Genomic DNA, 1132400 nt, shown 5'->3' with positions numbered 1-1132400 from the left:
AGCAGTGGCATTATGACAGAAGTCGCAGCTCGCGACACATCGCGGAAATGTCACATGCAGTGACGTCACAACAAAAGTCACACACAACAATTTTACAGGAAAAATCACAGGCAGTGACACCTCCAAGGAAAAGTCACAAACAGTGAGGATGTACGACAACAGGAGCCGATCGCGATAATCCTACAGAAAAGTTACAGACAGTAACATATTTGGAAAACAAAGTGCACGTATGTACAGCATCCATTTTAGGACATCCTCATTCCTCACTCCTCATCCCTACTTTTCATCCCTGCTTCTCATCCATCATCCCTACTTCTCTTCCATCATCCCTACTTCTCATCCATCATATATTATCCCTACTTCTCGTCCATCATCCTTACTTCTCTTCCGTCATCCCTACTTCTCATCCCTGTGTCCCATCCCTGCTTCTTTTCCATCATCCCTACTTCTCATCCATCATCCCTGCTTCTCTTCCATCATCCCTATTTCTCTTCCATCATCTATACTTCTCATCCATCATCCCTACTCCTCATCCCTGCTTTTCATCCCTACTTCTCTTCCATCATCCCTACTTCTCATCCATCATTCCTACAGTTCATGCCTCAGCCATCATCCCTACTCCTCATCCATCATCCCTACTCCTCATTCCTCATCCCTCAGTCATACCAACACATTTTCAGTTTTGTGAAACACACCTTCACACTGATTGGTTAGGAACAGCCAATCAGAGTTATGGGAGAGATCTGCATTCTTACAGCTCTGCTGGTTTTGGAAATACAAGGAGCCCACAGCTAGGGCCATAAGTCAGCTCTTGGAGAAAGGGTTATACAGTTCATCTACAGTTCATCGAAAATCTTTCTGGTTTCAGAAAGAGAAAAAAAAAAAAAAAACAGCTCTCAGAGATAAAAGCAGCCTCAGATGTAAACATGTTATGTTTTCCAAATAAAAAGCAGACTCCGATTTAAACATTTTGGGCCATATGTACGAAAGCTTTTTCCCATAGACACAGAATGGGTAAAATCCTTTGGTACATCTGGCCCTTTATTCCTTATAAATAAAAATGAAACCAGAAAAGGTTTGGATGAATTGGATTGCACTGTCACCAGAGTTGATTTTAAACATTTTGTTTCTGCATATGAAACTGAAACCAGAAAGGTTTTCAGTTGAACTGTAGATGACCTGTATAACTGTTTCTCCAAGAGCTGATTTATGGCCCAGGCTGTCCACTCCTTGTATTTCCCAAACCAGCAGAGCTTTATGCAGAGGCCTGTGCAAACAGAACAACACTGAGTTAAATAAAATGAAATATTGTGCAGCCTTGAATTTACTGGAAACAAACACACAGTTGCATTTCTTCTCCTCCCTCTTCACCCAGCACGTGCAATGAAAAGTCTGTTTTTCATTGAAATAGAATGCAGCTCTCTCTCATAACTCAAAATATGGGGAACACCAAGAGAGACAAGCATTCTTCTTTTCCAGGTATTTTAATGTTAGTCCAAAAACAGTAAGCAAGTTACACCGTAATAGGAGGCACAGAGAAAACCATCAGCACCGACATCCGTTGGCGTAGTGTGGAATCCCCAGCCCGTTGCCGGTCAGTGGATTCCACTCTACGCACTAGCATTCTTTCTTACATCACCACACTTCTCCCCCTTTACAAAAATGCAACATTAAAACACAAATTAAATGACTAAAGAGAAACTAATCTAAGAAAAACAAGTAATTAAAATACAAGTACTAAAATGATCACACAGAAGCTTAAACACTATAAAATTAAAATTCTTCCTCAACACTATAATATATTTCCTCTAGGCAAAACATAGTCTTGGAATTTAGTAGGCCTGTGACATTTCCTCACACTCCTTCTAATTCCCATATCTGATTGTTCAGAAATAATTTTTTTCCCTGCTTGTTTAGCTTGACCCAAAGATTTGTGCCCATACTTCTTACCCTCCGCAACTCCATCTCGGACACTGGGATCCAACGCCAGTCTAGTGATGCTCCACCAACTACCATCAGTAAGTTTTGCTGCATTTTTACGTACCTCAAGAATTTGTTGAGACTCTCTGAACTTTGACAAGCCTTTCCTAACCACTAAGGGATCTTTGACTCTCACCCAGTCACCCACTTGCAGAGTATTGTTACCCCTAAACCCAACCAGCCTTTTCCTGCCACTAAAATCTGAATTATGTTTTGCAGTGTTCCAAATTTCCTTCAAGTTGCTACCATCATGAAAAAGCTCAATCATCCAGAAAGGGCACAATTCCGTTGTAGCAACTCTGCCTCTCATTAATTCAAAAGGACTTCTACCAGTGGCGACATGAGGTGTTGTACGATGGGACCAAATCAATTCCTTAATTGCCTGAACCACTGATAAGTTGCTCCTGAGAGCAGCCTGAATGCACTCCACTAGCACACGATTAAAACGTTCCACAATGCCATTACTCTGAGGATGATACAATGGGGTCCTTATGTGTTTGATTCCACATTTGCCTAAAAATTCACACATTTCACCAGAAACAAATTGAACACCATTGTCCGTCAATATCTGTTCTGGGAAACCCTCCCGACCAAAAACATCTCTCAAGCAATTGATAACACTTTGTGTAGTTGGATATCTAACTGGTAGAACTTCCACCCATCTTGAAAGATGGTCTACAATTACAACGAAGTACCTCATATCCGGTGGTAATATGTAATAAGGCCCTAGAAAATCTAACCCAATTTTCTGCCAAGCTCTAGCTGGGGATGGAACAAAAGAATCTCCCGCCTCCTGAGTGTTGAGTACCTTGTCGCTAGAGCAGCACCTAGTACAATTTCTCACAAATTCTTCAATTTCCTTGTCCATCCTAGGCCACCAAAAGTTTGATCTTAGTTTCCTTTTGGTGATTGTGGAACCTAAATGACCAGAATGTGCTTTGATTATCAAATCATTTCTAAAACGTTCAGGAGGAACAAGTTTATCACCTCTAATAAGTTTGTCCCCTTCAATAGACAATTCGTCTGACACTTTCCAAAAGGGCTGCAAATCTAAAGACAACCTTTTCTCCTTCGGCCAGCCAACCTTAACCATGCGCATAACATCACATAGTAAATTATCCTTTTTCAATGATTCAATCCAGCACCCTTCATCTGAAATACCATCAAAGTCAGAGATGGATGCTATGAAACACTCTTCAATCTCAGTTTCCCATTCTAACTCGTCATCCTCTCTGATGGGCAAACGAGAAAGACAGTCTGCCCTACTGTTCTTCCCTCCTGGAATATATTCAACCGAGAAATTGAACTCCAATAACTTAGCTGAAAGTCGGGTTATGCGAGCAGTGGAGTGTCTAACTTTTTTACCCGATAAAATATCCACCAGGGGCCGATGATCTGTTCTTAAAATAAAATGTCTACCCCAAAGATACTGTCTAAACTTCTCCACACTCCATACACAAGCTAACAGTTCTTTTTCAATTACGGAGTATTTCCGTTCTACCTCTCGTAAAGTTCTTGAAGCAAAGCCGACAGAATTTTCTTTGCTGAAGTCACTATCAGAAATTTGCGTTAAAACTGCTCCTAAACCATACTCACATGCATCTACTGTAACTATGGTTTTACGATCTTCTGAAAAAGGTTGCAATGCTGGAGATTTAATAATACTTTGTTTAATCTGCTCAAATGCTTCATTACATTCTTTAGACCAAACAAAAGTCTGTTTATTCCTAAGTAGTGACCTGAGACAATCTGTGGTCTTGGCAAAATCCTTCAAAAATTTTGCGTAAAATTCGCACAACCCCAAAAATGATAGTAATTGCTCTTTGGTCTCCGGTGCTGGAGCCTCAAGAATACTCTTTACTAAGCCTGGCTTGGGTTTAACCCCCTTGTCAGAGAGAACATGACCTAAATACTCAATTTCCCTAGTCTTAAAAATGCACTTGTCCTTCCTTAGGGTCACCCCCCTTTCCTCCAAGGTCTTCAGGACCTCTTCTAAAACTCTATCATGAGCACTGTCTGTGTCAGCAAAAACCAGTATGTCATCTTGAAATACCACCACATTAGAATTGTTAGAAAATATATCAGTCATCAGTCTTTGGAATACGGCAGCAGCAGAAGCTAGACCAAATGGCAACCTGCAAAATTGGAAGGTTCCATCCGGAGTAACAAAGGCTGTCAGGTGTCTCAAATTAACATCTAATTCTACTTGATGATAAGCCGATCTTAGGTCTAATTTTGTGAACCAACACGCAGGGCCAACTTTTGTAATAAGATCATCAATGCGTGGTAATGGAAAACTGTCAACCCAGATCACCTCATTCAAACTCCTCAAATCCACACACATCCTCAACTCTCCAGAACTTTTCTTCGCCAGAACTATGGGAGACAGCCAAAGTGTAGCTTCCACTTTCTCTATAATACCCTGTTCACACATGTCTTTGAGCAACTTGGACAAATCCGATCTTACACTAAGTGGAACATTTCTCAATTTATGTTTTATGGGTACTGCGGCTTGTTTTATCTGTATTGTGTGTGCAAAATTTGTAATTTTCCCTAATTTGTCTTGAAACAATTTGTGGAATTTCTGTTGCCAAAAATCAGCAGTGTAAGAAACAGTTTGAATACAGTTAGTAACATTACTTTCAATAGTGACTGGTTTCATTCTTCCTGGCTTGATGACTAATTTAAATTCAGCTTGGTGTATAAGCCCTAAAACATTGATACCCTTCCTGGCTACATAAACTTTACCTTGAATGGTTTCCTTAAAGACAGATAATGAGGTCCAAAAATATCCAATTAAATCAATTTTACTGCCTTCAAAGGCCAATGTGGCAACATCAGGAGGAGAAAGAGTTTTCTCCCCCCAAAACTCATTGAATCTCTCTAGTGAAATAATTGTGATGCGAGCTCCTGTATCAACCAATAAATTAATCTTAACTCCTCCAATCAGCACATCAATGTCGGGGTCCACCACTAACTTATTGACTGTAGAGGTGTCTCTGACCACTAAAACAAATTCATTGTTGTTATCTTCACGATAGATCTCCTTGTCTTCCTCTAATACACAATTAACATTTCCCTTTTTAATGCTTCTGCAAACTCGTGAGAAGTGTCCAAGTTTATTACAGCTCCTACACTGTTGATTGACCGCAGGACAGTTTTTAAAGGAGGAAATATGATTTGCAGAACCACATCTAAAACACATGGTTCTGTGGTTGCCCTTGGAAGAAAAAACATTCCTGGAGGATGAGAAGATTTCTTGTTTCCTTTCCACACGAGCTGATTTCTTATTGTCATTGTTTTGTGAATTTACAACTGCACCAGAAATAGAAATGTTTGACAATGACATCTCCAATTGTTTTGCATCCTCCTGCGAACATTCAATACTCTTTGCTATGTCAATAGCCTTATCCAGAGATGGGTCTTTGCATGTTAACAGTTTTTACTGGATTCTCTTAGAATGACACCTTGCAACTAATTGGTCACGTATGAGTTGAGAAGTAAAATTTTCACATTCGCATTTAGCAGCCAGAACTTTTAACGCTGTTATAAATGAATCTATACTCTCATTGGGATTCTGTGATCTCGTGAAAAACTTATACCTATGTACCACTATGTTTTTTGATTTAATAAAATGCTTATCTAATTGTGCTACAGCCATTTCGAATTCATCTAATTCTTCATCATCACGTAACTCATAAACTGGTAGATGATCAAAAATGTTTTGACCTTCCACCCCCAGATAATAATACATTAAACTCTTTTTCCTTTCTGGCCTAAACTTATGACCGTCAATGGCACCTAAAAAGGCTTTAAAAGAACAAAACCACAATTTCCATTCCAAAGAGGGTTCGCCAGGGTCTTGTAAAAAAGGAGCAGGTGGCATAACATTCTGCATCTTTACAAGTGTAATACAAGATTAAGTCAATCAAATGTCCCAAAGAAAGATGGCCGAACCAATGAGTTACAGAAAAACAAAAATTAGTCCTTCCTTTACTTCAATAGGAAGAAAAAAAATTGCGTCCTTCTTTTATTTCTGAAGAGTTCAAAGCTTCCGGTACAACCAAGTCCAGCGATGATATGCGCGAGTCAAGAGCAGCCTGTGCACGCGCGCAGGAAGACAACAATATGGCACGAGCGTTGACGGTTAAAAACGCTCGTGACCATTGGCAAAAGAAAATTGAAAGAAGATCAAAAAAATTGAGTAAGAGAGATAAAAAAAACTCACTCTGTGCCCCCAAAGCGCTATAAACACAACGAAGCCCCAGGGCTTCCGAACCGCTTCCTTACAGCCTCCACTTCAAGGATTCAGCCACCGATGGCGCAGCTACCAACAGGAACGGAAACAATGAAGTTCCAGTGGACATGGAGCGGTAAAACCTTCAGCCGATTCTACAACTGAAACAGCTGAGACGAAGATGAAACGGCTCCTTTACTGATTCGTTCCCCCTCGTCGCCAAAAATGTGGGGAACACGAAGAGAGACAAGCATTCTTCTTTTCCAGGTATTTTAATGTTAGTCCAAAAACAGTAAGCAAGTTACACCGTAATAGGAGGCACAGAGAAAACTATTGGCACCGACATCCGTTGGCGTAGTGTGGAATCCCCAGCCCGTTGCCGGTCAGTGGATTCCACTCTACGCACTAGCATTCTTTCTTACATCACCACACTCTGATTGGCTGTTCCCAACCAATCCGTGTGAAGGTGTGTTTCACAAAACCGAAAATGTGTTGGTATGACTGAGGGATGACGAATGAGGAGTAGGTATGATGGATGAGGAGTAGGGATGATGGCTGAGGCATGAGAAGTAGGAATGATGGATGAGAAGTAGGGATGAGAAATAGGGATGATGGCAGAGAAGTAGGGATGAGAAGCAGGGATGAGGAGTAGGGGTGAAGGAAGAGAAGCATAGATGATGGATGAGAAGTAGGGATGATGGATATTGGATGAGAATCAGGGATGAGGAGTAGGGATGATGGATGAGGAGTAGGGATGATGGATGAGAAGTAGGGATGATGGAAGAGAAGTAGGGATGATGGAAGAGAAGTAGGGATGATATATGATGGATGAGAAGTAGGGATGATATATGATGGATGAGAAGTAGGGATGATATATGATGGATGAGAAGTAGGGATGATGTAAGAGAAATAGGGATGATGGAAGAGAAATAGGGATGATGGAAGAGAAATAGGGATGATGGAAGAGAAGCAGGGATGATGGAAGAGAAGCAGGGATGATGGAAGAGAAGCAGGGATGATGGAAGAGAAGCAGGGTTGATGGATGAGAAGTAGGGATGATGGATGAGATGCAGGGATGAGAAGTAGGGATGATGGAAGAGAAGTAGGGATGATGGATGAGAAGTAGGGATAATATGTGATGGATGAGAAGTAGGGATGATGGATGAGAAGTAGGGATGATGGATGAGAAGTAGGGATGATGGATGAGAAGTAGGCATGATGGATGAGAAGTAGGCATGATGGATGAGAAGTAGGCATGATGGAAGAGAAGTAGGTATGATGAATGAGAAGTAGGGATGAGGAGTGAGGAATGAGGATGTCCTAAAATGGATGCTGTACGTATGATTTACACGCTGGCATGGACCCCGCTACATACAATTACATATAAAACAAACACATCTCCGGTATGAACTGTCATGTAATAAGGGGCCTGTCGGTTTGTATCGTGATAATAGTCGCAAATAAATACACAATTCCAGAAGTGGGAAGGTCAATGACATCACAACAAAAGCCCAAGGCAATAACTACTCTACGGAATGTTATGACATCACAAAAGTCACAGGCTGCGACAATTCGAGAGAACACTGGCAGTCAATGACATCACAATAAAAACGAAAAACGACGACAATTCTGCGGAAAAGTCCCAGCCAGTGCAATCGGAGACCATTCTAGGCCTCAGTTACAGGGTGTGACATGGCGACATACGCCACACTCCGTGACAGCACCTCAGAATAGTCAGTAGTGATATCATGGCGACAGTCGGGCGCAGTGACAATTCTGAAAAGTTGAAAGGACTGGTATCACGACAAAAGCTGCCAGCATCAGCCATCCTACACACCACAGTCAGTGACATTGCAACAAACGTCACAGACAGTAGGAGTTCTAAACAAAAGTCACAAACAGCTGCATAGCGATAAAACTCCCAGGCAGACACAATTTTATGGAAAGGTTTACAGGAAGTGACCTAGTTATAAAAGTCAAGGCCGGAGATAATTCTACATTAAATCCACTGGATGTAACAAAACCAAAAAAAATCCAAGAAAGTGACGTCACTGAACAATATGACATCATAACAGCAGTTCAGGACTCTTAATAGGACTCGTATTGTGTGACTTAACCACAAAAGTCAGAGGCAGCAACAATGCTACAGGCAATCAACAGCATCAACACAAACCGCAACCTCACAAAAAATGAATGCAGCTTTTAGCACGTTAGAGCGAAACACACCAGAGGGAACCAGCAGGCGCAGACAGGGAGGGATATCGAAGTAAAGTAGTCCCTCAAGAACTTCACTGCGGGTAGAGGTGCAGGGATACATTATACCCTAAACAGCCAATAGCGTTAGGTGACAGATGGGTACTCCGCGTGACCGAGCCAAGGCCTGATCGACAAAGTCCCAGGCCAATGTCTCTAAGAGGCTGGTCAAAGAAAGCCAATGGCTGATGGGGCGGACCCAAAGCCCATTCTATATTCATTCTTACTTATATGTCTATTTTACAGATGCACTGTCAAGACATACAACATGTCTTGACAGTGCTTGTGTGAAAGGGACGGTGAGGGCAGACACCTGGGGACAGATTTTTCAACACTTTGTGTCACTTTTTTGCGATTTTGCATCGGTGCAAACGGACCCAAAATCGTGATAAATTATTTACTTCCTAGCGCAAAGCTTATATTTTTTAAACACGAGATTATGGCTGCACATAAAAACAGTGAGACAATAAGGAACAAGATCGTGTGGGCCGCAGCCCTCCCCAACCCCAGAGTGGGCAGATTTGAACAACTCCTGTGTCTCCCCACAGACTCACATTATAAATTATTTAAGCAGCATGGTTAGTCCTGGATCTGTCCTTGGTGCTGAAGGCCCATAGGATAACATTGTGTCGTCCTTTTCAAAGTACTGGCGGCACCCTTAAGTTGTAAAGTCCGTCGACTGCAATGTTACAATTTTTTTTAATTCAAGAGCTATGGGAGGTTTGAATGAAGAAGAGTGGAACAGGTTCAACAGTTCATTAGGGCAGCTGAAAACTGTTCCTGCAAAAGTCTGCATCAGAACTGGTGCCACTTTGCAGTTACTGCCTGTCAGTGCCACACTGCCGGCATGTCCCATCCCCACCTGCCCCTTTGATGATCCACAAAGTCAGAACATTTTGCACAGCTTCACCAAAGTGAAGTTTCCAAGTTTGCCTGAATTTACAGAAAGTTTCCTGATTGTTAGAAATTGTGTCTTTGGTTGGCAGTCAGGTTACCCACTGTCTAAGCAAGGACCCTCACTCTAGTCAGGGTAAAGGAGAATCACCCTCAGTTAACCTCCGCTCACCTCCCTGATAGCTTGGCACGAGCAGGCAGGCTTAACTTCAGAAGCAAGGTGTAAAGTATTTGTACCAACACACACAGTAACTCAGTAAAAACACTACGAAATGACACAACACAGGTTTAGAAAAATAGATATTTATTTAAACAAAACCAGACCAAAATGACAAAAATCCAACATACAAAAGTCAAGTTATGAATTTCAAAAGCAAGAGTCCTAAATCCTTTAGAAAACAGTGAGAACGTTGTTAGCATACAAACTAACGTCAGAGTAGCGTCAAAATAAAGCCGCACTGGGGAGTGTGTGTCGGAAAAGGCCAGCGATGCGTCGATTTCTCACTCGCAAGCGAGAGCGTGCATCGTTCCTCATCCGGTCGGGTCGGCGTACGTCATTTCTTTTCTCCCGCAAGAGAGCGATGAGTCGATCCTTACCGGGACATCGGTTCCGGGCAGGCTTTGTGTTTTTCTGCGGCCAGCGATGTTGCGTCGAAATCCCGTCGCACAGTGTCAAGAAACCGCGCTGCGTGGGGGGCTTATGTCGTTAACAGCAGCCGCTGTGGGTGTTGCGTCGATTCCCCCAGCTGCGAAACAGGTGGAGCTTCAATTTTAGCAGCAAGGCTGGTGGCGCATCGTTTTTCAGCCGCAAAGTGGGTGGGATGTTCCAAGTTTCCCCGCATGGCGGTCTTTGCGTGGATTTCCGTCCTTTTCCACCAGCTGCACCTTTCAAGGGCCCAGAGACAGGTTAGGGCAACATTTGGCAGGCAGGACTCTCAGCAGAAAGCCCAAGTGCTTGCAGAGAGAAGTCTTTGTTGTCCTTGATACCTCAACAGGAGGCAAGCTCAGTTCAAGCCCTTGTACATTCTTCACCCGTGGGAAGTCACACAAAAGTCAGTCTTTGTCCTCTCTCAGGCAGAAGCAGCTACTGCAGGCCAACACAGCAAAGCACAGTCACAGGCAAAGGGGCAGTACTCCTCCTCCAGCTTCTACAGCTCTTCTCCTTGGCAGAGGTTCCTCTTTGTTCCAGAAGTAATCTGATTTTCAGGGGTTTTGGGTGCTCTTCTTATACCTCTTTCTGACTATGAAGTAGGCCTACTTCAAAGAGAAGTCTCTGTTGTTTCAAGATCCTGCCTTGCCCAGGCCAGGCCCCAGACACACACCAGGGGTTGGAGACTGCATTGTGTGAGGGCAGGCACAGCCCTTTCAGGTGTGAGTGACCACTCCTCCCCTCCCTCCTAGCACAGATGGCTCATCAGGATATGCAGGCTACACCCCAGCTCCCTTTGTGTCACTGTCTAGAGGAGACGTGCAAACAACCCAACTGTCAAACTGAACAAGAAAGGGAATCCACAAACGAGCAGCGTCACAGAATGGTTTAAGCAAGAAAATGTATACTTTCTAAAAGTGGCATTTTCAAACACACAATCTAAAAACCAACTTCACTAAAAGATGTATTTTTAAATTGTGAGTTCAGAGACACCAAACTCCATATGTCCATCTGCTCCCAAAGGGAATTTGCGTTTTAATAATATTTAAATGCAGCCCTCATGTTAGCCTGTGAGAGAGATAGGTCTTGCAACAGTGAAAACCAAAGTTGGCAGTATTTCACTGTCAGGACATGTAAAACACATAAGTACATGTCCCACCTTTAACACACACTTCACGCTGCCCATGGGGCTACCTAGGGCCTACCTTAGGGGTGCCTTACATGTATAAAAAGGGAAGGTTTAGGCCTGGCAAGTGGGTACATTTGCCAAGTCGAATTGGCAGTTTAAAACTGCACTCACACACTGCAAAGGCAGGTCTGAGCCATGTTTACAGGGCTACTAATGTGGATGGCACAACCAGTGCTGCTGGCCCACTAGCAGCATTTGATTTACAGGCCCTGGGCACCACTAGTGCACTTTACTAGGGACTTACTAGTAAATCAAATATGCCAATCATGGATAAGCCAATGTACACATATAATTTATAAAGGGAACACTTACACTTTAGCACTGGTCAGCAGTGGTAAAGTGTCCAGAGCAAACAAAACAGCAAAAACAGAGTCCAGCACACAGAAACAACTTGAGAGGTAGAGTCAAAAAGTTAGGGGAGACCATGCCAATGATGCCAAGTCTAACACGTGCCCTCCCAGCTGAAAATGGGGAGCAACTACCCAACCTCATGGGAGTTCTCATCACTGAGGCGGAAGAATCTGGACAGACCATCAGCATTGGCATGGTCGGTGCAAGGGCAGTGTTCCACCGTAAAGTCCCTGTAGGGAGATGATCACCTCAACAATTTGGGATTCTCACCCCTCATCTGCATTAACCATCTGAGGGGCCTGTGGTCTGTCTGAATCCAGAAGTGAGTCTCAACCAAGTAGGGTCTTAGCTTCTTCAGTGCCCAGACCACAGCAAAAGCTTCACGCGCAATTGCACTCCACCTATATTCCCTGGGAAGTAACCTCCTGATAATGAAGGCTGTTGATCTAGGCCCTCTTTATTAAGCTGTGAGAGTACTGCTCCAATACCATGCACTGAGGCGTATTTTTGCGCAACAAATGCCTTGGAATCGTCAGGTGCCTTCAGCACAGGTGCTGTGCACACGGCAGCCTTCAGGGCATCAAAAGCTGTCTGGCAAGAATCAGTCCAGATCACATTTCTGGGCTGCTTTTTGGAAGTTAACTCAGTCAAGGGAGCAACAATTATGCCATATCCCTTGACAATCCTCCTATAGTATCCTGTGAGACCTAAAAAAGCTCTCACCTCAGTCTGGGTCTTGGAGGGCTCCCAAGCCAGAATGGTTTAAATCTTAGGCTGTAGAGGTGCCACCTGGCCACTCCCCAACTGGTGTCCCAGGTACACCACAGAACCCTGCCCTATTTGGCACTTGCTTGCCTTAATAGTGAAGCCTGCCTTTTGCAGGGCCTCCAACACTTTACAGAGGTGTTGCAAGTGTTCCTCCCATGTGGAACTAAAGACAGCAACGTCATCCATGTAGGCGGTGCTGAAATCATCCAGTACAGCCAACACCTGGTTGACCAACCTCTGAAAGGTGGCAGGGGCATTCTTCATTCCAAAGGGCGTCACCCTTAACTGGTAGTGCCCATCTGGTGTGGAGAATGCAGACCTCTCCTTAGCTCCCTCAGTCAAGGTGATCTGCAGTACCCAGAGGTAAGATCAAACGTACTTAGGTACTTGGCAGCTCCCAACCGGTCAATAAGCTCATCAGCTTGGGGATGGGGTGCGCGTCAGTCTTCATGACAGCATTGAGTTCCCGGTAATCCACACAGAACTGGAGTTCTGGGGTGGCACCAGGAGCAGCAGGCTTTGGGCCCAAACCACTGGGCTGGCCCAAGGGCTGCTGAAAAACTCAAAAACCCCCAACGCTAACATTTTAGAGACTTCCTCTTCAATGTTAGCCCTTACCCTGTCAGTCACTCTGTACACTTTGTGTTTAACAGGAGGACTGTCCCCAGTGTCCACATCATGTGCACACAAGTGTGTGACCCCTGGGATCAGGGAGAACAGTGAGGCGAACTGACCCAACACCTGGCAACAGTCCCTCTGCTGCTCTGGAATCAGGGAGGGGGAGAGGATCAATCCCTCCACAGACCCATCTTTTTCTCCAGCAGACAGGAGGTCAGGAAGAGGCTCACTCTCGTCCTCCACCCCATCGTCTGTTGCTAGGAGCATGGACAATTCAGTCCGCTCAAAGAGTTGCTTGAGCCGGTTCACATGCAGGACCCTTAAAGGGTTCCTGGAAGTCTGCAAGTCCACCAGGTAGGTGACTTCACTCTTGTGCTCCACCACCTCAAATAGCCCAGTCCACTTGTCCTGGAGCGCTCTAGGCTCCACTGGTGCCATTACCCACACTTTCTGACCAGGTTGAAACTCGACCAGAGTGGCATTCTAGTCATACCAGCGTTTCATGTCTTCCTGGCTTTCTCCCATGTTCTCCTGTGCGAGTCTCCTAAAGTGGGCAGTCTGGTTTCTCAGAGCCAGCATGTAACTGAATACATCCTGGCAGGGTTTATTAGGGGCTTTCTCCAAAGCCTCCTTTACCAGACTCAAAGGTCCTCTTCACAGGGTGGCCATATAACAGCTCAAAAGAACTAAAGCCAAGCCCTTTTTGAGGCACCTCCCTGCAAGCAAACAGAAGGCATGGCAAGAGGACGTCTCACTTCCCCCCTAAAGGGCTCTGACAGGCCCATTATCATGCCCTTCAAGGTGCGGTTGAATCTCTCAACCAGACCATTGCTATAGGGGTGATAAGGTGTGGTGAACTTGTACATTACCCCACACACCTTCCACAGAGATTTCATATATGTTGATATAAAGTAGGTTCCCCTATCGGACACCATATCCTTGGGGAACCCCATTCTGGTAAAAACCTCTATCAATGCACAGCCCACCACAGGGGCAGTGATCGTTCTCAAAGGAATGGCGTCCGGGTGGCATGGACCACCAAGACCAGGTTAAACCTGTTGCCCATGGCTGTCTTGGGATCCAGAGGCCCCACAATGTTAATACCAACCCTCTCAAAGGGGGTACTAACCACAGGGAAAGGTTGGAGGGGAGCTTTACATTTCCCCCCCACTCTTGACACTTGCCTGACAATTTGGGCAAGACCTACAATGAGCATCGGAGTGCCTGTGCATTTGGGGCCAATAGAAGTGGGTGACAAGCCGCTCAAAGGTCTTGTCCTGCCCCAAATGACCAGCTAAAGGCATGTCATGAGCCAGACCCAGTAGGAAGGCTTTGAAGCACTGGGGTACCACTAGCACACAGGCTCGCCCAGGCTCAGGAACTTTAGGCTCACTATACAAGAGGCCACCCTCCCAGTAAATTAAACGTGATCCAGGCTCCTTGCCAGACGCCTGGTCTGCAGCCTGCTGCCGCAAACCCTCCAGAGTAGGGCATGACTTCTGTGCCTCACAAAATGCTTCCCTGGTGGGCCCCCCTTCTTGCTGCCAGTGTGCCAACTCAGGGACCTCATCCAGTTTAGCCACCTGTTCCTCTATAGGCTCAAGGCCACCCCCTCAGGTTCAGCTAACCTCCTGGACTGTGGGAGCTTCTGGGGCTAGTTTCCCCCATCCCTTGCCCTTCCTCTTTCTGGCAGACACCTGGGCCACTCTTTCAGGCTCCAGGGTCTCCTGATCACCTTGCCGGGCTGCCATAGACTATGTAGACACACAGGCCCACCCAGGCAGACCCAACATTTCCAAGTGTGACCTGCGTTCCACCTCCTGCCAAGGGGAATCCTCCAGGTCATTGCCAAGCAAACAATCTACAGGCATGGTTGGGCTCACAGCTACCTTCAAGGAACCTGAGACCCCCCGCCCCATCAAAGGGAACCTGCACCACTCTGCACAGGTGCTCTGAGTTGCCCTCTGCAACTACTTGTTGAAGTACACAGCGATCGATCTGCTCTTCAGACACCAGGTGACTCCTCACTGTAGTCACACTGGTTCTTGTGTCTCTCAGAGCCTCCACACTCTGTCCATTGATGGTCACACACCGCCTGTACTTCTTAGTGTTATCAGGCACGAGGATCCTCTGGACCATCTCATTGTCCCCTAGTGAGACAAGGTCATCTCAGCTGGCTCCCACTCACCTGGAACCAACTCCTTCCCAAGCGTTACACTGGCCAAACCTTGTGACTGAGCACCAGTGGGTGCTGGTGTCCACTTGGGGTCCCCCCCTTCATGTGACCATCCTGATCACATGCAAAGCACTTGCGAGGACCCTTCTCTGCAGGTTTCCCTGTAGAGACCCATGGTTTCGTTTCTACTGGGGGCTGGGATTCTTTACCCTGGGAACTAGAGAACTTCCCCCTGTTTACCTTTATCCCCCCCCCAATTCTTCTGATGGGGATCCTGCCCACCCTTGGCATGCTCTTCCCTCATACCTCTTTTGGACTGTGTTGCTCTCCCAATGGTCCACTTCCTGCGCAAGCTTCCTGGGGTCAGTCAGCTTGCTGTCAATTAGGTGCTGGCGCAGCTCTGGAAAACATAAACTGTGCAAGTGCTCCCAAGCAATCAAATTGTACAGCCCCTCATATGTTACCTTACTGCCCTTCACCCAACCATCCAGTGACCTGCAAAAAGAATCAACACATTCCAACCATGTTTGGGATTCCTTCGTCTTATAGGACCTAAACTTGTCCTTATACTGATGAGGGGTGAGACCATACCTAGTGATCAGGGCATCCTTCATGATAGGGTAAGAAAGTCCCCGGGGAATCCCCTAAGGATGTCAGAGTATCCCTTCCCTCTACCTCGAAGTGCTTCCACAGACCTGCCCCCCCAATGAGCTTTAGGGACTAGATTCATATGGAGAGCAGGCTCATACCCTTTAAACCACAACAGTATGTCATCCTCCCTCTTGTAATCCTTCACAAGGTCCTTAGGAATGTGCACCCTCCTCTCAGGCTGCACTGTTATTGCTGCCACCATCCTTACTAGACTAACTCCTCTGATCCAGCTCCCTCAAGTTGAGCTCATGAGCCAACAATAACTTTTTCTCTTCTATGGCCATCCTCATTTTCTCCAAGTCCAACTGGTGAGCCTTCTCTGCCTGTCTGTCCTGCAACTCTTCAGTAGTCAGACCCTTGGATGACACACTGCTACCTGCCCTGGAGACCCTCTCCCTGGACATAACAGGAGCACCCACTACACCACTGTGGATGGATTGCTCTTCCTCCTCCTCTGTGTGACCCTCAGCCTCCTTGGCTGTTATCCAGGCCCTCTGTGCCTTTTGCAGCTCCTCCTCCCTGGTGTAGCCCTTAATGGGACAAGGAAGGTTTTTGCAGAACTGCCTCAACTAGGCAACTGTATAGCTCTCTAGATTCCCTAAATCAAAGGGAGCCCCAGCTGATACATCTCCAAATTGAGACATGATGAAGAGTTAAAAGTGCAAAGTTCCAAAGGCAGAAAACAAGTTCCCAAACGGACTTCAAAAGTCAATCAAGTAGTACCACAAAATCGAAGTAGGGAAAAATCCAAAAAAATAGAAAAAAGCAAAAATCACAAAGACAAGTAGTATGTGGTCAGGTAATGGTCTGCACTGAAAACAGTAGTGTACACTTAATCACTGTATGTCAAGCACAAATACAAGCCCAGTCCCACCGCTGCCACCAATGTTATAAATGGGGTCTTTGGTTGGCAGTCAGGTTACCCCCTGTCCAAGCAAGGACCCTCACTCTAGTCAGGGTAAAGGAACATCACCCTCATTTAACCCGCATTCACCCACGTGGTAGCTTGGCACAAGCAGGCAGGCTTAACTCCAAAAGCAAGGTGTAAAGTATTTGTACCAACACACACAGTAGCTCAGTGAAAACACTACAAAATGACACATCACAGGTTTAGAAAAATAGATATGTATCTAAACAAAACAAGATCAAAATGACAAAACTCCAACATACATAAGTCAAGTTATGAATTTCAAAAGCAAATGAGTCTTAAATCGTTTAGAAAACAGTGAGAACGTTGTTAGCGTGCAAAAGTACCTGGGTAGCATCAAAATAAAGCCGCACGGGTGAGTGTGCGTCCGAAAAGGCCAGCGATGCGTAGATTTCTCAATCGCAGGCAAGAGCATGCGTTGTTCCTCCTCCGATTGGGTCGGCATGCTTTGTTTCTTTTCTCCTGCAAGAGAGCGATGCGTCAATTCGGACAGCACCTCGGGTCCGGGCAGGCTTTGCATTGATTTGCCACGCCCATCGATGTTGTGTTGAAAGCCGGTCACACGGTGTCAAGAAACCGCACTGTGTGGGGGCCTGCGTCGTTACTAGCAGCTGCTCTGGGTGTTGGGTTTAATTTTTCCAGCCTTGTTGCTTCGATTCCCAGCCATGATGCAGGTGGAGCGTCGATTTTAGTCACGAGGCCGGCAGCGTGTCGTTTTTCAGCTGCAAAGCGGGTGGTGCGTTGGAACTTTCTCTGCATGGCGGTCTCTGCGTGGCTTTCTGTCCTTTTCCACCAGCTGCACCTTTGAAGAGCCCAGAGACCGGTTAGGGCACCACTTGGCAGGCAGAACTCTCAGTAGAAAACCCAAGTGCTGGCAGAGAGAAGTCTTTGTTGTCCCTGAGACTTCAACAACAGGAGGCAAGCTCAGTTCAAGCCCTTGTAGATTATTCACCAGTGGGAAGTCACACAAATGTCAGTCTTTGTCCTCTCTCAGGCAGAAACAGCTACTGCAGGCCAACCCAGCAAAGCACAGCCACAGGCAAAGGGGCAGTACTCCTCCTCCAGCTTCTCCAGCTCTTCTCCTTGGCAGAGGTTCCTCTTTGTTCCAGAAGTAATCTGATTTTCAGGGGTTTGGGGTGCTCTTCTTATACCTCTTTCTGCCTTTGAACTAGACCTACTTCAAATAGAAGTCTCTGTTGTTTTCAAGATCCTGCCTTGCCCAGGCCAGGCCCCAGACACACACCAGGGGACTGGAGACTGCATTGTGTGAGGGCAGACACAGCCCTTTCAAGTGTAAGTGACCACTCCTTCCCTCCCCTCAGCCCAGATGGCCCATCAGGATATGCAGGCTACACCCCAGCTCCATTTGTGTCACTGTCTAGAGGAGAGTTGCAAACAACCCAACTGTCAAACTGACCCAGGCAGGGAATCCACAAACGAGCAGCGTCACAGAATGGTTTAAGCAAGAAAATGCATACTTTCTAAAAGTGGCATTTTCAAACACGCAATCTAAAAAACAACTTTACTAAAAAAAGGATTTTTAAATTGCGAGTTCAGAGGCCCCAAACTCTATATGTCTATCTGCTCCAAAGGGAATCTGCATTTTAATAATATTTAAAGGCAGCCCCCATGCAGTGGCAGGTCTGAGCAATGTTTACAGGGCTACTTATGTGGGTAGCACTACTAGTTCTGCAGGCCCACTTGTAGCATTTGATTTACAGGCCCTGGGCACCTCTAGTGCACTTTACTAGGGACTTACTAGTAAATCAAATATGCCAATCATGGATAAGCCAATGTACACATATAATTTATTACAAGGAACACTTAGACTTTAGCACTAGTCAGAAGTGGTAAAGTGTCCAGAACAAACAAAACAGCAAAAACAGAGTCCAGCACACAGAAACAACTTGGAAGGTAGAGGCAAAACGTTAGGGAAGACAATGCCAATGATGCCAAGTCTAAAACTGATCAATACTGACCAGACTATAGGAGTCCCAAACTGCATCTTATGACCATAGCAATTAAGTATAGAACATAGGTTAACAATGGAACATGAAATTCTCTTGTAGGGTTGTTCCTCAGTTTTATTTCAAACCCATTTAGTGTGTATTTTATAGAAAAATAATGTATCTGAGAGGACATTGAACTTTAGTCATTGTATGGACCAGGGGTCTCCAACCTTTTCTGTTATACGAGCTACTGATGTTCAATGAAAGTTATGACAAGCTACAAATATTATTAGTGTTGGAACAGTGACCACGTCAGACAAGATTACACTTGTGGTCACCCCATGCAAGATTACCAGCAGTGATCACTTCAGTGCATCAGGCAAAGTTGCCAGCAGTAATGTAAAAAAAACCTTGTCAATTGTGAATCGCTTTACCTGAGCACTACATTACATCCATCACTGAAATGCTCCTGACACCTCGGTAACTATAGTAATACGTCTCCCCCAGCACTTCATGATTTATCGCTTACATAGCTTTAAAAGCATTTTGGAAATTCAGCCATTTTTCTCCAAACATCAGATTATGACTTAAACACATTTTCAGCTCCAATAAACACTTAATTTTGGTATACATGTTATTTAATTCAGCCTAACAAAAGCTTCTAGTTTAGTAGGCTGCACTGCACACAGGAGTGTTACTTACAGGTATCTGGACAGCTATCATTAGCTCACGAGCTCCTCATTGGAGAAGTCCACTATGTACACAATACACTTTTTAAAGCACACCCAAGGATATCTTGGACTGAACAACACACTTTTATTTAAGCCAAACCAATGGCACTCATTTTAATAACCTTGAGGTCTAGATTAGAACCTGTGGTGATGGGCTCAAACCCATATCCCTGCAGTGGATGTATTAATTTACAGAGACATCATCCATAGCTTTACTTTGCACAGGTCTTTAATCTGTTCAACCATGTTTACCACTGGAGTAAGTCATTTACCTTTGAAACATTCAGGAGGAAAGGCCTGTCAGCATCACAGGAAGGGACCCTCACCGCAGAGTGGGACATCAGGGTTCATGATCATGTGTGGCTTACTACATCTAAGGTATCTTGACATGATGCAACCCTTGACCATAGTCCACCAATACTGAGGGATCCTATCCCAGAAAGAAACCCTAAAACCAGTGCTTAATTTCTATTCCTGCCAGATCCTAAACTTTGATCAGAAGCCTGCGGCCGGCGCTATGGAATATTGGGGTGCCACATACGAAGGCCTTGTAGACTCCCTCATGCCTCTTTCATTCACCCCTGGACACTTCCCACCCCTTCTTCTCCATGTTGTAGATTCCTTGTCATTCGTTCTTAAATTCGTTGTCACTGTGTTTCCTTTCCGCTTCCTTTTTCTTCCCCCCTTTTGTGTTTTTCTCTCTTTTTCTCTTGGTTAAAGTCTGATGAGGGAAAAGTGAGTGCTGATGGGCCCCACCTACAACCACCGGCTCAAATTAAGCACGACCCATGACAATATATGCCATCACAAAAATCATATTGCCTAGAGGCCTATATATTATTTCAGATTCATCACAAAAGAAAGATTAAATACTAACAAAGTTTTTATAAAAACGAAATGTGACTGTCTTTAAAGTAATATTTAATACACTTGGGCCCTCATTTCGCGTATGGCAGGTCATTTGCGGTATTCCACAATTCCGGTGGCTTCCAGCAATTGAAAACTAAACTTGAATGCAGAAATAATAGAGAATAATGTGCATTTTTCACATTTTGTTAGGATAAAAGTAAAATCGTTTTTGTGCTGGTCTACTGGTCACGGGTTTAATAGTCACAGCAGCTATTACCAGGTTACTATACCTTATTTTGTTTTCAGTATGATGTGTATTTTTTGATGCAGCACTACCATTTTTCTCTAAATACAAACATTTTGATAAATGCACAAGAAAAAGCTTTCTGAACATTCCTTATGTTTTTTACACTTTACAGCAAACTCTAGAAAATGAGATTCGAGTGGGTTTGTCGAGTCTCCTCCCCTTTCCTTGATGGTAGTAGTTTTTGGTCTGAGGTCAGAAAAGTACATTTGAATTTCCCCTATATACTATACTCTTACATATGGTGTCTTTCATCCAGACTTCTTCATCCATTGGTCTGCCTTACTATCACTCACATTTTGATTCCGCCCACTACATCTTAGCGAATAGGGCAAGGGGTCAATCACTTAAGCCATTGGTTCCTTTCTCATTGAGTGATGGTATTGTTCCCAAGCACAGTGTCGTTACCCACAGAGAAAGTATGCCATTGAGTGTGTTGACTTTTTTTTTATTTTTTTATGGCTTTAACTGTTTTAAAAAAAATTGATTGCCCAGCAGCACCCCAGGCACTGCTAGAGAGCCCTCGCCACGTCCGACAGCCGGTGTCACATCCCACATGAACGCTGCATGCGGCCACTGTTTTAAGAGTGGGCTTCTAACCCCTTCAATGATGGTCGTCCTGCCAAATGCATGCACCAGCAACAGTGGCCGTTTTTAAATTAGCTTCCATCTGTCTACCTATATGTGTGCACATACATACGCACATGTACACAGACATCTTTGAATGTTATTGTAAATGATTTTACAAAAACATTCGAAAATGGCTGCCTATGCCTGGGTTCATGTGTGATCTGTAAGCCAGCCCTTTTTTTAGGTCGAGCCAGCTCGTGCTTTGACCTGTTGTAAGTATTGTGGACTTTTAACCACGCCCATCGCACGCCCATCACCATCACTCGTTCATGGGCTTGCCTTTCAAAAATCGTTTATCATCATTTGTAAATGGTTACGTTTGTCCCTCCTTGGGGCTGTTTTGTTACCGCCTCCACCATCGACCCTGTTACATGGATAATTGCACAATGGCCGATACGTTTGACTGCAAGCAAAATTATTTTTCTTGTGTCTCTCCTTCGTGCTCATGCTTATGGCGGCCGTTGCTCTTTTAATTGGCTCCCTTATGTCAACTGTTTTACTTTTCATTTTCAATTTAAGCGGTAAGAAAAGTCCATTTAGGAATTTACAACGCTAATAGCGCTAACTCTTTTCGCACTGTGCCTAGTATACAATGAAGATAACGAATTTGATAACGGAGTGGAAAAAAGTTGTGCACTTTCTGACAGTGAGTGTTCCTAGAGTGGCAGGACAAAAGCTGTAATTTTTCCCTTTTGCAGAGCAGAAATTAGTCAGAAAATACTCGATACATACGCTTTAAACAACTTTTTGGCATTCTGCTCAATATGGGCTACGGTCCGGAACAAAACGAGCTGGTAGATTGTGATGGATTATCAGTTGGTGGAAACGGGCCTTATCATTGAAATCATTTTTATGTCAGCGGTAACTGAAGTTGTCGGCGGTATTCGATGAGACGACCTAAGATTTGTGTCATTTTCAACAGTAAAAGCTGTTGGTTGTTCTTGATTTTGCTGTTAAAAGTAATTCCTGAAATGTAAATAATGAAACACATTAACCGGTGCAACGCCTCATAAGTGGTAGTAAGCGCTATATAAATACAATTACAATATGGAGCTAAGTGCTAACGCGAGGCACTGTGCAATTTACTTCCCTCATTATTATACCAGCTGCCACAGCACATGCAAGAAGACCGAAACAGATCTATCAGAATTGAGACTTCACTTTATTTTCATTACGCATTAATTACAAACCACCGACAGCCACTGAGGCAGACCTGCACACACAGCTTCCGGGTGATCCCTTCCAGTTCCGAGTGTTCCCACCAGCACTGAGGGCTGCGGTGTGATGCCAATCCATCTATTGTCGAAACAAAGGAACCTTGAGATACACCTGTGCGTATCTTGGCTGGAGTGGCCATAACCCAAGTTTCATTAAACATTATGGGGGTCATTATGAGTCTGGCAGATGGAAAAGGCCATCCGCAAATCTCCTGCGGTCAGGTTGTCGCCAGTGCGGCTGCCTTCCTGTGGGCCCCATTAAGAGTTTCCTGCTGGGTGAGCGGGCGGAAATGGTGTTTTCGCCCGCTGGCCCAATGGGAAACTGCCTACAACATTGACGCCAGCTCATAATTGAGCCGGCGGTAATGCTGCTGTGCGAAGGGTGCACCAGCACCTGTCGCGCTGTTCACTGTCTGTAAAGCAGACAGTGAACAACGCGGCGGGGCTGGCTATGGTGCCCCCTGCACTGCCCATGCCAAGTTCATGGTGTGAGAAAGTTGCCTCTTTCTAGCCTTGTTACCCCCACGTTTGGCCTGTTTGTGAGTGTATGTCAGGGTGTTTTCACTGTCTCACTGGGATCCTGCTAGCCAGGGCCCAGTGCTCATAGTGAAAACCCTATGTTTTCAGTATGTTTGTTATGTGTCACTGGGACCCTGCTAGCCAGCACCCCAGTGCTCATAAGTTTGTGGTCTATATGTATGTGTTCCCTGTGTGATGCCTAACTGTCTCACTGAGGCTCTGCTAACCAGAACCTCAGTGGTTATGCTCTCTCTGCTTTCCAAATTGTCACTAACAAGCTAGTGACCAATTTCACCAATTCACATTGGCATACTGGAACACCCTTATAATTCCCTAGTATATGGTACTGAGGTACCCAGGGTATTGGGGTTCCAGGAGATCCCTATGGGCTGCAGCATTTCTTTTGCCACCCATAGGGAGCTCTGACAATTCTTACACAGGCCTGCCACTGCAGCCTGAGTGAAATAACGTCCACGTTATTTCACAGCCATTTACCACTGCACTTAAGTAACTTATAAGTCACCTATATGTCTAACCTTTACCTGGTGAAGGTTGGGTGCTAAGTTACTTAGTGTGTGGACACCCTGGCACTAGCCAAGGTGCCCCCACATTGTTCAGGGCAAATTCCCCGGACTTTGTGAGTGCGGGGACACCATTACACGCGTGCACTATACATAGGTCACTACCTATGTATAGCGTCACAATGGTAACTCCGAACATGGCCATGTAACATGTCTAAGATCATGGAATTGCCACCCCAATGCCATCCTGGCATTGGGGAGACAATTCCATGATCCCCCGAGTCTCTAGCACAGACCCGGGTACTGCCAAAACTACCTTTCCCGGGGTTTCACTGCAGCTGCTGCTGCTGCCAACCCCTCAGACAGGTTTCTGCCCTCCTGGGGTCCAGCCAGGCTTGGCCCAGGAAGGCAGAACAAAGGACTTCCTCAGAGAGAGGGTGTTACACCCTCTCCCTTTGGAAAAAGGTGTCCGGGCTGGGGAGGAGTAGCCTCCCCCAGCCTCTGGAAATGCTTTGATGGGCACAGATGGTGCCCATCTCTGCATAAGCCAGTCTACACCGGTTCAGGGATCCCCCAGCCCTGCTCTGGCACGAAACTGGACAAAGGAAAGGGGAGTGACCACTCCCCTGACCTGCACCTCCCAGGGGAGGTGCCCAGAGCTCCTCCAGTGTGCTCCAGACCTCTGCCATCTTGGAAACAGAGGTGCTGCTGGCACACTGGATTGCTCTGAGTGGCCAGTGCCAGTAGGTGACGTCAGAGACTCCTCCTGATAGGCTCTTACCTGTGTTACTAGCCTATCCTCCTTCCTAGGTAGCCAAACCTCCTTTTCTGGCTATTTAGGGTCTCTGCTTTGGGGAATTCTTTAGATAACGAATGCAAGAGCTCATCAGAGTTCCTCTGCATCTCTCTCTTCACCTTCTGCCAAGGAATCGACCGCTGACTGCTCAGGACTCCTGCAAAACCGCAACAAAGTAGCAAAGACGACTACTGCAACCTTGTATCGCTGATCCTGCCGCCTTCTCAACTGTTTTCCTGGTGGTGCATGCTGTGGGGGTAGTCTGCCTTCTCTCTGCACTAGAAGCTCCGAAGAAATCTCCTGTGGGTCGACGGAATCTTCCCCCTGCAACCGCAGGCAACAAAAGACTGCATCACCGGTCCTCTGGGTCCCCTCTCAGCACGACGAGCATGGTCCCTGGAACTCAGCAACTCTGTCCAAGTGACTCCCACAGTCCAGTGACTAATCAGTCCAAGTTTGGTGGAGGTAAGTACATGCCACCGCACGCTAGACTGCATTGCTGGGCACCGCGTGATATGCAGCTGCTCCGGCTCCTGTGCACTCTTCCAGGATTTCCTTTGTGCACAGCCAAGTCTGGGTCCCCGACACTCTAACCTGCAGTGCACAACCTCCTGAGTTGTCCTCCGGCGTCGTGGGATCTTCTTTTGTGACTTCAGGTGAGCTCTGGTTCACTCCTCTTCGTGGTGCCTGTTCCGGCACTTCTGCGGGTGCTGCCTGCTTCTGTGAGGGCTCCCTATCTTGCTGGGCGCCCCCTCTGTCTCCTCACGCAATTAGCGACATCCTGGTCCCTCCTGGGCCACAGCAGCATCCAAAAACCCTAACCGTGACCCTTGCAGCTAGCAAGGCTTGTTTGCGGTCTTTCTGCGTGGGAACACCTCTGCAAGCTTCTACACGACGTGGGACATCCATCCTCCAAAGGGGAAGTTTCTAGCCCTCTTCGTTCTTGCAGAATCCACAGCTTCTACCATCCGGTGGCAGCTTCTTTGCACCCTCAGCTGGCATTTCCTGGGCATCTGCCCAGTCTCGACTTTGTCGCGACTCTTGGACTTGGTCCCCTTGTTCCACAGGTACTCTCGTCCGGAAATCCACTTTGGTTGCATTGCTGGTGTTTTTCTTTCTTGCAGAATTCCCCTATCACGACTTCTGTGCTCTCTGGGGAATATAGGTGCACTTTACACCTACTTTTCAGGGTCTTGGGGTGGGCTATTTTTCTAACCCTCACTGTTTTCTTACAGTCCCAGCGACCCTCTACAAGCTCACATAGGTTTGGGGTCCATACGTTATTCGCATTCCACTTTTGGAGTATATGGTTTGTGTTGCCCCTGTACCTATGTGCTCCTATTGCAATCTATTGTAACTTTACACTGCTTGCATTACTTCCTTTTGCTATTACTGCATATTTTTGGTATTGTGTACATATATCTTGTGTATATTTGGCATCCTCATACTGAGGGTACTCACTGAGATACTTTTGGCATATTGTCATAAAAAGAAAGTACCTTTATTTTTAGTATATCTGTGTATTGTGTTTTCTTATGATATTGTGCATATGACACCAGTGGTATAGTAGGAGCTTTACACGCCTCCTAGTTCAGCCTAAGCTGCTCTGCTAAGATACCTTTTATATCAGCCTAAGCTGCTAGACACCTCTTCTACACTAATAAGGGATAACTGGACCTGGTACAGAGTGTAAGTACCCCTTGGTACCCACTACATGCCAGGCCAGCCTCCTACACATGGGCAGTGCAGGGGCCCCCTATGGGCACCCCATCTTTGCCAGCCTTTACATGTCTCTGCTACCGCCATAAAAAAGCTGGTGGAGAGGGGGGTTGTAATCCCCAGGGCGGCACTCCATGCAGTGCCTTCCTGGTGGATTAGCACTGCCAGTCCCTCTGTGGAGGAAAACTGGCAGTGCTGGTGGTCGTAATGAGGCGGCCAGACCACCGCTTTGGCGACGGTCAGACTGCCACCGCCAGAGTCGTGATGACACCCTTTGTTTTCTCACTAAGTCTTCGGGGATGACGAACAACTGGTAGACTGCATTTGTTTTTGTTTTATTTTTTCAGTTTTATATAGCATGAACGTGGCCCAAGGGCATTAGAAGCTTTATATGAGCACCAGATTAAATTACACAAGACTACAGATTCCTTTTTTTGAGCATAGGAAGATTGAGTGATCTGCCCAGAATCATAGCCAACTCCAGATTCAAACCCGGTTCACCAGTCATAGCGTCAGCAGCTCTGCCAATGTGGCCACATCTCCTGAAGTTGTATTGGGGTTGGTTAATGCATCTTCAATTTCTCTTGCCAATGAAGATGTATTAAATTGAGCTTTTTAATGCTCATGAAGCGAGAAGCATATCTGTTACAGGTGTATTCTCTAATTGGATGTGGTCATGGTCCCTAGGTCTTTAATGCTTGGAGAGGTTTGTTGTGGAAAAGTGAGTGTGACTTTATCTGCCTTTGGTGAACCAATGCTAAATCACCTGGGGTGACGTTTGAATCGGGATCACAGGATCTCCTGTCTGTGAATTACTTCATCCAGTCATTTGCATTGTTACCAATTGTACCTTGGTGATGATTTGTTAGTGGAGAGTGCTTCATTTGAGGCAGTAGAGTTTGGTGCGACCGGCCAAACATCAGATCCTATTTACTTTTGCCTGGGGAATATTGTGGGGTGCCACAATAGTACATCCACACAAGGCACAACACTTGGGTTACAGAGTTTTTCCATCAATTTGCCTGGTTAAAATGTCAACTTGATGGTGACAGTGAAGTGCTCAACCATGCCGTTAACTTGGGGACACAGTGAAGTGAATTTACGGTGACCCACAACTAGGCATTGCATCAATCTTAAGGCCCGTTAATTTCAAAATGAATGTAATACCCGAGTCTAAAAACACAACCTCAAGAGTTGCTAGCACTGCAGCTGCTGAAGTGAATACAATCTGTCCTATAATTGTAAATCTTGAAGATGGATCTTTATGAGAGAGAAGATACTGCCAAAGTCGAACGGAGCAATAAACTCAATAGCTACTGTTGATCATACAGTTTCAGGTAGTTCTGACACGAACTGTTTCTGACATGAGGCACTCTTTCCAGTGCTTTGACAAAGGTGACATGATGGATGAGGGTTGGCTGCTACATCATCCAATTCAGGGAGCCACTCTGCCTCTCATAGACGTTTCTTGGTTACCAAAATGCATCTGTCGCATTCATCCGTGAGTGCAACAACCTTTTTGCTCTGGCACTGAGGTATAAGTGTATAAGAGTTGCTTACCTTACCTTGCCTGACCAGGCACAACGGCGTGAACTCAATTGTTCAGTTACCTAATCAGAGTCATTTCTTGTGGCTCTCCTCTTAAAACACTTGAAATTGGTAAATGCTTTACATAAAACAGAAATCCTCAAAGCAAAAGCGGCTGTTCCGGCACAGCAGGAGAGTCAATACTACAATACTCGCTGCACTCAGGAAAACTCGACCCATAATGCTTTGAAGGCATTCTTTTTCACAACATTTTTGCCCATAACTCAGCCTGTGGTGTCCTAGGACAATGGGACCACCACCAAAACATTCAGCGTGACTCTCTCTTTCAATCTATGCCATCTTTTGGTCCCCACACTGTTAGTGGGGATGCCAAAATAATAACCCCTCCCACCACTGAGTGTCTTTTTAAGCATTTTCATGTCTGGAACTTTTGTTTTCAAGTTGGGAATAGCTTGTGTTTTAAGGGCCTTGTTTGTAATACCATTGTTATAGGCCTTATGCCCTTGGAAATATGTAAAGCACTATGTCCTCTAGGGGTGACATATATGGTTATTCTGCAATATTTATTGCCATTTTCTCTTTGTGATATTTATAGTCATTTTTTCGTGTGGTTATGCTCTCCAGGGATTAACTATATAGTTATATGACCATATTTCTTACAAATGCTATTTTCATTGTGAGTCCTCTAGGGGCTGTTCAAAGCATTACATTCATATCAACATATTAAAATATTTGTGGCACAGAAACTTGCCCTATAATGCTTTGCAGGGCATTACTTTTACAAAACATTTTTGATCATTACTCAGCCTGCGGTCCTAGGACAATGGGACCACCTGCAAAACAATGAGTACAATGTGCTCTGTCTACATCATCTCTGGGTCCCCACACTGTTAGTGGATACTACAAAATGATAACCCCTCCCACCATTCAATGCCTTTTAGGCTTTCATACGGCTAGAACATTTGTTCTATCGCTAGGAGAAGTTTTAAAGGCCTTGTTTGTAATATCATTACGCAAGGCCTGTTAGCCATAAAAACACCCTCTAGGGGCTAAATATATGGTTGGACTGCATTAATGTCTCCTGTTTATTTTTTATGGGGTTTTGCCCTCTAGGGGCTAGCAATATGGTTACACGACCATGTTTCTTACAAATTATATTTTTGTGATGGTGCCCTCTAGGGGCTGTTTTGAGCATTACAGTCTAATGGCAAAAAGTTAATTCTTATAAAGGTTTAAATGATAATTGTATATATTTTAATAATCTCTCTTTATTACAATTATGACCATAATTCAGGCCAATTTAACATTCGTATCAGAGTATGACTGTTTGAACACTCTTGATATATTTAAATTAGGATGCTAAATGTCAACATTTTCATGTTTTGCTGCAGATAGAGGAAGAAGGTAAATGGAAGTGCTTTAGTTATATGCAGGGCCACTGGAATTAAATGGCAGGAAAAGACGAAATTATGAGGCAGGGTTGACCAATTTATATGGAAAGAAAAGTCCAGTTATGAATTTACAATGCCAATAGCTCTAACTCAAGCAAATATGAGACCTATTGCATTGCAAATGCTTGTTTTCTAATATTTACAAAAAACTTGGATAAAGCATTGGCATAGGCAATAGGCTGGCAGCCAACACTAGACCTATTGACTTTGCCAATACGTGTTGGATATTATTCCTCCGGGCAGTGTGTCCAATCAGACACAACACATTGCCAAAATCCACTACAGAAATGGGCACATGTTGTGCCCTAAGACGACAAACGACCTTTGTTCATGCTGCTTGCCTGTCATTAAACAAAAAGCATGGCCCAGGAAGGCACAAGCTGTCGATGAGAATGGTCTTAACACAAGGACCTAAACTGATTGGTTGAATGGTTGGTCAATCAAATTACTGTTCTTTCAGCAATCTGACTTGTCTCCCTCTAGAATTCATCACAATATAGCCATTTCTGATGGTAACCAATCAGAACAGCCGTTGCTAAAATTTAGAAACAGCCCATGACTCATGTACAGGGCAGTTATTTTGAAGTGGTCCTTGGATTGCTACAAAATAAATGACCACCTGATCTTTTTTTTTTTTTTTAGCTCGTGAACAGAAGCAGATCCTCTGAAATGGCAGATTACACCAGAATTATATACCACATTCCATTGTAATGCAGTTAATATAAGGTAAGAACATATATCTCAGTTATGAAGGTACAATATCTATTTTATTTAGGAAACAAACATGTATTGTACGGCATAAAACTCGTTTGCTACATTTCTCAGCTGCACAAGTAAAATCAACGTTATCAATTACACATAACGCAGTCAAATTACACATATAAAAATGTAGGTCACCCTGCCCTGTGAGTGTAAACATTTACAACTGTCATTGCCTAGTTTCCAGCGTAATCAAACAAACTCGGAAACTGAGCTCATTTATCTCAGAGTGAAAATCAGAAAGCCAGTAACGCCTCTTTTGCAAGTTTTCTCCGCGCACCTTCAAACTGCAATAAAAGAATACGGTGAAAGAGCAAACAATGGTGTTTGACAGTGGGCTTCAAAGCACTATCCAGAAGTCCATGTCAAATCAGTACTTCATACATCCATGTAATTGACTGCTGGTGTATACTTGGGTGATTGCTGTGAACTGCAAACTATAACCCCAGTGCTGGAACGCGACCTCTGTCATTAGTTGCAATTGAGTACCTTAGTGCCTTGAAAGGAGATCTCAGGCGCTCGGGATTTAAGCAGCAGAGGTGGGGATTAAACATACAAATCAGGGGACTTCTTCGGCTACACTGCTGGGAAGGAGTACAGCCCTCCAATCCCTAAATAACCCCAGTGCTTTCAGAGTGAGTCTTACAGGCAGACCGACTCTGATGAGGAGTCAAATGTTCCACTGGGCAACAAGTCTTCGGCACATGATCTCAGTGGCAGGTGATCAACCACAACCACATTTGTCTGTGCTCCTCTCTTTCTGCATAGACAGGGCCACTGGAATTATACTATTTTTCGGACACAATGTTTTCCGCATAACCATGAATTTGCCACATAATCCTCCACCTGCTGTATAGTATGCAGATTTTGACAAAAACGTCAGATTTGTTGGATCAAAAGTTATTAAAAACATAGCAGTGCATGTTGTCGCGCATGAAAGGTCTTTTGCTGAGGTTGAATGGTCTCCTTTCTGTTTCTTATTGCTGTATCTGGGTGTTTAACTGTACTTATGAAGTGAAACCTTTTCCTAGAATGTGTAAAATTGGTAAAATAACAAAGTAATACTGTGTGTCACACTACGTAGCATAGTATGCTTTTCTTTTGCCACATAATTTGGTCATCCCCTGCCATATAATTCCAGTGGCCTGGCTTAAAGCTGGGTGGCCACCAGTGACATGGACAGCAGTGGTTTACAAGGGCTATGCCTCTGCAGTGCTTGGGTATTCATTGAGACATTGACATGACTTTGGTTTTGAGAGACTCATTAGCTTGTCATGTCTTGCCAGGAGAGTCCAACATACCACCCTTCCCGTTTCCTGGCATCCCCATCACTGTCTCACTCAACCAGTGTGCTAACTGAATTTTTTTTTTTTTTTTTTTTTGCTTTCTGCCCATGATCTGTTTATTTTTTTTGTTCTCAATATTTTTCTTGTTTACTTAATGTTTTTTGTTTCCTACCAAGCCCTGCAAGGAGAAATTTATTTAGAACTTCAATTCAACACGGACAACGCTGTTTCAGTTGTGGTATAAAAATCTATTTCTATTGGTTTGTCCGCATTTTTTTCCTTTTGGCCTTCTTTGCCACTGTCTCAATGAATGGGCATCTCATTGGCTTTCATCCGTGTTCGGCTGAGCACAAAGAGTTTGTGGTGCGATGTTTCTGGACTCGAGGGAACAGATACTGTACTGAGTTTACGGGTTAAAATCTTCAAAAGCTTCTCTTCGATTTGTTACATTTTTTGTAACAAAATTACAGGGACCAGATTGAAGTTTTTATACCTTTTTAAAATCTTTCATAGCTGGTATTGCCCACCCTCTTAAGGTACATAAGGCAGTCCCAAGCCCCTACGCCTCCTGCCGGGGGCGTGAACCACAGAGATGTGATGTACAGCATATCCTTTGTTGAAAAGAAATGGTTCTTCTTTGTTTAACCTGTTGAAGGACAGCAACAAGTTGCCATCTGATGGAAACGGGTACAAACCAATACCATTAATGTCCAAAGTGATGAAAGAAAGAGTCTAAGGAACGTACTAAACTGCAGTAAACCATACTAAATCATGAACAGCAAATGAATATATTTACATTTGTTTGACTAATCTTTCCTCTAGCTCATGGTCTTATAAAGATATGAAAAAGACACATAATTAGATGCAGTTAGATAGGGAATTAAGTTTAATTTATTCTAAATTATATAAGTGTTTTACAAAAAGTGATAATGTTTTTTTTTTATTATTATTTTGCCTGTGCACAGAAAGGGTCATCTATGCAGCCAATAGAAATGTCCAGGTTTGTTTTGTTACTGACTCTGCAGGTTTAGGCTTCGGACAGATAATTGGGATGCTCAAGAAAGGAGACGGGCAGGAGGGTTACCCGCTGGTACTGGCGTCAGACAGCGTACAGCCAACGAGGTGTGTGCCACATGTGACGCAAGAAGAGTTGCATGTGTGAGAAATACATACATTTGATTGGGAGGAGTGCATGTGTGAGAAATACATGCATTTGATTGCCAGGAGTGCATGTGTGAGAAATACATACATTTGATTGGCAGGAGTGCATGTGTGAGAAATACATACATTTGATTGGCAGGAGTGCATGTGTGAGAAATACATACATTTGATTGCCAGGAGTGCATGTGTGAGAAATACACGCATTTGATTGCCAGGAGTGCATGTGTGAGAAATACATGCATTTGATTGCCAGGAGTGCATGTGTGAGAAATACATACATTTGATTGCCAGGAGTGCATGTGTGAGAAATACATACATTTGATTGGCAGGAGTGCATGTGTGGTAATGGCAACAGTGTAACAGAAGGAGGGTGTGATACTCACAGGTTGGAGACTGAGTGACCTGCGGGGAGTTCTGAGAGGCTGATGGGGCTGGTGGTGTCAGTCTCAAGCCCCACCCCAGTGCTGTTGGCATCCTGAGCCCTTGGGCTGTGATGGCCTCTGTCAGTTTCTCTACTGGTCCGCTTCAATGAGCTTTGTGGGTGAGACAACACTTTAAACTGAGAGGTTGAGCTACCATGAAGCAAGTGTGGTTCAGAGCTAGGCGCTGCTCGACTAAAGAGAGGATCCTGATCTGCGGTACAGCCAGAGACGGCGCGACAAACGGTTGATATCCGTATGGGTAGTGGGGTTACCCCTGATGAGGTGCTGACGTGGTTTGCAAATGCACAGCATGCTACTCTGTAAATAACCTCGATGGGCTCTAGTTACCAAAAAGGAATCAGACTCCTACGTACGAGTGCAAATTTACTACTTTTTTTCTGTTCGGTGCTTTAGGGGTACGAAAGCTGCACCGGCCAGTCTCTAGGCATACCACTGAGAATATGATGTGATCTCCTGCAGGGTCCCACCCCTTCTGTGCAGATGTTGGCACTGGGTAGAATTTCACAAAGGAGGAATGAAGCCTCCCAGCAAATGCACATTTTCATTTTTTTCCTCCTTAGGGAAAGCATTTTCCCTCTTGGAGAAAGCCTTTCCCTTGCAAATTCTGCAAATCCCTGTGTGATCTGTTTGTCATCTTATTCTGAAGGGGAGTGGGCTACTCCAATCCTTAGGGGGAGAATTTCCAACCATTTCCTCAGTGGGAATGGCCTAGACACTGAAGGAGGGGTGCTGAGGGACCCTAAAAATCACCATGCGGACCTTCAGTTTGTGAATGTGCAATAAAGATGTGTTTTCATCTTGTCTCATTCCCTGTGCATTCAGAGATAGAGGTCAAATGTCAGGCTATGTGTTCTGACAAATTGCTGCTTATTCTTTCATTATGGAGTTTGGTGTTTACTTTTCTTTCTCTGACTGCAAATTGAGAGGTTTTTGTGACTTGAACTATCTGACAATCTTACTGGAGTACGGGAAGAGTGAAATGAAGGGGTGTAAGTTGTCATTTTTTTAACACACACCAAAATGAATCTGCAAATGAACTGCACAAACATGTCAAAATATATCAGCAGTTAAAGCACATTTTTGTAGTTCTGAAGTGTGACAGAAACAAGGATTTGAATAGGATCAAAACAAATCGAGACACTTTACTTGGTGATGCATAAATGATAAATATTTGCTGAACCCCAATTTTCTTACATTAACCTTTGTTCTCTATATAGTTTAATGAGCAAAACTCTGCGTCCGTACAAATTTAGTTCTCATTTAAATGGAAACTGAGCTGTCTGTAAATGAGTGTGTTACCACTACCACACCATGCTTTAGTAGTGTATATCCCACAGTGTGCACCAAAGTGCACTACTAGCTGAATCCTAAACCATTACCACCCTCCTGCTGAATGCACGTGGCTCTTTTGTTACACTTGTCCTTTGCGTGATGCTTGGATTTTTCACAGTCCCTATGACTTCAGTGATGTTCCATTCATGGCAGCACCCCCATTCTTAAAAATGCTCTGAGCACCATTGGGTAAGGGGTCACATCGGCGTTCGTAATCCCTACAAAAATACCGGTTTGTTTTAATTACAAAATGTCCAAGGCAAACCATGCCTTATAACACCCAATTGCCACCCCTTGACCGGGATTTACAACTGAGGATTTCTCCGCACTGATAATAACTCCATTTACGCCTGCCAAGAATCCTCTCATGAATTTCTGGAAGGATAAATAGAAATATTTTTGGCAGAGACGTTTTAAGGCATGGGCCAATTGCCCAGGGCCGCCGCCTTCCAACGAGCCCCTAAGAAAGTAAATGTTCTCTATCTCACTTCTGTATGTTTCTCTGTGTTAACCTTTAACATAGAATACAATGTTAATTGGCATCGTGGGACTTGAATCACCAGAAAACTGGTAATAAAGTCAAAGTTATTCCGAACAGGGGCCCTCAAAATATTTCTTGCCCAGGGCCCTAAAATCCTTAAGGTGATAGTGATTTTTGGCTGTAAACCTAATTTTGCAAACAAAAATGCATTAATGAAAATGCATCCATATTTCTTTTTAGTGTCGTGCAAACTCTCCCCGAGCAAACGTTGGGGCAGTTGTGTGCCAGTTGCACATACGGACGTTGTTGTAAATCAGTTAGGGGTTGTGGTGTCAGCTGCACCCCCCTTTCTGCACCCAGTGCTCTTGGGCACCAGCAGAAAGAGACACCAACCAGTTCCCTGGAGCCTCGGTTACTTGGGAGGCCCGGTTACTCTCTAGGGTTGCAAGTCCTCGCCCTTCCGTCCTTCCCCGGGCCCCACCGGACGCAGCTAGGAGCCCAGCGAGGTGAGAATGGGGACTCGGGGTCAGCCCCCTGTGCTTATTGGAGAGTGAAAGGTCTGGGATGTCTGGGGTGTAGCTGCAGGCCCTCAGATAGGGGAGCTGGGGGAGGGGCAAGCCTTCAGGTGACCCCCCATTCAGCCCAAGACCACTGAATCTCCATGAGCTATGGGAGACTCCGGACCCCCATCACATTCTGCCGGGAGCCCAATGATTTGGCGGATGCCGCTGCAACAGGACGCCTTACAGTATGCACACGCTTTATAAACATGGATTCATTCATTCATTTCTCTTCTGCTGTCCTTGGCATTTTAGTAAAACATGTCTGTTTTGTAATAGTCTTAATTTCATGAGGCAGGCATCATGTTGGTGAATTCTTTTTTTAAGTACCAAGGAGTTGAGACAGATGCCTGTAGGGGTCAGAAAGGCTGCCCCGGAGACAGCAAGTGTCAATGAATGTAAGGTTAACAGGACTGGGGAGCTGTGATCTTTAGGGAGAGGGGCTCGGGTCACTGTTCTGTGCGGCTTTAAAATATGAAACACAAGTGTTGGTTTTCTTTTTTTTTTTCCAGATTTTTTTTTGTTGTTGCAGTTTTGTGTAGCTGAGCTGAGCCCAATGACACTGAGGCACTTTACCTTCCCACCAGTACCACTACACCCATTCAGAATTTTTTTTTTTTGTCATAGGGAGATGCAGTAAATTGCCCAGGATCACAAGATGCTGAGCCGACACCGAGACTCCCAGTTCCCAAGTCAGCATTTCTGGCCACAACGCCAAATCCTCTCATTCTCTCTGTGTAGGAATCCCATGAGTAGGGAATTTCAACAAAATATTCTGAGTATTAGCTCCTGCAATGAGAGCAAGGGAGGCTAGAAACCCAATCGCGGCTTCCCTGGTTTCTTGGCCAAACTAGGATCCTCAGCAGATCAATAATTAATAAACCACTCCCTTTATCCTCTCACAGCAGTTTCCTTCGCACCCAAATACTTCTTATAAAGAGGACAGAGGGATATTTTGTAAACGGGCTGGTTCTTTGAGGCCTCGTGTGGCGGTCTGGGAGGAGGAGGGCCACAGCGCTGCTGAGTTATTGGCCACTGATGCCTCACTATGGGATACTCCCACAACCACCCGCGCGCCGCCTCCGCGCGCACCTGGGCGACGCCACCTTCGCCTCCCCGAGGTGTCGGCGGGCAGCGACCTGACGGAGACTGCCCCATAGCTGCCTCCCAGGCGCGGCTGGCAAATTGATTTCCGGCCTAGGCCGTAGCCCGTAATCACTTCATCACTTTAAAATATTAATGCAATACTCCTTTGCTAGTTTCCCAATTACCCTAATTGAAGCCAAATTGGTTAAGAAGGTCCAATGCAGAGTATCAGGGGCTTAGTTCTATCAGATGACAGATTTAAACCCCAATAATCCTATCAGGCGTCAAAGCCGCTAACGCTTAGAGTCGCTGTGTCAGCTTTACCGGGAAGGGAGGGGCGGCACAGGTGGGCAGGGGGTGCTCAAAGCAGGCGAGGCCGCTCCGGGGGAGGGGATGAGGGGCGCTTGATGCTCGGTGTTAGTTTGTGCAAGATGCCTTGTGTAGGACGGACACTGCCAACATCACTGGGGTGAAGGACCTTCCCGGGGTTGCTGAGGTCATGGGGAGTTGACCTTTGTGGGAAGGCCAGCCGGGGAGGGTTCCTTAGCATCCCAAGAGAGATGCTCGCTGTGGGCGTGTGTGTTTGTGTGTTTTTCTAGATCAAACAGCTCTAAAGGTACTAAAACGCAGCGGCACGCGTTGCGGCGCAGTGGAAGGCACTTCACAAAGGATTACTTGGCCCACCTTTGTGTTATTGCTGTGGGCGTGTGTGAAACTGGTGCTAATGAGATGAAACCTGTGCGCAGATATTGTTAACATGTAAAAATGACAACATAACGAGGCAACACTTTTACAAAATGTGCCGCATTATGCCATGTAATTTGCCTTTTTTTGTCACATAAAATAGTCAACCTTGCCATATAATTCGTCATACAATGCGTTCTTCCCCTTCTTCATAGTTCCAGTGGCCCTGATTACTGTCATGAAGGGAGTCCAGGTGATTTATCCAGGATCACAAAATGAGTCATCACAGAGGCTCGAACTGAACTCACAACTGCTAACTGCAGTTTGTTTCTCTATGTTGCAAGCAGAGGGAGGCTGGCCTCTAAGTATAGCAGAATTGGACCTGCCCTTGCGATGCCTCTAAAAGATTGTAGGCCTGGAGCTTGTCAACCATCGCTCGACATGTAACTGTCCCTGCCCCAGCTCTTCCAGACCTCCAAATCTTGTGAGGCAAGCTCCCGGATTTGAAAACGTGCCACCTTCATCTGCGAGTGACACCAAGCCATGGGGTATGAAATCATGCATTCATACAGAGGCAAAAATTTTGATCTCGCCTCAGGTGTGCGCAGACGAGCATAGACACACAAGCAGCCAAAGGGCTGTACATGGGAAGCGCCCCGAGAGATCATGTCAGGCTCAACCATATGTAGGGGGCTGCATCCGCAGGCAGTCACTGACATGTACCAAGACACACATGTTCACATGGCAGAATTACCTTTCTCTCTCTCGCTGTCCTCTGTTTCTCTCTCACACACATACTCAGGCTCTCTCTCAACAGAGCGAGATTGACTTTCATCTGAAGGAATTGTCTCTATATGTTGCATCTCTGAAGGAACCACCCTAACCCTGTCCCTTCTGACACAACAACCCCATCCTTTCTCGCACATGAAGGAGCGGTAACAATTCTTCTTAGGACTCTAGCGACCATCATTCCACAAATCAAGTCAGTAAGACGTATGCCAGCCAACCTATCTCTGAGGAAGCCATCCGCAACCTATTTGTCTCTACATAGGTTGCCCGTCACCTACTCTCCTTTAAAGAAACCATCATAGCCTCCCATCTCTGAAGTCACTGGCCCAACCCTACTAAGATCAGAAGGAACCGTCCCTGCCCAATTCAACTCCGAAGGAGCATCACAGTCGGTTCACTCAGAAAAGAATGCCCAAGCGTATCCCTCTCTGAAACAGAGGTTCAAATTCTGTTCAGAGCTAAATGACCAAAGTCTACTCTGCCCAACTTTGCCTTATTCATCCCTTTCCAACTCGCTTCTTCCTCCTGTTTGGAGGAGTTTCTAACCGCATTCGGAAGTGAAGGAACCCTGCCAGCCGTGGTCACCTCTGAAGGCGCCATCTCAGCCCAATCAGTATTGAAATAAATCTTCTCTACTCCTCTCTGATGAAGAAATCACAACCCTACTTAAGCGAGCATCCAACCCTATTCAACACTCAAGGCTGCCCCAACGCTACTCAGTAATGAAGCCACAATCTTGATCCTGCTCAATGCCAACAGGACCCTCCTGAAACCACGCAGCTTTGAAGGGACTGTCCCTATATAGCCCGGGTGAAACAGACCCAACCCCACAAAGTGCTAAAAAGAATATTCTCCAGCCTCATCCATACCAAACACTGATAAAGCTTTCACAAACTTACTCAGTGCCAAAACCCCTCCATGCACTTCTCTGAAGGGACCTTCTTTCCTTAGCTCTCAGGAAAGCGCACCTACACAATTCCGCATTAATCAACCTTCTGGCCACCAGTGAAAACTTCTCTGCTCACACTGTACGCCACATCATTCTACATCGTCTACTTGTCGAATCACGGGGCGCCTCACACATGGCTTGCTCCGTTCCTGACCAACCACATCCAGGCTCTCAAACTTCACATCCTCCTCTCTTACACCACATAAACGAGCTGCTGACTTCACCTCTTTAGTGGTTGTACTCCCGACAACTCTTTAACAGTTGTTCGCAAGCACCCCTTTACTGGTTGTCCCCCGGGCACCTCTTTAATGGTTATGTTTGACTGATGACTCATTAGTGAAATAAACAAGCCACATTGCCACTCCTAGGGGGGCATGAGAGAGAGAATATTTAGCTCAAAACCCCTCTTGTGGTGTAATCCAAAACTTGATGTATCTAAACTTTGTGAAAATCATTGAGTACAAGGTGAAAGTAATGCACCCCAGGAGAAACTGTCTACCGAAGCCAGTTCCACCTCCTCATCTTTACCCAACCTACACAAGCCGTGAACCCAAGGCCTGGCTTTTAACCTCGGCTGTGGCACGCGGTTAGATGCCACCTCTGGCAGCCATGAGCTTCCTCTTTAGTCCTGTCCCTCTTGTATCTGCTCTCTTCCCATCTGCAGTCTCTTACCTTTCCATCTCTTGCCTGCCTGCCCATCTTATTGTCTTTATTCTCATCTAGTTCCAACTCCATCAACCTATGAATCCACCTGCCCTATTTCTTCTGTCCTTTTTACTGCTGCTTCCTCCATCCTTAGGTCTTTCTCCTTCTCTATTTCCTTTTTATCTCCCTGTTGCCTTCCCTTTGTATGTTCTCTCTTTGGTCTGTTTTCTATGTCTTTTCCTTTGTTCAGACATTTCCACCCGAACACCTCAACAAGCCTTGCTTTCCGTGTGGGTGAACCGTGAGACTGAACTTTCTCTTAACACCTGCCGCAGATCCCTGCCCTTCCGTAACAGAACAGAGGCAGCCTTTGTGCTTTGACACCCCCTACTTTGAGTCACCACTCTGATGATGGTACAAGATCTCCTGCCCAACCAGTGCTAACTGAGACCCACCTGTCCAACCCCCCTTCCTGGTAGAGCAGTGGCCAGAAAATGCCTGGACAGGACTGGAGAGTTATGTGCTACCTGGGAGTCCATGCACTCACCTCTTGAAAGGGTGTACTGATGCAGAATGCGGCTCAATCTCCGTAGCGAGGTGTACTGATGCACAATGCGTACTGAGGCAGAGTGCGACTGATGCTGCATAGCGGAGTGTACTGATTCAGTGCCCCCCATTCTCCATAGATGTACTGAATCACAATGCATACTGACACAGAGTGCGGTCCGTGCTCCATAGCGAGGAGTACTGATGCAGAATGCGTACTGATGCAGAGTGCCCCCCGAGCTCCATAGAAAGGTGTACTGATGCACAATGCGTACTGACGCAGAGTGCGGCCCGTGCTCCATAGTGATTCGTACTGATGCAGAGTGCGGCCAAGCACATTTCTTGACTGTATTGATTACTGCATGTTGGCAGGGTCTATAAAAGTTGAGTGCAGCCCTTAGGAGGTACATGGCAGGATGTACAGGTAGAATGTTGGCAGCATGCATCCTCTGCTAGCTTGACTGGTCGCAAAACACTTCTTGGTGTGAAGACCTGAAGAAGATGAAGTGACCTCCATGCGTCCTTTGACAGGGTTTAATTATGTAGAGAAAACAGTCCCACACATTCCTTGGCATGATGTCATGCAAAAGATAAATTGGTCTAGATGCACTCCTTGTTGAGGTGTACTGTACTGCATGACATGATGCAGTGATGGAGAGTACAGCACATGTGTTCCATGGCACGATGCACTGATGGAGCATACAGCTTATGTGGTCCATGGTTTGACATACTGTTGTAGCTAGAGTGGTCCCCATGTGCACCATGGCATGATATACTGATGTAGCTAGAGTGGTCCCCATGTGCACCATGGCATGATATACTGATATAGCTAGAGTGGTCCCCACGTGCAACATGGCATGATGCACTGAGGTAGATAAAGTGGTCCTGTATTGTCCTTTTTAAGGATGCATTGATGTAGAGTACTGCTAAATGTCATGATGCACCAATGCAGAAAGAATTGTCTCATTGTGGTCCATGGCATGATATACTCATGTAGACAGAATGATCCCCAAGCGGTCCATGGCACAACGGACTGAATGTAGATAGAATGGTCTGTACGCAGTCCACTGCAAGACGTATTGATGTAGGTAGAGTGATCCCCATGCAGTCCATGGCATGAAGTACCGATGTATAGCAGGTATACGTGGGATGGTGTACTAAAGAAGGTGGAGTGGTCCCCATCAGCTCTGTCTTGGGATGCACCAATGAAAAAATGCAGTCCCAAGGTGCTCTATGGCATGACCCAGCATGATGTACTGGTCAAGATAGAATAATTCCTAGGTGGTCAACGGCATGATATACTGATGTAGATAGCATGATCCCCAGCCTGTCCACGGTATGATGCACTGATGTAGATAGCATGATCCCCAGCCGGTCCACGGTATGATGCACTGATGTAGATAGCATGATCCCCAGCCAGTCCACAGTATGATGCACTGACGTAGATAGAGAAGTCCTAAGTGGTCCATGGCACGATGCACCGATGCAGAGCATGTCTTTATGGCATGATGTACTAAGGAAGATAGAGTGGTCCCCATGAGCTGCATCTTGATGTGCACCGATGCAGAGGCGCAGCCGAAAAGCGTTCTACGGAATGACGTACTGATGGACAGTGCTTCCCCAAACACGGTTTGCAGTGTGTGCAGCTTTAGCACAACGGTAACCATTCCGTGACAGTATGTGCTGATGCAGCTTCGCGGTCCTGAGAAATCTTATTATCAATTTGCACTTTTAACAAGCATTATTAGAGCCCTAATGTGGTGATCCCATTATCAATTTTTCAATTTGTGGGAGAGGCCTGGCCTCTGATTCTTGCATCTCAGTACTTGGAGCAACGCAGGGAGGTAGTCGCGGGGGATGCTGCTGGGACAGGGAGAGTGCGGTACTAGGGCTCACAGAGGCTCGCCACCATCCTCAAGTGATAGAACAAGCGCGGAGTGTCCTTCTCCCAGCACCTTGTTTCACTTGTTGACAGAGGTGGACAGGTCAGTGCCTGGGACATCCTTCTTCCCTGCTGCCTTAAGATAACACGAAATGTGTGCCAGGTGCACATGCAATAATGAGGGGACAGAAAGGACTGGTGACAGTCAATAAACACACTACACATTGAGACAACATTAAGACCCTTATTACGACCTTGACGGAGGAGTTTCCTCCATCACAAATGTGATGAATATCCCGTCCGCCGTATTACGTTCTCCATTTAATACAATGGGATAATTATATGGCAGACGGGATATCCGCCACATTTGTGATGGAGGAAACCCCTCCGTCAAGGTCGTAATAAGGCCCTAAGTATGTAAAAGTGCAAGTGGAAGAGAACAGTGCACGATGTTACTCAGATTTCAGGGTGCACATATCACTCGTGGGTATCCTAGCGCCTGAGAAGGAGATGAGCTGGCCCGAATGAGGAGTGCGTATTTAAAGAGCAAGGTTTTCAGTTTATTGCAGAATTCGTGGCTGGATTAAGCCGCTTTTATGTGGAAGTGGAGCTTGTTCCAAGCCTAGGGCAATGTGAGAGAAAGTGGGACCCCAGCGTTGGCTTGCCATTTGCAGGGGGATGTGGCAAGAAGTATGCTATCCGAGTGGAGATGTCTAGCCAGGGTGTGGGAGTGGATTTGGCTGTTGAGTTAGGCTGGCCCATGAGTGTGTAGAGCTTTGTAGGGGGTGAGTGAGAAGTTTGAAAAGGATCACTTGCGGACAGGGAGTCAGTGGAGGTCTTTGAGTTTGGTTGTTAGAATGCAGCGAGGTAGGTTGTGTTAGGAAAAGGCTACTGTCAAACCACTATTCGTGTACTCCACATACATCACATTTCAATATTCAGCAGCAAATTGAGCCTGGGCTCTGACCCCTAGTATAATCGGACCACAAGAACTCTAGGAAAGCTCTACAGCTTCTTTGGCAATACTTTGACTACAACAAGGATGGGTTAGCTGCTAAAAAGAAATTTCATCCCTGTGCTTTGACTGTTAACCTTGCAAACTAAGACCCTCTACTTCTAGCGCCTTGTTCCTAGTTGTAACAAATTTGTACTGGCGAGCCACAGCTCAGTGTAGGGTTGGTATTGATTCCCCATGCTCACGCTCCCTTGCTACCAGGGTGTGAAAAGTAATGTGACAGGGCATCATAGGGACAGGTCTGCTGGTGTTGCCCCATGATGATGTCATCACTTTTGTTGCTAGTGCAATATAGCGGAGAGAGAGGTAAACTGGTCGCCGAGGGAACTCTGCTACAGCCCCCCCCCCCCACAGCTCATCTTGTATTGTTGTCTCATGTCTCACCCAGGGTGTTACCGCGCTTGTGTGCATCTATATCTATATACAGGGAGTGCAGAATTATTAGGCAAGTTGTATTTTTGAGGATTAATTTTATTATTGAACAACAACCATGTTCTCAATGAACCCAAAAAACTCATTAATATCAAAGCTGAATATTTTTGGAAGTAGTTTTTAGTTTGTTTTTAGTTTTAGCTATGTTAGGGTGATATCTGTGTGTGCAGGTGACTATTACTGTGCATAATTATTAGGCAACTTAACAAAAAAAAATATATACCCATTCCAATTATTTATTATTACCAGTGAAACCAATATAACATCTCAACATTCACAAATATACATTTCTGACATTCAAAAACAAAACAAAAACAAATCAGTGACCAATATAGCCACCTTTCTTTGCAAGGACACTCAAAAGCCTGCCATCCATGGATTCTGTCAGTGTTTTGATCTGTTCACCATCAACATTGCGTGCAGCAGCAACCACAGCCTCCCAGACACTGTTCAGAGAGGTGTACTGTTTTCCCTCCTTGTAAATCTCACATTTGATGATGGACCACAGGTTCTCAATGGGGTTCAGATCAGGTGAACAAGGAGGCCATGTCATTAGATTTCCTTCTTTTATACCCTTTCTTGCCAGCCACGCTGTGGAGTACTTGGACGCGTGTGATGGAGCATTGTCCTGCATGAAAATCATGTTTTTCTTGAAGGATGCAGACTTCTTCCTGTACCACTGCTTGAAGAAGGTGTCTTCCAGGAACTGGCAGTAGGACTGGGAGTTGAGCTTGACTCCATCCTCAACCCGAAAAGGCCCCACAAGCTCATCTTTGATGATACCAGCCCAAACCAGTACTCCACCTCCACCTTGCTGGCGTCTGAGTCAGACTGGAGCTCTCTGCCCTTTACCAATCCAGCCACGGGCCCATCCATCTGGCCCATCAAGACTCACTCTCATTTCATCAGTCCATAAAACCTTAGAAAAATCAGTCTTGAGATATTTCTTGGCCCAGTCTTGACGTTTCAGCTTGTGTCTTGTTCAGTGGTGGTCGTCTTTCAGCCTTTCTTACCTTGGCCATGGTCTCTGAGTATTGCACACCTTGTGCTTTTGGGCACTCCAGTGATGTTGCAGCTCTGAAATATGGCCAAACTGGTGGCAAGTGGCATCGTGGCAGCTGCACGCTTGACTTTTCTCAGTTCATGGGCAGTTATTTTGCGCCTTGGTTTTTCCACACGCTTCTTGCGACCCGGTTGACTATTTTGAATGAAACGCTTGATTGTTCGATGATCACGCTTCAGAAGCTTTGCAATTTTAAGAGTGCTGCATCCCTCTGCAAGATATCTCACTATTTTTGACTTTTCTGAGCCTGTCAAGTCCTTCTTTTGACCCATTTTGCCAAAGGAAAGGAAGTTGCCTAATAATTATGCACACCTGATATAGGGTGTTGATGTCATTAGACCACACCCCTTCTCATTACAGAGATGCACATCACCTAATATGCTTAATTGGTAGTAGGCTTTCGAGCCTATACAGCTTGGAGTAAGACAACATGCATAAAGAGGATGATGTGGTCAAAATACTCATTTGCCTAATAATTCTGCACTCCCTGTATATATTCAGTGAAAAAAAACAAAGGTTACATAGACGTTACAGTTAGGTTCTGAATTTACTCGTACAAAACCATCAAAAACTAATACTCGCGCCCTAAGGAAACTATAACTCGCGCCCTCTTCATGCACAGTTCTCTCATCAATAATTTTATTGCAAATGTTGCAGTGAGAATATGAAAGATGGCATAGGATACGTCATCAATGATATAACGTGGAATAATTAGCTGTGCATGGCAAAGGCACGAGATATAGTCACCTTAGGGCTTGAGTTTTAGTTACTTGAAAGAACTTTAACTATAACTGCTAAATTTCTATGGTTTTGTACGAGTAAATTCAGAACCTAACTATAATGTCCCTGTAACCTTTGTTTTTTCTTCAGTGAATTTCTACAGTTTTTTTTAATGGATAGTAATTTTCATTGCTATATATGAATCCAACGACCACGGCACATGGCCTTTGGCCGTGCGCGGCGGCTGTTGGCCAGATCAGGCCCTGAGGCCAACCCCCTATAAGCACCCAGACTTGCACTGTGCGCAGCCTTCTCCTGTGTGCAGTAGGAGTTACCTGCAAGGGCTGGCGTGCAGCCAATCCCCCCTACCACCCAACCCGATGCTGTGCATGGCCCTTTACGCATGTACAGCAGAAGTTGTCTGCGGCCTCTCTGGGTGTGAGAATAGGTGTAAGAGAGGCTCTATTGGGGTTAAGAGTGGCTGCCAGAGTGTCTGTTTGGGTGTGAGAGTGCATAAATCAGTGTTTTAGTGGGACAGTCAGTAGGTGTAGGGGTCTGTGAGTGAGTGGGTGCATCAGCATGTCAGTGGGTTTGTGAGTAGGTGTGTGAAGTTCTGAGTGGATGAGTGTGGATGCATAACTGTGTGGGTGGGTCTGAGTGGGTGCTTGAGGGTCTGACTAGGGTTGTTACTGAGTGTATGGAGGTCTGAGTGGGTCTGTGAGTGAGTGCATGAGTGTCTGAGTGGGTCTGTAACTGGGTGTGTAAGTGTGAGTGGGTGTGTGAGTGGGAGATTTGATTGAAAGAGAGACAGAGCGAGAAACATTGAGAGGGAGGGAGAGTTTTTTAGTCTTTGATGTCTGATATACTTAGAATGAGTTACTTGTTTCCAATTTAAAATAAAAAATGTATTTTAAAAAAAAATAATAACTAAAAAAAATAAAGAAATGTAATGAGTCCAGCTGGACTCGAGCCCCCAAAGCTCAGTGTGAAGCTCTGCAGTTTTTATTTATTTATTTCTTTTGTTAGCCCTTTATAGGCTATCAGGGACTGCGAGGGAGCCCTCAAGGGCTCCACTGCGGTCCCTATATATATATTTTCATTTATTTATTTAAAAAAAACATAAATAAACAAAACACCATTTATGGGCTACTTGGCACAGTGGGGGAAGCCATAAGGCCCCCCACGGTGCCACTGCATCAGCAAGCAGGGAGCTGCTTTGACAGCAGCTCCTTCCTTGCTGAAGCATTTAATCTCCGTCCCCTGCATGAGTGCAGGGGACAGAGATGAAAGCGCTGTTGTTTGATAGGAGGACCTGCTTCAAAGGTCCCGCTGTCAAACAGCAGAGTGTTTGCTGTGGCTTGGCTGCAGAGCTACAGCCAAGCCACAGCAAATAGCTATGTCCTGGGGGAGGCACCCTGGGACATAGCAGGAGCTGGCCCTGGGGGGGGCGGGCATGCTATAAAAAAAAAATGAAAGGTCCGGGGAGGTGGTGGTCCCTGGAGCTCTGGGGGGCACAGAAGGCCCCCTCACTCAAAATTTTCACTGCCCCCGGCACCTGGCCCACCCGGGTACCTATTATAAAAAAAAAAAGTGCAGTAGCCTGCGCTTGTTTTTTTTCAACAGTTTTTTGCCACAAATTCACGAATATCGCAAACTTGCAGCATTTTTTTAATTTTTTTATGTTTTTTCAATCTGGGGCTGCCCCTCTGGGACCCCCACCAGTGCTAAGGGGTCAGGATGTCCCTACCCTGGCCCCTTTTATTTTATTTTTACTTTTTTTTCCGGAACTCGCCTTAAGCCAAGTGCCAATATTGCTGCCAACATTTCCTGGTTTCAAGTGTTGGCAGCCAATCAGAGCTGTGCATTTCCCTGCACACGCGTTCTTTGTTTGCAAATACTTCATGGCCAGAGATATACAAATTTGAATTTCCCTATATTTCTCAAAAACTGAACGGATTTACTCCAAATAGGCGAAAGTGTAATCTGTATACTGACAGCTAGCTTTCTGCCAAATTTGATGTCATTCCGTATAGTGGTTTGGGCTGTAGACGTGTCTAAAGAATCCAATGAGAATTAACATGGGAAACACATTTCAACGTTTTTTGTGCCCCACTTTTTCTTGGCCCCAGCTGGATGGATCACCCTGAAACTTTCCGCACTCAACAAGAATCACGCAACACTTTGTTTGGAAAATTTTGTGAAGATTCATCAAACAGTGCCAAAGATATCTGCAAGTCAAAAAACGCTTTTTCTATTGAACCATGGTCCTACCTATAACTAACTAGTGGCCTGTTTGTATGTCTGTCCATCTCTGCTCTCCTCCCAGGATACTTCTTTCTCAGCTGCTGGAAACCTATGGAAAGTTAATTTTGAGCTCAGTACAGTCTAAATAATGTATACTTCTAAGAATACTTGTTCTTTTTCCATATAGTCCTTATTTACTAAACATCTTTATCACAGCACGTGCTGTGCAAGAAACAAGGGTCCTAGGGATGCTCCGTCCATTCCCAAAGTGTGATGTAGTTTCCATTTTATTCTCTCTGACTCTTTCTGAAAATTTTGCAGACACCTTGTCGTATATGTCGTTACTGGGTATTTGTATAGCACCCTGTTTGCAAATAGCGGCTTCTTGGCACTGTATGCAGCAATTGATCTGAAGTAATGGTCCATCCGCATGGGATTTTGTTCCCAAACCTCATGGGTGTGGCTTGGTGATTCCAAGAATGTGGTTCTCCTCAGAGGTGATCCTTGAAAACGGGACGGGAGATCTTGTACCTTTCTCGTCTCAGATTTCTGAATATTGAGTGTGTGTGGGAGGTTGTTTTGAGTAAGGTACCCCCTGGACTCCGGATCATTACAGACTCGAACTTCCCAGCACCAAATCCTTGCTTTCAGGTGTGCTAGGCTAATTAGTAGCAGCTAAACAAAACTACAACACCCAGAATGCATTGTTACCGTGGAAACTCTTTCTGTAATGGCTTGTGCGAGGGTCATCTCAGGTTATTTGAGACTTCCAACCTAGCTCATGTCAGCGAGTGCAATGTCTTCCCGTAGGGGCAATGAGTCGTGGGTTTTTTCCCCAATTGACCACCTCCAATATTTGCGGCTCTTCGGTTTCTCATCTGGGCGCACGGGTTCAGATCTGGTTTCTGACAGAAACATGCCAGGTTGTATTTTCTTTCCCCGTTTCATGACTGTAGTATACAAAATTATACAACGGAAACATCGAGATGTGATTTTTCATCAGCAAGAGTGATAACATTTCGTTTGAAAATCTGTATTATTCCTTAATATATATATATATATATATATATATATATATATATATATATATATATATATATATATATATATATATATATTTTGTGTTTTTTTTTTTCCTCCGTCGCCAGTCGTCTATACCGTCTAAGGATGAAACAGAATGTACTTTATGGATGTCTTACGCCATCTAGTGGTCACAAGGAAAATTGTATTTGTTCCTTTTCCCCGACTTTTTCCTTTAGCCAACGCCCACCCCAGGGAAGATCTTTCAAAACAACGTTTAAATTTCCGCTAGAATTTCCACGCCCTCTTTCTTTACAACTACTATTTGTCCTTTGCCATTTCTAAGGGTGAGTTAGTGGTTTTAAAACAAAATCGTAATTTTTTAATAAAAAAAACTCACGGTGCTTCCAAAATCCAGAAATGTCCAATCCAGATTTCTGGGGACACCCAGTGAATGACAACAGCTGGAAAAAGGGGACCTCCGCCTAAGCAATTTCTATAATTTGAACTCAAGACATTACACGAAACTACACAACAGGTATACATTAAACAGATATGTAAATAATGAAATAGTTTGATAAAAGACAAAAGATCTACATAAACCAAAATTTGAATAGGAAGATTGGAGCACTTCAAAATTTGAATTTATTTCTGAAAGACAAAATGTGTACAAATAGGGTTTATTCAACATTTAAGTCATAAAAGCACATCAAATTAATAAAATAGATAAACACAGAGATGCTGAAACATTCTTAAGTTAGAACCTGGGCATCACAACATAGACATAAACAGATAAATTAAATTATACATTCAAAATATGAAAACCAAGGCATCACAACAGTAAAAAAAAAAGCATAACCCATCACGATTAAGAATTGAGATAACCCATAATGATTTGATCATACATACAATGCCAGGTAACATTATTTATAAAAACCTGAATTAAAACATTAGGGTGCGCCGAGGGCCCGGGCTTTAATAACCCAGATCCACCCAAGAATTTCGCAACAGCACAAACATGTATGATTGGGGTCAGATCCAAGGATCCTCAGTGCCTAGCAGCTACTGCGGGTGCCCAGTAGCCTACAAAGTGGCTTCATCCATTTTGACCGCACTGAGGTGTAGCCTGGACAATCAAAACATACATGGCCAACTCCTTCTATGGAGATGTTACAAGCTGGACATAAACGGTGATCATTTGAAACTCATTTGGTGGAATATGTCCTCAGAGGAAGGGTACCAACCCTGAACTGAAAGAATAGTTTACTGTCTAAGGGAACCGTGATGGCGTCCCAATAGGGTTCAAAGCAGCTGTTGTCTTTAAAGTCTAAAAACGTCCCGGTTAGGGAGAGACTGACAGCTAATTGGGCCTCAGTTTGCTTGACCCAAAGCCAGTAGCATTTTTTGATCATCAAAGAGGAATTGTCTGCTGCTAAAAGAGGATTTTCCCACAGGGGCTGAAGGCCAATAGTTATTAATAACTTTTTGATTTGCTGGAGCCAATAGATTTTTTATAAATGTACTAACTTCTAGGACATCCTGCAGGGCTAATCTGTAATGAACCAGTTCAGGTTGGGACCACAACCTTTGCCAAAGCAGCATTGGCTCCTCCGTTATGGTGGAGGAGCGTCCCACCCCCTCCCAGCAGAGACAAAAAATTAATAAAATTATAATAATAGGTTTATTATTTTTTTCTTTTTCTTTTGAAGCCAAGTCTTGAAGGCGGGGCCACAGTAAGAATGTGGGAGAAGTGGTGGGCACTGCTGTCACTGCGCATGTCGGTTTGGCCGGCCATCTTAGGACGGCCAAACTAACGAGTGCATTGACATCTCTCCAACCAAGCTGCCTTGCTGGGTGGAGAACAACAGCAGGCACAGGCTACCAGTCCCCCTGGGAGCGCAAAACCAGTCCACTCCATCCAGTCCAGACACTGCTCTCATCTGGGAGCCTCAGTCTGTTCACACACAGCAGAACAGTGGCGGACAACAAGTGGCAGGTAAGTTCTTTGTTATTGCTCCCCCCGCTCTGCCCCACTATCTATCCCTGACACCAGCCTCTACTGCAGTAAAGGCCGAAGTCTGGCTTTGTCATTAACTGTTCTCCTTCCCAGATTGAGCATTAAAGACACCAATTGTGTACTAGCAGGGAGACGGTTCGAGCTCCTCAAAAACGCGTTCTCTCCCTGTTTGTAAGAGGGGAAAGATTAGCGACCCCCACAGGTCCGAGCTATACAACACAGCATTAACTGCTTTTGCTTAATAAATTTGTAGGGCTGGAGCAAGAGGTTTAGTAAAAGAGGAACTGTGGTCTTTGATTATGGCACCAGCAATCTGCTTGCATTTTAGAGTCATTAAATCAGTTTGCGGCTTCCAAGCCAGACTTGATGATAGAGTAACGCCCAGATAAGTAAAGGCGTTTATCCTTTCCAAGCCGGTACGCCCTAGCTCGAGTCTTTTCTCCACTTATTTTTGTTTGTTGAAAACCATGAGCTTTGTTTTTGTGGAATTAATCTCAAGGCCTCGGGCCGTACAAAGTTCCTCGAAACAGGATAGCAAATGTTGGAGGCCGCTATGCAATTCAGAAATAAGGAGAGTATCATCCACAAATGAAAGAATGGGCATCTAAAAGTATCTGCCAAAACTTATTCCGAGGAACCAGGTCGAAAGCTGATTTGAGATCAACGAAGGAAAGAAACAAGCTACCTCCACCAATCACCGCCATCCTCAAAAACAGGAGCAAAAAGTGAAAGACCTGATCTGTGGTGCTTATTTTGCTACAAAACCTGGTTTAGTAGGGTGACAAGACACCATTGGCTTATATCCGTTCATGGATCCTTCCCAGTAGAAGACATGTAAAAACTTTTTGTGCATAATCAATTAAATGGATTGGTCGATAATTACAGGGCAGGGGTTTGTTCCCTTTCTTATATATGGGGATGACTTCTGCTCACTTCCAGGAATCCAGTATGGGATCTTCTCCAAAAGTGGCATTTACTAGAATAAGAAAGTACTGGGACCAATTTCCCTATTGTGTTGGAAAGGATCTGCTGGTATACCATCTGGGCTAGCGGCCCTACCTCTAGGCGTAGCATTATTGGACCTAGTGCTTTTTGCAGGGTCAACCTCAAAGGTTTAGCCTTCCTCCTCCTATTGTTCTGACCTTTTTTTGTTAGCTTTAGGGCTCTGAGCACTTTATCACTGCTGATCAGTGCTAAAGTGCATGGGCTCTCCCTTCTAAACTTGGTATAATTGGTTTACACCTGTTTGACTTAATTTAATTTACCTGAAAGTCCCTTGTAAAGTGGTATACCATATACCTTGGGTCTGTAAATTAAATGCTTCTAGTGGGCCTGCAGCTCAGATTGACCCACCCACAGATGTAGCCTTTCGAATGCTTAATCTATGACTCAAAGGAGGAACATGGCAGCCGAGTGAGCAGGGTGGTCGTGGGCTCTCGGGAACCTAACGGCAACATACCTTGACTATGGGCTCTGCCTGCTGCAGCTAGATGCGTCTTTCTCCTTTTTTTTTGTTCTCTTCTTTCGCCACTTACTAGTGCTGGTGTATGCAGGGGATGGTGCCTGGCCTGAATTCAGCCCGCAAAACACCATGGCGGAGGACGTGCAGCCACGGAACTCGCTTGTGGGGGGAGGCAGCTCAAAGCGTGACCCGGGGAAGACGCTTCTCGGGCACAGTTCATTTCCGGGGGAAAGGAGGCGGCGTCATCGGCTTCTTTCCCTTTGCCTTTCCTTGGAAGCCTGAAGCTTTGGGTGAAGCAGGGGCTGTGAGCCCCGGCTATACTATGCATATGACTCCGAACTGCGCTCGAGGGGGAAGTGCCTGAGGGGGCCCTCCTTAATGCGACATAGCAGTCCCAGAAACATAGCAAAGGTAAGGAGGTTGGCAACAACAGAAGGCAGACAATCGTAGGGGGGGGCCCTTAAGGAGGATTACGGGGCCAGTAAACCTCTAAGTAGTCAGAGGCAGGAGGGCCCCATAAAGAAGGCCCACATGGGTGAAAGGGATGTGGCAAGCATAAAAGACAAACAACAATATTTGATTTACGGGGGCAGCCAGGATACTTTGGAGGGGAAAACACCTGTAAAGAATCCAGAACAGAATCTCCCCGGCTTTCGTTTTTTAAAGCAGGGCCCAGAGGAATTGAGGCTATGCAAAGTAGTACTGATTGCCTCCTTTGCCCCAAAGGAGCAATCACTGGAATGTGTGCCCGGGGAGGTTCAGATGAAAGGCCTGGTGCATCTGAAGGTAATTGCAAAGATATGTCTGCCACATTAGAGGAAAGTAGGGGTCCTTTCCATACCCCGTTATCAAGCCAGGTATTGAGCCCTACACCTCAGCCCACAAACTCGCAGTCCATAAATTCTGGCGCTCAAGATGTTTCAAATCTCCTGATTTCTCTCACTGAGGAAATTAGAGGAAAGTTCTTGATCCCTGAGCCAGAATAAAGCAAAGATTAAAGCATCGTGTGAGATCATGGAGACCAAAATAAATATATCAACGGAAAATATGGCTCACTTAGAAAACTTATTGAAAGAGCTGGATGTGTAGGTACTCTGGAATAAGCAAGAGATTCAACCATTAAAATTAGGGAAGAAGTTTCTACAAGATAGGCTGGAGACCTTAAAAAATAACATGAGATGAAATAACATCAGATTATTGAATGTTCCGGAGGAGGTCGAAGGGAAGCATATCAAAGTTTATGTGATCTTGCTAATCAGAGATTTTTTCCCCGCTTTAGAGCATATTAATCTGGAGGATGACATTCAGAGAGTGCATCGGGACCCCTGTAAGAAAAACCCTGCTAGGAAAACCCCCAGGCAAAATCTTGGTCAACTTTAGATCTTATTCCGTTAAAGAAAATATTTGGATGGAAGCTCTGAAAGTTAATACATTTTCTAAAGGAGATTGGTTCTTCCGTATCAGATCGGATATGTCCAGGGCAACACAGGATAGGCAATGGGAGCTGTGGAAATACAATGGGAGCTGGGGAAATACATGCAAGATCTTAGGGCATTGGGGGCAACCATCCAGATGCAGTTTCCAGCAGCTCTCAGAATTATGTGGAACAACAAGATGTACAACATAAGAGAACCTAATGAAGTACATACTTTTCTGGAACAGATGAAGGCAGCAAAGTGAGTCTACGTAAATGAACAGCAGAGGTGCTGGAGAGCCCGAATAGGAGTTCTTTACTCCAATGGAAGTAGGGAGGTTCCTCAGGGTGGGGGGAGGAGGGTATGGGGGTTTCACAATCAAAGTCTAGATTAACGAGCATATCACAGGGTGGGGGAGCATGTGGGGAAAAAAATAAAAAAATGAGTCCTCAGGAAATTCAAGCCACAAAAGCAGGTTATATTCGGAATAGACCTTAATTGTATAAATCTCCCTCTCCATTACAATGCATAGTATTATTGTAGCCCACTTGAGGGTCTTCTTGTGGAACGGTAATGGCCTTAGGGTAATAGGATGGAAAATTCTTGAGCTGCTGGGAGGGGTAGATGAAGAGGTGATTATCTTACAAGAAACCCACCTATTACAGGATGAGTGGAGAGAAATACTCAAACAGTTTAGATGGATAGATCATTGAGTATGAAACAAGTTGAACTGGTTAAAGGCATAGCAATCCTAATAAAAAAAATCCATAAAGGCAACTTTGGGTACGGTGGTTATGGATCCCAAGGGGTGTTGGCTGACAACGGAGATTAAAGTTGGAGGAACCTGGTTTTTGATCGCAGGTTATTATGGTCCTAACACGGACAACCCAGTACCCTTCGAAGTTTTGTATAATTAATTACTACTCTCTAAATACCCATCGGTTTTAGGGGGCGACTTTAATATTTTGTTGGACCCAGTTCTGGATAAATCTACTGCTAGAGGCAATGTAAATTCCCTGAATACTAGAACATGGGTGAAACAGGCCATGGAAGATCTGGGTTTGGTAGATATTTGGCGAAGGAAGGCTAGTGGGGGTCCAAGATTTACTTTTTATAACACAAAACATGGTCACAATTCTAGGATTGATTTTGTCTTGATTCATAGAAGTCTCTGTGGGAAAGTTCAATATGTTGGCCACGCCCCAGGACGTGGCTGCACTATTTTGGAGTTACAGCTACAGCGGGATACGTCTTTGAATGATTCTCAGGGGTATAGGTTGGAAAGTCATCTGAAGAGAGCAAGGGCAGAATTAGAGGAATTCTTAGAAGCGAAGATTAGGAAAAAGATGGGAAACTAGCAGATTGGCACACTATGAGTATGGGGAGGGGTGCGGTAAGTTTTTAGCTTGGAAAACCAGAGTAGATCAAACTAGAAGCAGTATTACAGCACTCCAAACTGAAGGTAAGGTGGGCTCTGCCACTGAGGAATCAGAGATAGAATGGGCCTTTGTCTCTTTTTTTCAGAAATTTTATACGGAGGAATCCGTGGCCACGGATGATCAGATTAGGTGGTACTTGGATAGAATTTGTCTCCCAGGCCTAGACGACACAGCAAGAGAGGACTTGGAAGCAAGAACAAGTATGGAGGAACTTCAGGAAGCAATAAAGTCCTTAAAGAGGGGGAAATCATTTGACCCTGATGGAAGATTTAGGGTCAGGTGATGAACTAATGAACTATATAAGTTAGCCATGAATGAGTTGGCCCCAATCTTGCTAGAATTAATTAACAAAGTTGTCCTTGGAGGTTCGCCAATGAGGCCACAATCACTTTGATCCTGAAACAGAATAAAGATCCAACATAATGCGAGTCCTACAGACCCATTTCACTGCTCAATTCAGACTATAAGATCTATACTCCTATTTTAATGAAAAGACTTGGTGGGATAACCGACACGTTGGTACATGGTGACCAGAAGGGTTTTATTAGAGGTAGACAACTTTTCTAATTGTCACACGAATTGTTTGGTGCAATAGATCTCGCTCAATTGAATGAACACCCCCTTGCGATCCTCACCATAGATGCCGCTAAAGCTTTTGATCGGGTCAGCTGGTCTTTTTTATCAGGAGTTATGGAGGAAAATGGGTTTGGAGGCACCTTCATTAAAGCAATTGAGGCATTATATAAGGACCCAGTAGCTAGGATATTGATTAATGGTAACCTATTGACACACTTTAAAATTGAGCGACGTACTCCAAAGGGCTGTCCACTTTCTTCTCTCCTCTTTGGTTTATATATAGAACCTTTGGCGATTATGATCAGGTCTAATCCAAACATAATACCATTGTATTTGAGAGGTTGGGAGAGAAAAGTGGCATTGTATGCCGATGATCTTCTGACATATACTAGTGACTTGGCAGGTTTGCTCCCAAATATCTGGTGTGCTTTGGAAGAGTTTGATAGGGTGTCAGAGTACCTTGTTAACAACAGAAGACAGAGATAACGCAGTGGAATATTCTATATGATTCTCCTTTGTTTAAACAAGAAATCAGATATTTGGGGGTTCAGATTACAGCAAACCTGGAGGAGGTGGCTTGGGTTAATTTTAATAAAGCGTGGTTACCAGCAAAACAGTTGCAAAGAGTTTGGGCTGCTCTCCCATTGTCTCTGATTAGTAGATCTAATGTTTTGAAAATGGTTATTCTACCGAAATGTACCTTTTTATTTAATACTATCCTGTTAGAATTTAAAACAGTATAGTTCAAAAGGTTACAGGGGATTTGACTTCGTTTGTTTGGGCATCAAAGGGAGTTTGAATCGCCTGGAGGAAGTTGTGTAGGAAGAAGGATCAATGGGGAATAGTAGCTCCATATCTGTGTAAATGTCATATGGCCTTTCAGTTAAAAAAATATAAGGAGGCTCCTGAATGATCGACTTAGTTACACTCTGCATCATAAAGTTATGATTGAATATACCCTGGCGGCAGGTGATTACTTTTTATATAAATACAGTTACTCAAAGTACTTTAAGAAAGTCAGATTAAAGTGCCTTAGTGCAGCATGTAAGATATGGTTCCAGATACAATGAGAGCTGGGGATACTCTATTATAGTGCCTTGGCACCGATATGGAACTCACCGGGCACTCTAAAATGCCTTCAGGACAGGCTAACTCTTCCAATACGAGGAAACGGGGTGGTTAAGTGGGGCCAAATTTGATTAGAGCACAAATTGATATCTTGGAATACGTTTACAGAATTAGTGGAAAATATTATCAATTGGCGAGTTGGACAACTACGCTCCCTAAAGTAGAGCAAAAGGATGATATCTGGGAGGAGAAGATATGTCACAATCACGCTTATCGTAAGGTGTGGCACTATGGTACTGGATGCTAATGGAGGCGGAAGAAAATCCCTCCCTCTTGCCAGCGGAAAAATGGAACAAGGAGTTAACTTCGATGGACATCGGCAATCTCTGGCAAGTATCTACGGCTACACTTTGGGCTCCCTTTTTACTGCTCGTAAGTCAGCCCAAAGGTAGGCTCTAGAGAGCCCTCTGGGCAGGGTGCTGTGCATGTAAAAGGTAGGGCAGATGTCTTTGTATGCTAGTAGTGACATACAGCCTATTTAGCTTCTCACTACTGTGAGTGCTGCTCCTCTCATATGATTGCATTGGAAATGCCCTGACATGTCTAAGTAGAATCTTCTGATCTATGAGGAATAGCGTGGGCATGTTTACTAGGTTTGAAATGGTAGTGAGAAATCCTGCTTATTGGTGTAGGTGGATTTTTTACTACCATTGTAGAAATGCCACTTTTAGAAAGTGGGCATTTCTCTGTGCTTATAACTCTAGTGCTTTGCAGCCTGACTCCAATCCACGTGTGGGTCAGAGTGACAGCACCACTTGGTGCATACTTTCCAGACAGCCATAACACAGGAGGGGCTGGGTGTGACAGAAGAGGCATCTGCATACTGATGGGGCTGGGGAGAGGGAGGAACGTTCACACCTTACATGTGAATAGCCTGTGTCCTGCCCTCACAGAATGGACTGATTACCCACTACAGATGCCTGGAGACAAGGCTGGGTTGTGCTTGACTTGCAAGGACTCCTTTGAAGTTATCCTCCCCCCCTACCCCCCCCAAAAAGGCATTTTTGAGTAGAAGTAGAGGACTCTAGCTCCTAATAGAGCACTTTTGGACGTCGGACCGTACCTTTGCCAGAAGGACTGCTGCACTGCACAAAGGACACATCTGAACTGCTCTTCTTTTGTTGCCCTGCTGTCTGGTATTTGCTGGGTGGCCCAAAGGACTCATCTGGATTGCTTTTCTGTATGTTGCCCTGCTACCAGCCTTTCCACTGACTCTGGACTGCCAAGATTCTGCAGGACTGCTAGGATGATCCGCCACTTCTTGGCCTGTCTGCCCCCGTGTCCCCCCCAGTGCCTCCAGAGGAGTCCAGTGCGTGGAGAACACTGCATCCCACTCCTTGGCCCTTTTCCTAAAACTAGCACAAGAGGAGTGCTTCATTTTCCACTATTTTTTAGCCACGGTGCAGGGGGAGTGCCTCATTCTTCCTTTCTGGATGATAGCGCATGGTGAGTGCTTTATCTCTGTATTTTATTGATTGGGCCCGCTCACATTGAATGCTTCCCTTTCTCATTAACTGCATGAGGGGAACACTTCAGGGTTTCACTCTCTAATAGACCCAGTTAGCGCATGGTGTGCCTGTGAGGAGCACTTGCCCCGAAGGAATCCCCGTGCGAGTGGTTGCTCCAACACCACCGTCCCAAGGGAATCCCCTCTGCAAGGCAACACCACCAGTACTGAGGACTTCCCTGGCAAAGGAGAAGGAGAACGTGGTCGGGTCAGCCTCCTCACTGTGGCTGCACTGCCAGAATCCCCTTTCAAAGCGCCCCCGTCCAGCAGCGAAGCCGGCACCGAGCCGATATCGCTGACCAAAGGAGGCAGAGCTCTGCTGTGCTACCAGGTACCAGTGCCTTCACTCCGGCACCCTAGAGTCTGGCAACAGGGGCCCTGAAGTTGCACCTAGAGCCTGGTGCCACGTCCCTGAGACAGGAACTGAAGCAGGCTTCCCGACTCCTGAAGGTACCTTTGCCCACCTGGCGAGCCCTGCCCTGGGGACGCCTTGTCTCTGTTCCGTAAGTGGGGCCACAGTGCATTGTGGTTGTTACTGGCTCTCCTGCCCGGTCTGGGAACCAGCAACTTCAGTGGGATCAGGTGAGCCAGCGCCTGCATGGTACCAGGATCATAGTTGCAGTACTCTCCCATAGATCCCACCTTGGTTGTAACCTGAGACGCGGGCGTACTCCCCCACACTCTTCCCGAGATCACATCAATTACCATTGGTTTGTGGCCAACTCTTCCTACGTTGTCTGGATGACGAGCAGTGCATTTGGGCCTGCATATTGTGCGCGATTACCATGATTTATGCATGATGGCAACACTTGTGTATAATATTCCATGACCTGGTAGTATGTTGTATGCCACTTTTCTTTTGATTCTCTCCCATATTTAGGGTAACCAGCATTAGTTCCGCATTTGCACCTTCGGCATCCTACTCCTCATCCAATGCATTTCCTGACTTAAGTATGTAGTGGTCTATGTTGTGTGATCCTTGGATTTTTATGATACTGAGTTTGACTGCCGTGACTGCTCCATATGTGCCATACTTATGCAGATGTTGTTTTGATCTCATGATAGCTCTTGTGCTGATTCATGCACAATAGTTATGATATTGAATGACACATGGGGTTCACGAGGTTGCGGGGATACCCTACCTGCTGTGCCTCATGCCCTGATGTTGTGATGTATGCCAGTTTTATTTTTGCCTAGCCCCCAGGAGTACTGACTCTGGCTTTGCATTGTGCACACAGTACTTATAAGTATTGCCGTTTTGGTCTATGTTTAATATACTTTATATTTTTATATAATCCTGTGTGGAGTCCCTTTTGTGGTGTATTTATGTCTTACTGGTGTGCGTGGGGGGAAACGCTTTACACGTTGCCTCTGGGATAAGCCCGACTGCTCGTGCCAGGTTACCAAGGAGCTTAGCGCGGGTTATCCAGGGTGTGTTACTCCCTTGCCCTGACTAGAGTGGTCCCTGCCTTGCTGAGGTGCCTGCCTTAGCCAACCAGGAGCACCGCTTCCAACAAGCAATCAGAGCCAACAAGACATCTGCAGGTTCAGAAGGTGATTCTAACGGGCCAGTGATGTTGTCAGTAGGAGTAGCGCCCACTGAACCGTCGCTGGAGGCGGTACAATGGTTGGAGGAATACAAAGCAGAAAAATATTGCACCCTAATGTTAGGAGCAATGTGGCCATGAGGGTTAGGGCAAGAACGCTGCCTCCCCATCTAACCAGAGACCACAGTTTGAACGAGTCTTTCCATGGACATGCTGACTTCAAGTCCTGCCACCTTTGCTGATCCTGTTCTCTTTTGGCTTGTAATTATGCCAGTTGGTACAACTTCCTAGCCATGTGGATCCGGAAAGTATCTTTAGATCTTAGCGCGGCTCCCAACCACCGGCAAAAAAGCCTACACTCCTTGTTGTACCAAGTCTTGGCTCTGTTAAGAAACTTGCATGGATTGGTGTATGGAACTGAACGTGAAGAAGAATTTTCTTGCAAAGATCATTGTGAAAATCAATAACAACTGTATCACCACTTAATATAGAAGATGCTGCATCATATCGAAGATCTGTGCCTATCGCAGTTAGCAGATCAGGAGACTCAATAATTTGGACCACTTGAAGCGGCGTGTCTCGTTAGTAAGATATAAGTCTCTGGTACTAGCGGTAATTTGATGACTAAGTTGTATTTAGGGCAAAGTGCGTTCATTGTAAGACAGAGGGGCTTATGGTCGCTTTCGACCCTAGACTCAATGATCATTTTGTTGAGTAACAGCCACATCTGAAGATCGATTAAAACATAGTCGATACAACTAGAATGTGTTGAAGTATCAAAAGTGCAAGCCCCTCCCCTGTCAGATTTAGATCTTCCATTCACAGATCTCACCCCATATTCTAGGGGCAAAGATTTTAACTGGAGAGCAGCCTCAGGCCACTTAGGTATCGGGGTGGGGGGTAAATCGAGGTGTGGAATTCTCCAGATCTCATCCTCTTCTGCCTCCTGGATGCCATAATTCCTGTCTAAGGGTTCATATGTGGTATTAAAATCTCCTGTGAGTATTATAAGTGATTTGACATGGTATTTCCCCAGAAATTCTTCAACAATTGCCACGGTAGATGATCTAAGCCAGTGCTTAATTTGTACTTGTTGTTTCCGGTGCTGAGCACGGCACTTATTTTTGAGGGCCGGGGCTTATTCTTCTGCCTCAAGCCTTTGCTGCGAGCAAAAGACACTTATGGGACAGACGGAGGAAGAGAAAAACGAAAAAGTGTCACAAAGGGAGAAAGTAGAAAGCTGCAAGAGTGAGCTGAAGGGGCAGGGAGGGGCTGTAAATGTATTGAAGAGGCCCGCGATGGCTTCAGGAGTATGCCGCCTCAGTATTTCAGCAACCGCGTGTTTAAGAGGAGGCCTTTGTGCACCGGCACTTTTTTATTTACAAATTAAGCACTGATCTAAGCCCTACATTGTATATGTCAATAGGACTTGAGTGATCTATCGTAATTCAGACAGCAAGAATGTTAGGGGAATTTAGCCGAGTCCAAATCGTTAGGCCACCAGCTGGTCTACCTACAGGACCGACCTGGCCGGCTTGACGGATCAGGGGACCAGGTTTCCTGAAAGAGACAGATGTCATAGGCCTGTATAAAGGTGTTCCACTCTCCTGAGAAGCAGTTTTAGTTTTCAGACATGTGATGTTCCAAGAGATGATTGAACCCGTCAGTGCCCTGCACAGGGGCGGGAGAAAAAGGTACAGGCGTGATGACAAAACCTCACAGTTCAAAATGACATTGGCATGAGGAGTAAGGCCTTGATGTAAAGAACTGGAAGGATGGCCACAACTTCCAGGTGAAGAATTATGAAAAGGATGGACAGTAGAAGCTGGAGAGCAGTCAACTGTGCGCTGGTCACATCAGCTCAGCAACAATAAGTTGTCTGGAGAAACTGAATGTGTAACAGACTGTTTGCCAATCAGTTACACTCATCGGGGAATCCACCGCGGGAATTATAGAGGAAATGCTTCGTCCTTAGGTTGGTGGGGCTCATGGGGCCTGAATTTGAAGCGAATGTTTGTGTTGAACAGGGTGGGGGTCCGGAAATCTTACGCCGCCAAGTTCTCCACTAGGTCCCTTCGAGGAAAGGGTCAGTTCAATCGTAAACGGAGTCTATTTGTGGACGCCGGACCGCACCGAGAATATCCTCTCCTATGATGGAACGACAACCTCTCCTTCCGAATCCAGTGAATGGGCTTGTTTATTAGAGGATCTTCGCCCTGTTCATGTTGGGTTTGGGTACATTTAGTGACATAAACCAAACAACATGGAGGGCCCTGCTTGGGATTGACATGTTTTGGGGGTACTTCGACGTTCTTTATTTGGCCAAAGTCTTCCTTGTTCAGGACTGTTCGTGGCAACAAAGTCTCGCTCCAGGTCTCACCCCAAAGCACGGATCACAAAATCAGGCGCAGTCCCCAGTGTGTGGGACTGCAGAACACCAAATATTGCACTGGTAAAACTGGTGGTGCAGAGGATTGTGGGACCTGTAGTCCCAACAGCAGCTGGGTCCAACACGTGCTGTGTAGGTGCAGTCCCCAGTGTGCGGGCCATGCAGACCCGTGCAGCAGGTGCCTGGCCAGGGTCAGACAGGATGGGCAGCTCTGGCAGGACTCTTCCAGGCAACAGAAAGTCTTGCCCCGGGTCTCACCCCAAGGCAAGGATCACAAAATCAGGAGCAGACAAAACGATATGGTCGGCTGTAGCATATTGCTTTGTATTTTTTCTCCAAAATTTGCTTTTTGTTGGTGCTTATTAGTGCTTTAATTGAGGTCACCAACTGTCTGTATTACTGTCCTTGAGCTGCTGCTATAACGAAGCTAAGGATACCCAATTATTTAGCTTGCAAATTCTTTCATATTTACTGACCAATATAAAATGTTCAATTTTACATTTATCTTTTTTATGCAGATCTACTTTATTAATCTGCTAATGTTATTTAATTTTGTGAACAGTCGTGGGACCCCTGAATAGATGTTAGGAAGCACTAGTCTGAATGAAATGTGCAGGGGTTTCACGTGCACATGCTTAAATTACACCATGAATGTTTACATCCCAATCCCAGGTTCCGCATACACTGGCCAAGGGGCTCACGTCGCAGAGACACTCCTTTCCATTCCTGGCCTGCTTTCACACATCCAAGAATTCTGGGACTTGTAGACTTGGCTGAAACGATTGGAGCCACACACCTGACAACCATGTCAAAGCGAAGTCCTCGAACCCGGAAGTGGTGTCCCGGTGACATGGAGCCATCTGGTCGCCCCATAAAGAGATGTGTGATAGGGGAAATGTGTCAGAGGCCTGAAGAAGGAAATGTATTGCAAGTAAGGTGTCCAGCCACACAGGGTAGCTGACGTTTAAGAGCATTCACCAACATTTGAAGCAGATTTTGCTCACAAATCTACGTTTCCTACCTCGTGCCGGTACAACCCACACCTGGGATAAGTTCACCAAGGTGTGCGCTCCTCAGTTTGTGCTACCCCTGTGGCCTTTTTGATGGTAAGTAAATTGACACAGTGCTTGGAGCCACACACCCAAGTGCTTGCATAAAGTTTCAGAGGGTGTGGCTGGGTACAGAACACATCATGTGAAACCAAGTCCTTTGACGCAATACAAGCAATTCAATACATTTTGTTAGAATTATACCAGCTTCATGAAGTCTGCATGCTGAATATGAAGCAATAATGGTATATTGTTTTTAGATAGTGCGTTCCACTACATCCCTGCCTATGGAAATGCAGTAAATAACCACTGTCACTATCACCCAATCAAATGGTTCTCAAACTGCTACCTCTGAATAGGTGGCCTGACATCAGCGCATCCCTCAGTAGCCCGCGCTAACTGAGCCAAGTAACGTAAGCTAACGCCACACGTAGGTGTAAGAAAAATGGCTCTACGACGGGCGTGTATGTATATAAGAGGCATTTACGTATAATGTCCTCCTTTTATAAATGTCCTTTTAATCGAGCCCTAGTCGTCCATCCTGGTAACAGAGACTGCTCTGTACACTAATTTATCCAGTGTGTTTTTCCACAGTCTAGCAAACATTTGGGAGCCTGGCTCCGGCACTCGACTGTAAATCATGAGATTCTGGACAAATCATTTAATCTCCCTATGCCTACAATTCTAAATATGTGTAAAACGCGATGAAGTTAAAAATGTGTGAAATGCAAGCGCATTGTACAATTCAAAACATGTAAATCCCCGTTATATGTGCCTAATGCCTAACTAATTGTACATACATAGGTCCATGCATGTACCACCTCACCCCTGGAGTGCTAAAAGCAGAGAGTTTTTAGCTGTCTCTTGTCGAACATCTCTGTACAATACCAATACTTAGAGCAAGCTTCTGGTCAGCACATTGCTTACCATTGGCTGGCTTTCTTGTCAATCTTATTTGCTTGCTTCTTATTCGATGGCTTTCCTTCCTCCTCTTCCGTTTGTCTCTCCCTTGGAGCATAGTTTCTTTACCAATCTTTCACAGCTCCACACCAGGAACTACTTTTTTCTTTTTCTTTCAGCTTGTATTTTCCGGTGCTCTCTCCTATGTGCTGCTTCCCCCTCACATCTCCGCACTCTGTGATGCCCTCTACCTACTAATCCAGCTCTGCTTTTTTTTAAATTTAAACTCCTCCACCGCTCTTCTCCATGGCTCCACTGCCAGTCATTTCACCCCTTTGCTCCCATCACTCAGAGGTATGGTTCAACTTGTGCATACATCATCAACCTTGGGCTACTGTGCTGTGATAACACATACGTGCACATCTGTAGTGATGCATGTGCGCATAAAATTAATCACATTACAGCCTTTTTCCTACTGATGCTTTTCGCAATGGCAATAATCATTTTTTAGGCTCGAGTCTGTGAGCACATAGGCCAGCGCATGCGTCTCGTGTGCAAGACTGTTGTGACCAGTAAAGGGCGTGGAGTCCACCATTTGATGGTTTGCGTGGTACTCTTCATTACAGCCTCGTAATTTGTCAAGGCATGTCTGACATCACTTTCGTTTCTCTATGTGGAGCAGGGATCAAGCACTAATTGATTTCAATTTAATTAGTGCCCGTCCGCTGCTCCTGACGTAATCGACGTACTATTTTGTTCTAACTTCTAATGCTCAGCAAACAGAAGGCTTGTGACTAGCTAAAACATGACAGCAGGATAAAAACAATTACAAGGTTGTACTTTTTTAAAGCTAACTTTCTTTTATTTTGCCAAGTCGTTTTTTTCTCTCTTTCCACTCATGTTTTTTTTTTTTGCTCGTGGGCACTGTTGACAAAAGATAACAATTAACTTGTTCGAAATATGCTAGACCCATTGCATTGCAAATGCTTGTTTTCTTCTCGCAAATCCAGCATAAAGTAGTTCTAAAAGGTGAGATCTAGTGGCTGGCTGGTGCGTATGACTTTTTCAGTTTGGTTGGCCTCAAGATATCTGATGTCTTTTTAGGCAATTTATGTGTGTGTTTTTTTGTTGTTGTTTTTTTTTGTGTAAAGACGAGCTCAGACGAGTTCAGTCTTTTGTTAAACCTCTAAATTATTTTGGCTGTTTTACTTTTATTTTTTGTTGTAGGAACATAATGCATATTAAAATAAGTATTGGTAACTCGTACAGTTATATCTTCGTAAGAAAAAAATAAAAAATTAAGTGATATTAATACACCAAGAACACTTAATATGTGTTAATAATTTTCCTTTACATGAAAATTAATCACATTTGTACTTCAATTTAGTAAATGCCTCCGGACTCAACTTTATTGTTATATTGACCCCAAACCTCTTGAAGTCTTTTTAATATGTTGATTCTTTTGTGGGAAGCAGATTCTTGAGGGCGAACTCTAGTTTGATCAACCAATTGGGCCCTAGGTGTCTACGCGTTTTCATCTTGCTACAGTTGAGGCACATGCTACTATCATGGCCATGCAAACAAATTCCTGCATGTCATGTGGAAGCATGGAAGGCCAACCAAGTAATATTAATAAGGCATGTTTTAATTGAAATCTTGGGATAGTTTGATTTCATACCTTACAGTGAGGAAAACCATCTGTCGATACATTCCTGAATAGGGGCCTCCTCTGGACATGGGATTCATACCCCTTCAATTGAGATATTTCATATCGTGAACAGTTAAGTGACCTACTGGAACTGTATTTATTTAAACTAGCTTGAGTATAATACTGTAGGGAAATACAAAAAAACCTTCAATTCTCAAATTGCGTGCTCGACTTGGGTGCCGGGCTGGACTTTGTTCCATATTATGAGCCCTATAAGATTGAATATCAGCCTCCCATAGGTGCCTTCTCGCACTTGTTGCAACTACTGTTGGCAGGAAGATAAGAGGTTCAGGTGCTTGATGGTTGTAAGAGGTAATTCTGTTGCTCGAAAAAACAGAATGTTTAATTTTAGTTTTTATTTCCTATTTATGTATTTACAGGGTCTGTAGGACCTTGGACAGTACAAACCAAATAAATACCCATGCAAAAGATAAAAGCACATCATAAGCACCACAATCTAAGAACAGATAGTAAGTTTTACAACTCCTTACTGTTTTTATTTTTTTTGTAGATTTTGCAACTTCAGATTTGATTCTATAATTGACTTCCATTGAGTAAAGGCTCTTGGTCATCAGTTTGTAGGTTTGTTATGAGAATTTGTCCCCTATTACTGTTTGGCGCAGCATGGCCAGACTTCTTCATGTGTGAAATACACTTACCGTTTAGTCCAATATCCAGGGCTTTTCATCCTCAATTTTTACACCTGATTGCTCTTGTTAGCATGGCTCATTCTTGTTTAGGAAGTTTAGAGATTTGGAGCTTCATGGAGGAGAAGCCACTTTGAGAGACCCAAATAATTAGAGGTATAAGTTCACGTCAGGGATGAGGTGAGGGTTCTCAAGAAGGGGTGACTTAGAAGATCACATCCTGGGGTGAGATGGCGGGTCTCAAGTGTAAAGAAGATTTGAGGTACAAGATCATGACCGGAAATGAGGTGGAAGTTCTCCGGCCTGAAGAAGAGTTGAGGTCAAAGGTAAAGTCCAGGACTGAGATGAAAAGTCTGAAGATGATTTGACGCAGGAGATCACATCCTGGGGTGACTTGAACGTTTTCACTCTGACAAAGAGCAGATGGAGGGTATCTGACCAAGCATGACACATATGGATATGCATCCCCTGGATTTTGCGAACAAAAACCTTTTTTATGAATGTATGTCAGAACAACGCCTTCCGGAACAACGAATGCCTGAACAACGAGGTCGGAACAACGACCTCGTTGTTACCACTTATGCCTTTACCACGAATGCCTTAACAACGATTTTTCGTTGAAAAAGGCATTCCTGTTAAAGGCATTAGTGATAGGCATGCATTGTTCCTGCATGGTCCCCCCTTTCCCCCCACCCCTAAAAATTACCCCGCCCCTAAAATGGAAAATACCCCGACCCCCCACCCCTGCCCCTAAAACTAAAACCCGACCCCTGCCCCTAAAACTGAAAATACCCCGACCCCCCCCACCCCACCCCAAAAACTAAAACACCGAGCCCCACCCCTAAAACTGAATATACCCCAACCCCCCACCCCGCTCCTAAAACTAAAACCCCGACCCCCCTACCCCCGCCCCTGCCCCTAAAACTGAAAATACCCCAACCCCCCCACCCCGCCCCTAAAATTACCCGACCCGACCCCCCACCCCGCCCCTTGCCCCTAAAACCCCAACCCCCACCCCTAAAACTGAAAATACCCCGACCCCACCCCTGCCCCGCCCCTAAAACTAAAACCCGCCCCCCCACCCCCAAAACTGAAAATAGCCGACCCCCCCCACCCCGCCCCTAAAACTAAAACCCCAACCCCTCACCCCACTTACCTGAGTCGTTGCATCATCCTCCTCAGCCGACTCCCTTGTTTGTGCCTTAGCCACGCATGTGCGTTGCTCAGCACATGCGTGGTTAAGGCACAAAACAACGAAGTCGTGGTTAAGGAAAGCGTAGTTCTGCTTTCGTTGCCCATGACTTTGTTGTCCCGGAGTCGGTCTTAAGGGTGTTCCCCCTTTTTTATTAATTCACCTAAAGATGACACATGTATAGTAAAAAATAAAAAAAATAAGACCATCTACAAAGAGAACGTCATCATTACTAATAACAAGCATAGTTCTGTGATTATTATTATTCATAAAAAATGAGTCATAATACAAATGTTGATGACTGTATCATCATTATTATTATTATTTTTATTATTATTAATATTATAGTCGTTATCTGAACCTTTAATAAAACACTTAGTGAAAAGGTCCTTGTACATGAGTGCCTTGAAGTGGCTGAAAGATGATACAATAACACTATATTAAAATAATAAAAATAAATAAAATACAGTCTGATAATTGTAGTCGCTAAGATGATAAAATGTCACTGAGTTATTGGAACTGATGCATTTAGGCTTGCTCTCAGTGCCTTGAAAGTCATATTTTCATTTAAGTGGATAATACTGAAAAACGTTTGTGGTTTCCATACTTATCCACCTCCTCGTTATTCGTCTTTCCTTTCGCTGTACGATCTCAGAGTTCTAGAGTCCTTGTGTTGTATGGTGATGGCTCTGATTCAGGGAAGTAGCCTAGGATCCAAGTTATGGTCTCTTTCTAAAACACATGCCAAAAAGTGGGAGAAACCAGCCCAGCGCCCAAATTGCTTAAGATTCTTGATCATGATTGTGACACTGAATGTGCGATATGGGCAAGGGTAGAGTGTTGACTCCATTACCATCCCCTTGGGTGAGATGTCACTCTACTTCTGAGACCTTTACGTGGTGGGGAGAAGGCCCCTGGCTCACCCTTGCATGTACGTGGACCTTCTGCCTTCCAATGTCAACAGGGTCAGTAAGATCCTCCAGCCTGGTATTATGGGGTCCTCTTCACCTGTTGCACCGGAGGTTCCAAAGACTAGCTTCTCACATCACGGTACACTTGTCCTCAGCGGCACGCTTCACCTCAGTTAATGTCCCTTGCGCCTTCGTCTTTAGTGCATCAAAGTCGACATCCTGCAGCATTCCGAAGAGTGACCCGTTGGCTTCCTCCTCGTCTTCATCATCCTGCACCATCTTCGCCAGGTCCTGAGGAAGCTCCACCTCTCCTCCCACCATCTGTATCTGAGATTCGTCCTTTTCGCTCTAGGGGAAGGAAAAGCAAATAGAAATTTGATTTGATTCAAGAAGTTTCCCTTTCTCAAATCTACTTCCTGCTATCCCCTTGACTTCTCCAGGCCAATTTGCGAGTATCCCCTGAGGCTAGAATAGACCACTGAATCGCTGCTCACCCATCTATTATAGTGAGCTATGCCTGTGGGTGTGTCATACAATGACATTACATTCTGGGATGCTGAAGGATTTGGAATTGATGGAGGTGGTGCACGTGGTCGACGGTCAGACTGGAGTTGGTTATGAAAATCAATTCACTATGAAGCAAGAGATAGTTAATGTGACATTGTGCACCTTTTGACCTCCCCACCCCATAACACCACAATGTTGTCCCCTTGCCCAAACCCTTTTCCCTCAACAGGCTCCTGTTTGCTGTTTAGAATCTGTAGGTACAGAAAGTAGCGGGAACTACAGAAAGTAAATAAGGCTTTCAGTCCCAGGCTCTCTCCTTGTTTCTGCTACCGCCGTGACCCCTGAGATCTGGGTAGCATGGGCTGGGGAACCCAAAGAACAATCCAAGGGTAGAAGCTATTACCCCTGGTGACTCATTGATGTCTATGGAGGTGGCTTATTTTCCTCTGCTTTGTGTGGAGTGACTTTTTTATGGGCTAGATGTATGTGCATCCATACTCATGTACATACCATGTGGCGATGAGGATGGAATTGTACTAAATTTTGTGTACACCCCAGAATGCCAAAAGAAGCCTCTGCCATCCACAAACTGATGTTCATTGGCAGCTAGGGTGGACCTGTGATTGCAGTACAACCAGTCTCCAGGCTTTGGCTGGACTCCCACATCCAGCAGTGGTGTGCAAGATCTCTTGAGCTCCCTATGAGTCTCTGCATCTGGCAAAACATCTGCAGATGGGTATCTCCAGCGCTTAATTTGTGGGGTGGTTGCAGGTGAAGGGTGCAGTGAATATTGTTTGGGTACCAGGACTTTTTTTTCAATCATCAGACTTTGACCCAGAGAGAAGCAGGAAAGGAAGAAAGGAGGATAACAAGAATAACCAGATGCAGTGGGCAGCTGCCACATGGCTCTATCTCCAACTTTGAGACTTCTTTTTCAAGACCTTGTCATCATGTGTACTAGTTCAATTGTAATAATTAAACAAAGACTTCAAGAGCCAGAATGCACCAATTTGGAAAGACTGGCTGGTTATAAAGAAACCAGAACCACGAGAAGTCTTTGTGGAACCCTTCTACAAGTTTCCCCCATGCATTTTTATGTTACATGTGAAAATGTTTGTATGTGGGCGTGTCTGTGTTCCGAGTGTTGTCCTTCCTGACTTTTTGGCCATAGTTTACAAAGATAGGGCCTGATTTAGATGTTAGCGGACAAGTTACTCCATCACAACGGTGACTGATATCCTGTCCGCTGAAATTTAAATCCCATTATAACCTATGGGGCTTAACATTTCAGCGGACGGGATATCCGTCACCATTGTCACCAAGTAACTTGTCTAACAACATCTAAATCAGGCCCATAGTTGAACACACAAATGTAATTGACGAGCTCAAAAAATTTACTGTGGGTGGAAATTGATTGATCCTTATTGATAAAAATATTAATTGCAGATAATTCCTTCTGCATGTCAGTTTACTACTGGATGCTATTTTGTTAAGATTTTCTGTTGATGTAACCTTAATCCAGTCATAGGTGCAGATGAATTCCTCAGCAGTTGGTCAACAAACATTTGGTGAACATACATACAATTTGGGAGTTCTGTGGTATTTTCAATCTTTTTGCAAGTCATTTCCACCTCAAAGGACATGTGAAACTAATACTATTTTTTTTCAAGCAACTTTCAAAACGCCAATAGGTGTTTTTTTCAATTAAATGATCTGTTTTGGTCATTCCCTGAAGAGGGACCTGAGACTAACACGTTATTTCTCCAGCCTCTTTCTAAGATAAATGAGCAGCCGTGCATGTTTCAAGTAATTTCCTAGTCCAAATGTCAATTTACCATTATCACAGGGCAATCGATTTTAAACCTTTTGAACAATCAATTTGCTTCTATCGTCCTGTTAAGGCACCTGAATCAAATGCAGATGACTTCGCCAGTTTGTAATTTATGAGGAATTTCTAAAATGTCAGTTTAAATGATTCTATTGAGGAAATGTATGTTTACCCTGATCACTGTGGAATGATGCAATCTGTTTTTTTTTTCTTGTGGAATTTGTACTGATTATAATTCATCAAATGCAATAAAATTACTTAACTAATCATGTAAAAGGCAGCAGCACTTGCCTTTCTAGGGCAGGAAAGGATAAGAAGCATTCTCTTATTTCAAGCAGCGTAGGGGAATTACTTTCCTCTTGTGATAAAATCAGGGGTGGGCGGAACATGCAGTCACCAAAAAACTATTGAAATTGAGAGAAATTACGAAACCCACAGTATGTTACGTGTTTCGACCTCATGTAACGTGGGATTCAGCCCATAGAACTATCTGTCGATATACATTTCCAGACTGATTGATTATACTATCCGACTAATATGCTACAATGGATCTCTCCTGATGTTTACATTCTAGCCTTGAAAAAGCCCCAGGCAGACCTGCCATAGGGGGCAAAATGCGTGTTGGCTCTCAGTTCCAACATCTACAACCTATTGTTCTAGAGCATCAATAAATTACTCTGAACTTTACATTGTGGATTTACGTGCTAAATCTTTATCTCATACTACTATAAGTCATAAGCCTGGAATTTTACAATTGGCTATACTGTGGGTTTTGTAATTTTCGCTCAATTTCAAGACTTTGAATTGGGGCGAACTGTTACAACAACCCACTGTTTGGCTCCATACTGTTAGAATGCTGCTCTCGTGGTGACTTCACGCAGTGGCTCATCATTCCTAAAACCTCACCTCATGCGAACCTTACCGCAGAGCAGCAGTGGGGAGGTGGAGAAGCCCCAGGCTGCACGGAGGCGGTGGAGAGGCTTTCGGGCAGCTGCGAGGCGAGGATGGGAAAGGTGGCGCTATTCCTGTCCCTTTCCCACTGTGGCAGCAGAGAGTACCAAGAGTAGCTCTCTCGGTCATCACCGCTTGTGCCGCCATCTTTGTTGTGCACGCGCTTCACAGTCAGACTCTGAGCATGCTCAGGGAGCGAGCATCCGTCTGCGCGTGCACGAACAGGGCTGCACAAACATCTTTGACAATCGAGGTAGTGTCCCAGCAGAACAATTCATCAAGGTAGTTACAAAGACATAGTCAGAATATGTTGACTCTTCTCACCTTCTGTGTCCCTTGCCCCTTGTGCACAAAATCCAGAGAACTCGCCACAACGCCCTAGTCATGAGAAACTCAGGGGACTCCCTCCTGGGCCACCAATGTAGTGTTCAAACTAATCCACAAGCCATTGCAGCCGAGTGCCATCGAGGGAAACGGGTAGACGACTTCTGATTCTGCTGCTGGGCCACCTAAAGTCCCTGCACATCCATCCCTCAGGCTTTTCTTCGACTCCCCACCGTCTACTTCCCTCTCAAAGACTTTCAAACGCTTCTCTTTGCAGCCCATTCCTGAATCCAAGAATGCACCAAACCCCACTGGGAGGGATGGTATATGGGGGACCAGTGGCAGTGCAAAGTTACTGCGAAATCATGTACCTGTGGCACTCCAGGATCTTCCAAGATCCCCTGGCCCAATAGCATCTGGGTCACATACATTCCCATCACCAGCGGCACCAAGGACTCAAGGACTCGGTGCACTCTGTGAGCAGGCGGAGGAGGGCCCCCTGCAGGCCTCTCCTGTTCCAGCACCCCTCAATATCATTTGGACTGCCCAAACACTCTTTTGCGTTACAGCTAAATGCAATATGCTAACACCAAGCATATACAAACATTTTTAAAGGATTATCATGCACATTTTTTGGTAAACAACATGCCTTCTTTTATTTATATGGTTAAGTAAAAGGTTTGAATTTTTTTTTTCACATCCTGATTAACTTTGTAGGTGTGGACGCTGGTAAACTCTGCCACGCGGCTGTTGGCGGAGGTTTTTCTGAACTCCATGCTCCAAGCGGAGTGTGGAGTGGGCAAAACTCTGTAAACTCCACTGGTGGAGCGGAGTTTACCGCTCACCGGATTTGTGATGATTTTGGTGGAAGAAGTAGGATTAGTCATTGTTTTGGGAATGGAGTGCAACGTTAACACCTCCCTTTGTCTACCCCAGTCTTCTCTAATTTTTTTTTCATGTTATTCAATAGCATCCCAGGTTCATGTGGTTTTGGAATGTACAGGTATTTCCTTACCTGAGGCAGTTGGTACTTTTCACGCATGTGCAGTCGGACTGTAGCACGCTCCGCCTTCTTCTGCGCAAAGTTGTGGTCTCTTTCAATTCTAAAAGTGATGTGAAACGTGAAAGAGTAAGGTGATATGGTCAGTTGTGCATTTCTGTAAATAGATTCGCAGCTGTACATTCCTGCAATGAGTCTCAATTGTCACACAGATACATTTCTCTACATCACTATACAATCCTCCATTGTGTCCCAGCGTCCGAAAACACCCAGCAGTGCACTCCTACTGTGAGTTCTGCCTCCTAAAGATGCATTCACAGCACTGCTTTCCAGCAGATAGATTCACAGCTGTGCATTTCTGCAGTGAGTCCCAAATCCCACAGATACTTTCACAGCTGTGCATTCCTGCCGTTAGACCTAGCTCCTAGTAGCATTCACAGAAGTACATTCCTCAAGTGAGTCGCAACTCACACAGAACCAAAGTGGTTCATTTATTGAGTGAGTTTCGACTCCCAATGGTAGATTCACTATTGTGCATTTCTGCAGCAATTCCCAATTCCCACAGATAGATTCACAGCTGTGCATTCCTGCTGTTAGACCTAGCTCCTAGTATCATTCACAGAAGTACATTCCTCCAGTGAGTCACAACTCGCACAAAACCAAAGTGGTTCATTTATTGTGAGTCCCGACTCCCACTGGTTGAGTAACAGTTGTGCATTTCTGCAGCAAGTCCCAAATCTCACAGATAGATTCACAGCTGTGCTTTCCTGCAGTGAGCCTCAACTCTTAGTGACATTCACAGAAGTATATTCCTCCAGTGAGTCCCAACTCGCTCACATTGAGAGTGGTCCAGCCCTTTAGTGAGTGATGACTCCCAAAGGTAGATTCACCGTAGTGCATTCTATCAGTCAGTCGCAAAATATTATAGCTATGCACATAAACTCACATATTTCTTACTACAGTACAGAAAAATTCACATGACAAGAATGGTTTGCTCCCTCACACATTGCATATCACATTGACTTTACAGAGAAATAACTCTCCTAATATTCACCAGGCCTCTTCATTACGATTTTATTTTACTGTACAAAGTCAACTGATCGCCTCCTGGTTTTGGTTAAATACCTTTTAATAATACAAATACACATGGAAAACTGCCCTGGCATCAGACATGGAAGCAGATGTGGAGGGTGTAATGTGCTCTTAATAACCACTGATGATGGAGGGAGAGACCATCTTGGCTAATTCGAGGCCTTTCATCACTGCTCCCCCCCAGACACATCTGCACACATGTTTATTGCACAGTGGCAGCCCCAGCAATGTAGTTATCCTTCGACCAGGCTTTCCACTGAAAAGGCATTTTTAGTTTGCTCATAACTTTTGACCCAGTGGGTGGATTTAAACTAAACTTGACTAACCATCAACTCGGGTAGTTAAGTTTCGGCATGGCAAGGTTTGTGAGCATCTATCCATTGGGGGCGGGGGATGTATAATTTTCCATTTTAGCTCCCATAGGCCATTTTGCGGAACTAGAGCAAAAAGCACTGACCAGGTTACACCAAAGTTGGCATGAACGTGGAATTTAAGTGTTTACTCTGTTGTTTTTTAATTGGTATAAATCAGTCCAGTAGTTTTTGAGATATTTGCTCGTAACAAAGGTGCCAGGCAGGATGTTTATATTCATTAAAACATATTCATGTTTATATTCATTAAAAATGACAAATGACAGATTGTTCTGTTGGTATCACTGAGTAGTTTGGGTACATATTGATTCCTATAAGCTGCTGGCTATATTATGTGTACTGTTCGGCAATTGCTAGAAATAACATATTTTGCAAAAAAAAACCTTGCAAGTGAATCGTGTCAAAAACATTTTTTTTTTACATAATGTGATTGGATTTTTTTTTTTTAATATATTTTATTTTGTTGTATCGCCTATTTTGAAATTGCGATCAGCAGTATCTCGCGAGTTTCACACTGCAAAAACAAAAAAATCTGCAGCCATTGGTGGCCAACCCCAAAAGCAACTGAGCCACAGGTCAGTGGTGAGGTGTGCCCAGACGTGTAGAACAGTGGTTCCCAACCTGTGGTCCGCGGACCCCCAGGGGTCCGTGACACATTCCCAGGGGGTCCGAAGCCCTGAGCTGGCAGGAAGACACTTCTCCAGCTGGGGTCTCTCAGAAACACGTGCGTGTTTTTCTATTCATTACTTTATTTATGCAGCAGTTTAAAAAGCACTGCAAATTCATCCACCAGCTTTCATGCAAAAAATAAAAGCGTCAAGATAACTCATGTGATTAATGTTCTTGCAGGAGAGAAATGGGAGTTTTGACTAGTGGCAGTTTTGACTCATCTAAGGTAGCGCAGAGGTTTAACATGCCTGCTGCAAAAAATCTATATCATGCTAAGAACAGTATTTTATATGCATAACACAGTGGGTTACTGCTTTTGTGACAGAGATTATTTTGTCACTGTGCATTTCATAAATTACAATCGTAATGTAGCACAGTGAGCTATGAACTGCGGTCAAAGAGCTGCATGCAACCTGCATGTCAGAAATTAGAAATGTATGTTTTTACCCAGTCTTTCATTATCCTAATGCTTGTAAAAAAATGTTTGCTTGCATAGACATACATTCTTATTATTAAAGACAACGCTAACCACTGTGTTATGTTCTGAATCCTGAGTTTGCATGTCTCCAAACCAAACACTCTTAGAAAATGCCTACCAGTATAGATGACATGTGAATCCTACACTTTGTAAGTCCACTGTAAAGCGCTCCAACACCCTTCACTGGTATGAGAGGTGCTATAAAACAAATTAATTACATGTGACAGAGAGGTTATCGAGAGAAGAGAGGCTTTTATGGTTTTACTTCCTTTCCCCACCACATTTATATGTGAAAAAGCTTCTCAGATCTTATGTACCTAAAAATAGAAACAAATGGCTTAGGAAATGTAGAATCTGACCTGAGGATTCTGCTTCCCTAAATAAAACCAAACATTGAAAAGTTAGTGATCGAGATGCGCAGTGTCGACCTTCCCATTGAATGTTTTCAATTTTTTGCATATTTTCAAAATAAAATAATCATATCTTTAGTAATTTGAGTATTTCTTGCAAATTACTGTTTTAATTCTTGAAATTTAAATTGTACAAATTGCTTGGGGGTCCCCGGCTTCCAATAGTGATTCAGTGGGGGTCCTCGCGAGTCAAAAGGTTGGGAACCACTGGTGTAGAAAATCCAAGTCAGCCCTTGTGAAAAAAGCAGTGTTTTTGGTGCTCGACTCGCGAGTCAAAGGTGACTTGTGTTCTCACTAGTGGCCATTTTAAATGCTGGATTCGATCACCATTTTGTCCCTGACACTTAAGCAGGAGCCAACTCACAACTTTCATGTACGGTAAAGAACAAAAAAACACAAGCAAAGCCAAATACGAAAATAGGTCTTGGCTTTTCAGAGAAGGCAGGAGCTGGGGGAGGGTTAGTGCCTGACAGCCCCCCCCCCCTCGAGACCCTCACGGGTGAGTAGCGCGCTCTACAAATTTCTTTGATTGATTGATTGATTGATTGACAGCGGTCCAGGCCCTGCGCCCAACCTGAGCTGCAGAGCGCCCCCAATGGTTAGGATTTGCGCCCAAACCTCGTGCTGCAAGGTTTTAGGGTTACGGTTGTGCAGCCAAGGTGGAACCTTAGCTGCTCATGGCCAAAGGCAGTAGGCAGAAGGTGGTGAGAAGCCATTGTGGGCTTGGCACAGGCCTGACCGCAGGCCATGTCTTTACCCAAACCCTGCTGAGCATGGCCAAAGTCTGAGCACACAAGGACTTCAAAGTTTAATGCATCATAATAAAGCCTATGACATTCACTGAAAAAACAGTTAAACACTGAATTGAGTTCTAACTCAAATGCTTAAAACCACTAAAAGTCGCCAGTTATGACTACGAATGGACACAACACCCAATATAATTTTCTGCATCCACCACGCACAAAATACGTACGTGCCAACGGCACAGACACAAAAACAAGGGGTGAACTTCATGGCATACACTGTGGGTCATGCCCCGTGTGTGCACTTATAGCGTAACTGGCAAACGTCAGTGGTTGTATGCTTTTGAGACAGAACCATCATTAAGTTTTTAAGTGTTTTTGTCAGTGATGCATATTGGGAGGAGATTCAGGTGAGCTGTCACTAAAAAAGCTGGAGTTTCACCAATGAGGTTGCAAAATACTCCGCTGAGGTCTCACTAATGAGGGGGCTCGAGTCATCAGGTGAGATCATGCTCATTATTGGTAAATCTTCCAGGTGATGTCACATTAATGAATATGCCACTGGTGAGCTCCGACTGCGAGGACGCTACACTGCAGGTGAAGTCTTCCTAGGGCGCGTGCACACTACCGCAGGTGATGGCTCACTATTTAGTGCTTACAATAGGCTATGGGGGCCTTAGTGAGCACAACACTGCAGGTGAAGCCTCACAATCACATGGGCACAATACTCCAAGTCAAGGCTTGTCAAAGAGTCACCCTACTCTGGAAGGGTAACAATCTAAAAGATCAGCCAGTTCAATTAGAGCCTACAAGTACCAGCATGCAAAGCGAGGCACACTATAAGACACACACTGTGAAGTCGATTCTAATCTTCACAAAGGTGTGTTAGGTGGCGAACATGGATAGAAGATGGGTGATTACGGTGGGTTCTGTAGAAGCCAGTGGAGACCCCCGAGTGCCTGACCTACTACTGCCATGGCTGCAGCCTAAACATCAGCGGCAGATAAGGCATTATCCGTCTGCCACTGGGCATTCTGGGACATGTAGTTAGGCTTCCAATTCTGGTTAATAGCCTACAAAGCGCACCTGGCTAAAAAGCCAAGGTTTGCCAGGAAGTGTCACAAGTCACTAGGAAGCTATGTAGGACCGGAAGCCACGCCCCCTGAGTACCACTTACTTCTCCTCCACGAGCTGCCTCTGGTACTCCTCAAACTCCTCCCGAGTGAGGCCCTTGGACTGAGGTGTCTCCTTCCCATCAGGCGAGTCCTTCCTCTCCGCGTCCCCTCCCAGGCTCCTCATGGACGACCCCATCACCTTCTTCAGCATGAAAGCCATGTCGTCGCTCTAGACCCGGTGAGGCTCGCCCTGGTCCCCGCTCCCAGGGAGGCCTTGTGAGGTGCACTCCTGAGACACCAGGCGCTGGATTCTGCCAGTGACCCCGTCTGGGCTGCAAGGTCAAGGGAAGTAAGGCGCCCAGGAGCTCGTGCAGCAAGCCATAAACAGCTTATGGCATTACAAGAGGTGGGGTGGTCCCCCAGGGAGAGAGATGTGTGCGCAGTACACCTGTGGATGGGCACCTGCAGTCACCGGCAGGGCTTCGGCAGTCTGACAGTGGCCCCCATTCTAAGTCCTAAACTCAGGAGTTGTGCATCCAGTGAATACTGCGCCCTGCACAGCAGTATCCAGGTTTAATGGGGGCACAATAAGGATGAGACCCTTAGTTAACGGGTCACAATCTCGAACCTATTAATGACCGCATTTCAGGAGCGTGACACTTTTATGGACTAGTGCAAAACTTAGCAAATTTAAAGAAACGTGCATTTTAAAATACAAAATCTCAACTACAATTTTGCAAAAACTGTGCTTGTGGATGAGAATAGCTGCAGATTCATGCACCAATATTTAACTAAGAAATTCACACTATGCAGATTTTTTTGTTTGCATTTTCACAAGATAATTTCTCCCCCAAAAAAAAAATTGTGATTGGTAAATTTTGCCAAAGGTGCAATGTAACATAAAAGTAATTTTGTAATTTGCAAGATAATGCATTTTACAAATTCTACTGTCAAAATAAAAACGTCACAAAACCCTTTTTTCCTGAGTCAGGTTTAATTTTCCATCACAATGCATTAGACGCAAATTCAAGTTTTAGCATGGTCACCAAAGAAGTGTAGTAGATTAAACATAAAACTGTGGTTTAATGAGGGTTGAAGCCTCAATTAATGGTTTGGTATTTTAAACTCAGTTGGGGAATATCGTGTAAAGATCTCCACCAAGCATAAAAGTGTGCAAATGATTTTGCACATTTTTTTGCAACTTGTACAACCAGAAACAGAGAAAACCTGGTTTGCACAAACACTTTTATTGGTTTATGGTTAAGTGGTTGTTTTAGAGGCCTCTGCAACTGTGCAAATGGCAACACCTTGATATTCACCATTAAATTCAGCCTTCTGCCTTGGTAATTGAAAGATTCTAAAGTACATTGTTTTGCCTAGCATCATGGCTCCCAAAAGGTGCCCTCATTGAGGGAGGTTAGCGCTCTAGTTCTCTCCAGTTCTTCATTACAGCAGTAAGCATTAAGTGCCCAATCACAATACACCTGTGGGGCGCACCATAAATAATCCCCTATTCAGTGTCTCTCACACATTATTTATATATATATTAGGTCCTATGGATTCATTTTAAGCAGGGTCACACCCTCACAATTATATTATATAGTGACCCATTATAATACACATTATTTTTAGAGGATGTTTATAACATAGTCATCTTTTGCATCACCCACAACCGTTCCTCCACTGTGGTGCTCTAAACGTAGGGTCTCATTGCGAGTTTGGCAGAGGGGATTACTCTGTCACATATGTATATATTATGGAACTTGTAATACGGCAGGCGGGATATCCGTCGCCTTCATGACAAAGTAATCCTCTCTGCCAAACTCGGAATGAGGCCCATAGTCTCTGTGGGACTTGACATACCCACATTCTTTATTTACAGTGGGCCCGTCAATATTACTCTGAAGTAGTGCCCTACACATGCTCCTCCTATTCAGTAGCCCTCAGGCATTAGTCACATGTAATTGTATGCACACACATTCTATGCCATGGCCCATGACCAATCACATTCTTTCTGGGTGATGCCATAAATGCATTCTGCCTTTAATTTGGCCTGCACATATTCCTACTATGCAGTCATCAATGCACATCCCTCATATGCAATGTCCAACATGCAATCTTCTAATGCGGTGATCCATGCATATGCCTCCTGGATTCCCCTAGGTGTCTAGTTTTCAAAAATGCCCTGGTTTGCTAGGTTTCCCCAGGTGCTGGTTGAGCTAGAGGCCAAAATCCACAGGTAGGCACTGTTTTCTGTGAAAAAATGTGATGTGTCCACGTTGTGTTTTGGGCCATTTCCTTTCATGGGCGCTAGGCCTACCCACACAAGTGAGGTACCATTTTTATCGGGAGACTTGGGGGAACGCTGGGTGGAAGGAAATTTGTGGCTCCTCTCAGATTCCAGAACTTTCTGTCACCGAAATGTGAGGAAAATTTGTTTTTTAGCCAAATTCTGAGGTTTGCAAAGGATTCTGGGTAACAGAACCTGGTCAGAGCCCCACAAGTCACCCCTTCTTGGATTCCCCTAGGTCTCTAGTTTTAAAAAATGCACAGGTTTGGTAGGTTTCCCTAGGTGCCGGCTGAGCTAGAGGCCAAAATCTACAGGTAGGCACTTTTCTGTCAAAAAATGGGATGTGTCCACGTTGTGTTTTGGGGCATTTCCTGTCGCAGGCACTAGGCCTACCCACACAAGTGAGGTATAATTTTTATAGGGAGACTTAGGGGAACATAGAATAGCAAAACAAGTGTTATTGCCCCTTGTCTTTCTCTACATTTTTTCCTTCCAAATATAAGAGAGTGTGTAAAAAAGACATCTATTTGAGAAATGCCCTGTAATTCACATGGTAGTATGGGCACCCCGAAATTCAGAGATGTGCAAATAACCACTGCTCCTCAACACCTTATCTTGTGCCCATTTTGGAAATACAAAGGTTTTCTTGATAGCTATTTTTTTACTCTTTATATTTCAGCAAATTAATTGCTGTATACCCGGTATAGAATGAAAACCCACTGCAGGGTGCAGCTCATTTATTGGCTCTGGGTACCTAGAGTTCTTGATGAACCTAGAAGCCCTATATATCCCCGCAACCAGAAGAGTCCAGCAGATGGAACGGCATATTTCTTTAAAAAATCTGACATTGCAGGAAAAAGTTACAGAGTAAATGTAGAGAAAAATTGCAGTTTTTTTCACCTCAATTTCAATAGTTTTTTTTAAGTTGTTATTTTCTGTAGGAAACCCTTGTAGGATCTACACAAATTACCCCTTGCTGAATTCAGAATTTTGTCTACTTTTCAGAAATGTTTTGGTTTCTGGGATCCAGTATTGGTTTCACACCCATTTCTGTCACTGACTGGAAGAAGGCTGAAAGCAAAAAAAATCATAAAAAGGGGTATGTCCCAGTAAAATGCCAAAATTGTGTTGAAAAATTGGGTTTTCGGATTCAAGTCTGCCTGTTCCTGGAAGCTGGTGATTTTAGTACAGCAAACCCTTTGTTGATGCCATTCTCAGGGAAAAAACCACAAGCATTCTTCTGCAGCCCCTTTTTCCATTTTTTTTTTAAAAAACACAAGATTTTCACTGTATTTTAGCTAATTTCTTGGCCTCCTTCTGGGGTACCCACAAAGTCTGGGTACCTCTAGAATCCCTAGGATGTTGGAAAATAAAGGACGCAAATTTGGCGTGGATAGCTTATGTGAACAAAAAGTTACGAGGGCCTAAGCGCAAACTGCCCCAAATAGCCAAAAAAAGGCTCAGCACAGGAGGGGGAAAAGGCCTGGCAGCGAAGGGGATATACACACATACATACATACACACACACACATATGCACACATATATGTACATACAATACATATTTAGAACCATGGGTAATTATACTTAGTTAAACAGGTTTAAAGAGTGTGTGGGTAGTTTATTGTTATGACATAGTAGTGATATATATTTTCTAAAGAACTATACATTACTAGAAATATACACAATCAGAAAAAATATTTATCAACATAGGCATATACAGTCCATAGTTGTTTGAATATGGTGGTTATGAAGGAAAGAGCCAACTCTTAAGTAGTTTTCTGAAGACAAGAAAGTTATCTGTGGCTCTTATAGTTGGGGGTAATGAATAAAAACAATTCTAGCTTCCGCGTCAATAATTTTCAATTCTATTTAGGACACGGAGGCACAGATTATGCTATCTCCTTCTTTACTGATCCAAACACAGCAGCCAATTAAAACAAAAAAAACAACAAACTACATTTCAAATGAAGCTCATGGTATAGATCACATGTACCAATAATCACTCGTGCCCTATGTCCGTAAAATCCTTGACCATCAATGTCACTTCCTATTTCTTTGTCCAGATCCGACAATTTTAACTTCAGAAACAAAACTTCTTACAATAGTCGAAGAGACAAACGAGTCCTCAACTCTTAACTGCAACACCACTCCATCTCCGCTGGAACCAAGTCTTTCGATTGAACCGGACAACAGGTCCGAATAACGATCTCCTCAGAAAAGAGTACACCAAACACTTCAAGAATTCTTCTGGTCAGAGCCTAACAAAAAATTACAATCATAGGTAATATCATAGTATCTAGTATAGTAAACAGAACATTAAGTCCATACATAACTCTTATGGTGGGATAAAGTAAAATCTTGACATAAACATCAATATAGTATTATAATATTTTACTGTATACACTATTAAATGCATGGGAGAGATAATCCTCGCCTCCATGTCCTTAATAGAATTGAAAATTCTTGACGCGTAAGCTAGAATTTTTTGATTCTATTTCAGGACCGGAGGCTCCGATTATGATCGTTTAAAGCTGATTAATAACAACCGAAGCCACATCTACAACCTGTTTATGGTAAAACTTTCGAAACGTAGACTCTGAGGACCAATCAGATGCCTTCATAATATCCTCTAGGCGAAAACCTAGTGCATAGGATTTGGAAGCCATAGCTCCTCTAACGGAATGAGCTCCAAATTGATTGGTATCTATCCCAGCCTCTTTCATTATCCATTTAATCCATCTAGATAAGGTGGCTGATGAGACTGGTTTAAAAGGTTTTTATAAAGCTATTAGTAACTGTCCACTAGGGTCTTGACGGAATTCGTCAGTAATTATTTCATATTCTTTTAAGCATTGAACTACACAGAGTTTTAAATTGTCCAAAAACATTGGGTATGTTACCGACCTGCTATTAGTTTTTGTCTGCTTGGTAATATTGAACGTAACTCTGTCCGGAGTGTAAATTCTACCAGCTAAGTCCAGTGCTTTGACATCTGATACACGCTTACAGGATATTAGGCATAACAACATTGTCAATTTGGCCGAAATCTGTTTCCGAGACAGGTATCTATTGGATGGCCAGGAATCAAAAAATCTCGAAATAATGCTCACATCTCACAATACCGAATACTTGGTTTGGGGGGGGGTTAGATAGACGAATACCTCTAAGCAATTTACAGATAAGAGGGTGTTCACCAACAGGCTTAGCTTCTATATGAATGTGCCCAGCTGAAATGGCCAATCTAAAATTATTGATGTTCTGTAAGCTAAGCCTGAGCCTACCAATTCTGCTAGAAAGTTGACTATCATTTCAACACTTGATTCCACGGGATTAATATCCCGTCTAACACACCAACCATTCCATTTTCGCCATGCGGATGCATACCTTTTATGCATGCCTGATGCCCAAGCTTGCTTGATGAATTCAGCAGCCTGTTGCGAAATTCCTGGCGAATTCCATCTTGCCCTGAAACCCTCCAAGCCATCAGTGTCAATTTCTCTGACATGATCATTGGATGTTGATGGTTCTCCGGATTCAATAGAAGATCCGGACAAGGAGGAATGAGAAGAGGGGGGTCGCAAGCTAATTGTAGTGCAATCGGGAACCAGGGTTGGGCTCTCCATAATGGAGTCACCAGTATGATCTCCGCTTTTTGACGCCTTATCTGAGCTATAACTCTGGAGATCATGAGAAAGGGAGGGAAAGCATATCCCCGAAACCTTGACCAATCCTGTAGGAAGGCATCTGTCGCCAGAGCTAGAGGGTCCGGGCGCCAGCTGAAGAACCTCGGAATCTGGGTATTGAGTCGCGAGGCAAACAGGTCCACTTCGCATGGGCCCCACTTGATCTTGATAATCTGCATAAAGATTACCGGATCCAGTCTCCAATCGCTTGAGTCCGTTAGATATCTGGAGTTCCAGTCTGCTATAGTGTTCTGATCTCCTGGGAGATATTCTGTCATGACTGTCAGACGATGACTGAGACAATGGTGCCAGAATTCTTTGGCTATCTCTGCCAAGATTCTGGATTTCGTCCCCCCTAACTTGTTGACGTACTTCACTGCAGAGATGTTGTCTATCCTCAAAAGGATGCAACAATCCATCTTCTGAGGAGAAAGACTCCTTATGGCAAATGACCCGCTAGAAGCTCTAAGCAATTGATGTGTAGGGTCTGTTCCCAATTCGACCAAGGGCCTCCAGTTATCAGTGAGCCACAGCGGGCTCCCCATCCCCATCGGCTGGTGTCGGATTCAATCACTACATGCGGATGAGATCCGAATATCGCCCTGCCGTTCCAGGCTTCCATATGTTGAAGCCACCAATGAATTTCTGTCTTTACTTCGTTGGACAGGGGAATCATTTCCGAGTAACTCAGTCCCTGTTGTAAGTGCCTGATCTTGAGTCTCTGTAAAGCTCGATAGTGCAGGGGGGCTGGGAAGATTGCCTGAATCGACGAGGCAAGAAGACCCACTATTCTGGCAATGTTCCTCAAAGAAACCATCTGATTGGAGAGAGCAGATCTCAATTCTCTCTTGATATTTCGAATTTTCTAAGATGGAAGAATCAAAAGGGATCCCAGGGAATCTATCACTTGAGAGGGAGTCAATAATGACTTCTGTACATTGATCAGGAAGCCTAGATCCTGTTGAATACTGATGGTCCAGTCCAGGTGAGATATGAAAGTTAGAGGGTTTTGTGCCATCAACAAGATGTCGTCGAGGTAAATTATCAATCTGACTCCCTTGGTTCTCAGCCATTCCATCACTGGTCTCAACAGTTTTGTGAAGCACCGGGGGCTGACGAGAGACCAAAAGGAAGCGCATTGAATTCTAGACAGTGTCCGTTCCACAGGAACTGAAGGAACCTCCTGTGACGGGGGTAAATTGGGACCGAAAGGTAAGCATCCTTCAGGTCTATTCGTACCATCCAATCTCCCTCTACTAAGATATCTCGTAACAAGTGGATCCCTTCCATCTTGAAGTGTCTGTATAATATCCAGTAGTTGAAATCCTTTAGATTCAATACCAGACGATGGCCCCCACTTTTTTCTGTCTACGACAAAAATGGGGCTGAGGAAACCCGAAGGATGAGGGGATGAAAAGCTCACTGCTGCTTTGTGAATTAAGGTCTGAACCTCTACATCTATGAAAGTCTGCTCTGCGAGGGAAAAAGACATTTGTTTTGGGGGAGTGAGTTGAATCGGGGTCCCTATGAATTCCAGGTGAAAACCTAATATAGTCTGAAGAACCCAGGGGTCCCCTGTAATCTTTTTCCAGTTGTCCATGAACAAACCCACTCTGCCTCCAAGCCTTACTTGAGAATAAGGAATAATTCTCACCTGTATAATTGGATTCTTGGATTGCTCCTTGTTGACCTCTGCTGGTTCCTCTTCGGTATTTGGAGCGGCCTCCTCTATAATGGGAGGGGTAGAAGGTGGTGTCTGCTTGGTCGGTATGCCAGTTACCTCTCCCTCTTGGGTATTGGTATTGAGGACTTTGAAAAGATCCTCGGCCAGGCATACGTCCTCCGAAACGTCCGCCCCTGGCAAAAAGGTTTCTCTTAAACACTTTTTTAAGCGACAATTGCGCCTTGCCTAGAGAGGAGAAAGTAGAGCAAAATTTGGCTAACTCTTTAATAAATGATGAACCGAATAGGAGGCCGTCTGCAGAGGGGCCTGCTTCAGAAGTGGCCAGGTCGGTTAGCTTAGGATCAATCCTCATGAGAACTGATTTGCGTCTTTCTGACGAAATTGCACAATTTGCGTTGCCCAAAAGGCACAAAGATCTCTGAGCCCAGCCAATCAGAACATCTGTGTCAACAGGTTCACTTGACTCTTTGGCAAGAAATGCCATATCTAGGATTTTTGTCAGCATACCCGTGACATCAAGTAATTTGTCTTGGCTTATACGCCAAGATCTGTCTAAGCCCTTCTTGGTGTCTTTGCCAAACTTTTTCTTAAATGTGACCATCGTAGGGTCAATGTCAGGAGTGTCCGTAACCTTCGCATCTATATCTGGTCTGGGACATTTTGCCCTAAGACGTGAACGTACTTCTTTATCGAAACTCCTTCTGATATTGTCATGGACATATAGTGCCACTTCTGGTGACGGAACCCAATTGGGGTTGGAGTCCGAATCCGAAGAGGACTGGGAGAATATTGTATCTTTAGTGGAACTATAGTTGTGTTCAGCCGAGCGTTTTTTACGCAATTTATTAAATGCGTCTGCATGTAAATTAGCAGTAGTCCCTTCATTTTCCTCCAAGTTTGGGGATTTTGATTTGCACTTCGCTCCTCTTTCATTTAGAGGAGGGTGTTGTTCGTTAAGCCAACCCTGGGTTTTAGCGTAATCGAAGAGTTGCCCTGAAAAGGGACCTATAGCTCTTACCAGGGCGTCATTTACAGATTGTTGGACCCTATTGTCAAGGGCTTCTACCAAATTCACCTCTAGCTGATTGCCCAGCTCTTCAGGATAATACCCTGCATCCTCTTCGCTCCACTGAGCCATTATATCTTTTTATTAAGCAATCTTCAGTTCAGCAATAGGGGGAGTGCAAAAACCCCTGACAGGCAAAGTCAGCCCAAATAAGATGTGGAGGGAGCAAACCTGTCACAGGCACTCTAGGCAGAGCCTTTTTATTGTTACAACCCACGTTCTACTGTGAACTGGGCGTCAGGGAGCCAGAAGGTTAATGGGGGCTAAAATGTGGGTTAGCTGCAGCCTCGCGCGTCCGCTATCGAGCCGATCCGACACTTAAAAGTGAAAGGATCGGTTCAAAGCGAGCGCACAAAGTGCGCGCAATGAAAATAAAGGTAGGGCTACACAGGGCGTGTAAAGAGGCTCCCGCTCCCGCTCCACAGGGGCTTAATTAAAGGTTCAGCACGAAGCCGAAGGGAGGGCGCGTAACGCGCTACAACAACAGACATAGGCGCGTGAAGTCGCGGCGCCAAAATAAACGAAAATTACACAATCAGTTACAAACAGATATCAATACATGAGAGAAATAACAAAATGTCACTTATCTGTTGCGGAGCAGCAAAGAAAGAGGAAGTGACACTGAGGGTCAAGGCTTTTATGGACAGAGGGCACGGGTGGTGATTGGTACATGTGATCTATACCATGAGCTTCATGGGAAATGTAGTTTGTTGTTTTCTTCGTTTTAATTGGCTGCTGTGTTTGGATCAGTAAAGAAGGAGATAGCATAATCGGAGCCTCCGGTCCTGAAATAGAATTCCATAGTTTGGCTGCTTGAACGGAGAAGGATGTACCACCTATAGTCTTTTTCTTGTATGGTGGTGTTCTAAGGTGGGGTGCAAATCTTGAGCGGAGGTTTCTTTGTTGGATGTATTTGGTTATTTTCTTTCTAATAAAAAGCGGTCCTGTTCCATGTATAGCTTTGTGGGTGATACAAAGCAGCTTGAAAGGGCATCTTCTGGCAACGGGTAACCAGTGTAGTGCTCTCAAGGCAGGGGAGATGTGGGCTTGCGGCTTTACATGTAATAGTAGATGGTATGATGTTTTTCTTCCGGACGCATAGTGATTGTGAGACACGCAACCTTTGTTACCTTGTTACCCAGATTCAGTCTGGATGGGTAAGGTTTTTTTGAACATCCTTGAAAACATTTGGTGAGTCGATTTGCCCCGCGGAGACTGATTTGAGTTTCATTTTGGTTTTATAGGTGTTTTACCATTTTCATTGGTCCTGATGAAGACCCCGGCACAGTCAATCTAAGTGGGGTCAAAACATCGACTTTTCCTGGTCAAAAAATCTTATTGTTATCTAAGACACTAGGAGCTCATTAGTATTGCTTCAATTGCTTCTATGAAATTATCTATGGGAAATTGACCTCATGCCTTCTACCAACATTATATATGTGATTATCTCTTATATTTTTTTGTTTGTCTCGTCACAATTTTGTACACTTTTTCACTTTCTATGTGTTTTGGTTTGGGTTGTTTGGACAGATCAGTCAGGCCATAGCCTTCATGTTGGAGGGTATACAAATTGTATATACACATCAATAAATAATGTATGTTTTGCGTAAACAGAACGGATTACACGTGTCATTTTGAAAATTATTATAAAAGAGTTTGGTTCCTAAAGTCATTTTACCTACCATTATCATATTATTCATATTGAGGTTCTTGGTCATGGCAGAACAATTGCTTATGCTCTGACTGGATTTAAGCTAGCCTGACTGAAGAGGGTTGATACCCCAACAACTGTCCCAGGATGCTTGCTTCCAGTTCAGGGAAGACCGGGTGTGGCAGTAAGGGCTGGACTGTTCCAATGAGGAGCAGGGTCACGACTGCTTTGCATTTGACTGAGTCCAAACTGGGGTGGCATGGTGGGCAAAAAAACAATGGTTTGGGATGTAGCCCGAGTGATTGCCAGTGGCCGAGATGAACTCAAGCATTCTATCCATCACATTGTTCTTTTTGCTTCCGGAACGACAGTAAGCGATGGACAAGCTGCAAAACCTGGATAGTAAACGACACATATTGCAGGGACAAAAAATGCACTGTCAGCAAGTGAGACCTAAATATCGGGAGGAGGGCGGCCCATTAAGACATCAGATCGCAGCCACCCTCCTAAAGCCTGTACATCCTTACAGATCCCTGGGGCACACAGCATCCATGTGGCAAGCAGGGCTAAAGTACACATTTTCCAACTATTTGTGTGAGGGAAAGTTATGGGATTTGCAGAAATCCCCAACATGCCTACCACTCAGTGGTACCATGTGTGAATATGCACCAGCGTGCTGCTTTGTACTTATGTTTTCTTAATATTTACACTCATTAATTTTGTAGTTTTACATTGTACTAAATTGACACTATGACGCTGTTGTTATATATCTTGTGCATAAATATCACCCGTACTCGCAATCAGGCCCTTACTTGTCCCTTTGCATTCCTTCTTAAACTTTTCTAAACTTATATTTAGAATTTGTGACTTCTAATAAATGCCACTCAATGATGCCATGTAATCGAATGCATAGAACTAAAAAATGGCAAACGACAAAATATAATGAGCTATCTTGAAAATAAAAATATTATATAAATCTTGCCATACTTGCAAATAATTTCCCTCCTCTCATTATTTGTCTTTTGGGTCCAAGCTGGATCCCTGGCTCAGCTCAGCCTCACTCCAGGCATCAATAGTGCAGTCCGTGCAGTGGCACCCATGCCTTGAGGGGCCCGTTTTGTCTCATTTAGTATGTATTTTTCATCATGAAACCAAGGGATATGGTGCTCCAGTTCCCATGCTTGCATTAGGGCTCATTGTGCCCTCGCTGCGCCGCTGCATGGGGGTGAATTCCCAGAGTTGGCACCATGCCAGACCTGCTCATATTTCCCGCAGAGACCCTCAATGCTTCCGCAACCCCACCCCCCTCCACCCCCCGGATTACACGTGTAATCAGCCTAAGCATTAGAAAGTGCTTGGCTCGCAGATGACCCACTCCGCGGAGGGATATCCTGGGGTATGCAGGGTACTGAAAGCCATCTGCTGAGTGTCGTAATCGTGCCCTTCCCAGAGGGTAACAAAGGCCCCTGCAGCCCCTACCGTGCTCCATGTTCTTTGCAGGGGGCCCCCTCACGTTTTGTTACACCAGTGGTGCTTCCAGTACAAAATGTCTCCTTTTGGTGCAAATCCCGGTCTACGGATGTTTGTAGATGGGGATTTGCAACAAACCCAGGGAATTTGCATGGGGGTGCCCCTGTACCACCCATGGAACGCACCTGTGACGCGAAATATTGAGGACCAGAGCATACCACAGCTTTGCATTATCCTGATGCCCGTTGGATAGTAGGCCAAGCATGAAACATTTTGCATGGGGTTTGCATTAGGATAGTGGTGGAAGCCGGGCTCAAAGTATTAATAATCTGTGCCCGCACCCTTCAACCCCATGGGACCCTCCACCCTGTAAGAGGAGGGGGCCTGCAGGAGCTCTGCCTCGACCGGTGGAGACCACGGGCCGGGTGGTCCCTTCATTAGCTACAGGAGTGTGCACTCGCTCTGCTACATTGGGGAAAACACAGAATAAAAGGAAAAAATATGATTTTTTGAGTGGCCCTGCTAATCGCTGGCCCTCCTGGCCAGTAGCCCTGTTTAGACTCTTCTCGCGCGATCTACTTGTAAGTACTTGCTATTACGGGCAGCAAAACATCCGAATATACTTTAGAAGAATTGCAGCCTAGGACCAGTTTTATTTTAAGAAGTGAGGTGGAAATTAATGCACTGCCTGAATACTAAAATTAGGAGAGTATTTGAGTATATCATTGTCTAGTAATAGCTGAGGTCTCGTTAATATTTAAATTAGGACAAATTGTATTTTATGAATAGTTTAAAATGGCACCCTTGTTGACGTTTTTATTTTCCTGTGTGTTTTTCTTTAAAAATGTTGTTTATCATTTATCACATTTTGGCGTATGATCAGGGCTCGAGCCACACACGCAGTGCTTGCTGGGAAATCGTCGAGACACCCCGAAGAGGCATCTATGTAGGCTATGCTGGACCGCCACTGGGCTTCTCTTCGCCGGCCACATTATGCGAGGAATGTCGCCCCCGGGCAGGGTAAACCATCAAAGGCCCTGGTGTGCAGGGAGGACATTTGGCAACATTGATTATTTTTGAATTTCTCAAACAAACTTTTACTTTGGAAGTTTTTTTATGAAAGACAAAAAAACAAATGCTCAGCAGACCAAGAAAAAAAACATGGTGTTAACATTGTGCGGATCTGCTAAAGGGAGAGAGATCAATCCATTGTAACGTTGGGTGGACGGGTCCAGGGGGTCCATGCCTTAGTTTAAATGGCTGCCTCAGTCTTGAGTCGACTGGAGGTAGGGGGCAGGTGTAGTGGCCTTACTTGCATAGGACAGTGCCTGGGTCCCAGTCACATTAGGGCCTGAGGCAGGTTAATGGGGCTCTTGAGCAGGGACAGGTGCATGGGACGGGGCAGGGGTTGTGTCAGAAGATAAAGGAAGGCTTACATGGACAGGAGAAAGCCCTGTAGATATGGGACATGTGGGTGCAGATATGGGGCGGGTGGACATGGCGCTACATTTCGGGCTGATGTTTAGGACACAGGTGTGTGGAGCAGCGGATATTTGCGGGTGTGCGTTTCCTCTCAAATATACCCGTGTCTAGAATGGACGGCGTGGGACGGGTGCAGGTGCCCACGAGCTGTGCTGCGGTCTGGGCTTAGAGGCAGCCAGTTTCAGTGTTTATCTCATTTCTGATGAAACCATTGAAGTGAAGATGTACACAATCTTCTTTGTAATCTGGGATAAACCCTTGTAGGACAGGAGGCTGTGGGAGATTCACACCCCCGGGGCAGCGAGGTAATCTCCCCTGGGCAGGCCGTGCCAGCCAGAGCCTTGTGGGGGGGGCGGGGGCGTGCAGCCTCACTCGTCCAGAGAACATAGAGGGATTTTCTACCTCTATGTGTCAATTACTAATGATTGACTCTTGAATTTCCAGGAGTACGTCACCCCACTCAAGGTAAAAATCTTTGTCAGTCTACCCCTTACATACCCAAGCAATATATTCCCTGCAAAATGTACATGTGTAGCTCAAAGAAATATGTGTCAATTAGCTAAAGTTATTCAGTTACACAGTGTCCATCATTCAGGAGTAAGCTACTCAAATGTCCCTGAAACTTTCTGAATGGTGGGTCCGTCTCTTTCCTACAAATCAGATTTGTAGGAGCAATGAAAGATTTTATTTCAAATGCAGGAGTAAAATAGAAGAGGGACATTTTCACCCGCAGGCACAGTGCGGCCAAAGCAGTGATTACTTCTGTTTTCTGATGTTTTTGAGGAAGTTGAACAGTTTTTAAATTAAAAGAGGCGGAGCATTCACAAGGAGCTCAGGCTATCGAAACTACAGAGAGCCGCGAGAAGCATTTACACCCCCCTCGTCCCTATCCCTTTAATCCAGGTGGATTCCAGTGGAAGGTAAGTGCATTGTAATCTGTTCACATTTCCTCTTTGTCCTATTTTCTCCTGCTCGAGGCTTCGTTTGGTCTGTCTACTTGGCACAGCTGTTTGCTAAGCCCATCGTTAACACAGAGAGGCTTTGGCTTTGCCCAGATGAGTAACACTCTCTCAGCTCATACTATTGGACGTTTCTTGTATCAATCCACCATCCAATGAATGAGGGGCTATTTTACACCTGAAAAGTGTACTCGACCATCGCGCTGTGTGCCACGTTCAGTTGTTTATCTCAAACATACATTCCATGCAGAAAGAAATCCTTTTTTGCAATTTCTTTCCCATCATCTGCAAAGGGACATGATTTAATATTCTTACAAGCATTTGTGCATGCAACAGCATTTGTCAATGAACGTGTTTACGTGCATTAGTACATGAAAGCCAGACCTTTTGGTTTTGTCAATGGTTGTTGTGTATGGAGCCTGTTGTGTACCCTTTTGAGGACGGAAAAGGACAAGGGAAAGCCCATAGTGAGTCAGTTTGGCACATGATGTCTGAATTATCTAGGATGGAGCAGCCTACTGGAAGTATCATGGGTGGCTCCTCTCCATTGGGAGACCCCCCCCCCCCTCGCTACCAGCAGTGGCAGTTGCTAAACCTTTACAAGAAAACGATAATGAACTGTGTTTATTATCATTTTCTTGTAAAGGGGCGGGGCCACGGGGGTGCCGAGCAGTGATGGGGAGAGCACAGCACTCCCCATCATTGCGCATGTATGTTATGGCGTGATTTATTTTTACCTCTTATTACTTATTACATTTATGATCTGTAAAATTACCTTAATTTGCACCAACATTTACACCAACTCTTCAATGCAACAATTCCTATAAGAAGGGAGAGGGCCTTTAACAACAAGTATAGCCCACAGTAGCGGCCATAAGTAAAGAACTTGCATTACTTAACTCTGTGTTTTAACCCTTAACCTCTGCCATTGTGAATTAGTTTCAGTACATTCTCCAATCTTGCCAGCTGCTTTCCTTTGAAGACTGGCACAGAGTTGTTATGCCAGTGTTCTGCATTTTGTCATCACAAGACAATTTTGTCTCGCATTTTGATCAGGTCTGTTCCTAGGGCAAATCAATACTAGGCTTCCTCTAGCGCTATCAGCCACAAGGGGGCACTAAAGAGCAGCATATGCCATTGTCACGTAAGCAAGGAGGGGACACTGAGATGACCATGGGGTAGACTTACTAACATCTTCACTGACATGTGCTTGGCGCAATATAATTTTGCGGTGCGCTTGCAGAGTTCTATAATGTATGGTAAATTGCTGCTACCTTGTGCGTTGCGTAGCGCCAAGGGAGATCCTGAGCAAAACGTTAGTAAATACCCCCACAGTGTGTCAACATTTTATATTGCAAATGGTGGCACACCATATATTGATCACATCATGCAATTTACATGCTATTTAAGTCATGTTTTTGATCCTGCTGTAACTGAGGTTTCTAGCCCAGCACATGTACAGCCATTGCATTGTGTTGTTTCTCTCAAGCAGAAGCCAAGAGGCATGAATACCAATCAAAAATAAAGACATAAATAATACATTAATATTCCAATAAATTTTTAGAAGTGTTAGGGAAGTTTCTTGATGGTAGTTCTAGGTATTTCACGTTATGTATTCAGCAGAGCAGTGAGGCTTATCAGTGCACTTAGTACAAAGTCAGAAAATAAAGAAAAGGGTAGGAGAATTATGCGGTAAGGGGTGATTACACACACTTAGCAGGGTTAGCTATTCTCATCATTTTTACATTCTTTATTATTTATTAAAAGAGCCAAATGCTTTAAAAATATATATGCTTTATTTGAGCAACAACACATAATTACTTGATACCATACAAAATATTATTTACAACAATAAATGAGATTATAATGCACTCATAGACCATCTTTTAGCACTGTGCTCTGGAAATCCCCTTCACCTCTGAGTGAATGAATTTGCATAAAAAATATACAATATTACCATTCCAGCCACATCTGCACACTTGTCACAATAAAACGGGGCCTCTTTAATTCTGAACACAGTGAGTTTAATTGTAACCACTTCCTTAGGTGAGGGTGGGGTTATTTTACATTTTCAAAGATTCTCTCGCAGAGTTAAGTAGTTATTATGGCCCTCATTCTGACCTTGGCGGGCGGCGGAGGCCGCCCGCCAAAGTCCCGCCGTCAGGTTACCGTTCCGCGGTCGAAAGACCGCGGCGGTAATTCTGACTTTCCCGCTGGGCTGGCGGGCGGTCGCCTTCAGACCGCCAGCCAGCCCAGCGGGAAAGAGGCTTCCACGATGAAGCCGGCTCGGAATCGAGCCGGCGGAGTGGAAGCTGTGCGACGGGTGCAGTTGCACCCGTCGCGTATTTCACTGTCTGCACAGCAGACAGTGAAATACATGTAGGGGCCCTCTTACGGGGGCCCCTGCAATGTCCATGCCAGTGGCATGGGCACTGCAGGGGCCCCCAGGGGCCCCGCGACCCCCCCTACCGCCATCCGGATCTCGGCGGTCCGACCGCCGGGATCTGGATGGCGGTAGGGGGGGTCGGAATCCCCGCGGCGGTGCAGCAAGCTGCGCCGCCGCGGAGGATTCAATGGGGCCGCGGTACACTGGCGGGACCCCGCCAGTGGTGCCGGTCCGACCGCGGCTTTACCGCCGCGGTCGGAATCCCCATTGGAGCACCGCCGGCCTGTCGGCGGTGCTCCCGCGGTCCTCCGCCCTGGCGGTCAAAGACCGCCAGGGTCAGAATGACCACCTGTGTCTCTAAAAGGATGCAGCTAAATTGCAGTTTTATTTAGGGCGTACTGCACCTGACGAGGTGTTGAAACATACATATATCGATTTTAAATGCCCGTAGGACCAAATATAACATTTTCAAGGTTCTTCAAAACCGTGGCTTCAATCTTAAGAAATTTGCAGCTTTGAGAATGGTATAACCCAGGGCGAGCTGAGTGTCCCACTGAAACAAAACATAAATGTGGTAAGGAAAAAACTATTTAACTATGGAGGGATAAGCCATCAGTCCAATAGTTTACTTACTTGCTTGGGCACAGCTAAGACAATACATCTCACATTTCTCTTAGTATTTCTAATGATATAGATGTTATGGGAGAACCGTCTTTACATTTTTTGATCCCTAATAGTTTTTTTTACTTCAGGTAGAGCAAAAACTAAATTTGCCGACCGATCAATGTAGGGATATTAACACAACAATTAGTCACAGAGAAACGGGCACATGTCGCTGGTGCGGGTGGATCAGAGCAGCAGGCACCTGGTCATACCTCACTGAGGTATTAATTACAGGTGTAAAGGAGAAAGGCAACATCTCCCCATTGAACAGCACTGCATTTATATTTACTATGCATCCTTTTGATCTATGATGCAGGAGAATTGATTATGTGGCAACCTTTGCAAGTCCCTAATTATGTGGGAATGCCACATTTGCTTTATTTCAGTAGACCTGACATTGTAATGTGTAATAATGGTGAAAACTGTACCCATATTAAAGCTTAGGAACTAGTGTATTATTTGAGGTACCTAGGCGAGGTTCTACACCCAGCAGTATATCCAGTATGAGAAGTGAGGCTTGGAACTCTACGGCTTTGGTTGAAACACAGTAGAAGTCCAGTGGAAGCAGCTGCGTAGTAACGCTATTCCAGTACCTCGCTGCTCCTTACTGAACCTCCAGCACCTCCAATGAATGCCATAACCACAGCTAACCTCCTTGCCCCATTGTCCCGTCTCATATTCTGCAGCCAAACACTGCAAGAGATTACCCCAGTACCATAAACCTTCCTTCACACGCCTCGAAGGCCTTCTCCGAAGCCCTGTCCGAACACACTGTCCGGTTCCGCAATGGGTCAATTTCTCTGGATCTAGCGTTTGATCGCTAGCAATAATCAACCACAGGCATTCTAGAATGTTGCTTTGTTTGATGTCACAGTGGGCTTTGAGACGTATCATGACTTCATTCACCGAGCGGTCCTTTGATTAAGCTAGCTTAGATCCTATTGGTGGGATCCATGATGTTGCTCCATCAATCAAACCATTATTTCTGAAGCAAATGAATGTGAGAGGAACTCCTGAGTATTCCTTGAACATGAAGGAGAAAGAGTTCCCCCAGTCTCTTTAAGCATCCTGGCAGACTTTCAGCTCTTTCTGTAGTTTGTCCTTCAGTTTTTTAAACGATGGTCGCTTCCCAGGGTCCGCCTCCCAGCAGCTGCTCATCAGGCTGTAGATGGCTGGCGGACACTCTTCGGGGGCTGCCATGCGGTATCCCTTCTCCACTCCCTCCGACACCTCCTTCAGGCTCTGTGGAGAGGTAAGGCAGAGAGTTTAGGCTAGCACAGTGGTTCTTAACCTGTGGTCCAGGGCCTCCTCAGGGGGTCCGCGACTGTTTACAAAATTAAATAATATTAAAATCAATCAAATAAAATTAAACTATATACAAATAAGAAAGCAACATTGAGAATGTGAAAACGTTTTCTAAACTTGATTGTGAATTACACAAAATACTTCAATATTTGAGTATTTGTTTGGTGTGTACTTCTTTTTGTATTATTGTGTATTGGTTTGAGGACCAGACCATAGAAAGTGCTAGGCTGGGGGTGCTCGACTTCCAAAAATGGCTTTGTGGGGGTCCCCGAATTCTAATAATGATTCAGTGGGGGTCCTCAGAAGTCAAAAGGTTAAACACTGGACCAGCACACCCATAAGTCTCCAGAAATCACCCGAAGAGGAGGATGCAAACTAAAATAGAAGAGGGAGCAGCTGCCAATCAATGCCAGTCCACCCGCTGCCCTGAGTGGCCCTCCTTAGCAATGGGAAGGGTTTATTGCACTTTGCAAAGTTTTTAAAAGCCCACACGAAGTAGTGAGTTTGCTGTTACTGTATAATACCCCTTTATTAGATTATCATTACTCAGTTCAACCACAGAAGTCTGAGGTATCCCATCTCTCAAAGGGAGACCAACGGTGTCAAGAACCAGCCCCTCCTCCAATCTCACTACTGAAGGAACCCAAGAGATGCCAAGATGTTCTGACAGGAAGAGAGGTGGTGGTCCTCTCCCTCCCCCCCCCAACCAGGATCCACAGAAACACCACTAAAGAGACCATCACAGAAATAATCCTTTCCAACATGCTTACTTGAGAGAGAAGGAGGGATCTAGAGAAGCAGATGGGGAGATGGAGAGACAGAGAAGGCGAGAGACCTGAAAAGACAGAGCGTGAGACCCACAGAAAGAGAGTGGGGAGAGAGAGAGGCAGACAGAGTGAGAGACCCGAAAAGAAAGCCAACAACCCACAAGAGAAAGCGAGAGACCTACAGAGTAAGTGACAGAGAAATAGAGAGTTGGAGAGAGACCGTATTGAAGAGAAAGCTTGAGACCAACAATGACCGAGAGAGAAATACAAATATACAGAGGAGAAGAGGAAAGAAAGAGAGAGAAAGAAAAAGGGAGGTAGAGAGACAAGGCAAGAGAGAGAGAGATGAGAAGAGAGTGAGAGAGACCAAGGGAGACCAATCGACGGAGAGAAACAAAGTGGTAGAGTGACAGAAAGCGAAAAAGACACAAAGAGGTAGAGAGACCAGAGAGAGAGAAACCGAAATGGAGAGAGATTGAGAGAGGGTAGAATGGAGACAGAGTTAAAAGAGAGAGAGCTCAGATGGAGAGCGAGAGAGAGTCTGGCTACGCACCACCTCTCCGCAGAGAGTAACTCACCATCTTGGGATACGGGGCCCGGCCATATGAAAACACCTCCCACAGTAGGATCCCAAAACTCCAGACATCCGACTTGGTGGAGAACTTCTAAGCAATGAGAATGAGAAACCATTTCAGATCATTACATGCACAGCTGGTGACCACTCTTGCACCCCAAGAACTTTCTCCCTTACTTCCTTTTAGACCATCATTGTGTAACACCTGCTGCTCCCTTGTGGTATTTGTCAGCCCTGGCATCGTAATGGCAGTCTGCCAAGTTCTGCATCCTAGCCCTAGCCCTGTACTTACTACTCTGAAAGCAGTCTGCCACCATTCTCTTACATCGCACCCTGGACATGGTACAACCTCCCTCTACACCCCAAAGCCTCCTCTTCACTTCTTGAGTTCCGCAAAAAGCTGAAAACTTCATCGGCGGCTGCTGCAATAACGCTCCGTGGGGCAGAGGGGTTTGCCCAGGTGGGTGGGGGAGGTTGGGAATAAAAAAATAACACTTACCTGCTGCATGCCGCCTCAGTGTTACTCGTCGCCTCGGTGCTTCTCTGCTTCTTCTCTCCCCACCTAATCCTGACCCTTCTCTCATTCTGTTACCCAGCATGAGAGAGATGCTCGGATTGGTTTGTTCGGGCTGAAATGCCACTCAGTTGGGGACTGGGAGCCTACATTGGTTCTTCACCCGGGCTGCACAGCACAGCCCAGGTGGAGAGTTCTAAGTGCGCATGTCGGTTTGGATGCACAAGAAAGGCTAGCCAAACTAACTTGCACTAAGAGTGCACACTACTCCTCCTTCCCCTGGTGACGATGAGGATGGCCCTGCCCCACCCTATACTCGGCAGACTGGCCGAGGAAGAAGCAGAAGATAAAATGATAATAAAATAGTTTTATTATTATTTTATTCTACTGCTGCCTTTCAGCAGGGGGGCGACACTTCTCTGCTATAATGGAGGGGCCACCCCTGGAAGACTTGGCTCCTCGTAAAAGCACCTTGTGGACCACAAAACTGTACACATGCCCAAGCACCTGCATACCCTCTTTGGTGATTAGTGCGCTATGCAAATCAATGTAACATAACACCAGTTGCAATCCAACTGCAGATGGCTCTTGTATCCTAATAGCGCTCTGTCACATCCTCCATGCCACCCACACTCTGCCGCCTGCTGCACCCTAAGAGCGCTCTGTCACACCCTGCATGCCACTCACGCTCTGTCACTTGCTGCACCCTAAGAGCGCTCCGTCACACCCTGCATGCCACCCACGCTCTGCGTGCTCTGTCACACCCTGCATGCCACCCACGCTCTGCCACCTGCTGCACCCCAAGAGCGCTATGTCACACCCTGCATGTCACTCATGCTCTGCCACCTGCTGCATCCTAGGAGCGCTCTGTCACCCCCTGCATGCCACCCACGCTCTGCTACCTGCTGCACCCCAAGAGCGCTCTGTCACACCCTGCATGCCAACCACGGTCTCCCACCTGCTGCACCCTAAGAGCGCTCTGTCACACCCTGCATGCCACCCCCGCTCTTCCACCTGCTGCATCCTAAGCATGCTCTCTCACCCTGCATGCCACCCACACTCTGCCGCCTGCTGCACCCTAACAGCGCTCTGTCACACCCTGCATGCCACCCACACTCTGCCACCTGCTACACCCTAAGAGCGCTAGGTCACATCCTGCATGCCACACACGCTCTGCCACCTGCTGCACCCTAAAAGCACCCTGTGTCACCCTGCTGCCACCCAGGGTCTCCCTCCTGCTGCACCCTAAGAGGGCTCTGCCACCTGCTGCATCATAAGAGTGCTCTGTCACACCCTGCATGTCACCCACGCTCTGCCACCTGCTGCATCCTAAGAACGCTCGGTCACATTCTGCTGCCACCCACGCTCTGCCACCTGCTGCACCCTAAGAGTGCTCTCACACCCTGCATACCACCCACACTCTGCCACCTGCTGCATCCTAAGAGCGCTCTCACACCCTGCATGTCATCCACACTCTGCCACCTGCTGCACCCTAAGAGCGCTCTGTCACACCCTGCATGCCACCCACGCTCTGCCACCTGCTGCACCCTAAGAGTGCTCTGTCACACCCTGCATACCACCCACACTCTGCCACCTGCTGCATCCTAAGAGCGCTCTCACACCCTGCATGTCATCCACACTCTGCCACCTGCTGCACCCTAAGAGCGCTCTGTCACATCCTGCATACCACCCACACTCTGCCACCTGCTGCATCCTAAGAGCGCTCTCACACCCTGCATGTCATCCACACTCTGCCACCTGCTGCACCCTAAGAGCGCTCTGTCACATCCTGCATGCCACCCACGCTCTGCCACCTGCTGCATCCTAAGAGCGCTCTGTCACATCCTGCTGCCACCTAAGGTCTCCCTCCTGCTGCACACCCTGCATACCACCCACACTCTGCCACCTGCTGCATCCTAAGAGCGCTCTCACACCCTGCATGTCACCCACACTCTGCCACCTGCTGCACCCTAAGAGCGCTCTGTCACACCCTGCATGTCACCCACAATCTGTCACCTGCTGCAACCTAAGAGCGCTCCGTCACATTCTGCTGCCACCCATGCTTTGCCACCTGCTGCACGCTAAGAGCGCTATGTCACACCCTGCATGCCACCCACGCTCTGCCACCTGCTGCACCCTAAGAGCGCCCTCGCACACCCTGCTGCCACCCAGGGTCTCCCTCCTGCTGCACCCTAAGAGAGCTCTGCCACCTGCTGCACCCTAAGAGCGCTCTCTCACACCCTGCATGCCACCCACGCTCTGCCACCTGCTGCACCCTAAGAGCGCCCTGTCACACCCTGCTGCCACCCAGGGTCTCCCTCCTGCTGCACCCTAAGAGCGCTCTGCCACCTGCTGCACCCTAAGAGCGCTCTCTCACACCTTGCATGTCACCCGCGCTCTGCCACCTGCTGCATCCTAAGAGTGCTCTGTCACACCCTGCATACCACCCACACTATGCCACCTGCTGCATCCTAAGAGCGCTCTGTCACACCCTGCATGTCATCCACACTCTACCACCTGCTGCACCCTAAGAGCGCTCTGTCACACCCTGCATGTCACCCACAATCTGTCACCTGCTGAACCCTAAGAGCGCTCTGTCACATCCTGCTGCCACCCAAGGTCTTCCTCCTGCTGCACCCTAAGAGCGCTCTGCCACCTGCTGCATCCTAAGAGCGCTCCATCACACCCTGCATGTCACCCACACTCTGCCACCTGCTGCATCCTAAGCACGCTCTCACACCCTGCATGCCACCCACACTCTGCCGCCTGCTGCACCCTAAGAGCGCTCTGTCACACGCTGCATGTCATCCACGCTCTGCCACCTGCTGCACCCTAAGAGCGCTCTGTCACACCCTGCATGTCACCCAGGCTCTGCCACCTGCTGCACCCTAAGAGCGCTCTGTCACACCCTGCATGCCACCCACGCTCTGCCACCTGCTGAACCCTAAGAGCGCTCTGTCACATCCTGCTGCCACCCAAGGTCTTCCTCCTGCTGCACCCTAAGAGCGCTCTGCCACCTGCTGCATCCTAAGAGCGCTCCATCACACCCTGCATGTCATCCACACTCTGCCACCTGCTGCACCCTAAGAGCGCTCTGTCACACCCTGCATGTAACTCACAATCTGTCACCTGCTGCAACCTAAGAGCACTCTGTCACATTCTGCTGCCACCCACGCTTTGCCACCTGCTGCACGCTAAGAGCGCTATGTCACACCCTGCATGCCACCCACGCTCTGCCACCTGCTGAACCCTAAGAGCGCTCCGTCACATCCTGCTGCCACCCAAGGTCTTCCTCCTGCTGCACCCTCAGGGCGCTCTGCCACCTGCTGCATCCTAAGAGCGCTCCATCACACCCTGCATGTCACCCACACTCTGCCACCTGCTGCATCCTAAGCACGCTCTCACACCCTGCATGCCACCCACGCTCTGCCGCCTGCTGCACCCTAAGAGCGCTCTGTCACATCTTGCATGTCACCCACGCTCTGCCACCTGCTGCATTCTAAGAGCACTCTGTCACACGCTGCATGCCAGCCACAGTCTGCCACCTGTTGCACCCTAAGAGCGCTCTGTCACACCCTGCATGCCACTCACGCACTGTCACTTGCTGCACCCTAAGAGCGCTCTGTCACACCCTGAATGCCACCCACGCTCTGCGTGCTCTGTCACACCCTGCATGCCACCCACGCTCTGCCACCTGCTGCACCCTAAGAGCGCTATGTCACACCCTGCATGTCACTCATGCTCTGCCACCTGCTGCATCCTAGGAGCGCTCTGTCACCCCCTGCATGCCACCCATGCTCTGCTACCTGCTGCACCCCAAGAGCGCTCTGTCACACCCTGCATGCCAACCACGGTCTCCCACCTGCTGCACCCTAAGAGCGCTCTGTCACACCCTGCATGCCACCCCCGCTCTTCCACCTGCTGCATCCTAAGCACGCTCTCTCACCCTGCATGCCACCCACACTCTGCCACCTGCTGCACCCTAACAGCGCTCTGTCACACCCTGCATGCCACCCACACTCTGCCACCTGCTACACCCTAAGAGCGCTATGTCACATCCTGCATGCCACACACGCTCTGCCATCTGCTGCACCCTAAGAGCGCCCTGTGTCACCCTGCTGCCACCCAGGGTCTCCCTCCTGCTGCACCCTAAGAGGGCTCTGCCACCTGCTGCATCATAAGAGTGCTCTGTCACACCCTGCATGTCACCCACGCTCTGCCACCTGCTGCATCCTAAGAACGCTCTGTCACATTCTGCTGCCACCCACGCTCTGCCACCTGCTGCACCCTAAGAGTGCTCTCACACCCTGCATACCACCCACACTCTGCCACCTGCTGCACCCTAAGAGCGCTCTGTCACACCCTGCATGTCACCCACAATCTGTCACCTGCTGAACCCTAAGAGCGCTCTGTCACATCCTGCTGCCACCCAAGGTCTTCCTCCTGCTGCACCCTAAGAGCGCTCTGTCACACCCTGCATGCCACCCCCACTCTTCCACCTGCTGCATCCTAAGCACGCTCTCTCACCCTGCATGCCACCCACACTCTGCCACCTGCTGCACCCTAACAGCGCTCTGTCACACCCTGCATGCCACCCACACTCTGCCACCTGCTACACCCTAAGAGCGCTATGTCACATCCTGCATGCCACACACGCTCTGCCATCTGCTGCACCCTAAGAGCGCCCTGTGTCACCCTGCTGCCACCCAGGGTCTCCCTCCTGCTGCACCCTAAGAGGGCTCTGCCACCTGCTGCATCATAAGAGTGCTCTGTCACACCCTGCATGTCACCCACGCTCTGCCACCTGCTGCATCCTAAGAACGCTCTGTCACATTCTGCTGCCACCCACGCTCTGCCACCTGCTGCACCCTAAGAGCGCTCTGTCACACCCTGCATGTCATCCACACTCTGCCACCTGCTGCACCCTAAGAGCGCTCTGTCACACCCTGCATGCCACCCACGCTCTGCCACCTGCTGCACCCTAAGAGTGCTCTGTCACACCCTGCATACCACCCACACTCTGCCACCTGCTGCATCCTAAGAGCGCTCTCACACCCTGCATGTCATCCACACTCTGCCACCTGCTGCACCCTAAGAGCGCTCTGTCACATCCTGCATACCACCCACACTCTGCCACCTGCTGCATCCTAAGAGCGCTCTCACACCCTGCATGTCATCCACACTCTGCCACCTGCTGCACCCTAAGAGCGCTCTGTCACATCCTGCATGCCACCCACGCTCTGCCACCTGCTGCATCCTAAGAGCGCTCTGTCACATCCTGCTGCCACCTAAGGTCTCCCTCCTGCTGCACACCCTGCATACCACCCACACTCTGCCACCTGCTGCATCCTAAGAGCGCTCTCACACCCTGCATGTCACCCACACTCTGCCACCTGCTGCACCCTAAGAGTGCTCTGTCACACCCTGCATGTCACCCACAATCTGTCACCTGCTGCAACCTAAGAGCGCTCCGTCACATTCTGCTGCCACCAATGCTTTGCCACCTGCTGCACGCTAAGAGCGCTATGTCACACCCTGCATGCCACCCACGCTCTGCCACCTGCTGCACCCTAAGAGCGCCCTGTCACACCCTGCTGCCACCCATGGTCTCCCTCCTGCTGCACCCTAAGAGAGCTCTGCCACCTGCTGCACCCTAAGAGCGCTCTCTCACACCCTGCATGCCACCCACGCTCTGCCACCTGCTGCACCCTAAGAGCGCCCTGTCACACCCTGCTGCCACCCAGGGTCTCCCTCCTGCTGCACCCTAAGAGCGCTCTGCCACCTGCTGCACCCTAAGAGCGCTCTCTCACACCTTGCATGTCACCCGCGCTCTGCCACCTGCTGCATCCTAAGAGTGCTCTGTCACACCCTGCATACCACCCACACTATGCCACCTGCTGCATCCTAAGAGCGCTCTGTCACACCCTGCATGTCATCCACACTCTGCCACCTGCTGCACCCTAAGAGCGCTCTGTCACACCCTGCATGTCACCCACAATCTGTCACCTGCTGAACCCTAAGAGCGCTCTGTCACATCCTGCTGCCACCCAAGGTCTTCCTCCTGCTGCACCCTAAGAGTGCTCTGCCACCTGCTGCATCCTAAGAGCGCTCCATCACACCCTGCATGTCACCCACACTCTGCCACCTGTTGCATCCTAAGCACGCTCTCACACCCTGCATGCCACCCACACTCTGCCGCCTGCTGCACCCTAAGAGCGCTCTGTCACACGCTGCATGTCATCCACGCTCTGCCACCTGCTGCACCCTAAGAGCGCTCTGTCACACCCTGCATGTCACCCAGGCTCTGCCACCTGCTGCACCCTAAGAGCGCTTTGTCACACCCTGCATGCCACCCACGCTCTGCCACCTGCTGAACCCTAAGAGCGCTCTGTCACATCCTGCTGCCACCCAAGGTCTTCCTCCTGCTGCACCCTAAGAGCGCTCTGCCACCTGCTGCATCCTAAGAGCGCTCCATCACACCCTGCATGTCATCCACACTCTGCCACCTGCTGCACCCTAAGAGCGCTCTGTCACACCCTGCATGTCACCCACAATCTGTCACCTGCTGCAACCTAAGAGCACTCTGTCACATTCTGCTGCCACCCATGCTTTGCCACCTGCTGCACGCTAAGAGCGCTATGTCACACCCTGCATGCCACCCACACTCTGCCACCTGCTGAACCCTAAGAGCGCTCTGTCACATCCTGCTGCCACCCAAGGTCTTCCTCCTGCTGCACCCTAAGGGCGCTCTGCCACCTGCTGCATCCTAAGAGCGCTCCATCACACCCTGCATGTCACCCACACTCTGCCACCTGCTGCATCCTAAGCACGCTCTCACACCCTGGATGCCACCCACGCTCTGCCGCCTGCTGCACCCTAAGAGCGCTCTGTCACATCTTGCATGTCACCCACGCTCTGCCACCTGCTGCATTCTAAGAGCACTCTGTCACACGCTGCATGCCAGCCACAGTCTGCCACCTGTTGCACCCTAAGAGCGCTCTGTCACACCCTGCATGCCACCCACGCTCTGCGTGCTCTGTCACACCCTGCATGCCACCCACGCTCTGCGTGCTCTGTCACACCCTGCATGCCACCCACGCTCTGCCACCTGCTGCACCCGAAGAGCGCTATGTCACACCCTGCATGTCACTCATGCTCTGCCACCTGCTGCATCCTAGGAGCGCTCTGTCACCCCCTGCATGCCACCCATGCTCTGCTACCTGCTGCACCCCAAGAGCGCTCTGTCACACCCTGCATGCCAACCACGGTCTCCCACCTGCTGCACCCTAAGAGCGCTCTGTCACACCCTGCATGCCACCCCCGCTCTTCCACCTGCTGCATCCTAAGCACGCTCTCTCACCCTGCATGCCACCCACACTCTGCCACCTGCTGCACCCTAACAGCGCTCTGTCACACCCTGCATGTCACCCACACTCTGCCACCTGCTACACCCTAAGAGCGCTATGTCACATCCTGCATGCCACACACGCTCTGCCATCTGCTGCACCCTAAGAGCGCCCTGTGTCACCCTGCTGCCACCCAGGGTCTCCCTCCTGCTGCACCCTAAGAGGGCTCTGCCACCTGCTGCATCATAAGAGTGCTCTGTCACACCCTGCATGTCACCCACGCTCTGCCACCTGCTGCATCCTAAGAACGCTCTGTCACATTCTGCTGCCACCCACGCTCTGCCACCTGCTGCACCCTAAGAGTGCTCTCACACCCTGCATACCACCCACACTCTGCCACCTGCTGCATCCTAACAGCGCTCTCACACCCTGCATGTCATCCACACTCTGCCACCTGCTGCACCCTAAGAGCGCTCTGTCACACCCTGCATGTCACCCACAATCTGTCACCTGCTGAACCCTAAGAGCGCTCTGTCACATCCTGCTGCCACCCAAGGTCTTCCTCCTGCTGCACCCTAAGAGCGCTCTGTCACACCCTGCATGCCACCCCCACTCTTCCACCTGCTGCATCCTAAGCACGCTCTCTCACCCTGCATGCCACCCACACTCTGCCACCTGCTACACCCTAAGAGCGCTATGTCACATCATGCATGCCACACACGCTCTGCCATCTGCTGCACCCTAAGAGCGCCCTGTGTCACCCTGCTGCCACCCAGGGTCTCCCTCCTGCTGCACCCTAAGAGGGCTCTGCCACCTGCTGCATCATAAGAGTGCTCTGTCACACCCTGCATGTCACCCACGCTCTGCCACCTGCTGCATCCTAAGAACGCTCTGTCACATTCTGCTGCCACCCACGCTCTGCCACCTGCTGCACCCTAAGAGTGCTCTCACACCCTGCATACCACCCACACTCTGCCACCTGCTGCATCCTAAGAGCGCTCTCACACCCTGCATGTCATCCACACTCTGCCACCTGCTGCACCCTAAGAGCGCTCTGTCACACCCTGCATGCCACCCACGCTCTGCCACCTGCTGCACCCTAAGAGTGCTCTGTCACACCCTGCATACCACCCACACTCTGCCACCTGCTGCATCCTAAGAGCGCTCTGTCACATCCTGCTGCCACCTAAGGTCTCCCTCCTGCTGCACACCCTGCATACCACCCACACTCTGCCACCTGCTGCATCCTAAGTGCGCTCTCACACCCTGCATGTCACCCACACTCTGCCACCTGCTGCCCCCTAAGAGTGCTCTGTCACACCCTGCATGTCACCCACAATCTGTCACCTGCTGCAACCTAAGAGCGCTCCGTCACATTCTGCTGCCACCAATGCTTTGCCACCTGCTGCACGCTAAGAGCGCTATGTCACACCCTGCATGCCACCCACGCTCTGCCACCTGCTGCACCCTAAGAGCGCCCTGTCACACCCTGCTGCCACCCAGGGTCTCCCTCCTGCTGCACCCTAAGAGAGCTCTGCCACCTGCTGCACCCTAAGAGCGCTCTCTCACACCCTGCATGCCACCCACGCTCTGCCACCTGCTGCACCCTAAGAGCGCCCTGTCACACCCTGCTGCCACCCAGGGTCTCCCTCCTGCTGCACCCTAAGAGCGCTCTGCCACCTGCTGCACCCTAAGAGCGCTCTCTCACACCTTGCATGACACCCGCGCTCTGCCACCTGCTGCATCCTAAGAGTGCTCTGTCACACCCTGCATACCACCCACACTATGCCACCTGCTGCATCCTAAGAGCGCTCTGTCACACCCTGCATGTCATCCACACTCTGCCACCTGCTGCACCCTAAGAGCGCTCTGTCACACCCTGCATGTCACCCACAATCTGTCACCTGCTGAACCCTAAGAGCGCTCTGTCACATCCTGCTGCCACCCAAGGTCTTCCTCCTGCTGCACCCTAAGAGCGCTCTGCCACCTGCTGCATCCTAAGAGCGCTCCATCACACCCTGCATGTCACCCACACTCTGCCACCTGCTGCATCCTAAGCACGCTCTCACACCCTGCATGCCACCCACACTCTGCCGCCTGCTGCACCCTAAGAGCGCTCTGTCACACGCTGCATGTCATCCACGCTCTGCCACCTGCTGCACCCTAAGAGCGCTCTGTCACACCCTGCATGTCACCCAGGCTCTGCCACCTGCTGCACCCTAAGAGCGCTCTGTCACACCCTGCATGCCACCCACGCTCTGCCACCTGCTGAACCCTAAGAGCGCTCTGTCACATCCTGCTGCCACCCAAGGTCTTCCTCCTGCTGCACCCTAAGAGCGCTCTGCCACCTGCTGCATCCTAAGAGCGCTCCATCACACCCTGCATGTCATCCACACTCTGCCACCTGCTGCACCCTAAGAGCGCTCTGTCACACCCTGCATGTAACCCACAATCTGTCACCTGCTGCAACCTAAGAGCGCTCTGTCACACCCTGCATGTCACCCACAATCTGTCACCTGCTGCAACCTAAGAGCACTCTGTCACATTCTGCTGCCACCCACGCTTTGCCACCTGCTGCACGCTAAGAGCGCTCTGTCACACCCTGCATGTCACCCACAATCTGTCACCTGCTGAACCCTAAGAGCGCTCTGTCACATCCTGCTGCCACCCAAGGTCTTCCTCCTGCTGCACCCTAAGAGCGCTCTGCCACCTGCTGCATCCTAAGCACGCTCTCACACCCTGCATGCCACCCACACTCTGCCACCTGCTGCACCCAAAGAGCGCTCTGTCACACGCTGCATGTCATCCACGCTCTGCCACCTGCTGCACCCTAAGAGCGCTCTGTCACACCCTGCATGTCACCCAGGCTCTGCCACCTGCTGCACCCTAAGAGCGCTCTGTCACACCCTGCATGCCACCCACGCTCTGCCACCTGCTGAACCCTAAGAGCGCTCTGTCACATCCTGCTGCCACCCAAGGTCTTCCTCCTGCTGCACCCTAAGAGCGCTCTGCCACCTGCTGCATCCTAAGAGCGCTCCATCACACCCTGCATGTCATCCACACTCTGCCACCTGCTGCACCCTAAGAGCGCTCTGTCACACCCTGCATGTAACCCACAATCTGTCACCTGCTGCAACCTAAGAGCGCTCTGTCACACCCTGCATGTCACCCACAATCTGTCACCTGCTGCAACCTAAGAGCACTCTGTCACATTCTGCTGCCACCCACGCTTTGCCACCTGCTGCACGCTAAGAGCGCTATGTCACACCCTGCATGCCACCCACGCTCTGCCACCTGCTGAACCCTAAGAGCGCTCTGTCACATCCTGCTGCCACCCAAGGTCTTCCTCCTGCTGCACCCTAAGAGCGCTCTGCCACCTGCTGCATCCTAAAAGCGCCCCATCACACCCTGCATGTCACCCACACTCTGCCACCTGCTGCATCCTAAGCACGCTCTCACACCCTGCATGCCACCCACGCTCTGCCGCCTGCTGCACCCTAAGAGCGCTCTATCACACGCTGCATGTCATCCACGCTCTGCCACCTGCTGCACCCTAAGAGCGCTCTGTCACACCCTGCATGTCACCCAGGCTCTGCCACCTGCTGCACCCTAAGAGCACTCTGTCACACCCTGCATGTCACCCACACTCTGCCACCTGCTGCATCCTAAGCGCGCTCTCACACCCTGCATGTCATCCACGCTCTGCCACCTTCTGCACCCTAAGAGCGCTCTTTCACACCCTGCATGTCACCCACAATCTGTCACCTGCTGCATCCTAAGAGCGCTCCGTCACATTCTGCTGCTACCCGCGCTCTGCCACCTGCTGCATCCAAAGAGCGCTCTGTCACATCCTGCTGCCACCCAAGGTCTCCCACCTGCTGCACACCCTGCATGCCACCCACGCTCTGCCACCTGCTGCATCCTAAGAGCACTCTGTCACATCCTGCTGCCACCCAAGGTCTCCCTCCTGCTGCATTCTAAGAGCGCTCTGTCACATTCTGCTGCCACCCGCACTCTGCCACCTGCTGCATCCTAAGGGCGCTCTGTCACATCCTGCTGCCACCCAAGGTCTCCCTCCTGCTGCACCCTAAGAGCGTTCTGTCACATTCTGCTGCCGCACACATCCTGCGGCATTCTTAGAAAATCCTGCCACATGCTTCATTCCAGCCACAGACTTCCGCATGCGGCATTTTAAGAACACTCAGTCATATATTTCAATCTAACTGCGGATTGCTACCTACGGCAGTCCAGCGGTAGCCTGCCCACTTGTCCCCGCCCACTACACAACATCTGGCTTCCTACAGCATTTCATCCAGTCAGCCTGTGATTTATCCATTCACATGATCTGTCCCCCGAGCCTGTCTACTGCCCGCTGCATCCTAAGAACCCTCTGTCACATCCTGCATCCTAGCCAGTCTACTGCATGCTGCATCCCAAAATCCCTCTGTCACATCCTGCATCCTAGCCAGTCTACTGCCTGCTGCATCCTAAAAACCCTCTGTCACATTGTGCATCCTAGCCAGTCTACAGCCTGCTGCATCCTAAGAACTGTCATATCCTGCATCCTAGCCAGACTACTACCTGCTGCATCCTAAGAACTGTCACATCCTGCATCCTAGCACAGTCTACTACCTGCTGCATCCTAAGAACCCTCTGTCACATCCTGCATCCTAGCCAGTCTACTGCCCGCTGCAGCCTAAGAACTGTCACATCCTGCATTCTAGCCAGTCTACTGCCTGCTGCATCCTAAGAACCCTCTGTCACATCCTGCATCGTAGCCAGTCTACTGCCTGCTGCATCCTAAGAACCCTCTGTCACATCCTGCATCCTAGCCAGACTACTACCTGCTGCATCCTAAGAACTGTCACATCCTGCATCCTAGCCAGACTACTGCCTGCTGCATCCTAAAAACCCTCTGTCACATTGTGCATCCTAGCCAGTCCACTGCCTGCTGCATCCTAAAAACCCTCTGTCACATTGTGCATCCTAGCCAGTCTACAGCCTGCTGCATCCTAAGAACTGTCACATCCTGCATTCTAGCCAGACTACTACCTGCTGCATCCTAAGAACTGTCACATCCTGCATCCTAGCACAGTCTACTACCTGCTGCATCCTAAGAACCCTCTGTCACATCCTGCATCATAGCCAGTCTACTGCATGATGCATCCTAAAAACCCTCTATCACATCCTGCATCCTAGCCAGTCTACTGCACGCTGCAGCCTAAGAACTGTCACATCCTGCATTCTAGCCAGTCTACTGCCTGCTGCATCCTAAGATTCCTCTGTCACATCCTGCATCCTAGCCAGACTACTACCTGCTGCATCCTAAGAACTGTCACATCCTGCATCCTAGCCAGACTACTACCTGCTGCATCATAAGAACTGTCACATCCTGCATCCTAGCACAGTCTACTACCTGCTGCATCCTAAGAACCCTCTGTCACATCCTGCATCCTAGCCAGTCTACTACCTGCTGCATCCTAAGAACCCTCTGTTACATCCTGCATCATAGCCAGTCTACTGCATGATGCATCTTAAAAACCCTCTATCACATCCTGCATCCTAGCCAGTCTACTGCCCGCTGCAGCCTAAGAACTGTCACATCCTGCATTCTAGCCAGTCTACTGCCTGCTGCATCCTAAGAACCCTCTGTCACATCCTGCATCCTAGCCAGTCTACTGCATGCTGCATCCCAAAATTCCTCTGTCACATCCTGCATCCTAGCCAGTCTACTGCCTGCTGCTTCCTAAAAACCCTCTGTCACGTCCTGCATCCTAGCCGGTCTACTGCCTGCTGCATCCTAAAATCCCACTGTCACATCCTGCATCCTAGCCAGTCTAATGCCTGCTGCATCCTAAAAACCCTCTGTTACATTGTGCATCCTAGCCAGTCTACAGCCTACTGCATCCTAAGAACTGTCACATCCTGCATCCTAGCCAGACTACTACCTGCTGCATCCTAAGAACTGTCACATCCTGCATCCTAGCCGGTCTACTGCATGCTGCATCCCAAAATTCTTCTGTCACATCCTGCATCCTAGCCAGTCTACTGCCTGCTGCATCCTAAGAACCCTCTGTCACATCCTGCATCATAGCCAGTCTACTGCATGATGCATCCTAAAAACCCTCTATCACATCCTGCATCCTAGCCAGTCTACTGCCCGCTGCATCTTAAGAACTGTCACATCCTGCATTCTAGCCAGTCTACGGCCTGCTGCATCCTAAAATCCCTGTCACATGCTGCAACCTAGCAGTCTACTACCTGCTGCATCCTAATATCCCTCTGTCACATCCTGCATCCTAGCACAGTCTATTACCTGCTGCATCCTAAAAACCCTCTGCCACATACTGCATCCTAGCACAGTCTGCTGCATCCTAAAAACCCTGTCACATTCTGCATCCAAGCACAGTACTACCCGCTGCATACTAAAAACCCTCTATCACATCCTGCATCCTAGCACAGTCTGCTGCCCGCTGCATCCTATGACCTGTCACATGCTGCATTCCAGCACAGTCTACTGCCTGCTGCATACTAAGAACTGTCACATACTGCATTCTAGCCAGTCTACTGCCTGCTGCATCCTAAAAACCCTCTGTCACAGCCTACATACTGACAGTCTACTGCATCCTAAGAACTCTGTCACTTCCTGCATCCTAGCCAGTCTACTGCCCAATGCATCCTAAAAACTCTCACATCGTGCATCCTAGCCAGTCTACTGCCTGCTGCATCCTAAAATCCCTCTGTCACGTCCTGCACCCTAGCCAGTTTACTGCCTGCTGCATCCTAAAATCCCTCTGTCACATCCTGCATCGTAGCTCAGTCTACTGCCCACTGTATACTAAAAGCCCTCTATCACATCCTGCATCCTAGCCATTCTACTGCCCGCTGCATCCAAAAAACCCTCTGTCACATCCTGTAACCTGGCACAGTCTACTGCCCGCTACATCCTGAGAAATGTCACTTCCTGCATCCTAGCCAGTCTACTGCCCACTGCATCCTAAAAACCCTCTGTCACATCCTGCATCCTAGCATAGTACTTTCCTCTACATCCTAGGAACTGTCACATCCTGCATCCAAGCCAGTCTACTACCCGCGGTATCCTAAAAACCCTCTGTCACATCCTGCATCCCAGCACAGACTTCTACCGCTGCATCTTAAAACCCTCAGTCACATCCTGCATCCTAGGACAGTGTACTGCCCGCTGCATCCTAAAAACCCTGTCACATCGGGCATCCTAGCAAGTCTACTGCCTGCTGCATCCTAAAAACCAACTGTCACATCCTGCACCCTAGCCAGTCTACTGCCCGCGGTATCCTAAACACCCTCTGTCACATCCTGCATCCCAGCAGTCTACTGCCTCCTAAAAAACCCTCTGTCACATCCTGCATCCTAGCCAGTCTACTGCCTGCTGCATGCTAAAAACCCTGTCACATCTTGCACCCTAGCCAGTCTACTGCCTGCTGCATCCTAAAAACCCTCTGTCACATCCTACATCCTGCCAGCTGCATCCTAAGAACTCTGTCACATCCTGCATCCTAGCCAATCTACTGCCTGCTGCATCCTAAAAACCCTGTCACATTATGCATTCTAACCAGTCTACTGCCTGCTGCATACTCAGAACTGTCACATCCTGAATCTTAGCCAGTTTACTGCTCACTGCATCCTAAAAACCTTCCATCACATGCTGCATCCTAGCCAGTCTACTGCTCGCTGCATCCTAAAAGCCCTCTGTCACATCATGCATCCTAGCCAGTCTGCTGCCTGCTGCATTCTAAAAACCCTCTGTCACATCCTGCATCCTAGCACAGTACTGCCAGCTGCATCCTAAGAACTCTGTCACATCCTGCATCCTAGCCAGTCTACTGCCTGCTGCATGCTAAAAACCCTGTCACATCCTGCATCCTAGCCAGTCTACTGCCTGCTGCGTCCTAAAAACCCTCTGTCACATCCTACATCCTGACAGTCTACTGCATCCTAAGAACTCTGTCACATCCTGCATCCTAGCCAGTCTACTGCTCAATGCATCCTAAAAACCCTGTCACATCCTGCATCCTAGCCAGTCTACTGCCTGCTGCGTCCTAAAAACCCTCTGTCACATCCTACATCCTGACAGTCTACTGCATCCTAAGAACTCTGTCACATCCTGCATCCTAGCCAGTCTACTGCCCGATGCATCCTAAAAACCCTCTGTCACATTATGCATTCTAACCAGTCTACTGCCTGCTGCATACTCAGAACTGTCACATCCTGAATCTTAGCCGGTTTACTTCTCAATGCATCCTAAAAACCTTTCCTTCACATCCTGCATCCTAGCCAGTCTACTGCCTTCTCCATCCTAAAATCCCTCTGGCACATCCTGCATCCTAGCCAGTCTGCTGCCTGCTGCATCCTAAAAACCCTGTTGCATCCTGCATCCTAGCCAGTCTACTGCCTGCTGCATCCTAAAAACCCTCTGTCACATCCTGCATCCTAGCACAGTACTGCCAGCTGCATCCTAAGAACTCTGTCACATCCTGCATCCTAGCCAGTCTACTGCCTGCTGCATCCTAAAAACCATCTGCCACATCCTGCATCCTAGCACAGTACTGCCAGGTGCACCCTAAGAACTGTCACATCCTGCATCCTAGCCAGTCTACTGCCCGCGGTATCCTAAAAACCCTGTCTAATCATGCATCCTAGCAAGTCTACTGCCTGCTGCATCCTAAAAACCATCTGCCACATCCTGCATCCTAGCACAGTACTGCCAGGTGCATCCTAAGAACTGTCACATCCTGCATCCTAGCCAGTCTACTGCCCGCGGTATCCTAAACACCCTGTGTCATATCCTGCATCCCAGCAGAGTCTACTGCCTCCTGAAAACCCTCTCACATCCTGCATCCTAGCACAGTACTGCCAGCTGCATCCTAAGAACTCTGTCACATCCTGCATCCTTGCCAGTCTACTGCCTACTGCATGCTAAAAACCCTGTCACATCCTGCATCCTAGCCAGTCTACTGCCAGCTGCATCTTAAATCCCTCTGTCACATCCTGCATCCTAGACAGTCTACTGCCTGCTGCATCCTAAAATCCCTCTGTCACATCCTGCATCCTAGCCAGTCTACTGCCCGCTGCATCCTAAAACCCTCAGTCATATCCTACATCCTAGGACAGTGTACTGCCCGCTGCATCCTGAGAACTGTCACATCCTGCATCCTAGCCAGTCTACTGCCCGCTGCATCTTGAGACATGTCACATCCTGCATCCTAGCCAGTCTGCTGCCCGCTGCATCCTAAGAACCGTCTGTCAAATGCTGCATCCTAGCCAGTCTACTGCCTGCTGCATCCTAAAATCCCTCTGTCACATCCTGCATCCTAGACAGTCTACTGCCTGCTGCATCCTAAAACCCTCAGTCATATCCTACATCCTAGGACAGTGTACTGCCCGCTGCATCCTGAGAACTGTCACATCCTGCATCCTAGCCAGTCTACTGCCCGCTGCATCTTGAGACATGTCACATCCTGCATCCTAGCCAGTCTGCTGCCCGCTGCATCCTAAGAACCGTCTGTCAAATGCTGCATCCTAGCCAGTCTACTGCCTGCTGCATGCTAAAAACCCTGTCACATCCTGCATCCTAGCCGGTCTACTGCCTGCTGCATCCTAAAATCCCACTGTCACATCCTGCATCCTAGCCAGTCTACTGCCCGCTGCATCCTAAAACCCTCAGTCATATCCTACATCCTAGGACAGTGTACTGCCCGCTGCATCCTGAGAACTGTCACATCCTGCATCCTAGCCAGTCTACTGCCCGCTGCATCTTGAGACATGTCACATCCTGCATCCTAGCCAGTCTGCTGCCCGCTGCATCCTAAGAACCGTCTGTCAAATGCTGCATCCTAGCCAGTCTACTGCCTGCTGCATGCTAAAAACCCTGTCACATCCTGCATCCTAGCCGGTCTACTGCCTGCTGCATCCTAAAATCCCACTGTCACATCCTGCATCCTAGCCAGTCTACTGCCTGCTGCATCCTAAAACCCCTCTTTCACATCCTAGCCAGTCTACTGCCTGCTGCATCCTAAAATCCCTCTGTCACATCCTGCATCCTAGCACACTCTACTGCCTGCTGCATAGTAAAAACCCTCTATCACATCCTGCTTCCTAGCCAGTTTACTGCCAGCTGCATCCTAAAATCCCTCTGTCACATCCTGCATCCTAGCACAGTCTACTGCCTGCTGCATACTAAAAACCCTATATCACATCCTGCTTCCTAGCCATTCTGCCTGCTGCATCCTAAAGACCCTCTGTCACATCCAGTTTCCTAGCACAGTCTACTGCACGCTGCATCCTAAAACCCTCAGTCACATCCTACATCCTAGGACAGTGCACTGCCCGCTGCATCCTGAGAACTGTCACATACTGCATCCTAGCCAGTCTACTGCCTGCTGCGTCCTGAGAAATGTCACATCCTGCATCCTAGCCAGTTCACTGCCCGCTGCATCCTAAGAACCCTCTGTCAAATGCTGCATCCTAGCCGGTCTACTGCCCGCTGCATCCTAAAATCCTCTGTCACATCCTGTAACCTGGCACAGTCTACTGCCCACTACATCCTGAGAAAAGTCACTTCCTGCATCCTAGCCAGTCTACTGCCCACTGCATCCTAAAAACTCTCACATCATGCATCCTAGCCAGTCTACTGCCTGCTGCATCCTAAAATTCCTCTGTCATGTCCTGCACCCTAGCCAGTTGACTGCCTGCTGCATCCTAAAAACCCTCTGTCACATCCTGCATCGTAGCTCAGTCTACTGCCCACTGTATACTAAAAGCCCTCTATCACATCCTGCATCCTAGCCATTCTACTGCCCACTGCATCCTAAAAACCCTCTGTCACATCCTGTAACCTGGCACAGTCTACTGCCTGCTACATCCTGAGAAATGTCACTTCCTGCATCCTAGCCAGTCTACTGCCCACTGCATCCTAAAAACCCTCTGTCACATCCTGCATCCTAGCATAGTACTTTCCTCTACATCCTAGGAACTGTCACATCCTGCATTCAAGCCAGTCTACTGCCCGCGGTATCCTAAAAACCCTCTGTCACATCCTGCATCCCAGCACAGTCTACTCCCGCTGCATCCTAAAACCCTCAGTCACATCCTGCATCCTAGGACAGTGTACTGCCCGCTGCATCCTGAGAACTGTCACATGCTGCATCCTAGCTAGTCTAATGCCCACTGCATCCTAAAAACCCTCTGTCACATCCTGCATCCTAGCCAGTCTACCGCCTGCTGCATTCTAAAAACCCTCAGTCACATCCTGCATCCTAGGACAGTGTACTGCCCGCTGCATCCTAAGAACTGTCACATGCTGCATCCTAGCTAGTCTACCGCCTGCTGCATCCTAAAAACCCTCTGTCACATCCTGCATCCTAGCACAGTCTACTGACCGCTGCATCCTAGGACAGTGTACTACCCGGTGCATCCTGAGAACGGTCAGTGACATCCTCTGTGCTACCCACACTCTGTCACCTGTTGCATCCTGAGAACACATTCTCACTGCCTGCACCCTATCCACATCTTAAGAGCACTTTGCATTCAGTACCATTATCTACCACCTCTGGCATTCTGAGAATACCCTCACGTTATGCATCCCAGCTGCAGCATTCCCCTCTGCCTCCTAATAACACTGTCACCTTGTGCGCTCCCAACCATGGTTCTCTGCAACCTTCAACTTAGTGCAGTCAGCAGCCTGATTCCTTGCATGACAACCTGCTTCCTGTGGCATTTCATCCAGCCAAACCCCCTGCATCCTATCACATTCTGCCATCTTTGTCATCCATGTGGTGCACCCTGCGTGCACTCTGCCAGATGCTGCACCACCACCACAGCCTGACACCTGCTGCATCCTAAGATCACCCGTCAACTCCTGCATACTAACCACACTCCGCTCTTTCCAGAAATCAGACTGTCATATACTGCTATATGTCAAGAACACTCTGTCACATGCTCCCTGGTAACCACAGTGTGCCTTATCATTCTAAGATCACTACCACATCCTGTGTGCCTCCCACACTCTGCCACTTGTTGCATGGTAAGATCGACCTGTCACGTGCATCTTCTCAACCGCAATCTGCTACCTTGTGCATCCCAAGAACACTGTCACTTGCCACATCTTCACGATAGTTAGGTTTCTGCAAATGTCCGCGCTGCCCATAGAGTGCCACCATGTACATTCTGAGAATTCTGTGATATTTTCTGTGGTCTAACCATGGTATGTCACCTGTTGCATCCCAGGAGCACAGTCACCTGCTGCCTATGCCCTATCCTGACCAGAGGTGACTACTTGCTACACAACTATTACAGTGCTCCAGCTGCATGCTAATCCATGATTCAGTTTGTTGTATCCTCGCCTCCTGCATACTAGCCCTGATCAGCCACCTACTATGTCCTAACCACAGTGTGATGCATTCTGCATTCCAAACACGGGTCCGTATTCAGAGTTTGGTAAACTGGGAACTCTGTTGCAGATGTGACAGAGTACCATGCCCACCCAACTCTCAGCTCACCCGTCGGATTTAGAGACGGGTGAACCTTAATGATTCAGGAGCCCTCATTGGTTCCGTCTATGGAATACTTCATTCGGCTGACTGATGGAGCAGGGGCCATAGGGGAAAGGACATTACACTGTCTCCCTACACAGGGTTGATGGAGTAATAGCTTTTTTTCCCCTTTCTGTCACTGCCAGGAAAAACCTGAAGATGACGGACAGGTGGAAAACAACAATGATCCTCCCCCACACACACTCTGGGGGGAAAAAACTCTTAAGATGTGGGGGTCATTAGGTTTTTGTTTTTCATAAACAAACTCCCGCTTCTGGGGGGAAAAAAGTCAATAGGGTGATGTGCGGCCGTCAGTAATGATGGCAGCCTTAGACCATGTTTTTACTATATTGAACCAACCACCTTGATGGCGATTCCTTTCATTTTACAGAGTTGTCCCCAGGGCCAGTAGTCCTCTCTTAATTTGGTGGATGTAGTACCCTCAGCAGTGCTTAATTTGTACCAGTGTTTTCCGTTGCTCAGCACCAGCACTTATTTGTAAACACCGGCACATATTTATGAGAAACCACCACATGGGGGCGCTGTGTGTATTTTTAAGCACCGTTCATTAGTAGAGCATTAAACATTTAATTTATCTTTAAAAAATTATATAATTTTAACTTAAACACAAGTGTTTCAACTCAGGTTTGTGAAAAGCAAAACAAACCTGCAGTTAAAAAGATACTTGGGTTGTGCCAGCTGCAGTGGACCAGTGAGTAATACCATGGGCTCAATTTTAAACAAATTAAGCACTGTACTTCAGGAAAGTGGCAGTAAAATCCTGCACAATCCAGAAGGACCCTAAGTCTGGCAACTGCTTCCCAATACCCACTGTCTACCAGTTCCTGCACCCTACCATAGTTGGCCATCTGCTGCATCACAACCACAACTTTTTATATGCTGCACCTCGTCGCAGTCCCCGTCTGCAGGATCACACCCTCCTATATGCTGCACCTCATCACATTTTGTCATCTGCGGTACGGCAACCGCAATCATCTACCTACTGCATCTCATCATAGACTCCTGCAGGCTGCATACCAGCCACAACTTCCTGCCTGCTGTATAGCACCACATTCTGCCACCTGTTACCTTGCAACTACAACCTTCTAGCCCCTGCAGCTCATCGTGGACTCCTGCCTGCCACATCACGACCACAACTTCTACCCGTGGCACTTCCTCATAGTCTGCAGCCTGCTGCATCCTATCTTCAATCTGCCAACTCTGCTCACATGGTCCCATCATTGCTCGCCCTCCTTACCCTTACTCACATTATGTTTCAAAGCTTCAGGAGCCGTCCACTTCACTGGCAGCAAAGTGATATCCTGCTGCTTCGTGTCCACCCTGGCCATTCCAAAATCACTGACTTTTGCCACGTGGTCCTCCGAGACGAGAATGTTGCGCGCAGCCAGGTCGCGGTGCACCAGCTTCTTGGACTCCAGATAGTCCATCCCTTCGGCAATGTTACTTCAAGATAGAGTCCACACACAGTAGAGATAGGACAAAGAAGAATGTGGAGAAGAGCAAGATAGGAGAATATTATGAACAACACTGTCCAGCTATTGCAGACATTAGAGGAAGGCATAATGCACAGGATGGCAAACGCCAGGCAGCGGGAAACCATAAAACAGACATGGATGGAGAGTAGGCTCTGGGAATGCCCAAAGGATAAGATGAGGGAGCATGAAAGAGGTGATGAGGAGTACGACACACATCAGAAAAGGATTGGAAGGATGTTCTATAAAGGGGTAAAGAGTGGCACATTGTAAGATGGCTGTCAAAAATATTTCCATTGTGTTAGATGAACACATTACTTACCTTCAGTAATGCATTATCTGGTAGAGACATCTTTTAGTTGCAGATTCCTTACCTTTGAATTCTCCCCAGGCATCAGATTGGATCCGGATGATTTTCATGAGCAGTACCTCTGCGTGCTGTTAGGTGGTGTCGACTGGTTCCAGTTCAGTCGTCGGCATCTTCTGTGATGGATATGATGTTGCAGATCCTATATAGGCACTGCTCTGGCATGCTGATGTCTGTTTCTTTTTACAACTTTCCATGCCAGAAGCCCAGAGCCATAAAGAACCTGACTACTGGTGCATCAAAACTAAGGCTCTTAAAGGGGAGTCTCTGCCCCTAGAAATCAGTTCGCAGAGCAGGACGGATGGGTGGGTCAGTAAGGAATCTACAACTAGAATGTCTTTACCAGATAAGGTGTTACCAACGGTAACGTGCTCATCCGATAGACTTCTAGTTGAAGATTCCTTACCTTTGAATTGATACCCAAGCAATACCATCCCCAGAGGAGGGTCTGCAAACCAAATTCACAGTAGAAAGTCCTGCAGGACCGAACGGGCAAAGTGCCCATCCCTCCAGACCTGACTGTCCAGGCAGTAGTGTTTGGTAAATGTGTGCTGGGATGCCCATAAGCACCTGTAAGATCTTTAAGGAACCTACGTACAATAGGGTACTTAAACAAAGGAGGTTGTTCAGGCAACCTCAAATAAGAAGAAATTGCACACAAATAACCTTTGTGAGTGCCCATAGCAGAGCCCTGCTGGGCCAAAGAAAGTATAAACAGAACCTCGGAAAGAGGTACAGAAAGGGGGTCAATAGACTTGTCTGTGCACTATGCCACAAATTTATTCCAACAGGCATATACCATTTTGGTGTAGGGATGCCTGGCTGCCAAGATAATGTTACAAACTTCAGGTGGAAGGTCAAAATCTGTCAATTGCCATCACTCAATCGCCATACAAGAAGGTGGAAAGTGGACATGTTCGGATGCAGATCCCTCTCCTGCAGCTGCGACAGACGATTCTCCCAAAGGGGCAATCTGATCGGAAGATCGATGGACATGCTCAACAGCTCAAGATACCAGATCCTTCGTGCCCAGTCCGAAGCCACAAGGATTACTTTGGCCTGGTCATTCTTGATCTTCTTGAGAACTCTGGGCAGAAGTGGCATGGGTGGCCACCCCGAGGCCACTGGTTTGCTTTGAAGGGCACATTTGGTGCCCCCTTGCATAAACCGATTTGCATTAGCTCAGGGACCCCCAGTCCCTACTCTGGCGTGAAACTGGGCAAAGGAAGGGGAGTGACCACTTCCCTGTCAGTCACCACCCCTGGGGCCATACCCAGAGCTAATCCAGGTGTCCACTTGACCCTGCCATCTTGAAAACAAGATGTGCAGAGGCCCCTGGGAGCAGCTGAGTGGCCAGGTCAGGCAGGTGGCATCAGTGACCCCCTCTGGTGCAAAGTGACCATACCCCATTTTAGGGCTATTTAGGGACTCACTTGCCAATGGGTCCCCAGAGTCGGAGTGCAAGACTCCACTAGGACTCCTCTGCATTGACCTCTTCTGCTCCTGGCCACCGGAACCGCAACTGGACACATCAGGAACCAACAAGACTGCAACTCCCGAGATGACCTTGCCTTGTAACATTGTTTACCAGGCTCCTTCCAACAACTGCAACATTTCCACAAGAGAATGCAGGCAAGACTTCCGCTGCACCAAGAAGCAAGAAAGAATCTCCTTTGGAGTGAAGGAATCACTCCCCTGCATCTGCAGGCACCTAAGGCAATGACGTCCAGCTGCGTGGATCTGCTCTCCTCTGGAACTGCGTGGATCCTGCAACACAGACCATGATCTGGAGTGGTCCCCTTGGTCCTCTCTGCCTTCTGTCCATTTTGGGAGATGATGAGCCCTTGCCCCTCCTTGAAGGACGGTACCCCTGTACACCGGGAGTCTTGCAGCAACCAAGGCTTGTTGACGCGTGCTCCAAGGGATCTCCAGGCTCCAAGAAACCCCAGCCTCCAGCACTTCATCCTTGCAAAAACAGACTCCCCTCTGCTTCTTCAGCAATGTGGGAATCCTCTCCAGGTGTGCTGATCGGGCCTCACTGCAACTTACTGTGCCTGCTCCCTGTGGGGGCTGTACCTGCTACTGTTACCTCTTCTGACTGCTGAGGGTCAGATGGGACTTCCCTCCAAGGGTCAGGTCCCCTGGACCTTGCTGGTCGTCTTCAACCTTGCAACTCTTCTTTTGCTCCCACTTGCATTTGCCAAGGCTTGTTGGTGGTCCTGCTGAATACTGACCAACTGCAACCCAGCGACCGATGTGGGACATCACCTGCATGACTACAAGGACTTCTCTGCAGCTCCTGGACTCCACAGCTGATCTTCATCTGCTCCTCAATCACAAAAGGGTGGGTAGTGGGTAGTGGCTTCTGCCCCGTCTGGACACTCCATCGTGGACTGGACTCAGACCCTTTCTTTTGCAGGTCTTCTTCCAGAATCTACCTTTGGGTTCCTCTGATCTGGTCTTGTTCTTGCAAAGTTCCTTTTCTAAGTCCCCTTGTTAGTCCTTGGGAAGACTAGGTACTTACTTCTGCTCTCCTGGTTGCTGGTGGGGGGGGGGGGGGAGGTCACTTAGGTACTCACCTCTTGGGGTGGCCGAGCTCTCCCAGCTCCCTTCTAACTACTCCATATCCTTGGGAGGAGGCTGTTTTCACATTCCTCTATTTTAGTATGTGGTTTGGTCCTCCCCTAAGGCCCTAGCTATTTTCTGCAATCTCTTGCCAATGCTGTTTTTTTCTTATGCTAATTCCTAGCTATTGCTGTGTATGTCTGTGTGTGTGTGTGTGTATATTTCCAGTTGGGGGGGGACTGCCTATAAGTAATCTAGTTCAGTGTTACGATAATAAAGTACCTTTATTTTTGCAACACTGTGTGGTTCCTTTCAGGTGTGATAAGTTGCTGGTCGACTGCTGTGGTATTGCAAGTGCTTTACGCTCCTCCTAGATAAGTATTGGCTGCCCATCCACAGCTACCGCTAGAGAGCCCTGGCTTCCTAGACACTGTTTTCATTCACTAATGGGGGTTGCCTGGACCTGGTATAAGGTGCCAACACCATAGGTGTCCACCACACATCAGGCCAGCTTCCTACACGCCCCATCCCATGAGTGACACATCTGTCACTACTGGCAGGTCTGGTTGGGGAAGGGATAGGAGTCTGCCTCTGAATCAATAGCATTCCATGAGCCACCACTGCAGATTTTGCACAGTTCCCTCCAAGATCTGGACCGTGTATGAGAGATTCCCTTGATGCTGAGCCCACTGGAACTTCAGGTCCCACTGCGGAGCCCACATATGCCATCTGGCATGTGTCACCTGCAGGAGGCCATGAGGCCCAGCAGCCTCTCACTGAAATCCAGTATAGAGGCTGAAACATCGGTATCATAGTATGAATATCCTGTACTTACCACACAGAAGAATAGTCCCGAAACCGCACTGTATCCAGAACAGCTCAGATTAAAGGAAGCATCTGAGAGGGAGTCAGGTGTGACTTTGGCACGTATATAGTGAATCCCAGAAAATGCAGGTCTGCCGTAGTATGGAGGTGGGAGACGACTGCCTGGGGTGAGGCCGCCTTCAGCAGTCAGTCGTTGAGAAAGGGGAAGACTGAAACCCCTGATCTGCACAGATGAGCTGTGACTACCACCATCACCTTGGTGAACACCTAAGGGGTGCTGGTAAGGCCAAAGGGGAGCACAGTGAGCTTAAAGTGATCATGGCCTACCATAAACCACGGGTAACGTCTGTAGGCAGGCAGGACGGGGATATGGAAATAACTGTCTGCAAGTCCAACATGTCTATCCAGTCTCCTGGGTCCAGGGAAGATGGAACCTGAGCCAGAGTGAGCATCTTGAACTCCTCCTTCATGAGGAAGAGATTGAGGGATAGAAGGTCTAGGATAGGGCGGGGGCCCTTGGCCTTTTTGGGAACCAGGAAGTAGCAGGAATAACAACCCCGACGACTTCTGGCACCGGAACCCTCTCTGACTCTTTTGGCCAAGAGAGCAGTAACGTCCTCGCAGAGAAGGGACAAGTGATCCTCCATCATCGGATTGTAGGTTGGTGGTATGGGTGGAGGGGTAGCCTCAAAAGGGGGAGGAGTAGCACCTTCAGACTATCAGCAAACCTCATCTGTCTGACTTATGGATTGCCAGCAGAGGAGGTGATGGCGAATTCTGCCTCCACCTAGTCCCTGATAAGGGAGACTAGGAAGGTGTAGAGACTGCTTCAGAGGGGGGCAGCAGACTGGCCAGACTGCTGGCTCCCGGATTCATGCAGTCGGTGAATCCCATGTCTCCGGCCACACAGAGGCTGGGCAGAATGCGCTGCACTGTGGCTGGACAGCACCCGATGCAATTGAGTGCCCCTTCCATAGCAATAAAAGGGGCGAAAAGCACACTGAGGTGGAAGTGGGGCTGCTGGGAGGCCCAGGACCTGGCCATAGCATGGGAATCCATGAAGCGCTTGAGCATCGAGTCTGCTTTCTTTTTCCAAAGAAAAGCTCTGCCCAGTGAGTTGGTCATGCCTAGTCCACATCGGATCATGAACTTTGCTGCGTCTCTTCCATCAGCAACTGCTTGGAAAAGTACAGCCTTTCCCTGTTCACAGGAGTCCCTCTGCAAGGTTCGGACCAAGTACCCAGCAGAACATCTGTAAGGTCTTCATTGAATGGGAGCAGGGGTTCAGAGGATGAAGCTCCAGGTTGAAGCACCTCTGTTGGGAGGTTAGTCCTGACTGTCACCGAATGCAACTCAAGGTCCAGGACTTCAGCTGCTCTTCTCACCACCATTAAATATGAACCTCTTTCCTCCATAGCCACGGTTGGGGGAGAAAGCATGCCGGTATCTGGAGATTTGACCAGTCCGCTGGCTTCACCCAAGTCTGAACGCCAGACCACATATATTCCTGCGGGTGCTAGTATTCTAAAGGGTCCGGCAACCCCTTCCATTCATCCTGAGGCCTAAGCCATAACCAAAAGGCTCACGATCTGACCTGGGAGACACAGCTCCCACTGGCTTTGGAATCAGCATCATACGACGCACATCCACTTCCAATTTGGAGTCAGAGATTACAATGGGGTCTGCGCCACCACCGGGGGTGCAAATGGCACTGGGAGCATTGGGGTCGGGACCAGTAACAGGGAAGGACGAGGTGTCTCAGCCGGCATCGGTCTGGATCCAGAAATCGATCCTTAGGTGCCCCTCAGCATCTTGTCTGTAGCAGAACCCGAAGGGGCCCTTCTGACCAAACTGGGCATGAAGGCTCTCCAGGGGGGCTGTGCTGCCCAAAAATGAGGCGCATGGCCTCATAAAATTCTCTAAGTTGGACAGGGGTTGCTCCAGCTCCTGGAAATTCAGGGAGGTACTGAGTCGGCCCAGGCTCAGGTTCCTCAGAATGAGACCTAGAGCGCCAATGCTCCCGTATCTCAACGGCCGATAAACGAGGAGAAGGCGAAGCATGCTTCGACTTCTTCTTTTTCTTGTGCTTACCCAAACCTCCAGTGGATTTGGAGTGGGACAAAGATGGCTTTGGGCTCTGCAACCGATCTCCGGACCTTCTATGTGACTAAGATTGCGACTTGCGCGGAGCCGAGTGTTGGGCCGCCATCAGCTTTAGGGAGTGATCACTCAAAGCGTTCGGATTTATGCCTTGACACTCGAAGCACAACTTCAGGTCATAGTCACGCTTCAAACATCATAGGCACATGAGGTGGAGATCCGTCACCGACATCGCCAGATTACAAGAACCGAAGGGCTTGTATCTGATCTTCCTAGATGAGATCCTCAATGCACCAGAAGTAAACTTGAAAAAACTCTCAACAAAAAAATCGAAGAAAGCTAGTCAAAAATTGAGGGGTAGCACTCCTCATTTCAGCGCTTGCTGACGCAGAAAGAAAAGAACTGACGTCAGCGCACCGGAGTGGTGCCTATATAGGACCCGCGATGTCCTATCCGGCGCAGACGACGGAAGTGGAGCCGATCGATGCCAACTAATGGCACGCAGGGGTACTGCTCAACAAAAATCTTCTGGATCCAGTCTGAAGCCTGATTAGAATTCAGAGGTCAGGAATCTGCAACTAGAAGTCTCTATCAGATATTCTATTTTTAGCCACCCAGGTACTGGCACGCTTTTTAGGGCCCCGTGCTGCCCCTGTAAACAGCATTTGTATAACAAAAAAGAACACTTCGGACCCCATTTAGAGTTCGGCACACAGGTGCTCCATTACAAATGTGATAGAGTACCCTGGGTAGGGCTGGGAGAGAAAATAGGCCCGGGCATCAAAATAAATTGTGTCTCCCCATTAATGAATTGTGTACCTTATTAAAAAAAAGTTAAAGGTGGCCTGCATTTGCAAATCAGGGCAGTTTTGAAAAGGCATGCTATTTAAGGGTTTTGCAAGGTATGGGAGTCTATAAGTATGTGTGGTTGATGCTGACAATATTTGTGGTAATATCAGGGAAATCAACAGGGAAAAAACAGCCCCCAGACCATAAAAAAAAGACCCACAAACAACCAAACAACAACTTACACACTGAAATGTTAAACCAGCCCTTCAGACATTGCCAAACTGGCGGTCCACCCACCCTATTTAGAGTCAGCTGGACAGCAAGCGTTCCGTCATCGGTGCCCCTTTGGCTCCATCGACAAACCGCTTAAAGCTACAACCTGAGCGAGTGTTGGCCATCTGGGAAAGGGCGTCAGACAGCCTAGCCTACTTAGGGCTAACGTTCTTATGTCCTTCTTTTCTGTTTGTCACTGCCAAGGAAACCCCAGGAGTGACGTGCGGAAAAATAAAAACAATGAGCACTGCACCTAGTGAAAAACTCTGCGGTTTTGGAGGGATGGGGTCATCATTTGTTTGATTTTCAAAGAAAAACTTCCACTTTGGGAGTTTGTTTTGAAAAACAGAAAGTGGGTAGGTGTGGTCAAAACAGAGGGTGCCTGCCCACCAAACTTTTTGTACCTAGGAGGAACCGCCTCCTCTGAAAGTACAGAGATCACTGCTGGGCTGGCAGTGATCTCTCAATTCATCAGGCTTTAGTTTGTCAGGATGGTGGATGTAATGTCTTCCATCACCATATGTGGCCACCCACTTGACTTTTCACTGGGCTTTTAGCATCCTTTTGTGATGCAGGCTTTATAAGACAGGTAATCACAACCACCACTATGCATCACAATATGATCAGAAAAGGGCCCAGAATAATGTGTGTCTTGAGCCCAACAAAAGCTTCAGTCAAGACTGCATAGTAGAAGTTCTCTGTGTCCACCAACGACACTTGCTTCTAGCCCGCCTAGGTTTGTGGACCCGAGACACTAATACAGTCAGTTCTGGCTCCACCATGTTGAATCCGTGGACATGAACTGGGGTACCCGGAGATAGCAGCTGCTAACACTTGCTAGCCATTAGGTACCAGTAGCAATACCCTTGCCACCTATGGTCCCAGAGTTTCTAAAGGCAGAGACAGGAATCTAGAGTAAAGTGAGTAGTAAGAGCCATGTTTACGTTTTTGCAGTTTTCAGCTCACCAGAAAACAGGAAGTTCTTGACTGTCTGAGAGTGGGGCGAGGGGTCAACCATATGGGCCAATAAAGGGTTTGTGATTTCACTTTTAGTACTCCTGGCACTTTGGAGAACCAACATCTATGCTTGAAACCATACTAGCTTCTGCTCTATCTATACATTCCCAGAGGTTTTAGACCCTCATTTTTGCACTCTCATTTGGTACCACATGGAGCCATTGAACAGAAATGTAAAGATTAATTAAACCAATCAGTTGTGATGTCTACAGCACATCAGCAGCATGTCAGCAGGATTATGAAGGCATTTCCCAAGAACATCTTCACACAATAATCTTGCAATTGGGGCTTCAAATGGAGGTCTTTCAATGAGAGGATTAAACTAATCATCCTCTCATAAGTACTGCACATAGGTGGTCACTGCCACCATACTTGTCAGTCAAGGAGTTTTGCCTCTTCTCTCAGCCCCTCCTCGCGTCTCTCACCGTACCTTGGCTTCCAGGGGTTTCATGTCTCACCCAGGACTTTCCAGCACCTTAGTCTGTTTAGGTCAGACACAAATGTGTGGCTCGCAAGTGGTGCCAAAAGTCTGGTTACATCTCATCTACTGATCTCTCGTTATGGTAACCGCGCTAAGCAACGTACATGCAAAAAAGTTGTGATTCTAAAATGCAATCATAAAAAAGCCTTTCTATGATCCCATAGTCCAAGAAGGTCTGTGGGCATGCCCTAAACCCCAGTAATCCTGTTTGCTGTTGCATCTGATTCCACTGAACACTCCAGAAGCAGGGTATCACAGACATTAGCAGTACTACAAAATGGCAGAAAGGGTGATGCATTAGAATTGTTGATTATTTCAGTAGAAGTGAGACTGAAGACAACAGGAGTGGAGCCTTCTTAAGAGAAGTGAAGAAAAATACTCACAGTGAAAACTCCAGAAGCTGCCTCGTGCGTAACACTGAGCGCCCGCGGGTCCGCAGGAAGTTCACCAGGTTCCCCTGTGAGAGATGCAAGAATCAAAAATTTCAGGAGTTGGGAATAGTGAAGAGAAAGGCAATATCTTAGGGTGACATTCTCTGAGTACTCCACAAGAGACAACATGACGGTGAGTAAATGTGTGGTGGTGCGTGCTGGTGGGCGTGTTGTAGACTAGACTATCTATTCTTGTATTTTCACTATGTTAAAATTTACAAAATATACTTCTGTACCCTTGTGGGACAAATAACCTGCATCGCTCCCAACATCTGGACCCGTTCCAAGGAGTTCTGAGTCCCTCCTTTCACTTCGGGCACTTCGAAAGCATTAACATCCATCCTAAGGTGATCTTAAGTAAATACCTGGGTGGCAGCATCTGATTAATTCCAAGATTTCTTCATCCCTGCCACTCTGCTCCCCATGCATTTCCCTCACACTCTCATATGTGCTATGATCTCTGACCTCTGAGCATCAAGCTCAGATGCTCAGTTCCACCAGGGTCACCTTTTAAACCTGCAAGTCCAGGTATGCTGAGCTCTTGTTAATTCTTCTCAAATATCTGTTACCCCCTAGACCTCAAACATGTTCCCATACCCACTGCAATCAAAGGGTCACAGTCCATCAATGATCTGGCTGGGGGTAGAACCCTCCCATACCCTAAGAGGAAACATCTGCCCAGATCTGTCCAACACCCTCAGGCACCAACCTCTTCTAATCCCTCCTGTGCCCTCAGACACAGAGTTCTGCAGCGAATCCCTGTCATGCACTGAGGAATCCAGTCTGCTAGGATTCCTCTTATACTCACAAGCACCCATTTATGCTAAGAGCCCTCGTATACCCTGCAACATCCAGTTCTGGTAAGACCCCTCTTATACCTCAAACACCCAGTTCTGGTAAGATCCCTCTTATACCTCAAACACCCAGTTCTGGTAAGGTGCCTCTTACGCTCTGAAATACTGAATTATGCTAGGATCCCCCTTATAGGAGTTAGGTCAAGATCCATCTGATATACTGCAAACCTCAGTTCTGCTAAGTTATCTCTCATACCCTGAAACACAGACATATGCTTAGATACCTCTTATATCCTTAATACACATATCTGCTATCATCCCTCCTATAAAGAGAGTTCTGCTAATATTCCTCTTATACTCAGAGGCATCCAGTTATGCTAAGAATGATCCCTCCTATACCCTTGAATAACCAATTATGCCATGATCCCTCTTACACCCTTAAACAACCAGTTCTGCTAAGATCATTCTTATAAGATGCATCACCTAGTTCTGCTAAGATACCGCTTATATTCTGAAATGCCAACTAATGCTCAGATCCCTCTTATATAGTGCAATAATCTGTTCTGCAACGTTTCCTCTAATATACTGCAACACCTAGTGCTGTTCACGTCACTTTTACACACTGCAAAACCCGATTCTATTAATATCTCTCTTATATCCTCAGATACAGATTTCTGTGAGGATCCCCTATTACACCCTCAGATACTCGGTTCTGAGACGATCCCGCTTGTACCCTCAAACAAGCAGTTCTGCTAAGATCCCTCTCATATACTGCAGCACCAAGTTCTGCTAAAGATAACTCTCATCCTCTGAAACACCAATGTATGCTTAGATACTTCTTATACTCAGAGGCAGCCAATTATGCTAAGATCCCTCTTAATCCCCGAACACCCACTTATGCTAAGATTCTTCTTGTATAGTGCAAAGCTCAGCTCTGCTAAGATGCCTCTTACACTCTGAAATGCCAACTAATGTTAAGATCCCTCTTACATACTGCAACACTCAGTTCTGCTAAGATCCCTCTAACATCTTCAGAAACAGAGTTCTGGTAGGATCCCCTGTTAAAGCTTCAATTACTTAGTTATACAAAGAACACTCTTATACCCTCAAACAACCAGTTCTTCTACAATCACGCTTAGACTCCCAGGCACCCAGATATGCTCCGATCCCTTTTAGACCCCAACTTATCTAGTTCAGCCGAGATGCCCATGATACCATCAAATCTATTTCTGCTAAGATCTCTCTTATACTCTAACACAAAGAGCTTTCTTATTCACTCAGCAACCCGACTCTGTGAAGATGTTGTAAAGGAACGACATCCAGTTCTTACTTCCTCGGTCAGCATTTCTTTTGCAAACTCCTATAAGGAATGTAGCTAGGGCTCTTTTTTTGATGCTCAGAGAGGGTCTGTACACCCACAACCTCTCTTGCTCCAACTCACACTTACACTTACTCCTGCCTTGGTGTTCCATGCCCACCTCCCCTCGCGCGCGCCGCTCTCACCTTGCTCATGTACTCCATCACAATGTACAGCCCATTGTGCAGGATCACGCCCAGTAGTCGGACCAGGTTTTTGTGTTGCACTTTCCTGTAGATGAAGAAACAATGTAAAACAACATTCAAGGGGAAAATTGAGCTAATTCTCAAAAGAAGGCTAGGAGGGAGGAGGATGTGGCTTCTCCAAGGTCCATCCCTATGAGTCCTAACGCAGAGCTGTGTGTTCAGTAGCATGGACTTCTTTCATCAGTTGACGTTTCAATCTAAAAGAGCCCTTCTATGAGCACACTTTTATTCCATCAATAAATAAGGCGCTTCTTTCCTTTTGCATGCTCACAAGATTTAAACCCTTCTGCTCGGATTCTGTCGGATTCAACATGAGGAGTATGTGTTGTTGGGCAGCTATTAGTTCAGCTAATGTTAGTAATTAACTCATAAAACAATGGTTAGTGACCCGACTTATTTCTTTGCATTCACTTATTTTTATTCAGAAATAAATATTTCAAGAACAGTTAAACTTTTGCCCCAGTGCATTTCGGGGTGAACCCCTTCATCATGTGGTTCTTGACAGCACAGTGACCACAAGGTGTGGACAGAAAGGCTGCAATGTAATGCAGACGGATAGTTGTGCCCAGTGCTTAATTTGTAAATAAAATTGTGCCGGTGCTCAGAGCTCTCCTCTGAAAACACGCAGCTGCTGCAACTAAATGTGCGAACACGGAATACTGAGGCAGCATAATCCTGAAGCCATCTCGGGCCTCTTTAATTCACTTACAGCCACTCCCTGACCCTTCAGCTCACTCTTGCAGCTTTCTGCTTTCTCCCATTGTGACACTTTTTTGTTTTTCTCTTCCTCTGTCATTACCAAATGTGTCTTTTGCTCGCAGCAAATGCTTGAGGCAGAAGAATAAGCGCCGGCCCTCAAAAATAAGTGCTGGTGCTCAGCACTGGAAACAACAAGCACAAGTTAAGCACTGCTTGTGCCACTTGAAGATAACTCATTTCCTGATTTGTGAAATTCGTTTTATCAGCAAAAGTCTCTTTCCTATTTGTTAATTTAGACGACCCTATGTAGTTGTCCTGATCTTAAGTAAGATGTTAAAAGTCCATAAACAATAAATGTTTCGAACAGAAGGGGGTGGGAGCACACCGGCTCACATTCCAGCACTCAATTTGCCCCAGTGCATCATGGTAAATGCAGTGCATGATAATTCTTGATAACGCTTGAGTAGCAGTCTTTAATTTCTCACCATTGTTCGTACAGTCTGTGCTGTGTAACTCTAGACATGTGTTTCTGGATTAATTCCTTCATCAGTAGAGAGCAACAAGTTGTTTTGTGGGTGCTGGAAATGGTGTATGTACCATGATGCATTGGGGCAAATTGAGTGCTGGGATTAGAGGTCGTGCTACAGGGACCTGGGAAAACTTTGGGCAGCATTCCCAGCACCCCCAGAATGAGTGTTTAGAAGCAGATTTGAAATCAGAGATGGAGTCATTTGAAGAAGCTAAAGCTGTGTGCATGAAGCTTGGAAAAAAAGCAAAAGCCTGAATTTTTGCACCTCCCAGCATCCCTCTCTTTTCTTTCTTAGCAGTAGGGAGGCTCCACAGACATTGACTGAAGAAAAGTTTGCATAACCTTCAAATTCCAGACTCTCCCAGGGTGTCAATGCGTGGCCAGGCAATCTTTTGATACATCACGAAGACCACTACTCTTAGAAGCCACGAGAGAGGCAGGGGAACTATTCCAAAGACCTGAATTCTGCTCATCGATTTTAAACTTTGAGATACATCTTATTCTCACAACTTGTCCACCCACTGGATGTAGATGGCATGTGTTTAACATGACTATTCCATACATGCCAACGTTTTAGCAGAGAAAAGAGGGAGATTTAAAAAAAAAAAATAATCCGGAGATTGTATTTCTCCCATTGACTTTTATTGAAGCCTAAATTGGGTCTGTTGTCATGTATGGGACTTGTAATATGCTGCTAGAGGTTAGATATCAGAAATGCAAATATATATTTTTTTCTGGTCTGTCATAAGCAGAGAGATGGTGCTATGGCAGAGGAAGAGAGTGGGACAAAAATGTTATGCTCTGCCTGTTCTAGTAGTGCATACTCCGAGTCACATAAAACCAGTCGGCAGAAGCCCACTGAGGAATCGGGCTTTTGTATGCAGGAATTGGTAGGTGGGAGACTAGCCTTGAAATCTGTGGTCTCCCGCCTGAATCAGGAGGCTTGGCATGTATGCTACCTCACTGACTGGTCCGGTGTTTGTAGGATGCCTATAGAGTAAAGGTCTTAGGGCCTTATTTATAATTTGATGGATGGGATATTGCATCACAAATGTGGCAGAAGCCACATTCACGTTAGTACATGTGCAGTACAACCCAAGGCATTTATAATACAGCAGACAGGATGTCCGCCATGTTTTAACAGAGCATCTCCTCTGCCAAAGTTAAAATAAGTCCCTAAATAATTTGGCCCTTAAGAGAATGTTTAAACACACCTGCAGCCGCTTCAACAATTTGGTTCATTGACGGTTTGTGTGTACGTGGAGAAAGAGGGCTAGTGGCAATACAAAGGCACAAGTCGAGGGTACACGCGGGCAGACGGCATCTACCCACTCATTTCACACGGTGGGCACAGTCTTCTCTGCCAAGAAGTTGGGCCCAGCACAAATATGATGAACTCGCCCCTATGTAACTTTTAGACACAAGGACACACTCAGCAGCGCCTGCGTGTTGTTTGCTTTCAATTCAAGCAGCAATGTGCAGGCGAGGGAGCTCGCTTATTTTATATTCCAGATGGCCCAAAACAAAGGCCGAAGTTAAGGGCCCTTCGGGCCTCTTTCTGTTGGAGTACCCTGGGTGAGAGGGATCTGGAGCCTCCCACCTAACTGCAAATGCAGTGGAGGGAAACAAAGGCACACAGCTCATCACTTCACAGGTTTAAGAGAGGCATGCTTTTGAATTATTTTCAATCCCTGTAAATAAGACATACACATGCACTGTAAGAATGTCAGATGTGTTGATTTGTCACAGTATTCACACAAATAACAATTTAAACACCTCTATTTTATTTTCTTATAGCGCTACTTATCCCAATCAAGAGTGTCAGAGCACTTTATATCACATTGTTACATTGACAACAAATCGTATGTGTGTAACATAAGACAGTGCGAGTTACAAGGTGTAGGAGTTGCATGTCCTTCATAGCTCACTGTGCTATATTAGAAGGATTACAATTTATGAACAGCAAGTAACAAAATAATCTCGGTCTTAAAACCAGTAACCCACTTACCCATCTACATAAAATAAAAATCTGTCCTTACCATGTCATGTGATCTGCTTTGCAGGAGACCTATTAACCCTCTCTGCTACTTTGATTCAAAACTGGGACTAGACAAAACACGGATCTCTTCAGCAAGTGCATTAACCTACAGAGTTATCTTACTGGTATTACTATGCCCTGAGTTTACTGGGCACACAAAGATCTATGTAGCAAGAGCCTTACCTTCATAAAATAGTTTAACTTTGCAACCACTTAAGCAGAACATATTTACTGCTACTTTTCTCCTTGTTGCCAATTGCTTTGCAGCAGAGTTTTAAAAAATAAATATATAAGTTGAGGCCCAGATTCTGTGTCAGGGTTGTGTCACTTTTTTGGCACATCTCTGACGCAAAATCTAATTTGTTAAATATTGTCATGTGCTCAAATGCACTCATGATATACCTGCTAAACATATGTTTGAGGTCTTAAGATGTGATGTCACTTCTTGTGATGTCACTTCCTATGAGGTCATGGATTGTGATGCCACTTCCTGTGATGTCCACGAGCAATGACACACTCTGGTATGTTACACACAATGATGTTACTTGCTTACTCCCTAACTTGGTTAGTCCCCACCACACTTCTTTTTTTTTTTAGGACTTATGCTCTGATACCGCCCAAGCTTTGAAGAATCTACAGCTTTCAACTAGATTATTATATAACTCTCTCTCCCAGTTGTTTGAATGAGAGGCAGGTCCTTGCATCCTAGGGGTTTCTAGCGAGGAAGGGAGGCTCTGACCACAAGACAGAGGATAAAGTAATCCTGGATAGCAGTGCTCTCCCTCTAGTTAGAACAGATTTAGAGGCCAGCTGAGAATTCCTAAGCACACATATCTATCCCTCATCTCACACCAGTCTCGTATGCTGAGTCTTGGATGAGAGAGCGCTCGCTTGAATTGCACAGTTAATGCAAGAAGATGTATTATGAAGCAGAAGGATCTCTCTAGTTAAGCTGCAGTTTTCCTAGGTTAAAAAAGCGAGAAATGTGCCTCTGTTTACAGACTTCCAAATATGATGATGTCTGGGAATGCAGCACGGTTCCCACAGTCTTCGGCGGACCTCAGTGCCACCTCCTGGGCACACATACTAAATATCACCGCAGCAAAGACACTTGAAGATGGAACAGAAAGGGAAGAATATACAGCTGGGAGTTTAGAATAAAAAGGGATTTACTTTTTATTGCAAAACATCGGTTTACTTGGGACAAACATTCAGCACAGCGACCACCACAATGCCGCACACAGTCCTTTGCACAGACCAAAACTCCCACGGCAAGGTCACATCCATACATAGGAGCGCTGGAGGACACTGGTGGGGCGCACACATCTGGCACATACGAGGGAGACATAAATGGTACCACGCAGGCGCGCGTCGAGGCTCACTTACGTCATGACGGCAGTCTCTGCGAGGAAAGCCTGCGCGGTGACATCACACTTTATGTTCTTCACAGCTACTTTCTGTCCCATGTACTCGCCCTGAAACACGGCTGTGGGAGGGGACACGAGAGAGGCCCATTACAAAGTCCACCTTGTATCAGCACAGTCGCATCATGCCAGTGCAGCCTCTCCCTGTTTGTAGTAGTAAGAGGACAATGTACACATAAAAAGAAGAGAGTGTGTGTGTGTGTGTGTTCGTGTTAGTGTCACTTTGCATATGGATTGAACCAATTATTCAAAAAGTAAGATCTTTGATGTTCTAGGCCCTGGGTAATATATGTAGTCCTGGAGATCAGAGATGAAAAGATCCCAAGAACAGGTGTCGCTGCTTTAAATTAAAGGGATCCTGCTAAATTGTGATGGAAAGTTTACAGACATGCTTTTTGCCTCAGTGTCTTAATACAAATAAGAAAACACTTCCAGAAGCTCCAAAGCTGACTGAAGAAGCCGGGCTTTTGAAAGTGACCGTCATTAACTCAGGGCATTAAATGTGTATCAGAGTCGGTATATGTTGGGGTGTCCTTTAGAGCCCTCAGGGCCTTTCTTGCAGCCCTCCTCTACTTCCACAACCACCTACAGGTACAGTAAGTGGATGTTTCCATGTCACCAAGGCAGCATATGTGTAGTTGGGGTGTTTCCCTCTACAGACCATTGCAATCCAGGGCTGGAAAGGGGGTTTCCGGGTCATTCCTTGACAGCAGGAAAACATGCTTCATTTAGCAATCATTGTTTTAAGTTGGGTTAGGCCTTTTGTTACAAGTGACATGCACAGAAGGTCACAACCCCCAGAAGGAGACGCTCTTTCACTACTCATCACGCCTCCACGGCCTGAATTGCTAAGGACCTGTCTACGGCTTATCAAGGCCCTGTTTCTACGGCTTATCAAGGCCTTCCATATCATCTTTTACCCACGTACTCAATTACCTAATCACCCTTTTGCTGCTTAGGCAGCCTTACCACTCTTAATTCCTCAATTTTTAAAGATCTTTATCACCTATTCCAGCCCACAGATCCAATTAATATTGTTTACTCAGGCCGGACGGCCCAGCCTTGATGAAGTCACCTGTGTGACGAAACACGTGTTGGCTGTTTATCCATGACGATTATCATGCTCTACAACAACTACGAATAAAGGCACTTTTTTCTAACAAGACTCTGGACGTTTTCTTCAACCTCGAACTCTCGCTCATCTTCAACATACCATCAGGGTTTCTCATCCCTGCAACACTATTGGACACTACTTTCTGTGTGCTCTGGCCAATTTATTTTTTCTAAACCCCCAGAAGGCATTAGGTTCTCAAATGAAATCCCAGGGCTGGACACATGGTGTCCTGCAGGCTTGGAGTGAACCGACAATAATTCCTGAGAATTTTCCATCTGTGTTAGTCGTTTGTTGCAAGTGTGCACTCTCTCGATCAGGACAGTTTTTCAAAATACAAATACAGGATATCCATCAAAATCCACCAACCGGAGAAATATATCACCATGAGGACATTGCTGGCACACATTGGATTATAACTAGTTCCCAGCCTGTGACCTCTCTCTCTCTCTCACTCACTCTCTCACTCACACTCTCTCTCACACTCTCACTCTCGCCCCTCTCTCTATATATCTCTCCCACTCTTTCTCTCTCTTTCGGCCCTCTCTCACTCTCGCCCCCCTCTCTCTCTCTCTCTCTCTCTCTCTCTCTCACACACACTCTCACTCTCGCCCCTCTCTGTCTCTCTCTCGCCCCCCTCTCTCTCTCTCTCTCTCTCTCTCACACACACTCTCACTCTCGCCCCTCTCTGTCTCTCTCTCTCTCTCGGCACTCTCTCTCTCTCTCGGCCCTCTCACCCACCAGGACAGAGAAATGAGCAAACCAGGAGTGTGGACTTTACATACACACAATGCATCAATATTTACGTACCCCCAAACTCTCCTTCTCCAATGCGGTCCTGCATGGTAACCTGCTCGATGGTCAACAACCAGCCGGCTTAGGAAAAAATGGAAAAGAGAAGATTAAGATGGTATTGAAGAGTAGCTGTAGGTGATGAGAGGCAACAAATGGTGGAAGATGTTGCGGTTCTTGGTCCACGGTGGGAGATAGTTGGAAAGGAGGCTAGTAGATAGCCAGAGATGGCAATGAGTGCTGGTCTTGAAAGGTCGGTGAGGGTTTTAAATGGTGGTGGGTGGTTGGAAAAGATGCTGAATGATGGTTGGACACAATAGTATCAGACAGTGGTATCTGGCAAGGAATTCTGGTTTTGAGAGGTGTATGAGGATGGTAAATGGTGGTGGAGTGTTGTAAATGGCGTAGAAGGATGATTCTGGATGGTTCTGGAGATAGTGCGAGGAGGCAGGGGATGCTGTTGGACAAAAGGGGGTTTGGCTGGTAAATTATGGTGGATGTCTGGAGAAGACGCTAGAGGATTGTCTGAGATTTTAGCAGGGTATGGTGGTACATGACAGGGGATGCTGATGATTGGCAGTTGGCTCCTATACACGCACCACTCATGGCCCATTGGCCTAATGCTCACACAACTCTAGGGTCATGGTGCAGAAAGGTCTCACTCGACACCCCATTTTGTGGCAGGGTCTCCCGTCTCACCTTTTGCCAGCTCTTGCTCTGCAGACCTTGTTCCTGGTTTTGTTTTCGGCTTCCTCAGTTTTGTGCAGATCGCCCCCTGATGAAGTGAGTAATGCTGCATAAAACGAAGGGGCAGGAGGAGGGAACACAACAAAACACAGTAGTAAGAAAGACCTTCAATTCTTGGAATAAAATCAAGGTTAGCCCATTTTTATGACCAGATCACCACTAATCTCCAGCAACCTCTGACCCTGTTCAATGCATGTGGTATTTTTTAATGCTGCAAACAGATTACATAACTGGGATGTAAAATACAGAGGCATGTTTGGTTAGGAAAAAGAATACACATGTTAACAAAGTTTATGTTTCTGCAATAAATGGATGTATCTAAAGGTAGCACTTGATCATGCTTATTTTCTTTGCTTTTGTTTTTTTCTTTTTCTTTACTTTGTTATATATATTTTTTATTATTATTTTCGCCTTTTATACCGTTAGGAAAACACTGACATGTACATCAACACCACAGAGGCTGCCTTCACAAAAAAAATAACTTGATCCACTGACCAGTAGATCTGATTGGGCACGAGATGGGAGGTAAAGAAAGCATGTTGATTGCATTGTAAACATTGTGTAGGGCAGGGTTCCGTGATTAGTGCCAAGAGGCCGGAGACAGTGATCCAGTGCTTTTCAGAACTCAATAGGTGGTCCATCTAAATGCTGCTTATCTTGTAAGAAGAAATTAGGTCTTGATACATCCAACTGTACATTGATTTAATCCTTACTTACAGCACATCAGCAATCCATACGTTTCGTATCATGTAGAATCTTTTATTTGAATATTCATCCAACAAACCCAGCCAACAAGTGTTTTAAGGAAACCCCACTTTCTCAAGCTTTTCTAAGCGATTTATGTTAATTTTTGGCCACAGGACCAGAAGGCCAACTATGAACTTCCCTTCTCTCCTCTTGAAGTGATGCTGAATGAATCACCTTTTTCTCCTGTGCTCCGGTCACTGCCAAACTTGCGACCCCTTAGATAGACCCCTTAGTCTATCCGATGCATCAAATGAGCAGCCAGCAAATATGTATTCATTTGACAACCTTTCTCGACATTCATTCTCCATTGCTCTCTTCAATCATGTCTCATCTCCACCCCTTCATATGCTTGAGAAGTATTTCTCAGGTTGGATGGGGCAGAAGAGGTGCTGAGTTATGGCCTACATTCATGGGAAACCTACAGTACTTAATGGGAGCTTGGGCTCAGTTTACGCCCATAACATAGCAATAGGGAAAAAGAGTGGTCCGGCATAGAGTTTATGGTCGAAGGGCTTTAGACAACTTGGTGAAAACATCCCCAAAAGATCTGTAGGTGTGGTAGAGGGGGGAGCAGTCAGACTGCCACCTCTCAAGATAGGCGCGTACGCCTGGGCAGTGGGCGGTGCTTGTGAGGTTCAGGGCGTGCCATCTCCCCAGAGTGAAACAAGCAGGTGCCCACCTCTAGGATGGGAGGTGGTTCACCACAAAGATTGTTGTTTCCCGCCACCCCTATTCTGCTGAACAGGAGTGAACGGTTGCTGTAATGTTGGGCCTGCTTCAGGTTACTGTATATCACCTGTGGAAGGCCGCAAACCCCTCCAGCACCACCACGCCTTGGTTTGAGCACAAGGCACTTCCTGAACTCGCAGGCTGCACTGGGGGTGTTCTAAACTTGGAACCATATGTAGGTCAGCCTTTTCCTCACTCTCGCTAACAGTCTCTATGTTCTTCCGGCTTCTAGGTCAGGTCTGTCCTGGATACCTCTGTGGCAGGCCTGTTTCGGCCGCTTTTAGGTCAGCACTGCCTGTTGCAGTCTCCAGGTCATGTGTGTTTCTTGCTTTTTCTGACCCTTCTCTCATCAGCTTATAGCATTTGTATACTCCCACTTTCTCTGCTGTGGCCGGCTCGCTTCACCCAAATAGCAGGTGAAAAAAACATATAGTCCGCAAAAACAATGTTTTGCAAAAAAACTTAGGCTGCAAAACATATATACAATTTTTGCCTACATGAACATCTCCCTGTAGTGTTCGAGGATAGGAATACAAGACGCTGCCTGCATTTCCCATCTGCCCAGGTAGGGAGGGGCTGGAAATATTCCATCACTAGCTTCTGACCTGAGTTTCTTGGCCATGCCCGGCTCCCCAAACTCTGCAGATCTCCCAGAATGCTTCCCATAGACAAATGTCAGAGGCAGACACTTCGTGCCCTGTGATCTCGCTGAAGGGCTTCCCAGAGACCCCTGCAGAGCGCTGGGGTCCAAGTGCACATGTTTGGTGTGTGCAGTAGGGCTTAGTGTGCCTTTATATCGTGTGTGTGTGTGTCTAGTTGTGTGCAAGTTGGCACGTGAGGGTGTTGGGGCAAAATTGGGCCTATTAGTGTGTACCCTGTGTATGTAGTGTGTGTGTGCGCGCTCACACACGTCCGCAAAGTAACTGGTGTGTGTCTCATGTGCTCCAGGGCCACTTGGACATGGGCAGGGGCATGGGTGGGCTGCAGAAAGACAGGGCAGTAGAAGGTGTGAGTAGGAGAAGCAACAAAGGGACACTTGCTTGGGGTGTCAGCACATTCCTTGGATCGGTCCCCAGTGCACAGATGCAGAGCCGGAGACCCCTGCGCAGAGTTTCAGGTTGTGCAGACTCTGTTTATGAGGCACAGCACTGCCAGGGGTTGTCCTGCTGTAGAAAACGTGACGATTCAGTTTAGGAGCAGATCTCCCAGTATCTACTGTGTAAACAGCAAGTGATCTCATACATTCCCTAAAATCAAATGAGTATTTCAGTGCGTTGAAGCCTCGAGTCTGTCAGCTGTAATCCCAAAACTGATCTTTCTGAAAACTTACATTTTCAGTGTTTCACCTGAATGTGATCTAAGATGGTGCCTGTAAAATGTACGAGTCAAGAATGCAATAACAGATCGGTAGACTGCTCCATGGCCGAGACCGAGAGATGTGTGCTGGATCTCTCTATTCTGTGTGGGTGTGTAGACTGACAGATGTGATCAGTGTGGAGTGAACGGGCTTGAGGGGGTGCGAAGGCTGGCCAAGGGCGCACCGAGCTCGCCGGATGGAGCGCTGACTTTGGCGCTGACTTTGGCCACGAGTGCACATGTCCTGTACAGAGGACCAGCATGGCAGTGAGTGCCAAGGGTCTGTAGGAGGCACTGTGCTTCGGGAACTGCGGAGCATTTGATCAAATGAGTGTGGCAGGCTCAGGCCACACATCTAAGTACAACCAGACTACAGCCTACTTAGCGTTCAGAACACGAAATAGAGCAGAATGTGCAGTTATAAAGCAATGCTGACCCGGGAGCATATCTTGGTTAACAAAGGTTTGTTGTGATCCATCTCAGTGGTACTTATTTTTAGACCTCAGAAGGATGGAAAGCAGAGTGCACCTGCTGGGATTTGAACCTGTGACACTGAGGTCAAACAAAGATCCCTACAATGGGTGCATTAGCCCCCTGAGCCATCAGACCCGGCATAAAACTGGCTTCTGGTTAATACCCAGGCAAAGCAGCCAGACTGTCACCATCCAACGTCTTATGTCCTAACGTAGCAGTGACGTAGAAACCCCTCAAGAGACTGCCTTTGAATCAAGGCGCCAAGTCACCGCTTTCATCTGTTCCAGCAGCATCCGCAGTGGCCGCAAGGATTGCTTTGATATTGGACAGGTTGATCTCCAAACACTGAGGCAAAGGAGTGTACCTGCACAAGAACACAAGTTTCTGGTGAATTTCACACGTCCTATATTTAGCATAAAACAGTGCCTCGTTATTCGACATAGCACTTCCTAGATACGGGGAAAAGTGCAGAATCCGTGCCAGGCAGGCGAAGTAAATCGCCCGCATACACATAACAAAATTATTATAAATTGTAATAAGTAAAGACTGTCTCCTGTCTGCAGCTGAAGCGCCAGGGAAGGACGCCATCACAGGAAGTGACATCACATTCCGCGGTGGCCTGGTGATGCTAGAGAAGGTTCATGTACAAAAACAAGGTATACACAGTTCCACAACGTAAGTATAATCAGGAAAACCACATTGGGTCCTGATCTAAGGAAAAGATCGTAAAAAAGAGAGAAGAAAGAAGAAAGAAAGCCAGGTCCCTGGAAAATTAATTATTTTGGAACAAGAGCCCTCACTCACCAAAGGTGACATGCTTCATCCTCGGGCTTTGCGCCACGTCAGGCCGGCGCTGCAATGCCTGACGGGCCCCTCAAGGGGGGCTCTTTGCCGGAGATCTTTTGAGATATATGCCCGGTTTAGAAAGAATAGGGTATAGGATTGGAAAAATTCTATTTAAAAATAACTAGAGGTTAGGCAAATTTTATTAAATAATCCAACCACTGTCATGATTAAAACCAAAGAGCGGGGAGAGAAAAGAACAAGGTCTATGCTCCCCAAAATATTATTCACTTCCTCACTCAATTTGAGGTTAGGAATTGTACGCACAGGATCCCCTGTACGATTCACCAGAAGGTCAACATGTTTCTCGCTATTGATGTCCTATGGATCTAACGCGATTCTTCAGGACCTAAACTACCTAATCCTATGTGTAAATATAACCTATAATAAGGAATATTAGTACAATGCAGGGACCCTCCTCATACTAGTGGATGGGCCGCATCAGGTAAAGCACCAAGTAACGGAGGTCCTACTGAGTTGGGACCTGTCCGAAGTTTGCGGCATCACCTGCCCCGTCTCGGTGTTCCTGGAATAGAGAAGGTTCGCCAACACCTTCGAGATAATGGCATTTAAGTAGTGACACTGCCGAAGCAACAATAAATGGAAAATTAAATGCCAGATTAATAAAATAATGCAACATGTTTGTAAAGCAGATGCAAATCTATTTTTGTACCACACACACACACACACACACACAGAGAGACATGTATGTATGTGTGTGTGTGTGTGTATATGTATATATATATGTGCAAACTAGATTTGTATCTTGTACCTGCTTTAGAAACCGGTTGCATTATTTTATTAAACTAGAAATTAACATAAATGACACACATGCATGAAATAATCATGATTGCACGTTGTAGGAGGTCCCACAGTTGTATCTGTCCCACACTCAGGTGTCCCTTAAAAAGACACTTGGGACACAAGCAAATTAATTAAAATGTCCCAGTTTTGAATGAACAGCAAAATATTAGTCCTGGGTGGAGTTCGCGGAGTCCCGCTACACGGAACTCTGCAAAGTGCCGAAAAAAATCAGCTGTGCTACGCAAAGTTCCACGAGTGGCAGAGTTTGGGTAAGGCGTGTTGTATGCACTGATTTTCAGCACATTAGTTTCTCCCGCGCTATAACATCAGCGCAAACTGCATCACGTGGAGCGCCAGAGGGAGCTAACTTAGTTTTGCAGCATGTGTAGATTTTCTACTTGAGCGGCAATTTCCTCAACGCGAGCGCCGCTTTCTGATCACGGGCGGTCTTGGCCTACCATGACTGCTCACGTTCAGAAATCTCACTCGTGCTCGCCGACTTAGCAATTTCTCCCGCTCACACTCACCAACTTAACGTTGGCAAGCAAGAGAAAAACTCCACTCCACGTCACTTCGCAGAGTTTTTGAGAACTCTCCACGCGGAGTGGGGAAAACTCTGCAAACTCCGCCGGCGGAATGGAATTCTTCACCCACCCCCTACAAAATATAAATAGGTCTCATGTTAGCCATGTTTTCCTTCTGTTCCTGCCTCTGTGATCTGTTAGGCCAGGGGTTGCAAAGGCAGTGTCAGGGGTCGCAAGGAGCAAATCTGGGGTTGGAGCTGCGACCCCTAAATGACATCCATGTGCCACACAAGCAGTGCAAACTGTACCAAAGGACAAGTCACGGGTACCACACAATACCTCAGCTACTCCTGATTTATGTCCACAAGAACTTTCCAGAAAGCTGTGTGGATGTCAAATATGTGGAACTCCACACAGGACAAGTTAGGTTTTCCCAAGGAGTTAACTAAATGGGGTGAGTTGCGCAAAGACTTCAACTCTCACTCATATTGTACAAGTGGCACAAATTGTAGAAAAGATCCCCTCTGAGAAATCTGAATGCCCTGTTTAACTTTAAATGGCTCTCACATTTTTAAATCACCTTTATCCTTTATAACAATTTTCAGTGCAAGGCTACCTGATTCGGCCCTTGTGGACACCTGCCTTAGAAAAGCTCCACTGTGGAGATGTGGAAGGATGCATCCTAACACTTTGGTGGCCACCAAACTCCTTGTTTTCCTACCACTGTGGAGCGACTGCTGGCCCCGCCGGACCTCTTACCTCAATCATGTCCATCAGGTTGTGGAAGTAGGTATCTTCCTCAATGCTGAGCATATTGTCCTGATAGATGACGTGGTAGTGGATGACGTCGTTTTGGAAGCTCACGCACAAGACGTAGTCCCCAGGGTGGCGTATGGACTGGCGCACCAGGAAGAGCCCGTCCTCTGGTGGCTTAAGCAGCTGCACCGCCTCCTTTCCGGAAATCTTACCATGGAACCAACTGCTGGGCAGAGAAGAAAGAAGCGAGTCGACCAGAAGACGATGAGGCGAGTTAAAAGTAGGGTTTAAAGGTCTTTAAAAACTGAAAATACATCTGTTTCCTAATGGTTAGACTGGATCACGAATCTACCATGGCTTAAGTCCCATGATTTTAGTTTGTATATTGATTGAATGGATTTGATTTGGGTCCACCCATCAGTGTTATGAAAACAGTATGCTCTGCTGTTACCTTCAAGCCTCACCTGAGCCCTCCTCAATAAGGGAATACCGTAGTCCTCCTCCGTGGAGGCACCTCTGCTGTTAAAAGTATACATTCCTTACTCCTTACCCAGGGACCGCCCCTCAAATTTCCCAGTTCTGACTTCCAAATTAGAGACCTAGTTGGACAACATGTATGTCATGGCGTGCTTTGAGCGCACTATTTATAAGCTAAATGAAAAATTCCAGATATTTGAAGAGGTTTGGGGCGCTTTCCTTAATGACTGAAGAGACGAGCACACTCCTACACCTATGGTGCCTGTTATGTAGCTTGGCGTTCCATGTAGACCAAAATGTTAAGTTCCCAGGCCACCTCCTCCTGAGGCCCCCCCAGACTTTGATCCCTATTGTTAGTGGCCCTCATGATTGGGGGGGATCCTTGTTTTTTTTCCCAGCAGGAATGGGTCAATGTGACTTGGCTTGGAATGCGCTGGGAACAGAAGGTCATCTTTTTTTTTTTTCCAGTAGGGGCGCTCACCTTTTTTTCCCCCAACAGTGGGACCAGGTTTCCTTTTCTCTTTCTCCCTTGCTGGTTGTATTCTTCTTTTCCCCCGTTTACGTTGTTAGTTAGAATTTGCTCTAGAGGGGACCTGCTTTACATATGGATTATGGGTTTGCATTCCACTATGTTGATTTTCTTGCCCTGCGCGGCCATTTGTCTGTGTATTTCTAATGTGCCACTCTTGTTACAGTAATGGGGAAAACTCAGTAAGGAATTGAAACAATGAGAAGTGATGCACGTACAAGGGCTTACATGACTTAAGAGGGTTGTTCTGGTTTAAGGAATATCATTCACTCTTGGAGTGACATTCAGGAATAAGAACGTGCCTGATGGGGGAATGTTACCCAGCTAAAAGAACCAGCATGACTGGAGAGTGATAGCCAAGTAGAAAGAGCCACCTGACTGGAGAGAGATGATAAGGCTTGGGGAGTGATTTCCAGATATAAGGATCTGCCTGACTGGAGAGAGAGATCCAGGTCTAGAGAGTGACATCCAGGTACAGGCATCTACCTGCCTGACATCTGCCAGACATCAGAGATATATCCAGGCATACATGCCTGACTTCGGAGATCAATCCAGGTATACATGCCTGACTTCAGAGATATTTGCAGGTATAAGTATATGCCTGGCTGGAGGAAGATATCCAAGTCTAAGGGGTGATATCTAGGTATTGGGATCTGCCTGACAGCAGAGTGACATCCAGAGGTATATGGATCTGCATGACATCAGAGATATCCATGTAGGTAGATCTGCCTGTCATCAGAGATATCCATGTAGGTAGATCTGCCTGTCATCAGAGATATCCAGGTATATGGATCTGCCTGACATCAGAGATATCCAGGTATATGGATCAACCCGACTTAAGAGAGCTATCCAGATATATGGATCTACCTGACTAGAGAGAGATATCAAGGACTAGGGAGTGATATTCAGGTATAGGGATCTGCCTGACTGCAGGGTGATACCCTGAGGTATATGAATCTGCCTGACATCAAAGCTGTATCCAGGTAGATCTGCCTGACTGCAGAGATATACCCGGGTATAAGGATATGCCTGACTTCAGAGATAAATCCAGGTATAAGGATATGCCTGACTTCAGAGATAAATCCAGATATGAGAATCTTCCTGACTTCAGAGATATATCCAGATATAAGAATGTGCTTGATTGGAGAGAGATATCAAGGTCTAAGGAATGATATCCTGGTATAAGTATCTGCTTGATTGGAGAGAAATATCCAGGTCTGGGGATTGGTTTCCAAGTATAAGTATGTCTCTGGGTGGTGAGAGGATCGTGGGCTAGAAGGCAATATCCTGGTGTAAGTATCTGCCGCCTGGAGAGAGGTTTCAAGGCTTAGGGAGTGATATCTAGAGGTATGCGGAACTGCCTGACTTCAGAGGTGTAGCCAGGCGTATGGATCCGCCAGACTGGAAAGCAGTGCTTAATTTGCTTTAAAGAAGTAAGTGCCAGAGCCCCTGTCAGGAGGCTGCTTGCACCACCCATTGCCCCTACCCGCACTGCCAAGGAAGTACCAACACAGCTACTAACCATCACACTCGTACAAGTGTGACAATTCAGACTATTCCAGGCAGCAAAAGCTATAAGAGTGATGGCTTGGGCCGCAGTTATTATTTATTTCTAATCTATATCTCAAGATTAGCCAGAGAGCGCCACCCTGTGGTGCACGGTCAGTAGTACTGGAGTTGAATATTAGGTGCAGGGGCTGTGCACCGGAAGGCACCGGCTCAAATTAAGCACTGCTGGAAAGTGATATCCAGTTTTATGGATCTGCCTGACTTCAGAGATAAATCCAGTCTGTCTGACTGGAGAGTGATATCCAGGTCTAGGGATCTGCTTGACTGGAGAATGCTTAACAGGTCTGGGGATCGGCCAAGCTGGAGACAATTATCACATACAGGGCCCTTCTGATTGGGGACGTGGCCCCCAGGTCTAAAGACCTACCTTTCGCAGGTGATACAAGGCCAAATGATTTGTGTACCAGAGATGGTATCAAATTATGACCTGCCTGATAGGGAGTGATATCCGGGTATAAAGATCTGCACAACTGAGTAATCACAGTGGGTATTGCATGACTGTGGGATAATCGCCCCTTATGGCACGGCTATTGCTTCACCAGTGTGTATAAGCAACATCTGCCGTCAGCCCTAGACCTAGCTCCATAATCGAACTATTCAAACTATACTCAACACACCCACAGGGAAAAGAGGGGGCTGCTCGAAATTCTAATTTGACTTAAAAAACTAGTTTCTATACTTTAGACTATTTTATGTTCCAGTTTTACCGACTGGTGCTGCTAGCTGGGAGTCTGAGAAGGAAGACGGTTTGTGAGCTTACGTCATGTTTCCTTACACACCCTCGCTGAGGTTTACGTGATTCAAGAAAAGATCGGATCTCAGGACAACAAAGGGCGCAACTTTACTCTGCGTCAGGATAAACATTAATAGTTATTAACATGAATTGATGGACCCGTAGGGGAGTATTAGGTACTTTCTTGGATAAGTCTGTTCTGACTTGGAGGTTTCTTAGCTTGAATCACCCAGTGCTGTCTGACCTAGGTATCTGTTGTGTTTAAACATGTTCTGTGGCTTTTATCACTTGCTGTTCCCAGCTGCTGGCGCTGTTTAAAACCCGCACCGCACAAATGTAATCCTGTTTTTATTACTTTATGCTACTAGGTAATACTTGATATTAGGTACATTAGCAATACAAAATTATATTTTATGGATATTGTGCATGATCTTTCATCAATATAATAAACCTATTATCTCCCTACTGGGCACCCAAAAAACTAAAGCGGTGAGAGGCGCTGCGGGCACACCCAAGGGTGCGCAGCGCTTTGCCGCTGTGTGTATAAGATGGCGGCGCAGGAGCGGTGCTTACGGCATGAGGCTGAGCTTGCGGTGCACATGGATGGCTTCCCGCTCCCGCACTGCACAGGCCGCGAGAAGGCCTTCCTCGCCGGTGGAATTGTGCTTCGCTTGGTACCAGCCTTTGTTCTGCAGAGGAAACAGCAGGTTTACAGGTTTAGTTGTTATGCAGCGCTGCATGTCCCCATAGGGTCACTTCAAGGCGCATTACACATATTTAAGAGCTATGTCAGGCTTCCATCTCGGTGAATGAAGTCCACAAACAACCAGGCGAATAAGGTACCTTCCCTAGGACATCAGGCAGACAGACTGGTCATGGGCAGAAGGGTGTGCCTGTGTCCCACTCAGAAGTAAAGAGGGAGAGACCAGGTAATCAGTTATTTCAGGTCCCAGTTTAGGTACAAAACTTTAAGCATAGGTAGGGTCCTCCCCATTCTGCCTGAGAGCAGGATGTCAATCATAGCCCACTGAGGCAGGAAGGGAGTCAGACACACTCACTGAGAGAGGAAGTCTGTAGGTGGGTCAGCTGAGGACAGGAAGTGTGTTAGGTCGACGCTGCATGCACCACAGCAAGGTGGAAAGGTTTGTTGGTGCATGCTTCAGGGCTTGCTGGACAGAAAGTTTGTTAGGTTGACGTTCCATGCACCAGAACAAGGTGAAAATGAGGTCTGTCAATGTACCCTTCAGAGCGCGGTGGACAGGAAGTGTGTTAGGCTGACGCTCCGTGCACCACAGGAAGGCGGGTTGGAGATTTTGGTGCGCACTTCAGAGCAAGGTGGAAAGGAAATGTGTTAAATACATGCTTCATAGAAGGACGGCAGTAGGTGTGACAGCTTAAAATTACAGAAACAAGGTGGACATGAAGTTTGTTATTTCCACAATTTATGTGTAAGTTGGACAGGATGCGAGTCTGATCCGCCTTCAATGCCCAAGTGTTGTGCAGCACCAAGGTGAACAGGAAGAGGGTTGGGTTCATGCGTCAAACCTAAGGACAACAGGGATCCTGTTAGGTTGATGCTCCATGAACCAGGGCAAGGTGAACGGGTAATGTCTCAAGTGCACTCTTGAGACAGACGCAAGATGTGTGTTGGGTCCACGTTTGAAACGTAATGTGTACAGAAAGCATGTCAGGTTCACACTCTGGTGACAAGGTGAACTGTAAGCCATCAGGTCAAATTCCAGAAGTACAATGACGAATACAGTGCATCATGTACACCCTTGAGAGGCACATGAGGTGCATCACATCTGGATTCCTGATGGGAGTGATGACATGAAGTTTCAGGCTACACAGCCAAGGAACAGCAAAAGACAAGGTCTATGTCTTGTCACAATAGAACAGGTCAATAGAGTACCAACTGCGCAACAACTTACTTCACAGGCGGCCACGATTGTTAGAAGATCCCCTTTCTGGAAGGCAAGCTCTTTAGCTTTAGGCTTCTTGTGGTCACTCTTGGCGATACATTGCGTACCCGGGGCCCAGCTCTTCTGCGAGAGGAGGAAGAACCAAAGAACAAAAACATGGGTGGTGAGGATGGACGCGTGAGCTACAGAACATCTATGCAATTTAAAATTAGATCGGTATATTTAGTGGTGTAATACTGAAGGGTCATGGTCAAAATATCTTCCTAAATGAATTGTATGAATGTTGAGTAGGCACTCAGTAGTACAGGACTGGCACTTCTGTGATGCCCTGCTACTGTCACATCAGTCGTGAGGCAGCCTTGCTGGTACATGTCTTCCAATACATGCCAACGTACGACGTTATGGGATTGGGAGAGATGTCTGTATTTACAAGTACTAATTATTGTGAAAAATACAAAGGGCTGAACCTGGAGAAGTGAGGAATGTAGTTTTAGAACATTATATTAATGTTTAACACATTACGTAATAAGTCCATTAATAATGCTTTAAGTAGGGTAAGGATTCTATAGGATTTCTATATGACCACTTCATTTGACAAACAATAGGTCTTGAAAACATGTCTATAACATCAATATGGCTATAAATTAAATCACTTCCCATTTACTTTCATTAGCAAAGGTTAAAATATGGTTGATGTCCACTGTCATGTACTCTTCCCTAATATTCAAAGATATTTTTACACTGCATATTCATTTTCATCAAATCTATGACTGTAAGAGTCAGTAGTCTCATTCTAATATGGCATTTTAGCACATTATTAAATGCTGATGACTCGTATGAAACACACACAGGTACTCACACAGGACATTCTGTTGTCTTCTGACTTGTAATCAATGCTGGTGCCACCTCCCACCTGTTCTCACTGAAAATACAAAATTGTATATTTCAGATGGATACTGCAGCATTCAACCTATACTTTATACTTCAGACATCCTTGTATTTACAGAATCCTAAATAGGGTACACTTAATTAATTGGCAGCTGTAAACTCTTTTGTTGACTGACTATCCTTAAACACCCTTTAGTGTACTTAATTCCTGTATTCACTGCATTTTAATTTTCTACTATTTTCTGTCACCCTGCATCAATTTATTTACTGTATCTTAAACACCCTAATGTTCTTTAGCATCCTCTAATGAATAATTTACTGAATATGAATATTTCAGCAGCATCTTGTATTTATTTCCAAAGCTTAAAACACTTATTCCATGACATACTATAGCAGTTTATTGTCTGGGTCTTAAATATAACCCTGTTCGTCAGAATCTGGTAATCTTTATATCCTTAACCTTTAATACCTCCAATGTTAATTGGCATTCAATATACATTTATTTAATAGATCTAAAAACTCTTCAGGTCATTTGCTGCCTATGCTAATATAATTACACAACCTTGAATCCCTACTGTTCATCTGCACTCCACATTAATGTATTTACTGAATCTTTTTATATCCTTCTGCTAACCTGCATTCTATATTCATTTATTTGCTCTATCTTAAATATCGCTAGTCTTTATTGACATCATGACCTAATGTATTTACTGAATCTTAAATATTCCGCTGCACATCAGCATTCTGTATTCTTTAATTCACTGGATCACAGATATATTAAAGTCTTACATTTACTTTGTTTATTCTTAAAACTGTACTATTATTTTAAATGTTCACTGAATCATAAACTCCCATCTCATTACTAAGTTCTTTTCTTGATCCTTAAAAGCCTAACTTTCCCAAACATTATAATTCCCGTTGTTTATTCTGAAAATTCAAACTGCATATTCAGTTCTTTCGTATGTACTAAAATCAACAATGCCTATCCAGTTACTTCTTAGCTGATTGTATTTCAGAACGTTGTGAGTAAAAAAATATTATCTGCCAAAAATATTGTGTTCTAAATATCATATACAAAAAAAGTTCAACATTAGACTTAGATTTTCTATTATTTACTCCAATAGGGTGATATTTTTGTAAATTATATTCAACTTGATATCTGTTTCCGATATTTTTTCATAATGATCTTCTGGCAACATATCTTGCTAGCTTTTAAAATTGATATTGTTTAATTACTTCTGTCTTGGCCCCTTTAAACCTCAACTTACTTTGAGCTCCATTCCAGCTCTTAAGAGCTTTGGTTTAAGTTTTGTTTTTTCCCGAGCTGATAGAAGACGGTAATAATTTAAAAAATCAATTGCTTAAATTTGTAATTTTTTTTTTTCTGGCTTTTAAAGAAGCAGGAGCAGATATGTACTTTATCCAAGATAATTTGAACCAAAGAAATGAAAGAACATAAATACAAAAGTGGCATATTGAGCATTAACTGGCACAAAAACAAGGTATACATGTTATACTCTGGTACATCATTTAATGCTAGTGTTATTTCTCCTAACTTGCGATTTTCAAGGGGCTTTTTTAGAAGAACACACTATTTCAATAGGCTTTGCGTCTTCTCCTGCCCAAATACTTGCCTGCTGTCTGTCTTGTTTCTCTAAAGACACCGTTTTGCCCTAAATATATACGGCAACCATGTATTTGAAATTATGTGTGATTTTTGGACCTTTTAGTTTCAACCTGCATTTGGTTCCAATTGTTTTCCACTCCTTCTACTCCAACCCTTTACTGTATTAACCTTGGACAACATTTGTGCACCTCTGGCTATCCAAGACACTCTGCCTCACAGCTCAGATGATTCTGTGTCAATATTTGCAAGCAGGAGGTTTATTTAGCATTTGGTATTCATCAAACGTTTTGAAAGCAAATGTTTCAAAAATGTCAGTTTGTAATCATTATGGCTATTCGGCATCTTTGACACATGGGTAGTTTTAATGTTCCTCATGTCACAGTAGGCGCTGTATTGGTACATATATTGAGGGTATGTGCACTGTCCATCCATGAGCCTGTACCTCAGGATTATTCCAGGGTACTCGCTAATAGGAGACGGCAGACCCATGCCTCCGATGTGGCCAATTCTGCGTACAAATGCTAACAAACTCATAAAGGGAAGTAAATATGTAGAACGGTCTCCCCGCGGGCATGATGAAGCAAAACAAGAAAAGTTCTTGTTCATCGTTGCAAGGCGCGTACATCGATAAAGAGCAAATCACACCTACTTCTGGAAATCCTTAAATCAGCCACTACTGAAGCATCTTTCCAAGCCTTCTCTGGCCAAACGTACTAACCAGAATTTGGGTCTGATATAGAATTTGGTGGAGGAGTTAATCTGTCGCAAACGTGACTGATATCCCATCTGCTGTATTACAATTCCAATATTGCCTATGGAACTTGTAATATGGCGGACAGGATATCCATCACTTTTGTGACAGAGTAACCCCCCCGCCGAAATCTAATTCAGGCCCTTTGCATTTGCAAAGCCAGATTTGGCTTTGAGAATGCAAAATCCAAAACCGCGAAGTACTGCTGTGACATTGCAGTTTTCGAATGTGTTCTCCAACTGCAACATGTACATTATGACTTACACAAGACAACGGTGTGGTGAAGGAGGCTTTTCCCCTCCTTCTGACTGACAGGGAAGTGATGGCAACTGTTCCTGCAGTTCCAAAGCATTCAAGAGCTCCTGGCAGCCAAGAGCAAACGGCCAGCATTCGCAAAGTGGAAGCCTTCCATGGCACCCGCCTTCCGCTAGGTGAGCGGAAACTGCCAGTATTCGGGGCGTACCCAACAGCTCCACGAACCGTTTCATGCTACGTTGTCCAGGTTTTTCTGGCCTTTTGACCTCTGTCGCAGGGGTCTCAATGCATTGCATTCCAAAAGTGAATGCAGGGATAGACAACAAATCAGTGTAACAAAATTAAAATAAACATTAGCAGAGCCAAAAGGTAGGATGGGTGCACTCGAATGCTGACAAAACGAAATGCAAAATGCCTGCTGCAGTACAAAACAATTAAAAAATATATTGGTTTGTATGTACAAAGCATGGGTGATAATTGTGTGATGAGCGTGCTTTTCAGATGTAAGATGGTCCCTCATGCATTCAAATGGAGGTGGGACGACACATCCAAAAAGCCATAAGAAAAAAAGGTGAGTCTAAGGGTCTGAGTTAGATCCTGGTGGAGGGGATACTCCGTCACTAACATGACGGATATCCCGTTTGCTGTATTACGATCCACTTAGGTTATAATGGAATCGTAATATGGCAGACGGTTTATTCGTCAGGTTTGTGACAGAGTATTCCCCTCCGCCAGGATCTGAAACGGGCCCTAAAATACTCCTGTGGGATGTGACTGTTCATTTCCCAAGCTTATGGCTGAAGGTTCCCGAGACAAAGAACACAATGGCTGACAGAGTCTGAACCATGTTCACTGCTAGCAATGCAAGCACCATTACATGGCAAATCTAAAAAAAAAAAAAAAAAATGACTGCAAGGACTGCCGGGAAATAATGAGGGCATACGAGCAGACTAGGAAATGCGTGACATACACGGGCCTTCAACCTTTTTCTGATGTCAGTTTCTCTTGATGTATGAAACCACAAACCTATTTTGGGATTTCTCACCCACTTCTTCTGTCAGTGACTCATGCTTGTTAATATAGGCACGTATAAATAGACTGTCAGCACAGGAAGACGTGTCGACCACACAGACCATCTTTGAGATCTTAAAAAGTTACTAATAAATAATCAAAAATACACCAAAAAAGGCAGAGAAAGACAACCTCTGAATCTACAATGTATACAAAATGGAAGGAGATCCTTGACGCTTGTTGGAAAGGCAGCAATTTGCAAGATTGCTGTCTATGTGAATTGTTTGTCACTCTAGTTGTCAATTCCAACACCACAACATTGAGTAACACTCTGCCATATCTCCGAAGGCAATCAAGGCCAAACTAGTCTTATCTGCCACAAACCTGCATTTCATGACTTTGTTTTGGAGCTGAAATTGAATACGTTTGAATTATTACGAGTTGTTATGGAGTGCGATTCTGATATTAATGTCCTTTGCAAAATTTAGGGTAATAATTTGCAGCAAAGACAGTTTACTCAAAACAGAATGTCTTCTTTAGCTAAACTTCGCAGGTTTTGACAAAGAAAGGCTTTTTGGCTAAAACATGTGCTCGAAGTAGTGTGCATTAGGTCGCAGAAAAATCTCACGTTTGTAGCCAGACATGATTAACCAGATCTTCAATTTTTTTTTAATAAACATTGAATATATCAGCCTTGTACTTTGCAGAAGAACTTGTTTGAATAACTTAAATAAGGTTTAAACGATTCTGGAAACTTATATTTCAAAGTAAGTTCTACAACTATGTATCACAACTACAAACCTTACTCAACAGGTCTTGTGACATTACCAGGAATCTACATGGAAATACCCTTTTTACGGTTTGTATAATTCCAGTATCTCAAAGATCTTTTTATCCTATTTTTCTCATGAATTACTAGTATGTGATTAATCAGAAAACTGTCGCAATGGACGAATGAAATTCAATACCAAGCTTCCATTTCAAAGGAGAGATCTGAAATATACTTCACGACTACATGGGACAACTTTGAAGCCTATTTCATAGAGTTAAGGCCAGTGGCCAAGGGCTAATGGTTGTTAAAGACCTTCTCCCCAGACCGGTGTCCTGAGTAGTAGACGAGGGCTTACAACCAACGAGACGGCCTTGCTAAGAGCCAGCAATGGCTGATACAAATCCGGTTCAACATTCCAATGTTTGTATTGTCTTTCTGTCCTTTTAGTTTGGAGCAGCCTACCCTAAGCGAGTGCAATGCACTAAAAACATTATAGTCCTTCTGCCTCTGGCTAAACCAGTTGTTAAAGGTCCTCTCTACCTCATTATAGGCATTTAGTTGCAGCTGGGGCCTGTAACTCCACTTTCGGGACTTTAAGATCTAGACAAGCCCTCAGCTACTGAATATAATGCTATAGTAGAGCCTAAGGCAGGAAGGCTGTACGCCTACTCAAACATACCACTGTCTGACCGTAAAATGGTCTAAACTAAATGGGGAGAAACACAAAACATCAGAATGTTGGCACAGATCATCAATTTGCCCTTAGCTACTCAATTGTCGTCAATGAAGTTCTCAACATTCCTGGGTTTTATTATAGTATTATAGCCCGCTTCCAAGGACTATAACAGTTGTTAAAGGCCCTGCACCTGAGTTACAGGTCCAAACCAAAGGTGGGCACTTATAACAACTGGGGGGAAGGGGGAGGTAGACTGGCTCTAAAGTGATTACAATATTTCACTGTGGGTAGAGTGTCTCAACTAAACATGGAGAACTACAAAAAGCAAACGCTGAAATGTGGCAGCAGAAGGACTATATCGGCCATGATTGGCTCCGAACCACTCCATTGTCTTCAGTGGTCCTCCCAACATTCTTCATTGTTTGCCGACACAAAGCACCAACATTAAAAGGGGTTAAATCTTTTTTTGAGTCTTAGAGCCTACACCCAAGTTAAATTGGTACATGTTATGACTATTGAGGTCTAACTTTTAACAAAATTATAGCTCTTTGCAAAATACATGTTGGGAAAGAAATAGACTACTCTCTTTATTGCTGGAAGGGTTTTTACACTTTAACCAGTCAATCAAGTATATTTGCATAGCGCAGTGTTCAGCAAAACAGGTTTCTTGGTGCTGGAAGGAAACGTATTGAACAGATGAGATATTGACTGATCAAAAAGGTTTTTAATGCCTTTCTAAATTGAATAATAGAAGGTTGGATATCAAACGATGGGCAAGGTGTTCCATACTTCTGCTGCAGCTAGAGCTAAAGCTCTGTCACTATCCTTAATAGTACAATATTTAGGAACCAGTAGGAGAAATTACTGATTGCATGGGAGGCTCCCCAAAGGCTTATGCCAGAGGAATCCTTCGCAAGAAATCAGTTGGTTGTGAATAGATTGGTTTCTGCACTATGGTCTTTTCCGTAAAGGTGACTCTGGTGTGTACTGGAAGCCAGTGCAGAGCTCTTCCGGTTCCATAATATAATTTTGATATGGATAATAGCATTAATTACTCGAATTCCAAGGTCAGGCTCTAGAAATGGAAGCATCCGCCCTGACAAATTCGAGGCATTGGGCACTTGGGCCTGGAGACTGAGACAGGACTCGCTGTGTAACCCCAAGTTCTGGATAAAACTTGAAGCGTGGGGCGCATGTATAGAGGCCAGCAGAGATAGAACACTTTTATTGTAGGGGGACTGAGCAGATGCTCTGTCTTTAGTGGGTTCAATTTTAAATCATTTCAAACATGAATTTGAATTCACCAGCAGGTAGCTTTTGTTGTCTGCTGTAATGGAGGTGTCAGATGGGCCAGCGCCTTTGTTGAGGATACTCCCAAGATAAGTTGGGTATCATCTGTGTGCATAAGAAATTATGGGGGTCATTCTGACCCCGGCGGTCATGGACCGCCGGGGCCAGGGTTGGCGGGAGCACCGCCAACAGGCTGGCGGTGCCCCGCAGGGCATTCTGACTGCGGCGGTTTGGCCGCGGTCAGTAGTGGAAAACCGGCGGTCTCCCGCCGGTTTTCCGCTGCCCAAAAGAATCCGCCATGGCGGCGCGACACCCCATACCGCCATCCTGTTCCAGGATGGCGGTATGGGGTGTCGTGGGGCCCCCGTAAGAGGGCCCCACAAAGAATTTCACTGTCTGCATTGCAGACAGTGAAATTTGCGACGGGTGCCACTGCACCCGTCGCACCTTCCCACTCCGCCGGCTCAATTCTGAGCCGGCGTCCTCGTGGGAAGGGTGTTTTGCACTGGGCTGGCGGGCGGCCTTTTGGCGGTCGCCCGCCAGCCCAGTGCAAAACCCAAAATACCCTCAGCGGTCTTTCGACCGCGGAGCGGTATTTTGGAGGGGGGAACTCTGGCGGGCGGCCTCCGCCGCCCGTCAGTCAGAATCACCCCCTATGTGTTCAAGGTGGTGAAGCAGGTGCACCAAAGGCTGCATGCAGATGCAGCATCAAGGGAACAGAGTCTTGAGGGGTCACGCAGATGTGCAGATTAACGGGTGTAGGAAGCAGAGATGAGCTTTAATCCAAAGGTGTCTTCTTACACTACCGGGTACTTTTTCTAAAGGCAGAAAGGACCCCCATTCCTATAACAGTGAAAAAAGAGAGGAAAAGCCAGAATCTGGAGGGCTGTACCCTCAAAAGAAAAGGTTGTATGCCATTAATATCCATGGTAAGCTACGGGTGTTCCATGTGGGACTGGATTTTCATGTCCAGAGTGTCCGGTGAGATCAGAGCCACGCTTCCACCGCGCTTGTCTTCATGGTCTGCCTGTTTTGGTTTAAACCCCGGTGGGTCCAGTTCCTACATGATAGGGTGCATGACGTGGTCCATGGTTTGGGAACTCAGGTCTTTGCATTTCCAGTATTGTGGTGGGTGCGACATTGCTTGGGGAGAAGGCCTTGCATAGCCTGCGACGTAGTTCCATATATGGCTTCTTGAACTAGTTTCAGGGGGACCGCTGTATCACTTGGTTTGTTTTGTTGGAATCAGGTGGGTGCTTGTTGCCAGATGTCCGCGGCTTTTTTGTTAAATGTCGGTGGGATTTTGCAATTGTTCCAGTGAAGATGGTTGGTATGTAATTCCGGGGTTGTTGGCAGTTAGAAGCTGTGCAGTCCTAGCAGGTGAAGCTAAAAAAAATCACAGATGATTGACGAATTTGGAGCTCCCAGAGAGGCCTTGGCGAGCTCGGGTGATCAGCGGTTTCTCTTTGAAGAAGAAGAAACTTTTTAGGTCTGGCATCTTCATGTTTCCCAAAATCATAATAACAAGACATGCATGTGTACACACAGGGCCTTCCAGTCAGTCGTCTTCATCGGTTGGTCTGTTCACGTATGATTCACATTTTGTTCCCTCCCACCGCCGCACGTATCACGGGAGTGGGTCAGTCCGCTTTAGCCATTGGCTGTCTAGAACGGTGAGTGGCGGCATTTTTGAATGTGTCAGCCGCCTTGAGTGTACCACTGTGCCAGCCGCCTTAAAGTGTACCACTATGCCAGGGCAAGTGTAGCTGGGCTGCCGGGCACTCCGATATTTTCATGTTTATTTGTTTGTCACTTTTTTGCTTATTGTACATGCTTGCCGAAAGGGAAATAGGAAGCTTGCAGAGCGGACCTGCTGTTTTTGCCAATGCTTGTTTACTTTAAGTGGGGACAGGCCTGGATTGTTTGTTTGGATTTCGTGCCTTTTGTCTTCCCGGGTTCTGTGGGCACAGTTGCTTTTCTCACTGCTAAGCTCCCCGTGGGGAAGGGCGGAGTATCTGCCTGTTGCTCGAGGAAGCCGAGGGTGTTCGTAGGAAGGATGCTGAGGGGTGCTTCGGAGAGCTGTTGGTGGAGTCGCATCCCACGTGGTCCAGCATCTGAACGCTGCTTCCTTTTGGGCCACATTTGTTTCGCCCGTCAAGGTTTCTGTCCTCGATGCTCAACTAAACCCTTTTCTCTGTGTACGATTTCTGCCTCGCTTCCTCCTAACCGCTCTCGCGTTCTTTCTCAATATCTTTCGTATTTCTCCGTTTCTCCCGTTTGTTATATTTTGGGTACTTTTCCTCTTGTTCACTTTCACTTTGTTCTCCCCTACTCTCATTCTAGTCCCTCTTGTGTGTTCGCTCGGTCTCCTCCTTTATTTTGCTCCCTACCACTTTCTCTCCTCCTTTCTCATAACCTCTCTTTGTCCTTCTCTCTCACATCCCCTTGTCTTTCTCTCTCACATCCCCTTGTCTTTCTCTCTCACATCTCCTTGTCTTTCTATCACATCTCCTTGTCCTTCTCTCTCACATCTCCCTCTCATTGTCTTTCTCTCACACATTTCCTTGTCTTTCTCTCACATCTACTTGTCCTTCTCTTTCACATCTCTTTCTCTCTCACATCTCCTTGTCCTTCTCGCTCACATCTTTGTCTTTCTCGCTCACATCTTTGTCTTTCTCTCTCACATCTCCTTGTCTTTTTCTCACATCTCCTTGTCCTTCTCTCTCACATCTCCATCTCCTTGTCTTTCTCTCTCACATCTCCTTGTCTTTATCTCTCACATCTGTCTTTCTCTCTCACATCTTTGTCCTTCTCTCTCACATCTCCATGTCCTTCTCTCTCACATCTCCATGTCCTTCTCTCTCACATCTCCTTGTCCTTCTCTCTCCTGCTTTCATTTCATATCCTCTCTCACACACCTCTGCCATTCTCTCCCTCTGCTCTTCTCTTACTCTGTCTGCTTCCTGCTCGCTTCAGAGGCCCTTGTGGTCCTCTCCAAAGGGACCCTTCCACCCAATGCAGCACTCCTCTCCTTCCCCTGCAGGCAGTGGTTTCTCCCCAGCAGCCCCTCGGGTCCCTTGACTTCTGAAGAGGTGTGGTCTCCTCCCACACAAGCTGCTGCTCATGCCCTGCTTGCTGAATCACTGCCTGCTGTGCGTTAGTAACTCTCATATGATGCACCAACTTCTAGTTTTAAGGAACTATCTGGCATGAGTGTGCTCTGGGAGTGGGAATGGAAACTGTGAGGTGGGCAGGGAATCGAACTTCAGATTCACATGCTATGCATATATTGCCAAGTGTTGGGCTTGGAGTGTTACAAGTTGTTTTTCTTCGAATAAGTGTTTTTCGAGTCACAGGATTGAGTGACTCCTCCTCTCTGTGATAGTGCGCATGGACATTGAGTCATTTGTTAGATTGTTTTCCCACAAGAGGGTGAAGTAAGAAGTGAAGAATTGTATATGTACAAAGTAAGTAAAGAAGATGTCCATGCAATGTATATACATATTTACATAATAAAGTACTACAATGGCTACAGGTTTCTGGGGAGGAGGGAGGACGCAGTTGAATCTGCAGCACCACATGCCACGAACAGATGTACACTGGGTAAGTGACATTTTCCGTTCAATGACGTGTAGCTGCAGAAACACATGCTGTGCATAGACTGAAAGGCAGTCCCCTCCTAAGTAAGATTGGCTAGCCCGTAGGATTTGGAGTAGTTTGAAACAGTGTTTTAAGCACTGCTTGACCAACATTTGCTTGTTGTCGAGATAGCACATCCACACAGTAGTGTTTAGTAAATGTGCGTGGTGTGGACCATGTGGATGCTTTGCATATGTCTGCCATTGGTATATTTCCCAAGAATGCCATTGAAGCTCCTTTCTTTCTAGTAGAATGTGCTTTAGAAGTTACTAATAGTTGCCTTTTAGCTTTAAGATAGCACGTTTGAATACACTTTACTCTCCATCTGGTCAATCCTTGTTTGGAAATGGGATTACTCTTATGAGGCTGTTGGAAAGCCACAAAAAGTTGTTTAGAAAATCTAAAATCTTTCGTTCTGTCTGTATAATACATGAGAGCTCTTTTGAGATCAAGAGTGTGGAGAGCTCTTTCAGCAACTGAATCTGGCTGTGGAAATAATACTGGCAATTCCACTGACTGATTAATGTGAAATGGTGAAACCACTTTGGGTAAAAAATGTTGGATTTGTCCTAAGTACTATTTTGTGTTTGTGTACTTGGAAGAAGGGTTCTTCTAAAATGAATACTTGAATTTCACTAACTCTCCTTAAGGAAGTAATTGCTACCAGGAAAGCAAACCTTCCATGAGAGAAACTGAAGAGCGCAAGAATGCATAGGTTCAAATGGTGGACCCACAAGTCTCATGAGCACAATGTTAAGATTCCATGCAGGAGCTGGTGGAGCTGTAGGTGGAATAACTCTTTTAAGACCTTCCATAAAAACTTTTATGACAGGAAATTCTAAACAGAGAGGTATGTTGTCTGTTTTGGAGGTAGGCTGATATTGCTGTTAAATTAATTTTAATAGATGAATATGCAAGATTTGCTTTCTTTAAATGAAGCAAATAACACAATATCCTATACTGATGCTTTAAGTGGATCAATGTATTTAGGTTGGTATTAGTATACAAAACGTTTCCATTTATTTGCGTAGCACTGCCTGGTTGTAGGTTTGTGCTTGTTTTAGAATGTCCACACATTCTGGTAGAAGCTGTGGATATCCAAATTCTAGAACCTCAGGAGCCGAATCAACAGGTTGAGGATACTGGGGTTGGGATGCCTGATCTGACCCTTGTTTTGAGTCAATAGGTCTGGTCTGTTTGGGAGCTTGTGATGTGGTACTACCAACAGATCCAATAGTGTTGTGTACCAGTGTTGACGTGCCCATGTAGGTGCTATGAATATCATAGTGAGGGAAGTGTGACGGATCTTGTTGACCAGAATGGAGAGGGCGAAAAGCGTAAGCAAATATCCCTGACCAATTGATCCATAGAGCATTGCCCTTGGATTGAGGGTGTGGGTATCTGGGTGCGAAGTTTTGCCATTTTGCGTTTTCGCTTGTTGCGAAGAGGTCTATGTTTGGTGTTCCCCACATCTGAAAGTAATATTGAATTACTTGTGGCTGAATCTCCCATTCATGTATTTGTTGCTGCGTCCTGCTTAAAAGGGCCGCTAGCAGGTTGCGTATCCCTGGGATGTATTCTGCTAGCAGGTGAATGTGATTGTGAATTGCCCATTTCCAAATTGTTTGTGCTAAAAGGGACAATTGGGATGAGTGTGTCCTCCCCCTTTTTTTTTGCAGATAATAGATTGTTGTCATGTTGTCTGTCTTTATAAAGACTGTTTTGTGTATGCTCTGTGGTTGGAATGCTTTGATGGCTAAGAACACTGCCAGCAACTCCAAGCTGGATTGAGTCGCATTCCCCCTGTATTGTAAGACTGTTGAGATGGGCTCCCCAGCCTGTCATTGATGCATCTGCGGTGATTATGGTCTGCGGCACAGGGACCTGAAATGGCCGCCCTTTGATAAGTTGGTGTGATTCCGCCATTGCAGGGATTTGTAAGTTTGGCGGTCTAACAACACTAGATCCTGTAGCTGACCCTGTGCCTGAGACCATTGCTGCGGGAGCCACTGTTGCAGCGGTCTCATGTTTAGACATGCATTGGGCACTATAGCTATGCGTGATGCCATCATTCCCAATAGCCTCATGACAAATCTTACTGTGTAAGTCTGATTGACCTGCACTTGGGATATGAGAGTGTGAAACGCTTGGATTGGTTGTGGATTTGGGTAGGCTAATGCTGACTGAGTGTTCAGAATTGCTCCTAGATAAGGTTGAATTTGTGCTGTCTGAAGGTGAGATTGCTGGTAATTGATTGTGAACCCTAATTTGTGTAGGGTATCTATTGTGTGTGCTGTTGACAGTTTTGAATGGTGCTGGCTTTTAGCCCCTTCTGTGCCCAGGACGTAATGGTTATGTCCTGAGGCACAGTGCTCGTGTGCCCAGGACATAACCATTACGTCCTGGGCACAGAGCCCAGAGGGAGCGCTAGCGCTCCCTCTGTGGGGTTTCCCCTCACCCCCCCAAGGCAGGGATGGAAGGGGAAATGGGACCCCTCCCACCCCCCACCTGTGACGTCAGCGCGCGATCGCGCGCTGATTGTCACATGGCCTCCCGGAAGAGAAATGCAAAGCATTTCTCTTCCGATCACGTGGGGGAGGCCCAGAAAGGCTTCAAAGGGAAGGAAAGGAATTTATTTCCCTTTGAAGTCTCTCTGAGCGTTTCAAAAGCCGTATTGCAAAGCAATACGGCTTTTGAAACGCCCACAAGACACCAGGGATTTATTTTAAAAAATGAAACTGGCATGAGGGAGCGACCCCTTGGGCAAGGGTCGCTCCCAGGGTGGGGCATTTTTTTGAAGGCCTTTTCTGCCCCCCCCCCGGGGGCAGAAACCTCTAGGCACCAGGGATAATTGTTTTTTTTTTTGTTTTGTTTTGTTTTTTATTTTAGAGGTGAGGAGCGACCCCTTAGGCAAGGGTCGCTCCCATAGGGGGCAAATTATATTTAGGCCATTCTGCCCCCCTTGGGGGCAGATTGGCCTATTTTTATGAGGCCAATCTGCCCCCAAGGGGGACAGAAACCACTAGACACCAGGGAGTTTTTTTTTTTCCCAGTGAATTTCAAGTAAGGGGAGCGACCCCTTAGGCAAGGGTCGTTCCCCTGGGGGGCAAATTCATTTTAGGCCTTTTCTGCCCCCTTGGGGGCAGAAACCACTAGGCACTGGGGATTTTTTGTTGTTGTTTTACAGATGGGGAGCGACCCCTTAGGCAAGGGTCGCTCCCCTGGAGGGGCAAATTGTATTTAGGCCATTTCTGCCCGTTTGGGGGGCAGATCGGCCGATTTTAAGTCAATCTGCCCCCAAGGGGGGCAGAAACCACTAGGCACCAGGGAGCTTTTTTTTTGCGCCGTCACTCAAGGGGTGCGACCCCGTAGGCAAGGGTCGCTCCCAAGGGGGGTGGGGAGGTATTTATTTTAGGCCATTTCTGCCCCCCTCCCAGGGGCAGATCGGCCTATTGTTATTAGGCCGATCTGCCCCCAGGGGGGGGGGGGCAGAAACCTCTAGGCGCCAGGGCAATTTTTTTGGTTTTGTGTTTATTTTTATTTTTTTATTTTTTATTTTTTCTTAGAGATGGGGAGCGACCCATTAGGCAAGGGTCGCTCCCCTGGGGGGCAAATTGTATTTAGACCATTTCTGCCCCCTTTGGGGGCAAATCGGCCGATTTTAGGTCAATCTGGCCCCAAGGGGGGCAGAAACAACTAGGCACCGGGGATCTTTTTTTTTGCGCCAATGTCACGCAGGGGCGACCCCGTAGGCAAGGGTCGCTCCCTGGTGGGGTTGGGGGGTAAATTTATTTTAGGCCATTTCTGCCCCCCCCCCCGGGGCTGGCGGAGCTACAGGCCAAAATCCACAGGTAGGCACTTTGCAAAAAACACCTCTGTTTTCTGTGAAAAAATGTGATGTGTCCACGTTGTGTTTTGGGTCATTTCCTTTCGTGGGCGCTAGGCCTACCCACACAAGTGAGGTACCATTTTAATCGGGAGGCTTGGGGGAACGCTGGGTGGAAGGAAATTTGTGGCTCCTCTCAGATTCCAGAACTTTTTGTCACCGAAATGAGAGGAAAAGGTGTTTTTTAGGCCAAATGTTTAGGTTTGCAAAGGATTCTGGGTAACAGAACCTGGTCAGAGCCCCACAAGTCTCCCCATCTTGGTTTCCCTAGGTGTCTAGTTTTCAAAAATGCGCTGGTTTGCTAGGTTTCCCCAGGTGCCGGCTGAGCTAGCGGCCAAAAGGCACTTTGTGAAAAACACCTCTGTTTTCTGTGAAAAAATGTGATGTGTCCACGTTGTGTTTTGAGCCATTTCCTTTTGTGGGCGCTAGGCCTACCCACACAAGTGAGGTACAATTTTTATCAGGAGACTTGGGGGAACACAGAATAGCAAAACAAGTGTTGTTGCCCCTAGTCTTTCTCTACATTTTTTCCTTCCAAATGTAAGGCAGTGTGTAAAAAAGACGTCTATTTGAGAAATGCCCTGTAATTCACATGCTAGTATGGGCACCCCAGAATTCAGAGATGTGCAAATAACCACTGCTTCTCAACACCTTATCTTGTGGCCATTTTGGAAATACAAAGGTTTTCTTGATACCTATTTTTCACTTTTTATATTTCAGCAAATGAATTACTTTATACCCGGTATAGAATAAAAACCCATTACAAGGTGCAGCTCATTTATTGGCTCTGGGTACCTAGAGTTCTTGATGAACCTACAAGCCCTATATATCCCCGCAACCAGAAGAGTCCAGCTTACGTAATAGTATATTGCTTTCAACAATCTGACATTGCAGGAAAAAGTTACAGAGTAAAACGTGGAGAAAAATGACTGTTTTGTTTACCTCAATTTCAATATTTTGTTATTTCAGCTGTTATTTTCTGTAGGAAGCACTTGTAGGATCTACACAAATGACCCCTTGCTGAATTCAGAATTTTGTCTACATCTCAGAAATGTTTAGCTGTCTGGGATCCAACCTTAGTTTCTCACCCATTTTGGTCACTAACTGGAAGGAGGCTGAAAGCACAAAAAATAGTAAAAATGGGGTATGTCCCAGTAAAATGTCAAAATTGTATTGAAAAATGGGGGTTTCCAATTCAAATCTGCCGGTTCCTGAAAGCTGGGAAGATGGTGATCTTGCCACCAAAAACCCTTTGTTGGTGCCATTTTCAGGGAAAAAAAACCCCGAGCTGCCTTCTGCAGCCCTTTTTCCAATTTTTTAAAAAAAAACAAAATTTTCACTGTATTTTGGCTAATTTCTTGGTCTCCTTCAGGGGAACCCACAAAGTCTGGGTACCTCTAGAATCCCTAGGATGTTGGAAACAAAGGACGCAAATTTGGCATGGGTAGCTTATGTGAACAAAAAGGTATGAGGGCCTAAGTGCGAACTGCCCCAAATAGCCAAAAAAAGGCCCGGCACAGGAGGGGGAAAAGGCCTGGCAGCGAAGGGGTTATTAACCAGTCGTCCAGATAAGGGAAGACATGTATGTATTGTCTTCTGAGGTATCCCACAACTACTGCTAGGCATTTTGTGAATACCCTTGGTGCTGTTGTTTCTTTACTTTGGATTGATAGTGCTTGCCTGCTATCACAAACCTTAAATACTTGTGGTGTGCTGTATGTATAAGAATGTGGAAGTAAGCGTCCTTTGAATCTAATGCTGTCATGTAGTCTTGTTTTTGTAACAAGGGAACGACATCCTGTAGAGTGACCATTTGAAAATGCTCTGACAGGATATATTGATTTAGAGGTCTGAGATTGAGAATTGGTCTGAGAGTGCCATCCTTTTTAGGTATGATAAATTATAGAGAATATACCCCTGTCCCTTGCTGACTGATGGGAACCATGTCTATTGCACCCTTGAGTAGAAGAGATTCTACCTCTTCTTTTAACAGAGCAATATGTTAGAGAGAGCCTGTGTGAATGGGGTGGAATGTTTGGTGGAGTGGAGATAAGTTCTAGGCAATAACCATTGTGGATAATTGACAGTACCCATTGATCTGTTGTAATTTGTTGATCAATATATTGCAGTCTTCCTCCCACAGGAGATGTATGCTGTGTGGGGATGCAGGGAAAGTCACTGATTTGATGAGGTTGAGGCATCTCTTGCGGCAGGGCATTTACCTCTGGATCTGAAAGTGTGTCCTCTATAAGAGCCCCTGAAAGATCCCCTGGGATAATATTGTCCCTGTTTTTGCTGGTACGTAGAGGCCTCTGAAGTTTGTGGCTTAAACCCTCCTCTAAATTGAGGTTTACAAAATGAGCCCCGAAAAAGTGTTGTATAAAGGGCTCCCATGGCCTTTGCTGTCTCAGAGTCCTTTTTAAATGTGTAAACGGTTGTATCCACCTCTGATCCAAAGAGTTGCTGCTTATTAAAAGGCATGTTAAGGACCGCTTGTTTTAATTCAGGCTTAAAGCCCGAGGACCTCAACCAAGCATGTCTCCTAATTGTGACACTAGTGTTTATTCCCCTAGCTGCTGTATCAGCCGCGTCTAGTGCTTATCAGATCTGATTATTAACAATAGCTTGTCCTTCTTCCTACTTGTTGTGCTCTTTTCTGGGGTTCCTTTGGGAGGTATTGCAGGAACTCCTGTATCTCGTCCCAATGTGCTCTTTTAGTCAGACCTGACTAAAATAGCTTGGGAGTTTCTCCACTGATTTGCAGCCTTAGTTGCTACTCTTTTTCCTGCTGCATCAAATTTGCAGCTTTCTTTATCAGGGGGAGGAGCATCCCCTCTGGATTGTCTAGTTGCCTGTTTTCTGGCTGTACTGACAACAATGGAGTCTGGTGGTAACTGCTGTGAAATAAAGACTGGATCACTTGGTGCCGCTTTATATGTTTGATCTATTCTAGGTGTTAACACCCTGGCCTTCACTGGTTCTTTGTAAATGTCATCAGCATTTTTTTAATATACCCGGGAACATTGGCAAATATTGATATTGTTTGTGAATTGAGGAAAGTGTGTTAAAAAGAAAATCCTCTTCTATTGGCTCAGAGTGCGTGTGTACACTGTCATAGGCGGCAGCCCTGGAAATTACCTGATTATGGGCTGTGGTATCCTCAGCTGGAGACAGTCTTGTGGGATACCAATCAGGATCATTTGGTGGGACTGGGTCAGAGTCATACACGTGCCATGGATCCATGTTATAAATACTATCACCCATACAGTCCCCAGGTGAAGAGGCATGAGATTGTGTGGGTGAAGTTGTTGGTGGTGGAGTATGAGGTGGTGGAGAAGAGGGAAGATAAGGCAAATGCGGTGGAAAAAGCTATACAGTCTTTGGCTTCTCTTTACGTTTAAAGATTTTCGCCGGTGAAGGGCCAGTATCCAAACTCTCTTGGAATGCTAGTTTCCTCTTTGTAATTGGAGGAGGAGAGGCAATAATCTTCCCAGCCTCTTTCTGGATTTGAATCATCCTTTGTTTTCGATCCATGACCTCAAGAGTGGGTCTAATGTCTGTTTCATCTGCCTCCTGTTCTGAAGATGAAACCTGTTTTCTGCCCCCTAATAAATGCTCCGAAAGCTTGGTGGCAGCATGCTTCATATGGGCTGAAAAAGTGGTCTGATCGGTAGGGGAAAGCGTTTTCGGCTCTGAAGAGGGGCTTTGATGTTTTGACTCCGAATAGGAGCGTGGATGTTTCGACTCCGATGTGCCATGAAGCCGTCTCGGTTCCGAAGTGGAAGTCGAAATAGGTGTGACAGTCTGTTCATGGGAGTGAGTCTTGGCCTTTTTAGGCGCCAAACCCAAAGGTCGATCGATGATCTGTTGTTTTAAGGTCGAACAATGTCCAGCAAGCAGTGGTAGACCCAAGGCCTTCTGTGATTTCTTAGTTTGTTATTGATGGGAAGGGGCTGGTGTACTGAAGTACTGCGCCCCAGGTAGTACCTGGCTGTCCTCATCTGAATCTCGGTCGGAATCAGAGTCTTGAATGGAGATTGCAGTCTGTGCCTGTTCCACACCAAAGATGTCAGGTGTTTGTTCGGTGGACTTCAACGCCGTCTCGAACTGCCTTGCTCTTCGATCTCATAAGGTCTTCTTTGATCAAAAGGATCGACACGCCTCGCAGGTCTCTTCTTTGTGGTTGTGAGAAAGGCAGAGGTTGCACACCGAATGCTCGTTGGTGTACGGGAACTTGGCGTGGCACCGAAGACAGAATCGAAATGGAGTCCGATCCATGAGCCTATGACGCAGTAGGCCCGAGAAGGGCATCGGCACCCGAAAGGGCGTTTAATCGATCCAGACGCTACAATCGGATCGAGTGTAGTCAGAAACGCGTTTGAAAACGATACCGACGTTAATGAAAAGGAAAGAGAAGTTCAGATAGTACTGAACCGAAAGTACCAGAGTGAGAGGGAACACGTCCAAACCCGACAGCGGAAAGATCACAATCTAACAAAGGATTCGATGCCCATGCGCACTATCATCGAGAGGAGGAGTCACTCAATCCTGTGACTCACGAAAAGCTTCTTCAAAGAAAAACAACTTGTAACACTATGAGCCCAACACTAGATGGCGATATATGCACCTCATGTGTATCTGCAGCTACACATACCATTGACTATATATATATATATATATATATATATATATATATATATATATATATATATATATATAAATATATATATAAATATATATAAATATATATATAAATATATATATATATATATATATATATATTCCACACTTAGTCCTCTTGGTACAGAGAAGGACAGCACTCCGCGGGTATCATAATTCATCAGGGTTTAGTGGCACAAAAGGAAAGAACGCGTTTCGGCGTTGTATATATATATATATATGTGTGTGTGTGTTTGTATAGAGAGAGATAGAGACCAAGATGAAAATAAAGAGTGAGAGAGAGGAAGAGCTAGAGCAGGAGAGAGTGAGGGAAACAAAGTGAGAGAGAGAAAACACCCAGGAAACTGAGAGAAAGAAATAGAAAGAGACCAAAGCAGAGAGGCACAAAACAACAGTGAGTGAAAGAGAGGGAGAGACAGGAGAAAAGAAGTAAGGTGACTGAGCAGGACGGTGAAAGAGACATGAGAATCGAAAAAATAAAGTAAGAGAGCACATAAGCAAAAGACGGAGTGCGAGAAAGAACAGAAAGGCAAAGAGTTGGAGTGATGGAGAAAAGGGAGCAAAAGAGAGCAAGAAAAAATGAAATAATTTGCCATTGAAGACACAGAGAGAAGAGAATAAAAAGGGGGTGAGGGAGGTAGAAAGACGGAACAGTGAACGCAGGAACCTATAAAGTGAATGACTCCAAGGCGAGACAATAGAACTAGAGGGCCGTCTTGCAACTTGGGATGTGCACAATTTGAGTAAATTGCCTTTACATAATTATGTGAAATTTCAGGAAAATAATGTGCACCCCTGTGAAATGCAATTCGCCATTTAGCACTACATTTTAGCACAAAATGCATTCTTGTGTCAATTTCTGATGTGAAAATACATTTTGTAGTCAAAAAATAGCATGACAAACGCAAGTGGCACGAGCACTAGCTGCTTACCTTCTGGCTGTTTGCGTTGTTCCTGTACACTCGAAGTAAAAATTTGCCATGAATATTATGCAACGTGATATAACGACCTAGGTTAGAGAATTTTGCATGACAAGCTTAACATGAAATTCCCTAAATTACATTAAATATCACCTGAGCCTACTTGAGACTGCTGATCTATTGAACAACTTACAATATGGATCACTGTCAAATTGAAGAAAGCAGTGTTTAAGGAATGAAACATGGAACGCATCAAGAAGGACCCTTTTGTGGTGAACATTTAATTAAATATTATGATAACAATAACAAAGGAACAATTATAACTAATACCAAAATGACCCTATCCTACCCATATACAATCTTAACATTAACCCTAATTTGAAAGAAAGTCTAATTAAAACCCTTAGCATTCTAATACAACGTAATATATGTACTTGTCAAGTACACTTCTACCCTTGGCACTGAAAAAATAGATGTTTATTGCTACTCATGTTATCGGCCTCAGAAGGATGAAAGGCAAGGATTTGAACATGTGGGCATCGGGTCAAACACTGACTCCTGGAGAGGACTCCAGCAGCCCACTAAGCCACCAGACCCGCCTAATATCCTTTACCCTTGGAAAAAAAGATCTTGGAAGTACTTACTTTTTTGATTTGTAATTATTGTCTTTGTCAATTTTCTTCATTTTTATCCCCTGTTAGAAATGGGGTCTCTGGTTGGCAGTCGGTTTGCACCCTGTCCAAGTAGGAACCCTTACGCTAGTCAGAATAAGGGAGATACCCACTCAGATAACCCCTGCTCACCTCCTTGGTAGCTTGGCACAAGCAGTCAGGCTTATCTCAGAAGCAATGTGTAAAGCATTTGCACATAACACACAGTAATAAGTGAAAACACTACAAAAGGACACCACACCAGTTTTAGAAAAATAGCGAATATTTATCTGTGCAAAACAAGACCAAATACGATAAAAATCCAACATACAGTAATAAACATATGAATTCTGCAAGATTTACTCAAAAATACAGTTTCATGAAAGTCAGTAGCTCCACCTGGGCTATCACAGCGTTGTGATCAACAAAACTAACAGTTCAGGCTGGCTGCGGCGTCGCGGGCCAGCTACGGTGTCGGGAAGACCTGCAAACAGTACCTTAGATTTGCAGGGCGTTGTGATCCTCGCGGTGAGCTCCGGAGAGTGGCGTCGCTGATGTCGCAGAGTCAGTTCCATAGTCGTTGCAGGAGTCGTCGGGCCCTTGAAGTTACACGCGTTGCAGATCGAACTCTGGGCTGATGAAGTCAGGAGCGCTGGCGTTGATGGCATCTGGGCTGCGGTGCAAAGTGGGACGATGTGACGTGCGGTGCCCACAGGTCAAGGTGCAGGCAGCCGCTCGGTGACAACGTCCAGCGGCGTCGGTCAGACCAGGGCTGCGGTGTGAAGAGGGGCAGTGCAACGTGCGGTGTCCACAGGTCACGAGGCGCTGTTGTCGGTAGGCCCAAGCCAGTGGGACGGGATGGTGCTTCGTGACCTTCACAAGCAGTGTCCACAAGCCACGGTGCAAGCGGGGATGCCTGGTGATGACATTGGAGTCGATGGTGCTGGTGTCGGTGGACCGGGGCTGCGGTGCGGGACGGGACAGTGCTTCGTGCTCCTCACAAGCAATGTCCATAGGCCACGGTGCAGGCAGCAGCGCCAGTGTCTGCAGGAGCGTCGTCGTCTGGGAGGCCTGGGCTGTGGTGTGAGCAGGTGGTGCCAGAGTGCGGGGCCCACAGGTCGCAGTGCAAGCAGCGACTCAGTGAAGTCGTCTGATGGCGTCTGTGAGACCAGGGTCGTGATGCAAAGCGGGCAATGCGACTTTGTGCGGCATTGGCAGGTCACGGTGCAAGCCAGCAGCATTGTTGGTGGCTTCACAGTAGTTTCTCCTCTTGAACAGCACAAAATACACATTTCCCAGTGCTGTAGGTCGAGGAAACTGAAGTCTTTGGTGTCCCTGAGACTTCAAACAGGAGGCAAGCTCTACTCCAAGCCCTTGGAGAACTTTCTCAAGCAAGACGCACACCAAAGTTCACCCTTTGCACTCTTTTCAGGCAGAAGCAGCAACTGCAGGCCAGTCCAGCAAAGCAGCACAGCAAAGGGACAGTACTCCTCCTCCAGCTCTTCAGCTCGTTTCCTTGGCAGAGGTTCCTCTTGATTCCAGAAAGATTCTAAAAGTCTGGAGTTTTGGGTCTTCTTCTTATCCCTGTTCTGCCTTTGAAGTTGGCAAACTTCAAAGCAAAGCCTCAAGTGTTTGCAAGATCCTTCCTTGTCCAGGCCAGGCCCCAGACACTCACCAGGGGGTTGCAGACTGCATTGTGTGAGGGCAGGCACAGTCCTTTCAGGTGTGAACGACCACTCCTCCCATCCCTCTAGCTCAGATGGCTCATCAGGATATGCAGGCTACACCCTGCCCTCTTTTGTGTCACTGTCTAGAGAGGTGTGAACAGCCCAACTGTCAAACTGACCCAGACAGACAATCCACACACAGGCAGAGTCACAGAATGGTTTAAGCAAGAAAATGCCTACTTTCTAAAAGTGGCATTTTCAAATAGACAATTTAAAAACCAACTTAACTAAAAGATGTATTTTTAAACTGTGAGTTCAGAGACCCTAAACTCCAAATTGTTATCCCAGCTCAAAGGGAATCTGCGCTTTAAGGATATTTAAAGACAGCCCCCATGTTAACCTATGAGAGAGATAGGCCTTGCACAGTGAAAACCGAATTTGGCAGTATTTCATTGTTAGGACATATAAAACACACTAGTATATATCCTACCTTCAACATACACTGCACCCTGCCCCAGGGGCTACCTAGGGCCTAACTTAGGGGTGCCTTACATGTAGTAAAAGGGAAGGTTGAGGCCTGGCAAGTGGGTACACTTGCCAAGTTGAAATGGCAGTTTAAAACTGCACAGACATACACTGCAGTGGCAGGTCTGAGACATGTTTACAGGGCTACTAATGTGGGTGGCACAACCAGTGCTGCAGGCCCACTAGTAGTATTTGATTTACAGGCCCTAGGTACCTCTAGTGCACTTTACTAGGGACTTACTAGTAAATCAAATATGCCATTCATGGATAAACCAATCAACAATACAATTTATTCAGAGAGCATATGCACTTTAGCACTGACTAGCAGTGTGGTAAAGTGCCCAGGGTGCTAAAATAAAAATAAATCTGGTCCGAAAAATTCAAAAGAAGGTGGCAAAAAGATTGGGGATGACCCTGCAAAAAGGTTCAGGTGCAACATTCACATAATATTTTTTTTATTTTGGTGTCTTTATCTTTAAATGATGCCTCGTATTTCGCATTCTCTGTTTTGCTGCATTATGTCACCAGCAGATGCTACTTCTGAGTGTACATAGGAAAGCACTATGAAAAGGCCCTCTCAACTAAACATGCCTAGCTGGAGGCCTGTAGGAATACTTAGGACTTACCTGCTTTCTGGAACCAATTCTGGGTGACTGGTACTAAAATGTTTCCCATAGACACTCCACCTTATCTTTCCTATTTAATACCCATGCAATATCTTCTTTTCCTCTCCTGAGATCTTGGTGTTCTACCCCCACCACGTGCTTCCTCAAATGTAGACTATTTCCTTTATATTATTCTACTTTTGCATCTTTCTAGCACCTCTTATCCCTGATGAGGACTCGAAGCGCTTAGATATGAATCAAAACCTAGTAGCTCTATTGGAGTATATGGATGGAAAGGTGTTGGTGTGTTGTGTGAGGTGTGGGAAGTTCAGAGACAGGCTCCACAAACATGGTGCTGTGCCTTTGAGGGCCCTTGAGCATGTAGAGTTGTGAAGAATGTGAGGACACACACAGACCTAATTACTAATTTATGTGCATAGATCATACTCTGAATCCTGTGGCTATCATGTTGGCAAGAACTATGTTTTTAATGCTTTCCAGAATTAGAGAGGATTGTCCATTCGCCTACTCGAGTAGGTATTGAGTTCCCTTTGGATTTCAAAATCTCCAATCACTTACATACATTGTAATTGTAAACAGTATTTATATAGCACTTACAACCCCTGACGAGGCGCTGAACTTCTTTGTGGTGAGTAGCATGTTACTTCAGAAGCCAAGGTTAGCGTGAAAAGGTAGGTTAGTAATCTGCACTTCCTTTTCCTTGTAGGTTCGGTTGTGTTAAATTTGTGTTTTCGAGATCTCACGTATTTACGCCAAAATTTGGAATAGCGATAGACGGAGATCTTGTCGCTATAATTTTCTTTGCTTCATTAATAGACTCTGCATCTCAAATGAATTAAAGTTAGTCAAGTGTCTGCACACTTGTGCATTTTAAATTTTTTATGCAGGTACATATTTGGAAGACGTCTGTGCTCAGAGTTATTAGCAGGCCGTACAGCTTTCAGGTCATCACCAGACCTGCCGCCCACATCCTGCTCTGTTGTAGCTGGCGTGTCCGGTACCTCCCACCACGAAACATTCTTCTGAAGTTTCTATGTGGCTTTTGGTAGCTATTGGGACTATACCATGTGACTGACTCTCCTAGCCCTACCGACATTCCGCAGGCTTTGGCCTAATGAGTTCTCAATAGCTCCCAATCGCCTAGTTCATCTTTACACAAGTTCTGACAGAGTACCAGCCTGCACTCTTCACTGAAAATTACACCAGAATGATCCTCTTGTAGCACTCATGAAACCATATAGCAAAGCGTTCCAAAACAAGATGGCGGCGCCCAGGGGTAACGCGGAGTGCTCCTGTATGGCAAGCGTCTTCTCGACTGGGAAACAACATGGTCACGTGGTGATCTAGTGCATGCTGTCTTCAACTGAGTTGCTTTCAAACCACTTTCCAGTAACATACAAAGCATTTCTTTGGGGAGAAGAAAGTTATTTGAGTTGATTTTTTTTCTTTTTTTAAAAAATATTTTTGCAATACCAGTCATTGACCAAATAGTTGTTTTTATGAATTCCACTGCATATGCTCATGGTTTATTGCAGACCAGCTGTCTTTTAAGATGTTTCTTTATTGTGTTTGGGCTTTATTTGCTGGTTTGGATTCTTTGAGGTGACAATTAATCATTGGCAAAACCAATAGGTTTGTCATTTATACCGTGTGCTATTGATAATATTGGTTTGTGTACGGGTGAGTGAATGCAGCTAAAGCATTTGAGAAATGGAAGCAAGCATTGACAAAGGCAATGCGATGGGCTTGCATTTGAAACCTAACTAAAAATGTATTAAATCAATAAAGCAAGCTGATGCAGTGAAAAAATAAACGTTTTCACCATACATTGTACCTGTGAGATAAAAAATTGAATTTGTGATGATTCAGTGTACTTCTGAGATATTAAATAGTACCTCATATGCAGTAAATCAGATGCTTCGTAGGCAGTGTCGGCCTGCAGGAGAAATATATGGTGTTGCGCGATGGGCCCAAACTCACCATATTTACGACATCCGCAACCACCCCCCCCCCCACAACTCTTTGTGCAGCCCTTTTCCCTTGGCGTCCACAAGCAGAAATGGAAGGTCTGCCTTCCTGCTCAGTGGTAAAGGAAATCCAACCAATCATGGAGCTGCTCTCATGCTGTTTTCAGCATGAAAGCAGCTCCAGGGTTGGTGGGAGCAGGTTAACCCAGCGCTCATTTTGAGACTGGGGGCCTGTGCCAGCAATCCCCCAGCTGTTTCACAGCCCTGGGATTGCTGAGTCTACAGTGTGCATGTCTGGCTGTCCGTAGATGGACAGTCTGCCAATCTGACATGCGCACTGAAAGGGGCGGCAGTCATCCTGCAGTTGCAGGACTCAGCCCCGTCCCATTACCTCACGCTTGTGGTGTACACACTGCAAGTGTGAGGGCAAAATAAAATGGCATTATTATGCCATTTTATTTGTTTGCCTGCTGTGCACGCAGCAAGCGGAGTGACGCTCTTCCGCAATTAAGGAGGAAACCACCCTGTTCATAGAAGGTGGATTAACACATCAAACACCCAATAATTTAGGTGATTCACAAATACTCCTCAGGGTGGGGCCAAAGTCTTCTCTGTGTATATTTCAAATAAGTTGAAACAATAGGTATGCAGACTGTCACGCCGTCCACCTAGACTTAAAATAGGCTGCTTTTATGGTCTGGCTTGAGAGCGCAGCTGTTGCCAGACAAATATGTGAGAACACCTGGAGAGGGGCCTAGGCGCCGCCCACATGTTGGGAGCCAACAGTACAGGTTTTGATTGGGCAGAAGTTGAGTGCTTCCAGAAAAAGTGCTTGTTCTCCACACAGCTGTGATCATTTTGTCTATTTATTACGCTGCCTGAGGTTGAACTTTCAAGTGACCACACATGCTGTTAAGTGTTCTTAGACAACTAGATAATTGATGGTATTTTTCTCTGGTAGTAGCACAGATGGGAGGAGGGCAGTCATTAACCTACATGTATTTTTAAGTCTGGCTTGACAGTGCAACTGTCACATGACTTTTTAGCCTACAGCAATATCATTCTACATTTCTTTGCTCCTACACAAATACAATACATATCCATCCCCACTCTACCTACTTGTAATACTTCACATTATTGTATTATGCTCTTTTAAAGCCAGACCTATGGGCAATGCCAAGGCTTGTTTTCTATAGTAACTTGTTTTCAGATCTTTCGGTCAGCTCTCGCTTCTTAGGTGTAGCAGGTCACTTGCTTGCTGTGAAATAGTTTACTGCATTACAATGGAGGTGGAAGGAGACAAACACACACCAAAGACAAAAAAGGTGAGACTAATACTCATGCGGCTGAGCCAAAATGTGATTCACAGGGTCTCAAACAGTGGCGGCTCGCAGGAGGGAAAAGGGGCGGTGGGGTAAGGGCGGGATGAAAAAATAAAATATATAATAATCATTTTTTTTAAACGTACCTTTTGCGCTGAGCCTCGCTGCTCTGATCTGCTACTCGACTGGACTGAAGGCACAGGCTCCCAGTCTGCCCTGCCTTCAATCCTAGCACTGCTTTTATGCTGCCGGTAGCATGAAACCAGCGTTAGGATTGGACGGAGTGCCCAGCAAGGGCGCTCCGCGGCAGAGAAAGTCTGTGCCTGCTGTCTCCAACCCATAACGCAGAGAGATCAGTGCGCATGTGTGTTTGGCTGGCCCAAGACGACTGGCCAAACATACATGCGCACTGGGGGGGGAGTGCTGTGCACTCCCCCTCGTCACAGCCCTTTACCATAAAACAATAATAAACATAGTTTATTCTTGTTTTATAGTAAAGGATTTGCAGCTGCTGGCGGGGGGCGATTCTCCTCCGCCATGGCGGAGGAGCCGCCCCTGGTCTCAAGCAAATAGCTAAAGGTTCAAAAGAAACAGATGCCAACGGGTGAAGGAGGCTAACCCTTAGCCCAATAAATCACAGATTATAAATTACATCATGGCCCAGATTTAAGAGGGCCTAACGCCACTTTAGCGCTGCCTTACCATCATTTTTTTGACATAAGGTGGCCTTTTCCCGACTACATATTTCAAAGTGGCCCAATGCATGCATTGCGCCACTTTGTAACCCTGTTACGCTACATTATGCCGATGCCAGGCATAATGTATGCAAAGAGGGTGTTTCCCCGTTGGGGGGCTGAAAAAAATGGCGCAAAGAAATTTAAGAGGCGCAAGAAAAGTGGCGCTACATTCGGTGTCGTGCCACTTTCCTCAAATCTGCTCCTATGCTTGCTGTGAATGGTGCCAGCACCATGCTTGTCAACCCTAAAACAATGTTTTGTGGCTGTGCTTCAGCAAACCTGCTTAAGAAATCAGGTGTGTGCCCTGGCTGCAATAGCGCCTCTGCTGTGCTGGCCTCCCTTGAACCTGTGGGCTGTGCAGACCCATACTCCTCATTTTAACAGCACAGAGGCGCTTTAGAAAAGCAGCACTGCTCTTGCTGCAGTGCATTCCGGTCACTGTATTCATTAATGTGCTGATCATTCCTCCCAGCTTGATTTGTTGGAACTGCTTAGATGTGTTTCCTTCTATATGGGGCGCATCACAAGAATATGGCAAGCGATGCCAGTTTGCAAGCAGTGATATATTCAACAGTCGGTGGTACACGGAAATACCCCAGCCAGCTAGGGTGTACCCACCAGCTCCCCGAAAGTACTGAATTGAATCCAGAACAACTTGAGGTGTAGGCAGGCGCAGTCCTGCAAAAACACATGTAGGTCAGGCCGAGCATGCGTCGTTGCATGAATCAGATTCTAGTCCTGACCTCCTGTCTGACCTGTGTGATCCTGGGCAAATGACTTCGTTTCCCCATAACTCACTTCCCTTAACTGCCAACACTGGAAGAACCTCGAAACAAGATACTTGGAAACCTTGTTTGTTTAATCATTGTGAATGTTCCCCTTTTCAGCCGAACAACCTAGTTTTTGCAACCACCATGTGATCGCCCTTTATCCACCCATGAAGGATGGAAGACTGAGTTGGCCCCTTGTTTTCAAACACCTGACCAGCAGGTTGCCAAACATTCTTGGCAGCAGGCGCATTAACCACCTGGACTATCTTACCTAAACCTGTCCTGGGCAGCTCTCGCCCTGGAAGGCGAATCTGGAACAACAAGATATTGGGTGATTTGGTTAACAGGAATACCATATGCACCTTTCACCATCTAAGCACTGCGCGGTCACAGTGGCCGCCACCTCCCGCGTGCACAGCTGAGCTCACCTCCCCCACCCTCCCAGGTGCTTTCTGATCCTTACATACCCCAAGGCACCTGCGGGTTCTGGGTCCCCTCAGGCTTGCGCGGTGCCCTGTTTCTTCACTCAGGCTGTGGAGCAGCTCGACCGTCGTCTCCAGAGCGCATCACCACTTCCTCGCAGCGCTACTCAGGCAGCTACTTTTACCACCAGCTACCTTATCACCCGCTCTGAGAGCAGCGCCTGCCGGGTCCTAGCGCCTGCCATTTTATGTAGTCAGGGTCGAGGCAATCTAGCGCGACGTTTGCTGAATAGTAATAGTGAATTAAATCTACATCAAAATACGTCACTGCTGACATCTGATTTCTAATCATCCCAGAGGCCAATCGGCCCAGCATTCTCTTAAAGCAGGCCCATGCGTTTGGCAAGGTAGAAAAAAATACATGTGGCACAATAAATCATGTTAATAAAATCAGATCAACCATTGAGCAGATACATCTATGAGCACAGGTAAAATTCCATGTTCTAACATACCTAAGAGGAAAGCAGAGGCCCATAGTCACAAGGCCTTTCAAGGTAGATTTGTCATCCTGCACGTGTTTAAAACCTTGCGCTCTGACACTAGTTATAAACCGATTTTTATTACTGCACGATAAAGGCCTTCTATATATGCGTATGCGCAGACAGTAAAACGGTGTTTGTTACCTGTTTTTTGAAGGAACGGGGCATCATGGCTCTCTCAATCTCCACTTCTGGTAAAACTTGCCCTTTCCCCATATTGGCAGAGGGCGGTGCTTAATTTGAGCTGGTGGTTTCCGGTGCGCGGCACCGGCTCTTATTTTTGAGGGCCGGCACTTATTTTTCTGCCTCAAGCATTTACTGCAAGAAAAAGACACATATGGGAAAGCCAGAGGAAGAGAAAATTGAAAAAAGGTCAGAAAGGGAGAAAGCTGCAAGAGTTAGCTGAAGGGGCAGGAGGGCTGTAAATGGATTAAAGAGGCCCGAGATGGTTTCAGGATTACGCTGCCTCAGTATTCCATGTTCGCACATTTAATTGCAGCAGCCACGTGTTTATGAGGAGTTTGGGCACAGGCACGTGTTTATTTACAAAGTAAGCACTGGCCAAGGGTAATAAATGGCATATTATATACTCTGCATAGATGCGTTTATGCTGTACTGGCCAAACATGAGCTACATACATAGAACGTACCAAGAGCAACGTATGTGGGTTGTGTGTGTGTAGGGTCAGGTGTGTGTGTTACATGATGTCTGAAGAGGGAGCTGGGTGATGCCGTGTGGAGAAATATGTGAGGGTCTGACCTCGGCTTTGCTGGTGGGTGCTAAATGCGTGTCGATCTGTTGTGATCTGTGAGAGGGGCCGCTGGTGTGATTTTATGTCAGACTTGATAGAACAACTGTCTACAGACCTTGTTTGATGGACAAAGTAGATCTTTTAGAAGTGGTACTGAGAAAGGGGCTCACCCACATATTCCTACTCTCTAATACAGTATTCGATTGGACAGGAGATGTCTGCTTCCGCAAAAAACAAGTGCTTGTTGCACTTTATGCCTTGTGATGTAGTTGATGTTCAGTGCAGGAGGTCTGAGGTGGGTGTGGTGATTAAAGAATGACACCAAATCCTAGATATCATAGGTTTGTTTATCATGAAAAGTTACAACAAAGGCAGTAGGCCTATCACGAAAAGTATATGTCAAAACCAAGAGGTTTATGGGGTGAATTGTAATTGATGACTGTATGCCTGATGGCTGCCTTAAGGAGAAGCCTTTGATCAATACAACAGGCCTGCGGTGCTTAGACATGTGTTTTGCCATTAGTTTCCCCATGAGACAAACCTCAGGGGCAGAGGGTTTGCAGTGTGATGAACATCAGTAGACTATTTGAAGAGGGATGCATTTTATTTTGCTAATTGTAATTTTGCACATATTTGTAACTGTACGATTGTTTGTGTGAAGGCTGCCTTGTGAGAAAGCGCATGGTCAGTACAACAGACCAAAGTTTGTTATAGTGACAAGCCAGATATAAAGGCTTTAGGCCTGACTGGATCACTGGGAAATGTAATGTCACCTGCCATGAGTATCATCTCTTGATTAAGGAAAAGTATGACAACAGCAGTAGGCTTCACTTATTTATAGTGGAAACACCTGTCAAAGTTAATAGGCCATCCAGGGTGACATTTTATTGTGCTGCGTTAAAGCCTGCACACGGGCATTTATAACAGAGTGTAGGAAAGTAGCCTCTTCCTAACTTGGTTACCCCCACTTTTGGCCTGTTTGTCAGTGTGTTTGACTGTGTTCACTGGGATCCTGCTAACCAGGACCTGAGTGACTGTGCTCTCTCCTCTAAATTTGTTGCTGGTAACTTTTTATCCCCACAATTGGTATACTGGTGCCCCAATTACATCCCTAGAATATGGCACCTAGGTACTCAGGGCATTGGGGTTCCAGGTGATTCCTATGGGCTGCAGCCGTTATTCTGCCACCCATAGGGGCCCATGCAAAGGGCCCTGCAGGCCTGCCATTGCAGTCTGCGTGAATCAGGTGCATGCACTCGGTTTCACTACTGGTCACTGCACCAGGTTACTGAAAGTCACCCCTATGGTAGGCCCTCTCACCTCAGAGGGCAGGGTGCAGGTACCTCAGTGTGGGGGCAACCCTGCACTAGCAGAGGTGCCCCCACAAACTCCAGTCCCATTTTACTAGACTTTTTGAGTGCGGGGATGCCATTTTATATGTGTACTGGACATAGGTCACTCACTACCTATGTCCAGTTACAAAATGGTAACTTCGAACCTGGGCATATTTGGTATCAAACATGTCAAAATCATACCCAATACTGTTGAAAGTATTGGAAGTATAATTCCATGAACTCTGGGGTCTCCTTAGAGGACCACCAGCATTGCTACCACCAGTCTTACAGGGTTTTCCGGGCAGCCCAACAGCTGCCACCCTTCAGACTGGTTTCTGCCCTCCTACTGCTTGATCTGATCAAGCCCAGGAAGGCAGAACAAAGGATTTCCTTTGGGAGGGGAGGTAACACCCTCTCCCTTTGGAAAGAGGTGTGACTGGCTTGGGAGGGGTAACCTCCCCAAGCCACTGGTTTGCTTTGAAGGGCACATTTGGTGCCCTCCGTGCATAAACCAGTCCACACATCGGTTCAGGGACCCCCATTCCCTGCTCTAGCGCAAAACTGGACAGTGGAAAGGGAAGTGACCACTCCCCTGTCCATCACCACCCCAGGGGTGGTGCCCAGACCTCCTCCAGATGGTCCCTGGATTCTGCCATCTTGATTCCGAGGTTGGCGGAGAACTCTGGGAGCATCTGAGTGGTCAAGCCAATCACCCTCTGATAGGTAGGTACCTGGTTAGAGGACCAAGCCCCCTCCTTGGGCTACATAGGGTCTTCCTCTGGGGTGGGTCCTCACATTCGGCTTGCAAGATTCCAGCAGGACTCCTCTGCTTCAACTTCTGGCCTCCAGAACCGCGACTGGAACCTCCAGGAACCTACAAACTGCAGATCCACGAGGAAGACTCTTCTGTAACATTGCATCCAGAATTCCTGCCAGCTTTGAAACATTTCCCCGGCTGTGCATCCTCAGAAGACTGCAACTCTTCAGCCTGCACAACAAGAAGGAATCTCCCTTGGGGTGAAGGCATCACTCTTCTGTAACCACAGGCACCTGGCTGCGTGGATCTCCCCTCCTCCTGAGTGGCGTGGGTCCTGCATCACGAGTGGTGGTCTGTAGAGTCTCCCTTGGTCCTTTCTACCAGCTGTCGCACTTTGATGGTGGTAAGTCCTTTCCACTCCACGCAAGACAGTACCCCCGTGCACCGCGTCCTTTGCACCTTTCAAGGCTTGTTTGCTTCATCTCCAAGGGGAACGTCAGGCTACGTGTAGCTCCGCCCCCAGAACTCCGTTCTGCAACCTCTGGGCCTCTGCGTGGTCCTCTGGCAACGTGGGAGCAACTTCTGTGGTGCTGTATGGGCTGCTTCAGCGACTTCTGTATCCCTGTCCTGTGGGACACCTGTGGGTGCTGCCTCTGCTCCTGTGGGCCTTCTGTGACGTGGAGGGTCCCCTGTGACTCCCCCTCCTGGTTTGCATCCTCCTGGTCCTTGCTGGTTCCCGGCAGCACCTCTTTTCCTCGAACCACAAATTTTGCCTTTGCCAAGGCTTGTTGGTGGAAATCCTTCACCGACACCCATCTGCAATCCAGCATGGGACACCTTTTGCACACAACAGGAACTCTTCCCCAGATTTTGTGTATTTAGGGGCGACCCTGAACCCAGGAAATCAGATTCCTGCAACCTACAACAAGAAGGATTGCTGACCTGAAAGCCCCGTAGAGACGATGGAGACAACAACTGACTTGGCCCCAGCCCTACCGGCCTGTCTCCAGACTCAAAGAACCTGCCCAGCAACGCATCCAGCGGGACCAGCGACCTCTGAGGACTCAGAGGACTGACCTGCACCTACAGGACCAAGAAGCTCCTGAGGACAGCGGCTCTGTCCAGAAACAGCAACAGAATTGCAACAAAAAAGCAACTTTAAAGACTCACTTTCTGCCGGAAGCGTGAGTCTTCACACTCTGCACCTGAACCCTCCGGCTCGAGTCCCGGACAAAAAACACCACAGAGAGGACTCCCAGGTGACTCCAACAACTTGGACACCCTGAGTCGACCTCCCTGCTCCCCCACGGTGACGCCTGCATGGAGGATCCAGAGGCTCCCCCAGACAGCAACTGACTGGTAACAAAGGAACCTGACGCCTGGACCCACCTCCCTGCTCCCCCACGGTGACGCCTGCATGGAGGATCCAGAGGCTCCCCCTGACAGCAACTGACTGGTAACAAAGGAACCTGACGCCTGGACCAAGCACTGCACCCGCAGCCCCCAGGACCGAGAGGAACCACCTACCAGTGCAGGAGTGACCAGCAGGCGGCCCTCATCCTAGCCCAGTGGGTGGCTGGCCCGAGAAGCCCCCCTGTGCCCTGTCTGCATCCCCAGAGTGACCCTGGGACCCCTCCATTTATTTCTACAGCAAACCAGACACCTACTTTGCACACTGCACCCGGCCGCCCCTTTGCCGCTGAGGGTGTGTTTTGTGTGCTTGTGTGTGTCCCTCCCAGTGCTCTACAAAACCCCTCTGGTCTGCTCCTCAAGGATGCAGGTACTTACCTGCTAGCAGACTGGAATCAGACCACCCCTGTTCTCCCAAGGCGCCTATGTCTTTTGGGCCCTCCTTTGACCTCTGCACCTGACCGGCCCTGTGTTGCTGGTGCTGTGGCTTTGGGGTTGCTTTGAACCCCCAACGGTGGGCTGCCTATGCCCAGGAGACTGACTGTGTAAGTGCTTTACTTACCTGAAAAACTAACCAATACTTACCTCCCCCAGGAACTGTTGATTTTTGCCGTGTCCACTTTTAAAATAGCTATTTGCCAATTTAACCAAAACTGTGTGTACTACTGTTTTAAATCAAAGTTCTGTACTTACCTGTATGAAGTACCGTGCATTTTATGTACTTACCTCAAATTTGAATCATGTGGTTCTAAAAATAAATTAAGAGAATATATTTTTCTGTATAAAAACCTATTGGCCTGGACTACGTCTTTGAGTGTGTGTTCCTCATTTATTGCCTGTGTGTGTACAACAAATGCTTAACACTACCCTCTGATAAGCCTAACTGCTCGACCACACTACCACAAAATAGAGCATTAGAACTATCTAATTTTGCCACTATCAAGCTCTAAGGGGAACCGTTGGACTCTGTGCACACTATCTCTCACTTTGAGATAGTATATACAGAACCAACTTCCTACTATATATATATATATATATATATATATATATATATATATATATATATTTATCTACCTCCTATTTGAGGGTTGCCTCGGTATTTTCTGATACTGTGTTCCAAAAATAAAGTACATTATTTTTGTACAACCAAGTGTTTTCTTTCATGTATGTAAGTGCTGTGTGACTACAGTGGTATTGCATGAGCTTTGCATATGTCTGAGATAAGCCTTGGCTGCTCATCCACGGCTACCTCTAGAGAGCCTGGCTTCTAGACACTGCCTACACTTCACTGAGAGGGGATACCTGGACCTGGTATAAGGTGCCTTGGGTACCCACCACACTCCAGGCCAGCCTCCTACACAGAGCATCTGAACTCCCAGTGTCTAGTCTTTAAAACCATCTTTAAAACTCGCTGAATCTGGCAACATCTATGATTCCTTTTTGAAAATTCAGATTGTTCTTCTCCAAGATTTGGCGGTGCAAATGCCGACACAAAAATTGTAACCAGAGTATAATGCACCCCAGTAATTCAGACCCACTCTCGGCTTTACCCCGGCACTACTTTCGGGTAACAAATAGATGCTTAAAGCCTAAATCGATCAAAGACGAAAGTTAAGTCTCCTATGCAAAGTGCTGTAAAATTACCCATAAGTGCAGATGGATTCGCTGCTGGTCTGTCCATCTGGAGAGTTTGCAGGCGTAGGAATCCCTTGGGAATGAATGTCATCAATATTTGACATTAGTCTCTGCACTTTACGTTTAGTTTTGCTTTAAGGCTGAACTTTTAATAAGTACATGTTTTCCTCCATATTGTGTTTTGAATGTGTTATACCTTTCTCCCAGTATGCGGTTGACCAAGAGACTTGAACCATGAAACCGATTTGAGGTCCTGTCTTTGGGCCCTTCTTTCTTTATAATAATTCTGGTTCCTAGATCACTAGAAGTCATATTTTGCATATATCGTAACGAGATTGGTCAACTTCTCTTTAATTAGTTTTTAGTATTTGGCTCAGGCACATGACAAAAATCGACTTTGCTCACTTCCTCTTCCAGTCGCACCGGGTCCTCATTTCGAAAACCCAGGCAGTGTCAGTCTCAGGGCGAAGATTTACTTCACACCTAGTTCTGCAAATGATATTAAGTTGCACGATTGCAAAGTTTTTTTTTTTTTAAAGTCCCAGTTATATCTTTGAACTGTCTGGACGCCAGCTTATTTCAGGGGAACACATTCCAACGGACTATTCGATCACATAATACGGTTTTATAGCTGCCGAGGGCCAATACCGGTCGTTAAAGGCCCTCTGCATAATGATAGGACCCAGCTTTAGGCGAGGGGTTGCAACATGGAATAGGGGCTTTAACAACAGGTAAGGCCCGAAGCGGAAGGGCCACGGTGCTATTGGGACATCCCAGCCAGTGATGGCTGATTGTTCTAAATTTAAAGGGGAGAAACAGAGAAACAATTGAGTTCGGAAGCAGGTGGTCTGTGCCGGTCACTTTTGAGCCTCTGGCGCTCTATAATCTTCCCAAAAATCCCGTGTTCTAGTCCCTGGTACATTGTAATTAGTGCAGAAGCAGGCACTCTCACACTTTACACAGCTTAATTTTACTCTCTCATAGAAGTCAATCAAATGAGGGTGCAGCCTGTCCATACAAATGACTCCCTGCTGCCAGGGGAGGAGGGGGGGGGGGGGGGGATGGAGGTAGGCACCTCTCAGTTGTGGTGTAATCTCTGCGGCCCTGTTGCTACTCTGCTTGGAACACAAGTGTGGTTGTGTTGGCAGAGGGCAGTGGGTTGTACGTGGCAAGCTGCTGATCTGTACTGTAGCCTTATTTGTTTCACATTGTGTTCCTTGTAGGAGGCGCGCGCGTGCAGAAGTGTTCTCCAAATGTTTCCGTATTCAGAAGCAAGGCCGCGGGCCCCAGGTTACCGAGGCAACGGATGTAAATTCTCTGAGCCCGGTACACACAGTGAATTGTAAATCTGAACTTGTAGAATTAGCCATGTGGATGGATGCAGGTTTCAGTTTAGTGAGTTGTAAAAAATCCTAAAAGTTGTACCAGTCTCTACTTTCCCTGCATAATACTGGGGAGGGCACGTGCCATCTTCACATGCTGCAATCTCCTCAGTGGGCGATTGCGAGCAGGGTACGGTTCTCCACTGGGGGAGGCATGTCTTCCTTCCCTATGGGGTACAACATTTGTCTCAATGGAGAAGCCCATTCCCCTACACACCCATGAAGTGTGGGGTTTACTCCTGCACTTTACTGGCTGTAGGAAGCTGGCTCTGTGTATACTACATCCGAGATATGGTGTGCACAGAGTCCAGGGGGTCCCCAGAGGCTTAACAGAGGCTAAAGTAGATAACACTAATGCTCTCTTTTGTGGTGTAGTGTGGTCGAGCAGTTAGGCTTTTCAGAGGGTAGTGCAAAGCATTTGTTGTACACACACAGACAATAAGGGAAGCACACACTCGATTACTAACTCCAGACCAATGGTATTTATATAGCAAAAATATATTTTCTTAATTTATTTCTAGAACCCCAAGATTCAAGTTGTAGGTAGTACTTCAATAGATTCGTATTTCACATATATATCAACATTACTTTGTTTGAAATCGATAAGTTATACAGTCTTTGAAATGTAGGTAATTATATGTTTTAACATTTGACTGTGCAATTTTCAGAAACAGTTCCTGGGAAGAAGAAAAGTTAGATTGATTTGTGGGTAAGTACAACACTTACAGTTCCAGTCTCCGGGTGTTAGGAAGTACACAGGTTGGGGTTCAAGTTAACCACAAACACCCACCACCAGAAACACGGGGCCAGCCGGGTGCAGAGGTCAAAGTGTAGGCAAAATTAACATGGGCTCCTATGGAGACTGGGGGCACTCGGTTTCAGATCTGCAGGCAGGTAAGTACCTGCATCTTCGGAGGGCAGACTGGGGGGGGTTTAGAGGAGCACTGGGGGGCCACAAGTAGGTACCAAACTCACACCCTCAGCGGCACTGGGGCGGCAGGTGCAGGGTGCAAACAACGCATCAGGTTTCCAATGATTCTCTAAGAGGGGACCCCGGGAGTCACTCAGAGGCTTCAGGAGAGGTCCCGGGGGTCGACTCGAGTAAACCACAGGCTGGACAGGGAGGAGGGCCACCTGCTGAACATTGCTGCACTGGAATTCGGGATCTCCAAGGCCTGGGGGCTGCGGGTGCAGTGTGTCTTTAGGCATCGGATATCTTCGTCCGGAGCTTTCGCGGTAAGGGGGGGTCCTCTAGATTCCCTCTGCAGGCATCATCGAGGAGGGATGGAGAGGTCAACCCAGGGTGGGCACTTGCTCAGAATCACCTGGGGATCCTCTCTAGCTGGTTGGGCCACCTAGACACAGGCCGTGGGTGTTGGGTGCAGAGTGGTCAGGACTCATGCATTCGGAGTGAGGCTGGAGTCCTTGGTTGTTGTTTCTTCTTGGACAGGGCCGCTGTCCATGGGAGTTCTTGGTCCTTTTGGGTGCAGGGCAGTCCTCTCGAGCTTGGCAGAGGTCGCTGGTCCCACTGGATGCATCGCTGTTCTGGTGCAGGTACTTTGAAGCAGGAGACAGGCCGGTTGGACTGGGGCCAAGTCAGTTGTCGTCTTCCTTCTTCTCTGCAGACCTTCTTCTTTCTTGTAAGGTCACCAGGAATCTGGTGAGCTGGGTTCAGGGAGGCCCTAAATTCTGGATTTAGGTGAGTTTCAGGGGTCAGAGGGCGTAGCCATGGCGACTGTCCCTGAGGGTGGCTACACCCTCCTTGTGCCCACTTCTTTGGGGAGGGGAGCACAAACCTAATCCTATTGGTCCCTGTCCTCCAAACCAAGATGGAGGATTCTGCAGGGAGGGGGGTCACCACAGCTCTGGACACCTTAGGGGTTGTCCAGCTGGGGTGGTCACTCCTCTCTGTTTTCCCTAATTTTCCAACCGGACTTGCCACCAAAAGTGAGGCTTTGTTCAGGGGGGTGGGGAAATCTACCAGCTGGAGGGCCATGGGGAACTGTAACGAGAGGCTTGAGCCTTTGAGGCTCACCGCCAGGTGTTACAGTTCCTGTAGGGGGAGGTGTGAAGCACCTCCACCCAGGACAGGCTTTGTTTCTGACCACAGAGTGCACAAAGGCTCTCACCCCATGTGGTCAGAAACTTGTCTGAAAGTGGCAGGCTGGCACAGACCGGTCAGTCCCACACTAGCAGTTTGGCTAACATAGAGGGAGCATCTCTAAGATGCCCTCTGGGTGCATTTTGCAATAAATCCCACACTGGCATCAGTGTGGGTTTATTGTGCTGAGAAGTTTGATACCAAACTTCCCAGTATTCAGTGAAGCCATTATGGAACTGTGGAGTTCGTAATGACAAACTCCCATACCATATTCTCAATATGGCTACACTGCATTTACAATGTCTCAGAATGGACTTAGACACTGCAGGGGCATATTGCTCATGCACCTATGCCCGTGGTTGTGGTATAGGGCACCCTGCCTTAGGGCTAGAGGGGTGTCTTACCTATGCCACAGGCAGTGGTTTGTGAGGGGTGCCATGTCGACTTTGTCTTTTTCTCCCCACCAGCACACACAAGCTGCTAAGGCAGTGTACATGTGCTTGGAGAGGGGTCCCCCAGGGTGGCATAATACATGCTGCAGCCCTTGGGGACCTTCCCTGGCCACAGGGCCCTTGGTACCATGGGTACCTTTTACAAGGGACTTAATTGTGTGCCAGGGGTATGCCAATTGTGGAAACAAAGGTACAGATTCTGGGAAAGCACACTGGTGCTGGGGCCTGGTTAGCAGGATCCCAGCACATTTTCAATCAAAGTTGGTATCAACACTAGACAAAAAGTGTGTTTGTGTGTGTGTGTGTGGGGGGGGGGGGGTAACCATGCCAACAGTGGCACTTTCCTACATCCCCCCCCCCCCCCCAAACGAAAGAGAATGAGACTAACCTTTCCCAAGAGAGTCTTCATTATCTAAGTGGAAGAACCTTGAATTGGCATGGGCAGTCCCTGGTCTATGTTCCACTGAAAAGTCCTTTCCCTGTAGGGCTATGGACCACCTCAAAAGTTTAGGGTTCTCACCTTTCATTTGTATAAGCCATTTTAGAGGTCTGTGGTCAGTTTGAACTAAAAAGTGAGTACCAAATAAGTATGGTCTCAGCTTCTTCAGGGACCAAACCACAGCAAAGGCCTCCCTCTCAATGCACTCCAACGCTGCTCCCTGGGGAGTAACCTCCTGTCAATTAAAGATACACGCTGGTCAAGGCCATCATCATTGGTTTGGGACAGGCCTGCTTCTATCCCATGTTCAGAGGCATCTGTCTGTACAATGAACTGCCTAGAATAATCTGGATCTTTGAGAACTGGTGCTGAGCACATTGCTTCCTTCAGGGTGTCAAAGGCCTTTTGACAGTCAAGAGTCCAATTTACTTTTTTCTGCATTTTCTTTGAGGTCAGTTATGTGAGGGGAGTTGCAATGGATCCATACTCTTTCACAAACCTCCTGTAGTAACCAGTCAAGCCAATGAATGCTGTGACTTGAGTCTGGGTTTTTGGAGCTTCCCAGTCCAGAATGCTCTGGATCTTGGGTTGTAAGGGTTGCACGTAACCTCCAGCTACAAGGTGGCCCAAGTATTCAACTGTGCCCTGCCCTATTTGGCACTTTGATGCCTTAATAGAGAGGCCTGCTGATTGCAGGGCCCGCAAAACCTTCCTCAGGTGGACCAGGTGATCCTGCCAGCTGGAGCTAAAGACAGCAATATCATCTGCACTAAAGGACTCCAAGCCAGCAAGGACTTGATTCACCAACCTTTGGAAGGTGGCAGGGTCATATTTTAAGCCAAAGGGCACAACAGTAAACTAATAATGCCCATCAGGTGTAAAGAATGCTGTCTTTTCTTTTGCTCCAGATGCCATCCTAATTTGCCAGTACCCTGCAGTTAAGTCAAAGGTACTTAACATGTCGGAATCAGTGCTTAATTTGTGCTTGTTGTTTCTAGTGCAGAGCACCGGCACTTATTTTTTAGGGCTGACGCTTATTTTTCTAACTCAAGAATTTACTGCAAGCAAAAGACAAATATGAGAAAGACGGAGAAAGAGAAAAATGAAATAGCGTCACAATGGGAGAAAGCAGAACGCTGGAAGAGTGATTTGAAGGGGCAGGAAGTGGCTTTAAATGGATTAAAGAGGCCCAAGATGGCTTCAGGATTATGCTGCCTTGGTATTCTCTGTTCCCTCATTTAATTTCAGTAGCTGCACGTTTAAAAGGAGGGCTTTGGGCACCTGCTCGTTTTTAGTTACAAATTAAGCATTGGTCAGAATCATACCCCAATACTGTTGCAAGTATTGGAAGTATGATTCCATGCACTCTGGGTCTCCTTAGGGGACCCCCATCATTACTACCACCAGTCTTACAGGGTTTTCCGGGCAGCCCAGATGCTGCCACCCCTCATACAGGTTTCTGCCTTCCTGCTGCTTGATCTGATCAAGCCCAGGAAGGCAGAACAAAGGATTTCCTTTGGGAGAGAGAGGTAACACCCTCTCCCTTTGGAAATAGGTGTGACTGGCTTGGGAGGGGTAGCCTCACTGAGCCACTGGTTTGCTTTGAAGGGCACATTTGGTGCCCTTCGTGCATAAACCTGTCCACACCAGTTCAGGGGCCCGAGTCCCTGCCCTGGCGTGAAACTGGACAAGGGAAAGGGGGTGACCACTCCCCTGTCCATCTCCACCCCAGGGGTAGTGATGGACTTTCCTCCAGAGAGTCTCTGGGTTTGGCCATCTTGTTTCCAAGGCTGGCAGGGAACTCTGGGAGCATCTGAGTGGCCAGGCCAAGAAGGTGACGTTAGAGCCCCCTCCTGATGGGTGCTTACCTGGTTAGGTGACCAATCCCCTTTTCAGGGCTATTTAGGGTCTCTCTCTTGGGTGGGTCCTCAGATTCGGCTTGCAAGATTCCAGCAGGACTCCTCTGCAACCTCTGCTTCGACTTCTGTTCACTGGAACCGCGACTGGACCCTCCAGGGACCGACAAACACTGCTACAACGAAGAAGGCTCTTCTGCAACTTTGTTTCTAAGTCTCTTGCCAGCTTTGCAACTTTTCCCCGGCTGTGCATCCTCCGAAGACTACAACTCTTCAGCCTGCACAAGAAGAAGAAGGAATCTCTCTTGGAGTGAAGGAGTCACTTCCCTATAGCCACAGGCACCTACAGCAAGTGACGACCAGCTGTGTGGATCCTGCATCACGGGTGGTGTTCCGAAGTAGCCCTCTTGATCCTCTCTGCCAGCTGTCCAACTTTGCTGGAGGTAAGCAGTTGCCCCCCCCCCCCATGCAGGACAGTACCCCGTGCACTGCGTCCCTTGCAGCTGCCAAGACTTGTTTGCATCTCCTCCAAGGGATCTTCAGGTGATGTGCAGCTCCAGCCCCAGGGCTCCATCCTGCAAAGCACAGCCTCCTGCTTGGTTCTCCTGCAGCGTGGGATCCTCTTTTGTAGTGCTGCTTGGGCTGCTTCTGGAACTCCTGTGTCCCCGTCCTGTGGGACTCTTGTGGGTACTGCCTCTGCTCATGTGGACTCTCTGCGATGCTGAGGGTCCCCTGTGACTTCCCCTTCTGGTTTGAGTCCTTCTGGGTATTGCTGGTCTCTAGCAGCCCCACTTTTCCACTAATCGGAAGTTTGCCTTTGCCAAGGCTTGTTGGTGGAATTCCTACACTGACAGCAGTCTGCAATCCTCCTTCCAGCGTGGGACACCATATGCATCCCTCAGGCACTCTTCTCTGGCTCCTAGGCTGCAGGGCTGACCTCTTCTTCAGACGACCAACTCCTGCAACTACAGCTGGGTGCTTAGTAGCTCCTACTCCTCCTGGACTCTCCTGTGACTTAGACTTGGTCCCCTCTCTCCAAAGGTTTCTTACTTCAGGAATCCACCGCTGGTTCTCTTGCAGTGTTGTCTGGGTGTCTTATTTTTCTTATTTTCCTCCTTTTGGGTGGTTTGGGGAAAATTCAGTGTTTTACTCCTGCATCCCTGGTTGCTAGGGGGTACTGTGCTACTTACCTCTATGGTTTTCTAGTACTCCCAGCTCCCCTCTACACATCTTACTTACCTAGGTAGGGTACCTCATTCGCATTCCATTTTTTAGTATATGGTTTGTGCTCCCCCTAGGGATATTATTTGGTTATTACTGTTTGCACTGTTTTCTAACCTGTTCTATGCCTGTTTCTGATTACTAGTGTATATATTTAGTGTATTACTTACCTCCTAAGAGTGGGTTGCCCTTCAAGTATTTTGTGGTGATTTGTCCCAAAAATAAAGTACCTTTATTTTTATACAACAGAGTGTTTTCTTTCATGTGTGTAAGTGCTGTGTGACTACAGTGGTATTGCATGAGCTTTACGTGTCTCCTAGATGACCCTTGGCTGCTCATCCACCGCTACCTTTAGAGAGCCGGGCTTCTAGACACTGCCTACACTTAACTAAGAGGGGGATACCTGGACCTGGAATATGGTGTAACTAACTTGGATACCTACCACACACTGTCGCATAGGTTCTCATTATCCTAATGAGACTACTGGATTCGCGCAGCAGAATCACCTGTATTGCGGGGGACTGAGTCTGATTCCGCACCCTATGATGCATGTCGGCCTAGTCCGGGTTTGTTCCAGCTAACTAGCAGTGCCCCATCTCCACCCAAGAGCATGGATGATTGGGGCAACCGGTTCGCATGACATAAATAACTCCTCAAGGGAATCTTGGTCACTCAGATCTCATCCGTTTCTCTCAGTTGCATTAGTCTCACATATGCAAGGACAATCAGAGGCAGAGTAAAGTTCAATAAGGTTTTACTGAAGTAACTGCATCTTAGATAATAAAGAATGTATTGCAATAACTAGGACTATGAAGCACAACAAGATTAAAATTGTGATAAGGAGAGTAAAACAAAAATAACGCTGCCATATTGTCACTAGAGTTTATAAGGATGGTTCCTACCTAAGGTATGTTAGAGCACAGCATGTTAAGCTTCTAATTCTGCCTTTCAGGTTTCCCCTGGGAAGACATCATCCCTCATACCTGAGCAAGAGGCATGTAGTCTACATAAGCAGCTGCAGCGGAGCAATCAGCATACAGTCGTGGTCATCTGGCTAGAATTTCCCTCTAACGTACATGGGTAAAAGTAGTGTTTTTATAATAAAACAGCTGATGTTCCAAGAAAAGATCCCCACATAAGAATGTGTATGTTTCTGTGAAACATTGGAGACAAAGTGTACAACTTTTGCCGGCAACTTATCTTACTGCAGCCTTGAGAAAAGCACCGAATGAAAAAAAAAATGTTTAAGAACGTAGTGCTGACCTAGGCGAAGAACAACCGGAGAGAGAAAATAAAACAAGACTGCAAATGTGGCTATTGTTAAAATAATATAATAAAGTTAAAATAAAACTTATGTAGGTTAAAGTGCACAGTGGCAGGCCTAGTATGCTAACATAGTGTGTATAAAACTATAGCCAAAATGGCTACACAACAACACCAGGCCAGCTTCCTACACAGTGTCTGAATGGACAACTCCATCTACTGACCCATCCTTAGGGTCAGTTGAGAGGAGGTCAGGGAGAGGTTCACTCTCTGCTTCCTGATTCTCATCAGTAACAATCAGCATGGTTATGTCTGCCCTATCATTGTAGAGTTTCAGGTGATTAACATGGATCACTCTCTTGGGTGTCCTGCTAGTGCCCAGGTCCACCAAGTAGGTGACCTGACTCTTCTTTTCTATTATTGGGAAAGGGCCACTCCCTCTGTCCTGAAGTGGCCTGGGAACCACAGGCTCCAGAACCCAAACTTTCTGCCCTGGCTGGAATTCTACCAGCGCAGCCTTTTGGTCATACCACAACTTCTGGAGTTGTTTGGTGGCTTACAGGTTTTTGGATGCCTTTTCCATGCACTCAGCCATCCTAGGGCGGAGGCCATGCACATAGTCCACCACATCTTGTTTAGGCTCATGGAGAGGTCTCTCCCAGCCTTCTTTAACAAGTGCCAGTGGTCCCCTTACAGGATGGCCAAACAGAAGTTTAAAGGGGGGAAACCCTACTTCCTTCTGTGGCACCTCTCTGTAGGTGAAAATCAAGCATGGCGGAGGACATCCCATCTCCTTTTGAGTTTTTCAGGGAGACCCATGATCATGCCCTTCAATGTCTTGTTGAATCTCTCAAAGAGCCCACTGGGTTGTGGATGGTATAGTGTGGTGAATTTATAAGTCACCCCACACTCATTCCACATGTGTTTCAGGTAAGCTGACATAAAGTTTGTACCTCTGTCAGAAACCACCTCCTTAGGGAAACTCACTCTGGTAAAAATACCAATAAGGGCTTTGGCTCCTGCAGGTGCTGTAGTAGATCTAAAGGGAATTGCTTCAGGGTATCTGGTAGCATGCTCCATTACTACAGGTGGACCTACAATGTCCACACCAACCCTGTCAAAGGGAACCCCCACCACAGGTAGCAGAATGAGGGGGGCCTTTGGGTGGCCACCTGTCTTGCCGCTGACTTGACAGGTGACACAGCATCTACAAAACTCCTTCACTTTCTTGGACCAATTGGACCAATAAAAACGTTTGACTAGTCTGCTCCATGTTTTGGTTTGTCCTAAATGCCCAGCCAGAGGGATGTCATGGGCCAAAGTTAGGATACACTCTCTAAACTCTTGAGGCACTACCACTCCCCTGGTTGCATCAGGTTTGGGGTCTATGGCCTCAGTGTAAAGGAGGCATCTTCCAAATAGACCCTGTGGGAGCCACTGACATCTCCCTTCTCCTGTGAAGCAGCTTGCTGCCTCAGGCCTTCAAAAGTGGGACACGTCTTTTGTCGCTGGCACAGCTGTTCCCTTGAGGGTCTCCTGTGCCCAGGAGCTCTACCTGATAAGGCTCCAGCTCAATGGATTCAGTTCCCTCAGGGGATAAGACATCTTCCGAAGAAGGGAGGTCTTGTTTCATGTGCTGTTCAGAGCTAGTCCCCCAGTCCTCTTACCTTTTCTCTTGACAGGTTAGGCCATTATTCCAGGCTCCAACACTTCTTTTTCACCCTGTGCTCTAGTTTTCAAAACACACCAGTTCAGGGATTCCCAGCATGGATGCATGGGTTTTGAGCTCTACCTCAGCCCAAGCTGAGGACTCCAGATCATTCTGTAGCAAACATTCCACTGGGATTGCAGAAGAGACCACTACCTGTTTCAAGCTAGTAACCCCTTCCCATTCTAAAGTAACCATAGCCATGGGATGGACTTTAGTTACATTGTCAGCATTGGTAACTGAATATGTTTGTCCAGCCAAATACTGTACTGAAGAAACCAGTTTCTCTGTCACCATGGTGACCCTGGCACCTGTATCCCTCAGGGCTTCTACCTTTGTCCCATAAATTAGGAGCTGCTGCCTGTATTTTTTGCTTGTTAGCCAGCCAGTGTGGCTATATCCACCCCTCAGATACTAGAGTAGCTTCAGTGTGAACCCTGATTTGCTCTGGGCAGACTATTGATCCCACCTGGAGACTGGCTATTCCAGTACTAACTGGAGGAGTGCTGGGGGGATTCTTTTTGGGAAAGGCCATGTCTCCAGTTTGGTGTCCATGCAGTTTACAGGTGTGACACCAGGCCTTCTTGGGATCAAAGTTTTTACCCTTGTTCCCACTTGTGGGCTGTGAAGAGGCTCAGGCCCAACCTCATGTGCAGGTTTTTGGGACCCTTGTGAAGACTTTTTTTTTGACTTAGGTGTCTCACCACCCTTCCGCTGTGGAGGCTTTGTGACCCCCTGTGGAAGTCTTGGTCACCCTAGTCTTGACCCAATGGTCTGCCTTCTTTCCTAATTCTGGAGGAGAAATTGGACCTTGGTCTACCAGATTTTGATGCAACTTGTCATTGAAGCAGTTACTTAACAGGTGTTCCTTCATAAACAAATTACAAAGCCCATCATAGTCATGCACTCCACTGCCTGTTACCCAACCATCTATTGTTTTCACTGAGTAGTCTACAAAATTAACCCAGGACTGGTGTGAGGTTTTGTGAGCCCCTCTGAACCTAATTCTATACTCCTCAGTGGTGAATCCAAAGCCTTCAATCAAGGTAGCCTTCATGTGGTCACAGGATTTACCATCTGCACATGTGAGTATGAGGAGTCTATCCCTACACTTACCAGTAAACAGTTCCCAAAGGAGAGCTCCCAAGTGAGATCTTTTAACTTTCTGGTTGCATAAGCTTTCTCAAAAGCTGTGAACCACTTGGTGATATCGTCAACTTCTTCATATTTTGAGACCATTCCTTTGTGGATTTTTAGGACAGCAGTGTTCTCTCTGATCCTATTTATATTGCTGCCACCATTAATGGGTGCTAAGCCCATTTCTGATCTCTTCCTTTCTATAGCTAGGAGCTGTTGCTCGAAAGCTAACCTTTTGGGTATCCTTGCTAAAAAGATGTCCTCTTCATTGAGGCTGCCCTTAATGTTCCCAGAGGAGCTTGACTACCCTGTGGAAGATCCAGATCCTGTGAGTACTATGCTTGGAGACAGGGATCTTGGGACCCTGATCTCCCTAGTTAGGTGAGAAGGGGGAGGTCATCCTCCTCATTTCTAACATCTTCCCTGTCTGAGTGGAGGTCTTCCTCCTCAGCAGGGTGGTCCCTTCTAAACGCTGCCAAGAGCTCCTTGAGCTTGACCTTGGTAGGGTTGGAACCTGATCTAATATTTTTCAACGTACAGAGGGACCTTAACTCTGCCATCCCTAGACAAGCGGTAAGGGGTGAGGTTGAGTTCCACGACCATTTCCTCTGGGCTGCTAATTATGTTTACTAAAGTTGGGATTACTTTTTAGAAACTAAAATCTACTTCTAGTAAATAACTCCTAACTTACAATAACTTTTTAAATCTAAAAATAAATGCTAAGGGGAATCAACCAGGACCCTAGCAGGACTTTAAAAATTTAGAAAAGTTTGCCAAATTCAACAATCAGTTTTCTAAGGGCAGGATCAGGAAATGAAAGAACCATACAACTCTGGCAAATAATATGAGCATTTATGAATAACGGCCGGGAGGCCAGCACAGTTCTGTGACTGATACCACACTCAACTCTGTCAGTACAAACACCTTCTTTTATACCTTTTTGATGCCTTGAATGTGTCATCACTCGTCATGCATTTTGATTTAAGCGCTTGCTTGGTACATTGTTATCTCTATGAAAGTTAGCACAAAGCCACATTTCGCCTTGGGAAAGCATCTAATTACGCATTTACAGAAAAGCGAAGGTTACACATCTGTCATGAACACATTTGTTAATAAACCGCATTAGCTTTTGATCTCACGTTCTGAAGCCTATCAGTACGTTCTTCCTCAGCTAACTCCACGCTTGGAAACATTTCTGTCTGTCCTCTCTTGCACAGCTGCTGGCCTTCAAGCATCAAAGTTTATCGTGTTCGCTTTCCAAAACCATGGTGTACCCTTTACCTTGTGAATGTGGATCGGAATGCGCGCCCTTCCTGTGCATGTGTTATCAAGTTATGACTCAAGATTTCTATGACCTTCTACTTCCAGCTGCATTATGAATAAATGTTTCTGCTTGTCCCCATCCTTGCTTCCATGCATCCTATCCTGGGCTCTCTATTTGGACATCATGAGCATTCTAGGCTGTATTCTTTTCTGATCGTGTACGATTCTGCACACAGTTTCCTTCTAATTCATGCATTAGCAAAAGTGGGCCTTTTCCTTTTTCCATATTTTCAGTAACAGAGTACTATGTTTGGAGACTGGGATATTGGGACCCTAATCTCCTTAGTTAGGTGAGAAGGGGGGACGTCATCCTCCTCATTTCTAACATCGTCCCTGTCTGAGTGGAGGACTTCCTCCTCAGCAGGGTGGTCCCTTCTAAACGCTGCCAAGAGCTCCTTGAGCTTGACCTTGGCAGGGTTGGAACCTGTTCTAATATTTTTCAACGTACAGAGGGACCTTAACTCTGCCATCCCTAGACAGAGGTAGGGGATGAGGTTGAGTTCTACAACCATTTCCTCTGGGCTGCTCATAATGTTTACTAAAGTTGGGATTACTTTTTAGAAACTAAAAACTACTTCTAGTAACTAACTCCTAACTTACAATAACTTTTTAAATCTAAAAAGAAATGCTAAGGGGACTTAACCAGAACCCTAGCAGGACTTTCAAAATGTAGAAAAGTTTGCCAAATTCAAAAATAATTTTTCTAAGGGCAATTTTGGAATTTAGTTGTGTGATCAGGTATTGGCTGAGTAGTCCAGCAAATGCAAAACTGTAGATCCCACCGCTGAACCACCAATGTAGGAAGCTGGCTCTGTATCAAAATAAGATATAGGGCCTGATTGCAACCTTGGCGGAGGGTGTTAATCCGTCCCCAATGTGACGGATATCCCGCCCACCGTATTACGAGTTCCATAGGATATAATGGACTCGTAATACGGCGGGTGGGATATCCGTCACATTTGGGACGGATTATCCCCCTCCGCCAAAGTTGTAATCAGGCCCATAGTGTGCACAGAGTCCATGGGTTCTCCAGAGGCTTAATAAAGGCTAAAGTAGATAATACTAATGTTCTCTTTTATGGTAGTGTGGTCAAGCAGTTAGGCTTATCAGAGGGTAGTGCAAGGCATTTGTTGTACACACACAGAAAATAGAAGAAACACACACTCAATAACAACTCCAGACCAATAGTTTTTCTATATCAAAAATATATTTTTTGCATTTATTTTTAGAACTACAAGATTCAAGTTGCAGGTAAGTACCTTAAAAGTTTTGTATTTCACACAGGTATCAACAGTACTTTGTTTGAAATAGGTGAGTAATACAGTTTCTGAATTATTGGCAATAATCTGTTTTAAAAATGAACACCGTACAATTTTCAGAAACAGCTCATGGGGGAAGAAATGCTAGGTTGTTTTACAGGCAAGTACAACACCTACAGTTGCAGTCTCTGGTTTTTAGGAAGTCCACAGGTCGGGTTCAAGATAACACCCACCACCAGCAACACAGGGTTGGTCAGGTGCAGAGGTCAAAGTTGAGCAAATTTAACATGTGCTCCTATGGATCAGGCCTGCCTGCAGGTAAGTACCCGTGGCTCGGAGGGCAGACCAGGGGGGATTAGAAGAGCACTGGATGGTCCACAAGTAGGCACCAAACACACACCCTCAGCAGCACAGGGGCGGCCAGGTGCAGGGTGCAAACAGGACGTCGGGTTTCCAATGCTGGTCTATGAGGAGACCCCAGGATCACTCAGAGGCTGCAGACGAGGTCCAGGGGGGTGTCTCGGGCACACCACCGGTCGGACAGAGGAGGGCTGCCTGCTGAACATAGAGGCACCGGGGATCGGGTTCTCCAAGGCCTGGGGGCTGCGGGTGCAGTGTGTCTTTAGGCGTTAGATATCTTTGTCTGGAACTTTGCGATCAGGGGGGTCCTCGGGATTCCCTCTGCAGGCGTCGTCGTGGAGGGGTCAACTCATGGTGGGCACTTGCTCGCAATCGCCTGGGGACTGTCTCTTGCTGGGTGGACCACCTGGACATGGGCCGTGGGTGTTGGGTGCACAGGGGTCAAGACTCACCCATCCGAAGTGAGGTGGGAGTCCTTGGTTGTAGGTTTTCTTTAGACAGAGCTGCTGTCCTCAGGAGTTCTTGGTCCTTTTGGGTGCAGGGCACTCCTCTGGAGTTGGCAGAGGTCACTGGTCCCGCTAGACACGTCACTGGTCTTTTGCATGTTCTTTGAAGCAGGTGACAGGCCGGTAGGGCTGGGGCCAAAGCAGTTGTTGTCTTCCTTCTTCTCTGTTGGGGGCTTCAGCTTACCAGTCCTCCTTCTTGTAGGTTGCCAGGAATCCAGTGAGCTGGGTTCAGGGAGGCCCTTAAATCCTATATTTAGGGTCTTTAGAGGTCAGAGGGCAGTAACCAATGGCTACTGTCCATGGGGGTGGCTACATCCTCCTTGTGCCCACTCCCTTTGAGGAGGAGGGCACATTCCTATCCCTATTGGTCCCTGTCCTCCAAACCAAGATGGAGGATTCTGCGGGGAGGGGGTCTCCTCCACTCTGGACACCTTAGGAGTGGTTCTGGCTGGGGTGGTCACTCCTCCTTGTTTTCCCTACTTTTTCTGATGGACTTGCTGAGAAAAGTGGGGCTTTGTCCAGGGGGCTGGCATCTCCACTAGCTGGAGTACCTTAGGGGCACTGTAACCTGAGGCTTGAGCTTGTCAGGCTCACCGCCAGGTGTTACAGTTCCTGTAGGGGGAGGTGTGAGGCACCTCCACCCAGGACAGGCTTTGTTTCTGGCCACAGAGTGCACAAAGGCACTCACCCCATGTGGTCAGAAACTTGTCTGAAAGTGGCAGGCTGGCACAGACCAGTCAGTCCTACACTAGCAGTTTGGCTAACATACAGGGGGCATCTATAAGATGCCCTGTGTATGCATTTTTCAATAAATCCCACACTGGCAGTGTGATACCAAACTTCCCAGTATTCATTGAAGCCATTATGTTGCTGTGGAGTTCGTAATGACTAACTCCCAGACCATATACTCAATATGGCTACACTGCACTTACAACGTCTAAGAATGGACTTAGACACTGTAGGGACATATTGCTCATGCAGCTATGCCCTCACCTGTGGTATAGCGCACCCTGCCTTAGGGCTGTAAGGCCTGCTAGAGGGGTGACTTACCTATGCCACATGCAGCGGTTTGTGGGCACAGAACCCTGAGAGGGGTTCCACTTTGTCTTTTTTTCCCCACCAGCACACACAAGCTGCAAGGCAGTGTGCATGTGCTGAGTGAGGGGTCCCCTAGGGTGGCATAATACATGCTGCAGCCATTAGAGACCGTCCCTCGCTACAGGGCCCTTGATACCATGGGTACATTTTACAAGGGACTTAACTGTGTGCCAGGGCTGTGCCAATAGTGGAAATAAAGGTACAGTTTCGGGGAAAGAACACTGGTGCTGGGGCCTGGTTAGCAGGGTTCCAGCACACTTTCAAAGTTGGCATCAACTCTAGGCAAAATGTGGCGGGGTAACCATGCCAACAGTGGCACTTTCCTACAGGAACACATTGGTGGGGGGGTGGGAACAGTCCGTGCCTGCTCCCTCCGAAGTCAACTAACACATTTCCCAAAGACAAAGCTGTCCATTGGGGACAAGTTTCGGTTTACAAATGATTAATATCTTCTTTGAGGAGTCTAAATTATGAATGGTTTGTGATGCTAACTGCAGTCAAAAAACATCGATACATCTTGTTGCAATTTACAATTAAGCAGGAGCACACCCTTTACCTCCCTTCCAAATTGTAATTCGGAATGAGCCCATTTAAAAAAACCAAAAAAAGCACATTTTTTATTCATTTTTTCCAACAGTGCTCTATATGCAGTCCTAGAATAATCGCCACTATATATTTGCACACGTATGTAATCGTACATTGCTTATTGCGAGTAATTTCCTTGTTGGTTTCTACAGGCTGAAATAGGCTTCAGGTGCATCCTGTTCCACATGGTTGTGTCTAGGGTGTATGAGCAAGTTGTGTTACCAATGGGCTGTCTAGTTTGCCCTATCCGTGTTACTTTAGTGATGGTGCTTACAAGGAGGAGTGCCATCATTGTCTCTGTGTTCTGTGAAATAATTGGTCAGTTTGCAATGAGGGTTTGTGCAGCCCTCTCCTTTCCTCCCATCTATGAGCCTGATTACGAGTTAAGGAGCTATTTATCACCCCTGATAACTAACGACATCATGGGGTACACGATTTATCAGGAGTGATAAGTAACACCTATTCTGAGTTTATGGGGAATAACATGCAGATTATGGTGTTTAATGCCCCAAAAGCCACATGATACGGTAAATACCACGTTTTCCCTTGTTACTTTTCGGCAGGGTTGCCCTGACGAAATGTAACAAATGGTGGGTTATTTACTGCATCCATGATTATTGGATGTGTTAAATAAAACTAAACTTGTAATTGCGTCCCATGCATAAACACGTTTACGAATGGGGTCGAATTTAACAAGCCAATCCTAATTGGGCCCTAATTCTCTGTCTAGTGCAACCCTTTTTTTGGTCCAAATTTCTAGTGCACGAGACCCGGGTGCTTTTCATCGTTTTGGAGTAGCTTTCTTGGCCAACTAAATGACCAGGGCTGCAAATTTCGTGGCAACTGTTTTTTTTTCTTTGGGCTCCTATATGTTCCAAGCATACAGCTCTCCATAGTCCCTATGTCTGTTTTACTAGTGGCCCAACCTATTTCAACTATCACTGAGGCCCAATAAGTACGCTGGGCAGTACAGTCCCACATCATGTGCTGGAAATTTGCTTTTTCCTGTTTATATCTAAGACAGGTTGTCTGGGCTCTGGAAATATATACCCCCTGTTGTGTCAGCAGTAAGGTATGCCTTATGGAGGATATTAAACGGAATGTAATGGAATCTTGCATTTCTAGACACCTTAGGGAGTGCAATTGCTTGTTGCCACGCCTTATCATTAAATGCAGGACCCATATTTTCTCATTTCTTGCGGAGTGGTGGTAATGGAAACCTTGGTGTTCCCTAACAGATTTTTACAGCCAGATGATCATTCTGTAGCCACATCCTATGGTGTGCAAGGGTTGTAATGATCAAGCTACTTACTTTCGGTATCTGGTAGCGACTATATCTAGCTGCATATTCCTTACCTGTGTATTCACCCCAGGCATCTGGATCCGGAAGATTTTTTGTGAGCAGTACCCTTGCGCACCGATAGGTGGTATCGATCGACTGAGCATCTATCGCGCGCCGGAAATGATGTAGTGGTTCCTATATAGGCTCCACCCAGGTGTGCCGACGTCAGTTTCTTTTCACGATTTTCCACAACAGAAGCATGGAGCCATGAAAAACACTGACCACTGGTGTGTTAGAACTAGGGCCCTGAACAGGAAGTCCCTGCTCCTAGAAATCCTTTCAGAGTGGGGAGGATGGGTGGGTCGGTAAGGAGCCTGCTGGGCATCTGATCCACGAGGTCTGTGGATACCATGCCCTCATCCATGCAAAGACTGAGTAGCATGTACAGCACAGTTCCTGGGCAAGAACTGACATGGCTGGAGGCCCCATAACAATAAAAGGTGCGAAAAGCAGACTGCGGAGGAATGGGAGAGGGATGGGGGGTGCTTCAAAGTCCAAGGACCTGACTGTTGTCTGAGAGAGCGCTTTAAGCGCTTGACCGCTGAATCTGCCTGGTCTCCGAAGAGGTGGGTGCCATCAAAGAGCAAGTCCATATGGGAAGCTTGGACATCTCCTGAGAAGCCAGACTTTCTCAGCCAGGCATGGCGCCTAAGGGTCACTGTCATGGAAACCGCTCTGCCTAGCGAGTCATTTGTGTCAAGTCCGCAACAAATTGTGAACTTTGCTGGGTCTATCCCTTTTGGCAACAGCCCAAGAGAATTCAGCCTGGGCCTCCTCCGGGACCTGTGGCAGGACTTGCGCAACCATGCCCCACAGAGTGTGGGAATAACAGGTCAAAAGTCATGCAGTATTCACGGACCGCAATGCCAGGCTGGCAGAAGAAAACACCTTCCCAAATTAATCCAGTCTCTAAGATTCCCTAGCTCAGGGTTGGGTAGGGAAAGCGCCTTGGGAAGTGGTGGCTTGGACCATCAAGCTCTCAGGGGTAGGGTGTTGGGTGAGGAAACTTGGGCCTCTGAGAGTGGGGCGATGGTGGTGGGCAATCGCCCTATTCACAGGGGCCCCTCTGCTGGGTTTGGACCAGGTACCCAAAAGGACGTCTGTAAGTGCATTATTAAACATGAGTAGGGGGTTTGGATGTGGAGACTCCCGGGTGTAGCACTTCTGTCAAGATGTTAGTCTTGACTACCACCAAGAGTAGTTGAAGATCTAGGACCTCAGCCACCCTCCGCACCACCATAGCGAAAGAAGCTCCCTCCTCTGTAGTCATGGTATGGGGAGAAAGCATACCAGTATCTGGAGATGTGTCCAGTACACTGGCTTCACCCAGATCCTCACACCAGTCCATTTCATCCTCATGAGACTGGTATTCTAAAGTGTCCAGCAACCCCTCTTCATCCTCCCAGAGGTCTAACCCAAGGGAATAGGGCTCAGAATCCCACCTAGGAGGCAAAGCTCCTGTCTGCGCAGGAGTCGAGCAATGCCCATCTGGCTCTGTGTTGGGAGTCATGGATGACAATGGGGAATCGCGGTGCTGGGAGCACCTGGAATGTTGACATCAGGACCAGCACCTGGGAAGGTCAAGGTGGTACGACCGGCATGGATCCAGGACTGGACCCTTGGGGTGCCATTGGCGCCAAAGCCAGTGACCCAGAACCTGATGGTGCCCCCTCTGACCGCACTGGCCCAAAGGCATTCCAGCAGGGTCAAACTCCCCAAAAGTGAGGCACCTGGTCTCAAAAAATTCTTTTAATTGGGAATGGGTAGCTCTGGCTCCTGGAAAGTCGGGAAGGCGTGGAGTCGGCCCAGCTGCAGGTTCCAAAGAACAAGGCCTAGAATGATAACCCTTTTTCATTGCACTGCCTGACGGACTTTGACTTCTTACTTTTTTTTTATGCCTCAACTTACCCGATCACCCAGGGACTTGGAGTGGGATGATGACAACTTCAGACTCTTCGACCGGCCCCAGGAACTTCCAAGTGACCTCGATCTACACAGAGTTGCATGCTGGGCTGCCATCAGCTTTAGGGACCACTCCTTCAATGCCTTCGAATTCATGGCCCAGCACTCCGAGCATAACTTCGGGTCATGGTCACATTCCAAACACTGCAAACAGACGAGGTGCAGATCCATCACCGACATTGTTCGATGCCAGGCTACACAGAGCTTAAACCCTGTTTTGCGTGACATCTTCAATACACCTGGAGGTAAACCTCAAAAATATTAGATAAAAAGTAAAAAAATGACTGAGGGATAGCTCTTCTCTAGATCAGTGTGAGATCTGGTGCAGAAAGAAAAGAACTGACCTTGGCGCACCTGGGTGGTGCCTAAATAGGAACTGCAACATCATTTCCAGCGCGCACAATGCCGACGATGGACGCAGAGCTGATCGACGCCACCTACCGGATGGCATGGACAGTGCTCACGAAAAACCTGCTGGATCCAGTCTGACACCTGGGGAGAATTCACAGGTAAGGAATCTGCAGCTAGAAGTTTCTATCAGATAATGCATGCAATGTGGGTTCAGATGTAGTTATGTTCCACAGTCGTCTAAAAAGGGGTTATCCTGCTGTATAATAGAAATTGGCCCGTAGTCGGTCCCAATCCCCAACCAACACTTGGAACTCTATAAGCATACCTTTTTGCAATGCCCTTCTCTTTGTAACTCCAATGTGTCCCAGCCTTGAAGGTCCCAGAGTATTAAATATCCCCGTGATAGGGAGTCCCCTCTGAGGGATCGCTGGTGCATAGGGCAGTGTTGGTTGGTGTAAGGAATACCCCTTCTCAGGCATCCCACCGCACTTCCATCCAGTAGTGGTAGAGCTCTCTGCTGTTTCCTGGGTGTAAGCAGCTGTGCTTGGATTGCCCAATACCGGATTTGTCTGCGGACAGTTTAGACTGTGCGCCTTCCAACCAGCCGGCACGCGACCCATTGCCGTTGGACATCGAGTAGTATCCTCTGAAGTCATTGCAGTTGGACATCGAGTAGTATCCTCTGAAGTCATTGCAGTTGGACATCGAGTAGTATCCTCTGAAGATTGGTAGCCTTAGTTTGATCAGAGCCACTCTGCGCCTACGAGTACCCCAGATCAAGGTTCCCCGCAGGCAGTCTAGGTCGCGGAACAAGCCTGGTGGCATGCCAAACGGGGTATTGGGAAAGTAGTACAGGAGTCGTGGCAGTATAAGCATTTTGGTGATTGCTGTGCGCCCTGCTACCTATAGTGGCCCAAAATGCTATTTGTGGTCGTAGGGAACGGACTGCCCTGGTAGCGTTGCCCTGAAGTACATCTTGCACCATATGGTAGCTATGAATGCCTAAGTAACGGAAGGTACAGGGCTCCCACTTGAGCATCTGGTCTCCCAGGGTAACCGTGTGTAGTGGTTGTGAGTGTGTCGAGTAAACAGGCAGGATTTGTTAACAGATAGTGCCGAAGTCTGCTAGGATATTGGCTACAGGTGTTAAATCCATTGTAATGTCTCTCACTTCTAATCGCATTTCATCTGTTTAGAGAGAGATTGCATGCTTCGCATCAGGCAGTGGAATCCCTATAATAACCTTTAGGACAATACGAAAGGCTTTACTGAATCTCAAATTAGTAAACAGCAAAAGGGTTTTGTTGGTACTTAATTTGGTACTTAATTTGAGCCGGTGATAGCAGGTATGGCCCACTGACACTTATTTTTGGGACCGTACATATTTTTCCTCATAAGACTTTAACCCAGAGCAAGAGAGAAAAACACTAAAAGTGGGAAAAGAGGAGGACAAAAAGCGCAGAAAAATAGTTATAAAGAGAGAAAGCAATTTAGATAAAGAACCTCCAAGAGTGAGATTATAGGGCCAGCTGTGCATGGTGGTAGATGAGTGTATGGTGGTAGACGATAGTAGATTAGTGCATGGTGGCGGATGAGTGCATGCTGGCGGATGAGTGCATGCTGGCGGATGAGTGCATGCTGGCGGATGAGTGTATGCTGGTGGATGAGTGCATGGCGGTAGATGATAGTAGATGCGTGTATGGCGGTAACGGCATTAAATATATTTACAGACATTTTCGTTTAAAATACATACTTTTCCATTTTGGTGTATGTATATAAATTCAACCAAGTAAAAGCTTCTAATTTACTGCACTGAGTGGCACATAGGACACCTACTTACAGGTAGCCAGTGAGCTACCAGTAGCTCACGGGTTTCTCAGTGGCGAAGCCTGTTTTATGTTCTTTGAAGAGGCCTAGGTCACGTGTATAAATCAGTTCACCATACTCTTTTCAAGATGAAATAAACAAACCCCCTGAGCTTAGATATATTTAAAAAAAAAGGTGTCAAATTAATCTGATTGCCATTACTTGCCTCAAGTAGACCAAATACACATCACAAACAGCTTTGCTGCTTCACTGCGAAGTTTAACTAGAAAAGCCAAGAGTCGGTGCTTTCATGTGGTACCCTATGGGCAGGTCTCTGGGATGCTTTCTCAGTGCGGATGCCAGAAGGGGCAGGAGTACTTGGATGCGACCTGTCCCTTGTGGTGCCTAAGCCCATCACTTCTGCTCTTTCACTTATTTCTTGGATTGGCAAAGTCCATCGACCAAAGTTGCATTATCACCCAACTACAGATTCCAACGAGTACTTTCCTATTGCACTGGCCTCGTTTCTTGAATGATTCCGCTGGGAGCCTGTTACCAATTTGACCACTGAAACAAATGAATTCTTCTACAGTCCACATCAGCATAAAACATACCTGAAGACTGATTGGCCAAACCTGGAAAGAGCATCATCATCATAGACTCGTCCCAGACATCCATGCGTCGAAAGTATCCACAGAGGACCAGGAGGCTTCCCTCCAGGTGTCCTGAAATACTGCCCACTGTAAGAACAGCAGGAGCATCCATTCAGCCTTTGATGTATGTGCATTCAGCCTTTTGTGTAGTGGTCTTTCGGCTAATTTTTAGGACCAGGCAATAGAGGATGCCTTTCCTCATGGTATGGCTTTCATAAAGCCTCTCTTAGGGTCCTCATTTGTCAATGAAGAGCTGCAACTGATTCTGACCTTTTTCACTTTTGAAAACCTATCAATGATTAATTTCTTCTGCTTGGCAAGTGGTAAAAATGCACCGAGCTAAACAGATTGACTCATATGAAACACCAACATAATCTGGGTTAAAGCAAGTTTGTTTATAGCATAAAACGTTCTTTAAAAATCCAAAAAGATTCAAAGGAAGTTGGTTCTATAATCCTCAACAATACCAACATTACTTGACAATTTGCATGCCAAACTCAAAATCACTCTATTAGCCTCTTCTCGCGAGACTGTTCCTTTAACCCTAAATTATAGAGTAAATGAAGGGCAAGTTATTTCATGTGGGACTATGGGTGGGCGGGGGAAGAAAAGGCATATTACCATATTCTCTTTGTGGTACCCCTAGATCATTCCTCAACAAGGCTGCCCACTGCCCACTCTGCACAGTAAGGCGTCTTCACTGACCGCAAGTGCAGCTCCTGCCCCCTGGAGCAAGCGTCAGCTTCACTGGACAGCATCCCTGGCGTCCACTGACAGAAGAGGACTGTGTGGGCACAGCACAATTCCAAAAATGATGCCAAGCGGAAATATCAGTCGCCAGGCGCCAAAGCACTTCCTGCTGTGTTTGCTGATACCATGAGGAAAGAAGTTATTTTTGCTCAAAAATGATAAACGTCAAAGTCACTTTTGCTCGCCTCGCTCATCGCTTGGTCTCCACGCATGCTCCTAAAACCACCCGGCAGCTGTAAGCTGAACAATACTTTAAACACGTTGTTTTTTTCTTTGAAAGGTAATGGCCTCCAGCCTGGACGGCATAACTTCTACGAAGACTGTCATGATGGAACGCATGAAAGAAACCGGTCCCTTAATCGTGTAGTGGTGCACTGACCGTGTGCGCGCCACAGCGCACCTCAAAACAAGGGCGCTGTGGCACAGCTGGGCATGCTGAACCCTATTACAACCAGTGTACTGCCCACAGGGCAGCTGCAAACTCTCGCTGCCCCAGGGCAGCGCATGAGAGAGACAAGCAAGCGCCCCATCTTTTACTGGGCAGGCTGCCTGCACTGCGGCTGTGGAGTGAGTGAGTGCCTGCAGGTGAGGGTCTCAGGGGTCCATGGAACCCCCTTTGAGCCGCCTCGAGGGGCAGCCTCTGTGGATGCACCAACAGTTCGCTACATCTGTGTAGCACACTCAGTGCGCCTCCTGAAGACCTTGTGTCTCTGCACCCATGTCTGTATTACAGACTTAGTGCAGAGGCAAAGTGTTTCCCTCTCTTGCATGGGGCCACCCACCCCACCGCCATGTAAATAATAGATGCCCCCAAGTTAGCACCGCTGCTATCTGTATTACTGGAGAGGCAACGCAAGCGTCTGCTGCCCCTTTTGTAATACTAGTCTCCTGGGGGCACAGAAAAAGGGTGCACGTGCCGGTTCCACCTCCCACCACCCCCCCAGCCACAATAACGCCTGTAATCCCAGAAAGGCTGGCTGCAGTACTGAATTACAAATGTTAGTCTTCAGTGCTTAATCTCAATCTTTATCCAGAATATTTCTGTGAAATCCACAAGTTCCTGCTAACTCCTGATGAAAATGTTATGAGTTCCGAAAACATGGTTACGGCCGCAGCAACTAAGTGGCATATTTATACTCTGGTTGTGCCGAATTTGCATCAAAATGTTTGACGCAAATTCGGCCCAAACCCAACACCATATTTATACTTTGACGCCCGACCCCGCAAACGTCAACATTCCTCTGTGTGTGTCATTTTCTGGATGCGGGAAACCGCCTTGCATTAATGACATGCAAGGTAGACGTTCCCATCTCAAAAAAATGACTTTAAGGCCTGTGCGCCTTATTTATACTCCCGCGTAATTTTGACACACAGGAGGGGGTGGCCCTTAAAAAATGCCGCACAGCCTGATGTGCGCTGTTTTTTAACACCTGGGTGAGGGCAGGCGTTAAGGGACCTGTGGGCTCATTTCCATGGTCTCGGACCATGGAAGGAGTCCACAGGTGCCCTTCCCTGCCCACAGAGACACCCCCTGCCACCCTCGCCCACCCCGGAGGACACCCATGGATGGGGGGACCCATCCCAGGTAAGTTGAGGTAAGAATAATTTTTAATTTTTTTTTAAAGTGGCATGGGGGGGGGGGGGTAACTTGGGCTGCCTACATGCCACTGTGCCCAATGGCCATGCCCAGAAGTCCCCTGGGCATGGCCTTTGGGCAAGGGGGCATGACTCTTGTCTTTGCTAAGACAGGTGTCATTTTAATGGGGGTTGTGCATCAAAAAATGGCACAGGTCCAGTTAGAGCCATGATTTTTTACTCTAACCTGACCTGCACCATTTTTTGATGCACAACCCCCATTCTTCCCTACACCGGCGCTGCCTGGTTAGTCATTTTCTTTTTACTCTGTCCAGCCCGCCACACCGGCTAACGTCAATCCATAAATAAGGCGCCCACCTGGTGTGTTGGAATGACGTCAGCCGGCGGTAAATTTTTTGACACAAACCAGTTGCAGCGTTGGTTTGCGTCAAAAAGTATAAATATGGGCCTAAATATTGTGATTGCCTAGCAAAAACACTCTGAAACGTGAAGAATGTGTGTTCTGGATCTAAGATGGCCAGCACCAGGGCAAGTCACGTGGGAGCCCCTTGGTGCTCTGGGACATGTGGTTTGTCTTCACTCCATTTGCGTGATGGACATTGTGCAACCGTCAAAGCTACAAAGTCTAACGCCAAGTGGCACAAAAACTCTTAATATACCTCTTATTTCCTCTGCTAATCTCCAAAATTCAGAAAGGCATGTCTCTGTGCCTTCCCAGCATACACAGGCAGGCATAGCTGTAGATCATGACATGAGGCACTCAAACCCATCCTCACATGCTAGCAAAACACAGGATTTTAGTCAAGGTTTTTCAATCTAAAAAAAACATCTTGTGAGTCATGGGCAATACTAGAGCTGCAACTTTTGAACAAATACCTAAAAAAGCAGTCATTCAGGATAGTCACTGCAGTGCATTCTATCTATGCAGAAGGGAAAACATACTACTTTGTTCAATTTGCAGGACGCACACTTCCGTCATACTTGAGGCTGAAAGTAACTCAGATTCTTTACTGACCATCCCATTCCCTGGTTTTAGTATAAAGGACAACCTTCTCAGGGCATAGCTTTTCCACACCACTGGTCATTTATCACCGTGCTCTGTGCTCCTGGTGTGGAATGTCGTGAGAGTAACTGACAACAGTGCGGCGAGGCAGTGCTGCTTTAGGTAAAACTATACTTGTATAGCGCACTTTTACCCTGTGAGTCGGGCATCTTGGTGCTGTACGCATACTGCTGTGGAACCCTTCCTGGCTTTCCCTGTGAGGTGCCCACTCCTGGGCACCCCCAAGGTGAAGCCAGGCATCCCAGCGCTGTTGGGGCCGTTGTGGAGATTAAGCAAGCTATTCCCCAGAGTTACAGAGTGGGACCCATGATTAGATTGGCACCGTGGCGAGAGTTATCAGGTCTGAGGAAATTGAGCCCAAGACCCGCTGAGGCAGGAATTGAACCCTGGTCCCGGGCCAGACCTCTGCATCAGGGTCTGCCGCTTTAACCATTGAGCCACACTTCTCCACCAGTAGCGCGTGTCACTCCTGGCACAGACGACACCGTCACGGAGCCGGATGATGCCACTTACCAGTGCACAGGAGTACTGCTCAAAAATCTTATGGATCCAGTCTGATGCCGGTGGATATTCTAAACACAGGAATCAGCAGCTAGAAGTATCTATCAGATAGTTCCTGTTCTGTACAGGCTTGCCTTCTTTCACTCCAGAGAACCCCACAAAGGGTTTATCGTCCCACTTGATGTTCTTTGGTATGATCAATATAAAAGCTTGGGGTTCAAATGGTTGGGTCTCTCCTCCTAGTTAGGGGGATGAGAAGGGGCAAAGAATGCTGACAAGGTGATGTTATGCCCAACATGGAAAGGCATCACAACTTTAGACAAGAAAGATGCTTGTGTATGCAAAACAAGCTTGTCTGGGAAGAAGGAGGTGGAGATGGTGGGATGAAAAGAGCTTGACGCTCACACATTGCACCAAAGTAATGGAAATGAGAAACAGTGTCTTGAAAGTGAGAAGCCACCAGGAACAGCTGAGAAGTGGCTCAAAGTGAGTGCTCTTCAGAAATGTGAGGACCAAGTTAAGGTCACACTGGGGCATGAAAGAGGGAGGGAACAAATGAAAACTTTACAAAAAGCCCATAAAACCAGCTGAAAGAGCCAAAAGGCAGCCTTTAACTGTGCCCAGAGCAAAGCCTTGCCACAAATTTGACATGGGTATACAGTTTTATCAGGGGACACCTGGCTGCCAGAGGGAGGTTGAAGGTGTTAAGCTGTCACTGTTAAGTCTCTAAGCATGAAGGTGGAGATTGCCAAGTCCCGGGTGCAGCACCCTGTCCTGCAGCTGCGATACCTGATAACCCGGGGGGGGGGCAGCCTGATCAGAGGACAGATGCTCATGCCCAGGAGGTATGGATTCTATATTCCTTGTACTCAATCTGGGGCTATAGGGATGACTTTGGCTCGTTTGATACTGACCTTATTGACTACTCTGGACGGGAGATGCATCGGCAGAAAGTCATACAGGTATCCCGCATTCCACTCGAGGCAGACTGTGTTGTAGAGTGAGACGCCTTGGAAACTCTGACACGCAGAAGAACTGACCTTGTGCGTTCTTGGGTTTGGCAACCAGATTAAGCCAAGGTTCTCCCTATTGGTGGAAAAGACTTTGTGACACTGCCACTCGTGATCCTCTAGGCGTTGATGGCTGAGCTTGTCTGTCCTGGCATTCAACGATCCTACCTCGTGATTCACTACCAGGAAAATTCCCTAGTGGTCCAGCCATTCCCAGAGGTGCAGGGCCTCCAAGCCAAGGGTCCGTGTCCCCATCCCGGCCTTGTTTGAGGTAGTACCACTAGCCAGTGGTGTTGTCCATGGGCGCCTGTAGCAGTTTGGACTCCCCAGAGACAAGAGGACTCGGATCTCCACCTATCCCAAAATGCCAACCCAGAAGGGATGTATCAGTTACCACTGTCAGCTCTAGGTAGGGACGGGAGAGGGGTCTGCCACTGACAACTCAGTCCAGCAACCACCACTTTGCACTCTCCTTCGAAATCGAACATGGTCAGAGAACTCCTCTTAATATTGGGCCCATTGAGACCTTATATGCCACTGTGGAGCACCTGGCGTGTTTGACCTGCAGGATGAAGAGGCCATGAATTTGACCACAGGCGCGGTGGGCATCACAAAACAGCTGGGCACCGTGATGAGATTGACTGGGAGTATAGAGTACCTCTACTGAGGCTGCCAAAGAAGAGATAGGGCTGACTGGGGGCGTGGTGGGGCAGATAATCCCAGGGAATGTGCCGTAGAGAAGATGTTGCCAGGCGAGTCCTGTCAAAATGCTTGTCCATGAGGACGACTGTACATCGCCTGAATAACTGTCTGCCTGCAGCCAAGCGTGCTGGCAAATGTTGACACTGGTGCTAATGGCCTGCTCATGGAATAAGTGGATTCCATGCCACAATGAATTGTGAACTTGGCCGTATCCTCACCATTCTGTATAGACTGGGCGAGGGCAGGTCTAAGACATTGAGGTACACCTGGGAGGACTGAATCCCAAAGGGCATGGGAATAGCGTTCCGGGAGGCAGCTGGCATTTTACAGATCTAAGTGCTAAGCTGGTGCAAGAGAAGCCTCTCTATCGAAACATCTCCACCGGTTTTGACGTTGTATTTTCGGGAGTAGTTGGGAGTGTTTGAGCTTGTCCTTCTTATAGATACCTGCACCCCCAAGCTTCCAGGAGAGTGGTGCAGAAATAAAAACACAGGGTTGCACTAGGCAAAGTAGTGACATCCTGCAATGTGGGGGGGGGGGGGGCGGCAGATCAAGGTTCGGCCCATGTCCCTAAAAAGCTATCCGTAAGTTCATTGTTAAAAGTCTAGACGGGCTTGGTGGATCTTTGCGCCAGCTGGAGGACTTCTGAAACAGCCTTGGTCTTGACCTACAAGGTGGGGAGCTGGAATTTAAGGACTTTGGCCGTCCTACGAATTACCATTGTGTAAGAAGCACTCTTCTCAGTGGCAGGACCACTCGGTAAGAGAAGCCCCTCAGGGGAAGTATGAAGGCTACTAGCCTCCTGCAGGTCATCATATCAATTCTCCTCGTGATATGGCTGGCCAATCTCATCAGCTGCACCGTAGTCATTGTTTGAATCCATGCCGAACACGGAATGCAGGGTGTGCGTCTGGGTTGTGAAAGCAGCAGATCTGTTTGAGGGAGTGGAGCCACCTCAGTGGCCAAGCGCTTCCTCGGTTGAGAAAGTACCGACGCCAACTCAGTGTCAAAGAAGACAAATGGGACCTCATCTTCTGGCATTGATGGAGTTGTCATCGTGTAAGTATCCAGAACCGGTGTGGACCGTGGCGTCGGAGTCAGAACTGGAGCCAGAGATGGCCCTATACTGATCTGAAGGATTCAGCTAGTATTGAGAGTGAACCAGCAGTGGTATTCCAGGAGGAGAACCTCTTGGGGCTTGCAGGCGCGCGAGGAAGTTTGCAAGGATCCAAATAGTAAATGCATGGCCTGTTTCAAAGTGGCAGACAGCACCTGAAACTCTGGTTCTGCCGGGACAAGTGTCTCCAAGTTAAGCAACTTTTGCAATGAGATCGCATCTTAGGAGACGGTTGATAGAAGGTTAACTAAGTCCCAGGTGAACCCGTCACAGACATTTGCTTCCAATAGTCCCTACAGGGCTTAAAGCCTGTCATTTGGGAGGTGACATTTCCCTTGCTCACTGAAAATAGTTTTTAAAGGCAGTAGGGGTCCCAAGGAGCTGGCCCTTAGCTCCAGATCTCTGCCTGGTGGCGAGGAAAGAAAGGAACTGACACCAGCATTTGGAAATGGTGCATATATTAGCTTGCACGTCATTTCTGGGGCGGAAACGCATCATTGCGGAGCTGCACAGTACCACCTACCAGTGCACACAAGTACTGCAGAAAAGTTTCTGTATCTAGTTTGACGTGAGGAGAATATTCAAAAGGTGAGGAATCTGTGGCTAGAAGTCTCTGTCAGAACATTAGGTTTTCCCACATATGGCCACTAGGCTAGTAAGGGGGAGAATAAGACCCAAAGGGGTAGTGTCTACTTCCACTTGCCTGCAACCTTTTCACAAATTAGCCATTCATTCATTTCACTCCCACAAAATCTATTCGCTCCACAACTTCCAAAATTCTTTTTCTAGGATCCGTGATCAACACCATAGAAAGGAAAGAGTATCCTCCAGGCGACGGCATACACCATCTGCAGAAAACTTCAAAAAATGTCCAGTGAGCAATACAATCAGCAGACCGTAATTGCAAGTCCCAAATGGGGCTTCTAATGGCCTTGCACAACAGTGCGCTCACTCCACTCTAAAATCCAAAGTAAGGCTTCAGATGCCACTTGAAATGAATGTTGGCAAAGAAGCATACGTTTTATCCAGCTTTCTAGGAGTTTTTCAACAGCTGTTTAACACGCATGAAACAAGCCCTATCTTTTCAGGCAAACTGAAGTGCTGCAGCAAAGTGCCTAGAGTTCAGCCACACAGTGCATTGTGCACCAGGAGCTTCACACACGTGTGTCACCAGTGCTTGATTTGTAAATAAAAATGTGCGGGTGTCCAAAGCCCTGCTGCATTTAAATGTGCGAGTACAGAATACAGAGGCAGCGTAATCCTGAAGCCATCTCGGGCCTCTTCAATCCATTTAAAGCCCCTTCAGCTCACTCTTGCAGCTTTCTCCCATTGTGACGCTTTTCCGTTTTTCCCTTCCTCCGTCCTTCCCATATGTGGCTTTTGCTCGCAGCAAATGCTTGAGGCAGAAGATTAAGCCCCGGCTCTCAAAAATAAGTGCCGGTGCTCAGCACCGGAAACAACAAGCACAAATTAAGCACCGTATCTGCCTTGATTTTCACTTCAGAGATGATCCTAAATGATGCTCACGCTGTTATAGACGAGTGACTCTTACCCAACTATTTCCAGCGATGTATTGTGGTTCCTCATTGAAAATAGAACGGATGTCCTGGACCAACTTTGAGAAACCTACAAAACCCACTCTTCAGTTTTCAGTTGTCTGAGATGCTGAATTACGTCAGCTCTGAGTAACTTCGTTTCTGAAGCTGCAGTTGACCAGCAGTGTTTACGATTTCATAAGACTTGAACAAGAATAAGAGCGCACCCATATACACCGCTTTGAAACCTGATTAAGTTTACTATGTAAAAGTTACAGCGGTTTCACTGGACTCCCTCATGAATAAATCGCCCACAGCATGAGTTTGCCCTGCCGGGGCTGCGACTGCTGGGAATGTGTGAGGCAAAGCCCGGCCTATTTAGATCTGGGTCGAATGTCTTACCTGTACTACACCGTCTAGTACATCTTTGTATCTGAAAAGCAGGCCCAGGTCAACATTATAAACATGTGATGGAGCTCAAGGGGAGAGAGAGGACAATATACATAAATATATATTTTTTTTACATCCATTCATCCAGAGCAGGGAATACGTTCGTAGTAGATGCCAGTTCTCTTTCACAACGAATAGCTTTAGTCTTTTCCATCGCTTCTTCTCACTGTGTCTAGATACGGAGAAATGTCATTGTACATCTGATGATTTTTTTTTTTGTACTTTATTTAAAGATTTTCTACTTAACGTGCAACAGCAGCAAAAAAAGACCTGTCCATGTTGGCTGAGTACATTAACATTGTACACAATGATAGACGCTAACAAGGATGGCTTCTAACCTGAGAAGTATCCCAAACATAACAATGACCTTACATGCAGAATTTCCTTAGTGGCCCAGTCGCTGTCCTTTGTGAGACTCTGCCATGACATACACTGCAATAAGTATTTTGAAGTCTATATTTTACATTTAGCGGCATTAACAGAGAAGTGTCTTATGTTGTGCAACAACAGTTAGCATCCTGTACCTATCAACTGGTGCAACCTCAGCTGGAGGTGAGGCAGGTCTAGGTCCCAACTTCTTCCTCTCTTATTTCCTCTGCCCCTTCCCCCACCACACCAATAATGCCTTGCAAGTAGGTTTGGTACGCTCCCCAAATATCTCTGGGTCGGGAGATGATTGGTTGTAGTTCTGTAGGAAAGTATCCTCTTTCTTGGCATGGTTAGCCCGATTTTCTGCCTGTTGTCAGTATGTTTGACTGTGTCTACTGGTTTCCTGCTATCCAGGACCCCAGTAGTTTTGCTCTCTCCTCTAAATTGTACCCCTTTCTTTCCACAATTGGCATACTGGACCCCCCTTGTAAGTCCCTAGTATATGGTAGTTAGGGCCCCGGGCATATAGGTCCCAGGGGATCACTATGGGCTGCAGCAGTTATTCTGCCACCCATAGGGAGCCCATGTACAGGGTTCTGCAGGCCTGCCATTTCAGTCTATGTGAACCGTGTGCACTCCCCTATTTTCACTACAGGTCACTGCACAAGGTCACTGTAAGTTCTACCCCTATAGTAGGCCCTCTCAGCACAGAGGGCAGGGTGCAGGTACCTACTGGGTGAGGGCACCCCTGCACTAGCAGAGGTGCCCCCATGAACTCCAGCCCCATTTTACTGGACTTGGTCAGTGCGGGGACACCATTTTACATGTGTACTGGGCATAGGTCACTACCCATGTCCAGCTACATAATGGTAACTCCGAACCTGGGCATGTTTGATATCAAACATGTCAGAATCATACCCCAATACTGCTGCAAGTATTGGAAGTATGATTCCATTCACTCTGGGGGTTCCTTCGAGGACTCCCAACATTGCTACCACCAGTCTTACAGGGTTTTCCGGGCAGCCCAGCTGCTGCCACCCCTCAGACAGGTTTCTGCCCTCCTGCTGCTTGAGCTGATCAAGCTCAGGTAGACAGAACAAAGGATTTCCTTTGGAAGAGGGAGGTAACACCCTCTGCCTTTGGAAATAGGTGCGACTGGCTTGGGAGGAGTAGCCTCCCCCAGCCACTGGTTTTGCTTTGAAGGGCACATTTGGTGCCCTCAATGCATAAACCGGTCCACACCGGTTCAGGGATCCCCAGTCCCTGCTCTGATGTGAAATTGGACAATGGAAAGGGGAGTGACCACTCCTCTGTCCATCACCACCACAGAGTTGGTGCTCAGAGCTCCTCCAGAGGATTCCGGGGTTCTGCCATCTTGATTCCAAGGTTGGCAGGGAACTTCGGGAGCATCTGAATGGCCTGGTCAGGCAGGTGACATCAGAGGAACCCTCTGATAGGTAGTTACCTGGTTAGGTGACCAAGCCCCCTCTTTGGGCTATATAGGGTCTTCCTCTGGGGTGGGTCCTCAGATTTGGCTTGCAAGACTGCAGCAGGACTCCTCTGCAACCTCCACTTCAACTACTGGAACTGCATCTGGACCCTCCATGAACAGATATTGCTGCTAACTTGGAAGAAGACTCTTCTGCAAAAAAGTTTCTCCGACTACTGCCAGCTTTGCAACATTTTCTTGGCCTTGCATCCTCAGAAGACTGCAACTCTTCTACCTGCCCAAGAAGACGAAGGAATCTCCTCTGCATCCGCAGCTACCAGGCTGCAACGACGACTGGCTGTGTGGGTCTCCCCTCATCCTGAGTGGCATGGATCCTGCACCAGGTGTGGTGGTCCGGAGTGGTCCACTTGGTCCTCTCTATTAGCGGTCGCACTTTGGTGGTGATAAGTCCTTTCCATTCCATGCAAGACAGTAACCCCGTGCACAACATCCTTTGGAGCTGCCAAGGCTTGTTTGCTTCACCTCCAAGGGGAACTTCAGGCAACGTGTAGCTCGAGCCCCCAGCACTCCCTCCTGCAACTCCTGGGCCTCTGCGTGGTCCTCCTGCGACGTGGGATCATCTTCTGTGGTGCTGCGTGGGCTGCTTCAGCGACTTCTGTGCCCCTGTCCTGTGGGATAGCTGTGAGTTTTGCCTCTGCTCTTGAGGGCCTTCTGCAACGCAGAGGGTCCCCTTTGACTCCCCCTCCTGGGTAGAGTCCTCCTGGACCTTGCTGGTCCCCGGCAGCACCTCTTTTCCTCCAACCGCAAGTGTGCCTTTGTCAAGGCTTGTTGGTGGAAATGCTTTACCGACGCCTGTCTGCAATCCAGCTTCCAGCGTGGGGCACCTTTTGCACTCACCAGGAACTCTTCACCGGCTTCTGGGCTGCAGTGCTGACCTATCTTCCTTCTTCGTTGACCAACTCCAATAGGTACCTCTGGGTGAGTAGAAGCTCCTTCTCCTCCTGAACATCACAGGCACTTCTGGACTTGGTTCTCTCTCTCCACAGGTGGCCCTCTTCAGTAATCCACTGCTGGTTTCTTGCAGTCTGTTCTGGGTGTCTTCTTTTCATCCTTGGGGTGGTTTTGGGGCACTCCAGTGTTTTACTCCTGCATTCCTGGTCACTGGGGTGTACTGTTTTACTTACCTGTATGGTTTCCTAGCACTCTCAGCTCCCCTCTACAGATTTACTTACCTAGGTGGGGGCCCTGTGTTTGCATTCAAATTTCTTAGTATATGATTTGGGCTCCCCCTGGGGTCACTATTGCTTATTGCTATTTTACGCTGTTTTCTAACCCTTTTATGCCTACTGCTGTTTTAGTGTGTTTGTGTGTATATATATATATATATCGATGCCATGTGTAGCTGCAGATACACATGCTGTGCATTATCCTGCCATCTAGTGTTGGGCTCGGAGTGTTACAAGTTGTTTTTCTTTGAAGAAGTCTTTTCGAGTCAAGAGACCGAGGGACTCCTCCCTTTCGGCTCCATTGCGCATGGGTGTTGACTCCATCTTAGATTGTTTTCTTTCCGCCATCAGGTTCGGACGTGTTCCTCTTTGCTCCGTATTTCGAATCGGGAAAGTTAGCTAGTTATCGGAAACTTCGATGGTATTGTTCGCGCTCGGTACCGGTTTAGTGTTAGCACATCGACACCGAAAAAAAGAAGCGCTCCGGCGGCCCTTCGGAGCTTCCACTCTTCAGCGGGACCTGGTCAGCCCGACCGCGTCCATCTCCAAACCTCATGGACCGGACCCCCTTCAGTTTCTGCCCGAATTGCCACGCAAAGTATCCTTATACAGACCAACACTTGGTCTGTAATCTGTGTCTATCACTGGAACACAGGGAGGATACTTGCGAGGCCTGTCGGGCATTTCGATCGAAGAAGACCCTACGCGATCAAAGAGCTAGAAGACTTCAGATGGCGTCGACACCGGCCGAACAGATCGATGTTGAGGAAGAGGAGAGATTCTCCATTCAAGATTCGGACTTGGACGAGTCCGAAAGTGAGCAGCCAAAGGCGCAGCAACAAAGTGTGAGTAAATCAGCCCCGGCGAAGACTCACTCGAAAATTATAAAGGCCAAGGGGATGCCACGGCCAACAGGCCATGGCTTAACCCGAAAACACGGTGACCAAACATCGGCACTGAAAAAGGCCTCCCAGCAGCCAAAAATATCCGACTCCGGTCGAGATACCGGCTCTGAACCATCTCAGCACTGAGAGTTCGACATCCCTAAAGTCAAAAAGGTTTCCTCGGATCCAAAAAAGAGCGTACCGAAACCTTCGGTGTCGAAACATGCAGCCTCAGAGCCGAAAACAGGTTCCTATACAGAAGAGCACGGCCTTTCCAGACAAATGCAAGGGCACAGATTTGAGCAGGAACTAGGCATGGGATAGCCAGACCATACCCAAAGGAGGCTGCACATACATTAAGAGACAGGGAAAATTCAAACTCTTCCTCACATTAAAATGAAGCGAAAGCTAGCATTCCAGGAAGCGGAAATGCAGCCAAGGGCAAAGGTGGCAAGAGACAAGATACCACCAAGGGTTTCGCCACAGCCTTCACCATTGCATTCACCACACCTGTCCCCGGTAGCAACACCCCCAATGCAGTCGCCAACACACACGGGGATGACACAAGATGACCCGGATGCATGGGACTTACATGATGCACCGGTCTCAGACAATAGTCCCGATTGCTACCCGGCAAGGCCGTCGCCACCTGAGGACAGCACTGCATATATGCAGGTGGTATCAAGGGCAGCTACTTTCCATAATGTAGCAATGCATGCGGAGCCCATAGAAGACGACTTTTTATTTAACACCTTGGCATCCACTCACAGCTCTTACCAAAGTTTGCCAATGCTCCCAGGCATGTTAAAACACCCGAAACAGGTGTTCCAGGACCCAGTAAAAGGCAGAGCCATCATGCCTAGGGTGGAGAAGAAATATAAACCTCCCCCAACGGACCCTGTGTTTATAACACAGCAACTAACACCTGATTCGGTGGTAGTGGGAGCAGCCAGAAAGAGGGCAAACTCCCAATCCTCAGGAGACGCACCACCGCCGACAAGGAAAGTCGGAAATTCGATGCAGCAGGCAAAAGGGTGGCAGCACAGGCAGCCAATCAATGGCGGATTGCCAATTCTCAGGCTCTACTGGCCCGCTATGACAGGGCACACTGCGACGAGATGCAACATATCATTCAGCACTTGCCCAAGGAATACCAAAAACGTGCCCAACAGGTTGTTGAGGAAGGACAAACGATTTCAAACAACCAAATAAGGTCTGCGATGGACTCGGCAGACACAGCAGCAAGGACAGTGAACATTGTGGTAACCATTCGTAGGCACGCATGGTTACGGAGCTCGGGTTTTAAACCAGAAATCCAGCAAGCTGTGCTAAATATGCAGTTCATCCAAGAACAATTGTTTGGGCCGGAGGTGGATACGGCAATCGAAAAGCTCAAAAAGGACACGGACACGGCCAAAGCCATGGGCGCGCTCTACTCCCCACAGAACAGAGGCACTTTTAGAAAGCCGCAATTTAAAGGGGGGTTTTATTCCCAAACCACAGAGACTTCCACCTCACAAGTCAGACCCACATACCAGGGCCAGTACCAAAGAGGAGGTTTTCGAGGAACATACAGGGGTGGACAATTCCCAAAGGCAAGAGGGAAATTCCAGAGCCCAAAAACCCCTCAAACCAAACAGTGACTTCAATGTCACAAACCCCCACCACTCAACACCAGTGGGGGGTAGACTTACCGCATACTACCACAACTGGGAAAACATAACTACGGACGCATGGGTCCTAGCCATTATCCAACATGGTTATTGCATAGAATTCCTACAATTGCCACCAGATGTGCCCCCAAGAGCACACAATATGTCCAAACAACACTTAGACCTGTTACAACTAGAAGTCCAAGCATTGTTACAAAAACAAGCAATAGAACTAGTGCCCAAACATCAAAAAGGAACAGGTGTCTACTCCCTGTATTTCCTAATTCCAAAGAAGGACAAAACGCTGAGACCCATATTAGACCTCAGAACACTGAATCTTTACATCAAATCAGCTCACTTTCACATGGTAACACTTCAAGATGTGATTCCCTTGCTCAAAAAACAAGACTACATGTCAACATTAGATCTCAAGGATGCATATTTCCACATACCCATACATCCTTCCCACAGGAAATACTTAAGGTTTGTAATCCAAGGCGTGCATTACCAATTCAAGGTGTTACCATTCGGGATAACAACAGCCCCAAGAGTATTCACAAAATGCCTTGCAGTAGTAGCCGCTCACATCAGGAGACAGCACATGCACATATTCCCTTACTTGGACGATTGGTTAATAAAAACCAGCACTCAGCAACAGTGTCTTCTACACACACAATACGTGATAGAAACTCTACACAAACTAGGGTTCTCTATAAATTACCAAAAATCCCATCTACAACCATCCCAAATACAACAATACTTGGGAGCAACACTCAATATACAAAAGGCGATTGCCACTCCAAGTCCACAAAGGGTACTGGCGTTCCGCAATACAATATTAAACATACAGCCAAACCAACACTACCAAGTGAGGTTTGTAATGAAACTTCTAGGTATGATGTCTTCATGCATAGCCATCGTCCCAAACGCAAGACTACACATGCAGCCCTTACAACAGTGTCTAGCAACACAATGGTCACAAGCACAGGGTCAAGATCTAGTGTTGATAGACCGCCAAACACACCTCTCGCTTCAATGGTGGAACCCTATAAATTTAAACCAAGGGCGGCCATTCCAAGACCCAGTGCCTCAATACGTGATCACAACGGATGCTTCCATGATAGGGTGGGGAGCACACCTCAACCAACACAGCATCCAGGGACAATGGAACATTCAACAAAAACAGCTGCACATAAATCACTTAGAACTGTTGGCAGTGTTTCTAGCATTGAAGGCATTTCAACCACTGATAGCCCACAAACACATTCTTGTCAAAACAGACAACATGACGACAATGTATTATCTCAACAAACAGGGAGGGACACACTCCTCACAACTGTGTCTCTTAGCACAAAAAATTTGGCATTGGGCAATTCACAATCACATTTGCCTAATAGCACAATACACCCCAGGTATACAAAACCAGTTGGCCGACAATCTCAGTCGAGCTCACCAACAAACACACGAATGGGAAATTCATCCCCAGGTCCTACAAACGTACTTTCTACGCTGGGGAACACCACAAATAGACCTATTCGCAACAAAAGACAACGCAAAATGGCAAAACTTTGCATCCAGGTATCCACACCCTCTGTCCAAGGCCAATGCGTTATGGATGAGTTGGTCAGAGATATTTGCTTACGCTTTTCCCCCTCTCCCACTCCTTCCTTATCAGGTAAACAAACTGAGTCAAAACAAACTCAAACTAATACTCATAGCACCAACCTGGGCTCGCCAACCGTGGTACACAACACTGCTGGACCTGTCAGTAGTACCTCATATCAAACTACCAAACAGACCAGATCTGTTAACTCAACACAAACAACAGATCAGACACCCGAATCCAGCATCGCTCAATCTAGCTCCTGAAGTCTTAGAATTTGGACATTTAGACCTTACACAAGAATGTATGGAGGTCATTAAACAAGCTAGAAAACCTACTACAAGACATTGTTATGCAAACAAATGGAAAAGATTTGTTTATTACTGCCATAATAATCAAATTCAACCACTACATGCTTCCGCAAAGAACATTGTAATCTACTTATTACACTTACAAAAATCTAAACTAGCATTCTCTTCTATTAAAATACATCTCACAGCAATATCTGCCTATCTGCAGATTGCACATTCAACATCACTTTTTAGAATCCCAGTCATCAAAGCATTTATGGAGGGATTAAAAAGAATCATACCCCCGAGAACACCACCAGTCCCCTCATGGAATCTCAATATTGTGTTAACACGGCTCATGGGACCACCATTTGAACCCATGCACTCTTGTGAGATGCTATACTTAACTTGGAAAGTAGCCTTCCTGATAGCTATCACATCTCTTAGAAGAGTAAGTGAAATACAAGCATTTACTATACAAGAACCCTTTATACAGATACATAAACATAAAGTAGTTCTCCGTACAAATCCCAAATTCTTACCAAAAGTTATATCCCCATTCCACCTAAACCAAAAAGTGGAACTCCCAGTCTTTTTTCCACAACCAGACTCAGTAGCCTAAACAGCCTTACATACGTTAGACATTAAAAGAGCACTAATGTATTACATTGATAGAACAAAACAGTTTTGCAAAACAAAACAATTGTTTGTAGCCTTCCAAAAACCTCATGCAGGAAATCCAATATCTAAACAAGGCATTGCCAAATGGATAGTGAAATGTATTCAGACCTGCTATATTAAAGCAAAAAGAGATCTACCTATTACACCAAAGGCGCACTCCACTAGGAAAAAAGGCGCCACAATGGCTTTTCTAGGGAATATACCCATGATAGAAATCTGTAAGGCAGCCACATGGTCTATGCCTCATACATTCACAAAACATTACTGTGTAGATGTGTTAACAACACAACAAGCCACAGTTGGACAGGCTGTATTACGAACATTATTTCAAACAACTTCAACTCCTACAGGCTAAACCACTGCTTTTTGGGGAGATTACTGTTTACTAGTCTATGCACAGCATGTGTATCTGCAGCTACACATGCCATCGAACGGAAAATGTCACTTACCCAGTGTACATCTGTTCGTGGCATGAGGCGCTGCAGATTCACATGCGCCCTCCCACCTCCCCGGGAGCCTGTAGCCATTATAAGTTGGATGAAAACTGTAAAACTTGTAAATTTGTAAATAAATACTTTTTAAAACACATTATGTACATACATACTTACTCCATTGCATGGGCACAATTACTATATTCACAACTCCTACCTCACCCTCTGCAGGGAAAACAATCTAAGACGGAGTCGACGCCCATGAGCAATGGAGCCGAAAGGGAGGAGTCCCTCAGTCTTGTGACTCAAAAAGACTTCTTCGAAGAAAACCAACTTGTAACACTCCAAGCCCAACACTAGATGGCAGGATAATGCACAGCATGTGAATCTGCAGCGCCTAATGCCACGAACAGATGTACACTGGGTAAGTGACATTTTCCAGATGTGTGTGTGTGTGTGTGTGTATGTATATATATATGTATGTATATATATATATATATATATATATATATATATGTGTGTGGGAGTATATATGTGTGTATGTGTGTGTGTGTGTATATATATATATATATATATATATATATATATATATATATATATATATGGACAATGTCACTTACCCAGTGTACATCTGTTCGTGGCATGTTCCGCTGCAGATTCACATGCTGTACATTATCCTGCCATCTAGTGTTGGGCTTGGAGTGTTACAAGTTATTTTTCTTCGAAGAAGTGTTTTCGAGTCACAGGATCGAGTGACTCCTCCTCTTCGGTTTCACCGCGCATGGGCATTGTCTCCATTGTTAGATTTTTTTCCCGCAGAGGGTAAAGGAAGGAGTGATAGAGTATATACGTACAAAGTAAGAGATGTCCATGCTAATGTAAATGTATATACATATGTACAAATGTTTGTAACTTAAACGACTACAGTCTTCCGGGGAGAAGGGAGGGTGCATGTGAATCTGCAGCAGAACATGCCACAAACAGATGTTTTCCATTCAGTGGCATGTGTAGCTGCAGATACACATGCTGTGCATAGATTACAAAGCAGTTTGTTCTCCCATAAAAAAAGCGGTGGTTAGCCTGTAGGAGCTCAAGTTGTTTGAAGTAATGTTCTTAGTACAGCTTGGCCTACTGTGGCTTGTTGTCGTGATAATACGCCTACACAGTAGTGTTTAGTGAAAGTATGTGATGTTGAACAAGTGGCAGCTTTATATATTTCAGCCATTGGTATATTCCCTAAAAAAAGCCTTTGTCGCACCTTTTTTTCTTGTAGAATGTGCTTTAGAAGTAACTAGAAGCTGTTTTTTTCCTTTAATATAACATGTTTGGATGCATCGTACAATCCATCGTGCTAAACCTTGTTTTGATATTGGATTGCCTGTATGAGGTTTTTGGAAAGTGACAAATAGTTGTTTAGTCTTTCTAAATGGTTTAGTTTTATCTATATAGTACATTAAAGCTCTTTTGATGTCTAATGTATGTAGAGCTCTTTCTGCCACAGAATCTGGCTGTGGAAAGAATACTGGCAGTTCCACTGTTTGACTTATATGAAATGGTAATACCACGTTTGGTAGGAATTTTGGGTTTGTTCTTAGTACAACGTTATGCTTGTTTATTTGGAAGAACGCTTCTTCAAGAGTAAAGGCTTGGATTTCACTTACTCTTATTAAAGAAGTAATTGCCAATAGGTAGGCAACCTTCCATGTTAGAAATTGAATTTGGCACGAGTGCATAGGCTCAAATGGTGGTCGCATAAGTCGTGTAAGCACTATATTTAAATTCCAAGAAGGAACTAGTGGTGTTCTGGGTGGAATGATACGTTTTAAACGTTCCATGAAAGCTTTAATGACAGGAACTTTAACTAAAGAGCTATGTTGTCTATTTTGTAAGTATGCTGAAATTGTAGTAAGATGAATTTTTATTGAAGAGAATGCTAAATTTGTTTTTTGTAAATGAAGTAAATAACATATAATCTCTTGTGTTGATGCTGTAAGAGGGTCAATATTTTTGGATTGACAGTAATATACAAATCTTTTCCATTTATTTGTATAGCACTGTCTAGTAGTGGGTTTTCTTGCTTGCTTAATAACTTCCATACATTCTGATGGGAGTTGTAAATATCCAAACTCTATGACCTCAGGAGCCAAATTGCTAGATTGAGTGTTTTGGGATTTGGATGTCTGATTTGTGCTCTGTTTTGTGTCAACAGATCTGGTCTGGTTGGGAGTTTGGAGTGTGGTACTACTGACAGATCTAATAATGTTGTGTACCACGGTTGACGTGCACATGTTGGTGCTATGAGTATCATGTTGAGTGAAGTTTGACACAACTTGTTGACTAGAAACGGAAGGAGTGGGAGAGGGGGAAAAGTGTTTGCAAATATCCCTGACTAATTGATTCATAGAGCATTGGCCTTGGATAGGGGATGTTGGTGTCTGGATGCAAAGTTTTGGCATTTTGTGTTTTCGCTTGTTGCAAACAGGTCAATGCTTGGTGTTCCCCACTTTTGAAAGTATTGTTGAAGTACTTAAGGATGAATCTCCCATTCGTGAGTTTGTTGGTGACTTCTGCTGAGGATATCTGCCAATTGATTGTCTATCCCTGGAATGTGTTGTGCTAATAGATGAATTTGATTGTGGATTGCCCATTTTCAAATTTTTTGTGCTAGAAGGGAGAGTTGGGATGAATGTGTCCCTCCTTGTTTGTTGAGATAATACATTATTGTCATGTTGTCTGTTTCGATAAGAACATTCTTCTGTGTGAGAAGAGGTTGAAAAGCTTTGAGTGCTAGAAAAACAGCTAATAAGTCCAAGTGGTTTATGTGTAGCTGTTTGTGTTGAACATCCCATTACCCTTGAATGTTGTGATTGTTTAGGTGAGCTCCACAACCAATCATTGATGCATCTGTTGTGATTATGGTCTGAGGCACAGGGTCATGAAATGTCCGTCCTTTGCTTAGATTTGTGGAATTCCACCACTGAAGGGACATGTATGATTGGCGGTCTATCAACACTAGATCTTGAAGTTGACCGTGTGCTTGTGACCATTGTTGTGCAAGGCACTGTTGTAAGGGCCGCATGTTTAATCTTGCGTGTGGCAGAATTGCAATGCATGATGCAATAATTCCTAAAATTTTCATGAAAAATCTGACAGTGTGTTGTTGATTTGTTTGTATTTGTGTGATTATATTTTGGAAAGCTTGTATCCTTTGTGTATTTGGATATGCTAGAGCTTGCTGAGTGTCTAATATTGCGCCCAAATATTGTTGTATTTGTGCTGGTTGAAGGTGTGATTTTTGGTAGTTTATTGAGAACCCTTGTGTGTGCAAGGTTTGTATTACATAATGCGTATGATTTTGGCATTGCGTATGACTGTTTGATTTTATTAGGCAATCGTCTAGATATGGAAAGACATGTATATGTTGTCTTCCTAGGTAGGCTGCCACTACTGCTAAGCACTTTGGGAATACCCTTGGAGCTGTTGTTATTCCAAAGGGCAACACCTTGAACGGGTAGTGATTTCCCTGACTGACAAACCTGAGATATTTGCTGAGTGCAGGCTGGATAGGTATATGAAAATACGCATCTTTGAGGTCTAAGGCTGTCATGAAATCTTGTTTTTTGTAGTTGTGGGATGACATCCTGTAAAGTTACCATGTGAAAATGTTCTGACAGGATGTAAAGATTGAGGGCCCTGAGGTCTAATATTGGCCTGAGGGTGCCATCTTTTTTGGGAATTAGAAAATATAGTGAGTAAACTCCTTTCCCTATTTGAGACTGTGGCACCAATTCTATTCCTTGTTTGAGTAGTAGAGATTGGACCTCTTTTTGCAACAGAATGGTGTGTTTTGTTGATGGTTTGTGTGACCTTGGTGGGATATTTGGAGGAGTGTGTATTAATTCTAGGCAATAGCCATTGCGGATAATTGATAGCACCCAATTATCTGTGGTAATATTTTGCCAATTTGTGTGGAACTGCTGTAGTCTTCCCCCCCACAGGAAAGGTGTGGAGTGGAAGTGAGTGAGAGAAGTCACTGTTTTGGGTGCTGTGGAGGCTGCTTAAAGGCCTGAAATGTCCCTTTATTTCTGGGGTACTGTCCTCTATATGTGCCCCTAAAACCACCCCATTGGTATTGCGGTTGGTAGGTTGGCTTTGCCTGTGAGATGGATGCCTCAGTGGGCTGTGGTCTGAATCCACCTCGAAACTGAGATTTTCAAAAGGACCCCCTGTATGGTGCAGAGTAGAGTGCACCCATTGCTTTTGCTGTGTCAGAGTCCTTTCTCAATTTTTCTATGGCTGTGTCTACTTCTGTCCCAAAAAGATGTTTTTTATTGAACAGCATATTTAATACAGTCTGCTGAATTTCTGCCTTGAATCCAGAAGATCTGAGCCATGCATGCCTGCGTATAGTGACTGCAATATTGACACTTCTAGCAGCGGTATCTGCTGCACCTAGGGCAGATCGTATTTGATTGTTAGTAATGGCTTCCCTCCACTACTTGTTGTGCCCTTTTCTGGTGTTCTTTGGGGAGATGCTGGATTATGTCTTGCATCTCGTCCCAAACGGCTCTGTCATTGCGAGATAATAGTGCTTTCGATTTGGCTATTCGCCACTGATTTGCTGCCTAGGACGCAACTCTTTTCCCTGCAGCATTGAATTTCCTGCTCTCTATCAGAAGGGGGTGAATCTCCTGATTACTGGCTATTTGCTCTCTTCCTGGCAGCGCTAACTACCACAGAATCAGGAGGTACCTGTTGGATGAATTAATATCAGGCTTTCTTTAAGTCTCTTTGGAAGTCCATGTTCCTCTGTATAAGTTGGCCCTTTTCGGCTCCGAAGCATGCTTTTTTGGGATCAAAAAAGATGATGAGAAGGAAGGTTTCGACTTTGAAACTGGTTTTCTAATTTTCGACTCCGAAAAATGGTGTCTAGTGGAGTCATAAACAGAGCTTTTTGTTGTCGTTGATGTTTTTGGAGGAGTGGCCTTTTTCGATGCCGAACTGGTAAGTTGGCTACCGCCAGTCTTTTTTCGGGCTGAGCCAAGGCCTTCCGGCAGTGGCGTACCCAAGGCCTTGTGCTTTTTCTTTTGTGAGGGAACAGGGGCAGATGTACTCACATGTTGACCTGCTGTGACTGGTCTGTCTTCCTCTGATTCTTGCCCGGACTTGGAATCTCGAACTGAGACTGCGGTTTGCATCAGTTCTTCTTCTTCTACGTCGAGATGTTCACCGCTTCTCGACGCCATTTCAAGTCTTCTTGCCCTTCTCTCCCGAAGAGTCTTTTTCGATCGGAAGGATCGACAGGCCTCAAAGTTTTTTTCCCGATAATCTGGGGAAAGGCAGAGGTTGCAAACCAAATGCTGATCTGTGTACGGCCGATCCATGAGGCTTCCACACGGTCGGCCCGAATAGACCTGAGTTGGGTGTGCGCGCCCCGAAGGGCGAACAAAGTTGTTTTCCCGACAGTACTGCTGTGTCGATAGAAGGATATTAACCCAATCGATACAATACCAACGAAAAGAGAGTTTTACAGAATTTTCCGAATCGAAATCTCGGAGTGAGAAGAAACACGTCCGAACCCGACGGCAGAAAGAAAACAATCTAACAATGGAGTCGATGCCCATGCACAATGGAACCGAAGAGGAGGAGTCACTCGATCCCGTGACTCGAAAACACTTCTTCGAAGAAAAACAACTTGTAAGACTCCAAGCCCAACATTAGATGGCAGGATAATGCACAGCATGTGAATCTGTTGTCCTAAGTACTACTTTGTGTTTGTGTACCTGGAAGAGGGGTTCTTCTAGAGTAAATGCCTGAATTTCGCTTACTCTCAATGAAGTAATTGCTACTAAGAAAGCAACTTTCCATGTGAGAAATTGAATAGCACAAGAGTGCATGGGTTAGGATGGGGGACCCATAAGTTTTGTGAGCACAATAGTAAGATTCCATGCAGGGACCGGTGGAGTTCTCGGTGGAATAATGTGTCTAAGTCCTTCAATAAATGCTTTTATGACAGGAAATCTAAAGAGAGAAGTATGTTTTATGCTTTGTAGGTAGGCTGATATGGCCGTTTGATGAATCTTAATAGAGGAAAAAGCAAGATTTGCTTTTTGTAAATAAAGCAAATAGCACACAATATCTTGTACTGATGCTTTAAGTGGATCTATATTTTTAGGTTGACAATAGTATACAAACCATTTCCATTTATTTGCATAGCATTGTCTGGTTGTTGGTTTACATGCTTGTTTTAGAATGTTCATACATTCTAATGAAAGAAGCTCTAAATATCCAAACTCTATGACTTCAGGAGCCATACTGCTAAGATGAGCACACTGGGATTTGGATGCCTGATTTGACCTTTTTTTTCCTGAGTTAACAGGTCTGGTTTGTTTGGGAGCTTGTGATGGGGCACTACTGACAGATCTAGGAGTGTTATGTATCATTGTTAGCTTGCCCATGTGGGAGCTATGAGTATCATGGTGAGAGAAGTGTGATGTATTTTGTTGACCAGAAATGGAATTAACGGGAGAGGGGGAAAAGCGTAAGCAAATATCCCTGACCAGTTGATCCATAGCTGGACTGGGGGTGTGGGATTCTGGATGCAAAGTTTTGGCATTTTGCATTTTCGCTTGTTGCGAAAAGGTCTATGTTTGGTGTTCCCCACATCTGAAACTAATACTGAAGTACCTATAGGTGAATCTCCCACTCGTGTAATTGTTGCTGCGTCCTGCTTAGACGGTCTGCTAGCTGGTTGTGTATTCCTGGGCTATATTCCGCTAGTAGGTGAATGTGATTGTGAATTGCTTATTTCTATATTGTTTGAGCTAGAAGGGGCAATTGGGATGAGTGTGTCCTCCCCCTTGTTTTTTCAGATAATACATTGTTGTCATGTTGTCTGTTCTTATTAAGACTGTTTTGTGTATGATCTGAGGTTGAAATGCTTTGATGGCTAAGAACACAGCTAATAGTTCCAAGTGGTTTATGTGGTTTGGTTGATTGTTCCGAGTCCCATTCCCCTTGTATCGTTAGATTGTTGAGATGGGCTCCCCAACCTGTCATTGACGCATCCGTTGTGATTATGGTCTGTGGCACTGGGTCTTGAAAGGACCGCCCTTTTGTTAAGTTGTTGTGATTTCACCATTACAGAGATTTGTAAGTTTGGCGGTCTAACAACACTAGATCCTCTAATAGACCTTGTGCCTGAGACCATTGTCGTGAGAGACACTGTTGCAGTGGTCTTATGTTTAGTCTCGCATTTGGTACTATTGCTATCCATGATGCCATCATTCCCAATAGTTTCATGGCAAATCTTACTGTGCAAGTTTGGTTGACCTGCATTTGTGCTATGAGGTATTGAAAAGCTTGTATCCGTTGTGGATTTGGGTATGCTAATGCTGTTTGGGTATTGCGAATTGCACCTAGATAAGGTTGAATTTGTGCTGGTTGAAGATGAGCTTTCTGGTAATTGACTGTGAACCCTAGTGTGTTTAGGGTATCTATTGTGTATTTTGTGTGTTGTTGGCATTGTAGAACGGTGCTGGATTTTATTAACCAAACGTCTAGATAAGGGAAGACATGTATGTGGTATCTTCTGAGGTATGCCGCTACCACAGCTAGACATTTTGTGAACACTCTTGGTGCTGTTGTTATTCCAAAGGGAAGTACTTTGAATTGGTAGTGACTGCCTTATATTACGAACTTTAGGTACTTGCGGTGAGCTGGATGTATGGGAATGTGGAAGGAAGTGTCTTTTAGATCTAACGCTGTCATGTAATCTTGTTTTTGTAGCAGGGGAATGACGTCCTGTAGAGTGACCATGTGAAAATGTTATGACAGGATATATAGATTTAGAGGTCTGAGATCTAGAATGGATCTGAGAGTACCATGCTTTTTTGGTAAAAGGAAGTATAGCGAGTATACTACTGTCCCTTGCTGTGAAATGGCAACCATTTCTATTTCCCCCTTGAGTAATAGAGATTGTACCTCTTTTTTTTAGTAGAACAGTGTGTTCTGGACAGAGTCTGTGAGAACGAGGGGGAATATTTGGTGGAGTGGAGATGAGTTCTAGGCAATAACCACTGCAGGTAATTGAGAGTACCCACTGATCTGTGGTGATGTTCTGCCAGTGAGAATGGAATTGTTGCAGTCTTCCTCCCACAGAAGACGTATGGGATTGTGCGATGTTTGGGAAGTCATTGTTTAGTGGGTGTGGAAGTATCCGTTGAGGCTGTAAATTTTCCTCTGGCCCTGAGATTCTATCCTCTGTAAGAACCTCTAAATGACCCTCTTGAATAGTACTGCTGTGCTTATTTTGGATGGGAGGTAGAAGCCTCTGCAGTTTGAGTTTTAAAACCTCCCATAAACTGTGGTTTCCGAAAGGAACCCCAAAAAGGTGTGGTATAAAGAGCTCCCATGGCTTTTGCAGTATCAGTCTTTCCTGAGTTTTTCAATGGTTGTGTCTACCTCTGGTCCGAAGAGATACTGTTTATCAAATGGCATATTAAGCACCGTCTGTTGTATTTCAGGTTTAAAACCTGAGGACCTCAACCATGCATGTCGTCTGATTGTGATGCTGGTATTAATTCCTCTAGCTGCAGTGCCAGCTGCATCTAGAGCAGACCTAATCTGGTTATTTGTTATGGCCTGGCCCTCTTCTACAATTTGCTGTGCCCTCTTTTGGTGTTCTTTGCATAGGTAATGCAAGAATTCTTGCATTTCATCCCAATGTGCCCTGTCGTATCTCGCTAACAGGGCCTTGGAATTGGCAATACGCCATTGGTTGGCTGCCTGTGTTGCCACCTTTTTTTCTGCAGCATCAAATTTTCTGCTTTCTTTGTCAGGGGGTGGGGTATCCCCTGAAGACCGACTATTAGCATGCTACCTGGTTGCACTGACCACAATAGAATCTGGTGGTAAATGTTGTGTGATGTAGATTGGATCTGTTGATGCAGGCTTGTATTTCTTGTCAATCCTTGGAGTTAGAACCCTAGTTTTAACTGGTTCTTTAAATATTTCCTCTACGTGCCTAAGCATACGAGGAAGCACTGGAAAGCAAAGGTATTGCCTATGTGTTGAGGATACTGTATTAAAAAGAAAATCCTCTTCCAGATGTTCCGCATGCATTTGTACCCCATGGTATGCAGCTGCCCTAGATATAACTTGGTTATAAACCGTACTATCCTCTGGTGGGGATGGTTTAGTAGGGTAGAGATCTGGATCATTAGATGGTATAGGATCCGAATCGTACATGTCCCATGGGTCTACAGTGTCTCCCTGTGAATAAATATGGGACTGTGATGGTAGTGGTGGTGGAGTGACAGGTTGTGGTCAGAAAGAAAGCTGCGGTGAATGTGGTGGAGAAAGCTAAAGAGGTTTCAGCTTTCCCTTCCACTTGAAAATGTTTGCCGGTGGTGGGGCAGTATTGAGTCTCTTGAATTGCTAGCTTTCTTTTAGTCTGTGGAGGTGTAGAAGTAATAATTTTTCCAGTCTCTTTCTGGATTTGTATTCTTCTCTGCTTGCTGTCCATAACCTCCAAAATAGGTTGAATGTCAGATTCCTCTATTTGATGTTGAGAGGTTAGTTTTGTGCCCTTAGAGGAATGTTCAGTGGATGTTTTGGGCACATGTTTCATTCGGGCCGAAAATCCTGTTTCTTCTGTATAGGATGATGTTTACGGCTCCGAAGTGGATCCGAGGTGTTTCAGTTCCGAAGCTATTAGCAGAGCTTTCGGCTCCAAAGACAATTGCATTATTTTCGGATCCAAAGATTGTGGGCGTTGGCTCGGTTCAGAGGTTGAGGTTCGTATTTTCTTGCTCGACTCCGACACTGAAACAGGCGTGGCCTGTTGGAGTGTTTTGGCCTTTTTCGGCGCCGAACCCAGGGGTCGGTCGTCGATTAGTTTTTTTTCAAGTGGAACCATGGCTTGACAGCAGTGATGCACCCAAAGCCTTGCTTAATTTTTTAAAAGTGGGTGTTTGGGCAGGTGAACTCACATACTGTGCCGCTGCTATTGTCTGGCTGTCGTCGTCTGATCCTTGTTCGGAGTCAGAATCTGGGATCGAAACTGCCGTCTGTGCCTTCTCCTCTTCAAGGGTGTCGGTGGTGGACTCTATGTGCTTCAACCCCATCTCTAGTCTTCGTGCCCTTCGATTGCGTAGTGTTTTCTTCGACCGAAACGAGCGGCACGCTTCACAGCTTTCCTCACAATGTTCTGGGGAAAGGCAGAGATTACAGACCAAGTGCTGGTCGGTATAAGGAAATTTAGCATGGCACCAAGGACCGAATCCGAATGGAGTCCGATCCATCAGGCTATGGCGCAATAGGGCCGAACAGGTCTGAGAAGGGCGCAAGCGCCCGAGATGGCATTTTCTAGATCCTGACAGTACTTTTGGAACGACTGCAGACTAAACCACATTCAAAACAATACCAACTGTATGAAAAAAGTTATTGTTAATATAGAGTTTCCGAATAGAAAGTCTCTGAGCGAGAGGGAACAAGTCCGAACCCGACGGCGGAAAGAAAACAATCTAACAAAGGAGTCGATGCCCATGCACACTGTCACCGAGAGGAGGAGTCACTCTATCCTGTGACTCGAAAAAAGACTTCTTCGAAGACAAACAACTCATAACACTCCGAGTCCAACACTAGATGGCGAGATATGCACAGCATGTGTATCTGCAGCTACACATGCCGTTGAACATATGTATTATTTATATATAAATATATATATATATATGTGTGTGTGTGTGTATATATGTGTGTGTGTGTGTGTGTGTATATATATATGTATATGTGTATATGTGTGTGTGTATATATGTGTGTGTGTATATATGTGTGTGTATATATATGTTTGTGTATATATATGTTTGTGTATATATGTGTGTATGTATATATATGTGTGTGTATATGTATATATATGTGTGTGTATGTATATATATGTGTGTGTGTATATATATATATATATATATGTGTGTGTATATATGTGTGTGTGTGTGTATATATATGTGTGTATATATATATATATATGTGTGTGTGTGTGTGTGTGTGTGTTTGTATGTATAGTGTAATTACCTCCTATTGGAGGGTTGCCTCTCTAGTATTTGCTGATACTTTGTGCCAAAAATAAAGTACCTTTTATTTTTGTACAACCAAGTGTTTTCTTTGTTGTGTGCAAGTACTGTGTGACTGTAGTAGTACTTCATGAGCTTTGCATGTCTCCTAGATAAGCCTTGGCTGCTCAACCTGGACCTAGGACCTAGTATACCTGGGCCTAGTATAAGGTGCAAGTATCTTAGGTACCCACCACACACCAGGGCAGCTTCCTACATTGGTGGTGCAGCGGTTGGATAAGCACTTGTAATTGCCTTACCACTCTGTCACTTGGTGCTTTCTGCCAGAGAGACCACTTACTAGTTAGGTGTTAGGTTTACACTCATACCTAGTAGCAGGGATAGTCTCTTAAGGTTTGGGTAAGAGAGGGGTTTGGCATAGTTCCTGCTCCAAACTCCTCTACAAAAGAGACCAGAAGTTAGGGAGGTTAGGCGCACCGTACACCACTCTAACACAAACATGTCTTCAGTACCTAGCACATTTCGGAACATGGACTCTCCCTATGAGGACCTTACCTTTCAGGAACTGAGGGAAGTGTGCAAGAGTAGAAAACTCGAGACAGGGAGGAATCCTAACAAGACTCTGCTTCTTGGCCTGCTCCTCAAGGATGACCAGGAACAAGCTGGTAGCCAGGAGGAGGAGGAAGTAGAGTCTCGCCCCCCAGTGTTAGAGAGGATCTGGACAATGAGGAGGGTCAGGAGGGCCCCTCAGAGGATCACAGGGTCTCTAGTAAACCCCCTAGTGTAGCTTGGAGCACTACAAGTAGTGCCAAAGGTGGCCATGTTAGTAGGCCCTCCTTTGTTCCCAGGGGAATAGTTCAGAGGGTTACCAAACCTAGGGACATATCCTCATCTTGCCACTGTCATGTCACCTCTGTATCAGAGGGGAAAACTGCTCACTCCAGAAGATCACTCCTTAGACAGGGAGCTTAGGAAACTGAGGCTGGAGGAGGCCAAGCTGAGGCTGTAGCACCAACAGCTAGCCCTGGACAGGGAGGCCTTGGCAGAGGAGAGAGGCAGGGGTTGGGGTTAGCACCCCATGGTGGCAACAGCTTTGGTTTCAGGGAACCTAAGGTCAGGGAGGACTCTTGATTCTAGATACCTTAGCAAGGTTGTTCCCCCCTACAAGTGGTTCTCTGCTCTGGAAATGGCTTGCAAGGTTCAGAGGGTCCCCCAGAGACAGTGGGCTGCCATCCTTTGGCTCTCCTTCTCTGACAAAAGTAAGGATAGTATTCTTACGGTCAGAGAGGAGAATGCTGACAATTACACATCCTAAAGTCTGCTCTGTTAGATGGGTTTGGTATTATCACTGAACAGTACATAATTAAGTTCTGGGAGACCAGGAAAGAGTTCCTAAGATTGGGTTGATTTTGTGGACTGCTCTGTGAAGGCCCTGGAGGGCTGGTTACATGGTAGCAAAGTCAGTGATTATGATGGCTTGCACAATCTGATTTTGAAAGAGCATATACTGAACAATTGCATGTCTGATTTTTTGCACCAGTACTTGGTAGACTCAGATCTGACCTCTCCCCAAGAATTGGGAAAGAAGGCAGATAAGTGGGTCAGAACAAGGGTGAGCAGAAAAGCTCACACTTTTGACAAGGACAAGAAAAAGGAAGCAGGTAAGTCTCAGGACAATGGTAGGGACAAAACGAAACCTAAAGAGTCTTCATCACAGCCACAAAATTCCTCTGGGGGTAGGTCCAAATTCTCTTCCTCTTCCCGTAACAAAAAGCCTTGGTGCTATGTCTATAGGAACATATAAGGCCAGGCCAGGAGACAGCTCCTGTCCTAAGAAAAGCACCAAACCACCCGCCACTACAACCCCTACCTCTACCACTACTGCTCCTAGTAACAACAATAGTGGTGGGTCAGTCATAGCCATTCCAAGGGTGTAGCTGGGTTCACTTTAGGAAGTGGTGTTGGGGCTGGCTTAATTATGGAAACTACTGAGGCTGTTTTAGCCTCAGATGGGGGCATTGATTTCCCCACCCTTCCTGCCTGTCCCCTTAATATGGGCAAGCACAGGCAGCTGCCCTTGATATATGGTGTTCAGGCAGATGCCTACAGGAACACCGGTGCCAGTGTCACTATGAGGACTGAAAAACTGGTGTCACCTGAGCAACACCTACTTGGTCATCAGTACCAAGTGACAGACACTCAAACAACTGCCATGGGGTGGCACACAGTGTTGTTGTATTTCGGTGGGGTGGGGTTACTGACCCAAAGAAGGTTGACCTGTTTACAGACTTACCTGTAAAGTGTCCCTAGGGGAATGACCTGGAGACTTCGGCATGGGCTGAAGTGGAGTTGGAGGCCCATGCAGCAATGCTGGGGATCCCAGGGGATATTTTTGCTTTGACCAGGGCTCAGGCCAGGAAGCTAAAAGAAAAAGGAGTCTTGGAGCCTGGACCAATGGCCCTAGAGCCTCCCAAAGCCAAGGGTAGAAAAGGCAAAAAGTTGCCTCCTACCCCACCCTCCATTGAGGATTCCCTGTTTGAGGAGGAGGAATACACTCCCTTGGTAGAACCGGCACCTGAAGAGTTGAAAGCTGACACAGCTGAACTTGAAGGCGCAGGAGGGCCTGTCAGGAGAAGTTCAGTAGGGCACAGCAAACCTGTCCCACACTGGAAGGGTTAAGACAGCAAGCTGTACTTCAGGAAGCAGGGGATGTCTGTGGCACTCACAAGCTGTATTGGAAGGACAACCTCTCATCCTCATAAGCAAGGGAACCCAAACCTGGTGCCACCAGGAGGTTGGTAGTAGCTCTACAGTATAGAGAATATTTGTTGTCCTTTGCACATGACACACCCTGGCAGGTCACATGGGGCAAAGTAAGTCTTGGGACAGACTTGTCCTACACGTTTACTGGCCCCACATGTCTGAAGATACAAAGGAGTTGTCGTCCTGTGTCACCTGCCAAGCCAGTGGCAAGACAGGTGGCACCCCAAAGGCACCTCTAATTCCGCTATCAGTGGTTAGGGTTCCCTTTGAGAGGGTTGGGGTGGATATTGTTGGCCCCCTAGACCCGCCCCCTGCCTCTGGAAACAGATTCATACTGGTGTTGGTGGACCATTCCAACAGGTATCCAGAGGCTATACGACTATGAACCACTACAGCTCCTGCAGTGGCAAAGGCCCTCCTGGGAATCTTCTCCAGGGTGCGTTTTCCAAAAGAGGCAATATCAGACAGAGATACTAACTTTGTCTGCATACCTTAAGGCCATGTGGAATGAATGTGGTGTCACTTATAAGTTCACCACCCCCAAACCAATGGTTTGCTTCAGAGGTTCAATAAGACTCTCTAATGCATGATTATGGAATCTCTGAAAAACTCAGCAGGAGATGGGATGTCCTACTGCCATGCCTACTGTTTACCTGCAGGGAGGTTCCTCAGAAGGTAGTGGGCTACAGCCCCTCTGAACTTGTTTGAACATCCTGTTAGGGATTCACTTGCACTTGTAAGAGAAGGGTGGGAGCAACCTCTCAAGCCCCCTAAACAAGACATTGTAAATTATGTACTTGGCCTCAGATCCTGCATGGCTGAGTACATGAAAAAGGCCACTGAAAACCTTCAGGCCAGCCAAGAACTGCAAAAGCAGTGGTATGACCAGAAGGCTGTCCTAACTGTGCACCAGCTGGGACAAAAAGTATGGGTTCTGGAGCCTATGGCTCCGAGGGCACTCCAAGACAGGTGGAGTGGTCCCCACACTATAGTGGAGAAAAAGTGTGATGTCACCTATTTGGTGGACCTTGGCACTCCCAGAAGCCCCCTCAGGGTGCTTTATGTGAACTGCCTTAAGCTCTACTATGACAGGGCTGATATGACCCTGCTCATGGCAACTGATGAGGGACTGGAAGAAGAGAGTGACCCTCTCCCTGATCTCTTCTCCACTACTGCAGCTGATGGCTCCGTGGGTGGAGTTGTCCTAGCAGACTGCCTTTCTGACTCTTAGAGGACTGCAGGAATCTCCTGGGTCAGTTCTCTGAACTGTTTTCTCTGACACCTAGTCAGACAACATGGTGTGAACACACCATTGACACAGGGGATAGCTAACCTGTTAAGAGTAAAATATTCAGGCAACCTGACCATGTTACAGATTGCATCAAAGCTGGAGTGCAAAATATGCTAGACCTAGGAGCGATTGAGCACTCTGATAGCCCCTGGGCTAGCCCAGTGGTGCTGGTACAAAAACCTCACTTGTAGAATGGAAAAAGAGAGATGAGGTTCTCTGTTGATTACAGAGGGCTCAACACAGTGTCACAAAGACTGATGGAGAGATGAGCTAATAGATACCCTGGCATCCGCCAAGTATCTAAGCACATCTGACTTGACTGCAGGATATTGGCAAATCAAATTGTCAGAGGATGCAAAACTGAAAACTACATTCTCAACCATTGGAGGGCATTATCAATTTACTGTTATGCCCTTTGGTTTGAAGAAGGTACCTGCCACTTTCCAGAGGCTGGTGAATACAGTCCTCCAAGGTTTGGAAGCCTATAGTGCAGCATATCATGATGACATAGCTGTCTTTAGCTCCACCTGGGATGACTACCTGGTCCACCTATGGAATGTTCTGGATGCCCTGCAAAAGGCAGGCCTCACTATCAAGGCCTCTAAGTGCCATAGGGCAGGGGAAGGTTATATATATGATCCACCTGGTAGGTAGGAGACCGATTCAACCATTGCAGGGGAAGATCCAGACTGTTTTAGAGTGGACTTCCCCTAACACACAGACCCAGGTGACAGCCTTCCTAGGCCTCACTGGGTACTAAAGGAGGTTCATCAAGAATTATGGTTCCATTGTAGCCCCTCTTAATGACCTCACATCTAAAAAGACGCCAACGTTTTATGGACAGCTAGCTGACAAAAAGCGTTTGAGAACCTTAAACAGGCCATGTGCTCTGCACCAGTGTTAAAAAGCCCTGACTACTCCAAGACATTCATTCTCCAAACTGATGCTTCAGAGGTAGGTGTGGGGGCAGTTCTTTCTCAGCTCAACACTGAGGGCCTGGACCAACCGATTGATTTTATCAGCAGAAGGATGACCCCTAGAGAGAAGCGTTGGTCAGCTACAGAAAGGGAGGCCTTGGCTGTGGTCTGTGGAGCTTAGACCTGGGAGTAACCACTCCAATGCAGATGGACTCTCCAGATATTTCCACTTAGACAATGAAGACTCATATGGGCAAGGTTAGCAGTCTTGTCCTTTGTTTGGGGGGATTGTGTAGGAAAGTACCCTCTTTCTTGGCATGGTTACCCCCATTTTCTGCCTGTTGTCAGTATGTTTGACTGTGTCTACTGGGATCCTGCTAACCAGGACCCCAGTAGTTTTGCTCCCTCCTCTAAATTGTACCCTTTTCTTCCCACAACTGGCATACTGCCCTCCAATGTAAGTCCCTAGTATATGGTACTTAGGTACCCAGGGCATTGGGGTTCCAGGGGATCCCTGTGGGTGCAGCAGTTATTCTACCACCCATAGGGAGCCCATGTAAAGGGTTCTGCTGGCCTGCCATTGCAGTCTGTGTGAACTGGGTTCACGCACTCGTTTTCACTACAGGTCACTACAGGTCACTGCACCAGGTCAATGTAAGTCACCCCTATAGTAGGCCCTCTCAGTCCAGAGGGCAGGGTGCAGGTACCTGTGTGTGAGGGCATCCCTGCACTGAATGAAGTGCCCCCACGAACTCCAGCCCCATTTTACTGGACTTCGTGAGTGTGGGGACGCCATTTTACGCGTGTACTGGTCATAGGTCACTACCTATGTCCAGCTACATAATGGTAACTCCAAACCTAGATGTGTTTGGTATAAAACATGTTGGAATCATACCCAACACTGTTGCAAGTATTGGACGTATGATTCCATGCACTCTGGGGCTCCTTAGAGGACCCCCAGCATTGCTACCACCAGTCTTACAGGGCTTTCCGGGCAGCTCCGCTGCTGCCACACTTCAGACAGGTTTCTGCCCTCCTGCTGCTTGATCTGGTCAAACTCAGGAAGGCAAAACAAAGGATTTCCTCTAGAAGAGGGAGGTAATACACTCTGCCTTTGGAAATAGGTGTGACTGGCTTGGGAGGGGTAGCCTCCCCCAGCCACTGGTTTTGTTTGAAGGGCACATTTGGTGCCCTCTGTGCATAAACTAGTCCACACCAGTTCAGGAACCGCCAGTCCCTGCTCTGACGTGAAATTGTACAATGGAAAGGGGAGTGACCACTCCTCTGTCCATCACCACCCCAGGGCTGGTACTCAGAGCTCCTCCAGAGGATCCCGGGGTTCTGCCATCTTGATTCCAAGGTTGGCAGGGAACTCCGGGAGCATCTGAGTGGCCTGGTCAGGCAGGTGACATCAGAGGCACCATCTGATACGTAGTTACCTGGTTAGGTGACAAAGCCCCCTCTTTGGACTACATAGGGTCTTTCTCTGGAGTGGGTCCTCAGATTCGGCTTGCAAGACTCCAGCAGGACTCCTCTGCAACCTCCACTTCAAGTTCTGGCTACTGGAACTGCATCTGGACCCGCCAGGAACCGACATTGCTGCTAACTTGGAAGAAAACTCTTCTGCAACTTTGTTGTCTCCTGCCAGCTTTGCAACATTTCCACAGCTGTGTATCCTCAAAAGACTGTAACTCTTCCGCCTGCATAAGAAGGACGCTCCTTTGGGGTGAAGGCATCACTCCCCTGCATCCGCAGCTACCTGGCTGCAACAATGACTGCCTGTGTGGATCTCCCTTCATACTGTGTGGCGTGGATCCTACATCATGGATGGTGGTCCGGAGTGGTCCACTTGGTCCTCTCTATCAGCTGTTGCAGTTTGGTGGTGGTAAGTCCTTTCCACTCCACGCAACACAGTAGCCCGGTACACCGCGTCCTTTGGAGATGCCAAGGCTTGTTTGCTTCACCTCCAAGGGGGAACTTCAGGCAACGTGTAACTCGAGCCCCCAGCACTCCCTCCTGAAACTCCTGGGCCTCTGCGTGGTCCTCCTGCGACGTGGGAGCATCTTCTGTGGTGCTGCTTGGGCTGCTTCAGCAACTTCTGTGTCCCTGTCCAGTGGGATACCTGTGGGTGCTGCCTCTGCTCCTGTGGGCCTTCTGAGATGTGGAGGGTCCCCTGTGACTCCCCTTCCTGGGTACATTCCTCCTGGACCTTGCTGGTCCCCAGCAGCACCCCTTTTCGTCCAACTGTGAGTTTGCCTTTGCCAAGGCTTGTTGGTGGAAATCCTTCACCGACACCCATCTGCAACCCCAGCTTCCAGCGTGGAGCACCTTTTGCACTCACCAGGAACTCTTCACCGGCTTCTGGGCTGCAGTGATGACCTGTCTTCCTTCTTCATCGACCAACTCCAATAGGTACCTCAGGGTGGGTGGTAGCTCCTACCCCTCCTGGACCCCAAAGACACTTCTGTACTTGGTCCCCTCTCTACACAGGTCTCCCTCTTCGGTAATCCACTGCTGCTTTCTTGCAGTCTGTTCTGGGTGTCTTCTTTTGGGGTGGTTTTGGAGAAATCCAGTGTTTTAGTCCTGCATTCCTTGTCACTGGAAGGGGGGGGGGGAGGGGTGTACTGTATTACTGACCTGTGAGGTTTCCTAGTACTCCCAGCTCCCCTCTACATGATTTACTTACCTAGGTGGGGGCCCTTTGTTCACATTCCACTTTCTTAGTATATGGTTTGGGCTCCCCCCTAGTGCCAATACGGCTTATTGCTATTTTACACTGTTTTCTAATCTTTTTATGCCTCTTACTGTGTGTGTGTGTGTATATATATATATATATATATATATATATTCATATATATATATTCATATATTTATATATATATGGAAAATGTCCCTTACCCAGTGTACATCTGTTCGTGGCATGTAGTGCTGCAGATTCACATGTTACGCATTGCTTCTTCCATCTAGTGTTGGGCTCGGAGTGTTACAAGTTGTTTTTGTTCGAAGAAGTCTTTTTGGGGTCACAGGATTGAGTGACGACGACTCCTCTCGATCATATTGCCCATGGGCATTGACTCCATTGTTAGATTGTTTTCCCGCAAAAAGGGTTTAGGAAGGAGTGATAGTGTAAGATTTTAAATGTTCTATAAAAGTAGATGTCCATGTAAATGTATATACATATGTACAAATAAGAAAGCTGCAACCACTACAGGCTTCCGGGGAGGAGGGAGGGTGCATGTGAATCTGCAGCACTACATGCCACGAACAGATGTACACTGGGTAAGTGACGTTTTCCATTCGCTGGCATGTGTGGCTGCAGATACACATGCTATGCATAGACTACAAAGCAGTTATTCTCCTCACAAAATGCAGTGGGTAGCCTGTAGGAGTTGTTTGAAATATGTTTTTAAGACAGCTTAACCAACATTGGCCTGTTGTTTTGAAAATACATCTACACAGTAATGCTTTGTAAATGTATGTGGTGTAGACCATGTGGCAGCTTTACATATGTCTGCCATTGGTATGTTTCCTAAAAATGCCATACATGCACCTTTTTTAGGAATGTGCTTTAGGTGTGATTATAAGTTGTCTTTTTGCCTTAATGTAACATGTTGGAATACATTTAACAATCCATCTAGCTAACCCTTGTTTAGAGATAGGATTACCTTTTTGTGGTTGTTAAAAAGCAACGAAAAGCTGTTTGGTTTTTCTAAATTCTTTTGTTCTATCCACATAATACATTAGAGCTCTTTTAAGGCCAAGACTGTGAAGGGCTCTTTCCGCAGTTGAATCTGGCTGTGGGAAGAAGACTGGAAATTCCACTGTTTGGTTTATGTGAAAGGGTGATACAACCTTTGGCAGAAATTTTGGACTAGTTCTAAGTATGACTTTGTTTGGGTACTTGGAAAAACGGTTCCTCAAGAGTGAATGCTTGTATTTCACTAACTCTTCTTAATGAAGTAATCGCTACGAGGAAAGCAACTTTCTAGGTTAAAAATGTAATCTCACAGGAAGGCATGGGTTCAAAGGTGTGCCCATTAGTCTTGTGAGTACAATATTCAGATTCCAAGCAGGAACAGGTGGTGTTCTAGGTGGAATAGTATGTTTTAGTCCTTCCATGAAATCTTTGATAACTGGGACTCTAAAGAGTGAGGAATGTTGTATAGTCTGCAAATATGCTGATATTGCAGTAAGATGTATGAGTATCATGGTGAGAGAGGTCTGACGCAGTTTGTTGACCAGAAATTGAAGTAGTGGGAGAGGGGGAAAAGTGTAAGCAAATATCCCTGACCAGTTGATCCATAGAGCATTGCCCTTGGACAGTGGGTATGTGGGTATCTGGATGCAAAGTTTTGGCATTTTGCATATTCGCTTGTTGCGAATAGGTCTATTTGTGGTGTCCCCCACTTTTGAAAGTACTGATGAAGTACCTGAGAGTAAATCTCCCATTTGTGATGTGTTCTGTTTAGGAGATTCGTTAGCTGATTGTGTATTCCTTGGATGTATTCTGCTAGTAGATAAATGTGATTGTGAACTGCCCATTTCCACATTGTTTGGACTAGAAGGGACAGTTGAGATGAATGGGTCCCACCTGGTTTGTTTAGGTAATACATGGTCGTCATATTGTCTGTTTTTATCAAGACAGTTTTGTGTTTGAGAAGTGGTTGAAGCGCTTTTAGGGCGAGGAACACAGCTAATAATTCTAAATGGTTTATGTGATAATTTATTTGCTTTGAATCCCATTCCCCTTGAATGGTAATGTTGTTGAGATGAGCTCCCCAACCTATCATGGATGCATCTGTTGTTATTGTGGTCTGAGGCACAGGGTGTTGAAATGACTGCCCCTTCATTAAATTGCTGAGATTCGACCATTGAAGGGACCTGTGTGCTTGGCGGTCTAACAACACTAGATCTTGCAATTGACCCTGTGCTTGAAACCATTGCTGTGAGAGGCACTGTTGTAGTGTTCTCATGTTTAGTCTTGCATGCGGTACTATTGCTATGCAGGATGCCATCATTACCAATAGCTTCATGATAAATCTCAGTGTATTGATGATTTGGCTGCATTTGTAGTATGATATTTTGGAAAGCCTGTATCCTTTGTGTATTTGGATAGGCTAAGGCTTTAAGCTTATTGAGAATAGCACCTAGGTAAGGTTGTACCTGTGCTGGCTGAAGATGGGATTTTTGGTAGTTGAGAGTGAACCCTAATGTATGTAGGGTTTCTATTATATATTGAGTGTGTGGTTGACATTGTATAAAATTGCTTGATTTTATTAGCCAATCGTCTAGATAAGGAAAGACATGTATGTGTTGTCTTCTTAGGTAAGCTGCTACTACCGCTAGTCATTTTGTGAATAGTCTTGGAGCTGTTGTTATGCCGAATGGCAGAACTTTGAACTGGTAATGCTTTCCCGCTATCACAAACCTTAGGTATTTTCTGTGAGCTAGATGGATGGGTATGTGGAAATATGCATCTTTGAGATCTAGTGCAGTCATGTAATCTTGTTTTTGTAGTAGTGGAATGACGTCCTGCAGAGTTACCATGTGAAAGTGTTTTGACAGGATATATAAATTTAGTGGTCAGAGATCTAGAATGGGTCTGAGTATGCCATCTTTTTTGGGAATGAGGAAGTATAGTGAGTATACACCTGTTCCTTGTTGAGAATTTGGGACCAATTCTATTGCCTGTTTTAGTAGTAACGATTGTACTTCTTGTTGTAATAGAACATTGTGTTCTGGGGACAACCTGCGATAACGTGGGGGAATGTTTGGAGGGGTGGAAATCAATTCTAGGCAATAACCATTGCGGATAATTGAAAGTACCCATTGGTCTGTGGTGATATTTTGCCATTGGGAGTAGAATTGCTGCAGTCTGCCCCCCACAGGAGATGTGTGGGGTTGTGGCATGCTTAGTAAGTCACTATTTTGGTGGGGTAGTGACTTGTTTTAGGGCCTGGATTTTGCCTCTTGCTCTAAAGTGTTGGCCTCTATAAGAGCCTCTAAATACCCCCTCCCTCTCTGGTACTGTTGTTGTTGCCCTTGTTTAGACTGGGAAGTAGAAGCCTCTGTGGATTCTTCTCTAAATTGCTGACATTTTCCGTTCGGTGGCATGTGTAGCTGCAGATACAGAAGCTCTGCATAGACTACAAAGCAGTTTGCCCTCCCATAAAAATAGCAGTGGTTAGCCTGTAGGAGTTGAAGTTGTTTGAAATAATGTTTTGAGTACAGCTTGGCCTACTGTGGCTTGTTGTCGTGATAAAACATCTACACAATAGTGTTTAGTGAATGTATGTGGTGTTGACCAGGTAGCTGCTTTACATATTTCAGCCATTGGTATATTGCCTAAAAAAGCCATTGTAGCACCTTTTTTCCTTGTAGAATGTGCTTTAGGAGTAACTAAGAGTTGTCTTTTGCCTTTAACGTAGCATGTTTGGATGCATCTTACAATCCATCTTCCTATACCTTGTTTTGATATGGGGTTGCCTGTATGAGGTTTTTGGAAGGCTACAAACAGTTATTTGATCTTTCTGAACGGTTTTGTTCTGTCTATATAGTACATTAAAGCTCTTTTGATGTCTAATTTATGTAGAGCTCCTTCTGCCACAGAATCTGGCTGTGGGAAGAAGACTGATAGTTCCACTGTTTGATTTATATGAAATGGTGATACGACCTTTGGAAGAAATTTTGGGTTTGTTCTCAGTACAACTTTATGCTTCTGTACCTGGAAGAACGTTCTTCAATAGTAAAGGCTTGAATTCCACTTACTGTTCTTAAAGACGTAATTGTTACTAGGAAGGCAACCTTCCATGTTAGAAATTGCATTTGGCAAGAGTGCAAGGGTTCAAATGGTGGGCCCATAAGTCGTGTAAGTACTATATTTATATTCCAAGAGGGGACTGGAGGTGTCCTGGGTGGAATGATGCGTTTTAAACCTTCTATGAAAGCTTTAATGACAGGAACTCTAAATAAGGAGCTGTGTTGTATACTTTGTAAAAATGCTGAAATCGCAGTAAGATGAATTTTTATGGAAGAGTATGCTAAATCTGATTTTTGTAAATGAAGTAAATAGCATACAATGTCTTGTATTGATGCTGTAAGAGAGTCAATATGTTTAGATTGGCAGTTAAATACATATTTTTTCCATTTGTTTGCATAGCACTGTCTAGTAGTGGGTTTTCTTGCTTGTTTAATAACTTCCATACAGTCTGATGGGAGTTGTAAATATCCAAACTTTAAGACCTCAGGAGCCAAATTGCTAGATTGAGTGCCTTGGGATTTGGATGCCTGATTTGGCCTTTGTTTTGTGTCAACAGATCTGGTTGGTCTGGGAGTTTGGAGTGTGGTACTACTGACAGGTCTAACAATGTTGTGTACCACGGTTGACATGCCCATGTTGGTGCTATGAGTATCATGTTGAGTGAAGTTTGACGCAACTTGTTGGCAAGAAACAAAATGAGTGGGAGAGGGGGAAAAGCGTAAGCAAATATCCCTGACCAATTGATCCATAGAGCAAAGCCCTTGGATGGGAGATGTGGGTGTCTGGATGCAAAGTTTTGGCATTTTGTGTTTTCGCTTGTGGCGCACAAATCTATGTTTGGTGTTCCCCTTTGTTGAAAGTATTTTTTAAGTACTTGAGGATGAATCTCCCATTCGTGTGTTTGTTGGTGGTTTCTGCTGAGGATATCCGCCAATTGATTGTCTATCCCTGGAATGTATTGTGCTAACAGGTGAATTCGGTTGTGGATTGCCCATTTCCAAATTTTTTGGGCTAGAAGGGAGAGTTGGGACGAATGTGTTCCTCCTTGTTTGTTTAGGTAATACATGGTTGTCATGTTGTCTTTTTTTGATAAGAACATTCTTCTGTGTGAGAAGAGATTGAAAAGCTTTGAGTGCTAGGAAGACAGCTAATAACTCCAAGTGATTTATTTGTAGCTGTTTGTGTTTGGCATCCCATTGTCCTTGAATGTTGTGATTGTTTAGGTGAGCTCCTCACCCAATCATTGATGCATCTGTTGTAATTATGGTCTGAGGCACAGGGTCTTGAAATGGCCGCCCTTTGCTTAGATTTGTGGAATTCCACCACTGAAGGGAGATGCATGTTTGGCGGTCTATCAACACTAGATCTTGAAGTTGATCATGTGCCTGTGACCATTGTTGTGCAAGGCACTGTTGTAAGGGCCGCATGTTTAATCTTGCGTGTGGCACAATTGCAGTACATGATGCCATCATCCCTAAAATCTTCATGACAAATCTGACAGTGTACCGTTGATTTGTTTGCATCTGTGTGATTACATTTTAGAATGCTTGTATTCTTTGTGTATTTCGACATGCTATCGCTTTCTGAGTATTTAGTATTGCACCCAAATAGTGTTGTATTTGTGCCGGTAGTAGATGTGACTTTTGGTAGTTTGAGAACCCTAGTGTGTGCAAGGTTCGCATTACGTAATTCGTATGGTTTTGGCATTGCGTATGACTGTTTGATTTTATTAGCCAATCTTCTAGATATGGAAAGACATGTATATGTTGTCTTCTTAGGTAGGCTGCGACTACCGCTAGGCACTTTGTGAATAACCTTGGAGCTGTTGTTATTCCAAAGGGTAACACTTTGAACTGATAGTGCCATCCTTGAATGACAAACCTGAGATATTTTCTGTGCGCAGGATGGATGGGTATATGAAAATACGCATCTTTGAGTTCTAATGCTGTCATGAAATCGTGTTTTTGGAGTAGTGGGATAACATCCTGTAGAGTTACCATGTGAAAATGTTCTGAAAGGATGTAAAGATTGAGGGTCCTGAGATCTATTATTGGTCTGAGGGTGCCATCTTTTTTGGGAATTAGGAAATATATTGAGTAAACTCCTGTCCCTATTTGAGATTGTGGTACCAATTCTATTGCTTGTGTGAGTAATAGAGATTGGACCTCTTCCTGTAACAGACTGATGTGTTCTGTGGATAGTTAGTGTGACCTTGGTGGTATATTTGGAGGAGTATCAATTCTAGGCAATAGCCATTGCGGATAATTGATAGTACCGAATTGTCTGTGGTAATGTTTTGCCAATTTGTGTGGAACTGTTGTAGTCTTCCCCCCCACAGAAGAGGTGTGGCGTAGAAGGGAATGAGACAAAACACTGTTTAGGGTGCTGTGGAGGTTGCTTAGAGGTCTGAAATTTCCCTCTATTTCTGGGGTAAAGTCCTCTATATGTGTCCCTAAAACCACCTCATTGGTATTGTGGTTGGTAGGTTGGTTTTGCCTGTGATGTGGATGCCTCTGTTGTCTGTGGTCTGAACCCACCTCGAAACTGAGGTTTCTGAAAGCATCCCCTGTATGGTGTCAAGTATAGTGCCCCCATTGCCTTTGCTGTGTCTGAATCTTTCCTTAATTTTTCTATGGCTGTGTCAACCTCTGGCCCATTTTATTGAATGGCATATTTAACACAGCCTGCTGTATTTCAGGTTTAAAACCTGAAGATCTGAGCCATGCATGCCTACGTATTGTCACTGCAGTATTGAGCACTTCTAGCAGTGGTGTCTGCTGCATCTAGGGCAGATCGAATTTGATTATTAGTAATGGCTTGCCCTTCTTCCACTACTTGTTGTGCCCTCTTCTGGTGTTCTTTTGGGTGAGATGCTGAATTATGTCTTGCATCTCGTCCCAATGGGCCCTGTCATATCGAGTTAACAGTGCTTGTGAGTTAGCTATCCTCCACTGATTTGCTGCCTGGGATGAAACTCGCTTCCCTGCAGCATCACATTTTCTGCTCTCTTTGTCAGGTGGGGGAGCATCTCCTGATGACTGATTGTTTGCTCTTTTTCTGGCAGCACTAACTACCACAGAATCTGGAGGAACTTGATGGGTTATGTAATCAGGATCAGAGGGTGGATGTTTATACTTTTTCTCTATCCTGGGTGTTATTATAGGTGCCTTAACAGGCTCACTAAATATTTGATTGGCATGTTTTAACATGCCTGGGAGCATGGGAAGGCATTGGTATTTTGAGTGTGTTAAGGATAGGGTGTTAAACAAGAAATCCTCTTCCAGTGGTTCCGTATGCATGGGGAGCTAAAACTTGATTGTACACAGTGCTATCCTCAGGTGGTAAAGGTTTAGAGGGATAGCTGTCTGGGTAATTGCTAGGAATGGAATCTGGATCATAAAGGTCCCATGGATCCACAATGTCCTGTTGTGAGTCGCAAGAGTGAGTGGGTGACTGCACTGGTGTAGGACTAGCAGGAGGAGAGGTAGGCAGGTGTGGAGAGTGAGGGGGAGAATGAGGAGGAGAAGACTGAGGAGGTGGTGGTTTCTCCTTCTGCTTTGGCACTTTTGCTGGGCTGCCTAGTGTCCAATTCCTCCTGAAAGGCTAGCTTTCTCTTTGGTTTTAGAGGAGGCGCTGTCTGAATTCTGCCTGTTTCCTTATGGATGTGAATCCTGGATTGCCTTTCATCCATAACTTCAAGTATTGGTTGTACTTGATACTCCTCTTCAGAGGTTTTGTGGCTTTCTTTAAGTCTTTTTGAAAGTCTATGTTCCTTTGTGTATGCTGTCCTTTTCGGCTCCGAAGCAGGCTTTTTCGGGATCAATTTTTGAATTTTCAACTCATAAAAATGATGTTTGCTGGAGTCGGACACGGAGCCTTTTGTTGCCGACAATATTTTGGGAGGAGTGGTCTTTTTCGGTGGCGAACTGGTAAGTTGGTCACCGGTAGTCTTTTTTCTGGCTGAGCCATGGCCTTCCGGCAGTGGTGTACCCAAGGCCTTATGTTTTTGTTTTTGTGAGGGTATGGGGCAGGCGTACTCACATGTTGTCCCGCTGTGACCGGTCTGTCTTCTTCTGATTGCTGTTTGGAGTCGGAACCTCAAACCGAAACTGCTGTTTGCATGATTTCTTCCTCCTCCGCGTCGAGATGTTTGCTGCTTCTCAACGCCATTTCGAGTCTTCGTGCCCGCCTGTCTCGAAGAGTCTGTTTGGAACAGAAGGATCGACAGGACTCACAATTTTCTTCCTGATGATCCGGGGAAAGGCAAAGATTGCAAATGAGATGCTGGTCCGTATACGGATATTTCACGTGGCACCGAGGACAGAACCAGAATGGAGTCCGATCCATGAGGTTTTCACATGGTCGGCGCGAATAGGCCAGAGTTGGGCATGCACGCCCCGAAGGGCGAGTAAAGTTCCGACGGCACAGATGTGTCGATGGAAGATGTAAACCCTACTGATACAATACCCACAAAAAGAAAGTGTTTTCAAAGTTTTCCGAATCGAATCTGGGAGCGAGAGGAAACACGTCCGAAGCCAACAGTGGAAAGAGAACAATCTAACAATGGAGTCAATGCCCATGCGCATTGGAACCGAAGAGGAGTCACTCAATCTCGTGACTCGAAAACACTTCTTCGAAGAAAAACAACTTGTAACACTCCGAGCCCAACACTAGATGGCAGAAGTAATGCACAGCAAGTGTATCTGCAGCTACACATGCCACTGAACATATATATATATATATATATATATATATATATATATATATATATATATATATATATGTGTATATATATATATATAAGGAAAATGTCACTTACCCAGTGTACATCTGTTCGTGGCATGTTCCGCTGCAGATTCACATGCTGTGCACTGTTCCTGCCATCTAGTGTTGGGCTCAGAGTGTTACAAGTTGTTTTTCTTCGAAGAAGTCTTTTCGAGTCACGGGACCGAGTGACTCCTCCCTTTCGGCTCCATTGCGCATGGGCATCGACTCCATCTTAGATTGTTTTCCCGCAGAGGGTGAGGTAGGAGTGGTAGAGTGAGAATAGTAGAGATATCCATGCAATTGAATAGATATGTATGTACATAGTTTGAGGAAAAGGAATGTTTATTTACATATATACAATTTCTAATTGCAACTTAAACGGCTACAGGCTCCTGGGGAGGTGGGAGGGCGCATGTGAATCTGCAGTGGAACATGCCATAAACAGATGTACACTGGGTAAGTGACATTTTCCGTTCGGTGGCATGTGTAGCTGCAGATACACATGCTGTGCATAGACTATAAAGCAGTAATCCTCCCGAAAGCGGTGGTCAGCCCGTAGGAGTTGAAGTTGTTTGGAATAATGTTCTTAGTACAGCCTGTCCTACTGTGGCTTGTTGTGTTACTAACACATCTACAAAGTAGTGTTTGGTAAAAGTATGAGGTGTGGACCAAGTGGCTGCCTTACAAATCTCTTTCATTGGTATGTTACCTAGAAAGGCCATTGTTGCTCTTTTTTTCCTAGTGGAGTGTGCCTTTGGTGTAATGAGTAGTTCTCTTTTAGCTTTTAGGTAACAAGTTTGTATGCATTTAACTATCCATCTGGCTATGCCTTGTTTAGATACAGGGTTACCAGCATGGGGTGTCTGGAATGCGACAAACAATTGTTTAGTTTAACGAAATGGTTTTGTTCTGTCTATATAGTACATTAGTGCTCTTTTTATGTCTAATGCATGCAGTGCCCTTTCTGCTACTGAGTCTGGCTGTGTGAAGAAGACTGGGAGCTCCACAGTTTGGTGTAAATTAAACGGTGAGATGACTTTTGGCAGAAATTTTGGATTTGTGCGGAGAACTATTTTATGTGTGTGTACTTGTATAAAGGGTTCTTCGATAGTGAACGCTTGTATTTCACTAACTCTTCGTAGCGAAGTGATTGCTACTAGAAATGCTACCTTCCAAGTTAAGAAGTGGATTTGGCAAGAATGCATGGGTTCAAAAGGTGGACCCATGAGTTGTGTAAGTACAATATTAAGGTTCCACGAGGGTACTGGTGGGGTTCTTGGAGGTATGATCCTTTTTAGTCCTTCCATAAAGGCTTTAATAACTGGAATTCTAAATAGTGATTCTGTGTGTTTAATCTGCAAGTAAGTAGAGATTGCAGTTGGATGAATTTTGATAGAAGAAAAAGCGAGATTTGCTTTTTGTAGGTGTAGTAAATAACCCACAATGTCTTGTATGGAGGCATCTAACGGTGTGATTTTGTTTGCTTGGCAGTAGAAAACAAACCTTTTCCATTTATTAGCATAGCAATGCCTGGTGGTAGGTATGCTTGCCTGTTTAGTGACTTCCATACACTCATTTGGAAGATTTAGATATCCAAACTCTAAGACTTCAGGAGCCAGATTGCTAGGTTGAGCGTTGCTGCATTGGGGGTGCCTGATCTGTTGTTTGTGTTGTGTTAACAGATCTGGTCTGTTTGGGAGTTTGATGTGAGGTACTACCGAGAGGTCCAACAGTGTGGTGTACCCCAGTTGGCGTGCCTACGTTGGTGCTATGAGTATTAGTTTGAGTTTGTTTTGACTCAGTTTTGACTCAGTTTGTTGACTAGAAAGGGAATGAGGGGGAAATGCGTAAGCAAATATCCCTGACCAATTGATCCATAGAGCATTGCCCTTGGACTGAGGGTGTGGGTACCTGGACGTGAAGTTTTGGCATTTTGCGTTTTGTTTTGTGGCGAACAGATCTATGGTGGTCATTCCGACCTAGGCGGGCGGCGGTTGCCGCCCGCCCGTCGGAAGCCGCCTGAATACCGCCCCGCGGTCAATAGACCGCAAGGGGTATTCTGACTTTCCCGCTGGGCCAGCGGGCGATCTGATTCAGATCGCCCGCCGGCCCAGCGGGAAAGCGCCTTCCACAAGGAAGCCGGCTCGGAATCGAGCCGGCGGAGTGGAAGGCGTGCGACGGGTGCAGCAGCACCCGTCGCGCTTTTCAGTGTCTGCATCGCAGACACTGAAAAGCCTAGTTGGGCCCTGTTAGGGGGCCCCTGTAGTGCCCATGCCATGGGCATGGGCACTGCAGGGGCCCCCAGGGGCCCCAAGACGCCCGTTCCCGCCGGCCAGGTTCTGGCGGTAAGAACCGCCAGAGCCAGGCCGGCGGGAAGGGGGTCGGAATCCCCATGGCGGCGCAGCATGCTGCGCCGCCATGGAGGATTCCCCAGGGCAGCGGGAAACTGGCGGGAGACCGCCAGTTTTCCCTGTCTGACCGCGGCGTTAGCACCGCAGTCAGAATGCCCTTAGGGGCACCGCCGGCCTGTCGGCGGTGCTCCCGCGCCCGTTGGCCCTGGCGGATTGTATCCGCCAGGGTCAGAATGAGGGCCTATGTCTGGTGTCCCCCACTGGTGAAAGTATTTTTGTAGTATCTGGGGATGTATTTCCCACTCGTGAGTTTGCTGGTGATCTCGACAGAGATTATCTTATAGCCAGGGGTTATAATCTAAAATCACTCCAAACTATCGAGGACAAACTGAGAGGCATGGGTCGCAACAAGTTGTTAAATCAATTTCAACAGGCCAGCAAGAATTCTACTATTCGGTTCATTACGGAGTTTCATAATGGTCACCATCTCATTCGGAAACATCTACGAAAACATTGGTACTTACTTCAAAACAACCCTTCCATAAACAAACATATTTCTAATTTCCCACAAATAGGTTTTAGATGGGCTCCCAACCTTAGGGATAAATTGTGTTCATCCTTTTTCCAGGCACCACCATCCACTAAATTTCTCCCTCCGAAACCAATAGGTTTCTATACCTGCAGCAAATGTTCTATTTGTAAGTTGGGCCTTTCTAAATCTAAAACTATCACCATAAATGAGCAAATTTGTCACTTTAATGACTTTATAAATTGTGAAAGCCAAAGTGTGATCTATGCTATATGGTGCCCTTGTCAACAAACTTATATTGGCAGTACTTCTCACCCACTCAAAATTAGGATTCAAGAACACTATCGTAACATACAGAAATTGGATATGAAGGCACCATTAGTACAACATTTTACAGAATTTCATCCTCATGAACGTACGTTCACTTTCAGTGGTCTTCGCAGAATCACAGCATCCCCAAGAGGAGGTAACTTATTGGTACGACTACGCCAGGAGGAGAGCAGAATGATAATCCACTACGACACAGTGCATAATGGACTCAATAAAGACCATGAGTGGCACTTTTGGCTGATGTAAAGTGCCACTCATGTACACTTTTCTTTTTTGTGACCACCGGTGCTAGCTAAGATCACCTATTGTCTAGTTTTAGAAAAATAAATTGGTGCTCTTAGTTAGTAGCCTAATGTTCTTACCTTTATCCTTATTTTGTCTCTTAATCATATTGGAATATGGTGTCTATGGAAAAAAAAAAAAAAAATCCAGAAAATGTATTTTCTTATTTTTTTCGGTTAATTTTTTCCTGTTTCTTTATTGAATTTCTCTTGGTTTTTACGTAGTTCTCATTTTTTGCCTCTCGCATTGTTAAGGGGGGGTTTTCTCACATGGTCGTCTGTGTACATCAGGTGTTGATCCTACTTCTTTTTACATGGCCCACCTAGGCATATCAGCCTTTTATATGTTTTTCTCTAGGTTTCTAGTTAATGTAAATCAGGCAGTATTATCATCATTATTACATCTTTCTGATGTAGGCGACACCGCTCTAATATGGTGCTGCCTCCTTTTGTTTGTTTTTTGGAATTCAAGATGGCGCTGTCCTTGTTAGATTATCTTAGTCCCTTTTCTGTGACTACACCTCTGTAACGACACTGAGGTAGGACATTTACCCTCTTCAACATACGGATATAAGACGCTCGGTCGGGCTGGTGCGTTTGCCCATGTTCAAAACAATGGCGACGGACGTGATTATTTGAACTTTTGACCGGCTGCGACCTATCTTTTGCGGTAAGCTTTGGGTCCGCTTTCAGCACATTTCAGCGTGGCCAAATGTATTTTACAATAGCGTTTGGCTTTGAGTCCTTTTTTATTCCTCAATAATATTTCCAACATGCATTAGCTATTTATCTTCGCCTTGGAGCATTTTTTAGATTTCCTTCTATGGCTAAATATATGTTTTCTTAATACCTTAAATTTCGCTAATTTGCTTAGTAATTTCTCGTGCGAGGCTATTTATATTAGGGACATTTCTTATTTTCTTGTTCATTTTATAATATTTGCTTTGCAATTAGACTTTGCCTCTTAGCATTTTATTTTGGATAACTTATGGTACTTCCATTAGCATCAACATGCTAAATGTCGATTATTAATTATCCTTTTTTGTAGATCTTCTTATTTAAATAGTGTTTACACAACTGTAAAAAATCTCTTGCAAAACGAATTTTGTCGACATAGTATGGTACGTTGCATTTATTTGCTTTTTTGTCACCAGCCTAATTTATGTTTCTCTTCTCTTTTATTGATCTGCGTACAAACTAACGAGCACCAATTTAAAATCGTTTCACCTTCTCTTTATTCTTAGGCATTAGCATTATGACTGTGGCTGTAAGATCACCCTATGCTGTTTATTCCTTCTCTTTCCAGCCACACTTCCAATAATATTCTTTTAGGTGTTTGTTGCAATTTCTTGATTCTTTTTTCATTCACTTTTAATATAACCCTTCTATCTTGCAGTGGCTACATTATTGTTTCCCCTTTCTCTATTAGTTCTTTACTCTTCAATCTTTCGCCTTTTTTTGGAACACCAATCACCAGAATAAAGTTCTTTCTGGAATAAAATTCTCTGTTTTGCATGGGCACAACTATTTTTACGGACTTTGGGTTTTCCCACTTCAGTGTGTTTTTTCTTTCTCAACTATCTTTCACAATCTCAAATTTGAATTATCTCTCTAGTCGCATGTCTTTTCTTTTTCAGCCTTGAAAAAGCCCTGGCGTACTTGCCTGTGGGGCGAAACACGTGTTGGCTGAGCTTCTGTTTCTTTGTGGAACCTACTTTGTTTGCAATCCAACTGGGAGTCACCTGTTTTTCAAAATAAATACATCTTTTGACTTAGAGCAATTATGGCTCTCTTTGCAGTTCCTTCTATGAATTTCATTGATTGCAAGACAACCAGATATCATCTCATTCATTTAGTGGCACCTTACCTCTTTCTCACCAGTGTATCTCTTTTTGGGGGACTAGGGTCCACGTCCCCTGTTTAAGCTCCCACACTTACAGACAAGGCATTTTACACAGGAAGTCTGTGGCTTGGATCCCCTCCTTTTTGGAGCACCTTGTTTTACTAAGTGATTTATGTGTAGTTGTTTCTGTTGACTGTCCCATTGTCCTTGTATATTGTGATTGTTGAGGTGTGCTCCCCACTCAATCATTGATGCATTTGTTGTGAGAATGGCGTGAGGCACAGGGTCTTGAAAAGGCCGCCCTTTCGTTTAAATTTACAGGGTTCCCCCATTGAAGCGAATAGTGTGTTTAGCGGTCTATCAACACTAGATCTTGGAGTTGACCCTGTGCTCGCGTCCATTGTTTTGCAAGGCACTGCCATAAGGGCCGCATGTGTAGCCGCACGTTTGGGACAATTGCGATGCATGATGCCATCATGCCTAGGAGTTTCATGACAAATCTGACTGTGTAGTGCTGATTTGGTTGTATCTTTGGTACCATGGTTTGGAATGACTGTACCCTTTGTGGGCTTGGAGTGGCAATCGCTCTGAGTGTTGAGTGTTGCTCCCAAGTATTGTTGTAGTTGGGATGGTTGGAAGTGTGATTTTTGGTCATTTAAGGAGAGAACCCTAGTGTGGGTAGGGTATCTATTACGTACTAGGTGTGTTTTTGACACTGCTGGTGAGTGTTGACTTTTATTAGCCAATCGTCGAGATGTGGGAATACGTGCATGTGTTGTCTCCTTATATGGGCCGCTACTACTGCAAGGCATTTTGTAAATACTCTGGGGGCTGTTGTTATCCCGAAGGGTAATACTTTGAATTGGTAATGTTTTCCCTGTATGACAAACCTGAGGTATTTTCTGTGGGATGGATGGATGGATGGGTATATGAAAATAAGCATCTTTTAGATCCAGTGTTGACATGTATTCTCCCTGTTTTAGTAAGGGGACTACATCTTGTAGTGTGACCATGTGAAAGTGTTCTGATTTGATGAATAGGTTGAGAGTCCTGAGATCTAAAATTGGTCTTAGTGTTTTGTCCTTTTTGGGAATAAGGAATTATAGAGAATAAACCCCTGTTCCTTTTTGTTGGTGAGGTACTAGTTCTATGGCTTGTTTTGTTAATAGTGCCTGCACCTCTGTTTGTAACATTTCTAAATGTTGCGCTGACAGTTTGTGCGCTCTTGGGGGAATATCTGGAGGAAAATGTGTGAATTCTATACAGTAACTGTAAGGAAATGCCTCCTTAGCATGGTTACCCCTTGACTTTTTGCCTTTGCTGATGCCAAATTATGATTTGAAAGTGTGCTGGGACCCTGCTAACCAGGCCCCAGCACCAGTTTACTTTACCTAAAATGTACCTTTGTCTCCACAATTGGCACAACCCTGGCACCCAGGTAAGTCTCTTGTAACTGGTAATCCTGGTACCAAGGGCCCTGATGCCAGGGAAGGTCTCTAAGGGCTGCAGCATGTCTTATGCCACCCTAGGGACCCCTCACTCAGCACATACACACTGCTTCACAGCTTGTGTGTGCTGGTGGGGAGAAAAATGACTAAGTCGACATGGTACTCCCATCAGAGTGCAATGCCAACCTCACCCTGCCTGTGGCATAGGTAAGTCACCCCTCTAGCAGGCCTTACAGCCCTAAGGCAGGGTGCACTATACCACAGGTGAGGGTATATGTGCATGAGCACTATGCCCCTACAGTGTCTAAGCATTGTAAGTGCAGGGTAGCCATAAGAGTATATATATGGTCTGGGAGTCTGTCAAACACAAACTCCACAGCACCATAATGGCTACACTGAAAACTAGAAAGTTTGGTATCAAACTTCTCAGCACAATAAATGCACACTGATGCCAGTGTGCACTTTATTGTAAAATACACCCAGAGGGCATCTTAGAGATGCCCCCTGAAAACATACCCGACTTCCAGTGTGGGCTGACTAGTTTCTGCCAGCCTGCCACACACCAGACATGTTGCTGGCCACATGGGGAAGAGTGCCTTTGTCACTCTGTGGCCAGGAACAAAGCCTGTACTGGGTGGAGGTGCTTCTCACCTCCCCCTGCAGGAACTGTAAAACCTGGGGGTGAGCCTCAAAGGCTCACCCCCTTTGTTACAGCACCACAGGGCATCCCAGCTAGTGGAGATGCCCGCCCCTCCGGCCACTGCCCCCACTTTTGGTTGCAAGGCTGGAGGAGATAATGAGGAAAACAAGGAGGAGTCACCCACCAGTCAGGACAGCTCCTAAGGTGTCCTGGGCTGAGGTGACTCTTACTTTTAGAAATCCTCCATCTTGTAGAAGGAGGATTCCCCCAATAGGATTAGGGATGTGTCCCCCTCCACACAGGGAGGAGGCACAAAGAGGGTGTAGCCACCCTCAAGGACAGTAGCCATTGGCTACTGCCCTCCCAGACCTAAACACACCCCTAAATTCAGTATTTAGGGGCTCCCAGAACCGAGGTAGATAGATTCCTGCAACCTAAAGAAGAAGATAGATTCCTGCCCTGCAGTGAAGACGGAGACGACAACTGATATGGCCCCAGCCCCACCGGCCTGTCTCCCTACTTCGAAGAAAACTGCAATAGCGACGCATCCAACAGGGTCCAGCGACCTCTGAAGCCTCAGAGGACTACCCTGCATCTAAAGGACCAAGAAGCTCCCGAGAACAGCGGCCCTGTTCAAGAAATTGCAACTTTCTGCAACAAAGAAGCAACATTTAAAGACCACACGTTTCCCGCCGGAAGCATGAGACTTTCCACTCTGCACCCAACGCCCCTGGCTCGACCTGCAGAAAACGTACACTACAGGGAGGACTCCCCGGGGACTGCAAGCCAGTGAGTAGCCAGAGTTGACCCCCCTGAGCCCCCACAGCGACGCCTGCAGCGGAAATCCAGAGGCTCCCCCTAACCACGACTGACTGTAACAAGGAACCCGACGCCTGGAACCAGCACTGCACCCGCAGCACCCAGGACCTGAAGGAACCAAACTCCAGTGCAGGAGCGACCCCCAGGCAACCCTCTGCCTAGCCCAGGTGGTGGCTACCCCGAGGAGCCCCCCCTGCGCCTGCCTGCATCGTTGAAGAGACCCCCAGGTCTCCCCATTGATTCCTATCTGAAACCCGACGCCTGTTTGCACTCTGCACCCGGCCGCCACTGTGCCGCTGAGGGTGCACTTTCTGTGCCTGCTTGTGTCCCCCCTGGTGCCCTACAAAACCCCCCTGGTCTGCCCTCCGAGGACGCGGGTACTTACCTGCTGGCAGACTGGAACCGGGGCACCCCTATTTCCATTGAAGCCTATGTGTTTTGGGCACCACTTTGACCTCTGCACCTGACCGGCCCTGAGCTGCTGGTGTTGTAACTTTGGGGTTGCCTTGAATCCCCAACGGTAGGCTACCTTGGACCCAACTTTGAACCCTGTAAGTGTTTTACTTACCTGTGAACTTAACAAATACTTACCTGTCCCAGGAACTGTTGATTTCTGCAGTGTCCACTTTTAAAATAGCTTATTGCCATTTTTGTCAAAACTGTACATGCTATTGTGATTATTCAAAGTTCCTAGAATACATGAGTGAAAAACCTTTCATTTGAAGTATTACTTGTAAATCTTGAACCTGTGGTTCTTAAAACAAACTAAGAAAATATATTTTTCTATATAAAAACCTATTGGCCTGAAATCAGTCTTTGAGTGTGTGTTCCTCATTTATTGCCTGTGTGTGTACAACAAATGCTTAACACTACCCTCTGATAAGTCTACTGCTTGACCACACTATCACAAAATAGAGCATTAAAATTATCTCTTTTTGCTACTATCTTACCTCTAAGGGGAACCCTTGGACTCTGTGCACACTATTTCTTACTTTGAAACAGTATATACAGAGCCAACTTCCTACACCCAGCAAGTGGAATGTCATGGGCTAAGGTCAGAATGAACTCCCTAAACTCCTGAGGCACTACCACTCTCCTAGTGGAACCAGGTTTGGGATCTCTTGCCTCAGTGTAAAGGAATCCATTTTCCAATAGACCCTGTGTGTTCCACTGACTTTTCCTTTTGTTTCCTCAGCGGCTTGCTGCGTAAGGCCTTCAAGAGAGGGACAGGTTTCTTGTCCCTTACACAGCTGTTCCCTTGTGGGTCCCCCTGGGCCTAAGATTCAACCTGTTAAGGTTCCAACTCCATGGGCTCAGTTTCATCAGAGGGCAGAACTTCTTCCTGGGAAGAGAGGTTCTTTTTCTTTTGCTGTGTTGAAGCTGGTTTCCCTGTCTTCTTTCCTTTTCTCTTGGAGGGTTGGGCCATTCTTCTAGGCTCCAACACCTCTTTTTCACCCTGAGCCTTGCACTGTGCGCCCTTGTCTTGACACACACCAGTTCAGGGATACCCAGAATGGCTGCATGGGTTTTGAGTTCTACCTCAGCCCATGCCCAATTGGCATAACCCTGGCACCCAGGTAAGCCCCTTGTAACTGGTACCCCTGGTACCAAGGGCCCTGATGCCAGGGAAGGTCTCTAAGGGCTGCAGCATGTCTTATGCCACCCTAGGGACCCCTCACTCAGCGCATACACACTGCTTGCCAGCTTGTGTGTGCTGGTGGGGAGAAAATGACTAAGTCGACATGGCACTCCCCTCAGAGTGCCATGCCAACCTCACGCTGCCTGTGGCATACGCAAGTCACCCCACTAGCAGGCTTTACAGTCCTAGGGCAGGGTGCACTATACCACAGGTGAAGGCATATGTGTATGAGCACTATGCCCCTACAGTGTCTAAGCCAAACCTTAGACATTGTAAATGCAGGGTAGCCATAAGAGTATATGGTCTGGGAGCCTGTCAAACACGAACTCCACAGCACCATAATGGCTACACTGAAAACTGGAAAGTTTGGTATCAAACTTCTCAGCACAATAAATGAACACTGATGCCAGTGTGCACTTTATTGTAAAAATACACCCAGAGGGCATCTTAGAGATGTCCCCTGAAAACATACCCGACTTTCAGTGGGGGTTGATTAGTGTTTGCCACCCTGACACACACCAGGCATGTTGTTGGCCACATGGGGAGAGTACCTTTGTCACTCTGTGGCCAGGAACAAAGCCTGTACTGGGTGGAGGTGCTTCTCACCTCCCCCTGCAGGAACTGTAACACCTGGCGGTGAGCCTCAAAGGCTCACCCCCTTTGTTACAGTGCCACAGGGCATCCCAGCTAGTGGAGATGCCCGCCCCTCCGGCCACTGCCCCCACTTTTGGCGGCAAGGCTGGAGGAGATAATGAGGAAAACAAGGAGGAGTCACCCACCAGTCAGGACAGCCCCTAAGGTGTCCTGAGCTGAGGTGACTCTTACTTTTAGAAATCCTCCATCTTGTAGAAAGAGGATTCCCCCCAATAGGATTAGAGATGTGCCCCCTCCAAACAGGGAGGAGGCACAAAGAGGGTGTAGCCACCCTCTGGGCCAGTAGCCATTGGCTACTGCCCTGGAGGGTGTAGCCACCCTCCGGGCCAGTAGCCATTGGCTACTGCCCTCCCAGACCTAAACAAACCCCTAAATTGAGTATTTAGGGGCTCCCAGTACCGAGGAAGAGAGATTCCTGCAACCTAAAGAAGAAGAAGGACTGCTGACCTGAAGCCCTGCAGTGAAGACGGAGACGACAACTGATTTGGCCCCAGCCCCACCCACCTGTCTCCCTACTTAGAAGAAAACTGCAACAGCGATGCATCCAACAGGGTCCAGTGACCTCTGCAGCCTCAGAGGACTATCCTGCATCTAAAGGACCAAGAAGCTCCCGAGAATAGCGGCCCTGTTCAAGAAACTGCAACTTTTTGCAACAAAGAAGCAACTTTTAAAGACCACACGTTTCCCACCGGAAGTGTGAGACTTTCCACTTTGCACCCGACGCCCCCGGCTCGACCTGCGGGAAAGAACTCTACAGGGAGGGCTCCCCGGCGACTGCGAGCCCGTGAGTAGCCAGAGTTGACCCCCTCTGGGCCCCCACAGCGACGCCTGCAGAGGAAATCCAGAGGCTGCCCCTGACCGCGACTGCCTGCTTCAAGGAACCCGATGCCTGGAAACCGAACTGCACCCGCAGCCCCCAGGACCTGAAGGAACCGAACTCCAGTGCAGGAGCGACCCTCTGCCTAGCCCAGGTGGTGGATACCCCGAGGAGCCCCCCCTGTGCCTGCCTGCATCGTTGAAGAGACCTCCAGGTCTCCCCATTGATTCCTATTAGAAACCTGACACCTGTTTGCACTCTGCACCCGGCCGCCCCTGTGCCGCTGAGGGTGTACTTTTTGTGCCTGCTTGTGTCCCCCCTGGGGCCCTACAAAACCCCCCTGGTCTGCCCTCTGAAGACGGGGGTACTTACCTGCTGGCAGACTGGAACCGGAGCACCCCTATTTCAATTGAAGCCTATGTGTTTTGGGCACCACTTTGACCTCTGCACCTGACCAGCCCTGAGCTGCTGGTGTGGTAACTTTGGGGTTGCCTTGAACCCCCAACGGTGGGCTACTTTGGACCCAACTTTAAACCCTGTAAGTGTTTTACTTACCTGTGAACTTAACATTTACTTACCTCCCCCAGGAACTGTTGATTTTTGCACTGTGTCCACTTTTAAAATAGCTTATTGCCATTTTTGTCACAACTGTACATGCTATTGTGATTACTCAAAGTTCCTAGAATACCTGATTGAAATACCTTTCATTTAAAGTATTGTTTGTAAATCTTGAACCTGTGGTTCTTAAAATAAACTAAGAAAATATATTTTTCTATATAAAAACCTATTGGCCTGGAATTTGTCTTTGAGTGTGTGTTCCTTGTTTATTGCCTGTGTGTGTACAACAAATGCTTAACACTACCCTCTGATAAGCATAGTGTTCGACCACACTACCACAAAATAGAGCATGAGAATTATCTCTTTTTGCCACTATCTTACCTCTAAGGGGAACCTTTGAACTCTGTGCACACTATTTCTTACTTTGAAATAGTATATACAGAGCCAACTTCCTACAGTAACCATGTTGGATAACTGACCATGTGTCCGTGGTTATGTCTGATCAATGTTTGTGGTAAAATCTTAGTCTTCCTCCCACAGGTGATATGTGTTGGGGGAGGTTGACGGGCAAGTCACTGCTTGTTATTAGTGGCCTGCTTAGTGGGCTGAACTTTTCCGCTTGACCTTGGGAATTGTCCCCTGAAGGACCCGCAAGACCCCCCTCTCTGATATTGGGATTGGATGCTTCTGAAGGCTGTTGTCTGAAACCACCCCTATATTGCTGTTTCCTGAATGTCCCTCTATATTGGGAAGAGCAGAGTGCACCCATGGCTTTGGCCGTATCCGTGTCCTCCTTCATTTTCTTGATGTCTGTGTCCACTTGTGGTCCAAACAGTTGTTGTTGATTGAATGGCATGTTAAGTACTGCCTGTTGTATCTCTGGTTTGAACCCTGAGGATCTTTGCCAAGCGTGTCGTCTAATTGTGACTGCCGTGTTTACTGTTCTTGCGGCAGTGTAAGCGGAATCTAATGGTGAAGGTATCTGATTGTTTGATATGGCCTGTCCCTCCTCTACCACTTGCTGAGCCCGTTTTTGATATTCCTTGGGGAGATGTTGGATGATATCTCTCATCTCGTCCCAATGAGCTCGGTCATATCATGCGAGGAGGACTTGAGAATTTGCTATGCACCACTGATTGGCAGCTTGTGACGCTACTCTTTTTCCTGCCGCGTCGAACTTTCTACTCTCCTTATCTGGAGGTGGTTCTCTTTCTCGCAGCTCCAACCACTACAGAGTCTGGGGGCAGCTGCTGTGTAATGAAAACTGGGTCTGACAGTGGTGGCTTGTATTTCTTTTCGACCAGTGGTGTAATAGCTCTTCCTTTCACGGGCTCCTGGAAGACTTGTTGGGTGTGTTTAAGCATGCCTGGAAGCATAGTCAGACTTTGGTAGGAAGCATGCGTGGAGGCCATGGTATTAAAGAGAAAATCGTCCTCCAATGGCTCTGAGTGCGTGCTTACATTATGGAATGCAGCAGCCCTTGATAAGACTTGGGTGTATGAGGTGCTATCCTCGGGTGGAGAGGGTTTCGAAGGGTAGCACTCAGGGCTATTGTCCGACACAGGGGGATTGTAGATTTCCCAGGGGTCTGCATCCTCTTGCGACTGCACAGTGTGTGTGGGAGACTGTGCAGTGGGCGTGGCAAGAGGTGACGCTCTTTCTTTGTGGTGAATGTGGAGGAGAAAGTTCTGGTGAAAAATGGCGAGTGGGCGATTTTTCCCTGGGCACTTTAGCCTTTGACTGTTCAGTCTCTGATCGTCCCTGGAAAGTAAGTTTTCTTTTGAATTTGAGAGGAGGGGCAGTTTAGATCTTCCCAGTGTCCTTATGGATCTGTATCCTTACCTGTGTTTCGTCAAACTCTTCCATTTGAAGTTCCTACTCATATCTGTGTCTCTCCTTTAGTTGTTTAGAGAGTCCCTGTTCCTCGGTGTACGGGGCTTTTTTCGGTTCCGAAGCCAGTTTTTTTTAGCACCGAAATGCCCATGCTGATGGAAGGCCTCGGCTCTAAAAGACTTTTTTGAGGCTTCTTTGACTCAAGAAGTCGATGTCAAGTTTTTTCGGGTTCTCGGCTCGAGTCTGAAGACTTTGGCACGATTCTGGCCTTTCTCAGTGCCGAAGGTGTTGCTTGGTCACCGCTTGTTTTTTATGGGTTGAGCCATGGCCTTCAGGCAGTGGCTCCCCTGAGGCCTTATGCTTTTTGGGCTGACTGTGGGCTTGGGTCGGGGCAGACGTGGTCATGTGTTGGCCTGCTGTAGGTGGTCGGTCTGCGTCTGAGTCGTCTGAGTCCGAACCTTGGATGGAGATAGCCATCTCCTCTTCTTCGACGTCAAGGTGCTCTGAACTTTTCGTCGCCATTTGCATCCGCCTCGCCCTCCGATCCCTCAAGGTCTTTTTTGATTGAAAGGACTTGCAGTCCTCGCAAGTATCTTCCATGTGCTCCGGTGACAAACACAGATTACAGACCCGATGTTGGTCTGTATAGGGATACTTAGCGTGGCACTGTGGGCAGAAACGGAAAGGGGTCCGGTCCATTAGGCTTCGACGTTGTCTGTGGTCGGGCCGACCATGCCCCAGCTGGGCGCAGAAGCCCCGAAGGGCCACCGTAGCTGTGTCTTGTCAGTGTCGATGCAAGATGTTTCCCGATCGCAAACAATACCAACGCTTTTCAGTGAGTTTTAGTCTTTTTCCCGATTCGGATAACGGAGCGAAGAGGAACACGTCCGAACCCGATGGCGGAAAGAAAACAATCTAAGATGGAGTCGATGCCCATGCACAATAGAGCCGAAAGGAAGGAGTCACTCGGTCCCGTGACTCGAAAAGACTTCTTCGAAGAAAAACAACTTGTAACACTCCGAGCCCATCACTAGATGGCAGGAACAGTGTACAGCATGTGTATCTGCAGCTACACATGCCAACGAACACACACACATATATATATATATTATAATTACTTACCTTCTATTGAAGGGTTGCCACTCTAGTATATGTATATATATATATATATATATATATATATATAAAAAATGTCACTTACCCAGTGTACATCTGTTCATGGCATGAGACGCTGCAGAGTCACATGGGCGTCGACTCCATCTTAGATTGTTTTCCCCGCAAAGGGTGAGGTAGGAGTTGGTAAAGTGAGGATACTAGAGGTGCCCATGCAATGGAGTAGAAATGTATGTACATAATGTGTAGTAAAAGAATATTTATTTACATATTTACAATTTTTATGCAACTAAAAACGGCTACAGGCTCCCGGGGAGGTGGGAGGGTGCATGTGAATCTGCAGCGTCTCATGCCACGAACAGATGTACACCGGGTAAGTGACATTTTCCGTTCGATGGCATGTGTAGCTACAGATACACATGCTGTGCATAGACTACAAAGCAGTAATCTCCCCAAAAGCGGTGGTCAGCCTGTAGGCATTGAAGTTGTCTGAAATAATGTTCTTAATACAGCCTGTCCTACTGTGGCTTGTTGTGTTGCTAACACATTTACACAGTAATGCTTAGTAAATGTATGAGGCGTAGACCAGATGGCTGCCTTACAAATTTCTGTCATTGGTATATTACCAAGAAAAGCCATTGTGGTGCCTTTCTTTCTAGTGGAATGTGCCCTTGGTGTAATGGGTAATTCTCTTTTAGCTTTAAGGTAACAGGTTTGAATGCATTTAACTATCCATCTGGCAATGCCTTGTTTGGATATAGGGTTACCTGCATGAGGTTTTTGGAAAGCTACAAACAATTGTTTTGTTTTACGAAATTGTTTCGTTCTGTCAATGTAGTACATTAGTGCCCTTTTTATGTCTAATGTATTCAATGCCCTTTCAGCTACTGAGTCTGGTTGTGGAAAGAAGACTGGGCGTTCCACAGTTTGGTTTAGATGGAATGGTGATATGACTTTTGGTAAGAATTTTGGATTTGTACGGAGAACCACTTTATGTTTATGTATCTGTATAAAGGGTTCTTGGATAGTAAATGCTTGTATTTCACTCATTCTTGAAGTGATGTGATGGCTATTAGAAAGGCTACTTTCCAAGTTAGAAATTGGATTTGACAAGAATTCATGGGTTCGAATGGTGGGCCCATGAGTCGTGAGTCGTGTTAATACAATATTAAGGTTCCACAAAGGTACTGGTGGTGTCCTTGGGGGTATTATTCTTTTTAGTCCTTCCATAAAGGCTTTAATATCTGGGATTCTAATAAGCAATGTTGTATGTTTAATCTGCAGATAAGCAGATATTGCAGTGAGATGGATTTTAATGGAAGAGAAAGCTAGATTAGACTTTTGTAAGTGTAGTAAATAACTTACAATGTTTTGTGTGGAGGCTTCTAGTGGCATAATTTGATTAGCCTGACAGTAGCAAACAAATCTTTTCCATTTGTTTGCATAACAATGTCTTGTTGTGGGTTTTCTTGCTTGTTTAATGACCTCCATACACTCTTGTGAAAGGTTTAAATATCCGAATTCTAAGACTTCAGGAGCCAGATTGCTAGATTGAGCAATGCTGGATTTGGGTGTCTGATCTGTTGTTTGTGTTGTGTCAACAGATCTGGTCTGTTTGGTAGTTTGATGTGGGGTACTACTGATAAGTCCAACAGTGTTGTGTACCACGGTTGGCGAGCCCACATTGGTGCTATAAGTATTAGTTTGAGTTTGTTTTGACTCAGTTTGTTGACCAGATAAGAAATGAGAGGGGAAAAAGCGTAAGCAAATATCCACGACCAGCTGATCCATAGAGCATTGCCCTTGGACTGAGGGTGTGGACACCTGGACGTGAAGTTTTTTCATTTTGCGTTTTCTTTTGTTGCAAATAGATCTATGTTTGGTGTCCCCCAGCCAGCGGTAGAAGTGATCCTGTAGGATCTGGGGATGTATTTCCCATTTGTGTGTTTGCTGTTGATCTCGACTGAGATTGTCGGCTAACTGATTTTGAATGCCTGGTATGTATTGTGCTATCAGGTGAATGTTGTTGTGAATTGCCCAATGCCAAATTCTTTGTGCTAAGAGACACAGCTGTGACAAGTGTGTCACCCTGGTTGTTTAGATAATACATTGTTGTCATATTGTCTGTCTTGACAAGAATGTGTTTGTGGGCTATCAGTGGTTGAAACGCTTTTAATACTAGAAACACTGCTAGCAGTTCCAAGTGATTTATGTGAAGTATTCTTTGTTGATTGTCCCATTGACCTTGTATGCTGTGATAGTTGAGGTGTGCTCCCCACCCAACCATGGAAGCATCTGTTGTGATAATGGCGTGAGGCACTGGGTTTTGAAAATGCCACCCTTTGTTTAAATTTATAAAGTTCCACCACTGAAGCGAAGAGTGTGTTTGGCGGTCTATCAACACTAGATCTTGTAGTTGACCCTGTGTTTGCGTCCATTGTTTTGCTAGGCACTGTTGTAAGGGCCGCATGTGTAGTCTTGCGTTTGAGACAATAGCTATGCATGAGGACATCATGCCTAGTAGTTTCATTACAAACCTTACCATGTAGTGTTGGTTTGGTTGTATGCTTGATCTTACATTTTGGAACGATTTAACTCTTTGTGGGCTTGGAGTGGCAATTGCTCTTTGTGTTTTGAGTGTTGTTGTAGTTGGTATGGTTGCAGATGTGATTTTTGGCAATTTATAGAAAACCCTAGTTTGTGTAGAGTTTCTATGACGTATTGCGTGTAGAATTGACATTGTTGTTGAGTGTTGGCTTTTATTAGCCAATCGTCCAAATATGGGAATACGTGCATGTGCTGTCTCCGAACTGTAGCACTTTGAATTGCTAATGTTTGCCTTGAATTACAAACCTTAGGTATTTCCTGTGAGATGGATGGATGGGTATGTGGAAATACGCATCCTTGAGATCCAGTGTTGTCATGTATTCCCCCTTTTTTAGTAAGGGAACTACGTCTTGAAGTATTACCATGTGGAAATGATCTGATTTGATAAAGAGATTCAGTGTTCTAAGATAGGCCTTACCGTTTTGTCCTTTTCTGGAATAAGGAAATACAGTGAGTAAACGCCTGTTCCTTTTTGGTGACTGGGTACTAGCTCTATTGCTTGTTTTTGTAGCAGTGCTTGGACCTCTATATGTAATAGGTCTAAGTGTTGTGAAGACAGTCTGTGCGGTTTTGGTGGCACATCTGGAGGGAATGTTGTGAATTCTATGCAATAACCATGTTGGATAATTGATAGGACCAATGTGTCTGTGGTAATATGTGTCGGATTGTGGTAGTATTTGGTTATCCTCCCCCCCACTGGTGACAAGTGTTGGGGTGTTGTGACATTGAAGTCACTGCTTGCTAGGGCTTGGTTTGGCAGGCTGGAATTTCCCTCTTCCTCTTGGGAACTGTCCTCTATAGGAACCACAACCCCCCAACCCCTTTGGTATTGTGATTGATAGGTGGGTTTTGTTTGGGAGGTGGAAGGTTCAGATGTTTGTTGCAGAAACCCCCCTCTAAATTGTGGTTTCCTAAAAGTGCCTCTGAATTGTGGGGAGTAGAGCGCGCCCATGGCTTTGGCCGTGTCCGTGTCTTTTTTTCATTGTTTCGATGGCTGTATTGACTTCCGGCCCAAACAACTGATGTTGGTTAAACGGCATATTTAATACCGCTTGTTGAATTTCTGGTTTGAATCCAGAACTCCGCAGCCATGCATGTCTGTGAATCGTTACAGCCGTGTTGACAGTTCGTGCTGCTATATCTGCAGAGTCCAATGCAGACCTTATCTGATTGTTAGATATGGCCTGTCCCTCTTCAACTACTTGCTGGGCACGTTTTTGGTGTTCCTTGGGCAAGTGCTGGATGATGTCTAGCGTGCAAGTAGGGCTTGCTGTAGGAAGTTGACTCTGTAGGTACTATTTCAAATTAAGAAATAGCATGCACAGAGTCTAAGGGTTCCCCTTAGAGGTAAGATAGTGGCAAAAAGAAATAATTCTAATGCTCTATTTTGTGGTAGTGTGGTTGAGAAGTAGGCTTATCAGAGGGTAGTGTTAAGCAATAAATGAGGAACACACACTCAAAAGACAATTCCAGGCCAATAGGTTTTTATATAGAAAAATCTCTTTTCTTAGTTTATTTTAGGAACCACAGGCTCAAGATTTACAAACAATACTTTAAATGAACAGTATTTCACTCAGGTATCTTAGGAACTTTGAATCAACACAATAGCATGTACAGTTTTGGCAAAAATGGCAATATGCTATTTTAAAATTGGACACTGCAAAATTCAACAGTTCCTGGGGGAGGTAAGTATTGGTTAGTTTTGCAGGTAAGTAAAGCACTTACAGGGTTCAAAGTTGGGTCCAAGGTAGCCCACCGTTGGGGGTTCAGGGCATCCCCAAAGTTACCACACCAGCAGCTCAGGGCCGGTCAGGTACAGAGGTCAAAGTGGTGCCCAAAATGCATAGGCTTCAATGGAAACAGGAGTGCCCCGGTTCCAGTCTGACAGCAGGTAAGTACCCGCGACTTTGGAGGGCAGACCAGGGGGGTTTTGTAGGGCACCGGGGGGGACACAAGTCAGCACAAAAAGTACACCCTCAGCGGCATGGGGCGGCCGGGTGCAGAGTGCAAACAGGCGTCAGGTTCGCAATAGGTTTCAATGGGAGACCCAGGGGTCTCTTCAGCGATGCAGGCAAGGGGGGGGGGGGGCTCCTCGGGGTAGCCACCACCTGGGCTAGGAAGAGGGCCGCCTGGGGGTCGCTCCTGCACTGGAGGTCGGATCCTTCAGGTCCTGGGGGCTGCGGGTGCAGTGGGTTTACCAGGCGTTGGGTTCTTTGAAGCAGGCAGTCGCGGTCAGGGGGACCCTCTGGATTCCCTCTGCAGGCGTCGCTGTGGGGACTCAGGGGGGGTCAACTCTGGCTACTCTCGCGCTTGCAGTTGCCGGGGAGTCCTCCCTGTAGTGTTGGTTTTCCGCAGGTCGAGCTGGGGGCGTCGGGTGCAGAGTGGAAAGTCTCACGCTTCCGGCGGGAAACGTGTGGTATTTAAAAGTTGCTTCTTTGTTGCAAAGTTGCAGTTTCTTTGGAACAGGGCCGCTGTCCTCAGGAGTTCTTTGTCCTTTTAGATGCAGGGTAGTCCTCTGAGGCTTCTGAGGTCGCTGGACCCTGGGAGACGCGTCACTGTTGCAGTTTTTCTCGAAGTGGGGAGACAGGCCGGTTGGGCTGGGGCCAAAGCAGTTGCTGTCTCCGTCTTCTCTGCAGGGCTTCAGGTCAGCAGTCCTTCTTTGTCTTCAGGTTGCAGAAATCTATCTTCCTAGGTTCTGGGGGCCCCTAAATACTCAATTTAGGGGTGTGTTTAGGTCTGGGAAGATAGTAGCCAATGGCTACTAGCCCTGAGGGTGGCTACACCCTCTTTGTGCCTCCTCCCGGTGGGGAGGGGGTCACATCCTTAATCCTATTGGGGGAATCCGCCATCTGCAAGATGGAGGATTTCTAAAAGTGAGTCACCTCAGCTCAGGACACCTTAGGGGTTGTCCTGACTGGCCAGTGACCCCTCCTTGTTTTTCTCATTATCTCCTCCAGCCTTGCTGCCAAAAGTGGGGGCTGTGGCCGGAGGGGTGGGCATCTCCACTAGCACGGATGCCCTGTGGCACTGTAACAAAGTGGGTGAGCCTTTGAGGCTCACCGCCAGGTGTTACAGGTCCTGCAGGGGGAGGTGAGAAGTACCTCCACCCAGTACAGGCTTTGTTCCTGGCCACAGAGCGACAACGGCACTCTCCCCATGTGGCCAGCAACATGTCTGGTGTGTGGCAGGCTGGTAAAACTAGTCAGCCCACACTATAATTCGGGTATGTTTTCAGGGGGCATCTCTAAGATGCCCTCTGGGTGTATTTCACAATAAAATGTACACTGGCATCAGTGTGCATTTATTGTGCTGAGAAGTTTGATACCAAACTTCCCAGTTTTCAGTGTAGCCATTATGGTGCTGTGGAGTTCGTGTATGACAGACTCCCAGACCATATACTCTTATGGCTACCCTGCACTTACAATGTCTAAGGTTTGGCTTAGACACTGTTGGGGCATAGTGCTCGTGCACCTATGCCCTCACCTGTGGTATAGTTCACCCTGCCTTAGAGCTGTAAGGCCTGCTAGAGGGGTGACTTATCTATGCCATAGGCAGTGTGAGGTTGGCATGGCACCCTGAGGGGAGTGCCATGTCGACTTAGTCGTTTTCTCCCCACCAGCACACACAAGCTGGCAAGCAGTGTGTCTGTGCTGAGTTAGGGGTCCCCAGGGTGGCATAAGACATGCTGCAGCCCTTAGAGACCGTCCCTGGCATCAGGGCCCTTGGTACCAGGGATACCAGTTACAAGGGACTTACCTGGATGCCAGGGTGTGCCAATTGTGGAGACAAAGGTACAGGTTAGGGAAAGAACACTGGTGCTGGGGCCTGGTTAGCAGGCCACAGCACACTTTCAAATCATAACCTGGCATCAGCAAAGGCAAAAAGTCAGGGGGTAACCATGCCAAGGAGGCATTTCCTTACACTTGCGAATTTGCAATTCGCCATTGATTGGCTGCTTGTGATGCCACTCTTGCCCGCCGCGTCGAATTGTCTACTCTCTTTGTCAGGTGGTGGGGCATCCCCTGACGATTGTGAGTTTGCCCTTTTTCTTGCCGCCCCTACAACCACTGAGTCCGGTGTGAGCTGTTGCATTATAAACACTGGGTCTGTTGGGGGTGGTTTATATTTCTTTTCGACCCTAGGCGTTATAGCTCTTCCCTTTATAGGCTCTTGGAAGACTTGTTGTGCGTGCTTGAGCATGCCCGGTAGCATTGGCAGGCTTTGATATGATGCATGGGTGGATGCCAGAGTGTTGAAAAGGAAGTCATCTTCCACTGGTTCAGAATGCATCGTTACGTTGTGGAACATAGCTGCCCTGGCTAGTACTTGCGTATATGCTGTACTGTCCTCTGGTGGTGACGGCTTGGTTGGATAACACTCTGGGCTGTTATCCGATATCGGTGGATCATATAAATCCCATGCATCAGCATCATCTTGGGTCATCCCAGTATGTGTGGGTGACTGCATTAACGGCTTTCCCACTGGTGATAAATGTGGTGAGTGCAGTGGGGATGGTTGTGGTGAGACCTGTGGTGGTGGTGACTTGTCTCTAACCACTTTGGCCTTTGGTTGCATCTCTGTTTCTTGAAATGCAAGTTTTCTTTTAGATTTGAGTGGAGGTAAAGTCTGAATCTTGCCAGTATCCTTTTGGATATGTAACCTTTGTTGTCTTTGATCAGGTTCCTCTATATCCAACTCTTACTCAAATCTATGTCTTTCCTTGAGTTGCATGGGAAGCCCTTGCTCCTCAGTGTATGAGAGTCGTTTCAGCTCCGAGGCCGGTTTTTTCGGTACCGAAATTCTGAGTGTGGTAGTCTTTTTCGGTTCCAAGGAGCTTTTTCAGGGCTTGGTTGATTCGACCACTCGGTGTCGAAATTTTTCAGTGCCGGAATCTTGATCGGAGTCGGAAGTCTTTGGCAACTCTGTGGCCTTTTTCGGTGCCAATGTTATCTGGTCACCTTCCCTTCTGTGGGTTGAGCCAGGCCTGCTGGCGGTAGCGTCCCCAAGGCCTTGAGTTTCTTGGTGTGACCCTGAGTCTGGGACAGGGCAGGTTTACTCACGGTTTGTTGCACCGTCGAGGGTCGTTCACTGTCGGATTCATCCGAGTCCGTATCTTGGATGGAGATTCTTTCTTCCTCCTCGAAGTCGAGCTGTTCTTTCGGTTTCAACGCCATTTGCAGTCTTCTTGCGCGTCGATCTCTCAAGGTTTTCTTCGATCGAAACGCTAGGCAAGCTTCACAATTATTTTCTCTGTGTTCGGGCGACAAACACAGGTTACAGACCCGGTGCTGGTCTATATAAGGATACTTTGCGTGACACATAGGACAGAAACGGAAGGGGGTCCGGTCCATTAGTCTGGGACGACGGGTGTGGTTGGGCCGACCAGGCCTTGATGGAGAGTGGAAGCCCCAAAGGGCCCCCGAAATGGTCTTGATGTCGGTGCCGATACACTAACACTAACCCGGTACCGAACGAGAACAATACCGTCAAATTTTCAATACTTAGCTAACTTTCCCGATTCTAAATACGGAGCGAAGAGGAACACGTCCGAACCCAATGGCGGAAAGAAAACAATCTAAGATGGAGTCGACGCCCATGCGCAATGGAGCCGAAAGGGAGGAGTCACTCGGTCACGTGACTCGAAAAGACTTCTTCGAAGAAAAACAACTTGTAATACTCCGAGCCCAACACTAGATGGCAGGAACAGTGTACAGCATGTGTATCTGCAGCTACACATGCCATCAAACATATATAGATATATCTATCTATCTATCTATCTATCTATCTATCTATATATATATATATATATATATATATATATATGGAAAATGTCACTTACCCAGTGTACATCTGTTCGTGGCATGAGACGCTGCAGATTCACATGCTGTGCATTATCCTGCCATCTAGTGTTGGGCTCGGAGTGTTACAAGTTGTTTTTCTTCGAAGAAGTCTTTTCGAGTCATGAGACCGAGGGACTCCTCCCTTTCGGCTCCATTGCGCATGGGCGTCGACTCCATCTTAGATTGTTTTCCCCGCAGAGGGTGAGGTAGGAGTTGTGTATATAGTAAAAGTGCCCATGCAATGGAGTGAGTATGCATGTACATGTGTATTAAAATAGTATATATTTACAAATTTACAAGTTTCATCAACTTATAACGGCTACAGGCTCCTGGGGAGGCGGGAGGGCGCATGTGAATCTGCAGCGTCTCATGCCACAAACAGATGTACACTGGGTAAATGACATTTTCCGTTCGATGGCATGTGTAGCTGCAGATACACATGCTTTGCATAGATTAGTAAGCAGTTATCTCCCGAAAAGCGGTGGCTTAGCCTGTAGGAGTTGAAGTTGTCTGAAATAATGTTCGTAATACAGCCTGTCCTACTGTGGTTTGTTGTGTCGTTAACACATCTACACAGTAATGTTTTGTGACTGTATGAGGCGTAGACCATGTGGCTGCCTTACATATTTCAGTCATTGGAATGTTTCCTAGAAAGGCCATAGTAGCACCTTTTTTCCTAGTTGAATGTGCCTTTGGTGTTATAGGCAGTTCTCTTTTTGCTTTGAGATAACAGGTTTGAATACATTTAACTATCCATCTGGCAATGCCTTGTTTGGATATTGGATTCCCTGTATGAGGTTTTTGAAAAGCAACGAACAGTTGTTTTGTTTTCCGTATTTGTTTTGTTCTATCAATGTAGTACATTAAAGCTCTTTTGATGTCTAATGTATGTAGTGCTCTTTCAGCTACAGAATCTGGTACTGGAAAGAACACTGGTAGTTCTACTGTTTGATTTAAGTGAAACAGTGATATGACTTTTGGTAAGAACTTTGGGTTAGTTCATAAAACTACTTTATGCTTGTGTATCTGAATAAAGGGTTCTTGTATGGTAAATGCCTGTATTTCACTTACTCTTCTTAGAGATGTGATGGCAATGAGAAACGCTACTTTCCATGTTAAATATTGCATCTCACATGAGTGCATGGGTTCAAAAGGTGGACCCATGAGTCGTGTTAAGACAATGTTAAGGTTCCACGAAGGAACTGGTGGCGTTCTTGGTGGAATAATTCTCTTTAGGCCCTCCATAAATGCTTTTATGACTGGGAACCTAAATAATGAAGTTGAGTGCGTAATTTGCAGATAAGCAGAAATTGCGGTAAGATGTATTTTAATGGATAAAAAAGCTAGCTTTGAATTTTGTAAATGCAGTAAGTAGCTTACAATGTCTTTAGCAGATGCGTGTAATGGCTGAATTTGATTATTATGGCAATAATAAACAAACCTTTTCCACTTATTTGCATAGCAATGTCTTGTGGTTGGTTTCCTTGCTTGTTTTATGACCTCCATACATTCCTGTGTAAGGTCTAGATGTCCTAATTCTAAGACTTCAGGAGCCAAATTGCTAGATTCAGTGATGCTGGATTTGGATGCCTGATCTGTTTGTGTTGAGTTAACAGATCTGGTCTGTTTGGAAGCTTGATATGAGGCACTACTGAGAGGTCTAGTAGTGTTGTGTACCAAGGTTGTCTTGCCCAGGTTGGTGCTATTAGTATGAGTTTGAGTTTGTTTTGACTCAATTTGTTTACTAGATACGGAAGGAGTGGGAGAGGGGGAAAAGCGTATGCAAATATCCCTGACCAGCTCATCCATAACGCATTGCCCTGAGATTGATCTTGTGGGTACCTGGATGCGAAATTTTGGCATTTTGCGTTTTCTTTTGTTGCAAATAGGTCTATTTGTGGTGTTCTCCATTTTAGGAAGTAAGTGTTCAGTATTTGGGGTTGAATCTCCCATTCGTGGATCTGTTGGTGATCCCGAGAGAGATTGTCTGCTAACTGATTCTGAATCCCTGGAATAAACTGTGCTATTAAGCGAATGTGGTTGTGAATCACCCAATGCCATATTCTCTGTGCCAGGAGACACAACTGTGTCGAGTGTGTTCCTCCCTGTTTGTTCAGATAATACATCGTTGTCATGTTGTCTGTTTTGACAAGAATGTGTTTGTGGCTTATTATGGGTTGAAATGCCTTCAACGCTAGAAATACTGCCAGTAGTTCTAAGTGATTTATGTAAAACTGTTTCTGCTGAGTGTCCCATTGTCCTTGGATGCTGTGTTGATTGAGGTGTGCTCCCCAACCTATCATGGAGGCATCTGTCGATATTACGTATTGAGGCACTGGGTCTTGGAAAGGCCGCCCTTGGTTTAAATTTATATTGTTCCACCATAGAAGCGAGGTGTATGTTTGGCGGTCTATCAACACTAGATCTAGAAGTTGACCCTGTGCCTGTGACCATCGTGATGCTAGGCACTGTTGTAAGGGCCGCATGTGCAACCTTGCGTTTGGGACAATGGCTATGCATGAGGACATCATGCCTAGTAGTTTCATCACCATCTTGACTTGTATCCTTTGTTTTGGATACATGGCCTGTATTACATTGTGAAATGCCTGTACCCTTTGTGGACTTGGAGTGGCAATCCCTTTTGTTGTGTTGATTGTCGCCCCTAAGTATTGCTGTGTTTGACACGGCTGAAGGTATGACTTTGTGTAGTTGAGTGAGAAACCTAGTTTGTGGAGGGTTCGTATGACATACTTTGTGTGTTGTGAACACCGTTCTTGCGTGTTGGTTTTGATTAACCAATCGTCTAGGTACGGGAACACATGTATTTGCTGCCTCCTGATATGTGCAGCTACTACTGCCAGGTATTTTGTAAAAACTCTTGGCGCAGTTGTTATCCCGAACGGCAACACTTTGAATTGGTAATGTACCCCTTGGAATACAAACCTTAAGTACTTTCTGTGTGAAGGATGTATCGGTATATGGAAGTATGCATCCTTTAGGTCTAGTGTTGTCATGTAGTCTTGTTGTTTGAGCAATGGGATTACGTCCTGTAATGTCACCATGTGAAAGTGATCTGATTTGATGTAGGTATTTAATGTTCTGAGATCTAATATAGGTCTTAGAGTTTTGTCCTTTTTGGGTATGAGAAAGTACAGCGAGTAAACTCCTGTTCCTCTGTGATGAATTGGTACCAGTTCTATTGCATCATTTTGTAACAACGCTTGGACCTCTAGTTGTAGAAGATCCATGTGTTGTTTTGACATATTGGGGGTCATTCCGACCCTGGCGGTAAATACCGCCAGGGCCGGGGACCGCGGGAGCACCGCCAACAGGCTGGCGGTGCTCCCTTGGGCATTCTGACCGCGGCGGTTCGGCCGCGGTCAGAAGAGGAAAACCAGCGGTCTCCCGCTGGTTTTCCGCTGCCCTGGGAATCCCCCATGGCGGCGCAGCTTGCTGCGTCGCCATGGGGGATTCCGACCCCCTCACCGCCATTCTGTTCCTGGCGGTTCCGCCCGCCAGGAACAGGATGGCGGTGAGGGGTGTCGGGGGGCCCCTGCAGTGCCCATGCCAATGGCATGGGCACTGCAGGGGCCCCCGTAAGAGGGCCCCACTTTGTATTTCAGTGTCTGCATTGCAGACACTGAAATACGCGACGGGTGCCACTGCACCCGTCGCACACCCTCCACTCCGCCGGCTCCATTCGGAGCCGGCATCCTCATGGAGGGCTGTTTCCCACTGGGCTGGCGGGCGGCCTTTTGGTGGTCGCCCGCCAGCCCAGTGGGAAACCCAGAATGACCGCTGCGGTCTTTTGACCGCAGTACGGTCTTCTGGCGGTTCCCTCCAGGCGGGCGGCTCCCGCCGCCCGCCGGGGTCAGAATGACCCCCATTGTGTGTTTTCAGTGGGACATTTGGAGGGAATTTGAGAAATTCTATGCAATAACCATGCTGGATAATTGCTAGGACCCAAGTGTCTGTTGTTATTTCCTCCCACTGTTTGTAGAACTTGGTTAGTCTCCCCCCCACAGGTGTTATGTGTTGGGGATTTGTGACGTCGAAGTCACTGCTTGTTTTGAGGAGTTTTGGGACTTTAGAACTTCCCTCTACTCTTTTGGAATTGGCCCCCTCTATATTGTCCCCGAAAATTTCCCCGCTGATATTGGCTCTGATAAGTGGGCCTTGTTTGTGAGGTTGTGGGTTTTGTGCTTTGTCCTTGAAACCCCCCTCGAAACTGTGTTTTACGAAATGTGCCTCTGCTCTGTGGGGAGTAGAGTGCGCCCATGGCTTTGGCCGTATCAGTGTAAGTATACGTATAAGTCCTCCGGCCCAAACAACTGCTGTCCGTTAAATGGCATATTTAGCACAGCTTGTTGTATTTCCGGCTTGAATCCTGATGTACGCAGCCATGCGTGTCTCCTTATGGTCACTGCTGTATTTACTGTCCTAGCAGCTGTATCTGCTGCATCCATTGACGAGCGTATCTGATTGTTCGAGATACTCTGTCCTTCCTCCACCACCTGTTGTGCCCTTTTTTGGAACTCTTTGGGCAAGTGTTCAATGAAATGTTGCATTGTGTCCCAGTGAGCCCTATCCATATCTCGCCAGCAATGCCTGTGAGTTGGCAATGCGCCATTGGTTGGCCGCTTGTGCTGCAACCCTTTTCCCCGCAGCGTCGAACTTGCGACTCTCCTTGTCTGGAGGTGGTGCGTCTCCCGAGGTGTGCGAGTTCGCTCTCTTGCAAGCTGCCCCTACTACCACAGATTCTGGTGTTAATTGTTGCGTGATGTATACAGGGTCTGTTGGCAGTGGGTTGTATTTCTTCTCCACCCTTGGAGTTATGGCCCTGCCCTTCACAGGCTCCTGAAACACCTGTTTGGAGTGTTTTAGCATTCCAGATAGCATAGGGAGACTTTGGTATTGGCTATGTGTGGAGGATAGTGTGTTAAATAAAAAATCATCCTCAATAGGCTCTGCATGCAGGGTGACATTATGAAACGCCGCTGCTCTTGACACCACCTGTGTGTAGGCTGTACTGTCCTCAGGTGGCAACGGTCTCGCTGGATAACAGTCTGGGCTGTTATCTGATACTGGCGCATCATAAAGATCCCATGCGTCGGGATCATCCTGACTCATTCCAGTATGAGTTGGGGACTGCATCAGTGGTGGATTGGCTACCGGTGATGTGTGCGTTTTGGAGATGGTGGCGGGGTTACTTGTCTTGCCACCTTTGCCTGTGGCTGCTTGTCTTTTTCTTGAAAGGCAAGTCTTCTTTTCATCCTAATTGGGGGAAGAGTACTTATCTTCCCTTTGTCCTTTTGGATGTGGAGCCTTCTGAGTGTAGTCTGGCTCCATTGACTCTAGTTCTTGTCTGAACCTATATCCTTGCATTTGTGAGGAATGTCCCTGTTCCTCTGTGTAGGAACTTGTTTTCGGTTCCGAGGCTGGAGGTTTCGGAATGGAAACTTTTTCGGCAGTCTTTTTTGGCTCCGACGACACTTTTTAAATTTTCGGCGTTCCCATTCTCTTGGTGCCGACTTGTTTCGGTGCCGAACTTGCTCTGACCCGCTTTCTCAGGGTCGAGTCTGCTCTGTGCCGGTATCTCGACCGGAGTCGGATGTCTTCAACACATGCGTGCCCTTTTTCGGTGCCGATGATCGGTCACCTATTTTTCGGGTTAAGCCATGGCCTGCTGGCGGTGGCGTCCCCTGGGCTTTAGTGGTCTTTCCGTGAGCTTTGTGTGTCGACGTCTTACTCACGGTTTTCGGCGTCTGTTCGGGATCGACCTCGTCCGAGTCCGAATCCTCGATGGAGAAGGTTTCTTCTTCCTCCTCCAAGTGTTTTTGTCCTGTCGGCGCCGACGCCATCTGTAGTCTTCTCGCTCTTTGGTCTCTTAATGTCTTCCTCGACCGAAACGCTCGACAGGCTTCACAAGTATCTTCTTTGTGTTCTGGAGACAAACACAAGTTACAGACCAGATACTGATCTGTATAAGGATACTTGTTGTGACATTTGGGGCAGAAGCGGAATGGGGTCTGTTCCATTAGCCTTGAAGAGACACGTGGTCGGGCCGACCAGGCCCCAATGGGGGATCGAAAACCCCAAAGGGCCACCGGAGCTCTTCAAAATTCGGTGTCGATCTGTTGTAACTAACCCGATACTGAACGCAAACAATACCGTCGAATTTTCCGAGATTCTAACTATCTTTCCGAACCGAAAAGGGAGCGAAAAGGAACACGTCCGCCCATGCGCAATGGAGCCAAAAGGGGAGGAGTCCCTCGATCTCGTGGTTCGAAAAGACTTCTTCGAAGAAAAACAACTTGTAACACTCCGAGCCCAACACTAGATGGCGGGATATGCAAAGCATGTGTATCTGCAGCTACACATGCCATCGAACACATATATACAAGACAAAGGATGTTCACCCACGGATTTCATGGCATGACAAGTCAGGCAACGGGGAGGCGGGTGGGGCCCTGAGGAATCCACAGGTAGTTACTGTATCCACCAGAAAAAGCGTTACCGAAGGTAAGTAACTTATTCTTCTGATGGATACACCTACCTGTGGATTCCTCACCTAAAGAATAGAGTCCCAAAGCAGTACTACCTCCGGAGGTGGGTGCCCGAATGGTCAAACCAAGAAATCCTGCAGCACCGAGCGAGCAAAATGGCCATCCCTCCTAACCTCAGAATCCAAGCAGAAATGTTTTACAAAAGTATGGAGGGACGCCCAAGTCGCTGCCCTGCTGATGTCAACCACAGGAACACCCCTAACCAAAGCCGAAGAAGCAGCCTTAGCTCTGGTGGAGTGGGCACGAAGCCCCACAGGTGGTACTTTCTTCGCCAAAGAATAACAAATCTTAATACATAGAATGACCCACCTGGATAGCGTTCTCTTGTGGACAGCTCTACCTCTCCTCTTCCCCACGTATCCAACGAAGAGCTGATCATCATGCCTGAACTCTTTCGTCCTGTCGACATAGAAGCTCAGCGCTCTTCGTGGATCCAGCCGGTGGAGACTCTCTTCCTCCTTGGATGGATAAGGTGGAGGATAAAAGGAAGAGAGAATAATAGACTGCCCCAGGTGAAAGGGTGTAACAACCTTCAGGAGGAAAGCCGCCTTGGTCCTTAACACCACTTTGTCCCCATAGAAAGAAAGGTATGGGGGCTCTACACTAAGAGCCTGAAGCTCACTAACCCTTCTGGCCGATGTTATGGCTACCAGGAACACAGTCTTGAGAACTAGCAACCGCAAAGAGCAAGAATGCATCGGTTCAAATGGGGACCCCATTAAAAATGTTAATACCAAATTAAGGTCCCACTGAGGCATAACAAATGGTGATGGTGGAAATTTGTTAGTAAGTCCCTTTAGAAATCTTAAAACAATAGGAGATTTAAAGAGGGAAGGCTGATCAGGAAGGCACAGAAAAGCCGACAGTGCAGATAAATAACCCTTGACTGTGGCAACCGCACAACCCTTCTGTGCCAGGCAAAGAGCAAATGACAATATGTCAGACAAACGAGCCTTTAAGGGATCAATTCTATTCTCTCCACACCAGCATATAAATTTAGCCCAACGACTTGCATAGATCGATTTGGTGGAGTGTCGCCTGGCCCATAAAATAACATCCACCACTTCTGGTGGGAGAGAAAAAGCACTCAGATTGCCCCGTTCTATCTCCAGGCATGAAGGTGCAGGCTCTGGAGGTGGGGGTGTAGAATCTGCCCCTGTGACTGTGAGAGGAGGTCCACCCTGTAAGGGAGACGGAGCGGAGGGCACAGAGAGAGTTGGAGAAGGTCTGAATACCACACCCTTCTTGGCCAATCCGGAGCTATTAAGATGACCTGGGCTTGGTCTTGGCGGATCTTCCTCAGAACTCGAGGAATCAAGGGTATGGGGGGAAACACGTAAAGCAACTGACCCTTCCAGGATATCTGAAACGCGTCCCCCAAAGCTCCTTGCACCGGATACTGGAGGCTGCAAAATAGCGGGCATTGCGCATTCTCTTGAGTTGCAAGCAGATCTATCTGTGGATATCCCCACATCTGGAATATGTACAGAACCAGATCTGGATGAAGATGCCACTCGTGGTCGACCGAGTTGCGTCGACTGAGAACATCCGCACGCACGTTCAGAGCCCCGGCCAAATGATGTGCTACCAAGCAGATCTTGTGATCCTGAAGCCAGGACCAGAGTCGAAGAGCTTCTCTGCAGAGAAGGTACGATCCCACTCCTCCCTGCTTGTTTATGTACCACATCGCGGTAGTATTGTCCGTTAGGATCTGGACCGACTGACCACGAATGGAAGGGAGGAAGGCCTTGAGAGCCAGACTTACTGCCCGCAATTCCAACAGATTGATGTGAAATCTCTGTTCCACCGGAGACCAAAGGCTTTTGACCTCCAGGTCCCACAGATGAGCTCCCCACCCTAGAGTGGAAGCATCTGTTACCACTGTAGCCACTGGTGGCGGCAGCGAGAACGGCCTTCCTTGTGACAGGTTGTCGACCGCTGCCCACCACTGAAGATCCACTGCAGTGTCTCTGGAGATCCTTATCGATTCCTCGAGATCTCCCTTGTGCTAAAACCACTGCCTGCGGACGCACCACTGAAGAGCCCTCATGTGCCAGCGTGCATGAGTAACCAGCAGTATGCAAGAAGCAAACAGACCGAGCAGACGAAGGACCTTGAGGACTGGAACTACTGCTCCATTTCGAAACATTGGAATCAACGCCTGGATGTCCTGAACCCGCTGGGGCGGAGGAAAGGCCCGATTCAATGTCGTGTCCAATACTGCCCCTATGAACAGGAGGCGTTGAGAGGGCTCCAGGTGAGATTTGGGCACACTGATTGAAAAACCCAGGTCGTACAACAACTGTTTTGTCGACTGGAGATGACGCTTGCACGAGCTCCGGAGTCTTGGCTTTGATCAACCAATCGTCCAGATAGGGAAATACCGCTGTCCCCCTTCTTCTGAGCTCTGCCGCTACCACCGCCATCACCTTTGTGAAGACTTGAGGTGCTGAAGTAAGACCAAACGGGAGGACCGCAAACTGATAATGCTGTGATCCCACCACAAACCGGAGATACTTCCTGTGCGATTTGAGGATCGGAAGATGAAAATATGCGTCCTGCAAATCAACAGACACCATCCAATCTCCTTCGTTCAACGCCAAAAGAACCTGTGAAAGGGTCAGAATTTTGAAGTTTTCCTGCCTGAGGAACCAATTCAAAGCCCTCAAGTCCAGAATCGGTCTCAACCGACCATCCTTTTTGAGGATCAGGAAGTATCTTGAATAACAGCCCTGACCCCTCTTCTGCTCGGGAACCAACTCTATCGCGCCTTTTGCCAATAGGGACAACACTTCCTGTTGTAATAGGAGAAGATGGTCTTCTGAACAGAAGGATGGGCGGGGAGGGAAGGGAGGAAGGAATTCCCGAAAGGGAAAAGCGTACCCCTTCTTCACAATGTCGATGACCCAGGAGTCCGTTGTTATAACCTCCCACAACGGAAGAAAATGGGCAAGTCTCCCCCCTACCGGAGACAAGTGGACAGCGAGTGGAGGAGGACTACGTCTGCTTTCCTTGCTGCACCCCTCCCGAGGAAGAGGAAGAAGCAGAGTGCTGCTGGGTGGCTCCTCTTCTTTGGACTCTGCCCCTGCCTCTGAAAGATCTGTATGGCAGGGTGCTTGCAGTTTGTTGTGGTCCTAGAAATCTGCCGCGAAAGGAGGAGCGACGTCCAAAACGCCTAAACCTCCTATAAGCTCTAACGGAGGATGAGGCAGCTGACTGAAGCCCTAGCGACCTCGCTGTGGCTCTGCTCTCCTTAAATCGTTCTAGAGCAGAATCCGCCTTTGTTCCAAAAAGCTTCTCGCCATCAAAAGGCAGATCCAGGAGAGTCACCTGTACATCTGATGAAAAACCAGACGAACGCAGCCAAGATTGTCGCCTAGAAACTATGGTCGTGCCCATAGCCCTTGCCACTGAGTCTGAAGGGTCTAACCCAGACCTGGGTCGCTGCCGCCTGAGCGTCCATCAGTAACTGCAACATTTCCTGGGACAAGTTCGGATGGCCTTTCGCTTCCTCCATAAGGGCATGGATATAACGTCCCAAAATGCAGGTCGCGTTGGTTGACTTTAAGGCCACACTACATGAAGAAAAGGCCTTTTTGGCAATATGGTCCATTTTCTTTGATTCCCTGTCTGCAGGTGTTCCGGGAAATGAGCCAGGAGAGAACCTGGATGAACAGGAGGCCTGAACTACTAAGCTCTCCAGGTGTCGGGTGCTTGGAGAGGAAAACAGGATCATTTGGTGCCGCCCGATAGCGTCGCGCCACCGCCCTGTTGACAGCAGCTGTAGACACAGGTTTTCTCCAGATGTCTTTGATAGGATCTAGAAGTGCCTCATTAAAATGCAAGAGAGGCTCTGCCGTCACAGAAGTTGGCTGCAATACCTCCGTCAACAGGTTCCTCTTAACCTCCGCAGCTGGAAGAGGGAGATCTAAGAAGTCCGCAGCCTTCCAAATTACTGCGTGGAAAGATGCAGCTTCCTCAGTGTACTCCACAGGGGAAGCTAGATCCCACTACGGGGAGGTATCTATGCCACTCGCCGTATCAAGACCTTGAAAGTCACCGGAAGGGTCCAAAATCTCACCCTCTTCCAGGTGCTGTCTGATGTATTCTTCCTCCTCCAGAAGGCGCAAAGCCAGACGTCTAGAACGAAGCCTTGATTCGAGACCCGGCGTCGGCCAACACCAAAGATCTCCGTCGGCGCCGAACCTTGGATCCGTCCGACGCCGGACCCTCTGGCTCCACAGGAACCTTGACTGTGGATTGGATCCGAGGCAAATCCAACGGCGCCGTAGCAGGTGTAGTAGGTCTCCTAGGCAACATCAAGGGCATCAGTGCCGCTTCAGGCGCAGCAGACAAAAATGGCGTGAAAGGTGTCGATTTGAAAGACGCCGGAACGCCCAAATTAAAGGCCAAAGGGCCAGACGGACCTGCTTGACCTCCACCTGGCGCCATGGCAGAAAAAATGTTAAACATGGCGTTCAAAAACGTCGTAGGATCCGTTCCCGGAGTCGGGAAAGCCGGGTATTGCTGTTGCACCGGCATAGACGCCATAGAAGGGCCAGGTAACTCCAAGCTAGGAGAACCCTCTGGCCTCTGAAGAGGCTCGACCTCGAAAACCGACCCGGGTCGGGCTAATCTCCCACGTCAGACAGCGCCGAGCTGACGGAGATGCCGATCTGGACCTGGACTGTCCCTTACTCGATCGGCGCCGAGAGTCACCATGGCGATGATGGGTCCTCGAGGATCTTGAAGAGGACTCCCTCCGATGACGCCTCTCCTTCTTTTTCTTGGAATGGGCCAAGAACAATTTTGCCTCCCTCTCCTTGAGTGCCTTCGGGTTCAAGCGCTGGCAGGAGCCGCATGACTCGACCTCATGGTCGGAGCTAAGGCACCAGAGGCAATTCTCATGGGGATCGGTAACCGACATCCGACCCCCGCACTGGTTACATGGCTTAAAGCCGGATTTCCTTGGCTGCGACATTGTAACCGTCGATTCGAAACTGTAGCACCCTGTGAGTCTCGAAGAAAAAACGTTACTCAGAGGCACTGAAAAAAGGGAACTGATGTCTGCACGTCGACGAGGGCTTCTTATTGCCTAGATGACGTCATACGGCGTCGCGTGGAGTCCGGCGATTGTGACGTCATCGTAGACGTGCAGAGCTAGAAGAAATTTCCGTCGAGGCTGGCGCGAGGGGAGAATTCTTTAGGTGAGGAATCCACAGGTAGGTGTATCCATCAGAAAGTGATATATATATTTACAAATTTACAAATGAACAAGTTTATTTTTATCAACTTATAACGGCTACAGGCTCCTGGGGAGGTGGGACAGCGCATGTGAATCTGCAGTGTCTAATGCCACGAACAGATGTACACTGGGTAAGTGACATTTTCTGTTCGATGGCATGTGTAGCTGCAGATACACATGCTGTGCATAGACTAGTAAGCAGTTATCTCCCCAAAAGCGGTGGTTTAGCCTGTAGGAGTTGAAGTTGTTTGAAATAATGTTCGTAATACTGCCTGTCCTACTGTGGCTTGTTGTGTTGTTAACACATCCACACAGTAATATTTTGTGAATGTATGAGGCGTAGACCATGTGGCTGCCTTACAGATTTCTGTCATTGGTATATTTCCTAGAAAGGCCATGGTGGCGCCTTTCTTTCTAGTGGAGCATGCCTTTAGTGTAATAGGCAGTTCTCTCTTTGCTTTAACATAGCAGGTTTGAATACACTTAACTATCCATCTGGCAATGCCTTGTTTGGATATTGGATTTCCTGCATGAGGTTTTTGAAAAGCTACAAACAATTGTTTTGTTTTGCGAAATTGTTTGGTTCTATCAATGTAATACATTAGTGCCCTTTTGATGTCTAATGTATGTAATACTCTTTCAGCTACAGAGTCTGGCTGTGGAAAAAATACTGGTAGTTCCACAGTTTGATTTAAGTGGAACAGTGATATAACTTGTAGTAAAAATTTGGCATTTGTGCGTAGAACCACTTTATGCTTGTGTATTTGTAAAAAGGGTTCCTGTATGGTAAATGCTTGTATTTCACTGAGATGTTATAGCTATTAGGAAGGCTACTTTCCATGTTAAGTACTGCACTTCACAAGAGTGCATGGGTTCAAATGGTGGACCCATGAGTCGTTTTAATACAATATTGAGATTCCATGAAGGCACTGGTGGTGTCCTTGGGGGAATGATTCTTTTTAGACCCTCCATAAATGCTTTTATGACTGGGATTCTAAAGAGTGATGTTAAATGTGTAATTTGCAGGTAGGCAGAAATTGCTGTGAGATGTATCTTGATGGATGAAAAAGCTAGCTTTGATTTTTGTAAGTGTAATAAGTAGCTTACAATGTTTTTTGTTGACGCATGTAGTGGTTGAATTTGATTATTATGACAGTAATAAACAAATCTTTTCCATTTATTTGCGTAGCAATGTCTTGTAGTAGGTTTCCTGGCTTGTTTAATGACCTCCATACATTCTTGTGTAAGGTCTAGATGTCCAAATTCTAAGACTTCAGGAGCTAGATCGCTAGATTGAGTGATGCTGGATTCGGGTGTCTGATCTGTTGTTTGTGTTGAGTTAACAGGTCTGGTCTGGTTGGTAGTTTGACATGAGGTACTACTGACAGGTCTAGTAGTGTTGTGTACCATGGTTGGCGAGCCCAAGTTGGTGCTACTAGTATTAGTTTGAGTTTGTTTTGACTCAATTTGTTTACTAGATACGGAAGGAGTGGGAGAGGGGGAAAAGCGTAAGCAAATATCCCTGACCAACTCATCCATAACGCATTGCCCTTGGATTGAGGGTGTGGGTACCTGCATGCGAAGTTTTGGCATTTTGAGTTTGCTTTTGTTGCAAATAGGTCTATTTGTGGTGTTCCCCAGTTTTGGAAGTAAGTTTGCAGTATCTGGGTATGAATTTCCCATTTGTGGGTCTGTTGGTGATCTCGACTGAGATTGTCGGCCAACTGGTTTTGAATTCCTGGGATGTATTGTGCTATTAGGCGAATGTGATTGTGAATCGCCCAATGCCAAATCTTTTGTGCTAAGAGACACAGCTGTGATGAGTGTGTCCCTCCCTGTTTGGTTATGTAATACATTGTTGTCATGTCTGTTTTGACAAGAATGTGTTTGTGGGCTATTATCGGTTGAAATGCTTTCAATGCTAGAAACACTGCTAGTAGTTCTAGTTGATTTATATGAAGTTGCTTTTGTTGAGTGTCCCATTGTCCCTGGATGCTGTGTTGGTTGAGGTGTGCTCCCCACCCTACCATGGAAACATCTGTTGTGATCACGTATTGAGGCAATGGGTCCTGGAAAGGCCGCCCTTGGTTTAAATTTATAGGATTCCACCATTGAAGCGAGGTGTGTGTTTGGCGGTCTAGCAACACTAGATCTTGAAGTTGACCCTGTGCTTGTGTCCATTGTGTCGCTAGGCACTGCTGTAAGGGCCACATGTGTAATCTTGCGTTTGGGACAATGGCTATGCATTAAGACATCATGCCTAGAAGTTTCATCACCAACTTTACTTGATACTGTTGATTTGGGTGCATGCTTTGTATTACTTTTTGGAATGCTTGTATCCTTTGTGGACTTGGAGTGGCAATCCCTTTTTCTGTGTTGATTGTTGCTCCTAAGTATTGTTGTATTTGACACAGTTGTAAGTGTGATTTTAAGTGGTTTATTGAGAACCCTAGCTTGTGAAGGGTTTCTATGACGTATTTTGTGTGTTGAAGACACTGTTTCTGAGTGCTTGTTTTTATTAGCCAATAGTCTAGATACGGGAATATGTGTACGTGCTGTCTTCTGATATGTGCGGCTACTACTGCAAGGCATTTTGTAAATACCCTTGGTGCTGTTGTTATCCTGAATGGTAACACTTTGAATTGGTAATGTACTCCTTGGATTACAAACCTTAAGTATTTTCTGTGTGAAGGATGTATATATGGAAGTAAGCATCCTTGGGGTCTAATGTTGACATGCAGTCTTGTTGTTTGAGCAAGGGAATCACGTCTTGAAGTGTTACCATGTCAAAGTGATCTGATTTGATGTAAAGATTTAGTGTTCTGAGATCTAAGATGGGTCTGAGTGTTTTGTCCTTTTTTGGTATTAGAAAATACAGGGAATAAACACCTGTTCCTTTCTGATGGTTGGGTACCAGTTCTATTGCCTCTTTTTGTAACAATACTTGGACTTCTAGTTGTAATAGATCCAAGTGCTGTTTGGACGTTGTGTGCTTTTGGAGGCACATTTGGTGGTAATTGTAGGAATTCTATGCAATAACCATGTTGGATAATGGCAAGGACCCACGAGTCCGTAGTTATTACTTCCCAATTTTTGTAAAAATCTGTGAGTCTCCCCCCCCCACTGGTGTTATGTGTTGGGGATTTGTGACATTGAAGTCACTGTTTAGTTTGTGGGATTTTTGGGCTTTGGAATTTCCCTCTTGTTTTAGGGAACTGTCCACCTCTATATTGTCCCCGAAAGCCTCCTCTTTGGTACTGGCCCTGGTATGTGGGTCTGGCCTGTGAGGTTGAAGGTTCTGTGCTTTGGGCTCAAAACCCCCCTCTGAAGTGTGGCTTCCTAAAGGTGCCTCTGCTCTGTGGGGAGTAGAGCGCACCCATGGCTTTGGCCGTGTCTGTGTCTTTCTTTAGCTTCTCTATAGCTGAATCCACCTCCGGCCCAAACAACTGTTGTCCATTAAAAGGCATATTAAGCACAGCCTGCTGGATCTCGGGCTTAAATCCGGAGGTGCGTAGCCATGCGTGTCTCCGAATAGTGACCGCTGTGTTTACTGTTCTGGCGGCTGTGTCCGCTGCGTCCATAGCCGATCGTATCTGGTTGTTGGAGATACTTTGGCCCTCCTCCACCACTTGTGCACGCTTTTGAAACTCTTTGGGAAGATGTTCAATTAAATGCTGCATTTTGTCCCAATGAGCCCTGTCATATCTTGCCAATAAAGCCTGTGAATTGGCAATGCGCCATTCATTGGCTGCCTGTGCTGCAACCCTTTTCCCTGCTGCATCAAACTTTCGACTTTCTTTGTCGGGTGGTGGTGCATCCCCAGAAGTCTGTGAGTTTGCCCTTTTCCGGGCTGCGCCTACTACCACCGAGTCAGGTGTCAGTTGTTGCGTAATGTACACAGGGTCTGTAGGGGGAGGTTTGCACTTCTTCTCCACTCTAGGTGTAATGGCTCTGCCTTTGACGGGGTCTTGAAACACTTGTTTTGCGTGTTTTAACATGCCTGGTAACATCGGCAGACTCTGGTATTGGCTATGTGTTGATGACAGGGTATTGAATAAAAAGTCATCCTCAATAGGTTCTGCATGCAGTGCTACATTGTGAAAAGTAGCTGCTCTGGACACCACCTGCATGTAAGCAGTACTGTCTTCTGGTGGTGATGGTCTTGCCCGGTAGCAATCAGGACTATTGTCAGATACTGGTGCATCGTATAGATCCCATGCATCTGGGTCATCCTGGCTCATCCCTGTGTGCGTTGGTGATTGCATCATTGTGGGTGTTGCAATTGGTGACAGTTGCGGTGAGTGCTGTGGCGATGGCGAAAAACGTGGTGGAGTTTTTTCTTTAGCCACTTTAGCTTTTGGCTGTTTTTCTGTTTCTTGGAAAGCGAGTTTCCGTTTCATTTTAATAGGGGGAAGAGTTCTTATTTTCCCTTTGTCCTTCTGAATATGGGGCCAGATGTAGCAAAGGATTTGCGCCTCGCAAACGGCGAAAAATCGCCGTTTGCGAGGCGCAAATGCCTCTTTGCTATGCAGAAATGCATATTGCGAGTCGGGACCGACTCGCAATATGCATTTCAGAATCGCAAATAGGAAGGGGTGTTCCCTTCCTATTTGCGATTCTGAGTGGTACGCAATACCATTTGCGACCGCCTACGCGGTTGCAAATGGTGTCGCAGTTACCATCCACTTCAAGTGGATGGTAACCCACTCACAAATTGGAAGGGGTCCCCATGGGACCCCTTCCACTTTGTGAATGGACCCAAAACATTTTTTTCAGGGTAGGTAGTGGTCCAAGGGACCACTACCTGCCCTGAAAAAAAAACGAAACTAAAGGTTTCGGTTGTTTTTTTTAAGTGCAGCTCGTTTTCCTTTAAGGAAAACGGGCTACACTTAAAAAAAAAAAAAACTGCTTTATTGAAAGCAGTCACGAACATGGAGGTCTGCTGACGACAGCAGGCCTCCATGTTTGCGAGTGCCTATACTCGCCATGGGGCCGCAATTTGCGACCCACCTCATGAATATTGATGAGGTGGGTCATTGCGACCCCATAGCGAGTCGCAGTCGGTGTCTGAGACACCGTACTGCACACCAATTTGCGAGTTGCAAATTGCGAGTCGCATGGACTCGCATTTTGCAACTCGCAAATTTTTTATTTGCTACATCTGGCCCATGGAGCCTTCTTTGTGTATAGTCTGGCTCTCCCATCTCTAATTCTTGTCCAAATTTATGGCCTTGTAGTTGTGATGAAAGGCCTTGTTCTTCGGAATAGGAGCTCTGTTTCAGCGCCGAGGCTGGGTGTTTCGGCACCAAAACTTTTTCCGCAGTCTTTTTAGGCTCCGAAGCCACCTTTTTCGGTTTCGGGGTGCTGATGTCTCAGTGCTGAGTTTGGTCGGGCCAGTTTCTCGGTGCCGAGTAGACTCTGTGCCGGTATCTCGACCGGAGTCTGATGTGTTCGACACGTGTGTGCCCTTTTTCGGTGCCGATGGTTGGTCACCGTGCTTACGGGTTAACCCAGGGCCTGCCGGTGGTGGCATCCCCTGGACTTTCATTATCTTTGTGTGAGTTTTGGCTGGGGCAGGTTTACTCACAGTTTGTTGCCTCGCCGGCTGCTCACTTTCGGCCTCGTCCGAGTCACGAATGGAGAAAGTCTCCTCTTCTTCGACGTCGTGGTGTCCTGCCGGCGTCGACGCCATTTGAAGCCTTCGAGCTCTCCGGTCCCGTAGCGTCTTCTTCGACCGAAATGCCTGACAGGCCTCGCAGGTATCCTCCTTGTGTTTGGGGGAACAAACACAAATTACAGACCAAATGCTGGTCTGTATAAGGATACTTATTGTGGCATTCGGGGCAGAAGCGGAATGGGGTCCGTTCCATGAGCCTTGAAGACGCATGCGGTCTGGCCGACCAGGCCCCGCCGGAGAAGGGAAGCCCCGAAGGGCTACCGGAGCTCTTCTTTTCTTCGGTGTCGATCTGCTATTACTAACCCGATACCCAATGCAAACAATACCGTCGAATTTTCCGAGATTTAACTAACTTTCCGAACCGAAACACGGAGCGAAGAGGAACACGTCCGAACCCGATGGCGGAAAGAAAACAATCTAAGATGGAGTCGACGCCCATGCGCAATAGAGCCGAAAGGGGAGAAGTCCCTAGATCTCGTGACTCGAAAAAACTTCTTCGAAGAAAAACAACTTGTAACACTCCGAGCCCAACACTAGATGGCAGGATAATGCACAGCATGTGTATCTGCAGCTACACATGCCATCGAACATATATATATATATATATATATATATATATATATATATAGTGTAATTACTTAGGGTTGCCACTCTAGTATTTTCTGATACTGTGTGCCAAAAATAAAGTACCTTTATTTTTGTACAACCAAGTGTTTTCTTTCTTGTGTGCAAGTACTGTGTGACTGTAGTGGTATTGCATGAGCTTTGCATGTCTCCTAGGTAAGCCTTGGCTGCTCATCCACAGCTCCCTCTAGAGAGCCTGGCTTCTAGACACTACCTTCACTTCACTAAGAGGGGATACCTGGACCTGGTAAAAGGTGTAAGTACCTTATGCACCCACCACACACCAGGCCAGCTTCCTACATGTTTCCTACAAACATCTGACTGTGTATTGCAATATGTGATGTCTGTGTGCCATTACTTAATTGGGAATTGGTCTGTGAGCCCAAAGCATCACTATCCTGCGCCGCACCAGCAGCAAACCTATTGCTACCAATTTTCTGACCGTGCCTTTCACATCCCTATCATATCATATCCTAACAGAGCTGGCAATGGGCCCTCCAGGCAGGGATTCCAATGCGATAGCCTCCAGCCCCTGGAGAACCTCAGTCCCATCGGGAACCATAGGCACCAGGACAACCATGTGTGTGGGGAGTATAGGCGTGCGCCTGCCTGATGCTTCAGCAGCTGCTGCCAACAACCCGTCGTAACATTGAGTTAATCAAAGACATGGTGGCGCCGCAACGGTTTGCGAAAGAGCACTTGAGGTAGTGTCAAGGGGGTCGCACTGCACGTTCCAACCACAAGTAAGGGAGTTCTTGTTGTTTGTGCACCCAGTAGTGCGTAAAGCTGCATTGGGCTGCTCTGTAGTAGGCTTCAAGGTCCGGGGCCCTCGGGCCTCCCATGTCATAAGGTAATGTCAGGGTCTCCCAGTGCACTCTGGGCTGTTTCCTGGCTCAGGCCAATCGAATCGTGTGTTCTGAGGGTGCTCCAAAACTGAAATAGGAGGTGTAAGTGGAATATTCAAAAAGACTAATATGAAGCGGGGGAGCACTACTATCTTCATAGTGGCTATGCTGCCAGCTAGTGACAATGGCAGTTTGATCCAACGTTCTACCTCCTCTGACAACTTTTGCACTGCCTTACCATAATTCTCCAACGGTGCTATCTCTGGATCCATTTGTACCTGGATCCCCAGATAGCACACAGGATTGGTTGTCCACTGTAGAGGATACTCTGTGTGCACTGGGGTTGTGGGCAGTTATTGGGATGAGGATGGTTTTATTCCAATTTATACAGAGCCCCGAATGCCACCCATAGAGGACCACCTCTCATATCACTGGCTCCAAGTTATTTTCTGGGTCTCTTATGTATAGTAATGTGTTGTCTACTTATGTTGAAAGTATTAAACTGTAGTTAGAGAACAGAAGACCCCTGTACGCATGATACTCCCAAAGCATGCAGGCAAATGGTTCTGCTACTATCACATACAAGGGTGGGGATAGGGGTATCCCTGTCAAGTTCCTCAGCCAATTTCTATTGGGTCAGAAATTGTGCCATTGATCTGAATTCTGGTAGATGGCCGTGTGTACAGGACACTGACTAGTTGTAGAAATACATCTCCCACTTCAATTCGTCTTAACATTGCCCTCATAAAACCCCAGTCGACCGATTTGAAAGCCTTCTCAGTGTCCATGAAAAGCACCACTGCACGAACCTCTGGGTTGAAACACTGGACCGTCCTGAAAAAGTTGTTAAGTTATATTGTGGCCAGGTGCGAACCCTGATTGCTCTGGTCCTATCACCTCTGGGCACTTCAGTGCCAGGCAGCTCGCTAATATCTTAGCGTATAGTTTTGTGTCTACATTTAGCACAGACAGTGGGCGATGTGATGAGCAATTACTGGCAGGCTTGCCTGGCTTTAAGAGAGTGACGAATAGCGCCTCTCTCATTGACGAAGGCATTTGCCCATCAGCTGCCATTTCTTCAAATAGGGCTGCTATGGGGTATCAATAGAGCCTGGTAAGTTTCATAAAAGGCTACCGTAAGTCAGTCAATTTATTTTGTGGTGTTGCTATTGTACTTCTGCTGGCCACATTTCCTCTGTCTGGCAATTAGGACTGATGTAGCTGCAAGGGAAGAAACTTTTCCTGACAGTATCAGTGTGATGACATGCCCTATTCTTAGGGGTTACAAGTTGCAGATGAGTTGCAGGAATGCTTTTGAGCAACTTCAGCAATAACTGATTTAAACAAAACAGGGTGTTATCAAGTACCTTGTATTTTTCTCCAGTCTAGGTACTGTGCTGGATCTAAAGCTTCGTTTTGCACCGATTTTCTCTCCTTGAGATAGATATGGTCTACAGTAGGAAAGACCTTGGATGCTTCCATGGGGCATTGCAACAATCACAGAAAAAGCAATTTCTTGCTGAACTTGTAATGGAAGAACAAACCTACAAGCTTTCTCAATTAAGACGTGAAACTTGGTTATGTAATTTGTCAGGGATTCTGCTGACCGTGGTTTGGCATCTTCGGGGGTCTGCAATGTAATCATCCCACTTCTGGTCTTGTATAGAAAGGGTTCTACCAAATAGTTCTCCTTTTACCTCATCATCCCTGTGGAATCTGGATCCTCATTATGAGGTGGCTGATCCAAGGAGAGAGTTGTTAGGAAGCGAAGGTTCCAATGGATCATGTGTTTGATGTTGTGTTTCTGGTGGTGCCTGTGGAGATGCAGGCTGTGACACTGAAAAAAACCTGGCATCGCAATCCACCATTGTGGTTTGAAGTTCTCAAAGTAGGTCTTTTGTCACTTACATAGTGGTTGGTGCTTATAACACCAAGACAGTCCTCGTAATATAGATCACAATGTCTGTCATAATGCGGGCAGTGGTACCCTCATTTACAGACTTCATCTCCACCATGACAGCATGACTTTAGTGAGCCTGATGATGAATATTCACTAGTCTTACTTATCTTCCTGACATTAAGGTCAGTGCAAGTGTTGCTCTGCTCCAAATCGACCTTGTCTCTATATTCTTCATGACCCCCTTCAAAGTCTGTTTCATAAAATCTACTCAGGTAGTGCCAGGGATAATTTGCTTGGTTATGTAAGCTGGTAAAAGTGGGGATGGTATGCCCGGGGAGAACCAATGCAATATGTTTGATTTTAACTGTTTTATTTAGCATGTGGATCAATGAGGAGACAACTGATGTGATTACAGTTGTTGACATTGGTAAGTAAAGCCTTGCTAATGGTGAAGATGCTGCTGAAGGTGCCATCATCGAAGGGATGGTCATCAAAGGTGTACAGGTCGCCAGATGTTAGATGACTGTGATGGCATACATAACAACTTTGTTTACAATGGTTTAATCAGTAGTAACTTAGATGGCCTTCTTCCCAACGAAGACGTAGCTTAGGAGATTTAGGTATTTTGTGCAGAGTCCTACATAACAAAAGTTGTGATAGGAATTTCCCCATTTTTTGTGCCGGCTAAGCCCGCTTTTGCGTCATTACAGAGGCAGATGATGTTGCTCCCTGAAAAGGTTATTCCTCACACAAAAGTGCTTCCTCTTTTTGTAGTCTGTACTGAACCCTGCTTTCTCTTCCAAGACATTTTCCTGTAGTACATTTTCAACAGTCCTACATTCTGTAGCCTTATGATGAATGCACCATATGTACTTGCCATGCATATCATTTGAGTGCAGGCACATCTTATCACAAGCCCCACCGTGCCTGAAAACAGCTTTTTAAGTGTCGCAGCCAAAGAGGAAAATTTTACTTTCTGGCTCAAATCCCCAGGAAGCACAGAAGTACCTAAAGGTTTGAGGGCATCCAGAGCATTGAAGAAAACATCAGGCTTCTAATCAGCAGCTGAAAGAAGACCAGAGCTCTGTGGAAACTTCTTGCATACACATGTGGCACAATTCTGAACCAATGCAGACTTTGTGGAAAGATGAGTGCAGAGTATCTCAACCTCACTGGCTGGAGCTCGGGTCATTGCCAGTGAGGTGGATAGGCTACTTAGTTTCTGTGGTTTATTGGTGTTGTATCCTGCTATTGCATGTAATCAGAGTCTCCTACCCCAACATACTGGAGTGACCTATGCATATGGATCCAAGAAAGATCCAGCACTGAATAGAACCGAATTCTCATATGCATTGCATAGTTAGTTTATAGGGAGATTTTTTTTCTCTCCCTTGTGAAACTGTTCTTGGATCCCACGTGGTTGCAGATGTTCATTATTTATCTATGTTATGCATATCTTCCATAGGAAGCCTCTACTGTTTATACCGGGTTCTTAATCTGGTAACTCACTAAAATGATGTACCAATAGTTGATACCAAAACTCGTTACCTGCTGTTTATTTGTTAATAAGTTCTCCCAAGCCAGGCTCTCAGGGCTGTCCGAGCTTCTGTGTGGGGTTGGTTAAAGATGGCAGGTATTTTTTCACACTTGGGTCAGGGAGGTGAGGCCACGTAATGTATGGCTCCCCCATTACTCTTCTGTCCCTGCTCAGTGGTTGAAAGAAGGGGCACTGGCAGATAACTTTGGGGGCCATGCACAAGATCACATTAAAGAAGGGTAAAAGAGTGAATTATGAGCATTTTTTTTACCTCTGGGTTCTGAGCAACACCACTGGTGCTTTGCTCTCGCCTATTTTGATGTCACTCAGAACCCCTTAGGTGAAAAAAACAACCCGGTAATTCACTGTTATCCATCTAAAATTCTATATATTAATGGAGATTTCATGATGGAGATCACCAAGAGCAGCTTATTCTTTAAAGAAACAGAGACAAATGCGGCATAGAAGGTAAATAAAGCAAACTATCTGATTTGCAGTTTTATGCTGTATCTGATTGGATGGCACAGATATTTCTCCCTTTTGCCTTAAATAGTCGTTTATCTCTTTTAGCTTCTAAAATACAAAGGGGAGAAAGTTAAATATGCACGGATGTTGCAAGCCACGTAGCTTTGTTGCTGTGGTACCCTAAATGGTGAGAGAGTTGTGAACATGTTTAGCTACAGAGGCAAGTGATTACAACACAACAACAAATGCAACAAAGTTGCAAGAATACCCAGATACAACACAGACCAGGGGAATAATTTTTTCCTTTCTTTTTTAATCTTTTATTTGTTTAAGGTTTTTTTCCCTTTTTTGTCAGGAAGCACTACAAAGACATTCAAACTTTTAAAGCCACGTCACAGGCTGTTTTTTTAACACAGAGAAAACATCAACAAACAAAATTCAATAACTGCAGAAACTGATTATTCGACGTAACACTGTAAAGTGAACAAAAACATATTACACTGGCCCAAACTGAAAGACCGTCAGAAAAACAAAAGTATGAACAGTTCTAAGTAGTCTGGAAGGCTCTGGAAAATAGAGTCCACCAAACAGGGCTAGCTATAATGTACACAAACAATTCTCTTCTTACTTAACCAATTGTTCAGAGCATTAACTTGAAACTAGGCACCCACTCTATTGTAGCCACTGAAATGTGCCACCCCACTCACACCCCACCCCCGCCGTGTTTGTATTGTGAACAGGAATCTTGAAATTAAATCATGAAAAAGACGAGCCTGTCATTAGCTCTGCAGATCCAACCCACACCCGCACAGAAGGCACTCATTGGAATCCAGAAGTCTTGACAGGTAGCAGGTTAAAGGTCTGCAGTAGACACTATTCTGAGAGGTGACGCACCCCATCTGGTTGCACTCTGACAACAACATGGCGTGATGCGGGGGGGACGGGGACGTGAGGTCGGGGTGAGGCATGGGACGTTGCAGATCTTTGGCAAACCTGCCTAACACATACTTTCAGGCAAACTAGAAGAAGAGAATCAGAAATAGCCATTACTCTGAGCATTTTCGCCGAGATAAGAAGCTGTTCAATTAATGTTGCGGACAGAGCTGAATAACTTGGAGTTTGTAGAGTTTAGAAAGAGTTACCTCCATATAAATCTAAGCCTGCTTTAAACTAAGTGATTATCTTGTTACCCTATTATCTCTTTCTGACTCCCAGCTCTAGGTCCCCAGACAAGTCCAACTCAGATAGAAATTCTATGAAGCCCCCTATTGAAAAGACTGCCAAGCTGTGGCCTTACAGCATGAATTGTGCAGCATGGTGGGGCTACCGCAGGGTGTTATGGGAAATGGCGTTAGAAAAAAGGGCAGAATACTAGGGTATAATTCATCCCAGACAAACGATTTCATTCTAGAGACTGCCTTCAAGATGGAAGCACCTTCGATGTAAGGGAATGAGACCATTACGTTTTCAAAGCGTTTTGTTTTAGGTTTTAATTTTAAGGGTGTGAGCACGTTTTAAAACAAACCTACAGTACGTTATTCAAGGAAAAACACTAAAATTGCAAAATTCTCAGACTAAACACCAACTCATATATATATAATATGTATATATATATTTATACATATAAAAAATGAAATCTTGTCTCTTTGCCAATGCTAACAATGGTTACATTTGTTCCGCATTGTCCTTTTTGTCTTTCTTTCCATCGCTCAAGCCATCTACTTCGGTCGCGTCTCGCCGTCGTTTCCGGTTGTAAAAGTTTGGCTTGTATTTTGAGGGTGGAAATGGGTCGATACCCAGCACTTTATGGATCTGCCTGAAAGCCACCATCCTTAAGGCGTGCTAAGAGTGAGAGAGAAATAAGAAAAGTGAAACAAAACCACTGCTGTTGAGGTCACACTTCTTCATAGGCATTTAGCTTCTTGTGCGCGACGCTTAGAGGAAGATAAAGCAAAAATGTCTTCTACAGCTAAACATTTTTATAGTTCTGTGCCAAACCTAAGACCCCGTGGGCATTTGAAAGGAGAACTCGAAAGTACTGGACTGCAAAGCCAACCTCCTTTACCGTCAATGTGTGAACTTGGAAATGCACACCCGCATACATCCCGCTCGCTTGATCTACCAAGAATCAAGCAGAGGCGTCCCCTACCCCCCCCCCCCTCAATTAAGGCAGATGAGCGTCGCCCCCAGATGCCATTGCAGCAAACGTGAAAAAATAAAATGGTAATAAAATTAATTACCATTTTATTTTTCAATGCTCCCAGCCTGAAGTGTGTGGGGGCGGGACATTGCTGCTGACTGGCAGCCTCACATGTGCAGTGTAAACCTCTCCACTCAGCTGTCTGAGGCAGCTGAGTGGAGAGCAGGCACAGGCCCTCTGTCCCTTCTGGAGCCTCGAGGCAGCCCGCTCCGGCCAATCCTGGCTCTGCTCTCATGCTGCTCATCTGCAGCGTCGGGATTTGGAGAGGGGAGTTGCCCGAGGCTCTAGGAAGTGCCATCGTGCTGAATGGACGACAACCAGGAGCAGAAGCTGAGGATGAGGGTAGGCAAGTATATTTTTCTTTTTCTTTTTGCCCACTGACGAGCATTGTGAGAAACTCACATTGCCTTCAGCTTTAATTGCAGAGCTCTCAGTCACGGTCTGTCATAATAAGGAGCCATGATGAACAAGTTACTTACATTTGTTAACGCATTATCTGGTAAGGACTCTATCTAGCTGCAGATTCCTTACCTTTGAATTCCCTGGCTTCCGTTTTGAATCCAGAATCTTTATGCTGAGCAATACCCTGAGCGCGCCGTCAGGTGGCGTCGTTCGGACCTGGGTGCGTCGTCTAGCTCTGCGTGGCTTCGTCAACATCATTGGAGAAGCCTGTGATGTCACGGTCGCTTATAAAGGCACCACCCTGGCATATGTACATCAGTTCTTTTATCCACAAAACCTCCACGCCATAAGTGCAGAGTCCTGGATAGAACCAACAATTTGTCTGTGCAAAACTAGGGCCCTGAAAGGGATAAACCCTAATCCTACTAGATAAATCCGCAGAGGTGGGAGGTATGGGTGGGTGTAAGGATTCTGCAGCTAGAGTCTCTACAAGATAATGCGTTACCGAAGGTTAAGTAACTTGTTCGTCTGATAGACTTCTAGCTGCAGACTACTTACCTTTGAATAGATACCGAAGCCATAACCTCCTGGTTGTGGGCTGAGGATACTACTCCTTACACTAAGAAGACCCGTAGGACTGATCGGGCAAAGTGCCCGCTCTTCGTACCCGACTGTCCAGGCAGTAATGCTTTGCAAACATGTGTAAAGTTGCCCACATTGCCGCCTGACAGATCTCCAGGACTGGTACACCTAGACCTAATGCAGTGGTAACGGCTTTGCCATGGGCAGAATGAGCTTGCAAGCCCTCGGGATAGTATTTCTCTGATGCTGTGCCCACTGGAACGTCAGGTCCCACTGCAGAGCCCTCGTATGCCATCTGGCATTTTTGACTAGCAGGATTCAGGAAGCCATGAGCCCCAACAGCCTCAGAGTCTGTCTCACTGAAATCCAGGATAAAGGCCGAAACTTCCGAATCATAACCTGAATATCCTGGACTCGCTGCTCGGGAGGATAAACCCGAAACTGCACTGTATCGAGAACAGCTCAGATGAAAGAGAGCTTCTGAGAGGGAGTCAGGTGTGACTTAGGCATGTTTATAGTGAACCCCAGCAAATGCAGGTCTGAAGGTGGGCGATGAGAGCCTGGGGTGTAGCAGCCTGTCAACGAGGTAGGGGAAGACTGAAATCCCCAACCTGCGCAGATGACCTGCTACCATTGCCATCACCTTGGTGAACACCCGAGGAGTACTGGTGAGACCGAAAAGGGGCACGGTAAACTGAAAGAGCTCATGGCCCACCTTGAACCGCAAGTAACGCCTGTGGGCGGGCAGGATGAGGATGAGAGAGCTGTAACTTCCTTGCGGAGCAAGCTTTAAATGATCCTCCATCAGCTGTTCTTTCAATGGAGGGATAGAGGGGGGGAAAGACTGGAAAGGGAGGGAATAGCCTTTCTGTATGATCTACAAGACCCATTTGTCTGATGTTATGCACTGTCAGTGAGGGAGATGAAATTGAATCCTCCCTCCAACTGGACAAACATGATCTTGCAGAACCATACTAGGAGGGCTTGGGCATTGTGGAAGAGGGGGGCTGGGAGGTGGCCGACCTCTGGGTCTGAAAGTACCACGTCCTCGCACTGGATGCTGTGAAGTTGGAAGACTGTGGCTGAGCTGTGGTTGGCGTGGTACCCCGCACCTCCCGAAGCCTCGAAAGGGGCGATAGGCATACTGCTGGCGAGTGGGTGCCAAGAGGCCTGAGGATCTGGCCGTGGCTCGGGAGTCCTTGAACCGATCGACTGCCGAGTCTGCCTTATCACTAAAAAAGATTGAGCCATCGAACAGCATGTCCATCAGATTTGCCTGGACATCCCCGAAAACACAGCGGTACGCCGGCAGGTGTGGCGACAAAGGGCCACTGTTGAGGAAATCGCCCTGTCCTGCAAGTCGATCGTATCCAAGCCACATCGAATGGTAAACTTGGCTGCATCTCTCCCATCTTTGACAGATTTGGTGAGAGTGTCCCGTACGCCCCCCGGGACCTGGGGCAGCACCTGTGCCACCGTATCCCATCAAGCATGGGGAAAAACGGCCCAGTAGGCGGGAGGTGTTTACGGACGTCAATGCCAGGCTGGAGGAAGAAAACATCTTCTTCCCAAGTTAGTCCAGCCTCTTGGATTCCCTATCTGGGGAAGCGGAAGGGAAGGCACCCCGGAATGTGGAGGCTTGGACCACCAAGCTCTACGGGGTGGGGTGTTAGGTGAGGAAACTAGGGTCGGTAGGAGCTGGTCGATGGCGGTGGCCAATTGTCCTATTCACAAGAGTCCCTGTGCTGAGTTTGGAACATGTCCCCAGCAGGACATCAGTAAGGACCTCATTAAAGGGTAACATCAGCTCCGATGTAGCAACCCCCGGCTGAAGCACCTCTGTCAGAATGTTAGGCCTGACTGGCACCGTAGGCAACTCCAGGTCCCAGACCTCAGCCGCTCTACCATGGCGTATGATGCTCCCTCCCACGTAGCCACAGAAGGAAGTGAGAGCATACCAGCATCTGGAGAATTATCCAGTCTGCTGGCTTCCCCTAGATCCTCATACCAGTCCTGCTTCTCTAATCCATATTCCAAAGGGTCCTCAGACCCCTCCCACTCTGCACCTGTGCTTGGCTGATCAAAATAAGCCTCAGGCACTGATCTTGGCTGAGTCAGTGCTGTCAGAATCGGCGTTGTGTGACGTTGCACAGGATCATCAGGAATGAGGATGGGGCTTCCACCACCAGTGGGTGCTGGTGGTGGGGGGAGCGCTGACGTCAGGCCTGGCGCCGGTCCGGATCCGATATTGGATCCTGAGGTCCCAACGGCACTGAGGCCGAAGCCGCTGGTGTCGAACCCGATGGGGCCTCTGCTGACCCCGCGGGGTCCGAAGACCCACCCACTGGAGCAGCCCGCTCAAAAACAAGGCGCATCTTCCGGATTCAGAGCTGACGCCAGGGAATTCATAGGCAAGGAATCTACAGCTAGAAGTTTCTATCGGATTAAGAGCTTTGGAACTGAAGCCTAAAGGCACTGTGTTTTTTTTGTTTTTGTTTTTTACAGTGCCTGCTTCTGGACTGCGGCTTGACGATCCTCCAGTATTAAGGGTCATTGGCTGCGACTGGAATCAAGTATTCAGACACAACCAATCACAACATTGACATAGAGGCGACAGTCCTTAATTAAACAAGTTTCTCACTTTGGAGAGAGGGGAGAGCTGTTGATTTGCAGTTACATTTCACAATCTTGTATGAACAAACTAAAGTAGCAGGCATTAAAGTGCATGTTTGTAAGGATGCTACACAGAGATAATACAAACATTTACTGAAATTCCAATCATTGAATGTCAGCCTCATTCTGAACGGCCCAAACATTCACAAAAAGTACAGAAAGGTACCATCTTCTGGGACATCTATGGAGTAAAATGTACTTACCTTAGGTAACAATATTTCTGGAGGATGCATAATCATCATGCATACTCCTCGCCTTAAATATATTCAATAGGAGTCAGACAAGTCTGGAACAAGTTACTTACCATTGGTAACACTCTTTCTTGTGAGTACTCTATCTAACCAAAGGTTCCTGCCCCTTAGACTATTTTCATTAGACAGACTGGATCAAATATTGTTTCTGCAATGGTCCCTGTGCGTTGGTACGTTGGGCTTTATGGCTCTGCAGTGACTTTATACTGCCCTGAGGTGATGGAGAGGAGCGGCATCTATGTGCCACACTTGCATGCTGATGTCAGTTTCTTTGTTCTCCTGACACAACAGACGTAGAGTGCATCCAACAAATTCCGGAAGACAACACAACCAAAATCTAACTTGGAATATCAGTTCACTATATGGAACTGGATATGGGAGGGCAGTGAGGAATCAGAGGTTACATAAGGTGTTCACCAAAAGGCATTTACCAAAACTAAGAAACATTGTTCTTCTGATGGATACTTGAAGCCACAAATGTCTCTCTTCTGGAAGGGATACACAACAGTACTTCCAAAAGGTGGGAGTCTGAAAAAGGCACTAAGATTAGGAAGTCTTACAGGACGGAACGGGCTATATAGCCCTTCAGCAGACCTGGCTGTCAAGGTAGTACTATTTCCCCAAATGTGTGCACTGACACCCACATAGCAGCCTAGTCAATGTCCAGAACTGGTACTGATTGCGAATGGAAACACAGCGGCCTTGGCTCCAATGCAATGAGCACACAGGTTTCTTTCCCAGCGCATACCAGATTAATGCAGAGGACTACCCAACTGCATTGTTATCTTTTGCAACCCCTTGCATTTCTTGATCCAAGTGAATCCCACAAAAAATTAGTCTCTCATAGGATCGAAGTAAAAACGCAAAGCTTTCTTAGGATCAAGCCGATGGATCCTCCCCAAATCTTTCAAGGAGTGTGACTGAGCTGAAAATGTCTTCACGGTAATCATCTGACCAACATAGAAGGGTGATTCCACTTTTGGCATGTCTGCAGCACCAATTTATCTGAGAAGAAAGTGCTACAGGGAGGCTGGACAGAGAGCTACTATAGTTCAATCCTGTAGCACACAAAAGTGATGTGATCTTTTACCTTCTTGCATCTCTTTCCTTTTTTCCTTTACTTTACACACTTTTTCCTTTTTTCCTTCATATTTTTTCATTCTGGGTTTCTTTTACTCCCCCTCTTTTTTCTTCACTTTTACATTCTTGCTGCTCTTCCACTTTCTGTCCTTGCCTTTATTCTGTATTTCTACTTTCTTTCTATTTATTTCCTTCTTCCATCTTTTGTCGTTCCCTTTCCCAATTTTTTCTTACTTCTTTCTCCTTCCCTCGTCATTCTTGCCTTTTCATTCTTTCCCTCACCCTCTACTAGTCTTTTTGCTCTTTTTCTCTTTTCCTTCATCTGTTTTTCGTTTTTTCTTTCTTCCCTCTTTTACATTCTTGCCTTCTTTTTTCATTGTGCCTTTATCCTTCTTGCCTTCTTCTTTCTTTTTCCTTTCCTCTTTTTTTTATTGCCTTCTTTCCTTCTGTAACTTTTTTCTACTTTTCTTTTTCATTTTCCTTTGTCATTCTTGCTCCTTTTTCTTTTTCCTTCTTGCTCCTTTTTTTGTTCTTTGCTTTTTCGTTTTTTTGTGTTTGTGATGCTTTTTCTTCTTTCTTTTAATTCTTGCCTTTTTCTTCTCTTATTCTTTCCATCTTTTTCATTCGTAACTTCTTTCCTTTCCTGCTTTTGTCTCCCTTTTTCTTTATTGCATTCTTTCCCTTTTTCCGCCCCTTTGTGTCATTCCTGCCTACCTTTTATTTTTCTTTCATTGTTCTTACTTATCATCTTTTCCCTTCTTTCTCTCCTTTCTTTTTCCAATATTCATTTCTTTTTTTGTGCTTTCCAATTTACTTTCTTGCTTTTTTCCTTCTTTCTTTTCCATTTTTCCTTGCCTTCTTTACTTATTTCCGCCTTGTTCTTTTTTGTTTTTTCCTTTTTTATTCTATCCCTCCTTTGCTTTCGCTTTTCCTTCTTGACTTTTTTCCTTATTCTTCCTAGCCCTTTCTTTATTGTTCACTCCCTTTTTTTGTCCTTTTACTGTCTTCCTTCTTGCCGCATTTTTCGTGATTTCATTTCCTTCCTGTCTTCTTTTTCCTTTTTCTATCCTTCTTGCCTTCTTTTTCATACTTTTACTCTTTCCTTCTTCCCTCTCTTCTCCTTGTTTTCTTCTTCCTACTTTTACTTTCTCTTCTTTCCTCCCTTTCCTTTTTAATTTGTGCCTTTTTCCATCTTTCTTGTTCCTTCTTTTTTCCTTTTCCTTCTTGTCATCTTTTCCCTTGTTTTCGTTTCTTTTTCCTTTCCATGTATTTGTCTTCCTTTTTGCATTCTTGCCTTGTTTCTTGCTAATTTTTCCTAATTTATTTTCCTTCTTTTTCATTTGTCTACTTTTTTACTTTCTATTTTCCTCTTTCCTCGCCATCTTTTTTCTTTTTTTCCTTTTCTTCTTTCCTACTTTTTACTTCTTGACTTATTTTCCTTTGTTCCTTTTCTTGCCCACTGTTTTCTTATTTCTTTTTCACTTAACCCTTCCTTTCTAAATATCTTTTTCTTTTTCCTTCTTGCATTCACTTTGTTTTTATTCTTATCCTTCTTTGTTGTTCTTTCTTGCCCTTCGTTCCCTTTTTCTTTTGTCTCTCATTTTTCCTACATTCTTTTCCCTTCTTTCTGCTTTTTCTGCCGCTACTTGTTTTTCTTTTCCCTTTTAACTTTCTCCTTTTACTTCACTCCTTTCTTTTTCCTTCTTCCTTTTGATTTTCCCTCTTCCATTCTTCATTTTTCAGTCTTTTTCCTTCTTTCCCCTTCTATCCTTTTTTCATTCTCCTTTCTTTATCCCTTTGTCCTTCTGTCTTTCCTTCTTGCCTTTGCCTATTTCTTTCATTTTTCATGCCTTTCCTTCTTTCTGCTTTTTTTCCCTTCTTTCTTTACCCCTTTTCATTCTTGAATTCACTTTTTTTTTGTTCCTTCGCCTTGCCTTCTTTTTGTCTTTTCCTTCTTGTCTTTTTCCCTTTGCCTTCTTTTGACTTTTTCCTCTCTGCTTGTTTCTTCATTTTTTTTTTTTACACGTGCCTCTTTTCCCTTCTTGTTCCTTTCTTTTTTCTGTTTGCTTTCTTTTTCATTTTTCTTTTCCTGTTTAAATCTTTCCTTCTATCCTTTTTCCTGCTTTCTCACCTTTGATTTTTCTTTCCTTCTTGCCTTTTTCTCCTTTCTCTAAGTTTCCTTTATTTTTCCTTCCTTTTGCATTGCTGCCTTTTACTTCGTTCCCCTTTTACTACTTTTCTTTCCTTCTTTTTCTTGCCTTAAGTAACTTTATTTGTTGGGGGCGTGGCTAACAGCCCAAGATGGCGAACGTATTGCAGAGGAGCTCCCGGACCGGCCCTGGTTAATCTATAATAATCCTCCAGTACCAGTAAAGTGACACCTCATATATTTGAGAAAGGAAATGCCAAAATGATAATGCAATATAAATAGCCGCTGAGTGCGAAATAGTGAAGGAGGGACTCTGGGCGGCACGTCGCACTGCGCTGCCCTTCGTTGCTGAGTTGGGCTGCACTGCCACCTACGTGAACTGGAGCTGACCCTGCCATGAGTGAATGACGCTGGGGGGAGACTGGAGCTTTGAAATCGTGCAGAGGTGAGTGGGAGCGGGTGAGCCGTTAGCTTCGCGGTGGCCACGGGCCCGCTCCTCAGCTCTGCGTAGGGAGGCTGCTGAGTGACCGGCGGTGCCTCCTGGCTATGTGAGAATAGAGGCGCCGCCTGGAGAGTAGCGGAGCATTCCACCTGTCGTGGGTGAGTGGGAGCGGGTGGGTACCTGTGCTCGTCGGGGCACCGGAGCACGTTCCCCACCCCTGCCGCCTGGGCTGAGCCGCTTGGGTGCGGTCACAGTATCCAATACCCCCTCCGTCACTAATGGGGCAGATGCGACCACTGGCACGCTGGAACGTGTAATATTACAGTGCCCGCCACTGCAGGACCCCGCTGAAGACTGTATCAGGGTCTAGTGCCCCCCTAGCATGATCGGAGGTGAGTGGGAGCGGACGGGCTATCAAGGGAGCCCAGTGCCCGCTCGTCGCCTCTGAAGGGACACATGGTGCCCCATTCTGAGGGCCACAATGCTGATCCGATTGTATTGCAGGAAGGCCTGGCTGGGCTCCCTGGGGATGATTGTGTGGATTGAGTGGGGAGGAGGCCAGCGACTGTTTCGGTGGGATTGCACAGGTGCAAATGAATTAAAATTTACAAGGCACGTAGGCCATTTTAGCACCAAAGGCCCATACAGACCAGAGCATGATCTGATTGTGGGCAGGGTGACGCTCATGATCTGGACCGTATCCCTCTGGGCTGGAAACGGAGTGGTGAGATGGTGGAGGAAACTGAACTGAGGGCCAGTATGGTGGTCCCTGACGGTAAATACACCTGAGCATATACAGCACAGGTAGTGAATATCGATATCGATTAAAGCGCCTACTTCCTCTGGAATCGCGAAACCTAGTAGTTTACAGCTGTGACGAGTGGGGTTTTACGCGTCTCCTCCCTCCCCCCCAAATCTTCTACAGGCAGGGACCAATGGCCACTGTTGGTGGTGACACTTATAACCAATAATTAGCATATACCATCTGTGGATTTCGCAGTAACGAAGATGGGGATTTCTAAAGCTAAACATGGTGCCGGGAACTCCCGAGCACCTTCCTGTTCGTCGCCTTCTGGAGATTCCATAACTCAAGTTTCCCTGTCCTGTATTCCTCCCACAGCACAAGAGCCGCCTCAAGACAAATTAGACCTGGATCTTCATGAATCCCGACTGGCCATCGAACAGGAGCTCTTCCCACAGAAGTATCCTTCATTAAAGATGAACATCGTAAGTTAGTGGACAGTGTCAAAAACAATGAGGCTAAACTTGCCATCTTGGAGCCTGCCAGCATGTCCCAGGATGTAGAGATCAAAAAGCTAACACAGCAGATGGAGCTCCTGCAAGAACGGGCCAAGGACGCTCAAGGGCGTGCCCGTCAGAACAATGTTCGCATCCTGGGGCTCCCAGAGGGAATGGAAGGACAACCGTCAACACAGTACATTGAGAACTGTCTCAGAACGGTGGTAGCCGCACAGGGGGCTCTCAGATTTATTTGTAGTGGAAAGAGCCAACAGAGTACCGAAGAAAAAACCTACTCCGGGCCCCCTACCTCGACCTCTTGTTGGAAAAATGTTAAACTATCGAGACCGAGATGTGCTGCTTGGAGAAGCCCAGGTAAAGGGGCCAATGCAGGTCAACAATGTGAAAATCTCATTGTTTCCGGATTATACAGCTGCAGTACAAAAGAGACGAGCTACTTTCCAAGCTATCAAAAGAGGTTTACGAACTGCTGGAGTTACTTATGCATTGCTGTTCCCGGTGAGATTACGCATTTAGCATGACAAGAAATTACTCTTTTTTTGACTCGCCAGACAGGACGCGTGCATGGCTAGATAACACCTTTCTTGATTTCACCAAACCCAGTGGAGAAGCCTGGGAGCTTACGCGTCTCCAGAAAAGGTGATGCCGACTGCGCCCTCAACCAGCTGGAGCTCCAGAGGGGTCTGTCTGTCTTCTGCCCTCCTCGCAGCAGGCTCTACTGGGCCGCCTAGAGGTGCTTCGTAGCTGCACGTTGGTGCTGATCAGGTCAGCGTGGATACATCACCGAAGGGTGGCCCTGACTCTGATTCAGTTGGGAGCATAGCCATGTTTCCCTCTGACTCCACAGTTGGCACGCAAACTTTAGTTGCATACACCTACTGCACCGGACTGCTTTGTTTTACTTAAAATGGGTGTGGCCCTCATACTCCTTGTAGAGAGTGTGATGTATAGTGGGTAGATCACTGTCCATATATTGTATTTGTATATATACATACCAGGACACACTTCAGCACAGCATATATTAAAGGTAGACCGGGGTCGGGTCTAAGTTGCCCTCCGCAGCAAATGATCAGTAACTTTCTACAATGGCTTCTGTCCCCCACATAAGCGTAGGCACACGTTGTTTGAAAATACATATGTTTTTTGTTCGCTATAATGTTTAGTTGAACGACTGCATGGCGCTGGACAGAGAATGTAGTTTTTCAAAGTTTACAGCAAGTAGCAGATTTCCTTGTCACAACATATCAGCATATACTACTGTACTGTATTGTTTATCAACATTGCATTGCCACACGTAAAACGGCACAGGCGGAAATGGCTTCCTATACAATCCTGACCTGGAATGTCAGGGGCCTAGGCATACTACATAAGAGGCATAGAATATTAGCCCAATTACATAGAAGACAGGCGCAGATAGTATATCTCCAAGAAACACATTTGCTCGCTTTGCTTTCAGAAGAGATGGAGGGGACAGCTTTTTAGGGTTGATTCTTAGTAGATGCCTGGCGCGCCATAAATATAGGACTACGTGAATACTCTTTTTACTCATATCCACACAAGTTACATACGCGCATAGACAGATTTCTGTGCTCCTCACAGCTGCTGTCTATTATAACTCACTCCACCTATCTCGCTAAGACCCGGTTGCGGTTCGAGATATGTCATGTAACAAGATGCCAGGGTCCGATGGATTGCCAGTTGAATTTTACAATATCTATATACATACGCTAGCTCCACAGCTGTTGAAGAAAATAATTTACTTACCTGTAACTGTAGTTCTCCAGTATTGGAATCTTTCATAGATTCACATGCTTGAATCATTCCCCGTCGTCGAGATGGGAGTCCCGGTACAATTTTCACAAGTAATGTTAAGACATATTAACAGAGAAAAAGGCCCCAGGCCTCTTCAATTTCATAGTCTATCAGAGTCATTTTGTGAAAAGGACGAAACCTGAGCCTCCACCAATCAGGCGACAGCACCCTTCAGAACCTCCTGAGAGAAGCTTTAGCACCTCAGATTTTCCAAGCACAAGTGCGTATATTATGTTAAATATATAAAGAAAGAAAGAGGTGAAGTGAGCTTCTCCAGGTAGGCGGGTGGGTCGCATGTGAATCTATGAAAGATTCCAATACTGGAGAACTACAGTTACAGGTAAGTAACTTAGTTCCAATACTGGAGTAAGAAAATTTCATAGATTCACATGCTTGAATCAGAGTAGAGAGCAATAATTATGCACATTGTAATATGACAATACCTCTAATAGAAAAAATATTTTGACCCACAAAACCTTATTATCATCCTGCATATAATAATGAACTATATAAGTGTACGCCCATATGTCTATATATATATATATATATATATCTCCATTACACACAGATATACCTGTACAGATACATGATGAAATACCAAGAAAAACAGTAAAAAGAAATTATTATAAGACACTACTGTAACATGACCATTGTTTTCAAACCTGCTTAATTATGTGATTGTCATAACGTTCTTTTATCCTTATATACATTTCTGTTTTTCTCTCTTTTTTTTTTAAATGTAAACAATGTGCATACCTGTTCTAGGATAGAGGGATGTAGGAGAAATGGCTCACCTTCACCTGAAGAGATTCCTGAGAACCGCTTGGCCCACTGCTACCTCTCCCTGAGAAAGAGATTCCAAGCAGTAGTGCTTAGTGAAAGTATGACAGCTCTTCCATGTTGCTGCCCTACAAATGTCTTGTAGTGGGACTACAGCAAACAGAGCCGCTGACAATGAGACTTTTCTCGTAGAATGAGCATGCACAGATGATTGCAAAGGTTTGCCCGCTGCTTGATGGCAAAAGCGAATGGCTGAGGCGATCCATCTGGAAATACTCTGCTTGGATAGTGGGTACCCCTTCCTAGGAGCACTGTACGCCACGAATAACTGATTAGAGCGTCGAAAAGATTTAGTCCTGTCCAAACAAAATTGAACACATCTTTTAACATCTAAGGAGTGTAATGCCCTCTCCGCCGGAGTAGATGGATGAGGAAAAAAAAGACTTGAAGACTGAAGGTTAGTTTATGTGAAAGTCTGACGGAACCTTTGGAATAAAATGCGGGTTAGTGCGCATTAACAGTCTATCATGTTTAAGCTGCAGGAATGGCTCTTGGATGGACAGCGCTTGCACCTCGCTGACCCGCCTAGCTGATGTAAGGGCTACCAATAAGGCAACCTTCCATGACAAGAACTTGAGGGAAGCTCAATGGATCGGTTCAAACGGAGGCTTCATCAGTTGTGCCAAGACAATATTCAGATTCCACGAAGGAGGTGGTGGTCTGAAAGGAGGGTAAACCCTGAAAAGCCCCTTCAGAAATATCGTAATCAGCCGAGAAGTGAAGAGTGAGGGTGTGTTATCTGATCGTCTGTATGCAGCTATAGCTGCTAAGTGAACTTTAATGGACGAGTGTGCTAGGCCAGATTGAGCTAGTAGTAAGAGATACAGCAATATTTCCTCTGGTGGTGAGACTAGAGGGTCAATCCGACGCTGATGACACCAGGCACAGAATCTCTTCCATTTACACTGAGACGTCTTGTTCGTGCTATCCGCTCTGGCTTTTGACAAAATATCCCTGCAGTCCTGCGGGATATTCAAATGCGCGAACTCTCTGTGGTGAGGAGCCATGCTGATAACCTCATTGACTGCGGATCGGGGTGCCGAACCTGGCCGTTGTTCATCGTTAGTAATTGAGGTAATGGCTCCAGTGGAATGAGGTTTGACTGACAGAATGAGAAGTTCTGCGAACCAATGTTGGCGCAGCCAGTACGGGGCTATCAGTATCAGAGTGCACAGTTCTGTTTTCATCTTCGTGAGGACCCTTGGGATCAACGGAATAGGAGGAAAGGCGTAAGCAAAGATGTCTGACCAGACTATCGAAAACACATTCCCCCAAGATCCCTTTTGGTGATGCCAACTTGCAAAGAACCGGCATTTGGCGTTGTCTTTGTTTGCAAACAGGTCCACCGTTGGTGTCCCCCACAGGGAAAAAATATGGTTCAGTACTGTCTGGTCTAGCTCCCACTCATGGCAGTCCGATTTCTGCCTGCTGAGTGCATCTGCTGTCTTGTTTATTCCAGGCAAGGGTACCGCTGATAGTGTGATGCCTTGCTGCGAGGCCCAGTTCCAGATCGCTTGGGCTTCCCTGGAGAGGGTGAGAGATCTTGTGCCTCCTTGTTTGTTGAGATAGTGCATCCTAGTGGTGTTGTCCGTTCTTATCACCACTTGCGATCCTGAGATCCTTGGGAGAAACGCTTGTAAGGCCAGGTGCACTGCCCTGAGTTCTAGCCAATTGATATGCATTGATGCCAGATGCAGTGGCCATTTGCCACTTATCTTCAGATCCTGTAACACCGCTCCCCAGCCTTCCATTGAGGCATCCGTTGTTATGGTCCACGGGGCTGGCTGTTGTAGAAACGAAAGGCTGATTGATAGATGATGCCTTTGAGACCACCATCTCAGAGTTCTGATCATTATCGGAGTTATTTGTATTTGGTCTTCGAAAGTGCCTGATACTTGGAGCCATTGACGATTTAGCTGCTCCTGTAAGGGGCGCATCTTTAGCAGACACAGAGGGATCAGAGGTATGCATGAAGAAATCATGCCCAACAGTGATTTGAACAGACGGACAGTAATCTTTGCTCTTCTCTGTATGGAACTCACTAGTCAGTAATCTTTGTTGCCTCTCTAACGTGGGACATGCCATTGCGGATTCTGTGTTCAGTTTTGCTCCTAGAAAAGTAATATTGTGTACTGGTAGAGGGTTGGACTTCTCCCAGTTGATTGTGAATCCGAGATTGGTCAGTAAGGAAACGCACTTTTTTGTTGACTTGTGCGCTCCTGCGTTAGTCTTTGCCTTTATCAACCAATCGTCCAAGTGTGGAAAAAACTGGTGCTTTCTCCTTCTGAGAAAGGCTGCGACTGGTGCTAGACATTTGGTAAATATTCTTGGGGCTGATTTCAGTCCGAAAGGAAGGACACGGTATTGATAATGGCTCCCGGCTACGGTGAATCCTAAGTATTTTCTGTGGGCAGGGTGGATGGGTATGTGGAAGTATGCGTCTTTCAGGTCTAGTGATGACATAAAGTCTCCCTGATTGAGACACAGAAGGACGTCTTGCAGGCTGATCATTCAGAACGATTGCTTCTTTAGGTATACATTTAGTTCCCTTAAATCGAGGATCGGCCTCCAATCCTTCCACTTTTTCCGGATGATGAAGAACCTGGAATAGAATCCTGTTTCTTGTTGGGCCCAAGGCACCTTCTCTATAGCTCCCTTTAGAAGCATCTTGTCCATCTCTTTTTTGAGTTGTTGAGGGTACCTTGAAGAAGTCCTGTGGGGAGGGTTGGAGGGAGGTATCTGGATAAGTTCTAAAGTATGGCCCCGTTTCACTAATTGTAGGACCCACTTGTCTGACGTAATGGTTTGCCATTGACTGAGGAATAAAGAGATCCTCCTGCCCAGATTGACAGGAGGAGGACTGGGCGTAGCTGGAGCCCTGAAAACATCAGGTTCTACGAGCCGAATCTTTGGCCGGACGGGTTGAACGTCCACGGCCTGCAGGTCTACTATAGGCTGGTTGTGGTGGCTGCCTTTGCGAGTAGTATGGACGATACTGCTGTGAAGATGATGGATAGGAAGAATATCTGTGTTGTTGATATCCCCCTCTGTATGAGGGTTCGCCACGCCCTCTAGGACGAAAGGACGATCTTCGATATTGCAGGGTCCCTAATGACCTTGCCGTGTCCGTGTCCGTTTTGACTGATTGTAGGGCTTCATCGACATGTTTTCCAAATAGCGCTTGACCATCAAAGGGTAAGTCTAGGATTTTATTTTGGACTTCTGGGCGAAACAAGGTGGCTTTAAGCCAGCCATGTCTTAGTACAGCTGCACCTGCAAGTTGTCTAAAAGCAGTGGTCGCTATATCCACTGCACCGTCTATAAGCTCTGCAGACGTGTTTTGACCTTTTTGTACCGTTTTATTTGCCTCCGATCTCGCATCCTCCGGCAGTTGGTTAATAAAAGGTGCAATGTCCGCCCAAAGCTGTCTGTCGAATCTAGACAGAATAGCCAAGGAGTTGGCAGATCTAACTACTAGGCTAGCCATAGAAGAAAACCTTTTCCCTATGTTATCTAGCCGCCTACCCTCCTTGTCTGGGTGTGCGGAAATCGGGGCAGAAGGATTCTTCGATCTTCTTTGAGCTGCCTGAGCTACTACTGAATCCGGAGGAGGATGTCCTGTTAAGCATGTTGGTGCATCATCAGGAGCTTTGTATTTTTTATCCAGATGTGGCAAAACTGCTGTGACTGTTGCCGGATTACTCATGACTTTAAGGCCCTCTTCCCACAGGTAGTTCACCATCGGGATAGAGCGCACAGACTTCTGAAAGTGCTCTTTAAAATCGTACAGGAAACAGTCTGTTTGCTTAGTAGGTAACGGTAAGGCAAAACGCCTGGCTGCCCTCTCTAGAAGATTGTGAAATCCTCCAATGTCTTCTGGTGGGGATTCCACCTTCGCATGAGAAGGAGAAGGAGGAGCAGGGATAATGTACTCGTCCCACTCTGAGTGAGTGTCCATTAGCTCTCCATCTTCCTGATCCCCTTCTGAGATGTCGGTGTCCTGAGGAATTGTCATGTCCGGAGTGGCCACATTTGTGAGATGTAAGGACGTTGGTCTCTGATGTGGAGTAGAAACACCAGAAATAGGCGATGGAAGAGGTTGTTCTCCTTGAGGAGGAAACCTTCTGTTGTAATCCACTAACATCGCTCTAAGGTCAGTAAGCAGGGAGGACGGAATAAACGCCCCCTGTTGATATTGCTGTTGCTCTGAGTAAAGCTGGGGATCATAAGCTTCTTCATATTCCTCTTCTTCCTGGTACTTTACTTTCAATTCAGAAGGACTGTGGGCTGTTCAAAAAGGCCCGTCTTCATCTGAATCTTCGTCTCCCTCCAAAAGATGTACTGGCACAAGGGAGGACACCTTACTAGGTGATGTGTGGGTTGGTGTTCGCTTTTCTACTCTTTTTAGATGTTTTTCCCTCGTCAACGGTGTCATCGTTGACGTGTAAATAGACTTCGTCATGGACGGTGCCGTCGACGCTGGACGCACAGTTATTTTAATAGCAGACAGTCTTGCTGACGAGTCTACCGTCGACGACGGTAGGGCTGACACTGAAGTCGTCGCTGCAGTTCTCGTCGACGGTGGGGTAGTTGTTCTCGTCGACGATGTCGACGTCAGAGCCGTCGACGATGGAAATCCAGAAGTAGATGTTGTCTTCGGCAATGCACCCACCGACGGTGCCGTCGACTCCAGTCACAGAGGATGGCTTCTTGAAAGGCACAGATGGTGGAACAGATGAAGACTTTCTGTGCCTCTCAGAACTGGAAGAATGCCTTTTCCCCTCTTTACTTGAAACTTTCGTTGGGGAAGAAGATGGGCTGCAACCCTTATAAGACCCTGAAGTAGTCTTTTTGAGGGCCTTTCTTGAGATTTGTGAGGGAGATCTAGAGCGTGATCTCGCCCTTTTAGATGACCTCTTAGATGTTGATGATTCCTCACTCTCAGAATCAGAAACTGGATCCTTCCTATGTTTTAGTTTCTGCAGCCATATTAATAATCTGCCTTCCCTGTCTTTTAAGGTTTTAGAAGAAAAAGTACGGCAAATCTTACAGTCTTTGGCTGAATGATCTGAGTATAGGCAGTAAATGCAGTCTTGGTGAGGGTCTTCAGAATGAAGCCTTTTCTTCCCACAAGTCTTGCAGTCTCTGAAGAGACTCTTCTTTTCCTTGTCAGACATAGTTGAAAAATAGCTGACAAATCCAAATAAATGAGTTTCTCTGAGAGAAAATAGTTGAATAAAGGTGTGAAGACAGAGCAGAGCTCTGAGGAGACTCCCTAGCACGACGTGCGGTAGAAAATCTGAGGTGCTAGAGCTTCTCTCAGGAGGTTCTGAAGGGTGCTGTCGCCTGATTGGTGAAGGCTCAGGTTTGGTCTTTTTCACAAAATGACTCTGATAGACTATTAAATTGAAGAGGCCTAGGGCCTTTTTCTCTGTTAATATGTCTTAACATTACTTGTGAAAATTGTACCGGGACTCCCATCTCGACGACGGGGAATGATTCAAGCATGTGAATCTATGAAAGTTCCAAAACTGGAGTAAATTATATAATCACTCACTACAGGTGGGACACTTGCCCCCCACAACGCTGCAGGCTGTGGTTACATCTTTACTGAAACCAAATAAGCCACCACTTGAGCTAACCTCGTACAGACCCGTCTCTCCTGAATACAGAATATAAAATTTTAAGCAAAATCCTAGCAAAACGTCTTCTACCACAGATATTGCACACAGACCAAATGGCTTCGCGCCAAACCGTAACACTTCATTCAATATACGTCACTTATTCCACGTTATGTTCAGTTTGCATGAAAAATATCTAGATGCAGGCTGCCTATCCTTAGATATATGCCATGCCTTTGATACATTGAGCTGGGAATTCCTGTTGTCCACACTTACCCACTACAGAATACCAGTCTCCAACACCAAATGGATGCGACTATTATACTCGCTATCTACGGCAAGGGCAAAAACAGGGAAATGCATCTCAGAACCGTATAACATCTCCTGTGCTACGCGTTAGGGCTGTCCCTTATCGCCATTATTATTTGTAATGGCAATCGAACCTCTAGCACAATTACTGTGACGGAGCGAACCGGACTGGGGCATTCCGCTTAGAGGTGAAGTACAGGCTACCTCTTTATATGCAGATGACATGATAGTATATGTCCGGGATATACGACAAGATATGTCCGCAATAGCGGACGAGCTGATTGCATTCAGCAGACTCTCGGGTCTGAAAATAAATGCTGCAAAATCATGTATTTTTGCATTTCAGCATACTTTAGAACGGCGGACAATGGTGCTAGGTGATGACCAAATCCCAGTGGCAACTCAGACATTTCACTAGTTAGAGGGTCAATATATATAGAGACCTACAGGATATCTTAGACGGTAACTTGCAACAGGCCATTAACTCCATTAAGACACAAATAGCCTTCTGGACTACACTAACCCTCTCTGTGTCGGGTAAACTGGCACTGTCAAAAATGGTCCTCCTCCCGAGGCTACTGTATTATTTCGCTAATCTACCTCTGGTGGTTCCAGCCACAGTGTTTACCGCCTTGAATACTTTAATGATTGGGTTGGTATGGGGGTCGGGCATAGCAGAACAGGTTTGAAAAAATTGCAGCTGCTGGTGTGAGTGTGGTGTGAAGGGGAATGAGTGCCCCAGACTTCAAAGTGTATTGTATAGCAGCGCAATTGCAGTGGTTAGCGTATTGGCTATCAGGATACAATTTACACAAAACAGGCTATACACCTGCACAGATACAAAATGGGCACTTACATAAGCTGTTATGCCCTAACACAGCCACACTGAGCCGGGTCCCCATTCTGGTGAGGGGGGCCATGGCATACTGGCAGATGTCCATACACTACACACATACTTCAATTCCTTACGTTCCTCATATACCATTGAGAGGGATTCCACTGGCAATTGGGACTTTATCATCACAGAGGTTACAGCCTTGGGAACAGTCTGAAACTATGACTGTGTCCAAGTTATTTGTGGATGGAGTATTGATGCCCCACCTAGTCTTTATACAGGCTCATCGCTTGTCACACTGTTCCTAGTCCATGCAGGCTTAATTTATTTTGTCCATCAACACTGGGTGCCTGATGGTACTGAACCTGCAGCATTTGAGTTCCTCAATGTGTTACATATGGTAGGTCAAGACATACACTTAATTTGATGGCTGTATACAGGCCTAACATCACACTTAGGAATATCGTTACAAACACTCTGTCAAAGATGGGACACAGATCTCAACTGTATATTACAGGACGCAGAATGGAACAGACTGATAACGACCCCAAAAAATATAACCAGAAACTCCAGATTTTAATTTATACAATTCTCTATACTTCATAGGGCATCCCTTACCCCGCATAGTATTGATAAAATATACTCAGGTGCAGGAGCGAGCTGCCCCTGTTGCCAATAAGTGGACACAGACTTCTTACACATGCTTTGGAGTTGCACACGGTTACACACTTATTGGGTGGAAATAGCACAGATACTCAAAGGTGTAACAAAACATGATTATTGGATGACAGCGGAGGCTTGTCTACTAAGTTTATACTCTAGATCACTAAAGGCTGGAGTGGCCATGCGTTTTGCTGACTTGGCGCTAATACTGGCGCAACGGGCTATCGCGCAGCACTGGAAATCACCCGTTTCCCCCTAGATAGCACAGTGGAGATTGGAAGTGATGGAATGGGGCCAGGCTGAAAGCGAAGCACTGCGTAGAGAGGAATATAAGGGGGTTACACAAAACACATATCTCCTTGGAGTGGGATATGTACTTAGAGGAATTTCGATCATATGTGCAGGGAGACACGCAGATATACTCTTAAAATTATACACGTTCGCAATATGGATCAGAAACCCGGCATAGCTGTGATGCAGTAGAGCTCGCTCTCTTATCACACCCCCTAAGGCATATATGTACACGACAACATGAAATAACCTAGTAACAACTATAAAGTACAGTCTAGCCGTGACTGACCTATACCTCCTAAAGGGCCCCGCCAAAGGGGGTGCTGGTATTAATTAGAGTGTTTTCAAGGAGAATTATAGGAGATGATGAACTGCTCTTGCTTGTTGTGGAAGCTGGTGGGGGGTGGGCTTCAGACAGTTTGTCACCAGGATAAAATGAGCTCAAAGAGTGTGATTTAAATAACTTTGTATTTGATGTGAGCATTGCATATAACATTAGATCACTATGGACTAATGTACCGTTATTACTGATAACAAAAAATACATACAATACCATTTGTGTGAAAAAAAGTAACTATTTGTTTCGATTAGTTAACCCTATAAGTGCGGGCGTCGGCCACTGGCCGACGCCCACACTCCCTCCCTGGTGCAGGTCACGACCAGTGGCGACACCAGGGAGGGGGTTAAAAATCCTCCGATTTTTATTTATTCCCCCCCCCCCCCCCCGTTGGAGACGCGGAACAACTTCTGCGTCTCCATCCCGCCCCCCTCCCGCCCCTTTGTGCGCGCTGACGTCACTTTTTTCCACAACCGGAGCAGAAGCAGATCAGGTAAGAGTCCTCTTTTGCTACGGTGGGGAAAAAAGGCAAAAACGGCCTCCCCAGATGCCAGGGAGGCATCGATGGAAAGGGGAGGCTCTCCCCTTTCCATCAATGCCTCCCTGGCACCGTTTCCTGGCCATGGATCGCAGCGCGGCTGCGATCCATGGCCAGGAAACGTCCCTAGACACCAGGGATCTTCTTTAGGGGGGTCGGCCCCCATGTAAAAGGGCCACCACCCAACACTCCCCCCCCCCGGGGATTATTTTTATATCGGTACTGTTTTGGGGGGCGATCGCGCCCCCCCCCATATTAAAATTTATGTATTTAAAAGTTTTAAAAAATGAAAAATTAAAAACAAAATAGTGGGGTCGGCCCTCAGAACACGGGCCGACCCCTGGGGGTCAAAAAAATATATCTAGTTTTCCTTGGGGGGAGGGCAATTGCCCCCCAGGGAAAACTAAATTGTAATAAAAAAAAAAAGAAATTGTTGGTGGTCAGCCCTTAGGGTGGCCATCTATGGGGCAATTTCTTTTTTTTTATACATGAGTGCTTTGCCAAGGGAAAGCACACATGTATGAAAAAAAAAAGTTATGTAAAATTAGTGTCTTGCTTTCTCTCTCTCTCTATATATATATATTTTTTTTCAGGTCGAGCATTGCAGCGCACATGCGCTGCTTTTCTGACGTGTTGGTGTGTATCTGGGCTTTTAACAACGCCCACCTCACACCCATCACTACCACTCGTTCGTGGGCTTGCCCTTCAAAAATCCTTTGATTACATTGGTAAATGGTTTACCTTTGTCCCTCCTTGGGAAGGTTTTGTTACCGCCTTGGCCATCGCCCCTGGTACATGTCTAATTGCACTTTTGCCGTTACGTTTAACTGCAAGCGAACTTCTTTTCCTTTTGTGTATCTCTTCACCTGATGCTCATAGTGGCCGTGGCGCTGTGAATCAGCTCCCTTATGTGAAAGTGTTTAACTTTCAATTTATGTGGCAAGAAAAGTCGGGTTAGGAGTTTATAACACTAATAGCTCTAACTCGAGCAGATGCGAGACCCATTGCATTGTAAATGCTTGTTTTTCTTTTGTGTGTTGTTTTCTGGGAGCCACAATTGCCCCCCCCAGGAAAACCACACATATACATATAAGTTATATATAATATATATATATATACACATATATATAAAGACAAACAATTTCACCGCACTCCACGAGGACCGTGATCAAGACTCCTTGGTGAGTTGAAACACGTTGGTGGTTATTGACTGCAATAAAATACACGTTTATTTGTACCTCGTGGAGTGTGGTGAAATTTTTCGGCATTACATAATTTCGAGATTGGTCTTCTCTGTCACTGGGCACCGGCAGTGGAGTGCACTGCCCAGCAACCCTTCGACCACTTTGTTTCTAAACATATATATGGAAAATGTCACTTACCCAGTGTACATCTGTTTGTGGCATGAGACGCTGCAGATTCACATGCTGTGCACATCCCGCCATCTAGTGTTGGGCTCGGAGTGTTACAAGTTGTTTTTCTTCGAAGAAGTCTTTTTCGATTCACGAGATCGAGGGACTCCTCCCCTTTCGGCTCCATTGCGCATGGGCGTCGATTCCATCTTAGATTGTTTTCCCCGCAGAGGGTGAGGTAGGAGTTGTGTATATAGTAATAGTGCCCATGCAATGGAGTAAATATGTATGTATGTACATAATGTGTTTAAAAATAATATTTTACAAATTTACAAGTCTATAATTTTTTCTCAACTTAAAACGGCTACAGGCTCCCGGGGAGGTGGGAGGGCGCATGTGAATCTGCAGCGTCTCATGCCACGAACAGATGTACACTGGGTAAGTGACATTTTCCTTTCTATGGCATGTGTAGCTGCAGATACACATTCTGTGCATAGACTAGTAAGCAGTTATCTCCCCATAAGCGGTGGTTCAGCCTGTAGGAGTTGAAGTTGTTTGAAATAAAGTCTGTAATACTGCTTGTCCTACTGTGGCTTGCTGTGTTGTTAACACATCCACGCAGTAATGCTTGGTAAATGTATGAGGCGTAGACCATGTGGCTGCCTTACATATTTCAGTCATTGGTACGTTTCCTAGAAAGGCCATGGTAGCACCTTTTTCTTGTTGAGTGTGCCTATGGTGTAATAGGCAGTTCTCCTTTTGCTTTTATATAACAGGTTTGAATACATTTAACTATCCATCTGGCAATGCCTTGTTTGGATATTGGATTCCCTGTATGAGGTTTTTGAAATGCAACAAACAATTGTTTCGTTTTGCGAATTTGTTTTGTTCTATCTATGTAGTACATTAGTGCCCTTTTAATGTCTAATGTATGTAATGCTCTCCCAGCTACCGAATCTGGTTCTGGAAAGAATACTGGGAGTTCCACTGTTTGATTTAAGTGGAACGGTGATATGACCTTGGGTAAGAATTTAGGATTTGTTCGTAGAACTACTTTATGTTTATGTATCTGAATAAAGGGTTCTTGTATAGTAAATGCTTGTATCTCACTTACTCTTCTGAGAGATGTGATAGCTATTAGAAAAGCTACTTTCCATGTTAAGTACTGTATCTCACATGAGTGCATGGGTTCAAAAGGTGGACCCATAAGTCGTGTTAAGACAATGTTGAGATTCCACGAAGGAACTGGTGGTGTTCTTGGTGGGATAATTCTTTTCAGACCCTCCATAAATGCTTTTATGACTGCGACCCTGAATAATGAAGTTGAGTGCGTAATTTGCAGATAAGCTGAAATTGCGGTGAGATGTATTTTAATGGATGAAAAAGCTAACTTAGACTTTTGTAAGTGCAGTAGGTAGCTGACGATGTTTTTAGCAGATGCATGTAATGGTTGAATTTGATTATTATGGCAGTAATAAACAAATCTTTTCCACTTATTTGCATAGCAATGTCTTGTGGTTGGTTTCCTAGCTTGTTTTATGACCTCCATACATTCCTGTGTAAGGTCTAGGTGCCCGTATTCTAAGACTTCAGGAGCCAAATTGCTAGATTTAGCGATGCTGGATTTGGGTGTCTGATCTGTTGTTTGTGTTGAGTTAACAGATCTCGTCTGTTTGGTAGCTTGATATGGGGCACTACTGAGAGGTCTAGTAGTGTTGTGTACCAAGGTTGTCTTGCCCAAGTTGGTGTACCAAGGTTGTCTTGCCCAAGTTGGTGCTATTAGTAGGAGTTTGAGTTTGTTTTGACTCAATTTGTTTACTAGATATGGAAGGAGTGGGAGAGGGGGAAAAGCGTATGCAAATATCCCTGACCAACTCATCCATAACGCATTGCCCTGAGAGTGAGCCTGTGGGTACCTGGATGCAAAGTTTTGGCATTTTGCGTTTTCTTTTGTTGCAAATAGGTCTATTTGCGGTGTTCCCCACCTTTGGAAGTAAGTTTGTAGTATTTGGGGATGAATTTCCCATTCGTGGATCTGTTGGTGATCCCGAGAGAGATTGTCTGCTAACTGGTTTTGAATTCCAGGTATGAACTGCGCTATTAGGCGAATGTGGTTGTAAATCGTCCAATGCATATTTTCTGTGCCAGGAGACACAACTGTGTCAAGTGTGTTCCTCCCTGTTTGTTCAGATAATACATTGTTGTCATGTTGCCTGTTTTGACAAGAATGTGTTTGTGGGTTATTATAGGTTGAAATGCTTTCAGCGCTAGAAATACTGCTAGTAGTTCTAAGTGATTTATGTGAAACTGTCTCTGCTGAGTGTCCCATTGTCCTTGGATGCTGTGTTGGTTGAGGTGTGCTCCCCACCCTATCTTGGAGGCATCCGTTGTTATTACGTATTGAGGCACTGGGTCTTGAAAAGGCCGCCCTTTGTTTAAATTTATAGTGTTCCACCATTGAAGCGAGGTGTATGTTTGGCGGTCTATCAACACTAGATCTTGAAGCTGACCCTGTGCCTGTGACCATTGTCATGCTAGTCACTGTTGTAAGGTCCGCATGTGCAATCTTGCGTTTGGGACAATGGCTATGCATGAGGACATCATGCCTAGTAGTTTCATCACTAATTTTACCTGTAACTTTTGGTTTGGGTGCATGGCTTGTATTACGTTTAGAAATGCCTGTACCCTTTGTGGACTTGGAGTGGCAATTCCTTCTGTTGTGTTGATTGTTGCTCCTAAGTATTGTTGTATTTGACACTGCTGTAGGTGTGATTTGTTGCAGTTGAGTGAGAAACCTAGCTTGTGAAGGGTTTCTATGACATACTTCGTGTGATGTGAACATCGTTCTTGCGTATTGGTCTTGATTAACCAATCGTCTAGGTACGGGAACACATGTATTTGCTGCCTTCTGATATGAGCTGCTACTACTGCCAGGCATTTTGTAAAAACTCTTGGCGCTGTTGTTATCCCGAATGGCAACACTTTGAACTGGTAATGTACCCCTTGGATTACAAACCTTAAGTACTTTCTGTGGGAAGGATGTATGGGTATATGGAAATACGCATCCCTGAGGTCTAGAATTGTCATGTAGTCTTGTTGTTTGAGCAATGGGATCACGTCTTGCAGTGTCACCATGTGAAAGTGATCTGATTTGATGTATGTTTTTAATGTTCTAAGATCTAGTATAGGTCTTAGAGTTTTGTCTTTTTTGGGTATGAGAAAGTACAGGGAGTAAACTCCTGTTCCCTTCTGATGAATTGGTACTAGCTCTATTGCATCTTTTTGCAACAACGCTTGAACCTCTAGTTGTAAGAGATCCATGTGTTGTTTGGACATGTTGTGTGTTTTCGGTGGGACATTTGGAGGGAATTGAAGAAACTCTATGTAATAACCATGATGGATAATGGCTAGGACCCACGTGTCTGTTGTTATTTGTTCCCAGTTGTTGTAGAAATTGGTTAGTCTCCCCCCCACTGGTGTCATGTGTTGGGGATTTGTGACGTTGAAGTCACTGTTTATTTTGTGGAGTTTTGGGGCTCCTCCTCTGTATTGTCCCCGAAAACTTCCCCGCTGATATTGGCTTTGATAAGTGGGTCTTATTTGTGAGGGTGAGGGCTCTGTGCTCTGTCCCCGAAACCCCCCTCTAAACTGTGATTTTCGAAATGTGCCTCTGCTCTGTGGGGAGTAGAGTACGCCCATGGCTTTGGCCGTATCTGTGTCTTTTTTAAGTTTTTCTATGGCAGTGTCCACCTCCGGCCCAAACAACTGCTGTCCGTTAAATGGCATATTCAGGACTGCTTGTTGTATTTCCGGCTTGAATCCTGAGATTCTTAGCCATGCGTGCCACCGTATGGTCACTGCTGTACTTACAGTCCTAGCAGCTGTGCCGGCTGCATCCATTGCTGAGCGTATCCGATTGTTCGAGATACTCTGGCCTTCCTCCACCACTTGTTGTGCTCTTTTTTGGAACTCTTTGGGCAGATGTTCAATGAAATGTTGCATTTCGTCCCAATGAGCCCTATCATATCTCGCCAGCAATGCCTGTGAGTTGGTAATGCGCCATTGGTTGGCTGCCTGTGCCGCAACCCTTTTCCCCGCTGCGTCGAACTTGCGACTGTCTTTGTCTGGAGGTGGGGCGTCTCCTGAGGTGTGTGAGTTCGCCCTTCTACGAGCTGCCCCTATTACCACTGAGTCTGGTGTTAGTTGCTGCGTGATGTACACAGGGTCTGTTGGTGGCTTTTTGTACTTCTTCTCCACCCTTGGAGGTATGGCCTTGCCCTTCACAGGTTCTTGAAACACTTGTTTGGAGTGTTTGAGCATTCCTGGTAACATAGGGAGACTCTGGTACTGGCTATGTGTGGCCGACAGTGTATTAAAGAGAAAGTCATCCTCTATAGGTTCTGTGTGCAGGGTGACATTATGAAACGCTGCTGCTCTTGCCATCACCTGTGTGTAGGCAGTGCTGTCCTCAGGTGGTGACTGTCTCGCTGGATAACAGTCGGGACTGTTATCTGATACAGGCGCATCATAAAGATCCCAAGCGTCTGGATCATCCTGACTCATCCCTGTGTGAGTTGGGGACTGCATCATTGGTGGAGTGGCTACTGGTGATAGTTGTGGTGAGCGTTGTGGAGATGGTGGCGGAGTCACTTGTCTTGCCACCTTTGCCTGGGGCTGCTTGTCTTTCTCTTGGAAGGCAAGTTTTATTTTCATTCTTATTGGAGGGAGAGTACTGATCTTCCCTGTGTCCTTTTGAATGTGGAGCCTTCTTTGAGTGTAATCTGGCTCCCCTGCTTCCAGTTCTTGTCCGAATTTGTGTCCTTGCATTTATGAGGACAGGCCCTGTTCCTCGGTGTAGGAACTCGATTTCGGTTCTGAGACCGGATGTTTCGGTATGGAAACTTTTTCAGCAGTCTTTGTTGGCTCCGAAGATACTTTTTAAATTTTCGGCGTACCGATCTCTTGATGCCGACTCATTTCGGTGCCGCCCTCTCGGTGTCGAGATTGCTCCGACCCGGTGTCTCGGGTTGAGTCTGCTCTGTGCCGGTATCTCGACCGGAGTCGGATGACTTCGACACATGCATGCCCTTTTTCGGTGCCTATGCTCGGTCACCTATTTTCGGGTTAAGCCATGGCTTGCTGGCGGTGGCGTCCCCTGGGCTTTAACGGTTTTTCCGTGAGTTTTGTGTTGTGAAGTCTTACTCACGGTTTTCGGCGTCTGTTCGGGATCGACCTCGTCCGAGTCCGAATCCGCGATGGAGAAGGTTTCTTCCTCTTCCTCCAAGTGTTGTTGTCCTGTCTGCGCCGATGCCATTTGTAGTCTTCTTGCTCCTCGGTCTCTTAAAGTCTTCCTCGACCGAAATGCTCGACAGGCCTCACAGGTATCCTCTTTGTGTTCTGGAGACAAACACAAATTACAGACCAGATGCTGATCTGTATAAGGATACTTGTTGTGACATTCGGGGAAGAAGCGGAATGGGGTCCGTTCCATTAGCCTTGAAGACGCACGTGGTCGGGCCGACCAGGCCCCGCCGGGGAATCGCAAAGCCCCGAAGGGCCACCGGAGCTCTTCAAAATTCGGTGTCGATCTGTTGTAACTAACCCGATACCGAACGCAAACAATCCCGTCGAATTTTCCGAGATTTTCGCTAACTTTCCGAACCGAAACGCAGAGCGAAAAGGAACACGTCTGAACCCGATGGCGGAAAGAAAACAATCTAAGATGGAGTCGACGCCCATGCGCAATGGAGCCGAAAGGGGAGGAGTCCCTTGATCTCGTGACTCGAAAAAGACTTCTTCGAAGAAAAACAACTTGTAACACTCCGAGCCCAACACTAGATGGCGGGATGTGCACAGCATGTGTATCTGCAGCTACACATGCCATCTAACATATATATATATATATATACATATATACATACATATATATATATATATACATATATACATACATACATATATATATATACATATATACATACATATATATATATATATATATATATATATATATATATATATATATATATATATGGAAAATGTCACTTACCCAGTGTACATCTGTTCATGGCATTAGTCGCTGCAGATTCACATGCTGTGCATAATCCGCCGTCTGGTGTTGGGCTTGGAGTGTTACAAGTTGTTTTTCTTCGAAGAAGTCTTTTCGAGTCACGAGACCGAGGGACTCCTCCCACTTCTGTTCCATTGCGCATGGGCGTCGACTCCATCTTAGATTGTTTTCCCCGCAGAGGGTGAGGTAGGAGTTGTGTATGCTAATAATAGTTCCCATGCAATGGAATAAATACGTATGTACAAAATGAAGGTTTAATGTAATATATTTACAAATGTACAAATGTTCAAGATCTACTTCTAAACGGCTACAGGCTCCCGGGGAGGAGGGTGGGCGCATGTGAATCTGCAGCGACTAATGCCACGAACAGATGTACACTGGGTAAGTGACATTTTCCGTTCGGTGGCATGTGTAGCTGCAGATACACATGCTGTGCATAGACTAGTAAGCAGTTATCTCCCCAAAAGCGGTGGTTCAGCCTGTAGGAGTGGAAGTAGTTTGAAATAAAGTTCTTATTACGGCTTGACCTACTGTGGCCTGTTGTGCAGATAACACATCTACACAGTAGTGTTTAGTAAATGTATGAGGCGTAGACCATGTTGCTGCCTTACATATTTCGTTCATTGGAATATTTCCTAGAAAGGCCATAGTAGCACCTTTCTTTCTGGTTGAGTGTGCCTTTGGTGTAATAGGCAGTTCTCTCTTTGCTTTAAGATAGCAGGTTTGGATGCACTTTACTATCCATCTGGCAATACCCTGTTTTGAAATTGGATTTCCTGTATGAGGTTTTTGGAAGGCAATAAATAGTTGTTTTGTCTTCCTAATTTCTTTTGTCCTGTCAATGTAGTACATTAGCGCTCTCTTGATGTCTAATGTATGTAGTGCTCTTTCAGCTATTGAATCTGGCTGTGGGAAGAACACTGGTAATTCCACTGTTTGGTTTAAGTGGAACAGTGAGATAACCTTTGGTAAGAATTTTGGATTTGTTCTTAGAACTACCTTATTTTTGTGTATTTGAATAAATGGTTCTTGTATGGTAAACGCCTGTATTTCACTTACTCTTCTTAGAGATGTAATGGCAATGAGAAATGCAACTTTCCACGTTAAGTATTGCATTTCACAAGAATGCATGGGTTCGAAAGGTGGACCCATGAGCCTTGTTAAGACCATGTTGAGGTTCCATGAAGGAACAGGTGGTGTCCTTGGTGGTATAATTCTCTTTAGGCCCTCCATAAACGCTTTAATGACAGGTATTCTAAATAGGGAAGTTGAATGAGTAATCTGCAGGTAAGCAGATATTGCTGCGAGATGTATTTTTATGGAAGAGAAAGCTAGATTTGATTTTTGTAAATGTAGTAAATATCCTACTACATCTTTCGGAGATGCATGCAATGGTTGAATTTGATTATTATGACAGTAACAAACAAATCTTTTCCATTTACTTGCATAGCAGTGTCTAGTGGAAGGTTTTCTAGCTTGTTTTATGACCTCCATACACTCTTGAGTGAGGCCTAAGTGTCCAAATTCTAGGATTTCAGGAGCCAAATTGCTAGATTCAGGGATGCAGGGTTTGGATGTCTGATCTGTTGTTTGTGTTGTGTTAACAGATCTGGCCTGTTGGGTAGTTTGACATGAGGTTCTACTGACAGGTCTAGTAGTGTCGTATACCAAGGTTGTCTTGCCCATGTTGGTGCTATTAGTATGAGTTTGAGTTTGTTTTGACTCAATCTGTTTACTAGATATGGAAGGAGAGGGAGAGGGGGAAAAGCGTACGCAAATATCCCTGACCAATTCATCCATAGAGCATTGCCTTGGGATTGCCGGTGTGGGTACCTGGATGCGAAGTTTTGGCATTTTGCGTTTTCTTTTGTTGCAAATAGATCTATTTGAGGTGTTTCCCAAATTTGGAAGTAAGTGTTCAGGATTTGGGGGTGAATTTCCCATTCGTGGACCTGTTGGTGATCCCGAGAGAGACTGTCTGCTTGCTGGTTTTGGATCCCTGGAATAAACTGTGCTATTAGGCGAATGTGGTTGTGAATTGCCCAATGCCATATTTTTTGTGTTAGGAGACACAACTGTGTCGAATGTGTACCCCCCTGTTTGTTTAAATAATACATTGTCGTCATGTTGTCTGTTTTGACAAGAATGTATTTGTGGGTTATCATGGGTTGGAATGCTTTCAACGCTAGAAATACTGCTAACAGTTCTAGGTGATTTATATGAAACTTTCTTTCTTTTCCCATTGTCCTTGGATGCTGTGTTGATTGAGGTGTGCTCCCCACCCTGTCATGGAAGCATCTGTAGTTATTACGTATTGTGGCACTGGGTCTTGGAAAGGCCGCCCTTTGTTTAAATTTGTACTGTTCCACCATAGAAGCGAGATATATGTTTGGCGGTCTATCAACACCAGATCTAGAAGTTGACCCTGTGCATGTGACCATTGTGATGCTAGGCACTGTTGTAAGGGCCGCATGTGCAATCTTGCGTTTGGGACAATGGTTATGCATGAGGACATCATGCCTAGGAGTTTTAATACCATCTTTGCATGTATCTTTTGTGTTGGATACATGGCTTGTATCACCTTGTGAAAAGTTTGAACTCTTTGTGGACTTGGAGTGGCTATCCCTTTTGTTGTGTTGATTGTCGCTCCTAAGTATTGCTGTGTTTGACACGGCAAAAGGTGTGACTTTGCATAGTTGATGGAGAAACCCAGCTTGTAAAGGGTTTGTATAACATAATCTGTGTGGTGTGAACACTTTGTTAGCGAGTTGGTCTTGATTAACCAATCGTCTAGGTACGGGAACACGTGTATTTGCTGCCTCCTGATATGTGCAGCTACTACTGCTAGACATTTTGTAAAGACTCTTGGCGCTGTTGTTATTCCGAATGGCAACACTTTGAATTGGTAATGTATTCCTTTGAATACGAACCTTAGGTATTTCCTGTGCGAGGGATGTATCGGTATATGGAAATACGCGTCTTTTAGATCTAACGTTGTCATGTAGTCTTGCTGTTTCAGCAGTGGTATTACGTCTTGTAACGTGACCATGTGAAAGTGGTCTGATTTGATGTAGGTGTTTAGTGTTCTGAGATCTAATATTGGTCTCAGACTTTTGTCCTTTTTTGGTATTAGAAGGTACAGTGAGTAAACTCCTGTGTTCTTTTGTGGACTTGGTACTAATTCTATTGCGTCTTTTTGCAGTAATGCTTGAACTTCTAGTCCTAGAAGGTCTATATGCTGTTTTGACATATTGTGTGTTTTCGGTGGGACGTTTGGAGGGAGTTGGAGAAATTCTATGCAATAACCATGTTGGATAATTGCTAAGACCCAAGTGTCTGTTGTTATTTCCTCCCAAGATTTGTAGAACTGGCTTAGTCTTCCCCCCACTGGTGTTGTGTGAAGGGGTTGTGTGACCTGTGAGTCACTGTTTATTTTGAGGGGTTTTGGGACCTTGAAATTTTCCCCGGTTTCTTGGGAATTGGCCCCCTCTGTATTGGCCCCGAAAGCCTCCCCTTTGATATTGTCCCTGGTAGGTAGGTGGTCTTGTTTGTGAGGTGCTGGCTTCTGTGGCTTGACCTCGAAACCCTCCTCTGAAAGTTGTTTTGCGAAATGTGCCAAATGTGCCTCTGCCCTGCGGGGAATAGAGTGCGCCCATGGCTTTGGCTGTGTCGGTGTCCTTTTTTAATTTTTCAATTGCAGTGTCCACTTCCGGCCCAAACAATTGCTGTTCGTTAAACGGCATATTGAGCACTGCCTGTTGTATCTCAGGTTTGAAGCCAGATGTGCGCAGCCATGCGTGCCTTCTTATCGTCACAGCAGTATTTATTGTTCTTGCAGCTGTATCTGCTGCATCCATAGAAGAACGTATCTGGTTGTTGGAGATATTTTGTCCTTCTTCAACCACTTGTTGCGCTTGTTTCTGGAATTCTTTGGGGAGGTGCTCGATGAAATGCTGCATCTCGTCCCAATGGGCCCTGTCGTATCGCGCTAGGAGTGCTTGCGAGTTGGCGATGCGCCACTGATTTGCAGCTTGTGCTGCAACCCTTTTCCCAGCTGCATCAAACTTGCGTCTCTCCTTGTCCGGAGGTGGTGCGTCGCCTGATGTATGCGAGTTGGCTCTTTTACGAGCTGCTCCTACGACTACTGAATCTGGTGTCAGTTGTGATGTAATAAAAGCAGGGTCTGTGGGCGGTGCCTTGTATTTTTTCTCCACCCTTGGAGTTATTGCTCTGCTTTTAACTGGCTCCTTAAAAATCTGTTTAGCGTGCCTTAGCATTCCCGGGAGCATAGGAAGGCTTTGATAATGGCTATGGGTGGAGGACAGGGTGTTAAAGAGGAAGTCATCCTCAATAGGCTCCGAATGTAGCAATACATGATGAAATTGGGCTGCCCTAGCTACCACCTGTGCATATGCTGTACTGTCCTCAGGTGGTGAGGGTTTAGTTGGGTACGACTCTGGGCTATTGTCCGATACTGGAGCGTCATAGAGGTCCCATGCATCCTGATCATCTTGGCTCATGGTGGTATGAGCTGGTGATTGTGGTGGAGTTTGTGCCGGTGATACATGAGTTGACGGTGGTGGAGAGGGTGGTGGAGTTACCTTCTTTACCACCTTTGCTTGTGGTGGCTTGTCTTGTTGCTGGAAGTCAAGTTTCCTTTTCCTTCTGATTGGGGGAAGAGTGCTGATCTTCCCTGTGTCTCTTTGGATAAAGATCCGCTTTTGCGTGTGATCTACTTCTGTTGTTTGCAATTCCTCCTCAAACCTGTGTCTTTTTAGTTGGGAGGACAGTGATTGTTCCTCTGAGTAGGAACTGGTTTTCGGTTCGGTTGCCGGGTGTTTTGGCACCGAAACCGTGTCTTTAGTTTTTTTTCGGCTCCGACGAGATCTTTCTTTTTTTCTGTGTCATGCCCTCTCGGTGCCGACCATCTTCGGTGCCGCTGTCTCTGTGACGAGCAGCTTCGGTGCCGCTATCTCGGTGTCGACCCTTTTCTGCACTACTCTCTCGGTCCCGAGAGTGTTGCGTGCCTGTGTCTCGACCTGAGTCGGATGACTTCAGCACCTGCTCGCCCTTTTTCGGTGCCGATGGACGGTCACCTACTTTATGGGTTATGCCATGGCCTGTTGGCAGTGGCGTCCCCTGGGCTTTGTCTGTTTTTTCGTGTCATCTTTGTTTCGACGTCTTACTCACGGTTGGTTGCTCTTCGACGTCGAATTCTTCGGAATCCGACTCGTGGATGGAGAAAGTTTCTTCTTCTTCCTCCTCCTCGAACCTTTGTTGTCCTGTCGGCGTGGACGCCATCTGCAACCTCCTGGCTCTTCGGTCTCTGAGCGTTTTTCTCGACCGAAACGCGCGACAGGCCTCACACGTCTCCTCCTTGGGCTCGGGGGACAGGCACAAGTTACAGACCAAATGTTGGTCTGTATAAGGATATTTACTGTGGCATTTAGGACAGAATCGGAACGGGGTCCGTTCCATCAGTCTCGATGTTGCACGCGGTCGGGCCGACCAGGCCCGACGGGGGATCGAAAATACCCCGAAGGGCTACCGGAGCTCTTTAAGGTTCGGTGTCGATTTGCCCTAACTATCCCGATACCGAACGAAACAATACCGACTAATTTTCCGGAGATTCTGACTAACTTTCCGACCTGAAACACGGAGCGAAAAGGAACACGTCCGAACCCGATGGCGGAAAAAAACCAATCTAAGATGGAATCGACGCCCATGCGCAATGGAACCGAAGTGGGAGGAGTCCCTTGGTCTCGTGACTCGAAAAGACTTCTTCGAAGAAAAACAACTTGTAACACTCCGAGCCCAACACCAGACGGCGGACTATGCACAGCATGTGTATCTGCAGCTACACATGCCACCAAACATATATATATATAATAATAATATATATATAATATATATGCAACACAAATTGGTTAAAAGATTGTTGCGCAGCGCACTCCACTGCCGGTGCTCGGTGATGGAGGAGAGCAACCTCGAAAATATTTTGTGAACAAGAATCTCACCGCATTCCACAAGGTTCAAATTGACATGTTTTATTGGAAGTATAAAAAATGAAAGAAAAGAGGGACTCATTTACCGTGATCAAGACTCCTTGAGAGTCGAAACGCGTAGGTGGCTGTTGCTTGCAATAAAACATGACAATTTGAACCTCGTGGAGTGCGGTGAGATTCTTGTTCACAAAATATATATATATGCATGCATGTATGTCTTTTCTGTAGTGGCAGTTGCCATAAAGTAGCGCAGATGGTTTATTGTCCTGCTGCAAAGGATATACATTTATAGGTATTTAGCTGAGTGGATTAGTAAAGGCAAGCATTACCTGCGCTTTAAAACAAATGTTATGCCAGGGGGACTATGGAGATATGAGTGGCACTTTTGCTGGGTAGTACTGAGGGAATTAGAAGGGGAGGTAATGGGAGGCAGAGCACCAAAAATGACTGTTGCAGTAGGTGCCACCAGCGCTGAAGGCTGTAATGATGGGTATGTGGTAAGGTGAAGTAATACATTCTTTTTTTGTTTTTTTCAGTGTTTTCAGAGCATCTGCAGAATTGGAGAAGAAGCGAAGGTAAGGTGACAACATTTCCTATTGTACACAACAAACATACCCACGAGCAATTTTGTGACTATCTGCCTTCTACGTAGGCTAGTAATTTAGAGGGACAGTTTAGCCAGTAGCAGAGATGGTGTCTCGTTGGATGACTGCTGATCAAGCCCTAACTTGGGTTATGGAGGACAGTTCTGATGTAGGCTCAGAGACTGAGACAGCATCTGAGGGAGAGGCCAGTGGGGCAGAATCTGGGAGTGATTTTTCAGTTGCCAGAATCCCATCCGACAACACCTCTTCCAGTGAGTCTGAAGGAGACAATGACAACAGCCGTGCTGTCCCTTCGCAAGCACATTCTGGGCAGCGAGACCACATTGGGTTAGTCGAACCCAGAGAGCAAGTGCTTGCGGCCGCAAGCACACAGACAGTGCTCTCTTGGCAGCCCCCCTGTTTAGTTCAGCCCCAAATTCCACCTTTTACTGGTGACGCTGAATATAAAGTCGATACAGCTAACTTTTTGCCAGTCGACTACATCTATCTATTTTTGGATGCTGACTTCCTTCAGAAAATTGTGCAGCAAACAAATTTGCGTGCAGACCAATTTCTGAGGGAGCGCGGAGGCACTCTAGGGCCCTGTTCTAGGGCACACCAGTGGACTCCCACTTCGCTGGCGGAGTTGAAGATATTTTTGGGCCTTACGCTCAAAATGGGGTTAGTGCAGAAACGCATCTTGCAGTCCTACTGGACGACTCGCACTGTTTGGGTAACTCCCATCCTCGCACCATACATGAGCAGAGATCGTTTTTTGCTACTGCAGTGCATGCTGCATTTCAATGACAATTCTGCTGCATTGCCCCGGGACCATCCAGATCATGACAGGTTGTTCAAAATTCGGCCTGTCGTGGAACATTTGTCTGCCAGGTTTCCAGAGATCTACACTCCTGGAAAGAATATAGCAGTCGATGAGTCCTTGATCCTGTACAAAGGACGTCTGCTTTTCAGACAGTACATTGTGAGCAAAAGAGCTTGCTATGGCATAAAGCTGTACATGCTGTGTGAGAGCTCTTCTGGCTATGTGTACAGTTTGAGAGTGTATACAGGGAAGGATTCTACCCTAAACCCTGTGGGTTGTCCTCCCGCGTTAGGGGTCACAGGTAAGATTGTATGGGAACTTGTCCAGCCACTTACAGGCCTACTGGACGACTCGCACGGTTTGGGTAACTCCCATCCTCGCACCATACATGAGCAGAGATCGTTTTTTGCTACTGCAGCGCATGCTGCATTTCAATGACAATTCTGCTGCATTGCCCCGGGACCATCCAGATCATGACAGGTTGTTCAAAATTCGGCCTGTCGTGGAACATTTGTCTGCCAGGTTTCCAGAGATCTATACTCCTGGAAAGAATATAGCAGTCGATGAGTCCTTGATCCTGTACAAAGGACGGCTGCTTTTCAGACAGTACATTGCGAGCAAAAGAGCTTGCTATGGCATAAAGCTGTACATGCTGTGTGAGAGCTCTTCTGGCTATGTGTACAGCTTGAGAGTGTATACAGGGAAGGATTCTACCCTAAACCCTGTAGGTTGCCCTCCCTCGTTAGGGGTCACAGGTAAGATTGTATGGGAACTTGTCCAGCCACTTCTTTACAAAGGTTATAACCTTTATGTGGACAATTTCTATACAGGAGTAGAGCTGTTCAGTGAGCTCTACAAAGCTGGCACTGTGGCCTGCGGTACAGTTCGTTGTAACCGCGAAGGATTCCCGCAGGAGCTTGTTTGCAAGAAGCTCTAGAAATCAGAGAGTACTGCATTGCGTTCTAACGAACTGCTCGCAGTCAAGTTCTTAGATAGGCGTGATGTATACGTGCTCACTACAATTCATGATGAGAGCACTTCTCCCATCACGGTTTGGGGTCAGATGGCCGAAGTCCACAAGCCCATCTGTATACTTGATTACAATAAGTACATGGGCGGAGTGGACAAGAACGACCAGGTTCTTCAACCATACAATGCATGTCGTAAAACTCGCACTTGGTACAAGAAACTGTTTACCCACCTGATTCAGATGGCAACATATAAATGCGTATGTTGTTTACCGTCAGACAACCACAGGAAGACTCATGACTTTCCTTGACTTCCAGTTGTCTGTAATTGAAAGCCTGACTGCTGTTACAGAAGCAGCATTAGCCTCCACCTCATATGTTCTGGAGGATGTGGCAAGGCTGCAGGAGCGACACTTTGCTGATCGCATTCCTAAAACACCCAAAAAGGATCGTCCATGTCGTCGCTGTAAAGTGTGCTCGAAGCATGGAAAGTGGCAGGAGAGTCGGTATTACTGTCCCCAGTGTCCATCACAACCATGCCTCTGTATCTCTACTTGCTTTACGTTGTATCATACTAAAGCAAAGTTCTGGGAAATCGACTGAGGTTGAGCTGCTGTTGGGTAATCCTTTCAGTGGCAGTGCATGATAACTGAACGTCCATGGGCCACTGCTTCGTTAGGCAAGGAGCCACAGAATTTTACTTCATCATGGACTTCCTTTGGACTGCTTGAGAGCTAAATCCACCGTCAGAACGTGGTCAGTGTTCTGTTCAATTAACATGCATTATAATCCCCCTACTGCATATACTAGTGGACAGAACATATGCCACATTGTCACGGAGTACCCTTTCTTCACCAGCATGTCTACCTTACTTTCAACGGTAGATATGCTCTCTCAGTTCGAGGAATCACTTTGTACGCCATACTTGGAAACCCCCAACTTGCATCCACAAACTAGTATAGGTTCACTTGGCAATTATACAGGATTAGCCAGGACTCTGATGAGAACAGAGGCATGAATGGGTAAGGAAAGCTTATGATAGGAGTGCCTTCACAGGGTTATTGCACAGGTAGAAGGCAGATAGTAAAGGTAAAACAGATGTACATCATCTACACCTATGGATTCAAACCCATTGGTGCCATCCCGCACGGAAGGAGAATGACTTGTATAGGTCAGTGTTTGACCTGCTTTTCATGTTCATCCTCCATCAGAATTTAGTAGATGTTCAGTTTGCTGTATAAGTGCATTACAGTCACATCACTGCACATAATGTTGGCTGTGACATATGCTACGTTCTCATGGACTCCCCTATGTACCAAACACTACCCTTTTTCATAGCCTATGGCCTTCTCTTTAGGGAACATCATGAGAAATCCCCAGCATGTCTCCCTTAGTTTCAAAGGTAGATATGCTCACTCAGTTCGAGGAATCGCTTTGTACGGCATACTCGGACCCCCCCAACTTGCATCCACAAACTGGATGGAGTTGGATTTAGCACAGAGAGTGTGTTAAAGGCGCATGAAAAACATGTCTTCCTGAGCCTCAGGTGGCTGTCCCAGGAGTCATTAGTAAAGGTTTGTTACGCCTGCATTTGGTAATGTTAAGGAAGAAGGAGGCAGTTACTTGACAGGTGGTAAAATGTAGTCAAACTTATTCCGTTCTGTAGCGTGTAAATGTGATGGGCCCTTGTCTGGCAGCGGTAAGTTAATGTGAGTGCAGTGATTGGTTGGATTAGGCCTGTGGCTGGCGATATGAAAGGGTTGTTTGTTGTGCGTGAATGGCGTGTGAATGGACCATAAAGAGGTTGGTGCCTGGACGCTGCTTTATGGCCCACCTTCAGAAGGCTTGGTTTCAATATTCAGATACTTTGGTAAGTATTCATGCTTTGAAACCATAATTTCTGGAGGTTTTAAAACCAACCAGTATGAGTGGTGGGTTAACTTTAACAAACTAGTACCAGGGGAGTCCAAGGGTGCAAGACTTCCGTGGCTCTCACCAGTTTTCCTTCACCCAGAATCCCCTTGAAATCACAAAATGTGCTTAAAAAACACATTTGCCTTGCATTCCAATGAGCAGAAGTCCAGGGATCTGCAGGGAGCCATTAAAATTACCTACCACAAAACAGACTCGTTTTTTAAGACAGTCACCTAAGTATTTAGTCCTGGGCTCGGCAGCCATGTAGGGAAACCTACCAAACGCAGACATTTCTGAAAACTAGACACCCAAGGTAGCCCACGTAACTGTGGTGTGTTTGGATTTAACAAAGTTTTCTTACCCAGAATACCCTGCAAAAGTGAAACGTTGATTAAAACCACTATTTTTCCTTTCTTTATCACGGAAACTACAGGAATGTGCAGGGATCCTCAAAATTCCTACCACCCAGTGTTTCCCCACTTGTCCTGATAAAACACAACCCCGCTTGTGTGCCTGCGCCTAGTGCCTGCTTCAGGAATGAATCACTCCAGGGTTAACAGTACCCTTGTGTGATCCATTCCTGTCGCGGGCACTAAGCCTACCCACACAAGTGAGGTATCATTTTTATCGGGAGACTTGGGGGAATGCTGGGTGGAAGGAAATTTGTGGCTCCTCTCAGATTCCAGAACTTTCTATCACCAAAATGATAGGAAAACTTGTTTTTTTAGCCACATTTTGAGGTTTGCAAAGGATTCTGGGTAACAGAACCTGGTCAGAGCCCCACAAGTCACCCCATCTTGGATTCCCCTAGGTCTCTAGTTTTAAAAAATGCACAGGTTTGGTAGGTTTCCCTAGGTGCCGGCTGAGCTAGAGGCCAAAATGTACAGGTAGGCACTTTGCAAAAAACAGCTCTGTTTTCTGTCAAAAAATGGGATGTGTCCACGTTGTGTTTTGGGGCATTTCCTGTTGCGGGCGCTAGGCCTACCCACACAAGTGAGGTATCATTTTTATCGGGAGACTTGGGGGAACGCTGGGTGGAAGGAAATTTGTGGCTCCTCTCAGATTGCAGAACTTTCTTTCACCGAAATGTGAGGAAAAATTGTTTTTTTAGCCACATTTTGAGGTTTGCAAAGGATTCTGGGTAACAGAACCTGGTCAGAGCCCCACAAGTCACCCCATCTTGGATTCCCCTAGGTCTCTAGTTTTCACAAATGCACAGGTTTGGTAGGTTTCCCTAGGTGCCGGCTGAGCTAGAGGCCAAAATCCACAGGTAGGCACTTTGCAAAAAACACCTCTGTTTTCTTTGGGAAAATGTGATGTGTCCACGTTGTGTTTTGGGGCATTTCCTGTTGCAGGCGCTAGGCCTACCCACACAAGTGAGGTACCAGATTTATTGGGAGACTTGGGGGAACATAGAATAGCAAAACGAGTGTTATTGCCCCTTGTCTTTCTCTACATTTTGTCCTTCAAAATATAAGAGAGTGTGTAAAAAAGACGTCTATTTGAGAAATGCCCTGCAATTCACATGCTAGTATGGGCACCCCGGAATTCAGAGATGTGCAAATAACCACTGCTCCTCAACACCTTATCTTGAGCCCATTTTGGAAATGCAAAGGTTTTCTTGATACCTATTTTTCACTCTTCATATTTCAGCAAATGAATTGCTGTATACCCAGTATAGAATGAAAACCAGCTGCAGGGTGCAGCTCATTTATCGGCTCTGGGTACCTAGGGTTCTTGATGAACCTACAAGCCCTATATATCCCCGCAACCAGAAGAGTCCAGCAGACATAACGGTATATTGCTTTAAAAAATCTGACATCGAAGGAAAAAGTTATCGAGTAAAACATAAAGAAAAATGGCTGTTGTTTTCAGCTCAATTTCAATATTTTTTTTATTTCAGCTGTTATTTTCTGTAGGATCTACACAAATGAACCTTTGCTGAATTCAGAATTTTGTTTATTTTTCATAAATAGTTAGCTTTCCAGGATCCAGCATTGGTTTCACACCCATTTCTGTCACTAACTGGAAGGAGGCTGAAAGCACAAAAAATTGTAAAAATGGGGTATGTCTCAGAAAAATGCCAAAATTGTGTTGAAAAATGTGGTTCTCTGATTCAAGTCTGCCTTTTCCTGAAAACTGGGAGGCTGGTGATTTTAGCACCGCAAACCCTTTGTTGATGCCATTTTCATGGGAAAAACCACAAGCCTTCTTCGGCTCCCTTTTTTCCAATTTTTTTGAAAAAAGAACAAGTTTTGCTCTATTTTGGCTAATTTCTTGGTCTCCTCCAGCGGAAACCACAAACTCTCGGTACCTTTAGAATCCCTAGGATTTTTGAAAAAAAGGACGCAAATTTGGCATGGATAGCTTACGTGGACAAAAAGTTATGAAGGCCTAAGCGCGAACTACCCCAAATAGCCAAAAAAGGGCTCAGCACTGGGGGTGGGGGGCGATAGGGGGGGAGGGGGGGAACGGCCCAGCAGCTAAGAGGTTAAAATTGTACAAAAGAAAAACAGTAATTTGAATCATAAAAAAGCTTAAAAGGTTAAAAAATAAAACAATTCATAAAGCAGAAATCAAACTTGCCTAGTAACAACTTTAAAGTGCATTATGCACTTTTTAAAGTTTGTTAAAGAACCACGGAGTGCTGGGATCGCGTATACATTTTGAGCTTGTTGTTTCCACTTATTCTAATTACCTAGCCCAAAGTTCTGATTGATCCACAGTGAAAGATGTGTTAAAAGCAGATTAAAATGCCAGTTAGCGACCTTTGATTGTGTGCAGTCTAAATGAAGTCGAAAAATCCCCAGTGGGCCCTGATATCCTCTAGTTTGTGAATATGATGGTTCCACTATGGCTAGCAGCCTGACCCAAGTTCCTGTCTGGACCACAGGAAGAATATGTTAGACACAGGACACCAGCTACGCCTTGGTGCACTCAGTTGCTAGTTAAAGACATGTTTTTTTTGTTCTTATTTGTTTAAAAACTTTGTCATCGTTGAGCTCTAGACAATTTTTGCCTTCCTTCTTTTTCCTTTCTTTATTTCCTTGTTTTTTCTGCTTACCTTATTTTTCTGCTTTCCTTTTCCACCTTTCAGTTTTGCATTAATTTTCATTATTTATTTTTTCATTATTTTTTCTTTTTGCCTTTTTTCTTGTCCTTTTTCCTTCTTGCCTTTTTAGGGTCGAGCCTGCGTTGCATGCGTATCGCAGCGAGACGCTTTTGTATTTAGAAAAGGGCTCGGAGCCCTGTCAACTTCACGTCAGTGTTTTTTATTGGTTCGTGGGCTTGCCTAATAAAATCTGCTTGCTTTCATTAGTCGAAGGCACGCATACGTCATGCCTTTTCCGGTGGCTAGCCCTCCTCGAGCGCAGCGACCAAGTACAGAAAACATGCGAGGCTCGCTGTTTTCCATCGGGCTCGTGGACTTTTTTTTCTCTAATTTACGAGCGCGATCTCGCTTGGTAGAAGTCGAGCGCTTTACGTAGGTAATTTCACTTTTTCGGGTTATGTGCATAAATGCACTTTTGCCCGATAGGTGAAAAGTCGGGTTAGGAGTTTACAACGCGATCAGCTCTAACATGAGCAAACGCGAGACCCGTTGCATTGTAAATGCTTGTTTCTTTTTTCTTATCTCTTTTCATTCTTGCCTTCTTTTTCAAAGTTGCTTTTTCTTTATTTTCATTTTTTAACTTCTTTCCTTTTTTCCTTCTCTCCTTACTTTTCCTTACCTCTTTATAATTCTTCTCATTTTCTTCTTCTTTTTGCTATTTTCCTTCTTGCTCCTTCCTTCTAATGTCTTTTTCCTTTTGTCCTTGTTTACTTTATTTGTCTTTTTCCTTCTTGCCTTTATTTCCTTGTTTATTTTCCTCTTCTCTTATTTCTTCTTTTTAATTCTCGTTTCTTCTTTTTTCCTCATTTTTCCTTTGTTTTCTTCCTTGCTTTTTTTACATTTATTTGTTCTCCTTTACTTCACTCCTTTCTTTTTCCCTTCTTTCCTAATTTCCTAATTTCCTTCTTCCTTTCATTCTTTCCATCTTGTTTCCTTTTCTGTCTTGCCTTCATTCTTTCTTCTCCCTTTTTTGGCATTTTTGTTCTTTCTTTAGGTTCCTTCTTTTTCCCTTGGCTTTTCCCCTATTGCCTTTTCCCTTCCATCTTTTTGTTCTTGGCTTGTTTTTTCTTCCTTCTTTCATTTTCCTTCTTGCCTTTTTCATTCCTTTCCCTTCTTTCTGCCTTCTCCTTATTTCCTTCACTACTTTTTTCCTTTGACCTTCTTTAAATCTTGCCTTCTTTTCCTTTCTTCTTTTTCATGTTTACTTATTGCCTTCTTGTTCTTTCTTTTTTCTCCACTCTTTTTCCTTCCCTCTTTCCTGCATTCCTTTCCTTAGTTTCTTTTCTTGCTGTTCTCATTTTGTCTGTCTACTTTCCTATCTTCCCTTATTTTTCCTTCCCTCTTTTTCATTCTTGCTGTCTTTCCTTTTCGCTTTTCCTTTTTTTCCCTTTGCCTTTTTCCTTATTTTTTTTCTTCTATCATTACTTCCCTCCCCTCTTCTTTCTCCTTTTGTTGTCCTTTGTACTACTTTCCTTCCCCTCTTGTAATTCTTTCATACTTTCCTTCTTTCCCTCTTGCCATCTTTTTTTAATTGCCCTTCTATCCTTCTTAATTCTTTCTTTTCATCTTTTCCCTTTCTTTTTCTTTATTTCCTTCCTACTTGTCATTTCTTTTCCTTCCTGCTTTTCTTTTTCCTTATTTTATCTTTTTTTCTTTTATTCTCTGCCTGACTGACATTTTGGGCGTCATTATGAGCTTGGCGGGCGGCTACCAAGTTTACGCCCGCCGGCCCAGCGGGGATGAGGCCGCAACATAGGAGCCGGCTCCTAATAGAGCCGGCGGTGTTGCGGCCGTGCGACGGGTGCAGTTGCACCCGTCGCGCTTTTCACTGTCTGCTATGCAGACAGTGAAAAGCTGCACGGGGCCCTGTTAGGGGGCCCTGGACACCCCATACCGCCAGCCTCTTCCTGGCAGTGCAAACAGCCAGAAACAGGCTGGCGGTAGGGGGGGTCATAATCCCCAGGGCAGAGCTGCTTTCAGCGCTGCCCTGGCGGATTATCACCGGCGGGGCTAAAACGGTGGGAAACCTCCGGCCCCGGCGGTGCGACCGCGGCACTACCGCTGCGGTCGTAATGAGGGTCTCCGTACCGCCAGCCTGTTGGCGGTACGGACGCAACATTACCCCTGGGTCGTAATGACCCCCTTTATGTCTGTGTTGACCAAAAACTTTGATTTTACTACTACTATGTCTATAACATTGTTGCATACAGGCATTTCAGCCAGGCTTAATCCAGTAGTCTGTGGGTTGGCGTCATTCACATTTTTCTTCCACCCACTCCATCGTGTATTGCAGGGCAATGCATGAGCCCTCTTCTGCCATTGGTTGGCTTCTAGCCTTGAGTTACAGGATGCCACCCTTTCACAAAGAGCAAATCTAACCACAAAGTAGTCCCCTCGGTGTTAAGTAGTACAATGATGTGTGTGTGTGTTTTTTTTTTTTAGACCAAAAGGACAAGTTACTTACCTTCAGTAGCACCTTATCTGGTAGAGACAACATCTAGTTGCAGTTTCCTTACCTTAGAATTTCCCAAGGCGTCAATCTGGGTCCAGAGTTTGTTTTTCGAACAGTACCGCTGCATGATGTTAGGTGGTGTCGATGAGCTCCGCGTCGGAAATTACATTGTGGGTCCTATATAGGTGCCACCCCGACGTGCTGACGTCAGTTTCTTTTTCACAACTTTCCACATCAGAAGCGGAGAACCATGAAGAACACTGACCACTGCTTCTTCAAAACTAGGGCCCTGAAAGGGGAAACTCTAACCCTAGAAATCAGTTCGCAGAGCCGGGCGGATAGGTGGGTTGGCAAGGAATATGCAACCAGATATTGGCGGTCATTCTGACCGCGGCGGTCGCCGCCCGCCAAGCGGTTCCCGCCGAAAGACCGCACTGCGGTCAAAAGACCGCGGCGGTCATTCCGGCTTTCCCGCTGGGCCGGCGGAGTTGAAGGGGTGCAACGGGTGCAGTGGCACCCGTCGTGATTTTCACTGTCTGCTAAGCAGACAGTGAAAATCTTTGTGGGGCCCTGTTAGGGGGCCCCTGCACTGCCCATGCCAGTGGCATGGGCAGTGCAGGGGCCCCCAGGGGCCCCACGGCACCCGTTCCCGCCATCCTGGTTCCGGCGGTGGACACCGCCAGAAACAGGCTGGCGGTAAGGGGGTCGGAATCCCCATGGCGTTGCTGCAAGCAGCGGCGCCAAGGCGGGTTCCCTGGGCCAGCGGGAAACCGGCGGGAAACCGCTGGCTCCCCTTTTCCGACCGCGGCTTTACCGCCGCGGTCAGAATCGCCCAGGAAGCACCGCCAGCCTGTTGGCGGTGCTTCCGCCGCACTCCGCCATGGCGGTCATGGACCGCCAAGGTCAGAATGACCCCCATTGTCTCTACAAGATAAGGCATTACCGAAGGTAAGTAACTTGTACATCTGATAGAGCCATCTAGTTGCAGATTGCTTACCGGTGAAAATATACCCAAGCAATACCATCCACAGAGGAGGGACTACAAACTAAAATCAGACAAGAAAGTCCTGCATGACTGAACAAGCAAAGCAGCCAGACCTGACTGTCCAGGCAGTGGTGTTTGGTAAACATGTGCAGAGATGCCCATGTTGCTGCCTCTCAGTTATCTAGGACTGAAACTCCACATGCTAACATAGTGGTGGCAGCTTTAGCTTTGGTACAATGAGCAAGTAGGTAAACCCTCAGGGGTTGCATATTCGCCAATGCATTGCACACTTTTTAATGTAGAGTGTAGGAGGCTTGCTCAATTTATGGTGTACACCTATGGTGTTGCACTCTATACTGAGTCCAGGCAACCCTTAATAATAGTGAACAGGCATCCAGACAGCAAAAGCTCTCTAGGGGTAGCGGAGGCGAGCAACTAAAGCTTATCCAGGAAGAGTGTAAAGCACTTGCAATACCACAATAGTCAGTCAGTAACTGTTACACAAGAAAGAGCCACACCAGGTTTTTGCACAAATAAAATATTCTTTATTATAACACTAGGGTTATAATAAAATTGGTATAGCTCCACTTGGAGATATCAATTCACAAAATATACACTTAGCAACAAGCAAGAAAAGCACAGAAATACATGGGACCCTATTGGGGGAGGCAAACCATATACTAAGAAAGTGGTATTGGAATGCAAGTGCCCAACCAAGGTAAGTGTGTTGGAATCCCACGAGCAATGCCCACCCCCTCTTGAGGTTAAGTTCCAGCAGTGGATATAGGGGATTCTTGGAGTGGCCTAAGAGCTATCCCATGTCAGTCGCCAGATTGCAGGAAGGTCAGTGGCCCGCGGGACCACCAACAAGCCTTGGTAATTGCAACTAGTTGTTGCAAGGAGGATTGCAGGTTTTTGAGGACCAGCAATGTCCAGGAGACTACACGGGGGGGGAGTTAGGGCTGGCCTTCAGCACACAGGAAGGCCAGCAGAAGTCGCTGGAGCCCTCACGAGTGACCAACAGGTGATGGACACAAGGAGGCCTCACCAGCACAACAATACAGAAGTCCTATGTTGTGGGAGTTGCAGGACAAGGGCTGATCTTCACTTTGCTGAGTGTAGGTAGCCCTGGGCTTCTTGGTGCCTGAAGATCTCCCGGAGGAAGAGTTAACAAGCCTTGGAAAGTGCAACAGTTGCGGTGCACAGGGGTTCCAGTCCGTTGGCAGGACCAGGGGCCCACATTCTCCCATGTTGGGTAGAAGACAAGCAGGACCCAGAGTAGACCACAGATTCACCACCTGTGCTGCAGAGGCACTGGATGTCCGTGGACCAGCAGACTACACCAGCCGGTCAACGTTGTCTTGGGGTGCCTGCAGTTAAAGGGGAGTGACACAGTCACTCCAAAGGAGATTCCTTCGTGCTTCCTGGTGGATGCACACAGCCTTAAATATTGCAGAATTCTTATAGGATCTGGAGAAACAATGTTGCAATGGCAGCCTTCCCACCAGAAGCAGACTTGCTTCAGTTCCAAACCAGTTCCTTTTTTCAGTTTCAGACCAGCAGCAGTTCCTGAGGCCGGGAGCAGAAGATGTCTTGCAGAGGGATCCTTGGTGAGTCTTGCTCAATAAATCTGAGGACCCACCAACGGGGGAGCCCCTGAGTAACCATAAAAGGGGGCTTGTCACTCTCTGAAGTGACCCACCTATCAGAGGGGGTCAGGGATGTCATTTTCCTGGCCTAACCAGTCAGATGCTCGCAGGGGCCTCTGCCCATGTGGCCAAGATGGCAGAATCAAGTGGCCACCTGGCAGAGCTCTGTGCACCTTCCACTCCCCTGTCCTTTGTGTAGTTTTGCGCCAGAGCAGGAACATGGGGGTTCCTGAACTGATGCAAACCGGATTATGCAAGAAGAGCACCAAATGTGCTCTTAAAAGTAGTCTGATGGCACTCAGAGGCCACCCCAGCCCTTAGACACCTAATACATGGGGTGGTGGTGGTCACCTCTCCCTTGCAGGAATTCCTTTGTTCTGCTCTTCCAGACTGAGCCTGGCTCACCAGCAGGAGGGCAGAACAGTGGCTGGGGTCAGCAGAAGCGTGGGCTGGCAGCTAGACCCCGTAAGACTGCATAGGCAGAAACGGGAGATCCTCAAAGGAAGCCCCAGAGTACATGGAATCATGCAACTAACACTGGAGTAGGTGTAGTTGCACGATTCCAACATGTTTGATACCAAACATGCCTAGGTTCGGAGAAGCCATTATGTAGTTGGACCACTCATGTTTACCAGTGCCCACTACATGCCTTAAGATGGATTCCCCACACTTAGAATCCAAGAATTGGTCTTGGGGTCTGTAGGGGCACCCTGCTCATGCAGGGGTACCTTCACACTTAGGGTCATGCACCCTGCCCTTGTGCTGATGGGCCTACCAGAGGGGTGAATTATAATGTCTAAGTGCATTGACCAGGTTAGATGGTAAAAGGGTGCATGCACCATTTCACGCAGCTGCAATGGCATGCCTACAGGCTCCCATGGGTGGCACACTACATGCTGCAGCCCATGGGGTACCCCTGGTGTACCAAAGCGCTGGGTACCAAGGTACCGTATTTTAGGGACTCACATAGGTGCACCAGTATGCCAACTGAGGGTGTAAAATGTTTTATCAGTAACCAAATTTAGGGGAGAGACCACAGTCACTGGGGTCCTGATTAGCAGGATCCTATTGAACAATAGTCTATAAACACACTGACACCAGGCAAAAAGTGGGAACGACCCACCTGGAGCTGGTTCTCTTCTGCAATACCTGACCTTTCTTCGCATCCACATAACCAACAAAGAGTTGATCATCCACCTGGAACTGTTTGGTACGATCAAGGTATAACGTTAATGCTCTTTTTGGGTCCATTTAGTGGAGTCTCTCCTCTTCCTTAGAAGGATGCGGGGGTGCATAAAAAGTAGGCAAGGTGATGGATTGGCCTACGTGGAAGGGCATGACCACTTCTGACACAAAGGAGGCCGGCCTGCGAAGCACCAATTTGTCAGGATAGATGGAAAGGTAGAGAGGCTTAGATGACTGCCTGTAGCTCACTCGCCCTGCGGGTAGATGTAATGGCCACAAGGAAGGCTGTTTTTAAAGTGAGAAGCCTAATAGGACAGTTGTGGAGAGGCTAAAATGGAGCACACATCAGGAAGGTCAAAACCAAATTCAATTCCTATTGGGGCATAATGAATGGGGGAGGAGGAAACAGATAAGACCTTTAAGAAACCTGTTTACAATAGGGGATTTGAACAAAGAAAGTTGATCAGCAAACTGTAAGAAAGCAGAAATGGCAGACAAATAACCATTGAGAGTGCCCAGAGCAGACCCCTGCTGAGCCAACCAAAGTGTAAACAGGACAACCTCAGAGAGGGGGTCAACCGACTTGTCTGTGCACCATGCCACAAATTTCTTCCAATGTCAGATGTATATCATTTTGGTAGAGGGACACCTGGCTGCCAAGATTACATTACAGACTTTGGGCGGAAGGTCGAAAGCTGTCAACTGTTGCTGCTCAATCTCCACGCAAGAAGGCGGAGACTGGACAAGCTTGAGTGGAGAACCCTCCCTTGCTGCTGCAATAGAAGACCTCTTGCAGGGGCAGTCAGATCAGAGGATCGATGGCCATGCTCAATAGTTTGGGATACCAGATCCTTTGTGCCCAGTCCAGGGCCACAAGGATTACTTAGGCCCGGTCATTCTCGATCTTCTTGAGAACTCTGGGCAGAAGTGGTATGGGCGGAAAGGCGTACAGCAGGCCAAAGTTCTACTCGAGGCGAAAAGCGTTGCCGAGTGATGGCCGCCTTGGAAACTCCAACATGCAATACTGCTGACACTGCGCGTTCTCTGCTGAGGCAAACAGATCTAACCAAGGCTCTTCCCACTGCTGAAAAAAATCTTGCGTCACCTACGGATAGAGATGACATTCGAGATCTACTAGACATTGAAGGCTGAGTTTGTCCGCTCTGATGTACAGAAATGCCCTGTTGTTCCAGCCATGTCCAGAGAAGCAGACCCTCTTGCCAAAGGTTCCATGACCCCGACTCCGCCCTGCTTATTGCAGTACCACACAACAGTGGTGTTGTCTGTGAACACCTGCACTACCTTCCCCTTGAAAGAGGGAAGGAATGCCTTCACTGCTAGCCTGATTGCCCGGAGTTCTGACAAGTTGATGTGGAGTCTGGACACCGCCGGAGACCAGATACCTCTTTCAGGTGGCTGCCCCATTCCAGGAGTGAAACATCTGTCACTATTGTGAGATCTGATTGGGGAAGGTACAGGGATCTGCCTCTGGGCCAATCCTGGTTCGTATGCCGTCACTGCAGATCTCATGCAGTTCCCTCCGAGATCTGGACCATGTCGGAGAGATTCCCTTGATGCTGCACCTACTGCAACTTCAGGTCCCACTGCACAGCCTGCACATGCCTGGCATGATTCACCTCCGGGATGCAGGAGGCCATGAGGCACAGCAGCCTCAGAGTCATTCTCAATTAAATCCAGGACAGAGGCTGAAACATCAGTATCATAGCCTGAATACCCTGGACTCTCTGCTCGGGAAGATAAGCCAGAAACTGCAGTGTGTCCAGAACAGCTCCGATGAAAGTGTGCGTCTGACGGGGAGTCAGGTGTGACTTCGGCACATTGATAGTGAACACCAGTGAATGCAGGAGTTCAGCTGTAGTCTGGAGATGAGACAACAGTCTGGGGCAAGCCCGCCTTCAACAGCCAGTCGTCGAGATAGGGGAGGACTGAAACCCCCTGATCTGCGCAGATGAGCTGCAACCACCTCCATAACCTTGATGAACACCCAAGGGGCGCTGGTAAGGTCAAAGGGAGCACAGTGTACTGAAAGTGCTTGTGGCCTACCATGAACCGCAAGTAATGTTTGTAGGCAAGCAGGACAGGAATGAGGAAATATGCGTCCTGCAAGTCCAGGGCTACCATGCAGTCTCTGGAGTCCAGGGCAGATAAAACCTGAGCTACAGTGAGCATTTTGAACTTCTCATTTTTGAGGAAGACTCTGAGGGACTGGTGGCCTAGGAAAGGGCAGAGGCCCCTGTCTTTTTTGGGCACTGAAAGTAGTGGGAATAACAATCAAAACCGAATTCTGGCACAGGGACCCTCTCTATGGCTCCCTTGGCTAAGAGAGCCATAACCCCCTCGCGGAGAAGTGCCAAGTGATCTTCTGTTATCCGATCCTAGGAAGGTAGAATGGATGGAGGGGTAGTATTGAAGGGGAGGGAGTAGCCCTATCGGACTAGCTACAAAACTCACCTGTCTAACGTGATGGATTGCCAGTGGAGCAGGTGATGGCGAATCCTGCCTCTGACTGGCCTTTGGTGGGAAAGAGTCAGACTAGTAAGGTTTGGAGGCAGCTGCGAGGGGTGGGAAGTAAGTGCAGTGGACTGGCCAGCTCTCTGGAGCCTTGTTTCTCAAGGGCATTGCATCCCACATCCCCAGTCATGCAGGGCAGCATGCGCAGCATGGTGGCTGGAGGGAAAAGGATGTGGCTGGCGTCCCTTCTGTAGAAACAAAAGGGGCTAATAGCAGACTGAGGGGAGACAAGGGACAGTCGTGAGGCCCAAGGACCTGGCAGTAGCATGAGAATTCTTAAAGCACTCGAGTGCCAAGTCTGCTTTCTCTCCAAAGAGACGGGTGCCATCAAAGGCATGTCTGTAAAGTTGGATTGGGCATCCCCCGAAAAGCTAGACGTCCTTAACCAGGCATGGTCCTGCTGGGCCACTGTTGATGCAACCGATCTGCCCAGTGAGTCAGTCGTGTCCAGTCCAAATAAGATGATGAACTTTGCTACGTGTCTCCCATCAGCAACTGCTTGGGAGAGTACAGCTTGGGCCTCCTATGGAACCTGTGGCAGCACTTGTGAAACCGTATCTCACAGCGTGTGGGAATAATGGACCAAAAGGCATGCGCTGCTCACAGACTACAATGCAGGGCTGGTGGAAGAAAACATCTTCTTCCCAAGTTGGTCCAGCCTCTTGGATTCCCTGTCTGGAAGTGCGGAAGGGAATGCACCCTGGGATGCAGAGGCTTGGATAGCCAAGCTCCTGGGGGTGGGGTGTTGTGTCGAGAATGCTGGGTCTGTTGGAGCAGGGCAATGGTGGCGGGCAGGGGTCCTGTTCAGGAGCCCCTGCTGGGTTTGGACCAAGTACCTTGCAGAACATCAGTGACCATTCTCGGGACCTTCCTCTTGACCAAGAGCGACACAGAGCTGAGTGCCGGGAAGCAAGGAGCTTTAGGGATCGCTCCCTCAAAACTTTCAGATTCATGGCTCTGCATTCGGAGCATGACTTCATGTCGTGGTTGTGCTCCAGACACCTGTTACGGACATCGCCCAATGGCAGGATCCCCAGGGCTTGAACATGCTTGTACGCAAATACATCCTCGAGGTACCAAGAGTGTCGACACTCAAAAGGATTCAACAAAAAGTCAAAAAAGTTCAGTCAGAAAACGAATGAGAGGGTAGCTCTTTCCTCGGATCAGCGCTGGCGGGAGTGAAAAAAAAAAGAACTGACGTCAGCTGGCCGGGGTAGCGCCTATGTAGGACGTGTGACATCTCCTGCACGGACGATGCTGGACGCAGAGCTGATCGACACCACCTAATGGCATGCAGGGGTACTGCTCGAGAAAAATCTCTGGATCCAAACTGATGCCTGGGGATATTGTAAGGTAAGGAATCTGCAAGTAGATATTGTCTCTACAAGATATCATTTTTGCAAGTAACAAATGTTTTTCTTTTTTAGATTGATATTCCCAAAGGTTTACAAGAACCATGACAAAACAAGGATTGCCAGAAGACTGGCAGCCAACGACAGACCGATCACCTTTGCCAATGCTTGCCTTTACTTTACATCTTATAACTTTTATGTAACTGGAATGTGGAAATACACATTTTCCAGGTCTATGGCACACTCCCAAACCAGTCTTAGATCTGTTGGAACAATCAGAACAGTCAAGATGAACAAGCATTCTTTCCTCATCCATCTACATTGGCATGTACTCTTTTCAGGTTCTTCTGTGCACAAATAAGTACCTTATGTACATTTTTTTGTCTTGTGAGGACTGGGTACTCAAAGTCTGCTCGTGTTAAAGCATTTGTTAATTTTCCTCCTCTTCATTCAATGTCCCCCAATTTTCTGTTCTGGACTTTTCTCTTCTCTTTCAAGCACTAACACTCTTATCATACCTTTCCCTCACTCTCTATGAGCATTTCCCTTCCTACCTCTTCAGTTGCACATTCCTCAACTCTATTACTCACTGCTCCACATGCACTGTTTGTCATTTCCTTCAGCCCTTATCTGTCTTTTTCTCTCCTCCCAATCTCTCACTCTCTGTTCTGTTTTTCTCCTTTCTCACATGTTCCTACAAGTCACTCATGCCATCAGCATCATCCAAGATTTCTGCTAGGCTTTCCCTCTTCATCTCTGTCAGTCAAATTCCACTCATTCTTCCTGTAACTTAAACCTTCTACAGTGATTTCGTTTTCTGTTCTTTCTCATTCTTCTCTGTTGACTCATTTGTGCAGAAGGAGCTATTTTGTCATGTTTTAATTGGCTCTTGCTCATGGACTTTGAGTACAATGAAGGGAATTTCTAAATTGTCGTCTCATAGCCGACTTCTCTCAGCAGGCAGTAGTAGGGAACCATTGCCCACTCAGGGAGGACAGGGCGCTTCTGGAATCATCTCTATTATTTTCAACACTACATTTGCAGCAAACCGCTGTTACATTAAATAGACATCTGTCAAATTCTTTGGCAAACGCTGCACACAATATGGCAGCAAAGACAAGAAGCACATTTTGAGATGATGAATATATAACAATAGGATTTAAACTGGCAAAGACCTGTAAAATATGGAGGCTTGCATGTGTTCCATTTACACAGAAAAAAAACCTTGCAATGCCCACAAGTGCTGTGACCATAATAATCTTTCACATTCATTAGGTAATGGGTAGGTCTACCTTCGCCAAGCTATAAGGTCTGACAAATGAAACAGCTCAAATTGACTTTGCCTATGCAATTCAACTATGTGGATACAAGAAATATCATTATGGAAAAAACAAACCAACAACAGAAAAAGTATTCAAGTAATTCTAATGAATGCTTTGATATAAAATTAAAGCAAACTTATACCAAAAACTGCAAAAACAAAATGGCATGACGTAAAGTACCAGAGTGTTAACAATGATTTGATCACAGAAAAAACATTAAGATAAAATAAAAAGACAGTGGTAATGGATGTATAGGGACATATGGGAAGCAAATTCATCCAGATTATTTTTGGTGAGAAAAATGAGTCCTTTTCATACCGGTCTACTGGATGAGAGGCTGATTAAGGGAGGAAATGTGCTTAAGAAGCAAGAAGTATATATAAAATACCAAAAGTAGCAAAGAAAGAGTGCACCAAAAATGCACAAAAAAGAACTACAGAAAGGTGAGATGGTTAAGGAGTGTTTACTTATTTGCTACAAAATGAAATTACGTAAGAGCCCTGTAGCTTAGTCAGTGACACACTGCAGATTTGGAAAACTTAGTAGGGACTGTTAACTATAGGTTCAAATTCCACTTCAGCTGCATTTGGGATGGAGCTTCTAGCCATTAATGCAGAAGAGGAAGAAGTACTGAAACAGAGAAATGAACCTTAGCAAAGCAGACAGTCAAGGAAATATTCAGTGACAAGGGGCAGAATGAAATATTTCGCATAAAAAGGAAAAAGTTTGAAGAACAGGTACCTGGGCACTGGCAGTAACATCCTCCCTCTGCTGATTGGTCATTGTTTCAAGAGCATCCATTACTTCTTTTTCACATGGGTCCTGCAAGCCTGGCCCACCTGTAGTGGAAAAAAAGGAATAAAGACAAAATTAATTTTTAGGGAACAAAAAGACCAACAAGAGAAACCACACATTTTATTATTTTTTATTTGCCTTAGAAATGTGGGGACTGGAACTGAGAAGTAAAGGTGGTTACAGTCCTAATTAAGTCAAGATGGAAAAGTTATTTCCCTGTAGTCCTACGTCTCCTTTCCAGAAATTTCCCAAGAAAATATAATTTGCAGCCACACCCAGGATCTCAGAGCACCTTTCTACAAAATATATAAAAAACTTTTTTCTTTAGGAAAGTCAAATCTAAAAACAAAATTATATTTTTTGCATTCTATCTGATGGGCAAATTGTTGTATTATTATTATTATTTTTTTTTTTTACAAAAAGAAGCCAATTTTATTATACAATATACCCCTGGATTAAGCAAAGTGTCATGAAAACCTGTCTCACAAAACTTTTTAATGGAAAAGTGAAAAGAAAAAAAGGAAGATAAATAGACTTTGGAGACATGAAAACCAGAAGGATTTCACCAGTATCCCATCATGCTCTGCCAGTGGTAGTTGCTCTAGCTACAGAAAGTTAAGCTCTTGGTCAGTATGCACTCAACCCATCTTTCCTTTTCCCAGGGAAGAGAGAGCGAGAGACTTTATTTTTTATAACGGTGATGCCCTCAAAGGAGAACTATGAATACAGTTCAAGTGACAAATGCTAAGCAGCGAGCTTAAATGAGGAGCACCTCCCCTTTGTTCCAACAATAGATGCAAAAGATGATGTGCATGCACTATAAGCAACCGCTGCTCAAAGGTGTGCTTTACAGCCAGCAGACAAAACATAAATAGCGATGCAACATCAAACAGTAAAAGTTCAATCAAAGTATCCACTGTTCCATACCTTCTTTTATTTCTTTAAAAAAGAACATCACATGGTTCAAAATTTCAAACGTTACAGCCAAAGACACAGCCAACGTGTTTCGTTTACCACTGTAAACTTCTTTAGGGAATTCGACTTTTAGCCAACATGTCAATAAACGATTTTCATCAACTTTTGTGTCCCCATGCGTAGGTTATCATTTCTGTGCAGGGGCCCCAATTTTATTTCAAACATTGATCCTTTATATTTCAGACCATGCCACCCCAGTGGAAAGCAGCTTAAATGCGTGCTGTAATCACCGCACGATCTGCAACCAGCACCACACCAATGCAGTGCTGGTTAAGGGTGCAGCTTTAGAGGAGCTGTGTATGCTTTGAAGCATTTAAAGACTGTAGTCTGTCTATTCAACTTGCACCTCCTTTCTTAATTTTTTATTTAAATATGTTTTAGGAAAATCTTTTTCTTGTCAGGTTTATTAATTTAATGGCCGTTTCAAATGATAACTTGAAGAAAAAAACAGACTTTGGACAAACAGCAAATAAATGGAGTATCCTATTTTTTTATTTAAAAAAATAAGCTTTTCTGAAAAACACTGTGTAAAAAAAGAGTATATTTGTAAAAACCGCTATGAGGTCCAGAGCGGAGGCTGGACTATTCTGTGCCTACAATAATTTAGCACTTATGCTTTCAATGGTGCACACCTGAAGGAGATCTAGCTGACATACATTCAATGTACTCTCACTCATGCAATCAGAGAACCAGATGAACATTTTATTTACAACACTTATTTTGGAAAAGACTATTCAGAGGAGGAGCCTTACCAGAGATTGGTGGAGGGAATAGATCTACTCTACTCTAGCGACTTGTACCCTAACCCACTCTCACATCTCCAGTCACCAAATTTGCAGTGTTCCGTCATATCTCTGACTAAGCCCATTTAATTATCATTTCAAATGCTCCTGCTTTAGAAATTGTTTCCCAAGTGTGGGCTTCTATTTCCATCCATGACTTTTTCTTCCTAGCTGTTGCGCAATCTCTTACTGGACCAATGTGTGCACATTCCCTGTCCACTTTCTGTTACCTAGCATCAATAGATGAGGCTAATCATGATCCCTAGTAACTCTTTAATTCCTTAGCTATCTTAAATTTTTACCTTAGTGATCAAGTATTGTTATTTCTGACTGCTAAGCATACAGTCTTGTTATACCGTTCCTAAAGTGAGATCTCTTGCCCCAATCTCTAAACTGTTGTTTCTTCGTTAAGTCAAATCAGCTCATTTAAAGAGTGGTGGATGCCCTCATTGCTATACATACGGCAGTGGTCTCCAAACTTTTTAATACCACGCCCCATCAGTTGAAAAATAAAAATCATTGGGCCCCACCTCAGAATTTTCACAATGATTTTTATAAAGATGGCAATGTTTAAATATGTCCAGACGTGGGGGGGGGGGGGAGGGGGGAGGAGTTGGCGTGGGCGCTCCCTAGTTTGAAGACCTCTGACATACGGTATATACACCACATTTAGAGGTGGGGAAACACCAATGCATTTCTAACGCTGATCCTCAGTTGGCAGTGCCATGGGAAACACTTCGTTGGCAGCTCTTTTGGCACAGTGTGCTGGCAAATGAACATCAAAAACCCTGCCTTTTTTCTATCTCCCATGCTCCAGCAGGAAAAAGCATGAATACAATCAGATGAGAAAACTCCCAGCACATGCGTGTATATGTATGTGGGATTTGTACAGCACAAAACTGCCACTAAAAAGGGTCAATGGCAAAGATATTGTGATCATATAACTGGAGGAGTAGCCGTTTTAAAGAATGAAAATGGACTATTGCTACAGTGTTTTGTACAGTTATTAACAGAGGTGTGACTTAAAAAAATCTCCTAATCTGGAGCACGATTAGGAGCGTCTAGAATGATACAGCCTGTCAACTCCAGATTCCAGGTGCACCAATGGAGAAGGGCTGCTGCTTTATTTTCTCCTTTTTTGCGCTTGTCTCCAGTCTGATGGCCTGCTGGTTGTGAATGTGCCAAGGGCCACCGAAGATGATGGACATGCAAGCCAAATAGGCAAGGGGGAGGTCCTTCTAGTGGCTCTCTAATGATGCAGCAGCTTTTAGAGATGGCACAGGATGGCAAGAGGAACCAGAGGAGTTCCATCATGGTGATTGTGATGTAGTCATATCTCACCTGGCACTAACAAGTAGCATATCTGCTAGGGGGAGGGCAGTGTGGAAGTGGGAGGCTGTATAGCTGGACTCTGCCACCATTGAGCAAACAAGGGCCATTTTTTTCTTATACAGATACAAAAACAAGTTAATTGTTCTTGCTATGAAATGGTGACCTGATGGCACCCTAATTTTGCCAGCAAGAGATACGTCATATCATAAGGAGCCTGGTACAAATGTCTGCATTGTGTTCTCTGAGAACTTTAGAAATGGTGAAGCAAACACTTTATAACCCCCATAATCCCTAGAAGTCATGGTCTTTTAACGCCATGGACAGCCTGATGTCAAGGTCCTCTATGTAGTGAGCGCCTCTTGTCTATGTCATGGGCCTCTTCCTAGCATCTGGGGTCTCCAATGCTGTCAACGGCAGAGGACAAAGAGCAGGAAATATCACAGGATATCAGTGAGGTCCCTCCAAAACACAGTTGCTGTAAAAGTAGCGTGAAAAAACAGCCATGAAGGATTTTTGGCTCATCAGCCCAACAAGATTACTGTGATGAAATGCCTCTTTGCATGTTTACCCCCACATTTCTTTGAAGTGATACTGATGGTGTTTCAACTTAGAGTGCACTGCGGCCTGCTAACTAGACCTCAGTGCCAGTGTTCTAACCCCTTACAAAGTATATGTCAAATTGTCTATGCCCAATTAGCAACTACTGACATACTTATAAATCTCTAGTATGTAGTACCAAAGGCATTTAAGGCAGAGTGTCGACCCAGGGAAGCAGCACTGGTTGTGCTACCCTGTGTGTGACACAGTACAAAATGGCTCACAGCTTGCCACTGCAGAATGAAGAGCAGTGGTCACACTGCTAGTTCGACTTTATCACCAACTCCCATTCAGTCCTGTCTTCACTCACAAAAAGGGTTTTCTAGAGGCAGAGAATAAAATGGGCAGGAAACAAACTATTGTAACACACCTCTTGAAAAACAAACTTTAAATAAAGTAGGCTGTAAAAAATACTGAGTGCAGCAGCACAGTGTCAAAACTTAATTTCTGTGGAAACTAACAATATGGAAAACCCTTGTGTGTAAAAATCCTACACAACGTAGAATGAGAACTGAGAAACCAGGTATCAATGTGCTGTGAATTCCTTGGCAGCTCAAGATCGCAGTAAAATTATATCTCTGGATCTTCCACCAGATAAGAAGAAAGTATGAGTATGTCATCTATAGTACACACAGATTGCCATCTCAAAAGACCTGGATCACACAAAGGTGAAACCACTTCCTCGGGAATGTGTAGACAAATTAAAAATATTTTCAATGAGAGTTTTGGGTTGCAACGTCTAAAATGAGTTGAGCTGCATAATTTTCTAGCACAAAGCCTTGTCAGTGCTCAATCTCTATGCCTCAAGCAGTCTGCGCTCTTAGGGGGTTGACAGATACTCAAGCCACATCTTTTGGGAGGTTTTCTTATGTGCTATCTGTAGGAAAATGCCTCTTTTGACATGGCCAGCCCCCACTTTCTGCCTGGTTTTTGGTGCAATTTTGACTGAATGTGCACTGGGTCCCTTCTAAACAGGTCCCAAGTGCCAGATCTCTTTCCCTAAAACTGCACAGTATTTTCCCCAATTGGCAAACCTTTAGCTACCACTAAGTCCCTAGTAAATGGTACCACTGGTACCTAGGGCATGGGGTACTAAAAGGCTCCTGAGGGCTGTAGCACGAATTGTGCCATCCCCAGGGACCCCTCACTAAGTGCACACAGTGCTTCCCAGGCTGCATGTCTTGGTGCAGAACTAAAATGAAAACACTACGTCACACAGCCTGTGTGCCCTGTCCCCTTTACACTGCATGCAATATATGTATGCCACCCCTCTAGTAGGCCTTCCAGTACCAAAGGCAGGGAGCGTTAGTTATATTACATGTGAGGGCATACCTGCATGAGCAGATATGCCCCTGCTATGTCTTTGTCGATTCTCAGACATAGTAGGTGAACAGTGAAGCCATTTTAAATACATGTGGTCGACATTGATCATTACGAGTTCCCCAGCTACATGATGGCTTTACTGACAACAGGGATGTTTGGTATCAAACAAGTGGTATTAATAAGCCCTCACTGAATCCAGGGATGCATCTATTAATACATGCACTCAGAGGGCACCTTAGAGGTGCCCACTGAAAACCTACCAACTCCTAGTGTGGGCACTGACTGGTCAAAACAAGTACAGCTGCCTTAGAAAAGAGTTCTGGCCTCCTGAGGTGAAAGCCAAAGCTCTCCAGGTCTCAGAACAAAAGCCTGCTTTTGGCAGAGGTGTGACCGCCTCTCCCCGGCAGGGTGGACATACTAGGGCGGGGAGCTTTAAAGGCCCTGCTGCCTTTGAAAAGCGACCCAGGCCTCTCCTAATGGTAAAGCAGGCCAACCCCCAGTTCCTGACCCCACTTTTAGCAGCAGGACTGGCAGGAAAATTAAGTAAATTAGGAGGTGTGCCCCTTTCATGCCAGTCCCACCCTTAGGGTGGGTAAGCTGAAGTATGCACTAATTTTTAAATTCCTTCTACTTGCATGGAATGAATCAGGCCAATAAGATTAGGGCTATGCAACTTCCCAAAGTAAGTGGTCATAGGAAGGGTGTAGTCACCCTAAAGGTGAGTAGCCCGTTGGCTACCACCTGGCACTCCCTGTAATGGCTCTAAATTCAGTATTTCGGTGGCACCACTGAAATCTAGAATCAGATTCCTGTCGACCTTAGTAGAGTCGGTCAACACCAAAGTTGCCCCAGCGGAGAAAACTGAAGACACCAACTGACTTGGCCCTAGCCCTAACGGCCTGTCTGCAGCCTTCAAATAACCTGCAGCCCAGTGACCTCTAAAGCCTTTGATAAAGACCAAGAACTCCCGTGGACAGTGGACCTGTCCATAAGAAACCATCTATAAAGACAAAGCAGTCTGCCTGAGGAACTGCGAAACCGCCGCCTGGAACCACCTCTGCACCCGATGCCCCTGGCATAAATCCAAGTGGCCCATAACTCCATGGAAGGTTCCCCAGCGGTTCTGACGAAGAGTCCACCGTAGGCTGACCCCAGCCGGATTCCACAGCAACGTCTGCAGCCTAAATCTGAGGGCTCCCCCCTGAATGCAACCTGCCCGGTAAGCTGTTTCCAACACCAAAAGACTCCCTTGCACCTAGAGCCCCTGGGCCTTGGGAAGCTGGACTGTTTGTGGCCCTACAACCCCTGCATCTCTACTTACCTGTACAACTGTGGGTTGACCTCTCTCGGCCTCGTGGACAGAGCCTGCAGCCCTTTTTTTAAAGTAATCTCCTCTGTTGAATAACACTGGGCGCCCAACGCTGTGTTAGCACTCTGCACCTGGCCGCCCCCTGTGCTGCTGAGGGTGTAAGTTTGGTGCAGCCTTGTGGTCCCCCCTTGTACTTCCCTCAGCTCCAGGAGATTGACCCCTGAGCCTGCTTTACTCACCTGTAAGTAGCACTTCAGCGAATCCCCCGTCTCCACTGGATAGCATAGGGCGCCTGACACTGTATTGGCACTCTGTACTCAGCCGCCATTGTGTCGCTGAGGGTGTAAGTTTGGTGCTGCCTAATGGCCCACTCCCCAGGTGCTTGCCTCAACCCCCAGAGACCACCGCTTGTACTTACTTAGGAGCAGCGCGTCCTTACTACAAACCCCCCCTCTTCCCCAGATTAACATTGGGCACCGACACTGACCTCTGTAGCCAGCAGCCCGTGCCGCTGTAGGTGCACTCTTGGTACCAACCTGAACCTTGCCCAGTGCTAGTCTAACACTCTGAAGACTGGGATTGTAAGTTGTGCACATACCTATGAAACTTCATCCTTGTTTTCCTCCCATAGGTTACCATTGAAGACTCTGAAATTTGCACTGTTGATTTTTGAAATGGGCAAGTATTTGTAATGTAAAAACTGCTTACCCTATAACGAAGTTCTTTGGTTCAAAGCATATATAAAAGCAACTGTGATTTTTCTACATTGGTCTTGGTTTTATTCTTTGAGTGTGTCTCATTTATTGCCTCTGTGAGTACAACAAATGCTTAACACTACTCCTTGATAAGCCTACCTGCTCGCCCACACCACCACAAAAAGAGCACTAGACCGATCTATTCTGCCTCTGCACACCTTTGGGGACCCACAAGATTCTCTGCACAGTGTACTTCATTTTAGTACACTATATAGAGAGCTAGCTTCCTATGCTAACATATTAAGCAAGTTGATTATCTTAGCAAGAGACACTTCCATTCTGTGAATGGAGTCATCAAGCTCCCTGCCTGTAAATAAGGAATTATTTTAGAGAGCTTGCTGGTCACCATGACTCCAGATGCCAATAAAGTTCTTTGGGTTGAATGGTTAAAGGTCTCTAATTTGAATCTCCCAGACTGCACAACAAGAAAGAAAGTTTGTTGTTATACATATTGTGCCTGTTAAACCACACTGGCTGAGAGGACGATCTTTCTAGCCTTGTCTTTTTTCAACTCTTATAACCTCATAAACTCCAACATGACCTCTCTGTCTATGAATGTAGTTTTTGACATCTTCTTACAGATGTCAGATTCAATCTCAAAATATGAGGCAAGAAAACAAGCTATTTCTACCATGTGGGTGTCAATAACTGCTTTCTTCCATATGAGGGGCACATAGAAAAAAGAGATGGCATTCTGACTGCTGAATGAAAAGACGTCAATAGAATCAAATACAAATCTTTTCCTTACAGGAAAAAAGGAAGATTTCGGAGTTAAAAATCATCACATCTGACATCATTCTTTCAAGAGCCAGAAAAAAGAACCAACTCAAGGAGGCACATGTTGGTACAATGCTAAGAGGGGGTGCCTTCCAGGTTCTTAAAGGGACAGCCTTCTTTGCTCTCTTGGGTTACAATGTAAGTCTATAACGCTGCATTTGTATCGTCCTGTTCTCAGCTGCAAAGGATGCTGCAATTCACTTCTACGACATTCATCTGATGGATTATTTTGAACATTCTGAGAAAAATGAGGCCTTTGTTAAGCTTCCATTTCATAAATCTGAATATGAACAACTAGATAAAGACATTCTGTGATCCAGTTTTCATGAATGAAAGCTTAGCAAAAAGGGTATGCGCATGCAGCGGAAAGTTATTCAAGATTTCATAACTACAAATGAAGACCCAACGATGCAAAAGGAAGGTGTTGCACATGCTGTACCTGTAGGAAGCTGGCTCTGTACAGACTATACCAAAGTAAGGTATATTGTGCACAGAGTACAGTGGATCCCCAGAGGCTTTACAGAAGCTAAAGTAGCTAATACTAATGTCCTCTTTTGTGGTAGTGTGGTCAAGCAATTAGGCTTATCAGAGGGTATTGCTAAACATTTGTTGTACACACTCAATGACTAACTCCAGGCCAAATTTTTTATGTATCAAAAATATTGAAAATGTCACTTACCCAGTGTACATCTGTTCGTGGCATCAGTCGCTGAGATTCACATGGTCTGCATAGCTCGCCATCTGGTGTTGGGTCGGAGTGTTACAAGTTGTTTTTCTTCGAAGAAGTGTTTTCGAGTCACTGGACCGAGTGACTCCTCCTTCTGTGCTCATTGCGCATGGGCGTCGACTCCATCTTCGATTGTTTTCCCCGCAGAGGGTGAGGTAGGAGTTGTACTATAGTAATAGTGCCCGCGCAATGAAATGTGTAAGTATGTACCTATTAAAGGTTTAAATAATATATATACAAATGTACAAAATTGAAGGTAACTTCTGAACTGCTACAGGCTTCCGGGGAGGTGGGTGGGCCCATGTGAATCTCAGCGACTGATGCCACGAACAGATGTACACTGGGTAAGTGACATTTTCAGTTCGATGGCATCTGTCGCTGTAGATACACATGGTCTGCATAGACTAGTAAGCAGTTATTTCCCCATAAGCGGTGGTTTAGCCTGTAGGAGTAGAAGTTGTCTGAAATAGAGTTCTTAATACAGCTTGACCTACTGCAGCTTGTTGTGCGGATAGCACATCTATACAGTAGTGTTTGGTGAATGTGTGAGGCGTAGACCATGTGGCTGCCTTACATATTTCATGCATTGGGATGTTTCCTAAAACGGCCATTGAAGCACCTTTTTTCCTTGTTGAATGTGCCCTGGGAGTAATGGGCAGTTGTCTTTTTGCTTTAAGGTAGCAGATTTGGATGCATTTAACAATCCATCTGGCTATACCTTGTTTTGATATTGGGTTACCTGCATGATGTTTTTGGAATGCAATAAATAGCTGTTTAGTTTTTCTGATGTTCTTTGTTCTGTCAATGTAGTACATTAATGCTCTTTTGACATCTAATGTATGTAGTGCTCTTTCAGCCACAGAATCTGGCTGTGGGAAAAAAACTGGTAGTTCTACCGTTTGATTTAGATGGAACGGTGAAATAACTTTTGGTAAAATTTTTGGATTAGGTCGTAGGACGACCTTATTTTTATGTATTTGTATAAAAGGTTCCTGTGTTGTGAACGCTTGAATTTCACTTACTCTTCTCAGAGATGTAATGGCGATGAGAAAGGCAACTTTCCAGGTTAGGAATTGTATTCCGCAAGAGTGCATGGGTTCGAAAGGTGGGCCCATGAGTCTTGTTAGGACCACGTTTAGGTTCCATGAAGGAACAGGTGGTGTTCTTGGTGGTATAATTCTTTTAAGACCTTCTATGAATGCTTTGATGACTGGTATCCTATACAAGGAAGTTGAATAGGTAGTCTGCAGGTATGCAGATATTGCTGCAAGGTGTATTTTAATAGAAGAGAAGGCTAGCTTTGCTTTTTGTAAATGGAGCAAGTAATTTACTATATGTTTTGGAGTTGCGTCTAGTGGTTATATCTGATTATGATGGCAGTAACAAACAAATCTTTTCCACTTACTTGCGTAGCAGTGTCTAGTGGATGGCCTTCTGGCCTGCTTTATGACCTCCATACACTCTTGGCTAAGTTGTAAGTGTCCGAATTCTAGGATTTCAGGAGCCAGATTGCTAGATTCAGCGATGCTGGATCTGGGTGTCTGATCTGTTGGTTGTGTTGCGTTAACAGATCTGGTTTGTTCGGCAGTTTGATGTGGGGTACTACAGAAAGATCTAGCAGTGTTGTGTACCAGGGTTGTCTTGCCCACGTTGGTGCTATTAAAATGAGTTTGAGTTTGTTTTGACTCAATTTGTTTACTAGATAAGGGAGGAGAGGGAGAGGAGGAAAAGCGTAAGCAAATATTCCTGACCAGTTCATCCATAGGGCATTGCCTTGGGATTGCTTGTGTGGGTATCTGGACGCGAAGTTTTGGCATTTTGCGTTCTCTTTTGTTGCAAATAAGTCTATTTGAGGTGTTCCCCAGAGTGTGAAGTAGGTGTTCAGAATTTGTGGGTGGATTTCCCATTCGTGGACTTGCTGGTGATCTCGAGAGAGATTGTCTGCCAGTTGATTCTGGATCCCTGGAATAAACTGTGCTATGAGGCGAATTTGATGGTGGATTGCCCACTTCCATATGTTTTGAGCTAATAAGCTTAACTGCGTTGAATGTGTTCCTCCTTGTTTGTTTAGATAATACATCGTTGTCATGTTGTCTGTTTTGACAAGGATGTATTTGTGGGTTATGATTGGTTGGAAAGCTTTTAGTGCTTGAAAAACTGCTAATAATTCTAGATGATTTATATGCAGTTTTGTTTGATGTATGTTCCATTGTCCTCTTATGTTGTGTTGATTGAGATGTGCTCCCCACCCTGTCATGGAAGCATCTGTTGTTATTACGTACTGTGGCACTGGGTCTTGGAAAGGCCGCCCTTTGTTTAAATTTATACTGTTCCACCATAGAAGCGAGAGGTAAGTTTGGCGGTCTATTAACACCAGATCTAGAAGGTGACCCTGTGCTTGAGACCACTGTGAGGCTAGGCACTGTTGTAAGGGCCTCATGTGCAGTCTTGCGTTTGGGACAATGGCTATGCATGAGGACATCATGCCTAGGAGCTGTAGTATTGTTCTTGCTTGTATTGTTTGATTTGGAGACATGTGTTGAATGACTCTGTTGAAATTGTGAATTCTCTGTGGAGTTGGCGTTGCTACTCCTTTTGTCGTGTCTATTATGGCTCCTAGATATTGCTGTACTTTGCTTGGCTGAATGTTGGATTTTGCAAAGTTGACGGTGAACCCTAGTTTGTAGAGGGTTTGTATGACTTGATTTGTGTGGTTTGAGCATTGTGTGAGCGAACTGGTTTTGATTAGCCAGTCGTCTAGATACGGGAATACATGTATTTGCTGCCTTCTGATGTGTGCAGCGACTACTGCTAGGCATTTTGTGAATACCCTTGGAGCGGTTGTTAAACCGAAAGGCAATACTTTGAATTGGTAATGTATTCCTTTGAATACAAACCTTAGATATTTTCTGTGTGATTGATGTATTGGTATATGGAAATATGCGTCTTTGAGGTCTAGGGTTGTCATGTAGTTGTGTTTTTTGAGCAATGGTAACACTTCTTGTAGTGTGACCATGTGAAAGTGGTCTGATTTGATGAATGTGTTTACTACTCTGAGGTCTAGAATTGGTCTCAGTGTTTTGTCCTTTTTTGGTATCAAGAAGTACAGTGAATAAACTCCTGTGTTTATTTGTGTGCTTGGTACTAATTCTATTGCATTTTTTTGCAGTAGTGCTTGAACTTCTATCTCTAGAAGCTGTGAATGGTGTTTTGATAAATTTTGTGATTTTGGTGGTATGTCTGGAGGGAATTGCAGGAATTCTATGCAATAACCATGTTGGATAATTGCTAGGACCCATGTGTCTGTAGTTATTTCCTCCCATGCTTCGTAATATTGACCTATCCTTCCCCCCACTGGTGTTGTGTGGGGGGGGGGTGAGTGACGTGTGAGTCACTGCTTGTTGGTAGTGGTTTTGGGGCTTTGAAATCTTCCTCTATTCCTAGGGAATTGCCCTCCTCTATACTGGCCCCGAAAGCCTCCCCTGTACTGTCCCTGGTAGGTGGACGGTGCGGACTGTGAGGTACTGGCTTGTGTGGCCTGACCCCGAAACCCTCCTCTAAAAGGTGTTTTGCGGAAGGTGGTATAAGATCCTCTGCTCTGCGGGGAGTAGAGTGCGCCCATGGCCTTGGCAGTGTCAGTGTCCTTTTTGAGCTTTTCTATGGCTGTGTCGACCTCCGGACCGAACAGAAGTTTTTCGTTTACTGGCATGTTAAGTACTGCCTGCTGAATTTCTGGCTTGAATCCAGACGTTCTGAGCCATGCGTGCCTACAGATGGTAACCAACGTATTAATGGTCCTTGCGGCTGTGTCTGCTGCATCCATAGAGGAGCGTATTTGATTGTTGGAAATGTTTTGACCCTCTTCAACAACCTGTTTTGCTCTTTTTTGTAGATCTTTTGGGAGATGTTCAATGAGATGCTGCATCTCATCCCAGTGGGCTCTGTCGTATCGCGCTAGCAGCGCTTGTGAGTTTGCGATGCGCCACTGGTTTGCTGCCTGGACAGCGACCCTCTTCCCGGCTGCATCGAACTTTCTGCTTTCTTTATCTGGGGGAGGTGCATCCCCAGAAGTGTGTGAATTTGCCCATTTTCTGGCAGCCCCTACCACCACAGAATCTGGTGGCAGCTGAGAGGTGATGAATACAGGGTCCGTAGGAGGCGCCTTATACTTTTTGTCCACTCTAGGCGTTACTGCCCTACTTTTAACTGGCTCCTTGAAGATCTCCTTTGCATGGCGTAACATGCCTGGGAGCATAGGCAGGCTTTGGTAGGAGCTGTGGGTGGAGGAGATGGTGTTAAATAAAAAGTCATCCTCTACTTGTTCAGAGTGTAGTTCCACATTATGGAACTGAGCTGCTCTAGCCACCACTTGTGAATAGGCTGTGCTGTCCTCAGGTGGTGATGGCCTAGTTGGGTATGTGTCTGGGCTGTTATCAGACACTGGTGCATCGTACAAGTCCCACGCGTCTTGATCTTGGTCGTCGTGGCTCATGGCGGTGTGAGCTGGCGAATGTGACGGGGTGTAAGTTGGCGAAGCCGGAGTTACAGGTGGAGGCGAGGGAGGAGGTGTTACCGTCTTTGCTGTTTGTTGCTGAGGAGCCTCTCGTGCTACAAACTGAAGTGTTCTCTTTCTTTTGACAGGTGGAAGGGTACTGATCTTTCCTGTCCCCTGCTGAATAAAGATACGCTTTTGCGTGTGATCCACTTCAGTGGATTGCAGTTCCTGTTCGAATCTGTGTCTTTTCATTTGTGAAGACATAGAAAGTTCTTCAGTATAGGAGCCTGAAACTGGGTCTGTTGGTGCTTTTTTCGGCTCCGAAAACCCTGTTGTTTGTTTTTTCGGCTCCGAGGTAACCTTCCTCTTCTTTTGTGCCGAAAAATCTTGGCCTCTATGGTCTTCGGCGCCACTGTCTCGGCGTCGATCCATGTCGACACCGAACTCTCGGTGTCGATGCTTCTCTTTAGCACTCTCTCGGTCCCGAGGAGGCTGCGTGCCGGTGTCTCGACCGGAGTCGGACGATGTCGACACTGAATGGGCCTTTTTCGGTGCCGATTGTTGGTCACCGTGAATTTGGGTTGAGCCATGGCCGGTTGGCAGTGGCGTCCCCTGGGCCTTTTTGCCTTTTTTAATTTCTGATCTCGACGTCTCACTCACAGTTTTTGTATTGTCGAGTTCGTCGGAGTCTGAATCCTGGATGGAAAAGGATTCCTCCTGTTCCTCTTCTGTCTCGAACTGTCGATGCTCCTTTGGCGTGGACGCCATCTGCAGTCTTCTCGCTCGACGGTCGCGCAGAGTTTTTCGGGACCGGAACGCCCGACAGGCCTCACAGGATTCTTCGCTGTGCTCGGGTGACAGGCACAGGTTACAGACCGAGTGTTGGTCCGTATAGGGATATTTGTTGTGGCATTCAGGGCAGAATCGAAACGGGGTCCGTTCCATCGGCGTTGTTCTCCACGCGGTCGGGCCGACTAGGCCCCGACGGTGTGCCGAAATCTACCCCGAAGGGCACCGAAGCGCTTCGATGTTCAATGCGTTGTCGTATGTGTTTATCTCGAACCGGATCGCAACGATACGTCGAAAATCTTCTGTTTTCAGCTATCTTTCCGTTCCGAAACTCGGAGCGACAGGAACACGTCCGAACCCGATGGCGGAAAGAAAACAATCGAAGATGGAGTCGACGCCCATGCGCAATGAGCACAGAAGGAGGAGTCACTCGGTCCAGTGACTCGAAAACACTTCTTCGAAGAAAAACAACTTGTAACACTCCGACCCAACACCAGATGGCGAGCTATGCAGACCATGTGTATCTACAGCGACAGATGCCATCGAACACTTTGTTCCTTTATTTTTTAGAACCAAAAGGATCTTTGTTGCAGGTAAGTACAGTTTCAAGAATGTATCACTTTCAGGTATTAAATGCCATTTGTTTAGAATTCACAGATAAAACAGTTTACAGATAAGTAATACTTTTCGGTTTCAAAAGTGGACACCGTGCAATTTCTCATAGAAAGCAATGCAGTCCCTACGGGGGAAAACTAACAGTACAATTTGCAGATAAGTACTCTAATTACTATCCCAGTCTTCGAGGGTTAAGGTGTCCACAGGGCAAAGTTTAGGTAGACACCAAGAGTGCACCACCAACAACAGGGGGCCGGCCTTGGGGGGGTGTGGGGGGGTGGCCGGCAGCCAATGAGGCTGCAAGCTTAGCGCAGAGCTCTGGGGCTGCGATCGGGGCCCGGCCTTCGTTACCACCGCGCAAAGTTCACCGAACAGTCGGTTAACCGCCGGAATCAACCCCGGTGGACGGCTGGCATCAGAGGAAACCGTGTCCAGGAAGATTCCACCCCCGCAACCGCAGCTGGACGCGAACTCCCCGACGTCCAAGAAAAGACAAAATGGCGACCGCACCCATCGAGGCGGTCGACTGAGGAAAGAGGACAGAAACAGAGGTCCGGAGCTCCCGCGTCGGCCGGAGGCCACCACCGCGGCCTGGGGAGTCCGCCGGAGGAGTTTTGACCCCCAGGCTGATCGAGGAAGTCCGGTGAGTGCGGAAGTGAGCGGGCGGGGGAACCTGTTAATCCCACCCGCACACAGAGAGAGGAGCGGAGTGCGGCTACTGGGGGACGGGGTGAGCGCAACGGCTGGCCCGGCAGACATCCGGGAGCTGTAAAAAGTGCCGGCTGGAACGTGAGGGGCTCTCACCAATTCCCCAACCGAATGTGCTCCCGGATGTAAGAATAAGCACGGCCAAGAGATGCCGCCCGCTACAGGGGGTCCGTCTGCCGGGGCGGGGCGAGCCAGCAAACAGAAAATATTTACTGAAAAACCTTGGATACCCAGGGAAGGCCTAGTGCTCAATGACACTGCCTAAAGTACCTAGATTGGTCCATTTACGTGCCGTAAAACATACACGATCCCAGGCCTAAAAGCGTGCAGAATGTGTGAAATCGCATCCAGAAGACGACACCCCATCCCCCATACAGTGCTGGCCCAGAGGGGAACGGGTCATTGAACACACTTCGCATCCCGACTACCTCTCTCTCTCCTGGGTTTGAGAGGATCCTATAGACGGTGCACGCAAACGGGAAACTCAGAGTGGAAAGGTCTCTCCTCCCCCCTGATTGGAACCTGGGAGAAGAGAGGGAAGCCCAGGGAGTACAAAAAGGATCAGCTGAGCGGAGTCCGGTGACTCGGACCCATCCAGTAGTTTGGGCATACAACTCATCCCTCCCACTCACAGTAATGTTTTAAACATGGGGAAAACTAAAAAACATGAAAACCAAAGTCAAACGGAGTCCGCAAATGTGAAACACCCTACTCAACCCACCAACCTAGCCAGCACAGACAATTTGACTCCTCAAGAAACAACGCTGGACACGATCCTCCTAGCCATTAAAGAATCCCATGAAGCACTTGAACTAAAAATTGACAATCTGTCGTTGGACCTCTCACTGTTACGAGATGACCACCGTAAACTGAAAGAGAGAGTGGGGACGAACGAAAAATCTCTTCTGCAGTATCCGTAGCACAACAAACAGCATCTAAGGAAATAACACATATCACTGCCCGAATTAAAACTTTAGAAACCAGAGCTGAAGATGCAGGAAACCGAGTAAGGAGGAACAATCTCAGACTTATTGGGGTACCGGAAGGTTCGGAATCCTCAGCAGACAGCACAGAATCCTTTTTGGAAAATTGGATTAGGAACACAGTGGCCCCTGAGGGCCTTTTGGCCTACTTTGCAATAGAAAGAGCAAATGGGATACCCAGCAGGGCACCTCCGCCGCGAGCTAGACCACGCCCTATCATAACAAAACTGCAGCATTACAAAGACAGAGACTATATACTCTTACAATCACGGCATCTAGGCGAAACTTTATGTAACAACCAACGGGTCATGATCTTCCCGGATTCCACGAAAGAAACCCAGGCACAAAGAGCCTCCTTCCACGAAAATAAACGTACTCTACGAGAAAATGGGATAAAATATGCTCAGAATAGAACATGAAGGGAAAACGCATTTCTTCTTGTCGCCGCATCTGGTGGGGGAGTGGCTGGAATCTCTGAACTTGACCGCCTCGCCCCCCCTCTCCCCCCCCCCCCCCCCGGATTCCCCCGCAAGCCGGGGAAGAAACACACAGATTCTCTAGGCGGGTTACGGAGGCGGCCCCCCCCAAAACATCAATCACTCCTGGAGATGCGAGACGCCGTGGATGCAGCTGTTGCCCTGAGCGGGGGACCTGCCATAGACCTCGGACTTCTGGCAGCCTCTCGGACCTTGATTCTAGCTGCGGGGGCTCTTCGATATCCTCGCGGGACACTACTACCAGCTTGCCCAAAATAACACCAGGAAACTCAGAAGAAATTATATGATCTTACTATGTGCAGACCGATCTGTCCGTGAGTACTTAAGCAAAATCAATTAACTTTGACTGTGGTCCCAGTACAACTCTCGCCCCGGAGAATTGTTAAAAATTTGCGACAAAAGCGGATATTATAAAGAAATGATCATGATGCGGCCGGGCCCCGGGAACGGTTCGGGCCACGTGCTCTCGGCCCCTGACACGCCACCCACCTATAGGATATTATAATAGGAATGTTAACAGTTTGGACGGGAAGAGTTTTAGTTGCCGGTCCTGGGGAATGGGAGTTGGGGTATAGGTTAGTTCAATTAGTTTCAGGGGGACATCGTGCACTGAGTCCAAGAGCGTTACATAATTCTCGATCTAGACATTCGACAGGTAGTTGTAACAACAAATTGCCCTTGGGACCTTCCCCTAATAGCAGCCAACAACCATCAAATCAAGGCTATGACCTCAAAATACAAATTAATAACCTGGAACATCAGGGGGTTAAATAATATATCCAAGCGATATAAGGTGTATAACTACCTTAAACGCAGGTGAGCACACATAGCCATATTGCAAGAATGAAAATGTCACTTACCCAGTGTACATCTGTTCGTGGCATTAGTCGCTGCAGATTCACATGTTGTGCATAGCCCGCCATCTGGTGTTGGGTCGGAGTGTTACAAGTTGTTTTTCTTCGAAGAAGTCTTTCGAGTCACAAGACCGAGGGACTCCTCCTCCTTTGCTTCCATTGCGCATGGGCGTCGACTCCATCTTCGATTGTTTTCCCCGCAGAGGGTGAGGTAGGAGTTGTGTGTGTTAGTAATAGTGCCCATGCAATGGAGTGAATAAGTATGTACCAGTTAAGGTTTAAGTAATATATTTACAAAGTGTACAAAGTTGAAGATAACTTCCAAACGGCTACAGGCTCCCGGGGAGGCGGGTGGGCACATGTGAATCTGCAGCGACTAATGCCACGAACAGATGTACACTGGGTAAGTGACATTTTCAGTTCGATGGCATGTGTAGCTGCAGATACACATGTTGTGCATAGACTAGTAAGCAGTTATCTCCCCAAAAGCGGTGGCTAAGCCTGTAGGAGTGGAAGTAGTCTGAAATAGAGTTCTTAGTACGGCTTGACCTACTGTGGCTTGTTGTGCGGATAGCACGTCTACACAGTAGTGCTTAGTAAATGTGTGAGGCGTAGACCATGTGGCTGCCTTACATATCTCGTGCATTGGAATATTCCCTAGGAAGGCCATGCTAGCGCCTTTCTTTCGGGTTGAGTGTGCCCTTGGTGTAATGGGCAGCTCCCTTTTGGCTTTAAGGTAGCAGATTTGGATGCATTTAACTATCCATCTGGCTATACCCTGTTTTGATATTGGGTTTCCTGTATGAGGTTTTTGGAATGCAATAAACAGTTGTTTTGTTTTTCTGATTTGTTTTGTTCTGTCAATGTAGTACATTAGTGCTCTTCTGATGTCTAATGTATGTAGTGCCCTTTCAGCTACCGAGTCTGGCTGCGGGAAGAACACTGGTAGTTCTACCGTTTGATTTAAGTGGAACGGTGAAATAACCTTTGGTAGAAATTTTGGATTGGTTCTTAGGACTACCTTATTTTTGTGTATTTGGATATAAGGTTCTTGTATTGTAAATGCCTGAATTTCACTTACTCTTCTTAGAGATGTGATGGCGATGAGAAATGCAACTTTCCAGGTTAGGAATTGTATTTCGCAAGAATGCATGGGTTCAAAAGGTGGACCCATGAGTCTCGTTAAGACGATGTTGAGGTCCCATGAAGGAACGGGTGGTGTACTTGGTGGTATAATTCTTTTGAGGCCTTCCATAAACGCTTTAATGACAGGTATCCTAAATAGTGAAGTTGAATGGGTAATCTGCAGGTATGCAGATATTGCTGCGAGGTGTATTTTAATGGAAGAGAAGGCCAGGTTTGATTTTTGTAAGTGTAGTAAGTAACCCACTACATCCTTTGGAGATGCGTGTAATGGTTGAATTTGATTATTATGGCAGTAGCAAACAAACCTTTTCCATTTGCTTGCATAGCAGTGTCTAGTGGATGGTCTTCTAGCTTGCTTTATGACTTCCATACATTCTTGGGTGAGGTTTAAGTGTCCGAATTCTAGGATTTCAGGAGCCAGATTGCTAGATTCAGCGATGCTGGGTTTGGATGCCTGATCTGTTGTTTGTGTTGTGTTAACAGATCTGGCCTGTTGGGTAACTTGACGTGGGGTACTACTGATAGGTCTAGCAGTGTTGTGTACCATGGTTGCCTCGCCCATGTTGGTGCTATCAGTATGAGTTTGAGTTTGTTTTGACTCAATTTGTTTACTAGATATGGAAGGAGAGGGAGAGGGGGAAAAGCGTACACAAATATCCCTGACCAGTTCATCCATAGGGCATTGCCTTGGGACTGCCTGTGTGGGTATCTGGATGCGAAGTTTTGGCATTTTGCGTTCTCCTTTGTTGCAAATAAGTCTATTTGAGGTGTTCCCCAAATTTTGAAGTAAGTGTTTAGAATTTGGGGTGAATTTCCCATTCGTGGACCTGTTGGTGATCTCGAGAGAGATTGTCTGCAAGTTGATTCTGGATTCCCGGAATAAACTGTGCTATTAGGCGAATGTGGTTGTGAATTGCCCATTGCCATATTTTTTGTGCCAGGAGGCACAGCTGTGTCGAGTGTGTCCCCCCCCTGTTTGTTTAGATAATACATTGTTGTCATGTTGTCTGTTTTGACAAGAATGTACTTGTGGGTTATGATGGGTTGGAATGCTTTTAACGCTAGGAAAACTGCTAGCAGTTCGAGGTGATTTATATGCAGCTTTGTTTGATGTCCGTCCCATTGTCCTTGGATGCTGTGTTGATTGAGGTGTGCTCCCCACCCTGTCATGGAAGCATCTGTTGTTATCACGTATTGTGGCACTGGGTCTTGGAAAGGCCGCCCTTTGTTTAAATTTATACTGTTCCACCATAGAAGCGAGATGTATGTTTGGCGGTCTATCAACACCAGATCTAGAAGGTGACCCTGTGCTTGTGACCATTGTGATGCTAGGCACTGTTGTAAGGGCCTCATGTGCAGTCTTGCATTCGGGACAATGGCTATGCATGAGGACATCATGCCTAGGAGTTGTAATACCGTCTTTGCCTCTATTTTTTGTGTTGGATACATGGTTTGTATAACTTTTTGGAAATTTTGAACCCTTTGTGGACTTGGAGTGGCTATTCCCCTTGTTGTGTCTATTGTTGCTTCTAGGTATTGCTGTACTTTGCACGGCAGAACGCGTGATTTCGCATAGTTGACGGAGAAACCGAGTTTGTAGAGGGTTTGTATGACCTGATCTGTGTGGTGTGAACACTTTGTCAGTGAGTTGGTCTTGATTAGCCAATCGTCTAGATACGGGAATACGTGTATTTGCTGCCTTCTGATGTGTTCAGCTACTACTGCTAGGCATTTTGTAAAGACTCTTGGTACGGTTGTTATACCGAACGGCAATACTTTGAATTGGTAATGTATTCCTTTGAATACGAACCTTAGGTATTTCCTGTGCGAGGGATGTACTGGTATGTGGAAATATGCGTCTTTGAGATCTAAGGTTGTCATGTAGTCTTGTTGCTTTAGCAATGGTAACACTTCTTGTAGCGTGACCATGTGAAAGTGTTCTGATTTGATGTAGGTGTTTAGTGTTCTGAGATCTAGGATTGGTCTCAGTGTTTTGTCCTTTTTTGGTATTAGAAAGTACAGTGAGTAAACTCCAGTGTTTATTTGTGTACCTGGTACTATTTCTATTGCGTTCTTTTGCAGTAATGCTTGAACTTCTATTTCCAGAAGGTCTGAATGCTGTTTTGATATATTCTGTGTTTTTGGTGGTATATTTGGAGGGATTTGGAGAAAATCTATGCAATAACCATGTTGGATAATTGCTAAGACCCAAGTGTCTGTTGTTATTTCCTCCCAAGATTGGTAATACTGACTTATTCTTCCCCCCACTGGTGTTGTGTGGAGGGGATGAGTGACCTGTGAGTCACTGTTTGGTTGCAGGTGTTTTTGGGCTTTGAAATCTTCCCCTGTTTCTAGGGAATTGTCCTCCTCTGTACTGGCCCCGAAAGCCTCCCCTTTGGTACTGTCCCTGGTAGGTAGATGGTGTTGAGTGTGAGGTACTGGCTTGTGTGGCCTGACCCCGAAACCCCCCTCTGAAGGTTGTTTTGCGGAAGGTGCCGAAAGTGCCTCTGCCCTGCGGGGAATAGAGTGCGCCCATGGCCTTGGCAGTGTCAGTGTCCTTTTTTAGCTTCTCAATTGCCGTGTCCACTTCAGGTCCGAACAATTGTTGCTCATTGAATGGCATATTGAGCACCGCTTGCTGTATCTCCGGTTTAAAGCCAGATGTTCGTAACCACGCGTGCCTTCTTATGGTTACTGCTGTGTTAATTGTTCTTGCAGCTGTGTTAGCTGCATCCATAGAGGAGCGTATTTGGTTATTGGAGATATTTTGTCCCTCCTCAACCACCTGTTTCGCCCTTTTTTGTAAATCCTTGAGTAGATGCTCGATGAGGTGCTGCATCTCGTCCCAATGGGCTCTATCATATCGCGCTAGGAGCGCTTGAGAGTTAGCGATGCGCCACTGGTTTGCAGCTTGTACTGCGACCCTTTTTCCGGCTGCGTCAAACTTGCGGCTTTCTTTATCCGGAGGTGGTGCATCGCCTGACGTGTGAGAGTTGGCTCTCTTGCGAGCTGCCCCTACTACAACCGAATCTGGTGGGAGTTGAGAGGTGATGAAAGCAGGGTCTGTGGGCGGTGCTTTGTATTTCTTTTCCACCCTTGGTGTTATTGCTCTACTCTTGACAGGCTCTTTGAAGATTTGCTTTGCGTGCCTTAGCATTCCTGGGAGCATAGGCAGGCTCTGGTAGGTGCTATGGGTGGAGGAGAGGGTGTTGAAAAGGAAGTCATCCTCGACAGGTTCCGAGTGTAGCGACACGTTATGGAACTCTGCTGCCCTAGCTACCACCTGTGAATACGCTGTGCTGTCCTCTGGTGGTGAGGGCTTGGTAGGATACGCCTCCGGACTGTTGTCTGACACTGGGGCGTCGTATAGGTCCCAAGCGTCCTGGTCATCTTGGCTCATGGTGGTGTGAGCCGGTGAGTGTGACGGAGTCTGTGCAGGTGATTATGTAAGTTACAGGTGGAGGAGAGGGTGGCGGAGTTACCTTCTTCACCACTTTTGTTTGTGGTGCTTGTTCCTGTATTTGGAACTCAAGTCTCCTTTTTCTCCTAATAGGGGGAAGGGTGCTGATCTTCCCTGTTCCACTCTGTATAAAGATCCACTTTTGAGTGTGGTCTACTTCAGTGGACTGTAACTCTTCCTCGAATCTATGTTTGCGCAATTGAGAGGACAGTGATTGCTCCTCTGAATATGAGCTGGTTGTTGGCTCGGTTGCCGGTCGTTTCGGCACCGAAACTATGTCCTTACTCGTTTTCGGCTCCGAGGCGTCTTTTCTCTTTTTTGGAGTCGAAACTTCTCGGCGTCGAACCTCCTCGGTGCCGCTGTCTCTGCGTCGAGCAGCTTCGGCTCCGATGTCTCGGCGTCGATCTTTGTCGGCAGCACTTTCTCGGTCCCGAGATTGCTGCGTGCCTGTGTCTCGACCCGAGTCGGACGATCTCGGCACTAGTTCGGCCTTTTTCGGTGCCGATGGGCGGTCACCGACTTTATGGGTTGAGCCATGGCCTGTTGGCAGTGGCGTCCCCTGGGCCTTGTCTGTTTTCTTGTGTGCTAGCTTCGACGTCTTACTCACTGTTTCGTGGACGTCGAATTCCTCCGAGTCCGATTCATGGATAGAGAAGGCTTCCTCTTCTTCTCCTTGTGCCTCGAACTCACGGTGTCCTGTCGGCGTGGACGCCATCTGTAATCTTCTGGCTCGCCGGTCACGGAGCGTTTTTCGGGATCGAAACGCGCGACAGGCCTCACAAGTTTCTTCCTTGTGCTCGGGCGACAGGCACAGGTTACAGACCAAATGTTGGTCTGTATATGGGTATTTGTTGTGGCATTTAGGGCAGAATCGGAACGGGGTCCGTTCCATGAGCCTCGATGTTACACGCGGTCGGGCCGACCAGGCCCCGACGGGGGATCGAAATTACCCCGAAGGGCTACCGGAGCTCTTCACGATTCGATTCGGTGTCGATTCTATCTAATCCGATCCCGAACGCAACAATACTGACGTAATTTTCCGAATTTCTAACTATCTTTCCGATGGCGGAAAGAAAACAATCGAAGATGGAGTCGACGCCCATGCGCAATGGAAGCAAAGGAGGAGGAGTCCCTCGGTCTCGTGACTCGAAAGACTTCTTCGAAGAAAAACAACTTGTAACACTCCGACCCAACACCAGATGGCGGGCTATGCACAACATGTGTATCTGCAGCTACACATGCCATCGAACACTCACTTACTTGAGCAGGAGGTTATGGCACTTAGGAAAAGGTGGAGAGGCCAAATATTCGCAACTTACTATTCAGCATTTGCAAGAGGAGTGCTGGTTTGGGTGCGCCCTGGCGTTCCATTCCAGGCTCTACACACAATCTTAGATAAAGGTGGAAGGTATGTTGTGATCATGGGAAGACTGGATGGGGGGAAATAACCATAGGGGGCCATACGCCCCGAATCAGGATCAAAATAAATTATTTGACAAACTGTCTCGGGAACTAGGTCTGACTCTGGCGAGCCCGAAAGTGATAGGCGGGGACTTTAATTGCATAGCTGATATTAATATGGATAGATCGCACCCTCCCCTTTCACAAACACAAACTCTAAAAACTGCTAAAGCCTTTTCAGAATGGCAACAACACTGGCAAATAAGAGACTGCTGGAGACACCTTAACCCACATAATAGAGAATATTCCTTCTACTCGACAGTACATGACCTACACGTGAGGCTAGACACAGTACTAGTATCCCCGGAGCTACAAACTACTGTGGTGTCAGCCGAGTATTTGGGCCGTACCATCTCAGATCATAATCCTCTACTGGTTTCACTGGTGTGGAATAGAGAAAGTCCGGTGATCCCTACTTGGCGACTTGGGAGAGAGGCACTAGAGGACGAGGCTTTCAAACACTTCCTTCACAATAGTATCAAAGACTATTTCAAACTAAACACAGAAACAGCATCCTCTAGATCAATAGAATGGGAATCCTTTAAAATAGGAACCAGAGGCAACTGTATTGGGGAAAGTGTAGGAGTATGTAGATCTATTGAATCTGAGCTTAAAAAACTTGAAGATTCCCTAAGAGACACCGAACGTAAGCATCCCACTCACCCTGAACTGGCCCCCCTTTTGCAGGAAACTAAAACAAAAATAGTCGAAGAGAACATTAGGCTCTCTCGCTTCGACTATAAACAGTACTTAAGTAGACAACACGCCGAAGGGGACAAAGCAAGCGCCCTTCTGGCATGGCTAGCCAAACCCTCTAAACAACAAACTATCATACTCGAAATTGAGAAAGGGCCAGGTGACAGAGTACTAGGCCAAAAAGAAATCAACACTTGCTTCTTCGAATACTACTACTCCCTATATGCATCCCCTACCAACTCAATCAATATCTCCCAGATTATGGAGTTAGAAGCACTTGCTCTCCCAAAACTAGGAGTCGAAGAAAGCGCGACCCTAGCTGCCCCTATAACAATAGCTAAAATCAAAACGGCAATACAGGGCATGGCAAAGGGTAAAGTACCGGGAGCAGACGGACTCCCTTCAGAGTTTTACCAACTATATCAGGATACACTAGCTCCAAAACTCTGCACACTATATACAGAAGCGTGGCATAATAACAGATTACCCCAATCTACTAACGAGGCCATAATGATCTCCTTACTAATACCGGAAAAACCACCTACGGATGTTCGGTCATACCGACCTCTATCTATGTTGAACCTAGATTACAAAATATTAAGCCGGATATTAGCCAATAGACTTTTACCCCTCATGACCTCATTGATTCACCAGGACCAGTCAGGTTTCATACCAATACGCAGTACAGCACAAAACATTAGACGCTTAATCTCAGTACTTCACTCCGTGCCTTCTACCATACCTCATGCAGCAATAATCTCAATAGACACAGAAAAAGCCTTTGATAGCTTAAGATGGGACTACCTAGAGCAAGTTATGTTAAAACTGGGACTAGGAGAAGGTTTCACTCGCTGGACGAAACTATTATACACAAACCCCACAGCAAGAGTACGCACAGGCAGCATTTTCTCTGAGCCTTTCACAGTGGGAAGAGGGACCAGACAAGGCTGCCCACTCTCCCCTCTTTTATTCACTATAGCGGTAGAACCCCTTGCGCAAACAGCAAGATCCAAAAAGTATTTTGAGGGCATCCCTATTAATAACTGGACACACCGTCGCCCTCTACGCAGATGACATGCTACTTTTTCTTAAGAACCTATATATGGATCTACCAGGGGCGATAGATATGCTAAAAAACTTCGGGACAGCCTCGGGACTCCGGATTAACTGGAGAAAATCCTCCATTTTCCCGGTGTTCAAAGGCACCCCGAGACCCTCTGACACTAGGGGTTTAGACTTGCTGGAGGGGAACATACATGGAGCAATTAGGGGAATTAAAGCTAGTATGCTCTTTTGGAGCACTCTACCACTAACGATCTCGGGGAGAGTTGCTCTGCTTGAAATGATAGTATTACCCAGACTATTATATTATTTCTCCACACTCCCACTCATAATTCCGAAGTCAGTATTCAAGAACTTAGATTCTATAATTGCAAGCTTCGTATGGGGACCTAACAGACACAGAATAGCACTCCACACTCTTCAAAGACCTACCATAGAGGGAGGCTTAGCCGCCCCTAACATAGAAATCGACTATTGGGCGGGACAAGTACAATGGTTGGCAAAATTGATTAATAAACCTCCAGTCGCAACAGATTAACAGATACCATTAAATTGTCCACTAGAAAAAATCTTTCATATTGTATTGAACCCCAGAAAACCAAAAGAGCCACTCCCGTTGGAGTGGGAAGCGACAAGACACTGCTGGGATCACTACTTAAAACGCTCTCATACAAAGACTCCCTATGCAACTGAAATCCCTGTGGAGTCATTCAATTGCCTCCCAGGAATTCAAATCACCAAACACGACAACAAATTAGTCCCATATAATATATTGAAACTGGGTGACTTATTTCTTAATGGAAAACTTTGCTCTTATGTAGAGCTGCAAGATCGATTCGCACTCCCACCCGGACTGTTCCTCACTCACAGCGCCCTCACTAGAACCATTCAAAAACTGTGGGGCGCAGGACCCTGTGAGCCCCCGATCCACAGGGGTTGCAGCCTCCTCTGCTCTATAGGAGACCAAAGGGGGATAATTTCAGGGGTATATAAATTCATACAGAACAGCACTTGCACCCACTAAATAAACTCAAGGATAAATGGCAGAAAGATCTTGACACCACATTACAAGATACCCAATGGGCTAGAATCACATCCCATGTCTATGCAGTATCTAGGAACGCAAGATTTAAACTGATAAATTTGTATATTTATCATAGAGCCTATTTAACCCCCCAAATGATAACCAAAATATATAACACAAATAACTCCTGTTGCCCGCGATGCGCTGAACTAGCAGCAGACCTAATGCACATGCTATGGAACTGCCCTCAAGTTAACCCGTTCTGGATAGAAGTATTCAAGAAAATAGCTATCTGCACTGAAAGACCACTATCGCCAACCCCAATAGCAGCAATTTTGGGGGATTTCCCTCGCCCATCGACACATAAAATCTCAAACAAATTCACAGACCTAGCACTGATTTTAGCGAAGAGAGAGAGATAACCTCACATTGGAAAGACCCAGGTGGTCCGCTAGTAAATAGATGGCATGATGCATTGGTAAAATGGGCTGAAACAGAGGGCTCAGTGTTACTGAAAGAAGCATTACGGGGCCAAAGACCCAGAGAAAATGCCACTCAATGGGACTCATTGCTGGAAAACTTAAAGACTATAGATGCCCCATCCACGGAGGAAGACAATTCAACATCGGACTCGGACCCCGAACAGATAGCTACAACTACTTCATAAAATATCTCGGAACAACGCTCTACCTCTTGACTTTAGAGATATGTCGTAATAAGATCCTTATTTGATGTAATTAGTGCACGAAGGGGGGCGGGAGGGGTTCTGTAGCTGGGGAATATCTTAAAATGTTTATGATTCATGTTATTACCTTTATAAAAGCAATAAAAGATATATATAAAAAAAAAACAGGGGGCCGGCCGGGTGCAGAAGTCAAAGTTGGCATTGGGAGTCCCATGGAAACCATTAGAGGAAGGTGGTGCTCAGAAAGAAACTGGGGAGAGGGGGGAGAAGAAATCCGAAGAGCAAGGTGTCGGAAAGTGCTGTCTTTCTGACATAGTTGCCCCCACTTTTTGCCTGATGTCAGTGTGTTTTGCCTGTAGTTCACTGAGTCCTGCTAAGCAGGACCCCAGTGATTGTGCTCTCTCTCCCCTAAATGTAGTAATGGGTTACTTTTCACACCCACAATTGGCATACTAGTGCACACATGTAAGTCCCTTGCATATAGTACCTAGGTACCCAGGGCATTGGAACACCAGGGGTGCCCTATGGGCTTCAGCATGAATTATGCTACCCATCGGAGCCCATGCAAACTGACTGCAGGCCTGCCATTGCTGCCTGTGTGAAAGGGTGCATGTACCCTTTTCACTGCCAAACCTAACCACTACATTTAGACATTATAAGTCACACCTTTGGTAGGCCCTTCAGCCCAACGGCAGGGTGCATGCCTCTAAGTATGAGGGTTCTCCTGCATGAACAGGGTACCCCTGCAGACCCCAGGCCAATACCTAAACTCTGCAGGTGCGTGGAAGCCATCTTAAGGTATGTAGTGGACACTGGCCAGCACAATGGACTACCACTCGTGTTGGCCAGTGTCCACTACATAATGGCTACTCCAAAAACATTTTGGAATCATGCAATTACACTGATTCCAGTGCTAGATGCATGATACCATGTGTTCTGGGGGTTCCCTAGATCAGTGGTTGCCAACCTGAGGTCCGGGGACCCCTGGGGGTCCACGAAGCCTCCTCAGGGGGTCCGCAACTGCTTAGAAAATGAAACAATATTAACAGATTAGGTCCCCAGCTTTCAGTAATGACTCAGTAGAGGGGTCTCTGGATTCCAATAATGATTCAATGGGGGGCCCCGGTTTCCAGTAATAATAAACTAGAGGTCCACAGAAGTCAAAAGGTTGGGAACCACTGCCCTAGGAGGTCCCCCAGTTCTTCATGTGATGCCTTACTGGGGTCTAGCTGCCAGCCCACACTGCTGCTAACCCCAGACACTCTTCTGCCCTCCTGCTGGCGAGCCAGACTCAGGCCAGAGGAGCAGAACAAAGGATTTCCTGCAAGGGAGAGGTGTGACTACCTCGCCCTGTGCATTAGGTGTATAAGGGCTGGGATGGTTTGGCCTCTGAGCGCCACCAGACTGTACTGAAGGGCACATTTGGTGCCCTTCCTGCATAATCCGGATTACACCAGTTCAGGAACCACCAGTTCCCACTCTGGCGCAAAACTACACAAAGGACATGGAAGTGACCACCCCCGTCCAGCTGCTCACTTAGATAGGTGCCCAGAGCTCCTCCAGGTGGCCACTTGATTCTCTGCCATTTTGAAAACAAGATGTGTAGAGGCCCCTGTGAGCATCTGGTTGTTTAGGTCAGGTAGATGACGTCCCTGACCACCTCTGATAGGTTGGTCATTGCAGAGAGTGACCAACCCCTATTAGAGTTATTCAAGAGCTCCCTTGTGGGTGGGTCCTCGGATTCGTCAAGCAAGACTCTTCAAGGATCTCTCTGCAAGACATCTTCTTCCCCGGGCCTCTGGAACCGCTGCTGGTCTTCGCTGGAACCGAACAAGTCTGCTACTGATGGGAAGTCTCCCATTGCAACATTGTTTCTCTGGATCCTGCAAGAATTCTCCAACATCCAAGGCTGTGCATCCTCAGGGTCACAAGGACTCTGCACCAGAAAGCACAAAGGAATCTCCCTTGGAGTGAAGGAGTCACTCCACTGCATCCGCAGGCACCTCAAGACGCGGACCGGCTGGTGGGCTCTGCTGTCCATGGACGTCTAAGGATCCTGATTCACGGGTGGTGAGTCCGTGGCCTCCTCTGGGTCCTGCTTGTCTTCTATCCAACTTGGGAGACTGGGGGTCCTTGCTCCTGCCACTGGACTGCCATCCCCTGTGCACCGCAGCTGTTGCACTTGCCAAGGCTTGTTGATTATTCCTTAAGGAGAACTTCAGGCACCCTGAAGCCCCAGCTTCCAGCACTCTGCAATCTGAAAGTTAGCACCTGTCCTGCAACTCGTGAGATGTGGGACTTCTGTTTTGTCGTTCTAGTCAGGCCTCCTTGTGACTCCCTGTGTCTGTCACCTGTGGGTCACTCGTGGGAGCTCCATCGACTTCTGTTGGCCTTCCTGTGTGCTGAGGGCCAGCTCTGACTCCCCCTACTGGGTAGAGTCTCCCAGACCTTGCTGGGCCCCAAAACTTTGCAAATTCCTTTTCGACTCCTGTTCTCCCATTTGCCTTTGCCAGTGCTTGTTGGTGACCTGGCTGGTCACTAACTCTCCTGCAAAACAGCGACCAACGGGACAGCTCGTAGGCGACTCCTGGGATCTTCTGCAGCTCCTGGATGCAGTAGCTGGACTTCTTCTTCCACATACTTGCAGGAACTTTATTTTCAGGAGGGTGGGCATTGCGACCTGCACCACCTCCAAGGGTGCTGGACTCTGTGCCCTTCCTCTGCAGGTCACCCACGTCCGGAATCTGTCCCTGGGTACCACTAGCCTTGTCCACGGGTTGCGACAGCAGCTGGACAATCTGAGGCATCCACGGTCTTCAGAGAGTCCCTTCTCTCCTCTGCATCCAGGTCCCTGGTGTAGGTACTTCTGTCTTCTGGGTATCTTAGGGTATGGGCACTCTCCCTCCATCCTCTTACCTGCTAGTTCCCTCTGGGTCCACTGGAAAGGGTCCTGAATTCCACAAACTCCAACCACTACTCTGTGTTAGTCTAACTAATTTACTCCTGGTTGCTGGGGTCACTTACTATACTTACCTCTTCCTAACTGTCCCAGCTCCTAGCTAACCACCACACTTACCTTGGGTGGAGTCACTCTTTCACATTCCACATTTTTTTAATATGGTTTGGCCCTCCCCTAGGGCACTGTATATTTCTATGCTATTTCTGATGTTTAATTATGTGTATATTGGATGCAATATCTCCAAAGAGAGATACACCAATGTCAGTTTAGTAGTAGTGCTGTAATGAAATATCCTTTATTTTTGCAACACCTGTGTGGTTCTTTGTTGTGACTAAGTTATTGTCTGACTACTGTGGTATTGCAAGTGCTTTACATTCCTCCTGGATAAGCTTAAGCTGCTCGCCCTAGTTACCCCTAGAGAGCTTCTGTTATCTGAACAACTATTCACTATAACTAAGAGCTACCTGGCCTCAGTATAGGGTGCCACAACATAGGTGTACACCATAAACGTAGCCAGCAGAGCTGTGCCTAAATACTAGATTTAGGGGTGTTACAGGGAGCAGAGGACAGTAGTCAATTGGGGTGGGAGCACATTCCTAACCCTATTGGCCAACACCCACCGATGCAAGATGAAGGATTCTTCCAGGAGGGGTTCACCTCAGCTCTGGACACCCTAGGGGTGGTCCCAGCTGGGGTGGACACTCCTCCTGGTTGTTTCCTAATTTTCTCACTGGACCAAAAGTGGGGCCTGGTCCGGGGGCAGGCACCTCCACTAGCTGGAGTGCCCTGGGGCAGTATAACAGGAGGCAGGAGCCTTTGAGGCACACCGCCAAGTGTTGCAGTTCCTACAGGTCAGAGGCGTGAAACACCTACACCCAGAACAGGCTTTGTTCCTAACCCCAGAGAGCACAAAGGCTCTCACCCCATGGGGGTCAGAGACTTGTCTGTTAGTGGCAGGCTGGCAAAGACCGGTCAGCCTTGCACTAAAGGGGTGGCTGAAATACAGGGGGCATTCCAAGGATGTCCTCTGTGTGCATTTTTCAATAAATCCAACACTGGCATCAGTGTGGGTTTATTGAGCTGAGAAGTTTGATACCAAACGTCCCAGTCTTCAATGAAGCAATCATGGAGCTGAGGAGTTTGTAATTACAAACTCCCAGCCCATGTACTCAATAAGGCCATACTGCACTTACAGTGTCTAACAATGGACTTAGACACTGTAGGAGCATACTGCTCATGCAGCTATGCCCTCACCTGTAGTATAGTGTACCCTGCCTTAGGGCTGTAAGGCCTGCTAGTGGGGTGACTTACCTATGACACAGGCAGTGGTTTGTGGACATGGCACCCAGAGAGGGACGCCATGTTGACTTTACCTTTTTCTCCCCACCAGCACACACAAGCTGCAATGGCAGTGTGCGTGTGTCTGGTGAGGGGTCACTTAAGAGTGGCATAATACATGCTACAGCCCTTAGGGACCCTTTCTGGCCACAGGGCCCTTGGTACTACTGTTACCTGTCACAAGGGACAGCTTTGTGCCAGCGATGTGCCAATTTTGGAAGCAATGGTACAGTTCAGGCAAAGAACGCTGGTGCTGGGCGTGGTTAGCAGGATCCCAGCACACACCCAGTCAAGTTAGCATCAGATATTAGGAAAAACGTGTGTGGGGGGTGTAACCATGCCAAAGGGGGCACTTTCCTACATAATCTGTCATTCAACATTGGTGCCATTTGGAAAAAAAACGTAAAAGTAATACCCTCCATAGGAAATCAGGTCTACTTTGCTTTAAAAATCAAAACAATCAGATTCTATGTAAAATCCCCCAAATGGTTTGATAAAGCTAAGAGATCACAGACTCGACAGTCTGAATGTTTTCCTTCTGTTGAACAAATCATAGCGGGTTACTCAAACCTCAAAGCAATCTGAATCCCTTTGGCAAGATCACTATCCAAGAACTCAGTAGAAAAAGAAATATGAAGAGGTGCCAAACAGGAATAGTTTCATTGTGCTTCTCAGCACTATAACAAGGGTTTTGAAATTAGTCAAACTTTAAGTCGAAGCTACGGGGCTGCTTTTGATGTTCAACAAACTCTAAAATAGTTTTTATTTGAACTACTACCAGAAGGCAGGATAATAATTAGCAATAGAATATAGGACAAATTTGTCGTGTGGCTTCGTTCAAGATTTAAATCCTGGAAATTTTACCATTCACCCACTTAAATCTTATAGGTTAAGAACTAACCTGTTAATAGAGTCCCACTGGCTATACATTCCAAAACTCTACGCAAGGCATCCCCAGGGCTGAGAGGCCCAGACACGCTGCTTAATGCCTTCTCTACCAGCAACTCCATAGCCTACAAGAAATGGGCAAATGAAAAAATAAAGGTTGGTTGAGAAAGCACAAAAGAGCACCACCCTCCCCCAATCAACATGCACAGATTTGCAGTTCATCCTTCAAGATAATGATACTGGAACAATTAATCTCATCTGCACAATGTAGTTCTTGATGGAAACATAAATGAAACCACAAAATAATTTCCCAGAGAAACAAAATGATCAACCAAACATCACTGAAAACAATTTTTCTGATATTTCTGTTACTGCATCACCAAGCATTTTATTCATATGGGCACTGTTGTCGAAAGTATTAAAGGAACGCAAACAAAATAAATTCCAAGGCAGTTCTGAAGTGATCCTAGCACATGGAATAAAGAGCAATTCAATAGTTATCTTCTACCTCAAATTAGCTTAATGGCACACAAATAAGGCTTCCTTTTTAGTGCAGTCACACCTGGTGCTTCAAGGCCCAATGCCAGAGTTTTGGATCGTCTAATGATAACTGATGAGACCTTGTTCCTCCCCTCTTTGCGGATATAGTACACTGTTGTTGTGTTTTCCATTCAAATCAAAATTTGCGAGCCAATGTCATTCCACTGAGCTTCAAGTCATTTATTTATATCTAGATTGAATTCCAATTTTCTGCCTACATGATGGTTGTCTAAAACAGCATCCAATCTCAAACAGGAGGCTTCTCTCAACAAAACTTATCTGTAGATCTAAACGAACGAGAGTTTCACCTGCCAACAAGTTGTCTTCTATCTTTCGCCAATTGGGAGAGTCCTTCATTATTTTTAGCCGTTTGGTGAATTGTGCCACCTTCATTCCTCCTGACAAACTACTAATTTAATTGTTCCTGATATTCTGAGATGACATTGAGGAACCAGCAGTGTGCACAATGAAGCCAATTATAGACGCTTGAGGCTTCCTTCTTTTGAGGGAAATACTTTCAATGCACTTGTAAGGAGTTTTGCTCCCAAGATACGCCTCGGATGGAACCTTGAACAACTTCTTTATATTTAGAGCCTAACCCCGTGCCGAAAGAACCACCCTGCATGCCTAGATATACAAGGGTGCTTGTCTTTTTTTTGGGCTAATTGTCCAGCTAAGGATAAACTGACAGCGTGTTCATAGAGCTGCACATCTAGTGAATATTCTTGCTGACTTTAAGCCAACTTGAAGCGCCTTAAACTGGTAATGATGCCTAGCTACGACAAAATCTGTGAGAAAGATGAATTGGTATATTGAAACAGCAGCCATGAAGTGTTCTCAAAATCTACTGAGACCAGAACATCTTTTTCCGAAAAATTGCAGAAAGAATGGTTACTTACGTGTAACTCCAGGTCTCTCGTAGGGGAATTTGCATTATAGTCTTAAGCACTGAACCTGCGGGACCCCGGAGAACTTTTCCGCAATATCAATTATTGTAAGATATATTGTTATAATATATCTTAAGTGCAGATGTTCGCCAGGAGATTTCACTCTTATAATGGCAGCCTATGAAGCTAACCTGCCCTTGGAAACTTCATCTCTCTGCTATACCAAAAAGGGTTTGTTAAAGAGATGTATGCTGTTTCTACCAAAACACTATCACATTATGTACATATATAATCTCATGGACCCTTTTTTAAATTCAAGATGAAGAATTGGGCCATTGTAGCCTGTTCCTATAGGCTGAATAATATTTGTGTCTTTTAAGTGAGTGAAGGCCTTTCGGAAGAAAGGCGAACATCTGCACTTAAGAAGATATACTATGAAAAAGTGCTCTGGGGCCCCCGCATGTGGGCAGGACTATTCAGTCCTTATGACTGTAAAAGGAACTCCCCTACGAGAGAAACTTTTGTTATGTGAACATCTGAAATACTTATTTTTCAGGTATTTTTTTAATGCATGCAAATCCAGAATCGGACACCATTGTAAAACTTTTTTTAGCATAACAAAAAATTCTGGAGTGGAATCCTTTTGTCTTCTGAATTAGAGGTGCAGGTTCAATCACTTAGGTTTAAAGCACTTTTAATATTTCCCCCCTTAACTCGGTTAGATGTTTGTGATCTTTTGCCTTCAATTGATATCTTCTGGGATCTGACTAAATTTCAAAGTTGTTCACTATATCTCAAACCCACTTGTCAGATGTAATCCACTGCAATGCTTGTTGGAATAACTGACTTCTCCCTCTTGCCGGTAGAGTTAACCAGAGGGAGTTTTGACTGAACACATCAGGATGTTTAATTTTGGCCAGAGACTCATGATGATCTGCTTTCCTTATATCACTGGATTAATCTGTTAGGCAGTCCTTTTTGTAGACATTGTTCAGATTAGAATAATCACTGAAGGTGTGGGGTAGTGGGACTAAGAAAGGGATTCAATTAAGTCATTAATCCAAAGTCCAGTATAAGTAGGGTTACTATAGATCCTGAGACAGGCAAGTCATGATTGGAAAATGTCCAAGGCAGGGGGTGCTGTGTTGTCATACAGGAATAATGGGGAATTTCCTTTACGGACTAGGTGGTCTCACACACATAATAGTGTCTTGCTTCACCATATGACCACCTAGCCCCACCCAAGTAAGATGATACTACTTGGGCGGACTCGACCTCCTGGTTAAAAGAACCAGAGGGAGTGCTGAAATTAGACTAACTGGATAGTTGCAGTGATCCAGAAAAAAGGTGAATAATAAAATTACCGAGCGTGTCACCAGTAGCTGATGCTAATTTTAATGGTGGTGCATGCTGGTAAGACTAAGACTAAGGGGGAAGAGAAAGGACTCGTTAGAGAATAATGTCTCCTGGAGTCTAAAAAGGGGTGCATAAGACCAACATGTTTCTGCCCTCACTGCGTGCTGGTAGGTCAGGGGCATTCGTCAGGGTCAGAGCACACGTAGAAAGTGGGGTGCTCAAAGTGAATCATGGCCTACCTGAACAGGTAGTTCACGGTGGGGTAGGCCTATGGTGGATGATAAATAAACCACAATTATTCAAAGTGAGAAAAGTGGCAAACCACTGCACACGACACAGCAAAAGGTGAAAAATGTCAAAGCACTCACATACGCATGCAATAGTGACTTAACCCGGAGCGGGGGACGATTTGCTTCTGGTCTGGCTAGTGCCGGGGGGGGGGGGTTTCCCTTGTAGTCACACTCTGAGGAGATCCAAAGTTAGCCAGTGGGAGGTAAAGAAATATAGAGACAAGTGAGGGCGCACAGCGCGCTAGTGGAAGAAGGGGACCAAAAAGTGCAAGAGAGGGAAGCGGGAAATAGCGGGAATAAGAAAAAAACAGAGAAGAAAATGGATACAGCAAGGAAGGATCAGAGAAAGTACAAAACTCTCTCTCTTGCACTTTTTGGTCCCCTTCTTCCACTAGCGCGCTGTGCGCCCTCACTTGTCTCTATATTTCTTTACCTCCCACTGGCTAACTTTGGATCTCCTCAGAGTGTGACTACAAGGGAAAACCCCCCCCCCGGCACTAGCCAGACCAGAAGCAAATCGCCCCCCGCTCCGGGGTAAGTCACTATTGCATGCGTATGTGAGTGCTTTGACATTTTTCACCTTTTGCTGTGTCGTGTGCAGTGGTTTGCCACTTTTCTCACTTTGAATAATTGTGGTTTATTTATCATCCACCATAGGCCTACCCCACCGTGAACTACCTGTTCAGGTAGGCCATGATTCACTTTGAGCACCCCACTTTCTACGTGTGCTCTGACCCTGACGAATGCCCCTGACCTACCAGCACGCAGTGAGGGCAGAAACATGTTGGTCTTATGCACCCCTTTTTAGACTCCAGGAGACATTATTCTCTAACGATTCCTTTCTCTTCCCCCTTAGTCTTAGTCTTACCAGCATGCACCACCATTAAAATTAGCATCAGCTACTGGTGACACGCTCGGTAATTTTATTATTCACCTTTTTTCTGGATCACTGCAACTATCCAGTTAGTCTAATTTCAGCACTCCCTCTGGTTCTTTTAACCAAGAGGTCGAGTCCGCCCAAGTAGTATCATCTTACTTGGGTGGGGCTAGGTGGTCATATGATGAAGCAAGACACTATTATGTGTGTGAGACCACCTAGTCCGTAAAGGAAATTCCCCATTATTCCTGTATGACAACACAGCACCCCCTGGCTTGGACATTTTCCAATCATGACTTGCCTGTCTCAGGATCTATAGTAACCCTAATTATACTGGACTTTGGATTAATGACTTAATTGAATCCCTTTCTTAGTCCCACTACCCCACACCTTCAGTGATTATTCAGATTTCTCCTGGGAGACGGTGTGGGCTAGCTACACTCCCAGCGCTCTCCTTTTGTGTACTTATTGTTCAGATTAGAACTTCTTTAGAAGCCTAAATTTGAGACTGATAAAAATCAAAATGACAGCAAGTCAGAAACTGCATTTTGCAGCCAGAATGAAAGGCAAAAGGTCAAAGAACCTCGCTGTGTCCCGTTTGCTCCAATCTAACACTGGATGAATCCAATGAAGTATCCATCAAGGTAAAGGATGTTATGTCTGCTTCCTTCAAGACAGCCACATTTGGACATTGACCTTTTGTTTGTTAAGTTCTCAATGAAAGGTGCAATGTTGAATCCTAGGGTTCTGGATCTTCAGAACTTGGGAAAGGAAAGGTAGTGGCTGAAACATACAGGCGTCCTGAGCTCCACCGTCACTGGTACATGTATCATAGAGAGTGAGAGAGAGAAAGAATCATCTTGGAAACCCCAGTGCACAACAATGCTGGCGTTGCTTATTCTTGGTGGTAGCTAAAAGATCAAGTCAGGGATGTCCCCATTTTTGGAAGACGCCATGTGCCACTTCCGCATGTAACCGCCATTTGTGAGTTGCTAAGTGAGACTGACAGAGTTCGCCTGCCCAGGTGTTTAAACACCCCACCGGGTGGTGCACAATCAGGAAAATGCCCTTGTGCTCCAGCCACTTCCAGAGGCATAGCATATCTTGGCACAGGGCCCAAGAACCCATCCACTCTGCTTGTTGCACTACTCCATAATGGTGGTGTTACCTTTGAGCATCGGTACCAGCCTGGCAGGAAGGCATCCAATGCCTAGGGAATTTCCCACAGCTCCAAGAGACTGTGGAGCCGGGTCTGCACTGAAGACCAAAGTTGTCTGATCTCCACCTCTCCCAAATTGCCTCCTCAACCCAGGAGTGATGTATCTGATACCACTGTGAAGTCTGTGTGAGGGTAAGGAGAGAAGTCGACCAGTGACCCAAAGTTGGTCCACCAGCAACCACTGCAGATATTTTGCAGTCTCCTGTAAGATCTACAAAGCATCAGATAGATCCCCTGGTGCTGTGACCATTGGGACTACAGATCCTAATATAGAGCCTGCACATGCCACCAAGCATACTTGAGCACGAGGATGCAGGAGATCAGCAAAGCCATGAGCCCCAAAGTCACCCTCACTGAGATCCGGGGCAGGTAATGAAACATGGGGATTCCTGCCCATGTGTCCTAGACTCTTCGCTCCATGGGGAAGGCATGAAACTACACCCTGTTCACAATAACTCTGAATAACAGAAGCAACTGTAAAGGAGTCAGGTGTGACTTCAGCACGTTGATAGTGAACCCAGAGAAGTAATTGTGGGTGACGACTACCTGGATAGAGTCTGCCTTCTACAGACAGTCATCAAATTGGTGGAAGGCTGGAACCCCTGACCTTAGAAGACGTGCTGTGATATCTGGCACCACATCTGTGAATACCCAAGTGTCCTTGTGAACTGAATGCTCCAGCCTGACTGTAAACTATAGATAACGCCTGTGTGGCGGCCGGGCATGGATATGAAAGGAAAACGTTACAAACTCTGTAAGCATCTGTTTGTGGCATGTAGTGCTGTAGATTCACATGCTGTGCATACTCTTATCATCTAGCGTTGGGCCCAGATGTGTACAAGTTGTTTTTCTTCAAGTAAGTCTTCTGAGTCACGAGGTAGTGGCTCCTCCTCCTGGTAATAATGTGAATGGGCATCGACTCAACTGTTAGATTGTTTTCCCACGCGGTGGGTGGGGATGGAGTGTGAAACAAAGTGTTAAGTAAAGAGATGTTCATGCATACGCGGAAAAAGAGAGATTAGAAGATAATGCAATGGCCACAGGCCTCCAGGTAGGATAGTGGGTGCATGTGAATCTACAGCACTACATACTACGAAAAGATGCTTCCAGGGTAACATTTTCTGTTCAAGCCACGTGTGCTGTACATACACTGTAAAGCAGTCCTCCCCAAAAAGCGGTGGCTAGACTGTGGGTGTGGCAGTGGTTTAGAAAAGTGTACAGAGAACTGCCTGACCAACATTAGCTTGTTGGCAGGCTAGAGCATCCACAAAATAGTGCTTTGTGGAAGTGTGTCGTGAAGCTGCTTTGCATATATCAGCTATTGGGATGTTCTTTAGGAAAGCCATAGAGGCTCCTTTCTTTTGAGTAGTTTGTGCTCTAGGAGGAGCAGGTAGAATCCTTTTGACTTTAGCATACCATGTCTGAATGCATTCAACTATTCATCTGGCAATGTCTGACTTAGAACCTTTATGAGGTTGGGAGAAAGCAACAAAAAGATGTGGAGTCTTTCTATAAGTTGTAGTCCTATCAATGTAATACATAAGGGCTTGCTGTACACCCAAAGTATGAAGAGCCCTTTCCGCAACAGATTATGGTTGGTGGAAAAAAACAGGTAGGTTGAAAGATTTAGATGGAACTGAGACACTACATTAGGGAGAAATTTGGGGTTGTGCGGAGGACAACCCTTCCTTTAAATATTTGGAAAAAAGATTCTTCCAAGGCTAATGCTTAAATCTCACTGACGCCTGAGTGAGGTAATAGCAACTATAAAGGCAAAGTTACTTCTAGTTCTGCATCACAGGTATCTTCATTGAAGTCATAAACATTGAATAATGTTTGCACAGCCTGCTGGGAAATTATTCAACGTTTATGTCTATCAATGAACATCCTACGATTCTGAATGCCACTTTCCAAGAGAGGAATTGAAGGAGGCAATTGTGAAAGGGCTCAAATGAAGGGTCCCTGAGCCCTATGAGCACAATGTTAAGATTCCATGAGGGTGCTGGTGGAACTCTTGAAAGAATCACCCTTTTGAGACCTTCTATGAAGGCTTTAACAACTAATATCTGGAAGAGAGATGTGATGTCTGTTTTTGAAGATAGGAAGCCATTGCAGCTAGATGTAATCATAAGGAGGTGAAGGCTAGGCCAGAATATTGTAAGTGAAGTAAGTAACAAATGAGGTTTGTACGGTAGCTTTGAGAGGGTCAGTTTTTTTTTGAGTGGCAAAAGTAGACAAACCTCTTCCATCTGGCCGCATAGTAAGCATGGGTGGCAGTGCTGTGGAGTTCCTTGAGAATGCTCATGCACTCAGGTGGAAGATTAAGGTATTCAAATTCTATGACCTCAGGAGCCAGATTGACAGGTTGAGGGACCTGGGTACCTGATTTCTCCATGGTCCTGTGTGAGAAGGTCCAGCCTGTTGGCCAGAGAAAGGTCGAGTAGAGTTGTGAATGACTGGTGAGCCCATGTGGGAGCTACCAGGATTGGCGTGAGGGACATCTGCTGAAGCTTCCAAACTACACATGGAAGAAGAGGGAGAGGAGGAAAAGTGAAGGCAAATGTACCTGACCAAATCGTCCATAGAACACTGTTGCTGGACTATGGGTGTGGGAACATGGAGGCGAAGTTTGGGCACTTGGTGTTGGCTGTGGTTGCAAAGAGATCTATTTGAGGGAGTCCCCATTTGTGAAAGTATTAGAGGATGACTTGTGGGAGGAGTTCCCATTTGAGACCTTGTTGCATCCCTAGAAGGTATTCCATTGACAAAAGAATGTTTTGGCGGAGAACCCAACAACAAAGCTTGCCCCCCCCCCACTCTGTTTCTGAAGGTAGTACGTAGTTGTTATTTTTTCCATCTGGACAAGTACAACCTTACCTATCAGATGAGGCAGGAAGGCTTTCAACGCTAGGTGCAGCGCTAGAAGTTCCAGATAATTAATATGGAGACCCTGGTATTTGGTATGCGACAGGCCCTGCACAGTAAGATCTTGTTTGTGTTCCACCCCATGAGCGAAGCAGCCATTGTAACAATAATCTGTGGAACAGGATTGGGGAAAGGACCCCCCGCAAAGGTTGCTGGTATTCCACCACTGCAGGGATTGATGAGTGTGGCGGCCGATCAACACTAGATTGTCTCAATTACCCTGTGAGACCACTGTTGTGCTAAACATTTCTGCAACGGACGCATGTGAAGTCTTGCATGAGGTACTACGGCTATGCAGGAGGCCATCATGCCTAAAAGATGCATGACAGTCTTGACTGGGAGATGTTGATGCAGTTGGAACAAAGGAATCACAGCTTGAAAAGACTGGATCCTTGCAGAATTGGGATAGGCGAATCGTACTTTTGTGTTGAGAATAGCCCCTAGGTAAGACTGGATCTGTAGGGGTTAGAGGTCAGATTTGGTGGCATTGTTGGTAAACCCTAATCGATGAAGCAGACCTATTGTGACTTGAGAGTGTTTTGGCCAATGCTTAATTTGTAAATAAAAAGGTGCCGGTGCCCAAAGCCCTCCTCTTAAACATGCAGCTGCTTCAATTAAATGTGTGAACACAGAATACTGATGCGCCCTAATCCTGAAGCCATCTCGGGCCTCTTCAATCCATATAAAACCACTCCCTGCCCCTTCAGCTCACTCCTGCAGCTTTCTACTTTCTTTCTTTGTGACGCTGTTTCATTTTTCCCTTCCTCCGTCTTCCCCATATGTGTCTTTTGCACGCAGCAATTGCTTGAGGCAGAAGAGTAAGCCCCGGCCCTCAAAAATAAGTGCCGGTGCTCAGCACCGGAAAAAACAAGCACAAATTAAGCACTGGTTTTGGCACTGCTGATGGGTGGCAGCATGGATGACCCAGGGTGGACTTGAGCTCTTAGGAGCCGGGGATGACGTTGGCATTGGTGACCCACCTCAGCTGGGGTCAGGGGTGCAGTGGTTGGTCTAGCTGTCGGAATCTCTCTTTCCCCAAGCCTGTGGAAGAAGAGGGGGGCCTGCATGCAGAGGCTGCAGGTGTCTCGGTGAGTCCAAGATGGGTGAGACCACACTGGACTATGTCTCTGGGCAGCCGGTGACCCCCGTTGGCACCGTTGGTTGGCTTCACTTTCTGTGCCCTGGTCACTTCTGGTGTTGTGTTTCCGGGGTTCCAGCAGCTGCAGAGTCCTTTCCTTGGAGTTTCTTCTTGCCGGTACGTCCAGTGCCCACAGGAGACTTGAGTCTTTAACGAAGGCCGGGCAAGCTGGCTTCTTGTGCAGGATGCTTCAAGGTCAGCAGGCAGGCCGGAGGGGCTGGTTCCAGGTGAGCTTCCTCTTCTCTTCTTCTGCATCTGCAACTCTTTTTTTGTCTATGTCCTCTCAGTTTGTCGAAATCTGTGTTACAGGGAATGGCAGGCAGAAGTCAATCGACTAACCACCTTTAGGGCAACTACACCCTTCTTATGACCAATTCCGCTGGGCATAACCCTAGTGGCCTAATTCCCTCCAAACAAGATGGAGGAATTTGAAAAGTAGTGTCCACTTCAGCTCGTCCACCATAGGGACATGAAGTGGGCACTTCTCCTAATTTAACTCATTTTCTCACCTGTGCTGCTGCCAAAAGTGGGGACAGGGGGGTTGGTCATCTCTGCCATTTGGAGACACCTGGGTTACATTACAAAGGCAGCAAGGCCTTTGAACACCCCCCCCCCCCCCCCCAGAATGTCCATCCTGCCAGGGAGAGGAGGTCACACCTCTGCCCAGTGCAGGCTTTTGTCTCAGGCCCTTGAAAGCGTCTTTGGTGGCTTAACAGGTCAGGACCAGTCAGTCAACACAGTAGTAGTTAGTATGTTTTCAGCGAGCACCTCTCCGGTGCCCTCTGTGTGCAATTATTATTAAATCCATCACTGGGGTCAGTAAGCGTTTTTATTTTGAGATGGTTGATACCAAACGTCCCAGGATTCAGAGAAGCCATCGTGTAGCTTGGGAACTCGTATTGACCAATGTCCAGCACCTGCATTTGAAAAGGCTTCCCTGTGTATTTTCTATGTCTCAGAATCGACAGAGACATAGCAGGGGGCATGTCTGCTCATGCATATATGTCCTCACATGTGCCTGGATACACCCAGCTTTAGGAGTGACTTACACCTGGCACATGCAGTGAAAGGGGATCTAGCACACAGGGATGTGAGTGTGTGTGTGTGTGTCTGTGTGTGTGACAGTTCGTGTTTTCAATTTACTGCACCAAAACACACAGCCTGTAACGGTAGCCCTTGTGTGAGTTTGGGGAGGGGTCTCTGGGGGTGGCACAACTGGTGCTGCAGCTGTCAGAGACCTTCGTTAGTACCCTATGACCTAGGTACTAGAAGATGTACCATTTACTAGGGACTTACAGTGGCAACTAAAGAATTTGCCAACTGTGCAGGCTTGGGGAAAGAGATCTGGCACTGGGGGCCTGGTTAGCAGGGACCCAGCGCACTAACAGTCAAAGCCACATTAGAAACCAGGCAAAAAGTGGCGGGTAACCATTTCAAAAAGGGTGCTTGCCTACATGACCCTTTATCCCAAACAAAAGAGGATGACATTGACATTCCCCTGGGGAGTCTTCAGCTTCTAAATGAAAGAACCCAGAAAGGTCATCTGCATTGGCATGGTCAGTCCCAGACCTATGTTCCTCTGTGAAGTCAATTACCACCTTAACAGTTTGGGTTTATCACCTTTCATCCGCAAAAGCCACCTGAGAGGCCTGTCATCAGTTTGAACAAGGAAGTGAGATCCAAACAAGTATGGTCTCAACGTCTTTAGGGACCAAACCACAACAAAGGCTCCCCTCTCAATGGCACTCCAACGCTACTCTCTGGGAAGTAACCTCCTGCTAATGAAAGCAACAGGTTGTTCATGGCCTTCATCGTTGATTTGGGATAGGGCTGCTCCTAACCCAAGTTTAGAGACATTTGTCTGCACTATGAACCGCTTGGTATAATCTGGAGCTTTAAGAACAGGTGCTGAACTCATTGCTTCTTTCAGGGTGTCAAAAGGCTTTTGACATCTCACTGTCTAGTGTAACTTTTTGGAATTTTCTTGGAGTTCAGTGCTTTGAGAGGGGACACAATGAAGCCATATCCCTATACAAACCTCCTGTACAATCCAGTCAAGCCAAGAAATGCCCTGACGAGTTTGGGTTGCTGGAGCTACCCAGCCAAGAATTGTCTGGATCTTGGCTTACAGTGGTTAAACTTGGCTTCCACCTACAAGCTGGTCCAGGTATACAACCTGGCCCTGCCCTATCTGGCACTTGTTTGCCCTGATAATGAAGCCTGCCTTTTCCAGAGCCTCAAGGACCTTCCCCAGGTGGATCAGGTGATCCTGCCAGGTAAAGTAAGCAATATAATCCAGATATGCTGCATTAAAGTCTTCCAACCCAACTAAGACTTGGTTCACCATCCTTTAGAAAGTGGCAGAGGCATTCTTTAGTGAACTGATAATGCCCATCAGGAGTGGAGAGTTCCGACTTTAATCTAGCTCCAGAGCCTGACCTACCTGCCAGTACCCTGATGTGAGAACTGAGATATATGTCTGCCCCTAACCTGTCAATTAGCTCATCATCCCTAGGAATGGGTTGAACGTCGTTTTTTGTCAACATTGAGACCCCTATAGTCCACACAAATCCTCATTTCTTTATCTCCATCCTGGGAATGAGACCTGGGGACCAAAACTACTGGGCTGGCCTAGGGATTTTCAGAGTGCTCAATGACTCCCAATTCCAGCATCTTGCTGACCTCAGCTTTGGTGATCTCCTTGACATGGTCAGACTGTCTGTAAATTTTGTTTTTGACAGATAAGCTGTCCCCAGTGTCCACATCATGTGTGCACTGGGACGTCTGACCAGGTCTCAAGGAGAAGAGCTCAGCATACCTCTGTAAGACTTGCTTACAGTCAGCCTGCTGTTGGCCAGTGAGGGTGTATGAAAAGACCACTCCCTCTACTAAGCCATATTTTGGATTGCTGGAGAAGAGATCAGGAAGATGTTCACTCTCTGCTTCAGTGACCATAAGCATGGTCATCTCAGCCCGGTCATGATAGTGTTTCAGGCAGTTTACAAGGATAACCCTTTTGGAGCTCCTGCAAGAGCCAAAGTCCACCAGATAGGTGACTATACATTTTCTTTCTAGGATGGGTTAGGGTCACTCCATTTGTCCTAGAGGGCCCTAGGAGCCACATGCTTCAACACCCATACCTTCTGCCCTGTTTGGAACTCCACCAGTGCAGCTTTGTGGTCATACCAGAGATTCTGGAGCTCTTGTCTAGCCTCAAGATATTTGGAAGCTTTTTCCATGTACTCAGCCATCCTGGAACAAAAGCCAAGCACATAATCCACAATATCTTGCTTAGGCTCTCTGAGAGGTCTCTCCCATACCTCCTTCACAAGAAAAAGGGGTCCTCTTACAGGATGCCCAAAGAGAAGCTCAAAGGGGGAAAAACCTACTCTCGTCTGTGACACTTCTCTGTAAGCAAAAAGCAGACATGGAAGTAAGACATCCCATCTGAACTTTTCAGGGAGTCCACATGATTATGCCTTTCAATGTCTTGTTGAATCTTCCAACAAGGCCATTGGTTTGTGGGTGAGGAGGGACAGTGAACTTATAGAGCACACCACACTCAGCCCACATGTGTTTTAGGCAGCCAGACATGAAGTTAGTACCTCTGTCTGACACCAACCCTTTTGGAAAGCGCATATTGGTGAAAACACCAATAAGAGCCCTAGCTACTGCAGGGGCAGTAGCAGTACTCAGAGGAATTGTTTCTGGGTACCTGTTGCATGATCCACTACAACCAGTATAAACTTGTTCCCTGATGCTGTTGGAGGGTCAACGGGACCACCAATGCCAATCCCTACCCTTTCAAAGGGAACCCCAACCACCGGAAGTGGAATTAAGGGTGCCTTTGGGTGGCCACCTTTCTTGTCACATGCTTGACATGTGGCACAGGGGCTACATAACTCATTCACATTCTGGTGCATGCCTGGCCAGTAGAAGTGGTTTACCAACCAACACCACGTTTTTGCCTGGCCAGGGTGCCCAGCGAAGGGGATATCATGGGGCAAAGTGAGGAGAAACTCTATAAACTGCTGAGGCCCTACTACTATCCTAGTGGCACCAGGTTTGGGGCCTCTGGCATCAGTGAATAGTGATGAGTGTGGGAGCCACTGATATCTCCCTTTTCCTGATCAGCAGCTTGCTGTCTCAGGCCTTCAAGAGTGGGACATGTCCTTTGTCCCTGGCAAAGATCCTCCCTAGAGGGTGCTCCTGGTCGTAGCAGCTCTGCTGTGTAAGTCCCAAGCTCCTGAGGCTCAGCTACCTCTGGGGCTGTCAGATCTTCTGTCTGAGGAGTGGGGTATGTTGTATTATAGTTGCTGGGTAGTCTTGTTGGCTGCCTAGCAACTAGGTATGGAATGAGAATGCAGTAGGATAGATTGTAAGACGGACTCAGTCGCTCCCGAGATCTGCCAGGGTTTGGATGTGTTCATCTTGGTTCGTGAATAAAAGAAGAAGAAACACATGTGTGGTACCACGCTCTAAGTGGCGACGAGGATGGGATTGTGAAGATGAGGACCAACCCTGGCAGTGTGTTATAAGTGAGCAGTTTGTTCCTCCTGCAGTGGAAGTACGGACGTGGAGGTTTTTATTTTTCCTCAGTGAAGATCTGCAGTGAAGTGCGAGCATGGAAGGATTTTGCCCTGCATTAGTCAGGAAGCTCTGTTTTTTTTTTTGGGACAGTTGTGAAATCAGATTGTTGGGTTGCGAGTGAGTTTTTTTGGTGCTGCATTTCATTGCGGTATGAACTATGCATTTCATTGCAGTATGAGCTTTTGGTTGCTGTGGAGCGACGGAAGCTACAGGTATCGGAACGTTTCGCCTATTACAATTCCTACAATTTGTGTTTCATGTACGCGTTTTAACAAGTATAACGGCTGCCCTCACGCTATCTTGGGTGACCGTTGTTGACGCGAGACTTACCTCGTGCAGTGTGGAATCCTGCCTATGCCTGCAGATTGTTTGTTGGTGTTGCGGCGCTGCGGAATAGTGGTGCTGACGTCTGCCTTGCCGGAAGGGACGAAGGAAACGTCGTCAGCTGTGGCAAAACAAGGGAGACCACCCGCAGAAAGGAGACGAAGCGGGTTTTGTATATTTCAACGATGTAGATGGGTGTGGTGCCGATGCACTGATAGCGTGCCAGATACTGAAATAGCAACAAACTGAGGACTGTGGCTGCTGTCGGTTTTGCTTATTGTCAATTTCACCCGTTGGCAAGAGGGACTACAATAACTATATATATATTTTTTTTTTTAAAGAAAATGTGAACTTAGTGTCTTTGCTCACAAAGTAGGGAAGGTTTCAACTGCCTACAGGACATATCTATGACGGCAGTGTCTACAAAATGGCAGAAGTTTCAATTTCCAGCAGAATGTATCAGTGACGGTGGTGTCTAAGGTGACTACTTTCTTTGTTTTAATTTGTTGTTTTGAGGTTTATTTTTTGGGGGGTTTGTTGTTTTTGTGTGTCGGCACAGTAATAATTTGGGAAAGGGGGAATGCAGTTGATAGCACCACCACCCACGTTTTTAAGCGTGCCTGGTGAACCAAGCATGTCCTGGGAGGATTGGAGGGAAACATTCAAGACATATTTGGAAGCTTTGGGGGGAAGCCATTTTCACAGCTAAGAGGAATTTAGTTCTATTAAAACACAATTTAGGTGTGGAGGGTAGGAAGATTTTGAAAACGTTGCCCTCTTCTGATGAAGAAGAGAATGGTGATGAGGACTATGTGTATACCAAGGCTTTAGGAGTGTTGGAGGAGCATTTTAGCCGGATATTGAGCATTGTCGTGGAATGTCGTAAGTTCTTTTCTAGAGCCCAGGCTGCTCATGAATCTGTTGATCAATTTGTGAGTGCATTACGTACGTTGGCAAACAGGTGCAAGTTTAGAGACTTAAATGAAGAGATAATTAGAGATCAATTAATAAATCGAACGAAGAATCGGAATATCCAAGAAAAATTGTTGAACTTAAAAGATCCGTCTTTGGAGGAAGCTATAGCGGTTGCGAAACGTGCAGAGAATACCTTGAGATATGTTAAAGAATTAAGTAGGAGTGATACTGAAGATGCGCTGGTGCAAGCTGTTAGCACTGTTAAAATTAATAAGAATACTGCCAGGGTGGATGAAAAGAAAAGGTGCTACAAGTGTGGGAGTATAAAACATTTGGCATCTTCTACAAATTGTCCTGCAAGAGATGCTAAGTGTTTCAAATGTGACAGAAAGGGGCATTTTTTGAAGGTGTGTAACCAAAGGAAAGGGGTGTATTAAAGGAGAAGTGTGAATTGTCTGCGTGATGGCACCCAGAAGAGTGTGGAACAGTTTGGTTCCAGTGATGAGGGGGAAGAGGATGGCCATATTGAGATATGAATGCTTAACGATATCTCCATGAATGAGCGAATGAGTGTTTCTGCGTTGGAACAGAATAAGTACAAACCTCCGAAGTGCGAGGTTAGCATCAACGGTGTGTCGATAGATATGAGGGCTAACTCATGTTCTCCTTACACTCTCATTGACAAGGCAACGTGGATGGCAGTGGGGTGAGGTGAGTTGGTTAATGCAGAAGTAGAAGTGGAGGGTTATGGAGGCAACAAAATTCCTGTTGTGGGTTGTTTCCAGGGGAAGGTGGTATTCAATCAAAGACAGACGGATTGTGATGTGTGTGTGGTGGAAAGTGGTCGGTGCCTACTGGGTTGGAATGAGCAAAAAGCGTTAAAGGTAGTGTTGGATCCCAATAGTTAAGAACAGGTTTTAACTGTTTTACAAGAGGGTGCGGAGAAGTGGAGGATGAAGTTTCCAGATCTTTTCAGTAATAAGTTAGGTTGCTTAAAAAAATTCCAACATCGAATTGTGTTGAGGGATGGGGCAATTCCAAGTGTACATAAGGTGAGGAATGTGCCAGTTGTATTGAGAGATGCGCTGAGGAATGAGTTGATAAGATTATTGGATTTGGGTGTGATTGAAAAGATTTAGGCCTGGGAAAGCTTGAGCCCAGTAGTTTTGGCCCATAAATCTAATGGAAAAATTAGGATGTGTGTAGACTTGAGGGACCTAAATGATATTTTAAGGGTAGACAGACATCCGATTCCAAATATAAATGATTTATTGAGTGGAATTTAAGGGGGAGAGGTGTATTCAACCTTGGACTTATCTAATGTGTACCATCAAATAATGCTGCATCCAGAGTCCAGGCATCTCACATCGTTCATTATGCCTGAGGGAGCCTTTAGATTTGTACGCATGGTGTTCGGTCTTGAGTCCGCCTCAGCAGTTTTTCAAAGAATTATGCAGAATTTGCTGGGTGATGTTGGATGTGTGAGATTTCTTCAAGATGACGTGCTGGTGTGGGCAGATAATATGCATGAGCACGATCGTGATCTGGAGAAAGTGTGTTGAATCCTGGAAAATGCGGGATTGACGGGTGAGGCTAGCAAATGCAAATTTGCATGTCAGAGTGTTGAGTACCTGGGTCACACCATTTCGGGGAAGGGTATAAGACCTAAAGTTATTTTGATGGAACCAATTGAAAAATCCTTTTGTGGCACATTACCACCCGATAGTATCAACTGATGCAAGTATGTATGGATTAGGTGCAGTGTTAATGCAGGTACACAATGGGAAGGAACGCGTGGTAGCTTTTGCTTCATGGGCTTTAAATGGAGCTGAAACAACTTACTCAGCCATAGAAAAAGAAGCTCTTGCCTGTTGGTGGGGTGTTCATTATTTTAAAAATTATGTGTGGGGAAGGAAGTTTGAACTGCGAACAGATCACAAACCTAGTAGTATACATTTTTACTACTTCTGGTGTGAGTCGTGCATCTTCAAGGATCGCGAAGTGGTTGTATAGGTTACAGAAGTACACTTTTACAGTGAAATATGTACCTGGTGTGGCGAATGTAAATGCTGATTGTCTGTCTAGGTTGCCACTAGAGGGCATGTGTGTGGAAGAAGAGGAAGATAGGGTTGTGGCTGACTTACAGGACATGAAGACATAGGCTATCAGTGAGGAAGTTTGGAAAACAGCTGTGCAGGAGGATGCAGAAATGCAGGTGTTAAAAAGAAATTTACATAAGCATTGGTCAGATTTGGGTGATGAAGCCAGTTTGGTGGTGAATTTAAAAAATGTGTGGTCTGAGTTGTCTGTGAAAAATAATTTGATCAGAAGAGGTGACAAGTTGATCGTGCCACACAAGTTGAGGCAGGGTGTGTTAGAAATTTTACATGATGGACATGGGGGTGCGTAAGGAATGAAGAGGAAAGCCAGGGGGGATTTTTGGTGGCCAGGCATGGACAAGGATGTGGAGAGGTTTGACAGGAATTGTGTGAGTTTGCTTGCAGTGATAAAACGCACGTGTGTGAGAAAACGCCTGTTGTTCCTGTACCATTTCTAGTCAAACCATGGCAAAAAGTGGGAATGGATGTGTGTGGTCCGTTTGAGTTTGGGGATGGTGGAAAAAATTATGCAGTGGTTATGATGGATTACCTTTCTAAATGGCAAGAGGTTATTATCGGGAAGGACACCAGAGCTGGTTTGGTCATTGGGTTTTGTGAGGAAATATGGAAAAGAGGGGGTTATCCTGAGGAAGTTGTGACTGACAATGGTCCGCAAGTTACATTTTCTACCAGTTTCTGGGAGAGGGTAAGTGTTGGGTTTGTCTGATAGCTGGCCGTGGCTCTAGAGCACCATCCTATCATGGCTTTGTTTTTAGTGACTCCAACACAATCTGGTGAGGGCCAATGCGTTGCCCGAGCTACCATTTGGAGGATACAACTCCATAAGTAGACTTCTGGTGTAGGTTTCCGGGGTTCCAGCAGCTGCAGAGTTCTTTCCTTGGAGTTTGTTGTTGCTGGGCAAATCCTGTGCCAACTGGAGACTTGAGTCTTTATTGAAGGCTGGACAAGTTGGGTTCTTGTGCAGGATCCTTTGAGGTCAGCGGGCATGCTGAAGAGGCTGGTTCCAGGTCAGCTGCTTCTTCTCCTGTTCTGCGGGTGCAATTCTTATTTGTCTGGGTCTTCTTGGGTTGTCAGAATTTGAGCTCTGGGTTTCAGGGGTGCTATCTAAATACTCAATTTAGGGGCATTACAGGAAGTGCCAGGCGACAGCCAATGGGCTCACCACCTTTAGGGTGACTACACCCTTCTAAAGACCACTTTCACTAAGAAGTGGGCATAACCCAACCTCTAGTGCCTAATTCCTTCCAAACAAGATGGAGGAATTTTAAAAGTAGAGCCCGCTTCAGCTTGTCCACCTTAGGGGTGAGACTGGTAAGAAGTCGGCACTCCTCCTAATTTAACTAATTTTCCCACCTGTGCTGCTGCCAAAAGTGGGGTCAGGAACTGGGGGGTTGGTCATCTCTGCCATTTTGAGAGACCTGGGTTGCATTACAAAGGCAGCAAGGCATTTGAAGCTCTCCACCCTGGAATGTCCATCCTGCCGGGGAAAGGAGGTCACAAGCTTTTGTCTTAGGCCCTTGAGCGCAATGGTCTCACCTTGGAGGGTGGTGGGTAATGGGGGTGCAGAAGTTAGTCTGTGGTGGCTGAACTGGTCAGGACCAGTCTGACAACACACTAGTAGTTGGCAGGTTTTTACAGGGCACCTCTAAGGTGCCCTCTATGTGCATTTATTAATAAATTCATCACTGGGGTCAGTGAGGGTTTATTATTCTGAGATGTTTGATACCAACTCGTAATGACCAGTGTCCAGCATATGCATTTAAAGTGGCTTGCCTGTGCATTTACTATGTCTCAGAATCGACAAAGACATAGCAGGGGCATATCTGCTTATGCAGATATGCCCCCACATATGGCTGGATGCAACCTGCCTTAGGGGTGACTTACACCTGGGCACATGCAGTGATAGGGGACCTGGCACACAGGGTGTGTGACAGGTTGTGTTTTCAATCAAAACATCAAAACACGCAGCCTGCAATGGTAGCACTTGTGTGAATTTGGTGAGAGGTCTCTGGCGATGGCATAACTGGTGCTTCAGTCCTCAGAGACCTTTCTTAGTACCTTAGGCCCTAGGTACCAAGGGTATTGTATTGTATTGTAATCGTATTTATATAGCGCTTACTACCCCTGACGAGGCGTCTAAGCGCTTTTCGATGAGTAGCACGCTACTCTGGTACCCAACAAGAATTAGTGATGGATTAGTATAATTTAATAATGAGTACAGTTTTTGTATTATTAGGAGTTAATTTGAGTTGCGGATATGAGAGTTTGTTAGTTAGATTGACTGGAGTAATGGAGGGGTGGAGGAGGAAAGATATCCAGAAGTGTTAATTGGGAGTTTATCCTTCATTTACTCAATCCAAAGGCTTGGGATGAATAAAAGGGGGGCGGAGGGGAAGAGGATGTGGAAGGGTTAGGGAGAGCATAGTAGCAGGGTGAGATGAATGCAGGAGATATATATACATATATGTAGAGATTTATTTTGGGGAAGTCACACACTGTCTCTATATATGTGTTTGAAAGTCATTGTCATCCGAATATGTACACACACCGTGTGACAGTGACTTGCCAACATTTTTAAGTACAGGATTTAAATAAGGTTTATCAAGTATAATGGTGTCCAACACAGGTTCGGTCTGAAGGTTTAACTCTCTTGTTCTTGAACGCTTCAGAAGGCTTGATTTAGAAAACATTAGCTATGGCAGAATGGTGCGACCTGTTACTAACCTACATCATCACTGTGAACCACTACCTATAACATCACGCCAGGCCCCAGAACCCTAGCAGCCACATCGCCCACGAGTCCCCCTACTTACCACATTACAACAAGACACAGAACCCCATCCACGACATTTCTCGCGCCACAGGTCCCTCACCCGCAAGACAATTCCCCAACCAATAGTAATCAATGAATCACTTCCTGTCTCAGCACATAAGCAACACTGCTTTCTTCCCAAACTTCACGGATATCATTCCCTGCACCTGCGACTACGAGAAAATCGTTTTAGGTACCAGTAACCTTTACAAATCCATCCCTTCTTGCCCTAAACTCCCCACATCAATACTTATCACACACGCCACCCGTAACACCCCGACCAAGCCACATATATACTTCCTGCAACCTACGTGAACGTCTTAATTACATTGTGTCTTCCTAATCCTATGACATCCTTTCCTGACCCAGACCATAGGATCATATCTCTTTCCTCCCACGTCTTTGCTCCGGACGACTCACACTACGACAACCTGGAGAGAGACCATGCGTAATTTCTTTACTTTGGGAACTTACGACAATACTTACTGCACTTTGAAATCAGTCTAAATCACCCATGCCATTACTTTCTAGCACAGAGACGGTAGATCAATTACTTAAGCGCACAGAAAGACATGTCTTCCTGGTGCAGACCATTTTTCGTGGCTATTCTTCCCAGACCCCCACTGCATTCCTTGAAACGCTCAACCTCACTGCACTATTTTCTTTACAGAAATATCACACCTACTGCCCTGAATCCAATAACATCCCTAACTGCCACAAACCCCCGTGGTGACAAAGCTTGCAAAACAGACCCCACAGCTTAAAGTTTTGCCCGACCTTAGTGCAATCACTTCCTGTCCCCAGACAACCACACAACACCACTTTCTTACAGCAGACTCTACCCTTCCCCGCATACAATCCTTTCCACTCCCGATCCACATACCATGAATGGGTGTCCAACCCACGATAGGCTAGTTCCTTTACAGACCCTCGTGATAATATCAATTCAAAAGCTCACTTTCTTTAGGCAGTAATCACATTTTCCCATGACCAAAATTGTATCTTTCCTGTTCCAGAACCCAATAACACTGGCTTTCTGAAACCCACCCAGGACAAATTCTAGATTTAAGAGTCGGTCCCACTTTTAATCTGCCCAAAAATCTCGTAGTACCAAGTCAAGGCGAGCTGGGTATGACGTCAATTCCGGCCCACTCACCTGCGTTGCTGCCCCGTCTTCTCGCGGAACCATCGCCCCCTGGTCCTCCACCCTCTGCTCCAGTTTCCTCCGGGGGCCGTTGTGGCCAGTCTTCCCCAGCGCCCTGTTGAGCCATCGTGGTGCCGGGAGAAACACTGCAACTTCTTCCGCTTCCTGCTTTTGCCAAAGGTACCATTTACCAAAGGTACTATTTACTAGAGGCCTATAGTGGCAACTGAAGAGACTGCCAATTGTGCAAAACAACTATGAAGTTTTGGGGAAGAGATCTGACACTAGGGACCTGGTTAGTAGGGACCCAGTGAACTGACAGTCAAAGCCACATCAGAAACTAGGCAATAAGTGGGGACAACCCATGTCAAAAAGGGTGCTTTCCTACAGCATGGTCATATCTTGCAAGAAGGCCCATAGAAGTTGCAATACACCAGTAACTGGCCGAATGCACTGCCACCCTTTTCCCTGCTGCATCTATGCATTTGCTCTCTTTATCTCGCTGCGGGGCATCTCCGCTGGCCTGGGAATTAGCTTGTTTACGGGAAGTGGTGATGACTAGTGAGTTGGTGGGAGTTGACCACAAATGGAAAATGTCACTTAGCCAGTGTACATTTGTTTGTGGCATGTTCCGCTGCAGATTCACATGCTATGCACAGGTCCTGCCATCTAGTGTTGGGCTCGGAGTGTTACAAGTTGTTTTTCTTCGAAGAAGTCTTTTCGAGTCACGCGACCGAGTGACTCCTCCTTTTCGGGTCCATTACGCATGGGCATCGACTCCATCTTAGATTGTTTTCTCACAGAGGGTAAGGTAGGAGTGATAGAGTGTAAAGAAAGAGATGTCCATGCAATGGAATAGAGATGTATATACATAGATTAAAAAAAAAGAAGTGTCCATGCAATGGAATAAAGATGTATATACGTATGTACAAATTTTAAATGTAACTTTAACGGCTACAGGCTCCCAGGGAGGAGGGAGAGCGCATGTGAATCTGCAGCGGAACATGCCAAGAACAGATGTACACTGCGTAAGTGACATTTTCCGTTCAATGGCATGTGTAGCTGCAGATATAAATGCTATGCATAGACTACAAAGCAGTAATCCTCCCCTAAGCAGTGGTCAGCCTGTAGGAGTTGAAGTTGTCTGAAATAATGTTCTTAGTACAGCCTGTCCTACTGTGGCTTGTTGTGTTGCTAACACATCTACACTGTAATGCTTGGTAAATGTATGAGGTGTCGACCAAGTGGCTGCTTTACAAATTTCGGTCATTGGTATGTTTCCTAGAAATGCCATTGTTGCTCCTTTTTTCCTAGTGGAGTGCGCCTTTGGCGTACTTAGCAGTTGTCTTTTAGCCTTTAGGTAACAATTTTGTATACATTTCACTATCCATCTGGCTATGCCTTGTTTTGATATAGGATTACCAGCATGGGTTTTTTGGAATGCGACGAACAATTGTTTAGTTTTACGAAAAGATTTTGTTCTGTCGATGTAATACATCGGAGCTCTTTTAATACCTAATGTATGTAGTGCTCTTTCTGCCATTGATTCTGGCTGTGGGAAGAAGACTGGAAGTTCCACTGTTTGGTTTAAATGAAACGGTGAGATAACTTTAGGTAGAAATTTAGGGTTTGTGCGGAGTACAACCTTATGTTTGTGTATTTGTATAAAGGGTTCTTCAATAGTGAATGCTTGTATTTTACTAACTCTTCGTAATGAAGTAATTGCCACTAGAAATGCTACTTTCCAAGTTAGGAATTGAATCTGACAAGAGTGCATGGGTTCAAATGGTGGGCCCATGAGTCGTGTAAGTACAATGTTAAGGTTCCATAAGGGTACTGGTGGCGTTCTTGGAGGTATGATTGGTTTTAGACCCTCCATGAAAGCTTTAATGACTGGTACCCTAAATAGAGATTTGGTTTGTTTATTCTGCAAGTAAGCAGAAATTGCTGTTAGATGTATTTTGATGGATGAAAAAGCTAAATTTGCTTTTTGTAGGTGGAGTAAATAACTCACGATGTCCTGTATGGACGCATCTAACGGTGTTATGTGTTTTGCTTGACAGTAGAAAACAAGTCTTTTCCATTTGTTTGCATAACACTCCCTGGTAGTGGGTTTTCTTGCCTGTTTAATGACTTCCATACACTCTGGTGGAAGATTTGGATACCCAAACTCTAAAATTTCAGGAGCCAGATTGCCAGATTGAGCATCGCTGGATTGGGGTGTCTGATCTGCTGTTTGTTCTGTGCAGCAGGTCTGGTCTGTCTGGGAGTTTGACGTGTGGTACTATTGACAGGTCTAGCAGTGTGGTGTACCATGGCTGGCGTGCCCATGTTGGTGCTATAAGTATGAGTTTGAGTTTGTTTTGACCCAGTTTGTTGACCAAAAATGGAATGAGCGGGAGAGGGGGAAAAGCGTAAGCAAATATCCCTGACCAGTTGATCCATAGAGCATTGCCCTTGGACTGAGGGTGTGGGTACCTGGACGCGAAGTGTTTGAATTTTGCGTTTTGGTTGGTGTCGAACAGATTTATGTTTGGTGTCCCCCACTGAAAAAAGTATTTGTAAAGTACCTGGGGGAGAATTTCCCACTCGTGAGTTTGTTGGTGATCTCCACTGAGCTCGTCTGCTAACTGATTGTGAATGCCTGGAATGTATTGAGCTACCAGGTGAATGTTGTTGTGAATTGCCCAATGCCAAATTTTTTGTGCTAGAAGGCAAAGTTGTGATGAGTGGGTTCCTCCTTGTTTGTTTAAGTAGTACATTGTTGTCATATTGTCTGTTCTGACAAGAATGTGTTTGTGAGCAAGAAGAGGTTGAAAGGCTCGTAGTGCTAGGGAGACTGCTAGCAGTTCTAAGTGATTTATGTGAAGCTGCTTCTGTTTGTTGTCCCATTGTCCCTGAATATTGTGATTGTTGAGGTGTGCTCCCCATCCAATCATTGATGCATCTGTTGTGAGAATGGCGTGAGGCACAGGGTCTTGAAATGGCCGCCCTTTGTTTAAATTGAAGCGAAATGTGTGTTTGGCGGTCTATCAACACTAGATCTTGGAGATGACCCTGTGCCTGCGACCATTGTTTTGCGAGGCACTGTTGTAAGGGTCTCATGTGTAATCTTGCGTTTGGGACAATGGCGATGCACGATGCCATCATACCTAGCAGTTTCATAACAACGGACAGTGTAGTGCTGATTTGGCTGAATTTTTGGCACCATGGTGTGGAACGATTGCACTCTTTGTGGGCTGGGACTTGCAAGCGCCTTTTGAGTGTTCAGTGTAGCTCCCAAGTACTGCTGAATTTGCGATGGTTGCAGGCGTGGTTTTTGGTAATTTATTGAGAACCCTAGTGTGTGTAGGGTATCTATTACATAACGTGTGTGATGTTGACACTGTTTTTGAGTGTTGGCTTTTATTAGCCAACCGTCGAGATATGGGAATACATGCATATGTTGTCTCCTTATGTATGCCGCTTCTATGGCAAGGCATTTTGTAAAGACTCTGGGGGCTATTGTTATCCCGAAAGGTAATACCATGAATTGGTAATGTTTCCCTTGTATAACAAACCTGAGGTATTTTCTGTGAGCTGGGTGGATGGGTATGTGAAAATACACATCTTTTAGATCCAGTGTTGACATAAATTCTCCCTGTTGTAGCAATGGGACTACATCTTGTAGTGTCACCGTGTGAAAGTGTTCTGATCGGATGTAGAGGTTAAGAGTCCTGAGATCTAATATTGGCCTTGATGTTTTGTCTTTCTTGGGAATAAGGAAGTACAGGGAGTACACCCCTGTTCCTTTTTGATGATGTGGCACTAGTTATTTGGGTTGTTTGAGTAATAGTGCCTGCACTTCTGTTTGTAACATTGCAAGATGTTGCAATGAAAGTATGTGCGCTTTTGGGGGAATGTCCGGAGGAAATTGTGTGAACTCTATGCAGTAACCATGTTGGATAATGGGTAGTACCCATGTTTCTGTTGTGATGTCTAACCATTGGTCGTGGAACATTTTCAGTCTTCCTCCCACAGGGGAAGTGTGTTGAGGGAAGGTGATGACAAAGTCACTGTTTGTTGTTAGTGGCTTGTTTTGAGGATTGACATTTTCCCCTAGACTTGGGAAATTGTCCTCTGTAGGATCGCCGAAATCCCCCACTTTGGTATTGTGTCTGTTATGAGGGCTTGGATTGTGAGGTGGATGGCTCAGAGGGCTGTGGCCTGAAGCCTCCCCTATATTGAGGCTTCTGAAATGTGCCTCTGTATTGGGATGAGTAAAGCGCTCCCATCGCTTTAGCAGTATCGGCATCTTTTTTCATTTTATCTATGGCTTTGTCCACCTGTGTGTCAAATAATTGCTGTTGATTAAAAGGCATGTTGAGGACAGCCTGTTGGATTTCAGGTTTAAAACCTGATGACCTGAGCCATGCATGCTGCCTAATGGTGACAGCCGTATTTATAGTCCTTGCGGCTGTATCAGCTGAGTCTAGCGCCAATCTTATTTGGTTGTTTGTAATCGCCTGTCCCGCCTTTTCTACCTGCTGAGCTTTCCTTTGGTGTTCCTTGGGGAGATGCTGAATAATGTCCTTCATCTTATCCCAATGAGCCCTATCGTATCTAGCAAGGAGGGCCTGCGAATTAGCTATGCGCCACTGATTGGCTGCTTGTGACGCCAGCCTTTTCCCTGCAGCATCACATTTTTTGCTTTCCTTATCTGGAGGGGGTGCATCTCCAGAGGACTGTGAGTTAGCTCCTTTCCTCGCTGCGCTGACCACTACCGAATCGGGGGCAGCTGTTGTGTGATATACACCAGGTCTGAGGGTGGTGGTTTGTATTTTTTTCTACCCTTCCTTTAACAGGCTCCTGGAATATCTGCTGGGCATGTTTGCGCATACTGGGGAGCATGGGAAGGCTTTGGTATGTGGCGTGGGTTGAGGACAATGTATTGAATAAAAAGTCGTCCTCTAGAGGTTCTGTGTGCATGCTTATGTTGTGGAAAGCTGCTGCCCTAGCTAAAACCTGTGTATACGAGGTGCTATCCTCAGGTGGAGAGGGCTTAGATGGGTAGCACTCTGGGCTGTTGTCTGATACTGGGTCATCGTATAGATCCCATGGATCTGTGTCCTGATGTGACTGCATAGTGTGTTTTGGAGACTGTGCAGTGGGTGTAGCAGGTGGGGAGACAAACCGTTGAGGAGAGTGAGGAGGAGACTGCTGAGGAGAAAATTGGCGAGGCAGAGATTTCTCTCTTGGCACTTTTGCCGTTGGCTGATCAGTGTCCAAACGTCCATGGAAGGCCAGTTTTCTTTTTATCTTGAGAGGAGGTGCTGTGAGGATCTTGCCAGTGTCCTTGTGGATCTGTATCCTGGCTTGTTTGTCATTGAAATCCTTCATTTGTTGTAGATCTTCCTCAAATCTATGGCTTTCTTTTAGCTGTTTCGAAAGTCCATGCTCCTCTGTATAGGAATGCTTTTGCGGCTCCGAAGCCGGTTTTTTCGGCACTGAAGGGCCTAGGGTAGTGGATGGCCTTGGTTCCGAAAGGGACTTTCGGGGTCTCGACTCAATGGGTCGGTGCCGTGTGCTTTCAGAGCCTGTGTCTCGGCTCGAGTCCGAAAACTTCGTAACGGCCGTGGCCTTTTTCGGTGCCAAAGGTGTTACTTGGTCCCCGAGGCCTTATGTTTAGCCTTGGTCTGGTTTGGGGCAAGCATACTCACATGCTGGCCCGCTGTCAGTGGTCGGTCGGTGTTGTGAATCATCTCCTCCTCTTCCGCGTCGAGGCGTTCAGTGCTTCAGGACGCCATCTGCAATCTTCTCGCTCTTCGGTCTCATAAGGTCTTTTTGGAACAGAAGGATCTACAGGCTTCACAAGTATCCTCTCGATGATCTGGAGACAAACACAGATTACAAACCAGGTGTTGATCTGTGTAGGAATACTTGGTGTGGCACCGAGGGCAGAATCTGAACGGGGTCTGGTCCATGAGGCTTCGACGATACTTGCGGTCGGGCTGACCAGGCCCAAGTTGAGCGCGGGTGCCCCGAAGGGCAACCAAAGAAGTGTGTCCGCCTGTACCGAGGTGTCGATGCTAAATTGGGTGAGATCGAGAACAATACCGGCGATTTTCAATGGATTGTTGTTTTTTTCCGACTCGAACAACTGGCGTGAAGAGGAACACGTCCGAACCCGATGGCGGAAAGAAAACAATATAAGATGGAGTCGATGCCCATGTGCAATGGAGCAGAAAAGGAGGAGTCACTCAGTCCTGTGACTCTAAAGCAGTGGTTCCCAACCTGGGGGTCCGCGAAGCCTCCTCAGGGGGTCCGCGGCTGCTTAAAACATTTAATAATATTAGGTCCCAGCTATCAGTAATGACTCCTCGGGGGTCCCCGTGTTCCAATAATGATTCAGTGGGGGTCCCCGGGCTCCAGTATTGATAAAATGGGGGTCCACAGAAGTCAAAAGGTTGGGAACCACTGCTCTAAAGGACTTCTTCAAAGAAAAACAACTTGTAACACTCCGAGCCAAACACTAGATGGCAGGACCTGTGCATAGCATGTGTATCTGCAGCTACACATGCCATCGAACATATATATATAGGGCTGGATGAGGAAGCCTTATATTTTTATCTACCCTAGGTGTTATAACACTAACTCTTTTGGGATTTTTAAAAGTGTCAGGTGTGTGACGAAGCATGCCCTTGAGCATTTGGAGATACTGGGTGGAACCGTGAGTGGTTAAGAGTTTTCAAAAGAAAATCCTCTTCTAATGGTTCCCTGTGAAGTTCTACCTTATGGAAGAAGACAGCTCTACTAATCAGTTCTTTGGAGGATATGCTGGGGCTATATCGTAGGTGTCCCATGGGTCACCTTGTGGAGGAATATCAAATATGTCAGAATGTGGAGATCCCTTAGGTGTAATATCAAGGGGTCCCCTAGAGAAGGAGATGGGGAGTGCAAAGATAAAGGATGGGGAATGGGTGAATGTGATGGTGGTGCAGGTGGCTGGTGGCCTTATCCACCTTCTTGCGCAGTTTTGCGGGATCTGGTGCACCCAGAGCTTCCCGTGCCATACTCACAGACTGCTGAGCACCTGGGAGGGCTTCAAACTCCGGGTCGACCTCCAGGTTGGAAAGCCGCAGCTGTCCTCAACAGAGAAAAGAGTTATGTCCGCAACCAGTGGATTTCGGTGTTGTTTCCCCTCGACATCCCCAGGCCAAAAAAGGTCTGGTGTATCTTCTAAGCTCCTCCATGACATCTTGAGGTGACAGGCGTGACGGTTGCAAAGAGCCTTTTCAGAACAGAAGGAACGTCAGTCTTCACAGTCAGCCTTGTTGTGTTCCTGTGACAAACACAAATTACAGACCAGATGCTGATTGGTCCAAGGGTTTTCTGCATGGAAACATGGACAAGAGCGAAAAAGGCGTCTGTTGCCACTGCTGAGGCAGAGAGATGCGGCGTAGAAGGGAGTAGGCCCGACGGCCAAGGCCTAAGAGGGGCCAGGGTCGATATGGACCCGGCTTGATCGAAGTATTCTGCCGTCGACCCCGTATGGCAAGTAGAGGAACGCTACTGAAGTACAATACATACAGAGGGAAGGTACTGTGTGAACTGAAAGAGTACCGTGATGGTGTTGAACCGGAGTACACATCCAAACCCGATGGTAGAAAGAAAACAATGTAACAATTAAATTGATGTCCACGTGCATTATCACCAGGAAGAGGAGTCACGCTACCTTGAAACTCAAAAGAAATCTTCAGGAAAGAAAAAAAGACTTGCTCACATCTGGGACCAACACTAGATGGTAGGAGTATGTACAGCATGTGTATCTATGCCACACATGCCTTGAACATAAGGGTTCTGCAGGTCTAATGCAACCATTCAGTCTCAAAGACTCAGGGCCGACAGGACCTGGATCAGGATGAGCATGTTCAATTTGTCCTTTTGCAGAAAGGCATTGAGAGGCTCAGATATAAAATAAGGCAAAAGCCTCTGTCGTTCTTTGGCAACAGGAAGAAGTGGGAGTAACAACTATCTTCTACTTCTGAAGCTGGGTCATTCTCTAAGGCACCTTGGGTCAAAAGGGCCTGCACTTCTTGATGCAAAGGGGACAGATGGTCCACCGTGAGACACCCTGAGGAAGGTGAAAGATGCAGCGGATTGAAAAGGAAGAAAATAAGTTACTTACTTGTAACTGTAGTTCTCCAATATTGGAATCTTTCATAGATTCACATGCTTACGTCATTCCCTGTCGTCGAGATGGGAGTCCCTGGTACCATGTAATAGTAATACCATGTTAAAGAAAGAGCAAGAAGGCCCTAGACCCCTCAATGTTGCAGGGTATCACAGTCAATTTAAAAAAGAGACCAAACCTATCCCTCAGCTAATCAGGCTGCAGTGCCCTTTAGAACACTCCTGAGAGACGCTCCAGTCCCTCAGATTTTCCATAGCACAAGTGCTAGAGAACTATACGAGAAGCGAAAGGAGAGAATCTTGGGAAGGGGGGCAGGTCACATGTGAGAGCCTAATACTGGAGAATGAAAATGTCACTTACCCAGTGTACATCTGTTCGTGGCATTAGTCGCTGCAGATTCACATGTTTAGCACAGTCCGCTGCCTGGTGTTGGGCTCGGAGTATTACAAGTTGTTTTTCTTCGAAGAAGTCTTTTTTGGTCACGGGACCGAAGGACTCCTCCCTCTTCGGCTCCATTGCGCATGGGCGTCGACTCCATCTTAGATTGTTTTCCCCGCAGAGGGTGAGGATGGAGTTGTTTGCTATAAATAGTGCCCATGCAATGGAGTGAATACGTATGTACATAAAAAGTTTATAATAATTATTTACAAATGTACAAATGTTTAAGATTTAAGATCTACTTCTAAACGGCTACAGGCTTCCCGGGGAGGCGGGAGGGCACATGTGAATCTGCAGCGACTAATGCCACGAACAGATGTACACTGGGTAAGTGACATTTTCAGTTCGATGGCATATGTTGCTGCAGATACACATGTTTAGCATAGACTATAAAGCAGTTACCTCCCCTAAAAGCGGTGGTTTAGCCTGTAGGAGTTGAAGTAGTTTGGAATAATGTTCTTAGTACAGCTTGGCCCACTGTAGCTTGTTGTGCATTTAGTACGTCTACACAGTAGTGTTTAGTAAATGTATGAGGCGTAGACCAGGTTGCAGCCTTACATATTTCGCTCATAGGAATGTTTCCTAGAAAGGCCATTGTAGCACCTTTCTTTCTGGTTGAGTGTGCCTTTGGTGTAATAGGCAATTCTCTCTTGGCTTTAAGATAGCATGTTTGAATACATCTGACTATCCATCTAGCAATGCCTTGTTTAGAGATTGGATTTCCTATGTGTGGTTTTTGAAAAGCTATGAACAGTTGTTTTGTTTTCCTGATTAGCTTTGTTCTGTCAATGTAGTACATTAGTGCTCTTTTGATGTCTAATGTATGTAGTGCCCTTTCAGCCACGGAATCTGGTTGTGGGAAGAACACTGGCAATTCTACTGTTTGATTTAAATGGAATGGTGCGATTACTTTTGGTAGAAATTTTGGATTTGTTCTTAGAACTATTTTATTTTTGTGTATTTGAATAAATGGTTCTTGTATGGTAAATGCCTGTATTTCACTTACTCTTCTGAGGGATGTGATTGCAATGAGAAATGCGACTTTCCACGTTAGATATTGCATTGCACAGGAATGCATGGGTTCGAAAGGTGGACCCATGAGTCTTGTTAAGACGATGTTAAGGTTCCATGAAGGAACTGGTGGTGTTCTTGGTGGTATAATTCTTTTTAGCCCTTCCATGAATGCTTTAATAACTGGTATTCTAAATAGAGATGATGAATGAGTAGTTTGTAGGTAAGCAGATATTGCTGCGAGGTGTATTTTTATAGATGAAAAAGCGAGATTCGCTTTTTGCAAATGTAGTAAGTATCCCACTATGTCCTTCGTAGAGGCATGCAATGGTTGGATTTGATTGGTATGGCAGTAGCAAACACATCTTTTCCACTTAGATGCATAGCAGTGTCTAGTGGAAGCTTTTCTAGCTTGTTTTATGACCTCCATACATTCTTGTGTGAGGTCTAAGTGTCCGAATTCTAGGATTTCAGGAGCCAAATTGCTAGATTCAATGATGCTGGGTTTGGATGCCTGATCTGTTGTTTGTGTTGTGTTAACAGATCTGGTCTGTTGGGTAGTTTGACATGCGGTACTAGTGAAAGGTCTAGTAGAGTTGTATACCAAGGTTGTCTTGCCCATGTGGGTGCTATCAGTATGAGTTTGAGTTGGTTTTGACTCAATTTGTTTACTAGATATGGAAGGAGAGGGAGAGGGGGAAAAGCGTATGCAAATATCCCTGACCAACTCATCCATAGAGCATTGCCTTGTGATTCGCGGTGTGGGTACCTGGATGCGAAGTTTTGGCATTTTGCGTTTTCTTTTGTTGCGAACAAATCTATCTGGGGTGTTCCCCAAATTTGAAAGTACTTGTTAAGAACTTGGGGGTGAATTTCCCATTCGTGGACTTGTTCGTGGTCTCGCGAAAGGTTGTCTGCTAGTTGGTTTTGGATCCCTGGAATAAATTGTGCTATTAGGCGAATGTGGTTGTGAATCGCCCACTGCCATATTTTTTGTGTTAGGAGACACAATTGTGTTGAGTGTGTTCCTCCTTGTTTGTTTAAATAATACATTGTTGTCATGTTGTCTGTTTTGACAAGAATGTATTTGTGTGTTATTATGGGTTGAAAGGCTTTTAACGCTAGAAATACTGCTAACAGTTCTAGGTAATTGATATGAAATTTTGTTTGGTGTACATCCCATTGTCCTTGAATGCTGTGGTGATTGAGGTGTGCTCCCCACCCTGTCATGGAAGCATCTGTTGTTATAACGTATTGAGGCACTGGGTCCTGAAATGTCCGCCCTTTGTTTAAATTGTTGCTGTTCCACCATAGAAGCGAGAGGTATGTTTGGCGGTCTACCAACACCAGATCTTGAAGTTGACCCTGTGCCTGTGACCATTGTGATGCTAGGCACTGTTGTAAGGGTCGCATGTGTAGTCTTGCGTTTGGGACAATGGCTATGCATGATGACATCATGCCTAGAAGTTTTAGCACAAATTTTGCTTGTATCTTTTGGTTTGGAAACATAGCACTTATTACCTTGTGGAATGCTTGCACTCTTTGTGGACTTGGAGTGGCAATTCCTTTTGATGTGTTGATGGTTGCCCCTAGATATTGTTGTGTCTGACACGGTTCGAGGTGTGACTTTGTATAGTTGATGGAGAAACCCAGTGTGTGAAGGGTTTGTATGACATATGTGGTGTCGTTTGTGCACTTTTTTACTGTGTTGGTCTTGATTAGCCAATCGTCTAGGTAAGGAAACACATGTATCTGTTGTCTCCTGATATGTGCTGCTACTACTGCTAGACATTTTGTGAATACTCTTGGTGCAGTTGTTATTCCGAATGGCAACACCTTGAATTGGTAATGTATTCCTTTGAATACGAACCTTAGGTACTTTCTGTGAGAAGGGTGTATCGGTATATGAAAGTACGCATCTTTTAGGTCTAATGTGGTCATGTAATCTTGCTGTTTGAGCAGTGGAATGATGTCTTGTAGTGTGACCATGTGAAAGTGGTCCGATATGATGTAGGTATTTAGTGTCCTGAGATCTAATATTGGTCTTAATGTTTTGTCTTTTTTTGGAATTAGAAAGTACAGGGAGTAAACTCCTGTGTCTTTTTGTTGTACTGGTACTAACTCTATTGCATCCTTTTGCAGTAGTGCTTGAACTTCTAGTCCTAAAAGTTCTAAATGTTGTGGTGACATTTTGCGTGTTTTTGGAGGGATGTTTGGTGGGAATTTGTGGAATTCTATGCAATAGCCATGTTGGATTATTGCTAATACCCAATTGTCTGTTGTAATTTGTTGCCAAGATTGGTAGAATTGGCTTAGTCTTCCCCCCACTGGTGTTGAGTGAAGGGGTTGTGTGACTTGAAAGTCACTGTTTAGGTGGAGGTGTTTTTGGAGTCTGGAATCTTCCCCTACTCCTAGGGAATTGACCCCCTCTATATCCCCTGAAACCTCCCCTTTGGAATGAACCCTGATATGGTGTGGTTCTTGTTTGTTGGCTGGTGGAGTCTGTGGGTTGGCCACGAAACCCCCCTCTAAATGGAGTTTTTCTAAAAGAGCCTCTGCTCTGCGGGGAGTAGAGTGCGCCCATGGCTTTGGCCGTGTCTGTGTCCTTTTTAAGTTTTTCAATGGCTGTGTCCACTTCAGGGCCAAAATGTTGTTTCTCGTTGAAGGGCATATTAAGGACAGCCTGCTGGATTTCAGGTTTGAAGCCTGAAGTGCGGAGCCAAGCGTGTCTCCTTATGGTGACAGCAGTGTTGACTGTTCTCGCTGCAGTATCGGCTGCGTCCAGTGAAGAGCGGATTTGATTGTTTGAGATCGTTTGTCCCTCTTCAACTATTTGCTGCGCCCTTTTTTGGTATTCTTGGGGAAGATGGTCTACGAGAAGTTGCATCTCATCCCAGTGTGCGCGGTCATATCTGGCCAGCAGCGCTTGAGAATTTGCGATGCGCCACTGGTTGGCTGCCTGTGATGCTACTCTTTTCCCTGCTGCATCAAATTTTCTGCTTTCTTTGTCCGGAGGTGGGGCGTCGCCAGATGTATGGGAATTTGCTCTCTTGCGAGCTGCCCCTACTACTACGGAGTCAGGTGGTAACTGCGAAGTAATAAACACTGGGTCTGTGGGTGGTGGTTTGTATTTTTTATCCACCCTTGGGGTGATGGCTCTTGATTTTACAGGCTCTTCAAAAATTTGTTTTGCGTGCCGTAACATCCCTGGTAGCATTGGGAGACATTGATATTGGCTATGTGTAGCCGAGAGGGTGTTAAATAAAAAATCATCCTCTATAGGATCGGAATGCAGTTGGACATTGTGGAATTCTGCAGCCCTAGCCACCAGTTGCGAGTATGAGGTACTGTCCTCTGGCGGTGACGGCTTTGTGGGGTATGAATCGGGATCATTGTCCGGCACTGGGGTGTCGTACAGGTCCCAAGCGTCTTGATCCTGATTATCTTGACTTATGGTAGTTTGCGCTGGTGAGTGCATTTGTGGCGGTGTTTGTGCCGGCGATGCCTGTTGTGGTGGAGAGGGCGAAGGCGTGACTTTTTTAACCACTTTGGCTTGTGGTTGTGCGTCATCCTTTAGAAGTCCGATCCTTCTTTTCCTCATTATTGGGGGAAGGGTTGATATCTTCCCTGTGTCTTGCTGGATGTACAGTCTCTTTTGTGTGTAGTCTGATTCTACACTTTGGAGCTCTTGTCCAAATCTGTGCATCTGGCCACTTATTCCTTGTTCCTCTGTGTAGGATGAAGGTGTGGAAATTTTCGGCGCCGAGAGAGAATCTTTTTTCGGCTTCGGCACCGACAGAATTTTTGTGGCTTTCGGCAGGGAGTCTCGGTGCCGATGTTTTTCGGTGCCGGTATCTTGTTTTTGCCTCTCGGAGCCGCTATCTCGGCTCCGAGGTTGCTCCATGGCGGTCCCTCGACCGGAGTCGGGTGTCTTCGCTATGGGCGTGCCCTTTTTCGGCGCCTTCGACGGGTCGCCTGTTTTATGGGTCGAGCCATGGCCTGTTGGCAGTGGCGTCCCCTGGGCTTTTGTTTTCTCGATGGTTTTACTTTTCGACGTCTTACTCACTGTTTGTTGCTGTTGTTCGACGTCGGAGTCTCCGGATTCTGAGTCCGGAACCGAGAATGTTTCCTCTTCGTCGTCGAAACGTTGTTTTGTCGGCGTGGACGCCATTTGTAGACGCCTGGCTCTTCGGTCCCGGAGTGTTTTTCTGGACCGGAAGGCTCGACAGGCCTCACAGGTATCCTCCTTGTGCTCGGGGGACAAGCACAAGTTACAGACCAAGTGCTGATCTGTATAAGGATACTTACTGTGACATTTTGGGCAGAAACGAAACGGGGTCCGTTCCATCGGCTTCGATGTCGCACGCGGTCGGGCCGACCAGGCCCCGATGGGGGAATCGAAGCTACCCCAAAGTCTTCCGATGATCGGTGTCGATGTACCTAACTATCCCGATACCGAACGGAACAATACCGACGCTTTCTTCCGAGATTCTGACTAACTTTCCGAACCGAAACACGGAGCGAAAAGGAATACGTCCGAACCCGACAGCGGAAAAAAAACAATCTAAGATGGAGTCGACGCCCATGCGCAATGGAGCCGAAGAGGGAGGAGTCCTTCGGTCCCGTGACCAAAAAAGACTTCTTCGAAGAAAAACAACTTGTAATACTCCGAGCCCAACACCAGGCAGCGGACTGTGCTAAACATGTGTATCTGCAGCAACATATGCCATCGAACCTACAGTTACAGGTAAGTAACTTATTTCTTATGCCAATATTAGAACTTTCATAGATTCACATGCTTGAATCAGAGTACAAAGCAGTAGTGAGGCACATTGTAATACCAGATGTGAGTACCTTAGAAGAGTACCAACAATATCTGTAAGCAAATATCCAGACATATTATCAAGCAAAACACAACTGCGTATGTGTTACCAGAAACTATGCAGCATATTGAAAATGTCACTTACCCAGTGTACATCTGTTCGTGGCATTAGTCGCTGCAGATTCACATGCTGTGCATAGTCCGCCGTCTGGTGTTGGGTCGGAGTGTTACAAGTTGTTTTTCTTCGAAGAAGTCTTTTCGAGTCACGAGACCGAGGGACTCCTCCTCCTTTGTTTCCATTGCGCATGGGCGTCGACTCCATCTTAGATTGTTTTCCCCGCAGAGGGTGAGGTAGGAGTTGTGTATGTTAGTAATAGTGCCCATGCAATGGAATGAATAAGTATGTACAAAATAAAGTTTAAGTAATATATTTACAAATGTACAAATGTTGAAGATTACTTCCAAACGGCTACAGGCTCCCGGGGAGGCGGGTGGGCACATGTGAATCTGCAGCGACTAATGCCACGAACAGATGTACACTGGGTAAGTGACATTTTCAGTTCGGTGGCATGTGTAGCTGCAGATACACATGCTGTGCATAGACTAGTAAGCAGTTATCTCCCCAAAAGCGGTGGCTCAGCCTGTAGGAGTGGAAGTAGTTTGAAATAAAGTTCTTAGTACGGCTTGACCTACTGTGGCTTGTTGTGCGGATAGCACGTCTACACAGTAGTGCTTAGTAAATGTGTGAGGCGTAGACCATGTGGCTGCCTTACATATTTCGTTCATTGGAATATTTCCTAGGAAGGCCATGGTAGCGCCTTTCTTTCTGGTTGAGTGTGCCTTTGGTGTAATGGGCAGCTCTCTCTTTGCTTTAAGGTAGCAGGTTTGGATACACTTAACTATCCATCTGGCTATACCCTGTTTTGATATTGGGTATCCTGTATGAGGTTTTTGAAATGCAATAAACAGTTGTTTTGTTTTCCTAATTAGTTTTGTTCTGTCAATGTAGTACATTAGTGCTCTTCTGATGTCTAATGTATGTAGTGCCCTTTCAGCTACTGAGTCTGGCTGTGGAAAGAACACTGGTAGTTCTACTGTTTGATTTAAGTGGAACGGTGAAATAACTTTTGGTAAAAATTTAGGATTAGTTCTTAGAACTACCTTATTTTTGTGTATTTGAATAAAAGGTTCCTGTATAGTAAACACTTGAATTTCGCTTACTCTTCTTAGAGATGTAATGGCAACGAGAAATGCAACCTTCCACGTTAAGAATTGCATTTCGCAAGAATGCATGGGTTCGAAAGGTGGACCCATGAGTCTTGTTAAGACGATGTTGAGGTTCCATGAGGGAACAGGTGGTGTTCTTGGTGGTATAATTCTCTTTAGGCCTTCCATAAACGCTTTAATGACTGGTATTCTAAATAGTGAAGTTGAATGGGTAATCTGCAGGTATGCAGAAATTGCCGCGAGGTGTATCTTTATGGAAGAGAAGGCCAGATTTGATTTCTGCAAATGTAGTAAGTATCCTACTACATCCTTTGGAGATGCATGTAATGGTTGAACTTGATTACTATGGCAGTAGCAAACAAATCATTTCCATTTACTTGCATAGCAGTGTCTAGTGGATGGCCTTCTAGCCTGTTTTATGACCTCCATACATTCTTGGGTGAGGTTTAAATGTCCGAATTCTAGGATTTCAGGAGCCAGATTGCTAGATTCAGCGATGCTGGGTTTGGATGCCTGATCTGTTGTTTGTGTTGTGTTAGCAGATCTGGCCTGTTGGGTAGCTTGACATGGGGTACTACTGACATGTCTAGTAGTGTTGTGTACCAGGGTTGTCTTGCCCATGTTGGTGCTATTAGTATGAGTTTGAGTTTGTTTTGACTCAGTTTGTTTACTAGATATGGAAGGAGAGGGAGAGGGGGAAAAGCGTATGCAAATATCCCTGACCAATTCATCCATAGAGCATTGCCTTGAGACTGCCTGTGTGGGTACCTGGATGCGAAGTTTTGGCATTTTGCGTTCTCCTTTGTTGCAAATAGGTCTATTTGAGGTGTTCCCCAAATGTGGAAGTAAGTGTTTAGAATTTGGGGGTGAATCTCCCATTTGTGGACTTGTTGGTGATCTCGAGAGAGGTTGTCTGCTAGTTGATTCTGGATCCCTGGAATAAACTGTGCTATTAGGCGAATGTGGTTGTGAATTGCCCATTGCCAAATCTTTTGTGCCAGGAGGCACAGCTGTGTCGAGTGTGTTCCCCCCTGTTTGTTTAGATAATACATTGTTGTCATGTTGTCTGTTTTGACAAGAATGTATTTGTGGGTTATGATGGGTTGAAATGCTTTTAACGCTAGGAATACTGCTAACAATTCGAGGTGATTTATATGCAGCTTCGTTTGATGTACGTCCCATTGTCCTTGGATGTTGTGTTGATTGAGGTGTGCTCCCCACCCTGTCATGGAAGCATCTGTTGTTATCACGTATTGTGGCACTGGGTCTTGGAAAGGCCGCCCTTTGTTTAAATTTATACTGTTCCACCATAGAAGCGAGATGTATGTTTGGCGGTTTATCAACACCAGATCTAGAAGGTGACCCTGTGCCTGTGACCATTGCGATGCTAGGCACTGTTGTAAGGGCCTCATGTGCAGTCTTGCGTTTGGGACAATGGCTATGCATGAAGACATCATGCCTAGGAGTTTTAATACCATCTTTGCATGTATTTTTTGTGTCGGATACATGGCTTGTATAACCTTGTAAAAATTTTGAACCCTTTGTGGACTTGGAGTGGCTATCCCCTTTGTTGTGTTGATTGTCGCTCCTAAGTATTGCTGTGTTTTGCACGGCAGAATGTGTGATTTTGCATAGTTGATGGAGAAACCGAGTTTGTAGAGGGTTTGTATGACATACTCTGTGTGGTGTGAACACTTTGTTAGGGAGTTGGTCTTGATTAGCCAATCGTCTAGGTAGGGGAACACGTGTATTTGCTGCCTTCTGATATGTGCAGCTACTACTGCTAGGCATGTTGTAAATACTCTTGGTGCGGTCGTTATACCGAATGGCAACACTTTGAATTGGTAATGTATTCCCTTGAATACGAACCTTAGGTATTTCCTGTGCGAGGGATGTATCGGTATGTGGAAATACGCGTCCTTTAGATCTAAGGTTGTCATATAGTCTTGTTGTTTTAGCAGTGGTAATACGTCTTGTAGCGTGACCATGTGAAAGTGTTCCGATTTGATGTAGATGTTTAGTGTTCTGAGATCTAAGATTGGTCTCAGTGTTTTGTCTTTTTTTGGTATTAGAAAGTACAGTGAGTAAACTCCTGTGTTCCTTTGTGTACGTGGTACAAATTCTATTGCGTCCTTTTGCAGTAATGCCTGAACTTCTAATTCCAGAAGGTCTAAATGCTGTTTTGACATGTTTTGTGTTTTTGGTGGGACATTTGGAGGGATTTGGAGAAATTCTATGCAATAACCATGTTGGATAATTGCTAAGACCCAAGTGTCTGTTGTTATCTCCTCCCAAGCTTTGTAAAATTGGCTTAGTCTTCCCCCCACTGGTGTTGTGTGAAGGGGTTGAGTGACATGTGAGTCACTGTTTGGTTGTAGGGGTTTTGGGACCTTGAAATTTCCCCCGGTTTCTAGGGAATTGTCCCCCTCTGTACTGGCCCCGAAAGCCTCCCCTTTGGTACTGTCCCTGGTAGGTAGACGGTGTTGATTGTGAGGTGCTGGCTTGTGTGGCTTGACCCCGAAACCCCCCTCTGAAGGGTGTTCTGCGAAATGTGCCAAAAGTGCCTCTGCCCTGCGGGGAATAGAGTGCGCCCATGGCCTTGGCTGTGTCAGTGTCCTTTTTCAATTTCTCAATTGCCGTGTCCACATCGGGTCCAAACAATTGTTGTTCGTTGAACGGCATATTGAGCACTGCCTGTTGTATCTCGGGTTTAAACCCGGATGTGCGCAACCATGCGTGCCTTCTTATGGTTACCGCGGTATTTATTGTTCTTGCAGCTTTATCAGCTGCATCCACAGAGGAACGTATTTGGTTATTAGAGATATTTTGTCCCTCCTCAACTACTTGTTTTGCCCGTTTCTGTAATTCTTTGGGTAGATGCTCGATGAGATGCTGCATCTCATCCCAATGGGCTCTGTCATATCGCGCTAGGAGCGCCTGAGAGTTCGCGATGCGCCACTGGTTTGCAGCTTGTACAGCAACCCTTTTTCCAGCTGCGTCGAACTTGCGGCTCTCTTTGTCCGGAGGTAGGGCGTCGCCTGATGTGTGCGAGTTGGCTCTCTTGCGAGCTGCCCCTACTACAACTGAATCTGGTGGCAGTTGTGATGTGATAAAAGCAGGGTCGGTGGGCGGTGCTTTATATTTTTTCTCCACCCGTGGAGTTATCGCTCTGCTTTTGACAGGTTTTTAAAGATCTGTTTTGCGTGCCTTAGCATTCCCGGGAGTATAGGCAGGCTTTGATAGGTGCTATGGGTGGAGGAGAGGGTGTTGAAAAGGAAGTCATCCTCGACAGGTTCTGAGTGTAACGACACGTTATGGAACTCTGCTGCCCTAGCTACCACCTGTGCATACGCTGTGCTGTCCTCAGGTGGTGAGGGCTTGGTAGGGTACGACTCAGGACTATTGTCTGATACTGGGGCGTCATATAGGTCCCAAGCGTCCTGGTCATCTTGGCTCATGGTGGTATGAGCTGGTGAATGTGACGGAGTTTGTGCCGGTGATGTATGAGTTACAGGTGGAGGAGAGGGTGGTGGAGTTACTTTCTTCACCACTTTTGCTTGTGGTGTTTGTTCTTGTGTTTGGAACTCGTCTCCTTTTCCTCCTGATTGGGGGTAGAGTGCTGATCTTCCCTGTCCCACTCTGTATGAAGATCCGCTTCTGGGTGTGGTCTACGTCAGTGGTTTGTAACTCTTCTTCAAATCTGTGTTTGCGCATTTGAGAGGACAGTGATTGTTCCTCTGAATACGAGCTGGCAGTCGGTTCGGTTGCTGGGCGTTTTGGCACCGAAACTGTGTCTTTGCTTGTTTTCGGCTCCGAGGAGAATTTTCTCTTTTTTGTAGTCGAGCTTTCTCGGCGTCGATCATCCTCGGTGCCGCTGCCTCTGCATCGAGCAGCTTCGGTTCCGCTGTCTCGGCGTCGACCCTTTTCAGCAGCACTTTCTCGGTCCCGAGATTGCTGCGTGCCTGTGTCTCGACCCGAGTCGGACGATCTCGGCACCAGTTCGCCCTTTTTCGGTGCCAATGGACGGTCACCTATTTTATGGGTTGAGCCATGGCCTGTTGGCAGTGGCGTCCCCTGGGCCTTGTCTGTTTTCCCGTGTGGTGCTTGTTTCGACGTCTTACTCACGGTTACTTCGACGTCGAAATCCTCCGAGTCCGATTCATGGATGGAGAAGGTTTCCTCTTCTTCTCCTTGTTCCTTGAACCCTCGTTGTCCTGTCGGCGTGGACGCCATTTGCAACCTTCTGGCTCTTCGGTCACGGAGCGTCTTTCAGGACCGAAACGCACGACAGGCCTCACACGTTTCTTCCTTTTGCTCGGGCGACAGGCACAAGTTACAGACCAAATGTTGGTCTGTATATGGATATTTAGTGTGGGATTTAGGACAGAATCGGAATGGGGTCCGTTCCATCGGTGTCGATGTTACACGCGGTCGGGCCGACCAGGCCCCGACGGGGGGTCGAAGTTACCCCGAAGGGCTACCGGAGCTCTTCACGATTCGGTGTCGATTCTATCTAACCCGATACCGAACGAAACAATACCGACGTAGTTTTCCGAAGTTCTGACTATCTTTCCGTCCCGAAACCCGGAGCGAAAAGGAACACGTCCGAACCCGATGGCGGAAAAAAAACAATCTAAGATGGAGTCGACGCCCATGCGCAATGGAAACAAAGGAGGAGGAGTCCCTCGGTCTCGTGACTCGAAAAGACTTCTTCGAAGAAAAACAACTTGTAACACTCCGACCCAACACCAGGCGGCGGACTATGCACAGCATGTGTATCTGCAGCTACACATGCCACCGAACAAACAATTTCTGTTTGATACATTTAAATGCAAACAATGTGCAGAACAGGACAGAGGATGGTGGTAAGACAGAGATTCCTCACCTTTAACGGAAAAGATGTCTTAGGAATGCCTGGCCCACCGCTAACTCCCTTTGAGGAGTGGAATTGAGACAGTAATGTTGCGTAAAGGTATGTCGATTCTTCCAGGTAGCTGCTCTGCAAATGTTCTGGAGTGGTATCCATGCAAACAGTGTAGTTGAGACTGATACAGCCCTTGTAAGGTGAGTACGGACCGAAGTCTGCAATGGCTTGCCTGGTGGCAAAATTGAATTGTAGCATGTAGGAAAGTGTCACTTTTGACATGGACACCCTGCCCCTTTTTGCCTGGGTTTGGGTACAGATTGTGCCACCCTCGGGGACCCTCTCACAAAAGTGCACACAGTGCTGCCTTTGCAGTCTGCGTGTCTTGGTGCAGATCCAAAATTAAAACACGACATAGCACACAGCCTGTGTGCCATGTCCTCTTACACTGCATGCAATATATGTAAGTCACCCCTCTAGCAGGCCTTCCAGCCCCAAAGGCAGGGTGGATTATATTACATTTGAGGGCATACCTACATGAGCAGATATGCCCCTGCTATGTCTTTGTCGATTCTCGGACATAGTAAGTGAACAGTGCAGGCATTTTAAGTACATGTGCTGGGCAGTACGAGTTCCCTAGCTACATGATGGCTTCACTGGCCAATGGGATGTGTGATATCAAACATTTTGAATTAATAAACCAGTGATGGATTTATTAATACATGCATTCAGAGGGCACCTTAGAGGTGCCCCCTACAAAACCTACCAACTCCTAACGTGGTCACTTACTGGTCAAAACCAGAACAGTCACCTTGGACAAAGTTCTGGCCACCTGAGGAGGAAGCCAATGCTCTTGTGGGCTCAGAACAAAGACCTGCTCTGGGCAGAGGTGAGACTTCCTTTCCCAGGCAGGATGGACATCCCAGTGTGGGGAGCTTCAAAGGCCTTGCTGTCTTTGAAATGCGATCCTGGCCTGTCGGAATGGTAGAGGAGGTCCACCCCCAGTTCCAGACCCTACTTTTAGCGGCAGGAATGGCAAGATAATTTACTAAATTAGTAGGAGTGCCCAACTTCATGCCAGTCCTACCCTAAGGGGGACGAGCTGAAGTAGACACTACTTTTTAAATTCCTCCATCTTTTTGTACTGAAGGAATTAGGCCAATAGGCTTAGGGCTATGCCACTTCCCAAAGGAAGTGGTCATAGAAAGGGAGTAGTCACCCTAAAGATGAGTAGTCCATTGGCTATCACCTGGCACTCCCTGTAACACCCCTAAATTCAGTATTTAGGGGGCACCCGCTGAACCCTAGAATCAAATTCCTGCAACCTAAAAAGAGCCGGACCTGTCGCCAGCAGAAAAAACTGAAGACTTGTCCCCAGCCCTACCGGCCTGTCTGCAGCCTTCCAAGAAACCTGCACCCAGAAGTCGACCGTCCTGCAGCCCAGCAACCTCCAAAGCCCTGGGAGGACAGCCTGCCTTAGAAAAAGACAAAGAACTCCAGTCAACAGTGGACCTGTCCAGAAGAAATCAAGAAATCAAGAGGAAGCCTGCCTGAAAAACCTCAAAACCAGCCACCAGAAGTGACCACTGCACCTGATGCCCCTGGCCCGAGTCCAAGTGGCCCACCCGTCCGGTGAGGGTTCCCGGCGCTTTCGACCTAGAGTCCACCATGGGCTAACTCCTGCTGGACTCCCCAGCAATGCCTGCAGCCTAAATCCGAGGGCTCCCCCGACCATGACCTGCCTGGTGAGCTTATTCCGACACCTAAAGACACCCCCTTCACCCACAGCCTCTGGGCCTTGGGGTGCTGAATCGTCAGTGTCCCTACGACCCCTGCCATCTCAACTTACCTGGGTAGCTGTGGGTTGACTTCTCCTGGCCTCCTGGCCAGAGCCTGCAGCCTGTTTCTGGAAGCCATCTCCTCCACTGAAATACACTGGGCGCCTGATGCTGCGTTGGTATTTTGAAACCGGCTGCCCCTGTGCCGCTGAGGGTGTAAGTTTGGCCCTGCCTTGTGACCCCCCCTTGTACTTCCCTCAACTCCTGGAGATCGACCCCTGACCCCGCTTCATTCATCTGTGAGCAGCGCTACAATGGATACCCCCCGTCTCCATTGGGCGCCCGACACCATGTTGGCACTCTGCACCCTGCCGCCCCTGAGGATGTAAGTTTGGTGCTGACTTAAGCCCCCCTCCCTCCCAGTGCTCGCCTCAACCTCCTGAAACCAACCTCTGACACCGCTGGTACTTACCTGTAAGCAGCGCGTCAACCACCCCCCTCGTCTCTATTGACTATAATTGGGAACCGACTCCAACTTTGACCTCTGCACCTAGCCACCCCCTGCTGCTGTGGGTGCACACTTGGTACCAACCTAAACCTTGCCCGGTGCCAGCCTAAAGCCCTGAAGGCTGGGACTGTAAGTTGTGTACTTACCTGTGAAACTGCATCACTGTTGTCTCCCTATAGGTTAACAATGAAGAAATCCGAAAACTGCACTGTCGATTTCTGAAACAGCAAAGTAGTTTTAATTTAAAAACTGCTTACCTTCTAACGAAGTTCTTTGGTTCAAAGCATATATAAAAGCAACTGTTATTTTTCTAAACTTGGATTTATTCTTTGAAAGTGTGACTCTCATTTATTGCCTCTGTGAGTACAACAAATGCTTAACACGACTCCTTGGTAAGCCTAGCTGCTTGCCCACGCTACCACAAATAGTGCTCTAGATCTATCTATTTCTGCCTCTGCACATCTTTGGGGATCCACTGGACTCTCTGCAAGGTGTATTTCATTTAAGTACACTATATAGAGTGCAAGCTTCCTACACAGCGGATATCCATCTAGAGATACTTTGTTTAGAAAGGGGTTGGCCCTTTCTTGGTGTACTGTAAGAGACAAACAACTGGTTAGTCTTACAGAAATATTTAGTCCTGTCAATGTAGAATCTGATGCACATTTTAACATCCAAAGAATGAAGAGCCCTTTCGGCCATTGTTGAAAGATTTGGAAAGAAGGTCTTAAAAATAAGAGGGTCACTGATATCGAAGTCTGAAGGGACTTTAGGTATGTATTGTGGGTTTGTATGTAGGATTATCTTGTCTTCTCCTAACTGTAAGAAAGGTTCCTGAATCGTCAAGGCTTGGATCTCACTGACCAGTCTAGCTGACGTGAGGGCCACCAGGATAGAAGCTTCAAAGTGGAACTGTGAATCTGTTCAAATGGCTGTTTCACGAGCTGTGCGTGGATTGTGTTCAGAATCCACAAAGGAGCGGGAGGTCTGAATGGAGGGAAGACCCTGAAGAGCCCTTTCAGGAATTGTTTGAGTCTGGAGGGCCATAATGAGGTTGTCCTATGTGAACGTCTAAAAGAAGGAATGGCAGCTAGAAGGTCCCTGATGGATGCATGAGCTAGGCCTGAACGTGCCAAATGCACATTTGCTCTGGTGAGGAAGCCATGGATGTATCTGTTGTTGTTGACACCATGAGCAGACACTCTTCCAAGAGTAAGTGCTATTAGTGCTGGCAGCTCTGACCCTGGAGAGTATGTCCCTGTACTGTGGAGTGATGTTCGGATGGGCAAACACATTGTGCTTAGGAGCCATGGTGATAACTGAAGAGATTCTGGATTTGGTGGAAGTCTTGACCTTTGTTCATGGTCAGGAGATAAGGGGAGACCTTTAACGAGATGTGAGGTCTCACTGACAGCAGGAAAAGCTCTGTAAATGAGTGTTGGCGAGGCCAGCTTGGGGCTATTATGATAAGTGTGCAGGGCTCGATCTTCATTTTGGTGAGTACTTTTGGAATCCTGGAATTTCTGAATCACTTTAAAAAAAACATTTGGAATGAGTGGAAAGGTGTAAGCAAAGATTCCGTACCATGCCACCGAAAATGCATTCCCCCATGATCCTGGATGGGGAAGCCAGCTTGCTAAGAATCAGCACCTGTCATTTATTGAGTTGGTGAAAAGGTCAAGATTGGGTGTTCCCCACTGGGAGAATATGTGGTTGATGGTCTCCTGGTCTAGCTCCCACTCTTGACAAGCTGATTTTATTCTGCTGAGAGTGTCCGCTAGCTAATTCCCTTTCCCTGGGACGTGCTCAGCACGTAGATGCCCCCCATGCGTGATGGCCCAATTTCAAATCTTTTGTGATTCGAGAGAGAGGAGAATAGACCTCGTACCTCCCTGCTTGTTCTGGTAGTACGTCCTTTGAGTTGGTAATCCTGGGGAGGAAAGCTAGCAAGGCCAGATGAACTGCCTTCAGGTCGAGGCAATTGATGAGCGAACTCCAATAAGGTATCTGCCACTTGCCGCTGACCTGCAGGTCTTAAAGGTATGCTCCCCATTCTTTCAGCGAGGCGTCAGTGGTGATGACTAACAGATGTGGTTGAGGGAGGAAGGCGAGACCAATTGAGAGGTGTTTTTGCTGAGTCCACCACTTAGGGCTTTGACCATGACTGGAGTGATTGTGATGGGATCGTCGAAACCGCCTGTGGCTTGAATCCATTGGAGGCTTAGCTCCTCTTGGAGGGGACCATCCGTAGCCTGCAGAACTGTACTAGTGGGATGAACGAGGACATAATCCCTAATAACGACGCGTAAAGGCGTACTGAAAGATACCTTTTTTTCTGAATGTCTTTTGCCATGGCAATCAGTCTTTGTTGTCTTTCTGTAGTGGGACAGGCTATGTTGGATCTGGTGTCCAGGTTTGCCACCAAAAAGGTTGTAGTCTGCGACGGCTGAGGACTGGACTTTCTCCAAATGAGATTAGGAGAAGCTTGTTAAACAGGGCAACACACACCCTTGTAGAGGGACTTTGCCTTGACGAGCCAGTCATCCAAGTATTGGAACCTTTTGTGAATATCCTGGAGGCTGATTTCAGACCAAAGGGTAGAACCTGAAACTGATAGTGACTGCCAGCTACTGTGAATCTTAGGAATTTCCTGTGAGAAAGTTGGTTAGGGATATGAAAGTTAGCGTCCTGCATATCGAGGGTGGACATATAATCCCCGTGCTTTAAGCGAAGGAGGATATCTGGTAGCGTTATCATGCAGAAAGATGCTTAAATCTCTTAGGTCGAGGATAGGCAACCATTCCTTCCACTATTTGAGAATTAGGAAGAAACAGGAGTATAATCCTTTTCATTATTAGGCAAGGGGGACCCTCTCTATCCCTCCTTTCTGAAGCATGATCTTGCTCTCCCATTTGAGCTGATGAAGATGTTTGGGATTGGATTGTGAGGAAGGCGAGAGGTGGAATCTGGACAAACTATACAGTGTGTCTGAACTGAACCAGGTCAAGGACCCATAGGTCCAATGTTGTCTCCTGCCACAGATGGAGGAACGAGGATCTTCTGCCCCCTAGTCTTAAATCTGATGGGATGGGGGTGTCCAAAGCCTTGGATAGATCATTGGCGGTGAGTTGAGTCTTTTCCCTGATGAGCTGGTCATCCCCTGGGTGGGCACGGATCTGTTGTATGCTGCTTGGGGAAGTTTTCTTTGGATGTATTGCAGACGAAACTGCTGGGAGGTAGACGTGTAAGAGGGATATCTGTATTGTTGATAGCCTCTCCTATATTAAGGCATTCCACCTCCTCTGGCTCAGCGAATGTGAGTCTTCCTGAATTGCAGTGTACCAAGTGACTTTGCTGTTTCAGTGTCAGTTTTAATCACCTGTACAGACTCATCAACATGAATGCCAAGCAAGGCTTGTCCGTCAAAGGGGAGACCTAGGATCTTATTCTGTACTTCCGGGGCAAAAGGAAGTAGCCGTTAACCAGACATGTCTTCTGAGCACAGCAGAACCTGCAAGCAGACGAAATGCGGTGGTGGCAATATCCATGGCACAGTCGACAATTTCCGCTGAAGTCCTCTCTCCCCCTTCCAAGATCTTTTTTGCTTCCAGCTTGGCCTCTTCTGGAAGCTGATCTATGTATGGGGTGATATCAGCCCATAATTATCTATGGTATCTGCCCAACACCACCAGAGAGTTGGCCGCCTTCACTGTGAGACTTGACAAAGATAAAAATTGTTTACCAATATACGTCTGCCCTTCTTGTCAGGAGGCACAGAAATCAGGGTGGAGGGATTTTCAGACTGTCTTTGAACTGCTTGAGCAATAACTGAATCTGGGTGTGCATGACCAGTTAGGCAGGCCGGAGCATCCTCCAGAGATTTATACTTCTTGTCAAGGCGTGGAAGAACTGCTGTGACTGTAGCAGGATTTCTCATTACTTTAAAACCCTCCTCCCACATGGAGTTGACAATAGGCATGGAGCTTACACTTTTCTGGAACAGCTCTTTAAAGTCAAATAAGAAGCAGTCCATCTGTTTGGATGGCATTGGTAGTGCAAATCTTTGAGCAGCTCTCTTGTAAATTATGGAAACCTCCAATATCTTCAGGAGGTGAGTCGACCTTCACGGGCGAAGGAGGCTAAGGGGTAGGGATTATGTAGTAATCCCATTTCGTAGGAACCTCACAACTCTCCTTCCTCTTGGTCTTCATCTGAGGTGTAGGATGCTGGCTCAGATTAAGGTGTACACCTATGGTGTGGCACCTTATACTGAGTTCAGGCACCACTTAGTGATAGTGTTTAGGTGTCCAGATAGCAAAAGCTCTCTAGGGGTAGCTGTGGTGATCAGCCAAAGCGTATCCAGGAGGAGTATAAAGCACTTGCAATACCACAATAGTCAGTAACTGTTCACAAGAAAGAATCACACCAGGTGTTGCAAAAATAAAGTATTCTTTATTACAACACTAGGACTATACTAACATTGGTATAGCTCCACTTGGAGATATCAGCACACAAAATATACAGTTAGCAACAAGCTGGAAAAGCATAGAAATACATGGGACCCTATGGGGATGAGGGGGAGCAAACCATATAATAAGAAAGTGGTATAAGAATGGATGTGCCCAACCAAGGTAAGTGTGTTAGAATTCCAGGGGCTGGTGGGAGTAAGGCATTACCCAAGATAAGTACCACAAATCCGAAGGGCACCCGGGTGCAGAGTTACCATCGAGCTGGGTGTCCCATCGGCTAAAACAGCACTGTCGCAGTTGGATTTGTATGGATCCAGGACCCTTCCCAGTGGACCCAGAGGAAACAAGATGGCACAAAGGAGGTTGGAGTGCCCCCCGTGGATACCCAGAAGACTGGAGTACCTTCACCAGGGAGCCCAAGTGCATGGGGGCAAAGTGGTGTCAGAGACCCTTGTTGAAGTTAATGGAAGCCTTGATTATCCAGCTGCTGTCACGACCTGTAGACCAGGTCGGTGGAACTCAAGTGTGGTTTCCAAATGAGAAGAAACTGAAAAAGAAGGGGACAGTGTCCAGACCACTCAGAGGTGTCCAGGCGGTGCAGGTAGGCAATGCCCACACTCAAGATGATTAAGTTCCTACAGGACGGTGAATCAATAAGTCCAGCTGCGGAGTCCAGGGGCTGCAGAAGATCCTTGGAGTTGCCCACAAGCTGTCCCACCTTGGTCGCCGGATTGTAAAAGGGTCAGTGGCATGCAGGGCCACCAAAAAGCCTTGGCAAATGCAAATAGCTGGTGCCAAGGTAGTTTGTAGATTTTTCAGGACCGGCAAGGTCCTAATGACTCGACCCATGGAAGGGAGTCAGGACAAGCCTTTAGCAGCGAAGAAAGCCAGCCACAGTCAAAACAGCCCCCATGGGTGACCACTGGAAGTAGGCATAACAAAACAGGCGTCCCACAAGCAGAAGATGATCCTTGAGGCACAGAGTGCTGGAGGATGGGGCTACTTGGAGCCTGAAGATCACCTGGAGGAAGAGCAGTAGTCACAGTGCAAAGGGGTTCCATTCCAGTGGCTGCAGCAAGGGGCCACTGTCTCCCAAGTTGGTCAGAAGACAAGTAGGACCCGGAGAGGACCACAGAATCACCAACTGTAGGCAGATCCATTTCGTTGTCCGTGGGACAGTGCGATACACCAGCCGTTTTTTGTTGTCTTGAGGTGCCTGCCTATGAAGGGGAGTGACTCCTTCACTCCAAGGGAGATTCCTTCTTGCTTCATGGATGCAGGCACAGTCCTTGTGACCCTGACGCATGCAACGTCACAGATTTTGCAGAAGTCATGCAGGAGCTGGAGAAACCATGTTGCAGTGGGAACCCTGCCAACCGGATATAGTCTTGTTTCAGTTCCAAAAGCAGACCAGCAGAGGTTCTAGAGGCCAGGAGCAAAAGATGTCTTGCTGAGAGTTCCTGGCAGAGTCTTGCTCAATTGATCTGAGGACCCACCCTCGGGGGAGCCCTTAAGTAACCCTAAAAGGGGGTTGGTCACTCTCAGCAGTGATACACCTATATGTGGGGGCCAGGGACGTCATCTACCTGGCCTAACCAGTCAGATGCTCACAGGGTCCTCTGCACATCTTATTTTCAAGATGGAAATATCAAGTGGCCACCTGGCAGAGCTCTGTGCACCCCCCTAGGGGAGGAGCTGGACATGGGGGTGGTCACTCCCCTGTCCTTTGTGTGGTTTCGTGCCAGAGTGGCAACCGGGGGTTCCTGAACTGGTGCTGACTGGATTGTTCAAGGAGGTCACCAAATGTGCCCTTCAAAGCAGTCTGGTGGCGCTGAGAGGCCACCCCAGCCCAGAGACACCTATTTCAAAGGGAGAGGTGGTCACACCTCTTCTTTGCAGGAAATCCTTTGTTCTGCCTTCCTTTGCCTGAGTTAGGCTCAACAGCAGGAGGGCCACGTAAACCACTTTGTTATGCCCTTTCTGTGGTCAGCAGTAGTGTGGGCTGGCAGCCAGCACCCATAAGGCTGCACAGGCAGAACAGGGGGATCCTCTAAGGAACTGCAAGAGTACATGGGATCATGCAACTAGCATTGGAATTCGTGTAGCTGCATGATTCCAACATGTTTGATACCAAACATGCCTAGGTTAGGAGAAGCCATTACGTGGTTGGAGCACTTGTGTTGGCCAGTGTCCACTACATACCTTAAGATGGATTCCCAGAACTTACAAATCCCAGGGAATGGAGTCTAGGGTTGTACTAATGCAGGAGTACCCTTACACTTAGGGACATGCATCCTGCCCTTGGGCTGATGGGTCTACCAGAGGGGTGACTTACAGTGTCCAAGTGCAGTGACCACGATGTAAGGCAAACCTTATATCTGAAGTGAAAGGTTCATGCACCATTTCACGAAGGCTGCAATGGCAGGCCTGCAGACACAGTTTGCATGGGCTCTCATGGGTGGCATGATACATGCTGCACCCCATCGGAGACCCCTGATGTACCAATGCCCTAAGTACCATATAGTAGGGACTTACATGGGTGCACCAGTATGCCAATTGTGGGGTGTAAACATTTACCAGCAATCAAAATTAGAGGAGAGAGCCCAGACACTGGGGTCCTGGTTAGCGGGATCCCATTGTTCTACAGTCTAAACACACTGACACCAGCCTAAAAATTGGGGTAACTATGTCAGAAAGATGCTACTTTCCTACATAACTCCCTCCCAAACAAAAGACTAGCCTTACCCTGGTGAGTCTTTATTTTCTAAGTGGAAATATCTGGAAATACCATTTGCATTGGCATGGTTAACCCCAGGTCTATGTTCCACTGAAAAGTCCACCCCCTGTAGGGAAATGAACCACCTCAATAGTTTTGGATTTTCACCTTTTATCTGTTTAAGCCACAAAAGGGGCTTGTGATCTGTTTGAACAATGAAGAGAGTACCAAACAGGTATGGCCTCAGCTAATTCAAGGCCCAGACCACAGCAAAGGCCTTCCTCTCAATAGCTGACCAAAGCTTTTCTCTAAGGGTCAAACTTCTGGCCCTCTTCATTAAGTTGACAAAGTACTGATCCTATTTCTATTTCTGAAGCATCAGTATGGACACTGAATTGTTTTGAATAGTATGGGCTTTTGAGAATTGGAGCTGACCGCATGGACTTTTTCAAGACATCAAAGGCTTCTTGACAGCTAACTGTCCATTGTACATTTTTAGGCATCTTTTTAGAAGTGATATCATTCAAGGAGGTCACAATGAAGCCATACCCTTTTACAAATCTCCTGTAATACCAAGTAAGGCCTAGAAAGGCTCTGATCTCAGACTGGGTAGTTGGAGAAACCCAATCCATAATGGTTTGGATTTTGCTCTGTAGGGACTGAGTTTGGCCTCCACCTAACAGGTGGGCCAAGTAAACCACTTTGCTCTGCCCTGTCTGGAATTCTGTAGCCTTGATAGCGAGGCCTGCTTTTTTCAAGTCTTCAAGTACCCTCCGGAGATGGACGAGGTGATCCTGCCAGGTGGGTCTAAAGACAGCATTATCATCTAGACATGCTGCACTAAAGTCTTCAAGAACTTGATTCACCAACCTCTGGAATGTGGCAGGGGCATTTGTCGAATTAATCAAAAGGTATCACTGTGAAGTGATGATGCCCACCAGGAATGGAAAACGCTGATTTAGGCTCAGCAGTGTCATTCAATTTGATCTGCTAATAGCCTACAGTTAGATCAAAAGTGCTGAGGTACTTGGCTGCAGCCAAAGTATCAATCAGCTCATCTGCCCTGGGGATAGGATGGACATCAGTCTTAGTGACTGCATCGAGACAATCTGGAAAAAAAGGCTTTGACACAAGTACTACTGGACTACCCCAAGGACTATCTGAGGGCTCAATAACCCCTAACTCCAGCATCTTTTGGACTTCTGCCCTGGTGCAATTTCTGACATGGTCAGACTGCCTGTAGATTTTACTCTAAACAGGCAAACAGTCACCTGTGTCCACATGATGTTCACACCAGGTTGTCTGACTGGGTTTCAAAGAGTTCAGAAACATATCTGCAGTCAGCTTGCTGCTGTTTAGAGGCAATCAGTAAAGACTACCCCTTCCACTGAACCATCAAAAGGGCTGTGGGAGAGAAGATCAGGGAGAGGGTCACTCTCTGCTTCCTGTCCTTCATCAGTGGCCACGTGCAACCTCATGTCAGCCCTTTTATAGTAAGGTTTAAGGCGATTCACATGAAGCACCCTGTGGGGGCTTCTGGAGTTGCCCAGGTCAACCAAATAGATGACATCACCTTTTTTTCTCCACAATGTGTTGGGGCCACTCCACTTGTTCTGGAGTGCTCTTGGGGCCAAGGCTCTTTCTGTTCTGGCTGGTAAACAGCACAGCCTTTTGGTCATGCCATTGCTTCTAAAGCTCCTGGCTGACCTCAAGGTTTTTGAAAGCCTTCTTCAAGTACTCTGCCATGTGAGAACGCAGGCCTAGCACAAAGTCAACTATGGCGGTCATTACAACATTGGCGGTAAAAGCTGCTTTCCGCAGTGCAGAAGACCACCAACACACCACTGCGGCATTCCGCCACAGCTATTATGACCCACATTTCGGAATCTGCCAAAATTCAGACACCCACACAAGTCCGCCACACCAAAGGTCAGTGATAAACTGGCGAAAACAAAACCTCCACCGTCACGCCAACAGAAATACGCCTACACTATCACGACACACGAATCCACGCGGCGGTCTTTCAACCGCGGTATTCCATTGGCGGTACACACCGCCGCGCTCAAAATACACACACATCTACAAAACACAGCCACATTGGACAGTTCAAAATACACACACCTGATACACATACACACACCACTCCTACACACCCATTACAATATAAAACACACACCCACAACCACAAACAAATTACGGAGAGAAGGCCAGAGAGAGAGAGAGCACCAGCAAGAACAACAGCATCCACAGGCACACAACACCATCACCCACAGAACTTCCACGCACCTCACACAACACACCACTACATATCCGCACACATATCACCACACACTCCCCCACACATCACCTACACCACCCCATGGCACGGCAAAGACACCCCAGGTTCTCGGAGGAGGAGCTCAGGGTCATGGTGGAGGAAATTGTCCGGGCAGAGCCACAGCTATTCGGATCACAGGTGCAGCGCACCTCCATTGCAAGGAAGATGGAGCTATGGCGAAGAATAGTGGACAGGGTCAACGCAGTGGGACAGCACCCAAGAAATCGGGAGGACATCAGGAAGAGGTGGAACGACCTACGGGGAAGGTTGTGTTCCGTGGTCTCAAGACACCACCTGGCGGTTCAGCGGACTGGCGGCGGACCCCCACCTCCTCCCCCACAACTAACAACATGGGAGGAGCAGGTCTTGGAGATTCTGCATCCTAAGGGCCTCGCAGGAGTAGGTGGAGGAATGGACTCCGGTAAGTCAAATCTTAACTATTGCAACCCCCACCCTACCTGCATGCTATCACATACCCCCACCCTCATCCCCAGCACCCCAACTCCTCACATATGTCCCAATATCACAAACCACCCATCCCAACATTAAGCCCTGCATGCAACAACAAAGCATGGACAACCATCACTAAAGTATGCCCACTGCACGTACCCATACAACGCCCTAAACCATCCTCACACAAGGTCTCACACAGGAATACAAGCACTGGGGTACACAGTCACCCACCCATTGCACACCATGACACACACGGATGTAATAACCATCCTTTTATACACCTGCAGGACCCCTACCCAACGTCACCGGACAGGAGGGTCCACACATGTCCACATCACCAACAGAAGAGGCCCACAGTGATGACAGCACCTCTGTCCAACTGGATCTAGATGAAGAGCCCAGACTATCGGGGACCTCGGGACAGTCGGTTCCCATCACACAGTCACAGGCCACTACAGACATTCCACCCTCTGGAAACACCAGCACAGCACCCACCCAGCGGGCCCATACCTCTGTCCCCAGGACACGTCAATCAGCTGTGTGTCCACCACTACAGGGAACCCAGGATAACCCACCACCCCAACAACAACAGGGACCTGGGGGCAGTGGCAGTGGGCACACGGTCCAGGGGACGGAGGCCCAGGAACACAGGGGAACTGGGAGGGGTGCTGTGCGACAGGGGGCGGACAGGCCAAGGAGAACCCACACTCCACAAGGCCCTCTCCTCCATCATGGGAGCCTACCACCACTCCCAGGAGACGATGGCAACGGTACTGGCCAAGTTTCAGGAGACCCAGCGCCTGCAGGAGGAACAGTATATGGGCTTCAGGGAGGAACTCAGAACCATCAGCTCCACCCTGGGCACCATCGTAGGGGTGCTAAAGGAACTTGTGAACACCAGGAGGGACACTGTGGCACTACAAGGGGTCTCTGACACTAGCATGGACGATGAACTGCCCACCACCTCCGCCGGTGCTAGTGGACATGACGCCCCGCCACAGGACCACCACACCAGCACCCCACCCCCTGCAGAGGGAGAACCACCCCGCAAACGGTCCCTGAGATCCAGGACAAAGACAGAGCACGATGCCAAGACCCCCGCCAAGAAATGAGACCACCCTGATTGTCATCCTACTGTCCCACTTTGTCACCCTGTCCATACTGAAACTGCCCCAGCTCCACTTCCTATGCCCATATGGGCAATGCACCTGTGAGACTAATAGACTGGACTCTGCCATGGACATTCCTCCGCCATCACCCTTCACCATTTCACTACCCCCTCCAATATTGAGCACTTAAATAAACACACTTAAAGCACAAAACAATCTGGAGTCTGTCTGTGATTTCGAAATAGTGTATTAGCAATTACAGTGACAAAATGCTCTTTCAATTGTAATGTCAACATACCTATGTGACACAGCTCTAGTCCATGAGGAATCTAAGCAGATGTCACACAGTGGGACCCACATCTGTGAAATCGTAAGGGAAAGTGACAACTCAGTGACCATACACTCGGTGAAAACGACACACAGTAGAGAGGTAGTAGTGTCAAAGTACATGTAGTAGGCAGCTCTGTATTCTTACCTGTGTCTCACTGGAAATATTGCTGGATCACTGAGTCCCTGTTGTGGCATGTCTTCTTCCCCTGCTTCCTCGTCTTCACTGTCTCCAGAGCTGCAACACTGCCGCCATCTGGACCATCCTCCTTCAGAAAAAGGTACCTGTCGTCGCAAAGGTAAGTTATGAAGCATACAGCAGGCCATGATGATCTGGCACACCTTCTTTGGTGAGTAGAATAGGGATCCACCTGTCATATGGAGGCACCTGAACCTGGCCTTCAGGAGGCCGAAGGTCCGCTCGATCACCCTCCTAGTTCGCCCATGGGCCTCATTGTAGCGTTCCTCTGCCCTTGTCCTGGGATTCCTCACTGGGGTCAGTAGCCATGACAGGATGGGGGAACCAGAGTCACCTGCAAATGGTGAGGGACAACTGTTAGACACGCACTAACCTGGAGGGATATCCCAAACCCAGACAACCATTCCCACTGACTTGCTTCCAGGTGCTCACCTAATAGCCACACACGGTGCCTCTGGAGTTGACCCATCACATAAGGGATGCTGCTATTCCGCAGGATGTAGGCGTCATGCACTGAGCCAGGGAACTTGGCATTCACATGGGAGATGTACTGGTCTGCCAAACATACCATCTGTACATTCATTGAATGATAACTCTTCCGGTTTCTGTACACCTGTTCACTCCTGTGGGGGGGGGGGACCAAAGCCACATAGGTCCCATCAATGGCACCTATGATGTTAGGGATGTGTCCCAGGGCATAAAAATCACCTTTCACTGTAGGCAAATCCTCCAACTGAGGGAAAACAATGTAGCTCCGCATGTGTTTCAGCAGGGCAGACAACACTCTGGACAACACATTGGAAAACATTGGCTGGGACATCCCTGATGCCATGGCCACTTTTGTCTGAAAGGAACCACTTGCAAGGAAATGGAGCACTGACAGCACCTGCACTTGAGGGGGGATTCCTGTGGGATGGCGGATTGCTGACATCAGGTCTGGCTCCAACTGGGTACAAAGTTCCTGGATTGTGGCACGGTCAAGCCTGTAGGTGATAATCAAATGTCGCTCCTCCATTGTCGACCGGTCCACCAACGGTCGGTACACCAGAGGATGCTGTCATCTCCTCACATGTCCCAGCGGACGGTGCCTATGAAGGACAACAGTGAGCACAGAGTCAAACAACTCAGAGGTACGTACCCACAGTTTACACAGAATACCTATCATACACAAAAGGTGGCCTGTATGTGTGTTGAGTCTAGGCCTAGGTATGAGTGACACAGTTGGAAATGAGGCCACGTGGGCCCCTGAAATGGCGGCTGCCTGACCTGTAAAGTGGGACAATAGGATGTGAGGTAACTGCGCTGGTGTTGTACACCGTCGCGGTAGGCGGTCGAAGACCGCGGTACAATGCTGCATTGGTTAACATTGGACCCTATGGGTCCCAGGAGCCAATGGCGATGTACGCCGGCGGTGAACATACGCACCGCCGCGGACGTGACCGCCATTTTCTATCACTTAAATCACTCGATAACTGATCTTCGACAGGAGAGGACCTACACTGCAAGTGCTGCTGTGACCTCAGTCTGGAAGAGACAATGGCTCGAGTGTCTGGGGAAAGGGCCCCTGCCTTCACATCGGATGAGTTGGAGAAACTCGTGGATGGGGTCCTCCCCCAGTACACGCTACTCTAAGGTCCTCCAGACAAACAGGTAAGTACACTGGGAGCATGCTGTATGGGCTATGCCTGTGTGGAGAGGGCTGGATGTAAGAAGGAAGGGGGGAGAGTGCTGCGTGCATGAAAGACAGTGAATGCATGTGCCACATGGCAAGGGTAGGGATGGGGGCAATCACTTCGACGGTGCAGTTGGTAATAACTTCTCTTTTTCCCCTGTACATTTCATGTAGGTCAGCGCCCACCAGAAGAAAGATATTTGGCGTGCCATCGTCAAGGACCTCCGGACCCTGGGGGTCTACCACAGACGGAGCACCCACTGCTGGAAAAGATGGGAGGACATTCGCCGCTGGAGCAAGAAGACGGCGGAGGCCTCCCAACGTGGGAGGGGTGCCTGTCGCACCATGACACCCCTGATGTTCAGGATCCTGGCGATGGCCTACTTGGAGTTGGATGGGCGCTTGAGGGCAGGGCTGTGGGTTTGCCTAGGCCAGGGCGAGTTCCGTAGGCAACGAACCTCCGTATGTCAGGCCATGTGGCACCCCAGCCCACCTCTGTAGAGTGCCAAGTACAGGTAGTCATGCCCCTGTGTCATCTATGTGTGCAGAGGTCGTCCATAGCCTTGTAGGGCATTTCCCAGAAATTGAACAGTGGAGCCCAAGAGCGCGGCGTAGTGCAGGGGGCTTCTGTGTCTGTCGTGTCTGCCAACAGTAGCGGTAATGCATGCACTCAACATGTCTTTCTTCTGTCCCCTCACCCCCCCCCCTTTTTGTGGTCTCCCTGTTCTTGTGTGCATTATCATCATCAGGCAGAGTAGCAGTGGCAACGGAGCACGAGGGAGCTGCATCCCACATGGCCCTGGAGGGCGACACTACTGAGTCTGAATTCACCAGTGGGACGGAGGGCGAGGGGAGCTCCACGGCGGGGACAGGAGCTGACACCAGCGGCACGGACTCTTCCTCTGATGGGAGCTCCCTTGTGGTGGTGACAACATCTGTGCCCCCCCGCATCTACAGGTACAGCCGCCACCCCCCTACCAGCACCGCCCTCCCAGCAGCCCCTCAGCCTTCGCCCCGTGCCCGCTCACCCAGGAGGGTGGGCATCACCTTCGCCCCAGGCACCTCAGGCCCTGCCCCAGGCACCCCTGCTGCCCTCAGTGAGGAGGCAATTGACCTCCTCAGGTCCCTCACTGTTGGGCAGTCTACCATTTTGAATACCATCCAGGGTGTAGAGAGGCAGTTGCAACAAACCAATGCATTCCTGGAGGGCATTCATTCGGGTCAGGCGGCCCTGAGTCTTTTCAGACTCTGGCCTCAGCACTGATGGCAGCCATTGTCCCCGTCTCTAGCCTCCTCCCTCCAACTTCCTCAACCCCGACCCAATCCCCTGTACCTCAGCCTCTCCCAAGCACACCTACAGACCAACATGCACACACGTCAACACACAAAGGAAGCTCAGGCAAACATAAGCACCACACATCACACATGCACTCACGCAAGCATCACACACATGCAGACACACCAACATCCACTGCCTCCACTGTGTCCCCCTCCTCCTCCCTCCCAGTCTCGCCTACACTCACACCTGCATGCAGTACCTCTACAGCCACTACGTCCCTCTCCAGCACACCCACCACCACACCCTGCTTACGTGCAGTCACCACCCCCACTACCATTCGCACGTCCCCTCTGTCCTCTCCCAGTGTGTCTGTGACGCTCCCTCCCAGGATACACAAACGCAGGCACACACCCACCCAACAGCCATCCACCTCACGTCAGCCTCCAGGGCATGCACCTTCACCCAAAGTCACCAAATGTACACCTCCTACTACCACCTCTTCCTCCACTCCCAAACCCCCACCAGCTACCCGTCCTAGTGTGTCCCAAAAACTTTTCCTGTCCAGCCTTGACCTTTTTCCCACACCTCCCCCACCCCATCCATCTCATAGGTCCCGAAGTAGCACCTCCGCCACAACATCTCCGGGACCAGTGGTGCCTGTAGTCACCGGTATGTGGAGTGCACCGGCCACCAGGACAGCCAGTTTGGCACGGAGCCACAGCACAGACAGTCCCCCACCTGCGAAGCATCAAAAGTTGGCCAGTGCCCAGAGGGAGAGGGGGAAGACTCCAGCCACCCAAGCCTCTCCCAGGGGTCCCGTTGGGAGTGTGGAGTCAGCTGTGACACCTTCCAAGGTTGGGAAGGGCCACAAGAAACCCGTCAAGTCTAGGAAGAGCTGCACGGCGGAGAAGACCGCCATCATCCCCGCTGCCCAGGAGGCCACCGCAAGCACCAGCCCAGCTGCCCAGGAGGCCACCTCCAGCACCAGCCCAGCTGCCCAGGAGGCCACCGCCAGCAACAGCCCAGCTGCCCAGGACGCCACCGCCAGCACCAGCCCAGGAGGCCAGCGCCAGCAACAGCCCAGCTGCCCAGGAGGCCACCGCCAGCACCAGCCCAGGAGGCCACCACCAGCACAAACCCAGCTGGGCCATGAAGGACCGCCAGCAAAAGGCCCGTTGGGCCATGAAGGACCGCCAGCAGCTGAGACCCTGCAATGGAGATCGCCATCTGAGGCACCGCTGAACAGGGCACCGCCATCTGAGGCACCGCTGAACAGGGCACCGCCATCTCAAGCACCGCTGAACAGGGCACCGCCATCTCAAGCACCGCTGAACAGGGCACCGCCATCTCAAGCACCGCTGAACAGGGCACCGCCATCTCAAGCACCGCTGAACAGGGCACCGCCATCTCAAGCACCGCTAGCCCATGAGCAGCAGGGGCACTGACGCAACTGAGTCCGTCACGGGGTGTATGATGCACTCTGGGCACCATGCCCCCTCCAGAACCAGTGGAGACTGACATCCACTACCTTTGTCCTTAACAGGATGAAGCACTCTGGGCACCATGCCCCCTCCAGAACCAGTGGAGACTGACATCCACTACCTCTGTCCTTAACAGGATGAAGCACTCTGGGCACAATGCCCCCTCCAGAACCAGTGGAGAAAGGCATCCACTACCTCAGTCCTTGGCAGGATGAAGCACTCTGGGCACCATGCCCCCTCCAGAACCAGTGGAGACTGACATCCACTACCTCTGTCCTTAACAGGATGAAGCACTCTGGGCACAAAGCCCCCTCCAGTACCAGTGGAGACTGTCATCCACTTGTGAGACTGTGGCTTTGCACTCCCCAGGATTGAACAGTGGGCAACCCACCCACTGTAGAGATTTGAGAGACTGTGGCTTTGCACTCCCCAGGATGGAACAGTGGGCAACCCACCCACTGTATAGACTTGAGAGACTGTGGCTTTGCACTCCCCAGGATTGAACAGTGGGCAACCCACCCACTGTAGAGACTTGAGAGACTGTGGCTTTGCAGTCCCCAGGATGGAACAGTGGGCAACCCATCCACTGTATAGACTTGAGAGACTGTGGCTTTGCACTCCCCAGGATTGAACTGTGGGCAACCCACCCATTGTAGAGACTTGAGAGACTGTGGCTTTGCACTCCCCAGGATGGAACAGTGGGCAACCCACCCACTGTATAGACTTGAGAGACTGTGGCTTTGCACTCCCCAGGATGGAACAGTGGGCATGTGGCCCCCTCGTGGATTTGGCGTTGTGCACTCAGCCGGCTGAGGTGCCTCCCACCTTCCCTCCCCCTGAGGTGCCTGTTTTCTTGCTCTCTGATGCCCCTGCAGTGTTCTCTCCGTCATGGTCGAGGATCTTGTTTGGGCCTCGCCCATACCGTGTGTTCCCAGTGTTCCACGGACTATCTTAGTGCACTACCTGGACTACTATGCTTGGTATATATTTTGAACATGGTATATATATATATTTCTGGCTACTTATTTTTAATATATTACAATGGTTACACAGATTTTTTATTGTCTTTTCATTCTTCCGGGGAGTTTGGTGGATGTTACTGTGATCTATAGATTTGCATTTGTGTGTGTTGTAGTGGGTGAGGGTGGGGGTGTTGCGTGTGTGTGTCCCTGTTTTTTCCCTTCCCCCTCCCCTGTGTTGTAGGTGCAGTACTCACCGTGGGCTTCGCCGCCGGCATTCGTGCTCCTGGTAGAGGAGCAGGAAGGCTATCGCAGGGAGAATTTGGAGTTTCGGGTCCATGGTGTCCTCGTTCCTCGTGGGGTGTGTAGAGGTGAGCGTTTTCCCTTCGAAATTCCTGTTTCCGACGTGTTTTTATCCGCCGTGAATCCGCCCCGGAAAAGGTGGCGGATTGGCCTGTCATAATAGTGTGGGTGGTATATTGTCCTCCACCTGTCTGTTGGCGGTGACGCCGCGCTGTTTGTTTGTAACTGGATGTCCAAACAAAAATTCAAATGAACTGTAAACAACTACCTTTTGTGGAACCTCTCTGTAGGCAAAAATAAATCAAGGTAAAAGGATATCCCATCTCCTTCTGAGGTTTTCTGAGAGCCCCAAGATCATACCCTTTAAGGGTTTTGTTGAATCTTTCAACCAACCCATTTCCTTGTGAAAGATAAGGAGTGGTGAAGAACAAGTTACTTATCTTCAGTAATAAATTATCTGGTAGAGGCATATTCTAGTTACAAATTCCTTACCTTAGAATTTCCCCCAGGCGTCAGATTGGATCTCGAGTTTTTTCTTCAAGCAGTACCCTTGCGGGCCATCAGGCAACTCCGCATGTGTAGTTGGCGTCATGGTTGCGTGATGATGTTGCGATCATATATAGGCACCACCCCAGTGCACCGACGTCTGTTTCTTTTCACAACTTTCCATGCCAGTATCGCAGAGCCATGAGGAACACTGATATTGGTGCACTTGAAACTTGGACCTTGAAAAGGGAGTTTCTGTCCCTAGAAATCAGTTCGTAAAGAGGGGAGGATGGGTGGGTCGGTAAGGAATCTGCAACTAGAATGTCTCTACCAGATAATTTGTTACCGAAGGTAAGTAACATGTTCATCTGATAGAGACTTCTAGTTGCAGATTCCGTACCTTAGAATAGATACTAAAGCAATACCATCCTCGGTGTTGGGCTGCGAACCAAGATCAGACTAAAAAGTCCTGCAGGACCGAACGGCCAAAGTAGCTGTCTCTGCGCACCTGACTGTCCAGGCAGTAATGCTTTGTTAATGTGTGCAGAGGCGCTCACGTTGATGCCTGGCAGATGTCCAGGACTGGAACTCTGCATGCCGATGCTGTGGTTGCAGCAGTAGCTCTGGTGGAATGAGCATGCAAACCCTCAGGGGGGGTTACTTTTCTGCAAGGCATATAGCACGTCTTGATGCTGAGGACAACCAATCGAGATATGCTCCACTTCTGCACCACCCCCATCCTTTCTGAGCACCCACATAACCTATAGAGTTGATCGCCCACCCAGAAATCTTTTGTAAAATTTTGGATCCAGACAGTGGAGTCTCTCCTCTTCATGAGAAGGATGTGGGGGTGCATAAAAAGTAGGCAAAGTGATGGATTGACCTACATGAAAGGGCGTGACCACTTTAGGGAGGAAGGAGGCCCTGGTACGAAGCACCACTTTTTCAGGATGGACAGAGAGAAATGGTGGCTTCGAAAATAAAGCTTGAAGCTCACTCACTCTGCAAGCAGAGGTGATAGCACTAAGGAAAGCAGTTTTCAGTGTGAGGAGTTGCAAGGTACAATTATGCAGTGCCTCAAAAGGAGCACATGTACGATATGTAAATACCATCTTCAAATCCCAGTGCGGCATTATGAATGGGGTAGGTAGGAACATGTGAGTGAGTCCCTTAAGAAACCTCCCAACGATGGGAGATTTGAACAAGTATGGTTGATCTGGCTAGTCTGAGAAAGGCTGAGATGGCAGACAGGTAGTCTTTGAGGGGTGCCCAAAGCAGAGCCCTGCTATGCAAGAGAGAGGATGAACTGTAGAACCTCAGACAGAGGTGCAGAAAGGGGATCAACAGATTTGTTGGTACACCATGCCACATATGTGGTCTAAAGTCAGACGTATACTGTTTTGGTGGAGGGACACTTGGCTGCCACGATAACATTACAGACTTCAGGCAGAAGGTTTAAAGCTGTCAACTGCCGCCACTCAATCTCCATGCAAGAAGGCAGAGACTGGACAGGTCTGGGTGGAGAACCATCCCCTGCTGCTGCAACAGTAAATACTCCCATAGGGCAGTCTGATTGGAGGATTGATGTCCATGCTCAGAAGCTCAGGATACCATATTCTTTGTGCTCAGTCTGTAGAAACAAGGATTACTTGGGCCTGGTCATTCTTGATGATCTTCAGAACTCTGGGCAGAAATGGTATGGGTGTGAAGGTGTAAAGGAAGCCTGAGTTCCACTTGAGACAAAAAGCGTCTCCGAGCAAGTGCCGACTTGGGAACTCCAACTAGCAAAATGCCTGACATTGCGTATTCTCTGTGGTGGCTCTCCCCACTGCTGAGACCTTGCGCCACCTCCGGTTAGAGATGCCATTCATGATCAACCATGCACCAACATCAGAGTTTGTCTGCTCTGGTCTTCAGAGAGCCCGCCAGATGTTCAAGCACCAGGGATATGCCCTGATGTTCCAGCCATGTCCAGAGGTGCAGAGTCCCTTGACAAAGAGTCCACAACCCCACTCCACCCTGCTTATTGCAGTACAACATTGCGGTGGTGTTGTCCATGAACACCTGCACTACTTTCCCTTCAAGAGAGGGAAGGAATGCTTTAAAAGCAAGACTGATCACCCTGAGCTCCAGAGGGTTGATGTGGAGCCCAGATGCTGGCAGAGACCTGACGCCGCTGGTCTTCTTCGCCCCCATGTGGCCTCTCAATCCCCAGAGTGACACATCTGTCACTACTGTGAGATCTGGTTGGGGATGGGAGAAGGATCTGCCTCTGAATCAATCTCAATTCGAAAGCCACCCACTGCAGATCTTGCGCAGCTCCTGCAGAGACCTGGACTATGTCGGAGAGATTCGCTTGATGCAGCACCCACTGGAACTTCAGGTCCCACATATGCCATCTAGCATGTGTCACCAGCAGGATGCAGGGGAAGCCATCAGGCCAAGCAGCCTCAGATTAATTCTCACCGAAACCCAGGATAGAGGCCGAAACATCGGTATCATAGCCTGAATATTCTAGACTCGCTTTTCGGGAGGATAGGCCCAAAACTGCACTTTGTCCAGAACAGCTTAGATGAAAGGGAGTGCCTGAGAGGGAGTCAGGTGTGACTTCAGCATGATTTAGTGAACCCCAGCAAATGCAGGAGGTTCGCTGTAGTCTGTAGGTGGGAGATGACAGCCAGAGCAAGCTCCCCTTCAACAGCCATTTGTCGAGGTAGGGGAGGACTTAAACCCCTAGCCTGTGCAGTTAAGCTGCGACCACCACCATCACTTTCGTGAACACCCAAAGGCCACTGGTAAGGCCGAAGGGGACCACGGTAAACTGAAAGTGCTCGTGACCTACCACGAACTGGAAGTAACGTCTGTGGGCAAGCAGGACGGGAATAAGAAAATAAGCATCCTGTGAGGCCAATGCTACCATCCAGTCTCCAGGGCAGAAGAACGAGTTACTTACCTTCGGTAACGACTTTTCTGGTGGATACATTAGCTACCTGTGGATTCCTCACCTGATGAATACTCCCATGGTGCCAGCATTCAACGGAAATCTTCTTACTAGTCTCTGCACGTCGACGAGGACGTCACTCCAGCCCACGAGACGCCGTCTGACGTCATACAGGCAATAATAGGTCCTCGCCGACGTGCCGATGACAGTACCAACATTTTTTTACGTGCATGAGAATAATAATAACCAAATGTAATGAAAGAGCAAAGCAACATCTCTTAACATTGTAAATCACACAACATTGCAATAAAATAGCTGTAGATTTAATATAACCTTCTTTTTTTTTTTTTTTAAACAAATAAATATATTTATACATACGAATCATGTATATACACAATATATATAGATTTATATATAAATATATACATATATACAAATATCATATATGCAAAATGTATTGCCACTTTGAAGACCAAAAGGAGCACACTCAAGGATTGCTTGGAGAGACCAAAAAGGCAACGGGGAGGCGGGTGGGACCGTGAGGAATCCACAGGTAGCTAATGTATCCACCAGAAAAGTCGTTACCGAAGGTAAGTAACTCGTTCTTCTGATGGATACAACTACCTGTGGATTCCTCACCTGATGAATAGAGTCCCAAAGCAGTACCACGCCCGGCGGTGGGTGCCTAAATGGTCAAACCAAGAAATCCTGCAGCACTGACCGTGCAAAATGACCGCCCCTTCTGACCTCAGAGTCCAAACAGTAATGTTTCACAAAAGTGTGAAGGGACGACCAAGTTGCGGCCTTGCAGATGTCGACCACAGGAACACCCCTGGCCAAGGCCGAAGAGGCCGACTTAGCTCTGGTGGAGTGAGCTCTAATGCCCTCAGGCGGATCCTTCTTTGCCAAAGAGTAACAGATTTTAATGCAAAGAACAACCCACCTGGAGAGTGTTCTCTTGTGGACTGCCTTTCCTCTCCTCTTGCCCACGTATCCGACAAACAGCTGATCCTCCAGCCTGATATCCTTCACTCTGTCGATATAGAAGCTCAACGCCCTTTTTGGGTCCAGGCGATGTAGTCTTTCTTCCTCCTTTGAAGGATGAGGCGGAGGATAAAACGTGGACAAAGTGATTGTCTGAGCCAAATGGAAGGGTGAAACAACCTTCGGAAGGAAAGCAGCCTTGGTCCTCAACACCACCTTATCCCCATAAAACGTTATATAAGGGGGTTTAACCGATAAGGCCTGCAACTCACTCACTCTCCTTGCAGATGTTATAGCTACCAGGAATACTGTTTTAATAACCAAATACCTTAAGGGGCAAGAATGCATAGGCTCAAAAGGGGACCCCATAAGGAAAGTCAGGACCAAGGACAAATCCCATTGAGGCATAACGAATGGTTTTGGAGGATATTGATTCAGAAGACCTTTCAAGAATCTGAGAACAATAGGGGATTTAAATAACGATGGTTGGTCTGGAAGACAAATGAAGGCTGACAAGGCCGACAAATAACCCTTAATGGTAGCCACTGCACAACCTTTCTGCGCTAGAGACAGTGCAAAAGACAAAACATGTGACAGATGAGCATGTAAGGGATCAATCTGTCTCTCTCCACACCACATAACAAATTTAGACCACCTATTAGCGTAGATAGATTTAGTGGAGCGTCGCCTGGCCGCTAAGATAACATCCACTACATCAGGCGGGAGAGAGAAGGAACTCAGGTTGCCCCGTTCAATCTCCAAGCATGTAGGTGCAGACTCTGGAGGTTGGGGTGTAAAACCTGCCCCTGCGACTGCGAGAGGAGGTCTGCCCTGAGAGGGAGACGGAGCGGAGGGCACAGAGAGAGTTGGAGAAGGTCGGAGTACCATACCCTCCTTGGCCAATCCGGAGCTATTAAGATGACTTGGGCCCGGTCTTGGCGAATTTTCCTCAACACTCGAGGAATCAAGGGTATGGGGGGAAACGCGTAAAGCAACTGGTCGCACCAGGTTATCTGAAACGCGTCCCCCAACGCTCCCTGCATCGGATACTGGAGGCTGCAGAATAACGGGCAATGCGCGTTCTCCCGAGTGGCAAACAGATCTATCCGAGGAAACCCCCACATCTGGAAGATTAAACAGACTTGATCTGGATGGAGACGCCACTCGTGGTCTGCCGAGAATTGGCGACTGAGACTGTCCGCACGTAAATTCAAGACCCCGGCCAGATGATTTGCCACCAAGCAAATCTGATGGTCCTTTGCCCAGGACCATAGCCGAAGAGCTTCTCTGCAGAGAAGGTACGACCCTACTCCTCCCTGTTTGTTTATGTACCACATCGTGGTAGTATTGTCTGTCAGGACCTGTACCGACTGACCACGAAGGGATGGGAGGAAGGCCTTGAGAGCCAGACGTGCAGCCCGTAACTCCAACAGATTGATATGAAACACCTGTTCCTCTGGAGACCAAAGCCCTTTGATCTCCAGATCCCCCAGATGAGCTCCCCATCCTAGGGTGGAAGCATCCGTTATGACCGTGGCCACTGGTGGCGACTGCGCGAACGGCTTTCCCTGTGAAAGATTGTTGCCCGCAATCCACCACTTCAATTCCCCAGCAGCATCTCTGGAGATCTTGACAGTACCTTCTAAATCTCCTTTGTGTTGAGACCACTGCCTTCGGAGGCACCACTGAAGAGCCCTCATGTGCCAGCGAGCATGCGTGACCAACAGAATGCAGGAGGCGAACAGACCGAGCAGACGAAGGACCTTGAGGACTGGAACTACCGCTCCATTTCGAAACATTGGAACCAATTCCTGAATATCTTGAATCCGCTGAGGCGGAGGAAAGGCTCGACTCAATGTTGTATCCAGTACTGCCCCTATGAACAGGAGGCGCTGAGAGGGCTCCAGGTGAGATTTGGGCACGTTCACCGAAAAGCCCAGGTCGAACAACAACTGGGTTGTTGACTGCAGATGATGCGACACAAGCTCCGGGGACTTGGCTTTGATCAACCAGTCGTCCAAGTAAGGGAATACTGCTATCCCCTTTCTTCTGAGCTCCGCCGCAACCACTGACATCACCTTTGTGAAGACTCGAGGTGCTGAAGTAAGACCAAACGGGAGGACCGCAAACTGATAGTGCTGCGACCCTACCACAAACCGGAGATACTTCCTGTGCGACTTGAGTATCGGGATATGAAAGTAAGCATCCTGCAAGTCGACCGACACCATCCAATCTTCCTTGTTCAACGCCAAAAGCACCTGTGCTAGGGTCAGCATCTTGAACTTTTCCTGTTTGAGGAACCAATTCAAGATCCTCAGATCCAAGATTGGTCTCAACTGACCATCCTTTTTGGGAATCAGGAAGTATCTTGAGTAACAACCTCGACCCTTTTCCTGCTCTGGGACCAACTCTACCGCGCCCTTTGAAAGGAGGACTTGAACCTCCTGTTCTAGCAACAGGAGGTGTTCTTCTGAACAATAAGATGGGCGGGGCGGGATGAGGGGCGGGAACTCCCGAAAGGGAAGGGCGTAGCCTTTCCCCACAATGCCGAGAACCCAAGTGTCCGTGGTGATAGACTTCCACTTGTGGAGAAAATGCTGTAATCTTCCCCCTACAGGAGAGGAGTGAGTGGGAAACGGTGGAAGCCTAAGGCTGCTTCCCCTGCTGCACCCCTCCAGAGGACGAGGAAGAGGCAGAGTGCTGTTGAGAGGCTCCTCTGGTACGGGCCCCACCCCTCCCCCTCCCTCTAAATGACCTATAGGGGAGGGAAGAGGCGGGTTGCTGGAACCTCCCCCGAAAGGAAGAGGAAGAAGAACCACGCCCAAATCCCCGAAACCTCCTGAAAAATCTAGAAGAGGCAGAGGAAGAAGGAGCTTGCAGTCCTAACGATTTGGCTGTGGCTCTGCTCTCCTTAAATCGTTCCAAGGCCGAATCTGCCTTGGCTCCAAACAGTCTGTCCCCATCAAACGGGAGGTCCAGCAGGGTCGACTGCACATCCGCCGAAAACCCTGAGTTTCGGAGCCAGGCCTGTCTTCTTGCCACCACAGCCGTGCCCATCGCCCTGGCCACCGAGTCGGTCGTGTCCAGCCCAGACTGGATAATCTGGGTCGCGGCAGCCTGGGCGTCCGAGACCACATCCAAGAGACCCTGGGGGAGCTCCGTAAATGAAGACGAAATATCATCCATCAGAGCATGGATGTACCTCCCCAGAATGCACGTTGCGTTGGTGGCCTTCAACGCCAAACTGCATGACGAAAATATTTTCTTGGACTGCGCATCCAGTTTCTTGGAGTCTCTGTCTCCAGGCACCGTCGGGAAGGAACCAGGCGCTGACTTTGAGGAACAGGAGGCTTGCACCACCAAGCTCTCCGGCGTAGGGTGTCTAGAGAGAAAGCCAGGGTCAGATGGTGCAGCTCGATACCTCCTGGCCACAGCCCTATGAACGGCCGAGGAAGACACCGGCTTCTTCCACACCTCCAACACCGGATCCAGCAAAGCCTCATTAAATGGCAAGAGAGGCTCAGCTGCAGCAGAGGCCGGATGCAATACCTCTGTCAGCAAATTCTGCTTCGCCTCTGCCACCGGCAAAGGCAGGTCCAAAAAGCTCGCTGCCTTCCTCACCACAGCATGAAAGGAAGCAGCCTCCTCCGTATATTCCCCTGGAGATGAAAGGTCCCACTCAGGGGAAGTGTCCAGCCCACTGGCTGTATCCAGACCATGCCGTCCTTCTCCAGAGTCCTCAATCTCTCCCTCCTCTAGGACTCGCTGGTACTCCTGCTCTTCTAAAAGACGGAGAGCACGCCTCCTCGAATGAAGTCTCTCCTCGATACGCGGAGTCGACATGGCCTCCGCCGACGTCGAAGAACGGCGCCGATCGCCAGAAGCATCTGACGCCGCGTCCGGCGCCACAGGCAGCTTCGGCGCCGAGGCAGGAGCCGGAGGACGAGGACTTGGAGCCGATGGACCAACCGGAGTCACAGGGCAAAATCCTGACTTCGACGGAAGGGCAACCTCCGGGGCCGAAACATCCGAAGCCACCGGAGCGGCCACCGACACCGAGCCCACATTCCCAAAAGGGAGAAAGGGCATAAAGGGTGCCGGCCGAAGAGGCGCAGGATCACCCAACGAAAAGGCCAAGGGCCCCGAAGACCAGCCGGAGCAGCTCCTGGAGCCATCTGCTGAAAGATGGTATACATCGCATTAAGAAACGCGGTACTATCGGCTCCAGGAGTGGGAAAAGCCGGATACTGGGGTGCCTGGATCGAGGGCGACCCCGACGCCGGCCTCGACGCCGGAGAAAACACAAGAGGCTGCACCACCTCAATCACTGACGCCTGACCAGGCGAAGTCGGTGACGCCGGAGAGGGCAACGGCGTCGATGGATGCGGCGTGACTGTGGGGCTGACCTCCCAAGTCCTCCGACGCCGAGCCAAAGGTGACCTCGAATGAGACTCCTTGCTGGAATGACGTCGTGAGTCTCTACGGCGCCGGGAGTCTCGATGACGCCGGTGAGACCTTGGCGAAGAAGACTTCTTATGATGTTTCTCCTTCTTCTTTGACTTTGCCATAAATAACTTGGCTTCACGCTCTTTGAGGGCCTTCGGATTCATGTGTTGACATGAATCGCAAGTCGAGACGTCGTGGTCGGAGCTCAAACACCATAGACAGTCGGAGTGAGGATCTGTAACTGACATCTTGCCCCCACACTCTCGACAGGGCTTGAAACCCGACTTCCTCTGAGACATTATTACCCCAGAGAAGACTACGCAGCAGACAATACACTGTAACCACGAAGGTAACAGTAGCTCCCTCGAAGATAACCGTTTCGAATGCACGGAAAAAAGGGAACTGTCATCGGCACGTCGGCGAGGACCTATTATTGCCTGTATGACGTCAGACGGCGTCGCGTGGGCTGGAGTGACGTCCTCGTCGACGTGCAGAGACTAGTAAGAAGATTTCCGTCGAATGCTGGCGCCATGGGAGTATTCATCAGGTGAGGAATCCACAGGTAGTTGTATCCATCAGAAAGGACCTGAGCCAGAGTGAGCATTCTGAACTCCTTCCTGAGGAAGAGATTTAGGGCTCGGAGGTCTAGGATAGGACAAAAACCCTTGTCCTTTTTGGGCACCAGAAAATAGTGGAAATACCAACCACAACCTACTTCTGGCACAGGGACCCTCTCTATGGCTCCCATGGCCAAGAGAGCTGTAATCTCCTCACGGAGATGTGCCAAATGATCCTCCGTCATCAGATCGTAGGATGGTGGCATGGCAGGAGGGGTAGTCTCGAAGGGGAGGGAGTAGCCCCTTTGGACTATTTGCAAAACCCACATGTCCGTCGTGATGGATTCCCAGTGGGGCAGGTGATGACGGATCCTGCCTCCAACTGGTCCGGGATGGAGTGACTGACTAGGAAGGTTTGGAGGCTGCACCGGGGGATGGTGGTGTAGTGGGTGAACCGCTGGCTCCCTGATCCACGATCACATAGGATCCTGCATCCGTGGCCATGCAGAGGCTGTGCGGCATGCACACCTCTGTGGCTAGAGGGCAATGGACGCAGTTGGGTGCCCCTTGAGTAACCACGAAAGTGACGAAAAGCAGACTGTGGAGGGGCGAGGTGTCATCTAGTAATTCCAATGATTTAATAGATCTCTTGGAGGCGGTATGATTAAAAAGGGGCTGCGGAAGTGTGGGATGTAATGTACCTGACTTCCTAGTCTACATGTTTCGGAGTCTTACCCCCTAGGCTCCTCTTCAGGACCAAGGTGGACTCCCTGGTGCCACTCCTTGTTTAACTACCTCTAATGAAAGCATAAATACATGCTCTGTGATACAGTACAATTCACCTTACTAATGTGGTGTCATAAGATGATACCTATCATTTACGGTGTCCGCCATTGATACCTGTTAGTATTTGGATTCTCATATCATAGCTCCTGTGGGGAGGAGTGGGGGCTGCTTGTAGTAACACTTTCCTCAAAGCGACACTCCCGCTCTGTACTTAATGCCCTGTAGTCCCTTTTTAATCATACCGCCTCCAAGAGATCGATTAAATCATTGGAATTACTAGGAGACAAGTATTTTTAACTCACCCAAAAACCCCACCACTCCTATCCCTCCTGTGATTCACATTGACAAGACTACATCAGTGCTCCCACATATCCCATAGGTCGTAGCACGCCCCGCTCCGTAGCTGAACAGGAAGAAACCCAATGATGAAGCATGCCACCAAGGAGTAACCCTGGTGGGTGAAGGTTTTCTAACAGGAAAATCCTTTTTCCTGTCCATCCTGTGGTAGTTCTTTCAGCTGGGCCGCTTTTGCAATGTTATATATTCTATAAGGAGGACAGACCCAGCCCCACAACCTCCTTCTCCCTCTTCGTTTTTGTATGGCTGGCTTTTATTAGCCAATTGTCCGGATATGGGAAGACAAGTATGTACTGTCTTCTGAGGTATGCCGCAACTACTGCTAGGCATTTTGTGAATACCCTTGGTGCTGTTATTACTCCATAGAGTAGTACTTTGAATTGATAGTGCTTGCCCGCTATCACAAACCTGAAGTACTTGCCGCTGGATGTATAGGAATGTGGAAATAAGCATCTTTTAGATCTAATGCTGTCATGTAGTCTTGCTTTTGTAACAAGGGAATGAGATCCTATAGAGTGACCATGTGGAAATGCTCTGACAGAATATATTGATCCAGTGGTCTGAGATCGAGAATTGGTCTGAGAGTGCCATCCTTTTTTAGTATGAGGAAGTATAGAGAATATACCCCTGTCCCTTGTTGATTGATGGGAACTATTTCTATTGCACCTCTGAGTAGAAGAGATTCTACCTTTTGTTTTAACAGAACAATGTGTTTGAGAGAAAGCCTGTGTGAACGGGGAGGAATGTTTGGTGGAGTGGAGATAAGTTCTAGGCAATAACCATTGTGGATAATTGACAGTACCCATTGATCTGTTGTAATTTGTTGCCAGTGAGGACGGAAATATTGCAGTCTTTCTCCCACAGGAGATGCATGCTGTGTGGGGATGCAGAGAATCTCACTGATTTGATGAGGTGGAGGCACCTCTTGTGGCAGCGGATTTGCTTCTAGATCAGAAAGTGTGTCCTCTATAAGAGCCCCTGAAAGATCCCCCTGGGACACTATTGTTGTCCCTGGTTTTGTTGGGACCTAGAGGCCTCTGAAGTTTGAGGCTTAAACCCTCCTCTAAATTGAGGTTTATGAGGTGAGCCCCAAAAAAGGTGTTGTATAAAGGGCTCCCATGGACTTTGCTGTTTCAGAGTCCTTTTTTAATTTGTCAACGGTTGTATCCCCCTCAAGACCAAAAAGTTGCTGTTGATTAAAAGGCATATTAAGGACCACTTGTTGTATTTCTGGTTTAAAACCTGTGGATCTCAACCAAGCATGCCTTCTAATCATAACACTAGTGTTAATTCCCCTAGCTGCTGTGTTTAAAGCTGATCTAATCTGATTATTGGCAATGGCTTGTCTTTCTGCCACTACTTGCTGTGCTCTTTTGTGCTGTTCCTTTGGGAGGTATTGAAGGAAACACCTGCATCTCGTCCAAATGTGACCTATTGTACATGGCTAAAAGAGCTTAAGAGTTGGCAATTCTCCACTGATTTGCAGCTTGAGTTGCCACTTGTTTCCCGCTGCATCAAATTTGCAGCTCTCTATCAGGGGGAGAAGCATCCGCTGTGGACTGGCTATTTGCACTTTTCCTGGCTGCACTGACAACAATGGAATCAGATGGCAATTGCTGTGATATAAAGACTGGATCAGATGGTGCAGCTTCATATTTTTTTATCTACTCTAGATGTTAATACCCTACCCTTCACTGGTTCTTTAAAAATGTCACTGGCATGTTTTAACATACCTGGTAACATTGGCAAACATTAATATTGTTTGTGAGTTGAGGAAAGAGTGTTAAATCATCTTCTATAGGCCAACAGTGCATTTGTACTCTATGATAAGTGACTGCTCTGGAAATGACTATATATATATATATGGAAAATGTCACTTACCCAGTGTACATCTGTTCGTGGCATGAGTCGCTGCAGATTCACATGCTGTGCACAGTCCGCCGTCTGGTGTTGGGCTTGGAGTGTTACAAGTTGTTTTTCTTCGAAGAAGTGTTTTCGAGTCACGAGACCGAAGGACTCCTCCTACTTCGGTTCCATTGCGCATGGGCGTCGACTCCATCTTAGATTGTTTTCCCCACAGAGGGTGAGGTAGGAGTTGTGTATATTAGTAATAGTGCGCCCATGCAATGGAATGAATACGTATGTACATAATAAAGGTTAAAGTAATATATTTACAAATGTACAAATGTTCAAGATCTACTTCTAAACGGCTACAGGCTCCCGGGGTGGCGGGTGGGCGCATGTGAATCTGCAGCGACTCATGCCACGAACAGATGTACACTGGGTAAGTGACATTTTCCGTTCGATAGCATGTGTAGCTGCAGATACACATGCTGTGCACTGACTAGTAAGCAGTTACCTCCCCAAAAGCGGTGGTTCAGCCTGTAGGAGTTGAAGTAGTTTGAAATAATGTTCTTAGTACAGCCTGACCTACTGTGGCTTGTTGTGCAGTTAACACATCTACACAGTAGTGCTTGGTAAATGTATGAGGCGTAGACCAGGTTGCTGCCTTACATATTTCGTTCATTGGAATATTCCCTAGAAAGTCCATGGTAGCTCCTTTCTTTCTGGTTGAGTGTGCCTTTGGTGTAATAGGCAGCTCTCTTTTTGCTTTAAGATAGCAGGTTTGAATACACTTAACTATCCACCTAGCAATGCCTTGTTTTGAAATTGGATTTTCTGTATGAGGTTTTTGAATAAAAGGCAATAAATAGTTGTTTTGTTTTTCTAATTAGTTTCGTTCTGTCAATGTAGTACATTAGTGCTCTTTCGATGTCTAATGTATGTAGTGCTCTTTCAGCTACAGAATCTGGTTGTGGGAAGAACACTGGTAATTCTACTGTTTGATTTAAGTGGAACGGTGAGATAACCTTTGGTAAAAAGTTTGGATTTGTTCTTAGAACTACTTTATTTTTATGTATCTGAATAAATGGTTCTTGTATGGTAAATGCTTGAATCTCGCTCACTCTTCTTAGAGATGTGATGGCAATCAAAAATGCAACTTTCCACGTTAAGTATTGCATTTCACAAGAATGCATGGGCTCGAAAGGAGGACCCATGAGTCTTGTTAAGACAATGTTGAGGTTCCATGAAGGAACAGGTGGTGTCCTTGGTGGTATGATTCTTTTTAAGCCTTCCATAAACGCTTTAATGACTGGTATTCTAAATAGTGAAGTTGAATGAGTAATTTGTAGGTAAGCTGATATTGCGGTGAGATGTATTTTTATGGAAGAGAAAGCTAGATTTGATTTTTGCAAATGTAGTAAATATCCAACTATATCTTTTGGAGATGCGGTTAATGGCTGAATTTGATTGTTGTGGCAGTAATACACGAATCTTTTCCACTTGTTTGCGTAGCAGTGTCTAGTGGTAGGTTTCCTAGCTTGTTTTATGACCTCCATACATTCCTGTGTGAGGTGCAAGTGTCCGAATTCTAGGATTTCAGGAGCCAAATCGCTAGATTCAAAGATGCTGGATTTGGATGTCTGATCTGTTGTTTGTGTTGCGTTAACAGATCTGGTTTGTTGGGTAGTTTGACATGAGGTACTACTGACAGGTCTAGTAGTGTCGTGTACCAAGGTTGTCTTGCCCATGTTGGTGCTATTAGTATGAGTTTGTTTTGACTCAACCTGTTTATTACATATGGAAGGAGAGGGAGAGGGAGAGGGGGAAAAGCGTATGCAAAGATCCTTGACCAGTTCATCCATAGAGCATTGCCTTGGGATTGCTCTTGTGGGTATCTGGATGCAAAGTTTTGGCATTTTGAGTTTTCCTTTGTTGCAAATAGATCTATTTGAGGTGTTCCCCAAATTTGAAAGAAATTGTTTAGTATTTGGGGGTGAATTTCCCATTCGTGGGTTTGTTGGTGATCTCGAGAGAGATTGTCTGCCAACTGGTTCTGAATCCCTGGAATAAATTGTGCTATTAGGCGAATGTGGTTGTGAATCGCCCAATGCCATATTTTCTGTGTTAGGAGGCACAACTGTGTCGAGTGTGTCCCTCCTTGTTTGTTTAGATAATACATTGATGTCATGTTGTCTGTTTTGACAAGAATGTATTTTTGGGATATTATGGGTTGAAATGCTTTCAGCGCTAGAAATTCTGCCAACATTTCCAAGTGATTTATGTGAAACTGTCTCTGATGTATGTCCCATTGTCCTTGGATGCTGTGCTGATTGAGGTGTGCTCCCCACCCTGTCATGGAAGCATCTGTTGTTATGACGTATTGTGGCACTGGGTCCTGGAAAGGCCACCCTCGGTTTAAATTTGTACTGTTCCACCATAGAAGCGAGAGGTATGTTTGGCGGTCTATCAACACCAGATCCAGAAGTTGACCCTGTGCTTGTGACCATTGTGATGCTAGGCACTGTTGTAAGGGCCGCATGTGCAATCTTGCGTTTGGGACAATGGCTATGCATGAAGACATCATGCCTAGTAGTTTCATTACCATTCTGACTTGTATCTTTTGTGTTGGATACATGGCCTGTATTACTTTGTGAAATGTTTGAACCCGTTGTGGACTTGGAGTGGCAATCCCTTTTGCTGTGTTGATTGTCGCTCCTAAGTATTGCTGCGTTTGACACGCCAGAAGGTGTGACTTCGCGTAGTTGATGGAGAAACCTAGCTTGTGAAGGGTTTGTATGACATATTTTGTGTGCTGTGAACACTGTTCCAGCGTATTGGTTTTGATTAGCCAGTCGTCTAAGTACGGGAACACATGTATTTGCTGCCTTCTGATATGTGCAGCTACTACTGCCAGGCATTTTGTAAAGACTCTTGGCGCAGTTGTTATTCCGAACGGCAACACTTTGAATTGGTAATGTATTCCTTGGAATACGAACCTTAGGTATTTCCTGTGTGAAGGATGTATTGGTATATGGAAATACGCATCTTTTAGATCTAATGTTGTCATGTAGTCTTGCTGTTTGAGCAGTGGTATTACGTCTTGTAACGTGACCATGTGAAAGTGGTCTGATTTTATGTAGGTATTCAGTGTTCTGAGATCTAGTATTGGTCTCAGAGTTTTGTCTTTTTTGGGTATTAGAAAGTACAGTGAGTAAACTCCTGTGTTTTCCTGTTGAATTGGTACTAATTCTATTGCGTCCTTTTATAGCAACGCTTGAACTTCTAGTCCTAGAAGATCTATATGTTGTTTTGACATCTTGTGTGTTTTCGGTGGGACGTTTGGAGGGAATTGTCGAAATTCTGTGCAATAACCATGCTGGATAATTGCTAAGACCCAAGCGTCTGTTGTTATTTCCTCCCAAAGTTTGTAAAATTGGCTTAGTCTTCCCCCCACAGGTGATATGTGATGGGGGTGTGTGACTTGTAAGTCACTGCTTATTTTGAGGGGTTTTGGGGCCCTGGAATTTTCCTCAAGTTTTGGGGAATTGGCCCCCTCTAAATTGTCCCCGAAAACCTCCCCTCTGATATTGGCCCTGGTAGGTAGGTCTTGTTTGTGAGGTTGTGGTTTCTGTGGGTTGACCTCGAAACCCTCCCCTAAAAGGTGTTTCCCGAAATGTGCCTCTGCTCTGCGGGGAGTAGAGTGCGCCCATGGCTTTGGCTGTATCGGTGTCCTTCTTGAGTTTTTCGATGGCAGTGTCTACTTCCGGCCCAAACAATTGCTGTTCATTAAACGGCATATTGAGCACAGCCTGCTGGATCTCCGGTTTGAACCCAGAAGTGCGCAGCCATGCGTGCCTCCGTATTGTGACTGCAGTGTTTATTGTTCTTGCAGCTGTATCTGCTGCATCCATGGAAAACCGTATCTAATTATTTGAGATACTTTGTCCCTCTTCCACCACCTGTTGCGCTCTTTTTTGGAACTCTTTGGGTAAGTGTTCGATGAAATGTTGCATTGCATCCCATGCATGTCGTATCTTGCCAAAAGTGCTTGTGAATTGGCGATACGCCACTGATTTGCTGCTTGTGCTGCAACCCTTTTTCCCGCTGCATCAAATTTGCGGCTTTCCTTGTCTGGAGGTGGTGCGTCGCCTGAGGTATGAGAGTTGGCTCTCTTACGAGCTGCCCCCACAACTACTGAGTCTGGCGTTAGTTGTGTTGTAATAAATATTGGATCAGTGGGCGGTGGCTTATATTTTTTCTCCACCCTTGGAGTTACGGCTCTGCCTTTAACTGGATCCTGAAATATTTGTTTAGAATGTCTTAGCATTCCTGGGAGCATGGGAAGGCTTTGATATTGGCAATGGGTGGAGGATAGGGTGTTAAAGAGAAAGTCATCCTCAATTGGTTCTGAATGTAAGGACACATTGTGGAACTTGGCTGCCCTTGCGACCACCTGTGTATAGGATGTACTGTCCTCAGGTGGTGACGGTTTTGTAGGATAAGAGTCTGGGCTATTGTCAGACACTGGAGCATCGTAGAGGTCCCAGGCATCGGGATCATCCTGACTCATTGTGGTATGAGCTGGTGAGTGCATCAGTGGTGGAGTTGGTGCCGGTGATGCATGTATTGATGGTGGTGGAGACGGTGGTGGGGTTGTTTTCCTTGCCACCTTTGCCTGTGGTTGCTTGTCCTTTTGTTGAAAGGCAAGTTTCCTTTTAATTTTGATTGGGGGAAGAGTAGTTATCTTCCCTGTGTCCTCATGAATATGAAGCCTTCTTTGTGTGTAGTCAGGCTCTGCAGATTGAGGCTCCTCTCCAAATCGATGTAATTGGGAGGTTAATCCTTGTTCCTCTGTATAGGAACTAGTTTTCGGCTCCTAGGCTGGCTGTTTCGGAACCGAAACCTTTTCGGAAGTCTTTTTAGGCTCCAAAGAAACCTTCTTTGTTCTCGGCGTGTCTCGGTGCCGAAATTCTTCGGTGCCGCTGTCTCTGTGCCGAATTTTCTCAGAGCCGCCGTCTCGGCTCCGAGGTTGCTGTGTGGCGGTATCTCGACCGGAGTCGGATGACTTCGACACCAGCATGCCCTTTTTCGGTGCCTTGGATGGGTCAACTATTTTTCGGGTTAAGCCATGGCCTATTGGCGGTGGCGTCCCCTGGGCTTTTGTAGACTTCTCGTGAGTCTTGATTTTCGACGTCTTACTCACGGTTTTGGTTGTTTCTTTGGCGTCGAGTTCTTCCGAATCCGACTCGCGGATGGAGAAAGTTTCTTCTTCCTCCTCGAAACGATCTTGACCTGTCGGCGTGGACGCCATTTGTAGTCTCCTGGCTCTTCGGTCTCTCAGTGTCTTCCTCGACCGAAACGCTCGACAGGCTTCACAAGTATCCTCCTTGTGCTCGGGGGACAAGCACAAGTTACAGACCAGATGGTGATCCGTATACGGATACTTGTGATGGCATTTTGGGCAGAAACGGAATGGGGTCCGTTCCATGAGCCTTGAAGTCGCACGTGGCCGGGCCGACCAGGCCCCGATGGGGGATCGAAAAAACCCCGAAGGGCCACCGGAGCTCTTCAAAATTCGGTGTCGATTTGTTCTAACTAACCCGATACCGAACGCAAACAATACCGACGTTTTTTTCCGAGATTCTAACTAACTTTCCGACCCGAAACACGGAGCGAAAAGGAACACGTCCGAACCCAATGGCGGAAAAAAAACAATCTAAGATGGAGTCGACGCCCATGCGCAATGGAACCGAAGTAGGAGGAGTCCTTCGGTCTCGTGACTCGAAAACACTTCTTCGAAGAAAAACAACTTGTAACACTCCGAGCCCAACACCAGACGGCGGACTGTGCACAGCATGTGTATCTGCAGCTACACATGCCATCGAACATATATATATATATATATATATATATATATATATGGAAAATGTCACTTATCCAGTGTACATCTGTTCGTGGCATGAGACGCTGCAGATTCACATGTTATGCATTATCCTGCCATCTAGTGTTGGGCTCGGAGTGTTACAAGTTGTGTTGTTTTTCTTTGAAGAAGTCTTTTCGAGTCACAAGACCGAGGGACTCCCTTTCGGCTCCATTGCGCATGGGCGTCGACTCCATCTTAGATTGTTTTCCCCGCAGAGGGTGAGGTAGGAGTTGTGAGTATACTAGATGTGCCCATGCAATGGAGTAGGCATGTATGTACATAATGTGTATTAAAATAATATTTATTTACAAATTTACAATTTTCATTCAACTAATAACGGCTATTGGCTCCCGGGGAGGTGGGAGGGCACATGTGAATCTGCCGCGTCTCATGCCACGAACAGATGTACACTGGGTAAGTGACATTTTCCGTTCGGTGGCATGTGTAGCTGCAGATACACATGCTGTGCATAGACTAATATGCAGTAATCTCCCCAAAATGCGGTGGCTAAGCCTGTAGGAGTTGAAGTTGTCTGAAATAATGTTCTTAATACAGCCTGTCCTACTATGGTTTGTTGTGTTGTTAACACATCTACACAGTAATGCTTAGTGAATGTATGAGGCGTAGACCAGGTGGCTGCCTTACAAATTTCCGTCATAGGTATATTCCCAAGAAAAGCCATTGTGGCGCCTTTCTTCCTAGTGGAATGTGCTCTTGGTGTAATAGGTAGATCTCTTTTTGCTTTAATATAGCAAGTTTTAATACATTTAACTATCCATGCAAGTTTGAATACATTTAACTATCCATGCCTTGTTTGGATATAGGATTACCTGCTTGAGGTTTTTGTAAGGCTACAAACAATTGTTTTGTTTTACGAAATTGTTTTGTTCTGTCAATGTAATACATTAGAGCTCTCTTTATGTCTAATGTATGTAAAGCTCTTTCGCCTACTGATTCTGGTTGCGGAAAGAATACTGGGAGTTCCACTGTTTGGTTTAGGTGGAATGGTGATATGACCTTTGGTAGGAATTTGGGATTTGTACGGAGAACCACTTTATGTTTATGTATTTGTATAAAGGGCTCTTGTAAGGAAATGCCTCCTTGGCATGGTTACCCCCTGCCTTTTTGCCTTTGCTGATGCCAAGTTATGATTTGAAAGTGTGCTGAGGCCTGATAACCGGGCCCCAGCACCAGTGTTCTTTCCCTAACCTGTACTTTTGTTTCCACAATTGGCACACCCTGGCATCCTGGTAAGTCCCTTGTAACTGGTACCAAGGGCCCTGATGCCAGGGAAGGTCTCTAAGGGCTGCAGCATGTCTTATGCCACCCTGGGGACCCCTCACTCAGCACAGACACACTGCTTGCCAGCTTGTGTGTGCTGGTGAGAACAAAATGAGTAAGTCGACATGGCACTCCCCTCAGGGTGCCATGCCAACCTCACACTGCCTACAGGTATAGATAAGTCACCCCTCTAGCAGGCCTTACAGCCCTAAGGCAGGGTGCACTATACCATAGGTGAGGGCATAAGTGCATGAGCACTATGCCCATACAGTGTCTAAGCAAAACCTTAGACATTGTAAGTGCAGCGTAGCCATAAGAGTATATGGTCTGGGAGTCTGTCATGCACGAACTCCACAGCACCATAATGGCTACACTGAAAACTGGGAAGTTTGGTATCAAACTTCTCAGCACAATAAATGCACACTGATGCCAGTGTACATTTTATTGTAACATACACCCCAGAGGGCACCTTAGAGGTGCCCCCTAAAACCTTAACCGACTACCCGTGTATGCTGACTGGTTTTAGCAGCCTGCCACATACCAGACATGTTGCTGGCCACATGGGGAGAGTGCCTTTGTCACTCTGTGGCTAGTAACAAAGCCTGTACTGGGTGGAGATGCTTCTCACCTCCCCCTGCAGGAACTGTAACACCTGGCGGTGAGCCTCAAAGGCTCACCCCCTTTGTTACAGCACCCCAGGGCACTCCAGCTAGTGGAGTTGCCCGTCCTCTCTGGCCACGACCCACTTTTGGCGGCAAGGCCGGAGGAGATAATGAGAAAAACAAGGAGTCGTCACTGGCCAGTCAGGACAGCCCCTAGGGTGTCCTGAGCTGAGGTGACTCTGACTTTTAGAAATCCTCCATCTTGCAGATGGAGGATTCCCCCAATAGGATTAGGGATGTGCCCCCTTCCCCTCAGGGAGGAGGCACAAAGAGGGTGTAGCCACCTTCAGGGCTAGTAGCCATTGGCTACTAACCCCCAGACCTAAACACACCCCTAAATTCAGTATTTAGGGGCTCCCAGAACACAGCCAGATAGATTCCTGCAACCTAAGACGAAGAAGGACTGCTGAGCTGAAAAACCCTGCAGAGAAGACGGAGACACCAACTGCTTTGGCCCCAGCTCTACCGGCCTGTCTCCCCACTTCTAAAGACACTGCTCCAGCGACGCGTTCCACAGGGACCAGCAACCTCCTGAAGCCTCAGAGGACTGCCCTGCATCTAGATGGAGCAAGAACTCCCGAGGACAGCGGCTCTGTTCCACATAGACTACAACTTTGCAACAAAGAAGCAACTTTGAACCAACACACGTTTCCCGCCGGAAGCGTGAGACTTTGTACTCTGCACCCGACGCCCCCGGCTCGACTTGTGGAGAACAAACACCATAGGGAGGACTCCCTGGCGACTACGAGACCATGAGTAGCTACAGTTGACCCCCCTGAGCCCCCACAAAGACGCCTGCAGAGGGAATCCCGAGGCTCCCCCTGACTGCGACTGCCTGCTTCAAAGACCCAACACCAGGTAAAGACTCTGCATCTGCAGCCCCCAGGACCTGAAGGATCCGACCTCCAGTGCAGGAGCGACCCCCAGGTGGCCCTCTCCCTTGCCCAGGTGGTGGCTACCCCGAGGAGCCCCCCCCTTGCCTGCCTGCATCGCTGACGAGACCCCTTTGGTCTCCCACTGAAACCTATTGCGAACCCAATGCCTGTTTGCACAATGCACCCGGCCGCCCCCGTGCCACTGAGAATGTACTTTTTGTGCTGACTTGTGTGTCCCCCAGTGCCCTACAAAACCCCCCTGGTCTGCCCTCCGAAGACGCGGGTACTTACCTGCTAGCAGACTTGAACCAGGGCACCCCCTTCTCCATTGAAGTCTATGCGTTTTGGGCACCACTTTGACCTCTGCACCTGACCGGCCCTGAGCTGCTGGTGTGGTAACTTTGGGGTTGCCCTGAACCCCCAACTGTGGGCTACCTTGGACCCAATTTTGAACCCCGTAGGTGGTTTACTTACCTGCAAAAACTAACAAACACTTACCTCCCCCAGGAACTGTTGAAAATTGCACTGTCTAGTTTTAAAATAGCTATATGTCATTTGTGTGAAAACTATATATGCTATTTTGCTAATTCAAAGTTCCTAAGTGAAGTACCTTTCATTTAAAGTATTACTTGTAAATCTTGAACCTGTGGTTCTTAAAATAAACTAAGAAAGGAAAATGTCACTTACCCAGTGTACATCTGTTCGTGGCATTAGTCGCTGCAGATTCACATGCTGTGCATAGTCCGCCGTCTGGTGTTGGGTCGGAGTGTTACAAGTTGTTTTTCTTCGAAGAAGTCTTTTCGAGTCACGAGACCGAGGGACTCCTCCCACTTCGGTTCCATTGCGCATGGGCGTCGACTCCATCTTAGATTGTTTTCCCCGCAGAGGGTGAGGTAGGAGTTGTGTATGCTAATAATAGTGCCCATGCAATGGAATAAATACGTATGTACAAAATGAAGGTTTAATGTAATATATTTACGAATGTACAAATGTTCAAGATCTACTTCTAAACGGCTACAGGCTCCCGGGGAGGAGGGTGGGCGCATGTGAATCTGCAGCGACTAATGCCACGAACAGATGTACACTGGGTAAGTGACATTTTCCGTTCGGTGGCATGTGTAGCTGCAGATACACATGCTGTGCATAGACTAGTAAGCAGTTATCTCCCCAAAAGCGGTGGTTCAGCCTGTAGGAGTGGAAGTAGTTGGAAATAAAGTTCTTAGTACGGCTTGACCTACTGTGGCCTGTTTTGCAGATAACACATCTACACAGTAGTGTCTAGTAAATGTATGAGGCGTAGACCATGTTGCTGCCTTACATATTTCGGTCATTGGAATATTTCCTAGAAAGGCCATAGTAGCACCTTTCTTCCTGGTTGAGTGTGCCTTTGGTGTAATAGGCAGTTCTCTCTTTGCTTTAAGATAGCAGGTTTGGATGCACTTTACTATCCATCTGGCAATACCTTGTTTTGAAATTGGATTTCCTGTATGAGGTTTTTGGAAGGCAATAAATAGTTGTTTTGTCTTCCTAATGTCTTTTGTCCTGTCAATGTAGTACATTAGTGCTCTCTTGATGTCTAATGTATGTAGTGCTCTTTCAGCTATTGAATCTGGCTGTGGGAAGAACACTGGTAATTCCACTGTTTGGTTTAAGTGGAACGGTGAGATAACCTTTGGTAAGAATTTTGGATTTGTTCTTAGAACGACCTTATTTTTGTGTATTTGAATAAATGGTTCTTGTATGGTAAACGCCTGTATTTCACTTACTCTTCTTAGAGATGTGATGGCAATGAGAAATGCAACTTTCCACGTTAAGTATTGCATTTCACAAGAATGCATGGGTTCGAAAGGTGGACCCATGAGCCTTGTCAAGACAATGTTGAGGTTCCATGAAGGAACAGGTGGTATAATTCTCTTTAGGCCCTCCATAAACGCTTTAATGACAGGTATTCTAAATAGGGAAGTTGAATGAGTAATCTGCAGGTAAGCAGATATTGCTGCGAGATGTATTTTTATGGAAGAGAAAGCTAGATTTGATTTTTGTAAATGTAGTAAATATCCTACTACATCTTTTGGAGATGCATGCAATGGTTGGACTTGATTATTATGGCAGTAACAAACAAATCTTTTCCATTTACTTGCATAGCAGTGTCTAGTGGATGGTCTTCTAGCTTGTTTTATGACCTCCATACACTCTTGTGTGAGGTTTAGGTGTCCAAATTCTAGGATTTCAGGAGCCAAATTGCTAGATTCAGTGATGCTGGGTTTGGATGCCTGATCTGTTGTTTGTGTTGTGTTAACAGATCTGGCCTGTTGGGTAGTTTGACATGAGATACTACTGACAGGTCTAGTAGTGTGGTATACCAAGGTTGTCTTGCCCATGTTGGTGCTATTAGTATGAGTTTGAGTTTGTTTTGACTCAATCTGTTTACTAGATATGGAAGGAGAGGGAGAGGGGGAAAAGCGTACGCAAATATCCCTGACCAATTCATCCTTAGAGCATTGCCTTGAGATTGCCGGTGTGGGTACCTGGATGCGAAGTTTTGGCATTTTGCGTTTTCTTTTGTTGCAAATAGATCTATTTGAGGTGTTCCCCAAATTTGGAAGTAAGTGTTCAGGATTTGGGGGTGAATTTCCCATTCGTGGACCTGTTGGTGATCCCGAGAGAGATTGTCTGCTAGCTGGTTCTGGATCCCTGGAATAAACTGTGCTATTAGGCGAATGTGGTTGTGAATTGCCCAATGCCATATTTTTTGTGTTAGGAGACACAACTGTGTCGAGTGTGTTCCCCCCTGTTTGTTTAAATAATACATTGTCGTCATGTTGTCTGTTTTGACAAGAATGTATTTGTGGGTTATCATTGGTTGGAATGCTTTCAACGCTAGAAATACTGCTAACAATTCTAGGTGATTTATATGAAACTTTCTTTGATGTACGTCCCATTGTCCTTGGGATGCTGTGTTGATTGAGGTGTGCTCCCCACCCTGTCATGGAAGCATCTGTTGTTATCACGTATTGTGGCACTGGGTCTTGGAAAGGCCGCCCTTTGTTTAAATTTGTACTGTTCCACCATAGAAGCGAGATGTATGTTTGGCGGTCTATCAACACCAGATCTAGAAGTTGACCCTGTGCATGTGACCATTGTGATGCTAGGCACTGTTGTAAGGGCCGCATGTGCAATCTTGCGTTTGGGACAATGGCTATGCATGAGGACATCATGCCTAGGAGTTTTAATACCATCTTTGCATGTATCTTTTGTGTTGGATACTTAGCTTGTATCACCTTGTGAAAATTTTGAACCCTTTGTGGACTTGGAGTGGCTATCCCTTTTGTTGTGTTGATTGTCGCTCCTAAGTATTGCTGTGTTTGACACGGCAAAAGGTGTGACTTTGCATAGTTGATAGAGAAACCCAGTTTGTAAAGGGTTTGTATAACATAATCTGTGTGGTGTGAACACTTTGTTAGCGAGTTGGTTTTGATTAACCAATCGTCTAGGTACGGGAACACGTGTATTTGCTGCCTCCTGATATGTGCAGCTACTACTGCTAGACATTTTGTAAAGACTCTTGGTGCTGTTGTTATTCCGAATGGCAACACTCTGAATTGGTAATGTATTCCTTTGACTACGAACCTTAGGTATTTCCTGTGCGAGGGATGTATCGGTATATGGAAATACGCGTCTTTTAGATCTAACGTTGTCATGTAGTCTTGCTGTTTCAGTAGTGGTATTACGTCTTGTAACGTGACCATGTGAAAGTGGTCTGATTTGATGTAGGTGTTTAGTGTTCTGAGATCTAATATTGGTCTCAGACTTTTGTCCTTTTTCGGTATTAGAAAGTACAGTGAGTAAACTCCTGTGTTCTTTTGTGTTTTTGGTACTAATTCTATTGCGTCTTTTTGCAGTAATGCTTGAACTTCTAGTCCTAGAAGGTCTATATGCTGTTTTGACATATTGTGTGTTTTCGGTGGGACGTTTGGAGGGAGTTGGAGAAATTCTATGCAATAACCATGTTGGATAATTGCTAAGACCCAAGTGTCTGCTGTTATTTCCTCCCATGATCTGTGGAACTGGCTTAGTCTTCCCCCCACTGGTATTGTGTGAAGGGGTTGTGTGACCTGTGAGTCACTGTTTATTTTGAGGGGTTTTGGGACCTTGAAACTTTCCCCGGTTTCTTGGGAATTGGCCCCCTGTGTATTGGCCTCGAAAGCCACCCCTTTGATATTGTCCTTGGTAGGTAGGTGGTCTTGTTTGTGAGGTGCTGGCTTCTGTGGCTTGACCTCAAAACCCTCCTCTGAAAGTAGTTTTGCGAAATGTGCCAAATGTGCCTCTGCCCTGCGGGGAATAGAGTGCGCCCATGGCTTTGGCTGTGTCAGTGTCCTTCTTTAATTTTTCAATTGTAGTGTCCACTTCTGGGCCAAACAATTACTGTTCATTGAACGACATATTGAGCACTGCCTGTTGTATCTCAGGTTTGAAGCCAGATGTGCGCAGCCATGCGTGCCTCCTTATTGTCACAGCAGTATTTATTGTTCTTGCAGCTGTATCTGCTGCATCCATAGAAGAACGTATTTGGTTGTTGGAGATATTTTGCCCCTCTTCAACCACTTGTTTCGCTCGTTTCTGGAATTCTTTGGGGAGGTGCTCGATGAGATGCTGCATCTCGTCCCAATGGGCCCTGTCGTATCGCGCTAGGAGTGCTTGCGAGTTGGCGATGCGCCACTGATTTGCAGATTGTGCTGCAACCCTTTTCCCAGCTGCATCAAACTTGCGGCTCTCCTTGTCTGGAGGTGGTGCGTTGCCTGATGTATGCGAGTTGGCTCTTTTACGAGCTGCTCCTACGACTACTGAATCTGGTGTCAGTTGTGATGTAATAAAAGCAGGGTCTGTGGGCGGTGCCTTGTATTTTTTCTCCACCCTTGGAGTTATTGCTCTGCTTTTAACAGGCTCCTTGAAAATCTGTTTAGCGTGCCTTAGCATTCCCGGGAGCATGGGAAGGCTTTGATAATGGCTGTGGGTGGAGGACAGGGTGTTAAAGAGGAAGTCATCCTCAATAGGCTCCGAATGTAGAGATACATTATGAAATTCGGCTGCCCTAGCTACCACCTGTGCATATGCTGTACTGTCCTCAGGTGGTGAGGGTTTAGTTGGGTACGACTCTGGACTATTGTCCGATACTGGAGCATCATAGAGGTCCCATGCTTCCTGATCATCCTGGCTCATGGTGGTATGAGCTGGTGATTGTGGTGGAGTCTGTGCCGGTGATACATGAGTTGACTGTGGTGGAGAGGGTGGTGGAGTTACCCTCTTTACCACCTTTGCTTGTGGTGGCTTGTCTTGTTGTTGGAAGTCAAGTTTCCTTTTCCTTCTGATTGGGGGAAGAGTGCTGATTTTCCCTGTACCCCTTTGGATAAAGATCCGCTTTTGCGGGTGATCTACCTCTGTAGTTTGTAATTCCTCCTCAAATCGGTGTCTTTTTAGTTGGGAGGACAGTGATTGTTCCTCTGAGTAGGAACTGGTTTTTGGTTCGGTTGCCGGGTGTTTTGGCACCGAAACCGTGTCTTTAGTTGTTTTCGGCTCCGACGAGATCTTTCACTTTTTCAGTGTCTTGGCCTCTCGGTGCCGACCAGCTTTGGTGCCGCTATCTCTGTGCCGAGCAGCTTCGGTGCCGCTGTCTCTGTGTCGAGTAGCTTCGGTGCCGCTATCTCGGTGTCGAGCCTTTTCTGCACCACTCTCTCGGTCCCGAGAGTGTTGCGTGCCTGTGTCTCGACCTGAGTCGGACGACTTCGGCCCCAGCTCGCCCTTTTTCGGTGCCGATGGACGGTCACCTACTTTATGGGTTATGCCATGGCCTGTTGGCAGTGGCGTCCCCTGGGCTTTGTCTGTTTTTTCGTGTGATCTTTCTTTCGACGTCTTACTCACGGTTGGTTGCTCGTCGACGTCAAATTCTTCGGAATCCGATTCGCGGATGGAGAAAGTTTCTTCTTCTTCCTCCTCCTCGAACCCTTGTTGTCCTGTCGGCGTGGAAGCCATCTGCAACCTCCTGGCTCTTCGGTCCCTGAGCGTTTTCTCGACCGAAACGCGCGACAGGCCTCACACGACTCTTCCTTGTGCTCGGGGGACAGGCACAAGTTACAGACCAAATGTTGGTCTGTATAAGGATATTTACTGTGGCATTTAGGACAGAATCGGAATGGGGTCCGTTCCATCAGTCTCGATGTTGCATGCGGTCGGGCCGACCAGGCCCCGACGGGGGATCGAAAATACCCCGAAGGGTTACCGGAGCTCTTTAAGGCTCGGTGTCGATTTGCCCTAACTATCCCGATACCGAACGAAACAATACCGACAAATTTTCCATTGATTCTGACTAACTTTCCGAACCGAAACACGGAGTGAAAAGGAACACGTCCGAACCCGATGGCGGAAAAAAACCAATCTAAGATGGAGTCGACGCCCATGCGCAATGGAGCCGTAATGGGAGAAGTCCCTCGATCTCGTGACTCGAAAAGACTTCTTCGAAGAAAAACAAGTTGTAACACTCCGAACCCAACACCAGATGGCGGGATGTGCACAGCATGTGTATCTGCAGCTACACATGCCATCGAACATATATGTATATCCCATAGATCCATGTTGTAAATATTGTCACCAATATAATCCCCATGTGAAGAACCTAGGGAATGTGTGGAAAATTGTGTGGGTGAAGGTGGTGGTGGTGGAGAGGGAAGATAAGGCGAATGTGGCTGAGAAGCCTGTTGTACAGTCTTTGTCTTCTCCTTGTGTTTAAAAAATCTTTGCTGGTGAAGGGCCAGTTTCCAAGTCTTGTTGAAATGGTCATTTCCTCTGTTATAGGAGGAGGAGAGGCAATAATCTTCCCTGTCCCTTTCTGTATTTGAATTCTCCTTTGCCCCAGGACCTCAAGAAGTTGTAACACTCCGAGCCCAACACCAGATGGCGGGATGTGCACAGCATGTGAATCTGCAGCGACTAATGCCACGAACAGATGTACACTGGGTAAGTGACATTTTCCATATATATATATATATATATATATATATATATATATATATATATATATATATATATATATATATATATATATATATATATATATATATGTGTGTGTGTTCGGTGGCATGTGTAGCTGCAGATACAAATGCTGTGCATTATCCTGCCATCTAGTGTTGGGCTCGGAGTGTTACAAGTTGTTTTTCTTCGAAGAAGTCTTTTCGAGTCACGAGACCGAGGGACTCCTCCCTTTCGGCTCCATTGCGCATGGGCGTCGACTCCATCTTAGATTTTTTCTTTCCGCGAGCGGGTTCGGACGTGTTCCTCTTCGCTCTGTATTTCGAATCGGGAAAGTTAGCTAAATATCGAAAAATCGACGGTATTGTTCTCATTCGGTACCGGGTTAGTGTTATTGTATTGGCACCGACAGCAGGAGCGGGGCCTGGTCGGCCCGACCACATCCATCGTCGAAGACTAATGGACCGGACCCTCTTCCGCTTCTGTCCGAAGTGCCTCTCGAAGTATCCCTATACAGACCAACGCCTGGTCTATAATCTGTGTTTGTCACCAGAACACAGGGAGGATACTTGTGAGGCTTGTCGAGCGTTTTGATCTAAAAAGACCCTACGTGATCGACGAGCGAGAAGACTGCAAATGGCTTCGACACCGAGAGAACAACTCGACGTCGGAGACGAGGAAAGAATTTCCATCCAGGGGACGGACTCTGACTAATCCGAAAGTGAGTGGCCCTCGACAGTGCAGCGAACAGTGAGTAAAATTGCCCCGTCCAAAACTCACACCAAGATCGTTAAGGCCAAGGGGACGCCACCGCCAGCAGGCCATGGCTTAACCCATCGAAAAGAAGGTGACCAAACATCGGCACCGAAAAAGGCCAGAGATTTACCAAAGACTTCTGACTCCGGTCGAGATTCCGGCACCGAACGATATCGACACCGAGAGTTCGACTCACCCAAGGTGAGAAAAATTTAGTCGGAACCGAAAAAGACAGTTACGGAAACAGAGGTACCGAAGAAAGCGGCATCGGAGCCGAAAAGAGGCTCTTACACAGAAGAGCAAGGACTTTCAAGCCAAATGCATGAAAAACACAGGTTTGAGCAGGAAATAAGTATGGATGAACCAGACCATACGCAAAGGAGGTTGCATATCCAGAAAGAGACTGGGAAAATACAAAATCTTCCTCCAATTAGGACCAAAATAAAACTGGCATTTCAGGAGACAGAAATGCAGCCGAAGGCGAAGGTGGCCCCACTACCAAGGTTTTTACAACAACCTTCCCCACTACACTCACCACAACTGTCTCCAGTGGGAACACCTCCAATGCAGTCACCTACACATACAGGGATGACACAGGATGATCCTGATGCATGGGACTTATATGATGCACCAGTATCAGATAACAGTCCGGATTGTTACCCAACAAAGCCGTCACCTCCAGAGGACAGTACTGCATATACGCAGGTAGTATCCAGGGCAACTACGTTCCACAACGTAGCAATGCATTCTGAGCCAATAGAGGATGATTTCCTGTTCAACACCTTGGCATCCACCCACGCTTCCTACCAGAGTCTGCCAATGCTCCCGGGTATGCTTAAACATGCAAAACAAGTATTCCAGGAGCCAGTTAAAGGAAGGGCTATCACGCCTAGGGTGGAGAAGAAGTACAAGCCTCCCCCAACGGACCCTGTGTTTATAACACAACAACTTACACCAGACTCGGTGGTTGTAGGAGCAGCAAGAAAGAGGGCAAACTCTCAATCGTCAGGAGATGCTCCACCGCCTGGCAAAGAGAGTAGAAAGTTTGACGCAGCAGGCAAACGAGTGGCAGCACAGGCAGCCAATCAATGGTGGATCGCTAATTCGCAAGCCCCACTTGCTCGCTACGATAGGGCACACTGGGACGAGATGCAACACATTATACAACACTTGCCCAAAGAATACCAGAAACGTGCCCAGCAGGTTGTGGAAGAAGGACAGGCAATATCCAACAACCAAATAAGGTCCGCACTAGACTCGGCAGACATCTTACATATTTCGGTCATTGGAATATTTCCTAGAAAGGCCGTGGTAGCACCTTTCTTTCTAGTTGAGTGTGCCTTTGGTGTAATAGGCAGTTCTCTTTTTGCTTTAAGATAACAGGTTTGAATGCACTTAACTATCCATCTAGCAATGCCTTGTTTAGAAATTGGATTTCCTGTATGAGGTTTTTGGAAAGCAATAAATAATTGTTTTGTTTTTCAAATTAGTTTTGTTCTGTCAATGTAGTACATTAACGCTCTTTTGATGTCTAATGTATGTAGTGCTCTTTCAGCTACAGAATCTGGCTGTGGGAAGAACACTGGTAATTCTACTGTTTGATTCAAGTGGAACGGTGATATGACTTTTGGTAAAAATTTAGGATTTGTCCGTAGAACTACTGTATGCTTGTGTATTTGAATAAATGGTTCTTGTATGGTAAATGCTTGAATCTCACTTACTCTTCTTAAAGATAAGATGGCAATTAAAAACGCAACTTTCCATGTTAAGTATTGCATTTCACAAGAGTGCATGGGCTCAAAAGGTGGACCCATGAGTCATGTTAAGACAATGTTGAGGTTCCATGAAGGAACTGGTGGTGTTCTTGGTGGTATAATTCTCTTTAGGCCTTCCATAAATGCTTTTATGACTGGTATCCTAAATAGAGAAGTTGAGTGCGTAATTTGCAGGTAAGCTGAAATTGCGGTAAGATGTATCTTAATGGAAGAAAAAGCTAGCTTTGACTTTTGCAAATGTAGTAAGTATGTTACGATGTCTTTGGCAGATGCGTGTAAGGGTTGAATTTGATTATTATGGCAGTAATAAACAAATCTTTTCCACTTATTTGCATAGCAATGTCTAGTGGTAGGTTTCCTAGCTTGTTTTATGACCTCCATACATTCTTGTGTAAGGTCTAAGTGTCCGAACTCTAGGACTTCAGGAGCCAAATTGCTAGATTCAGCAGTGCTGGATTTGGGTGTCTGATCTGTTGTTTGTGTTGAGTTAACAGATCTGGTCTGTTTGCTAGTTTGACATGAGGCACTACTGAGAGGTCTAGTAGTGTTGTGTACCAAGGTTGTCTTGCTCATGTTGGCGCTATTAGTATGAGTTTGAGTTTGTTTTGACTCAACTTGTTTACCAGATATGGAAGGAGTGGGAGAGGGGGAAAAGCGTAAGCAAATATCCCTGACCAACTCATCCATAACGCATTGCCCTGAGACTGATCTTGTAGGTACCTGGATGCGAAGTTTCAGCATTTTGCGTTTTCCTTTGTTGCAAATAGATCTATTTGTGGTGTTCCCCAACTCTGGAATTAAGTATTCAGTATTTGGGGGTGAAACTCCCATTCGTGGATCTGTTGGTGATCCCGCGAGAGATTGTCTGCTAACTGATTCTGAATTCCTGGAAGAAATTGTGCTATTAGGCGAATGTGGTTGTGAATAGCCCAATGCCATATTCTCTGTGCCAGGAGACACAACTGTGTTGAGTGTGTCCCTCCCTGTTTGTTTAGGTAATACATCGTTGTCATGTTGTCTGTTTTGACAAGAATGTGTTTGTGGCTTATTATGGATTGAAATGCTTTCAGCGCTAGAAATACTGGCAATAGTTCTAAGTGATTTATGTGAAACTGTTTTTGGTGAGTGTCCCATTGTCCTTGGATGCTGTGTTGATTGAGGTGTGCTCCCCATCCTATCATGGAGGCATCTGTTGTTATTACATATTGTGGCACTGGGTCTTGGAAAGGCCGCCCTTGGTTTAAATTTATACTGTTCCACCATTGAAGCGAGGTGTATGTTTGGCGGTCTACCATCACCAGATCTTGAAGTTGACCCTGTGCTTGTGACCACTGTGATGCTAGGCACTGTTGTAAGGGCCGCATGTGCAACCTTGCGTTTGGGACAATGGCTATGCATGAGGACATCATGCCTAGGAGTTTCATCACTATTTTGACTTGTATTTTTTGTTTTGGATACATGGCCTGTATTACATTGTGAAATGCCTGAACCCTTTGTGGACTTGGAGTGGCAATCCCTTTTGCTGTGTTGATTGTCGCCCCTAAGTATTGCTGTGTTTGACACGGCAGAAGGTGTGACTTTGTGTAGTTGATTGAGAAACCTAGTTTGTGGAGGGTTTCTATGACATACTTTGTGTGTTGTGAACACCTGTCTAGCGTGTTGGTTTTGATTAACCAATCGTCTAGGTACGGGAACACATGTATTTGCTGCCTTCTGATTTGTGCAGCTACGACTGCCAGGCACTTTGTAAAAACTCTTGGCGCAGTTGTTATTCCGAATGGCAACACCTTGAATTGGTAATGTATCCCTTGGAATACAAACCTTAAGTATTTTCTGTGTGAAGGATGTATCGGTATATGGAAATATGCATCCTTTAGGTCTAGTGTTGTCATGTAGCCTTGTTGTTTGAGCAGTGGGATTACGTCTTGTAATGTCACCATGTGAAAGTGATCTGATTTGATGTATGTATTTAATGTTCTGAGATCTAATATAGGTCTCAGACTCTTGTCTTTTTGGGGTCTGAGAAAGTACAGAGTAAACTCCTGTTCCTTTCTGTTGTTTTGGTACTAATTCTATTGCTTCTTTTAGTAGCAATGGCTGAACTTCTAGTCCTAGAAGATCTATATGTTGTTTTGACATATTGTGTGTTTTCGGTGGGACGTTTGGAGGGAATTTGAGAAATTTTATGCAATAACCATGCTGGATAATTGCCAGTACCCAAGTGTCTGTTGTTATCTCCTCCCAATGTTTGTAAAATTGGCTTAGTCCCCCCCCCCCACAGGTGTTATGTGTTGGGGATGTGTGACTTGGAAGTCACTGCTTGTTTTGAGGTTTTTTGGGGCTTTGGAACTTCCCTCTATGCTTTTGGAATTGTCCCCCTCTATATTGCCCCCGAAAACTTCCCTGCTGATATTGGCTTTGATAAGTGGGCCTTGCTTGTGAGGTTGTGGCCTCTGTAGGTTGACCTCGAAACCCTCCCCTAAATTGTGTTTTGCGAAATGTGCCTCTGCTCTGTGGGGAGTAGAGTGCGCCCATGGCTTTTGACGTATCAGTATCTTTTTTGAGTTTTTCAATAGCAGTGTCGACTTCCGGCCCAAACAACTGCTGTTCATTAAAGGGCATATTCAGCACGGCTTGTTGTATTTCCGGCTTGAATTCTGACATACGCAACCATGCGTGTCTCCTTATCGTTATCGCAGTATTTACTGTCCTTGCAGCCGTATCTGCTGCATCCATTGCTGACCGTATCTGATTATTGGAGATACTTTGTCCTTCTTCTACCACTTGTAGTGCCCTTTTCTGGAACTCTTTGGGTAAGTGTTCTATGAAATGCTGCATTTCGTCCCAATGAGCTCTATCGTATCTTGCCAAAAGTGCTTGTGAGTTGGCAATACGCCATTGGTTTGCTGCTTGTGCTGCAACCCTTTTACCCGCAGCATCGAATTTGCGACTCTCCTTGTCTGGAGGTGGTGCGTTTCCCGAGGTATGAGAGTTTGCTCTCTTGCGAGCTGCCCCGACAACCACAGAGTCTGGTTTTAATTGCTGCGTAATATAAACAGGGTCTGTTGGCGGTGGCTTGTACTTCTTCTCCACCCTTGGAGTTATGGCTCTGCCTTTTACAGGATCCTGAAATATTTGTTTGGAATGTTTTAGCATTCCCGGGAGCATAGGTAAGCTTTGGTATTGGCTATGAGTGGAGGATAGTGTATAAACAAAAAAGTCATCCTCAATTGGTTCTGAATGCAAGGTGACGTTATGAAAAGCAGCTGCCCTTGAGACCACCTGCGTGTAGGATGTACTGTCCTCAGGTGGCGACGGCCTCGCAGGGTAACAGTCTGGGCTGTTATCTGATACAGGAGCGTCATAAAGGTCCCATGCGTCGGGATCATCTTGACTGATTGCAGTATGAGTCGGGGATTGCATCAGTGGTGGAGTGGCTACCGGTGATGTGTGCATTGATGATGGTGGGAGTTGTTTGTCTTGCCACCTTTGCCTGTGGCTGCTTGTCCTTTTCTTGAAAGGCAAGTCTTCTTTTCATCTTAATTGGGGGAAGAGTGCTTATCTTCCCTGTGTCTTTTTGAATGTGGAGCCTTCTTTGAGTGTAGTCTGGCTCAACTGATTCAAGTTCCTCTCCGAACTTATGTCCTTGCATCTGGGAGGACAATCCCTGTTCCTCTGTGTAGGAACCTGTTTTCGGTTCCGAGGCTGGATGTTTCGGAATCGAAACCTTTTCGGTCGCCTTTTTGGGCTCTGAGGAAACCTTCTTTATTTTCGGCGTCGTGGTGTCTCGGCGCCGAACCATTTCGGTGCCACCGTCTCGGTGCCGAATCTGCTCACAGCCGCTGTCTCGGGCCCGAGATTGCTGTGTGGCGGTATCTCGACCGGAGTCGGATGACTTCGCCACATGCATGCCCTTTTTCGGTGCCGATGATCGGTCACCTATTTTTCGGGTTAAGCCATGGCCTGTTGGCGGTGGCGTCCCCTGGGCTTTTGTTGTCTTCTCGTGAGTTTTATGTTTCAACGTCTTACTCACGGTGTTCGGCGTTTCTTCGGGATCGAGCTCGTCCGAGTCTGATTCCTGGATGGAGGTTTCTTCTTCCTCCTCGAAACGCCCTTGTCCTGTCGGCGCAGACGCCATCTGCAGTCTTCTCGCTCTTCGGTCTCTTAATGTCTTCCTCGACCGAAACGCTTGACAGGCTTCACAGGTATCCTCCTTGTGCTCTGGGAACAGACACAAGTTACAGACCAGATGCTGATCTGTATACGGATACTTGTTATGACATTTTGGGCAGAAGCAGAATGGGGTCCGTTCCATCAGCCTTGAAGAGACACGTGGCCGGGCCAACCAGGCCCCGACGGGGGATCGAAAAAAAACCGAAGGGCCACCGGAGCTCTTCAAAAGTCGGTGTCGATCTGTTGTAACTAACCCGATACCGAACGCAAACAATACCGACGATTTTTCCGAGATTCTAACTAACTTTCCGACCCGAAACACGGAGCGAAAAGGAACACGTCCGAACCCGATGGCGGAAAAAAAACAATCTAAGATGGAGTCGACGCCCATGCGCAATGGAGCCGAAATGGGAGGAGTCCCTCGATCTCGTGACTCGAAAAGACTTCTTCGAAGAAAAACAAGTTGTAACACTCCGAGCCCAACACCAGATGGCGGGATGTGCACAGCATGTGTATCTGCAGCTACACATGCCATCGAACATATATGTATATCCCATAGATCCATATTGTAAATATTGTCACCAATATAATCCCCATGTGAAGAACCTAGGGAATGTGTGGAAAATTGTGTGGGTGAAGGTGGTGTTGGTGGAGAGGGAAGATAAGGCGAATGTGGCTGAGAAGCCTGTTGTACAGTCTTTGTCTTCTCCTTGTGTTTAAAAAATCTTTGCTGGTGAAGGGCCAGTTTCCAAGTCTTGTTGAAATGGTCATTTCCTCTGTTATAGGAGGAGGAGAGGCAATAATCTTCCCTGTCCCTTTCTGTATTTGAATTCTCCTTTGCCTTTGGTCCAGGACCTCAAGAATTGGTCTGTCTGTTTCCTATCCTGAAGATGAAACCTGTTTGCTTCCCACCAATTAATGCTCAGAAAGCTTGGTAGCAGCATGCTTTATATGGGCCGAAATAGTGGTCTGTTCAGTATGCGAACGTTTTTCCAACTCCGAAGAGAAACTTTGATGTTTCGGCTCCGAAGAGGAGCATGGATGTTTCGGCTCCGATGTGGTGTGTAGCTGTCTCGGTTCCGAAATGGAAGCCTCCATTTTTCGACTCAAAGACAAAACCGGTGTGGCAGTCTGTTCGTTGGAGTGAGTCTTGCCGTTTTCGGCGCCGAAAGTGAGGGTCGGTCGTCAATATGTTGTTTCGGGTCAAACCATGGCCAGCAAACAGTGGCCTTTTGTGATTTTTTTAATTTGTTTCTGATGGGAAGGGGCTGGTGTACTCATGTACTGCGCCACAGGAAATATCTGGCTGTCCTCATATGAATCACTGGCTGAATCGGAGTCTCGGATGGAGACTGCAGTCTGTGCCTGTTCCTCACCAAAGATGCCGGGCATTTGTTCTGTGGACTCAACGCCATCTCTAACTGTCTTGCTCTTGGATCCTATAAGGTTTTCTTGGATCTGAAGGACATGCCTCGAAGGTCTCTTCTTTGTGGTCCGGAGAGAGGCAGAGGTTACACACCAAATGCTGGTTGGTGTAGGGGAACTTGGCTTGGCACCGAGGACAGAATCAAAATGGAGTCCGATCCATTAGCCTGTGACGCAGTAGGCCTGAGAAGGGAGCAAACGCCCAAAATGGTGTTTATTCAATCCCTACGCTACAATCAGATCCAGTGAAGTCAGAAACACGTTCAAAAATTATACAGACATTGTAGAAAAAGATAAGAGTTCAGATAGTACCAAACTGAAATCTACCGGAGCAGGAGGGAACACATCTGAACTCGATGGGGGAAAGAAAACAATCTAACAAAGGACTCGATGCCCATGCGCACTACTATCACCAAGAAAAGTCACTCGATCTCATGACTCGAAAAAAAGTTCTTCGAAGAAAAACAACTTGTAACACTCCTAGCCCAACACTAGATGGCGACATATGCACAGCATGGGTATCTGCAGCTACACATGCCATTTGTTTTGCCTTCCCCTGCTTGAGTTAGGCTCAACAGCAGGAGGGCAGAACAATGTCTGGGTTTGGCAGTAGCGTGGGCTGGCAGCCAGACCCCATAAGGCTGCACAGTCAGAACTGGGGAATCCTCTAAGGAACCCACAGAGTACATGGGATAATGCAACTAGCATTGGAATCGGTGAAGTTGCATGATTCCAACATGTTTGATACCAAACATGCCTACGTTCGGAGAAACCATTATGTAGTTGGAGCAGTCGTGTTGACCAGTGTCCACTACATACATTAAGATGGCTTCCCCTGCACTTACAAAGCCCAGGGAATGAAGTCTGGTGTTTTTAGGAGTACCCTCACACCTAGGGACATGCAACCCTGCCCTTGTGCTGAAGGGCCTACCAGAAGGGTTACTTACAGTGTCCAAGTGCACGCTTTATATCTGAGGTGAAAAGAGCAAGCACCATTTCACGCAGATACAGTTTGCATGGGTTTTCATGGGTGGCATAATACACGCTGCAGCCCATGGGACACCTCTGGTGTACCAATGCCCTGGGAACTTACCACGGACTTAAATGGTGCAATAGTATGCCAATTGTGGGGTGTAAAATTTACCAGCAACCAAATTTAGAGGAGAGAGCACAGACACTGGGGTCCTGATTAGCAGGATCCCAGCGTACTACAGTCTAAACACCCTGACACCAAGCAAAAAGTGGGGGGTAACTAAGTCAGAAAGATGCTACTTTCCTACATGAGGTATCTGGGTCATGGAGCAAAGCTGTGTATGGAGAGTTCTGAAAGCCAAAGATGTAGGAACCTGGAGCGGGGTGGCTGATAGAGGTGCTAAGGATCTAGCAGGCATTGGTGGTTGAAGCGCTGTCTTTCCAGTGGATGGAAATCTTTTCATGTAATCTAACAGCATGAATTGCAAGTCAGAGACTAGAGAGCTCGGCATACACACCATCTCTTCCTGGAATGGCTGCTTCTGGGAAGCATAATATTGCGTATCATAGTCCTCATAATAGTCCTCCTTCTGGCATTTTACATTCCGTAGGGCCCTTCGTTATCAGAGTCCTCTGCCTCCTCTAGCAAATGAGTTGGTATGAAGGGAGTCACCTTACTAGAAGAGTAGAAGAGGTGTGGTCAGGGGTCAACAGCATTGATTCCTGACGTTTGAGTCTTTTTCCTGTCGTTGACAGGGCTGTCATCAGAGTTGTGGCAGATGTATTCATCAGCAGTGGAGTCATCAATGGCAGAGACATCGTCGGCGACAAAGAAGAGGTGATCTTGAGCGTCAATAGCTTAGTCACAGACGCCACTGTCAAGAAGGAGGTAGACGTGGATAGAGAAGAGATGGTGACTGTCATCTTCATAAATGATGTCGCCGTACATGTCTTGGTCATCAACAGTGTGGACAACCATGCTCTCGTCGTCAGTGTGGTGCTCGTTGTTGCAGGCAGAGCTGAGGGAGGTTTTCTGCAAGTATGGGAGACCTTAGTAGGTGGTGTAAGTGGCTCAGAGCCGGATTTTGTTTAGCCCTTTCAGAGGAGGTAGAATGTTCTTTTCTTTCCTTTACTGATGAATGTCTGGATCTGTGAGGAGACTTGGAAGGGTTGTGGCTTTTGTAAGACCCAGAAGAAGTATTTTTTTAGGCTTTTGTGGACTGCTCTGAGGAGGATCTATCATGCGGTGATCTCTCTCTTGTGAGATCACCTGTAAGACATAGAGGAGTCCTCACTGTTAGAGTCTGAAACTGGGTTTTTCCTGGTTATAAGCTTTTGTACCCAGATAAGCAGCCTTCCTTCTCAGTCCTTTAAAGATTGTTGTAGAAAAGGTACAACATACCTTACAGTCTTTTGCAGAGTGATCCAGGTAGAGGCAATAAATGCAGTCCTGATGCGGGTCCTCAGAGTGCAACCTCCTTTTTACTGCAAGAATTACATGGTCTGAAGAGACTTTTCTTTTCCTTGTCAGACATGATGTTAGCCTTCAGATAAGGTGAAACTGTGAGTACTCAAGGTGGAAACCTTCAGAGCAGTAGAGAAAATATGAGAGCACAGCACAGTGTAGACTACCTAGCACGACATGCAGTAGAAAATCTGGGGATCTGGAGCTTCTCTCAGGAGTGTCTAAAGGGTATTGCAGCCTGATTGGCTGAGGGATAAGTTTGGTCTCCTTTTTAAATTGACTATGATAGACTACAAAATTGAGGGTCCTAGGGCCTTCTTGCTCTATCTTTAACATGGTATTACTATTACATGGTACTGGGGACTCCCACCTTGACGATAGGGAATGATTCAAGCATGTAAATCTATGAAAGTTCTAATACTGGAGTAATGGAAGGGTATAGACCTGATGGACAATTTGCAGAACCCTCTGATCCAGAGTTACTGCCTGACACCTGGGTAGCAAGAAAATAAGTTACTTACCTGTAACTGTAGTTCTCCAGTATTGGAATCTTTCATAAATTCAGATGCTTGAATCATTCCCCGTCGTCGAGATGGGAGCCCCCGGTATTAATTACACAAGTAGTGTTAAAATACATTGTTAAAGTGAAGAGTCCTATGGCCTTTTTGTTAGTCTATCAGAGTCATTTTAGGAAAAGGACCAAACTTGAGTATCCACCAATCAGGCGACCCCACCCTCTAGAATCCTCCTGAGAGAAGCTCAAGCACCTCAGATTTTCCAAGCACAAGTGCGTTAAAAGAGGAAGAAAGAGAAAAAGGGAAAAAGGAAGGTGAAATTGAGCCTCTACGGGGAGGTGGGTGGGTCGCATGTGAATCTATGAAAGATTCCAATACTGAAGAACTACAGTTGCAGGTAAGTAACTTATTTTCTTACTCCAGTATTGGAACTTTCATAGATTCACATGCTTGAATCAAAGTAGAGAGCAGTACTTATGCACATTGTACCATTGTAACCATATGATACAAAACACACGCATATATAAAACATAAGTATATACATCCATATAAATCTATATATTTATATATATATATCTATATATATCAAGGAATACTTCAAAGGACATATGGTATGTGAATACTATCATTAATTATGTCCACTTTTCTCTTTGTTACACTGTTCTCTTTCTTTTTTATTTTTTTTATTTTCTTTTATCATACTCTGTAACTGAACATAAGGGATATAAACAATGTGCATACCCGTTCTAGGATGGAGGGATGGAAAAGAGATGGCTCACATTCACCTGAAGAGATTCCTGAGAAGTGTTTGATCCACTGCTATCTCTCCCTGAGCTAGAGATTCCAAGCAGTAGTGCTTTGTGAATGTATGACAGCTCTTCCATGTTGCTGCCCTACAAATGTCCTGTAGGGAAACTCCCGCGAACAGCGCTGTTGACGAAGAGACTGCCCTCGTAGAATGAGCATGTACAGATGAGTGCAGACGTTTACCTGCTGCTTGATGGCAGAAACGAATGGCTGAAGGGATCCATCTGGAAATACTCTGCTTGGAGAGTGGTTGGCCTTTTCTAGGTGCATTGTATGCTACGAATAGCTGATTAGAGCATTGAAAAGATTTAGGGGGTGATTCTGATTCTGGCGGGCGGCGGAGGCCGCCCGCCAGAATTCCGCCCCCAAAATACCGCGCCGCGGTCAAAAGACCGCGGCGGGTATTTCAAGTTTTCCCCTGGGCTGGCGGGCGGCCGCCAAAAGGCCGCCCGCCAGCCCAGGGGGAAAACGACCTTCCCACCATGAAGCCGGCTCGTAATCGAGCCGGCGGAGTGGGAAGGTGCGACGGGTGCTACTGCACCCGTCGCGTATTTCACTGTCTGCAATGCAGACAGTGAAATACAAGCGGGGCCCTCTTACGGGGGCCCCTGCAGTGCCCATGCCATTGGCATGGGCAATGCAGGGGCCCCCAGGGGCCCCGCGACACCCCCTACCGCCATCCTGTTCCTGGCGGGGGAACCGCCAGGAACAGGATGGCGGTAGGGGGTGTCAGAATCCGCCTTGGAGGATTCTTAGGGGCAGCGGAAAACCGGCGGGAGACCGCCGGTTTTCCTGCACTGACCGCGGCCAAAGCGCCGCGGTCAGAATGCCCTGCGGGGCACCGCCGGCCTGTCGGCGGTGCTCCCGCCGACCCTGGCCCCGGCGGTCTAAGACCGCCGGGGTCAGAATCACCCCCTTAGTTCTGTCCAAGTAGAATTGAACACATCTTAACGTCTGAGGAGTGTAATGCTCTCTCCGGCGGAGTAGAAGGATGAGGAAAAAAGGATTTGAAGACTAAAGGCTCATTGATGTGGAAGTCTGAAGGGATCTTTGGGATGAAATGCGGGTTAGTACGCGGCAGCAGTCTGTCTTGTTTAAACTGTAAGAACAGCTCTTGAATAGAGAGGGCCTGCACTTCGCTGACACGTCTGGCTGATGTGAGAGCCACCAATAAAGCAACCTTCCACGAAAGGAATTTGAGCGAAGCACAATGAATTGGCTCAAACGGATGCTTCATCAGCTGTGCTAAGACAATATTTAGTTTCCACGAAGGAGGTGGTGGTCTGAATGGAGGGAAAACCCTGAAAAGTCCTTTCAAAAACCTCTCGATCAGACTAGAGGACTAGAACGAGTGTGAAGCTGCCGCTAGATGTACTTTAATAGAAGAATGTGCTAGGCCAGCTTGGGCTAACTGCAATAAGTACGGGAATATTTGCTCTGGCGGTGAAGATAGTGGGTCAAGCTGCCGCTGATGATACCAGACACAAAATTGTTTCCATTTGCAAGAATAAGCCTTATTAGTGCTATCCGCTCTAGCTATGGACAAGATATCCCTACACTCCTGTGGAATATTCAGATGTGTGAACTCCCTGTGCCCAGGAGCCATGCTGACAAACGCATCAACTGAGGATCCGGGTGCCATACTTGCCCTTTGCTCATTGTTAACCTTTGTGGAAACGGTTTTAGCGGAATGTGAGGCTTGATTGACAGAAGAAGTTCCATGTTGGCGCGGCCAGCGAGGAGCTATTAATATCAGAGTGCACGGCTCTGCCTTCATCTTTGTGAGGACTCTTGGAATCAATGGAATTGGAGGAAAGGCGTAAGCAAAGATGTCTGACCAGACTATCGAAAACGCATTACCCCAAGATCCCTTTTGGTGATGCCAACTTGCAAAGTACTGGCATTTGGCGTTGTCTTTGTTGGCAAACAGGTCTATTGTTGGTGTTCCCCACTTGGAAAAAATATAGTCCACTATCAACTGGTCCAGCTCCCACTCGTGGCAGCTTGATCTTCGTCTGCTGAGCGCATCCGCTGTCTTGTTCTCTATTCCCGGCAAATGCACAGCTGAGAGTGTGATGCCTTGCTGCGAGGCCCAATTCCAAATTTTCTGGGCTTCTCTGGAAAGAGTGAGAGATCTTGTGCCTCCTTGTTTGTTGAGGTAATGCATCGTAGTGGTGTTGTCTGTTCTTAATACTACGTGCGATCCTGATATTTTCGGGAGAAAAGCCTGTAAAGCAAGGTACACTGCTCTGAGCTCTAACCAGTTGATATCCATCGCTGTCAATTGCAGTGGCCACTTGCCACTTACTTGAAGATCCTGTAGCACGGCTCCCCAACCTTCCAGAGATGCGTCTGTAGTGATGGTCCACGGAGCCGGATGATGTAGGAACGAAAGGCCTATGGATAGATGATGCCCTTGAGACCACCATGTCAATGCTCTGAGTATTGCTGGGGCTATGTGTATCCGATCTTCGAAGCTTCGCGAAACCTGGAGCCATTGACGATTTAGTTGCTCCTGTTACGGGCGCATCTTTAGTCGGCATAGAGGAACTAGAGGTATGCATGATGACATCATGCCCAACAGAGACTTGAACAGGTGGACAGAAACACAGTTTCTTTTTTCTATAGATCTTGCTAGTGTCAGTAACCATTATTGCCTGTCTAATGTGGGACACGCCATGGTGGATTGCATGTCCAGGTTTGCCCATAAAAAGGTGATACTGCATGCTGGCAGAGGTTTGGACTTCTCCCAGTTGATGGTCAATCCCAGATTGGTTAGTAAGGAAACGCCCCTTCTTGTTGATCTGCATTTGCTTTTATCAGCCAATCGTCTAAATATGGGAACATTTGGTGTTTCCTCCTTCTGAGGAAGGCTGCGATTGGCGCTAGACATTTGGTAAATATCCTGGGAGCTGATTTGAGGCCGAAGGGAAGGACACAAAATTGAAAATGGCTGCCGGCTACGGTGAATCTCAGGTATTGTCTGTGGGCAGGGTGGATGGGAATGTGGAAATATGCGTCTTTCAGGTCTACTGTAGACATGAAATCTCCCTGGTTGAGGCGCAGGAGGACATCTTGTAGGCTGATCATACGGAATGATTGCTTTTTTAAGTAGGTATTCAGTTCCCGTAAGTCGAGGATCGGCCTCCAATCTTTCCACTTTTTTCGAATGAGGAAGAACCTGGAATAAAATCCCCTTCCCTGCTGTGCTCGAGGTACCTTCTCTATAGCTCCTTTGAGAAGCATTTTGTTGATCTCCTTCTTGAGTTGTTGTGGGTATCTTGAAGGAGTCCTGCGAAGAGGATTGGAGGGAGGCAGCTGGGTAAATTCTAGAGTGTGGCCCCATTTCACTAACTGGAGGACCCACTTGTCTGATGTGATGACTTGCCATTGTTTGAGGAATAGGGATATCCTTCCACCTAGAACCAAAAGAGGAGAGTTGGGTGTAGCCGGTGCCTCGGATGCATCAGGCTCTCTGAGCCGAGGCTTTAGCAGGGCGAGTTGAGCATCCACTATCGCCAGATCTACCATAAGCTGGTTGCGGTGGCTGCCTCTGGGGGTAGTACTGACGGTACTGTTGAGAAGAGGAAGGATAGGTGGAATATCTATACTGCTGATATCCTCCTCTATGTGAAGGATGGCCACGCCCTCTAGCTCGAAAGGAGGGCTTTCGATATTGGAGGGTCCCTAATGACCTTGCTGTGTCTGTGTCCGACTAACTGGATTGTAAAGCCTCATCGATGTGTTTTCCAAATAACGCCTGGCCATCAAAAGGTAAGTCCAAAATCTTTTTCTGCACCTCAGGCCAGAGTGAGGTAGCCCTTAGCCAACCTTGTCTTCTAAGAACAGCTGCCCCTGCGAGCTGTCGAAATGCAGTCGTGGCTATGTCCATTGCATAGTCAATGAGTTCTGCTGATGTGCGTTGACTCTCTTGGAAAGTCTTGTTTGCGTCTGATTTTGCATCCTCCAGCAACTGGCTAATATGTGGGGCAACGTCTGCCCATAGCTGCCTGTCAAACCTAGCCAGTACAGCTAATGAGTTAGCAGCTCTTACCACTAGACTAGCCATAGAGGAAAACCTCTTTCCGATGTTATCTAATCGCCTACCCTCTTTGTCTGGGGTTGCGGAAATCGGAGCAGAGGGATTTTTGGACTTCCTCTGTGCCGCTTGAGCCACCACTGAGTCCGGATGAGGATGTTCAGTTAGACATGCTGGTGCATCGTTCGGTGCCTTGTACTTTTTGTCTAAACGAGGCAGTACTGCTGTGACTGTAGAAGGATTGTGCATGACCTTTAGACCTTCTTCCCACAAATAGTTAACCAGCGGAATAGAGCGCACAGATTTTTGGAAAGGGTCTTTAAAGTCGTAGAGAAAACAGTCTGTTTGTTTAGATGGCATTGGGAAAGCGAAACGCTTGGCAGCTCTTTCTAGGAGATTGTGAAATCCTCTGATGTCGTCTGGTGGGGACTCCACCTTTGATTGAGAAGGAGGAGCAGGGATGATGTATTCATCCCACTCGGAATAAGTGTTCAGGAGCTCCCCTTCTGACATGTCCGTATCCTAAGGCAGCGTCATATCCGGAGTAGCCACGTTCGTGAGAGGTAAAGAAGCTGGTCTCTGACGTGGAGTGGTAACCCCAGAGACAGGCGATGGAGGAGGTTGGTCCCCTTGAGGAGGAAAACGCCTGCTGTAATCAGCTAACATTGCTCTGAGGTCAGACGATACGGAGGATGGAATATATGCCCCCTGTTGGTATTGCTGATCTTCTCCATAAAATTGAGGGTCATAGGATTCATCATACTCATCCTCTTCTTGGTACTTCACGTTCAATTGGGATGGACTATGGGCTGCTCCAAATAGCCCCTTGTCGTCGGAGTCTTTATCTCCCTCTAACAGGTGTACTGGAATAAGGGAGGTTACCTTACTAGGTGAGGTATGTTTTGGGGTCAGTTTTTCCTGAGTTTTGTGATGTTTTTCTCTTGTCGACGGTGTCGTCGACGGCGCAAACATGGACTTCATCGGTGGCGGTGTCGTAGCTGTTGAACGCATGGAGATCTTGATGGAAGACAGCCTCACCGTCGAGTCTACCGTCGATGAGGTCGTCAACGACGGTAGAGCTGATACCGTCATAAGCCCCGTCGACGACGATGCTGTGTAGACGTTCATCGACGATGACGCCGTCGATGCAGTTCTCGTCGACCGTGGGGTACTTGTCGTCGTAGCTGTCGTTGACTGTGGAAATGTAGAAGTCGTCGACGTGCTTTTTTTTGCAGAAGCAGAGGATGATTTCTTGAAAGGCACAGATGGAGGGCCAGAGGAGGATTTTTTATGCCTCTCTGAACTGCTAGCATGACCTCTCCCCCTTTTGCTGGAAGATTTTGGAGGTGAAGAAGATGGGCTGCGGCCCTTGTAAGACCCTGAAGCAGTCTTTTTGTGGACTTTCCTTGAGTGCTGGGAGGGAGATCTTGTGTCTGATCTCGCCCTCTTTGATGACCTTTTAGATGTTGAAGAGTCATCACTCTCAGAGTCAGAAACTGGATTTTCCCTGTATTTTAGTTTCTGCAGCCATATCAATAATCTGCCTTCCCTATCCTTTAGAGTCTTAGAGGAAAAGGTACAACAAACCTTACAGTCCATGGCTGAATGGTCTGGATAGAGGCAGTATATGCAATCCTGGTTAGGGTCTTCAGAATTAAGGGCCAGATGTAGCAACTGACGAATTTGCGAGTTGCAAAGTGCGAGTCCATGCGACTCGCAATTTGCAACTCGCAAATTCGTATGCAGTACGGTGTCTCAGACACCGACTGCAACTCGCTATGGGGTCGCAATGACTCACCTCATGAATATTCATGAGGTGGGTCGCAAATTGCGGCCCCATAGCGAGTATAGGCACTCGCTAACATGGAGGCCTGCTGACGTCAGCAGACCTCCATGTTCATGACCTGCTTTTAAATAAAGCAGGTTTTTTTCTTTTTAAGTGTAGCCCGTTTTCCTTACAGGAAAACGAGCTGCACTTAAAAAAAAAACGAAACCTTTAGTTTCGGTATTTTTTCAGGGCAGGGAGTGGTCCCTTGGACCACTCCCTGCCCTGAAAAAATATTTTTGGGTCCAGTCACAAACTGGAAGGGGTCCCATGGGGACCCCTTCCAATTTGCGAGTGGGTTACCATCCACTTGAAGTGGATGGTAACTGCGATGCCATTTGCGACCGCGTACGCGGTCGCAAATGGTATTGCATCCCACTGCGACTCGCAAATAGGAAGGGAACACCCCTTCCTATTTGTGAGTCGGAAATGCATATTGCGAGTCGGTAACGACTCGCAATATGCATTTCTGCATAGCAAACCCACGTTTGCGACTCGCAAACGGCGATTTTCGCCGTTTGCGACTCGCAAATGGTTTGCTACATCTGGCCCTAAGTCTTTTCTTGCCACAAGTTTTGCAATTCCTGAAAAGACCCTTCTTCTCCTGATCAGACATGTTGAGGATGATTTTCCAATCAGGTCAGATAGGTTTTTCTGAGAGAAAATGTGTTGAAAAGGTGTGAAGAAAGAGCAGAGCTCTGAGGAGACTCCATAGCACGACGTGCGGTAGGAAATCTGAGGTGCTTGAGCTTCTCTCAGGAGGATTCTAGAGGGTGGGGTCACCTGAAGTGAAGAGGCCTAGGGCCTTTTTGTTAATGTATTTTAACACTACTTGTGTAATTTATACCGGGGGCTCCCATCGAGACGACGGGGAATGATTCAAGCATGTGAATCTATGAAAGTTCCAATACTGGAGTAAATGCTGGTTTATGCCTCTGACAGGGTGGCTTTGTGCCTGGGAGCACATACAATGGTGATTTTGCAGCTGCAGCAGTTGGTGGGGTAGGGTGCAGAGTTGCTTGTTGCCCTTGTTATGCACACTGTCTGTGAGATTCACTGCCCCAGCCATGAAATGGCTGAGAGGATTGCTGGGCTGATTAAGTACCTTGTGTCTGAAATATTGGCAACTCCTCCCATAGCCATGGAGGGGAAATGACTGTTGATGAAACGTTCTCACTGGTGCAGACAAACCCAAGAACGTACTGTGGCCCTTTTATCCTTGATTTATTCAAGGGCTGGTCTTTCTAATTTTTCTCAGCAAACACGACTGGTGCTGTCAAAGGGCATATACATAAGCAGGATGTGAACATATGCTGTGCCTCCTCCGGCGTCAATGAACAAGGGCCTGGTACAGGTCATGCCACTGGAACTGAAGTAGGGGCCCAAACCAATGCAGAACTTGAAGTTAGTTTGGAAGTTCCAGCTGGTGACAAGGGCAGACCTGCTGGAGGAAGTCCAGTTGGCAGTCCTTGCAGTTCCTTGGAGCTTTAGGGAGCTAGCAAGGTCTCACTGAAAACCTCAATCTACTGTGGTGACACCAATGGACCTTGAAATTCAGGTTGAATTGGGACGAGACTCTCAATTGGCTCCAAAGGTGTTCGAGATCCGTATCTAGACTGAGAGGCGTGGTGATGTCCTTGCCTATTCTCAGGAGGTTGAGGGAAGGGGCAGAGTCCTGCTTGCGATTGGCTTATTTTTTGACTTACACAATTACTTCAAGCGTGATGATTTGCGACAGGAAATTGACCTTTTTTTCTACCTTGATCGATCATGGTGTGGAGGCTTTAGGTGTTTCAATATGTAAAGCTTCACCTCATAGTTCTGTATGGCCTTAAGATTCACCGGGCCCAGGCCCTGGAGTTACCTTTGTAGGAAAGTACCCTCTTTTAGTCATGGTTAACCCCACTTTTTGCCTGCTATTAGTGTGTTTTCACTGGGATCCTGCTAACCAGGACCCCAGTGCTGACTGTGCTCTCTCTCCTTCTAAATTTGGTTGTTTTGGGACATCGCACACCCCACAATTGACATACTGGTGCCCCCATATAAGTCTCTAGTATATGGTACCCAGGGCATTGGGCAATAGGTGTTCCCCCCCATGGGCTGCAGCATGTATTATTCCACCCAGGGGAGCCTATGTAAAATGTGTCTGCAGGCCTGCCACTGCAGCCTGCATGAAAAGGTGCATGCGCCCTTTCACTACAGTACACTGCACCAGGTAACTCTAAGTCACCCCTATGGTAGGCCCTCCTAGCCCAGAGGGTATGTTGCAGGTACCTGTGTGTGAGGGCACCCCTGCATGAGCAGAGGAGCCCCTACATACTCCAGCTCCATTTTCCTGGACTTCGAAAGTGCAGGGAAGCTACCTATGTCCAGCTACATAATAGTAACTCAAACATGTCGGAATCATACCCCAATACTGTTGCCAGTATTGGTTGTATGATTCCATGCACTCTGGGGGCTACTTAGAGGAGCCCCAGCTTTGCTCCTATCATTTTGCAGGGTTTTCCTGGGCAGCCCATGCAACTGTCATCCTACAGATAGATTTCTGCCCTTCTGCTGCTTGACCAGCTCAAGCCCAGGAAGGCAGAACAAAGGATTTCCTCCAGATAGAGAGGCAACACTCTCTCCTTTGTATATATGTGTTACATGGATTGGGAGGGGTAGCCTCACCAAGCCACCGGTATGCTGTGAAGGGCACATTTGGTGCCCTCCTTGCATAAAACAGTTTGCACCAGCTCAGGGACCTTCCGGTCCCTACTCTGCCACGAAACTGGACAATGGAAAGGGGAATAACCACTCCTCTGTCCATCATCACCCCAGGGGTGGTGCTCAGGGCTCCTCCAGGTGGCCACTTGATTCTGCCATCTTGAATCCAATATGGGCAGAGGCCTCTGGGAGCATCTGAGTGGCCAGGACAGGCAGGTGACAGCACAGCCCCCTCCTCTTAGGTGATCACCTGTTGGGGCTGCCTTCTCTTCCTGTGACCCTCCTCACTGCTGAGGGTCAGCTGGGACTCCCCTCCAGGGGCTGAGTCCTCCTGGACATTGTTGGTCCCAGGAAGCTCTGCATTTTTTCTTCAGCAACATTTGCCTTTGCCAAGGTTTGTTGGTGGTTTTCCACACCACTAACTGACTGCAATCCTTCTTGCGGCGTGGGACGTAGACTGCATCACTTCAGGGAGTCTTCAGCTGCTCCATTGCTGCCTATCTTCGTCCACCATCGACCTGGTCCTGCATCCACAGACGGGTGGGTAGTGGCTTCTGCCACCAATGGTCACTCCAACGTGAACTGGACTTGGTCCCCTTCTTTTCCAGGTCTTCTTCTACCAGGATCCATCTTTAGTTTTTTGCAGTCTTGTCTGGGTCTTGCATTATCCTTTTCTGAAGTCCTTTTGGTGGGTTTGAGGAGAACCAGGTACTTAACTCTCTTCACCTGGTCACTACGGGGCACTCTGTTACTTACCCTTTGGGGTTCCTAGCTCCTCCAGCTCCCCTCTACCGATTCCACTTCTTTGGGTGGGGTCCGACTTTCGCATTCCACTTTCTTAGTATATGGTTTTCCCACTCCCGGGCCTTCACTACTTACTATTGCTTTCACTGTTTTCTATTGCCTTTTATGCTAATTCCTGACTTCTAATGTACATATAATAGTGTGTGTACTTACCTCCAGTTGGGGTATTTCCTCTATAGTATTTTGGTGATTGTGTTACCAAAATAAAGTACCTTTATCTTTGTAACACTGTGGCTCTTTCATGTGTGTAAGTGCTGTGTGACTACAGTGGGATTGCATAAGCTTTGCATGTCTCCTAGATAAGTCTTGGCTGCTCATCCACAGATACCTCTAGAGAGCCTCGCTTCCTAGACACTGACTACACCTCACTAACAGGGGATACCTGGAATAAGGTGGTATAGGTGCTCACCACACACCATGCCAGCTTCCTACAATATTCTGACCCCAAGCACCATAGCACGCTGGCACTGAAGGCACACCTCATGAGGATTTATCATAGTCATCTGTTTACGGCAGTATTTACAGCTTTTTTAACCCTGGAGTTTCGGGAGGTGATATTATTGCAAACTTGATTTAAAGTAGTTTTTTGTGAACATTTGAGTCATGCCCGGGACAAAGGTTTGGCGGTGCCAAAAAAAGGGAACTACAGTTAGCGCACATGGGTGGTGCTTATAATCAGCTCTGTACATCACAGCTTCAGTGCAAAGCCACACAACGTCACATACCGGAGTGCAGGGGTACTGCTGAAACATTTCTGGATCCAGTCTAACGCCTGGGGAAATATTCAAAGAGTGAGAAGTATCCATAAACAATTTGGGAATTTTGATAAGGAGCCCATGGTGGCAAACCCAGATAATACACAATGGATCAATTTACCTTACACCTGCTTTTCAAGACAAATAAAATGTACTGGTTAACAAGCACCTACATTTTACATAGTGAAAGCCTTCCTTTATGAAACATAATTATTCTTACCCAGTCTGGGAGTGCAGACCACGTTGGAACACGCTGGCAGAGGTCTCTGAGAATTCGAATAACTATCACACAGGACTGCAAGCCATTTGCTCGAGCCTGTGCAAAAGAAAACAGGAAGATTGTCAGGACCGGACTGCATCAAAAGAAATAAAATACTTTTTTTCCAGTGAAAAAGGAGTTCATCTGCCTGTCTGATGGTGGTCAAGTGCTGAAGTGGATGGTCGTGAGATAAAAAAAAATGTGGCTGCCAAAAAAACAATGTTAATGAAATGGTGTGGTCTTAATTTCACATAGCAGAATGACACCCAAAGAAGGAAGCTCAGCTGTACATCAAAACAAATTAGTTACCTACCAGTAACTGCAGTTCTTCAGCATTGATAACTTTCATCGATCAACATGCCTGGATACTTCCCTGTGATCAGGGTGGTAGCCCTTGCATACAATGTTCTAAAGCGTGCATCTACAGAGAGCCCAACCAAATAACCAGATATAAAAGATATGGTAAAAATGAAGTGGAGAAATGTTTGAAGTGTCTTGTTCTTTAGCCTGATACCACAGACAAAGCTTTTCTACTTCATTCTGTTTGATTCAAACACGTACGGTGCTTCTGACTTTTATAATATTTTACAGCAATCCTCAGGAATGTCTGAAGTTCCAAATTCTAGGTCCTCGGGAGCCAGGCTGCTAGGTGTAGGGATTGCAGCTCATGATGAAACATTGTACTGCTCTGTTGTATGAGCAGAAGAGGGTCAGCTTGAACTTTACTGTAGTCTGTTCTGATATACTGTAGAGTTTGGGAAGCCAGTACTGTCTTGACCAAGCTGGTGCAATCAGAATTACTGTGCATGGCTATCTCATTTTGCAAAGTATCTTTGGAACCAAGGAAATTACTGGAACGACTTGGAGAAGAACGTTCCTAGTCCGATGAGTGCAAATGCTTCTCCTTTTGAACCTGTACAGGGCCATCTGCTTGTGAAAGGTGGTGTTTCGTAATAACTAAACGTGAGAAATGAAGTTGCTGACAATATAGTTCATAGTGCCTATAGAACAAACCACAATGATGTCATAGCTAGTGTTGAACAAGTTATTTACCTTCAGTAACTATTTATCTGGTTGAGACATATTCTAGTTGCAGATTTCTTACAGAATTTCCCCAGGCGATAGTTTGGATCCAGAGGTTTTAATTCGAACAGTACTCTTGCGCGCTGTTAGGTGGCGTCCGTCAACTCCACGTCCGTCGTTGGTGTAGTGGTCCCTGGATATGACATTGCGGGTCGTATATATGTGCTACCCCAGCATGCTGACATTAGTTTATTTTCCCGACTTTCCACCCCAGAAGCGCAGAGCTAAGAAGAACACTGAATGGTGCGCCAGATCTAGGCCCATGAAAGGGAAGTCCCTGTCCCTAGAAATCAGTTTGCAGAGTGGGGATGATGGGTGGGTCGCTAAGGAATCTGCAACTAGAATGTCTCTACTAGATAAATCGTTACAGAAGGTAATTAGGTTGTTCATCTGAGAGATTTCTAGTTGCAGATTCCTGACTTTAAAATAGATGTATGAAGCAGGCCTGGTGTGTGGTGGTTACCTATGGTGTTTGCACCTTAAACCAGGTCCAGGCAACCACTATTAGTTAGTGAAACAGTGTCTAGTAAGCAAGGGCTCTCTAGTGGTAACTGTGGTGAGTAGCAAAGACTTATCTAGGGGAGCGTAAGGCACTTGCAATACCATAGCGGTCACACAGTAACTTATCACACATGAAAGGAACCACACAGTGTTCCAAAAGTAAAGGTACCTTATTGCAGTAACACTGAACTAGATTACTTCTAGGCAGTCCCACACTATATATACACTGTAATTATTAGAAATTTGCATAGAAAAACAAGAAGCATTGGCAAGAAATCGCAGAAAATATCTAGAGCCCTATAGGGGGGCCAAACTATATACTAAAATAGTAGAATGCGAAGTTAGGCCCCTCACCCCAGGATGTAAAATAGTTAGAAGGGAGCTGCTAGAACTCGGGACCCCAAGAGGTGAGTACTTAGGTGACCCCCAGCGACCGGGAGAGCACAGGTAAGTTACCAGGTCTTCCCAAAGACTAACAAGAGGACCTGGAAAAGGAAGATTGCAAGACCAGGACCAGCCCAGTGGAACCAAACTGTGGATTCCAGAAGAAGAGGACCTGCAACACAATGGGGACAGAGTCCAGTCCAAGCAGGAGTGTCCAGGTGGGGCAGGAGCCACTACCTACCCTTCTGTGGATGAAGATCCATGTCGATGAGGGAAGAAAGAAGATCAGCTGTGGAACCCAGAAGCTGCAGGGAGGTCCTTGGAGCCGTGCAGATGATGGTCGAGGGGTTGCAGGTGGTCAGGAGGACCGTGGCAAATGCAAATCTGGGCATAAGAGGACTTGCAGCGAAGAAGAGGACCAGCAAGGTCCAGGGGATTCGATCCCTTGGAGGGGAGTCCAGGCTGACCCTCAGCAGTCGGAAGAGCCAGCAGACACAACCCCCACCAGCAACCCACTGGCAGCAAGTACAGTAAGTTGCAGTGAGGCCCAGTCAGCATACCTAGAGAGGAGTCCCATGTCGCTGGAGCAGCAGAGGAGAGATTTTCCTTGCAAGGACGAAGTGCTGGAGGTCGGGGCTTTTTAGAGTCTGAAGATCCCTTGGAGCAGGAGTCAATAAGCCCTGGTTGCTGCAAGAGTCAAGGTGCACAGGGGTACTGTCCTGCAAGGAAAGGCAATGGCTCACCGTCTCCCAAGCAGGGCAGAGAGGACCACTCAGGATCACCACCTGTGTTGGAGGATCCACACAGTTCCCGTGGAGCGAAGAACCAAGCAGCCGGACGTCATTACCTTAGGTACCTGCGGATGCAGGGGAGTGACTCCTTTACTCCAAGGGAGATTCCTTCTAGCTTCTTTGGTGCAGCTGAAGTCTTGCCAAACCCAGTGGATGCAGAGCCATGGAAATGTTGCAATTGCTGGAAGGAGCTGAAGAAACAATGTTGCAATTGGCGGTCATCTCCGGAGCTGCAGGCTTGTTTGGTTCTTGTGAAGTGCAGCAGCTGTTTCAGTGGACAGGAGCAGAAGAGGTCGATGCGGAGGAGTGCTGGTGGAGTCCTGCACGCTGAATCTGGAGACCCACCCGCAAGGGAGTCCCTAAATAGCTCTAACAAGGGGCTTGGTCACTCTGCAGGGTCGGTCACTGACGTCAGTCACCTGTCCTGACCAACCAGATGCTCCCAGGGGCCTCCGCACATCTTGTTTCCAAGATGGCAGAATCAAGTGGCCACCAGAAGGAGCTCTGGGCACCACCCCTAGGGTGGTGATGGACAGGGGAGTGGTCACTCCCCTTTCTTTTGTGTGGTTTCAGAGCAGGGACTTAGTGTTCCTGGACTGGTGCAAACCGGATGATGGAAGGAGGGCACCAAATGTGCCCTTTAAAGTAGTCCGGTGGCACGGGAAGGCTACCCCTCCCCAGCCCAGTAACACTTATTTCCAAAGGAGAAGAGGTTGCACCCCTCTCCTACAGGAAATCCTTTGTTCTGCTGTCCCCTGCTCGAGCTGGTCAAGCAGCAGGAAGGCAGAATTGTGTTTGGGGGGCTGCAGCAGCGCAGGCTGCTCGCAGACCCTGAAAGACTGGTAGGAGCAGAACTGGGGGATCTGTTAAGGAACCCTCAGGGTGTATATAATCATGCCACCAGTACTGGAATCTTAGAGATGCCTCCTGAAAACCAATCCGACTTCTAGTGTAGGCTGACCAGTTCCTGCCAGCCTGCCACAAACCAGACAAGTTGCTGACCACATGCCTTTGTCTCTCTGTGGCCAGGAACAAATTATCTCTTTTTGCCACTATCTTACCTCTAAGGGGAACCCTTGGACTCTGTGCATGCTATTTCTTACTTCGAAATAGTACATACGGAGCCAACTTCCTACAGTGGGGATTTTTCTCTGGCCACCTTCACCTTCGGCTGCATTTCTGTCTCCTGAAATGCCAGTTTTCTTTAGGAGGGAGAGTTTGTATTTTCCCAGTTTCTTTCTGGATATGTAACCTCCTTTGCGTATAGTCTGGTTCATCCATACTTATTTCCTGCTCAAACCTTTGTCTTTCCTTCTTTTGGCTGGAAAGGCCTTGCTCTTCTGTGTAAGAGCTTCTTTTAGGCTCCGAAGCCATTTTTTTCGGTACCGATGTCTCCGAAAATGTCCTTTTCGGTTCCGATGATATTTTTCTCACTTTGGGTGAGCCGAACTCTCGGTGTCGAGATCGTTCGGTGCTGGAATTTCGACGGGAGTCGGAAGTCTTTGGCAAATCTCTGGCTTTTTTCGGTGCCGATGCTTGGTCACCTTCTTTTCGATGGGTTAAGCCATGGCCTGCTGGCGGTGGCGTCCCCTTGGCCTTAACGATCTTTGTGTGAGTTTTGGACGGGACAGTTTTACTCACTGTTTACTGCACCGTCGAGATTCGGTCACTTTCGTATTCGTCCGAGTCCGTCCCCTGGATGGAAATTCTTTCCTCCTCTCCGACGTCGAGTTGTTCTCTCAGTGTCGACCCCATTTGCAGTCTTCTCGCTCGTCGATCACGTAGGGTCTTTTTTAGATCAAAACGCTCGACAAGCCTCACAAGTATCCTCCCTGTGTTCTAGTGATAAACACAGATTACAGACCAGGTGTTGGTCTGTACAGGAATACTTCGAGTGGCACTTCGGACATAAGCGGAAGGGGGTCCGGTCCATTAGTCTTCGACGATGGATGTGGTCGGGCCGAACAGGCCCTGCTGAAGAACGGAAGCCCCGAAGGACCGCCGGAGCGCTCTTGCTGTCGGTGCCAATACAATAACACTAACCCGGTACCGAACAAGAACAATACCGATGATTTTTTAATATTTAGCTAACTTTCCCGATTCGAAATACGGAGCGAAGAGGAACACGTCCGAACCCGATGGCAGAAAGAAAACAATCTAAGATGGAGTTGACGCCCATGTTAGTGAAATGCGAGAATCAAACCAAAACCAAACTACCACCTAAGGATCCTTAGTGCTAGGGAAGCACAGGAACACCTAAGGTAAGTAAGTAGGGTTCCCAGTCACCCGTATGCAGAGGTGTAACCCCAGGTTAGGTGTCCATAGGATAACGTGGGGAAGTCGCAGTTGAAGTTTTGTGGATTTGGGACCCTTCTAAGAGGACCCAGAGGATGCCCGTTGGGAAAAGGGACGTTGGATAGTGCCACCACCCATGGATACTCAGAAGAGTGTAGTACCTGCACCAGGGAGCCCAGGTTCATAGTGGGGAAGTTGAGTTGGAACCTCCCACTGAAGTCTATGGGGACCCTCAGTTGTCGAGCTGCTGTCGTGACCCAAGGACCAGGTCGGTGGAACCCAGGTGTGGATTCCTGAAGAAGCGGACCTAAGGAAAGAGGGGACAGAGTTCAGACCACCCGAAGGTGCTCAGGCGATGCAGGAGGGCAATGCATGAAGGAAGCTGGCTCTGTGTATACTATACCAAAGTAAGGTATAGTGTGCAGAGTCCAGTGGATCCACAGAGTTTTTACGGAGGCTAAAGTAGATAATACTAATACTCTCCTTTGTGTTAGTGTGGTTGAGCAGTTAGACTTATCAGAGGGCAGTGCTAAGCTTTTGTTGTACACACACAATCAAGAAATGAGGCACACACTCAATGACTAACTCTAGGCCAACGTTTAATGTTTCAAAAATATACTTTGTTACTTTATTTCTAGAACCAAAGAGATCTCTGTTGCAGGTAAGTACAGTTTCAAGAAGGTATCACTATCAAGTATCAAATGCACTTTGTTTAGAATTCACAGGTAAAACAGGTTACAGGTAAGTAATACTTTTCAGTTTCAAAATGGGACATAATGCAATTTCTCAGAGAAAGCAATATAATCCTAGAGGAGGAAAAGTAACCACACAATTTGCAGGTAAGTACTCGAGTTACAATCTCAGTCTTCAGCGGTTGAGGAGTCTACAAGGCAAAGTGTAGGACAACATAGAGGGTGCGCCACCAGCAACACTGGGCCGGATGGGTGCAGAGGTCAAAGTTGGTGTTGGGCGCCCAATGGAATCCTATGGAGACAAATGGCACTTAGAAAGACGTACCCGCAACTTTAGGGCACAGACCCAGGGGGTGTAGATCAGCATCGGGGTGGGGACCACAGGTCAGCACCAAACACACACTCCCAGCGGCATCGGGCACCCAAAGCTTTTCAAGAAGGGAACCTCAGGGGTCACAAAGATGCTGTAGGCATGGTCCAGGGAGTCGACTGAAGAAAACCAACAGCTGGACAGGTAAGTAGAGAGCCCACTGGACATTGCTGGACTGACAGTTGGGTTATCCAAGGCCAGCGGTCTGCGGATGCAGGGGCACCTTTAGGCATTAGGAAATCTTCACCAGAGCAGGTCGCGGTCATAGGGGTCCTCTGGATTTAGGCTGTAGGAGTCGCGTGTTGGTCAGGAGGGGTCAACCAAGGTGAACTCAAGGTCGGAATGACCAGTAGACCTTCTCTGGACCTGTGGGCCGCTTGGAGACCGGCTGTGGGTGTCGGGTGCAGCGTGTGCAGGACTGGCAGACCCAGGGCACTTCTAGAGGCCTTCTTGGAGGTTTGTCTGTGGACAGGACTGCTGACCTTGAGAAATCCTGATCCTTGGGCAGGCGAGCAGTTCTCTGGGGGTTTGTAGCAGTCACTGGTCTTGAAGTTGAAGACAGGAGCGGTAGGGCTGGGGCCAAGTCAGTTGTCGTGTGGAGTCTTCTTTGCTGGTGAGGCTCTTCAGTCCATCTTCTTGTCAGGTTGCCAGGAATCTGAAGAACAAAGTTCAGGGGTGCCCTTAAATTTTAGCTTTACCGTCGTTACAGGGGTCAGAGGTCCGTAGCCAATAGCTACTGTCCCTGAGGGTGGCTACACCCTTCCTGTGCCCACTCCCTTTGGGAAGGGGGGCACATTCCTAATCATATTAATATCCTCCAAAGCAAGATGGAGGACTCTGTCAGGAGAGGTCACCTCAGTGCTGGGCACCCTAGAGGTGGTCCTAGCTGGAGTGGGCACACCTCCTGGTGTTTACTAATTTGTCACTGGACCCGCCGCCAAACGTGGGGCTTGGTCTGCAGGGTGGGTATCGTCCACTAGCTGGAGTGCCCTGAAGCAGTGTAACACGAGGCAGTAGCCTTTGAGGCTCACCACCAAGTGTTGCAGTTCCTACAGAGAGGTGGTGTGAAGCACCTCCACCAAGAGCAGGGTTTGTTTCTGACCCCAGAGAGCACAAAGGCTCTCACCCCTTCCTCGTAGCCCTGACACTAGACTATGAGCCACCCCAAATGGCACCTCATCGTCTGTATATTCCTCTTCTAATAGATGGACTGGAAGCAAGGGTGTCACCTTACTAGGAGAAGTGTGCTTTAGTGTTAATAGCATGCTCCCACACTCTGTTTTTGATGTTTTTCAGTAATCGACGTTGTTGACGGTGCCGTTGAGAGGGGAAGATGTTTTTTCTTGATGTCTGTCGACAAAGGAACAGACAACTTTGTTGTTGTCGTCAGCGAGGGAGCCACAGTCATTAGTGGAGCTGCTGACGGTACCGTCAATGACGACTTAATCAAATTTTTCATCTTTAAAGACCATGTCATTGACGAAGAGGAAGAGGTGGTGGACAATGTTGTGACTGTCGATGTCCTCAATGCTGAAGCCGCTGTGTATGAGCTCTTCGTCAACGATGATGTTCTTGTCGATCGTGGGATACCCATCGACTATGGACCCAGCGAAGGAGCTGAACACTGTTTCTTGAAAGAATACCTTATCTTAGGAGGTGGTGAAGCAGTTTCAGAAAATTATTTTCTGGCTTGTTCTGAGGAGGAATACGGTTGTTTCCTCTTTTTAGTTGAGGGTGTCTCTTTCTGAGGAGATTCAGAAGGACTGCAGCCCTTGTAAGATCCATGAGACGGTTTTTTTAAGGTTTTCCTTGGCTGCTCTGAAGAAGATCTAGAATGGGGTGACCTTTCCTCTTATGGGACTTTGCTGAGGTAACAAAGGAGTCCTCACTGTCCAAATTAGAAACTGAATCTTTCCTGGCGGTGTGTTTCTGAAGCCACATTAGCAGCCTTCCTTCCCTGTCCTTTAAGGTCTTAGTGGAAAAGGTATAACATACCTTGCAATCCTTTGCAGAATGGTCCAGGTAGCAGCAATAAATGCTTTTGAGGGTCTTCTGAGTGAAGCCTCTTTTTTCCACAGGAACTGCAAGGTCTAACTTTTCTTTTCCTTATCTGCCATGATGAATAGGAGTCCGTCTCAGCATTACTGAAGAAAGAAAGCTGCGGAACCAAGCAAAAATACTTCCATAGAACAACAAAACAGAAACTCTTTCTTGAAATCATCCAAGAAGGTGGGGAAAAAACCTCCCTAGCACGACGAAAAGGTAGAAAAATCGAGGAAATGGAATTTCTCTCAGGAGGGTTCTACAAGGTGGTGTCACCTGATGGGTTGTGTAAGGAAATGCCTCCTTGGCATGGTTACCCCCTGACGTTTTGCCTTTGCTGATGCTAAGTTATGATTTGAAAGTGTGCTGGGACCCTGCTAACCAGGCCCCAGCACCAGTGTTCTTTCCCTAAACTGTACCTTTGTCTCCACAATTGGCACAACCCAGGCACTCCGGTAAGTCCCTTGTAACTGGTACCCCGGTACCAAGGGCCCTGATGCCAGGGAAGGTCTCTAAGGGCTGCAGCATGTTTCAAGCCACCCTAGGGACCCCTCACTCAGCACATACACACTGCTTCACAGCTTGTGTGTGCTGTTGGGGAGAAAATGACTAAGTCGACATGGCACTCCCCTCAGAGTGCCATGCCAACCTCACACTGCCTGTGGCATAGGTAAGTCACCCCTCTAGCAGGCCTTACAGCCCTAAGGCAGGGTGCAATATACCACAGGTGAGGGCATATGTGCATTAGCACTATGCCCCTACAGTGTCTAAGCAAAACCTTAGACATTGTAAGTGCATAAGAGTATATGGTCTGGGAGTCTGTCAAACACGAACTCCACAGCACCATAATGGCTACACTGAAAACCAGGAAGTTTGGTATCAAACTTCTTAGCACAATAAATGCACATTGATGCCAGTGTGCACTTTATTGTAAAATACACCCAGAGGGCATCTTAGAAATGCCCCCTGAAAACATACCGACTTCCAGTGTGGGCTGACTAGTTTCTGCCAGCCTGCCACACACCAGACATGTTGCTGGCCACATGGGGAGAGTGCCTTTGTCACTCTGTGGCCAGGAACAAAGCCTGTACTGGGTGGAGGTGCTTCTCACCTCCCCCTGCAGGAACTGTAACACCTGGTGGTGAGCCTCAAAGGCTCACCCCTTTCGTTACAGCGCCACAGGGACATCTAGTGGAGATGCCCGCCCCTCCGGCCACTGCCCCCACTTTTGGCGGCAAGGCTGGAGGAGATAATAAGGAAAACAAGGAGGAGCCACCCCTGTCAGGACAGCCCCTAAGGTGTCCTGAGCTGAGGTGACTCTTACTTTTAGAAATCCTCCATCTTGTAGAAGGAGGATTCCCCCAATAGGATTTGGGATGTGCCCCCCTCCCCACAGGGAGGAGGCACAAAGAGGGTGTAGCCACCCTCAGGGCCAGTAGCCACTGGCTACTGCCCTCCCAGACCTAAACACACCCCTAAATTCAGTATTTAGGGGCTCCCAGAACCAAAGAAGACAGATTCCTGCAACCTAAAGAAGAAGAAAGACTGCTGACCTGAAGCCCTGCAGTGAAGACGGAGACAACAACTGATTTGGCCCAGCACTACCGGCCTGTCTCCCCACTTCGAAGAAAACTGCAACAGCGACGCATCCAACAGGGTCCAGTGACCTCTGAAGCCTCAGAGGACTACCCTGCATCTAAAGGACCAAGAAGCTCCTGAGAACAGCGGCCCTGTTCAAGAAATTGCAACTTTCTGCAACAAAGAAGCAACTTTTAAAGACCCCACGTTTCCCGCAGGAAGCGTGAGACTTTCCACTCTGTACCCGACGCCCCCGACTCGACCTGCGGAAAACTAACACTACAGGGAGGACTCCCCGGCGACTGCGAGCCCGTGAGTAGCCAGAGTTGACCCCCCTGAGCCCCACAGCGACACCTGCAGAGGAAATCCAGAGGCTCCCCCTGACCGCGACTGCCTGCAACAAGGAACCCAACGCCTGGAACCAGCACCGCACCCGCAGCCCCCAGGGCCTGAAGGAACCGAACTCCAGGGCAGGAGTGACCCTCAGTCTAGCCCAGGTGGTGGCTACCCCGAGGAGCCCCCCGTGCCTGCCTGCATCGTTGAAGAGACCCCCAGGTCTCCCCATTGATTCCTATTTGAAACCCGACACCTGTTTGTACTCTGCACCCGGCCGCCCCTGTGCCGCTGAAGGTGTACTTTGTGTGTGTCTGCTTTTGTCCCCCCTGGTGCCCTACAAAACCCCCCTGGTCTGCCCTCCGAGGACGCGGGTACTTACCTGCTGGCAGACTGAAACCGGTGCACCCCTATTTCCATTGAAGCCTATGTGTTTTGGGCACCACTTTGACCTCTGCACCCAACCGGCCCTGAGCTGCTGGTGTGGTAACTTTGGGGTTGCCTTGAACCTCCAACGGTGGGCTACCTTGGACCCAACTTTGAACCCTGTAAGTGTTTTACTTACCTGTGAACTTAACATTTACTTACCTCCCCCAGGAACTGTTGAGTTTTGCACTGTGTCCACTTTAAAAAAAGCTTATTGCCATTTTTGTCAAAACTGTACATGCTATTGTGATTATTTAAAGTTCCTATAATACCTGAGTGAAATACCTTTCATTTGAAGTATTACTTGTAAATCATGAACCTGTGGTTCTTAAAATAAACTAAGAAAATATATTTTTCTATATAAAAACATATTGGCCTGGAATCAGTCTTTGAGTGTGTGTTCCTCGTTTATTGCCTGTGTGTGTACAACAAATGCTCAACAGTACCCTCTGATAAGCCTACTGCTCGACCACACTACCACAAAATAGAGCATTAGAATTATCTCTTTTTGCCACTATCTTACCTCTAAGGGGAACCCTTGGACTCTGAGCATACTATTTCTTACTTTGAAATAGTATATACAGAGCCAACTTCCTACAGGTTGTCTCTTAAGTTTAGTCCTTTTTAAAGAATGACTCTTGCATGATACTAAACTGACCGGCATAGGGGCTTTATGTGTTTATGTCTATATGGCATTACTTTTCTAAGGTACCAGGGACTCCCATCTCGACGATGGGGAGTGATTCAGGCACGTGAATCTATGAAAGTTCCGATACTGGAGTAAGGCCCCATACATGCTTAGGCCCCTGAAACAGAAATGAGAGAGCTGGGTCGAGAAGATCGATGATGCAGGTTGATGAGATTCACTTATAGCCTCTATATAGACAGCCATAGTGTCCAGGCAGACTTATTAAACTGACCCCCCACTGGCAGACAGGGAGTCTCTTCACTCCCCAATGTTTCTGCTGTACGCACTCTGATGCAGACATTTTTCATGTGACAATGCCCAGACATTGTATCATTTTGGGAGCGCACACACACAACACTTACACGGGTGCTGGGGAGATGTGTTGACCTTGTGTCCAGGTTAGGTCTCCTGGGAATCCTGGCAGTTATAGAAGGAAATAGGGGTGAATGGACTTTGGCAGGTGTTGCAACGGCTCTGGCCAGGTGCAAGATCGCTTGGAAAGGGCCTTTCCTAACCCCACCTACAATTGCTAAATGGCAATGAACTGGTGTACCAAACTGGAGGAGACTGTCTTCACAGCACAGGGATGTACACAGAAACATGACGGGTGTGGGGCAAGAGGTGGGACTACTATGGAATAAGAGGTGGGACTACTATGGAATGAGAGGTGATGCAACTTCGGAAACTGATTAGGGGCTTTTCCGCAGATTCTGCTGTACTAATGTGTGGTGGTGGGTGGAGGGAGTGGGGTGTGCACTGTTGTGCTGTGAAACATGAACAATAAAATATTGCTTATTTAAAAATCTCCACCTCTCTATTCCAAATGGCTTTCGGGTGCCACTGTGTAGACAGATAGCATGTGGTAGTTGCGTGGGATTTAACCAAACACCAGAAACAGCCTGAATGGGCATCCGTAGCAGGCGTCTAAATGTATAAAAATCCAGCGGTTTAGTACACTATGATTTAGGGGCCGACATCACCCAAGAAAGGAGGTAATTGGAAAAAGAAACAAATACAGAAAATCCCCAGTGGCATCGGATTCTGTGTCTCTAGGCTTGGAAAATAGAAACTGATGTCACTGGATGCAGAGCACCTTGTATGTCACTTTCCGTAGAGCAGCAAAACTTCAGACCCGACATTCAATAGAACCATTTGTATTTGGTGCCTACACAGTACTAGGGATATATTTCCAGATGCTGTTTGGCATATTGAAGGAATTCACATAGAAAATCTGTAATACCATGTACTGATTAGGAATCAATATTTAGCTACTCTTTTCTTTTCGAGAACTGTATGATTTATTAGTTACGTTTGTAAAGGAAGAAACAAATTAAATACATTAAACCTTAGACAGACTGTAGTGTGTGTATATATATATGAATTCAAAAATTATTTTTTAAAAGCTGTTCTGGGATACTGCAAACAGGTGGGACTTTTAATGTGTTTATGATTATCAATAAATCTCAGTTTGAAGAACAACACCCCTGTTTCACATTCTGCTTCACTTTATTGCACATGATAATTTTCACTGACTCTTTAGACACCTACCCACCAATTTATTCTTGAGTAATTCTAGCTCATTTACAACTTAACTGTCCAGAGCAAAGTATTTGTTTACCTTTGAATTATAAAACTATACAAAAACTTAAAAACGCATACAAAGTCTGTTTACAGCACAAGGCCAGACAGCAGGCTCTACATTTTATATGTGAGTCCTGTAAAGAGTAAAAGGTTTCTCACCTGGAACCATTTGGCATGACGAAGAGCTGCCAAAGAATCCATACACTTTTGCTTACTGATAAGGTCTGGAGGGTCAGGCTCAGAATTTTTGTCTTCTAATACATAAAAAAAAGGGAATAGATTCAGACTTAGTCCTTTGGATTATCTGATTTCCAGCCTAACAAGTGTGTATTATAATTGTGGTTAAACCCAAGATATAGACACTTCCATCACAGGCAGTGTTCACTGCATATTTCTCGCCACCAACCTCAACTGTAAAGCATTCAACTTTTCATGCAAGTTAAGAAAAAAGGTACTTAAATACTGCATTGGAATCTTTCACATATGTAAGTCTCAATATTCCATCATCAGGCTGGGAATCCTTGGTAGACTGTGATATAACGGAACTGTACAATCAGACATTCAGCAACATTGAAAAGAGATAAAAGTTGTCAACAGCTTGCTCACCTCATTTTTTTGTGCTGAATTACAGCTAATCATGTGGAGAGGCAGTGGGCTCTACTCCCCGAGAGGCTCAAACCGTTATCATTTGTTGGTTTGTATATAATCAATACTGGAGTCTTGTGAAAGATGAGGAGGGCAGGTCTCATGTGAATCTATAAAAGATACCAACACTGGAGAACCATAGTTACAGATAAGTAACTTTTTTCCTCCCTAGTACTGGATCTTTTTGAGATTTGCATGGTTGAATATATTTAACATAGTAGCAGTACCAGTAAGGAAAACAGTGGTAGGAGGAAATGAAGCCCACCCTTATCAAACAGGTTATGCTGCACTGCCTGCCTCCCTGAAGAGTCACTTTTGGACTACACATGCAGGTAGTAGTTCTTGGTAAAGGAGTGCATCGTCCTACACATTGCTCCAAGAAAGATGCTTGATTGTCGGTATATGATGGGTTCTAACAGAGCTTTCACAAACATTTTTAGGAGAATTTCCATAAAGTGCAAACTTTGTAATTGGGAGAAAAGGTCTTGAAGAGGTTTTCACAGACTCATCTAGAAGTAACGAAGACATTTTGAATGGCTCTCTTGACCGGGACTACTTAAATATCTGGGCAACGAAGACAAGTGAACCACTGCAGATGACTATTTCAATCCAGATTTGGGTAGGGGAAACAGATGAGACATCAACTGGTGAGAGGAGAGTGTCAGTGAATCCAGGTAAATAGACTGTGTCCACTCATAAAAAGCTTTACTTTTAGTTTATAGGTGTTCCGAGTAGAATGTCCCCTGGTCATGTGCAAAATCCACTTACATTCATCTGGTAGTTGAACTGAACCACATTATAGATCCTGAGTATCCAGTCCAATATAAGGATAGTGGGTCATGGTGTAACACATGTTTTATACCGGGATAAAAGATGAAGGTACGGCTTGACCTGAAGGGGCATTTTAACTGACACTCCCCAAACCTGTGAAAACCATTGCTTTCTGGGGCATGATGCAGCTATGTGGATCTTCATGCAAGAATCTCCTCTTATCTTGGGTAAGACTTGACTTTGGGTACTAATGGAACTGAAGGAAACTGTTCTGAAGAATGTCTGGAGGAAATATTTACCGCTCTATACCCGCTAGTGCCAAGTACAACTCACAGAATAAAAAGCTAGTGGTTTTCACAGTGTCAGAGCTTCTTGTTGGGGCTTCAAGTGTGTTTAGAATGCACTACATAACAGAGTCCCTTCATTTCCCATAAGTCCCTGAACTCTCATCAACAGCCATCTTGAGGTATAGAGTACATTGTTTCTTGTAAATCACTGTGACTTTACAAGGCAACATTGATACAATAATGCAGTCAGGGCCTTTCCATGGGGATTCAAGATTCCCTTTGTAAGGAACACTGCTTTTATTGGTGTTTGTTAGAGTGCATTTAGAATACAGCAAAGTATTATTAAAATAAAGTTCTACTGAGAAACAAACTCTGAATTATTTAATTTTAAACATTTCACTTTTGGCATTGCTGAAGCCTTTATGAGTGTTTCATTTGAAACTTAAGATTTAACCCTGTGGCGGAACTAGAAGGATTCTATTTTTGTTAATCAATGATAGACACAATATCTATATGTGATTATGCATACAATATTCAGAGATCTTACTAAGTGATATTATAAATTGGCAAAGACAGAAACCACAGAATATTAATGACTGTTAACACCCTTTTCAGTGGCACAAACAGCAAGTAGTAACTGAGCTACCATAAGGAGAAAGCACAGTTTTACGAAGCTTGAGGTTCCTTTTATTTTAGTTGAGAATTGCAGATGAACAAATATATATGATACTCACCTCTTGTATCCTTTAGTTTTAGGATTAACATAAAAAGATATCAGAATACAGAAGGCGATTAAAGAGAGTTACAGTTAAGGAATATCCTTTCACTGTAATGCTTATATGCACGACTTACACACCTGGTTAAAAAGTCATGATGTCGTCTTTTGATACCCACTTCAATCTGCTCAGTGTCCAGCAAAATCGATGAGTCACATTGGAGGTGTCACATGTCTCTGTTTTCTCACTTATCCTATTTTGCCTTTCTCTCTACTATTAGCCCTTATATTCTCATTTAATATGGTCACTATTGGAGGTCCTGAAAGACGAAAAAGTGCATCACTCCCTTTGGATTTAGAGTACAAAGTGCTTTCTAACAGAAGTGCATAAATGCATGTGTGGCTCCAATCTGTAAAGATGTTCTCCCTCAAGAACATCTGCTGGGGAAGAGACTGCCCTAGTGTTCTGGCCACTTGCAACAATACATACTGAGGGGGCTGCAAATGTTGAAAAACTAGAGATAACTTGTAGTTGTCCTTCTTCCTTTCATGGCTGGACATTTTAAGTTTGCTTAGCAGATCGAGCATTTGATGACCAATCCTTGCCGAAACGTCTATACTGTGACTGGGATTCCAATGCATAAGTGTTATACTTCACTGGGCAATAAAAAAAAAGTATGTTATTTCACCCTGTTTCCAGATGCAATACATCATGGTTATATTATCTCTGTAAATTAATACTTGCCTGTTCCTCACTTGAGGTAGAAAAACTTTGAAAACAAGCCTCACCGCCCTGAACACCAAAGGATTTATATGCAAGGAATTCTCTACCATGTGGACAGTCGTAAGACGAATAACCTTTACCTGTCAGAGAGGCATCTGTTGTTAGGAGTAGTAGGAATGCTGCAGAAGTTGTTGATGGCCTGCAAAAATGTTGTTCTGAATCTTAAACAACTGAAGCACTTCATCCATAATGTTAATGTGACAATGCCATTCCAATATCCACTGATCTCAAGACATTGCTTGTTGAGCTCCTCCTGGATCAGTCTCATTTGTAGTGTACTGTGCATAAAAACTGGATACAGGAAAATATGACAGTCTAAGAGAACTCTGACATTTCTGTAAGTCACTGCATCTTGGGACAGAGTAAAAGACTAAGGTCATTTAATTCTGACCTCTTTTTTTGATTGGATGTACGTTTCCTTCAATTCTGACAATTCCTGCTCTGAGAAAAACTATATCCATGGTCGGAGAAGTAAAATATGTTTTCTGTTAATGACTAGCAAGTTGAGGCGGTACATAATTCTGTGCACTGCTCTTGGAACCAAGACACATCAGGTGCCTTAACAAGCAGGTGGTCCAGGTGAAGGTGACTAATCTCATCACACTCACAAACTGCAACAGCTGCCAGGGCCATATATTTGAACTATCAATTGATAATGTTGGCGGTCTACTTAGAATCATAATCCTTGTCAGTGCTTCTGATGGATTGCCATAATGAAAAACGCAACCTAGATGTGAAAGGAGTCTCCCACAGTTCGTAAATTAAGAGTTTTCTTGCAGACTCTCATATTTAGTGAGTTTGCATAAATTCAGAACAGCATGACATTCACCATTCTTCTTTAATACAAAGCAGAACATGTAGCAGAACACCCATGGCTTTTGAACTGATGGAACGTTTTCTTAGGCTTTCTTTACCAGCAATATTAGAATTACTTTTTCAACTGAGGAAGATTTCTCTAACTGACATATGTCATGGGTTCTTCTATGAACTCTGTGGTTATGACCGCAGCTGTGCTCAAACATCTACTTGCCTGATCTTATTTTGTGCCATCTGTGGATGAAAGATTAAATAAAACCCCAGTGCTGGACTTCGAGATGAGCTTAAGTCGGACTAACTTACTCTGAAGTTAGAAAATGACTCAAATGTTTCCCCGCATTTTCTGTCTTGAACTGACCTGATCTTACTGTTATCTTTGAGATTGTTCAGAGATAGCATCCATATTCCTAGATAGACTGCTAGTAAGCACACAAGTTACCAGCTTGATGGTACTGGCATCTTTGCTGACAATGTTGTCTCTAATTTGAAGCAATTTTGTAGCACTGAAAAAGAACCCAAGGACATTCAACATCAGCCTTTGCTGTTTGAAGGGCATTATACACAAGCTTGCCAAAATATTATTTAAAAAAGAGTATGTCATATTTTTGCTTCTACTTCCATTCTAAAAAAACGTACTCTTTGGTCACACATATCTCTTCATAGGAGCTGTATTTCCAATTTGGTGGAATCTGGTCACAGACTCCAAGTGAGGAGTCAATAAAAGAATCGAAAACTTGTTTCTCTTCCTTCAAAATGGCCCTGGCTTGAATTTTATCTGCAAAAAGTGTGAAATATAATTTGATAATTGTCTATCATACTTAGCAATTACAGCTGCGGAATTGGCCAACTTGTATTTGTTGCTGCCACAGCTTCAACAGTTTTACCCAAGGTTGCCCATTTGCATTCATCTGTATCACAAAAAGCTGTGTAATAGGTCGAGAAAGTTGTTTGCTTAAGTGAACTGAAGCTAAAATGAATGATTAGGTTTTTGTCTCATTTAACAGATAAGAGGGCGCTGTGTATAGTTAGGCCTCATTACCTAAACATGACATGAAAGTCTTTATGCGGGAAAGCACCTCTACTTAAGGCAGTTTAAAATTAAAAATAGATCATATCAATGTACCTTATTTATTCTTAAAATGAAAGAAACAAGACTACTCAGTGATGATACTAGCAGGTTGAAGTTCTGCAATCCTCCTTCCACTAGTACATGACCGAGATCAATATCATATGACAGAATGTCCTGTAGAAATGACTCCCAATTAGGTTGATCCGACGCATAATGAACCCCCTCAAATCAAGCTTTGTGAACTTAGTCAAAGTGATTAGCATTTTTTCATAGAAATGTTTCTGCACTGTCTTGATACTAGTCATTAACCTTCACTATCCAGTCTATCTTGTTAACCATTTGAAAGGAAAAGGTCTTCTAAGAGTGGTGGAATACTGGGTTGAGTTGTTACCAGGTCCTGGGCAGGATGTTGGGATTTTGCTGCAACAGGCTGAGGCGCTTGGGTTGTGCAACATGCAGCAATGGCAATTATCATGCTCTGCTGCAATTTCAAAAGGTGGATATGTGTCTGAACCATTGGTGGAACTGGCTAAAGATATATCTATCTCAACTGCCTATGACTAGTGATGACATGAATGCAAAGAACAAGCAATGGCACAGGTGGAAAGACAATCTAACTCATTATCATTATTACCAACGGTTGCAGTGAGGAGCCCTGATTATCCTATTTTTGTCACTGCTAAAAACACCTGTACTTAATTGAAATCTTTTTTCTGACTTTACTCACAGTCATTATGAATCTAAATAAAGGTCCCATGAAGTAAAAGCTCTGATGGCTGCAGCAGTACGGACACTTAAAGAGACCAAACACACTGAGCAATGGTGAGAATATCAGCGCTGAACTAAGCACAGCTGCTCTCAGTCACCTAAAAACCTTCCTAAATTGGCAGTAGAAGTGTAGGAGAGATGATGTACACGCTGGCAATATTGCAGTGAATTTCCACAAAATTGCAAGTGTTCTTTCTTTCAATCCAGCTTTCTGTGATGTAACAAAGGGCAACCTTGGAGGCTGTTTGATATGCACCACTAATGAGGTCGACACGGTCAACTTCATGACATGATTTTACTCATAGTTGTGAGGGTGTTGCTTTCTCTGGATGTCAGCATACCATGCTTTAGCAGATAAATTCATGCATGTCCCCTGCTTTGATTCTGAAGCCTGGGATAACTGGACCCTAAGAATGTGCCAAATATGTACAGATGACTTCTGTGAAGATGCATTAAGCCCAGCTGAATATTTCTTTTCTTCAGTGGGAAAGCACTTGAAGGTGGATACCCTTCCGTAAGTGCTAATGCCGCGATCCAGCCCTTCAGGGTTTTTGGATGTGGAAAAACAGATGTCAAAAGGCTCTGGGCCATTCTCCAGAAACAGCTACTAAATGCACTTAAGGTGATTACTCTTGATATATCCTTTTTTCATAAGTAGAGTATTTCTTAAAAACAGACCCTTTCAAGTCTACTATAAATAGAAATGGTTGCAAGATCAGAAAAATGTCCTACATCAGAAAGACAAGTTGCAAGAAGGTATTTCCAGAAATGTTGTTTAAAAATGTAAAACTGTCCAAATATATACAAGAAGGAGGAGCAGCGCTCCTGAAGATTCCATCACTAAATTGTGCACTAGAAAGTCTGACAGCTGGAGCCCTCAGTGGAAGTACAGCCCGATGTCTCTCCAGTTGCCTGGACAGAGTTTGACACACAAAACGAGATGGACAGGCAAATTGTATACAGCTGTTTTCAACATCAGTAGGTGCCCAACTGTGCACTATTAAAACATTTGTCCACCGAGGTTTCCTGTCCTAACAACGTTGAATAGTCAAGCATATGAATTTATCAAGAATCCAAAACTATAGAAACTCTTATCTTATGAATATATAAAGATGGTGCAACTGCATCACTAACCAGGAGAACACTGTCATACACTGCAAACATGCACACAATTGCCAATGAATGTACACTGTACAACATACTATACAAATATCAAACAATGGCATTGCAAACATCAATACAAAAACTGTAGTTCGCTGAAGCTTCTATAATCCCAAAAAGTCTCTCCAGTGCACGTAAACAAATTACTTGTTCTTTTCATACTTCAACTTTGGAAGGAACCCACAAAAAACATAGCAAGTGCAAGTTTCACAACAGTGAAAATCACACCATTTTATTTAACTCGTCAATACACATCAGTCTTAACCGAGCTGCAATGCAAAGAGGTTGGGCTTCCCTATTAGAAATGAAAAATGAAAATGTCACTTACCCAGTGTACATCTGTTCGTGGCATCAGTCGCTGGAGATTCACATGTTCTGCATAGCTCGCCATCTGGTGTTGGGTCGGAGTGTTACAAGTTGTTTTTCTTCGAAGAAGTCTTTCGAGTCACGGGACCGAGTGACTCCTCCTTCTGTCTCCATTGCGCATGGGCGTCGACTCCATCTTCGATTGTTTTCCCCGCAGAGGGTGAGGTAGGAGTTGTGTTGTAGTAATAGTGCCCATGCAATGGAGTGACTAAGTATGTACCTATTTAAGGCTAAAATAATATATATACAAATATACAAAGTTGAAGCTAACTTCCGAATTGCTACAGGCTCCCGGGGAGGTGGGTGGGCACATGTGAATCTCCAGCGACTGATGCCATGAACAGATGTACACTGGGTAAGTGACATTTTCAGTTCGATGGCATCTGTCGCTGTAGATACACATGTTCTGCATAGACTAGTAAGCAGTTATCTCCCCAAAAGCGGTGGTTCAGCCTGTAGGAATGGAAGTGGTTTGAAATAACGTTCTTAACACAGCTTGACCTACTGTGGCTTGCTGTGCGGATAGCACGTCTACACAGTAGTGCTTGGTGAACGTGTGTGGCGTAGACCATGTGGCTGCCTTACATATTTCTTGCATTGGGATGTTTCCTAGAAAGGCCATGGTAGCACCTTTTTTTCTGGTTGAGTGTGCCCTTGGTGTAATGGGCAGTTGTCGTTTTGCTTTAAGGTAGCAGATTTGGATGCATTTAACTATCCATCTGGCTATACCTTGTTTTGATATTGGGTTTCCTGCATGAGGTTTTTGGAATGCAATAAATAGTTGTTTAGTCTTTCTGATGTTTTTCGTTCTGTCAATGTAGTACATTAATGCTCTTTTGACATCTAATGTATGTAGTGCCCTCTCAGCTACGGAATCTGGCTGTGGAAGAACACTGGTAGTTCCACTGTTTGATTTAGGTGGAACGGTGAAATAACCTTTGGTAAAAATTTAGGATTAGTCCTTAGGATGACTTTATTTTTGTGTAGTTGTATAAAAGGTTCTTGTATTGTAAACGCCTGAATTTCGCTTACTCTTCTTAGAGATGTAATGGCGATGAGAAATGCAACCTTCCAGGTGAGGAACTGTATTTCGCAAGAGTGCATGGGTTCAAAAGGTGGACCCATGAGTCTTGTTAAGACAACATTTAAGTTCCATGAAGGAACAGGTGGTGTTCTTGGTGGTATAATTCTTTTAAGCCCTTCCATGAATGCTTTAATGACTGGTATCCTATATAGGGAAGTTGAATAGGTAGTCTGCAGGTATGCAGATATTGCCGCAAGGTGTATTTTAATGGAAGAGAAGGCTAGGCTAGATTTCTGTAAGTGAAGCAAGTAACCCACTACATCCTTTGGAGTTGCGTGTATAGGTTGGATCTGATTATGATGGCAGTAGCAGACAAACCTCTTCCATTTACTTGCATAGCAGTGCCTAGTGGACGGCCTTCTGGCTTGCTTTATGACTTCCATACATTCTTGGGTAAGTTGTAAGTGTCCGAATTCTCGGATTTCAGGAGCCAGATTGCTAGATTCAGCGATGCTGGATCTGGATGTCTGATCTGTTGGTTGTGTTGTGTTAACAGATCCGGCCTGTTGGGCAATTTGATGTGGGGTACTACTGATAGGTCTAGCAGTGTTGTGTACCAGGGTTGCCTTGCCCAAGTTGGTGCTATTAAAATGAGTTTGAGTTTGTTTTGACTCAATTTGTTTACCAGATAAGGAAGGAGAGGGAGAGGAGGAAAAGCGTAGGCAAATATCCCTGACCAGTTCATCCATAGGGCATTGCCTTGGGACTGCCTGTGTGGGTATCTGGATGCGAAGTTTTGGCATTTTGCCTCTTGTTGCAAACAAGTCTATTTGAGGTGTTCCCCAGAGTCTGAAGTAAGTGTTTAGAACTTGGGGGTGAATTTCCCATTCGTGGACTTGTTGGTGATCTCGAGAGAGATTGTCTGCAAGTTGATTTTGGATCCCTGGAATAAACTGCGCTATTAGGCGAATGTGGTTGTGAATTGCCCATCGCCATATTTTCTGTGCTAGAAGACTCAACTGCATTGAGTGTCCCCCCCCCCTGTTTGTTTAGATAATACATAGTTGTCATGTTGTCTGTTTTGACAAGAATGTATTTGTGAGTTATAATTGGTTGGAAAGCCCGCAATGCGTGAAAAACTGCTAGCATTTCTAGGTGATTTATATGCAGTTTTGTTTGATGTACGTTCCATTGTCCTTGTATGCTGTGTTGATCGAGGTGTGCTCCCCACCCTGTCATGGAAGCATCTGTTGTTATTACGTATTGTGGCACTGGGTCTTGGAATGGCCGCCCTTTGTTTAAATTTATACTGTTCCACCATAGAAGCGAGAGGTAAGTTTGGCGGTCTATCAACACCAGATCTAGAAGGTGACCCTGTGCTTGTGACCATTGTGATGCTAGGCACTGTTGTAAGGGCCTCATGTGTAGTCTTGCGTTCGGGACAATGGCTATGCATGAAGACATCATGCCTAGGAGTTGTAATATCATCTTTGCTTGTATTGTTTGTGTTGGATACATGCGTTGTATGATCTTGTTGAAATTTTGAATTCTTTGTGGACTTGGAGTGGCTACTCCTTTTGTTGTGTCTATTATGGCTCCCAGGTATTGTTGTATTTTGCAAAGTTGACGGTGAAACCTAGTTTGTAGAGGGTTTGTATGATTTGATTTGTGTGTTGTAAGCACTTTGTTAGAGAATTGGTTTTGATTAGCCAATCGTCTAGATACGGGAATACATGTATTTGCTGCCTTCTGATGTGTGCAGCCACTACTGCTAGACATTTTGTAAAGACTCTTGGTGCGGTTGTTAAACCAGAAGGCAATACTTTGAATTGGTAATGTATTCCTTTGAATACGAACCGTAGGTATTTTCTGTGAGATGGATGTATTGGTATATGGAAATACGCGTCTTTGAGGTCTAAGGTTGTCATGTAGTCCTGTAGTTTTAGCAATGGTAACACCTCTTGTAGCGTGACCATGTGAAAGTGGTCTGATTTGATGTAGGTGTTTAGTATTCTGAGGTCTAGGATTGGTCTCAGTGTTTTGTCCTTTTTTGGTATTAAGAAGTACAGTGAATAGACTCCTGTGTTTGTTTGTGTGTTTGGTACTAATTCGATTGCATTCTTTTGCAATAGTGCTTGAACTTCTATTTCCAGAAGGTCGGAATGTTGTTTTGACAATTTCTGTGCTTTTGGTGGTATGTTTGGAGGGAATTGTAGGAATTCTATGCAATAACCATGTTGGATAATTGCTAAGACCCAAGTGTCTGTAGTTATTTCCTCCCATGCTTTGTAATAATGACCTATTCTTCCCCCCACTGGTGTTGTGTGGAGGGGGTGAGTGACATCTGAGTCACTGCTTGGTTGTAGGGGTTTTGGGGCTTTGAAATGTTCCTCTATTCTTAGGGAATTGCCCTCCTCTGTATTGGCCCCGAAAGCCTCCCCTGTACTGTCCCTGGTAGCTGGACGGTGTTGCCTGCGAGGTGCTGACTTGTGTGGCCTGACCCCGAAACCCCCCTCTAAAGGGTGTCTTGCGGAAGGTGCTGTAGGTTCCTCTGCTCTGCGGGGAGTAGAGTGCGCCGCTGGCTTTAGCAGTGTCAGTGTCTTTTTTAAGTTTTTCGATTGCCGTGTCCACTTCTGGTCCGAACAGTTGTTTTTCGTTGAATGGCATATTGAGCACTGCCTGCTGTATCTCTGGTTTGAACCCAGACGTTCTTAGCCATGCGTGCCTTCTAATGGTCACAGATGTATTAATTGTTCTTGCAGCTGTGTCTGCTGCGTCCATAGAAGATCGTATCTGGTTATTTGATATGTTCTGTCCTTCCTCAACCACCTGCTTTGCCCTTTTTTGAAGTTCCTTGGGTAGATGCTCGATGAGGTGTTGCATCTCATCCCAATGGGCTCTGTCATAGCGCGCAAGTAGTGCTTGAGAGTTAGCGATGTGCCACTGGTTTGCAGCTTGTACTGCGACCCTTTTCCCAGCTGCATCGAACTTGCGGCTCTCTTTATCTGGGGGTGGTGCGTCCCCAGATGTGTGGGAGTTGGCTCTTTTCCGAGCTGCTCCCACTACGACAGAATCTGGTGGCAGCTCTATGGTGATGAAAACAGGGTCTGTAGGAGGTGCTTTATATTTCTTTTCCACCCTTGGCGTTATTGCCCTACTTTTGACCCTGTAGGGCCTTTGACCTTGAAGATTTCCTTTGCGTGCCGAAGCATACCTGGCAGCATAGGCAGGCTTTGGTAGGAGCTGTGGGTGGAGGAGAGGGTGTTGAATAAAAAGTCATCCTCGACTTGTTCTGAGTGGAGGTTTACGTTGTGGAATTGTGCTGCTCTAGCCACCACTTGAGAATATGCTGTGCTGTCTTCAGGTGGTGAGGGCTTTGTTGGATATGCCTCCGGACTGTTGTCCGACACTGGGGCGTCATATAAGTCCCAAGCGTCTTGATCTTGGTCACCTTGGCTCATGGTGGTGTGAGCCGGGGAATGTGACGGAGTTTGCGTCGGTGAGACGTTAATTACAGGTGGAGGAGAGGGTGGCGGAGTCACCTTTTTCACCATCTCTGTCACGACTCACGTGCTGCTTGCGCCTGGAATTTGCAGATCTGGTGGCGTGAATCTTCAATGTTCGGCTTTGGCCCAAAAAGGGGCGACTCTTTCTGGTAGCCACGGTGCTGTAGGCAATGGAGACACCAAGAACAGACCGTGCCCTTCAGAAAGTAGCGCCAGAGGGAAAAAAAAACCCCTTAAAAAGGGGAAAAAACCTCCAAACAGGAAGACTCCTGGAGAAAAACAAGAACAAACAAACAGGAATCCAAAAGGAGCAAAAATCAGAAAACACAGAATGCTGAATCCAAAACCAAAAGGCAAGGAAATCAGGAGCGAAGACACTAACTGAGCAGAAAGTGTTGCAGCGCAAAGAAAGAGGAAAAACACAGCCCTTATATACCAAAAAACAGGAAGTGACCCACAGGAAGTAAAAGGACACCATCTTAGATAGGGAAACAATACATAGAACAGAATAGTAGAGGAACCATAGAGAATAGGGAACAAGGAATGCTGGGAAAGCACAGGAATCTGGGAAGGAGGAAAAAACATAAAGAAAGGCACACAACAGACTGCAAAAAAGAAGAAAGGACAAAGAAACGAAGAAAAACAGGTAAGAGGGTTCAGAGACCCCTGGGACAGTGAAAGGCAGAAGGAAGAACGAGGCCCCAAGCAAATCTGGGGCCTCGAAACGCGCAGGAGAGGCTGGGGGCGCGCCGCGTCTTAATAACGCGGTGCGCGGCCCGAGCCGAACGCCCGGCAGAAGTCGAGCTCTCGGCTCGTGCCGCGCGGCGCGACGCGACAGTAGGTCCCCCTCCCGAAGGCCCAGGTTTAAGAGGGAATAAACAGTGAAAGCGTTGAATCAGGAGAGGAGCGTGAACGGAAGAGGCATCTTCCCATGAACATTCACTGAGAGGATAACCCTTCCAATGAATCAGATACTGAAGTCGTTTATGAAAAAGACGAGAGTCACAAATTTCCTGCACTTCATATTCAGGAACATCATCCACAAGGACAGGAGGTGGACAAGGAAACTGACGTGAGTAAGGATCAGGCACATAAGGTTTAAGCTGAGAAACATGAAAAACCGGATGGATCTTCCATGTATGGGGTAAGTGAAGACGGACAGTGACAGGATTGACCAACTGGAGAATACGGAAAGGCCCATAGTAACGAGGTGTGAACTTGTTTTGAGAGAGACGTGAGGGCAAGAATTTGGAGGAGAGCCAGACTTTATCTTGCAGATGATAATTTGGATTGGTTGTACGTCTCTTGTCTGCAGCCTTCTTCATATACCTCTTGGTATGTAACAAATTAGATCGAATTAGTTTATGGAGTTGGAGAAGGCGTTTGGAGAAATAGGTAATAGCAGGTAGGGGAGAGTTGGATTGTGGAGAAGTAGGGAAAGAGGTAGGATGAAAACCATAGGAACAGAAAAAGGGAGTGACCTTGGAGGCACTATGGACTGAGTTATTGTAGGAAAATTCAGCTAAAGAGAGGTAAGTGCTCCAGTTACTTTGGGTAGAATTGCAAAAGCATCGAAGATATTGCTCTAGTCCTTGGTTCAGACGCTCAGGCTGTCCGTTGGTCTGAGGATGGAACCCTGAAGACAGGGCTCTATTTATATTCAGTGTTTTACAAAAATGCTTCCAAAATCGGGAGATGTACTGAGGTCCTCTATCAGATATTATGGTATGTGGAAGTCCATGGAGACGGAAGACATGATCTATGAATATTTGACTTAGTTCTTGAGAAGTAGGCAGCTTTTTTAGGCCAGTGAAATGAGCCATCTTTGTGAAAGAATCCACTGTGACCATGATAACCCGGTTTCCTGCTGATGGTGGGAGTGAACACATAAAATCAGTAGAGATAGTATGCCATGGGGCCGATGGAACAGGCAAAGGCTGTAGTAATCCTGCCGGTCTGGTGTGAGGTATTTTGACTTGGGCACATATGGGACAGGCCTGAACGTATTTTTCCACATCCAGTTTCCAGGTAGGCCACCAGAAAAATCGTGAAAGTAGTTCTTGTGTGGCTTTGATGCCTCTATGACCAGCTACAGGGGAATCATGGCACATTTGTAATGCTTTCTTTTGCACCTTGTTTGTAGGGAGGAATATCAGGTTTTGGTAATAAAAATATCCTTGTTTCTTGTACAATAATGGTCTTAGTTCTTCTATGTCATGGTCCGATAGGTTGGCGTATTCTTGTTGTACTTCTTCCAGGAAAGACTGAGCCACTCCAATGATCTTACTGGGTTCTAGAAGATACTGGGATGAGGAAGGAGAACACTCTGGATATCGGCGAGACAGAGCATCAGCCAGAATGTTTTGAGATCCTGGAATATATGTAATATAAAAATCGTACTGACTGAAGAAAAAGGCCCAGCGGGCCTGACGACTATTCTGGCATACAAAATTTCTTAAACATTGTAAATTACGGTGGTCTGTCCTCACCTCAAATGGTTCCTTGGAACCCATCAGAAACTGTCTCCACTCAAGGCAGGCTGTTTTCAGAGCCAATAATTCCCTTTCAAGTACGGAATAATGTTGTTCAGCTGTGGAAAGGATATGAGACAAATAGAAAACAGGATGTTCAAGGCCATCATCCTCTTGTCGTTGGAGTAAGACAGCTCCGATGGCTCTCTCAGAAGCATCAGTTACTACTATAAATTGTTTGGTGGTATCTGGATGTCTTAAGATGGGGGCTTGGGTGAAGGCTCTCTTTAAGCTTTGAAAGGCTGCTTCAGCAGCCTTGAAAGGCTGCTTCAGCAGCCTCAGTCCAGACAAACCCCTTCTTTAAATTGTCCTTCTTTAAGGTGTGAGTTATGTGGCTAGTCTGACTGGCAAAGTCTAGAATGAATTGTCGATAGAAGTTTGCTAAACCTAGGAAACATTGTGTTTCTTTTATGGTAGAAGGAGAAGGCCACTCTAGGATAGCTTGTACCTTTTCTTGATCCATAGCTATGCCAGTGGGACTTAAATGATAGCCCAGATATTTGACTTCCGTCATGTCGAACTCACATTTCTCTGGTTTGCAAAATAGTTGATGATCACGAAGTCTTTGAAGAACTTGTTTCACATGGGAAGTATGGAGTTCAGGATTTCTAGAATAAATAAGAATATCATCTAGGTAGATCACGACTGTCTGATTCAGTAGGTCTGAAAACACTGAGTCCATAAATCTCTGGAAGATTGCGGGGGCGTTAGTAAGACCAAACGGCATAACCCTATATTCAAAATGGCCAAATGGGGTCCTGAATGCTGTCTTCCATTCGTCGCCTTCTCTTATGCGTAAAAGGTGGTAGGCTCCTCGTAAATCCAATTTAGTAAAACGTTGGGCCCCTCTGATTGCTTCCAGTATGTCCCTGATGAGAGGCAAAGGATAACGATCTTTAATGGTAATTTTATTCAGACCTCGAAAATCCAGGCACGGACGAAGATCCTTAGTCTTCTTGGGCACAAAAAAGAGAGGGGCCCCAGCCGGAGACGACGATGGAACAATAAGACCACTCTGTATATTTTCGTCCAGATACTCCTTTAGAACTTCCTTTTCGGGTTCCGTGAGGGAGTACATCCTCCCAAAAGGAACAATTGTGCCGGGTTCCAATGGAAGTGCACAATCATATTCTCGATGTGGAGGTAGCACAGGTTTTGACGGTTTTTGGAAAATATCCTGAAACTCCAAATAGTGGTCTGGGACCCCTTGGACCGTATTAATGGACATACCAGTGGCACCTTCAGTAGCTAAGGATCTTTTCGGAGACCAATACTTGTCGGAAGTAAAACAGTTCTCATGACAAAATTGCGAAGACAAAGAGACTGTCCGGGTAACCCAATTTATATATGGGTTATGTCTGATGAACCACGGAATTCCAAGAATGATGGTATGGTTAGGGGACGTAATAAGATCGAAGGAGATGTGTTCTTAATGGTTTCCCACCTGTAGACTTAACATCAGGGTAGTGGTGTCTACAGGACCAGAGGATATCAAAGATCCATCCACAGTGTGTACCTGTTCGGGTACTTCTTTTGCTTGAGTAGGAACTAGGTTAGCAGCAGCCCACGTCTTGTCCATGTATATACCACTAGCACCACAATCTAGTAATGCCATAGTCTTTTCTTGACGACCGTCAGGAAGTTGTAACAGGACAGGAAAGATGAACAAGGCAGTTGTATTGTCATTAAAGGAGCTGATGGAAGGTATAGCTGTAGATCCCGTCCCCTCCCTTCTTACAGAGGACGGGAGGTGGTGTTTCCCGAAGGCCTGGACGGACGTACTGGACAGGTACGGAGCATGTGACCAGCAGAACCACAATACAGGCACAACCCTCTCTTGCGTCTGTCTTCTCGTTCACTAGCAGAGAGCGGACCTCGGGTAGTATCCACCTGCATGGGTTCCCCTTCGATGTCTCTAGCAGGAGTGCGAGGTTCCTCGGAACGCTGCAGGTATGCACGTGAGCTACTTGGCTGGGCAAACCCTCTACTCCTTTTCTTTTCCGATCTCCGTTCCTGAAGACGATATTCGATGGACAGTGCTTGATCCATCAGGCCACGAAGATCTTCCGCTCTGGTAGAATGCACTAGTTCATCCTTTATTTCTTCTTTGAGTCCTCTACGAAATAATGTTACCAGAGTACGTTCCACCCAAGTGGTCTCTGCCGCCAGCTGACGAAAACGGGTTATATATTGCAGGACGTCTTGGGAGCCTTGTTGGATGTCGCACAAGGCTTCTTCAGCGGAGGCTTCCAATCCAGGACGGCTAAACATCTGTTTGAAGCGACTCACAAAGGCGGAATAGTCTGACAATACAGGGTCGTTGGAGGACACCATCGGGGTTGCCCAGGCCAAGGCTGGACCGGATAAGGCACTGATAAGATAACCCACCTTGGTCCTGTCGTGGGAGAATTGAGTAGGTCGGAAGGCGAAATACACCGTTAAAGCATCCAAGAACTCGCGAAGCTTGGTTGGTTCACCAGAGAAACAAGGGGTAGAAGCGGAGATTGTCGGAACATCACTGGTGCGGAGGGCCAAGGCCTGTCGTAACGCAGCATTTTCATTACGTAGTTGTTGCAATTCCTGGGCTTGTTGCTGAATCGTGGTCAACAGAGATTGCTCCGGATCTGCAGCAGCCGCCACTGTATTATCCATGGTGTTTGAGGACGTCGGAATGGTTTGGCGCTGCAATCTGTCACGACTCACGTGCTGCTTGCGCCTGGAATTTGCAGATCTGGTGGCGTGAATCTTCAATGTTCGGCTTTGGCCCAAAAAGGGGCGACTCTTTCTGGTAGCCACGGTGCTGTAGGCAATGGAGACACCAAGAACAGACCGTGCCCTTCAGAAAGTAGCGCCAGAGGGAAAAAAAAACCCCTTAAAAAGGGGAAAAAACCTCCAAACAGGAAGACTCCTGGAGAAAAACAAGAACAAACAAACAGGAATCCAAAAGGAGCAAAAATCAGAAAACACAGAATGCTGAATCCAAAACCAAAAGGCAAGGAAATCAGGAGCGAAGACACTAACTGAGCAGAAAGTGTTGCAGCGCAAAGAAAGAGGAAAAACACAGCCCTTATATACCAAAAAACAGGAAGTGACCCACAGGAAGTAAAAGGACACCATCTTAGATAGGGAAACAATACATAGAACAGAATAGTAGAGGAACCATAGAGAATAGGGAACAAGGAATGCTGGGAAAGCACAGGAATCTGGGAAGGAGGAAAAAACATAAAGAAAGGCACACAACAGACTGCAAAAAAGAAGAAAGGACAAAGAAACGAAGAAAAACAGGTAAGAGGGTTCAGAGACCCCTGGGACAGTGAAAGGCAGAAGGAAAAACGAGGCCCCAAGCAAATCTGGGGCCTCGAAACGCGCAGGAGAGGCTGGGGGCGCGCCGCGTCTTAATAACGCGGTGCGCGGCCCGAGCCGAGCGCCCGGCAGAAGTCGAGCTCTCGGCTCGTGCCGCGCGGTGCGGCGCGACAATCTCTGTTTGTGGCGCCTGGTCTGTTTGAAACTCCAGTCTACTTTTTCTCCTAATAGGGGGAAGGGTACTTATTTTTCCTGTTCCCTGCTGTATGAAAATACGTTTTTGCGTATGGTCCACTTCGGTGGATTGCAGCTCTTCCTCAAACCTATGCTTTCGCATCTGAGAGGACAGTGATTGCTCCTCTGTATAAGAGCCTGGACCTGGGTCGGTTACGGGTTGTTTCGGCACCGAAACCCTGCCTGTATCTTTTTTCGGCTCCGAGGTGGCTTTTTTCTTTTTTAGAGTCGAAACCTCTCGGCGTCGATCTTCGTCGGTGCCGCTGTCTCGGCGTCGAGCCGTTTCTACACCGCTATCTCGGTGTCGTTGCTTCTCTCCAGCACTTTCTCGATCCTGAGAAGGCTGCGTGCCGGTGTCTCGACCGGAGTCGGACGATCTCGGCACTGTTTGGGCCTTTTTCGGTGCCGATGGTCGGTCACCGAACTTATGGGTGGAGCCATGGCCTGGTGGCAGTGGCGTCCCCTGGGCCTTGTCACTTTTCTTATGTGTTGTTTTCGACGTCTTACTCACGGTTCTTTGATCGTCGAATTCCTCGGAGTCCGATTCGTGGATCGAAAAGGTTTCTTCTTCCTCTTGTTCCTCGAACTCTCGGTGCGCTGTCGGCCTGGACGCCATCTGAAGTCTCCTGGCTCGACGGTCACGGAGTGTCTTTCGGGACCGGAACGCGCGACAGGCTTCGCAAGTCTCCTCACTGTTCTCAGGTGACAGGCACAGGTTACAGACCAAATGTTGGTCTGTATACGGGTATTTGTTGTGGCATTTGGGACAAAAACGGAACGGGTCCGTTCCATCGGCGGTGTTGGACACGCGGTCGGGCCGACCAGGCCCCGACGGGGGATCGAAAAGTACCCCGAAGGGCACCGGAGCGCGTCGATCTTCGATGCGGTGTTGAATCTAACTACGCCGATCCCGAACGCAACAATACCGACGAAAATCTTCCGAAATCTACTAACTTTCCGTTCCGAAACTCGGAGCGACAGGAACACGTCCAAACCCGATGGCGGAAAGAAAACAATCGAAGATGGAGTCGACGCCCATGCGCAATGGAGACAGAAGGAGGAGTCACTCGGTCCCGTGACTCGAAAGACTTCTTCGAAGAAAAACAACTTGTAACACTCCGACCCAACACCAGATGGCGAGCTATGCAGAACATGTGTATCTACAGCGACAGATGCCATCGAACATATACTTACCTGTAACATATCTCCAGCATTGGTACTGTCCATAGATTCATATGTTTGACTCATCCTCGTCGTTGAATCGAGACTCTCACCATACCATAAAATAGCAGTGTACTGTTAAACAAGGACTAACACGTAAAAAACATTGGCACTTTAATAGCCTACTCACCTCTCTGAAAAAGACACAATCAATGAGGTGAAAGCACCTTGAAGACTACTCTCCCAAGAGGTCAACATAGCCCACATCTTATAGCACTGGTATGAAGGCTTGTCTGGAGTAGGTAAAGCCCAAAGATACAAACGCTGGGAGAATACGGTTATAGGAAATACAAAAAATTCCCCTCCAGCACTGGATCTTTCATAGATTTACATACTTGAATCGGAATAACAAGCAGTACAGCATTGTAATACACAGGCACTACTGTCGGTGGCAGATATACAAGAAAAGGCTCAGACTACTGAAATCATTAACGGGCTGGCTGTCCGACGGCTGGGTCCGACACTTCCATGATCATGCTCAGTAAACATCAATCAGTTCTTCTGAATATGCCTGCCAGTGGTAATCTAGCGAAGACAGCTGTTGTAAACAGTCCTTTCTGAGTGTGCCCTGACAAAACCTTGAGCAGTCTGCTTGGCTTGAATTGGCGATGTTATTGCTTCTGCAACCCAGCTTTGCTTCGAAAGGTGTCCTTTTTGAGGTTTTACAAACCCCAACAGCTGATCAAATGTAGGAAAATCTTTCGTTCTATTTGTATAGAATTTGAGACATCTCCACGTCCAAAGCGTGCGATGCTCCCTCAGCTTCACTGACCGGTGCCTGAAAAAATATATAATATCATTGGTTTATTAAGAGGTAAAGCAGCAGCCACCTTAGGAACACAAATAGGATTGGTTCTTAGGGTGGCTGTCTTTGCAACATCCGAGAAATTGTATTTTATTGTTTAAGACATCTCCGGGCCCTTGTCGCTGAAGTTAATGCGAGAAAAATGTACCCCGTTCCAGGACATTTCTTTTATCCGTGCTTTATTGATGGGCTCAAAAGAGTTTCTAATCATTTGTGACAGGACTGTGTTCACTTCCTACGAGAATGGTGGATATCCAAATGGAGGGACCACTCGAAAGAGACCTTTAGCAAGTTACCTGGTCACTCGTTTAGTACATAATAATGGTTTATTTCAGATGCGTCTAAAACAGGAAACAAGTGATATGCACTTTAATGAAAATAGGTCTCAGGTTTGACTGTACTACTTCCAGCAAAGAAAGTAGGATTTGATGTGGTAGTTTTGTTAATAGGTGAAGATTTGCCCATTACACCATACGCAGAATCTTTTCCACTTCGCAGCAGTGACGATGGCTTGGGATTGTATTCTTCTTCATTCCTAGATGAGTCATTTTGCTCAGGAGCCACGCTGACAAAATGATTGCTGCTGGAATAAGGTGCACCTGTTGGCTGTTGCACGGAGAGAGCAGACTGGTAAATGGTTTTAGTTGGACCTGTGGTGCTTCTAAGAGAATAATGAGCACAGCTAATGAATATTGCCTTGGCCATGCTAAGGTCTTCAGGATTAAATTGCACACGACTGGGTCTCATCTTGCTTAACACTCTCAGGATCAGAGTAAGCAAACATCCTTGACCATGCTATAAAAAATCTCCCAATGAAGCTGGTAGTGCATGCTTATTGGAATGGTACAGCCATTTGCGAACAGGTTTGATTTGATCTCACTCACGTCAATTTTCTGAACATCAACTGAGTATGTTCCTGAGTTGTTGACTTCCTCCTGCAAGTGCTGTGCTACTGTGAAGACTGGGCGAGGAATTCCACCTGGGTTGGACAGTGTTTGGTGTTGCTAGTGTCCGACACACGCACCTAAGGGGTTAAGACATTGTTTGTTGGTAGGAATGATTGTACTCGCAGACTGGCAGCTCGTACATCCAATACATTTTCGTGAAGATTTTCCCTTCTTGTGATCATTTGTGGTTAGTGGCTAGCTTCTGGAGGTGTGCTTTCCACCAAACTGTAGACTATCAGTTGTCATTACAAATTTTACACAGACTCCTGTTGACATTATCTCTGTATTCCATTTCTAAGGTACAATAAAGGATTAACGACAGAGTTTTTGACATGGAATGCATTGACATATGGCATGCCCATTGTGCCACAGGAGAGGAAATGGTGCTGTCTAGCAGATTTCTTCTCCATTCTTCTGGGAAAGTTGCTGCAAAGGCCTTTTGATGGTGAGAGCCCTTCAACATCTGAAACCATCCTAGAGACAAACTCCTGCTCCGATTATCCATATTGTGGACTTTTTAAGCACGAATGAAGAGGCATCAGGTACCAAAGGAGCAAGGAGACAAGAGTGTTTCGCTCTGGACGTCTGCAGAGACAGGAGTAATCATTTTCCAGGGTTTTTAAGACATTTCTGTAGATGAATTCCTTCTGAGGTACATATGAGTGGAGACCTTTCTTCAAGAACCGTAAGATCTAATAAGCCTGACTCCAATATTGCTTAAACTCGAACTGAAGCCAGTGTAAAGTAAGTGAGGAAAGTGAAGAAATGAAATGAAAGAAATGAACAAGTTACTTACCTTCGATAACGCCTTTTCTGGTGGATACACTAGCTACCTGTGGATTCCTCACCTAAAGAATTTCCCTCTCGCGCCAGCTTTCGACAGACATTTTCTTCCAGCTCTGCACATCGACGATGACGTCACAATTGCCCGACTCCACGCGATGCTGTATGACGTCCTCCAGGCAATAAGAAGCCCTCGTTGACGTGCAGACGTCAGTTATCACCATTTTTTACATGCCTTTGAGGCGAACAGGCGAACATTAACATTACAGAAGTGATATAAGTACATCAATTAAACTTATATACCAACTTTTATTCCAATAATCTGAAACGAAACTACAACACAAATTATGCATATAAATCTATATACATATGCAAACATGTTTCCTTTGATATATATACACATATATAAAGAAATATATATATATACATTGCATTATCATATACATATATACAATATACAGGTGCTCACCCAAGGAATTCGTGTAAGACCAGTCAGGCAACAGGGAGGCGGGTGGGACCGTGAGGAATCCGCAGGTAGCTAGTGTATCCACCAGAAACGGCGTTACCGTCTTCTGGTGGATACAACTACCTGTAGATTCCTCACCTAAAGAATAGAGTCCCAAAGCAGTACCACCTCCGGAGGTGGGTGCCTGAATGGTCAAACCAAGAAATCCTGCAGCACTGAGCGGGCAAAATGGCCATCCCTCCTGACCTCAGAGTCCAAACAATAATGTTTGACAAAAGTATGAAGGGATGCCCAAGTTGCCGCTTTGCAGATGTCAACCACAGGAACACCTCTAGCCAAGGCCGACGAGGCAGCCTTAGCCCTGGTAGAATGGGCTTGGAGCCCTACAAGAGGTTCTTTCTTTACTAAAGAATAACAAAGCTTGATGCAAAGAATGACCCACTTGGACAGCGTTCTGTTGTGGACAGCTCTGCCTCTCCTCTTCCCCACATATCCAACAGATAGCTGATCGTCTTGCCTGAACTCCCTTGTCCTGTCAACAAAGAAGCTCAACGCTCTTCGTGGATCCAACCGATGAAGTCTCTCTTCCTCCTTGGATGGATGAGGCGGATGATAAAATGAAGGGAGAGTAATAGATTGTCCCAAATGAAAGGGTGTAACAACCTTCGAGAGGAAAGCCGCCTTGGTCCTTAACACCACTTTGTCCATGAAAAAGGAGATATATGGGGACTCTACGCTAAGAGCCTGAAGCTCACTCACTCTTCTAGTAGATGTTATGGCCACTAGAAAAACAGTTTTTAAAACTAAAAATCTTAATGGACACAAGTGCATCGGCTCAAATGGCGATCCCATAAGAAAGGTCAATACTAAGTTAAGATCCCACTGTGGCATAACAAACGGAGTGGGCGGAAACTTATTAGTGACACCCTTAATGAACCTCAATACAAGAGGTGACTTAAACAAGGAGGGTTGGTCTGGAAGGCACAGAAAAGCCGACAGCGCTGATAAATAACCCTTAACTGTGACAACTGCACAACCCCTCTGTGCCATGATAAAGCGAATAACAATACATCTGACAAATGGGCCTTCAAGGGATCAATTTGGTTTTCTCCACACCAACTGACAAATCTGGCCCACCTGCTTGCATAGATCGATTTGGTGGAGTGTCGCCTGGCCGATAAAATAACTTCCACAACCTCTGGCGGGAGAGAAAAGGAACTTAGATTGCCCTGTTCAATCTCCAGGCATGAAGGTGCAGGCTCTGGAGGTGGGGGTGTAGAACCTGCCCCTGCAACTGCGAGAGGAGGTCTGCCCTGTATGAGAAATGGAGCGGAGGGCACAGAGAGAGTTGGAGAAGATCCGAGTACCATACCTGTCTTGGCCAATCCGGGGCTATTAAGATCACTTGTGCCCAGTCTTGGTGGATCTTCCTCAAAACCCGAGGAATCAAGGGTATGGGAGGAAATGCGTAAAGCAACTGACCCTTCCAGGACATCTGAAAAGCGTCCCCCAAAGCTCCTTGCACCGGATACTGGAGGCTGCAAAACGACGGGCAGTGCATGTTCTCCCGAGTGGCAAACAGATCTATTTGTGGATATCCCCACCTCTGGAAGATGTAAAGGACCAGATCTGGATGAAGACGCCACTCGTGATCGGACGAGAGGAGCTGACAGACTGTCCGCACGCACGTTCAGAATTCCGGCCAAATGATTTGCTACCAAGCAAATCCTGTGGTCCTGAACCCAGGACCAGAGCCGAAGACCTTCTCTGCAGAGAAGATATGACCCCACTCCTCCCGGCTTGTTTATATACCACATCGCGGTAGTATTGTCCGTCAGGACCTGAACCGACTGACCGCGAAGGGAAGGGAAGAAGGCCTTGAGAGCCAGACGTATCGCCCGCAGTTCCAACAGATTGATGTGAAACTTCTGTTCCACTGGAGACCAACAACCTTTGATCTCCAGGTCCCCCAGGTGAGCTCCCCACCCTAGAGTGGAAGCATCCGTTATCACTGTGGCCACTGGCGGAGGTAGCGAGAATGGCCTTCCTTGCGACAGGTTGCCGACCGCAGCCCACCATCGAAGATCCGCTGCAGCATCTCTCGAGATCTTTATCGATTCCTCAAGATCTCCTTTGTGTTGAAACCACTGCCTGCGAACGCACCACTGAAGAGCCATCATGTGCCAGCGTGCATGAGTGACCAGCAGAATGCAAGAAGCAAACAGACCAAGAAGACGAAGGACCTTGAGGACTGGGACAACCGCTCCATTTCAAAACATTGGAATCAACGCCTGAATGTCCTGAACCCGCTGCCGGGGAGGAAAGGCCTGATACAATGTTGTGTCCAGTATTGCCCCTATGAACCGGAGGCGTTGAGAGGGCTCCAGGTGAGATTTGGGCACGTTAATCGAAAAGCCCAGATCGAACAACAACTGAGTTGTTGACTGCAGGTGATGCCCCAAGAGCTCTGGAGACTTGGCTTTGATCAACCAATCGTCCAGATAAGGAAATACGGCTATCCCCTTTCTTCTGAGCTCCGCTGCAACCACCGCCATCACCTTCGTGAAGACTCGAGGTGCGTAAGTATGACCAAACGGAAGGACCACAAACTGATAGTGTTGGGACCCCACCACAAACCGGAGATACTTCCTGTGCGACTTGAGGATCGGAATATGGAAGTACGCATCCTGCAAGTCAACGGACACCATCCAATCTCCTTCGTTCAACGCCAAAAGAACCTGTGACAGGGTCAGCATCTTGAACTTTTCCTGCATGAGGAACCAATTCAAAATCCTCAGGTCCAGGATTGGTCTCAACCGACCATCCTTTTTGGGGATCAGGAAATATCTTGAATGGCAGCCCTGACCCCTCTCCTGCTCCGGGACCCACTCCACTGCGCCCTTTGACAAAAGGGAAATCACCTCCTGTTGCACTTACAGAAGATGGTCTTCCGAACAGAGGGATGGGAGGAGGAAACTCCTGAAAGGGAAGAGCATACCCTTTCCCCACAATATCGGTGACCCAGGAGTCTGATGTTATGGAGTCCCACATGCAAAGAAAGTGAGTTAGTCTCCCCCCTACAAGAGATGTGTGAACAGTGGTGGAGAACTAAGGTTGCTTTCCCTGCTGCACCCCTCCAGAGGAAGAGGAAGAGGAAGAGTGCTGCTGGGCGGCACCTCTCGTGCGTACTCTACCCGTGCCCCTGATGGATTTAAAAGGAAGAGTTCCTGCAGAGTGCTGTTCTGCCGCATGGAGCCTGACACAAAAGGAAGCACCACGACCAAATCCTCTAAACCTTCTAAATGACTTTAAGGCAGAGGAAGTGGCTGCTTGCAGCCCAAGGATCTCGCCGTGGCTCTACTCTCCTTAAAACTTTCCAAGGCAGAGTCGGCTTTTGATCCAAAAAGCTTGTCCCCATCAAATGGCAGGTCAAGGAGAGTGGTCTGAACATCAGGGGAGAACCCTGACGAACGCAGCCAGGCATGCCGCCTCGTCGCTATGGACGTGCCCATAGCCCTGGCCACCGAGTCTGAAGTGTCCAGCCCAGATTCGATCACATGGGTCGCCGCCGCCTGAGTGTCCGACAAAAGGTTCAACACCTCTGGTGATAATCCCGGGTGCCCCTTAGCCTCATTCATCAGGGCATAAATGTAACGTCCTAAAACGCAAGTAGCATTTGTGGATTTTAAAGCCATGCTGCATGATGAGAAGGCCTTTTTAGCTGTCTGGTCCATTCTCTTAGACTCCTTGTCTGCTGGAACTGCAGGAAACTATCCAGGAGCAGAACGGGAGGAGCACGACGCTTGCACAACCAAACTCTCCGGAGTTGGGTGCTTGGACAAAAAGTCCGGATCACCTGGGGCCACTCCATAGCGTCTGGCCACCGCCCTGTTTATGGCAGCTGAAGTCACTGGCTTCTTCCAAACTTCCTTAATAGGGTCCAAAAGAGCCTCATTGAAAGGAAGAAGGGGCTCCACCACAGCTGATGCTGGATGCAGTATTTCGGTAAGGATGTTGGTCTTCACATCCGCAGCAGGAAGTGGAAGGTCCAAAAAGCCTGCTGCCTTCCTCACCACAGCATGAAAGGAGGCAGCCTCCTCTGTATACTCCGCCGGAGAAGCCAAGTCCCATTCCGGGGAAGTGTCTAGGTCGCTTGCAGTATCCAGGCCTTGCATTGCAGGTCCAGTGAAGGCTCCATGATTTCTCCTTCGTCCAAGTGCTGCTTTTCATATTCTTGTTCTTCCAGCAGCCTCAGCGCCAACCTCCTGGAGCGGAGCCTGGACTCGAGCCCTGGCGTCGATAAGGCGTCAGCCGACGTTCTCTGAGCCATCCGACGTGGGATCCACCGGCGCCACTGGCATCTTCAAGGTCGACTGGATCCGTGGTGAATCCATTGGCGCCGGGACGGTGGACGTCGTCGGCATCACCGGTCTTCTGGGCGACGCCAAAGGCATCGGCGCTGAAGCGGTACTTCCGGAAGGAAGAAAGGGCATAAAGGGTGTCTGCTTGTAAGGAGCCGGAGCACCCATGTCAAAGGCCAAAGGACCTGATGGACCCGCCTGCCCGCCTCCATGGTGGCAAAAATATTAAACATAGCATTTAGAAATGCTGCGGTGTCTGTGCCCAGTGCCGGGCAAGTCGGATAATCTTGAGGAGCCAGAGGTGAAGCCGATGACGGCCCAAGCATCTCCTACTCCGGAGAAGCCCTCGGCTCCTGAAGCGGATCCACTTCATACACCGACAGTGGAGATGTCGGTGAAGCTGGAGATGTTGGAGGTGGAGGCGTCACAGTTGGGCTGATCTCCCACGTCGGTCGGCGTCGAGCCGATGGAGACCTCGAACAGGATCGATCTCTGCTCGATAGGCGCCGTGAGCCATGTCGGCGCGAGAGTCCCGATGGCGTCAATGAGACTTCGAGGATCTAGAAGACGACTCTCTATGATGATGCTTCTCCTTCTTAGATCGAGCAAGATACAACTTAGCCTCCTGTTCTTTCAGGGCCTTAGGATTCATGCGTTGGCAAGAACCGCATGACTCGACCTCATGGTCGGAACTAAGGCACCACAAGCAATACTCATGTGGGTCCGTGACTGACATGCGACCTCCACACTGCTTACAGGGTTCAAAACCAGACTTCCTCGGCTGCAACATAGTTACACCGGAGTGAAACTGTAGCTCCCTGGTAGCCACGAAGAAAAAACGTTACTCGAAGGCACGGAAAAAAGGGAACTGACGTCTGCACGTCAAGGAGGGCTTCTTATTGCCTGGATGATGTCATACGGCATCGCGTGGAGTCGGGCAATTGTGACGTCATCGTTGACGTGCAGAGCTAGAAGAAACTTTCAGTTGAAAGCTGGCGCAAGGGGAAAATTCTTTAGGTGAGGAATCCACAGGTAGTTGTATCCATCAGAAATACATCTACTGAGATTTGAGCAGACTTCAAGGGGGTTCCATTCACATACAATGTGTGGTAGACATCAGAGGGATGGTGGTCTATTGCTGACAGGTCTTCAGTGTGCTCTCACTTCGCTAGTTGATGTTTGGCTCTTTATCAATGAGGTGAGATGGCTAAATAAATGACAATGTTTACAGCCTGTTAGGCTATGTTTACAATTATACTGACACTTTAATGTAACCAAGGAACTTCCAGCTCGATAATGAGGATGACTGAAGCATGTATATCTATGAAAGAGCCAATGCTGGAGAGAAATATTTATCAATTGTGGGAGAACGCCAACATGGCAGAAAGCAAATAAGTGTATAATATACGCACCTTTGTCTCCCTCCTCATCTCTCAATTCAGGAGATGCAACTGAAATGATGACCTGCATTTTAGGTTCCTTGCATGACGCAATGATGATGTTGGACTCCTCAGCATTGAAAGAAACGTCATACTTGTCCTGACTGAATGCCTGAAATTGGAGAAAAAAAATGTCTGTAGCTTGGTACAATTTGATGTTTTTTATATCCTTAAAACAGACAGAAAACCTGATTGGGGCTAGATGCAAACTGAAGTCGCAAACAACTATGCATTCATGATGACGCTAAATCTATAATCCTTTCAAAATTATCTTGTGTTTCACTGTTTTTCCTTTTTTGCGCTCATTTTATCAAGCTTTTTTTATGTATTTTTTCTTGGAGCTATTAAGTTAACTGCATTATTTCAGTTTTCCTGTTGGCTGTGAAATACTTTACACTGAAATGATCATTCATTCTATACCATTCAACCAAGTTCAACAGTCAACCACATTATCAAACTATTTATCACTTCTAATTGCAACATGGATTCTTAAAATAATTACATCAAAGCTAGCACCATCAAGTCTACACCATTAAATGAAAAATATCAAAACCAATTAAAGGTGGAAAAAGAATTACATTCTCTAATGCAAAGGATGCTAGGGCTAATGCCACCAATTCTAAATCACATAGCAAGTATGGCAAAAGATCGGCAACACCTCCAAACCATAAATACTTAGACCACTAGTACCACAAATTCAAGACCACACAAGGTACCTCAAAGGTGGTACCACGAATCCCAGATGCACAATTTTTTTAATTAGTATTTTATTTTATTATTTCATCAACAAACTAAACAACTTAGCATCAAATACAGAGCATTAATAGGTAACTAGGTGGTATGCTTGACAGTTAAACATTCCTTCTCCAGAAGCTCACAACAATCGAGAGAGAGGACACAGGGCAGCAAACATAAACCTCTTCTAGGACCCCATCCCAATGCTGGATAACGGACACATATCTCAATGCAGTGAACATCTCACTGTGCCAGAGGTTGGCAAATGTCCAAGCCCTTCTTAAGGAGCAATTCCTTCCCCTGATTCATTGCTCATGGGCTGTTTGGTTCTCCACACCTCCTTCCCTTAGATAATAATTACCACACCCTGTCTACATGTTTTGCATATCCCAGGCACCCCATATTCTCTCACATTTCTTTAGGCATTCCCATCCCTAATAAATCATTTTTTCCAACAGTTTACAGCGCATTTGTCATATTTGGGAGGGGATCTATCCCATCATTTTTGCGCTATATTCCGCTTGGCGATCATGCATCACACATTAAACAGTACTTTCTGACTCCTAGTAAAATCTGTGGCCTCCAAATATCCAGCACAGCAATTCAGGACTGCAAGTGTAGTGGTGCCTCAACTGCATCCTCCAATGACTTACGCTCCTTCTTCCAAAAGTATCTCAGTTTGAGACATTCCCACACGGTATGCAGCAGGGTATCCTCAGATCCACAATCTCTCAGGCACTGTGAGTGGTCTGCACTTCCTATTTTATGGAGTAGTACCCTCGTGTAATTTGTCCTATGGACTATCTTTAGTTGTATTAGACGGTAGCTGGTTTTAATTGCAACTTCATTGGGAAACCCCAGTGAGATCAGCCAGTCCTCTTCATCTAATTCCCCTAGGTCTCGCTCCCAGCGTTGACACTAGAGCTGGCAATACTAATTCTAATCTGTAAAAAGAATATTATGTATAAATCATATATAGCTCCATCAATCACAGAGCTAGAACAACCAGTTTAAGATCTGGCCATCCTAGACATAATGCACCGTTAATCCCTAGGAACAGATCAAGCTTCATCAATGCTGGCACACTTAGTTTTAGATTAAAGAAAAAAAACATGAAAATATACACACTAGCTGTGGAACAAATATATTAGACCAGGAATTACGAATACGAAGCTTCATAGCAAAGGATATCAGAGATGGGACATGAAAAACGTGATGAAATGATTGAACTAACTCTACTTAATCAACCGGAATACCTTTAGTGAAATATTTACTTATGTTTGCTTATCATTGCCATTACAAAAAAAGTGCCAATTCTCTTAGTGATCAGTCCAACCCCATCACAAAAGAAGCAATGTGGTGTGGACAGCTAGGTCACTGCCAGTAATTATGACATTTTCTTTGTTAGAAATAAGACCATGATTTTCAATCAAAGGTTAGGTTTACTGATGTGCTTCTCCTGAGAGTCTGGTGGTATCCTTGCATTTTGTATTTGTTGGGATTAGCTGGAGTTGAAAACAATTTGCAATCAAACTTCAGACTCCGTGTCAATGGCTTTTCTCTGATGACAATCCTTGCCCTTGATCAATTTTGTACAGCAGACATCAAAGGATGTTTAAGTAGGTTATCATATTCAGCTGGCACCAGACTCTAGCTCAGAGAAACACAGTATATGGTACAGTTGTTTAATCACCACTCCTCCTTAAACATATATTTTGCTGTCCAAAAAGCAAGTAAATTACATTATAAGCCTAACATATTGTGAAATGAATGCTTATATAAGGAAATGGCTCCCTGTTGCAGTTACCCCCCATTTTTTGCCTGATACTGATGCTGACTTGACTGAGAAGTGTGCTGGGACCCTGCTAACCAGGCCTCAGCACCAGTGTTCTTTCACCTAAAATGTACCATTGTTTCCACAATTGGCACAACCCTGGCACACAGATAAGTCCCTTGTAAAAGGTACGAGTGGTACCAAGGGCCCTGTGACCAGGGAAGGTCCCTAAGGGCTGCAGCATATGTTGTGCCACCCTAAGGGACCCCTCACCTAACACATGCACACTGCCATTGTAGACTGTGTATGTTGGTGGGGAGAAGAAGGAAAAGTCGACATGCATCCCCCTCAGGATGCCATGCACACAAAATGCTGCCTGTGGCATAGGTAAGTCACCCCTCTAGCAGGCCTTACAGCCTTAAGAGAGGGTGCACTATACCACAGGTGAGGGCATAGCTGCATGAGCAATATGCCCCCTACAGTGTCTAAGTCTATTCTTAAACATTGTAAGTACAGTTCTGGCCATATTAAGTATATGGTCTGGGAGTTTGTCAAAAACAAACTCCACAGCTCCATAATGGCTACACTGAATACTGGGAAGTTTGGTATCAAGCTTCTCAGAATAAGAAACCCACACTAACACATCTACACAGTAATGCTTGGTAAATGTATGGGGTGTTGACCAAGTGGCTGCTTTACAGATTTTTGTCATTGGTATATTTCCTAGAAATGCCATTGTTGCTCCTTTCTTTCTGGTGGAGTGTGCTTTTGGTGTTACTAATAGCTGTCTTTTAGCTTTTAGGTAACAGGTTTGGATGCGCTTTACTATCCATCTGGCTAGTCCTTGTATTGAGATAGGATTACCAGTATGGGGTTTTTGGAATGCGACAAATAAATGTTTAGTTTTTCTAAATGATTTTGTTCTGTCAATGTAATACATTAGAGCTCTTTTAATGTCTAATGTATGGAGCGCTCTTTCTGCTACTGAGTCTGGCTGTGGGAAGAAGACTGGAAGTTTCACTGTTTGATTTATATGAAACAGTGAGATGACTTTAGGTAGGAATTTTGGGTTTGTGCGAAGTACAACTTTATGTTTGTGTACTTGTATAAAGGGTTGTTCAATAGTGAATGCTTGTATTTCACTAACTCTTTGTAATGAAGTGACTGCAACGAGGAATGCTACTTTCCACGTTAGACATTGTATCTGACACGAGTGCATGGGCTCAAACGGTGGACCCATGAGCCGTGTGAGTACAATATTGAGATTCCATGAAGGCACTGGTGGTGTTCTTGGAGGTATGATACGTTTTAGCCCTTCCAAGAAGGCTTTGATGACAGGGACTCTAAATAGAGACTTCATTTTAACTGGAGGAAGAGTTCTGATTTTCCCCGTGTCCTTTTGGATATGGAGCCTTCTTTGGGTATGGTCCGGTTCTCCATGCCCAGCTCTTGTTCGAATCGGGCGCTTGTAATTGTGTGGAAAGGCCTTGTTCCTCTGCATAGGAGCATTGTTTCGGCTCCGATGAAGAATGTTTCTGTACCAAAATTTTCTCGACAGTCTTTTTTGGCTCCAAGGAAACCTTTTTGACTTGCGGTGTGCTGAGCTCTCGGTGCCGAGTCCGTTCGGAACCGGAATCTCGTTGCAGAGTTTTTTCGGAGCCAGTATCTCAACCGGAGTCGGATGTCTTCGGCTGCTGGGAGGCCTTTTTCGGTGCCGATGTTTGGTCACCGTGTTTTCGGGTAAAGCCATGGCCTGTTGGCGGTGGCATCCCCTGGGCCTTCAAGATCTTTGAGTGGGCTTTCATCGGGGCTGGTTTACTCACGGTTTGCTGAGTCTTCGGCTGCTCACTCTCGGACTCGTCCGAGTCCGAATCTGGAATGGAGAATGTCTCCTCTTCTTCGACGTCGGTGTGTCCGGCCGTTGTCGACGCCATCTGGAGTCTTCGAGCTCTTCGATCCTGCAGTGTCTTCTTGGATCGAAATGCCCGACAGGCCTCGCAAGTATCCTCTTTGTGTTCAGGGGACAAACACAGATTACAGACCAAGGGCCTCATTCTGACCCTGGCGGACGGCGGAGGCCGTCCGCCAGGGTACCGCCGCTGAATGACCGCACCGCGGTCAAAAGACCGCGGCGGCCATTCAGACATTTCCTCTGGGCCGGCGGGCGCTCTCCAAAAGAGCGCCCACCGGCCCAGAGGAAATGCCCCTGCAAAGAGGACGCCGGCTCAGAATTGAGCCGGCGTAGTTGCAGGGGTGTGACGGGTGCAGTTGCACCCGTCGCGTATTTCAGTGTCTGCCTAGCAGACACTGAAATACTTTTCGGGGCCCTCTTACGGGGGCCCCTGCCGTGCCCATGCCTTGGCATGGGCACGGCAGGGGCCCCGCGGCACCCCCTACCGCCAGGATGGCGGTAGGGGGTGTCAGAATCCCCCATGGCGGCGCAGCAAGCTGCGCCGCCATGGGGGATTCTAAGGGCAGCGGTAAACCGGCGGGAGACCGCCGGTTTGCCTCTTCTGACCGCGGCCGAACCGCCGCGGTCAGAATGCCCTGCGGGGCACCGCCAGCCTGTCGGCGGTGCTCCCGCCGACCCTGGCCCCGGCGGTCTTAGACCGCCGGGGTCAGAATGACCCCCCATGTGTTGGTCTGAATAAGGATAGTTGCGTGGCAGTTGGGGCAGAAGCGGAAGGGGGGTCCGGTCCATGAGTGTTGAAGATGGACGCGGTCGGGCCGACTAGGCCCCGCCGAGGCGTGGAAACCCCGAAGGGCTGCCGGAATTTTTCTTTCTTCGGGGTCGATGTGCTAACACTAACCCAGTACTGAGCGCAAACAATACCGTCAAAATTTCCGATGTATAATTATCTTTTTCGAACCGAAACACGGAGCGTAGAGGAACACGTCTGAACCCGATGGCGGAAAGAAAACTATCTAAGATGGAGTCGGGAGCCGAAAGGGAGGAGTCCCTTGGTCTCGTGATTCGAAAAGACTTCTTCGAAGAAAAACAACTTGTAACACTCCGAGCCCAACACTTGATGGCAGGATAATGCACAGCATGTGTATCTGCAGCTACACATGCCATCGAACATATATATATATGTATGTGTATATATATATATATATATATATATATATATATATATATATATATATATATATATATATATATATATGGAAAATGTCACTTACCCAGTGTACATCTGTTCGTGGCATTAGTCCCTGCAGATTCACATGCTGTGCACATCCCGCCATCTGGTGTTGGTCTCGGAGTGTTACAAGTTGTTTTTCTTCGAAGAAGTCTTTTCGAGTCACGAGACCGAGGGACTCCTCCCATTTCGACTCCATTGCGCATGGGCGTCGACTCCATCTTAGATTGTTTTCCCCGCAGAGGGCGAGGTAGGAGTGTGTATGCTAGTAATAGTGCCCATGCAATGGAGTGAATGCGTATGTACATAATGAAGTTTAAAGTAATATATTTACAAATGTACAAATGTTTAAGATCTACTTCTAAATGGCTACAGGCTCCCGGGGAGGCGGGTGGGCGCATGTGAATCTGCAGCGACTAATGCCACGAACAGATGTACACTGGGTAAGTGACATTTTCGGTTCGATGGCATGTGTAGCTGTAGATACACATGCTGTGCATAGACTAGTAAGCAGTTATCTCCCCAAAAGCGGTGGTTCAGCCTGTAGGAGTTGAAGTAGTTTGAAATAATGTTCTTAGTACAGCTTGACCTACTGTTGCTTGTTGAGCAGTTAACACATCTACACAGTAGTGTTTGGTAAATGTATGAGGCGTAGACCATGTTGCTGCTTTACATATTTCGTTCATTGGAATATTTCCTAGAAAGCCCATGGTAGCACCTTTCTTTCTGGTTCAGTGTGCCTTTGGCGTAATAGGCAGTTCTCTTTTAGCTTTAAGATAGCAGGTTTGAATGCACTTAACTATCCATCTAGCAATGCCTTGTTTTGAAATTGGATTTCCTGTATGAGGTTTTTGAAAGGCAATAAATAGTTGTTTTGTCTTTAGGAATTCGTTTTGTTCTGTCAATGTAGTACATTAGTGCTCTTTTGATGTCTAATGTATGTAGTGCTCTTTCAGCTACAGAATCTCGCTGTGGGAAGAACACTGGTAATTCTACCGTTTGATTCAAGTGGAACGGTGAGATTACTTTTGGTAAAAATTTAGGATTTGTTCGTAGAACAACTTTATTTTTGTGTATTTGAATAAATGGTTCTTGAATGGTAAACGCTTGAATTTCACTCACTCTTCTTAGAGATGTGATGGCAATTAAAAATGCAACTTTCCACGTTAAGTATTGCATTTCACAAGAGTGCATGGGCTCAAAAGGTGGACCCATGAGTCGTGTTAAGACAATGTTGAGGTTCCATGAAGGAACTGGTGGCGTTCTTGGTGGTATAATTCTCTTTAGGCCTTCCATAAACGCTTTTATTACTGGTATCCTAAATAATGAAGTTGAGTGCGTAATTTGCAGGTAAGCTGAAATTGCAGTAAGATGTGTTTTTATGTAAGAGAAAGCTAGTTTTGCTTTTTGCAAATGAAGTAAGTATCCTACTATATCTTTTGTAGATGCGTGTAAGGGTTGAATTTGATTATTATGGCAGTAATAAACAAACCTTTTCCACTTATTTGCATAGCAGTGTCTAGTGGTAGGCTTTCTAGCCTGTTTTATGACCTCCATACATTCTTGTGTGAGGTCTAAGTGTCCGAATTCTAGGATTTCAGGAGCCAAATTGCTAGATTCAGCGATGCTGGATTTGGATGCCTGATCTGTTGTTTGTGTTGTGTTAACAGATCTGGTCTGTTTGGTAGTTTGACATGAGGTACTACTGACAGGTCTAGTAGTGTTGTGTACCAAGGTTGCCTTGCCCATGTTGGTGCTATTAGTATGAGTTTGAGTTTGTTTTGACTCAATCTGTTTACTAGATATGGAAGGAGAGGGAGAGGGGGAAAAGCGTACGCAAATATCCCTGACCAGTTCATCCATAGCGCATTGCCCTGAGACTGATGTTGTGGGTACCTGGATGCGAAGTTTTGGCATTTTGAGTTTTCCTTTGTTGCAAATAGATCTATTTGTGGTGTTCCCCAAATTTGGAAGTAAGTGTTCAGTATTTGGGGGTGAATCTCCCATTCGTGGATCTGTTGGTGATCCCGTGAGAGATTGTCTGCTAACTGATTCTGAATTCCTGGAATAAATTGTGCTATTAGGCGAATGTGGTTGTGAATCGCCCAATGCCATATTTTCAGTGTTAGGAGACACAACTGTGTTGAGTGTGTCCCTCCTTGTTTGTTTAGGTAATACATTGTTGTCATGTTGTCTGTTTTGACAAGAATGTATTTGTGGGTTATCATGGGTTGAAATGCTTTCAGCGCTAGAAATACCGCTAACAGTTCTAGGTGATTTATGTGAAACTGTTTTTGCTGTATGTCCCATTGTCCTTGGATGCTGTGTTGATTGAGGTGTGCTCCCCACCCTGTCATGGAAGCATCTGTTGTTATCACGTATTGTGGCACTGGGTCTTGGAAAGGCCGCCCTGGGTTTAAATTTATACTGTTCCACCATTGAAGCGAGATGTATGTTTGGCAGTCTATCAACACCAGATCTAGAAGCTGACCCTGTGCTTGTGACCATTGTGATGCTAGGCACTGTTGTAAGGGCCGCATGTGTAACCTTGCATTTGGGACAATGGCTATGCATGAGGACATCATGCCTAGTAGTTTCATTATCATTTTGACTTGTACTCTTTGTTTTGGATACAAGGCCTGTATTACATTGTGAAATGTTTGTACTCTTTGTGGACTTGGAGTAGCAATCGCTTTTGCTGTGTTGATTGTTGCTCCTAAGTATTGCTGTGTTTGACACGGCTGCAGGTGTGACTTTGCGTAGTTGATTGAGAAACCTAGTTTGTGTAGGATTTCTATGACATATTTTGTGTGTTTTGAACACCGTTTTAGCGTATTGGTTTTGATTAACCAATCGTCTAGGTATTTGAACACATGTATTTGCTGCCTTCTGATATGTGCAGCTACTACTGCTAGGCATTTTGTAAAAACTCTTGGCGCAGTTGTTATTCCGAATGGCAACACTTTGAATTGGTAATGTATCCCTTGGAATACAAACCTTAGGTACTTTCTGTGTGAAGGATGTATTGGTATATGGAAATATGCATCCTTTAGGTCTAGTGTTGTCATGTAGTGTTGTTGTTTGAGCAGTGGGATTACGTCTTGTAGAGTAACCATGTGAAAGTGGTCTGATTTGATGTAGGTATTTAATGTTCTGAGATCTAGTATCCGTCTCAGGCTCTTGTCTTTTTTGGGTATCAGGAAGTACAGTGAGTAAACTCCTGTGTTTAATTGTTCTTCTGGTACTAATTCTATTGCTTCTTTCTGTAGCAATGCCTGAACTTCTAGTCCTAGAAGATCTATATGTTGTTTTGACATATTGTGTGTTTTCGGTGGGACGTTTGGAGGGAATTTGAGAAATTCTATGCAATAACCATGCTGGATAATTGCTAAGACCCAAGTGTATGTTGTTATTTCCTCCCAATGTGTGTAAAACTTGGTTAGTCTCCCCCCCACAGGTGTTATGTGTTGGGGATTTGTGACCTTGAAGTCACTTTTTGTTTTGAGGAGTTTTGGGACTTTGGAACTTTCCTCTGTTTCTTTGAAACTGTCCCCCTCTATATTGTCCCCGAAAACCTCCCCGCTGATACTGGCCCTGGTAAGTGGGCTTTGTTTGTGAGGTTGTGGCTTCTGTGGTCTGCCCTCGAAACCCCCCTCAAAATTGTGTCTTTCGAAATGTGCCTCTGCTCTGCGGGGAGTAGAGTGTGCCCATGGCTTTGGCCGTGTCAGTGTCTTTTTTAAGTTTTTCTATTGCAGTGTCCACCTCCGGCCCAAACAACTGCTGTCCATTGAATGGCATATTCAGCACAGCTTGCTGTATCTCTGGTTTAAATCCTGATGTACGCAGCCATGCATGCCTCCTTATTGTTACTGCTGTGTTGACAGTTCTAGCAGCTGTGTCTACAGCATCCATTGCTGATCAAATTTGATTATTGGAGATATTTTGTCCCTCTTCTACCACTTGCTGCGCTCTTTTTTGGAACTCCTTTGGTAAGTGTTCAATAAGGTGTTGCATCTCGTCCCAATGGGCCCTATCATATCTGGCTAGCAAAGCTTGCGAATTTGCAATATGCCACTGGTTTGCTGCCTGTGCCGCCACCCTTTTGCCTGCTGCGTCGAATTTTCTACTCTCTTTATCTGGAGGTGGCGCATCTCCTGAAGTATGAGAGTTGGCTCTTTTGCACGCTGCTCCAACTACAACAGAGTCTGGTGATAGCTGTTGTGTGATGTACACTGGGTCTGTTGGTGGCGGTTTATATTTTTTATCTACTCTTGGAGTAATGGCTCTCCCTTTGACAGGCTCCTCAAACACTTGTTTGGAGTGTTTTAGCATTCCGGGCAACATCGGCAGACTTTGATATTGACTGTGCGTAGACGACAGTGTATTAAAAAGGAAGTCGTCTTCAATAGGTTCTGAGTGAAGGCTGACATTGTGAAATGCTGCTGCCCTTGATACCACTTGAACGTAGCCTGTACTATCCTCTGGTGGCGAGGGTCTCGCTGGATAGCATTGAGGACTATTATCTGACACTGGTGCGTCGTAAAGGTCCCATGCGTCAGGGTCATCTTGACTCATCCCCGTATGAGTTGGGGATTGCATCATTGGTGGAGTGGCTACCGGTGATGGTTGTGGAGAGTGATGTGGGGATGGTGGTGGTGTTACTTGTTTAGCCACTTCTGCTTGTGGCTGTTTGTCCTTGTCCTCGTCTTGGAAGGCAAGTTTTCGTTTCATTCTGATTGGAGGAAGAGTGCTGATCTTCCCTGTATCTTTTTGAATAAAGAGCCGCCTTTGCGTGTGATCTGGCTCTATTGTCTCTAATTCTTGTTCAAATCTGTGTGTCTTCATTTGTGAGGACAGTCCTTGTTCCTCTGAATAGGAACTAATTTTCGGTTCGGAGGCCGGATGTTTCGGCACCAAAACCTTTTCGGCTGCTTTTTTTGGCTCCGACGAAATCTTTTTTGCTTTCGGCGTCGTGCCCTCTCGGTGCTGACCCATTTCGGTGCCGCTGTCTCGATGCCGAATCTTTTCGGCGCCACTCTCTCGGGCCCGAGATTGCTGCGTGCCTGTATCTCGACCGGAGTCGGATGACTTCGACACCAGCTCGCCCTTTTTCGGTGCCGATGGACGGTCACCTATTTTTCGGGTTAAGCCATGGCCTGTTGGCGGTGGCGTCCCCTGGGCTTTAGCAGTCTTTTCGTGAGTTCTCTGTTTCGACGTCTTACTCGCGGTTTTCGGCGTTTCTTCGGGATCGATCTCTGACGAGTCCGAATCCTGGATGGAGAATGTTTCTTCCTCCTCCTCGAAACGCCCTTGTCCTGTTGGCGCCGACGCCATTTGCAGTCTTCTTGCTCTTCGGTCCCGGAGTGTCTTCCTGGACCGAAACGCTTGACAGGCCTAACAAGTATCCTCCTTGTGTTCTGGTGACAAACACAAGTTACAGACCAGGTGTTGATCTGTATATGGATACTTGTTATGGCATTTTGGACAGAAGCGGAATGGGGTCCGTTCCATCAGCCTTGAAGAGACACGTGGCCGGGCCGACCAGGCCCCGACGGGGATCGAAAAAACCCCGAAGGGCCACCGGAGCTCTTCTTAATTCGGTGTTGATCTATTGTAACTAACCCGATACCGAACGCAAACAATACCGACCATTTTTCCGATATTCTAACTAACTTTCCGACCCGAAACATGGAGCGAAAAGGAACACGTCTGAAACCGATGGCGGAAAAAAAACAATCTAAGATGGAGTCGACGCCCATGCGCAATGGAGTTGAAATGGGAGGAGTCCCTCGGTCTCGTGACTCGAAAAGACTTCTTTGAAGAAAAACAACTTGTAACACTCCGAGCCCAACACCAGATGGCGGGATGTGCACAGCATGTGAATCTGCAGCTACACATGCCATCGAACATATATATATATATATATATATACACACCCACATTCGCCCATATACCAACATACACATGCGAAATGCATCCCAAATTGGATACACCCAATAGGCATGGACTGACTTATAAATCCCTACTATATATTACCCAAACCAAGTAAGGCAGAGTGTTCACTCAGGGCTTCACCACTGTTTGTGCCAGCCTGGTTGTGACGAGGTACAAAATACCCCCAGCCTGCCACTGCAGACTGGAAGGACCGTGTTTTCACTGCCAGTTCGACTTAACCATTCACTTCAATGGCAAAGCTATCCTGTCCCTTAACAATGTATCTAAATCTCCCTTAAGTAAGGCCTATAGAGCCCTGTGGCAGGGAGCTGTATTTTGTTAAAGAAGACATCTATAATATGTCTTAGCAGCAACACTTCCAAATTGTCTTTCTGCTGTGGATAAAGTTAGTATCCCTACTGGCTAACACAGGGTACCAGGTTGGCATTCCAACCCGGCACACTCCTAAATGGGGCTACAAAAGTGGGTCATGTAAGGTATCAAATTAATCGTGGGATTAAAAACCTCCCTGGTGCCCAGGTCGAATGTAATACCACTAATAAGGGTAAGCAACTTTTAGAAAATTACCAATCTGTGCTCCAGCTAGCCCAGTGGCCTCATAAATGCCCTGGCACACAGATAGGTTTCTGACTGCCTGGGGGGATGTGTGAAACCCCCCCAGCATAGGAACAAAGTTGCGCAGAGAGGGGTCACCTTCTCCCCCAGGATGGGCACTCAAGGGTGTTACCCCAAAAGGCAAGCTTCAAAGGTGAGCAGGATGTCTTTTGCTCCTGCAGACAAAGTGAAGACAGGGTCAAGGAGGGAAAAGTCCCTCTCAAACGGGTTCCCGTGTGCGTGTAGCCCTCAAATAGACACATCTCTAAGGTGGGCTACCAAGCTCCTGACGATCGAGGAAGGGTTGTGCCAATTTGAAAGGGGCAATAATGTGGCATTCTGAGATAGCCAGATGCCATACATCACAGGAATTTCGTCACTAGATAGAAGGGGGTGCAGTAGCTCATTGACTAGTGACTGTGTGGTCCCCTCAGGGCACTTTCCTGGGATAAATATGGCACCCTGGAACTCTGACCCTCATGATGGAATCGGAGAGATGGCCCTTGAACCAGCACAAAGAAAGACTGCACACTCAAAGAACTTTGGGTTAGCAAAGTTTGAAAAGTGCCTATGGCTCCTGGCTCAGGGAAAATTTAATTCCCGACATCCAACAACAGCAGTGACTCCAAGGACCAGTTGGCTGAGCTCTTAAAACCAGCATCTGGGACACAAGAGCTGATGTTGCCCAAATCGCTAAGTTGGTAGTCACTGCAGTAGTTTTGCTGCTGCCAGTCACCGGGCCCAAAAGAGGACAAATAACAGATAGCCAAAAGTTGCACCCAAATCTGCCTGGCCTAGGAGTGCTATCAAAGTCTGGATTTGTTGCACCCAAGGGACATTCACTTAGTTCTTCTTACATAGGAACAAAGACCACTTCTAACATGATCAAGTGTGGAGCACACTCCACTGGGGAGGATGGGTTGGCAAGAAAAACTGGAAGGGTAACAACCTGATAAACATGAAACACTGACACTACTTTTAAAGAAAAACGAAGGATCAATATTCTATCTGTGTGAAACATTGTATAAGACATAACAGCTGAAATGGTTTAAATTTCACTTATCCTATGGACTGAATTGCAATTATTAGAAAAACAGTCTTCCAAGAAAGATGCTGGAATGAAGCCATGTGAAAAGGTTCAGAGAGAGGACCCTAAGAATGAGGCATTGTCCTTACGAGAGAAAAAACATTCTTTTGGCCTTCTAAAAGTCTTTGTATGAATTATGGAGAATGAGGTCTGCTTTTGGCTTTTTTGTAAGCTGTAACAGCAGCAAAGTGGATTCTGATGGGAGGGAACTGTATTTTTAATTCAGCAAGGTGTTCTTAGGTACCGAAGAATGACAGCCTTTTTAGCAGTAGTTTGGATTTTGGCCATTCTGTGGAAAACATTAACAAAATCTCCTCAATTTGAAGGACCAGCAAGTCCTAGGACAAATAGCTTCCATAATGATTTGTGGAAGATTTAGATTGTCTGATCTCAGAAGCTATGCAGCCAAATTCAATGATGCCAGATTCACATAGAATAACCGTCTCTCTAGTCTACTTAACAGGTCCAGTTTGCATGGCAACCCTCTTGAGTGGGCAGACAAACATGGGCAGACAAACATTTGAATCAGATCTGGGTACCACCACTGCCTTGGTCAACTGGCACGATGAGAAACATCATCACCTGGCAGTTCCCTAGCTTCCATATTATCAAGAGTATTAACGAAAATTGCAGAAAAGCATAATGTGCTAGACCAGTTCATCAAATGGGTACTGCCCAATGAGCTCAGTCCGCCATTCTGGATGATAATTATTGGCATTTTTCTTTTGTGAAGTTGAGAAGTGGTATACTGTTGGATAACACCAATCTATAAAGGTTTGGTGAAGAATGTCATTATCCAAAACCCACTTGTGATTCTCCTTGTAAACACCTGGTTAATGACTTGTCCTTATTGATAATCCCCAGCCAAGGACCGTAACTAGAATGCTTGTAATTCCAGTGTAAGACATAATTCCTCTCTGTTCGTTCAGCAATGCATGGTTGTTCTCACTGAATGAGAATAGAGCTCATGAGCAAAGATGGTAGAAAACAGTGAGAGCTAGATGGACTCTTCTGAGTTCCAAGTAGTTGATGTTTTGGGAACTCTCTTTCTTAGGCCAACAACCTTGCGCTGAAAAAGCACCCAGGTGTGCTTTACTTTTTGAAACATATGCATTTGAGTTGGAGGTTTCATGCTGAAACTAACTCCTTGAAGTGGATTCCTTCTCTTGAACCACCAGGAAAAAGATGGTCTTGCAGTCATTGATATGCACCTCAAGTCACAGCCTGGCAAATATCAAGAACAAACAATGGAGGAGCCAATGAAGTGGAAGCACCCTTGGCCCTGTTGGACTGGGTCCTCATTACTTCTGGATGCTGCTTCTTGGCCAAATCCATGTGGAGGATTATCCACCTGGACATGGTCCTCTTTTTGCATTGTCTTGGCTTTATTTGTCTGTGGGAACCCCACAGAGAGTTGCTTATCTACCCATTGGTCTTTGGTCGATTGATATAAAAGAATGGGAGCTCTATGGCAGTCTAGAGTTGATCTTCCTCCTTAGAGGGGTGAGTTGGAGCAAAGGACACTGGAAGAGTTGTTTTTTATCCGTTTTAATAATTTTTAGTCCTCAGCACCATTTTGTCCATTAAGAAGAGAGGGGAATAGGGGGGGCGGCTGAACTGACAAAGCCTAAAGCTCACACATGTGAGGAGCAGAGGAAACATTTGATCAAACCTTTGAGAAGTATCCCAACAATAGGTGTTTTGAACAGGGACAATTGGGCCAGTAAACATAAAAAAGCCAAAAGAGCTGACTAATGGCCTTTAACAGTGCCCATTACAAGTCCCTGCTTCTCAAAGACAATACAAACAGTAACATATTTGACTGACATGCAACAGGTCTTGCAGCTGTGGATTGGTGATAAGCTTGCTATTCTGTGTTTATAACTGTAAGTGAGGATCCTACACTACAAAAGGAAGTGTCAAAAATGTGAACTCCTTCAGAAATCTGATGGCAGTTGGGGATTAGAATAAGGAAAGTTGATTTGATAAACAGATAAATAATGACAGGACTTCCAACTAGCCCCTAAACGTGCCCACCGAAACACCCTCTCGGGATAGTGACAAAGCAATACATAGAACTTCCAACAGGTGTACTTTCACGGTGTCCATATTCTGCTCTACACACCATGTGATCAATCGATTCCACCTTCCTGACTGTCTAGATTTTGTGGAGGGTCGGTGCACTGACAATAGGAAGTAGACCATTTCTGGTGGCAGTTGAAAGGAGCCCAAGTGTCAATGCTCAGCCTCAAGGCATGAAGAAGACTCTCGAAGTTGGAGGACCCTCTGGCTGAGAAAGGATGTAGACTCCGAGAAGTTGACGAAGCAGGGAACACAGGAGGTGTTGCAGTAGATCTACATATCCATCTAAACCATACCAGACTTATCAGAATGGCTTGGACCCAGCCTATGTGAATCTTCCTTAAGACCTGAGGGCATGGGAGGAGGTAAGGAAGTGGAAAGTCACACCTCAATCGAAATGTGTTCCACCAGCTGCTCCCAAGGTTTCCAGCAACAGATATTTTATAGTCCAGAGCTCTAAAAAGTACACGTTCTTGTAAGTAGCCTGTAGCCCACCTGAGGTGCGCCCCCTAGGGCATGCATGTTCGGGCCTCATTTGGGTGATGACACCACTCGTGCTCAGCAACGCACAACCAGTGCAAGTCTGCTATAGTCTCCCAAGAGATTTGTGATGCTAAACTCATCTCTTGTGCTGAAACCACTGCTGACAAAGTCAAGCACTGGAAAAAACCTGGCAGGAGAGAAACCATCCGAACTGGAACCTAAAGACCCATTAAACATCAGAATCTTGAATGTCCCAGATCTTCTGAGGAGAAGGAGGAAAGGCTCTAAAGGACGTTGTGTTCATTACTGCATCTATAAACAGGAGGTTTTGAAGGGGCACCTTCAATCGAACAGGGACACTGTGGAAAATGTCCAACATTAGCAGCAGTAAACTTGCTGTGAACAGGCAATTGTCAAGGTGCAGGAACACTGAGATTCCCACACCACCACAATCAACTTGGTGAAGACTTAGCCTAAAAGGGCAAATTGCAAATTGGTAGCAAGAGCTGCAGGTACCTCTGGTGTGACTGCAGGATTGGTATAAGAGTCTGAGGTCTAGATTTGTATGATACCGTCTTCAAGAAAGCACAGAGAGTAGCACCTCTACTCAAGTTCTGGCTTTGGGGCCAACATAACTGCTTTTTTTTGCAGTAGGGGTGACACCATTTGTTGCAGGATCCATAGTACCTTCGACTGAAGGGACTGAGGAAGGGGGAGATCTGGGGAGGAGCCTGTAGGAATGGTTGGGGCCTTTTTATTATCTGTAAACTGCTGTAACCTATGGCTTCCAAGCCAGCAGAAGAAAATAAGTTACTTACCTGCAACCGCAGTCATCCAGTATTGAAATCTTTCACAGATTTGCATGCTTGAATCATTCCTCATCATCAAAACAGGAGTCCCATGGTACCTTGGTAAAGCAGTATGTAAAACCATTATAAGGTATAATGTCCTTGGGCCATCAGTTTAATAGCCTATCTATCGCCTTTTTTTAAAAAGGACCAAACTTGAACTATGACCAGTCGCTAGCACCCTCTAGAACACTCCCAAGAGAGGCTGAGTCCCTCACATTTTCTAGCACAATAGGGAACAGCATCCCTAGTAATAAAGGAAGCCACACAGGGGGGGGGGGGGCGTACCACATGTGGCTATATAAAAGATCCAATACTTGATAAGAAAATAAGTTACTTACCTGTAACTACCATTTATCCAGTATTGGTATATTTCATAGATTCACTTGCTTGAATCAGAATAGCAATCAGTATTGTAGGTAGTTTCACCGTTTCATATTAACCAGTCAGTGGAATTGTCAGTCTTCTTCCCACAGCCAGATTCAGTTGCTGAAAGAGCTCTTCACACCCTTGATGTTAAAAGAGCTCTCATGTACTATATAGACAAAACAAATGTTTTCAGAAAATCCAAACAACTCTGTGGCATTTTCAGAACCTCACAAAGGTAATCCTATTTCAAAAAATGGATTAGCCAGAAGGATAGTGAAGTGTACTCAAACTTGCTATCTTAAAGCTAAAAGACAGTTACCAGTAACTCCTAAAGCACATTCCACTAGGAAAAAAGAGCTTCAATGGCATTCTTAGGGAATATACCAAGTTGCACATGGTCTACAACACACACATTTACTAAACACTACTGTGTAGATGTGTTATCTGTTGGTCAAGCAGTAGTTCGACCACTATTTCAAACTACTCCGACTCCTACAGGCTTACCACCACTTATTTTCAGAGGGAACTGCTTTACAGTCTATACAAAGCATGTGTATCTGCAGCTACAAATGCCACTGAATGAAAAATGTTACTTCCCAGTAGACATCTGTTTGTGGCATATAGTGCTGTAGATTCACATGCGCCCTCCCTCCTCCCCGGGAGCCTGTAGCCGGTGTAGCACAATATATATCGTAAATATGTATATACATTACATGGACATCTCATTTCTTTACAATATATATCTACATGTACTTGTATACACTTTTTACTTCACCCTCCTGCGGGGAAAAAAAATCTGACAAAGGACTCGATGCCCATGCGCAGTATTACTGACTGGAGGAGTCACTCGATCCTGTGACTCGGAAATCTTCTTTGAAGAAAATCAACTTGTTATACTCAGAGCCCAACACTAGATGGCGGACTTATGCAAAGCATCTGAATCTACAGCACTACATGCCACGAACAGATGTCTACTGGGTAAGTAACATTTTCTAAATACTCTCTTTACTTCACCCTCCTGCAGGGAAACAATATAACAAAGGACTCGATGCCCATGTGCACTATCACTGAGAGGAGGAGACACTCTATCTCGTGACTCGAAAAAACATTCTTTGAAGAAAAAGAACTTCTAACACTCAGAGCCCAACACTAGATGGCGGACGTATGCAAAGCATGTGTATGTACATGCTACACATGCCATCGAACAAAACCTTTAGGTAATGAAAGTCAACAGAACAAGCAAGCAGCAACATGCAGCATTTTGAAAAGCATTTGAATTTATTGTGAATACACACGTCTATTGAAAGAGGCTCACCTTATTAGAATAGATGGCCTAACACCGCCTGGTCTATGGCTGCGTCACTGTGCTGTGTCGAATCCAGACCGTAGTGCTGTGTGACGGTCTGGATTCCCTTCCACATCGCAGTATGGCATTTCTTCTCTAGCCGAATGCCTGCAAACAGAGCAGCTGAAGTGGCTACTGCTCTTGTAGAATGCGCTTTAGCTTTTGGTGTTAGGGGTTTTCCTGCTGTGGAATGGCAAAACTGAATTGTTGCCAATATCCATCAGGCTATCTTTGCTTTTGTCACTGCAGTTCCTTGACGACCTTGTGCATGGGAGACTAGTAGTTTATCCGTTTTGCGTACATGCTTAGTTCGGTGGAGGTAAAATTTGAGACACTGTTTAATGTTAAATTTATGGAGGGTCCTTTCAGCCAGTGTTGCTGGATCGTGAAACATTTTTCAAAGTGTGACAGGCTGAATTGAGATAGAATTGAAAAGGTACCTTTGGAACTAATTTTGGGTTTGTTCTGAGAAGTACGAATGGATCAGTGAAACGTAGGAAAGGCTTTTGTGTTGTGAAGGCCTGTATCTAACTAACCTTTCTTGTAGATGTGAGAGTGAGTAATAGAACAACTTTCCACGTGAGAAACTTTAGGTCAGCATTACGAGTGGGTTCGAAAGGATGTTTCATTAACTGCGAGAGGACCACATTAAGATGCCATTCTGGAGGAGGAGCTTGCACTGGTAGAACAGCACTGAACAGCCCTTTCATTAATTTCTTTTTGAGTCTTTTTGAGTATAGAGATACAGTCTGTGCAGAGTGTCTGTACTACGAAATTGCTGCAAGGTGAACTGTGATAGATCTGTGAGCAGAGCCCGACTTGGCCAGCAAGAGGGGATAAGGCAAAATCTGTTCAGGAGAGGCTTCAAGTGGGTACAATTTATTCCGTTGACACCAGGAACAGAATCTTTTCCATTTTAACCTGTAGGTTTTGTTTGTGCCTTCCACTCTTGCTTTGGATATAATATCTCTACATTCTTGACTAATGTTAAAGTCATGAAAGTCATAGAACTCAGGACCCAATGCGTGTTAGTGTAGAGAGGCTAGCTCTAGGTGCAATGTATGGCCCTGTTTCATTGTCAGTAGTGTTTGAGGTTTTGTACGGCGTATGGGAATGGTCAGTGACAGGATGAGTTCCATGAACCAGTGTTGCCTGGGCCACTTTGGAGCGATCAAAATGAGGCAACAGTGTTCCGCTTTAATCTTCCTGAGAACATTGGGAAATGGTGAGATGGGGGGAAGTGTATGCATAAATTCCAAAGTATAGCATTGAAAGGGCATTCTCCCACAATCCTGGGAGACTATATCGACTCGCGTAGAATTGGCATTTGGTATTGCTGTCTTTGGGAAGAGATCTATTGTCGGTTCCCCCACAGTGAGAATATTTTGTTAATCTGCTGTTGGTCCAGTTTGTATGTGTGGCAACCGCCTTTGGCACTACAGAAAGTGTCCGCTAGGGTGTTGTGTACTCAGGACAAGTGTTCAGCCTTCAGGAATATCTTGTGAGCTGTGAGCCAACTCCGAAGACCGTGAGCTTCGTGAGAGAGGGTGTTAGAAATGTGGTTCCTACTTCCTTGTTGATACAAAACATGCTGGTCGTATTGTCTGTACGGATCAGCATCAAGGATCCTGCAATTCTTGGGAGAAAAGCCTGCAGGATGAGAAAGATGGCTTTCAGTTCCAGGCTGTTGATGTGCAAAGTCTTTTGAAGTGCCAACCACTTTCCTTGCATCTGTAGGTTCTGCAAGTGGCCTCCCTAGCCATCGAGTGAATCATCCATGGTGATGATGAAATCAGTCAGCAATGGGAGAAAGGTGAGGCCTTGAGATACATGAGGTCTGTGAGACCACCATGACAGCCTGTCTATTATCTTTGGGGTTATGGTTATAGACTGGGTTGAATGCGGAAGAGATCATGCCATGCCCTGGAGCGACTTGAACAGCCTCACTTTTTTCTTGATATTTTGCAAGCCAAATCTGCTAGCCTCCTTTGTCTTTACTGAGAAGGCTTTGTTCTGAGTTTTATCTAGGCAGGCTCCTAGAAACTTTGTCTTTTGACTGGGAGGAGGGTGAGGATTTTTGCTGATTCACAGTGAGACCTAGTTTGAGAAATAGTGACAGGCAAGCTTTCGTAGCTCTGGCAGCTTGCCTTGGAGTTGAAGCTTTTAGCAGTCAATCAGCTAGGTAGGGGAATACCCGATGACCTTGTTTCCTGACAGTGGCTGTTACCGGGGCCAAGCACTTGGTAAACATGCTAGGGGCTGATTTGAGAGCCAATGGGAGGACTCTGAATTGGTAATGAATATTAGCTATGATGAAACAGATATTTGAGTTGTTTGGGTTGAACTGGGATATAGAAGTATGTATCCTCCAGGTCTAGAGATGTCAAGTAGCCTCCGCTGTTCAGTAGGTATAGGATGTCGGATAGAGTAACCATCCCAAAGGATTGTTAGAGGAGGAATTTGCTTAGCTTCCTGAGATCTAGTATAGGTCTCCATTCCCCTGATTTCTTGCGTTTTAGGAAAAAAAAGAAGTAGAATCCTTTTCCATTTTGAGCAACCGGAACCCTCTCTATTGCTCCCTTGGCAAGCATTATGAGGGCCTCCTTTCTTAATAATTGAACACAAGGTTAGCGCACTCCTCTTGGCGGAGTATTTGGTGGTTTTTCCATGAACTGCAGGGTATGTCCATGGTCGACTAGGTTCAATACCCATCTTTCTGATGTGATAATTTCCTAATGATGAAGGTGACTGGAGATATTTGCACCTACAGGATGAGAAGAAGGTGGTGTAGCTCGTACCTGGATGAGGTCAATGCTTGTGGCCCGAGTCCCAGCTCTGAGCTAGTGGTTTTCTGCAGGGGCCTTAGTTAGAGAAACCCACTGTGGATAGTTGACAGAATGGTTGCTGTTGATATGCAGAAATGAACTGGGGCTGGTAGGTAGATATTGCTGGTTGATTTGGTAGCCACCCCTGTAGGGCCCCTCCTCCCCCCAAAAGGGCAACTTCCTGTCCTGGAGGATACCAAGGGATTTGGCTGTGTCCGAATCATTCTTAATGGCAAGAAGAGTGTCATCAATGTGTTTGCCAAATAGTGTGTCCCTGTCATACGCTACGTCAAAGCTCTTAGATTAGACTTCAGGTCTAAAAGAAGTCGCTTTGAGCCATCTATGACATCTTAAAACAGCTGCACCTGACAGTTGTCGGAAACCTGTGGAGGCAATGTCCATGGCGCAAGCAAAGATCTCAGAGGAAGTGACTCTGTCTTCTCTGAATTGAAGTAATGTTTTTTTGGATATAAAAGAATGAATCTCGCTGACTCTACATGCAGACGAAAGTGCGCGAAAAGGAACCACCTTCCACAAAACATACTTCATCTCTGCTTTATAAATTGTCTCGAACTGAGCTTTCATCAATGTAGGAGCCTGGCCTGGTTTGTAGTGGGTACCAAAGGTACTTACACCAGGTCCAGTTATCCGTTATTAGTGAAATGCAGTCAGTGTCTAGAAGCTAGGCTGTCTAGGGGTAGCTGTGGCTGAGCAGCCAAGGCTGAACTAGGAGACATGCAAAGCTCTTGCAATCCTATTGTAGTTACACAGTACTCACACACATGAAAGAAAATACTTGGTGTTACAAAAATAAAGGTACTTTATTTTGGTGACACAAATGCCAAAATACCTTAGAGACTATACTCCCTTAGGAGGTAAGTAATATAAACAATATATACACTAGTATCCAAAAACAGGTAAGTACATAGTCAGAAAACAGTGCAAATAGTGAAAATCACCATAGGTTACAATGGGCCTAGGGGGAACACAAACCATATACTAAAATAGTGGAATGCGAAAGTCGGTTTCCCACCTAGGCAAGTGTAGTGTGTAGAAGTGCGCTGGGAGCAGTGCTTAATTTGTAAATAGAAAAGTGCCGGTGCTCAGAGCTCTCCTCTGAAACATGCGGCTGCTGCAGTTAAATGTGTGAACACGGAATACTGAGGCAGCGTAATCCTGAAGCCATCTCAGGCCTCTTTAATCCATGTAAAGCCACTCCCAGCACTTCAGCTCACTCTTGCAGTGTTCTGCTTTCTCCCATTGTGACGCTTTTTCATTTTTCTCTTCCTCCGTCTTTCCCATGTGTGTCTTTTGCTCGCAGCAAATGCTTGAGGCGGAAGACTAAGCCCGGCCCTCAAAAATATTTGCCGGTGCTCAGCACCGGAAACAACAAGCACAAATTAAGCGCTGGCTGGGAGTGTAAGAAAACACCAAGAGTAAGTAAGAGAACCCACCCCAGAGCCCAGGAAAACAGGAGTAAATCACAGTAAGTTTCCTGAAACACACAAGAAGTTAAAATAAAACATTATGCAAGAACCAGAAGAGACTGCAAGACACCAACAATGGATTCCTGGACCTGAAGACCTGTGGAAGAAGGGGACCAAGTCCAAGAAGCACTGAAGAGTCCAGGGAGAACAGGAGCCCCTCCTAACACAGATGAAGGTGCAAAAGAAGAACCACTGGTGAGAAGAAAAAGTCAGTTATGCACCCAAGAAGACAGATGTGGGTTCCTGGTTGGTGCAGAAGATGTTCCTCGCCGGATGGATGACTGCAGTCTGGTTTGCGTCGCTCGATTCCTCCAACAAGCCTTGTCTCATGCAAAACTCACGGTTGGCGGAAGATGGCGCTGCCTGGGACCACGAGGGACCTAGTGGCCTCTACCTAGGAGGGGGAGACAGAGAGGGCTCTCAGCAACTCAGAGGGCCCTCAGAAGACCAGGCAGCGCGCACAGGAATCCCACAACACGGGGACAAAGAAGGTGCAAATGGAGGTCCACGAAGCATGTCACAAAAGGGATCCCACGCCGCCAGAGAACCATTCAGGAAGCTGTGCGTCGCAGGATGGAGTGCTGGGTGCCTAAGCTGAGCTGTACATGAAGAACTTCTTTGAAGGTCACACACAAGACTTGGCAACTGCAAGTCACGCGGTGCACGGGCGTACTGTCTTGCGTGGGGAGGCAAGCTCTTACCTCCACCAAAGTTGGACAGCTGGACCTTGGAACTGTGGAGGTCACTTTAGTCCACCACCCGTGTTGCTGGATCCACGCTCGACGTCTGGAGAGGGGACCCACGCCACTGGTGCAGAGAGGTGCCTGATGAAGCAGAGAAGTAACTCTGTCACTCCACTGAAGAATCCTTTGGTTCTTCTGGTGTAGGCTGAAGACAGGCAGTCCTCAGAGGATGCACAACCTGGAAATATTGCAGTTTCTAGCAGGAGCTGAAGATACAATGTTGCAGAAGTCATCTTTGTTTTTTTGTTGCAGTTTGTAGAGTTCCTGGAGAGTTTAGCTGCGGTTCCTTTGGTAGAAGATGAAGTAAAGGATGCAGAGGATTCCTGCTGGAGTCTTGCAATCCGAATCTGAAGAAACACCCAGAGGAGAGATCCTAAATAGCCCTGAAGGGGGGATTGGTCACCTAACCAGGTAGGCGCCTATCAGGGGAGGTATCTGACGTCACCTGCTGGCTCTGGCCACTCAGATGCTCCCAGAGTGCCCCACCACATTGGAATCCAAGATGGCAAAACCCAGGGACACTCTGGAGGAGCTCTAGGCACCACCCCTGGGGTGGTGATGGCCAGGGGAGTGGTCACTCCCCTTTACTTTGTCCAGTTTCACACCACAGTAGGGACTGGGGGTCCCTGAACCGGTATAGACTGGATTATGCAAGGAGGGTACCATCTGTGCCCTTCACAGCATTTCCAGAGGTTCTGTGAGGCTATCCCTCTCATGTCGGTAATACCTATTTCCAAAAGGCGAGGGTGTAAAGCCTCTCTCCCAAAATAAATCCTTTGTTCTGTCTTCCTGGGCTTGAGCTGCTCAAGCAACAGGAGGGCAGAAACCTGTCTGTGAGGTGACAGCAGCTGGGGCTGCCTGGAAAACCTCAGAAGGCTGGTATGGCAGAACTGGGGGTCCACTGTGGAGCCCTCAGAGTGCATGGGGTTGTACAACTAATACTGGGATCAGTATTGGGGTACAATTCCCAGTTGTTAGACACCTTACATGGCCATATTTGGGGTTACCATTGTGAAGCTAGACATAGGTATTGACCTATGTCCAGTGCATGCGTAAAATGCCGTCCCCGCTCTCATGAAGTCCAGGAAAATGGTAATGGACGACATGGGGGTACCTCTGCTAGTGCAAGGGTGCCCTCACACACAGGTACTTTGCACCCAGCCTTCAGGGTTGGAAGACCTGACATATAGGTGACTTATAAGTGACCTGGTGTAGTGAACATGGCTGTGAAAGGTGCATACACCATTTCACGCAGGCTGCAATGGCACTCCTGCAGAAGCCTATGCATAGGCTCCCAATGGGTGGCAAAAATAATGCTGCAGCCCATTGGGATCCCCTGGAACCCCAATGCCCTGGGTACCTAAGTACCATATACTAGGGACTTATAAGGGGTGACCAGTATGCCAATTTGGAGTGAAGTAATGGGTTACCAATATGTAGTGATGAATTTGGAAACAGAGAGAGCATAAGCACTCGTTAGCAGGACTCCAGTGACACAATGAAGCATACTTTCAAAAACAGTGAAACATACTGACAAGCAGGCCAAAAACCATAAGCACTGGGGTCCTGGGTAGCAGGATCCCAGTGACACAGTCAAAACACACTGACATCAGGCAGAAATTGGAGGTAACATGCCAAAAAGCAGGTACTTTCCTACAATCAATTGCCCCAATACTGTTTTGAGGTGCCACATCGGAAAAGGGGCTCTGACTGGCATAAAAGTCCTGTACAAACCCTTGAGAAATTGCCTAATAAGCCTGATGGACCGCAAAGGTGGTTTATCAGATGACCTCTATAGGAATTTGGCTCTGTATGTACTATTTCAAAGTAAGAAATAGCATGCACAGAGTCCAAGGGTTCCCCTTAGAGGTAAGATAGTAGCAAAAAGAGAATTCTAATGCTCTATTTTGTGGTAGTGTGGTCGAGCAGTAGGCTTATCAGAGGGTAGTGTTAAGCATTTGTTGTACACACACAGGCAATAAATGAGGAACACACACTCAGACAATTCCAGGCCAATAGGTTTTTATGTAGAAAAATATATTTTCTTAGTTTATTTTAAGAACCACAGGTTCAAGATGGATAAGTTACTTACCTGTAAATCCTAGTTCTCTTCCAGGGGTATCCTCATCAAAGTCATAAACATTGAATATTCCCGCCCTTGTGCGGGGACCCCGGAGCATATATAAAATACACACATATTAACATGTGTAAAAAACAGCAATGCAGGCTATAATGTTAAAAACAGGCTAAAATGCTTTATTTCTATGAAGTTTTTTTTTTTTTTATATTATAAAGCTACAATAGAGAATAAATATCTACCCAAGCCCCTCAAACTAGGCTTAGGGAAGTAAGCAGCAGCAAATTCTAGAGAAAAAGAGAAAAAACTGCATTGAAAAACAATGAAGCATTCTTAGCCAATAGGCTGCATGCAGGTTAACACAGGAGAACCATAAAAACTTTGGCACCGTGCCTTTAAGACCCTGAGCACCTCCAGTATCCCACCATGCCTCAGGGGTGAAGGAAAGGTGACAGTTGGTTCACAGTTAGGTCAGTTCTTTTTACGGTGACAATTTGTCTAACTGATTCAAACACAGTCTGTCCTGCACTTCTAGGAGACGTGCGTCCGGGGAGGAGGGTGGGTTGTTTATGACTTTGATGAGGATACCCCTGGAAGAGAACTAGGATTTACAGGTAAGTAACTTATCCTTCTCTTCCAGGGGATCCTCATCAATAGTCATAAACATTGAATAGATTAGCAAGCCCATCCCTAAACCCAGCGGACTGTCCGATAGAAGTGCAGGAATAGATATGTCTTACGCAAATAGATTTCTTAGAGAGGCCTGCCCCACTTGGGCATCCGCTCTTGCATCTGAGTCTAAACAATAATGTCTTGTAAACGTATGGACAGACTTCCATGTAGCAGCTTTACAAATCTCAGATATCGGAACATTGTTAAGGAGAGCAGCAGTAGCCGCTTTACCCCTTGTGGAATGCGCTCTAGGCCGCGCTAGCAATTGTCTATTAGCTAGCTGGTAAGTATTAACAATGCAAGAAACTATCCATCTTGATATTGTTCGCTTAGAAGCTGCCTCTCCTGTCCTTAAATGACCATAGTTTACAAACAAGCGGTTAGAGTGTCTAATCGATTTTGTCTTGTCCAGATAAAATTTCAGCACTCTTTTCAAGTCTAATGAGTGCAATGCTTTCTCTGCCGGAGTCTCCGGATTGGGAAAGAACGTCGGTAAAGTTATGGTCTGATTAATATGGAATTCTGACACCACCTTCGGAAGGAAAGATGGGTGAGTTCGCAGAGCCACTCTATTGTCATGAAAAACCGTGTACGGTTCTTTTGCAGACAAGGCCTGGATTTCACTGACCCTCCTCGCTGAAGTGATGGCCACTAGAAAAGCCGTCTTCCAGGTAAGGTGTTGTAAAGAGGCCTTATGGATAGGCTCGAAAGGAGGGCCCATAAGTTTTGCCAGGACTATGTTCAGTTCCCATGGAGGAGAAGGCCTCCGAATTGGCGGAAAAACTTTCTTCAAACCTTCTAAGAAATCCTTGACTACAGGTTTTGTAAAGAAGGATTCCTGAGAAGGCGATTTGCGATAGGCAGTAATAGCAGACAAATGTACCTTAATAGATGATACCTGCAGACCGGACTTCGCTAGATGAAGCAAATAGGACAGTATGACATCCTCCTGCGCCCGTATGGGATTATGACCTTTCTGACAGCACCATATGTAGAATCTCTTCCACTTAAAAGCGTAGGAACGCCGCGTGGAAGGTCGTTTGGACTCTTTCAAGATGCTCATGCACTCCTGCGAGAGTCCTAGGTGCCCATACTGCAGGAATTCAGGAGCCATGCTGTTAAGCTCAGAGAGGGTAGGTTGGGATGTAGAATCCTGCCCTCCATTCTGCTCAGAAGATCCGGTCTGAACGGCAGCCTCCTGTGAGGTTCTTCCGACAGGTTGAGGAGATCCGTGTACCAGAACTGTCGGGGCCATTGCAGCGCTATAAAAATCATTCTGGTCCTGGATCTGTAAAGTTTGCTGATCACTGCCGGAATGAGGGGAATCGGCGGAAAAGCGTAAAGAAATGTCCCTGACCAGTCGATCAACAGGGCATTCCCTCGAGATCCCGGACGGTAGAACCTGGATGCGAAGTCTGGGCATTTCTTGTTTACTTCGTCTGCGAAGAGGTCCAGTTGAGGCCGACCCCATTGCGCGAAGATGTATTCTGCGACTTCGCCGTGCAGGACCCAATCGTGAACGTCCTCCAGGTGTCTGCTTAGAAAGTCTGCTTCCACGTTCTGCTGACCTGGCAGGTGAACTGCTGTAATTGACATTCCTCTGGCCAGGAGCCAATGCCATATCGCTTGGGACTCTCGCGATAGGGGTAGGGACCTCGTTCCCCCCTGTTTGTTCAAGTAATACATCGTGGTTGTATTGTCCGTCTGTATCAAGAGAGTTTTCCCCTGAATTAGCGGTATGAAGGACTTGAGAGCGAGATGGACCGCTCTGAGTTCTAGCAGATTGATGTGGTACTGCTTTTCCTTGTCTGACCACAGACCCTGTGCTTGAAAAGGACCCAGATGAGCCCCCCATCCCTGAAGAGATGCATCCGTTACTAGGGTGTCGGATGGAAGCACCTGGTGAAACGGAGCACCCACTGACAGGTGAGGTCTGCGCATCCACCATCTCAATGACTGAAGTGCTACCTCCGGTAGCCGCACCGTGTCCTCCCAGCGACCTGTTCTCTGGCTCCAGTTGGTCTCCAATGCCTCTTGGAGGGGTCTCATGTGGAGTCTGGCATTTGGGACAATAAAAATGCACGATGCCATGGAGCCCAGCAGTGATGTCACCTGACGTGCCGTAGGTGCGTTGGCTCTCAACAGGTCCTGACACTTCCTGCCTATTGAGGATAGTCGTTCCTCCGAAGGATACACTTTTTGGAGCTCTGTGTTTATGATAGCTCCCAGGTAGTGAAGATTCTGCGTTGGAATCAAGGTTGACTTCTGGTAATTGACCTGAAGACCTAGAGCTTCGCAAACTCCTAGTACAATGTCCCGATGGCTTCTCGCCTGCTCCGGAGAAGAAGCCTTTAGTAGCCAGTCGTCTAGGTATGGATATATGTATATCCTTTGTCTTCGGAGATGTGCCGCCACCACTGCCATGCATTTCGAGAAAACTCTTGGGGCAGATTTCAGGCCAAAGGGTAGAACTCTGAACTGGTAATGCTGTAACGCTACTCGGAAGCGCAGGAATTTTCGATGCTTGGGAGCTATCGGGATGTGAAAGTACGCATCCTGCAGGTCGATGGAGCACATCCAGTCTCCCTGATGCAGTTGAGGGAAAATCTGGTGAAGCGCTAGCATTCTGAACTTCTGCTTCCTTATGTATTTGTTCAGCAGCCGTAGATCCAGGATTGGCCTGAAAACGCCCTCTCGACCCTTCTTTGCCACTAGAAAGTAACGGGAGTAGACCCCCTGTCCTCTTCGTGCAGGTGGAACCTTTTCTATGGCATTCTTTCTTAGGAGGGCGAGAGCCTCCTTGCGTAGCAAGCTGAGATGAGATGGATTGTCTTTGGTTGGTGTCAAGTGTGGTGGAGGCTGTTTGAAAAGAAGAGAATAGCCATGTTCGACAATATTGAGCACCCATTTGTCTCTTGTGATAGAGTGCCACTGGTGTACAGTGTCGAGGGAAGCGAGATTTCATTGCTTGGTGGGTGCTTTCGGAGTGGATTGTTGAGGTCTGCTTGACCCTCGCTCCCTTGTGTTTCTTCGTTGAAAAAGAGGTCGTCCCTGTCGCTGCTGTGACCTTTGCGCCCAATGAGGGGTTTGAACCCTCTGCTGGAAAGGGCGCCTACCATACGGCCTGTACCTCCTCCTGAAATCTTTCTTTCTTTCGAGGCCCACCGCCTTCAAGGTATCCACCTCTGTCTTCATGCGGGCCATCTCTTCGTCTGCATGGGCACCGAATAGAGAGTTCCCGGCAAATGGGAGATTCAGGATGCGTTGTTGTGCTTCCTGTTTCAAGCCAGTGAGCCTCAGCCAGGAAGATCTCCTCGCACAGATACCATGTGCGTACCCATGAGCAGCCAAATCCGCCCCATCCGCTGCCGCGCTGATAACCTGGTTGGATACCAGGCATCCTTCTTGTAGTATCTCCTGGAAATCTTGTCTGTCTTCTCTGGGCAATTTTTCTGTAAATCTACTGAGGGAATCCCACAGAGAACGATCGTACCTGCCCAGGAGCGCAGACGCACTGGAGACCTTCATTGCTGAAGCCGCCGTCCCGCATATCTTCCTCCCTAGAGAGTCTAGATGCCTGCTCTCTTTATCCGGGGGTACCGTGGATGAAGATGCCACCGCGTGGGTCTTACGGGCGGCAGCTATGATCACCGAGTCCAGTGGCGGATCCTTTCTAAGGAATAAAGGGTCTTGTTCTGGAGCCTTGTATTTCTTAACAATCCTAGCCGGGGCAGACTTAAGCGATGCTGGGGCCAGAAAAGTGTCCATGGTTGGCTGCAGCAAGCCAGGCACTAGAGGCAGCAACTTTTTCGACGCTGATCTCTGTTGTAGAGTCTCAAAGATGATCGATGAGGAGGTAGATGGTTCTGGAACCTCTATGTTGAGTTTCTGCGCCCCTCTTAGCAACACCTCGTTGAATGTGGTAATATCATCCACCGGTGAGACTCTAGCAGGTGGTGAATCTGTAAGGGTGGGTGAGTAACGCCAGACAGAAGAACCTGATGAAGACCAAGAGGGTGATCTTCTCCTTGACCGCGACCTGGATCTCCGTTGAGAGCGAGATCTGCTGCGAGACGCTGTAGCAGAGCGTCTAGGCCTCGCGGTCGGTTGGCGAGGAGCTGAACGAGCCCTTTCTGCCCTGGCTTACTTCCCTAAGCCTAGTTTGAGGGGCTTGGGTAGATATTTATTCTCTATTGTAGCTTTATAATATAAAAAAATAAAAAAAAAACTTCATAGAAATAAAGCATTTTTGCCTGTTTTTAACATTATAGCCTGCATTGGTGTTTTTTACACATGTTAATATGTGTGTATTTTATATATGCTCCGGGGTCCCCGCACAAGGGCGGGAATATTCAATGTTTATGACTATTGATGAGGATCCCCTGGAAGAGAATTACAAACAATACTTTAAATGAAAGGTACTTCACTTAGAAACTTTAGGAACTTTGAATTAGCAAAATAGCATATACAGTTTTCACATAAATGGCATATAGCTATTTTAAAACTAGACAGTGCAATTTTCAACAGTTCCTGGGAGAGGTAAGTGTTTGTTAGTGTTTGCAGGTAAGTAAACCACCTACGGGGTTCAAAGTTGGGTCCGAGGAAGCCCACCGTTGGGGATTCAGGGCAACCCCAAAGTTACCACACCAGCAGCTCAGGGCCGGTCAGGTGCAGAGGTCAAAGTGGTGCCCAAAACGCATAGGCTTCAATGGAGAAGGGGGTGCCCAGGTTCCAGTCTGCCAGCAGGTAAGTACCCGCGTCTTCGGAGGGCAGACCAGGGGGGTTTTGTAGGGCACCGGGGGGGGGGGGGGGGCCACAAGTCAGCACAGAAAGTACACCCTCAGCGGCACGGGGGCGGCCGGATGCAGGCGTCGGGTTCGCAATAGAATTCAATGGGAGACCAAGGGGTCTCTTCAGCGATGCAGGCAAGGGGGGGTGCTCCTCGGGGTAGCAACCACCTGGGCAAGGGAGAGGGCCACCTGGGGGTCACTCCTGCACTGGAGGTCGGATCCTTCAGGTCCTGGGGGCTGCGGGTGCAGAGCCTTTACCAGGCGTCGGATCAGTGAAGCAGGCAGTCGCGGTCAGGGGGAGCCTCGGAATTCCCTCTGCAGGCGTCGCTGTGGGTGATCAGGGGGGTCAACTCTGGCTACTCATGGTCTCGTAGTCGCCGGGGAGTCCTCCCTGTGGTGTTTCTTCTCCACAAGTCGAGCCGGGGGCGTCGGGTGCAGAGTGCAAAGTCTCACGCTTCCGGCGGGAAACATGTGTTGTTTCAAAGTTGCTTCTTTGTTGCAAAGTTGCAGTCTTTGTGGAGCAGAGCCGCTGTCCTCTGGAGTTTTTGGTCCTTCTAGATGCAGGATAGTACTCTGAGGCTTCAGAGGTTGCTGGACCCTGTGGAACGCGTCGCTGGAGCATTGTCTTTAGAAGTGGGGAGACAGGCCGGTAGAGCTGGGGCCAAAGCAGTTGGTGTCTCCGTCTTCTCTGCAGTTTTTCAGCTCAGCAGTCCTTCTTCTTCTTGGGTTGCAGGAATCTATCTTGCTGTGTTGTGCGAGCCCCTAAATACTCAATTTAGGGGTGTGTTTAGGTCTGGGGGGTTAGTAGCCAATGGCTACTAGCCCTGAGGGTGGCTACACCCTCTTTGTGCCTCCTCCCTGAGGGGAGGGGGGCACATCCCTAATCCTATTGGGGGAATCCTCCATCTACAAGATGGAGGATTTCTAAAAGTCAGAGTCCCCTCAGCTCAGGACACCTTAGGGGCTGTCCTGACTGGCTAGTGACTCCTCCTTGTTTTTCTCATTATCTCCTCCGGCCTTGCTGCCAAAAGTGGGGCCATGGCCGGAGGGGGCGAGCATCTCCACTAGCTGGAGTGCCTTGGGGTGCTGTAACAAAGGGGGTGAGCCTTTGAGGCTCACCGCCAGGTGTTACAGTTCCTGCAAGGGGAGGTGAGAAGCACCTCCACCCAGTACAGGCTTTGTTACTAGCCACAGAGTGACAAAGGCACTCTCCCCATGTGGCCAGCAACATGTCTGGTGTGTGGCAAGCTGCTAAAACTAGTCAGCCCACACGGGTAGTCGGTTAAGGTTTCAGGGGGCATCTCTAAGATGCCCTCTGGGGTATATGTTACAATAAAATGTACACTGGCATCAGTGTGCATTTACTGTGCTGAGAAGTTTGATACCAAACTTCCCAGTTTTCAGTGTAGCCATTATGGTGCTGTGGAGTTCGTGCATGACAGACTCCCAGACCATATACTCTTATGGCTACTCTGCACTTACAATGTCTAAGGTTTGGCTTAGACACTGTAGGGGCATAGTGCTCATGCACTTATGCCCTCACCTATGGTATAGTGCACCCTGACTTAAGGCTGTAAGGCCTGCTAGAGGGGTGACTTATCTTTACCTATAGGCAGTGTGAGGTTGGCATGGCACCCTGAGGGGAGTGCCATGTCGACTTAGTTGTTTTATCCCCACTAGCACACACAAGCTGGCAAGCAGTGTGTCTGTGCTGAGGGAGGGGTGCCCAGGGTGCCCAGGGTGGCATAAGACATGCTGCAGCCCCTAGAGACCATCCCTGGCATCAGGGCCCTTGGTACCAGGGGTACCAGTTACAAGGGACTTACCTGGATGCCAGGGTGTGCCAATTGTGGAAACAAAAGTACAGGTTAGGGAAAGAACACTGGTGCTGGGGCCTGATTAGCAGGCCTCAGCACACTTTCAAATCATAACTTGGCATCAGCAAAGGTAAAAAGTCAGGGGGTAACCATGCCAAGGAGGCATTTCCTTACAATCTCTGAAAACAGGATGCAAGATGCATCTTAATGGAAGTATGTGTAGGAAGCTGGCCTGGTGTGTGGTGGACACCTGTGACGTTTACACCTTATACTAGGTCAGGCAACCCCTTATTAGTTACTGGGTCTAGGAAGCCAGGGCTCTCTAGGGGTAGCTGTGGATGAGCAGTCAAGACTTATCTAGGAGGCGTGTAAAGCACTTGCACTATCCCACTCGTCACACAGTAACTTATCACATATGAAAAAAAACACAGTGTTACAAAAGGAAAATGTCACTTACCCAGTGTACATCTGTTCGTGGCATTAGTCGCTGCAGATTCACATGCTGTGCATAGTCCGCCGTCTGGTGTTGGGTCGGAGTGTTACAAGTTGTTTTTCTTCGAAGAAGTCTTTTCGAGTCATGAGACCGAGGGACTCCTCTTCCTTTGTTTCGATTGCGCATGGGCGTCGACTCCATCTTAGATTGTTTTCCCCGCAGAGGGTGAGGTAGGAGTTGTGTATGTTAGTAATAGTGCCCATGCAATGGAATGAATAAGTATGTACAAAATAAAGGTTAAGGTAATATATTTACAAATGTACAAATGTTGGAGATTACTTCCAAACGGCTACAGGCTCCCGGGGAGGCGGGTGGGCGCATGTGAATCTGCAGCGACTAATGCCACGAACAGATGTACACTGGGTAAGTGACATTTTCCGTTAGGTGGCATGTGTAGCTGCAGATACACATGCTGTGCATAGACTAGTAAGCAGTTATCTCCCCAAAAGCGGTGGTTCAGCCTGTAGGAGTGGAAGTAGTTTGAAATAAAGTTCTTAGTACTGCTTGACCTACTGTGGCTTGTTGTGCACATAGCACTTCTACACAGTAGTGCTTAGTAAATGTGTGAGGCGTAGACCATGTTGCTGCCTTACATATTTCGTTCATTGGAATATTTCCTAGGAAGGCCATGGTAGCGCCTTTCTTTCTGGTTGAGTGTGCCTTTGGTGTAATAGGCAGCTCTCTCTTTGCTTTAAGGTAGCAGGTTTGGATGCACTTAACTATCCATCTGGCTATACCTTGTTTTGATATTGGGTTTCCTGTATGAGGTTTTTGAAATGCAATAAATAGTTGTTTTGTTTTCCTAATTAGTTTTGTTCTGTCAATGTAGTACATTAGTGCTCTTTTGATGTCTAATGTATGTAGTGCCCTTTCAGCTATTGAGTCTGGCTGTGGAAAGAACACTGGTAGTTCTACGGTTTGATTTAAGTGAAACGGTGAGATAACTTTTGGTAAGAATTTTGGATTGGTTCTTAGAACTACCTTATTTTTGTGTATTTGAATAAATGGTTCCTGTATAGTAAACGCCTGAATTTCACTTACTCTTCTTAGAGATGTAATGGCAATGAGAAATGCAACTTTCCACGTTAGGTATTGTATTTCGCAAGAATGCATGGGTTCGAAAGGTGGACCCATGAGTCTTGTTAAGACAATGTTGAGGTTCCATGAAGGAACAGGTGGTGTTCTTGGTGGTATAATTCTTTTTAGGCCTTCCATAAATGCTTTAATGACAGGTATTCAAAACAGTGAAGTTGAATGAGTAATCTGCAGGTATGCAGATATTGCTGCGAGATGTATCTTTATGGAAGAGAAGGCCAGATTTGATTTCTGCAAATGTAGTAAGTATCCTACTATATCTGTTGGAGATGCATGTAATGGTTGAACTTGATTATTATGGCAGTAGCAAACAAATCTTTTCCATTTACTTGCATAGCAGTGTCTAGTGGATGGCCTTCTAGCTTGTTTTATGACCTCCATACATTCTTGTGTGAGGTTTAAGTGTCCAAATTCTAGGATTTCAGGAGCCAAATTGCTAGATTCAGCGATGCTGGGTTTGGATGCCTGATCTGTTGATTGTGCTGTGTTAACAGATCTGGTCTGTTGGGTAGTTTGACATGAGGCACTACTGACAGGTCTAGTAGTGTTGTATACCAAGGTTGTCTTGCCCATGTAGGTGCTATTAGTATGAGTTTGAGTTTGTTTTGACTCAATCTGTTTACTAGATATGGAAGAAGAGGGAGAGGGGGAAAAGCGTACGCAAATATCCCTGACCAATTCATCCATAGAGCATTGCCTTGAGACTGCTGGTGTGGGTACCTGGATGCGAAGTTTTGGCATTTTGCGTTCTCTTTTGTTGCAAATAGGTCTATTTGAGGTGTTCCCCAAATTTGGAAGTAAGATTTTAGAATTTGGGGGTGAATCTCCCATTCGTGTACTTGTTGGTGATCCCGAGAGAGATTGTCTGCTAGCTGGTTCTGGATCCCTGGAATAAACTGTGCTATTAGGCGAATGTGGTTGTGAATTGCCCACTGCCATATCCTTTGTGCTAGGAGACACAGCTGTGTCGAGTGTGTTCCCCCCTGTTTGTTTAGATAATACATTGTTGTCATGTTGTCTGTTTTGACAAGAATGTATTTGTGGATTATGATGGGTTGAAATGCTTTCAACGCTAGGAATACTGCTAACAATTCGAGGTGATTTATATGAAACCTTCTTTGATGTACGTCCCATTGTCCTTGGATGCTGTGTTGATTGAGGTGTGCTCCCCAACCTGTCATGGAAGCATCTGTAGTTATCACGTATTGTGGCACTGGGTCTTGGAAAGGCCGCCCTTTGTTTAAATTTATACTGTTCCACCATAGAAGCGAGATGTATGTTTGGCGGTCTATCAACACCAGATCTAGAAGGTGACCCTGTGCATTTGACCATTGTGGTGCTAGGCACTGTTGTAAGGGCCTCATGTGCAATCTTGCGTTTGGGACAATGGCTATGCATGAGGACATCATGCCTAGGAGTTTTAACACCATCTTTGCATGTATTTTTTGTGTTGGATACATGGCTTGTATGACTTTGTAAACATCTTGAACCCTTTGTGGACTTGGAGTGGCTATCCCTTTTGTTGTGTTGATTGTCGCTCCCAAGTATTGCTGTGTTTGGCACGGCAGAATGTGTGACTTTGTATAGTTGATGGAGAACCCTAGTTTGTAGAGGGTTTGTATGACATAATCTGTGTGGTGTGAACACTTTGTTAGGGAGTTGGTCTTGATTAGCCAATCGTCTAGGTAGGGGAACACGTGTATTTGCTGCCTTCTGATATGTGCAGCTACTACTGCTAGACATTTTGTAAAGACTCTCGGTGCGGTTGTTATACCGAACGGCAACACTTTGAATTGGTAATGTATTCCCTTGAATACGAACCTTAGGTATTTCCTGTGCGAGGGATGTATCGGTATGTGGAAATACGCGTCTTTTAGATCTAAGGTTGTCATGTAGTCTTGTTGTCTCAACAGTGGTAATACGTCCTGTAGCGTGACCATGTGAAAGTGTTCTGATTTGATGTAGGTGTTTAGTGTTCTGAGATCTAAGATTGGCCTCAGTGTTTTGTCTTTTTTTGGTATTAGAAAGTACAGTGAGTAAACTCCTGTGTTCTTTTGTGGACCTGGTACTAATTCTATTGCGTCTTTTTGCAGTAATGCTTGAACTTCTAGTTGTAGAAGGTCTAAATGCTGTTTTGACATATTCTGTGTTTTTGGTGGGACGTTTGGAGGGAGTTGGAGAAATTCTATGCAATAGCCATGCCGGATAATTGCTAAGACCCAAGTGTCTGTTGTTATCTCCTCCCAAAATTTGTAGAACTGGCTTAGTCTTCCCCCCACTGGTGTTGTGTGAAGGGGTTGAGTGACTTGTGAGTCACTGTTTGGTTGGTGGGGTCTTGGGACCCTGAAATTTTCCCCGGTTTCTAGGGAATTGTCCCCCTCTGTATTGGCCCCGAAAGCCTCCCCTTTGGTACTGTCCCTGGTAGGTAGACGGTGTTGTTTGTGAGGTACTAGCTTGTGTGGTTTGACCTCGAAACCCCCCTCTGAAGGTTGTTTTGCGAAACGTGCCAAAAGTGCCTCTGCCCTGAGGGGAATAGAGTGCGCCCATGGCCTTAGCTGTGTCAGTATCTTTTTTCAATTTTTCGATTGCCGTGTCCACTTCGGGTCCAAACAATTGTTGTTCATTGAACGGCATATTGAGCACTGCCTGTTGTATCTCGGGTTTGAAGCCGGATGTGCGCAACCATGCGTGCCTCCTTATGGTTACCGCGGTATTTATTGTTCTTGCAGCTGTATCCGCTGCATCCATAGAGGAACGTATTTGGTTGTTGGAGATATTTTGTCCCTCCTCAACCACTTGTTTTGCCCGTTTCTGGAATTCTTTGGGTAGATGCTCGATGAGATGCTGCATCTCGTCCCAATGGGCTCTGTCATATCGCGCTAGGAGCGCCTGCGAGTTAGCGATGCGCCACTGGTTTGCAGCTTGTACTGCAACCCTTTTCCCAGCTGCGTCGAACTTGCGGCTCTCCTTGTCTGGAGGTGGTGCGTCACCTGATGTGTGCGAGTTGGCTCTTTTACGAGCTGCTCCTACGACAACTGAATCTGGTGGCAGTTGTGATGTGATAAAAGCAGGGTCTGTGGGCGGTGCTTTATATTTCTTCTCCACCCTTGGAGTTATTGCTCTGCTTTTGACAGGTTCTTTAAAGATCTGTTTAGCGTGCCTTAGCATTCCCGGGAGCATAGGGAGGCTTTGATAATTGCTATGGGTGGAGGAGAGGGTGTTGAAAAGGAAGTCATCCTCGACAGGCTCTGAGTGTAAAGACACGTTATGGAACTCTGCTGCCCTAGCTACCACCTGTGCATACGCTGTACTGTCTTCAGGTGGTGAGGGCTTAGTAGGGTACGACTCTGGGCTATTGTCTGATATTGGGGCGTCATAGAGATCCCACGCATCCTGGTCATCTTGGCTCATAGTGGTATGAGCTGGTGAATGTGACGGAGTCTGTGCCGGTGATGTATGAGTTACCGGTGGTGGAGAGGGTGGTGGAGTTACCTTCTTTACCACTTTTGCTTGTGGTGTCTTTTCTTGTGGTTGGAAATCGAGTTTCCTTTTCCTCCTGATTGGGGGAAGAGTGCTGATCTTCCCTGTACCACTTTGTATGAAGATCCGCTTTTGGGTGTGGTCTACATCTGTGGTTTGTAAATCTTCCTCAAACCTGTGTTTTCGCATTTGGGAGGACAGTGATTGTTCCTCTGAGTACGAACTGGCTGTCGGTTCAGTTGCTGGTCGTTTAGGCACCGAAACCGTGTCTTTTGTTGTTTTCGGCTCCGACGAGATTTTTCTCTTTTTCGGTGTCGAACTTTCTCGGCGTCGGCCATCTTCGGTGCCGCTGTCTCTGTGCCGAGCAGCCTCGGTGGTGCTGTCTCGGTGTCGACCCTTTTCTGCAGCACTTTCTCAGTCCCGAGATTGCTGCGTGCCTGTGTCTCGACCCGAGTCGGACGACCTCGGCACCAGTTCGCCTTTTTTCGGTGCCGATGGACGGTCACCTACTTTATGGGTTGAGCCATGGCCTGTTGGCAGTGGCGTCCCCTGGGCTTTGTCTGTTTTCCCGTGTGGTGCTTGCTTCGACGTCTTACTCACGGTTTCTTCGACGTCGAATTCTTCTGAGTCCGATTCATGGATGGAGAAGGCTTCTTCTTCTTCTCCCTGTTCCTCGAACCCTCGTTGTCCTGTCGGCGTGGACGCCATCTGCAACCGTCTGGCTCTTCGGTCACGGAGCGTTTTTTCCGACCGAAACGCTCGACAGGCCTCACACGTTTCTTCCTTGTGCTCGGGTGACAGGCACAAGTTACAGACCAAATGCTGGTCTGTATAGGGATATTTACTGTGGCATTTAGGACAGAATCGGAACGGGGTCCGTTCCATCAGTCTCGATGTTGCACGCGGTCGGGCCGACCAGGCCCCGACGGGGGATCGAAATTACCCCGAAGGGCTACCGGAGCTCTTCAGGATTCGGTGTCGATTCTAATCTAACCGTCCCGAAACACGGAGCGAAAAGGAACACGTCCGAACCCGATGGCGGAAAAAAAACAATCTAAGATGGAGTCGACGCCCATGCGCAATGGAACCGAAGTAGGAGGAGTCCTTCGGTCTCGTGACTCGAAAACACTTCTTCGAAGAAAAACAACTTGTAACACTCCGAGCCCAACACCAGACGGCGGACTGTGCACAGCATGTGTATCTGCAGCTACACATGCCACCGAACATAAAGATATTTTATTATAGTAACACTAAACTAGATTACTTACAGACATTCCCTCAACTGGAGTTAAGTACACACTACATATACACCATCAGTATTAGGAATTAGCATATAAGAACAACAAGCGTTGGCAAGAAATAGTGGAAAATACATAGGGCCCTACGGGAGGGCCAAACCATATATTAAAATAGTGGAATACGAAGATAACTACTCCATATCCTTAGCTGGAGGACCTAATAGGGAGCTGAGAGAGCTCAGGACCCCCAGAGGTGAGTACTTAGATGACCCCCAGTGACCAGGAAAGCAGACTTAGAAAAGGAACGTTGCAAGAACAAGACCAGACCAATTCTGGAAGAAGAGGATCTGCAAAAAAGAAGGAGACACGAGCCCAGTCTATGATGGAGTGTCCAGATGGGGCAGGAGCCACTGCCCACCCTTCCGTGGGTGAAGATCTGTGTCGACAAAGGAGGATGAAGACCAGCAGCAGGGTCCAGGAGCTGCAGAGGAATCCCTGGAGTCATGCAGATGTCCCACGCCGATCGTCGGATTGCAGAAAGGTCAGCAGTCAAGAAGACCACCAACAAGCCTTGGCAAATGCAAACCAGGGTAGAAGAGGCGTTGCAGAACTAGGATGAGCAAAGCCCTGGGGACTCTACTTTTGGAGGGGACTTCAGACTGATCCTCACCAGCCAGGAGAGCCAGTAGAAGCACTTGCAGCCCCCACAGGAATCACACTTGCAGCAGGCACAGAAGGCTGCAGTGAGGACCAGTAAGCACACCTGAAGAGGAGTCCGACATCGCTGGAGCAGCAAAGGAGAGACTGTCCTTGCAAGGATGAAAAGCTGGAGGCCGGGACTACTTGCAGCCTGAAGATCCCTTGGAGCAGGAGTCATCAAGCCTTGGCTGCTGCAACATTTGCGGTACACAGGGATGCCGTCCCACAAGGAGAGGCAAGGGGTCACTGTCTCCCAAGTTGGAGAGAAGGCAGAGAGGACCACTCTGACCCACCACCTGTGTTGCAGGATCCAAAAAGATCCAGAGGAGTGCAGATCCAGGCAGCAGGACGTTGCTGCCTTAGGTGCTCACAGATGCAGGAGAGTGACTCTCACACTCCAAGGGAGGGAGATTCTTACTTGCTTCAGCTGAAGTCTTGCTGACCCCAGAGGATGCACAGCCGTAGAAATGTTGAGGTTGTTAGAAGGAGCTGAGGAAACAATGTTGCAAGGCGAGGTCGCTTCAAGAGTTGCAGTCTTGTTCAGTTCCTGAGGTGTCAGGTTGCGGTTCTGGTGGCCAGGAGCACAAGAGGTCAATGCAGAGGAGTCCTGGTGGAGTCTTTCATGCCGAATCTGGGGATCCACCCGCAAGGGAGTCCCTAAATATCCCAAAAGGGGGGTTTGGTCACTTTGCATGGTGACCACCTATCGCAGGGGGGCACTGATGTCACCTGCCTGACCTGGCCACTCAGATGCTCCCAGGGGCTCTGCACATCTTTTGTCCAAGATGGCAGAACTGTGTGGCCAACTGGTGGAGCTCTGGGCACCACCCATGGGATGGTGATGAACAGGGAAGTGGTCACTCCCCTTTCCCTTGTCCAGTTTTGCACCAGAGAAGGGACTGGGGGTCCCTGGACTGGTGCAAACCGGTTTATGCAAGGAGGGCACCAAATGTGCCCTTCAAAGCAAACCGGTGCCTTGGAGAGGCTACCCCTCTCCAACCTTGTAACACCTATTTCCAAGGGAGAGGGTGTTGCATCTCTTCTCCCACAGCAAATCCTTTGTTCTGCCTTCCCATGCTTGTGCTGGTCAAGCAGCAGGGGGAGCAGAACCGTGTCTGAGGGGTGGCAGCAGAGTGGGCTGCCCGCCAACCCTGGAAGACTAGTAGGACCAATACTGGGGGGTCCTCTAAGGAGACCCCAGAGTGCATGGAATCATGCCACCAATACTGCCATTGGTATTGGGGTATGATTCGACATGTTTGATACCAAACTTGACTAGGTTCGGAGTTACCATTATGTAGCTGGACCACAGGTAAGTAACCTGTGTCCAGTACTCAGGTAAAATGGCTTCCCCACACTGATGAAATCCAGTGCATTGGAACTGGAGTTCGTAGGAGCACCTCTGCTCATGCAGGGGGACCTTGCACCCTGCCTTTTGGGCTGAAAGGGCCTACCATAGGGGTGACTTACATGACCTGGTGTAGTGACCAGCAGTGAAAGGGTGCATGCACCTTTTCAAGCAGGCTGCAAATGGCAGGCCTGCAGACCCAGTTTGCATGGGCTCCCATGGGTGCATAATATATGCTGCAGCCCATGAGGGGCCTCTTGGTTATCAATGCCGAGTACCTAGGTACCATATACTAGCACTTTCAGGGGAACACCAATATGCCAATTGTGGGGTGCAAGAAGTACCAAAACAACCAAGTTTAGAGCAAAGAGCACAATCACTGGGGCAGCATACCAGTGAAAACAGTTTAAGCACACTGACATCAGGCAAAAAATGGGGGTAACCATGCCAGAAAGAGGGGACTCTCCTACAGAGACTCATAAGCACGACATGCGGTGGAAACTATAAAAGAAAGTGGCTTCTCTCAGGAGGGTTCTAAAGGGTGGTGTGACCAGATTGGTTGACTCTTAAGTTTGATCCTTTTTTAAAAAGGAGTGTGATATGCTACTAACCTAAAAGGCCCTATGGTATGTGTCTGTTGGGACATTGCTTTTCTAAGATACCAGGGCTACCATCTCGATGACGGGGGAGGATTTCAGTATGTGAATCTATGAAAGTTCCAATACTGGAGTAAAACCTGATGTTACACATTACAATGTTGCAGTCCCACTGTTCCAGGCTCATCCACGTAGCCAGCTGGAAAGCCTGCTGGAAAGAATGTTTTTGCAATAAACATTCCAGCACCAGTGCCGCAACCTGTTTACACAGCTCTCTTTCTGCCCTAATCAGGACAAAACCAGACCTTTTCTTCATAATGTTGAAAACACATCAATTTAGACTTCATTTGAACCAAATTTATAGTTTTGTAATCACTTTGCATAAACTCGTCAGCTACATCAGTCTGAACGTATTACTGTAACTATTCCATCTCGGAACTCTTCACCACCAGTTTGTTAAATGTAAGTTGCTTTATTAAGTTGTAAAGCACGGTACAACTTTTCAGGTACACCACTGCTTCAGAAAAATGAAAATGAATATGCTTGTATTTCTTAATTTTAATTGCGATATTTTTTCTTGTTTTTACCCATGATCTATACATAATTGTCCTTACTGCGTAGAACAATAAAAGCTGAATATGCTGCAGTAGAAATGTATAAACTTAATACACAGTGTTACTAAGTAAAGGCTCTCTCTTACCGATAGCTGCTTAGGAAGAAGCTCTGCAACCTTTTGCAGAATGGACGTGGTTGGCTTGTGGTCGGAAAGTGCAATAAGGTGTACATTACGGTCTCCTCGCAGGAGCAGGCCTTTAGCAAGCACACCCACTCGCATCACTCCCTTCAAAATTCGGCGGAGAGGATTTCTTTTCCTGTGAATGGGGCACATAAAAAGGACAGAACTGAAGGAAGCGCAAACAAGCAGAACTACAAATATTAATTTCCACTAAATCACATTTACACACAAAAAACAAGCATCACACTACTGCCAGGCTGCTGAATCAGCTGTGAAATACAGAGCTGAAACAAAATTCTACTTGGGAAGTTAAATCATGCAGGGATGCATCCTGGATATCCAAAATAGCATTCTCAACCAGATCCGATACTGCACCACTTTCTATACTTCTAATTCCTCATGGCAGTCCTTTATGTACTGCATCAATGTAGTGCTGTCATATCAGTCAGAAACAGGTACAGATTCCTTATACACATCCCCAACACACATGGCTTAATGATAACACGTACAGGAGATAGTAGAAGGAAATACTGTTGTTTATCCTAACGTTTTCCATAGTAGTCTATGCATATCTCTAGATGCTGGTATAAAACAAACAACTGACCCCTTATTCTCCTGCGGGCCCTTTATTACATAGTTAATTTAGTGCATCCTATAAGGACACATCAAATTCCAAGCTTGACTATAGTGAACTATAAACAGTTAATAATCCAAGTTATACGAAAACTATTAATTTTGTTGAGTATGGTATTTAAACAGTCACAAGTATACTTTTTTTTCAAAGTGATAATTTTCCTTCAGTATTGTAAATCGGGATTTCAAAGACGACCAAAAGGTCCTAATCAATAGCGGTTAACTCCCATAACCCGTAGTGCAAAGCTTCTTCACTGTTACCAACCAGAAAGAACCATGCACCATCTGGCAGCAGACTAGCTGAGGACAGCTTTAGGAAGGTGAGGCAAGACTCCATTCATACATCTCCCTCCATAGCAACATGGCCATGTATCCCTTTATTTTCCATATATTCCTTGTAAAAAGAAAGTACTTGGTCTATCTGAAATTTTTTTTAGCCCGTTACATCCTTAAAAATTAATTTGGTCTGTTTACTATTTCCAATTAATGTTAATACATTACCAAAACAAATATATTTGAGGTGGTGCTAAATATCAGCAATACAACACTCCTTGAAAGACATATCTTATGCTGATTCTTAGATTTCCTCCTGGATATCATAGTAAATGCCGCGGATGATCAATTCAGACTAACTGGTGTATTCTATTTATGTGTGATAAGAAACTTAGTAGTGAGATAGCACTCCTTTGGGTGGCCCACGCAGAATCACATCCACATTTTCATATTGTGAAGTGCTAATGCCATGGAAGGTCGATGAACAGGTATGTGTTCCTCTAGGTTGTGACTACTTCACAGGTGGCACTTGATATATTCTCTTGAGCTGTGGGATGGCTGCACTGGATATGGAAACGGTAGAGGATTTTGGTCCAGTATCAAATTGGTGAATAGATGAATCACAGGCATCACTCAGCCACATCTGCTTGCCTGTATCCTCCATCATACTCTTCTCTTCAAACCATTAAATGATGACAAAAGAAGTTGGGGAAGTGTTGTAATAATCTTCAACTCCGAAGGTGTCATAAGACTTGCATATTATGCCTTGGAAATTTTAACCCAGTGAGTTTCTGACTCGGCCTCTGTAGGAGGCTGGCCCAGCGTGTGGTGGACACTTACGAAGTTACACATTTTACTGGATCCAGGCAACCCTTATTAGATAGTGTTACAGTGTCTAGGTAGCCAGGGTTCTCTAGTGGTAGCTGTGGTGAAAAGCCAACACTTATCTTGGAGTGTGAAGCACTTGCAATACCACAGTAGTCACACAGTAACTTAAAACACATGAAAGGAACTACATAGTGTTGCAAAAATAAAGGCTCTTTATTACAGGAACAATAAACTATATTGCTATAGGCAAACCCCCTTTTGGAGGTATGTACACACAAACTTTACACAGGCAAGTAATATGAAATAGCATAAAATAGCATGGGTTCTATAGGGGGGCCAAACCATATACTAAAAAATGTGGAATGCAAGAACGGATCCCCCAACAGAGGATACAGAGTAGTTAGCCAAAAGCTGGAAGAGAGTAAAACCTCCTCTCCCCCCCTCCCCCCCCAGAGGGCAGAGGTAAGTTACTTGGTCGTCCCATAGGCTAACATGGGGACTTGTAGATGGAATACTGCAAAAACAGGACCAGGCCTGTGGAACCCAATGGTGGATTCTGGATGGAGAGGACTTGCAAAAGAAGGGGCAGAGATGGACTCGCGCAGAAGTGCCCAGCTGGGGCAGGAGGCATTGCCCACCCTTCTTGATAGTGAAGATCCGGGTTGATAGTGGTGGATGAAGTCCAGCTGCGGAGTCCAGGAGATTCCTTCTTGCTTCTTTGGTGCAGCTGAAGTCTTGCTGACCCCAGAGGATGCACAGTGGTGGAAATGTTGCAAGTTGCTGACAGGAGCCTCAGAAACAATGTTGCAAGGAGAGGTCGTCTGCAGTCTTGTTCGGTTCCTGTGAAGTCCAATAGCAGTTCCGATGGCCAGGAGCAGAAGAGGTTGTTGCAGAGGAATCCTGGTGGAGTCTTGCACACCGAATCTGGGGGCCCACCTGCAAGGGAGTCCCTAAATAGCCCAAATAGGGGCTTGGTCACTTTGCAATGTGACCACCTATCAGAGGAGGTCACTGACATCACCTGCCTAACCTGACCACTCAGATCCTACCAGGGGTCTCTGCCCATCTTGTTTTCAAGATGGTAGAATCAAGTGGCCAACTGGAGGAGCTGTGAGGACCACCTATGGGTGGTGATGGACAGGGGAGTGGTAACTCCCCTTTCCTTTGTGCAGTTTTGTGTCAGAGCAGGGACTGGGGGTTCCCGGACAGGTGCAAACCGGATTATGCAAGGAGGGCATCATATGTGCCCTTCAAAGCAAACCGGTGCCATGGGCAGGCTACCCCTCCCCAGCATTGAAACACCTATTTCTAAGGGAAAGGAGGTTGCACCTGTTGTCACACTTATTTCTAAGGGAGAGGAGGTTGCACCCTCTCCCACAGGAAATCCTTTGGTCTGCCTTCCCTTGCTTGAGATGGTCAAGCAGTAGGAGAGCAGAATCCTGTCTGAGGGGCTGCAGTAGCGTGGGCTGCTTGCAGACCCTGAGAGACTGGTAGGAGCAATACTGAGGGTCCTCTAAGGAGCCTGCAGAGTGCATGGGATCATGTCACCAATACTGGTATCTGTATTGGGATATGATTCCAACATGTTTGATACCAAACATGCCTAGTTTTGGAGTTACCACCATGTAGCTGGACCACAGGTAGTGGTGACCTATGGCCAGTACATAGCTAAAATGGCTTCCCCACACTTACGAAGTCCAGGGAATTAGAACTGGAGTTCGAAGGGGACCTCTGTTTCTGCAGGGGTGCCCACACACACAGTGACCTGCCCTTAGTGCTGGAAGGGCCTACCATAGCGGTGACTTACAGTGACCTGGTGTAACGACCAGCAGTGAAAGGGTGCATGTATCCTTTCACTCAGGCTGCACATGCAAGGCCAGAAGACACAGTTTGCATGAGCTCCCATGGATGGCATAATACATGCTGCAGCCCACGGGGAGCCCTGGTTTACCAATTCACTGGGTACCTATGTGCCATATAATAGGGACTTACAGGGGTACACCAGTATGCCGATTATGAGGTGTAAAGTGTACCAAGACAACCAAATGCACAGTCTAAGCACACCAACAACAAGAAGAAAGTGGGATAACAATGCCTGAAAGAGGGATTTTCCTACGGCCTCCTTTCCATAACGAAAGGCCAGTACTGAAAACAACCATTGACTTTCTCAGGAGAAAGTAAACTGTCACGCAATGGTAATAGATATCCAGCAAAAGTCTTCAGGTAAAACCAAACCTGCTTGGAATAAAGTGAGTAGGAAACAAGAAAAATTAAAAGTTATTTTACAGTTCTCCCAGTTCTCCACCATGGGTATTCACTCGGATTCCATAAGCAGTATAATATTTCAACTCATATGCGAGATCGCCTGTAGATGTTTTATTTTTCCATATGAAACAAAGAAAAAATGTAGATTGGAAGCATCACTTTGCAAATTACTAAATATTCAGTGATGTGGAATTTAATAAAATGTCTAGTTTCCCCTGGTACAGGTTGCTTCTTAATCTACTTGTCCTGTAAAAGAAATCCACTTGTCCCTTTTGTGCCACGCAGTGCAGTGATAAATTAGGGCAGCAATCTCATTACATAACAGCTCTGATAATAGCCGCCCTAAGTATGTTAAAGCTCATACTGTAGTAGAGTCTGAATTCACAAAATTCCCTTATTTTGCCACCATTCCACAGATGTATTTACTTGGGCTGGGGGTTGGAGACTCCACCTGGAGGTAGCATTAAGGAATAGTTCCAGGGATGTAATGTGCTTTTGAGTCTGTGCAAACCTACTAATTTGCATGTTTTAGGGGTTTTCACCAACTCTTCTCTAAACTTTTCCTATACTCTGAAAGGTTGAAAATTTACTCCTCACAAGGGCAGAAGTAAAACCTCTTACAGGGTTGGTATAAAAAAGTGGTTGGAGGGAAAGTGAACTTGTAAGTGCACTACTGATTTTCGCATGAGCGAATCTGCACATGCATATTTGCTCATGCTAAAATGCAGTGCACAAATATTTTCCAAGAATATGATTTCCTGGCCTACTTTTGTAACTTACTGTGAATTCATGAAAGGCGTAAATCTTTACTAATGCAAAGACATATACCAAAGGTGTACATTTGCTACTTTATTTACGAATTGGGCCCCGAATTAGGTCTTGAGTTAAACAAGACCTTTTGTTTTCCTTAAAATTCTGTTTCTATCTATAGGTTGGCTTCATTGCAAGTGACTACTTTCTGCTGTTTCACAAGGACTATATCGGCACACAAAGTAGTTCTGTTCAGCGCCAGAGACTAGTACGACAATGTGTGCTTTTTGAGACCGAAGGGGTATTATTGCTTTTTTGCTAATGTTTGTTATAATGGTGAGGGCCTGGCAGCTTCCAAAGTTTTACAAAAAACATGTCAATACAAGACATGGATTGACAAAACCAAAAGGCTGACTACCAATGTAAAACCTACTGCCTTTGCCAATGATTGTTTATTTTCATGTTTCCCATAACTTGTTGAAACTAGTTGCACTGATTTTCCATTATGAATATTTTGGGGGGATACTAGCACGCATCTACACATCTTACTAGATGATGCTTCAAAGGAATGGTACAAGAATTTCAGAGTAGTTTAGCAAAAATGATTTTTCTTGGCTGCATGTTTTGTGAACATTTTATTTTGAAAGCAAAGGCTCATCAATCTTGCTTTCAAGCTTCTGCAAATATTTGCATCTAATCAGAGAGCATTCTGGGAGTATTGTAGGTTGCCTCATATTGCTAAACTTTGCAAATGTGTAAATACATTACTATACTAGAAGCACTGACAGCAGTGCAATCCGAGCTTACGGCATTTCTTTAGAGCTCTCATACTAATAATAAAGGCTCTGCATTAATGAACCATAAAAACAAGTTTGAATAGCATTAACACATGGACAGAAATATTACCTTAACTGGAGACAATCCCCTTCCCTGGTCCATAATGTGGTACTGTAAACTGGCGGCCGTGGGGGCGTGCTACAGGGGTTGGGCTTACTTGTCACAAAGACGAAAGAAAAATGAAAACTTGTTGTCCTATGACCCCAAACAATATGTCATGAGAGTCAGGTATTAGGAATTCCATACCCCTGTAACATTATTTATTACATCCGAATCGCCATAACTGTCCAAAAAACATTTGGCTGAAAATACCACAATTCACACCTCTAAAAAATAATGACAAAAGAAGCAAACAGAAAACGTAACCTCTGGACATCTATTTAATATAATCCGATGTACATACTGCAGTACCTCTAGCATAGTGGTGGTGATCCATAGTACTACTCCGTGAAGTTCACAGATGTCCCATGCTTAAAACACTATAGCTGTTTCCATCCAAGTTATGGGCCCACAGCTGGCATAAAACGGACTGATATGCCTATATTTGCCATGATAACTTAGTTGGGGTCACCTCTGGCTATGTAATGGGGGCTGAGTCAATAGTATCAAAATGTGATTCATAATCAACTGTACTCCTGCGTTTTACACCCCTGCACCGAACACTGCCCTGTTTACACACTCGTTTTCTTATGCCACTAAACATAAAGAATATTAAAACCTAAAAATGCAGTAATTATTACATGTTATTTGAGTATAGTATTTTGCTACATTTTCACTTTAATACATACATGGTTTACATAAATACCTGACTTCCTGAAAATATATTGCTGACAGTGGAACGAACGCTTTTGAAAAAAAAACGTAGATGTACTCTGGTTTCAATGTGTAAAAGTAAAGCCGGATTTTGATCTAATGCCAATAAGAACAGGCATAGTCACTCAAGGAGAAGGCTGAAAGTTACATCACCTCAAACTGGAAAAACAGATATGTGCTTTAGTAGACGAACTACAGAAATGAAGAGAACATCAAAATATATCTAATCAGGGCACAAAATGGCCCACAAAAATAAATGGAATTTTCAGCCAATGACAATGAAAAAGCACTATTGTGCGGGGGTCATTTTATGAGAGCTTGACAATACCAACCCTCTCAACTGCCCAGTAATTCGTGAGGGGTGGGCTGACAGCCTTATGGGTTCAGCAGCAGTGTCTCTGATATCTAGCTAGAGGCTACTTCTTTGTTCTTAGAGCGGGTGTAAGCAGTAGTCTTTACAGGTAATTGTTTAACTAAATTGGCTACTTGGACATAATTTTAAAAAATGTTACAGGCTAGAAAATGGCTGTTTTGAGTTTAAAAACTTTTGTCACATGAAAAAATATACTGTGAAGACTGCTCTGGGGATCGCTGTTTTTATATATCAGAGGAAATTATCCAAGAGAGAAAATACATGCATTTAAAAGATTTTCTAAAAAAAGAACAAATCAAGGTCCATAAGACCCGAAATGAGCCCACAAAAAGACAGTCTCAAGGTCAAAAGGCATGTCGATTCTATAGCCAAGACAGAAACAAATAATTGAGAGAAGCTGGCTGGACAGAGCGTAGCCTGTGGTGAGGGGGACTCAACAAACCGTATTTTGTTAACTTACTTAAAACTTTTCAAGTTCTATGGCACCCACTCTGGGATATGCAGTCAAAGAACATCCCATTTGTGGAACTGAAGGACCAAGCAGACAAGAATACATACAATATTTTCTGTGGCACAATCACTGCAATCAAGGGTGCACATGTACTAAACCACATGAAATGTTCAAAATAGCTATTTCTGCATACAGTAACAGGTGTGTGTGTGGAACTAAAAGACTATTTCTCAGTTTTCTGACCATTAAGTCGCGGGTTGTTCACGCTAATGTGAAAAAATGTCCTTACAATGCACATTCTCACCCTTCTTCGCTGCTTTGTTCCTTTTCTTCCTTTGCATCGGTGTCCTGCTCAGTCAAAGAATCGGAGACTAGCTTTAGGGACCGCTCAGAGTGAGACACGAGCTTCTGAATTGCCTGCAGCTCCTCTTCCGTGGGATAGATTTGGGAGTGCTTGAACATGATGTATCGATCTTCAAAAGATTCAGGGCGTCGCTGATGCTACCAGAAGAAACGAAAACCACAGAACTTCAATGAATGGGTGGGCTACGTTTGTGACCAATGCTAATATAAATGTAAAACTCTAGTCTCAACAATGTGTACAGCGGGTTTGTGGTCTGCTTCTAATTATTATACCCACGGGTCCTCGAAATAAGTCTGCCACCTGCTGGACCTCTCGGTGTGCCCACTCAGTTTCATATGCTTTACTTCATTGCACCCCCATGTTTGATCATAGCCTGGTTTACTGAATTGTTTTCTACTGTATGCCCACTTTCATTAACTTTGGTTAGCCAAGTAAGCCATCCCGTAACCCAAGGGCACAAAAGGCCCAATGTACAAAACATACGGCACAATTTGAAACCGGTATTTTTGTGACCAGTAATGTTTTTACAAACGGAGCTATATACTAATAGGTTGGTTTGTAAAACTCCGATTTGGAGTAGCATGTAATGAGCTTTACCTCATACAAGCGAGGTATGTCACTAACTGCGACTCGCTCCGATTGGTGGCCATCACAGAGCTGGTGGTCTGCAGGGGTCAGCAGACTACTATGTGTATGACCACTTTAAATAACGTAAACATGTTTTTTAATGCAGCCATTTTTCCTTAAAGAAAACGGCGTGCCTTTAAAAAATAAATCCTTTATTGGTTTTTAAGGTAGTTAGAGTGTTGGCAGTGGTCACCTGCACTTTGTCACAAAATATTCATACACCTCACATCCAATCTCTTGGTTGAAAGCTATGCCTTCAACAGCCCCCTTCCAAACAGGGTTTCAGGATAGAGATGCAAAGCCTTTCTAGGAGTCGATAAAGTTGTACAGACTATTAACAATTGTTTTATTAATTGTAAAAAAACGTTTTTACAGTCGCAAACAGTGACTTGGACTGCTTGAGAATGTATATCAAACATCTAACTGTTAGCCCCCTTCAGCTTTTTGCACACATTTTGGGGAAACATTGCCCCATTTGCAACCTTGAGCTTTTCAAAATTCGGGACTGCAAAAGTGGATAACATTTTTTAATGTAGTCCCAAAACATGTCAATTTTTCAAACAAATTGGTGTTTCTCACACAAAAATGTATGTGTGCATCAATCAGAAAACAGTGGACGAAAACAACCAAACTTTTCTGGGCACAGTTAATCTTTCAGTCACATGGTGCCTATTCGTTCTTAGGTGAATAGTTCTTCTCTCTTTTTTGGAGATACACATAAAATGTGGGGCCAGTTCTGAATTCGCCAACTATGTATATACGTATAATTGTTATCGCTCACCAACAAAGACAGGTAATGGACGGGGATATATAAATGAAAGAAGTAAATTGTTTGGAACTTATAAAAGCTAAAAGTAGAACAGCATACAAGGGCATTCTGTAGTCTTGGTCGTTTAGGGCTGTTCAAGGAGAACAGCAATATTCCTGTGCAGTGCCATAATCAAACAGACAAATGAATATAATCGCTCCTTCATTCACCCAAATCTCAGAGAAGTTTGGGTTCAAGGAGCATTCTCATCTTGACATAAATACACCAAACCCCCCACTCCCCAAGACACTGGAAATACATGCTGCCCAATAAGACATCTTATTTAGCACAACTGTACTAATAAACCCACATTCAGATATATTACTACAGTGCAAAGGTCACATTCCAGTTTATCACAGCGAAATATATATGAAAATGGCACTAGTAACTGCCTCAGATTGCAAGTTACAATTGTTTTACACATCAAAACTTCTCTTCTAATGATGAGGCGTCAACTTCAATGTGATTTGAACTTACTGCACAAATTTGACCCCTCATGTCCTATTTTGTTTTAGTTAAAAATCAGTGGTCTTGAATGCATGCATCCTTGTTTCTTCTGATACTGCAGTGTCGTGGTGCTGTCCAACTGCACAAGGAGGGATTTTATCTTGATTGGAAATGATCTGAAGCCAGTTGGAAAGCGCTCAGTTCCAGTCAGTTGATTTGGTAAGACATCTCCTTCAGACCAAGCTCCCTGAACCTGAAAATGGTCCATGTGAGTACACCATCCCAGAAGAGATTCATCTGTGGTGATTGTCTGTTCTCCTGTCAAAAAAAGATGTCCTTTATACAGGTTTTAAGACTGACCGCACCATGTGAATGATTGGACTACAGACTGGGACAGAGTGAGTTTTTCTTCCCAGCCATCTGTCATTTGGAACTACTGCTCGACTAAGCATTGCTTAACAAGTCCCATGTGCAGCCTGGTATGAAGAAACTGAAAAATACAAGTGGCCATCAAGCCTAGACGAGAAGCTATCTGGTGGTCCGTTGGATAAGGACTTCATATCAAAATGTAAAACTTCAAATGCATATATGATAGTCTCTCCTTCAAAGAGTACACTCTGGGAGGCTGACGGTCCAGAATTGCACCTAGGTGGTCGAATGACTGAACTGCAACTGCAGTTGATGTCTTGTGGTTAACATGCAGACCTAGCCTGCAAAAAAATAACAAAATCAATAGGTAACATCTCAGAACATCCTCAAATATCCCAGCTTGGAACAATCATTCATCTAGATAAGGACAGGCAAAAACCTCTGTTTTCTGAGATATGCAGCAATCACTGCCATATATTTGGAGAATGTTCTTGGTGCCAACTATAGTCTAAATGGAAGGACTTTAAACTAGAAATGGTTGTTGCCCACTAGCAACCTCAGGAATGTCTTGTGTTTCTTTGTGAATGGGATGTGGAACTAAGTCCCACTTCTATAACTACAAGTAAATCTGGTGGACCACCACCATTCTGAATTTGATTTCTTTACCCATTTTGTGTTCCTTCTGAAATCAACGAGTCTGAAATCCTTTTTGGGTCCCTTTTTTGACCAACAAAGGTAAAAAGAATACTTCTGCATTGCTAATGGAGGACTTCCTCCACTACCTTGAGCAGAGTGCTGACTTCCTGTCAGAGATGTTCTTGATGTTTTCAAGAGGATCCTTTATGAGGAACACCGGGAGAAAGAGACTTGATTGAGTGAGTATCCATTTCATACAATATTCAAAACCCATCTGTCTCCTGTCTCCTGTTATTCTTTGAGACTCTTGAAGATGGTTTCTTATGTTTCCCACTTTTAGAGTGACTAACAGAGAGAGAAAGGAAGGAAGAAGTCACCGCTTTGGTGGTTGTTTCCTGACAGCAGCAGATGGATGGTGTCCTCTCCCTTTCACATAATTCCTCTTATAAAAGGGCTGTTTATTTCAGCTGTAACCAAGTTGTTTAACCCCAGTACAGGAAGCAGCATCTGCCAAAGGCTTGATATGGGTATTTTCTATGCTACTTTTCTAGATAGCTGCCTATAGGAGTCCCATCTCTGCATTCATTTGTGGCATTTAGTCAATTGCAGGAAGTCCAAAATGTGTACTGCCTTAGAATGGAAGATTCATAATGTGCTGTTGAACCTCAGGCATTAAAGCATTTGGGTGGAACCAGGGCCTGCATCATAAAACCAAAATATGGCAGTGGCCATGAGCTGCTGAGACATATGAATATGCAGCTGCACATAACTTCTCTTTGGTATCTTCCCATGAAAGCAGTGGCACTCTCAGCAGTTCTGCATGTATTCCTTCACAGTGAATCTAGGCATCTTCCCTTCCTTATCTGCTGGGATGGTAGAAGATGGTGAAGTAGTGTGAAGCTTCTTGGCTGCTGAACAGCGATTCATGGAGGGGCCACTCTCATGGGACAGGGGGTATTGTTCTGGTGCTTTATATTTCTTTAGAAATATTGCTGGTGCAGACCTGGCCTAGACAGATGTCAGTTTTTATTAAATTAATGGGCGTTTAAAAAAACATGAAAATAATTGCAATCTGTCCAATTTATGGACTAAAAATATATTTTTATTTTCTTAAATTGTGCTTTTCTACTGAAAGGTTTTTTTGGGGCGAAGGTTGGAGGGGAAATTCAGTGTTTATGAAAGGTGTCATTCAGTGCAAAGTTTAACTTCCATATACAAGCTAAATATATTTCTTCACCCTCTTTTGACACATGTTCAAAAAGAAAACTGGTAACAACTCAAAATGATTATACCTGCACACAACTGTGTTTACTTACATTCACACATCTGTTGTGTTCTCCACTATGCTCTTAATGTAAACATCTGCAGCTTACTGTGAAGTGTATGTTAAGACATTAGCTCAGTAAACTTATTAACTGGATGCGTATATACAGAGGTATTAGCTGGACCTGGCCTTTTTTGCATAGTCATAACCAAACTTTTTGCCTTCTTCCTCCTGTTTTATCTGACCTGTTTCTGTTGTCTCAAGGACTCTGAACAATTAATCAATGCTAACCAGCTCTAAAGTGCATATGCACTCCGTACTGGTGATTGGTTTATCCAGGCTTGGCCTATTTGATTACTAGCAGGTTCCTAGTAAAGTGCACTAAGTGTACCCGGGGCCTGGAAATCAAATGTTACTAGTGGGCATGCAGCACTGTTTGTGCCACCCAGATGAGCACCCCGGTCTCAGGTCTGCCACTGCAGTGTCTGTGTGTGCATTTTAAAACTGACACTTCGACCTGGCAGGTGCACCCACTTGCTAGGCCCAAACTTTCCCCTTCACTACATGTAAGTCACTTTTAAGGTAGGCCCATAAGGTAGGCCGAAGGCAGACCCATGGGCAGGGTGCAGTGTATTTAAAAGGTAGGACATGTATTGGTGTCTGTTACATGTCCCGATAGTGAAGTGCTGCTATATTTGATTTTCACTATTGCAAGGTCCATCTCTCCCATGGGGTAACATGGGGATTGCCTTGAAATATCATTTAAGTGCAGTTTCCCTTTGGGAACAGATACAGATGCGCAGTTTGGGGCCTCTGAACTCACAATTTAAAAATGCATCTTTTGGTGAAGTTGGTTTTCAGATTGTAAGTTTGAAAATGCCACTTTTAGAAAGTGGGCATTTTCTTGCTTAACCATTCTGTGCCTCTGCCTGGCTGTAGAATACATGTCTGGGTCAGGATGACAATTGGGCTGTTTGTGAAATCACTCTAGACTGTCACATAAAGGGAGCTGAGGTGTGCCCTGCATATGCTGATGGGTCTTCTTGGGCTAGAGTGGTGGGAGGAGCTGACATCTGCAGCTGAACAGGGTTGTGGCTGTCCTTACATAAAGCAGTCTCCAACCCCCTGGAGAGGGTCTGGGTCCAGGGCAGGAAACAGCAGGATCTTCAGCACTACTGGCAGACATTGTGGAGAACGGTGGCCTTTTTTATATGCGGATGATACACAAATTGTGGTATCTCATCCAAGGACAACCAGACTGCTGTGGCTTTGCCATCCTGTCTCTTACAAGTGTCAGAATGGATGAGTGCTAATTCCTTGAGGTTAGATGGAGACAAGATGAAGGTCGTATTGGCAGGGAATCCTCCCATATCTTGGGGCATACATCTATAGCCAGACTCCATGGGTAATTCCCCTAATCCTGTCTCTGTTGTAAAAACAGTGGGAGTCTTGTTAGACCAGGAACTGACTATGAAGCCACAGATTACCAAGGTAGCACCCACTTGTTTTGGCATATTGAAATGACAAGAAGATTGTCTATTGTCTCACAACTGCTGCTCAGCGTACCATAGTATAAACCTTAGTTGCTTCCAGGCTGGACTATGAGAATGTTTTATATTTAGGGGTGAAAAAATCTTTACTCAAATGCCTTTAAATGGTGCAAAATGCTGCTATTCATCTCCAGAAGTTAGCTAGCTATGCCAGCCTGTTACAATCTCTTCATTGGCTGCCCACTGAAAGGTGGGTGCAATTTAAGACACAGTGCTTTATGCACAAATGCCTTTACAACACCGCACCTACTTCTCTGAGAGCACTAGCTGCTTGTTACTCGCCGAATCGTCCCATGAGGTCAAGATATCAGAAGTTAGCTATTATCCCTAGAATAAGGAGAGGCCGCCAAAGAGGCCGTTCTTTCTTTTTAATGGGGCCTAAACTCTGGAATGATCTTCCTGGAACTATGAGAGAATGTGATTCTCTCGTCATTCTGGAAAGTGTTGAAAACATGGTTGTTTCAATGATCTGGTCTATAATTGTTTGGTCCTGAAGTTCTTTAGAGTACTGTTATTCGTAATTCTTGCCAGCACTGGGAAACATTGTTTGGTAGCTGTGCAGTTTATAAATCATGTAAAATGATAATACAAAGACATCCCTTTGCCTACTTCAAAGGTAGAAATGAGATTAAGTATTGGACCCCTGACCCCCACAACTATAGAATCCTTCTGCACTGAGGACATTCTGCCAGGAAAAAGAGCTGGACGCTGCAGGAGAGACTGTCAGTCTGCCTGTTGCTTTGCTGCGCTGACCTGCTGCTTCTGTCCCAGGAGTGAAAGGACTGGACTTTGTTTTGTACATCATGCATCCAAAGGTTCTCCAAGGGCTTGGGCTGAGCTTGTCTCCTGTAAGACGTCTGAAGGACATCAAAGACTTCATCTGCCAGCACCTGGGCTTTCTTGCTAAGAATCCTGACTTGTCAAGTGGTGCAAAATCCAGTCCCTGGGCCCTTGGAAGTCAGTTTTAGGTGAAATCAAAAGGAAGCTCAGTACATCAACTCCATAGCAATTTCGGACCCAGCGCCGCTGTCTGACTCGGCATGCTGCCTGCACCAGAGCTGTGGTCACCGCTGAGTGCAACGCCACAGGCCCGACGCTGTCCCACCACAGCGCGAGTCCCGAGTGCTGTGTCCCGACGTCCGGGACACCCAACTCTGCCGCAGCACATGTGGCCCGTGGTGTGATCGCGACACTGCGAAGTCGACAGCTCATGACTTGATCTGCTGGATTCATCAACCACGCCATATCGTAAGGATCTGACGCCTCTCCACAGTAGCCGCATCAGCTACCATGCAACCGCAAGGAACCGATGCATCACTTGCCCTGCCTAGCAGTAAAGAACTGGCATCTCACCTCCCGGGCGGCAGTAAGGAACTGACGAAGCACCTCGGCTCCAGCGATGTCACCTCCCTGACTCCGTGCAATGCCTTTGTTTCATTGTTTTCAAAGGTACTGTACCTGGAGTCCGTGCGACTCTGTGACCGTCCCACACTCCCTCGCGAATGGCTTCGCACTGGTGGGAACGACGTTGTGATGGCCCCAGTCGGAGCTGCTGTATTTCTAAGTGCTATACTAAAGTTTAATTTTTGAAAATTCATCTCTTTGCTTGTGTATGTTGGATATATGTTGTTTTGGTCTTATTTTTATAGAGATAAATATTGGCTATTTTTTTAAACTGGTGTGGGGTACTTTTGTTGTGTTTTCCCTGTATTAATATGTGTGTGTGTGCAAATACTTTACACATTGCCCATGGGATAATCCTGACTGCTTTAGCCAAGTTACCATGGGGGTGAGCAAGGGCTATCTTAGCTGTGTGACTCCCTTGCCCTGATTAGAGTGAGGGTCCCTACTTGGACAGGGTGCAAACCATTACCCATTAGAGACCCTATGTCTAACAGTATTCATTCTATGATTAATGAACACTCATGGTGATATAACTGTTTTTGAATGTGGAGAGTCCTAAATGCATTTGGACCTATGACTTACTGAAGGCCCAAATATACACCAAAGACTGCACCTCCCTACTGGAGTTTGGAGTTCCAACCTTTTCACATGCTGCATGAGACTGTGAGCAGCTTATCAAAGCTGCAGCACTGGTTTTAACGTGACAGTGTGTAATCTCCTGGCATTAGTTTTTTAAACTCAGCACAGCAACCTTGACTGATGAGTAATGTTTCACCATTGTATCTGTTAAAGCTGGAACAGTACAATAGGCTACATTAAGTGTATTTGATTTGGGAGCCGCCTCCATATGCAACAATTAGCAAGGTTTGACTGCCAACACAATCACTTGAAATCAACTCAGTTTAATTACAAGCATTCATCTCTGTTACGGTATAATGTGTAGCCAGGCAGTTGGTCTACAAACGTCTGCGTAAAGGGATGAAACGTTGATAATTAAATTTTATACAAAGACCGAATCCTGAAAGTGAACATTACTGTCACATATTTAGGCGGTCATTATGAACATGGCGGTAAACACCGCTGACCGCCATGGCGACGGTGAACAGAAGACCACCATTGGCGGTAAATAGAAACCCGCCATATAATGAACCAAAATCAAGAATCCGCCAAAATTCACCAGTCCACCAGTCACCGCCAGGACCCTGTTGGCGGAAATGCTGGACCTCCCACCCCACCACCGGCGAGCAGACCCACATCCCGCCCTCCAAATAATGATGCACAAATCACCTTGGCGGTCAGTGGAAGCCAAACGACCATTGGCAGTGCAGACCGCTATGGGCGGCAAGTGGGCCCAACAGCAAGAAGTGCAGACACTGGATAAGTTAGAAACCCACACACCTGAAACACATCCACAACACCATAAAACACTCACAGACACACCCCATAATCCTTTTCAACGAAAGTAGGCCAACGAAGACAGAGAACACCAGAAGCAGACACCGAACGCCACTATACACGAGACTCACACTGAACCACAGAAGAGCACCCTCACCGTGATTCCACCCCGACACCATTCACCACACTCACCATGTCACCCCACAAACATCCACACTTCACAGAAAGGGAGCTAAGGACCATGGTGGACGAGATCCTGAAGGTGGAGCCACAACTATTCGGTGCTCAGGTGCAGCACACACCCATCGCCAGGAAGATGGAGCTATGGCAGACCACTGTCAACAGGTCAATGCAGTGGGACACCATCCACGCACCAGGGACGACATCGCAAGAGATGGAACGACCTGCAGGGGGAGGTCAGGGCCATGGTATCCAGGCACCACATTGCAGTCCAGAAGTCTGGGGGAGGACCTCCACCAACACCACCGACTACACCGACTGGGAGGAAAAGGTACTGGCCATCCTGCACCCTGAGGGACTCACTGAAGGAATGGACTCGCGTAAGTCGTCTACAATTACCTCATATCCATCACACCTGGAATGCATGCACCACCCCTCCAACTTTCACCAGGACCACTACCCCACCCAGCCCACACTGACAACATCCAGTCACCCTGCATGCCCACAAACCCACTAACAGTCCCACATCCCTCCCCCTGTGCACAGCCACCTACCCCTGCAAGGAATCACAATGGCACTACACCACCCACAATGAAACTCCACATCCTAAGCAAAATGCAGTGGAAACCTCACAAAGGCACCCTGCATGGCCCCAAAGTGTAAAACCTGCACAAAACATCCCTGCCCTGTGCACCCCATCCGATCACGCATTTGTAACAGACACATCTATTTCCCCCAACAGGCACCACCACCCATGCCACCCTGAGGGACAGAACAAGGAGTGGCAGTGCCCCCCAGAGAGAAAGAGGCACCTCACAGGACACTGGTGATGGAACCCTGGACACTGATGAGCAGGCTGGCCCCTCACACAGTCCTGGACTGTCACCATCCAGCAGCCCCACCCAGGATACCACTGACACCCCTACCACCCAGGCAAGAACAGCAGCTCAGGGCAACCGTCCACACATCTGTGTATCCAGGCCACAGACCAGTGGGACACAAGCACAGAGGCCACAGTCACCCCCTACCAACAGGCAGGAAGACGATGGCCCCAGTACAAGTGGCACTGCCCGACCTGTGCAGGGGACACAGGCACAGGGACTAGGCCCAGTGGAGGGCATCAGTGGCCCAGGGGGGTGGCCACAGGATGGATACTGCAGCCCAGGACGTGATCTCTGAGGTCCTGGGGGCCTACCAGCATACCAATGACAGATTGGCCCAGATAGTATCCACCCTGGAGCATAGTCAAAGGATGCAACAGGAACACCACCAAGAGGCCATGGAGCAGTGGAAACTGCACAGCGCCACAATGGCCAGCATAGCAGGAGCACTGCTGCAGCTTGTACAAACCCAGTCTGAGACCCACAAAGTACAGGAGGCTCCCACTACAGCACAGGAGACAGATCGGACAATGACAGCAGCAACATTCCACAAACTAACCTCAGAGGAAACACAAGGAACAACCTTGTCACCCCCGATAGGTCAACAGCAGGCGCACAAACGGACCCTCAGGCTAAGATATGGGACTGTAACCCCTGCCAAACACAAGGCCCCCTCAAGGAAGTGACTCTACAACAATCTGTCCACCAATTATCCCACACAATCAACCACCAAACAGTGCTAACAATCAATAAGAACGCATGTAAGCATGGATGGACCCATCAATACTTACAACAAGGCTGCCACCATGTTGGCATTAAGGACAACCAACAATGACCAACTGCCATCACTGTAAATCACACTATTCAATCCCTGCACCAAATAAAACACATATCAGACCTGTAACGCTGTCCCCTGTCATAATGTGTGAACAAAGTGAAGTATGGATGCAACTGGCTGATAACTACTTTATTTGTACCTGCGTAGCATGAAAGTACACACTTACCTTACATGTTGTTGTGCCTAAATATGGTAACAAAAATAACCACTAAAATGTATTCTGTCCTATGCAGACCTGGGCACAGTTGCAGTTAGTACATTCAAACCCCCCATAGATGACAAGGGACACTGACAGTATGTTTCACAAATACCAATGTCAGCCCTTAGTCCCACATGGTTACTGGAAGTAGAGTTGTATCAGTTGAGTCCTGGAATTGACATCTTCCCCTTCCTCATCATCATCAGCACTCTCGTCCCCTCTCTGAGAAAGCTGATCAGGATATAAAGCACCATCCACCTCCAAGAGGGGTATAGAATTTTTCACTGCCACGTTGTGCAGCATGCAGCAAGCCACTACTGTTCTACCCACCTTTTCAGGCCCATAGGCCATGGAACCCCCAGAGATATGTCGACAACAAAATCTAGCCTTCAGGAGACCCACTGTGCGCTTTATCACCCTCCTAGTACGTCCATGGACCTCATTGCAATTCCTCTCGGCATCTGTCTCAGGATTCCTCACTGGGTGTCAGGAGCCAACGCAAGTTGGGATAGCAAGAATCACCTAGAAAAAGGTGCAAAACAGAAATTTAATTGTCAAGCCTCTGAGTCAGACAGCCTGGCTGTCTGCTAGGTGGCAGTTAGTGACAGAAACACCTACCGATGATCCACCCTCTGTCCTCTTGTAGTTGTTCCATCTTGTGTGGCACACTAAAGTTCCTCAGCACAAAGGAATCATGGACTAACCCGGGGAACATGGCATTCACATGTGGGATGTACTGGTCTGCAGTACATACCAACTGAATGTTCATGGAGTGAAAGTTCTTTCTGTTTCTGTACACCTGTTCACTGACTCTTGGGGGTATTATAGGTATATGGGTGCCATCGATGGCACCTATCACATGGGGTATATGTTTGCAAATTCATAGAAGTCCGACTTGATGCCAGGGAGGTCAGTACTTTGGGGAAACCTCACATAGGACTGCAGGTGTTGTACAAATGCATTCAGAAATCTTGTCAGTATCATGCTGAACACTGGCTGTGAAAATCCAGCACCCATGCCCACTATCACTTGAAGTGAGCCCGTGGCCATGAAATGGAGTGCAGAGAGCACCTGCACTTCAGTAGGGATGGCATGCTGATTACGATTTGCCGGAGTCAGTGGAGGATCCAGTAATGCACAAAGTTTGAGAATAGTTGCACGGGTGAGTCTGTAATTGATTATGATGTGACGTTCCACCAAGGTCCGCATATCCACAAGTGGTCTGTACACCGATGGGGCCCTTCCTCGCCACAAGGGTCAGTACCTAGGGGAGATTTGAAACATGTGTGAGGAACACACATACATAGGCACACATTGTCAGTCAATGAGCACTGCTGACTTGATTGTAGGGACTCAAATGCTAAATGTTTTTGACAGAAATTCATCTAGGCCATAATGATTGCTCAGGGTTTGTCATGTGTGGTATTGTTAATGGTCACATGCATAGGTGTGTTAGGTGAACAATAGGGCCTGCATTGTGCAGAAATCATTATTATTAATGCGTAGTTAAGGCCAAAATGCTTGCCCCCTGTAATCCAGAACTGTCGTGGTGGAAGTGACCTCATACCGCTAGAGGTTGATGTAACAGCCTAAGGTGGTGTTTACCGCCGTTCGCATAGTCATTGGTTAACATGGATGCCAATGTGGAATTCTGGCGTATCATGATTGCCGGTGACGGTGCACACCGCCGCGGTACGTACGCGAATTCGTCACCCCAACTTTACTTGACTCCCTTATCTCATGCAAGCAGGTACTCCACTGAGTGTACTGCTGTGTCCTGCCTCTGGTCATGGAAGTGGCTCATGTTGCAGGGGAAAGGGCCCGGCCTTCACCAAGGAGGAACTGGAGAGGCTAGTGGACGGGGTCCTGCCACTGTACGCCAAGCTATACGGACGGCCAGACATACAGGTGAGTTGGGGGATTGTGTGCACCTCTGACCCTGCATGGGCCATGGTTCATGACATGCTGCGTGCGTATGTCCTGTTAGTATGTTTGTAGTGTCCGTCCCATAGTGGACGTATAGCCAGCTGTACATATTTTCCAAGAGCCTGACCTCAGTGTTACAATTCTGTGTGTCCTTTTTAGGTCAGCGCCCAGCAAAAGAGGGCCAGCTGGGGAAGTCCTTCCAACGGGAAATAGGTGCCTGTAGGGCACTGACCCTCCTCATGTGACGCATCCTGGCGGTGGCGTACCCAGACCTCGATGGGCGCTTGAAGGCTGCACAGCAGTCACAAGGGGGTGAATACACATATCCCAATCTTAACCCTTGATGGATGTCTGTGTGTGCATTAGGGGGTATGCTGCTTAGTTGCAGGGACTCTGACTGATGTCCATCTACATGATGGCTCCGGTAGGGTGTAGGGGTGTTTGGGTCAGGTCTCCTACACGTCAGATCCTTAGGTAGTTCAGGGGATGGGTGTAGAGCAGGGTTCTGGTCACTAGTCAGGGGCATGGCCATAGGCATAGTGGAAGGTGCTGCCTGTTGGATGGTTTTCTGGGTGGGTGTATGTATGGCCACTATGTTCACTCCTTTCAGCTATTTACAAGTGTCTCCCATGTTTTGTATCCCCATCCCTGTTCTCTTGTGTTGTTTGTGTACATCAGCATCATATGGCGAGGAAGCTGAGGCACCGGCGAGTGGGGATGCAGCAGCCCACAGATCCTCGGAGGCAGAGTCATCCAACGCCAAGGGGACCAGTGGGTTGGAGGGCGAGGGGAGTACCATGGGGAGGCAACTACCACTGGAGGTAGTGACTCTGATACCTCCTCAAATGGGGACTCCCTGGCAGTGGCGGACCCTAGTGAGCACACCCCTACAGTATCATCTTTTGCCACACCCCATGCCATCACCGCCCTCCCATTTGCTCCCCATCGAGTTGCCTGTGCCCGCTCACCTAGAAGGGTGGGTGTCTCCTTCGCCCCAGGCACCTCTTCCCCTGCCCCAGTCAGCCTTGCTGCCCTCATGGAGGAGGCTATTGACCTCCTGAGAACCATTTCTGTAGGGCAGACAACCACCGTCAATGCCATCCAGGGGCTAGCATCAGAGATGTAGCAGACAAATGCCTATCAGGATGGCATTCACTGTGCCGTGTCTGGCCTACATCGATCTTTTCAGGCTCTGGCCTCCTCTTTGACGGCAGCCAGTTTCCCTGGTCATTCCATCCCTCCTCCAACCTCCTCTACCCCTTCCAGCACCCCACTCCCTTCACCCGTCCAAAGCACACAATCTGACACGCAGTCAAACACCTCAACACACAAGAAGCACACTTCTAAACACAAACACCACACCTCCCACCACAAGCATTCACACAGCCAACATCCACTTCCCCCAGTGTGCCCACCTCTTCCGCCTCCCTGTCTGTCCCCTCTACATGCCCACCCCCAGGCACTGCACCTTCAGTCACTGTTGCTAAGCCTATTCCTGCACTCAACGCAATAGCAGACATCCAGACATGCACCCCAGACACCACACCTGCACTCACCACAACTACTGTAATTGACACATGCAGCACACTCACCAGACTTGCAGACACCCACACAACATACATCCACACTGGCAGCCTGTCTTCTCCCACTGTGTCCACCCCGTCCTCCAAAAACACACAAACACACCAAAACACCCACCCATCACACATCAACAACACCACAGCATACTGTCTAGTCACCTGCACCCACAACACGCACCCCTTCACCACTTACGTCCACACCCTCTGCCTCCACTCCCACACCCTCCTCCAGGTCCAACCCAATTGCTCCCAAAAAACATTTCCTCTCCCGTGCTGACCTCTTCCAACCCACTGGCCCACCCCATCTTGTCACTAAACGTGCGTACCTACTTGCCCTTTCCATTCCTTCCACTTCACAGCCCGCCCCTGTCCGCCCTTCACATTCCCAAGCCCCTTCCCCAGAGAGGAAGAAGCCCCATGCAGAGCCAATTCCATCTGGCTCCACCCGGTCAAAGCACATTCCACCACCTTCCAAGGCCAAAACCCAAACCCCCTCCACCTTCCGAACGCAAATCCAAGCCCCACCCCCATCATAAATCCCCACCCCCACCACCCCCTGCCCCTGTTCACTGAGGTGCCTGGATGCCCCATTGTTGCCCCATAAGGTGGAGTACCGTAGCACTTTTGGGAGTCAGGTTGGGGCCATTGTAGCCCAAAAACGTCTGGCACTATGGACTGGCCATTGGCCTTAATGTGAATAGTTTGCCCAGTGAGCGGCATTAAAAGTTTATGTGTGGCCTGTGTTTTGGCAGCACACTCTTGAACCCTGGTCTCTTGTTTCATTGATTGTAAGTGTGGGGCATTTGTAGGTACTATGGTGAGGTTGGATTTGCCTTGTGTCGGGTAAGTACCTCTTGCTGTAGGTTTTATTGGTTGTGCTGTTGTGAAGGGTTGTGGGAGCGTTGCAGGGTGGGTGGAGTGGGTGGGTATGTAACTGTGCCCTTTCCTCCCTTGTTTCATAGGTTGCAGTACTTACCGTCGTCGTTTTCGTCGGCAGTCTCGGTTGTGGAGGTATATGGCAAGGAGCAGGGCTGGCATTATCTGCAGCTCTCTATCCATGTCTGCTTTGGCGTGTTGTGTGAGCCTCTGGTGAGTGTTTCCTTATATTGGGTTTGTTTCCACCTGGCTTTGCGTGGCGGTGGTTCCCGCCCCGGAACGGACGGTGGTCTAGTGGTTCATTATTTGATGGGTGGGTTGGTCCTTTCCGTCAGCCTGTGGGCGGACTCTGCTGTCGTTGTCAGCACTCCTCTACTGGCGGTGGGTGGTTTTCAGGATGCCTGTGTTTCAGCTGGTTCATTATTTGGCGGTCCGGACCGCTCCTCTGTTGGCGGCTTTTGCCGCCACCGCTGGCGGAGTGGTGTTTACCGCCGTGTTCATAATGAGGGCCATAGTGCGTCTCAAGAGCAGAATGTTGAAAGTTCACAATGTCCTACTCCAGGCTCTCAAACCACAGAGAGGTAAACCTGGGTAATTAGTAGACCAGATAGGGGAAAGCGGATGAGGAAAAAGAAGAGACTGTCACGTCCAAAACTTCCAAGTCTTCTTTTTTCGGTCTCCTCTGGAAGCTGTCAGGTTTGTTGAAGAACTGTAATTACATGTTACTTTCATAAATGCATGTATTCATTAATTATCTTTTCTTTACTTCAATCTACCACTTTTAAGGCAAACAATCCTACTTACTCCTTAATGGACTCGGCAACAGCTTCTCTATTTAATATCCGATAGGTAATAACTTCAGCTGTTCAACTTTTTTATGAAGACACATTACACTAAGCATTGCGCTGATTGCACTCCTATACAATGTTAATAATAAATGACCTGCATGTGTCCCCGTATATGAAAATACAGTAGCATGAAAATATAAGCATTTTTATTTGGTCCATTTTAAAAAAAAAACAAAAAAAAAAACACATACTTAATAAGATTTTGAAGAAATATATCTGGTATGTGCATGGCAACGAAACATTGGCATTATTGTTTTATTTATAGATTACATCCTGGCTTCCTTAAGGTATGTCCATCAGGTCTGTTTATTTGTATCTTCTAAAAGGTCACAGTGCCTAATTCTTTTTCCTAAGACTTCAGAGAAGGCCATTAATGAAGCACTGAGACTAAAGTCAATACAACTTTAAAAAGTCAAGTAAGACAGAAATCAAATCCTCTAAAACATAAAAAAAATAAGGTTTCCTCACCACGTGCGCATATACCAAAGGGATACTAAAACAGAGTAGATGGGTACTTAACCTCTTACAACAAACACACTCAGTCAAAGAACAGAAGGTGGAAGGAGGCAGTTTTGAGTCCCACCCTAGCTTTGGGTCTTTAGACTTTCTTTTGTGGTGTTCTGGGACTTTGGCACAGAGGAGCATTGAATTGGCTGTTTCACATGAGGGGACTACTTAGCATGCATAAAAGAAGTATTTTGTGTTCAGGAAGGCAAAAGCATATCAGAGAAGTGGAGTCAGCAATGTGTATGCATCTTCCAACCTCCCACTTTTTATAAGTGCAAAAGCAGATTTTTGAGTCCGGTCAATAAAGTGCATAGAAACAAAATGGGTAAAAACGAATACGCGTTCTGATAAATACAGTACTTATTGTTTAGTCATGTTTTTCTAACCTATATGGTACTATGCTTAAATATAAAGTGCACTATAAAAAACTCAATTTTGTTGATCAATATTGTCCTCCTACCTAAAGAGGTCAGGGGGTATGATCAAAGAGGACAAGTGTTACTTTTCCTGGAAACCAGGCCTCAGGTAAGGTAAAAATGGCATACCTGTCACTATGTCAGAAAGGCTTTATTAAGAAGCCATGAAGAAATACATACATGTAGAGAGTCACACTGCAGAGGTAAGCTGAAGAGTCTTGGGATCCTTGGCATCTTCACATCTCTTCTCTCAAACCCCCTGATGTTAAAATGATTACCCGCCAAGAGTGGTGGCACAGGCAGGCCAGGTCTACTCATGAGTGGGGGTGGATGCCAGTCTAGAGTCCTCCGACGTCGCTGCTCTTCCCAGTACAGTTTCTCCTCTTCCACTCTTCTCCAGTACATAACCTGTTCATAGCGTCTGGAGAGAAGACAATATGAAGCACATTTACCACACAAACCACTGGACTCATTTCCAAAAATCTTTATCATTCACTTTCGAAAATCTATCCTTTTTCACAATCCCATGAAGAGTTTTGGGACAACTTTTAGCTGTCAAACATCCTTTACTACAGAGGTCACAGGAAAGCACACAGGCTCAGTTTAGTGATGTACTTCTCTAATGTCTTAAATCCAAAGACTGACAGATTTTTGTTATAACCTTTGAGGGGGTACATGTATAGTATGAGTTAGTGAGTGTAAATGGATGAAGTCATGAATGTAATTAGTACCTTCTATTGCATAAAGTAAGTGAGGAGGCTTTGTCCAGTAAGAAGGGAAAAAGTAACCTGAAACATGGGGTTAAGTGTAAGAAGGTCAGATGTAGTTTGCCAAACATCCTTCTCATGTGGAGTGCAAACCTATTGTAGATTCACATGCACTGCTCTGACTGTAAATAGGTTCTTTTCACTCTATACTGTGCTTCAGCCCGGAATAAATGGTCACACAACATTGTTTAGTGAATGCCTGAATTGAGGACGAAATGCATGATGTGAGGACTTTACAAATGAAAGCTAAAGATACTTCTTTCTTTATGGTCAAATATGGTCTTGGTCTAATGAGCAAACTTTTATTGGCTGACAAGCATGCAGTCAAGCAACCTATCAACATGCCTAGTTTAATACATAGCGTGTAATAGTAGTTTTTGTAATCAGATTGTCCATGCTTTGTTATTAATATGAGATAAAAAGCTAGTAGAACGTTCTAACTTCGTTTGTCCGGTCAATGCATTACAAATGAACAGTATCCATCACACTCTTTTCTGCTGACGTGTTATGGTCTGATAATGACCAAATCCAAAATGGCATTTACTTTGATAATGGAGACCAGTTTGGGACAATCCTGGATGAGTGGACATGACAACTTAGGCCAAGTGTCTAAACTTCTGGATGATCCACCATCAGCATTTCGCTAACCCTCCATAGTGATCTAAGCGTAATTAATAAAACCCCTTTCGAAGTTAGGTCCTTGAGACAAATTATGGCTTGGCAAATTAAGGTGCCACTAGTTTAGTCATTACTGAATTTCAGGGCCCTGTAGGCGGTATAATGAGCATGGGAGTTAATGCATTTCTGTCACTCCTGAAAGGCATGTAAGCCCAAACCCTGAAGAGGGACTGGTCTTTCTTGCTCTTCTAGTATGTCTTATAATGCTGCTAGTGTGAAGTGTGCATTTAACAAAAGAAGTAAGTTTGTAAAATGCCTAGGACAGAGGAAATGAAGTGTGTTAAACCAAGTGATAAAACTAATGACAACGGTAACAATCAATTTCAAGTTGGTGGCCTGCTAGTCTTCATATCTTAGGAAGATTTAAATACCAAATGAAAACTAAAGGAGACAGACAGCCAAATTTGAATCCTTGGACAGTGTGTTGCATGTGTTCCGGTTAAGGGAGGACCTGGCTGGGCAGTTAGGGCTGGACCATTCCCAGTGGAGCATGTCAAGACTGAATTGTATATAACTAAGTCCAAACTGAGGAAGCAGAGTGTTGTCCTAAGTAGGACGGGTATGCCCAGACGTAGGTCCTGTGCACACTGTGCCACTGGATCTAAACTATAACTGGCTGATGGGCCTGAACTAGGGTGAAAACAGTCCTAGGTTGCTTGTGTTCTGGTTCAGGGAGGACCTGTCTTGGCAGTTCAGACAGGACTTTTTCCACTGGAGCAGGGTCAAGACTGATTTGCATATAGCTTGGTCCAAGCTCAGGTAGCATGGTGTGCAAAGTAGTGAATGACTGGGATGCGGCCTGAATATTACCAGTGGCTTAGATAAATTCAAGCATTCCATCCATCCCTTTTTTGTGTCCACTAGATAAGATGCTGCCTTTGTGCAAGCAGAGAATTGGAACAGCTTCCGCCTGTTGAATAGGCATAGGTGCCCAACATATAGAAAAACAGTGTAGCATTCATGGGAAGATCATATGTGCAGGAGCCTTGAGGGGGATGTCAAACACAGAGCGGACAGTCAAACAACAGCAGGATACAGTGATTCAAGGCAGAAGACAACCAACATCTGTAGGAAAGCACCCTTTTTGGCCTGGCTAGCCCCCACTTTTTACCTGGTTTCTGATGTGGCTTTGAGTGTTAGTGCACTGGGTCCCTGCTAACCAGGTCCCCAGTGCCAGATCTCTTTCCCAAAAACTGCACAGTTGTTTTGCACAATTGGCAAATCCCTTAAGCTACCACTGTAGGTACCTAGTAAGAAAAAAGTTACTTACCTATAACTTCAGTTCTCCAGTATTGGTAGCTTTCATAGATTAACATGCTTAAATCACTCCCTGTTGTCGAAGTGGTAGCAGTATGTATCATTACCATGGGCCTGGCAATGAATAGTCACTTTAATGACTTATCTACATCCTTTAAAAAAAAATAAAAAAAAATTGAACTATAACCAACCAGGTGACAGCACCCCCTACAACACTCCAAAGAGAGTCTGCATCACTCAGATTTTCAAGCACAAGTGTAATAACATCACAGGAGCCATAGGAGGTGCCTCTCAGGGGAGGAGGGTGGCTCACAAGTGAATCTATGAAAGATACCAATACTGGAGAATTGAAGTTACAGCTAAGTAACTCATTTTCTTCTCCAGTATTGGCTCTTTCATAGATTCACATGCTTGAATCAAAATAGCAAGCAGTTTTTATGAGTATGCTTTTGAGGCAATATAAATACCCATTTGAGAATGGTGGATAAGAAATCAATACAAAATATGTACATCGTCTTGAGAAAAACATTCCAGATATGGAACACAAACATAGGTATGTAGATTAAAATAACATGACATTGAACCATACTTAAATAGTAATATTAAAAGCCTCATGAGTAAAGGCCCACATTATTAGAACAGATGAGGTAACACTGTCTGTCCCACCACTGCATCACCAGGGTGGGCTGATTCTAGGCAGTAGTGCTGCATGAATGTGAGGGTGCTCTTCCACGTGGCAGCATGGCAAATCTTCTCTAACGGCACTCCTACAAACAATGCAGTCGAAGTGGACACTGCCCTTGTAGAGTGTGCTCTAGCCTTGTCTGTATGTGGTTTATCTGCCTCTGAATGGCAAAACTGGATGGTAGCGGAAATCCATCTTGCAATAGTGTCTTTTGTGACTGAAGCGTCTTGTGGAGTCTGACTATATGATACTAAAAGTTGGTCAGTCTTATGTATTTGCTGAGTACAATGCAAATAGGATTTGAGGCATCGTTTGACATCCAAAGTATGAAGAGACTGCTCAGCCAGAGTAGCTGGATTTGGAAAAAATAAAAGTGTGCAGTCTCATGGGCTCATTGTGCTAAGGAGTCATAATCATCAGTGAAGTGCAGGAATTGTTCCTGCGTTGTGAAAGCCTATATTTCGTTGACCCTCCTAAAGGAGGAGAGATCTAACAATAACGCTACCTTCCAAGTCAGGAACTTTAGGTCTGCTTTGTGAATGGGTTCGAATGGTGGTTACATTAGCTGGGAGAGAACTATATTGAGATGGCTTTCCGGAGGAAGAGCTCAGACTGGAGGGAAAGCTCTGAATAATCATTTAATGAATTGTTTAACTATTTTTGTGGAGCAAAGGGAAAGAGGGTGAGCCGAATGCCTGTGTCTTGAGATTGCTTTGAGGTGAACCTTGACAGACGCATGCACTAATACGGATTTAGCGAGCGATAGGTGATATGGCAGAATCTGTTCAGGTGATGCTTTCAAGGGGTGCAGGTTACATTGGTGACACAAAGCACAGAATCACTTCCATTTTAATATGTATGTCTTGTTTGTTGATTCAGCTTTTTCTTTAGACAGAATATCCCTACAGTCTTGAGGAATGTCTAGGTGCCTGAATTCATTGAATACGGGAGCCCTGCACATAAGTGGAGAGAGGCTGATTCCGGAAGCAGGATCTCGGCCTGCTTCAAGGTCAACAGCTTTGGCATTCCCAGGAGGTGAATGGGATTGCATTCTAACAACAGGAGGAGCTCTGTAAACCAGTGCTGCCTGAGCCAACTGGGAGCAATCAGGATCAGGCGGCATCGCTCTCTTCTCACTTTCCTCAGAACCTTCGATATGAGAGGGAAGGGGAGAAAAGCGTATGCATAAATCCCTGTCCATCTCATCAAAAAGGCATTCCCCCAGGACCTTTAGAGTGGATATCGACTGGCATTGAACTGGCATTTGTTGTTATTGTTTGCTTCAAAGAGATCCAATGCCAGTGTGCCAGCATGAAAATATCCTGTTTATCTGTGTTTGGTCTATTTCGGATATGTGGCAACTGTCTATTGCTCTGCTGAGCGTGTCCGCAATATGGTTGTTGATTCAAGACACATATTCGTCTCTCAGGGATATCATGTGAGTTGTGAGATAATTTCACAGATCCTGGGCCTCTCTTCAAGAGTGTTAGTGATTGTATACCTCCTTATTTGTTTATGTAATGCATGCTGGTTGTACTGTCTGTAAGAACGAGCACTGAGGCACCTGCTATTCTCAGAAGAAAAGTCTGCAAAGTGAGAAATATGGCTTTCAATTCCAGTCAGTGGATATGCCATGTTTTCTGTTGTGTCAACCACTTTCCCTGAATTTTCAAGTCTTGAACATGGCCACCCCAGGCTTCCAGAGATTAATATATGGTTATGACAAACTCTAAGGTAGAAATGTGAGGCCTTGAGACAAATGAGAAGTTTGGGACCACCACACTAGAGACTCCTTCATGACTGGAGAGATAGTTCTGATATCATTGAATGGTCCTTGTGTCTGGATCCACTGCTTCTGCAATTCTTCTTGCAGTGGTCTCATCTTCAGCCGTGCAAGAGGTACAAGACTGATAGCAGAAGACATAATGCCCAGTTACGATTAGTAAAGCCAAACTGAAGTGGACCTTCTTTTTGACAGCTTGACTGTTAGAGCTCTTAGCTTGAGTTGCCTGCCCTGAGATAACTATGCCTTGGTGTTGATGGTATCCAGAAGAGAACCTAGGAATATTATAGTTTGGTTTGAAATAGTTACTGATTTCAAAGACCCAGTTTGTGAATAGGTTTGAGACAGGCTTGAGTGGCTTTAGACGGCTAATACTGTGTTGGGTCTTTTAGCAGCCAATCGTCCAAGTAAGGAAACACTTAGTAACCTTGGGTTCTGAGTGTGGCTGCTACTAGTGTCAGGCATTTGGTGACTATGCAAGGTGCCAATTTGAGCCCAAATGGAAGGACTTTGAATCGGTAATGGATACCGGCTACGGTGAAGCAAGATATTTCCTGTGTTTTGGATGTATGGGGATGTGGAAATATGCATCCTGCAAGTCGAGAGTCGACATGAAATCTCCGCTTTCAAGGAGATGCATGATATTGGAGAGGGTGATCATCCAAAATAATTGCTTTCATAATAATTTGTTCAGCTTTCTTACGTCCAAGATGGGCCTCCAATTCCCTGTTTTCTTACGTATCAGGGAGAATTGGGAGTAGAAGCCTATGCCCTGTTTTGAAAACATATCTCTCTTGATTGCTCCCTTTGCAAGCAGGACAAGGGCTTCTTTTCTCAGTAAGTGAAGTTGAGGAGAGAGTGTTCCCCTTGGAGGGTTGTTTGGTGGTATCTGCACAAATTCTAGGTTATGGATATAAGTGACCAGCTCTAATATCCACTTGCGCGTAGTTATTTCTCTCCATTGGGGTAGATGGTTGGAGATCCTCACACCAACAGGATGGGATATGGTGTCTGTAGCTGCCACCCAGTGGAGGTCACTGTTTGCAACCTGTGTCTCTACTCTGGGAAGGCTGCTTCTGGCGAGGGCCTTGTTTGTTACAGGCCACTGCAGGTGGCTGATGGTACTGCTGCTGGTACACTGGCCTGTAATGTGTTTGAAAGGGCTGAAACTGCTGAGGACGTTGAAATGAACCTCTATAGGTGGAAAAGCCGCCTCCACGAACTGCCCGAAAAGGCAGCTTCTCATACTGCTGGGTGCTGAGGGATCTAGCAGTATCAGTGTCAGTCTTTTTTGCTAGCAGTGCATCATTGATGAGCTTTTCAAAAAGCGTCTCACCATCTCAATCTTTAGACTGGATTTCCGGCCTGAAAGATGCTCATTTCAGCCATCACTGGCATCAGAGGACTCCTGCTCCAGCTAGTTGACTAAAGCCTGTTGATGCAATGTCTAGTGCACAATCTATTACTTTAGATGAGGTGGGTTCTCCTTCTTGTAGGATCTTTGCTGCTTCTGCTTTCTTGTCGTCAAGGAGAAGGTCTATGAGGTTGCTAATGTCAGACCACATCTGCCTATTGTAGCGGCCAAGGATGGCCAGCAAGTTTGCTGCTCATACTAAAATGGCAGAAATGAGGGAAAACCTCTTGCCCACATTATCCAGACATTTGCCCTATCTGTCTGGTGATGCAGAAATAGGAGCAGAAGGGTTCTTGAAGCAACATTGCGCAGCTTGCGATATTACTGAATCTGGTTTGGGACGAACTGTAAGGCAGGCACAAGTGTCTTCTTGGGCCTTGTATTTCTTGTCTAGCCAGGGAGACACTGCAGTTACAGAAGCCGGGTTTTTCATTATCTTAATCCCCTCCTCCCAAATGTAATCAATGGTGGAGACTGAGCAGACTGATTTCTTTGCCTGCGCCTTAAAATCATACAGGAAACAGCCTGCTTGATGGAATTCAGGAGGTGAAATCTTGTTGCTACTCTGTCCATCAAGTCATGAAACCTCCAATCGCCTCTGGGGAAGAATCTGACGGGTGTGGCAGTGGGGGTGACAGTGTGGAAATTAGTTAGTCAGCCCATTTATCTAGTGGCACAGCATGTTCTTGGTGTTATCGTGGAGTTTATGGGCACAGATGTAATTTCAGGCATAGATGGGATCGCTGAGGTAGTAGCGGTTGGTATTCAGTTGGTGGTTCAGGAACCCTCCTCATATTATTTTGCAACATAGCTTGCAGATCCTGGACCAATGAAATAGGTGATTGGAGCTCTTCCTGCGGATGCGGAGGTTGGTAATGGTGCTCGTAATGCCTTCTTGGTGGAAGAGCATAGTATTGTTGATAATAGAGTTTGTCTTCCTCCTCAAGATCATTATCCTCTTGACATTTAACCAGTAACTGGGATGGGCTGTGCGCAGTTCCAGAGGTCCTATCCTTATCTAACTCCTCCATGTCCAGCAGATGGGACGAAGAAAAAGGTGACACTTTACTGGGAGAAGTTATTGCTGGAGTCAATGTCTTTGTAGCCACTTTAACTATCATTGTAGACGGTCCCATCAACAATGTCATCGATAATGCGGTTGTCGGTGCCATGGGTCACACTAGAGTCGTCGGCGCTGATAAATGTTGTTTCACCATCCCTGTTGTCTTTCTCAGCAGTGCCGATCATGATGGTGTCGTCGAGGAGGCTGCAGTCAACAAAGTCATCGTCGACAAAGGGTGAATTCTCATCAGCAATATGGGAGCATCAACGGGCGTCATAGCTGTTGTTTCCGTGGACAAGACTGTGCTGTTCTTCGCCAACATGACAGCCATCGACAGTGGTGTTCTCGCCGACAGTGGTTTGGAACATTCTCTAGACTTTGGAGATGGGGTGCCCGGCTGAGAGGAGGCCTTTTCTGTGGAGTGGAGATGTGTATTTCTCATTTATCTGAGTATCCTTATGCTGTGGTTTTAAAGCCTCTCTACTCTCCTCAGATGTCTCCTGATCAGAGGATCATGCCCTTGTCCGTGACTTTTTGGAGGTGTTATTTTCCTCATCACAAGTAGTTAACTTCCTGGGTTTTGGACTTCTGTAGCCACAGAAATAGCCTCCCCTCTCTATTGTTGAGTCCTCAAGGAGAAGGTACTACATACCTTACAATCCTTTACCTGGTGTTTGAGATAAAGGCAGAAAAGGCATTCTTTATGTGGGTCACCCACATTCAGTTGCTTTTTCTACAGCACTTGCAAGATATGAAGATAATTTTTTCTGGAAGTATCCGACAATTATCTGAAGTCTTGGTTTGAAGCAAGGAAAAAGTGAGAAGAGCTCAGGGAGGACTCCCTTCACATGAAGTGTGGTAGAAAATCTGAGGGATGCAACCTCTCTTGGGAGTGTTCTAGGGTGATGTCACCTGATTAGTCATTGTAGGAGACTGCCTGGTGTGTGGTGAACACCTATGGTGTTGGCACCTTATACCAGGTCCAACTAACCCTTTTTAGTAAGCGTTACAGTGTATAGGAGGCCAGGGCTCTCTTGTGGTAGCTCTGGTGAGCAGCCCAGACTTATCTAGGAGGAGTGTGAAGCACTTCCAATACCACAGTTATAACGCCTGAAAGGAATCACACAGTGTTTAAAAAATAAAGGTCCTTTATTTTAGGAACACTGAACTAGAATACCCCCTTTCTGGAAGTGAGTATACACAGAATGTACACAGGTAAGTATGAGGGATTAGCATAAAAACATTAGAAATAGCAAGGGCCCTATAGGGGGTCCAAATCATATAGTAAAGTAGTGGAATCCAAGAATGGATCCCCCCACCAGAGCATATGGAGCAGTTAGCCAAGGCCTGGGAGAGTACGGAACCCCAAGAGGTAAGTATCTAAAAGACCCCAGCGACCAGGAGAGCAGAGGTAAGCTACATGGTCATCCCATAGGCTCACATGGGGATTGGAAAAATGTAAGAACAATACCAGACCAGTGGAAGAGGACATGCAAAAGAAGGGGAGAGTGTCCAGTCCACGCAGGAGTGTCCAAGTTGGGCAGGAGGCAATGCCTACTCTTCTGTGGATGACGATCCGGGAAGACGGTGGTGGATGAAGGCCAGCTGCGGAGTCCAGGAGCTGCAGAAGACTCTCTGAAGTCGACTAGGTGCTGTCCCTTGCTGGTCGCCGGATTGCAGATGGGTAGTGGTCAGGAGGACCACCAACAAGCATAAGCACACGCAACTGGAGCTGCTGGAGATTTGCAGAGCTGGAGAGGACCAGCAAGGTTCTGGGGACTCGACCCTTGGAGGGGAGTCCGGGCTGACCCTAAGAAGACAGGAGAACCAGCTGAAGTAGTCGGGGCCTCCACGAGCAACCCACTGGCAGCAGGCGCAGAAAGTCACAGTGAGGGCCAGGCAGCACACCTGAAGATGAGTCCCACAACACTGGAGCAGCAGAGAGGTGACTGTCCTGGCAGAGGAAGAGCGCTGGGGGCCACAGCTACTTGGAGCCTGAAGATCCCTCGGAGCAGGAGTCAACAAGCCTTGGTTGCTACAACAGGCACGGTGCACAGGGATTCCGTCCTGGAGGAAGAGGCAAAGGCTCACCGTCTCCCAAGCTGGATAGAAGGCAGAGATGACCCGGAGGACCCCTCAAAACCATAACCTGTATTGGCGGATCTTCGCAGATCCAAAGGACAGCAGAACTCAGCAGCCGGACGTCGTTGCCTTAGGTGCCTGCAGGGGAGTGACTCCTTCACTTCAAGGAAGATTCCTTCTTGCTTCTTTGGTGCAGCTGAAGTCTTGCCAACCCCAGAGGATGCACAGCCATAGAAATTTTGCAAATTGCTGCCTGGAGCTGCGGAAACAATGTTGCAAGTAGAGGAGTCTTGGTGTTGCAGTTTTGTTTGGTTCTGTGAAGTCCTGCAGTGGTTCTGGTAACCAGGAGCAGAAGAGGTTGTTGCAGAGGAGTTCTGTTGGAGTCTTGCATGCCAAATCTGGGGATCCGCCCCCAAGGGAGTCCCTTAACATCCCAAAAAGGGGCCTGGTCCCTTTGCAAGGTGACCACCTATCAGAGAGCACCCGGGGGGGTCAACTATGAGGTTGCCTTGAACCCCCAATGGTGGGCTGCCTATGCCCAGGAACTGAGACTTGTAAGTGTTTTACTTACCTCACAATCTAACCAATACTTACCTCCCCCAGGAACTGTTGATGTGTCCACTCTGAAAATAGCGCATTGCCATTTTAACAAAGACTGTATATGATATTGCTTTTATTCAAAGTTCCTAAGTTACCTGTGTGAAGTACCTTGCATTTTATGTGTTTACTTCAAAAATATATTTTTCTCTATAAAAACCTATTGGCCTGAAGTAAGTATTTGAGTGTGTGTTCCTCATTTATTGACTGTGTGTGTACAACAAATGCTTAACACTACCCTCTGATAAGCCTACTGCTCGACCACACTACCACAAAATAGAGCATTAGAATTATCTAATTTTGCCACTATCTTACCTTTAAGGTGAACCCTTGGACTCTGTGCACACTATTTCTTACTTTGAAATAGTATATACAGAGCCAACTTCCTACAATGAACCACCTGGAGATCATTCTTTTATGGACCGATCTGCCCTTGCTCTGTCCAATATACCCGACGAACAGCTGGTCCTCCAGGCGAAAGTCTTTCGTCCTTTCAATATAAAAACTGAGAGCCCTTTTGGGGTCCAAACAGTGGAGCCTCTCATCCTCCTTCGAGGGGTGAGGAGGAGGGTAGAAAGATGGAAGGGTAATGGTCTACCTCATATGAAAAGAAGTGACACCTTTTGGTAGGAAAGCCGCCCTAGTTTTCAGGAGCACTTTATCAGGAAAGAAAAAGGTAAGGGGGGGTTTAACAGAAAGATCTTGAAGCTCACCCACATGTCTAGCCGAGGTTATAGCTATCAGAAAAACCGTCTTAAGAACTAGAAACCTTAGCGGGCAAGAATACATGGGTTCGAATGGTGACCCCATTAAAAAAGTTAAATCAAGATTCAGATCCCACTGAGGCATATGAAAAGGAGTGGGAGGAAACCTATTAGTTAAACCTTTTAAAAACCTAATAACAAAAGTGATTTAAACAAGGAGGGCTGATCCAGGAGACAAAGAAAGGCTGACAGCACCGCCAAATAGCCCTTAACAGTAGCAACTGCACAACCCTTCTGTGCTAAAGCTAAAGCAAACAGAACATCGGAGAGGTGGGCCCTTAAAGCATCAATTTGCTTCTCTCCACACCAAGCCACAAATTTTGCCCACCTGCTGGCATAAACGGTCTAAGTGGAGTTTCACCTGGCCGGTAGAATAACATCCACTACCTCTGGTGGGAGAGAGAAAGAACTCAGGTTGCCCCGTTCAATTCTCCAGGCATGAAGGTGCAGGCTCTGGAGATGGGGGTGTAGAACCTGCCCCTGCGACTGCGAGAGGAGGTCTGCCCTGAGAGGGAGACGGAGCGGAGGTCACAGCGAGAGTTGGAGAAGGTCCGTATACCACACCCTTCTTGGCGAATCTGGGGCTATTAAAATGACCTGAGCCCGATCTTGGCGAATCATCCCCAGAACTCGAGGATTTAAGGGTATGGGGGGACATGTGTAAAGCAACTGGGTGCACCAAGAGATCTGAAACGCATCCCCCAAAGCTCCTTGCACCGGATACTGGAGGCTGCAGAATGACAGGCAGTGCGTGTTCTCCCAAATGGAAAACAGATCTATCCCTGGAAAACCCCACATCTGAAAGATGTACAGGACCAGATCTGGATGGAGACGCCACTCGTGATCGGCCCAAAAATGCCAACTGAGAGTGTCCGCATGTACGTTGAGCACTCTGGCCAGATGATTCGCTACCAAGCAAATCCGACGGTCCCGAAGCCAGGACCAGAGTCGCAGAGCTTCCCTGCAGAGAAGGTACGACCCCACTCCTCCCTGTTTGTTTATATACCACATCGCGGTAGTGTTGTCTGCCAGGACCTGAACTGACTGGCCGCAAAGGGACGGGAGGAAGGCCTTGAGAGCCAGACGTATTGCCCGCAATTCCAACAGATTGATATGAAAAGTCTGTTCCACTGGAGACCAATGACCCTTGATCTCCAGGTCCCCCAGATGAGCTCCCCACCCTAGAGTGGAAGCATCCGTCATGACCGTGGCCACCGGAGGCGGGAGTGAGAACGGCCATCCTTGGGAAAGGTTGCCGTCCACAGCCCACCATCGAAGATCCGCTGCAGCTTCTCTGGAGATTGTTATTGACTCCTCAAGATCCCCTTTGTGATGAAACCACTGCTTGCGGAGGCACATTGGAGAGCCCTCATGTGCCAACGTGCCTGAGTGACCAACAGAATGCAAGAAACAAGCAGACCGAGCAGGGGTAGGACCTTGAGGACTGGAACAACCACTCCATTTTGAAACATTGGAATCAATGCCTGGATGTCCTGAATCTGCTGAGGCGGAGGGTAGGCCCGATTCAATGTTGTATCCAGTACTGCCCCTATGAACAGGAGGCACTGGGAGGGCTCCAGGTGAGACTTGGGTACGTTTATCGTAAAACCCAGGCTGAACAACAACTGAGTTGTGATCTGAAAGTGATGCAACACGAGCTCTGGAGACTTGGGTTTGATCAACCAATCATCCAGGTAAGGGAATACCAATATCCCCTTCCTTCTGAGACTTGCTGCAACCACTGCCATCACCTTTGTGAAGACTTGAGGTGCTGAAGTAAGACCAAACGAAGGACTGCAAACTGGTAGTGTTGCGACCCCACCACAAACTAGAGATACTTCCTGTGCAACTTGAGTAGAGGGATATGAAAGTAGGCGTCCTGCAAATCGACAGACACCATCCAATCCTCTCTGTTCAACGTCAGAAGTACCTGTGCTAGAGTCAGCATCTTGAATTTTTCCTGTTGAAGAACCAATTCAAAATCCTCAGGTCTACGATTGGTCTCAAACGACAATCCTTCTTGGGAATCAGGAAGTATCTTGAATATCAACCCTGACCCCTTTCCTGCTCTGGAACCAACTCCGCTGCACCTTTTGACAACAGGATTTGAACCTCCTGCTGTAACAACAGGAGATGGTCTTCTGAACAAAACGAGGGACAGGGAGGAATGGGAGGGAGAAACTCCTGAAAAGGGAGTGCATATCCTTTCCTCACAATATTCAGAACCCAGGAGTCTGATGTAATCAAATCCCACTCGTGGAGAAAAAGAAGTAATCTTCCCCCTACAGGAGAAGTGTGGTTGAAAATGGGCAGAAAACTAGCGCTGCTTTCCTTGTTGTTGTCCTCCAGAGGAAGAGGATGATGCAGGGTGCTGCTGGGTGGCCCCTCTTGTCCGAACCCTCCGCAGCCCTCTATAGGACCTATAAGGGAGGCTTGTAGGCTGTTGGACTGGGGTCTTCCACGGTAATGGCTTCACACCCAAACCCCCTGAAAGGACCTGAAAGGGGTAGTAGAGGAGGCCTGCAGACCCAAAGACTTTGCTGTGTCCCGACTTTACAGCACTCTAAGGCAGAGTTAGCTTTATCACCAAAAAGTTACCCCCCTCTCAAAGGGCAAGTCCAAGAGAGCAGTCTGTACATCAGAGGAAAAGCCAGAGGACCTCAACCACGCATGCCTGCTAATAGCAATAGAGGTACCCATCGCCCTGGCAACCGAGTCTGTAGAATCCAGACCAGACTGGATTATCTGTTTTGCTGCAGCCTAAGCATCCGACAGGAGTTCACCAAAATGTCCCTGCACCTCCTGCGCAGGTCCGGAACCATAGCCCTAGGTGAATCCATCAGGGTGTGCACGTATCTGCCCAGAACACAGGTAGCATTTGCTGCCTTGAAGGCCATACTGCAAGAAGAAAATGTTTTCTTCGTCGACTGCTCCATCCTTTTGGATTCCATGTCTGACGGAATCACAGGGAAGGAGCTTGGTGCAGACCTTGTGGAACAATAGGCCTGAACAACCAGGCTCTCCGGGGTAGGATGTTTTGATAAGAATCCTGGATCCCCAGGCGCCACACTGTATCTCCTTGCCACAGATCAATTGACAGCAGGTGACGACATAGGCTTCCTCCATAGCTCTAAGATAGGCTCCGTAAGAGCATCATTAAACGGAAGCAATGGATCCGCCGAAGTAGAAAATGGGTGCAAGACCTCAGTCAAGATATTTGTCTTGACCTCTGCAGCAGGCAACAGAAGATCCCCAAAAAATTTGCTGCCTTCCTAATCACAGTATGTAAAGAGGCCGCCTCCTCCGTAAACTCCCCTGGTGAAGAAAGGTTCCATTCCGGGGAAGTGTCTAGCCCACTGGCCGAATCCCAGCCCTTGAGATTCCCCCAAGGGCTCCACAATCTCCACTTCTTCCAACAACTGCCTCTGGTACTCTTCTTCCTCCAAAAGTCTCAAAGCGTTTCTACACAACCTCAGCCTGGCCTCTAACCTCGGTGTCGACATAGAATTAGCCGACGTCGATGACACCGGCTTTAGAACTGAAAGGTGCGGAACTGGAGAAGAAGGCTGACTTCGGTCTAATCCGGAGCCATCTGGCGCAGTAGCGGATCCCATCAGCGCCATAGCGGATCCCATCGGCACCGTAGACACCTGAGGCTCCATCATCGGCGTCAACTGAAGGGGTGATGACATCGGCGCCGTAGGTCTAGAAGGCGACGTCATCTGAACCGCAGGTCCCTGAGGCGACGTCATCGGCGCCGAACCGGCACCCTCAGCCCGATAAAAGGGCATAAACGGCGCTACCTAAAAGGAGCAGGGGAGCCCAATGAAAATGTTAAAGGACCCGTGGGACCAGCTGGGGCCATAGCATTAAACATAGAAAACATGGCATTTAAAAATGCCACTGGATCCGCTCTCAGAGCCGGGAAGGCAGGATACCGCTGGTCTCCATGTTGCACCTGTGCTTGCTAAGCATCCAAATCATGTGCCATAGGTGAAAATCGAGGACTTTCTGGAGGTGCGACTACCTCGAAGACCAACGGCACCGGAGAAGCCTGAGGGCTCTGAGGTTGTGGAGTCACAGTCGGACTAACCTTCCACGTCATCGGAGCCGCCGAGATGTAGACCTGGACCTTGAATAGGTCCAAGCCGAGCGACGCCGAGAGTCATGACGACGTCGTCTCTTGTGTTTCTTCGACGAAGTGTGAGAAGAGGACCTGTGATGACTCCTATGTCCTTTCTTTGCCTTGGCCAAAAAGAGTTTGGCCTCCCTCTCCTTCAGAGCCTTAGGAATCATGCTCCGGCGGGATACACACTACTCAACGTCATGCTCGGAGCTCAAACACCAAAGACAATCATCATGGGGGTCAGTAACCGACATGTGACCCCCGCACTCTCGACATGGTTTAAATCCCGACTTCCTGGGAGTAGACATTGTAACCGGAAACAAGATTGTAACCAGAAACAGGATGGAACACCTTCAACAGTAGCGAGAGCTAGGAGAAAACCGTTTGCGTCGAAGGCATGGAAAACAGGGAACTAAAGTCAGCACGCCGGCGAGGACCTCTTATTGGCACGGTGACGTCAGGCGGAGTCGCATGGAGCCGTGCAATTGGGACGTCCTTGTCGATGTGGAGAGCTGTGAAGAAGATTTTCAGTTGGATGCTGGCGCATGGGAGAATTCATAAGGTGAGCATTAAGGTGAGGAATCCATAGGTAATTGTATCCATCAGAAGTGGATCCTTGGGGTACCACTGATGCTGGGGCCAGACATGCTGATGCGGAAACAGCAGGGGCCCCTATCAACCCCACAGGGCCTAAAGGAGTGCCAGAGGTGTGGGGTGCCAAAACATAGTCCCCACTCTGGAGCGAAACTGCACAAATGAAAGTGGAGACAACCACTTCCCTGTCCATCACCACCCCAGGGGTGGTGCCAATAGCTCTTACAGGTGGCCACATGATTCTACCATCTTGGAAACAAGATGGGCAGAGGTTCTTGGGCACATCTAACAGGTCAGGCTAGGTAGCTAATGTCATTGACCCTCACTGATAGGTGGTCACCTTAATGAGTGACCAAGCCCCTTTTGGGGCTATTTAGGGCCTCCCATGCTGGTGGGTCCCCAGATTTGTCGTGCGAGTCTCCACCAGGACCTCTCTGCAAAGACATCTTCTGCCTCTGGCCACCGGAACCGCTGCTGGATAGGAACCAAACAAGACTGCAACACCGAGACATCTCCTTGCAATATTGTTTCCACAGCTCCAGTCAGCAACTTGCAATATTTCCATAGCTGTGCATCCTCTGGGGTCGGCAAGACTTCAGCTGTACCAAAGAAACAAGAAGGAATCTCCCTTGGAGTGAAGGGGTCACTCCCCTGCATTCGCAGGCACATAAGGCAACGACATGCAGCTGCTGGGATCTGCTGTCCTCTGGACTTGCGAAGATTCTCCAACACAGGTGGTGGTCCTGAGGGGTTCTCTGGGTCCTCTCTGCTTTCTGTCCAACTTGGGAGGCAGTGAGTCCTTGCCTCTTCCTCCAAGACAAAACCCCTGTTCACCACGACTGTTGCAGCAACCAAGGCTTGTTGACTTCTGCTCCGAGGGATCTTCAGGCTCCAAGTAGCCTAGGCCCCCAGCACTCTATCTCTGCAAGGACAGTCTCCTCTCTGCTGCTCTGGCAGCATGGGACTCCTCTTCAGGTGGGCTGCCTGGGCCTCACTGCGACTTACTGTGCCTGCTGCCAGTGAGTTGCTTGTGGGGGCTCCGACTGCTTCTGCTGACTCTCCTGTCTTTCTAGGGTTAACCAAGACTCCTCTTCCAGGTTTGAGGCCCCAGGACCTTGCTGGTCCTCTTTAGCTCTCCAAATCTCCAACAGCTCCAGTTGCATTTGCTTGTGCTTGTTGGTGGTCCTCCTGAACCCCCTGCAATCCAGGGCCCGACAAGGGACAGCTCCTAGGTGACTTCAGTGACTCCTCTGCGTCTCCTGGGCTCCGTGGCTGGAGTTCATCCATCACCGTCAACCTGGATCTTCACCCACAGAAGGGTGGGCATTGCCTCTTACCACATCTGGACACTCCTGCATGGACTGCACTCTGTCCCCTCTCTTCACCTGGAATCCACTGTTGGATCCCACCAGCCTGGTCCTGCTTTTTGCAATATTCTATTTGAGTCTCCATGTTAGCCTATGAGACGACCAGGAAACTTGCCTCTCCTGGTCGCTGGGTGCCTTCTAGATACTTACCTCTTGGGGTATCACTACCTCCCAGCCTTTCCTAACTACTCCATATCCTCTGGAGGGGGACCCATACTTGCATTCCACTTTTTTACAATATAGTTGGGTCCCCCCTATAAGGCCCTTGCTATTTTATGCTATTATGCTATTTCCCAATACTTACCTGTGTATATTTTAGGTTTACTTACCTTCAGAAGGGGGTTGGTCTATAATAAAGTACCGTATTTTTGCAAAACTGTGGTTCTTTTCATGTGTGATAAGTTACTGTGTGACAACTGTGGTATTGCAAGTTCTTCACATTCCTCCTGGGTAAGTCTTGGCTGCTCACCACAAGCCCTAGATCTTTGGACACTGAAACACAACCTAATTAGGGTTGCCTGGAATTAAGCAAGGGGTAATTTGTGTAGATCCTACAAGGGTTTCCTACAGAAAATAACAGCTGAAATAAAAAAATATTAAAATTGAGGTGAAACAAACTAGCCGTTTTTCTCCAAGTATTACTCTGTAACTTTTTCCTGCTATGTCAAATTTTTAAAAGCGATATACTGTTACTCTTCTGGTTGTGGGGCTATATAGGGCTTGTAAGTTCATCAAGAACCCTAGGTACCCACAGCCAAGAAACGTGCTGCACCTTGCAATGGGTTTTCATTCTATACCTGGTATATAGCAATTCATTTGCTGAAATATAAAGAGTGAAAAATAGGTATCAAGAAAACCTTTGTATTTCCAAAATGGGGCACAAGATAAGATGTGGAGAAGCAGTGGTTACTTGCACATCTCTGATTCCAGGGTGCCCATACTAGCATGTGAATTACAGGGCATTTCTCAAATAGACGTCTTTTTTACACAGTCTTACATTTGGAAGGAAAAAATGTAGAGAAAGACAAGGGGCAATAAAACTTTTTTGCTATTCTGTGTTCCCCCAAGTCTCCCGATAAAAACGGTACCTCACTTGTGTGGGTAGGCCTAGTGCCCGCGAAAAGAAATGCCCAAAAACACAATGTGGACACATCAAAATTATCAAATACAAAACTACCTGTTTTTGCAAGGAGGGGCTCAGCAGCCATATAGGGGAACCTACCTACTGACTTGTGTGGATCCAACAGTGTTTTCTTACCCAGAATTCTCAGCAAACCGCAAATTTCTGTGTGGGATCACCTCACCGGGACAGATTTCCTACCACCCAACATTCCCCTCAGTCCCCCTCAGTCTCCCGGTAAAAATGATACCTCACTTGTGTAGGTGGGCCAAGTGCCTGTGACAGGGAAGAGCCAAAAACATGTCGAAATTGAGGGGGAACCAAAGCGGGTCGAAAAAGGCAGTTTGAAAAAAAAAAACATTTTTAGGCTGACAAGTGGGGCAGAATTTTTAGCGGTATAGATGAGACAATGCTAGGTGGTAGGAATTTTGTGGATTCCTGCAGATTCCGGAAAGTTCCATCACATAAATGTGGAAAAAATGTGTGATTTCCAGCAAAGTTGGAGGTTTTCAGGGCATTGTGGGTAAGAAAATGGTGCTGGTGCATGTGAAGCACACCACCCTGGATTCACCCAGATGTTTAGTTTTCAGATGTGTCTAGGTCTTGTGGATGTTTCTACATTGCAGCGTCTCAAAGTCCAAAAAGTGCAGCCCTCACCATTCCAAGTGGGATGATTCTGAGAGTTAGCTAAGCTCTCATGGCCCAAATATAAAACCAAAACCCAAAATAATAAAAATCTTGCTTGCCGTAGGATAAGATGTTTTAGTGTATATTTAGTGTGTAGGGGGAGAGCGGAAAGACTGTTATCCCCTTCAGTTGGGGTGGGGGCATAACCATGCCCATACTGGTTGGTAGCCACCACCACACTATTTATTTTTTTAATTCCCTGGCATCTAGTAGACTTTCTGCCCCCCCCCCATACCCCCCCAGCCCCGGTGGGCAGAACAATTCTGGCCCCATTTATTTTGGGAACAAAACACAAACACCAATCCCTGGTGCCTAACTGGTTTATGCTACCCCCAACCCCCCCCCCCCCCCCGATCAGAAATAGGCCGATCTGCCCCCAAGAGGAGCAGAAATGGCCTAAAACAAATTTGAACCCCCCCCCCCCCTTGCAAGGGACTGGCCCTTTCCTGAATTTGGTGGCAAAAAAAAATAAAAAATACCTGGTGCCTAGTGGTGGCCTAAAATAAATTTGCCCCCTAGGGGAACAACCCTTGCCTAAGGGGTCGCTCCCCTTGCGTGAAACTGACACAAAAAAAAAACAATCCCTGGTGTCTAGTGGTTTCTGCCCCCACTTGGGGGCAGATTGGCCTAATAAAAATAGGCCGATTTGCCCCAAAGGGGGGCAGAAATGGCCGAAAACCTATTTGGCTCCCAGGGGTCACTCCCCATATATAAAATAAATTAAGTAAACGAAAAAATATATTTATCCCTGGTGCTAGGGGTTTCTGCCCCTCCCCCACCACCCTCCCGGGGACAGATCGGCCTGCTTATAATAGGCCAATCTGCCCCCACGTTGGCAGAAAATGCCTAAAAATATTTTGCCCCCCTGGGAGCAGCCCTTGCCTTGCACTTCCCTCATTCAATAATTTTTTTTTTTTTTTTTAAACCATGGTGTCTAGTGGTTTCTTCCCCCCTTGGGGGCAGATTGGCCCAATAAAAATAGGCCGATTAGGCCGGCCCAATAAAAATAGTCCGATCTGCCCCCAAGGGGGGCAGAAATGGCCTAAGAGTAATTCTGCCCTTAAAGAGCGACCCTTAACTAAGGGGTCGCTCCCCACATATAAAAAAAATAAAAATAAACAACAACAAAAAATGATCCCTAATGTCCAGCGGTTTCTGCCCCCCTGGGGGCAGATCAGCCTAATTATAATAGGCAGATCTGCCAATGGCCTAAAAATAATCCCCCCCCTGTTTATTCAAACAGATTTCTATTGGAGGCTTGACCCAATTGAGGGTTAAATATAACATGCGACTCAAGACACTAGTGTCTTGTGAAAGTATGGCTAGACCTCCAGGTATCTGCTTTGCAGATTTTCACTAAAGGGATGTTCCTTAGCAAAAAAGCCACTTTGCTGCTCGGAGAATGAGGAACATGCAGACTACAATCCCCCTGGAAATATATTGTAGGTTAGTGGATAAACCTGTATGAACAAGGCCATGAATAACAAACAAACGTTTTGATTGCTGGATGTTTTCTGTTTTGTCTAGATAAAAATTCAGAACTCTTAATATATAAGAAAAGAGGAGACCTTTCCACTGAAGAGGTTCCTCTAGGAAGCCCTTGACGGCTGAGATTATTTTTTTTAAAAAAGGTTTGTGAAGGAAGTTTATTGTTACGGCAGAAAGACATATGCCTTATTGGAAAGAAACTGCAAATTTGACTTAACAAGCAAGGAAATACAGCTTCTACTTGCCACTTTTTTGGGGTCAATGGTTCTCTGAATTAATTAAATGCAGAACCTTTTCCACTTAAAGGAAAATATGTCTTGGTGGAGGGGCAGTTTCCTTTTCTTGGAATGACTATGCATTCTTATGAAGGCGCAAAAGACTTTACTGGAAGAGTTCAACAGCTAAGCTGCCAAGCTAAGTGAAGATAGGTTGTGATGTAGAATCTGACTCATGAGTAAGATTCGGTCTGCGCGGCTGCCTCCTGGGTGGTCTTTTTGTCAGGTTAAGATCTATGTAATAGTGCCGTCTTGGTCATTTTGGTGCGAACAGGATCATCCTGATTTCAGAATAAGTCACTTTGACAATGACTGTTGATATCACTATAATTAGAGGGCACAAATAAAAAAAAAAATCCCTGACCAATCTATTAAAGGGACATATCCCTTCTACGTTGGCTGGTAGAACTAGAAGTGTAAGTGTGAACATTTCTTGCTTTCAGCATTTGCGAAGAAGTCTATTCGCGGGAAACACCTTTCTCTGAAGACATCTTCTGACATTTCACTATTTTGTCCCATCTGTGATTTTCGTAACAAATTCTGCTGAGAGCATCTGCCTCTGTTTTGTTGCTCCACTGAGATAGAACTGTGATGATCTGGAGATTCTTGGCTAGCAGCCACTTATAAATTGACTGGGTCTCTGGAGAAAGCACTCTCGATCAAGTGCCTCCCAGATTGTTCAGATAATACACCTTTGCTGTGTTATGCATGTGAACAATTAGGAAACTGGACTAAAAGGCCGGGTGAAAAGACATGGGAGCAAAATAAATTGCTGTTTCTCTCTCAGGCCATATGCTACTCAGGTAGAGCGAACCCTTTCACTCCCTGGATGTAAGGAGGGTCTTGAGGTTTTACCTAGACAAGATGTGCGACCTGCGCAGATCGGAGCATCTTTTTGTGAACTATGGGCCAGTTAGTACAGATTTGGCCACTTCCGAACAGTCCATCCCAGGCTGGATAGTGCCCTTCATACTTTTATGTTATCAAAATGTCAACAAGCCTTTATAGGAAAAACCTAAGACCCATTTTACAAGGGGCAAAGCAGTTACAACATACAACCGCTTTGATGAAGAATGTCCTTATTGCTAAAATTTGTAAGGCAGCTACATGGAGATCTGTTCACACATTAACCAAACACTACTGTTTGGACTCCGATGCTAGGGCAGATGCTAAAGTAGGACAAGCTTCCCTCAGGAATTTATTTGCTCAGTCTGGTCTTCTCTTTGTTGGTTCCGCCGCGTTTATTGGCGATGGGGTTGCTATTCTATCAAATGCTTATGACTATCATCGAAGATCCCCTATGAGAGAAGGAATAGTTTCTTACCTGTAACTCCAATTCTCTCAAAAGGGAAGTCTCTGCTAAAATCATAAGCAACCCTCCCTCCTACCCGGAGGACAGAACATAGAATCTTATTGTCGAAAAGAACCGAGGAAACTGCCACCTGCTGAGCATGATGTGATACTGGTGGTCTCTGCAGCCTTAAAGGCACAGTTACTGTTTTTCACTCACATAATTGCAGCCTATAGGGCTACACTGCCTTTCTATTCTTCATCTCTTACTTTGCCAGAAAAAGGATTTGTGAAGGAGATTTGAGGTCTGGTGTAAACATGTACCTCAAATTATACATTTATAAGGGTGTTTTTGACCCTTTTTTCTAAGTATAATCTGAAGAATTACACCACTGTAGCCTGTTTGCCTGGGCTGCATATTATGTTTTTTTCTTGAATGTCTCTGCAGGACTTCCTGAAGCAAGGCAAACGTCTACACTTAAGAAGAGACTATGTAAAGAATTGCTCTGGGATATCCCACATGGGCGAAACCATCAAATACTTATGACTATCAACAGATCCCATATGAGAGAACTAGCAATGAACAGTGTCCACCGTCAGACTGAAATGAAGGTGGACTTATTAAGAAGAGACTTTTATCAACTAATCATCTACATAAGAGTAAAAGACGTTTACAATTCTTTTCAAATGTGCTGTGACAACTGTCATGCACTTTAAGAAAGTTGTTAGGACAGAGTTTAGCCCAATCAAAAAGACTTTGAATAGAAATGGTGCTTGCCCATAAGAAAGCTCCAGAACATTCAATGTTTTGTCAGTAACAATTGGGATGTGGAGAAAAGCACCTAGGCGGTCAACTGCACATATCGAATCTCATTTTTGTAGCTGAGTTGAGAGTGGATCTGATGAAGGGCTAACATCCTGAATTTCTTTTTTTGAATCCATTTGGAAGCGAGTTGTAGGTCGAGAATGGGTCTGAATTCATGCCTGGGCCCTTTATTATCAGAGGTCCAGTAGTTTCTCTACTGCTTACTTTCGCAATAAGATACTCACCTTGTGCTTTACTCCTGGTGAAAACGAGTCAACCTCGTCAGAGGGACCGTAGGTTGGGGTGTCTTTAATTCGAGATTATAGCCACTACGCACAATATTCAGGAGCCATCTTGAAACGTTTGCAGATGTTCCTTGAAATTTCCCTCTTCCAGAGTGACAAAAGGAAGAGATGGAAGGAGGAGTCACTGTTTTGTAACTAGAGGGTATCCTGTAGTCACAGAGTTTTAGTAACCTCCTTTCCCCCTTGACTGATACTGTGGTTGCACCTGCCTTTGCTAGTGTTTCTGCAGAGGCCGCTTAGGAGTCTGAACCCTCGGTTGGGAATATCGACAGTTCTGATACCTCAAATCATCTTTTTCCCTCTCATCTAACACCATTACATGACTCTGCCTTCATTCTGTGCATCTCTTCAAAAGCATAGGATTCAAAGCAAGTGTGCCCCAGAAAGGAAGGTTGAGAATTCGCTGATGCACATCAACCTTCAGACAGTTTAGACGTACCCACAAGGATTCTCTCAATGCCAATCAGTAGCAACATCTGTGTGCAGTCAGAGCACATGAGTCTGCTGCACCACTGATTATCTGATTAGAGACCACTGTATCCTGATAAATGATCTCATTAAAATCCTCTCTCCAGTTTCTAGTTGGTTCATCAGTGAATCTCTGTAGGTAATCTAGAGCGTCTGGGTATATCTCATCAGAGGTGCGGAAGCACCTGTTGGTTTCACAGATGCAGCCGTGGTGCACCTCATTTTGTATCAAATAAAAAACATGCACTTGCTCTTTGTCTGTAGGCAACATCAACAAAGGTGCAGTGGCATTACTATTCCTTGCCATTGAGACAATAACTGAATGACGGGAAAAGTCTGCCCTGAGACATAGATTGAACTGTTCAGGAGAGCAGTATTTCGTTTACAAAGTGCACTGGGAAAACCTCTGCTGATGGTAGAGCTAGGGAAGTCCATGGATGCTTCTAGAAAGTCTTGAACTAAGCATAGAACATAATGATGATTTCCGATGAAGTGTTTCAAGTATGATAGAGGTGTCTGCTAATGCTGATGCCACTGAGATATTCAGCTGATCTGTACCTCTGACCTGGACATCACAGAAGGTGTTAATGTCATCCACCGGCAATGCTTTTGCTAGAGACAAGTCCAACATCATAGGTCAATATCTCCCAAAGAAGGATAATGGAAAGTTAAGTTCTTGCTTGCTAAGATTAATTAGCCGAGGGAGATCTACTGGAAGAACAGTGATGTCTGAGTATGTGATCTCATTCAGGAATGTCTCCTTAAAGGTAATGATGAGCTCTACTAAGAGAGGAAACCTGCTTGGAGAGACACTCACTGTACCTGTATACGCTGGGAAATTTGGCGGTGGCCAGAGAGGAAGGGAAGAAGAACAAACTGGAAGAATAGGCCTCAGGAAGTGAGGTGGAACCAAGTACTGTGGAGCACAGTAGGATAGCTGGTTGCGCAACTCCTTGGCAGAGTTGGAAAGCGCTTCAAAGGGAAACATCTTCTTGAGTGAGATGAGCACAACCGCAAGAGAGATTACTCTTGATGGAGTGTTTAGAGTTGGTTGGTGGCAGCTTTATGGGTTTGAAATTATTTATTCAAGACAAGATGAGCCCAATAATTAGCTAGATATTGAGCAATTTGACTTCAAAGGGTGAACACGTTGATTCCCTCAATGTCAATGGGCTATGTCTCTTCACAGGTGACTGCCTTGACCTTGAACCAGCCCTCGCAGGCAAATAAGTGGCACCGGACCTGTCCTGTACATTGAAGATTTTGATGCTGTCTAGGAGCAAAGTTAATCTGGTGCCTTAAAATCTTAAGCTCCATTTCCGTACACTGACACATCCTTGCTTTGGCTATTGTATTTTGTGCTGCTTTTGTGGCTGATGAATGCAGTTCCTCAATACTATTAGAGGCTTGCATTCCAAGGCTCGAAGACCCTGTATCTTCAGGCGTTCTAAACAACTTTGCATTGAGTTTGAGTGTTCTCTCTATTTTACTCTCAAGCCTTTGTAAGAAAGAGGCTGTCAATTCCCCCATGTCTGTGGCCAGTCCCCGACATGATGTAGCCAGAAAACATTAGCAGGCAATCATGCTCCGGGCACTCTGGCCCTATTGTGCTATGATGATGAATTTGCGCATTATTACGTGCTCTCTTCTTGCTTTTTTTCGAGGTTCTCTCATGCCTGCCAAGTTTTGAGGGTTCATGGCGACTAGCATCAGGTGCTCCAGTGCTTGAGGGTTAAAAGAGGAGTTAAAAATCTGCCATAAATCGGTGGTGTCATGCCCAGACTTGCCCCTTGTCCCTGGGCACGACCATGATCTTCCCTTGGCATTGGACGAAGGAAGGTTGAGGCAGGCGGGCCATCCTCTCATGTTCAGGCCAACTGTTAACAGACACTTCAGCACCTTCTGGAGGGTCAGCGGTGGAGACGTCTGCTATAACCCCAGGGTCAGGAAGAGGCTGAAAGAACTGCATGATGGCTCCCTTAGAAGGACTCCTTAATTAACGATGGAGAAGGTGAGCACACTTGAGCAGTACTCCTGGTGTTCCTTGTGGTGGCTGGAGGAGATGTGGCTTAGTTTAGGCGGGAGGCTGGTTTTCTCTTGGGTCCCATGAAGATGGGTGCTACTAGGGGCTTCCTGGTATCAATTTCAAGGGGACTTGAAGTAAAATCAATGTTGCCTTCACAGGGGAGCTTAGAGCAATGCAGAGCTCAACTGATTCTATGCGAGCTGGGACCTTCTGCTGGTCAAACAGTGAAAACAAGAGGCAAGAGTCAGAGACTGGAGTGAGACTCACCAGCCTCCCCCAGCAAGCCACAACCGGCAATAGCCGGACTGCTTCTGCGGTGTCCTGGACCACACTCTTAGCAGTGGTTGCCTACAACCACAGCGCTCTACCCTGTAATGGCTCCAAAGATTCTTAGCCACCTGGGGTGTGGGGGGAGGTAGACGTGTGGGAGAGTGGGTGGCTTCAAAGAGCGTCAGAGACACAGTGCACCGAACACACCGCATCTCACCCGTCGCTCGCCCTGCCCTCTCACGGTCTATTTCTGCAAGGGCAGGGTCCAGGGAACAAGCAGCCTCACTGGGACCCCTGGTGGTCTGCAAGGGGTCTATCTTCAGCTCTCCGGTAGTTGCCCCATGTAGAACGCCTAGCTCCAGTCACCGCTGACGCGGCTCTCAACTCCACCTCCTGCATCGCCACGTCACTGCTTCTCTAAGCCACACCAAGCCAAATAATAAATCAAGTGAATCCATGAGGATCCAGTGCTGAGAACATACGTACTCTATATTTATTAATATTCGGTCCTAATAAAATCAATACAATCTGATCGATGGGCCTGATTTAGAGTTTGGCGAGGGGTTACTCTGTCACAAACGTGATGGATATCCTGTCCCCCGAATTTCAAGTTCCATAGGTGTAGGAAGCTAGCTCCGTATATATTATATCAAAATGACATATAGTGTGCCCAGAGTCCATGGGTTTCCCAGAGGCTTGACAGAGGCAAAAATAGATCATACTAATGCTCTATTTGTGGTAGTATGGTCGAGCAGTTAGGCTTATCAGAGGGTAGTGATAAGCATTTGTTGTACACACACAAGCAATAGAAGAAACGCACACTCAATGACTTAACTCCAGAACAATAGGATTTTATATAGAAAAATATTTTTTGTTCATTTATTTCTGGAACCACAAGATTCAGTTGCATATATATAATCAGGACTTTGAATGGCATCAGCAATGTATACAGGTTTCTTTAAAATGGCAAAAGCTATTTTAAAAGTGGACACTGAAATTTTCAACAGTTCCTGGCGGAAGAAAAGATTGTACAGTTTTACAGGTAACTATTCAACTTACAGTTCTTATGTCAGGGTTTTAGGTAGTCCGTCATTGGGGGTTCAAGTTCACCCCAAACACCCACCACCAGCAACACAGGGCCATTTGGGTGCAGAGGTCAAGGAAGCACCAAATTAACGTGGGCTCCTATGGATACGGGGGGGTACTCAGAATCCGGTCAGCCAGCTGGTAAGTACCCGCGACTCGGAGGGTGGACCAGGGGGATTCAAGAGAGCATCTGAGGGGCCCCAAGTAGGCACCAAACACACACCCTCAGCGGCACTAGGGCGGCAGGTTGCAGGGCGCAAACAGAGCATCGGGTTCTCAATGCAACTCTATGAGGGGACCCCAGTGATCACTCTGAGGCTGCAGACGAGGTCCAGGGGGGCTTCTCGGGCAAACCACTGGTTGGACAGTGAGGAGGGCCGCCTGCTGGTCGATGCTGCACCAGAGGTCAGGTTCCCCAAGGCCTGGGGGCTGCGGGTGCAGTGCATCCTTTAGAAGTCGGATATCTTCGTCCAGAGCTTGCGGTCGGGGGGGTCCTCTGGATTCCCTCTGCAGACATCCTCGTGGACTCTTGCTCCCAATCGCCTGGGGACCCTTCCTTGCTGGGTGGACCACCTAGACACGGGCCGTGGGCGTCGGGTGCACAGGGGTCAGGACTCACGCATCTGGAGTGAGGCTGGAGTCCTTAGCTGTAGATTTCTTTTGGACAGAGCTGCTATCCTCGGAAGATCTTGGTCCTTTTGGGTGCAGGGCAGTCCTCTGGAGTTGTCAGAGGTCGATGGGCCCGCTGGACACGTTGCTGTTCTTTTTGCAGGTTCTTTGAAGCAGAAGACAGGCCGGTAGGGCTGGGACCAAAGCAGTTGTCGTCTTCCTTCTTCTCTGCTGGGACTTTCAGTTTAGCAGTCCTTCTTCTTCTTGTAGGTTCAGGGAGGCCCTTAAATCCTAGATTTCGGGCGTGTTAAGGGTCAGAGGGCAGTAGCCAATGGCTACTGTCCCTGAGGGTGGCTACACCCTCCTTGTGCCCACTCCCTTTGGGGAGGCGGGCACATTCCTATCCCTACTGGTCCCTGTCCTCCAATCCAAGATGGGGGATTCTGCAGGGAGGGGGTCACCTCAGCTCTGGACACCTTAGGGGTGGTCCTTGCTGGGGTGGTCACTCCTCCATGTTATCCCTAATTTTCCAGCTAGACTTGCCGCCAAAAGTGGGGCGTTGCTGGGGGCGGGAATCTCCACTAGCTGGGGTGCCCTGGGGCACTATAATGAGGCTTGAGCCTTTGAGGCTCACCGCCAGGTGTTACAGTTCCTTCAGGGGGGAGGCGTAAAGCAACTCCTCCCAGGACAGGCTTTGTTTCTGACCACAGAGTGCACAAAGGCACTCATCCCATGTGGTCAGAAACTGACAGTGACATTCTGGCACAGACCGGTCAGTCCTACATTAGCAGTTGGGCTAACATACAGGGGGCATCTCTGAGATGCCCTCAGTCTGCATTGTTCAATCAATCCTACACTGGCATCAGTGTGGGTTTATTGTGATGAGACATTTGACACCAAACTTCCCAGTATTCAGTGAAGCCATTATGGTGCTTTCGAGTTCGTAATGACAAACTCCCAGACCATATACTCACCATGGCTACACTGCACTTACAATGTCTAAGAATGGACTTTGACACTGTAGGGGCATTTTGCTCATCTATGCCCTCACCTGTGGTATAGTCCACCCTGCCTTAAAGATGTAAGGCTTGCTGGAGGGGTGACTTACCTATGCCACAGGCAGTGGTTTGTGGGCATGGCACCCTGAGAGGGTTGTCATTTCTCCCCACCAGTACACACAAGCTGCAAGGCAGTGTGCATGGGCTGGGTGAGGGGACCCCCAGGGTGGCATTACACATGCTGCAGCCCTTGAAGACCTTCCCTGGCCAAAGGGCCCTTCATACCATGGGTATCTTTTACAAGGGACATAACTGTGAGCCAGGGGTGTGTTAATTGTGGAAACAAAGGTACAGTTTTAGGGAAACAACACTGGTGCTGGGGCCTGGATAGCAGGGTTGGCATCAACACTAGGCAAAAAGTGGGGGGTGACCATGCCAACAGTGGCACTTTCCTACAATAGGCTATAATGGAAATGTAACAAGGCAGACAGGATATCTGTCACGTTTGTGACAGAGTTACTCTCTCTGCCAAACTCTAAATCAGGCCCTATGTATCTTTAATTGCAAGGCCTGCAAGCCTCTCATTGGTTCTCATCAATAGATAATAGTAAATATAAAAGTGAAATAAAGTGCATACATCCGGTGCAGCTCTGATATGCCAAAGAAATCCAGTGACATCATTCAATGAGAACTGCCAGAACTACACACCTAAACCATACACATCTTACATCGATCCTACAGAGAAAGTAGACAGTAAGCTGCCCCGGCATAATACTGAAAACAACAAGGCACTACAAGAAAGTAGTTGGTAAAGCGCTACTGCATTAACCACACGCTGTAGGCTTTGCCTCCATCAAATGACATCACACTGTCCAACGAAACAGAGCAGACCAAAAGTTCTCCAACACCCAGAAATTCACAGATAAAATAAAACACAACCAGAACACCATGACCAAGGCTTATAAAAATTCCTAAAACTTAAGTATCAACTTCCACAAACGTTATAAATTACACACAGCTCTAACATCATTACATGAACTGCTCTGAGTCAGATATTTGGATAAGAGGTGCCATCTCAAAAGCCAATCACAATCATCAAATTACAGTTATGATTTATTCTACACCAACCCTTTAAACAAAGTAATTCTAAATGACCAACACATCCATACTGTCTCAGCAACCTTGATACCAATCATTCGAGCGAGCTTTAATTAGATATGCCACCATACATGCACAGGACATTTTATCAAAGCCACTTAATTGGCACTGATGCATCCAAATGGAACAGCCAGCCCAATCTGAGCTCACACAGTAATGCAGGCAATGTTTTACACAGATCCATAACAAGATCTGGTCAGCAACTATCCAATGCAATCTGTTACTGAACAATATGTCAGTCTACCACTGGGCTGCTGGTCAACAACGTGTATGATTCTGATTTCAAGAGGAAACCTCAACTTTCTATGTATTCCTTTGGGTTCCCTTAAATGAGTAACACAAACTTGGAAGGTTCACTAATACCCAAGATTCAGTATTTAAAATCAGTTGAGTTTCCTCAGTGATAAACCAGCCCATCAGAAACTGTTGCATAAAAATGTATAATAGCCTGATGCCAGTAACAATGATCGTACACTAGCTTACACCACTATGTATAATATATATACTCATCGTAACACATTAGACGAACGCACACCCCACATTCTTGCTCTTGAGCACACACAAACACCAACACACAAAGATTTTACTGCAGAATCTTAACAGAAATACATTTAAATTACAGTTACTGATTCCCTCTCACATGCACAATGTTATATTCCAACTAAAGTATTGCATTATTAACCTTACACTTTGTTTTCTAAAGCATGGATTGATTTAAACTTTCTGGTTTGCCACTTTATGAGCTATCAACCCAGGATTCTAAACCCTGCACAGTTCTGAATAGTAATCCCCGCCTGGCATACAAGTGAAAAAAGTACTACTGACTCAACAACATTTCCTCTCATCATAGACACCGACGTTAGAAACATTTGGACAGTTAGCTTCGTACCTCACCTCGCTACATACATGGCTAGTGACTCCTACCAAGAAAACAACCTGCGCCGGTTAGCAATGAGAAACTGAGCATCCAGCTCAGTGGAAAATAAGAAAATGTGTTACTTACCTGTAACTGTAGTTCTCCAGTATTGGAATCTTTCATAGATTCACATGCTTGAATCATTCCCCGTCGTCGAGATGGGAGCCTCCGGTACAATTACACAAGTAATGATGAAACATGTCAACAAAAGTGCCTTAGGCCTCTTTAATTTAATAGTCTATCACAGTCATTTTAAGGAAAGGATCAAACTTGAGCATCCACCAGACGACACCACCCTCTAGAATCCTCCTGAGAGAAGAGAGAGATATATATATATATATATATGAAAGTGAGCTTCTCCGTGGAGGATGTTTGGTCGCATGTGAATCTATGAAAGATTCCAAAACTGGAGGACTACAGTTACAGGTAAGTAACTAATTTTGGAACTTTCATAGATTCACATGCTTGAATCAGAGTAACGAGCAGTACTTATGCACATTGGAATATTGCAGCTGTGAACGTCACAAAACGTTTGAATATATAATACATACATATCTATATATAAAGCAATACTGTAAACAACATATCGTCTGTTCACCTCATCTTTACTTCTGTCCCTTTATTCTTCTTTTCCCTTTTTTTTTTTTTTTTTTAAAGCATAGGGTCCGTATTGAACAATAACAGGATATAAACAATGTGCATACCTTATCTAGGATGGAGGGATGAAAGAGATGGCTCACCTTCACCTGAAGAGGTTCCTGAGGACTGCTTGACCCACTGCTACTTCTCCTTGCGATAGTGCTTCCAGGCAGTAATGTCGTGTAAACGTATGGCCGCTTTTCCATGTCGCTGCTCTACAGATGTCTTGCAGAGGAACCCCCGCAAACAGTGCTGCTGAGAAAGAAACTGCCCTTGTAGAGTGAGCACGGACTGATGAATGCAGTGGTTTGCCTGCTGCTTGATGGCAGAAATGAATGGCTGAGGATATCCATCTGGCTATACTCTGTTTGGAGAGCGGTTGACCTCGTCTGGGTGCACTGTAAGCTACGAACAATTGATTGGAGCGGCGGAAGGACTTAGGGCCTGATTATAACCGCGGCGGGCGGCAGTCGCCGCCCGCCATGCGGTTACCGCCAAACGACCGCACCGCGGTCACAAGACCGCGGCGGCCATTCTGGCTTTCCCGCTGTGCTGGCGGGCGACTGCCAAAAGGCCGCCCGCCAGCACAGCGGGAAAGACCCAGCAACGATGAAGCCGGCTCCGAATGGAGCCGGCGGAGTTGCTGGAGTGCGACGGGTGCAGTAGCACCCGTCGCGAATTTCAGTGTCTGCAAGGCAGACACTGAAATTCTTTTTGGGGCCCTCTTACGGGGGCCCCTGCAGTGCCCATGCCATTGGCATGGGCACTGCAGGGGCCCCCAGGGGCCCCGCGGCACCCCCTCCCGCCAGGAACAGGATGGCGGTAGGGGGTGTCAGAATCCCCATGGCGGTGGAGCGCGCTCCGCCGCCATGGGGGATTCTGCAGGGCAGCGGGAAACCGGCGGGAGACCGCCGGTTTCCCGCATCTGACCGCGGCCGAACCGCCGCGGTCAGAATGCCCTGCGGGGCACCGCCGGTCTGTCTCTGACCGCCGGGGTCAGAATGACCCCCTTAGTCCTATCCAGGTAGAATTTGACACATCTCTTAATGTCTAAGGAGTGCGCTCTTTCCAAAGGAGTAGATGGATGTGGAAAAAAAAAGTTTTAAAAACTAAGGGCTCGTTCATGTGAAAATCCGAAGGGACCTTGGGTATGAAATGCGGGTTTGTGCGAAGTAGTAGTTTGCCTTGTGTGATCTGCAAAAACGGCTCCTGTATGGAGAGGGCCTGAATCTCACTAACCCGTCTGGCTGATTTGAGAGCCACCAGTAAAGCAACTTTCTAAGAAAGGTATTTGATCGAAGTACGATGTATTGGTTCTAATGGATGCTTCATTAACTGTGCTAGAACAATATACAGGTTCCACGAAGGGGGAGGAGGTCTGAATGAAGGAAAACCCCTGAAAAGTCCTTTTAAAAACCATTTGATTAATCTAGAAGAATACAGTGAAGGTGAAGAATCTAAACATCTATATGCAGCTATTGCCGCCAGATGCACCTTTATGGATGAGTGTGCCAGGCCTGATTGCGCTAAATGTAATAAGTAAGGCAATAATTGTTCCGGTGGTGAGGACAGTGGATCAATTTGTCGCTGGTGGCACCAGGAACAAAACCTTCGCCACTTGTAAGAATAAGCCTTATTAGTGCTATCTGCTCTAGTTCTGGACAAAATGTCCCTACATTCCTGTGGGATATTCTGATGTGCGAACTCCCTGTATTCAGGAGCCATGCTGACAATCGCATCGACTGAGGATCCGGATGAGATATTTGCCCTTTGTTCATCATCAGCAAGTGTAGAGATGGTTTGAGCGGAAGGTGAGGCTTCATTGATAGAAGAAGAAGCTCTGCGAACCAGTGTTGGCGAGGCCAGTACGGAGCAATCAATATCAGGGTGCACGGTTCTGTCTTCATTTTCGTGAGGACTCTTGGGATCAGTGGAATTGGAGGAAAGGCGTAAACAAAGATGCCTGACCAAGCTATGCAAAACGCATTCCCCCAAGATCCCTTTTGGGTGTGCCAGCTTGCGAAGTACTGGCATTCGGCGTTCCATTTGGTGGCAAACAGGTCGATTTTCGCCGTTCCCCACTTGGAAAAGATGTAGTCCACTGCGGACTGGTCTAGCTCCCATTCGTGGCAGCTCAATCTTTGTCTGCTGAGTGAGTCCGCTGTCTTGTTCTCTATCCCCGGCAGATGCATCACTGTGAGTCTGATGCCTTGCTACGAGGCCCAATTCCAAATCTTTTGGGCTTCCTTGGAAAGGGTGAGAGACCTCGTGCCTCCTTGTTTGTTGAGGTAATGCATCGTAGTGGTGTGGTCTGTTCTTATGACTACGTCTGACCCCGCTATCTTCTGAAGAAAAGCCTGCAGAGCGAGATAAACTGCTATGAGCTCCAGCAGGTTGATGTGCATTGCCCTCAACTCTAGTGGCCACTTGCCACTTATTTGAAGATCTTGCAAAACAGCTCCCCAGCCATCCAGAGAGGCGTTGGTCGTGATAGTCCACGGAGCTGGACTATGTACGAAGGAAAGGCCCACAGACAAATGATGCTCTTGAGACCACCATGTCAGAGCTTTGATCATTGCTGGGGTTATGTTTATCCGATCTTCGAAACTTCCCGAAACCTGGAGCCATTGAAGATTGAGTTGCTCCTGTAGTAGTCGCATTTTCAGTCTGCAGAGGGGAACCAGATGTATGCATGATGACATCATGCCCAACAGGGATTTGAAAAGGCGAACTGAAACGGAGTTTTTTTCCCTGTATTGACTTCGCTAGAGTCGGTAACTTCTGTTGTCTCTCTACTGAGGGGCACGCCATGGTGGATTGAGTGTCCAGGTTTGCCTCTAAAAAGGTGATACTGCGTGATGGTTCCCAGTTGATGGTGAGGCCTAGACTACTGCATAAGGAAACGCACCTTTTTGTTGATCTGCGCGCTCCTGCGTAGGTGTTTCTTTTATCAGCCAATAGTCGAGGTATGGAAATATCTGGTGTTTTCGCCTCCTGAGGAAAGCTGCGATTGGTGCAAGACATTTGGTAAATATCCTAGGAGATGACTTTAGGCCAAAAGGAAGGACACAAAATTGAAAATGGCCTCCGGCTACAATGAATCTCAGGTACCGTCTGTGGGCAGGGTGGATGGGAATGTGGAAATATGCGTCTTTTAGGTCTAGTGCAGACATGAAATCTCCCTGTCTCAGTTGCAGAAGGACATCCTGTAGGCTTACCATGCGGAACAACTGTTTTTTTAAGTAGATGTTTCATTCCCTTAGGTCGAGGATCGGCCTCCAGTTTTTCCACTTCTTGCGAATGAGGAAGAACCTGGAATAAAACCCCCTTCCTCGCTGTGACAGAGGTACTTTCTCTATAGCTCCTTTGAGGAGTATCTTGCTGATCTCCCTCTTGAGTTGTTCTGGATACCTTGATGGAATGTTGCGAGGAGGATTAGAGGGAGGTATTTGGATAAATTCCAGAGTGTGGTCCTGTTTCAGTAATTGGAGGACCCACTTGTCTGATGTGATGACTTGCCATTGCTTGAGAAACAGGGATATCTTTCTGCCTAGAACCAGTGGAGGAGGGTTGGATGTAGCCAGCGCCTTTGATGTATCATGCTCTACGAGCCGAGTGTTTAGCAGGGCGAGTTGAACGTCCCCTAGTGCCAGATCTACCATAAGCTGGTTGTGGTGGTTGCCTTTGTGGGTAGTATTGACAAGACTGCTGGGAGGAAGAAGGATAGGTTGAATATCTATATTGCGGATAGCCTCCTCTATATGAGGGCAGTCCATGTCCTCTAGCCCGAAAGGATGGCTTCCGAAACTGGAGTCCCTAGCGATCTTGCAGTATCCGTGTCGGATTTGAAAGATTGTAAGGCCTCATCAACATGTTTACCAAATAATGTTTGGCCATCAAAAGGTAGGTCTAAAATATTATTCTGTACCTCAGGCCTGAATGATGTAGCCTTTAGCCAGCCTTGCCTCCTAAGTACAGCCGCACCTACGAGCTGGCGAAATGCAGTTGTGGCTATGTCCATCGCACAGTCTATGAGCTCAGCTGAGATGCGCTGACCTTCCTGTAATGTCTTCCTTGCCTCTGATCTTCCATCCTCTGGGAACTGGTCAATATGCGGGCGATGTCTGCCCATAGCTGTCTGTCATACCTCGCTAACACCGCTAGCGAGTTAGCAGCTCTTATAACTAAGCTAGCCATCGAGGAGAACCTTTTCCCAATATTTTCCAGCCGTCGACCTTAACTGTCTGGAGGTGCAGAAATAGGAGCAGACGGATTCTTGGACTTTCTCTGTGCCGCCTGGGCCACCACCGAGTCTGGATGAGGGTGACCAATTAGACATGCTGGGGCATCGTCTGGTGCCTTGTACTTTTTATCTAGCCGTGGTAGTACTGCTGTGACAGTAGCAGGGTTATGCATCACTTTCAGCCCTTCTTCCCATAAGTAGCTAACCATTGGACTAGAGCGCACAGATTTCTGGAACGGCTCTTTAAAATCATATAGGTAGCAATCTGTTTGCTTGGATGGCATTGGCAAAGCGAACCTTTTAGCTGCTCTCTCCAGGAGATTATGAAATCCCTGATGTCATCTGGCGGGGATTCTACTTTAGACTGTGATGGAGAAGGAGGAACAGGAATAATGTATTCATCCCACGCGGACACTGATCTCCTCCCGACATATCAGTGTCCTGAGGTAAGGTCATATCTGGCGTAGTAACATTTGTCAGTGGAAATGAGGTCGGTCTCTGACGTGGAGAAGTCACCCCTGAGACTGGCAACTGCGCAGGTTGCTCCCCTTGAGGTGGAAAACACCTGCTATAATCAGCCAACATCGCCCGGAGGACAGAGAGCAAAGAGGTTGGAATGTATAGTCCTTCCTGATATTGTTGGTCTCCTCCATAGTACTGAGGGTCATAGGTTTCCTCAAATTTGTCTTCGTCCTGATATTTGACGTTTATTTGAGAGGGGCTATGTGCTGGTCCAAATGGCCCTCGTCATCTGACTCTTCATCCCCCTCTAACAAGTGAACCGTTATGAGGGGTGTTACCTTACTAGGTGAGGTGTGCTTTGGAGTAAGTTTTTCTTGTTTTCTAGATTGTTTTTCCCTCGTCGACGGTGTCGTCAACGACGCTGATATAATCTCCGTCGTTGGAGGAGTCGTCGACGACGAACACATGGAGATCTTGATCGTCAACAGCCTTACCGAGGAGTCTACCGTCGACAAGGTCGTCGACGATGGTAAAGCAGACACCATCGTTACCGTCGTCAATGATGAAGAAGTGTAGATCTTCGTCGACGATGAAGTCGTGGACCCTGCTCTCGTTGACGGTGGGGCGCTCGTCGATGATGATGATGTTGTCGTCATAACTGTTGTCGGTGGTGGAACAGTTAAAGTCGTCGACGACAGTGAGGAAACACTCACCGGCGGTCTCGTTGACGCTGAGTTCGTCGTCGATGGCACATTCTTAGCTGCCGAAGTAGATGAAGGCCTTTTGAACGGCAAAGAGGTACAGAGGACGATTTCTTATGCCTCTCAGAACTGCTGGCATGACCTCTGTAGGAAGTTGGCTCTGTATATACTATTTCAAAGTAAGAAATAGTGTGCACAGAGACCAAGGGTTCCCCTTAGAGGTAAGATAGTGGCAAAAAGAGATAATTCTAATGCTCTATTTTGTGGTAGTGTGGTCGAGCAGTAGGCTTATCAGAGGGTAGTGTTAAGCATTTGTTGTACACACACAGGCAATAAATGAGGAACACACACTTAAAGACTTACTCCAGGCCAATAGGTTTTTATATAGAAAAATATTTTTTCTTTGTTTATTTGAAGAACCACAGGTTCAAGAATTACAAGTAATACTTCAAATGAAAGGTATTTCACTCATGTATTCTAGGAACTTTGAATAATCACAATAGCATGTACGGTTTTGACAAAAATGGCAATAAGTTATTTCAAAAGTGGACACAGTGCAACAATCAACAGTTCCTGGGGGAGGTAAGTAAATGTTAAGTTCACAGGTAAGTAAAACACTTACAGGGTTCAAAGTTGGGTCCAAGGTAGCACACCGTTGGGGGTTCAAGGCAACCCCAAAGTTACCACACCAGCAGGTCAGGGCCGGTCAGGTGCAGAGGTCAAAGTGGTGCCCAAAACACATAGGCTTCAATGGAAACAGAGGTGCCCCGGTTCCAGTCTGCCAGCAGGTAAGTACCCGCGTCCTCGGAGGGCAGACCAGGGGGGTTTTGTAGGGCATTGGGGGGGGACACAAGCAGGCACAGAAAGTACACCCTTGGCGGCACAGGGGCGGCCGGGTGCAGAGTGCAAACAGGTGTTGGGTTTTGTATTGAAAGCAATGGGGAGACTCGAGGGTCTCTTCAACGATGCTGGCAGGCACAGGGGCGATACTCGGGGTAGCCAGGGAGAGGGTCGCCTGGGGGTCGCTCCTGCACTGGAGTTCGGTTCCTTCAGGTCTTGGGGGCTGCGGGTGCAGTGTGGTTTCCAGGCGTCGGGTTCCTTGAAGCAGGCAGTCGCGGTCAGGGGGAGCCTCTGGATTTCCTCTGCAGGCGTCGCTGTGGGGGCTCAGGGGGTTCAACTCTGGCTACTCATGGGCTCGCAGTCGCCGGGGAGTCCTCCCTGTAGATTTAGTTTTCCGCAGGTCGAGCCGGAGGCGTCGGGTCCAGAATGGAAAGTCTCACGCTTACGGCGGGAAACGTGGGGTCTTTAAAGTTGCTTCTTTGTAGCAGAAAGTTGCAGTTTATTAAACAGTGCCACTGTTCTCTGGAGCTTCTTGGTCCTTTAGATGCAGGGCAGTCCTCTGAGGCTTCAGAGGTCGCTGGTCCCTGTTGGATGCGTCGCTGTTGCAGTTTTCGTCAAAGTAGGGAGACAGGCCGGTGGGGCTTGGGCCAAATCAGCTGTCATCCCCGTCTTCACTGCATGGCTTCAGGTCAGCAGTCCTTCTTCTTCTTTAGGTTGCAGGAATCTAGTTTCCTAGGTTCTGGGGAGCCCCTAAATACTGAATTTAGGGGTCTGTTTAGGTCTGGGAGGGAAGTAGCCAATGGCTACTGTCCTTGAGGGTGGCTACACCCTCTTTGTGCCTCCTACCTGAGGGGAGGGGGCACATCCCTATTCCTATTGGGGGAATCTTCCAAAATCAAGATGGAGGATTTCTAAAGGCAGGTGTCACCTCAGCTCAGGACACCTTAGGGGCTGTCCTGACTGGTGGGTGACTACTTGTTTTTCTCATTATCTCCCCTAGACTTTCCGCCAAAAGTGGGGGCTGTTGCCAGGGGGCGGGCATCTCCACTAGCTGGAGTGCCCTGGGGCATTGTAACACGAAGCCTGAGCCTTTGAGGCTCACTGCTAGGTGTTACAGTTCCTGCAGGGGGGAGGTGTGAAGCACCTCCACCCAGAGCAGGCTTTTGTTTCTGTCCTCAGAGAGCACAAAGGCCCTCATCCAAATGGGGTCAGAAACTCATATCTCAGCAGCAGGCTGGCACAGACCAGTCAGTCCTGCACTGAACAATTGGGTAAAATACAGGGGGCATCTCTAAGATGCCCTCTGTGTGTATTTTTTAATAAATCCAACACTGGCATCAGTGAGGGTTTATTATTCTGAGAAGTGTGATACCAAACTTCCCAGTATTCAGTGTAGCCATTATGGAGCTGTGGAGTTTGTTTTTGACAAACTCCCAGACCATATACTTAATATGGCCACAACTGTACTTACAATGTCTAAGAATAGACTTAGGCACTGTAGGGGCATATTGCTCATGCAGCTATGCACTCACCTGTGGTATAGTGCACCCTGCCTTAGGGCTGTAAGGCCTGCTAGAGGGGTGATTTACCTATGCCACAGGCAGCATTTTGTGTGCATGGCATTCTGAGGGGGATGCCATGTCGACTTTGCCTTTTTCTCCCCACCAACACACACAGGTGGTCATTCTGACCCTGGCGGTCTTTGACCGCCAGGGCGGAGGACCGCGGGAGCACCGCCGACAGGCCGGCGGTGCTCCAATGGGGATTCCGACCGCGGCGGTAAAGCCGCGGTCGGACCGGCACCACTGGCGGGGTCCCGCCAGTGTACCGCGGCCCCATTGAATCCTCCGCGGCGGCGCAGCTTGCTGCACCGCCGCGGGGATTCCGACCCCCCCTACCGCCATCCAGATCCCGGCGGTCGGACCGCCGAGATCCGGATGGCGGTAGGGGGGGTCGCGGGGCCCCTGGGGGCCCCTGCAGTGCCCATGCCACTGGCATGGGCATTGCAGGGGCCCCCGTAAGAGGGCCCCTACATGTATTTCACTGTCTGCTGCGCAGACAGTGAAATACGCGACGGGTGCAACTGCACCCGTCGCACAGCTTCCACTCCGCCGGCTCGATTCCGAGCCGGCTTCATCGTGGAAGCCTCTTTCCCGCTGGGCTGGCTGGCGGTCTGAAGGCGACCGCCCGCCAGCCCAGCGGGAAAGTCAGAATTACCGCCGCGGTCTTTCGACCGCGGAACGGTAACCTGACGGCGGGACTTTGGCGGGCGGCCTCCGCCGCCCGCCAAGGTCAGAATGAGGGCCACAATCTGCAATGGCAGTGTGCATGTGTTAGGTGAGGGGTCCCTTAGGGTGGCACAACATATGCTGCAGCCCTTAGGGACCTTCCCTGGTCACAGGGCCCTTGGTACCACTGGTACCTTTTACAAGGAACTTATCTGTGTGCCAGGGGTGTGCCAATTGTGGAAACAATGGTACATGTTAGGTGAAAGAACACTGGTGCTGGGGCCTGGTTAGCAGGGTCTCAGCACACTTCTCAGTCAAGTCAGCATCAGTATCAGGCAAAAAGTGGGGGGTAACTGCAACAGAGAGCCATTTCCTTACAACCTCTCTCCCCTTTCCTGGAAGATTTATGAGGTGAAGTAGATGGGCTGCTGGCCCTTATAAGACCCTGTGGTAGTCTTTTTGTGGGCTTTTCTTGGTTGTTGTGAAGGAGATCTTGTGTCTGATCTAGCCCTTTTTGATGACTTTTTGGATGTTGAAGAGTCATCACTATCCAAATCAGAGACTGTATTATCTCTGTACTTAAGTTTCTGCAGCCAAATTAATAATCTGCCTTCTCTATCCTTAAGAGTCTTAGAGGAAAAGGTATGACAAACCTTACAGTCCTTGGCTGAGTGGTCTGGATAGAGGCAATATATGCAATCCTGATGAGGGTCTTCAGAATGTAGTCTTTTCTTACCACAAGTTTTACAATTTCTGAATAAACCCTTCTTCTCCTTGTCAGACATGTTGTAGGTATTAACCCCAATCAGTCAAAACAAGTTTTAGTAGAGAAAAATGGCTTCAAGGCAATCCAAAGGTGTGAAGAAAGAGCAGAGGTCTGAGGAGACTCCCTAGCACGACGTGCAGTAGAAAATCTGAGGTGCTGGAGCTTCTCTCAGGAGGATTCTAGAGGGTGGTGTCGTCTGATTGGTGGATGCTCAAGTTTGGTCCTTTTCTTAAAATGACTGTGATACACTATTAAATTAAAGAGGCCTAAGGCCCTTGTGTTGATATGTTTCATCATTACTTGTGTTAGTGTACCGGAGGCTCCCATCTCAACGACGGGGAATGGTTCAAGCATGTGAATCTATGAAAGTTCCAATACCGGAGTAAGGTCATTTTACATATACTTTAATCAAAATGAACACGTGGTGAACTAGACCTTTAATAAACAACAATACGGTTGATGGTTTTTCTAGAACATTACAGTGAGTGCACCCAGATCAAGAAAGTATTAATCTGAATAAATATTGGTAGATAGCATTATACAAATGAAAACACAACAAACATCTGGTGCCTCAATGAGTCAGCACAGCACCCTGCTTTTAGTACCCCTAATAACAGAACTCACCTCCTTTCAAGACTGAATCGTTGCTCATCATTTCGACGCTGTTTGATCATATCCTTCTGTTTTAGCTTCATTTTCTCCTCTTGCAGCTTCCGTGCCCGGTAACTGGGCTTAACTTCTACAGGTAACTGTGGGTTGACTTTCTTCTGCAGAAGAGATGCACGCACGGGTGAGCAGTGGCCAACAGCGGGTAAATGCTATACCCGCCCGTTAATACAGCCGGTTCACGCTTGCCATCTATTGGCCGTTCATGGTCATGGGTTTGGTCAGCACCTGTCACCTCTTGCCCTCGCATACGACAAAAGACAATAAATATGTATTGTTATTTCATATTGAGAAACTGTGAAAGTCTGCTCTGCAGAGTATACTTGCTTGTCAAAGCAATCATGAAATGATATCCATCTTGAGGAGGCTGAGTAATCTAGATCACCATCACAGACTGTGCCAAAGTCCTGCTATTAAAACAGACCACTAGAGCACAACCCTTCATACGCGAGCTATCCAAATATGAAACATGATTATATGATACCTACTTGCCCTAGTCAGTGTAAGAAATGTGTTAAGGTCAAATCTCCAATGTTAGTCTCTCCAGCCTCAATATTGCATACTGTATTACAGTTTTTCATGATAACATCAAACTTGCCTAATCACTTTTCAGAGTGTACTTGACAAGCAGATGGATCAACAGTTAATCTGTGTCAATTAATCAAAAAGAAAAGAAGAGATGAATCAACGGGCTAATGTGCAGTATTACAAGAAAATTATAATAGAGAAATTACTACTGACAACAAACGCTGTACCACAAGTTAATTATGACTGAGCATCAAGAGGTAGCAGATCCCACTTCTCGCAGGCAGATGTAGGGGACCCCTTTAGGTAGCATTTGGGTCAGAGATGCTCCTGTTTGTCTCTCGATAGGAGGCCTGTGCTTCATAAAGATTCAAGAAAGTGCAACCCATCTCCAGTTAAAAAAAAACAGACTGCTCTAAACGGGATAGGACAGATCCCGTTTGGCAAATTATATCACTGCCCATAAAATTCCCTGGATACACTTCAAAGTAATGGTTCTCCCTTCAGTGTCATTTTTGGATAGCTACAGGACTTCTGCAAGCTCCCCCAGTAAAAGATACTTACTTTTGGATTATAGCAAGCCCATCATATAGCCCTCACCTTGAACTGTAAGCGGTGTCTGCGCCCCTTCAGATGCATGTCCTTTGCATTCGGATCATTAAAACTGCATTCACACAGTTTACAGTGGAATCGAATCATTTTCCCTTCATCATTGCAGATCTAAATATTAAAATGAGATGGTATCAGAGATGTATTTGGATACTGCAACATGTTATGTCAAATTGTAAACTCTCACAGGTATCCCACTAATTCATATAATTTCATCAGGTTATAATCTTAACATGTTCCCATATAACACTATCAATTGGCAAAAGCAAACCTTACGTTAAAGCCCTATTCTAAGATTATTACTATATATTTTTCACTTTATTCATCCAAAGATTTGAGACACACAAAACTTAACATTTTTTTTATACAAATATGTTGGATATTGAAGGATTCAGCAACCTGTGCTCATTTTAGAAGACTGGAAAAATGTAAGAAAGTTCAGATGAACAAGTTGCTTATCTTCAGTAATGCCTTTTCTGGCAGAAACGTTATTTAACTGCAGATTCCTCCCCTCAGGAAAATCTTGAGCAGCACCTTTGCATACCAGTAGGTGGTGTCAATTGGCTCGCATCAATGTCACCTACGTCTGAAGTCACATCTCTGTGCCCATACATGTGCCACCCTGGCACGCTGACATCCATTTCTTTTGTTAACTACATCCAAGAAAAAATCGTGGGGCCATATAAAAACAACTTTCGACCAGTGTGTAGTATCTAATGGGATCTTTAAGGTAAAGAGCCCAGTTCACAGAACAGCGCGGATGGGAGGGCTGGTGAGAAATCTACGGTTAGATAGAGTCTCTTTCAGAAAAAGAGTTATCCACTGTAAGTAACTTGTTCTTCTGATTGAGACTTCTAAGCAAAGATTTCTCACATTAGAATAGCTACCTGTACTGCCATTTGTTAAATTTTGTTTTGACCAATGACTTTGTGTTTCACCACTGCGCATATTAGTTGCTCAATGTTCACCAGTAGCACATGGTATGTTTTGTTCAGTTGAGCCGCCTATGGGCTTTGACATGGCATTAGCCATTACTTTCTGTATTCAGTTTAGCCGCCTATGGGCTTTGACATTGCATTAGTCATTACATTCTGTATTCTGCCTATTGGCTTTGACATGGCATTAGCCATTACTTTCTGTATTCAGTTTAGCCGCCTATGGGCTTTGACATGGCATTAGCCATTGCTTTCTGTATTCAGTTGAGCCGCCTATGGGCTTTGACATTGCATTAGCCATTACATTCTGTATTCTGCCTATTGGCTTTGACATGCTGTATCCAGTCTAGCCGCCTATTGGCTTTGACATTGCATTCCTATTGGCTTTGACATTGCATTCCTATTGGCTTTGACACGATGTATTCAATTTAGCTGCCTATTGACTTTGACATGCTATTAGATATTCTGCCTATTGGCTTTGACATGATATCATATATTGCATTTTATATTCAGCTCAGCTGCCTATTGGCTTTGACATGATATTATACATTGCATTTTGTATTCAGCTCAGCTGCCTATGGGCTTTGACATGATATAAGACATTGCATTTTGTATTCAGCTTAGATGCTTATTGGCTTTGACATGACACTAGACATTGCATTTGATATTTAGGTTAGCTGCCTATTGCCTTTAACATGACATTGCATTTGATATTTAGGTTAGCTGCCTATTGCCTTTAACGTGGAGTTAGACATTGCAGTTGAGAATCCAAGCTGTATTTTTCCAAGCTGTGTTTTTGCACAAGAGAACCAAGATGTTTTTCTCACAGTAGACTAGACATGATAAGAGAGAGTACATGGGTGTTGTTCTCTCTGCTTGAGCTTGGGAACAGGAGTAGTCTTGGAGACCTGGCCAGTCTCCAAAAGGCTTGCTCAGTTTCCCAGGTCTGAGAGGTGGGGGCACACCTTTGTAACGAATGTAACAGGCTGCAGAGGGTCAGATTCGAATCTGCCGGACCTCGTGCTGGAGCTTGGCGCCAGCTGCCAGCAATCCCGTGTGGGTAGATGAATCTCTTTCCCGCGGCTGACAGGGGTCATCAGCTTGCAGACCTTAGAAAGATGAAGCTGTAGATAGTTCCCACACGGTGAAGTATTTGTTCTGCTTTGCATTCAATATCTTATAAATATAACCTGCTGTGTATATTGCAAACTGATATATTTTGTTTGATTAACGCGGACTTGAAAGCTACTAATTCGTCATTCATAAATATTGTGGTTGGGGAAGAATTAACAACAATAAAAGTCTTCTTTGACCTCAGAAGTGCATTTCTGTTGTGTTATGTTAGTGCTTAGAAACTAGATAAGAGGAAAGCACTACACTACCCAAGCTATACCTCCATGGAGGTGGGTTGCAAACTGGCTTCAACCAAAATGGCCTGGAGGACTGAGCGGGAAAAATACCTGTTTTGATAGAACTGAGTGCCCAAGCAGTAGTGCTTTGTGAACTTGTGGCAGGTTGGCAGATGTCCAAGACAGGTACGCCGCAGTAGTAACGGCATTGGCCCTCGTGGAATGGACCTGAAAGCCCTCAAGGGGCTGCTTCTTAGCTAATGCATAGCAGCTCCTAATGATGAACACAATCCATTGAGAGAAGATTATTTCTGCAAAGTCACGCCCTTCTTCTTTGGTGCAATAGACATAGCAAAAAAGATCTCTCTTTGGGTCCAGGCTTTTAAGTCTCTTCTCCACCTTAGAAGGGTGAGGCGGAGCGAAAAACGTAGGTCGTATGATGTTCTGACCGATATAAAAGAGGGTGCCCACCTTCAGCACAAAAGAGGCATACGTGCTGGTGTATGTAAGTGAACCAGCAGAACTTGAAGCTCACTGGCCCCCGCTTGGCCGATGCAATAGCCACTAGGAAAACCATCTTGATAGTCAAGAGCTGCAGAGAATAGCTTTTTAGGGGCTCAAAGGAGGAACACTTGAGGTATGTGAGGACTAGACTGAGGTCCCACTAGGGCATCATGAAGGGGGTAAGGGGAAATCAGACACAAACACTGACATGAATAATTAGGGCTGATCTGGCAACTGCAGGAAAGCTGAAATAGCTAAAGGTAACCCTCAACAGTGCCAAAGGCAGATATTTAAAGGGATAACAATAAGACAAATAGCAACACCTCCGACAGATGCAGAAAGGGGGTCCACAAACCTACCCAAACAGCAGGTGTTTACCATCTTAGTGGAGGAATGCCTGGCCACCAGGATGACATCAGAGAGCTCGGAAGGAAGATTGAAAATCCTCAACTGTTGCTGCTCAATCTCCAGGCATGAAGTTGGGGAATGGGCAGGGTCGGGTGCAGGACCTTGCCCTTGTGCTGAGACAGATCATCCTCATGAAGGGGCAGCCTAAACGGAGGAAAGATGATACACATGCTCTGAATAGACTGTAAAGCAATCCCTCCATAAAAACAGAGGCTAGCCTGTGGGAGTTGCAGTTGACTGAAAAACAATGGCTTGCTGTCATGCTAGTACATCCACACAAGTAACGCTTTGTTATTGTATGTGGTGTAGACCATGTAGCTGCTTTACAAATGTCAGCTATAAGTAGGTTTCCAAGGAAAGCTATAGTGGCTCCTTTCATCCTAGTAGAATGTGCTCTAGGAGTAACAGGTAACTGTCTCTTTGCTTTAGCATAACAAGTTTGTATACATTTTACTATCCATATAGCTATGCTAGTTTTGGATATTGGACTGCCTTTGTGAGGTATTGAAAAAGCTGCAAAGAGCTGTTTGGTTTTCCTAAAGTACTTGGTTGTGTCAATGTAAAACCTAACTGCTTGTTTAACATTTAGAGTGTGCAAAGCTCTTTCTGCAACTGAGTCAGGCTGCAGAACGAAACTGGTAGCTCAAAGGATTGGTTGATATGTGTAGGAAAGCGCCTCTTTTGACATGGTCACCGTCCTCACTTTTTTCCCGGGTTCTGGTATAATTTCGACTGAAAGTGCACTGGGTTCCTGCTAGCCAGATCCCCAGTCCCAGATCTCTTTCCCTAAAACTACAGAGTTTCTAAGGGTTGCAGCACAAATTGTGGCACCCTAAGGCACACCTCACCAAGCACATGACAGGCTGCCATTGCAGGCTGCATGTTTTGGTGCAGACAAAAGTGAAAAAACAACATGCACACAGCCTGTGTGCAATGTCCCCTAACACTGCATGCAATATATGTAAGTCAGCCCTCTAGAAGGTCTTACAACCTTAAGGCAGGGTGCATTATATTACATGTGTGGGCATATCTGCATGAGCAGATATGCCCCTGCTATGCCATTGTCAATTTTCAGACATAGTAAGTGACCAGGGAAGCCATTTTAAATACTTGTGCTTGACACTGGTCAATACGAGTTCCACATCTACATGATGGCTTCACTAAAGATAGGGATGTTTGGTATCAAACATCTTGTATTGGTGAGTCCACACTGATACCAGTTTTTGATTCACCAATACCTGCACACAGAGGGCACCTTAGAGGTGCCCCCTGGAAACCTACCAGCTACTGGTGTGTCCACTGTCTGGGCCTAACCAGCTCAGCCACCCGGGCCATGTTTCTGATCCCCCTCCCCCCACAAAAGTGAGAGCCAGCAATGTTGAGGGTCACAGATAAAAAGCCTACACTGGGTGGTGGAGTTAGCATTTCACCCAGGCAGGATGGACAATTCAGGGTGGAGAGCTTCATAGGCCCAGCCACCTTTGTAATGCGACCCAGGTCTCTCCAGGTGGCAAAGATGACCGACCCCACTGTCCTGACCCCACTCTTGGCAGCAGCACAGGCATGAAAATTAGGCTAATTAGGTGTGCCCACCCCACCCCAGACCCACCACTAAAGTAGACGAGTTGAAGTGGACACCATTTTTTAAAATCCTCCATCTTTGGAAGGAATCGGGGCACTAGGGTTATGCCCACTTCCCAGCAGAAGAGGTCATAGAAAGGGTGTAGTCACCCTCAAGGTGGGCAACCCATTGGATGCCACCTGGCACTCCCTGCATTGAGTATTTAGGTGGCAACCCTGAACCCTAGAACTCAGATTCTGATCACCTAAGAAAAAGAGGACAAAGAAGAGATGCACCTGCAGAAGAGGAGAAGCAGCAGCAGCTGTCCTGGTACAAACCCCGCCAGCCTGTCTGCACTCCTCGATAGACTCTGTACCAAAAGACGCCTCGTCCTGTAGCTAAACCTCCAGTAACTTGGGAGGACTGCCTGCCTTCGAAAAAGACTCAAGTTTCCTGTGAGCAGCGGACCTGCTCTCCAACCACCTTCCAGGAAAGGACTCTGCAGATCCCGGAACCGCAAAGACCCAACACCTGAAGTCACCACCGCACAAATGTCTACAAACCAAGGTGAAGCAGACCAATGCTGCCAACAAGGTTTCCCAGCTGTCCAGAGTCCGAGTACATTGTGGTGTCACCCCTCATGGACTACTTGAAGTTGCCTGCAGACTCTGCATGCAGGCTCCTTCTCCCGCAGCCTCTGAGGTGTAAGAAACCTGATGTCTCCAGCAACCACTACACCTGTCGCCACCCACACGAGTGGAAGTAGATCCCTGATGCCAACATCGTCTCCCAGGTTTCCTGCACTCGAGTCCACTGTGGTTTCACCTCTCCTGGCCTCCCTGATGACGTCTGCAGCTTCAGACTACAGGACCCCCCCAATCGTGAGTGCTCCAGGACAAGAAAATCCAATGCCAAAGGACACCCCTGCATCCTCTGCCCCTGGGTTTAGAAGAGGACCAAAGGTGCACCTAAACACCGAGCACCCCACGATTGTGTCCTACCTGTGGGTTGTCTCCGACTGGATCACCAGTCCAAGCCTGCAGCCTAAACCCACAGGGACAATCCCCATTGAATTACATGGCTTACACGACACGTACTGCACCTCTGCACTCGGCTACCCCAGTGCCACCCGGAGTGACCTGTTGGTGTGGTCCTGGCCCTTGCCCAGAACTCACCCTAAGTCTCCCAAGATTCGTCCTGTGAGTCGTCGTAAAATGCTTGTTTGCTGAATGTGTGTTCCTTCCACAGATTAATACTGAAGAACTCTGAAATTGCACTGTGTTGATTTGTGATACTGAAAAGTATTGATGCTTAAAAACGTACTTACCAGATAACAAAGTTCTTGGGTTTAAAAAATATATATAAAAAGAAGTGTTATGTTTCTAATTTGATCTCAGATTTATTCTTTGAGTGTCTCATTTATTGCCTATGTGAGTACAAAAAATGCTTAGCACTACCCTCTGATAAGCCCAACTGCTAATCCAAACCGCCACAAGATAGACCATTAGTCCTATCTATTTTTGCCTCTGCCAACCAATTGGGGATCCACTAGACTTTCTGCATGGTCTACTTCTTTTTAGTGCATCATATAGAGAGACAGCTTCCTACAATATGGAATTGGGAAACCACTTTAGGAAGGAACTTCAAGTTTGTGTAAGGACCACCTTGTCTCTATGGATCTGGAAGTAAGGTTCTTCCAAGGTTAGGGCCTGGAGCTCACTAATACACCCGAGTGATGTGATAGCGACTAAGAACTTAACTTTCCAAGAAAGATACTGAAGAGGACATGAATGAAGTGGCTCAAAAGGAGGCCCCATGAGCCTTGTAAGCACAATACTAAGGTCCCAGGATTGTGCAGGAGGCGCTCTGGGGGGAATAACCCTTTTAAGGTCTTCAATGAAAGGTTTGATGACTGGGATTCTGGAAAAAGGAAGTATGTTGTCTGTTCTGTAGCTTTGCAGCTATAGCTGCGAGATGTAAACAAATGGAAGTGTAAGATAAATTTGCTTTCTGTAAATAGAGAAAATGAACAATGTCCTGGACAGTAGCTTTAATGGGCTTAATAGGTTTGGGTTGGCAGTAGCATACAGAATGTTTCCATTTTGCAGCATAACATGCTCTGGTTATGGGTCCACAAGATTCCTTGAGAATGTCCATACATTCCGCACGCAAACATAAGTAACCAAACTCTATGACTTCAGGAACTATACCGCAAGGTTGAGTGCCGTGTGCCCTCTGGGACGACCTAGCCTGCTTCGGGCCTACCTCACCAGGCGGCACTGAAGAATTTATTGAGCTGATGGAATGGACGCAGCTTAGTTTCTGTTCGCAGTGCCACACAAACTTCCCCTCACACCAATCAGCATCTTTTGTGTAACTTGTGCCTCTCCCCCAACCACCAGGCAGCTCCCTGTGACGCCTGCAAACCATTCCTGGTCGAAGAACACCCTTCGTGACCAAAGTGCTTGTCGGTTGGGGATGGCCCACAAGACTCCAGACAACACCCTGGATATCTTTGGTGTAGATCACACCCAGAAAAAGCCAGAACAAGTAGAGGCCTTTTCGATCTAAGACTCCAACGTACAGTCTGATATCAAAAGCCACGAGGTGACATCTGCACAGCCTGTGAGTACCATGGCCCCTCCTGCAACCCTGAGACTATTAAAAAGCCCCTTGCAGAGGTCACTGAACCGCCACTGCATGGTGACCTGAAGAAATAGTTTTGGCTGCCCTACCATCCAGGCTCAGCTCTGGAAAAAGTCAAGACCAAGACAACTTCTTCGGTGTCGACCTCCAGCACCTTGGTCCGAGACATCATTGCCAACTCGGTCCAAACTTCGACTCCGGGCCGACCAGCTACCACATCTATTTTAGTACCGAGCAAATTGCACCAACCTAAATCTTCGGTGCTGAAAACCAAAGAAGCAACAACTTGGGAGTAGAAGGACTCTAGCAAGATTCAGTTACTCCTTCACCTGTGGAACCCATTTTGGAGTTGATGGATACGTGACAACGCCGCCTCCATATCCAGGAGGGTACAGGGTGCATTATTGCTTCTCCCTCTGTACTTTTCAAGGGGAAACTGTCCTTCTAAGAGGTTTTAGGCACTTCTTCACCTCCAAAAAAGGTTAACAAGGACAATGCTTCCTCCACACCTTTCTAGCTTTCTGCACCTCTTCCTCCTCCACCTTCCCTACCCCCTGCTTCTCCTCCACCCCTCACCCCTCTTCATTCACATGCCTCACCTACTGCAGGAGATTTTAGACCTCAGGGATCCCCTGTATAACACTGGGGAAGTTTTGGCCCCATCGAACAGGACTTCCTCTTCGATACCCATACATTCACCCATGGGGATATTCAGTTTCTCCCCTGTGCTCACACAGACACAGACAATATTTTTTTAAAGCCCTTCCGCTCTAGGGTTATTATCCCTAGAGTAGACCCTAGAGTTGATGAAAAATGCAAATCTGCTCCTACAGATCTAGTCTACATTAGGTCACGAGTCCCTCCAGACTTTACAGTAGCCACCACTGCACGAAAATGTGCCAATTGCCAGGCCACGAGGAACTCTCCTCCTCTTGATACAGATGCTGCCGGCAAAAGAGTGGCTCGCACAGGCAGCTAACCATTTGCATAGCGCCAATTCACAGGCCTTACTATGCGGGTATGACCGGGCTCACTGGGATGAAATAGAGGAGCTCCTCCAGTGCTTCATTTGTAAATTAAAATTGCCGGTAACCAAAGCTCTCCTCTGAAATGGGTCTTTTGTATTTAAATGTGCGAGTACGGAATACTGAGGTAGCATAATCCTGAAGCCATCCTGGGCCTCTTTAATCCAGTTACTATCACCCCCTGCCCCTACAGCTCACTCTTGCTGCTTTCTGCTTTCTCCCTTGGTGACGCTTTTTAGTTTTTCTCTTCCTCCATCTTTCCCATGTGTCTTTTGCTCACAGTAAATGCTTGAGGCAGAAAAATAATTGCCGGCCCTCGAAAATAAGTGCTGGTGCCCCACACCAGAAACCACTGGCTCAAATTAAGCACTGAGCTCCTCCAGCTATTCTCAGAAGTGCAGTGCACAACAGGGCAGCAAATTGTTGGTGAGGGGCACACTATTACAAACAACTGCGTACGCTGTGCCATAGACCCTGCAGATACAGCTGCACACAGCATTAATACCAGTCTATTGATTAGGAGGCATGCGTGGCTTCGATGCTCTGGTTTTAAACCAGAGGTCCAGCAAGCAGCTCTTAACATGCCCTTTGATAAGGAGCATCTTTTCGGCCCTCAAGTATACTCAACCCTTGAGAAGTTGTAAAAAGACACAGGCACAGCAAAAGCCATGGGTGCTCTAGAGTCCCCCACACAAAGAGGCACTTGTTGTCGCCCCACTTTCAGAGGTGGTTACAAATCCACAACCTAGAGGCATCTACATCCCAACCCAGGCAGACTTCAACCTCCTATTCTAGAGGTTTCTTTAGGCGGTCCTACAGAGGCAATAACAACAAGGGCAGAAATAAGACTTCAAAATTTTAACGCAGAATGGTTCAAAATCATCATGGACCAATGAGTCCTTTCTATTACCCAACATGGTTATTGTCTGGAGCTCATTACCACTGCTCCAAACATTCTCCCTGGCAGACTATCTTATGAGCACCTCACACTTCTCAAACAAGAGGTTCAGTCCCTTCTTCTCAAAGGAGCCATCGGGCCTTTCCCCTTAGGGACCAGGTGTATACTCCTTATGCTTTCTCATTCCCAAAAAGGGCAGCTCTCTCAGGGCTATTCTGGACCTCAGACCATTAAACTCTCAGAACATTTTCAGGTGGTTACTCTTCAAGATGCTATTCCGCTTGTACAACAAGGCGACATTATGACCGCCCTAGATCTAAAGGTCACCAACTTCCCCATCCCCCTCCGCCCTGCACACCGAAAATACCTAAGATCCGTGGTTGCAGGCAAACACTACCAGTTCAGAGTTCTGTCTTTCCGAGTCACGACTGCTCCCAGAGTCTTCACAAAGTGCTTAGCAATAGTTGCCGTACTTCTCAGAAGATAAACCTTACATGTGTTCCCTTACCTAGACGACTGGCTCATCAAAGCCAGCACACTACAACAGTGCTAATATCACACCCAGATGACAGTGGACCTGCTTCACATGCTGGGATTCACAATCAGCTGTGTCAAATCTCATCTACAACCTCTTCAGATACAGCCTTATCCTAGGAGATGTTCTCTGTGCTGAGTTAGATTTAGCATACCCCAACATGGCTGGTGTTCAGAGTTTTCAGGCTCTGCTCCCCCCGTGTCAGGCAAACCGCACATACACAGTCAGGACTATTATGCACATTTTATGGGTGATGGCATCCTGCATTGCCATTGTTCCTCAGGCCAGACTCCACATGCATCCCCTACAGCAGTGTCTGTCTCGTCAGTGGTCTCAGTCACAGGGTCACCTGGAGGATCTAGATTTGTTAGACCGCCATACTCACCGCTCTCTGCAATGGCGGAACACCACCAACCTGCTGAAAGAGCGGCCTTTTCTGGATCCTGTTCTTCAGGTCATTCTGACCACAGACGCATCAATGATAGGTTAGGGCGCTTACTTTCAAGACCTCCAAATACAGGGCCTTTCTGATCTCAGGCACCAATCCCTACATATCAATTACCTCGAGCTTAAGGCACCGTTTCTAGCCCTGAAAACATTTCTTCATCACCTTTCTCGCAGTGTTGTTTTAGTCCACAAGTACAACATGATAGCCATATATTACCTATAGAAACAAGGGGGGACATGGTTGTCCCAATTGTCACAACTCTCTCAGACAATATGGAAGTGAGCTTTCCACCACCACATTCACTTAGTGGAAGAGTATCTCACAGGGACGGACACCAACTTTGCAGACCTGCTCAGCAGGATGCAGCAACAAGTTCACAAATGGGAACTCCACACATAAGTCCTTCAAAAATACTTCCTAAAGTGGGGAACTTGTCAAATAGACCTTTTTGCCAGAGCAGAAAACGCAAAATGGTCAAGCTTCACCTCCAGGTACCCACAACTTCTTGCAACGCTCTATGGATGAACTGATCCGGGATATTTGCTTAGGCTTTTCCACCTCTCCCGCTCATTCCATTTCTGGTTCGGAGGATCAGGCCGACATCTCTCACCATGATCCTTGGACCTCCCCACTTGGAGGCGTCAGCCATGGTTCACCACACTTCTGGACCTCTTGGTGGTTCCCCACAAGAAGCTACCCAACAGGGCGGACCTTTTCACTCAAAATCAAGGACAGATCAGTCATCCCTACTCCATCCCTACAGAGACCAGAGTCCTTTGATCTCCACCTCTCCCTGGTGGTCACCCCAGTCTGAAATTGACACATTGGTCACCGCTGTCACTCTGGGTGGGGGAGAGGGATCTTCCGCTAACCCAATCGCGGTCTGTCAGCAACAACAGCACATCTCTTGCAGTCTCCTTTGAAATCTAGACCAGGTTGCAGAACATATCCTAATTCTCCGTCAACTGGAACTTCATATCCCACTGAAGAGCACACAAAAGTAATCTGGCGAGCTTCCACAGCAGGATGCAGGAGGCCATCAGATCCAGCAGCCTTAGAGTCAGTCCCACCGAAATCCCACATAGAGGCTTAAACATCAGGATCATAGCTCAAATATCCAGTGCTCTCCGCTCCAGAGGATAAGTGGGAAACTACACTGTGTACAGACTTGGCTCCGACGAAGGAGCACTTCTGAGGAGTCAGGTGCAACTTTGGCATGTTGATAGTGAACCCAAATAAGTGAAAAAGGTTTGCCATAGACTGGAGGTAGATGAAAGCTACCTGGGTTGAGCTTATCTTGAACAGCCAGTCATCGAGGAAGGGAAGACTGGAACCTCCCAACCTCCGAAGATGTGCTGCAATCCCCACCATCACTTTCATGAACACCTGAGGGGCACCAGGAAGGCCGAAGAAAACCACAGAGAACTAGAAATGCTTGTGACCTACCATGAACGGCAAGTAACGCCTGTTAGCAGGCAGGAGGTGATGCAGAAGTATGCGTCCTGCATGCCCATCCAGTGTCCAGGGTCTAAGGCAGACAGAACCTGAGCCAATACATAAACTTCTCTTTCAGCAGAAGGACATTGAGAGGGAGCTGCACTAGCATGGGCCAGAGGTCTCTGTCTTTTTCGGCACCAGGAAGTAGTGAGAATGGCAACTACAGCCGATCTCGGGTGTCAGCATTTCCTGACTGAGCAAGGAGAGATAGTCCTCTGTCAGCCATTCTGGGGATGGTGGTAAGGGTAGGGGATGCCCCAATTAATTTAAGGCATAATCCTCTTGCACACTTTGGAGCACTGAATTGTCATAGGTTATGTTGCTTCGTTGAGGCAGGTGTTGCCTGATCCTGCCAGCAATGGGGCAACTGTGCGAGGTGGAGGGTTCATTAAAGAGGCTTGAAAGCTGCTGCAGCTCGTGGGGAGAGGGACAGGGTAGCACACTGGGTATGACTCCTGCATCATTTCTGGGATCCTCATCTCTGCCAAAAAAAGGCTGAGCAGCCTGCTGGGGTGTAAGAAGGTTACTGCGAACGCCCATAGGGCACTCCTGACCACAGCTGCAGAAGAGGCAAAAGGACTGCTTCTATGAGAGGGAAACTACCGAAAGGCCCAGGGACCAGGTGGTGGCTCGCCTTTCTTGAGTCCACTCAAGCGTAAATCAGCTTTGTTGCCAAACAAGCATGAACAATCAAACAGCATGTCAATGAGGGAAACTTGAACATCGTTCAAAAACCCAGTGAACTGCAACCAGGCGTTGCGACGGAGCACCACCGTAGAAGTAATGGCCCTGCCTAGGGAGTCCGTAGTGTCTAGTCCACAACTGATGACGAACTTCACTGTGTCCAAAACTTCACTGACGGCATGAACACCTTTAGGAAGCATGAGGGCAGCTGAACTACTGAGGCCCGTAGAGCATAGGAGTATAGGCCCAAGAGACAATAGGTGTTCACTGACCACTAGGCCATGCTGGCAGAAGATAATGAAAATGTCACTTACCCAGTGTACATCTGTTCGTGGCATCAGTCGCTGAGATTCACATGGTATGCATGAGCTCGCCATCTGGTGTTGGGTCGGAGTGTTACAAGTTGTTTTTCTTCGAAGAAGTGTTTTCGAGTCACGGGACCGAGTGACTCCTCCTTCTGTGCTCATTGCGCATGGGCGTCGACTCCATCTTCGATTGTTTTCCCCGCAGAGGGTGAGGTAGGAGTTGTACTATAGTAATAGTGCCCGCGCAATGAAAAATCTAAGTATGTACCTATTAAAGGATTAAATAATATATATACAAATGTACAAAATTGAAGGTGACTTCTGAACTGCTACAGGCTTCCGGGGAGGTGGGTGGGTCCATGTGAATCTCAGCGACTGATGCCACGAACAGATGTACACTGGGTAAGTGACATTTTCAGTTCGATGGCATCTGTCGCTGTAGATACACATGGTATGCATAGACTAGTAAGCAGTTAGTTCCCCATAAGCGGTGGTTTAGCCTGTAGGAGTAGAAGTTGTCTGAAATAGAGTTCTTAATACAGCTTGACCTACTGTAGCTTGTTGTGCGGATAGCACATCTATACAGTAGTGTTTGGTGAATGTGTGAGGCGTAGACCAAGTGGCTGCCTTACATATTTCCTGCATTGGGATGTTTCCTAAAAAGGCCATTGAAGCACCTTTTTTCCTTGTTGAATGTGCCCTGGGAGTAATGGGCAGTTGTCTTTTTGCTTTAAGGTAGCAGATTTGGATGCATTTAACTATCCATCTGGCTATACCTTGTTTTGATATTGGGTTACCTGCATGAGGTTTTTGGAATGCAATAAATAGCTGTTTAGTTTTTCTGATGTTTTTTGTTCTGTCAATGTAGTACATTAATGCTCTTTTGACATCTAATGTATGTAGTGCTCTTTCAGCCACAGAATCTGGCTGTGGGAAAAAAACTGGTAGTTCTACCGTTTGATTTAGATGGAATGGTGAAATAACTTTGGGTAAAAATTTTGGATTAGGTCGTAGGACGACCTTATTTTTATGTATTTGTATAAAAGGCTCTTGTGTTGTGAACGCTTGAATTTCACTTACTCTTCTTAGAGATGTAATGGCGATGAGAAAGGCTACTTTCCAGGTTAGGAATTGTATTCCGCAAGAGTGCATGGGTTCGAAAGGTGGGCCCATGAGTCTTGTTAGAACCACGTTTAGGTTCCATGAAGGAACAGGTGGTGTTCTTGGTGGTATAATTCTTTTAAGCCCTTCTATGAATGCTTTGATAACTGGTATCCTATACAAGGAAGTTGAATATGTAGTTTGCAGGTATGCAGATATTGCTGCAAGGTGTATTTTAATAGAAGAGAAGGCTAGCTTTTCTTTTTGTAAATGGAGCAAGTAATTTACGATATGTTTTGGAGTTGCGTTTAGTGGTTGTATCTGATTATGATGGCAGTACCAAACAAATCTTTTCCACTTACTTGCGTAGCAGTGTCTAGTGGATGGCCTTCTGGCCTGCTTTATGACTTCCATACACTCTTGGCTAAGTTGTAAGTGTCCGAATTCTAGGATTTCAGGAGCCAGATTGCTAGATTCAGCGATGCTGGGTCCGGGTGTCTGATCTGTTGGTTGTGTTGCGTTAACAGATCTGGTTTGTTGGGCAGTTTGATGTGTGGTACTACAGACAGATCTAGCAGTGTTGTGTACCAGGGTTGTCTTGCCCACGTTGGTGCTATTAAAATGAGTTTGAGTTTGTTTTGACTCAATTTGTTTACTAGGTAAGGAAGGAGAGGGAGAGGAGGAAAAGCGTAAGCAAATATTCCTGACCAGTTCATCCATAGGGCATTGCCTTGGGATTGCTTGTGTGGGTATCTGGACGCGAAGTTTCGTTTTTTGAGTTCTCTTTTGTTGCAAATAAGTCTATTTGTGGTGTTCCCCAGAGTGTGAAGTAGGTGTTCAGAATCTGTGGGTGGATTTCCCATTCGTGGACTTGCTGGTGATCTCGAGAGAGATTGTCTGCCAGCTGATTCTGGATCCCCGGAATAAACTGTGCTATTAGACCAATTTGATGGTGGATTGCCCACTTCCATATTTTTTGAGCTAACAAGCTTAACTGCGTTGAATGTGTTCCTCCTTGTTTGTTTAGATAATACATCGTTGTCATGTTGTCTGTTTTGACAAGGATGTATTTGTGGGTTATGATTGGTTGGAAAGCTTTTAGTGCTTGAAAAACTGCTAATAATTCTAGATGATTTATATGCAGTTTTGTTTGATGTATGTTCCATTGTCCTCTTATGTTGATTGAGATGTGCTCCCCACCCTGTCATGGAAGCATCTGTTGTTATTACGTACTGTGGCACTGGGTCTTGGAAAGGCCGCCCTATGTTTAAATTTATACTGTTCCACCATAGAAGCGAGAGGTAAGTTTGGCGGTCTAGCAACACCAGATCTAGAAGGTGACCCTGTGCTTGAGACCACTGTGAGGCTAGGCACTGTTGTAAGGGCCTCATGTGCAGTCTTGCGTTTGGGACAATGGCTATGCATGAGGACATCATGCCTAGGAGCTGTAGTATTGTTCTTGCTTGTATTGTTTGGTTTGGAGACATGTGTTGAATGACCCTGTTGAAATTGTGGATCCTTTGTGGAGTTGGCGTTGCTACTCCTTTTGTCGTGTCTATTATGGCTCCTAGATATTGCTGTACTTTGCTTGGCAGAATGTTTGATTTTGCAAAGTTGACGGTGAACCCTAGTTTGTAGAGGGTTTGTATGACTTGATTTGTGTGGTTTGAGCATTGTGTGAGCGAACTGGTTTTGATTAGCCAGTCGTCTAGATACGGGAACACATGTATTTGCTGCCTTCTGATGTGTGCAGCGACTACTGCTAGGCATTTTGTGAATACTCTTGGAGCGGTTGTTAAACCAAAAGGCAATACTTTGAATTGGTAATGTATTCCTTTGAATACAAACCTTAGATATTTCCTGTGTGATTGATGTATTGGTATATGGAAATATGCGTCCTTGAGGTCTAGGGTTGTCATGTAGTCGTGTTTTTTGAGCAATGGTAACACTTCTTGTAGTGTGACCATGTGAAAGTGGTCTGATTTGATGAATGTGTTTACTACTCTGAGGTCTAGAATTGGTCTCAGTGTTTCGTCCTTTTTTGGTATCAAGAAGTACAGTGAATAAACTCCTGTGTTTATTTGTGTGCTTGGTACTAATTCTATTGCATTTTTTTGCAGTAGTGCTTGAACTTCTATCTGTAGAAGCTGTGAATGGTATTTTGATAAATTTTGTGATTTTGGTGGTATGTCTGGAGGGAATTGCATGAATTCTATGCAATAACCATGTTGGATAATTGCTAGGACCCATGTGTCTGTAGTTATTTTGTCCCATGCTTCGTAATATTGACGTATCCTCCCCCCCACTGGTGTTGTGTGGGAGGGGTGAGTGACGTGTGAGTCACTGCTTGTTGGTAGTGGTTTTGGGGCTTTGAAATCTTCCTCTATTCCTAGGGAATTGCCCCCCTCTATACTGGCCCCGAAAACCTCCCCTGTACTGTCCCTGGTAGGTGGGCGGTGCGGACTGTGAGGTGCTAGCTTGTGTGGCCTGACCCCGAAACCCTCCTCTAAAAGGTGTTTTGCGGAAGGTGTTATAAGATCCTCTGCTCTGCGGGGAGTAGAGTGCGCCCATGGCCTTGGCAGTGTCAGTGTCCTTCTTGAGCTTTTCTATGGCTGTGTCGACCTCCGGACCGAACAGAAGTTTTTCGTTTACTGGCATGTTAAGCACTGCCTGCTGAATTTCTGGCTTGAATCCAGACGTTCTGAGCCATGCGTGCCTACGGATGGTAACCGACGTATTAATGGTCCTTGCGGCCGTGTCTGCTGCATCCATGGAGGAGCGTATTTGATTGTTGGAAATGTTTTGACCCTCCTCAACAACCTGTTTTGCTCTTTTTTGCAGATCTTTTGGGAGATGTTCAATGAGATGCTGCATCTCATCCCAGTGGGCTCTGTCGTATCGCGCTAGCAGCGCTTGTGAATTTGCGATGCGCCACTGGTTTGCTGCTTGGACAGCAACCCTCTTCCCGGCTGCATCGAACTTCCTGCTTTCTTTATCTGGGGGAGGTGCATCCCCAGAAGTGTGTGAATTTGCCCGTTTTCTGGCAGCCCCTACCACCACAGAATCTGGTGGCAGCTGAGAGGTGATGAATACAGGGTCCGTAGGAGGCGCCTTATACTTTTTGTCCACCCTAGGCGTCACTGCCCTACTTTTAACTGGCTCCTTGAAAATGTCCTTTGCATGGCGTAGCATGCCTGGGAGCATCGGCAGGCTTTGGTAGGAGCTGTGGGTTGAAGAGAGGGTGTTAAATAAAAAATCATCCTCTACTTGTTCCGAGTGTAGTTCCACATTATGGAATAGTGCTGCTCTAGCCACCACTTGTGAGTAGGCTGTGCTGTCTTCCGGTGGTGAAGGCCTAGTTGGGTATGTGTCTGGGCTGTTATCAGACACTGGTGCGTCGTACAAGTCCCACGCATCCTGATCTTGGTCATCGTGGCTCATGGCGGTGTGAGCTGGCGAATGTGACGGGGTGTAAGTTGGCGAAGCCGGAGTTACAGGTGGAGGCGAGGGAGGAGGTGTTACTTTTTGTGCTGTTTGTTGCTGAGGAGTAAACTGAAGCGTTCTCTTTCGTTTGACAGGTGGAAGGGTACTGATCTTCCGAGTCCCCTGCTGAATAAAGATACGCTTTTGCGTGTGATCCACGTCAGTGGATTGCAGTTCTTGTTCAAATCTATGTTTCTTCATTTGTGAAGACATAGAATGCTCTTCAGTATAGGAGCCTGAAACAGGGTCTGATGTCGCTTTTTTCGGCTCCGAAAACCCTGTTGATTGTTTTTTCGGCTCCGAGGTAACCTTTCTCTTTTTCTGTGCCGAAAATTCTTGGCCTCTATGGTCTTCGGCGCCACTGTCTCGGCGTCGATCCGTGTCGACACCGAACTCTCGGTGTCGATGCTTCTGTTTAGCACTCTCTCGGTCCCGAGGAGGCTGCGTGCCGGTGTCTCGACCGAAGTCGGACGATCTCGACACTGAATGGGCCTTTTTCGGTGCCGATTGTTGGTCACCGAGAATTTGGGTGGAGCCATGGCCGGTTGGCAGTGGCGTCCCCTGGGCCCTCTTTCCTTTTTTAAGTTCTGATCTCGACGTCTTACTCACAGTTTTTGTAGAGTCTAGCTCGTCGGAGTCTGAATCCTGGATGGAAAAGGATTCCTCCTGTTCCTCTTCTGTCTCGAACTGTCGACGCTCCTTTGGCGTGGACGCCATCTGCAGTCTTCTCGCTCGACGGTCGCGCAGAGTTTTTCGGGACCGGAACGCCCGACAGGCCTCACAGGATTCTTCGCTGTGCTCGGGTGACAGGCACAGGTTACAGACCGAGTGTAGGTCCGTATAAGGATATTTGTTGTGGCATTCGGGCAGAATCGAAACGGGGTCCGTTCCATCGGCGTTGTTCTCCACGCGGTCGGGCCGACTAGGCCCCGACGGGGTGCCGAAATCTACCCCGAAGGGCACCGAAGCGCTTCGATGTTCAACGCGTCGTCGTATGTGTCTATCTCGAACCGGATCGCAACGATACCGTCGAAAATCTTCCGGTTTCAGCTATCTTTCCGTTCCGAAACTCGGAGCGACAGGAACACGTCCAAACCCGATGGCGGAAAGAAAACAATCGAAGATGGAGTCGACGCCCATGCGCAATGAGCACAGAAGGAGGAGTCACTCGGTCCCGTGACTCGAAAACACTTATTCGAAGAAAAACACTCCGACCCAACACCAGATGGCGAGCTCATGCATACCATGTGTATCTACAGCGACAGATGCCATCGAACAATTCTCTTTCCCAAAGTATTCAGCCTCTTGGACTTTCTGTCCAGTGGGGTGGAAGGGAACCCACCTGGATGACCTTGAATGTGGAGGCCTGCACCACCAAGCTATCTGGAGAGTGATGCTATGAGAGAATGCTAGGTCTCCTGGGGTGGAACTGTAGCGAAATGCAATCATACGATGCACGGAAGCCCCCATGCAGGGTTTAGCCTAGTCCTGTTGGTGAGGACCTCAGTGAAGGAAAGCAAAGGCTCAACAGCGCCCGACCCTGCATGAAGCACCTCAGTCAAGAGTTTAATCAAAGTCCTAAGCTGCACCACATTTCCATGTTGTAAAGGATACACCTTCCTCTGAAACAGGGCCCAGAGAGTAAAGCATGCCAGAGTCTGAGGAGGTGTCCAGTCCGCTGTTGTCACCCAGCTCCTTGTACCAGTTTTCTTCTTGGTCAGGGTCCTCTTCGAAGGGGTCACACCCCCTCTTTCTCATCACCTCATTTGAGGATAAAGGGCTTGTCTAAAGGTAGCACATTCACAGGCTGGTACGGTCAGGACAGCATTAGTGTCGCTGTTGAGTAGCATCTGGGATGTGCTGACAGTCGGAGATGGTTAGGGATTTATTATCCAGTGGTGCAGGTGGCATTGGCATCAGGGTGGGTATAGGCATCCGATGCTGTGTGAGACCGGGAGCGTACATAAGGAGCCTGGCTGGCAAAGGAAGCAAACCTACCAACAGTAGCACAGCTGGGAAACCCTTCGGCTCCATGGGGCCCGAAGGTGCGCTGGAGGGAGTAGGTTGACTAAAGATGGTATACATAACAGCATAAAATTCTTTCAGCTGAGTGGGTGGCCACTCCAGGGAACTCAGAGTAGCGCGGCGCAGGTCTAAACGTCAGCTCCACAGGTGGAGAGCAAGCACAGGGTCTAGAAGCACACGTTTGGAAGGAGAAGCCAAAGATTATTACTTCTTCATGTGCTTCTCGGACTTGCCCGACTTTGAGGAAGAGGAATTGGAACGGGAAGATGATCATCAGTGGGAACAGCTCAGAGAACGATCCTGAAATCTTCCTCAAGAATGAGACCAGTAATGGCACAAAGCCTAATTCTGCAGCAGTACCTAATTCATAGCACGCTTTCGAGGCGCTTTGGGGTGCATTGACTTGCACTCAACGAAGGCCTTGAGGTTGTCACCCGGACAGATCACTTTTAAATCAGTCACAGACATCTGTGTGCGAAATTCCTTATAAGGTTTACAGGGGACATGTCCCCAGCACACTGGGAGTAAATGCTCAAAAATACTTGACAAAAGGGTTGAAAAAATGTGGTCAGGAAACAATCCAAGAAAGTTCTCTGGATCCGTACTGCTGGCGCAGAAAGAAAGGAACGGATGTCAGCACACAAGGTTGGCGCATTTATGGGGACTGCTTTGTCACGTCTGACGTGGATGACCTGAGCGTAGAGCTTATCGGCACCACCGACTGGCACGCAGAGGTACTGCTCAAGATTTTACAGATACAGACTGATGTCTCTGGAATACTATAAGGTGAGAAATCTGCAGTTAGAATTCCCTGTTGGAATACCCAGTTTGGTGTAGTAAAATTCAGGCATATTACCTCCTCCACAAACTCATGTCCAATAGGATTCACACTTAGCACTGTTGGGCCACTCAGATTATCCCCAAAGTCATCCTGTGTGAAATTATCAATTTGCAATTCAGACTTGGACAGTATCGCTTTCAGTGGCTCCTTCCTCATTAGCAGAGGCTGTGGTTTGACCCCTATAGCTGAGGGTTTTGTACCACCTGAAAAACATATAAAGTAAATATCATCCACAGCACAAGGTGCACTGCAAAGTATGAAATAGTCATATGTTGTAATTCTTGCACACACAGGAAAATGAGACAGTGGCAATTTCTATTAATGTAAAAGTGATCATGTATAATGCAAAATTTAATAAAGCACAGCAGTTCACAAAGTGATCTTTCAATTGCTTTACCCACAAAAAATTATCCTGAGGTGGCTGCTAAAAAACATTCATAACGACTGTGGAAATGGGATGAGGTACAGTTTCAGCAACATACAATCCTGAATGGTAAGCTCTCATTCTGAGCGGAACACAGTTGTTGATAGCACATGTCTTCAAACCAACTAATTTGGAAATTCTTCACCTTTCACTCACATAAGAAATTGAAAACAGGGGGAAGGCCTCAAGTTATTTTGAGCTAGTCTACTGTACGTTATTTCCCATTGATATAATCAATAAATTCTTGAATTAATGAGAAATACTGGTGAAACAGATCAAAAGGTGGGCTAATAAAATGTTAATTTGAGAATTACATGTATTATCAGGAAATACATTATAAGGTTATTTGTGAGTGGCATTTTAAATGAACCCGATAGCAGATGACAATGCTGTGCTACTGGAGACACCTTGTCTCCTGGAGCTACCAATGGTTGTGTAGAAACATACCCCTACTTTTTCCCTGGTGTCAGTGTGTTTAGACTGTAGTGTGCTGGGATCCTGCTAACCAGAACCACAGTGCCTGTGCTCTCTCCTCTAAATTTGGTTGCTGGTAAACTTTACACGCCACAATTGGCGTACTGGTGCCCCCATGTAAGTCCGCAGTATATAGTACTTAGGTACCAAGGGCACTGGTACACCAGCGGTCTCCCATCGGCTGCAGCATGTATTGTACCACCCATGGGAGCCCATGCAAACTGTCTTCAGGCCTCCCATTGCAGTCTGTGTGGAATGGTGCATGCACCCTTTCACAGCCAATATAAGGCTTACCTTGTATTGCAGTCACAGCACTTAAGCACTGTAAGTCACCCCTCTAGTTGGCCCTTCTGCCCAAGGGCAGGGTGCATGTCCCTAAGTGTGAGAGTACTCCTGCATGAGCAGTGTACCCATACAAACCCTAGACTCCATTCTCGGGGCTCTTGTAAGTGCGGGGAGGCCATCTTAAGGTATGTAGTGGACACTGGTCAACACAAGTGGTCCAACTACATAATGGCTTCTCCGAACCTGGGCATGTTTTGTATCAAATATGTTAGAATCATGCAACTACACGGATTCCAGTGCTAGTTGCCTGATTCCCTGAACTCTGGGGGTATATTAGAAGATCACCCAGTTCTGTTTGTGCAGCCTTACGGGGTCTGGCAGCCAGCCCTCGCTGCTGCCGACCCCAGACACTGTTCTGCCCTCTTGCTGATGAAATTAGCTCAAGCAGAGGATGGCAGAACAAAAGATTTCCTGCAAGGGAGAAATAGGTGTCTCTGGGTTGGGATGGGGTGGCCTCTGAGTGCCACCAGACTGCTTTGAAGGGCATATTGGGTGCCCTTCTTGCATAATCTGGTTTGCACCAATTCCGGAACCCCCGGTTCCCGCTCTAGCATGAAACCCCACAAAGGACACGCAAGTGACTGCCACCCTGTCCGGTCCCTCCTCTAGCGAGGCGCACAGAGCTCTGCCAGGTGGCCAGTTCATTCTGCCATCTTGAAAATAATATGTTCAAAGGCCCCTGGGAGCATCTGACTAGTTAGGCCAGGTAGAGGTTGTCCCTGACCCCCTCTGAAAGGTGGGTCACTTCGGAGAGTGACCAATCCCATTTTAGGCGTACTTAAGGGCTCCCCCAAGGATGGGTCCTCAGATCCGTCAAACAAGGCTCTTCGAGGAACTCTTTGCAAGACAGAACTGAAACTGTATCCAGTTGGGAGGGCTCCCACCGCAATATTGTTTCTCCAGCTCCTGCAAGATTTCTGCAACATCCGTGGCTGTGCATCCTTCAAGGTCACAAGGACTCTGCCTGCATCCAAGAAGCAAGAAGGAATCTCCCTTGGAGTGAAGGAGTTACTACCCTGCATCTGCAGACAGCACAAGATGATGATGACCGGCTGGTGGTTCCTGCTGTCCCATGAACAACGTAAAGGCTCTGCTAACAAGTGGTGGTTCTGTCATCCTCGCCGGGTCCAACTTGTCTTCTAACCAACTTGGTAGATGGTGGACCCTTGCTGCAGCCATTGGAACGGAACCCCTGTACACCACGACTGTTGCTCTTTCCGAGGCTTGTTGGCTCTTCCTTCAAGAAGATCTCCAAGTTCCAAGAAACCTCCGCCTCCAGAACACCGCAACTCCAGATTCAGTTCCCCCTCTGCAGCTCCTGTGACGTGGCACTCCTGTTTGTTGTGCTGCTGAGGCCTCCTTGCGACTCCCTGTGTGTGCCTGCATGATCCCCTGTACTCTGGGGGTTCCTTAGAGGATCCCACATTTCTGCCTGTGCAGCTTTATGGGGTCCCTCTTTCTAGCATGGTTCTCCCACCTTTTGCCTGTTGTCAGTGTGCTTAGACTGTCTTCACTGGGATCCTGCTAACAAGGACCCCAGTGATTGTACTCTGTCCTCTAAATTTGGTTGTCTTGGTAATCTTTACACCCCACAATTTGCATACTGTAAGTCCCTAGTTTATGGTACTTAGGTACCCAGGGCATTGGTACACCAAGGGTCCTCCACGGGCTGCAGCATATATTGTTCCACCCATGGCAGCCCATGCAAAGTGTGTCTGCAGGCCTGCCATCTGCAGCCTGCTTGAAAAGGTGCATGCACCCTGGCACTACTGGTCACTACATCAGGTTACTGTACGTCACCCCTATAGTAGGTATTTCCAGCACTAAGGGCAGGGTGCAGGTCTGTGTGTGTGGGCACCCCTGCAAGAGCAGAAGTGCCCCATCGAAATCCAGTTCCAATTCCCTGGACTTTGTAAGTATGGGTAAGCCATTTTAGCTATGTACTATGGTCCAGCTACATAATGGTAACTACGGACATAGGCATGGTTGGTATCAAGCACGTCGGGATCATACCCAAATACTGATACCAGTATTGGTGGAATGATTCCATGCACTCTGGGGGCTCCTTAGAGGACCACCCAGCATTGCTCCTACCATTCTTTCAGGGTCTGCGAGCAGCCCACACTGCTGCAGCCCCTCAGACAGGATTCTGCCCTCCTGCTGTTTGACCAGCTCAAGCACGGGAAGGCAGTACAAAAGATTTCCCGTGGGAGAGGGGTGCAACCTCCTCTCCTTGGAAATAGGTGTTACAAGGCTGGGAAGGGGTAGCCTCCTCACGCCACCGGTTTGCTTTGAAGGACACATTTGGTGCCCTCCTTTCATAAACAAGTTTGCCCCTGTCCCTGCTCTAGCACAGAACTGGACAAAGGAAAGGAAAGTGACCACTCCCCTTGTCCATCACCACCCCAGGGGTGGTGCCCAGAGCTCCTTCAGGTGGCCACTTGATTCTGCCATCTTGAAAACAAGATGGGCAGAGGCCCCTGGGAGCATATGACTCGTCAGGTTAGGCAGATGATGTCAGTGACCCCTCTGATAGGTGTTCGCCTTGCAAAGTGACCAAGCCCATTTTTGGACTATTTAGGGACTTCCTTGCTGGTGGGTCCCCAGATTCGGCGTGCCAAACCCCACCAGGACTCTTCTGCAACGACCTGTTCTGCTCATGGTCAACGAACCGCTCCTAGACTTCACAGGAACCGAACAAGACTGCAACACCGAGACAACCTGTCCTTGCAACATTGTTTCCATGGCTCCTGTAAGCAACCTGCAACATTTCCACGACTGTGCATCCTCTGAGGTCGGCAAGACTTCAACTGCACCAAAGAAGCAAGAAGGAATCACCCCTGGAGTGAAGGAGTCACTCCCCTGCATCTGCAGACACCTAAGACAATGACGTCCAGTTGCTGGGATCTGCTGTCCTCTGAACTTGAAAAGATTCCCCAACACAGGTGGTGGTTCTAAGGGGTCCTTTGAGTCATCTCTGCCTTCTGTCCAACTTGGGAGATGATGAGCCCTGACCTCTTCCTTCAAGACAGAACCTCTGTGCACCACGACTACTGCAGCAACAAGGGCTTGTTGAATCCTGCTCTGAGGGACCTTCAGGCTCCAAGTTACCCCGGCTCCCAGCACTCCACCTCAGCAAGGACAGTCTCCTCTCTGCTGCTCCACCGATGTGGGACTCCTCTTCAGGTGTGCTGACTGGGCCTTACTGCGACCTACCGTGCAGCTGCCAGTGGTTTGATCGTGAGGGCTCCGGCTGCTTCTGCTGGCTCTCCTGTCTTTGTAGGGTCAGCCCAGAGTCCCTCCAAGGGTCGAGTCTCCAGGACCTTTTCAGCTCTGCAAATCTCCAACAGCTCCAGTTGCATTTGCTTGTGCTTATTGGTGGTCCTCCTGACCACTGACCCAACTGAAATCTAGCAACCGGCGAGGGACAGCTCCTAGGTGATTTGAGGGTCTCCCCTGCAGCTGGACTTCATCCACCACCATCGACCCAGGGCTTCACCTAAAGAAGGGTGGGCATTGTCTCCTGCCCCACCTGGAAACTCCTGCGTGGACGGGACTCCGTCCCCTTGTTTTGCAGATTCTCTTCATCCAGAATTCACCATTGGGTTGCACCAGCCTGGTCCTGTTTGCGCATTATTCCAATTACAAGTCCCTATGTTAGCCTATGGACGACCAGGTCACTTACCTCTGCTCTGGTGGTCTTTGGGGATCTTCCAGATACTTACCTTTTCAGGTTCCACTCTCTCCCAGTCCTTGGCTAACTATTCCATATACTCTGGTGGGGGATCTGTTCTCGCATTCCAATGTTTTAGTATATGGTTTGGCCCCCCACAGGGCCCTTGCTATTTTATGTTATTTCCTAATACTTACCTGTGTATATTTTGTGTGTACTTACCTCAAGAAGAGGGTTTGCATATAGTAATCTAGTTAGTGTTCCTGTAATAAAGCACTTTTTGCATCACTGTGTGGTTCCTTTCATTTGTGATGAGTTACTGTGTGAGTACTGTGGTATTGCAAGTGCTTTACATTTCTCCTTGATAAGTCGTGGCTGCTCACCACACCTATCATTAGAGAGCCCTGGCTATCTAGACACTGTAAAACTATCAAGTAAGGGTTGCCTGGACCCAGTATAAGATGTAACACCATAGGTGTACACCACACACTGGGCCAGCCCTCTGCATGGTAGTTTTGTGGTCCTCTCCGGGCTCAACCTTTTTTCTGACCAACTTAGGAGACAGTGGACCCTTCATGCAGCTACTTGAACAGAACCCCTGTGCACTGCGACTGTTGCTGTTGCCAAGAGTTGTTGGCTCTTCCTTCAAGAAGATCTCTGAGCTTCAGGCAGCCCCAGCCTCCAGCACGCTGCAACTCCAGCTTCAGCTTGCCCTCTGCAGCTCCTGAGACGTGGAACTCCTGTGTGTTGTGCTGCTGAGGCCTTCTTGCGACTCCCTGTGCCTGCTGCCAGTGGGTCACTCATAGGGGCTCTGCGAACTTCAGCTGACTTTCCTTCCTGCTGAAGGTCTGGCCTCAATCCCCACCAAGGGTCGAGTCACTAGGACCTTGCTGGTCCTCCAAAATTTGCAAACTTCCTTGCAAACAGGATTTGCCAAAGCTTTTTGGTGGTCCTGCAGGGCACTGACCCTCCTGCAACCCGGCGACTAACATGGGACAGCTTGTAGGCGACTCCAAGGATCTCCTGCATCCCCCTGGACTCTGCAGCTGGATAACTTCTTTCACCACCCTGAAGGAACATCACCTCAAAGAAGGTGGGCATTGTCTACCTGCACTGCCTGGACATCTTCTAGTGGTATGGACACTGTCCCTTCTTTTTCATGTTCCCCTCATCCGGGATCCACCTTTTGGTTCCACAAACCCAGTCCATGGCTCACGGCAGCAGCTAGACAACTAAGCCTTCCACAGACTCCAACGAGGATTTCCAACGCCACTTCACCCCTATGCACCTGGGCTCCCTGGTGTAGGTACTCCGGTCTCCTAGGTATCCACGGGTGGGGGCACCCTCCAACCTTTTTGGTGCCAAATGGTTTTCTTGGGTCCACTGGGAAGGATCCTCAATCCATAAAAATACAATTGTGATGGTCCTGTGTTAGCCGATGAGACACCCGACTTGATAACAACTCTGCACCCGGGCATCTGTGAGATTCTAGTACTTACCTCTGGTAATTTCCTACTCCCCCAGCACCTGGGATCCTATCACACTTACCTTGGTTGGACACCTCCATTCTTATACCACTTTGTTAGTATATGGTATGCCCCTCCCCCCCCCCAAAAAAAATAGGGCTCCATGTATTTTTATGCTTTTCCTGAATATTGCTAAGCGTATATTTTTGTGTGTAGATATCTCTAGGTGGAGATATACCAATGTTAGAGTAACTTTAGAGTGGTAATAAAGAAACTGTTGTGTTTGCAATACCTTGTGTAGCTTTTTCTTGTAATTGGTTATTGACTGACTATTGTGGTATTGCAAGCTCTTCACACTCCTCCTAGATAAGCTTTAGATGCTCACCATAGCTACCCCAAGAGAGCTCTTGCTATATGGATCAATCAATCAATCATTTGTATAGCGCATCTTCTCACCCAATCAATCATTTGTATAGCGCATCTTCTCACCCATAGGGTCTCAAGGCGCCGTAGAGAGGGTGCTTATCAGTCCAAGGGCCAGATCTTGAGGTCCTGCTTGAACTGATTCAGCGGTGGGGACCGCCTGAGGTGGAGTGGTAGCGTGTTCCAAGTCTGCGCAGTGAGGTAGAAGAAGGATCTTCTTCCTGCTGTGTTCTTCCTGATTCTAGGGGTGGAGGCGAGGGCCAGCTGAGCAGAGCAGAGTTATCTGGAGGTGGCAAAGAAGGATAGGTGGTAGTTGAGGTAGGCTGGTCCGATGTTGTACAGGGCCTTGAAAGCGTGTGTCAGGAGTTTGAAGATGATGCATTTGTTAATGGGGAGCCAGAGCAGGTTTCTCAGGTGGGCGGAGGTGTGGCTGTGGCGGTGGATGTCCAGGATGAGTCTGGCCGCTGAGTTCTGTATTCTCTGGAGTTTTGGTTGAAGTTTCTTCATGGTGCCAGCACAGAGATTATGGGAGTAGTTGAGTTTGCTGCTGACAAGTGCGTGGGTGACTGTCCTTCTTGTTTTGATGGGGATCCACTTGAAGATCTTCCGGAGCAGGCGAAGAGAGCGGAAGTGGGACGATGAGACGGCATTGACTTGGTTGGCCATGGACATCTAAGAGTCGAGAATGATGCCAAGGTTGCGTGTGTGGTTAGTGGGGGGCAGAGGAGGGTCCAAGGCCAGTTGGCTACCAGGAGTCGCCCCAGCCTGTGGGTGTGGGGCCCAGGATGAGGATCTCTCTCTTGTTTGAGCTGAGCTTGAAGCAACTATATTTTATCCAGCTGGCAACTGCTCTCATTCCATTGTGGAAGCTGTTCATGGCTGTTCGGCAGTAAGGTATAGAATTAGCTGTGTGTTGTCGGCGCAGGAGACAATGTTGAGGCCGTGGTGTCTGACTATCTTCTTGAGCGGGGTCATGTAGATATTAAAGATGGTGAGGCTCAGGGAGGAGCTCTGGGGGGACTCCACAGCTGGTTTCTGTTGGCTCCAAGATCAATGGTGGGAGTTTGACTCTCTGGGTTCTTCCGGTGAGGAAAGAGTGGATCCACCCCAATGCCTTGCCGCACATGCCTGTGTTGTGTAGTCCGGTGCATAAGGTGGTGTGGGAGATGGTGTCGAAGGCGGTGGACAGGTAGTGGAGGATGAAGGCAGCTGTTTCTCCATGGTCCAGTAAGGTGACATGTCATCCATGGCTGCGAGGAGAGCAGTTTCGGTATTATGGTTGCTCCTGACTCTGGATTGGGAGGGGTCTGTCTCGAGGAACTCCGTGAGCTGCGTGTTGCTAGCTTTTTCAATTAGCTCGGTCGGGAAGGGGAGCAATGAGATTGGTCTGTAGTTTTCATATCTTTTGGGTCAGCGGAGGGTTTCTTCAGTAGAAAGTTGATCTCCGCGTGTTTCTAGTCGTCTGGGAAGGTCGTGGTCTCGATGGAACGGTTAATTGTCTGACACAGTTCCGGGGCAATGGGGGCCCTAGCTCAGTTAAAGATGTGGTGTGGACATGGGTCAGAGGGTGCCCCTGAGTGGAGAGAGCTCAAGTCTTCGGGTGTCTTCCATGGTGATGAGGGTCCAGTGGCTCAGGGTCGGCTGGGGGTTGGGGTTTGCGAAACTGCTGGTAGGCTGGGAGGAGGTTGTCGCAGAGGTTCTGAGAGGGGGAGATGTCTGTGGTGTCCGTGCCGAGATTCGTGAATTCCTTATATATGGTGAAGAGCTCCTTGCTGTTGTGTGCCTTGGTGTTGATGCGCTCCTGAACGACAGACTTTCTGGAGAATCTGATGCGCTGGTGGTGTGAGGTGACTGAGTCTTGGTATGTTACTACTCTCGTCCCATCTCAAGGGGGTGTGGGGGGTGGAGGGGGGAGAAGCTGTAACGGACTATATGCAGCCTGGGAATCACAATTAATACTCATCCAGAGTCCGTTTCTGACTCCTGTTAGCTTCCCTTTTCGATACGGAATGCTACTGAAGACCTACATTTGCTTCAATGGACTTCAGGTCCCATAATGCATCGCCTGGTATTCGGTAAGACCTGTAATCTGCTGTCCATTGTTTCCTATGGGAATAGTCCTGCTGTTCCTTAGTACTGGATTCTTTCCTCCAGGACTTGTGAGAGACTGGAACTGCACACACCTGTGATCACTCCTGTGCAGCCAAGCCATGTGACTTCGCCCTGCGTTTGCTGCTGCCTGGAACTGCTTATAAGCTGCCATTCCATGAAGCTCCTCGTTGTGCATTGGAGTTTGTTTCCCTTGTGTACCAGACATCCTGTTGGCTTGTGTTCCAGTCCTGTTCCTGCTTGCTTCAGTCAGAGCCTACTCCCTGTTTCCCAGTCCTATTCCTGCTTGTTCCAGCCAGAGCCTGCTCCCTGTTTCCAAACCCTGTTGCTGCTTGCTTCAGCCAGAGCCTACTCCCTGTTTCCCAGTTCTGTTCCTGCTTGCTTCAACCAGAGCCTGTTCCATTTCCTAATTCTGTTCCTGCTTGCTTCAGACAGAGCCAGCTCCCTCTTTTCCAGTTCTGTTCCTGCTTGATTCAGCCAGAGCCTGTTCCATGTTTGCCAGTCCTGTTCCTGCTTGCTTCAGCCTAAAGAAACAGTTTCTTACCTGTAACTCCAGTTCTCTCGTAGGGTATTTCCATGATAGTCATAAGCGCTGAATAGTTCCGCCCGCCTGTGGGGACCCCGGAGGACTGTACTGAAAATGTCTTCTTAAGTGTTGATGTTCGCCTTTCTTCAGGAAGGCCTGAAAAGTCACTTAAGAATATCAATATGCAGCCTAAAGGAGAGGCTGCAAAGGCCAAAATTCTTCATCCTACTTGGCTGAAAAAAGGGTACCGGAAAGCAGATATGCATTTAAATGCATGAATATTTTAAAGATTTTGCAGACAAAATCTTTCACAAAACTTTTTGCAATGTTATATAAGGATGAAGGAATGCAGGTCAGTGTAGCCAATAGTCTGCCATAATACAGAATTAAAACAAAGCTCTGCCTTTAAGAGCAGATGGTCCTCCCATTTCCCATCATGCTTAGCAAGAGGCAGTTACCTCACTTCTTTTTGTAGGCTTTTCTAGCGGAGATGAAGGAGTCTGTGAAGTATCAATTATTATTATTAATATTACTATGTCTATTCCACCGGGGAGGAGGGAGACTTGCTTATGACTATCATGGAAATACCCCATCGAAAGAACTGGAGTTACAGGTAAGAAATTATTCCTTTTCTCGTAGGGGAGTTCCATGTATAGTCATAAGCGGTGAACAGATTAGCAAGCCCATCCCCCTGTGAGCGGTGGAGTAGACAGAACAATACAGTGATATTTATTCATGCAAAGAGATTTCTAAGAGAAGCCTGTCCTACTTGAGCATCTGTCCTAGCATCAAAATCAAGACAGTAGTGCTTAGTAAAGGTGTGGATAGACCTCTATGTAGCAGCTTTGCAAATATCTGCTAACAGAATGTTTCTCATTAATGCAGCCGTGGCTGCCTTGCCCCTAGTAAAATGTGCTTTAGGTCTGCCATCAAGGGACTTATTGCTAGCTGAAAACAGAGTAAAATACATGAAAAAATCCATCTGGACAGAGATTACTTGGAGGTGGCCAAGCCCGTACAAACTGGGCCATAGTTAATGAACAGCTGTTGTGACTTGCGAAAGGATTTAGTTTTGTCTAGTTAACATTTTAAAACACTCTTCACATCTAGAGTGTGTTCTCTTTTCAGGAGTAGATGGGTTTTGAAAGAAAGTCAGAGATAACTTTGGGTACAAATTTTGGATGTGTTCTCATTACAACCTTGGAGGAATGGAAAAATGTGTATGGTTCCTGAGCACAAAGGGCCTGGATTTCACTAACCCTGCGAGCTGAAGAGGCAGTTTTCCAAGTGAGATTTTGAAGAGATGCCTTGTGTATGGGCTGAAAAGGATGTTGCATTAGACGTGAAAGAACTATATTGAGCTCCCATGGGAGAGAAGGACGCATAGTAGGAGGAAAAATCTTCTTTAACCCGTCTAGGAAGTCTTTAATAACTGGAATTTTAAAGAAAGAGGTTTATGAAGGACTTTTCCTGTATGCAGTAAGAGCTGCCAGGTGTACTTTGATGGATGAGAATTGCAAGCCAGATTTTGCTAGCTGCAATAGATAAGAAGAAACATCTTCTCTGCATGTTGTTGGATCTATGCTCTTGCCAGACACCACATGCAGAACCTTGTCCATTTTAAGGCATATGCTGATCTGGTAGAAGGTCGTTTTGCCTCTCTTAGAACGTCTATGCAGTCCTGAGGAGGGTTAAGGTGACCATACTGCAGTAGCTCAGGAGCCATGCTGCCAAATTCAACGACAAGAGGTTGGGATGTCTCATCTGACCTCCGAATTTTGTGAGAAGGTCTAGTCTGCATGGCAGTCTGAGATGTGAACGGAGTGACCGGTGAAAAAGGTCCGGAAACCACCACTGCCATGGCCATTTCGAAGCGATGAGTATCATCCTGGTTTTGTAGTGGGACAGTTTGATCAGGACTGCCGGGATCAGGGGAAGTGGCGTAAAAGCGTAAAGAAATGTTCCTGACCAGTCTATCCATAGGGCATTCCCCAATGTCCCTGGATGGTTATACCTGGAGGCAAAGTCTAGGTGTAGGAAGTTGGTTCTGTATATACTATCTCAAAGTGAGAGATAGTGTGCACAGAGTCCAAGGGTTCCCCTTAGAGGTTGATAGTGGCAAAATTAGATAATTCTAATGCTCTATTTTGTGGTAGCGTGGTCGAACAGTAGGCTTATCAGAGCGTAGTGTTAAGCCTTTGTTGTACACACACAGTCAATAAATGAGTAACACACACTCAAAGACTGGCCAGGCCAATAGTTTTTATATAGAAAAATGTATTTTCTTTTAGAACAACAAGATTCAAGATTTGAAGTAAATACATAAAATGCAAGGTACTCCACTCAGGTAAGTAAGGAACTTTGAATTAGAGCAATAACATACACAGTATAGGTTAAAATGGCAATAAGCTATTTTAAAAGTGGACACTACAAAAATCAACAGTTCTTGAGGGAGGTAAGTATGGTTAAGTTTCTGAGGTAAGTAAAGCACTTACAAGTTCAGTCTCCTGGGCATAGGCAGCCCACCGTTGGGGGCTCAAGGCAACCCCAAAGTCTCAGTGCCAGCAACATAGGGCCGGTCAGGTGCAGAGGTCAAAGGAGGGTCCAAAACACATGAGAACAGGGGTGCTCCGGTTCCGGTCTGCTAGCAGGTAAGTACCTGCGTCCTCTGGGAACAGACCAGGGGGTTTTGTAGAGCACTGGGGGTGGGGGGTACAAACAGGCACACAAAACACACCCTCATCGGCACTGGGGTGGCTGGGGTGCAGTGTGCAAAGTTGGCATCTGGTTTGCTATAGAAAGCAATAGAGGGACCCAGGGGTCACTTAGGCGATGCAGGCAGGGCACAGGGGGGCTTCTCAGGCCAGCCACCGACTGGGCTAGGCAGAGGGTCGCCTGATGGTCACTCCTACACTGGAGTTCGGTTCCTATCGGTCCTGGGGGCTGCGGGTGCAGTGCTTGGTCTAGGTGTCGGGTTCTTTGTTCCAGGCAGTCGCGGTCAGAGGGAGCCTCCGGATCTTCTCTGCAGGCGTCACTGTGGGGATGCAGGGGAGTCGTCTCAGGTTACTCACGAGGTCGCAGTCGTCTGGGAGTCCTCTCTGCAGTGTTGGTTCTCTGGAGCTTGAGCCGGGGGCGTCCAGAGCAGAGGGTGAAGTCTCACGCTTCCGGTGGGAAGAGTGAGTTCTTTAAAAGTTGCTTCAAAGTTGCACAAATGTTGCTGTAGGTGAACAGTGCTACTGTTCTCAGGAGTTTCTTGGTCCTTTGGTTCAGGGCAGTCCTCTGAGGCTTCAGAGGTCACTGGTCCCTGTCGGATGCATCGCTGTGCAGGTTCTTTGAGTCTGGAGGCAGGCCGGGCTGGGTCCAAGTCAGTTGTCGTCTCCGTCGTCTCTGCAGGGCTTTCAGGTCAGCAGTCCTTCTTTTTTTGTGTAGGTTGCAGGAATCTGATTCCCTGGGTTTTGGGTGGCTCCTAAATACTAAATTTAGGGGGGGGTGTTTAGGTCAGGAGGGCAGTAGCCAATGGCTACTGTCTTGGAGGGTGGCTACACTCTCTTTGTGCCTCCTCCCTGAGGGGCGGGGGGCACATCCCTAATACTATTGGGGAAATCATCCAAACTGAAGGTGGAGAATTTCTAAAGGCAGGAGTCTCCTCAGCTCAGGACACCTTAGGGGCTGTCCTGACTGGTGGGTGACTCCTCCTTGTTTTTCTCATTATCCTCTCCTGCCTTGCCGCCAAAAGTAGGGGCAGAGGCCAGAGGGGCAGGCATCTCCACTAGCTGGGATGCCCTGGGGTGCTCTAACAGAAGGCATGAGCCTTTGAGGCTCACCACCAGGTGTTACAGTTCCTGCAGGGGGAGGTGTGAAGCACCTCCACCCAGTACAGGCTTTGTTCCTGGCCAGAGAGTGACAAAGGCACTCTCCCCATGTGGCCAGAAACTTGTCTGGTTATGGCAGGCTGGCAGAAACTGGTCAGTCTAGCACTAGGAGTCGGACTGGTATTCAGGTGGCATCTCTAAGATGCCCTCTGGGTGCATTTTACAATAAATCCTACACTGGCATCAGTGTGGATTTATTGTGCTGAGAAGTTTGATACCAAACTTCCGAGATTTCAGTGTAGCCATTATGGAACTGTGGAGTTCGTGTTTGACAAACTCCCAGACCATATACTCTTTATGGCTACCCTGCACTTACAATGTGTAAGGTTTTGCTTAGACACTGTAGGGGCATAGTGCTCATGCACATATGCCCTCACCTGTGGTATAGTGCACCCTGCCTTAGGGCTGTAAGGCCTGCTAGAGGGGTGACTTACCTATGCCACAGGCAGTGTGAGGTGGGCTTGGCACTCTGAGGGGAGTGCCATGTCGACTTAGTCATTTTCTCCCCACCAGCACACACAAGCTGGGAGGCAGTGTGCATGTGCTGAGTGAGGGACCCCCAGGGTGGCATAAGACATCCTGGAGCCCTTGGAGACCTTCCCTGGCATCAGGGCCCTTGGTACCAGGGATACCATTTACAAGGGACTTATCTGTGTGCCAGGGCTGTGCCAATATTGGGAACAAAGGTACAGTTTAGGGAAAGAACACTGGTGCTGAGCCCTGGTTAGCAGGGTCCCAGCACACTTTCAATCATAACTGGCATCAACAAAAGGCAAAAAGTCAAGTGGTAACCATGCCAAGGAGGCATTTCCTTACACAAGGCATTTTGTTGTTTTCTGTTGTTGCGAATAGATCTATAGAATGGGTGCCCCACATGGAGAAGATATAGGGCCTGATTCTAACTTTGGAGGACGGTGTTAAACCGTCCCAAAAGTGGCGGATATACCACCTACCGTATTACGAGTTCCATAGGATATAATGGACTCGTAATACAGTAGGTGGAATATCCGCCACTTTTGGGACGGTTTAACACCGTCCTCCAAAGTTAGAATCAGGCCCATAGTGTATGACTTCGTCGTGTAAAACCCATTCGTGGTTTTCGTCTATCGATCTGCTGAGAGCTTTCTCTATGCCAGGAAGATGAATTACTGTTATTGTTAAGTTCATGGCCAGAAGCCAGTTCCAGATTGTTTGTGCCTCCAGAGATAGAGATCTGGTGCCCCCTGACTGTTCAAGTAGTACAAGGTGGCCGTATTGTCTGTTTGAATAAGCAGAGTATTTGTGGTGAATGCTGGAAAGAAGGCTTTGAGTGTGAGATGGACTGCACGTAGCTCTAGGAGATTGATGTGATACGACCTCTACTTCAGAGACCAAGAGCCATGAACCTGCAGATGATCCATATGGGCAACCCGTCCGAGTAACAATGCATTCATGACTATTGTCTGTGTGGGAACCTGTAGGTGGAATTGCATCCTTTTCAGAAGGTTGTTCGGAGAACACCATCACTTGAGGGATTGTATTGCATGTGGAGAGAGAGTATGCCTGTCCTCCCATTTGCCTATCAGCTGATTCTATTGGTTTTCCAGACACTCCTGCAAGGGCCTCATGTGGAGGCATGTACTGGGAGGGAGGTAGATGCAAGACGCTATCGACCCTAGGAGAGACAAGAATATTCTTGCAGTTGAATGAGCTTGACATTTCCAAAGGATCAATGAACATGGCTCCTCCGAAGGAAACACCTTTGCTTGAATGGTGTCGATCGTGGAGCCTAAGTAGTGCAACCTCTAAACAGGTGAAGGCGTTGACTTCGTGAGGTTGATTTGAAGGCCCAATTGTTGAAGAACTTGGTAGGTGCACTTAAAATGCAGTTGGGCCTCTTGAGATGTGGATGCCTTTATGAGCCAATTGTCTAGATTGGGATAGAAAAAGATTCAATGTTTTCTTAGATGGGCTGCCACCACCACCATGCATTTGGAGAACGGTCTGGGTGCTGACTTGAGGCCGAAAGGGAGCACAGCAAATTGGTAATGGTCTTGTCCCACAAGAAATCTTAGGAACTTCTGATGCTTCCTGGCAACGGGTATGTGGAAGTAAGCATCGTGAAGATTTATGGAACAAAGCCAATCTCCCTGGTGAAGCTGGGGGTATATCTGATGCAAAGACAGCATTCTGAACTTCTCCTTCCGAATTGATTTAATGGCTGTTCTTAGATCGAGAATGAGTCTTAATTTGTGCTTGGCCTTTTTTAGCACTAGGAAGTACCTTGAGTAAATTCCTTTTCCACGTTGATCTGTGGGAACTGGCTCTATCGCCTTCTTTTGTAATAGGATTTTGACCTCTACCTAGAGAGCATCTAGATGGAATCTGTACGGCTTTGGTGGAATAGGAGGCAGAGGAGTGGTGAACCTCAGACTATAGCCATTTTGCACAGTATTCAAAACCCAGGCGTCTGATGTTATGCATTGCCCCGCTTCCAGATATTGCGAAATACTTCCCCCCTACCCGAGTGGGTAATGGAAGAGGGGAAGTATGGATTCAGGGTTTAGACGCAGATGTTTGACGTCCTCCTTGGGTGGTTTGTGGAGAGGATCCACCCCACATCTGGTTGCGTTGAGTTTGATACAATCTCTGGTGCTGTTGCTGCTGAGATCTAGTTGGCACCCACTGAAGAGTTTGGATATTCTGTGAAAATCCTGCAGTGGTAGGAATGAAAAGACTTCCACTGCTCACCCGGTTTTTCAGTGTCTACAACCTTTAGAGTGTCTAATTCTGATTTCATTCTAGATATCTCATCATCCGCGTGAGACCCAAACAGAATAGAACCTGTAAATGAAAGGTTCTGTATTCTTTGCTGTGCTTCTGGTTTGAGAGAAGTAACACGTAGCCATAAATGCCTTTTCAAGGATATTCCATGACAATATCCATGTGCCGCTAAAATAGAAGAATCCGCTGCTGTACTTATAATCTGGTCTGAAAACGTGGCACCTTCGTTAATGATTTTGAGGAAATCTTCTTTCTTATCTTTGGGAAGATGATCAGGGAATTGGATGATGAAGTTCCAAAGAGCGCATTCATATCTGCCCAAAAGGGCTGTGGCACTAGCTGTCTTAATGGAACTGGCCGATGTTGAACAAACTTTGCGTCCTGCCACATCTAGCTTTTTGCTCTCTGTAGGAAAATGCCACTGTTGGCATGGTTACCCCCTAACGTTTTGCCTTTTGTTGATGCTAGTTATGATTGAAAGTGTGCTGGGACCCTGCTAACCAGGCTCCAGCACCAGTGTTCTTTTCCTAAACTGTTCCTTTGTCTCCACAATTGGCGCAGCCCTGGCACACAGATAAGTCCCTTGTAAATGGTTCCCCTAGTAGCAAAAAGCCCTGTGGCCAGGGAAGGTCTCTAAGGGCTGCAGCATGTATGTTCTAGGGACCCCCTCACTCAGCACATGCACACTGCCTCACAGCTTGTGTGTGCTGGTAGGGAGAAAAAGACTAAGTCGACATGGCATTCCCCTCAGAGTGCCATGCCCACAACCCACTGCATATGGTATAGGTACGTCACCCCTCTAGCAGGCCTAAGGCAGGGTGCACTACACCACAGGTGAGCGCATAGTTGCATGAGAACTATGCCCCTACAGTGTCTAAGCCAATTCTTAGACATTGGAAGTGCAGGGTAGCCATATAGAGTATATGGTCTGGGAGTTTGTCAAACACGAACTCCACAGTTCCATAATGGCTACACTGAATACTGGGAAGTTTGGTATCAAACTTCTCAGCACAATATATCCACACTGATTCCAGTGTGGGATTTATTGAGAAATGCACACAGAGGGTATCCTAAAGATGCCCCCTGTACACCAACCCAACTACTAGTGCTAGGCTGACCAGTTTCTGCCAGCCTTCCATATCCAGACGGGTTTCTGGCCACATGGGGTGAGTGCCTTTGTGCAAATCCTGTACTGGTTGGAGGTGCTTCACACCTCCCCCTACAGAAACTGTAACACCTGGCGGTGAGCCTCAAAGGCTCAAGCCTGGTGGTACAGCGCCCCAGGGCTCTCTAGCTAATGGAGATGCCCCACCCCCTCACCCAAACACAGCCCCGACTTTTGGCGGCAAGTCCGGAAGAGATGAGAAAAACAAGGAGGAGTCCCCCTAAGGTGTCCTGAGCTGAGGTGACCCCTGCATTAGGAAATCCTCCATCTTGCTTTGGAGGATTCCCCCCTCCAATAGGATTAGGGATGTGCCCCCCCTCCCCACAGGGAGGAGGCAAAAGGAGGGTGTAGCCACCCTCAGGGACAGAAGCCATTGGTCACTACCCTCAAGCCTTAAACACACCTCTAAACTGAGTATTTAGGGGTGACCATGAACCCAGGAAATCAGATTCCTACAACCTACATCAAGAAAAAGGACTGCTGACCTGAAAGCCCCCCAGGGACAACGGAGACAACAACTGACTTGGCCCCAGCCCTACTGGCCAGTCTCCAGACTCAAAGAACCTGCTATAGCGACACATCCAGCGGGACCAGCGACCTCTGCAGACTCAGAGGACTGCCCTGCAACCCAAAGGACCAAGAAACTCCTGAGGACAGCGGCTCTGTCTGAACAATAAAGAAACAACCAACTTTAAAGGGACTCCAGCCTCACTCCAGAAGCGTGAGTCCCCAACACTCTGCACCCGACTCCCCTGGCTCGTGTCAGGAGAAACCAACACTGATGAGAGGAACCCCAGGCAACTCCAATGACGTGGACACCCTGAGAGGACCTCCCTGCACCCCACAGCGACGACTGCAGAGAGAATCCAGAGGCTCCCGCTGACCGTGATTGCCCGGAACAAAGAACCCGACGCCTGGAAGAAGCACTGCACCCGCAGCCCCTAAGCCCGAGAGAAACAAACTACCGATGCTGGAGTGACCAGCAGGCGGCCTTCATCCATGCCCAATCGGTGGCTGGCCCGAGAAGCCCCCCTGTGACCTGCCTGCATCGCCAGAGTGAACCCCGGGTCTCTCCATTGATTTCAAACTAAAACCCGACACCTACTTTGCACACTGCACCCGGCCACCCCTGTGCCGCTGAGGATGTATTTTATGTGCCTGTTTGTGGCCCCACCAGTGCTCTACAAAACCCCCCTGATCTGCTCCTCGAGGACGCAGGTATTTACCTGCTAGCAGACTGGAACCGGAGCATCCCTAGTCTCCATAGGCGCCTATGTTATTTGGGCCCTACTTTGACCTCTGCACCTGACTGGCCCTGTGTTGCTGGGTGTTTGGGGTTGATTCGAACCTCCAACGGTGGGCTGCCTATGCCCCAGAGAATGGACTTGTAAGTGCTTTACTTAGCTGATAAACTAACTTGTATTTACCACCCCCAGGAACTGTTGATTTTTGCAGTGTCCACTTTTAAAATAGCTTATTGCCATTTTTGCCAAAAATGTTTTAATTCAAAGTTTCATATTTACATATGCCAAGTACCTTACAATTCATGTATTTACTTGAATTCTGAATCTTGTGGCTCTAAAATAAATTAAGAAAATAATATTTTTCTACATAAAAACCTATTGGCCTAGAGTTAAGTCTTTGAGTGTGTGCTCTCATTTATTGCCTGTGTGTGTGTGTACAACAAATGCTTAACACTACCCTCTGATAAGCCTACTGCTCGACCACACTACCACAAAATAGAGCATTAGTATTATCTAATTTTGTCACCATCAACCTCTAAGGGGAACCCTTGGACTCTGTGCACACTATCTCTCACTTTGAGATGGTCTATACAGAGCCAACTTCCTACACTCTCCTTGTCTGGTTTTCATGAGGATGAAGGAGAAGTCGAATGTAGCTTCTTGGCAGCGACAATAACTACAGAATCTGGCGTTTGGTCTGTCTTAGAAATAAAGGATCCTGTTCTGGAGGACGATATTTCTTCTGGAGTCTAGAAGGCACAGTTTTGGCTGTGGCTGGTGTCAATAATAGGTCCATCACCGGTTCTAGAAGACCTGGGACCAGCGGAAACATGGGTCTTTCAGAAGACCATTGGTGTAGGGCTTCGAAGATAACTGATGGTGTCGGCATAGGTACTGCCATAGGGATGTTAAGTTTAGTAGCACCTCGGACAAGGACTTCCTGAAAAGTTTTTACGTCATCAATCAGAGAGATTCATGATGAAGGAGAGTCAGACAGAGTTGGAGAATAGTCTCTGGTAGACGATGAGGAATGCCGACAATGGGAGCCAGATGTTGATCTGTTGTTAGAGTCACGACGGTGGTGGTGTCTAGATCTAGAGGACCGTCTAGAAGACTGATGATGTGAATGTCTTAAGCATCCTACAGGAGTCGTAAGAGCCGGTTCAGAAGGCGGTATCTGAGGATGCGCAATAGGAGCAGAAGGAGCTGGTGGAGGTGGAGAAAGCAGTAAATTCACTGTCGTATGTGGAGGAGGAGATGACTGGGGAGAAGATGGTAATATTACAAGAGAGGCAGAGGATTCAGATGTGGAGTAAATCCTCCTTCTCTTCCTTGGTGACCTTCTCGACGTCGACAAACTCCTGGACGTCGATGTGTTCCTCTCGACATCGATCCCTCTTGACATTGGGTGTCACTTGACGTCGATCGTCTATGACGTCGGCTGCGCCTCGATGTCGATCTTCCATGCTGTGTCGACGGCGACCCCGACAGAGGCACTTCTCGACATTGGATGATCAGGTCGTCTTGACGGCGTGTAAAATCTTGACTTCAAAGAGCGACGAGATGGTGAGAGGTGTCACTTCCTCGCCGGGGAACATGTTGGTGATGTTATTTCACTCGTCATCGATGTTCTCGACGTCGACCATGACCTGCGTTGTTTTTGACCACAGCTGCGTTTCTGAGATGTTGTACTTGCAATGGTCGATGATGTAAGAGCCCTGGCCTCGCTCCAAGGTCCTACGGGAGGCTGCTTTGTTCGTCTGCTGTCCTCTTTGGCCTGGAGGATCAGACATGTTTGTGAAAAAAATCTATAAATAGGTGGAGCTCAATGCTTCAGGGTCCTGACAGAAGGAGCCTGAAAAAAGAACTGAGGTAGCTGCCTCTTGCTAAGCATGATGGGATATGGGAGGACCATCTGCTCTTAAAGGCACAGCTTTATTTTGATTCTGTACAATGGCAGCCTATAGGCTACAACTGCCCTTTATTCCCTCATCCTTATACAACATTGCATAAAGGTTGTGAAAGATTTTTTCTGCAACATCTTTAAGATATTCATGCATTTGAATTAATATCTGCTTTACAGTACCCTTTTTTCAACAAAGTAGGATGAAGAATTTTGGCCTTTGTAGCCTCTCCTTTAGGATACATATTGACATTCGTAAGTGACTTTGCAGGCCTTCCTGAAGAAAGGCGAACATCAACACTTAAGAAGGCATTTTCAGAACAGTCCTCCAGGGTCCCCCGGCAGGCGGGCAGACCTATTCAGCACTTATGACTATATATGGAAATACCCTATGAGATAACATGTTCTCAGTCATTTTCCTGCTTTGCTTCAGCCTGAGCCTGTTCCCTGTTCGCCAGGTCTGCTCCTGCTTTGCCTCCTACTTTGTTCCTTCTGTTTATGCTTCCTCTTGGGTTATTGTGTCTGGTAAGTTTACTATCAGTTCTCACCTGTGTACAAGTGTTTTCCTTTGTTCTGGGGTTGGCTCCTAGTTTCCAGGAGGCAATTCCTGCCCCATCCTTTGTCTAGTGTTGTATGTAGTCTTAAGTGCCTAACTGTGACAGTGTGCTATTGCTGTTTTCAAGGAATTGCGACTGTGTCTTCAGCTGGACCCACACATGCTTGTCTTGAGTATGTAAGTACAATCTGCCAGCCTGCCACATCCAGACGAGTTGCTGGCCACATGGGGAGAGTGCCTTTGTCACTCTGTGGCCAGGAACAAAGCCTGTACTGGGTGGAGGTGCTTCTCACCTCCCCCTACAGGGAGGACTCCCAGGCAACTGCAACCTCGTGAGTAACCCAAGACGACCCCCTGGACTCCCACAGCGATGCATACAGAGAGAATCCAGAGACTCCCCCTGACCGCGACTGCCTGTGACAAGGAACCCGGCACCTGGACCAAGCACTGCAACCGTAGACCCCAGGGCCAGAAGGAACCGAACATCAGTGCAGGAGTGGCCATCAGGCAACCCTCTACCTAGCCCAGTTGGTGGACGATGACCGGCTGCGTGGATTCCTTTTCCTGCTGAGCTGCGTGGATCCTACATCACAGGTGGTGGTCCAGAGTAGTCCTCTCGGTCCTCTCTGCCAGCTGTCCAACTTTGGTGGAGGTAAGCCTTTGCCTTCCCACGTAGGACAGTGCCCCCGGGCACCGCGTCACTTGCAGCTGCCAAGGCTTGTTTGCATCTCCTCCAAGGGATCTTCAGGAGACATGTAGTTCCAGCACTCCATTCTGCAAAGCACAGCCTGCGTGGGCTCATTCTGTGACTCCTGTGACCCAGTCCTGTGGGTACTGCCTCTGCTCCTGTGGACTCTCTGCGACGTTGCGGGTCCCGTGACTACCCCTCCTGGGTTGAGTCCTCCTGGGCCTTGCTGGTCCCTGGCAGCACCCCCTTTCCACAAAATGTGAGTTTGCCTTTGCCAAGGCTTGTTGGTGGAAATCCTGCACCAACACCTGTCTGCAATCTGCATTCAGGTGTGGGACATCTTCTGCATCCACCAGGAACTCTTCTATGGATCCAGGGCTGCAGTGCTGACCTGTTCCTCAGTACCGTCGACCAACTCCTGCATCCACAGCTGGCTAGGTAGTACATCCTACTCCTCCTAGACTCCCTGGGACTCTTGGACTTGGTCCCCTCTCTCCACAGGTGTTCTTTCTTCAGGATCCACCACTGGTGTTCTTGCAGTCTTCTCTGGGTGTCTTCCTTTTCTTCTTTTCCTCCTCTTGGGTGGTTTGGGGGACAATCCAGTGTTTTATTCCTGCATTTCTGGTATTTGGGGAGTTAGGAGCGGGGGTACTGTGTTACTTACCTTTGTTGTTTTCTGATACCCTAAGCTCCCCTCTACACATCTTACTTACCTAAGTGGGGGTACCTTCTTCGCATTCCATATTTTTCGTATATGGTTTGTGCTCCCCCAGGGTCATTTTTGGTTATTGTTATTTGCACTGTTTCCTAACCTTTTCAATGCCTGATTCTCATTACTAGTGTATATGTTTAGAGTATTACTTACTTCCTAAGATTACCTGTCTAGTATTTTGGGGTGATTTGTGACAAAAAATAAAGCACCTGACTGTTTTCCTTCCTGTGTATAAGTGCTGTGTGACTACAGCGGTATTGCATGAGCTCTGCATGTCTCCTAGATAAGCCTTGGCTGCTCACCCACTGCTACCCCTAGAGAGTCTGGTTTCTAGACACTGCCTACACTTCACCAAGAGGGGATACCTGGACCTGGTATAAGGTGTAAGTACCATAGGTACCCACTGTAGGAAGTTGGCTCTGTATATACTATCTCAAAGTGAGCGATAGTGTGCACAGAGTCCAAGGGTTCCCCCTAGAGGTTGATAGTGGCAAAATTAGATAATACTAATGCTCTATTTTTGTGGTAGCGTGGTCAAGTAGTAGGCTTATCAGAGGGTAGTGTTAAGCATTTGTTGTACACACACAGGCAATAAATGAGAACACACACTCAAAGACTTAACTCAGGCCAAAAAATGAAAATGTCACTTACCCAGTGTACATCTGTTCGTGGCATCAGTCGCAGTAGATTCGCATGTTCTGCAATAGCTCGCCATCTGGTGTTGGGCCGGAGTGTTACAAGTTGTTTTTCTTCGAAGAAGTCTTTCGAGTCACGGGACCGAGTGACTCCTCCTTTTGTCTCCATTGCGCATGGGCGTCGACTCCATCTTCGATTGTTTTTCCCCCGCAGAGGGTGAGGTAGGAGTTGAATTGTAGTAATAGTGCCCATGCAATGGAGTGACTAGGTATGCACCTATTTAAGGTTGAGATGATACATATATAAATAATTGAAGGTAACTTCCAAACTGCTACAGGCTCCCGGGGAGGCGGGTGGGCACATGCGAATCTACTGCGACTGATGCCACGAACAGATGTACACTGGGTAAGTGACATTTTCAGTTCGATGGCATCTGTCGCTGTAGATACGCATGTTCTGCATAGACTAGTAAGCAGTTATTTCCCCAAAAGCGGTGGATCAGCCTGTAGGAGTGGAAGTAGTCTGAAATAATGTTCTTAATACAGCTTGACCTACTGTGGCTTGTTGTGCGGATAACACGTCTACACAGTAGTGCTTGGTGAATGTGTGAGGCGTAGACCATGTGGCTGCCTTACATATTTCTTGCATTGGGATGTTTCCTAGAAAGGCCATGGTAGCACCTTTCTTTCTGGTTGAGTGTGCCCTTGGTGTAATGGGCAGCTGTCGTTTAGCTTTAAGGTAGCAGATTTGGATGCATTTAACTATCCATCTGGCTATACCTTGTTTTGAAATTGGGTTTCCTGCGTGAGGTTTTTGAAATGCAATAAAGAGTTGTTTAGTCTTTCTGATGTTTTTTGTTCTGTCAATGTAATACATTAATGCTCTTTTGACATCTAACGTATGTAGTGCCCTTTCAGCTACGGTATCTGGCTGTGGAAAGAACACTGGAAGTTCCACTGTTTGATTTAGATGGAACGGTGAAATAACCTTCGGCAAAAATTTAGGATTGGTCCTCAGGACGACTTTATTTTTGTGTAGTTGTATAAAAGGTTCCTGTATAGTAAACGCCTGAATCTCGCTTACTCTTCTTAGGGAAGTAATGGTGATGAGAAATGCCACCTTCCAGGTTAGGAACTGTATTTCGCAGGAGTGCATGGGTTCAAAAGGTGGACCCATAAGTCTAGTTAGGACAACATTTAGGTTCCATGAAGGAACAGGAAGTGTTCTTGGTGGTATAATTCTCCTAAGGCCCTCCATGAATGCTTTAATGACTGGTATTCTAAATAGGGAAGTTGAATAGGTAGTCTGCAGGTATGCAGATATTGCTGCAAGGTGAATCTTAATGGAAGAGAAAGCTAGGTTAGATTTTTGTAAGTGAAGCAAGTAACCCACTACATGTTCTGGAGTTGTGTGTAATGGTTGTATTTGATTAATATGGCAGTAGCAAACAAACCTCTTCCATTTACTTGCATAGCAGTGCCTGGTGGATGGCCTTCTTGCTTGTTTTATGACTTCCATACATTCTTGGGTAAGTTGTAAGTGCCCGAATTCTAGGATTTCAGGAGCCAGATTGCTAGATTCAGCGATGCTGGATCTGGGTGTCTGATCTTTTGGTTGTGCTGTGTTAACAGATCTGGCCTGTTGGGCAATTTGATGCAGGGTACCACTGATAGGTCTAGCAGCGTTGTGTACCAGGGTTGCCTTGCCCAAGTTGGTGCTATCAATATGAGTTTGAGTTTGCTTTGACTGAGTTTGTTTATCAGGTAAGGAAGGAGAGGGAGAGGAGGAAAAGCGTAAGCAAATATCCCTGACCAGTTCATCCATAGGGCATTGCCTTGGGATTGTTTGTGTGGGTACCTGGATGCGAAGTTTTGGCATTTTGCGTTCTCCGTTGTCGCAAACAAGTCTATCTGAGGTGTTCCCCAGAGTTTGAAATAAGTGTTCAGAATTTGGGGGTGAATTTCCCATTCGTGGACCTGTTGGTGATCTCGAGAGAGATTGTCTGCGAGTTGATTTTGTATCCCTGGTATAAACTGTGCAATTAGGCGAATTTGGTTGTGAATTGCCCAATGCCAAATTTTTTGTGCTAGCAGGCTTAACTGCGTGGAGTGCGTCCCTCCCTGCTTGTTTAGATAATACATTGTTGTCATGTTGTCTGTTTTGACGAGAATGTATTTGTGAACTATTATTGGTTGGAAAGCTTTTAGTGCTTGAAAAACTGCTAGAAGTTCTAGGTGATTGATATGCAGTTTTGTTTGGTGTACGTTCCATTGTCCTTGTATGCTGTGTTGATCGAGGTGTGCTCCCCACCCTGTCATGGAAGCATCTGTTGTTATTACGTATTGTGGCACTGGGTCTTGGAAAGGCCGCCCCTTGTTTAAATTTATGTTGTTCCACCACAGAAGCGAGAGGTAAGTTTGGCGGTCTATTAACACCAGATCTAGAAGGTGACCCTGTGCTTGAGACCACTGTGATGCTAGGCATTGTTGTAAGGGCCTCATGTGCAGTCTTGCGTTTGGGACAATGGCTATGCATGATGACATCATGCCTAGGAGTTGTAATACCATCTTTGCCTGTATCTTTTGTGTTGGATACATGCGTTGTATGATGGTGTTGAAATTTTGAATTCTTTGTGGACTTGGAGTGGCTACTCCCTTTGATGTGTCTATTATGGCTCCCAGGTATTGTTGTACCTTGCGTGGCAGAATTTTGGATTTTGTGAAATTGACGGTGAACCCGAGTTTGAAGAGGGTTTGTATGATGTGATTTGTGTGATTTGAGCACTGTATGAACGAATGGGCCTTGATTAGCCAGTCGTCCAAATATGGGAACACATGTATTTGCTGCCTTCTTATGTGTGCAGCGACTACCGCTAGACATTTGGTAAAGACTCTTGGTGCGGTTGTTAATCCGAAAGGATAATTGCTAGAACCCAAGTGTCTGTAGTGATTTCCTCCCATGCTTTGTAATAATGACCTATTCTTCCCCCCACTGGTGTTGTGTGGAGGGGGTGAGTGACATGTGAGTCATTGTTTAGTAGTAGGGGTTTTGGGGCTTTGAAATTTCCCTCTATTTCTAGGGAATTGCCCTCCTCTATATTGTCCCCGAAAACCTCCTCTATACTGTCCCTGGTAAGTGGACGGTGTTGCCTGTGAGGTGCTGGCTTGTGTGCTTTGACCCCGAAACCCCCCTCGAAAGGGCGTTTTACGGAATGTGCTGTAATTCCCTCTGCTCTGCGGGGAGTAGAGTGCGCCCATGGCTTTGGCAGTGTCCGTATCTTTTTTGAGTTTCTCAATCGCTGTGTCCACTTCTGGACCGAACAGTTCTTTTTCATTAAAAGGCATATTGAGAACTGCTTGTTGAATCTCTGGTTTAAATCCAGACGTTCGGAGCCATGCATGCCTTCTGATAGTTACAGATGTATTAATTGTCCGTGCAGCTGTATCTGCAGCGTCCATGGAGGAACGTATCTGGTTGTTGGAGATGGTCTGTCCCTCCTCAACCACTTGTTTTGCCCTATTTTGGAAGTCCTTGGGCAGATGTTCAATGAGATGTTGCATCTCGTCCCAGTGGGCTCTGTCATAGCGCGCAAGTAGTGCCTGGGAGTTCGCGATGCGCCACTGGTTTGCAGCTTGTGCTGCGACTCTCTTACCAGCTGCATCGAACTTGCGGCTTTCTTTATCTGGGGGTGGTGCATCTCCAGATGTGTGAGAGTTGGCCCTTTTCCTAGCTGCTCCTACAACAACAGAGTCTGGTGGCAGCTGTGTAGTGATGAAAACCGGGTCCGTAGGAGGCGGCTAATACTTTTTTTCTACCCTTGGTGTGATTGCCCTACTTTTGACCGGCTCCTTAAATATGTCTTTTGCGTGCCGGAGCATACCAGGGAGCATAGGCAGGCTTTGGTAGGAGCTGTGGGTGGAGGAGAGTGTGTTGAACAGGAAATCATCCTCGACCTGTTCTGAGTGGAGGCTTACGTTATGAAATTGTGCTGCTCTAGCCACCACCTGAGAGTACGCGGTGCTGTCTTCTGGTGGAGATGGCTTTGTAGGGTATGCCTCCGGGCTGTTATCTGACACTGGGGCGTCGTATAGGTCCCATGCGTCCTGATCTTGGTCACCCTGGCTCATGGTGGTGTGAGCTGGGGAGTGAGATGGAGTTTGTGCTGGTGAAACGTTAATCACGGGCGGAGGAGAGGGTGGTGGTGTAACTCTTTTCACCACTTTTGGTTGTGGTGCTTGTTCCGTCTGGAACTCCAACCTTCTCTTTCTCCTAATGGGGGGAAGGGTGCTTATTTTTCCTGTCCCCTGCTGAATGAAGATACGCTTTTGCGTATGGTCCACATCAGTTGCTTGTAGCTCTTCCTCAAACCTATGCTTTTGCATTTGGGAGGTTAGCGAGTGCTCTTCTGTATAAGAGCCTGAAGCTGGGTCGCTTGCAGTTTGTTTCGGCGTCGAAACTTTGTCTGCGTGTTTTTTCGGCTCCGAGGTGACTTTTTTCCTTTTCGGGGCCGAAACCTCTCGGCGTCGATCTGTTTCGGTGTCGCTGTCTCGGCGGCGAGCCGTGTCCACAGCGGCATCTCGGTGTCGAGGCTTGTCTCCAGCACTTTCTCGGTCCCGAGAAGGCTGCGTGCCGGTGTCTCGACCGGAGTCGGACGATCTCGGCACTGTTTGGGCCTTTTTCGGTGCCGACGGTCGGTCACCGAATTTATGGGTTGAGCCATGGCCTGGTGGCAGTGGCGTCCCCTGGGCCTTGTAAATGTTTCTTTGTGTGGTTTTCGACGTCTTACTCACGGTTTGTGTATCGTCGAATCCTTCGGAGTCTGAGTCTTGGATCGAGAAGGTACCTTCTTCTTCCTGTTCCTCGAACTCCCGTTGGGCTGTCGGTGCGGACGCCATTTGAAGTCTTCTGGCTCGACGGTCTCGGAGTGTTTTTCGGGACCGGAACGCACGACAGGCCTCGCAGGTGTCTTCGCTGTGCTCAGGTGACAGGCACAGGTTGCAGACCAAGTGTTGGTCTGTGTAGGGGTATTTATTGTGGCATTTGGGGCAGAAGCGGAACGGGGTCCGTTCCATCGGCGTTCTTCAGCACGCGGTCGGGCCGACCAGGCCCCGACGGAGGATCGAAAAACTACCCCGAAGGGCACCGGAGCTCTTCGATCTTCGATGCGGTGTGGAATCTAAGTACGCCGATCCCGAACGCAACAATACCGACGAAAATCTTCCGAAATTAGCTAATTTTCCGTTCCGAAACTCGGAGCGACAGGAACACGTCCGAACCCGATGGCGGAAAAAAAACAATCGAAGATGGAGTCGACGCCCATGCGCAATGGAGACAAAAGGAGGAGTCACTCGGTCCCGTGACTCGAAAGACTTCTTCGAAGAAAAACAACTTGTAACACTCCGGCCCAACACCAGATGGCGAGCTATTGCAGAACATGCGTATCTACAGCGACAGATGCCATCGAACATATTATTTTCTTAATTTATTTTAGAACCACAAGATTCAGAATTCAAGTAAGTACATAAATTGTAAGGTACTTGGCATAGGTAAATATGGAACTTTGAATTAAAACAGTAATGCACACAGTTTGGGCAAAAATGGCAATAAGCTATTTTAACAGTGGGCATAGTGCAAAAGTCAACATTTCCTGGGGAGCTAAGTATTAGTTAGTTTTTCAGGTAAGTGAAGCACTTACAAGTTCGGGCTCCGGGGCATAGGCAGTCCACCACTGGGGGTTCAAGTCAACCCCAAACACCCAGCACCAGCAACACAGGGCTGGTCAGGTGCAGAGGTCAAAGTAGGGCCCAAATAGCATAGGTGCCTATGGAGACCAGGGGTGCTCCGGTTCCAGTCTGCTAGCAGGTAAGTACCTGCGTCCTCAGGGGGCAGACCTGGGGGGTTCTGTAGAGCACTGGGGGGGACACAGGTAGGCACACAAAACACACCCTCAGCGGCACAGTGGCGACCGGGTGCAGTGTGCAAAGCAGGTGTTGGGTTTTGTATGGGTTTCAATGGAGGGACCCGTGGGTCACTCTAGCGATGCAGGCAGGCACAGGGGGGGGCTTCTCGGGACAACCACCACCTGGGCAAGGCAGAGGGTCACTCCTGTGTCGAAGTTCGGTTCCTTTAGGTCATGGGGGCTGCGGGTGCAGTGTTGGTTCCAGGCAGTCGCGGTCAGGGGGAGCCTCTGGATTCTCTCTGCAGGCATCGCTGTGGGGGCTCAGGGGGGTCGTCTCTGGCTACTCACGAGCTCGCAGTCGCCGGGGAGTCCTCCCTGAGGTGTTGGTTTTCTGCAGGTCGAGCCGGGGCGTCGGGTGCAGAGTGTAGAGTCTTGCGCTTCCGGCGGGAAACGTGAAGTCCTTGGAAGTTGCTTCTTTGTTGCAAAGAAGTAGCTGGTTTTGAACAGGGCCACTGTTCACAGGTGTTTCTTGGTCCTGTAGCCCAGAGCAGTCCTCTGAGGCTTCAGAGGTCGCTGGTCCCTGTCAGATGCGTCGCTGGAGCAGGTTTTCGAAGTTGGAGACAGGCCGGTAGGGCTGGGGCCAAAGCAGTTGTCGTCTTCCTCCTTCTCTGCAGGCTTGTAGGTCAGCAGTCCTTCTTCTTTCTTCAGGTTGCAGGAATCTGATTTCCTGGGATCTGGGGAGCCCCAAAATACTGAATTTAGGGGTGTGTTTAGGTACGGGAGGACAGTAGCCAATGGCTACTGTCCTTGAGGGTGGCTACACCCTCTTTGTGCCTCCTCCCTGCGGGGAGGGGGGCACATCCCTAATCCTATTGGGGGAATCCTCCAAACTCAAGATGGAGGATTTCTCAAGGCAGGGGTCACCTCAGCTCAGGACACCTTAGGGGCTTGTCCTGACTGGTGGGTGACTCCTCCTTGTTTTTCTCATTATCTCCTCCAGCCTTGCCGCCAAAAGTGGGGGCAGTGGCCAGAGGGGCGGGCATCTCCACTAGCTGGGATGCCCTGTGGTGCTGTAACATAGGGGGTGAGCCTTCGAGGCTCCTGCAGGGGGAGGTGAGAAGCACCTCCACCCAGTACAGGCTTTGTTCCCGACCACAGAATGACAAAGGCACTCACCCCATGTGGCCAGTAATATGTCTGGTGTGTGGCAGGCTGGCGGAAACTGGTCAGCCTACACTAGAAGTCGGGTAGGTATTCAGGGGGCATCTCTAAGATGCCCTCTGGGTGTATGTTACAATAAATTGCACACTGGTATCAGTGTGCATTTATTGTGCTGAGAAGTTTGATACCAAACTTCCCCGTTTTCAGTGTAGCCATTATGGAACTGTGGAGTTTGTGTTTGACGAACTCCCAGACCATATACTCTTATGGCTACCCTGCACTTACAATGTCTAAGGTTTTGCTTAGACACTGTAGGGGCATAGTGCTCATGCACATATGCCCTCACCTGTGGTATAGTGCACCCTGCCTTAGGGCTTTAAGGCCTGCTAGAGGGGTGACTTACCTATGCCACAGGCAGTGTGTGGTTTGCACGGCACTCTGAGGGGAGTGCCATGTCGACTTAGTCATTTTCTCCCCACCAGCACACACAAGCTGGGAGGCAGTGTGCATGTGCTGAGTGAGGGGTCCCCAGGGTGGCATAAGACATGCTGCAGCCCTTAGAGACCTTCCCTGGCATCAGGGCCCTTGGTACTAGGGGTACCATTTACAAGGGACTTATCTGAGTGCCAGGGCTGTGCTAATTGTGGAAGCAAAGGTACAGTTTAGGGAAAGATCACTGGTGCTGGGGCCTGGTTAGCAGGGCCCCAGCACACTTTCAATCGTAACTGGCATCAACAAAAGGCAAAAAGTCGGGGGGTAACCATGGCAAGGAGACATTTCCTTACACACACTGATGTGGGAGTTAATCTCAGGAAAGCGCAGGGATAGGCTCCTGACAATGAATGAGGCAGATTCTAAATCCTATGACCTCATGAAGGGTACCCTGATTGAGGGCTTTGGGATTACAACTGAACAGTACAGGATACGGTTAAGGGAGGCTTGAAAAACCCAGACCTGGGTAGACTTTGTGGACTATTCAGTAAAGATGCTGGGTGGTTGGTTAGCTGGAAACAAGGTACAAGATTATGATGGGCTGTATAACCTGTTCATGAAATCATCTGCTTAGTACTTGTTTCAATGATAGGCTACGTCAACATCTGGTAGACCTGGGTCCACTTTACCTTCAATAATTGGGAAGGAAGGCAGACCAGTGGGTCAAAACAAGGGTGACTAAAACTACCACTTTCTTTTGGTCTGCCCCACTGGTGGAGGAGACCAAAAGAAAGGGTCCAAAAAGCCCCCCCAAGGGAAAGATGGGAGCCAGGGTAAAAATAACAAAAGAGTCTTCTAAAGGCCCCAAAAACCTGCGCAGGAGGGTGGGCCCAGAGACCCCTCCCAGTCCACAGGTGGGTACAAAGGGAGACATTTTGACCCCAGCAAGGCTTGGTGCCGCAATTGCAAAGCCAAAGGGCACCAAACTGGAGACTCTGACTAGAGACATTTTTCTTGTTTTTTACAGCCAACCTGCAGGAAATGCAGTTGCCAATATCCAGATGGGATCAGAGGTGTGGCCTGACCATGTCAGTGTCCCCACATAGGCAATATTAGTCACTGAGGGTGGGGTAGAGTTATCCTGTGCTGCCTGGCCAAGTAATACTCAAAAATACAGGCAGCCCCCTTTGGTTAATGGGGAGAAAATAGAAGCAATGATGAACAGAGGAGCTAGTATCACCATGGTAACTCAGAACGTAGGGCCAGATGTAGCAAGCAGTTTTGCCCATTCTGTGTCTATGGGAAAATGTGTTCGTACATATGGCCCGTAGTTCACTAAAATACGTTCCTGGTAGGGAAGTCTTATCCTGTCACCAATGCTGACAATGAGACAAAGTTCCATCCCATGGCTATGGTAACCTTAAACTGGGGGGAGTTGTAGGGCAGAAATAAGTGGTTGTGTCCTCATCCATCCCTGTAGATTGCTTTCTTGGTAATGACCTGGAGCATTCCGTCAGGGCTGAAGTAGAACTGAAGACCAATGCAGCAATGCTGGGAATCCCTGATGGCTATACTGAGACCGAGTAGCTTGGCCAAATAGTTGGATCCTTCCCTTTTCCCTCTTTACTGAGGAGTAGAACTAATAAAGGAAGAGGATATTAACTCGTAAGGTTGGACAGGCATCATAACGGAAAGAAAGTGGTGCCAGTGCTCCCTGACAGTCCTGACGAGGCCCTGAGTGTTAAGGCCGAAACGCGTCGACATCTTGCTAGTGGAATCAAGGGCTTGGAGCAATAATGAACTGATAAACATAAGTGGTTTAGCACTACACAATACCTGTCCAAAAAAAAAAAACTTTCAGGCATTGTACAGCTGGGTGCAAGACCCTTGGTTACCATTTGGTATTAGATCACATTGCGAATTGTGCTATAGTGACAACTTGTTAAAGCTTTAAAGATGGGCACATGTTGTTTTGTAGTGTCTTCCTGATTTTTGTTATATGTGAAATCATTTATGCTCTGTTTGTAAGATATGTTTGATGTAAATATAAATGTATGTAGATTTGTATATACCTTCGCCATAATGATAGAATAAGAGACATGTTGCTCTTCAAAGAGTCTGATGCTGGATTTTGTGAATTAATTGAATAAATAAGGGCAAATAATTTACCCCCTGAAACCAAGAGCTAACATTGGTTATTTGAAATAAGTATTAAATTTATCCCGTGCCTGCTAATTGTTGTGAGTGTGCTTAGGCTAGTATCCTAAGCAGGCGTGGGTTATAGGATACTCCCCTCTTTCTGTAAAGAAATCCCTGATTAGGCATGTGTTAAGACAAGGGCACAAAGCAAACTTCAGGAAAAAAGGGAGAGTTGGACATTGAAATCGTGGACCCTCCTCCCAAGAGAAAAGTCAAGAAGACTACAGGACCAGCTTCAAAACAAATCACAAGACAGGACCCCTCTTCTCAGGACGAGAGGAGGAGTCACCCACCTTAGAGGGACCTGAGCTTGAAGACCTTGGGCTTTACCAGCCAGAGCTCTTGGACCCAAGGGGACTCTCCAGGGAAGATCCGTGTCAGGGACAGAGAACCTGCCTGTTGGAAGCTGGCTCTGTATGTGTGAAATAGTGTGCACAGAGTCCAAGGGTTTCCCAGAGGCTTGACAGACGCTAAAGTAGATAATACTAATGCTCTCGTTTGTGGTAGTGTGGTCGGGCAGTTAGGCTTATCAGAGGGTAGTGCAAAGTATTTGTTGTACACACACAGACAATCGAAGAAGCACACACTCAATGACAACTGCAGACCAATGGTTTTTATATAACAAAAGTATATTTTCTTAATTTATTTTTAGAACCACAAGATTCAAGTTGAAGGTACTTCAATAGATTTGTATTTCACACATGTATCAATAGTACTTTGGCGGTCATTACAACATTGGCGGTAAAAGGCGCTTACCGCCATGCAGAAGACCGCCAACACACCGCCGCGGCCGCGGAATTCCGCCACAGCTATTATGACCCACATCTTGGAATCCGCCAAAAGTCAGACACCCACACAACTCCGCCACACCAAAGGTCAGTGATAAACTGGCGAAAACAAAACCTCCACCGTCACGCCAACAGAAATACGCCCACACTATCACGACACACGAATCCACGCGGCGGTCTTTCAACCGGGGTATTCCATTGGCGGTACACACCACCGCGCTCAAAATACACACACTCATACAAAACACAGCCAAATTGGACAATTCAAAATACACACACCTGAGACACAGACACATACCACTCCCACACACCCATTACAATATAAAACACACACCCAAATCACCCACAAACCACCACAACAAAAAATCTGAAAGAAGGCCAGAGAGAGACACCACCAGTAAGAACAGCAGCATCCACAGGCACACAACACCATCACCCACACAACTTCCACGCACCTCACACAACACACCACTACATATCACCACACTTATCACCACACACTCCACCCCACACATCACCTACACCACCCCATGGCACGGCAAAGACAGCCCAGGTTCTCAGAGGAGGAGCTCAGGGTCATGGTGGAGGAAATCGTCAGGGTAGAGCCACAGCTATTCGGATCACAGGTGCAGCACACCTCCATAGCTAGGAAGATGGAGCTATGGTGCAGAATAGTGGACAGGGTCAACGCAGTGGGACAGCACCCAAGAAATCGGGAGGACATCAGGAAGAGGTGGAACGACCTACGGGGGAAGGTGTGTTCCGTGGTCTCAAGACACCACATGGCGGTGGACCCCCGCCTCCTCCCCCACAACTAACAACATGGGAGGAGCAGGTCTTGGTGATTCTGCATCCTGAGGGCCTCGCAGGAGTAGGTGGAGGAATGAACTCTCGTAAGTCAAAGCTTTACTATTACATCCCCCACCCTACCTGCATGCTATCACATACCCCCACCCTCACCCTCACCCCCAGCACCCCAACTCCTCACAAATGTCTCAACATCACAAACCACACATCCCAACACCAAGCCCTGCATGCAACAACAAATCATGGACACCCATCACCAAAGCATGGCCACTGCACATACCCATACACCCACCTAAACCATCATCACACAAGCTCCCACACAGGAATACTAGCCCTGGGGTACACGGTCATCCACCCATTGCACACCATTACACACACAGATGTAATAAACATCCTTTTATACCCCTGCAGGACCCCTACCCAACATCACCGGACAGGAGGGTCCACACATGTCCACACCACCAACAGAAGAGGCCCACAGTGATGACAGCACCTCTGTCCAACTGGATCTGGATGACCAGCACGGACCATCGGGAACCTCTGGACAGTCGGTTCCACACAGGCACAGGCCACCACAGACCTTCCCCCCTCTGGAAACACCAGCACAGCACCCACCCAGCAGGCCCATACCTCCGTCCCCAGGACACGTCAATCAGCTGTGTGTCCACCACTACAGGGAACCCAGGCTAACCCACCACCCCAACAACAACAGGGACCTTGGGGCAGTGCTAGTGGGTACACGGTGCAGGGGACGGAGGCACTGGAACACAGGGGAACTGGGAGGGCTGCCGTGCGACAGGGGGCGGACAGGCCAAGGGAACCCACTCTCCACGAGGCCCTCTCCTCCATCATGGGAGCCTACCACCACCCCCAGGAGACAATGGCAACGGTACTGGCAAGTTTCAGGAGACCCAGCGCATGCAGGAGGAACAGTATATGGGCTTCAGGGAGGAACTCAGAACCATCAGCTCCACCCTGGACACCATCGTAGGGGTGCTGAAGGAAGTACTCAACACCATGAGCGACACTGTGGCACTACAATGTGCCCCTGACACTAGCATGGATGATGAACTGCCTACCACCTCCGCCGGCGCTAGTGGACAGGACGCCCCGCCACAGGACCACCACACCAGCACCCCACCCCCTGCAGAGGGAGAACCACCCCGCAAACGGTCCCTGAGATCCAGGAACAAGACAGAGAACGATGCCAAGACCCCCACCAAGAAATGAGACCACCCTGATTGTCATCCTACTGTCCCACTTTGTCACCCTGTCCATAATTAAACTGCCCCAGCTCCACTTCCTATGCCCATATGGGCAATGCACCTGTGAGACTAATAGACTGGACTCTGCCATGGACACTCCTCCGCCATCACCCCTCACCATTTCACTACCCACTCCAATTTTGAGCATTTAAATAAACACACCTAAAGCACAAAATTATCTGGAGTCTGTCTGTGATTTCAAAATAGTGTATTAGCAATTACAGTGACGAAATGTTTTTTAAATAGTAATGTCAACATACCTATGTCACACAGCTCTAGTCCATGAGGAATCTAAGCAGATGTCACACAGTGGGACCCACATCTGTGAAACCGTAAGGGAAAGTGACAACTCAGTGACCATACACTGGGTGAAAACGACAGACAGGAGAGAGGTAGTAGTGTTAAAGTACATGGAGTAGGCAGGATTATATCCTTACCTGTGTCTCACTGGAAATATTGCTGGATCACTGAGTCCCTGTTGTGCATGTCTTCTTCATCTGCTTCCTCCTCATCACTGTCCACAGGCTCCACAGCTGCAACAACACCGCCATCTGGACCATCCTCCTGCAGAAAACGCACCTGGTGTCGCAAAGCTACGTTGTGAAGCATACAGCAGGCCACGATGATCTGGCACACCTTCATTGGTGAGTAGAATAGGGATCCACCTGTCATATGGAGGCCCCTGAACCTGGCCTTAAGGAGGCCGAAGGTCTGCTCGATCACCCTCCTAGTTCGCCCATGGGCCTCATTGTAGCGTTCCGCTGCCCTGGTCCTGGGATTCCTCACTGGGGTCAGTAGCCATGACAGGTTGGGGTAACCAGAGTCACCTGCAAATGGTGAGGGGCAACTGTTAGACACACACTAACCTGGAGGGATAACCCCAGACCCAGACAACCATTCCCACTGACTTGCCTCCAGGTTCTCACCTAATAGCCACACACGGTGCCTCTGGAGTTGACCAATCACATAAGGGATGCTGCTATCCCAAAGGATGTAGGCGTCATGCACTGAGCCAGGGAACATGGCATTCACATGGCAGATGTACTGGTCTGCCAAACATACCATCTGTACATTCATAGAATGATAACTCTTCCAGTTTCTGTACACTTGTTCACTCCTGTGGGGGGGACCAAAGACACATGGGTCCCATCAATGGCACCTATGATGCTGGGGATATGTCCCTGGGCATAGAAATCACCTTTCACCGTAGGCAAATCCTCCACCTAAGGGAAAATGATGTAGCTCCGCATGTGTTTCAGAAGGGCAGACGACACTCTGGACAATACGTTGGAAAACAAAGTCTGGGACATCCCTGATGCCATGGCCACAGTTGTTTGAAAAGAGCCACTTGCAAGGAAATGGAGCACTGACAGCACCTGCACTTGAGGGGGGATTCCTGTGGGATGGCGGATTGCTGACATCAGGTCTGGCTCCAACTGGGTACACAGTTCCTGGATTGTGGCACGGTCAAGCCTGTAGGTGATTATCAAATGTCGCTCTTCCATTGTCGACAGGTCTACCAACGGTCGGTACACCGGAGGATGCCGCCATCTCCTCACATGTCCCAGCAGACAGTGCCTATGAAGGACAACAGCAAGCACAGAGTCAAACAACTCAGAGGTACGTACCCACAGTTTACCCAGAACACCAATCATACACAAAAGGTGGCCTGTATGTGTGTTGAGACTAGGCCTAGGTATGTGTGACGCAGTTGAAAATGAAGCTATGTGGGCCCCTGAAATGGCTGCTGCCTGACCTGTAAAGTGGGACAATGGGATGTGAGGTAACTGCGCTGGCGTTGTACACCGTCGCGGTAGGCGGTCGAAGACCGCGGCGCAATGCTGCATTGGTTAACATTGGACCCTATGGGTCCCAGGAGCCAATGACGATGTAAGCCGGCGGTGAGGGTACGCACCGCCGCGGACGTGACCGCCATTTTCTATCTGTTCAATCACTGGATACCTGATCTTCGACAGGAGAGGACCTACACTGCAAGTGAAGCTGTGACCTTGGTCTGGAAGAGACAATGGCTTGTGCATCTGGGGAAAGGGCCCCTGCCTTCAGATCGGAGGAATTGGAGAAGCTTGTGGACGGGGTCCTCCCCCAGTACACGCTACCCTACGGTCCTCCAGACAAAAAGGTAAGTACACAGGGAGCATGTTGTATGGGCTATGTCTGTGTGGAGAGGGCTGGATGTAAGGAGGAAGGGGGCAGAGTGCTGCATACATGAAAGGCTGTAAATGCATGTGCCACATGGCAATTGTAGGGATGGGGGCCAATCACTTTGACAGTGCAGTTGGTAATGACTTCTCTTCTTCCCCTGTACATTTCATGTAGGTCAGCGCCCACCAGAAGAAAGATATTGGGCGTGCCATCGCCAAGGACGTCCGGACCCTGGGGGTCTACCACAAACGGAGCACCCACTGCCATAAAAGGTGGGAGGACATTCGCCGCTGGAGCAAGAAGACGGCGGAGGCTCAGCTGGGGATGGCCTCCCAACGTGGGAGGGGTGCCCGTCGCACCATGACCCCCCTGATGTTCAGGATCCTGGCGGTGGCCTACCCGGAGTTGGATGGGCCCTTGAGGGCATCACAGCAGACACAAGGGGGTGAGTACACTCTCATTCTGCTGACTTTGCGCGCAGTGGAGTTGTCTGGGTGGGGGAGGAGGGCTGTGGGTTTCCCTAGGCCAGAGCGAGTTCCGTAGGCAAGGCCCCTCCGTAAGGCAGGCCATGTGGCACCCCAGCCCACCTCTGTAGAGTGCCAAGTACAGCTATTCATGCCCCTGTGTCATCTATGTGTGCAGATGTCGTCCATAGCCTTGTAGGCCATTTCCCAGGAATTGAAAAGTGGAGCCCAAGAGCGCAGCGTAGTGCAGGGGGCTTCTGTGTCTGTCTTGTCCGCCAACTGTAGCGGTAATCCATACACTCAACATGTCTTTCTTCTGTCGCCCCCCCCCCCCTTCTGTGGTCTCCCTGTTCTTGTGTGCATTAGCATCATCAGGCGGAGGAGCAGTGGCACCGGAGCACGAGGGAGCTGCATCCCACATGGCCCTGGAGGGTGAGACTACGGACTCGGAATTCACCAGTGGGACGGAGGGCGAGGGGAGCTTCATGGCGGGGACAGGAGCTGACACCAGCGACACAGACTCGTCCTCTGATGGGAGCTCCCTTCTGGTGGTGACAACATCTGTGCCCCCGCATCTACAGGTACAGCCGCCACCCCCCTACCAGCACCGCCCTCCCAGCAGCCCCTCAGCCTTCGCCCCGTGCCCGCTCACCCAGGAGGGTGGGCATCACCTTCGCCCCAGGCAACTCAGGCCCTGCCCCAGTCACCCCTGCTGCCCTCAGTGAGGAGGCCATTGACCTACTCAGGTCCCTCACAGTTGGGCAGTCTCCCATTTTGAATGCCATCCAGGGTGTAGAAAGGCAGTTGCAACAAACAAATGCATTCCTGGAGGGCATTTATTCTGTTCAGGCAGCCCTTCACCGAGCTTTTCAAACTCTGGCCTCAGCACTGATGGCAGCCATTGTCCCCGTCTCTAGCCTCCCCCCTCCAACTTCCTCCACCCAGACCAAATCCCCTGTACCTCAGCCTATCCCAAGCACACCATCAGACCAGCCTGCACACACCTCAACACACAAGGGGAGCTCAGGCAAACATAAGCACCCCACATCCCACAGGCACTCACACAAACAACACACACATGCAGACACACCAATATACACTGCCTCCAATGTGTCCCCCTCCTCGTCGTCTCCCTCCTCCCTCCCAGTCTCGTCTACACTCACACCTGCATGCACTACCTCTACAGCTACTACGTCCCTCACCAGCACACCCACCAGCACACCCCGCTCACGTGCAGTCACCACCCCCACTACCATTCACACGTCCTGTGTCCTCTCCCAGTGTGTCTGTGACGCCCCCTCCCAAGATACACAAACGCAGGCACACACCCACCCAACAGCCATCCACCTCACGACAGCCTCCAGCGCATGCACCTGCACCCAAAGTCACCAAACGTACACCTCCTACTACCACCACCTCTTCCTCCACTCCTAAACCCCCACCAGCTACCCGTCCCAGTGTGTCCCAAAAACTTTTCCTGTCCAGCCTTGACATTTTTCTCACACCTCCCCCACCCCGTCCATCTCATAGGTCCCGAAGTAGCACCTCAGCCACAACATCTCCGGGACCAGTGGTGCCTGTAGTCACCGGTATGTGGAGTGCACCGGCCACCAGGACAGCCAGTGTGGCACGGAACCACAGCAGAGACAGTCCCCCACCTGTGAAGCATCAGAAGTTGGCCAGTGCCCGGTGGGAGAGGGGGAAGACTCCAGCCACCCAAGCCGCTCCCAGGGGTCCCGTTGGGATTGTGGAGTCAGCTGTGACACCTTCCAAGGTGGGGAAGGGCCACAGGAAACCTGGAAAGTCTGGGAAGAGCTGCACGGCGGAGAAGACCGCCATCATCCCCGCTGCCCAGGAGGCCACCGCCAGCCCCAGCCCAGCTGCCCAGGAAGCCACCGCCAGCCCCAGCCCCAGCCCAGCTGCCCAGGAGGCCACCGCCAGCCCCAGCCCAGCTTCCCAGGAGGCCACCGCCAGCCCCAGCCCAGCTGCCCAGGAGGCCACCGCCAGCCCCAGCCCAGCTGCCCAGGAGGCCACCGCCAGCCCCAGCCCCGCTGATCCATGAAGGACCACCAGCACCAGCCCCGCTGGGCCATGAAGGACCACCAGCACAAGCCCCCCTGGGCCATGAAGGACCGCCAGCACAAGCCCTGCTGGGCCATGAAGGACCGCCAACTCAAGCACCGCTGAACAGGGCACCGCCAACTCAAGCACTGCTGAACAGGGCGCCGCCAACTCAAGCACCGCTGAACAGGGCACCACCAACTCAAGCACCACTAGCCCATGAGCGGCAGGGGCACTGACGCAACTGGGTCCGTCACGGGGTGTATGATGCACTCTGGGAACAAGCCCCGCTGGGCCATGAAGGACCGCCAGCACAAGCCCCGCTGGGCCATGAAGGACTGCCAGCACAAGCCCCGCTGGGCCATGAAGGACCGCCAGCACAAGCCCCCCCTGGGCCATGAAGGACCGCCAGCACAAGCCCTGCTGGGCCATGAAGGACCGCCAACTCAAGCACCGCTGAACAGGGCACCACCAACTCAAGCACCACTAGCCCATGAGCGGCAGGGGCACTGACGCAACTGGGTCCGTCACGGGGTGTATGATGCACTCTGGGAACAAGCCCCGCTGGGCCATGAAGGACCGCCAGCACAAGCCCCGCTGGGCCATGAAGGACTGCCAGCACAAGCCCCGCTAGGCCATGAAGGACCGCCAACTCAAGCACCGCTGAACAGGGCACCGCCAACTCAAGCACCGCTGAACAGGGCACCGCCAACTCAAGCACCGCTAGCCCATGAGCGGCAGGGGCACTGACGCAACTGGGTCCGTCACGGGGTGTATGATGCACTCTGGGCACCAGTCCCCCTCCAGTACCAGTGGAGAGATCCATCCACTACCTCTGCCCTTCACAGGATGAAGCACTCTGGGCACCATGACCCCTCCAGAACCAGTGGAGACTGTTATCCACTACCTCTGTCCTACACAGGATGAAGCACTCTGGGCACCAGTCCTCCTCCAGAACCAGTGGAGACATCCATCCACTACCTCTGTCCTACACAGGATGAAGCACTCTGGGCACCATGCCCCCTCCAGAACCAGTGGAGACTGTTATCCACTACCTCCGTCCTACACAGGATGAAGCACTCTGGGCACCAGTCCCCCTCCACAACCAGTGGAGACTGTTATCCACTTGAGAGACTGTCGCTTTGCACTCCCCAGGATATGCCAGTGGGCAACCCACCCACTGTAGAGACTTGAGAGACTGTGGCTTTGCATTCCCCAGAATTGAACAGTGGGCAAACCACCCACTGTAGAGACTTGAGAGACTGTGGCTTTGCACTCCCCAGGATTGAACAGTGGGCAACCCACCCACTGTAGAGACTTGAGAGACTGTGGCTTTGCACTCCCCAGGATTGAATAGTGGGCAACCCACCCACTGGAGAGACTTGAGAGACTGTGGCTTTGCACTCCCCAGGATTGGACAGTGGGCATGTGGCCCCCTCGTGGATTTGGCGTCGTGCACTCAAGCGGCTGAGGTGCCCCCCTTTCCCTCCCCCTCAGGTGCCTGTTTTCTTGCTGTCTGATGCCCCTGCAGTGTTCTCTCCGTCATGGTCGGGGATCTTGTGTGGGCCTCGCCCATACCGTGTGGTCCCAGTGTTCCACGGACTTTCTTTGTGCAGTACCTGGACTACTATGCCTGGTATATATTTTGTACATGGTGTTTATGGAAAATGTCACTTACCCAGTGTACATCTGTTCGTGGCATGAGTCGCTGCAGATTCACATGCTTTGCACATCCCGCCATCTAGTGTTGGGATCGCAGTGTTACAAGTTGTTTTTCTTCGAAGAAGTCTTTCGAGTCACGAGATCGAGGGACTCCTCCCCTTTCGGCTCCATTGCGCATGGGCGTCGACTCCATCTTAGCTTGTTTTCCCCGCAGAGGGTGAGGTAGGAGTTGTGTATTATAGTAATAGTGCCCATGCAATGGAGAAACATGTATGTACATAATATAGTTTAAAGAGATATATTTACAAATTTACAAATGTTTAACATCAACTTCGAAACGGCTACAGGCTCCCGGCGAGGCGGGTGGGCGCATGTGAATCTGCAGCGACTCATGCCACGAACAGATGTACACTGGGTAAGTGACATTTTCCGTTCAATGGCATGTGTAGCTGCAGATACACATACTTTGCATAGACTAGTAAGCAGTTATCTCCCCAAAAGCGGTGGTTCAGCCTGTAGGAGTTGAAGTTGTTTGAAACAAAGTTCGTAGTACTGATTGTCCTACTGTGGCTTGTTGTGCTGTTAACACATCCACGCAGTAGTGCTTGGTAAACGTATGAGGCGTAGACCATGTGGCTGCCTTACATATTTCAGCCATTGGAATGTTTCCTAGAAAAGCCATGGTAGCACCTTTCTTTCTAATTGAGTGTGCCCTCGATGTAATAGGCAGTTCTCTTTTTGCTTTGAGATAACAGGTTTGGATGCATTTAACTATCCATCTAGCAATGCCTTGTTTTGAAATTGGATTACCTGTATGAGGTTTTTGGAAAGCAACAAATAATTGTTTTGTTTTCCGAATTTGTTTTGTTCTGTCAATGTAGTACATTAACGCTCTTTTGATGTCTAATGTATGTAGTGCTCTCTCAGCTACAGAATCTGGCTGTGGGAAGAACACTGGTAGTTCTACTGTTTGATTGAAGTGGAACGGTGATATGACTTTTGGTAAAAAAAAATTGATTTGTCCGTAGAACTACTTTATGTTTGTGTATTTGAATAAATGGTTCTTGAATGGTAAATGCTTGGATTTCACTGACTCTTCTTAAAGATGTGATGGCAATTAGAAATGCAACTTTCCATGTTAAATATTGCACTTCACATGAGTGCATGGGTTCAAATGGTGGCCCCATGAGTCGTGTTAAGACAATGTTGAGGTTCCATGAAGGAACTGGTGGTGTCCTTGGTGGTATAATTCTTTTTAGTCCTTCCATAAAGGCTTTTATGACTGGGATCCTAAACAGTAAAGCTGAGTGGGTAATTTGCAGGTAAGCTGAAATTGCGGTAAGATGTATCTTAATGGATGAAAAAGCTTGTTTGACTTTTGCAAATGTAGCAAATAGCTTACGATGTCTGTAGCAGATGCGTGTAAGGGTTGAATTTGATTAATATGGCAATAATAAACAAACCTTTTCCACTTATTTCCATAGCAATGTCTAGTGGTCGGTTTTCTAGCTTGTTTTATGACTTCCATACATTCCTGTGTAAGTTTTAAGTGTCCGAACTCTAAGACTTCAGGGCCAAGTTGCTAGATTCAGCGATGCTGGATTGGGGTGTCTGATCTGTTGATTGTGTTGAGTTAACAGATCTGGTCTGTTTGGTAGTTTGATATGAGGCACTACTGAGAGGTCTAGTAGTGTTGTGTACCAAGGTTGTCTTGCCCAAGTTGGTGCTATGAGTATGAGTTTGAGTTTGTTTTGACTCAACTTGTTTACTAGATATGGAAGGAGTGGGAGAGGGGGAAAAGCGTATGCAAATATCCCTGACCAACTCATCCATAACGCATTGCCCAGAGACTGATGTTGGGGGTACCTGGATGCGAAGTTTTTGCATTTCGCGTTTTCTTTTGTTGCAAACAGTTCTATTTGTGGTGTTCCCCAATTTTGGAAGTACGTGTGTAGTACTTGGGGGTGAATCTCCCATTCGTGGATCTGTTGGTGATCCCAAGAGAGATTGTCTGCTAATTGATTCTGTATCCCTGGAATGAACTGTGCTATTAGGCAAATGTGGTTGTGTATCGCCCAATGCCATATTTTCTGTGTCAGGAGACACAACTGTGTTGAGTGTGTTCCTCCTTGTTTGTTTAGGTAATACATTGTTGTCATGTTGTCTGTTTTGACAAGAATGTGTTTGTGGCTTATTATTGGTTGAAATGCTTTTAACGCTAGAAATACTGCCAATAGTTCTAAGTGATTTATGTGAAACTGTTTTTGCCGAGAGTCCCATTGTCCCTGAATGCTGTGTTGATTGAGGTGTGCTCCCCACCCTATCATGGAGGCATCTGTAGTTATTACGTATTGAGGCACTGGGTCTTGAAAAGGCCGCCCTAGGTTTAAATTTATATTGTTCCACCATTGAAGCGAGGTGTATGTTTGGCGGTCTATCAACACTAGATCTAGAAGTTGACCCTGTTCCTGTGACCATTGTGATGCTAGGCACTGCTGTAAGGGCCGCATGTGCAATCTGGCGTTTGGGACAATGGCTATGCATGAGGACATCATGCCTAGTAGTTTCATTACTATTTTGACTTGTATACTTTGGTTTGGGTACATGACCTGTATAACATTGTGAAATGCTTGCACTCTTTGTGGACTTGGAGTGGCAATGGCTTTTGCTGTGTCGATTGTTGCCCCTAAGTATTGCTGTGTCTGACACGGCTGAAGGTGTGACTTTGTGTAGTTGATTGAGAAACCTAGTTTGTGTACGGTTTTTATGACGTACTTTGTGTGTTGTAAACACTGTTCTAGTGTGTTGGTTTTGATTAACCAATCGTCTAGGTACCGGAATACATGTATTTGCTGCCTTCTGATATGCGCAGCTACTACTGCAAGGCATTTTGTAAAAACTCTTGGCGCAGTTGTTATTCCGAATCGCAACACCTTGAATTGGTAATGTACCCCTTGGAATACAAATCTTAGGTACTTTCTGTGTGAAGGATGTATCGGTATATGGAAATATGCATCCTTTAGGTCTAGTGTTGTCATGTAGTCTTGTTGTTTGAGCAGTGGGATTACGTCTTGTAATGTCACCATGTGAAAGTGGTCTGATTTGATGTAGGTATTTAATGTTCTGAGATCTAATATAGGTCTCAGTGTTTTGTCCTTTTTGGGTATGAGAAAGTACAGAGAGTAAACTCCTGTTCCTTTTTGTTGCATTGGTACTAATTCTATTGCTCCTTTTTGTAGCAATGCCTGGACCTCTAGTTCTAGAAGATCCATGGGTTGTTTTGACATATGGTGTGTTTTCGGTGGAACGTTTGGAGGGAATCTGAGAAATTCTATGCAATAACCATGCTGGATAATTGCCAGTACCCAAGTGTCTGTTGTTATCTCCTCCCAATGTTTGTAAAAATTGCTTCGTCTCCCCCCCCCACAGGTGTTATGTGTTGGGGATTTGTGACTTGGAAGTCACTGTTTGTTTTGAGGAGCTTTGGAACTTTCCTCTATTTTTTTTTTTTAATTGTCCCCCTCTATATTGTCCCCGAAAACTTCCCCGCTGATAATGACTTTGATAAGTGGGCCTTGTTTGTGAGGTTGTGGCTTCTGTAGCTTGTCCTCGAAACCCCCCGCTAAACTGTGTTTTGCAAAATGTGCCTCTGCTCTGTGGGGAGTAGAGTGCGCCCATGGCTTTGGCCGTATCTGTGTCTTTTTTAAGTTTTTCTATAGCAGTGTCCACCTCCGGCCCAAACAACTGCTGTCCATTAAAAGGCATATTCAGCACGGCTTGTTGTATTTCCGGCTTGAATCCTGATGTACGCAACCATGCGTGTCTCCTTATTGTTACTGCAGTATTTACTGTCCTTGCAGCTGTATCTGCTGCATCCATTGCTGACCGTATCTGATTATTTGAGATACTTTGTCCTTCCTCCACCACTTGTTGTGCCCTTTTCTGGAACTCCTTGGGTAAGTGTTCTATGAAATGCTGCATTTCGTCCCAATGAGCCCTATCATATCTTGCCTGAAGTGCTTGTGAGTTGGCAATGCGCCATTGGTTTGCTGCTTGTGCTGCAACCCTTTTTCCTGCAGCGTCAAATTTGCGACTCTCCTTGTCTGGAGGTGGTGCGTCTCCCGAGGTGTGAGAGTTTGCTCTCTTGCGAGCTGCCCCTACTACCACAGAGTCTGGTGTTAATTGCTGCGTGATATACACAGGATCTGTAGGCGGTGGCTTGTACTTTTTCTCCACCATTGGAGTTATGGCCCTGCCCTTCACAGGCTCCTGAAAGACTTGTTTGGAGTGTTTTAGCATTCCCGGTAGCATAGGTAAGCTCTGGTATTGGCTATGAGTAGAGGATAGTGTATTAAACAAAAATCATCCTCAATCGGTTCTGCATGCAAGGTGACATTATGAAAAGCCGCTGCCCTTGAGACCACCTGCGTGTAGGATGTACTGTCCTCCGGTGGGGAAGGTCTCGCTGGGTAACAGTCTGGGCTGTTATCCGATACTGGCGCATCATAAAGGTCCCATGCGTCTGGATCGTCTTGACTTATTTCAGTATGCGTTGGTGATTGCATCAGTGGTGGAGTGTCCACCGGTGATGTGTGCATTGATGGTGGTGGAGATGGTGGCGGAGTTGCCTGTCTTGCCACTTTTGCCTGTGGCTGCTTGTCCTTTTCCTGAAAGGCAAGTCTTCTTTTCATTTTAATTGGTGGAAGAGTGCTTATCTTCCCTGTGTCCTTTTGAATGTGGAGCCTCCTTTGAGTGTAGTCTGGCTCCATCGATTCTAGTTCTTGTCCGAACTTATGTCCTTGCATTTGTGAGGACAATCCCTGTTCCTCTGTGTAGGAACCTGATTTCGGTTCCGAGGCTGGATGTTTCGGAATGGAAACCTTTTCGGTAGCCTTTTTCGGCTCTGACGACACTTTCTTTATTTTCGGCATCGTGATCTCTCGGTGCCGACCCATTTCGGTGCAGCTGTCTCGGTGCCGAACTTGCTCGGAGCCGCTGTCTCGGGCTCGAGATTGCTGTGTGCCAGTATCTCGACCGGAGTTGGATGACTTCGACACAAGCGTGCCCTTTTTCGGTGCCGATGGTCGGTCACCTATTTTACGGGTTAAGCCATGGCCTGTTGGCGGTGGCATCCCCTGGGCTTTTGTGGTCTTCTCGTGAGTTTTATGTTTCGAAGTCTTACTCACGGTTTTAGGCGTTTCTTCGGGCTCGAGCTCGTCCGAGTCCGACTCCTGGATGGAGAAGCTTTCCTCTTCCTCCTCCACATGCCTTTGTCCTGTTGGCGCCGACGCCATTTGCAGTCTTCTCGCTCTTCGGTCCCTTAATGTCTTCCTCGACCGAAACGCTCGACAGGCTTCACACGTATCTTCTTTGTGTTCTGGAGACAAACACAAGTTACAGACCAGGTGCTGATCTGTATACGGATACTTGTTGTGACATTTTGGGCAGAAGCGGAATGGGGTCCGTTCCATCAGCCTTGAAGATACACGTGGCCAGGCCGACCAGGCCCGACGCGGGATCGAAAAAAAACCCGAAGGGCCACCGGAGCTCTTAAAAAATCGGTGTTGATCTGTAGTAACTAACCCGATACCGAACGCAAACAATACAGTCGATTTTTCTGAGATTCTACCTATCTTTTCGAACCGAAACACAGAGCGAAAAGGAACACATCCGAACCCGATGGCGGAAAAAAAACAATCTAAGATGGAGTCGACACCCATGCGCAATGGAGCCGAAAGGGGAGGAGTCCCTCGACCTCGTGACTCGAAAGACTTCTTCGAAGAAAAACAACTTGTAACACTCCGAGCCCAACACTAGATGGCGGGATGTGCAAAGCATGTGTATCTGCAGCTACACATGCCATCGAACATATATATATATTTCTGCCTACTTGTTTGTAATATATTCCAATGGTTACACTCATTTTCTTTGCTCTTTGCATTCTTCCGGGGGCGTTTGGGGGGTGTAACTGTGATGTATTGATATGCATTAGTGTGTGTGTTGTAGTGGGTGGGGGTGGGGGTGTTGCGTGTGTTTGTCCCTGTTTTTTCCCTCCCCCATCCCCTGTGTCGTAGGTGCAGTACTCACTATGGTCTTCGCCACCGGTGTTCGTGCTCCTGGTAGAGGAGCAGGAAGACTATCGCAGGTAGGATTTGGAGTTCCGGTTCCATGATGTCCTCGTTCCTCGTGGAGTGTGTAGAGGTGAGAGTTTTCCCTTCGAAATTCCTGTTTCCACCGTGTTTTTATCTGCAGTGTATCCGCCCCGGAAAAGGTGGCGGATTGGCCTGTCATAATAGTGTGGGCGGTACATTGTCTTCCGCCTGTCTGTTGGCGGTGACCGCCGAGCTGTTTGTTTGGCGGTCTGAGTGTTAAAGTGGCTGTGTTTGTTGGCGGTTTCCACCACGGTCGTAATTGCTATTTCTTTACTGCCGACCTGTTGGCGGTCTTACCGCCGCTTTAACACCGTCCGCCAGGGTTGTAATGACCACCTTTGTTTGCAATCGATAAGTTATACACTTTTTGGAAATATTGTCAATAATCTGTTTTAAAAACTTGACAGTACAATTTTAAGGCCCCGTTTCTGGTGGGAAGAAAAGTTAAGATCGTTTTACAGGTAAGTACAACACATACAGTTCCAGTCTCCAGGGTTTAGGTAGTCTACAGGTCGGGTATTAAGTTAACCCCAAGCACCCACCACCAGCAACATGGGGCCAGCCGGGTGCAGAGGTCAAAGTCTTGGCAAAATTAACATGGGCTCCTATGAAGACCGGGGGCACTCGGTTTCAGATCTGCAGGCAGGTAAGTACCAGCATCTTCAGAGGGCAGACCTGGGGGTGGGGAGTTCAGAAGAACACTTGTGGGGCCACAAGTAGACACCAAACATACACACCCAGCATCACTGGGGTGGCCAAGTGCAGGGTGCAAACTAGATGTCGGGTCTCCAACTATTCTCTATGAGGGTACCCCAAGAGCCACTCAGAGGCTGCAGGCGAAGTCCAGGGGGTCCTCTTGGGCAAACCACGGGCTGGAAAGGGAGGAGGGCCGCCTGCTGATCTCTGCTGCACTGGAGGTCGTGTTCCCCAAGGCCTGGGGGCTGCAGGTGCAGTGTGTCTTTAGGCATCAGATATCATCTGGAGCTTTCGCAGTCAGGGGGTTCGTTGAGATTCCCTCTGCAGGCGTCGTCTTGGAGGGGTGGAGAGGTCAACCCAGGGTGGGCATTTGCTCGGAATCGCCTGGGGGTCCGCTCTAGCTGGTTAGGCCACATGGACATGGGTGATGGGCGTTGTTTGCAGATTGGTTAAGACTCATGCATTCAGGGTGAGGTGGGAGTCCTTAGTTGTTGTTTCTTCTTCGACAGGGCCGCTGTCCAGGGGAGGTCTTGGTTCTTTCAAGGAGTGCAGGGCAGTTTTCTGGAGCTTGGCAGAGGTCCTGGTCCTGCTGAATGCCTTGCTGTTCTTTTGCAGGTTCTTTGAAGCAGGAGACAGGTCGGTAGGCCTGGGGCAAAATCAGTTGTTGTCTTCCTTCGTTTCTGCTGGGGATTTCAGCTATGCAGCCCTTTTTCTTCTTGTCAGGTCACCACGAATCTGGTGAGCTGGGTTCAGGGAGGCCCTTAAATCCTAGATTGAGGGGCATTTTAGGGTTCAGAGGGCAGTAGCCAATGGCTACTATCCATGAGGGTGGCTACACCCTCCTGGTGCCCATTTCTTTTGTGGAGGGGGGCACAAACCTAATCCTATTGATCCCTGTTCTCCAAACCAAGATGGAGGATTCTGCGGGGAGGATTCAGCTCTGGTCACCTTAGGGGCAGTCCTGGCAGGGGTGGTCACTCCTCCCTGTTTTCCCTATTTTTCCAGCCGGACTTGCCACCAAAAGTGGGGCTTTGAACTGGGGCGGGCAACTCCACTAACTGAAGTGCCCTGGGGCACTGTAATCTGAGGCCTGAAACATTGAGGCTCGCCGCAAGGTGTTACAGTTCTTGTAGGGGGTTGGTGTGAAGCACCTACACCCAGGACACACTTTGTTTCTGGCCACCGAGAGCACAAAGCCTCCCAGGACAGGCTTTGATTCTGAACACAGAGTGCACAAAGGCACTCATCCCATGTGGTCAGAAACTTGTCTGAAAGTGGAAGGCTGGCGGAGACCAGTCAGTCCTACACTAACAGTTGGGCTAATATACAGGGGGCATCTCTAAGATGCCCTCTGTGTGCATTTTTCAATACATCCCACACTGGCATCAGTGGGGGTTTATTGTGCTGAGAAGTTTGATATCAAACTTCCCAGTATTCAGTGGAGCCATTATGGAGCTAATGACAAACTCCCAGACCATATACTCAATATGGCTACACTACATTTACAGTGTCTAAGAATGGATTTAGACACTGTAGGGGCATATTGCTCATGCAGCTATGCCCTCACATGTGGTATAGTGCATCCTGCCTTAGGGCTGTAAGGCCTGCTAGAGGGGTGTCTTACCTATGCCACAGGCAGTGGTTTGTGGGCATGGCACCCTGAATCAGAAGAGGTCGATGCACAGGAGTCCTAGTGGACTCTTGCATGCTAAATCTGGGGACACACTTGCGAGGGAGTCCCTAAATAGCTCTAACAGGGTGCTTGGTCACTCTGCAGGGTGACCACCTATCAGAGGTGGTCACTGACATCAGTCATGTGTCCTGACCAACCAGATGCTCCAAATGGCCTCTGCTCATCTTGTTTTCAAGATGGCAGAATCAAGTGGCCACCTGGAAGAGCTCTGGGCACTACCCATGGGGTGGTGATGGACAGGGGAGTGGTCACTCCCCTTTCCTTTGTGTGATTTCGCACCAGAGCAAGGACCGGGGGTCCCTGGACTGATGCAAAACGATTATGCTAGAACAGCACCAAATTTGCCCTTCAAAGCAAGCCGGTGGCTTGGGCAGGCTACCCGCCCCCAGCCTCGTAACACCTATTTCCAAGGAAGAGGAGGCTGCACCCCTCTCCCACAAGAAATCCTTTGTTTTGCCTTCCCCTGCTTGAGCTGGTCAAGCAGCAGGAGGGCAGACTCCTATCTGAAAGGCTGCAGCAGCGTGGGTTGCTCGCAGACCTTGGAAGTAGGAGCAATACTGGGGGGTTCTCTAATGAGCCCCAGAGTGCATGAAATCATGCCATCAATATTGGTATTAGTATTGGGGTATGATTCCTACATGTTTGATATCAAACATGCCTGGGTTCGAGGTTACAATCATGTAGCAGGAGCACAGGCCACAGTGACCTGTGGCCAGTACACAGGTAAATGGCTTCCCTGCACTTACGAAGTCTACTGCCTTGGATCTGGGGTTCGCAGGGGTGTCCTCACACACAGGGACCAGCACCCTGCCCTTTGGGCTGAAAGGACCACCATATGGGTGATCTACAGTGACCTGGTGCAGTGACCAGCAGTGAAAGGGGGTATGCACCTTTTCAAGCAGGCAGCAAATGGCAGACCTGCAGACACACTTTGCATGGGCTCCCGTAGGTGGCATAATACATGCTATAGGCCATGGGGGGGAGGGCCTGGTGTACCAATGCCCTGGATACCTTAGTACCATATACTAAGAATGTAAAGGAGTACACCAGTATGCCAATTGTAGGGTGTAGAGGGTACCAAGGTAACCAATTTAAGAGGAGCAAGCACAATCACTGGGGTCCTAGGTAGCAGAATCTCAGTGTAAACAGTCTAAGCACAAAGATAAACAGGCAAAAATTGGGGGCAACCATGCCAAAAAGAGTGACTTTCCTACAAAAAGCCTTACGGATCCAGTCTGATGACTGGCATAATTCTAAGGTAGGGAATCTGCAGCTAGAAGTCGCTATCAGATAGCTGACATCAAGACAAAGTTAAAAAAGCAAGAAAGTGCATAAAATGCCAAAAATGAAAATCAAGCTCTCAAATGCAACCAGACTCAAAGAAGAGGGAAGCAGTACGAAGGCTTACCTTAAACAATAGTAAAGAAAAGGTAGGTACATATGCAACCTCTACTGAAAAAAGGATTTTGCATGGCTGCAGGAAGTATCACTTGTGTAACAAGCAGAGCTGACACTCCAACAGCAGTAAAAATCCAATACAGGTTAAGTTGAATGTTAGCACCTGACCAATCAATAAAAAAGTAAGGAGACCTGGAAATACTCAGCTAAAGCTAGAGAAAACGTTTTTAATGGTGCAAATGCTTTGAGTTTAGTGACTAATGCCGATTAACATTCTGCAGGTTATTATGCCAATGGCGATTAAGCTTGTAATGCAACTTTTGATTTTAAATTCATCCAGGTCACACAGTTAAGTAACTTACCTACAACTGTGATCTTAGATGGGGCCGATTTCGTCAATGGTGTGGGTCTGCTTGGATTGCTGGTGCTGTTCACTGTTGTGACAACTGGCGGGGATGTAGTGGAGTGAGCAGGATTACCTCCTGAGGAGATGATGGTTGTAGTGGTACTAACAGTGGTGGTGGTATTTGACACAGAGTTCACTAGGGCTAGCTCTGGCGAGGGAATGGGCTTCCCTAGCTTAGTGTGTAACTTCACCACCTGAAACAAATAGAAACCCAGTAAAAAATACAAATTAAAATACAAATTACAAACTTTAGCAGCAAATAGTCATACGCAAGTGAAAGTAAAAAAGTGGGCCAGGTTAATCTGGCTCAGTGCAGTGTAAACAGCTCAACCCCATCCTCGGTAGACAAAAAAATTCAAAGAAATCTGACATGCAAAACAACTTATTTAAGGTAAACTAAAAATATAAAAAATTGTTCAAGGAAAAAAAAAAATTAAATAGAAAAATAAAATTAAAAAAAAAATAAGCATGTCTACCCAAAGACAAAAACGTAGAAAATTATTTGGCAAAAAAAGGACGCAATAAATATCAATTATGGAGAGAAAAACTTAAAGACGAGAAGTTTTCAAGCAGAAGTAGTTTTTCGGGAGTGAGTAATATGAAGGAAATTATTCAGACTAAAGGCTTAAGGGAAGAGGTATGAAGAGTTCAACGGAGGGGGTATTTTTAAAATAAAACCAACCTTATGCTTCCCCACTTTCAGGCACTCGACATTGAGACCTTGGGTACCAGCTTTACCAGAATATGGACATTAACATTTTACAATAAACGGGCACTGCTCATATCCATTTGTGCACAATTATATGCTTCTCAGCATTCTAAAACCAACCAAACTACATTCTTTTTAATAGTTCTCAGCAGTGGATCATTTGTTGGAAATGAGGAACTAATTGGGTTTTTGTTGGACAGATGTCAACTGCAGGGCTTTTGAAATGCTGTGCCCCAATCTGCTGTACAGATGTGATTTTCCAGAGCTGAGCTCAGCAATCATGTCAGCTCACTGGAGATGCTAACATTAATTTATGCTGTATCAAAATATGAACGGTGTTCTAACGTCTGGGTAACATCGAAAAGGTAGTCCTTTTTTTGATAAAACTGCATACTGCCATCTTAATCAGACTCCCTGAAGTCTGAATGTGGTGAAGAAAAAGTTACTTACCTTTGTTAATGATATTTCTGGTCTGTACTTTATCTCCAGAAATGTTCATAGCTCTCTTATGCTGGTAAAGGGCACTGGCTACATATCAACACCAGAAACGAGACCAACATGACGTCAATGGTTCATTTTCTTCTGTGGCTGTAGGAGGCTGGCACTATATGTAGTGTGCAAAGCTAGGCACACTGTGCAGGGTGTCCAGGCAACCACACATTGGTTTACAGAGGTAAAAACTACATCACCTAATGCTCTAATTTTTAAGGTAGCTTGGTCGAGTAGTTAGGTCAATCTTGGAGGAGTGCAAAGCATTTGTTGTACTCACAGTATCAATCATTCAATTCACACATTCGAAAGAATAACTTGAGAGCAATTTATAAAAATACTTCAGACTTTTATGTAATTTTTAAGACCAAGATCATCAAAATTGGTTAAGTACTTTTTGAGACATGGATTTTGAAGTTTAATAAAAATAGTATTTTTGTGCGTAATTACAAACTATACGAATCAATAGAAAGTTACTTTTAAAAATACATATAAAATCATACAGTTGAGTTGCCAAGTCATTCTTCTGCAGGTTGGTTGAGGTCGTCGGTGGGCGCACTGCACCAGCTGGAGAAGTGTGGGCGGCTCCCAGTTCCAACAGGACTAGCGATGAAAAGTCTCTGGGGCTGGTGCAGGGCCACTGCGAGGGGCCACTTGGAAAAGCACTGCACAGCTAAGTTTAGAGGTGGTTCCTTAGGGTCCCCTTGGAGTGTCGAGTTTGCAAGGGGAGGAGGACACTTAGGGTACAGCACATTCTTCATTGCAGGACATAGGGCGGCTGGGTGCAAAGCGAATCGGTGAGCCAGGAGATGTACGCAAGGATGCCCTTTTCAGCTGAAGGTAAGTCGGTTCAAGGGTTGTTTGCAGGACAAACGGGGCACACTGGCAGGAGGTCTGGGGTGTTCCTGAAGTCCATTGACTGGGGCTTCCTCCTGATCCTTTTTCAGCCCCCGGCAGGCTGGTTTTCCTTGTGTCCGACGTCAGCTGACCAGTACCCAGGGTACTGGTATGGTTCAACCACTGAAGGGCACAGTGCCACCAAACTTGCAGGGTTTGTTCTTGCAGTCGTCGGTGTGTTGTCAGGTCCAGCTGTGACTTTCGTTTCAGGAGTTAGCCGTCAGTCAGTGAAGTCACTGGCTTGTTGGTTTCTTCTTTGTTGCAGACTCTGGAGGGAGTTCTTTTGCTATTGGCGAAGCCTGAAGGTCCTCTGGGTTTCTCGAGGTCAGTCCAGTGCCCAGAGTCTCTGCAGCGGCGATTGTCGAGTCCTGGGTTCGACAGGCAGGGTTTGGCTCCTTTTCTTTGTGCAGCAGGTCAACAGTTCTCATGCCTTAGATCTTCTTGGTACTGGTCTTCTTTGTGTCCTTCAAGTCTGCCTATCTGGACTAGGAGTGCCCATTAAACATTGTATTTTGTGGGTGTTTTTAGGGGGAACCTGGTAGTGTCCAATAGGACACATACCTTTGGGTGGCTAAACCCACTTTAGTGACCACTTCCTGTAGGAATGGTTACATCCCTATACATGACTGACTATTTATCTTCCATCTTAGATTGAGGAAATGAAATGGAGTGCCCACCTCGCAGGCAACACCTTAGGGGTGGTGCATGCCAGGAGGGGCCACTCCCCTACTCTTTGTGTGGTTTCCTGCCTTTGCTCCTGCCAAAAGCAGGGATTTGCATAGGGGCTGATCATCTGCTGCTAGCAGCAGGCGTGGGGGTCGAGTTCCAAGGGCGGTAAGCCCTTTGAAGCTCGCCGCCAGGGCAGTGCACATTCCTGAGGAAGGGGGTGTTAACACCTTCCCCCAGAGAGGGCTTTGTTCCACAAACCAGACAGACAGGGCTCTCCCCCTAGGTTTATAGATTGGGTGTCTAGAGGTGGTAGGCTGGACAGAACCAGTCAGCAACCATGCAAGGGGCACCTCTAAGGTGACCGCTGGGTACATTTAGGGATACATCCAATACTGGTACCAGTTGTGATTTATCATTCTGAGTTGTTTGATACCAAACAACCCAGGGTTCAGAATGGCCATCATGTATTAAAATGTCTGCTCTGTTAACTCACTATGTCCCAGGTTTGGCAAGGACAAAATGTGGGCGTATTGCTCATGCAGTTATTCCCTCACATATAATATGGTGCATTCTGCCTTAGAGCTGTCTTACCCACAGTAAATGCAGTGTATGGTGGACAGGGCAGACAGGCAGTGTACCATGTTGAGTTTGTGTTTTAGGTTTGCACCAGGACACTCAGCCTGCAACGGCAGTGTTGGGTGCATCTGGATGCACAGCGCTAGAGCAGTGGTTTTCAAACTTGTTAATTACCCCACCCAAAAGTGAGAAAAAATAAATCGGGCCCCCCAGTGGGAAAAAATAAATCATTGGGCCCCCTTCAGAATTTTTCATAACTATTCTATTAAGTTGGCAGTGTTTAACAATGTCTAGACTTATTTCAACATTGTAGTTAAGTTCTGTTACCTTTTAAAAAAATGCAATAAACATTTTTCTGCTTAAAACAGAGCATAATTATCTGCATAATCCTTCTTTTGGCCAGAACCTGGCACACCCTTACCCCCCCCTCCCCAACCCCCTTCCTCCCCCAGATCACTTGAGTCCCCCCTAGGGGGGGCCAGCCCCACTTTGAAGACCCTGCCCTAGAGGGAGGCACAATCAGTGCTGCTACCCCCAGGGGCCTCCCCATAGCACCCCATGCCCTGGGTGCCTAAGTACCCTTTTACTAGGGACTTACAGTGGTAACTAAGAATGTATCCAATTGTGCCAATGCATCACCACAGTTTTAGGGAGAGAGCTGTGGCCAAGGAAACCTGGTTGGCAGGGGCACTGGAAACTACAATTTTTATGTCACATCAAACATCAAGCAAAAAGTGGGAGCTAACCATGTAAAAAAGGGACCATTTCTTGCACCACAACTCCCCTGCACCCCCCCTCTGCCCCTGCCAAAACGAAACAGGATGAGACTACTCTTTCCCTAGTGAGTCTTCATCATCTAAGTGGAAAAACCTGGAAAGGCCATCTGCATTGGCATGGGCAGTCCCAGGTCTGTGATCCACTTGAAAGTCCATTCCTTGTAGCGAAATGGACCACCTAAGCGGTTTGGGGTTTTCACTCTTCATCTGTTGTAGCCATCTGAGAGACTTGTGGTCAGTCTGAACTATGAAGTGAGAGACAACAGGTATGGCCTCAACTTCTTCAGGCCCCAAACAACAAAGGCTTCCCTCTGTATGGCACTCCAATTTTGTTCCCTAGGGAGTAGTTTCTTGCTTATAAAAGCAACTGGCTGGTCATATCCATATTCATTTTTCTGGGAAAGGACCGCTCCTATCCCCATTTCAAAAGCATCTGTTTAGACTATGAATTGCCTGGAGAAGTCTGGTGCTTGTAGTACTGGAACAGAACTTCCTTCAGAATGCCAAAGGCCTTTTGACAACTCACTGTCCAGTTAACCGTTTTTGGCATTTTCTTGAAGGTTAGTTCTGTGAGGGGGGCACCTATGGTGCCATAATCCTTCACAAATCTCCTATAGTACCTAGGCAAGCCAAGGTATACCCTGACTAGTGTCTGGGTTGTGGGAGCTTCCCAAGACAGAATAGTCTGAATCTTGGGTTGGAGGGGTTAAACTTGGCCCCCACAATCAGGTGACCCAAGTAAACAACTTTTCCCTGCCATATCTGGCACTTACTGATGGCTTTGATAGTGAGGTCTGCCTTCTGCAGAGCCTCAAAGACCTTCTCTAGGTGGATCAGGTGATCCTGCCAGGTGGAACTATAAACAGATATGTTATACAGATAAGCTGCACTAAAGGTTTCTGGTCCAGCAAGGGCTTGGTTCCTAAGCCTGTGGACGGTGGAGGGTGAATTCTTTAATCCAAAGGGCATTTCAGTGAACTGATAATGCCCACTAGGGGTAGAAAATGCTAACCTCTCTTTTGCTTCTGGGGCCAGGCCAATCTGCCAGTACCCAAATGGTAAATCAAAAGTACTCAGATGTTTGGCTGCCCGTAGTCTGTCAATGAGCTCATCAGCTTTTGGAATTGGGTGTGCATCAATTTTTGTCACAGAGTTGAGGCCCCTCTAGTTCACACATAACCTTATTTCCTTTTTCTCTCCTTCAGAGTGAGGTTTGGGGACTCCAACTACTGGGCTTGCTCAGGGACTCTCAGGGGGTTCAATGAAACCCAAAGCCAGCATCTTTTTAACTTCTGCTTAGATACGCTCTCTGACATGGTCAGGCAAGCTGTCACCAGTGTCCACATCATGGGTACATCAGTTTGTCTTTCCAGGGGTCAGAGAGAACAACTCATGTTCTGTGAAGGTGTCTGATAAGACCACTCCATCCACAGAACCAACTCGTGGGTTGCTAGAGAGAAGATCAGGGAGAGCTTCACTCATCCTGCTGTCACTCATTTGTAACCATAAGCATGGTCACATAAGCTCTATCATAGAAGGATCTTATGCGGTTGACATGGATTATTCTTTTTACATTTTTGCAACTGCCCAGGTCAACAAAATAAGTGACCTCCACTTTTCTTTCAAGTATGGTATAAGGGCAGACCATTTGTCCTGGAGGGCCCTTGGAGCAACAGGCTCCAACACCCAAACTTTCTGCCACGGTTGGAACTCCACCACAGTAGCTTTGTGGTCATACAGCTCCTGGCTGGCTAGAAGATTTTTGTTGGCTTTCTCCATGTATTCAGCCATTTTTAAACGTAGGCCAAGGACATAGTCCACAATATCTTGCTTAAGCTCTTTCAGAGGCTTCTTCAAGCCTTTCCTAACAAGACTTAGTGGTCCCCTAACAGGGTGCCCAAACAAAAGTTCAAATGGAGAAAAACCTACTCCCCATTGTGGCACTTCCCTGTAGGTAAACAGCAGGCAAGGAAGCAGGACATCCCATCTCCTTCTGAGCTTTTCCGGGAGACCTCCAATCATGCCTTTTAGGGTCTGGTTAAATCTCTCAACCAACCCATTTTTTTGTAGATGAGAAGGGGTGGTGAACTTATAGGTCACCTCATATTCCTGCCACATATGTTTCAAGTATGCAGACATGAAGTTTAAACCTCTGTCTGATACTACGTTCTTAGGGAACCCTACCCTGGCGAAGATACCCAGGAGGGCTTAGAAAACTGCAGGTGCAGAAATGGTCTTAATGGGTATTGCCTCAGGATAACTAGTAGCATGATCCACTACCACTAGTATGTATCTGCATCCTGATGCTGTTTGAGGGTCAAGCGGGCCAACAATGTCGACCCCCACCCTTTCAAAGGGTACCCCAACCACTGGTAGTGGCATTAAAGGGACCTTTAAGTGCCCACCTGCTTTGCCACTGGCCTGGCAGGTGGGACAGGAATGACAAAAGTCCCTCACTTTTTGGGACATTCCTGACCAATAAACGTAGTTAACTAACCTACTCCAAGTCTTTTTTTGGCAAGGATACCCAGCTAGGGGATGTCATGTGCTACAGTGAGGGGGAATTCTCTGAACTTCTGGGGTACTACCACCCTCCTGGTTGCACCAGGCTTGAGGTCTCTGGCCTCAGTGTACAGGACCCCCTACTTCCATTAAACCCTGTGGGTACAACTGACATTCCCTAACTCCTCCTGTGCAGCTTGCAGCCTCAGGCCTTCAAGAGTTGGGCAGGTGCTCTGCCCCAGCACAGATCTTCCCTGAAGGGTGCCCCTGCACCCAAGAGTTCTGGGCGGTAAGACCTAAGCTCTTCAAGCTCAATTCCCTCCACAAAGGTTGACTCCTCCTCCTGAGAAGAGGAGTCTTGATTTAGGATCTGTTTTGAAGCTGGTCCCCTAATCTTCTTGCCTTTTCTTTGAGAGGCTGGTCCACAATGTGAGGATCCAGCTCTCCTTTTTTTCTCGAAGTTTGCTTTGTGCCCTAGTCTTGACAAATGCCCACTAAGGGATCCCTAGCATTGTTGCATGGGATGTCAGTTCTACATCAGCCCAGGGGGAATGCTCCAGGTAATTTCCAAGCAGGCAATGTACTGGAATGGATGAGGACATAACCACTTCTTTTTGCCCTACTACTTGTTGAGGAAAATATAAAGTTGTCATCAGTCTTGAAGCATCACCATCTCCGGTGAAGGAAGCTTTGCCCCATCCATCCTCAGAGCCCACACATCCTTTTAAAGCTGGAGACCTGGTCATGGTTAAAAAAATAAAAGATGTTTCTCTTAGTTCTAGGTGGACTGGGCCACACCTCGTGCTCCTGGTGACGCGGACGGCGGTGAAGGTACAGGGACTCATGGCAATAGGTGCAGATCCACACCAACAACAACCAAGACCAACGTGCCTACAACGGATGAGCACCTGCAACCCGTGGAGCAGCACAACATATCAGAAATGGGGGAGACAGACCAGACCATTCCTAAGAGCCACGCTGAGGGCCCCTCATCAAGTGTCAGGTAACACCAACTGATGCAGTTGAGGGAAGCACACGACGTAGTTTTGAAGAAAGGTGACAGTCACACCTACAGAAAAATAGAATGAAGAGGACACCGCAGGGCAGGTCCGTGAAACCGCTCCTGAACAAGACGACTGCAGACTAGTAGGATAAGCAGAGGACAGCACGCTGCGTACTGACAATTACAGAAAGTGGCTTAGAACTGAGTAACAGACTTCATATCGATATATTTTGGAGAAAAAAAAGAAAACTGCATCACATGGTATAAATATTCTTTAGTGCCTTCATTTTGTATGTACTATCCGTATTTAGACAAACAGCTGACCTTCCCCTCATTGCAGTACATGAGAAAGTAGCCCAAGTCTTACACCTTGACAACTGCTGTATGTGTAGAGAATTATCCACACACCCCAATGACCCTTTATTGGCTTACACAAGACACCTATGCCTATACTGAATTATGCACAAGAAAAAGGATGCCTTATACCAAATGTAACTTGGGACTGTGGAGAAGGAAGGATTGGATGGTACCCACGTTGTACCATACTGCCAAATATTCAAGCTGTGTCACCTATGAGGAAAAACAATGCAGAGGACAGTGCTTTTCCTGTATGTATAAACCATCAAGTTTCAGGATGTAACCCAGCTTCCCAATACTTAGGATATCTAGCAAGTAGCAAGTGTCCTAACATATTAGAATTTGATGATACCACAGGTAATTGGAATATAAGGGACAGACAGTTAGTAAATAGGATCTGGACAACTAAGACACAAGGTAAGAAAGTTATCTACACTTTACACTACTGGAACATCACTATTCATGGAGATACACTGTTGATAACACCTGATGGTCTTCTATTAGATCCACTAATTGATCAGGAAAATGACTATGCTGGTGCACCAAACATGATTTCTAAAATATTAGAATATCCTTTATGGTCAGCCCGCTGCTCTTACATAGCACCATGGGCAAATGTTACTCTTATAAATTCTGCATGGATTGATTATAAATTGTGTGGTCAATTTCAGAACTCTTTCCCTGAGAGGGTAGGCCTTCCTCTCAGTAAATATCACACATTGGACACACAGTTACAGGGCATTATGTATTTCATTTGTGGAACTAAGGCTTACAAGGTGTTTCCGCGGCCCTGGGAAGGCATGTGTGCTATTTCTTATATAACACCAAACATTTCAGTTGTGACGCATATTGCTGTAGATGAGCCATTAAATTTGGGGAGTTTCGCTCATAGGTATAAAAAGAGATATACATACACCTATTCTGGAGGCTAGAAAAGGTCTATTTTTTTGAGCTAATGCATATATTAATCCCTGGATATGGTGTATATGATTTTGAATTGTCCCTTGTTAACATGTCTGCTGAGCTAGCCATAGCATTCAATGCAACAAGAGATGCACTTCAAGAGTTGCAGGTGGAAATAAGTTCAGTGGCTGCCATGATTATTCAACATAGAATTGCCCTTGACCCCCTGACACTACAACAAGGACGACTGTGCGTTTTATTTAATTCCTCTTGCTGTTATTTTTCAAATGAAAGTGGAAACATAGCAGAGGATGTTGCCAAAATTAAGAAAGCAGTTAGAATATTTAATGGAGCAGACAAAACTTCTGATTCTGATCATTGCTCCTGGCTTTGGTCATGGTTACCAACAGGATAGTTGAAGAGCTTAGCTCTAGCACTATTTGGTATCTTTATTACAATAGTGGTACTTTTGTGTTGCCTTCAGTGTTGTTGCTCCATGCTCCTGCAATTCTTAGTAAGAACATCTATTTATTTTCTACAGTTAAAGTTCTACCTCCTACAGAGCAGGAGTTAGCCCACAGATATCTTAGAATACAACAAGATGTAGAGGAAGCCATCCGAAGATGTGTATTTTATTGATATGTTGTTATTACTATGCTTCTGCCATGTATATATAATATATTTTTGCAATCGTGAATGATATTATTACTATCAAAAAGGAGGTACTGTCGAGTAAAATATATATATATGGAAAATGTCACTTACCCAGTGTACTTCTGTTCGTGGCATGTTCCGCTGTAGATTCACATGCTATGCATAGGTCCTGCCATCTAGTGTTGGGCTCGGAGTGTTACAAGTTGTTTTTCTTCGAAGGAGTGTTTTTGAGTCACGGGATCGAGTGACTCCTCCTCTTCGGCTCCACTGCGCATGGGCATCGACTCCATCTTAGATTGTTTTCCTGCAAAGGGTAAGGTAGAAGTGATAGAGTATAAATAAAATATATATACATATGTACAAATGAATGTTTTATCTTAAACAGCTTCAGGCTCCCGGGGAGGTGGGAGGGTGCATGTGAATCTGCAGCGGAACATGCCACGAACAGATGTACACTGGGTAAGTGACATTTTCCGTTCAATAGCATGTGTAGCTGCAGATACACATGCTATGCATAGACTACAAAGCAGTTTTTCCTCCCATAAGTAGTGGTCAGCCTGTAGGAGTTGAAGTTGTTTGAAATAGTGTTCTTAGTACAGCCTGTCGTACTGTGGCTTGTTGTGTTGCTAACAAATATACACAGTAATGCTTGGTAAATGTATGGAGTGTTGACCAAATGGCTGCTTTATAGATTTCGGTCAATGGTATATTTCCTAAAAAGGCCATTGTTGCTCCTTTTTTTCTGGTGGAATGTGCTTTTGGTGTTACTAATCGCTGCCTTTTGGCTTTTAGGTAACACGTTTGGATGCATTTTACTATCCATCTAGCTAGTCCTTGTTTTGAGATTGGATTTCCAGTATGTGGTTTTTGGAATGCCACAAATAACTGTTTAGTTTTCCTAAATTATTTTGTTCTGTCAATGTAATACATTATAGCTCTTTCAATGTCTAATATATGCAGCGCTCTTTCTGCTACTGAGTCTGGCTGTGGGAAGAAGACTGGAAGTTCCACTGTTTGATTGATATGAAATGGTGAGATCACCTTAGGTAGGAATTTTGGATCTGTCCGAAGTACTACTTTATGTTTATGTACTTGTATGAAGGGTTGTTCAATAGTGGAAGCTTGTATTTCACTAACTCTTTGTAATGAAGTGATTGCAACGAGGAATGCTACTTTCCACATTAGGTATTGAATCTGACACGAATGCATGGGTTCAAATGGTTGACCCATGAGTCGTGTGAGTACAATATTGAGATTCCATGAAGGCACTGGAGGTGTTCTTGGTGGTATGATACGTTTTAGCCCTTCCATGAAGGCTTTGATAACAAGGACTCTAAATAGAGACGTGTGTTGTATATTTTGCAAATACGCTGAAATAGCAATGAGATGTATTTTGATGGATGAGAAAGCCAAATTTGCCTTTTGCAGATGAAGTAAGTAACCTACAATGTCTTGTAGCGATGCGGAAAGAGGGGTTATTTGTTTGGATTGACAGTAAAACACAAACCTTTTACATTTGTTTGCATAGCACTGCCTGGTAGTGGGTTTTCTTGTTTGTTTAATTACTTCCATACATTCTGTTGGAAGATGTAGATATCCAAACTCTAAGACTTCAGGAGCCAAATCGCTAGATTGAGTATTGCTGGATTTGGATGCCTGATTAGTTGTTTGTTTTGTGTTAACATATCTGGTCTGTTGGGGAGTTTGATGTGTGGTACACTACTGACAGGTTAGCAATGTGGTGTACCATGGTTGACGTGCTCACGTTGGTGCTATAAGTATGAGTTTGAGTTTGTTTTGACGCAGTTTGCTGACCAGAAATGGAATGAGCGGGAGAGGGGGAAAAGCGTAAGCAAATATCCCTGACCAGTTATCCATAGAGCATTGCCCTTGGATAGAGGGTGTGGGAACCTGGATGCGAAGTTTTGGCATTTCTCCTTTTCGCTGGTGGCGAATAGATCTATGTCTGGTGTTCCCCAGTGATGAAAGTATGTTTGAAGTACTTGGGGGTGAATTTCGCACTTGTGTGTTTGTTGACGATCTCGGCTGGGAACATCTGCTAATTGATTGTGTATACCTGGAATGTATTGCGCTACAGGGTAAATGTTGTTTTATACTGCCCAATGCCAAATCTTTTGTGCTAGAAGGCACAGTTGCGATGAGTGGGTTCCTCCTTGTTTGCTTAGGTAGTACATTATAGTCATGTCTGTTTTGATGAGAATGTGTTTGTGAACAAGAAGAGGTTGAAAGGCTTTGAGTGCTAGGAATACGGCTAGCAATTCTAAGTGATTTATGTGAAGTTGTTTGTGTTTGTTGTCCCGTTGTCCCTGAATGTTGTTGTGATTGTTGGTGTGCTCCCCATCCAATCATTGATGCATCTGTTGTAAGTGTGGCTTGAGGCACAGGGTCTTGAAATGGCTGCCCTTTGTGTAAATTTGTGGAATTCCACCACTGAAGCAAGATGTGTGTTTGGCGATCTATCAACACTAGATCTTGAAGTTGACCATGTGCCTGTGACCATTGTTTTGCAAAGCACTGTTGTAAGGGCTGCATGTTTAGTCTTGCATTTTGGACAATGGCGATGCATGATGCCATCATGCCCAACAGTTTCATGACAAACTTGACTGTGTACTGTCGGTTTGACTGGATTTGTGATAATATACAGTGGAATGATTGTATCCTTTGTGGACTTGGGCTTGCAAGTGCTGTTTGCGTATTTAATGTGGCTCCTAAATACTGTTGAACTTGTGCTGGTTTGCAAGTGAGATTTTTGGTAGTTTATTGAGACCCCTATAGTGTGTAGGGTTTGTATTACATAATGTGTATGGTGTTGACACTGTGTCTGGCTGTTGGATTTTATTAGCCAGTCGTTGAGATATGGGACGACATGGATGTGTTGCCTTCTTAGGTAGGCTGCAAGTACGGCAAGGCATGTTGTAAATACTCTGGGGGCTGTTGTTATCCTGAAGGGTAACACTTTGAACTAGTAATGTTTTCCTTGTATTACAAACCTGAGATCTTTTCTGTTCGCTGGATGGATGGGTAGGTGAAAATACGCATCTTTGAGGTATAATGTTGTCATAAAATCTTGTTGTTGTAACAGTGGGACTACATCCTGTAGTGTTAACATGTGAAAGTGTTCTGACAGGATGTAAAGATTGAGGTTCTGAGATCTAGTATTGGTCTAAATTTTCCGTCTTTTATGGTAATAAGGAAGTACAGGGAGTAAACCCCTGTTCCTATTTGATGGTGCAGTACAAGCTCTATGGCTTGTTTGAGTAATAGTGACTGTACCTCTGTTTGCAACATGGAAATGTGTTGGGAGGAGAGTTTGTGTGGTTTTGGACGTATATCTGGAGGAATTTGTGAGAATTCTATGCAGTAACCATTTTGGATAATGGGTCATACCCAGTTGTCTGTTGTAATGGGTAACCAGTGTTTGTGGAACTTTTGCAGTCTTCCTCCCACAGGGGAAGTGTGGTGAGGGAAGATGTGGAGCAAGTCACTGTTTTGTGTGTGAGGTTTGCCCGGATGGCTAGTATTTTCCCCTACCTCTGGGGAGTTGGCCTCTGTAAGTTCCTCTAAACCCACCTCGTTGGTACTGAGGCTGGTAAGACGGTTTTGATTGTGAGGTGGATGCCTCAGATGTTTGGGCTCTAAAACCAGCCCTTTATTGAGGCTTTCGAAATGAACCTCTGTAGTGTGTAGAATAAAGAGCACCCATGGCTTTAGCAGTGTCAGAGTCTTTTTTCATTTTTTCAATGGCTCTATCAACCTGAGTGCCAAAAAGCTGTTTTTCATTAAATGGCATGTTACGGACAGCCTGCTGGATTTCTGGTTTAAAACCTGACGACCGAAGCCATGCGTGTCTCCGAATGGTGACCACAGTATTTATTGTTCTTGCTGCTGTGTATGCAGAGTCTAGAGTTGACCTAGTTTGGTTATTTGTAATAGCCTGCCCTTCCTCGACTATTTGCTGGGCTCTTTTTCGTTGATCTTTTGGGAGATATTGAATGCTATCTTTCATTTCGTCCCAGTGGGCCCTATCGTACCAAGCCAGTAGTACTTGGGAGTTGGCTATTTTCCATTGATTAGCTGCTTGCGATGCCACTCTTTTACCAGTAGCATCACATTTTCTGTTTTCTTTGTCTGGTGGCGGTGCCTCTTGCCTTACCTGGTTCTTGAAAAATTTGATGTGCATGTTTTAATATGCCTGGAAGCATGGGAAGGAACTGGTACGTAGTGTGAGTGGAGGACTGTGCAGTAGGGGTAGTAGGTGGAGAGACAGTCAGGTGAGGAGAATGAGGAGGAGACTGATGAGGTGAGAACTGAGGAGGCAGAGTTTTTTGTTTGGGTTTTGGCACTTTAGCTGGTGGCTGATCAGTGTCCAATTGTCCTTGAAAGGCTAGCTTCCTCTGTCTTTAGAGGACGTGCAGTTAGGATCTTGCCAGTGTCTTTATGAATCTGAATTCTGGCCTGCCTTTCATCAAATTCCGCCATTTGTGTGAGTTCCTCCGAAAATCTCTGTCTTTCTTTAAGTTGTTTTGAAAGTCCATGCTCCTATGTGTATATGGGTCTTTTCAGCTCCAAAGCCGGTTTCCTCGGGATGGAAAGGCCTGGAGTAGATGTTGGCCTCGGCTCCGGCAGGGATTTTCGAGGCTTCGACTCAATGGGTTGGTGTTTGCCTATTTCGGAGCCTGTGCTTCAGCTCGAGTCCGAACGCTTCGGTGGCGTGGCCTTTCTCAGTGCCGAAGTTGTTGCTTGGTCACCGGAAGTCTTTTTGAGGGTGGAGCCATGGCCTTCTGGCAGTGGCGTTCCTGAGGCGTTGTGCTTGGATTGGACAGTGGCAGGCGTACTCACGTGCTGTCCTGCCGTAACTGGTCTGTCTTCCTCGGACTCTTGCTCTTGAGTCGGACCCCCGAACGGAGACTGCAGTGTGCATAATCTCCTCTTCCTCCACGTGGAGACGTTCGGTGCTTCTCGACGCCATTTCCAACATTCGCGCTCTTCTGTCTCGAAGAATCTTCTTCGAGCGGAAGGATCTGCAGGCCTCGCAAGTATCCTCTCGATGGTCTGGAGACAGACAAAAGTTACAGACAAGACGTTGGTCCGTATATGGTAACTTGGCGTGGCACAGAGGGCAGAAGCGAAATGGGGTCCGGACCATGAGGATTCAATGAGGCTTTGGTCGGCCTGCCAGGCCCGAGTTGGGCACGGGTGCCCCGAAGGGTGAGTAAAGGAGATGGATCCGCCGGCACTGAAGGTCGATGATAGATGGTACGCGATCAAAAAAATACCGAAGAATTAGAGAGTTTGTAGTACTTTTCCGACTCGAACTACCGGAGCGAAAAGAAACACGTCCGAACCCGATGGCGGAAAGAAAACAATGTAAGATGGAGTCGATGCCCATGCACAATGGAGCCAAAGAGGAGGAGTCCCTCGATCCCGTGACTCGAAAACACTTCTTCGAAGAAAAACAACTTGTAACACTCCTAGCCCACCACTAGATGGCAGGATCTATGCATAGAAGGTTGTAGGAAGTGGCTCTGTATGTACTATTTAAAGTAAGGAATAGCATGCACAGAGTCCAAGGGTTCCCCTTAGAGGTAAGATAGTGGCAAAAAGAGATAATTCTAATGCTCTATTTTGTGGTAGTGTGGTCGAGCAGCAGGCTTATCAGAGGGTAGTGTTAAGCATTTGTTGTACACACACAGGCAATAAATGAGGAACACACACTCAAAGACAATTCCAGGCCAATTGGTTTTTATATAGAAAAATATATTTTCTTAGTTTCTTTCAAGAACCACAGGTTCAACATTTACAAACAATCCTTTAAATGAAAGGTTTTTCACTCAGGTATCTTAGGAACTTTGAATCATCACAATAGCATGAGTTCAGTTTTGGCAAAAATGCCAATAAGCTATTTAAAAATTGGACACAGTACAAATTTCAACAGTTCCTGGGGGAGGTAAGTATTGGTTAAGTTTTGCAGGTAAGTAAAGCACAGGGTCCAAAGTTGGGTCCAAAGTAGCCCACCGTTGGGGGTTCAGGGCAACCCCAAAGTTACCACACCAGCAGCTCAGGGCCGCTCAGGTGCAGAGGTCAAAGTGGTGCCCAAAACACATAGGCTCCAATGAAGATAGGGGTGCACCGGTTCTAGTCTGCCAGCAGGTAGGTACTCGCGACTTCGGAGGGCAGACCAAGGGGGTTTTGTAGGGCACCGGGGAGGACACAAGTCAGCACAGAAAGTACACCCTCAGCGGCACAGGGTCGGCCGGGTGAAGAGTGCAAACAGGTGTCGGGTTCGCAATAGGTTTCAATGGGAGACCAGGGGGTCTCTTCAGCGATGCAGGCAGGCAAGGAGGGGGCTCCTGGGGGTAGCCACCACCTGGGCTAGGAAGAGGGCCACCTGGGGGTCGCTCCTGCACTGAAGGTTGGATCCTTCTGGTCCTGGGGGCTGCGGGTGCAGTGTGTTTACCAGGCGTCGGGTTCTTTGAAGCAGACAGTCGTGGTCAGGGGGAGCCTCTGGATTCCTCTGCAGGCGTCGCTGTGGGGGGTCAGGGGGGTCAACTCTAGCTACTCGCGGGCTCGCAGTCGCCGGGGAGTCCTCCCTGTAGTTTGGTTTTCCGCAGGTCGAGCCGGGGGGTTGTCAGGTGCTGAGTGGAAAGTCTCACGCTTCCGAAACGTGTGGTCTTTAAAAGTTGCTTCTTAGTTGTAAAGTCGAAGTTTCTTTGGAACAGGGCCACTGTCCTAGGGAGTTCTTGGTCCTTTTAGATGCAGGGTAGTAATCTGAGGCTTCAGAGGTCGCTGGACCCTGGGGAAACGCGTCGCTGTTGCAGTTTTTCTCGAAGTGGGGAGACAGGCCGGTAGGGCTGGGGCCAAAGCCATTGTTGTCTCCGTCTTCTCTGCAGGGTTTCAGGTCAGCAGTCCTTCTTCGTCTTCAGGTAGCAGGAATCTATCTTCCTCGGTTCTGGGCGCCCCTAAATACTCAATTTAGGGGTGTGTTTAGGTCTGGGAGGATAGTAGCCAATGGCTACTAACCCTGAGGGTGGCTACACCCTCTTTGTGCCTCCTCCCGGTGGGGAGGGGGTCACATCCCTAATCCTATTGGGGGAATCCTCCATCTGCAAGATGGATGATTTCTAAAAGTCAGTGTCACCTCAGGACACTTTAGGGGTTGTCCTGACTGGCCAGTGACTCATCCTTGTTTTTCTCATTATCTCCTCCGGCCTTGCCGCCAAAAGTGGGGGCTGTAGCCGGAGGGGCGGGCATCTCCACTAGCTGGGATGCCCTGTGGCACTGTAACAAAGGGGGTGAGCCTTTGAGGCTCACTGCCAGGTGTTACAGTTCCTGCAGGGGGAGGTGAGAAGCACCTCCACCCAGTACAGGCTTTGTTCCTGGCCACAGAGTGACAAAGGCACTCTCCCCATGTGGCCAGCAACATGTCTGGTGTGTGGCAGGCTGGTAAAACTAGTCAGCCCACACTGGAAGTCGGGTATGTTTTCAGGGGGCATCTCTAAGATGCCCTCTGGGTGTATTTCACAATAAAATGTACACTGGCATCAGTGTGCATTTATTGTGCTGAAAAGTTTGATACCAAACTTCCCAGTTTTTAGTGTAGCCATTATGGTGCTGTGGAGTTCGTGTTTGACAGACTCCCAGACCATATACTTTTATGGCTACCCTGCACTTACAATGTCTAAAGGTTTGCTTAGACACTGTAGGGGTATAGTGCTCATGCACCTATGCCCTCACCTATGGTATAGTGCACCCTGCCTTAGGGCTGTAAGGCCTGCTAGAGGGGTGACTTATCTATGCCATAGACAGTGTGAGGTTGGCATGGCACCCTGAGGGGAGTGCTATGTAGATTTAGTCATGTTCTCCCCACTAGCACACACAAGCTGGCAAGCAGTATGTCTGTGCTGAGTGAGGGGTCTGCAGGGTGGCATACGACATGCTGCAGCCCTTAGAGACCTTCCCTGGCGTTAGGGCCCTTGGTACCAGGGGTACCAGTTACAAGGGACTTACCTGGATCATAGGGTGTGCCAATTGTGGAGACAGAGGTACAGGTTAGGGAAAGAACACTGGTGCTGGGGCCTGGTTAGCAGGCCTCAGCACACTTTCAAATCATAACTTGGCATCAGCAAAGGCAAAAAGTCAGGGGGTAACCATGACAAGGAGGCACTTCCTTACACATGTGTATCTGCAGCTACACGTGCCATTGAACATATATGGAAAATGTCACTTACCCAGTGTACATCTGTTCGTGGCATTAGTCGCTGCAGATTCACATGCTGTGCATATCCCGCCATCTGGTGTTGGGCTCAGAGTGTTACAAGTTGTTTTTCTTCGAAGAAGTCTTTTCGAGTCACGAGATCGAGGAACTCCTCCCATTTCGACTCCATTGCGCATCGACTCCATCTTAGATTGTTTTCCCCGCATAGGGTGAGGTGGGAGAGGTAGAATGAGGATACTAAAGATGTCCATGCAATGGAATAGATATGTGTGTACATAGTTTGTGGTAAAGGAATATTTATTTACATATATACAATTTAAATGCAACTTAAACAGCTACAGGCTCCCAGGGAGGTGGGAGGGCGCATGTGAATCTGCAGCGCAACATGCCACGAACAGATGTACACTGGGTAAGTGACATTTTCCGTTCGATGGCATGTGTAGCTGCTGTGCATAGACTACAAAGCAGTAATCCTCCCGAAAGCAGTGGTCAGCCTGTAGGAGTTGAAGTTGTTTGAAATAATGTTCTTAGTACAGCCTGTCGAACTGTGGCTTGTTGTGTTGCTAACACATCTACACAGTAATGTTTGGTAAAGGTATGAGGTGTAGACCAAGTGGCTGCCTTACAAATCTCTGTCATTGGTATATTACCTAGAAAGGCCATTGTTGCTCCTTTCCTTCTAGTGGAGTGTGCCTTTGGTGTAATGGGTAAGTCTCTTTTAGCTTTGAGGTAACAGGTCTGAATGAATTTGACTATCCATCTGGCCATGCCCTGTTTGGATATCAGGTTATCAGCATGGGTTTTTTGGAAAGCAACAAACAATTGCTAATGATTTTTTTCTGTCTACGTGATACATTAGCGCCCTTTTTATGTCTAATGTATGCAGTGCTCTTTCTGCTACCGAGTCTGGTTGTGGGAAGAAGACTGGGAGCTCTACTGTTTGGTTTAGATGAAACAGTGAAATGACTTTTGGTAAACATTTTGGATTTGTATGGAGAACCACTTTATATTTGTGCACTGGTATAAAAGGTTCTTCGATAGTATACGCCTGTATTTCGCTAACTCTTCGTAGTGAAGTAATGGCTGTTAGAAAAGCTACCTTCCAAGTTAAGAATTGGATATGGCAAGAATGCATGGGTTCAAAAGTTGGACCCATGAGTCGAGTACAATATCAAGTTTCCATGAGGGTACTGGTGGGGTTCTTGGAGGTATGATCCTTTTTAGTCCTTCCATAAAGGCTTTAATAACTGGGATTCGAAAAAGCGACTTTGTATGTTTGATCTGCAGATAAGCAGAGATTGCAGTGAGATTAATTTTGATGAAAGAAAAAGCTAGATTTGCTTTTTGTAGATGTAGTCAGTAACTCACAATGTTTTGTATGGAGGCATCTAACGGTGTGAATTGATTTGCTTGGCAGTAGAAAACAAATCTTTTCCATTTATTAGCATAACAATGCCTTGTTGTTGGTTTTCTTGGTTGTTTAATGACTTCCATACACTCATTTGAAAGGTTTAGATTCTAAGACCTCAGGAGCCAGATTGCTAGGTTGAGCGATGCTGGATTGGGGTGTCTGATCTGTTGTTTGTGTTGTGTTAACAGATCTGGTCTGTTTGGGATTTTGATGTGAGGTACTACTGAGAAGTCCAACAGTGTGGTGTACCACGGTTGGCGAGCCCACATTGGTGCTATGAGTATTAGTTTGTGTTTGTTTTGACTCAGTTTGTTGACTAGGAAAGGAATGAGTGGGAGAGGGGGAAAAGCATAAGCAAATATCCCTGACCAATTGATCCATAGAGCATTGCCCTTGGACTGAGGGTGTGGGTATCTGGATGCGAAGTTTTGGCGTTTTGTTGTGTTGCAAACAGATCTATGTCTGGTGTTCCCCAGCGGTGGAAGTAATCATGTAGAATCTGGGGATGTATTTCCCACTTGTGAGTTTGTTGGTGATCCCGACTGAGATTGTCGGCTAACTGATTGTGAATGTCTGGTATATATTGCGCTATCAGACGAATTTTGCTGCGAATGGCCCAATGCTAAATCTTTTGTGCTAGGAGGCATAGTTGTGACGAGTGTGCCCCCCGTTTGTTTAGATAGTACATTGTTGTCATATTGTCTGTTTTGACAAGAATGTGTTTGTGGACTAGAAGGGGTTGAAAAGCTTTTAGTGCTAGGGAGACCGCTAGTAGTTCTAAGTGATTTATGTGAAGTTGTTTTTGTTGATTGTCCCATTGACCTTGTATATTGTGATTGTTGAGGTGTGCTCCCCACACAATCATGGAAGCATCTGTTGTAATAGTGGCGTGAGGCACTGAGTCTTGAAATGGACGCCCTTTGTTTACATTTAACGGGGTTCCACCATTGAAGCGAAGAGTGTGTTTGGCGGTCTATCAACACTAGATCTTGAACTTGACCCTGTGCCTGCGTCCATTGTTTTGCTAGGCACTGTTGTAAGGGCCGCATGTGTAGCCGTGCGTTTGGGACAATAGCGATGCATGAGGACATCATGCCTAGTAGTTTCATTACAAACCTGACTGTGTACTGTTGGTTTGGTTGTATGCTTGACACTATATTTTGAAACGATTGAACTCTTTGTGGGCTTGGAGTGGCAATTGCTCTTTGCTTGTTGAGTGTGGCTCCCAAGTATTGTTGTATTTGGGATGGTTGCAAGTGAGATTTTTGGTAATTTATAGAAAACCCTAGTTTGTGTAGAGTATCTATTACATATTGCGTGTGACTTTGACACCGGTGTTGAGTGTTGGCTTTTATTAGCCAATCGTCGACATATAGGAATACATGCATGTGATGTCTCCTTATATGAGCTGCTACTACAGCGAGGCATTTTGTAAATACTCGGGCCGCTGTTGTTATCCCAAAGGGCAATACTTTGAATTGGTAATGTTTGCCCTGTATGACAAATCTGAGGTATTTCCGGTGAGATGGATGGGCGGGTATGTGGAAATACGCATCCCTTAAATCCAGTGTTGCGATGTATTCTTCCTGTTTTAGCAAGGGAACTACATCTTGTAGTGTAACCATGTGGAAATGATCTGATTTGATGAAGAGGTTTAACGTCCTGAGATCTAAAATTGGTCTTAGTGTTTTATCTTTTTTGGGAATAAGGAAATATAGGGAGTAAATTCCTGTTCCTTTTTGATGGTGTGGTACTAGTTCTATGGCTTGTTGTGTTAACAGTGCTTGCACCTCTATTTGTAGTAGGTCTACTGTATATGTTGTGCTGACAGTTTGTGTGTCCTTGGGGGAACATCTGGAGGGAAATGTGTGAATTCTATGCAGTAACCATGTTGGATAATTGATAGAACCAATGTGTCCGTGTTTATGTCTGACCAATATTTGTGGTATTTTGTTAATCTTCCCCCCACTGATGATGTGTGTTGGGGAAATGTGACATTTAAGTCACTGCTTGTTATTGGGGGGGTCTGCTTGGCAGGCTGAAATTTTCCCCTTGCTCTTGGGTATTGTCCCCTGAATGAACCACAAACCCCCCCTCTCTGGTATTGTGACTGGTAGGTGGGTTTTGTTTGGGAGGTGGATGGCTCTGAGGGTTGCTGTCTAAACCCTCCCTCAAACTGTGGTTTCCTAAATGTTCCCCTATACTGGGAAGAGTAGAGTGCGCCCATGGCTTTGGCCGTGTCTGTGTCCTTCATTTTTTCTATTGCAGTGTCCACCTCCGGCCCAAATAGTTGCTGCTGGTTGAACGGCATGTTTAACACTGCTTGCTGTATTTCTTGTTTGAAATCAGAACTGCGTAGCCATGCATGCCTCCTGATGGTAACTGCTGTGTTTACAGTTCTTGATGCTGTATCGGCAGAGTCCAGTGCAGAACGGATTTGGTTGTTGGAGATGGCCTGTCCCTCCTCCACCACCTGTTGAGCCCGTTTTTGATGTTCTTTTGGTAAATGCTGAATAATATCATGCATTTCGGCCCAATGGGCTTGGTTGTAACGGGCGAGGAGGGCCTGTGAATTGGCGATACGCCACTGGTTGGCCGCTTGCGATGCCACTCTTCCCTGCCGCGTGGAATTTATGGCTTTCTTTACCAGGGGGTGGCGCATCCCCTGACGATTGTGAATTTGCCCGCTTTCTTGCGGCTCCCACTACTACAGAGTCCGGAGGGAGCTGTGTGTAATGAACACAGGGTCCGATGGGGGAGGTTTGTATTTTTTCTCCACCCGCGGTGTAATGGCCCTTACCTTGACCGGTTCTTGGAAGACTTGTTGTGCATGCTTAAGCATGCCTGGTAACATTGGCAGGCTTTGATATGACGCATGCGTGGACGCCAGTGTATTGAAAAGAAAGTCATCCTCCACTGGTTCTGAGTACATAGTGACATTATGGAATGTCGCAGCCCTGGCTAGTACTTGGGTGTAGGATGTGCTATCCTCTGGAGGAGATAGCTTTGAGGGATAACACTCAGAACTGTTGTCTGAAACTGGTGGGTCGTAGAGGTCCCAGGGATCTGCATTGTCCTGCGTCTGCACAGTATGTGTGGGTGACTGTGCCGTTGGTGTGCCAACTGGTGACCTTGTCCCTTGTGGCAAGTGTGGTGGCGACATCTCTAGTGTGAAATGTGGAGTTGATGACCTTTCTCTAACCACCTTTGCTCTTGGCTGCTCAGTTTCAGTCTCTGCGTGAAAAGCCAATTTTCTTTTAAACTTGAGCGGAGGGATGGTTTGAATTTTTCCAGTGTCCTTCTGGATTTATAACTTTTGTCGACTTTGGTCAAACTTCTCCACATCCAGCTCCTACTCAAACCTGTGCCTCTCTTTAAGTTGTTGTGAGAGTCCATGTTCTTCTGTATAAGAAGTCTTTTTCGGGTCCGAAGCCGTTTTATTCGGTACCCAAACACCCATGGTTACAGTTGGTCTCGGCTCCGAGAGTCTTTTTCGAGTCTTATTCGATTCGACCAATCGATGTTGCCTCTTTTCGATGCCGGTTTCTTGACCCGAGTCGGAAGACTTCGGCATGATCTTGGCCTTTTTCAGTGCCGAAGACGTTATTTGGTCACCGCTTTTCTTGTGGGTCGAGCCATGGCCTTCCGGCAGTGGCGTCCCCGAGGCCTTCTGTTTTTTCGACTGACTTTGGGGCTGGGTCGGGCAGGCGTACTCACTTTTTGCCCTGCAGTCGGTCTCCGTCGGAGTCGTCCGATTCCAAACCCTGGATCGAGATAGCCATCTCTTCCTCCTCGACGTCGAGGTGTTGTGTCGGTTTCAATGTCATTTGCAAGCGCCTTGTTTGTCAGTCTCTTAAGGTCTTCTTCGACCGAAAAGCCTTGCAGGCCTCACAGGTATCCTCTCTGTGTTCCGGTGACAAACACAGATTACAGACCCAATGCTGGTCTGTATAAGGATACTTGGCGTGGCACGTCGGACAGAAACGGATGGGGGTCCGGTCCATGAGTCTTCGACGACGGGTGTGGTCGGGCCAACCAGGCCTCAGTTGGGTGAGGAAGCCCCGAAGGGCCGCTGAAGCGGTTGTCTCGTCTGTGCCGATGTATCTATAGAAAACCAGTCCCGAACGCAACAATACCGACAGATTTTCAATGATTTCTTAAACTTTCCCGATTCGAATCACGGAGCAAAGAGGAACACGTCCGAACCCGATGGTGGAAAGAAAACAATCTAAGATGGAGTCGATGCCCATGCGCAATGGAGCCGAAAGGGAGGAGTCACTCGGTCCCGTGACTCGAAAAGACTTCTTCGAAGAAAAACAACTTGTAACACTCTGAGCCCAACACTAGATGGCAGGAACAGTGCACAGCATGTGTATCTGCAGCTACACATGCCATCGAACATATATATATATATATAGAAAATGTCACTTACCCAGTGTACATCTGTTCGTGGCATGAGACGCTGCAGATTCACATGCTGTGCATTATCCTGCCATCTAGTGTTGGACTCGGAGTGTTACAAGTTGTTTTTCTTCGAAGAAGTCTTTTGGAGTCACGAGACCGAGGGACTACTCCCTTTCGGCTCCATTGCGCATGGGCATGGACTCCATCTTAGATTGTTTTCCCCACAGAGGGTGAGGTAGGAGTTGTGAGTATACTAGAAGTGCCCATGCAATTGAGTATTTATGTATGTACATAATGTGTATTAAAATAATAGTTATTTACAAATGTACAATTTTCATTCAACTAATAACGGCTACAGGCTCCTGGGGAGGTGGGAGGGCGCATGTGAATCTGCAGCGTCTCATGCCACGAACAGATGTACACTGGGTAAGTGACATTTTCCGTTCGGTGGCATGTGTAGCTGCAGATACACATGCTGTACATAGACTAATAAGCAGTAATCTCCCCAAAATGCGGTGGCTTAGCCTGTAGGAGTTGAAGTTGTCTGAAATAATGTTCTTAATACAGCCTGTCCTACTGTGGCTTGTTGCGTTGCCAACACATCTACACAGTAATGCTTAGTGAATGTATGAGGCGTAGACCAGGTGGCTGCCTTACAAATTTCAGTCACAGGTATATTACCAAGAAAAGCCATTGTGGCGCCTTTCTTTCTAGTGGAATGTGCTCTTGGTGTAATAGGTAGATCTCTTTTTGCTTTAATATAGCAAGTTTGAATACATTTAACTATTGTAGGAAGTTGGCTCTGTATGTACTATTTCAAAGTAAGAAATAGCATGCACAGAGTCCAAGGGTTCCCCTTAGAGGTAAGATAGTGGCAAAAAGAGATAATTCTAATGCTCTATTTTGTGGTAGTGTGGTCGAGCAGTAGGCTTATCAGAGGGTAGTGTTAAGCATTTGTTGTACACACACACAGGCAATAAATGAGGAACACACACTCAAAGACAATTCCAGGCCAATAGGTTTTTTCATATAGAAAAATATCTTTTCTTAGTTTATTTTAAAAACCACAGGTTCAAGATTTACAAACAATACTTTAAATGAAAGGTACTTCACTTAGGAACTTTAGGAACTTTGAATTAGCAAAATAGCATATACAGTTTTCACACAAATGGCAATAAGCTATTTTAAAACTTGACACAGTGCAATTTTCAACAGTTCCTGGGGGAGGTAAGTGTTTGTTAGTTTTGCAGGTAAGTAAACCACCTACAGGGTTCAAAGTAGGGTCCAAGGTAGCCCACCGTTGGGAGTTCAGGGCAACCCCAAAGTTACCACACTAGCAGCTCGGGGCCGGTCAGGTGCAGAGGTCAAAGTGGTGCCCAAAACGCATAGGCTTCAAAGGAGAAGGGGGTGCCCCGGTTCCAGTCTGCCAGCAGGTAAGTACCTGCGTCTTCAGAGGGCAGACCAGGGGGGGTTTGTAGGGCACCGGGGGGGGGGACACAAGTCAGCACAAGAAGGAAACCCTCAGCGGCACGGGGCGGCCGGGTACAGTGTGCAAGCAGGCGTCGGGTTTGCAATAGGGTTCAATGGGAGATCCAGGGGTCTCTTCAGCGAAGCAGGCAGGCAAGGGGGGGGGCTCCTCGGGGAAGCCACCACCTGGGCAAGGGAGAGGGCCACCCTGGAGACTCCTCACTCAGCACAGACACACTGCTTGCCAGCTTGTGTGTGCTGGTGGGGAGAAAATGACTAAGTCGACATGGCACTCCCCTCAGGCTCCACTCATACATATTACTATTCTAGCACTGCTCCAAGACTTCCCTGCTGACCGCTCTGACAACTATGCCAGCTATGCAAACAAACCTCTCCAAGCCACGTTGTTAAGTTTAATACAGTCTCACACTTTAAGTTCAGCCAGTCAGCAACCCAGCCCCCTTTTCCTTAGGGTCCACATGTTGTCTGTTCACTTGTTCATGTTCACACTGCATTATGCATATTTTTACTTTTTGGACTTGAAGTTTTGTATATGCATGCCCATGTTTGGACTATGTCCTCTTTTGGGGTTTTGCTGTGACAGCACTTATTAACATATATAACTGCCTGACTTATATGCTTCAGGACAGAAGATGCCAGCTTGTAAGACGTAACACTGGGATGTGCTTCTGCCTTGGCCTGCCAATAAACTTTGGTACCTCAACAAACATTTCATCTGTTCTGGAGTCTTGCCTGGTGTTTTTGTTTTCTTTGCGTCACTCTGAAAAGGGTTTGAAAAGTAGTTTCCCTAACACTACTTTCCCCTCAATCAAAGCTTATCCTAGCCATGGAATGGAACTTTGCCTCACTGTCAGCATTGGTGACATGATAAGACTTCCCTACCAGGAACTGATTTGAGTGGACCAATTGCTGAGTTACCATGGGAACACTAGCTCCTGTGTCCCTCAGTCCTTCCACTTTCTCCCCATTAATCAAAGGGTGCTACCTGTATTTTTGCACATTACTTGTCCAGGCAGCACAGGAAAATTCTACCCCACCCTCAGTGAGTAATGCTGTCTCTGTGGAGTCACAGACATGTTCAGGCGACACCTCTGACCCCATCTGGAAACTGGCAATTGCATTTACTGCAGACTGACTGAAGGTATTCTTTTTGTTTCTACAGCCAGAGGCTCCAGTTTGGTGCTCTTTTTTTAGTTTTGCAGTCTTGACACCAAGCCTTGCTGGGATCAAAGTGTCTCACTTTGTACCTATCCCTGGATGTGTGCGGAGTCTCTGGGCCCACCCTCCTGTTCAGGTTTTTGAGAGCCTTGAGAAGACTCTTTATTGTTTTTGTTTTGGTTCCCATATTTCAATTGGGGGAGCTTTTTGGCCTCTTTCTTTTGGTCTCCCCCACCAGTGGTAGTTTTGGTCAGCCTTGTTTTGACCTAATGGTCTGCCTTCCTCTCCAATTCTTGAGGGGAAAGTGGACCAACGCTTACCAGACGTTCATGTGCCCTATTACTGAAACAATTACTCAGCAGATGCTCTTTCATGAACATGTTATACAGACCATCATAATCTTGTACCTTGTTTCCAGCTAAACAATCACCCAGTATCTTTACTGAATAGTCCACAAAATCTACCAGGTTTGGCTCTGGATTTTTCGAGCCTCCCTGAATTTTATTCTGTACTCTTCAGTTGTATATCCAAAGCCCTCAGTCATGGTACCCTTCATGTGGTCATGGGATTTAGAATCTGTCTCATTCAGTGTCAGGAGCCTATGGCTGCATTTTCCTGGGAACATCTCCCACAACAGTGTGCCCCAATGCTTTTTTCTCAATTTCCCACCCAGTGCAGGCTCTTTCAAAGGCAGAAACACATTTAACTATATCATCCCCTTCAGTGAACGGAGGGACAACTCCTTTTGGGAGTTTGATGCTGAAGGATTTCTCCCTCAATATTTGTAAGCTGCCATCAGAGATGAGTCCTAAGCCCAACTCTTTTCTCTTGCTTTCTATTTCCAAGAGCTGACTCTCCAATGCAAGTCTCTTGGTGAGCCTGGCAATGTCCAGGTCTGTTTCTGTGGGTGCTCTAGTGCTTCTGGTAGAAGAGGAGCTACCCTAATCCCCATTATCCACAGGAGGATATTCTTGACCCACCACAGATGCATCTTCTCCATCAGATGGGGGGTTATCTTTTCATACCGGGCCACCAGAAACTTACGTTTCTCTGCATTAGGACTTTTTCCAGTACACATTAGGTATAGCCTGCAGAGTCTCCTTAATTGGTCATAGCTATATGCCTCATAAGGTTCCAGGTTGAATTCCTGGGTCTTGGTCTCTGCATCTGGCATTTTTACTTTACTAAAATTGGGACTTTTTTAGAAATTTAGAATCCCCCTTTTGGATAGACCAACTAAAGTAAGGACTTTTTAAACTTTTTGCTAGAGTTGTAGGGACCTAACCAGGGCCCGAACAATGATTTTGAAAAATTCAAAAAATACTCAATAAAAAATAAAAAATAATTAACTAAAGGCAATTTTTAAGGTAGCTGGGTCGAGCACTTAGGCTAATCTTGGGAAAGTACAAAGCACATGTTGTACTCACAGTATCAATCATGCAACTCACACATTCAAAGGAATAACGCAAGACAAATTTATAAAAATATTTCCGATTTTTATGTAATTTTTAAGACCAAGATTATCAAAATCGGTTAAGTACTGTTTCAGATATGGATTTTTGAATTTTAATAAAAATAGTATTTTTGTGCGTACTTATGCACCATAGGAATAAATGGAAAGTCACATTTAAAAAAATACACATAAAATCGTACAGTTGAGTTGCCAAGTTCTTCTTCTGCAGGTTGGTCGAGGTTGTCGGTGGGCACACTGTGCCAGCTGGAGAAGTTCGGGCAGCTCTTGGTTCCGGTAGAAGCAGGGATGAAAATTCTCAGGAGCTGGTGCTGGGCCACTGCGAGGGACTACTTGGAAAAACACTGCACAGGTAAGTTTACAGGTGGTTACTTGGAGTCCCCTTGGATTGTCGAGGTCGCAAGGGGTGGGGGAACCCTTAGGGCACAGCAGGTTCTTTATTGTAGGACATACAGCGGCTGCGTGCAGAGAGAATCTGTGATCCAGGCGCTGTGCGCAAAGATGCTCTTTGGAGCTGGAGGTAAGTCGGTTCAAGGGTAACGGGGGCATTCTGGCGGGAAGTCCAGGATGTTCCTATAGTCCCTCAACTGGGGCTTCCTCCTGATCCTTCTTCAGCCCTGGGCGAACTGGTTTTCCTTGTGTCCAACATCAGCTGACCAGTACCCAGGGTATTGGGATGGTTCAACCACTGGAGGGTGCAGTGCCACCAGAATTGGCACACTTGCAGGGTTGGTTTGTCTTCGCGTTCAGAGTCTTGTTGGGTCTGGCTGTGCCTTCCGGTTTGGGAGTTAGCGGCCAGTCAGTGAAGTGACCATCACTGGGTTGCTGGTTTCTTCTTTATTACACAGTACTGGCGAAGCCTGGAGACCCTCTGGGGTTTGCAAGCTCAGTCCAGTTGCCTAGCTTCCCCACAGTTGCGATTGTCGGATCCTAGGTGCAACAGGCAGGGTTTGGTGCCTTTTCTTTGTGCAACAGGTACACAGTTCTCGAGCCTTGGATCTTCTTGGTGCTGGACTTCTTTGTGTCCTTTGAATCTGCCGATCTGGTCTAGGGGTGCCGTCTAAATACTGTATTTGGTGGGCATTTTGGGGGGAAACTGGTAGTGTCCAATGGGAAACTAACCTCTGGGTGGCTACACCCACTAAAGTGACTACGTCCTGTGGGAAGGGTCACTTCCCTATCCCTGACTGGCTATATTCCTTCCATCTAAGTTGGAGGAAATGAAATGGGGTGCCCACTTTGCAGGCAACACCTTAGGGGTGGTGCATGCCAGATGGGGCCACTCCCCATACTCTTTGTGAGGTTTCCCGCCTTTGCTCCAGCCAAAAGTAGGGGTTTGCAAAGAGGTAGACCATCTGCTGCTAGCAGCAGGCATGGGGATCGAATTTCAAGGGCGGCAAGCCCTTTGAATCTCGCCGCCAGGCAGTGCTCATTCCTGAGGGAGGTGGTGTTAGCACCTCCACCCAAGAAGGGCATTGCTCTACAAACCAGAGAGACAGGCCTCTCCCCAAGGTTTGTAGATTGGGTGTCTGGAGGTGGCAGGCTGGATAGAACCAGTCAGGAACCATGCCAGGGTAGTTAGCTTTTCCAGGGGGCACCTCTAAAGTGACCCCTGGGGACATTTTGGGATAAATCCAATACTGGTACCAGTTAGGATGTTTCATTCTGGGTTGTTTGTTACCAAACAACCCAGGATTCAGAGTGGTCATCGGTAGCTGGGAAACCCGTGTTGACCAGTGTCCAGAACATGTATTAAAATGGCTGCTCTGTTCACGCACTATGTCCCATGTTTGGCAGGGACACAGTGTGGGTATATTGCTCATACAGTTATGCCCTCACATATAATACAGTGCACCCTGCTTTAGGGCTGTACCGCCTGCCAGAGGGGTTTCTTACCCATAGTAAATGCATTGTATGGTGGACAGGGCAGACAAGCAGTGTGTCATGTCGAGTTTGTGTTTTAGGCTTGCCTCAGGACACTCAGCCTGCAACAGCAGTGCTGGGTGCATATGGATGCATGGCCTTAGAGGGTAGCACAATCGGTGCTGCTGCTCTCAGGGGCCTACTCATAGTACTTCATGTCCTGGGTACCTAAGTACACTTTTACTATGGACTTATAGTGGTAGCTAAAGGTGTATCCGATCATGTCAATGCATCACAACTGTTTTAGAGAAAGAGCTCTGGCCCAGGAAACCTGGTTGGCAGGAACCCTAGGAACTACAATTTGTGGGCCACATCAAACATTAGGCAAAAAGTGGGGATTAAACATGTCAGAAAGAGGCCATTTCTCACAATGGCCTTAAAAAACAAGTTGCTTACCTTCGGTAACGCATTATCTGGTAAAGACTCTATCTAGCTGCAGATTCCCTACCTCTGAATTGCCTGGCATCAGCTTGGAATCTGGAATTTTTTGCTGAGCAGTACCCTGAGCACGCCGTCGGGTAGCATTGTTTAGATCCAGGTGTGTCGCTCGGCTCCGCGTTGCGTAGTCAGCATCGCTGGAGCCCATGGTGACGTCACGGTCACCATTGAAGGCACCACCAAAGCATGCGTACGTCAGTTCTTTTGCCCATTATCTTCCATGCCAGAAGTGCAGCCACAAATAGAACCAACAGTTCATCTGTGTCAAACTAGGGCCCTAAAAGGAATAAACCCTAACCATACTAGACATATCCGCAGAAGCATGGGTGGGTGTAAGGAATCTGCAGCTAGATAGAGTCTCTACTAGATAATGCGTTACCGAAGGTAAGTAACTTGTTCATCTGTTAGAGACTTCTAGCTGCAGATTCCTTACCTTTGAATAGATACCCAAACCATAACCTCCTGGCGGTGGGCTGCAGATACCTCTGCTTACACTAAAAAGTCCTGTAGGACCGAGCAGGCAAAGTGTCCGTCTCTCCATACCCGATTGTCCAGGCAGTAATGTTTTGCAAACGTGTGCAAGGATGCCCACATTGCTGCCTGACAGATATCCAGGACTGGAACACCCCGAGCTAGCTCAGTGGTAGCAGCTTTGCCCCTGGTAGAATGAGCCCTCAAGAGGCTGCTTCCTGGCCAATGCATAGCAGATCTTGATGCAGACAATGACCCAGCGCGAAATGGTTCACCTCTGCACTGCCCGACCTTTCTTTGCTCCCACGTACCCCACAAAGAGTTAGTCATCCACCCGGAACTCTTTTGTGCGGTCAAGGTAGAATGACAACACTCTTTTTGGGTCCAGCCGGTGGAGTCGCTCCTCTTCTTTAGAGGGAAGCAGTGGAGCAAAGAAGGTTGGCAGGGTGATATTTTGACCCAGATGGAATGGGTTCACCACATTAGGGAGGAAAGAGCCACGAGTTCTGTGATCCACCTTGTCTGGGCACGTAGTAAGATATGAAGGCTTGGATGAAAGCCTGCATCTCATGCACCCTCCTGGCAGATGTTATTGCCACTAAGAAGGCTGTTTTGATGGTGAGCAGCCAGAGGGGACAGTTGTATAAGGGCTTAAAAGGAGCACACATAAGAAATGTGATGACCGGATTTAAGTCCCGTTGGGGTATAACAAAGGGCGTAGGAGGAAACATCTGTAGAAGCCCTTTCAGGAAACTATGTACAATGGGAGATTTGAAAAGTTAAGGCTGATCAGGTAGCCGAAGAAATGCCGATAAGGCAGAAAGATAGCCCTTAAGAGTACCGAAGGCAGAACCCTGCATGGCAAGGGATAGCATAAAGAGAAAGATATCAAAAAGAGAAGCAGAAAGAGGATCAATAGACCTTTCTGTACAATAATATACAAAGCGTTTCCAACAGCAGGTGTATACCGTTTCAGTGGAGGGACGCCTGGCTGCCAAAATAACTTTTAAGACTTCGGGAGGAAGGTCAAAAGCCATGATCTGTTGCCGCTCAATCTTCAAGCATGTAGACACAGAGTTGACGGGTTTGGGTGGAGAACCTTCCCCTGCTGCTGTGACAAAAGATCCTCCCAAAGGGGCAACCTGATTGAGAGGATTGATGCTCATTTTCAGAAGCTCAGGACACCAAACTCTCCGTGCCCAATCAGGAGCCAATAGGATTACTTCGTCCCGATCGTTCTTGATCTTCTTGAGAACTCTGGATAGAAGTGGTAGGGGCAGAAAGGCGTACAAGAGGCCGTACAAGAGGCCTGAATTCTACTTGCGGCGAAGAGAGTCGTTGGGCGGCTGCCGCCTTGAAAACTCCAAAGCACAACACTGCTGACATAGCACGTTCTCTGCGGAGGCAAACAGATCTAACCAAGACTCTCCCCACTGCTGAAAGAGTCCTTGCGCCACCTCCGGGTGGAGAAATCATTAGTGATCCCCTAGGCACCGACGGCTGAGTTTGACAGTCCGAGAACCTGCTAACTGTTGAACCTCCAGGGTTATGCCCTGCTGTTCCAGTCATGTCCAGACTTGCAGAGCCTCTTGTCAAAGGGTCCACAACCCCACACTGCCCTGCTTGTTGCAGTAGCACATTGCGGTGGTGTTGTCCATGAACACCTGCACCATCTTCCCTTTTACAACAGGAAGAAATGCTTTCAATGCCAGGCGGATTGCCATGAGCTCCAGTAAGTTGATATGGAGTCCGTATCTGCCAGAGACCAGAGACCTCTGATCTCTGCCGGTCCCAGATGGCTGCTCCGCCCCAGAAGTGATGCATCTGTTACTACAGTGAGATATGGCTGGGGAAGGGAGAAGAGTCTGAGTATGATCAAATCGCAGTTCACTAACCACCACTGCAGGTCTTCTGCAGTTCCCTCAGAGCTCTGTGAACTGTGTTGATAAGATTCCTCTGATGTGGCGTCCACTGGAACTTCAGGTCCCACTACAAAGCCCTCATATGCCATCTGGCATGCTTGACTAACAGGATGCAGGAGGTCATGAGTCTCCACAGCCTCAGAGTCTGTCTCACTGAAATCCAGGATAGAGACCGAAATATCAGTATCATAACCTGAATATCCTGGACTCGCTGCTCTGGAGGATAATCCCAAAACTGCACTGTGTCCAGAACAGCTTTGATGAAAGGGAGCTTCTGAGAGGGAGTCAGGTGTGACTTTGGCATGTTTATAGTTAACACCAGCGAATGCAGTAAGGTTCAACATCGTCTGAAGGTGGTTGACGAGCCTTCAACAGCCAGTCGTCGAGATAGGGGAAGACTGAAATCCCTAACCTGTGCAGATGAGCTGCTACTGCCGCCATTACTTTGGTGAACACAATGGGGCACTGGTGAGACCGAAGAGGAGCACGGTAAACTGAAAGTGCTTGTGGCCCACCTTGAACCACAAGTGGCGCCTGTGGGCAGGCAGGATAGAGAAGTGAAAATATGCATCCTGCAAGTCCAACACAACCATCCAGTCTCCTTGGACTAGGGCAGACAAGACCAGAGCAAGAGTGAGCATTTGGAATTTCTCCTTTTTGAGGAAGAGATTGACATCCCACAATCCAACATAGGGGGAAGACCATTGTTCTTTTTTGGAATCAGAAAGTAGCGGGAATAACAACCACTGCCTACTTCTGACATCTGGACACTTTCTATGGCTCCCGTGGCCAAGAGAGCCGTAATTTTCTCACGGAGCAAGATTAAGTGATCATCCATCAGTCATTCTTTTAATGAAGGCATACAGGGACGGAAAGAATGGAAGGGGAGGGAACAGCCCTTCTGTATGATCTGCAAGACCCATTTGTCCGATGTTATGGATCACCAGTAAGGGAGATGAAAATGAATCCTCCCTCCAACTGAACCCGCATGGTCTTGCAGAATCATACTAGGAGGACTTGGGCGCTGTGGAAGAGGGGGGTTGGGTGGTGGCCGACCTCTGGCTAGACCCTCTGGGTCTGAAGTACCACAACCTCGTCCTCGCACTGGATGCTGAGTTGACGGAGGAGGGTGGCTGACTTGTGGGTCGCGTGGTACCACACCCCTTCCGAAGCCTCAAAAGGGGCGAAAGGCAGACTGCTTGCGCCAAGAGGCCCAAGGATCTGGCCATAGCCCGGGATTCCTTGAACCGCTCAAGCACTCAGTCTACCTTTTCTCCAAATAGGTACGAGCTGTCAAAGGGCATGTCCATAAGATTTGCCTGGTCATGCCCCGAAAAGCCAGACGTACAGAGCCAGGCGTGGCATCTAAGGGCAACCGTCTATGAAATCGCCGTAACCAGCGAGTCTGGTGTGTACAAACCATGCATCTCTCCCACCTTTTACAGCTTGTGTGAGAGTGTCCCGCAAGCCCTCCGGGACCTGGGGCAGCACCTGTGCCACAGTATTTCACAAAGTATGGGGAAAAACAGCCCAATAGGCATGAGGTGTTTACGAACCTCAATGCCAGGATGGAAGAAGAAAACATTTTCTTTCCAAGCTAATCCAGCCTCTGGGTTTCCCTATTTTGAGGAGCAGAAGGTAAGGTCCTGTGGGAAGTGGAGGCCTGGACCACCAAGCTCTCTGGGATGGGGTGTTGGGTGAGGAAACCAGAATCATTTGGAGATGGTCTATGGCGGCGGTCTATTGTCCTGTTAACAGGAGCCTCTGTGCTGGGTTTGGATCACGTCCCCAGCAGGACATCAGTGAGGACTTCATAAAGGGTAACATCGGCTCCGATGTGGAAACCCCCGTATGGAGCACCTCAGTCAGGAGGTTAGTCCTGACTGGCACAGTAGGAAAATCTAGGTCCAAGACCTCAGCTGCCGTACGAACCACCATAGCATATGAAGCTCCCTCCTCTGTAGCCACAGTAGGAGGTGAGAGCATGCCAGTATCTGGAGAAGTACCCAGTCCACTGGCTTCCCCTAATTCCTCATACCAGTCCATATGCTCCAATCCAAACTCTATAGGGTCAAAGAATCCCTCCCATTCCTCCCTTGTACCTGGCTGTTCAAAATAAGACTCAGGCACTTTGTCTGGCCCCTGTGGACGTCGTTGAAGTCGGAATCGGCGTTCAACTGCAAGGGAGATTCCTTCTTTCTTCTAGTGCAGACTGAAGACATGCCGCCCTCAGTGGATGCACAGCCAGCGGAAATGTTGCAATTGCTGTCAGAAGCCCTCGAAACAATGTTGCAAAAGAGTTCTTCTTCTTGGAGGAAGGTTGTGGGTACCTGGAGGTCCCAGTCACCGTTCCGGAGGCCAGAAGTCGAAGCAGAGGTTGCAGGGGAGTTCTGCTGGAATCTTGCAAACCAAATCTGAGGGCCTACTGAAGGGAGAGACCTTAAATAGCCCTGGAAAGGTGACTGGTCACCTAACCAGGTAAGCACCTATCAGGAGGGGGCTCTGGCGTCACCTTCCTGGACTGGCCACTCAGATGCTCCCAGAGTTCCCTGCAAATCTGGGAAAAAAGATGGTAGAACACAGTGACCCTCTGGAGGAGCTCTGAACACCACCCCTGGGGTGGTGATGGACAGGGGAGTGATCACTACCCTTTCCATTGTCCAGTTTTGCACCAGAGCAGGTGCTGGGGGGGTCCCTGAACCCGTATGAACTGGTTTCTGCACAAAGGGCACCAAATGTGCCCTTCAAAGCAAACCCGAGGCTTAGGGAGACTATCCCTCCCAAGCCAGTCACACCTATTTCCAAAGGGAGAGGGTGTTACCTCCCTCTCCCAAAGGAAATCCTTTGTTCTGCCTTCCTGGGCTTGATCAGATCAAGCAGCAGGAGGGCAGAAACCTCTCTGAGGGGTGGCAGCAGCTTGGGCTGCCCGGAAAACCCTTTAAGACTGGTGGTAGCAATGCTGGGGGTTCCCTAAAGAGTCTCCAGAGTGCACGGAATCATACTTCCAATACTTGCAACAGTATTGAGGTATGATTCCGACATGTTTGATACCGGCATGCCTAGGTTTGGAGTTACCATTATGTAGCTGGAAACAGGTAGTGACCTATGTCCAGTACACGCATAAAATGACATCCCAGCACTCACAAAGTCCAGGAAAATGGGCCTTGAGTTTGTTAGGACACCTCTGCTAGTTCAGAGGTACCTTCACACACAGGTACTTGCACTCTGCTCTATGAGCTAGAGGGCCTGCCATAGGGGTGTCTTACAGTGACCTGGTACTGAAATGGTGCATGCACCCTTTCACGCAGGCTGCAATGGCAGGCCTGCAGAACACTTTGCATGGGCTCCCTATGGGTGGCATAATATATGCTGCAGCCCATAGGGTTCCCCTGGTACCCCAGTGCCCTGGGTACCCAGGTACCGTATACTAGGAACTTATTGGGGGACCAGTATGCCAATTGTGGGAGAAAGAGGTACAATTTACAGGAGAGCAAAACTACTGGGGTCCTGGTTAGCAGGATCCAAGTAGACACAGTCAAACATACTGACAACAGGCAGAAAATGGGGGTAACCATGCCAAGCAAGAGGGTACTTTCCTACAATAATGAAATGAGACACCAATTTACAAAAATAACACATACATTTATATAACTTTTGATACCAGGATCACTGGAATCCGGTGAGTACTTTAGAGACAGAGATATAGCATGTTATAGTTTTTAAAAGTTGACACTGCAATTTTTGGGTGTGGTAATGTTATCCTATGGGAGGAAAAACATGTACTGCATTCGGGCACTTAACAGCGACTTACGGGACGGTTCTCCTGGACTTAAGGTTAATATGGGGCAGGGTCCAAGGCCACACCAACAGCTGACCTTTGGAGGCTCTAGGGCATGGGTACTCGCAAACATTTTCTCAGGGGCCACAAAGTTTGGTCTGTTGTGAGACCGAGGGCCACATTGATGCTAGCAGAGTGGCGATCAAAGGGAGGAAGAGGATCAGGGTGGGGAGAGGTTATGGTGGGCGTAGGGGACAGGAAAGCATAAAGCTCTAGTAGCTGAATCGCACAATGTGAAACCAGAAAACCTGTCATTAATCCCAGCTTCCCCTGTTTACCTAATTGCGTGATCCTAGGCAGTCGTTTTATTTCACGTGCCCTTCTTTTTCTTCATTATGCAAGAGCACCTCACAATGCATGGCTTCAGGATGTGAGCCGAGCAAATCTTTCTCCTGTGTTTAATTTAATAAATGATGAAGTTGTTCATGTATAATAGAAAATCAGGCCAATCAAAGAGTGCAGATAACACTCTTATTTCACTATTGGCATTGTTATGAAGGTGGGGGAAGAATTAATGTTTCTGAATTTATGTTTGAAATCTATCACTTAAAAAAATATATATTTCTCCATGCACTGATATTATCTGATGGACTATAATGAAATGGTTCTGCGTGTTAATGAAAATGCACTTTTCAAATTTCTAAGAACCCTTATCATAGTTGTAGACATTTGCTGCAAAATGTTTTAAAGAATGAAAGTGTTCCTGCATTTAAGCAGTACAGGGCAACTTCCTTACTTCATCTTCAAATAATGTTTAAATAAAGGAGTGCCTGTTAATTTAACAACCTCTTAACATTAGTGCTCAGTAGAGTAAAGAGCAACCTGGCCCTCTTGGTGTCTTGGGGCCACATGTAAAGGTCAAAAGGGCCGCATGCGGCCCCCGGGCCGTACTTTGAGTAACACTGCTCTAGGGCATCCGGGTGCAGCACGTGTATTTAAAATGGCTCCACTGCACACTCACTATGTCTAAGAATCAACAAAGACACAGCAGGGGCATGTCTGCTCTTGCAGATATGCCCATACATGTAATATAATGCACCCTGCCTTAGGGCTGCAAGGCTTGGTGTAGGGGTGACTTCCAAATATCTCAGGCAGTGTTTCAAGGGACATAGCACACAGAGTTTGTGCCATGTCATGTTTTCACTTTTGGTAGCACCTTGTCACGCAACCTAAGAGTGGCACAAGCTGTGCAGCAGCTCTTAGGGGCCCCCTTCAGTATCCTTGCCCTAGGTACCAGGGGTACCATTTAGTAGGGACTTTCAGAGGTGCTAATTTGTCTGGCCACTTGGGGATAAAGTGACCAGGTGTCTTGTTTTGGGGAAGGAACACTGGCACTGGGGCCTTGTTAGCAGGAACCCAGTGCACTTCAGTCAAAGTTGCACCAAAAGACAGGCAAAAAGTGGGGTTGGAGGTACCGCAACCAGAATCCAGCTTCCTACACCTACACTGCCTTTTTTCCCCTCACATTCACCCCTAAAAGAGGTTTGAGTACAATTTTTTATCGTAACAGTTCTTAACTTTGTGACTACTTTGAATCTCACTTGGCCGCCCTGATAAAGAAAATAACTGAAACTCAACAAATTAAGCCTTCTAATGGGTTGCTAAAATATAATTTTGATTAAAAAATGTAGCTATTAGAAAAACAAGTAACTACTGTAAATATTTTATAAACGTGACTCAGGATCCCGCTCAGGAGGGCCGATTATTCAGTGCTTAAAATTATTAACAGAGATCCCCTGAAGACTAAACTGAATCTGAATGATAAAACTGTCACCATAAATCAACAGATATTATTTAATTTATGAATCATCTCATACAGCACTAACGTAAAAATGCCGATAAAGACAGTTATATATTGGCAGTAGCCCAGTGTAGTTACATCTGTTCAACTTTTCAAGGATAGTAATGTTACAGTAGTGCTGGTAAGGATTAGTTACTTACCTGTAAATCCTAGTTCTCTTCCAGGGGTATCCTCATCAAAGTCATAAACATTGAATATTCCCGCCCTTGTGCGGGGACCCCGGAGCATATATATATAAAATACATACATATTATCATGTGTAAAACAGCAATGCAGGCTATAATCATAAATAGGCTAAAATGCTTTATTTCTATGCAAGTTTTTTTTTTTTTTTTTTTTTATATTATAAAATCACAATAGATCATAAATATCTACCTAAGCCCCAAAAACTGGACTTAGGGAAGTAAACAGCAGTAAATATCAGAGAAAAATAGAAAAAACCACATTGAAAAACAATGAAGCATTCTTAGCCAATAGGCTGCATGCAGGTTAACACAGGAGAACCATAAAAACTTTGGCACCGTGCCTTTAAGACCCTGAGCACCTCCAGTATCCCACCATGCCTCAGGGGTGAAGGGAAGGTGACAGTTGGTTCACAGTTAGGTCAGTACTTTTTTACGGTGACAATCTGTGTAACTGATCAGAAAGATAATCTGTCCTGCACTTCTAGGAGACTTAAGTCCGGGGAGGAGGGTGGGTTGTTTATGACTTTGATGAGGATACCCCTGGAAGAGAACTAGGATTTACAGGTAAGTAACTAATCCTTCTCTTCCAGGGGATCCTCATCAATAGTCATAAACATTGAATAGATTAGCAAGCCCATCCCTAAACTCTGCGGACTGTCCGAAAGAAGTGCAGGAAAGAATACATATTCATGCAAATAGATTTCTAAGAGAGGCCTGCCCCACCTGGGCATCCGCTCTTGCATCCGAGTCTAAACAGTAATGCTTAGTAAAGGTATGCACAGACTTCCATGTAGCAGCCTTACAAATCTCGGAAATTGGTACATTGTTAAGGAGGGCAGCAGTAGCCGCTTTTCCCCTTGTGGAATGCGCTTTTGGCCTAGCCAGTAATTGCTTATTAGCCAGTTGGTAAGTGTTAACAATACAAGACACAATCCATCTTGATATCGTTCGTTTAGACGCTGCCTCTCCTGTTCTTAAATGACCATAATTCAGAAACAAATGGTTAGAATGTCTAATCGGTTTTGTTTTGTCCAAATAGAATTTCAGCACTCTTTTTAAGTCTAAAGAATGCAATGCTTTCTCAGCCGGAGTCTCCGGATTGGGAAAGAAAGTCGGTAAAGATATAGTCTGATTGATATGGAATTCTGACACCACCTTCGGAAGGAAAGATGGGTGAGTTCGCAGAACCACTCTATTATCGTGAAAAACCGTGTACGGTTCTCTGCAAGACAGAGCCTGAATTTCGCTGACCCTCCTCGCTGAAGTAATGGCCACCAAAAAAGCCGTCTTCCACGTAAGGTGCTGTAAAGAGGCCTTGTGGATAGGTTCAAAAGGAGGGCCCATAAGTTTTGACAGGACTACATTCAGTTCCCATGGAGGAGAAGGTCTCCGAATGGGAGGAAAAACCTTTTTCAAGCCTTCTAAAAAATCCTTGACTACAGGTATCGTAAAGAAGGATTCCTGAGAAGGCGACTTACGATACGCTGTAATTGCAGACAAATGAACCTTAATAGAAGATACCTGCAGACCAGACTTCGCCAGATGAAGTAAATAGGATAGTATGACGTCCTCCTGAGCTCGTATGGGATTTATACCTTGTTGAGAGCACCAGATGTAAAATCTCTTCCACTTAAAAGCGTAAGAACGCCGCGTGGAAGGTCGTTTTGACTCTTTCAAGATGCTCATGCACTCCTGTGAGAGCCCTAGGTGCCCATACTGTAGGAATTCAGGAGCCATGCTGTCAAGCTCAGAGAGGGAAGGTTGGGATGTAGGATTCTGCCTTCCATTCTGCTCAGGAGATCCAGTCTGCACGGCAACCTCCTGTGAGGTCTTTCCGATAAGTTGAGTAGGTCCGTGTACCAGAATTGGCGGGGCCATTGTGGCGCTATCAGAATCATTCTGGTTCTGGAGTTGTAAAATTTGTTGATTACTGCCGGTATGAGGGGAATCGGTGGAAAGGCGTAGAGAAATGTCCCTGACCAGTTGATCAACAGGGCATTCCCTTGAGATCCCGGACGGCAGAACCTGGATGCGAAGTCTGGGCATTTCTTGTTTGTTTCGTCTGCAAAGAGATCCAACTGAGGTCGACCCCATTGACCGAAGATGTCCTCGACGACTTCGTCGTGTAGCACCCAGTCGTGCGCGTCTTCCAGATGTCTGCTCAGGAAATCTGCCTCTACGTTTTGCTGACCTGGCAGGTGTACCGCTGTGATAGACATTCCCCTGGCCAGGAGCCAATGCCATATCGTTTGGGATTCTCGAGACAGAGGTAGTGATCTTGTTCCCCCCTGTTTGTTCAGGTAATACATTGTGGTTGTATTGTCTGTCTGAATTAGGATAGATTTCCCCTGAACCAATGGAGAGAAAGATTTGAGAGCCAGATGGACTGCTCTGAGTTCCAGTAGATTTATGTGATAGTTCTTTTCCTTGTCGGACCACAGACCCTGAGCTTGGAAGGAACCCAGATGAGCACCCCAACCCTGAAGAGACGCATCCGTTACCAGAGTGTCGACTGGAATTGTCTGGTGAAACGGAGAACCTATCGACAGGTGAGGTCTGTGCATCCACCATTGTAGTGATTGAAAAGCCACTGCTGGTAGTCGAACTCTGTCCTCCCAGTGACCAGTCTTTTGGCTCCAATTGTTCTCTAATGCCTCCTGAAGGGGCCTCATGCGTAGCCTGGCATTCGGGACAATGAAGATGCATGAAGCCATGGAGCCCAGAAGCGATGTCACCTGACGAGCTGTAGGTGCATCGGCTGTTAATAGATGTTGACACTTCCTGTGGATTGATAAAAGTCGTTCCTCCGAAGGATACACTCTTTGGAGCTCTGTGTTTAGTATCGCTCCCAGGTAGTGGAGGTTTTGTGTTGGAATCAAGGTTGACTTGTCGTGGTTGATTTGAAGACCTAGAGACTCGAAAGTTCTTAGAACGATATCTCGATGTTTTCTCGCCTGATCCGGAGATGAGGCCTTCACTAGCCAGTCGTCCAGGTAGGGGTAGACGAATATTTTTTGTCTTCGAAGGTGTGCCGCTACCACTGCTACACATTTTGAAAAGACTCGGGGTGCAGACTTCAGGCCGAATGGAAGGACTCTGAATTGGTAGTGCTGTGACGCTATCTGGAAACGTAAAAATTTCCGATGTTTGGTTGCTATTGGGATGTGAAAATATGCATCCTGTAGGTCGATGGAGCACATCCAGTCTCCCTGATGCAGTTGCGGGACAATCTGGTGAAGGGCTAGCATCCTGAACTTTTGTTTTCTTATGTACTTGTTCAGGAGCCGTAAGTCCAGAATTGGTCTGAAGAGGCCCTGTTGACCTTTTTTCGCCACCAGAAAGTAACGGGAGTACACCCCTTTTCCTTTTTGTGCCGGAGGAACCTTTTCTACAGCTTTCTTTTGTAGGAGTGCGAGAACTTCCTTGCGTAGCAGGCTGAGATGAGAAGGAAAACACCTTGCTGGCGGCAAGTGTGGAGGAGGTTTTTTGAAAAGGAGAGAATAGCCATGTTCGACAATATTGAGCACCCATTTGTCTTTTGTGATTGAGTGCCACTCGTGAAGATGATGCGTAACACTTCCCCCCACCGGAGTGGTGCACAGTGCTGAGGGAAGCAATGCCTCATTGCTTTGATGGTGTCTTTGCTGTAGACTGTTGAGGTCTACTTGACCCTCTGTCTCTTGTGGGTCTACGTGCCTGAAACAGGGGACGTCCCTGTCATTGTTGTGGCCTTTGAGACCAGTGAGGGGTTTGAACCCTCTGCTGGAATGGTCGTCTGTCATACGGCCTGTACCTCCGCCTGAAGTCTTTTTTACGTTCCAGGCCCACTGCCCTCATCGTGTCGACTTCCGTTTTCATTCGGGCCATCTCTTCATCCGCGTGGGTACCGAACAACGAACTCCCGCTGAATGGGAGGTTCAAAATGCGCTGCTGTGCTTCCTGTTTCAGACCCGTGAGCCGTAGCCAGGAAGACCTCCTAGCGCAGATTCCGTGCGCATACCCATGCGCAGCCAAATCCGCCCCGTCCGCCGCCGCGCTGATGACCTGGTTAGATACTAGGCCCCCTTCCTGCAAGATTTCCTGGAAGTCCTGTCTATCTTCCCTGGGCAACTTTTCTGTAAATCTGTGGAGTGAGTCCCACAGAGAGCGGTCATATCTGCCCAGAAGTGCTGAGGCGCTGGAGACCTTCATAGCAGATGCCGCCGTACCGCACATCTTTCTCCCCAGAGAGTCTAGGTGTCTGCTCTCCTTATCCGGGGGGACTGTGGAAGATGATGCCACAGAGTGTGTTTTTCTGGCTGCGGCTAAGATCACAGAGTCCGGTGGCGGATCCTTCCGCAGGAATAAAGGATCTTGTTCCGGAGCTTTGTATTTCTTTTGAATCCTAGCCGGGGCAGACTTGAGAGTGGCTGGAGACAGAAAAGTGTCCATAGTCGGTTGCAGCAAACCCGGTACTAGTGGCAGCAGTTTTCTCGAGACTGATCTGTGTTGTAGGGTCTCAAAGATAACTGAGGATGAGGTGGCCGGCTCCGGTACCTCAATATTTAGCTTCTGCGCTCCCCTTAGAAGAACCTCATTAAAAGTGGTGATATCATCCACCGGGGAAATCCTAGCAGGTGGGGAATCTGTGAGTGTGGGGGAGTAGCGCCCAACAGACGATCCTGAAGAAGACCAAGAAGGTGATCTTCTGCGTGGTGTTCGTGACCTGGTTCTCCTTCGGGAACGGGACCTGCTCCGAGAGGCTGTAGCAGAGTGTGCAGGTCTTGTGGTCGGCTGACGAGAAGCAGAACGAGCCCGTCCTGCTCTAGCTGTAGGCGATGGCGTTCTCGGTAATGAGGCAGTAGGAGAATACATCCTAGAGTATTGTGAATCCGGGGATGCTGTGATGGGAGAAACATGCCCCGATGCTCTGGAATGGGATGATGCACTCCTTATAGAGACCACCGGTGAGGGAGCTTTGTCCGCTGGCTCTACTGCCTGTGACACAGCTGAAGGTTGTGTCGACGTCGATTGTATCCTCGACGTCGAAGGTTGCGATGGCTGATCTGTTCTCGACGTCGAAGGTCTTGACGTCGGAGGTCTTGCCGTCGAGTGTCTTGACGCCGATCGCCTATCGCGGGACCTGGACCTACTCGCCGTCGTGTGTCTCGACGTTGAGTGGCGAGTGGTCGACGGCGGATGTTCATGCCGTCGAGGTGTTTTTGGTGTCGTGTCCTTCGACGCCAAGGGGTGAGACGTTCTCAACGCCGAACGGGAGCGCCGGAGATGACTCGACGCCGAACGGCGGCCTGCCGTCGACGGAGATGTATCCCTGTGTCCATGCTTCGACGTTTTGTCCCTCGACGTCGGTCTGGTCGCCGTCGACGGCGATCTATGCCGGTGAGACGGTGGTGCCGATGACGTCGATGGAGAACAAACAGGTACAATCCTACCTGTCGACGTCGATCGGGCCATTCCTTCTGCTGTAGGTCTGGGAAGTGAAGAGGATGTTGACTTTTTCCTCTCCTGAAGCCCATGTAGCCTGATCTTCTCTCTGTCTTTGAGAGTCCTCCTTGACATGTTCTTACAATACTTGCAGGTGTCAGGACAGTGACTCTGTGGCAGGCAGACAATACACAGAGAGTGTGGGTCTGACTGGGCTTTCTTCTTCCCACAAGAAGGACATTTTACAAAAAGAGATGGCATTTTCTGTCAAAAAAGACTTCCAAACTCAGACAAAAGATGTTATCTGTCGAGTAAATAGGAAAAACACTATTTTTAAGGATTTTTCTGAAGAAAAACTCAGAAAAACTGAGAGCTCAATGCTCCAGGATCCTCTCAGAAGAAGCCGGAAAAAAGAACTGACCTAACTGTGAACCAACTGTCACCTTCCCTTCACCCCTGAGGCATGGTGGGATACTGGAGGTGCTCAGGGTCTTAAAGGCACGGTGCCAAAGTTTTTATGGTTCTCCTGTGTTAACCTGCATGCAGCCTATTGGCTAAGAATGCTTCATTGTTTTTCAATGTGTTTTTTTCTATTTTTCTCTGATATTTACTGCTGTTTACTTCCCTAAGTCCAGTTTTTGGGGCTTAGGTAGATATTTATGATCTATTGTGATTTTATAATATAAAAAAAAAACTTGCATAGAAATAAAGCATTTTAGCCTATTTATGATTATAGCCTGCATTGCTGTTTTACACATGATAATATGTATGTATTTTATATATATATGCTCCGGGGTCCCCGCACAAGGGCGGGAATATTCAATGTTTATGACTTTGATGAGGATCCCCTGGAAGAGAAGTACATAGACTGAAAGAAGAGGATCCGTGGGGCAGGTTAAGCTCAAATCTAAGCAATTTCAGAATGCATCGTTATAGAGACGATGTAGTCATCTACTGAGACTGTTCTATCTAACGACAGTGAGGAGTATGGGGTGAATGACATTCCAAATGAGATGTCATGGCACTTAGTAGTCTATACAGATAAGAAAAAAAGTCAATGGTATATCGACTGGGCCATGGCTGGCAACAAGAAAATGTGGCCACGTAGCTCAGTGCCGTTGAAGACAAGGGAAATCCTAATTCTGTAGCAGCATAGGTGAGGAACAGTAACTAGCAGCAGACAGCTTGCAGAAGAGTACGAGTGGTTCTCAATGGAGACTAAACAAGGGCTGAGGTTAGCTGTCAAAGCCGACCATCAGCCATGCAAACATAGATCTGGTTGTCATTGAGGATACAACGAGAAAGTAATCACAGGGAGAAATTGAAGCAGGAGAGCAAGGTAGAGTTGATGACTAAATTTAGTGTAGCCTCCTTTATCAGCACCAAGTAGCAGATAAGCAGTGGAATGCTAGGGGTATCTTACTGGGGACACAAGATGGAACTCATTTTATAGGAGTTATACTTAGAGAACAAATATGGGATGGGGACTCAGAGGAAGGGTCGGTTGCCAAACTACAACAATATCCTTGCAAAATGTTACCATGGATCACAACCAGCACACAAATAGACTTAGCAAGGTATTAATAATCCAGTGGTCTATCAGAATTTACTGAATACAGCGTGCAGCTCTATGTTAAGGCAGCCAACGAAATAGCTGGGGACTAAGTTGTAATGGTTCAATTAACATAGCATCAAATCCAGCCGCGGCCCGTCATTTAGGGCAGAGGGGCCACCCCCCCCACCTTTTGCCCCTCATGAGAAGTGACTGTCAGGCTGAGCATAGGTCAGCCTGCCAGACACTCTTCATTTTCAGATCAGGTAACCAGGAGCGAGACATGCGCTATTTCCACAGACTCCTGGCTGCCTGAGCTGAACTTTGCTGGCCTGAAGAGGTCACGGCTCCTATGGGCGTGACCTCTTCAGCTCAGCAAAGATGCCTTGAGGCCCTTCCCCTCGGTGACAAGGGGAAGCGTCACCCATTGACTCCGACCTGGGAGCTTCTGGTTTAAGCCATGAAGCGTCTATGGCGAGTGTCACTCAGTGGCACCTCGTCACAGAGTGGGGTTGGGTCAGCAGTCTCACTGACCCCATCCCACTCTGTGAATAATTTAGGACTGCTACCTTCCCTCATTGAGGGAAGGCAGCAGTAGCAACCCTCCTGGGACCTCTGAGGCAGAGCTGAGGGGGGAGGGAGAGGTTTTAAATTAATGTTTGGTGCATGCGTGTATGTTTGAATATTTGATGAGTGTTGTGATTGGATGTGCGTGTGTAAATGAATGAGTGTGATTCCCGCCCGCCCCATTCCCTCCTAAAATTACAGGCCACCACTGATCACATCACACAATTCACAGTCTGAAAAAAGTCAGATAGTTCTCAACATACAACATGGAAGTAATCTTATTGGTAAAACAACAAAACTAACTTTTGTGTTGTCAGTACTCAGCAATATTTACACTGAGACGGATAGGGGTTCTCACAGAGGACTTGCTCTATGAACTAATGATAGTCACAATCTTAGCATAAGAGTGGAAACTGAATTGGAGACTTGATGCCAGATGTATCAAGCCTTTTTGCATTCGCAAATGGTGCGAATGCCCGTTTGCGAATGCAAAAGTGCCTTACAGTATTTATGAAAGGCATTTGCAACGCAAATTTAAAGAATCGCTAAAATAGCGATTCCTTAAATTTGTGAGGCTGTTTAGAGAATCGCAAATTGCGATTCTCTAAATGAGAAATCGCAAATAAGGAATCCTTATTTGCGATTTCTAATCCAGGTTTAACAAGCAATTCCTTAATGCGAATTGGGCATTAAGGAATCGCTATTACCACCAAGTTGAACTTGGTGGTAACCATGTGCAAATTTTAAAAAATGCATTTTTAATATTGACCTGTAAAGCACACATGCCCCTTTGGCATGTGTACGCCTTACATGTCCTGAAATATTATTTTGGGGTGCAGCAGAGGGGACCTTAGGCCCCCAGCATCCTGGGGTTTTGCATTTCCTAAATTGCGAAATCCAGTTAGGAATTCGCTATTTGGGAAATGCAAAAAATTAGCAAATATGGGCCTACAGGCCCATAGGTGCGAATGGGGTCTGTATCGCAATTTGCGATTCGGTAATAGCATTTGCGATTTTTAAGAAATCGCTATTACCGAATCGCAAATATGATACATTGCATTTTGCGAATCAGAAATAGCAATTTCTTAAAAATCGCTATTTCTGAATCGCAAATGCCTTTTTTTTGTTACATCTGGCCCTAAGCCAAGTCAAAGGGCAGTCGCAATTAATCAGCAACATCCACCCAATGTGCAGACTGGGAAAGTAAAGGATCCAGCAGAATGCTTTCGCCCTGAAGGGAGGTAATCATACTCTTGAGACCAAAGACAGAACTGAAGATTAAAAGAATGTCTCGGGTCATTAGCCAGCAACATCTACAAAAAGTGAGGCCTGGAAACACAGGAGATGGTAGAAAGAAGAGAGTGACGAAGATATACTATTAGTGTAAATACGGAGCTGAGGACTACAAAGAGTTCATGGTAAGTTGTCGGAGCTCATTAACAGTGACACAATCAATGGTTTGGTATCTCATACAGCGTTCGTAGTTAAACCTATTAAAGTGAGTAACTAGCCTGATGATGCATGCGTATGCATGCTTCATCACACATTCAATTGCATATGGAATGGCCAGCATTTTTTATTATCTATTTTACCGTTTCAAGATGGCAGGCATTTGGAGCAATAAATAAAATAGTTAATTTAAATGCGAGCGACATGGAGAGGTCCAGCAGCCAATGGTAGCTTCTGAATCCTGAAAAAATTGGGGAAAAAACCAAAAGCAATAGAGGCATGAATGAGAGGAGGTGATGTGAGAGAATGTACATAGAAAGTATGCAACAGGAGGCGGCGAGGAAGAAGCTGGAGGAAAGAGGAAAAGTGAGTAATTGTGGAATGGTGGTATTTGTAAGTTTAGCAGCAAACAAAGGCGAGAGCAAGAAACACATGTGCTCCCATGCAGTAATAAAAGAAAAATGTTTCCTTAAAGTGAGCAGTGGAAGAATGTACATCAGCCAAATCTAGTGGATGTCAAAGAAACTATGCTCCAGTTGACGGTAAAAAACAAACGAGATGGATACCCATCCGATAAAGCAAGCATATGAGACTGACAAGGAAGTGAACAAATGGTACGGAATGGGCCGTCCCAAAGTCCATGATAATGTCCACAATATATCTTTACAACAATTAAAAAGGAACCATCGATTTTGTTTTACCAGTCTCTGATGGGACTGTGGTATGATGTGGACAATAGGTGTAAGTTTATACCCCAGAAACAAATTCATCATGTAAGGTGCACAAAGTTGTCACTTCTTTCAACTTCAGAAGGATTTTATTACCTCTGGGAAATCACACAGTTAACAAAACTTTCTTCCTTTATAAAGTGCGTAAAAGCCCAAAAAATAGTCAAAACCAACTCCTTATGTAGGTCCCCAGTGCCCGATCTCTTTCCCACAAAACTGCAAAGTTGTTTTTCCCAGCTGGCAAGACCTTTAGAGACCACTATAAGACCCTAGTAAATGGTACTCCTGTTAACTAGGGCATGGGGTACTAAAGGATGCCCCTGAGGGCTGCAGCACGAATTGTGCCACCCTCAGGGACCCTCTCATTAAGTGCACTCAGTGCTGCCAATGCAGGCTGCGTGTCTCAGTTCAGACTAAAGTGAAAAGACGAAATGGCACACAGCCTGTGTGCCATGTCCCTTCACACTGCATGCAATATGTGTAAGTCACCCTTCTGGCAGGCCTTACAGCCCTCCTGTGCCACTTGTCAAGCCACTGGCAAGACTGGTAGCCACCCAAAGGCCCCCTTACTCCACTTCTAGTGGTTGGGGTTTCCTGTGAAAGGGAAGGGGCTGACCTAGTAGGTCCCCTTGACCCTCCAACAGTATCAGGGAATAGATTTATATTGATTGTAGTGGATCATGCAGAGTGGGCTTTAAAAACGAGGTGGTGTCAGACAGAGGTACAAACTTCATGTCTGTCTGCCTGAAGTACATGTGGGCTGAATGTGGTGTGGCTTATAAGTTCACTACCCCATATCATCCCCCAGAGCAATGGTCTTGTTGAGAGATTTAGCAAGAGACTCGAAAGCATGAATGGTGGGTTCCCTGAAAAACTCAGGAGATGGGATGTCTTACTTCCATGCACGCTTTTTGCTTACAGGGAAGTGACACAGAAGGGAGTATGGTTTACCCCCTTTGAACTTTTGTTTGGGGTGTCTTGTGAGGGGACCACTGTCTTGTGAAGGAGGCATGCAAGAGATGTCTCAGAGAGCCGAAGCAAGACATAGCGGACTATGTATTTGGTCTTTGCTCTAGGATGGCTGAGTACATGGAAAAGGCATCCAAAAACTTGAGGCCAGTCAAGTGCTCCAGAAGCTCTGGTATGACCAAAACACTGCACTGGTGGAGTTCCGATCAGGGCAGAAAGGGTGGGGTTTGGAGACTGTGGTTCCTAGGACCCCACCCCCCCACCCACAGGACAAACGGAGTGGACCCTACCCAATCTTAGAAAGAAAAGGGGAAGTCACCTACTTGTTGGACATTGGCTCTTGCAGGCACCCCAAAAGTGTGATCCACGTAAACCACCTTAAACCTCTTATGACAAAGCTGAAATGATCATGCTTATGGTCAATGATGAGGGACAGGAAGCTGAGAGTGAACCTCTCCCTGATCTCCTCTCCAGCAACCCCCAAAACATGGCTTAGTTGAAGGAGTGGTCTTTTCAGACTCCCTAACTGACCAACAGCAGACTGACTGAAAGCAAATCTTGCATCAGTATGCTGAACTCCTCTCCTTGGCCCCTAGTCAGACTACGTGGTGCACCATGATGTGGACACTGGAGATACCTTGCCTGTCAAAAACAAAATGTATGGAAAATGTCACTTACCCAGTGTACATCTGTTCGTGGCATGAGTCGCTGCAGATTCACATGCTGTGCACAGTCTGCCGTCTGGTGTTGGGCTCGGAGTGTTACAAGTTGTTTTTCTTCGAAGAAGTCTTTTCGAGTCAGGAGACCGAGGGACTCCTCCCCTTTCGGTTACATTGCGCATGGGCGTCGACTCCATCTTAGATTGTTTTCCCCGCAGAGGGTGAGGTTGGAGTTGTGTATGTTAGTCATAGTGCCCATGCAATGGAAAGAATACGTATGTACATAATAAAGGTTAAAGTAATATATTTACAAATGTACAATTGTTTAAGATCTACTTCTAAACGGCTACAGGCTCCCGGGGAGGCGGGTGGGCGCATGTGAATCTGCAGCGACTCATGCCACGAACAGATGTACACTGGGTAAGAGACATTTTCCGTTCGATGGCATGTGTAGCTGCAGATACACATGCTGTGCATAGACTAGTAAGCAGTTATCTCCCCAAAAGCGGTGGTTCAGCCTGTAGGAGTTGAAGTAGTTTGAAATAATGTTCTTAGTACAGCCTGACCTACTGTGGCTTGTTGTGCAGCTAACACATCTACACAGTAGTGCTTGGTAAATGTATGAGGCGTAGACCATGTTGCTGCCTTACATATTTCGTTCATTGGAATATTTCCTAGAAAGGCCATGGTAGCCCCTTTCTTTCTGGTTGAGTGTGCCTTTGGTGTAATAGGCAGCTCTCTCTTTGCTTTAAGATAGCAGGTTTGAATACACTTAACTATCCACCTGGCAATGCCTTGTTTTGAAATTTGATTTCCTGTATGAGGTTTTTGAAAGGCAATAAATAGTTGTTTTGTCTTCCTAATTTGTTTTGTTCTGTCAATGTAGTACATTAGTGCTCTCTTGATGTCTAATGTATGTAGTGCTCTTTCAGCTACGGAATCTGGCTGTGGGAAGAACACTGGTAATTCTACTGTTTGATTTAAGTGGAACGGTGAGATAACCTTTGGTAAGAATTTTGGATTTGTTCTTAGAACTACCTTATTCTTGTGTATTTGAATAAATGGTTCTTGTATGGTAAATGCCTGAATCTCACTCACTCTTCTTAGAGATGTGATGGCAATGAGAAATGCAACTTTCCACGTTAAGTATTGCATTTCACAAGAATGCATGGGTTCGAAAGGTGGACCCATGAGCCTTGTTAAGACAATGTTGAGGTTCCATGAAGGAACAGGTGGTGTCCTTGGTGGTATAATTCTCTTTAGGCCTTCCATAAACGCTTTAATGACAGGTATTCTAAATAGGGAAGTGGAATGAGTAATCTGCAAGTAAGCAGATATTGCGGTGAGATGTATCTTTATGGAAGAGAAAGCTAGATTTGATTTTTGCAAATGTAGTAAATATCCTACTACATCTTTTGGAGATGCGTGCAATGGTTGGATTTGATTATTATGGCAGTAACAAACAAATCTTTTCCATTTATTTGCATAGCAGTGTCTAGTGGAAGGTTTTCTAGCTTGTTTTATGACCTCCATACACTCTTGTGTGAGGTCTAAGTGTCCAAATTCTAGGATTTCAGGAGCCAAATTGCTAGATTCAGCGATGCTGGGTTTGGATGCCTGATCTGTTGTTTGTGTTTTGTTAACAGATCTGGTCTGTTGGGTAGCTTGACATGAGGTACTACTGACAGGTCTAGTAGTGTTGTATACCAAGGTTGTCTTGCCCATGTTGGTGCTATTAGTATGAGTTTGAGTTTGTTTTGACTCAATCTGTTTACTAGATATGGAAGGAGAGGGAGAGGGGGAAAAGCGTACGCAAATATCCCTGACCAATTCATCCATAGAGCATTGCCTTGGGATTGATGGTGTGGGAACCTGGATGCGAAGTTTTGGCATTTTGCGTTTTCTTTTGTTGCAAATAGATCTATTTGAGGTGTTCCCCAAATTTGAAAGTAAGTGTTCAGTATTTGGGGGTGAATTTCCCATTCGTGGACTTGTTGGTGATCCCGAGAGATTGTCTACTAGCTGGTTCTGGATCCCTGGAATAAATTGTGCTATTAGGCGAATGTGGTTGTGAATTGCCCAATGCCATATTTTTTGTGTTAGGAGACACAACTGTGTCGAGTGTGTCCCCCCCTGTTTGTTTAAATAATACATTGTTGTCATGTTGTCTGTTTTGACAAGAATGTATTTGTGGGTTATCATGGGTTGAAATGCTTTCAACGCTAGAAATACTGCTAACAGTTCTAAGTGATTTATGTGAAACTTCTTTTGATGCATGTCCCATTGTCCTTGGATGCTGTGTTGATTGAGGTGTGCTCCCCACCCTGTCATGGAAGCATCCGTTGTTATGACGTATTGTGGCACTGGGTCTTGGAAAGGCCGCCCTTTGTTTAAATTTGTACTGTTCCACCATAGAAGCGAGATGTATGTTTGGCGGTCTATCAACACCAGATCTAGAAGTTGACCCTGTGCATGTGACCATTGTGATGCTAGGCATTGTTGTAAGGGCCGCATGTGCAATCCTGCGTTTGGGACAATGGCTATGCATGAAGACATCATGCCTAGGAGTTTTAATACCATTTTTGCTTGTATCTTTTGTGTTGGATACATGGCCTTTATCACCTTGTGAAATGTTTGAACCCTTTGTGGACTTGGAGTGGCTATCCCTTCTGTTGTGTTGATTGTCGCTCCTAAGTATTGCTGTGTTTGACACGGCAAAAGGTGTGACTTTGCATAGTTGATGGAGAAATCCAGCTTGTGAAGGGTCTGTATGACATACTTTGTGTGACGTGAACACCTTGTTAGCGTGTTGGTTTTGATTAACCAGTCGTCTAAGTAAGGGAACACATGTATTTGCTGCCTTCTGATATGTGCAGCTACTACTGCCAGGCATTTTGTAAAGACTCTTGGCGCCGTTGTTATTCCGAATGGCAACACTTTGAATTGGTAATGTATTCCTTTGAATACGAACCTTAGGTATTTCCTGTGGGAAGGATGTATCGGTATGTGGAAATACGCATCCTTTAGGTCTAATGTTGTCATGTAGTCTTGCTGTTTGAGCAGTGGGATAACGTCTTGTAATGTGACCATGTGAAAGTGGTCTGATTTGATGTAGGTATTTAGGGCCAGATGTAGGAAAGGAATTGCAACTCGCAAACGGCAAAAACTGCCGTTTGCGAGTTGCAAATCACATTTTCCTATGCAGAAATGCATTCTGCGAGTCGGACCGACTCGCAAAATGCATTTCAGAATCGCAAATAGGAAGGGGTGTTCCCTTCCTATTTGCGATTCCTAGTGGTATGCAATACCATTTGCGACCGCATGTGCGGTCGCAAATGGTGTTGCAGTTACCATCTACTTCAAGTGGATGGTAACCCACTCGCAAATTGGAAGGGGTCCCCATGGGACCCCTTCCAGTTTGTGACTGGACCCAAAAACATTTTGTCAGGGCAGGGAGTGGTCCAAGGGACCACTCCCTGCCCTGAAAAAATACCGAAACTAAAGGTTTCGGTTTTCTTTTTAAGTGCAGCTCGTTTTCCTTTAAGGAAAACGGGCTACACTTAAAAAAAAAAAACTGCTTTATTTAAAGCAGTCACGAACACGGAGGTCTGCTGACTACAGCAGGCCTCCATGTTTGCGAGTGCCCATAGTCGGTATGGGGCCGCAATTTGCGACCCACCTCATGAATATTCATGAGGTGGGTCATTGCGACCCCATACCGACTTGCAGACGGTGTCTGAGACACCGTTCTGCATAACATTTTGCGACTTGCAAACAGCGAGTCGCAATGACTCGCTATTTGCAAGTCGCAAAATGTTATTTTGCTACATCTGGCCCTTAGTGTTCTGAGATCTAGTATTGGTCTCAGAGTTTTGTCCTTCTTTGGTATTAGAAAATACAGTGAGTAAACTCCTGTGTTTTTCTGTAGGCTTGGTACTAATTCTATTGCATCCTTTTGTAGTAATGCTTGAACTTCTAGTCCTAGAAGATCTATATGCTGTTTTGACATATTGGGGGTCATTTTGACCTTGGCGGACGGCGGAGGCCGTCCGCCAAGGTACCGCCGCTGAATGACCGCAACGCGGTCAAAAGACCGCGGCGGCCATTCAGACATTTCCTCTGGGCCGGCGGGCGCTCTCCAAAAGAGCGCCCGCCGGCCCAGAGGAAATGCCCCTGCAACGAGGACGCCGGCTCAGAATTGAGCCGGCGTAGTTGCCGGGGTGCGACGGGTGCAGTTGCACCCGTCGCGTATTTCAGTGTCTGCTTAGCAGACACTGAAATACTTTGCGGGGCCCTCTTACGGGGGCCCCGCGGCACCCCCTACCGCCATCCTGTTCCTGGCGGGAGACCCGCCAGGAACAGGATGGCGGTAGGGGGTGTCAGAATCCCCATGGCTGCGGAGCGCGCTCCGCAGCCATGGAGGATTCACAAGGGCAGTGGTAAACCGGCGGGAGACCGCCGGTTTACCCTTTCTGGCCGCGGCTGAACCGCCGCGGTCAGAATGCCCTCGGGAGCACCACCAGCCTGTTGGCGGTGCTCCCGTGGTCGGTGACCCTGTTGGTCACCGGCCGCCAGGGTCAGAATGACCCCCATTGTGTGTTTTCGGTGGGACGTTTGGAGGGAATTTGTGAAATTCTATGCAATAGCCATGTTGGATAATTGCTAAGACCCAAGTGTCTGTTGTTATTTCTTCCCAAGATTCGTAGAATTGGCTTAGTCTTCCCCCCACTGGTGTTGTGTGGTGGGGTTGTGTGACTTGAGAGTCACTGTTTATTTTGAGGGGTTTTGGGACCCTGAAATTTTCCCCGACTTCTTGGGAATTGGCCTCCTCTATATTGTCCCCGAAAACCTCCCCTTTGATATTGACCCTGGTAGGTAGGTGGTCTTGTCTGTGAAGTGTTGGTTTCTGTGGGTTGACCCCGAAACCCTCCCCTAAAAGGTGTCTTCCGAAATGTGCCTCTGCTCTGCGGGGAGTAGAGTGCGCCCATGGCTTTGGCTGTATTGGTGTCCTTTTTTAGTTTTTCAATGGCAGTGTCTACCTCCGGCCCAAACAATTGCTGTTCATTAAACGGCATATTGAGCACAGCCTGTTGGATTTCGGGTTTGAACCCAGAAGTGCGCAGCCAAGCGTGCTTCCATATTGTAACTGCAGTGTTTATTGTCCTTGCAGCTGTATCAGCTGCAACCATGGAAGACCGTATCTGATTGTTCGAGATACTTTGTCCCTCTTCCACCACTTGTTGCCCTTTTTTTTGGAACTCCTTGGGAAGGTGTTCGATGAGATGTTGCATTTCATCCCAATGAGCCCTGTCGTATCTTGCCAAGAGTGCTTGCGAGTTGGCGATACGCCACTGATTTGCTGCTTGTGCTGGAACTCTTTTTCCCGCTGCATCAAATTTGCGGCTCTCCTTGTCTGGAGGTGGTGCGTCGCCTGATGTCTGCGAGTTGGCTCTTTTACGAGCTGCCCCCACAACTACTGAGTCTGGTGTTAGTTGTGTTGTAATAAATATTGGGTCTGTGGGAGGTGCCTTATATTTTTTCTCCACCCTTGGAGTTATGGCTCTGCCTTTAACTGGCTCCTGAAATATTTGTTTTGAGTGCCTTAGCATTCCTGGGAGCATGGGAAGGCTTTGATACTGGCTATGGGTGGAGGACAGGGTGTTAAAGAGAAAGTCATCCTCAATAGGTTCCGAATGTAGTGAGACATTGTGGAATTTGGCTGCCCTTGCGACCACCTGTGCATATGATGTACTGTCCTCAGGTGGTGACGGTTTAGTTGGATATGAGTCTGGACTATTGTCAGACACTGGGGCGTCGTAGAGGTCCCATGCATCGGGATCATCCTGGCTCATTGTGGTATGAGCTGGTGAGTGCGTTAGTGCGTTAGTGGTGGAGTTTGCGCCAGTGATGCATGTGTTGATTGTGGTGGAGAAGGTGGTGGTGTTACTTTCTTTACCACCTTTGCTTGTGGTTGCTTGTCCCCTTGTTGGAAAACTAGTTTCCTTTTCATCCTGATTGGGGGAAGAGTGGTTATCTTCCCTGTGTTTTCCTGGATGTGAAGCCTCTTTTGAGTTTAGTCAGTTTCTACAGTTTGAAGCTCTTCACCAAATCTATGCAATTGGGTGTTTAGTCCTTGTTCCTCTGTATAGGAACTAATTTTCGGTTCCGAGGCTTTTTTCGGTACCGAAACCCTTTCGGTAGGCTTTGTAGGCTCCGAAGAAGATTTCTTTGATTTCGGCGTGGTATCTCGGTGCCGCTGTCTCTGTGCCGAATTGTCTCGGAGCCGGTGTCTCGGCTCCGAGGTTGCTGTGTGGCGGTATCACGACCGGAGTCGGATGACTTCGACACCAGCATGCCCTTTTTCGGTGCCTTGGCACGGTCACCTAGTTTTTGGGTTAAGCCATGGCCTGTTGGCAGTGGCGTCCCCTGGGCTTTTGTGGACTTTTCGTGAGTCCTAATTTTCGACGTCTTACTCACGGTTGTTATGTCTTCGGCGTCGGATTCCCCCGAATCCGACTCTTGGACGGAGAACACTTCCTTTTCGTCCTCGAACCGATGTTGTCCTGTCGGCGTGGACGCCATTTGCAATCTTCTGGCTCTTCGGTCTCTGAGCGTCTTCCTCGACCGAAACGCTCGACAGGCTTCACACGTATCATCCTTGTGCTCCGGGGACAGGCACAAGTTACAGACCAGATGCTGATCCGTATACAGATATTTGTGATGGCATTTAGGACAGAAGCGGAACGGGGTCCGTTCCATCAGTCTTGAAGTTGCACGCGGTCGGGCCGACCAGGCCCCGACGGGGGCTCGAAATTACCCCGAAGGGCCACCGGAGCTCTTCAAGATTCGGTGTCGATTTGTTCTAACTAACCCGATACCGAACGAAACAATACCAACGATTTTTTCCGAGATTCTAACTAACTTTCCGACCCGAAACACGGAGCGTAAAGGAACACGTCCGAACCCGAAACAATCTAAGATGGAGTCGACGCCCATGCGCAATGGAACCGAAAGGGGAGGAGTCCCTCGGTCTCGTGACTCGAAAAGACTTCTTCGAAGAAAAACAACTTGTAACACTCCGAGCCCAACACCAGACGGCGGACTGTGCACAGCATGTGTATCTGCAGCTACACATGCCATCGAACATATAGATAGTCCAGCCCAGTTGCTCTAGTCCCCAAGCCTCATTCCCAGGTTGGGAAGAAAGAAATTGGGTTTTTTATGTGGATTATAGTGCTCTCAATGCCGTGACCAAAACTGATGCCCACCCAATTGCTAGGGCTGATGAACTTATTGACAGGCTAAGGGCTGCCAAATACCTCAGTACTTTTGATCTCACATCAGGGTACTAGCAGATAGGTCTGATCCCTGGAGCAAAGGGAAAGTCAGCATTCTCCACTCCTGCTGGGCATTATCAGTTCACTGTCATGCCCTTTGGTTTGAAGATTGCCCTTGCCACATTCCAACGGTTGGTTAACAAAGTCCTTGCTGGGTTAGAAGACTGTGGTGCAGCATGTTTTGATGATATTGCTGTCTTTAGCTCTACCTGGCAGGATCACCTGATCCACCTTGGTAAAGTCCTTGAGGCTCTGTGAAAAGCAGGCCTCACTATCAAGGCGAGCAACTGCCACACAGGGCAGGGTCAGGTTGTATACTTGGGCCACCTGGAAGGTGGAGGCCAAGTTCAACCACTACAAGCCAAGATCCAGGCAATTCTGGACTGGGTAGCTCCAACAACCCAGACTCAAGTCAGGGCATTCCGTGGCTTCACTGGGTATTGCAGGATGTTTGTGAAAGGATATGGCACCATTATGGCCCATCTCACCGAACTGACCTCCAAGAGAATGCCAAAGAAAGAGGCTTTTGACACCCTGAAAGAAGTCATGTGCTCAGAACCAGTTCTAAGAGCTCCAGATTACAGTAAGCAGTTCATTGTGCAGACAGCTGCCTCTGAACAAGGGGTAGGAGCAGTCCTGTCTCAAATCAATGATGATGGCCATGACTAACCTATTGCTTTCATTAGCAGAAGGTAACTCTCCAGAGAGCAGAGCTGGTGTGCCACTGAGAGGGACGCCTTTCCTGTGGTTTGGTCCCTGAAGAAGCTGAGACCATACTTGTTTGATTCTCATTCCCTAGTTTAAATTGACCACAGGCCTCTCGGATGGCTGATGCAAATGAAAGGTGAAAACCCCAAACTGTTAAGGTGGTCCATCTCCCTACAATGGATTTTACAGTGGAACACAGACCTGGGACTGACCTTGCCAATGCAAATGGCTTTTCCATGTTCTTTCACTTAGAAAGTAAAGATTCTCCTGAAAAAGGGTTAGGTTCATCCTCTTTCATTTGGGAGGGAGTGATGCAGGAAAATGCCTCTTTTGACATGGTCACCAACCCCCCTACACCTTTTGCCTGGTTTCTTGTGTAATTTTGACTAAAAGTGCATTGGGTCCCAGCTGATCAGATCCCCAGTGCTAGATCTCTTCCCTCAAAACTGTGCAGCTGTTTTTCCCAATGGACAAAGCATTAGATAGCACTGTAAGACCCTGGTAAATGGTACCCCTCGTATCTAGGGCATGGGGTACTAAAGGAAGCCCCTGAGGGCTGCAGCACAAGTTGTGACACACTCAAGGGCCCTCTCATTAAGTGCACACAGTGCTGCGTGTCTTGGTGCAGACTAAAGTGTGGTAAAGTGTAAACCAAATGAGAAAAGAAAGATTGCATGAATTAGCAAAAATGACAGAAAACAAATTAGTAATGAAAATGTCAATTACCCAGTGTACATCTGTTCGTGGCATTAGTCGCTGCAGATTAACATGTTGTGCATAGCCCGCCATCTGGTGTTGGGTCGGAGTGTTACAAGTTGTTTTTCTTCGAAGAAGTCTTTCGAGTCACGAGACCGAGGGACTCCTCCTCCTTAGCTTCCATTGCGCATGGGCGTCGACTCCATCTTCGATTGTTTTCCCCGCAGAGGGTGAGGTAGGAGTTGTGTGTGTTAGTAATAGTGCCCATGCAATGGAGTGAATAAGTATGTACCAGTTAAGGTTTAAGTAATATATTTACAAAATGTACAAAGTTGAAGATAACTTCCAAACGGCTACAGGCTCCCGGGGAGGCGGGTGGGCACATGTGAATCTGCAGCGACTAATGCCACGTACAGATGTACACTGGGTAAGTGACATTTTCAGTTCGATGGCATGTGTAGCTGCAGATACACATGTTGTGCATAGACTAGTAAGCAGTTATCTCCCCAAAAGCGGTGGCTCAGCCTGTAGGAGTGGAAGTAGTCTGAAATAGAGTTCTTAGTACGGCTTGACCTACTGTGGCTTGTTGTGCGGATAGCACGTCTACACAGTAGTGCTTAGTAAATGTGTGAGGCGTAGACCATGTGGCTGCCTTACATATCTCGTGCATTGGAATATTCCCTAGGAAGGCCATGCTAGCGCCTTTCTTTCGGGTTGAGTGTGCCCTTGGTGTAATGGGCAGCTCCCTTTTGGCTTTAAGGTAGCAGATTTGGATGCATTTAACTATCCATCTGGCTATACCCTGTTTTGATATTGGGTTTCCTGTATGAGGTTTTTGGAATGCAATAAACAGTTGTTTTGTTTTTCTGATTTGTTTTGTTCTGTCAATGTAGTACATTAGTGCTCTTCTGATGTCTAATGTATGTAGTGCCCTTTCAGCTACCGAGTCTGGCTGTGGGAAGAACACTGGTAGTTCTACCGTTTGATTTAAGTGGAACGGTGAAATAACCTTTGGTAGAAATTTTGGATTGGTTCTTAGGACTACCTTATTTTTGTGTATTTGGATATAAGGTTCTTGTATTGTAAACGCCTGAATTTCACTTACTCTTCTTAGAGATGTGATGGCGATGAGAAATGCAACTTTCCAGGTTAGGAATTGTATTTCGCAAGAATGCATGGGTTCAAAAGGTGGACCCATGAGTCTCGTTAAGACGATGTTGAGGTTCCATGAAGGAACGGGTGGTGTCCTTGGTGGTATAATTCTTTTGAGGCCTTCCATAAACGCTTTAATGACAGGTATCCTAAATAGTGAAGTTGAATGGGTAATCTGCAGGTATGCAGATATTGCTGCGAGGTGTATTTTAATGGAAGAGAAGGCCAGGTTTGATTTTTGTAAGTGTGGTAAGTAACCCACTACATCCTTTGGAGATGCGTGTAATGGTTGAATTTGATTATTATGGCAGTAGCAAACAAACCTTTTCCATTTGCTTGCATAGCAGTGTCTAGTGGATGGTCTTCTAGCTTGCTTTATGACTTCCATACATTCTTGGGTGAGGTTTAAGTGTCCGAATTCTAGGATTTCAGGAGCCAGATTGCTAGATTCAGCGATGCTGGGTTTGGATGCCTGATCTGTTGTTTGTGTTGTGTTAACAGATCTGGCCTGTTGGGTAACTTGACGTGGGGTACTACTGATAGGTCTAGCAGTGTTGTGTACCATGGTTGCCTCGCCCATGTTGGTGCTATCAGTTTGAGTTTGTTTTGACTCAATTTGTTTACTAGATATGGAAGGAGAGGGAGAGGGGGAAAAGCGTACGCAAATATCCCTGACCAGTTCATCCATAGGGCATTGCCTTGGGACTGCCTGTGTGGGTATCTGGATGCGAAGTTTTGGCATTTTGCGTTCTCCTTTGTTGCAAATAAGTCTATTTGAGGTGTTCCCCAAATTTTGAAGTAAGTGTTTAGAATTTGGGGGTGAATTTCCCATTCGTGGACCTGTTGGTGATCTCGAGAGAGATTGTCTGCAAGTTGATTCTGCGAATTGCCCATTGCCATATTTTTTGTGCCAGGAGGCACAGCTGTGTCGAGTGTGTCCCCCCCTGTTTGTTTAGATAATACATTGTTGTCATGTTGTCTGTTTTGACAAGAATGTACTTGTGGGTTATGATGGGTTGGAATGCTTTTAACGCTAGAAAAACTGCTAGCAGTTCGAGGTGATTTATATGCAGCTTTGTTTGATGTACGTCCCATTGTCCTTGGATGCTGTGTTGATTGAGGTGTGCTCCCCACCCTGTCATGGAAGCATCTGTTGTTATCACGTATTGTGGCACTGGGTCTTGGAAAGGCCGCCCTTTGTTTAAATTTATACTGTTCCACCATAGAAGCGAGATGTATGTTTGGCGGTCTATCAACACCAGATCTAGAAGGTGACCCTGTGCTTGTGACCATTGTGATGCTAGGCACTGTTGTAAGGGCCTCATGTGCAGTCTTGCATTCGGGACAATGGCTGTGCATGAGGACCTGTTGTAATACCGTCTTTGCCTGTATTTTTTGTGTTGGATACATGGTTTGTATAACTTTTTGGAAATGTTGAACCCTTTGTGGACTTGGAGTGGCTATTCCCCTTGTTGTGTCTATTGTTGCTCCTAGGTATTGCTGTACTTTGCACGGCAGAACGCGTGATTTCGCATAGTTGACGGAGAAACCGAGTTTGTAGAGGGTTTGTATGACCTGATCTGTGTGGTGTGAACACTTTGTCAGTGAGTTGGTCTGATTAGCCAATCGTCTAGATACGGGAATATGTGTATTTGCTGCCTTCTGATGTGTGCAGCTACTACTGCTAGGCATTTTGTAAAGACTCCTGGTGCGGTTGTTATACCGAACGGCAATACTTTGAATTGGTAATGTATTCCTTTGAATACGAACCATAGGTATTTCCTGTGCGAGGGATGTACCGGTATGTGGAAATATGCGTCTTTGAGATCTAAGGTTGTCATGTAGTCTTGTTGCTTTAGCAATGGTAACACTTCTTGTAGCGTGACCATGTGAAAGTGTTCTGATTTGATGTAGGTGTTTAGTGTTCTGAGATCTAGGATTGGTCTCAGTGTTTTGTCCTTTTTTGGTATTAGAAAGTACAGTGAGTAAACTCCTGTGTTTATTTGTGTACCTGGTACCAGTTCTATTGCGTTCTTTTGCAGTAATGCTTGAACTTCTATTTCCAGAAGGTCTGAATGCTGTTTTGATATATTCTGTGTTTTTGGTGGTATATTTGGAGGGATTTGGAGAAATTCTATGCAATAACCATGTTGGATAATTGCTAAGACCCAAGTGTCTGTTGTTATTTCCTCCCAAGATTGGTAATACTGACTTATTCTTCCCCCCACTGGTGTTGTGTGGAGGGGATGAGTGACCTGTGAGTCACTGTTTGGTTGCAGGTGTTTTTGGGCTTTCAAATCTTCCCCTGTTTCTAGGGAATTGTCCTCCTCTGTACTGGCCCCGAAAGCCTCCCCTTTGGTACTGTCCCTGGTAGGTAGATGGTGTTGAGTGTGAGGTACTGGCTTGTGTGGCCTGACCCCGAAACCCCCCTCTGAAGGTTGTTTTGCGGAAGGTGCCGAAAAGTGCCTCTGCCCTGCGGGGAATAGAGTGCGCCCATGGCCTTGGCAGTGTCAGTGTCCTTTTTTAGCTTCTCAATTGCCGTGTCCACTTCAGGTCCGAACAATTGTTGCTCATTGAATGGCATATTGAGCACCGCTTGCTGTATCTCCGGTTTAAAGCCAGATGTGCGTAACCACGCGTGCCTTCTTATGGTTACTGCTGTGTTAATTGTTCTTGCAGCTGTGTCAGCTGCATCCATAGAGGAGCGTATTTGGTTATTGGAGATATTTTGTCCCTCCTCAACCACCTGTTTCGCCCTTTTTTGTAAATCCTTGGGTAGATGCTCGATGAGTTGCTGCATCTCGTCCCAATGGGCTCTATCATATCGCGCTAGGAGCGCTTGAGAGTTAGCGATGCGCCACTGGTTTGCAGCTTGTACTGCGACCCTTTTTCCGGCTGCGTCGAACTTGCGGCTTTCTTTATCCGGAGGTGGTGCATCGCCTGACGTGTGAGAGTTGGCTCTCCTGCGAGCTGCCCCTACTACAACCAAATCTGGTGGGAGTTGTGAGGTGATGAAAGCAGGGTTTGTGGGCGGTGCTTTGTATTTCTTTTCCACCCTTGGTGTTATTGCTCTACTCTTGACAGGCTCTTTGAAGATTTGCTTTGCGTGCCTCAGCATTCCTGGGAGCATAGGCAGGCTCTGGTAGGTGCTATGGGTGGAGGAGAGGGTGTTGAAAAGGAAGTCATCCTCGACAGGTTCTGAGTGTAGCGACACGTTATGGAACTCTGCTGCCCTAGCTACCACCTGTGAATACGCTGTGCTGTCCTCTGGTGGTGAGGGCTTGGTAGGATACGCCTCCGGACTGTCGTCTGACACTGGGGCGTCGTATAGGTCCCAAGCATCCTGGTCATCTTGGCTCATGGTGGTGTGAGCCGGTGAGTGTGACGGAGTCTGTGCCGGTGATATGTAAGTTACAGGTGGAGGAGAGGGTGGCGGAGTTACCTTCTTCACCACTTTTGTTTGTGGTGCTTGTTCCTGTATTTGGAACTCAAGTCTCCTTTTTCTCCTAATAGGGGGAAGGGTGCTGATCTTCCCTGTTCCACTCTGTATAAAGATCCGCTTTTGAGTGTGGTCTACTTCAGTGGACTGTAACTCTTCCTCGAATCTATGTTTGCGCAATTGAGAGGACAGTAATTGCTCCTCTGAATATGAGCTGGTTGTTGGCTCGGTTGCCGGTCGTTTCGGCACCGAAACTATGTCCTTACTCGTTTTCGGCTCCGAGGCGACTTTTCTCTTTTTTGGAGTCGAAACTTCTCGGCGTCGATCCTCCTCGGTGCCGCTGTCTCTGCGTCGAGCAGCTTCAGCTCCGATGTCTCGGCGTCGATCTTTGTCGGCAGCACTTTCTCGGTCCCGAGATTGCTGCGTGCTTGTGTCTCGACCCGAGTCGGACGATCTCGGCACTAGTTCGGCCTTTTTCGGTGCCGATGGGCGGTCACCGACTTTATGGGTTGAGCCATGGCCTGTTGGCAGTGGCGTCCCCTGGGCCTTGTCTGTTTTCTTGTGTGCTGGCTTCGACATCTTACTCACTGTTTCGTGGACGTCGAATTCCTCCGAGTCCGATTCAGGGGTAGAGAAGGCTTCCTCTTCTTCTCCTTGTTCCTCAAACTCTCGGTGTCCTGTCGGCGTGGACGCCATCTGTAATCTTCTGGCTCGCCGGTCACGGAGCGTCTTTCGGGATCGAAACGCGCGACAGGCCTCACAAGTTTCTTCCTTGTGCTCGGGCGACAGGCACAGGTTACAGACCAAATGTTGGTCTGTATATGGGTATTTGTTGTGGCATTTAGGGCAGAATCGGAACGGGGTCCGTTCCATGAGCCTCGATGTTACACGCGGTCGGGCCGACCAGACCCCGACGGGGGATCGGAATTACCCCGAAGGGCTACCGGAGCTCTTCACGATTCGATTCGGTGTCGATTCTATCTAATCCGATCCCGAACGCAACAATACCAACGTAATTTTCCGAATTTCTAACTATCTTTCCGTTCCGAACCCGGACCGAAAAGGAACACGTCCGAACCCGATGGCGGAAAGAAAACAATCGAAGATGGAGTCGACGCCCATGCGCAATGGAAGCAAAGGAGAAGGAGTCCCTCGGTCTCGTGACTCGAAAGACTTCTTCGAAGAAAAACAACTTGTAACACTCCGACCCAACACCAGATGGCGGGCTATGCACAACATGTGTATCTGCAGCTACACATGCCATCGAACTTGTAATTTTCGATTCAATGTATTTTGCTTCTTCTTCTGATTTTTGATCTATTATAATTTGTTCCTCTTACTAATTTGTTTTCTGACATTTTTGCTAATTCATGCAATCTTTCTTTTCTCATTTGGTTTTGCGCTTTCATGTGTCTTTGCTTCTCCCTGTGATTTTGCGCCTCAACTGTACTTTATTTCAATTTGCAATTTTGGTCTCCTCATTAAAATTACAACCTTAGTCAGCTACCTATAACGAACATATGATATCAGACCACTGGATTTGGGTAACAATGCCCCAGAGTTCCTCTTTTCTCCTCATTGGTTCTAAAACATGAGGGAAAAAGCAGTGGCTAAGCCAATCTGCAGATGCCATGCTGCACGGCTAAAGAAACAAAAATAATAAAAAGCTGTATCCTTTTGCAGGCAAGTGCATGCGTGCACCTACACAATCAGCTCTTGCTGTAGAATGTGGGCAGGATCAGATGATGTAGCAGAAGTGGTCGGAGGCACGGGGAGGAACTCAAGAAAAGGAAACGTGCAACCATGTTGGCCTTTCTGCGGGGATCCAGCGGTCTGCCGTGATAGGCCTTCAATAGGGTAAATAGCGAGACACTAGTCCCACCCAAAAGCCACAGGTGCTCCTTCATGAGACAGTTAAAGTTGCTTTGTGGATGGAATAGGGTGGGAGGAAGAGAACAGGTGCTCAGTAAGGAGACCACTGGATCCACACTGTCTCCTGTAGTGGATCAGTAATTTTACTGGCTTTTAGTGGATATTAGGAAGCGTGGTGCTGCTGAAGTCGTTTTCCCCTGGAAAATCCACAAAACCTGTGGTAGTCTCTGTGGAAGTGACGAGTGGGGGATACAAGCCCCAGGGAACAAGCTGTATCCAACCCATAGCTGAATCTTTTTATCGTCAAATCAGTCTTCCCTCGAAATGGGCAAGAGCCTTCAAATGGCATATTAATTAGGTTGGCCTGGCCAACCCCTGAAAATCTGGTGGATCATAACCAGATGTGATGAGCAAAGGCTAAAGATGAGCCCATCAATTGTGCCTGAAAATGTTGGTTGCAAACTTTCTGTCAGGATATTTGGTTTCTTTATTTTTATGTACAAGCTTAGTTCTAAGCCCTGGGCGGCATTGTAAGGACAGCTGAAAACCATGACAACTCCTACGAGGAGCTGTGTGGGGTATTCTATGTCCACTTTGGACAAAATAACTAAGCCACTCAGATTTTACAGTAACACCAATTTGTTCAAAAAGGCATGCTCTGGAAAAAGGATCCCTATCACCTGCAGCCTCCTATGTTTTCATACTGTCCATTTACATCTTCAAACTCTACTTGGAGCCGCTATGTGCTCTACTCAAAGATAACAGCACCAATATTCACCAATCTGCTGATGACACGCTCTACTATAAATCCTTCTCTACTTCATACGTACAATGCCTCCAAATGAGGCTGCACATCATCCACACCTGGATGTCCAGTGACTATCTGAAGCTCATCCAAACCAAGAATTCCAGTTATTTGCCAAGAACAACAAGACTGTGCAAACCTGGTTCAGTAACTTGAACGTTCAGGAGTTCAAACCCTAACCGTTTTTCACAAAGCAAATTCAGAACTGCTGTTCAAGTGACATTTGAATTTGCTTTGCTGGCCGAAGCCTTCCTTGCATGGCTTTTCGGTGCAAGGTGTACAGTAAAAAAGGCTGCATTATCTGGAGCAGGTTTGTGGTGACTTGCCGTGGACCATCTTACCAGCACTACCCTGGGGACTCCGGTCATGTTGTAGCCACAGTGTCTGTCAGGCCTTCACTGAAGGACAGGAAAGACTCTGAAGATGAAGAGCGAGCTTGCAATATTTCGGACAAAAGTTCTGCCTTACTTTCTATGTACCACTGCAGTAAAAGACGCACTTTGTGCATTGGGGTTCAGTTTCTGGCACACTATTTGATATGGGGTAAGGATAAGTTACTTACCTGTAAATCCTAGTTCTCTTCCAGGGGAATCCTCATCAAAGTCATAAGCACTGAACATTCCCGTCCACGTGTGGGGACCCAGATGCACATATAAACACACATGTATATACTTTAAATGTTTATGTAAGAGTAATATCTGTGTCTAGAATTTTTGTACATATATATCATTTACATGTGTAAGCAATCATGCAGTCTATGTTGACAAATAAGCTAAAAATAACTATTTTAATAACGTTTTTCATTAATAAAAACTCTTCAAATAGAGTTAACATCTGTCTGCAGTCCGAGAAGAGCCTAGAAAATATTAGCAATCTCATATAGAGAGAAAAACTGCAGTGAAAATACAAAGGCATTATTAGCCAATAGGCTGCACCCCAATTAACATAGTGGAACCAACAAACTGGCACCATGCCTTTAAGGCCCTGAGTATCCCACCATGTCTCAGATGTGAGAGTGAGGTGACAATTGGGCCACAGTTAGGTCAGTTCTTTTTTCTGGCTCCTTCTGTTAGGATCCTGGAGCATTGAGCTGTCACTTTCTGCGTTTTTTTACCAGAAAAAAAAAAAACGACAATTTTCTACATTTTACTCAACATCTTTTGTCATTTTCTGAGTAAAATAATATTTTTCTCTAAAGAAAATGCCTTTCCCTTTTTGTAAAATGCCCTGCTTGTGGTAAAAAGAAGGCTCAGACTGACCCACACTCAGTCTGCATAGTGTTCTTAGCTCAAATCCACTGTCCTGAGACCTGTAAACACTGCAAGAATCTTTCAAAAAGAACATTGAAAGATACAGATTTGTTTCCATGGCCTACAGGAGAGAGAGAAAATGACATCCATGTCTCTTCACAAGAAGGTCTCCAGAGAAAAACAGCAAGCAAGATCTACCTCAGCAGGTAGGAACATATCTGTTTGTTCCCCATCAACGTCATCACTACCGTCATCGTCGCATCAACATCATCGACCGACAACGAGAAGCACCCCTCCGTCAATGACGACACATGCGACACCAAGGGACATGACATCGAAGACACACTCAATTTCAAAGGATAAGTCTCCGTCTGCAGGCACCTACCTCTCAACGTCGAGCCTGCACCGACATGCTGATACTCTGTTGAGCCACACCAAGTCCCATTGCCATCGAAGCAATCAACTTTGAAGACAACAACGTCACACAAATCTACGTCACAGCAAAGATCGATTTCTCCGTCGACGGTAAGAAGACACCGTTCGACATCGAGACACACCTCCGGCGGCGCAACACCAGTGGGGCGGGAATATTCAGTGCTTATGACTATTGATGAGGATCCCCTGGAAGGGAACCGTCATGACTTCTCACCACCGCTGAAATAGAGATTCATCTTTTTGTTCTCCATTTAGTCAACATCCTGATGAGAACATATTAAGGAACCATCTCTAATGGTAAAACACGACGACCAAAATGTTAGAATACATTTGTCAATGAATATGGAGACATAACACATGAGATCCTGAACTGATCTGGAAAACTACTGCATTTGCCCAATGTTGATGACCCCCAACTCAAAAATTCAAAAGGGAACCATATAGGGCTCCATTTTCAGTCAGGGGTGTGGAATTTAATAAAATATCTACTCGTCCATGGGGCAGGTAGCTTCATAAATCCACTTGTCCAGAAACAAAATCCACTAGTCCCTTTAATGCCAAGTAATGCAGTGACAAATTATGGCAGCAATCTGATTATAACCTCTCTTATTATGCCAGGCTCATAGTATACAAGGATTTGAATTTCATCAGAATTTTACACTGAGGCAGGAGGTAGTGTTAAGCAATAGTTCCAGGATTAGAAGGGTTAAATCGCTGTGAATCAGATTACTGCATTACTCTTTGTCTACTTGTTCTTCGGACAAAACAGAAATTAAAACCTCTTGCCCTAGATGTCTTGGGCCTCAGGGGATATGAATTTCCCACCCCTGTCAGTTCCCATATATTTCTATAAATCAGACTGACAAATTTAAATCTATGGGGGTGATTCCAACCTTGGCGGAAACCGCCATGCGGCCGCAATAACGCAGACCCCATTCCAACATTCCCGCTGGGCCGGCGGGAATGAGGCCACAACACAGGAGCCTGCTCCGAATGGAGCAGGCGGCCGTGCGACGGGTGCATTTGCACCCGTCGCGCTTTTCACTGTCTGCTAGGCAGACAGTGAAAAGCTGTCCGGGGCCCTGTTAGGGGACCCCTGCACTGCCCATGCCAGTGGCATGGGCAGTGCAGGGGCCCCAGGACACCCCTTACCGCCAGCCTCTTCCTGGCAGTGAAAACCGCCAGAAACAGGCTGGCGGTAAGGGGGTAATAATCCCCAGGGCAGCGCTGCTTGCAGCGCTGCCCTGGCGGATTATCCCAGCCGGGGCAAAAACGGCGGAAAACCGCCGGGCCTGGTGGGGCGACCGCGGCTTTACCGCCGCGGTCAGATTGGGGATTGAAGCACCGCCAGCCTGTTGGCGGTGCTTCCGTCATTCTTGCCCTGGCGATGACCCCCTATGTTTTTAATATAGATTTGCCTAACCGCTTTAATACAGTGGACAAACCATTCCCGATGTAGTGCAGTGGATGTTAACAATTCGCTCTCCAAACAAAAGTAAAAAATAAAATAAAAATAAAAACAAAGTAAGGATGCAATGGAAGAACTTTACTTGCATCCTGAGTCTGCTTTTTTGTTTATGTCAGTGTGGCACTCGGCATGCTAATATCACACTGATGAAAGTGAAAGCAACAGGTGGTGATTGGTTTCACTTTGATCAGTGCTTGAGAGGCATGACTTTGCATCCCCATTTCCCAACCCTTCACCCGCCAGCACTGATCAAGATGGGAGAGAGTGTAGGCAATGTCCATTTTCCAGTTACACCTATCCCTAGTGGATGGTACCAGGACTGTGATCCCCAAGTAGGGATCCAACCACCAGACACTAGTGAATAGGTTATAATGATTGACCCCTGACCCCAGTAGTACACTTCCTGAAAATCTCAGTTTATCCCCAATCTGCTTCTTCAAGGGAGGGCAGAAAGCCCACTAGACTCCAGGAAAATACTATTTCTAAAACCGAAAAAAGGTTCTGGGAGGCCTGTCCAGGCATTAGGCTGTGCCTTCAGCCCAGAAAGTGTCGAGAGGTCTTGCTGCCATCCCTGGGAGAAACAGACTGAGGAAGTTACCATACAGTAGGATCATGGCCTAGGTGTTTGAGCCATACAGATGTTTTGATGTGGGGCCAACAACAGCTGCCAGTAGTGATAGTAAGAAAACAAAAAACTGTTGCCCAGGGTCATTATCAGTTGCTGAGATTTCATACAATCCATCCATCCCTTCGATTCTAATGTCTCAAATTAACGTAGGACTTTTCTTGGAAAAATGTCATAAAAACAATTTTAAATAAAAATTTGTTTTCCAAAAGCATTTTCCTTCATGGGGTTGATGATTTGACATTGCCAATGTGAGGAAAGAAATAAGTTACTTACCTGTAACTAGTTCGGCAGTATTGAAATCTTTCATAGATTCACATGCTTGAATCATTCCCCATCATCAAGATGGGAGTCTCCGGTACATTAAAGACAAGCGGTGTCAACATAGACATAACCATAGAGGCCTTGTAATAGATATTATTCAAAAAGGACTACATTTAACAGTCAACCAATCAGGAGACACCATCGGGTAGAACCTTCCTGAGAGAAGCTCCAGTCCCTCAGATTTTCACACACTAGTGCTTAGAAGAGGAAATGCACTGAGCGAGGTACGGGTGAGCTTCTCAGGGGAAGAGAGTGGGTTGCACGTGAATCTATGAAAGATTCCAATACTGGAGAGCTACAGTTAAGTAACTTATTTTCTTAGTCCAGTATTGGAATTTCCATAGCTTCACATGCTTGAATCAGGGCAGATAGCAGTATTGAGCACATTTGTTCACAAACAACATTTTCTAGGAAAAAATACAATACTGAAAATGTCACTTACCCAGTGTACATCTGTTCGTGGCATCAGTCGCTGAAGATTCACATGTTGTGCATAGCCCGCCATCTGGTGTTGGGTCGGAGTGTTACAAGTTGTTTTTCTTCGAAGAAGTCTTTCGAGTCACGGGACCGAGGGACTCCTCCTCTTTGTCTCCATTGCGCATGGGCATCGACTCCATCTTCGATTGTTTTCCCCGCAGAGGGTGAGGTAGGAGTTGTTTGTTAGTAATAGTGCCCATGCAATGGAGTGAATAAGTATGTACGTATCTAAGATTTAATATATTTACAAATGTACAAAGTTGAAGCTAACTTCCAAACGGCTACAGGCTCCCGGGGAGGTGGGTGGGCACATGTGAATCTTCAGCGACTGATGCCACGAACAGATGTACACTGGGTAAGTGACATTTTCAGTTCGATGGCATCGGTCGCTGTAGATACACATGTTGTGCATAGACTAGTAAGCAGTTATCTCCCCAAAAGCGGTGGCTCAGCCTGTAGGAGTGGAAGTAGTCTGAAATAAGGTTCTTAGTACGGCTTGACCTACTGTGGCTTGTTGTGCTGATAGCACGTCTACACAGTAGTGCTTGGTAAATGTGTGAGGCGTAGACCATGTGGCTGCCTTACATATTTCGTGCATTGGAATATTCCCTAGGAAGGCCATGGTAGCGCCTTTCTTTCTGGTTGAGTGTGCCCTTGGTGTAATGGGCAGTTGTCTTTTTGCTTTAAGGTAGCAGATTTGGATGCACTTAACTATCCATCTGGCTATACCCTGTTTCGATATTGGGTTTCCTGCGTGAGGTTTTTGAAATGCAATAAACAGTTGTTTAGTTTTCCTGATGTTTTTAGTTCTGTCGATGTAGTGCATTAGTGCTCTTTTGACGTCTAATGTATGTAGTGCCCTTTCAGCTATGGAGTCTGGCTGTGGGAAGAACACTGGTAGCTCTACCGTTTGATTTAGGTGGAACGGTGAAATAACCTTTGGCAAAAATTTAGGATTGGTCCTTAGGACTACTTTATTTTTGTGTAGTTGGATAAAAGGTTCTTGTATTGTAAACGCCTGAATTTCACTTACTCTTCTTAGAGATGTGATGGCGATGAGAAATGCAACTTTCCATGTTAGGAATTGTATTTCGCAAGAGTGCATAGGTTCAAAGGGTGGACCCATGAGTCTTGTTAAGACGATGTTGAGGTTCCATGAAGGAACGGGTGGTGTCCTTGGTGGTATAATTCTTTTGAGGCCTTCCATAAACGCTTTAATGACAGGTATCCTAAATAGTGAAGTTGAATGGGCAATCTGCAGGTATGCAGATATTGCTGCTAGGTGTATCTTAATGGAAGAGAAGGCCAGGTTCGATTTTTGTAAGTGTAGTAAGTAACCCACCACATCTTTTGGAGATGCGTGTAACGGCTGAATTTGATTATGATGGCAGTAGCAAACAAATCTTTTCCATTTGCTTGCATAGCAGTGTCTAGAGGATGGTCTTCTGGCTTGCTTTATGACTTCCATACATTCTTGTGTGAGGTTTAAGTGTCCGAATTCTAGGATTTCAGGAGCCAGATTGCTAGATTCAGCGATGCTGGGTTTGGATGCCTGATCTGTTGATTGTGTTGCGTTAACAGATCTGGCCTGTTGGGCAACTTGACGTGGGGTACTACTGATAGGTCTAGCAGTGTTGTGTACCATGGTTGCCTTGCCCACGTTGGTGCTCTCAGTATGAGTTTGAGTTTGTTTTGACTCAATTTGTTTACTAGATATGGAAGGAGAGGGAGAGGGGGAAAAGCGTACGCAAATATCCCTGACCAGTTCATCCATAGGGCATTGCCTTGAGACTGCCTGTGTGGGTATCTGGATGCAAAGTTTTGGCATTTTGCGTTCTCCTTTGTTGCAAATAAGTCTATTTGAGGTGTTCCCCAACGTTTGAAGTAAGTGTTTAGAATTTGGGGGTGAATTTCCCATTTGTGGACCTGTTGGTGATCTCGAGAGAGATTGTCTGCAAGTTGATTCTGGATCCCTGGAATAAACTGTGCTATTAGGCGAATGTGGTTGTGAATTGCCCATTGCCATATTTTTTATGCCAGCAGGCACAGCTGTGTCGAGTGTGTCCCCCCCTGTTTGTTTAGATAATACATTGTTGTCATGTTGTCTGTTTTGACGAGAATGTATTTGTGAGTTATGATTGGTTGAAATGCTTTTAATGCTTGGAAAACTGCTAGTAGTTCGAGGTGATTTATATGCAGCTTTCTTTGATGTACGTCCCATTGTCCTTGTATGATGTGGTGATTGAGGTGTGCTCCCCACCCTGTCATGGAAGCATCTGTTGTTATCACGTATTGTGGCACTGGGTCTTGGAAAGGCCGCCCTTTGTTTAAATTTATGTTGTTCCACCATAGAAGCGAGAGGTATGTTAGGCGGTCTATCAACACCAGATCTAGAAGCTGACCCTGTGCTTGAGACCATTGTGATGCTGGGCACTGTTGTAAGGGCCGCATGTGCAACCGTGCGTGTGGGACAATGGCTATGCATGAGGACATCATGCCTAGTAGTTGTAATATCATCTTCGCCTGTATTTTTTGTGTTGGATACATGCGTTGTATAATCTTTTGGAAATTTTTAACCCTTTGTGGACTTGGAGTGGCTATTCCCTCTGTTGTATCTATTGTGGCTCCTAGGTATTGTTGTACCTTGCACGGCAGAATGTGTGATTTTGCATAGTTGATGGTGAAACCGAGTTTGTAGAGGGTTTGTATGACCTGATCTGTGTGGTGTGAGCACCTTGTCAGTGAGTCGGTCTTGATTAGCCAGTCGTCTAGATACAGGAATACGTGTATTTGCTGCCTTCTGATGTGTGCAGCCACTACTGCTAGGCACTTTGTGAAGACTCTTGGTGCAGTTGTTAAACCGAAGGGCAATACTTTGAATTGGTAATGTATTCCTTTGAATACGAACCTTCGGTATTTCCTGTGCGACGGATGTATTGGTATGTGGAAATACGCGTCTTTGAGATCTAAGGTTGTCATGTAGTCCTGTTGCTTTAGCAATGGTAACACTTCTTGTAGCGTGACCATGTGAAAGTGTTCTGATTTGATGTAGGTGTTTAGTGTTCTGAGGTATAGGATTGGTCTCAGTGTTTTGTCCTTTTTTGGTATTAGGAAGTACAGTGAATAAACTCCTGTGTTTATTTGTGTCTTTGGTACTAGTTCTATTGCGTTCTTTTGCAATAATGCTTGAACTTCTATTTCCAGAAGGTCTGAATGTTGTTTTGATAAATTCTGTGCTTTTGGTGGTATGTTTGGAGGGATTTGTAGAAATTCTATGCAATAACCATGTTGGATAATTGCTAAGACCCAAGCGTCTGTAGTTATTTCTTCCCATGCTTGGTAATACTGACCTATTCTTCCCCCCACTGGTGTTGTGTGGAGGGGATGAGTGACATGTGAGTCACTGTTTGGTTGTAGGGGTTTTGGGGCTTTGAAATTTTCCCCTATTCCTAGGGAATTGTCCTCTGTATTGGCCCCGAAAGCCTCCCCTTTGGTACTGTCCCTGGTAGCTGGACGGTGTTGCCTGTGAGGTGCTGGCTTGTGTGGCCTGACCCCGAAACCCCCCTCTAAAGGTTGTTTTGCGGAAGGTGCTGTAAGTGCCTCTGCTCTGCGGGGAGTAGAGTGCGCCCATGGCTTTAGCAGTGTCAGTGTCCTTTTTGAGTTTCTCAATTGCCGTGTCCACTTCTGGTCCGAACAGTTGTTTCTCATTGAATGGCATATTGAGCACTGCCTGCTGTATCTCTGGTTTAAAACCAGACGTTCGTAGCCATGCGTGCCTTCTTATAGTCACAGATGTGTTAATTGTTCTTGCAGCTGTGTCCGCAGCATCCATAGAGGAGCGTATCTGATTATTAGATATGTTCTGTCCTTCCTCAACCACTTGTTTCGCCCTTTTTTGTAGCTCTTTGGGTAGATGCTCAATGAGGTGTTGCATCTCGTCCCAATGGGCTCTGTCATAGCGCGCAAGTAGTGCTTGAGAGTTAGCGATGCGCCACTGGTTTGCAGCTTGTACTGCGACTCTCTTTCCGGCTGCATCGAACTTGCGGCTCTCTTTATCTGGGGGTGGTGCATCCCCAGATGTGTGGGAGTTGGCTCTCTTGCGAGCTGCTCCTACTACGACGGAATCTGGTGGCAGCTGTGAGGTGATGAAAACAGGGTCTGTGGGAGGTGCTTTATATTTCTTATCCACTCTTGGTGTTATTGCTCTACTCTTGACCGGCTCCTTGAAGATTTCCTTTGCGTGCCGAAGCATTCCTGGGAGCATAGGCAGGCTTTGGTAGGAGCTATGGGTGGAGGAGAGGGTGTTGAATAAGAAATCATCCTCGACTGGTTCCGAGTGTAGGGACACGTTGTGGAACTCTGCTGCTCTAGCCACCACTTGTGAGTATGCTGTGCTATCTTCCGGTGGTGAGGGCTTTGTAGGATACGCCTCTGGACTGTTGTCCGACACTGGGGCGTCGTATAAGTCCCAAGCGTCTTGGTCCTGGTCACCTTGGCTCATGGTGGTGTGAGCCGGGGAATGTGATGGAGTTTGTGCCGGTGAAACGTTAGTTACAGGTGGAGGAGAGGGTGGCGGAGTTACCCTTTTCACCATTTTTGTTTGTGGTGCTTGGTCTGACTGAAACTCCAGTCTCCTTTTTCTCCTAATAGGGGGAAGGGTGCTTATTTTCCCTGTTCCTTCCTGTATAAAAATACGTTTCTGAGTGTGGTCCACTTCGGTGGATTGCAACTCTTCCTCAAATCTATGCTTTCGCAGCTGAGAGGACAGTGATTGCTCCTCTGAATAGGAACCGGTAGTTGGGTCGGTTGCGGGTCGTTTTGGCACCGAAACCCTGTCTGTACTCTTTTTCGGCTCCGAGGTGACCTTCTTCCTTTTCGGAGTCGAACCCTCTCGGCGTCGATCTTCCTCGGTGCCGCTGTCTCTGCGTCGAGCAGTTTCGGCTCCGCTATCTTGGCGTCGACGTTTTTCAGCAGCACGTTCTCGGTCCCGAGAAGGCTGCCTGGCGGTGTCTCGACCGGAGTCGGACGATCTCGCACCATTTCGGCCTTTTTCGGTGCCGACGGGGGATCGAAAACTACCCCGAAGGGTACCGGAGCTCTTCACTCTTCGATTTGGTGTTGATTCTAACTAAGCCGATCCCGAACGCAACAATACAGACGTAATTTTCCGATATTTAGCTAACTTTCCGTTCCGAAACCCGGAGCGAAAGGAACACGTCCGAACCCGATGGCGGAAAAAAAACAATCGAAGATGGAGTCGACGCCCATGCGCAATGGAGACAAAGAGGAGGAGTCCCTCGGTCCCGTGACTCGAAAGACTTCTTCGAAGAAAAACAACTTGTAACACTCCGACCCAACACCAGATGGCGGGCTATGCACAACATGTGTATCTACAGCGACAGATGCCATCGAACACACTGTTTCCATCCGCTGGCCAAACGGAAATGTCAAAATAGGGTGCCACGCATACCGCCAGCACTGGTAGTATTGTGGCACCCGCGGCTTCGGCGGTCTTTTTTCAAGACTGTGAGGGTCATAGTCTCCTTTGTTGAGGAGCTGCAATATATCTTGCAGCGTGACTAATCGGATTGCTTTTTGAGGTATTTATTGAGGTTTCTTAAATGCAAGCTTAATCTCCACTGCTTCGACTTCTTGCAAATTAAGAAGAAGCTGTGATAGGGAAACTCTCTATAGCTGCTTTCTTGACTTCCTATTTGAGAAGACGCAGATGTTTTTGTACAGAAGGTTGAGGAGGTGTTGGAGGTGGTGTATGGATGAAATTCAGTGTGTGCCCGAACTGGATTAGATCCAGGACCCACTGATAAGTAGTTATTTGCCTCCAGCAGTATAGATGGCTAATTCTCCCTGCTACCTTGGTTGGAAAAGGGAGGGAAGTAGCCGGCACCTGTAATTTTTCATTGTCGATGGTTGGTGCCCTTGTCCTGTCATCCAGATTCTCCTCTTGAAGGAGGTCTGACATAGGCCACCGATGGTGGTTGCGCCTTTGCTGGTAGTGGGCACGAAACTGTTGGTAGGAAGAGGAGTATGTTGGATAACCGTATTGCTGGTATCCCCCTCTATAAAATGGTTGTCCTCTTCCTAAGACTCCACGAAAAGGCAACTTTCTGTATTATAACCCCTTAATGACTGTATCTGTATCTGTTTTTATTGTTTGGAGAGGGTCATCAACGTGCTTTCCAAACAAAGCCTCTCCATCATACGGCAGGTACAGTATTTTGTTCTGAACCTCGGGCCTGAACGTGGTAGCTTTAAGCCAGTCTTCACTGCGTAAAACCGCTGCTCCAGCTAGCTGCCTGAATCTGGTAGTAGCGATATTTATCATGCAATTAAAGACCTCTGGAGATGTGCGTTGTCCATCCATTAAGATGTTTTTGACCTCCCCTTTAATGTCATCTGGAAGCTTGTCTAGATACGGAGCAATATCACACTATAGCCACCTATCATTATCTACCAAGTAGAGCCATCGTATTTGCAGCTCTGACTTTACCTGACGATAAAAGCTTCCCTATGTTGTTGAGGCGTCTACCCTCCTTGTCCCGGGGTGCTGACAGTGATGTGGAAGGATTCCTGGATCTTCTTTGCACTGCCTGAGAAATGGCGTAGTCCAGTTTCGGATGACCCGCCAGGCAGGCTGGTTCGTCTTCTGGGGCCTTACATTTTTTTTTTTAATCGAGAATTGGCAACACTGCTGGAACCTGAGGCTGGATAGCGCATCACCTTTAGGCCCACTTCCCAAATATAATCGATAATGGGCATGGCCCTGATAGAAAGGTTCCTTGAAATCATAAAGGAAACAGTCTGTAGGAAGACTGTCCTGGTGTGTGGTGGACACCTATGGAGTTTACACCTTACTCCTGGCCCAGGCAATCCCTATTGGTTAGTGAACAGTGTCTAGGAAGCCAGGGCTCTCTAATGGTAGCTGTGGTGAGCATTCAAGACTCATCTAGGAGGTGTGTAAACCACGTGCAATACCACAATAGCCACTTTATTAAAGTAACATTGAACTAGATTACTACATGCAGACCCCCAACTCGAGGTAAGTACACACTATATACTATATACATGGTAAGTATTAGAAACTAGAATTGAAAAACAACAAGCATTGGTAAGAAATAGCAGAAAATAGCTAGGGTCCTATGGGGGGGGGGTCAATCCATATACTAAAATAGTGGAATGTGAAGTCAGGTCCCCCACAACCTAGGATGTGGTGTTGTTAGTAGGGAGATGGGAGAACTTGGAACCCCAAGAGGTGAGTACCTAGACGACCCCAGCGACCAGGACAGCACAGGTAAGTTATCTGGTCTTTCCATAGATTAACAAGGGGACTTGGAAAAGGAAGTTTGCAAGAACAGGACCAGTCCAGTGGACCCCCACGGTGGATTCCAGATGAAGAGGACCAGCAAAAGAAGTGGACAGAGTCCAGTCCATGCAGGAGCATCCAGGTGGGGCAGGAGCCACTGCCCACCTTGTGTGTGTGAAGATCAGGGTCGACCGTGGAAGATAAAGATCAGCTGTGGAGCCCAGGAGCTGCAGGGGAGTCCCTGAAGTCGTGCAGACAATGTCCCATGCCAGTCACTGGGTCGGTAATCAAAACACCCACTAACAAGCCTTGGCAAGTGGAAATTCGGGAAAAAGAGGATTTGAAGAGCTGAAAAGAACCAACAAGGTCCAGGGGACTCGGCCTTTGGAGGGGAGTCTGGCCTAACCCTCAGCAGTAGGGAAAGCCAGCTGGAGCAGTCGTAAACCCCACAGGCAACCCACTGGCAGCAGGCACAGTAAGTTGCAGTGAGGCCCAGTCAGCACACCTGGAGAGGAGTTCCACGTTGCTGGAGCAGCACAGAGGAAACTGTCCTTGCAAGGATGAAGTGCTGGAGGCCAGGGCTACTTGGAGCCTGAAGATCGCTCGGAGAAGGAGTCAACAAGCCTTGGCTGCTGCAAGAGTCACAGTGCACAGGGAGTCTGTCCTACAAGGAGAGGCCAGAGCTCAGCATCTCCCAAGTTGGACAGAAGGCAGAGAGGACCAAGCGGACCACTCAGACCTACCACCTGTGTTGGAGGATCCACGCAGTTCCAGCGGAGATCAGATCCCAGCAGCCCGACGTCGCTGACTTAGATGCCTGCGGATGCATGGGAGTGACTCCTTCACTCCAAGGGATTGCTTCTTGCTTCTTTGGTGCAGCTTAAGTCTTGCTGACCCCAGAAGATGCACCACTGTGGAAATGTTGCATTGTTGGAAGGAGCAGAAGAAACAATGTTGTAAGGCGATGTCATCTCGGGTGTTGCAGGCTTGCTTGGTTCCAGAGAGGTCCAGCAGCGGTTCCGATGGCCAGGAGCAGAAGAGGTTGACGCAGAGGAGACCTGATGGAGTCTTGCATGCCAAATCTGGGGACCCACCCAAAAGGCAGCCCCTAAATAGCCCTAACAGGGGGCTTGGTCACGTTGCATGGTGACCACCTATCAAAGGGGGTCACTGACATCAGTTACCTGTCATGACTAAACAAATGCTCCTATATGCACATCTTGCTTCAAAAATAGCAGAATGAAGTGGCAACCTGGAGGAGCTCTGGGCACTCTCCTTCCCCTTTACTAAAGCGGATTATGCAAGGAGGGCACTAAATGTGACCTTCAAAGCAAACCGGTGGCGTGAGGAGGCTACCTCCCCCAGCCTTCTAACACCTATTTGCAAGGGAGAGGAGGATGCACCCCTCTCCCACAGGAAATCCTTTGTTCTGCCTGCGTGAGCTGTTCAACAACCCAAAAAGGGGCTTTGTCACTTTGGAAGGTGACCTCTATCAGAGGAGGTCACCGACATCATCTGCCTAACCTGACAAGTCAGATGATCCCAGGGGCCTCTGCCCATCTTGGTTTCAAGATGGCAGAATGAATTGTCCTCCTGGAGAAGCTCTGGGCACCACCCCTCGGGTGGTGATGGACAGGGGGGGAGGTCACTCCCTTTTCTTTCTCCGGTTTAGCGCCAGATCAGGGACAGGGGGTGCAAACCAGGTTATGAAAGGAGGGCACCAAATGTGCCCTTCAAAGCAAACCGGTAGCGTGGAGAGGCTAACCCACCCCAGCCTTGTAACATCTATTTGCAAGGAACAGGAGGTTGCACCCCTCTCCCACAGGAAATGCTTTGTTCTGCCTTCCCTTGCTCAAGCTGGTCAAGCAGCAGGAGGGCAGAATCCTGTCAGAGGCTGCAGCAGCGTCGGCTGCTCGCAGACCTTGGAAGCATGGTAAAAGCAATACTTGGGGTTTCTCTAAGGAGCCCCCCAGAGTACATGGAATCATGCCACCAATATTGGCATCAGTATTGGGGTATGATTGTGACATGTTTGATACCAAACATGCCTAGGTTTGGAGTTACCATTATGTAGATGGACAACCTATGGCCAGAAGATAGTTAAAATGGCTTCCCAGCACTTACAAAGTCCAGGGAATTAGAACTGGAGTCTGTAGGGGCACCTCTGCTCAAGCAGGGGTGCTCACACACACACACACACACACACACACCGACTTGCACCGTGCCCTCCTGACCTGATGCAGTGATCAGCAGTTAAAGGAGATGAGATATTGGTAATACATAATCATCCCAGTCATCGTGATAGTCCTGGAGTTCCCCTTTTTCTTACTCTCCCTCAGATGATGTGGGGTCATCTACTTGCAACACCTGTGGAGAATGTGGTAACTGTGGGGCAGAAGGCAACTGTTGTGTAGGTGCCGGAGTGGAAGGTTGAAGCGGTTTTGAAACTGCTGGAGTTGGGCTGCGTTAAGCAGGATCTGAGGGTAGAGGGAATCTTCTCTTATAGTCTGATAACATCAGTTGCAGGTCTTCAACTAAGGCAGAAGGAATGCATACCATGTATTTGTGGTACCGCTGGGGTTTTGGAAAGTGTTCTTGTGGTGCATAGAGCTCTTGAGCATAACCTGCCCCCTTCGCAGAACATTCCTGATATTTAACATTCAGTTCCGAAGGGCTACGTGCAGCACCAAAAAGACTATCCTCTTCAGACTCTCCATCCAGGAGATGGGAGGGCAGTACTGAAGGCACTTTACTCCGCGATGTATAGGCCAATGTGATCTCTTTCTCACATTTGTGTTTTCCCATAGGTTTGACAGCCGTAATAGTCGTCTACGAGGTCGTCGACGATGCAAGGTTCAGAAAAGAAGGTTTTAATTTCTTTATTGATGATGGAGTTGTCATCGTCAACGGGGTAAGTACCATTGAAGGGCCTCTCACTGTCGACAGACGTGTCATCGATAGATTCATCATCGACGTTGGTGTTATTTTTGACAGGTGAGTCTTCGTCAACGGAGGTACTGCCGTAGTTGAGGAAGTAATCCTCACCATCGATGAAACAGGAGTACAGCTGGTCGACACTGAGGTCGTCGACGATGTAGATGCTGCCACTGACACTGTAATAGTGTTAGCTGTAGACGCTGTAGCTGTCACAACCCTTGTTGCCGATGGGGTCTCTGCCGCTGTTACAACTCTCGTCATCTAATGGGTCGTCGACTATGATTTTCTCTTTGATGAGCCATCCATCTGTGGAGCAGATGAAGGCTTTTTTAAAGTATATTTCACCTGAGGTGGTGTTGGGGTCTCGGGGGTCGATCTCTGAGGGCTCTTTGATGAGCTTGAAGCAGTCTTTTTCCTCCTTACGCTTTGAAGGGAGGCCACTCTTGTGAGGGGACTTGGATGGACTGTGTGTCTATAGGAAGCCTGAGAAGACTTTCTGGACACCTTCTTAAGTTGTTTATTAGACGAATGAGCTGTTGATTCATCTTTAGGTCCTTTAATAGGCGTCTTCTGAGAGGATATAGATGATGTATCACTCTTATCGTCAGAGGATTCTCTTTGGTTTTTAGCTTCTGGAGCCATAGAAAGAGTCGTCCTTCACAGTCCTTTAGAATCTTAGTTGAAAATGTGCGACATACATTGCAGTCCTTGGTTTTATAGGATGGAGAGAGGCAGTATATACAATTCTGATGAGGGTCATCTGTGTGGAGCCTCTTTTTACTGCAAGTGCCACTGGGTCTGAAGAGTCTTTTTTTTAGGTTATCTGACATATTAACACTGGTTTGAGACACCAAAAACACAGAATACCTAATGTTCGGGGTAAATCTGTGAGATGTTGTTGAGAAAATCAGTAAAAAACGTTCTTGAAGAGTTCTGACAGGAAAAACTGAGCAAAGCTCAGTGGAGACTCCCTAGCACGATAGCAGTAGAAAATCTGAGGGACTGGAGCTTCTCTCAGGAAAGTTCTAAAGGGTGGTGTCTCCTGATTGGTTGACTGTTAAGTTTAGTCCTTTTTGAATAATGACTATGATATGGTACTAAAGTACTTGGCCTAAGGCTTCTATGTTTATGTCTATGTTGACACTACTATTTTTTTTTTTTATTTACCAGGGACTCCCATCTCGACAAAGGAGAATAATTCAAGCAAGTGAAAATTTCAATACTTGAGTAACATCAAATACTGAAAAAAAAGGGCGGATGAGACGGGCCAGCAACATTAAATTATGTTAATTTCATGATTCCTAAGGACAATGCAGACAGACATGCCTCAGAAGAAACGTTGTAATTATGCACCATGCTATGGAGAAAAGACAAGGCAACACCAATGCTTTCTGAGACTTCACATTCACGAAAAAGAATGATTAGACAAAGAGTTGCAGCCATGTAACAGAGGGTTAGAAACAACAAGATGAATAAAGCAAGGAACTGAAAGTAAAAAAGAGTTGGAAAGAAGCAAAGTAGGATGTGTGTGGAAGACTTTGGGTAGAACCATGTATGAATTACACAGCAAATCAAACCTGCCTTTTGATGCTTGGCTCCACGGATATGGGCAGCATATGCATCTGCTCCTGTGCAAGAGACATCGCAAAGTTCACAGCGTAACTGGGCCTGTACTCCTCGGGGACCAGTGGTTATCGAACTCCCAGTCTTCTGGACAGCTTCCTTCTTTTTGTGCTTTTGACCCTCCAAATGCTCCTGGTATGTCTACTCTCGGTAAAAAAAGAAAAACCTGTCAAAGTAGCATTTAGTACACATAGTACTGAACATAAATTCCCACTTATACTGTGTGTTATCATAGGACACCCGAAAGTGATAGGGTGCTTATGGGGCTTACCATTCTACAGGATCTCAGGGACAATGGCTTCACCCAATAGGAGCAGGAGGGCAACAATCTCCTTCACAACAACACTCACATCTCCTCTTATCAACAAGGCAAACAATGTGGCAATGCTACTGAGAAGCAATTATGGGGTTTGAAAAAGAAATATACAACAAGGTATTTAACATTGTTTTTACTCCAACAGGTGAATAACACCACATTCCAAGGAGAAAGGTGACCAGTTATTCCCACTTCGACTGGTAAACATGCAAATGGAGAAGGGTCTTTCAAATGCAACCCATTCTAACTTGCATGGCTACCTAGAGCTTCTGTACAGAACAGGAAGCACATCAGTGGTTCATAAGCTTTCTAGAAATTGGACTCTAGATACTTGCAAGCCTGGTTTTGTTACATGGTTAAAAAAACAGGATTCACTGAGACTGACAAAACATCACTAATCCAAGGTAGCCTAATTCATGCTAGACAGCCAAGTTTTCAAGTAGGTTTCCCAAAAATGTGTACTATTTATTACAAGAGGAACAAATTACTTACCTTTGGCAATACTTTTTCTGGCGGCTACTCTATCTTAACACAAATTCCTCACATTTAGAATATTCCCAGTCCACATACTGGATTTAGAGAAACTTCAAGCTACAGCTCTTCAGCTCCGCAGGAACCGCTACTGCCTCACATCACCCTACGTAGTAAAGTCAGTTTCTGTATTCTTCTTCAGATGTGGCTGAGCTCATGGTAATTGAAGGTGGCAGTACGACGAAAAGTGACATAGGAACTTTTTACCTTTTTTGGGGCTTTTTTAAAGCATCACGTCCCGTTCTCTAATGGCGTTTGAATACATTGTGGCGCATCTGTTGCATGGCTTCTAATAATGTTTGGATCCAATACACTAAAGATAGATGATATTTGGGCCTGTGACCAACATCTGCTTCCGGCCGCTCAGCACAGTTTGAAACCTTTAGTTTTTGTGGGACGTATCTCTGATACACTACCAGAATTATTTTGAAAGTCAGTAAATCACCGACAAAACTACGAAAGTGGAAGTTTCTATCTGCTTTGAAGGGCAAGGAAAAAAAAGAAACAATGTCAGAGTGCATGGGTAGCCCCTACATGCAGTTCCATGCTGTCACATCTGAAGTCACTGCGGTGTCAAATGTACCATGGTTACTAAGCTACACACAGCATCTAACAACTGAGAGATTGTACCATTTATACTCATAATTAACATGAAATGTTTATGAACTAATGCATAATAATGCCGCATAGAAAATGTATTAATGTACTTTTGTTAAAAACGTGCTTGAAATGTGCCCACGGGAAGTGGCCACCAATGTATACAATGACTAATGAAACTGACTAATAATAATGAAAATGAGATGTTAAGTATGATTTTACACTAATATTAAGAGTTATATGTTAAGGTTTTGCTAATAAATCATTTAGGCCTTAGTTAGCATGAGTCGAGGCCTAGCTGCCCGGTTTCATATTAAATGTGTTTTTCTAACGTGCAGTGTGCTGACTTGCTGAAGGACATGTACTCGTATTTTTCCAAAGCTAAAGGATGAATGTAACCGTAGTAGATCCGTTCTCATGAAATTCGACTTACTAGAAGAAACATTTTTGCTGAGTACAACACTGTAGACAAGTTACAGGTACAAGGTCGCATGAACCGATACGGACAATGGACCTACTGACTGAAGATGCGAGAGGACCACGAGAGTATGAAATCATACCGGACATTCTGCCCGTTGGAGACGTCAATCACAAGAACCAATAAACTACGTGAGAACTGTTATGGGGTGACAAAATTTGATACTAGCACTGTGAACCCATTGGATGAAGATAGTGGGGTGCCAACCCTAACCAATCAAGAATTAGGGGACTGTACAACAGAAAAGGGATAAAAACCTTTGACAAGAGGAACCATTAGGAGAGATGCCATTGCGAACTTGTTATGAACCAGACACTTTGTCACTCTGCATAGAGACTTTGCTGTTTGGTTCTTCAAATCATCCTTGCCTTGCCTTGTCTTGCCCATTATATACTTTTCCTCCTTATGAGGGAAGTGTCCCTTCTTACCCGTCTTGCTGAATTCCCTGACTGATGGCGAATCAACTGATGTCCTGAGGACAAAGTCTGAATCTGTATGCTGACCCATTACGGAGGGTAACTATATGAGCATGAAATTATAATTGTCTGATTGCCTTTCCTTTCTAGGTACCAACTGCTTTTTTTGACAGAGACCATATTTAGATGTTTTCTAAATTCATGTTACCAAATTGTTTTGCATGAAGCCCAACATGCCAATGCTAATTTGAGGTTAGTTAAGGGGTTCACTAAAATGGACGCAAATAGATAAATGACTGATTCAATGCTTTGTTGAATAATGCTCTAATGATACTCTGCTAAGGATAACCTATGTTGACGTCATGCTATGTTCTAATGTTTGTGATCTTTGCTTTGATTAAATCTTATTCGAGTTGCCATATTACGACTATGCTAATGTGCTTCACGGTTTTGAGACTAATAAACCTGCTAGTAGAATTGTAATCAATAGGGAATAAACATCACAAAATCGTACTAAACTGGTGTGGTTATGCATGCCTGAAAGGTCTAATTGATGACGTTATTGACTTGTTGATTGACATGTTGATAAGTTACCTCATCCTAAGGTGTCTTCAATCATGGTCAAAAGATTCATTGGCCTAAAACGAGCCCCAGAGTGAATAAATTGATCAGATTGGGACGCGTTAGCATAACCTCTCAATGAAAAGCATTCTGGGGTTGTCAATGGAACCTTAACATGGTGCTGAGCTGGTCAGCATGATCACCTGAAAACACCTACTTGCTCAGCGCAAGATGAGAATACAAAATTGAGAACTAATGTAAAAGTGTTTAGCAGAGAGAACATCAGGAGGCAGGGCCTAAGAATGGAATCTCTCCTCTGCCTCATTCCACTTCACTATGTCTGTCGAGAACCCCTTAAATGTCCAAATGAAATGAATTATCTCAATTGTCAATCAACAAATATAGCTGGAGAAGCTAACCAGAACTAGTTTGAACTTACCTGACAACGACATTTATGTCAAATTGGAGAGATAACACAAGCATTTGTGTTCTATGAGAAACAAAAGCAACATTCAGAAAATCCAATTTTGGAAAATGAACTAAAATGGCTTCCATTTAAATGCACAGTATTGAAAATGTCACTTACCCAGTGTACATCTGTTCGTGGCATCAGTCGCTGGAGATTCACATGTTCTGCATAGCTCGCCATCTGGTGTTGGGTCGGAGTGTTACAAGTTGTTTTTCTTCGAAGAAGTCTTTCGAGTCACGGGACCGAGTGACTCCTCCTTCTGTCTCCATTGCGCATGGGCGTCGACTCCATCTTCGATTGTTTTCCCCGCAGAGGGTGAGGTAGGAGTTGTATTGTAGTAATAGTGCCCATGCAATGGAGTGACTAAGTATGTACCTATTTAAGGCTAAAATAATATATATACAAATATACAAAGTTGAAGCTAACTTCCTAATTGCTACAGGCTCCCGGGGAGGTGGGTGGGCAAATGTGAATCTCCAGCGACTGATGCCATGAACAGATGTACACTGGGTAAGTGACATTTTCAGTTCGATGGCATCTGTCGCTGTACATACACATGTCCTGCATAGACTAGTAAGCAGTTATCTCCCCAAAAGCGGTGGTTCAGCCTGTAGGAATGGAAGTGGTTTGAAATAATGTTCTTAACACGGCTTGACCTACTGTGGCTTGCTGTGCGGATAGCACGTCTACACAGTAGTGCTTGGTGAACGTGTGTGGCGTAGACCATGTGGCTGCCTTACATATTTCTTGCATTGGGATGTTTCCTAGAAAGGCCATGGTAGCACCTTTTTTTCTGGTTGAGTGTGCCCTTGGTGTAATGGGCAGTTGTCGTTTTGCTTTAAGGTAGCAGATTTGGATGCATTTAACTATCCATCTGGCTATACCTTGTTTTGATATTGGGTTTCCTGCATGAGGTTTTTGGAATGCAATAAATAGTTGTTTAGTCTTTCTGATGTTTTTCGTTCTGTCAATGTAGTACATTAATGCTCTTTTGACATCTAATGTATGTAGTGCCCTCTCAGCTACGGAATCTGGCTGTGGGAAGAACACTGGTAGTTCCACTGTTTGATTTAGGTGGAATGGTGAAATAACCTTTGGTAAAAATTTAGGATTAGTCCTTAGGACGACTTTATTTTTGTGTAGTTGTATAAAAGGTTCTTGTATTGTAAACGCCTGAATTTCGCTTACTCTTCTTAGAGATGTAATGGCGATGAGAAATGCAACCTTCCAGGTTAGGAACTGTATTTCGCAAGAGTGCATGGGTTCAAAAGGTGGACCCATGAGTCTTGTTAAGACAACATTTAAGTTCCATGAAGGAACAGGTGGTGTTCTTGGTGGTATAATTCTTTTAAGCCCTTCCATGAATGCTTTAATGACTGGTACCCTATATAGGGAAGTTGAATAGGTAGTCTGCAGGTAAGCAGATATTGCCGCAAGGTGTATTTTAATGGAAGAGAAGGCTAGGCTAGATTTTTGTAAGTGAAGCAAGTAACCCACTACATCCTTTGGAGTTGCGTGTATAGGTTGGATCTGATTATGATGGCAGTAGCAGACAAACCTCTTCCATTTACTTGCATAGCAGTGCCTAGTGGACGGCCTTCTGGCTTGCTTTATGACTTCCATACATTCTTGGGTAAGTTGTAGGTGTCCGAATTCTAGGATTTCAGGAGCCAGATTGCTAGATTCAGCGATGCTGGATCTGGATGTCTGATCTGTTGGTTGTGTTGTGTTAACAGATCCGGCCTGTTGGGCAATTTGATGTGGGGTACTACTGATAGGTCTAGCAGTGTTGTGTACCAGGGTTGCCTTGCCCAAGTTGGTGCTATTAAAATGAGTTTGAGTTTGTTTTGACTCAATTTGTTTACCAGATAAGGAAGGAGAGGGAGAGGAGGAAAAGCGTAGGCAAATATCCCTGACCAGTTCATCCATAGGGCATTGCCTTGGGACTGCCTGTGTGGGTATCTGGATGTGAAGCTTCGGCATTTTGCGTTCTCTTTTGTTGCAAACAAGTCTATTTGAGGTGTTCCCCAGAGTCTGAAGTAAGTGTTTAGAACTTGGGGGTGAATTTCCCATTTTTGGACTTGTTGGTGATCTCGAGAGAGATTGTCTGCAAGTTGATTCTGGATCTCTGGAATAAACTGCGCTATTAGGCGAATGTGGTTGTGAATTGCCCATCGCCATGTTTTCTGTGCTAGAAGACTCAACTGCGTTGATTGTGTCCCCCCCTGTTTGTTTAGATAATACATAGTTGTCATGTTGTCTGTTTTGACAAGAATGTATTTGTGAGTTATAATTGGTTGGAAAGCCCGTAATGCGTGAAAAACTGCTAGCATTTCTAGGTGATTTATATGCAGTTTTGTTTGATGTACGTTCCATTGTCCTTGTATGCTGTGTTGATCGAGGTGTGCTCCCCACCCTGTCATGGAAGCATCTGTTGTTATTACGTATTGTGGCACTGGGTCTTGGAATGGCCGCCCTTTGTTTAAATTTATACTGTTCCACCATAGAAGCGAGAGGTAAGTTTGGCGGTCTATCAACACCAGATCTAGAAGGTGACCCTGTGCTTGTGACCATTGTGATGCTAGGCACTGTTGTAAGGGCCTCATGTGTAGTCTTGCGTTCGAGACAATGGCTATGCATGAAGACATCATGCCTAGGAGTTGTAATATCATCTTTGCTTGTATCGTTTGTGTTGGATACATGCGTTGTATGATCTTGTTGAAATTTTGAATTCTTTGTGGACTTGGAGTGGCTACTCCTTTTGTTGTGTCTATTATGGCTCCCAGGTATTGTTGTACTTTGCACGGCAAAATGTTGGATTTTGCAAAGTTGACGGTGAAACCTAGTTTGTAGAGGGTTTGTATGATTTGATTTGTGTGTTGTAAGCACTTTGTTAGTGAATTGGTTTTGATTAGCCAATCGTCTAGATAGGGGAATACATGTATTTGCTGCCTTCTGATGTGTGCAGCCACTACTGCTAGACATTTTGTAAAGACTCTTGGTGCGGTTGTTAAACCAAAAGGCAATACTTTGAATTGGTAATGTATTCCTTTGAATACGAACCGTAGGTATTTTCTGTGAGATGGATGTATTGGTATATGGAAATACGCGTCTTTGAGGTCTAAGGTTGTCATGTAGTCCTGTAGTTTTAGCAATGGTAACACCTCTTGTAGCGTGACCATGTGAAAGTGGTCTGATTTGATGTAGGTGTTTAGTATTCTGAGGTCTAGGATTGGTCTCAGTGTTTTGTCCTTTTTTGGTATTAAGAAGTACAGTGAATAAACTCCTGTGTTTATTTGTGTGTTTGGTACTAATTCGATTGCATTCTTTTGCAATAGTGCTTGAACTTCTATTTCCAGAAGTTCGGAATGTTGTTTTGACAAATTCTGTGCTTTTGGTGGTATGTTTGGAGGGAATTGTAGGGATTCTATGCAATAACCATGTTGGATAATTGCTAAGACCCAAGTGTCTGTAGTTATTTCCTCCCATGCTTTGTAATAATGACCTATTCTTCCCCCCACTGGTGTTGTGTGGAGGGGGTGAGTGACATCTGAGTCACTGCTTGGTTGTAGGGGTTTTGGGGCTTTGAAATTTTCCTCTATTCCTAGGGAATTGCCCTCCTCTGTATTGGCCCCGAAAGCCTCCCCTGTACTGTCCCTGGTAGCTGGACGGTGTTGCCTGCGAGGTGCTGGCTTGTGTGGCCTGACCCCGAAACCCCTCTCTAAAGGGTGTCTTGCGGAAGGTGCTGTAGGTTCCTCTGCTCTGCGGGGAGTAGAGTGCGCCCATGGCTTTAGCAGTGTCAGTGTCCTTTTTAAGTTTTTCGATTGCCGTGTCCACTTCTGGTCCGAACAGCTGTTTTTCGTTAAATGGCATATTGAGCACTGCCTGCTGTATCTCTGGTTTGAACCCAGACGTTCTTAGCCATGCGTGCCTTCTAATGGTCACAGATGTATTAATTGTTCTTGCAGCTGTGTCTGCTGCGTCCATAGAAGATCGTATCTGGTTATTTGATATGTTCTGTCCTTCCTCAACCACCTGCTTTGCCCTTTTTTGAAGTTCCTCGGGTAGATGCTCGATGAGGTGTTGCATCTCATCCCAATGGGCTCTGTCATAGCGCGCAAGTAGTGCTTGAGAGTTAGCGATGCGCCACTGGTTTGCAGCTTGTACTGCGACTCTTTTCCCAGCTGCATCGAACTTGCGGCTCTCTTTATCTGGGGGTGGTGCATCCCCAGATGTGTGGGAGTTGGCTCTTTTCCGAGCTGCTCCCACTACGACGGAATCTGGTGGCAGCTGTGTGGTGATGAAAACAGGGTCTGTAGGAGGTGCCTTATATTTCTTTTCCACCCTTGGCGTTATCGCCCTACTTTTGACCGGCTCCTTGAAGATTTCCTTTGCGTGCCGAAGCATACCTGGCAGCATAGGCAGGCTTTGGTAGGAGCTGTGGGTGGAGGAGAGGGTGTTGAATAAAAAGTCATCCTCGACTTGTTCTGAGTGGAGGTTTACGTTGTGGAATTGTGCTGCTCTAGCCACCACTTGAGAATATGCTGTGCTGTCTTCAGGTGGTGAGGGCTTTGTTGGATATGCCTCCGGACTGTTGTCCGACACTGGGGCGTCATATAAGTCCCAAGCGTCTTGATCCTGGTCACCTTGGCTCATGGTGGTGTGAGCCGGGGAATGTGACGGAGTTTGCGTCGGTGAGACGTTAATTACAGGTGGAGGAGAGGGTGGCGGAGTCACCTTTTTCACCATCTTTGTTTGTGGCGCCTGGTCTGTTTGAAACTCCAGTCTCCTTTTTCTCCTAATAGGGGGAAGGGTACTTATTCTTCCTGTTCCCTGCTGTATGAAAATACGTTTTTGCGTATGGTCCACTTCGGTGGATTGCAGCTCTTCCTCAAACCTATGCTTTCGCATCTGAGAGGACAGTGATTGCTCCTCTGTATAAGAGCCTGGACCTGGGTCGGTTACGGGTTGTTTCGGCACCGAAACCCTGCCTGTATCTTTTTTCGGCTCCGAGGTGGCTTTTTTCTTTTTTTAGAGTCGAAACCTCTCGGCGTCGATCTTCGTCGGTGCCGCTGTCTCGGCGTTGAGCCGTTTCTACACCGCTATCTCGGTGTCGTTGCTTCTCTCCAGCACTTTCTCGATCCCGAGAAGGCTGCGTGCTGGTGTCTCGACCGGAGTCGGACGATCTCGGCACTGTTTGGGCCTTTTTCTGTGCCGATGGTCGGTCACCGAATTTATGGGTGGAGCCATGGCCTGGTGGCAGTGGCGTCCCCTGGGCCTTGTCACTTTTCTTATGTGTTGTTTTCGACGTTTTACTCACGGTTCTTTGATCGTCGAATTCCTCGGAGTCCGATTCGTGGATCGAAAAGGTTTCTTCTTCCTCTTGTTCCTCGAACTCTCGGTGCGCTGTCGGCGTGGACGCCATCTGAAGTCTCCTGGCTCGACGGTCACGGAGTGTCTTTCGGGACCGGAACGCGCGACAGGCTTCGCAAGTCTCCTCACTGTGCTCAGGTGACAGGCACAGGTTACAGACCAAATGTTGGTCTGTATACGGGTATTTGTTGTGGCATTTGGGACAAAAACGGAACGGGGTCCGTTCCATCGGCGGTGTTGGACACGCGGTCGGGCCGACCAGGCCCCGACGGGGGATGGAAAAGTACCCCGAAGGGCACCGGAGCGCGTCGATCTTCGATGCGGTGTTGAACCTAACTACGCCAATCCCGAACGCAACAATACCTACGAAAATCTTCCGAAATTTACTAACTTTCCGTTCCGAAACTCGGAGCGACAGGAACACGTCCGAACCCGATGGCGGAAAGAAAACAATCGAAGATGGAGTCGACGCCCATGCGCAATGGAGACAGAAGGAGGAGTCACTCGGTCCCGTGACTCGAAAGACTTCTTCGAAGAAAAACAACTTGTAACACTCCGACCCAACACCAGATGGCGAGCTATGCAGAACATGTGTATCTACAGCGACAGATGCCATCGAACCTCAAAATTTCTCAAAAATTCTCAGGGCAAGCCCACTTTTCTAGATAAAGAATAAGGTTTATGCTACTGTTTGTGGCATGTAGTCTCATGTTGAGTCCAGAGTGGTACAAGTTGTTTTTCTTCAAAGAAGTGTTCTGAGTCACAGGATCGAGTGACTCTTCCTCTCGGTGATATTGCACTCCTTTGTTAGATTGTTATCTCTACACCGTCAGGTTCAGACGTGTGTCTCTGCTCTGTCTTTCGACTCGCTCCAGTTCAAATTCTCTCTCTCATCTTACCCTGTTTCAAGAGTCTTGTTATTGCTTGAGCTTCTTCCATCTTAGTGCTCGCCTCGATACGCCTGGTTGCTCATTGACCGGCCTCCCTTCAGGGTGCAGACGCCCACGGCACTGACGCTAACCTGGTGGAACGGACCAGCATCTTGTGTGCAATCACTGCCTCTCCCCCGGTCATTGAGAGGCCGACTGCGATGACTGCAAATCCTTCCAATCAAAGAAGACCATTTGAGACCAAAGAGCACGTTGGTTGGAAATGGCGCACAAGACTGCGGATGACACCCCAGACATCTTTGGTGAGGAGCATGCTCAAGAGAAGCCTGTGCAGAAGGAAGAGGACCCTCTATCCAAGACTCTTTGGACTCTGACATCCAGTCGGTCATCGAAGCCATGAGATCACCTCAGCTCAACCTGTGAGTACCGTGGCTCCTCCCGTCCCCCTTCATACGCACCAAGTTCAGAGACTCTTACAAGCCCTCTACCTCTGAGGCGTCCACATCCCACCCTATGCAGCCTCAATACCCATATTCTAGGGGCTTCTACTGAGGCTCTTACAGAGGTAACAGAAACAAAGGACGAGGAAAGAGTTCCACCTCACATGTTTCCTCCTACACTGCAAAGCAGTGACTACCTTCCTCTTCCTCCCTTCTCATCCTACACCTGTACTCATACTCGCACTACATTACCAACATTCCCCATCGCAATCACAGACTATTTCAGGAACACATAACCCTTCTCAAGCGAGAAGCCTTCCTCCTTCTTCTCAAAGGGGCCATAGAGCCAGGTCCACTACAACTCCAAGGGACAGGAGTATACTCCCTATACTTTCTGATTCCCATAAGGGATGGTTCTCGCAGGCCTATTCTGGACCTCAGACCATTAAACAAATACATCCTGTCCGAACATTTTCACATGGTTACCCTTCAGAACGCTGTTCCACTTCTACAGCAAGGCGAGTTTATGACAGCCGTAGATCTAAATGACCCCTTCTTTCATATTCCCTTCCACCCTGCACATCGAAAATACTTGAGGTTCATCATTGCAGGAAAACACTAGCAGTTCAAAATCCTTCCTTTCAGGGTCACTACTGCTCCCAAAGTCTTCTCAAAGTGTTTAGCAGTAGTTGCCATGCTTAGCCGTATTTGCCGCACACCTCAGAAGACAAAACATTTATGTATTTCCCTACCTCGAAGACTCATCAAAGCCAGCATCTTAAGACAGTGCCAATAACACACTCAGCCGACAGTGGATCTTCTTTACACACAACCAAGTTTTACTCTGATCCTCAACCTCTTCAGGTACAGCCTTATCTAGTGGCCATTCTGAATGGAGAGCTAGGATTAGTATACCTCCTGCTTGTGTCCAGAGTTTTCAGACTCTACTCCCTTAATTGCACAAGAACCATACTTACACAGTCATAACCATTATGCATCTGTTGGGGATAATGGCATCTTTTATCGCCATAGTTCCCCATGCCAGACTTCACATGTGTCCCCTACTGCAGTGTCTGTCTCATCGTTGGTCTCAGTCACAGGGTCACCTGGAAGATTTACTCACTCACACTCACCGTTCTCTGAAATGGTTGCACACCAACAACCTGTTGTAGAGGAGGCCTTTTCTAGACTCTGTGCTTCAGATAACATAGACCACATGCGCATCAGGGACAGGGTGGGGCGCTCACCTTCCGTATATCACAGTCCAGGGCCTCTGGACTGCCAGTCACCAGTCCTTACACATCACGTACCTGGAGCTTCAGGTGGAATTCCTTGCCCTGAATGTATTTCTTCCTCACATGACTCACAAGGTTGTCTTAGTCCGCGTGGACAACATGACAGCCATGTACTCTGCAGAAAGGGGGGACATGGTCGTCCCAACTGCCACAAATCTCTCAGGCAATCTGGAAGCGGGCCCTCCACCACCACTTTCACCTGGTGGCAGAGTATCTCCCAGGGACAGACAACGACTTTGCGGAACTGCTCACCAGGATGCAATAGCAAGTTCACGAGTGGGAACTCCACCACGAGTACTTCAGTTATATTTCGCCAAATGGGGAACTCCTCAAATAGACCTTTTGCCACAGAAGAAAACGCAAAATGCCCAGGCTTCGCCTCCAGGTATCCACACCCTCTAACCAAGGGCAGTTCTCTATGGATTAACTGGTCAGGGATATTTGCTTATGCTTTTCCACCTCTCCCTCTCATTCAATTTCTGGTTCAGAGGATCAGGCAGACATCTTACACCATGATCCTTGTAGCTTCCTGTTGGGTGCGTCAACCATGGTTCACCACATTCCTTGACCTCTCATAGTTCCGCATGAGAAGCTCCCCAACAGGTGGACCTTCTCACTAAAAATCAAGGACAAATCAGACATCCAGACACCAAGTCACTCAATCTTGCGGTATGGCTTAAGAAATCATAGAGTTTGGTTACTTAGGCTTGCCTGCGGAATCTATGGACATTCTCAGAGTAGCATGTAGACCCACAACTAGAGCCTGTTATGCAGCAAAATGGAAACAGTTTGTTTGCTACTGTCAACCCAAACGTATTGACTCCATGAAAGCTACAGTTCAAGAGATTGTTTGTTACTTGCTCCATTTACAAAAAGCAAATCTAGCCTACACTTCCATTTGACTTCATCTTGCGGCTATAGCTGCATATCTACAGAACAGACAACATATTTCCCTGTTCAAAATCCCAGTCATTAAGGCTTTCATGGAAGGCCTTAAACGGTTCATTACCCCTGCACCATCATGGAACCGTAACATTGTGCTCCCTAGGCTCATGGGTCCTCCTTTTGAACCACTTCATTCATATCCTCTTCAATACCTTTCTTGGAAGGTAGCTTTCTTAGTTGCAATCACATCAGTGAGCTCCCGGCCCTAACTTTGGAAGAACCTTTCTTCCAGATTCATAGGGATAAGGTAGTTTTTTGCAATAATCCTGTGTTCCTTCCTAAAGTGGTTGTCAGTTTCATATAAACCAGTCCATTGAATTACCCGTTTTCGTTCAACAACCTGACTGTTTCAGAAATAGCTCTCCAAACTCTGGATGTTAAAAGAGCACTCATTTTACATTGACAGAACCTAAAAGTTTAGGAAACCTAAACAGCTCATTGTAGCTTTTTCACCACCTCACAAAGTTAGTCTATTATGCAAATGTGGCATAACTAGATGGTTAGTTAAATGTATACAGACTTGTAACGCTAAAGCCAAGAGGCCATTATCTGTTACCCCTAGAGCACATTCTACTAGGAAAAAAGGTGCTACTATGGCCTTTCTTGGAAACATCACCATAAGTGACATTTGTAAGTGAGCTACATGGTCACTCCGACACACATTCACAAAACACTACTGTGTGGGTGTACTAGCATGCCAACAAGCTAGTGTGGGTCAGGCTGTACTACAAACACCTTGTCCAGTCAACTTCAATTCCTACAGGCTAGCCACTGCTTTTATGGAGGGACTGCTTTACGGTCTATGCAAATCATGTGTATCTACAGCCACACATGCCTTAGAACGGATTATGTTACCCTGTAAGCATCTGTTCGTGGCATGTAGTGCTGTAGATTCACATGCTCCCTCCTACCTGGATGCCTGTGTCCATTGCAGTTAAATTGTATTTGTATATAGTTGTACATATCTATTTGTATTTTTGAATGGAGATCTTTCTCAATACTTCTCTTCTTTGCACGCCTCTCTCACACGTTTGTGGGAAAACAATCTAACAAAGGAGTCAATGCCCATGCGCAATAGCACCGAGAGAAGGAGTCACTCGATCCCGAGACTCAGAACACTTTCTTCGAAGAAAAAAAACTTTTGTCACTTCAGACCCAACACTAGATGGCAGGAGTATGCAGAGCATGTGTAACTACAGCCACACATACGATCGAACAGTACATTAAAATAAAAAGAAAATAAAGTCCTTGAAAAACAGTGATCTAAAGGGTTTCTAAACAGTTAACATTCAATGTTAGGGTAAGATATTCTATAAATCTGAGGAAGATCATCACTGAAGAAAGCCTGCTTTTGAATGTTTACACTATTACATCCATCAGAAGGCACAATCATTCAAAAGATACACATTTATGAAAATAACAAACTGCAAAATGAAAGATCCTTCACCACCGATACTAGCAAGGTAGGGACTTGGTGCTCACAAAACAGTTTTTTCAGCAGGAATGAAATGTTCATATGAGATATATTAACAAGAAAGAACACAAAAGGCTTCTAACCTGGGGACCAGCACAACTGATTTTACAGATATCACAATAGTGGAGCTGCGGTTGCTTTGGTGGCCCTTTTGACCTTAGTTGTTTATTTTGGAATGTGATTTTTTTGTTAAAGTTGCCAGCAGGATTGGTGTTCGTGCTATTTCCTGCACTGCCCCACGTTGAAGAAACTGCTGACTTCTGTGACTGGTGCACTGGAAGCGGTTGCTGCTGTGGTGGTGGTTGTGGCTGATGGTAATATGTACTGCCTGCAGGGTAAACAGTGGGATCATAACTGGTGTAACTCGTACCTAAAACACAGAAAGAAATTCTGTGAGATCTGCCAAACTTGATGCTTAGAATAATTAATCTAAAATTTGAAGCATTTACCGGCGTAGGTGGCAGAAGTGGAGTTATACGTTGAGCTAGGGGTGTAGGATGGAATGGTTGAGGCCGGTACACTTTGTTGCACAGTTGTCACAACGGGGTAAACAACATAACTTGAGGGTGTGGAGTTCACAGTTTGCACAGGCTTAATGGTTGTGATCTGTCGCTGAGGTTGCGTGTACCCACTGCTGGACTGACTATAGCCTCCTTTGGAACCTAAAAGACAAAAATAATGTTTAAGAAGCATTGTTTAACATATTTCATTCAAACCAGCCTTGCCCCATTTGACTTAATCACAAGGTAATTATGGGTAAAAGCACAGGAATTAGATTCTAACACAGCATTACTCGAATTACCTTTCTTGCCCTTTCATCTCAAATATGAAGCACAATCCCTTGATTAGCATCATATTATTACATATATGTCTTAGGATGTCTTCTTGTTCACTGGCACATTAAATCTTTTCTGCCACTCTACTGTGAAAATCTGGACCAACCAGCTAGTCCCCCAAAATACAGCACGCAGACCAAAGTTCCAAGTATTCTACTCATCTACCACTCCCCAGAACCATTATGTTTGCAAATATATGAAGAGTTGGTCCTTTGTATGAATCCTTTGTTCAGCCACGTAAACTGTATATCAGCTAGAACATGCTGCTCTGATATTTAAACTGTCATAAAGTGCTTGATGAAGTTTATGGAAACATACATAGATAGATATTAGGATTCAGGACACTTACCCGCCTGGTAGTAGGAATCTGTGGAATTGTGGACAGCCTGGGTTGCGACTGGCTGATAATACTGTTTATTCTCATAGGTAGTGGCAGCACTGGTGCGTCCGTAGCTGTAAGTATCCTAGCGATTGAAATAACTGTTCAGTAGCTAACAATCATACCTCAATTCAAAAAGGTAAACATTAGGGTAAAGAACATCTTACTCACATGAATGTCCCTTTTACTAATTTTTCCTTCATAAATTCACTCTATGCCCCTCTTTCTTCCAACGTATTTTAAATTAGACTTATTTTTTTAAGGTAATGAATCAAACACTTCAGATGTACACACTCCATATCATCACGGAAAACAAACATAAATAGTATCTCATTCAAGATTTTAAACAGTTAATTGATCCCATTGACACCATCACCATCACTGCCTCCCACGCAGCTGCCCATACAACCTGTGCCCCGGCTGTATACACATACACTAAGATGCATCCAAAATGTCAGCTGCTCCACCTGGTTGTTGGCTGCACTGCTATCCATAAAACAACAGTACAGCTTTCGGGCATTGCTGGACTGGGCAGATTTGGCCAAAATGTATAAAGCCAGTAACCTATCCATAGCGCAGGTATTTCTGCTAAAAACCCTTTGAGTTCTGGGAATCAAAGATTCCCAGTTGCACTATATAATTTACTACCTGCATATGGTAGCGTGATCAACCAACAGTTACCCTGTAACCTTCTTATGACCGGGCACTGGTAAGCTACAAGTTAGCTACCTAGAATTTTGGGTTAAAATTAGGTAGAGGAACTGGAATCACATTTGGAATTGGAAATCACATTTGGTTCAGGGACACACATGATATGGCCTTCCTTATCAGTTTCTCAATATATACAATCAACGAGGAACAATTCCAGTCTGCCGTATTACTAGAATCATACATTCAAACCAGTACCATATAGTGCAGCAATCTATTCTTGCCATTCGAGTTTCATGACGGGAGAATCCAATTCTCTTGTGGAAGGAACTTTCTAGCCTGAAATCCTAGTTCTTCTCCTGGGAAATCTCCATTATAGTCATAAGCACTGAATAGTCCCACCCACAAGCAGGATACCAGAGCAATTTTTATAAAGAATATATTAAATAACAATGTACACTTTTATTTTGGGGAAAAACAAGTTTTAGAACAGCCAATTAGAGGATATAGACATTTTTTCTGTATATACTTTTATAAAGATCAATATTTTTAAAATGCATACATAGCCACCAAAAGAAACCTAGTGACCTGAAAAACACTTTCACAAACCTTTCATAAAGGAAGTGTGAGAAAAACAATAACAATGTGGCAATATAGGTGGAAGCCTGAAAAGGGCTGGATGAAAACTATGCTGCTCATTTAAGGCACAGAGTACTTCCAGTATCCTTTAAAGCTATATAGGTAACAGTTGAGACCGTTCTTTTTTTTTTATGGAGATAATGAATAATACGAGAACTGAGAGCAATGCCCCTTCTCTGGGGAGAGGGAGGGTTGCGTATGACTATTACAAAATTACGCAGAAAAAGAGATAGGATTTCAGGTAAGAAACTATCCCGTCTACGATGGGTGACCTTTATAAATCATATGGACTGAACAGAATAGCAAGGTCATCCCTACAAAGCCAGAGAAGATGAGGAAAAGGAAAAACACCGATAGTGTCCTATCCCAACAGATTCTGAAAAGAGGTTTGCCACATCTAGGCACCTGCTCTGTAATCAGTAAAAAGGCAAAAGTGCCTTGTGAAGGTATGTACAGACCTCCAAAGAGCCACTTTACAAACATCTGTAATAGAAATGTTTTGTAAGAAAGCCACAGTAGTAGCCCTACCATTGGTAGAATGAACTTTGGGCCCTCCAGCCAAAGTATTGCTGGCATTACCACAACACAGTAAAATACAGTAAACAATCTAACGGAAAATGGGTTGTATAGAAAGGGAATTTGCAAGTATATGGTCAGATTGGTTAATAAATTTAGTTTTATCAAAATACAACTTAAGGCAATTTAAGTCTGTTTTAAGGCAAGGAAATGCAAATCTATTTCAGCCGAAGTGGAAGGATTCTGAAAGAAGGTCAGAAGGGAGACTAGCTAATTTACATGTAAATCAGAGACATCTTTAAGAAGAAACAACAGACAGACATAATTGCCACCAGAAGCTGTCTTCCAGGAGACATACTGGAGAGCCGTTTTATGACTAATTTCAAAAGTATTAATTTGGAAGGGACCACATTCAACTCTCAGGGAGGAGAAGGTCTCCTTAAGGGAGGGTAAACTGCTTAATCCCTTCCTGAAAATCCTTGCCATCTGGAATTTTGAATTTTTTTTTTATAAATAATCTTTTCTGTAAGCCTTTGAGGCTGCAATTCTACCTCTATAGACAAAAACTGCAGCGTTGACTTCACTAAATCTGGAAGGTAAAGAGAATACACCTTCTCTTGGCACTTGGTAGGATGGATTTTCTTTTGCAGAAACCAATTGTTAAACCTTTTGCATTTGAATAGCTAAGATGTTCTAGTGGAAAGATGTTTGACCTCTTTGAAAATGTTTATAAATTCATCTGGCAGATTTAAATATCTGTACTGCGAGAGTTCAGGTGCCAGGCCGCCAGGCTAAGTAATGGAAGATCGGAATGCAGGATCTTGGCACAGAACTTGAAAAGGAAATATGGTCTGCATGGCAGGCGTCAGTGTGGATGTCCTAAGAAGTGTAGAACCATAACCACTTCAGAGCTATGAGAATCATTCTTGTTCTTTTCTTCACAACTTTGATGATCAAGAAGAAGCTCAACATTATTGGAGAACATGCATAAAAAATGTATTTGATCAACCGATCAAAAGAGCATTCCCCATTGTTCTTGGATGAGTAATTTGTGCATTTCCTGTTGTCTGTGTTTCCAATTAAGTCCACATCATCACAACCCCATTTGAAAAGGATCTCCTGAAGGACGTCACTGTTTATTACGCAATCAAAATTTTGTTCTAATACCCTGCTTAGAGGAGTCACTTGTGTGTTGTGGATTCCTGGTTGTTGAAATGCTGTGATGTGCAGGTTCTGTGCAATCAACCATCTCAAAATCATCAGGGTTTCTACAGACGGTGCTCTGGATTTCATGCCTCTCTGTCTGTGGAGATAACACACTGTGGTGGTGCTGTCTGTCTGAATAAGCAGGAAAGACACTGTTAAACTGGGCAGAAATTACTTTAGGGACAGTTGGACCGCCCACATCTCGAAAAGGTTGATGTGGTAGATATTTTCATTCCACAACCGCAAACATCAGCTCTGAAGACATTCATATGGGCTCCCTAGGAGAGAAGCATCAGTCACAATGTTGTAAGACAGTTCTTCTGACTGAAAAGGGACACCTCAGCAGACAGGATGATCTGCGCCACATTGAGAGGGATGTGACAGTGTCAATATGTTTACCCAAAGGGCTGAGAGATGATACGACTGGTTTTCTATGCATTGTTGCAATGGCCACATATGGGCGTCTGGGACCAGAAAGAAGCAGGAAGTCACTAACATCAGGAACGAAGAAATAAAACGGGCCATTGGGCACTTCGTCTTTAGAAGGCTATAACACTTCAGATGAATATTAAACAGTATAATCCAAAAAGAATACACTCTTGATGTTATTGTGTCTATGAATGACTTCAAGTAATGGATGGACTGTGCTGGAGACACTGCTGATTTGGAGTGATTTACCCTCGGACCCCAAAGGTGAAACAGAAACAAAGTAGTGTTGAAATGATGGTTTGTTTCTTGAAGTGTTGATGCCTTTTTAAGTTAGTTGTCTAAGTAAGGATAGATGCAGCCTCCAATTTTTCGAGGTTTGCTACCACTTCATTCATGCACCTCACACAATGTAAAAAGGGCATATTTTAGACAAACAGTTAGGACTTTGTGTTGATAATGATCACTGCCCCGTAATGCTATGTGTATTTGACCACTGGCTCCATCATGACCATTGACTCCATTTTGTGCTTAGCTTCAGGTGCAGTCACTGTGGCGATGCAGGGTTTTTCCATACTGAGCTTGTTTCCACACTGAACTTGTTTTCGCTCTTCTCACCAGAGCAGGGTCATACTGTGCTAGAACATATCATGGGGGATGTAGCTATGATAAGACTGTACAAGAGAATGTTTTAATCAGGGAAAGGTACAGCTCTGTCTCAGGTATGCACATTGGGGCCTGGCCAGTTCTTCTGCGTGCTTTGGACAGAGACCGAGTACTGCTAGAGTGTGAATTTCATATCCAAAAGGAGGGGGATTACTAGAATCTTCCTCGAGTTAGTTTAATGTATAAAGGGTGAGGAAAACATAGCGCTGAGACAGAAAAGCTCTCCTGAGAGTGGATGCACTGCTCAAGACAAATCCCATTTCAGGGACATTCTCCTGACTCAGCCGCTCAGGGTTCCTCAGCTTGGTACTGGCAAGGATGATGGATTCAAGCCCCATGGTGATTCATTTTAATTCTTAAATATTTAGCTTGACTCATATATGGAAAATGTCACTTACCCAATGTACATCTGTTCGTGGCATTAGTCGCTGCAGATTCACATGCTGTGCACATCCCGCCATCTGGTGTTGGGCTCGGAGTGTTACAAGTTGTTTTTCTTCGAAGAAGTCTTTTCGAGTCACGAGACCGAGGGACTCCTCCCATTTCGGCTCCATTGCGCATGGGCGTCGACTCCATCTTAGATTGTTTTCCCCGCAGAGGGTGAGGTAGGAGTTGTGTATGCTAGTAATAGTGCCCATGCAATGGAGTGAATGCGTATGTACATAATGAAGTTTCAAGTAATATATTTACAAATGTACAAATGTTTAAGATCTACTTCTAAACGGCTACAGGCTCCCGGGGAGGCGGGTGAGCGCATGTGAATCTGCAGCGACTAATGCCACGAACAGATGTACACTGGGTAAGTGACATTTTCCGTTCGATGGCATGTGTAGCTGCAGATACACATGCTGTGCATAGACTAGTAAGCAGTTATCTCCCCAAAAGCGGTGGTTCAGCCTGTAGGAGTTGAAGTAGTTTGAAATAATGTTCTTAGTACAGCTTGACCTACTGTTGCCTGTTGTGCAGTTAACACATCTACACAGTAGTGCTTGGTAAATGTATGAGGCGTAGACCATGTTGCTGCCTTACATATTTCGTTCATTGGAATATTTCCTAGAAAGGCCATGGTAGCACCCTTCTTTCTGGTTGAGTGTGCCTTTGGTGTAATAGGCAGTTCTCTTTTAGCTTTAAGATAGCAGGTTTGAATGCACTTAACTATCCATCTAGCAATGCCTTGTTTTGAAATTGGATTTCCTGTATGAGGTTTTTGAAAGGCAATAAATAGTTGTTTTGTCTTTCGAATTAGTTTTGTTCTGTCAATGTAGTACATTAGTGCTCTTTTGATGTCTAATGTATGTAGTGCTCTTTCAGCGACAGAATCTGGCTGTGGGAAGAACACTGGTAATTCTACCGTTTGATTCAAGTGGAACGGTGAGATTACTTTTGGTAAAAATGTAGGATTGGTCCGTAGAACAACTTTATTTTTGTGTATTTGAATAAATGGTTCTTGAATGGTAAATGCTTGAATTTCACTCACTCTTCTTAGAGATGTGATGGCAATTAAAAATGCAACTTTCCACGTTAAGTATTGCATTTCACAAGAGTGCATGGGCTCAAAAGGTGGACCCATGAGTCGTGTTAAGACAATGTTGAGGTTCCATGAAGGAACTGGTGGTGTTCTTGGTGGTATAATTCTCTTTAGGCCTTCCATAAACGCTTTTATGACTGGTATCCTAAACAATGAAGTTGAGTGCGTAATTTGCAGGTAAGCTGAAATTGCCGTAAGATGTATTTTAATGGAAGAGAAAGCTAGTTTCGATTTTTGCAAATGTAGTAAGTATCCTACTATCTCTTTTGCAGATGCGTGTAAAGGTTGAATTTGATTATTATGGCAGTAATAAACAAATCTTTTCCACTTATTTGCATAGCAGTGTCTAGTGGTAGGTTTTCTAGCTTGTTTTATGACCTCCATACATTCCTGTGTGAGGTCTAAGTGCCCCAATTCTAGGATTTCAGGAGCCAAATTGCTAGATTCAGCGATGCTGGATTTGGATGTCTGATCTGTTGTTTGTGTTGTGTTAACAGATCTGGTCTGTTTGGCAGTTTGACATGAGGTACTACTGAAAGGTCTAGTAGTGTTGTGTACCAAGGTTGCCTTGCCCATGTTGGTGCTATTAGTATGAGTTTGAGTTTGTTTTGACTCAACTTGTTTACTAGATATGGAAGAAGTGGGAGAGGGGGAAAAGCGTACGCAAATATCCCTGACCAGTTCATCCATAGTGCATTGCCCTGAGACTGATGTTGTGGGTACCTGGATGCGAAGTTTTGGCATTTTGAGTTTTATTTTGTTGCAAATAGATCTATTTGTGGCGTTCCCCACATTCTGAAGTAAGTGTTCAGTATTTGGGGGTGAATTTCCCATTCGTGGATCTGTTGGTGATCCCGAGAGAGATTGTCTGCTAACCGATTCTGAATCCCTGGAATAAATTGTGCTATTAGGCGAATGTGGTTGTGAATCGCCCAATGCCATATTTTTTGTGTTAGGAGACACAACTGTGTCGAGTGTGTTCCTCCCTGTTTGTTTAGGTAATACATTGTTGTCATGTTGTCTGTTTTGACAAGAGTGTATTTGTGGGTTATTATGGGTTGAAATGCTTTCAGCGCTAGAAACACAGCTAACAGTTCTAAGTGGTTTATATGAAACTGTCTTTGCTGAATGTCCCATTGTCCTTGGATGCTGTGCTGATTGAGGTGTGCTCCCCACCCTGTCATGGATGCATCTGTCGTTATTACGTATTGTGGCACTGGGTCTTGAAAAGGCCGCCCTTGGTTTAAATTTATACTGTTCCACCATTGAAGCGAGATGTATGTTTGGCGGTCTATCAACACCAGATCTAGAAGTTGACCCTGTGCCTGTGACCACTGTGATGCTAGGCACTGTTGTAAGGGCGGCATGTGCAACCTTGCGTTTGGGACAATGGCTATGCATGAGGACATCATGCCTAGGAGTTTCATTCCTAATTTGACCTGTATCTTTTGGTTTGGATACATGGCTTGTATTACATTGTGGAATGTTTGGACTCTTTGTGGACTTGGAGTGGCAATTCCTTTTACTGTGTTGATTGTTGCTCCTAGGTATTGCTGTGTTTGACACGGCAGAAGGTGTGACTTTGAGTAATTGATTGAGAAACCTAGTTTGTGTAGGGTTTCTATGACATAATTTGTGTGTTGTGAACACTGTATTTCCGTGTTGGTTTTGATTAACCAATCGTCTAGGTACGGGAACACATGTATTTGCTGCCTTCTGATATGTGCAGCTACTACTGCTAGACATTTTGTAAAAACTCTTGGCGCAGTCGTTATTCCGAATGGCAACACTTTGAATTGGTAATGTATCCCTTGGAATACAAACCTTAGGTACTTTCTGTGTGAAGGATGTATTGGTATATGGAAATATGCATCCTTTAGATCCAGTGTTGTCATGTAGTCTTGTTGTTTGAGCAGTGGGATTACTTCTTGTAATGTAACCATGTGAAAGTGGTCTGGTTTGATGTATGTATTTAATATTCTGAGATCTAGTATAGGTCTTAGAGTTTTGTCTTTTTTGGGTATCAGAAAGTACAGTGAGTAAACTCCTGTGTTTAGTTCTTGTTTTGGTACTAATTCTATTGCCTCTTTTTGGAGCAATGCTTGAACTTCTAATCCTAGAAGATTTATATGTTGTTTTGACATACTGTGTGTTTTCGGTGGGACTGTTGGAGGGAATTCGAGAAATTCTATGCAATAACCATGCTGGATAATTGCTAGTACCCAAGTATCTGTTGTTATCTCCTCCCAATGTTTGTAAAATTGGCTTTGTCTTCCCCCCACAGGTGTTATGTGATGGGGATGTGTGACTTGTAAGTCACTGCTTATTTTGAGGACTTTTGGGGCTTTGGAATTTTCCTCTATTTTTTTGGAATTGTCCCCCTCTATATTGCCCCCGAAAACTTCCCCGCTGATATTGACTTTGGTAAGTGGGCCTTGTTTGTGATGTTGTGGTTTCTGTAGGTTGTCCTCGAAACCCTCCCCTAAAGGGTGTTTTGCGAAATGTGCCTCTGCTCTGCGGGGAGTAGAGTGCGCCCATGGCTTTTGCTGTATCAGTGTCTTTCTTGAGTTTATCAATAGCAGTGTCGACTTCCGGCCCAAACAACTGCTGTTCATTAAATGGCATATTTAGCACGGCTTGTTGAATTTCCGGCTTGAAACCTGACGTGCGCAGCCATGCGTGCCTTCTTATTGTTATTGCAGTATTTACTGTCCTTGCAGCCGTATCTGCTGCATCCATTGAAGACCGTATCTGATTATTAGAGATATTTTGTCCTTCTTCCACCAATTGTTGTGCTCTTTTTTGGAAATCCTTGGGTAAGTGTTCTATCAAATGTTGCATCTCATCCCAGTGAGCTCTATCATACCTTGCCAAAAGTGCTTGTGAATTGGCAATGCGGCATTGGTTTGCTGCTTGTGCTGCAACCCTTTTGCCCGCAGCATCAAATTTGCGACTCTCTTTGTCTGGAGGTGGTGCGTCCCCCGAGGTATGAGAGTTTGCTCTCTTACGAGCTGCCCCGACAACTACTGAGTCTGGTGTTAACTGGGTTGTAATATAAACAGGATCTGTTGGCGGTGGCTTGTACTTTTTCTCCACCCTTGGAGTTATGGCTCGGCCTTTAACAGGATCCTGAAAGATTTGTTTTGAATGTTTTAGCATTCCTGGGAGCATAGGTAGTCTTTGGTATTGGCTATGAGTGGAGGATAGCGTGTTAAACAAAAAGTCATCCTCAATTGGTTCGGAATGCAAGGTGACGTTATGGAAAGCAGCTGCCCTTGCGATCACCTGTGTGTAAGATGTACTGTCCTCAGGAGAGGACGGCCTGGCAGGGTACGAGTCTGGGCTGTTGTCCGATACTGGAGCATCGTAAAGGTCCCATGCATCGGGATCATCTTGACTCATGGCAGTATGAGTCGGGGAGTGCATCAGTGGAGGAGTTGCTACTGGTGATGTGTGCACTGATGGTTGTGGAGACGGTGGTGGAGTTGTTGTCTTTGCCACCTTTGCCTGTGGCTCCTTGTCCTTTTTTTGAAAGGCAAGTTTTCTTTTTATTTTAATTGGGGGAAGAGTGGTTATCTTCCCTGTGTCTTGATGAATGTGGAGCCTCCTTTGAGTATAGTCTGGCTCTACAGCTTGAAGTTCCTCTCCAAATCTATGTTTTTGCATTTGGGAGGACAATCCTTGTTCCTCTGTATAGGAACCTGTTTTCGGCTCCGAGGCTGGATGTTTCGGAACCGAAACTTTTTCGGATGTCTTTTTAGGCTCCGAAGAAACCTTTGTAATTTTTGGCGTGGTGGTTTCTCGGTGCCAAATTTGTTCGGTGCCGCTGTCACGGTGCTGAAATTTCTCTGAGCCGATGTCTCGGGTCCGAGATTGCTGTGTGGCGGTATCTCGACCGGAGTCGGATGACTTCGACACCTGCGTGCCCTTTTTCGGTGCCTTGGCTCGGTCACCTATTTTTTGGGTTAAGCCATGGCCTGTTGGCGGTGGCGTCCCCTGGGCTTTTGTTGACTTCTCGTAAGTCTTATGTTTCGACGTCTTACTCACGGTTTTCGGCATTTCTTCGGCCTCGAGCTCTTCCGAGTCCGACTCGTGGATAGAGAAAGCTTCCTCTTCCTCCTCCAAAAGCTCTTGTCCTGTCGGCGTCGACGCCATCTGCAGTCTTCTGGCTCTTCGGTCTCTTAACGTCTTTCTGGACCGAAACACTCGACAGGCCTCACAAGTATCTTCTTTGTGCTCTGGGGACAAGCACAAGTTACAGACCAGATGCTGATCCGTATACGGATACTTGTTATGGCATTTTGGACAGAAGCGGAATGGGGTCCGTTCCATCAGCCTTGAAGTCACACGTGGCCGGGCCGACCAGGCCCCGACGGGGGATCGAAAAAACCCCGAAGGGCCACCAGAGCTCTTCAAAATTCGGTGTCGATCTGTTGTAACTAACCCGATACCGAACGCAAACAATACCGAAGTTTTTTCCGAGATTCTAACTAACTCTCCGACCCGAAACACGGAGCGAAAAGGAACACGTCCGAACCCGATGGCGGAAAAAAAACAATCTAAGATGGAGTCGACGCCCATGCGCAATGGATTCGAAATGGGAGGAGTCCCTCGGTCTCGTGACTCGAAAAGACTTCTTCGAAGAAAAACAACTTGTAACACTCCGAGCCCAACACCAGATGGTGGGATGTGCACAGCATGTGTATCTGCAGCTACACATGCCATCGAACATATATATATATATTCACTGTTGATGTGTTGATGTATTGCACATCTGTTTGCCTGTCATCGTTTAACTGCTGTGAGTATTTTAGCAAATGCACCTGTTTCACTGCATTCAAGTTCAATGCTTATGTTCATATATTTGTGTGCTTTTATTTAATATCTGGGAAGTGCCCTAATAAATTCATTACTCAGACTAGGAGTGCTGCATTCTTTGGCATCGTTTCCTCTTAGTTTAAAGCAGGGCAACACAACTTGGCATCACTTTGCAGGATTTCAACATAAAAGATTAAAAAGTGAAAAATGTTTGGCAAAAAATCAAAGGCAGTTTCCCAGGTGCCAAATGAAAAACCAGGTTGGGAAAAAGCACCTTATGATGCATTTGCGAATGAAAGGGCATGTGGTGGTGGATTGAGTGAGAACTGGGACGCACGTCTTATAGATGCTGAGCCAACAAAGGTATTAAATTGTTTGTAAAAAGTGCACATAGAGAAGAGGAGGATTTTATCTTTCGTAGGCAGACGGGGCTGGATCCTTTTATCTCCTCATAGGAAAATGCATGAGAAATGTGTTCAATTAGAACAAGAACGCAAGCAATTAAACAGGCAGCTAGTTGAAGCCAAGAATAACTCAACAATGTTGTTGTGCCAGAGTAAATTACTGCAAGATAAAGTTGATACTTAACAGACCGTGGCAGAGAAGGCTGCAGTGTGTGTGGCTCAGTATAAATATAGAAAGCGCAGGGGATGAGTTAATAAAAATAAAGTTCCTTTAGTCATTGCTGAAGTAGGGCTAGACTGGAATCCGGATGTTTGAGATGCTAATATTTAGGATTCCTCTGACTTTTCTGATTTTGGCAAAGTCTTGTCAAAACATTGTAGGTCAGGGCGAGGCAGAAAAACAGAAAATGACTGATGCATAGCCCATACACAGATGAAAGTTACAACATGGACCACAATAGACCCAGTGAAGGTGCCCCCAGCCACCAACGTGGTTCATCTGAAACAGTACCGAATCCCGGGAGGGCATGAGGAGATAAGTAAGACTATACAGGATTTGATAAAGGCAGGTGTGGTGGCCCCAGTCCCCACAGAGTGGAACAATCGTCTGTGGCCTGTATGCAAACCGGATAGGAGATATGAATGGCAATCAATTATTGAGAATTGAACGAATATACACACCCTTTGACTGCCGCAGTCTCCAACACCATCAGTTTCATTGAAAAGATACAAAAACATTAAGGGACCTGGTAAGCAAATATCGATATTGCTAATGCTTTCTTCTCCATACCATGGCCCCCGAGAATCAGGAACACTTCAGTTTTTTGTGGCTTAGAAGACAATTTAAGCTGTTAAGATTACCCATGGGGTATGTACACAGCCCCACCATCTGTCACAGGCCGGTGGCAGAACACCTGGATAAAGTACCTGTCATTGCAGGAGTGCAGCTGTCTCACTATATCGATGATGTGATGATTCAGGGAGAAACACAGGAACAGGTGCAGACTCAAGGTTGTGGAACATTTGCAAAGGGTGGATGAAAAATCCAGATAAGATGCAAGGACCCTCTCAAAATGTGGAGTTTCTAGGAATTCAGTGGAATCAGGGACATATACAGAGGTGTTGCTGCAGGTAAGCAAAAGATACTAGAATGTGCCACACCCAGTAAATAGCAGGAGACTCAGCGATTCATTGGATTGTTTGGTTTTTGGAGACAACATATTTCTCACTTGAGTCAGGTTTTGGTCCCTTTGTACAAAGTGACAATAAAGAAACACAAGTTTGAATTGGGAGAGCAGCAGCAGTGTGCGGTTGAATTGGCAAAGGAGGTGATTCAACAGGCTTTAGACTTATGGCCAGTACAAGAAGGAGACATCAAGTTACATGAAACAGTTCAGGGGTAACATGCAAATTGGAGTATGTGGCAAAAACAGGGAGGAAAGAGGGTGCCCCTGGGTTTCTGGACCAAAAAGTTACCAGACACCTGGGAGCGATATACTCCCATTTGAGAAGCAGTAACTGGCGTGTTACTGGGCTCTAGTGGATAATATGCAAATGACCCTAGGGCATAATGTGATTCTGAGACCAGAGATCCTAATAATGCAGTAGATGAGGAGTTCACCCAAAACTCACTGACAGGACATGCACAGGAAGCAAGTGTCATTAAGTGGCAATAGTACATACAGGACAGGGCCCGAGTGGCACAAGCAGTAACAGCGGCCCTGTATGAACAGGTGGCACAGGCCCCCATGCAGGATGATGAGATGGTGCAGAAGGTGCCAGAGGTGGGGTGAGCCATTTGAATCCTCGTCCTTTGAGGATAGGAAGCATGTATGGTTCACTGATGGTTCAGCCAAGTATGTGAGGGCCAAGAGACATTGGAAGGCAGTGTTGCATTATCCTGTAACCAAGAAGCTGCTTTCCACTACAGGAGAAGGGATGAGTAGTCAATACGTAGAACTGTATGCTGTATATCAAGCTTTAAAACAAGAACTACCTGGGACATGTCACATTTATACTGATTCTTGGTTCACCTGCAATGGGTTAGCCACTTGGCTTCCCACGTGGCATGCACACAAATGGCAAATACATTCCAAGGCGGTGTGGGGCAAAGGATTGTGGCAGGAAATTTGGGAAATGCTAGAGCAAAGTACTGTTACTGTATATCATGTAGATGCCCACTGTCTCACCGATTCACTAGAACAATGGTTTAATTCTCTTGCAGAGGACAAAGCCAGAATCTCAGAGGCAGAAGTGGCAACGCAGGATTCTGATTTGGTGGTGTTAGCTAAATGGGCGCACCAAAATTGTGACACCTGGGAGAGAAGGCCACTAACAGGTGGGCAAAGATTAGAGGGATGCACATTCCCCTAGATTTTATAAAAACAGTGATCATACATTGTCCTATTTGTCAACATACACAACAGTGATCTGTCTCGCAAAATGTCAGAGGTCAGTTGGGGAGAGGGAAGTTGCCAGGACAGATATGGCAAACTGATTACTTTGGGTCACTACTGAATAGTCGCAGGTGTCAATACGCCTGCATGGTGGATACTTATTCTGGATATCTGATCACGTTTCCATGAAAACGTGCTATTCAGTTTAACACCATCAAAACGCCAGAGTTGTTAATGTTGTTTTACGGAGACCTACTGAAGGTCCAGAGGGACAACGGGTCACATTTTAAAGGTATATTAGTGCAAGACTATTGTTCACAACACAATATTGAATGGATTTATCATATTCCATATTACCCACAAGCTGCAGGATTGATTGAGAGAATGAACAGCTTACTAAAGGCCCAATTACGAAAACTACTGTTCGGCACCCTGAGAAATTAGAGAGATCATTTGAATGAGGCCTTTTTGATACTTAATAATAGACCCTTGACAAAAGCAGAAACACCATTAATGCAAATTTTAACCCCAGCATTACAGATACAACCCCATGTCACAACAAATGCTATCATGTATTGGGAGACAAAAACAGGAGCCTTAGCTCAATACCGAGCAACACCAGAATCTGCAGGTCTTGATTTGGATGCTTTGAACATGTACAAACTGAAGCCCACAGATTCCCCCAGAGCATTTCTGATTGACTGCTCCTCAATCTGGGCTGGCGCTCAAAGGTATTCAGGTCTTGGGGGGAGTGATCGATGCAGACTACCAAGGAGAAATCAAAGTAATTTCATTGAACAGTGGGGATGCTGAGTTGATAATACAACCTGGAGACAGAATTGCTCAAATTGTCATCATTCCAGTGTATGGAGGAAGAGTTAAAAATGGGACTGCCCCAGCCCTTCTTACAGTGCGTGGGAAGGGAGACCTGGGATCAACTGACAAAAATCCTGGTGCTTAAGTGTGGATAGAATCCCCAAATCTTCGTCCTGAGCCAGCAGAAATTATAGCCAAAGGCAAAGACAATGTTTTGTTAGCCATGAAACCAGGACATGAAAAGTGGGAGTAGGAACCAGCTGATAAATGTTATTTGCAAGAATGATCATATTTGTCTTTTTTTTACAGATCATACTACGAGGTGTCTTTGTGCTAGCTGTTTTAAGTGGTCTCCCTTTGGACTCGTCCGTGAGGGGGTCAGGCGGGACCAAAAGCTGCAAGCTCCAAAGTGACTCACCGATAGCGCCGATCGACATCTCTAATGCACCAACCTCATAATGTTTGGACTTATCTGGCACAAACTGTGCTTAATCGATCAGATTTTTCATGACGAATATGAAAAGCACTGTTGATGTAATTTCTACGTGCTTCGTTGCCAAACTGACTCCTGCCAGCATTTTCTGCAAATACTTAATGGCACCAACAAGGACGAGGCGGTGGAAGAAAGTGATGAATTGTCTCACATTACACTGTATGAATTCTGTAGGTTTTGCCAAGAGACAACAGATGAAAAATGGGATAACCTAACACACATGATCACTTACAATATTACTGCTGGTGATGTCTGCTACAACTTAACATACGAGACTCACATAATTGGAGTGTGCTCAAATGCGCCTTGAGGCAATAAAGAAGTCTCCTCAAGAGATCCTGTGGGAACAAGTACTATGTCAACAAAGAAGTGATAAAATATGTAAAAATGTCAATAATAGCATGTCTTCTACGAATATTATTTCTGCTGCTAGTCACATCAAGCATGTCAAATTACCTGTGGGATTGGTTATTTAGCTGGCTTCCTCATTTTAATCAATTTCGGTCCATTTTAGGTGGAATACTTGTGGTAATTTGTATTATAATGCTATGTTGCTGTATACAATGCATACCTAACCTAGTTACTATGTTTAGACCAAAAATAGTTACTTTTAGATCAGTATGCTATGAGAATCACTGGTCAAAGGGTGGAGTGTAATGCTAAGTGTATTTGACCACAGACTCCATCTCGACTCCATTTTGTGCCTAGCTTCAAGTGCCATCACAGTAGCGGCGCAGGGTTTTTCCAAACCGAGCTTGTTTTCCACACTGAACGTGTTTTCGCTCTTCTCACCAGAGTAGGGTCATACCGAGCAAGAACATATCATGGGTGATGCCGCTATGATAAGAGTGTACAATAGAATGTTTGCTCTGTCTCAGGAATGCACATTGGGGCCTGGCCAGTTCTTTTGTGTGTTTTCGACACAGACGGAGTACGGCCAGAGTGTGAATTTGATAACCAAAGGGAGGGGTGTTACTGAAATCTTCCTCTTGAGTTAGTTTAAGGTATAAAGGGAGAGGAAAACGTAACGCTTAGACAGAGGAGCTCGTCTGAGAGTGAACACACTGCTCAGGACAATCCCATTTCAGGGACGTTCGCCAAGGATGATGGATTCAACCCTCATGATGATGCATTTTAATTCTTAATTATTTAGCTTGACTTATATATATATATATATATATATGGAAAATGTCACTTACCCAGTGTACATCTGTTCGTGGCATGAGACGCTGCAGATTCACATGCTGTGCATATCCCGCCATCTAGTGTTGGGCTCAGAGTGTTACAAGTTGTTTTTCTTCGAAGAAGTCTTTTCGAGTCACGAGAGAGGGACTCCTCCCATTTCGGCTCCATTGCGCATGGGCGTCGACTCCATCTTAGATTGTTTTCCCCACAGAGGGTGAGGTAGGAGTTGTGTATATAGTAATAATGCCCATGCAATGGAGTAAGTATGTATGTACATAATGTGACTAAAAGTATTATATTTACAAATTTACAAATGTACGAGTTTAATTTTAATCAACTTGCACCAGCTACAGGCTCCCGGGGAGGTGGGAGGGCGCATGTGAATCTGCAGCGCCTCATGCCACGAACAGATGTACACTGGGTAAGTGACATTTTCCGTTCGATGGCATGTGTAGCTGCAGATACACATGCTGTGCATAGACTAGTAAGCAGTTACCTCCCCAAAAGCAGTGGTTTAGCCTGTAGGAGTTGAAGTTGTTTGAAATAAAGTTCTTAGTACTGCTTGTCCTACTGTGGCTTGTTGTGTTGTTAACACATCCACGCAGTAATGTTTAGTGAATGTATGAGGCGTAGACCATGTGGCTGCCTTACAGATTTCTGTCATTGGTATATTTCCTAGAAAGGCCATTGTGGCGCCTTTCTTTCTAGTGGAGTGTGCCTTTGGTGTAATAGGCAGTTCTCTCTTAGCTTTAACATAACAGGTTTGAATACATTTCACTATCCATCTGGCAATGCCTTGTTTGGATATTGGATTTCCTGTATGAGGTTTTTGATACGCTACAAACAATTGTTTTGTTTTGCGAAACTGTTTGGTCCTATCAATGTAGTACATTAGAGCTCTTTTTATGTTTAATGTATGTAATGCTCTTTCAGCTACAGAGTCTGGTTGTGGAAAAAACACTGGGAGTTCCACAGTTTGGTTTAAGTGGAACGGTGATATAACTTTTGGCAACAATTCGGGATTTGTACGTAGAACCACTTTATGTTTGTGTATTTGTATAAAGGGTTCCTGTATGGTAAAGGCTTGTATTTCACTTACTGTTCTGAGAGATGTGATAGCTATTTGGAAGGCTACTTTCCAAGTTATTATTGCATTTCACAAGAGTGCATGGGTTCGAATGGTGGACCCATGAGTCTCGTTAATACAATATTGAGGTTCCACGAAGGAACTGGTGGTGTTCTCGTGGAATGATCCTTTTTAGACCCTCCATAAAAGCTTTTATGACTGGGATCCTAAATAGTGAAGTTGAATGTGTAATTTGCAGATAAGCTGAAATTGCTGTGAGATGTATTTTAATGGATGAAAAAGCTAACTTAGATTTTTGTAAGTGTAGTAAGTAGCTTACAATGTGTGTAGCGGACGCTTGTAATGGTTGAATTTGATTATTATGACAGTAATAAACAAATCGTTTCCATTTATTTGCGTAGCAATGTCTTGTAGTAGGTTTTCTAGCCTGTTTGATGACCTCCATACATTCCAGTGTGAGGTTTAGATGTCTGAATTCTAAGACTTCAGGAGCCAGATTGCTAGATTGAGCGATGTTGGGTTCGGGTGTCTGATCTGCTGTTTGTGTTGAGTTAACAGATCTGGTCTGTTTGGTAGTTTGATATGAGGCACTACTGACAGGTTTAGTAGTGTTGTGTACCAAGGTTGTCGTGCCCAAGTTGGTGCTATTAGTATTAGTTTGAGTTTGTTTTGACTCAGTTTGTTTACTAGATACAGAGTGAGTGGGAAAGGGGGGAAAGCGTAAGCAAATATCCCTGACCATAACGCATTGCCCTTGGAGTGAGGCTGTGGGTACCTGGATGCGAAGTTTTGGCATTTTGCGTTTTCTTTTGTTGCGAATAGGTCTATTTGCGGTGTTCCCCAGTTTTTGAAGTAGGTTTGTAGTATCTGGGGATGAATCTCCCATTCGTGGATCTGTTGTTGATCTCGACTGAGATTGTCTGCCAACTGGTTTTGAATTCCTGGAATGTATTGCGCTATTAGGTGAATGTGATTGTGATTCGCCCAATGCCAAATTTTCTGTGCTAAGAGACACAGTTGTGATGAGTGTGTGCCTCCCTGTTTGTTTAAGTAATACATTGTTGTTATATTGTCTGTTTTGACAAGAATGTGTTTGTGGGCTATTGGCGGTTGAAATGCTTTCAACGCTAGAAACACTGCTAGTAGTTCTAGCTGATTTATGTGAAGTTGTTTCTGCTGAGTGTCCCATTGTCCCTGGATGCTGTGTTGGTTGAGGTGTGCTCCCCACCCTACCATGGAAGCATCTGCTGTGATCACGTATTGAGGCACTGGGTCCTGGAAAGGCCGCCCTTGATTTAAATTTATATGATTCCACCATTGTAGCGAGGTGTGTGTTTGGCGGTCTATCAACACTAGATCTTGTAGTTGACCCTGTGCTTGTGTCCATTGTGTTGCTAGGCACTGTTGCAAGGGCCACATGTGTAATCTTGCATTTGGGACAATGGCTATGCATGAGGACATCATGCCTAGTAGTTTCATCACTAATTTTACCTGATACTTCTGGTTTGGGTGCATGCTTTGTATTACGTTTTGGAATGCATGTACCCTTTGTGGACTTGAGGTGGCAATCCCTTTTTTTGTGTTGATTGTTGCTTCTAAGTATTGTTGTATTTGACACGGCTGTAGGTGTGATTTTTGGTAGTTTAGTGAGAAACCTAGTTTGTGAGGGGTTTCTATGACGTATTTTGTGTGTTGAAAACACTGTTCTTGTGTGTTGGTTTTGATTAACCAATCGTCTAGATACGGGAATACGTGTATGTGCTGTCTTCTGATATGTGCCGCTACTAATGCAAGGCATTTTGTAAATACCCTTGGTGCTGTTGTTATCCCGAATGGTAACACTTTGAACTGGTAATGTACTCCTTGGATTACAAACCTTAAGTATTTCCTGTGTGAAGGATGTATGGGTATATGGAAGTACGCATCCTTGAGATCTAATGTCGTCATGTAGCCTTGTTGTTTGAGCAAGGGGATCACGTCTTGAAGTGTTACCATGTGAAAGTGATCTGATTTGATGTAAAGATTTAGTGTTCTGAGATCTAATATGGGTCTTAGAGTTTTGTCCTTTTTGGGTATGAGAAAGTACAGGGAGTAAACCCCTGTTCCTTTCTGATGATTGTGTACTAGTTCTATTGCATCTTTTTGTAACAACGCTTGGACCTCTAGCTGTAATAGATCCATGTGTTGTTTGGACATGTTGTGTGTTTTTGGAGGCACATTTGGTGGTAATTGTAGGAATTTTATGCAATAACCATGTTGGATGATGGCTAGGACCCACAAGTCTGTTGTTATTTCCTCCCAATTTTGGTAAAAATCTGTTAGTCTCCCCCCCACTGGTGTTATGTGTTGGGGATTTGTGACATTGAAGTCACTGTTTGTTTTGAGGGGTCTTTGGACTTTGGAACTTCCCTCTAGTTTTAGGGAACTGTCCACCTCGGTATTGTCCCCGAAAGCCTCCTCTCTGATACTGGCTCTGGTATGTGGGCCTGGTTTGTGAGGTTGAGGGTTCTGTGGTTTGACCCCTAAACCCCCCTCTAAATTGTGTCTTCCTAAAAGTGCCTCTGCTCTGTGGGGAGTAGAGCGCGCCCATGGCCTTGGCCCTATCTGTATCCTTTTTCAGATTCTCGATAGCTGTGTCCACTTCCGGCCCAAACAACTGCTGTCCATTAAAAGGCATATTAAGCACAGCCTGTTGGATTTCGGGCTTGAATCCTGAGGTGCGTAGCCATGCGTGCCTCCGAATTGTGACCGCTGTATTTACAGTTCTTGCAGCTGTGTCTGCTGCGTCCATTGCCGATCGTATCTGGTTATTCAAGATACTTTGGCCCTCGTCCACCACTTGTTGTGCACGCTTTTGGAATTCTTTGGGCAGATGTTCAATAAAGTGCTGCATTTCATCCCAGTGGGCTCTGTCATATCTTGACAACAAAGCCTGTGAATTGGCAATGCGCCATTGAATGGCTGCTTGTGCTGCCACTCTTTTCCCCTCTGCGTCGAACTTGCGACTTTCTTTGTCGGGTGGTGGCTCATCTCCGGAGGTGTGTGAATTCGCCCTTTTACGTGCTGCGCCTACTACTACTGAGTCAGGTGTCAGTTGCTGCGTGATGTACATAGGGTCTGTTGGGGGAGGCTTGTACTTTTTCTCCACCCTAGGAGTGATGGCCCTGCCTTTTACGGGTTCTTGAAATACTTGCTTTGCGTGTTTCAACATTCCCGGTAACATCAGAAGACTCTGGTACTGACTATGTGTGGACAACAGAGTATTAAATAAAAAGTAATCTTCAATTGGTTCAGCGTGCAGTGTCACGTTGTGAAATGCAGCTGCTCTGGACACCACCTGTGTGTAAGCAGTACTGTCTTCATGTGGTGATGGTCTTGCTGGGTAACAGTCAGGACTATTATCTGACACAGGCGCATCATAAAGATCCCATGCATCTGGGTCATCTTGGCTCATGCCTGTGTGCGTTGGAGACTGCATCATAGGTGGGCTAGCAATTGGTGATGGTTGCGGGAAGCGTTGTGGTGATGGTAGCGGAGTTACTTGTTTTGCCACCTTTGCCTGTGGCTGTTTCTCTTTATCTTGGAAAGCAAGTTTCCTTTTCATCCTTATAGGAGGGAGAGTTCTTATCTTCCCCGTCTCCTTTTGGATATGGAGCCTTCTCTGTGTATAATCTGGCTCCCCTGCTTCTAGTTCTTGTCCGAATGTATGGCCTTGCATTTGTGTGGAAAGCCCTTGTTCCTCGGTGTAGGAACTTGTCTTCGGCTCCGAAGCCGGATGTTTCGGTATCGAAACTTTTTCAACAGTCTTTTTCGGCTCCGAAGCCACTTTTTTGAGTTTCGGTGTTCCGATCTCTCGGTGCCGACTCATCTTGGTGCCGGTATCTCGATGTCGAGATTGTTCTGAACCAGTGTCTCGGGGCCAAGTCTGTTCTGTGCCGGTATCTCGACCGGAGTCGGATGACTTCGACACATGTGTGCCCTTTTTCGGTGCCGATGGACGGTCACCGATTTTTTGGGTTAAGCCATGGCCTGCCGGCGGTGGCGTCCCCTGGGCTTTGATGACTTTTAAGTGAGTTTTGGCCAGGGCTGTTTTACTCACGGTTTTCGGCGTCTGTTCTGTTTCGGCCTCGTCCGAGTCAGCAATGGAGAAGGTTTCTTCTTCCTCCAAGTCGTGGTGTCCTGACGGCGCCGACGCCATTTGAAGTCTTCTTGCTCTCCGGGGCCTCAGCGTTTTCCTCGATCGAAACGCTCGACAGGCCTCACAGGTATCCTCTTTGTGTTCGGGAGACAAACACAAATTACAGACCAAATGTTGATCTGTGTAAGGATACTTGTTGTGGCATTCGGGGCAGAAGCGGAATGGGGTCCGTTCCATTAGTCTTGTAGACGCACGTGGTCGGGCCGACCAGGCCCCGCCAGGGAATCGAAACCCCGAAGGGCCACCGGAGCTCTTCAAAATTCGGTGTCGATCTGCGTTAACTAACCGGATACCGAACGCAAACAATACCGTCAAATTTTTCCGATATCTAACTAACTTTCCGAACCGAAACACAGAGCGAAGAGGAACACGTCCGAACCCAATGGTAGAAAGAAAACAATCTAAGATGGAGTCGACGCCCATGCGCAATGGAGCCGAAATGGGAGGAGTCCCTCGATCTCGTGACTCGAAAAGACTTCTTCGAAGAAAAACAACTTGTAACACTCCGAGTCCAACACTAGATGGCAGGATATGCACAGCATGTGTATCTGCAGCTACACATGCCATCGAACATATATATATATATATATATATATATATATATATTTACTGCATATATTCGCAGTTGATGTAGTGAAATTTTTGTTGCCTGTCATCGTTTAACTGCTGTGAGTATTTTAACATATACACATGTTTCACTGCATTCAAGTTAAATGCTTATGTTCATATATTTGTGTGCTTTTATTTGATATCTGGGAAGTGCCTTAATAAATTCATTACTCAAACTAAGAGTGCTGCATACTTTGGCAACATCCAGTCCAAACTGCCTGTCCAGGTCTTTGTGAATCGGAACACAAGCAACCTCCAGATTAAACCTCCAGGCCAGGTCTCCGTGAACTGGAAAACAAGCAACCCAGAACCAGAACACAAGCAACCCATGACCGGGTTTGCCCAAAGTGTTTTTTTTTTTTTAGATGAACGTAGCTTGCTCCAAGTGGTACAGTGAGCACTCAGGTCTGGGCATACCCATCACACAAAATGAGGCATGGAATGCCTCAATTAATGTCAATTACTGGTAATTGCTCGGGCAGCATCCCAGTCCATTGTTATTTTGCACACCATGCCAACCCAGTTTGGATCCAGCCACATGTCTTTTGCCATGGGGCATGTAGGTTCATCCAGATACCTTATGAACAAGTTACTTACCTTCGGTAACTCTTTTTCTGGTGGATGCACTAGTTACCTGTGGATTCCTCACCTTATGAATTCTCCCAATGCGTCAGCATTCAACAGAAAATTTTCTTCCCAGCTCTCCACGTCGACGAGGACGTCACAATTGCACGGCACCACACGCGACTCCGTCTGACGTCACCGTGGCAATAAGAGGTCCTCACCAGCGTGCTGTCAGTTTCACGCTTTTTTACGTGCCTTTGAGGCGAACAGGTGAAAACCAACCTCACGATAGCACATATATACATACATAGCCATACTGATGTAATATAAGTACAACATTTATTTATATAAAAATTAATCAAAACATATATACATGTATAACAAATAAGTCTTGGTATGACCAGAGAGGCAACGGGGAGGCGGGTGGGTCTGTGGGACTAGCACAGGTAGCTAGTGTATCCACCAGAAAAAGCGTTACCGAAGGTAAGTAACTTGTTCCTCTGATGGATACAACTACCTGTGGATTCATCACCTTATGAATAGAGTCCCAAAGCAGTACCGCACTCGGAGGTGGGTGCCTGAGTAGTCACACCAAGAAATCCTGGAACACAGAATGTGCAAAATGGCCGTCCCTCCTGACTTCCGAATCCAAAAAATAATGCTTCGCAAAAGAATGAAGGGAAGCTCAAATTGCTGCTTTGACAATATCTACTAAAGGAACACCTCTAGCCAAAGCTGAAGTGGCAGACTTAGCCCTGGTAGAATGAGCTCTAATACCCTCAGGAGGAACCTTCTTTGTTAACGAATAACAGATCTTAATGCAAAGAATGACCCACCTAGATATGGTTCTTTTATGGACAGCTCTGCCTTTCATCTTGCCCACATATCCAACGAAGAGTTGGTCATTCAAACGAAAGTCCTTTGTTCTATCAACATAGAAACTTGGAGCCCTTCTCGGGTCTAAGCGATGGAGTCTTTCTTCCTCTTTTGAAGGGTGAGGAGGAGGACAGAAGGATGAAAGAGTAATAGACTGCCCCATATAGAAGGGAGTGGCAACCTTAGGAAAGAAAGCGGCTCTGGTTCTCAGCACCACTCTGTCAACATAGAATGACGTATAGGGAGGTTTGACACTAAGAGCCTGAAGCTCACTCACACGCCTAGCGGACGTAATAGCAACAAGGAAAACTGTCTTTAAGACTAGCAACCTTAAAGAACAAGCATGCATAGGTTCAAACGGTGAACCCATTAAAAAAAGTCAAAAACAGATTTAAATCCCACCGAGGCATGAGAAACGGAGTGGGGGGAAATTTATTAGATAGGCCTTTCAAGAACCTAAGAACTATAGGTGATTTGAACAAGGAAGGTTGATCCGGAAGGCAAAGAACAAATAGCCCTTGACAGTCACAGCTGCACAACCCTTCTGAGCTAAAGTAAAGGCAAACAACAGAACATCAGGCAAATGGGCTTTCAAGGGATCAATTTATTTCTCTCCACACCAAGCCACAAATTTCGCCCACCTGCCGGCATAAACAGTCTTAGCCGAGTGTCGCCTGGCCAATAAAATAACATCCACCACTTCTGGCGTGAGAGTAAAATAACTCGGATTGCCCTGTTCAATCTCCAGGCATGCAGGCTCTGGAGGTGGGGGTGTAGAACCTGCCCCAGAGACTACGGTAGGCGGTCTGCCCTGTGAGGGAGACAGAGCGGAGGGCAGGGTGAGAGTTGGAGAGGTTTGAGTACCACACCCTTCTTGGGCAATCCGGAGCTATTAAAATAACTTGAGCCCGATCTTGGCGAATCTTCCTCAGAACCCAAGTAATCAAGGGCATGGGGGGAAACACGTAAAGTAACTGGTCGCACCAAGACATCTGAAACGCGTCCCCAATTCTCCTTGCACCGGATACTGGAGGCTGCAGAACGACAGGCAGTGCGCATTCTCGCAAGTGGCAAACAGGTCTATCTGTGGAAAACCCCACATCCGGAAGATGTGAAGGACTAGGTCTGGATAGAGACGCCACTCATGATTGGCGAGAAATGCCAACTGAGAGTCCACACGAATGTTGAGAATCCCGGCCAGATGGTTTGCTACTAAGCAAATCCGATGGTCCCATGCCCAGGACCAGAGCCGCAGAGCCTCACTGCAGAGAAGGTACGACCCTACTCCTCCTTGCTTGTTTATGTACCACATCGCTGTAGTATTGTCTGTCAAGACTTGAACTGACTGAACACGAAGGGACAGGAGGAAGGCCTTGAGAACCAGATGTATTGACCGCAATTCTAACACATTGATGCAAAAAGTCTGTTCCACTGGAGACCAAAGACCTTTGCTCTCTAGGTCCCCCAGATGACCACCCCACCTTAGAGTGGAAGCATCCGTAATGACTGTGGCCACTGGAGGTGGTAGAGCAAACGGCCATCTTGGGAAAGGTTGCCGTCCACAGCCCACCATCATAGATCTACTGCAGCGTCTATGGAGATCGTTATCAACTCTTCGAGATTCCCTTTGTGTTGAAACCACTGCTTGCGGAGGCACCACTGGAGAGCCCTTATGTGCCAACGTGCATGAGTGACCAACAGAATGCAAGAAGCAAACAGACCAAGCAGACGAAGGACCTTGAGGACTGAAACAACCGCTCCTGTTTGAAACATTGTAATCAACGCCTGAATGTCCTGGATCCGCTGAGGCGGAGGATAGGCCTGATTCAATGTTGTATCTAGTATTGCCCCTATGAACAGGAGGCGTTGAGAGGCCTCAAGGTGAGACCTGGGCACGTTTACCGTAAAACCCAGACTGAACAACAACTGCGTTGTCATTTGGAGGTAATGCAGCACAAGCTCCGGAGACTTGACTTTGATAAGCCAGTCATCCAGGTAAGGAAATACCGATACTCCCTTCCTTCTAAGATCCGCTGCAACCACCGCCATCATCTTCGTGAAGACTCAAGGTGCAGAAGTAAGACCAAAAGGAAGGACCGCAAACTGGTAGTGTTGCGACCCCACCACAAACCGGAGATACTTCCTGTGTGACTTGAGAATGGGGATGAAAGTAAGCATCCTGCAAGTCTACCAACACCATCCAATCCTCTTTGTTCAACGCCAAAAGTACCTGCGCTAGAGTCAGCATCTTGAATTTCCCCTGTTTCAGGAACCAATTCAAATCCTCAGATCCAGGATAGGTCTCAATCGACCATCCTTCTTGGGAATCAGGAAATATCTCAAATAGCATCCCAGGCCCCTTTCCTGCTCTGGAACCAACTCCACTGCGCTTTTTGATAAAAGGACCTGAACCTCCTGCTGAAGCAACATGAGATGATCCTCTGAACAAAACGAAGGACGGGGAGGGTTGGGAGTGGGAAACTCCCGAAAGGGAAGGGCTTACCCGTTTCCCACAATATTCAGTACCCAGGAGTCCGATGTGACTAACTCTCACTCGTGGAGAAAATGAAATAACCTTCCCCCTACGGGAGAAGCATGACTTAAAATGGATGGAAAACTAGGGCTGCTTTCCTTGTTGTGCTCCCCCAAAGGAAGAAGATGGGAGGGTGCTGCTGGGTGGCTCCTCGCGTTCTAACCGTCCCCTGTCCTCTAAAGGACCTATATGAAAGGTTGAAAGGTTGGCAGACTGTTGAGTCGTGGATTGAGGCCTCCCACGATAAGCGGCTCCACGGCCAAACCCCCTAAACCGCCGAAAGGACCTGAAAGGAGTAGATGCAGAAGCCTGCAGTCCTAAAGACTTTGCTGTGGCCCTACTATCTTTAAGCGCTCTAAAGCAGAGTCCGCTTTGGCCCCAAACAACTTTTCTCAGTCGAAAGGAAGGTCTAATAAAGTTGCCTGGACATCTGTTGAAAACCCAGAAGACTTCAGCCACGCATTTCTCCTAGTGGCAACTGAAGTTCCCATCGCCCTGGCCACTGAGTCTGTAGTATCCAGACCAGACTGGATGATCTGTTTAGCCGCAGCTTGGGTATCCGACAGGAGTTCATGGAACTGTCCCTGCATATCCTGAGGCAAGTTAGGCACTACAGCTCTAGCTGTGTCCATCAGGAGTGTACATATCTACCCAACAAACAGGTAGTATTAACTGACTTCAGGGCCATACTGCAGGATAAAAAAGTCTTCTTAGCCGTCTGCACCATCCTCTTGGGCTCCCTATCCAATGGAGTAACAGGGAAGGAGCCTGGTGCAGAAGGAGCCGAACAAGAAGCCTGGACCACCAAGCGCTCCGGAGTCAGATGTTGTGACAAAAATCCCAGATCTCCCAGAGCAACCCTGTATCTTCTTGCAACAGTTCCGGACACAGCTGGTGATGTAACAGGCTTTCTCCAGATCTCTAAGTTAGGCTCCGTAAGAGCATCATTAAATGGGAGCAAGGGATCCGCTGAAGTAGAAGAAGGATGTAAGACTTCAGTCAAAAGGTTAGTTTTAACCTCAGCAGCTGGCAATGGAAGGTCCAAATATTCTGCAGCTTTCTTGATAACAGAGTGGAAGAAAGCAGCCTCTTCCGTAAACTCCCCGGGGGATGAAAGATCCCACTCAGGGGAAGTGTCCAGCCCACTAGCTGAGTCTAGGTCCTGAAGTTCTCACAAGGGCTCAGCAATCTCTCCTTCCTCCAACAATTGTCTCTGGTACTCTTGCTCTTCCAAGAGTCTCAACGGTCTCCTCCTCGACCTCAACCTGGCCTCCAACCTAGGCATTGACATTGACTTAGCCGACGTCAACGACGCCGGCTTCAAAACCAATGGGCGCGGACTGGGAGAAGAAGGAGATGCACTTCATCCCGACTGGGAACCATCTGGCGCCGGAGTTGACTCCATCGGCGCCGTCTGCATATGAGGCGCTGTCATCAGCGACGTCTGTCTAAGCGGCGGGGTCATCGGGGCCAGAGGCCTATGATGCAATGTCATCGGCGGCGGAGGCCTATGAGGCGAAGTCATTGGCGCCAAACCAGCATCGTCAGCCTGATAAAAAGGCACGAACTGAGCCAACTTGAATGGAGCCAGAGAGCCCAAGGAGAATGCCAAAGGACCCGTGGGACCAGCCGGTGCACCAGCAGGGGCCACAGCCTTATTGAAGATAGTGAACATGGCATCCAGAAATGCCGCTGGATCTGCTCCCGGAGTCTGGAAGGCAGGAAACCTTGGACCTTCATGCGGTGCCCGGGCTGGATCCGGAACCTGTGGCACTGACTCTTGAGCCCCAGATGAAAAGTGAGGACCCTCTGGAGACTCAACCACTTCAATGAGCGATGGCGCAGATGAAGCCTGAGGACTCTGAGGCCACGTTGTACGCCGTCGTCTGGATGGAGACCGAGCTCGACCTCTAGAAGAACGAGGTCGAGAGTAGTGTCTGCGCCTCTTCTTTTGAGACTTATGGGATGACGAGTCTCTAGTCTTAGACCTCCGATGACTTCTGTGTCCTTTCTTTGCCTTAGCTAAAAAGAGTTTAGCCTCTCTTTCCTTCAGCGCCTTCGAATTCATCCTTTGGCAGGACATGCACTCTCCTACATCGTGGTCCGAACTGAAACACCAGAAGCAATCCTTGTGATGGTCCGTGACAGAAATACGACCCCCGCACTCCCAACAAGGTTTAAACCCTGTCTTTTTAGGAGGAGACATTGTAACAGAAAATAATAAGACACCTTTCGAAACAGTAGCTTCTCGAGAGCTAAGAGAAAACCGTTAGTGTCGAAGGCACGGACAGAGTTGCGTATGGAGCTGTGCAATTGTGACTTCCTCGTCGACGTGGAGAGCTGGGAAGAATCTTTTCTGTTGAATGCTGGTGTATTGGGAGAATTCATAAGGTGAGGAATCCACAGATAGTTGTATCCATCAGAAGGATAAGTATCAGCTGTGGCTTGTTTACAACTTATTATATAAAAGGTGTTAGAGTGAATTGAAAATGTAAAGGTTTTCAAAGAGGATAAACTGATTTAAGATTCAGACAGGTAGATTTAAAATGATGCATTGATGTAAGTCCTGGAGAGGAGGCAGAAGAGTGGATTTTCTGAAAAAAGAAAGAAGTCAGTTTAGGGTAGGAAAATGCATTCACTAATTTAGCCAAGTACCATTGTTGAGGCTCCAGAGCTTGGTTTCTCCAAGCATGAAGTTGTTGAAGAAAGGGGAAAATTGCGTAGGCTAAGGAATGTTCAGAGTTCTTTAAAGTGGTGAAGTGGTACACAAGGAAGATGCCTATCTTAGGGCATTTTGAGTCGTTCAAGAAAAAAACATTCTGATGACAGCCTATATGGGCTTTAGGCTGTTTTATCTCAAGTTGATAATGGGGGAAGAGCAGTGACTTCTGCCTGATGGTGCTTGAAGCGGGTAGAGTGAAATTATTCAGAAGTCAACAGTGAGGCGCTTGCATGTTTGTGATCAATTAGACAGTTTAGGTATTATTTATGCTTTTCAGTTACAGTTCTTTTTCTGAAGACTAGAGAGTGGTTTGCAACAATATTGGTGTTCCAGAATGGATCCTATGGTGGAGGTGTAGAGTGATGGCACTCAATGTGCATATTGTGATGAGAGTAAGCAGTTTGGAAAGCGACACTGCCACATGTGGAGGCACTGGGAGCTGGTGAATCTAGAAAATAGACAGGGGCAAACAAAGTCCCCAACCTTGACCGAAAAAGACGGCAAGGAGAACAAGCCAAATCTCTCCAGGAAGGCTCAGGGACCAGGGGGCTCTCCTCCCCCAAAAACTCACGGAAAACACCAGATTGAATTGGAGCATTCTACACCACAGTCATCTCACACGGTTACCTAAAAATCCAGATAGTGGGTGAGCCACTACTGGTCCGAGCTAGATACCTTGCTTAGCCTGCGGTCCTCTTTGAACCTCAAGTCCAAAACAAACCATGCCCCAAGGGGCACATGCCAGCCTCCAACCCCATGCACCGTGAATGAAACACAAAGCACCAACCTATAATGCAAGACACGACCATTCTTTGGACATGCATTCATGGGAACTTTAAGGAGACCCAAAACGTGCCCAAAAGGAAATCATACTTATTTTATTAATCTCAAAAGGTTATAAAAGTGTGATCGCTTATGTCGAAGACTGAAACACGTTACCTTTAACTTGCATACCAATGTCTACTTTTGCATTAACTCATTTGAAATTGGAAACAGAGTCCAACAAGTTACACATGAAGCCAGCATTAACTCGGTATATCTCCCTGAGATTTAAACATTCGATCTACAGATTACAGTAAATCGTCAGCAGCAGGTTCTTAACTCTGTGAGGCTATTATTTAAACTTACTTGTAAGCAGTGGGTTGTGCACACAGTTGACTGCTGTGGGCATACACACAACTGAGCTGGGGCCTAAACTCTGATCAGCAGCTGTACGCTTCTCGGAAGCAAACACCTTAATATCTTAACACCCAGAAACATTTGTAATTGATATCTGCAAAGTAAATTCCATCTATGTTTTATAGGTTTCTGCATACAAGAAGACACAGAGGCATTGACAGCTTGAGGGACAGGTGCCACTGGTATAATTCAAGGAACTAGGCGTCCTGTCCCTGTCAGTTTTAGCACCATTACCCTATGCAACCCTGTCAGAAGAGAGCCAAATGTCTGCTCTCCAAAAACGATAAAAACAATGCAGACGTATCAGGACTGTTTAAAAATAAAGCACCCAGAAATGGTATATGCTGTACGGGCTGAATAGAAGCACTGGCTTGGATGAATAACTGGAGTAGAAACAGAGAATAAAGCCTGTGAGAATTGGGAAATCACAAGGATAGCAGTGGTGGGAATACCACAGACAACTGTAAGATATCAAGAGAAAAGAAAACAAGTGAGGACAGCTGTAAGAAACGGTGCATTTAAGAAATACGAATCAGAGCTTAATTTGCTGAAAATGAAGTACCAGGGCCTTTCTCAGGATACCAGGGCAGCCTGAACCACCCATTGCCCCTGCCAGAGCTGCCAATAACAGCACCAACACAATCACTAACCATGCCACTCCTGCAAGTCTGACAATTCAGAATATTCCCTGCCAGCCGAAGCTATTAGAATGGTGTGAAATAGTCTGAAAAGTAATTTCTAATGTACATTTGTGATGTATATCTTTAGTATACATTGAATTATCAAACATTGTGATTATGCTCATCTCAAAATTAGACAGAATGGACTGATATTAGTGCCAATGCTCAGAATTATGTGTTGGAGCCAAGCACCGGAAACCACCGGCTCAAATTCAGCACTGAATATGTAATTACTGTCACGAAAAACAAACGATGAAGCCTTACACTTTTCACTAGCAACACATTTGATAAAACAGCTTATGTCTGTAACTCCAAACCTGGTAATTTGGTGTGGTAATGGGCTGTGGCGGGAGTTCCGGTTGCCTAGTACTGTAGCCATAATCTGCTGCATGGGTTGTGTAAGCTCCGTATGCTACAGATGAAACAGGCCGGACAGCCTGTACCACAGGAGCATAGGCTACCCCTGGGACTTGCTGGACTGCATAGGTGGCGGCAGTGCCTGGGTGGCAGTAGGCTGTAACTGGAGGCGTGCTGTAAAGCAAAGCAAGAAGATTCATTTAAGTATTTTTGTTTTTCCAAAAACAGGAGACTCGCAAACCTTAAAGCACCACCTATCAAATTAAAGAAAAGAGCAGCAGCTGCAGGCTCACTAAAACCAAGAAGCCCCACTTATTTGTATTTACATACTGGTTTTAACACCGGCGTTCGACTCTACTGCCCCAGTAGGTAATGGAGAACTTTACACAGAAAGTACATCAATGCAACAGGAGGAAAGCTTTCATATTATAGCACAAGTGCATTGTGTGCCATGAGCAAGGTGTGCAGAATATGAACAACAAGGGCCTGATTTTGACTTTGTGGGACGGGATTTAATCCATCAGGTTGAGAAAGTAAAGTTCCTAGTTGCCCTAACGAAAAACCCAGCCACCTAACTTAGAGATGGCCACCCACCCAGTGGACATCTCTTGCTTTAGCAGAAACCATCATCATGTCGGTTCCTTTCAATGCATTGGAAGTTTGAAGGGCGGCTCTGTCAACATGACAGAGCCATATGAAAACTTTCAATGTTTTCTTTCTTCATTTTTAAAAACAAAATCCTAACGCAGGATTTTGTTTTTGAAAATAACAAAAAGAAGCTGCCCCTCAATATAGGAGTTTTATCCCCTGCCGTGGAGATAGTTTTCTAGTTTTCACTGCCCCTTACCATGACAATGACAAACAGTGACAAGTTGCCATTTGTTTGCCCACACTAAATAAGGCGGACACACAAATGGCAAAAATTCAGACTTCCTCTGTCAGGCATCAAAGGTATATGTTGGCGGCAGACACAGAGCAGTCTCTACCGCCGACATACTGAAGGTCCGCCCAACTCCAAATGAGGTGTGCGCACCTTCAGTTGAAGGAAAGGGTACTCCATTGCCTGCGCAACTGAGAACCCTCTCCCACAAAAGTTCAATCGGACCTCAAATCACAAAAATGAATATAAGTGTATTATGTAAAAATCAGCTACAGTTCAGTTAAAGCCTGCAGACGTGAGTTTTTAAGTATTGGGTGAAAAGGGTAGGATCACACATTTTTGCAAGGGTTCTGTAAACTGGTTGGTCCATGTGCACTTTCATTCCTTTGAGATTGCGAATCCCGCGGTTTTGAACTGGAAACTGGATGATATTGAGTAATCTGGAGAAGTAAGTAGGCCTTTTTTGGAGTATCGCTTTGTACAAGAGGCAGCATGGTTTGACTTTAAATCTTGCCTGAATGGGGAGCCAATGTATCCAAGTATTAGAGAAATAGGATCCAAATTATTCGTGGAAGACGGGAGTTTGCAGTTTGATGGATGTGAACTTTGAGAGAAATAATGCATGGTGCTCAAACTGAAATGGCATTGATGAAGTCCTGACAAAAGATTATGGCATGACCTACTGCATTCTGCTGGACGAATGATAACCAATTCCCAATGAAGGTGGATTGAACAACTCTGCAAATGGGATTTTTATCAACTTTGAAGCTCAGTGATTTATCTGTTAAGGTGCAGAAGGAGAAATCATTGATCCTGAGTGTGTTAGTTTAAAAGTGCTTTACGTGTCATTTTCCAAGAATTCTCAACACCTAATACGCCATGGGAATCCAGAATAGCCTTCAATCTGTGAGGGACAAAACATGAGCCTCGGCTAAGTCACTGGCAAGAACAATCCCATTATATGGCAAGCACAGAGGCTGTTGTATCCATGAGGTCACACACATTAGAGGGGCGTCCATCTAAAACAGTGTTTTATCTAGCAGACTAGATCTCAGAAGGAGCAGAAAATTGTACTGAGTCTCAGGTAATGCTTATTGAGAGAAAACACTTTCAATGCAGTAAAATATTTGACCAAAAAACTCCCAGTTTTTGCCTGTTTTTAAGTGGCAGTCGATTTCCATAAGCGGTTTCCTTTAGGGGATTCTACCTACTTGCACTTTCTGGTGGAAACAGGTGTGACTCATAGGTGAACCCGGAACACTATACATTTCTGAAACGTAGACAAAATCTAGAATTCACAATGGGCTCATTCGTGCAGATGGCTCATGGTTTACTGAATAAACCAATTGTAGAATTGAATAAATAGTGGAAATAGGTAGGGGAAAAACAAAGGTTCCACCTGTAATCTTTTGCTCCAATGGCCGATTAACATAAGCAATATTTTGTCATGTCCATTAGACCCTTCTGTTGGGCTGAAATATATAATGCTTGCTGGTTGTCAAAAACATCCAGTTCCTATAAGCACGTGGGCTGCAGCTTAAAATGATTTTTCTTTGTGTGCTTGACCATGCATCAATTCAAGTGGTAACATCTAATGAATAAAAAAATGGCCCTCAATAAAATGTGCTAAGCTACTGAGTCTGGAATAGTGATTATTTATACAACTCTCTTTTTTGGGTCAACCCAACTATCTTGCGATTCTGCATAATCGATTCTTTCTTGCACTCTGTCTTGCATTTGGAAGCCAAACAGGGAAAGAAATCCACTTGATGACAACAAGTGGCATACTATTCTGAGTTCCAACACTCTTCCCAATAAAAAACAGTACCAAGCTTTTATGGCCACGCCCATCCCGGTGACAGGAAAACCCCCAAAATGTCACAAGGAAACATAAAGGCTTTGCCCTGCATATTTCCTCTGGTGATGTGGGTAGATGCGGTATTAGGGCCTGGGTTTGGCTAGTGCCACGTTGGGAAATACACCAAACCCAGATATTACTGAAAATTAGTCAATAAGGGGAGTCCTGGGTGGGCTGCCTTGCATGAAACCCACTACATGTTCTTACCCATAATGCCCTGCAATTGTAAAACTCTAGCAAAAATCATGCATTTTATCACATTTCTTCACCCTATAAAAAGAGTATCCAACGTCTGTGGCAGAGCCTATTGACCGAACCAGGAAAGGCCCACAATACATCAAAGAAACATCAATACTTTGCCTTATAAATCGACCAATTCTAGCAATGTAGGTAGCTGTGTTATTCGGGCCTGGGCTCAGCTGTTCCCCCTGGGAAATCTACCAAGTCCAGATATAACTGAAAATTAGACAGCTAGATGAGTCCAGGGTGGTGTGACATGGGTGGATACCACTATATTTTCTTACCCAGAATGCCCTGTAAACATAAAAACTTGGCTAAAAGTAAGGGTTTCCCTCATAATTTTGTGAGGGAATGTACTGGAATCTGCAAACGTCCTCTCACCCAGCGTTTCAAAACATCTCCTGGCAAAAAAGCACTGATGTGGGTAGCTGCAGTATGTTGGGCTGGGTTGAGCCAACATCCAGAAAAACCTACCAACCACAGACATTTCTGAAAACTAGACAAAAAGGGGAGTCGAGGATTGTATGAAGGAGATGGATTTCACTATTTTTTTCCTCATAATGCCTTGCAAACCTCAAGCTCTGAAATCCCTGGGTATCCTCACATTTTTGTTAAGGAAAGTTAAGGAATCAGCAGGATTAGTGTCAGTGGGTCGACCACCCCAACTGCAAACTGATCAAAAACTGAATTATGTGAAGTCAATGTCGTATCAATGAGGTCTTCACAAGGTTACAGTTTTGTCCTGGTCCTATAACATGCCTTTGGTCTACTGACACATGGGGGCAGTGTTTCAATCTGGAGAAGTGAGGGAATGCAGGGTGGGAAGGTTTTTGCTTCTGGATTCAAGTGCATAAATTTTATGTCACTTATATTTGGGAAATGTAGCATTTTTTGATGCATTCTTTGACATTTACAGGCATTTTGGTTAGGAAAAGCTGCTAGGATCCACGCAAGCCACACTAATCTGGATTTCCCCCAGAGTCTTTAGGTGTCAGAAATGCCCACAGTTGAGAGGGTTCTCTTGATGCCAGCTGACCTACAACCCAAACAGTGCAGCCATTTAGCTTGGAAAATGAGAGGAACGTAGGGTTTTCCACCCTCTCTGCCAGCACATACATCATAACGTACAGTTTCTTACCTGTAGGTGTAGTTTAGCAGCTTAAAGAATTTTCTGGATTAAGGAGCTGTGCATTATTCTGCCATCTAGTGGTTGTGTCTGGGACTCTCCACTAACTCATTGTCCTTCTATTTTAACTTTTTTCTTGTTGGTAGTGTCGTCACCAGTTCCATTTGGTGTCCCCTCTGATGTCGTCCCACTTCCTCAGGAAGTTCTCACCTTTTGTCGCCATCTTCAGATTACATTTTTTTTTCCCCCTCCCATCTTTTGGTGGAGCTGGATGGGTTGCTTGTGAATCCAGAAAATTCTTCGAACTGCAAAACTACACCTACAGGTAAGAAACTATGGCCCTCATTACAGCCTTGGCCGTCTTCTGAGAAGACCGCCGAGGCTGCAGACGCCAGAATACCGCCAGTGCTGGTGGTAGTTCAGGCTCCCTATTTCAACTTTTCCGCTGGCCCAGCGGAAAAGTCACATCAACATTGCTGCCGGCTCGTAATAGAGTCGGCGGCAATGCTGATGTGCAGTGGGTGCAGTAGCACCTGTCGCACATTTCACTGCCCGAAATTCGGGTAGTGAAATGCGTAATGGGGCTGTGCCTGGGGGCCCCTGCACTGACCATGCCAAGTGCATGGGCAGTGCAGGGTCCCCCAGGGGCACCCGCAGTCCCCTTACCGCCAGAATTGACAGGCTGGCGGTAAGGGGAGTCGGAATCCCCAGGGCAGCGCTGCTTTCAGCACTGCCCTGGCGGATTACGACCGCCAGGACTGCCATGGCAGTATACCGCCGGTCCCGGTGTGGCAGCGGACATATACACCTTGCTGTCTCATTGTCTTTTTTTCATTGGTTCAGACTTTCATCCACTGTGCTCCCAAATAACTGCTCCCCGTTGAAGGGGGTGTTTAGGATGTTTGCTTGGAATTCCTGCTTGAATCCAAAAATCCTTAGCCATAAATGGGGTCTCATGGTTACTCCTCATTAGCTGAAGACTGGCTGTGTCTGCCGCATCTAACGCCGATTTCAGGCAGGTGTTGGCAATGTTTTTGCCACTTTCAGCAAAGTGTGCTGCCCTCTAAAGATATTGTGGTGGGAGAGGTTTGATAAGTTCCCCCATCTCTTCCCAATGCTGGTGTTCATGTCTATTTAGCAGCACATTTGAGCATGCGATTCTCCATTGGTTCGCAACAGTGCATTCTACTCTCAGCCCAATCAGCTCCATACGCTTACTCTCCTTATCTGGAGGTGGGACTGAGGTAAATGGAAAGTTGGCCCTTTTCCTGGCTGCTGATGTTATTATCGAATCAGCAAGGATAGTACCTTTGATATATGCCGGATCCTTCTAGGAGCATTTATATTTCCAGTTCTCTTGGCCTAACAGCTCTGTACGAGGCTGTTCCTTAAAGGCCTGCAGAGATAGAGTATGCTAGGGAGCATAGGTAAAAACGGACTCCTTGCCTGACTGGGTAATAATGTTTCCAGCATCAAACATGATTGGGGCTTCTCCTCTTCCAGCTGAACATTGAATTTTTCAGCTGCTTGTTTTATGACTTGGTTGTACATTCCAATGTCATCTGGAGGCGAAGGCCTCGACAGATAACTGTTGACACCCTCGTCAGGTGAGTCTGTTTCAAGATCTTGCCAATGAGACTTGACAAATTTGGCTTCCTTAGAATCCTGGTACGTTTCAGCAAGTCCCTCATCTTCCTCTTCCTCCTGAGGTTCAGGAGTGAGTGGGGGGTGTAAATCCTCAACCCCCTTTTCGGTAGCCTCTTTTATAGTTCAAATCTTTGGAGGTATGCTGAATGCCTTTAGAGTATTGTCAAACTGCCTCTTCCTTTGTAGAGGGGCAGAAATTCCACCCTCTACTCCCTTTCGTTTCCTTTCCATCTCAGCGGCCCGTTCTTCGGTGTCGAGACTCAGCGTCTTCCTCTAATGCATGGAAGATTCTTTCGACGACGTGTCTGTCATCAAGCTTCGATGTTCTGCTCTTGCTGGCCATTGTTTTTCAATGTCGAAGCATCTTTTTCCCATGCGTCTTTTGACACCTTCGGTTTTTCAGGAATCTTTCCTCCGCTGAACTCCCCTTCGAGCAGTCTGTGGGCCTCCTTATCTTTGGGCATGCCTGCGGTCGGCAAGATGTTCCATGCTACAGCCCCCTTTGACGTCCACGCCAAAGCGCAGAGCAGCTAAGAACACTGAGATTGGTGCACCAGAGCTAAGGACCTGAAGGGAGAATCCCTGTCCTTAGAAATCAGTTCGCCAGCAGGGAGGATGGGTGGGTCGGTAAGGAATCTGCAACTAGAATATGTCTCTACCAGATATTTCGTCACAGAAGATAAATCACTTTTACATCTGATATAGACTTCTAGTTGCAGATTCCTTACCTTAGAATAGATACCCAAGCAATGCCATCCTCGGAGGCGGGCTGCGAACCAAGATCATACTAGAAAGTCCTGCAGGATCGAACAACCAAAGTAGCCGTCCCAACGGACCTGACTGACTAGGCAGTAGTGTTTAGCAAACGTGTACAGGTAATGCCCACGTAGTTGCCTGGCAGATATCCAGGATAGGAACTCCACGTGCTAACGCAGTGGAAGCAGCAGTCGTTCTGGTGGAATGAGCGCGCAAGCCCTCAGGGGGTTGCTTCTTGGCCAAAGCGTAGCAAATCTTGATGCAAAGAGGTACCCATCGAGAGATGGTAAGTTTTTGCACTGCCTTCCCTTTCTTCGCACCCACATACCCGACAAAGAGTTGATCGTCCACCCGGAAATCTTTAGTACGATTAAGATAGAACGCCAATGCTCTTTCTGCGTCCAGATGGTGGAGTCTCTCCTCGTCATGGGAAGGATGTGGGGGTGTGTAAAAATTAGGCAGGGTGATGGAGTGGCCTACATGAAAAGGCGTAACAACCTTGGGAAGGAAGGAAGCCTTAGTGCGCAACATCACTTTGTCGGGGTGCACAGACAAGAATGGAGGTTAGGACGAAAGGGCCTGAAGCTCAATCACCCTGCAAGCAGAAGTGATGGCAACAAGAAAGACAGTCTTGAAAGTAAGGAGCCGCAAGGGGCAATTGTGCACCAGCTCAAGGAGAGTACGCATTAAATAAGTAAGGACAAGACTGAGGTCCCACTGAGGCATGATAAATGGAGTGGGAGGAAATAAATGGGTGAGGGTTTTTAGGAATCTACTCACGATAGGAGATTTAAAGAGTGAGGGCTGATCAGGTAACCTAATAAAGGCCAAAATGGCAGATAAATACCCTCTAAGGGTGCCCAAAGCAGAGCTGTGATGGGTCAAAGAAAGAATGAACAAAAGAACCTCAGATAGAGGGGCAGAGAGGGGATCAACAGATTTGTTGGTGCACCATGCCACAAATTTATGCCAACGACAGGGGTATACCGTTTTGGAGGAGGGATGCCTGGCTGCCAAGATAACATCACAGACTTCGGGTGGAAGATCAAAAGTCGTCAACTGTCACCGCTCAATCTCCGGGCATGAAGGTGGAGATTAGACAGGTTCGGTGGAGAACCGCCCCCTGCTGCTGCAACAGAAAATCCGCACAATGAGGCAGTCTGAGTGGAGGATCGATGGCCATACTCAATAGCTCTGGATACCATACTCTCCGTGCCCAGTCTGGAGCCACCAAGATGACTTGGACCCGGTCGTTCCTGATCTTCTTGAGAACCCTGGGAAGAAGTGGTATGGGCAGAAAGGCGTAAAGGAGGCCGGAGTTCCACTAGAAATTAAAGGCGTCTCCGATCGAGTGCCGTCTTGGAAACTCCAACGCACAAAACAGCTGACATTGCACGTTCTCTGCAGAGGCGAACAGATCTAACCAAGGCTCTCCCCATGGCTGAAAGAGACCTTGCGCCACCTCTGGATGGAGACGCCATTTGTGATCGGCGGCTCAGTTCGTCCGCTCTGGCGTTGAGAGAAGTCTCCAGATGTTGAACCACCAGGATAATGCCCTGATGTTCCAGCCATGTCCACAGGCATAGTGCCTCCTGACAAAGGGTCCAGGACCCTACTCGGCCCTGTTTGTTGCAATACCACATGACGGTAGTATTGTCCGTGAACACCTGCACTATCTTCCCTTTGAGAGAAGGGAAGAAATGCTTTCAACGCAAGCCTGATCACCCGGAGCTCCAACAGCTTGATAAGGAGCCCAGACTCCGCTGGAGACCAGAGGCCTCTGTCCTCCCCTCTCCCATGCAGCCACCCCAACCCAGGAGCGACGCATCTCTCACTATAGAATGACCTGGTTGGGGAGGGGAGAGGGATCTGCCATGGACCCAATACGGATTCGAAAGCCACCACTGCAGGTCTTTCGCAGTCCCCTCCGAGATCTGGACCATGTCGGAGAGATTCCCCTGATGCTGTGCCCACCGGAACTTCAAGTCCCACTGCAGAGCCCCCATATGCCATATGTCACTAGCAGGATGCAGGAGGCCATGAGGCCCAGCAGCCTCAGAGTCAGTCTCACCGAAACCCAAGACAGAGCCTGAATATCTTGGATTCGCTTTTCGGGAGGATAAGCCAGAAACTGCACGGAGACCAGAACAGCTCCGATGAAAGGGAGAGTCAGAGAGGGAGTCAGATGTGACTTCGGCACGCTGATAGTGAACCCCAGCGTGCGCAGGAGGCTCGCCGTAGTCTGAAGGTGGGAGACGACTTTCTAGGGCGAGTCTGCCTTCAAAAGCCAGTCGTCGAGGTATGGGAAGACTGAGACCCCTAACCTGCGCAGATGATCTACAACCCCGCCATCACTTTCGTGAACACCTGAGGGGAGCTGGTAAGGCCGAAGGGGAGCACATTAAACTGATAGTGCGCGTGACCTACCACGAATAGTAGGTAACGAGTGTGGGCAGGCAAGATGGGGATGTGGAAATAAGCATCCTGCAAGTCCAACGCAATCATCCAGTCCCCTGTGTCCAAGGCAGACAGAACCTGAGCCAAGGTGAGCATTTTGAATTTCTCCTTCTTGAGGAAGTAGTTGAGGTCCTGAAGGTCTAGGATAGGACGTAAGCCCTTGTCATTTTTCAGCACCATAAAGGAGGAACAACCACCACAACCTATTTGTGGCACAGGGACCTTCTCTGTAGCTCCCTTGGCCAAGAGAGCCGTAACTTCCTGGCAGAGAAGTACCAAATGATCCTACAGAAGTTGGCTTAGTGATGGAGGCATGACCGGTGGGACAGATTCAAAAGGGAGGGAATAGCCCCTTTGAACTATCTGCAAAACCCACATGTTCGTAGTGATGGATTCCCAGTGGGGCAGGTGATGGCGAATCCTGCCGCCAACTGGATCGGAGTGAGGGGACTGACTAGGAGGGTTTGGAGGCTGCAGCGGGGGCAGGGGTGGACTGGGCAGACCTGTTTCCCTTTCTCACGTGGGATTCTGCACCCCTGGTCACGCAGCTGCTGAACAGCATGGATGGTACGGTGGCTGGGTGGGGGACGCGACAAAGAGCCCTTCTGTAGCCACGAAATGGGCGAAAAGTAGACTGCTGGGGGTGAGGGGAAGCTGAAAAACCAAGTGACTGAGCTGTAGCCCGGGAATCCTTCAATCTCTCCAAGGCCGAGTCTGCTTTGTCTCCAAAAAGACAGGAGCCATCAAAGGGCAAGTCCATGAGAGACTGTTGGACATACCCCGAAAAACCAGAAGTACGCAACCAGGCGTGGTGTCTCAAGGCCACCATCGTAGCAACCGATCTGCCTAGAGAGTCAGTTGTGTCCAGCCCACATCAGATTGTGAACTTTTCCGCATCCCTCCCATTGTGGACAGCTTGGGAGAAAATAGCACAGGCCTCCTCCGGTATCTGCGGCAGAACTTGCGCAACCGTATCCCACAGAGAGTGGGTATAGCTGCCCAAAAGGCATGCAGTGTTCACGGACCGGAGCGGGAGACTGAAGGAAGAAAACATCTTCTTCCCAAATTATTCCAGCCTTTTTGAGTCCCTATCTGGGGGAGCAGAAGGGAATGCGCCTGAGAAAGAGGAAGCCTGGATGACAAGACTCTCAGGCGTGGGGTGTTGGGACAGGAATTTAGGGTCGTTCGGGGCGGGCCGATGGTGGCGTGCGATAGTCCTATTCACAGGAGCCGCTGTGTTGGGTTTGAACCAAGTACCCAAAAGGACATCAGTGAGGGCTTCATTGAATGGTAAAAGGGGCTCAGATGTGGAAGCCCCTGGCTGAAGCACCTCCGTCAGGAGATTGGACCTGACCTCTACAGTAGGTAGCTCAAGGCCAAGGACCTCAGCCGCCCTACTGACCACCACAGCATGAGTCGCTCTCTCCGCCGTAGCCACGGTAGGAGGAGAAAACATGCTAGCATCTGGAGAAGTGTCCAGTCCGCTGGCCTCACCAAATTCCTGTGCCCAGTCCAAAGATGGGTCATCCTGGTATTCATAATGGTCCAGGGACCCCTCCAATCCTTCCCCGAATTCTTACTTATGGGAAAAAGGGTCCCAATCCGATCTAGGGTGATTAGGCCACATCGAAGACAGAGGTGGCGTCGGTCGACGCCACTCCGAGTCGTCAGAGATAAGGGTCAGGTCGACGTCAATAGTGAGCACTACAGACGTCGGTAGCATCGACAATCGAACCAGCACCGGGGAAGGTCTCAGTGGTGCGGTGCGGCACCCGAAGGCCCCTCAACCGAACCCCTTGGGCCAGAAGGCGCTGTATCGGGGTCGGTCTGGCCAAAAATGAGGCGCTTGGCCTCATAGAACTCTTGGGAGGGGGACACTCCGGCTCCCAGAAATTCGGGGAAGCGCAGAGCGGACCCAGAAGCAGGCTCAGAGGACGGAGGCGTTGAGTATCGACGCTCCTCCCGCATCGCATCAGCCGAGCGACGGGGCGAAGTCGAAGGGCAACGGGACCGCTTCAATGACTTCTTATTCTTACCTGTGCCGGAATATTTAGAGGAAGACGAATGGTGGTGACTTCGCGAATGGTTTCAAGACCTTCCTCTTGAGACAGACCGGGATATACGCAGAGTCGAGCGCCAGGCCGCTATGAGCTTGAAAGAATGATCCCTCAAGGCCTTCGGGTGCATGGCCCGGCACTCGGAGCATGACTTCGGGTCGTGGTCCGCTCCAGGCACCACAAACAAACCCTATGCAGATCCCTCACCGACATCATGCGGTGACAGTCATCGCACAGCTTGTAACCAGTCTTCGGGGACATCCTCGACGAACCAAAAAACTCACAGAAAACTCGACAAAGGGGTCGAAGTCGGTCAAAAAGAGGCTAGGGTAGCTCTTTCCGGATCAGCGCGTGGCGCGGAAAGAAAAGAACTGACTTCACTGCGCTGAGGCGGTGACTATGTACTACTCCCAAAGTCATTACGACGCCAACGGAGACGACAGACTCCACCTACCGACGCACAAGGGTACTGCTCGAAGAAAAAATCTCCGGATCCTGTCTGACGCCTGGGGGAAATTCTAAGGTAAGGAATCTGCAACTAGAAGTCTCTATCAGATAAGTTGTTTTCTCCATTGAGGCCCTTCCAGGAGCCCCCGAACAGGCATTCTCAGAGTTTCTGCCGAAATGCAACTTTCCTTCTCCCAAACTTCTTCCTGAAATTCTAAGTCGATGATCTGAAATTGATTTGGTGAACTTTTCAGCATTTTCCGGAATTTCTTCGTCATATGTTCTTTATGTTTTGGAGATGCCTTGATATGCTTCCAGACCCAATGGCGGGAAAAAAGAAACTGAAGATGACAACAAAAGGTAGGAACTTCTGGAGGAAGTGGGACGACGTCACAGGGGGGCACCAAATGGAACTGCCGTCAACACCCACCAACAAGAAAAAAGTTAAAACAGAAGAAGGACTATAAGTTAGTGGAGAATTCCAGACCCAACCACTAGAATAATGCACAGCATGTGAATTCAGAAAAGGTTCAAGCTGCAAAACTATGCCTAAAAGAAACCAAATGTTCTATCCCTTACCATGGGGATGCTATAGGCCCAAGTGGCCAGAAAGACGTTTGGAGCTTAAAGGGTGGGGCTGAAGCCTGGTGTCAGGAAGACACAGCCCTAACCTAATTGTTTTTTCAAATATCCCAGGCATGTGGTGGGCTTTCTGCCATGGAGTAAATCTTCCACTCTCCCTCCTGCCCCCCTGGGATGGCAGAAAGACGGTTAGGACTTTAGGGCATGACTCAATGAGGGCTAGGCCACCACCAATTTTTTAAATATTATTCCTGAATCTATTAAGCTTTGTGCCCCCAACATAGTGGCAGATTGGGGGTACCTTCCAATTTGCCACTCCGTGCATGCAGAAAGACTGCTGAGCTCTTTTAGGGTACTAGTCATGCAAGATGCCGGGGAGAGTCCCTCAAACTCATTTTTTATAAACAACAAATATTCCTTTGGTCTAGAGGCTTTCTGTCCCCCAGAAGGCAGACTGGTGAAAAGAAAGACTTTTGGGTCATTTAAGGAGTCATGACACAGAACAATGGCAGGGCGGAACACATTAAAACATTCCTTGTATTTAGTGGGCTTTATAGCACCAAGGGGGGAGTGTTTGGCAGATTGGAGGTAAACTCCCTAATCACATTCCCCAGAGTGGCAGACAAAAGAAGAATTATTTATATTGGTGAGCAGAAATTGCCCATTCCTCGGAGGATGCTCCTCTCACCCTTCCAGGGTCAGTGGGTGGATACCTGCTTGGGGCTCGTCCTCCAGCAGCAATCCCCAAGCAGGAAACCACTAGCAGGATGAACCATTTGAAAGAGGATATTGGCCCATTTCAAATGGTACCTTTCCCACAATGATCACTGCTTTGGAGGGGGTTGGCTCAGATATGCACCCACGGGCATCAGAAAGCAGTCGACACCTAACGCTTTCAGTTTCATTTTGTGAAGTACACTGATCGTCACACAATGAAAAAAACACAAACTCAGGAAGCAAGAGAAGATCTTCTCTTGAATCCTGAGGCTAGTTATTAAACAAGTCTTCTGGTGCTGTGTGGAGGACAAGATGTTCCGGCCTCCACACTAGGCAAGATTACAGAATGTTTCGTTTTCAGCAGTAAGGAGGTAATAGATTCAAAACAGCTCAAAATGGTCGACTAATCAAGTATTGGAAAAGCCAAAAGGTCTGGCTTCTTTTTAGAGGTAGTTAGGCATGTGTGTTCCCCACAACTGTTCTAGATAGAAAATCTCATAATGAAGAAAAAACTTGAGAACAATATTGAAGTTTGGAGTATGGTCGCTTTACTGAGTAGACTGCAATGGCAGAATCAGACTGACATAGTATTGCATAGTTCATATTTTTTGACAAAGGGCATATACTTTTGTTGCAGTTTTAAGAAAGCTTATGTGCTCGAATGTCGTTATTCTGTGATCAAAAATAAACTGTGAATCCAACCATGACAGTAAAGTAAAATGAACAAATAAATAGGCAAGGGATATTAATGAATGGCACTCTTTTAATAGCAGGCAAACATCCACATGGCAAACACATCAGAAACAAAATGAAGTCATAAACAGGCAACAAATTGTCTGTTGAGTCAACAGAGCAAATACATCAGAAAGAACACACTGGCCCTGGTTTAAGAAAATTACTACTGGAAGCTCATAGAAATACAAACAGAACAACTTTGCCATCTTCAAAATGCTGTGGTCTCAAAGGACATTCTTTCACGACTATGGCAAACCATGAAAACCACTGAAAATTAAAAGTTAAAGGGGGGTAACCCAAAGTCAACTCTTTTTCTGTACTTCATACTTTACTTATTTGGGGGCTGATGATTTGAGGGTTTCCAGACAGCTGAAGCTTTATGTACCAGACCTACAAAAATGAAGTATGAATGCTAGTAACATGCTATTAATTGATTTATATCTATGCAAAAATTATGCCAATCTACATGTGGAAATCCTAACCAAGCAATTTAAAAACAGAGCAGTTAAATAATGTTAACAAGGTGAGCCCGGTATCATACTTCAATTAAGTGGCTTTGTGCAATATGGTTCAAATCACACTGCTGTTGTGATGAATAAAAGCTATGTATGTTCTTATTTTTCAGTATTTTCTATTTATAGTTGTGAATGTGAAGCCCTATTGCTGTGGCTGCAGAAAACAAACTAGAAAGTGAAACCTATGCCTGCACCTTAGAGAATACCAATAACCACAGAGGGATAATAGAAATCTGTTACTGGCTCACATAACAAGCATTTGCAATGCAATAGGTCGTGCATTTGCGAGAGTTATAGCTACTGGCTATGAAATTACATTTACAGCCCTGCTTACACAAAAATGAAAACACAGGGCCCTCGCTTTCAAAAACACACGCTGGGCTGGCCTGAAAGAAAAGAAAACAAGCCGAGCCTGGAAGCTGCCTTTTGTTACGGTTTAATGGTGGAGCAGATGTTTGAAGAGGCACAGGGAGACGAGAACAGCACTGGGATAAATACAAAAGAATGTCAGCAACATGGGAGGACGTGAGAGGGACGAATGCTGCATTAAAAATCAAGCAGCTATGGACCTAAAACACCCACAGTGGGCAAGAAGCAACAAGGAAATTACAAAGTAGTCCGTCAAAGCAAGAGATAAAGAACCAAAGTAGAATTATACAGAAGTTAGTCCCTGCTATGAAAGAGAGAAATGAGTGAGAAAGAGGCAGTACTGACCACTAGCAAGCAAGGATTTTTAAAGGACAATTAAACAAACAAATGAAATTGCTTTAAGCCCACAAGAAGTATACTAAAGTATACAAGAGGCCATACTCTTATGCTTAACCTAAAAACAGGTGGCCATTTCTATTTAATTTGCCTTTGGAACCAAAATGCTGTACATTGATAGCTGCCATGATTCCAGTTTTCCAAGCCTAGGTGCAGATCAGATTAAGTGTATTCTTGTGTTGAGACAGAAAGTAGCTGTTGAACTTTACAAAAAGTTTATCAATTTTAACAACAATTATATTAGATAATAAATAATAAGGTAAATGTTGTGCATAATAAAACAATAGTAAGCTAAGGGATACACATGATACAGTTCCCCCCAGTTACTCAGTATTTTTCTCTTATATAAACCAACATCTTCATTCCAAACGTCAGCTTGTGTCTCCTTTAAAAGTGTGCCTCCTATTCTAAACAGAAAGCAAACAAAACAAGCATTTGCAATGCAATGGGTCTCGCGTTTGCTCGACTTAGAGCTATTAGCATTGTAAATTCCTAACTGGACTTTCCGCGCCACAAAAATTGAAAATGAAAAGTAAAACAGTTGACATAAGCGAGGCAATTCACAGAGCCACGGCCGCCATGAGCATCAGTGATAAGGAGAGACACACAAGGAAAAGGAAGTGCGCTCGCAGTCAAACTTATCGGCAAAAGTGCAATTAGCCATATAACGGGACGATAGCCAAGGCGGTAACAAAAACTCCCCAAGGAGGGACACACGTAAACCATTTACCAATGTCATCAAAGGATTTTTGAAGGCCAAGCCTACGAATGAATGATAGTGATGGGCTTGAGGTGGGTGTTGTTAAAAGCCCAAGTACATACCAACACGTCGGAAAAGCAGCACATGCGCAAAGCTATGCTCGACCTAAAAAACGACTCCAATACTTTCACAGACATTAAGATCACAGTTTGCCGTAAACTGCATAATATGAAGTGCTATATAAATAATTATCATTAAAATAAACTTATATATACATTATGACCATTAAAATCGGTTAAGGCAATTGATCATTTAATCATCTTAATGGTCAAAATGTATTTTTATGTTAAGTTTAACAGTATTTAAATATGTAACACTTTATAATATGCACTTTACAGCAAATTGTGATCTTATGCCTGTAATAGTATTGGAGACGTTTTTTACATTTTGAGTTGGAAAAGTAATGTATCAGACACACGGACAGATAATTTAAATTGATCTCAGCAGAGGATTTATATAACGGAATGGGCACTCTACTTTTTTAACATGGCCTCCCCATTTCATCAGAGGAATGGAATTATTTCTTGCACTTTTTGCCCCTTCCACGATAACAAATAGGTTAGACATCTTTCAAAAAGCTCGGATCTCAGAGGTGGAAGCAGTCTCTAAGTCAAAAATTGAATGTCAGTGTAAGTTTACAAAAGATCAGGAAGCCTCTCCCAGCAAAACCACCATCTTGCTAAGGTTCGGTGTAGGAGGAAGTTTACATTATTTTCCATAATGTTTTCTTCAGCAGCACTAGCATGAAAGGAGAAATTAAATATGAGTGCTGAGGAGACCCAAAGTCTGATTGGGTGAGGTGCGAGAGAATGGATCGAAGGCACTGAATGTGCTAATGCTTATGAGTGCTGCCAGGTTCAGCTCTTGTAGAGTCAGTCTCAGATGCGTGGCTGCATGGGTGCAGATTTCTGTATGAGAAGGCTGTTGTCACAGTGAAAGGTTTTGGTAAAATAACAAGCAGGTGTGGAACTCAGCCAGTCATTGAATGTGTAAAGGCTTTGGCATATTGTCAGTGTAAGCCTGTGCTTGGGTCACTTAGAGGCACTGCTTCCACCTTCAGGGGAAAACAAGACATAAGGGGCCTACTTCCATCAATTTATCACTGCAGGAAAAGACAGCCACTCAGTGGGCAACACGTGTCATCCCCATCCACCAGGGTGTTTCTTGCATCTGCTTCTGGGGAATGGGGGGTGGATAAGAAAATAAGGATCCAGCTAAACACAATAATTGGTTCTATCATTAAAGGTAGGAGCCAAGAACACAAAAGTTCATCAAAACAAAACAACCTGAAGCTGAAGCCTTTCTTTTCAGGAAACGCGATCCGTTTCATTTCCAGTCGCAGACTCCAATAAACGCTGCAAACTTGAGGCAGCCATGGAGCAAGGGGAGCCTGACTATTGCTTCCCAGTCCTACCTGATCTCCCCATTCAAGGATGGGTAGTAAACACAGGTCATTGTGACATCGCTTGTTGCCGGGGAGCAAACAAATATCCATTCACATCCTTCTGGAAGCATCTCCATGACAACTCTGTCAGGCTACCTCATTTTCTGAAACCCAACAAACTCATAACAGCTCTGGTTAATAAACATATTGGGATCCCACCTCGTGGTTGAATGTGAAAATTTAATTTCTGTGCAACAAGAACCAAAGGGTGATATTTATATTTGCTCTTCCTACAAGTGTACCAAGCTAATCAATGACCCATAGAAACTCTCCCCAAAACTACCACTACTTCTGCAAATATTAACATTTTGTAATAACAGGAATTGCCCTCACTATTGGGACACACCTTTCTGCTAATGGAAAGAATAGATTTTTACCATTACATACTTTAAAACAATCCTCACAGGAATATCTCCTAATATTGTCCACAGAGAAGTTGGTCTTATTTTGTACTGAATCAACTGCTTTAAAATGGAACATCTAAACTTTACCCAAATAGATTGCAGTCTTGTCTCTTTTGATTTTTTTCTTGGAAGGCAATGCACGGGCCCTGTTTATCTCTTACAACTCGTGCTAGTCTACTATATATCTGAATGTCTCTCTAAAGTGCGAGGCCATATTGCACGTTCTATGTTTTTTTCTCCATCTCTTATGCTAAACACAAATTATCACAGGAGAGATTTTCACTTCTGTTTTTGCCCAGTTGTGCTATTATCAACTGACAGTTCTGGAATCTTTAGGCAGTTTTGACCACCATTTTGCTACTATCTACGTTGGGCTCTTCTCCAATGTAGTTTCTTGTGTCAACTTCAGGAATTGTAAGTTAATTTCTGCTATGTCATTCTTTGTTTAAAATTTCTTTTAGTTTGACTATTGTCCTCAGTGACAACTGATGAATATCTAATAGAGGGCTGGGTTTGCACACCGACTTCTGGCTCCATTTGGTATCCATGTTTAACCATCATACCTCTTTCCTCTTCAGGTACAGAATATAAGCTGGAGAGCCTAACATATGGAGGAATTTGTTGTTGCAATTCATTATTCTTTACTTCTTTCTGCCTGGTAGATCTCCTGTGGTTGGAGTAAGATAATTTCTGTGTTGTCATTTTATTTTGCACACGGGGTGGGGGCAGCTGGAAAACCACCTTTGTCTTCCATCTTTCTGGGGGTTTGAAGTGCTGTGCACTTATGTGGTCTTATTTATTTCTTCCTCCTTGGCAGAATTAAAAGATAGCGGCAAGTTTACAGATGTGTTTCTGAGTTATATGGTCATGCTCCGTCCTATTCTATAAATCTCAAGGCTGTTCATAACTGTTAATGTAACTGTCTAAGGACTTTAAATGTTCTCCGATTATATGACCAAACTCAAAATAGTGCTCAGTGTTGCTACTGCTTCAATCTGCTTCTTTGATAAAGGCTATAATGTACCAGACCGCCTTTTATGGTTTGCCTTCATTTTCCTTTGATCATATTTGTTCTTAAAACTAATACCCCTAATTGTGAAGCTGATCTGTACCTTCAACTCAATTTCTTTGGTGCCATACAGCTGCTTTTTGTTCCCTTGATAGCACTGGCTTTACCATGAATTTTGTTTGCCTTTCCAGCATCTAAGTAAGACTACTGTGTCAAAATATTTGACATGTTAGGTGATACTTTCTTTTCCAACTTGAAGGGTTCCCACCCACTCACTGCAACTTTTCAAACAAAATCAATGTAGAAGATATGTTCTGATAGGAATGATTTATCTTTGTTCACCCAGCTCCTGGCCAGGTTCTTACTCCTTAATTTCAATTAATGGGGTACCTCGCCTTCAGCATTTCAGAGGCTCTGCATTTAGTGGCTGTCTTTTGTCATAGGATAGCATTGTAAGTAACCATGCTTGCAGATAGTCACCTCCCTTCTGAGATAAAACTCCATTTCATGGATTTTCAATGCAACGCATGGGTGATTATTTTCTTTTAAAATAACATTTTATAAGCATCATTTTTTAGCCTTGTTAATACTGAACATGTGCTTGCTTATGGTGTTTTTGTCTAGCCTAGGTATGTATAAAAACCCACGCCCCACATTTCATCAGAAGTAAACCTCTGAAAATGTCTTTCAGTCTTGCCCTCCTCAGAAAAAAAAGCAGCATTTAAATAAAGAGAAAAGGTATGATACAGCTGGAATTGGACACAGTTGGACCTATAAATTCCTCAACTCATGACAACGTGTCGGACTACAAAAAAGACCTTTAACTTATTCATGGTCTAAAAATTGATTTACAAGTATTGTATTACAGTTGGTTTTGTATGGTGCTTTAAACCCCGAGAGGGCTCTGAAGTGCATTTGGGGAAAGGTAAATGTTCTTTGGATAGAAAAGGGTTGGTTTCTGAGGTGGCCTAACCAGGCAATATTATAGTATAGTGCAGAAGAACAAGTTACTTACCTCGGTAACGCTTTTTCTGGTGGATACACTAGCTACCTGTGGATTCCTCACCTTATGAATTCGTCCTTGCGCCAGCATCCGACGGAAAGTCTTCTTCCTAGCTGTCCACGTCGACAAGGACGTCATAATGGCACGGCTCCACGTGACTCCGTCTGACGTCACCGTGCCAATAAGAGGTCCTCGTCGGCGTGCTGACGTCAGTTTCACCCCATTTTTTTTACGTGCCTTTGAGGCGAACAGGTGAGAACCGACCCATAAAAAAACGTTAACAAAAAAATACATATACACAAGAACACTTCCCATAATTGCATATATTCACATGAAATATAAATATCAAATTATACACATATACATATATATATATATATATATATATATATATATATATATATATATACCTTTGCAACTATAACTGTGCAATCAGGCAGGCAACAAGGAGGCGGAGGAACTGTGAGGAATCCACAGGTAGCTAGTGTATCCACCAGAAAAAGCGTTACCGAAGGTAAGTAACTTGTTCTTCTGATGGATACAACTACCTGTGGATTCCTCACCTTATGAATAGAGTCCCAAAGCAGTACCACACTCGGTGGTGGGTGCCCGCCTGATTACACCAAGAAATCCTGCAATACCGAGCATGCAAAATGGCCGTCCCTCCTCACCTCAGAGTCCAAACATTAATGTTTTGCGAAGGTATGGAGGGACGCCCAAGTTGCCGCCTTACAAATGTCCACTATTGGCACCCCTCCTGCCAGGGCCGAAGTGGCCGACTTAGCCCTGGTGGAATGGGCCTTGATACCCTCAGGGGGAACTTTCTTCGCCAGTGAGTAGCAAACGTTTATACAAAGGATGACCCACCTGGAGATAGTTCGCTTCTGGACCGCTCTGCCCTTCCGCTGTCCAACATACCCCACTAACAGCTGATCCTCCAGACGAAAGTCTTTTGTTCTCTCCAAGTAGAAACTAAGAGCCCTTTTAGGGTCCAACCGATGGAGTCTCTCTTCATCTTTAGAGGGGTGTGGAGGAGGGTAGAAAGAGGGAAGGGTAATAGTCTGTCCCAAATGAAAAGAAGTGACAACTTTTGGCAGGAAAGCTGCCCTGGTTTTCAGCACCACTTTATCAGGGAAAAACATGGTAAAGGGAGGTTTAATGGAAAGGGCTTCAAGCTCCCCAACCCTTCTAGCAGAGGTGATTGCAATCAAGAAAACAGTCTTAAGGACTAAATATCTTAACAGGCATGAATGCATGGGTTCGAAAGGCGAACCCATCAGAAATGTCAAAACCAGATTTAAATCCCACTGAGGCATGTGAAAGGGCGTGGGAGGAAACTTATTAACTAAGCCCTTAATAAACCTATTTACAATCGGAGATTTGAATAGAGAAGGCTGGTCCGAAGGCAAAGAAAAGCCGACAGAGCCGCTAAATAGCCCTTAACTGTAGCTACCGCGCAGCCTTTCTTTGCTAAATCAAGAGCAAACAAAGGAACATCTGAAAGGCGGGCTTTTAAAGGATCTTTTTAATTCTCTCCGCACCATACCACAAATTTTGCCCACCTACCGGCATAAATGGATTTAGTGGAGTGACGCCTGGACGATAGAATAACATCAACTACATCCGGTGGGAGAGAAAAGGAACTCAGGTTGCCCCGTTCAATCTCCAGGCATGAAGGTGCAGGCTCTGGAGGTGGGGGGTGTAGAACCTGCCCCTGCGACTGTGAGAGGAGGTCTGCCCTGAGTGGGAGACGGAGCGGAGGGCACTGAGAGAGTTGAAGAAGGTCTGTGTACCACACCCTTCTCGGCCAGTCCAGAGCCACCAAGATGACTTGGGCCTGGTCTTGGCAAACCTTCCTCAGAACCCGAGGAATCAAGGGTATGGGGGGAAACGCGTAAAGCAACTGGCCGCTCCAGGACATCTGAAACACGTCCCCCAACGCTCCTTGCATCGGATACTGGAGGCTGCAGAACAAGGACAGTGCGCGTTCTCCCGAGTGGCGAATAGATCCACCTGAGGCGAACCCCACATCCCGAAGATGTAGAGGACCAGATCCGGATGGAGACGCCACTCGTGATCTACTGAGTAGTGACGACTGAGACCGTCCGCACGTACATTCAGAACCCCGGCCAAATTATTTGCTATTAAGCAAATCTGATGGTCCTGAGCCCAGGACCAGAGTCCCAGAGCCTCTCTGCAGAGAAGGTACGGCCCTACCCCTCCCTGCTTGTTTATGTACCACATTGCGGTAGTGTTGTCCGTCAGGACCTGAACTGACTAATCGCGAAGGGAAGGGAGGAAGGCCTTGAGTGCCAAACGTATTGCCCGCAATTCCAACAGATTGATGTGCAACATCTGTTCCGCTGGAGACCAATGACCCTTGATCTCCAGGTTCCCCAGATGAGCTCCCCACCCTAGAGTGGAAGCATCCGATACCACTGTGGCCACTGGCGGTGGAAGCGAAAACGGTTTTCCTTGGGAAAGGTTGCCGTCCACCGTCCACCAATGAAGATCCGCTGCAGTGTCCCTGGAGATCATTATCGAATCCCCGAGATCTCCTTTGTGTTGGAACCACTGCCTGCAGAGGCACCACTGAAGAGCCCTCATATGCCAGCATGCATGAGTGACCAACAGAATGCAAGAAGCAAACAGACCTAGCAGGCGCAAGACTTTGAGGACTGGAACAGCCGCGCCATTCTGAAACCTTGGAATCAGCGCCTGAATGTCCCGAATCCGCTGAGGCGGGGGGTAGGCCCAAAACAATGTTGTGTCCAGTACTGCCCCTATGAACAGGAGGCGTTGAGAGGGCTCCAGGTGAGATTTGGGTACGTTTATTTAAAAACCCTAGAACAAACAACAACTGGGTTGTCATCCGTAGATGAGACAGCACAAGCTCTGGAGACTTGGCTTTGATTAACCAATCGTCCAGGTAGGGGAATACCGCTATTCCCTTCCTTCTGAGATGTGATGCAACCACTGCCATCACCTTTGTAAAAACTCGAGGTGCTGAAGTAAGCCCAAACAGAAGGACCGCAAACTGGTAGTGTTGCGACCCCACCACAAACCGGAGATACTTCCTGTGCGACTTGAGTATCGGAATATGAAAATACGCATCCTGCAAGTCGACAGACACCATCCAGTCTCCTTCGTTCAACGCCAATAGCACCTGCGCTAGGGTCAGCATCTTGAATTTCTCCTGTTTGAGGAACAAATTCAAAATCCTCAAGTCCAGGATCGGTCTTAGACGACCGTCCTTTTTGGGGATCAGGAAATATCTTGAATAACAACCCTGACCCCTTTCCTGCACCAGCACCAACTCTATTGCGCCCTTTGATAACATGGCCTGAACTTCCTGTTGCAGCAATAGAAGATGGTCTTCTGAACAAAATGAAGGACGGGGGGAAAGGGAGGAGGGGACTCATGAAAGGGGAGAGCATATCCTTTTTCCACAATCTTTAACACCCAAGAGTCCGTTGTTATCGACTCCCACTTACGTAGAAAAAGACTCAGCCTTCCCCCTACAGGAGAGGTATGAACAATAAAGTGGGGAAAACTAGGGCTGCCTCTGCTGTTGTCCACCGGAGGAAGAGGATGAGGATGAAGGCTGCTGGACTGCCCCTCTAGCTCTACCCGTACCCCGCCCTCTAAGGGAACGATAGAGTAGATTGGCAGGTTGTTGGGCCGAGTACTGGGGCCTCCAAAAGGCAGAACCGCGTGCAAACCCCCTGAACCTGCGAAAAGGTCTATAAGGAGTAGCAATGGTAGTCTGTAAGCCCAAAGACTTAGCTGTAGCCCGACTGTCTTTAAACCTCTCAAGGGCAGAATCCGCCTTTTCTCCAAACAACTTCTCTCCATCGAATGGTAGATCCAACAAAGTGGTTTGAACGTCCGAGGAAAACCCGGAGGACCTCAACTAGGCGTGCCTCCTAGTAGCCACAGATGTCCCCATGGCCTTGGCTACCGAATCCGTTGTGTCCAGGCCAGACTGTATGATCTGCTGCGCAGCCGCCTGCGCATCTGAAAAAAGAGATCCAAAGGGCCTCTGTACATCCTGCGGTAGATCTCTGACCATCTCCTTAGCAGAGTCCATAAGGGCGTGGACATACCTGCCCATCACATCACACAGGTAGTATTTGCAGCCTTGAGCGCCATGCTGCACAATGAAAAGATCTTCTTTGAAGACTGCTCCATCCTTTTGGACTCCCTATCAGATGGGACCACAGAGAATGTTCCAGGAGCAGACTTCGCGGAGCAAGACGCCTGAACTACCAAGCTTTCAGGAGTTGGATGGCGCGACAGGAAACCCGGATCCCCGGGTGCGCCCCTATGTCTCCTCGCTACTGCCCTGTTCACCGCTGGAGTCGTAAACGGCTTTCTCCACAGGTCCAGAATGGGCTCCGTCAACGCCTCGTTGAAGGGCAGTAAAGGATCGGCAGTGGACGTAGAGGGGTGCAACACCTCAGTCAACAGGTTGGTTTTCACCTCCGCCACAGACAAAGGCAAGTCTAAAAACTCTGCTGCTTTTCTGATCAGTGTATGAAAAGATGCTGCCTCCTCTGTAAACTCCCGAGATGCAATGTCCCATTTCGGGGAAGTATCCAGGCCGCTTGCAGACCCCAAGCCTTGGTACTCATTCAAAGGCCCAATCTCACCTTCTTCTAACTGCCTGTACTCTTCCTCCTCCAGGAGTCGTAATGCCTTTCTCCGGGACCTAAGGCGTGATTCCAAAGTCGGCGTCGATAATGAATTTACCGACGCCAAAGACTTTGAATCTCGGTAGGGCACAGGAAGAGATGGATGACTCCTAGCATCACCCGGCACCGACACGGACTCCAATGACGTCTTCCGCGGAGTCGGCTGGCATGAAGGCAATGGGGCCGGGCAGGAAGGAGACAACATTGACGTCGAATGACGTGGCGATGGCGTCGGCTGACGCGATGATGGAGCCACAGACCCAGCTGGTGAAGATCTTCCACGAGGAGACATCCTCGGCGCCGAACCAACACCTTCAGCTGGGCAAAACGGCATAAACGGAGTCGCCTTAAACGGCACCGGGGAGCCCAAGTCAAACGCCAATGGCCCCTTAGGACCCGCCGGTGCACCAGCAGGAGCCATGGACTGGAAAACGGCATACACTGCATTTAAAAATGCTGCCGGATCCGCTCCTGGAGCCGGGAAAGCAGGATATTGCTGTTCGTGAGCCTGCAGCACATCAGGCTCCTGCGGCGCCGGTGAAATCTGAAGGCTATGAGGAGTCAACTCATAGACCGACGGTGCCGGAGATATCTCTGGACTCCTGGGCTGAGGCGTCACAGTAGGGCTCACCTTCCAAGTACTTTGGCATCGAGTAGAAGGAGACCTCGATCGGCTCCGCTCCGACCGGCGCTGAGAGTCATGACGGCGTTGTGAATCATGGTGACGCCGCTTCTTATGCTTTTTTGGCAAAGCATGGGACGAAACCCTCTTATGGCCCTTCTTCTTGGCTTTTGCCATGAAAAGCTTAGCCTCTCGTTCTTTTAGAGCCTTAGGGTTCATGCTCTGGCACGACCTACACCCCTTGACGTCGTGCTCAGAGCTAAGACACCAGATACAATCCAAATGTGGATCGGTTACAGACATCCGACCTCCACATTCTTTACAGGGCTTAAAACCCAATTTCTTTGGGGGAGACATTGTAACCACCAAAACGCAACAATAATCAACGAGCCAGGAAAGAAAAAACATTAGCGTCGAAGGCACGGTAAAAAGGAAAACTGATGTCAGCATGCTGACGAGGACCTCTTATTGGCACGGTGACGACAGACGGAGTCACGTGGAGCCGTGCCATTATGAAGTCCTCGTCGACGTGGACAGCTAGGAAGAAGACTTTCCGTCAGATGCTGGCGCAAGGACAAATCCATAAGGTGAGGAATCCACAGGTAGTTGTATCCATCAGAATGACTAGTTTTGTGCATTGTAATGTTTTTGCTGCTGTGACTCGCAGTGAAAGTTAGGATACAGGGCACAGTTGTGATAGGACCACAAACACAAGTCCAAATTGTGTATGTTTGAATTGCTTTTACCTTGGGTGTGCCATCTGAGCGGAATTCCATGTTTTACTCCTCAGAATGGGGAATAAGCCCCCATTAGTGTGTGGTATCACCGATCTTCCGCATCACAAAAGTTTCAAGTAAGTTTATTTTTTATATATATGCATTCACCCCTGTATTACTTTTGCATAAACCACGTTACCCAGCACAACTACAGGTGAATGTGGGAGCAAATACTAGCTGTATATGGATTAAATATATCCCTTGCATTTCAATCCAACCAAGGAAACTCCCAGTCTATAGGCATGAACTGACATCCTAGTATGTACAGACAAGAATTCTTCTAATGCTGTTGAAGTACATAAAGAAGCTTTTTGATAGAAGACAACTGGACCCATATAACAAACAAGCATTGGCAAAGCCAATAGGTCTGGCGTTGGTGGTCAGACTGGTGGCTTTGCCGATGCTTATTTTGTTTAGTCATGGCTTTTGTAAAACGCTATTGCTATGGGATGGCCCAGGGTTGTCACAAATATAAAAAAAAACTAACTGGCTAAAAGTTAAAGTATTTTTTGGTCTCAAAATGCTCATGTTGCTAGAGTAGCCCCTGCAAAATAGGGACTACTTTTCATGCAGGTGTACCTCTTCTAAAAAAATAAAAAAATAAAAGGGTGAAAGCCCCTATATGTAGATTATATATATGTATACAGTTTTAGTAAAATCATAAGGTCTTGGCTAACTCCAGCGCCAAAAAGAAGGGATGTTGGATTTTTCGTGCTTTAAGTTCAGGTCTGAAAGCTGTCTGAAAATCCTAGTTAATCCTAAAATGCTGAACACTATATGGGAAATTTGCTTTTTTCTGAGGAGCTGCCAAGGATCTGTATATGGTTCCATCAGACGTGCCAACAAGATGAGAAGAACCACCATTACTAGAGCTTCATACATTATTTGGGCTGAAAATTCTGTATGCAAGCATACTGATTCTGTTTACCTGCCAATTCCATCCAGTGCAGCAACTGAATGGTTATTGTGCTATTGAGTATATTAGTAAGATTGACCAACTCATTCAAAGGCTATTGCATGGATGAAGCAAAAAGATTTCCTGTGGTACCCAATAATGCTATAATCCTGTAACAGGGTGGGTCATGTATATTGTTCTAATCAAGAGCAATCAAACTATCTCTAAGAGAGAGGGATGTTGAGAGTTCCATCTATCCTATTGTGACAGGACAACGTCTGACCTTAAAACATTTGACAATCTGACCTTCCAATAAACATGTTCAAGAACCCTCACCCCCAGTGTGGGCCTATTAAAGTCAAACGGCAACTTCTAGCATGTAACACAGAGCTTTATTGCTGCAGATGAATGAAAGACATCTTGGAAGTACACCCCAAAGGGATAAACAATCTACTCATGCTAGGGAAGTGATTAGTTTGAATATGTGCTAAAGCAATGCCTCATGCATATTAGAGAATTCTCTGGATTCAAATATAATTTTACAAGCTAGGTGCTTACATTTCTTCCTTACAGCAACTAATTATTATTTGATGTGTACGAACTATGACAACCATGCTTTAAATTCATCCTTGCACCTTGATCGTGGTACACTCGTAATACTTATTACACTAGAATCAATATTACAAAAATCATATCTGACACTCGAACATTCCTTTATGACAATCAGGACTCTAGGAATTGGAAAATACCATAATATCATGTGGATGGATCCTGAAAGCAATATCTCAGAAAATATTTTATTTATGATGGTATACACAGTGGCCAGTTAAACATTTTTTGGCTATGCATTGCACGGAAACCCTGAAACTCGGGTAGCTGCTGAACTTAAATAGGGGCAATATAAATCACACACAGACCCAATTAGTGGAATTTTCACCATTGGATTAACTTTAAGAAAATAGAATGTAATAGATTGTGCCTCAAAGGTCCAATCAGTCGCTGCAACCATGGGCATTAGGGGTTTGGAATAGGTCACCATAAATATGATTGTTTGAGAAATAAGCATTAAACCTCACTCAACAATCTACCAATGGAAGTCCACTTTATGGGTATATATTCTGAATAACACATTGCAGAAATTCACAGTAAGTATTTATTTGAGAAAGATGGGTAGGCTTATGTAGGCACTGAATTCCATATCTGTACTATTTGGTGTATTGAATCTACAACGTGTGCCCACTTATTAAAATCCATTGAATATTTATTTTGTGAAAGAGAATATAGAACAAATAGAATAACCTCCTGGTGGACGTTAGTAATTCAAGATTTTTCTTGCCATCCAAACTTTAGACACATAACAACCTTTTTGCATCTTCAGTAATACGTTGTGGAAAACAGTATTGCAAACCTATTTCTGGTGTGACCTTAGTAGGTCAAATAGTCTCTGTAAAGATTTTAAAAAATAGCAGACAAAATTTGTGTTAATCACATTTCTGGGAAGCAGATGGTGTATTACGCAGTATGTAACCCCTCCTGTTCATCTCTAGGAGACTAGGAGATGATGGGAAAGACCTGCTACATTCTAGCTTAAAAAGTCAAGACAACTACTAGAGACAGTCCTTAAAACATTTCTAAATCAGTAGAAGTAATACTGAAGTGTGCCATTTGAAGTTTCACAGATAGTACTGAGAAATACCAATAACCCCTCAAAATTCTGACCAATAAAGTGAACCATTCATTTTTATTCTACTAAGTGAGCCAAAACTGGCTTTGCAACTAATACAGTTTATGTGTGTATAATGAAATTAGGAGTATGTCATATAGTAAGGCACCTTTATCTTTACCTTTCAATACCTGCCTTGGTGAACAGGTTTCTCCTGTACAACAAAATGGTCCTTCAAAATATTTCACCAAACATTCATATATCAAATCATTGATTCTGAAGAACAAGGCAACACCTCCAAACTGGTTAGCGAGAATGTACGTGTTGACTGTACTAAATCTAATGACCTGATAATAAAGAACATCTTAAATAACTACCTCCGTATCTAGAAAACTGTACACTGAAAATATTTGCTCATTTAAGCACTGTCAAACTAGGTTTGCAAGGTACTTTCTCGCACAATCTAGAACAATTTAAGGGAATCCATTATTTTCTTTAAAAAATAAAAAAAAAGATCATGGAGGATTAGCAGGAAACGACCCATTTCAATGGTGATTTTAACAATTGAGGACTATTCCCTCAATAGCAGTGTATTCTTTAAGATATGAATAGTATTCCTTTGCTTTAATACTAAATTATTCTATATAAGGGCCATTGACAAAAATCACGTAAGCATCTTGCACTACAGATGTATTTTGAACAAACACTTTCGCAATAGGAATACGCTGGACAAAATCCTGACTTATATAGAATTTCAAAAGGGATCATGAACTTCTGTTAGACACTTTTGATAACCATCAGCATGTTAATGTTTGACGCGTAACTGTTGTGGTGACTTTATCAGAGGAATCTTTAATCAGGACAAGGAAGATATTTTTACTTGGACAGAACAGTGTCTGAACCTCATGGGTGAATAAACTCTATAATTTCTTAATTGTTTTCTGTTTCTTTTTTATACAGTTGCTCTTTTAATATCTGTACATCACAATAACAAAAACATTGTATTTAGAAGACACACATCATCCTCCATAATTACAGTCTGTTATGCATTATGTGGCAGGCTGGTAATTCACTAGGAAGAGGTGAGAATTGTTACTCCATATCCTGACTTGAGAAATTACACTAGAACAATTTTTCAGCACAAATTAATCCACTAGATTTCCGTTAGTTCTGTCATCTTCAAGGTTCCACATGGTAATATGGACTGTAACCATAATTGACCTATAAATGGAGTCACTAGAAATAAGACTCAGTAAACAAAACACTCAAAACTCAATCCAGCTACACCTCACCAACAACATCCTTAAACTCGGATCTCAAATAAATTTCATTCGAACCTGGATGCCTCCAGTGTACTTAAAATTCAACAAAATAAAGATCTGATTTCTGTTCTGAAACGTAGGACATGCAAGAAAAGTTAAAGAAAGGTGACAAAATAAATTCATTTTCTTGGAAACGTTTCACCGATCATAATGGCTCTTTGCTTGCGTCCTGCTGAAAAGACTGCCTTTAAGCAGAAACCAGAGCATTTACAAAGAAATCCATTGATCAAAAATTCCATAAACCACCTTAGATCTCTTGGAGAAGAAGGAGAGAGAGGGAGAAATAGAGATGGCCAGTATGCACTATAGATAGTGATAGCCATAGAAAGACAGCTAGGTCCTCCAAAACTACCTTTGGTACAACAAAATCATGCTACCTAGATTTGCCATTGTAAATTAAGGCACATCCCATGGAACGGCACAGAGTGAAAAAATGCTTTTTGCAAGAAATACAAAATTTAGAAATTCTAGAGAGCCTGCTTCTGGCAATAATCTCTAGCAGTAATTCATAAAGGAGCCTACAAACTTGTAGTACTTATAGTCATCATGGACAATTAAAAATAAAGAACTGCGGGTACATTGTCCTACTAAAAAACATTCCTCTATCTGAAAAGAAGTGATAGAAGAAAACAATCAAAATAGAACCTCTTGACCCTTAGAAGTGGGGAAAAAGGTGAGTGTTGCCCAGCCTTAGACTAGGCTCAAAATGATGGAGAAAAGCAAGTTGAAAACTGGCTAAGGTTGAAGTCTCAGAAAACACACATGCAGTAGCCTATCATTGATATAGGAAAGTCTTAAGATTATTAAAAATAATAAAAAATGCTTTCCCATCGATTTTTTTAGTTTATGCTCTGACAGTTATTAATCAAACCATGCTTAATATATGACCGGACATTAGAGAAAACAAAGGTTTACATAACTTTAAAATAACAGAGGTGCTGATTCCGAGTTTAATCTAGCCTGTCTGAGTTGATGAAACACAAACATTTGCTGTATTAATGTCCTCTTAGCAAAACAGGAATTTGGAGATTCATAAGACTGATATGAAAACAGAAAAAAAGACTGAAATTAGCAAATGCGATAAGCAAAATTAACCCCTATTATTTGATCTGCCCCATTCAGTCATGCCTAAAGAGTTCCTACAAGGACTGAAGTAAGAGCAAATCCACCCCTGTCCAACATGCAGCAGTCCTGGTTCTGCTCCGATATGGGAAAAGTTTCCAGAGGCCCAAAAGTGGTCTAGAAAATACCTAAGGTCAACCAATGTATACAACATGTTCCCATCGCTGACCACTCAAATTAAACCTTGCTGAAACAGAATCCAATCAATATTAAGGCCCAAAAATCTTTGCTGACAGTCAATTTTCCACAATATTCGACTTATTGTCAAGAAAGGCTTACAGGGCTGTAAATATAGTCTACAAAAAACCCAGACATACATATATGTTAAGTGACAAGAAATGCTTTGCAATGGAACTTTGAGAAAAGTAAAACGCAAACAATACACTGAGGAAAAAATAAATACAACACACTAATAAGTAAAAAATAATGACAATTAAAAAAATTAAGACTGCTGATTTCACATAAAAAGGGGATTGTTATGTGCAACACAAAATGGAAATTTTAACTTCATACAACGGACACTGCTGTTGTGAAAATTATCAGATAACAGCAGCATCTTTCAATTAAGTAGGAAAGATGTAAAGAGAAATTGTGACCAAAGACACGACTCACTGCATTTTTATTCGATTTGAATAACTGTTTGCTGAACTTTCAAATCAATGTGGAGAAATTCAGTGTTTACACATATCAATAACTAATCAAATACAGAGAACTTGTGTGACGGGACTTTTGACTGCTGTTTTGCCCGTAGGGCGTGCCCCGCCTAATGGCCTCTGAACTGCATTAAAAAAGCAGGTCTACAGATCTGTGAGGCCCTGGACCTGTGGGTCTATCTGGGAACATCACAGGCCAAAGACTGTAACGCAGTGCAAAAAAGCCACGTAACAAGTCCTCGAGAGTGGGTTACCTTTCATAGATTCAGATGCTTGAACGTACCCCCATCATCAGACAGTAGAGCCCCAAGCAGCTAATGTTGGTGCAGCAGGCTCCAAATACTTTTAAATAGCACTGAAGCTTACATGATATTGGTGGAGTGAGCCCTTATTGTTTTGTAGGTTGGCCTTGGCAAGACATAAGTGGAGGCATGCCGTGATGGACTTGGCAATACTTTGCTTTAAAAGGTGACAGACATCAGTGGTACTGCAGAGAGAAATGAAGAGTTGATGTCACTCACGAAAGTCTATTATCTTACTGTTGCAGAACTGGAAGCACCAAATAATGCAAAAACAATGCAGTATTCTTTCTGGTAGAGAAGAGTGTTCAGAAAAGAAAAATAGTTTTGGGTATGAAAGGAGGTTTGGTGCAGGGTTACCTTGTTTCGCTCAAACCTAATCTAAGGAGACTAAACATCAAACACTTATTTTCTGTATCTAGGTGAGTTTATGGCAAGGAAAAAGACTGTATTTCAAGACAGTAGCCCGGAGAGAGGCTTTATGAACTGGTTCAAAAGGGAGTTCGTTGAGGGCATTAGCAACGATGTTTCAGCTGGAAGTGTTGTGGCTGAGTATTGCCGCAAATAAAAGTCCTCTAAAAAAAAATTCAGCACTCTTTTGGCAAATACATAAGTCACATTATATGTTATTGGCCATTGTTAGACATCAGCCAGATGAAGACAAACTGTAGAATATCTAATTTCACAGTTTCCCATATCTTTTAAATAAGAACATGTTTTATGTAGATGCATATCCAGTGGATCTATGTGGTGGTCAGCCTCTGTCTGAATTGTAAAAGTTGCTGTGGCTGCAAGAAGGTTTTCTTGACATGCTTCCAATTCTAAATTTGAAGCATTCAGACAGTTAAGTGTAGAGACTGTCGCATCAGGGAGAAGAACTTGCCCAAGGCTTTGTGTATGATGACAGGCATCCGCTTTGAAACAAATCAGTGTTCACTTGATTGGTCCCAGTGATCCTGGACCAGCGCTGTTCTGGCAAGACTGATGATATGAGGATCAGCTTGTCTGACTCCCTTAGGTTTCGCAGGATTCTTGGATTTGGTGAAATGAGTTTTAAAAAAAAAAAAAAAAAAGGGAAAAAGGCACACATTTTTGACCAGAAAATCACACGTGCTTTCTCACACACCCTCCCATCTACCAGTCCCACAAGTCTAGGACACCTCCAACTGCTGGTTTTCTGCTATAACACATTGCCTTTCTTAGCTGCCTTTCATACCTGCAGAGAACTGTGCTAACATTGCAAATCTTGATGGATGTAAAAACAACGGAACTAAACAGTTTTCCCAAGATTTCCAGGTATCTGACATCAAGAAATGGGCAAACCATTCCTAGAGATGCTGGGTGTTAAATCAGCCTCTGCACAATACCAGGCAAGACAGATTTTAATTTCATGCACCGTTACACAGGCTGACAATATCAAGCACAGGTTGCATACGTTTAAGAACCTAATTTGGGCCTCTTCTTAAGAACTCAATCTTTACACATTCCCTTATCCAGTATGTAAAAACAGTTAATTTTCAGTGTTCAAATTAATTTATCAGACTTGAGGTCAGTCTTTGGTTTTGAGCAAAGCTGCAATTTAACTAAAAGCTTGAACAAACAACTTTTAGTTTCGATTAACTTTGCTTTTGGAAAATACAAAAGTAGGAGTCCAACCACTCAAATTAAAAAGATAATTTCTAGTTGCAATGCTCAGAGTCTGTGCAGTGAGGATTGGGGAAAGAAAGGACGTCACAACAAATTTCAGAAATGTTAATGCTTCCTAATGGTAGACGGTGAAACAAGTAGAGACAAACAAAGTAAAATGGAGTTTATTCCTTGGAGAACAAACACATCCAATAAAGACTGGAGCAAACTGTTCCAGTAACCCAACATTTTAGAATCTATTCTAACAATAGCTACAGAATGCTAAACAGATGACTGATATATACATTACATAAAGAAAACCAACCCAATACAATTTGTTTTTGCAATATTTTATCTTAATAATACCTTAGTGCAGTATACATTTAATACATGCAGTAATTGTTCCACTGAGAGCTGCTTGCAGTGCTGCCCTGGCGTATTAGAACCTCCGCCACCTCCAAACTGCCGCGATCCAAGTTCCTGGAAGAGCTGGCATTTCCCTGGTGGTCCAACCGCCAGGGTTGTAATGTGGCGATCCAGAGAGTAACGAGGCCCTTCATGTCCTGCACTCTTTTCAAAACCCATACATTCATTTAACTGTAAGTTCTAACGCTGGGACATGGGAAAAATGTATGAAAAATTAAGAAAATCATTCATAGCAAGAATTATGAAAATACTGCAGAATGTTACTTTATAAAAGAAGGAATGATAGATAAATGCATCTGAGTACTGAATCTCTCAAAAGCACTATGGCCCTCATTATGACTTTGGCAGTCTCAAACCGAGACCGCCAAAGCCATGGGCGCCATATTATGGATACTGCCGGATTTTCACCACAGCAGTAGGACATCGCCAGCCGTATTTTGACCATACAGACATCCTGGTGGTGTCCTGCTGGCAGGGCGCTGCCGGCGGTAGCAGCGCCCCTTCCCATTCCCTGCCAGACAACCTCCTCGCCAGACAAGGTAACTCGGGCGTCCGACAGGGGGAACGGGGTGGGGGGGGAGGGCGTTGTGTGTGTTTGTGGTGTCTGCGTGTGTGTGTATGAATGTGTGTGTATGCATCTATGAGTGTGGTGGCGTATGCATGGTTGTATGCATGTATGTATGTATGTTACGGTGAGTGCGTGTCTGTATTTCAGTGTGTATGCGTGTGAGTATGGGTGAGCGAATGCGTGCGAGTATGTGCAAGTGAATGCGTGTATGGATGAGTGTGAGTAAATGCGTGTATAGAAGTGGTGGTGCGTGTGGGTGTGTGTGCGCACATGATTACGGGGGTGGGGTGTTGGGGGTTCGCTGTGATTCTAGGGGGGGTTGGAGGGGTTAGGTGATCGGGGAAGGAATTCCCTATTACTGGTAGCCCTACTGCCATGGTTTTCGTGGCAGTGGTACCGCTGCAGAAACCAAGGCGGTAGGCTGTCGGTCGTGTGTGGACTGCCGGGTCAGAGATGCACATCTCCGGCCCGGCGGTTCATACCACCATGGCGGTATAAGTGGAGATGTGGCGGGTTGGCTGCAGCCAACCCACCACACTCATAATGTGGTGGTATACAGCACCAGCCTGTTGGTGGTGATACCGCCACATTAACTCTGGTGGTCAAAAGACTATGGGGGTTATTCCAACTTTGGAGCAGGTGGTAATCCGTCCCAAATGTGACGGATTTACCACCAGCCGTATTACGAGTTCCATAGGATATAATGGACTCGTAATACGGCTGGTGGTATATCTGTCACTTTACCGTCACTTTTGGGACGGATTACCACTTCCTCCAAAGTTGGAATAACCCCCTATGTGTTCAAGATAGTATTTGAAAAGTCAGCATCAAGTGCCGATTTGTGTTATGGACAAAGTACTGTGCCAACATAGTACTGGTTTTGGAAGTTCTCTATCCTGCAAGATATTTTAACTTCAGAGACAATCCTCATTTTAAGAAAGCTGAAGCAGATTTGGAGCCAGGCAGACTGGCAAACTGCTGAAGTGGTAGAGGCTTCAATCTCAGCAGCGATGTGGCAGCCCGAGCACAGTATACTGAGTTCCCTATCGCTATGGTGAAGCATTTTCGTCAAAAGTGCTCCCATCAACATGTTGGGAGCACTACAGGCAAAAATGTAATACCAGATGGACCATAATGGCACAGCAGACTACAGTTCACTATTCTTGAGAAACAAATTAGGAGTTACTTAATAGCAGGGAATTTCCTATAGGTGACTCAATCTCATTGCTCCACGAACTACAGAGGCTGTGGTATCGATTACAATGTATACACATTTTAGATTGACTAATAATTAGAAAGCATTTAGTGCAAGATGGACTGCTTGAGTTCCAACAAATCTACATACAATGGTATCTCTACTGGTGACCAGCATCCCAAGACTACTGTTTCTTGCAAAGAGCCTCAACTTCTCTAGATCAATGCATGGGGATAATGGATTCTTCAGCTTCCAGATCCTTGACCATTTACTACTTGATGGTTGACCTGATGTACCACAACTTTAATAGTCTTTACATTTCTATGATAATAATATTCATCTAATAGCCTCTCACACCCACAACCAAAGCTGAATGTCAAAATCCAGCGATGCCTTCCTGCTAGATCATCAACTGTAGTCTAGCATGACAAAGAAGTGAAATGCAGACATCAATGGCACCCAACACTACAAGTACTATGCTTGCTCTCAAAACACACTGCTTAAGGATGAAAGTTAACCAAGGAACTAAGAACAGCATCCTCTGTAAGTACTGTAAGGATGTCTCCCAAGTCAAAGAAATGCATTAACTAAATAACCTTTTTTTTTTTTTTATAGAAGGGCAAGTAGCACTTTGCTATACCTGGGGTAGACCCTTCAAGCACTTCTCAGACACAATGTCAGAAAACTGAAAAGCACAGATATTTTCTATGTGACGAACTAGAAGGTGAAATTGTCATTCCAAGGTCTGGTTTGGGCATGGAAGCCATGTGCCAGAAGGCAAACATCCAGAATTGTTTGTTTTAAACTGCTTGAGGATTGTCAAATGAAGGGGCAGTCTGAATCCATTATTAGACCTGACGTCCATAATCTGTCTTTCTGATGGCTCTTTGGGAATACATGTTTAACAGAGTGCTAAATTGTGGTGTAACATAAGTAGCTGTAGCTGATAGCGACTGATCTGCAAACATCTGTAGTAGACTGGTTTACAACTACACAATCAGAAAGACATGTAGTACACAAGCATGCATCAATTTCAGCAGGGAGGAACTCTGAGAACTCTGATACTCTTCCACCCAGACACCGACTGGTAGATACAAGAAGCAGTCTTTGTGCTTTACAGTGAATCGGGTGAGGCGTTTCCAGAAGCTGAAACTCTTAATGAAGAATATCTAGGCCTCCATTATATTTGGGGGCTCAAAATCCACTAAGAGCTTGGTAGGATCCCAGTACATGATCAAAAGCGTTTGACATGGGTTATCATTTTTAAGGTGATCTTTTCTTCGCTCTTTGCATCTTAAAAGATACCATTAAAATGGTTAAATCTGTGATTTTCTCTTACATCTCTAGGTTTAAGCTACAAGTAAAGGCAAACAAACTTTGTAAGGCAATGCCATATTCAACACAATAAAACATAAGGTCTACTGAAGGTCTACATTTTCAAAAATAACAGATCAATTAGAGTTGTAGAAACTGGTAGTGCATAACCTTTCTAGCGAGATCAGCAAACATGTGAAGCATCATCAGGCAGTGAAGGAGTTGATGGACTTTGTTCTTCACAGGAAGAGGCTTAGTAGAAAGTTTCCCAGTTGGCCTGCAGGGAAGTGTCAAGGTTTGTTGAAATAGAGGTATCTGTACCTATTGTGTCATCATCAAGTTCTTAGACCTGGCCATGGCCCCCACTAAATGACAAATCGCCATAAACTGTTGAGCTTCATATACCCCTGAGATGGAGCGGTGACAAATGGACCTGTACAAACATGCTAAGGTGGACTCAGGCACAAACTCTTGCCTTACAGGAACCACGTCCACACCCACAATGATACACGACTGAGAGGCATTGTTAGTTGCCATTAACCCCAATTTTAATGATAAACCACCTTAGGCGGACACTTCTATAAACCTATTTGGCAAAGACAGAGTAACCATACTCAACGTATATATGTCTGGCAGACTTTTTGTGCTTGCTCAGGCAGTGGAGAGCAACCATGGACTTGTAATGCACCATAAATATTATCCTGCTTTAATCTTCTTACTCCAACTCTACAGAGACAAGAAATTGTATATGTCTGTAGGCTGGCGATATAGTGGGGAAGAGTCCGATGAGGGGGAAGGGTGGAATGGTTCAGGTTTTGGTTTGTTTTCTATTGTCTGTTGTCCACACATGTATGCCAATGCACCCCCAAACTGTCAATACTTGTACAAAAAAAGGTATGTACACAGCTGCATGCTGAGGACTACTGTATATCTTTAGTTTATTAAAAAATGATTTATGGAAGTGCCGATAAGGACCAATTTAAAAAAAGACCATACCTACTGAGGATCGTAGAAACAGGGACCACATCAGAATCTCTTCTGGGAGGTAGGGACTCATTTTGTGAATGTATGGATTTACTCCTGAAGATCCAAAATACCTAAGTTCTTTAGAGATACATATATGACCTATGGGACTCCTTGGTGACTGACACATTATTTTAGGAGTAAATGAAGTGATTTAGCCACAGAACTGCTTTCCTCAGCATCTAGAGTAATCTATAATGGACAGCTCTTCAGCATCAAAGACTGAGACTATATGCTTCATTCATATATTTTATTTATATAGTTTTGCATTGCTAGTGGTCTCACCACCAAATGGGTTGTGAGCAAAGGAAGACAAATAGTTTGCATCCAGCTGAACATTGGTGGGTAAGTGAGAAAGTCTTATGTGGACCTATGGGTGCAATGTGGTATTTTCAGTTTCTTGACAGAAAGCAGGGCTGCAGGTGTTTCTTTCTTACTGCTAAGAGTTTTTCCCAGCTCATTTGGGAGTTTCCCAACCATACACCAAACCTAGTTTTGCTCACAGAAACCACTTTTTCTTACCATAAAGATTTCAGACATTTATTTCCTGCACATTACTTACAACCACCAGCCTCGCAGTAGCTAGGCAAATGTAAAAACTATAATTGTCTATCTTCTTTACTTAACTTACTCCCGAACTTTGCACAATCCCAATCGGCAAAGAAGGGAGTTAAAACATTCTAATTCACAGAGCTTTAGGAAAGACTGAAGATTGTTTTTTTTAAACCTTGAGGGAAAAGAACAGTCTGGAAAAATAGGCTCTAATGAAGAGACTCAGGGGGGTCATTCTGACTCCCGCCGGCCGCGATATCCGCGGGGCCGGCGGGAGCCGCCAGAATACCGCTGCGCGGTCACAAGACCGCCGCGGGTATTCTGGGTTTCCCGCTGGGCTGGCGGGCGACAGCCAGGAGGCCGCCCGCCAGCCCAGCGGGAAACACCCTTCCACAAGGATGCCGGCTCCGAATGGAGCCGGCGGAGTGGAAGGGTGCGACGGGTGCAGTTGCACCCGTCGCGATTTTCAGTGTCTGCATGGCAGACACTGAAAATCTTGGTGGGGCCCTGTTACGGGGGCCCCTGCAGTGCCCATGCCATGCACCGCATGGGGCCCCACGACACCCCATACCGCCATCCTGTTCCTGGCGGCCGAAACTGCCAGGAACAGGATGGCAGTATGGGGGTCGGAATCCCCATGGCGGCGGCGGTACACCGCCGGTTTTCCGTTTCTGACCGCGGCGTCAGAATGCCCTTGGGAGCACCGCCAGCCTGTTGGCGGTGCTCCCGCGGTCCATGACCGCCAGGGTCGGAATGACCGCCTCTATGTTCTGCAGCATCTCTGAACAAATAACAGAAAACAGCAACTGGGCTGGTGCCAGTTAATAAAGGTGCTCTTTGGCTAAGGGCCTGCAATGTTCAGTTTGTTTTCTACTTTCAATAAATAAAAGCATGTCTTGTGTAGTTTATCCTTATTGTAGACATTCAGCTTCGAAAGGTTATTTTTTATGTGTGTAGTATCTCGATGGACCTGTGGCGATATCCTATGAGTCCTGAGTTTAATTAAGTGCCCATGATGGGGAAGCTGCTATTTTCACAGTGACGATTTGTCAGCAGTCACTGCCATAGCAAGAAATACACACCAAGATTCAATGACCCTAGGATTTGTTTAATAATTAAGTAGCCCTTTAAATGTTTTTACATTAAACTACAGTGGCTCTACCAGATAATTTAGGTCAGTGTTCAGCATCCCAAAAAACAATATAATGTAGATAATGGCCACCAAGTTGATGCCGGCATGCACCACTCTAGAAAGAATGTGATGGAAGCATTCAGCTCAACTGACAGCATACAAAAAGTAAACATTTTGGAACAAAATAATTTAATGCCGAGAGGGAAAAAATAATTATAATTGTGACATTTTATGTGGCACCAGTTTGGCCAAGATTTCTGACACCTTATTGAGGAATGTCTAACAGCCACTGGAGATTTCTGAACAAAGCGCGTTCCACTTCGTGCTTCATTTATGAGATGTCACGACCTTGGGGCTTGGGGAAAGCTATACCAGGATTGTCTCAAGGAGGCAAAGAACAGTTTGTTTCCTTGTAAATGGTTCTATAATGAAAAGGTCCTACCACACATTTGTAACTAGGGTCAATCAGGACCTTGCTTTATGAATGGTATAACCTGCCATCGAAACCATCACCTAAGGTTATTCAGTACCTGTTCGGAACATTCCTGTGAACTTGCTATATACAGTTTTTTCCCTCTCATTTGTAGAAAATGAAGAAAATAAAGATAGACTATAATCACCGATGATAACGTCTATGTTATCAGAAAAGAGACTCCAGCAGCTGCTCCGCCACTATTGCCAATACAGACTTAACGCATACTCTTCAAAAGACAGGACATCTTCCCAAACTCAAATCCTTCAGGCAGTGGCAGACATGGCAGCTGTCTGCTCCCTTAATTGTAGCTATTCGCATCATTATGAAATGCTTGGAAAACCATGTAATTTAGCCAATCTAGACTATGAGACTTTTAGTAGCAACTATGCTCTTAACTTTTGTAGGCTACATTAAGTGCCTGATTTTGTTCTTTAAGAGTCAATGTTTAGTAACATTAACGTCACAGATTAGCATTAAAGATAAAGAACATTATCAGTCACCAAAGACAAAGGCTTAGACATGGCACATCATGTGATGTCTTTGGGGGTCAAAAAGCAAACAAGGCGCCTCTGCTATCGCTAAGATGTTGACAGAATTAAACAACTGCTTCCCAACTAAAATCTGTGCAATACCTTGAATGGAAAAAGGTTTTCAGAAAACATAAGAATGGATGGCAACGACAGTACAGATGGGTTTTATGTACCTATACAATCATCAGACCTCTGCCTAAGGTTGGATTTTGAATATCGGCTGGATTAGAGTCTATTTAATGAATTGTAAGAGCAACTATTTATTACCACCTCAGAATGATTCTGTTTGAAGGGTCCGTTTGGAGCATAAATAATTAATTACCGTGAAGATTCTGACCCCAGGACTCGTGCAAGGTTTGGCAGTGCAGTCCTTCAGAATCACTCTGTTCTGTTGTCTTCCTCCTCAGCACACCATCACGCAGGAACCTATGGGAGACAGTCAAAATAGATAAACCCTATTTGAAGAACAGAATGGATATGATCAAGTTACATGTACCTGTATGTTAGATCTCAGAGCTCTGTTCTTCTTCTAAGGTTCCATAATGCCATCTGAGCCATCTCTTTGCTTTAGTCACCAAGTGATAGCAAATGAGGAAGTTGTTGTGTAGCGGATTCTGCAAAGAAATCGCCTCAAGGCTTTCCATTTCAAGGGCACAAGTCCAGAGAAATGGGTTCGCTGACCGATAAGGCCTACTGGCCAGGGGCTTGGGGGATTTTTTTCCTCGCTGAGGGCCCGTCTGAAGTTAGGGGAAAATTAAAAGTGATAAAAGTGAAAGTGGCAGAATTGGTGAAAAAAAAACAGAATATGGTGATCTAACATTACAGGTACGCAACTTCTTTCTGAATTCACGTTTAAAAAAGTGAAAAAGACGAGAAGGAAAATGATGTGGGAGAAGACAAAGGCATACGAACTGCTATCTTCTGGTACTATTAACAAGCATGTATTTTCTGCATTTTATGATGTCCCTCTACAGCTAGCATGACTTTGTCTCAATATTTAGAATATTCTAGGACTGATATTGTTCATTGCCACTTCAAACAGTGACAAGTGAATTTGCATTGGCTCAATAATGTCTGGCTAGGTAAAGAGGCTAGTAGGCTTGCCAGAGTGCAGAAGGATATTTTTAATATATATCATAATCCACGAAATTTGGGCTACCACCAGCATGAACATGAATTTAACTTTTGTGTTCATTTTATCATTTTACCCAGGTTCAGCAGGAGAAGCATTTTAAGACAGAGGTCAAATTCATTTTAGGAATTGAAGGTGTTCATGTATCTTGACTCTACTTGCTGGGTTCTCAGGGGGTCTTATGTATACTATAAATGGATGGAACGCTTTCACGATAAAGGCTACCAAGCAACTGTCTTACAACATGAGTAGCTTCACACCGAGGAAACCAACTCTCAACAAAGTCTGGTGCATCAGATTTTAGAGAGTGATGGCAAGGCTGAAGAATCTGGAACCAGGACTCTCATTAAAGCAAATACTTAAACAGGTGATAAACACTGCAGCCAGGTCTAGCATTGGCCAGATTATCACAAAGACACCATGATAAAGACGTGGCAGGAAGAAAGGCTGCCTATGAACAGTCCCAAGCCTATCAATAGTTCAAGTTGCACTCACTAAAAAAATAAAAGTAATGCTTCTACTTATGAAAGAAACGATAGAGGGACTGTGGTGGTCACTACGACACATTTGTACCTGCAGTTGCGAGTGAAGGCTATTACGTGGCAGAAGGAAAAAGATAACATTACAACATTTTGTCTGGTGGCACTATTATTCTGAATTAAATACTTGTCAGGTAACAAAACTAGCAAACTAGTTCCAATTCTTAAGCAACCTTTCAAAAACCGCTTAGAATAACAGAACAATCACTGAACATAGAAGCAATCTCCATATAGCCTGCTAGACTGTAAAACATATATCCACTATATACTATTTTTTTTCTCATTAGAGATCGAGTCGTCCTGTCTGAGGGTACACCTCTTCTTGTTATCTTAAAATGACTAGAGAACCTTGACACAATTACTTCTTTGCCACAATTCACAGGTATAGGTCAGGGGTAGCCCAAAAATCTTAAAAGTTGATTCAAAGCAATTGCAGAAAATGTGAAAGGCTTTAAAATAACCAGGACCATAAGAATGTTAATTTTTGCATCGAAGCAATAGCTTGCCATTTATATAGGGCAGAATGGATAACACAAATAAAGTTTAATTTGTTCCGACAATTTATTTAAAAAAATCATAATTACTTAGCTCTGGTGCTCTGGATATATCTCCCAAAATGACAGGCAATGAGTGGTGTTTCTGGAGTAGTTTACAACTGATCCCAACAAGCAATGGTTAACAATGTTACCCCAAAAACCTTAAATATTCTGCTGCATCGCTCTAGTACTGTAACTGTGATGACTCATGCATACCCATAATTACACACTTTGCAACAGTTTAGATTTTCCTAACTGAAGTCACACTAAAACCTTTTTAATCCCAACCATAGACAATATAGCCTCAACCAAAAATAAGGGCTTTAAATTCAGTATAAATGTCTTCAAACCTATTAAGGTTTATAATATGCATATGTGTTGACATATCATCAGATATACAATATGCAATATTTTATTTTCTTAAACCCATCCACAGTACTAAAACAATGGCCTACATATGTCTATCCACACCAATTCTAGCTCCTAATTTGGAATTTTCTAAAGACTCTACTCATCGCTTTTTTAATCCAGGTTACTTTCTTATGCTAGTTTGCGTGGGCACATTTTCGAACCATTATGTTAACATTCACAACAAAAACTGTACTACTTTAAATGTTATTACCATAAAGTCAATTCAAATCTTGCATTAAGGGAATTCTGAAACCAATAAAAGATTTACTTTCTACCCCACTAAATCTGTATTACAATGTTATCTTGGGCATACAGCCAAGCTAAGATAAATATATAACACCAGTGCTCCAATTAAGTCTATAAAGCAACACAGCAAATTCTTTTTTAGAGATAATGTAATATAAGCTACACAGGAAGACAAACCAAGAGCATATAAAAATTCTTGAAGTACTGTTTTACTATAATCTAAAATGAGGTTGGCCTTATTAAGGTTTCACATAAATCAACTATTGACTATTTTCTATAGGGCCGTGGAGCCAATTTAAAAGATTGAAAATTACAAGATCCCAAATGTTAACAATTGACTGAAGCAGATTCATGTGAGGAAAAAAACTGATTGCTGCTCAGTGAATCCCTGGAACTACAGGTGGGCCCCTGCACTGCCCATGCACTTGGCATGGGCAGTGCAGGTGTCCCTCTGCCCAGCATCCTCGCAAGGCTCAGCATTGCAAGGGTACTAGTGCACCCTGCGGGTGGCAGTACGGCTGCTGGCTCTATTACGAGCTGGCAACAATGCTGCTGCCACTTTCCCGCTGGGCTGATGGGCGGAAACCTTGGTTTCCGCCCATCAGCCCAGCGGGAAAGTCGGAATGGGCCCAGCGGGGAAGTAGAAAGTATGGTGGCAACAAACTCATAATCAAGCCCACAGTGTTGAGTATAAGCACTGGCTCGCTACCTGGGTTACTGAAGTCCATTCAAGAAGTGCCTACCCCAAAGGATCTCAAACAACTTCAAGCATTCTTAAGAATTTGAAATCTTTGCCACCCTGGCAGAACTTCTCCTTGGATTACTGGAGAAGAATGTAAAATATTACTGGGGACAATTCAAGAACTAGGTTTTAATGAAATAAAACATGAATTTGTCTTTGCTTATATACTTAACCCTTACATGTCTGGTAGCCACATGTGAATTACTGTTGATGCAAGTGGAGTGAGTATTTAGGACTGTACTTTCCTAGGGTAGTTGTGAATATGAATGCATTGTTGCATTAGTGCCTCGCACCCTGAGGCCACAGGAAAAATCTTTTTCTGTCAATGAGTGAGAAATGCTTGTCTGCACGTGCAATGTTGAACAATTCAAAGTGTCTGGGTAGGGAACCAATTTTTTTTTTATTATGAACAGATAACAAACCTCTTCCTACTTCGAGTAGGATGAAAGTTCATTAATCTAAGTCTACAGACAGGTTAATAGGTTTGAGTGTCAAACTTTTAGAACAAAAGTTTGATGTTGAGTATTTGCCAGTTGGAGAAAAATAAGGCAGCTGGCTGTCTTTCTAGCCTCACTCAGCCTCCAGAGGAACATTAGAAAACTATGGAAGATCAGCAAGACATGGATCGTCTGGTTGCCAGTGTTTTTTGGTGTGTGGCTAGGTGTGTCCGTGAAATGTATTGAAGAGATGCTATTGTCAAAGATATTGCACAACAGAAAGTCATGGAATATACGAGGAAAGCGAGGGATGTCTTTCTTTGAGGTTCCTACCTTACTAGTTGGTCGTCCATTGGAACTTGATTATTGTTTAGGAATGTAAAGTGGATTCCTCCCATTATAGTCAGGGATGCGATGTTCAAAATCAGTCATAAAGGTCACCTAGATAGGGTACTTAATAAGAAAAGAATAACAGAGATGTACTGGTGGCCAGTAATGGGTTTGCATGAGTGTTACCTGCACACATAATGACAAACGTTTTAAGTGTTTCACACGACCCATGAGTTTGATCGGTTGTGCAGAGAACATTTGGGAAAAAACAACCATATTTTTGTGATTTCTGCGGATTCCCAATATCTCACCGTGGACAATGTTTGTAAATGACAGTGGAAGCAGTGATCTACAAAGTGGTATATAGGTTGTGAATTACAATACGAGTCTGCATACAAATAAGTGGGTGTCTGAGGTATGAAACTCGCCATATGGGATATGATATTTCATGTGCAATTATAACAGATTATTTTGTATCTAATATTTGGAGGTATTTTGTCAAATACATTGAATTTTGTGATATTATGGAACAAAGATTTCTAGAATCTGATCTTCTGAGCTCCTAGGAAATAGGAAAATGTATGAAAATGTAATAAATTAGGGTAAGTGACATAGTATGATTGTTGGAAGGGTAAAAACATTGATATCGCAAAACATCACAGATAGCATACGGTGCTACTATTCAAGGGCAACAAATTTGCATAGGATGCAAGCAGTCACTTCAGGCACTGGTATTTTCACAATAAAACAATGGAATAAAACGTCTGAAAACGTGCTGGCTACAAAGAAAAGTGAAGGCTCTATTATAGCACTGTATAACAAGAGAATAACAAGCTCTGGAAGTAACAGTAAAACCCTTTATGAAATGAACAATAACTACTAGTAATTTTACACCGAGAAAGATCATGCATTACTGTCAAATTTCTACTTATTTAACTATACGTCTTGGACAAAACCAAGGAATGCTAATTGTGAGACAGAATGGCAAATACCCACCATTCAATTCAGTAGGGTGCAGGTCTCTTGAAAGCTTTTTTATTTCTTCTGCTTAACGGCCTAAACCATACAAAAGCACAATCCAGGCAACCAGACTTGAATGCCAAAGCTATAGTACTCAACTCTGTAAAACTAAGCTTCACACCACAAACGAGTATAACTATGTGGTAAATTAGATGGCAGATGTGGTCCAGTAGCAAGAGTGATGGCTGTAAAATTCGAAGATTGTTCTCTCCCTGCCTTCCCCAGCTGACTACATTTTGTTACTTGGATAAAACCATTTAATCTCCCTGTTTCTGAGTTCCCGTAGATGCTAAAAACTGCAAATTAAATGGAACCCATTTTTGATTAATAAATGCATATTTATTACAGCGCGCATGCACACCTCTGTATTTATGTGGAATAAGTATAGTCCAAAAAGAAGCTTCTGTTTTTTACTGACAGCATCTGAGATATCTGTACTAAATCTACTGGAGACTTGTTTCATCCAACTTATTTAGTTCACAAATGTAGCAGGTCAAATGGAGATAGATAGTATTGCAGGGTGGGACATATTTCAGGTGGGCATCTATGCAAAATTACTAGGGCCCACTTCATTAAAAAGGATGGGCAAATTGACAACAAACTTGGTTTGAAGTTTCAGCTTGTATCAGAGCAGGTAAGTTCTGTGGTTTGGTGTAAACGTGTCCAGTAGAATTTAAGTTATTTTAAAATGTCAAAATTAATGTTGTATTTATCAGCCGTACAGTTTAACTACATTTTCAAAAGCAAAAAAATAAAATACATCCAATTTGTGAACGAGTTATGAGGGTTGAGACTTCAACCTGTCTTCCAAAGGATTGGCCCGGTGTGCTACTACGGATTTCTGTGTCAGCCACCATTATGTAAGTGTTCACAGGAAAGTGAAATTGTATCTGTGCACCCTATCAGGCCTCGAAATAGCTACTCCGCCACTTGCTATGGCGAGTGAAATTTTATCAGGTGGGGCTAGTTTTAGGACCTACTAGTCCTTTCTGGCATGCGAACTTAAGCTGGAAAGGAAAATGTGTTCTGTTCATTCAGAAATGAATGAGCAATAAAGATGCCTTTAAATCTTGTTTTATCTTGACATATTTCTTGCCTTTCAAGAACAGAGGTCAAATGTCAGTTTGTGTTTTTACTAGTGCTGCTTGTCTTATCCTGAAAAGTGGTGTTTACTTTTTTTCCCTCTTACTACAGTTAGAAGATTTTGTAAAGAGAGCTTTCTGACAATTGTTGTGAAACAAAAGGCTTTAGGATGTCAGTGCTTTTTATAACACACATCATTTAAATAGTTTGTAAATAAATAATGCAAATATTTCAAAATATATCAGGAATTACAAATGCACTTTTTTGTAATTCAGAAGTGTGATGCAAAGATTTAAATAGTGGCAAAACAAATCAGAACACTTTACTTGGTGATGTCCAAGTGAAGGATATTTGCAGAAACTCGATTTCCAAACTATGGGCCTCATTACGAACATGGGAGTCTCATGACCGCCAGGCTCACAGCGGAGGTCGGACCGTTGCCAATGCGGTGGTCCGAGCACCATTTAAGACCGCGACAGTTGCGTCATCCCGGCGGTCTGGAGGTCCTAATCCGCCAGGGCAGCGCTTCAAACAGCGCTCCCCTGGGAGTTACAACTTTGTTGTCTGCCGGCAATTTTATGGCGGTAGCACCGTCATGAAAATGCTGGTAGAGAACAGATGTAGGGGCCCCAGGGGGGGACCTGCACTGCCCATGCACTTGACATGGACAGTGCAGGTGCCCCCTTGCCAGCACGGTCACAATTTTCACTGTTTGCTTTGCAGACAGTGAACACTGCGAGGGTGCTGGTGCACCAGCATCCTACAGCATTGCCACCGGCTCTATTATGAGCCAGAGACAATGCTATAGGCTATTTCCCGCTGAGCCAGCGGGAAACTTGTAATGGGCCCGGCAGGGAGGCAGCCACAATGGCAGCAACCTCCCTCTCGGGATTTCGGAGGACAGGCTTTTCCGTCTGCCGAAATCATAATGAGGCCCTAAATCATTTTATCAGTATAACCATGTCACTTGGAAATGCTGTGGCTATTTCAATGTAAAATGTGCTGACTGGAAATGACAGTATGCTCCCACGTCATGCTTATTTTCATTAAAAGTGGACCATGATAAGAGAAACAGTCTTGCCCCACCCCGATGACAATGCTATTATAAGAGAAGTGCCACTGGAATTATGAAGCAGTTAAGGTCCAAATTATGTGGCAGGTTGAGTAAATTTTGTGGCAAGGAAGGGCAAATTATGCCCCATCATGCGGCGCATTTTGCAATAATATTACTTCATGATTTTGTCATTTTTAAACTTGGAACCACAACTTGGCATTGCGTTCACCTCATTCATACCAATTTAACAACCAAATACAGCTATAGACAACAGAAAGGTGACCATTCCAGTTTTTCAAAGGGCCTTTTACTGCGCAGAAAGACATGTCGTCACATTTGAACCGTTTAAACTAGAAACAACATTTTTTGGGGGGGAAATCTGTAGATTATGCAGCAGATAATGGATTATATGGCAAATGCGGCAAGTGTATAATTATAGGCAAATCGCTGTGGCCACACAATTGCATAATTCCAGTGGCCCTGACTAAGAGGCAAGTCAGGGGTGATGTGTATCCTTTATTCCGCTAGATTTGTATTATATATGGAACAAACATTTAATCTATTAAACAGGAGTTTTTTGTACAGCAGACATGCTGCATTAACATATTTAAAAGTGCTATCATATGTGATAATGAAGAAAATAGTGGCTCCATGAATTAAAATATTTGCCCAGATTACATACTTTGAAGCCAGTTTATGGGTCAAGAGCATTACAGTTAGATTGAGTACATTATTTAAGTCACTAGACCTGCAGGTCTAGTAATATTGTTATGATTTCTCAAGGCCTGCCTACTCTCCAAACATTTTGCTTAGGACATTTAGGACGTAAGCCCCTAGTGAAATGCAGCTCCCCTGAGAAGAGCGTAAAATACCCTCACTACCTTTAAAAAATAAATACTCTACGAAACAGTACTTAGCCCACAGATTTGTCAACCCATGTTCACACACCATGTATAGTGTGCTATACAAATGGTAATAAACAATAAGTGAACTACAAGTTATGAAAAAATGTATATGGGCTAACAAAACATAAAAACTGAGTGAACAAAATGCACATTAACAGACATTATGATAGCAAAATAGCAACTAAAGCCTATTGAAACTAGGGGAATAACAACAATAAACATAACTGGCCAGTATGAGTTTGTCTTGGTTGTTTTCTCTCATCCGTAAAAAGCTTAATGTAACATTTTTCATACACATGATGACATTTAGTAAAAGAGTGAGTTCAAGATTCCATGAAATATGTTACCAAGTTTAAATAAAGACCATAAATGATGTCACAGTTAACCCAACAGCGCAACTTCTGTTAAAACCTTCGGGATGCAAACACAAAGTTTTAAGGAGACAACTACAGTATAGGTCTCATAACGATTTCCTCAGTGAATTAACTAGACCAGACTCTCCCGAACTTTCCTCATTATTTACTACAGAAACAGTTGAGAGTTGGACTCTCCTCTGCATGATCTGAACATTTCACTGATTGGCACGACTTGACTCCTCAAGCAAATTAGGCATTTCGTGATGCAGAAATCCTCAGTCTAAAGCTGCCTCCGTATACAAAATCTGGAATGAAATGTTCCATTCTGTCAGCCCATCATTATCCAGTGCATCATAACGAAGGTGTAGCAAGGCACACTTAGGAAACAGCTGGCACTAGCGGCTTCTCCGTACTGAGAGGTACAATGAACCTGCTACAAATGGCAAACCAATAATGTACAAAGTGCAATTGAGATGGACATTGCACTCTTCAGATAATGTTGCTAAAGTATCTGAAACCCAAAAGTGATTTTGCAAAACAATGTGGCACAGGGTAGAAAAACACAGTATACTAACAACCTGCACTTCTGACGCCCATTCCACCATGCTATTATACTCAAGAAATGTGTTCCTTAACAAGATTCACCTATGGAACAAACTTTTGACCAAACTGATCAAGCTAGTTCATATCGCAAAGTCCTAGATCAGGGTCACCTGGTCTTTCTAGTTTACCAGGGAGGTCGGTCAACCCTTCCTCAAATATCTGCAACCATTGCTCCCATAATCACTGACAGCCACTAAGATTTCTGCAAGAACATATAAGTGAATGGGGAAGGCACCTCCAACAAGATCAAACTAAAACAACCATGCACTCCGTCAATTGTCTATAGAGCGAATCAACTACATAAAAAACATTAAAAAAAGAACCAAGTTATTCACAGCTATCATGAACACCAACCCACTGAGATTCCAAACATCCATTTGCTGAAAAAAGCATATTGTGCCCCACTGCATGAACTGCTAAAATCTTGAAAAATGCACTTCAAGAAAATATCTTACTCTGGACTGTCTTCCACATGGTTCCATTTTTTGCTAGATATGGGAGGAAATGCTAAGTGGATTTTATTTTTTTATTTTTTTTATATCATGCACCAAACTCCGTTCTATCCAAGCCCTTAAGCAGGGGATCATTCTATTACCCAACTGAATCGATCCAAGCGTGAAAGGCCTGTCCACCTCAACAGAGTAAACCTGTCATATTTAAATTACAACTAAGAGTATCTCTGAAGAAGGCATATTAACCCACGGAGCTCTCTCACGTGCAGTTCAAATATTTGACTTAAAGAGACCTTCTGCGGGTAACTGCTCGATATCGTGGACGTTACAGGTTGATAAAGGGGTTGCATCCACAAGTAAATAAGTCCAGTTGAAATCAATATAGTTCTACAGAATATGCCAACTCAACTTTAAAAAACAAACAAAAACATCTCAGGAGTAATGCAATCAAATAATGCAGCCACAAAGCATAGTTCAATGAGATGGATGAGGCTTAAAAGATAAAGTAATTTCTAAAAACATTTTCTAATTACTTTAGAGTGTGAAACAGGCAGGGAAGAGTTAGAGAAACATTTGTTTCAACAGCATTGCACAGAAATTTTTTAAAACCAGTGTTTAATATTAATTTGTGACATAATACAAGCAGACGGTTTGCACTGTATTCCGATTTGCTTTGTACAACGTGCAGGTTGAGAAAACTCAACTAAAGCAAAGATGATCCACAATTAATAATTGCTCATTTCAAAATATTTTGGCCTTTTGATCACATCTGCTCTACATAACCACTCTACAATTCACAAAATGTCCACAGTGGGCTCTGGTTAAAATGAAAGGACCTTTGTAAAAAATACTAGCACAACAACTTCAAATGTTTACCGGCTAGAAAAGACAGAAGATAACTTCTTTTCAGCAATATCAGAATAGGATATGGAAAACGCACAGCATGTCAGTTATTGGACATTGAGTGAGTTCTATGTAACAAAAAGCAAGCACTGTTAAACCTTGGATTTGGCCTGGTTTTGAGTCCTGACTAAAACGTCAAAAATAACTCGCAGCTATAAAATGGAAAAACTTTTGTTTTCTATATACAGTACATCTTTGAGATACATAATTTAATCTACGATTATTTCATGCAATTTTGAGATTTGAAATGGACATTAATGCCCTGCACTACAAGCATTCTATAAGAGGCGGAATAATACACCAACCAGACTAAAGCATAAGGTGAAGGAGAAATATGCCTCTGGACAGAGATAAAGTACACTGTGTAAATTTGAAATAACTGGGAAAAAGATCAGATAGTTCCCTATCAAGTCAAAAGGCTAAGACCCTCATTATAACCAGGTGGCGGTCTCACCGCCATGGGCCCGATGGTGAAGACCGCAGCATAATGAGCATGGTGGTGTGGCTGCCTCGATAGAGCCACACCACCGCCTGTCCCGCCAGTGCGGGTGGACATCTGCGGCTGGCAGGGGCCTTCTCCGGTCCGGTAGAATGCCTCACACTGCCGGCCGTATTACGAGGGTGCAAACCGCCAGGGTTTTCGCTGCAGTGCCCTGCCATGAAAACCCTGGCGGTAATGCACCTGATGGCAGGAAAAAACATTCCTGTTGGACCTACGCGTAACCCCACACGTACACACACCCATGCAGACACACACACACATGCCTTCACACACCACAAACATACATATTTCCCAAACTCCCGCCCCCCCCCCCACCCCCCCCTATTACAGACCTACCTGTCTGGACTACACAGCAGCCCACGTCGAGGGGACCATCTGGTAGGGGGCAGATGACGGCACCCCAGTGGTTGGTGTACGGCAGTGTGAATGATTCACCGCCGCGCAGTGATTTGCCACGTAATATGGCAGGCGGAGTCATGACATCATGGTGGTACTGGTGGTAGGACCGCCTCTCTCCCGCCCTGGCAGTCTTTGTAATCCAACCGTATTTGGGTGGTCTTCCGTGTTTGACTCATAATGCGGCGGTCAGAAGACCGCAAACACTGGTGGAAGTTCACCGGCCGCAAGCAGTCATGCCGAAATACCGCCAAACATGTAAAGAGGGCCTAAGTCACAAAGGACCACAAGGAGAGACTGCAAAACAACCAAGAAAATCATGCATTGGCAAATTTCATAGTTCTCACCTCTAGGTTTTGCAAATGCATACCTATTGACTTGGTAATTGCTTTTTGCTGAAGATTGCCAGCGGTCGAGCATGATCATGCTGCAAACATGAGCATGAGTCACAACACATGCACCTGCACACATCATGTCTAGTTTTCAGAAATGTTTTCAGAAATCTCTGGATTTGGTGTGTTTTTAATTTGCCATTATGAGTGGCCGACAGCCATCTCGGAGAGGCAAACTGAAAAAATAAATAGAATGTGCAGAAAGCACATTTTCTCAAAGGAGTAGCACAATCGCAAACTGCAGCTTCTAGGCAAGCCTCATAATTTTAAAAAGTACATGAAAATGGGTAGAGAACTGATGGAGGAACAAGTAAGCATCCAAAAAAGAAGGGGAGCAGTGGCATCAGTGATCAGGGAGGAATGGGAAGGCAAAAGGGTGAGGATGTGGAGAGCAAGGTGGAGACCAAAATGGAGATCACAGTGCGGCAGGGGTGTGAAGAGGGCAGCAGCATAAAGACAGGAGGATGGAGCAAGAAAACCTATGCACTCCCATGGAGTGCTAAACGTAAATAGAAATGTAGATCTCTATCAATGGGAAGTGGAAGGCTACAAGTCATACAACAAGAAGGATGGATAAGAAGCTGTTCTACAGGCAAAGGGATCAATACAAAAAACAGGAAGGAAAGCCATTGAGTAAGCAAGCAGAAGAGATCTATAGGAAAAATAAACAATTACAAGCAAAAGGCTGACACAAAGTCCTCAACAGAAAATGGTATTGTGCACAATCGGTCATTCAACAAGAAGCAGTTAAAGCTTTCTGAAGGCAAAATTCAATTTAGCATACTGTGGTCTCAGAGCACATCAAATACATTCAGCAGCAGAAAAATAGTTCAAAACTGTGACCAAACATGAAAACTAAAAGTGAAAACATTTATGTGAGGCACTCAATACATTTATTTATTTGTGTATATAGATACAGCAACATCCTCTCAAATATGTAGAAATATTATATAAAAGGATTAACAATCAAAGTCAGAACAGTTCTTAATATGTGATCCAGTCCGCATGATTTATTGAGAAAAGTCTTCCAAGAGCTTCAATAGTCCGAACACCCAATATTCCAAGCCAACACGTGTTACATTATAGGGAAATGACCCAAATGACTTCTTCAGGGCTTATTTGCAACGAGAGTACAACACACTTGTGTAACAATATCTGTGAACACGTCGTTCCCGTAATGTCCGTTAGTCCTTAACAACACAGACCAAGTCTGGATCAAGTTTCAAGAGGTTAAAGCAATGTTTCCATGCATTCCTTCCAATATATTCAAGTTTCTTAGTCATTAACCAGAGAGCCAAGTCTGTATAGTTCCCAGCATATTCTAATGCCACGCCACCGCCGCGAGTACGCCGACTCAAATGCAAATTACGTAATTATAACATAAGCAGATGACAAAAATCATAATACAACAAAAAAGCATTCCAGAGTTTCTGAAACAGAGATAATTCCACCACTGCCTCCTTTCTGTGAACTGAGAGGAAGAATGTAAGTTATATAACTGAATGGAACTTCTAGGGGATAATGATCATGGGGTGCTTGTTTATTCGCCAACACTCCCCAAAATTAACCGAAATATTTAGGGTGTGCAATCACCAAGCACTAAGAGATAAGAATGTTCCCACCCACCAAAAAAGCTGTCAAAAAGACTTATGTAAACTCCGTCCGCAGGGAATGTGCAGACTGGCTTATCCCCATTCTGCAGATCGGACTGATCTGGGCCAGTAAAAGAGGAGCACTCCATATAATAATAAAAATTAAAATGAACAGATTTTAGTGAGTAGAACGTAAAAGCTGGTGAATATTATTTTCCCCTTTCTAGACAGGGCGTAGGCAGACTAAAGACAAAAGAAGAGAACACATTTTAACATATAACACCCTATTAAAATATATATATAAAATCACATCCTATGTAGGATAAAAAGCAGCAGCTATTTCGCCTGAAGACTGTGAAGACATTCGTAATTGAGTGGAAAGTAAGGCAAATTGATTAGATAAATTAGGGTTCTGGTTTGAACATGCAATGAATTTAGGCATAACCAGACAGCTGCATTGTGGATAATTTAAAGGGTGAGCGAATAGATAAGTTCTGTGCACTATACCCAAGAGGACGGTTGTCTGGTAGCCTTGCAGTAACATAGTTCCTGAAAAACATGTTTTCTTTTCGAGTCTAAAGACTCCAGTTAACTCTGCTCTATACATGATAGTCTCATCCCCTGCACAGGCCCAAACATGTCAAGTACGAGACCATCCGTTCTATGCATCCACTGCAGGGAATCCCTCTGCTAACCTCGACCTGGCTTGCAGAGGAAGACTTTCTGCTGCCATCCAGGGCCTCGCCAGGTGTGAGCCCATGAGTTCAGATTGCAAAGTGGACACCAGCGTCAAGTGGGGCGCGCTGATAATACTAGGTAAGCAGCATGCTCATTCTGGCCGATCTCCTTCTAGATGGGAATGCAGCAGACAGACTAACGATGAGGTGAGGCATTGGAGGAGAGTTAAGTGTTCTCCCAGTGCCTCTCCAATGTAGGTTCCTGTAGGACAAGCGATCTTCCAACAGGAATCCCCAGTAGACACCAGGGAATGGCAAAATATCATGGAAAAGCAGCCACCCTCTCACTAATGAACAGGGCCACCTACTACCCCTAATTAGAAATTGGCTCTACTTGGAGCACGTCGAACTACCACTCAAGGAAGTTGACCTCCCCACTAGACACCAGGGACTGCTTTTCTGACTTTATCATGCCTGGGTGGTGGCCTTCCCCAACAACATACTGTCAGGTACTTCCTATTAATGTTACACTGAATGCGTTGTGGGAGCAGGTTCCCAGGGTGTGGTACCTAGCGCCACTACCCCCACTTAGAAATTGGCTGTTACTGGGGCAGATCACATTGATCTGCACCCACAGAGGGGACGAGATTTCAACTAGACACCAAGGATTAACGGCCTAATTTAGAACACGAGGGACAGGTTACTCCATCACAGCTGTGACAGATATCCGGTCCACCGAAATCTAAATCCCATTATACTCTATGGGATTTAGATTTCGGTGGACGGGATATCCATCATCATTGTGAAGGAGTAACGTGTCTGACGAGTACTAAATCAAGCCCTACGTTTTTTATGGCTAAGTCAATTTTTTAACTAAATTTCACTCTGAATGCTTTAGGGAAGAAAGCCATATACCCCAAGGCATAGAGCCTAGCCACAACTCCCCCCGTTAAAAATAGTCTCCCCTCAGAGCAGATCACTTCCATCTGCTTTCCAGGGGAGTCGAGTTCCCCACAAGACACCAGAGATTGGCAGCACCTCGGAGTATCTCGTACAATGTCCCCACCCTGTTTCAAGGCCTAGTTCCTACTAGCCCCAATAAAATACCATCTAACCAGGGGGCCAGATCACATTGATCTACCCCCTAGGGAACCTGATCACACCTCCCCATTGGGGAAAATCATGCTGGTTGCCACCCCAGAGGAGCCAATTACCCCCACTAGGCACCAGGGGAAGACCAATCAATGCCTGGTTCTAGCTCCCATTAGCCAACAAGTATAAATCTGCTCCTCTGGGTGCAGATTACATCGATCCGCCCAAGAGGGATTAAAAAAAAAGAATCGGCTAGTGGGTCGCCTGACTGAATGTTGGTTTGTGTGCTAGGGAATTTCGAAGTCTAAATTTACAACACTCATTGCAGGTATGAGGAGTTGGTATCCTCTAACATATCTATGTGATTCGGTTTTATTAAATATTCTATGATTGTTGGCTTGTTTGCACGGATCTCAGGGATGTGCCTTCCCAGAGACACTTCTGTGACAACATGGGTCTAGCTGTCCGGCATACCCAAGGATCGCATGTTTCAGATGCAAAGCTATAACAGCTATGAGGATTAAAAAATGAAAAGGTATTTTCCAGCGTGCCAATCAGGATTCAAATAAGTGCCCTTCCAGTCAGCCTAGCGGTTTCTTTGAGTCCCATTGGAGCTAACTAGTGGTATATGACCCCCGTTCTGAACCCCGGGGAGGTGAAATAGCCAGAAGAGTGCCAGGATTTTTATTTTGCATATATTTATTCACCTGCGTGTGGCAGGTGGGAGAGGACTTTGCCCTCGCAGGGGCTCCCTCCCACTTGTGCAAATAGCAATTATTTGCTTAGGTTTGCTAAAAAACACTTTGGGGGTTATTCTAACTTTGGAGGAGGTGTTAATCCGTTCCAAAAGTGACGGAAAAGTGACGGATTTACCACCAGCCGTTTTACAAGTCCATTATATCCTATGGAACTCGTAATACGGCTGGTGGTATATCCGTCACTTTACCGTCACTTTTGGGACGGATTAACACTCCTCCAAAGTTAGAATAACCCCCTTTGTCTCTTTTGGTGGCATATTGTTTGGGGTTTGCCAAAATGTTGGCCCCTGGTGTGGTAATGTAATGATATTATGGCTTTTGTTCATTAACTCTTTCAACGTGTGGCTTTTATGCTTTGTTGCATAGGAAATCTAACATCCTCAATTAATTTCTCACTCTCTGAAGTGCAATGTGGTTTTTTAAAGTACTACGGTTGGTCGGTTTTGACAAGAGAGGTCTTCTGTGGATTTTATTGAGGCAGGGAAGAGGTTTAATTTTTATCTTATTTTATGGTACGTTTGTGCTGTGTGTTGGTAGGACCTGTCTGTTACTTCGCCACTGCTCTAGTTGATGGCCTATGGTGCCTACAGAGGCATAGTGATTGTTCTTCATCTGTGTCCAGTGAGTGAAATGTATTTTCCCCATGCACATTTTTTCTGCTGCCACTTTTAAAAAATTGTTTTGTTTACATTTTTCCCTTCGTCATGTAGATGTCTATGACTGTGGTAGTATTAGAGCCTGGATTTCTTCTGTGTCTACCTACTTGTTATTGCATGCGAGTCATTTGAGTGTGCTGTTTGTTTTATAACTATGGTTTTACTCTAATTTCACAAAGATATTTTCAGAATGTGTGAGGATGCCCCCTTTGAAATCTCCTTGTTATTGTGTGAAGGTGCTAGTGAATATTTGACCCAATGGTGGTTTCATGATCTGGTTCTACGGTGAATCTGATTATTTTCTACTGTCAGCAATCCCCACTCAAGGAGGAAATGTTTGGGTTTTTATTTGGTTTCAATGTTGTATTCCTATGGATATTTGCTGGCTTCTTTCTCATAGATATTTGCTGATATGTTCATCTGGTCTTTAGAGTTCCAACAGTAATGTGCTTGTTTTCCCCTTCCACATGGTTACTGATACCTCCAGTTTTAGCCATACGGATGCTTAAAATGGTACTCATAGAAGGTGTAAAACACTTTACAAATTTGTAATTATTTTGTCAGTGAGTTATCCTACAGGGTGTTTTTTTTCTGGAGCTAATTTATTTTTGAGACTGGGGATTGTGTTTTCTTTTGATGGTGAGGAAGCATGACTGGTTGGTGAGATCACCAAGGAAAGTTTACTACTGGTGCAAACCACATGCATATGTAATGGCTCTGTTTGGGGTGATTAGTCATAGATGGTGAAGTCTTTTTAGTGGATGCCTCTTAACTTTTCAGGTTGTTAAATTATAAAGTGTAATTGTATTGGAAGGCGTATGTGGGGAAGATGTAGCTACTTTGTAATGTGTTTTGGAATTCAATAAGTTAGAATTTATTCTTCCAGATACGTTGGCTAAAGGTTGAGATGCATGCCTTGTGCTAGAGCAATGCTACTAGTAGGATCAGTTCTATTTTATTGCTGACTCCTTTGCTATAGCTTTACGCTATGGTATGACTGCTACAGAGCAGAGGTGGCTAGCATAAGGGAGTCCACATCAGGTGCAGAGTCTGACACAGAACCTGCATCAAAAGATGGTGATCTTACAATTCTGATGGGGTGTCTATTTCAAGTGCAGATGAAGTGGCTCACCTACAGTAAGTGTCTCCAATTGGTGTTCAGCTGGAAGAAAGTGCTGGGATACAAACAGTTCTGGGACCACATTAGTAGGCCGGTATGCCTGGTCCTGTGGTTATGCCACCTACTGTGGCAGATGAAGGCTGGTTTGCCTCGATATGTCCCAGCCTGTGCAGCCAACGTTTACTGTTGCTCGAGGGAGCACAATGAACACTGTAAATTCTTAGCCCATATGTATTTTTGGAGCCATTCATGGAAGATCTTTTCGTAGAAGAAATAGTTCAGCATAGCAATCTAATTGCTCAATAATGTTTGCATGAATCGCAGTGCTACATTAGATCCACATCCTTAAACTGCTTGTTGGACTCCAACCAATGTGGTTAAGATGAAAAAATATTTAAGTTTCCCTCTGCTGAAAGGAATGTTGGAAAAGCCATCTATGGTTTCATATTGGAACAAAATCGCAAAATAGTGACCTCATATTTTGCAAGTATTATGTCTAGAGGCCATTTCCAGCTCCTACAGAGAATGATGCATTTCACTGACAACAGAGCAACATTGCTCAGAGACCACCCAGATCATGATAGGCTCTTTAAAATTCGGCAATTGTGAATCATTTTATTAAGCATTTTTCTGCCACATATATTACTTGGCAGAATATATCTGTGGAAGGGCCCTTGGTGATGTATAAACGACGGGTGATTTTTAGGCAGTACCTACCCAGCAAAAGGCCTCTATATGGTATTAAATGGTACATTTTATGTGGCATTGTCATTTAATAAAATTATCATTTTAGAGTGTATACTGGAAAAGATTCCAAAATCAAAACTCCTGATTGCCAACCATCTTTAGGAGAATCTGAGAAATTTGTGTAGGATTTAGAACCGTCTCTTTTCCATCAGTCACACTCGGACAATTTTTACAATGTAGTGGAGTTGTTCATGGAACTGTACAGAGATGAAACTGTGGCTTGCTGCACCATATAGGATTTCCCAATGCAATGAGCTGCTTGCTCTAAAATACCACAACTGTCACAATGGCCTTATGCTCACCATCATACATGATGTGTGAGTCTGTCAGATGTTACAGTATGGGGCCATGCTGATGAGGTCTACAAACTAACTTGAATCTTGGATTACAACAAATGCATAGGTGGTGTAGACAGGTGGATAAGATGATGCAGTCTTACAATGATGCATGTAGGGCTGCTGCGTGATATAAAACATTGGTGATGCATTTAGCTACTGTTAATGCTTTTGTGATCTAGAAAGCCAATTCTCCAGAGAACAAGCTGCGGTTCCTGGATTTTGAATAGTCTTTGATAGACAGCCTTATTTCTGTTGATGCGCCTGCAGCTGAGCAGAGCAATGGTGTTTTAGAGGTCACTTGTAGATTTTGTGATGGGCTCATGGCAAACTATATTCCTCCAACAGTTAACAAAGAATTTCCAACTTGGAGATGCCAAGTTTGTGCACAATGATACATAGGAAGGGTCGTTATTGCTGTCCTGTGTCTGCTGTCTTGTTATATGCTGTACCATATATTGTTGCAACACTGGGAACAGCCTTGAATGCTAGCTGGCTTTCCTTTTGTCCACGGGTGGGTGGGCAAAAGGTTACACAAGGAAAATGTGTGTTTTTTAACTAAAAAGTTGAGGTCTGCAAGGGCTTCTTGGTTGAAAAAAATCAACAAAAAAACATTGCAAGATCCACACAGGTCACACTACCCTGGACTTCCCAGAGTGTCTAGTTTTCAGAAATGTCTGGATTTGGTGCGTTTCCCTGGAAGCCTGCTGAGCGAGGGCTCACATTCTTCACCCACTTACGTCCCTAAAAAGAAAGTGTTTTGTCCCTGTTATGTTTTGGGCCTTTTCCTGTCAAGGGCACAAGACCCACACACAAAAGTGTTTTTTTTTTTTTTTTAGATAAGATAATGCGTGGAAACACAGAAGAGTAGAATACTTCTTATCAACATGTGAATATCTTTCCAATGCACTTGTGGCTTCCAAATGTAAGACACTTTGCAAGAAAGAAAATATTCTGCAAAATGCCCTGAGTCACAATAGTATGGGTTACCAAAAATTCAGGTGTACAAACAACAACTGTTCCTAAACTCAGCATATTACATACATTTCATAAATACATTTACTTCATATCCATGTTTTATTCCTTTTATCTTACCATATGAATAGCTGTATAGTCGGTAAACAATTAAAATAGTTGTAAGGTGCAGCTTAGTTGCCAGTATTTTAAAGCAGAGGATCCTTCCCCCCCACCCTTAGAATGTGTGATCTAACATTAAGGGCCTGATTACAACTTTGGAGGAGGTGTTAATCCGTCCCAAAAGTGACAGTAAAGTGACGGATTAACACCTCCTCCAAAGTTGTAATCAGGCCCATAGTCTTGGTTTTGTTGTGGATGGCTATGATGGGACTGGCATATGGGACTCAAGGGATGTGAGAATAAGCAGAGACCTGGATGATGTATGACTGAGTCGGTGGATATTAAGTTTTACATTTTTGTGAATGCATGTGATAGCAATGGAACATGGGATCTGAGGGCTGTGAGAATGAGTATGGATCTGGATGCTGTGTGACTGAGGGTGCTGATATGAAGTGTTGCAACTTTTTATGAATGAATGTGATGGGAATGGCATGTGTGACTCGAGGGATGTGACAATGAAAACAGATCTGGGTGCTGCAAGACAGCAGAAAAAAATAACAGTGCTGATATGTGATTGTGGAGATGTGCGGCAATTTGTTGCAATGTTCTCTATGGATGTAGGTGTTAAGTGTATGTAGATTGCAAAGGTGAATAATTTTAGATGTAGTTGTTGTTGGTCTGCATAGAAGTGTGGTGTTGTTTGTGGGTACATGTATGATAGTAAGTTTATCTGCAAGTGACTCTGATGTTAGAGATTGCAGAGTTTTGTTGAATGATTTGGTTGACCAGCAAGCGGACAGCGGAACAGTTACTTCTTTGACATGGCTTTACTGCTCAAGAGTAAGTGTTCGTACTATCCTTTGTTTGTCTTATTTATTCCATTGCAAATTTCCTTTCAGTTGAGGGAGGGAAGGGGAGAGTCACGGTATACAGTAACCATTTATACTATCCTCTTCCTTCATGTCGGTTCATGAATCAAAAGTATTTTTTTACTTTTAGAACCAGACAGTTCCTGCTTTAATTTTATTTTTCAAGTACCCGTTGTGTCAATTGTAAGGCTCCACCCGTTACTGCAACAGTGTTGTGTTGAAATCATTATGGTCACTTGGTATTGATGCTTTCATATTGTGAACCACGCATCTTCTAACCCAGTGGTTCCCAAACTTTTTTGACCCGCGCCTCCCTTGACCTATTGGCTATTGGCCGCGGCTCCCCATTACGCTATTTTCTTTTTTTTTTGTGGCGGGTGGGGGGATGTGATCCGGGCCTCAGGAGTACTTACATTTTTCACGCTGAAAATAATTGGGATAAAGCCAATGAAGGTATTATAATCATAGATGTAACAACATCAAAATATAACAGTTGTTTAATTAAAAAAATATATAATTGGTTAAGTCAGAAACAATATAAACTATGCTTAGAAATCTGTACTGAGGGGAATGTCTCCAGTACTAATCCTATGCTAGACAGCATATGCTCTCCTCTGCACTCTGGTGTTTGACTGTGCGTCGCACAAAGCAGCCTACTTGTGTGCTAGATCTGGTAGTGACACCAGCAGCATGCAAAGTTTTGCATATATGGTGCTGCACTCTGTTTTCTCTTTAATGCAACAATGCACAGCAAAATTTGAAGTTTCATCACATTGTGTGAAATCTTAGTAAACTTGAGCCTGCAGGATTTTGTGAATAGAACTAGTGTGTACTATAATTACTACCACTAGATGGTATTTGAGGATTAAACTTCAAGGCCCTTCCTTGCTGTATTTCAATTTCTCACTCGAAATTCCACAATCACGAGCTGTGCACTCTAAACAAGGAAAACGGCTTCTGACTTTTTTTTTTTAAATGGAGGGGATTATCTAAGTTCTAATATGAAGCTGCAGAATTAGGTCACTGCTATCGGTAATGATGCAGCTCATGGCGCCCCTGTCTTGTTTTGACGGCGCACCTGGGCGCCGTGGCGCACAGTTTGGGAACCACTGCTCTAACCTGAACGAATGTGACTGCTGCATGGCATTATGAAAGCTATTTGTTTGTGCCTTATGAGTCTTTCTTTCAAATGTGAGATCTCTGTTGGCTAATAGGCAATATGAGTTTACCCACACAATCTGTAACTTTCTATCACAGTCAATGGCTGCAAGTGAATTTTTATAGCCAAAGACTGAGGTTTGCAGGGTAAGATCATAAGAAAACTTCATAAGATCCACAGAAATCACACCACTCTGAACTCCCATTGGTGGCTAGTTATCAGAAATATTTCGGTTCAGTAGACTTCCCTTGGTGGTTGTCACGTCAGAGCCAAATTTCCACAGCTATACACAGTGAAGTTAGACCTCTCTATGTCGTGTTTCAAGGCCTTTCCTTTTGTGAGCATTAGGCCCAGCCACCCAAGTGAGGTACTCTTTTTATTGGCCAAAGTGTGGAAACATTGGGTGTTATGAATTTTGTGGATCCCTGTAGATTCTGGAACATTCCATCAAATATATGTGAAGAAAAAGTGTGCTTTAAGCTAAAGTTTGAGATGCGCACTGACCTCATGGGTAAAAAAAAAACTTCATGGGACCCACAGAAGTCACACCACTCTGAATTCTATGTCAGGACCGGAGACGAGGATTATGCTTATCTCTATCTCTGCTGCAACACACAGCAGCCAATAGAAACAACGAAAAACAGAAACTACATTTCCCAGCAACACAAGCCTCGTAATGGCCCTCCAATCAAGCTCCATTATCTCTTATATAGTACAAAGCATGCAAAGTCCGTCCTCTTTCTTTGCTGCTTCGCACAAGAGATAAGTGCCTCATTTGTTATATTTAAAAGAGTATCTAAATTTATATTGTGTATATATAGTTTATTCAGTGCTTGTTCAGGTGCTGCAGATTGCCTTCAATTGCTTGAGGCACTTGATTACCATGTGCAAGACTCTGTAAATAAGGCCTTGGTGAAGGTCTTGCGCCCTTTTGCTCGACCTATATTTAAGGGAACCCCACCCCATATGAAGTCAAAATGAGCCTGGCCAGTCCGATCTGGACCCCTTTGAGCACATCATTAACTCGGTGTTAAATGATCACGAATATGGCACATTTTTTGATCAGGGATCTGATCCAATGACATAATCAGGGCGTAATTCATCAGATGCTTCTTAGACATCCGACTCGGAGGATAAGTCCTCGTTTGACAAGCGCAAAAGTAAGCACAAATGCAAAAAGAATCCGGACATTTCTCCCCCTCCGGCGAAGAAACTGCTTTTTGATCCAGACAATATAATTCATCCCAAATCATCAGAATGGACTCCTTATCCAGAAGTGGCTACAATCCAGACTCAGAAAGAGCTTTGAAAAAGACGTTCATAGTACTCTTCGTTCAGAGTGCCCTCGTCCAGCTCTCGAGGGAAAAGTGGCAGACACTCCTGACTTGGACCCGCATATGATGAAGTTTCTTTTAAAAATTTCCAAAGGCCCGAAGAAGGGTATTGACAGGGCCTGTCGTGGATGCCAAGATAAACTTCTAGATATCTCTGGCCCTCTAACCAAGATCCTGGACCTTGCAGTCCAAGCCAAAGAATCACGGGAACCCACTGATCCAGACACTTTGTTGGAATGGTCACAAAGGGCCATTTGCTTACTGGGCAATGCTAATTGTTCGATGTCCACGGAATGCAGGAAGTAGTTTTTATTGCGCATTGACCCCAAGCTTGGTGAATTGGCTTCAGCGGATGCTGGGCCTGCCGCTAAAGGCCTTTTGTTCGGTGACAGGTTAGTTTAAGATCTTGCCAAATACGTTGCTACTTTTTCAGCACTAGACAAGGCCCAAACTTCAATTAAAAAAGTGTTTAACAGTGGTCTTTTTCAGAGTGCCGGATGTTTCAGAGGTCGTTCATCAGGCCATCTCTCCTCCCAGACCTCTCGTGCCTATCAAAGAAACTGTGGAGATTCCAACTACCAAACCAACTCCAACTTCTACCCAAACAGAAGTCGTGGTTACAGGGGTCGTAACCCCAGAGGACCTCACAGAGGAGGATACTACAACCAGAATACCTCTCAAACAGGTAAATCCAATCTCTTACAAGGATGTTGTCTTGGGAGGGGGGGGGAGAGTGAGCCTATTTGTTCAAAACTGGCTGTCGATTACTCAAGACGCTTTGTTGTTAGACACAATTTCAGGCTATCATCTAGAGTTTTACTCAGAGCCCCTTCAAACCGTGACCCCGCCTCCTCTCAGTTCTTCCCAACAAGAGACACTTTTCATAGATCAGGAATTAGAGACTCTTCTCCAAAAAGGGGTGATTGTCGAATCATATCCTCACCGAAGAGGTTGTTTTAAGTACGATATTTCTGGTTCAGAAGAAGGGAGGGAGGTCTTGTTTAGTCCTCAACCTGAGACATGTTAATTCATGGATACTTTATCGGCACTTCAAGATGGAGGGTATCCATCTTCTCAGGGATCTTTTACGGGAAGAAGACTAGATGGTCCGTCTGGATCTCAAAGACACGTATTTGACCATTCCAATATTTGCCCCACATCGCAGATTCCTTCAGTTTCTTTGGAAAAACCGATGTTACGAGTTTTGCGCCCTTCCTTTCGGCCTTTCTTCAGCCCCTTGGTGCTTCACAAAAGTGATGCGACCGGTGATGCAGTGGTTACAAGAAAAAGGGGTGCATTTGATTATCTATTTAGACAACATTCTCATTATGGCCCAAGAGAAGCGTCTTGTCCGTCTCCATCTCTCATGGACTATGCAGCTCCTGCAAGATCTAGGGTTCATAATCAACATGGAGAAATCTCAGCTTCACCCAGTACAGAATATAGAATTCTTAGGATTCAGGATAGACTCCACAGCAACTCTGTTGAAGTTGCCACTAACCAAAAGACTGGCTATCAAGAAAGAGTTGAGGAAAGCTTTGTCTGCTCATTCGATTTCCTTGAGGGTTCTTGTACGTCTGGTGGGCATCCTAGCATCATCTATTCACGCAATTTTTCCGGGACCCCTGCACTATCGTGCTCTTCAAAGGTTGAAGATCCTTCAGATTTGCAAACGTCTGGCGTACTCCAAATTGATTTTCCTGTCTCACAAAGCCCAGACAGAGCTTCAATGGTGGCTGAATCATATGGACGCTTGGAATGACAAGGCGATTTTCGTCTCAGTTCCGAAAGTGATCATAGAATCAGATGCCAGCAGACAGGGCTGGGGTACCAGATGTGGACAGATAGAGACATGGGGTCGTTGGTCCATGGAGAACCTTCCGATGCATTTCAATTGCTTAGAACTTCTGGCAGGTTCGTTTGCAGTGAAGACGTTGTCCCCCCTCCAAATCGAAATGCTGCATTCTCCTGAAAATTGACAATATTTCAGTAGTTTGATACATCAACAAACTGGGGGGAACTCGATCCAAGATACTGGCAGAGATCGACAAAGATTTCTGGCATTTTTGTCTAGCCCATCAGATTTCTGTATCGGCGGAATATATTCCGGGGAGAGAGAATATAGTAGCAGATTAGAATTCCAGGCACCTGAGAGATGCCAAAAATTGGCGTCTACACCCCAGGAGATTTCAATTCTTGAATCATCTCTGGGGTCCGTGCAAGATAGATCTGTTTGCCTCACGATTGAATACTTACCTTCCGCAGTTGGAGACCGGATCCCAATGCCCTCAGCTCGGGTGCCTTTCTCCAGGACTGGACGGGGATGTGAATTTCGCATTTCCCCCGTTTTCCATAATCCATCGAGTTCTCTTGCAAGTAATTCGTCAGGGAGCAGAATTGATTCTGGTAACTCTGTGTTGGAAGGCACAGTCTTGGCTTCCGGTGGCGCTAGCCTTATGTTGTGCTGCCCCAATTCAATTCCTCCCTTCTTGGGACCTACTGATGGATCTCATGGAGAATCCGCACCCTCTGATTCCGGAGGAACAGTTAGCACTCATGGCCTGGAGAATATCGGGGGACCCTCTCAAGGTCCTGAATTTTCAGAAGACTCTAAATTCTTCCTTTCTCAATCCTTGGCACCTAGGACGTATTAAAGATATGCCTCCGCTCGGAAGAGATGGTTGGATTGGTGCGGTCAAAGGAGTGTGGATCCCTTGGGGGCCTCAGTGCAAATGATGCAAATTTCTTGTCTCATGTTGCAGCGCAAGGTCTAGCATACAGGACAGTAAATAATTCTGGATCCGCCATTTCGGCTAAACATCCTTACATTGAGGGTAAACCTGTGGGTGAGCATCCGTTGATTTGTAAGCTATTGCGTGGCGTTCGTATGCTTCGCCCTCCTCTCCCAAAATATTCTTCTATTTGGGATGTTAACGTTATATTAAGATTCTTGGTGGCTTGGCCGGCCAATGAAGGTCTTTCAAGAAAACAGTTGTCGGGAAATTAACCATGTTGCTTTGTTTAGTTTCTAGCAGAAGAGTTTCTGATGTCAAAGCCTGGGAAATTACAGGTAGAGTTTTTACCCCTGGACGTGATAAGCTGGAGCCTCACTTCGTTTCTTATCAGCCAATCTTTTCATTTATCTCTTAGTGACTAATAAATTAGATCGAATAAGTCTTTGAATTCTATGTAGTCTTTTGGAAAGAGAGGTTATAGCAGGAAGTGTAGAGGAGGGCATGGGGGTAGTAGGAAAAGATGTGGGATGGAATCCATATGAACAGAAAAAAGGAGTGACTTTGGAGGAACTATGGACGGTATTATTGTAAGAAAACTCTGCAATGGGAAGATAAGTGCTCCAGTTACTCTGAGTGGAGTTGCAAAAACAACAAAGATATTGCTCAAATCTCTGGTTGAGACATTCGGTCTGCCCATTGGTTTGGGGATGAAATCCAGATGATAAAATCCAGATAATAACGCTGCATTGATATTCAAGATCTTACAAAAGTGTTTCCAGAACCGTGATATGTATTGAGGTCTCCTGTCTGACACAATACATCAACGATTTCGACACTGAAAATTGCGTAAGCATTGCAGATTACGATGGTCCGTTCTTACTTCAAAAGGTTCCTTTGAACCCATGAGGAATGGTCTCCACTCTTGACAGGCAGTTTTTAGAGCCAACAGTTCTCTTTCCAGTACTGAATAATTTTGTTCAGAACCAAAGAGCACATGGGATAGATAAAAGATCGGATGTTCTAATCCATCGTTGTCTTGTTGCTGTAGTAATACTGCCCCGATGGCTCTTTCGGAAGCGTCAGTAACAACTATGAATTGTTTATTGGTGTCCAGATGTCTCAGTATGGGTGCTTGAGTGAAGGCTTGTTTTAGGTTTTGAAAAGCAGTCTCAGGCATGCCTGTCCAGATGAAACCGTTTCGCAAACTCTCTTTTTTGAGAGTTTGTGTAATTTGACTGGATTGTTTCGCAAAGTCCATGATGAATTGGCAGTAGAAATTGGCCAGCCCTAAGAAACATTGAGTTTCCTTGATTGACGAAGGGGATGACCACTCTAGAATGGCTTGAACTTTTTCCGGATCCATAGAGATACCACTTGGACTGATATGATAACCTAAATATTTCACCTCAGTCTTATCAAATTCGCATTTCTCCAGTCTACAGTAAAGTTGATGTTGCCTGAGTCTATTTAAAACTTGCTTAACGTGTGGAGGATGAAGTTCAAGGGGCCAGGAATATATGAGGATATCGTCTAAATAAATCACTACAGTGTGGTTTAATAAGTCGGAGAATATTGAATCCATAAATCTTTGAAACACTGAGGGGGTGTTGGTTAAGCCAAAAGGCATTACCTTATATTCATAGTAACCAAAAGCAGTCCAAAAGGCAGTTTTCCATTCAGCTCCCGCCTTAATACGCAAGAGATGATAGGCTCCGCGAAGATCTAATTTTGTGAACATTTGTGCCCCTCTGACAGCCTCCAAAATGTCTTTGATGAGGGGTAGTGGATTTCAATCTTTTATGGTGATTTTATTTAATCCACGGAAATCTATACGGGGACGAAGATCTTTCGTCTTTTTAGGTACGAAGAAGAGGGGAGCCCCCGCAGGAGAAGAAGATGGTGTAATAAGACCACTCTGTAGATTTTCTTGAAGATAGTCCTTGAGAATCTTTCTTTCTGGTTCAATGAGAGAATACATTCTTCCAAAAGGAACAATTGCTCCAGGTCCCAGGGGAATGGTACAATCATAGTCTCTGTGTGGAGGTAGTACGGGCTTTGATGGTTTTTGAAATACGTCTATAAATTCAAGATATTGGCTTGGTACCTCCTGGACTGAACTTATGGAATGTCCTACATTTGGTTCTGAGGTTATTATTTTTCTGGGAGACCAATAGGTGTCAGAAGCATAGCAATGATCGTGACAGAACTTAGAAGACAAATAAATGGTTCTGGTTTCCCAGTTAATATACGGATTGTGTCTTATGAACTATGGGATTCCTAGGATTATAGAATGATTGGGGGAGGAAATTAAATCAAAAGAGACATGCGCCTGATGTTTCCCAAAGTGTAGACCTAAAATCGAAGTGGTATTCATAACAGGACCGGAGGATAATAAGGATCTGTCTACAGTATGCACTTGTTCTGGAACGTCTTTAGGCAGTATTGGAATTTGTAGTTTTTTTTAGCCCAGGTCATATCCATATAAATGCCACTAGCTCCACAATCTAATAATGCCAGAGTCCTTTCTTCACAACCATCAGGTAATTGCAGGAAACAGGCAACAAATAGAATGGAGGACGGGAAGTGGTGTTTCCCGAGGTCTTCATAGGACGAACTGGACAAGTGCGGAGCAAATGACCAGCTGCACCACGATATAGGCACAATCCTCTTCTCCGTCTGTCTTCACATTCGCTAGTTGAGAGTGGACCACGAGCAGTATCTACCTGCATAGGTTCTCCTTCTGTCTCTCTAGATACAGGCCGAGGTTCTTCAAGACGATGTACAAAGACACGTGAGTTGCTTGACTTGGAAGGTCCACGATTCTTTATTTTTTCTAGACAACGTTCTTGGAGATGGTATTCTATAGAGAGAGCTAAATCCATCAAACCTCGAAGATCTTCTACTCTGGTAGAGTGTACTAATTCGTCTTTAATGTCTTCTCGCAAACTTCTGCGAAAAAGAGTTACCAGAGTACGCTCTACCCATGTTGCCTCGGCAGCCAACTGTCTGAAGCGTGTGATGTATTGAAGAACATCTTGAGTGCCTTTTTTAATATCACAGAGCGCTTCTTCTGCTGATGCGTCCAATCCTGGGCGTTCAAACGTTTGAATCTGCTCACAAAGGCTGAATAATTAGACAACTCCGGGTAGTTGGGGGCTACTATCGGAGTCGCCCAGGCCAAGGCAGGATCTGTCAAGGCACTGATGAGATAACCCACTTTTGTTTTATCTTGTGAAAATTGTGTGGGTCTAAAGGCAAAGTAGACAGTCACAGCATCAAGGAATTCTCGCAGGTTGTTTGGGTCTCCTGAAAACCGAGGTGTAGTAGTAGAGACAGTGGGAACATCAGTACTTCGGGATGCCAAGGCTTGTCGTAGAGCCACATTTTCATTTAATTGTTGCAGTTCCTGGGCATGTTGCTGAATAGTTACGAGTAGGGACTGGTTAGGGTCTGCAGCAGCCGTTGCAGTATCTTCCATTCTGCCTGACGAAGTCTGGTTCATTTAGTGCTGCAATCTGTCACGACCTACTCGTTGTCTGTGTCCCACTGGAAATGACCCAAGTAGGGGCGACCCTTTCTGGTAGCCACAGTGCTGCTGACTGAGGGAACTCCAAAGGCAGTCCGTGCCCTCCAGAAGGTGTCCCAGAGGGGGAAAAAAAAAAAAGGGGAAAAAAACCTCAAATAGGAACTCCTGGAACAAAAAGTAAATCTGAACAAAAGGCAAAAATGACAAAGAAAAAAGCTGGAACAGGCTCAGAAATCATATATCTGACGCAGAAGAACAGGAGCGAAGATCACCACCCAAAGGAAGCGTTGCAGCACAAAGAGAACAGGAATCACACACCTTACATACGCAAAGAACCGAAAGTGACCAGCAGGAAGTAAAAGACACCATATTGGATTGGGAACATAACACAGAATTCCACAGTAAAGTCACCATGTTAAGTAAGGTTCCAAAGGCATGCAGGGAGAAGGAAGGCATGCTGGGAAAGAGAAAAGAATCATGGACATGAAAGAAAGCAGAAAGTCAGGAAGAAACGAGGAAGGCAGAAAAGAAGAAAGAAAAAGAAGCAGAAAGTAAGTGGGGGGAAAATGGAGAGTGGGGAGAGGCAAGAAACTAGCAGAGGCGCGTCGCGCCATTACTGTTGCGAGGCCCCATGCCCAATTTGGGGCCTCGATAAAAATAATAAATTGCAGGGGCGCGGCGTGTGTCCCGAGCCGAATGTTCGGCGCGGCGCGACAAAATTCGCTATCCAGCTTTCAGAGATAATTCCAAACTATGTGTGGTAAATTGTCTAAACGTTTATGAAAGATATTACAAGAGAATTACGAAGAGATGTAAATGGACAATTGTTAATTTCCTTGCAGATACCTTTTGGCCCAGTCTCCTCTGCAACTCTCGCGAGATGGGTCAGATAGTTTTTGCAAGAAGCAGGGATCTATGGCTTCTAAAGCTTTCAATTCAGGATCCAGATTGGAAGATATTATGACAGCAGCTGATTGGTCATCAGACTCTACATTTAAATTGTTCTATCATAAGCCAATTGTTGATGTTGCTTCTAATGTGATTGCTCAGCTTTAAACTAGCATAATCCGAAGCCTCTGGTCATGACATAGAATAAAAAAAATTCTAGTTATCGCAACTAGAATTTTCAATTCTATTAAGGACACGGAGGCGAGAATTATCCCGCCCGGGAGTATTTGATTATTATCAAATTCACTTACATCTATAAATTCAAAGTGTATGTTGTCCCACCCTGTACTATTATAGTATGATTAGTGAAGGTTATCACTTTATTCTTCCTCTTTATAGAGGAGAAACCAACCTGAGAGATGTTGGACCAATCTTCTGAACTTCTTCGGAGGTTGATTCGTTCCTGCACCGCTGTGCAAATTCTTCCAAGTTCCTGACTCAGGAAGATGTTGTTCTAGGACTCGGTCTTACGAAGTTCTCTTGCCATGGACGTGCAAAGAAAGAGGACGGACTTTGCGTGCTCTGTACTATATAAGAGATAATGGAGCCTGATTGGAGGGTCATTACGAGGCTCGAAAAATGTTGACTCCCCTTGAGGTCTAGTTTTCATAAATATCTAGGTTTGGAAGGTTTGCCTAGATGTCAGTCAAGCCCTGGCCAAAGAACTTCACAGCTATACACACTGAAATGAGACCTCTCCATGCTGTGTTTTTATGCCTGTTAGAATTAGACCAAGCTACATACATGGGGTACAATTTTTCTAGGGAGAAGTGTGTAAACGCTGGGTTAAAAGACTTTTGTGGATCCACGCATAGTCCACAACTTTCCCTCACATAAATATGAAGAAAATGCTTGTTTTCAGCTAAAATTAGAGCTTTGTAGGGCCTCATGGGTAAAAAAAAAAAAGCCGAAACAGGGGTTGAAGAAAAATTGAATATTATTTCGGACAAGGTGAGACTCAACTCAAGGAATAATTACAACGTTTGTAAGGGTCAACCCTGAAAGTCACTAAATAAACATGAGCTTAACCCCTGCCCCCACCCCCAGTAGTTATGGCACAAAGAGGACAGGCTTAACTAATGGTAATGTGTAAAGTATTTATACAGCCTCAAAAGAGGAATAAAGACAACATGCAAAACAATTAACATCCCAAGCCAAAATAGACAGAGTAAAATTTTATAAACACAATTACACAAACATTATAAATCCAACAAGGGTCACTGGAAATATAATTTTTTCTTATCTGAGCTAAAAACCATAAAGTCAATGGTCGCAGTAGACCAGAACGGGGAACACTTTAAGGTGGGCAATTATGTAGTACAAATCATATACACCAATCAGGTTTGTCCGGGTCAAAGATTTTACTTTCTGACTTTAGTCCTTTGAGTCCCAATCCACCACAGGAGTACATTTCTAAAGCCTCTCCAGGACCTCAGAGAAGGCACTCAGATACTCAGTGTCTCACGCACAGGCCAACAGTAGGATCCAGCCCTGGTCCACGTACCACTGGGTAGTTGCAGGAAAGGCCTCTTGTCACTTGTAGCTCTGTAGCATTAACTGGTGGTGCCTTATGATCCCTGGAGTCCACTTATTTGTACGGAGTACAAGATGGAGCAGGTCCAGTCCTTCAGGGCTCCTCTCAGGTCACAGACAGCAGGTCCAGTCCTCTTTTATTCTCCCTCTGGTCCAGTGGTGTTCTGAAGCCCTTTCTAGGTGGTTGCGGAGCCTGGGCCAACCCCACAACTATACTCATTAAATTAGACATCTCCATATTGGGGGCTTTTCCTTTTGTAAACACTAGACCCAGCCACACAAGTGGGGTAGCATTTTTACCTAGTGAAAGTGTCTTGTGGGAACAGCAGGTGGCAGATAGTTTGTGGATCCTTGCAGATTTAGAACTGTTCTTTAAAGAAATGTAAGGAAAATGCGTGTTTTTATCCAAAGACTGAGATTTGCAAAGGCTTCTGGGTAACAATAAAAACACAAACTTGTGAGTTCTATACCTGTCACGCCCTATAGATTCCCCAGGGTGTCTAGTTTTCAGAAATGTCTGGGTGTGATTCCCTTGGTTCTGGCTGAGCTATGGCCCAAATTCTGACGACGCCCAGTCAGTACTGAGGAGAAAACGTAATGTGTCCTGTGTTTTGGGGCTTTTCCTGCTGCAGGCACTAGGACCACCTACATAAAGTCTCTGTATTGCATTTGTTGCTTATAAATGTAAGCCTCTTTGCAAGAAAGAAGATAATTTGCAAAATGCCTTCTGAATCACAACGGTATGAGTAACCACAAATTCAGAGGTGTACAAATAATCACTGTTTCTAGAATCAGTATCTTGAGTACATTTCAGAAACACATAGGTTTACTTAATATCCATTTTTCATTCCTTTTATTTTACTATATGAATTGCTGTATAATCAGTAGACAATGGAAAATAATTTTAAGGTGCATCTCCGCTGATGGCTCTGGGTAGCGTGTGTTTTTTGGAAAACCCACAAACCCTATACCTCCCTGTGACTATAAGGGTTTATTGTAGGTAACAGTATATTTTGTACGTAAATCAGCCAATTGTGGCACAAAATTAAACAGCGAAAAACAGTAGCACCGTTGGCTTTTTTTCCTACTCATTCTCTTTAGATTTTTATTTCAACAGTTATGTTCTTTGGGAAAACCTTGAGGGATCTACATAAGTGACCTATTCTTGATTTCAAACATCTGCATACTTTTTAGAAGCGTGCCGTTTTCCTGGATCACCCATGGATTGGGCACCAGTGTCTACCACAAACTGCATGTGGGCTGGCTGAAACTACAAAAATTGGGAAAAATTGACTGCCTCTTAGAAAATTCCAAACACAGTGATTAATTGTTTTTGCTGTTGCTGAAAGCAGGGAAGATGGTGATCCTAGCACAGCAAACCTTTTATTGAAGCTATATTGTAGAAAACAGACTTTCTTGCACAGAAATTGTTCCCAATATTGTCCCCACAAAATAACAAAATGTAGCTAGATTGTGCTTGCCCTTTTGGTATAGGGTGAAGATTTTCTCATAAAACCACTTCGTAGCTCTGGTAAAGACATTGTCTGCAATGTCCAACTTGTTCCAATGGATAGCTGTGAAACAGGCTGCGTGAGTAGGTCAATGTCCCTCATCTACAATCTGAAGAGTTTTGGCTCACCCACACAAGTGCTGCTGCAGCATCTGTCCGAGTATCAGATTATTGTTGATCTATGCGACCCTAATGTGTGTTTAGGATGACTTTTTCCAATAATTCTGCATTTATAAAGTTTTAGTAGTAGGCCTATAGCGCATGTTCCAAGGAGTTTAAAAGGGTTGTTTAATCCATGTTTGTTGTTATTTGATTCAAAGAGTAACTGATTTCTGCTGGTCAGAGTCTGTTTGTGTATAAATAACATCTTTAGAGGAGAGAGAGCTGGAGAGGCAGAGACGCATATCGAAAGAAAGCACTTTGAGTAAAGCAACGAGTAGGAGAAACGAGTGGTTGGGAGTGGTGGTCAGGAGATAGGGGAGGGATTAGGGGTTTGGTGGACATCACAATTACGGCACGATACTGGTGTTGATCGTAAAATCCACTATAACCCCATTAAAGCTTTTTGAGAGCCCAAGAGTGCAGGAAGATCACTCTCGCAAACTTCTGCGAAAAAGAGTTACCAGAGTACGCTCTACCCATGTTGCCTCGGCAGCCAACTGTCTGAAGCGTGTGATGTATTGAAGAACATCTTGAGTGCCTTTTTTAATATCACAGAGCGCTTCTTCTGCTGATGCGTCCAATCCTGGGCGTTCAAACGTTTGAATCTGCTCACAAAGGCTGAATAATTAGACAACTCCGGGTAGTTGGGGGCTACTATCGGAGTCGCCCAGGCCAAGGCAGGATCTGACAAGGCACTGATGAGATAACCCACTTTTGTTTTATCTTGTGAAAATTGTGTGGGTCTAAAGGCAAAGTAGACAGTCACAGCATCAAGGAATTCTCGCAGGTTGTTTGGGTCTCCTGAAAACCGAGGTGTAGTAGTAGAGACAGTGGGAACATCAGTACTTCGGGATGCCAAGGCTTGTCGTAGAGCCACATTTTCATTTAATTGTTGCAGTTCCTGGGCATGTTGCTGAATAGTTACGAGTAGGGACTGGTTAGGGTCTGCAGCAGCCGTTGCAGTATCTTCCATTCTGCCTGACGAAGTCTGGTTCATTTAGTGCTGCAATCTGTCACGACCTACTCGTTGTCTGTGTCCCACTGGAAATGACCCAAGTAGGGGCGACCCTTTCTGGTAGCCACAGTGCTGCTGACTGAGGGAACTCCAAAGGCAGTCCGTGCCCTCCAGAAGGTGTCCCAGAGGGGAAAAAAAAAAAAAGGGGAAAAAAACCTCAAATAGGAACTCCTGGAACAAAAAGTAAATCTGAACAAAAGGCAAAAATGACAAAGAAAAAAGCTGGAACAGGCTCAGAAATCATATATCTGACGCAGAAGAACAGGAGCGAAGATCACCACCCAAAGGAAGCGTTGCAGCACAAAGAGAACAGGAATCACACACCTTACATACGCAAAGAACCGAAAGTGACCAGCAGGAAGTAAAAGACACCATATTGGATTGGGAACATAACACAGAATTCCACAGTAAAGTCACCATGTTAAGTAAGGTTCCAAAGGCATGCAGGGAGAAGGAAGGCATGCTGGGAAAGAGAAAAGAATCATGGACATGAAAGAAAGCAGAAAGTCAGGAAGAAACGAGGAAGGCAGAAAAGAAGAAAGAAAAAGAAGCAGAAAGTAAGTGGGGGGAAAATGGAGAGTGGGGAGAGGCAAGAAACTAGCGGAGGCGCGTCGCGCCATTACTGTTGCGAGACCCCATGCCCAATTTGGGGCCTCGATAAAAATAATAAATTGCAGGGGCGCGGCGTGTGTCCCGAGCCGAATGTTCGGCACGGCGCGACAAAATTCGCTATCCAGCTTTCAGAGATAATTCCAAACTATGTGTGGTAAATTGTCTAAACGTTTATGAAAGATATTACAAGAGAATTACGAAGAGATGTAAATGGACAATTGTTAATTTCCTTGCAGATACCTTTTGGCCCAGTCTCCTCTGCAACTCTCGCGAGATGGGTCAGATAGTTTTTGCAAGAAGCAGGGATCTATGGCTTCTAAAGCTTTCAATTCAGGATCCAGATTGGAAGATATTATGACAGCAGCTGATTGGTCATCAGACTCTACATTTAAATTGTTCTATCATAAGCCAATTGTTGATGTTGCTTCTAATGTGATTGCTCAGCTTTAAACTAGCATAATCCGAAGCCTCTGGTCATGACATAGAATAAAAAAAATTCTAGTTATCGCAACTAGAATTTTCAATTCTATTAAGGACACGGAGGCGAGAATTATCCCGCCCGGGAGTATTTGATTATTATCAAATTCACTTACATCTATAAATTCAAAGTGTATATTGTCCCACCCTGTACTATTATAGTATGATTAGTGAAGGTTATCACTTTATTCTTCCTCTTTATAGAGGAGAAACCAACCTGAGAGATGTTGGACCAATCTTCTGAACTTCTTCGGAGGTTGATTCGTTCCTGCACCGCTGTGCAAATTCTTCCAAGTTCCTGACTCAGGAAGATGTTGTTCTAGGACTCGGTCTTACGAAGTTCTCTTGCCATGGACGTGCAAAGAAAGAGGACGGACTTTGCGTGCTCTGTACTATATAAGAGATAATGGAGCCTGATTGGAGGGTCATTACGAGGCTCGTGTTGCTGGGAAATGTAGGTTCTTTTTTTCGTTGTTTCTATTGGCTGCTGTGTGTTGCAGTAAAGATAGAGATAAGCATAATCCTTGTCTCCGTGTCCTTAACAGAATTGAAAATTCTTGACACGATAGCTAGAAAAATGTTGACTCCCCTTGAGGTCTAGTTTTCATAAATATCTAGGTTTGGAAGGTTTGCCTAGATGTCAGTCAAGCCCTGGCCAAAGAACTTCACAGCTATACACACTGAAATGAGACCTCTCCATGCTGTGTTTTTATGCCTGTTAGAATTAGACCAAGCTACATACATGGGGTACAATTTTTCTAGGGAGAAGTGTGTAAACGCTGGGTTAAAAGACTTTTGTGGATCCACGCATAGTCCACAACTTTCCCTCACATAAATATGAAGAAAATGCTTGTTTTCAGCTAAAATTAGAGCTTTGTAGGGCCTCATGGGTAAAAAAAAAAGCCGAAACAGGGGTTGAAGAAAAATTGAATATTATTTCGGACAAGGTGAGACTCAACTCAAGGAATAATTACAACGTTTGTAAGGGTCAACCCTGAAAGTCACTAAATAAACATGAGCTTAACCCCTGCCCCCACCCCCACCCCCAGTATTATGGCACAAAGAGGACAGGCTTAACTAATGGTAATGTGTAAAGTATTTATACAGCCTCAAAAGAGGAATAAAGACAACATGCAAAACAATTAACATCCCAAGCCAAAATAGACAGAGTAAAATTTTATAAACACAATTACACAAACATTATAAATCCAACAAGGGTCACTGGAAATATAAATTTTTCTTATCTGAGCTAAAAACCATAAAGTCAATGGTCGCAGTAGACCAGAACGGGGAACACTTTAAGGTGGGCAATTATGTAGTACAAATCATATACACCAATCAGGTTTGTCCGGGTCAAAGATTTTACTTTCTGACTTTAGTCCTTTGAGTCCCAATCCACCACAGGAGTACATTTCTAAAGCCTCTCCAGGACCTCAGAGAAGGCACTCAGATACTCAGTGTCTCACGCACAGGCCAACAGTAGGATCCAGCCCTGGTCCACGTACCACTGGGTAGTTGCAGGAAAGGCCTCTTGTCACTTGTAGCTCTGTAGCATTAACTGGTGGTGCCTTATGATCCCTGGAGTCCACTTATTTGTACGGAGTACAAGATGGAGCAGGTCCAGTCCTTCAGGGCTCCTCTCAGGTCACAGACAGCAGGTCCAGTCCTCTTTTATTCTCCCTCTGGTCCAGTGGTGTTCTGAAGCCCTTTCTAGGTGGTTGCGGAGCCTGGGCCAACCCCACAACTATACTCATTAAATTAGACATCTCCATATTGGGGGCTTTTCCTTTTGTAAACACTAGACCCAGCCACACAAGTGGGGTAGCATTTTTACCTAGTGAAAGTGTCTTGTGGGAACAGCAGGTGGCAGATAGTTTGTGGATCCTTGCAGATTTAGAACTGTTCTTTAAAGAAATGTAAGGAAAATGCGTGTTTTTATCCAAAGACTGAGATTTGCAAAGGCTTCTGGGTAACAATAAAAACACAAACTTGTGAGTTCTATACCTGTCACGCCCTATAGATTCCCCAGGGTGTCTAGTTTTCAGAAATGTCTGGGTGTGATTCCCTTGGTTCTGGCTGAGCTATGGCCCAAATTCTGACGACGCCCAGTCAGTACTGAGGAGAAAACGTAATGTGTCCTGTGTTTTGGGGCTTTTCCTGCTGCAGGCACTAGGACCACCTACATAAAGTCTCTGTATTGCATTTGTTGCTTATAAATGTAAGCCTCTTTGCAAGAAAGAAGATAATTTGCTAAATGCCTTCTGAATCACAACGGTATGAGTAACCACAAATTCAGAGGTGTACAAATAATCACTGTTTCTAGAATCAGTATCTTGAGTACATTTCAGAAACACATAGGTTTACTTAATATCCATTTTTCATTCCTTTTATTTTACTATATGAATTGCTGTATAATCAGTAGACAATGGAAAATAATTTTAAGGTGCATCTCCGCTGATGGCTCTGGGTAGCGTGTGTTTTTTGGAAAACCCACAAACCCTATACCTCCCTGTGACTATAAGGGTTTATTGTAGGTAACAGTATATTTTGTACGTAAATCAGCCAATTGTGGCACAAAATTAAACAGCGAAAAACAGTAGCACCGTTGGCTTTTTTTCCTACTCATTCTCTTTAGATTTTTATTTCAACAGTTATGTTCTTTGGGAAAACCTTGAGGGATCTACATAAGTGACCTATTCTTGATTTCAAACATCTGCATACTTTTTAGAAGCGTGCCGTTTTCCTGGATCACCCATGGATTGGGCACCAGTGTCTACCACAAACTGCATGTGGGCTGGCTGAAACTACAAAAATTGGGAAAAATTGACTGCCTCTTAGAAAATTCCAAACACAGTGATTAATTGTTTTTGCTGTTGCTGAAAGCAGGGAAGATGGTGATCCTAGCACAGCAAACCTTTTATTGAAGCTATATTGTAGAAAACAGACTTTCTTGCACAGAAATTGTTCCCAATATTGTCCCCACAAAATAACAAAATGTAGCTAGATTGTGGCTATTTTCTCGGCAAGCTCCACAGGAATCTCCAAACCCTGAGTACCTTAAGAATTCCCAGGTTATTGGCCAAAAAGGAAACACATTTGGTGTGGATACCTCATGTGGAAAAAAAGTTATGAAGACCTACGTGCAAAGTACCACTAACATTACAAAAAAAAGGCTTAGCACTGAAGGGGAAAAGGCCTGCCAGTCAGTAAAAGGCGATAGTGGAATACATTCTAGATTTAATCTGACTAATAGGATACTCCCTCTAGACTGTTTTTATTTAAAAAACATGTTAACACTTTTTGTTAATTTAAGCAGTACTACACTTAAAGAATACATGTAACAAGAGGTCCATTGCAGTCTTATACTCTGCACCACCCACTTCACGTATACTGTTGGCCCAAAACAGACCTGAGTTAAACAACTCCATAGCAAAGCAGGACTAATTTTGCTCCTTTAATCAAGAACTTGGTGCTAGCGGGAGGTAATTTAACTATTATCGTTTACACAATACCTCATCAGATTTAATCCAGAGGCCCCCGATTTTTATGACAATTCTTTAGGCATCAACAACTGGTATCTATGGTATTCACTGCTGCCATGCAACTAATCAATGTAGTAAACCCATAAACCCAACATAATTATTTTAGTGTTAGCTCATATAGCAATACCATTTAACCAGGAAAAAATAAACTTTCAGCAAGTTCCAGAACAGCTGAATCTTACATGCAATATGGTGTGAAAAATGCCTGACTGACCGGTGCCTCTCAAGCACTAATCATTCTGTTATCCCAAACTGCATATGAGAATAATAGGTCCCATGCAAAACTTTAAACTTCACTTATCTGTTCTCAGGACTGATTGCCCCCTCCATATAGTTTAGATGTGCCTCTTCACCTTCCATGTCATATATATCCATGTCAGTTAAAAAGGAACCTCACACTATGAAACTTAGACAGCTGGATCTTAGACAGTCCAATAACTCAAGTAGTATTGTTATTCAACATTTTATAAATTAGGGCAACTGAATTTTTGATAAACAGACAGTCAACATTCTATTCTCCACTGGGTAACAGTTGTTGATTATTTTATTTTGTCAGTGTGTTTAGTCAAAGGTGTAATCATTGTAGTATGTAGCAATTTTGGTTTTAACTAGTGCAAACCTGAAGTGTAATTGTATAAAAGTCTTTACACCCTCCAACCCCCCCCCCCCCCATCATCCAGTTTGGAGATTCCACTACAATCCCTTTTACCAAACCCCCTTCAGTTGTTTCAGTTCTCGGAAACTGTCACAGTTCCAAATGGAGAGGTTAGCGCTGGTCAGAATATCTTTGCAACCCAGTTTTTAGCCATATCTTCCAAGCTTCAACTACTGGTTGAAGACTCTAGCAGTCTGTGTGAAACCCTTCCTTGCTGAAAAATACTACGGTAAACCCAAACACTGAGCATGACAGTTGGTCTTTAAAGAAGGGACCAGTTATAACAAAAAAACACTGATAATCACTATCACCATGTACGTAGGTATGAGAGATTGCTAGTCATTAAAGAAGAACTTCTCCAACGTGAAAGATCAGAAAGCTTTTAAACTGTTGGTTCAAAGTAGGGACAGCTATAATATTTCACAGAGCTAACAATGGATATAACTATTTATACAACAGTACAGAAATAAATACGATATGTATAACTGCGGCCAGGAAGATAATTAATGGAGATTATGCAAAGAGAGCTAATAGGGTTCGGAAAAAAGAACATTCATCTTGTATTTTCAGATCAGAAACAAGAGAATCAAATACGATTATATAACTGTACTCAAAAAAATAATTACTGCTTGTGTTGCACTCACTTTTGTAATAGTTGGGAAATATCTGTATCTACACTTTAGGCAAAGCAAGAGCCAGTCATGCATTTAAAAGGAAGTCACACTATTTTAAAGCACACCCTATTTCCCGCTGGAAGAAATAGAAATGGGCTTTCTAATCTCAATACAATGGTCTACTATATAAGGGCCCCCTTAGCTCAGACTGCCAGAATGTTTTTCTTTTTACAATTTGGTTACGGAAAAATTAAGCAAAGCATTACAGCAGTCAATCCTTAGGTTGACTGCTATTCTGATCACAATTTTCCCTTATCGATTTCAAGAAGTGCAGTGGCTCTCTTGAGTGTATACATTTATTAGATTGTATGGTGCACTGCTGCCCAAAAGGTGTTAACGGTTATAGTCGATGATTCTTATTTTGGATTTAAAAATACTTTATTACTCATTACCATCTCACAAGTATTGCTGTCATTTGTTAGAGGGATGGATTCAGAGGAAATTTGCCCTTGAATCTCAAAATAGTGTTTTATTTTCTCAGTATTAAGTTGAAAGAAAGGTTTATTTGCACAGTCCTTTACATATGTGCTTGCCCTTTTGGTATAGGGTGAAGATTTTCTCATAAAACCACTTCGTAGCTCTGGTAAAGACATTGTCTGCAATGTCCAACTTGTTCCAATGGATAGCTGTGAAACAGGCTGCGTGAGTAGGTCAATGTCCCTCATCTACAATCTGAAGAGTTTTGGCTCACCCACACAAGTGCTGCTGCAGCATCTGTCCGAGTATCAGATTATTGTTGATCTATGCGACCCTAATGTGTGTTTAGGATGACTTTTTCCAATAATTCTGCATTTATAAAGTTTTAGTAGTAGGCCTATAGCGCATGTTCCAAGGAGTTTAAAAGGGTTGTTTAATCCATGTTTGTTGTTATTTGATTCAAAGAGTAACTGATTTCTGCTGGTCAGAGTCTGTTTGTGTATAAATAACATCTTTAGAGGAGAGAGAGCTGGAGAGGCAGAGACGCATATCGAAAGAAAGCACTTTGAGTAAAGCAACGAGTAGGAGAAACGAGTGGTTGGGAGTGGTGGTCAGGAGATAGGGGAGGGATTAGGGGTTTGGTGGACATCACAATTACGGCACGATACTGGTGTTGATCGTAAAATCCACTATAACCCCATTAAAGCTTTTTGAGAGCCCAAGAGTGCAGGAAGATCACTCCCCACCTGTCACCCTCTGCCTATTTACCACATGCCGCTCGCTGGATATTGCGACTATTGAATGCTATCAAATTAATGCTGGATAAGATGGAGATTGCTGGGCAACTGAGTCTCAAGTATCTCTAGTCCCAAGTGAGTGTAAGAGCCTAAGCTACTGCCGCCAAAGAAGGAGCGTCATAGTGATAATACAGCCTCAGAAAACTTGAGAAAAGGAGGCAAAGAAGTTGGGGTGGGGGCACTAGGAGCGTACAGAGTGAGGTCCCCTGGTTCACTAAGTGGCCACCCTAGGGGGCTGGTACGGCTTGTGCTTGGGGGACCAACCACTGCTTACCTGAAAGGTCAACTGTTTGTCTAGGCTGCTCCCTGAACACTTTCCATCTTGCCAGTACGACCAGGAGTGAGGGGCAGAAGCGTTTGCACTCCTGCAGCACCTTAGCAGCACCCCAAATAGCGCTGGAAACACTATGGGGGTTATTACAACTTTGGAGGAGGTGTTAATCCGTCCCAAAAGTGACGGTAAAGTGACGGATATACCACCAGCCGTATTACGAGTACATTATATCCTATGGAACTCGTAATATGGCTGGTGGTATATCCGTCACTTTACCGTCGCTTTTGGGACGGATTAACACCTCCTCCAAAGTTGTAATAACCCCCTATATGTTTTTTCGTGACTGTTGAGGGGGCAATGACCCTGTGAGCCCTTGATTTGAGCCTTTTTTCATACAGAAAACGACTGTGTAACAACTACTATCACCCTTCATTACAACTATCCTTAAGACTCTTTAGTTACTTTAGTCACTAGCCTGTTTTTGACTAGTGGGTTAGTGACTCAAACTTACAATGTCAGAGCGCATTCTGAGACCAAAAGGTAGGGGGGTTGGGGCTGACTAAAGGGCGCAGTGGTGCGGCATGCTCAACAATGCTTTTGGGAGTAGGTGCCCCAATAAATCTCCTCCAGTACTCCATTCCCCTGTTCTAGATATATCTAAGGATGCCTTCTAGGACCATCAGGGGTTCTCGAAGGGGGGAGGGTGCAGGGGGTTGAAATCGATGGACTGACAGAGAGAAGTTGTAGGTGGTGCAGATGTCTCATGAGCCTTAGAGGATGGTATGGAGGATATTTCAGTGACAGTCTGCGCTCTTGTTGAGTTGACAAATGTAGATCTAATGGGTGCTCGCAACACGCCTAAAGTTATTTACAGTTCTGCCGCGATTATGTCTCTGCTGGCAGTCCAAGGGAATACCCTGCCACTCAGATTTGAAAGTCCAAACAAGATGCACAGGAAGGGATGGCACAATCGCATCAAAGTCCTTAATGAATACATTAAACACAGTAACTCCTAGTGCCCATACTCCAGTGACAAGAGGGAAGCAGAATTAAAAAAAATCAGTCAGGTCGGTTGCAGGTTTGGCATCAACTGCAGGACTTTGTTACAAAGCATTTTAAAGTAAAAAGACCGACAATCAAGAAGATCAAAGGGTGGGTAATGTGGAGTTGGGTAATGACAATGATAATAATGACTGTCAGTGAGGTAAAGTTGCGGTCGGACAAAAGAATGGAGATTGAAATAGTTGAGCCAGAAGAAACTACAATGGAGACTACTATTTCTGTCTGGTCAATAGTAATGCAGCCCCAAAGCAAACTTTCCAATGTGTGATGGAGAGATGGGTGATGTTGAAGCTTTATTAAAGGACCAGGAGAGACAAAATTGTGTAGAATCTTTGAAGCACTGTGTTGATGAACGTCAAAGGGTATCTCAGAGCAGGGTTGGTGCTTCTTTTATGAATAAGTACATAAAGTACAGAAAACCTGTTAATCATTCAATCCACAGGGCACCTGAGGCAATCCAAGACAACGTTCCTGCAGATAAAGCGATTGTCGCTGAGCCCACCTATCCCATTACTAATAGTGCTCTATTGGGACTGGAAGAGTTGGAGCTATCAAACCGATCTAACCTGAGGGAGGGTTTTCAAATCCAGGGAGAGGTTCCCTGTGAAAAGCCTTGTAACAAAGGTATTGGAAGGATGAGGAAAATTCTAAGGGGAGGAAAAACTCAGAAGCTGACTGTCAAATTTATGACTGAAAGAAAGGGTGGAAATTGGGGGGGAAAGGTAGTACAGAGAGAGAGACCTCCCCTTAACCCCATGTCTTGTAATAGAAACATCTAGTAAGAAAGAAACCAAGGTTGTTCCAAAAAGGACTATCAGTCCAAGTACGAAACGATTCCAGGACAAAGACACCGCTGCAGTTATTTGTTAAACCCCTATCTAATAGGAAGATACGGCTCTTTGGGAGCCGTCCCCTAAATCGATCTAGGCTTTTAAATGCACTTGCAAATAAAAAAGATTAAAGAATATTTCCTCAAGGGACTCGGTGCAGGTGGGCTTCAAGACTGTAGTAGGTAAGGAGCTAATAGGTGTACTGTTTGCCTCTGAGGAGGCGAGGGGTTTCAGTTGAAGCCTTGGTGCCTGCTCTGGTAGCATATGGCATTTGCCTACATGAAAGTGCTGAGGTAGAGTGGGAGAGTGCCAGGCAAACGGGGGATGGAGGCAGCCCCAGGAAACCTCAATGTTTAGCCAAACGTAGTGGGTTAGAATGCAATCAGGTCATCTCTACTAAGTCCTTGCGTGTAAGACAGAAAACAGGTGCTGGAAGAATCTGGTGGGAATGGAATGGATCGCAAGAAAGAGGGGTGACCATTATGTTTCAAAATTAGAGGCGCCCAAACTAGGGGAAATTAAGACCCACCCCACTATTTTGATGTGATTAGACACTCTCGCAATCTCTGGAGGAATGTGGGCCCTAGCTGTGAACAGTATAGATCTTGGGGCGCAGAGAGCTTCCCTTCCAAAAGTCACGCAGGGTCATCATACTTCAGAAGGAGCTGACGAGATTGACTGGTAGTATGCAGGGCATCCATTGCAGGACACATCTTAGTATGGAACATTCATGGGTTCAAATCTTCCATGCAAGCAGGAAGCTATAGACAGGTACGGACTAATTACCCTGTATTGTTCTTCCAGGAAACCTGTCTGTTAGAGTGCCCGGTTTTTTAGGGTTATGTCTCTTTAACACAAAAAGCCAAGCCCTCGACCAGGGCAAGATCTGTAGGTGGATTACTAATGCTGGTATCTGTCCACTATCAGAGGAAAGTAACAAAGTTGTAAATTGCTTGTGCATGGGTTCTTGCCTACTTAATTGATCTGTTCAATGATGTTGCAGAGTTGAATGAAATGGTCTGTGTAAACATAAATGTTCTGCCAGCTCACCCCCATACCAGTATGTGAACTGTTGAACTTGGTAATAGTGCACAAACTGTCAGTGGAGTATCCCAATGCACTTTTTGTTATAGGGGGGCTTTAATTAGAAACCAGTGTTTAAAAAGTTTGATGATTCCTTGAAGGAGCAGCTGTCGGCATTAAATACCCTGGACTGCATTTTTCCAGCAAGTACCACTGAAGGTGATGTGAAGGGTCTGCCTTGCTAAGTTCAGCAGAACTTGATTAATGTTAACAGTCGGTGTAATGACGATATACCTGCTACCAGAGCCTTTTAATATGTTAACAGTTGTATGCCCATTGACTATGTATTTGTCCCGATTTACCAGTTTCATCAGGTAAATGTATTTTTAGAGTTCTTAATTTAGGGCCAATTGATCATAATGCTCTTAGCATAGAGTTTAAAGATCCCTTTGCATCTCAAGTAAATGCAACCTTGCCCCCTGTGGTAGTTTACCACAGAAGAATCTGGGTTTTGATCACAGAAGACTCACTTCAGGCCCTACCTCCAAATGAATTTGAGCTCCCCGATTTGGAAGTAGGAGATGATGGGATAGGTTGGTACAACAGACTAATGAAGCAATTATTAGCCCATTCCAAACTGACCAAGGGTGAATCAAAGCCAGTTTGGGGTAGTAGAGAAAAAGGGTATGGCTGGTTTGACAACAATTGTCAGGAGAGAAGAAGAACTGTGAATATCTGTTGACAATTTAATACAAATCTAAAGAACGCAAATATAAGAGAAGAGATGGAAGCTTCGAAAACTGCATATCGTAACTTATGTGCCCATAAAAAAGGCAATGGTACAAGCTAGATTGGGACCTAATGCTAGCAACTACTGTGCAGAATAGTAAGCATTTTCAGAGGCTGGTGAATTTGGTTACTCTTATTTCACCATGTTACCTTGAGGCACAGATAAGTGAGGATGATTAGTATACTTTTATTTATTCCCACTACAGTGGTGGAAACTCAGAAAATGTGTCGGTGCCACTGGATACTTCCCAATAAGATAGAGAGCCTATCATAAACTTCCAGGCAGCAGTGGTACTGTCCAAAATTATCTGTAACAGAAAATCCTACAGGCCTGGTGATTCAGTCTGGCCAACCATCTGTTATCTTTAAGAAGGATCCCATCAAGTGCGGCCTAATCTTGTGTGGGTTTTTAAAGTTGGTAACATCTACAGGTATCCTTCCAGATTCATCAAAGAGAGCCACAGTGAAGCCTATTCATAAAAAAGGAAAAACTGACCTTCTAACCAACTATCGGCCGTTATCTTTGCAGAACATCACTTCTAAGCTATTTTCCCAAACTCTATCAAAGAATATTGTTGCATGTGCTTTTGACACTGGACTGATCCCTGTGGAGTAGGGAGGATTCAGGTCAAAACACTCAACAACCACTGTTTCACTCTGTGGGGTGTCACAAGGAGGTCAACAGAGCTGGTAAGTGGTCTTTGCTGCTGTTTCTTTGACTTCCAGTGGCATTCTACAGGGTGGACAGAGGCATCCTATGGTGTAAGTTCCAACAATGGAATATATCTGAGGCACTGTTAGATCTCCTCTTAAAACCACATAGTAATAACTGGGTATAGTTTGATCTTGATGGAGCAGTAAGGCTGTCAAGGAACAGGCCAGGCAGGCCTCAAAAATGTACCCAACCACCCACTATGGCGAGTCATTTTTTTTAATCAGGTTGAGCTATTTTTAGGTCCTTCTCACCCCGAGTTGATAATGAGCAGGCGTTCTGTTCAGTCAGAAAGTAAAGGAGCAATAAAAACCCCTTTAAATCTTGTTATGTTGGCACGTTTGCTCTGTTTTGAGACAGAGATCAAAAGTCATTTTGACTTGCAATTAATTTCCCTTCTCAATGCAGAGTTCCAGGATTTTGTAAGGTAAAATTCTCTGACCTGCTGTAAAAAGAATTATTTAAATGTTTAGTAGGAAAAAATCTGACACCATAGAGTCTTTAATATCACAGTCAGTCAACTGTACAAACATATCAAAATACATTTCAGTAGTTGTAAAAGCCCTTTTGTTTTTTAATTTGTGTGATGAAAAAAATCATTTAAAAGGACAAAAATAAATCAGAACTCTTTACTTAGTGATGTGCAAAAGATAAATGTTTTCTGAAACCCAAATTTCACCTACTGTTAATACTCTATATAGTTTAATCAGTAAAGCCGCAAGTTAGTTGGAAGTTTTTTTGGACATCTTTTGGAAATGTACTGTCTGTAAATGACAGTATGCTATCACATCATGCTTTGGTCATATATTTACTAAACATGAGTGTTTGAAGATAAACAGAGAAACATTCCTGCCTTGGTGGCAATGATATTAGTAAACTAAGAGGAAAGTCATGGATCATTTGTCCCCTACAAGTAGGCTAGATTATTATCATATCTGCATCAAACATTTTGTCTATTTAATCAAACAAAATAGTGTTTTTTCTGCAGCAAAAGTGCCAAGCTCACATATTTGAAGGTGCACCCATATGTGAGAATGAAGAAAAAGGCGACTCTGTAAACAAATTGCCTAGGATCACGCAATTTGAGACCCGTTTGAGTCAAGTACATTACAGTTAGGTTGAGAAGATTATTCAAGTTACTCGACCTGCATGTCTAGCAATATTTTTATAATTTTTCAGGCCTGCCACGTATTAAGTGCCACTAAATTATTTTCTTCTAAGATTGGGGTAAGCATACTAGCTGCCATATTTATGCAGACGACCTGGTGGCGATGGATCTTACGCTCAAAGCAAATCAAATACATTAATCTCTTACTGCCTAGAAAATAAATTAACAATCAATATTGAGAAGACAAAAACCCTGGTTTTTGCAAGGCGATAAAGGAGATTCTCTTGGTTTCTAGCCAACACACAGTTTGAGCAGGTCAGGGAATATTTGGGGATGATCTTTTAAGACTATTTAAAATGGAATAAACATCTGGCCAGTTGGAGGCTTGTTTTGACAGCTGTGGCTTGAAGCGGTTTGACAGTAAATATGGTAGTTATACCTTTGAGCTTCTAATTAAAGTCATAAAGGGTCAATTAGTTCTGCAGGCTTTGTACGGAGTGGAGGCCCTGGCAATGGACAGCCAGGTTACACTGCAGGATTTAGAAGGTAGTATCCTAAAATCAGTTCTTGACCTACCAAAAAATGCAATGGTTCAAGCTATAACAAATTAGTTGGAAATTGTATAGCCTGGAGTGATCTGGTGGAAGCAAGGGCCCTGCAATTTTGTTTAATTAAAAAGGGATCCCCCTGTGATAAATTATCTGTGTTCATTCTCCCTGAGGTATTGTCAATCTTCTCTAGTAAGAGGAATCAAGTGAAAGTTATGATGGACCGCTTAGGTGTCCTAGATATGCACCTTGACGGGCGAAGTGAAGCAACTAGTCAAATAAAGAGCAATCTTAGGCGCTGAGCTGAAGAAACTAGCTGAAGTGGGGACCTTCAGTACTTGAGGAGTAGGAGATCTGTTGTGCCTTTTTTTATTTTCCAAGGAGGACATCAAACTCTTCCCTTATTTATACAGGATCCCAGGTAGAACTTTGCAAGATCAAATTTGGCAACTGAAGGTGGGAATTGATCCGGGGTGGCAGATGCCAGGGCTGAAAGCCCAGATAGTAGAGAACCATGGTCAGTGTTCATGTAAGCAGTGTAAAAGACACTCAGTGAGAGCCTTACTGTTGGATTGTATATTTTTCTTAGAGGAAAGAAAGAAGATTCTATCACCAGTTTCCAAATATGGGATAAGGTTGAGAGAAAAGGGATTAAATATGGTACGTGGTTTGAGACATAAAGATGTAGACAATGCCATCTGCCAATAATTGCACAAGATTACATCACCTTATGCCAGGAAGTCCCCTTACTGAGCTGTCCTAGGTTGGCGTTGATGTCATGTCTTGGGATAGTATTTGATCTAATGGGGACAATGTAGACTAAATTAGGAGGATGCCCTGCGTATGATACTGGCCCTTTAGCCATTACATAAATGATATGTATGCCTACGAAAGTGTTCTGCTGTGGATTTACCTATGATGTACTTTTAAAAGGGGTTTTAAATATGAATTGTCCCTTTGCTGGTTATTAGATGTTTGCCTTGCACAATACACTTTTGTAACCTAAGCATTTGAAATTAACTTTGTATAGTAATAGGTTAAATTGATGCACTCCTGAATAATTTGTTATGTGCAGTATAAATAGGTTACAGGTTCCCCAAGACGCACTTTAATTGAGAGGATATTTCATACACCATTTAATATCTGTTTTTAGGTCTGTGTTATGTGGTGGTTGTATTGATATGATTAAGCCCTATTTAACAGAGATTTTATGATATTTCTAATTGTTCTTTATTAATGAATTGTAAAATAAGCTATATTTCTAAAAAGCATTTATTTTTTGGAAGTGGAAGTAAAAAAAATAATCTAATATGAACATCTTTAATTGACAAATTTGGTGATAAACAGCAGAAAGTGGCAGATCATGAAATGAGAAACTGGATGAGTTAAAGGAAGAGGACAGTCAAAAATGAACCTACATAAGGTACTGTTAAAAGATAAGCTAATATAAGCAGAGCATGAAAGAGGCCCTACTTAAGAGGAAGATACAAACGCAAGGTCAATTGTTGAATTTATGTTTGCTGTGACTGCAGCAGAGAAAGACTGACACCCAGGCCTAACCTTCAGAAAATAAGAAAAAAAGCTAACGGAGGAAGCCAACAGGTCAAAAAGAGCAAGGCCCGAATGAAGGGACTGAGCATTAAGCTTTCACCACAGCTTTAATTTCTCATGCAGAAGAAATAAATTAATGAACGGAAAAAGAAAAAGACTTAAAGAAGTGACTTGAGTGTGTACCGATTCATCATATTTAAAATGCAGAGGGAAATGAGATGTTTAGGAAGAATACTGCACAATGAAAACGGAATCACCCCAAGAACAGGACCTTTAGAAAGCCAGTAAAACAAGGATAGTGAACATGAGAGGACGTATTTCCAAGATTTGGAGTTCTAAGTTTTCATCCATCATAGAGGCCACATTGAGCCATATGTCTTTCCTAGTGTTGACCAACTACTGTTGCTCCCTGTGAAGACATACACAAAGTACTGAAACCTTCCCAAAACGGGTATGAAGACCTAAGCCCTGACAATATTGGGTTAATAAATATCTATGTACTGTTCCCTCACACTCTAAACCAACACTTGAAGCGCAATAGGATCTGAAAAGTACCAAGATGAGCAGAATCCCCCTTCAAGGTATGCATTATGCACTTGATACTAACAGCCCATGAGTGCTTTAGGCAAGGAAAGCCACACTGGATAAAATCCAAACGACTCCCTTAGGAGCCATCTACTGCTTTGTCACAGGAGCATGGTAACCCAAATGATGACTGTTCTGGGGCAGGATGATTTCTATATGATAGCTGTGTCTCTTCTGCTAACCCCCGAGAGTGGCAAATGGGCGCTTTGAACTAATCCTACTGAGGTGGGCTGCCAGGTACTTGCTGAATAATTAAGCCCCAACTAGACAGAGAGCTCAATAAAATGGTGAAGCTCACACAGTAAATTCAATGACACAAAGGATCATCCATAGGTACTATATGACCAGAAAGAAATGGTCTAAACTAGGATTGGGCCCCATGGACACTGTCCTACATACCATACACTTAAGTGAACCTTGGGTTGATCACACTAAGAAAGGAATAATTAGTGCCTACTGTTGATGCACCAAAGGAGGCTATAAAGCCATTGAGGTGGTGATTCTACAGACGTATGCTCATAAACCCATGGTTGCGTACATCAGAGGCACAACTAATAAACGAAGCTCATTACACAAGTCAGCGTCCACCCTATTCCAAAGTACTTGGGCTAATTAGGAAGTGAAGTAGACAAAACTTCTAGAAGACTATACCTTCGCAGGTGGACTGTGTGACTAACAATGCACTTAACAGTATCTAAGATTAGTGAGGTTACGCTTAGGTGCCGAACTAACCAGTGGATGGGCCTGTTTACGCCCAAGGTGTTTACCTTGTTTGTTTTGTTTTGTAGACCTCCAAGTTGCCAAAATCTTTGAATGGTTTAATGACCCTACAGGTGCAGAGCTGTAATGTGAAAGCAGTGACCCTCGCACCCCAGTACTCATATTCACAGACTCTGTGACAATTAGATGCTGCTACTATATGCTACATTGTGAACCTTGGTGGTAAACTAGTTGAGAATCCTCTGTGATTACTTAAGCATTAGGCCGCCAAACAGGTCACCAATACCTTCATAGATGGTAATCATCCAAAGTACGGTTATAGATCACTTCTGGTCAGCGATGTGACTCTACAGCACTTGATATAATTGTGCCTGCTTTCAAATCAATGAATGAATGACACTAACACACTTGATTCCAATACTATGAGAGCCCAGGGTGCAAATGTTGTATCGCGGTGACGAGTCATCTGAAACTCCCAATTTAGTGAAGACGAAGCATCAACTATGATTCAAATGGGCAGGTACGGAGTACCAGTACGTCTATAATTTGTGTCTGCATTTCTAAGTACTGGTGCAATACTTCTCATTATAGAATCAGCACCCATCTGTAGCACGCAGGTACTGAGGGGTGGCGAGTACCTGTACACGGACGTTTCTAATTAAAGCACTGACCACCTAGAATCAAACTCAGCGCCCACTTTTGTGAAGTGGTGAGGCCTCTACTACTGGTGCTGGCTCGTCCTAGTTGCACATACGGCAGGGTAGCCAAAAGACGGCATTTCAGGGTACCCCGCCCCCCGGGAGAAGGCTAGAGTCCGAAGTGCACATCCCCACAGGCTACTCTCTCCTCTTGCATATCGTCTGGGCGAAGACTGACAACTAAACGCCGCCGCCATTTTACGAGTGCCGGCCGGCCCCCGCCGACTATCACATCCCCTCACTCCGTTAAAATCCCCTCCTCCCCTGTAAATCCGCTATTCTCCGAAATCCAGACTGTCAAAGGAGGAGGCTTTAGAACTGGGCAGCCCCTCCCTCCCTGGGGCGGACACCACCAAGGGGAACGCCTCGCTCTGCTCGCCAGCCGGTACCTGTACGGTGGTGCCACGGCGGCATGCGGGAAACCGTAATAATTACTCGCCGCCATCTTGGTGTCTTCTCAAAAGCAAACCCGGCCGGTGAAAAGAGGGGGCGGAGCTCTCCTCAGGTCACGTGCAGGGACTGACGGCCGGCGGCACGAGCGCGGAGCCGGTGTTGCCTGTTAACCCCCCTACACGCGCGTGCCGAATGTCTGTCACACTGCGCATGTTCAGTGTACAGTGGCGCGAGAGCGAAGCTCTTGGCTCTTGTGCGCATGCGCGATGTCTGGGTATGTAGGTAGAGGTAACACTATCGTGACCTATACCTCTATTTTTTTTTCTCCCCTTGATATAAGCAATGTTTGCATTTTGAAAAATGCATTTTCTCATGTGCCCCCATTGCGGACCTTTTTATTAAGAACGTGTCACACTTAACGTCCCACCAAAGGGTTTTATATTACAAACATCAGGAACGGTGGTGGCATGGACAATTGGGCCACCCAGTTGCTATTAATAATTCAATAAAATGCTGATTAACGTCAATTCTGAGCTTATATGCTGTGTCTAGGGTTGCCGTCTTTCTGAGAGAAAACACCGGCCGTTTATTTTAAGAGTCTGCAACGCACCTATATTTGATATTAAAAAGGAATTCAAAGAAAGTCGCATGTATTCATTTGTAGAAATATTTGTCTGTATTTGTTAACTATAATTATTAGTCATGGGTCATTAACTCAGCTCTAGAACACATTTGAAAGCGCTTTCTGTTTATATTTGCTGTTTGAAATATGTACAGATAAGGGCTAAAAAAATACCAGCTTTAGATGATTTTGCTTATTTTTGTACTGGCCAGGACAGCAAAATACTAGTGGTGCTGGTAGAAAACTGTCCAGGCGGCAACCCTATCTGTTCCCTGGCCTCTGGTGAAGTGACTGTACTAAAACTAGTTAGTGTCTAAGCCAGATGTGTATATCTAAGTGCAATAGTACAGTGTCTCATGAGGGTAGAAACCAAACCAGTTCTCCAGAAGAGAAGTTAGTAAGCAAATCAGGCAGTAAAATGATGGTCAGACTCCTCATGTGGGAACTGGCTATTTGGCTCGGAATGCGTTATTTGAAACTTTGTACCTCTGTTCTTCTTAGATCTCTTTACTGTTAGCCTTCAAATTGATCACCAAAATAGTCCTTTAACATTTTACCCTGAAGGCCGCAAGGCAGAGTGGACCCAGGTCTAGTCCGTAGACATGGGTGAGCCAACAAATAATCAGCATGCGCCAAGCCAGAGCCGAGTCAAAGGTCTGGCTTGGCTCTTAAGGACGGAGCATGAGCCGAGCCCTGAAAATGTTTGTCATGTGAATCATACAACAAATATCCCATACAATATAATGAAGCCTCTTTAAAATTAAAAAAATGTATGTCTTTAACACGTGGAAGTGTTGACACTGTTATGTCACATTATAGCATTGCACTGAAAAGTACTTATCAAAAGGGATAGTTTTTAAACATAAACTTAGAATCATTCCTGCCCCACCCCAACCATAGCAACAGTGCAATTAAAGAATTAGGAGGCAAGACTGTTTTCACGTGAACCCTCTATTTGGCCCATGTTCTTAAAGATAATGCAGCAATATAGTCTACAAAATTATACACAACAGGTTTTTGTACAGCTGGTATTCTGAACTCACCTATTTGACGGTACTTTCATATGAAATATTGAAGAAGAATATGGAGGAACGATAAAATGAAATATTTGCTGAAGATCATCCGATTTGGTTAAGTGGGGAAGCCACAATTAATGCAGGTTTTCTGGTTTCACCTTTAATCAGCCATTAATTGCGTATCTGTTTGTCTCACCTTTTTATTTCAAATGTTAATGCTTTGTTTTTACCTCTCTTTGCATGAGGATAGAGTTGTGGACTCGTGGTCTCAACAGGCCTCAAGATGAGCCAGAGTCAGGCTTCAGGCTCGAACCTGGCTTGAGCTTCCGGCTGCTTATCCACCTCTACTACTCAAGGCGGTGGTGCGGGTTAGAAATAAAGATATAAATAACCAAGCTTGTATTTATTAGTAAATTTAGGTATAGACCATGCTTTGACTAAAGCAAAAGTACTTTAATCTCTACATACACAAAATAACTGCACACAAAGACTAATATCAGACTGTTGACAATGGTATTACTGAATCATTAGTACGGGGTATTTGTGCAGGAACATCTTAATTGTCCTAGCAGGGTCTTTGTGGAATGTTTTCTACACTTAAGTGCTGGCCCAGGCATGTTTTAGTCACTCATGCACATTTAACTTGAGTTTTCAGTCAGTTAGTTATCACATTGTGTTACTTTGTTACCTTTGGCAGCCTTTGGCAGTTCCACCTTTGGGAGCTCCACCCAGTCTTTGCATCTGCAAACTCAGCTGCCCTTACCCCTTGTAGGTAGCTGGCACAAAGAAGAAGTGAGGGCTTACACCTTGTTGTTGAGTGATGGCCAGTCCACATAATGAAGTGTTAGGTGGGGCAATCATGGCCAGAATGCTAACCCAACTAGAATTACAGGCAGCAAGAATTACTCTTGCACACCTTCACCCAGTCCTCCCCAACCTCATATCCAACCCTCCTGACACCAACCCCTACCATCTCCAAATCCAACCATCTCAGCCCCAATGCTCTCCCATGGAAGGCTATTCTCTTCAAATTCTTCCCACACCCACACCCTCACTCTCACCTAACCCACCTTTACGCATATTCATTTATAGGTACTTACCAGCTATCTTTTAGGGTGCTAACTCTCCTCAACAATCACTGTTCCTTGTTGCTTTTGAGATCCCTGGGAGAGAAATCAGGGCACAGGAAAAGGGAGGATTAAGAAATGTCTTAGCTAATGTGAAGAAAAGTTTCAATTCTATTAAGGACACAGAGGCGAGGATTATGCAATCCTTTCTTCACTTTTATTATTACAGCAAGTTCAAAGTTCAAGTAAAAAACACAGTAAAAACACTAAATAGCCCAAGAGTCCAACAGCGTGATCAAGGTAACCATAAACCAGTAGAAGTACTGTCCGAATGTCCATATAAATGTGTGGCAGGTCCAGTCCTTCCTCTTCTTCACTGTAGGAAGTTAAGTTCAAGCGGCCTCAATGAGTCTTAGAATCACATCCTAGAATATAAACAAAGCATTAATCATCCTCCATCATACTTGATAACCCTTAGCAACTCCAAATCAGCATTAAAAGAAATCACAGCAACCCTACATCTTAGTGATATGCTTCCAAGGAAATTACGAAGGAGATCAAATGGCATTCAAGATAGCATATAGTCATCTCAGAAACGTCATGCATAGGTCAGTAGTTCGTAAACAAGAATATTACCAGTAAGTAATGTATTCCTTGATTTGATCAGAAAGCCCAGGGAGTGTATACTGCCAGAACATAGGGTGGGATAATCCTTGCGTCCGTGTCCTTAATAGAATTGAAATTTCCCTTCACATTAGCTAGGAAATTTCTCATTCTATGTCAGGACCGGAGGCGAGGATTATGCATGTTCAAAGCTTACTTACCACCAGCGATGCAACTTCATGAGTAGGCTTGAAATACAATTTCGCAAAGGTGGATTCTCTTGACCATTTGGCCTCACTCATAATGTTTTCCAGTCTGCCACCTACCTGTATCACCTTAGAGCCCATCGCCCCTCTGGTGGAGTGCGACCACCAAAAAGGCAGGCACCAATGCCTGCCTCCATTATAATCTATTTTGCCCACCTGGCATTAGATAGTGATGAAACTGCCCTGTGTGGCTTCTTGGTGGTAATTAACAGTTGTTTCTCAACGGATGGTCTTATTTCCGCTGCCATTGCCTCAGGCGCCTTAAGGCACCTCATCACACAAAGTTTAGGATGACTTTCAAAACTAGGGTATGATACCAACTTGGTATTTGTTTTTGTCAGTCTAGATATAGTAAATTTGAGCCTTTCTGGTGTGAAATCTCTTGTCGTGATGTCAACGGCCCAGACATCCGAAACCCTCTTGCAAGAAATATGACATAGCAGCATGGCCAGATTTGCTGATATCTCCTTCCTGGGCAAGTATTGATTATCCTGCCAATCCGAAAGGAGGTGGAGGACTCTATTAACGTCCCATAAGCCTGGATACCAGGGTTGTGGGGTCTAGACATTCTGATTCTTTTAAGCTGCTTACAAACCAAGGGAACGTGTCCCACTGATATGGCTGATCTAATGGAATTAACCATGTGATAAGCCAATACTGATTTGCACAGTTCCACAAGGAAATTAATTATGTGCATAACGGAGGCTCCTATGTGATCCAAGTGCCTCTCCATACTCCATAGGCCAATTTATATCTCTTGGTCGTGCCCGATGCCCATGCCTGTCTGATGAGATTGTCAGTTTCCTCCGAAAGTCCGATGTCCTGCCATCATCCCCTGAAGTCCTCCAAGCTATCAGGATCAGGTGTCCCTGCATCACCAGGGAATGCAGAGGTCCGGCCAGATCCCGTAGGATCCCTGGTGATGACAGCAGTCTCAGCTGCTCCATCGAGAACAGCTCTAGGAGCGTTAGGAACCATGCTTGAGATCTCCAGATCGAGGTAATGAGTACCAGCGATGCTTTCTGTCTCCGAACGTGAGCTGCCACTCTGGGGATCAGAAGGAAAGTAAGGAATGTATAGCCCTGTTCTTGTGTCCAATCCTGGAGGAATGCAAAAAGAACAGATGATGGACGGAATGCTGAACAATACAAACATGCACCCCCAGTCACAAATATCTGGGATAATCCATTGTGTTTTTTGCTCACCACGCCACCCCAGTTTGGATCCAGCCATATGCAAATTAGTCTTGACCCTGTTCCTCATGGGAACAGTCCAGCCCGAACTCCCAAGCCAGGTCCTCCCTGGACTGGAAACAAGCGTCCTAGGACCGGTTTCAGGGTATCACCCTTCATCAGCTAGGCTAGCTTGAATCCAGTGGCGCAGTGAGCACGGGACCCACGTCTGGGCATACCCTTCCCACTTGGGGCGACAAATGCAAAAAGAACAGATGATGGACGTAATGCTGACCAATGTAAACATTCACCCCTAGTCACAAAGATCTGGGTTTAATCCATCGTTTTTTGCTCACCATGCCACCCCAGTTTGGACCAATCCATATACAAATCAGTCTTGACCCTGTTCCTCATGGGAACAGTCCAGCCTGAACTGTCAAGCCAGGTCCTCCCTGGACCGGAAACAAGCATCCTAGGACCGGTTTCAAGGTTTCATCCTTCATCAGCTAGGCTAGCTTGAATCTAGTGGTGCAGTGCTTGCTCTATTTTGACCATCTCCAGCACCCAAGGATTGGAAGTGATCTGGGCCCATCTGTGGACGAACAGCCTCAGTCTCCCTCCCAGTCTTAGCAGGGAAAAAAGGGTAGTGCTTACCATTGGAGCCTCCTCAGGCATTAGCTCCTTCTCTGGCAGCACGGTTGGATCTGCCTCTCCGTTCTCCTCAGTTGGGGAAGACAATTCCCTGCCTACCATAATTCCAGCCGTTGTTGCGGTGGGCTTGTCCTCTGGAGGGACCAGATTGGAAGGGCCGGCCGGAGAAGCGACCCCTGCCTCTTCTGGCCCCGTAGAAAACCTTCCTAGGGAACATTTTCTTAATAAGTGACTGCACCTTATCGAGCGCAGAGAAGGTTGCCACAAACTTCCCAAGCTCCTTCACGAAGGGTTCCTTGAAAAGGTTGCCTTGCACTACTGGGCCTGCTTTTGAAGATGAAAGTTCCTCAAGTTTGGGGTCGATCTTTATCAAGGGCACAGTTGGCATTTCCGAACAGCCCGCTGTGCCCAGCACACCACAATGTCGGTAGGCAGAAGGAATCCCAACTGTTTGGATTGTTCCACAAGCTCTATTATCTTAGTCAGGGGCCCTAGAACATCCAGCAGCTTATCCTGGCAAGCCCGTTAGGAACGATCAATCCCTTTTTTAGGGTCTGTCATATACTTGGAAAAATATGTGCAAAGCTTTGGGTCAATAGATGGAGAGTCTGCCACCTTGCCTTCCAAGGAACTCTGCGTGTAAGCAGGCTTTTACCTCCTTATCCAAGGGGTGATGGATTTTACTTGCCACATACTCAGCCACTTTTTGATCTGGGACCCACTCTGAAGACCTTGGGTGATAGATGTCTTCTGGGTCGAACGTAGTGTCCTCTTGATCCCCTTAACCATCGCCTGAGGCAGTCGTGTCTGGCACCAAGACCTGCACAAGTCACACCCCTCATCCGATGAGCCCTCATCATCAATATCACCCCCCCTCCACATTGGGGAGACCCCAGGTCGGGGTTGAATTCCAGGGTGACCTCGTCACCAGGCTCTCTGGGCAAAGCATCCTCCCGGCACTCCCATAATCGGTCGAAGCCCTCCAGGTGCCCTGCGTCACGCTTGAGGGGCCTTGAAGAGTTTGTGGTAACTGAGGCACTAGTGCCTGCCCCTGCGTCCCCCAAGATCCCTAGCTGTTTGAAACCTGGGACATCAGTTTGTCCATTCTGCCCTGCAGGGGTGCCAGCGCCTTGGCAATTTCCTAGTAGAGGAGCTTGTCAGCCCCTGCAGGAAGGTGGCGCTTTGGGGGACATTGTCCTGTGATGCCAGATTAGGGGAGTAAGGGTGGTCCACAAAGGAATCCATTTTAGGGTGAGAGCATTTGTGTCTGAAACAACCTGACATTTCTTCACTAGGGCAGCCCCTACACAGGGGCTCTTTATATTGGTTAATATACTGGGAATAAGTCACTGGGGGGCATCAGGATAACAGGCCATTGCATTAATCTTATCGCTAGCGTGGTGTCAGCGAAGTGTTGGGAGGGAGGAAAAACGATCCCTAGAGACCCAAATGAAGGCTAAGGGTCTGGATCGCTTCTCCCTAGTATGCGCCATGTGTCCGTACTGCGCTGTTTGAAGTGTGTGTGAAACAGGTCACAGCATGCTAACGGTTCCTGAGTGCGGCGCGAAAGCGCACCACCTAGAGTACCAGCGAGGTACTAGGGTGAGCGCTCGGGCCACAGCCTACCGCACACTGCCTCAAAGAGAAGTTGCTAAGCAGCATTAAGGAACTACAATGTTAACATGAGCATACAGCATCAATATCACAAGGCAAACCCTCCGGCAATACCTAACAAAAAAGCGTTAAGGAAGCAACAGACTTAACTGACGGTTCTGCAATGAAGAAAGAGCAAGGACTGAACCAGACACACATTTATATGAACATTCAGAAACTACTTCTATTGGTTTATGGTTATGCTGTTAAACTCTTGGGATATGTTGTGTTTTTTTACTGTGTTTTTTACTTGAACTTTGAACTTGCTGTCATAATAAAAGCGAAGAAAGTACTTCAAAATCCTCGCCTCCAGTCCTGACATAGAATGCAATTGGTACTCACCCTGCAACAGACTCCCTCACTGAAATCCACTGCAGCCCTGTGGTGAATTCACAGCAAAACAAAAGTGCAACTCAGTCATTAATTGTGTTTCTTTTAGGTCCAGGAGGTGAGTTAGTTGGATTTCTTTTGAGGATTTTATTTATATCTCATTACTTAGTTTCTGGCCAGGTTATATTTGCTAAGCATATTGTTTAGGGACATATTATTGTGCTTCTGAACAACATTCTGGTTATCCCTGCCATAATACTGTATAATACCTGACGTATTGTTGTATTTAAGATTCCAACTTTCCATGGTATACTAGCCAACCAGCCTTGACATATTGTGAATCTCGTAGCCTCATTCTAGCTAACATAGCAATATATTGATTAATATTCACAATATTGCTGAATTCTTGGCCTCTTTCCATCTGTTCCTGATATAGTAGTGGCCCATCCCTGCCTGTCTCTGGCCTAATAGCATCCCATCCTTTGCATATTGTGGCAATTCCTGGTGACACTCCATGATCCATGACATATTAGTGGTCCATACCTTACATTTTGTCAGCATTCATGAGAACATTCTGCCTGCGCCTGCCATAACCATAGCCCATCCTGCGCACATTGTTGGTGTTCCTTTCATATTTGTCACTATTTATGGATTAATGGTGTGCACCCACAATTGTGCACATCCTTGACTTAATGTGGCCATTGTTTACCTACTCCTAGTTATACCTGACAAAATGGTGATGCAGATCTCCACCCCTGACACCCGCGGTATTTAAACATGGGGATAAATAGGTGTGAAAGGCTGAATCTGTCCAAGTGTGAGAGCTGTACACAAGATTGCTTAGAATAAGTGTAGGAAGCTGGCTCTGTATATACTGTGTCAAAATGAGATATAGGCCCTCCTTACGACCCTGGTGGTTGGCAGTAATTTGGGGAATGGTACTGCCAACAGGTTGGAGGTACCTTTTCCTAAATTATGACATTGGCGGTTTGGCTCAAGCCGAACCGCCAATGTACCACTCCGTCCGCCAGGGTGGTAACGGCTGCTGGGCTGGAGACTTCGGTCTATAGCCAGGCGGCCGTCACAATCCCACCCTCGGGATTATGACCCCGCCTACCGCCATCGTTTCCATGGCAAGCGTACCGCCACGAAAACCATGGCTTTAGGCACTATCAGTGCCAGGGAATTCCTTACCCGACACTGGTAGGGGGTCTCCCCGCCCTTCCCCCCTGCCCAGAGTCCTCCCCCACTCTCTCTTTCCCTCTCCTGCCCCTTGCACATTTACACACCCACACGCACACACATACACTCTCATACACACACGCATACCCACATCCACCCACGCATGCACACATACATACCCACACACCGCAAAATACACCAACATTCATTGTCGCACACACGCATTCACAACATACACATACACTCACATTCAGTCATTCACGCATGCATTCAACGCGACACACACATGCATGCACGCATACAAAAACAGACACACACACCTCCACACACACAACACCATCACACACGCACACAGCACCCCTACCCCCCTCTCCTGTCGGAAACCCGACTTACCTGCTTGCAGGGGGTCCTCCTGTCGGAGAACCCGACTTACCTGCTTGCAGGGGGTCCTCCGGCAGGAGACAGGACGCAGCGCTGCTGTCAGCAGCAGAGTCCTCCAGCAAAACACCGCCTGACCATATCATTGCTCATGATACGGTCTGCAGTGTTTTTCTGGTGTGGTGCTGCTGCTGACAGCAGCTCCACCCTGCTGCTATGACCGTCAACGGTATTCCACCAGCCTTCTGGCAGAATTCCGTCTACGGTCATAATGCGGGTGGGCTGCTGGTAGCCACGGCGACGGTATGTTGGCGGCCATCGCCATGGCAGTAGGCGGCAGTTACCGCCAAAGTCGTAATGAGGGCCATGGTGTGCACAGAGTCCAGGGGTTCCACAGAGGCTTGACAAAGGCTAAAGTAGATAATACTAATGCTCTCTTTTGTGGTAATGTGGTCGAGCAACTAGGCTTATCAGAGTTTGTTGTACACATACAGACAATAGAAGAAGCACTCACTCAATTTCTTAAATCCAGACCAATGGTTTTTATATAACAAAAATATATTTTCTTAATTCATTTTTAGAACCACAAGATTCAAGTTGCAGGTAAGTACCTCAAAAGATTTGTATTTCACACTTGTATCAACAGTACTTTCTTTGAAAGTGATAGGTCATACAGTTCTTGAAATATTGGCAATAATCTGTTTTAAGAATGGACACAGTGCAATTTTCAGAAACAGTTCCAGAGGGGAAGAAAAGTTAGATCGTTTTACAGGTAAGTACAACACTTACAGTTCCAGTCTCAAACCCCAAACACCCACCACCAGCCGGCCGGGTGCTGAGGTCAAAGATGAGCCAATTTAACGTGGGCTTCTATGGAGACGGGGGTACTTGGAATCAGGCCTGCCTGCAGGTAAGTACCCAAGTCTCAGAGGGCAGACCAGGGGAGATTAGAGGAGCAATGGGGGCCACAGGTAGGCACTAAGCACACACCCTCAGCGGCACAGGGGCAGCCGGGCACAGGGTGCAAACAGGATGTCGGGCTCCAAATGCTGGTCTATGGGGGGAACCCGGGGTTCACTCAGAGGCTGCAGGCGAGGTCCAAGGGGTTGTGTCGGGTAGACCACAGGCTGGGTAGGGAGGAGGGCCGTCTGCTGAATTTTGGTGCACTGGAGGTCGGGTTCTCTAAGGCCTGGGGGCTGCGGGTGCAGTGTATCTTTAGGGGTGGAAATCTTAGTCCGGAGCTTCGCATATTGCTCATGCAGCTATGCCCTCAACTGTGGTTTAGTGCACCTTGCCTTAGGGCTGTAAGGCCTGCTAAAGGGGTGTCTTACCTATGCCACAGGCAGTGGTTTGTGAGCATGGCACCCTGAGAGGCGTGTCCTGTCGACTTTGTCTTTTTTCCCCACCAGCACACACAAGCTGCAAGGCAGTGTGCATGGGCTGGGTGAGGGGTCCCCCAGGGTGGCATTATACATGCTGTAGCCCTTGAGGACCTTCCCTGGCCAAAGGGCCCTTGGTACCAGCGGTATCATTTACAAGGGACTTAACTGTGTGTTAAGGGTGTGCCAATTGTGGAAATAAAGGTACAGATTCTGGGAAAGATCCTGGTGCTGGTGCCTGGTTAGCAGGATTACAGCACACTTTCAATCACAGCTGGCATCAACACTAGGCAAAAAGTGTTGGGGGGTAACCATGCTAAAAGTGGTACTTTCCTACAATAAGTGGCAAGATGATAAGTAGGGACTGAATATGCCTTTATTAAAAATTAGAGTTAGTAATGTTTGAACCAAAAACTGTTGTTATATGAAAATTACAAGCTGAAAACATTCTGTATTGATCACAAGTATGGCACACCGGTACACCATATTGATGGATTCAAAGCTGTAAAACAAAAAGTATTTCCATTAGAAAACTGACAAAATGAGGTGGTTCATTTTGTCATAGAAATTATGGTTAGTGTTCTAGGACAGTGGTTCCCATCCTTTTCACTCCTGAGGACCTCCACCAAATCACTACTGGAAGCCGGGGACCTGCAAGCAATTTGTACAATTTAAATTTCAAACATTAAAACAGTAATTCATAAAAAAAAAAAAAACGAGTACACACCAAACAAATACTTGAATTACTAAAGATATAGAGGGTGATTGTGACCGTGGCGGTAATACCGCCAACAGGCTGGCGGGACTTACTGCCACATTATGACATTGGCGGGCTGGCTGAAGCCAACCCGCTAATGTACCACTCCGACCTCCATGGCGGTAGCAGCCGTGGGCTGGAGATAAACATCTCCAGCCTGGTGGCCGCCATTGTGCCGCCGGCAGTATTATGTCCCTGCCTACCGCCATGGTATTTGTGGCGTTCGTAACGTCACAAAAACCATGGCAGTAGGCCCTATAGTGACAGGGAATTCCTTTCCTGTCACTGATAGGAGGCCCCTCCCATACCTCTCCAAACATCCCCCCGCCTCCATTCACACACACATGCAGACACATACTCATTCACACATACATACATGCATGCGTTCATCCATTCACGCACACATCTGCACACACATCAAAACATACACGCATTCCAATTTCCATACATACACGCACTCACACTTCCATACATACATGCACTCACACACATTCATACACGCACGCAATCAAGACTAAACACACACTCGCATTCACGCACACAGTCACACATACATGCACTCAACCCCACATACAACACCCTGTCGGAGACAGGGGACTTACCTGGATCCAGGGGGTCCTCCGGCATGAGACGGGGTGGAGCGCTGCTACCGCCAGCAGCACCCGCCAGCAGAACACCGCCAGGCTGCATTATTTGTCATAATACGGCTGGCGGCGGTCTACTTACGTGACCCTGTTGGTGGTAGAAGAATGGAGAATACCGCAACGGCTGCTGAGAACCCAACCAGTCGCTACTCTTAACTATTCAACAGCAAGCCCAGGAACTGCAACAATTAAGAAATGAAAATGCGGCTTTACGACAAGCTCTGGCATCCCGAACCACAGATGTTCCCACTGTCTCTGCTAACACGCCTCGTTTCTCAGGAGATCCAAATAAGCTATGAGACTTTTTCAATGCTCTGTCTATTTTGCATTTCGACCAACAGAATTTGCGCAAGATGAAACAAAAGTGGGTTATCTCATCAGTGCCTTGTCTGGTCCTGCCTTGGCCTGGGCAACTCCGTTAGTAACCTCCAATGACCCTGTGCTGTCTGACTATTCAGCTTTTGTCACTGCATTTGAACAAATGTTTGAATGCCCGGGATTGGCGGCGTCAGCAGAAGAAGCTTTATTTAACATTCAGCAAGGTACCCAAGATGTTCTCCAATATATAACACGCTTCAGACAATTGGCAGCCGAGACGACATGGGTAGAACGTACTCTGGTGACTCTTTTCGTAGAGGCCTATGGGACAAAATAAAGGACAAATTAATACATTCTGCTAGAGTGGACGATTTACGAGGCTTGATGGATTTAGCACTCTCCATTGAGTATCATCTACAAGAACATCATCTAAATAAGAGAAAGAATCGTGGACCTTCTCATGCAGGAAACCTACGTACAATCGTCCATCGTCCTGAAGAGCCTCGACCTGCATTAAGGGAGACAACAGAAGGGAAACCAATGCAAATAGACACTGCTCGTGGTCCTCTCTCTACTAGTGACCGCGAAGATAGATGGAGAAGAGGATTATGTCTATATTGTGGAGCTGCCGGCCACTTGCTCCGCACTTGCCCAGTCTGTCCTGTGAAGTACTCGGGAAACTTCAATTCCCGTCCTCTGTAAGAAGGGAGGGAATTGGATCTTTTGCGATACCTTCCATCAGTTCTTCCAAGGAAGATCCACTGTACTGTTTCTGTTACCTGTTACTCTGCAATTACCTGACGGTCGAGAAGAAAGAGCTTTGGCATTATTAGACTGTAGAGCCAGTGGCATTTATATGGATGAGACCTGGGCCAAGATATAACAAATTCCACAATTACCGAAGGACGTTCCAGAACAAGTGCATACTCTAGATTGATCCCTATTATCATCCGGTCCTGTCATCAATACCACTTCTACTTTATGTCTACACTTTGGAAAGCATCAGCAACATATCGCTTTTGATTTAATCTCCTCCCCTAATCATACAATAATCCTAGGAATACCTTGGTTTATGAGACACAATCCATATGTCAATTGGGAAACCAGAACTATTTCTCTGTCTTCCAAGTTCTGTCAAGACCATTGCTATGCCCCCGAAACCTATTGGTCCCCAAAGAAGATGTTATCCCCAGAACAGGAATTAGGGTGTTACATAAACTCTATTCAAGGGGTACCTAGTCACTATCTGGATTATACAGACGTGTTCCAAAAACCATCAAAACCAGTACTACCCACACAGAGAGACTACGATTGTACCATCCTCTTGGAACCTGGAGCATTGTTCCCTTTGGTAGAATGTATTCTCTTACGGAACCTGAAAAACAGATACTTAAGGACTGTCTGCAAGAAAATCTACAGAGTGGTCTTATTGCACCATCTTCTTCTCCTGCTGGAGCTCCCCTCTTCTTCGTGCCCAAGAAGATGAAGGATCTACAGCCCTGTATAGACTTTCGTGGGTTAAATAAAATCACTATAAAAGACCGATATCCACTACCTCTCGTCAAAGACATATTGGAGGCAGTTAGGGGGGCACAGATTTTTACAAAATTAGACCCTCGGGAGCATACCATCTCTTAAGAATTAAGGAAGGAGGTGAGTGGAAAATTGCCTTTCGAACACCCTTTGGTCATTAAGAATATAGGGTAATCCCTTTTGGTTTAACAAACGCCCCCTCTGTTTTTCAAAGATTTATGGTTTCGATATTCTCCGACCTGTTGAATCACACTGTAGTGATTTAATTAGATGATATCCTTATATATTCCAGACACCCTGAACTCCATATTGAACACGTAAAGCAAGTATTAAACAGACTTAGGCAACATTAGCTCTACTGTAAACCTGAGAAATGTGAATCTGATAAGACCAAGGTGAAATATTTAGGTTACCACATTAGTCGGATTGGTATCTCCAGGGATCCAGAAAAGGTTCAGGCCATTCTAGATTGGCCATCCCCCTCATCAATCAAAGAAACTCAACGTTTCTTAGGTCTGGCCAACTTTTATCATCAATTTATGTCAGACTTTGCTAAACAGACTAGTCAAATCACACAGACTCTTAAAAAGAGAGTTTGCAAAACAGTTTTCTCTGGACAAATGTGGCTGAAAATGCTTTCCAAAACCTAAAACACGCCTTCGCCCAAGTACCTATACTACGGCATCTGGACACCAACAAACTATTCATAGTTGTTACTGATGCTTTGGAATGAGCTATTGGGGCAGAATTATTACAACAACAGGACGACGACGGATTAGAACATCCAATATTTTATCTGTCTCATGTGCTCTCTGATTCTGAGCAAAATTATTCAGTATTGGAAAGAGAACTCTTAGCTCAAAAAACAGCTTGCCAAGAGTGGAGACAATTGCTCGTGGGTTCTAAAGAACCCTTTGAAGTAAGAACCGACCATCACAATTTGCAATGCCTACTAAATTTTCAGTGTCGGAACAGTCGTCAAGCCCATTGGGACTTTTTCTTTAGCCAATACAATTTTTATATTACCTATATTCCAGGTTCTCAAAATATTTGGGAAGATGCTCTATCTCAACGCTACCCTGAAAGTCCTAACACCCCTTCACAGTCTCTAATTGAACCAGACAAAATAATTGGTGTAGTCCAGTCTTTCCTTGATGAAGTACAGTCTGAGTACTCAAGTCTCTCAGAACAAGAATTGAAGGAACTGAGTCCAAAAGTACACAAGAGTAAATGGTACTACTATCATAGAAAGACACGTTATTCCTACCTTCTAAGAAAGTGCAAAAAAGGCACTCCAAATGTGTCACGACTCCCCTTTGGCCGGTCATTGTGGTATCAAAGCCACGCAGGAATTGCTCTTTTTGGTAGCCTACACTGAAGCAAGATGCTGAAAGTTAAGTGGTATCTTGTCCCATTTGCGCCCAAGCAAAAATACCCCATACGAGGCTTGCAGGACTACTCCAACCATTACCATTACTACTCCCTGGCATACAATATCAACCGATTTTATGTGTTCTTTACCTCCCTCAGCGGGAAACCGAGTTATAATGGTGACTGTAGATTTGTTTTAAAAAATGGCTCATTTTACTGCCTTGAAGAAGTTACCTACATCTAAAGAACTGAGCCAGATCTTCATCCAAGAAATCTTTCATCTCCATGGCCTTACTCAAGTTATTGTGTCAGATTGGGGTCCTCAATACATATCACGGTTTTGGAAGTACTTCTGTAAGGCCTTAAATATCGGTGTAGCCTTATCTTCTGGATTTCATCCTCAAACCAATGGGCAGACGGAACATCTGAATCAAGGACTTGAGCCATATCTCCGCTGTTTTTGTAATTCAACTCAGAGTAACTGGAGCACATACTTACCCATTGCTGAATTTTCTTACAACAATACAGTACATAGTGCCTCTAAAGCCACTCCTTTTTTCTGCTCATATGGATTTCATCCCAAATCTTTTCCTGACACTCTTAAGACCTCTTCTACACTTCCTGCAATCACCTCTTTTTCCCAAAGGTTAAAAAAACTGTAAACTTTGCACTTGTATAGCGCACTACTCACCCATTAGCATCTCAAGGCGCTGTACCCATACCACTATGGAACCCCTCCTGGCTTTTCCCTGTGAGGTGCCCACTCCTGGGCACCCCATGGGTGAAGCCAGGCATCCAAGCACTGTTGGGGCTGTTGTGGAGATTAAGCAAGCTATTGCCCAGAGTGGGACCCATTAATTAGATTAGGCACCGAGGCGAGAATTATTTGGTCCAAGGGAATTTAGCCCAAGACCTGCCGAAGCGGGACTTGAACCCTGGTCTTGAGCCTGATCTCTGCTGCAGGGTCTGCCACTCTAACCATTGTGCCACACTTCTCCTTTTACAGTTTACAGTTTACAGTTTAAGGTTACACAGAATTCAACGTCTTATTTGGTATAATCTTTTGTTAACTAAAAGACACATGAAAAGAATGGCAGATAAGAAATGATGTGAGGCGCCATCTTATCAAGTCCAAGATAAAGTCTGGCTTTCTTCCAGATTTTTGCCTCTACGTCTCTCCCAAAATAACTTGAAACCTTGTTATTATGGACCCTTTTGTATTCTTCAGAAGATTAATCCTGTATCCTTCCTTCTCTGTTTACCTCGAACATGGAAAATCCATCCAGTTTTTCACATCTCTCAACTGAAACCCTATATACCTGACCCTTTTCTTAGACAATTCACATGTCCTCCCCCTTTGTTGGTGAATGACGAACCTGAATATGAAGTTCAAGAAATATGTGACTCTTGCATATTCCGAAACCATCTCCAATATCTCATTCATTGGAAAGGCTATCTTCTTAGTGAATGTTCTTGGGAAGATGCTTCTTCTGTTCACGCCCCACTTTTGATCTGTCGTTTTTTTCGTCTCTATCCGCACAAACCCGGGGCTCCTGGGGGGGGGGCCTACTGTCGCGCCGCAGCGGACCATGGCGTGAGCCGAGCATTCGTCTTGGGGAGCGCCCGCGGTCTATAGCGGCCGGGCGTGCCGCGTCCCTACTGTGCTTTACTTTCTCGCTTGAGGCCCCAAATTGGGCATGGGGCCTCGGCGAGTCTTGGGTGCGGCGCGCCCTCAATATTTAGTTGGTCACCTTCCCCAACACCCCTCACTTACCTGGCGAGCCTGTCCTTTTTCTTTCTTTCTTTTCTTTATCTTCCTTTTCTCATGCTTTTATGTGCATATTCAGTTGCCATGTTCTCTCTTTTTCCCAGCATGCCTTCTTTTTCCCTGCATGCCTTAGGAACCTTTTTTCAACATGGTGTCTTTTCTCTATATGTTCCTATGTTTCTTTCCCAATCCAATATGGTGACTTTCTACTTCCTGTTGGTCATTTCCTGTTCCTAGGTACATAAGGTGAGTGATTCTTGTTCTTGTTGCCCTACAAGGAGGAGAAAGGGGACACTCCTGGAACCGGTTAGTACTGGTTGGAGCCCTTTTACCCCCTTTTGTGTAGGCTCTGCAAAATGAGTATAAGTATAATGTGACCACATTGTCAGAGCACTTTTGGAACTGGGACGGAAACTCTGTCAGAGGGGCTATTGGACTGCACAAAGGACTCATCTGGACTGCCTTTCCGTTTGTTTCGCCGCTGCCTGATGTTTGTTGGCTTGCCTAAAGGGCTCATCAGGATTGCTTTTCTGCTGTTGACCTGCTGCTAGCCTTCCCCTTAAACCCTGTCCCACTGAAGGCTCTGCTGTGTTGCTAGGAGGAACAGCCACCTACTTGGTTGTGCTGGCCAGCCTGCCCCTTTGTGCCCCCATTCCTGCCTCCCAAGGAGCCTTGCACAGGGAGTGCTCTGTGTGCCTGCCCCTTGGCCTCTGACATCAGAGGAGCGCCCCTTGGTGAGACTTTGGGGAAGAGTTTGTAGCGCTGGCTGAGCGCTTGGCACCAGAGTCCTACCTTCACTATCACCCTTTCCCTCCTGTCTGGGGCCACAAGGAGAAAGTGTGAGGCGTTTTGCTCCTGGAGCACAGAGAGAGGTGCCGGGAGAGGGCAGCACTCTAATTTCTTGAGGGCTGCACTTGAGAACCCCCTCCACTGGGGCCCCATCGGCCGGACCGGCGTGCTGGAGGCCGCATAATCGTAGTTGAAGCCCTCAGTGCGGCGCATCTCCCCTTCGTTTTACTGGCCACCCGACATAGTAGAGCACCCTGAGTGGATGAGTGGAGTCCATCCGAGTTGCCAAACGTCGGCAGACAGATAAGGGTGCCGGGCCTCGGGACAACTGTAAGACTGTCTAAGCCTAAAACCTGCCGTCTGTGTAGTCAGCAAAGAAGCGGGCCGAAGTGCAGCACTTGTCCAGGAGAGGCGGCACTGGTCTGTGCGTGTCCGAGTGGTGTGCTGGTGTCTGGGCATTCCTGATAATGTGGTCATAATGACATATGCCATAGGGAACTGTTCTCACATCATGTGCATCTGTTTTGGGTGATAATAATGACTTGCCATTTGGGAATGTTTCATTTTATGTGCAATTGTGATAGTGTCTTTGTATCTCTGATATGTTTATACTGACTTGCATTTTTGGTGATAATGACAAACTGACAACTGCCTATGTAGCAGAGTGTAACTGATACATGTTGTGTTTGGTCTAATGATGTTTTATGCAGTACAGATTATTTTTATATAACTTGTAGTGTTTCCTTTGGGGTGTATTTATTGTGTTACAGGTGCTGTGTGTGTGTTGTGCAAACACTTTACACATTACCTCTGGAATAAGCCTGACTGATTGTGCCAAGCTACCAAAGGGGTGAGCAGGGGTTATCTTGGGTGTGTAACTCCCTCGTCCTAACTAGAGTGTTGGGTTCTGTCTGGCTTAGGTGCATACCCCAGCCAACAAGAAACCCCATTTCTAACAGTTATGTTTAGGCAACCCGTCACTTAATGAATGTATTAGGATTGTTAAAAGCATTGAAACCTCTTTTAAGTCAGAGCCTGAAGATAAATCTACTGAGCAAGTTAATCTAGTCAGATGTAAGGAAGACAAGTCTGTGCACGAGAAAGGGATCCAAATGGTGAGAGGTACACAATCTAATTCTTTCTTTAGTCAACCCTATATGTGTTTTAGATGTGGTATTCTCTATCACAAAAGAGGAGGAAAACTTTGCCCTGCAAAAAATGTAGCCTGTAGTTTGTGTAACAAAGTGGGTCACTTTGCAAACGTTTGCCAAATCAACAATTGTACAAAAGTCAAGCACCAGAAAAGAAGTGAAAGGGGCATGAAGATCTGGTATCTGAATGTTAGGATACGGTGCGAGCTATAGGTCAAGATAACTGTGTAGACCCCTATGTTGATATAATGGCAGGGTACAAAATTATACATATACTGGTTGATGCAGGGAAACCTATTACTATGATCACTAAACAATTGTTCCATAAAACATGAGGAGACAAAACCCTTTTACCTCCTATTGTTCACCTGTGTCCTATGAAGGACGGAAAATAGATCTAGCAGGGTATTTTGAGGCTATCTTGGGTTTCAAAGGGTGGTGCATAAAGGGCAAATTTTATGTAGCTGTAAAAGGTTTAAACATCCTGGGGTGGTTTCACCAAGGTTTGCATGGCATGGTATTAAGACCTGGTACAGAAGAACAAGTTATGGTGTTAAGTGACACATATGTTGTTGAAGATTTACTAAATCTATATCCCAGAGTTTTTTTGAGGTGAACTAGGAAGGATCAATTGGTTTAAACTCAGGATAAAGATTAAGGAAGGTGTAGTACCCATTAAGCATAAACTGAGAGGTGTGCCTTTCTGTGTACGTGACGATCTGAAGAAAGAGTTAGAAATGTTAACTAAGGAGGGCATCACTAAACAAGTTGTGCCTTCACATGGCTTTCTCCATTGGTAGTTGCTAGAAAAAGAAATAGGGAGTTCAGATTCTGTTTTGACCTTTGTGCTTTAAAAAAAGAAATTTAGATTGACTCTCATCCCCTCCCAAAAATAAATGAGCTGTTCTTTTCAGTTGCTGAAGCTATGTTTTTCACCGAATTAGACTCAGCTTCAGCGTACCATCAAATAGAGTTGAAACCAGAATCCCGCTACTATACTGCAGTTGGGTCACCATGGGGCACATGCCAATGTTGTTGATTGCCATTTGGTTTAGCATCTACAGCTTCAGGGTTCCAAACAGTTATGGAAGAAACTCTCAAAATATCAAAATGTAGCCATTTTTCAAGAAAAGGTGTTGATATTTGCCAGGCATCACCATGCCTGGCAAACTGAAACACACTGAAACAGGTCCTTTCTGTTTTTCAAAAACAAGGAGTGGCGTTAAGAAGAGAAAAATGTCAGTTCATGAAAGAAAGTGTTGAGCACTTAGGCCATGTAATATCTAGTGCTGGGATTAGCCGTAAACCAGGGTTAATCAATGCTATAATTAAAGCTCCACCACCTGTAGATAAAAGTGCATGGCTAGGCCCATTTCTAATTTTTTAAGGAAAGATGCAGAATTTTGTTGGAGTCAAGATTTTATGTCTGCATTTGAGTGGGTTAAGCACCAATTGACTGTTAGAACACCCAACCCACTTGATCCTGCATTACAGTGTGTGTTGGCAGTAGGGGCAAGCAATGTAGGTCTTGGAGATGTTTTTTAATTTTGTAAAAATTAAGAAATGTTCACATCAGAAAAGGAGAATCAAAATATTCCACACCAGTTAAAGTTGAAAGTAATTGTGGGAATGCTGTTAGGGTTCCAGGTGGCCATTGGTGGAACTGTTTGAAAATTGTTAAGGTACACCCTCAACAAAATGGCACATACTCAGAGAAGGGTAAGGGTAATGATGTAAATCAGACCCTAGAACAGAAATAAATTGTACATGATGGTTTTCAAGGTGATCACAAAGAATCTGTACCTGTACAGGAGAGCATGAGAAAGCATAACTTACCACTTAGGTATAGATATGTGTATTTAATGTAATGCAAGTTTCTTCAGATAAATATAACTATAAGCAGAAGTATAACTATAACTGCTGAATTTGTATGGATTTGTGTTGGTAAAACATGAATCTAATTATAACGTCCTTTTAACCTTTGTTTTTTTCAGTGAATTTCTATGTTTTTTTTAAACATAAAGTAATGTATAATTACTGTTCGTTAATACAACCACTGTAGTGCATGGCAGGAGTTGGACCCCCGCATGCTCCCAACGCCACTCGGCTCACATTCAGATCTAGCTTTCTGCCAAATTGGTTTTAAATCCGTTCAGTGGTTTGGGCTGCAGTTGTGTTCAAAAAATGAAAAATCCCCATAGACTTTGCATGGAGAAAAAGCGATTTGGGACCACCCTTTTTTCTTAGCTCCCGCTTGACGAATCACCCTGAAACGTTTCAGAAGGCAGTTGAACTAACTGGAGTACAGGTATTGAAAATGTCATCACATTCTTCAAATGGCGCTAAAGATGTTAGCAAAACAAAAAACACTTTGGCCCTCATAATGACATTGGCAGTAAATACTGAATACCGTTGCGCTGACTGACGCCAACATACCGCCACAGAGGCGAACATCCGTCTGCCAGGTTATGACACATACACACAAAACCGACAGAAAACAGCCACAAACACAAATTCGCTGAACCCATTGAACATGATAAACTGTTGGTACTACCATCTATATCGTTACGCCACCAAAACTATGCCCTCCAATATTGACCCACATATCACCGCAGTGGACATTCAACGGCAGTAAACCATTGGCGGTGCACACCGCCAAGGCGGATATGGCCACTCAAAAACAAAACAAGACAACATTGACCAGAACAAAAAACCCACACCTGACACAAATACACACACCCCACACACCCACCAACAGCACTCTAAAACGCACCCTCACATCACCCACAATCCTTTGCAAACACCAGAAGACCGCTACACTTTGCCACGCCAATCCCAGAGAGAACTGCACACACATATCACAACTATCCATTCATCCGTCACGTACCACACACCCCACCACTTCACACATCACCCTCTGAACAACACACTCCACACAACATCCATGCCCCCACAAAGGCACCCCCGTTTCATCGATAAGGAGTTGCGGGTCATGGTGGAGGAAATAATCAGGGTAGAGCTACAGCTGTTTGGAGCACAGGTACAGCAGATCTCCATTGCCAGGAAGATGGAGCTATGGCGGAGAATCGTGGACAGGGTGAATGCTGTGGGACAACATCCATGCACAAGGGACGACATAAGGAAGAAGTGGAACAACCTACGGGGAAAGGGGCATTCCATTGCAGCATGGCACCAGCTCGCCATCATGACTGTTGATGGACCCCCACCTCCTCCCCCACAGTTGACAGCATGGGAGGAGCAAGTCTTGGCAATACTGCATCCTGTGGGACTCAATGGAGTAGCTGGAGGACTGGACACTGGTAAGTCAACATTTATTACCTGTCACCCCCATACCTGCTTGTCATCATGAGCCCTCACCCTGACTCCCATCACCCCACTCCATCCCACACAATGCACCACCCCAATTACCAAACCCAAATGCCAAGCCCTGCATGCCATACCCACTGCATGCACATCCCTTCCAGCTCTGCATGCACACCCACCACCAATGCATGCACAGCATGGAGAACTAACAATTCCACAATCCATCACCATCCACAACCAAAGGTGTGAGGACAATAGCAATAACATTGGGAAAGCTAGGAATGTGGAATATGTCTAAGACATGGAGCATAATACATCATTTACATCCCCACAGGTGCTGCAGCCAATGTCAGCGGCGAGGAGGTGCCACAGCTACCCAGTCTACCACCAGAAGTTGCCCCCAGTGATGACAGCAACTCTGGAGCTCTGGATGTGGATGAACTCCCTGGCCCATCAGTCGGCTACCCCATCCCACAGCCAGTCCACCACAGAGCCCCCCACAGAATCTAACACTACAGCAGCCAGCCAATGCCTCCACACCTCTGTCCCCAGAACACATCAATCAGCACAGGGACCCAAGTCCATACCACACAGGTAAGACAATGAGGGTACTGGTGTCAGTGGGAGTGGGCACACCGTTCATGGGCCACAGGCACAGGGGGCCAGGGACACCCAGAGGACAGCTGTGCGCCAGGGGGAGGACAAGCCCAGGGAACCGACTGCCCAGGAGGCACTCACAAATGTCCTGGGGGCATACTAACAATCCCAGGACTGGATGGGTCAGGTAATCAACATCATGCAGGAGACCCAGGGGCTGCAGGAGGTACACCACCAGGAGGTCATGCAGCAGTTGCAGGGCCTAAATGCCAACATGGCCCCCATTGTAGGGGTGCTGGGTGACATGGCCAACACCATGCGGGAGGACAGAGCACACCAGCGAGCCACTTCCACTAGCCACTCCACCCAGCAGCCATTAAAATCTGCTGCAGATAGAAGGCAGGATGCCCTGCCACAGGACCCACAGGCCACCAGCACCCCTCCCCCTGCAGAAGGTGAACCACCCAGCAAACATTCCCTGCGACCCAGACAGACACCAGAGACAATTGCCAAGACCACTGCCAGGAAAGGAGCCCCTCCTGAATGTCCCCCTTGTGTGCCACTGTGTCACCTTGTCTACTTTGAACTGCCATTGCTCCCCTTCCTATGGCCCCTTGAACACTGGTCCTGTGCAGCAAACAGACTGGCCCACTAAACTGGACTTTTCCCAACCATCACCCCACTCCATTGCACTTTGCATTCTATACTCTATAATCTAAGACTCTTGGACACAACTTGAGTAACAGTGCTTAATCTGAAGTAAATGTACAATGTATTGAACTGTATTGAACTGCATGTTCCTGTGCAAATGTCCAGTAATATGTTGATCCATCCTACAAAGGTGTATCAGCAGTCTGTACACATCACAGCATTACACTGTTGTAACCACAGCAACATCTGCAATAAGGGAAGGCATAAGTTACAGTCAGTTGGGATGCAAAGGTAGTGACTGGCATTATGGAACAGCCACACAGCACAACACTTAAATGGAGAAATGTTTAGTACAACAGTCTTACCTGAGTGTCATTGGAAGTACTGCTGTATGTGTCCTGTTGTCCACATCCTCCTCGTCTTCCTCCTCCTCACTGTCCACTGCTGCCACAGGTGCATTGTCACCTCCCCCCCTCCTGCAGATAGGGTATCTCAGAGCCAAAATGTGCAACATGCAGCACACAACAACAATCTTGTAGATCTTCTCAGGGGAGTAGCATAGGGAACCACCTGTCAAATGGAGGCACCTGAGCCTGGCCTTCAGGAGACCGAATGTCCTTTCAACAATCCTCCTGGTACGCCCATGAGCATCATTGTACCTATTCACAGCCCCTGTTCTCGGATTCCTAACAGGGGTCAAGAGCCGGGAGAGGTTTGGGTAGCCGGAGTCACCTGCAAGAAGTGAGGGACAAACATTAATTTAGCACAATGGCATGGGCTATGACTCCTGAAGGCATACACTGACATACATTGAGTGGGGACTCAGGCTCACCTATAAGCCACACTCTGTGCCTCTGTACTTGTGCCATCAGCTGTGGGACGCTGCTATTCCTCAGGACAAAGGCCTCATGCACCACCCCAGGATACTTGGCAGTGACGTGGGAGATGTACTGGTCAGCAAGGTGCACCATCTGGACACTGAGAGAGTGGAAACTCTTTCTGTACACCTGGTAATTGGCCCGGTGGGAGGGGACTAAGGCAATATGGGTCCCGTCAATGGCCCCAGTCATATGTGGTATATGTCCCATTGTTTAGAACCCAGCCTTCACAGTGAGCAATTCATCTGCCTGGGGGAATGTGATGTAGCTGCATATGTGTTTGAGCAAAGCTGCCAAAACCCTTACAAGCACAATAGAGAACATTAGCAGTGACATTTCTGCAGCTAACTTGGAAAGAGCCAGTTGCCATGAAATGGAGCACTGAGAGTACCTACACAAGCGTGGGAATCACTGTGGTGCAACAGATAGCAGGTAGCAGATCAGGCTCCAATTGTGCACACAGCTCTGTGATTGTGGCCGTGTCCAGACGATAGGTGAGTATGATGTGCCTGTCCTCCAGTGTAGCCAAGTCCACAAGGGGTCTGTACGTGGGTGCTAGCCTCCTCCTCCTAATCCCAGGGACAGCTCCTCCATATGGGCGGAGGAGCGTTGTCCCCCCACCAGCAGCAGAAGCTGCAAACCTTTCAGAACGAAAGGATAATAAACTAAGTTTATCATCCTTTTGTTCTGAAAGGGGCAGGGCATTGGGGGTGATGTGCACTGAGGGAGAGTGCTCAGCGCGCACGTGTTTGGCCGGCCGTCTTGGGCCGGCCAAACACACATGCGCAGCAGGCAGTCTCCAGCCCGGCAACTGTGGGTGCTCCCAGCCAATCCTGATCTGCTCTGAGCAGTGTCAGGACTGGCGCAGGGCAGGCTGGGGGCCTGTGCCTGCAGCTTGTGACAGAGGAGCGGTATGCGGAGAGTTAAGGTAAGTTTATTTTTTATTTTTTATAATTTAATGTATTCCTTCCCGCTCCCACCTCCCCCTGTCCCCACTTACCCTCCCCTCACGCCGCACCCGCCCCACCCCTTTTAGGAACTGCGACTGCCTATTCCTCTGCAGTGGTTGGTACCTAAGTGACCCAAAAGTAAGAAGGGAGTGACAACAGGAACTATGGACACACAACATCAGTGTACACAAAGCATGTTTGAATGTTGGACACTGGAATTGTCTAGGTGTGTACATTCAACACCATTGATGCACTTTCATATCAGTACATGTGTACTAGCAGTAGAAAATGGCAATCGGCTGTCCTGTATGCAGGGACAGGTGGAGGTGACCTCACTCCGCTGGCGTTAGGCATCAGGGCAGGAAGCGGTCTGCACTGCAGTGCAATTCCTTATTGGCTAACATGGGGCTCTATGGAGTACAGGAACCAGTAATGATTAACGCCGGCGGTGACGGTGCTCACCGCCGAGGACGTGACCACCATTTTCTGTCTATCACTTCACTTGATTCCTGACTTTCCACAGGACTACATCTCCACTGCGTGTGCTGCTGTCACCTGTCATGGACCGTGCTACAGGGAAAAGAGCCCCAGCCAGGAGTTGGCGAGGCTCGTGGATGGGGTCCTACCTCTGTATGGGCAGTTGTATAGGAGTACATCATGGTTACGTTGCATGCGACATGTCTGCATGTAGATGTGTGTGTGTGCTGGCAGTGTGTCATTTGGGGGGGTATGGATGGTGGCAGTGTTAATGCAGAGGTACGGGTCATGTGTGTGCTTGACGAGGGGCAAATGCAGTGTGTAGGCCATATGTGTGACAGGCTGGACTGTGTGGTTCATGGAGTCCCTCAGTCTGTGTTCCCTCTCCAGGTCAGCGCCCATCAGAAGAAAGGGTTGTGGCGTGCCATCGCCAAGGACGTGTGGACCCTGGGGGTCCATAGCCGATGGAGCACCCACTGCAGGAAAGGGTGGGAGGACCTGAGATGCTTGTCCCGGAAGACCGCAGTGGCCCAGCTGGGGATGGCCTCCCAACGAAGGAAGGATGCCCGTCAGAACCTGACCCCCCTGATGGCCTGCATACTGCCAGTGGCCTACCCAGAGCTGGATGGGTGCTTGAGGGCATCACAGCAGCCACGAGGGGGTGAGCACAGTGTGTGTGATAACCATTTTTGTTGCTTGGCATGGGATTTGGGTGCAGGGTTCTAGTCAGTGGATGCCCTAATATGCCAGTTTAGACATTGCAGCGTGGTCCAGCCTATTTTTTTGGGTGTAATACATAAGCTTCATGGCTAGGTAGCTGGCTTTCCAAGTCAGACAGGGCTTAGTTGGTCCCAGTTGGTGTGCAGATGGCAGTGTTTGGCTCCTATCTGCTGTGGTACCTAGCTAATGGTATGCCTGTGTGGTCCATGATGTCCATTCTTATTCTCGGTGTGTGATAGTGATGTGTATGCCATCTGTGCTGTTGGTGCTGTGATTGACCCTGTGCTCCCTTTCTTTCTCCCCCTTTCTCCTTTTGCCATCCTGTCCATGTGTGCATTAGCATCATCTGGTGAAGGAGCAGGGGCACTGGCGAGTGAGAGAGCTGCAGCCCACGGGACGCAGGAGGCAGAGTCCACTGACGCTGAGGGGACCAGTGTAGGGCAGTCAACCATAGTGAATGCCACCCAGGGGCTGGCATCCCAGATGCAGCAATGCAATGCCTTCCTGGAGGGCATTCACAGTGGGTTGTCGGCCCTACAGAGATTGTTTCAGGCTCTGGTCTCCTCTCTGGCAGCAGCCAGTGTCCCTGTTTCTTCCGTCTCCCCTCCAACTACCACTTCCTAGTCCCAGTGTCCTCTTCCCAAGCCCATCCCACGCACACATTCTTACAAGCATGCGCCCAAAACAACAGTCAAGACTCGCACAGACAAACACAGGTAGCACACTTTAGTCCACAAGCACTCACACAGACAACACACAGATGCACACACAACATCATCCACTGCTCCACTGTCTCCCTTCTCCTCCCTCACAGTCACATCAGCACTTACACCTGCATGCACTGCATCAACAGTCCCAGAACCTGCCACCTGCACAGCATTGCCCACAGTCACCACAACATCAGACCAGCAGGCATGCACCCAACACACCACATGCACAGTCACCACCATCACCACCTCATGCAGCACACCCACCTCACTTGCAGACACCATCACAACATCCATTCACACGTCCTTTTTTACCTTCCCCACCCAGTCTTCCCCCCCTCCAAAGACACACAAATGCTCGCACTTAGACCCCCAACAGCCATCCACTTCACATATGCACACTGTTCATGCACCTGCACCCAAGTCCAGCACACCTCCTACAACCACTCCCTCTACCTCCACTCCCATACCTCCTCCCAGAGCCCGCCCCACTGGTCCTAAAAAGCTTTTCCTTTCCTGCCTTGACCTCTTCTCTCCCCCTCCCCCATCATGCTCATAAGAGAAAGGTCCCACCCCCTGCCCAGTACATCCAGCACCAAATCTAGCCCTGTTCCATCCCCTAGGACTTCAGCTGCCACTAAGGGGCACATGAGTGGAACTCTGCCCCCCCCACCCCAAGGCCACTCCTCTGCCCCCAAAACCAAAGGGTAAAGACCCACCCCCTCCCAAACCCAAACCCAAGGACCGCCCTACTAAAAAGAAGCCCCCTCCCACCCGCCCCCTGAGGTGCCTACCTATTTCCAACATGATGACCCTGCACAGTGGAGTCCCGATGTTGTCAGGGATCAAGTTGGGGCTTGGAAGTTGCCCTTTGGGCATTTTCAGATTTTGGACTGGCCAATGGCCCTGCATGTATATGTGCAATTCTGTATTTGTTTGGATTTTGGCTCTTCATCCAACTGGATTACAGTGGTTGGAACAGAGGTATGTGTCCTGGCTTTCTTTGCTCCTGGGTCCTGTTACTGTTGATTTACTCTGCAGATGGTTCTTGGTGTGTGTGTATGGTGTGTGTTGTGCGTGTGTGTGTGTCACTCACTCTCCCCTCCCTCCCTCCTTTGTGTGCTAGGCGGCTGTACTCCCCGTCGTCATCGTCATTGATGCTCCAGGAGGGCCATGGCATGGTACAGCATAGGGAAGACTTCCAGTTCTGGTTTCATGGCAGCCGCATACTCCTCTGTGTCCCTGGAGGTGAATATCTCCTTTTATATGATGTGTTTCCGCCAGGCTTTTGGTGGCGTTGCTAACACCCCAGACATCCTGGTGGTGTGCTATGTCATAATATGGTGGGCGGATCCTTGTCTTCCGCCTGCCTGTAGGCGGCTGCCGCTGTGTTCAGTGGTCATACCGCACTGGCGGTTGGGGTGGTACATTGGCTGTCTATGGGAGGGATCACCGTCATGGTCATTATTTGGCGTCATTACCTCTGGCCTGGTAGCGGTACTACCTCCATCGCCGGCATGGCGGTCACCTGACAACCAATGTCATAATGGCCACCTTAGTCTCTGGGAAAAGTTGGTCCCAACTATAACTATAATAATAATAATATCATTTGAGATGTCATTAGTAATGTCATAAATTATGTCATAGAACATGTCATGAGTGATGTGTGTGAGGTTATAAGCAGTGCAAGGCGGGGGCGCAAGTTACAGTAAGCTCTGGTAAATATAACTGGTGAATTTCTGTGTTCATTTTAGTTCAAAACATTAATGTTGTCACTGACAAATTCATCTAATTATAACATTACTTTAACCTTTGTTTTGTTCTGTGAATTTTTAAGTCTTTTTTAAACAAAAACAGATCTTTGTATCACACCTAACTATAATGTTAACTTAACCTTTCTTTTTTTCATTTTTTCTCTCTCTGTAATATATATATATATAAAAACAAAGGTTACAGGGACATTATAGTTAGGAAATATAATTTTTTTTAAAACATAGAAATTCACTTGAGAAACTAAAGGTTACAAGGACGTTATAGTTAGGCTCACATTTTAAATGTACAAAACCATAGAAATTAACCAGTTATAGAGGGTCATTCTGGCGGTGCTCCAATGAGCATTCTGACCGCGGCGGTTCAGCCGCGGTCAGAAGCGGAAAGTCAGCGGTCTCCCGCTGACTTTCCGCTGCTCTTTGGAATCCTCCATGGCTGCGGAGCGCGCTCCGCAGCCATGAGGATTCTGACCCCCCCTACCGCCATCCAGTTCATGGCGGGAAAGCCGCCATGAACAGGATGGCGGTAGGGGGGGTCGCGGGGCCCCTGGGGGCCCCTGCCGTGCCCATGCCAATGGCATGGGCACGGCAGGGGCCCCCGTAAGAGGGCCCCGAAAAGTATTTCAGTGTCTGCCTTGCAGACACTGAAATACGCGACGGGTGCCACTGCACCCGTCGCACCTTCCCACTCCGATTACGAGCCGGCATCCTCGTGGGAAGGTCGTTTTCCCCTGGGCTGGCGGGCGGTTTTACTGGAACCGCCCGCCAGCCCAGGGGAAAACTCGTAATACCCGCCGCGGTCTTTTGACCGCGGCGCGGTAATTTGGAGGGCGGGATCCTGGCGGGCGGCCTCCGCCGCCCGCCAGGGTCATAATGAGGCCCATAGTTAGTTATCTCAAGTAACTTTAACTCATGCCCTGAGGTAACTAAACCTTGCACCCCCGCTATGCATTTGCTTTGTCAAAAATGTTACTGCAAATATTACATTGGTATTATCGATGATGTTGTCAAAGATGTCTTGAGTGCTGTAATTTGTGGGGTAATTAGCAGTGCATGGCGGGGGCACGAGTTATAGTTACCTTAGGGAATGAGTTATAGTTACTTGAGATAACTGTAACTATAACTGGTGAATGTCTATGGTTTCAAAAGTTTAAATTGTGAGCCTAACTATAATGTCCTTGTAAACTTTGTTTTTTCAGTGAATTTATATGTTCTTTAATGTATAGTAATTTTCATTACTATACTTTAATGCAACCACCGCCAAAGGTCTTGTGCGGCGGTGGTTGGCCACAGTGAGTGGGTGCATGAGGGTGTCAGTAGGTTTGTGAGTGGGTGTGTGAGAGTTTGAGTGGGTCTGTAAGTGGGTGCGTGAGTGTCTGAGTGGGTCTGTGAGTGGGTGCGTGAGGGTCTGAGTGGGGCTGTGAGTGGGTGCACAAGGGTCTGAGTGGGTCTGTGAGTTGGTGGGTGAGTGTCTGAGTGGGTCTGTGAGTGGCTGCATAAGGGTCTGAGTGAGTGTGTGAGTGGGAGAAAGAGATTGAAAGAGAGAGAGACAGAAAGAGAGTAAGACAGATAGAGAGTTTTTTTAGGCTTTGATGTATGATATACTTAGAATGAGATATTTCTGCACAGATTGAAAAGAAAAATTTATTTGTAAATTAAAAAGAGTAAGATCACCTTTCATTATGAGCCTTCAACATTTCCAGTTGAAAATATATTAAAGGAGGGAAATGACTAAAGATACACCTGGAGTCGAACCCTCAACTCTCATGGTGAAAATATGTGACCTTCACCATTACGTTATGTATTATTTTTCTTTCCATTTTTTCTTGTCCTTTATGGGCTATATGGTATGGCGGGGGGAGCCTCAAGGACTACCCCACCGTCAATCCCGATTGTTTTTTTTTTCCCTTTATGGGATATCTGGAACTGCTGTACTGGGGTGTGCCTCCAGGCCTCCCCCATGGGCTCAGTCGGCTACCACCTCCTGTGTAGCCAGAATTGCCCCAGCAAGCAGGGAGCTGCTTTTAACAGCGGCTCCATGCTTGCTGGAGCAATGATTTCATCTGTCTTCCCTGCATGCATATTTGTGTGCAGGACACACAGATGAAAAGAAAACAAGTTACTTACCTGTAACTACAGTTATCCAGTATTGGTATCTTTCATAAATTCACATGCTTGAATCATCCCCGTCGTCGAAGTGGGAGTCCCACGGTACATAAAATAGCAATAATTAATAAATATTTTTTTTTGCCATAGGGTATAATAGAGCCAGCAATTGTTCACATAGCCTATCCTTGGCCTTTTGTGAAAGGACCCAAACCTGCCTGCTGTCCAATCAGGCACCAGCACCCTCTCGAACCTTCTCCAGAGAATCTCCCTTCCTCAGATTTTCCAGCACAAGAGTGAAAAATAATAACCTGAGAGGAAATGCGAGCATCAAAGGGGAGGAGGGTGGGTCGCATGTGAATTTATGAAAGGTACCAATACTGGATAACTGTAGTTACAGGTGAGTAACTTGTTTTCTTATCCAGTATTGGATCTTTCATAAATTCACATGCTTGAATCTGAATAGACAGCAGTATGGTTGATAATCATTGTATCCAGCGTGGATGGAGGATGCGAGCATGAAGGCCCTCTGTCTCCAATATAAATAATAATAATAATAATAAACTCATACATCTCTGTTGTGAGCTTCGAAGGAATACAGATACTTTTAAGTACATGTACATAAATACTGAAATTCCCTGTAAATGCCGATATAAATATATGTATAAATTTATAAATATGTATCTATAAATACATACATACACATTACCTATTCATATGGAAGCATAATAGAAAACATGGTTATATGTATTTCAAACCATTTGTCTATAACTAAGGAAAGGTCTCACCTTAATGAAAGAGATGGCATAGAACAGCTTGTCCTACTAGAGAGTCTGTTCTTTGTGATGACTCCAAACAATAATGCTGCGTAAAGGAGTGCGTGGTTTTCCATGTCGCAGCCTGGCATATTTTATCAAGGGCAATACCTTGAAACAAAGCAGCCGATGTGGAGACTGCTCTTGTGGAGTGGGCTCTCGGGCGCCTAGTCAACGGTTTTCCTGCCTTGGTGTGACAAAACTAGATTGTCGAAGAAATCCATCGGGCTATGGTGGACTTGGTTACTCCTGTTCCCTGTCGTCCCAGAGAATAAGATACTAGGAGCTGGTCTGATTTTCTGATGTGCTTGGTACTTTGAAGATAACATTTTAGGCATCGTTTGATGTCCAAAGAGTGGAGAGTTTTCTCTGCGATCGTAGTAGGGTTTGGAAAAAAGGTTTGTAGAATGACGGGTTCATTGAGGTGGAACGAAGATGGAACCTTGGGAATGTATTTGGGATTGGTTCGGAGCATAACGAAGTCTTCAGAGAAAACTAAAAAGGGTTCTTTAATAGTGAACGCCTGTATATCACTGACTCTCCTGGTAGAGGTGAGAGCGAGCAAGGTTGACACTTTCCAGGTGATGTACTTGAGCTCCGTCCTATGAATGGGTTCAAAAGGAGCTTTCATGAGCTGGGAAAGGACAATATTAAGATGCCACTCTGGCGGAGGTAAGCGTACCAGAGGAAAAGTGCAGAACAGCCCTTTCATAAACTGTTTGATGACTCTGGATGAGCCTGTCGATGGTATGTCAGCCGATCGCCTGTAAGAGGCTATAGCTGCTAGGTGAATCTTGACTGATGCATGGGAAAGACCAGCTTTGGAGAGAGAGAGAGAGTAGGTAAGAAATAATTTGCTCAGGGTTAATCTGAAATGGGTGAAAATTATTCTGAGAGCACCAAACACAGAATCTCTTCCACTTGAGTTTGTATGTCTTGTTCGTGCTCTCTGCTCGTGCCTTAGATAATATAAGTCTACATTCTTGATCAATGTTCATATCGTGGAACTCTCTGTACTCAGGAGCCAAGCATGCAAGTGTAGCGAAGTTGGGTCGGGATGTAAGATGAGACCCTGATTCTTCGTTAGAAGATTGTAGTTGCAAGGCAGGCGGACTGGATTGGCTACTGACCGGAGTAGGAGCTCCGTGTACCAGAACTGCCTGGGCCACTTGGGGGCTATGAGAATGATCCGGCAGCATTCGGTCTTCATTTTCCTGAGGAGCCTGGGAATCAGTGGAATGGGGGGAAAAGCGTATGCAAAGATCCCGGACCATCTCATCAAAAGAGCATTTCCCCACGACCCCGGGAGTGGGTCTCGACTGGCGTAAAACTGGCATTTGGCGTTCAGATTGGTGGCGAACAAGTCTAGGATCGGCCGACCCCATCGTTGGAAGATGTCCTCGAGTATGGTCTGGTTGAGTTCCCACTCGTGACAGTTGTCGTCCGTCCTGCTGAGAGAGTCCCCTAGAGCATTGTTGACCCCAGCCAGGTGCTCCGCCCTGAGGCGGACGTTGTTCAGTGTGAGCCAGTTCCAAAGAGACTGAGCTTCTCTTGAGAGGGAGAGGGATCTTGTTCCTCCCTGCTTGTTGATGTAAAACATGCTTGTTGTGTTGTCTGTTCTGACTAACACTGATGATCCTGCGATGCGTGGCAGAAAAGCTTTGAGCGTGAGATGAATCGCCTTCAGCTCTAACAGGTTTATGTGCATCTCTTTTTGGAGCTTGGACCATCTGCCTTGAATGCGCATGTCCTGTAAGTGGCCTCCCCATCCTTCCAAGGAGGCGTCCATGGTGATGACAAAGTCTGTTATTGGTGCTAGAAAAGTGAGCCCGTGGGAGAGGTGGTTGATGTGAGACCACCATTCTAACGCCTGCCGAATCTTTGGTGTGATAATTATTAAGTCGTCGAAGGATCCTTGCGACTGGGTCCATTGAAGTTGCAGTTCTTCTTGCAGCGGCCACATTTTGAGTCTTGCTAGCCGTACTAGGACTATGGCTGAGGAAATCATGCCCAGGAGCGATTTGATAGTCGTACTGAAAGCTCCCTTTTTTGCGGAGATTGTGACAGCCAATTGGGTCAGCTTCTGCTGCCTTGCTAGGGTAAGATATGCCTTGTTTTGGATAGTGTCTAATTCTGCTCCCAGGAAAACTCTCCTGCATGCGGGAAGCACGACTGACTTCTGTAGGTTCACTGTTAGACCCAAACCGTTGAATAGCTTTAGGCAGGCGTTTGTCGCTCTGGAAGCTAGTAGAGATGATGGAGCTTTTATGAGCCAGTCGTCCAGGTATGGGAACACCTGGAAACCCTTGCTTCTGAGGAAAGCTGTGACCGGGGCAAGGCATTTTGTGAAGATTCTTGGAGCTGATCTGAGGCCAAATGGTAGGACTCTGAACTGATAATGGGCATCGGCTACTGTAAAACGGAGATATTTGCGATGTCTTTGGTGTATTGGTATATGGAAGTAGGCGTCCTGGAGATCTAGAGTTGTCATAAAATCTCCAGGATTCAGGAGGTGCAAGATATCTGACAGTGTGATCATCCGGAACGATTGTTTCCGAAGGAACATGTTGAGTTTCCTGAGGTCTAGTATAGGACGCCACTCTCCTGACTTCTTCCTTATGAGGAAAAATCGGGAGTAGAATCCGAGACCCCGTTGTTGCACAGGAACTGCCTCTATAGCTCCTTTGGCAAGAAGGCTGAATACTTCCGCTTGAAGCAGACGAAGATGGAGAGATCTGCCTGATGTTGGTGGATGAAGCGGCGGCTTTTGTGTGAATTCCAGGGTATGACCTCTTGTCACTAAATCCAGCACCCATCTGTCTGATGTTATTTCCTTCCACTCTTGGATGAAGTTGGAAATATTTGCTCCTATTTGCTGATGTTGTGGGCATTGGGGAAGCATAGCCGGTGCCTGTAGAAGATCATTGTTTTCTGGGTTGATCTCTGGATTGCGAACCCTGCCTACGTTTACCTCCTTGTCTGGTACAGGAAGCAGTCGATGATTGCCTGTACTGTTGGTGGTATGAAGGCCTGTACTGGGATTGCTGGTATTGCCTGTGAAAGGAACCTCGAAATGAGGTGAAACCTCTTCCTCTAGCCCCTTGAAAGGGCTGTTTCCGATACTGCAGGGTACCCAGGGACTTGGCGGTGTCCGTGTCAGTCTTGATGGCTTGAAGTGCGTCATCTACATGTTTGCCAAATAGAGATTCGCCATCGTAAGGCATGTCTAGGATTCGGGACTGCACTTCTGGTCTAAAAGATGTGGCCTTGAGCCAACCTTGCCGCCGTCAGACCGCGGCACCCGCTAGTTGGCGAAAACCAGTAGAGGCTATGTCAAGAGCGCAGTCGATAATTTCTTCCGACGTACGCTCACCTTCCTGTAGGATCTTTCGTGCCTCTGCTTGTTTATTTTCAGGGATGAGGTCCAGGAAAGGCTGCATGTCGGACCACATTTGGCGGTCATATCGACCTAGAATCCCTAAAGAATTTGCTGCCCTGACAGTGATTGCGGACATGGAGGAGAATCTTTTGCCTATATTGTCCAATCTTCATCCTTCCTTGTCTGGAGGAGTAGAGATAGGCGTCGATGGGTATTTGGAGCGCCTTTGAGCAGCCTGTGAGATCACTGAGTCAGGCTTTGGATGGCCAGTAAGGCATGCCGGAGAATCTTGGGTTGCCTTGTACTTCTTATCTAGTTTTTGTGGAACTGGAGGAACCGTAGCCGGGTTTCGCATAATCTTTGTGCCTTCACTCCATATGAAATCAATAATCGAAATGGACCGTACCGACTTCCGTGATTGTTCCTTAAAATCATGTAGGAAACATTCCGACTGGGAGACAGATGTTGGAAGGTGAAAACATACTGTGGCTCTGTCCATAAGATTATGGAAACCACCTATGTCCTCGGGCGGAGAATCAGAGGGGCGAGGAGGTGGTGGAGAAGGAGTGGGGGCCAAGTAATCATCCCATTCCTCGGTAGGATGCTGTGGAGTAGAAATTTCTCCTTCCTCTTGTTCCTCTTCCCCTGAAGTGGAACCTTCGTCGCTGGGGGGTGCAGCTAACACCGAGTGGGATGTCAATCTTGGAGTAGCTGGAGAAGGAGGGACATTAACTGGTGTCACCGGAGAAACTGGCGCTGGTGGTTGATCTTCCGCTGCCAGTGGGAACCTTCTCCTATAATCCTGTAGCATAGATTGTAAATCCTGGATTAAGGAGGAAGGCATCTGTACAGAATCTCTGTGGTGAGGCTCTCGTGTTTCGTAATATTGTTCCTGATGAGAGTAGTATGGTTGGTATTGTTCATACTCATCCTCGTCATCCTCATCTTGGTACTTGACATGGAGCTGCAAGGGGCTATGTGCATCTCCGAATGGACCCTCGTCAGAACCCTCCCAGTCCAGAAGATGACTGGGTACTAAAGCTGACACCTTGTTTGGAGAGGTGTCTGTTGTATAAATGTCTGATGCGGGTAGAGATCTGATCCTAACCATGGCTCGGAGATCTAGAGACCTGGAAGAGGCAGGAGTGGCCTCAATCTGTCTTGCTGTTGATGGCGTGAAAGTTGATGGAGCCGTGGATGGTACAGATTTTTCCATTGGCGATGGTCTCGTCGACGGTGGTCTCGCCGACAATGGTTTAGTCGACGCTAGTTTCGTCGACGGTAGTGTCATCGACGGTAGTGTCATCGACGAGGATGACTTCTTTGACGGTGTCTCTGTCGATGGCGAAAACGCCGATGACAATGGCGTCGCTGACGTTATAGTCGACGGGGCAGTTGTCGACGGTGTTGTAAACGGCGAGGTTTTTGCCGTCGATGATATACTCGTTGACGGAGTTTTGAGAGAGGGGATAGGATCCCTTACCGTCGATGTTAAGGTAGTCGACGCTGACGACGGTCTTGTCGACGATGTAGTGGAGACGGTAGTTGTTGGAACCGTCGTCGTCGTCACGGTCGTCGACGGTGTTGTCGTCGTCGATCTGATTTTTAGAGTCACTTTTCCAGAAGTGGAAGGCTCTGAGAAAGGAGATAGACAGTAGGACTCCTTCTTTTGAAGAGGAGAAGAAAGCTCAGAGGAGACTGAAGTCTGTAAGCCCTTCCCATGATGTGATTTCTGCCTCTTCCTGGATTTTTCTGTGTGGCCCAGGTCCTCAGATCTGGACCTTTTGTGTGGCCTCTCTGACCCACTCTCCTCACCTGAAGTACAGGATTTGGCCTGTAACCATGTCAGGAGCCTGCCCTCACGGTCTCTGAGGGTCTTTGTGGAGAAGGTGCAACATATTTTGCAGTCCTTAACCTGGTGTTGTGGGTAGAGACAATACAAACAGTCTTTATGTGGGTCATCCACATGGAGCCTTTTCTTTCCACAGGTCTTACAAGGGCGGAAAAGGCCTTTCTTAGAAGAATCCGACATATTTTCAACTCTTTTGAGAGAAAAAGTTCTGAAGTAGAAGAAAAACTGACCAGAGCTCAGGGAGACTCCCTTCTCTGGAGAAGGTTCTAGAGGGTGCTGGTGCCTGATTGGACAGCAGGCAGGTTTGGGTCCTTTCACAAAAGGACATGGATAGGCTATGTGAGCAATTGCTGGCTCCATTATACCCTATGGCAAAAAAAATGTATTTATTAATTATTGCTATTTTATGTACCGTGGGACTCCCACTTCGACGACGGGGATGATTCAAGCATGTGAATTTATGAAAGATCCAATACTGGATAACTCTACTTTCTGACAGTGGGACCTGTTTGAAACGGAGTTATGTTTGCTTTTGCTTGATGGGAGCTATCAGCTCCCACTAAGCATAAGCAAACAGCTATTACCCTGGGGTGGGCACCCCGGGACAAAGCAGGAGCCGGCCCTGGGGGGTGGTGGTCCCCAGGGCCATCAGTGGCTGCTCAAGGAGTGTCACGCAGCCATCCTCCTACGAACAATGCCCCAGGGAGGAGGTGGTTCCCAGGGCTATGGGGGGTGCAAAATGGACACCCTATCTTTATTTTTATTATTTCCCCAGGAAGGTGGTGGTCCCTGGTGTTGTTGGGGGGGGGTTGGGCGCCCCCTTGCGTTTTAATTGTTTGAAGCCCAAGGAGGTGGTGGTCCCTGGGGCTGCAGGGGGCTCTGTGAACTCACCACACACAATTTAAATATGGCCCCCAAAGGTGGTGGATCCCGGGGCTGCTTGCCCTCACATTAATGTTAATTAAAGCCCCAGGGAGGTTGCGTTCCCTGGGGCTGTGTGGAAGGCCAAGAGGCCTTCCCCACACAAATAAAACATTTAGCCCTGGGGAGGTGGTGGTCCCTAGGCCAGGGGGGCTGCACGGACCCCTGCACATTTTTTCTGTATTGCTGTTGGGGGGTGGCGCTTCCCGGGGCTAAGGAGGGGGGAGGAGGGCCGTGCGGCCCCTGTTACAAATAAACAATGCCCCCAGGACTTGGCTCACACGGGGGCTTAAAAAAGACAAAGCACAGGAGCCCACGCTTCATTTTTTGGGGAGAATAATTTTTTATAGATCCCCTGTGACTCCCGCTGTAAATGTTTAAAAAAATGTTTTTTAGCCCTGGGGGGGTCCCTGTGGGACCCCACCACCAAATCTAAGGGGTCGGGATGTCTGTATCCTGACCCCTTTCCTTTTTCTTTACATTTTTGTCTGGGACTCGGCTCCTTGCTGAAGTGTTGACAGCCAATCAGATCTCAGCACAAGATCGGGAGGGGTCACGAATCCTTCACATTCCTATATATACAAATTAGGATTTTCTTTAATTTCTCAAAAACTGCTGAACAGATTAACACCAAATAGCAAAAAGGGCTCTTTCTGGACCAAGAGCAACCTTTCTGCCAAATTTGGTATAATTCCATCCAGAGGTTATGGTGCTATCACTGTTCAAAATCCCAATGGAAAAATTAATGGGGCAAATGCATTTTTATATCCCCCCTTTTTCTTGGCCCGCTTGATGGATCACCCCAAAACTTTCCAGACAGCAGCTGAAGTGACCACCATTGTTTTTTGGAAAATTTGGTGAAGATTCTTCAAAGTTATTAGCAAAAAAAAAACAAAAAAAAAAGTTCTATAGAAACTAGGTCCTAACTATAATTACCTAGTGGCGACCGCTTCTAGGTAATATATATATATATTACATATATATTCACTTGCAAAACCAAAGGTTACAGGGACGTTATAGTTAAGTTCTGAATTTACTCAGACAAAAACATAGAAATTCACCAGTTATAGTTATCTCAAATAGCTATTACTGGTGCCCTAAGGTAACTATAACTCGTGCCCACGCCTTGCAATGTTTTTTCATCAAAAATGTTACTGCAAATATTACATTGATATTATCAATTATGTTATCAAAGATGTCATAAGTGTCATAATTTGTGGGGTAATTAGCAGTGTATGGTGCATTTTCATCTGTTTCCCTGCATGCATATTTGTATGCAGAGAAACAGATAAAAATGTTGCTTTCTGATATGACCCAGGGGTGGGCACACTGCGACATAGCAGGAGCCAGCCCTAGGGTTGTGGCGGTCCCCAGGACCATTATTGGCTCCATGAGGGGGGCCACGTGGCCCCCCCAACGTAATCTAGCTCCAGGGAGGTGGTGGGCACCGAGGCTGTAGGGGGGCCGGGCGACCCCCTGCATTATACTTGTTGAAAGCTCTGGGGAGGTGGTGGTTCCCAGGGCGGCGGGGGCCAGGCAGCCCCACGCATTAAAATGGCAATGCTCCTGGGTCTTGGACCACCCGGGGGCCTCACAGAAACAAGCGCGGGAGACAGCGCTTGTTTTTTTTTACATTTTCACTGGATCCGCAGATCCGCCACGACTTGCAGCAAAAAAAAAAAAAAAATGCGTTTTTAGCTCTGGGAGGGTCCCTTTGGGACCCCTTCCCTGATCCCTTTTGTGTTTTTTTCATCTTTTCTTCTGGGACTCGGCTGAAGATTGCTGCCAACACTTCCTTGTTGAAGTGTTGGCAGCCAATCATATCTCAGCAGGAGATCGGGAGGGTTCAAGAAGCCTTTGCGTCCCTATATATACAAATTTGGATTTTCTTTAATTTCTCAAAAACAACTGCACGGATTTACACCAATTAACAAAAAGGCCTCTTTCTGGACCAAGTGCTACATTTCTGCCAAATTGGGTGTAATTCCATCTTGTAGTTTGGGAGCTATCGCTGTTCAAAATCCCTATGGAACAATGAATGGTGAAAACATGTTTTGGGACCCCCCTGTTTCTCGGCCCCTGCTTGACGGATCACCGTGACACTTTCCAGACAGCAGCTGAAGTGAGCGTTGTATTTTCTTGGAAAATTTTGTATAGATTCATCAAATGGCGCCAAAGTTATTAGCAAAACAAAAAATGCTTTTTCTATAGAAACTAGGTCCTGACTATAACTAACTAGTGCCACTACGTTATATATATATATATATATATATTTATATATACACATATATGGATTTGTGTGCATGAACGCATACTCTTCACAATTTCCTGTTACAGGTTGCCACAACAATTTTATCTGTGGCCCCAGGTATATGCTCGCCTAAAAGTCACGTCTACAGACGCCACCTATTTTAAGCCCTTAAATGGTTGAGTCCCATGTTTCACCTTGCAGTGATTTGTGCCAGATATCCAGTGTGACTGTATTACATAGAGAAAAGGCAATAATTCCATTATTGTGCCTGACTTATTTATTCAGGCTGAAAGGTATTATCAATGTAACCCAGAGCACACACGATGATATTGTCAAGTTTGATTCAGAGCGGTGCATGTGATGTGTATTTCCTCAACGTGGAGATCATTGTATCTCCTGGCTTCTAAAATAGAAGAAAAATAACGCATTTTGCTTTATTTGTGTTCGATTTAATAGCATGTGGGACTTGGGAAAGATAAGTGTACCTCTGTGGTGAGAAAGAAGCATATCTGGGGGAAAGTCTTCTAAACCTTGCTCCTCATTTCGTCACTCTTGTTCCCACCACAACCTCTCTCCTGGTCCCTTTCACCTCTGCCTCTTGTGTAACATAGCATAGCATAACATAGCATAAGATAACATAACATAACATAGCATAACATAGCGTAGCATAGCATAACACAACATAACATAAGATAACAGAACATAGCATAACAGAACAATGTAGCACAGCATAGCATAGTATAACATACCATGACATAGCATAAAATAAAATAACAGCATAACATAGCATTCCATGACATAGCATAGCATAAAATAACAGCATAACATAACATAACATAGCACAGCATAACATAACATAGCATAAGATAAAATAGCATAACATAACATAGCATAGCATAACATAATATAACATAGCATAACATAGCATAGCATAACATAAGATAGCATAGCAGAGCATAACATAATATAACATAGCATAGCATAGCATAGCATAAGATAAGATCAGATAAGATAACATAACATAGCATAACATGGCACAGCATAGCATAAGATAAAATAGCATAGCATAACATAACGTAGCATAGCATAACATAATATAACATAGCATAACATAAAATAGCATAGCATAGCATAACATAATACTGTCTGAAGAAGGGAGGTGTGGTCTGAAAAATCCGTGCTGCTGCACTAGCTTTCCCCTTGCAGTTTGAGTATCGATATTTATTTTCTTACAAACACCGCCTGTAAAAAAACATACACAAATAAAAAAATGAATGTTAAAATGAAATAATGAGATGATGCCCTTCTGTGCAGTAAGCAAGGAGCGCCGCCCAGGAGGTAGCAATTAATGCTCCCGCGGTTTCTGGCGCAGATAGAGCGTTCCACCGCCCCTTCCCTCCCCATCAGCATCTCTAAACCTGAGCAGACTTCGGATGGATGCTTCCAGTGCCTCGTCCAATGGGGTAAGGCGCAACACCAGGTGGAGGGGCTCTCGTATGTGATGGATGCCCCCTCCCGGTCCTGGCTTCGGCACAGACGCGCGCGCGCACACACACACACACACACACACAAACAACGCACAAGCAGCGCCATTGGCTGTCTGGGCAGGGCTAAGCCCTGGCCAGCTGTGAGCCGGAGAAGCCCTGGTACCCCCGCAGGAGGCTGGCAGAGGAGGCGGGGCCAGAGTCCATCCATAGGGGATGCTGAGGAGCTCCCCGTACGCAGAGGGAAATGGGCATGGCCGGGCATCGGGGCGCTACGACCAGGCGGTGCTGAGGGTCTTCTCCCCCAAAGCCTGCGGTGCCAATGTCAGAGTGGCACTGCGCCTGTGAATGGTGTGTCGGTGCCAAAGGCCCTGCCAGGGCGAAGGATGCTCGCCGGGCGGACGGGGGCCCCCACCTGTGAGACACCGTAGGACAAAGGGGCAGGCGGGCAGCACAGTGAGTACCGTGATATTCATAATTTAGGGCCCTTAATTCACGTTGAGCATGGCACGAAACCCTATATAATGCACAGTGATGACGTCATCAGATTGTGTAAAGATGTCCAACACCCCAGAAGCGCGGTTCTAGCCCTGAAGAGTGTTTGCGCTGTGGGGAAGCTTTAAACCAAAAAAACATACGTTGATAATTAATATAAAAGACGCCTAATTGCTAATTAAAATGAAACGAAATGAAGAGGGCACCTGACATCGGTGTCAAGAGAGAGGCAAGAAAAAGGCTGCAAAAGACTTTTACGCACTTCGATGCTCATCGACTTGTTGACTGTGCGTAAACGCAGGGGTCGGTATTTATAGTGTGATGTACGCCAGTACGCCGTTAGTAAGTGACATCACCGACGCATGGCGTGGGACCCTGGGATGCAATAGACCATTCGGAAACATCATGTCCCTTGAAATCTGATTCTAACAGATTAGTAGTGACAAAGACAGAGGGACATTGTCTTCTGTGTCTCTTCTAATGCATGTTTTTAATGTGTTGTCTTATTGTTTTTCATTGTTTGCGCTATATGTCAATGTTTTGAATGAATGCCAAATATGGTTGGAACATTTACCAAGTGGTAGCTGGATGAATAAAAAGCTTTTCAGTTTCCAACCGGAGAAAATTTGTATGTATTTTGGCTTATGTGATATTAAAGTTCCTCACGGTCTGCTATTTTCGAGGTACTAAATTTCGACGCTCTGGGTGAAATATAAGGTGTTGAAATGTGTGACAGGGGTGAGTGAGTGCCTGTAGTGTGAGTTTAAAAAGTGAACCCTCAAGGGGAAGTTTTCACCTCATAGTTAAACCCTACTGGGCCAGATGGCCACTGTTTCCCTGCCGGGCTTCTCATGCGGGGTACTAGATGGAAGAGTCTTACCTGGTGTGTGTGATGCTGGTTGTTTAGAAGCAGGTGCCTCGTTGCCTTACAGCCCCATGAAGCGTTAATGCACATGCAAGGCATCTTTGTGTCACTGCCAAGTGTGAGAGGGAGGCTTGACAGTCAGACATGAGTGGCACAAAGGGATTCGTCTTGCGATTGGGGGTTATTGAACAGGGACAGGTGCATGAGCTCCTCTCCAGGCAGCTGCTGTTTTAAGCACCATAAAGCAAAAGGATGGGCCCCCATGCAGATTATGAAGAGGGGCCCCTGAGTCTCCCATATCTCACATATATTCATTGGTCTTGGGATGAATGCCCCCCAGAAGAGTTGAGGGGCCCTGAAGAGTTCGCCCTCTCCCCTTCGCTGCAGGTGCATGCAATGCGCCCCAGATTGTGTTGGGTTAAGCAGTGGAAGTTTGCATGGTCACTGATAAGGGAGTTCTTACGGTTTCTATGACGTCACTGAGTGAAAATGAAATGTATCCATTCCTGTAACACCAACAACCCCCGACCATCAAGGCTCCATTATGGCTCTTTTTAAAGGTCTGTGGCTGTTTTTTTCTGGCGCCCTTTAATGTAATTCGCTGGATAAGACCAAATGGGACTTAATGCACTAGAGGACACCTGTTGTGGCATCTTTCAATTCCTGCGATGTACTATAGCACAGTTCACACAATGAGACATATTGTGACATCGTTCATGGGATAACACACGTGGTGACACCACCCCAGGACAAGAAAATAGTGACATCACTGACTGAATGAGACCTATTGTGATACTGTTCAACGGATGGTACCGATTGTGACATGTTCTACCAGAGGTGATCTACTGTGACTTCAGTCACTTGAAAGAGACTCATCATGACATCATTCATTGAATGAAGCCTTTTGTGGCATCATTCCCTGTAGTTGACTAATTGTGACATAATTCACTGGAAGAGGCCAATTTTGATATAATTCACTAGATGATCTATACTGTAGCACCCTTCAACATTGTCACATTGTTCTCTGGAGACACCTACTGTGAAACCATTTATTGGATGAGGCCTTTGATTACGTCATTCATCAGAGGTTTCATAAAGTGACACCATTTTGTTGATGTGAACTGTTGTGATATTTTTCACCAGCTGTTTGTCATTGTTGCATGGATGAGACCTATGGTGACATAATTCACCAGATGAGTCACATCAGGACATCATGTTATCTGATAAGGTTTACCGGACATAATTTGACAGATTAAACCAACTACAACATCATTGTTGAGTCATGCGGTACAATATTTAATGGGTGAAACCCATTGTGACTTCATTAATAGGATCAGACCTACTGTAGTGTCATTCGCTGGATGTGGTCTTTTGTGAACATCTTTCACCGAATAAGATCAATTGTGACATCATTCACTGAATCAGATCTATTGTGAAATCATTTACTGGATCAGATCTATTGTGACATCATCACCAGATGAAGTATACTGCTGGATCGTTCACTGGTCAGATCTTTAGAGATAAAATTAATTTGATAAGGCATATTTTGACATACTCCACAGGGTGAGACCTCTTGTGGTATCATTCAGTGGATGGAATTTATTGTGAATGTATTTACTGGAAGGTCCATTGGAGATACTCTGTTTATTAGTTTTCAGTACAAACATAGACAACAGAAAGTTCCATGGGAAAAACTGTAGGGCTTCTCAAGAAGCTGATACCTCTGAAATTCTAGCGGGTGTGGTTCGTAGTAGCTCACATCAGGACATGAGAAAGAGTGTTTTAAACTGTGAGGATAAAAGAAGCAGATATGAGTAACTAGCACACAGAGTTGCAAAACATGACATGCAAGAGGTACGAAAATATGAAAGGAAGAGGAATGTTCTCTCATGCTCCGGTCTCTTTCTGTTCACTTGGGCCACACCACAGAAACTTTGCTTTGAAATACACATAATAGTGCAAGTTAATGTGTACCACTTTCCTGCTTGTGTAAAACGAAATGGAGCAAAGCAAGCACTATTTGGATTAGGGCAAACATGGCAAACACCCACTTCACACAATATTTGTCTTTTTACATAAGAAAACGTGGAAAATGCATTCATACCACTTTTTACAATGTGAAAGACAAACTCGAGGCATTAGTTTGCTATATTTTAAAGCATAAATAGCAAACATAATGCATTAATAAGTTGGGTCTATTTTTTGAATGGGTAAGCGTGTAGTAGGATTACCCCATTTTGCATCACTCAAATGGCAAAAATTGGGTCAATTGAGTTGTCTGTGTAACTGCCCCAGTTCACATCTTCTTTAATATGGCTTTGAATACTTCACATACAGTGATGCTGGTGAATCTCTGATAGCATATTAGAAGGAGACAGTTTAATAGAACAACACATTTTCTCATAGCACAGAAATGATATTAATGCTTTGTGAACGATTTTCCTTTTCATGATCAAATGTGAAGAATGTGTAGGAGAGTAATTGGAGGGAGCAAAAATAAAGATATATTAGTGATAAAAGGGTTTCCCCATTAAAAAAAGATGCACTTTAAGCAGTAGTCAGAGTAGTTTTTATTATGTGGGGAGCAACAAGGAGAAGCAGGATTGACCGGATCGGGAATGGGGAAAAGGAATATTCCCTAATAGAGTGAAAAACCAATTCTGATATGTTTAAGCCATTTTTGACATAGCTGTTTTGTGTAATAGCCATCTTGGGCCTGCACTGGGAATCTCAAAGCCATAATATTGAAGGGTCATAATATAATGAGCAGAATTTAGAGGGAAAAAATATCGAAAGGTAAATTTGTGTAGATCTGTTTTATACCTAATACACGTATTTGTACCCTGGTAGCAAATGTACCTTCAAGATACAAAGCTATGGAGTTAAGAATAGTAAATCCATACCTCCGCTGTGCACTTACCTCTTTGATATTTTGTCCCTTAATAATCTGGTCACAATATTGTGACTCGTCTATATTTTGGCCTTGGTCTTTTTACTACAGTCCCATTTTGGGATTTGCTATTTTGGGAGAAATGTTCGAGTAGTCAGGCACTCTATTCAAGGACTGGGCAAGTGATGTAGAAATATCATTGTCATGGTCTGACCTTAAGAGAGCTATGAACAAACCTGGGGGGCAGTTTTGTGTCTAGGAACATCCCTTTGTTACCCCTTTACTAAGAGGAAAATAAAGAGTGATTCTGTGATAATTCTAGTGATGTTTGAACAATCATGCATCTCAGCTTTAACATTTGACATGTCCTCAACTCTAGGAGAAGCTGTTGCTCCTCAAAAGGCTGTACACTCAGCTGCCCACACTGGTTCAAAACCTGTCCAGTCCTGCACCCTGAGCACCCATGGGGACCACGGAGGCCACGTTGCGAATGGAAAATGTGGATGTGGATGTGGAAGTTAAAGAAGAATGGCAGGACGAAGATTTCCCCAGGTACCTTCTAACCTTTTTTGTAGCATCACAAAGCACATCAGACCATGAGTATGCAACCAGACAAGCAACTTCTCCTTTATTGCAACATTGTTTTAGGATTAAAGTTAAAATTCTTCACCTATCCAAGTTTCCAAAACTGTTCAATTGTTTTCAGATCTTTGTAAGATATATTTTTGTATGCACAGCAAATTGAGCTGAAGTGTCCAAAGGCTAAATTACAAAAGGCTTTTCTTTGGGAGGTTCTTGGACTCTACTGGGAATTACCCTGTTAACCAGTTATTGAAATGTACCTGAAAGAGAAAGAAGCACTCTCATAACAAAGAGTTGTTTGTGCCTAAATCCAGATTACTTCTTGAGTGGTAATTTCACACAGCTGTGATGGTTCCCTGTTTGGTTTATTCAGGGCAGTAGCTATCAACATTTGCATATGCAAAACAGGTCTTAAAGAGGGAAAATATACAGAATTTGGGTGCAGTGAATTTTTTAAATATTATCTCTTATTTTCATCTGAAAAAAGGTTTAAAAATATATTGCAAGTTGCATTTTTTTACAACCTCAACAGGTCATAACGGCAGCCTCCACAATCTCTTTATTTTTCAATTTCTTCAATTGAACCTCAGTCCTAGTAAATTTGGATGCTAAAGTCAACTTGATGGAAGTAGTTAAAGAACATTTTTCAAGGAAATATATATTTAACTACAGCTTCCAGCTAAGGGCCTGATTACAACCTTGGTAGATGGGATACTCTGTCACAAACGTGACAGATATTCTGCCCACCGTATTACGAGTTCCATCATATCCTATGGAACTTATAAAACGGCAGTCAGGATATCCGTCACATTTGTGACAGAGTATCCTAACTGCCAAGGTCTTAATCAGGCCCTTAATGTTTTTCATATTATTTTCCAAATGCCATCTGGTAGGCTGTTAGTGGTCCCTTTTTAGGGTCCAATCTCCGAGAGCATGCACTAGTGCATGCATCTCACTTGCGAGACAGTTTTGTTATCTTTAAGGGCTTTGAGCCTGCCCATTGCATACCATTTGTTGGCTTGCCTGGCAGTCTTCCTTACAGCCTTGTAATTGATCACTCCAGGCTAAGCAAAATTTTGGTTCCTCTCTGTGGAGCAGGGACCAAGCACTGATTGATTCAACTTAATCAGTAAACCTCCTCTGCTCCATATGTGATTGAGGTACTATTTTGTTCTTTTTAACTTTTGGTTCCTTGCAAACAGAAGGCATTTGACTGGCAAACACATGCCAAGCAGGACAAACAAAATTGCAAAGATTTATTTTCTATAGTTAACTTTCTTTTTTGGCAATTCTTCTTTTCCCACTTTGCACTCATGTTTTCTTTTGTTTTTGCTTGTGGGCGCAGTTCTCAAAAGATGAAGATTATCTTTCTCTAAATATTGCAAAGCAACATTGCTTCTTTCTTTTGTGCAATTACTGAAATTATGCTTTAACACATAATCGTGCAGTACACCCCAATCCGCCCCACTCCATCCAATCCACCCTAGACCAATCCAATCACCCCCACTCTGATCAAAACCACTAACCTCCATCCAATCCACTACAATCCTCCCACCCCACTCCAATCTGCCCCATTCCAATCCAAAACAACCTGCCCTACTCCAAAACAATCGTCCCAACTCCAATCCAAAACAATCTGCCCTACTCCAATCTGCCTGACTGCAATTTGCCCCACTCAATCTGCCCCACTCCAATCCAAAACAATCTGCCCTACTCCAAACCAAAACAATCTGCCCCACTCCAATCTACCCCGCTCTAATACACCTCACTCCAGTTTTCCCCACTCCAATCCAAAACAATCTGCCCACTGCAATCGGCCTAACTCCAATCTTCCCCACTCCAGTCCAAAACAATCTGCTACACTTCAATCTGCCCAACTCCAACCCACCCCACTCCACTCCAAAACAATCTGCCCTACTCCAATCAAAAACAATCTGCCCAACTCCAATCTGCGCCACTCAAATCTACCCCACTCGAATCCGCCATGCACCAATCCAGTCCACTTTACCCCAATCCACCCACTCCATCCCAATTTACCTCATTCCAATCTACCCTAGTCCGATTCAATATACCCCACATCAATCCAATACACCCTAAACCAACCTACCACACTCCAATGCACCTCACCCCAATCCAATCCAATCCAATCCAATCCAACCCACCCCTAATCCACCCCTCTCCAATCCAAAACAAGCTGTCCCACTTTAATCTTCTCCACAGGAAACTGCCCCACTCCAATCCAAAACAATATTTCCCACTCCATTCCAAAAACAATCTGCCCCAATCCAATCTGCTCTACTCCAATCCAAAACAACGTGCCCACTCCAATCCAAAACAGTCTCCCCCACTCCAATCTGCTCCACTCCAATCCGCCCCACTGAAATCCGCCCCACTGAAATCCACCTCACTCCAATCCAACCCCCTCTCCCCACACCAACCCAATCCAATCCACCCCAGTTCAATCAAGCCAAATCCAATCTACCCCACTCTAGTCCAACCCAGATCCAATCCAATCCACCCACCCCAGTCCAATCCACCCCACTCAATCCAGTCCACCCCACTCAATCCAATCCACCCTACTGCAGTCCAATCTACACCACTCCAATCCACCCACATCACACCAATAGAATCAACCCCACCCCAATTCACTCCAATCCATTCCACCTCGTTCCATTCCACCTCACATAATTCCATCTCACACCATTCCAACCCACTCCAGTCCAATCAACCCCACTCAGTCCCTTTCACCCTACTCCAATCCATCCCATCTCAATGCAATCCACCCCACTCCAATCCACTCCACTGCACTCCAACCCAATCCAATCCAACCCACCCCACCACAATCCAATCCACCCCACTCCATTCAACCCAACCCCCAATCAAATCCACCTCATCCCACTCCGATCTAATCCACCCCATCCAGTCCACCCCACTCCAATCCACCCTACTGCACTGCAATCCATTCCATCCCACTCTACTCCAATCCACCCCACTCTACCCCAGTCCACCCTACCCCAGTTCAGTCCACCCCACTCAGCCCAACCCATCCAGCCCACCACACTCCATTCCGATCCATCCCACTCTAATCAATCCTACTCCAATCTACCCCACTCCAATCCAACCCACTCCAATCGTCCCCACTCCATTTCATGCCTCTCCAGTCCAATGTACCCCACTCAAATCCACCACACTCAAATCGAATTCACTCCCCAGTCCAGTCCAATCCACCCTCTTCCAGTCCTGGCTAATCCACCCAACTCCAAGACACCCTATTCTAATCTAATCCATCCAATACCAGTCCTATTACTCCAATTCAATCCACCCATACAAACCAATCTCATACACCCCACTCCAATCCACCCCAATCCACTTCACCTCATTTCAATTCACCCCACTCCAATCCAATCTACCTCATCCAGTCTACCGACTCCAATCCACTCTGCTGGACTCAGTCCAACCCACACTACCCCAATCCAGTCCATCCCAATGAAATCCAATCCACCACACTACCTCAATCCTCTCCACCCTATTCCACCCCAATCCACTCCATGCTGCTCAACTCTACAACACTGCACTCCACAACACTGCACTCTGCAACACCCTCTGCCACCAAACCACTGCATTCTACTCCTCTCTACTCAACTCTGCGACACTCCACTTCCCTACTCCACTCTACAACATTCTACTCCAACAAATCCAGTTTACGACACTCTACTCTCCCCACTTCACTGTAGGACACTCCACACCACTAACTTTTAGCCATGATGAACAGCAGCCACACTAGTGTACAACATGGCAAAACACATTGCCGAAGCCAATAGCTCTTGTATAGACGAGACCTATTTACTTTGCCAATGCTTGTTCTTCGCTATTGACTTGTTTCTAATTAGTCAGATCCCTAATGGCTGAGCATTAGTACCTTGAGGCTAGTGTTTGCTGAACAAAGTAAAAAGAGTGTTTATAGGTAAGTGAGTGTCAGTCGGTGATGTATGGCCTCAATCTTTGGAGAAGAGCTTATTTATAAAGACTCTGCACCAAAGAGCTCTCACATGCGCACCCACACATTCTGTGAAAACACAGCCATATATTTACTAGTTGCAGGTTTCATGAAACCCAAACAAAATTGGTCAAGTCCAGGGCTTTCTAGCATGGCTTCCTGCGTGATCAACCAGTTGCATTAAGCAATGGCTAACTGCCTATCAAATTCTCTTTCCCCAATTGTAATGAAAGAAATACCACTTCATCATCTGATAACGTCATGGTGTAAAGATGAATATGCAGTCAACAGAATGTGTCTCCCAGAATGTTTTTCCTTACATAGGTCACGTAAATAAGGTGAAAATACAATAAATATACATCAACTAAGCCCAGGATTCACAAAGAAAATAATATTTGGAATAGTTTTAGAGACAATGCTGTTATTTATAGGTGGCCTGCAATAGATAGAAAATTAAGAAAAAATTACAGACTATTCAAAAGTAATTACTGACTATATATTGGCAACACAAACGCAGTTGTTTACTCCAGTGAAACTTGGCAAAATTGCCTCAATGTTCTGGATGCGGGAGGAGGCGCCAAGTAAGTCACAACCTATTTCAGATCTGCTGGCCTAGTGATTTGGTCCGTCTGTGTGAAATGGATCTGGTCAGAGAATAAATGTATTCCTTATTTCGCTTTCAATCTTCATTCAACAGTACAATACTAATCACTTTTAAAGAGTAAGTAAGTAAGTAATAATTTATTGTACGGATAATAAAATCCAATACAAATGAACAAGGAAAAAAAAAACAATCAATGACAATCAAAATAAATACCCTCAAGGACTGAATTCAAACTAAAAGCACATAATAAGTTACGCATACGACATGTTAACCCCCTAGCTGCTGGGCCTTTCCCCCCCCAGTGCTGAGCCCTTTTTTGGCTATTTGGGGTAGTTCGCGCTTGGGCCTTCATAACTTTTTGTCCACATAAGCTAACCACGCCAAATTTGCGTTCTTTTTTTCCAACATCCTAGGGATTCTAATGGTACGCAGAGTTTGTGGTTTCCCCTGGAGGAGACCAAGAAAATAGCCAAAATACAGTGAAAATTTCGTTTTTTCCAAACAAATGGGAAAAAAGGGCTGCCGAAGAAGGCTTGTGGTTTTTTCCCTGAAAATGCCATCAACAAAGGGTTTCTGGTGCTGAAATCACTATCTTCCCACCTTTCAGGAACGGGCAGACTTGAATCAGCAAACCACATTTTTCAACACAAATTTGGCATTTTACTGGGACATACCCCATTTTTACTATTTTTGGTGCTTTCAGCCTCCTTCCAGTTAATGACAGGAATGGGTGTGAAACAAATGCTGGATCCCGGAATGCTAAACATTTCTGAAAACTAGACAAAATTCTGAATTCAGCAAGTGGTCATTTGTGTAGATCCTACAAGGTTTTCCTACAGAAAATAACAGCTGAAATAAAAATAATATTGAAATTGAGCTGAAAACAACAGCCATTTGGCTTTATGTTTTACTCTGTAACTTTTTCCTGCGATGTCAGATTTCCAAAAGCAATATACTGTTTTGTCTGCTGGACTCTTCTGGTTGCGGGGATATAAAGGGCTTGTAGGTTCATCAAGAACCCTAGGTACCCAGAGCCAATAAATGAGCTGCACCCTGCAGTTGGTTTTCATTCTATACTGGGTATACAGCAATTCATTTGCTGAAATATGAAGAGTGAAAAATAGGTATCAAGAAAACCTTTGCATTTCCAAAATGGGCTCAAGATAAGGTTTTGAGGAGCAGTAGTTATTTGCACATCTCTGAATTCCGGGGTGCCCATACTAGCATGTGAATTGCAGGGCATTTCTCAAATAGACGTCTTTTTTACACACTCTCTTATATTTGGAAGGAAAAAATGTAGAGAAAGATAAGGGGCAATAACACTTGTTTTGCTATTCTATGTTCCCCCAAGTCTCCCGATAAAAATGATACCTCACTTGTGTGGGTAGGCCTAGCGCCCGCTACAGGAAATGCCCCAAAACACAATGTGGACACATCCCATTTTTTTGACAGAAAACAGAGCTGTTTTTTGCAAAGTGCCTACCTGTAGATTTTGGCCTCTAGCTCAGCCGGCACCTAGGGAAACCTACCAACCCTATGCATTTTTGAAAACTAGAGACCTAGGGGAATCCAAGATGGGGTGACTTGTGGGGCTCTGACCAGGTTCTGTTACCCAGAATCCTTTGCAAACCTCAAAACGTTGCTAAAAAAACACATTTTCCTCTCATTTCGGTGACAGAAAGTTCTGGAATCTGAGAGGAGCCACAAATTTCCTTCCACCCAGCGTTCCCCCAAGTCTCCCGATAAAAATGATACCTCACTTGTGTGGGTAGGCCTAGCGCCCGCGACAGGAAATGCCCCAAAACGCAACGTGGACACATCCCATTTTTTGACAGAAAACAGCTGTTTTTTCCAAAGTGCCTACCTGTAGATTTTGGCCTCTAGCTCAGCCGGCACACAGGGAAACCTACCAAACCTGTGCATTTTTTAAAACTAGAGACCTAGGGGAATCCAAGATGGGGTGACTTGTGGGGCTCTGACCAGGTTCTGTTACCCTGAATCCTTTGCAAACCTCAAAAAGTGGCTAAAAAAACAAGTTTTCCTCACATTTCCGTGACAGAAAGTTCTGGAATCTAAGAGGAGCCACAAATTTCCTTCCATCCAGAGTTCCCCCAAGTCTCCTGATAAAAATGATACCTCACTTGTGTGGGTAGGCCTAGCGCCCGCGACAGGAAATGCCCCAAAACACAACGTGGACACATAAAAATTTTTCATAGAAAACATTGCCTACCTGTGGATTTTGGCCTCTAGCTCAGCCGGCACCTGGGGAATCCTAGCAAACCAGCACATTTTCGAAAACTAGAAACCCAGGGGAATCCAAGATGAGGTGCCTTGTGGGGCTCTGACCAGGTTCTGTTACCCAGAATCCTTTGCAAACCTCAAAATGTGGCTAAAATAACACATTTTCCTCACATTTCGGTGACAGAAAGTTCTGGAATCTGAGAGGAGCCACAAACTTCCTTCCACCCAGTGTTCCCCCAAGTCTCCCGATAAATATGATACCTCACTTGTGTGGGTAGGCCTGGTGCCCGCGACAGGAATAGATCACACAACGGTCAATGTTGGTCCTTATGTGAGGCAGCTGTTGACCCTGGGGTGATCCATTCCTGACGCAGGCACTAGGTGTAGGCACTCAAGTGGGGTAGTGTTTTTATCAGGACAGGGGAGGAGTCACTGGGTGGTAGGAATTTTGTGGATCCCAGCATATTCCTGTAGTTTGTGTGACAGAAATGCGAGACAAATAGAGTTTTTATTCAACTTTTCAGCTTTGCAGGGTATTCTGGGTAAGAAAACTTTGGGGAATCCACACAAGTCACACCTCTGTGGACTCCCCCGAATGTCTAGTTTCCAGAAATGTTTGGGTTTAGTGTGTTTCTCTATATGGCCGCCGAATCCAGGTCCAAAAACACAGGTGCCTGCCTTACAAAACCAGATTGTTTTGCCATAGATAATTTTGATGTCTCCACAATACGATTTGGATGGTGGAATTTGGGGCTGAACTAAATTGGGGAGCTCCCAAGAGAGCACTCTCTCTTTCTCTGCTTGCCGACGCATTCACCTGCTCTCTGGGTTGGGCTAACCCACTATTACCCAGTTGCACAAACAGCTTGCGAAGGGACAGCAGGACTGTCCTCATCACCTCCCTCATAATGTACTGGAAGAGGAGTTATCGAATGGGACTCCTCCGACTGAAAAATCACTCCCAGAGTCTGCGCCATTGTCCTATCCCTCAGATGCTGTCTCAGTATCTGATATCTCAGTCTCTGATCCTATGTCAGAGCGGTCCTCTATAACCCGAGTGCAGGCAGCAGTCATCCATCAAGATGCCATCTCTGCTATTGGCTAAACTGTTGCTCTAAAACACTAGCCTACATAGACAGTCACAAAATCGATGGTGTGTGTGAGATACGTGCAACAGTAGAGGCCACCTTACCTGCGCTTCTTCCCTCAATCAGCACGTTCTTTCAAGACACTCAAAAAACACCTTGTCACATACCATTCGTCACAGTCTTTAGCACCTCCTGCGCCCAGTCCAACAATCATTATTGGTGCTCCCACTCCCTCCTCCTAGGATTCCCTTATTACCACCCAGCAAAAGTGCCCTTCATCTCTCCATAGCCGCCCTTCACCCCAAACATACATTTCATTGGTATTATAGCGTAGGTAATGGCTGACTTTACTAATGTACTCAGCTATTTACATAAAATACAGATTTGCTCTTTGCAGTAGGCATATAAACCTTCTGCGCTTCTTTATTGCACTAAAACTGCCACTAGACAAGTCTGACCCTTTTCCCCCCCCAGGGAAATCACACACATATTGACAAAAGTGATATATATATGACAGCCAACCACCTGAAACTCAACTCAAGCAAAACCGAAATAATCCTCTTTGGCCCACACAAAAACACCTGGGACCCCTCATGGTGGCCCACCACGCTAGGCCCTGCACCCACCCCCGCCAACCACGCACGCAACCTCAGCATCATCCTAGACTCATCCCTCTCGATGACCCAACAAATCAACGCTCTCACCTCCTCATGCTTCAACACACTCCGTATACTGAAAAAAACATTCAAATGGATCCCCACAGAGACCAGAAAAACTGTCATTCAAGCACTCCTCAGCAGCAGACTTGATTACGGAAACGCCCTCTACGCCGACACCACTCTAAAACTCAAGCGCAAACTACACGCATCCAGAACTCAGCAGCACGACTCATCCTCGACCTCCCCGGACACGAACACATCTCTCCACACCTCAAATCCCTCCACTGGCTCCCCATTGACAAAAGGATCACCTTCAAGATCCTCATCCTCGCACACAAATCACTCCACAACACAGGCCCTGCCTACCTCAACGAGAGTCACCTTCCACACCCCTACACGAAACCTCCGCTCAGCTGACCTCTCTCTCGCCTCTGTCCCCCGCATCAAACACACCACCACCGGGGGCAGATCCTTCTCCTACCTTGCACCCAAAACCTGGAATGCCCTCCCAACCCACCTTCGCAAGACCCAAAACCTACTTCTTTTCAGGAAGGGCCTCAAAACCTGGCTTTTCGAACAGTGAACCTCCCAGACCCTTTCCCTCCCCCCACCCAGCGCCTTGAAACCCTCACAGGTGAGTAGCGCGCTTTATAAATCTCTTTGATTGATTGATATATATATAGATCTATCTATCTATATATATATATATATATATATATATATATATATATATATATATATCTACATAGATATATCTATAGATATATCCATGTACATAGAAATATCTACATAGATATATCTATATATATATATATATAGATCTACATATAGTTCTTTTTTTTTTTGTTGTTGTATGGTTCCTTGGGGGCCAAAATGGCCCCCAGGGAAACCCTACAACATCTAAAAAAAAAATATTGCCCCCACAGGGGGTCACCCTGCCCACGGGCGACCCCCTGTCTTTTTATTTTATTCTTCTTTTTTTTTTTTTTTTTAAATAAAATTTCCCCTGAGTCGCACCCCACCGCCCCCCCCCCCGCCCCCCCCCCCCCCCCCTCAGGGGGCACCTACCTTTTTTTTTTTTTTATAAAATATGCCCCCGGGGGGGGCCCGTTTTCTGAGGGGGCCGACCCCCCCAAGTGAAATCCCTGGCGTCTAGTGGTGTTTACTGGCCCACCGATCGCATCACAGCTGCGATCGGGGGACAGGAAACAGTTTCAGAAGGCTTCGTAAGAAAGGGGAGAGTCTCTCCTTTCTTACGGGCCTTTTGAAAGTTTTCCTGGCCCCCCGATCGCAGCTGTGCTGCGATCGGGAGGCCAGGAAACCTGAAGTAGAAAAATTGAAATATCAAAAGAATAGATAATTATGTTAAACGGTGAAAAGGTAGTCATACCGAAAAAAGGGGCAAAAACAGTTATTTGTAAGAAACGACAACATATAAAGGGGAGTAACCGTAACCAATTGAAGCCAATAGCTAAATTAGAACAAGGCACAGTTATGCACAGCACAACAATCTGAATAGTATGGAGATGACATAAAATAACACAAGGAAAAAGACATTTTTTAACAATGATTTCAAATGTTAAAATAACCTATGAAAATTGAAATAAGATCAGACATACATAATATAATAAAAACAGAGTATCATGTAGACAAAGATATTTTTAGAATACCTGTTCATTACATATGTTAGAATTAACACTACTATCACAGCATAGAGATGTATAAGAACTATAAACATGACGTGAACATCAATGATTTCTTATGATCAACATAGACATGTATATCCATAGGTTAACAATCTTGTAAAGTTGATAATATACATAAATCCAGCATCTATATAGGTCTTCTATTTGTCACCCAAAAAATATTCCATCTCAAAATTGGTATTAAGGCCCTCCTCTACCGCTCTAAGTTTCAGAATCCAATAGCATTCCTTTTTCCTGAGGGCCAACTCTCTGTTGCCCCCTCTGGGGTGCGATCGGGGGCCAGGAAACACTTTCAGGAAGGCCTCGTAAGAAAGGGGAGACTCTCCCCTTTCTTACGAGGCCTTCCCGAACGTGGGGAAGGCCGTTTTCCCCATCGAAGCAGGAAGCGGCCGCAAGGCTGCTTCCTGCTTTGATGGGGAAAACACCTTTGTAACGTCAGCGCGACGTCACAAAGGGGCGGGCGGGGGGTGGGGGGGAGACACGGAAGCTTCCGTGTCTCCCGGGGAATAGAAAAAAAAATAAAAAATCCTCGGGTGCGACGCACCCGAGGATTTATTAATACCCTTCCTGGTGTCGGCCACTGGTCGTGACCCGCACCACGCCCGCACTAAAAAGGTTAAAAGACGTTTCTACCAATAATAAATAAAATACAAATCACCCAACCTAAAACCCCAAATAAAACACAAGGCAATATACATAGGCACAACCTTAAGGTGCATGATACATGAATTCGTAATTGCGCTAAGCATCAGCTTATACTGTTAGAGCTCCTCATCCTAACCAATAGTGAGCAAAATGACAAGAGCGTGGAAAGATTCCAACTAGACGTGTTCGTTGCTCGCAGTGCCATTGAATTTAGATCATGCAATTTTAATAAATTTGGTCAGTAACACATTTAGCATTGGATTACCAGGGTCCAGAGACTGGATAATAGCTTGTCGACAGGAGCGGACTCCCAATGAGCAAGAGTCTACGCTCCTTTAGTAGAGCTGGGCACAGACAAACCACATGGTCAATGGTTTCGTCCGCATTACTACAGCCTCTACATGTCACGCTGTCCCCGGGGGTAGCTGCCATTTGAGCCGGTGTTTTAAAAAAAAACAATCACCCATCCACCCCAATCACCCATCCTTAGGGCAAGAAATGCCTTTTTCAACCAAAACCCGTATGTACAAGACAAAAAACTGGAGGGCATACCTGGCTTAAAGGAACCAATTACTGACCAGGCATGCTTCCGATGGACAAAAAGAGAGCAATCTGAATGATAAGAATACATTTGGATAAGCCTTTTAATCTCTGATTTAAACAAGAAATAGGGGGGGGGGGTTATTTTCCCAAAGATCGCCAGCAACCAATCGGTGTTTGCATTCAACCAGAAATTGGGAATAGTTGCACTTCGATTTTGGCTCGCTAATTACTTGCCACAGGACTGCCTCCAAGTGGCCGTCTGAGGCCTGACGCATTTTATAACACAACTTCAAAAAAGCACCAGCGTCAACTTCCACCAAACTCGGAAGCCCAAATTCCAGCCGTACCTGCGCAGGTGAGGCCAGGTGTGGAACATGAAAGACTCTCTTGTAGATTTTATTAACCAACCTATTTAATAGGCAAGAGCCTTTGCCTAACAGAATTTCTTGACCGTAGGCCAACGAGGGAGTGATTTTTGCTCTCATAACATCCATTAAAGGAAGAAGAGTCGGCACCCTTTAAAACCTTAGCTAATTTGGAAAAGGCCACCTGCAAGGCCACAGCTTTAAGTTCCATTTCCTTCTTATGTTTAACAAAACTGCCCCTGGAGTCAAAACGTACCACTAGATATTTGTAGGACTGGTCAAAAACAAGTTTACAGTTTTTATAGTACCAGCTAAAGTCCGAATGTTTTTTCCTCCCAAAGGGGACCACTTTTGTTTTAGATAAGTTAACTTCTAACTGATTGGCGGAAGTATACGTCACAAGTTGGTTGAGCAACCGTTGAAGGCCGATCTTAATCTTTTAGTTAGTAAAGTTCAATTTTAGGAGTTCAAAGTCAGGACCAACTTCCAAGGTTACTTCACCTGAAGAGCTTCAATGGCATCAGAATGACCCAATGGCAGGAGATTTTCTTGATGAGAAGTGAACAGTTCTGATTTTTCAAATGAAAGGACGACTGCCTCACTGAAAATTGATTGGTGTTTTACTGCTAAATGAAAATTTAAAAACCCTCTTGACCACTTGCAGAAATGTACTGGGATGCTGTCTACGATGCCTGGATGAGGAAGTATTGGCAGCATTAGGATACAACATCTTGACTATCATGAGGATCAACCTGTCAGTGGTTATCTGGCTCATGGGATGGTAGTCTTACGGAGACCTTTTCCCAAAAGAGTGAAGGGAGACTTTTAAAATTATACCAAGGAGGGCAGATTCCACTAAAAAAGTAATAGGGATTTATTTACCCCTGTCGAGGCTGGGGGAAGAGGCCTCTTCTGTCCTTGAGGCATCTTCTCCTTGACCGCTGGTTAGAACCAAGGAGGACGCTTCTGTGGGGGCTTTGGAGTTAAAGATGTTCCAGAAAAGCTTTTACTGACTAATAGGGAGGTTTTGGTATTGCTTGTATTGCACAAAGTGATTAGGCTCTTTACTGTGCCCCTTGTTAGTTGGAGGAATTAAAAAGTTCTTCCTGTCAAAAGGAAGCTCAATTACTTTTCCACGTGCCTCTGGCTTATTCTTGATCCAAGCTTCTTGTTACATGAACCGACCAACTAGTATTCATGTTCCTGGTGGCAGCACTGATGAGGTATCAGGATATAATAATTTCCTGTTCTGCTGCCTTCCTGCCCAGCAGAGCATTAACCTTTACTTCTCCTGGACATATTCAGGAAGCAAGGAGGTGCACCTTTCAAACGTGGCTCGTATCAGACCATAATGGAGTTGGCATTGGTCTCTCTGAGGGAAAGGCCGTGAGACTTGAACATTTTTAAGACATTTGACCTTATTGTCCATGTGGGGATTATGCTTCGTCCTTGAGGGAAGTGGCCATCACAGACTGATCTTGATCGATCCAGAGACAGCAATAAGTTAATTCTGGGGACCAGTTCTTGATGTTCATAGACACTGCCAAAACTGGCAAGAAGAAATGTTTATTCCAGATCTCCTGAGAGCCTTGGTTTTAGTTGGAGTGAGGGAGCAGGGTTTTGGCCACCACCGGGCCATAAATGTCTTTTCTTGTGTATAATCAACTGAGATTTAGTCATATCTGCTAACATTTGGAAGTACCTGGGAAGGAGATTTGGAGGCATAAATGGGGGATTGGAAACATTTAATTCCCCCATAAACATGCATTGGAGTGGAGGAAATTTTAAGTCCATCAAGAGTGGGCAGGAGCAGGTCAGGTTCCAGCTACTGGGTCGGGTTTGGCAGTACCTTTAAAGACAAGGATCTGCAGCTTCAGTTTGGTACTGGGAGATGTACTGAAGTTGCTGGAAACTGCACTAGTGTTGCCAGGAGCTAATCAACTTTAATGGGAGCTACACCCATGGCACAAGCTGAGTAGAAGAGAGTTATCCCTGGCTTTCATCTTCACAATAACACTGAAAAGAAAGTTTGCACTGAGAATGAAGGACAACACTGAGGCAAAGCTTGCTCTTGTAGAAGAGAGTGGTAAAAGGGAGGGGCTTGATTTGCCCAATCCAACTCCTTTTGCTTTGATGTGCCAGGCACGGCTTACCTGTCTGTCAGGCAGGTCATCTCTAGTGAGCGGGGGGCCAGCTGTGGGAGAATGCTGAGGACATGGTCCACTAGTACTAGCAGAGATGCCTGAGAGCCCTGACTCTGTGGCTGACACAGAGGACAGGTGGCACGTGCTGCTGTTAAAAGAGAGAGCGGACCTTCGGTATGTCAGTGATGGAGACTACTCTTGCTCTGTTGATGTATTCCTCCAACGGCCTGAAGGCGAAATGGCCGTCCTGGGTTTGACCATTTGACTGCATGACCGATTTAGAGAGGACGGTAAAATGGCCAATTTTTCATTCAAAAAACGTGGTAGTAAGTGAAAGTAAAAACTTTTAAATTACCCCAACACTATGGGAGAAAATGTCCATCAAGAGGGTCTCATTAGGTTTTTTTATTTTCAAAAAGAAAATCCTGCTTTGGGATATTGTTTCTGAAAAACACATATTGAAAGAGAACCAGAGGGCACTGTCATGTAGATGGATCAGTGCAGCACACTTTCAATGCATCAACAGGAAACTCCATGATGGCGCTCCTGCCAGTGGTGGGAGATGCCCGCTGGAAAGGTGGACATCTCTCAGTGCAGTGTGGTTGCTCCTTCATGATAACTGTGTATTGTATTTTAATCCGTCGCCCTGTCGGAGTAATTACTGTACTCCGAACAATAAATCAGGCCCTTGGTACCATAGCACCACATACCTGCAGTCCCTAAAACTTGTAGTCCTCTGGAGTTTTTCCGAAGAGTTCACAAGTCAAAGGCTTGTGCATATGATGTCTTTGCATGACCAGCGTTCAGTTACACATTTATATGACCCTTTTTAACTAGACTTTCATCTTCTAACGGTAACACCCTTTATGTTTTCTGCTCAGTTGAAGCTCCATCAAACCCCAAATGTCTGGACCAGTTTGACCAATTATGGTGTCGGAAGTAATTACAAATTATATATATTTTTGTGGGGAGAACAGATGAAACAAGTGTTATTTCTTTGCACAGCGCCCTTATGTCAACTGATTTAGCTTCTGTGAGTTTTTGGAAATGGGAGCTGGCCTGGCGCTGATGAAGTGGGGCGGTGGTTAAGATCGGGTGCATGAGGGGGTGTTGGGGTGCAGGTAGGGTGGAGGGGGCGCAGTTTGATGCAGCTGCGGTGGATCTCACCCTTCCCCTCCTGAGCTCCACAGACCTCCTGTGTGTCTGTCCCAGAAAGGCCGCAGTGTGTCGAATGCTTGGTCTTGCCAAGGGAGGCCATGCCTTGCTGTCTTCTATTCCGCCTTTGTTTGCTCTCTCCACATCGCGGAAGCTGTGCCTGCCAGATGCACAGTATAAGGGCCCCTCGCGGCCCGAAAACAGTGCATTAATGGTTGCTGATGCACACCGTGCTTGTAAATATGCGCCACCTGCCCTCCGCAGTGCTCCAGATGGACAGTCTGCCACGTGCGCCCAGGGCTCTGCAGCCTGACGTCATGAACACACGTCATTGCGCCTCTAAGCAATATACCGACAATTAAATACTCTAGTCTGGGAGCTTGAGGATAGTCACTCGCAAAACTCACGATCTAGGAAAAACACCCACTGCGGATATTCCATTGCATAACTTTAAAATCACTTTTACCTGTAATGTACGGAACCCTCCCCAAATTACAGACAATTACCACCGAGGGGAGTGAATGCTTTGTGGGCCTAGTAGGATTTGGCGGTCAGCAGTTCCTTGGCACTGTATCGTGGGCTACCATTTTAATTCTGTCTAGAAGTGCATAAATATGTCCCGAAGGTTGCTGGCGCATAGAAAGATTTGTGAGATGTGGGGAGCTATTACCGTCACTTGGGTAATAGGTTGATCATGTGAGGTAAGGTGAATTTTAGAGCGCTGCTTGGCACTCATGAGGGTATCCAGGCACTGTGAGTGCTTCGTATTAATCTGTTTCCAAATGAATAGGAAAACTTTTAAAAGTATGCATGTGAACGCCTTGGTTTTATCATACTTGGTAATTACTGGGTGCAAAAAAGTCCAAACCAGCAAGTCAAACTTGTCAGAATTGAACTATGGAGAAAGGGCCGGTAATTACTGGAAGAAGTTGATTTAGCTGCGGTAAGGACCAAAATCAGCCCACCATTCCCCCTGAAATAGGTAATAATTAACACACCTGATAAATTCTGAACCCTCCAGGGCAGGATTTTATTGGCTGGATAAATATCAGCTCCGACGCTGGGACGCTTGTAGTAACGCTTTGTGGCTGCACATACCTGAATTAATTTAGGAAATACTCTGTAGATTTTACTAAAGAGAAGACCTTACATTGCAACAATGGGGATGTTGCAGAAGTGAGGACACCTTTAAGTGTGAGATGTACCCAGGAGAGGAACACAACAGGAAGATTGACAAGTTAAGTTGAGGTTGTGCTCCGCGAGGTTCTCGCGGTGCAGAGGCATGATTCTTCAGAAAACCCCAGAGGGCAGCCGGTAATACTTTCAGAGGAACTCCTAAGGGATGTGAACAAGGCTTTTCAGACGCAGTGAAAGGAATTAGCATTGTTCTAAATACATCACTTGAGGGATGAAGGCCCTGTTTCCATACATCCATGCGGGAAGCTCTTAAAACATTTCAGATGATTCTCAAATTATCTTGGTATCGCTCTGTAGAGAATTCTCTCAGAGTACCTTTCTGCAGAGGAGTCCCCTTCGGGGATGCTGAAATGGCTATCCACAAGGTCCCTAAAGGTTCTGTGTATGTTTCTGCACAAGATCCCACTAGAGAGAGCCCCTTTGGAAAGTTGATATAATTGTACAGAAGGTCACTACATTTTGCGGGCACATTTTTTCACCAGATCACGGAGAGCTTTAGATATACTTCAATATATGACCACCTACTGGTGCTCATGGAAATATCTAGAAGACCATTCATGGATTCTGGTCTACCTATAAGACCAGATCCAATACTGATGCTGTAATTTTTGTTTTCCAGAAGATAATCGAAGGGTGATGGGATGATTCCACAGGTGATCCTCTAGCTGAGTATATAAGACACTGATAGATGTTCTGATAGAGTTCCTCAGAAGATCCCGAGATTGTTTTTGGTGCTGTTTTTCTGAAGGCACGCTAATGACGCTAGAAGTTCTTCTGTAGACATATGGTTCCATACCTATCCTGGGTTAGCAAGAGTGATCCAGTAAGCTTGAATTATTAGTTGTGATTAAGTCAAACACAGCCTGACAAAGAATAGCCCTTAGTTTTCCTGCCCTTTGGCATTATTTTTACCTTTTTGCCAGTGGAATTGTGGTTTATTACAGAAACTGGTCTGGCCACTGTCCACTAATGGTCCGGTTTGTTTCCGATCCAGTAGTAGCTTGGGTAAGGAACGTCCTATATTACTCTTAAACTGCCCCTGATGAGTGGTAATGAAAGGGTTCCTCTTATCCTAGTTCGCTGTCACGGCGATTCGCCCTGAATCCATAAACACTAGAATATCTCCTTCTATTGCAGGACCCCGGAACACCATTTTTTCAAACAATTTTTTAGTTCCACAAACATACCTCGAGGTGACAACATTCTCTACGTTTTACTTTTTTCTACTTTTAATAATAATTCCAGTTATCTTAAATAAATGTATAGTGTATTTGGCTGAAAACGCTATTGAATCAAATTGTTTAAAAAAAAGCTTAGCTAAAGGCAAAAATATGTTTCTAATAGTCTGAGCACACATAGCGCTAACATCATTGCACCTTTAAGAAATTATAAGGCTGCTAACCTTCCCTTCATACAGTGCAGGGTCAGTGAAGTAGTTCATTTTGGAGGAAATACAGTGGAGGCCCATCCTCAACAGATCCTTAACAGATTTTTCGCAAAGGGGAAAAGACTGAAAGGTGGGAAGGTTGTTTGTGGATACATAAAAAATAACCATAACTGAGAACTAGGTAAGTAACTTTTCCTTCTCAGTCATGGGATTCTTTCTGACAGTCACAAATAGTAGAACTGAACAGCAAGCCACCATAAACACAACTCTGGAGGTTGTTTGCAAAGATGAAGAGCCAACAATAAATATTGTAGGCAAATAAATTGTGTGAGAAGCCTGACTTACCCAGGTATCAGTACTTGAAACAGAATCAATGCAGTAATGTTTGACGAAAGTATTTACTGATGTGCAGGATGCTGGTCTGCAAACTTCGGGTATTACCATATTTCGTCTCAAGGCAGCTTTTCTCTATATATAATGCACTTTAGCCTTACCCGGAAGGCGTAGGTTAGCCTTTTGGTAGCACACTATCATGCAGGACACTCTTCATGTAGCTGTAGTTTGCTTAGAGTAAGCCATCCCAGTATGGACCACTCCATCATTTACAAACAAATACTTTGTTTTTTTAAATTATTTTGCTTTTGTCGAAGAAGTATTTTAAAGCCCCCTTCACATTTAGGGTATGGAGAGATATTTCTGCCAGAGAGGCATGATTCAGAAATAAAGTTAGTAATCAGATTGTATGGTTGATATGAAAAGCTCTAATATTACTTTGGGTTGGATTGAGGCAAGGTTCCAAAGAGAAGACGATCAGATAAGTAAGGATTTACTTTGAGGTTCAAGTGGTGTTATAAGGTGTGAGGCATATGGGGTGCATCTGGAAGGGGTTCACAGGACTGCAGCCTGGCCTATGCTGCAGAGTGCTTCCCCAACGCCCTGGTTTCAGGCACTGAGGGAAGATTAGGATAGCACAGCATCTTCACGTCACGGGCTCTGGAAAGGAGCTGCCCCATCCCACAATGGTGAAACAACAGATTCCGTGAAAGAAGAACGTCTGTCCCCATCACACACTGGTGTACCTTTGACATGGTGCAGATCTAGCTATTTATTAGACGTTTTACAATGCATCAGGCAGCTGGAGCCGCCTCGGAGCACATAGAGAGGGAGAGAATGGCCAATGGCCGGGGAGGAGACGGGAGTCTGGCAATTTCCGTGAGATGGCATTTCTCCGGTCTGCAGCAGTAGCTAGGATGGTGAATGCTAATAAATCATCCTGAAAATGTGCACCAGCCCTGGACTGGGCACTGACTTCATCCCCTGCCTATTGCCAGTGAGGAAGCGTTTCCATCCACCACTACGACAAATATTAGGAACGTTCAAACATTTTTAACTCTCCCCAACCCTCCATGGCAGTCTCCTTTCATCTCTATTATAAATTGTTTTTCAGCTGCTACAGAATAATCATTACACATTCAGAGAAGGAAAGGAAACAGAGGAATAGTTACAAAGGGGTGTCGGACGGAATATTCCTTCGCGATGCCTTTGCTGGCTTCCTTCCCCTGGATATAAATAGTTACTTGTGGTCCTTTGACTGGAGATTGACAGCCGGGGGCGTGATGCTAAGTGGGGCAGGAAGAGAGCCCTTCAGCCCGCCCACCTCTCCATCTGAGCCCTGGCTGTTGTTTCATAGTGGCCAGGATGTGAATGTTTCCGTGGCACGATCTTCTCTCCCTGGGCTTACATCTCTCCACGGGTCGGCGCAGCAATGTGAGTGTGGATCTGTTAGCAATCTCTTATCTTATATAAATAGTTACCCGAGTCCTGTCTCTACACACCTCCTGCCTCTCGGATCCTTCGGATGCCTCAGCCCGGATGCTTAACCAACTGTACCCGAGAATGAACAAGACAGTGTGGCTGTCCTCTCCCTCACAGCTTCCTCCCCTTCCCTGGCTGGCCCGGTCTGGGTGCCTCTTTTGTAGTATAAATATCTCACCTTATATATGTGTTTGTGTGTTTACCTGCCTCTCGAGGCTCATGGTTGTTTCATCCCTGATTGTGAGTCCATGTTGCTGACTGCTGCCCTTTGATTGTGATGGGGGAATGCTTCATTGGGGTAGGCTCCTCTGACCCACTGCATTTAACACACAGAACATGAACAATTTCAATCTCATTTACTGGTGAGAGGGGATTTCTACTGGTATAAGAGCGATGGATGAGTATGCAATGCCCTCCATCGGTCAAGTCACAATGTCCTAATGAACGTCTGGCCCACAGCTCCAGGAACATTTATTAACAGAACATGGCTTGGAGTTATGCACATCCAACGAAATCAGGCACACTGTTGGGATAACAGCGTCTACCTTCACCCTCCGCTTAGTTACCATTGACCTGTTTGCCCTGCCTTGTTCGATTTTGGGAGAGTCGATTCTCTGCTCTGCAGTTAGGCCCGGCAAGCTGTTGCAACTAGAGCCCTAGCTCTTTCGCTTTGCCCACACAACGACTAATAATACTGTATGAATGAACTCTATAAACAGAGGTGAGAAGGATTTGGCAACAGGTTGAATAACGTTCCCCGGCAGTGGAGAAGGCCTCAAGCAGTGATTAGATGTTTGCCAAGTGTTGGTACCGCTGGTGTTGTGCACTGTACATCTGTCTGTTTAGCCTCTCTTCTAGCCTGTACAACTATGGATGGTTAAGCACGTGTAGCAGTCTATCTCCTTTGCCGTATTCTCTCCCCCCCACTCTCCACCAGGGAGTTTTAGAAGGGTGTATGTCCTTAGCTGCTGCATCTATGGTTAGTCCAAAGGATGGGCTGTATGGGGGTATGCGGAGGTGTTTTACCATCCTTTCCCACCCCATGATTTTGTCAGCAATCTACACATCTCTTTAGCCATCTCTCTAGTCTCAAAAGTCCTGGTGCTTTTGCAAACTTCCCATTAGCATAGGCCCTAGCCTGCACTCCTATGACAGAGGACCACCCTCCATAATTAACCATCTATGCATGCTTAGTGGGATCTTCTGTGACGAACCTGCATACACCAGTATAGAAGATTCTCCCTGCTAATGCCGACTAACATGTTTTTCGCCTGCTCTGCATATATTTTTATTTTTCAGGGAAAAAAACAAGTAGGGGTTTCTGAAAAAGATAAACGAAATGCCCCTTACACACACAGTGTTTTCTGCTTGTGCATCAGGGCCATTGATGGATCTACCCACCCAGGTCCCAGACAGGGAAAGTTGGTGATAGACACTCAGCAAAGTCAGCAGGCTCTATGCATGCCATTGCAGGATTTTGCTGAACGGGCTGTCGGCAACACATCTTTTCAGTATCTATATTTATCGAGATTGCTTGCTTCCTTTGGCTCATTCGTCTCCATCTGCTACAAGGGTCAAAGTTTCAGTCTCATCAGACAACACTTATGGAATTCACAGCAAGGAGTATGTTGCGGTATCACATACAATTAAAAAAAAAAAAGCACTTGAATCAAGTCTGTATTCTTACCAACTTTTGTAAATTAACAGGTACTAGATCGAACATATACTGACATATTCTTATTTCCTGTAATTTATTCCCCCCCCCAATGGTATCACTGCGTTCTTTCTTTAAGACCTGTGGTGGAGGACTTGTCCCTCCTGTTTGGAAAGAAGGTCCTGGTGGTTACTGAAGGTGATCTGTGGCTGCAAAACAGCTAAGAAGTCTGGGTATCACTCCTGGCTCTTTCACTCTGGGGCAGTTAGGACGATCATGGACAGTTCCATCTTGATCTTTCTGATTACTCTGGGATGAGTCAAAAAGCACAGGCAAATGTAACATACCAATTCATAAAAAAATCTCCTTTCAGTCCTGGTTGCTACTGTCTTTAAAAAAACCAGCACTCCCTGTTCTCCTTTGTTGCAAACATATCCAGTTTTCTTGTTCCACAGCACTGAAAAGCTTTCTGTAGCCTGCAAGGATGTAGCTCTTTTATGGAAATGTCCACTCTACCCACGCTCTCAATCCATTCCCTGACCTCGCCTGGCACGTGTTCCACCACTAGTCTGATACTGTAGGTGAGAGTCCAGTATCAGAGTGTCTTAGCTCTCTCTGAAGTTATGGGAGACCTTGTTCTCCCCTGACCTTGCTCCGGAGAAGAGTCCGCCCTCCCTGGAGTATGGCTCTAAGTTCTAGCATGCAGATCTGCAAGGCTTTATATTTTGCTGATGATGAACCTCGGGATGGCCACTTTTCCATATGTGCTCCCTATCCTTCAAAGGGAAAGTCATTTGTCACGACAAATAGTGACAATGGTTGCCTGAGTACCTGCTGTGATACTATACAGTTGCTGCATCCACTGAAGCCTTATTTTAACTCTAATGATCTTCATACGGTGTCATCCATTGATCTTATAACTTTCTGAACCAGATGCACCTGTGGTCAACAGAATGATATCTTGAGTATGTCTAATTCGTAAGAGGGATTTGAACTGATGGACCATGATGTTGCATATTTTTTAAGTATTTGATTGTAGACTGAATCTTCTCTGTGTGTCCATTCCTCTAATAGAAATTCTATGACCAGGAATTTCAGTGAGCATTTGGAGTTGGTGATGAGTTGCCTTGATTTAACTTAAGACCTGGAATGTTGTGCAATGAAAGATATGATATGTTTGAATTTTCCCTCTGGAAGCCAAGAAACCAAGTACAAAAAGTTTTGAAGACTCTTGTCTCCTGAAATGTGTTCCCATTAGTAGTAGTGAATTTGTGAAATTTCGGAGGGTGAATTTGAATGCAGAGGGTAGTACTTTGAATCAACACTTTTGGCCAGCCACGGAGAAATTTGTGATGTCTAATGTGATTCGGAATGTGGAAATACATATTCTGTAGGTACAGTGAGGGCATGAATTCTACCTCCTGGAGAAAAGATAGAAACTCGTGCAGGGTTACCTTCTGAAATGACAGCTTCAGAAACTTCTTTCACTAGTTGAGGTCAATAATCTATCATCTGCCCCTTCCTTATTCACTATGGAAAAGAACCTTTTATTTCATTGGCATTTGGACATCAACTGATGTTTCTTTCAGCAGTTTTGGGAGACTCTGTTGCTGGTGCTTTGTGAGGTGTGAAAGTTTCTCTGATGTTTATTGAACTTTTGGAGGCGTTTCAATAAAAACTGGGACAAGGCTGTAGATATGTTTCAACACTTTTTAAGGTAATTCAAAATGTTCCCCATACTAGGCTCTTGCAGTTGGTTGAGGGGGTCGCTCTGTGTGGAATGTGATGCCTTCGTGGTTGCCCCTTGTGTCTTTGTTATAGTGCCACCCCTTCACCAGAGTGGTGGTGCTCTGGAGAAATGGAGACAGCGCCTCCATGGCGTGACGTGCACGCTGAATACCCCAGTGGTGTGTAGGTCTGTGGTTAGCCATACTGCTGAGCCTAGTACCACCAATACCCTTCTTGAGTTGTGTGTTGAGCGCTTCCTCTTAAATGTCAAAAAGTCAATGGATGACACCACTATAGGGTGGCTAACAAATGGGCGATCTTCAAGTCTGCTTTATGTTCTGAAGCGCTAAATCAATATGGTTATTGAAAAGCTTCGACCCTCAGTGGCCATATCCAAAACTCTGTTTTGAACCCTGTTTGTAAAGAGGTGCTACTCAGTTATCACAAGACAGCTTCGTTTGCATGCTGTGTAAAATCTGTATTTGAGACTTTCGTGGAAGAATCTGTTACCACGGCATAAGAGATCTCATCTTCTACAAGACAGATCTGCCTTCAGGATGCGCGTCTTCTAGCATCAGGTAATGAAAAAGTGAAAGCTCATGCCCCATCTGGCTATCATATCAGTGCTTTAAATGGGCCGGTACTGTCCGGTACTGGGTACTGGCACTTTTTTATTTTGAGAGGGAGAGTACCGGCACATCTCAAGAAAAACGTAATACTTTCAATTGGAGAGTACCGGCATTTCTCGGAAACAAGCAGGTACTCTGGCACAGAGTACCTGCACTTTAATTTTTCCATTTCAAGCACTGTATCATATCAACACAATATGGCTAGAGGGTTGGCAGGCTTAATTGATGTCTGGCGGGCCAGTGCATGAGGATGCTGGATTCCTGTCTTAGGATGTGCATGAGGCAAAAATTGTGTCATTGGGCTCTATGTGCTTATTCACGAGCCAGGCACTACTGCTGGGACAGTGGCTGTTGTTAGGCAATTTTCTTCTTCCAGTATGTGTTCTAGAAAAGGTATTGCTTTAAGATGAATGGAAGGTTGTTCCTTGAAATCACATAAGAAGAGCTTCTACTTTGCAAAACGGTTTGAGGCTTTTTAGGGTCGAGCCCGCATAGCATGCGCTTGCGCATGCGTATCGCTTGTGAGACGCTGTAGTAGTTAGAAAAGGGCTCGGAGCCCCGCCCATGTCACGTCAGTGTCTTTCATTGGTTCGTGGGCTTGCCTTTTCAAATCTGCTTACTTTCATTCCTTTTCCGGTTGTTAACCCTCCTCAAGCGCAGCAACCAAGTACTGAAAACATACGCGGCTCGCTGTTTTCCGTCCGGTTTGTGGACTACTTTTTCTCTTTTTTCGCAGCGCGATCTTGCTTGTTTAGCAGCGCGATCGTGATCACGCTTGTTTTTTTTCTTCCATTTAATGAGGCAAGAAAAGTCTGGTTGGGAGTTTACAACTGCTAATAGCTCTAACTTGGAGAAATGCAAGACACGTTGCATTGCAAATGCTTGTTCTAATATACTTTGGCAACGGGTGACGTCATCTGGAGACGGATCTGACGCCAGGGAAGCCTTCTGCCCTCGGACTGGAGCTACATATTAATGTCACTCATCGTCCTGCTTCTCTTCTAGCACTTCCTAGTTGTAATCTCCTCCACTGTTGTCAGGCTGCAAGTAAAGACCTTGTTTTATAAAGTGAGACTGGACCTTGACCTTTACTGTGAGTAATTAGTGTGACAGAATGTATTCATATTCTCAACCTCAACTGCCTCCTAGAGCAAATACTTACTATTTAACTCATCACCCCAGGAAAGCCCCCTATGTGAAGAGGCTCTAACCATCTGCAGAACAGCAGTACTCAGGACCGGGTGTAGCCCCGCGGCCAGGACCTGATCCACGACATGGAGAAGAAGAGAGAGGCTTGGGGTGTACGTGTTTGTCATGCCTGGCTCGTCTTGTTGCTGGTCCAGCCCTTGTCAGCTGCCCCCCGGTGTCCTGATTGGTCCAGTGCGTGTGTGCGTCTGCTGCAGCGTCTCTCCTGTCCCGCCAGTGGCTCGGCTCCGGGTGCGCGTTTGTTTGCTGCCTCCGCCGGTCTGTGAATGGCTAAAGCCCTGTGTGTTCACCCTGAGTCTTGATCTGTGATGCTGCTACAGAAAATGCCCATGGGGAGGATGCAGGACGCAGGCGCAGTGCGTCCACAGCATCCAGCAGTGATGGGAAAGGCTAAACCATCCCCTAGCTAGCAAAAGGGGCCGCGACGCCAGATCTTGGCATCACATAGTCCTCACAGCACAACACAGGACGTGAGTGACATGTAAAGCGCTCTTTCGCTCCGGAAGTCTCAAGAAACGGAGAGAGTTACTTACTCAAGCAACCAAAGCCTCAAGCCGTGGGGATAAGAAGGTATATGCCAAGGCAATTTCCAGACGGAAGCGAAGAGGTATGTGGCTTATGGGATGCTTGAAATTCATAAGTGTACAGTGAGTGTACAGACTCGGTAGAGACCCATTAATTGCAGAGTTCCGACGTCATGGTAGAATTTCACTTATGAAGGAGCAGGGGGAGACTTATAGAGACAAATATACTGAATGTGCATTTACCGGAAAGTGATTTGTGCCAAAATATTGTCACTATAGTCGTGCATTTCAAATGATAACCCGACCTATAGTTCAATAGGCAGAGTGCCTGCTGCAGACATTTGTGAGCTGGGCAATTTAAAACCATAGGTCACGAGATTGTATTATAGTGTAGCAGAGTGAACTTGGCATTGTCCTTCAGATGTTCGGCTGAGTTGGGTCATTTCAATAAGATTATTAACCCCCTAAGGAATGCTAATATTGGCTCTGCCAGAAAGAAACCGTAGAAGTAAAAGAGAGAGAGAGAGAGAGAGAGAGAGATTGTTTCTCACTGAAAATGTGGAGCAGGGACATAAACCGGTCAAGGGCAGTGGACGTGTAAGTTGGAGAGGGGTGGAATTCGGGGAGACGGTTATTTACAGACATTCAGAGGAACAGGAGGCAGCAAACACACACACACACACGCAACTGAGTCCCCCTGGCCACATGCATGCTGCCAGGCTTTAATATCTCTTAATTGCACCTTTCTCCATGAATTGCAGGGTGGGCAATTAACAGCTGGTAATCCACTCGCCAAAGGGCAATGATCCCTGTTCTTAGCCACCGACAGACCATTCAGTTTACAGCAGGAACACTCCACTTGAAGTCATTCTTGGGCCCCGAGGCCTGCTCTGCATAACAGTCTACTGTATGGTTTTATTGACAGTTGCAGAAGGTGTGTACCAGTACTGTCGACGTCTCAGGAGCAATGAGCCTAATTTAGGTTTGGAGCACTTCAGCTTCACAGTATTGAAGGTAATAGTGGGATCTGGGTGAAAGTTTGCAGAAATTTCCCTGAACAATTCACAGGAAGGACATTATCAAGCCTGGTGTTTGGATTATGGGCTCGTAACTCGAGCATTTTACATTTTTGTTTGTAGAAAATCAATCTATTTGAGGAAACTCCAATTCTGAAACAAGCTCACGCAGAATGCCCTTGCGGACAACCTTTCATAATTCTCTGCGTATACTCAGCTGAGAACATCTGCTTGTGAGTTAGGAAACATGTGAGATGTACGACTTTCATAGAGAGATTCCTCAACAGAAACAATTTCTAAACTGATGGAGCTGCTAAGGTAAGAGTCCTGGAGCCTCCTTTTCTTTCTGGTGGTGGTGTTAGTCTGTATCAGAACTCTGTTCATAGTCCGAGCCAGTTTGAAGACCTTAAGAGCTAGTTGAACTGTCCGATATCTGCATCGTCTGTACAACCACAGTCCTTGCACTGCCAGAGGTTCCAGATATACTCCCCATCCTAACAAGGATGCAAGCATGATGACCTTTTGGGAATTCGGAGAATGAGGAAACAGCATCTCTGGGCTGTTGACCTTGATGAGCCAGCCATCCATGTATGGATTAATGAAGACTCCTTTTCTGTAGAGGAGCAGCCACCACAACCACACCCCTGCAAACGGACAGGAAGCTGACTTCAGACTGAAGGAAACACTGTACATTGATAATGCATGCTGCACCACGCCAACCTCAGAAACCTGTCTATTTTCTCTTGACTTGAATGTAGTAGTATGCATCCTCTAGCCCTACTACTGACAGCCAGTCCCCTTCTTTAAGCAGCATGATCTTTGTTAGAGTGCTAAGATATGAAGCCTCTCCCTAATTATCCATTTTTGGTCAACCTAAGACCCAAAACCAGACTGAACTCCTTCTACTTAGACCCCAAAACAGACTGAACTCCTTCTATAGACCTCAAATGTCCTTTCATCTCTGGACAGAAGGGACTGGCTCCATAGCTCATTTATTTTAGAAGCACAGATTATGTTTTGCAGTAAGCCCAGTTGAAATGTGGGTGCTGTTTCAGTGGGGTGGACGGAGCAGTGTTCAGAAGCAACGTGAATATCTGTTTTGCACCATATCTAGGATCCAATTGTCTTTCGTGATGTTTCATCACTTTTTGTTATGCTTTGCAATACACAAGTGGTGCATGCAGGAGTGGAATTGGAGGAGTCATTAACTGGTGTAGGACTTAGCCTTCACCGTAGAAAAAGACTGCTGCTGAGAACCTATGGCTTTAGATGAGCTCCGCTGCTTAGTGTCTGCTGTTTATTTTAATTTTGCTGCTGTTACGATTGGCATGACCACGAAGGAACTTAAACTCTCTGTCACTAATAGTTCTTGTAAATTTTTTCTTTTCTTCAAGGCCGACAGGTTTGATTGTTTCAGTTAAGCTCCTCATTTCTTTCCATGCTTCTGCAGTATGACCGGTTGAATAATACAGGTCCAGAGAAAGTTAGGTTCATTGTTCTAATGGAGCGTCAAGTCTGGGAGAAGTCAACCACAACCATGATGGATGTAAGGCTAAATCATTGCACTACTCTGAGATGGATATTCTAGCTGAATCAATGGATGTACTGATCACCTTGTTTTAGAAAACAAGCTCCTTGTGGATTTTCTTAGCACTCTTGTGTGTGACCTTTGGGCTCGTCTGTATTATGTTCTCACACAGATCTATCAAATCGGCTCAAGAGAGCTGTTCACTGACTATTTTCGAGCTGTTCCTGCCACACCCTGTCTTTCTTACTCTGTCTTTTTGTCGGGAGGCATAGAAGTCTCTGGAAGAAAACAAGTTACTTACCTGTAACTACAGTTATCCAGTATTGGTATCTTTCATAAATTCACATGCTTGAATCATCCCCATCGTCGAAGTGGGAGTCCCACGGTACATAAAATAGCAATAATTAATAAAAAATTTTTTTTTGCCATAGGCTATAATGGAGCCAGCAATTGCTCACATAGCCTATCCATGTCCTTTTGTGAAAGGACCCAAACCTGCCTGCTGTCCAATCAGGCACCAGCACACTCTAGAACCTTCTCCAGAGAAGCTCCCTTCCTCAGATTTTCCAGCACGAGAGTGAAAATTAGAACCTGAGAGGAAATGCGAGCATCAAAGGGGAGGAGGGTGGGTCGCATGTGAATTTATGAAAGATACCAATACTGGATAACTGTAGTTACAGGTGAGTAACTTTTCTTATCCAGTATTGGATCTTTCATAAATTCACATGCTTGAATCTGAATAGACAGCAGTATGGTTGATAAACATTGTATCCAGCGTGGATGGAGGGTGCGAGCATGAAGACCCTCTAACTCCAATATAAATAATAATAATAATCATAGTAAACTCATACATTTCTGATCGTGAGTTACGAAGGAATACAGATAATTTAAGTACGTGTACATAAATACTGAAATTCATGCTGTAAATACCGATATAAATATATATATATATATATATATATATATATATATATATATATATATATACATATCTATAGATACATACATACACCTTACATATTCACATGGAAGCATAATAGAAAACATGGTTATTTGCATTTCAAACCATATGTCTATAACTAAGGAAAGGTCTCACCTTAATGAAAGAGATGGCGTAGAACAGCTTGTCCTACTAGAGAGTCTGTTCTTTGTGATGACTCCAAACAATAGTGCTGCGTAAAGGAGTGCGTAGTTTTCCATGTCGCAGTCTGGCAAATTTTATCAAGGGCAATACCTTGAAACAAAGCAGCTGATGTGGAGACTGCTCTTGTGGAGTGGGCTCTCGGGCGCCTAGTCAACGGTTTTCCTGCCTTGGTGTGACAAAATTGGATTGTCGAAGAAATCCATCGGGCTATAGTGGCCTTGGTTACTCCTGTTCCCTGTCGTCCCAGAGAATAAGATACTAGAAGTTGGTCTAATTTTCTGATGTGTTTGGTACTTTGGAGATAAAATTTTAGGCATCGTTTGATGTCCAAAGAGTGGAGAGTTTTCTCTGCGATCGTAGTAGGGTTTGGAAAAAAGGTAACGGGTTCATTGAGGTGGAACGAAGATGGAACCTTGGGAATATATTTGGGATTGGTTCGGAGCATAACGAAGTCTTCAGAGAAAATCAAAAAGGGTTCTTTAGTAGTGAACGCCTGTATATCACTGACTCTCCTGGTGGAGGTGAGAGCGAGCAAGGTTGACACTTTCCAGGTGATGTACTTGAGCCCCGCCCTATGAATGGGTTCAAAAGGAGCTTTCATGAGTTGGGAGAGGACAATATTAAGATGCCACTCTGGCGGAGGTAAGCGTACTGGAGGAAAGGTGCGGAAAAGCCCTTTGATAAACTGTTTGATGACTCTGGATGAGCCGATAGATGGCATGTCAGCCGATCGTCTGTAAGAGGCTATAGCTGCTAGGTGAATCTTGACTGATGCATGGGAAAGACCAGCTTTGGAGAGAGAGAGCAGGCAAGAAAGAATTTGCTCAGGGTTAATCTGAAATGGGTGAAAATTATTCTGAGAGCACCAAACACAGAATCTCTTCCATTTGAGTTTGTATGTCTTGTTCGTGCTCTCTGCTCGTGCCTTAGATAATATAAGTCTACATTCTTGATCAATGTTCATATCGTGGAACTCTCTGTACTCAGGAGCCAAGCATGCAAGTGTAGCGAAGTTGGGTCGGGATGTAAGATGAGACCCTGATTCTTCGTTAGAAGATTGTGGTTGCAAGGAAGGCGGACTAGATTGGCTACTGACCGGAGTAGGAGCTCCGTGTACCAGTACTGCCTGGGCCACTTGGGGGCTATGAGAATGATCCTGCAGCATTCGGTCTTCATTTTCCTGAGGAGCCTGGGAATCAGTGGAATGGGGGGAAAAGCGTATGCAAAGATCCCGGACCATCTTATCAAAAGAGCATTTCCCCACGACCCCGGGAGTGGGTATCGACTGGCGTAAAACCGGCATTTGGCGTTCAGATTGGTGGCGAACAAGTCTAGGATCGGCCGACCTCATCGTTGGAAGATGTCCTCGAGTATGGCCTGGTTGAGTTCCCACTTGTGACAGTTGTCGTCCGTCCTGCTGAGAGAGTCCGCTAGAGCATTGTTGACCCCAGCCAGGTGCTCCGCCCTGAGGCAGACGTTGTTCAGTGTGGGCCAGTTCCAGAGAGACTGAGGTTCTCTTGAGAGGGATCTTGTTCCTCCCTGCTTGTTGATGTAAAACATGCTTGTTGTGTTGTCTGTTCTGACTAACACTGATGATCCTGCGATGCGTGGCAGAAAAGCTTTGAGCGTGAGATGAATCGCCTTCAGCTCTAACAGGTTTATGTGCATCTCTTTTTGGAGCTTGGACCATCTGCCTTGAATGCGCATGTCCTGTAAGTGGCCTCCCCATCCTTCCAAGGAGGCGTCCGTGGTGATGACAAAGTCTGTTATTGGTGCCAGAAAAGTAAGACCCTGGGAGAGGTGGTTGATGTGAGACCACCATTCTAACGCCTGCCGAATTTTTGGTGTGATAGTTATTAAGTCGTCGAAGGATCCTTGCGACTGGGTCCATTGAAGTTGCAGTTCTTCTTGCAGCGGCCTCATTTTGAGTCTTGCTAGCCGTACTAGGACTATGGCTGAGGAAATCATGCCCAGGAGCGATTTAAATAGTCGTACCGAAACAAACTTTTTTGCGGAGATTGTGACAGCCAATTGGGTCAGCTTCTGCTGCCTTGCTAGGGTAAGATATGCCTTGTTTTGGATAGTGTCTAATTCTGCTCCCAGGAAAACTCTCCTGCATGCGGGAAGCACGACTGACTTCTGTAGGTTCACTGTTAGACCCAAACCGTTGAATAGTTTTAGGCAGGCGTTTGTCGCTTTGGAAGCTAGTAAAGATGACGGAGCTTTTATGAGCCAGTCGTCCAGGTATGGGAACACCTGGAAACCCTTGTTTCTGAGGGAGGCTGCGACCGGGGCAAGGCATTTCGTAAAGATTCTCGGAGATGATCTGAGGCCAAATGGTAGGACTCTGAACTGATAATGGGCACCGGCTACTGTAAAACGGAGATATTTGCAATGCTTTTGGTGTATTGGTATGTGGAAGTAGGTGTCCTGGAGATCTAGAGTTGTCATAAAATCTCCAGGATTCAGGAGGTGCAAGATATCTGACAGTGTGATCATCCGGAAGGATTGTTTCCGAAGGAACTTGTTGAGTTTCCTGAGGTCTAGTATAGGACGCCACTCTCCTGACTTCTTCCTTATGAGGAAAAACCGGGAGTAGAATCCGAGACCCCGTTGTTGCACAGGAACTGCCTCTATAGCCCCTTTGGCAAGAAGGCTGAATACCTCCGCTTGAAGCAGACAAAGGTGGAGAGACCTGCCTGATGTTGGTGGGTGAAGCAGTGGCTTTTGTGTGAATTCCAGGGTATGACCTCTTGTCACTATATCCAGCACCCATATGTCTGATGTTATTTTCTTCCACTCTTGGATGAAGTTGGAAATATTTGCTCCTATTTGCTGATGTCGTGGGCATTGGGGGAGCATAGCCGGTGCCTGTAGAAGATCATTGTTTTCTGGTTTGGTCTCTGGATTGCGAACCCTGCCTTCGTTTACCTCCTTGTCTGGTATAGGAGGCAGTCGATGATTGCCTGTACTGCTGATGGTATGAAGGCCTGTACTGGGATTGCTGGTATTGTCTGTGGAAGGAACCTTGAAATGAGGTGAAACCTCTTCCTCTAGCCCCTCGAAAGGGCTGTTTCCGGTACTGCAGGGTACCCAGGGACTTGGCGGTGTCCGTCTTGATGGCTTGAAGTGCGTCATCCACATGTTTGCCAAATAGAGATTCGCCATCGTAAGGCACGTCTAAGATTCGGGACTGCACTTCTGGTCTAAAAGATGTGGCCTTGAGCCAACCTTGCCGTCGTAAGACCGCGGCACCCGCTAGTTGTCAGAAACCAGTAGAGGCTATGTCAAGAGCGCAGTCGATAATTTCTTCCGACGTACGCTCACCTTCCTGTAGGATCTTTCGTGCCTCTGCTTGTTTATTTTCAGGAATGAGGTCCAGGAAAGGTTGCATGTCGGAGCACATTTGGCGGTCATATCGACCTAGAATCGCTAAAGAATTTGCCGCCCTGACAGTGATTGCAGACATGGAGGAGAATCTCTTGCCTATATTGTCCAGCCTTCGACCTTCCTTGCCTGGAGGAGTAGAGATAGGCGTCGATGGGTTTTTGGAGCGCCTTTGAGCAGCCTGTGAGATCACTGAGTCAGGCTTTGGATGGCCAGTAAGGCATGCCGGAGAATCTTGGGTTGCCTTGTATTTCTTATCCAGTTTTTGTGGAACTGGAGGAACCGTAGCCGGGTTTCGCATAATCTTTGTGCCCTCGCTCCATATGAAATCAATAATCGGAATGGACCGTACCGACTTCCGTGATTGCTCCTTGAAATCATGTAGGAAACATTCCGACTGGGAGACAGATGTTGGAAGGTGAAAACGTACCGCGGCTCTGTCCATAAGATTATGGAAACCACCTATGTCCTCGGGCGGAGAATCAGAGGGGCGAGGAGGGGGTGGAGAAGGAGTGGGGGCCAAGTAATCATCCCATTCCTCGGTAGGATGTTGTGGAGTGGAAATTTCTCCTTCTTCTTGTTCCTCTTCCCCTGAAGTGGAACCTTCATCTCTGGGGGGTGCAGCTAACACCGAGTGGGATGTCAATCTTGGAGTAGCTGGAGGAGGAGGAACATTAACTGGTGTCACCGGAGAGACTGGCGCTGGTGGTTGATCTTCCGCTGCCAGTGGGAACCTTCTCCTATAATCCTGAAGCATGGATTGTAAATCCTGGATTAAGGAGGAAGGCATTTGTACAGTATCTCTATGTTGAGGCTCTCGTGTTTCGTAATATTGTTCCTGATGAGAGTAGTATGGTTGGTATTGTTCATACTCATCCTCTTCATCCTCATCTTGGTACTTGACATGGAGCTGCGAGGGGCTATGTGCATCTCCGAATGGACCTTCGTCAGATTCCTCCCAGTCAAGAAGATGACTGGGTACTAAAGCCGACACCTTGCTTGGAGATGTTTCAGTTGGATAAATGTCCGGTGTAGGTAGAGATCTGATCCTGACCATGGCTCGGAGATCTGGAGACCTGGAAGAGGCAGGAGTGGCCTCAATCTGTCTACTAGGCATCAGTGCTGTGGATGGCGTGAAAGTTGATGCAGCCGTGGATGGTACAGATTTTTCCATCGAAGGTGGTCTCGTCGAAGGTGGTCTCGTCGACGGGGGTCTCGTCGACGGTGGTTTCGCCGACGATGGTTTCGCCGACGGTAGTGTCGTCGACGGTAGTGTCGTCGACGGTAGTGTCTTCGTCGAGGGTGACTTCTTTGATGGTGTCTCCGTCGATGGTGAAACCGCCAATGACAATGGCGTCGGTGACGTTATAGTCGACGGGGCAGTCGTCGACGGTGTTGTAACCGACGATGTTTTTACTATACTCGTCGACGGAGTTTTGAGAGAGGGGATAGGATCCCTTACCGTCGATGTTAAGGTAGTCGACGCTGACGACGGTCTCGTCGACGATTTAGTGGAGACGGTAGTTGTTGGTACCGTCGTCGTTGTCACGGTCGTCGACGGTGTTGTCGTCGTCGATCTGATTTTTAGAGTCATTTTTCCAGAAGTGGAAGGCTCTGAGGAAGGAGATAGACGGTAGGACTCCTTCTTTTGAAGAGGAGAGGAAGGCTCAGAGGAGACTGAAGTCTGTAAGCCCTTCCCATGATGTGATTTTTGCCTCTTCCTGGATTTTTCTGTGTGGCCCAGGTCCTCAGATCTGGACCTTTTGTGTGGCCTCTCTGACCCACTCTCCTCACCTGAAGTAAAGGATTTGGCCTGTAACCATGTCAGGAGCCTGCCCTCACGTCTCTGAGGGTCTTTGTGGAGAAGGTGCAACATATTTTGCAGTCCTTAACCTGGTTTTGTGGGTAGAGACAATACAAACAGTCTTTATGTGGGTCATCCACATGGAGCCTTTTCTTTCCACAGGTCTTGCAAGGGCGGAAAAGGCCTTTCCTAGAAGAATCCGACATATTTTCAACTCTTTTGAGAGAAAAAGTTCTGAAGTAGAAGAAAAAACTGAGCAGAGCTCAGGGAGACTCCCTTCACACGACGTGCGGTAGAAAATCTGAGGAAGGGAGCTTCTCTGGAGAAGGTTCTAGAGGGTGCTGGTGCCTGATTGGACAGCAGGCAGGTTTGGGTCCTTTCACAAAAGGACATGGATAGGCTATGTGAGCAATTGCTGGCTCCATTATAGCCTATGGCAAAAAAAAAATATTTATTAATTATGCTATTTTATGTACCGTGGGACTCCCACTTCGACGACGGGGATGATTCAAGCATGTGAATTTATGAAAGATCCAATACTGGATAACAAAGCATGTCTTTTCCCCATTGTTGATACAACAGAGCTGGGCTTTGGGTCAAACCAGAGGACTGAAGGATCTTAATTGGAGGCTTCTACGTCTTCAGCAGTGTGGAGACTGCTATCTTCCTGCATGCTGGAGTAAAAAAAAAAATTGCATCTGCGAGCTCTATGAGCCCCGACACCAGAGGCAACTTCTCGTTGTTGGCTCTCCATTATGATTTAAATTGTAGCTTGTCCGATTTCCAGTAGCACATTAAGCTAACCTCATAGAATATTGTAATGTCATCCATCCAATATTCCTGATGGTGGAAGCTGTACATCTTCTTGATGGTGAAACATGTCGGCACAGTTTCTGTCCTCGAATCTCAAGAATAGCGATGCTTCATGCGTCTTTCCAGCTCCCTGGGTTTTCCAGAGTATGGCACTGCTATGTTTTCAATTCTGGAGAAGAAAGCACACAACTGAAATTAATTGAATTGACAGGTCAAAATGACACCTATTACATGGAATGCATTGCATTTCACAATTAATACCAGGGCCCAGAACTGCCTAGTGGTGCTTAGTATTTAAGCATCACACCACAGCATGTAAATTAAAAGCAAAGTACTCCCAGATTTCACAAAAATGTTGTTAGTATTTTAAACGTTGGCTTCGTGTACATGAAAATAACACTAATTCAATTAGAAAGAAACAGTAGATCACAACTGTTCCACAAAACCTAATGCAGTAATGCAGTAGAGGACTGGTAAACATAGACAAGGTACAATTAAGAAACAACATGCACTGCAAAAAATGTGTTCAATCGTGTACATCAGCAACAGTACAAATGCAGATTATACATGGGCAGAAGCTACATCCATACATTCCATACATCAGCTGTTCATATTAAAGTGCCGGATACTTTACAGGGAGTGCAGAATTATTAGGCAAATGAGTATTTTGACCACATCATCCTCTTTATGCATGTTGTCTTACTCCAAGCTGTATAGGCTCGAAAGCCTACTACCAATTAAGCATATTATGTGATGTGCATCTCTGTAATGAGAAGGGGTGTGGTCTAATGACATCAACACCCTATATCAGGTGTGCATAATTATTAGGCAACTTCCTTTCCTTTGGCAAAATGGGTCAAAAGAAGGACTTGACAGGCTCAGAAAAGTCAAAAATAGTGAGATATCTTGCAGAGGGATGCAGCACTCTTAAAATTGCAAAGCTTCTGAAGCGTGATCATCGAACAATCAAGCGTTTCATTCAAAATAGTCAACAGGGTCGCAAGAAGCGTGTGGAAAAACCAAGGCGCAAAATAACTGCCCATGAACTGAGAAAAGTCAAGCGTGCAGCTGCCACAATGCCACTTGCCACCAGTTTGGCCATATTTCAGAGCTGCAACATCACTGGAGTGCCCAAAAGCACAAGGTGTGCAATACTCAGAGACATGGCCAAGGTAAGAAAGGCTGAAAGACGACCACCACTGAACAAGACACACAAGCTGAAACGTCAAGACTGGGCCAAGAAATATCTCAAGACTGATTTTTCTAAGGTTTTATGGACTGATGAAATGATAGTGAGTCTTGATGGGCCAGATGGATGGGCCCGTGGCTGGATTGGTAAAGGGCAGAGAGCTCCAGTCCGACTCAGACGCCAGCAAGGTGGAGGTGGAGTACTGGTTTGGGCTGGTATCATCAAAGATGACTTGTGGGGCCTTTTCGGGTTGAGGATGGAGTCAAGCTCAACTCCCAGTCCTACTGCCAGTTCCTGGAAGACACCTTCTTCAAGCAGTGGTACAGGAAGAAGTCTGCATCCTTCAAGAAAAACATGATTTTCATGCAGGACAATGCTCCATCAGACGCGTCCAAGTACTCCACAGCGTGGCTGGCAAGAAAGGGTATAAAAGAAGGAAATCTAATGACATGGCCTTCTTGTTCACCTGATCTGAACCCCATTGAGAACCTGTGGTCCATCATCAAATGTGAGATTTACAAGGAGGGAAAACAGTACACCTCTCTGAACAGTGTCTGGGAGGCTGTGGTTGCTGCTGCACGCAATGTTGATGGTGAACAGATCAAAACACTGACAGAATCCATGGATGGCAGGCTTTTGAGTGTCCTTGCAAAGAAAGGTGGCTATATCGGTCACTGATTTGTTTTTGTTTTGTTTTTGAATGTCAGAAATGTATATTTGTGAATGTTGAGATGTTATATTGGTTTCACTGGTAATAATAAATAATTGAAATGGGTATATATTTGTTTTTTTGTTAAGTTGCCTAATAATTATGCACAGTAATAGTCACCTGCACACACAGATATCCCCCTAACATAGCTAAAACTAAAAACAAACTAAAAACTACTTCCAAAAATATTCAGCTTTGATATTAATGAGTTTTTTGGGTTCATTGAGAACATGGTTGTTGTTCAATAATAAAATTAATCCTCAAAAATACAACTTGCCTAATAATTCTGCACTCCCTGTATGTTGTCTTATTGTATGCTTGAATTACAGCTGCTCTGGTATCTCTGCTAACTGTTTTACTTTTTTGTCTCTTTGCTCTCTTCCTGGAACATACTACGACTGCTGATTGATGTGTATTTGCAGACCCCTCCCAGAAGACACCGGCATGGACTCACTTTGTAGTTTAACTGACGATGATAACCTATCATGTGAGTACCAAAGTACAACCCCTTGGTTTGAGAAAGGAATGAACGACAACTGAAATGAGCTAGGTTTAAAGATGATCTAGATCAGTGATTCCCAACCTGTGGTCCAGGGACCCCTCGGGGTCCGCGAAGCCTCCTCAGGGGGTCCGCAACTGCTTAGAAAATAAAATAAAATTATATTAACAGGTTAGGTCCCCAGCTTTCAGTAATGACTCACTGGGCGGTCCCTGGATTCCAATAATGATTCAGTGGGGGTCCCCGGGTTCCAGTAATGATAAAGTGGGGGTCCACAGAAGCCAAAAGGTTGGGAACCACTGATCTAGATTAAAGTGATTTCTGTCCCTTTACAAAATATGCTCCAATATGCCAAGGCTCCTATTGTCATCATTTTTCACAAATACTTCTGAAATTATTCACAACTGGTACGTGGACTTTTATAAAAAATATTTTCTTTGCAGATATGGTTTTGAAGGCTCTTCGTCATAGGACCCGGGCAGGTGAATAATAAATGGTTTGGCGGTACCAGTTGCACAGGCAAATCTTGTCAGAATCAGAGTCACCTCTGCCATGCCATCATTACCTACTAACCAGATGTTTTGTTTTTCCAATGACATAACCCTACATGGCATTCTTGCAGAATTTAGGGAACTGAATGATCTTCCTCAAGTATTCACGAAGACACTTTCCTCACCCAGAATCACAACATTGCATCCTGCTGTGCATTGCAATGGTGCGAAGCACCAGGTTCTAGAGATACTAAGGGTTTTTCCTGCAGAAAAAGTGAACACCTAAGCCGGAAGACTTGCATCGACTGATGCTGGATAGTTCTATATCATAATATCAAGGTGTAAAATAGGGACCTACTTAATGACTGCAGAACATCGATTACCTTTATATCTTCTGGGTAATATATACAGACAAGTACAGATTTACTATTTGTTTTTACTCAAGACAATACTGGCAAGGTAAGTAAATGTGGAGTTAAGAATTGTAAGTCTGCACTTTCCTATGTGCAGTTACCTAATTACAGATGGTGCATAACAGTGACCAGATTGTAAATTAAATGCAATGAACGTTTGAGGACTAACTCCGTACTTTCTCAATGGACCCTTTGGAGAACTTGCACCAAAATATTAAAGTGCACTTTGCCACCATAAATTTGAATACTTTAAAAGAAAATTAGTTACTTACCTGTAACTGCAGTTCTCCAGTATTGGTATCTTTCATAGATTCACATGCTTGAATCATCCCCGTCGTCGAGGTGGGAGCCTCACGGTAAGTTTAAATACATAAAGCAGTAAGTCAGTAAAAGTAAAAAAAGTAGGCCCCAGTAGGCCTCCTAGAGTATTTTACAGTCTATCCACTTTGTTTTGTGAAAAGACCCAAACTTCAGTATCAACCAATCAGGATTCAGCCCCTCCCAAACACTCCCAACAGAGGCTGAATTCCCTCAGATTTTCTAGTAGGAGTGTGAAGTTTAATATCTGTATAATAGGGGAGCCTCTGAGGGGAGGAGGATGGGTCGCATGTGAATCTATGAAAGATACCAATACTGGAGAACTGCAGTTACAGGTAAGTAACTAATTTTCTTCTCCAGTATTGGATCTTTCATAGATTCACATGCTTGAATCAGAGTAACGAGCAGTAATGCCTTCTTAATTAGTGAATTACCTTGACTGTAATTTTATAGTAATTCTTTAAGTGATGTGACTCACATTAGTTCAGCTTTATACCTCCACCTATACATCTAATATATATATATATATATATATATATATATATATATATATATATATATATATATATACACATATAAATCAATAGAAGAGCAATAGAAAGCTGTGTGGCAGAAAGTTTTGACACAATCTGTTTTGTTATTGTTTTGAGGTCTACAACATGTTAACACAATATAACAAAGAGAATAATTTGAAGCACATCATTAGAGTAAACCACACTGTGATATAAAATTAGATATTAACGAGACTAAGAACCAATATCGAACATACCTTGAGTGTGGTGGTGGGATGTGTAAGAGGCTCACCTTAACGAAATAGATGCCTCAGCACTGCCTGTCCCACTGCTGTATCGACATTATTAGTTTCCTCGAGACAGTAATGACTTGTAAATGTATGCTGGGTGGACCATGTTGCTGCTCTACAGATGCTATGTAGTGGCACACCTGCAAAGAGTGCAGCTGAAGTGGCTACCGATCTTGTAGAGTGGGCTCTCACCTTGGTGTGGAGCGGTTTACCTGCTTTTGAATGGCAGAATTGAATTGCCAGGCCAATCCATCTTGCTATAGTCTGTTTGGACAACGCGTGCCCCTTTCTTGTTCCGCCAAATGCTACAAATAATTGATCAGACTGGCGGATGGCTTGAGTTTTCTGTAGATAAAACTTTAAACATCTTTTAATATCAAGGGAATGTAATGTCCTTTCGGCTACTGTTTGCGGATTTGGAAAAAAGGTTTTTAAGATGACTGGTTCATTCAAGTGAAACGTTGAGGGAACTTTCGGGATGAATTTAGGATTTGTTCGCAGGAGCACACCTGAGTTTGTGAATTGGAGGAAAGGCTGTTTGACAGTGAAAGCCTGAATGTCGCTGATTCTTTTGGCTGAAGTAAGAGCTAGCAGTAACGCTGTTTTCCATGAGATGAATTTTAGATCAGCTTTGTGGATCGGCTCAAAAGGAGCTTTCATGAGCTGCATCAACACAACATTCAGGGACCATAATGGCGGAGGTTTTCTAACTGGCGGGAAGACCCAAAAAAGGCCCTTCATGAATTGTTTGACAATTCTTGTGGAACATAATGAGACTCTGTGTGGTGATCTGCGGTATCTGGAGTTTGCTGCCAGATGTACCCGAATGGAGGAATATGAAAGTCCTGACTTTGCCAGGAGCAGGAGATATGGAAGTACCTGTTCTGGCGGAGCGGACAAAGGATGTATATCTTCTGCTGCACACCATATACAAAAACGTTTCCATTTAAGTTTATAGGTTTTGTTGGTAGTGTCAGCTCTAGCTTTTGCCAAGATGTCTCTACACTCCGGGGAAATGTTGAGATTCAAGTATTCATTGTATTCAGGAGCCAAGCCGACAAATGAAGAGATGACGGATCTGGGTGTCTGACTTGTCCCTGGTGCATCGTTAAAAGAGTCGGACTCTGTCTGAGTCGTAGATGTGGCCGTTCGGAGAGCATGAGGAGCTCCGTGTACCAGACTTGTCTGGGCCATCTGGGAGCTATGAGCAGAAGGCGACACCCCTCTGTCTTCAGTTTGTTGATGACTCTCGGAATGAGCGGGATCGGAGGAAAAGCGTAGGCATAAACTCCGGACCATCTCATCGAAAACGCATTCCCCCACAAACCTTTTTGGGGAAGCCAACTTGCGTAGAACTGGCATTTCTTGTTCTCGAGAGTGGCAAATAGGTCTAGGTTCGGTTTGCCCCATAATAGAAAAAGGCTGTTGAGAGTTTTTTGGTCTAGCTCCCACTCGTGATAAGGAATCACTGTCCTGCTCAGGGTGTCTGCTAGAACATTGGTTTGTCCTGGCAACTGCTCCGTTTTGAGTGAAATATTGTGCTTGATGGCCCATGTCCAGATTTGCTGTGCTAGCTGCAAGAGTTGTAGGGATCTCGTGCCTCCTTGCTTGTTTGGATAAAACATGCTGGTTGTGTTGTCTGTCCTGATTAAGACGCTTGAATTTTGTATCTTTGGCAAGAAAGCTTTTAGAGCTAAGTGTATTGCCTTGAGTTCTAGGTAATTGATGTGGAGTTGAACCTCTTTCGCATTCCAGGTTCCGCTGATTTGCAGGTCCTGGCAGTGTGCACCCCATCCTTCGAGAGAGGCATCCGTTGTTACTATGTAACTGGGTGTTTGAAGAAGGAATGACAGTCCGTTTGACAAATTGGTTAGAGTCGCCCACCACCTCATGGTGTTTTTCATTAGAGGTGTTATGCGAATCTTGTCTTCGAAGGAACCGTTGACCTGAGTCCATTGTATGTCCAATTGCTCTTGCAGGGGTCGCATATGGAGCCTGCAATCTGGGACTAGCGGAATGCATGATGAGATCATCCCTAGCAATGATTTGTAGATGCGGACTGAAATGAACTTTTTTCTGGAGAGCCTGTCTGCCAAGGAGGTTAACTTTTGTTTCCTCTCGTGAGACGGGTACGCTTTGTTGCGGACTGTGTCTAGTATTGCTCCCAAGAAGCTTAATACCTGTTTGGGGTGGAGCTGAGATTTCTGGTAGTTGACTACAAACCCCAGGCTGTGTAACAATTGAAGGCAATAGGAGATATGACTTATTACTTGCGACTTTGAGGGTGCCTTTATAAGCCAGTCGTCCAGGTAAGGAAAGACCTGGATACCTGACTGGCGGAGATGTGCTGCTACCGGAGCCAACATTTTTGTGAAGATTCTGGGGGCTGATTTGAGACCGAATGGGAGAACTCGGAATTGGAGGTGCATACTTCCCACTCTGAACCTTAGGAATTTGCGGTGGTTGCGATATATGGGGATATGAAAATAAGCATCCTGGAGGTCTAGGGATGCCATCAGATCTCCAGCATTTAACAGACGCAGGACATCTTGCAGTGTTACCATCCTGAACGACTGTTTCTTTAGAAACTTGTTCAGTGCTCTCAAGTCAAGGATGGGGCGCCAGTCTCCTGAGGGTTTCTTTACGAGGAAAAAACAGGAGTAGAATCCTCTGTTCTTTTGAGATAAAGGGACTGGTTCTACCGCTCCTTTTCTCAGCATCACTCTTACTTCCTTGAGGAGTTGGTTCATCCTCGGAGGCGGTGGGCCCGATGGAGGAACAATTGGTGGTGTTTCTGTGAATTCCAGAGTATGACCTCCTGCCACTACATCGAGTACCCATCTGTCCGATGTTATAGCCTCCCATTGGGGGAAATAGGAAGTGATGCGACCTTCTACCCTCGATGTTGGTGGGTGGGGAAGTGCTGCGATGACCGGCGGGTCATTGTTTTCTGCCCGTATCTCTTCCTCGGGCAACTCCTCTTCCTCTAGCTGGATGTTTGTAAGCTGCGGCCAGTGGTAACCTATAATGCTGCTGTTGCTGGTGGTACTGGTGTCGTGATCCTGTGGAGGAAGACTGATATTGGGATCTGTATTGTTGGTATCCACCTCGAAAGGAGTAATTTCCTCTTCCCCTTGCTCCACGAAAAGGTTGTTTTTTATATTGCAGGGTACCTAGGGATTTTGCCGTATCGGTATCCGTTTTGATAGCCTGCAACATGTCGTCGACATGTTTCCCAAACAAACTTTCTCCATCAAAAGGCATGTCGAGAACACGACTCTGGACTTCCGGTCTAAATGAAGTAGCCGGAAGCCATCCTTGCCTGCGCAGGACTGCTGTGCCAGCTAATTGTCTGAAGCCAGTGAGAGAAATGTCTATTGCGCTGTCTATAATCTCCGCGGAGACCCTTTCTCCCTCCTGCAACACCTTTTTTGCTTCCACCTTGACGTCTTCTGGCAGTAGATCTAAAAAGGCAGACATGTCTGCCCACATTTGGCGATCGTACCTTCCCAGGATGGCGAGGGAGTTAGCCGCCTTAACTGTGACCGCTGCAACAGGGGAGAATTTCTTGCCGATATTAACTAATCTCCTTCGTTCTTTGTCTGGGGGAGACGCTATAGGTGCGGAGGGGTTTTTGGAACGTCGCTGAGCCGCCTGTGATATGACAGAATCAGGTTTTGGCTGTGAGACTAGACAGGCCGGAGAATCATCTGGGACCTTGTACTTTTTCTCCAGTCTTGGCATTTGTGAAGGCACTGTTGCCGGATTCTTCATTGCCTTCAAACCCTCCTGCCATAAGAAATCTACAATGGGTATAGCTCTTACCGATCTCTTTGATGGCTCTTTGAAGTCGTACAAAAAACATTCGGTTTCATGAGAAACAATTGCAAGGCTAAAATGTTTTGACGCTCTCTCTATTAAATTATGCAAACCTCCTATGTCCTCTGGAGGAGAATCTACTGGACCTGCTGGCTGTGGAGATGGTGTGGGGATGAGATAATCATCCCATTCACTAGCCGCCGAATCTCTTAGCTCACCCTCTTCCCTTTCGTCGTCTGACGAGGGATGAGCTTCCTGAGTTTGGCTAGTTACCGGTATGCTAGCCTGTGGTGTTTCCGAAAGATTAGTAGTCTGGGTTTGCCGAGGTGTCTGGTAGCTTTCAGGTCTAGGTGGCGTGGTCTGAGTTGATGGTGGAAACCTTTTATAGTAGTCATTCAACATATATTGCAGGTCTGCTACTAGTGTGCTAGGCATGGCGAGGGGCGATTGTTGTTCTGCCTGTGGATAGGATGTTGAGGCATAACTAGGCTGGTAATGCTGTTCCTCCTCATCATCAAACTCTTGGCATTTGACATTGAGTTGGGACGGGCTACTAGCTGCCCCAAACATTCCGTCGTTTTGAGAGTATGCATCATCGTCATCATCATCTAAAAGATGTTGTGGTGGGTATGGCAACACTTTACTTGGTGAGGTATGCATTGGCAGAATATTAGACGCCTTGTCCCCCATGGTAATAAGTGAAAGGGGTAAGAACCTGGTGGAGTCGTCCTGATGATATGAGGAATGGTGCGGCGAAGTATCCAGGTAGGTGGATGGTTTATACACTGTTAGTGCTGTGGACGATATGATCGTCGACGTTTCCCTCGTCGACGGTTCCCTCGTCGACGGTTCCCTCGTCGACGGTTCTCTCGTCGACGGTTCCGTCACTGACGGCGTCTTCGCTGACGGGTCCTTCGTCGACGGGTCGTTCGTTGACGGGCCCTTTATGGACAATGGTTCCTTCGCCGACCGTTGTTTCGTCGACGTATCGTCTGTAGGTGCCGTCGTCGGCAGTGCCTTTTTAAACCTCATTGAGAGGTACTTCATAGATGGGCGTGCCCTGGTCGATTGGTGAACCCAGGAGGCCTCTGCCGTCGACGATGTGGTTGCCGACGAAGCTTTCTTAAATTTTTTTGCTGTAATTATCGTCGTCAACGATAACGGCGACGACGTCATAATCATCGGTGAGACCGCTGTTGTGAACGTCGACGATACAGTAGTAGATGTTACCGTCGTCGACGGGGTGGTCATCGACGGTTGTTTTTTCCCTGAAGAGACTTTTTCTGGCTCTTTTTGGGGTGACATAGACAGGGATGCCTTTTTTTAGGTGCTTTTTCGATGCAAAGGCGTAGTAGGTTCTGAATGAACCTTTTTTGGCAAATGTTTTAACCCCTTAGCTGCTGGGCCTTTTCCCCCCCAGTGCTGAGCCCTTTTTTGGCTATTTGAGGTAGTTCGCGCTTAGGGCTTCATAACTTTTTGTCCACATAAGGTAACCACGCCAAATTTGCGTCCTTTTTTTCCAACATCCTAGGGATTCTAATGGTACCCAGAGTTTGTGGTTTCCCCTGGAGGAGACCAAGAAAATAGCCAAAATACAGTGAAAATTTCGTTTTTTTCAAAAAAATGGGAAAAAAGGGCTGCCGAAGAAGGCTTGTGTTTTTTTTCCCTGAAAATGCCATCAACAAAGGGTTTCTGGTGCTGAAATCACTATCTTCCCACCTTTCAGGAACGGGCAGACTTGAATCAGAAAACCACATTTTCCAAAACAAATTTGGCATTTTACTGGGACATACCCCATTTTTACTATTTTTGGTGCTTTCAACCTCCTTCCAGTTAGTGACAGGAATGGGTGTGAAACCAATGCTGGAACCCGGAAAGCTAAACATTTCTGAAAACTAGACAAAATTCTGAATGCAGCAAGGGGTCATTTGTGTAGATCCTACAAGGTTTTCCTACAGAAAATAACAGCTGAAATAAAAAAATATTGAAATTGAGCTGAAAATAACAGCCATTTTTCTTTATGTTTTAATCTGTAACTTTTTCCTGCGATGTCAGATTTCTGAAAGCAATATACCGTTTTGTCTGCTGGACTCTTCTGGTTGCGGGGATATAAAGGGCTTGTAGGTTCATCAAGAACCCTAGGTACCCAGAGCCAATAAATGAGCTGCACCCTGCAGTTGGTTTTCATTCTATACTGGGTATACAACAATTCATTTGCTGAAATATGAAGAGTGAAAAAGAGGTATCAAGAAAACCTTTGCATTTCCAAAATGGGATCAAGATAAGGTTTTGAGGAGCAGTGGTTATTTGCACATCTCTGAATTCCGAGGTGCCCATACTAGCATGTGAATTGCAGGGCATTTCTCAAATAGACGTCTTTTTTACACACTCTCTTATATTTGGAAGGAAAAAATGTAGAGAAAGATAAGGGGCAATAACACTTGTTTTGCTATTCTATGTTCCCCCAAGTCTCCCGATAAAAATGATACCTCACTTGTGTGGGTAGGCCTAGCGCCCGCCACAGTAAATGCCCCAAAACACAACGTGGACACATCCCATTTTTTGACAAAATACAGAGCTGTTTTTTGCAAAGTGCCTACCTGTAGATTTTGGCCTCTAGCTCAGCCGGCACATAGGGAAACCTACCAAACCTGTGCATTTTTGAAAACTAGAGACCTAGGGAAATCCAAGAAGGGGTGACTTGTGGGGCTCTGACCAGGTTCTGTTACCCAGAATCCTTTGCAAACCTCAAAAAGTGGCTAAAAAAACAAGTTTTCCTCACATTTCGGTGACAGAAAGTTCTGGAATCTGAGAGGAGCCACAAATTTCCTTCCACCCAGCGTTCCCCCAAGTCTCCTGATAAAAATGATACCTCACTTGTGTGGGTAGGCCTAGCGCCCGCGACAGGAAATGCCCCAAAACACAACGTGGACACATCCCATTTTTTGACAAAATACAGAGCTGTTTTTTGCAAAGTGCCTACCTGTAGATTTTGGCCTCTAGCTCAGCCGGCACATAGGGAAACCTACCAAACCTGTGCATTTTTGAAAACTAGAGACATAGGGGAATCCAAGATGGGGTGACTTGTGGGGCTCTGACCAGGTTCTGTTACCCAGAATCCTTTGCAAACCTCAAAATTTGGCTAAAAAAACACATGTTCCTCACATTTCTGTGACAGAAAGTTCTGGAATCTGAGAGGAGCCACAAATTTCCTTCCACGCAGCGTTCCCCCAAGTCTCCCGATAAAAATGATACCTCACTTGTGTGGGTAGGCCTGGCGCCCGCGACAGGAAATGCCCCAAAACACAACGTGGACACATCACATTTTTTCATCGAAAACAGTGCCTACCTGTGGATTTTGGCCTCTAGCTCAGCCGGCACCTAGGGAAACATAGCAAACCAGCACATTTTTGAAAACTAGAAACCAAGGGGAATCCAAGATAAGGTGACTTGTGGGGCTCTGACTAGGTTCTGTTACCCAGAATCCTTTGCAAACCTCAAAATGTGGCTAAAATAACACGTTTTCCTCACATTTCGTGACAGAAAGTTCTGGAATCTGAGAGGAGCCACATATTTCCTTCCACCCAGCGTTCCCCCAAGTCTCCCGATAAATATGATACCTCACTTGTGTGGTTAGGCCTGGTGCCCGCGACAGGAATAGATCACACAACGGTCAATGTTGGTCCTTACGTGAGGCAGCTGTTGACCCTGGGGTGATCCATTCCTGACACAGGCACTAGGTGTAGGCACTCAAATGGGGTAGTGTTTTTATCAGGACAGGTGAGGAGTCACTGGGTGTTAGGAATGTTGTGGATCCCAGCATATTCCTGTAGTTTGTGTGACAGAAATGCAAGAAAAATTTAGTTTTTTTTCCAACATTTCAGCTTTGCAGGGTATTCTGGGTAAGAAAACTTTGGGGAATCCACACAAGTCACACCTCTGTGGACTCCCCCGAATGTCTAGTTTCCAGAAATGTTTGGGTTTAGTGTGATTCTCTATATGGCGGCCGAATTCAGGACCAAAAACACAGGTGCCTGCCTTACAAAACCAGTTTGTTTTGCCATAGATAATTTTGATGTCTCCACAATATGATTTGGGTGGTGGAATTTGGGGATGAACTAAATTTGGGGAGCTCCCAAGAGAGCACTCTCTCTCTCTCTCTTTCTCTCTCTCTCTCTCTCTCTCTCTCTCTCTCTCTGCTTGCCGCCGCATTCACCTGCTCTCTGGGATGTCCTAACCCACTATTACCCAGTTGCACGAACAGCTTGCGAAGGGACAGCAGGACTGTCCTCATTACCTCCCTCATAATGTACTGGAAGAGGAGTTATCGAATGGGACTCCTCTGACTGAAAAATCACTCCCAGAGTCTGCGCCATTGTCCTATCCCTCAGATGCTGTCTCAGTATCTGATATCTCAGTCTCTGATCCTATGTCAGAGCGGTCCTCTATAACCCGAGTGCAGGCAGCAGTCATCCATCAAGATGCCATCTCTGCTATTGGCTAAACTGTTGCTCTAAAACACTAGCCTACATAGACAGTCACAAAATCGATGGTGTGTGTGAGATACGTGCAACAGTAGAGGCCACCTTACCTGCGCTTCTTCCCTCAATCAGCACGTACTTTCAAGACACTCAAAAAACACCTTGTCACAAACCATTCGTCACAGTCTTTAGCACCTCCTGCGCCCAGTCCAACAATCATTATTGGTGCTCCCACTCCCTCCTCCTCGGATTCCCTCATTACCACCCAGCAAAAGTGCCCTTCATCTCTCCATAGCCGCCCTCCACCCCGCACATACATTTCATTGGTATTATAGCGCAGGTAATGGCTGACTTTACTAATGTACTCAGCTATTTACATAAAATACAGATTTGCTCTTTGCAGTAGGCATATAAACCTTCTGCGCTTCTTTATGGCACTAAAACTGCCACTAGACAAGTCGGACCCCTTTCCCCCCAGGGAAACCACACACATATTGACAAAAGTGATATATATATGACAGCCAACCACCTGAAACTCAACTCAAGCAAAACCGAAATAATCCTCTTTGGCCCACACAAAAACACCTGGGACCCCTCATGGTGGCCCACCACGCTAGGCCCTGCACCCACCCCCGCCAACCACGCACGCAACCTCAGCATCATCCTAGACTCCTCCCTCTCGATGACCCAACAAATCAACGCTCTCACCTCCTCATGCTTCAACACACTCCGTATACTGAAAAACATTCAAATGGATCCCCACAGAGACCAGATAAAACTGTCACTCACGCACTCATCAGCAGCAGGCTTGATTACGGAAACGCCCTCTACGCCGGCACCACTCTAAAACTCAAGTGCAAACTACGCGCATCCAGAACTCAGCAGCACGACTCATCCTCGACCTCCCCCGACACGAACACATCTCTCCACACCTCAAATCCCTCCACTGGCTCCCCACTGACAAAAGGATCACCTTCAAGATCCTCATCCTCGCACACAAATCACTCCACAACACAGGCCCTGCCTACCTCAACGAGAGTCACCTTCCACACCCCCACACAAAACGTCCGCTCAGCTGACCTCTCTCGCCTCTGTCCCCCGCATCAAACACACCACCACCGGGTGCAGATCCTTCTCCTACCTTGCACCCAAAACCTGGAACGCCCTCACAACCCACCTTCGCAAGACCCAAAACCTACTTCTTTTCAGGAAGGGCCTCAAAACCTGGCTTTTCGAACAGTGAACCTCCCAGCCCCTTTCCCTCCCCCCATCCCCCCCTCCAGTGCCTTGAGACCCTCACGGGTGAGTAGCGCGCTTTATAAATCTTTGATTGATATATATAGATCTACCTCTATATATATATATATCTATCTACATAGATATATCTATAGATATATATCAATGTACATAGATATATCTATCTACATAGATATATATATATAGATCTATATATACATCTATTTTTTTTAGTTGTTGTATGGTTTCCTTGGGGGCCAAAATGGCCCCCAGGGAAACCCTACAACATCTTTAAAAAAAATATTGCCCCCTGTCATTTTATTTAATTTTTTTGGAGAAAAAGAAAATTCCCCTGGGGGGGGGCGCGGCCCGGGGGGGGGGGGGGCGGCCCGTTTTCCGAGGGGGCCGCCCCCCCAAAGTGAAATCCCTGGCGTCTAGTGGTGTGCTGCGATCGGGGGGCCAGGAAACCTTTCACTTTCAGGAAGGCCTCGTAAGAAAGGGGAGAGTCTCCCCTTTCTTACGAGGCCTTATAAGAGACATGCACAAAATAGGAAGAATCACATAGGAAGAAGCGCTCACAGGAAATCTCCACATTTTCAGATAAAAAACATTGCAGGCACGGTGCTCGTGGCAAGAGGAACTTCCTAACTCCTCTAGTGTTTCCTAGGAAACTAATAACAATAAGAACAAATTGTCACGGCACTCGTGTATCAGTACTCAGTATTTAGGTAAATGTTTCCTGGTCCATATTACATATCTGGTGCCAAAATATTCTGATAAATTTCGCTGACGCACAGGAACTCATGAGTGAGTATAACTCAATTTATTCTTTCAGAAGAGCAGATCATTTCGGAAAACGAAAACGTTCATTGATTCAATATTCATGAATCACCAAAAGCCAAACGCCAACACGTGTTTCGTCCAATAAGATAATAATCTTAAAGACTTCATCAGGGCTGAAATAAATAAAACAGTAACTATAGCTATAGTATACGCAATCCAATTTATGTTTGGTTAACAGATAAAAGAATATTAGTTAACAAAGACGATCTAAGCCCTTCAGCCCGTGCAAGTTGTGTAAACAAACTAATACAAGGTTGATTACTCGAAAGTGGGAAAAATGAATGATTACAACTAAAACAAAAATAAACACAAAAACAAAAATAGGAGGTTTCCAAAAACATCCACATGAAAGGTTCGACAATAGTTAGTCTCCTAATCAGAGTGTTGTGAAGACACAAGTGCGCAAGTCCAAAAAAGCTATTTGGCCCAAATAACCTATCACGTGACAACACCACTGTGAATCAGAAAAAGAAAGTGCAAAACACCCAGTAGTAACACTCCAAAACCCACTAGTGATGTGAGAAAAAACCAAGAGTTTATAACCCTAGACTTATATAAAGTTCAACAAATCAACACGCCTACCTTATTCAAAATATCTATATAGCCGGAAAGTCCAATCCTTATATTATAGTGAATATCTATAAATAATGAGAGATACCCATAAAGTATCAGCTACCTTTACATATAATAAAATAAACCTAACCCAATTAAGTGGTCCAATAACATAAAATTCTCAAACTAACCTCGTTAAATCCATATTATATATCATAATGTGTGATGAAGTAATGTACAAGTAATCCTAAATAGAAAACAAACAAAAATGTTGTCAAGGATAAAGTAAGAGCAACACCATGTATCAAAAGCGAAATTAAGCTCCTAGAGTGGTAATCTCTATTTAAAAATTATCAATACGTTCATACAGTAAACTCAGTAACTCACCTATCAAATAGAAATATTCATTAAACGCAAACCGCGTTCATATCTTAGCGCGGAGTTGCGGAGTATCAGCAGGTGAAATTGAACGCCGAAAAACTTACGGCCGCCATATTTAAAGCGTCGCCCCGACGCACTAAAAAAGAAAATAGAAAATGGACCAAGTCCGCTCTCGCGGGCGCCATCTTTAAATGGTAGGAAGGTACTCGTAACAAAAGAAAGTGCCAAAACGGGTGATTTTTAGATCCCGGAAGCACAGATTAAAGGTAGCTCTCTTAACTAATTCAGGTCCCAAGCTAAGATAGGACAGGCATATCTATGCCCAGCATAAACAATGCACTAAAGTCGAAAAATTGAAATATCAAAAGAATAGATAATTATGTTAAACAGTGAAAAGGTAGTCATACCGAAAAAAGGGGCAAAAACAGTTATTTGTAAGAAACGACAACATATAAAGGGGAGTAACTGTAACCAATTGAAGCCAATAGCTAAATTAGAACAAGGCACAGTTATGCACAGCACAACAATCTGAATAGTATGGAGATGACATAAAATAACACAAGGAAAAAGAAATTTTTTAACAATGATTTCAAATGTTAAAATAACCTATGAAAATTGAAATAAGATCAGACATACATAATATAATAAAAGCAGAGTATCATGTAGACAAAGATATTTTTAGAATACCTGTTCATTACATATGTTAGAATTAACACTACTATCACAGCATAGAGATGTATAAGAACTATAAACATGACGTGAACATCAATGATTTCTTATGATCAACATAGACATGTATATCCATAGGTTAACAATCTTGTAAAGTTGATAATATACATAAATCCAGCATCTATATAGGTCTTCTATTTGTCACCCAAAAAATATTCCATCTCAAAATTGGTATTAAGGCCCTCCTCTACCGCTCTAAGTTTCAGAATCCAATAGCATTCCTTTTTCCTGAGGGCCAACTCTCTGTTGCCCCCTCTGGGGTGCGATCGGGGGCCAGGAAACACTTTCAGGAAGGCCTCCCCTTTCTTACGAGGCCTTCCCGAACGTGGGAAAGGCCGTTTTCCCCATTGAAGCAGGAAGCGGCCGCAAGGCTGCTTCCTGCTTTGATGGGGAAAACACCTTTGAAATGTCAGCGCGCCTCGTGGCGCGCTGACGTCACAAAGGGGCGGGTGGGGGGGTGACACGGATGACTCGCACCAGGGAGGGTGTGTGGGCGTCGGCCAGTGGCCGACGCCTGCATCAAAAAGGTTAATGTCTCTGAGTGGGAAACATCCTTTTTTGCCTCAGTAGAGACTTGTTTTGTCTTTTTGGGCACCTTCCTTGGTGGCTCATCAGACCCTCTACTTCTCTCACCTGTTCTTTTCTGAGGGCGAGAAGCCTGTGATGATGCTTCGCTGTCGTCTGAGGAAGGATGTTCTATGGCTTTCTGTTTTTGCAGCCATAAGAGAAGTCTACCCTCACGGTCCTTGAGGGTTTTTTGACTAAAGGTGCGACAGATTTTGCAGTCTCTCACCTTGTGGTCTGGATGGAGGCAGTAGATACACTTCTTGTGGGGGTCATCAACATGCAGTCTCTTCTTCCCACAATTGTCACAGTCTCTGAACAGACCCTTCTTTGTCTTTTCAGACATGGTAAAGCTATAGAGCTAGTTTCCTGAGAGAAACAATCTTCAGTCAGAAATAAGGAAAAAACTGAGCAGAGCTCAGGGAGACTCCCTTCACATGACGTGCGGTAGAAAATCTGAGGGAATTCAGCCTCTGTTGGGAGTGTTTGGGAGGGGCTGAATCCTGATTGGTTGATACTGAAGTTTGGGTCTTTTCACAAAACAAAGTGGATAGACAGTAAAATACTCTAGGAGGCCTACTGGGGCCTACTTGTTTTACTTTTACTGACTTACTGCTTTATGTATTTAAACTTACCGTGAGGCTCCCACCTCGACGACGGGGATGATTCAAGCATGTGAATCTATGAAAGATCCAATACTGGAGAACTAGGCCTAGGCTACTTAACTAAACCAACATCAAAAAGGAGGGACATGGAGGTTGATGGTCCAGTGTACAATCTCCCAAAAGTACTACTATCAAAACAAAGAGTACACTGTTCCAAAGGGGGAGTCAAGGGAACCTACATGTTTAGGAGCAAGAGCCATCACACATCCTATCGGATGTCATGCTTCATCATCGGGGGTGCTCCTCGTCAGACCGGCACTACAATGTCTGACGGGCTCCCCGTGAGGGGGCTCTTTGCCGGAGATCTTTTAGTGACTGCCGTGGTAGAGTATACTAACGTGGTGCCTACGAGCAGACACTAATTGAACAGGAGAGAGAAAAAACTAAAATTGGTTCTAAACCTCGGCAGACATCACCACTTAATTTTGTCAGGAAGCAAGAGGATTAGACCAAGATTAAAAGCAACGTGAAAGTGGTAATTTGAGATATAATGCTCAGACACTTTCCTATTGGGTGAGGAAATGCAAAATATCACGTCCCCTCTAAACACAGGTCAACATGTTTCGCATCCAGCGGTCCAACCGGATCCTATTACGCTTCATCAGGACCAACACAAACAAAAAGGAACTTCTCCTGAAGCACAATGAGTAACTATAAACACTAATAGGTCTCTCTAGAAAAAAAAGAGTTTGAACACAGTCACTTACATTCAAGTATACTGTCCGTCCGGTCAACTAAACAAAAAGGTCACCCATCCCCAACTCTGGGATAAGGCTCCTTGGAAAAGCACAAGCCTAGGACTGTTGCTGAAGGTGAGCAAAGGTCCACGCGTCTGGAACCTACCCCGTCTGTCCTCCCTCTTTGTTTTGATACTTAACTAAACCACCAGTTATTAAAACAAACCTATTCTCTGTTCGAAGGCACTTAGCTTTTAATTAGGCATAACCTGGAATAACTCCTCGTTTCATCTTTAGGCCCTAACTTCTTCGGCCTCTTCCCCCGATCCTCTGTTGCCCTGACATAATTAAGGAGTACAGCCTGCTCTATAAAACTAGAATTTTATTTTTGGCTACGACTACCTTAGGCTGAACTATATGGTTTCCTACAACTACAGACCTCAGTGAACAATCCTCAAACAAGTTCACCCTTGAACATCAACCCTTTACTTATCCCATCACCCAACAGCTTCCATTCTTAAGTGGTCACGTGTCTCCCAGCTATCAATCAACTAGTAATACTGATAATTAAACCCACTCCTAGTTTTCCCTTTCACCGCACTGAACTTAAGTTGTGTTATTTTGTTTTAGGTGTTACTCTCAAGCTTCTCCCTGCTCGATCTTGCTCTGAATGTCCTTCTGCTCTCATACCCGCTGTTCCCATAGGGCTACCGTGACACAAGATCACTGTCCCACTACCTAACTTGCTGCCCAAATTATGTCCTGACCTACCATTCCCGGTAGGATAGCTGACTCGATACCTTGACCCTCTCTCAGCATGACCACATCCCCTATTCCTCCCATGCCTTGCTATCTCCCACACAGCCAACACCACTGTTCCAGCACTTAACTCCGCCACCAGGATCACTCCCTTTAAATCATAGCCCTAACAACTCTAAGCCCTTTTCCAAATCTGAACCTTATACATATAACATCATCTTCCCTCTAAATCAATCTGTGAATTGGGCTAAAACCTTCAAACATAGGATCCTGCATGATTTCCTTGAAAAACTGCTTCTAAACCATATGCTAGTACTAGACATGGTTCACTGAAAACGAACCTCTGGTTTTTCACCTCCAGGTGGATACGCTTGATTCCCACATCCCAGTGTTGTCCTAGACTCAAATGCAGCCACAAATATTTTCAAAAATACATTTACAGCTATTATGGACAAGGTAGCCAACACTTCTTTAAGTCAGTTCTTGTACTCCTTCACAGCCCTAGATGCACTTACATAACCCATGTATTCAATACCAAATCAGAATTTGTTAGTATCCAGATCAATAGTGCCAGAAATAGATACAAAAATCTTTCCGAGTGGTTGAGCCAACGAACAAGCTCAGGGCCAGTCTGGTTTTCTGGATCCCAACAAGGAGATTGAAGAATTTGCTCACTTCTTTGACACCAAGATCAAAATACTGAGGCTTCAATCCTCACAACTTCCACCATTCTATACGGTAGTACTGTGAGTAAATCACCCAACAACCGGGCTCCTTCTCAGGGACATCTCCCAGCCTGAGCACTTCAACATCATCCCCAGCTCAGTCTTTCAAATTACTTCATATACTTCCTTTCTGCTCACCTAGCTAAATGGATGTGAAATGCCTTTATACCCCCATTGGGCTAGCCTCATTAATCTGTCTATACACCAAGGATCTTTTCCTGATTGCTCAAAAACTGGACAACTCTCCACACTATTACCAAAAGAATCCACTAACCATGTAGACATCCACAACAACTATTGCCAGTCTCAGGACTTCCTAGCCAAAATCCTTGAAAGATGTGCCAAATTTCTACTGAACCAGTTAATCAAGGATAACAATCTGATCAATGAGTTTCAATCCAGTTTCAGTCCCAGTCTCAGTGCAAAAAACTGTGGTTCTGCAAATATTCAATGATGCACTCAGGGTCCTGGAAATTGGCAACTCTTGCTTCCTTGTTCTTCTTAATTTACTAGTAGCTTTCAATAGTGTGAACCAGGAAATCCTTATGCACACTCTAAAAGACTGTCTGGGTTTCAGAGGCTATGCACTGAAGTGGTGTACCTCCTCCCTTGAAAATTGCTCATACCTGGTGAAGAATAAAAATGCTCAGTCACAGCGTGTAGCTGTTCCTCAAGACATTCCACAAGGATATGTGTTTGCTCCAACTCTCTATTCAATCTATAACACTCTTTCAATCTATACCTTAAACCACTAAGCTTTCTGCTAAAGGACTCTAGCTTATCCTTCCACCACTTGACAAATCTCAATAGAGTACTACTCCCATCAAAATTCTACCATGGATGACTTCACATCATCTCAAGCTTAAGTAGCACAAAACAGAACGCCATTCCATTTTCATCAAAGTCTCCCTCTCCATCTATTGAAGAGTGGCTATCCACAACTGACATCCTCAATTTCTCCCCATCAATTTCCAGAACATCACACCCAACGTTTCAACCCTGAGAGCAGACTGAGCTTCATTGACTACATCAATCTTGCTGCAAAAAAATGCTAAGTACCACCTCAAACTCGTCAGTAGGATCAAACCCTTCCTTTGCAATGAAGACCTCAAAGAAATCAAACAAGCTATTGTCCCCTTGAAACGTAATTACAAGAATGCCAGTCTTCCTGGTATTCCTGAATCTTACCTAGCCACTATCAAAACATCCTTGAATGCTGCTGGCCGCCTGGCCACAGAATGCTGCAGTTCTGATCACATTATCTCTGTCCTGCATCTATAGGCAAGATCCTTATTGAATGCTGATGCAGGTACAAAATTGCCTGCATAGTTCATAAGATTTTACACACTGATCAATCACATTATGTGGACAACAGACTGAAGCTTTGTGGCAGCATTAATCAACTCAAGAGCCTTGTCTCTGTTCTTCTTAAAATCCCTGCCTTCAAGAAAACGTGCACTCCGAATCAGTACTTCTCAGACTCTGCCCAAAACCTGGAACTTTCTTCTGCTTCACATGCCATGCAGACCTTATCCTCTCACTCTGCTTTCAAGAAACAACTGAAAGACGTTCTCCTGATTAATATGATCGCAAATAACACTTCCTCTTAGTTACGAAGTGAAGCTCAAGCCAGTTAAATACCATAAGGCAGCTTCTTTGTATGACTGAGCTTGTCAGCGCATCTACATTTGGTGCTATTTTCTCATATTTTACTGACTTCTTGTAATTTGTCTCCTACAAAGTTTTTATCTCTCCCCTCTTTTCTGACTGTATCCCTCATCTGACCATATTTGCTTATCCTTCATTGTATATATTTGTTCTTTCTTTTCCTGAGAGTTTGCTATCATTTATAAAGAGTTCTGATGCTTTTGGGTCTTGTATGCGCTATGTAAAAACCAGAACAAATAAACAAAGAAACTAACAAACAAACAAATCAATAAATAGATATAGCATGCAAGCTGAAGAAAGAAGGAGCAAAAGAAAAAAGAGAAGCAGAGAAGTACAGAGAATGAGAGATCGCATGCATGATAGAGAGCGAGAGAGAGATGCTGAAGCAAGCAAAGGGGACAGTGCAGTGCTTCATTTACGCTGGTGTTTGCTGGTGCTCAACACCGGGACTTTTTTCTAAACACCTGCAATTATTTATGACAGTCTATCACATGGTGGCGCTGCTTACCTGTTTTTGAACATACTAAATCAGAGTAGCATTTAACAATTGAATATACTTTTTTTTTTTAATCATACAAACAGCAAGTCCATTCCATCATTATACCAGATGGTGCACTGGGTTAGTACAAACTGGTCTATTTATATGACACAGATATTCAGGCTGCACTGGCTTGGGCAGTGTGTGGTGCCAGCCATGGAGATTTCATGACAATTACCTTGGGACCAGAAACGTAATTGTTTACAAATAAACTACTGAGCCAGTGTATGAAAGTGTGATGAAAAGAGTATGAAAGAAGGAAAGGCTGACAGGGGCATAGAGAACAATAAGTACATGTGTAACATAACAAAAGACAAAGTAGCTAGGGTAATGTGTTTAAAACAGTGTGATATGTGAAAAAACCTATTAAAAGTCGATAGCGGAGCAGAATGTGATGATTTAATATTTTTACCTTACAGCAGCACCACCAAATACGTTAAACATAAATGACTCTCATCGCAAGAGAAAGACTCTGATAGCCCCGGAAATCAACATTTCCCTGGACCAGAGTGAGGGGTCCGTTCTGTCGGATGACTTCCTTGACACTCCTGATGATCTTGACATTAACGTGGATGACATCGAGACCCCGGATGAGACAGATTCTCTTGAATTTCTGGGAAATGGAAACGAGCTCGAGTGGGAAGGTATGGCGACATTAAATATGTGTGCTGGATACAGCAGGGTGCAGAAGGTGAGAAGTTTGTGATGCTGGTTCACTGATCTGGCTATTAGCATGGGCAGGTTGGGAAAGTATGAAAATTTAAAACCAGCAAACGTAATGAGATGTAGATCATTAGTGGTTTATTTCATAAGACATACAGCCTTTTCTACGTTTCTTTGATTTATTATGTATATTTATATCATACTTTATGGAGATCACTGATTCCACAAGGATTTCTGGAATCACCAAAGAAGGTGAGAGTGTAGAACACCAAGACATTAGGTGTCCATCACAAACAAAGTTTCCCTTTCTCTTTAAAAAATACCACATTTATTTTGAGTTGTAGGGGTGAAAATGAAAAAGGTTCAGCCTCCATGTAACTTGTATCTTCATAACCTTTATTACGTAACGAGATCTCGAGCAACAAGTCTGTAAGATGGTAATTTTTCAACTACTCTGTCAAAAAAGAAAGACTTAAACCACAACTGGCTTGGCAGGCCACCTTTAAGGACTACCATGCATATGTTGGCCACTGAATTCTGAGCAGTCTACACCTTTTTCAGGAGGTACCTTTGAAGACCAACGTAGGGTTCAAATTGGCTACAAGTTCTGCTGTTCTAAGAAGGCAGTAGTCGTTCGGTACCCTGGCATTGTGAAACCTCAACTTTTCTCTACTATAAAAGAGAAGGAAAAACAACAGGCAGTTGCATTGACTGATTTAACTTGAAGCCTGAAATTTCCATAAGAAGAAACTTTTAAATTGACCCAGCCCCCTTTTGTCTATATAGACTAGCCAAATATATTGATATATCAATAATGTCCCTTTTAATTGAAGCCTTGGGAAACGTATATTTTGCATAACTGAGTAGCGTAGATTGTAGGTGAGAGCCTACGAATCACTCACTTTCCAAGTTGAGAAAAGGAGCAGGAAAGAAAGTATGGGAAAAGGAGGAAGCCCACAGGAGTCAGGAGTGGCATTGAGGCTGTGGTGCCTGAGCACGCCAGCTGCTAGGAAACAAGGGAGGGCAGGACGGATGATCAAAGTGCAGGCGTGGGTTAGCAAGTGTTAAATGAAGCTACAATCAGCTTAGGCTGTGTAAGTGAATAGGCCTGAACTTCTAGTGTAGCATTAGAATAATCAAGCTAAAAGAAAATATTGTAAAAAATCTTCATTCACCACCATGCATTTTCTATCTGCGAGTAAGTGATTTCAGCCTAACTAATGCCATTATTACGCCTTTATTCCTCAAACAAGTGCTAGATTTTAGCAAGTCTTGGTTTCGCTAGTACAAGTGCGAAGCTCTTCTCACAACCAACTTGAGAAGCACCATTTCTTCAATGGGCACGAGGCCTATACAATAGATATAGAAAACATACAAACTAATTTTAATTGGAAGAAATAAAAGTTAAATATTAATATAGCATTAGTCTTTGGCGCTACCATTTTCAGAGAAGGGAGGACTTTCAGGATTGTAACACTCTTTGAAAAGTGATAACCAGCACAGGTTTAACACCGCTTAACACTGCTTCTGTGGTGTATATGCTCACACAAAAGAAGTATATGGGCCCACTATTTTATTTTGTGGGAACATGTGATTTCTTTTTTAACATGGCTGAGCCATTGATTTCCACAGGAACAACACAACCAGTGATCTGAAGGCAAAATATGGACCAGGGAGCCCGGGGTTGCATACAGACTTTGTGGTTTTAATGGCAGTGGAGATACGTTGCAGGTGTCTGAAGCCATGGGACCCTCTGGTTGCAATGCAGAGATGGAACTGCCTGAACAGCGCTCCTGAATACTAACAACAGCCCCCCAAAACAAAGTTGTTAAGACTGCATTTTTGTGAGGTTGATAAGGCGGAAAAGGCATGGGTAACTTTTGGCAGAGATGCTGTGATTGGCAAAAATCTGGCAGAACCCTCACCATATTTTGTCTTAGCCCACTAATAGCCACAAGAAAGGCTAATTCAGAATTAGCTATGTGGAGGGTAAGTTTCAACAGGCTCACATTCGTTTCTTACATCACAGAGAACAAAGCTTAAAATCCCGAGTATTGGTTGGGATGCTATAGGTTGAAATGAGTGCTTGGGGGATCTCAACAACTCTCCAGGCCCTAAACATACAAACATTAACAATGCTGTTTACTTTTGGTTTTAACAGGGGAACCAGTTTTCTCAAGCATGCTGGGTGCACACACATACACACTCTAGCATACAAAATCTCACAAAAAAAGTACATGGGGCGACTATTTCATTTTGTGGGGAACAGGAGATTCCTTTTTTAACATGGCTGAGCCATTGATTTCCACAGGAACCACACAAGCAATGGTCTGAAGGCAAAATATGGACCAGGGAACCCGGGGTTGCCTACAGACATTGAGGTTCAGGTGGGTGGTAGGCAAGGAGATGCATAGAGTAAAGGAGACACAGACGCTAAGAACACCGTAAGAAAAGGGGATATAGAGAATGGACAAAGACAGGTAGGCAGAATGCACCATGGCTTACATAAGCAACAAAACATTTATTTCAAACTCATTCAAATCAAAACATATTTTTAAAAAAGACACCACTCTCTGTTCCACACAGTGATATTCCCTTTGCAAAAGTTAATTGGTCAATTCTCAGTTGCTGGTTGCTGTATTCGGTAAAGCCTTAGTCCACCTAGTATTAATGTGTGTTTAGAAAGATAAAATAATGAAATAATACTGCCAGAGTGCTCCACGTTATGCTGCATAATTTGCCTTTTCTTGCCACATAATGCCAGCTGCCGCAAATGCAGACCATAATTTGTATTAACAATGCTATAGTTTTCCCCTAGTGGCACAAAGGGGGTTATTCCAACTTTGGAGGAAGTGGTAATCCGTCCCAAAAGTGAAGGTAAAGTGACGGATATACCACCAGCCGTATTACGAGTCCATTATATCCTATGGAACTCGTAATACGGCTGGTGGTAAATCCGTCACATTTGGGACGGATTACCACCTCCTCCAAAGTTGGAATAACCCCCAAAGTGTCATGATGGCAAAATAGATAAAACTTTAGCGAAATTGTTGAACAGCTTCTTGATTCAAGGGTTGACGCGTATGCATTTTTAAAATTTCAAACTGTGTGCCCTACGAGGTGATTCTTCCAAGTAAACGTAAATTTACATCAATAGGAATCGAGAGTCTACTTCTTCCTTTCAAAAGCATAAGCCTGTCAGGGGGATGTTTCTTTGACCTCAGAAGAAGAGCTTATACGAAACTGGTTACTTTATTTCTTGAAAACCAGATGCAAACTGCTACCATGCCCATGCAGAGCCTAGAATGCTTCAGAATCTCCTGGCACAAGCTTACTTGTGAAATCGGAGACACCTCTTCAAGTTTTGTGAAATTAAGCTTTCTTCTACAAACAGGAATTTCAATGTTACCTCTCCATCTTTAATCTTCTTGAACACATTTTGTTAGAGGAACACCCCAGGAGCATAACATAGGCAGTTTCAGTACCGAAGCAGACTAGCCACGAAGAAAACCGAAAGGTGCTCAAGAAGCCACAGAAAGATCAGTGGTGAGGGTGCACAGACATCTTGATTCCCCACAGAAATTACTCATTGTTCAGAATTTTTGTACTCGATTTTGAAACATCTTAATTGATCTCTTTTGTATGTGTTATATTGTTTCTCGGGTAGGCTCACACATGCAAAGATCCAACTCTCGGAACCCCCAAGAGTTCCTGCCTTCTCTAGTACATACCTTGCATGATCCGCTTGCAAGATTTCCGACTCTTTAAATTCTGATTCTTGAAACACAGGATATTATCTTCAATGTTGCTCTGATTAACCTCATTCTGAAAACATTTTCACCAAAGAACCTTAGCTTTGTTGCACAGAAGCCACATTTTTATTCCAGCCTACTTGTGATCCTAAATGTTGCTGTGGTATTGCTGCTAAAGCAAATACTTGGTTGTTTTGAAGACATCACAAGAAAGATTTCAAAGTCAAGGCAGATGTGTTTGAACTGAACAATGCTGATCTACAAGTTTAGCTATTGCTAAGACCAAAGACTATTGATGAACATTTTTTTCAAGGCAGGCTTCCAAATTAAACTTGAAAAGTATTGCTTTGGAGACCAGCACTATAACGTGGAAATAGCAGGGCCCTCACCACTGAAGAAAAGTGAACAGCTGTAAGTAAAAGCTGATACCTTTATTGTGAAGGTCTGACCTTAGTTCACTTTCACTTTTCTGACTGCTAGTGGGTGCACACTCAATCAGATCTGAGCTGCTAAGTGAAGGGCATTTTGTAGAATGCTGAGGCACAGAACCACATAAATAAAGTCTGCCGCCTGATTTCTAAACAAAAGCCTCCTACAAGTAAAGTGTTCACAGAGGTTAAGGTGACTGTCACAATGCATAGAAAGACTAGACGACTTCTTGTGATTCACTGGCAGGTCTTACGATACCTGTCATGAAACCGCCCTTCTTCCAGATGTACGTACATTCAAGGTAATATTCTTCTGGGTCATGAACAGCTAGTGGCATGGACATGGCGACTAACCATCATGTTGTTCTATCATCAATTTAAAATGGAGTACTTGTACAAGTAGTGTTCTTTCCCCCATTGCAATTGGCCTGAGGAATGGTCATGATCACATATCCAATTCCACTTGCATAGAATGGCAATAATCTGTGGTATAATATTGAACCATACCTTTTTCAGTAGTTTGCTGATTTTTTCGAGGAACTATATTTTTTGACTATTTCGGAACCAGAGATAATGGTAAATTTGGTAAATTTGTCATTTTTTCTTCTGTTCCTCATTAGCCAATTTCAGAGTTTGGGGAATCCAGCATTAGTACATGTTTTTCCTTTTTCAGATGTTTTTTGTATGAGAGGACATGTCACCTTTTGTGAACGTCGGAGCGCTTTTGGTTTTTGGTCAAAGTATTAGTAGGTACCTCTGAATTAATTCTTGTGCTATTTCAGTAAGTATATAAAGATACACATTTGTATTTTCCATAGTGCTACTCGAAGGTATAATTTGTTAGGGAAATGGGAAGGAAAAGTAAACATACGGGAACGTACTAGAGAAGCATAGAACTTGCTGGTTGTTTGCTGAAAGTCGCTGGCAGTTTGATGCTGCAAGGTTCGTCTTATTTGATCACTGCTTATCAGATTTGTGTTGCAATAGTAGTAGATGCAAGACATCTCGCTATAAGAAAAGAGGGTGTTAAAGAGCACTTGAAAAGATTGGACAGGATAACTTTCCCATATTCAACAGAACACAAACATGCTGAGGTACAGCAGAAAAATATAACTCGAGTTGTCACAGGTTCAACATGAGTTCATGGTTTCAAACTCAACCCAGGTAAGTGCCCTGTGCTGCAATCCAAATTGGTCAATCTTTCTTTTTTTGCTTTTTGCTTGGGAATTCCACATAATCCAATGATCCTGATTCTCTGTGAGGTAGCCCCTCTTATTATCCAGCTCCCTTTATTATATATATTTTTCTGGAACTGAACGGTTCTTCACTTGTTCCTCTTGTATTATCTCATCTTGTGGTAAGTTACAGTGTCACTCCAGTGTTGTTTCATGCTAGAGACACAGCAGTACTTCTAAGGTCCTCACACCCCATGATACATGTAGCTCTATACTGACATACTGAAGTGGTATGTGCTGTAGGTCACAAGGGGGGAAATCACCATTAAAGTAGGATTTCCTTCAACATTGTTAGTAAAATGGTGAGCTTTCGTTTACATTTTTAAATAATAAACATAAGGGTTACAGATGTAACTTTCTTTCAGAGATTTGATTTTAGAGTAACAAGCCTTGCTTCCAGTTCCCAAATTTGGAACTCTGGTGCAGGGCCAAACATCCTAGTCCAGATTTCAAGTAAGAACACTATAGCTATAACACTTTTATCAGTGTCAGAAAGAGCCACCCTTATGCTTAGTATTTTATTGATAGCTCAATTTCATACTTCTCCCTGTTTCACTCCATTACCAGCTTCCTTCTGAATCCTACGGGACCAGTCTTCTCTGAGATGATTTAATAAAAGTCACAGGTAATGGTTGTTAATAGCCATAACAGCACATATGTTGGCAGAGAAGGGCCAAAGACCCTTTCCAAAATATATTCTGATGCAATGTAATTGTAATTTCTGGTTCTCCTTTCCTAAGAGAACAGGAAAATTTGTCCTAGCCTTGGTAGCACATAAAAATATGCTGGCTGGGCCTGAAATAGAGGACACATAGATCCAATGTGTATTTCATTCAGTTTCGTGGTTGTGATGCATGGAGTAGATGGCATTACCAGCGCTTAAGAAGAGCATTGCAACCAGACCCAGGATAGGAGATCTTTCATTAGCTTGCTTGCCCTATTTCTTGGTCCTTCTGATGGAGCTCTTTCTGCTAAACACAAAGCTGACAGACCACTCCTCACAGGTAGGACAGAGACAGAGCACGAGACTCCTAGACTGAAACTGTGCCACGCGTAATCTTGGATTTCAGAGGTCCTGGGATCTTCTAATGAAAAGCGTAACAATCATTGTTACTTTTGTGTACAGTGAATGCACATTAAACAAGAGGCAACAAAGTAATAACCAATAGATGGTTGTGTGGTGGGGTCTGAAAGCTTCATGTGTAGGGAATGCTTTGAACCAAAGCTTATGGTTGAGCACAAGTCACTAACCTGTGAGAGAAATGCTAATTTTAGCACTAGACAGCCCATATCGTGAGAAGGTGCGGCAAATAATGGTGGGAATCGCCACATAGGCTTTTGCAGACATACATTAGCCAACAAACCACAAATGGTGTCATTTAGAGAACAATAAGATGTTAGTAATATTACTTGTTGGTTGATTGCTTTTACTGAGGAACACTAGCAATGCTATGGACTTTTGCAAGTAGGAGACTGAAAAAGTGGAAATGTGTACATACCATATGGGAAAAGGAGTTGCAACCAATCCTAGCCTGCAGGTTCTTTCGAGCTCAACCACGACTATCACGTTTTGTCATTGCAGATGACACACCTGTGGCCACTGCCAAAAACATGCCTGGGGACAGTGCTGACCTGTTTGGAGATGGGGCGACAGGCGAGAGCAGCGCCACCAATGGACGCCTTTGGCGGACAGTGATTATCGGAGAACAGGAACACCGCATCGACCTCCAGATGATAAAGCCATACATGAAGGTGGTGACACATGGAGGTGAGGCACTGTTTTCATCTGAATCATTCTCTTATTAGAAGAGACCTGTGCAATTAGATCTTTCAAGTACTGTTGATTCAGAAAAACTCGAAATTTTTTAACTACTGCATATACATATGAAAATTTCTTCCTAAACACTACACACCAACAAAAGCAGTTCTATTTGTGGCGGCTCATTTTGTCCTGTGTACTAAAAATGTCAAGACATCACCCTCATTCTACTAACACTCCAGTGGCTTCCCATCAAAGCTAGAAGGATCTGCAAGATGGCCTATATCACCTATACAGACTTACTCTCCAGCACTCCTCTACCTGACCAGAGAGTTGAAAATGTCTGGAGGAAACAAATGATCTATAACTCAATTGTGTTTTAGCTGCGCGACCAGCGTTTGGAACTCCCTTCTTGCAGCTCTTTCCACTAGTACTTAAATTACTTCTTTTGGCAAATGCTTCCAAACTGGATCACACTAGCTGCCTCTGCAAACCCTGCCTTTGTACTGTGAACTTTTCTTAGATTACTGCTTCTGCTTTTCATTAATCACCTCAGGATCTTGCTTCCCGCCTCATCTTTTTCCGATTGTTTATCTCCTTTCTTCTCTCCATGATAGCTAGTTCAACCAGACTTATCGTCTTACTCAAACTTTTTATGTTTTTAACTACTTCACGTACAGACAAACCTATCCTGTTTGCTGCAATTCCTCCCCTCTAATTATGTCCTCATTCTCCTGTTTAAGCTACTTCAACATCCCTGTTCAATTCATCAGTACATATATTCCTGCTCGTATGCAATTGTTATCTATTTTGTTTCATCATATAACTGCTCCCGTACCTTCCTTCTCAGTTGTTTATTCTCCCTTTTGCATTGTTAACCTGCTTTTTCCTGTGCATTTCTGATCTATGGTCGTGGATTTTCCATTCTTGTTTAGCACCAGCTTTTATCAAAACAGCTATAACATCTGCAAAACCAGTGCAAATAATGTTGCACTAGTCCTCTTTGTTTCCACTTTGTCTCAACTAAACACAAAAACACACTGGATGTGAGGAATTAATGTGTGTGACTAATGGCTGTACACAAGTGCCCACTAATAGTAGTGGGTTCAAAAGCACCTGGTGGTGCCAGAGGGCTGTTATTGGTGTAACTGCAACGATCCTAGTGACCCGACTGTCACTGTGTCTAATGTGTGGCAGAGTGTGGTCAACTTGACGGCTGAAGTGGGCCTCACCATAGCAGGCTATGTCCACAGTTCAGTTTCCACTTCTGACTTCAGCAAGGTGATCTGGAGCCAGCCTTGGGCCTGAGTAAACTAGCTCTTAATAACTGCTTAAAACTAGTACTCGCAACATCCACTACAGTCTCAATGACTGCTAAGGCCTACAATGTCCCCTCCACAGTGTACCTTTACTTCTGCATCTTCTTGGACCCCTTTCTGATCTCTCAGTCTGTGACCGACCTGCTCACATTGACGCACTTTTTTCTATAGGAACTGCATACTCCTTTTTCAAATTTTAGACTATTCAGGAGCACATATGCTGGACCTTTAAGAGCTCTCAGTCCCTCCTCTTAGATAGAAGTGCTGGGGTATTCTCCAGTACTTCAACTTGTTCCTCCTCTTCATCTTCCGTAGTATCGGACGCCACTTGACAGGGAGAAGGGCCTAAAGGTAATGGTGGAGCCTGCTGAGGTGGTGGTAATGGCTATAATAATGGTGGAGGTGGAGACGGTAGAGGTTAAGCAAGCTCTAACTGCTCCAGTACTGTGCTGCATAAAGCCTGCATCATCTGGTGAAGCTCTGATGAACTTCACTGGAACCTGGAGCATAGGTAGCTTCTGGTAGTGGCGCTTACCTAATAACAGCCGTAACCTTGGTCATAATCTATAATGCCCAAATTGCACTGGTGATCCTAATCCTGAAAATGGGTGGCCAGAACCCGTGTCCTCCATCCACCATGCGATGCTGTGATGGTTTTGGTCTTTTTGATCAGGATACTCATCTTTCTCTAAGTACTTTACACTGGGCCGACTTTACAAGGAGCCCGTTCATCAGCTATCTAATCTTCTAGGGCTCAGCCAACCACTGTGTCAAGAAACTTAGTGGAGTCTCTGGCAGTACCCTCCCGGAGGACTATGCTGTCTCCGCAATATACTAGGCACCTCTATTTTCTGAAATCACAGTGATGTGACCTCTGGCTACTCTACGCCACCCAGTACCAAGTTGGTGAAATAGGAGCTGCAGACCTCGTCAACGTAGGGGCATTGCCGAGGTCGGTAGAGACAGAGACAGCCTTATGTGCAACTGACAAGGGTCAGGACTCGAACACAGTGTTCTTTGATAAGGGTCAGGTGAGGTGGTAGTCACAGACACAACTGAGCTCTAGAACAGTACTGACTGCTTTTCTGTCACTGTGGAGTTTTAACTGAGGAGGGTATCACCAATGAGGTCTTCACTACTGATGCCAACACAGGCTTCACTAGTCAGCAGTCTGGTCGTCAATAACATTTTCAGTGGGATTTTGCCACCATGTGAATGATTCAAGCACATGAATCCATGAAAGGCCCAATGCTGGAGGACATTCACGATCAACATTGTCAGAGACACATGTCTGCATATTGTGCACTGTCTGTACACCTCTTTTGCACTCACCACAAAATAGAAACAAAAAGAATACTGGATTTACCTCTTATACTGACACTCCATATTTTCCAACCTTTCCCAAACAAGAGTTTAAACTGTTTTTCTGTAAAGTGGAAGCAAATACTTAATAGGGGATCATGGTTTCCACTCATAATGATCACCCTCTAACAACCTACATGTCGCAAGAGGAACTGGAATTGTTATATTGAAAATGTGTGCAGGCTCAATATTGGCACAGTGACGTACAGTGCTTGCTCTTAACCATCTGTTGAACTGGAGGTAAAACTGTCATTTATTTACGAGAATCAAAGTTTGCAGTTCTGGGGAAGAATCATTTTCAAACACTTCTGCAGAAAAAAAGCCATACAAAGTGTTTTACTACAACTGTAAATGCATTTTTGCAAAATAAGTGCTGTTTTCAATTCATTTCTTCCACAGTAACATTTAGTCCCTACAAGAACTTTTATGGCCTTTGTTTTCCACAGACATTGGTTTTGCAGAATTTTTGTCATAGTAAAATGCTTATAGGAACTGTGTAAATTTCATGAATTTTATCTGGTTCTCCACCTTTTATGACTCTTAAGTCGCAGAAATGTGCATTTCCCTACTTTGCACATTTCCTTCTCCATTATTTCCGAGAGTAATAGAGGCGTCTCCTACTGCAAAAAGCTTGCAACTGTTCCTCCTGTCCGTCTACCTTGTTCATGGTGATTACTCTTCTGCCTTTCCACTCTCTCACTTTCTCTTCCTTCTCCTGTTTTCCCTCAACTCATTGCTTCCCTCTCCTCTGCTCCTTTCTTCCCCTTGCTCCACCCTCCTCCACTCTCCAGGATATTACGGCGAGGGTCTGAACGCCATCATTGTCTTTGCTGCCTGCTGCCTTCCGGACAGCAACTGTGCGGACTATCACTACATCATGGAGAACCTCTTCCTGTAAGTGAGCTCGCCAAGACAAGCTTTTCAATGTGTGCATTTGGGAATCTGAATTCCTGGGGAGTGTGTGAAGAAAGGAAATTAAGGGCCAGATATATTAAAGGGTTTTACCCATTTTGTGTCTATGGGAAAATGTGTTCATACATATGGCCCTAAATTCTTAAGGGCACACAGGAGGATAGAAATTCAAGGATTAGAATGTTGTATGACCTTAATGTGATTAATGTAAGCAGGCCAGGTGTGAAGCAAGGAGTGTGGGCTCAGATCAGAAGTAAAGAAAATAACCTACTTACAGGCCCTCATATCATTCGGATGTCCTCATCTTGAGTTTTTTGTCCCATTCTCAGGGCCACATCCTCAGGTGCAAACAGTCAAGAGAGAAGCACTGAGTATGGTGCATGGTGTAATCCCTTGAGGAGTGTTTTACTAATTTATATTTCACTCCAGTGTAGAAAATGGGAGGAGGGCGTCAAGGAAGATCAGTAAGGGAAAACGCAGATTACAAGGGTCACAGTTGTTATAGTGGAAGGTCAATGCTTCAACAGCTAGTAAAGAGATTGTATGTGTGAGAGCAATGTAAGAAAGCCTACTCTGAATAGCTCTAACAAAGGACTGTGTTCCAAAAACTGGAAAGAGCTGGAAAGGGTGTGGGGTGGACACAATAATGGCCGTGTACAAACAAGTATTAATAATGAGACTAAGTAGAAAACCAAACTAAATGGTCCTGGTCCCCGTTCTGCCCTTTGAATTGGTTGACAACGAGCATTGTTTGGCCCTCCATTTGAGGAGGATAATAAGATCCACAAGAATAAAGTGGATCTTGTTTGTGTATGCGGAGTATTCCAGGCTTGGTTTAGTCAAGAATGGGATTTTTTGTACTACGTCGAGCATTCATAGTTCTAGTTCAGGGTCCAGTGGTTCTTTTGCTTTCAGAGCCGCTGACCTATTCTCCCGAATCACCGTGGCCCAGTGCACCCCTGCAGATGACCACAGAAACATGTAATAAAGTATATAAAAGCGAAAGAATTTTTTTGGGGAGTTAATTGCACGTTTCTGAGGAAGTAACGCAGCTCGAACAAACACAAAAGTGTGCATTGTCTACAGTAACCACACAAGTTAACAGTGTATTGCCAAAAGCTGGTCATATTTTATACTCAGTAAATGTTCACGCTCCTTAGTGTTGCAGGATTTCTAGTAATTTGATATATATCTGTGACACAGGCTTCTGGATTGTGAAAAAGCACATGCATTATACAAACTGCAGAATCGTCACCTTTTTTCCCACTAAAGTTTCATCGTTGTCCAGAATAACATGTTTATGTAATGTAGCCTTCACACCTCCCGTTTTGTCGAAGAATTGCAGATAAAAGGCACTACTATCACCCAGATTAATGCTACTGATTGTGCATGCCTCAGAAATAACAACAGTGCTTGTCGGATTCAAACGCCATTATTGTAAGTGCGATTTGATGATGATGTGGAGATTACAGTAGCTGAAAACGGTAAAACAACTTCCAGGTCATTATGGACACAGTTTTCAGTCCTGGGCTTTTGTGTGACAATTTATTGGATTTTTTAGTGTTGTACTCTTAGTTTATTCCCATTTAACTAAGTAAACTAATACACATCCATGCAGTGATTGAAAAGTTCGGTACAAGAGACACTGGGGGTTATTACAACTTTGGAGGAGGTGTTAATCCGTCCCAAAAGTGACGGTAAAGTGACGGATATACCACCAGCCGTATTACAAGTCCATTATATCCTATGGAACTCGTAATACGGTTGGTGGTATATCGGTCACATTTGGGACGGATTAACACCTCCTCCAAAGTTGTAATAACCCCCATAGTCTGTAATGACCTAGAGCGGGGCGGTCACCCTAGGCGAGTGTTCACTGAGTGAACCATCTGGGCGGCACACACTAGTCTAAGTCCATATATAACTCCATGAGCTGGGTACATCCAACAGGTTTAACACTTTAACAGTAATCTGCTGGATTTAATACACGGCGGCCACATCTGTGACAACACACTAACATGCGGCTGAAACAGTTGTCCACAGATTTCTCTTGAAACTTCCGTAAAGGCCTGTACACATAATTAAGAAATACACATTTACCTTCTCGTGCAGAGGCGCCTATTTTTCATCAGGTATATATTACTATGATAACAAATAATCTTATTTCATTAGATTGTAGAGATTTGCATTTTCGAAGCGTGGTCAAGGTGGCTGGAAGTGTTGGGAGAGGGTGAACGTTGTCTGGATGTCACAGATCCTCAGTCTCAGGGTCTCCTACCCTGTATTTCCCTTAATCTCAGTGCCTAAGGCTTGTGCTCTCCTTTTCCATCAGGTATGTGATCAGCAGCCTGGAATTACTGGTGGCTGAAGACTACATGATAGTGTATCTCAATGGCGCTACACCTCGCAGGAGGATGCCGGGGCTGGGCTGGCTAAAGAAATGCTACCAGATGATTGACAGGCGGTGAGTAATGCTGTGAAGGCGGATGGGGGGCTTGGCGAAGGTGTCATGGCCTGCAGGCAGGAGTCAGGTGCCAACTTATTCAGTTTAATAAAACATATCTATTCCTTTCAACGTTTGTCTCATCCCTCCTCTCAGATTCAACCCAAAAGTTTCTGATTACTCTGAACTCCCAAACATCCTTTCCAAACTTCTTCCTCCTTTTTAGACAATTCACCCAACTAACGTGCACATGCCCACTACTCCCAATAACAATGTACACCTTCCCTTTTGTAATCCACCCCATCATTCAATCTCTACTCTAAACTATTACACACACCAGAACTGCCGAGCACAAACATCCCACAACAAATCCACAACGAAAAAAAGAAAGCATATATTACTTAGGTACTATCTACGTAATTTTCACTCTTCTCTTGGGTTCTGGTGTACCATACTACTCGGCGCAAAGCGCTTCGACGCCTCGTCAGGGGTAGCAAGCTCTATAAATACAATTTTACAATTACAATCGTAGTCACAGTTATCACCCTCTACAATTAATAGAATTCATCAATCGCTTCAGGTGTGTGACAGTACCTTAGTTGTCCAGCAGAGGGTGATGTATGCCTTGCACTCTATAGTGTGACTAATGTCACACATGGTATGTTTTTTAACAGTAGAAACTTCAACAGTGAGACTTTCTGAACAAGGACGGTTTGTAGCGTGGATTTGGCGTTAAATATATATATATATATATTTTTAATGAATCGCAAACATGGAGTGCGATATTGGCGTGATGGTTACCACAGGTAACAAGCAGTTTATTTAAAAATCTTGCTAGACAAAAAAAAGCTGCACACTTAACACCTGCCTCCCCGAAATACCTAGTGAACAAAACTATCATGTTAGGTAGTTCCCAAAAACTCAGAAGAAAGGTAATAACCTTAATTAGGCAGTTTTCCAAGAAGCACAGCAGCTCTTCCCAAACCTTACACTGGGTGGGGAGTCAAGTGGCACTGTGATCTTCCCATGCAGATCTTCAATCATACATGCGCATGCAACATTTAAGAAGAGGAAAGTGGGAGATTTCAAAAATATAATCGGGAGAATGTATTTCCCCCAATGATTTATACTGCAATAGAGGCAATTTCAGGCAGGAGACAGCCAAAATTAAGCCACTTGTGGCTTTAAAAAAATAGAGTTGCCTGTCTAGATCGGGTCTACTGGCATGCATGCTTCAGCAGTGACTGCACTAGACAACCTTCCCAAACCACCCGGTACCCACTGTTTAATTTGCGCATGTGGTTGTCGGTGAGGGCCACCAGCACTTACTTTTTGGGGCCTGCACTTATTTTTCCGCATGAGATACTGACCGTGAGCAAGAGAAGAAAAAACACACAGATGGGAAAGAAGGGGGAAGACAAAGACAAAAAAATATGACACAAAGGGAGAAAGCAGGGACCGGCAAGAGCAAGATAATGGAGCATCCGTGTCTGGTAGTGGATTAAAGAGGCTGGAGGTGAATTCAAGACTATGCAACCTTGGTACTGGTTATTTGCACCCGCTGTGGGCGCCTGAGAAGAGCTTTAGCACTGGCACTGCCAATGCCAGGCACCAGCGTTTCTACCCGCTGCTCCAGGGGGCCACTGGCCACCAGTGATGTAGTAAATAGGACAAACAGTCCCTTTTGCAGAAAGCCAGGGATTAACGGTATTACATTCTGTAATTCCTTTTGCGCAAGTGTCCCACTCAAGCCTTAATATATCTACTGAACAGCGTAGGTAATGGAAAATAATATTTGCTCATAGCTCTTTACTTTGCTTCAAGGCACCTCCTTCGCTCCCCCCCCCTTCCTCAGCGCCTGGAGACCCTCACAGGTGATTAGTGCGTATTACAAATTCCTGATTGATTGAATAGACCTACGGTTTTGATCAGTAAACTGAGACAGTGCTTTACTACAAGGACTATGTGGTCTTTCTACACTGTGCCCAAACCTTTAGCTATACTTGCAGAGCAGCCGTGCATCCCCTAGCCTTATCGTGACCATAGTCATTAATAACTGGCATTTGTTCAGGAAAGGTAAATCCTCAATAGTCTTTTAATGTTGTAAGGCAGTAACGATGTTACTGTGCTCTACATATGGTAAGAAAACTGAACAGAATTTTGTCTCCTTTAGTTCTCCTAGAGTTGGTTTCTATGCTATTCTATTTGTCTCTTTATTGGCAGCTATCAATTGGATAATGCTGATCCTTTAGGGGAAATATATGGCAGTCCAATAATTTAATATCTTTACCATTTTATACATTAGTCGTTTTCGTATTTGTCTGTATTCAAGCTGGAACATCAAACCTTTTCCATCCATTGTTTCTGCAGGTTGAGGAAGAACCTCAAGTCGTTGATCATTGTGCATCCATCCTGGTTCATCCGGACAGTGCTTGCGATCTCCAGGCCGTTCATAAGGTCAGCAGTATGCACCATTGCATTCATGACACTGCAGCCTCTGTTCACTTTTGCTTTGTTGTCGAGAAAGGCATGTTGAGTTCAATGTATATTCAAATATACTGCTACAAAAGAAAACATCAAACATGAAAAAAAAACAATGAATCACATATAAGGGACATTTTTTTGATGTTTTATTTGATGTTTTACTTTCAATTATGTTTAAAAAAAAAACAGGAACGGATGTTGAAAGCGCCATTGCCATCGCAAACCCTGTGATTTGCAAACTTACTGGTTTTGCACCCTGCAAAAGGGTTTTCCTTATTGTACAAAAGTTATTTTACAAGTAGAAAAATTAATTAAGAGGTGTCTTAAAGGGTTGTGTTCTTCCTATTTCCAAATTGGAGAGGAGTATATCAATGGCTTGTTACAGCAGCTAAAGTAGCACACCATTAATGAGTACCTTCCTCTGACCTGGGGTGACTAACTGTTTCAGACAGAGAAAGGTGTGCCCCAATTTCCCTTTGTGAATAGTATTGGCAGCCTAGGAGGTGGGGGGTAGAACTGTGGTCATATGGGCGTCTGCTTGCCCTCCGTATCGTTTCCCAAAATGGGAATTCTGTTTTTTAGCAGTACCAATTCTTTCAAGGAACACGGGCTGCTTTTGAAAAAATAGATTTAGAAAAAGTTTACAATTTGCAAAAGCAAGCACAGTGATACTGGTTTGTTGTTTGCTCAGGCCACCAGCCCTCCACTGGAAGCCAATCTGTAGAAATCTACAGCTCTGCCAGTACAGTTTTGTAAAAACTCAGCAATTTGCTTGAGCCTTCTAGCCTTGTAATGCTTTACTTTATCCGTTGAAAGATCAAAGAAACGCTTATGTAAGGCATTCTGAGCATCTTTAAAATGTATATATTTTTAATCTGAAAAAAGTTTACAACAAAAAACAATCCAGTGGGATGCAACATTACAGGTCCTTTTAAATATGTACGTATTATAACTCCTAGGATCAAATCATAAATGGCTCATTGAAAACATGAATTTCCAAAGCAAAATATGAAGGACAGAAAACAATAAGTCAGGAAAAGTTATTTACTGCATGGTAGGTACTCAAAGTAAAAATGCTACTTAAAAGTTCCAGAAGTTGTACCTGTTCCGTCATGCACAATGGGGCACGTGGGGCAGTATGTTTTTGTGTGTTAGTTTGAGGACTGTGCTTTGAAGATCTCTGAAAGACCTATAATGCTTGTCTCCCGTGGCGTAGGTGGTATAGTTATGAATACTGAGAGAATACCTGTGACAGGGAGCTAAAGCTTTCCATCACCTTGTGATCCTCGCTGATCCTTATAAAGAAACTAGAGAAGCATACCTAACCACATCAAAAGAAGACCAGAAACAGAAAGCCCTTTCTGGATGTAGGTAAAGCGGGGATGCATGCCCCACTATGGTGACTACTCTGGAGTGGGACTCAATGCAGTGATTCTTGTCAAATTTATGAACCAAGGTTCAAATGGTGGGTCTGCAAATATTCACAAGATGGGCCTGTACAAGGCAATCCTTCTGGCTAAGGTCTTTTCGAGGATAGCAGCCCCATAATTAACAAATATCTGTTTGGCTCTAATATGTATTTGGTCTTGTCTAAATAGTAAACCTTTTTGATAACTATTGTGTCGCTTGATGTTTCTGCTACCGAGGATGTATTTATGAAGAAAGTAGAATGGAATGCTACCAGTAACTGAAATTAGAAATTACATTTGGTGGAAAGTGTGAGCAAGCCTGAGAAAAAAATGTTATGATAGAAAACGGTTTGACATTCCATAATCCATAATACAAAGAGCCTGAAACCATCTGGTTGAGGACAGGCCAATAAAATGGCAAATTTAAAACTGATATTTTAGGGATTCACTCAGTGTGTAGGATGGAACACTGGTGCCATTAACTATGATAACTGTATTTAATTTCCACAGTTATTTATTTACTGTGTTTTTTCTGTAACATGTAACAAATGACATATGGAAACATAATATGTGTACGCTAATACCAGAGGGGAGTAAAACAGTTATGTTTCCTTAATGGGAATAAAACTTTCCAACAATATTTAAAAACAAAAGATTTTGAAGTGCCCCAGAAAGGCTTTCACTATAAACACTATAAACAACCAAATGTATGAAAACATTGTAAGCAACCATAAAAATGGAATCTCCGGGGCGACACTAATTGCATTCAAGGAGTGGCATCAGAAGAAAATTACTTACCTGTAACTATAGTTTTCCAGTATTGGAATCTTTCATAGATTCACATGCTTGAATCATTCCCCGTCGTCGAGATGGGAGTCCCCGGTACCTTAGAAAAGACAATGTCTCCATAGACATAATAATAATGCCTTACATCCCTACTTTTAAGTAATCTATCCAGGTCCTTATGTAAAAAAGGACCAAACTCCAGAATCAACCAATCAGATAATCCCACCTTCTAGAACACTCCTGAGAGAAGCTCCAGTACCTCAGATTTTCTAAGCACTAGTGCGTATCCTAAAAGTCGATTTAGAGAAGGAAAAAAAGGTGAGCTTCCCCCGGGAGGTGGGTGGGTCGCATGTGAATCTATGAACAATTCCAATACTCCAGAACTATAGTTACAGGTAAGTAACTTATTTCCTTACTCCAGTATTGGAACTTTCATAGATTCACATGCTTGAATCAGACTATAAAGCAATATCTACAGCACACTGCATTAACAATAAATCTTTAGAATTACTGATAGATACCTATCTTATCCGATAAAGCATATAAGTATCCTAACATGTAAAGATGCTGTTTCTTATAAGCACAAATATTAATGTCCGTCAACAATGATATCTACATATAAAGCACAATTATCAAAATATGCAATGTGCAGTACGAGAAAAGAAGGATGGAGAGAGGCAGAGTTAAGCTCACTGTTACTGGAATAGATGCCACAGGACCACCTTTCCTACCGCCAGATCTCCTTGAGGTATGGTATCCAGACAGTAGTGTCTTGTAAACGCATGTGTACTTTTCCAGGTGGCCGCTCTGCAAATGTCTTGTAGGGGTACACCTGCGAACAGTGCCATCGATGTTGAGACAGATCTCGTGGAATGTGCCCATATTGAGAATTGTAAAGGCTTTCCAGCTGCCTGGTGACAAAACTTTACAGCAGCTACTATCCATCTTGCTATTTCTTGTTTCGAAAGGGATTGGCCCTTTCACGGGGCACTATAAGCGACAAATAACTGTTTTGACTTGCGAAAATGTTTGGTTTTCTCTAGATAAAACTTAATACATCTTTTGATGTCTAGTGAATGAAGAGCCCTTTCTGCTGGAGATGACGGATTTGGGATCAAAGGTTTGTTAATGTGGAAGTCCGATGGTACTTTGGGAACACATTTTGGGTTTGTGCAAAGGATCACTCTGTCGTGTTTAAATTGAAGGAAAGGCTCTTGAATGGTTTGAGCCTGGATTTCGCTGATACGTCTAGTAGAAGTAAGAGCCACCAGAAGAGTAACTTTCCACGATAAGTATTTGAATTCCGCTTTGTGGATGGGTTCAAATGGATGTCTCATAAGCTCAGATAGAACCGTGTTGAGTTGCAGGAGGGTAAAGGAGGTCTTACTGGCGGAAAAGCTCTAAAGATTCCTTTGAGAAATTGTTTTATTAACCTGGAGGACCATAAAGACGGAGATGTCGGGGAACGTCTGGCCGCCAGGTGTACTCTAATGGATGCATGAGCTAATTTTGAAGATGCCAGATGGAAGAGATAGGGCAATATCTCCCTTTGCGGTGACAATAGTTGATTAATCTGTTCTTTCTGATACCATAAACAAAACCTTTTCCACTTCAGAGAGTATGTTTTATTTGTGCTATCCGCTCTGGCCTTTGAAAGTTTTCTCCTACATTCTGGGTGAATGTTTAAATGGACAAACCCATTGTATTCAGGAGCCAGGCTGATAACTTTAGTGATTTGGGGTCCGGGTGCAAGACTTAACCCTCGTTCCTCATTAGGTGATTCGGTGAGACTTTCAGTGGAATGCAGTCTTTCTCTGAGAACAGGAGCAAATTCCAAGAATCAATGTTGGTGAGGCCAATACAGAGCTATCAGTATTAGTCTGCAACGCTCTCTCTTAATTTTTGTGAGCACTCTTGAAATCAGGGGAATATGTGGAAAAGCGTAGGTGAATATTCCGTACAATGCCATCGAAAGGGCATTCACCTACGAGCCCCGATGGTGATCCCAGCTTGTATAGAAGCAGCATTTGGTGTTCTCCGGAGTCACGAAGAGATCTAGGTTGAGCTTTCCCCATTCCTTGATGAGCTGGTCGAGAGCTTCTTGGTTCAACTCCCATTCGTGACAAGAGGATGTTAGTCAGCTGAGGGTGTCTGCTGTTTTGTTCTGTTTTCCTGGTAGGTGTTCTGCTCTTAAACTCACCCCATTTTGAATAGCCCAATTCCAAATACTTTGAGATTTGCGAAATAGGAGAAGAGACTTTGTTCCTCCCTGCTTGTTCAGGTAATGCATCGCTGTTGTATTGTCCGTCCCTATGAGAACCGCAGATTGTTTTATTCTGGGGAGGAAAGCCTGCAGAGCCAGAAAAACTGCTCTTAGCTCTAGAAAATTGATGTGATATTTTTTAAAAGAGCTGTTCCACCTTCCGCTGACCAGTAGGTCTTGTAGGTAAGCCCCCCATCCCTCCAGAGAGGTGTCCGTGGTAATGACCAACAGGGGTCGGTGGGGCAGAAATGAATGACCTATTGCGATCTTCAATTGTTCTTACCACCAGTGGAGCGCATCCATCATGCGTGGAGTCACTGTGACCGAGTCGTTGCATGAGCCCTCCTTTTGAACCCATTGAAGATACAATTCTTCCTGTAGGGGGTGCATTCTTAGGTGGCAATATGGAATTAGCTGAATGCAAGATGACATCATCCCCAGTAGAGATTTGTAACTGTGTACCGAAAGAGACTTTTATTTTTGAACTCTGGTTGCTAGGGACATCAGTTTGGTTTGTCTTTCCAATGTAGGGAAGGCTTTGTCTCTGACTGTGTCTATTGTCACCCCTAAGAAAGTCATTACTCTCGCTGGCAAGATCTTTGATTTGTTCCAATTCAGGGTCAGACCCAGTTCGTTGAATAATTCCATGCAAGCCGTTGTAGAGTTGTGAGCCTCTTAATATGACCGCGCTTTTATTAGGCAATTGTCTAAACATGGAAAAATCTGGTGTTTTTTTCCTTCTCAGCCAAGCTGCTACCAGAGCCAGACACTTTGTGAATATTCTGGGGGCAGATTTCAGGCCAAATGGAAGAACTCTGAACTGGAAATGGCTGCCAGCTACTGTGAAATGAAGGAATTTTCTGTGGGCAGGAGAGATCTGGATATGAAAGTATGCATCCTGTAGATCCAGGGTTGCTAGAAAGTCTCAGTGATTCATGTGGACGAGAATGTCCTGTAACGTGACCATGTGAAAAGTTTGACGTTTGAGGTATTTGTTCAAGTCCCGGAGGTCGAGCATGGGATGCCATTCCTAACAGTTATTGCGTATTAGAAAGAAACGGTAGTAAAAACCTCTGCCCTTTTCCAAAGAAGGAACTCTCTCTATTGCTCCCTTCTTTGGCATGGTTTCAACCTCTAACGGGAGTTGTTTTAGAAGGTTTTGAAGGAAGGTATGTGAAAGGTGTGATGGTGGGATTTTGATGAACTCCAAGGTGTTGCCAAATTGAACTATTTTTAATACCCACTGGTCCGACGTTATTTCATGCCATTTTTTTCAAAAGTCGGGATATTCTTCCCCCTATTCTGTGAATTGGTGGCAATAGGTAGCAGGAGCCTGAAATTGGTCATTGGGGACGAATTGTTCTTTGCCCTGACGTGCTCTACCCCTAGGAGGTCTAGAATAGGACACCTGGGGTGGTTGTCTTTGTGGATATTGTGTTTGAAACTGCTGAGTTGCATAGGAGGGATAACAAAGGTTTTGAATACTCCCTCTATATGATGGGATTCCTCACCCTCTGGAGGCAAGAAAAGGCAACTTCTTAAACTTTAGGGTACCCAATGATATGGCGGGGTCTGTGTCAGTTTTAATCGCTTGTAAGGCTTCATCTACGTGCTTGCCAAAAAGAGCCTCCCCATCTACCGGAAGGTCCAATCCCTTATTCTGTACTTCCGGTCGAAAGGTAGTTGCCTAAGCCAGCCATGCCTATGGAGCACCACCCCACCTGTTAGTTGTCTAAAAGCAGTGGTAGCAATATGCATTGCGCAATCAATAACCTCAGCCGAGGTGCGCTCCCCCTCTAAACAGGATCTTCTTTGATTCCACCTTTGAATACTCCTGAAGCTGGTCCAGTTAGGAAGCGATATCCGCCCATAATTTCCTGTCGTATCTGCCCAAAATAGCCAAAGAGTTTGCTGCTCTCACTATAAACCCTGATATAGAGGAAAACCGCTACCCGGTGTTGTCTAGCCTTCTACCTTCTTTGTCTGGAGGTGCTGAAATTGGTGTTGACGGATTCTCTGAACGCCTCTGCGCAGCCTGGATTAATAATGAGTCTGGCTTTGGATGCCCAATGAGACATGTTGGAGCGTCTTCTGGAGCCCTATACTTTTTGTCTAACCTTGGTAAGACCGCAGTCACAGTAGCCGGGTGTTTCATTACTTTCAGACCTTCCTTCCAGATGTAACTCGGTATGGGTATGGAGCGTACAGTTTTTTGAAAGGGCTCCTTAAAATCGTACAGGAAGCAGTCCCTTTTTTTAGATGGCATGGGCAGCACAAATCTCTTTGCTGCTCTTTCAAGTAGATTATGGAAACCCCCAATGTCTCCTAGGGCTAAATCCACCGGAATAGGCGATAGAGATGATGGGGTTGGTAACACATAGTTGTCCCATTCAGATTGCATGTCCTGGAGTTCACCTTCCTCCCTCTCCTCGTCTGAGGAGTCTGTAACTTGTAGAAAGGTTCTCTGGGGGTACTCCTCGCCGATCCAGGCAACGACATAGGTTTTGGTACTGGAGTGAAAGGTACTGATGGTGGGGGTTCTGTTGGGATTTATTCTGACTGTGATGCCGACGGAAACCTCTTTTTGTAGTCTGTTAACATAAGCTGGAGATCAGAGATAAGGGAACTTGGAATACAGATCATATCCTCTGGCACACCTCGTTGATCTCTCTGAGGGGAATAATACTGCTGGTCATATTCGTCTTCATCATCTTGACACTTGACCTGGAGCTGAGAAGGACTATCAGCCACCCCAAATGGCCCATCATCATCCAAATCTTCCTCCAGTAGATGGGCCGGAAGTAAGGGTGTGACCTTACTTGGAGACCTGGCACATGGTGTTATGTCCCTTTTTCTAGTCTGAATTTTTCTCCTCGTAGACGGTGCCGTCAATTAGGTCGTCAACTAAGTCATCTCCATCTGCGAAGGTTCGCCTTTGGTCGCCGTCTACAGTGTCGTCGGCGATGTCGTCATCACAGGAATGGCCGTCGACGATGGTACTGACGATGGCGTCATCGACGCCGTCATCGATGACGTCTTTATCTTCATCATTGACGGTCTGGACTTAGATACCGTTGACGTAGACATTGTAAATGAGCAGGAAGTAATAGTAGAAAGGCTGGTAACAGTAGATGTTGTCGCTGATACAGATGCCGTATATGTTCTCGTCGACGATGCTGTCGAAGACAATGACTTTGTCGACTGTCTGTCATCTGCGGCTGAAGAAGGCTTTTTAAAAGTAGTAATGATCTTCGGTGAAGGTGTGGATGGCTCTGAAGAAGGTTTAGAAAACTCCTTTGAAGTTGAAGGCGCTGTTTAGATTTTGATGAAGATTTTCTTTCATGAGGTGATGTTGTTAGACTGTGGCCTTCACCAGACCCTTGTGAGGTCTTTTTAAAAGCTTTAGAGGGTTGCCCTGAACCCTTTTCAGAGTGAGGTGAGCTTTGTCTCTTTTGGGACTTTTTGGAAGACCAGGAAGATTCCCCACTGTCAGAATCTGAGATAGTTTTTCCTTGTTTTAAGCTTTTGGAGCCATTTGAGCATCTTCCCTCTCTATCCTTTAGAGTTTTTGAAGAAAAGTTATGACATACCTTGCATTCAGCAGCAGAATATTCAGGATAGAGGCAATATATACAGTCTCTATGTGGATCCTCAGAGTGGAGTCTTTTCTTTCCACATGTACTGCACGCTCTGAAGAGAGTTTTCCTCTCTCTGTCAGACATTCTGATGATAAAGTCAGGCCCCAGATATTGTGTGAACAAAAACACTCCAGAATAGAGACTAATTCCAGAGTTACTTACCTGTATCTGCAGTTCTCCAGTATTGGTATCTTTCATAGATCCACATGCTTGAAACACGTTGTCGAAGTTGGAGTCCCATCGTACCATAGTAAAGTAGTATGTAATAGTATCATAGGCTATGATGGAAATGCAAAGTCAGTTTAATACCTATCTATGTTCTTTTTTTTTTTTTAAAGGACCAAACTTGAACTATAACCAATCAGGCAACAGCACCATCTAGAACAATCCTGACAGAGGCGGAGTCTCTCAGATTTTCCAAGTACAAGTGTGAATAATAATCCCCATCTTTGAGGGGAGCCTCTAAGGGGAGGAGGTATAGTAGAATCTGGTCAGGTGATGCTTCCAAGGGATGCAGGTTAGATTGCTGACACTGTAAGCAGAATTTTCCATTTAAAACTGTATGTCTTGTTTGTTGATTTAGCGCTTGCTTTGGCCAGAATGTCTCTACATTCTTGAGAGATTTACATCTCAGAATTCGTTGAATTCAGGAGCCATGCATGTAATTGGAGAGAGGCTGGTTCCGGGTGCAAGATCTGGCCGTTGTTCTTCAACAAGAGGGTTTGGATTTTGGGTAGGCGGATGGGATTGGACTCCGAGAGCAGCAGGAGCTCCATAAATCAATGCTGCCTGGGCCATTTGGAAGCTATTGGAATGAGGCGGCAGTGCACCATCTTCATTTTGGTGAGGATTCATGGTATGAGAGGGAAGGGGGGAAAAGTGTAAGCATAAATCCCTGACCATCTCACTGAAAGGGCATTCTCCCACAACTTTAGGAGCAGGTATCGACTGGGGTTGAACTGGCATTTGGCGTTCTTGTCTGTTGCGAAGAGGTCTAATGCTGGTTTGCCCCAGTGTGAGAATATCCTGTCCAGTACCAGTTGCTCCAGTTCCCACTCATGGCAACTGTCTCAGGTTCTGCTGACAGTGTCCGCTAAGGTATTGTTCACTCCTGACACGTGCTCGTCTTTTAGAGGTATTTTGAGGACTGTGAGCCAGTTACAAAGGTCTTGAGCCTCTTGAGAGAGAGATAGAGACCTGGATCGCCACTTCTTGTTGATACATGCTGGTTGTATTGCCTGTACGGACTGGCACATAGGCTCCTGCTATTTGTGGCAGAAAAGCTTGTAGAGTGAGAGATATCACTTTCAGTTCCAGGCAATTAATATGCACTGATTTTTGAAGTGTGGACCATTCCCCTGGATTTGTAGGTCCTGCAAATGGCTGCCCCAACCCTCCAAAGAGGCATTGTTCGTGATGACGAAGTCTGGTACTGAAATCAGGAATGTGAGGCCTTGAGAGAGATGATTTATGTGAGACCACCATGCTAGTGTCTCCCTCATCCATGGGGTAATGTTGAAGGAGCCTTTTGACTGGATCCATTGTATCTGGAGCTCTTGCAATGACCTCATTTTTAGTTGTGCCAGCGGGACTAGGTTTATTGCAGAAGAGATCATGCCCAGGAACAACTTGGACAGGCGTACTGAAACAGACTTTCCTTTGGAGATCTGTAGAGCCAGGCTTGATAACCTTCGATGCCTGTCTGGCGATAGATAGGCCTTTTTTGCTGACTGTATAAAGGTTGGCACCCAAAAACATTATTGTGTGACTTGGAATGGTGGAGGATTTTGAGTAGTTTGCAGTGAGGCCTGGCCTGTGAAACAATGATAGGCAGGTTTTGGTAACTTTGGAAGCTTGCTGTGCTTTTGAGGATTTTAGAAGCCCGTCATCTAGGTAGGGGAATACCAGATGACCTTGCTTTCAGAGTGTGGCTGCCACTGGGGCGAGATATGTGGTGAACATTCGAGGAGTGGACTTGAGGCCAACGGGAAGGACCTTGCATTGGTAATGGGTACTGGCTACAGTGAAATGGAGATACTTGCGATGCTTGGGATGTATGGGAATGTGGAAGTACGCATCTTGTAAATCTAAGGATGTCATATGATCTCCGCTGTTTAACAGGTGGGGATGTTGGATAAAGTAATCATACAGAAAGATTGTTTGCACAGAAATGTGCTCAGTTTCCTGAGGTCTAGGATGGGTCACCATTCCCCTGTCTTCTTTTGTACAAGGAAAAAACATGAGTAAAATCTCATGCCTTTTTGATGAGAAGGAACCTTTTCTATTGCACTCTTGGCCAGCATTATTAGGGCTTCTTTCTTCAGTAAGTGAAGATGAGGTGGGTGCACTCCTTTTGGAAGATTGTTTGGTGGTTTCGGCACAAACTCCAGAGTATGCCCATAGTTTACTGAGTCCAAAACCCATTTGCCCGATGTTATCTCCTTCCTGATTGGACTTGCTCTCTAAAAGAGGTAGCCTTGAGTCATTGTTGGAGCCTCAAGACTGCTGCTCCGGCCAACTGAGAGAAACCTGTGGAGGTGATGTCAAGAGCACAGTGTATAATTTCTGAGGAAGTACGGTCTCTTTCCTGTAAGATGTTTTTTGCTTCCGCCTTCTTGTCTTCAGGGATCAAATCGAGCAGACTGCTGACATATAACCACATCTAGAGGTCATAGCACCCCAGAATCGCTAGTGAGTTGGCTGCTCAAATGGTGATGGCAGACATAAGAAAGAATCTTTTCCCTATGTTGTCCAAGCATCTGCCTTTTTTGGTGGCCCAGATATGGGACCGGAAGCATTTTGTTAGCGCCTTTGCGCTGCTTGTGAGATGACAGAGTCAGGTTTGGGATGACTGGTAAGGCAAGCGGGGAATCATCCGTGGCTTTATATTGTTTGCCGAAGGGAGAGGGTTCTGGCGGTACCGTGGCCGGATTCTTCATGATCTTTATTCCCTCATTCCAGATATGGGGGTTGATTCTGAACCCGGCGGTCTTAGACCGCCGGGGCCAGGGTCGGCGGGAGCACCGCCGACAGGCCGGCGGTGCCCCGCAGGGCATTCTGACCGCGGCGCTTTGGCCGCGGTCAGTGCAGGAAAACCGGCGGTCTCCCGCCGGTTTTCCGCTGCCCCTAAGAATCCTCCAAGGCGGCGCAGCTCGCTGCGCCGCCGAGGGGATTCTGACCCCCCTACCGCCATCCTGTTCATGGCGGGAAAGCCGCCATGAACAGGTTGGCGGTAGGGGGGGTCGCGGGGCCCCTGGGGGCCCCTGCCGTGCCCATGCCAATGGCATGGGCACGGCAGGGGCCCCCGTAAGAGGGCCCCGCAAAGTATTTCAGTGTCTGCGTGCCACTGCACCCGTCGCACCTTCCCACTCCGCCGGCTCGATTACGAGCCGGCATCCTCGTGGGAAGGGAGTTTTTCCCTGGGCTGGCGGGCGGTCTTTTGGAGACCGCCCGCCAGCCCAGGGAAAAACTCATAATACCCTCCGCGGTCTTCTGACCGCGGAGCGGTATAATGGGGGCGGAATTCTGGCGGGCGGCCTCCGCCGCCCGCCAGAATCAGAATCACCCCCATAGTCTATAATGGGGATAGCTCTCACAGACTTTCTGGCTTGCTTTTTAAAATCTTGAAGAAAGCAGTCGGACTGCTTAACAGAAATTGGAAGATGGAATTGTGCTGCAGCCCAGTCGATCAGATTATGAAAATGACGATGTCCTCTGAGAGAGAGTGTGAAGGATGAGGTGGTGGAGGAGACGGTGTCGGAACAAGGTAGTCATTCCACTCAACCCGCGGATTTTGAGGATCAGGGATCACGCCTTTATCCCTCTCATCCTGTGAGAGGGAGTGGTCCTTTCTTGGAGGTGCTGCGATATTCGAGGCAGGTGTCATCTGGGGCGTTATCAGCACAGGGATGTTCCTTGGCAGGATAGGAGAAGCAGGCTGGAGTGGTGTGAGTGGCTGCTCCTGTGGAGGTTCAGGAAATCTTTTTCTAAAATTCAGCAGCATGGCCTGTAGATCTTCATCTAGAGAAATAGGCATCTCAATAACATCTTGCCAAGGCTGAGGATGCAGGTGATACTCATAGTGCTCATAATGGCGCTTAGGAGGGCATAGTATAATCAATAGCATTGTTATTCGTCCTTCTCATCATCATCTTCCTCCTGGTATTTCACCTGGAGCAATGAAGGACTGTGTGCATCCCCAAAAGGCCCATCATCATCCGACTATTCTGTGTCGGATAAGTGACTGGGTAGCAAAGCTAAAACCTTGCTTGGAGGGGTCACTTCAGGCCTTAAAGCAGTCTTAGTTATATTTGTAATTTTTATTTTTTATCAGTGGTCCCGTCTATGACATCCCCAATGACATGCATGTAAACTGAGGCATCGACGGCAAGAATTCCCTCATCGATTGTGCCGTTGTCAACGATGCTGTCGTTGACAGTGTTGACATCAACGTCGCTGCTGTTGACGGTGTTTTTGTCAGTGGTCTCTTTGTCGATGGCATCTTCGTCAACGTTGGTGTAGTTGAGGTCAGCTCTACTGTAGACAGTGACTTAGTGGAGGAGATCACCTTGGTTGGCAAAATGGGAGCATTAATAGCTGCGGTTGTCGAGGTTCTCGACCACGGGATGAGTCTGTGGACAAGATGGTGATGACGGTCACTGTTGTCGTCAATACCAACGTTGACGATGATGTCATAGTTGACGGTTCCGAGAGGATTTTATTTGTTATTGGCGTCAATGGTTCTGAGGAGGGAGAATGCTTTTGCTCTCCTTTTTTACAGGTGGAGTGGAGGGTTGGGAGGAGGTTGTTCCTGAGAAGATGAGTTTAAGTTTTTCCTTTTTCAGAAGGTCCTTATGATGTAGCTTCAATGTCTTTCTGCTCTTCTCAGAAGCCCAATGGTCAGATTATCTTGACCTTTTGTGGGGTCTCGCATATGAATCGCTGTCCTTAGAAGAGAAAATGCTACAATTCTTGCACTCCTTTACTTGATGTTGAGGCGTACTGCTAGAGGCAATAGAGACAGTCTCTGTGTGGATCATCCACATGTAGCCTTTTCTTCCCATAGGACTTGCAGGATCAGAAGAGGCCTTTCTTAGAAGTCTCAGACATTGTGGATAAAGAAATGTTGGGATATATAGTGCAGGGACATGCAGTAGAAAATCTGAGGGACTCGGCCTCTGTTGGAAGTGTTCTAGAGGGCGCTGTCGCCTGATTGGTTATAGTTCAGGTTTGGACCTTTTTTTAAAAAAGAACATACATAGGCATTAAACTGACTTTGCATTGTCATTAAAGTCTATGATACTATTATATACTGCTTTACTATGGTACCGTGGGTCTCCCACTTCGATGATAAGGAATGGTTCAAGCATGTGAATCTATGAAAGATCCAATACTGGAGATATGAATTAGAATAAAAGTAGTTGCATGCAGACTAGAATTCATCAGATACAAACCTTACTGTTCTTGTTCAGAATCTTTCATTAATACAAAGATGATGTTAGTAAGGCTTTGGGTAGTAATAAACACTTATTAGGAAGTGCTATCTAATTGGTTATCAGTGTAATTATTCTTATGGACAGATTCTTCTAACACCTATATATCCCTTTTCTATAAAGTTTGAAAACTGAAGCCTCTACCACAAAATCTGTTTATCTCTTAAGCACTTGTGAAGTGACAACAAGTATGTTTACTAGATGGCATTGTCTTCAAGGTCTTAGATTCCAGCTAGCTCCCAGTGAGGATGAGGTTCTAACAAAACATAAGCTGAGCTCCATATTTAAGGGAGGTGTTTGTACTGGGTCCAGATGGACTGAAAATAAGAAATATCCTTCATATTTTGCAAATTGGCTCTCTGAACACAAACTACACAGTGTGCTAGCATCACTGAATAAGTCCTGTCTTGGCAAATGGCCCAGGGACAAAGTAAAAATAAAAAATTGGAGGCAACACCAATCTGGAAAAAAATAGATGCAGAATACCCCTATCCCAGCATTTATTTTAAGCTAGATTTTAGAAGGTAAAGAAGATAAGTACTATTTCTTCTGGCAAGTTCTCAAGTCCATATACTTCTCCAGACTCAGATTCAAAACATATTTCATTTGAAGGCAGAAGGGGATCTTGTGGAAGGACATTTTATTTTTACCAGCAGGTACAGGTCGTTATCTAGTAGTTTCAGGCATCCGACAGTGGAGGCATTCAGAAGCAAGATGGTCATGTTTAGGGATGAAATGTTGAGCCACAAGATCTTGACTAACATCCTGGAAAGCAAGTCTAGTCTACATGGAAGCCTCTTGCATGGATGAATGGACAAGGCATATAATGTGCCTACTTTGAAGTTGGGGATTACCTTTGGAAGTAGGGGAATCAGCAGAAAGATGTGCAGAAATGGTTTTGGTTAGTCTGTTGAAAAAGTATTCCTCTTGAACTGAGGCTCTGGGAATCTGGAGATAAAGGCAATATATCAGATCTTCTCCTCTTGTAAAAAGACAAATCATTGGAGCGCCCAACACAGTGAAGCTATCAGAGAGCACTTTGTTGTTCATCATCTGTGTATGCTGCTCTACAATAGGTCTTCTGAGCTCACAAACATTTGAGTTCTGAAACTTCTAGAGGTGGACTGGCATGACAGAAATGTTCACATCCACAGCCAGTATTTTATCATTTGGACCTCTTTGAAAGCACTCAGACATTGTTGTCTCCCTATGTGTTCACATAATGTGGGTGTATTGTTGGTTTGAAGCTGATCCAAGTTGTTCATTGCAACTAAAGACTTTAGAAGGTAGATGGCCCTCTCCAACTCCACATGTGTGTTGAGAGACCACTTGCCTTGATTCTTGAAGTCATCTATTTGGGCTCTGCAACCCTGGAGAAATGAATTTGTGATGACAGTTGAATTATTGGTTGTTTCTGAAAATGGTCTACTTGGAACATCTTCCTGTTGCACCATCACAGAAGAGACAAGATTGCGTTGTTCAACAATGTTCTGGTGTCTGTATGCCTTTAGTCCTACTCTATTGGTAAGTGGAATAACAAAGGCCCCTGCAGCCCCCACAGTGTGGAGGGGGCCATCGAGCTCCAGGAGGCCCCCTCAGCACAGTAGCATGGCCTGAAAGCTCCTAAGTGAGTGCAGGGGGGGGGCTATCGAAGTACTTTGCAGGAGGCCCCCCTCATGTTTCATTGCACCACTGCCATCACTCCTCCAGGAATTCCTAAGGGAGCCTCATTTGTAGTCTGGAACATAGTTGTAGAAAGATGCAGGACAGCATCAAGTCCACAAGAACGAACGTTTGATAAACTGAGGGTCAAGGAATGGATTGAAAGCAATGCCATTTGTCCTAAGTAGACTACAGTCTATCTTCCAAAGTAAACACTGTGTTTGGTGCATTTAAAACATTTCCTAGGGATTGGATTCTTCACACAGGGGAAAGAGATGATTTGTCTATAGGGATGTGGAGACCTTCGGTAGGTTGGTTATTCTTAAGTACTTGTATATTTTGTACTGAGAATCTACTTGAATAGCCAATTCTTGAGATTAGGGATATGAAAAGAAATGGAGGGACATCTAGCTTCTCTCAAAAAGCCTATGCAATCTTCTAGAAAGTCCAAATGCCTTTACAGTAAGAGTTCAGGAGCAAGTCTCTCAAGTTGAGAAATGGAGGGTTGAGATGCAGGGTCTGGCCTCTGAACTTGAATAGGAGAGCCAGTCTTCATGCCAGTCTTTTGTGTAATTTGTCCATGAAGCTTGGTGTACCACCACTGTTATTGCCACACTGGAGCGATGACTATCATCCACCATTTGTCTCCTTCAGCTTAATGAGGTAATTTGTAATCTGTTGGATTGGAGGAAACGGGTAGACAGACTTTAACCAGTTGACCAAAAGAGGCTTCCCCGCTGGTAGAAATTGGATGCGTTATTTGGCCATTTATGTTGTCTGCGTTTGTGAATTAGTAGATATCTAGAAAGCCCCATTTGCAAAAGATGCCACGCCAAACTTTGTTGTTTAGAACCTAGTTTAGGTTCTTTTGTATAAATCTGTGGAGAGAATCTGCTTCCACATTTTGGATGCCCTGGAGGTGAACTGCTATGATGAGCAGGTTCATCGCAAGCAGCTATTTCTAGATTGCTTGGGCCTATAGAGAGAGAGAGACAGGGCTCTCGATAGTGTGCCTTCCTCCTTGTTGATATAATGGATTGTTAATGTTTTATCCATCTCTAAACCTCGGTAGAAGAGACACAAGGGTTAAAAGGAGTTCCCTTAGTTCCAGAAGATTGATATGGTAAGTCTTCTCTTTCTGCGGCCACAGTCCTTGGACTTGCAGGCAATCAGAGTCACATGATCACCCAGAAACGTGGCTTGCCTAGAGGAGGTTTGCTCTAAAATGTGAATAGTGTCACAGCGCTCATAATGTGGAGGGTGGGGGTGCTCTTTTCCACTTTGCAAATGCAAAAACAGCAGATGATTGACGGAATTTAGAGCCAAAACAAACATTCACTCCCAGTCACAGATCTGGGTTTAATCCATCAGTTTTTTTGCTTGCCATGCCATTGCAGTTTGGACCCTGCCATATGCAAATCAGTCTTGACCCTGTTTCTCAAGGGAACAATCCAGCCTGAACTGCCAGGCCAGGTTTTCCCTGGACCAGAAACAAGCATTCTGGGACCGCTTTCAGGGAATCACCCTTCATCAGCCAGGCTAGCTTGAATCTGGTGGTATAGCAAGCACGGGACCCACGTCTGGGATTACCCTTCCCACTTGGGGTGGCAAATGCAAAAACAACAGATGATGGACGGAATGCAGAGCAAATCAAACATTCACCCCAGTCACAGATCTGGGTTTAATCTATCAATTTGATGCTTGCCATGCCATTCCAGTTTTGGCCAAGCCATATGCAAATCAGCCTTCAGGCTGTTCCCCATGGGAACAGTCCAGCCCGAACTGCCAGGCCAGGTCTTCCCTGGACCAGAAACAAGCATCCTGGGACTGGTTTCAGGGTATCACCCTTCATCAGCCAGGCTACCGTGAATCTGGATGCATAGCAAGCACGGGGCCCACGTCTGGGCATACCCTTCCCACTTTGGGTGACAAATGCAAAAACAACAGATGATAGACGGAATGCAGAGCAAATCAAACATTCACCCCCAAGTCACAGATCTGGGTTTAATCCATCAGTTTGTTTGCTTGCCATGCCATTCCAGTTTGGACCCAGCCATATGCAAATCAGTCTTGACCCTGTTCCCCATGGGAACAGTCCAGCCTGAACTGCCAGGCCAGGTCTTCCCTGGACTAGAAACAAGCATCCTGGGACCGGTTTCAGGGTATCACCCTTCATCATCGAGGCTAGCGATGGATTAAACCCAGATCTTTGCGGCTGGGGGCGAATGTTTGTATTATTCACTATTCCATCCATCATCTGTTCTTTTTGCATCTGTTGCCCCAAGTGGAAAGGGTATGCCCAGATGTGGGTCCTGTGCTCATTGTGCCAATGGATTCAAGCTAGCCTAGCTAATGAAGGGTGATACCCTGAAACCGGTCCTAGGATGCTTGCTTGCGGTCCAGGGAGGACCTGGCTTGGCAGTTCGGGCTGGACTGTTCCCATGAGGAACAGGGTCAAGACTGATTTGCATATGGCTGGGTCCGAACTGGGGTGGCGTGTTGAGCAAAAAAAAATGATGGATTAAACCCAGATCTTTGTGACTGGGGGTGAATGATTGCATTGTTCAGCATTCCGTCCATCGTCTGTTCTTTTTGCACTTTTCCACTCTGCAAGCATTGGACACAGCCCACAAGCCTGAATAGGAGTTGTGATGCAGCCAGTTGGTGCTCTAATTTCAGGTTTCAAAGTTACAGAAAGGTTTGCTCCTTTAAGGCCTTTCGCAAACTAGCATGAAATCCCCCTCCCCTGGATCAATAGGGGCTTGTTAGTATCATGTTTCAAGGAACCAATCGCCTACCCACTGAATATACCCAACCTCCCCTATTCTATGGTTGAATAGTTTTTTTAAAGAGCCCAGTTTTGATAATTTAAGATGACAAAAACGATTTTTTTTAAACTGCAGAATCCGTGTCACCACTACCTTGGTGCAGGAAAGCTGGGGTATTCAAACAAAGCCTCGATCATTTCTCTTGATAGCTGAGTCAATATACTAGTGGATATATGTGACACACCACCATTAGCACAACATGTTGCCTATGTCATTTAATGCTGTGCATATTGTTCTGCAAGTGAAAGAAACGATGCAGGTTGTTTGAAAGGTCTCATGCTCATTAAGGTCTTGTTGCAACCTCATTCTGTGTCTTTTGCAGTGTGAAGTTTATGAATAAGATCCAGTATGTGCACAGTCTCGAAGAACTGGAACAGACAATCCCCATGGAACACGTCCAGATACCAGAGTGCATACTGCAGTAAGTGATAGACCTCTTATTCTTATGGTGAGCATCCAAACTGCATCCTAAAGTAATTGACCAACCAGGCAATCCTACAGTGGACGTACAGATTACATCCTACAAGTGACAGGCATGGCAGTGTAGAAAGTCAATATTCAGACCTCATACTGCATACCACAATAACAGGCATATACATTCTCTCAATAAGCACCAAACTGTATTTTGGAGTAGGTGAAGATATGGCTAAAGATAGGTTCAATATCCTGAGCCCAGAGGTCATCATGAAGTGAGTGACAAAAATGGATATCCACGCAGTGAGCATACTACCCACAGCTAACATCACACGGCAGGCATGGCAATCTAAGTAGTAAACATCCATATCCCGACCACATTCCAGTGGATGTGACCAGCATAACAATCTATTTTGTGCTGATCTAGACTAGAGGTTGCATCATGCAGGACATGTCCTTAGGCTAAACATTCAACCTGAAGTAAATGAAAGACAGAGGAATTTATAGGATAACATGCATGACCTAGAGGGCATTGTGTGGTAAGTTACAGTCTGAATAGTCAACATTCATATCTCAAACCACAGCAAAATACACAACAATCTTCAGGATAACCATCCATAGCCCAGATGCATAATGTGGCAAGTGACAAATCCAGAGGGTCAACAAAAAGACCACAAACTGGGTATGTTACATGTTTTTTAGTTGACCTCTAAGCAGTGGTTAATTTGAGCCGGTGGTTTCCGGTGCAGGGCACCAGCACTTATTGTTGAGGGCTGCCACTTAATTTTCTTCCTCAAGCATTTACTGCGAGCATTACCTCAGATGGGAAAGACGGAGGAAGAGAAAAATGAAAAAACGTCACAAAAGGAGAAAGCAGAAAGCTGCAAGAATGAGCTGAAGGGGCAGGGAATGGCTGTAAGTGGATTAAAGAACCCCAAGGTGGCTTTAGAATTACGCTGCCTCAGTATTCCGGCTGGCACATTTGATTGCAGCAGCTGTGTGTTTCAGAGGAGAGCTTTGGGCACCGTCACGTTATTAGTTACAAATTAAGCACTGCCTCTAAGCATGTTTCTTGCAGATGTGTGTGTCTGTATACGTTATTTTTATCATGGATTCAAGAATTGCCTTCAAGTGGCACATTGCGAGTGAAATAGAGCCGGGTGGGCTGTTCCATTCTGGGCAAAGTAGGGCACAGGATGTATACCACCTCTTAATTAACATATAATGGTTTCAGAGTTCTCAGACACAACTCTACGGCCATTGTTGCTTATCGGAATTTTCCATGATACTCTTTGCCAACTGCTTACCCACGCCACCCAACAGGTATTCCTCACTCTGGGCGGTGTGTACTTTTTCATTTTCCTAACCTCAGCTAACTTTAGTTTCTAAATGTGGTCTCTTGGCTGCCCAACATTGTTGCTCTAACTGCACAGTCGTTTCTTTCCATCATGAAGATGATCCTTTGATTGTCCAGTTTGGGTTGAAACGTCAGTGCTTTCAAATTGACCAGGATAAAGTGAATTGATACCGCTTGGAATACTCCGTAAAGAAGCATTTTTTTCTACAATTTACCTAAACAAATATTATAATTGTAGTGTTTTTTGGTGTGACAACACAAACACTGAACTGAAACACTCACCATTATTAATTATGGCGTTCCAAAATAATTGTAATGATATGGAACAATAACACTATGTACTATACATCATAGTTGGCACTTGAATGACAAATCAGACTGGAACAATAATATTCTATGTAAGTGGGGCTTAAATGGCAATAAATACATTTCACTTGCACACCCTTTTAGGATAGTCTGATATCTCTTCCCGTACGGAAAAAAGATTAGCTAGTAAATCCATTGTTCCTTACCCTTACTAACCCAGGTCCCACTTGGCATATTGGGTAAACTGCATTACGTACTGTACATCAAGGTATGTCTGTCATGTATGTGGCTTGCTGCAGTACAATTTAAGCCATATTTTGAAAGCACTGGATGAGTTGTGATAATGTTACCACAAAGCCAATGAAAATACTTTTTCAGTATTTTATGACGTTATTTAAACTATTTATAGCTTTTATGGAGGGACTCATTTTAGTCAGCATTTGGAAACACATGAGATGCAATTGGTTTACAGTAGGTTAGGTTGAGATATGTCACTGGTGACAGTCTTTTATTTGGCAGGAAGCACTAAGTTACCATCAAAGACCTCTTACAGAATGCGAAACCCTGGAACCTGCATGGTTCGTGAATCTCAAGGGAGTGCTCCCTCTCCTCACTGAGCTGTGCTGGCTTCCTGTGACTCGCTGTATCCAATTCAAAATGTTAGCAGCTGGGCTCATAGCAATGAGCGGGATGGCCCATAAATACCTTCAGTATTACGTGTGTCAATGCCATCTAGCACGCAAGCAGGATGACGAGGCCTGGGGCTTCAGGGATGTACTTACCCTGCAGAGAGTATTGCCAGCGACGTGCTTCCCTCCTAGGAATCCAGCCCAGGCCGACCCCGTTCTGTCGTGAACGGAACAATTTGCTGATCACATAACAACTACCTTTGTTACAAATGCCTCATACATTTTGTTTGTAGTCCAGAATAACCTTGTAGTTTGACTACTTGTGGAATCAATTAGAGTAACATGTGTACTACAGTACGATACGGAAACTCCTGCTGCAGGTGGGAGCCAAGGTTTTGCACCAGGTTTACCAATAATAATAAATAACACACACAAATGGGTTTTGTACTGGTTCTGATATGTTAGATTTGGTCTTATTAAGTTGGTTTTAACAAAACCTCAAAGATTTGTGGAAAATTGACTGCAAAACCCTGAGAACTAAATTAGCGCTCCATTGTTCATCAGTGATGCTCCACAAATGGGCACAAATACTGTTGGCCTCCGTGTTTCCAATTGACTGCCATCTTAATGAGGAGGAAAGTGCCTGCTAAGGACATGTTTCTGTCTAGTCTCTGTTCATTAGGTAGACTGATTAGGAAAAGTGTTAGTAACCTGTACTCATCATGATTATTCCATCCGAACTTACATATAGTACTATATTATTGAGTACTTGCAGGACCCGAGAGCACTTTTTATAGTACACTTTATAGTATTCTTTTTCAAACTAAATAAGCAACAAAAAATGCCCACAGGATCATTTTACTATATCCACATAGCCAAATTATCTAAACAGTACATTTGTCTGAAAGCATCACTATTTTCAACACTTTTGAAAACTAAAATATAAATGAAAAATTAGGCTTTACATACACTGCCCAACACTTTGATAACTGACACTGCACTTTTAGGAATTCCAGAAGACAGCCATTGGATCCAAATATTTTCGAGAAACCAAGTGCTGATGCTTTTCTACTTCAAAGCGCATTATGATCGAAAGCAAAGACGTTTGGACTGTGCATGAATTCATGGAGTGAGTTCAGGCAGACATGATGCGGGTCCTCTAGAGCCCGGTGGTTAAGCTCTATGTTTGGGTGGAGAGTCTTACCCAACAACCTGACGAGAAAGTCTGGTCTGTCCAGCAGTATTCTTTCATTGCAGAAACAGGCTGAGCAAGTTTGGGTTCAACCGTTGTCTCAGCCAGTCTTAAGTAATGAGGATGACTGTCTTTTTGTATAGTCACATCTCAGATAACACCTTGGAGAGCAAGAAGAGACGTGTAGGTGAATGTCGGTGACCAGCATTCACTAGTGTCAAATGCTCTGGTAATTTTGCAGTTGAAGTCATGGCATCTCACATGTTTTTAGTAGCAATCAAATTAATATGAGGGGTACTCCAAACCTGTCATGCAGAATGCTGTAACTTACCACATGTTTGTACTTTTTAACGTAACATCTGCAGACAACTTTTGCTTTTTAGTTCTGGAGAATTGGGAGATGTACCAATTTTACAGATGTTGCTCGCCAGAGAACAGTGCCAGAATACCTGTACATTCTTTGACAGAACTATGGGTCTGGGCTTTCCCCTCTTTGGGGATAAAATGCATCATGGATATATTGTCCATCTGAGGAAGAACTGAGGAAGCTGAAATTGATGTCAGGAAGGATTTAAGAATAGATGAACTGCCTGTAGCTCCACATATTGATGTGATATAATGTCTCTGCAGGGCACTCCTTCCTTAGTCCCAGCTCTCCCCTAGTAAGCTCCTCAACATTCCATTGAGACATCTGTAATGCTGTCTTGTATTGATGGGGGTTTCTGGACTGGAAATCCAGTCATTACAATGTGCTGTTGGCCAGTTGAACCTTGCTTTCCCAATCCTCTGTTACAGAAATCACCGATCTTCCAGACTTTTCTATACAGGTCACGTGTACAATTTGTCATTGGGTACCAGGAGAAAGCATGAGGCTGAGATGCCAAAGAGCAAGTAAAGCTTGTCTGACCAATGGAGAAAAAAAAGGTTTCCTGTAATTCTAGTCCTCCTCTTGTGGACCTCTCATCAAAGCCATAAGCGTTGAATTGTTCTGTCCTGTGGGGGGTTCCCTTAATACTTGAAATATAAACATATGTATGTACAAACACTTTTCAGTTGAAAAGTACTCTTTCATATAGTAAGATATCTTTTCAGGCTAATCAAAGCTTAACATTGGACAAAGTTAATGTATTTCCATTTTAAAAAATGCAGCCAATTTTACGGAAACGTAATAAGGGACATCTTTCACAAACATTTTTTTTTAAATAAAGGAAAGGACCAGTAGGGAAATGCTAGCAGATAGTCTGTCAGAGATATAGGCTGTAAAACTGTCACTGTACTTTTAGAAAATCACTATCCTCCAATGTCCCATTGTGTCCCACAAATGTAAGGTCAGTTCAATTTTGTGGTGGATAGCGGATTCTGGCTATAAAACAAACAATGCTAGTCAGGGTTGGTGCAGACCCTTTGCAACGGATCCTCTCCCAGGACGCCGCAATAAAATGCCTTGCATGTGTTTGCGTTCTGGCTGATTCATTTCTTCTATTGGTCCAGTTTCCACTTCCCCCAGTTCTCCTAAACTTTTAAAAACCGCAAGAAGCCACAGTCTCATCTGTTCCTCCTGAAGCCTCACCCTACTATTTTATCTCTGTTCTTAAATGGTGGTAGCAGGGAAGGGAATAAGGATTTGGAGCTGGCTTCGTGTATAAATCAAACAGTTGCTGAGACCTTGGACATGGGATCACCTCAGGATGCGTTGTTATGCCAGACTATTGGAATAGGTCATAGGTCATCAATGGTTTCTCTTCTAAGCTCATCTAATTGTTTTTCTGGGTCGGGGCAGAAGTTGATGCAGGGACGCACCCATGTTGAATCTAAAAGACACTATGGGTGAGCCTGAGAACTGCCCCAAATGCCTAATGTCTTCCTGTTGTGGTCAAGATGCTGGCCTAGATATGGTCCCACCGCCTGAAAATCTGCTACACAATTACATTCCTTTAGAGTCTCATGGGGGTTCCTGTATGGTATTAAGCGAAGGGGACCTTGATATGCCAGGGGACTATTCCTTGACAGATATTGCTGCTCTCATAGAGGAGAGCCAGAAAAGGGAGGCCAACTTGAGCCCACCTATTGCTTTGGGTATGGGTTTGGAGATGGACTTGAGCTCACCGTCGCAGTGTTTACACAGTCATCCATCATTACCAGTCCTCTACAGCAGTATGCCATCTCTGAGGGCCTCGTTGCTGGACACTATGAATACTACAAATGGTGATTTATCTGCACCCGCAGGGGGACATGTATTTGTGCAGTCATTCAATTTCGAAGGACTTGGGGCAGAAGGTCAAAAGCTGTCAACTGCCTCCGCTCAGTCTCCATGCAAGAAGGTGGAGACTGGACAGGTTCGGGTGCTGCTGTGACAGAAGATACTCCCGAAGGGGCAGTCTGATCGGCGGATCGATGGCCATGCTCAATAGCTCAAGATATCAAACTGTCTGTGCCCAGTCTGGAGCCACAAGGATTACTTGATCTTCTTGAGAACTCTGAGCAGAAGTTCCTTACAGGAGGCCTGCACTCCACTCAAGATGAAAAGCGCCATCGAGTGAGTGCCACCCTGTAAACTCCAATGGCAAAACTACTGACATTGCGCATTCTGTGCAGAGGCAAATAGATCTAACCAAGGCTCTCTCGACTGCTGAAAGAGACCTTGTGCCACCTCTGGATGAGGTGATCCACTAAGCATTGTCAGCTGCGTTTGTCTGCTCTGACGATCAGAGAGCCTTCCACATTTGAACCACCTGGGATATACCCTGCTGTTCCAGCCCCGTCCAGAGGCTCAGAACCTCTTGACAAATGGCCCATGACCCCACCTCACCCTGCTTATTGCAGTACCAAGCGCGGTAGTGTTGTCTGTGAACAGCTGCACTACCTTCCATTTGAGAGAGGGAAGATATGGTTTCAATGCTAGTCTGATCGCCTGGATCTCCAACAGATTGATGTGGAGTCCGGACTCCACCGAAGACCAAATGCCTCTGATCTCCACCTCTCCCAGGTGGCCGCCCCATCGCAGGAGTGACGCGTCTGTCACTACTGTTAGATCCAGTTGGGGACGGGAGGGGGATCTGCCTCTGACCCAATCACGGTGCGTTAGCCAGCAGTCAAGATCTCCTGCAGTGCCAAGATCTGGACCATTTCAGAGAGATTCCCCCGATGCTGCGCCTACTGGAACTTCAGGTCCCACTGCAGAACCCGCATATGCCATCTGGCATGTGTTGCAAGCAGGAGGCCATGAGGCCCAGCAGCCTCAGAGTCATTCTCACCAAAATAAAGGCTGAAACAATGGTATCATAGCCTGAATATCCTGGACTCGCCAATTGGGAGGATAAGCCCAAAACTTCACGGTGTCCATAACAGCCCTTATGAAAGGGAGCGTCTGAGAGGGAGTCAGGTGTGACTTTTGCATTTTTATAGTGAACACCAGCCCATGCAGGAGGTCTGCCATAGTTTAGAGGTGGGAGACCACTGCCTGGAGCAAGGCCGAATTCAACAGCAAGTTGACGAGATAAGGCACGACTGGAACCCCTGATCTGCGCAGATGAGCTAAAACCACCCAAGCGGCGCTGGTAAGGCCAAAGGGTAACACGGAGAACTGAAAGTGCTCGTGGCCCACCGTGAACCACAAGTAATGTTTGTAGGCAGGCAATACGGGAATGTGGAAGTAAGCATCCTGCAAGTCCACTGCTACCATCCAGTCTTCTGGGTCCAGGGCAGACAGAACCTGAACCAGAGTGAGCATTTTGAATTTCTCCTTCCTGAGGAAGAGATTGAGGGACCAGAGGTCTATGCTAGGGCAGGGGCCCTTGTCTATTTTGGGCACCAGAAAGTAGTAAATAACAACCACAATCTACTCCTGGCACAGGGACCCTCTTTTTATGGCTTCCTTGGCCAAGAGAGCTGCAACCTCCTCGCGGAGAAGTGCCAAGTGATCCTCTGTCATCCGATAGGAGGATGGTGGCATGGATGGAGGGGTAGTCTCAAAGGAGAGAGAGTAGCTCCTTCCGACTATCTGAAAAACTCACCTGTCCGATGTGATGGATTGCCAGTGGAGCAGGTGATGGCAAATCTTGCCTCTGACTTGTCTCTGGTGGGGAATCGTCAGATATGGAAGGTTTGTAGGCAGGTGGGGGGAGGGGCAGTGGACTGACTGATCCATGAGGACAGTGGATCCCACGTCCCTGGCCATGCAGAGGCTGGACAGCATGCACGGCAAAGTGACTGGAGGGGAATGGACATGGTGAGATGCCCCTTCTGTAGCCATGATAGAGTCAAAAAGCAGACTGAGGTGGATGAGGGGCCACCGCAAGGCCCAAAGACCTGGCCGTAGCATGAGAATCCTAGAAGCGGTGAAGCCCCGAGTCTGCTTTGTCTCTGAAGAGATGGGTGCCATCAAAGGGCATGTCCAGTAGATTGGCTTCGACATCTGCCGAAAGCCAGAAGTCCTCAACTAGGTGTGGTGCTTCAGGGCCACCGTTGATGCAGCCGCTCTGCCCAGTGAGTCTGTTGTGTTCAGTCCTGATCTGATTGTGAATTTTGCTGGATCTCTCCAATCAGCTTGAGAGAGTACAGCCCAGGCCTCTTCTGGGACCTGTGACAGCACTTGCGCAACTGTATCCCACAGCACGCCCAAAAGGCATGTGGTGTTCACAGACCAATATATCAGGCTGGTGAAAGAAAATATCTTCTTCCCAAGTTGGTCTAGCCTTTTGGAAGGGAACATGCCCTGGCACATAGAGGCTTGGATAACCAAGCTCTCAGGGGAATAGTGTTGCGTCAGGAACGCTGGGTCAGACGGAGCAGGTCAATGGCAGTGGGCAATAGTCCTGTTCACAGGAATCCCCATGCTGGGTTTGGACCAGGTACCGAGCAGGAGATCAGTAAGGGCTTCATTAAAGGGCAATGGGGGTTCAGAGAATGAAGCCCCAGGCTGAAGCATCTGTCAGCAGGTTAGTACTGACTGCCACCGAAGGCAGCTCGAGGTCCAGAACCTCGTCCACTCTTCGCACCACCATGGAATATGATGCCCTATCCTCTGTAGACACAGTAGGGGGAGAAAGCATGCCATTGTCAGGGGAAGTAACCAGCCCACTGGCTTCACCTAGGTAGGTACGCTAGTCCATAGGGTCCTGTAGCTGGTATTCTAGAGGGTGCAGCAACCCCTACCATTCCTCACTGCACTGCAACCCATAAGAACCCATAAGAAAAAGGCTCAAGATCCGACATGAGGGCAAGGCCCCTGTCAAAGTCAGCATTGCGGGATGCTGGTCCGGCACAGTGTTGGAGTCGGCAATGAGGATGGGGTTGATGCCACCTGGGGGCAAGGGCGGTGTGGGGAGTGTCGACATTGGAACTGGCATCGGGGAAGGTCGAAGTGGTACACTCAACACTAGTTCAAATCCAGGAATTAATCCATGGGTACCCTCTGTACCCGAGGCCGACGCCGCTGGCGTGGAACCTGAGGGGGCTCCTTCTGACCCCATGGGGCCCGAAGGTGCTCAAGCAAGGTTGGACGCTCCCGCAGGGTTGGACTGCCAGAAGATGAGGCGCATGGCCTCATAAAACTCTCTTAGGTGGGTAAGGGTTGCTTTGGCTCCCAGAAACTCGGTGAGGCGAGGAGCCGACCCTGATGCACGCACCGAGGATGGAGGCATGTAACGATGACACTCCTTTTCCCTCGTCTCGTCGGCCTACGGACAGGGTCAAGTCAAAGAACGATTGTTCTCCTTTGACTTCTTCTTGTGCCTTGACTTACCCGACCATCTCGAGGACTTGGAGTAGGATGATGATGAATGGGGCTCCATGACTGTTCTCTGGACCTTCCTCTCGACCGAGATCAGAAACAAAGTGGAGCCCAGTGTCAGTCCCAAGGAGATTTAGGGACCGCTCCCTCAAAGCTTTTGGATTCATGGCCCAGCACTCGGAGCACAACTTTGGGTCATGGTCACACTCCAGACACCAGAGGCCCATGAGGTGCAGATCCATCATAGACATCGCCAGATGACAGGATCCGCAAGGCTTAAACCTGGTCTTACGCGAATACACCCTCAACGCACCAGGAGTGTTGACACTCAAACAAACTTCACCAAAAAGTCAAAAAAGATCAGTCAAAAATGACTGAGGGGTAGCTCTTCTTTGGATCAGTGCTAGGCTGGCGCGGAAAGAAAAGAACTGACGTCAGTGCACTGGGGTGGTGTCTATATAGGACCTGCAACATCATATCCGGTGCAGGCGGCGCAGACAACAGGCGCGGTGGCGATCTACACCACCTAACGGTGTGCGTGAGTACTGCTCAAGAAAAATCTCAAGATCCAAACTGATGCCTGGGGGAAATTACTAAGGTAAGGAATCTGCAATTAGATGTCTCTATCAGAGGTAAAGATACCTTATGTATAGGATGAAAAGTTGAACCGAAAAGTTTGGAAAGGAATGTGTTAAACTTCCAGGGTGGAAAAAGATGCCCTCTAAGAAACCCTTCACTACTGGCATTATGAAGAAAGAGGTTTTGTGAATGAGATATCCTACAGGCAAAACTCACTGTATGGTGTTCCTTAATTAATGAACCGGCACCCCAGTTCTCATTAGTTCTCACTAGAAATTAGTACCCCCCCTTTTTCCTAGCATCTGGAAGGGTTATAGTTATTAATGCAGGGGCCCAACCTCCTTTAGTTGAAAGTGAATAATGTTCTGATGCAAGGATGATTTGCCTCCTTCAGAATGTCTTAATAGTCTTATGGCAAATTCAAAGCTCCATATTGTAGGAGTTCAGGGACAAGTTGGTAATTTCAACAAGTGAAGACTGGGATGCAGGATCTAGCCACCAAACTGGTGAAGTTGATCCAGTCTGAATGGCATCCTCCTGTGTGGTCACTCTGAAAGGTGTAGTTGGTCCATAACTTTAAAAGATGTAGTTGGGCCACTCTGGAGCTATGTGGATCATTCCAGCTTTGCAGTGGAACTGCTTGGTCAGCAGAGTGGGAATCAACGTGATCGTCTGAAATGGGTAAAGAAGCATTCCTGATCAGTCTATCAAAAGGACATTCCTCCCCAGAGGTGAAGTCTGAGCATTTCTTGATTCCTTCATCTATGAATTGATCTAACCATGGAAAGTCCAGAACTCGAAAGACTCTTTGCAGAACTTTGTTGTTAAAAACCCATTCATAGTTTTCCCACTGAGCAAGTCTGCCTTTGCCTCCTGCAAACCCTCAATGTGAAAAGCTGTAGTCTACAAGTCTCTTGCTGTGAACCATTTCCAGATCATTTGTAAAGCATGACGATTTGTAAAGCGAAGACCCTTGTCAAAACCTCTACCTGTAACCAAATGCCTAGTTGCAGATGTAGGAAATAGCATCTTTCTGGCACAGTTACCCCCACTTTTTGCCTGGTGTCAGTGTGTTTACACTGTAGTACACTGGGATCCTGCTAATCAGGACCCAGCCTCTGTGCTCTCTCTTCTAAATTTGGTTGCTGGTAAAAATGTACACCCCACAATTGGCATACTTGTGCACCCATTAAGTCCCTTGTATATGGTACATAGGTAACCAGGGCATTGGTACACCAGGGGGTCTCCCATGGGCTGAGGTATATATTATACCACCCACAAGAGCCCATGCAAACTGTGTCTTCAGGCCTGCCATTGCAACCTGCATGAAAAGGTGCATGCATCTTTCACTTGAGGTATAGGCTTGCCTTATATTGCGGCCACTACACTTGGACACTGTAAGTCACCCATCTGGTAGGCCCGTCAGCCCAATGTTCCTAAGGGTGGGGGTACCCCTGCATGAGCAGAGTTACCCCTACAAACCCCAAACTCCAATTCCTGGGCTTTGTAAGTATGGGGAAGCCAACTTAAGAAATGTAGTGGTCACTGGTCAACACAAGTGGACCAACTATATAATGGCTTCTCCGAACCTAGGCACGTTTGGTATCAAAGATGTTGTACTCAAGCAACTACACAGATTCCAGAGCTAGTTACATGATACCATGTACTCTAGGGGTTGCTTAGAGGATCCCCCAGTCCAGCGTGTACAGTCTTGCAGGAACTGCATGCCAGCCCACGCTTCTGCAGACCCCAGACACGGTTCTGCCCTCTTGCTGCTAAGCCTAACTCGAGCAGGGGAAGGCAGAACAAAGGGCTTCCTGGTGGAGGAAGGTGTCACCTCCTCTCCTTTAGAACCAGGTGTCTCTGGGCTGGCGTGGGATTACTTTGAAGGGCACAACTGCTCCATGCATAAACCGGTTTGCACCAGTCTAGGAACCCCTGGTCCCCGTTATGGCGCAAACCCACATAAAGGACAGGGGAGTGACCACCCCTTGTCTAGCTCCTCTCCTAGGGAAATGCACTGAGCTCTGCCAGGTGACCAGTTGATTCTGCCATCTTGGAAACAAGGTAGGCAGAGGCCCCTGGGAGCATCTGACTGGTCAAGCCAGGTAGATGACGTCCCTGACCCCATCTGATAGGTGGGTCACTACAGAGAGTGACCCACCCCCTTTTATGGTTACTTATGAGCTCCCCTGAGGGTGGGTCCTCAGATTCGTTGAGCAAGACTCTACAAGGAACTCTCTGAAAGACATCTTCTGCTCCTGGCCTCTGAAACCACTGCTGGTCTGCTTTTGGAACTGAAACAAGACTGTATCCAGTTGGGAGGGCTCCCACTGCAACATTGTTTCTCCAGCTCCTGCAAGATTTCTGCAACATCCGTGGCTGTGCATCCTCTAGGGTCACAAGGACTCTGTGTGCATCCAAGAAGCAAGAAGGAATCTCCCTTGGAGTAAAGGAGTAACTCACATGCATCCGCAGACACCTCAAGATTACAACAATTGGCTGGTGGATCCTGCTGTCCCACAGATATCAAAAGGCTCTGCACCACAGGTGGTGATTCTGTGGTCCTCTCCAGGTCCCCCTTGCCTTCTTCCCAACTTGGGAGACGGTGGGCCCTTGTTGCAGCCACTGTAACGGAACCCCTGTGCACAATGACTGTTGCTCTTGCCAAAGCTTGTTGACTATTCCTCCAGGAGATCTTCAGGCTCCAAGAAGCCCCAGCCTCCAGCACTCTGCAACTCAAAGATCAGCATCCACTCTGCAGCTCCTGTGACGTGGGACTCCTGTTTTGTTGTGTTGCTGAGGCCTCCCTGTGACTCCCTGTACCAGTGCTGCCAGTAGGTCACTTGTGAGGGCTCCTCTGACTCTGGATGGCTTTCTTCCCTGCTGAAGGCCTGCCCTGACTCGCTTCCAAGGGTCAGGTCACTAGGACCTTGCTGGTACTCAAAAAACGTCAATCTTCCTTGCAACAATTATTTGCGTTTGCCATGGCTCGTTGGTGGCCCTGCTGGCTACTGACCCTCCTGCAATCCAGCGACCGACGCGGAACAGCTGGTGGGTGACTCCAAGGATCTCCTGCATCCCCTGGACTCCGCAGCTGGAATTCTTCCTTCACCATCCTGCAGGAACTTCACCTCCAACAGGGTGGGCATTGTCTACCTGCACTACCTGGACATCCCTGAGTGGTCTGGACATTGTCCCCTTCTTCTTCAGGTTCTTTACATCTGGAATCCACCCTTGAGTTCCACATACCTGGTTTACGGGTTGCAACAGAAGCTGGACAATCAAGGCTTCCATTGACTCAAATGAAGGTTTCTGAAGTCACTTCACCCCTATGCACCTGGGCTCCCTGGTGTAGGTACTCCAATCTTCTGGGTATCCACGGGTGGGGCTACTATCCAACCTTCTTTGTGCCAACTGGCTTCCTAGGGGTCCACTGGGAAGGGTCCTGAATCCATAAAAATCCAACCGTGACGGTCCGGTGTTAGCCTATGAGACACCCAAGCTCGATTACTACTCTGCACCCGGGCACCTTTGGGATTTCTTGTACTTACCTCTGGTAATTTCTAACTCCCCCAGCCCCTGGGATTATAACACACTTACCTTGGTTGGGCACCTCCATTCTTGTACCACTTTCTTAGTATATTGTTTGGCCCCCATAGGGTCCAATGTATTTCTATGCTTTTCCTGCTTGTTGCTCAGTGTATATTTTGTGTGTAGATATCTCCAAATGAAGATATACCAATGATAGTATAGTAGTAGTGTTGTAATAAAGAGTACTTTATATTTTAGAACACCTGGTGTGGTTCTTACTTGTGTGAGAAAGTTACTGACTGACTATTGTGGTATTGCAAGTGTTTTACACTTCTCCTTGATAAGCTTTAGCTGCTGACCACAGCAACCCCTAGAGAGCTTTTGCTATCTGGACACCTAAAAACTATCAATAAGGCTTGCATGGACTCAGTGTAGGGTGACACACCATAGGTGGGCACCATATATTCAGCCAGACTCCTACAAAATGAACTTTTCAAGAACAGACCTTCTGCATTGTCTTTAAATTGGAATTGGAACTAGATGACACCAGTTCTTCACAGTGGGACAAACAACAAGTCATCTGAGACTGGCATTAAAAATAAGAGTATTCTGTAGAAGCAATAAAAGGTATGATAATATTAAAGCAATGTATAAATTGAAATGGGGAAATAATCTCGAGTCACAACTATCTGCACGCCAGCTGTACTATTCAGCTAGCTAGCCGTGCTCTATGATAAAGCAGTAAAAGATTGAATTTCTGTTGGACATGGACACAAGTTAAATTCCTTTAATGGCAATGCTTTGGTTCTTTGGATAAATGTCCAAGGTTTTTAGCAATCATAGGGTTCATGTATCAAGCTGTCATTGAGAAAGAGGCAAACAGGCTTTGTGAGGATTTGGGTGTACTATATAATATGGCTGTGGGGCCCTACCGTACAGTACACTTGCAAATACCATCTTGGGTCAGGCTTGTTTACTTAAGCTTAATCTAAACCCAGGTAGCTGTGGCTGCGGGTAGGAAGGCTTGGCAAAGGACCTATGTGTGAAGCATTAACAGCACCAAACAATGAATTAAGAATGTCACATCACATGAAAGAAAGAAGCCACCAATTTATAAAGATAGATTATATTTTTATGAATTTTTAGAAACCTTAATTAGCAATAACTACAGGAGGGTTCCAGAGATACAGATTTTAGAAGATATTATCACTTTTAAATGCAACTGCAAACACGTATTGATCAACAAAAACTTTGAAAACTTTTGAGAAGTTTGAAACAGTTATTTGACTACCCCAGCCCGGGTTGGGCAACCAATTCTGACAGGACAGAAATCTAGGGGGCCAGAGTGGACACTCTGGACAGTTACCTGACCACCAGAGCATTTTTAAAGTAAGTTACAAACTTTACAAGACATCAGTGGAGTGGACCTGATACTGAGGATACAGGCAAAAGATGTTTATAGGATGCTTTGGTTGTAGTGCAGTCAATGGGGGTGTCTTTGTTGTTGCTCCTCGGTCCACATGTGAAGTGGGGCGAACTAGGCCACAGAAAGGTCCCTCAAAGTCCTCTACATTGCAGTAGCAGGTTAGCTGATAACAGGCTACTGGTCAGTCTACACCGAGGTTGTGGAGAAATCCTTAGGTGGGGGCAAGTGTCCCTTGGATGCATCGAATTCGGATAGCACTCTTGGGTTAAGCAGATACAGGTGCAACTTTTGGCTATCTTTGATTTGGCCTTGTTGGTGTCCAGTGACTGGTAGTGGCAAAACTTGTGCAGTGGCTACCAACTTGTTGGTTTGGACTTCTTCAGCTCTCGTACCCCTGGAGCTGGGTCCAAAAGATCAACCGACTGATCTTCGGAGTAACTGCTGCAGGTTGTGGCTGAGAACCATCTTTTTCCCAAGCCAGAGGCCGCAGGCATAGTCCAAAGTGCAGAAGGTGTAGTCCTTCCAACGGTGCAGCCTCTCTTTGAGAAGAGCAAGGGCAGAATGAAAGTCCTCCTTCTGTAATTTCTCAGATTCCAGCGCAATCTGAGGGTCAAGGTGCCAGGGGTGTCATATTTATCGCAGGAAACCACAGGGTCACTGGCCAAAAAGCTACTGGGTCCCCTTATACCTAGTGACAAAGTTCTTGTGATGCGTGGCATCTGGCTATCCCAGAGTGCCACATTCTTGTTCCTTTCAAGATGGCGCGACCATTCTTCAGTCATCAAGAGCTTTGTAGCCCATCCTAGAGGTGTGACTACCAGAGGGATAGGCACCCATGGAAAAAACGGTTTGTGAGCAATATTCCCTCCTTGGCTCTATCTCCACTTTGTCTAAAGGACCAAAAGGCATCCTGCTTAGGGGTGTTGGTGCTACTTCCCTTACAAGGCAGCTTCCCCTTTAAAGCTTGCCTTTTCAGCTAACGCCAGAGTGGCCATCTTGGGAAAGGAGGTAATACCTCTTTCCGCTGCAAATGCCTTTGTTCCTGGGCTTGAGAGTCATTCACATGTCTCCCCCGGCAGTCAGAAAGCTGTCTATGTGCCATGGCCTTTGTGAGGCCGCTAGGCTAGCTAGAGTACAGAATGGCAACTTTCTAAAAGTTGCTAAACGTTAATTGTGGTATTAAATTCAACCTGGGCATCAGGTCGGATTTAATGCCACTATTAATTTGATACCTTATATAACCCAGTTAGGTAGTTCCATTCAGGAGTTAGCCGGGTTGGGTTGCCAACTGGTACCCTTGTGTTAGCCAACAGGGCTACAAACTTATCAACAGCAAAATGACAATTTGGAAGTGTTGATATTAAAACATAAGAAAATATATGCCCTACTTAACAATGCAAAGCTCCCTTAAATAGGGCTCTATAGGACTTCCTTAGGGGAGAAATATATATTGTTAAGGGATAGAGTGGCTTTGCCATTGGTGTGAATGGCAAAGTCAAACTGGCAGTGTTAACACTGTCCTTCTAGTCTGCAGTGGTCTGCCGGCAGCCATTTAATACTTTGTCACACACAGGGTGGCACAAACAGTGCTGCAGCTCTGAGTGGATTCTCTGCTTTACATGCCTTGGGTCCCCTGAATACCATATAGTAGGGACTTACCAGTAAGTCAGTCTTTGTCAATTGGCTGTATCCAATTCGACATGAAATTTTTATAATGTTAAAACACTGGTACGGAGGTCTGGTTGACAGGCCTCAATGCACTCTCAGACTCAAAAAAAACAGCAGCATCAGTCTAAACAATGTGGGAGTGAACATGCAAAAAGAGGCATTTCCTTACAATAATATAGCCTACTAAGGAAGACTGACAGAATGGAGTCAGATAAAAGTAGACAGAAATCAATAGTGATGGGGAACGATAAAGTGTGATATGGAATGCAAAAACAAGGACAAAAGAAAAAAGCCAATAGGCAGACGGATAGACAGAGATACACTAGGAAAGCGTGGGCATAGAGTTTATAGAATTGCGGTGTAGACAAAATAAAAACAAGCATTTGCAATGCAATGGGTCTCGCGTTTACTCGAGTTAGAGCTATTAGTGTTGTAAATTACTAACTGGACATTTCTGCCGTACAAACTGAAAATAAAAAGTAAAACAGTTGACATAAGCAAGCCAATTAAAAACGCCGCTATGAGTGTGAAGGAAACACACAAAAGGAAAAAGAAGTTCACTTGCAGTCAAAGTAATCAGCAAACGTGCAATTATTTATGTAACAGGGTCGGTCCTCAAGGCGGTAACAAAACCGCCCTAAGGAGGGACAAACGTAAAGGAGTTACCAATGAAAAGAAAAGATTTTTGAAAGGCAAGCCCTTGAACGAGTGATAGGGATGGTACCAACACGTCGGAAAAGCAGCACTTGCACACTGCTGTCCTCAGCCTAAAAACTAGATGATGGAAAACAGTAATGCTAATAAGAAGCATTTCTAGTCAAGGTGACGGTTTTAGCAAGGCGATCCTTAACAAAAACGGATTCAAAACAAATGTGCCCTTCCAAACATAAACTCGCTGCATGAGTGTCACAGACTCGATGATGAGAAATTATGTTGAACTGCCTTCTTGATTGCTTGAGATAAGGCAGACACCTCCCACTACCCTGTAAGTGATGAAGGCATTGTTACAAATGTGAGGGAATGACTCCTTTTTTAATATAGATTTAAACAGGAACTAACATCTTAAAAAACATTCTACTTTGTTGCATTGGTACAGGTTTCCGTGGATTCAACAGGATCTTAGAAACAACTGATTATAAGGCTTTCCCATGCATCCTTCCTGAAAGTATTGATTAGACCTACTAAGAAGCCCAAGATAGAGCCCTTTGTTCTTCTTTGTACTTTGCTGTCCCTCTGCCGCCTCAGAGAACACACCTTTCCTGGATTACCATGAATGGAAACACAAGTGTAGTCAGTGCTGAAGAGCCTGAGAACACTCTAGAGTGAAGCATTCAGCCTTATGTTGTCCAGTCACGTGGGAGCGCGCACTTGACAAACTTTGGGTAAGCTCTTAACCCTCTGTGCATTCTTAGGAAAGATGTAAAAATTGAGTGCCATCTATCATTCACCCTTGTACATCAATTAGACATCACTCAGTCCGACGTGACCATCCACCTCAAAGTCTCCCTCTTGGGCCAAACTAGTTGTTACTATAAACCAGTTTGTTTCAACACTAACCACTTTATTGAAAAGATCCATCATCTCAAACACTGCACACTATGATTGCATCAAATGAGACACACCAGAACTGTTCAGAAACGCACTCTAAGAATGGCGAAAGTTCTACAATGTACCCAAATGACAGAAACGTGCAATATATTCATTATTAGAACATTATCATTATTAGAACATTGGAATGTTGAGGGCTCCATTGCAGACAATGGACTGCTCCAGGCTTTTACTGGCTGGTAAAAGCCTGGAGCGTCAACATTCCAATGTTCTCTTTGTTCACAGCAGCAGCTATGAACAAAGCCTCACAGAGCCCGAGGGGATTTTAATCCCCTCGGGCGTCGTGAGGAATTTGTTTTATTTGATAGAACATTCTGCCCTCGAGTGGCAGAATGTTCTAATAGCCTCAGAACCCGACGCAGCGGGCTCTACCGGCCATTAAAGGCCCTCTCCCTTGTTAAAGGCCTGTGGGAGCGGGCCTTTAATGGCCGGTAGAGCCTGCTACAGCAGGTTCTAAGGCTATAGTAACACATCCAAACCTGCATGCGTGTACCAAGCAAAAACATCATGATCAGTGCAATGGAAAAGCACAGGTAGCAAACTATCATTGAGAGATGTATTGAATATTTTAGGATTAGCTTCCGCATTGCCTTGCCATTAACGCTCTTAGTTCATATTAGGGCCCGGCCAATAACTTATTCCACTTACAGAGCTGGGACCTGCACCCTTAGCAAGGTCAGGATGTGGAACCACAACTTTATTTTTAGCGGCTACACCGGCAGCGGAGATGATTACCTGCTGCAGGAGACTAGTGGGCAGGATATCTAGGAGCAGGTCGGGAGGTCAACAGTGTGAAGGAAGGGGTGGTCGGGGGGCGCTGCTGGTAGTTAGGTTCTCCTCAGAAATTGCATGGTACAAAGGGAAAGGGAGCGGTGTGAGTGGTAGGAGCAGGGTGGCCTGGGAATCATAACTTTTCCATGAATCAGAGCATGGGACGCTGGTACCGTTACCCAGCGCCAGTCCACTCCTGGGCCTCCACGGCAAAGTATGTATGCAGAGGATGGTTTTCCCCTACTGCACACGTCCGCTGCAAAAGCCCCTTGTTAAACACAAACTTAAAAACTTGGCATTTCGAGAAATGTTTGAAGAGTTTTACTAAGTCGTGAATCTAGAACTGTTGCAAATTTGCACATTCATAATTGATATAGGCTGGTGGAAACCACAATCTGAACAAGCAGTGATACGTGACATGAATGCTCGATGGGACAAGGAACACAAGATTTTAATTTGAAGTAGGAAAGAACAATAAAAGATCGGTATGGGCATGATTGCGTTGACAATCTTTAAAAAATTGAATACCTAATTATGAATAAATAAATATCTTTTTTTTCCATAGGTATGAAGAAGAGAGAATCAAAGCCAGAAAAGAACGGTAACATATTTGCTCGCTTCTTATTTGATGTGACCTAGTTCACTGACTGTGCATGATTTAACTTGCAACAAAGATGTGTTGTGCAAGGACGTTGCCAGACTGAAGCATAAACATTTTTTATGGGTGTCTGAAAGAATGACAGAGTGGACGAGAGGATATGGAGTTTCACTATCTCCCCCTAATGAGCCAAACTTTGCCTAACACAGCATTCCCTCTAACTCTTCATTCATTGCTCCTAGCTGATCATGACCATAAACTTTACTACAGCAAGTGTTTGTGGTTTCATTCACGTTTGAACTATATAGGACATGGGGTTTCCACCGCCTCAGGTTTAAACAAAAAGGCATTTAGTCAGATGTGTCAAAACACAAATTAAAAAAAATCAACTTTTTTCAATAATCTATTTTGTGTAGATTGTTTTCTGCTTCACTTAAGTTTTTCTCATTTAATGAGTTTACATATTTGATACACAACTTCTTTTCTAATCTAAGGCAGAATGATGCAGTGAATAAAAAAGGACTGCAGCACCTTTTCCTAGCACTTCACAGTAAAAATGGAGTTTCAAGGCGGCTCTGTTGGCACACTACAGACTGATGCTTGCCCCAACAGCAGTCACTTACATCACATTCACTGCTCCCTGGTGGTCCCGGTTGCTGTCCTCCATGACCTCCTGGGAACAGGTGTGCTGCAAGCACTGCAGTTCTGCAGCGAGGGTGCCATGCCTAGCATGTTCTTCTGTGACAGGATACCTCCTTTTACTACCTCTTCCTGTATATTGTTCACCAGCCTGTGCTCTGCCAGTTCCAATTCCTTTGCCATATCTTCCTTGTATCAGTAGCTTTGGGTTGTCTTTTCTCGGCCACCATCTGGCTTCCTCTTCTCTTCTTTCTCCATCAACAAGCAACCTCTGCACAGGCTGGCCTCTCGCTGCCCATTCCTGCTTCCTGCACACACCCTGTTAGGTATGATGATACAGGTAGTTTTCTTTTCGCCTGTGCTCATGTCTGCCTCGATGTCATCTGTCCCACACCTCCCAAGAACGTCCCCAAAAGTAGTTTCTGCCACTTCCTGTGCACTGCTGTGCCCTAGGCGAAAGGGATCATACATTTTGAGCCCTTGATTCTCCACCCCTTCTAATCTGTCTCCTGTCTTCTATGTGCATTCTGCCCTTACCCCATCCTGAACAACATGGACGCCAAGTTGTAGCAACAGTCACAGGTTGTTTTATTTCTGTGTCCCTAGTTCCAAAACGTCCCTCTCTTCATCAGTCTCCTTCCACCATGCACATCCATCAGCAGTACAGGTTTTGTTTTTTCAAGGTGAGGGGTTTCGTGTGAAAGCATTGCCCTGGATTCTCAGCTACTTGAATCTGTTCAACTCCTCCTATAACATTCAGGCACCACAGGTCTTTCGCAAGTCTTCAGAGATCTCAAGCCCAAATGGATTTCTGAGGATTCCCCAGTGCACAAATCTGTTAAAGTCAATGGGACCACTGCAAATGGGCAAGAAGTGTGACTCACCCAGTGACTGAGATTATACTCCAAAGCTGTGGCACTCATACCAAATAAGTGAGACTGTGCTGCAAGGAGCAAGACTGTTAACAAAAGAGTAAGACTGCCTCAGAAGTGGGAAACAACCGAAAAGAGAAAAGCCGCTCTCCAAGAAACGAAAACACAAACGTTTCAAAAAATGAATGATAGTGCATCAATAAATGACATTTGCCCCAAATGTGGGAGACTCTGCGCCAAAACTTAGGATCACAACATGCGTGTTCCTCACCAGTGTGCACCTCTGTGCCTGCTTGCTGCTCAGTGAGCTTCCTCTCTGTCCGCCCGCTGCAGCTTTTTTTCCCCTCTTGAAAGTTTCTGATTCCCAGCGCAGTGTTAATATAATAGAAGAAAGCAAGAAATGAAAACAGGGGTTTCATGAAATAAAAATTTATTGTTATCTATAATGCATTCAGCTCAAATAATATTAGGGAGGCATACTTTAATTATCTTTGTCCATTGTGATATATTCTGAAAACATAATAATCCTGGAAACCTAGAGTGTTTTGATTACACCAATGGAAACTTACTCAAAAGTTTCAAATTGCAAGTACGACCAGTAATTTATTCTACAGGGTAAGTGAAACTAGTACAATACATCTTACTCTATATCATAGAGCCATCTATAATTTGTCCTATTACCAACAAGGTATCCACCTGGAATACTAAAGATAAGGTAAAATAGTGACAGATGAAAAGGTTTTGCCTTACTTCTCCAACAGTCGCCTTAGTATGAGATGCTACACAGTGGTGCTTAGTCAATGTAGATGTGGAGCCACAAGATGCAGGTTTTCATTTGTCCTACTCATGAAGTGTATCTAATAAGAAACATGTTTTGCTCTATTACAGTTAGGCTTACGGGTGCTAGGCACCCTGTTTAGTGAAACCTCTATCAATAACATAGTGGAGACACATCTTTAATCATCTTAATTCCTAAGGTCACAAATAGGCTACTTCTGGGTTTGCGGCCAGAAGGTAGGTTGCCCAAAGAGGACTAACGGCAGAATTCTGCAGCAGTCTAACAGCTTGGGAATTTCCAAGGGACCTTCTCCTTACCCTACAAGTGTCATCCCCAATAGGGAATCCAGATATGAGTATAAGTTACACCTACAGAGATATACACTGACAGCACACATTCTAGTCTAATTGTGAGGACTAGGTAATTTTTTTTTTGGTCCTGAAGAAATGCCGCTTGATCCATGTGGATGTCAAGGGCATGAAACATGTCGACCAGCACACTGGCCTAAAAATGTTTTTTACACAGTTCCACGTAGAGGGCAGGAACTTAATTTTTCTAGGTTCTAGCCCCTAGAAATCCTGAAATAGGCCTGTTGGGCAGTAATACAAATATCCTTTCACACAGCCTATAGTAAATTTAACTTCACACATTCCAGTCCTTCACCTCATATAACCATAGGAACCAAAGGAAAATCGGCTCTCCCCAACCAAAAGATCTCTGGCAAAGAGCCCCTATGCGGGGACTGTTAGGCATTGCGGCTCTGGCCCAACGAGGAGCAGGCCCGATGATGAAGCATGCCACCTATTGGCAGGTGAGGGCTCTTGCTTCTAACAATTAAGTGCCTAAATGACCTGATCATTCTCCCCGAGTTGGGTTTGAGTATGACTCCAGTTTTCAGAACAGTGTACTGCATTATATTGGGTCACAAATAGATAACCTCTGGACATCAGTAACATGATCCAAGAAAGGAGTGCAGTGCTCTATGCATATGTTTCTTACGAGGCCTATAGATCAACAGTGGTAGAGAGCAGTTGTGTTTAATGCAAGAAACTACATTCAATAACAAGCCTTGGCAAATCACTATGTCTCACGTGTGACACATATTAGCTTTGCCAAAACTGATTTATTTTGTCCGTCGACCAACCTGGAAGCATAAATTAGGAATAAAGTGTAAATCCAAACAAATTTTAAAAAACCACAAAATTCCTGCCATATATATATGCACAGGGTAGCCATTATAGAATGAAATATATTTTTCCCACAGTGGCTGCCATATATGCAGATGTGGTAGCAATCTTGTGAATTTTAGGTTTATTTTTAATTTACCATTTTAAGCCGGCAAATGTGCATCTTGCACGGAATAGTACATTTAAAACATAAAATGTAAGCATGTGTTGCATCTCAATAAGAGGCATTAGCAGGCAGTTGGCAGAGGAGCTCCCAGGCCCTTGCAAAAAGTAATTAACATAAGCAGTTAAAAAAGTGGTAAGCAGGGGAGCCAGTGGGCCATCAGTTATAATAGCACAAGGAGCTGAACCCAAACGCAAGTGGCCCTGTAGCAGTTTGTAGTTGCCAGACCCTTGCAAAAATAAAATATGTCAGTAATAAAATAAAGCAGGCATGGTGGGGAGGGCAGAAAGCAATACACTCCCATTGTCAATAGGTGTGAAAAACACAAGAATATAGAGTGAGGCCTTTGAATAAGAAGCAGAGAACTGAGGTAGACAAGAAAGCCATCCAATTGTGAGCAAGAGGCTGACCCAAAGTCCATTCTTTTTATATTGTATTGTAGAGACAATAGGTATTTGACCACAGATAACTAAAGCTTGCCTACAGGTCAAAACTTAAAAATGTGGAAGCAGACTTGGACTACATTGGTGTTTTGGAAATTGATATAAGTGGGTATGTGTGACTACAAGTATAATGACAGTCTTGAAAGTTAAATACCATTTCAAGAGTTTTTACATTGAGAGGAGACCCACCTGCATCCCAAGAGAAATATTTTTTCACTAAAGTGCTGGCTTGTTGATGAACGATGATACTTTTTTAGACCCTTCATGAAATCTTTACCAGTCAAAGGAGAAGTCCTTTGCACCGTGCACGGACCAGAAAATACCGTCACGTTGACGGTCTTCCGCCTGCCGTATTCGGATGTTACAGTTCTGCTGGTGGTCTGAAAGGTGGCAGTTTGCTGACGCTGGAAGACAGCAGTGGGGCTCTATGGACTTCGTACAATGGCAGTGCCTATGGAAGAGAGTTAAGTTACACACACACACACACACACACACTGTCCCTTAGCCATCGGTGTACCCACACACCACACAACACATTCAAACAATGAATCATTTTCATTCTAACACAACACAACCAAGAGATGCCGAAAACATACATTGCCATATATCCATGACACAACATACACACAATTTACTTTTCACCCCCACACGACACATCCACAACAACCAACGCAACTACACACTCAGCTACACAAAACACATTCAGACACCCGCTCCCCCGCCTCAAATAGCCAATCACATCGCATACACACATACACATATTGACTAACACACACAACTTGCAGCACAACATGGCAGGTCCCCGGCAATGTACACACATGGACACAGGTGTGAATGTATCGTCATTGTGGTGCAAGCATTCATTTGCCAATGAATACTGGCACCATAATGACAATTGTGTATGTGTGCGATATGTGTTGTGTACCATTGTCCCCACCTGTGTATGACTCACTTGTGTCCCCAGCATATGCATGTCACAGTGATTATAAATACTGTGACATGTATATGTCTCCAGTATTCCCCACCTCCCATACAGTGCCCACCCAATGTACAGTGGCAAAGCGGCATTCTTACCTTGTAGTCTGTTGAATGGGGGGGTGGCATGTTTTCTCTGTGCGTCGGTGGCAGCGGTAATGGTAAGTGTTGTCCAGTTGTGTTCAGTCGAACAAGGGGGTGGAAAGTGGAAAAGGGTGAGTTTTCACCCCCTGCCCCACAATCCACTAACTAAGGGGTGGAGATTGCACTTCCACCATTTCCTTGGCAGTAAGACACATCTAAATCTGCACTGCAGGAAGGCTGGCTGCGGTCCCACCAGCATCCCCTTTTCCCTTTCCTGTTTTTGACACAGGCAGTGTTTCATTGGCGGAGATGGCGGTTCGAATGTAGTCTTTCAACTGAAAGACCGCCAACATCTAAATACGGTGGGTGGACCATTGTGGCAGCAAGTCGGTTTACAGTAAAAAAGTCAAGGGCGGGACCATTACCGCCAACATTTAAATCAGGCCCTTAATCACATATGCTGTGGTACATTAGAGGGGCAAGATATTCAGAACCTTATCTTCTTGAGACTAGAGGAGGTGATATTCCCTTAAGGCTATTCTGACTGTTTTTCTTGGAGGAATGTTCTGAGATTACTGTTTATAGTTATTTGAATTGTAGGGCAAATATAAACACCCAGCTGCGTTTCTAATCAGTTGGGAGGGTACTTGCCAAAAAACTGTGCTGCTGGTTAATTACAAGATAGCTTTTCAAATTATGAAACACCTTAACTATGGAGTGGCTCTGGATTTTCAGAGACATCCTTCAAAGCCAGTCTTGATGAACCGCTCGGTCCATTGTTCATTTGATTTTGCCCCCCTTCAGTGAAGCCCCCCAAGGCTCTTTCCCGATAATTGCATGTTAAGAATTTCTGTCTCTATTACATGCAAATAACACCATTGGGTTCAGTTCTTCTGATACAGTCTATTAGGATTAGTCCTGAGCGTTAAAGTTGGATGTGGAGCTGGGCTTCTGGAGTACAATGAAACATGTGTCATTGTTTGAACTTAAACATCAATTAAAATTTGTTTTGTGGTACAGGGAGGAAGAAAAGACAGAGGATGGAGAGAGAGCAAGGTAAATGCACCTTTTTGATTTTACCGTCTAAGGGCTGTCTAATTGTTTTTTTTTTTTTTAATATCATGTTTCTCATCCATGGATGTATAGTTCTCTGAATTCATCAAATTTCTCGAAAAACAGTGCCTCTTCATGAGGCTAGAGAAACAATCCGAACTCCTACGTAGGCAAATTAAAGATTCATATTATTAAAGCATATTTGCAAGGAAAAGGGGTGGTTTCAATGAGCTTACCTGTTGCAGTTTGTTTGCAAGGAAGATCCTTTATTAGGCTTCATTTTCACAGTTTTGGTTTAAAGAATATATTTTACATATGCATGAGGGTGCTTTTATGCAAGCGTATGGGCCCACCAGTGCATGATGGAAAGTTGGTAATTATAGTATTTCATGAGCAAATTACCATGATTCCTCAATGCAGGCATTTAGAGTATGTCCACAAAGATTTGTGTTTTACAGACTTCTTATATGTTGAAATATTGGCCTGACTAGTCTGTGACAGTTTAAGCACTGAGTATTTGCTCCACAGGGGGCAAAAGGAAGTAAACCCCATGAAACATTTATGGTAGCAATGCTGACAAACAGATCATCATACCTTTTGGCTGGAATTCTCTTAAAAAGCACTCCCCTGGCACCGTCTCAGGCACATAGTTTTAGTGCTTTGACATGTTTGGGAGGATTTATTCAAACATCATCCAAGGAACTATCCAAGATACTTCAAGACCATCCCACAAAGATACTACTGTCATTAAGAAATACTAGCCAGTTTTTGCATCTATGAGATTACAAGATGGTGACTAATGTATTGCTTGCCTTTTCTATAATACAATCTAAAGAATAATGGGTATTCCAAGTTTGGATATGGCCATGAAAAAACAGCTGAAGTTACTCAGTATATCTTATGTCACTTTTCAAGGAAAGACTGCCAAACTCTGCTGAAAGAAACTGGATTATTATTTGGAGTGGGACAACTACCCACCTCAAAGAATAATCACAACCATTGTCAGGGTGAACCATCAAAGGCACTAAATTAATCTGCACTCAACCCCAAGGCTGCTATGACACAGAGCAGACAGGCTTACATTAAGGTGATGTATAAAGTACTTATGCAGTACCTAAGCACTAATAACGCTGAAATGAAAAACAAAAATCCCATAATTAATTAGAAAAATATGAGTAAAATTTTATAACTAAAATGACAACAAAATAACAAAAATCCTATGAGGGGAACTGGAGATATAGGTCCTCATTGTAACATTGGCAGCAACTGCCACCTACCGCCACGTCGATGGCCGCCAACATACCATTGTCGTGGCCACCAACTGTCCATCAAATTATGATCATAGCCGGAATTCCGCCAGAAGGCTGGCAGAATTCTGGCTACGGTCATTGCGGCGGGCGGCGGTAAGGTGGTGCTGCTGCCAGCAGCAGTGCCATGCCAGCAGAACGCCGCCGACCGTATCATGAGCCATGATACGGCCTGGTGGTGTTTTGCTGGCGGACGATGCTGCTGGCAGCAGCGCCGCGTCCTGTCTCCTGCCCGAGGACCCCCTGCAAGCAGGTAAGTCGGGTTCTCCGACAGGAGAGGTAGGTGGGGTGTGTTGTGTGCACGTGTGGGGGTGTGTGTGACTGTGTTTGAATGCGTGCATGCGTGTGTAATGCGTGTGTGCATGAATGGGTGTGTGTGTGTACATGCATGTTGTGTTGTGTGATTGCGTGTGTGCCTGGATGTATGTTAGTGAGTGTTGCTGTGAGTGTGTATGAATGTATGCATGTGAGGGTGAATGTGGGAATGCGTGTGTGTATGGCTGTGTATTTATGTGCGTGTATGTGTGTATATGTGGGGGGGTCAGCAGAGGGAGGGTGGTTGAGGACTCTCAGGAGGGGAGGGGGGCAGAGGAGACCCCTATCAGTGCCAGGGAAGAAATTCCCTGGCACTGATAGTGCCTACCGCCATGGTTTTCATGGCGGTACAGAAACCACGGAAACCATGGTGGTGGGCGGGGTCAAAATGCCATGGGTGGCCTGGTTGTTACCGCTGTGGCGGTCGGTGTGTTAACTTGGCGGTTTGGCTTTGCCCAAACCGCAAATGTCATAATAGTGGCGGTATGTACCGCCAGCCTGTTGGAGGTACTACCTCCACTATTACACATCGTAATGACCCCCATCATTTGGTAAAGTTTTAAGTAGAATCATAACGTGCCGATGATAATGAGTAGTTGCAGCAGTTTTGGACTCTGGTGCAATTTTACGCTGACTGTGATGGAGGACAGGCCAGATACACCAACCAGGTTCCTCCTGGTCAAAGAGTTTACATTTCGACCTTAGTCTTCAAGTCCCATCCACCACAGGAGTACACTTCTACAAGCCCCATAGGGCCTCAGGGAACTCTTACAGACTCACAGGGTGCCAGGCAGAGGCCAAATAGAAAGGTTCAGTCCAAGTCCAATTGCAAAAAACGGTCCCCTGTAGTACCCTGTAGCTTGTTTTGTCCCTGTAGATTTAACAGGACATAAGCCTTATGACCACTTATTTGTCTTAGGTACAAGGTAGATCAGTTCCAGGCCTCCAGTACTCTTCCAAGGTCGCAAACAGCAGGTTTAGTCCTCTTCTGGTCTTCCTCAAGCCCAAGAGTTTTCAGCTCGGTACAGAAGATACCACATTTATACCTGGCATCAGCTACTAGTTGGGGATGACTCCTCGACACACCCTGACCAATGGGGTAAAAGATCCCTGGGCTACCTATACCCACTTTGATCATTTTCAAGATGGTGGAAGTCTTCAACCACACTAAACTTGGGCTCTGAGGGCTGGGGATGTGAGTGGGGAATGTACTATGACAGTAGTTCCATAACTGTGCACCACAGCAGCCTGGTGTGCCACCAAATTCAGCCAGGAGTGCTGCGGTCACTACAAAACTATTAATGCTACACACATTTTTCAGCAGTGAAGCTTTGCAGATCGTTTCAAAGAACTGCAAATCCTATAATAGCCACTAGATGCCAGTATCCGCACACACCTCCAGACTTGAGTACAGCTGCTCTAGTTGCATCAATGTGATTGCTGAAGGACAGCTTGTAGGAGGCTGGACTGGCTTGTAGTGAGTACCAAGGGGTACTTGCACCTTGCACCAGGCCCAGTTATCCCTTATAAGTGTATAGGGTGTCTAGCAGCTTAGGCTGATAGATAATGGTAGCTTAGCAGAGCAGCTTAGGCTGAACTAGGAGACGTGTGAAGCTACTACAGTACCACTTAGTGTCATATGCACAATATCATAAGAAAACACAATACACAGTTATACTAAAAATAAAGGTACTTTATTTTTATGACAATATGCCAAAGTATCTTAGAGTGTACCCTCAGTGAGAGGATAGGAAATATACACAAGATATATATACACAATAGCAAAAATATGCAGTATAGTCTTAGAAAACAGTGCAAACAATGTATAGTTACAATAGGATGCAATGGGGAAACATAGGGATAGGGGCAACACAAACCATATACTCCAAAAGTGGAATGCGAACCACGAATGGACCCCAAACCTATGTGACCTTGTAGAGGGTCGCTGGGACTATTAGAAAATAGTGAGAGTTAGAAAAATAACCCTCCCCAAGACCCTGAAAAGTGAGTGCAAAGTGCACTAAAGTTCCCCTAAGGACAAAGAAGTCGTGTTAGAGGAATAATGCAGGAAAGACACAAACCAACAATGCAACAACTGTGGATTTCCAATCTAGGGTACCTGTGGAACAAGGGGACCAAGTCCAAAAGTCACAAGCAAGTCGGAGATGGGCAAATGCCCAGGAAATGCCAGCTGCGGGTGCAAAGAAGCTTCTACTGGACAGAAGAAGCTGAGGTTTCTGCAGGAACGAAAAGGGCTAGAGACTTCCCCTTTGGTGGACGGATCCCTCTCGCCGTGGAGAGTCGTGCAGAAGTGTTTTCCCGCCGAAAGAACGCCAACAAGCCTTGCTAGCTGCAAATCGTGCGGTTAGCGTTTTTGGACGCTGCTGTGGCCCTGGAGGGACCAGGAGGTCGCAAATTGGACCAGAAGAGAGAGGGGACGTCGAGCAAGACAAGGAGCCCTCTCAGCAGCAGGTAGCACCCGGAGAAGTGCCAGAAACAGGCACTACGAGGATGCGTGAAACGGTGCTCACCCGAAGTCGCACAAAGGAGTCCCACGTCGCCGGAGACCAACTTAGAACGTCGTGCAATGCAGGTTAGAGTGCCATGGACCCAGGCTTGGCTGTGCACAAAGGATTTCCACCGGAAGTGCACAGGGGCCGGAGTAGCTGCAAAAGTCGCGGTTCCCAGCAATGCAGCCCAGCGAGGTGAGGCAAGGACTTACCTCCACCAAACTTGGACTGAAGAGTCACTGGACTGTGGGGGTCACTTGGACAGAGTTGCTGGATTCGAGGGACCTCGCTCGTCGTGCTGACAGGAGACCCAAGGGACCGGTAATGCAGCTTTTTGGTGCCTGCGGTTGCAGCGGGAAGATTCCGTCGACCCACGGGAGATTTCTTCGGAGCTTCTGGTGCAGAGAGGAGGCAGACTACCCCCACAGCATGCACAAGCAGGAAAACAGTCGAGAAGGCGGCAGGATCAGCGTTACAGAGTTGCAGTAGTCGTCTTAGCTACTTTGTTGCAGTTTTGCAGGCTTCCAGCGCGGTCAGCAGTCGATTCCTTATCAGAAGGTGAAGAGAGAGATGCAGAGGAACTCGGCTGAGCTCTTGCATTCGTTATCTAAAGTTTCCCCAGAGACAGAGACCCTAAATAGCCAGAAAAGAGGGTTTGGCTACCTAGGAGAGAGGATAGGCTAGCAACACCTGAAGGAGCCTATCACAAGGAGTCTCTGACGTCACCTGGTGGCACTGGCCACTCAGAGCAGTCCAGTGTGCCAGCAGCACCTCTGTTTCCAAGATGGCAGAGGTCTGGAGCACACTGGAGGAGCTCTGGACACCTCCCAGGGGAGGTGCAGGTCAGGGGAGTGGTCACTCCCCTTTCCTTTGTCCAGTTTCGCGCCAGAGCAGGGCTAAGGGGTCCCCTGAACCGGTGTAGACTGGCTTATGCAGAATTGGGCACCTCTGTGCCCAACAAAGCATTTCCAGAGGCTGGGGGAGGCTACTCCTCCCCTGCCTTCACACCATTTTCCAAAGGGAGAGGGTGTCACACCCTCTCTCAGAGGAAGTTCTTTGTTCTGCCATCCTGGGCCAGGCCTGGCTGGACCCCAGGAGGGCAGATGCCTGTCTGAGGGGTTGGCAGCAGCAGCAGCTGCAGTGAAACCCCAGGAAGGGCAGTTTGGCAGTACCAGGGTCTGTGCTACAGACCACTGGGATCATGGGATTGTGCCAACTATGCCAGGATGGCATAGAGGGGGCAATTCCATGATCATAGACATGTTACATGGCCATATTCGGAGTTACCATGGTGAAGCTACATATAGGTAGTGACCTATATGTAGTGCACGCGTGTAATGGTGTCCCCGCACTCACAAAGTTCAGTGAATTGGCTCTGAACAATGTGGGGGCACCTTGGCTAGTGCCAGGGTGCCCTCACACTAAGTAACTTTGCACCTAACCTTTACCAGGTAAAGGTTAGACATATAGGTGACTTATAAGTTACTTAAGTGCAGTGTAAAATGGCTGTGAAATAACGTGGACGTTATTTCACTCAGGCTGCAGTGGCAGGCCTGTGTAAGAATTGTCAGAGCTCCCTATGGGTGGCAAAAGAAATGCTGCAGCCCATAGGGATCTCCTGGAACCCCAATACCCTGGGTACCTCAGTACCATATACTAGGGAATTATAAGGGTGTTCCAGTAAGCCAATGTAAATTGGTAAAAATGGTCACTAGCCTGTTAGTGACAATTTGGAAAGAAATGAGAGAGCATAACCACTGAGGTTCTGATTAGCAGAGCCTCAGTGAGACAGTTAGTCACTACACAGGTAACACATTCAGGCACACTTATGAGCACTGGGGCCCTGGGTTACCAGGGTCCCAGTGACACATACAACTAAAACAACATATATACAGTGAAAAATGGGGGTAACATGCCAGGCAAGATGGTACTTTCCTACACAACCCCCCCCCCCCCAAACGAAGGACAATAAGACTAGCCATGACCTGATGAGTCTTCATTGTCTAAGTGGAAATATCTGGAGAGTCCATCTGCATTGGAGTGGCTACTCCCAGGTCTATGTTCCACTGTATAGTCCATTCCCTGTAGGGATATGGACCACCTCAACAATTTTGGATTTTCACCTTTCATTTGTTTTAGCCAAAGTAGAGGTTTGTGGTCTGTCTGAACAATGAAGTGAGTGCCAAACAGGTATGGCCTCAACTTCTTCAGAGCCCAGACCACAGCAAAGGCCTCCCTCTCAATGGCAGACCAACGCTTTTCTCTAGGGGTCAACCTCCTACTAATAAAAGCAACAGGTTGATCCTTGCCCTCAGAATTAAGTTGTGATAGGACTGCCCCTACTCCTAATTCAGATGCATCAGTCTGGACATAGAATTTTTTAGAGTAACAAGGGCTTTTCAGGACAGGTGCAGAGCACATGGCCTGCTTCAGCTCCTCAAAAGCTTTCTGACAGTTTGCTGTCCATAATACCTTTTTAGGCATTTTCTTGGATGTGAGGTCATTAAGAGGGGCTGCAATGGAGCCATAGTTCTTAATGAACCTCCTGTAATACCCAGTGAGGCCTAGGAATGCTCTCACCTGAGTCTGAGTGGTAGGGGGAACCCAATCAATAATTGTTTGGATTTTCCCCTGAAGTGGTGCAATCTATTCCCCACCAACAAGGTGTCCCAGATAAACCACCTTACCCTGCCCTATCTGGCACTTTGAAGCCTTGATAGTGAGGCCTGCCTTTTGCAGTGCCTCCAAAACTTTCCATAGGTGGACCAGGTGATCATCCCAGCTGGAGCTAAAGACAGCTATATCGTCCAAATATGCTGCACTGAAAGCTTCCAGCCCTTGCAGGACTGTGTTCACCAACCTCTGAAAAGTGGCAGGTGCATTTTTCAAACCAAAAGGCATTACAGTAAACTGGTAATGTCCTCCAATGGTTGAAAATGCAGTCTTAGGTTTAGCATCTTCTGACAATTTGATCTGCCAATACCCTGCAGTCAAGTCAAAAGTGCTTAGATACTTGGCAGATGCCAGTGTATCTATGAGCTCATCTGCCCTGGGTATAGGGTGAGCATCAGTTTTGGTTACCAAGTTGAGACCTCTATAGTCTACACAAAACCGCATTTCCTTCTTTCCATCTTTGGAATGGGGTTTTGGTACCAGTACCACAGGAGAAGCCCATGGACTGTCAGAGTGCTCAACTACTCCTAGTTCTAACATCTTCTGGACCTCTTGCTTTATGCAGTCCCTGACATGGTCAGGCTGCCTATAGATCTTACTTTTGACAGGTAAACTGTCTCCAGTATCTATAGTGTGCTCACACCAAGAAGTGGTACCTGGCACAGTAGAGAAGAGTTCAGAGAATTGATCTAGGAGGTTTATGCAATTGTCTTTCTGCTCAGCAGTAAGACAATCAGCCAAAACTACACCTTCCACCAGAGCATCTTGTTCTGTGGAAGAGAAGAGATCAGGTAGAGGATCACTGTCTTCTTCCTGTCCCTCATCTGTTGCCATGAGCAGGGTGAGATCAGCCCTGTCATAGTAGGGTTTCAGGCGGTTGACATGGAGCACCCTAAGGGGACTCCTGGCAGTGCCTAAGTCAACTAAATAGGTGACTTCTCCCTTCTTTTCAACAATTGTGTGGGGTCCACTCCATTTATCTTGGAGTGCTCTTGGGGCCACAGGCTCCAAGACCCACACTTTCTGCCCTGGTTGGTACTGAACCAAAACAGCCTTCTGATCATGCCATTGCTTCTGGAGCTCTTGGCTGGCCTGAAGGTTTTTGCTGGCCTTTTTCATGTACTCAGCCATCCTTGATCTGAGGCCAAGTACATAATCCACAATATCCTGCTTAGGAGCTTTTAAAGGTTGTTCCCAACCCTCCTTTACAAGTGTGAGTGGACCCCTAACAGGGTGTCCAAAAAGAAGTTCAAAGGGGCTGAAGCCCACTCCTTTCTGGGGTACCTCCCTGTAGGCAAAAAGGAGGCATGGTAGAAGGATATCCCATCTCCTGCGGAGTTTTTCAGGGAGACCCATAATCATGCCTTTGAGAGTTTTATTAAATCTCTCCACCAGTCCATTTGTTTGTGGATGATAGGGTGTTGTGAACTTGTACGTTACACCACACTCCTTCCACATGGCCTTTAAGTATGCAGACATGAAATTGCTTCCCCTGTCTGATACTACTTCCTTTGGGAAGCCCACCCTGGAAAATATTCCCAGGACGGCCTTTGCCACTGCAGGTGCTGTAGTGGTCCTTAAAGGAATAGCTTCAGGATATCTTGTGGCATGGTCCACTACCACCAAGATAAATCTATTGCCTGAAGCAGTAGGAGGGTCAAGGGGGCCAACTATGTCAACCCCTACCCTTTCAAAGGGAACCCCAACCACAGGCAGTGGGATAAGGGGTGCCACCTGTCTTGCCACTGGCTTGACAGGTTTCACAGGACTTACAAAATTCCTTTGTGTCCTCAGACATTCTAGGCCAATGAAACAGGGGAACAAGCCTGTCCCAAGTTTTCATTTGTCCTAGATGCCCAGCTAAGGGAATGTCATGTGCCAGTGTTAGGAGGAACTTTCTGTACTCCCGAGGAATCACTAATCTCCTGGCAGCTCCAGGTTTAGGATCCCTATGCTCAGTGTACAAGAGGTTGTCCTCCCAGTAAACTCTGTGAGAGTCACTGACATCCCCATTAGCCTGTTTGACAGCTTGCTGTCTGAGACCCTCTAATGTGGGACAGGTTTGCTGTGCCACACTCAGCTCCTCTCTGGCAGGCCCCCCTTCACCCAAAAGCTCAGCAGTGTCTGCTTCCAGCTCCTCTGGTGTAGGTTCTGCACAGGGAGGGAATTCTTCTTCCTCAGAAGTAGAATCCACTGTAGAGGGAGGGATAGTAGGAAGTGGTTTGCTTCTACTAGCCCTAGCTTTAGGGAGCACTTGGTCCATTGTTCCAGGATCCAAGCTTCCCTGTCCTTTTTGCTTTTTGGCCTGAGCCCTTGTCAAAGCAAAAATATGCCCTGGGATGCCCAGCATTGCTGCATGGGCCTCCAACTCCACATCTGACCAAGCTGATGTCTCCAAATCATTCCCTAATAGACAGTCTACAGGTAAATCTGAAGCTACCACAACTTTCTTTGGACCAGTAACCCCCCCCCAGTTGAGATTAACAACAGCCATGGGGTGGCTAAGTGTGTTGTTGTGAGCATCGGTTACTTGGTACTGGTGACCAAGTAGGTGTTGTTCAGGGTGGACCAGTTTCTCTATGACCATAGTCACACTGGCCCCAGTGTCCCTGTAGGCCTGAACCTCAACACCATTTATTAGGGGTAGCTGCTTGTACTTATCCATATTAAGGGGACAAGCAACTAAGGTGGCTAAATCAATAGCCCCCTCAGAGACTAACACAGCCTCTGTGGCCTCCCTAACAAGGCCAACCCCAACTAAGTTACCAATAGTGAGCCCAGCTACTCCCTTGGATTGGCTATTAGTAGGTTTGCTCCCACCACCACTGCTATTAGTAGGGACACTAGGGGTAGCAGTAGGGGTTGTAGTGGTAGGAGCATTGGTGACTTTCTTTGGACAACTGGGATCTGTTGTCCAATGGCCTTTTATTTTACATAAATAGCACCATGGTTTCTTTTCCTTGTTCTGATTAAAAGAGGATTTGGGCCCACCACCCCCACCAGAGTGTTTTTGTGGGCCTGATGAAGACTCATTTTTAGATTTGTCCCCACCCTTGTCAGAAGACTTACCATCCTTCTTTTTGTTGCCATCTTTGTCACCCCCTGTATGAACTTTTCTGTTCACCCTTGTTCTGACCCATTTGTCTGCCTTCTTTCCCAATTCTTGGGGAGAGGTCAGATCAGAGTCCACCAAGTACTGGTGCAACAAATCAGACACACAATTATTAAGAATATGCTCTCTCAGGATCAAGTTATACAGGCTGTCATAATCAGTAACTTTACTGCCATGTAACCACCCCTCCAAGGCCTTCACTGAATGGTCAATGAAATCAACCCAGTCTTGTGAAGACTCCTTTTTGGTCTCTCTGAACTTTATCCTGTACTGTTCAGTGGTTAAGCCATAACCATCCAGGAGTGCATTCTTAAGAACTTGGAAATTATTAGCATCATTTTCTTTCACAGTAAGGAGCCTATCCCTACCTTTTCCACTAAATGATAGCCATAGGATAGCAGCCCACTGCCTTTGAGGGACATCCTGTACAACACAGGCCCTCTCAAGTGCAGCAAACCACTTGTTAATGTCATCCCCCTCCTTATAAGGGGGAACTATCTTGTGCAGATTCCTGGAATCATGCTCTTTTGCAGGATGACTATGGGGAATACTGCTGCTGCCACCATGGGTTTCTAAACCCAACTTCTGTCTTTCCTTCTCTAGTTCAAAAGACTGTCTATCCAAATCCAGCTGTTGCTTTTTAAGCTTCAGTCTGGTTTGTTCCACCCTCAACTTATTGAGTTCCCTCTCTAACATTCTGTCATCAGGGTTGGTGGGAGGGACATTCCTAGATACAGAGGTATGATGGGAATGAACAGAAGGAGACCTGTCCCTTACAGAAGCCACCCTAACAGCTTGGCTAACATAAACATTACTACCAGTATGGTGAGAATAAATGCTTTTGCTATGATGTGAGACAACACTATTTGTATGGTGTGGCTCATCATCATTACCAACTATGCTAGACTGTCTAGTAATGGGCAGGCTAGGAAGTTTCTTTCCTGAATCTTTTCCTGGGGGAGTCCCTGAATCAGATTGGGAACTATTAGGTACTTTTTCAACAGATGGGACACCTATAGCTTTATCTTGTTCTCTAAGCATGTTAAGTAACAGTTCCAAGGAAGGATTCTTCCCTACACTCAAACCTCTCTCTATGCAGAGACTCCTTGCTCCTTTCCAGCTAAGGTGATCATATGCAAGTTTGGACAGATCAACATTTTGGCCTGTGCCAGACATTTTTTAGAGAGAGTTAAAGTGATAGAAAAAGAGAAAAAAGTTTTCAGAACTTTTTAGAAAGACAGAAAAAAACTTTTTAAACTTGTAAGAACTTTTTGAAAGTTTAGAAGTACTTTTCAGCACCTAGAATAGAGTGAAAAGAGGAAATGCAAAACTTTTTGGCTATGTGTATATACACTGACCTTGTTTTGTATATTTTTCTCTTATGAAAAGTACAATGACAAGAGTGGTAAGTAGTCTCAAAGCACTTATCCCACCGCTGCACAACCAATGTAGGAGGCTGGACTGGCTTGTAGTGAGTACCAAGGGGTACTTGCACCTTGCACCAGGCCCAGTTATGCCTTATTAGTGTATAGGGTGTCTAGCAGCTTAGGCTGATAGATAATGGTAGCTTAGCAGAGCAGCTTAGGCTGAACTAGGAGACGTGTGAAGCTACTACAGTACCACTTAGTGTCATATGCACAATATCATAAGAAAACACAATACACAGTTATACTAAAAATAAAGGTACTTTATTTTTATGACAATATGCCAAAGTATCTTAGAGTGTACCCTCAGTGAGAGGATAGGAAATATACACAAGATATATATACACAATAGCAAAAATATGCAGTATAGTCTTAGAAAACAGTGCAAACAATGTATAGTTACAATAGGATGCAATGGGGAAACATAGGGATAGGGGCAACACAAACCATATACTCCAAAAGTGGAATGCGAACCACGAATGGACCCCAAACCTATGTGACCTTGTAGAGGGTCGCTGGGACTATTAGAAAATAGTGAGAGTTAGAAAAATAACCCTCCCCAAGACCCTGAAAAGTGAGTGCAAAGTGCACTAAAGTTCCCCTAAGGACAAAGAAGTCGTGTTAGAGGAATAATGCAGGAAAGACACAAACCAACAATGCAACAACTGTGGATTTCCAATCTAGGGTACCTGTGGAACAAGGGGACCAAGTCCAAAAGTCACAAGCAAGTCGGAGATGGGCAAATGCCCAGGAAATGCCAGCTGCGGGTGCAAAGAAGCTTCTACTGGACAGAAGAAGCTGAGGTTTCTGCAGGAACGAAAAGGGCTAGAGACTTCCCCTTGGGTGGACGGATCCCTCTCGCCGTGGAGAGTCGTGCAGAAGTGTTTTCCCGCCGAAAGAACACCAACAAGCCTTGCTAGCTGCAAATCGTGCGGTTAGCGTTTTTGGACGCTGCTGTGGCCCTGGAGGGACCAGGAGGTCGCAAATTGGACCAGAAGAAAGAGGGGACGTCGAGCACGACAAGGAGCCCTCTCAGCAGCAGGTAGCACCCGGAGAAGTGCCAGAAACAGGCACTACGAGGATGCGTGAAACGGTGCTCACCCGAAGTCGCACAAAGGAGTCCCACGTCGCCGGAGACCAACTTAGAACGTCGTGCAATGCAGGTTAGAGTGCCATGGACCCAGGCTTGGCTGTGCACAAAGGATTTCCGCCGGAAGTGCACAGGGGCCGGAGTAGCTGCAAAAGTCGCGGTTCCCAGCAATGCAGCCCAGCGAGGTGAGGCAAGGAATTACCTCCACCAAACTTGGACTGAAGAGTCACTGGACTGTGGGGGTCACTTGGACAGAGTTCCTGGATTCGAGGGACCTCGCTCGTCGTGCTGAGAGGAGACCCAAGGGACCGGTAATGCAGCTTTTTGGTGCCTGCGGTTGCAGGGGGAAGATTCCGTCGACCCACGGGAGATTTCTTCGGAGCTTCTGGTGCAGAGAGGAGGCAGACTACCCCCACAGCATGCACAAGCAGGAAAACAGTCGAGAAGGCGGCAGGATCAGCGTTACAGAGTTGCAGTAGTCGTCTTAGCTACTTTGTTGCAGTTTTGCAGGCTTCCAGCGCGGTCAGCAGTCGATTCCTTATCAGAAGGTGAAGAGAGAGATGCAGAGGAACTCGGCTGAGCTCTTGCATTCGTTATCTAAAGTTTCCCCAGAGACAGAGACCCTAAATAGCCAGAAAAGAGGGTTTGGCTACCTAGGAGAGAGGATAGGCTAGCAACACCTGAAGGAGCCTATCACAAGGAGTCTCTGACGTCACCTGGTGGCACTGGCCACTCAGAGCAGTCCAGTGTGCCAGCAGCACCTCTGTTTCCAAGATGGCAGAGGTCTGGAGCACACTGGAGGAGCTCTGGACACCTCCCAGGGGAGGTGCAGGTCAGGGGAGTGGTCACTCCCCTTTCCTTTGTCCAGTTTCGCGCCAGAGCAGGGCTAAGGGGTCCCCTGAACCGGTGTAGACTGGCTTATGCAGAATTGGGCACCTCTGTGCCCAACAAAGCATTTCCAGAGGCTGGGGGAGGCTACTCCTCCCCTGCCTTCACACCATTTTCCAAAGGGAGAGGGTGCCACACCCTCTCTCAGAGGAAGTTCTTTGTTCTGCCATCCTGGGCCAGGCCTGGCTGGACCCCAGGAGGGCAGATGCCTGTCTGAGGGGTTGGCAGCAGCAGCAGCTGCAGTGAAACCCCAGGAAGGGCAGTTTGGCAGTACCAGGGTCTGTGCTACAGACCACTGGGATCATGGGATTGTGCCAACTATGCCAGGATGGCATAGAGGGGGCAATTCCATGATCATAGACATGTTACATGGCCATATTCGGAGTTACCATTGTGAAGCTACATATAGGTAGTGACCTATATGTAGTGCACGCGTGTAATGGTGTCCCCGCACTCACAAAGTTCAGGGAATTGGCTCTGAACAATGTGGGGGCACCTTGGCTAGTGCCAGGGTGCCCTCACACTAAGTAACTTTGCACCTAACCTTTACCAGGTAAAGGTTAGACATATAGGTGACTTATAAGTTACTTAAGTGCAGTGTAAAATGGCTGTGAAATAACGTGGACGTTATTTCACTCAGGCTGCAGTGGCAGGCCTGTGTAAGAATTGTCAGAGCTCCCTATGGGTGGCAAAAGAAATGCTGCAGCCCATAGGGATCTCCTGGAACCCCAATACCCTGGGTACCTCAGTACCATATACTAGGGAATTATAAGGGTGTTCCAGTAAGCCAATGTAAATTGGTAAAAATGGTCACTAGCCTGTTAGTGACAATTTGGAAAGAAATGAGAGAGCATAACCACTGAGGTTCTGATTAGCAGAGCCTCAGTGAGACAGTTAGTCACTACACAGGTAACACATTCAGGCACACTTATGAGCACTGGGTCCCTGGGTTACCAGGGTCCCAGTGACACATACAACTAAAACAACATATATACAGTGAAAAATGGGGGTAACATGCCAGGCAAGATGGTACTTTCCTACACAGCTTTAGTTCTATTTATCAGTGTTTCTCATTTTGTAAGCCACCTCATTGCAACAAAAAGCACAGATTTTCAGAAGAATGGGAACCCTGCCCTAAACACTCAAGGTGACTCAGTTGTGTTTTCACTGTTACATTCTCTCAGCTTTGACGGGAATACTGCTATTTTACATCAGGACACTCTTTTGAAGTAGTGAATCATGCTGGTGTTAACATGTTTTTCTACATTAATTTCTGTGTTCATAATAGTCAGTCTGGCCTTTAAATTACCATAGTTTCTCATGCTAACCCCTGTAACAAATCCTGTGATATAATTTTGTTTCCAGAATGTATGCAGTAGGGGTTTATATGTATCTCTTTCAGTAACTGGTGGTTCACAGAAACATGTTGCCTGGACTGCATTTGGCTTTTAGGTGTATTCTCTTTCCCTTCGCTGGATTAGCCATTGTTATATACGGTCTCTGCTAGAAGGCTGATGAATGAGCATTATAGTGCACACTTTGCAAGAGCGAAGTGCCATTACTAACAGTCAGGTAAATCAATGGTTGAAGTGGGTCTATGTTGTGCCCCATTCCATGCGTTTTGGAGTGCAGAAGCAAAATGTGAATGACACCATGGTAGACTAATAATAGATGAACAGGGCTGAAGGAAAGTTCCTGAAAATATGTATATTATATAAGTTTTTGTTTATTAAATACAACAGGTTGTGGGTAATGCCCAACCTAAAACATTCCTGGTAGTGACAAATTAAACAATGTAGTTTCTCCTTATCCAGGAGAGGTGTCCAGTGCATGAGCTTATCCAGATTTAAAGACACCTCTTGATCGAGAATATGGTCTCAAAGCAGAGACTCACCTTTCTCTTTTGTTTTGCAGTTTTATATTGCGCACATTTAACCCCCCCACACCTCTCCACAAAAAAGTAATGTAAAGGAGATGGGGCCAATAGGTCAAGGGCGTGGGTGTCGAAAAAGTTTGGGAACCACTGTACTATGGTAATCCTTGTGTCCTTCCACATCCAACACAAAAATCCAGTTTGGGGCAGTCACAGTCGCCCACCCACCCCGTAAACCCAGAGACAGACGTCTGGTAGAACAACGCCAGGTTTCCAGAAACCAGACAGTTGATATACAAATACAGTCTTACATCCTTTTCTCACCCTTTGCATAATATGTAAAACCCCAGCAGACCTGTCTAAGTGGAGTTGACACTCCAGCAGGAATTAACACTGTACTGTCAAAACAAGGCTCACTGTGATTGGATCCTGCTTAGATGAGGGGTCGGGGTGGCAAGGAAGGGCCTTGCCCAGGTGTCAGCAAACATTTGCCTGTGGGAGATGAGGCCTTTTTAGAGTGTGCTCCAAGTGTTGTATGTAAAACTACAGCAGCCCTGTCAAGAAGGATTTAACATTCAAGCATAATTTGACACTAACGTTATGAAGGATGCTCACCGCCTGATCCTGCATATTCTGTCAGGTTCAGAGGGGTCATCACTGCCCATTCAGGTCAGCCTCTTTGCTCCTGAGGGGCACTTCACACCCATTTAGACGGATTCAAATGCTAATTACTGACTTACAGAAGTTGGAGAGTGTAGGAAGTTGGCTCTGTATGCACTATTTCAAAGTAAGGAATAGTATGCACAGAGTCCAAGGGTTCCCCTTAGAGGTAAGATAGTGGCAAAAAGAGATCATTCGAATGCTCTATTTTGTGGTAGTGTGGTCGAGCAGTAGGCTTATCAGAGGAGTAGTGTTAAGCATTTGTTGTACACACACAGGCAATAAATGAGGAACACACACTCAGACACAATTCCAGGCCAATAGGTTTTTGTATAGAAAAATATATTTTCTTAGTTTATTTTAAGAACCACAGGTTCAAGATTTACAAGTAATACTTCAAATGAAAGGTATTTCAGGTAGGTACTTTAGGAACTTTGAATTAGCAAAATAGCATATAAAGTTTTCACATAAATGACATATAGCTATTTTAAAACTAGACAGTGCAATTTTCAACAGTTCCTGGGGGAGGTAAGTGTTTGTTAGTTTTTGCAGGTAAGTAAACCACCTGCGGGGTTCAAGTTTGGGTCCAAGGTAGCCCACCGTTGGGGGTTCAGAGCAACCCCAAAGTTACCACACCAGCAGCTCAGGGCCGGTCAGGTGCAGAGGTCAAAGTGGTGCCCAAAACGCATAGGCTTCAATGGAGAAGGGGGCGCCCCGGTTCCAGTCTGCCAGCAGGTAAGTACCTGCGTCTTCGGAGGGCAGACCAGGGGTGTTTTGTAGAGCACCGGGGGGGACACAAGTCAGCACAGAAAGTACACCCTCAGCGGCACGGGGCGGCCGGGTGCAGTGTGCAAACAAGCGTCGGGTTCGCAATAGGAATCAATGGGAGACCAAGGGGTCTCTTCAGCGATGCAGGCAGGCAAGGGGGGGGGCTCCTCGGGGGTAGCCACCACCTGGGCAAGGGAGAGGGCCACCTGGGGGTTGCTCCTGCACTGGAGGTCAGATCCTTCAGGTCCTGGGGGCTGCGGGTGCAGAGTCTTTTCCAGGCGTCGGGTCTTTGAAGCAGGCAGTCGCGGTCAGGGGGAGCCTCGGGATTCCCTCTGCAGGCGTCGCTGTGGGGGGTCAGGGGGGGTCAACTCTGGCTACTCACGGTCTCGTAGTCGCCGGGGAGTCCTCCCTGTGGTGTTTGTTCTCCACAGGTTGAGCCGGGGGCGTCGGGTGCAGAGTGCAAAGTCTCATGCTTCCGGCGGGAAACGTGTGTTTGTTCAAAGTTGCTTCTTGGTTGCAAAGTTGCAGTCTTTGTCGAACAGAGCCGCTGTCCTCAGGAGTTCTTGATCCTTCTAGATGCAGGGCAGCCCTCTGAGGCTTCAGAGGTCGCTGGTCCCTGTGGAACGCGTCGCTGGAGCAGTGTCTTTAGAAGTGGGGAGACAGGCCGGTAGAGCTGGGGCCAAAGCAGTTGGTGTCTCCGTCTTCTCTGCAGGGTTTTTCAGTTCAGCAGTCCTCTTCTTCTTAGGTTGCAGGAATCTAGTTTCCTAGGTCCTGGGGAGCCCCTAAATACTGAATTTATGGGTGTGTTTAGGTCTGGGAGGGCAGTAGCCAATGGCTACTGTCCTTTAGGGTGGCTACACCCTCTTTGTGCCTCCTCCCTGAGGGGAGGGGGGCACATCCCTATTCCTATTGGGGGAATCCTCCATCTGCAAGATGGAGGATTTCTAAAAGTCAGAGTCACCTCAGCTCAGGACACCTTAGGGGCTGTCCTGACTGGCCAGTGACTCCTCCTTGTTTTTCTCATTATCTCTCTTGGACTTGCCGCCAAAAGTGGGGGCTGTGTCCAGGAGGCGGGCATCTACACTAGCTGGAGTGCCCTGGGGCATTGTAACATGAAGCCTGAGCCTTTGAGGCTCACTGCTAGGTGTTACAGTTCCTGCAGGGGGGAGGTGTGAGGCACCTCCACCCAGAGCAGGCTTTGTTTCTGTCCTCAGAGAGCACAAAGGCCCTCACCACATGGGGTCAGAAACTCGTCTCTCAGCAGCAGGCTGGCACAGACCAGTCAGTCCTGCACTGAACAATTGGGTAAAAGACAGGGGGCATCTCTAAGATGCCCTCTGTGTGCATTTTTTTTTATAAATCCAACACTGGCATCAGTGTGGGTTTATTATTCTGAGAAGTTTGATACTAAACTTCCCAGTATTCAGTGTAGCCATTATGGGGCTGTGGAGTTAGTTTTTGACAGACTCCCAGACCATGTACTCTTATGGCTACCCTGCACTTACAATGTCTAAGGTTTTGTTTAGACACTGTAGGGGCATAGTGCTCATGCACCTATGCCCTCACCTGTGGTATAGTGAACCCTGCCTTAGGGCTGTAAGGCCTGCTAGAGGGGTGACTTACCTATGCCACAGGCAGTGTGAGGTTGGCATGGCACCCTGAGGGGAGTGCCATGTTGACTTAGTCATTTTCTCCCCACCAGCACACACAAGCTGGCAAGCAGTGTGTCTGTGCTGAGTGAGGGGTCCCTAGGGTGGCATAAGACATGCTGCAGCCCTTAGAGACCTTCCCTGGCATCAGGGCCCTTGGTACCAGGGGTACTAGTTACAAGGGACTTACCTGGGTGCAAGGGTTGTGCCAATTGTGGAGACAATGGTACATTTTAGGTGAAAAAACACTGGTGCTGGGGCCTGGTTAGCAGGGTCTCAGCACACTTCTCAGTCAAGTCAGCATCAGTATCAGGCAAAAAGTGGGGGGTAACTGCAACAGGGAGCCATTTCTTTACAGAGAGCAAATGCAGATGGGCCTCCTGACGCTTCAGGCAGCTAAAAGGTAACTGTCTAAAAGTACATTTTCCATAATATTTATCAAAAATCCGACTTTCCATTGAATTCGATTTTACTAGTCATTAAAATAATTGCAGAGTGATTTTTCTAGCTGTTTCCCAAATAAAATCAGCATTATTAAATGTAATAATATAATTCAGTGTTGTCCTATGGAACAGCCAGCCTGGCTTTCTACATTGAAAATAGTGTTTGTGCTTTTTTACTGTAAGGACATAATTAAATTCCTACATGTCCTACTTCTAAATATCATTCATCATGCCTTATGGGCAATAAGGCCTACATAGTGGTGACAAAAATATTTCAAAGGAACGTTTTGACCTGTAAAAGGGTCTTATTTTACCAGGTTGAATGTGTAGTTTAAAATTGAAACAGCCAGTCTGCAAACGGTAGAGCCGCAGTCATGGTTGCATTTTCAGTGTAGTGGGTGGTACAATGGATGATGCAGTCCACTAGTGACATTTAACTTACAGGACGTGGGTACATTTTGTTTCATACACTAGTAATGTATAGGTAAGTTAAATACGCAAGTTATGAGCATGCCAATTTCACCTTGCTGAAAGGGGGAGCACAGGCATTTTATCATTGATTAGCAGTGGGAGACTGCACAGAGCTTTACAGTCAGTAAAAATATAGGGTCCTATAAAAGGCAAAGAATAAGGGGTGAACCTGCAGAAAGGGCAAATTTCCTACATCCATCTTTTCAATTAGACTTTTGCAAAATCCTGAATTGGTGTAACCGGTTACCATGCTGTCAGGAGTTGAAACTTCCTCTCCATTCTCTAATGCTTGTACATTAACGCTGCTTTCTACAGTACACAGTGGAACATTAAAAGTCCCACTCTCATACTTAATTGTAGAATTGTTCCTTGTACATGCTTCAGACAGGCGGTGGGTATTTTGTAGTTTATTCATTTGCATTGCTAACAGCCATTTAATAAAAATTGACACACAAAATGGCAGCCATTCGATATAAATTAATACAAACAATGGGACGGTGGTGAGCGTGAACTTTGCCCCTCAATTTTAAACAACCGCTGGATTAATAATGACTCATCTGTGTGACATGTGAAACTTCTGCCTTCTTAGTTTTATAGAGCGGCAATATATATGATGAAAAGTGCCAAAATGGTTTTTGATCTTATAGGACTCTGGTTAAGAAAAGCTTCGAGGAAAAGGCTACTTATTACAAAATGTCAGTGTGTAGAACCTGCTTCTCCAAGACACTCTCAATAATTATAGGTGGTACATGTGTTAATAAATGGATTGTCTGAAATATTTTAATGTCCGCTGCATAACACATTATTTAACTAAGATTTATTTTCTCTTCAGTGTTAGCACGTCATGAAGAATCATCGTGCCGAAAGAATGCTAATCAAAATCAATGAAAGTGACCCAAAAACAAAAAAATCACAAACTAGTGGAATGCCCAACTATAAGAACATGGAACAACACTTCCTGGCTAAGCAATTGCCAAAACTGAACCTGGAAACATGGTTACCCAGCGAACATTTCCTATTGCGATTGGCGCTATAGGAGACAAGCTCCTAGAAGAGAGGATTCGTTCCCCACTGTTACATACGCGCGAGGATGCAGCCGCAGAAGAGGAAAGTCCTTTCCCATTGCAGGAACCACCTCTAAGTACAACTCCAGAGAGGAAAAGTCTACAACTTTTTTAAAGGACAGTTACTGGTTACATCGGCACAACAGACAATTTCACATTCCACTACTGCTGTACTCCTGAGGAGAAAGGTTCAGATCTACCTAAATAAACTACCCCCGATACGACCCACAAGAGGAGTACACCCCCTCTATACTGCTTCCGAAGATATAACCCTGAAGAGAAAAGTTCACTCCCAGTGTAAGAACTACTCCTGCACACACTCTCTGAAGAGAAAGGTCCACCTCCAAAAGACACTTTCTTGAAGACATTCCTCTGGGAAAGTCAATCACATTCTTTCAACAATTCCTGAAGACGCCTCCTCAAGAGGGAAGTTCACTCACTATGTGAACGTCTCCTGCACGCACCTGTAAGAAGAGCCCATAGTACAGTAAAACTATATCCCCTGCCCTTCCTATTTGGTCCTGTAGACGCACGCTTCAAGTTAACTTTCCTATTGAGGGAAATGTGCTTTTAATTGTTCTTTTCATCAGACACGTTCTCCCATGAAATAACTACTTCTGGGTCAACAGTTAAACCATAATGATCCCTCACAGCAAAGAGCCACTCCTGGAATACCATTTGCTTGGGGCAAACTCCTCTCCTGGAAGAATCACTCTTGTAGAGACAATTTCACTGGGTTCTGTCACCCATTTTAATTACTGCATCTGAGAGTGAATTCTAAGTAGTGAGTCTCTAACTGTACAAACTGCTCCTGGAGTGCACAAATCCACATAGCAGATTTTCCCTGATGCATAAGAACACTTCATGCCTTCCCAGCGAGCCTAGCACCAGAATGATACTCTCCTAGGAAACACTACCTATGTGGAAAGTATCACAGTGGTACATTTATTGGATCAAAAAGATACCAAACAAGGCTAATGATACATTTCGTTGTACAGTATTTTTTCCAAGTGTCTAAATTCACAATTGAAAAACGCAGCTTTGGGGATAAAGGACTGAGTGGTTAAAAGTGGTGGTGCCCGATCTTCACTGAATAAGGCACAATCGGTAGCAAGAAGAACAGGGTTCGCTATGCATGAAAGCCCCTTTTCCTCCTTCAGAGAGGCTGAAATCGGTAAGATAAGAAATGTACTAATGCCCTTCAACACAAATTCATGTATTTCAAAGTTAAATTGTACGTCTAACTCTTCTGCCAGAAATAATGTGAATTAAAGGGCCACTTTCAAGGATAAGAACCTAAGTTTGCCCTTTGAATACGTTCATGGTATTCAACTCCCACAGCACGCTGGAAAACCTGTACACAAGAATACCAGTTGATATTTTTGTAGGTGGAGTTGCCATTACTCCTGCAACCACTCCACGAAGGAGCACTTAAAAAAATCTAATCACAAATCACCTTTATTCTTCCACAGTGACTTGCTCCAAGGTGGGACTTCTTATGATGGCATATCAGTGGGAGAATGCACTGGATGAACCCACACCAGCCTCTCATCAGGAGCCCACACCTGCATGCAGGTGGTCGTGAGATATTTGTTGATCTGATGGTTCATGGTTCAAAATGTTCACGTTTGCTTCAGGTTTGACAGCACATCCATGTAGAATTTCGGTCAATCACCCACTTGCAAGTTCCCTACAGATGAGACGAACAAGATTGTCCTTTCTCTCCTAGCGGGTTATGTGTCTTAGGCAGAATTAAGGGTACTATGGGGTTCTTGCCTTGTTTCTTTCTTCTCGGAGTGGATTATCTCTCTATCTCTCCTGATTGCTCAGTTTTCCCATTGGAATCCACCCCATAAGGCCTTCGCTGAAACAGCTTACTTATCTGTATGGTAAGTGGCCGCCTCCTCTCTTGGATAACATGGTCATGAACTTCAAACTATTTAAACCTCCATGTGTCTGAACACTCCTGTGCCAGATACTTTGTCAATGTTTTCACTAACATTGGAAGGGTAATTCCCTTAACAATCTCAGCTTGCCCCCATTACATATATAGGTAATAAGGGCATACTAGGTATTCCTATTCCTTTTTATGACATACATAAAGACACGTCAACAGGACCATGAAAGCGATAAACATTAAAACAGTTAGACCACTTTGGAAGCTCTTGAGCTTAAAATCGTCCCTAAACAGAGAGAGATGTTTTGACAGCCACTTGCGCATTATGATAAACCTCCTCATTCAGTGAGGAAGCGTTGATATCCAGTGAAAAATATGGACACGTGATATCAGAAGCAAACATGCAGTGAGCTTTTAATCTTCACTTTGCCCGATTTGTTGTGAATATGCAGCTGTGATGCAATCACCCACTTTTTATGCAGGATTTGCACAGAAAACCACTCTAAAATACGTAGGCCCTATCCCATAGTTGACACAACCAGCCATTCCAATGTCAGATACAGATCATCTTGCCAACTACCTGTACTCTGCCAAGCACCACGTACTCATAAAATGGCGTTGGTAAGAAAAATGCTGTAATTTGATCGTAGTGAATAGTGAGAACATTTCCATACAGTAATCCTTTAACTGCACTCAATTCAAAGGAAGGAACGAGCGGATGTGTCGATTTCAGAAAAACGTGACTGGTGGCACATACAAAAATACTAAAACATATCAATACGACGCACGGTAGCCATGTTTTGTGTCCAAACACCTTCAGGTACTGATTTCGAGGCACACTGCTAATCGCAGCTGGAAAGAGAAGAACTGATTGGCAGGGAATATTAGGGGAGCTAGGTGGAGGTGGAAGGCAAAAGAAGTCAAGAGCCATGGAGTATCTTCTCATTCAGAATCTACAATCAACCATGTTATGCTGTACTGATGCACCTTGAGGGTGTGATAGAGCCCTGCAGTGTTTGATTTTAAAATCGTATTAATAGCACATTCCTCCATACTCCAATATTTTTTTTTTCTGATATTGATCATACATCCTGTTTTTTAGGCGAGCTGAAGCTGGCAAATGCAGTGTGTCCACCCTAGTTTACCTGAAGCACTTTTAAGCAAAGCTGTAATTATCCAGATAGCCACGTTGATTGATGTAAAGAGCCAAACGTTTCTTAGTGTAGTGTGGTGAACAAAACTACAACACACAATAAAGAAGATGCTTGTCTCTGCGAATATTCCTAGTGCAACCTGCCACATTTACAGTCATTTTGCTTCAAAAAGGTCCTAGGCAGCAGAGAAAAAGGGCTTCTTTTAAGAGAACCTTTTTGAAAGCAAGTGGGTTAGCTAACTCATTTCGTTGGTCTAACCTCACGATCATTTCACTTGAAAATCAATGGCTATGTGTTAGTCAAGAGGTCTGGAAATCACGTAGGACCCCACTATGCACTGGACAGAGGAGTTCCACACTTTCTCACTGTATCCCTCTGTATGCACAGATTGCCTGTACTTTAAACCTTCGCTGACATAACTACGGCATGAGGTTTGCCTACACGGCAAGATATTTTTTTGTTTCTTTTTCCAGAAGGAGCAACAATACTTTTAACTTGACACGCTAGTGACATAATCAGCTGTGCCGGAGAAATGCGCTACTTTATCAAATATTGGTGTTTGCAACTGCTTTAAAAAATGTAAATATAAATGTGCCGAATAATGTTATTCAATGAACGCGCCTTCACAACAGGCCAACTAAGTCCATTTGTGAGATTGTCGGTAAAAGCAAAGGCATGGGTCCACACATAATGCACCTTACCATGTGTCCCAATTTGCAGTCTACACAACTGAAAAAGTATGTGACCTGCAGTTTTTCTAAAGTGTTTGATTTTAATGGTTGACGCTGGAAGACATATAACACGGGGTTTTATGCGTTTCTTGCTTTGTATAATGGTTTAAACAGAACAGAAATGTTATTAAAGGTTGTTCGACCCTGATCCGTTGTACTTCACGTGCTTTACTTTCCAGTGACTCCCTTGACACTGTCAAATGAGTTTTCAGAGTTAGTTGGTTCTAACTGCATTATTAAACCATATAGCTACCTCAAATAATTGGAGCAGTACTAGAGATGGAAGAAGTACAGAATTAAAGTTTGGAGATTCTGGGGGGCAAAAAAGAAGAATAAAATAAGGGGCGTGAAGGCTATGAAGAAAGGGAATAGAATATAGCTAGTTGTGATTATTACCGTGACTTGGAATGTGTGTCATTTACTGTTGCCATTTGTGCAGCCCCGTATTGCTCACTCTTGGCCGTTTTGTTGCAGCAGGAGCTTTTATGCAGGGTTGGGGAAAAAGTGCTTGTATGCTGGCTAAGAGGCAAGATTTAGGTTTCCATGTGTGTAGGAGTGCTAATACCGGAAGATGTGTAAAGAAAGAGCAGCGCAAGCAAACATATTTTAACTAGAAACATTGACACTGACCTCTGCATTGTCCTAATGGACGAGTTTCAGTCCCTCAAGTCAGTCTTTTTAAAGCAACCTTAAAAAGCAGATGATTCATGGAAGGCGGCATTGTGTTGGATAGTTTGGGACCAAAGGCTTCCTGTTGTGGTGCACAGATGGACAGATGAATGACTCCGAGTATAAGTCAATAGAAATTTAATCAACAGACAAAATCCTATGCCTGGCAAGCCAGACACTAATAGTTCCTCTCCCTCCAGCTCAACCGCCTTAGAACCTTGATATACCATAAGGCTTACATACTCAAAATTTCATCTCTTACATGCACCTATTACAATTCAGATAACAAAGCAATTTACATAAATTGGTTGAACTGAGCAGAATTGAACAGATCCTATTATAACACATCCTCTTCCCTTCACAACACAACACAGCTAGGAACAAAAACACCACAACACTACCGGCACTAGACACAAAGAACAAAACACCCCAAACACACTTACCCCCCCACAACACCCAGAGACAACACACCAAGAAAAATTTACCCCCACTCAAAGTCACCTAATCAACCTAGTGGTCTTCAAAATCTTCCTTCACCTGATCATTTCCAAAGTCTCGATCATTTCTGGGAAAATGAGCCCCCTGACTTCCCTCCTTGTATCTGCAGAATTCACTTGAAACTCACTATCCTCCACCCCAAGCAACCCCCACCTGCATTGTCCTGAATCATCAGACTTCCACCTCCTTTCTGAAACAAAGCAACTCTTCTCAAATTCCATGTCTGATCATTCTCCAACTTCACCCAATTGTTTCCCACCACAGTTAGTCTACAGGGACCCCGAAACTTAGATATACCTTCGGCTCACTACCCCTTGCTTAACCTTCGCCTAGTTACCCACACCAATTAGACACTCCTTCCGACCATCACCGAAAGTTCACACCACTTCAACCCATTTGTTCTACAACCATGAAGGAACCAATTTGGTCCCTGGTCTCCTTCCCACATCATCTCAACGGAAGTTTTCTCCATAGCAGTATTGAGTGTGGTGCAATACGCTTACAGCATGTCCTTCACTGTGTTTTGTATACTCAGCACTGTTCTGCTAGCTTACTCCATGGTCCTCTTAATCACGTGGTTTACTCTCTCTACCTGACTGTTACTTTGAAGGGTATATAAAGAGGTACAAATATGTTTCACATCGACCTCCTCCAGAAATGTACTCACTTCACTGGAAGTGAGTTTTGTGCCATTGTCTGTAATCAGTTTCAAAGGTATGCCTTCCCACCTAATAATCTCTCCTAACACAGCAACGGTGGACTTTGTATCTATACTTCTCATGAAAACCACCTCAAGCCACCTAGACTTGGCATCAACTAGAACAGATGCAAACTTCACTTGTTCAGGCAAGAAATCAAAAGGCCCAATCAGCAAGTTACTTACTTTCGGTAACGCTTTTTCTGGTGGATACACTAGCTACCTGTGGATTCCTCACCTAATGAATTCTCCCCATGCGTACCATTCGACTGAAACTTCTCTTTAGTTCTGCACGTCGGCGAGGACGTCACAATTGCCCGACTCCACACGGCTCCGCCTGACGTCATCGTGGCAATAAGACGTCCTCGCCGGCGTGCTGACGTCAGTTTACACCATTTTTTACGTGCCTTTGAGACGAATAGATAAACATTGATAATCCAAACACTACATGACCATACCCAATAAACCTTTATGGAATAAGTAATTGCCAATAACAGAAACAATACTATTGCCCCTTCTTAAAAGTTCTACACCATTATGAACAAATTTAAGAACTTGCAAATAAACAGAAATGCAAATATATATATATTCAAATATACATAAATAAAAACATACAAATGCACACAGTATGACCAGACAGACAACGGGGAGGCGGGAGGGACCGTGAGGAATCCACAGGTAGCTAGTGTATCCACCAGAAAAAGCGTTACCGAAGGTAAGTAACTTGCTCTTCTGATGGATACAACTACCTGTGGATTCCTCACCTAATGAATAGAGTCCCAAAGCAGTACCACCTCGGAGGAGGGTGTCCGTCTGGTCACACCAAGAACTCCTACAGCACAGACTGTGCAAAATGGCCATCCCTCCTCACCTCCGAATCCAGGCAATAATGCTTTACAAAGGTGTGGAGGGAAGACCAAGTTGCGGCCTTACAAATGTCCGCCACTGGAACACCTCTGGCCAGTGCCGATGAGGTCGACTTGGCCCTGGTGGAATGGGCCCTGATCCCCTCAGGAGGATCCTTCTTCGCCAATGAATAACATATCTTAATACAAAGAACGACCCACCTGGATAGCGTTAGTTTGTGGACGGCCTTCCTCTTCCCCACGTATCCAATAAAGAGTTGGTCATCCAAGCAGAACTCTCTCGTCCTGTCAATGTAAAAACTGAGAGCCCTCCTGGGGTCCAGACGATGGAGTCTTTCCTCCTCCTTAGATGGATGCAGAGGAGGGTAGAATGTCAAGAGAGTGATGGATTGTCCCAAGTGAAATGGAGACACTACCTTGGGGAGGAAAGCCGCCCTGGTCCTCAAAACCACTTTGTCTTTATGAAAGGTTGTAAAAGGTGGATGACCAGAAAGTGCCTGAAGCTCACTCACACGTCTAGCCGACATGATGGCTGTTAGAAACACAGTTTAAAAAAAAAAATACCTTAAAGGGCAAGAATGAAGTGGCTCAAAGGGAGAGCCCGTCAAAAAAGTTAACACCAGATTTAAGTCCCACTGGGGCATGATAAACGGAGTGGGAGGAAACGTATTGGTAAGCCCATTCAAAAACCTTAATACCAAAGGGGATTTGAACAGAGAGGGTTGATCAGGAAGACATAAGAAGGCCGACAGGGCCAAAAGATAGCCTTTGACAGTGGCCACAGCGCAACCTCGCCGCGCCGACAAAGCAAAACAGCAATATATCTGATAGATGGGCACTTAAGGGATTAATTTGTTGCTCTCCACACCAATGAACAAATTTAGCCCATCTGCTCGCATAGACAGATTTGGTGGAGTGTCGCCTGGCCGATAAAAGAACGTCCACCACCTCTGGCGGGAGAGAAAAAGCACTCAGGTTGCCCTGTTTAATCTCCAGGCATGAAGATGCAGGCTCTGGAGGTTATGGTGTAGAACCCGCCCCTGCGATTGCGAGAGGAGGTCTGCCCTGAGAGGTAGACGGAGTGGAGGGTATAGCGAGAGTTGGAGTAG

General features: G+C 46.0%; 4 protein-coding genes across 6 annotated transcripts; 1 reads left to right on the top strand and 3 right to left on the bottom strand.

The window, feature by feature from the left end:
- Nucleotides 1–67316: 67316 nt before the first annotated feature.
- LOC138267621 (complexin-4-like) lies at nucleotides 67317–77754 on the bottom strand. The gene is made up of 3 exons (XM_069216700.1): nucleotides 77463–77754; nucleotides 72538–72625; nucleotides 67317–68260 (listed from the first exon to the last, which is right to left on the bottom strand). Exons 1-3 carry the CDS (start codon nucleotides 77618–77620, stop codon nucleotides 68042–68044), a joined length of 465 nt encoding a protein of 154 aa, XP_069072801.1. The 5' UTR covers nucleotides 77621–77754; the 3' UTR covers nucleotides 67317–68041.
- A 16650-nt stretch (nucleotides 77755–94404) lies between these two features.
- On the bottom strand, nucleotides 94405–178549 carry MATK (megakaryocyte-associated tyrosine kinase). Of its 2 annotated transcripts, none has more exons than XM_069217573.1 (13): nucleotides 178438–178549; nucleotides 150171–150233; nucleotides 149321–149434; nucleotides 147963–148078; nucleotides 144085–144304; nucleotides 137801–137894; nucleotides 137120–137185; nucleotides 135161–135260; nucleotides 130449–130533; nucleotides 128104–128177; nucleotides 119069–119274; nucleotides 97386–97472; nucleotides 94405–95977 (listed from the first exon to the last, which is right to left on the bottom strand). In XM_069217573.1, exons 2-13 carry the CDS (start codon nucleotides 150177–150179, stop codon nucleotides 95847–95849), a joined length of 1302 nt encoding a protein of 433 aa, XP_069073674.1. In that variant the 5' UTR covers nucleotides 150180–150233; nucleotides 178438–178549; the 3' UTR covers nucleotides 94405–95846. The 2 variants fall into 2 exon arrangements, with proteins under 2 accessions (XP_069073674.1, XP_069073672.1); XM_069217571.1 differs by having other exon boundaries at nucleotides 94406–95977; nucleotides 119079–119274.
- Nucleotides 178550–298953: 120404 nt separating this feature from the next.
- On the bottom strand, nucleotides 298954–940870 carry ZFR2 (zinc finger RNA binding protein 2). The gene is made up of 19 exons (XM_069216682.1): nucleotides 940687–940870; nucleotides 848011–848224; nucleotides 817475–817589; nucleotides 816739–816951; nucleotides 816373–816659; nucleotides 802463–802645; nucleotides 720363–720600; nucleotides 668197–668384; nucleotides 647928–648047; nucleotides 646761–646903; nucleotides 605760–606000; nucleotides 588769–588965; nucleotides 581206–581377; nucleotides 538707–538845; nucleotides 510891–510985; nucleotides 497928–498023; nucleotides 386296–386407; nucleotides 353992–354089; nucleotides 298954–300502 (listed from the first exon to the last, which is right to left on the bottom strand). The coding sequence occupies exons 1-19, from the start codon at nucleotides 940740–940742 to the stop codon at nucleotides 300326–300328; spliced, it is 3084 nt and encodes a 1027-aa protein (XP_069072783.1). The 5' UTR covers nucleotides 940743–940870; the 3' UTR covers nucleotides 298954–300325.
- A 41399-nt stretch (nucleotides 940871–982269) lies between these two features.
- On the top strand, nucleotides 982270–1128708 carry ATCAY (ATCAY kinesin light chain interacting caytaxin). 2 transcript variants are annotated; one of them, XM_069216270.1, is made up of 12 exons: nucleotides 982270–982677; nucleotides 986851–987023; nucleotides 1024353–1024417; nucleotides 1044510–1044734; nucleotides 1051751–1051936; nucleotides 1055400–1055502; nucleotides 1057853–1057984; nucleotides 1060334–1060420; nucleotides 1078848–1078946; nucleotides 1098306–1098341; nucleotides 1104500–1104535; nucleotides 1124548–1128708. In XM_069216270.1, the coding sequence occupies exons 2-12, from the start codon at nucleotides 986935–986937 to the stop codon at nucleotides 1124561–1124563; spliced, it is 1074 nt and encodes a 357-aa protein (XP_069072371.1). In that variant the 5' UTR covers nucleotides 982270–982677; nucleotides 986851–986934; the 3' UTR covers nucleotides 1124564–1128708. The 2 variants fall into 2 exon arrangements, with proteins under 2 accessions (XP_069072371.1, XP_069072372.1); XM_069216271.1 differs by having other exon boundaries at nucleotides 982556–982677; nucleotides 1044513–1044734.
- Nucleotides 1128709–1132400: the final 3692 nt, after the last annotated feature.

This window comes from Pleurodeles waltl, chromosome 12 (assembly GCF_031143425.1).
Source record: "Pleurodeles waltl isolate 20211129_DDA chromosome 12, aPleWal1.hap1.20221129, whole genome shotgun sequence".
Classification (NCBI taxonomy): domain Eukaryota; kingdom Metazoa; phylum Chordata; class Amphibia; order Caudata; family Salamandridae; genus Pleurodeles; species Pleurodeles waltl.
This window is presented reverse-complemented; position numbering and strand designations above follow the sequence as displayed.

Bases quoted from the DNA above. Each gene is read 5' to 3' on its own strand.
- LOC138267621 (XM_069216700.1), bottom strand. From the start codon at position 77,620: ATGGCTTTCATGCTGAAGAAGGTGATGGGGTCGTCCATGAGGAGCCTG. The intron at 72,626-77,462 runs GTAAGTGGTACT...CATCACTTTTAG, and splicing joins AGGCAGCTCGTGGAGGAGAA to AATTGAAAGAGACCACAACT. The intron at 68,261-72,537 runs GTAAGGAAATAC...TCCTTCCCCTAG, and splicing joins AAAAGTACCAACTGCCTCAG to AGCGAAAAGGACGAATCTCA.
- MATK (XM_069217571.1), bottom strand. The intron at 135,261-137,119 runs GTACGTAAATAT...CCCCTCCCACAG, and splicing joins TGGAGAAGGAGAGTTTGGGG to CCGTGTTTCAGGGCGAGTAC. The intron at 128,178-130,448 runs GTGAGAGCGGCG...CATCTCTCACAG, and splicing joins TGATGGAGTACATGAGCAAG to GGGAACCTGGTGAACTTCCT.
- ZFR2 (XM_069216682.1), bottom strand. From the start codon at position 940,742: ATGGCGGCGAGTAATTATTACGGTTTCCCGCATGCCGCCGTGGCACCA. The intron at 816,660-816,738 runs GTAAATGCTTCA...TCTGTGTTTTAG, and splicing joins CACTTCTGCCACCTACGCCG to GTACGAGTTACACCAGTTAT. The intron at 588,966-605,759 runs GTATGTATTTCT...TTCTTCTGGTAG, and splicing joins TGCAGTGTGACTCTCTACAT to CATCAGCGACGCCCTGAATC.
- ATCAY (XM_069216270.1), top strand. From the start codon at position 986,935: ATGGGGACCACGGAGGCCACGTTGCGAATGGAAAATGTGGATGTGGAT. The intron at 1,057,985-1,060,333 runs GTGAGTAATGCT...TTGTTTCTGCAG, and splicing joins TACCAGATGATTGACAGGCG to GTTGAGGAAGAACCTCAAGT. The intron at 1,060,421-1,078,847 runs GTCAGCAGTATG...TGTCTTTTGCAG, and splicing joins ATCTCCAGGCCGTTCATAAG to TGTGAAGTTTATGAATAAGA.